Source organism: Heloderma suspectum, chromosome 10, assembly GCF_057233095.1.
Source record: "Heloderma suspectum isolate Gila_16-S chromosome 10, 16-S_ref, whole genome shotgun sequence".
Classification (NCBI taxonomy): Eukaryota; Metazoa; Chordata; class Lepidosauria; order Squamata; family Helodermatidae; genus Heloderma; species Heloderma suspectum.
In genome coordinates this window covers 5690113-6825514 of record NC_139467.1, presented here as the reverse complement: position 1 = coordinate 6825514, position 1135402 = coordinate 5690113, and the positions used below count along the sequence as shown (strand labels likewise).

Genomic DNA, 1135402 nt, shown 5'->3' with positions numbered 1-1135402 from the left:
ATGCTTGTGACTGTCATCTAGCTGAGTTCGACACAGCCCCTCCTGGTGTGTCTCTTGCCTTTCACAGTAGCCAGGGTGGAGTGTTGGAATGCAGGTGGGTAACCTGAATGGGAAGGGGATAAACAGATAAAGGGCAATCATTGACGATGCCCTGTCATTGCTTTGGCATTTCTTACCATCTTCGCTCTGAAAAGGGCTGGGTCTTACATGCACACTGGACTGATCAGCCAGCAGACAGAATGGGTGTTACCTGGAGGGCAACAACACCCAGAGGAAGTCACTGTGGAATGCAGATTATCAAAACCACCCACCCCGAAAGATTAGATTTCAACCCCACAGAGATGGCACAAGAACAGACCAGAGGCCTAAGGCATTGATCTGACATCTCAAGCAGATATTTGTACTGGGTGGACAGGCAGGTTACCCAAAAGACTTAAACTGCTATTCAAGGTCATAAACTCGCTCACAGGGTATAGCACTTAATTTTGAAGAGATGTCAGATCTCAGTTCTGCCAGGAAACCCTGTTTTTGATAAGAAGTCTCTTCCATCTACTGTAACCTAAGATGTGTGAGAATTAATCATTATTCATAAGATCATCAGGTGTTTTTTTAAAGCTGTAATTATCTTCTGAATATATAGAGAGTAAGTTTATATAACTTACTAATATATATAGTAAGTTTCTAGTCCTTAAGACAATGAAGATAGTCTTGAAAGTGTTTGGGCAAAACCTGACTGAAACCTTAAATGCTGAAAGGGAGGGCAGCGTGGGGACTGAGCAGGATTTCCAGTTGTCAGAGGTCTTTGCCCTCTAGCTAGCTGAATACATTAGGCAAAACACAGGCAACTTTTTTGCTCAGTTTGCATAAAGCACCGTTGCACAAAGTCTGGTTTATTTGGGGCTGAATTTTGATAAGATTTAACACAAAAATCTGGTTACACCCTATTTCTAAATAGGCTGTTCTGTCCACACCCCCCCCTTAGAATGCTATGAACAAAGATTCAAATGCAGGTCTAGTTAGCTCACGTTCAAGCCATTTGTGTGCTACAGCGCCTCGCAGAAGGGGTTAGACCCGCTTGACACTGTGGTCCCTGGGAAGCTATCCCTGCACTCCCTCGTGAATGTGTCCCATCCAAGCAATCATGTGATTACACAAAACGGAATGCTTGAGTCATGACAAAGGAATGCACCACTCTAGCCCTGAGCTGCTCTCCAGGTGGACGGAACTAATTGGTTCCTACTGCAGGACTGTGTCTACACAGGCCTGCTATTTTGAAAAGTCTCATGTGGGCACTTGGCTTACTGCAGGATGTGTCAGTGGTAGTTTAGAATGTATTCAGCACATATTTAGAACGGAACACATGCTAACTCTCTGGACAAGGCTCACTGGCTTTTTCTCTAAATATGGAGAAGCAGCTCCATATGAAAAACACACACTTCTCTGTCCCCTTCACGCAGCTGATTAAGTTGACTAGTGATGCTTTAACTTTGCTATACAGTGGCCTGGCATCAGGAGGTCAGTATTATTGGGCATTTGCTGAGGGCTACGTCCCTGAAGGAGGATCCACTGCTGATCCTTGCAGCCTCCTGGCCCTGCTGCTGCTTGTTCAGCTGTCCTCTGAAAGCCTGAAAAGTGATAACGTTTATAAGTGATGTAACTGAGATGGAAAAGCATCTTCCACATATCTTGCACTCTCCCTCTAGGCAGTTGTGTGGACTGGGCCCAAAGGGTGAAGGTGAGTGAATGGGCAGTGGAGAGGAGGTGGATCTACTCATAGAGATGGTTTCCTTGAGGGCAGCCTGCCCATTGGGCGTGGATCATCTCTGAGTGCCATGCTAATTAGCCTGTCCTTTGCGGGCTGCTATATGTCCATACTTTGCCGCTCTTGTGCAGGTGGCTGCTTTAAAGACCCACGGTCTTCTACACTGTGTTCTAGCTGTACTGAACACATGTTGCTAAGCCAAGGGGAAAGAACGATTAGTAGGTCTTGCATATGCTTTGCAAGTTTTCACTTTGTGTGTTCAGTACAACTGCATCAGTAATGTGCATAAGGAATTGCGTTTTAATTCAGCATCCATCACTTTTGGAACAAGAATTCATCAGCTTTTCCTTCTTATTTTCACCCTGGGCTTGGGGACAACCTGAAAGTGTGCCACAGACTAACCGTCAGTGAAGTAGGCTCTTGCTAATATTTGACACAATGAACTAGTCAGTCTCTGCTGCAGTAGTGATTTTTGCTGCCAGAACCAGTGTGGAGATGACGCCGGAATTCAGTCCCTGCCCCTTCTGTCACAGGTTGATAGTGTGACCTTGGGGAAGTCACGTCTTCTCAGATTCAGTCAGTGCTGGCTCCAGCTTTTTGAGGGCCCTTGGGTAAGAGACCCTCAATAAGCCCACTCCCTCAGTTAGACTACCTTCTCACCAGCTGCTCTTGCTTCTCTTCTGTCTCACCATGGCTCCTGCTTGCTTGCTTGCTCGACAGGCAGAGAGCCAGGGAGCAAGGAGGCCATGGCATCTCCTGCTCCTCCTTCCTTCTCACCACCATCATTGTCTGGGCCAGAGCAATGGGCAATTGAACAAGTAGGTTGCAATGGGGAAGAGGAGAAGCAACTCCAGGGGGTTCTTGTCAGTGGGCCCTCCTGGGGTCACCCTCAGCAGCTGACCAACCATGTCTATCCTTGATGCCGGCTCTGGCCTCAGTTTCCCATTTATGAAGGGGAGTAACAACTATTGACCTACCCTGCAGCAATGTTGTGAGGGCCTATTACAAGATAAAAGTTGTATGTGGTAATTTTAGAACAAGAGCTGATGTACTGTTGTGGTTAGTACTACAAATGTCTCCTCAGCAATTACCTCATTAGGTGGCTTTGGGCAACCCATCTTTCCCTCAGTCATAGGTCCAAATGACACATTATGATAAATGTGTAATTGTATTTAATGTGTCTGGGTCTTTAAATAGTCACGGGGAGGAAGTTGGGACAGGAATGTTGGGGAAATCCACAGTGGATTCAAATGAGTTGGGCTTTCTATGGATCCAATCTGCAGCTTCTGCAGCAGACAGACTTTTTCCAAATCACGTGGACTTGTGGATAATTTTTTCACTGGGGGTGGGAGAATTTGCATGCATTCACATTAGTGTAAGTGTGCAGTAGTGGTAATGCAAGTGCACAAATGTGCATTAGCACTAATGTGAATGAACGCAGGTAGAACAAAATTCTGGTAAAAAAAATATTGATTACCTCAATGAGTGGATGATGGAACAAAAGACACCTGACAATCTGCAAAACACAGACGGAATGGATTTAGCAAAGGCTGTACATCCCTAGTTTGGGAGAGAATCAGGATTGGGACTGGAGTATACAGGGAGTAGGGGTTTCACATTTTCCCTCCACGTTGAGATCCTGATGAAAATCCCTCCACCCCCGTTCAAGCTCCTGATCACCACAGAAAAGACACCACACACACACACACACACACACACTGCAGTCCTGATCTGGATCAGATCTGCTCATGACTGCTTTTTAAAAAACCGAGACCAGGCATATTAAATGCAATCACATATTTAACTTTCTGTGTCATTTGGCCATCAGCCCCACAGTATGGGGATAATAATGCTTGTCTTACCAGTGCTGTCGTAAGGATTACTGATCCAACATACGTGTAATGTTATGAGCACTCAGGAAAAGTGATATATACGTTACGATCATCCTCAGCGGTCCTTCTCTGTGAGTTCCTGCCAAAGGAAGTGAGGCAGGTGGCTGCCAGGAAGAGGGTCTTTTGTGCTGTGGCATCCCGGCTGTGGAATGAGCTCCCTAGAGAGGTTCGTCTGGCACTTACATTGTATTCCTTCTGGCACCAGGTGAAGACCTTTTTATTGCCCTAGGCATTTTAGCGTTTTAGCTTCCTAGTCTTTTAGCTTTGGTGTTTTAAATCTGTATTTTAAACTCCTGCACTGCTGCTAGGTTTTATTCTGGTTGTATTGTTATATTGTGGTTTTAATGCTTTTATATTTTATATTGTTTTATCCTGTGCTTTTTGGTTTTAATTTTTGTGAACCGCCCAGAGAGCTTCGGCTATTGGGCAGTATAGAAATGAAATAAATAAATAAAGCATAGCATAGATTGACATGTCATCTTTTTGGAATTATTGTACTTCAGAATGAACAGCGCTCATCCTAAATCCAGCCACCATGATCTAGCTGCAGGTCCTCTGAGACTTGTGGCAGCACCTTCCTTGGTTTTCAGAGTGGGTCACATGTGTGGTTACCATCTTTTTTTTCCTAACAAGTTTCCTGTGCCTTTAATGGCAGCATGACAGTCAGTAATTCAACAGGTGTAGTGCCCCCCATCACTGTCTCTCTATGTGAAGAAAAAACTGAACTAGCCCTACATCAAGCTCATAGTGGTAAACAGTGCCTGAAGTTAAAGCTGGCAATGGCTCACATGCTGGATTGTGATGATCAGTCACGCTGGTAGATGGAGGACCGAACCACTTCCTTCTTGGTGCAAAACTGAGGTTACTGTTTAGGGAACTTGTGGTTAGAAATAACTTGAGGTTGTTTCTGTTTCCCCTAATATATGCTCCTGCAAGTGCTAAGCACTTTGGGCAACTGACACTTGAGGGACAACTGATGGGCTCTGGTGGCTGGAAACCAGAAACTGAGCAAAATGCACATGCCAGGGACCCTTCATAGGGTGGCCACTTGTCCTAATTTATAGAGTCCGTCCTCTATTTAAAAGACAATCCCCCTATGTGAAGGGCTGTCCAGTCCAAGTCCAGTTTAAAGATCAAGAACCATAATAAGAAGGGAGAGCAGGCAGGGGCCTTGAAATTGCCAATCCACAGTCAGCCCCTGGACAGCAGCAGGTACATGTTCACCAGGTCACAGTCATCCCCACTATGGGGAGGAGTATTGTTGTTGTTCAGTCGTGTCCGACTCTTCGTGACCCCATGGACCATAGCACGCCAGGCCTTCCTGTCCTGCGCTCTCTCCCGGAGCGTGCTCAAGTTCATATTCATTGCATCCGTGATGCTATCTAGCCATCTCATCCTCTGCTGTCCCCTTCTCCTTTTGCCTTCAGTCCTTCCCAGCATCAGGGTCTTTTCCAGGGAGTTTTCTCTTCACATTAGGTGGCCAAAATATTTCAGCTTCAACATCAGGCTCTGTCCTTCCAATGAACACTCAGGGGTGATTTCCTTTAGGAAGGAGTATTGTACTTCTCCCCTTCATGGATCACTGCCTTGTTGTGGCGAAGGGGCTTGCGTAACTCAGTGAAGCCATAAGCTATGCCGTGCAGGGCCACCCAAGACGGACAGGTCATGGCAGAGAGTTCTGACAAAATGTGGTCCACTGGAGAAGGAAATGGCAACCCACTCCAGTATTCTTGCCAAGAAAACCCCATGGAACGTATCACAAGGCTAAAAGAGATGACGCCAGAAGATGAGCCCCTCAGGTTGGAAGGTGTCCAATATGCTACTGGGGAAGAGCAGAGGGTATTTCCAAGTAGCGCCAGAAAGAGTGAAGCGGCTGGGCCAAACCCGAAAGGACACTCAGCTGTGGATGTGTCTGGCGGTGAAAAGAAAATCCGATGCTGTAAAGAACAATACTGTTTAGGAACCTGGAATGTCAGATCAATGAATCAAGGTAAGCTGGAGGTGGTCAAACATGAGATGGCAAGATTGAACATCGACATTTTGGGAATCAGCGAACTAAAATGGACAGGCATGGGTGAATTTAATTCAGGTGACCATCATATCTACTATTGTGGGCAAGAATCCCTTAGAAGAAATGGAGTAGCACTCATAGTCAACAAAAGGGTGGGAAAAGCAGTACTGGGGTACAATCTTAAAAATGATAGAATGATCTCAGTACGAATCCAAGGCAAACCATTCAACATCACAGTAATTCAAGTCTATGCCCCAACCACTGAGGCCGAAGAAGCTGAGGTTGATCGGTTCTATGAAGACCTACAACACCTTCTAGAACTAACACCAAAAAAAGATGTCCTCTTCATCATAGGAGATTGGAATGCTAAAGTAGGAAGTCAAGAAATCCCCGGGATAACAGGCAAGCATGGCCTTGGTGTACAAAATGAAGCAGGACAAAAGCTAATAGAGTTTTGCCAAGAGAACATGCTGATCATAGCAAACACTCTTTTCCAACAGCACAAGAGGCGACTCTACACATGGACGTCACCAGATGGTCAATATCGAAATCAGATTGATTATGTCCTTTGCAGCCAAAGATGGAGAAGCTCCATACAGTCAGTAAAAACAAGACCTGGAGCTGACTGTGGCTCAGATCATGAGCTGCTTCTTGCAAAATTTGGCTTAAATTGAAGAACGTAGGGAAAACCACTAAACCGTTCAGGTATGACCTAAATCATATCCCTGATGAATATACAGTGGAGGTGAGGAATAGATTTCAGGGATTAGACCTGATAGACAGAGTGCCTGAGGAACTATGGACGGAGGTCCGTAACATTGTTCAGGAGGCAGCAACTCAATCCATCCCAAAGAGAAAGAAATGCAAGAAAGCCAAGTGGCTGTCTGATGAGGCTTTACAAGCAGCTGAGGAAAGAAGGGAAGCGAAAAGCAAGGGAGAAAGGGGAAGATATACCCAACTGAATGCAGAGTTCCAGAGAATAGCAAGGAGAGACAAGAAGGCCTTCTTAAATGAACAATGCAAAGAAATCAAGGAAAACAACAGAATGGGAAAGACTAGAGATCTCTTCAAGAAAATTGGAGATCTCAAGGGAACGTTTTGTGCAAAGACGGGCATGATAAAGGACAAAGAAGGCAGGGACCTAACAGAAGCAGAGGAGATTAAGAAGAGGTGGCAAGAATACACAGAAGAACTATACAGGAAAGATCTGAATGTCCCTGATAGCCATGATAGTGCGGTCACTGAACTTGAGCCAGACATCCTAGAGAGTGAAGTCAAGTGGGCCTTAGGAAGCATTAGTAACAACAAAGCTAGCGGAGATGACAGTCTTCCAGCCGAGCTATTTAAAATCCTAAAAGATGATGCTGTTAAAGTGCTGCATTCAATATGCCGACAAATCTGGAACACTCAACAGTGGCCACAAGACTGGAAAAGGTCAGTTTACATTCCAATTCCAAAGAAGGGCAACGCCAAAGAGTGTTCAAACTGCCGCACAATTGCGCTCATTTCACATGCCAGCAAGGTGATGCTCAAAATCCTACAAGCTAGGCTTCAGCAGTATGCGAACTGAGAACTACCGGAAGTACAAGCTGGGTTTCGAAGAGGCAGAGGAACTAGAGATCAAATTGCCAACATTCGCTGCATCATGGAGAAAGCAAGAGAATTCCAGAAAAACGTCTATTTCTGCTTCATTGACTACGCTAAAGCCTTTGATTGTGTGGATCACAACAAACTGTGGCAAATTCTTAAAGTGATGGGAGTACCAGACCACCTTACCTGTCTCCTGAGAAACCTGTACGAGGGTCAAGAAGCAACAGTAAGAACCAGAGATGGAACAACCGATTGGTTCAAAATTGGGAAAGGAGTACGACAAGGCTGCATATTGTCACCCTGCTTATTTAACTTATATGCAGAGTACATCATGAGAAATGCTGGGTGGGATGAATCAGAGGTCGGAATTAAGATTGCCGGGAGAATTATCAACAACCTCTGATATGCAGACGATACCACCCTAATGGCAGAAAGCGAAGAGGATCTCAAGAGCCTCTTGTTGAGGGTGAAAGAGGAGAGTGCAAAAGCTGGTTTGAAACTCAACATTAAAAAAACGAAGATCATATCATCTGGCCCTATCACTTCCTGGCATATAGAAGGGGAAGAAATGGAAGCAGTGACAGATTTTACTTTCTTGGGCTCCAAGATCACCGCAGACGGTGACTGTAGCCATGAAATTAAAAGTCGCTTGCTCCTTGGGAGGAAAGCTATGGCAAACCTAGACAGCATAGTAAGAAGCAGAGACAGCACCTTGCCGACAAAGGTCCGTCTAATCAAAGCTATGGTTTTCCCAGTAGTAATGTATGGCTGTGAGAGCTGGACTATAAGGAAGGCTGAGCGCCGAAGAATTGATGCTTTCGAACTGTGGTGCTGGAGAAGACTCTTACGAGTCCCCTGGACTGCAAGGAGGTCAGATCAGTCAATCCTAAAGGAAATCAACCCTGACTGCTCATTGGAAGGACAGATAATGAAGCTGAAGCTCCAATATTTTGGCCACCTAATGCGAAGAGAAAACTCCCTGGAAAAGACCCTGATGCTGGGAAAGACTGAAGGCCAAAGGAGAAGGGGACGGCAGAGGATGAGATGGCTAGATAGCATCACGGATGCAATGAATATGAACCTGAGCACACTCCGGGAGAGAGCGCAGGACAGGAAGGCCTGGCGTGCTATGGTCCATGGGGTCACGAAGAGTCGGACACGACTGAACGACTGAACAACAAATTGTACCTCTATTTAAATTACAGTAATTGTTTTTAAATTTGTACCTATACAAATTACTCTGGCAGAGAAGGGTTTTTTCTCATTACCCGAGTACCTAGCCCTTTTCACTGGAGTTACCAGGGACTGAACTTGGGACCTTGCACATGAGAAGCAGATGATCCACCAGTTGCTGGGGAACCTGGGCGGGAGGGTGCTGTTGCGCTCCTGTCCTGCTTGTGGGTTTCCCATGGACAGCTGGTTGGCCACTGTGTGAACAGAGTGCTGGACTAGATGGACCCCTGGTCTATCCAGCAGGGCTCTTGTGTTCTTTTGCACGGTCACCACCAGCAGCCACTCCAGCAGGCTGTACAGAGGGGGCTGGGCGGGGAAGCCCCGCTGAAAGGCGAAATCGCCCCACCCTTTCCTTGTGTGTGGTGTCTTCTTAGATTGTAAGCCTGCAGGGAGAAACCGTCTTGTTTTACTGGTTATATGTAAGCTGCTCTGCGATCCTTTGTGGCTGAGGAGAGGCACACAAATACTTTTAGGGCGCAATCCTATGCACGTTCAGACAGAGAAGAGGCCTGCAACTCCCAGCCTTGCCGGGAGCTGTAGGGCTTTTTTCTGTCTAAACTTGCATAGGATCGCATCCCAAATAAAATAATCTACCACTGAGCTAGTCACCATGCAGTTTACTGCAGGAATATCCCCAGCACTAGTGTCAGCTCAGAGGAGTCAAGAGTAATTATGAGGTTAAAAGAGTATTGAAATTATTTGCGCTGTTCATGAGGGAAATCTGGCACTAAACTTACTCCATATGCTAATATTAATGACAGAGCAACAATGCCCTTTCGTACAAATGATGTGGCTACTAATACATAGTAATGAATATTGTTAATAAGTATAAATTATTTAGATGTGTCAACAAAATGCATTAATATTTATTAATATCCACAGCGCAATAAAATCAATATGAATTGTCTTAATAATAAAAGTGCTCCTTAAATTAATGTTATTAATTTAGGCTAACTGTTAATGAGGTAAGAACGTATCATATAGTATTAAACATGAGGCACAGAAACAGGCGCGAACCACCTCCCGCACCCGGGGGGAGGGGCAGGACGGGACGCTGGGGCCAGCCGCGCATGCGCAATGCCAAAAAGGCGCTCAGACCCTCCAGCGCCAGCGTTCGGGACGGAGAACCCGATGGGGCGGGGCGTGCTGCGCAGGCGCGCCGAGGTCCTCTCTTGAGAGACGAGGCGGAGCGGAGAGTGGCCGGCAGGAAGCCGAGGGAGTCCGCGCGTGCGCAGTCTTTAGCGACCGTTCCCGAGAAGCTGTTCTTTTAATAGACAGGGAGGGAGGAAAGAGGAGACAGTTACTGGTGTTGTTTTTGTTTTTCTGTGGGCGTGTGCTATCCCCCCCCGGATTTCTCTCCTCAAGCGCATGCGCCCCCAAAAGAGCCAGTAAAAGGGGGCGTGCCCGCGCGTCCGCGCGCAGGCGCAGTGGCTCCGCTAGCGAGCGGCGGCGCCAGTCGTCGTCAGTCGGTCCGCGCTCGCCGCCTCGCTCGGAGCTGGGCGCTCCTTCTCGTCCCAGGGACTTGCGCACGCGCACCAGTCGCCCTGCTCCAGTCAGCCAGCGAGCAGTACTATGGTGGATTATCACTCAGCTGGGCAACCGACTTACCAGTACGGCGGCAACGGGCCGGGCATCGGCGACTACATGGCTCAAGAGGACGACTGGGACCGGGACCTCCTGCTCGACCCCGCCTGGGAGAAGCAGCAGCGCAAGGTGAGCGCGCAGGAGAAGCAGGCAGGCGTCGCCTCCTCCACCTTGTAGAGCCTGGGCGCGCCTTGGAAAGAAGAAGGAGCGAAGAGGAGGACGCCTCTGGGCATGTGCAGAGTGCGCCCTCCTCTCTCCTTCCCCCACCCCTAGGCCAGGGCTGGGATTGGGGCGGGAGGGGGTGGCCGGGCTTCCTCTCCCGCAGGGGTGTGTTGCGTCTTGCGTGTGCTTGTGCGCGCGCCTGTGCCTGAATCCGTGCAAGTTTTTAAATTCTAAAAATGCTCGGAATGTTCCATAACTTGCGGCCCTTCTTAAAATATATACAAGATTTTTATAATAAAGAAATAAGTAAACACTCGAAGGGGAAGGAGAGCAAGCTAGTCTTGAGCGAGGGCATGGTTACGGTTTTTATGTGTCCCTAATTCTTTTATTTGTAAGCTGCCCTACAATATGGGGTAGAAATTTTGCTCGGTAAGGAGGCTTTTGCGGTATAGAGAAAGTAGAAGTGGGAAAGGTGCTGGTGGCCGGGGGTGAGGTAAAGTCTTTCTTATTGGGCATGGGGTAACTGGGTTTTGAGGGGATGATCTGCCGTGGGGAGGGTAATGAGAATATAAAGTGGAGAGCATTGATCAGGTAACAGTAATTATTAAGTGCCTGATACTGCGCCAGGTGCTGTACAGCCAAAGGATGTGCCTATGCCCCCGACAATGGTGTACAGTTTTAAGAGTGCTGTGTGGGTCTTTGGCCCTGGGTGTGCATTCAGTGTGTGTGTGTGTGTGTGTGTGTGTGTTTGAGACCTTAAGTAAGGGAAAGGGGGTGGGGTGGGGGCTGGGTTTCTGAGTGACCAGATCTTGACTCTGAAGCAGGTATGTCTGTGATAATGTTTCGAGGGGAGGGGGAAGAAGAGGGACTTGCTGGAGTTTTGATGAGATGAAGGGCACCTTTAGGTTTAGGACTTCTGGGTGGGAGGAGCAATGCAGAAGTGGTGGACAAAGGGCAGTCCTGGGTGGGTGAGTGGGGGTACAGGGATTGGAGTGTGGAAGACAGGGGCTTTCTGGAAGCTGCAAAATGGTGGTTTTTAATCTTGAGGGTGTGTGTGTGTGTGTGTGTGTGTGTCAGGGGATCCTAGGGGTTGCAATGAGTTTGGTTGTTCTAGGAAGGGGGTAGAGCATCCCTGAAGAGAGATGTTAAGGGAAGCTAGATTCTCAGAAAGCTTGTTTCTGGTCTGGATAATGTTGGAGTGCAGTCCTTTATGGAGTAACTCTGGGGGATTCAGAGGGTTGAGGGTGGCTGGCGGGTATGATTTAAGAGTCTTCTAGGTGTGGGATTTGAAAGGGGAAAGGGCAGGTCTTGAGGGCTGGCAGTGTGTTTCTTGGGGAGGGTTTAGTATGTAAGGTGGGGGTCGAGAATGGAATGTAGAAGGAGTTGTTAGGGACTGGAGATGAACAGGATGAGGGGGGAGCTAGCACATAGGAAGGGTAGGGTGTGAACCTGCTGCTCTTTGGTTCAGTGCGGAGGGTGCTGTTTCAGCACAGTTTCTTACTACGGCATGTTGGGGTGGTAGTGACACAGTTTTTGTGGAGAGATGAGGGGGGCGGGTCTATGGGTCTGGTCTTCTAGGCCTTGCCCTCAGCAGTCACCTGTGTGATGGAGGCTCGGAGGGCAGGGTGAGGCTTAGCTGCTGACCATGGTGGCTGGCTCAAGGTGGCTGGTGTTTGCCTATGGAAATGTTGGGGAGGGGGTTGGGTAGGAAGAGGAGAGGCCGTGCTGGGTGGGGCAGCTTAACTTGCCTGGTGAAAAGCCAGTTGTTGCCATCCCTCCCTCCCAGCATTCTCCCTTGATTGATTCATCCTGCAGTGGAGGGGGGGGGGGAGCTGCAGGGGGAAATGATGGCTTTTTCCCATCCTCCTGCCCTACTCATCTGCTGGGGAACTGCTTTTTAATTACAAACGGCTCACCACAGAAATCCCCCCTCCCTCAGGAGCTCCGGGCTGCTCAGACTTGGTTAGGGTCTTTACATGTCCTGGTTTTATGGGTGACATGGAACTGTCCCCACAGAGCAGCTCTCTCTCCTTGCTTCCCTCCCAAAAGAGGTTCCCTTGCCAGTGAGTGCTGTGAAAGGGAGAGTTTCCACCTTGTACACACAGTGTCCCTCTGTTTTTTCTTTACTTCTCCCCCCCGCCCCCCTGGAATGTGTCTGGTCTGTATTAGTAGTAGAGACTCTTTTAATTAAAAAAATATCTGTACAGAGCGCAAGACATTTTCAGGCACTTTATAACCGTGATGATGATGAAGAAGAAATCATGTGTTCGCCTGGGCACTGCTTACACATGATTGCTAAATTGTGTGGTATTATTGGACATGTACAAAAACTCCCCTGATTCCCCCTGCCTGGTTTTCCCTGCTGTTTTTAGCCACATCCCTGAGGTCAGCTGTTATGTCCAGTAGCACTGATTAGTATTGTTCTTGGTCTCTTGCTAGGCAGCCAGGATTTCTACTCCCATTTCTGTGGCCTGTGATGTGGAATTTGCTTGGGGCAGACAGAGTTCTCAAGCTGTATGTGCTGTTACTGTGGCAAGCCCCCCTCTAGCTTGCTCAGTGTTAAAAGGCATGTGCTGTGTGTGTGCCTGTGTGCATGCACACATGGGGGTGGGGTGGGGGAAGAGAGACTTAAGATGAACACAGACAGACCAGTTTAGACCTTTAGGCATCCCCCCACCCCCTGCCACCTTGTGCCTCTTGGATCTGAGACACGTGTGTTGATGTCTGTAACCTTTGTAAATTGTATAGTTTGTGGGTTTCTAGAGAATAAGGGCTACAGTAGCTCAAGGGCAGAGTTGTGAACCCAGACATGTCTGGTTGAAGTTTCGCCTTTTCCGTGAACTTGGTGGGTGGCCTCAGTGTGCCTCAGCCTTGGTGCCCCTTCTCCATTTGCAATAATACCGACCTACCTTATGGGGTTATTGTAAGGATTATTGGGGGAATATATATGAGCACACTTAAGTGCTATAGAAATGCTCAGTATTATAACTATTTTGAGCAAATGCACCAGGGTGCTTTCAAACTGGCTAGATCTTTAAACTGATGGGTAGCAGCTATGTAGTGATTTAATTATTTTTCTGATAAGCAGTTTAGACTGGAGTCGTCGTCCCCCCCCCACACACACACAATCTTCCATGCCTGTATTGATCCAATCTCCCTTCAAGCTGCTCCGGATGGTGTACCTCTCCTTCTCAAGGCATAGAGAACTTGAATTACAGAATCCTACTGACATAATAGTTGTTGGAGACCTCAATATTTTGTTGAGTGCAATGAGGAAGAAAATATCCTTCCACCCTCTACCTGCGGAATTACTCCAAGACCTTGGAAGAATATGACTCCTCAGAAGGCAGTTGAGGATGTTGCATTTGTTTCGTTTTGAATTCTGTAGGGCAAACAGTGGTGAAGCCGAAGTGGCCATCTGCTATTTAGTTTAATTATCTTAATTGCACACTGTCTTTAAGGCTGAGCTAAGAACATTGGAGCCAAATTCAAGGAGGCACGGGACCCTTTAGGCTCTGAGTTGGCAGGAGGAAAACTCCCCGCAGGAATATCACTCTTAATGGAATGAGCATGTGTTGATCAAATGCATGTAACGAACCTCAGGCTTCCAAGGTTTCCACCCCCAACGAGAGCAGGACTGAAATCAAGATACCAAAGTGGTAGCCACTAGACTTATGTGCGCTCCTGAACGAGAGCCAGTTCAGCGCTGCTAATGACTTTCCCATGTTTTCTGGCATAGCTGTGGCCTGGAGGGAATGCAGATGTCTCTTTCCAAAAGCCTGTTCATGTAACGGTTGCTGGGGGGGCGGGGGAATGGAAGGAGGAGGAGGTGCAGCCTCTTAAACCCTGTACAGTAGCATAGCTCCACCCGCTACACCTGGCTACATGCTTTGAATCAGCCTTGTCACTGTGACGTGGCACTGGAGCTATTTTTATGGGAGAGTGCAGCTAAGAGCAAAGCATTCCAGGCAACATATGGCTTCCACCCTAAGGAGGCTCTTCTATTCTAGAGGCTGTTCAAGGTGTTGCATGGGGCATGGCTTCACTCTTCCTCCTCCCCACCCCTCCCCTAGGATGTAACATTTGGATGTCTGCGATTGGCAGAATCAGAGTAGTGTAAACCCTTCCTGGATTCTACTACTTCAGGCTGCAGAATGGAGAGGTTTGTGTGTCAGGCTCCATGTTTGAATGCTTCCACATACCTCCCTGCGCATAGGAAAGCAGCACTTTGGGAGGGAGGGGAGAGGCTAGGGTATGGAAACTTGCACCCTGATAATACTAGTTTGCTCTGTGCGAAGAACTTCTGGCATACATACATACCACCCTCACCTGCAGCCTGAAGTTCTGCAGTCCAGCATTCTACAAATTGTATAAAGTGTCCCCCTTTCTAGTTTCAGCAAGGAAAATTTATGACACAGCAGAACAATAGCTGGCCTCTTCTCTCATCCTTGGTCTGGGACAGATCAAAGAAAGGGGGTGGGGTGGAATCCATTGCTGCGTTCAGGCCATGCACAAGGCCTGGAAGGTTAGAGAAGAACACACACCATAACTTGACACTTAACTTAGGATTTTACAGTGTTCAAAGTACGTCTTCTGCGTTTAGTCAACCATACAATAGTCCTGTAAAGAGGTGTGTGTGTGCGTGTGCACTCATGATCATATTGCAGATTGGGATGATGCAAATGCTGGAAGCTTATGGCTTACATAAGGTCTCACAGCGAGATAAAGGGTGAGATGGAATTCGAACTGGGTATGTCCTGACTCTCATACTTAGCCCCTTTGCAACTGTCTGAGTCTCTCCTGGGCTTCCTGCTTTGCGCTTGGAGAACTGGCACTCCCTTTCTTCCTCCAGTTTGCTCCATGACAACTTCCTGAAATGTCCTGACACAAACAAACTGAGCCTCCCCTTTATGAATCGGATGTACAGTTAGGTAGTCATCTGGAATCGATTTTACATAGCCATTTCAGTCCTGCTTGGCTGAAGCTATACACAGTATCACTCGGGGCCTCTTGTTCAGACATTGTTATGGAAAAGTGTTTGGCTAGAGAGACTCCTACTGCTTCTGTGCTAATCAAACTTTGACAAGCATCCTTTAAGTCATATTCTCAACCAGAGCTCAGATTTCTTTTTTGAAAAAAAGCAACCCAGTTACTCTTTGGTTGTGTGATTAAAAAAATCTGGCTGTTGGCAGGTCCCCCACCCCCCTCATGTCGCTGAAAGATTGGGGGAATGTCAAGCCTCTTGTGATGGTTAGTTTTACCCCAAATGTTGAAGAAACTGACACCCCCCAATGCAAAGCTGCATTGTACATTGAGGTTTTGACAGCCCCCTAAACACCATATGTGTTAGGGACATTTACTCATATTTACTGAATGAGGTTTGAGGGTCATTTTGGAAGCAGAAAGGGTGTGATGTCTTCAGATACATATCCTTGGTTTTAAAACCATGGCTTGATTGATTTTAAGTGAAAAATAGGCACCTTTTGTGATGAATTTTGTATTTATGCATCCAAGTCGACATTATTCAAAGCAAGGGAGCAGGAACTTCCAGCAGCAGTGAAAAGGGACCACAAGGTCGAGGAAGGGTGTATATTGCCACCCGCTCAAGTTCCACACTGGTGCCAATATTTGAACAGTGTGTGACATTCCTGTGTTGTGTGCATTCCTGTTGCTTGTGGCTGGGGACAGGATATCTTAAAGGTGCATGAGTGACTACTGTAAGGTGTGCTGGTGTTGAACAACATTGCCGCCTTTATATGTAATGGTTGCCTCATACTGAGAAATATAACTACTGTTTGAAATAGTTGGACAAGGCATACAGCCCCTTTTCATGTGACCCAAAAATGATTTTGTTCAGCATGGAGGTTTTAAAACATTAAATCCTGAATATCTGTGTTAAGTTTCTAAGTTGCCAAGAGGAACATGAAAATGCAGTGGTAACATAATAAAGGTTCAGAAACTAGCAGGTTTAAAATCTCACTGTTTTTAAGCATGTAAGTTGATTTGATGGGCTGGTTGGAGGTCTTTAATAGTTGGATTTAATTTTTTAGGGATGCTGGCCACATGGCTAACTCTACTTGAGAATGGAGGTTCTTTCCTTTTAGAGTGAAGACCTGAGAAAATGCAGCAGACTAACACTTAACAGTTTTTTGAGTTTGAATCAATGTTGGGTTGATATCAAAAGTTGCAAATGCAGTTAGGCCATATTGTGGGGGGAGGGGCGGGGAGGCAGGGGAATGCAAGAATGTATCCATTTTGGCACATGTGTTTGGTGATTTAGGGACATGTGCTCCATTCTACTTGCTGAAAGAAGGGTATATGTTCAGTTTGGTGATCTGGCATTAGTAAACCTTGGGTCAGGCAAAACTTGCGGTCTGACCAAAACTCTAAGGAATGGTTGCCCATCCCCTGTTCCACTCACTTGAGCACTTCAAGGCCAAAGGAAGCCAGAGCCGCGCACACAGCCAACTCTGTTTCTGGCCTGGAAATTGCTGTGGAGGGAGCTTCATGTTTCTAGCCCGGGCTTTAATTGGCCGGGCCAGGCTCTGATTATCTACTGATGTAAGCAGGCTAGTCGGGATGCAGTTGCCATTTGCTGAGTAGCCAGAGGTGGGTGGCAAGCAGACAGATGTTGCATCATTTGTAAGATAGTAGGCTGAAGGCTGATCATGTGTGTGAAATTAGGAATGGGCAGGCAGGAGAAGTCCAAAATGGCAGGTGCAGCCCACAGGGCTCTTGAACCACCTCCTAGTAAGCTCTGTAAAGCTATGAGAAACAAATGGCATTTTCAAATCCTTCACTCTGCTGCTGAAATACAGTGGGCTCAGTTGGAGGCCTCCCCAGAGGGTTACTAACTTTCTCTTGATGACTGTTGGAGTGAAGGGGCAGCAAGATGTTGCAGCTCAGAAAAAGACTACATGCAGTGACTTCAGCAGGGTGTGTGTCCATATGTGTATGAGTTGTGTACATTTTATGGTTGGTATGTGTCCGGTTTTAGGAATGGGAAGTGTGGGGTGAAAGTGGGTCTGTATTAGAATGTTGGCTATGCACCATTTCAATAGCATCATGTAGCTGTTGCATCTCCTTTGTTGTCCAGTCCAAACTGTTGAAAATAAACCAAAACCCATCTATATTCTAGTTGTGTGTTTCACAAACTTCCTGGTCTGGGAGAACATTTTCGGTAAGAAGAGTGAACAAAATTAGTGGACACTGTGGTGGTTGTACAGTGCTGAAAAGTCAAATGCTGCTTTCTAAGGCACATTAACCTTTCCCCCACCCTCCTCCTACAGGGCAGAGACCATAAATCGTGCATGTACATTTGGGGATCTGCTTCCAAGTTTCTGGTGGTTTGGAAGCCATAGCCAAGCACTGAATGAAAAGCTTTTATTTTGCTTGAGCTGGTTTGAAGACCAGGCAGATGAATCATCTCTTATTAGCTTGCCTATGTAGCAAATCATGATTTAAATTTCATTTGATTGGAGCATGTCCAGGAAACCAAGACATCCCAGCTGAGGTGGGTTACATATTAGCACTTTCTGGGGTGCCAAGTTCCAACAGTGCTGACTCAGGTCTAGAGCACAAGCCTGTGCTGAGAGGAGCTGAGTGGTTGTAGAGGATTATAGTTAACTACTTTACTTAACAGGTTGAGAGCTGGCTCTCTTTCTCCCCTCCCTTTTGCTCCATGCTAACAAGCCACATTAAAGCATTTTGCCAGATGAAAACAAGTGTACATGTAGACTTTCTGCAAGGAGGAATTAAAGGGATGTAAACATCTGTTTGGTCAAAAAGAAACTAGAACTTGCATAAAGAGATGACTTAATAGGACTCTGCATTTGTGGCCTTGAAAACTGCAAAAGTTACTGGTCCACAAACATGTATTGGCCTGCCTGCCCTCATATGCCTATGTTGCGTAGGTGCCCTTTGCACCTTAGAGCCTTGCTTTTCTGGGAGCTGCTTTTCCATGGGTTCATCCCACAGTGCATCTCTAAAGGTGAAAAGCCTGTAAAGATGTGGGCAGGAGCCATTGTATGTGTCTCTTCCCCAGAACTGGCACATACGTGTTTGGCTCCACCCATCTATTTGTTGGCCTTTATCATTGGAGGCATGCCATGGGATAAACCCATGGAAAAGCAACTCTCATCAGCAGGGATGTAATATGTAAAGGGCAATTAACATATAAAAACAACCTAATATCTAAACGTTTCCTTGACTGGTCTTCTGGAAGTGGTTCTTATTCAACCGAGGCAAGTGGCTGTTCACAAGCCTAGATAAACAGAAATACAACTAGTGCGGGAGATAAATTCATTAGTCCAAATAGAATAAATTCCAGTGCATTTGGAGGAATTAGCTCTTCATTGGAGGCATCTGTTGCACTTTCTAAACATTAGCTCCAAAAGAAGCTACTAGCTCTTGCGGTGGTAGCTGCTCTGCATGGCCCCACACCCCAGTCCACGGGGAGGTGCCTTCATACAAGCAGGTGTCATGCACACATCCTCAAATTGGGAATTCCCAATCTGGGAGTTAAATGGTCTTCAGAAGCACTGATTATCTATGGTGGTGGGGGGGTGGAAGCAGAGGATTAGATTCGGTACTGCTTAAGATGACTAAGAGAGCCTTGTCCCCTTTCCACTCTGCATGTGGCTGGGATGTGGGAGTAGAGCTAAAGGGGCTACAAGCCAAACCACTAGGAGCTGCCCACCAGCCAGCTATGTGTGCCAAAATCCTGCCCCTGTTCATATTTTTTATCAAGTGGCTTGCATTCTGCCAAGCACACCTTTCTAGGTGGCATCAGCAGGGCTGAATTACGAGGAATGCTGCCTTATACTGAGGTAGGCCAGTGGTCTCTGTATTGTCTCCTCTGACTTACAGCAGATCTCTGGAGACTCAGGCAGAATTTCCCCTTTATTGGAGAGAAGTCCAGCACTGCCTCTTCAAGGCAACATCCATAATGCATTGATGATGCTTGCCCCAAAGTGACTGAAACTATGGAAGACACAAATGGGGATATCTATGGAGCCTTTAAACCACTTTTGCAAATCCGCAAAATGTGCTAGCCTTAAACATTCCTGTGTTGGTAATTTCTGACCTGAAAACAGAGTCAGCTTTTTTCTGTAAAGCATCCTTCCTTTGATTGCCTGGAACCAATTCTTAACTTGCTGCAGGCAAGTGGTTATTTTCAAGCCTGCTTCTGACCATTTCTTGGCCTTTGAGAAAGTAGTAACAATTGTTTATGAATGACACAAATTTTCCTTGTGAATAGGAGACTGCTGTGCATGGGTCATCCTAGCAAGGCCTTCTTTCGTCATCTCCAGAATTTCAATGACCTCCATTTCCAATATGATTCAAGAGACCACTTGCAGATTTCCTCCTATGGTGCTTGCTGTATACCTGTGTATTGCCTCACTATATTAATTTGAGAGGTGTTGAATGATATACACTGCTACATACATTGGACTTGGAAGTGCCCCCCCCCCATTTCTTGTTCCTTTGCTTTGGCTCCTCTCTCAGATCTGTGCTTCCTTTCCATATAAGGAGACAGCTGCAGACGCAAAAAGCAACATTCGTTCACAAGACAGGTAGAACAACTTCTTACACAAAGATCAGATTTTTTTGAATACTCCCTCTGTTCCAAGAGCCTTTTGTTTTTGAAAGTTCTCATCTCCTGCTCCTCGCCTAGTATTCAGATATCTTGTTGCAGTGAGGAAGAAAGCCAAATCCTGAAGTTGAATTGGGGGAAGCAAACGAATGCCAACAAACCAGAGTGACTCGATTAGGTTTACTTCTCTCCTCCCTCCAGCCCCCCATTAGGAACTTGGTAAATCTTATCTTGCTTCTAATGGTTTCTAGGTCAACAGTCCAGTTTCACACTCCTGTTTGAAAGAAGCAATACTTAAAAATCAAAAAGTCCATGGGGGCAGACTTTGACCTGTTTGATCCAAGAATGCTGACAGCCTGGAAACATGCATAGAATCAGGAAGTGAAGTAAAAAATCTGTCTGCCCCATGGTCAGCAACATTCGGATTGTAGCCCTTATTTAGTTGGTTTTAAGGACGTTGCTTTCTGTTAAGGTTATGAGAAGAAGTGAATCTCTTGCTCAGACACACCCTTGTTCTTCCTGCCAGCTTTTGCTGTTCCCTTCTCCTTGACCCATAATGTCTGATCAAGTGGGATATTACATTCACCTGTATCCAGGATCTCCCTTAAGTGTATTAATTTGGGGATGCATGGTGAGTTGAAGGAGATCCCAGGTACAGATGAACATGGTATTATACCTTGTCAACCACCTGATGGAAGAGAAAGGTCAGGAAAGTGGTCCATGAGCCTGAGTTTGATCACCCTACAATACATGACTGCCACTGAAGATGGTAGTTATGTATCTCATTCTTCCCCCATCCTTGTAATGTTTAGTAGAATTTGCTCTGTGTCATGATGCTATGCATCTCTTCACCTTACCAGCCAGTGATGTGAAGTAGCTGCAAGAAAAGGCATAATATCGTGGTGTCATGACACACAGCAAGTTGTATTAAATGCTACAAAGAGAGGGGGAGAAGGAAGTACACAGTTGCTGTTTTGGTGGCAGCCTACATTTTGGGAAATGTGTCGTTCCAGCCTGAGAGTTGCTTCTTATGCCATGTTCGAAGCTGGTCAGATATTAATTCCTGCAGTCTCTCTCCAGCTTTTCCAGCTTCAGAGATGAGGACTGTGGGGCAACTAAGCAGGTGGCTGCTGATCAGGGCTGCCAAGGCTATCTATTTTATCACATTTTTATCTTGCCCTTCCTCTGAGGAGTATGTGGTTTTCCTGTCCCATTTTATCCTCTCTTCAGCCTTGCGATGGAGATTAGCCCCCTTTCTCGTGATGATTAAGTAGGATGTTTTTGCATTTCCCACATCTAAATGTCAGTGAAACCGTGTGTTCAGATTTAAATGGTTCTTGCGTGTTCTGCCTTGCAATTTGATAGGGTGTGTTGCAGATGAAGCTGGGATCCAGAAAGCTGTCTAGAGTTCTATGCATGCACTGGTGCTTTTCTGCTACTCCCCATCACAGCCCCCCTCAAAAGCTGCTCCTGAAGCCCAGGAAGACCCCTGCCGAGAAGCATTTGAGGGGCCTCTGGAACACCTTAAGCATTTGCAAGGTGCTGTTTGAATTCCAGCCTAAACATTGTTCTACATACCACTTGTAGAAGAACTCCGAATTTACTGCTCTGCTGGTCTCCTACTGCAGGTATCAGAGATAAACTTTTGCCCTGCCCTATTCCAATGTTCTTAGCCACAGCACAATCCCATAGCGCCTGGCAGGTTCTTTGCTTGCATGTGCTCTTCCCCTCGGTAAAGAGACATTCTGGCCACAAATCTCTGAGGCTGGGACAGATAATCTTCTTGTGGGAATAGGGATGTTTGCTACACTAGTTTCTTCTGCATGGGGTTAGAACACCCTTGTGTTTTCGGAATTAGATGAGGACTGCCTAGGAAGTGTTGAATTGTGAACTACCCAGAGAGTTTCGGCTATTGGGCAGTATAGAAATGAAATTCAACATCTTCATCATCATAATCTCCTGTTCTTAGATACAGAGTAAAATCAGAGAAGAGCCTCCATGCACTTATATGAATGTAGCCCTTTGAGACCAATGTTATACCAGGAAGTTCCCTGGTAGATGCCTTGATGCTGTGGTGCCATATGAGCATTGTAGGGACCATCATTGGTTAGTAGATGCTTCCTGGTGTGGCTTTATCCTTTCAGTAGCTGAGTGTTTTGGTCTGAAGTGAATGCTGATCTATTCTCAGCTGTTCAAAGTGCTGAGAGACAGGTGGCCTGAGCGGTTGTATCTAAATCACGGGGTGACTGGTTTGAAATACAACTTTCATAATTTTAGGGTGCAATCCTATGGGGATAGGCGGCCGCCTCCGAACTCAGAGGCGACTGCCTATTCAATGCAGGGCAGGAGAAGCACAGTCCTGGAAAAGCAGATATCCTATGGCCATATAGCTGCTGTCTAGCGGCCCTAGGGTTGCTCCCCCATCACTTAAAAAAAAAAAAAAAATTATGGAGATGGTGGCCATGGTGATCTGCTGTAAGATGTTTTGGCCCTTCAGTAGCATGCTCTTCAGTTTTCTCTGCTGCTGTTGTGAGGGGTACAGAAGCACAGTGCCCTGTTCAAAGCTGTTACTGAAGCTGTGGTTCTGCACAGCTGCAAGAAGTGGTATTGGGATCAGGATTCATCTTCATGCAAAACTCACAAGTTTCCTGCCCTTAGTGATTGCAAAGACATACCTGAGAACATGTGGGCTATGCCTGATAATATCTGGGAAGCCCCAAATATGGCTGAATAAGAGTTCTAGAGGCTGGGTCTTTTCTGTCTTGGATGCCTCCTGGCTCCTCCCCCGCATGATTAACAGAAGACAACTAAACTATGCCAGATAAGAGACCCATAGCATAATTTATAAGGGCCACAGAATCCAGTTTTTTCCTTCTGGCAGAACTTGGGTTACCCTGGCACAGCATCTTAACACTATTCTTAAGTGCAGGGTATTAGTGGCCTCATCTGCACTGGCTCTCCTGCTAGACCTGCGCCCACCTCCCATGGTAGGAATCACTACATCATGGCACAGCTGGTGCCACATTCTGCAGGCCTGTGCACATGGTATCAGAGTCCAAGTGGAGACTTAGCCCCTTATTTGACCTGATTGCTGGCACTCACTCAAAAACATCCTTCATAAAAGAGCAGCAGTTCTGTTCCAAAGTGATGGAACAGAAAGGACTGAGGAAGTTAATCCTCCTCCATTGTAAATTCAGCTGCGAATTAGTGGTATCCCTCCCACCCCCTGCCGAGGGATAGAGCTGTTGTGGCTTCTCTCAGTATTCTGCAAAAATAAGGTTACTTCACTCTGTTGGTCTTTCCTGTTAAGGCTCCAGGTGTTGCATGTGCTTGTCAAATACTGCAAAGCAGTATCAGAGTGCGTGCACAGCAAACATGGCAGCTGCCCTACTTTTCCTCCCCAGCCACATAGCAGTGGAGGCCCTCGCTCGCTTTCTTTCTTTCTTTCTTTCTTTCTTTCTTTCTTTCTTTCTTTCTGCCAAGTATGACATTGGGTTGGGGGGTCCCAAAGCTGTCCTTGTTCTTCCACCCTTTGCTTTCAGAAGAACATGCCAGTTGAGTGAAGCCTTATCTACTAAAACTTTCATAGCTGGATGTATAATTAAAGCAGTGTTTCTGTACAGTGCTCCGTAACCTAAATCCAGTTTTCCTCTCTTCTCTCCTCCCTGGTTTCTGCTCCTCTTTTAACTGTTCTTCCCCGACCCCTGCCCCTTACACTCCTCCCTTGGCAAATGTAGAGAATTACCTTTTGATTTCCCATGATGTAACTTTACAAATATTGTCAAATTATATTTAGATCTAGAAATCTTCAGCTTGGGAAGAAGGAAAAATCCTTTTCTGAGGGAGGGCGAAGGAAATCATGAGAATTTGGAGAGCTGCATCAAAAAAAATCCTCTCATCCAGCTGTGACTGTTGCCTTACTTCAGTGCAACCAGCAGTTAAGGCATCAAACTGCAGAGCAAAATATACCCCCAGTTGAAAAGAGGGCAATTAGCTCTGCTGGTGGTTCTTCCTTAATTGGACATGCTGCATATTGCAACCCCCTGTACCTCAGTGGGAATCCCTCCTACATGGCTCCTGGGTCTGGGCTTTGTATACACGGCAAGCTAAACACAGCTTGGAGTGTGTGTGGTACGGGACTGTTCATAAAGCAAGATGCTGCATTATAGAAAACTGTGTGCTGCAAGAACTCAAGTTCTGACTAGTTTGTATAAAATTGCTTCCTGATAGCCTGGTGTGTCTCTCCGCCCCGCCCCTTGTGGCTTTTAGGAATGCAGGAAGATGCCTTACACTGAGTCAGACCATTGGTCTGTTTAGCCCAGTATTATCACCACTGATTGGCAGTAGCTTTCCAGGGTTTCAGTTTTTCCAGGCTGGGACTTTTGCATGCAAAGCATGTGTTCTACCACTGAGCTGCGGCTTTTATGGGAGGGGTTTCCCATAGATGTTATAGAGACCTTTAAATCCTCCCCCCTCCCTGCTGTCCCTAAGCCAGGCAATGCATAATCCCAACACATTGGAATTCACACACGTGTTATGTACAATAGGAGGCTCACCTGTATTTCCATAGTTGGATCCAGCAACTTATCCAGCAAGTGCTATTTGTGGGCTTTCAGAGAGTGGTTAAAGAGTTATATTAAGCACCCAGTGGGGCTCCTCTCCAGCAGTGCAGGAGGGAATGGATTATGCCCCCAAACTTCATCTAGGGGGCTATGCATAGGGGAAATAGCATAGCTTTACAAATAAGTCTACAAAAATGACTAGCTCACAAAACATCTTATGAGCCCACCTGTACACAAATGGCTGAAAGTAACACACACATATATACATATCTTATAGTTTACAAAAATCTCTATCTGGTCACCTGGAAGCAAGTATTAGTCTCCACAGCTGAGTAGCCAAGTGGCTATAGCCTAGAATAGCAAATAGGCCTGTGTGCAATAGGTGCATATAGACATGAACTAGAAGCCATTGGGAGTTGCATTCCCCTCTCAGCTTTGGTTACCAGGTACATTAAAAGGCATTGATATTATTTCCTGCAATACAGCCGTGAGTGTTAGAAACATAAACAGGAGTGGACACCACCACTACCTTCCAGTCTGATCAGGGCCAACCCTGCCATGTAGCAGGGTGAAGCCATCCACATCAGGCAGCATCAGGAAGGGGGTGGAGGGTAGACGAAGCTAGGAACTGGTGTCTGAGTTGTACTATAAGACTTATTAAAGTGTTGGCCCTGGCTGTGAGGGTGCCATTTGAGTTTTGCTTCAAGCAGCAAAATGTTTTGGTCCTGTACTGAGTCTAATGCACTTGCTGGAGTAGCAACATCATGCCTGCAGGTAGGACTTGAATCTCCAGTGGACACCTGGGATTACCATAGAGACAGAGGTGATGGGGCAGAGGTGAAATCGGGAAGGGAGCAGAGGTGCAGGATGAGGCCAGGTTCAAGAGAACTGTATTGCTACCAGCACAAAAGAAGCTTTGATTGTAAGTATGCTGCTCTGTGAAACATTGGCCTGTGACATTTTACGGACCAGGGTTCTCCTTCACTTCAAAAGTGAACTGGCTGTAGGATCTATTCAGATGTAACCCAACTACAGTGTTGGCAGTGATGGCATGCTGCTTCCCTTGACTTGAGGCAACTTTGCTGAGCTAAGTGTGATTTCTTCAGAGGCAGCCCTAGCTGAAGTGGCTCACCTTGGACAGCAGATCTTGGGTGCCATTAAGGGCAGCAGAGCAGGAGGCTCACAGATCTGAGGAGGACAGCCTACTGGCTGCTCTTGCGCATCTTCTGTTCATCTCAGTGAGGATTGGTCATGCCCCTTATTCTTGGTATGTGTGGGCACTGTTTGGATTTTTTGCCTCCAGCACCAGAAACATCTTCAACTGGATTCCTTTAAGCCATAACGGTTAAATGAAAAACCTGTACTTCATAGCAAGGCACAAACTCCTCATGTTCCCCATGCAGGCCTTTAGCTACCATCATTGCCTGCCCAGGCAGAGATGTGCAGCTGGGGTGCTTTAGTAGTTCCTGTTCTATCCCCTTTCATGGCAAAGGTATAGAGAAGGTGGTTTCGTTCCAAGTGGCACTTCAGATGAGCTTGATACAAGAGTAAACTTGCTGAAGTGGCTTGGCTAGCATCGCCAAGCACTGCTGTGTGGGAGGATGCAAGTTCCTGATATGGATTTCTGGGGCCGAAGGCTGAGCAACAGGCCACCTTGTGTGTCTGTGTGTGCGTGGGGGGTGAGATGAATAGCAAATATGTCTTGCCAGTGAAACAATGGCTGAGAATATTTAGCATTTACCTGGTGTGTTTTGTGGGTTCAAAGCACTTCATGTGTGTTCTAAGTAATACTTGCCACAATCTTGTAAGATAGGCTAAAACACTTCAGACTCCTTATAGGGGAAAAAAAAGTCAAGCGGAGGGTGGGGGACACGATACAATAGAGGTTTACAAGTGGGAACTGCAACAATATGTTGCAATGTACACTTATCCCCAGGAGAGTTTGTGTTCAAAGTGCCAACCAATTGTGCCCTCCTCTCAGGATCGAAAAAGGCAGGGGTAGGTAACATGTTGCCCTTCTGAAGTTTTGGACTACAACTGCCATAATCTGTTTATTGGCCATGCTGGCTGCAGCATATGGGAGTTGTAGTTCAATACATCTGGAGGGGCACAATTGCTTTCCCTTGCAATAAACCATTAGGGACTCAGGCAGGCCAGTTCCCTCCCACAATTTTCTTTTCCAACTAACGCTCAACCTTCTATGGGTCCTGGAGACTCATTCAGTATGCTCTGCCATCAGTAGGCTGTTTGGTGGCTTTCTTTCTGTTAATTTGCACACTTATATAGTTTTGCATGCCTTGGGAGCCTTCCAAGGATGTAGAAGCTGCCTCTTTATTTGAGGATTGACCTGTTTTCTTCCAAAATGATAGGCACTCTACGACCTGAGTTTGTTTTTAGAGGGAATTATGAAATCTAATAACATGAGGATATTTGATAGACTCCCCTCCCCCTTATAAAACTGTAATTCATGGTCATAATGGAATTGATAGTAGATTCAAGACAGGCAAAAGAAAGTATTTCACACAGTTCAGGATTATGGAGTTCAGTGCCATAAGCTGTGGTGATGGTGACTAGTATGAATGGCTTTTAAAGGAGGATTTGGCAGATCGATAGAGGCTGATGTTCAGGCACTGTTGGATGAGACTGATTTTCTGGATCCATTTCAGTGTCTGGAAACCTGAATTCTCACTGCAACATTTAATTGCAGGACCTGCTTGTTATGATTGCATTGCCAGTATGGATGGTGGTAGGGTTTGAGGCTGAGAGTGAGTGGCCTGGCTAACATCACTGAGTAAGTTCTTGGCTGAGGTGAGAGAGACTAAGAAGCAAAATGCGTGCATAATAATGAGCCCCATTGGTTCTCCAGCTTGTTGGATTTCTCTTCCCTAGAAGTAAAAGCTTCAGGGGCTCAGCCAAATGCCTCCCAATGTATCTGCTCTCTCTGAAAACTCTTGATGCTCACTTTCTGTTTCCACTTTCTGAGAGTGGCGAGGCAGGTTTGCTTTAAGGGGGAAAAGGGTGTTCCCAACTTCAGAAGACTGGAGTCTCTGTTCAGAGAATAAGCATTCTTAAAATTGAAACATGAGCACACCTGTTGCAATCTACTGGGCATTCCAGTACAGGGAAGGCCTTCTCTGTGGCAGAGAAGTGGGTGGAATTGATCTTTCCAACCCCAGCTTCTGTTTAAGTGATCTGTCTCCCCGAAAGCCATTTCCCACTGCCCTTCATCAGCTTTGCCTGAATCTCGCAAAATGCTACCCTGTCTGTAGCCTAATAAGGCAAAAGAATGATGGGAATTTTCTGTGGCCTGCTTTCCCCTTGAGTTCTTCTCCATGGCTTCAAATGAAGTGTGTGTGTAAAAGGGGTGTGTGTAAAAGGGACACATGTATGTGAATGAAGCCTCCATGGGGTACCCCAGGACATTCCTTCAGGCAAATATTTCATTTCCTTGTAGTGCTTCCAGTTTTGGGGGGAAGAGTGAGCCATTAATGAGAAGGTGTGAACTCTCATTAAGTGTTCTTTAGTTCCTCCAGATCCTACCTGCATTCTGCATGTTAAGGAGGTGCCAGTTGCTTCTAGTTCAGAGGGGAGTGGGCTGAAGGGTATCACAGGAAGCCCCCCTCCTCTGGGACAAGCTTCTGGGTCTGGTTGTGCATGTGCCACAGAATGATGTGGTAGAATAGGCTGTAGCACTTGAGAGTATGGGCAGGGGGTACCAGAAGAACATAAGAAGATCCATGCTGGATCAGACCAAGGGTCCATTTAGTCTAGCATTCTGTTCACACAATGGCCAACCAGCTGTCAACCAGGAAACCATGAGCAGGACCAGTTTTCAATGCTGCCCTCACCACAAAACATCTCTATGAACAGAAAAGAAGCATATTTAGTTAGGGGAGAGGGTTTAACTCAGCCCTTTGTTTGCTGTGCTAATTTTCCATTTGCAGGGAGTTCTTCCATGTAGGGGAGCATTCAAAAATACGGTCCCTCTCCCAAGTACAGTCTGAAGTAGTGCGGTCTAGATGTTCAGCAGAACCTGATGGTAGAATAGACTGCTCTACTTCAGACTGTACATAGGGGATGGATTTCGCTGCATGTCTAGAGCAGGCCTGGAGTTTGTCTACTCAAGACAGTGTGGTGGTGGTGTTCAGCTGCCCCCCTTCCAGTAATGCAGTGCATTCAGCTGTTTGGGGTGTGCCTCTCTGAAGTGATAGGAGGGTGATTACCTGGTTGGGCCCTGTGTACCTGTTGTTCGGCTGTTTTTGTCTGTTGCTTTGGACATCTGCTTCTACCTGTATCCTGACTTGACAGCGAAGTGTTGTGAAACTCAAAGCTGGCCTACCCTTATGCCACTCTAGATTCAATTAAAATTTTCATTTGACCTTATTTGTATATATGTATTACAAATTGACAACACGTTGTTTCCTTAAGTGGGTGTTAACTTCTGCTTCTGCAATGACATTGCTGTGCTAGTTTGGCTGATTAGGACGTCCACAGGAGAAAGGTGAAATAAGCGATGGACATTTGCATCTTGCTGCCCCCCTTCTTGCTCTGTCAATCATGCCTGCAAATGTTGCACATCAAAACACATCCAGATGTCTGGCTGCTTCCTTCAGAAGGTGAGACTGTAATTAGCCAAAGGGCTCATTAAGGCTCATCAGATGGAGCTGAAGCGTAAGTAACCTGTCACACACTATTGTCTTTTGCCTCTATTTGTATCCAGTCAGACTGCTGTGATAACTTTGCCCTTCTCAAGCGCTACCATCCCTTCTTTTTAGATTAGCTGCAAACATTTAATAGAGCATTACAAACCTCTGCACAGAGGATAGAGCAGCCGTAACACTTGAGGCTGCTTAACTGTGGCTAGGTAATTGAAAGTCAGCTGCAGAGTTGTGATTCCCTTCCCTTTGGAGAACAAATTTCTGCTGTATTTATGTCAGTAGCAGTGATCACTGTTGTTTAGGCTAATCAGGATTCCTGCTTAACCAGGTTTGAAACTACAGTAATTTCAAATCATTCCCATTTACTTTAACAGTTAAGACTGGTAGGGGAAGGGTGGTGGAAATCGGTGCTCCAGATGAAGATTGGATTAAAGGCAGGCGGGGAGGGGGAGCGAGACAATATTATGTAGACATCTCAATTGTTCTTGGCTAAATAGAACATCCTATGTACAGAAGCACTATACCTCTGAATACCGGGTGCTGGGAACAAACAGAGGGTTGTTAATTTCAGGCAGTCTAGCTGACAGCTGTTGGAAAGAGGATGCTGGACTAAATCACTAGTTCAAATGTCACGATCAACCATGGCTTATTGTGACAGGAATGAGTTGCATTGAGTTGCATTGAGCCTTGGGTTCATGTGCTTCCCTTTTTCTTCCTCTGGCAAGGCCACGAGGAGGAGATTGGAAACTTTTGCTTCAGTTTTTGGTTAACTGCAGTTTACTGTTACATCCAAACCTGACAAACAGTGGTTAATCTTAACTATGCTTTGTTTGAAACCCATGGTTGGAAGGTGGCTTGTTTCAGACAAACCATAGTTAAGATAAACCATAGTTTGTCAGGTTCGGGCATAACCCTTAACTATGGTTAGTCAAAAATAGAAGTGAAAGCTTCTGATCTCTTGGCAGTACCAGGGGAGGGGAGAATACACAATCCTAAAGCTTGCTGAGGCTCATTCCTATCCAAACCAGCTCAGAGTCTGATCTATTGAGGCAGTTCTTGGTGGAAAAATTCTTGGATCAGATCACCTGTACCCTCTTGTTTAGGAGAGGGGCATGTTGTCAAGACCTGTCAGCCCTGCCACATGCTTGTAAAGACAGTCTGTGAATTGAGATCCCTTCATATAAGATTTCAGTTGCAAATTCATCCAGGGAAGAGAAGAGCTGTTAACTCTTCCCACACCAATCCTCAGCAGGCCCTAATAAAGGCCCTGGCACCCTGTAAATGGCTCATTTCTGAGCCATGTAGTATAAGGGACATGTTGGAAAATGCTTTGACTCTCCTTTTTGTCCATCAAAGCCTTTGTTTTTAGGCTTGGTGAGACACTGAAGAGCAGGAGCAGCATCCTGACTTCTGAGGCTTTCAAAGGAAGTTCCCTAAAGACAGTGTAATTACTTTGTGAAAGGGGAGGAAGCTGAATAGTGTAGGAGATGAAGGTTTTAGTGCCTGGGGCAGAAAATCCAAGCACTGCTGCAACTGTGCTAACATGGAATTCAATCTACTGGGACTTTCTCTGACACAAACTGAACTAAAAACTTCCTGGTGAATTAGGGCCTGAGAGTCTACTCTTTTGACACCACCTCAAATCTTTTGATTCACATGGCCATTTCTGAGCATACGTCAAAAGGTGCTCACAGATTTTAATGGAAATAATGAAACCTTTTCCTAATATTTTACCAGTAATCACTGATTTTTAAATCCTCATCCTTCTAAAGTGATCCTCATCTTATCTTTACATTGCCTTTCTTTTCACAAATTTGTAACCATATCCCTACGTCTTCTTCCAACCCCCCCTCTTTTTTTGCCTTTGCTATTTTCTGTCAGGAGCCATATGACTTAACCTATGCAGAATGTGTGTTGTCTAGGCCTCTGTTCAGTAAAGTGATTATAACATGGTAAATCTTCTGCACGTCCCCATCTCTTAATAACTGCATGGATTGGGCTGGCTTATAAAGGCACAGAAATCAGAGGCACCACCTGTACTGCAATGGCTCAAAAGTATTTGTCAAATCAGTGAAATATTCAGTGTTTGTGGTCAGATGAGTCTTAGTCATAGATTTTCAGGGAAAGAGGAAAAAAACTGCTTATCCAGCAGCGATATTTAAAAATAACAGTAAATAACTCATGCCATGAGGTCAGCTGCTCTGCTACAATGCAAAGATATCTATGGTACATAATGTCAAAACTTTTGTAATCTCTCCTTTCCACAGGGTGCTGTGTAAGAATGGTTAGTGAGACACCAGTTCTCAATAAAGACTGCTGTTCCAGACCTTCTCCTTGGATAGCCATTTATCAAGGTTGGAAATAGCAGCTTTAGGGTCTAAACATGAGTAGCTTCACATGGTGGTGGCCAGAACTTGGATTTCTAATCAACTCTATCCCAAAGGCTTAGATGGGGGAAGAGCTCCCATAAAGGTATAGAATGGGCATATTTTATTTTATTTTATTTATTTGCTACATCTGTATACTGCCTTTCAGTGAAATCACTCTAGGCACTTTATAGTTTAAAATAATGACTTAAATTCTAATAGACGTGGTGCCAAAAGAGAAAGGAACAGAGGAAAATTCAGCCAATTCAGGTACTCAAGCCTCCGTGGTGATGCATAATAAAACTTAATTACCCGGTAGAATGGTCACTACAGGAGACATTTCTTGGAGAAGAGTACCCAAATGGTGGTTTGTTCCAGCTCAGTTTTTAAATTTATTTTATTCAAAACCAGTTATGTACCACTTTTTAATATTGATTTCAAACTACCCCCCCCTCTAAAATAATACACTGGCTCTCTAAAATAATACAGAGCCAGTGTGGTGTAGTGGCTAGAGTGCTGGACTGGGACTCGGGAGATCCAGGTTCTAGTCCCCACTCGGCCACGGAAGGTCACTGGGTGACTTTGGGTCAGTCACAAACTCTCAGCCCAACCTACCTCACAGGGTTGTTGTTGTGAGGATAAAATGGAGGATGGGGAGGATTATGTACGCCGCCTTGAGTTTCTTGGAGGAAAAAAGGTGGGATATAAATGTAAATAATAATAATAATAATACAAACAGCAGTACAAAAAAATAGCAAAGCAATAAAATCTGTACAAGGGCTAAGGGGAAAAGTTAATTTTCAAACACCAACCAGAACAAAAAAAATAAGTTTTACTACTGTTTTGGAAAGTTAGCAGGGTGGGGGGGAGGCTGTACAAATCTCTCTTGGGGCTGTGGCTCAGTGGTAGAGTACCTGTTTTGTGTGCCGAAGGTCCCAGGTTCGATCCCCATCTCCAGGTAGGGCAGGAAAAGCTCCTGCCTGAAACTCTGGAGAGCCATTGCTGCCGGTCAGTGTCGACAATACTGGCTAGATGGTCTGACACAGCCTAAGGCAGCTTCCTATGTTCCTCTTTTTAGAACATTCCAGAAGATTGTGCCTGCTACAATGAAGGCCTTGCTCATAGTGGAGAATAACCTAACCCCACCTCACAGGGAGGACTTCGGAGCAGGCTTTTATCAGAAGATGTTATGTGCTGGGGGCTCATATAGGAGAAGGCATTCCCTACAATGCACCAGTTCCTGGCATTGTCATGCCTCCCTCCTGCCCTGCGCACCCCACCTGTCATAATGATGGTCATTTTGCCAGTCAGTGTATGATGAAATTCATCCCCCGGGATTCTGTCGTTGTCTGAGAGGCCACCAGGAAATGGTGCTTGAGGTGGAGAGATGCAGCCTTCCCCAACCTGGTGCCCTCCAGTTGTTTTGGATTACAACTCCTGTTATCCCTGACTATTGGCCATACTGGCTGGGACCCATGGGTGGTATAGGCCTATAGTCCAAAATATCTGGATAGCATCAGTTTGGGAAAGGCTGCCAGTAAAAAGGACCCAGAGTGCACCAATGTTGATATAAGCAAGGCTGTTTCTTCATGGCTGGTGTCACTAAGGTGACTGTGGTGTCCCTGACCGCACCTTTTCTTTCTTCCATAGAAGTAAACAGCTGTTCGTTAATTCCTAGGGGGAATAGTGACCATTTGATCCAAACCAGCTCCTCAGCCTTGTATTGGGTGGATCAGCTGTCATTGATGGGTGTCCTCAGGGAGATTCAGTGTGACCGTGTACATAGAACATTGAGTTGTTGCAATATATAAGCCCTCCCTCCTGCCCTGCACACCCCACCTGTCATAATGATGGTCATTTTGCCAGTCAGTGTATGATGAAATTCATCCCCCAGGATTCTGTCGCTGTCTGAGAGGCCACCAGGAAATGGTGCTCGAGGTGGAGAGATGCTGGTAGCAGCTGGCTCAGAATTTTTTAGCATGCTCAGCCGTAGATGTGCCCACAGAAGCAAAGTATTGTTAGCTTTGTTGTTTTCCTGGCAGTATGAAAGAGGTGAAAATGCATATTTTGTGGGCACAAGAGTCTCGCAGGTTGGCGTTTTAGCTTCCGGCAGGTTTTGACACTTTGCTAAGAAATTACTCCAGAACCTTGTGCTCTCCTAGCAGAGCTTGTTTAACCAGACTTGAAGTCCAGTTTGTCCTGCATTGCCTTCAGTAACTGTTCCCCGAGGGACTAAGGCCCAGTGGCTGCAAAAGGCCTTGTTTCCTACGTAGGGATGGTGGAGCAAGATAAAATATGAGCCTGCTGTGGAAAAATACCCTTATGACGACATCCATTCGAGCCCCTTGATCTTCCACTTTCTATCTGTTTTTCTGATCAGAACAGCTATGGCGGAACCTTGTAAATATGTACATAGTTGCATTAAACACTAGAATGCTGGAAGAGAAAAGCTAAATCTCCACTAGTTAGCCTGAAGTAGGATAAGCTATGAGTGACACACTTTGCTATGTCTAGTATAGGAACTGGCTGTTGAAGGCTGCCAGCGGCCCTCTGAAGAGTACCAGCCGATGCTCGCAGTTGCCATGTCAGAAGCAAGAGAAGTGTACAAAGGAGCTACAGCAACAGGACGACTTGGCAGTCCACTCCAGGGAGTTTGGCATGTGGCTGATGCTCCCTGCAAAAGCCAGTTGCTGACCAGTAATCTAGCATTTGGTGACTGGGGAGAGGTGGAAAGTTATATAGGACTGAGGCAATCCCATTCTTGCCACAGCAGTATGTCAATTCATAAGGCATAGTGGAAAAATCCCTCATTTCAAAATTAAGATGTATTTCCTGGTTGCAACCTTGACAGAATATGGTTTGGGGTGGGGTGGGAGGGAAGTATGAGGCATGAATTTGGTCCCTGCTCCCTGGCACTGAAAAACATCTCCAGCTCCCAAGCAGATGCCAAATCCTGGGCCTGATCCAGCCAAAGTTAAGCACCTTCTTAAGGCTCAAACACTAAAGCAATCTGGTTAGAATGAGACAAGTCTGCTGTGCTATTAATCTAGCCTTGCAAATAAAATCAGAAAAATTACTTAGCTACCTGTCTGCACTTCTCTGTGAGTGCTTTGGAGTGGTGGGGGGGAGTAAAAAAAAAATTGTAGTAAATTGTCTTTTTCTGGTAGTCTGGAGGTGACTGGACAAGTGGCTGTATACAAGCCTGCATTAATCATTGCTGCATGGAAACATTTCATGGTTTTGTTCATCCTCAAACAGTCCAGTGAGGTAGGTCACCATTCCTACATTATAGATTGGGGAACTGAAACTGAGAGCTATTTGCCACCCCATGGATCCATGGTTGAGAACTGGCATCTCATTTATATCTAATGAACTAAGGCAACTTTCTACAACCTGGGCCCCTCCAAATGTTGGACCACAACTCCAGTTATCCCTAACCATTGGCCATGCTGGCTAGGATTGATGGGAGTTGGAGATGACATCATGGAGGGACCCAGGTTTGGGAAGGCTGTGCTATGGGGCTTTGTGGTAGTAGCGTTGAAGCCCCTGTCTCAGATTGACTGAGCAGGCCTGCAGAAGGGGCAGGCCAGGCAAAAGAGCTCTGGCTGCTAGTGGCTGAGGTGCTCAATCATAGAGGGGTGCAGACAGATGGGCCTAGGGAAGCAGGGGGTTGGAAACGGCAAAGAGGAAGCAGCGAGTGCACTGGGGGACGGGGTGGGGGTCCTGAGAGAGCACAGTCGGAAGGAAAAGAAACTAGGATGAAGAATGGTCAATGGAGAAGCAGACATGGCCAGGAACCTCAGGGGCTGATGAATTGCACATTGACTTAAAATAGCCAGCCAAATTTTTTGGCTACAGGCCTCTAGCTAATATCAGAAGGCCAACTTAACCCACCATTAAAAACCAGGCAATTTTTGTTATGTTTATTCTTATCGAGTACCCTTTTTAAAACTTCTATGAAGCTGAATGAAATAAAGTACCTTTTTTTAGAATGAAAGCAGAAGAGGGGGGCTACCAATTCTCTCCTCTTTCTCTCTCCTGTTCTTCCCCCCCCCCCCCATGTCTACCTAATGCCATATGTCTCTGTTTATGGAATCCTCCAGACTGGAGTTTAAAACTTGGCAACTGTGTCTGCACTGTGGTGTCTGACCATCTTGATAATTGCTACTTGCAGCAAAATCATCAGAGCTGGCAAAAATACCCATGTGCCCTGCTTTGGGAATATGGTAAAGTGAGGAATAGATGATACCTCTTTCTTTGTAGTGGTTATTGGCTAATTCACATGCGTGTACTGTTCTCCTTTGTGAGAAAGGGTTAGTGTGTGAAGTTCAGTGGTTCAGAACAGCAATAATCCATTCAGGCAGATAGTCAGTTGTGGGGGAAGGAATTCTTACCCTGTTGCAGTCCAGGGGAGGCATTGGTTTAAGTCTGTCTCTGCCATGGATTCACTGTGCAGTGCTGAGTGAGTGTCTCAAGTGGGAAGAGACACCTACCTTCCTTGAAGTCCCTTTGGCATCATAGGGACTTATGGCAGCCTTGCCCATAGTTACCAACCTGCCAGCCTACCTATGCTTAGATGAGTCATTTATAGCTTCCCTTTTGTCCCCTGGAAGAGATCCTTACTTGCCACATGTGGCCAAGCAAACTGTTCTTTACACAGCTGGACTTAAGGGTATAGTTTTAGTGGATTGTGCCCAGTGACCCTCCAAAGAACTTGCTTAAAGAGGAGTAGCCGCCGCCAGTCCTGTTCTATATGCACAACGGCCTTGTCTGTGCCTCCCATTTCTATTGCTTTTCTCCTGTCAAAACACTCAATTGCCAAGAAAGCCCTCCAAATCATGCAAAATCCTCATGCTGTTCAGGGTAAAAAAGCTGCAAATTGAGGAAGCTGGGGCAAAATAAGCCATTTGATGTAAATTGGCATATTTCTCTATGCAGGAATTAAGTTTCCTTGGCACCAAAACTGCCCCCCCCCCATCTTTTGGCATGGGCCACAAAAACACTCCAGGTAGAAGTCTAAAAAGGCACAGTAGCTGTACAGGCCAATCAATCTCCAGTGAGATGCTGTCCCTCCAAAGTTAGTGGAAAATCCAAAATGGCTTTCCCCACTTCCATTAAGTTATCCAACATGTGGTACACAGTCTCCATGTTCTCCCACACAAGGCCTATTGCAATGAATGCAGGCTGCACAAGAGCATGGTAGCTCACTTCAGTGATGCTCTAGTTCCTGTGCCCACGGATCAGATCTGTCTCCCACTCCTCCTCCCTTAGTGGTACTCAGAATCCTTTGCCTCAGGCAGCCACCTCACCTATCCTCATGGTACTACCACGTCTTCCCAGCATCCAATGTGTATTTGTTGATAGATTGTATATCATGGGAGCCTCCCTCCTACATTTCCTTCCAGGCAAGCATCAACTGGAATTTAAAAGGATTAATTGCTGAATAGGTACACTTGCTTCTAGCAGAGCCACATTTACCAGTGAAATACCCTGGCTTGGTTTCTCTTCTCTTTGTGCTTAAAAGAATAGCGTAAGTATTTCAAATGGAGAATCTAGGAACAAATCTAGGAAGCCAGATTCCAGCTGAACATCAATAAAAACATCCTGACTGTTAGAGCAATATGACAATGGAACCAATTACCTAGGGAAGTAGTGGGCTGTCCCACACTGGAGGCATTCAAGACGAGGCTGGACAGCCATCTGTCAGGGATGCTCTGACTTGGATTCCTTCATTGAGCAGGGGGTTGGACTCGATGGTCTTGTAGGCCCCTTCCAACCCTACTATTCTATGATTCTATGAAATTAACTTGGGCTGTTGCCTGACTGGATAAACTCTGCTATAAGGGCCAGAAACTTTTTTTTAAAGCCAATATTGGCAGCAAGCTGAACTCTGTGACCAGTGCCACATTCTCTGCTTCTGCACAGTTTCAGCACTTATACAGAGTAAACTTTTAGCCATGCTAGAAATCTGAGAGCTGAATGGCTGGCAATGGATTTTTAGCTTTTCTAGCATTGCTAATAACTTTGAAATCTAGAAGAGTAGGACAGTGGCTAACAAAGCGACATCAAGAAGTGTAGCAGGTTGTCACCACCCTCTTTTGGATATGCAAAATGTCCTTCTCTCAGGTTTGGGTGTAATATGGTCACTCAAAGTGCCTGTTAAATGGCCTTTGGCTCGTGACATCTAGCTGCTGGATACACCCCACATATTGCAGTGAGGAATGGAGCATTTAGCTATTTGAACGTAGCCAGTAGAAGGAGAAACATATCTGTAAGTATGTTAGCTGACAAAAGGCAGCTTTGGGGGTAGGGTCATCCAGGGGTATGCTGTCTACCCCAGGAAAATGGATGCTGCTTTAACAATTAGCACTAGAAGCCTGCTTTGCTTCCCTCCTGCTCAATATGTATATTTGTCAGTGGGTATCTATATTTGTGAGCAAGTGTGTCTGTCTGTAACACAGCAACAAGTATGCTTTCCTCACAAGGAAATTGACCCTCTAGGGCTGCCCCATAACTTCCTTTCGCTCCAGGGAGTGAAGCAGGGAGTGCAAAATGTGTGTAAAAACCTCGCTACCCTTCACCCCATGTAAGATCCTGCATAGAAAATCCAAATCAAACCCTGCATCCAGTTTGCAAGAGAGCTTCCATTGGAGATGGTCCAGCATGTATTCTCCAGATGCTATTCCGGGGTCCAGGACTATCCACCCACCTCCCTGATAGATGGGCATCTTGGTAATAAAGTTGGCATGAACTAATGCTAAGGTCTTCACTGATACAAAATGCAAGCACTTGTGGTTTGTACAAGATCATCAGTGGGGAAGGATTCTTTCAGAAAACAGTGGCCCTTTGCCTATCTCAGTTGCACAAGTGAGCCATACAATAAAAGCATACCTGAAACGCGCATACAGGTTCACTGAATCTCTATTAGAATTTGGTAGGGCCCTGATCCTGTTCATGGATCACTGCCTTGTTGTGGCGAAGGGGCTTGCGTAACTCAGTGAGGCCATAAGTTTTGCCGTGCAGGGCCACCCAAGATGGATAGGTCATGGTGGAGAGTTCTGACAAAATGTGGTCCACTGGAGAAGGAAATGGCAACTCACTCCAGTATTCTTGCCAAGAAAACCCCATGGAATGTTTCACAAGGCTAAAAGAGATGACGCCAGAAGATGAGCCCCTCAGGTCGGAAGGTGTCCTATATACTACTGGGGAAGAGCAGAGGGAATTTCCAAGTAGCGCCAGAAAGAGTGATGCGGCTGGGCCAAAGCCGAAAGGACACTCAGCTATGTGTCTGGTGGTGAAAAGAAAGTCCGATGCTGTAAAGAACAGTATTGTTTAGGAACCTGGAATGTCAGATCAATGAGTCAAGGTAAGCTGGAGGTGGTCAAACATGAGATGGCAAGACTGAACATCGACATCTTGGGAATCAGCGAACTAAAATGGGCAAGCATGGGTGAATTTAATTCAGGTGACCATCATATCTACAACTGTGAGCAAGAATCCCTCAGAAGAAATGGAGTAGCACTCATAGTCAACAAAAGGGTGGGAAAAGCAGTACTGGGGTACAATCTCAAAAATGATAGAATGATCTCAGTACGAATCCAAGGCAAACCATTCAGCATCACAGTAATTCAAGTCTATGCCCCAACCACTGAGGCCGAAGAAGCTGAGGTTGATCAGTTCTATGAAGACCTACAACACCTTCTAGAACTAACACCAAAAAAAGATGTCCTCTTCATCATAGGGGATTGGAATGCTAAAGTAGGAAGTCAAGAAATCACCGGGATAACAGGCAATCATGGCCTTGGTGTACAAAAGGAAGCAGGACAAAGGCTAATAGAGTTTTGCCAAGAGAACACGCTGATCATAGCAAACACTCTTTTCCAACAGCACAAGAGACGACTCTACACATGGACATCACCAGATGGTCACTATCGAGATCAGATTGATTATGTCCTTTGCAGCCAAAGATGGAGAAGCTCTATACAGTCAGTAAAAACAAGACCTGGAGCTGACTGTGGCTCAGATCATGAGCTTCTTATTGCAAAATTTCGGCTTAAATTGAAGGAAAACCACTAAACCATTCGGGTATGACCTAAATCATATCCCTTATGAATATACAGTGGAGGTGAGGAATAGATTTCAGGGATTAGACCTGATAGACAGAGTGCCTGAGGAACTATGGACGGAGGTCCGTAACATTGTTCAGGAGGCAGCAACTCAATCCATCCCAAAGAAAAAGAAATGCAAGAAAGCCAAGTGGCTGTCTGATGAGGCTTTACAAGCAGCTGAGGAAAGAAGGGAAGTGAAAAGCAAGGGAGAAAGAGGAAGATATACCCAACTGAATGCAGAGTTCCAGAGAATAGCAAGGAGAGACAAGAAGGCCTTCCTAAATGAACAATGCAAAGAAATCGAAGAAAACAATAGAATGGGAAAGACTAGAGATCTCTTCAAGAAAATCGGAGATCTCAAGGGAACGTTTTGTGCAAAGACGGGCATGATAAAGGACAAAGAAGACAGGGACCTAACAGAAGCAGAGGAGATTAAGAAGAGGTGGCAAGAATACACAGAAGAACTATACAGGAAAGACCTGAATGTCCCTGATAGCCATGATAGTGCGGTCACTGAACTTGAGCCGGACATCCTAGAGAGTGACGTCAAGTGGGCCTTAGGAAGCATTACTAACAAAGCTAGCGGAGATGACAGTATTCCAGCCGAGCTATTTAAAATCCTAAAAGATGATGCTGTTAAATGCTGCACTCAATATGCCAACAAATTTGGAACACTCAACAGTGGCCACAAGACTGGAAAAGGTCAGTTTACATTCCATCTCCAAAGAAGGGCAATGCCAAAGAGTGTTCAAACTACCGTACAATTGCACTCATTTCACATGCCAGCAAGGTGATGCTCAAAATCCTACAAGCTAGGCTTCAGCAGTATGAGAACCGAGAACTACCGGAAGTACAAGCTGGGTTTCGAAGAGGCAGAGGAACTAGAGATCAAATCGCCAACATTCGCTGCATCATGGAGAAAGCAAGAGAATTCCAGAAAAACGTCTATTTCTGCTTCATTGACTACGCTAAAGCCTTTGATTGTGTGGATCACAACAAACTGTGGCAAATTCTTAAAGAGGTGGGAGTAGCAGACCACCTTACTTGTCTCCCGAGAAACCTGTACAAGGGTCAAGAAGCAACAGTAAGAACCGGACATGGAACAACCGATTGGTTCAAAATTGGGAAAGGAGTACGACAAGGCTGTATATTGTCGCCCTGTGTCAAGGGCTCCTTGGAGGTGTCTCTCAGTCTAATCCAGTAGCCAAGTCCAGACACAGACAAAGGAATTCCTCTCAAAGCTTTATTCTTCTTTTACAACTTAACAACTATACTGATTGCAACTAGATCTGAGCAGCACAGTACCTATGCCCTACATTGGAACAGTTGGTCCCCGTTTGAAAGGGAATTACTGGCAGACCCCTGAACTTAAGGACTAGGGAGAGTCCCTCCCCTTTTCCCTTGGATCCTCTGGGCGCAGCTGTTGTTTGCGCGCATACCTGGCATTACACCTCCTTTCCGCGCCCTCCATCTGGCGCCGCTCTCTGTGTCTGCGTCGGACATCCACCAAGTCTGCTATCTGTGCCTGGTCACTCCCTGGACTGCTAACTAAAGTAGGAATGCTGGTGGGAGGAATCTCCGTCATCTGTTGGTCCTGGGAAAGAGGAGCGCACTCCTCTCCCAGGAGCGACTGCTCTTCCTCAGAATCAGAACTACTCTGGGATTCTATGGGCTCAGTGTCCACCCTGACACCCTGCTTATTTAATTTATATGCAGAGTACATCATGAGAAATGCCGGGTTGGATGAATCACAGGTTGGAATTAAGATTGCCGGGAGAATTATCAACAACCTCAGATACACAGACGATACCACCCTAATGGCAGAAAGCGAAGAGGATCTAAAAAGCCTCTTGTTGAGGGTGAAAGAGGAAAGTGCAGAAGCTGCTTTGAAACTCAACATTAAAAAAACTCAGATCATGGCATCTGGCCCCATCACTTCCTGGCATATAGAAGGGGAAGAAATGGAAGCAGTGACAGATTTTACTTTCTTGGGCTCCAAGATCACCGCAGACGGTGACTGTAGCCATGAAATTAAAAGACGCTTGCTCCTTGGGAGGAAAGCTATGGCAAACCTAGACAGCATAGTAAGAAGCAGAGACATCACCTTGCCAACAAAGGTTCATATAATCAAAGCTATGGTTTTCCCAGTAGCAACGTATGGTTGTGAGAGCTGGACTATAAGGAAGGCTGAGTGCCGAAGAATGGATGCTTTTGAACTGTGGTGCTGGAGAAGACTCTTACAAGTCTCCTGGACTGCAAGGAGGTCAAATCGGTCCATCCTAAAGGAAATCAACCCTGAGTGCTCATTGGAAGGACAGATACTGAAGCTGAAGCTCAAATATTTTGGCCACCTAATGCGAAGAGAAAACTCCCTGGAAAAGACCCTTATGCTGGGAAAGATTGAAGGCAAAGGAGAAGGGGACGGCAGAGGATGAGATGGCTAGATAGCATCACCGAGGCAATGAATATGAACTTGAGCACACTCCGGGAGAGAGCGCAGGACAGGAAGGCCTGGCGTGCTATGGCCCATGGGGTCACGAAAAGTCTGACATGACTGAACCACTCAACAACAACAACAAGGGCCCTGATAGCAGACAAAGTTCCTCTTGTGGGGTACCAGTCACCCATCCCTGCCTTGCATTATACAAGCAAGAAAGCTCAGGAGCTCTGCTTAAATGACCGTGCTGGTGCCAGTGTCATTTTTATTTCCTTTTTTGCTGGACTGGAATAGAATGCAGGTGTAGTTGACAAAGGAATTGGGAATTAGGGCAAGGGGCATTCACTTTACACCTAAGCCTGCTCAACCAGCATCCCAGGTTCAGAAAGCGCTTTCTCACTCACCTTAATGAGCGTGCCTGCTGAGTCACGACAGCATGTGGAGATCAGAACTCCAGAGCTGGAGAGTGAAAGCGAGAGAGACTGGCCACCCCTCCTGCCAACTGAGCCTGTGGAGTAGTCAGGTGCTTTTCACAGAGGAGGAGATTTGTCTCATCTTTGCCAAACCAGGTTGAAACAATTTCAAGCTAATCTGGTTTTAGATATCTGCTCTCCATGAAGGCCAGAGCACAGCTGCAATATAGGATGTCTTTTTAAAAAAATGGCAGAGCTATGCAGGTCTCACCATAATATAAAATGTCTCTAGGAAGCCCACAAGCAGGACATGAGGGCAGTGCCCATCCACCCAGGCTATATCCCCACAACTGCTATTCAATAACCTCTGAACATGGAGGTTCCACTCTAGGTTGATTTGATTCAGTGAACAGTGTTGGATTTCAGCCTAGATGGGAGTTCAGTACCACCTCAGCCATGCTTTCTCTAGAAGGGCCTGACTGAAAGTCACACCATCATATATCTGTACGGTGCAAGTGCTGCTAAAAGTAATAATTATGTAGTGAGTCTGCAGATGTTTGTTTGGGCTAAAAGTGGGCCCCAGGTCTGAAAAGACTGAAAAGTAGTGGGGCCCAACCTACCAGTTGAAGACCAGTGCTCTAGATGGCCTACTTGCAGCCTCAGTTCCCTCTTATGTAAAATGGGAAATGAAATGATCTTCATTACAAGGGCATTGTGAGGACAGACTAATAGCTTGGCCAAGTAATTCATATCACACACTTCAGAGATGAATAAATGCCACCAGGAATGCATGTGTAGTTTTGGTGGGTGGAGGGAGAGAAAGAGAGCCAGTGTAGTGTAGTGGTGAGAGTGACGGACTGGGAGCCGGGAGATCCGGGTTCTAGTCCCCACTTGGCCATGGAAGCTCACTGGGTGACTTTGGGCCAGTCACAGACTCTCAGCCCAACCTACCTCACAGGGTTGTTGTTGTGAGGATACAACGGTGAGGAGGAGGAGGATAATGTAAGCCGCCTTGAGTTCCTTGCGAGAGGGAGAAAGGCGGGGTATAAATGCAATAAATAAATAAATAAATAAATAAATCTTCTTGCCTAAAATAGATGTGATTTTAGCCTTCCCTGACCTGGCCATGCTGGTGGGGGATGATAGGTGTTGAAGTCCAACTCATCTGGAGGGCTCTAGGTTGCGGAAGGCTGTGAGACCTAACTTTAAGGCAGGGGGAGGAATTTGTTGAGCCGTCCCATCTCCAGTCACATTTATTCCCTCAAAACTCCTTTGCCAGTTTTAGCTGTCAGAGGAAGTCCAGAAACTTCCAGTTTATTCTGCCAGTGAAGGCTGAACTTAAAATTCAGTTTTACAGGTAGGCAAGCATTCTGCTTCAAAGCTTTCGGAGGAAACCACAAGGTCGTTACACCGCTCCCCCCCGTCCTAGCCTGAGATGAAAGGGGTGGTGGAGAATGTAACAGTTCCAGACACTGTTGTGGCAGGGGACGGCTCCTTTTATATTTGCACATCCTGCTGTACAAACCACGGGGAGTCCAAAGTGCTTTTGCAAGGACGGATGTGCTGCATGAAATGAGGTCTGACTCACATGAACTGCCACCCATAGGAAGCTTAATGGCACCAATTTTGACCAGTAGCTAGTAAAGCTGCTATTACGTTATCTTAGTAATCCTTACAACAGCCTTATATGGTAACAGCAGGAGTACCTATTGCTGTGGTGGTGGACTGGGTGATGGACTGAGGCCGAATTACCAAAGCTCAGGACTGAGGCAGGATTTATAGCTGGTGTAATGTAGTGGGTGAGCTGCAAATTGGATCTCGGGTTCAAACGTTGCCTCTGCCTTGAAGTTATTAGTTAGTAGTTCAGTTACGACATCTCCTACCCTCCAAGAAGCTCAAGGTGGTGTAAGTGGTCCTTCCCCTCCATTTTACCATCACAACAGCCCTGTGAGGTAGGTCAGGCCCAGGTTCACCCAGTATGCTTCATGGCCGAGCAGGGATTTGATGCATGCCCTTAGGCAAACCACTCTTTCAGCACCCCCCTCCCTACCCCTCTGCCAGATTTGGCAATATGGAAATGATACTGACATATGTGGTGGGTGTTATACATTCCCCTGTAACTTTGTTATATTATGAGGCGCCAGGCAAATGTTATAAATAAATAACCTGTGAAATTCTCTGCATGCTCTCAAAATGCTATAGAAATATTTATGTTAATAATGGTGCTGAGTGACTTTGTGGCTATATCAGCTCTCAAATAGTAAAGAGCTTCAGTTTTGGAGTGAGTAGCATTTGATAGTAAGAACAGATAACGGTGCGAGGCTAGTCTTGTTGTAAAGTAAGTATTCATTTCCCCCAAATGAGGAGGTGGCTTTGTCTAGAGGAGTTGTGGGATGTGTGTTTTTTAATGCTAGCACTGATCAGATGGAACAGACTGCAGGCCTACTCCTCCCCATCCATCATGCTCCTTATCACTTCCCCTTGTCACCGTCCATTATCAAGGTAACTGCTTAACAGGCTTTCTCTGCTTTTAATATGCCTAATCCTGGCAGGGAACCTGTCACAAGATGGTGTGTGTGGCATTTGTCACTCTCCTTCTGGTTGGCTGGGACTCCAGGACCTTGGCCGTTTGCCTCATGGGAAAGAGCTGGCAACTTGGCCTCTCCTTTAGAATTCAGAGGGTTTAATCTGTCTGCTCGCTTCCTTTCCCCATCTGAGGGCCTCTCTGTACCAGCTTGGCTGGCTCCTGGGCACAAAAGGGCACCCTTGCTAGAGGAAGCTTGGAGTGTGTGTGTGTGTGTGTGTGTGTGTGTGTGTATGGCATACATAGGGGGAGGAGCTCCTCCTGCACAGGTAATATCAAATACCACCCCTTGGCCTCTTCTTTCTGTGACTTGGGAGCACTGTAAATTTCCACTGAACAGCCCCAAAAGAGCAACTACAGAACTTAAATTCCACTTTTAAAAACTCTGCAGATGTCCATGTTTTTTTCTTCTTCTTCATGCAATTGGTCAAGCCCAGGTTTGTCTTGACATCCCCTCCCCTTCAGTGTGTAGAGGGAAAAGGTGGCAGATGCTGAATGAGGTTTGTGGGGGTGTGGCAGGCTTTGTTCTCTTTCCCTGTGACCTAAATTATGCAGAGCAGTAGAATTGCAGAATAAATTTTCCCCGCAGAAAGAATGTAAGCTTGCCTAGTATATATGACTTATTTCATTGTTATGCTACCCCTTCATCTCAGGAGCTCAGAGTGAGTGGCACACAGGGCTCTCTGCCCCTCCCCCCTTTTAAATCCTCACAGCAACCTTGTGAAGTAGGTTAGCTGAGCAGGGATTTGAAACTGCATCTCCCTGGTCATAGTTTGGCACTTTTACCACTACAGCTACACCATGTTGGTTTGCAGGGCTTATGCAGGTTACAGAATTCAGTTTTTCTTGTTGCAGAATTGGGGTGCCTTATTGTGGAATTGTGATGTGTGATTAATCATGAGATACGCACATCTGTGGGAGTGGGGTAGAGAACAACGGGGAGAGGGAATTCATTGCCAAGGAATATGAGATGGCTATCCAGGATATTACTACCCAGAATTATGATGATCTGCCTTTACATAACACTTTTAAAGTGTCCAAGAAGCTTTAAACATATGACCTCAGTCTTTCTTAGCTTGCAAAGTAGGTTGAGAAAACTGTGGCTTGCCTAAGGCAACGTAAAAAAGATGTGTCTCTAGGAACTGCAGTTCAGATCCTTAGCCTTGTGACACACTCCACTCTCTGAAGACCTGGTAGAGATTATACTGGTGTTGGGCTGGGTGTCTATGCGTGGATGAATTCAGAGAAAAATAGTTGACCCTTTGCCATGGCAGTAAAGATTATGTACACTCATGAAGTCACACTGGTGGTTTGTATGGTTGTTCTGTAGCAAGTCCTGGGTGAGGCATGCCAGGGAGTGGAAGCAGCTTTTTCAGCTCTTGGAACAAGGGTGGGGCCCCACTGGGAGAGCAATTAAAACAGCACCCAAAAGGTGTGGACATTAATCTGGCAAGGAGCAAGCCTCCAAGCATTAAAGGAGCGAATGGTCTGTGGTGCCGGCAACTGAAAGGGATCGGTGAGCCCCTTTTTCACAGCAGTGGTGCCTGACAGTTACTTGGAACCGAACATCAGTCTAATGTAAAATGTAGCCATTGGGCCTGAAAGCCAGCCAGCAATCATGGAAATAGTGTTTCTGATGATGCACTTGGTAGATCTCCACTGTTGTGTGTGTGTGTGTGTGCGCGTGCGCACACGCACACACACACACACAATAGCTTTTTATAGTAAATGAGTAATAAAATGCCTGGCTTTCAGTGCGGGCAACCAACCATACGTAGGGGGTTCTGGATCTGCAAGTATGCACTGTCCCATAAGCCAGAGGAGGGGGGGGAAGGGCTTTGAATCGGTTGGCAAGTTAAAACTCAGAGCGTTGTTCTCCCAAATGCATTTGACAGATTCCCCCCCCCCCCCCGCCCTCTGTCTCCAAATAGGTATGATTCATTTCTTGCCTCTCCTTTTTCCAGGCACTGGGGCAAGTAACAGCAGGTCTTCTCCTGGAAGCTTGAATACTAGGTGTATGCGTATAGACCACTCTCCTCCACCCCTCTGCCAGTGCCTTGGCAGCCTCTCCCTGTGTGGCAATGTGGTTCAATTGACTGTGGGATAACTATGAGTGGGGGCACTTTCTTCTATCCAAATGAGTGAGGCTGGCTCCCTTAAGGGACACAGAACCATTATCCCAGCCTTGCAAATAAGTCTACAAAGTTAGTTAGGCAGGCTAGTAAGTCATCCGTGTGGCATCTTTAGGGGCTGGGTCAGTTCTCTTTCAGTTTACAAACAATTTCTTGACTGATTGCCTACACTGAATTCTGAATCACTACAGTTGAGTGGCTGTTGGCAAGCTTGCCATCTCCTGAATCGTATTCTAGGCCTGCACATCAGTGCTCCTTGATATGAATTTGTTCATCAGTATTTTTACTCCAAGAATGTGCTGTTCACTCATGTGCTTGAACAGCCACAGCAGGAACGTAGCAAATGGGTAGTGATCAGATCTGTTCTGGGCACTTTATGCCACTTAACTCCACCCCTGTCACCTCAGATGAGTTGGGGGGAGAAAAGTTCTTGTACTGTTCCTTTTTGTGTGTATCTCTCTTACATACAGCTTTCAATATATGGATGGCTTTTCAAAACTTTGTGCCTATCAGTGCAAATGTTGTTGCACAAACCAGGAGCCTACTTGGAGTGAGGTACAGGCAGAGATAAGTTTGTGCCAGTAAAGGGAGAGATCCTGTTCTTTCTAGTGTGCTCTGGTTTCCTCCTCCCAGGGAGTGCTGGATTGCGGGGGAGCCAGGCCTCAAACCTACCTAGAAATCACAGCCTCTGGACTTGGGATACTTTCCTCACATAGTTGCAATTAAGAGGAGGTGGCAGCCCAGCTCCATGCATGGCCATCAGCACCAATGTGGCATTGGCTAGATTTTTTTATTCTTATGTATGTGTACTCTCCCAGCATCCCTGTAAAATGGCTGCTATTGCGCTTTTCACAGATGAGGAATTTGAAGATGGGAATTGAACCCAGGGCTGCTTCATGCTTTAGAGTGGCAAGCCTGGGTTTACCCCTGAAAATACATTTGGCAGGGAGCAGCAGCTAATCTTGGCTGCTGTGTGTGCGCAAGAGAGAGATGCATGATTTTGCATACACAGGTCTGTCCCCGTAATTCACATATTCAAAGGTAGGTCCAAGTGTAGAAAAGTAATGCATGAATCCCAGGTCTACTAGATCTATCTGGTAAATTGCACTAGCTCTGTCAGTAGAGCTGTAAATATAAATATCTGTATGCTTCCCACCTTGGGGGTCTGATCTTGCATCTTTAAGCTGTCTTGCTGACTATCCTGGATCTACTTGTTTGCCCACTACTGAAAGAGCAATGGACCCTGGACCAGTCTCTGTAATCTGTAGAAAGCAAGTGGAGGTAGCTGGTGCTGTTGGTGCAACAGCAGGAATGTCAAGGTGAGGAGGCTGCCTGGGTGGAGCTTGGTTCTTGGCCTCTTCGAAGGTAGGAACGAATCGCAGGGCTTAGCGGTGCTGGGTCTCAGCATGTTCAAATGAGCACCTACCAGTTCATCCTCCACCCTTGCCCTTGGGGGCTTTGGATGTGATTCTACAGGGAGGTCTCCCATCACCCTCATTGGCGGTCTCTTTCTGTTGAATCAAAAATGATTGGCTGGGATAGCAGGGGAGGGGGCAACAGGCTCCCAAAATGGGATGGGAGTGCCTGATACTGATACCACTGTTACACCCTCACCCCAGCCCTGACTGGTGATGTTAGTGTCCCAGACTTTCAGTCAAGTGAATTCCCAACCAGGGTCTCTGTCTCATCTGAGCAATATTCAGAAAATGCTCCCTCTTCCCCTCCTCTCCCCCATTTGGTTTTCTGTGTTCAAGTGGCCCAGACTCCTGCTCTACAGTATCCTGAGGAGGGGCAGTGAGCTGGTGCCTGTTGGGTTTAAGAAGAAGCAGAGGCAATGCTTCCCCCCCAAAAAAAACCTGGGCCGAGTAATCTGTCAAATACTGGAAGGAAGCGTTTGCATTGGATGGGGCTGTGCTCTGAACACTCCAAGTCTGAAGGAAGCCAGTACGCTTGTGTTTAGCTCTATGAGCAATAACAAAATGACAACTAAAGCTAGGCAAATTAGAACTGATAAAGCAGCATAAGTAAAGAATGAAATGGCAATCCAATCTCACCTTTAAAAAAGAAGCAAACTCTGAATCTGAGATGGTTGCTATGTACAGTGAAGACCCTTGATTGGCATTTTCTCACTGGGGCCGTACTTTGAAGTGGGGAAGGGTCCACCTGCTCATCTTTGTGAACTGCACAGCAAAGGGCTCTTTGGTCACCCTCTCCTCAGCTTGAACAGCAACTGGGGCTTTGGCAGACTGCTCCCTTCTCCCTTGAAGGCAGCTCAGCTGCTCAGGCTGATATTCAAGCATGCAAGTGATCAGCTGAGGTGCATACAGTGCCAAGGGCTCATTTGGTTTGGATGGGGGACAGGGAGGTTAAAGAGCCCTTTGCTGATGGCTTGCTCATGCAGGAGAAGGTGGCTATACATAGTGCAGAATAACAGGAGGCATCTCGTTTTTGCTGTTTTGAGCCAGAGGAGTGATGTATTAATGTCTGTCCTAGCTCAGGTGCAATATAGGGGAGGGCCTTGGTGTGAAGGGTAGTGCTGGGGCTGGATTGAGACTCTCCCTACAGTGGTCAGGCCAGCTGGCTGGGGGTGATGGGAGTTGTAGTCCCATTGCATCTGGAGGGCACCAGGTTGGGGAAGGCAGCCCTAAAGGAAGCCCTGGCATGTTTGCTTGTTTACAACCATTCCAGGTGCGTGCTTCCTGCTTCCCCTTTGGCTTATGGAAGGTTCCGGTGTGTTCTCTTTTGGTCACTTAGCTTCAGCTTTGCCACCCACATAAAAGTCTTAACCTGAGCTGTAGCTGGGCATTTCTGGGTATTTTTGGTGGTAGGATTTAGCAAAATAGAGCACCTTTTCATTTGACCCCCAGCCCACGCTGGGTTGTGGTCTTGTGACTGAGGTCACACTTTAAATCCAGTTTGTCAGTACTTAAAGTAGCAAGCTTGGCCGCCTCCATGCAGCCTCCTGTTCCTGTCAGCCCTCCCACCTGAATGCACAAAATCACCACTTGCGAAACTGCTGCTCTCCTGGAGACTTTTGCATGGAGCTTCCTTCACCCCTCATTTAGACAAAAGGCTCTCCTTTTAGCATATGGACAGGAAGTTGGACTGAAAAAGGGAGGGCCGCTCCAAGTGGCAGGCCTGCTCATCTGTCACCCAGCCAGACTGAGCTCTTGTCAGTCTGGGGTCCCCATTGTTGCACCAGTGGGCATCAAGGTGCCCAGGGACCCCCCTTGGCACCTGTCAGGCTTCCTACTTCCCCTAATGTTGTTGTTGTTTTTAAAATAGTTTTAATTTTAAAAAAAGCTGGGAGGCTGGCATGCTGCCCACCCCAGGCTCCAGCACAGCCTTTATTTCCAAGAATGTCTCACTGCCCCAAGTGGGCACCCAGAGGCATTCTCAGAAAATAATGGGCGTGGCTATAGGCTAGCACTTCATTTTGAAGAATGGCCAGGAAAAAAAGAAAGGTGCATTCTGGGAGGCTAGAGGGGGTGTTGGGGAATGAAGGGGGTGTGTTTCCTGTATTGTGTTTCTGTTTTTCCTGTTTTTTGTTTATCTTTGGTTTAGTGTGGGGTGTGTTACCTTGTTTGTTTGTTTTGGTGTGGTGTGTTTTTTGCCTGGATATTTTGAGCAATGTGTATTTTGTTGTGCTTTGTGGGGGCAAATATGTGATTTGGCATTTAGGGCTCAGACTCATCTCTGCCTTATACATAGTTTCTTGCCCAAGTTACTTGTCTCTGAGCCTCGTCAGTTTGCCTTCTGTGAAATGGGTGCTGACCAGAAAACTGAAGGTTCAAAAGGGTGGTTTTATGTTGTGGACTTCTAAACTCCATCTCTGTGTTGCATCCAGGTTCTTAAGCAAGTTACTTTTCTGGGAAATATTTTGTGTGTGTGTGATTGACCATGCCCATAATGGCAGCCATTTTGTGAGAGCCTCCAACACTATCAAAATTTGAAATGGGCCCACCAGTGCATAAAGGTTTGGGACCCCTATGTTCCTTGTGGAGCAAGTCAGTTGGATGCCTCAGCCTTTTCCTTCCTCGCTTTCCCCATTTCTAGGGCGATTATTCTGGAAGCTCGTTTGGCAGGAAGGCTCTTTTTCTGTGTACCTCTTTGCCTCCTGTTTTGACTCAAAAGTCCAGGGTGGCAGAATTGGCCCTGGGAGGCTGTTTGGTCGCTGCCTCGGTACTCCAAGTCCTAGAAGCGTAGGAAGTTGCTGGGCAACATGAGTACATTATCCACAAGTCCCTTCCTTGACCTTCCAGGTTAATGAAAGAGCAGTGCTTGCACAAAGCTGCCTTCCACCACATATGTTGTGATTTGTGAACGTTGTAGCTGGGGTTTGCTCCCCCCCCATCCCTTGGGGTGAGCATAGAACAAATAATTTGTGGTCCCCCCTGCTAGTCTGCAATTGTATTCAAGGCAGTGGGGGCAGGGAAAGAGCTGCACTGCAGCAGCCCAGCTGGGATTGAATCCAGCAAAGCTCCAGGACAGAGGGGGAATGTGAGTAATGGCAGCAGTCAAGGGCTACTACTAAAGCGTCCTGGTCATTCCTCTCTCTCCAGATTGGAGCTGGATAACTCAATTTGGCTGGGTGAGCCTTCTAAATCTTCCTCAGTTCAGTGGGTGACACAGTTTCGGAGTTTGCTGTCTTGAGCACCGTGTAAAGCCTGCCATAGCTTAGGGAGCCATCTTTTTAATCCTAGAAGAGCAAAAAATGTTAGGACTTGAGACAGGGAGCCCCTGGGTTTGGATTTCTTGCTTGGCCATGAAGTGCCCCCTGGTTGATCTTTGCCACAAATTACATTGGAAGCTGCCTTTATATCTGGTCAGACTATTTGTCCATCTAGCTCAGTATTGTCTGCTCCAGCCTTCCCCAACCTGGTGCCCTCCAGATTTGTTGGACTACATGCTGGGATGTTGGGAGTTATAGTCCAGCACATCTGGAGGGCACTGTCAGGGTGGACACTGAGCCCATAGAATCCCAGAGTAGTTCTGATTCTGAGGAAGAGCAGCTGCTCCTGGGAGAGGAGCGCGTGCATCCTTCCCAGGGCCAACAGGTGGCAGAGATTCCTCCCACCGGCATTCCTGGCATAGATAGCAGTCCCGGGAATGAGAGAGCGCCGGAAGAAGACTTGCTGGACGCACGACGCCGACGCAGGGAGCGGCGCCAAATGGAGGGCGCAGAAAGGAGGCATAGTGCCCGGTTGGCGCACAAACAACGGTTGCGCCCAGAGGATCCAAGGGAAAAGGGAGGGACTCTCCCTAGCCCATAAGTTCAGGGTCTGCCAGTGATTCTCCTTCAAATGGGGACCAACTGTTCCAACTTAGGGCATAGGTACTCTGCTGCTCATATCTAGCTGCTAACAGTAGAGTTGTTAAGTTGTAAAAGAGGAATAAAGCTTTGAAAATAATCCCTTTGTCTGTGTCTGGACTTGGCTACTGGATTAGACTGAGAGAGGCTGCCAAGGAGCCCTTGACAGGCACCAGGTTGGGGAAGGCTTATATACTCTGGCTGGGAATGGCTCTAGAGAGAGGCTTTTTCCCCATCACCTGTTGTCTGAGCTCCTTTATTTAGGGGTGCTGGGGATTGGACCTGGCACCTTCTGTGCTCCACCACTGAACTGGTCACTGCCTCTCAACTCATAGGGTAGCTATGGGGATACAACGGGATGGCCCCTATACACCTTTCTTACTTACTTATTTATTATATTTCTTAATTGCCCACCTGGCCGGTCACCTGGCCATTCTGGGCGATGTACAATAATACAACAATTTAACACAATAAAATTCCACATTAAAACATTGCATTTCTAAAAATACCCTAACCCACCCCAAATGCCTGCCTGAATAACCACGTTTTTAATGTGTGGCGGAAGCTCATTAAAGAGGGGGCATGGTGGATCCGGCTCCATAGGGAGGGAGTTCCACAGAGTGGGGGCTACCACATAGAAGGCCCTCTCCCTCATCCTCACCAACCTAGCTGTCCTGGCTGATGGGACAGAGAGAAGGCCATCTGAGGCTGATCTTGTTGAGCAGCCCGTCTGGTGTTGCTGGAGGCTGGGCCGGAACCATATAGGGTTTTAAAGGTCAAAACCAGCACCTTGAATTTGGCCCGGAGAACAACTGGTAACCAGTGCAACTCCTTCAGCACCGGGGTAATGTGATCATGCCAGCGGCTGCCTTTAATCAGGCAAGCTGCTGCATTCTGCGCCAGTGGCAGCTTCTGAACCGTCTTCAAGGGTAACCTCACGTAGAGTGCATTACAGTAGTCTAGACAAGGGGAGACCAGGGCATGTACTACTGATGGGAGCAGATGGTCGGGAAGGTAGGGACGCAGCCGCCATATCAGATGGAGTTGGTACACCTTGACCTGAGCAGTATTTCGTAAAGTAAAAACAGAGCAGTCGTGGTGAGGTTGATAGAGGAGGTTGCCCCTTCAAATCTCAGCAGTTGTTAGCACCCTCCTCAGTGTTCTTTGCTCTTTATTTATTCAGCCTGTCCTAGAGGTGCTCAGGCCCAGGGAACAAACAAGAAAAAGTTGCAAGGATGTGAGCTCAGGTAGATGTGTTTCCTGCCCTCTCCTCCCTGCACCCCCATCAGAAATGGGAGAACTGGAAATATTGGGAGGAAATTGAAAAATCTTTTATGGAATGTTTTCTTTGAGAACAATGAGTGGAATACATACAGCAGTGTTAAAAATGTGATATTGATGCAGCCAATTTACACAGCTGCAAATCGTAGGTCCAAGATTCAAAGGTCACAATGTTACTGATGCTAGCAGCACTGCTACTGTGTCTGGATTATGAAACAAGTAGCTCTCCTGGGACTTGATATTGAAAAGTACATTCAAATGTTACAGAACATGTTCCGGAATTTGATCCAGAAGTGCATTCTGGGAACCTGCCAAGCTTGTTGCTCCTGCAACATTGTAGCAAGTTCTTTTTGTGCAACACAGTTTCTGACTCCAAGTTCATGCAAAGCTTTCCATTTTCTGAAGCACGTGAAACCCTGTTGAAGAATTCAGTGTTATAAAGTTTAGCTTAATATCCAAACTTACTGTTACTCCATAGTTACATTATAGGGCTATTTTCTGAGCTTTTAATAAAAAAACAGGAGTTTATTTTTCTGCCTGATAATGTTGAACTCTACATAATGTTTCTAAGCCCAGATAATAAAACCTTTCTTTTGTTTCAAGTTTTCAACTTTTTAAATCCCACCACCCCTATTTTTCCAGCTGGCAAAAGCTAACATATACTTGGGTACTTCACAGTTCTTTAGTTTATACCTTCATCTCTAACAACTCTGAATGCCGAAAGACAGCAGAAAAATAAACCATAATAATAATATGGCTATATTTGTATTTTTTATAAAAGCATTTATACTTTCAAATTTCATAAATGTACTAAACAGTACAATTATACATAAGTGTCATCTCCCTCTAAGTAATTTGTTGTTCAGTCGTTCAGTCGTGTCCGACTCTTCATGACCCCATGGACCATAGCACGCCAGGCCTTCCTGTCCTGCGCTCTCTCCCGGAGCGTGCTCAAGTTCATATTCATTGCATCCGTGATGCTATCTAGCCATCTCATCCTCTGCCGTCCCCTTCTCCTTTGGCCTTCAGTCTTTCCCAGCATCAGGGTCTTTTCCAGGGAGTTTTCTCTTCGCATTAGGTGGCCAAAATATTGGAGCTTCAGCTTCATTATCTGTCCTTCCAATGAGCACTCAGGGTTGATTTCCTTTAGGATGGACTGATTTGACCTCCTTGCAGTCCAGGGGACTCGTAAGAGTCTTCTCCAGCACCACAGTTCGAAAGCATCAATTCTTCGGCGCTCAGCCTTCCTTATAGTCCAGCTCTCACAGCCATACATTACTACTGGGAAAACCATAGCTTTGATTAGACGGACCTTTGTCGGCAAGGTGATGTCTCTGCTTCTTACTATGCTGTCTAGGTTTGCCATAGCTTTCCTCCCAAGGAGCAAGCGTCTTTTAATTTCATGGCTACAGTCACTGTCTGCGGTGATCTTGGAGCCCAAGAAAGTAAAATCTGTCACTGCTTCCATTTCTTCCCCTTCTATATGCCAGGAAGTGATAGGGCCAGATGCCATGATCTTCGTTTTTTTAATGTTGAGTTTCAAACCAGCTTTTGCACTCTCCTCTTTCACCCTCAACAAGAGGCTCTTTAGATCCTCTTCACTTTCTGCCATTAGGGTGGTATCGTCTGCATATCGGAGGTTGTTGATAATTCTCCCAGCAATCTTAATTCCGATCTCTGATTCATCCAACCCGGCATTTCTCATGATGTACTCTGCATATAAGTTAAATAAGCAGGGTGACAATATACAGCCTTGTCGTACTCCTTTCCCAATTTTGAACCAATCGGTTGTTCCATGTCTGGTTCTTACTGTTGCTTCTTGACCCTCGTACAGGTTTCTCAGGAGACAGGTAAGGTGGTCTGGTACTCCCATCACTTTAAGAATTTGCCACAGTTTGTTGTGATCCACACAATCAAAGGCTTTAGCGTAGTCAATGAAGCAGAAATAGATGTTTTTCTGGAATTCTCTTGCTTTCTCCATGATGCAGCGAATGTTGGCGATTTGATCTCTAGTTCCTCTGCCTCTTCGAAACCCAGCTTGTACTTCCGGTAGTTCTCGGTTCGCATACTGCTGAAGCCTAGCTTGTAGGATTTTGAGCATCACCTTGCTGGCATGTGAAATGAGCGCAATTGTGCGGTAGTTTGAACACTCTTTGGCGTTGCCCTTCTTTGGAATTGGAATGTAAACTGACCTTTTCCAGTCTTGTGGCCACTGTTGAGTGTTCCAGATTTGTTGGCATATTGAATGCAGCACTTTAACAGCATCATCTTTTAGGATTTTAAATAGCTCGGCTGGAATACTGTCATCTCCGCTAGCTTTGTTGTTACTAATGCTTCCTAAGGCCCACTTGACTTCACTCTCTAGGATGTCCGGCTCAAGTTCAGTGACCTCACTATCATGGCTATCAGGGACATTCAAATCTTTCCTGTATAGTTCTTCTGTGTATTCTTGCCACCTCTTCTTAATCTCCTCTGCTTCTGTTAGGTCCCTGCCTTCTTTGTCCTTTATCATGCCCGTCTTTGCACAAAACGTTCCCTTGAGATCTCCAATTTTCTTGAAGAGATCTCTAGTCTTTCCCATACTGTTGTTTTCCTCGATTTCTTTGCATTGTTCATTTAAGAAGGCCTTCTTGTCTCTCCTTGCTATTCTCTGGAAATCTGCATTCAGTTGGATATATCTTCCCCTTTCTCCCTTGCTTTTTGCTTCCCTTCTTTCGTGAGCTACTTGTAAAGCCTCATCAGATAGCCACTTTGCTTTCTTGCATTTCTTTTTCTTTGGGACAGATTTCGTTGCTGCCTCCTGAACAATGTTACGGACCTCCGTCCATAGTTCCTCAGGCACTCTGTCTATCAGGTCTAATCCCTGAAATCTATTCCTCACCTCCACTGTATACTCATCAGGAATATGATTTAGGTCATACCTGAACGGTTTAGTGGTTTTCCCGACGTTCTTCAATTTAAGCCGAAATTTTGCAAGAAGCAGCTCAAGATCTGAGCCACAGTCAGCTCCAAGTCTTGTTTTTACTGACTGTATGGAGCTTCTCCATCTTTGGCTGCAAAGGACATAATCAATCTGATTTCGATATTGACCATCTGGTGACGTCCATGTGTAGAGTCGCCTCTTGTGCTGTTGGAAAAGAGTGTTTGCTATGATCAGCATGTTCTCTTGGCAAAACTCGATTAGCTTTTGTCCTGCTTCATTTTGTACACCAAGGCCATGCCTGCCTGTTATCCCGGAGATTTCTTGACTTCCTACTTTAGCATTCCAATCCCCTATGATGAAGAGGACATCTTTTTTTGGTGTTAGTTCTAGAAGGTGTTGTAGGTCTTCATAGAACCGATCAACCTCAGCTTCTTCGGCCTCAGTGGTTGGGGCATAGACTTGAATTACTGTGATGTTGAATGGTTTGCCTTGGATTCGTACTGAGATCATTCTATCATTTTTAAGATTGTACCCCAGTACTGCTTTTCCCACCCTTTTGTTGACTATGAGTGCTACTCCATTTCTTCTAAGGGATTCTTGCCCACAATAGTAGATATGATGGTCACCTGAATTAAATTCGCCCATGCCTGTCCATTTTAGTTTGCTGATTCCCAAGATGTCGATGTTCAATCTTGCCATGTCATGTTTGACCACCTCCAGCTTACCTTGATTCATTGATCTGACATTCCAGGTTCCTAAACAATATTGTTCTTTACAGCATCGGATTTTCTTTTCACCGCCAGACACATCCACAGCTGAGTGTCCTTTCATGTTTGGCCCAGCCGCTTCACTCTTTCTGGCGCTACTTGGAAATACCCTCTGCTCTTCCCCAGTAGCATATTGGACACCTTCTGACCTGAGGGGCTCATCTTCCGGCGTCATCTCTTTTAGCCTTGTGATATGTTCCATGGGGTTTTCTTGGCAAGAATACTGGAGTGGGTTGCCATTTCCTTCTCCAGTGGACCACATTTTGTCAGAACTCTCTGCCATGACCTGTCCGTCTTGGGTGGCCCTGCACGGCATAGCTTATGGCTTCACTGAGTTACGCAAGCCCCTTCGCCACAACAAGGCAGTGATCCATGAAGGGGCCCTCTAAGTAATACATATATTTAAATTTCCATCCATATTTCAATTTCCCGCCAGATGTTCCTCTCCCCCCTGCCCCCCCCTCACCGGAGCAACCCAGTCGTCCTCCCCATCTTTCAAAATTTTCAGAACCTCACCTTTCTAGTCTGTCCCCTGTAGGTCCTGAAATCAATCCAAGTTCTGCCAATTCTTCCACCCCATCCCTGGCTAAATGATGCAAATGTTGGTGGTTTAATTTATTCCTGCCTTAAAATCAGGTTTTCTATTAACAGAATATGTGGGATGTTGATGTGGAATTGTCGGTTCCTCCACTTTGAGGAGTCTCAGCTGTGAACTGGTTACAGGAAAGGTCTTTCTACTTTGGGATTAATGGTGCATACTGTTTGGGGGACGTAATGGTTTTTCCAATACTAGGTTCCCTCTCAGGATTATTGTAGGGAATGATAGGGCAGACATGTGCTAACCTAGAGAGCGTGCAGTTTTTGTGTCTGTATTTGTATAGATGTAAATAATGGTGATCCCAAGAGGAGATATTTACACAGTGAGGGCTTGTGTTCACTTAAAGGTGGCCAGAGCCTCTGGCAGTATCCAGCTGGGTTTCCAAAGCAGCTTGGCTATGATTAATAGAGGGGTAGTTGTCCATAATTGTGACTGGGCACTTCCAAACTAACAGCCATATCATGGGGAACAGAACAGCTGATGGGCAGGGCTGTACAGTCTGCAGACATTAGATGCTGGAATCTGCTGGGGAACTCTTCACAATATACAGGTAACATCATTTTTTTCATTAAGAAAAGAGCAAACTTATAATGGACTTTGGTAGTAAAGCATAGCTTAAAAATGTGGACAGTATCTGTAGCAACTTAAGGTCTTGTGGACAAACTGTGAAATAAGAGATTTTGTAGGCAGTAGCCTACTTCAGATGCACAAAGTGGAAGCTCAGACGCTGGGTATTTTATAGAAGGCTCTGATGAGCTGGGACATGTTTGGGAGAACTTCTAAGTCGGGGTATTGAATCTCAGGCCCGCAGGCTAAATCCAGCCTTCCTGGGTTCCCAGTCTGACCCCAAATACCAATCATTTCATGATTTCCCAGCTTCTTTGTAGTGTTTTCCCATTCTCTAAGATTGAAATGCCTCTCCTAAGGCTTAGTTACTGGAAATAAGAGCTTTAAACTAAAATACGCTGGTACTTTTAGTATTCTGGCCCTGCCTGCTTTTGTGTTTGGCCATGCCCACCACTTTAACTTGGCTCCCAAAAGCTTCTCCAGAATTGAATTTGGCCCACAGGTTGAAAGAGGTTTGATACCCCTGTTTTAGGTGAAACAACCTGGTAAATTAGTCCACAAGTTACTAGTCCACAACCTGTGTTACTAGCCTGCCAGCCCACACCTACATGCTATTCATTTGTGACCTAAAAATCCAACTTTTGTAAACCTTCCTGCCTGGTTGCCTAGAGACAGTTATTATTCACCTTAGGGGTATGGGCAATTATAAGGTTGGATTAAGATATAAAGGAGCAGACAGTTTGGTTCATGATCAAGACTGCTGATATCTAAGCTTGGCTTCATTACTGAATCCAGAATTTGCAAGTGTTGGATTCCTGATTACAGCAGTTTCTTTACTAAAGCAAGCTTCTTGTCCTCATGATATGCAAAGGGAAACTTAAATCTGAAGACACTGCTGTGCTAGTGTGAGAAGTCGGAGAGAAAAACTTGAATGGGGGAGGATTTCTTTATGCTTCACAGCTTCTTGTTGGACCCCTGTTTCAACTTTCAAGCCACTATAGCCCTGTGAGCAATTAGTTTTCTTAGAGAAAGCAAGGAAGCTGTAGTATGATAGTGCCTTTATTCCCATAAAAAGTGACCTGCTGGAAGCCCAGACGCATCTGTGCCAATGTCTCCACACCTCTTTTTGCCTCCAGATTCACTATGGAGTCTCAGTTGGCATTTTTCAGGGGGCTGACTTTTATATCACACATGGGCGCAGACGTGCATGCACACATGTGTCTCAGTAAGTCTTGCCAGGAGAACAGAATACTAAACTGGAGCATCGATGGCTGTTTCATGACTGTCACCGCTGATGAACCAAGTTTTCATCTAGTGAAGAGATTGACTGCATTTGCACAAAACAATATGCCAGAATTCTGGAGAATCTTGGCTTATGGTTCACTAGGAAACATGCTAGTGCAGGCTTTTTGATCGCTCCCACTTGGCTCCTCCTGCCAGTGGAAGTGGCTTCAGTAACCAGGAACTCACCAGGAGGAAAAAGCTTAGTATTGCATCCAAATCCAGACTCCTGTTTGTTACTCCCCTAGCAAGCAAGAGTCTGAACGCAGCCATTGTGAAGGGTTAGGAACAGAGTTTTCTAGCCCTGAGCTGTTGTCAAGGGTGTGCACAAGAGAAGAACTTGCCGGAACGAGGCCCTGCTGAAACTAGGCCCACTTAATTAGCTGCTTCTCTTTTCCTAAATGCCAAGTCACGCCCAATTTCAAAATAGTGTGTTTAAGCCCTTATTAATTTTGGAACATTCCTGCACCGCCTGCAGTTTGACCTTAAGGCATGGTTGGCTTGAGAGAGAGCAGAAGATCGGCTCTAAAGGTTTTTCTTGTGTTTGACTTGTCTCCAAGATTTGCTTGTAACCAGGCAATGTTTAATCTGCCCCCCACTCCCCATTTATGAGCCACAAAATAGTGGGCTCTACAGATTAAGCAGGGAAGACATTTTGGGTACTGGACATAGCTACATCCCCACTGTCCTAAAGACATTCTGCACAAAGGTATTCCAAATGTCATGCCATTTGCATGATTTCTAATTTTGGGGTTATTTTCTGGTTTTGCTAGTTGAGGGGATGATGACAAGAGAGCTGTTCCCCTACTGCTGGAAAGCTTGTTTAGCAACCTCTCTTCCTTCCGTACTTTCAGCAGGCACTGCATATGTATTTTGCAGCATGCCTTCATCATAAGAGCTAGAAACTTGCTCTGTTTTTGAAAAATGAAAACAGATTCTCAGAGCTGAGTCTTGCCTCAGCTGTCTCCGCCTGGCAAATGAATTTTGCTCTTGGTTACAGGAGGTTGTAATCACTTGGAGTGAACCGAATGAATGTTATGCTGAGGCAGAGAAAGCCAGCAACTGGTTTGGTGGTTGGAAGAGTAAGTGCCAGAGCACTAGGGCCACTGGAGTCTGTAGATCTATCATTAACTCTAGACATTGTAGCAAGGCTTTCATTGACGAGGTTCATTGACAAGGGGGAAATGCCTACATTCCAGGCACAGGGTCTGGGCTAATGGCTTTAAAGCCTACTGAGGTATTTGTATAGAAAATAGCAACATGCATTTCCTGTCTGTTCTTAGGAGCCTCAGCTCTTGAAGAGCCAGCCTGCTTTGCTCCTTATGATTCAGTGATAATGACAAGCCACACCTTCTTCCCCACTTCACACAAGTCTCCTAATGGCAGGTTCACACCTTGCGCCGCTAGCTGTGCCCTGCTCCTAGTTGGGGCCTGTAAATAGTCACTTGCTGTTGTTGTATGAGCATTGGCTCCAAGCCATCATGGAAGGAAGTTTCTGTCTGCTGGAAGACAGTTTGTTTCTTTTATTTCTTTCAGGTGGTTGAAGTGGGACTTCCCAGCTTGGCCTCTGACCCACCTTTCATGCTGGGGTGGGCCTTCAGGACTGGGGGCAGGATGAGATGAACCACTGTAAGCCTAGGATCCTTTTCCCTTCCCTGCCTAGGGCTGCTCCCAAGCCTGATTCCACAAGGTATAATTCAACCTTTGCAACCCAGCATTTTAAGACTGACCAAGAAAGTGCTATGCCCACCATCTGTGTACCAGATTGGGTCCTGAAGGGTGTGTGGAGAGAGGCATTCCGAGAACCTGCCCCAGAGACTTGAACCTGTAAATATTTTTGGGAGCAGTATAAGATGTGTTATTGAACCTGGCTTTTGATGGCTGGGGATAGGGTAGGATCACCAGTGGCTGGTTTCCAAAGAATTGAGCAACTAGTTCCACTTATCCAATGGGACTTTGGTCTTGTGTTTCTTACACATGTCCATGCCACATGGCAACCCACTTTGAAACGAAAGAGACTTTCAAAAGATATTTGTGATACAGCTTGGGGTTGGGGGGATTATGATTTCTGTGTGGAAGTCTCATTTTAGCTTGTGTGGCCGAAGGCATCTCTGGGGGACCTAGGCGAGCATGTCTCCTTGTTCTCTCCATTTTGTGAACACAAAACAGTACTTTCCCATAACATGCATTTATCTGGCAGTTTGTTCAAAGACCCTAGCTTATAATTGCTCCAGATGTGAAAGGAAAATGGTGTGTGTGTTTGCCATTGCTTTGGCTACAGTGTCATTTACTCTGGACTTGCTTCTTCTCACCTGATTATATTTGGGTGACCTGAACTTTTGGGTGTGTGTATGAAAGTGGAGCATTAAATATAGGTGGAAACTAACCCTGTGCAAGGAACATCTGTATACTCTTGTCTTCTGTTCTCCCGCGCTTTCTTGCTCCTACACATCTGGTTTGGATAGTTGTACAACTAGCCATAAGGCCTCTTCTTTTTAATGATTCCAAATACAAAACTGTAGTACCTTTTCGAACAGAGTCTGTACCCAGAGGCAGCCTGATGGGTAGGGACAAAATGTCCCTAACATGGGCTCTTTTTATAAAATAAACATTTCTTTAAAAGCTCAGCTAAAAAGATTCTTTTGGTCTCCCCCCCTTTCCCCCCTTTCTTTTATTCTTGTTTTCTGGAGCAAAAGCCTTTATTCATTCCTTCTGGTATGGCAGCTTTTCTTCCTGTTGAGGTGGAACCTAAATTTCCTGACAATAAAGCTGGGTTTTGTGGAGGGGAGGGGGTGGAGATCATAAACAAGCATTGCACATTTCTTCCTAAATTGTCTGAAGCTTGACACTAGCAGCTTTGAGGTTACTTCAGGAGCTTTTTAACAAACAAAAAAATTCAGATCCTCTTGTTCTTGCTTTTCAGGGGAAGAGCCTTTCCCCCCCACCCCTCCTTGTCAGATGAATGGTTCATTAGAAACTGTCAAAGCGACATTCCTGGTTGCTTAGCTCACCAAAGCCTGCTCAGATTGGCCAGCAGCCGTGTAGAGGAGGGGGTTGGAAAGGAGACACACAGTATGCCCTGTTCATTCACCCAGCTTCCTGGTGCCACCCGACAGAGTGAGGAGGGGCTCTGCTGCGTGAGGTGTGCGGGTTTTGGTTCCCAATCCTTTCAGGCCCCCAGGGTGAATCTCCTCAGAGTGTGGGAATAAATGCGCATGTGGTGATAAAAGAGGTGAGGCTGCCAGGCGCAGTCCTCCTTCCTGGGCCAGAGGCTGGAGATGTTGATGATGCAACCACTGCTGAAGGTGTCCTGACACTTCTGTTTGCTGCCTGTGCTGTTGAGAATTAATGATTTTTTTCTCTTTCTGACGGATGTAATTATTTTTATTCCTGCAATTTCTGTGCTGCCTGAAGACACTCGAGGCAGTTTACAACACTACTGTCTTTCACGTTGGTGTAATAATATAATACTTGGCACTTATAGTGCTTTTCAGATGTTCAAAACATTTCATGTGCATTATCTCTGCCATCCTTATGACAGATAGTTCAGTGTAATCCTCATATTTCAGACAGTGGGCTGATGCTACGAGGGAAAAGTGCTTGCCAGAGGCAGTCTGCAAAGCTTGTGGCAGATCTGAAGGTTCTCTTAACCACTACACCATCCTTTCCCCAACCTAGCACCCTCCATATGTGTTGGACTACAACTCCCACTATCCTATCCCTGGCTCGGAGTGATGGGGGCTGTAGTCCAACACATCTGGAGGGCCGTGTTACACTATGCCAGGACTGATGTGCAACTTCCCAGCTGTTGTGGGGAGGGGGCAGAGAAAAATGGAGGGATGGAGAGTGGTAAAGTTGCGGTGCATGAGAATTCATCAGGCTGGCTTTGTTTTGCTTTCAGCATCTGCTGAAGACATTTTTATTTAAATAACCCTTCCCTGACCAGCCAGCCATGGTTTAATTGGCATAATTTGATTTTAAAGAATTTAGTTCTGTATTTTGATTCTTTTCTTTCTTTTTATTGTTCACCGCTCAGGGATTTTATTGTATATAGAGTGATATATACATTTTGTAACTAAAATAAGCCAGGATCTTGGTGATGGTCTTGGCTGTTAATGGGGCTCTCTACTCTGTTCCAGGCCTACTGCATCAATGATAAATAAGAAAATGCATATTGTCACATGCTCACCACTTCCAGGGGCAGAGCTACCAGGCTTAGATGCCTTTGGTTACAGAAGCACAGGAGACTTAGGGCATCTCTCTCATCTTTGCTCTGCTTACATAAGCACAAGCAGAACATCGTTGCAGCCAAATACACACCCTCCTCAGCAGATAGCCTGGCCAACAGACATCCAAAGCAATAGGCTTTGTCACAGTGACTAGATGGCAAACTGGCATCCCTTTTTCGAGGCAGCCAAGCAGCCAATTGGGCCAGCTCTAACATGTTGTTTGTGTGAGGGTTGGCACTGCCTTGCATACATCAGCCTACCTCAGGGGACCCCTTCTGTGATAGGAAATCTACCTCCACCCCTTCCCTTCCAGTTAAGAACAGCAGGTGAGGCTTTGCTGATTTATGATCAGTGTTACCATGTCGGCAAGGGTGGTGGCCACCCTTTGCACCCAATCCTTGTGATACCTCAGGAAGGCCAACCTGACACTGCTCCCTTTGTCTTGGTGACTGCTTTCTACCACATCCTTCTGCCACGCCCTGTGTGCCAGAGCATGGCTGTCCTTCAGAGGAACAGCTGAGGTTCTTTCACCCCACCCCCAACTGCCCTTTCCAGATTCTTTCCAATGCCCGTCACTTTCTACTGTGCCCGAACACGTTTGCTGGCCTTTTTGAAGAGGACAAAGCAGAAAGCCAGATTCCTCCTCCTCTTCAAGCTTTCTGATGAGAGCCCTTCAGCCGGGCTGCCTGTCTCCTTTGCCAGAGAGCCCTTGTCTCACTTTCCACTTCAAGTGGAATCCCTCCATCAGATGATAAGGGGATGGACTGGAGCAGGGAGTGGAGGAGATTCTAAGAGTTCTTGAAGCTGGTGTGTCTCCTTTTTTTAGCTCCCTGTGCTGCTTAGCCCAGCCATATTGGCTCTTTCAGATAACCGCGTGTGGCATTGCTGCTCAGTTAATCAGTCTCTGCCTCCAAGCTTCTGAATGAACAGAGGTTAGTAACAGTTGTCAAAACAAGCCTTGTGCTGCCGAAAGCTCTCCAGCTCACAATTTCTGGCCTCCTGAACTGATCTCTGTGCTCATCAGGCTGTGTCGATGGCCCCACCCCCGTGATCCTGTCTCTGTGTGTGGTGGTGTTTGGAGCTGAGGTATTGCAGATAACACTTGATGTAGAATGACAGGCCCTATTCATAGCCAAAAATGCACTGCTTCTGAGTAACAGGAATGTGATATTGAATGTTTCAAAAAGTCTTAACAGTAGCAGCCACACCCGTGGTATATTTGTGTGGATTTCATTGAACCTAAAAGGGCAAATCAGAAGAATTGTGGGCCTTTAAACCATATTGAAGACCATGCAGGGAAATCAATGCCGTTGAGAATTGATTCCCATGTGGCCAGTTGTTTGCTTGGGGTGGGGTGGGGTGGGGGAGTGTGAGGATCCGTGTCCCTGTGAACCTTCAGTGGAGGGAGGCAGCACGCCTGGTCGGACATCCAGGTATTATTGTGGGTTGGTGAGGATGTTTTAAGGCAGTGCTTTGTCCTGGGTGCATTTTGCCTCTTATTAGTCGAACCATACTGATACCTGTGCACAGACCTGATTGTAAATGCTGGGTACCAGCAAGGTACTTGGTATTAAATATAACCATATTACCTGCTTATAAACAGCTGCTTGCCTGCAGTGAGCAAAACTTGCCTCCAAGTGACCCAGCAGGGAAGCGTTTGTAAATAGGAAGAATGCAGGTCCTTTATTATTTCCAGACTTCCAATATGTTACAAATTCCTAAGGGATATGTGGGCAGGGAGACTAATAAAAATTATTGTGGGCTATGAACGTTTGTGGGCTGCTTTGTATGGCTGAACAAGATGTTTTGGTCTTCAGCAGTGTACAGTCTTGCCTCAGGGGTCAGACCAAAGGTCCATATAGTCCAGCATCCTGCTTCCCACAGTAGCCAATTGGATGCTTCTTGGCAGCCCACCAGTAGCAACTGATGCAGACAATAGCCATCCCCAGTAACTGTGTTCAGTAACATACTACCTCTGAACATTGATGTTTCATTTAGCCTTGATGCCTAATAGCCATTGATAGACCTGTCATCCAGAAATGTGTGAAATCCCCTTTTAAAGTCATCTTAGCCAATGGCTGCTACCACATCTTGTGGCCATGCATTCCTCAAATTACATTGTGTGAAGAAGTCCTTCCTTTTGTCAGTCCTGAATAGACTTCATTGATGATCTCATATATATATATACATATATATATACACACACACACACACACGTACATATATGAGAGTGAGAGAGAGGACTTCTTTCTATCCTCTTTCTCCATATCACATGTTCCCCTCAAATGTCCCATGGTGTCTTCTTCCTGAAAATGAGCGTGATGGCACAGATGGTGCATATGCAAGTTTCTGCAATTTTGGAGTAACCCAGAATCCCTGCTTACTTGCTCTGCTTTCAAAAGGGAACCTGAACAAGCTCACGTAAGTCCGCACCAGGCATTGTGCCCTTGTGGCTCCATTGTCAACCACAAAGATTTCACCATATGTGGAACTCATTCAACCGCCCCCCCCCCCCGACACACACACATGTATGCAGGCAGGAAAACCTTGTAAATGTCATGAGTTTGTTCCTTGGATTAAGTGGAGTTGGGAAAGGACGTAGTAGCAAAATCTCCAACCAGGTTCTACAGACAATATGCTGGAATTCTTAAAGTAAGTCTAGAAGGACACCGAACTGGCCAATGCACATTTCCAAATGCCTGGCCACAGCTGCTCTGCTGCAAAGCCTCCCTCTGCAACATGCCCCCCAAACACAATTTCCCCTACCTATACCTTCTTCACAGCCATGTGCAAGTGGGATTTCCTGTTTCCCCTGCAGATGCTGTTGAGGGGAGCACCTGTCCTCTGCATGGTTGCAGCATTCAGAGGTAGCATGCTTCAGGCTGAGTGAACAAAAGTCCCATCCCCCCGCCCCTCACCACTCTGCTGGCAGCAAGCAGAAGGTGAGACCTGACCAAAGCACACCACCCCTTGTTCCAGATAGCTTTGTACTTATATCAGGAAGAAGGGTGGCTTACTACCTAGCTGGGGCGTGCATGATTTGTACAGGGGTTGGAAGGAGAGAATGTGTTTCCTCCAGTGGCCATGCTGCCTGGGAATGATGGGAGTTGCAGTCCAGCACATCTGATAAACACCAGGTTGGGGCAGGCTTCTCTGGGGCTTAGGGGTTACCTACATTTCCTTGCTGATGCCACTTCCCATTCTTGGGGATTCCCTTGCCTGCATCCAAGCTGGACTAGTTTCTCTGTTGCAGAACACAGGGGCCAGTATGCAGGCCATCCAGAGTGCTTGTGGGGTTTCCAACCTCTACAAGGGACAAGGAGCCACTTCTGTTCAAGTTGTTTCCTACAGTTGGTAATGCTGTTTCATCCTGGTCTTGTTTTGCAAAATGCTAGTTCCCTCAAGGACAGAGAGCTTTCAGTGGTAGAGCCAATTCTCTTTCCATGTTAGTTATAGGCAGGACTGCATTTGATTCCATAGAAGTGTTACTTTGGTGCAAAATTCAACTTCCTGAGAAATGTGGCTTTCATTTAAAAAAAGTTTCTAGCCCTGATGGGTACAAAGATATGCTTCCAAGGCTTGAGGACTATGTGCACTGGAATCTCAGATACTAAAATGATGACTGGGTATGATTTTCCTTAGTTGGGGATGGAGCTTCAGTGCCATGCGTAGCTCCCCACCCCTCCCCTTGCCAGAACCAGAATAAACGATGCACAGTCGTAAACATTGTAGAATAAATCCTACAAAATGGTTCCGTGCCTACTGGTAGCAAAACCCAGTTTTTCTCAGCGCAGAACTTGGATTGCCTGGCTGCAGAATTGTCATCTGTTTAGCCTGGTCTGAACCAGTGGAGGAGGAGCACCTTGGCTAGTCCTTCAGAGTTCTGACTGAACCCTGGAGTGGATACACCACCCCACTGACATTAGAGCCACCAGCTTCCACTGGTCTGAACATAACACCTGTTCACGGGGAATTTGATGCCTTGCTATCCATTCCCACTATCACTTTTGGTGCACTTCCGATCCAATTGCCTCTCGCTGCTGCTGTAGCCCCGGTATCCATTTACAGTGCCAGTGATTATCAATGTGTGGAAACAGGTTTTCGAAATCAAACGTTTTGTTGGGAGTACAATAAGCTGCACCAGAGTCAGATTTTGAGGCCACATTGGCCCTCTGTCTGGGGCCCTCTGTTGGTACTTTGAGGGGCTTCTGAATGAACTCCGCCACAGGCAAGAATAATGGGCCAAGGGTGGCCAAATTCTGCACAGTCCCCTTCCCACTAAGCAGCAGCATGGGGCCTTGGAAGAGTTTCACTTGGGCGCAGCAACAGGGACCCCACGTTAGTTTGGGCCCACTGTTGCCTTGCCTTCTGCCCCACCCAGCTATGGTGCTATTGTGGGTGGAGGGAATTCCTCAGGACCAGCAAGATTTGGGAGTCTACTCTAAAATCTACTTCTGCCAGTGCAAACTTCCAAGAATGAATTGGGCAAACTGGGAAGAGGATATGTTCATTTTGCATCTGTGCAGCCTTCTTTGTTCAATTTCTTTTCAAGTGTTTTGAAAGGGATTGGGTCAGGGGCTAAAGAAAGGAAGATTTCAGCATAGGCACGTGAAGACGGAGCAACAACACTCTGCCTTCTGCTGTGCTGAAGAAGGAAAGACTGTCTTCAGGCTTCCCCTTGAACATGAGGACCAGAAGCACAGTCTCTTTCCAAAGGAGAGCTGAGAGTTGCAGAAGCAACAAAGCTCCATGTTGAGGCCAAATTCCATACCCTGTCTCATGAGGATTCATTGCAGCCCCCTTCAGTTTTGGAGTAAAGCCACAGCTATGCAAGTCAGAATGAAGGGGGAGCAGAGAGCTGGCACTCTGTGGACGTCTCCTTTCCATGCCAAAAACAGTTAGTTTGTGTTTGCCTTGGATCTCATGCTGCCTTATGGGAGCCAGAGAGATCAGCATTATACCAGTCTGCACATTTCAAGTCTAAATGTTCCAGAGCCTCATCTTCCTTCATTTTTCTCCCCCTTCAGACTTTCACAGCATGGTGCAATTCCCACCTGCGGAAAGCCGGCACGCAGATTGAGAATATCGATGAAGATTTCCGTGATGGCCTCAAGCTCATGTTGCTACTGGAGGTCATTTCAGGTGAGGCACTGAGTTGCTCGTGCTTTTTGAGGCACTTCCAAGGGTCCTCCTTGACCTCTGTGGGGCAACCTTTTACTTCTATTGGGAGCTCCTCAGGACCGGAGCAGACATCATTAAACATCCTAGGACAGCCTTCCCCAACCTTTGGTGCCCTCCAGATCAGTCGGACTACCCCTCCCATCGCCCCCAGCCTGCATTACCATGTTGGCTGGGGATGATTTGAGGTGTAGTCCAACACATCTGGAGGGCACCAGAGGTTGGAGAAGGCTGTCCTAGGATGACAAGATGTGACACATACATCCTTGGATTAGGGCCAACACCACAGTCTGTAATCCTTGCAATCAAATTCCCAGAACACTTAATAAACTTTGCTAGAGGTTTGGTTGGGAATCATGTGGGTTAGCCTCTTGACTACTTGCTGTTGGTGATGGATGCTCACTGTATCACAAAGAAATGTGGGGTGGGGAGAGGGATGATAGGGCAGGCTGGGTCTACCCTTCTCTCATCCTCTCATTGTCCAATTCTGCACTCTGAATGAATCATGCACACTGTTAATTTTAATCTAAATAATGTAATGCTTGTGTTTAAACAACATTTTGGGGTGGATGAGAGCTAACAGAACACCCTAGTGGCCTGTTGGCCCTGCTGCTGGGTTTATTACACCTATTTTGGCCCATCTGCACTGGCTCCCTCTCAGTTCTCCATTGTGATTCAAGGGTTTGTGTAACTCCAGCACTTGAACAGACTCACAACTTTAGAAATTAGTCCCAAATGTCAACTTCTTCATTTGTGTATGCTGTGTTGGACCCAGGCAAAGTTACACTTAATTTCTATTGATTTCAGTGGGAACTATTGTTAGTCATGTCTAAATTTTCAAACTGATTTCAATTGGACCTCAGTGAACTAACTAATTGCATTTTATTTATTATATTGGAGTCGCTCTATAATGAAATCATTCTCAGAGTGGCAAAACAGTAAGCAATTGAAATGTAAATCAGTAAATACAATCAAATAAACACTGAAGTCAATAAGTAAAAGCCAGCACAAATAACTATACTCATATCAGTAATACAACAAGCACAAGAGCAATCATATAAAACCACAAACACTGAAAAAAGAAAAACTTAGTCTGGATCCAGCCCAATGTCTTTGGAGAAATGGATGAATTAAAGAAAAGAATTAACCTGGCGTAACTTAGAAAGATTTTCTGCCCTTCTTGCGCCAGTAAAAGTGTTTAACCAACAAGACGTGTTGACTTTCTTGTGTCTTGCTAAGCTGGCATTCGACGTAACTGGGAAACTTCTGTGTTTTCTCACCCCAATCTCCCCCCCCCCCCAAACCCTGGAATGTTTCAGGGGAGCGGTTACCAAAACCGGAGAGAGGAAAGATGCGGGTACATAAGATCAACAACGTGAACAAAGCTCTCGATTTCATTGCAAGTAAAGGAGTCAAGCTGGTTTCCATAGGAGCCGAAGGTAAGCTAGCTGTGGTGGGGTGGGGGTGGAGAACCATTCTTTCAAGCTTTCCCTGCAACCCATCTTGCTAAACACTAAAGTATTTAATGGATGTTTTGGATTGCAAGCCCCTCGGGGCAGGGACCTATTCTCTGATTTTGTAAAAGCTCCATGATGGCTCTAGATAAGTAATAAATAACATATGAAGCTGCCTTAAGTCCATTTAGCCCAGCATCACCAATTTGGCCTGGTAGGGGCTCTCGGAGGGCTCAGGCAGTGGCCTTTTGCAGCCCTGCTAGCAGAGGCCCTTCTCCTGGAGATGCCAAGGATTGAACCCAGGACCTTCTGCTACTGCTCAGCAACAGCTCATGTTGGGCCCAGCTAGCTGCTGCATGTGGCTCCTCCCTCTCTGTCCTTGGACTGGGGAAAGGTCTGCAGTCCTAGGGGGAAAGGGGTGGGGGGTTATGCTACTCCAGAGCAATGTGGTGTGTCCGGAGGGGTTAGAAGTTGTTTCATATTATGTTATCAAGTTGCCTTGGTGACCTTGCTGGATCGAAAGATACTCTACCACTTGAGCAACAGCCCCTCCCAGGTTATGACTGGGCAGGGGTGGGTATAGAGGACACAAAAGAAACTGGATTCTGCACTGAAGAAGTATAAATCCTGCAGCAGGTGGCTCTTGACATATATCTAGCCCCACCCGTAAAGAAGCTGCTCATGAGCTTGCTTTTGATCCAGAACTCAGCTACCAACTTACCAAACTTGGGTGGGTTAATGTATCTGCATCTGTCTGGAGAGCCCTCTTGGTGTAGGGAAGAGCGAGACACACAGATCCAGGGAGGCCTGAGTTCAGATCCCCATGAATCTTACTTGGGCCATGTTAACTCTTTCTCTACTTCACAGGATACTTGGGAAGGGCAAAATGTTAACTCTTTAACCTACTTCACAGGATACCTGGGAAGGGCAAAATGCAAAAAAGAGAAAAAACACGCACGTGTGCCGGAAGGCTGGGGATACGTAGGAAATAGGTGGATCACCTGCTAAAGAGATTCTGGCATTCTGCTAGAACACAGATGGGGCTGTGAATGTGCTGGGATTCTGTAGCAGTAGGGAAAAAAACATAGAACAGAGTTCTGTGCACAAAATCCAGCTTCCTGACTAATTAGATTCCAGATTAGACATAATGGAGGCAGTGTTTATGTGTGTATCTGCCCTGTTTGTGTGTAAAATGGGGCAGGTGGATGGGAGGTGTCTAACTTTTATACCAAAAGGGGCATGCTTTAAGAGAGTAGCTGAGAGCCCCTCCTTTCTTTGCAGTCTTAGCACCCCCTGTTTCTTAGTCCCAGGCATTCTCCCTCTAGCCTAGTCCTGATATCAGAAGTGAAAAGCTGCAAGGAGAGGTGCTAGATATGATAGAGCTCTGTAAGCTTAGCCCTAAACATTTATTTAAAAATTAAAAGAAAATGACAAGTTTCCAGCCCTTATGTCTGCAAGGCAAGGCTATGTTTGTGCGTAGCAAATGCCTGCTAAAATCTCAGAATCCAGAGGCTATGCTGAAAGCTGTTTCTAGTACCAAAATACCTCCTTGCCCTTTTCCATGATTCACCAAGCTGAAATAAATTATGCAGAATAGGAAATTCTGTAAATTAGCCCAATTTATTCCAGCCACAGAATTTTGACTCCCTGGGCTCAGAACTCTAATGCACTTAGTATGGAGTGTATGCAGCCTGAAATAGAGTAGGCTTGGTGTAAAGCCTCCACTGTACATGTGGGTGTGAATGGCTGTGGCTGAGAGCCTTGAACAAGCTTTCTGGAAAGACACTGATATCCTTTTCTCTCCCTGTTCCCCATGTATGAGGCAATATGAAGAGCAGGTTGGGAGCCTGAAGAAAGAAGGAGCAAGCACACACACAGGCACACACTGCTATATCAGGGCAGCACAGTGTCATTGGCCCAGGGCAGGATTCATTTCTCCACAGCTGCTGGTTTTTCCAAACGAAATGCATCCAGTAATGCCCTCCTCCAAATCCAATATTTTCCTTTTGTTGTTTCGAGCTTCTGTGACTGATATTCCTTTGAGCCTTGCCAGATTTACATGCTGGCAGTGAATTTGTTACACGTTTTAAAACAAGCAAACAAAAATCCCCCAAATTCGTGCCATTGGATTTTTCTCAGCTTTGCAGTTCCTTACTCCTGGACCAGCTCCCCGCGCTCTCTCTCCACCCGCTGCATGGAGTTGGCTTGTACTAGGGGAAAAAAACCCTGAAAAATGTGTGTGTGGGGGGCATTTACTAATCCCTGCCCCCTGTATAGATTTTCACATCTGTACTTCTGAGGAAAAGATACAATTAGCCACAGTTCTGCAGTTAACAATTTGGCTGTTCTTTTTCCAAATCTGCATTTCAATTTCAGCGATCTCCACTTCTCCACCTCCTGGCCATCTGTGCCTCTCCCTTCTGCCCTGTTCTTTTCCCTAGTTTTTTCCCTTGTTGTGGACCCTTCCTTCTTCCAACCCTCCTTTCCTAACTTCTTCTGCTCCTTCTTGACTGTCTCCTCTCTCTGGCCACTTTTTCTCCTATCCTCTGCCACAGACTCTGTAGGCAGCCTTAGACAAGGCATACTCTTCTCAACCTTCTTGCTCACTCACTCTGTCCTTCCTTCCAGGGCTGCAGCAAAGATTACTGAGAACTGCTTTGAGGTGCTTTGAGCTCTTAAAAGGGCTAGATAAACACTAAATATTGCTGTGCAGGTCATAGAATCATAGAGTAGTAGGGTTGGAAGGGCCCTATAAGACCATCGAGTCCAACCCCCTGCTCACTGCAGGAATCCAAGTCAGAGCATCCCTGACAGATGGCTGTCCAGCCTCATCTTGAATGCCTCCAGTGTGGGAGAGCCCACTACCTCCCTAGGTAATTGGTTCCATTGTCAGATTGCTCCAACAGTCAGGAGGTTTTTCCTGATGTTCAGCCGCAATCTGGCTTCCTGTCACTTGAGTCCATCATTCCATGTCCTGCATTCTGGGATGATCGAGAAGAGATCCTGGCCTTCCTCTCCGTGACAACCTTTCAAGTCCTTGAAGAGCGCTATCCTATCTCCCCTCAGTCTTCTCTTCTCAAGGCTAAACATGCCCAGTTCTTTCAGTCTCTCTTCATAGGGCTTTGTTTCCAGTCCCCTGGTCATCTTTGTTGCCCTCCTCTGTACCGTCTCCAGCTTGTCTGCATCCTTCTTAAAGTGCGGTGCCCAGAACTGGACAGAGTACTCCAGATGAGGCCTAACCAGTGCTGAGTAGAGGGGAACTAGTACTTCCTGGGCTTTGGAAGCTATGCTTCTATTAATGCAGCCCAAAATAGCATTTGCCTTTTTTGCAGCCACATCACATTGTTGCCTCATATTCAGCTTGTGATCGACAACAATTCCAAGATCCTTCTTGCCTGCAGTGTTGTTGAGCCAAGTATCCCCCATCTTGTAACTGTGCATTTGGTTTCTTTTTCTTTGGGTCACTGTTCTCAACCTCAATTCCATGGTCTGTTCAACGGGAATAAAAAAGACGTTTGCTCACTATGGAAGGTGGTGAGCATAGATGCTCTGACAGGCCTTCAATCCTTGGGGTAGAGCAGGCTCTGAGGTGTCCACTGAACAAAGCTGGTTCTCGTTCGTGTTCTCTCTCTCTCTCTCTCTCTCTCTCTCTCAAAGACGGTAATGTTAAAGCTTCCTTGCTTCCCCAAAGATTTTGCTTCAGTCAGTCCTTCCTTGAGCTACTCATCTTTTTGCTGATGCTTAGAAAGACTACTGGCTGGTCTTGAAATGCCATCTAGCTTCCATGACTTAAATTCACCTTCTCTCATCCTTTTTTATTTGAAGTCAACAGCTATTATAACTACATGGGACCTCCTTGTACTGGATGCTGGGGAACAATGAGGTGGCCGCCAACATGGTCTCTTTCTGAGCTTCCCTGAGCTAGTGGACTGGCTGCTCTTAGAAACTAAATGTTGGACTAGTCCAGCCTTCCCCAGCTTGGTGCCCTCCAGATGTGTTGGACTGCAACTCTCACCATCCCCGGCCAGCATGGCCAACACATCTGGAGGATGCTAGGCTGGGGGAGCATGGGCTAGCCAGGTTTTGGTCTGAGCTAGTATACTTAGGTTCTTCTATGCCAGCTGCTGACGCCTTACAAGTCCTCCAACGCCAATTGTCGATGCCAGATAAGGCAGTAGCTGCAGGGCCTGCTTCCAATTTCTTTGGAAATCTCACTTCCTTGCTACTTTATCCTTTCTAGCAATGCTAGACCAGGACTAATCCCATCGTGTCCTTTAGGGTTGCCCCAAGGATCCAGTATCGACTCCCTTGCCTTTTGGGACTAACCTTGGGAAAGGAAGCTGTCCTGTTAGAACCAAAGCATGTTCCGACAAGTGCCATGTTCATGCGTCAGGCGTGGTATCTTGAGTTACAGAAGCGAAGATTCACCAAACTCATCACCCTTATGCTCCCCCCCCCCCCCCGGCTGCCGCCCTTATGAACACTCTTTGGCGTCTCTGCTCAACATCTCCGTCAGCATCTCCACTTTACTCCTTCCCAGTTCCAAACATTTGCTTGTCTGGGGCGTGGCTCTGGCTGTCCCAAGACACTCATGAAATTTCATGTTCAGCTGCTCCCAGAGATAGCCATCATCTCACACCAGCCGCTGGCTTGGCCTGGAGTATCTCCCCTTAATCTTCCCAGTAGCTGAAACATTCCAGTCTCCTCTTCTATTGTGTCTGCTGTTTGAAAGAAAAGGCACAGATTGCACTGGAAGACCAACGGCAGCTTTCTGACCTCCTGGGTGGCTCAGGAATAAAAGGCTGTCTATAGTCTGTGCTTTAAAGCAACAACAACACAGAAAACAATTCCAGGTCCAGGCAATCCACACTCTCCAGTTTCCATAAACCATGCATGACTGTACTTATTAGTTTGCATAATCCCACCATTTTTAGTTTTTTTTCAACATAATTTATGCTGCTACCTCTAGTCATAAGGAGCAGTAAGGACCTACTTAGAGCATCTGGAATTAGGAGCGAGCAGTGAAGTGGCCAAGTTTGCCAATGACACCAAATTACTTAGAGTGGTTAAAACAAAAAGGGATTGTGAAGAGCTCCAAAAGGATCTCTGCAAACTGGGAGAATGGGCATCCAAATGGCAAATGCAGTTCAGTGTAAGCAAGCGTAAAGTGATGCACATTGGGGCAAAATATCCCAAATTCAAGTCTAACCTGATGGAATCTGAGCTAGCAGTGACTGACCACCGAGATGAATGAGATGTTGGGGTTGTGGTGGAGAGCTTGATGAAAATGTCAACTCAGTGTGTGGCCGCTGTAAAAGAGGCAAACTCTGTGTTAGGCATAATTAGAAAAGGAATTGAGAACAAAACTGCAAATATCGTACTGCCATTATACAAATCTATGATGCGACCACACTTGGTATACTGTGTACATTTCTGGTCACCACACCTAAAAAAGGATATTGTAGAGCTGGAAAAGGTGCAGAAAAGGGCAACTAAAATGATCAAGGGGCTGGAGCATCTCCTCTATGAGGGAAGGTTACAACAGCTGGGATTGTTTAGCTTAGAAAAATGGAGGGTAAGGGGAGACATGATAGAGGTCCACAGAATTATGCCTGTTGTGAAGAATGTGGATAGGGAGACATTTTTCTCCCTCTCACGTAATACTAGAACCCAAGGTTGTACCATGAAGCTGATTGGTGAGAGATTCAGGAGAGATAGAAGGAAGGACGTCTTCACACAGCACATGGGATTCGCTACCTCAAGATGTAATGATGGCCACCAATTTGGAACTACTTTAAAAGGGGGTTAGACAAATTCATGGAGGATAGGGCTATCAGTGGCTACTAGTCCTGATGACTGTGTACTATCTCCAGTATCAGAGGCAGTGAGCCTATGTACACCAGTTGCTGGGGAGCCTGGGCAGGAGGGTGCTGTTGCACTCATGTCCTGCTTGGGGGCTTCCCTTGGGCAGCTGGTTGGCCACTGTGTGAACAGAGTGCTGGACAGGATGGACCCCTGGTCTGAGCCAGCAAGGCTCTTCTTATGTAGCACCAAAGCTGCACCCACAGCCACGTGAAATATTACCCTGCTGCCCCTTTGGCTACTGAGACTTCACCAGGCACTTGCCATAAGACCCAAAAACTTGCTTTAAAAAACAACAACCCCCAAAAATGAAATGCATGAAGGAACACGGGACTCTTCCTTAACCAGAATCAGACCATTGGTCTACCTAGCTCAGTATCATCTACCCCAGCCTTCCCCAAGCTGGTGCCCTCCAGAGATATTGGACTACAACTCCAGTCGTTCCAAGCCAGCACAATTAGTGGATGTATTGGCTGGGGGAGATCGGAGCTGTAGTCTTAACAGAACATGGAGGGCGCCAGGTTGGGGACCACTGCATTACAGTGTGCCTTAAGTCTGTGACACCATAGGTACACTATAGGAGTCTGCCTTATACCGAATAAGGCCGTTAGTTTATCTAACTCAGCATTAATCTACATACACTGAGTGGCAGCAGCTGCCCAGGATTTCAGGCAGGGGACTTTCCCAGGAGCTGAACCTGGGAGTTTTTGCATGCAAAGCCTGTGTTTTATCACTGAGCTACTGCCCTTCTGAACGGTGAACTCTGTCCCCAGTCCACATTGGCCACATAGGCACAGAGCAGTAAGCTAGGGTTCTAGTTAATGTTTTACCTCTCACCCCTCCTGCTTCTGGAAATGAGTAGTTTCCAGGTGCTCTCGCTCATCACCCCTCCCAGACCAGGGCAGTAATTCCCACACTATGTGCCCTGAGATCAATACATTAAATATTTAAGGGCTTCTGCAAACCCCATGTACTCCCCCCCTCCAAGGAGTGTGCCCACAACATGTCTGCCAGACTCTTTGTTCTGGCCTTGCCGTTTTCTGTTCAGTCTTGGCTGTGGGCAGATAATTAGTTTGCATCCAGCACAATTTGGATCATCCAGGCACTTGAGATGCAGCAGGATTACTTTCTCGTGGAGGAGGAGGCTGCCTGTTTTGTCTCTGTATCAGTCAGTGCCCTGGGCTGGTGTCTTTCTCATTGGGAGGACATCCAGTGGAAAAAACAATGGCCTGAATCTCTCAGAGGCTGGGTAATTCTCAGCCTTGCACACTCCAGGTGGGAAATAAGTGGCTTCTCTTAATACAACAAGGTGTGCCTCTGCAGTCAGCAGGCTAGGAAACCATGAGCCGCCCTCTCCAGAGAAGCAGCTTCCCTGGATGTGTTCGGCATGGTATGTCCAACAGAGAGAGGGACGAGCAACTTGCGGCTCTCCAGATGTTTTGGCCTACAACTCCCATGATCTCTCAGCATTGGCTTTGCTGGCTAGGGCTGATAAGAGTTGTAGATCAAAACATCTGGAGGGCCATGAGTTGCCCATCCCTACTCTATGGGAAGAAGAGAGGCCTTTGCCAAAACCTCTTTTCTTTTTTGCACTGGTTTGGTAGGAGCAAACCAAGCTAAAGTCTGGGTCACCCTTCACAGCATCTGTCTAGCCTTTACACAGGGGCACCTGCAAAACACTAAGGGGAGATGCACATCTCCAAACGCACTAGGGGCCACAACTGGCAGCAGCTCCTTGGCACACGCCTCTTTCATATACTGGGGGTTTTCTGCAGGGAATTCCAGCGTAAATGCACCCACGGTGCCTGCTGTTGAATTGACCTCAGTAGCACCCGCCCCAATGCTAATGCTCCTCCCGTCTGCTTCTAGAAATTGTCGATGGCAATGCAAAGATGACCCTCGGCATGATCTGGACGATCATCCTCAGATTTGCCATCCAGGACATCTCCGTGGAAGGTAAGCACTGGATCTCTACTGTCTATGTCAGAAGACCCGCCGCATTTCCTGCTGGAGTGTCAGCACCAGCCGTATGTCCAGCGCACTTAATATCCAGGCAAGGAACATGGTAACATGCAAGCGGCGAAGCACTGTGGTGATCCAGGACGATGCCCATGCCTTGAGCTGCTTGTTCCTTTTGCTTCTTGCGTCCAACTACATCAGTTCCAATAAATCTTTCACACTGCAGCTGCTCAGTCAGTTGCAATAACCCTCACTTTATTGAGCGTATGGCTCTGGCTGTTTGTCAAATACCTGCTCTGGGAATGCTTGTCAAGCCACAGTAGGCAGCTGGAGGCTTTGAGATCGAATCTATCCCCCCAAAGACTTTCCACTTGGCCCCCAGGATAGTCCCTTTATCATAAGGACACCTACACCATCTGCTATGCACCTCAGCCATTTTAGTCCAAACTGAGTCACGGGCAGCAGGCCTGTTAACCCTCTCCTGCAGCGTGGACAGGAGGAGAGGCTTGGCAGAGGCGTTTGGTCTTATTTCCTAACTAATTTTATTTCATTTTGAAAGGAAAATACAGGCAACAAAAAAACACAGAAAATACAACAAAATCACTTAGGGTGCAATCCTATGCATGTTTAGACAGAAAAAAGTCCTACAACTCCCAGCATTCCCCAGCCAGCCATGTTTGGTGGGCCATGCTGGGAGTTGTAGGACTTTTTTCTGTCTAAATATGCATAGGATTGCACCCTAAAAGAATATAGAAACTCGCTGATTATAGCCCTTGGTATATCATAGATATGCTAGTAGGTCAGCTAGGGTAAATTAGCCTAAGGAGAAATTCACTAACTCTGGATATATAAGTTAAATATAACATACACACACAATACAGAAAAAGTATAAGCATCTGTACTTGATTGGAATGTTATCAGAGCTTGAAGGGCTTCCACACAGGAAATAAACAGAAAGCACAGTACTGTTGTATCTTTTTTTAAAAAAAAGGATTCCTTGCTTGCTGAACTTGCTGAGTAAGTTTGTACATAGTCTCCCAAATTGTGTCATAGAATAGTAGGGTTGGAAGGGGCCTACAAGACCATTGAGTCCAACCTCAGATCTCAATCCAGTTCTGTTTTGATGGTTGCTTTGGAGACTTCCAGTTATGTGTCATATATGACTTTGCTACTGTATTCAATTGATTAAGAAGATTTTGTGCACTTTGGCTTTACCCAGCCCATGATGTGGGAAATGGGAAGTGGTAGTGAGCAGCTGAGGGAATGTGTCCAGGAAAAGCAGACCGGGGAGGAGATTGCAAAGAAAGAAAGAAAAACCCTCCACCCGCCCTGCTCACCACTCCCTACCCCCACCCCCAAGAAATGTCCCCTGTCCCTGCTTTGCACTTCAACAGCAATTGCAGGTTAGGAATCCTGAGTTTGCTACTGAGCATCTAGTTGCATCATATTGTAAGCAGACATCCTAGTATACGCTTCTGTTATGTTACACTTTATTTCTATGCTGCCTTTCAGCCAAAAGGCCCCCGAAGCAGCTCCCCAAAATATACAAGTACAATATCAAACAATACACTGTGGGCTTTGTAACCTTTTTGGTCCTAATCCTGCCAAGTACCTCAAAGGAAGTCTTAAGGGCCACTTCTTGGTTCCGTTCTTGGATCTGTTGCTTCCTGATGGGGAGGCCACATGTCTGCCGTGAAGTGTAAGAATCCACATCTTGTGGTGTACCCTCAGCCCTCTGTGGAAGCAAAGACAGTCTTGTGTGACTTGGCCTTGAACTCTTAGGATGGTAGACTTGCCTTGGCTCCCTCCCATTGTCTGTGCTACCTTGGATTAAAGTTCTATTTTTGGAATGCATCCTCCTGTGGTTACCATTGTAATCTCCTTTATTTCTTTGTGCGCAGAGACTTCAGCTAAGGAAGGCCTATTGCTCTGGTGCCAGAGGAAGACTGCTCCCTACAAGAACGTTAACGTGCAGAACTTCCACATAAGGTAAACTGTTCAACATGGTGCCTCTTGGGGACATCAGACTTTACCTTTCCAAAAGGCAGAGGTGGCCATTTCTCTGGCTGAAATGCCTTGCCCACTTCGAAGGCTGCAAGAAATTGCTTCTTGATGATGGCTCCCCATTAAGGATTCAGTTCACAAGCCCAGCAAACAGTAAGGCTCTAAGAGCTTTCTGCTCAAGCCAGAGACCCGGAATTTATACAAGCAGACATTGCTCACTGGGGACTTAACCAAGCCACCAAACCTCCTTTTTAAAAAAATGGTGTTCATGCTGGGGTGGCTAGATAGCTATTTCAGAAAGAACAGCCACATTGGAGAGGGGGTGGGAATGATGGAGCCTGATAAAATAGAACATGATAAGAGTTGTGCTGGATCAGACCAAAGGCTTATCTAGTCCAGCATTCTGTTCCCACAGTGGCCAATCAGATGGCTGTGGGAAGCCCACAAGCAGAAGATGAATGCAATAGCACCTTCCTGCTCATGTTCCCCAGCACCTGGCATGTTCTGCCTCTGATTCCAGAGGGAGCATATAGCCATCATGACTAGTAGCCGTTGATAGCCTTATCTTCGATGGATTTGTCTAATCCCCTTTTAAAGCTGTCCAAGTTGGCACCCATCAATATGGGTAGCAAATTCCATAGTTTAACAATGTGCACTATGAAGAAGTCTGCTTCCTTTTATCTATCCTAAATCTCCCATCATTCCAACTTCGTTCTAGTATTCTAGTATCATGGGAGCCCAATGCATAATTGACTTGGAGGACTCACTGACACAGGATGCACTGGCTGAGATGCTTTAAAAGTGGGAGTAGACAAATTCATCGAGGAGGGGAGGTTTGTCAATGGTCAGGACGACTATATGGAATCTCCATGTTCAGAGGCAACCTGCCACTGAATACCTATTGCTGGGGAACAACTGCAGCAGAGGGCTCTTGCCTTCAAACACTGTGGTGGCCTTCCGAGAATAAACAGAATGGTGGACTGGAGGGATCTGAAGTCTGGCCCAGCAGGGCTCATAAGGTCTGAGTCGTAATTGAGTCTCTTGATGGTTACTCAGTTTCTCGTCTTTGCTTCCCTGTTTGTAATAACATCATTTTGTCCGAAAGGGGGCTCACAGTTTTGAGGAATAGTACACACAAGCTGCTTGTTTTCTCTCTAAACAGCCAAGCAATCTGACTATATCCTTTGCCTTCTTTTTACAGCTGGAAGGATGGCCTTGCTTTTAATGCCTTGATCCACAGACACAGACCAGAACTCATTGAATATGACAAGCTAAGAAAGGTATGTCTGGAGTGGCAACTCCTTCCGTCTCCTCTTGGACTCATGTGATCTTCCCAGGAGCGCCTGAAAATGGCATGGTCTTGAGTGAGGTCTGGGATCAAATTCTACCTTGGCCAGGATCTCCTTGGCTCTTCTGGGGCAAGTTGTCCTCTCCTTGGCTCAGTTTGTAAAATGGGAATAATGGTGGCTAGCCTCAGAATGAAGATTGCAAAACATTTTGTACGCTAACATATCAAGGAGGGAAGAGTCAGCAATAGCCAGGAGGGTTTGAAATGGCCTAAAAATCATCTTGGGCTTTAGAGTTCTTGTGTAGAGTTAAAAACAGGTGTCTGAATCCAGTGAAGTAAACTCATGGCAATTGAGGCCTGATTCACACACTTCATTTTCGGCACAGCAGCTGCCTGGTTGGGAATCCACGTGCGTGCGAGAAGATATACATGCACTTCCCATGTGGATCTGTTGGGTTCTGTGGATGAGAGGAAGTACCTTTCGCTCATGCTGCAATTGCAAGCATCATTAAGCTGCAGAGAACTGGTACTTTGCATATCCACAGAGGAGAAGTTTTTAAGCGTTTTCACAGCTGTGCAGAACCATAGCACGTGGCTGCAATTTTCTGTGGCAGCTGCACTAGAAATAGAAAGTTTGAATTGGGCCTCAGTCACAGTAGCTGCTGGCACATTTTTTGCTACTAGATGCTTCTTTCCAGATGGTTTGACAGGGCAGAATTGCTACTAGCTTTGGATGGCATGAAATTTAACAGCTGTGCCTCACTGGCAAATGTTCTTCTCCCAGGATGATCCAGTCACAAATCTGAACAATGCCTTTGAGGTCGCCGAGAAATACCTTGACATTCCCAAGATGTTGGATGCTGAAGGTAAGCTGAAGTGTGTCTTGGTTTCAGTAGCAAGCAGCTCTATTTGGATCTAAGAACAAAACTGCATAACAGCAGCCAGTCTATAATATAACCAGTTCCCCACAGTAAGAGGCTGCTGGCACTGAGGTATGTTCTCTGTTTTTGTAAGCAGAATTGGGTTGCAGAAGCCAAGAAGAGCTGCTGAGCACTGCCTTTGGTTAGATCAGCCTTCCCTCAACCTGGTGCTCTCCAGATGTATTGAATTGGAGGATTCTGGAAGTTGTAGTCCCAAAACATCTGGAGGACACCAGGTTCAGGAAGGCTGGGTTAGATGCCTTTTTTCAAGGTAATTGGCATTCCTTAAATTAGACTTACATGTAGCCATTCATCCTCACCCCACCGCCCCTGCAAGTCCAGTTTTCTTTTGGTCAAGTAACTTGCCAGATCTGTCACTCCAGCTGTGCGGTAATACATGCCCGATAAACACAAGCAGAAGTATTAGGTGGTGGAGTCCCAAAGTGGAAGAACAGACTGTACCGCTTCAGGCTGCAGGTGATCCAATCACAAATTTGAATGTACCCCTGTTGTTGTTTCTGAACTCACCACAAGTACATAACATAGAAGATTGGGGAAGAGGTTTTAGCTTAGCTCTTTTTCTCCCTGATGTGTTGTGCGTGTGTTTACATACAGGGAGTTGTTTTTTACAGAGGGGCATTTAAAAGATGTGATCTCCTCCTCCTGTAGTCTGACGTGATAACAGTCCCACTCCATCCCCTCAGGATTCTGCCACCTCATTCTGCTACATGTGCACATGCATCCGGGCAAGCTGATAAATATGCCTGTATTTATCTGCAGACATGAATGCTGAGAACTGAGAGACTGAGCTAGAAGAACTTGCATACTTCCTCTGCTGCTTTCCCAACAGCACATCATTCAAGGCAACATACAGCCTCCTAAAAGTATCTTAGAAATTATCAGGGTCCACTACAAGAAGCAAGATGAGGAACTTGCAGGCAACTCAGCCATATCGAGATGGCTGATACACCATTATGCTAAAGAAGCTATGGTCTATCCCAGACCTGGTTTGTAAAGTTAGCTGTGGGCCTAATTTTAGGGGGCAACACCCAGGAGATGTGCTAGGGAATTCTTCCTGGCTCATACCTTGCATAGATGTTTTGATGGAGTCAAGACCAGGATCCGTGTGCTCTCTGCCAATCAGTGCCACACAGGTGCCTCTGTTTGCAGGACTGACTGCCAGAGGAGCAAGCCCCTGTTTTTTATGGTGCTGTGTTGCTGCCTTAACATTACATTCTCTGGGACTTTAAACCACATATGACCCCTCTCCCACTGCTAGGCCTGCCTCCAGACCTTGTGGGTGAGGATAGGAAAAGCCCACAATAAGATAGACAAACCCCAAAGTCAAACAGGAACAAGCAAATTCCAATGAGAGTCCAAAGTTTATTAGACAGTCCTGAAGCCCCTGATGCAGTTTGGGCATTAGCCCAGCGGAAAAGTCAAGTGAGATTTAACCAGTGCAAAATTGTACGCTCTGCAACATTTAATAGACTTAACGTGTGTTTTGTAGGCAGCCTCGAACTGTTATGGCAGGCGATGTGGTATAAATATATCTAGGATAGCTGGTTTACCTTCTGTGTTGGACAAGCAGTTAACATTCATTTCAGGCTCACTTAGAATTTCTAACATTGGCTTATTAATAACTTTTTCCAGACTGAATTTTTGCCTACAGGAGGACATCTGAGCTGGTGGATAGCTGGTTCCTTGATGCTAGAGGCAACAAGGCATCAAATGGGGCTTGCCTCCTGATGTATTTAATGCTTGTTGTTCAATTTTCAGATATTGTCAACACGGCCCGGCCCGATGAGAAGGCTATTATGACCTATGTCTCCAGCTTCTACCATGCCTTCTCTGGCGCGCAGAAGGTACCAGAAGCACCCAAGCCTTCACCGTTAACAACTCTTCTATTCTTTCCAGCATCCTGTGCTCTCCTGACTTCTCTTGCAGAGGGCAGCAACTTCTAGCAAAGAACCCAAATCTCTGCTAGCTCAAGGCATGCTTAAGGGTCACTCTCTCATTTCCTTGATTTAGCCTGCAATAACATTCAGCTAGAAATCTCTCTCTACTTTCAAATAGAGTTTGTGAGATGACCAAATTATTTGGAAAGCTCTGAGTGATTGAGCTAAAATCACTTGCAAAAGGGGCACCTTGGTGCCACCATGTTTCTTCAGGTAGGGCTGCCAACCAATTACCACATGCTTTTTAACCAGTGGTTGAATACATTAAATTTAAATATGTGTACAAATTTCCCAGACCTCACTATAGGTGCTGCAGGAAATGTGAGAAATTTCTATTTAATAAATAAAAGCTACTTTATGAGAAGAAGGAACAACACACCAGAACCAAAATACCTTCTCAAAATAAACACTTGAACTCCTGAACTCCAAGCCCCACCAATTACAGTTCTCCCCCATACCCAATGTATCAGTTGAAGCTTTAGGTGTTGATGAAGGCTGCAGTCTTACAGGGCTTGCTTCTGTGTAGACATGCACAGGATTGCATGGTAAATCAGTTTCATCTTGCAGCCCTAAGTTTCAAGAGCTCTCCCTTCTTAAGGGTTAGGAACAGAATGGAGCTTTGTTTCAGAGGGTTCTTGGACCTTTTTTTCCCTAGGCTCCTTGAGCTAAGGAGCTGCAGAGCCCTGTCCCAGCTGAGATTTGGGTCTGTATCTAGAGCAAAAGGTTGCCCCCCTCACCCCACCCCGGCTCTGCTGCATGTCAGAGTGGGGCCCAGAGGATCTTGCACTGTGCCCTTGACTCTGCTTCCATTTTTCTCTTTCCTCTTGCGCAGATATTGTAGGTACGCTCAGGCCCGATGAAAAGGCCATCATGACCTACGTCTCCTGCTTCTATCACGCTTTCTCGGGGGCTCAGAAGGTGAGCTTTGGCTGGGTAGGGCTGCTCACTGCCGCTTTTAAAGGTATCTGACTACTTTAAGCTGTCACTAACATCTTTCCTAATCAACTTCCTGGAGCATGGCATTGTACTAGCATGAAAGGGGCTGTGAAGAAGGCTCAACTAGGCTAGAAAGTTGGGTGCTTGGTGGGCTTGGTCCAAGCCATTTTTTGTAGCAGTGGACCAGGAAGGGGGAACTTTCTTCTCTTAGCCATCTTGCACATGGTTCATGTCTGCCTTTGGGTCACTCGAAGGAAATGGGGACCAAATGTTGAAATGTTTTGATGCTGACGACATCTCTGTGCACAACCCTGTCTTTGGGCTCTTCATCTTTTTAGGGCATCCTACAGGTGCAAAAAAACCTAGACCTAGCTAGGAAATGGTGACTTTTCTTGGGGAATTTCACACATTTTATCTAAGCCTCCTGCTTCTCTCTTCCACTCCCCCCCCCAACACACCTACACCGAGGATCCACCTGAACTGGAACCGCCACATATGCTTTTGAATTAGTCAGAATCTGGTTGACAGTCTAGGGATGCATGGAACCCTCTGAGACATTTTGCCAGTTGAAACCCTGAAATTCTCCAGATGAAAAGAAACTTCTAGATTTGTTTGAGTTTTAACCGTAGGAGAAACCCGCTGAAACTCAAGTCCTAGCTAATGCATTATATGGACAGTGGAATTTCCAGGGCATGTTGTTGACTCTCTGAACAGACCCTGAGGACCTAAGCTGGCAAGCTTTGCTTGGAATGAAATCTCTGCGTCTTGTTTCTTCTGCCTGTCAAAATGGCCACACAAACATGGCTGTTAACGCTCCCCCCACCCTTGGATAGGACTTGCTCTATAGCTAGGGGAAGAGCCTATTCTGTATTCTCAGTCATCCCAGGAGTTTAAGAGTAAACATCTGATGAAGGTGGTGTGCGCAACTCCTTCTGGCCACAGGTACTGTTGAATGAATGTTCCACTTCGCATCTGGGATTGAAGTGTGGGCTGAGTCTTGATAAAGTAGTGATCTCTGCAGGTCCTGTAGCAATTGAGGACAATGGGATGAGTCTGCCTGAAATGATAAACATGGTAGAGTGTTGTGCAGTTCCTTCCATCATGATATGCAAGAGCAGGACTGGATATAAAATCCAGCAACCTGAGAAACTTGGCTTTCTTTTTCTTTTCTTTTACTTTACATTTTAAAACAAGGTCCCCGTTCTTATTGTTGTAAAGAGCAGCTTGATTGTATCTGAGCAATGCCTGGAAAAATCTCACCAAACTCTGGCTTCTGAGGGGATTTCCAAGTCCTATCAGATTTCATTGCCCACAGCCCCTTGTTCCTAATGACTAGCAGGAGCAGAGTAAATTATGAAAAATACACTCATAAATGTGAACTCGCTTGCTTTGCATAATTTATGCAGGGTGCAGAAGTTAACTTTGCTGGTGCAGAATTCTGACTTGTTTAATTTTTTTGCATAGAGAGTACACTGCCCTCTCGTAAGATGTTTTGCTTGTCAATCCCATCCCTTCTCACTCCTATCCCTTTTCCCGTTGGGATTACACACAAGCCTGTTGCCTTCTTGTAGCATGGAACTAGATGATGGCAAATGTATCTACTGAGCCAGGCTCTGCATAGTCCCCCTGCCTCAGGTTACTCAGATCTGCTGGCCTCTTGCATCATAGCTCATCATATAGCTCTCCCTGTCCTTTCGTCTGGCCTGCACACAAATACAACTGTCCCTGTCCACAGTTGCAGCTGTAACGTCGTTCCTGTTGCTTATGGCCAGGTTGCTAGCCTGCTCAGCTGGCATTTTACTTCCAGAAAGCGTAATCGGTGTCCCTCCATGTCAAATTACTATATGCATCATCTCGGCTCATGCACAGATGATTATGATGATTTCAATTTTTAACCCACCCTTCCTCCAAAGAGCTTGGGGGTGGGGAGTAGGGCACATGGTCCCCACTCCTGTTTATTTCTATTTATTGGCTGCTGTTCAGCCATAGCTTCCTTTTTAGCTTCACAACAACTCTGTGAGGTAGGTTAGGCTGAGAGAAGGTCACCCAGGGAGCCTCATAGCTGAGAAACTGAGTCTCCCTGATCTATGTCCAACCCTCTAGGCCAGCCTTCCCCCAACCTGCTCTCCAGAGGTGTTCGACTCCAACTCCCATTATTCCTGGCCAGCATTGTTAGTGGCCAGGCTGACTGGGAATGATGGGAAGTACAGTCTAACACATCTGGAGAGCACCTGGCTGGGGGAAGGCTGCCCTCCAGATTGTCTGTCACTGGTCCCCTATTTTTTAAAAAGTCCTCTGCTCTTGCTTTCCCCATCACCTAACCTTGTTAAAATAAATAAAAAGTATCCTACCCAGAGCTTTTGCAAAAGCAACATCCCCAAACCATTCGTTCTACTGGCTCTATTACCTGGTTTATCACAAGGTATCATAGGGCTTAACAGGTGAAGAACATGCTGTTGTCTTGATCTTTGAAACTCCTTTTCAGTGTCCAGTTCAAGATCCTGTCCTCATAGACCATGTTAGCTAACCATGGATAACCTGAAGACCAGGGGTGCAGAATCTCAGGCCTGGGGACTGAATCCAGCCCACTAGGGTTCCCCAGAAGGCCATGCTCCCTTCCTCTGGGCCCACCCCCTTTCCCCCAATCACCAATTGTTTGGTAGTTTCCTGGCCTTTGTGCAGTTTTCCCCCTATGCCAAAAAGTTGGAATGCCTCCCAGAAGGCTTAGTTACTGGCAGTAAGAGCTTTAAGGTAAAATAGGCTGGTATATTTGGCCCACCCACCTCTTTTGTCTTGAACCCCACCCATCGTTGGAATGAGGCCCCTGAGAGCTTCTCCAAAGTTGTGTTCTGCCCTCAGGCTGAAAGAGGTTCTGCACTCCTGCTGAGGATGCCTAGGATACTTGCAAACCACTGATGCAGATTAGTTTCTTCACTTCCCTTATCCATTGAAACTGATAAGAAAAGGAAACTGTGGTCAACTTTATTGTAAGTATCGCCTGGATGGTTTGATGGCATTTAGGGATAATTAAGCCACAGTAAGTGATTTTGAGCATATGCCCTCAATTCCCCAAATAGAGACAAGCTTCCCCCAATCCAGTAATTAATCCATTTCCACTGGATTAATTATGAGACTCCCAGCAGTGAAGGCTGGAGGCAGGGAAGGCTCTGTGTGCACCAACAGGAGCCTGGCAGGCTTGGAGGCTTGCAGGCCCTGGCGCACTTTCGTGATGCCATCGGATGAACAGCTAGACTTAGGGCCTCTGGGAAGGCCTGGATCCTTTGGGTCCTTTCAGAGATGGGCCCCAGTACCCTGGCATGCACCTGCACACCCCAACTGGCAAGACATGTCTGGGTTTGCTGGCAACTCTGGGCAGAATCTTGGCACTGTGTCAGGTTGCATGAAAGAGTGGAAGCTGCTTGCAAGCAACTTCTACATCAAAAGTTTCACGGACTGCATCCGACTGCCAGCCAGTCCTGAAAGCTTATCTCAGCCACTCGGCATGGAAAGCGTAACAGCAGAGCCATGCATAATATCGGGAGAGAAAATACTTCACCCAGACACCCAGATTTTAAATAGGCAGGCACTGTGGGGTGTGTGGGAGGGAGCTCCCTTTTCCCCTTTTCTTCTTCTCCTCCTCCTCCTCCTCCTTCTTCCAGGCAGTGTTTTAACATGTTAGATGTGCCACAGAGCTTTAGTGGAGTGTTTTCCATTAAAGGTGAGTGTTAGTTTATTGGCTCCAAATGTGTAAATCCTTTATAGGCAGAAAATGGGACTGTTGTTCTCTGGCCAGCCATCTCTGTACATACCCCCGCTGGAGGGGACAGTCCACCCTGCCTGTCCCCTGCCCTGCAGCCTGAACTTGATCGCACCCATGGCATTCACAAACAGGCCCTCCCTCTGGGTGTGCACAGGGGGGGCGGGACCGAGGTGTGAGAGGGCATGGACTGTGTGAATTTTTGGCCTCGCCAGTCTCCTTTTGTTATTGTCCTTTGTGTCTGATCCCAGGCTTGGGAGCTCAGCTGGCATGTTCTCTCCATCAGCTGGGATTGATCAGCCGCCTTATAGCAGCCCCAGCGGTCTCCAGCATGCCTCGCTGTGTTGTGTTCATGGGCTCGCAGCAGCAACTGCATTGTTTAGACAGGCTGTATGTGAGCATGCTGCATTAGCTGGCCGCGAGCTGAGTTACAGCTGTGTCCCAAGTTTTAATTGCTTTTTTTTTTTTTTGAACAACTGAACAACAACAACAACAACACTTCGCTAACTGGGCGTTCGGGTCAAGTAGGCCCAATTAAGTAACCATGTCAGAGAAGTACTGAGTGCGGCACCCTCCCCCAACCCAGTGCCTTTCACATGGCCATGCTGGCTGGGGACGGTGGACTCTGTAGTCCAACACATCTGGAGGGCGCCAGGTTGGGGGAGGCCTGTCTACAGCAAAGGGTGTGCAGAATGTACATCATTATCTGCTGATGGATTACTGGGTGGTTTGCAGTAGATTCAGTGGAGGCTGGTGGCTCCGACGTCAATGGGCAGTGAATCCGCTCCAGGTTTCAGTCAGAACTAGTCAGAACTGAACCAGCCAGAACCAGTTCTGACTGAAACCCGGAGTGGATTCACCGCCCCACTGACAATGGAGCCACCAGCCTCTGGTGCTTATAGACTGAAGATCATCAGAGATTTCTGACTCCCAGTTGTTTAACAATAGCAGCAGCAACAGAAAGGACCCCCCCATACATACAATTAGGCTGTTAGAATCCTTGATCTGTAGTTGCTCAGATGTAGATTTGTACTTGTATACGCAGGCCATACCAACGTCTGGCTCCTTGGAGGTGCTTGGCTCCATCTCTGAGCCACCATTTTGCATTGGGCTCCAGCTGGCGGACTGCCAGGCTCCAGGAAAAAAACAAAGGAGACCCTGCAAGCCTAAAGTTTGTCCATGCCTGGCTTGCAGTCAATGATGTGAGGTGGAACATTTTTAGAAAAATTTTCCCAAAATTTTCCCAGTGCTTTACTAGAAACTTTTCCATTTCATAAATTCATTAGTAACAGTGAATGGAGGCCAATTGCAAATAAAATATTAGGGAAGCCAGGAAGTTTCAGAGTTGTAGATGAGTGGTTGTCTGTACATCATGCACAGCTCTTTGGGTTGTTAAAATGTATTTGTGTGTCAACACTTTCCAGTACCTTTGTTTTTCCCTTAAATTGAAACAATTTACATGCTTAATAGCATAATACATGCTATTATCTTTAAATTTTTACAAGTTTTCCATTTAAAAACAAAACAAAACACGCAATATATGATTTGCATTATGTGTGCTTTAATGCCCCCTCTCAAATATTTCAGGTCAAATACTTGTGGTGTATTGGAACAAAAAAATAACATGGCGTACTTTTTTTAGCGTTGTTTACTAAATGCAAGCAAAAGAAATAACTAAATGAGGGTACTCTCTAGGGCATCAGAAAATTTTCCAATGCAAGCTGAAAATTTTCCAGTGCAGATTAACCTAGTTTGGGGGCTAATTCAAAATTTTCCAGAAAACACACATTACTGCTTGCAGTACGTGGGTACAACTATACTGGGATGGTAGCTGACACCTGTAATCGACCTCCAGTCTTAACAGTTATGTGGTTAAATAGAGCTTTTTCCCAGGCTGGTAACCTTTTAACCCCCAGTACCTTGGCCATGCAGTGTTTCATTTTCCTCCACTTAGCTTTGACTGGGGTCTGATTGACCCATTGCTATTTTAGCAAGACCCTCTCCATTTAAAAATAAATAAATCACTATGGGCTTGAAGTGGGGTGTCTGACACCACAGAACTACAACTCATTTTTTTGTAGGAGGCCATACAGAGTATACTAGGGATACAGGTTAGGGGGACAGTATTATTATTTTTTAATTCTACAGACTGCAACTGTGTGTCCTCTCCTTCTTCCCCGATTAACACTCAGTGGTGTTTATGTAAATTACTCTGAATATGGTTCAAAATAAAATGAGCGAAACCCCATAAAACTCAGCTCTCAGGCCTAGCACCTGTGCGGCTGAGGGAGGCAGGGCCAGGAAGCGCGGGTTTCCTTGTTGCTCAGATTGCTAAGCAAGCTTGACCCGGAAGCTTTTCTAGAGGTCAGGGGGTATCAGCTGACCCACGTTAGCCTATTGGTGCAAGGAGGCTTCCGTAATTGGCCTGATGCCCTTCCTGCCCCATGCTTGTTGCCTTCAATCAGGTCACTAGCTCAAGCCCTGCTGCAGGTCCTCCAAAGGCCTTCCAGAACAAAAATGCTTTCGCCAGCCTTGTAAAGGCTGCATCAGAGCCGCAGGCTGTGTTCCACAACAAGAGAGCTGCCACTGAGAAGGCGCCTCCTCCTGTAGCCGCCCTCCCTCCTGGCCTTCACCAGGCTATGGCATTTGGATCTGGGCCTTTCCCAAAGGACCACAGCATGCAGGGAAGTTTGGTGTGCAAGCAGGCTTTTCCTTCTGTCAAGGTTGTGTTCAGTGGCAGATCAGTGGCTTTGAGCATGTCCGGAGTGCCCTTTCCTCACACTTGAAGAACAAAAGAGCAACTCCAAATGATTTGATATGCTGTAGTCATCCCCACAGCCACCACCAAGCACCTCGCCTTTCAGCTCTGGCTAAGAATAAAGTAAAAAAAAAAAAAATCTACAGAGTTGTGTAACCCATTTCAATCTCTGTCGTCAGTAATACTCCGGGGGGGGGGGAATCGCCCATCTCTGCAGCGCTACAGCTGCCCCCCACTCCCAGTATTCTTGTGACTCATCTAAACTTGTCTCCTGTTCCCAAACTTGGTCCTTCCTTCCCCCAACCTTGCCCCCAAGTCAGCCTTCTAAATCATGGGAAGAATCCCCTAGGAAGGATAGGGGCAAGTAGGTGGAGACATCCCATAGTGCGTAATGTTTTTTTCCTAGTAGAACAAGTATTTTTTTTTCTTTTGAATATCCTATTCTGTTGGCAACTCATTTCTTCCATGGCTCTCTCCCTCTCCCCACCCTTCTATAGACCCTCTTCACCCTTTCTGTTGATGTCTGGCTTCCATCTCCTTCCCTTGGACTCTCTCTGCTCCTTGCAAGGTACTTGATCTCCTGACTTTTCCCATCCCATGGCTTCTGTGTAGTTCTTCTCCCTCCTGCTTTCTGGTAAGCCAGGCTATTGTACGTTCTGGAGGGGTCTCTCCACTCTAGGCAAGTCAGAGGCAACTTCATACAGTGTGAAAGCCTCCCTATTTTGACATGCTTTTTAATGTGTAATTCTGATGCTGTTTTTAAATTGATCTTTACGTTCACCTCTGCTTTTATATTGCATCATTTTTAAATTTACATTTTTTTGACCCATTGTTTAAAACTTTTATTGCATTTTTGAGTTTATGCAAGCTGTTCTGAGTGCTCTACAAGCCAAAAAGCGTGATATAAATATAGAATAGACTGGGTTATACTCATTGGGAAACCTAAAAAGGATTGAGGTGCAATTTCATTGGAATATCACTGATGTCTGAGCATGCTACTGAAAATGCTCCACTGAAAAACTGTGGAGTACCACATAATGGAATGAAGAGGGGAAAGAAATTAATGCTCACAAAACAGCAAGAAAAAGCCCCTCCAGTGAAGCAGTGTAATAGAAAAACTTTGCAAATGACCATAATAGTAAATATAATACGAAAGCTAAATCTAAACTTCTTCAGCTGATATCCAGTTCACAGGCAAGAACATGTCAGCCTGGTCATGTTAAGCCGAGATATACACAAGTCTGGTGCCCAACCCGTGCATTCCATCCTCATACAGTCCCTTCTCTGTGCACTGTGCAGCACACTTCCTAGGTTAATTAACTATAGTTTACTGTTAACAGCCAAACTAGGAAACTCTGGTCACCCGTATCAAACAACGCAGGATCTGAAACTGGTTTGAAGCTTATTTCAGAACTTGGCTTGTTCTGATCGCAGTAACCATAGTTTCTCAGTTCAGATGTAATGGGAAACTATAATTAAGCAAAGAAGCATTGAATCACAGCACACCAAGAAGGGAGGTGGGAAGGGGCAGTGTGAGGACAAAACAGGCTCATGCATACCTTGGCTTAATTTGAGATACATGTATCAAACTGGGCCAATGTCACCTGTACAGGATGAAATGCAGTGGAAGAATCCACTTGTGCCAGTTTAGTTATCCAGTTGCTCAAAGGTTGGTCGGTCAGGTAATTCATTTCATGGGAACTTTAATCATGTACATAAGGAAATATAGATCTCTCATCAATCTGGGAGCTTCATGCCTAGCTTGCAGTTATTCTGGCCTATAACTGGTAACTTTAGGCTTGTACTTCTGGTAAGCTGGAGCTGTCTTCCCTTTAAATAAGACATCTTGCTGGGGCAGCGGAGGCGTTGGGGAAGGGGAAGTGGCCCTTGCAGCCTCCAGGGAGTGCTTGGATATTGCCACTAGGGTTGATCTAAACCTGTTGGCTTTACTTCGAAACTGCTCTCTCTTTGCCCGTTGCTGGACTTGGTGGGTTCTGCAGGCCATTCTGTCACAACCTCCTTTTCATGGTTCTCCTTTACTTTCAGGCAGGTCTAAATTTGGGAGGGGTGGGACTGCATATCCCTTCGACCACCATTTCCTCTCTGTGTTTTTCTCCAGGCCGAGACAGCTGCAAACAGGATTTGCAAAGTGTTGGCCGTGAACCAGGAGAACGAGCACCTGATGGAAGACTATGAGAAGCTGGCTTCTGACGTAAGTGTTGGCGGCCCCTCCCGCAAGGGGCAGAAGGGTCTTCTCTTCTGCAGGTGCTGGGCCCCTTGCGTCTCTTCAGAAATGGAGGTGTCGAGCCAGGGAAGCAGTTCCATGGAACGCTCTGGCTGTGGACCAGATATAACACTAGCTCTCAACTGTGGCCAAGGAATTGGGAGCAGGCCACCAGATCACATGCTCATTTTCCTCCCGGAAGTGAATTCTAACACGTGCACCCCTTAGAAGATACATCGGGACCACGGTCACTAAGGCTGAGCTAGGTGGTGAACGCTGGTGATGAGGGAACATGGGTTGGCCCTACCAGCTGTTAAATGCTGATGCCGACGATAACGCGCCTTAATGTCATTGTGCTTTTATAATGATGTATTCTAAACCTCTTTGGGATTTTTTAAATGGGAAGCAGAATGTAAATATTTTTAAATAAATAATATCCCTTACCTGTGGCTAAGGCTGAAGGTGGGGTCCATTCCGCACGCAACCCCGTGGCTGGCTCCCATTCTCTTAGCCACAACTGAGAGCAAGCGTTGCTCTTTATCACAAGCTCAGCAGTGCCACTGTGCAGAGAGCAACCGTTCTCTGCATTCTAGCCACTGGTCTCCCTTTTGTCTCTCAGCGTCTGTCTAGATGCCCTGAGCCTGCTGCTCGGTCAGCCACAGACTGGCCTGGCTGCTGCCTTGAGGGTTGCTGTTTCAGCACTTGCCTTGAGCCAGCTGTGTTTCTTGAGGTGGGCTGTAGGGCACACACATGGTGTACCCAAGGCCCCAGTGTCTCGGGTAGCAAGGCTGGGAAGGACCTCCAAGATTGATCCTGGAGCTGGATTTGGGCAGCTTCTGCCCATCATTCCTGGGTTGTGGGGCAGGACGGAGATGGGCAGCTGTAGATCCTTACAACCTTGTAGAACTGCAAGAGTTGGAAGGGATCTCAAAAGTCACTGGATTACCTTTCAGTAGCAACTCAGTGCCTTGGCTTTGGGGAGGCTGACAGGCAGCCTTTATCCATGTCCCTTGGGCTCCTGTTTTCCCTGTCGTTAACCCTGTATCTCCTCTCCCCCCTCCCCCCAATATCCTCAGCTGCTGGAGTGGATTCAACGCACCGTCCCCTGGCTGGAAAACCGTGTTCCTCAGAAGACCATGCAGGAGATGCAGCAGAAGCTGGAGGATTTCCGCGACTACCGGCGGGTGCACAAGCCCCCCAAGGTGCAGGAGAAGTGCCAGCTGGAGATCAACTTCAACACCCTGCAGACCAAGCTGCGTCTGAGCAACCGGCCAGCCTTCATGCCCTCCGAGGGGAAAATGGTTTCGGTGAGTGTGCCCGGCTGGGCGGTTGAAGAGGCAGATTAGAGCCTGGTTGGTGCTGTTGGTACGCCAGTCCCCAGTGGCAAGATTAGTAAGGCTATCAGCTGATTACACAGAAGCAGAAGCAGCAAAGACGGAGGTGTGAATCAGGAAGTCCCCAAATTAAAGCTCACTCCTGCCACAAACTCACTACATAGCCTTATGCAAGCCAAACTCTCTCAGCACACAGAGTGTTTCAGAAGCAGTGTATCCCATTAAGCTGTCTGGGATGCTCTGCTTTGGAATCCTGCATTGAGCAGGGGGTTGGACTCAATGGCCTTGTAAGCCCCTTCCAACCCTACTATTCTATGACTATTCTATGATTCTAATTTCTGGAAGCTAGGATGCCTGGGTTCTATTTATTTATTATGTCTTTACCACAGCCTTCCTCCAAGGGCACCATAAAGTGTCCCCACCCTTTCTCATCTTCGCAACCATCCTGCGCTTGGGTTGGGCCGGTCCCTGCCTCTCAGTCCGAGCTTTGTGGGAAATTGAAGCTGGGTCTCCTTACAAAGGAAGGCCAGGATCTCTTCTTGAACATCCCAGAGTGCAGGACATGGAATAATAGGCCCAAGTTACAGGAAGCCAGATTCCGGCTGAACATCAGGAAAAACTTCCTGACTGTTAGAGCAATACGACAATGGGACCAATTACCTAGGAAGGTGGTGGGCTCTCCCATACTGGAGGCATTCAAGACGAGGCTGGACAGCCATCTGTCAGGGATGCTCTGACTTGGATTCCTGCATTGAGCAGGGGGTTGGACTCGATGGCCTTGTAGGCCCCTTCCAGCCCTACTATTCTATGATTCTATAAGCTGATTTCTCTTAGATTCCGGTTCGGTAATACTAAGCATGTATAACTGAACCTGAATCTAAGAGAGATCGGCCAACGGCATATACAGTCACGTTCCTATTGTCCAATTGGCTGCTGCCCTTAAACTGCAGAGCATGGGGTGCTGAACCTCAGCTGGCCACTTAAAGCCCTTTCTCTCTGTATGGTCAAGATCGGCAGGCACCAGATGTGGCAGGCTGACCATGGGCTGACTTGCTGAAGTCCTGTTGGAGGTGATCTGTGGACTGCATGGAAGACTTCTAATAGGCTGCTCAACCCCATGCGATTTCCCCACCTGACACACCTACAGTTCCCTGGTCAAAATATACACAGTGGGTGTGTAGCCACCTTCAAGGCAATTGGAACAATGTTTAAAAGCAACTAAAAGCTGTTACTGATTTTGTAATCATTTGTGTTGTTTCTGTTTCTTTTTTATTGTATAACAATAAACAATGCGACTTTATAACCCATGTTTTCACTTCTGCAGACTTCATAACAATGGCAACTGCCACTGGGGGAGAAGAGCTGCTGCCCTGACTCTTTTTCCTTTAATGTTTCATCGGTCTTATTGTGTTCCAGTTTTTGTCTGCTTATGGCAGGAGTGGGGAAGTTCTGTCCCTCTACATGTTGTTGGATTCCAGCTTCCATCAGCTCCAGCCAGCATGGTCAATGTTTTGGGATGGTGGGAGTTGTAATCCAACAACATCTGGAGAGCCAGAGGTTCCCCCATCCCTGATGTATGAGCTTCCTTGTGAAACAAGAGTCCCGGAAACTAGTGAAATCAGTTTATTTTAGAAGTATACAGGTTGAGCAGGTGCTGTATGGTGTTGACAACTAGAATATTTTTTCTAATTGTGGAATTTGTGTTCTGTAATGTCAGTTTTTAATAGATGTTTGCAGCCTCTTTGGGAACTTCTTAGTTGAGAAGCAGGATAAAAGTGTAAAGAAGTATTAATATACCTAGTGGTTTTGCTGAAAGACTTTCTCATCTCCCCAAATCTCCCCAGGACATCAACAATGGCTGGCAGCACCTGGAGCAGGCAGAGAAAGGTTATGAAGAATGGCTGCTGAACGAGATCCGGAGGCTGGAAAGATTGGACCACTTGGCTGAGAAGTTCAGGCAGAAGGCATCCATCCATGAATCCTGGACTGAAGGTGAGCAAAGGGACACAGGACACACAGGAAGCTGCCTTTTGCTGAGGCAGACCATTGCTCCAGGTAGCCAGGTAGTAGCATCAACTCTGCCTAACTTCAGGTCTTGAAGGCCTTAGCCAGTCTTTTCCAACCCTGCTGCCTGAGATCCTTTTTAACTGTAGGTACCAGGGACCAGACCTGGGACTTTCCCCATGCAAAGCATGTGCTCTAGCACCAAGCTACGGGCCCTCCCAGTAGTCCCCAATTGACCCAGCCCTTGGAAATGTCTCAAGTCTAGGAGCCCTTTGGCAGGCTCCTAGGGGCTCACTGGCAAGCAATTTTAGCATGACAGTATTGTCTATTTGGCTGCTGCCTCTCCTGACCAAGTCACACCTGCTGTATTTGACTGTTCCTTTCATAGGTTGGCTGCTGCTGGGCTAGAGGCATCGGACTAGGCTAGAGCAACCTTGGACAGGGCTGTGTGCACTCTTAAGCAAAAAAAAATATTCAAATTCTGCACCAAGAAAGCTAAATTCCCACAACTTGCAGAAATTAGGCAAAATAAGAAGCGACGCTCATCGTGTGGTAAAACTATTCTTGGGGTTGGGGAGATCATGTGAAGCAGGTGCTCCTCCCCCTTAAAACCTCCAGCAGTTAGGAAAGAAATGACGTGTTAGAAAGAGAAAGGCTGTAGCTCAGCCTTTTCCCAAAATGTTGTTTTTCTATGTGTCAGAATCTTTTACTTTTGTCATGCAGTCTAAAGTGGTACAGTCCAGGAACAGTTTTCCTTGCATAATGAGTTGGAGCCTTTTGCACAGGAGTGGGCCTCCTTGTTTGGCATAGTCTGACAAAGGCATGGGTTGTACTAGTGGAGTACTAACTGCTTGTGCATGCTCTGCAGAGTTAGGATGGCCCAGCTTCCCTGGCGGCAGTCATGTGCTTTTGGAAGAAGCATGGATGCATCTCCCTTTTCATGGTGCAGAGCTGGGCTTCACAGAATCATAGAATAGTAGGGTTGGAAGGGACCTATAAGGCCATCGAGTCCAACCCCCTGCTCAATGCAGGATGCTTGTCCAGGGATGGTCTTGTCTTCTTAACATCGTGCTCTGACCTCTTCCAGTCTTGCTGCCTTCCTAGCCTGACAACAAGGCACAAGGACCAGACCTTCCAACATGGCAGCTGCATCTCTCATTCTGTAGAAAAACACCCTAATCTCCCTTCTCTGTATTGGAAAAAATGTTGCTTTTGTAGACAGGGTAGGGCAGTGGTCCCCAACCTTTTTGGGACTAGGGACCGGTCCATGGAAGACAATTTTTCCATGGACCGGGGGGGGGGGGGAATGGGATACTGGTCTGTGGCCTGTTAGGGACGGGGCTGCAGTAGGGGTGTGGGAACCCCCCTTACCTTGGGTCCATGGGGGGGGATCCCTCCCTCTCCCCCCCGGAATCCTCGGTGGCCCTGGACTCGCCGCGGAGCTGCCGGCCGGCTCCAGCCAGGGGCGGACGTCCAGCCGCTGGGATGCAAATGGCGTCCACTATGCGGACGCCATTTATGTCCCTGTTCTTTGCAGTAATAGGCTATTACTACAAAGAACAGGGCCAGAGCTGGCTGGCAGCTCCGCGGACTCACCACAGAGCGGAGCTGGCCAGGGCCAGCAAGGATTCTGGGGCCGGGGGGAGGGACGAATCGCCCCCCCCTGCGGACCCAAGGTAAGGGGGGGTTCCCACACTCCTACTGCGGCCCGGTTCCTAACAGGCCACGGACCGGGAGCGGTCCACGGCTCGGGGGTTGGGGACCCCTGGGGTAAGGGACAGGGAGGGAATGTTTAGCTAGGGCAGCATGTGCATGCATGCGCATGTGTGTGGCAGCGGCGGGGAGATCACATTATGCAGAAGTGATCCGTTTCTGCTTTTCCCTGGATTCTGAAAGTGACACAAATGATTAAAAATGCAGAATGGAGTCATGTGGTTCTGGGTAGGACATGTGGAGATAGGGTAGGAAGAGGAGGTGAAGAAATTGATTGATTAAAGCTTTTGGTGGGAAACAAATGAACACCTAAATTTACGTTATTTAGAGTCTGACCATGTAACCCAGTGGGCGATTGCTGAGTGATAGCAGCTCTCCAGTAGCAGCAGCTCTCCAGTAGCAGCAGCTCCACCAGCGAACTACAACCCCTCCAGGGCAGGAAGAACCTTCAGTTCACCTGTGTACATCAGCTCAAACCAGGTTTCTAAATCGCAAGAGTTTGGGGCTTTTTGTATGTTCAGAGCAGCCTCTGAGCATCATTCTCTGTGTGTGTGGCCTTGTTGTAGAGACTGAAAAAGAGGTTGGCCAGCAGTCTGAAGCAAAGAACACCTGGTGCCTATTCAGCTATGGAACTCATTGCTGCAGGATATGATGGCCACTAGCAAAGAATTAGATAAATTCACAGAGGACAACCCAGTTGGCTATTAGCCTTATTCTTTGCATTCAGAGGCCAGCATATTACTGGAGGGGTGGGAGGGAAGGAAGCTGTTTCTATCTTGTCCTCTTTGCTGGAGATGGAGTGCTGGGCTAGAACCTGGGGTCAGATCCTACCTGACAAGTCCTGTTTTATTTTTATTCTTTTATGCCTGCAGGGACTTTAGTACAAGTAGCTGCTGGATACTGTTTTTCTGCTGTAATGGGTTAGAGTGTGGGCAAGGCTGTGCATGGACAGATGTTCACCACAAGTGGACTTTGCCACCCTCAGCCTGAAGATCAGCATGAAAGCTCTTAATCCTTCATCACAAAAATTGTGGTGGCTGAGCACAAGGGCCAGGGCTCCAGAAGGGTGGCATGCCCCTCCCTGGGAAGATCTATTGAGCTCCCTCTCTTCCCACTTTTGACATTTTTTGAAGGCCTGTTTATTCAGCCAGGTTTTAATAAGAACATAGGACGAGCCCTGCTGGATCAAACCAAGGGTCCATCTAGTCCAGCATTCTGTTCAGAGAGTGGCCAACCAGCTGTCGACCAGGAATGCCCAAGCAGGGCATGAGTGCAACAGCACCCTCCTGCCCAGGTTCCCCAGCAACTGGTGCACATAGGCTCCCTGCCTCTGATACTGGAGGTAGCATAGAGCCATCAGGACCAGTAGCCATTGATAGCTTTATCCTCCATGAATTTGTCCCCTTTTAAAGCCATCCAAATTGGTGGCCCTCACTACATCTTGTGGAACTAAATTCTGTTGTTTAGCTATGCACTGTGTGAAGAAGTCCTTCCTTTTATCTGTCCTGAATCTCCCACCAGTCAGTTTCATGGGATGACCCTGGGTTCTAGTATTTTGAGAGAGGGAGAAAAATGTCTCCCTATCCACTTTCTCCCAACCATGCATAATTTTGTAAACCTCTGTTGTGTCTCTCCTAAGTTGCCTTTTTTCTGATCTAAACAATCCCAGATGTTGTAATCTTTCCTCATAGGGGAGTTGTTCCAGCCCCTTGATCATTTTAGCCGCCCTTTTCTGCACTTTTTCCATTTCTACAATATCCTTTTTTAGGTGCAGTGACCAGAACTTTACACAGTATTCCAAGTGTAGTCACACCATAGATGTGTATAAGGCCAGTACAATATTGCCAGTTTTACTTTCTATTTCTTTCCTAATTATGCCTAACATGGAGTTTGCCTTTTTCACAGCAGCCACACACTGTGTTGTCATTTTCACTGAGCCGTCCACCACCACCCCGAGATCTCTTTGCTTGGTGGTCTGCTGTTTCTAAGTTCTGTCAATCTCCTGCTGCACTTAGTTTTCCTGTTTGTCTTGTTATGCCTTAATGTTAGTTTTCAATTATACGTGTGCACTGCTTGCTTACTTGCTTTTCATGTGGTTCTTGGATTACTGCAGCATGTGGTAGAGAAGCAGAATATAAATGAAATAAGTGCTGGAGGAAAGCCACAAGACTGAAAGCTGCAGAAGTCTGTTTCCTGAACATCTCAATTTGTATTGGGGGGGTAGGGCAGAGGAGCAAGATCCTGGTTCTTATGGATGCAAAAATATACTTGCAAGCATGTGGCCGAGGCCTGCTGAATTGTCTGTCTACAGCTAAATAAGATTTTTAGTATTGGGGGCAGGACTGCAGGGGTCTTGCCACTCCCTTTAAGAAGGGGTGGTGCAAAACTTCTTTAAAAATGGAGATTGCTTTGCACACAATGGGAGAAATTGGTTTAATTTTCACAGTTTATACAGATCATAGAATTCAACTACTTTAACGCATGTTATACACCATGGAGAGTTTTGAACCCTCTCCAAAACAGGACCTGGGTGGTTGTCTCAGTCAGGCTATTTATCCATCTAGCCCAGTTTGGTTTAGTCTGGCTGGCAGTGGATCTCCAGGGTCTCAGGCAGAGAATGGACTTCCCCATCACCTGATCCTTTCAACTGCAGATGAAGGGGGAGGGGCCTGGGGCTTTCTGCATGCAAAGCCTGCAGAACTTTCCACTGAAATTTAGATCCAGTGCCAAGAGAAGCTGGAATTCCTTGACCTGCACAAGTTACTCAAATGAAGCCAGTTGGGAAAATGTCTCCTATTTTCATAATTCTGGCTTTGCTAGTCAAGGTGAGGAGGAAGGAGCCCGAAACACTAAACCACTGGAATTCTTTTGCATCTTTGGTTTTAGATTTAGATCTTTGGTTTTTTTGTGGTTTTAATGTTCTATATATTTTAAATTGTTTTATTGTGTGTTGTTTGGTTTTAATTTTTGTGAACCGCCCAGAGAGCTTTGGCTATTGGGCGGTATAGAAAATCAATCAATCAATCTATCTTTGGGGCTTTGGAACAGGCATTGCCCATACACTTTAAGGCATCTCTTTGCAGCCATGAGGGCTAGAAACAGTGAAAATTGAGATTCTGAACAAGCAGGGCTCTACACCCAATACCTCTTTACACCCAGTACCTCTTTACACCCAGTACCTCTTTACACCCAGTACCTCTTTACACCCAGTACCTCTTTACACCCAGTACCTCTTTACACCCAGTACCTCTTTACACCCAATACCTCTTCCTGTGGAGTAACACCACACACATGCTGTTGGGTGCATCTCGAGAGGCTTTCCATGCAGGTAGCTTCCATGTTAGTTTTGGAGAACTGCTCCCAGCCAGATCAAACCATACTGGGCTGGATAGACCTGTGGTCTCATTTGGTTCAAGGCAGCTTCATATAGAGCAGGGGGTGTTGAACCTCTTTCATCCCAAGGGCTGAATTCAATTCCGGGAAGGCTCTTTGGGGCAGCATTCCAGTGGTGGGTGGGGGCCAAAAATATCAACGTATTTTGACTTAAAGCTCTTACTGACATTACCTAAGCCTTAGGAGAGGCATTTCAGAGGTTTTGGGGGGGGGAGGGGAGGGGGGACATACAAAAGCTGGCAAAGCACCGAACAATTGGTGGTTGGGAGAGAGGGGTGGGGCCTGGGGAAGGGGTGTGGCCACATGGGGAAGCCTGGAGGGCTGGATTTGGTCCTCAGGTCTGAGATTCCACACCCCAGATATCTGGAGTGCTGCAGTGCCACCCGGACTGTGGTGATAAATACACTACTACTTGAGGGCATCTAAGAAGGAACTCCCAGCACCCCCTCCCTGCTGCCTTTCCAAAACCAGAAGCCTGCAAACCCTGAGGGCTCCCCTGTCCCACAGACTGTCGAGGAGCCCTGTGGAGCCTCTCCATTTGCTGGCTCCAGTTCTCAGCGGTGGCGGCGGCAGCTGCTGCTCCTGGTCCAAGACTGTGTTTAACTTGTTTACCTCCTTCTCTTCCTGGAATCCTTTTGTCACCGGCCCTATTCTTAGTGCAGCCCAGGGTGGGGAAAGTGTTATCAACGTCCCTGCAGCTTCCTGTTGGGCACCCTCCGATCCACAGCAAATTCCTTTTTCTGCAGCAAAGAGAAGGGAACTGCTCCCCCACCCCACTCTCCAGGCTGCTTCCCCCCCTCCCCATGGCGGGTTCATCCATCAAAGCAGGCAGGCAGTTGCTATGGGAGGCATAGTGTGTCTTTGAGCAGCTCATTGGAGGTGGGAGAGGGAAAAGCGGAGGGGACTCGTTTGGTACTGGAAATGCCATCTTTTAAGATCCCACCTGGACGCTGCAGACAAAGGAGGCAAGAGCTCAGGAAGTAGCCAAGCTCTGCCCTTAATGGCATCTTCCACTGCTTTGCCGGTTAACACCTGACAGCCCCAAGCCACTTTTAGCTGTTCTAGTTCTCTTTGCACTGAAGCCCTGTTCTGGAGAATGAGTTCTGGTGCAGTTTAGAATGGGCCTAGGTGGAATCCTATCGTCATCTGTTTTGTTTTTTTTTCAACAAATTAAGATTCTCAGCAGTCATGTGGCCTAGAAACTTGAGGTCTTTCAGAAGCCAAAGGGGAGAGAGTTTCCTCTTTGTGTTCAAGAGGGACAGCTCAGAACCTCTCACCCTCCATGTTTATATGAGGCTTTTCCTTTGGTGGCTGGCTACATAGACGTTGCTGGCACCAGACTGTGTTTGCTCAGTGTGAAACATGAATTAGCATAAGCTAGGCTGTGCTTAAAGAAATGAAATCCAAGAACAGATGAATCCCATGACCTCAGTAAATGAAGCAAATTAGCATAATTAGACTTAGTTTGTGAAATTCTGCTTTGGCTAATCAAGGAACTCTGCAGGGCACTGAAGCTGCATGATTGCATGTATTCTTAAAACACCACCCAAGAGCAGAATCTAGATGAGGAATTTGGGCTCCCAGAGAAATTCCACTGCCATTCTTTTTTTAAAAGCCAAGCTTCTAGTCCTTAGTAATGTTTGTAGATTTCTTTGGAGCTAGAGGGGGAGGTGAACAGGACTCACACTTCAACCTATGCACATCTTGCCATGGAGAGTAGATTGTAGGATCAGGCAGTAAAGGATCCTTTTCTGTGGGTCAGGCTTTTATCTCCACACGAAGGGATGTAGCTGAAAGTGGCTGAAGCAAGTGGGGATACCATCCAGGCCTCAAATGGTGAGCCAGCATCCCTGCTTTCTCGCCTCATAATGTTGGTTTCAAGGAGGGCTTCCCAGACACTTGTTAACCCTGGAGAGAGTGTGGTGGTTTTTCTGGCTTAAAATGGGAGGCATGCTTCCATTAAAAAAAGAGACATTCTCTCAACCCTCCTTGCAGCTGCAGCCTGGTGCAGTTAATGTTGCCTCCCACTTGCCCCCTTTGCCTAGTTGGTCAGGGTTCAGAGTACCAGCTATGCAATCTGGGCAGTACTGAGGCTTCTGAACATAAGAACATCAAAAGACCCCTGCTGGATCCGACCAAGGGCCCATCTAGTCCAGCACTCTGTTCACACAGTGGCCAACCAGTGGCCCACGGGAAACCCACAACCAGTGGCCCACAACCAGGACTTCCAAAACTTCCAGGACTTACATGGACTTCCAGAAGGCTTTTGACAGTGTCCCTCACCAAAAACTCCTGAGCGAACTTCATGGAATCAGAGGACAGGTCCTCTTATGGATCAGTAACTGGTTAAAGAACAGAAAGCAGAGAGTAGGAATAAATGGTAAATTCTCCCAATGGAGGGAAGTAAATCATGGGGTCCCACAGGGTTCTGTATTAGTACCAGTTGCTTTTCAGCCTGTTCATAAATGATTTGGAATTAAGAATGAACAGTGAAGTGGCCAAGTTTGTGGAAGACATCAAATTATTTAGGGTGGTTAAAACAAGTACTTCACACAGTGCATAGGTAAACTATGGAATTCACTACCACAGGATGTAGTGATGGCCACCAATTTGGGTGGCTTTAAAACAGGGTTAGACAGATTCCTGGAGGAAAAGGCTATCAATGGCTATTAGTCTTGATGGCTATGTGCTGCCTCCAGTATGAGAGGCAGTGAGCCTATGTACAGCAGTTGCTGGGGAACAGGTGGGAGGGTCCTGTTGCGCTCATGTCCTGCTTATGGCTTCCTGGTCAACAGCTAGTTGGCTGCTGTGTGAACAGAGTTCTGGACTAGATGGACCTTTGGTCTGATCCAGCAGGGCTCTTCTGATGTTCTTATGAACTGCATTTGCTGTACCTGGGATTCCCCATGCCAGTCAGCAGACAGGACAGGCTGGCTCAGGGAATCCCAATGCATCACTGCTCATGTATTGGCAGGAAAGCGGGGTGGGGGTGGAGGGGTTGGATCAGTGCCGCACAGGGTGTCCCCACCTCAAGGGACTATAGAGTGGTGGATGTACTCGACACAACAGCTCATTTCCTGAAGGCTCACTCCAGCCCTTCTCGTGGCACAAAGACAGGATCTCTGGTCTAAAGCAAAACCACTCTGCCTTAGGCCTCTTGCATCCAGCCAGCACCGAGGCTCAGTCTCTCCATACAAGTTTGCAACTCTTCAATTGTCTGGACCTCTGGCTGGCAGGCAGCCAAGCAAGAATTTTCCAAGCTGAGCGTGTCCCGGGGAACAGCTGATTGGAAAAGAAGAGCATTTTCGAAGCTCCAGCAGTTTTTCTGCTCCCAATCCAAATAGCTTTTGAATGAACAGAGAAACTGCAGCAATGTGCCAGGTTGCTAGCCAATCTGGCTTGTTTGGCCCCCCAGGCTGAGGCTGGGAAAGGGGCAGTGGAACAATGGCGATGGCAATAGAATCCCAACCAGAGGATGACCCAAAAGAAATCCGCCAGGGCCCAAGGAATAGCTCCACGTTTTGGAATCTATCCTACAGAACTCTCTTATTTCCTGTGTAGCTGGGGGAAGCCCAGAGTGTATTTCCTGTGTCTGGGCCTTGTTTGAAGGAGCAGTGGGGGGTGTATGTAGCAAAGCTCATGAAAGAGCACATGTCAGCTCGAGCAGCTGTTAAGGAGCCCCACATCGCCCAAGGACTGTGGGAAGTGAAGTGGGTGAAACCAGTCAGTGAGTGACCCTTCGAGGGATGCTGTTGCCAGGGCCTTGAGGTGGCCACAGAGTCTGCCTTGGGAGCGCGAGTGAGAAACCAGTCAGACTTGTCCCCAGGAGTCACAGCCGTGGGCGTGAGCAACAGCTATTGAGGCAGAGTGTGGAGCATGAAGAGGCTGCTTTTTCAGGCAACCAAACTTTTTTTTTTTAATTTAGAAGTATCTACCTTACTTTTCTTTATAAATTGAAAACGGCTTCCCAAATTACCAAGACACATTAAAGTAATAAATGCTGTAATTAAAACAATCATATAATAAGTGCAAGTTTAACAACCGTTAAAAACAGGAAGATAAAAAACGTTAAATCACATTAAAAGTGCAGTGGAATAAAAAGGTCTTAATAGCTACACCTGAAGCTTAAATAGAGCCGACCATGCCTCTCTAAGGAAAGGAGTTCAACAACTGGGTGCCACAACAGAAAAGCCTTCCTTGTGTCCCCCAGCCATGCGTGTTTCTGAAAGTGGGATGCATAGTAGGGCCACTGATGTTGAATATTATGGGTGGGTGGAGTAATACAGGAGGACGCAGTCCTTCAGGCATCCCTACTTTCTAACTGTTCGGGGCAGGGGTGAGCAACTGCGGCAGTTGCCATTTTCACCCCCAAGACCCTCCCCTGGTGCCGTGCGCGCATGCGCGCGCGCGCACACACACACACGCGCACACACACACGCGCGCACACACACGCGCACACACACGCGCACACACACACACACACACACACACGCGCGCACACACACACGCGCACACACACCATGCAAGTGCCGTAAGAATAAAAAAGCTCTTTTTTCATAAATGGTATCCGTAGTGGCTATGGAGTGCCAAAAGGGTCAAATTTAGCTTGTAAACAAGACCAGCTTAACCCCCTTAGTTTGCTGTAGTTGCTAAGGATGCCATTTAAAATAAATAATTAACCATCGGGATGGCGGGGGTTACATGTTGCCCACCCCTGACTTAGGGCTTTGTAAATACAAACCAGCACTGTGCACAAAAATGAACTGGAAGCCAGTGCAGATGAAACAAAACTGGAGTAATACGATCAGCGAAGCAGACTCCAGAAACCAATCTGGCCGCCGCATTTTCCACCAGCTGAAGTTTTCAGATGCTTTTCAGAAGCAGCCCCAAGTAGAATTCATTGCAGTAACCCAAGCTGGATGTGACCAAGGCATCTGTGGCAGTGGCTGGATCTGCTTTGTCCAGGAAGGGGTGCAGCCAGCTCCCCAGCAAACGCACTCCTGCCCACAGCAGCCCACCTGAGCATCCAGGAGTAGGGCTGGATTGAGAAGCACCCTTTCTGCAGCAGCAAACCCCTCCAGGGGGGCGGATGCACCACCTCCCCAGAGCAGGCTTTGTCTTACTAGTGCAAGCGTTGTTCTTGGTTTCTATAAAGGGCAGTGCAGTGCTCTGGTCATGCTGGCTCAGAGGCTCACAAGAGGCACGGGGGGAGATGGCAATAGGAAAAGTTCTTCTCCAGGCCTCTTGCTGATCCCACCCGTGGCAGCCATCTGTCTGTGCTTCAGATCCAGATGGATGTGGGAGAGAAGGTATGTGTGTCTGTCCTTAAAGTAAAACTCAGGTTGGTTGAAGAAACTGGGCAGTAGCAGAGGAAACTGAGGGTACAGCATCCCCATTCCTCTCCAAGCACTGTGTCAAGTCCTTCACTGCTCGCCTGCAGCTCTGAGGTAACGGCAGCAGGAGTAGGAGCTTCCCCCCTTTGTGCAGGCAGTCCTGGTCCCTCCCACTTCCCTGACCCGTGATAAGGAGCAAAGCTCCTCCACGGCTGCAGCCTTAGTCTGGGAGGTCAGGCTTGCTCCAGAAGAGACTTGCTGTTGGTGTCTCACCCCCAGCACAGCACAGGCCTTCCTAGGAACGTTGGGAACAATATCCCAATATGCGTTGGGGGTGCATGGTGGGAGTGGTAGGAGATGATTCTGGCCAAGGGGCTACTGCAGAACGCTTGGTGCTGTGAATGGCTCAAATGGACCTGGGAAGATGGTGCTTCAGAGTGACGCACTGCAGAGTGCTCTACATGTTCGCATCATGGCTGGAGCAGGGAGCCAGCTGCCTCTTGATATCCAGCCGAGCGAAGTTGGCAGCTGGGTGCTAGGGCTACAAAATATCCTGGCATGCTGGACAGCATCTGAAGTTCTGACGGTGATATACTTAGCATCTCTTTCAAGCTTTCAAGTTGCTTTGTATTGTCTTGGAAAAAACAACCCTGTAACCTAGGCTCAGTGTATTATCCTTGCATGGCAGGGTGAGGGGTTGAGGCTGGGGAAATGGTGGCTTGCCTCAGGTCACGTTGATTGTGTGTGTCTGTGGGGCTGAGGTGAGATTTGAACTGGGGCCCTTCCTGGCTCATAGCTGCTGTGCTATGCCAGCTCTTGGAATGAGCTCCATGGGAGGCCTGTGTGTTCCACCTGTTGGGCCGGGTGGGGGCAGGGGGCTACTTGGGCAGTTCCCTTGATAGCATCTGACCAGCCTGCCTTTTCTCTCCACCCCAGGTAAAGAGGCCATGCTGAGGCAGAAGGACTATGAGACTGCCACCCTGTCAGACATCAAAGCCCTGATCCGGAAGCACGAGGCTTTCGAGAGTGACCTGGCGGCTCACCAGGACCGTGTGGAACAAATCGCCGCCATTGCTCAAGAGCTCAAGTAGGTCATCCTCCTCCAGGCTTCTTCTCCCAAGCAGCTCTTTTCCCTGGGAGTATTTGTATCCAGGACTGTGCTGCTCCTTAAGGCACGACTAGAACCACTGGGCGGAGCATGCAGGGAAGCAGATGTAGGCTAAACGGCAGGAGAAGCCTCCGAATAGCTGTTCAGCAGCAGAATCAACTGCCTTGGGAGGCAGTGGGCTTTCCTTTGCTCAGAGGTCTTAAAGCAGAGGCTGGACGGCCATCGGGTGCTGTAGTTTGATCCTGCATTGAGCAGGTTGTTGGCGTGCATGACCTCCAAGTCCCAGCTCTAAAATGCTATGATCACACTGAGCAAACATGGGGACTGGTGTGGCATTTGAGCATCCTGAGAAGCTCAGCTTTCACACTGTCGTTTTTAGAAGAGTTATGCTGCAAAGGCGAGAGCTCTATACAGTGAGGATACAGGAGGACATTGAGTTATTCCAGTCTGTTGTCAAGGCTTCTTCAAGGAGGTTTGGGAATTGTAGTTTGCTGAGAACGCTGAGAAGATTGTTAGAGATCCTTAGCAACTGTCCTCCCCAGAACTACATTTCCCACGGTTTCTGGGGGTGGGGATGGGGATGGGAAGGAGGAAAGGAGTACTAAATCAGTTTTAAGTCAGTGGTGCAGATGTCTTCTGAGTCTGAACCACCCTGCCTTTCTCCAGTCACAACCCCCTTCCAAATCACCATTGAAAAATATGCCAAAAACCTCCCTCTGGTTGCATAAACTCCCCCCTCCCCCCCCCTCGGCTGGTCAATTAGCAGGATCAAGTGGTAAAAGCTTTTCTTAGACTGTACCATTCAGGTGAAATGGGGGGGGTGCATGTTCGAATGCTCCCCCATGTATAAAAGAAGCTCTCTGCATGTAGAAAAATAATATGCTAGGAAGAAGGCGAAGCTGAGCCTTTGTCCCTGATATGCTAGGTTTTTCCTGCATGCAGGATGTTTTTTTAAACTCCCCAATGAGGAACATTAGTACATGCAATTTCCCCACCCTCCTGTCCCTGAAGTGGTGCAGTATCTTGACCACAATCCTACTGATGGTCTAATTTTAGTGGCAGAATTTTGTGGACTCTTTAAGAAGTCCACTTTTTTTTCAGGTAGGGGAGCAGTAACATCTAAACCTGGCCCTGAAATGCAGCCAGGTCAAGAGAGAGGAGAGCTGCCTTCACGTAACCCAGCCATAACCCTGGGACAGCCTCCATACCTAAACACTGGTGCAGGGTCCTCCTGGCTTCCTTTCTTCTACTTCTCCCACCCTTTGGCGTCCTGATCCCATCTCCCCCATTTCCTCCTGAGCTAAACTTCTGGCCTCTTCTGCCTTGGACAGTAAAATCCCCACCCCTTTCTCTGGGGCTTTTTTTTTATACTACAAGACAGCTTTCCCCAACCTGGTGCCCTCTGGATGTGTTGGGACTGCAACTCCCATCGTTCCCAGCTAGCATGCTGGCTGGGAATGATGGGAGCTGCAGTCCCAACACATCCAGAGGGCACCAGGTTGGGGAAAGCTGCCACATGAGATTCACCCTGCCTCCTGTTAAGGAAGCACCAGCAGCCTACAAGCCCTTTAAAAAGCCACCTGGCCACTGTTCCCTCGCACCACACAGCCCATGTGTGTGTGACTGTGTGTGACCATTTTTCCATGAAGGGCCGATATAAAGAGACACTGTGCATGATATTTTTGGCAAATCCAAAATAGCAGTCTCTCCGTGCCCCCACCCCCCGTTTCCATTTGTCACTTAGGATCCCTTTCCAAAGTGTCCTTGGCTGTTGCACAGTCTGCTGGGATCACCCGCCTTTGGAAAGAGTTCCTAACAGCATGCTCTCTCCCTTGCGCACGCATAGACACCCCCCCCGAATACACAGTACCCCTATTGTTCTCCTTCCCTCCTCCCCTTTGTGTGTCACTAGAATGCGGTTATTGTAAGAGTTTGCTGCAAACTTCTTTTTTTCCCTTTTTCCACTCAGATAAACTCACACACAATTAGTACACACAGAGGCGAGAGCAGAGCCTTGCCATGAATGGAGGCTCTTATTCCAGTGGCTGGGAATGGCAGAGAACATGGAAACATGGATGTGTGTGGCCTGGAGCATGGTTTCATGGAGAAAATCCCCCCCCCTTTTTTTGCAAAAGCCTTGACTTAGGAAAGCACAATTTGAACAGAGGATCTGTGGTTGGGAAGCCCTTTGAGCCTACATCTGTTGTCTAAGACACCACCAGGGAATACCCCCTCCCCAATTCCCCCTCCCCCCTGTCTTGGATCGTGGACATTACAGTCACACTTCTACATTAGGGATTCTGTTTGAAGCCGGCACCCCTCTTCTTCATCTGTCGTGTTGCTGTTACTCTCCTGGCCTCCTCCCAAGGAGTTTCTCTTGGCAAGTCTCTTGGCACCTTTTAGGGGGAGGGCTACATCCCAAACGTGTAGCAACCAGCATGCAGCTTTCCAGAGGTGGCCTGCTGAAAAGGTTGTATTCAGGGGTTGCTGGGGACATGCCACCATTGTGCCACCCGGCCAACCTGCCCTGCGCAATTTGTGGAGACCTGGGACCATAAGCGCTCCGCATTGAACCACCTTCAAAAGGTCAGCAGTGCCCCCCGGCGCCCGACAGCTGGCACTGCAATACTTGGGAAACAGTTTTCCTCCGAAGTGGTTAGAGTGGTGCCCGTGAAAATAGCGCGTCCAAAAGGTGTACAGCATTTTTCATACCTCATTGCTACCATCCTATATCACCTCTCCATTTTACTGTCCGATTGTGACAGCGGCTATTAATTTTGAATATTAGTTCCCTTTACAGGTCTCTGTCCGAGGACCTTGCAGTCTTAAAATTTGACGCTGGGAGACAACAGGGCTGTAGCTCAGTGGCAGGCAGAGTCCCTGCTTCGCGTATAGAAGGTCCCAGGTTCAATCCCCGGCATCTCCAGGTAGGGCTAGGAAAGAATCCTGCCTGAAACCCTGGAGAGCCGTTGCTGCCAGTCAGTGTCAACAGTACTGGGCTAGATGGACCAAGGGCCTGACTCACTATAAAGCAGTTTCCTATGTACCTGTTCTGCTTCCATTCCTAACGGATGTGTAGCTTCCCCTCCTGGGTTCACTCAGCCATTGTATGGTTGGAAAAGGAGATGGAAAATGCAGAAGAACAGGCTCGTATGGGCATGGCCTCTTTGTGTTCACTTCCCTGGAGGCACAGCTTGGCCACCCCTGGTATTACTCCAGTTGTACTCTAGCCTTGTTTAGCATTAGCATTGTCAGGAAATCGAAAGGCTTTTTGCACGATCCATGAGTGGTTAGCTGCAAACGTGGTTTGCCAAATATATCTCAACTTGAAATGACTAAAGCTCTCACCATCGTTGCTGCATAGGTAAGAATGTGTAGAAACCAGATCTGGTCCTTGGGTGTAGGGGAAGGAATAATCTCTGTGCTGCACGCAGCTCCTTGTCACGTAACTTAAATCAGATGGCTTCGTCCAGCCTCCTGCCCCACAGCAGAACTCTCCCCAGGCATTAGCTCACTAGACTAATCCCCATAATTAAGATCACAGCATGACCCAAGCCAAGTGCAGGAAGCTGTGCTCAACATACAGTCTCATATTTCTTATTACTCCTTCCTCTTTGCCACCCGTGCTCAAATGTGCTTCTTAGTTCATCATGTTTGTGTAATGGCCCTAGGTCAGCGGTGGGAAATGTGTGGCCCTTGAAATGATTCTGGACTGCACCTACCATCGTCCCTCACCACTGGCTGTGCTGGCTAGGTCTGATGGGAGTTGTAGTCCTCCAGCATCTAGAGGAACACATGTCATCCCCGCCCCCCTAGGCAGAAGAGAACATAGACCCACTGGAGAACCCTTTCCTGATCCTCCCCTCTCTCCCCTTGTGGGTCTGGCCCCAACCAGCACATCCCTTCTCTCTGTCCCACAGCGAGCTGGACTATTACGACTCTCCCAGCGTCAATGCCCGGTGCCAGAAGATCTGTGACCAGTGGGACTCACTGGGGTCCTTGACCCACACTCGGAGGGAAGCACTGGAGGTGAGCTCAAGGCCCCAGGAGCTTGTCCTTACCTTGCGTGGGGTGGGGGAAACAGCGCCGCTTGCTGAGACCTGATCATTCCATGCATCTCCTACCCAGAAAACAGAGAAGCAGCTGGAGACCATTGACCAGCTGCACCTGGAATATGCCAAGAGGGCTGCACCCTTCAACAACTGGATGGAGAGTGCGATGGAGGACCTGCAGGACATGTTCATCGTCCACACCATAGAGGAGATCGAGGTAGGAGAGGGCGGAGAGCCACAGTTCAAGGGCAGGGGCTGTCGCTCAGAGGAGCAGGGTGCGCATTTTGCACACAGAAAGTCCCGGCTCAGTCCAGTTCTTTCTCCAGTGAAAAGGATCTTAATTAAAGGAAGGGCTGTGGCTCAGTGGTGGAGTGTTGGCTTCGCATGCAGAAGGTCCCAAGTTTGCTTCCCGGCATCTCCAGGCAGAGCTGGAAAAATTCCTGCCCGAAACCCTGGAGAGCTGCTGCCAGTCAGTGTCGACAATACTGGGCTAGGTGGACCCATGGTCTGACTCAGAATAAGACAGCTTCCTATATTCCTCTTCCTACCTTGGTTCAGAATAAGACAGCTTCCTGTATTCCTGTTCCTGTCTTGGCTTGTGGGACTGGGAAAGGTTGCCCAAGTTGGCCTTGGAGACCCATCGCCTGTGGTCTGCCTGGGTATAAAGCAAGTTCATTTGTTTATAGAATATCTTTTAAAAGGCACGTTCATATGAATTTAAAAGCAGAAGGGAGTTGTTTGTCCTGGATCGTCAGATCACCTGTCCGAGTGGCCTCCTAGCACTGTAATAATCCTTTAAAGCAGGGGTGGGCAGACGTTTTGGACTTCAATGCCCAGAAGCCCCTGGCAGCATGGCCAGTGGTCAGGAATGCTGGGAGTTGAAGTCTAAAATATCTAGAGATCTACTTTCTGCCCATCCCTGCTTTAAAGAATCTGCATGATGCCAATGCATTGGCGAAGCCAAACCATTGGTTGCATTCGATGTCAGGAAGGTGTCTGATAATGATGGGCAATCTTTCAGTTCAGTTCAGTTCCCATCTTCAAAAATCAGGAAATAATCCGCTCCCCACCCCCTGCTGATGGGAAATCCAAAATTCATATCCTGTCGCACACCTAGTGACCTTGAGAACAGAGCAGGTTCCAAGTGCCTCCCCCTAAACACTGCTGCTCCCTCCCCTGTCCACTTTCACAGTGGTAACTATGGTCCCTGCAAGGTTTCCTTCCCTCCCTGGTGCTTTCAGCGCTGCAGTGGCAGTATCCCCAGGGTCACAAGGCTGGAAACGTAGTTCCCGTTGCAGCAGTCGGGGGAGAGAAGTGCAGGCGCTTGGATTCAAGGTGAGCCGGAGGAGAACTGCTGGAAAATGCCACTTGCTTCGTAATCCCTCTGTGCCTTACAGACAGGAGGCATTCTTATTCCAAGGCAGGCAGTTACGAGCGTCAGTGACGCTGTTCGTGCCTGGCTGGATTTCAGGCATGTGCAAAATTAGCCACCTCTTGCCACTGGCAACTCTAGGGATTCCCCTTTTGTTTCTACCTGGGGTGCTTTTCTCTTCCAGGGCCTGATTGCAGCCCACGACCAGTTCAAATCCACCCTGCCTGATGCAGACAAGGAACGGGAGGCCATCCTGGGCATCCAGAGTGAAGCGCAGAGGATCGCAGACTACAATAACATAAAACTCTCTGGGAACAACCCCTACACTTCAGTCACGCCACAGATCATCAACTCCAAGTGGGAAAGGGTGCGTGGTGCCTGCTGGTGTTGGCCGGGCTGTGTTGTAAATCCCTTCTCTCAGTCAGGCAGAGGACTGGGGACAGAGAGAGCAGGTGGCAAGACCGGTGGCCAGCTTGGCCAGTGGTCCATTCTGAGGCAGGTAATCAAACTGTGGTTCTTGTTTCCTTTATTGAACAGGTTCAGCAGCTGGTGCCAAAGAGAGACAATGCCCTGCAAGACGAGCAGAGCAAGCAACAGTCCAATGAACACTTGCGCCGACAGTTTGCCAGCCAGGCCAACATTGTGGGGCCCTGGATCCAGACCAAGATGGAGGTGAGAAGCTCTGGCCACTGTCCCTCTCCCTCCCCCCGCCGTGCCCCCAAGAATTTTGAAAAGGTTCGGGGGAGGAGAGACACGCTGGAAGTCTGGGCACTGATGTAATGTAGAAATGTGGGGACTGTGGGGTGGGGTGGGGTGGAGTTGGGGTTAACAGCAAGAGCTACGTGCCAGGAAGTCCCCAGTTCAAATCAAACCATAGCCGCAAACTCACTAGAGGGCCCCAGGCGAGCCGTGTTTTCATCCTCAGTCCCCATCTGAAATACAGGGATTATAATCCTGGCCTATTTTAGAGGGCTATTGTAAAGGTCATACTTTGTCCTTGTTAATACGGGGGTTATAATCCCCATATTACAGTTAATATAATTATAATCCATGTATAATATAATATATTATATAATTAATCCCCATATTAGAATTAAGTAATCCCTGTATATTAACCCCCTATATTATTATAATTAATAATATAATTAATCCCTGTATTGTAATTAATTATTATTATTATTAATATGGGGATTATAATCCCCATACTATAATTATCATTTCCTTATTAATACGGGGATTATAATATTATTATGAATAATATCGGGATTATAATCCTCGCCAATTTTAGAGGGCTGTTGTAAGGGTCATACTTTTTCCTTATTAATTTATTTTAAAATATTCTTATTCCACCTGCCCACAAGCTCAAAAAGACGGAAATACTTAAAACACTTTTTAAAAACAGCAGTATCCAGCGCTGCACAACCACCAATGGAAACAGCGTTGCACTAACGCAAACTAGCTCTAGCATGCCCGTAGCGTTAGCTGGCGAGTGTTCCAGGGAGCGTCCGCATGCCAGCTAATCTCACGCCAGTTGCTCTAGAGATAATTTATGCTAGCGGTTGCATCCTGTTGGATACTGATTCATTTTTTGTTCTGAATAATTTTTTGTTTTGTTTTTAAATTACACTAGATGATAGTATGATAGCAGCAAATGAATGTATGTGAAGGACTTTGAGCGTTCAAAATGTGATACACATATGCCAAGTATGATGAAGATGATAAATTCTAGAGGAATTTATCCATGTGAGTCTGTTACAGCAAACAAAATAGAGTCTTAAATCCATATATTGTAATATCTTTGTTAGGCCAACTCAGAGATCACAAAAAAGGTGTAAGCTTTCGAGATCTCTTCATCAGGCAAGATGTTACTAGAAAGCAAAAAGCATACTCCAGATGTGTTGGACTGCAACTCCCAGCGTTCCCCAGCCAGCATGGCTGGCTGGGGGATACTGGGAGTTGTAGTCCAACACACCTGGATATCACCGGGTTGGGGGAGGGATATACTTCCCTGTGTTTTATACTGGGTGGTGTATTTCATTGTGTTAACTCATTTGGAAGCCACTCTGAGAGCCCTTCGAACTGAGCTAGTGGGATAAAAATAAGTAAGATATTAGCAGTGCCTGCTTCTTGAACAGAGAGCACTGGGGAAACGCGTGCCAAAGTCTGCAAATCGAGTGATAAGCCAGCCATGGAGTTGCTACTCACTCACCAGCACCCCCGGGAAAAGGAGGGTGGGGTGGGGTGGTGGGAAAAAGCATCTCTCAACTATTTCCAAGGCAACATGAGCAGCCTGCTTGCCCCTGACATGGCAATTCTCCTTCCCCCATCCAGGAAATCGGGCGCATCTCCATCGAGATGAACGGCACCTTGGAAGACCAGCTGAACCACCTCAAGCAGTATGAGCAGAGCATTGTGGAGTACAAGCCCAACATCGATGTCCTGGAGCAGCAGCACCAGCTCATTCAGGAGGCGCTCATCTTCGACAACAAGCACACCAACTATACCATGGAGGTGAGTGCAGAGGCATCCCGCCAGCCGCGTGTTCTGGTGGCGCACCGCACTGGGGGGAATGGCCAGCAAGGGGCGAGGGCTGTCCACGTTGGCACTTATGAGTAGCACGAGGAACTCCTAAGAACACAAGAAGAGCCCTGCTGGATCAGACTAAAAGCCTGTCTGGTCCAGCATTCTGTTCCCACAGTGGCCAACCAGCTGCCTACGAGAAGCCCACAAGCAGGACATGAGTGCAACAGCATCCTCCCACCCATGTTCCCCAGCTGGTATCGACAGGCATACTGCCTGATACTGGAGGAATTAGTAGCCATGGATAGCCTTCTCGTCCAGGAATTTTTCCAATCCCCTTTTAAAGCCATCCAAATTGGTGCCATCACTACATCTCGTGGAAGTGAATTCCATCATTCAGCTGTGCACAATGTGAAGAAGCCCGTCGTTTTATCTGTGCTGAATCTCCCACCAATCAGCTTCATGGGATGGCCCTTTTGGCTTCTAGGATTGTGAGGGAGGGAGAGAAATGTCTCCCTGTCCACATGCTCCACACCAGGCATCCTTTTTCTCTTCATGCTTAGAGGCCCTGTTTCCATGTCACCTGTTCGATAGCTGAGTGAGCCCCTGGTGCTGAGACAAAACGCCCTCTGTTGACCACTCCTGGCCTGCCGTGCTTTAACTCTTGACCTTAGGATGTGCCTCCATCCTAGATGCCGTATAAGCAGAAAGGAGATACCTTGGAAATGCCTGATTGAAATTAGTCCCCGATAGGTCCTGCAAGTAAGAGTTTAAGGGGGCAATTCCCCCATGAAAATCGGATTAAATAGCTGACGTTGTCTCCTCTTTCCCCCCTCCTTCCTCCAACATGTATCTCTAGCACATCCGTGTTGGATGGGAGCAGCTCCTCACCACTATTGCCCGGACCATCAATGAGGTGGAGAACCAAATCCTGACCCGGGACGCAAAGGGGATCAGCCAGGAGCAGATGCAGGAGTTCCGGGCCTCCTTCAACCACTTCGATAAGGTATCCTGGGTTAAAAGAGAGAGAGAGAGAGTGCGCACTCCTGGCCCCAGGAAATGGCTGGTGCAGATGGGCAGCATATTTTGCCTTCTACTTCAGCTGCAGTAAAGCTGCAGAGGCTGGCACAGGCTAGATACAGCCCTGGACTCAGTCCTAGTTGGCCATCTCAACCCTATAACCCAATGGATCATGGTTCAGTGCTGCAGTTAGGTCATTTAATACTCTGGTCTTGCACAGAGAGGGTGAGGGTATCCTTAGATGGTAATGTATATTATTTCACTTACTCCAAAATATGGTAAGCCAGCCTGGCTGTGTTTGCAGGTCCTGCTGCTGCTTCTGCTGAGGGGGACCCCGACATTTGCCCCCAAGCCTTACCCTGATGGCACCCGTATCCTGCTTCACTTCCAGACCACACTGTTGCAATCACAATATACATTTTTATCCTATCCTTCCTCCCAGGAGCTCAGGGCAATGTACTCTGGGTGTGTGCCCCCCACACATCCCATTTCATCCTCTCTTTCTACAACCCTATGAGGTAGGCCAGGCTGAGACAGTAGTCGCTGGTCCAGGATCACGCAGTAAGCTTGTGGCCGAGTGGGGATTTGAACCTGCGTCTTCTCGGTCCTAGTCTGACACTCTCTTACCAACTACACCACACTGGTTTGGATTGGGACAGTAAGTCTTAATTATCCCCCCCCCCAGTAAACAAAGCATCCCCCCATGCTAGCTTGGATCAAGGAGGGAGTGGGGGTGGTCCTTTGTCAGGGCAATGGTGGCAATACCCACCAACTTCCTCCAAAGCCTGCTCCTGCAGCTTGCGGCTCCTCCTCACCCAAATGTGCGGTGCAGGGAGTCTCTTTGCTTAAGAGGCTGTGGCAGACCAGCTGTACCTGCACTTGGTTTTTCTTCCAACAAAACCTTGTGATTCTGACGGGGCTTGTGGCAGGCAGATCTACCAAATGCCAGTCTTCATGTAGGCCTGCCCACTTTTAGCAACAAGCACCACCCAAGTTGCAAGGGTTTCCCTCTCGAAGAAAAGAGTTGTTGCGAAAACAGATGTGTGTATGATCTCCACCATAGCATTAGGTTTAATTTTTTTAAGGAGATTTCTACAACATAGATACATAGATGTATGCGCAAAGCCAGGGGTGGGCATAAAGTAGATCTCTGGTTGTTTTGGACTTCAACTCTCAGCATTCCTGACCGTTGGTCATCCTGGCAGGGATTTGTGGGAATTGACATCTCAAGCATCTGGACATCTGCCTTCTGCCCACCCCTGCGCTAAGCAACCTACCCTTGCCTTGCCACCAGAGGATAGGGGGAGTCTCCCTTCTCACCCCTGACAAAACTGAAAAGCACAAAAATATTTTTTTTCTTAAATGAGTGTTCCCCTTTGCCATCCAGACCAAGTAGACATGTGAGTTTTTCCTTCAAAGGAAACTGGCTGAGGGCACATTGCATTGGCCTGTGTAATAAGAGGAATCTCTCCTTCGTTCTGAGCTGGTGGCAGGCATTGCCATTCGTAATGTTTACATATTAATCACTCCCAATCTTGTACACAAATCTGTTCCAGATGTGGAACCGGTTTGCAACTGAATGTGTTAATAGATCTGGTGAGAAGCACAGTGTTGCGGTGTGGAAGTTCTATGTCTGGCAGTCAATCTGCGATGGCTCCTTCACACATGCCAATAACCTCCAGCAGTCATGAAGTGGCTGACCGCCCATCTGTGAACCAACCATGTGTCTTTTAAAGTGTAAAGGTGGATCTAACGGTCTGTATTTCCCTTGTAGAGACCTTTGCATTTAGAACCGGGGAAATGAATGTCTAATTCCTACATGTCCACAGTATCCAATTCTTGGCCTGAGCAGGGATGGAAGGAAAGTTACCAGTGCCTGGGCTGCTTCCAACCCTATGCTGCTGGGTTTACCTTCCCTCCTTCTCCTGGGTGCTCCAGCCAGGTCCTTGGAGAGGAATCCAATGGGCTCCTTCCTCCCAGCATCTGGACTTGCAGACTCAAGCTGGTTCTGATCTCCACCAATCAGCCGGCATTGAACTAATGGCGTGTCTTTTCCCCTCCACTTGGCCTCCTTTGTTGTGTCCACACGGGCCTTCCCGCCACCCCCTCCTTCCCTTGACGTGCATGCTGCGCCCTCCGCCCCTTCCTGTGCGTGGCCTGGCGGCAGGACCATGGTGGCTCCCTGGGACCTGAAGAGTTCAAAGCCTGCCTCATCAGCTTGGGATACGATGTGGAAAATGACAGACAGGTACCAGATGCCCGCTCACTGTGCAGCCTTCCGGCGATGTTGCATTTAACCTGATCTCCTTTCTCTCTTCTTTCGCCACATTGTTCCCCCCACCTTCCTCTTCCCCCAACCATCCTGTTGTTAATGTTTTTATCTCTGATTCTTGTGCCTGATTCTCTCTCTCCCACCCTCATCTTCTGTTAACATGGCATCTCAATGACTTTTCCTGACTGACTTTCTCTCTTTGCGTCTTTTTCTCCCTCCATGGGGCTGTTGCTCTTTCCTTCTTTTCATCTGTGCATGCCTTGTCTGTCTGCACCCTCTCCCTCCCTCCCTCCCTCCCTCCCTCCCTCCCTCCCTTCCTTCCTTCCTTCCTTCCTTCCTTCTCCTGTCGGCCTCTTGGAATAGAAGCGCACAGGGAGCATGGACACGGATGACTACCGAGCCCTCCTTATCTCCACGGGATACAGCTTGGTATGCTCTCTGCTTTTCCCCTTCTCTTCTTTGTACTGTCTGGGATGGTGATGATGATAACCTGAGCATTATGTCTGTCTGTCCTCGATTGCAGCTGACCTAGGGTGCGTGTGTGTGTGTGTGTGTGTGTGTGTGTGTGTGTGTAATGTTATGCTAATGTGGTTAAGGGACAGGAATACCCTTGGAGGTATTTGCAAGGTGAGGGACAAATTAAGGTGAATGTTCAGAGTTACAAATGCGTGGCTCTTTGCTCAGGCTGCCAACCACATTTTTTAACAGATCTGCATTTTTAAATCTATTTCAAGTTAAATAAATTTGCATATTACCCAGATTTCAGCTCAAGAGGCTTTTGAGAGAGATCAAAGGCAGAGGGAGAGAACTTGGACTTTAATAAACAAAAGATACATTTTTTTCTAGAAGAAAAAGACATCTTTAATTCATTTTCTGTTGCCAATTTGTGATTTAAATTTGATAGATGGACTGCCTGTTATGATTGCACCCCAGCATCAAAAGTAAAAACACAACTATGACCCTTAACTCACAGCCCCACCAATTAAAACTGGACTCGACTGATCATTCAACTGAAGCTTTTATTGAACTGCCAATTGAAAGCTTGCAGCCCAAATATTTGCTACTGCTTGCAAAGCAGATGTTTGTGGAGGCTATGTTGTAAGGTGAGGGGGAGTTCCCTTTGGTTGAGTGGGGGTGGGTAATTTAGGGCGCAATCCTATGCGTGTTTAGACAGAAAACAGTCCTAAAATTCCCAGCATTCGCAAGCAACCATGCTGGCTGGGGAATCCTGGCAGTTGGAGAACTTTTTTCTGTCTAAACATGCATAGGATTGCTCCCTTAATCTGTAATCCTTGGGGAAAGAGTAGTACATAGGAAGCTGCTTTATACCTTGCCAGACTATTTATCTGTCTAGAGGAGTATTGTCAAAGTCCTAACCAATTTAGGACGAGGATAGCTAAGAGTTCACCTAAGCCTACCTACCTGTTTCATTGCTGTGCTCATCAGGAGATACTCTCCTGGCGGTGCCTGAAATAATCAGAGGTCAGATCCATGATGGCTCAAGAATAGGGCCTTTAATATCATAGCATCCAATCTGGCACCTATTGAAAGTTTTCTTGTTCCAAGAAGCTTTCCCACAATGGTGATGTTGTCTTTTTTCCTTGCTGTCATGCTATTGCCTCTTCTAAGTTTTATACAGGATTTTATTCTAGTTTTATATTGTGGAGTTTGTATATTGCGAAGACATTTCCTTTTAATGTAAGTAATTCATAAATATAGATAGATAAGCACTCTTTCTCCAGGAGCTTGGGCAGAGAGGAATCTTTCTCATTCCTTGCTACCTGATCCTTTTTTAACTGGAGATGCCAGGGACTTTCTGCACACCAAGCAGTTGGCTCCACCACTGGATTTGGTCCCTCCCGAGTATAACAATATAACCCTCCCTAGAAGGCTCGGTGGGGTGGGGGTGGGGGGTGTTACATGTTAGTTAAGCCTTGGAGAGAGGAGGTCAAAGGGTTTGAGGCCTAGGCAGTATCACTTCATCTGGATGCAGTTCCTGTTGTTGCAAATTTTGGCATGTCCTGTCATGTTACTGGATGCACTTCTTAACACTGCAGAACTCCCAAAGCTGCGTGTCAGAATTTAGTATAGTTGCAGTCAGACAACCACTCTGGCGTAGTGGTTGTGTGAGGCGCCTTCCAGCATGCGGGAGGTGTCTTCCCTCAAGGCAATTGCTGGTTGTTTGAATGCTTTGACATGCCACAGATGGCCACCGAGTTTTCCCACACTGGAGGCATTCAAGACGAGGCTGGACAGCCATCTGTCTGGGATGCTCTGCCTTGGATTCCTGCATTGAGCAGGGGGTTGGACTCGATGGCCTTGTAGGCCCCTTCCAACCCTACTGTTCTATGATTCTGTGACTCCACAGCGTGGTGAGTTCCAGCCTGAGCCATGCATACCTCTCAAAGCCTTCAAAATGGCCTAAGCCGCCGTCTTTTGCCGGGGAGTTGAATGCCTTTCTCTCCCTCCCCCCCACCCCCTCCTCAGGGAGATGCAGAGTTCAACCGGATCATGAGCGTTGTGGATCCCAACAACAGTGGTGTTGTGACTTTCCAAGCCTTCATTGACTTCATGTCCCGGGAGACCACAGACACAGACACAGCTGACCAGGTCATTGCCTCCTTCAAGGTCCTGGCTGGTGACAAGGTAAGTTCAACAAAGCGGCTGGGAGGAGAATTCCTTCAATCCTGGACATTTCCATTTCTCTCCGTTGTCCCGCAGCCTTCATTAGTACAGGCCATGACTTAGGGTGATGGGTATGCAGGACTACAAAAAAAACAAATGGGTTGCTCTATGGGGCCCAGAATTCAGTTACCTGAGAATCTCCACTTTCCTGTATATTTAAAAATCAAGTTTCTAGCCCTTAATGACTGCAAATACATGCTTGAAAGTTTATGGCCAGTGCCTGCTGAAAACTCAAGCCAGACAAGTAGCTGAATCAAATTTCCAACAGTTGGGGTAAGGGGATTCAGTGCCCTGCATAATTTGTTGCCCCTTCCCCATGATTATCAAACAATTCATGCAAACTAAGATTAGGCAGATGTGTGTGATTTTTCCTTAATTTAAGACAGGTTGCACAATTTAGATTACCTTGGTGCAGAATTTAGAATTCTGTTAAACTGGAAAGCACATACTTAGTTGTATTTATTTATCTAAAGTATTTTATCCTGCCCCTCAGCCAAAAAGGCTCCCAGAGCAGCTTACAATAAAAAAAAACAAGGACCTGCCCATAGGCTTATGCTCTCAAAAAACACAACACCAAAGGAATGAGGAGGGAAGAGGAAACAGTTCAGTCTTTCAGCAGGGCTGGTGGAATGGCTCTTCTTCCCCTCTCAGCTCCCCCTGTTTGAGTTTCAAGGCAGTGCAGAACGTGACATTATTTCACAATGAAAGCCTTCAAAAAGGACTGACTTTGCTGTGAGAGATGAGTTTTGAGGCCTTGCAATTTGCGGTGAAATTGGGACCCCTCCCCACGAGCTTCTGGCTAATTCTATCCAGAGTTATCCTATAAGGGGAGCTTGATGGTACTATGGAATCCCAGCACAAAGAAGCAGCCTCGAGCACCCAGCCTGCGTGACCTCATGGAGGCATCTTCTCTTTCCCCCCCAGAACTACATCACGGCAGAGGAACTGCGGCGGGAGCTTCCCCCAGATCAGGCCGAGTACTGCATTGCCCGCATGGCACCTTACCAGGGGCCCGACACCATTCCCGGGGCCCTCGACTACAAGTCCTTCTCCACAGCACTGTATGGCGAGAGCGACCTGTGAGGCAGTGGGGGCGGCGGCGGCGGCAACAGCAAGCGCTGGCGCTTCTCGGGGAGGGGAGGGAAGGGGAGTGGGAAGCCACAGTTTGAATTTCCCTCCAAGCTGTATTCATTCGTTCTCTCTCTCTCTCTGTCTTTCTCTCTCTCTCTCTCTCTCACTCACACATACACACACACACACACACACACACACACACAGAGCAATGGGGACGTTGTCCTTTTCTTTCTTTCTCTCTCTCTTCCTTTGAGGACAGAAAGCTGCCTCCACGCTGGGCGACCCTGGGAGCTGGCCTATACAACTTTTTCTTATTGCGTATTCTACGAACACGGTTACCTATGCAATGGTTGTACTTCTTTCCTTTCCTAAAATACTAAGCAGAAGGGAGAGGCTCGATATCTCCTTACTTTCTGTACCTTTTCACTGCTTTGCCAGGGAGGGAGAAGGGCAGGTTCAAGAGCTTTTCAGCAAAGGGAAGAGTGCAGAAAACATACAGGCAGCCATGGTTTAGATGGCTATTTTTGTTAACGTAGAGATCCCATTCTATTTTTTTTTTCTATCAACCTTAAAAGGCGGGGGGGGGGGATTCTCCTATTGGCTGGTATGTCCTCTGAAGTTGGGTCTCTTTCTCCCCCATGCTTGGTCCTCCCCCTTTCTCTCTCTCTTTAATTTGTGTCTGGGCAGCCCAAACCCTAGCATGGGTCAATGGTGTGTTGACACCCAAAGCAATCCAGATCCAGAGGACTGCCAAGATCTGCTTCCTGCTCTCTTTTTTAAAATACAGAACCTGGATACCTCATTCCTTTCCAACCCTTCCAGCTAGCTGTGCTAGGCAGTTTGGAAATACTGTTCCCTCTCCTCTCCATCACCCCCATGAAGTCCTGCTTTTCCCACCCAGCACCTGCCTGCTACTCCCATCCTTAATGATACACACACATCTGGGGCGGCAGGGGCACATTTGGACTTCTGATGTACGCTGACCCAGGCTCACAGTTTCTGCACAGGCAAGTGGCTAGCTGTCCTTTCACTCAGTTTTCCTTTTGGGTCCTAGATGGCTCCTGTAGTCAGCATCTCTTATGTCAGCAAGCATCATCCACCTTCTCGCTCGTTTTAACCTCTGTAGTTTGACCTTCACCTGCTTGGTTGGTTGGTTTCCAATTCAGTGCTAGGTTATTTGGAGTGGGGGCCAGAGGAGAGAGAGACTTCTGGGGAGGAAGCGTTTGCTTTGTTCCATTGCACAGACTGAGTATGTAGGCAGAACCTCTCCTCAGTTCTCTCACTGCTGGCATCTTATTCACTGATCACTTAGAAGGGAGGCAAAAATTGTATAAAGAGAGAGATACACTCATCGTCCTTTGCACGCTAGGCCTGTGTCCTGTTTTAAAAACCCATTCCTCCTTTTTCCCTACTCCCAAGTCACCCCAACCCACTGTTTTTGTACAAAGTTTGGAAATACATTTATCTCAGCAATACTGACACAAATGAAGGGCAAAGCACAGAACAAGTTATGGTATACAAAAGAAGTAGATTTGCACATGCAAGTGGAAGGGTTTCTAATTTCCTCCAATTGTCAATTAAGCATCAGTCTTAAAAGCAGGTCATCTTCCCACATACGTGGCTTTGTCCGTTTTCCCTTTTGCACGCCCTTTTTCACATCAAAGCAGGGTGTGTTGTGTGCAGTGGGAAGAGAAATGAGATGGGGGGGTGTTGATCCATGGGGGATCATACCTAAAAATGCTTTTGGAGGCAGATCTTGAATGGTGTCTGAAAAGGAGGGAAATTGCAAGGTCTTTTGTTTGCCATCAGCCTTGGGCTGTGGGAAACCCAAGCAGGATGTCACATTAGTGAAATGGGACAGGTAACAGTCTGAAGCAAGTAAAACTTCTTTCTGGGTGCCTCAAAACTGCTCAGCTGCTCCCTTTTCCCTGTAGGCAGGAGCAACTCACTCGTTCCGTCTTCCTCCCTTTCTCTTCACTCTGAACAACCCTTTAAATCCATTGCTTCATGCTTATATATATATATATATATATTATATATATATCTATTTTTTTGTAATTTCTTCATCATGGTGCGGGGTTTTCTGAGGACCAAATTTAAATGAAAGAGAACCATGCAAAGATCTTTTTTTAAAAAAAAAAGAAAAAAAGAGAAATGAAAAACACAGCAAACTGTTGCAATTTAATAACGTCCAGGTTTATTATTATTAAATATATATATATTCATCTAGCATCGTATATTGCAGATCAGTGGTGGGTTTTTTTTGTCTTTTTCATTTCATCGTGTACTTAACGTTACGGCTGACTGTAGCACTGGAAACTGTAACATTCCCATACCTTTTTTTTTGGTCATCCATCTTTTCTCGTTTTGGTTCTCTTTTTTGTCGTCAGAGAAGGTTTCGCTTATTTTATTGCGTTTGCTACTGAATGCCTGCCCGTGGAGGACAGATACTTCAGCCGATAGGGAGTAGCCGGCTCCTGTCTGCCTCTGTTCATCATCAAGTCTACTCTAAAACTTCCAAGCTTTCTGGGGAAACCAGCCCTCCCTCCCTCTTGGGAGCAAGACAATAAAGTGTAATATTTTTAAGGATGATTTATCTGCTGTCGTTCTTCCCCAGCACCTCCCTCTTACTGCTTGAATGATTCTCATAAGAACAGCCATGCTGGATCAGACCAAAGGCCTCACTAGTCCAACGTCCTGTTCCCACAGTGGCCAGCCAGATGCTTCTGGGAAGCCCCAAAGCAGGCCCTGAGCACACTAGCACCCTCCCACTCAGGTTCCACAGCAACTGGTATGCATGATTATATGTGTACAGTAGCTCTTGATAGCCTTCTCCATGAATTTGTCTAATCTCCTTTTAAAGCCATCCAGGTTGGTGGCCATCGCTACATCTAGTGGTCACAGATTCCACAGTTGAACTATGCTCTGTGTGAAGAAGTGCTTCCTTTTATCTGTCCTTATCCCGAGTTGGAACATTGGCCTGTTTAGCCCATGGCTGTATACTTTGCAGCGGCTCTCTGAAGATTCATACACATGTCTCTCCAGCCCAGCTACCAAAGATCCTTTGAAGTTGAGATCTGTGGGATTCTTGAACACAGGGACACCTATGTGTGTTCTACCGCTGAGCTATGGCCCCCTCCGCCCCCGAAAAAGGTTGCAGATCTGATCATGGGTCTCCTGTGTTGCATCTGTTTAGGCCCTACCAACACTATGAGTACAACAGGGCAGTCCTATATTATGTGAAGATTGATTTTGGATTATTGAACTTCAGAGTTTGAAGAAGCTGACAGGGATGGGATGACCAGAACCAGCCGAAGAGTTTCAGGTATTTGGGGCACATGATCCAAATGGTACTCATTCCTGCAATCTAAAAAGCAGCAATAAACAATTTGCTGCCTTTAAGTTTCAAATATGTAGCTGTGCTTAATCAGTCTCTCTCTCTCTCTCTCACACGCACACATGCACACACAGAGTCTTGCCTGTCCAAGACAAACACATTTATTGTGATAGAAGCTTTTGTGGACTGATCCAAGACTGCTTCTGCATAAAGACTGTTTGCTGCTGCTTAATGACTCAAATCTGCCACCTCCAAGCAGCCATTTCATCTGCCTCAGGGTAGGGACAACTCAGGACCTTAGCAAAACCTTAATGTCTTGGTAGGGAGCTTTCTTGAGCCCTCTTGTTTCCTAGTCTATGTAGTCCCTGCAGTTAGACTCCTCCCCAGTTCCATTCTCCATATTTTTCCATTTCATGTTTTGGGGATCTGGTGGAGGAGAATAAATTATGCATAGCAGAATGGAAGTGTTGCTCAATTTGCATAATTTATTCTCATCACAGAATTTCTTTGTGTGCTGAGCGCAAGTTGCCTTGACCTTGAGGAGCCCTCTGTGCCCCCAGTTCATGCTTGCTAATGTCCTTGCCGGCCTTCGTCAGGTGTAGGGGCACAATTCCTATTTTCGCTGCTGCTTTCTCCGTTAAAGGACACTTTTTCGAGTTTGATGTCTCCATCCATCTCCAGGAAACGAATCCTCTTTGAGGGGAGGCGGTGGTCAAACTCACAAAGAAACATGCCATTCTCCATTATCTGGCAAAGAAAAAGGAAACATGATGAACCTCTATCTCAGCTAGGCCCAAGAATGCCAAATATTTTAGGTGGCTGGCACTCGTGATTTTATATCCACTAAAGACCCCTGAAATGTCTCTGGATCAGGCAGGTTCCTATTAAAGGCCCAGGAATTACCTTAATGGACTTTGACCTAAGATTCATCTAGTTTACCATTGTGCTTCCAACCAGCCCTCCTTCCAAACAAGCCAGGCACCTTCCCCATGTCATTTGTCCCCAGCGGCTGGTAGTAAAAGGCAAACCGCCTCCAGCCAGGGGAGGTTCCATTTAGCTCAACATGGCTCACTTCCAATGCTGGGCCTCTCCATAAGCGTGTCTGTCAAAGTCATTAAAGCTAGTGGCTGTGAGTTACACAGGTTAGTCACACTTTGTGCAAATACATTTGTCTAGCTAGTCGGGGTGACCGTAGGGACGCACGTTCTACAATTGTGAAGGTGAGAGAACACCATTCTCTCCGTGCTGTTCACAAAACTGTACCACAGAGGGGTGTTGAACCTCAGGCCTGTGGGCCAAATCTGGCCCTCCTGCATTCCCTAGATGGCCATACTCCCCTGGCCTCACCCCTTTCCCCCCAACCACCAGCCATTTGGTGGTTTCCTGGCTTTTGCGCAGTTTTCCCCCGCTCACATTGTATGATAATGAAATGCTACTCCTAAGGCTTCGTTACTGGCTGGAAGAGCTTTAAGCGAAAATATGCTGATTTTTGGCTCTGCCCCTTTTGCCTTTAGCCCCACCCACTGCTGGAAAGTGGCCCCCAAGAGTGTCTCCAAAATTGGATTCAGCTGTCGGGCTGCAAGAGGTCCAACACATCTGCTCTACCGTCTCCAGCTTGGTTCTCTTTCTCCCAACCCACAAGTATACTAAAAGCCCTAAGTGCTTTAACTTCCCCTGCCCATAAATGTACCTTTCTCCAGGACCTAAAGAGGCGGCTTCTCCTCTCCCTCACCCCACCCCAGTCCTTGGGATGGGGGTGTTCTCAACCCCCTTCCCTAACCAGAACAACCAGTTGCTACACAACCTTGTAGCCTTTGCTGGTGATGATGAATTGAATCTTGAACCTCTGGCCTTGCCGGAAGTGGGTTGCCGTCTTGTTCTCTTTCCCCCACTCTCTGTCTGTGAAACTGTTGAGGGCTGCAATAGCGGGGGAAGATGGGGGCCCTTCAAAGCTGAGTTTGAACCGCAGGGGGATGCTAGCCCCATGGAATTGACCATAAGCAAAGTCCACTTGGAACCTGAGGGAGAAGACGAGAGATCTCAGTTGCCTGGGTTGTTTTCTGCAGCCTTTCCTCCCACTTCTTCACTGTAGAATTAACCTATGGTGATTGGTTTGCTTCCTCAACCTTTCCTGCTAGCTTCTGTCTTATTTATTTATTTAGGGTACAATCCTTATTTATTATTACATTTATATCCCTCCGTTTTTCTTCTTGCAAGGAACCCAAGGCGGCTTACGTAGTCCTCTCCCTTTTAATCCTCATGACAACCCTGTGATGTAGGTTAGGCCAAAAGTCAGTGACTAGCCCAAAGTCACTCAGTGAGCTTCATGGCTGAGTGGGGACTAGAATCTGGGTCTCACCAGACCCAGTCCATCACTTGATAACCACGACACCACACTGGCTGTCTCTTCTTCTGGGGACAGGGATGGGGGAAAGGGGAGAAGAGTCAGGTGCTAAATTTTGTGGGTCAGGTAGGCTTGTGTTAAAGGCACAGGAGCTGGGCCAGCAAAAATAAACACATGGTGGTGTAACCCTTGTTCAAGTCTCAGCTTTATTCACCTTGGCCTAGTCCTGGGATGTTTTGGCCTACAACTCCCATCACTTGCCAGCAGAGCCAATGGTGAGAGACGATGGAGTAGGCCAAAACATCTGGAGGGCCACAAGTTGCCAAACCCAGGCCTAGTCCCATCTCTTTAGCCTAACTTACCTCATGCTGCTTAATTACTGAAAAGAAAGGTGGGGTTGGGGCCACCTTGAAGCCTTGCCTCCTGTGAGTTATGTGAATGTTGGGTGTAATTCCTCAGTGAGGAGGGAAAGTCTTTCTGTACACGTCCAGTACCAATCTCTTTTTATAGTATTCCACAATTCCCAGCACTGAGTGCTGGCATTAGGTGGGACAGGGGTGCGGGGTTAAGGCTTGCCTCAAATTAAGCCCTGCAAAATAATAATTCCCTCCAATTTCATGACCAGTACTGCCCGTAGAATCAGTTCCCATGCAGATGGGACTGGTATTGAGTTACCCTTTGCTCTGCTGTGGAATGAAACCTTCCAATATCACCCATGACTGTGGTTCTAGGCCCAAGGGGATGGCCCGGCTGTATGGCATCTTCTGCAAGGGAGAAAAAATAAGCGGTGCCTATCAGTTCTGGTTGCATATGCGTCTAGTCCTCTTGAGGACAGGAAAAAACTTTGCCTCTCAAAAAAACCCAGCAGCTCAAAACCCTTTGCAGTCCCTTCCGTAAATGGATTGAGCTGGAATTTTAGAACAGCATTTCCCAAATTGCGACCAGATTTGTTGGACTACAACCCCCATAATCCCCCAACCAACATAGCTAACCCATCTGGAAGGTGCCAGTTTGGAGGACGCTGGTTTAGAGAATGGATTCAAACCACCTCTCATCTTAACACTAGACAGAACAACCGCAGTCAAGAGAAAGTGAATGACCCAAGATATCCCATTGAGTTTCATGACAGAATAGGAATTTGAACCAAGGTCTCTTCAGTCTGAGTCCAATGCTGTATCTGCAGAACTGATGTGAAAATTCCCTCTTTGTGACCTCTTTGCTGTTTAAGTCAACTTGTTCTTTGATGCCTGTGGTCTCTGCTCTTTGCTCTGGCTCTTCCAGTCTGTCTTACAAGTATAATCAATATTTCCTGAGGCATGGATGCAAAGCTCTCCTTACCTATGAGCTCACCTGAGTCTAAGCCCTAGTTTCCTCACTTGCAGAATGTAAGTTTTAAAACATCATCTACCTCAGAGGGTTGTTACAAGAACCAGTGAGTCAGGGGAAGTAAAATCCCTTCTGTGCAATGCAGAATTGATGCATCATTCCCTTCCGAATTGTGTGATTTTCCACAACAGCTTGCCATTTGAGGAAGGTGTGTTATTCTAAAGAATACCTAAGATGTTACCGATCGGGCAGACAGGCTCCGTCCTGATCAGCAGTGGGCTGGGTTTGTTTTGCTTTTGGAATCTCCAATGAATAATTGAGAAATCCTAAACCAGTTTCAGTTCCTCCTTCCTAAAAAAGGGGAAACGGAGGAACTGTCGCAGTGATGGGAGGAGGAAGGAGATCCTGTCCACGAGCAAACGCATCAGTGTCTTGGTTGCAGACCTGCCTGCTTTGGTGTCAGCAATTCCACTGCAGCCTCCCTCTGGAGGTAGTGTAGCATCGGGGTTAAGGGCCCAAGCTGTGAGCCAGACAGCACCACATTAAAATGTCTCCTCCCTCAAACTAAGCAGGCGACTTTAAGTGAGATGCCATTACTGTGAGGTTACGTACCCAGCAAACTTCGACTGACTTTAAACCAGTTTCACCAAAGAATCTGGGAATTGTATTTTGGTGGGCTAATGGAGTCCGATTCGTAACAATTGTAGGTCCCGGGGAAGGGCGGGGTGGCTATTAAAGCAATGGAGTTGATGTCTGATCTCTGTGCCTCAGCCACATCTCCAAAGTGGGTCTACCTTGCAGGCCTGTGGCCAGGTTTATTAAGAGCGCAATCTTATGCATGTTTAGACCAAAAAAAAGTCCTACAACTCCCAGCATGCCCCAGCCAGCCATGCTGGCTGAAGCATGCTGAGAGTTATAGGAATTATTCCTGTCTAAACATGCATAGGATTGCACCCTGTGTTAGTGTGTAGGGCAGCCTTCCCCAATCTGGCGCCCTCCAGATGTTTTGGACTACAACTCCCATAATCTCCCAGCCAGCAGTCATCTGGAGGGGTTGGGTTGGGAGAGGCTGATATAGGGTGTGCTTTAAACAGGGAGACCTAGCACTATATAAAACAACTTCTAACATTTTTATAGCCATTTAAAATAAGAGTGCAATATATAATTAAAATGCATAATAGTATTTATATACAACATATAACAACAGTGTTATGCTGCTGTTCATGGCACTGGATTTACACTAAACACCACTTGGCTAAGAGATCTTGGGAAATGTCGTTCTGGAAGGCAGGTGGAGATTGTCTCCGTGAGCTCACCAAAAATACCACTCCTGAGGTTCATTGCGGGGAGCAGTGACAGACTGGTTTCAGAACAGGTTTCTAGTTGTAGCACAGGCACACTGTTTGTAAAAGAAGCGCTGAGAATGAGGGCACAGGGAGGGGAGCCCCAAAAAGGACATTGTGGCAGGCCAGTTTGACATTGGAAGGGAAAACCCACGTTGACTGGTGCCACTTGAACACAGAGACAAGTGGGTGGTTAATCTAAAACGTCCGCTTCCAAGTAGCCACCCAGTTTGCTATGCAAGGACCTGTGGGTACAGTTGCGCGAACCAGCAAAACTCAAGCCTGCCAAAATTCTCCATATTCCATCTCACAGCTCATTCTGACTTGAGTCCATATTAGGTTGTGTGCTTTGTTTTTTCCTTTTCGTATGAAAATCTGTGCGTATTTCCATGCATATTTTCCCAAATGTATGCATCAACTGTGGGTATTTTTGAAATGTACACATTTTTTAAATGTACACATGCCATCTTAACACTTTATTTTGAGTCCACAAATCACATTGTAAACTCAGAAACGTATGGACCTTGACTACAGATTGCATCTGAGTCCATGTTCAGTCTGAAAGGTGTGAACTTGGTGAAACGCTGATCAAAAATGAACAGAAGCAAATTTCTCATGCATCCCTACCTGCGGGTCACTTCCTCACATGCAGCCACCTTGTAGCAAGTCAGACTGTTCGTCCGTCTTGCCCAATATTGACTGGTGGCAGCAGCAGCTCACCTGGGGCCTTTGCCAGCATTGTCACCTACAACGTTTTAAAATCGGAGATGCCACCTCCAGAGACCTTCTGCATGCAAAACATGTGCTTTGCCGCTGAGCCACACTCTTCCCTAAGAACTGGGGCCTTCCACCGGGCAACTGAACCTGGATCTCCTGCTTGACAGTTGTGGATACCAGCTGCTATCTTACAAAGTGAGCTGGCCTGCATTCTGTAGGTCATCTGCCCCCAAGGTAGCACCCTTCCGAAGTATTGGACTACAGCTCCCATCACTCCACCTCTGGTCACAGAGCCGGGTTAGGGGAGGTGACTGTATGGCCTCGGCCTTCAATAAGTGGTCTGTAGCCTCCACTCCTGTTAGAGAGACGATGTTACCTAAAGTAGATTATGCTAGCAGCTCTAAATGATATTTTTGCTTCCAATGAATGAATGAAAAAAATAATAAGAGGAAAGGTGGACACATTTTCAAAAAATGCCTCAGGTTGGCCTTGGAGCAAATGGGTGGTACAGGGCGCTCCCGAGCCTGGGAAGGCTGACGGCAACAACTGTTGGCAGGTGCGAGCTCCAGGCTTTGCAGGGCCCTTGGGCAAGACGTGCTAAATGGGCCCGCTCCCTCCATGCGTCTCTCTTCTCACCACCGCTGTCAGCAGCTGCTCTTGCTCCGCCTCCTCTCCCTCCTCATGGCCACCTCTCACTTGCTTGACAGGCAGGGAGCAAGGAGGCCATGGCAGCTCTTCTCCTCCCTTCGCACCTTCACACCATCACTGAACCTGGATCTCCTGCTTGACAGTTGTGGATACCAGCTGCTATCTTACAAAGTGAGGTGGAGCGAGAGGCAGGTGAACAAGCAGGTTCAATGGGGAAGAGGAGGAGCAGCTCCAGGGGGGCCCTGCCAGTGGGCCCCTGCTGGGGCGTGGGCCCTCGGCAGGTGCCCCACCATGCCTGTCCTTGACTCCAGCCCTGCTGTTGGCTGCCCAGATGCCAAGGAGAACAGTGGGGCTCCTGTGTCTTTTAGAGTTGTGCAGAAGAGGAAATTTGAGAAAGTGCAGCTTCTCGAGGTGGGGGGGTGGGGGGCAAGACGCGCAGCACCTCTGCAATTCATTTTAAAGGACAAGCACCCCTGGCCTTCCTTCAGTATGTCTGGTCATAGTCATGTTCTGAAGCTGAATCGACCTTGGCACCTCGTGTTCACCTTGTGCTGAGCAGTCTTCCTGCTGCTAATTACTCCCCTCTCCTTGTTGGCTGTATTCCAGGGCCTGGGCTTTGCTCAGTAGTAGATCCACCTGCTTTGCATGCCAAAGGCCCCAGGTTCAATCCCTGGCATTTCCAGATAAAGCTGGAAAAGACCTCCATCTGAAACCCTGGAGATCTGATGTAAGTGGATGTAGAATAGCCTTTCCCAGCCTGGTAGCCTCCAGGTGTTGTGAACTACAACTTCCATCATCCCCCAGCTAGTCATCTGATGTAGCCAATACTGAGCAAAAGGGACCAATAGTCAGCATTCTCCGTTCCTCCCTGCACCCTCCTGCCTCCAAGGACCAAAAAGGCCAAAAGAAATGTAAATTATTATCTTTGTACTCACAAATGTCTCAAATTCTATTGCCATCTCCGTCCGTCGCACCTTTGCTGGAGGAGACACACAAAAAGGAGCCGCTCCAGTTGGCAGCCACCTCTTTTTATAGATGGAGCGGCAAGAGAGGTTTGCTCTCTGGTCCCCCTCAGGCCATCTTTCAGAGTGGCAGATCCACCCACGCCCAATGAGTCGTGTTTACTCAAGCTTCCCCATGAGGCTGATGTCACTGCTCCATCTATGAGCTGGTGCCTGAGAGGGCAAGGCTGTCACTAGGGCCCTGTTCCTCTCAACCCTCCACAGCTCATAGATCCGTTGTGAGCCAATATGAAGAGAAACAAATTCCCCTGAAAGTTGGGCAACAGAGAACACCCGACACCTAGAGGTTTGGGGGGAGGGGGCGGTGGAGTCCTTGCTCAAAGAAAGAGCTTCTTGCCAAATAGAGGGAAGTTGACTTCTGAGAACCAGCTGCGTGTATGGAACAACCTGTTCAAGTAAAGGGTTTTTATCACAAGACTGAAGATAATGGGTGACTCCTACTCCTTGTGTATGAATGCTTTGACAGCAGATGTAGCAGAACAGCTCAGTGCATCAGCTGGGAAGTCACCAGTTCAAATCTCACCTGTACCATGTTCTCGATAACATTTCATTTCTATGCTGCCCAATAGCCAAAGCTGTCTGGGCGGTTCACAACAATTACAACCCACAAATGCAAGATAATAAAAACATAGAATCTTTAACATACAAATCTTAAAAACAACTTAAGACAGTTAAAACCAAACAGTTACAATAACTGTTGATGAAACAACTGATATAAATGCCCCATCATATGCCGTCAAATTCCTGGGTGTAGAAGTCCCATTATCTCAGCCTCCTCTGTAATGTGCGGGAAGCAGCACCACCACCAACCTACTTTAACAGGCTTGTGGTAAAGAACACTTTTTTTAAAAAAGGAGCAATCTCTATGTAAATCCAAAGTTATTTGATTGCCACTTTGCAATACCGGGATGTAAGTGGATGCCCACATATGTAGGGTTCAGTTTAGCATGTGGGTTTTAAGGTGTGGCTTTCCTGGTCAGTTCTGTGTCAGCTGCTTCAGGCAATACACTAATGCTGTCCGTGCTGGTGCAGCATAGGGGTTGAAAGCATGAGCTGCATGCCAGGAGGTCAAGTTTCATCTCGGCCTTGAACTCAGTGGCTGATCTTTGCCACCTCTTGCTCCATTTGAACCCCTTATCTGTGGGGAATAAATACCTTTTCAAGTTTGTTTTACTGACAAAATGAAGGGAAAGTGTTTAGGGCCTGTCTCCAAGCTGGCACCCTCCAGATGTGTTGGACTACAACTCCTATCATCCTCAACCAGCATGGCCAATTGGACCTGTTGGTTGAGGATGACAGGAGTTGTAGTCCAATACACCTTGGAGAGCTCCTTTAGAGTTCTGACTGAAACCTGGAGCGGATTTACACACACCCCGACATTGGAGCCACCAGCCTCTACTGCCCTACGCTACGCTGGGCCTCACAGCCACCCTTCTGAAAAACACGTTTAAGGTGGGTCACCTTAATGTATTGCCCCTAGAAGCCCTGAAGGCGTAGATGCTCACCTAACTGACCCAAGTCTGCACTCTTCCACAAAGCAAAGCAAAACCCTTCAGTAACTTACAACAGGGGCCAGCAGAAGATGGATCTTTGGGTGGAGACCAGCCAGGATTTCTGACTCCCCGTAGTTTAACAACAAAATGCCCTTTTCCCCCCTAAATTGGGCTGCTGAAATCAAGAACACATGAAGGGAAACGGGTGTGCGTGAGTTCTGGTTCTGGTACTGAAGACAAAACTTCTGGGCTGAGCATGTGCTCAGAGGCCCCCTTGTTCATCAGTCCTCCTTGCACCTACCTGAGCTGCTATTTTGAACCTGGCTGCAATTGGTGAGCCATGAGCAGCAGTGTTGAACAGGGCCAGCCCTACTATTAGGCAGTGAGGTGGTTGCCTCAGATGGCCGATGCTGGGAGATGGCAGCAAAGCGTTGCAGGAGGGAGAGCTGTGGGTCACCTGGCCTACCGTGTGCCCCCCCCCCCCCAACTAGCCTGCGGCCTTCAGGTGAGGTGGAGGTTGCTTTCCTTTTGCCAGTGTTGAACTAAGATTAAAATGTCAGTTCTGTCAGCATTTGCACATGAATAGGAGGGAGGTGCCATCTTGTCCTTCACCTCAGGCAAAAAAAAAAAAAAAATGCTGTGGAGACAAGATAACTTATCTCTACTGTCCTAGCAGTTTCTCCCTCGGTACAGATGGGCTTTTGAGGAATCTGCCACATTGGCACAAAGAAGCCGATCAACATGGCCTTGCCTTAGTTATTTTCCACATTCCCTCATTTGATCCAGTAGGAGCTGAATTCTTCATACTGGATCACCTAGATAGTGCCGTCAGCCCACTGCCGCCAACAACTTTGCCTCTAACTCTCTCCTCCTTCCGTTGCTTCTGTGCCTTCTCCCTTCTATCAAACACATATTTTGCTATTGCCAACATCTCCACACTATTTTCCTGTCACCCTGGCTGGTGTTCCCTGAAATATTTTTGAATATCAGGAGCGGCTTGCTCCACAAACATACCTACTGTCAGGGCAGCATGACTTGCCTCATCAGGGTCAATGCCCCCATACATGTGCAGAGTGCGAGTCAAACGAACCAGGAAATCAGCAGGGGATTCTGATTTTTCTTGAGTTACAGCCTGCACCTTAGACCAGTTTATAGTTTTCTGACGCATTTGTTGTAGAATGGTGCTCATCCATTTTTGGTACTGAGTTATGACTGTCCAATCAGCTGCATCATTCAGACTTAATGGGGGACGGGTTGCGGTAGGCGCTTAAAACCCCTATCTGACCCATTTGTGTTCAGACACTTTGAATTTGGTTTATAGCTGGATATATCCTTTGCGATGGTGCCAGATCTTGGTTCTCTGGGCATGGGGGGCGGTGGACAAGGCAGCGGAGGCGGCGCAGATCGTATGCTCGCGAAGGACACTACTTCTTGCCTGCCTTTTCTCAGCCACGTCAGCCCAGAGAAACCAATAATCCATGTTTTCGGACACCCTGTCTTCTAGAACAAGGCGGAGATCTCTTAAGATGTTTTGGTTGAAGGATCCTTTGGGTGGCCATGAGTGACTAAAAACTGGCCATTTTTCTGTGCACAACAGAACCAAGCGCTTTTTACTCAAACCAGCCATGCCTGGCAGAGTATTCCATTGCTTAAGCATAACATCTAGAGATGACCCTGTCGGGACACTCCGACCCCTACCCATATTGTCTCCTTCAACTAGTTAAGGCTGTCCTGTATATACCTTTCAATACTTAATGGACATCACCTTAAACAAAGGAAACCAACCAGGGGGTCTTACCTTTTTTTACCAGTACCCTACTTGGAGTTAGCCTTGGTTTTGAAGCACACCCGTCCCGCCCGTTCAAGAAGACCCCAAGGTGAACTCACCTAGTGCCAGCTGGGCTGTTCAGGCATCGGGCAGGGCGTGATTGCGCTACAAAGCTGGGCCCTCCTGCCTGGCTTGCCAGATTGTGGTAAAAGTCCAAACTGGACTTGGAGGTCCATGCCCAGCTGTCCTCCAATTAAGCTCTGGACACACGGGTAAGATTCAACTCTAGTTTATTCGTGTGCTCTGTCAACCCAGAGGCAGCCCAGATCAACACTCACCAGTTACATTTATAATCATAATGTGGCTAAATAAGTGACATCAGCCAAACCTAGCGCGCATGTCTGGTCATTATCAACTGAACTTTTACTGGACCATCACACCCAGTCTCTACTCTCAGCACCCTGTAACTTTTTGCAAGGACGACAATTCATAGGCCTGGGGTGAGTTGCTGTGGAGACGAGATAACTTATCTCTACTGTCCTAGCAGTTTCTCCTTCAGTACAGAAGAAACAAAGACAACAGTTACGGGCTTTTGAGGAAGCTGCCACATTGGCACAAAGAAGCTGATCAACATGGCCTTGCCTTAGTTATTTCCACACCAATCAGAACTCTAAAGGAGTTATCCAAGGTGCAGAGCTAAAAGATAGCTCCTTTAGGGTTCTGACTGGTTCTGGCTGAAACCTGGAGTGGATTCACCACTCCACTGACATTGGAGCCACCCACCTCCACTGCCCCAGAGCCTGACAAGGGGGGGCAGAGGGAATAGCAAAACCTCTCAAGCCAAGGAGAGGGCAACCAACTCCTGAAATTTAGGGTCATCACCTTGAGATTTTACTCTTTGTTCTGGGAAATTTAGCCAAGCCTTCCCCACCCTGGTGCCCTCCAGATGTTTCAGAGTACATCCCCCCCACAGACCCTGCCAACATGGCCCATCAGTCAGGGATGATGGGACTTGTAGTCCAAAGCATACAAGAGACTGAGCTCTCTTCATATTTGTACAGAGAAGCAAGCCTGCGGCATTCTTGGAAAGGAGATGCTTTATTGAAGCTGCCGTTTAGAATTTCATTTCATTCTCAAGTCAAGGGTGCATCCCAAAGCTGGGAGAGGGGGAGAAAGAGGGGTGGTGTGTGAGTGCGTCCCCCTCCCCCCTTCCGGGCTCAGTACTGGATGTATGAGAGGACCACATCCCCGTCAATCTCAAGTGTGTTGATTTGCTGGAAGTTGTGGAAACGATGGTTGTAATCAAAGAGGTGCTGGTCGTTGGCAAACACCTTGAACCGCTGGTTGCCACAGCGAATAGAAAGCTGTGTAGGGGGAAGAGAAATTATAGACTTTAGATGTGAGGACTCGGCATGTCATCTTGTAGTGAAATAATCTTCACTACAATCAGTATAATTGTCATGGCATCCCCCAAAGGTTTGCTGAGAATTCTCTTAGATTCCAAAGCCTCTCCCATAGAACTAAATGTTTCCTAGCAAAGGGGGAAAGCAGAAGTTTGTAGCATCCCAAACCAAGCCACTTCAGGCTGGTGGTGAACTCAAATTCACAATCTTCCTTCTGCTGTAGAATAAAATGGCTTCTCTTGCTATTTCCCATAGTTACACCAGTTTTAATTATGTGGCAGACTTTATGGTCCTCAGAGAAAATGAGGTGATTCTTTTCTAAACTGGGTCAACTAATACACACAGGGAATGATGCAGGGTTTTGTGTTATACAGAATGCTTCTTAAAAAGATATTGTGAGGGTTTTCCTCTTTTTCATCAAAGAAGGGGAAAGTTTTCTAAAACAATAGGCAGATTTAAATAGAGATTAACTTAAGTGCCATCTAACTCTAAGAGAGGGTGAAGATGAACAACCAAGTGGTACTAATGGACCTTAGTCCACACATAACCCATTTCGTAACCTGGTTGACTTCATTGCCTTGCCAAGAGGTTACTACTATGGTTTTATTCTGTTTTAAACTTACGGTTTCATATTATGTTTTACTATATTATTGCATTTTATGGTTTTAAGCTTTGTCTTGTAAACCACCCAGAGAACTCTGGCTAATAAGTGGCATAGAAATGTAATAAACAAATAAACAGGAGATGCTTCCCTAGGTTGCTTATGAGGTGCGGTAAGATTCTCCTCAGCGCTTTGGAGGACAAGTGAGGACGGTCCCAAGACATTTTGGTACCTGAAGTGTAGCAAATGCCCCCCCACACACACACACAAGGTGGTAGACAGCCACAAATTGCCCACCCCTGTTTTACAGACTCCACCAGACATTGCCCATAAACTGCCAAGCCTCTCTTTGCAGTCATGAGGACTAGAAATTTGGGTCTAATTAAACTTGAGATTATTAGGGAGCTGAATTCTGTGTCCATATTAAAAACGTCCATACTTAATGCAGTGCTGAAATAAACTCATGCTGGAATATGCTCATTGAAACAAATGGGTTCCAAAGACAGGTTAGTCTGGCATCAGAATCTGGATTTTGATGGCTTTCCAGAGAGGCAGTACTGATCCCTTCCAGCAGCAGGCAGCATCAAATACTGTTCCCATCCTCCCTCCTCCCCTCTGCATGGAATCGAACTCAACTTCTTGGAGAACACTCACATCAAAATACTGTCCACGTTGAAAGGGGTTAAAGGTCAGCTCCCGCTCCTCAGGACCCCAGCGGCCATTCAGGAAGCTGTTCCGCACCACAGCCCGCTCTTCCATGCGGGGGTTAATGTGCAGGATGACATCTTGGTGGCCGGCTTTAAAGTTGACCCGGAATCTGGGAGAGGAAAAAAGACAGCCAAAGCAAGAGTCGCCCATGCCTTAGTTCCATCCCATCTGGACTACTGCAGCATGCACTACGTGGGGCTGCCTCTCAAAGCTGTTCAGAAGCATCAGCTGCTGCGACCAGACTGTTGACTGGGGCCAGTTACAGGGAGCCCACAGCTCCCTTGGAACAACAGCTTTGCTGCCTGTGGGTCAGTTTCCAGGCACAAGTCAAAGTGCTCTTTTTGTCCTATAAAGCCCTATATGGCTTGGGACTGGGCTACACGAAAGACTGCCTTCGCCCGTGCAAGCCTGCCTGGATTGCAAGATGTTCCAGGGAGACCCTTTTCTTCAGTGGAGACTGGTGGCTCCAATGCCAGGGGGGTGGTGAATCCTTGGAGAGCTCCTCTAGAGCTCTGGCTGCAACCTGAAGCAGATGCATCACCCCACTGACATTGGAGCCACCAGCCACCACCGCTTCTCTTGGTCCCACCACCATCAGCAGCATCTTTGGCGGGGATGCACACGAGGGCCTTGCTGGAGGCTGTTCCCAGGCCCTGGAATTCCTTGCCAAGGGAGGCTAAGGTTGGTTCCCCCTCTGTTCTTCCTCCAGTGGGCAAATACGTTTTTATCCCGGCAAGCCTTTGGGCTCATAAGCTGGTCTGTTGCTGAAGGGTTTTTTTTTAATGGGTTGGGTGCTGTTTCTTTTATTGGTGAGTTCTTAATTCTGTTTTAAATTTATATGTTTTTATGTTAGGTTTTAATTAATATTTTGTTTTTGATTTGCATTTTATTCTTGGCTGCCTTGAGCACCAATTTTTGGCAGAAAGGCAGAATACTAAACAAACATCCCGGCCGAATCAAAACAAAGTTCAAGCCACTCTAACATCCCGCTCTCAATAACCAGATACCCCCAAGCAAAGCATGAAAGAAACAGGGGGCCCTTGCCATTTGGTCTCAGCTTTTATTTAGTCAGACTGACGCAGGATACGGGAGTTCCATTTGGCTACCCTGACTAATAGCAGCACATCTCTCCTTCATGAATGAGAGCCAGTGTGGTGTAGTGGCTAGAGTGTTGGACTGGGAGTCAGGAGATCCGGGTTCTAGTCCCCACTTGGCCATGAAGCTCACTGGGTGACTTTGGGCCAGTCACTGACTCTCAGTCTAACCTACCTCACAGGGTTGTTGTGAGGATCAAATGGAGGGGAGGAGGAACATCATGTATGCCACCTTGGAGAAAAAGGTGGGATATAAATGGAATAATAAACAGATGTTTCTAATTGCTTCTTAAAGCTATCTAAGCCAGTGGCTCTCACCATCACATCTTATTCCATATGAAAATGTGGGGCTGTGTGAAATCATACTTTCAGTTGCCCATCCTGAACCTAATGAACCATCAGTTCCTTGGGTGACAATTTCCCTGTCCCCCTGGCTGCATTTTAGTATATCACAGCAGATTAGATAGCAGAAAGAGGCTAAGACTTTCCTGTTTTCCTGGGCTGAAAAGGCTGGAGCCTTTAAAATCTTTTAGGGCACAATCCTATGCATGTTCAGACAGAAAAAAGTCCTACAACTGCCAGCATGCTGAGAGTTGTACGACTTTTTTTCTGTCCAATCATGCATAGGATGGCACCCTACTTATTTTTAAAATATTTTTGTATTCTATTATTTTAGTCCCTGCAATGTGATTTTACTTTGTATACTTGACATTATAATTTATGCTGTGTTGGCATGTTGATTCATTTAATATTGTTGAATTTATTACAATTTTATTTGTATTATTGTTGTTGTAGTAATTTTAAATTGTAAAATGCATAGACAAACATAGTTTATGAGGCGTTTAATCAATTTAATAAATAAATAATGAAATTGCCCTGGGATCCATCTGGTTAAAACTTGAACTCAGTACCCTTGGGTCCTAATTTGCTGTCCTGGCTAGGTTAAGAAGCAGCTGGGATCTACAACTCAAAGGAAAAACAGGCAGGAAGAGTTTCATGGTTCTGACTTCAGAAGGAGAGTGGTGTCCAATGGTTAAATCAAAATCATTGTCTCTTTCCCTCCCCCTGCCCCGGCGTTTGAGAGATAAAACTGTCACATATTCATGAAATACATTCAAGAAGGTATATGGTAAATACTGTTTCGCATCAAGCGGGATGAATCCTCTCAGGACAATGGTCCTCTTGGATCCCAGACCTCCAGGGAAATTTCCCACATAGGGCACTTGCTGAAAAAGATTTTATACCTATTATGCTTGGAAGCAGGAGAGCGGGAATGACAAATTCAGCCAGACATACACTTTACTCTTTCGAACTGCTGACATGACTGGAGCACAGGAAGCTTTGCCATTCAAGGATTAAAGCAGACTTCCCCTCTCCCATCTGGTGCCCGTCAGATGTGTTGGACTGTAACTCTCATCACCCTTGTCTGGGGAATGATGGGGGTTGTAGTCTGACACATCTAGCAGGCATCAGTTTGGGGAAAGGCTAGGTTAGAGAGACAAGAGGAAACACTACTATGAACACAGCCATACAGCTGCCACATTTCCAGATGTTCATGCCCTCCAAGCCACACCCATTGACAGGGATGGGTAGTCCTTCACACTCATCTAGCATCTGGACGTCGCCACCATCGCAGGATCTGATCTCAAAGTTACACAACCGCAAAGCAGTGTTGGCTGGTGGCTCCGATGTTCATGGGGCAGTGAATCCGTTCCAGGTTTCAGTCAGAAACATGCAGAAGCACCTTGGATAGCTCCTTTAGAGTTCTGTCTGAAACCCAGAGCGGATTCACCACCCCACAGAGAGCAGAGCCACCAGCCTGTTCTGCCCCAAAGGTCATGGATCTTTCTCTCATTGGCTTCCTTTGTGGCCACAGTAATGTACTGTTGGTAGCTGCTGTTTTGACTGGGCTAACAAACTTTGGCCCCTGGCTTCAGAAATAAGGCCTTGCAAAACTCTTTGCTGAAGGTTTGGCTGGTTATTTCAGATCAATATGTAAAAACTCCGGCCTGTGTCTCCTCTGCAGTGCATGGTCATATGCATGCATGCTCTCTCTCTCTCTCTCTTTTCCTTCTCCCTCATCTGGACTACATCCTCTTCCCACCTTACTTTCCTTGGCCCCTTGATTCACTAGGAGAGGTGCCCTGGTGCCCTCTGTATGTTTTGACGGCTAGGACCGATGGGAGTTGTAGTCCATAATATCTGGCGGGCACCTACCTCTGCACTAGGGCCTACTGCTTTCCTGGCATGGAGTGCTGAGGAATTCCGACCAGGATTATTCTGGTTTATAGTTCATGCTCTCTACCACAGTTCCCTGGCTGTGCTGTCATGGGGAGCAGAGGGCTTTACGTTTGGGGAAAGAGATGAACCTTAGCCCTTTCAGCCCCCTGGGAGCTTTGATGGAGCCAACTCTCCCTTTAAAATGCCAGGTTTAACCATTCAACACTTCTGCTCTCTGACAGCAATACAGCCAGCTTTCTATTACAAACTTAGCTAAGCAGATACCCACTGAGCCCCAATTCTGAGATCTATTGGAACACTTGCCAGTTACCCATTCAAAAAAGAAAAGAAAAGAAAAAAGAAGCCCCTTTTCTCTCTCACCCCACTCCCTGTTTCTAAATTCTAGTCCTCATTGTTCAGAGTGAACATGGCCACCCTAGACTGAGGACCAATAAATAAAACGGTGCTTGAATGCGCACGCGCGCACACGTGCATATAACACAACCGTTTCCCAGTTCGTTTCAATCAAGGGAATAGCAGCATTCCACCCCCACCCCAACACATCCTCCCCACAGCCCCCGGTTAAACTACAGCTGGAGTGCAGAACAGCCTGTCCCTCGAGGGTTCCCAGAGGGCCAAGCCCCTTGCCTTTGCCCCCCTCCCCGTTCCCACCACTTGTTTGGTGGTTTCTCGGCTTCTGTGGAGGTCCTCTCCCCGCCCTGCAATTCGAGGAGGTTGGAAGGCCTCTCCTAAGGCTTAGTTACTGGCAGTGAGAGCTTGAAGCTGAAATATGCTGGTGGTTTCAGTCCTTCCCCTTTGCCTTTGGCCCCTCATTGGAATGCCCCCCCCCAAGAGCTTCTCTGAAACAGAGTTTGGCCCTGGGGTACCCCTGAACTACGGCAAGGCAAGAGGGACCATGTGAGCAAGTCCTTCTCCACTTACCGGGTTGTAGGAAGGTGGAGCTGTCATCACCTGTGTGGGAAAGAAACCCAAAGAGGTCATGAAGTGGTAGAGGCACACCAGCAGTGCCTCAGCTCCTCTGGAAAGAAGCTCTCCCTCCAACCCCATTATCGCTGAGGCATGATAGCCAACTCATCACCAGCAGCCATTCCAGCAGGCTGAATGGAGGGAGATGAGAGGGAGAGCAGGGCCGTTCCACCAGCCCTGCTGAAATAATTATTTCCCCTCCTCTTCCCAACCAGCTCCTTTTTCCTTGGGTGTCGTGACTTTTTGGATCGCAAGTCTGTGGGCAGGGGATCCATTGTTTAATTTATTACATATAAGCCTCTTTTTAGCTGAGGAGAGGCATAAAAATGCTTCAAATACATAAATAAACTCACTTGTAGTGCCTAGTGGGTGGATGCTTTTTTTAAGGACAAAAGCAGAGGATCTGTCCAACCGTCCAACTAGATCAGGACCTTGCTTCCCATAGGGGCCAATGTCCAGCACCCAGTGGCATACTGCTTCCACACCTGGAAGTACCACTAGGCCAGCTTTCCCCATCTGGAGCCCCTCCAGACAGGTTGGACTGCAGTTCCCACTGGCTGGGGATGATAGAAGCTGTAGTCCAACCTGTCTGGAGGGCCCCCAGGTTGGAAAGGCTGCACTAAGCCTACACATGGCCAACAGTGGCTTCATAAACCTCTCCTCTTCTGCAAATGAATCTGCTTTTAAAGCCATCCAGGTTGGCGGTCGCCACCTATCATGTGGCAGCCAGTTCCATGGATTAACGATGCACTGTGCGAAGGAGTCTCGCCTTTGGCCTGTCCTCTACCTCCAGCCAATCGGTTTTATTTGATGACCCTGAGATCTAGCATGGTAAGAGATGGGGAAGCTTAATCTATTTTCTCCACCCCGTTCTACATCTGCATGGTGAGAACTCCAAACAGATACACAGCCCTCCTCTCAGGTTAGTCTCACCCACATCTGGAGGGCAACAGGTCTTCACACAGCGCATAGTTAAACTATGGGATTTGCTACCACAGGATGTAGTGATGGCCACCAATTTGGAGGGCTTCAAAAGGGGGTTAGACAAATTCCTGGAGGAGAAGGCTGTCAATGGCTACTCGCCCTGATGGCTATGTGCTGCCTCCAGGATCAGAGGCAGGATGCCTATGTGCACCAGTTGCTGGGGAACATGGGCAGGAGGGTGCTGTTGCACTTGTGTCCAGCTTGTGGGTTTAACGTCAACAGCTGGTTGACTACTGTGTGAACAGACTGCTGGACTAGATAGACCCTTAGCCTCATCTGGAATGGCTCTTCTTATGTTGTTAAGGTTGCCATAAGGTCTAAAAACTTGCTCTTTTCTCTCTTTTTTAGTCTTTAGTTCTCAGCAAGCTGGATTCTGCACCTGGTATCAAATTCTGTGGACAAGTGTGGCTCTCCAGATGTTATGGCCTATGACTCCGATCTCCCATCACCATTGGCTCTGCGGAGTAGGGGTAATGGATGTTGCAGGCCAAAACATCTGGAGAGCCACATGTTGCCCACCCCCTGAGTCAGACTGAAAAGCCCCTGGCTTGCCCAAGGAGTCCTGCATCTAAACGGGCTGTTGGTGTGTAAGTAGGTCTGTTGAGTTAGAATCATGGAATCATAGAATAGTAGGGTTGGAAGGGGCTTATAAGACCATCAAGTCCAACCCTCTGCTCAATGCAGGAATCTAAGTCAAAGCTCAAAGCATTGTTGAGATGGATGCTGTTTTTACTCCATTAGTATTGCGTTTTCAGTTGTTTTGATTTTTTTTTCAATTGGTTTAATTTTGTTTTGATGTATTTGTTTATTATTGCTTTTATCAAGTGTTATTAGTGATGGCAAGCTGCCTTGAGTGCCATTTTGATAGAAAGGCGGGGTACAAATCAAATCAAATCAACAAATAAACACAACCCCATACCCACTGTACTGGGTAAGAGATTTTGTGGATTTCCAACTTTCATTAACTTATTTCCCAAAGCTATGTTCATTTGTTCATTCATTCATCTGTTTACTGATCCAAATGGAGTAATTTCTCTCAGGTCACTCGATGCATTTAATCCATGATAATCACGAGGCGAGGGGAGCAAAAAGAAAAAAGAGGCATGCAGGAACTCTGTATTGGGTAAAATATCAGCAACCAGGTGATTAATCTCTCTGTTAAAACCACCCCAGAGGTAGCTAGATCTCAATCACCAAAACCTTTGTATAAGACCACGGCTCCACCTCCAAAAATTGGCTGCATTTTGCTGCTGGAATGAAATGTATGTATTTATTTAACCAATTAAGGGTGAAATCCTGTGCATGTTTAGACAAAAAAAAAAAGTAATGTCATTCCCAGCATTCCCCAGCCAGCATGGCTGGCTGGAGAATGCTGGGAATTGTAGGACTTTTTCCTGCCTAAACATGCATAGGATTGCACCATAAGCCTGTGGGGGGGGGGATGTTACACCCTTTCCTGCCTCCTCCCCTATTTTTATTCCAAATACTTATGGGAAGGTTTGAAGATCCATAGCCATAATTTGGCATCATGCCCTAGAAAGGACGTATAGTGAGGTGGGAACTGTATGGCACCACTCCTGAACCCAGAGCCCAGATACAGCCTAGCTTGGTATAAGCTGGCTGCTCTGCCCCAGACGTGGCTGCTTTTCACCGCTGGGTGAATTATACCCAGCTTTAAGCAATTATGCCTGTTGGGGGCAAGCAGAAACACTTAGATCCTTTCCTTCTCCCACCCCACTTACTCATTCCATGTACTTACAGGAAGGTTTGGAGATCCGCACGAAGAATCCGGCATCATGCCCTTAAAAAGGATATAGTGTAAGCTGGGGACTGAATGGTACCACTCCTGCCACAGGGGCTGAGTTTAGGAAAGATGGAACTGGACCTGGAGCCTAAACACAGCCTGGGGTTGTCTCAAATTGTTGATCCGCCCCAGAAGTGGTTGCACTGAATAAAGCACACTCAGCTCTAAGCAATTTAGTCTGCTGGAAAGATTTATATCACCGTTCCCAAAGCTGGTGTCCTCCAGATGTGTTAGACTACAACTCCCATAGATTATATAATTAGGTACAATCTATGGAAGTTGTAGTCCCACACATCTGGAGGACACCAGCTTGTGAAGGCCAACTGATACCCTTTCATGCCTCCCCCATCCTGCTTACCTATTCTGAATACTTACAGGAAGGTTTGAAGGTGGATACCCAGTATCTGGCCTCATGTTCTAGAAAAAAGAGACAATTATTATAAGGTGGGGACTGAAATGTGTCACTTTTGTGCTACCAACTGAGATCAGGGCAGAAACTAAACCTAATCTGGGTCCTAGACACAGCCGGGGCGGATTGTCTCAGGTAGAAAGAAAGGGACACAGCATGGAGGTTTTTGGGATGAAAGAGGATAAAAAAAGAGCCTGTGTCAAGCCAAAATATTTTGTTGTTGTTGTTCAGCTGTTAAGTCATGTCCGACTCTTTTTGACCCCATGGACCATAGCACGCCAGGCCTTCCTGTCCTCTGCTCTCTCCCGGAGTGTGCTCAAGGCTCAAGCTCATATTCATTGCATCGGTGATGCTATCTAGCCATCTCATCCTCTGCCGTCCCCGTCTCCTTTTGCCTTCAATCTTTCCCAGCATCAGGGTCTTTTCCAGGGAGTTTTCTCTTCGCATTAGGTGGCCAAAATATTGGAGCTTCAGCTTCAGGCTCTGTCCTTCCAGTGAGCAGTCAGGGTTGATTTCCTTTAGGATTGACTGACTTGACCTCCTTGCAGTCCAGGGGACTCGTAACAGTCTTCTCCAGCACCGCAGTTCGAAAGCATCAATTCCTATTGCTTTTATTAGTGCCAGCGATCCTTTGTGGATGCTGCAGAACATGATATTGGCCACAGCACAGGGGTCATCAAAGAACGCACACACGGCTGGTCTCTAGTCCTTAGGCTTGACAATATATGCTTAGAAGTGCACGTGTAATGTTTGGTGATATTTATTCATTAATTTATTGCATTTGTATCCCGCCCTTGTTCCTCTTGCAAAGCACCCAAGGCAGCTTGCATTATCCTCCTGCTTTCCATTTCATCCTCACAACAACCACCCTGTGAGGTAGGCTGGGCCGAGAGTCTGTGACTTGTCCCAAAGTCACCCAGGGAGCTCCATGGCCAAGTGGGGACTCGAACCCGGACCTCCCGGCTCCCAGTCCAGCGCTCTCGCCGCTGCACCACACCACATCTCACAGGCACCGCTGGCCCCAGGCTTCGGAGGGGGCCCCTGGGCCAGGCACCCTCAAGGGGCCCCTCCCGCGGTGAATCTACCTCCTCGCTGCCATGGTCGCCAGCTGCTCTTGCTCCTCATGGCTCCCACTGGCTTGCTTGGCAGGCAGAGGGCCAGGGAGCCAGGAGGCCACGGCAGCTCCAGCTTCTCCTCCTCACCACCATCGTCGCCTAGGCCGGAGCGAGAGGCAGGGGAACAAGCAGGTCGCAATGGTGACGAGGGGGAGCAAGTCCAGGGGGCTCTTGTCAGGGGCCCCCTGCTGGGATGTGGGCCCCCGACAGCTGCCCTACCATGCCTACCCCTGACCCTTGCTGCATTTGCACAGCAGCAGAGCACAACAGACACAGTTCACCTCTCATCTTTGTGCCTGAGAGACTGTCAACCTGCCCAAGAAAACCCTGTGAACTCCACAGCCCATTAGGGGCTCAAACGCTGATTTCCTGCGTGATCCAAACGTGGCCTGCCCTCCCCCCGTTCACTGCCCCCCACCAACAGTGTTCTCTTTGCAATACTTACCGGCATTCCCATGGGCGGAAATGTCTGTTGTGGCACCCCCTAAGCAGAAAAAGAAGCAGAGGGTGACATCAACGGGGAGGGCATGCCCTAGAGCGGCCATGTGTCCTACTTTGCAGAGGACCATCCCCTATTGGAAGGTGGCCTCTGTTTGAAGGAGTGTCCGGTCCAAGTCCGGTTTAAAGGTAAAGAACCATAATAAGGAGGGAGAGCAGCAGGGGCCTTGGAGCCGCCCATCCACGCTTAGCGCCTGGACAGCAGCAGACAGAGCAGGCATAGTCTCCTCGATGGAGGTAGGTTGGCCAACAGCTCCTTTAGAGTTCTGGCTGGTTCGGACTAAAACCCAGAGTGGATTCACCGCCCCACTGACATCGGAGCCACCAGCATCCACTGCGGAGGCGTCCTCCATTTGAAGGCTGCCCCACCCAGTTCCAGTTTAGAGAGAAAGACCCAACGGCGCTGCCGTCCATACACGGTTCACGCCTGAACAGCAGACTGCGTAGGCAGGCACACAGGTCAACTGTGCCTCCAACACGATGGTGAGATCGAATGCCTTTCTACTTCAGTTCTAATAATAATATCTAAGTTTGCATCTAGACATATAAATGAGCACATGGAAATGTTATGCAAATTTGTGCCCTCTGTTTGGGTGATGCATTTCCTCTATCTTGGCAACACGTACGTGGCCACCCCACCCCAGTGTGCCTGTTGAGGGGCAGCGCTTGAGGGAAACCTAATTCCAACCCTTTGAGCCTTTGCCAGTGTGGGTCACTCACCCAGCCTCCCATCCCAGGCCTCCCCATGAGGGTCAAAGACTGCAGTTCCAGGTCTCCATCAGCGATCACAACCTGGACACGCTCCGGAGGGATCCTGTGCTTGTAGGTGCAGAAAGGATTCCTGTTCACCATGATCTGGTAGGATGCAAAGAGGAGTTGTTGGATCTCAATTCATATAGCCCACTTTATCCACAGGCTTGGCAACCCTCCCGTTTTCTCACTTCATTCGTCCTTGCAACAATCCCGGGAAACAAGGCCAAATCATTCCCATTTTACAGATGGGGAAACTAAGGCCAAGAACCTCACCCCACTCCTACTAAGTCCATGGCTGTATGAACCTGGGTCTAAACCACACAGATTATCCCACAGATGTGATTTTAGTTCATTTCCAACATTTATATACTGCCCAATAACAAAAGTTCTCTGGGGTGTTTATAACGTCATTCTGAATTATAGTTACGTTGTTGTCCTATTTTCCACATGATAACCACAATAAAATAGAAACTCATATATACTTATGGTAAATAGTTTTGCACCCTCCCATTTCCTTGGATTAAATTTTATTTTCATTACGGTCCCCTTTCCTCTGTTATCTCCCCTGTGTTCAATTTTAGACTGCATGTTCCTTGGGACAGGAATTCGTGCATCCTTTGGAAAGTGCCATAGTACCTGACTCTATCTAGAACAGAAATGTATGTTTCTGACTACTATGGTTTTGATTCATCTAGGCTGTTTGAACATCAGTATTGTGTAGATTTTAGGACAGGTAACCTGTAGGCAAGCCTTCCCCCACCAGGTGCCTTCCAGTTGTGTTGGACGACAGCTCCCAGAATGCCTTTTTCTCCTTCTTGCAAGGGGCTCCCAAATATCCTGTCCTCTGAGCTGTGCTATACTCCTTCCCCTCCTCTCCTGACTGATTGCATTTCTATACTGCCCAATAGTCGAAGCTCTCTGGGAGGTTCACAAAATCAGTTCTCCAACTAGCAAAAATGGTGCTACCCAAAATTTTCAGCATTCTGGGCAGCGCTCTTAGCACAGAAAATATTGGAGAACATTCTGTGACATCAGAGCAGACAGGAAACCAGTGATGTAGTGGATGGGGGTGGGGCAGGAGGGAATACAGCTCTGGAACTTTTGTCAGAGCAGAAGCAACGATGAATCAAAATCAGTGTAGTCAGAAACATTTTTTAAAATTCATTTTTTTATTGCCATGTGCGGGGGCAGCAGCGTGACCGACTTGCCCTCCTTGCTCTCTGGCGAGTGAATGAAGTAATAACGAGGCATTAACATTTTACTACTGTCTGTGATAGATTAGTATCCTACAGAGAGTAGTTACTACTGGATCTTAATGATATAGGGTGGGATACAAATGTTTTAAATAAAATGAATGAATGAATGAGGAAATCAATTGAGCAGAGGTTGGAGGCTGGTTGGGGAAAAGAATCAGAGAATGGGAAAAAGAATCAAACAGACGCTGGATACTTCTTTTTCTTTTCTTGGACACAGTTCCTACTTGGTGCTGGCAATTTAAATGGCAACACCTCTCTGTAAGGTCATTTGCCATTCTAATTAAAAGCTGAAGGTTGCATTTCAGCTGGCTGAAGATCTTCAGTTAGAGCTCAGTGTGTTTTGCAATTTCAGCTAGTGTAGCCAGAAGGAAGTGTCACTGAGTTCCATGGAGCTTCCTCCCTCCAGGTGATAATGCATCTGGACTGCCGTTGTGCTGATCCTAATGCATTGGATATGTTGCAATGTGCTTCTGCTCTTTGGTGTGCGTGTGCGTGTGTCTTGCACTTTAAAATTCACCACTATACCAGCCTTCCTCAACTTGGGAGCTTCTGGATGTGTTGGACTACAACTCCCAGCATCCCCTAGAGAACATGGCTGGTTGAGGATGCTGGGAGTTGTAGTCCAACACATCCAGAGGGTCCGAAGTTGGGGAAGACTCAATGCTGGCAAGGTTGAGAGGAGAAGCAACTCCAAGGGCCCCTGCTGGGGTGTGGGCCCTCAGCAGAGGCCCGGCTATGCCTACCTTTGAGGCCCACCCTAGGAAGGCGGCACCACTTCAGGAAACTGGATTTTTTAAGCTATTATTTAGAGACAACAGCATCCTTCCTGTTCAGGTTGAATGAACTGTTCATCCTGGGTCCGCACACAGGTGCGCACGCCTTGTCCCTTGGGTGCTCTCGCACGCCCACCTCGTATCCATCGCTGTTGACAACGAAGATTATCTCAAACTGCTGTCCCTTCTGGAGGGGCATGCGATGGTGCTCCTCCTTTCCCCACTTGGCCCTTTCCAAGGTGTTCAAGACGACCTTGTCTCTGCCATCAAAGCGGGGATTGAAGTGGAGAGCCACATCGGCCCCGGTTTGCGTGCCACAGGCAAAGTTCACCCGAAATCTGAAAGCCATGGAGAGAGAGAAAACAGAAAAGAGGTAGATGGCATTAGGCAATCCGTTGTTGTAGTACTGTATTCAGGGCTGGCCTTAGGGGTGGGTGAACTGGGAAGTCGGCCGGAGTGCCGAGCTCAGGGCGGCGCCAAGCTGAGCTGAGGGGGGTGCCAAAATAAACCTGCAAGCTGTAAGAGGTCAGCTGGAAGCACATCCATCATTCTGCTTGACCCCACAGCAAGGAGGAGCTGCAGGTGAGAAGCCATGCATGCAAGAATCCTCGCAGGTGGCCCCCAGCTTCATACACACATGCATGGGTCCTTGCAGGGGGCAGCAGCAGGCCCCCAACATCACACCTGCACCAGGCCCCATAAACCCTCTTGGTGGCCCTGCAAAGCTGACCGGGTGGGGGGTGGGGGGAAGGCACTCCACTCCCAGGGCGCTATTTATCCCAGGGTTGTATTGCTGACACTTTCCTCCGCCTCCCTTGCAGCAGAGTGGGTGCTGACCCCCAGGGACCAAATTCGGCCCGCCTCGCATCGAAATCCCACCCTCCAGGATTCTCAGATGGCCACGCCCTTTCCCCTGGCACCGCCCCCTTCCCCCAGACCCCCTCCTGTCATTGGTGAATTCCTGGCTTTGTGCGTTTTCTCCCCAGTCTTCAGGTTGAAGTGCGTCTCCTGAGCCTTCCATACTGGCAGGAGGGGCTTTAAGCTACAATGCAGTGGTATGTTTGGCTCTGCCGACCACTGGGAAGCGGCCCCCCAGGCTCAACACCTCTGCCTTAAGGCGCAGTGTGCACTGAAGCCCACGGCCTCTGAACCAGCCTTCAGACCCATGACTGAAAAGGTTCGAAGAGGAAGCCATTGAAATATCCAAAGGCACATAGGGATGGAGAAAGGCCTTTAGCAGTCAAAGGCGTGACATGACCCCTTGAACCTCCCCACAGCTGGGAGAATAAAGGCAAGCAGAGCAGCTCACTGTTGAGGCATGAAAACGGTTGTCAATAACCTTGGCATAGAATTTGGGCTTTTGGCAAGCAGAGCAGAGTTCAGAGAGGAGGTACAGTCACTGCCAAACCTCCCCCCATCCGCCCCCCATAATGGCACTTTACCTCTTCGTGTGATTTGGTACCATCCCTTGCACATACACAGACATCCCAGGACAGAGTCCACCAGGGACAGGCTTATTGTAAGGGAGGGGCTGGAAAACAAAGAAAGGGGGGGGGATCAAGATGCAGAACCAAGCCAACAATTATTCATAAACCTACACCACCTTTCCCCAAGCTGGCAGCAGAGGCCGGCGGCTCCGATGTCAGTGGGGCAGTGAATCCGCTCCGGGTTTCATTCAGAACTCTAAAGGCACTATCCAAGGTTTTCAAACCTTAATAAATATACATATTTGAAATAAAATAAATTAATCAGTTCCCCATCTTCATGAAAAAAAGAAGTTCTGAGTAACAGCTGGGTTTTATGTGCTGAATCACCTTGGATAGCTCTTTTAGAGTTTGGACTGGTTCGGACTGAAACCCCGAGTGGATTCACCACCCCACTGAAATCGGAGCCACCAGCCTCCACTGCAAAGTGGTGCCCTCTGGACTACAACTCCCATCAGTTCCTAGTCAGGATGGCCAAGGGGGGTTGTAGTCCAACACATCTGGACTGCACCACTTTGTGGAATGCTGACCTCCATGATTGCATTAAGGAATGCTGGCAACTCCCCGTCTTCCTCAGACTCTGGGTTTGCAGCATTCCTCTGGGTGACTTGGGCTTAAAAAAGAAAGAAAAAGGAAAGCAGCTCCCCATATATATCCATTTGTCCATAATTCATTTCCCAGAGTTGCAAGCATCGTGGATGCTAAAGGGTTGATATCTCTGGGACTTTCCCAACAATGTTTATGATAAAACTGAACAAGTACGGTCAGCAACAAAATGTTGCAGTACAGGCTGCCAGCCAGCCAGCCAGCCAGCCAGCCCTACCTCCAGCAGAGCTGGCCCAGGCCATTTTGTGCCTGGAAGTGGAGCAGCAAATGGCGTTCTCCCCCTCCCCAAGTCAAGGCACAGTGTACTCAAGGCCAGCCAAGCGATTTTGGCATTTGAGGGGCACAAATGCCTTTCCCCTTTGCTGGCAGTAAAAGAAATAATCTTAGCCATGCTTAGACAGAAAAAAATTATACAATTCCCTGCAGAATGCTGGGAATTGTAGGACTTCTTAATAAAGGGTAAATATACCCTTTATTAAGGTGCTTGCTGACCCTTCCCTCCTGTGTGTGGATGGTATGGATTTGGTTCCATAAGGATCAGCACTCAAATCTTGAGTTCTCTATTAGAGATAAATTCCAATAATAAGGGTAAGGAGAAGGGTGCCTGAGCATGTGCAGAGTGGCCTTCAGTCATCACGGACAGCTGCCCTATGTTTGACACTCTGGATCAGAAGTTTCAACTCCTTGGCAGACAGGAGGTTCAGCACCACCCATTTTAAAAATTAAGCTTATTGCAAAACGCTTTGGGAAATCCCAGGTCCTATATCCAGATCCTGCATTTGTCTTGGGCAGAATGAAAGAGGTGGAGCGGAGCGTGGAAGTTCATGGGATGTGCCAAGACAAAACAGATCCATTGGTTTCAGTGGTCCCAGTGGCCATGGCACCCTTTGCTGCGGAACGTGGCATTGGCCGCAGTATCTGGCTTACTAGGAATCTCGGGTCTCATTACAAAAACATCAAGTTTCTAGCCCCTTGGACTGAGAAAGCACATTTGGGAGTGGGATGGTTAGCATCAAGAGGGATCTCAGAAGCTAGAGCCGTTGCTGAATAACGTTTGTAGCGGTTGAAAACTTGAAATGCAGCTTAAAACCATCTTTTCATTTCTTTGAGAGCGGTTACGTGGACCCCCTTTTTTTTATGAACCCAACAACAACCTGCTTTCCCACCCCTAATTCAGGACGAGGGTGCTGACGTCCTCTCCTCCTCCTCCACCACCACCACCTGCAAGCCCTTCTCGTTGTATCTGCGGGTAAAATCCCACATGCGCCCTACCTAGAATAGACTCGTGGAGATGAACAGGGCTTGAATAACTGAAGCGGGGCTTACGCGGGATCTCGCCCGGAGCTTCCAGCATCGAATGGGGACCCATAGAGAGCCCGCCTGCTAATTATTAACCCGCCTCGCGGCGCGGCGCGGCGGAGCGGGGGCAGGGGGAGGCCGCCGGGGCTCCGGCTGCCGGCCCGCTCCGCGCTTGTCCCGGGGCCGAGGCGGGGGGCGAGGCGCGGGGCTGCCCGGCGCGTCGCCCTAATCAGACCTCGCCGCGCGCAGGAGCGCACACGCAGGGCGGGGGAGCTGCAGCGGCTGGGTCGGGCTGGCGGGAGCAGGACCCGGCCCCGGCCCCGGCCCCGGCCCCCTCCGTGGCCAGCCCTGGCCGAGATCCGCGCGGTCCCGACGGAGCTCGGCGGTTCTCTTGGGCAGGCGGCGGCGCGGCAACCCGCCGCCCAGCTGGCCGCGGGCGGGGCAGGCGAGCGCACAGGCGAGCAGCCGGGCGCCGGGAGCTCTGCACAGCTGCGGGTGACTGGCAGGCGCTTCCCGGCTGCTCGCCGCGGGGGACAAGGCAGCGGCTGAGCGGGCCCGCGGAAGGCGCCGAGGCCCATCGCAGCCGCGCCGAGGAGGCGCTCTGGCTTTCCATCCAGAAGCCCCGGAAGGAGCGCCTTGCGGAGCTCGCTGTACTGAGCACGCCCGTGACGCTTGGAGACGGACTCTCTGCCCCCTGGCACATCCGCCTGCCTGCTGGCAAGCCCCCTACCTATGGCGAAGCCTTCTGGGGCAGCTTTGGGCCTGCAGAGGATGGGGAAGATGGGGTTGGCAGTCCCACACCTCTGGAGGGCACCAGCTGGTGTAACTCATGGATGGCCGAGCTCTAAGGCAACCATTTGCAACGTAGCAAAAACTCAGTTGGCGAAGGTGACACAGAGAAAGGAGAAGGGATACAGCCGGATTATTAGAGCAACGCGATCTAATATTCTGGATTTGACTCATGGCATCCTTGATCGAGAGGATGGCCAAACCCTGGTGTGAAAGCAAGTTCATTCAAGGCACAATTCTAAGCATGTTTAGAATTTCTGCAACGCCCAGTATTCCCCAGCCAGCATGCTGTAGGACTTTTTTTCCCTGTCTAAACATGCATAGGATTGCGACCCCAAAGACATAGGCGAACAGGAAGGTCTTAGCCTCTTCCTATGTGATGTTTTCATTAAGATGCTGTTTTTAATCTGGATTATATTTTTAGCCGCCTTGAGCGCCATTTTTGGGCAGAAAAGATGGGATATAAATACAACAATATAATATAAAGGACAGTCCTACAACCTTGTTATCAGGATTCTCAGTAAAAAGCCAGGGGAAAAAGTATTGCAATTCCAGGCTGAACTGCTAATGCAGGAGCAACCTTAGCTATAACGAGACGAAGGATGCAATCCTGAGCATGTTTAGACAGGAAAAAATCTCCATCTCCCAGCATTCCCCATGCTTTTTTCTGTCTAAAAGTACATAGGATTGCACCCTTAATTGGGAAATTCGGTGGCTACATTCTAGGACAGGTCAATCGACAAAAGTCCCAACTGCACCTCATCCACACTGTGTGGTTGGAAATAAGCCGCACCCTGAATTTTATGACCCTGTGGCAGTTCTCGGTTTGCCAGCATATCGGGAGGGGTGGACAAATGTGCGGGAAAGGGACTCTCCCTGAGTTGAACTCCAGGTAGCGCAAGACAATGCAAGCTTTAGAGTTATGCAGAACTCTTAATCCGGCAAGCTGGAACAGGAGCAAAGTTTTCACTAGAAAGAGAGCGAGTGAGGTTACTAGAGCTGGACTATAAGGAAGGCTGAGCGCCGAAGAATCCATGCTTTTGAACTGTGGTGCTGGAGAAGACTCTTACGAGTCCCCTGGACTGCAAGGAGATCAAATCAGTCAATCCTAAAGGAAATCAACCCTGGCTGCTCATTGGAAGGACAGATACTGAAGCTGAAGCTCAAATATTTTGGCCACCTAATGCGAAGAGAAAACTCCCTGGAAAAGACCCTGATGCTGGGAAAGACTGAAGGCAAAAGGAGAAGGGGACGGCAGAGGATGAGATGGCTAGATAGCATCACCGATGCAATGAATATGGACTTGAGCACGCTCCGGGAGAGAGTGCAGGACAGGAATGCCTGGCGTGCTATGGTCCATGGGGTCACAATCGGACATGACTGAACGACTGAACAACAAGAGGTTGTTGCAATGGCTCCAAAAATGTTTTAGGTTAACGCATTACAAAAAAAAATCAGTGCAATTACATTTTAAAAGTCCAAAACATTTTTTCCTCTTTTTCAAGAATGAGGGCTGAGGAGTTGGGTAAAGGTTGGAGAACTGCACGTCTTCCTTCACTCCACAGCGAACCCAAGACCCCAAGGAGATGGGAACTCACCGGGTTGTAGGTTGGCATATAGCCTGGTGCTGGAACGTAACTCATGGTGCCACAGTCTCGCCTTGGCGTTGGATGAGGTCAAGAGTGGATGCAGCAAAATGGAGTGACCTGACATGAAACCTTTATAGCAGAGGCTTGAAGGGGGTGGAGCGCCCAGGAGGTTGAACAGCCGTCCACCCATCTCAGCAGGTAGAAAATTTATTGCACTCACCTAGTATCTCCCGCACCCCAGCGGCTGCCCACGGAGGCATTGCGAAAGGCCCCGTTGTCTTTTCCCCAATGGAACCCCCCCGAGGATTTAGACCCCATTTCAAGTCCAGGGATTTAGATCCCATTATTGCTGTGAACTGCCCAGAGAACTTTGGCTATTGGGCGGTATAGAAATGAAATAAATAAATACAATAAAACAAAGAGCCAAGTGAATGGGAAAGATAGCAGAGGCACTTGGGCGATATTCGCGGCTACCGGGAGCCTTGCTTGTCTTCGCTGCTCCTTGCCCTTGTGACAGCCTGGCATACAGAAATCTCACAGACAAAGCAATTCTGGTCACTTGCCTCCAGGCCAGGAGGGTACAAGCTTCACCTCTGAAGCGCCTGCATGCAAGCTGCCCGGAAGGGCCGGAGCAGGGCTGGTTAAGAGGGAAAAGTGGCACACCCGGGGACAGAGGCGGAGAGGGTGCTCCAGGAGCAGGAGAGCTGGGGGTGCATAAAGGATTTCTGGATTCAGTGGAGGCTGGTGGCTCTGATGTCAGGGGGGGCAATAATTCCGCTCCGGGTTTCAGTCAGAACCAGCCAGAACTCTAGCTTCGCACCTGGGGTAGCTCCTTTAGAGTTCTGGATGGTTCTGACTGAAACCTGGAGCGGATTTACCACCCCACCGACATCAGAGCCACCAGCCTCCACTTTCTGGATTGCAGTCTCAAAGCCAAGGAGTCACTCAAGTCTCCTGTGTTTTGCAGCCACCTCTGAGAAAGGCGGTTATTTTAAAAGCTGACAAGGGTGTGTGTGGGATGGACCTACACACACACTCTGAGTTAGGGCATTTGGTGCAATTCCCCAAAGGGCAGCCGCAGGCCTTAGAGTGGTGCAGAGTATGTATTGGAGCCCTAGACTTATACTCACCCTTGGAACTTGTTCAGAACATAATGGAGGGCTTCTGCCCATGTGCAGAGTGCATCTCCCACTATTGGGGAAGACATCAAAAGCAAATTGACCACATGTGGATGAAACAAAGGCACAGCAGTTGCCACAGGAGTAAAAGAATCAGGGCTGAGTGCTCTGGCAGGAAAAAAAGTTGAAAAGTACATAGACAGATGGAAAAGTGCTCTAGAGGGGGTCAAATTTAACTCCTGACTGCAAGGCCCTCTCCCAGCTTCCAGAAGGAAAAGCACCAGGCCTCAGGCAGGCATAGGAGGCTTTCGTCTGACTGCCTGTTGTGTGGATAATGAAAAAGCACCAGGAAAATTAACCAGGAAAAGTGCTAGGAATGGGGAAAAAGCACCAGGAATGGAAAAGCACCAGGCCTCAGGCAGGCGTAGGAGCCTTTTGTCTGAATGCCTGTTGTGTGGATAATGAAGGAGGTGGAGGGAAACTTTGCATATTTATTTACAACATTTGGATACTGCTCCATATCTATTCTGGAGCGGTGAGCAGCAAGAAATAAAATGAACAAAGGATAAAAATAATGAAACATGATACTAAAATTAATCTTTAAAAAACAGAGTGCCAATAAAACCGAGGCTGGTCAACCAAGGAAGGCTGCCTGGAATAGAGCTGTTTTCAGGCGACACCAGAAGCAGCACAGTGTTGGGCCTGCCTGACCTCCAGAGGCAGGGACTTCAACAGGATGGGAGCCACCACGCTGAAGGCTCTTCCAGGTGGACTCCAGTTGAGCCACAGGTCCCTGCGGAATCGCCAGGAGCAGGCCCTCCAATGACCTCAGTGACCGGGCAGGTTGGTAAGGGAGAAGGCGCTCTCTCAGGTATCCTGGTCCCAAGTTGTTCAGGGCTTTGTACACTAGTACTAACACCTTAAACCTGGCCCGGTAGCGAATAGGCAGCCAATGCAGTTCCCTCAGCAAAGGAGTTGCGTGCTGGAAAGGGGCAGCTCCCAACAACAGCCGAGCTGCTGCATTCTGCACTAGCTCCAGCTTCCAGAGCAGCCTCAAGGGCAGCCCCACATAGAGCGTATTGCAGTAATCCAGACTTGAGGTTACTGATGCCTGTACCACCACGGCCAGGCTATCCCTGTCCAGGAGAGGCCATAGCTGGCGAACCAGCTGAAGCTGGTAAAAGGCACTTTGACCTGCCACAGCCGCTTGGGCCTTCAGCGACAGTGATGGATCTAGGCGTAACCCCAGACTACGGGCCTGATCTTTCAGAGGGAGCGCAACCCCATCCGGAACAGGCAATGAGCCTCTCTCCCGGACTCGGGAACCACTCACTCACAGGGCTTCCGTCTTGCCAGGATTCCGCTTCAGTTTATTGGCCCTCATCCAGCCCACCACTGAGTCTAGGCACTGACCCAGGACTTGCACGGCCAGCCTCACCTGATTCAGATGTCACAGGGAGATACAGCTGTGTGTCATCAGCATACTGATGGCACTTGGCTCCAGATCTTCTAGTGACCGCTCCCAGTGGCTTCATATAGGTGTTGAACAACGCTGGGCACAGGATAGTGCCCTGTAGAACCCCATAGCTCAATTGCCAAGGGGCCGAGGAAAAGTCACCCAGTGTTACTGTCTGAAATCGACCCTGCACGTAAGACTAGAACCACTAACATAGTGCCTCCAATGCCCATCCCACAGAGTCGATCCAGGAGGATACCATGGTTGATGGTATCAAAAGCCGATGAGAGATTGAGCTGAATTAGCAGGGTTGCACTCTCCCTATCCCTCTGTCAATTAAGGTAATCCATCAGGGTGACTAAGGCTGATTCAGTCCTGTGACTAGGTCCAAATCCAGACTGGAATTAGTCTAGATAATCAGTATCCTGTTCTGCCACAACCCTCACAGTACCTTCCCTAAAAAAGGGGTATTTGCAACTGGGCAGAAATTGTCTAATACCGTTGGGTCCAGTGTGGGCGCTTCAGGAGTGGCCGCACGAATGCCTCCTTAAGGACAGCAGGGACACCCCCTTCCCGCAGAGAAGCATTTATCACTCCCTGAACCCGCCCAGTCATCCCCCCTCGGCTAGTTTGTATTCGCCAGGAGGGGCAGGGATAGAGACAACATGTGGTCGGCCACATGGCTGCAAGCATCAGGCCACAACAACTGAAACTGATCCCACAAAATCAGGCAGCTGGTGGCATCAGACACCTCAACAGGAACTGCGCTAACAACAGTGTCAAGTTCGCTGCAGAGACAAGCAATCTTGTCCTCAAAGTGATGCAAAAAGGTCCTTGAGGGGACCAGGGCCCCATTCGTTGGGGTGAGTGTTAACAGCCCCTGGACCACCTGAAAGAGCTCCACTTGATGGCTGCTTGAGGACCCAACGGAGGCAGCAAAGTAATCCTTCTTCACTGCCTGCACTGCCACATGATAAGCACGCTCATGTGCTCTGGAGAACGCTTGGTCCCCTTCACGCAGCGTCTTGCGCCATTTGCACTCTAGCTGACTTCCAGCCTGTTTCATTGCCCAGAAGCTACCTATCATTTTTCTTTCACATTGCCAGGAACTGAGCTCTGCCATGAAAGCAGTTCCAGAGCCTGAGCCCTGGCCAAATTAAGCCCTGGATTTTATCCTGTCCCACCCACCAACTCAATGGTGAGGAAAGGGCACTTTGTACATGCTCAAAGGAAATGTTAGTGCATTGCATGTTATTGGCCTGAGCACTAGCATAGAGCACAATCGATGGCAGGCTCCGAACCCAAGTTCTCTCCCTCCCTTTACCTTGACTAATAAATCCTAAAACTTCCTCCCGCACCAGCCTCTGGACACAATGAGAACACCCTGCAGGAAGTAGGTACGATAAAGCCCTAAAGCTGTTGCCAGTTCGGAGCCAACGGGGATAATAGATGGGCGTGCTGTTTGCAGAGGCCCGTCTGGGCAGCTGAATGCAATTGTCAGCAAACAACCCCCGGGCCTTGGTTGCGCACCTTACTAGGCAATGTGACAGATCTCCGTGGAAACCACCTTGGGGTGGCGAGGGATGGGCAGCTCCACAGATGGGGGCAGAGGGCATTGTGTGTGGGGGGTGTAGGACACCAGCAGGCAAGGGGGGGATGAGTCCCATAAACGGATGAGTCTCATAAAAGGAGACAACACCCTGCCAGCTGGACTCTGGACTCTGATGTGGCCAGATGGCAGCAGGGAGACAGAGTGGAGAGCTAAGGGTGCCAATGCACCCAAGAGGCAACGCCCAGACAGGCCTTCCTCGGTGCCAGCTCTGTCAGCAGGCACACGTGGGTGCGTGAGGATACCCACCTCCTTCAACAGCTGTAGGTTCCTCCCACGCTAAACACGACCAGCAGACATGGCTCTCTTCTGCTCACATTCACATGGTCCTTGTGTTATGGTTTTACTTTGTTTGCGCTATCTGTCTATAGTTCAGTACTTTGGGAGCCTTTAGCTGCTTATTTACTCCCTGTAGCAGATGAAAACAGTTCTAAACAAAGTGTACACCAAAAATGGTTTTAGATGCATTCAATTTTGGTTTTGACCTAACAAGAATTAGTAAAGGGAAATCTTTTTGATCCATTTTTTTTTTTTAGAAATATGCTTGTAACATCACATCAAAATGCAACTTGCATAAAATAACATAAAAACATTTCTGTTGTAGAACAGCATTGCTAAAGATCCTTAGTTCTTCATAGCTTAAAAAGGAGAGAATTCATTGTGAACCTGCTTGTGTCTCTGTGTTGTCTTCTCTTTAATACAATTTAATACAATACTTCTTACTTATTTACATTTTCAAATTCTTAGGGTGCAATCCTATGCAAGTTTAGACAAAGAGAAGGCCTTCAACTCCCAGCATTCACCAGCCATCCATGCTAGCTGGGGAATGCTGGGAGTTGTAGGCCTTTTCTCTGTCTAAACATGCATAGGATTGGGCCCTTAACTATTTATCATTGAGCACTTGGTATTTGCATTTTATAATAAGGCGTCTTATATTGTTTTAAGAGAGGTGGGTTAGCAATTTCACAATAGCCTTCCCAGCAAGTCCAATAAAGCAAGATCAGCTATTTCCTAAAATCCAGAACACTTGCATGCACCGAGGATTATGGCCCAGAAAATGGTCTGAAGGCAAACGGTTCTGTTCTAGTGCAAAAGCTAAGCAGGCCCAGTACATACATTGCCCTATGAGGGGTGGCATAAGCTGTAAGCTGCGCCGTCAAAGCGTGGCATGTAAATTAAAAATAAAATGCAAACCCACCATCGTTCTTCTCTTCCAGGAGGAAAAATAAAGAAGTCATAGGTATCCCGTGTTGTGCTATGGTAGTGGTCAGAATGCGCTTGCAGTCCTACCACCCAAAGCAAGACGCAGCTTCCTGGACGGGATGCCACCTGGGAAGTCTGCTTGCTGGTTAGAATGAGGAACTAGGTTGACCCGGGTTCAAATCCCTAGTCAGCAATGAGGTTCACTAAGGGTGACCTTGGGCCAGCCATTACCTCAGCCTAAATTCCCTCACCAGGATTGTTGTGAGGATAAAATGGAGGAAGAAAGAACCGTGTTTCTTGCTTTGAGCTCCTTGGAGGAAAGCCAGGCTATAAAACTTGAATCATATTTTCCTGTTCACTGTGCAAGGAGGATAGACGCGCATAGCAATGGCACACATAAAAAAAGAGTTCCCTGGCACCTTAACAACTAATGGTTACTGCAGTGTAAGGGTTTTGGGGACTAGGGGAAGGGCAGTGCCTCAGTGGTAAAAGAGCCCCTGCTTTGCATGCAGAAAGTCCCAGGTTCAATCGCTGGCTTCTCCAGGTGGGGTTGGGAAAGACCCTTGTCTGAAACCCTGGAGGTTGCAGCCGGTTAGCATAGACCAGCTTTCCCCAACGTAGCACCCCCCAGATGTGTTAGACTACAACTCCTATCATTACCAACCAGCATCACTGAGGACAATGGGGGTTGTAGTCCAACTACATCTGGAGGGCACCAGATTGCAGAAAGCTGGTGTACACAACACTGTGCTAGGTAGATTAATGATCTGCCTCCACATAAGGCAGTTTCTTTTGTCTGTAAAGCACGGCCATTATACATTTGTTAGTCTTTAAGGTGCCACAAAGAACTCTCTTGTGTGAATAAATGAAATGTAGTCCTGTCAGATATTAAAAGAGTTGGATCTGTTTGTAATAGGGGTGAGCAACATACAGCCTAGGTTCGTTTGCGGCCTCCACTGCCCCACTGCAGAGATTTGGCAGCATGGTGGTGGCAAGAGGGGCTATTTTACTTTAAAACAAGGCCTGTGGGGAACGGTCCTAGAAGCCTTCTGGGAGCACAACTTTACTCCCTGCGGCGCCTTGTTTTAAAAGAAAATGGTGGCTTCTTTGCCACCCCAACACCAAATTTTGGCAGCTAAATCAGTGGTATAGCATCAATTTCTGTGGCAGGGAGGGGTACAGTCCCCGATAGTTTCGGAGGTGGGGGGAAATTGGCTCCCAAGCCTACTGAATCTATCCTAGAAAATACAAATGATCCTTGCAATGCAGGTTTACACACAGACACACACACACACACCCCTCCGCTCCAAAAGAAAAGCGCCCTTTGGTCTTAACAGCTAGATCTTCATTGCTGTTTGCGAAGCGTGGGCTGCCTATGCAAGCTGATTTCAATCTGCCAGAGGGCAGTGGGTGCGGGATCCTCCCAGTGGCTTCAAGACTGATTGGCACCTCAAAACCTCAAGCTTGGAGGTCATTTTCCACGGTCCAGAAATTTGCTTGAGGCTGATTTCATGCTGTGCGACGGATGGGAGCAGGGAGGAAAAATTAGCGCCAACGGAACCTGCTCTGCTTTGACTCTGGAAGCAGGATCGGTGACAGCACGCTGAGCCCTGCTGCTGTTTTCAGGTCTTGGTTCTTCTAGTCAGGTTTCTGTCCCTGAAATCCCATCCCCGTGGCTGTGTGGTCAGACACCCAAAGGCAGCATGCAATTGGTGAAGCTGTCTTAGCCAGATGCAAAGCAGCGGTCTTGGTAGTTCAGAATTGTCGGCGCTGAATGGCAGCAACTAACCAAGGACTCAGGCATCACCTTTGCCAGCCCTGCTAGCCAAGACCCTTTTAACTGGAGAGACCCAAGGTTGCACCTCAGCCCTTCTGCATGCGAAACAGCCAGCAGTGGTCAGTGTGCTGGACCAGGACCAAGGAGACGCAGATTCAAAACTCACTCAGCCATGGAGCTCACTGGGTAATCATGAACTAGCCAGACTCTCTCACTCCCCCCCCAACATACTTTAGAAAATGGGGGCCAGCAGCGGGGGCACCTTCAATGCCAGTCTGAGCTCCTTGGAGGAAGGGAAGCATAAAAATGTAATTAAACACCAGCGTGTGCTCAGCAACTGAGCTGTGCCGCTTTCCTTATCATCATGCCTCAACAAAACCATCAGCCAGCTCCCGCACCCACTGTTTGGAGCAGGGATGCATAACTCAGACCTAGGGGGCGGTCAAACCCAGCCCTCTGTGGTTCCCCAGACCGCCACACCACTTCCCTCAGCCACCCCATTTCCCCTGACCAAAGATCGTTCGGTGGTTTCCTGGCTTTTGTGCAGCTTTTAACCCATTTTAAAAGGTGGAAACGCCTCTCCTAAAGCTTAGTTCCTGGCAGTAAGAGGTTTAAGCTACAACACACTGATATTTTTGGTGTTTATGGCTCTGCCCACCACTGGAGTGAGGCTCCAGAGTCCTTCTCTGAAGCTCCCTGAAGCTGAACTTAAATCCATTACTGTTCAGAAACACACTCTGCACTGTAAGGGTGTAATGGTGCCATTAGAGATGCAAGACACTTTGGCACCCATCCATCAGAAACACCTTTCAGACGCATTGTTTTTCTTCATGACAACAGGTTTTTATGTTACCAAGCTGCATAAGGCACTCAAGGATATATACTGAAGTCTACAGATATTAAGCAAGCTGAATACTTTTAAATAACAGCCAGAGTCCTTCAACAGCTTGAACCACAGGCACAAGTCTGAAATACACAACCTACAGTCACTGACAAATTAAGCAGCAGCTTAAATGGATTTTAGTTTAGACACTCTTGCTTTGGAGGGAAAAGTGTGGGATCTGGACTTTGCCATCAACTGCCAAGGCCCAGAAGGGATGACCACAAACACCTCCACTTCTCCCCGCTGTATTGTACTTCTTCATGGCTTTAAATGGTAAGGCGCTTCAGGAACCAATCTTGGCTGGAAAGCCAGAGGCAAATATAAAAACAAACTAAAGAAGCAACTGGGCATTTGCTCAGGATGGAGCACACGCCTTCTCTCTCTCCTCTTCGTGTCTTCCTTCCCATTTTCAACAAGGACCAAGGCTTGTTTTTATTTAAAATTTGTCTGGAGAATCAACTGCAGTTGGCCTTAAATGAATGGCTTCCCTTGCTGACCTCCCTTGCTTGAAAAATGGCTTTGAAGTTAGTTTATACTGCAGATCTTATTATATATTACTGAAGTCCTAATGCAGCACAAGTGTCGGCTAGCAAAAGAACATGGAACATTCTGTGAATACAATTTCTGCCAACTGCTCAGAAACAGCTACCTGGAAACAGGTTTCTGCTTATGTGCACCACTCCTGCTTCCTGTTTCCTTCTCTCCACCACTCCGCCTCCCATATTGTCTTGGGCTTCATCTTCACCGTTCTGAACTACCAAACCAAAAGGGGGATGTATATCACAGGTATAGCTGGGTGCAATCTGTGATTCTATACAAAGGTCACAGATGTACGAACTTTGGCACTGGGCCTGATCTCAGATGCAGCTTTCATTGTGCAATTGTTCTGCCTCATTCATGGAAATTTACTGGGGGTCCAGATGCCATTGCCTTCCATTTGTAGCCATCCTGTGTTTTCCCTCCTGTCTTTTTACCAGAATCTCCCCCCCCCCCCACCGCATTATAACAGGAAAAGACAGAATAGCTGCACAATGTCTTTTGATTGGTGGTGCTCGGAGCCCTATCACAGAATAATAGGGTTGGAAGGGGCCTTTAAGACCACCGAGTCCAACCCCCTGCTCAATGCAGGAGTCCAAGTCAGAGCATCCCTGACTGATGGTTGTCCAGCCTCATCTTGAATGCCTCCAGTGTGGGAGAGCCCACCACCTCCCTAGGTAATTGGTTCCATTGTCACATTGCTGTAACGGTCAGGACGTTTTTCCTGAAGTTCAGCCAGAATCTGGCTTCCTGTAACTTCAGCCTATTATTCGGTGTCCTGCATTCTGAGATGATTGAGAAGAGATCCTGGTCTTCGTCTCTGTCACAACCTTTCAAGTCCTTGAAGAGCGCTATTATGTCTCCCCTCAGTCTTCTCTTCTCAAGGCTAAACATTCAGCATGTTCTCTCTTTTTGGAGAGCAGGTTTCTAGCCCTTATGGTTGCAAACACAGGACTGGGGTGGGAGGGGTAAAGAAGGTATTACAGAGCTTTAGTACCCTGTATAGCTCCTTTTCCCCTCCCTAGGACAAGCAAAACAAGGGGGAGAAAAAAGCAAAATGTAAACACTTGTTTTAAAACAGTGTAATTTAAAACTGAATCACAGAGGCAGAGTTTACACAGGGCAGAATTTTGATACGTTATTTTACATCGAAGTATCACCCCAGTCCTGATTACAGAATACCCATCTGCATGATCTCAGGGAAGAGGATCACCCAGCCTGAACCTATGCTTGTTTACTCAGAAGTAAGTACCACTGTGTTTGATTGCCTTACTCCCAGGTACATATGCATGGGATTACTGCTGTAGTGAAGAGAAGGCCCATTTGCCATTTGTTTTAGCTGTTATGGTTTTATTACTGTTGCTTTATTTGTTTGTGATTGCAAGATTTTTATTTGAGCTATTTTGAAATACTGGTATATAAATAAGTAAGGAAACAAAGGAAGAAGTAACACACCCACTGGAGCATAATTAAAGAAGCGTTTAATCTCCGTCAAAATAATTTCTCCTTCGCACAGAATGCTGAGTGTGTTTAACATTTTTCTTCTACTGCTAACCTTCACATTTGGGAAAAGCACCTGTTTTCAGAAGACAGGCCTCTACCACCCTGCCCTGATACACAGTCGGTATCGCCGCCCCCGCCCCCATGCAGTCAGTGGCTTAACAGGGATTTATGGCTCGGCTACTGGCCAAAGGCCCTTGGCCCCGTTCTCTCGCAGGGCCTGGAGTCCAGTCTAAGCCACGCGCAAAGTGGCAGGCCACCCTGATCGCTTCTGGGGGGTGTTCACTGCCTCCCAAAGCAAGACAGCGCAGCTACAGCTTGGAGTACGCAACCTGCTTGGGAGTCTTCTTCTCCATGGCGGCTTGGGCGGACTTGAGGATGTCCTCCGTCTGCAGCATGCTCATGTTCCAGGTAGCCTGAAGGACAAAACTAGATGGAATCAGGATGGGGATCGAGGGGAGACAAGGGGAACGTTCCTACCCACGAGGGCCAAGAAGCTCCGAGGCGGAGTGAGACCAAGGGCCCCATTCCAGCTCAGCCTGGTTGACCAATCACAGCCAGCCAAATGCAAGGCCGACTGAGTGCTGAAGAGAGGCTCACAAGAGGCGAGGGGCGCAGCGCCTCCTAATAGGCAGATTGTGCTTCTAGCTCTCATAAGTAGCCATTGACAAGCCTCAGTTCTATCCAGCCCTTTTCAAGCCATCGATGCTAATGACTACTGCTGCATCTCTGTGAAAAGCAGCACTTCCTCCAGTTTGTCTTAAACCTCACACAAGTGATGTTCAGCAAATGACCCAGAGTTTGGGTTGGGGAGGGGGCATCAACAGTTCTTCCCTATTAACTGATTTTCATTATTTTATGCTGATGGTGACCCCTAGTTAGACATTTTTTTTAAAAAAACTTAAAAACTTATTAACTTATTTTATTTTAAAATAAAGAGCAAGTTTGTAGTCCTCATGACTGAACCCAAATACAACTGAAGACGTGCAGGCAATGATTTGCTTTGCATGTAACAACAACCATGAGCATGGGTTGCCGTTGAATCCTGGGTTGTCCTTACATCCGAACCCTGCACTATGGTTTAACTATGAGTTGTTAACCATGAACAACCCAGAGTTCACAATCCAACAATAAACCGTGGGTTCTCTTCCTGGGTTATTTGTGGTTTGCAACACATAAACCATACTGCAGGGTTTGCATGTAACGACAGCCCACAATTCAACAACAACCCATACTCACAGTTGTCAGTGCGACCCAGTGTACAGTTCCAGTTTGGGGAGGGAAAACTTGACTTCAGTGCTAACTGAGGTTGTCTAGAAAAGGTGAGCAGCTAGTAGCTAGGAGAAACGACTCCCCACTATTCACAGTTTCACATCAGTTCTTTATCATCAGGAATCTCTTGTTGACTGCAAGTCATGTAACTGCATTAGGGACTTTACGGCACAGCAGCACCTACACTAAGTCCAAGACAGAACTCAGAATTTGGCGGCCCAGACAGCCAAGAATTCATCACCTTCTTGGTGAGCACATTATATGAAATATTTCATTGTAATTAAATTTCTTTTCAATTCCAGGATTAGGCACCAGCAGAAGCAAGGGCAACGGCACATTGTCCTGGTTGCAACACAGGGACAAGGGTGAACCACAGTAGCGAGTTGCAAGGTGCTGCTTTATATGGAATCCATCCAGCCCAATATTGTCGGTTCTAACAGGCAGCATCAGCAAGGCTGGAGCTTTCCCGGCTCTGCTCCATGACCTGGAGATGCCCTGCAAAGCACATGCTCCGCCCACTAAGCATGCCCACTGCTCACCATATACTTCAGGCCTTCAGACACAGGATGGTCCCTGGAGTAAACGAGGTTGACCTTGGTGCCTTGCACTGCGACGGGGCTCTTGCTGGCGATCTCGACAGCCAAGTCAAAGGCACTCTGCATCATGGCCTCCTTGTCTTGGAACACGCGGCTGGGGAAAAGCAGGGCTGAATGATTTACACCAGAGGCATTTCTGACATGACGAGTTATATACATGCACATCTTTTCTTCAAGCCAAAGGGGGAACCTTGAAGCTGTCTTGCCAAACGAGCCTGCAAGTGAAATTGATACACATCTCTCGGGGGGGGGGGGGGATATTTCCTTTATCAAATGGATGAAACGCTTTCAAGGTGATGAAGGATCAATAACCTTTGAGGTCCCATTTAGCCATCATGGCTGGTGACAGGGCCTCTCCTCTTCCATGGATTTGTTTCATCCTTTTCTAAAGTCATCTAACCTAGTGGCTGTTCCTCACCTCTTTAAGCTGGTGAACACCAGTTTTGTACATTGAGTCATGTTTGGGTAAAGTAGCTCTTCCTTTGGTTGGCCCTATAAACCTCTTACTGCATTTCCACTTAGTTGTCTTTGTCCTAAGCTACGAAGACCCAGGTTGGGTCCCACAGGGATCTGTATTGGGACCAATGATTTTCAACTTGTTATAAATGATGTGGAATTAGGAATGAGCAGTGAAGTGGCCAGTTTGCCAATGACACCAAATTATTTAGGGTGGTTAAAACAAAAAGGGATTGTGAGGCGCTCCAAAAGGCGCTCCAAGCTGGGGAATGGGCATCAAAATGGCAAATGTGGTTCAATGTAAGCAACTGTAAACTGATGCATGTTGGGGCAAAAAACCCCAACTTCAAGTATAACCTGATGGGATCTGAGCTAGTGGTGACTGACCAAGAAAGAGATCTTGGGGTTGTGGTGGACAGCTCTCTGAAGATGTCAACCCAGTGTGCGGCTGCTGTAAAAAAGACAAAGTCCATGTTAGGCATAATTAGGAAAGGAATTGAGGATGAAACTGCCAGTATCATGCTGCCCTTATAAAGTCTATGGTGTGACCACTCTTAGAATACTGAGCATCGTTCTAGTCACCACACCTAAAAAACAATATGGTAGAGCTGGAAAAAGTGCAGAAAAGTGCAACTAAAATGATCAAGGGGCTGGAGCAACTCCCCTATGAGGATAGCTTACAACATCTGGGATTGTTTAGCCTGGAAAAAAGGCAAGTGAGGGGAGACATGACAAAGGTGTAAAGATTATGCCTGGTCTGGAGAATGTGGATAGGGAGACGTTTTTCTCCCTCTCTCATAATACTAGAACCCACTGGAGTCATCCCATAAAGCTGACTGGTAGGAGATTCCAGACAGATAAAAGGAAGGACTTCTTCGCACAATGCATAGTCAAATTATCGGATTTGCTACCACAAGATATAGTGACAGCCACTAATTTGGATGGCTTTAAAAGGGGGTTAGACAAATTCCTGGAGGAGAAGGCTATCAATGGCTACTAGTCTTGATGGCTAAATGCTATCTCCAGTGCCAGAGGCAGTATGCCTATGTACACCAGCTGCTGGGGAACATGGGCAGGAGGGTGCTGTTGCACTCATCCTGCTTGTGGGTTTCCTGTGGGCAGCTGGTTGGCCACTGTGTGAACAGAATGCTGGACTAGATGGACCCTTGATCTGATCCAGCAAGGCTCTTCTTATGTTCTTATGCTTTAACCCAGCCTTCCCCAAGCTGGTGTCCTCCAGAGAGGTTGGTATAGCTCCCATCATATCGTCCATGCTGGCTGCATATGATAGGAGCTGTAGTCCTACCCATCTGGAGAGCAGTGGGTTGGGGAAGGCTGCTTTAAGTTCAGCCTTTCCTCAGTGGGAAGGTATCCCGCCCCTGGATAATTTTAGTTGTCTTCTTCCATATCTTTGCCATCGTCTGACTAACCTTTTTGAAATTGGGCTTCGAGAACCAGACATTCCAGGTATGGCCACAGCATAGATTCATAGCGCATCCCATTGCTATTTGCTCCTTTCCCTAATAATGTCAAACACTAAATTTGCCTTTCCCACAGCTGGCAGCATCTAAGAACATGAATAATCTCTCTCAAGAGAGATTTGCAGCCAGGGAGGAAGTGCTGTTATCAGCCTGTACACAGAAGAACAGGTATGTAAAATATTTAAAGGCACGCATACCTGACAAGGCCACTGTTCTCGGCTTCTGGCGCCATCAATTTCCTGGCAGTGAAAGCCAGCTCGTTCACCAGGCTGGGGAGGGGAGCAGAGATATCACAGTTAGGAGAGTTTCTCATTCATGGGACAAGCAAGAGGGCACTGTCTCTGGGGAAGAAGAGCTGCCTGCAGGGTGAAACAGTCTGTCCGTCACACTCATTGCTCTTGGGGCTTCGAACACTTCCATCATTCCAGGGATATAGAGCTGGCTTCCCATGAAGCTCCTTCAGTGCACCATTCTGCTTATTGGAGCGTGGAATTCTAGGATGCAGTTTCCCTACAGACTCTCTTGCCACAGAGGCTGGGTTAACACAGCTGTTCCTCCAAACCAGGAAAAGTTGTTGATCCTCTCATCCGAGTTATGGGACAAGGAAGCAACTGAAGCCAAAACAAAGTCAAGCACTGACCTCCGATTTCCAATGATATGTGGTAACCGTTGTAAAACACCAACATCAGCTGCCAGCCCAATGTCCACTTCCTGTACAGGGGTGGGGGGAGGGAAGGGAAAAGCATGTTCAGACATCAAATGACAGGGAAGGAAAAGGCAGAGACCTATGAACTGAAATAACAGGTGGGTGTGGGGGTGTGGGGAGATTAATAGGGCTACCAGGTCCAGCAGACCTTCCTGGAGAAGAAAAATACTGGAGCACCCTCACAACGCACCTTAACCTGGAACCAGGCGTCCTGGGTGCAGTAGCGGATATCGCATGCTGAGATGAGATTCACACCTGCAAAAAGAACAAAACCAACAGTTCTGTTCAAGCATATTGGTTTTATTTGTCTAGTATACTTATGTCCCACCTTTCTTCCATCACGGGACTCAAGGAAGCATGAGGTTCGCAGGTGGTCTCCCATCCAGACACTGACCAGACTCAGACCTGCTCCCCCCACAAATCTTTTATTGTGAATTTTTACAAAACAAAACAAACCAAAAACATAGCAAATCCTAAAAAAAGGAACAAAATAAAAATAAAAATACAACATGTCCAAAAATCCTCAGTTTCAAATATTACAATATTCGAGAAAGAAAAAAAAGGAAAAAAATAGGTTACACATAAACTTCAGTAAAAGCAGACCAAACATCCACATATAAGTCCATCTGCAAGTTACGCCTATATACCACTCTTTCAAATGTTGCTAGTGTTGTTAACTCTTCAGTCCATTGCATCATGGGCGGTGAGCTTTCATCCTTCTAATATCACGGTATCAGTCTTTTAGCAACTAAAAGGGCACAAAAAATCCATTTATGCTGACATGTGTTACATTCCAAGAATCAGGTAAATACTTTTAAGAGAACATTTACATCAGTAAATATTAAAGAGCTTTCCAATACAAAATTTATCAGTACAATAACTTCCTCCCAAAAGGAGGCAGCCATTGGGCATTTCCAAAACATATTAATAAGAGAAGCATTGACTGCATTACACCTCCAACAATTAGCTGAATTTGACAAACCTTTACCAGAAAGATGTTGTGGTGTCCAATAGACCCGAAACAAAAGTTTTTGCTGAATAAGGCATAAGCAAAGATCCATTGAAAAGTGCGATACAGATGCCAAAACGGCAGTCCATTGATTAAGCAAAACAGGATGTTGCAATTCCCGGTTCCATTCCTGCTGTAAACCACTTGTATCATATTTATTCATTGATAATAAATGTCTGTAAACATGAATTGTAGGTTGATATATCCGATCAATAAGTATTTCCAATAGCAAAGGAGGCTCCGAGGCAATAAAAGCAGCAGGACCGAATCTAGATACCAACAAATATTTCAATTGCAAGTACTGCCATTCAGCTGTAGCAGGCAAATCAAATTGATCTTGCAAAGCTGAAAACAACAAAAACTCATCATCAACCCCCACTAACTGATCTAGAGTAAAGATCATTTTATCTGTCCAGGTCCGCCATAAAAACATTTTCTTGCCAATTTGTAAATCTGGATTTCCCCATAAGTCAATTTAGCATGGAAAAATGGATCAAACTGTAATTGATGTGACGTTATACGCCAAACTTCCCTAACTGCCAAAATTGTGGGAGGAGCTCTACCTTAATATGCCGAGAAGCTAATGCCATCCATTTAAAGAGAGGCTCCAGACAAGAAGATTCCAATACTGACCAAGGAGGAATTTGAGTGGAAAAGACCAAAATTTAGCCGAGGTCAGCAAATAGGCCTCATGGTACCTAGTTAGATCCAGAAAACTGAACCCGCCTTCATTAATTGGAAGTTGCATCCTTTTTAAAGATATTCTTGGTGGAGACGAACCCCCAAAGAATTTACGGAACAAAGCATTATGTTTTTGGAAATACTTGCCAGATATAAGTATAGGGATCCCATGTCTAACATAAATAATTCAAGGTATGGTATTCATCTTAAGTGTAATCACCTTACCCCATAAACTCAACATTAAAGATGCCCATCTATCTATATCTCATGAAATATCTTTAATCAACTTGTTTAAATTTAAACTAATCATTTGAGATATACAGTATATCTCGGAATAATTATTCCCAAGTAAGTAATAAACTCTGGACGCTGTTGAAATTGCCAATTGGTTAATACACTAGAGTATATCCTATCTTCAATCGGCATTTTTCTGATTTTGACCAATTAATTGAATAGCTGGACAATTCACCAAAGGTATTAATCAATTTCATCAAAGCTGGAACCAATGACTGGAGTCTCGAGATAAACAACAAGAGATCATCAGCATAAAGACTAATTTTAAATTCTAAATCAAAATGGACAAATCCATGAATACTATTATTTTGTCTAACAGCACATGCCAGGGGTTCCAAACATAAATTGAATATCAATGGAGAAAGTGGGCAACCCTGTCTGGCACCCTGCCCATGTACAAAAAAAGCTGAGAATAAACTATTAGTTGTTACTCTCGCTCTAGTATCTGAGTATAAAATTTTAACCCATTTCAAAAATTCTATAGCAAAACCAAAATTAGTCAATGTAATAAAAATAAAATTCCAATGAATTTTGTCAAAGGCCTTTTCTGCATCCAAGGAAATGATGGCTGCCTGATCAGTTCTTTCAGAGTTTAAAGCAACTAGATCAACAACTAAGATTATCAGCCCCCTGGCTATTTTTAATAAATCCCACCTTATCTGGTCTAACCAATATGGCCATGAATATGGCAAACTATTGGCCGAGATTGCTATTAATATTTTGATATCTACGTTAATTAATGATATAGGTCAACTGTTGTTGTTGTTGTTGTTCAGGTGTTTAGGCGTGTCCGACTCTTCGTGACCCCATGGACCAGAGCACGCCAGGCCTTCCTGTCCTGCGCTCTCACCTGGAGTGTGCTCAAGTCCATATTCATTGCATCGGTGATGCTATCTAGCCATCTCATCCTCTGCCATCCCTATCTCCTTTTGCCTTCAATCACTCTGACTTGGATTCCTGCACTGAGCAGGGGGTTGGACTCAATGGCCTTGTAGGCCCCTTCCAACCCTACTATTCTATGATTCTATGATTCCCAGCATCAGGGTCTTTTCCAGTGACTTTTCTCTTCGCATCAGGTGGCCAAAATTTTGAGCTTCAGCTTCAGTATCTGTCCTTCCAATGAGCAGTCAGGGTTGATTTCCTTTAGGATTGACTGATTTGACCTCCTTGCAGTCCAGGGGACTCGTAAGAGTCTTCTCCAGCACCACAGTTCGAAAGCATCGATTCTTCGGCACTCAGCCTTCCTTATAGTCCAGCTCTCACAGCCATACATTGCTACTGGGAAAACCATAGCTTTGATTATACGAACCTTTGTCGGCAAGGTGATGTCTCTGCTTTTTCCTATGCTGTCTAGGTTTGCCATAGCTTTCCTCCCAAGGAGCAAGCGTCTTTTAATTTCATGGCTACAGTCACCGTCTGTGGTGATCTTGGAGCCCAAGAAAATAAAATCTGTCACTGCTTCCATTTCTTCCCCTTCTATATGCCAGGAAGTGATGGGGCCAGATGCCATGATCTGAGTTTTTTTAATGTTGAGTTTCAAACCAGCTTTTGCACTCTCCACTTCCACCCTCAACAAGAGGCTCTTTAGATCCTCTTCGCTTTCTGCCATTAGGGTGGTATCGTCTGCGTATCTGAGGTTGTTGATAATTCTCCCAGCAATCGTAATTCTGACCTGTGATTCATCCAACCCGGCATTTCTCATGATGTACTCTGCATATAAATTAAATAAGCAGGGCGACAACATACAGCCTTGTCGTACTCCTTTCCCAATTTGGAACCAATCGGTTGTTCCATGTCCGGTTCTTACTGTTGCTTCTTGTCCCTCATACAGGTTTCTCAGGAGACAGTTAAGGTGGTCTGGTACTCCCATTTCTTTAAGAATTTGCCACAGTTTGTTGTGATCCACACAATCAAAGGCTTTAGCGTAGTCAATGAAGCAGAAATAGACATTTTTCTGGAATTCTCTTGCCATGGCTTGTTGGGGCATACTCAGAATTGTAGGACTTTGTTCTGTCTAAACATGCACAGGACTGCATCCTAAACTGAGTACTGTAATCGGGCGACAGGCCTATAAACGTCTGTCAATGTGGTTTAACAATCTTCCATCTAGGCACCAACAAAATGCAGACCTGCTTAGTTTCAGCAAGGTGGCTGCATAAGGTGCCTTCCAACTACAGCCCTGGCTAGAACTGTGAACACATAGTTTAAGAAACAGGGGGGCTGATTATGTATTTGAAATGTGTGGATCAAAGTCTTTTTAGAATACAATAAATAAATAAACGCATTACAACACTGCCCCCTGCTGTTGGATAACCTGTTTCCTTGAGACGAGTTTAACAAGAGCCAAGCCCAAAATATTTGCCAATCCAAAGGGAGAGGATCTGCCTATTCCCACCTGTCTAAGCCACTGTTTCGGCAGCCCACATCAGCTCAAGGCCAGACAGTATCTTCAGCATTATGGAGCTAAAGACGTGGATATTGAAAAGGAAGACAGGAAAAGCAAGAGACAAAAAATGAGAACAGTGCCCCACACACACACACACACTGGTTGGGAGTGGGACTCTGGTGAGGGAAACCCCCCCCCCCCCCCAAATGCTGGTAAACCGAGCCCAGGCACCAGTGTTCCTGTGGCCTCTCCCACACATGCACCCCAAAATGTGAGGGTGGTTGTGGGAGGAGAAGAGGGCCGCCTGTTTTCATCTGCGTGCTCCCTTCATCAGCAGCACCTCTCTCGCATTCCCTCAGGCGACTTAAGGCCTACGTGCAAGAAGGGAAGGCAGAAACAAAACAGGTGAGGCCAAAGAGCTCCTGAAGGGCCATCCTGTGCTGTCTGTTGTTTCGTACCATATTTATTCTTTCAGCTTTTGTGATTCATACTGCATTTCAGTCTTCCCCAACCTGGTATCGTTAAGTGGCCAGGGGATGTGGGAGTTTTATTCCAATACATCCGGAGGGGCCCCGTTTCGGGAAGACTGTAATGTATTTTATTCTTTCGCTTTTGTGGTTTTATATCATATTTTATTCTTTTAGCTTTTGTAATCCACCCAGAGAACATCTGTTATTGGGCAGATTAAAAATATAATACGGGTGCAATCCTATTTGATTCACCATGGGTACTTGTAAGCGGCTTATGACTACCCAATGCAGAGCGTTTTTGCCTGTCTAGTGGAAGGTTGGGGGGGCGGGGAAGGAGGCTGCGGACAGCTCAGATCCCCATGTCCCTGGTCTCCTCCCCTCCCTGCCCAACAGCACGCTCCCTTTCATCCCTCTATGAGCTTGCATTTGTGAGCTCGTAAAGGCAGCTGGTGCAGTTCTCTCCATGCCAGCTGTGAGGGGGCGGGGAGCTCAGTCTCTGGAGCGCTGTGTCTGGCCTCGCATCCAGGAATCTGAAAAATCCTATGTCTCTCAGCTGCTTGCTCTCTAACATAATAATAACAAATATCTATGGCCTGAGAGAACTCTGCTGTTCTGTTTTGTACCATTTTTTGTTAATTTTAAGATAATCAAACCGTACACATATAAGAAAGAAAGACAGACAGACAGACAGACAGACAGACAGACAGACAGACAGAAAGGAAGGGAAGCTATTCAGTAACAGAGCAACAACAGAGTATCCACAATCCACACACTATAAACAACTTGTGATAATTGATAAACTTGGAGTTTTTTTGGTTTTGTACTCGGGATTTTATTTCGGGATTTTAGAATGAACAGTGGGTAATAAACTGTATAAATAAATCAATGTCCTATAATATACATAATTTGCCAACATTCTGATTCTTATTATCACACATTATTAATACATCCTCAGAACTACCCAGCTTAACTCAACTTAAAACATAGGCACCTTGGAGCTTCTGCATGCAAAGCAGGTGCCCTACCACTGAGCCACGGCCCCTCATGTGTGCACACCCAAAAATACAAAGTTGGGAGGTGGGGGAAGTGACGAGAGTGACATCAACTTATGAGTACAGCTGAGTGTGAATCACAGGGCTCACCTCCTCCGATGCAGGCTCCATGGATGGCAGCGATGATGGGCTTTGGGCACTAAAAGACAGAGACACAATTAGCCACGGATGACGGAAGCTTCTCAGCAAGGGAAGCTGAGAAACCAACCACAGCGTCACCCCACTCACCTTCTCCAGCACTGTGAAAGTTTCTTGATACTCCCGGATCATCTTGCGAATGTTCCAAGCCTTCCGGGCAGTGTCGTCTCCTGGCATCATCAGGAATACGCTGCCCATTTCCATCAGGTCGATACCTGCAAGGTAGCATAACTGGAATATGAGAAAATGAGCACTGCCCCTGTTACTCTGACCTGGCCAAGAAGTCCGCCACTCATTCTATGCCACTATTTGCACCAGAGAATCTATGCTTTGTGCCAAGGAACTCCAGGTTTCAAGCTGCATGTTGTGCAAAAGCGTTACAGCAGGGATGGGCAACTTCTGTGGATGCCAATTTCTCTCTCTCTCACACACACACACACACACACACACAGAACCCGGGCTGCACTCCTCCCTGGAATTGCTATTGCTGCGCTGCCAATTTTATGGTTGAAATTCAGCAGCACAGCGGCAAAGAAGGGTCCATTTTACTTTAGAACCAGGCACATACTCCCCAAAAATCGATTCTTTTTTGCCACCATTACACCGTCCAATTTTGGCAGAAAACCACCAGTTTTTTTTCAGCCACCATGGCAAATTTGGCAGTGGCAAGAGCAGCAAAGAAAGGGGTGGGATGGGACTGCTTGTGGCCTGTGAGTTGCCCACCCGAGTTACAGCTTCACACATAATCCAATTCTTCCGCACATTTGAAGAATGAAGACTCTGGCCAGACATTTTCAGTTCTAATGCCCCCGATAACCACAGCAGCCATTAATTTGCTTTTTTTTTTTTTAAGTAAAACTTTCACGTCCAATTGTTCAACCCAGTAGACTTTGTATGACAAACGGACACATTGCAGTTACTCCAAAAAGAATGTGTGTAATCACTGACAGTGGAAGGGAACTCTGCTTCCGATGAATGGAGATCTGAATCCCAGCCCAAGTCCAATACACTACCTATAACACAACATTTGAGAGAGGAGAATTTGGGGATCATAAGAATGGCAAGAGCTGGAGGAGTGAAGATCATGGGCAGGAGTACTGGAATTCAACAGTACAGTTCTGTGCACACAGTGTGTGCAGGTCACCCCATCTCAAAAACTACTAAAGCTTTGGAGGCTTTTTATTTTAGAAAAAAAGGCAACTGGGATGGTAGTGTAGGATATGACCGAGGTTTTTAAAGTATGCACGTTGCGGAGAAAATGTGTTGAAAGATGTTTCTCTCTCATAAGATTAAAATTCTAGAACACCCAGTGAAACTGATTCAGGACATACGAAAGATAGTTCACACAATGCGGGATTACTTTATGTGGGGATGGCCACTTGCTTAGATGGCTTTAAAAGGGGATTATAGAAATTCATGGCACTGGAGAGTTCTATCCATGGCTATTAGCCACAGTAGCCAAACAGAACTTCCAGATCCAGAGGCAGTATGCCACGGAATATCACCTGCTGAGAGGCAATGGCAAGGGAAGGCTGTTACCTTCACATCACCTACCTCCCTTTGGACTTTCTGGAAACCCTTGGATGGCCAGTGTGGGACACAGGATGCAGGACTGGATGGATCTTTGGTCTGATCCAGCAGGGTTCTTACGAACATAAGAAGAAAAGAGGGCAAAGGGGCATGGGAAAGGGGTGTGGCCTTCTGGGGAACGCTGGAGGGCCAGATTGAAAGGCCAGTTTGGCTGGTGGGCTTAAGGTTTAACCCCTGCTTTAAGAGAAGGAACTTCTTACTGGGGTCAGTGGCTGCAACAACACAGAAAACAACAACCAGAAGGGAGGCACCAAAGCCAGAAGGAATACAAAAAAGAGAAACCAGCTTCTCAGAAGTGCCAACAACAATTTATTGCAGCCCAATGCATTCTGGACCAGTGAAATCCTTCTTCAGGGACAATCAATGCAATTCTGAAAATAAGCTAAGGGTGCAACCCTATGCATGTTTAGACAGAAGAAGGCCCTACAACTGTCCCAGTCAGCTGGCTGGGGAGTGCTGGGAGTTGTAGGACTTTTTTCTGTCTAAACATGCATAGGATTGTGCCCTAAACAGCTCAAGCACACTGTGACTATCCTTCTTGCACAAGTGGTGGTGCAAGACGGACAGTCACAATTTCTGTGATCTGTTTAGTTCCTTGGAACAACACAGGAGCTTCCTGTCCTAAAGGGGAAGGGTCCTTACAGACCTCAGTGCCTTTTTTCACCTACCTGAAGTGAATATTTTCCCAGCCCCAGATATCACCACTGCATGACATTCTGGGTCTTGAGCAATCTTGTTGAAGCACTCTACCATCTCTCTGTGGCAAGGGGAAGGAAAAAGAGAGAGAAAGAGAGGCAGGCAGGTGGGTTGGGTGCTCCTGCTGCCAACCTGAGAACAGACACTTGGGGGCTGTGAGGAAGGAAAGCCACTTCACTGTATCTGTGAAACACAGTTGTGCATGTCTCACCCAACACGTCTTCTAAACAACCTCATCTTATGTCACACCTTGAAGAAGTGACAGCATATGTAACTGTGTGCTAGGCTATTTGGGGAAGGGTTCAGGGGAGGGAGTGGAGCACCACATCACGGCCGGCCTGCGGTGGGGCAGCATCAGCAGCCACTGACAATACCCCCGACAGAGTTGATTCTGTGCCCTTTTCTTCTCTGCTCTTCTCCAGTGTATCTTTTGATGCTGTGAAGGGCAGCCATCACTGGAATGCCTGGCTTGGGCACTTCCACTGCTGCAGACAGAGTGCTGAGGAGATGGATGCAGCAAGGCAGTTCTGAGCCTCTTCCCTGACCCCCAAGGGCAGGCAACCAAGCCTACAGCGCCCAGTCTGTAAGAACCAGCATTGTTCAAAATGGTTGTGGAATTGAAAAGGTTTGCTGCTGACAAATCCAAGTTCCCACGGCTTAGAGGGCTCCAGAACTCCTACTGGCAGATGCTGTCCGGGGTCAGCTGCCTCCAGCTTTCTTATTCAATGACTGAAGGTGCTTCACTGTGTTAGGCTGCAGGCACAGGGCCAATGAGCTTGGCCTTCTACCCTCACTAAGACAGCAATCCTATGGCCCCTAGACAGCTTCTGGACACAGGACTGTTTCTTTTCCTTGGTTCTGACCTTGGAGCCTGGAAACGGCGCTCCCTGTCCCCTTGCAGCCAACACGGAAAGAACTGTGCTGGTGCTGCTACAAGCTCACAAACACGAGCTCATAGAGGGGTAAAAGGGGGTGTTCTGGGGGGGGGAGCGGAGAAGCCCGGGGACGTGGGGATACACGCTACCCCAAGCCTCCTTCCTTCCCCCTCCCTGGAACCTCCGCCAGATGGGCAAAAATGCCCGCCCAGCCAAAATGCAGAGCAGGGTGCACAACCCGCCTCCCACTCTGCATTGGATACTTGCAAGCCTCTGAGTTCAGGGGCGTACACACACCCAGGGCAGATCCGATATGACTGTGGGCTAAGCCTCTTAGGGCACAATCCTATGGTTGGCTGGGGAATGCTGGGAGTTGTATGACTTTTTCCTGTCTAAGCAGGCATAGGACTGTGCTCTTAAAAAGCGGGTATCTGCTCTTAATCTACCATCTTCAAAACAGTTATATTATTGCATGTTGAAAAGATATGTACATCCCTTTCGCCTTTTTCCACTACCTAGCCCAGCAGCACATCACAACCGGCATCCCTCCATCCCTGTCACTTCTCACATCAACACAAGCTGAAAAGGAACCTCCGACGTGGAACCTCTTGCAATGAAGGGCAACACATTCTTCAGATTCAGGGGCCGCGGTACATTCCTGTTACCTCCAGAAGGCGGCATTCATGGCGTTCCTCTTCTCTGGCCGGTTGAGCTCCACGTGCAATACTCTCTCTCGCACCCGCTCCAGCTTCAGGGTCTCATAGCTGTCCACAGAATTCCGCTTCTCCTGCTGCTGTGATGACATGATCTTAAAACTGCGGCAGGAGGCAGCCTGGACGGACAGATCTGGGAGCAGAAATGTACTTTTAATAGCGATGGACAAGCCCCTGCCCCAATTCAGAATGGGCTCAAGGAAAAGGTCTGAGCTCTTGAGGAGAAGGATCATTGCTCAGTGGTAGAGCACCTGTTTTGCACGCAGAAGGTTCCAGGTTTGATTCCTGGCATCTCGAGGTAGGACCAGAAAAGAGTCTGAAACCTGGAGAGATGCTTCCAGTCAGTAGACGATACTGAGCTAGGTTTGACGTGGTATAAGGCAATTTCGTATTTAAGGATTTCTTTTTCTTAAGCCCATTCCAAAGCTCAGCTGCTTTCAAACTCCCACTAATTTCACTGGGAGCACAACAGGGTCTAGATGTCTCCTCACCCCCAATACCTACCAACCCCTTCTCTTTCTCCAACTTACACAGCATCTGGGAGGAGGCACAGCAGGGCCTGTCAGGCCATGCTACAGCACGATCGCTGCCGGAAATCATGGGGAATGACATTCCTCTGTTGCTGCTTGCCTGGGCACTGCTGGGACATGAGCACTGCCCGCAGCGGCTGGACAGAACCCCCTCACAGCTGAGTAAGTTGGAAAAACAAAGGTGGGAAGATGGTACCCATTTCATGCAAGACTGAACCTCGGAGTGGTCTGAGCTTGACATGACACAGATGATAAACACAACCATTTGCATTGTGAGACCCCTTTTTCAAGACCAGCTGCATGTTAATCTTGGCTCCACCAGTGCTAAAAATATTACAGACTCTGAAAGTTGCTATGGAAATTAGATACTGTACAGAGATGAGCCAATTTTTGGCTATTTCCTTCAGTCATGCTGGACTTCTGGTGCTGTGTACGCTTTCTACTCTCTAGGGCTGGGGTGCAGGACATCTGGCCTGGATGCCAAAGCCGGCCCTCTGAGGTTCCCCAGAAGGCCACACATCCTTTCCCCATACCACTTATTGTTTAGTCGTTCCCTGGCTTTTGCATGTTTTTCCACCTATTTTTAAAGGTTAAAATGCCCCTCCTACGGTTTGGTTACTGGCAGTAATAGCTTGAAGCTAAAATATGCTGGTATTTTGGAGGGCTTTGCCCGACTCCTTTTGCCTTTGGTTCTACCCAACACTGGAATGTGGCCCCGAGAGCTTTTCCAAAATGGAATTCAGCCCTGGGCTCAATGAGGTTCTGCACCCTTGCTCTAGGGGGCACACAGATATTGGGAGCTTTGTGTTATGAGAAGATACACTGCCTAGATTGTGGAATGCTCTTTGCAGCAAGGCCCGCCTGGCACCAACACTGTCATCTTTTCGGTGTCAGGTTATGATTTCCTCTATTCCCAGGCATTTGATGGCCTCTTTAATGCATCAGTTGAATTGTTTACATAAGAACATAAGAAGAGCCCTGCTGGATCAGACCAAGGGTCCTTCTAGTCCAGCACTGTGTTCACACAGTGGCCAACCAGCTGTCGACCAGGAACCCACAAGCAGGGCATGAGCGCAACAGCACCCTCCCACTCAGGTTCCCCAGTCACTGATGTACATAGGATTGCTGCCTCTGGTACTGGAGGTACCACGTAGCCATTAGAACTAGCGGCCATTGATAGCCTTCTCCTCCAGGAATTTGTTTAACCCCCATTTAAAGACATCCAAATGGGTGGCCATCACTACATCCTGTGGTAGCGAATTCCATAGTTTAACTATGAGCTGTGTGAAGAAGTACTTCCTTTTATCTGTCCTGATTTATAGTTGCCACTGATGTTTTAGTTGTTTTATGGCATGGTGGGATTTTAGAGATAATTTATTTATCTATTTATTTTATTTCTATACCACCCAATAGCTAAAGCTCTCTAATCAGTTCACAAAAATAGATAATTGCTTCTTGCTGTCCTAAAATAGATGTAAGAAATCTAAATAATAATAATAATAATAATGAGTCCACTGTGAGTCAAGTGGTCTGCCACTCAGACTTGGGGATTGAACCTCAGTCTTGGGGACTGAACGTGGGCAAACGTGTGGGCTCTGTCACTGAGCAAAGGATCTTTCCCAAGCTATGAACATTGGGAAGGTTTTCTTTGCTTCCAAGAAATTATTTTTAAACAGAGTTGTTTGTTTGTTTCCAAGTACAAATCATCTACATTTTTTGTAGTATGGAATATAAAAAACAAATATAAAAAAAAACCCCAAAGGCTATGGCAATGTGATCATATAGGAATAATCTATACATTACATGTGTCAAAAAAGATTTTTAAAATGACACACTAAAGATTATCAGAGTGATAGTTAGGTGGTCCTGAAGGAACTGTACTTAGCAGCTGGATGTAGAGAAGTCGAATCTCCTTTTTCAACAGCTGTATAAAAGGATACCAGCTGCTATAAACAGCTTCAGCTATAGCTAATCACTTTGGCACACAAACTTGAAAAGTCTGTTTTTCTGAAGTTGCTTCATTCCATACTCTGAAGTATTAAGATGCAATTGTAGAAGCAGAAAGTTCCCAGTGTTTAGAAAGCTCCAAATGGAAAGCACCCCAACTTCATGAATAAATTATTTGAGCACCCCCCACCATTTTTATTTTATTTTTTTAGCAAAACCAGCCTAAGTTGTGAGGTGCCTGGGTAGACTTAAGGCTAGTAAGAACATAAGAAAAGCCCTGCTGGATCAGACCAAGGGTCCTTCTAGTCCAGCATTCTGTTCCCACAGTGGCCAACCAGCTGTCGACCAGGAACCCACAAGCAGGGCATGAGTGCAACAGCACCCTCCCGCCCGGGTTCCCCAGCCACTGATGTACATAGGCTCACTGCCTCTGGTACTGGAGGTAGTACACAGTCATCAGGACTAGTAGCCATTGATAGTCTTTCCCTCCAGGAATCTGTCCAACCCCCTTTAAAAGCCATTCAAATTGGTGGCAATCACTACATCCTGTGGTAGCAAATTCCATAGTTTAACTATGAGCTGTGTGAAGAAGTGCTTCCTTTTATCTGTCCTGAATCTCTCGTCAATCAACTTCATAGGATGATCCCGGGTTCTAGTATTTTGAGAGAGGGAGAAAAATATCTCCCTATCCACATTCTCCACACTATGCATAATTTTGCACACTTCTATCGTCTTCTTACCCTCCTTTTTTCCTGCCTAAACAATCCCAGCTGTTGTAACCTTCTCTCATAGGGGAGATGCTCCAGCCCCTCGATCATTTTAGTTGCCCTTTTCTGCACATAATATGCAGCCATCCAGATGTTATTGGACTGCAAGTCCCATCAGCCCTATCCAGCACAGCCAATTGTGAGGGTTGACAGGAGATGTAGTCCAACAAATGTGGAGGGCCACAAGTTGCCCACCCCAGATTTAAACATTTCTTCCTCTGCACACCCTCAAATTAAACCAGCAAAGCTATGACATGTAATAAAGGGAGTTCAGGTCATCACAACTCCTCCAGCATTCCAGAAACTATTTCAACAGCACAAGTATTTACTGGTCAGTAACCTTTGCCCTCCTGGGGCAGAAAACTACAGACCCGGCACCGAAATTCTGTTCATTACTGATAGCTCAGGAAATGAGGACCCTCCCCCAGGATGACCTCCAATCTGCAACTCAGAGATAATTTATAGACGTGAGCAGCCATTACAAGGCTTGCCTCATAGTTTAACGCTAAATAGAAAGAAAGTTTTAAGCTGGGAATATACAAAGTTGTCTTACGCCAAGTTGAACCCCTGATCCATCTAGTCCAATACTGACCGGGTTTACATGTAATGACAACCCAAAGTATGGGTTGTCGTTGAATTGTGGGTTGTTGTTATGTGCGAACTCTGCACTATGGTTTAACTATGGTTTGTTAACCACAAATAACCCACAGTTTACAACCCAACCAAAAAACAATGGGTTCCCTTCCTGCGTTGTTTGTGGTTAACAACCCATAGTTAAACCATAGTGCAGAGTTAGCACTTAACAACAACCCACGATTCAACAACAACCCACGATTCAACAACAACCCACGATTCAACCTATACTCTGGGTTGTCATTACAAGTGAAGCAGGCCTCAATCTGCTCTATGACTAGCAGCATCTCTTCAGAATGTCAGCCAGAGGTCTTTCCTATCACCTGCTACCCAAGATCCCTCTAACTGGAGATGCCAGGGATTTATGGTATGCTTGCAAAGTCATGCGCTCTACCGTCCTCATCTGAACAACGAATAGCCACAACAAGGACACACACAAGGAGGCTGCATGGGGAGGCGGTGAGATTAATCTCTGTACAAGTGAAGTCCACCTGCATGCAATGGGAGGAGGAGCAGAGGCACGAATATTAGAAACGCTTGGGGGAAAAAATCCAGATCACAGGGGAGATGATTACACCCCCCACCCCAATCAGCAGGGGAAGGGAAGGACAAACAAGGTGTGGTGGTACAAAGAAGGGTAGGGCAATTGGGGAAGAAACAGGCCAATTGAAAAGGGGGTGAGGATGGACAGCAGGAAGGCTGGAAGAATGGGATGAGACAGGGCAGCAGCACAGGGGGATGTGAAGTGACTGGAACACTTCAGAGCAGGAGGCGGGCCAATCCTACTGGGAGATCTCTGGGCGATTCGCAGTAGATCTCTGAGGGTTTAGCAGTACCAAAAGTGGATTTGTGCGTGAAATGACTGAGCTCAGTTCTGGTAGCAAAAACAAATTCCTGGGCAGAGCATAGGCTCAGAAGTACCTCTGCTCTTAATTTTAAGTGTATATCTCTACCCTACTTCCAAGTATATTGCACTTAGCTCCTGTTGGTGCACCTACTGAGTGAGTGGGTGGCGTCCTAGTAAACCACCAAAACAGGTCCCACAAACCTATAATCTGCTAAGCTCTGCTCTGGGTGTAACCACAGCGGGAGGACGTAAGAACTTTCTCCCTGGATCAGAGCAAAGGTCCATCCGCTCCAGCATCCTGCTGAAGAGTTCTGGTAAACTCCAAAGTTTGCTTACTATTTTGTGACATTTTGGGCATAGTGCCCAACAGTGAATTTTGTAGCAGTTGCCAACTGTGGCCAGTTGGGTGAACATAAGAACATACAAAGAGCTCTGCTGGATCAGACCAAGGGTCCATCTAGTCCAGCATTCTGTTCACACAGTGGCCAACCAGCTGCCCATGGGAAACCCACAAGCAGGACATGAGCGCAACAGCACCCTCCTGCCCAGGTTCCCCAGCAACTGGTGTACACAGGTATCCTGCCTCTGATACTGGAGGGAGCATATGGCCATCAGGACTAGCTGCCCTTGATAGCCTTCTCCTCCATGAATTTGTCCAATCTCCTTTTGAAGCCATCCCTTTTGGTGGCCATCACTATATCCTGTGGTAGGGAATTCCAAAGTTTAAATAAAAGTTCCTTTTATTTGTCCTGAATCTCCCACCATTCAGCTTCTTGGGATGACCCCATTGGGTTCTAATATTATGAGAGAGGGAGAAAAATGCCTCCCTGTCCACATTCTCCACACCAGGCGTAATTTTGCAGGTCTCTATCGCGTCTTCCCATACTCGCCTTTTCTCTAAGCTAAACAATCCCAGGTTGTAACTTCCCCTCGCAGGGAAGCCAAGAGATTGGGGGGGGGGGGAGAGAAGGGGGAGGAGCAGGCAGGACAGCAAGAGAGAAAGGAGCAGAAGGAGGCAGATGAGAAGGGGGGCTGCAAGAGCACACCAAAATAAGACAGGGAACGAGGAGAGAAAGGGGGTGGGGTGAAATAAGCATGATGCAAGTCGGAAGAGAAACAGGAGGCGGGGGGGGCAAATAAGGGGGAGGGGCACCAGGAGGCAGAGGGGGCAAACAAGGGGGAGGGGCACCAGGGGGCAAACAAGGGGGAGGGGCACCAGGAGGCAGAGGGGCAAACAAGGGGGCGGGGCGGGAGGGGGCAAACAAGGGGGAGGGGCACCAGGAGGCAGAGGGGCAAATAAGGGGGCGGGGCGGGAGGGGGCAGATAAGGGGGAGGGGCACCAGGAGGCAGAGGGGCAAATAAGGGGGCGGGAGGGGGCAAATAAGGGGGCGGGAGGGGGCAAATAAGGGGGGAACAGGAGGCGGGGCGATGAGGGAGAGGTTAAGAGAGCAGAGAAGGGCTTAAAATCCATGGGGTCACGAAGAGTCGGACACGACTGAACGACAACAAAAAAGACGAGGGAGCCAGCCAGCCAGCCCGCCCCCCACTCACGCCTCCGCAGTAGCCCCCCGAGGACGACGCCAGCAGCCACCGCCATGGGCCTTCTTCGCTCGCCGACCGAGGGCGGCGGGGCACTCGAGCGAGTGCGAAGGCTACAAGGTCCCGCCCTGTCAGTCACCAGACCGCCCACAGCCCCAGGCCTGCCCTAAGCAAAGATGGCCTCTCCCGGCGGCAGGAAAGGCCGGGCGCTTTCCGCGTAAGGCCAATCAGCTCGCTCGCTCGCTCGCTCGCACGCGCGCTCCGGGCGCTTGAGCAGAGGCACCGGCGGGCGGGCGGGCGCCCCCTCCCGGCTGAAGCAGGCGGGGAAGGGATTAGAGGAACAACGGGCCTGGCTGGAGGCGGAACTTCCGGGCTCCTTTATTGGTCGCGCCCGGGAGGCGGCGAGGGAGAACTTCTCGACTGCTAGGGTTGCTGTGACTGGGAGGGTCTCTTTCTCACGGCCCCGCCCGCTCCAGACCGGAGCTCACGCAGACAGAAGCCTCGGGCTGAATGCCCGGCACCTCCAGAGAGGGCTGGGAAGGGCTCCTGCCTGGATCGGCCCGCCTCCCAGCAGGGTGAACATAGAAACCCGACTGGCACAGATGGGGCTTTCCAAGAGTGGGGAATTGGCACGGGAGCTCATGCTAACCACTTGTGTAATAACGGGGCAGGCCCCATCATGGGCTTCCCATCTAAAGGCCAGGACACAAAAGGAAAAACAGTTGGGGAGGAAGGGGGAAGCAAACTCAAAGCACCAATTCTTGAAGATACAAAGTTCTTGCAAATGACAAGTTTAAACGGAAACCGTTCAGGGAGGAACTAGTTTTATTGCTCTTGACTGGAAGCCACGGAATTAGTAGGCGTGGAATAAATACTTAGGCAGCAATGCTAGATGCCTGCTTACTCAGAAGTAAAGCTATTTGAACTTGTGAGGTACCTACTTCCAGGTAAATAACTGCAGAACAGTGGGGCCCTCTGAGGCAAAGCACAATACGGATTAGTCAGTCAAGAGTATGGCCTCGCTAATACAAGACGGGAACACTTTGAGTGCAAGTAAAATATGCAGGTTTGCTTTAAGCTACTCTAATAGAATTTTGGATTTCGGAGCAGAGCAGAGAGCTCCATTTTATGTCTCCAGGCTGTGTCTCCCTTGCATGCTTCCAAAGCACCTTCATACCCAGACCCGTTCCCAAAGCTATCAATACCAACCCCAACAATACACACGCACACCCCTTCTCCAACTCGATAACTGCCGAGTCTTAGCAAGCTTCTCAAGGGCATCACCACACCAATATTTATGACCAGAGTTTATTTTCCAAACAGCTTTATTAAGGTGTGCCAAGTAGGACAGGCAGCACATAGTATGAATTGGGAAAAACAAGTCACATGTACAATAGTTTTAAAATCAGATGTCATCCAAATGCCACTGGGCTTCTCTTCTTCCCAGCAGGCAGCCTCTACTTAAGCGTTTTTAAAAAAAAAGGAACAAAGAAGGGGTGCTTTGCAAAAACCACACACAAAAAAATGTAACGGAGAAGTCTTCCTTGGCAGGAACCAACAGAACTTACGAGGCATGCTGAGCAGTCGAGAAGCAGAGTTTCAGTGTGTAGGGATATGGCCCATCTAGGAGAAGGACATACGCACATTAGGGACCCCTAAGTTCCATTTATTCTTATATCAATACAAGCATAGTAAACCCTGTTGAGGCAGGCTACATCCCATTTAACAGAGACAGAAATACCAATGTAAGATTTAAATGTTTCCAATGAGCTTCTAAATTTAGCCCCCCTACACTTCATCCACTTAAACCAGTTTGAAGTCTACCTCAGTCCTTATACAAACATTAACTAGGCAGAAGCAATGGTGTCACGACTCTGAAAAGAGGGATTCAGAAAAGTGAATTCACAGGTCCATTTCACTTCAAACCGAGATTAGGCCTAGGTCATAATGCACTTGTGCAGCGACCTGCCCTGTCCTCTTCCTTTCCCACACTAGGTTATGTGGTGAAGATGACAGCCTCTTTTCGCTGCTGTTGCCATGACAGTATCCAAGGTGTCAGAGAACTGTCAGCATTTAGGGCAGCCTTCCCCAGCCTGCTGCCCTCTAGTCTGATGGACTACATCTCCCACCATCCCCAGCCACCATGACACCAGTTTGGGGAAGGTGTCTACTCAGTCTCCCCATTCCACCTTTTCTGCCAGCAGTAAAGGGGCAGGTTATAGCAGAGAGACCCAAACCCAGCTATTCTTCATGTCATCAGCTCCAAATCTTGGGATATACTCAAAACCATTTCCCAGTGTTCAAAAAAAGAAAACCCACTAACCAGCAGCGCACAATATGTGACCACGATGAGGCTTACTTGGGTTTTTCATCTGGTAATGATTGAGGAATGCCAGGGTCTCCAGAGCATCACCTTTGGTTTCCCACTCCAGCAAGCCAGAGGAGCTCCTCTCACCTGTAGACACATGGACAGTGAAGACTCCCTTGTACATCTCAGACAGCATGTGCAGGATTGGATTGTGGGGTGGCCTGGGGGACAATGCTGGTTTTCCACCCACACAATTTAAATCTGCACGAATCCAAGGCAAAGCATGTTTTAATGCTTTAACCCAGGTTTCAACCCAGTGCCTTCCAGATGTACTGAACTACAACCCGTCACCCACAGCCAGCATGACAATCATTGTGCTTGCTGCAGATGATGCAAGTAGTTCCATACATTTGGAGGGCCCTGGGAAGGCTGCTTTAACCTGTCTTAATTCTGCTGTCTTGAAGCAATGCTAAACTCAATTTAAGGGCAAAGGACCAGTTCTTGTAGAGCAGGATCTTTTAAACAATCAGACCAGCTGACTTGCAGAAAGCATGCACACTCCACCCTTAATTCCTGCTTTTGGAGAAGCAGCAGTTTGAGGCTGGGAAACTGCAGCAGATACTTACTTTTCCCCGAAAACACCTTGACTGAAGCTGGTCTCTTTACCCCCAGTTCATCACAAATCTGACAGGAGAAAGGTTTATATGTAAGCCAACCCAAATGTTAATCTATTAGAATTAGACTAAACACACAGTTTGTGACACTTATGCTCAATCAAGCTCAGTAATGCCTACAATATACTGGCAGGAGTAGGAAGGAGACACATTAAGTATATCTTATAGCAATAGCCTTGACTATGTTTAAGGCTAATTTGTTTTAAAAAAGAAAAGGATGCCAGAGCAGGCAATAACCAGTGTTTCTTGACTATTTTGAGAGCGTCCTTTAGCACAGCTACATAGCCTCTTCCTGTACCACATCCTTCCAGAACTAAGAGGTGTCAATTATCATCAGATGGAGCCAAATATAGAACAATGCCTGTGATCCATCTGCCCTAGTGGAGTCAGTAGGTCTCAACCCAGCTTGTTGGTATCTCTCCTTAGTAGACGTAGGGCACAATCCTATCTAGATAGGCGGCCGCCTCCGAAGTTGGGAGGCGACCACCTATCCAAAGCAAGGCAAGAGAAGCGCGAGTGGGGTGTGTGTGTTCCCTCTGCGCCTCTCCTGCCCTGCTTTTTATGCTAGACAGCTTTTTTCAGCTGTCTAGCTGCGCGCGGGGGGGGGGGGGGGGGGGGCGGCGGCTGAGCAGGAGAGGAGGCTGCTGTACAGCACATAGGATTTGTCATTTAGGCAGATCTGTTCTCCCCACCCTGGAACACCCCCAGCCCTGCCCCTTTTCAGCCGCTCCATGCTCCTCTTCTGAGTGTGGAGGATGGGGCTTCTCTGCACTGCCTCCAAGGCAACGCAGATGGGGGGAAGTGTCAGTTTTCTGGGAACTGACCTCAGAGCACGGGCTCCAAGGTTGGTTCCCGGAAAACAGCATATCCTATGGCCATCTAGCTGCTGTCTAGCAGCCATAGGATTGCTCCCTCCCCCCTGAACTGTTTCCCCCACATTATTACAAAGCCACCTGTGCTCTGGCAGCCCCATCAGAGTTCCAGGAATGCCCTGCGTGTGACCGAGCAGGCCCTGGATGGGCCAAAGTATCAGAATTCTTACCTCATAGAAGTTATCTTCTGTTACCTCCAGAGGAGCGTTGAAGAAATGGAGCACGTTACTGGGGTGCTGGATCCTATTCTTAGCTGCTTGCTCTGGGGTTGAAAACCTATTGTTCCGAGAGCCGCTGAAATCCTTATAGCTGCATGAACCGTCCTCGAGGCCGTATGACTGGCCAGGCATGATGGCCTGTTGCTTGGACACACTGCAGTCAAAAGGGGAAACATGCAGCTTAGGTGCCTATAGTCATTCTGACAAGGCACAGCCCTTGAGGACAAAGAAGCGGAGCAAGGGCCCCGGAGGAACTCACCACACATTCAGCTTTTGATCAAACATGAAGTTGTTGTTGAGGTGGGTGATTGCTCGGTCCACAGCATAGCCATCTGCCATTTCCACCATGGCTGCTCCAGGCTTGCTTTTCATGAACTTCACCTAATAAAATACACCGCTCGATTTAAACATGAAACGCAAAATCTGCTGGCAAAGACGGATCCCTTTCAGGGACAAGACACTAAGCAGTACAACTCCAAATCTGCACCCTTTAATAAGTACGGACACCAGGTTCAAGGCTACAGCTGATACATCCACAATTACTTTCCCATACCAATTCTACTCCCACATCTTTCCTTTGGTCATTGTGCCTTGCGAGAACTACTTGCTGCAAGAATGAGCTTTCCCAGTTTAGCAGCCACTTGCTGTCTTTCATTCAAATCTGGCTTTGTACTCTCAGTAGTTGGGGTAGTCTAGCACAATTTTCAACAACCGCAAGAACCCACCCCAAGTAAATACACTCCTCTCTAAGGCGAGAGAATTCCCAGGATGTCATTCCTTCCTTCTGTGCCAGACATCCTCCGCATCCTGCAATAAGAGATGCAATCCCACTACCACATTCTCATCAGGGTCAGATACCGTCATGTAAACCAGGGCCCATTTCAGGGGGTGGCACTGCTGGGCATCTTCCAAGGCCAACACCCCAGCAGGTGGACTACTGCCAGCCCCCAAAGCCCTGCTACTCTTCCTCCTTGGTGTCACTGCCTGTTCACCTGCCCTCTCCAAGTGAGAAAGCAGCCTTTGCTCACCTTGCCCTCTCCTCCTGGGTGGCGGTACGAATTGTGCCCAGGAGAACAGGACAAGGCAGCGGCAATGGAGATGAAAAAGAGATGGGGCTAGAGGGAAGCCTCCCTCTGCCAATCTTGTCCAAGGGCACCGCAAAGCCTGATGCCAACTCCAACTGCGCGCACGAGGAGTTCAGATCTGAAGTGTTGTAGAATCATAGAATAGTAGGGTTGGAAGGGGCCTACAAGGCCATCGAGTCCAAGCCCCTGCTCAATGCAGGAATGCAAGTCAGGGCATCCCTGACAGATGGCTGTCCAGCCTCGTCTTGAATGCCTCCAGTGTGGGAGAGCCCACCACCTCCCTAGGTAGAAGCAGGCAGGCCCAGAACATGGAGAGATTTCCTACTGGGAGGGACCAAGCATCCAATTATTTGGACAACCCTGCCTCCAATGCAAATAAGAGGAACCCACTGCTGTATCACCCCCACCACTGAAGAACAAACTGGTCCCACTCAGCATGTCTTGGGATTAACAAGTGGAACCGTGGAGCCATTTTGCCAGCCAGTTGAATACGACACTAAAACCAACTCCACATTGCTCCAGGGGGAAGGAAACCTTCAGGTACCTCTTACCTTCTCCACATTTCCATAAAGGCAGAAGACATTGAAGACCCTGTCACAATTCATCTTGGACTGGTCCAAGCCGTAGACCATCAGGACTGGGCTGTCAGCATGGGGGCCATACTCCGGGGGTGGTGGGGGTGGAGGGGGGTGTCCGTACTGAGGTCCATAGCGGCTTGGTCCCCGATGGCGGCCACCCACGGGTGGTCCCATCCGCCTCCCTTCGTAGTGAGGTGGTGGAGGGCCATAGCCTTCATCATGGTAGTGCCCGTGATAGCCACCATGAGGTCCACCTGGGGAGGAAACCAATGTTAGGAATCCCAGCAGGTAAGGCTGGACAAGTTTCAGAGCCTGCTAGCCTGGATGCTGTCACTTGTGCCAACCTCTTACCATATTCAGCAGGATGGTCCCCGAGGAGAGGAGGCTGTCTCTGCCGCTTATTGGGGTTACCACCTGGCTCACCTGCCAAAAGGAGGTCGCCATTAGAAACTTATAAGCACAGCCTGGCATCTGTATCTCTGGGGCAGAGCTGGAGACTAGGAGGCCTTGCTTAGGTCATTAAGTCCAGCCCATGGCTCTCCTCAAGTTAAATATTTCCAACACCCTCAGAATGAGATCTGCCTCCAGTCACTGGAAGACACAAGGGTGGAATGAAATGTCAACTCCTCCTTTCCAAGGGTGCAAAGTACACTGGGCTCTCTTCCCAATGCAGCCACCCTACCCCCTCTGCCCACTTTGAGCAAGGCGGTAGGAGAAGAGCTCTGGAAGGGACCATTTAGCCTGGTACACTAAGTGTACTTAGTTGCAATAGGCCAAGTAAGCTGCAGTGTAAATAGCAAGTCAGCCCAGAAAAGCTGGTTGCAACTCTACACATTCAACCTTGGCATAGGTTTTTTTTGGTGCTTGGATCCAGTGTCATCCTCAAGACAGTGTCCTTTTGGCCTAAGCAGGATAACTTCAGTTTATATCAGCTGTGTCTGAGAACATAATGCCAAAATCATACAAACCACCCACTTTCTAAAAGAAAGGTACAAAATAGCTGGCGGGGAGAGGAAGAAGAGAATCAAAGGAAACTGATGTCATGACCAACGAAGCACCCTACAGTTCCCCTTGGGGCAACGGGGGAAAAAAAGATTACTGTACCACCACCACCCCTGTACAACCACAATTCTAGCAGAGCTAAAGGGATTAAGCAAGACAGAGTATGGCAAAGCAAAGCAAAAAAACCAGCAGTCATGAAGTTAAAACACATAATTGTATACAAGGCAGAAGAATTTAAAGCAATCCATACAATGTCATTTTGTTTACAAAAAAAGAGGTGTTTCGCACAGTTTATTTTCAACAGTCATTACAAAGATTGAAAAGGGCTACTTACAGCAGGAGTATACAGTACAATGTCCATTGTCACATACATATTCTGCATTTCTCTTACCATTGGACGCTTCAACAGTGTAAGCACAGTTCTGAAAGATGGCGTCCCATCAAACATACACTGCGACCCTGCGTTACATGGTTTCAGAGTCAAATACAAGTCAAAAGGCACAAAACTGATACAATTAAGTAAAAAAAATTTTTTTAAATAAAAAAGGGCTCACAGATGTTTTTTTCTTCAGATGGTATCAAGAAAAAAGGACATAACAAAGGTGTAATAATGAGTGTCCCTTCCGTGTTGCATCTCCTGATGTTTTGTCATGTGCTGTTAACAGGTTTGGTGCTCCTGGCTCTGTGTAGGTCTCCCGTGTGCATGTCTCTCCTCTGTTAATGGAATGTGCCTTGGATCCCAAGTGCCCTCTGGAGCAGAAAGCACCCCCAGTCTCTAGGGAGCTGGGGGCTTTGGGTACTTGGTGTTTGTTTTTGTCTGTCTCCGGTTGGCGCTGATAAATGTTGGCAGCCGAGGACTGCAAGAAAAGGAGTGATAAACTGCCCTCCCAAACCAAACCGTGTTGATATGGAGAGCATCCTATGTCTTGGAGGGTCTCTGGGATCTACTCCGTTCTCCGGTAAGAGCGCTGGTGCATTTTGTCTGAGACCCCTCTGGTCTGTGTTTTCCTAGTTTCTGTGTTACATTCTTGGGTTCAAGGTTTTGTTTTTTTGGTTTGGATTTGTAAGAATGTCGTGGCCTGGTGCGTCTTTCTCTCTTTCTCTCTGTCTCACTCTGTGCTTGTAGATGTTTCTTGGATCACGGTGTTGTGTTCTTGATGTTAAAAAATGAACTCAATCTGCTGCGTTTCGGGTACATTTAAGATGCTGCATGTTTTCTCCAGGCAGAGCTAGTGGAAGGTTGGCCTTTTTTTCCTATACTGTGTGGTGTTAAGGAGTGTGTAGCAGAAGGCAGATCACAGGCAATTCAGGACTTCCACTGCAGTAGCATACGGCTTCCCCAGGGTCATGTGTGAAAGCACTTTTCAGAGCTGGGGAAAGGCCAGGTTAATGCACCTCCTCTTTGCCCAGCCTCAAGACAGAAGAGCCAGGAGGCAGCTAACTGAACTGCGCAGCCCTGCCAACTAGCCACTGCCAATCTGCACATCTTCTAGTTATGTACCTTGGAGGAGAAAGTGAGTCATGTTCATGTCAAGTCATGTAATGCCATTGCTTGCTTTGCTGTGGAGGTAGGGTCAAAAATGACCTCTGCCAGACCCCTGGATCAACAGCCTCCCACAACTGTGTGTTTGGAGCACTATTAGGCGATCCTTCTACATCCATGGAACACAGCAGCTCAGCTGCCAAGTTTTAAGGACCCATCTACTGTACAAAGACATTCAGCTTTAAGCTGATTTAGGGCACAAGCTTATCCTTGTTTAGACGGAAATAGTCCTACAGCTCCCAGCATCATTCTAGCCAGCCATGCTGGCTGCAGCATGCTGGGAACTGTAGGACTTCCCCCCCCCGCCCCCTGTCTAAACATGCATAGGATTGTTCCCTTAATGTCTGTAGTAGAGACACTGTCTAGCAGACACAAGGGCGACATCACCCTTGTACACAAGCTGCAGAAATAGGATGGGTCAAAGCAGGGCTTTCTAATCAACTTTAGGCTGATCTGGAGCCTCTAAAGCAGCCTTCCCCAATCTCGTGCCCTCCATGTTTTAGACTACAATTCCCATCACATCCAGTCGGTGTGAAAAATTGTCAGGGATGTTGAGGGCTGCATCTGGAGGGCACGAGGTTGGGAAAGGCTGATCTAAAGTTTAACTTGCTCACCTTCCTTTCCAGGGAATGGCATTTGAGGCCCCCAGTAGAAGAACCGCATTCCTCATTCAAAAAACACCTGTGGGCTGCATGCGCGCTCAGGAGTTCCCTTGAGCATGAGTAGGAACCCCTTCCCTTCCCGTTAACTACCCACTGCTATCCTATGTGCACTGCCAAGTGCAAACCAGGTTTCTGCAAGGGGCTGACACCACCCACGGAGTGCCAAGAGTGCTGTACAGCAATTCACTGAATTGGAGTTGGGTCAACAGGCCATTTGATACTCCGGCTTTCAACGATATGCATTGTCAAATGGAGGAAAATGGCCATTACCTGAAGTGTACCTCCAGGATCAAGAGCTTCCTAAAGTCCATTCTGTGTTGCAAAGCAATCTTAGTGCAGCCTGTTCTTCACCCTGGTAGCCACACCTTTTACAGATTTCAGGGGTCACGTCCCCTTTTAACTGTGTGCCATGTTCCCGACACTGCATTCCAGTTTTCTAATACTGCCACAAGTGGGCTAGAGACCGTAACACAACACAGCCAGGCTCAAGATGGGGGCTGTACATGGCACACTCCCCACAGACACAGGACAGCAAGATGAAGCCACTTCCCAAACTCCTCCCCGTCATCAATGTCGCTATCTACCCCCACCTGTCTTGTGTCTTAACAGGCCACCCCAAAAAGGCTCCAATGGCCCAAACAGCGCCTTACCAAGTCAAAGCACTGCTGCATTAGCCTCCAGACTTCCAAAGTCAGGCACTATGCTGGAGAGCAGGCAAATGGCATTACATCACACAAATCAGATCTATGAAGTGTGCTACTCAACGGGAAAGGCAAGGGGTTGTGTGAGGCTTTAAAGCAAGTCTATCAAGGTTACCTTGTCCACTGAGGTTGGGGTTAGTGTAGTCCCATGTGTCCTGGTCATTCTTGAACACATTCAGGCGGGTAGGCTAAAAAACACACACAATCATAGAACAGTAATGCAGGAAGTCTAAGAGTGTGCATATAACCTGCTGCTGTGTGCCTCTTCCAAATGCTTTATGGCACTGATGGTTGAGCTGTACATCACGCATCACAACACACCTGCTGGGCCGGGCCAATGATCCACCTGGCTCATTATGAGAGCCACAACCAGGCATAGCAACCGTTATCTACCCTGCATTAGCAGTCTGTTATACAGTCTATTAACATAATGGGGATACTTTTTGCTATCACAGCTAAACAGCCAATATGCTTATACCCTATGTCAGGGTGAGGAATGTCCTTCAGCCCAAAGGCTGAATTCTTTTTCAGAGAAATTCTTGAGGCTGCATTCATGACGGGTGGGGGCAAAGGGGGCAGGGCCAAAAATACAAACAACACCAGCATATTTTAGTTTAAAGCTCTTACTGCCAATAACTAAGCCTTAGGCGAGACATTTCAACCTTTTAGAATGGGGGAAAAACTGCACAAAAGCTGAGAAACTATCAAACAATCAGTGGTCGAGGGAAAGGGTGCGCCCAAGGGAAGGGTGCGTGAACATCTGGGGACCTGTGCCTGAGGTTTTTCACTCCTTCCCTAGGTAGTCTTCTTTGCTAGCAGCCATCACAAAAATGTTGCGGCAACATGTTCCACAGCTTAGCCAGCCTATAAGCAGAAACTCCCTGTGCTTTGCTTCTAGATAGGCAAGAGGCTCTGGATAGGAGGGGGCAGAGATACTACCAAACTCTGAGGTCCCAACACTTGATTGGGAGACTTCACTTTCCACTTTCCTGTCACTCCTCATGTGACCAAACATAAGCAGCTATTGCTGTGTCAGTTAAGAAACCACTTTATTTTGTTTTATTACATTCCTATACTGCCCAATAGCCAAAGCTCTCTGGGTAGTTCACAAGAAGTACCTAAGTAACAGCAAGACTCGAGATCGGCAGCTCAAGCGGTTATGCATTAGGAGAGGAAGGAACTGGGGGCAGACTTGGAGGCTTTAGGGAAGGAAAACCTTTGTATAATTTTATGACTAGTCTTAAGCCTTTAGGACGGAGAGTACATATCTGAACTGTGGAAAAAATTGCTTAGATTCGCCTGGCGACAAAAGTAATCTCAGGTCCCTTCACATTCATCAACCCAGCATGCCACTGCTTGTTTATGATGGAACGATCTTTCCATGGACAGAGACACCCATATCCCATCCTCCACAGCACCACTCACCTTTGCATATTCAATCTTCAGAGTACAGCAGCCAGAGTAAATGTCAGCCCCATTCAGAGAAGCCTTTGCTCTTTGTGCACTCTGCACAGAGTCAAATGTTTGCAGTGTTAAGGAAGCCCCAGAAGAACCTGGCATGGTTTTGGCCACCTAAAGACTTAATGCAACTATGAAGACTTTATTATCAGGCCCTTTCAGAAGCAATTGATGTTTTTGGCCTGCCTTTACTTTCATTCCCAGCTCCTTTGTCCAACCCGGGACAGTATACATTCAGAACAAAACCCATTCCTTTGAATCCATAATGCCTCTTACCCAGCCCAGTGGCCTCCAGATGCTTTGGACTGTAACTCCCATAAGCCCCAGCCATGGGAGTGGCAGTCCAACTCATCTGGAGGATGTCAGGTTGGGAAGGCTGCTCTAGTCTTTTAATGTAGATGCTGCACCAACAGGGTAGCAGTAGGTCTACCTAGCCACAAGTGTCACTCACCGTAGATAATCAGGTCAGGGTTAAATTAAGAAGTTTGCCAGAGTAGTCTGCCAAGTCCCAATTGGCCCCAGCAATAGGACTGGTTGATCTAGGTTCAAACATGAAGCAGGGATTTGTAAACCTACACTGTCACGGTAGACTATCAAGGAAGTCATCAAATAGAGGTAACTGCTTTTTGAAGGGCTGAATCAGGGGACCACCCACTCCAGCTCAGATGTTCCCTCCAGTTACTAGCCTTTGCTCTCCATTTACACAGCAATTATTATTCCCATCAAAAAGTTAAAGCAGATAAAAGCCACCTGTCCTTGTCCAGGCTGTAAGGTGCTCTAACTGCACCACTCCATCCAAAAGCTACAGCCTTCTCAGTCATCAGAGGAGAGGGGAAAAAAGGATATTCCACCATAGCCTGGACTCCATTCTTTCGGAAAATAACAATTCGCTGTACTGGTCCACATGGGTTGCAGATGGTATACAGCACATCCTGTGAGGAGGTGCAAGAGAAGTTGGCACATCTTTAGAAGAACAGCCCTGCCCCCTTGATTCCTTAGGTAGCCCTAGCTTTATGAGACTTCACTGGCACCTCTCAGAGAGGCAAGGCAACAGACCAGCCTAAACCACTTCAAAGGCACTGAATCACATCACTCCCGTCCAACCTAGCATCCAGGCAACCCGTTCTGTGCTAACAGATGGACTTGTATGGAGAGCATTATCCTTAGAAGCTCACCTGCAAGCTTATCAGTATTCACCTGCATTGCCTGAAACAAGCAGTGGGGCCTAACCAAGACCTGGACTGCTGTGTACTCAAGTGCTAGGGACACATTTCTGGCTCAGCACAACCCGCTTGTGCAGCATCACTACGCACCGTTGTGATGGAGTAGATGGGGTTCAGGATGGTGAAGAGCAGAACATTGTTGACTCCCCTAGAATCATCTGAGTCACCAGGACGCGATATCTTCTGGCTGGTGGAATAGTTGACAAAGGCTGGGTGCCCAGCAATGTAGATCTGGTTGTCAGCTGCGTAATTCACAGCATTGCAGGCTCCCAGGATATCCTCAAACTCCACCAGGGCCTGCCTTTTTTTGGGCATCACCACCACATAGCTTGGGGAGAAAAGGAACCACACTGCTTAAGTAGTCAACACATACACAGGAGGAACACTTAACCATCCTCTGTTCCATTTCCCTGGATGCCTAGTTTGCCCACTGCTAACCTGATAGGGCCAAATTCCTGCAGGGCCTCCACAAGATCAGCTTCCACAACACCATCAATCAGACCCCGGATGTGAACAACGGGGGAAGCAGCTGGCTTGTGGGGGTCATCGTAGTTCTCCTGTCAAAAAAAGATGGGAAGAGTCTGTTGAGAACACCACTTGGCTTCTCTGGACTGTGCTAGCTCTGAATGCAGCATAGCCTCTTTCGCAAAGGTTAATTCTCCACTACAGACCCCTGGAACAGTTTAATCTATGCCACTTACCCCCAAAAGAGGAAAAGCTAGAACTTATTCAGTGGGTCAACTGAACATTAAGGAAAAACTCCCTGTACTAACTTGGCCCTCCTTGTTATCTTTAGCTAGTCCATTTTAGATTTTTTAAAATTTAATAAGAGCAGGCTATGTACTGATGCTACATATTCTAGGAAAAATATAGGCTCCATGTTCAACACCCCCACCCTGTGAGAAAAGCCTCTTCCCCCATTGCAAGTAAACATGAACATGCAACCTAAAATGTGAATATGCAACCTAAAGAGACTTCCAGTCTTGCTAATCAGATCAGGCAGAGGTAATGTTGCCCTGAGGGCACCTGGAAAAGTTACGGCCAAGATGCTCAAATATGGTAATGACACCAAAAGGTAGTTCAACAGTTATTTTCTCCCAAAAAATTAAGTTTCATGCCTTCATCTAGAAACAGGTATTATTTGCCACACCACTCACAAGCCAAAGCATATGCAACACAGTAGAGGGACAACAAACTAGGTTGCTAGTAGCAGATAGTGCGCTCTAGCAGGTCACACCTAGATGATCGGTAGTTGATTTCAAACCCTCATCCATATTTCCTTGACCACTTCATGTTTGCGGTTCCTGGGTTAGCAATGTGCTGTCCTAACCCAACAGGAAATGGGGAAAAAGCACTTTGCCCTGCATTTTGCAGGGTGTGTGTGGCATAGTGGGAAGTATTTTCCCTAGAAATAGCTGCCCTGGACATGATCATGCTCCCACGACCATTACATTCTATCCAAGATATTTGATTCACATTGGTATTTGGCTGTTAAAATTTAGCAAATTTAGGATAAATCATGAATAGGACATGTTAGTATGTCCATTATTAGTACCCAAGTATTTAGGATAGGGTAAATGAGAAAATAACCTCCCTTCACATGCTATAAGAACTTTCTCCTTCCTATTGACACCCTAGTTGCACCACCCCACAATTCATATTTGCACCTCTTCAAACCCTACCCACACAAATGATTTAACCCTTCATGTTCTCTGTCCTATTCTCTCCACCATATTCAACCCCTTACTCATCAGCCCCACGAGCTCTGGAAGCTTTCCATCCACACACCATTATATTGAATTGCCCTGCAGGATCTGAGCAAATGACTAATCTGGTCAAGCTTTCCATTTGCATCTGGTGCAAGGGGGATGAAGATGGTGGCCACTTCACATGTGTCCCCAGCACGGAAGTTCTAGTTTATTTATTATGGCCGATATGCAATGACAGACCCATCTTCCATGCCTTTATATGCTCCTTTTTCAAGCCATTAACCACATATTGGGGCAGCGAGTTCTGCAATGTAGTTTAATACGCTTTGGCACCAAGATATACTTCCCCTTTTGTCTGTCCCGCTAGACTGCCAACGTACATGGTTGTTCCATGCACCCTCATGCCTTACAATTACAAATTAGCCCCTACCTTTTGAAGAGCCTTCTAAACTCCAAAAGAGAACTCTGCCTTCCCCAACCTGATTTCCTCCAGATGTGTTGGATTACAACTCCCAGCATCCCCCAGCCAGCTTCAGGTTGCAGTGGAACACACCTGGAGGACACCTATTTGGGGAAGGCTGAGTTAAACTGGTTTTAACTTAAATTAAAATCCTTGGTTTTAATTTCTGTGAACCGCCCAGAGAGTTTTGCCTATTAGGCGGTACAGAAACGAAACGAATAAATAAAATAACCCTTTATCAGAGCACGAAGCAGTACTTCACTGCACTGGTCAACTGCTTCAGTACATGAGGGCTCTGCTTACCTATTATAGGTTACGTCCATCTTTCAGCCCCCAGCAAAGTAAGTCCTCCATAATTCCCCCACCACTCTTTTAACACCATCCAAACGAGACGGTAGAATGCCCCAAACCAGAAGCCACCCTGCTTATTAGACCATGAAATCATAGTACACCAAGACGGAAAGGTCCTCGGGGTCAGGGAGCACATCTCCTTGTGGCCAGTGGTGCAGGTAGGAGAATTTCGGACTCTGGGCTCGACCATCTTATGCCACCACCACCACCACCCCTTTAGACGGCAACCTGCAACACTGGTGTGTCCGGCCCCCCCCCTTACCCATTTTGCTGAGCAGGGCCCAGGGTGTCTGCCCCAGAGTCCTGCCCTGACGACACCCCCTGGCCTCGTCCTCTGCCAAGGCGCCAGCGGGAGGAGTGCTCCTGCGCATGGAGGCTCCACGGGGCGACACCCACCGCCGGCGAGAGCCGCTCTCCTCCCAACCTGACGCCTTCCAGTCTTGGCCTTGAGGCGGGGGGTGGGAGAAGGAAGCCGCCGGCAAGACGCGTCAGGGCCAGGGCTCCCCTCCCTGAGACTGTACGTCCGATCTGGGGCGCTCCAGGGGGCCTGGACTACGCGGCCCATAGTCCCCAGCCGGCGCGCCCGCTGACCAGGCTGGCTGGGAGTGGCGAGTTGTAGTCCGGCACACCTCGCGCGGGCGGGGGTGGGAAGCGGGATGGGGAAGGCCGCGCTGGAGCCCTGGCCCCGCTCGAGGCCCGCCGCGCTTCCGGCCTCGCCTCCCCGCACATCCGCCCTCCTCCCGCGGCCGCCGGGCCCCCGCGGCCGCCTCGCCCGGCCGCCCGCGCCGCGCTCTCACCCCGCCTCCGCCGGCCGCTCCCCCCGGCCCGTGGTCCGCGTTCTCCGTTTTCTGGCGCTTCGGGGCGCGGCCGCCTTCAGGGCCGCCCCCGTAATAGCGGCCCGAGCCTCCGCCGCCTCCGCCAGCCATCTTCACCATGTCTCCTCCGCGTCCCGAGCCGCCGCCGCCGCCCTCGCCGCTCTGCGAGCCTCGCCACCTCCGCCGCGACATGGCGCCCACACTACACCTGCCCACCCTCGCTCCCTCCTCAGGCACGCCTCTATTGGGTTCGTCTGCCGTCACTCAACAGCGCCGCGGCGCTCATTGGGCCAAGGCGGTACCTTACCTACCTGCGTCCCGCCCTCCGCCGCCATAGGGCCGGGTGTCTCCCGCCTGCCGTCTTGATTCGCTTTCGCATCTGCTTATCAAGCCGCTTGCCCTTTTCGGTTGGCCAGAAGGCGCCTCCATCCGCCCTCCCTTCAAACGCATTGGGTCAAATCGACGTCCTTCCAATCCGCATCCCGCCCCACCGCATTGCCTCTCGTGGAACGCCCTCCTTCTTCTCCAAAAAACCGTTGGCTCATCGAGATCGCTGCAGTCTGTCTCTGTTATCTAAATGGCTATTTGGCATGTCCGTCATAGCAATGCTAATGCTGATTGGTTCAAATCTCAAGAAACCACCCTCGTATTTATTTGTTCCTATAAACGAAGTCATTGTCTCCCTGAATTATTTTTATTGGTTATTTTTGTGTGCCTGTCAACCGCCCTTGCTGAAAACCACCGGACCCAAAGCCCTCGGCCTTTATTTTAATTGGTAAACGGAGCTTCAGTTCCCGCCCTTGTTAGTTTGAACCAATGGGAACTCAAGACTCATAAAGGGGGAGGGAAATTCCCCACTAGTACCAACGGCCTACTCCAAACGTTAAACTAAAGAAAAACCCGCCCACGCTACAGTACGTCAAGCTAGTAAAAAGGCGAAGGCTTATGGGAGCTGCCTTGAATTTTGGCCAAGGGAGCTCTGTACCTATGAATTTGGGGCTGGTCAAGCTACAACTCCCATCAGCCCTAGCCAGAATAGCCAGTGGTGAGGGATGATGGGAGTTGCTGTCCAGCAACATCAGGAGGGCCACAAGTTGCCCACCCGTTGAACCTGGTTAAGTTGCAAAGGAGCGTGGGACTTTGGCCAAGGGAGCAAATGGGCTGCCTGCCTGAAACCCAGCTGCAAAGGATCATGGGAGGTGCGCCATACTTTGGGCAAGAGAAGGCGTTCCCAACCTGGGGCCCTCTGGATATGTTGGACTACAGCTCCCAGTATCCCCCAGCCACCATGACTGCTGGCTGGGCATGATGGGGGTTGTAGTCCAACACATCTGGAGGGCCATAGGTTGGGGAAAGCTGGCCAAGAGAGTTAATGGGCTTCTGGACCTGGGCAAGCTGTCATGGGGATATAAGAGAGGGCCTCTTTAAGGGCTCACCGTAGCCAAGCCATGGCACAGTACTGTTGTGTCAAATGTAAGCAGGGAGGGTTTATATTAATGTGAAAGCAGGAAACCTCTGTGAAACTGGAAAGGGGACATATTGCTGCCTGTGAACATCCAGATAGAAGTAATGTGAAAAGTCTGTAGAAACCCTCATATCTATGGGACTAACAGAAAGTAGCAACCTACTGTCTGAATTCCCTTGTTTCCCTCTTCTTCCTTTTTCTCCTTTTGTGTCATGTCTACTTTTTTGTAAGACTGTGGGCAGGGACCTTAAAAAACCTCTCTGTATAGCACTTAAAAATTTTAGGAGCTTTATACGTTATAAATAATTCTATACTGTCCTACTTCCTGCTGCCTTTGTGGTCACACTGGAGCCAGGAAGAGAAGCTGGAAATGTACATTCTTATGTGCAGCCACGCCTTTATTCTCCCATTTACCCAACTTCTGAAGGATGCTACCTCCAGCTTCTAGGGTCTGGCCAAAGAGTTGTTCTGGAGAACTGGGGGAAATAAGTGGCAGAAATGGTACAGAACAATGTTGGTGGTTGCTGAACAAGGACACAATCTTTCCCCACTAACCATCCTTCACTTTGCATGATGCATTTATGAACTGCATAAATACCGGGGTGAGGAGCTTACCTTTGGGGATGTTCCCAGATGACCCTTTGCGGCAGCTCTGGGGGCCTGCACAGCTGTCGATAACAGTTACTGTGTCTCCAGACCAGGATTTATGGAGATTGCTCAGCAGTTTAATAGTGGGAGCTTACCATACAGTCAGAGGGGATTACTCAGCAAAACGAGGCAGTACAGCCTGTTCTCCTAGTGTGGCTATTTCTGGTGTGACCACGCCTGTCTCCACCATGGGATGAAGAGTAGCCTGTTTCTTCTTTTCAAGGCTTTGGCAGGCTGGAACCGAGGGCAGCAACAACCGGGATGCTTAGGATCAAAATTTTAGGTTGAGCACCCACCTATAAGAGAGTGCAGGACAGGAGGGCCTGGCGTGCTATGGTCCATGGGGTCACGAAGAGTCGGACACGACTGAACGACTGAACAACAACAACAACAATAACCCACCTATAGGCTTTGCTAGAATCTCTGGTGCTTCCTTCCCTCGATTCTCTAGAATGACTATGTCCTTTCCCTGAGATTCTGTGGAATTCTGACAGCATTAGGAAGCCCGATCCTTCAGAAGCAGGGTGAAGTGGGCTTCTGCTGCTATGGATCATCAGAACCAATCTGAAGTAATGTAGAGTTCAAGCCATAAGTTTGTGCAAGCCAATGGCCATGGCAGCAAGGCATTATGGGCGCTGCAGCCCAACACAACTGGAGGGCACAAGGTTGGATAAGGGTGAGCTAGCTTGTGTGTGTGTGTGTGCGTGTGTGTGTAAGCTTGTGTGCTTTCTGTGTAGGAATAAAGCCAGAGCAGCAGCATCTAAAGTTAATTCTACTACTACTTTATATAGCTCTTTGCCTACATTGCCTCAGCAGTTCTTACAAAGCCCTATCAGATTTGGTGGTATTATAATACCCATTTTGTAGGTGGGGGAACTGAGGCAGAGAGCATATTGACTTGCTCATGGACATCTAGTGAGTGTGGTGAAGGTAAGATTTGAAATGGAGACTCCGGGGCTCTCAGCTCAAACTCTTAACGCTCTGACCCTGTGCATGTTTACTCAGAAGGAAGACCCAATGTCTCCCAGGTAAGCATGTGTAGAAGAATTTCAATACTCTCCTTTGCTTTCCCCATCCAGTATGCAAAAAAAGCAAAACAACAAGATGCTCCTTTGCCTTTCCCCCATTCTCTAGAGCCTGCCAAGCAGCTCGAGATGGGGTAACGCCTGGCTACATATTCAGGGTGTTTGCCATAGAGCAGGACTTGAGAGAAGGAGAGGGTGGGTTGTCCTCTTCTCTCAACTTCAGCTGTTTCCAGTCTCCTTTGGCTCCAGATTGTGAAAATGTCTTTAAAACTGAAAATAGGATTTGAGCCTGAACAGGAAAAAAGGCTTCTTTTTTTTGCAGGGGGTGGGGGGAATGCGGTTTGGATGACAGCTGCAGCCTCAGCAGTTGTTTCCATGTCCCATCATTGGTAAGAGCCTCTTGCAGCTGTGACTGGTCTTTGCAGGCTGCCTGCTAAGAGCGAGAGATCCCGGGCTTTGTGGTGAAGTGGGGGAGGGAACTCTCCGCTGACCCTGTTGGCGTTGAAAGCCAATGACGTGCATCAATCTTTCCGTTGCTCTCAGCATCCCCCACTGGCTATCTAAGAGTTTTCTCGGCCTTTTCCATATCACGATCCATGAATCTAGTTATCCACGTTATAGGATTGAGGGCTGGGGGTTATCCACAAGCCTCTCTTCTCAATTTGGGGTAAACTGTGTCAATTTTCATGGCCTCATTCAGAATTGTAGGTTCTTTGGTTGGTTAAGGTGCTGGTGGATTTCAGCATTTTCCAAAGTTCTGATCACAGAAGCATGCTTCTCTCCGCCCCGTTCCGGAATTAAAATTGGAGGTACAGTCCACTCTTACACCCCTCCCCCCAAGTTTGCTGTTACACCATGCAAGTGTAACAAATACCCTCCTCAGAGGAGCTGAGCCTGCCTGGTTGCCTAAAGGCAATTCCAACTCGCCACACAGACGAGCAACTATTCACACCCCTGACACATGAAGATTTAGCATGAAGACCATATGCTAAGAGATACACTTGCTCCATGAAAGGAATTGGATGGTAAAGTTGGACTGGCAAACCCAGAAGACTCCTTTCCTGCTGGCGTAAGACCCAGAGGGAGAGAGACCCTCGTGACCAACCACAGGAGCACAGGCTACTCCACGTCGGCCTCTGTGAGGCTGCTCAGTGCTGAAGAGGTGTGGGTTGCACCAGGTCAAAGGGCACAGTGTTCTCGAGCAGCCTGGGGCGGGGGCACTGCCCTGGGCACATTCCCTGCTTCCAGTATAAGCAGATTGCGGGCGTGTTTCTCTCTTCCCTCCACTTTGCGGCCCCCTCTGCAAGCTCAAAGATTTGCTGACAGAGCAAACCTAATGTCAAGCAGGGCAGCAGTTAATGCTTTGATGGCCAGTGGAACATTAACTGCAGTTAACCTGTTTGGCTGCTTTTTCGGGCCACCAGTCTTGGCAAATAGTGAAATGCACACTCACCTAGTTGGATGCAAGTCTGTTCAGAGAGGTATTATCGGGCCAACTCCACCCTGTCTGATGTCTCTTAAAGAGCCAGAGATTAATTCAAGATTGTGCTTTGTTTTCCGACATCAGTGGTCCCCAACTTTTTTGGGTGCTCTCACAAAATGGCTGTCATAGGGGGGCTTGCCCATTGATAAAATGGCTTCCGTCTTGGGCATGGCCAGTCACAAGGCACCCATTACCCAGAAGGCAAATTGGTGAGACTAAAAGAAAAATAACTGGCCCGAGAACCCAATACAAGGCAGAGTATTGGTCTAAGCTCCAAAATACAGGACTGCTCTTTTGAACCCAGATAAAGAAGGTGCTGGAGGGCAACACATGTTGCTGGCATGCCAGCCTCCCAGTTTCTTGTTATTTGAAAAAAAAGCTTAAGAAATAAAAAAAAATCAGGAGAGACAAGAAACCTGGTGGGGGTGCCATGTTTTAAACTGGGAATAGCAACACAGCATTTATATGGAGCTTTTTGAGCATTAAAAGCCCTTCACGTACATCTCAGTGCGCTTTACAATAGCCCTGCAGGGTAGGCTGGTATTTGTATCCTCAGGCTGCAGAGGATGGCAAACCTGGGAGAAGAGCAGCTAGCCTAACGCGGTCTAATCAGGTCACGGTTTGAGCGAGATTCGAGTGAAGGGCAGCACACGCACCACGCTGACCCCTATATCAACAGTCCTGCAAATGGTGGTGGGTGTTTGTGTGACAACTGCTTTTGGCCATCTGAGTTCGTGGTTGGAGTGAGATTTGACTAAGGACTTAAGGGAGAGACTGTAGCTCAGTCACAGAACACCTGCTTTGCATGCAGAAAGTCCCAAATTCAGTCCCTTGCATCTCATGAAAAGGATGAGGAAAGACCCTGGCCAGCGCGCTACTGTGAGTCAGAACAGCCAACACTGGGCTAAGCGGACCTACAGCCTGACTCACTTCGAGGTAGCTTCACATGTTCCTATGACTGGTCACACACTCACTCTCGTACCAGCCACGTCCTTTTGTGGCTTAACGTGCAGCATGCGGCCTTCTTGCCACCCACTTCCTGCCTGCTGCTCCCTCACTCTTCCTTTTTGCAAACGTGCCTTTGACCCTTTCACTGCACCTTGCCTTGTAGCCAGCCTGAAGTTCTGGGTGGGCAGGTGGGTGGGTGCCAAAAAAGTAGGGGGGCAGTTCATCTGGTTTGCAGACCTTTTACAGACAAAATTGTAAACTGTTTTTTAAAAATTATTTGTTGTAAGGAAAGTTGTAAAGGGGGCCAGTCCTGCCTTTGTGTTGCTGAGCAAAGGTGAAACGGGCCACTCCAAACATAACTGTTGGACGCAGGATGTCCAGAGACTCGGCTTCTGTTCCCTCCCCCACAGCAGTTCCTATTTGGATTGGATTAGCCCCAGAAGGCTGCAGCTGCCTTAGCCACTCACCAGAGTGTTTCTAGAGACCTGGCCTCTGGCCCCAAATCTATTTCCTGGGCCCTGGATCAATTCCACAGAGTGTGGAGTGTCCATCAGTGACAACGGAAGGGGTTCCCCCCCTCCCTTTCCCTCATACTGCAACAACCCCCAATCTTCCCCTGCGTGGCAATTAAACTTAAGGGGAAAAAAATTCCCATGGGGTGAGGGTGCAAATTAATTGAATTTATTTCATTTGAGATGATCTGGATGAGAAATTAATTGTCTGGCTTTGCCTCCTGTGACACTTAAAGCCATCCTTGCAATTATTTCTAAGTTTGTATATATAAATATACATTAGTATGTGAAGATTTTCTGCAGATTGGTCTCCTATGGGCCTTGGCCCCAAACCTTTAAATTTCCTAGCAAGTCAAGGCCCTCGCAATACGCCAGACCTCTGCGAGCGTGGAACTGCGGATTAGCAAAAGAAGGAGCCTCATCCCGTGCTTGCCTGCCTCTCTCCCCACCTCGTTCCCTCCTATGACAGGGCCAGTATCAGGTTATTGAGGGCTGGAAACTCACCCCCCAGGAAGGCCCCTGTGGAAAATGACAGCCTGAGAAATTCAGCTGTGGTTGGAGAGAGTGTCCTTCACACTTTGCTACACTCACTCCCCAGAGCCAAATCCCAAAAGGCTTCTCATCCCATTAGAAGCCAGAAACAAACTTAAAGGCCTCGGGGTGGGGGTGAAGCCGTCAAAGACCGCCACTTGTTTAGTTTTTTTAAAGGAGAAAAGTGTCGCTTTTTTCTCCCACAAGTGTGATTCAGTTTCCACTTAGACCTTGAGTCTTCGCTGGCAACAGGCACACGCTGGGTTCGCAAGGATCCTCCCCCGCAGATGAGGAATGCTTCCAAGACAAAAGGGAGATTGGGGGAGGGAGTTGGTGGGTTTGAACGCCTGACATTTAAGAGCTTTTTAAAACACACACACAGTTCAGGGTGAAGCTGGAGGAACGTGAGATACCTCCAGGGACAGAATTTGACACGGAGCCTTCCTTCGCAGAGGATAGGGGGCACTGCCTACCTTAGAAGGTCATTCCTGGAATCCTGAGGACTAGCCTCCCACCACCTTTTTTAAAAAAAAATTAACCCTGCTGCATTGAAGGCTTCCAAGTTACATTGTACAAACACAGCCTTGAACTGGTCACGGCTATAGTCCGATTTCCTGGACAGAGCTGAAGGTGGAAGGGTACGGTATCAATTTTAGGCCTAAACAGCTCAGGGCCAGGTTAGCTCAGGGACTGCCTGCTCCCATACGAGTACACCCCGCCAGCTAAGATCGGCAACGGAAGCACTCCTTGGAGTCTTGCCCTTATGTGAGATCAGAGAAGTGGACACCCGCCATGTCAAGACTGTTTTCAGCGGTGGCACATGCTTGGCTTTTCATCTGCCATTTCGGATTTGGTTTTATTTATCTGTTGCCATTTCCAATTGCCTTGCTTTATGTACCCCAGAACCCACAGGGTTCCCCCCACCCCAATATCTGAATTTCATCAGCAATTCAGTGGTGAGGAAAAAAAGGTACATTTGCTTAGTTCAACTAATGGCCACAGTGCTACAGCCGAACTCAGAGAAAACTGTAGATAATCCTCCCCCAACCTGGAACCCTCCAGATGCATTGGACTACAACTCCTATCGTCCCTGGAAGCCGGAGAGAGAAAATTTTGCTTTAAAACAAGGCATGCACTCCCCGCAGACCTTGTCTTAAAGGGAAAATGCGGCAGGGGTGTGCGCCTTGCCTCCATGGTTATTTGGGGGCCTCAAAAAAAAAAGGCAGGGACTACATGTCCCACGCCTGCTTTATGATGATTGCATCTTGTTTGTCTTTTATTGGTTTCGTTGCTCTTTTAATTTTGGATGCTGTTGCGTGTATCCTTGGGAGAGAAAAGCAGGATAAAAGAACAGGAAGTCTAATCTGTAACCATTTTTTTTCCATTGCTCACACCTTGCCCTCTCCAGGGAAAAACACAAGAGGCTTGGGGGGGGGGGGGAGACAGCTCGTGCTCTGCACAGTGGAGTCACACACACACCCTACCTTGAAATATGTCATGTGCTAAGAGGAGCAGAGTTAATTTGCATTCAGTTTCACAATTCTGTACCTCTTTCTGGAGCACAATAAGCACCTAAGTACGACGAACGGAAGAGTAGCCCTGCTGGGTCAGACCAAAGGTCCATTTTAGTGCACCTCATCCTTGGGTAGCTTCTTGGCAATCAGCACTGCAGCAGTGGCCATCACTAACACAGGCCTGGAAAGCCACCCATTAAAAAATACCCACAATGCCTTGAAGCCACCACAGTAAAGTCGCCCCAGGGCACTGAGGGATATTTAAAATGGAGGCCTGGGGCCTACTGAAGTAAGACTGGCTCCCTCAAACATAGCCAGGCCAGCAAACTGTGGCCCTGTATCCTGCTTCTCCAAGCACTACCTCTAGGAAGCTCACATGCAGGACAAAAAGACAACAGACCTGCCCCACTAGTGTCCCTCAGCAACCGGTTTTGGGGGGCATACTACCACTGAACATGGAGTTTCCATGTAGCTATTGCTACTAATGCCTTTAAAAGTCAATTAGACTAATGTGGCTATCTAAGCTAGCAGTTACTGCTATACCTTGTGGCAAGGAATTCCGTACATTGAGGGGTGTTGAGCCACATCTGAAGGGCACCAGGCTGGGAAAGTCCAGTCTAAACAGAGAACCCCCAATTTCACTATCCTTTCTTCATAAGGAAGATGCCCCAACCTTCTCATAGGGAAGTGTGCACAGGGACCACAGGGGGATGTTTCACTTCTACAATATATGGAAGTATTAAAGAGGAAATATGCTCTGCCTGGGGGAAACGGAAACAATGGAATATCCTTTCGGTGCTAGCCTACTCTTAGCGGGGTTTAGGTAGCCATAGAATGGATTTGTGTGATTCTCAACCATGCAGAGCCAATCGAGGGCTCTACAGTGAATATAGTGGAATTGTGGACATGCCACTTCAGACTGCAAACAGAGGTGGGTGTGATGTCATATTTTCAAATGCTCCCCACTTGTAGAAAAGCAGATCAGAGAGCTATGCTGAACCCCAACCCCCATCTCTCTAATGGTCTAGCTTGCTACAACCAGGTAGATTAAGTTTATGGGAGCATTTTAAAGTTAGTCTTTCCGTGGCATTTGAAACAGCCCATCACAGAATTCATGCCTTCTCGCTCTGCTTGAGATATAGGTGGGCTCCCTGGCATTAACTCAGCAGAATCAAGCTTTTCCTGGACTATACCGTCTTGGTGGGTGGTGGTTGCATATCTGAGTGCTCCCCTGTGAAAGTATATTCCCATACATAGCAGGGAGAAGCAGTCACATCATATACACCCTCTTCTCCCCCTGCCTCCCACCCCTGTGCAGGAGACTAGAGTGGTACAGTCCAGGAAATGTTGTACCATTCAGATCTGCTGACTGCATGAATTGAGTAAAAAAGGAATGACAATTCAGGTGAGCTAGTTATGAGGACACATTGGGGGGAAAGAAAGAGAACAGGACTATGGAATGGAAGAAGTTTGGGATTGGGAGTGGCTACCTTTTTTCTTGGCAAGGTTGTTGCTTAAGCTGCACGATTGGCAACAACTAGACCAGTACATCAGTTCCCAGCCATGGAGATGCAGCAGTGGTGAAAGCCTGACCTGTGGAATTTCTGCCTGCCACACCGCTGTTAAAAGGCAGGAAAAACAAGAGTGGGAGCCCGGAGAGCAATGCCAATTTTACTATAGGGGCCTAAAAACCAGTCCTGGGCATCTGCTGGTGACAGAGCTCCACCCTGTCATAGCACAAGGGGTTGCACGAGGCACAGACCTGCTCTGTTCAAGGCCACACCTTCAGCCAAAATCCCCACCCACATTGCACAATCCACTGGTGTCACAGTTTCATGGGTTAGGTGTGGTCCTTGGCAGCCCCCCAACACACGGCCTGAGTGCCTCTGCTATTTTAAAACAGGCAGTTCGTTTTCGAGTGCAGTCTGACTGAAAGGCGTGCTCTGCAAATCAGGAACCCAGATTTGTGAATTGCTTCCATAAATTATGGGTTACTCTGTATATCTTTTGATACTTCCCCTCTGTTGGTCTTAAAACAACTTTTTTTGTTTTTGCTTAGTTCAGTTAATGAGTACATTATTATGGCCTAACTCAGAGAAAATCGCAAGTCAGCCTTCTCCAACCCGGCGCCCAGAAGATGCGTTGGAGTACAATTCCCATCATCCACAAGCAGCATGGGAAGGAGAAAGACCAAAGTGAAAAGCTAGGCCAGGGATAGGAAACATGACGTCATCCAGATGTTTTGGACTACAATGCCCAGAACCCACAACCATTGGCCATCGTGGCTGGGGATGATGGGGGTTGTAGTCCAACATACCCGGAGGGCGCTGGGTTGGGGAAGGCTGCTATAGGTACATTGGAACCTTCTTCAGTTCACTGGGGCTTCCTGAAAATAGAAGCTTTTGGAAAAAAAGAATTGTATTACATTCAATTTGTATCACCTGAGCAATTTTGTTCACAGCAAAGCTAGCGCCATAAGTTCTCTTCCCATAAAATCCAATCAGGTTTTTACATTTTGCAATAAACTTACTTTAGAAGAAATTTTGGAGGGGATGCACGTAAGCAGTTAGAACGGATGTACTTCAAAGCAGTGGCGGGATAGGGGACGTGGACTTCAGGCCTCCTAGATCTAGTGACAGCCACCAGCTTGGATGGCTTTAAAAGTCGATTAGACAAATTCACAGAGGACAAGGCCACCCATGGCTACTGGTCATGATGGCAGCATCTTACCTCCAGTATTGGAAGCAGTATGTCTCTCAATACCAGTTGCTGGGGAACCTGAGCAGGAGGATGTTATTACACTTAGCCAGAGGATGTTATTGCACAGGAGGGGCCGTAGCTCAGTGTGATAGACCGTACGCAGAAGGTATGCAGAAGGTCTCTGGTTCGATCCCCGGCTCCTCCGGGTAGGACAAGGAAAGAATCCTGCCTGAAACCGTGGAGGGCAGCTGCCAGTCAGTGTCGACAGTACTGGGCTAGATGGGCCAAGGGCCTGACTCAGTATAAGGCAGCTTCCTATGTTCCACTCTTGCCCTATTTGTGGACTGCTTTTTTTCACTAGAACCCCAAGATCCTCCAAGTTGCAAAGCTGTCGCATGGGGGGGGGGGGGGCAGGAAGCATAAAGAACATGAAGTTTGAATTGAAGAACAGGGTACCTCTGAGCGTATGTTTAGCTTAGGGAATTTGTTGTAGTACCAGGATGGAGTGCATATTACATTAATTCCCCCACTTTTTTGAGGTTCAATTGGTGGCAAACAGGAGTAGGGCATTCTCCGTGATGGTGGCTCATCTTTGGAATTCCCTGCCCCTATCAATTTTTCAGGTGCCCACCGTAACTGAATGTAAGCAACATGTTGGCATTTTTATTCTCTAGCTTTTGATGGAATTTGATTTTATTGTTTGCTGACTGGATCTGTTTTACTATTGTTCTGATTTGGTTTGAATGTTTGGATTTTAGTATGATAGCTTACTCAGGAGTCCTTAACTGAGAGGTGGGAAAAATATTTTAATAATATTGCACACACAAACTCGCTCCTTGTTTTCCCCGGAGGCGTTCCATTTCAGCAGCCTAATTTAGCGGGGGGGGGGGGGGGAGATAAACCCCACCTTTCTGTTGCTGCTATAGTTAAAACATTAGGGAGTCAGAATTCAGACCCTTCAGCTGTTCTCCTGCAAATCACTCAGAAATCTACCAGTAGATCACGATCTACCTTCTGCCCACCTCCACTCTAAAAGATGAGCATTGCTGCTCCCAAAAGCAAAAAAGACAAAAAAAGGAAACGAAACCCATTGACATCAGCGCTCCTCCTGACAGCTCATGCACCACCATCACGCAGCAGCGGCGAGGGGGCTGGGGCTAAGTCACAGCTGTGTTTCACCTCTTAATTAAAAGAGGAACCAAAAAGGGATGATGGCAAAACCACAGATGTCACAAGCAGGTTAAGTCATAGGAAAAGACAGGCCTCGCCCTCCTTTCCCCACCCCAAATGAGGTGGGATCAGAGTCGCTCTGACCAACCCCCCCCCCCACTAAGGATTAAGGGAAAAAATGTCCAGAGCTGTGCACATCGGCTGAGATGAGAACAGTACCAAAAAAAAGGTTCTAGTCCGGGGAAGACATTCATCTGCACATCCCAGGGAGGCTGTGGAACTCTTGAACCAGTGCCTGGAGGCTGTTTTGGGATAGATGAGGGTGAACAAGCGCAAACTGAATTGAGACAAGGCAGAGGTACTGTGGGGTGGGAAACCAACTACTTCGGATGGAGGTTTGCAACTGGTCTCAGACGGTGTTGCGCTCTCCCTGAAAGACCAAGGGCACAGTCTGGGAGTCCTCCTGGACTCTGAGCTAACTGGGGAAGCCCAGGTGGCGGCAGTGTCCAGGAGTGCTTTTTACCAGCTCAGGCTGGTACGCCAACTGTGGCGCTATCTGGAGAGGACGGACCTTGCCTCAGTTATCCACGCACTAGTCACGTCCAGGCTGGACTACTGTAATGCACTATAGGTGGGGCTGCCTTTGAAGATGGTTCAGAAACTCCAGCTTGTGCAGAATGTGGCCGCCTGAGTACTGGTGGGGCAAGAGGATTTGATCATATAATGCCTATACTGCACCAGCTGCACTGGTTACCGGTGCGTTTCTGAGGCCAGTTCAAAGTGCTGGTTTTGACCTTTAAAGCCTTAAACGGTTTGGGACCAAGTTACTTGAAGGATTGCCAGACCTATATCAGCCTGCCCACACTTTAAGAGCAGAAAGAGAGGCCCTTCTCATTTGTCCACCTGTGAGAGCAGTCAGGTGGGTGAAGACAGGTGAGAGGGCCTTCTCTGCAGTGGCCCCACATCTTTGGAACAAGCTGCCGTTGGAGGTCCACCATGCTCCATCATTGCAGACTTTTAAGAAGGCCTTGAAAACATATTATTTTACCTTTTATTATTGTTGGCTTTTATTGTTTTTATCACCTTAAATATTTTAACTGTTTTTATGTATTTTATTGTTGTAAGCCATGTTGGGAGGGCTTCTGCCCTGAAAGGTAGCCAAGAAATATTTTAAATACATAAAATAAAGTAAGGCAAAGTGCAGCCCTTGGCCTACTTTCATGTGGCCCTCTGTAAGTGATCAGACCTCTGGCAAAAGCAATCCTATCCCTTCCCAGGCACTCTGCTGGGTGGCCAAGAAGGGGCGCGCGGGGGGGGGGGGGCAGAGAAGGCAAAGAGAGAAAAGCAGAGAGGATATTTTGCTCTGGCCTGTCCACCGCCGTCTCCAACAGATGACTCCTGAGGGAACGTGGGCCTCGACAGAAAAATAGCTCCCTGCCCCAGTTCTAGTCCTTAAGTGTAGGGACACTGAATGGGTTTGCACATAATGCTAACCCATCATATGGGTTGTTGAATTCTGGATTGATGTGTGAACCCAGCCATGCTAATAAACCATGGTTTGTTAACCACAAACAACCCAGAAAGAGAACCCATTGTTTGTTGTTGGGTTTTGAACTCTGGGTTCTTTAAACACATGTACCCACAATCATAGGCTGTTCATGGGTTGTTTCATTAGGCTACAGATGCAGCAGGTAAGAGTGGTTAAAAAAAATCATGCACCGCAAAGGCATTTGGGATACAGGAAGGGAGCAGGCGAAGCAGGAGGGAACTAAACAATCCAGGGATTGAGAGAACAAATTACGGTTTGTTCGATTATCTGCCAGACAAACCCTGGGTTAACCCTGGGTTAGTATTATGTGCGAACCAGATCACCAAATGGCAGAAGGAGAGGGAAGAGGAAGGAGAGCAGTGGGTTAGATAGATTTTCTGGCCTGCCATTCCACTGTGATTGAGATGGAGCGGTTTAAACCAACAAGCAGACTGAACAACTGTCCAGCACAACAACCCTGTAGAGTCTCCTACAAGTCCCAGCTGGCCATTTTCCTGGTTGTGGGGAAGAGGAGGGAGAACATAATAGAACAGCAGCCCAAGCAGCATACCCTAAACCAGCGGCACCAAACCGGCAGCCCTCCAGATGTTGTTGGACCCTGGCTCTAATGAGCTCTGCCCCGCTTGGCCTATGTTTGAGGAGGATGGAAGTTGTAGTCCAACATCTGGAGGGCCACAGATCCCCCCCCCATTCTAAAATCAACCACCACATATCCTACACTGGCATGGGACAACATCAACTGTGGTTGCTTGGCAACCCCATGGTGTTGCTCTTCTTCCCCTAGGCCCAAGTTGCCCTGTGTCTTTTTTCCTCCTGGCAGAGGACAACTTGGCAGCGAGCAGGAACTCAGTAAGTGGAACTTTTCTGTTGGATTGCATTTGCCCTGGTGAAAAACATACCTGCTGGATATCTGCCTGTTATGCAAGCCGTTTGAGACAGAAAGAAAGTAAAGTAGCAATCCAACCCTATCTTCAGGATGCAAAGTTACAAAAAAGCTGCCCTTTGAGCAAGTAACCACTTGGATGATAAACGAATACACCAGGCTTGTAATTACTACTCACCTGGTCACCTATGGAGAGTCGGAGGCAGCTCTGGGCAGGAAAACTTTTTACTAAAGTCTTTTTCTTTGGGGCCAGAAATGACTACCATAGGCTCGTGTGAGCAGTGGACTAGCAATTCTTGGAAACTTATCTGCAAGGTCGATACACATACCTCAGTGATATTTTCCCCTCTGAAAAACACACTTCATTTTCATGAAGATTAGAAAGAAAATCATTTATTTTTATTTTCTTTTTTTAAAAAACAGTTCACTGAAGTGAGCCCTTGTTTGCAAAGATAAGGGGGTTCCTCCCCCCCAACCCCAGGAACCCATAACCACAACAAATGCTTGAACTCCCCCCACCCTGGAAAAAAAAGTTTCTAAAGAAATTCCAGCGTTAAATGTACAGTACATCTGCATATGCAGATCAGCATTCAATAAACACACCCCTCATTTTTCTCTAGTCAGGAGGGAAAGAAACGTAACTTTTAAAAAACCCCAGTGTATTCCAGTTAGCCAGCTGCAGTTTTGCTTACAAAAGTACCTTGTTCTTCCCTTATGTAACTGAGGGAGCCCTTATTGAAGGCACAGGGGGAAAAACCAGTTATTTTCACACACATCATCCTTCCCACATGCCCCAGAGGAAAAAAAATCACTCCCACATCTCACTTGTGGGTGATCTGGGAGTGACTTTAATGTGACTGAAGCTACTATACAGGCAAAAAAACAAAAAACCCAACGAACATGAGTGATGAGAGAGAAAATTAAGTGCCTCCATACATTACACCAAGATATAACATCCTAGTCAGGGTAACTGAAGTGCATAATACGCATATTCTAGTGATTAGCTCAGGTTTTCACTTACAAATTACGGCGTGACCTACCCATTCAGACTGATTAGCAGCCAACTCTGCCCTAGGCCAGGCTTCTCCAACAAGGTGCCCTCCAGTTGTGAACTACAACTCCCATAATCCTCAGCCAGTTGGCTGGGTGATTATGGGAGTTGTAGTCCAGCAATTTGGAGAGCCATATGTTGGGGAAGGCTGACCTAGATTCTAGGAGAAACAGCCATACTGCAACACACACACATATACCGACCATATTAGATCCCAATATTTTGATTTTGCATGTGGTTATTTTCATCTGTTTCATGCATACAGATACTCAAGGATGTGGAGGTACAAACAATAACCTCTTGCCCATTTAAAGAGCAGATAACCCAACCCAAATGGTGGGAGGAAAACAGCTCAAGGCAACATTTCAGAAAGAAATTGGCTGTGACAGGGAAGAGGTGCAAAAGACAAGAGAAAAGGATAGAGCCAGAGAACTTTTTTTTACCCGCCCCCACCCCGAACTCCTGTCACGTGAACTGCTGACGACAGAGTGCACATTGTGCACCTTGCCCCGTAAATTGGATTATCTCAAACGCCTGAGCAGATGGCAGTCACCTGACTTTAATGCCCCCTCATTTCAATGAGACTGCTTGGGAATCCGCCCGCCAGATTCCCAAAAGGCAAAGCAGATCAGTTGGAATGTCAGCAAGCGGGGCGAGGGAATGGGTGATGGCAGGAAGGGATTTTTGGAAGCAAGAGGAACAGATATCAGAGGAATGTTTCAACAGATCTCCCCCAACCCCCAGAAATACTTAAAAGGATACAGGGTTTTTTTTTTCTTGTGCACTTTTTAAAAAACTGGTTAAATGCAGCCTGTTTGAGGATTAAATGGGAATGCATCTGTCCCCTTAAACATTTCCACTCCACCAGCCTTCCCCAACCTGGTGCCCTCCAGATGTGTTCAGGGTTGATCTCACCCTCAAAAGGTGTAGAATCAGTGCCCAAACTCAAGAGTTTTGCATGGTGTTATGTGTTTCGCGGGGGGGGGGGGGGGAGGAAAGCAGGAGAGGCACACTGCCCAAAACATTGCAACCATACATTCAGGCCCAGGGCTCTTTAAGCCAGCTTCAAGCCCGAGACACAGACCAAAGGTTGCACATCATCTCAGTTGATGAGGGTTCATTCAAGTTGTGGGGGGCAGAGATACAAATGTTGCTAGAGGGAAGCTAGCAAGGAGCAACAAAAGGGTGTGTGGGGGGAGACAGAAAGTTTGCTGCAGATGTGTGTTTAGCTGGCTTTAACTGAGCAGTCACTCCCTGCACTGGGGGGGGGGGGGGAGAGAGAGAACACGCCCTGTGGGAGGTATGAGTCACACTCTCTCAAAAGGAGATCACGCCCAGGGAGTGGGCTGTGGCCGGTACTGGGCCGGAGGGAGGGTGTGCGGTTTATTCTTCAGGGCAGCACACACCGTGAGTCGTGGTAGGCCCCGGAGGGGAAAGGAATGCTCCCTCGGGATGTCTTGGATGGCGCCACGATTTTTCAGAATCCTCCCTCAGCTGCCGGCATCTCTCCAGAGCACTGAGGAACAACCTCTTTGGGGACTTGCATATAAGACAATGTGCAGGTTGCGGGTGGGAGCCATCATACAGCAGCTGCGTTTCTGTCACGGTGGGGGACAGTCCCCCGCCGTCACACGCTCCTCCACCCCCCAAGAACCTGCTGTGTTGCAGCGCCCTTGCAACTCGCACAAAGCATTCATTTGGGGGGCAAAGCTACAAAGAAAAACTAACCGGATCTGGTATTGACAGGAGAGGAGGGGTTTCATCCTGCCACCGGTACCAAGAGCAGCAACAGCAAGCATCAAAGCCAAAGTATACCAAATAAATTGAGGAACAGTGTTTTTATAGAGGGGCAGGGAAGGGCGAGGCAAAGAAGGAAGTAGGGAAAGCAAGAATCCCTGAGTAGATCAGTCATGTTGAAGGAGGAGTGGATTAGCACAGTTTAATTTTAAAACCCTGCAATTTGGAGATGGGTGTCGGGCGGGGGGGCATCTGGGCATTTCCTTCGTCAGGGCACTATAGCATCATGAGAGACCTTAACCCAAATGGGTCACTGCTTCGTAACAATTCACCTCTAGCCAGGAAAATAAAAAGCAGGGAAGTCTTTAGCAACAGCAGAAGTGTGGGGTCAAGGCAAGGTAACTCAGGGTCACCACATCGCTTCTCTGCAAGAAGGCAACTCTTTGGTCTGTGCCTTGGATCCTGCTCAGTCTAAGATGTTGGAAACCAGGTGCACAGCCCAACAGATCATAATAGGATCCATTTCATCAACACGATTTTTAAGAATCCACATCCATTGCTTGGAACATGTCAGATTCCATTGTTTGGAAGGGAATCGGCAAAGTGCATTTCTCCCCCAACACAACACCAACACACACACACACACACGCTACGAAAACTTAAATTTCCAAGGTTGGTGACTGGCCTCCACCAGCTGAACCTAAGCTCAGATGCCAGCCATGGAAAAGGATGGCACAGAGTGTCAGCGTGACCACGTCCAATGGTCCTTTCTCCTAGGATGGAAAACTTAGCAGGCTATATTTTTAGCCATGGATGTAGTCCAGATGGCCAGAATTACTGGCCAAAAGGAAAGAAGTGGGGGGATGGAGGGGGTATTTTGCCAAAGAAAGGAGAGAAGGGACTCCAAACAACACGGAAATGCAGGAGACTTAGTCCTGCTAGAAAACTGGACAGGTGGAAGAGGGAGCCAGGACAGCCATACCAAAGCCAGACACAACCCCAGGAGTTGCCCCTCTTAAGGAGACCCCCCATCTGCCCCTGATGCTTGGTGAGGATTTGGGGAGAGGGAGCCAGCTGAACCTCTGATTAATGCTTCCTTCAATTCCACCCACCTTGCGGTGGTGGCGGAACTGGTTTGGTCGGGTGCTGGGCGGACACGGCCTTGCCTACTCCAGGCAGGCAACCTCAGCAGGTTGAAGGGGGGGGGGGGAAGAGAGACAGAGACAGAGAGAGAGAGAGAGAGAGAGAGGAGGGAACAGGACAGGTGTTCCCAGCAAAGACTTTATGGGATGCAGCCTGCAGAAGCAAAATATTCCAGCAAGTCAACAGCCATCATTGCCGCACAAGGTGGCATCATCAGGAGTCAATTACTTTGACTGGGATCTTGTCCATCCCGCCTCCCATGCAAAAAAAGGGGCAGATGTCCAGGTGGGCCCCTTGAACTCAAACCATATCAAACCCAGGATCCAAGGATGGACTCTAGAATAGACATAGAATTTCTCACCCTTGCGGAGCTTAAAAAGGGGGTGGGGCTTTCCAAGTCAGACCACCACCACCTCGGAATTGCCATTACGGCAAAGGCAACACCACCAGTTCAGCCAACGTTCTCTACAAGAGAGCTCACCCTCTCAGCAAGACACCACAGGTTAGAGAACCACAAGGCTGGGGAGGAAGGTGGAGAAGAAAAAAAAAGACATGGAAGGAATGCAAACCTAGCAGTCATAGGCAGGTCTCGTCTATAGGGCTGGGGCTAAAAGCCCCCCCCCCTCCCATCAGCATAAATCAAAGGCACCCCACAGGACACAGCAGGAAGCAAAGAGCTCGTCTTGTCGACATGTTGTTTCCAATCCAAGCCTTTGCCAATAAAACTCTCCACTTCTGCGAGAGCAAAAAAAAAAAAAGTGTTGAGGAGAGGGGAAGACAGAAGAGAATATATGTTCTAGGATTCATTGGTCAGAGATTTTTGTGTGCGTGCAAATTATAGATATATAGATATATATTGGCCTAGAATTATGATTTGTAGTTGGAAGTAAGCCACATTAAACCTTCATAAAGTCCTTCTCCTGATGTAGCACAAGACGGCTGGACGTACCAATTCCTGTCCCTAATGCGTGTCAGCCCCAGTTTCTCCTGGATCTCGTGGGGTTTCATGGCATCAGGGAGGTCCTGCTTGTTGGCAAAGACGAGAATGATGGCGTCCCGCATCTCTCGGTCATTGATGATACGGTGAAGCTCTTGCCGGCCTTCGTCGATCCGGTCGCGGTCGGCGCAGTCCACCACGAAAATCAACCCTTGGGTGCCAGTATAGTAATGTCTCCAGAGGGGGCGGATCTTGTCCTGACCCCCTACATCCCAGACATTGAACTTGACGTTCTTGTAAGTCACCGTCTCTACGTTGAAGCCCACGGTGGGGATGGTTGTCACCGGCTGGCCCAACTTGAGCTTGTAGAGGATGGTTGTTTTGCCGGCAGCATCTAGGCCCAGCATCAGAATCCTCATCTCTTTGTTGCCGAAGATCTTGGATAGCATCTTCCCCATGGCTGCGGGCAAGTACCACAGTCCATACAAGGCTGAATAGGGGTGGGGTCAAGAACACAGAAATTACAATGTAGACTTCTTCTCAACCCTTGGACGAAGACCGCCACCCCCATCTCAAGTTCAAGTGAATGACCAGCCCAAGTATGGAGCAAGAAGCTGCGAATGTTACAAGCTAGTCTGGGGCAGCTAACCGTGGAGGGGCCATTTTGGAAGCATCCCCATGGAAACTGTAATGTGTGCCCCCGCCTACGTTTCGTCCCACCCCAGTCCCCCTTACATACCACCCCCTTCTGGATCCAGCCAAGGTAAGGACAAAAGAAGAGCCCTGCTGGATCAGACCAAGGTCCACTTAGTCCAGCACTCTGTTCATGCAGAGGCCAACCAGCTGCCCACAGGAAACCCACAAGCAGGACATGAGTGCAACTGCATCCTCCCACCCATGTTCCCCAGCCACTGGTGTACATAGGCATACTGCCTCTGATACTGGAGGTAGCACAAAGCCATCATGACCAGTAACCATTGATAGGCTTATTTTCCATGAATGTGTCCAATCCCCTCTCAAAGCCATCCATGTTGGTGGCCACCATTACAGCTTAGGAACCTAGGAAGCTGCCTTATACAGAATCAGACCATGGATTCATCTAGCCCAATATCGTCGACACTGACAGGCAACAGCGGCTCTCCTGGGTTTCAGGCAGGAGGTTTTCCTGCCCTAGCTGGAGGTGCCGGGGATCGAATCTGGGACCCCCTGCATGCAAAGCAGGGGCTCTATCACTGAGCTACGGATCCTCCCTTTGTGGTAACAAATGCCATAGTTTAATTATGTGCTGTGTGAAGAAGTCCTTCCTTTTATCGGTCCTGAATCTCCCACGATTCAACTTCATGGGAAGATCCCACTGGATTCTAGTATGATGGGAAAGGGAGAAAAAAAGGTCATCTAGTAGTGGTTCCCTTTCTTCCTTTGGCCAGTCCAACCTCCACACACTCTGCCCTGTTGCTCCCACTTTTATTGGCATTTCTTGTTCCCAACGCAACACAGCCGCTCAAGGTGGCAACCAGTGCCGGACAAGACTTATAAAATAGCCATCCACTTGGCCTCCTTTGGCGAATAAACAAATCCCTTCTAGGTGTCCAAGAAGGAAGCTTGTTGCAGACAGGAACAGTTGGCACCTTCAGGCCATGAACAGGCTAAGAATGTGCTAGCTCAGGCAGGCTAGTAATTGTTCTGAGGGCTAGTAATGTTCGTAGACTCGCTTCTGCTATCATGGCTCTGCCACACTAATGGCAGCTTCCAAACAAGAACAGGAAGCGAGACCTAGGTGGTAGTCATAGAGACAGAACAATTCTAGAGTCACACCCAACAGCACTTGTGGGTTTAAAACGGAACTGGCTTTTCCACTAACTTCCAATGCAAAGTATCGATGGTTTTTACCACTGATCTACTATGGGGGAGAGGGGCGCCACTGCATACCCACAGAGAACCATGGGCAAAGGTGGCTTTTGAGCCTGACTGGGGAAGATGGGTGATGTAGTCCAACACATCTGCAGGATGACAGGCTGGGAAAGGCTGCTATAGTCTCCAGCTGGTGCAGCCTCCACCTGGTGCAGCCTCTCTCCTCCTGGTGCTTTGGACGACAGCGCCCAGTCATTCCCAGCTGATTGGGGCTGATGGAAGTTGTTGTCCAAAACATCTGAGGGCAACAGATTCGGGAAAGCTGCTCTGGTGCTACTTTGCCTTTTACCACCCCACCCACCCTACTCTCTAGGGTTGCTGCTTACCTTAGAACAGCACGTGTGTGTGTCTGTCTGTCTGTCTCTCTCGTTTTCAAACCACTTCCTTTTTTACATCTTACAAGTCCCAACCTTCTTCAGTAATGCCTCTGAAAAACCCACACTTCGTTGCTCCTCACTTCCCACGCCTCCCATTCTTATCCTGGTCAACTAACGTATGCTGGAAGCCTTGCAGAAGAGATAGCGTCGCCTCAAACGATCCACCCAGCACCAAGCTCTCTGCCAGTGCTATATTAACATGAGATAAGCCAGGGCTGTGGGTGGGTACCGTGTGCTTCCGTAACTGAAAATCTGCACCCAACCACACACACCCTGAAAACTGCAGATTTGCATACAATTGCTTAGTTTGCACAATTAGTTAGACTTCTGCTATTCCAGGGGAGGGGCAACATGCACTGAAGGCACAGAAGCCACCCCACCCATTTAAAATTCTACAATGCCCATTTCTAGCTCTAGGAATTTGATGGGGCATCATCCTTGTAAGCCCATCTGGTCTGATTTTCACAGTCATATATACGGTCTAGAAACTTGTGTGCGTGTTTTAAAAATGGAAACCAAGATTCTCAGAATGATGAATTTTACACTGGGTATTAAATCCTGCCCCCTTCCCCTGCTTCACAGGACCTGGAAATTGTAGTGGAAGCAAAGTCAACAGAGAGTATGTGTGTCATGTGACAGGTGTCTGAGGTGCCTTATGGTGGGATTAGACAAATTATGAAGGATAAGGCTTTCAGTGGCTACTAGTTATGATGGCAATATGCCACTTCCAGTATCAGAGGCAGTATACTAGTCGCTGGGGAACATGAGTGGGAGGGTGCTGTTGCGCTCATGTCCTGCCTGTGGGATGGCCACTGGGAGAACAGAAGGTTTTTCTTGGGTCCCTCTGGTCTTTAGGGACCATGCGTCAGGCTGAGACCCTGGAGATTTTGCTTCACAAGCCGCCTTTCTCCTTGCACAACACTGGGGGAAATCATGAGACAAGTCCAATTGAGGGAAAATGGAATGGAACCCATTCACATGACCCCTCAAAGAAAAGGACTGCCGCACAGGAAACCCGGTTTTCCCCAACAGGACTCAGGTTCTGATGGCCTTCAACCATCCCTGGTGTCCCCATCCAAAATTCAAGCTTGCCTCGTCTCACTCCTCTGCCCTCCCCCAGCGGGATAGGAAGGTAAGCTGGAATCGAGAACTTCCATGCCCTTTCCCCAAAACACATACCGTGGGTACTCCAGCGGTCCAGGCAATAGGAAACCTCCGCTTTCTCTCTTCCTACGCCATCTATATTGCACTTCACTTGACAGGCACTTACCCTCGCAACCACCCTCCTGTGCCCTGTAGCATCCCATTTTACAAACAGGGGAGACCGAGAGGCAGTGAGTGCGACGCACAGGAAGTCAGAGCCCCTCTGTGTCCTGTTGGTTGCATCAGAATGTTGATACACTTCCCTTTCCCTAGACTGTGGCCAGTGACTCGCCCAAGGTCACGCAGGGATTCTCTGGTGGAGGTGGCACTTGAACTCCGACCCTGTCTGAAACTCTACACGGCCAAGTACGACAGATTTGGGAACTACAAGAAGGTCTGGCTGTCATCCCTGATCCTCTCCGACCCGGAATAAGCAAAGGCTGTGGGGAAATTTCTAAGACCCCCTGAAGGAAGGGGTCTTATGGGTCGAGGGGGATACAAAAAGGAAGGGGCACATGAAATTGAACACAGGGCCACTTTCTCTAGGTTTTCTCCTAATATTCTCACAACTCAGAGGTTTTCTCCTAATATTCTCACAACCACCCTTGCAACATGGGTTAGGCCAAGAGAGAGAAAGAGACTGGGCCCAAGGCTTCACAGCTGAGCAGGGATCTGAATTCAGGGCTCTGCCAGTCTAACACCTTGACATCACACCAGCTCTCAGTGAGGAAGTAAGTATTCCACGTTTCATCCCAAACTGTCTAAAGGGCCCAGCAGTGTCCTGACAGGCCCGCATTTTGGAGGCCTTGCAATGGCTTCAGAATCCTAACCTGATTCCCCCCACTCCCCTTTCTTTCAGCAGCTAGGCTGGAGGACAAAGCCTAGAAGAGAGTGACCTTCCATTTCAGTTTCTCTCTCTCTCTCTCTCTCTCTCTCACACACACACACTCTAATTAAAACCAATATCAAAGGATCTCAAGAGAAAGAGTTCAGTCAAGTTTGAAGGTCAGGCTCAAGTTTACCAAGACACACACTATTCCTAGACACATTTACTCATCATGGGCACCACTCTTTTCAAATCTGGAATTTAATTTCAAACCTGCATACATAGTTAGGCTCAGGAGCTGAAAAAGTTATGAGTTCTGGGGGTGGGGAGTGTCACAATTGTAACTTCTCCTCCCCACCCACTTCACTGGTTTGTACAGATTTCCACCCCCCTCCAGGATAGAGTCATTGCAATTAAAACAAAAATCATTTCCATACCCTCACTGCTTTTCCAGATGTGCAGCCTTATTTTAGCCAAAAGTTAAAAAGGGGGGGGGGAGAAGGTGGCACAGGAGAAAGAAAAGAGTTGGCTTCATCTAGTTGGGTAACAGGTGACAAAATTCTAAGTTTATATACACACACAGCCTTTGCACCATTCTGGAAGTTGCAAAAAAGATTAAAAATCAGCAAACCGGATTATAGCGTGTAACCATTTCAGTGTCTCAGAGTTAAACCAGAACTAAAAACTAGACAACTTTTCCACCGTTTCAAAATGGCAGGCTCCAAGAAGTTGTGGATTCTACCCCAGCACACACACTTCTTTGGCAGCCTGATATGGAAAGGAATCAAATACACAACAGAGCTGGACAGAAACATTTAAAATGAATTCACAGTAATTTCCACCTCGCTAGAATTCACCCCCCCCCCCGCTGTCCCGGCTACAGAACTGGGCCAAACAGATCTACTTTTCAAATGACTGGGGATGGGGGGGGGAGGCCAAAGGGCACTCTGACAAGAGCACAAAACTCGTGTCTTTGGCTTTAGAAGTTGGCCTGCCCTTGAGCGAAAGATTTAGCAGCTGTAACAACAAGAAGAGCAGGGACGGGGATTGGAGGGGGGGGGGGAAGAATGATTCCCAGAACTCTGGAAGGAAGGGGAGGGATGCCGACCCCTCTCCCCGAAGAAAACTAAAAAAAATAAATCCTCCCCCCGCCCCGCGGCCGCAAAAAACGACAGATTCGATGCTGCGCCGTGCTGTTTCTTAAACCGATGTAAAATAAACTTTTTAAAACTACAAAAATCCCGGCAAGGTTCTTTCCTAGCAAGAAAAAAAGGTAAGAGGCAGCTTCCCCCCCCACACACTGGAAAAAAAACCCCTAGTCACACGATGCCCCCTTCAAGATTTGTAGGAAGTCCCCCTGCTCGCTCAGCCCCCCCCCCCGTCCCCAGCCAGCCACCCACCTACCTCTAAGGCAAGCGCGAGCTCCGCTTCCGGAGCCCGAACACGCGTCTGCCGCCGGAGCGCTGCCCGCCTGCCCTGCCGAGACGGCAGTTTCAATTCAAACGCCAGATCCCACCCAGGAGCGGCAGCCGGCGGGAGGAGGCGGCGCGGCGCCGGCGCACGCATGGGCGCGCACACACGACCGCCTCCCCTGGCAGCCGAGGAAAGGCTCCGGGCGGGAGCCGCGCAAAAAGGCCCCCCGAGCTGGCGGCCGTCTCCCCGGATCTTCAGCCCAGTCCCGGCAGCGGAGCGGCGTGGCGCCGTGAAGAGCCCCCGGCCCGCCTTCGCTCCTCCGTCGCCCCCGGCCCGGCCCCCCTTCCAGGGCCCTCAAAGCTTGAACGGAAACAACCCCCCCGAAGAAATGTGGGCCGGTTGCGAGGGGGGAGGCGGCAGCGGCGTCGGCCCCCCGCTTCCCGTCGAAGTCGGAGAGGGGCTGGAAAAGGAGGGTGGCGAGGCGGCATTCAGCCCGGCTCCCGCCCACCTCCCCAGAGCGGCCCTCTCCGGCTGCGCGCCTTCGGCCGAGTCTCTCGAGAAGGCTGCGCCCACCCACCCCTTCGAGCCCTCGCGGACGCCCCCTCTCGCAAGACCCTGCTCTTAAGCCCCCACCCCCCCTCGCAAGACCCTGCTCTTAAGCCCCCACCCCCCCTCTCGCAAGACCCTGCTCTTAAGCCCCCACCCCCCCGCGCAAGACCCTGCTCTTAAGCCCCCACCCCCTCGCAAGACCCTGCTCTTAAGCCCCCACCCCCCCTCCCCTCTCGCAAGACCCTGCTCTTAAGCCCCCACCCCTCCTCTCGCAAGACCCTGCTCTTAAGCCCCCACCCCTCCTCTCGCAAGACCCTGCTCTTAAGCCCCCACCCCACCCCCCTCTCGCAAGACCCTGCTCTTAAGCCCCCACCCCACCCCCCTCTCGCAAGACCCTGCTCTTAAGCCCCCACCCCACCCCCCTCTCGCAAGACCCTGCTCTTAAGCCCCCACCCCACCCCTCCTCTCGCAAGACCCTGCTCTTAAGCCCCCACCCCACCCCTCCTCTCGCAAGACCCTGCTCTTAAGCCCCCACCCCCCTCCCCTCTCGCAAGACCCTGCTCTTAAGCCCCCCCGTGCAAGACCCTGCTCTTAAGCCCCCACCCCACCCCTCCTCTCGCAAGACCCTTCTCTTAAGCCCCCACCCCTCCTCTCGCAAGACCCTGCTCTTAAGCCCCCACCCCACCCCTCGCAAGACCCTGCTCTTAAGCCCCCACCCACCTCCCCCCTCGCAAGACCCTTCTATTAAGCCTCCACCCCCCCGCCCCGCTGGGTGGGAGAGCAAAAGGAAAGTGCTCACTCCGGGGTGAAGCGTGCGCGCAGGATCGGGGCCCACAGAAGCCCGAACCCTAACGGCAGACAGACCCCTTCCCCCCCCCCGGTACTCGCCGGGGCAAAGAAGACAGAAGCCGCCCCCCACACACACGCACGCACCCCCTCCCCCTCCCCGCCACTCACCTGGGAAGGAAGGGGGTGGTGGGGGCGGACAAGGGAAGCCCCGCAGCCGGAGGAGCTGCCCTCGCTCGCGCGGGGGCCCCTGCCTGCCTGCCCGCCCCCCTCGGGCGGAGGAGATCAAAGGCGCGCCTTCCGAACGCCGGGAAGAAACTTCCCACTTCCGAGGAGCGCGGCGTCACAACGGGGCTCTCCTGCTCGGCGCCCCCCAGCCGCTGCGCCTTCGCCCGCGGCTCCCTCCGCGCGGCCGCCCGCCCGGCGCTGCCCGCGGCCGCCCCGTGCCCAGCCCAGCCCCTGGGAGCTGTCCTGGGGGCGCCGGCTAGGGCACAGCGGCCGGCTGGGCTCGCGCGCGGGAGAAGCCCTGCGGTGCCGGCGGACCGGCCGACCTGCCCGCTCGCCCAGGCTGCAGAGCCGCGCTCTCGCGGGGCGGGGCGGGGCGGAGGGGGGCTCCTCCTCGCGCCTGTCCCGGAATAGGGAAGGGCGCGGACCGGGAGGAAAAAGAAAGCCTTGCCCGCCCCCCCGTCCGCGCCGCCGCCGGCGGCAAGTAGCGCGCATGCTCCCGGCCTCTTAAAGGGCGAGCGCCTCCTTCGCTGCGGTTGCTGCTGCAGCTCCGCGCGCGCCGGAGCCGGAGCTTGACACGTCCGTTCGGGTGAAGAAGCGTTAAGGAGGAGTTGCCGCCGCCGCGGCCGCGCTGCTGTGTCTGTAAACAGCGGCCTGACGAGGCAGGACGTCTCATCAAGTGAAGCTTTTTCCTAGCGTAGGCGGGAGAGCTGGAATGGAAAAGCTCCACCTGCCCACGGGTCGTCCTTAAGGTTGCGATCCTGTGGCGCTTTTCCTGGGAGGAGCACGCCCCCTTGAACTCGGCGGGACTTGCTCTGGCGTAGATAGGTATATGCTTGCTCTGTCTCTTTGGTTAAAGTCCAACCCTAAGTCCTACTTAGAGTAGACCCATTGAAATGAATGCCACATAAGTCTTGTTCATTTCAGTCAGTCTACTCTAAGTAGGACTTACGTTGTCGTTATTATTATTATTATTATTATTATTATCATTTATTACATTTCTATACCACCATATTAGCCGAAGCTCTATGGGTGGTTTACGGAAGTTATGTATTTATTTATTGCATTTATATCCCGCCTTTTTTCCTCTTGCAAGGAACCCAAGGCAGCTTACATTATCCTCCTCTCTGTTTTATCCTCACAACAACCACCCTGTGAGGTAGGTTGGGCTGAGAGTCTGTGACTGGCCCAAAGTCACCCAGTGAGCTTCCATGGCCGAGTGGGGACTAGAACCCGGATCTCCCGGCTCCCAGTCCGTCACTCTCATCACTACACTACACTGGCTTTACGTTAAAATGCAATATACAAAGTTTAAAAGCCATTTACATAAAACAACTTTGAATGCTGGATTTTACCCTTTGCCTCCCAAAAGTTGGAGAAGGCTGGAGTAGGAGCTTCTCTCTCTCTCCTTTTTTTTTACTCTGTAAAGTGCCATGAACATTGATAGTATAATAACCACAATAAGTTTCAGAGGGCTAGCTGTGTTGTTCATCTGTTGCAGAAAGAATCCTGTGGCACCTTCAAGACTTCCAGTTTTATTACGGGCATGAGGACCTTTCAGGGACTACAGTCTGTTTCATCAGATGCATGAAGAGTTATTCTCCACTGGCTGGTATATATAATAAACAATTAGCAAAACACAGGATTTCGGCGGCGTTGCTTCAGTTGTTGCACTGCAATCTCTCTTGAACTTTCTCTCTCCTGGGAAACTGATATAGGCCCAGGAAGGTCTCTGTGGAGTACATCTTTGAGGTGCAGGATTTTGTTCTAAATGAGTGTGCCCCCTTTCATTCCAATATCTGCATAAACAGTAATGCACTGGCTCGGAGTTTCCTCCCATATTTGTAAATGGGCATAGGAGTTGAGCTGGTTCGAACTTGAAATGCAGAATTGCACCCAGAACACGCATGCCAAATGCCATTCCGAGATCTCAGTGTTTGGCAGAGTTAATTGTGTTACAGCCAAGACTTACCAATAATCGAACTCCCCAAATGGGTCAGCTGTTAAACCAAAGGCCTAGTTTTACCCAGACAATAATAACGAGAGTATTTTCAGCATGCCAGGCCACTGTTAAGAGAACAAGTACACAGCTAGAGGGAAAAGGTGACGTCCCTAAGCAAGACAGCCAACATTGATCAGCTTTATTTATTTATTTATTTATTTTTGAAGTCGTGCTGGGGTTCAACCCCTGACCCCTATGCCTCTTAACATATACAGAATACCATTCCCTTCCTATTCAGTAACCGCTTCTAGAGATCAGTTGCAAAAAGTCAGGGCTCCTGTGCAGAGGTAGCCGAAGAGCTTATGTGGTAAGTCAGGGAAAGCAAGCTGCATATGCTAAGTTATATTCTCTACATTTTCATTCAATTATGTCACATAATTGTGACCCCAGTCCCAGGGCTGCACCCTGCTTAGCTTTCTGTTTCGGGGATCACACACTATGTAAAAAAGAAAAGAAAACCAGCTTTAGTGTTATACAGAACTGTTCCTCAGTCTTGGCTGTTCAAAGCATGACTAAACCAATGATGATCAAAGCTATCAGGGGGTAAAGAAAGACTCTTGCATGTATCCACATCATCATGATTCTCTCCTAAAGAACCCTGCAAATTATTATGTTGCAAATCTGCTGAGAATTCTTTGTTAGAGAATTCTCCTAACACATTCATCGAGGTTGCCAACTGATAAACAAAACCAGATCTGGCCTGCTCTTCTGTCTTTAGGAACTGTTTGATCTGCAGAGATCTGCAGGTAAAGCTTTTCTCTGCATGGAAGTAAGCATGTTCATCTTTCTGTACATCAAGCAGTTATCAGAAAGGCACAGGAGCGTGGGTAGTAGTTACTTTCAACGAGCTACAATTCTGAGTTGCCAAGGTTTTGTTTTTACTGACCCTGCTCCTGTGCCTTAAAACAGCAGCCTGATCCAAAGAAATTAAGTGGGTGAAGCTTTCCTAGCATGGCATTTATTGGTGAGACACGCTCTCCCTGCTAAATATTTACAAGACAAATAGTTAAGAGCACAGGAGCAGAGCCAGTTTTTTAAAAGTGGCAATGTTTGAACATCCAATAGATTTTAAGAAGTCAGAAATTAGAAATTAATCATTTGATGGTCTGAAAATAAGAGATTTAGGGCACAATCCTATGCATATTTATATAGAAAAAGTCCTATAACTCCCAGCATTCCCCAGCCTGCATGAAAGAAGTCCTACAATTCCCAGCATTTCCCAGCCAGCATGGCTGCCTGGGGAATGCTGGGAGTTGTAGGACTTTTTTCTGTTGAAACATGCATAGGATTGTATCCTTAGCTTGTTGTTGTTGTTGTTCAGTCGTTAAGTCATGTCTGACTCTTCGTGACCTCATGGATAATGGTAAAATTCAATTCTGGAACTTAAAACTCTGAAATTCTGCTGACACAATTCAGTTCTGCACCACCAGAGAGCACCCTACTCCAGAGAATTGTGAGCCCGGGGAATGGAAAACATCTGTTGATTCAACCACTTTTCTCTTTTAAACTGCTGTGGCAGCTGTTAAAGACAGAGGAGCCGGGCCAGTTTTAAAAGCTGATAGCTTTCCTGGGTGCCCGTGGACCAGTCACATGTTGTTGTTCAGTCGTGTCCGACTCTTCGTGACCCCATGGACCATAGCACGCCAGGCCTTCCTGTCCTGCGCTCTCTCCCAGAGTGTGCTCAAGTCCATATTCATTGCATCGGTGATGCTATCTAGCCATCTCATCCTCTGCCGTCCCCTTCTCCTTTCGCCTTCAATGTTTCCCAGCATCAGGGTTTTTTCTACCTCACATACCCATGAGAATAAACAGGATAAGAATTGTAAACCACTTCGTACAAAAATGAATGCTTATGGCATAAAAAAGTGTGTGCCTTTTAAGGTGCCACAAGACTTGTTTATGTACAATAAAACATCTATACAGATTGTTTCTATATTATCTAGAACTTTATCTCAGTCAATGCACACACACTAAAATCCAGCTATCGTCCCTCCACAAGTTCCTCCTAGCTGCTATTTGAGCTGCTGTGATGTCACGGGATGTTCGCTAACATTCCAAGTGTGGAGAGTAGGAGGGTCATTTGTAGAATGTTGACAATTGCTGACAAATGCTACATCAATTATTAATTGCTACTGAGCTGATTTGTCACACTGGTTGATTCTTGTGACCCTAATACACTTCCAAAAAAATGTACACAGTGGCTATCCAGTGTATTAATATGGCTTCTGTGTCCACTGTCTCTCTGTATGCACCTATACAAGGCTTCTTCCGAGCCTAGGATAGCTGATACTTCTCCCTTCTTATGCAATGGCTGACCTATGGAGAGGGAGGGAGGGGTGATCTTTCTGGTGAAAAGGGCAGGTTGGTGCCAGACGGTCGCTTGTGGTGGCATGATTCATTGAGGAGACGGCATCCCTTTTTCCCTGCCCAACTGTTCCCTGGGTACAGTTACAGCAGGGATTACAATACAAAGCCCTCTGGTAGAAGTGATTTCACATTATACCACCCACAATGTATTTCCCTGCTGGAGATCCCCCCACCCCCCTTCAGATTCCTCCCAGTTCTGACCACCGCCCTCCTGGCTTCTCCAAGTGGGGTCATCACCAGCTGGTGGTCTTTTCGCCCTGGCACTGCTCCTGCCCTTTGCTTTCAACCGCTGCATGTAGGGTTACCCATTGCCCTGCTCCTGTTGTGCTTTTAACAGTAGAGTAGCTTGAGCTATAGGACTTCGTATGTGAAGTATTTCTCATCATGGGGATCCATATAATCATTTGCTTAGATATCCGCAGAGCACACCATTGTTCAAGATGCGTGATGTGAGCAACGGCTGGTAAAAGGGCCGGCAGGCTTAGGTCTGCCCAACAGGCAAACATTCACCAGGGGAAGTTCTCCCTCGCATGGAGATGCCCGAGGCTCGCCTCGCGTCTATATTGCGCTCTTTCCTGCACCAGGTGAAGACCTTATTTCCCCAGGCAATTTAGTCTTTCAGTTTCTGTCGTTTTAAACCTGTTACTGTATTTTAAATCTTTGCTCTGCTACTAGGTTTTGTTTGGGTTTTTATTTTGGTTTTATACTGTCATTTTAAGCTTTTAACTTCCATTTAATCAGGTTCCTTTTTGAGGGTTTAATTGCTTGTCAACCGCCCACAGAGCTTCTGCTATTGGGCCGGTATAGAAATGTGATAAATAAATGAATACATTTGACAGGGACCACGTAGCCTGTGGAATTTCTGCCCAGCATACAGCTGTTCTTAGAGGCCCCATAGGGCAGCCTTGCCGGACCCCCCGCGCTCCAGACGCCCTGGACTGCAGCTCCAGCATAATGGCCATCCTAGCTGCGACTGACGGGGGTGGCGGCCCAACACCTCTCCCAGGGCCCGGTTCGGCAAGGCTGCCCCATAGGGACACAGACAGGCAGACTCCCGGGCTGCGAGAAAGGGCCCCTCCAGGCGCGGCATGTGGGCCCGCGTGGCTCTGTGGTCCCCCCGGAGCGCGTGCTCAGGCGAGCCAGCCGCCGGAGGGGCTGCTCGCCTGCCCGGTCCCTCCTTCTGGGAGCTTGTGCCCGCAGCCTCTCCCGGACAGCCCCCGCCCCCCTGGTCCGGTAGACTGCTGCCAGCGAACGCCGGGCGCGGGCGCTCTTCCGAGGGTTCCTGCTGCCCGCGATCCTGCTGCGGCGAGGGGGCGGGCGGGCCGGCCGAGGGGGCAACGCTATCCGCGCCGGCAGCAGGTCCTGGGGCGCCTTAACGAATGCCTTGCGGACTCGCGTGCCGCCGGGATACACCGGTTCGTTTGGAGGGTGCCGGGAGCCCTTTTCGCCAGGGGGGGCTGGTGGCTCCGAGGTCAGTGGGGCGGGGGATCCCCTCGGGGGTCCGCACCTCCTTTAGGGTCCCGGCTGACACCCGGAGCCCGCCTCCGCTGGTTTTTGTGGGTTGTGGCAGCAGGCTAACGTGGCTACTTCTCTTGAAGTCCTTTCAATGGCTGTCAGCCGGGCCTGTAACGAAGTGTTGCAGCCTGGAGCGCGCCTGTTCACGGTTCCAGTCAGCTGTGCCATCTTCCGCAAGACCATTCCGCTCCTCCCTCTAACCCGGTTTTCCAGTGTCCCCACCCCCACCCCAATCCCAACAGTCAGACAACATTCTGTGCCCACTGACCTTGCACAGGCCTCATCAGGCTGTTTGGGGAGGGGTCCAGCTCTTAGGGGGTCCCCCCCCCCATGTGTTTTTGGGACAGAAACGGCCTTGGTCGCCTTGGTGGATGATATGAGGAGGGCCCTGGATAGGGGTGAATGCTCCTTCCTTGTTCTCCTCGACCTCTCAGCGGCTTTTGATACTGTTGACCACAGTATCCTCCTGGACCGCCTGGAGGGGTTGGGCATTGGAGACACTGTATTGCAGTGGTTCCGGTCCTTCCTCTCCAGCAGGTACCAGAGGGCAGCACTGGGAGAGGAGGTTTCGGACCCGTGGCCACTCACTTGTGGGGTGCCACAGGGTTCCATCCTCTCCCCGATGCTATTTAACATCTATGTGAAGCCGCTGGGGGCTATCATCAGGAGGTCTGGGGTGCAGTGTCATCAATATGCAGATGACACGCAGCTCTACCTCTCGTTCAAATCTTCACCAAGGTTGGCTGTAGAATCCCTGTCCAAATGTCTGGAGACGGTGAGTGGCTGGATGGGGAGGAATAAGCTGAAGCTGAACCCTGACAAGACCAAGGTACTTTTGGTGGGAGACAAGAGGAGGTTGGGGGATGTTGACCTGGTGTTGAATGGGGTACGGCTACCCTTGAAAGACCAGGTCCGCAGCCTGGGGGTCATTTTGGACTCCCAGCTGTCCATGGAGGCTCAGGTGTCAGCTGTGAGCCGGACAGTGCTGTATCAACTCCATCTGATACGGCGGCTGCGCCCCTTCCTTCCCGACCATCTGCTCCCATCGGTAGTACATGCCCTGGTCTCCTCTCGTTTAGACTACTGTAATGCGCTCTACGTGGGGTTACCCTTGAAGACGGTTCGGAAGCTGCAGCTGGTGCAGAACGCGGCGGCTCACCTGATTAAAGGCAGCCGCCGGCGAGATCACATCACTCCAGTGCTGAAGGAGTTGCACTGGTTACCAGTTGTTTTCCGGGCCAAATTCAAGGTGTTGGTTTTGACCTTTAAAACCCTATATGGTTCCGGCCCAGCCTATCTTAAGGAGCGCCTCCAGCAACACCAGACAGGCCACTTAACAAGATCAGCCTCGGATGGCCTTCTCTCTGTCCCATCAGCCAGGACAGCTAGACTGGTGGGGACGAGGGAGAGGGCCTTTTCTGTGGTGGCCCCCACTCTGTGGAACTCCCTCCCTAGGGAACTCCGTCATGCCCCCTCTTTAATGAGCTTCCGTTGTGCATTAAAAACGTGGTTGTTCAGGCAGGCATTTGGGGTGGGTTAGGGTATTTTAAAAAATTTTTACGGTAGAATTTTATTGTTTTAAATTGTTTTATGGTGTGTTGTACATCTCCCAGAGTGGCTGGGTTACCAGCCAGATGGGCGATTAATAAATTTAATAATAAAATAAATAAATTTTGGTACCTACGCAAACCTTGGTGTTTTGGATGTGGTCTTGGAAGAACAGCGAGGAGTCAGGTGTGAACTTAAAAAGGTAAAGGTAAAGGTGTCCCCAACCAGTCGTGTCCGACTCTAGGGTGTGGTGCTCATCCCCGTTTCTAAGCCGAAGAGCCAGCGCTGTCCGAAGACGCTTCCGTGGCCATGTGGCCGGCATGACTGAACACCGAGGTGCACGGAACGCTGTTACCTTTCCTGCCGAAGTGGTACCTATTTATCTACTTGCAATTTCTTGCTTTCAAACTGCTAGGTTGGCAGAAGCTGGGACTGCAGACACCAAGTCATGTGCCATGTTGAGTAGCATATGTATACTTATTTGGTAGAGCAGTTGGCAACTATTATGAAGTTAGAGTTGGTTATCATAGCTGTACAGTGAAGGTCAGCACTTTCTGCTACTAACAAAAGCTAGATAATGGAAGAAATTAAGCCCCCCGCCCACCTGCCTGCCTGCCTGCCTTTCTCCTCCGTGAAAAGAGGGAGGTGTCTGTGTGCCTTCTGACAGTCTGAAACTAGGAGAGACCAGCCCTATAGAATCCGGGGCAGACTGGCCTGTTACCTGTTCTCGTCTGAGAGGGGGAAGGCGCGCCACCTGCTCAGATAACCAGCTCCTTGGGATGGCGCCCGTTACTTCAAGAGAACCGCAGCAGCTACAGAAAGCTGAGGGGCGTGTGTAAGCTTTTCTTTGCTTTTCTTATCCCCAACCGTTTTCTATCAATAAACTATATCATTCTTTCACACAAGTGGACTTGAATCATATTGGCACCTTCTTATTTATTTATTTATTGTATTTATATCCTACCTTTTTCCCGCTTGCAAGGAACCCAAGGTAGCTTACATTATCCTCCTCTTCTCCATTTTATCCTCACAACAACAACCCTGTGAGGTGGGTTGGGCTGAGAGTCTGTGACTGGCCCAAAGTCACCCAGTGAGCTTCCATGGCCAAGTGGGGACTAGAACCCAGATCTCCCGGCTCTCAGTCAAACACTCTAACCACTACACCATGCTGGCTCCCATCACACTAATCTCTTTAGTGTGGGTCCTGGCTGGATCAGGCCCCAGGTTTAAGACACCTGCTTTCCCCCCAAGCCTGCTGATACCTCCCCTATGTGGATGGTGCTGTTTTGGCTGCATAAGCACCGGCACTCACTGCTGAACATCAGAAATAGAGAGAATGATAGCGAAATGGGGTCTCCATGTTCAGAGGCAGTCTATCCCTGAAAACCAGTTGATGGGGAAGGACAGCAGGATTGGGCTGTTGTCTTCCAGCCCTGCTGGTGTTGGCTTCCTGGTAGCATGTGGTTATTCACTCCAGGAAGATGGATGCTGGATTAAAAGGGTAAAATCCAACATAAGTCCCACTTAGAGTAGACTCATTGAAATGAATGGTATTTAAGTTAGTCATGACTACTTTAAATCCCATTCATTTCAATGAGCCTACTCTAAGTAGGATTTATGTTGGATTTTACTCAATAGTTCTTTGACCTGATCCCGGAAGGTTCTTTTTATGTTCTTAAGTATTCAAAATATATCCTTTCCATTGGCTCTGGCTACTTTAGCTGTGACACTTTTGATGCTTCCTGATACTGTGGTTAAAGCTACGCCTGCTATTGGCACACTCCACTTAAAGGAACACAGATGTTTTGCATGAAACCTGGAAGCATTTTGTAGATCCTAAGACTTAGAACAAGAGATATGGAGGCTGAAGCTCCGAAATAAATTCTGTATTTTGATTCTTTCTTTTTGTTGCTTACTGCTCGGGAATCTTATTGGATGTAGAACGATATATAAATCTTGTAAATAAATAAAGGCTGTGTGCAAATCAAAACCCTTTCTCCAAGTTCCAGATATAATTGACTAGCTCCAGTCATTCAGTAGCAATGTGTTGGCACTCTGCCTATGCCCAGAGGCACTTTGCACACCCCAGAGCATTAAAACCAGATTCAGGGCGCGTGTGAGCCTTTCAGCCATCAACGAAAGTGAAACTGCATTGGAAAAAGTGATAGCAAAGACACCCCATTGTATACTTTTAATTTATTGATTCAAATAAACAGACTGCACTTTATTTTAAAATCCAACTTATTTTTATGCAGAGGCAGTGACTTAAAAGGTTAATACCACTTCTTTTTTTAAACCCTCTAACAAGGAAGTCCCTTACATTCATATTTTCCCCTTAAAAATTACATCATAAAAATAAAGCAAAGATTAAAATGTTTTTATTTTTAAATACCATCTATAAAGGTAGGTGGTTATGGCAGACTTTTTATCTACATGTTTAAAGCAAGAGAGAGAGAGACAGAGACAGAGACAGAGACAGAGAGAGAGAGAGAAAGAGAGGAAAAAACTGAAGGTGGACTGGCTGCCACATATTGCTCCACATTTCCCTTCCACGTTTATCACCACTTCCCAAACCATCCTCAACCTTCTTGGCAGAAAGTCCAGTCCGTCTCTTTAAAGTGCAAAGAGTCTGCAATCAGAGGCAGGAATGCAGTGCTCAGAAAAACAGAGCGCCCCACCAGCCCATGGGGTTCTGGAGGAGGGAAAGCTCCATTCTTTTTCCAGAGAAGTCTATTTAGAGAGAAAGAAAGAGAGAGAAAATAAATTAAGTGCAGGATTATAATCCAACATTAGTCTGGTCGCCTATGGCAGCTAACAATCATACCTAGGTGACTAGATAGGAAGGCTTTGCACACATAGTTGTTTTTCCTTTTAGTGTACAAATGATTGACACAGGGAAGCTTTTTGCAGGCTTGTGGTACATGGTTCTTCCATGCTCCAATGTTATTCTCAACAGTTGCGAAATAGGTTAGAATGAGTGAGCTTAATAGTTGAGTGGGGATTTGAACCGACTTCCCCCCATTCCTTCTGTTTAAAACAGAAAGCTGAAAATTCAGGAAATATCCCCCCCCCCCGTTTCACTCATCCATGCAGTTCCTGAGATCTCAAAGGCAAGAGATCAAGCTCTTCCTTTCTGTGGGTTCAGGTCCCCATCTTAGGGAGGTCACCTCCTGAGAACAGGAGGTTTTCCTGTTGTATTTTTCAGCAACAGCTTGTGCTACTGGCAAATAATGGAACTGTGTAGGGAGTGGAGTGCGGGTGACAGTCAACAAAAAGAAACAGAACAACTCAAACAGAATTAAACCAATGAAGAACAGAACACAAAACTCCAACAATTAAATGGTGCAAAGTAAAAATGCACACACAGAACACTTTAGCCTTTAATTAGGAAGAAGGGTTTTGAGTTTCCCCCACACAATAACAGAAATTAATTTGTGCTGGTGGTGGAGGGAAGGAGAAGGTTTCAAGTTACCCTCATCAATTTCCCCAAGAGAACGGACTCACCGACTCAGCCATTTTGTGGCCAACCTGGTTCCACAAAGCTAATCCATGTTTAATCCACACCAAGGTAACACATAGAGTCCCCCTTTGACGGTGGTGGAAATTGGCGGAGGGAGAATAGGGAGCTGGATTTATATATGAGCCAAAGGGTGGGATGAGATCTTTGAAAGAGGAACAGTTTGTTCCAGGCTCTGTCAGATCCCAGTGACTGGCGAGGCTGTTGATGGCAACCAGAAGCAGCGGAGATGGGCCGGGAAGGGGAGTACACAGGGAAAGCTCTGGGCTGGATAGACCAGGGGACCAACTAGGATGCAAATGAATATACCAGGGCTGCATCTATATGGCACCGCTTTGACCCCCCACCACACCCCACTGCAACTGCACAGCAATGCGGCTTCAAGTCAGCATGCCCTGACACTCGCGATGGACCGTGCGTTTCCCTTACAGACTCTCCATGCCCTCTTTTTTTGCCATTTTACTGAAATGCACAGCTGTGCAGTCCTGTGAGTGTGGGGGTGTGAAACTTCAGTGGCTGTTTTGTATTCAAGGGGCTCTGCTGTGTCTTTCCATCCCTTTTTAGGTAAAAAGCGAGTGTTTTGTGCTCCTTCATTTCCACACCATCACTTTGTCAGTTCCCCAGCCCGAGACTCTCACGATGGTTCGCATTCACAAGTGTGAGCGCTATGTGCCTAGCCATCGCTTTAAAAGGGTGGCCAAAGTGATGTTGTTCCTTCCCCAAGACTGCCCCCCCGGCCTTTGGGTACTGAGTCCACAACCGCTGCGAAGATATGAAGTTGCAAAACTGTGCAAAAGTGTGATTACATAGATGAACACACCCCTCTGTGCCTCTGTAACTGCGCAGCTGTGAAGGGATGGGGCGAGTAAAGGGGCGTCACAGAGTGACGCAGGCACTACGCACGCATACAATACGCCCCCTTTAAAATGCGAAGTCAGTTTGGGGAAGGAACAGACAGCCCACAACCACGGGGGAACCCGCAGCAACTCCCAAAAATTGCAGTAAAGAAACTCCTCGGAACTCTGCATTTTCTGGGCGAAATCCACGGACGGCTGCGAAGTCACGACTACGTCAACTATCATGACGGACCTCGACTCGCACCCGCCCCAGAGTAAAAGCCCAGTGTAGATGGGGCCCTGGAAAAAGGAAGGGGCAGTGCAGCATCATTCTTTAAGCAACAGGTTGACCAGAATAAGAAGTACTGCAGGCCTTAGAAACTAAGGGCCCAGTTCACACGGCCCTTTAAAAAACTAGGTTGTTGTGAACGAGCAAGCGGGGTGGTGCACGCTGCATGATCACTCCCACTGTGAGCAGCAGTGGCTAAACAGCCCTGGGTTGTTTGCCACGTTACGCAGACTAGGAACCCTGGCCTGCCTCTCCCCCCTGACAAGCCGGAGAAACAATGCATGGCTGGTTGTTGGGCTATTTCTCTGGCTTGTCAGGGGAGGCACAAGCCAGAGTTCCTGGTTTGTGCAACATGACAAACAACCCAGGGCTGGAGCCAAATTTCGTACTCCTTCACTATACATCCTTTTCTGCGAAGTTTGGGAACACGCACAGCCCCTGACTACTGCACTGGGAGTGGGGCAGGAGCAGGAAGATACACACACCCTATCATTACCGGCAGCTGGGTGAGAGGGGGGAGGACAGGGGAACACGCACCATGGGGTTAACTCAGCCCCAGGCAGCCTTTGAGCTCATGCAGGGAGATGAGCTTGTTGTCGTTGAGGTCACAGTAGTCCAGGAACTTGCGGGCGCAGCGTTTGGGCCGGGTGTTCGTCCTCATGTAGAGCTTCAGGGGACGCAGCTCCCGTTCGCTGATGCTGTTGCTGAAGTCCTTGTCCAGGCGCACAAACTGCCAGCGCACTGCCCGCTCCTCCAGGGTGGGGCCCACAAAGCTGTCCGGAAACCTGCAGACCAGAAGCAGAGAGCAGCAGCCGTCAGAGGCTTCCCGCGCTCAAGACGTGGCTTCCCGGGCCTCCGTGCTTCTCCCAAATACTGGGACAAAGACCCAGGGGAGCTTGATGGCACGCCCAGGGGATCGGTGGCCCTCCCGATAGCACTGAAGTCTCATTGCCCCAGTCAGCATGGCCAATGGTCAGGGGCGATGGGAGCTGTAGTCAGTGGAGGTGGGCCGCCCCGTTTTCGGTGGGCGGTGAATCCCTTCTGAGTTTCAGTCAGAACCCACCAGAACTCTAAAGGAGCTAGCCATGGGGCTGAGCCCTAGCCCCAAACCCGGTTCAGCACCTTGGATAGCTCTGTTAGAGTTCTGGCCCATTCAGACTGAAACCCTGGATGGCTTCGAAGCCCCACCAAAATCAGAGCCACCAGCCTCCAGTGGCTGTCGTTCAACATCTGGAGGCCCACGGGGCCCCTGTTCCTCCTGTGTGGGTTTGCTTGTGAAGAGAAAGTCCCAGAGATAGGCGACAGCGCCGGCTCCAGGTTGTGGGGGCCCTTGGGCAAGACACTGCCGGTGGGCCCCTCACTCACGGACCCTCCCTTCTCGCCATCACGGTCACCGGCCGCTCTCGCTCCTCCTCCTCTGCCTCCTCATGGCTACTGCTGGCCTGCTTGCTTGGCAGGCAGGGAGCCAGAGGGCAAGCGGGCTGCAAGGGTGAGGAGAAGGAGCAAGTCCAGGGGGCTCTTGTCAGGGGGGTCTTGCTGAGGGGGTGCCCTTGGCAGGTGCCCAGCCAACCTTGGCAGAGGAAACCAGCTTATTTTACAGATATTTGGGGTGAGCAGGTGCGAAGCAAGCACACACGCAGGATGGTTCTCAGAAAGCTTCTGCACTAGCTGCTTTCCCCATAAGGGCCTCTTAACTAGGGATTTATGAGAATTTCACTTTTGCTCGCAAAACACACGAGCGTGCCCCATTCGAAGCTCTGAACGCGAGTGTGAGCACAAGCACGTGTCCGCCAGAAATATTCGTAAATTGTCGAACATGTGCTCATGTTCGTTTCATTCCTGAGTCCCAGTCCAATTTGCACAAATCTCCTAATTTGGGCAAATTTCCTCTGTAGACTGAATCAACCCCGCTTTAGCCCATGGAGGAAATTCGCGCAAATTAGCAAATTTGGGGACATTTGCGCAAATCTCCCATTAGATTACTGCTTGATTTGCGCAAGTTTCCCGAATGTTGCTAATGTGCCCATCCCTACTTTTAATGCTCCTGAGATGTCCGTGTTCCACCATCAGGTGGAAGCAGAATTAAAGCCACGCTCCCATGTGGCACTGAAGAGAGCGCCATTTTCCCTATGCAAGTTCACAAAACTTGTCCATACTGCAGAGGAGAACAATATGCCCACTTCTGAAAAGCAATGGAATGCAGTGATGCAGCTAGGTGATTTTAGACCCTGGACTTAATGGTCGTACAGAGCGGGGGGGGGGGGGGGGAGGAATGGCTTTAGTAAACAGCCATGTGCATTAATTTCATGCTTCACAATTGAAGTAACATTTCTCTTCCCCATCCCTCCCTTACTGCCATTCCATCCTTACAACTGCTTCTACATTCCTGATACATTAGAGCAATAAACCAACAAACCAGAAGGAGTTGTTCTTAATGTTTAGACTAAACATTTAATCTAACCCTTTAGACTAAACTTTTAGAGAGACATTTTTCTCCCTCTCTCATAATACTAGAACCTGGCGTCATCCCATGAAGCTGACTGGAGGGAGATTCAGGACAGATAAAAAGCAGTCCTTCTTCACACAGTGCATAGTGAAACTATGGAACTCACTTCCACAAGATGTAGTGAGAACCACTAATTTGGACAAATTCCTGGGAGGAGAAGGCTATGCGTGTCTACTAGTCCTGAGGGCTCTGTGCTACCTCCAGAACCAGAGGCAGTGAGCCTATGTACACCAGTTGCTGGGGAACATGGGCTGGAGGGTGCTGTTGCACTCCTGTCCTGCTTGTGAGTTTCCCGCCGACAGCTGGTTGGCCACTGTGGGAACAGAATGCTGGACTAGGTGGAGCCTGGGTCTGATCCAGTACAGCTGTTCTTATGTTACATCTTAAAATGTTTTTGTTGCAGTTTGAGCCCTTTGGAACAACAGGAAACAAATATGCACCGTTATCTAGGAGACAGCCGTTCAAACACCTGAAGACGGCTGTCATATTGCCTCTTAATTGTCCCTTCTCCAAGGAAAACACAACCAACTCCTTCAACCTCGTAGGTTTGGGGATGCTTACAAACAGACAGGTCCTAGCGCTAGCAATCCAAAGGTGCATGGCGCAGCTATTCTATCTTTCCCTCCTTAATGGAGGGAAAACACAGGAGGGTTACAAATGGAAAGTGAGGACATCACGACCTCCGTAAAGTTCTGTGAATGAGATAGGACGACTGCACAATAAAAAAGCATCCTTGCTCTTTAGGTCTCTTAGTGCGCAATACTATGCATGGTTAGACAGAAAAAAAAGTCCTACAACTCCCAGCATTCCCCAGCCAGCCATGCTGACTGGGGAATGATGGGAGTTGTAGGACTTTTTCTGTCAAAACATGCATAACATGTTGCCCTTCTCTGGACACGTCCCAGAAGAACAGGGAAATCTAGATGACTTTGTGCTAGGAGATGGGGGTTGGGGAGAGAAAGACAAGTCCCACTACATTCACAGGGGGTGAGCTTGCTCCCACGTAACTTAGCAGGAGTTGCATCCGAGCAGACATCCATATGTTCAGGCTGTTTGCTAACACACAGAGCTGAAGAAAGTAACTCCACCTAATTTAACCATGTGTAAATCACTCCTGTTTCATGTGTATAATTAGCACAAGTTCTAGAGCCAGAAGAACCCTAGCGGCTTGATTTGGAAGGGGAGTTAGGGGAGGAGCAGTTAACAGTCCCACCATTTCCTCTCTCATTTTTAATTTTTTGGTTTGTCTGTGCTCTCCTGCATTAGAGAGAACTTTACAGCACACACAAAGGGTACCTAGGTTCATCTTGGCTTAACCAGCAAACATTTGGGAAATTCTGATCCAAAGGCAATAGGCAAAGAGATACTGCAGAGTGGCACTACAAAGGGAAATCTCGGCATCGCTAACCACATCGTCAATAGACCTATTTCTCCCACCCACCATGTGCTTCAAATTTTGCTTTTCCTCATCCACACGTGTGGAAACATCACACCTGTTCTGTTAATTGCAACAACAACAAAGACAGTCTCTGCGGTCTCAAAAGAGATGGAAGAAAAATGGTGGAAACATGGTAGAATGACAACTGGATGAATATGTCATGTGGATGCCACATAAAAAGTGAGTGAACAAACTGCGACTACATAGGAGTAAATGGCTCAGTTGGAAGCACCCTCACCCCCCCAAAGCAACCACAGCCCCCAAGGCTTGTACTCGCCAGCCTACTCTAGAAATGTAGAACTTTTTCTTTGGCCAAGTTCAAAACTGCCTCTTGCTTGTCACACCTCAAGGAGGTGGATATGATATTTCAAGTAGGCCGTTTCTGCTTGGAGCACATGTCCATTTCATTTCATTTATTATATTTCTATACCGCTCCAGAGCCAAAGCTCTCTGGGCGGTTCACAAAAATTAAAAACACATTAAAATAGATCATATAACATATAAATCTATTCACATAAAAACATGGAACAAACAGCACACACAACAACAACATCTATCTTTAACAATTTAAAACCATCAGCTGAATCTTGATTACATTCAGGTTCCCCATATATTTGGAAACTAACAGGTGTAGTTAGCAAGGGTTATATACAATTCCCTGGCAGGGCTCTAAGACACAGGCCTGCAGCAGGGTTTCTCTTTATCTGCGTTGCCTGCGGAATCTTGATTATTCATTCAGCTCAATACAGGCATGTTGGTAATGTAACAAGCTTGTTAAACACCTTTGTGGGACCCAAATGAGTCTTTAAGGTTAAACAGGCATGGGAGAAATGAAGGAGCATGTGTTGCAGGATGGGGGGGGGGGGCTTTCAATCCCATATAACCCTGTGGGTCTTTGATTCTATAGCTAATGAAAGGGCTGGAGTAGCTTAGCAAGGAGATTTCCCAGCCTTTGGACCCATCTGGCCAGCACTTACCTTCGGTACGGGACGGGCATCATTCTTGACTGCAACATGTCTGAAGCTAAGGCTTTGATCAAATTGGAGAGAAACTCTGCCTTCTTAGCGCCGGGACAACCTAGCAGGAAAGGAAGGAGGGAATCTTTCAAGACGTTCACTTTTTAGTAGTGACGGTGCGGGTGCCTGATTCCATCTGGGAATCCAGCGGAACCCCCTCTGCCCACGGCCCCAAGCCACGCTCACTGAGCCCCTGCCCCCACTTGCCCCCTGCCTGCTCTCATCAAGTGGCCCATACTCACCCTGGCGGCCTCGTTGAGCTCTGTGGTTGCCATTTTTTGAAAAATAAAATGGCGACCGCAAAAATGCGCATATTTGCATGTGCACAAAATGCGCATTTTTGCATATGTACAAATATGCACATTTTCACGTATGTGCAAATATGCGCATTTTTGCGATTACCATTTTATTTTTCAAAAAATGGTGACTGCGGAGCTTGATGAGGCTGCCTGTGTGACTGTAGGCTGCTTGCTGAGCGTGGGAGGGGCTCAAGCGTGGTCCAGGGACCGGTGAGCTGGGGCAGAGGCTGGGTGGGCGCCCAGAGAACCCGGACAGGGCTGGTTTGCACATCCCTACTTTTTAGCGCCCTAAATAGTCTGTGTCTAGGGAGGAAGTGCAGAACCCCAGACCTGGGGGCCAAATCCAGCCCTCATGAGGTACCAGTCCAGCTGGCCAGGGTTCTCCAGAAAGCCATGCCCCTTTTATTTGACCCCATCCCCTTTCCCCGACCACCAATCATTTGGTGGCTTCCTGGCTTTTGTGCAGTTTTTTTCTCATTCTGAAAAGTTGAAATGCTTCTCCTACGGCTAGTGGCAGTAAGAGCTTGAAGCTCCAATAGGCTGGTATTTTTAGTGCTTTTGGCCCTGCCCCTTTTGCCTCTGGCCCCGCCCACCTATGGAATGCAGCCCCCAAGAGCTTCGGCCCTCAGGCTGAAAAAGGTTCAACACCCCTGGCCCATCTGTCAACTGACAGAAAGATGACAAGGAAATGTTTAAAAATAATCACACAGATAAAAACCATTAGGCTAGAAGCCCCAGGACCTACCTGGAAGGGTCCGATCCCGGAAAAGGGAGCCCAGTTCCGCACTCTTGGCTGCTGTGTCAGCCTCACAGTCTGGGGGGAAATTCCTGTAGGAAGGAAGAGTCTGCATGGAGGAGAGGTGGCGGAGTTTTTTTTATTGCATGCGGGGCCCATCAAGGGGAGAGTGGGAGGCACGACAGAATCCCCAATAAGTATTTATCGAGGGGCCCACCCAAAGAGAGAGTGGGAGGAGAAGGCGATGCCCCAGACAGATCTCTCTATCCAAACTCCGCGCTCTGTGTCCTCCTGGCTCCAGGTGTCAGCTTTTGCAGGATAAACGTGTAAGAACAGCCTGGTTGGATCAGAGCCTGGCTGGATCCATCTAGCCTGCCATCCTGTTTCCAACTGTGGGCGGCCAGACACCTCTGGGAAGCTCAGAAGCACTGCACGGAAGTGAGGTGTGCCCATTCTTCTCTGTGGTGCCGGCTCCAGGTTTTTGAGGGCCCTTGGGCAAGACACCCTCAAGGGCCCCCTGCCTCAGCCTTCTCACCACCATCGTCACCAGCTGCCATTGTTCCGCATTCCCTTTCTCATCATTGCCACTGCTTGCCAGGTGGGCAGAGAGCCAATGGCCGAGGAGGCCGTGGCATCTCCAGCTCCTCCTTCTCACCGCCACTGTTGTCTGGGCTGACGCAAGAGGCGGGTGAACAAGCAGGTTGCAATGGTGAAGAGAAGGAGCAGGTCCAGGGGGCTCTTGTCCATGGGCCCCTCCTGGGTGGGGGCCCTCAACAGGTGCCCAACCATGTCAACCCTTGACTCTGGCCCTGCTGCTTTGACCCCAGCAACAGAGGTAGATTTTCTGTGAATATGGAGGCTCCATTTAGCTATCACAGACAATAGCCATTAGCAGATTTCTCCTCCATGAGTTTGTCTAACTCTGCTGGATTGGACTCAAGATCCATCTCATTTAGCATCCCATTACCTACAGTGGCCCAACCGAGTGCTTCTGACGGATCAGCTTCATTGGTGAGCTCTAACTCCCGGTATTATATGAGAGGAACAAAAAAAGATCTTGCCAGATCCTTTATAATTTTTTATTGCTCTCATATGTTCTCTAAGGGTCAAAGTGTTATGTATGTATGTATGTATGTATGTATGTATTACATTTATATCCCACCTTTTTTCCTCTTTAAGGAGCCCAAGGCAGCGTACATGATCCTTCTCCTCTCCATTTTATCCTCACAACAACAACCCTGTGAGGGAGGCTGGGCTGAGAGTCTGTGACTGGCCCAAAGTCACCCAGTGACTTCCATGGCCGAGTGGGGACTAGAACCCGGATCTCCCGACTCCCGGACCAACACTCCCATCGCTATACCACGCTGGCTACAGTAGACATTAGTAGTGTACTTAGCAACCACATCTCAGTTAAAAAACACCCAAGAACTTGGTGCAGCAGGGGGGATTTTAACCCTTCCTGGCTCAGCTGCAATCCTGACAAAAATTGCCCTCTCCCCACCCCTCCATGCATGGCATTTAGTCATAGGAAAAAAACTTCTGTCAAGGGGAGCGTTTCTCCAAAGGTTAATTGCTTCTTGTCCCATTGGTGCATACAGACGTTTCTTTTATGGGGTGCTTGTATTTTAGTGTTTAATTGTTTTAGACGTTTTCAATTTTGTAGGTTTTAATTCTGTTGTAAGTCGCCTCCGGGTTTCCTTTGAGGAAATCATCTAAGAAATCGAAATGATAATAATAGTAATGATAATAATAATGATAATTTCATTTTGCCCCACTGTTGCTATTGATCATAAGCTAGGGAGGTTTACAATATAATTTAAAGCACAATAGCACACTAGAACATACAACAAACAATACAATTAAAAGAAAATTAAAAGAAAAAAACATGAAAACAGCCAAGTGGAAGTTTTTCAAGCAACCCAGTGTTTTCTAATACGAAATCTTTAAATGCCTGAGACAATAAAAACCAGGAAGGGGGCCTTTTCTGCTGTGGCACCCTGGCTGGGGAATGAGCTCCCTAGAGAGGTTTGCCTGGTGCCTATGTTGTACTCCTTCAAGCGCCAGGTGAAGACCTTTTTGTTCTCGCAGTATTTTAGCATTTTAGCATCCTAATCTTTGAGCTCTGGTGTTTTAAATCTGTATTTTAAATATCTGCACTGCTGCTAGATTTTATTCCGGTTGTACTGTTATATTGTGACTTCAAGCTTTCATATTTTGTTTTACGCTGAGCTTTGTGATTTTAATTTTTGTGAACTGCCCAGAGAGCTTTGGCTATTGGACAGTATAGAAATAAATAAATAAATATGTTTTAACCCAGTGCCTTAATGATAATAAAGTGGTCATGAGATGAACTTCTTTGGGGAGGGTTCTGTGCAGTCAGGGTGCCATAGATTAAAAGGCAACATAGGAAGTCAGACCCTTGGTCCATCTCGCTCAACACGGCCCGCAGACACTGACTGGGTTCCCACACTCAGCGGTTGAGTGTGGGCTGTTGATGAACAGCGGGTTGTTTGTTGAACCGTGGGTTAGCATATTGCCTGAACCCAGGACATTTTCTGCAGGGTGGCTTGTTAAGCATGCAGCGCGGTTTATATTTCTCGAACAAGCCACCTTGAGAACCTATGGTTTGTTGTTGGGTTATTCAGGGTGGTTAGCAAGCCACAGTGCAAGGTTAACAAGCCACCCAGCGGAAAATGCTCTGGGTTTGGACAACACACTAACCCACGTTTCAACAAACAACCCATGGTTCAACAACAACCCACACTCAGACACCAAGTGTGGGTTAGCATGTTGTGTGAACAGCCCGATAGTGGGACTTCAATACTGACCGTGTGGACGTGCCTGGGACAGGCCGGCCGGTGTCCACCCGCACGCACCAACAGTACCCCGTAGCCTGATGGCATTGCACGGCCTTATAGGTGCCGTCCCCCTCACATTCTGGGATGAAGGTGCCTTCTTGCTGGTGCTGCCGGGCCTCGTCAATGGCTTCGCGCCGCTCTTGTTCACAGGATGGGGGATGCTCTACAGGGAAGAGAAATGGCACAAGGCAGCTGCCAGTCAGAACAAAGTCATCAAACCACCTCTTACCACCCCCACCAGCTACAGGATTGTAGACTTTTGTTGGAATCTATCCATTAAAAGTCTGAAGCTTTAAAATATTGCTATTTTTAATCAAGGATGGAGAAGGATGTCTCCCTGAAAGCTTTTGTTCAGCTAATACCAAACAACACTTCTTCAATGGATTGTGGTGTATAGAAAATGCTTGCTAAGATGAGCAGTGATGGGCTTTGATGGCTGGTGGCTACTAGGTACTGAACTCACCCCATTGACTTGGGTGGGGGCTGGAGAGGAGCCATGGTAGCCAGCAATGAAGCCGGCTGGAAAAAAAAGACTGAGCTTTTGCAGCTGACTGGCAAAGAAAAAGGAACTTTGCAGGACTCTGAAGGCATGCTGTTTGCTTTGGAGGGAATCAGTACCTTTTTACAGAGCAGCACCAACTAGGTGCTGGCCTGCTCCCTTATGCTCAAGTCTGCAAAGAAGCAGATATGTATTACAGAAACACCTAGGAGTCTCTTAAAGAAGCTGGTCTTGTGGCAGAGAATTCTGTACATTTCTTATGTGTTGGTGTGAACAAGGATTTCCTTTTCATCTGCTCCGAGCCCAGCCCCAGTGCAAGCTCTCTCGCTGCCTGAGGTGGGAGAGGACACGTGCTGCTGCGTTGCGCCCCCTTCCCCTGTCGCACACTCCCCTTCCCCTTACCACTGCTGCGTAAGCTCTATGGAGGGCTGTGAGGCCAGAAGAAGTGGCTGAGGAGCTCTTGTCAGAGACACACAGGGGCTTCTTCAGGCCGCGGGGCTCTCCATAAAGCTGACACTACAGCAGCAAAAGGGGGGGGGGCGTGCAATGAGGAAAACAGAGGGCAGATGGCTGCTCCAGAGAGCCCCGCCGGCCACTCTGCCATTGCAGCCAATGCCACAGTGGGAGAGAGGCTGGCCGGGCTCTCCAGAGCACACGCTGGAGGTGGCCAGAAGTCCAAAACATCTGGAGGGCACCAGATTGGGGAAGGCTGGAGTAGAGGACGCAGTGCAGACTTAAGTGTATCGGGCTCTACTAAGTGTCATGTATGTTTCACGTTACACGTAGGACTGTAAAGGCAAGCAAACACACAATGGCTTATTATTATTATTATTATTACTATTACTTTTATATCCCACCTTTTTCCTCTTGCAAGGAACCCAAGGTGGCTTTCACGGTCCTCCTTCTCTCCACTTTATCCTCACAAAACCCCTGTGAGGTAGATTAGGCTGAGAGTCAGTGGCCGGCCTAAAGTCACCCAGTGAGCTTCACGGCTGAGTGGGGACTTGAACCCAGGTCTCCTCAGCCCCAGTCCAACACTCTAACCACTAACCGACACTGGCTAGGTTCCCCATGTTTGAAAATAAAAAATCCAGTCAGTACTCCAGGTGAAACCTGAGATGAAACGTGGTTTCCTCGCGAGGCAGCAGTGCTGTCATGGAGCCGGGGCTCGCAGGGACACAGCGCTGGGACACCTGTATTAGCAGGGACCCTGATGTCGTCTGCCACCCCGCTCGGAATGCCTTGTTCCCTCTGAGCTTAACTGCAATCCTCGCAGTAGCTGGGCAGAAATAAATTTTCTCAGCAACAATATATTGTTCCATGTTGCAATGCAAAGTAGTCTGGAGTGGCTTGGTCTTGAATGGGCAATGCAGAATCCCACAGCGCAGGACATGGAATAATGGGCTGAAGTGACAGGAAGCCAGATTCCGGATGAACATCAGGAAAAACCTCCTGACTGTTAGAGCAATACGGCAATGGGCCCCATGACCTCGGGAGGTGGTGGGCTCTCCCACACTGGAGGCATTCAAGATGAGGCTGGATAGCCATCTGTCAGGGATGCTCTGACTCGGAGTCCTGCATTGAGCAGGGGGTTGGATTCGATGGCCTTGTAGGCCCCTTCCAACCCTACTATTCTATGATTCTGTGATTCTGTGAAGACCCATGAGCTTTACAAAAGACCTGCTCCTGGCGGGGATGAAAACCACTAGAACAGGTTTGTTGATAGTGATCAACCCTGCTGCCTGGATTGTTGGACTCTCCTTGGGGGTGTGGCTCTGGGGACTGTCATGACGAGAGCCTGCACTTCAAAAGTTGCCACTGCACCACTGGTAGGCAGAGAACAAAAAGCAGGAGAGAGGAACGTGACACTTTTTATATCAGCAACGCATAATTGGAGCATAATTTTGGGTGGTGCACTAGTGTAAAACCCCCCAAATGTCAACAGGACCCAAATTGAGTAGTGTTACCTAGTGGCTGGAGGGAACAAAACAGTAAAGTCCCATCTCCAGGTAGCAGACACTCACTGTCCTACAGTTGTAGAATCCCAGTCTTGAACAGCTAAGGGTGCCATCCTATGGAAGGTTAGACAGAAAAAAGGCCCTACAACTCCCAGCATGCCCCAGCCAGCCCTGCTGGCTGGGGCATGCTGGGAGTTGTAGGGCCTTTTTCTGTCTAACCCTCCATAGGATCGCTCCCTAAATTATTTTCCAAATTACACCCAAAACAAAGCAAGCTGTGCATTTGAGATGCTTCCTGATGGATTAGCAGGGCTTCGCGTGTTTTATGTCAGCCATGATGATGACCCTTCTCTGCACCTTTCCCAGCTCTACGTTGTCCTGGCAAACGCAGGGCTGAAGCCAAGCAGTAGCCCCGCTGCCCCGCTGCCCCCCCCCCCCCGCAGCTTCTGCAGAACTCATGTGCCAGAGATAGCTTGCAAGACGGGGGACAAGGCGAGGCCGCAGCAAGGGCCCGGCTGCAGTTGAGGGGCAGCCCTGCGCTTGCAAGCGGCCGCCCCTTGCCTTCTAAGGCTGGCTGTTGAGGGTCGGATGTTGCCAAGGGCTCACCTTGAGCAGGCTTCGGCGTGTGGTTGGGCTTGAAATCTGGGATGATGATGGGGATCAGGAATGGCAAAGAGGTCCCCTCTGGATGGAGTGGAGACAGAAACAGACACACATACAGAGAGAGACACAGACAATAGGAAAGGGAAAGCAGACTGGTCAGGGGCGTGCTACACAAGGGCCCATGAGGCCAGAGCCCTGGATATATTTCCCAGGGCCCTGATCTATTCCACAGGGCCCTGAGGGTCCATTGGTGCCAATGGACAGGCTTTTTTCCCTCAGCTTAATTGCCACGCAGGGGCAATTTTCAAGGGGGATTGTAGCTGTGGAGAGAAGGGTTAACTGTCCCCTCCCCACATGTTGCTACAGCTTCCCCCTGCACAGCAATTAACCGGGGGGGGGGGGGGGCTTTCTCCTTTGGTTTGGGATGAATTGGGTCAGGATGCAAATTAACTGAAGAATTTATTTTATTTGAGATTATTTGTATGACAGAGTAATTGGCTGGCTTTGAATCTGTTACATTTAAATAAATCCTAGTAATTATTTCAAAATATGATATATATGCAGATTTTATGCAGATTTTGTCCTATAGGCTTCAGTCCTAATGACCCCTGGACATGGCATTAGGGGACTACTTCATACCAGCCAGCTGTTTGATGGCCACCCCATCCATGCATCTGCTTCATATACATTCCTTCCGAATACAATGCACAGACCTCCCGGCCCTAACAGAAAGAGGGACACAACCCCACTCCTAGACTTGCCAGCTCCCCCAACAGGACGCAATTGTTCCCAAATTGTACGGGAACCCATTCCCCCCACCCTTAACTAGGGGGCAGCCATTCCACACAGACACATCCTTTGCAACAAGTGGCAAAGAAGTCCTTCCTCTTATCTGTCCTGAAGCTCTTCCCAATCAGCTTCATGGGGTGACCCCAGTGGGTTCTAGTATTATGTCAGGATGGTACTGAAGTTGTGCTTTATCTGCCCCTGGCAAAAAGGCACAAATCAAGGCTGAAAAGATATTGGGGGGCAACCCAGAAAAGACTGGAATACAAAGGGCCTTCTCAGTGGCTGCTCCCAGGTTCTAAAACTCTCTGCTGAGGGAGGCTAGCTTAGCTCCCTCTCTGTTGTCCTCCCCCAGCAGCCAAAGATGTTTTTATTCAGGCAGACCTTTGGCATATAAACTGATCTGTTGCTAAAGGTGTTTTTTTTAATTGGTTGGTACTGCTTATTTCTGTTGTTGTTGTATTTTTAATTGAATTTTAATTTATTTGTTTTTATGCTGTTTTAATTAAGATGATTTTAATCTGGATTTTATTGTTAGCAACCTTGAGTGCCATTTTTGGGCAGAAAAGATGGGATATAAATAAAATAAAGAATATAATATAAAGAACAATCTCCTAATGTTGTCATCTGGCTTTTCAGTAAAAAGCCAGGGGGAAAACGGTATTTTGTCATTTTAGACTGCACTGCTAATCTGGGAGCAACCATAGCTATAAAGAGGCTGAGGGCACAATCCTATGCATGTTTAGACAGGAAAACGTCCTATAATTCCCAGCATGCCCCAGCCAGCAGGGCTGGCTGGGGCATGCTGGGAGTTTTAGGACAATTTCTGTCTAAACATGCATAGGATGGCGCCCTGAATTGATTAATCAACCAAAAAAAAAATTAATCGGTTGACAGCTTTTAAAGTTGTGTATTAACCTTTTTCATATTTCATTACAACACGCACGTCACAGACCTTTCTTTATACTGCAAACAAACCCATAGCAATGGCAACAGGAGAGCAAGGGCTTCACCTTCCCAAATGGGTGGAACTGGGTGGGGTAAGGAGGACCACTTACCTTCCTGCTTGTGGGGCAGGGGGCTTGACTGGGTGGGCCGGGGCCTGGCGCCTTCTTCTGCGTTCAGGGAGGAAAAGAGGTCGAAGGCAACTATTACAGAGGTTTTAGCGTCATCTACTTTGTCCAAAAAATGGAGGAGTTCAGAGCTACAGGATGGCTTGCCTCTAGGGTTGCCACCATTATTTTTTTCCTGGCAGGGGCGCTGTGTCTTGGACAGGCAGAATTCCAACAGGTGCAGATTTTCCTAATGTGGGGAAAGCTGAACCTGTTGAATTTCTGCCTGCCACGCAGCTATTAAAGGCATCGGACATTTTTTTTACTGGGGGACACGCAATCCAACTTTGTTCTCTCTTCAGCAGTAGTGCCCCCCCCAATCCAACTATCTAACCGCATTCCGCTCCCGTAGCTGGAAATGGGACCCAGGAGTCCTGGCTCCACCTCCTGCCCCTCCCTGTGGAACTCTAGTCACAGGTGGAGGCGCAGTACTCACACTTGCCTTTAGAGGGAGCACCCTTTCTTCCCTGGAGATCCCTAGAGAACGTCATTCTGATGGCTGGGTCTGGATTTTTAAATATCTTACCCCCAGGGTAGAAATGGCTGGGCCAGTATTTGGCAGAGGGATGGGCAGCTGGTGGGGTGCAAAAGCAGGACAAGAGCAGGTGGGATGGAGCCTTACCTCTCCGAGAGGAGTTAGGATCTTGCCATGAAGTTCGAACTGTGTAGGAACCTGCCAGGGGTAGTGGTGCAGAAAGTGGCAAGAGGAATTAAGGGGTTACAAACCAGCTCTGCTTTCCCCCCCTCCCTCCTGCTCTACTCTGAATAGCCAACATTTTTTGACTGGCCCTGTTCTTGTGCCTTAAACAGAGGCCCGACATACAGCAATTGATTGGGTGGAAAAAATTTCCTGTGGCTTCATCTCTGTGCCAGAAAAAGCATCCCCTGCTGAATTACTGTGAGTTAAAAGGTGCAGGAGTGGGCCCAGAAAAAAAAAACAAACCCTTGGCAACTCTCTTCCCTGACGAAGGAGGAGGGGGATATCATGGGGCAGCACCCTAGAACCTGCTCTCTGAAGGAGAGAGATGCGACGTGCAGGAGAAACTGAAGAAGAAAATACCTGTACAATTTGGTGTTTCGTTGAGCACTGAGGTTCCACTGATGGGCTTCCCTTCAGGTGTGGCGCACCAGCAGTATCCAGTCTGTTTATGGCACTGGACCTAGGAGGGAGAAGGAAGGGGGATAATGAAGTCAAGGCCAGATCCCTCTCTTATCACGCGGTCAGTCGTGCCGGTAGAAAAAATATATAGCTTGCAGACACGGTTGGTCTGGTAACCTCCACTCCTCCTGCCTTAACACTCCAGCTGAGCATCGCTTTCTAATAGCCATGCATGCCACTTCTTTAAAGAAACTGATATTAAATAATTACGTCATTCAAGTGCCTCTGAGCATGTAAAGAAAGCCTTTCCTTCAACACTGTGTAATGGCAGCCTGCCCCCACATTCTTATGATCAAGAAACAGGTGTCACACATAGGGAAGTATGAGAATTTCATTTTTGCTTGCAAAACATGCAAGAATGCCCCATTCGAAGGTTCAAACATGAGCATGAGCACAAGCATATGTCCACTGAAAATATTCATGAACTGTAGAACACACGCTTGCATTTGTCTCGTTCCCAATTCCCAGTTCAATTTGTGCAAATTTCCTCAGTAGACTGAATCAGCCCCGCTTTAGTCTATGGAGGAAATTTGCACAAATTAGGAGATTTGCACAAATCTGGAAAGGTTTGTGCAAATCTCCTGTTTGATGGCTGCTTGGTTTGCGCAAATCTCCCATTCGATCGCTGCTCAGTTTGTGCAAATCTCCTGTTCAATCACCACTTGATTTGCAGAAGTTTCTCATTCGCACAAAGCAAGCAGTGATCGCGAATGGGAATCAGTCACAAGATGAGCATCTAGACGATGCACAGAGAATTCTCGCGATCTCAGACACTGCTCATCCGCCCATCCCTAGTTACACACTCCCCACTACCTTAAGCACAGAGACGTTCCAGGGGTAACGCTATTGGGTTTGGTTTCCTTTGGATGAGGGAACGCTTGATGGAGAATATTTTCTTTTTTTTCTGAATATAGGGCCAGAACGTCAGTGGAGGCAAACAACAGGCACTCCTGCAAGGCAGAAGACGCCCCAGACTGCACCCTCAGCAGCAAACGCCATCCAAAGTGCAACCCTTATGCTTGTCTACTCAAAAGTAAGCTCTGCTGAATTCCATGGGACTTACTCCCAGGTAAGTGTGTACAGGATTGCAGCCTTAGTCATGTTAGAATATCGATGGAAATAAACGGGGCTTGAGTTAGTCATGACTAAGTCTGGATCCAACCCCTGCTCTGCTTCAGTCTCTCCAAACGGTGAACGACTCTTTGCACTGTCCCTCCGCTGCTTCCCCTCAGCTGGAGGGCTGTCACCTCCTTCTCCAAGCACTGATGGAGATCTCATTCACAAATACGGAGAGATGCCCGGCTATCAGGACACCGTCTCCTAACCGTTTGCTCCTCTGGATGAAAAGTGTTGAAGAGCCATCCTGAATCTGCCTACACACGTGAATGGCCGGGTCAACAGCCATAACAGAAGGCTTCCTTCTGGAACAGATGATGGGGCTCCCCTGCAGATCCAGCACTTTCTTACTTAGGGTGCAATCCTATGCATGTTGAAACAGAAAAAAGTCCTACAATTCCCAGTGTTCCCCAGCTGGGAATTGTAGGACTTTTTTCTGTCTAAACATGCATAGGATTGCACCCTAACCTACTTAAATAAATAAATGCACACCCCTGCCCCCAGTCTCTTCCTGGCAGCTTTCTGAGAACAGAGCCCAAAAGATTGTCTGAAATGTTTAAAGCTTACAGCAATACACACCTTATGCCATACCCGACCGTTCTTGCTTTCACCCAGGCATCCCAGCATACCCTCGCGGCAACGCATGCCTATGCACCTGCAAGAGCGCACTCCAGTGCAACCCCTGCAATTCCATTGCTTTCATTAAAACAATCCTGTAACCCAAATGAATGATCCTTTAACAAACTGGAATGGTCGTTCTGTTCCCACAACCAGGATGGTTTTGGTGAAGTCTGCTAGAGGAAACCCCCCATTCTGAGGGCCAAGGAGTCCACTGGAGGCGGGGTGGGGGGTAGGTGGACAGCACCATGCTGCCAAGGAAAGGCAGGAAGAAGTTACCTGCAGGAAGGTGCCGTCTTCGCCACATTCTGGGACGTACGTCGCATGAGCCTGGCGCCGGGACTGCGAGAGCGCGACGGCTCGGTCCTCCAGGCAGCGGGAGAGGTTGGTGTCTGCATGGGAGATAGGACAAGGACACAGGTAAAAATGCAGCATCAAAGAGCTTCTGAGCATGTACAGAGAGCACCTCTATCACCACTGAAAGCCATCTGATCTATGCCTCCCTGGGACGGGTAGGTTTCCAAAGAAGAGTTTGTTAACTTTCATTCTGCCATGAGCCCGAGGAGCTTTTTATTACAAAAGTGCCTCTCGGGTTGGAGACAGGGTTCCAACTCAGGGGTGTTATGGGATTAGAAGTGGCAAACAGTGTCCTCTTGTTTCTCCTCTTTCACCAAACACAAAGTATATGTGATATGAATCTACCCAGGCACTACAATCAACAACGGAGGTCCTGCTCCAGGTGCCTTGGACAGGTGCCTCCATTTGGCGCCACTCCCTGCGTCGGTGTCACACGTCCAGCAAGTCTTCTTCCCGCACTCTCTCACTCCCGGGACCGCTATCTATGTCAGGAATGCCGGTGGGAGGAATCTCTGCCAGCTGTTGGCCCTGGGAAGGATGAGCGCGCTCCTCTCCCAGGAGCGGCTGCTCCACCTCAGAATCAGAACTACTCTGAGATTCTATGGGCTCAGTGTCCACCCTGACATCACATGTGATTTCTGCTTTTCTGGGATTTTCTTCTTCTTTACTATTTGCCTGCATATTGTTTTGATTATAGGTGCTTCCAGATTAGGTTTGTATGGTGCCATTGGCCTGCCTCATTCATGGAATTTTACAGAGGGTCCGGATGATATCATCTCCAACTCGTCACCCTCCAGTGTTTTTCCCCTGCTTCTTCCATCCTTTCTCTTACTACAGAAAACTGGTTCTGACTGAAACCCGGAGCGGATTCACTGCCCCACTGATATCAGAGCCACCAGGCTTCTATTCTCTCTCTCTCTCTCTCCCTCTCTCTCTCTCTCTCTCTTTTAAGCTAGCACAGCATCTAAATTTATTGCTAGCTTTGTTAATATAAAGACTCCCTAGTTGCTCTCCATTTCACCAAGAAAGGAAACTGTCGGTTTCACCCAGGATAGGAGGAGTTAATATCTGGATTTTACATTTTTAAAAAATGGGGGATCACCAATTCTCTCCTACTTTTTTGTTCCCTGTGGTCCTAGGGCAGCCTTCTCCAACTGGTGCCCTTCAGATGTGTGGGACTACAATTGTAGTCCAACATATTTGGAGGCTACCAGGTTGGAGAACACTGCCTTAGGGACACTGAAACCATCATATCACCTGGCAGAGGGCAATTTGAATTTGAAACCCTCCTCCTCCGTATCATCTTAAGATCCTGATTGTGCAGCTAAACTGGGGTTGGACCAACTCCCATATGAGGGAAGGTTACAAACAGCTGGGATAAAGCTATCAATGGCCACTGGTCCTGGTGGCTCTATGCGCCCTCCAGTATCAGAGGCGGTACTGGCCTATGTACACCAGTGGCTGGGGAGCATGGGCGGGAGGGTGCTGTTGCACTTGTGTCCCGCTCGTGGGATTCCCTCAGGCAGCTGGTTGGCCACTGTGTGAACAGAACGCTGGACTCAATGGACCCTTGTCCTGATCCAGCAGGGCTCTTCTTATGGTCTTATGTTCTTATGACTGTGCAGAAAGCCGCCAACCTGCTTTTTGGAACAGTTCAGCTTTGCCGAGATCTCAAAACTTGAAATTTTTTTGAAACCCCCCCACAAATTTTATGTGAGTTTTGAGTGGCCCTTATGAAGTATTAATTATATGTATTTTACTATATTAAAAAGAGTTACTCATACATACATGCTGCATTCTGTTAGCATAGATATGTTCCTGAATGCTACAAGAAATTTTCCTCTGTCCCCAGCAGTCCAAGGACTGTGGTTTTTCTTTGTTGAAGACGTCCCTTTGATGTGTGGCTTGCTCTGCTTTTAGACTTCTGTTCCTGGCTACCACTGCAAGTAGACCCCAACTCTCACAGCCCAGAGCTCTGCCTGCCTTTGCCTTTAACTAGGGATGTATGGATTTTGTTAAATCTGTTCCATCTGTGTTTCACAGATTGTCAGACGTCTTGATGGAACTGGACTTTTTAAAAGAGAATGTCGTTCCACTCGCGCTAATGCACATTAGCGCTAATGCGCACTAGCGCAAGTGTGTGCTATTGTTCATGTGCACTTGCACAAAAGTGTAATAGCATACATCTCCCCCCAAGTGAAAAACCACTTCACAAGTCCACAGCAACCACACAGCTTGGAAAAAACCAGTCTGCTGAGGAACCCGCAAATTGGATTCATAGAAATCCAAACTTACCTCAATCTATTGCGGATTTCTCCAACATCCCTACATTGGAGTGCAGATTTCATGTCCTGATTTTTGAGGGAGAGGGATAAAACTGACTGAGAGAAATTTCTAAGGATCAGCGTAGTTTGTGTACAGCAGATTATAGCTTTCCACGCATTGTGGAAGCATTTTCAATCCCCTTGATGCCCCTGTTGCCGAGTCAGCCTGGGGCCCAACCATCTCCACACAGAGAAATGGATTATAATTATAACTGTTAGAATACTAATTATGTAGGGCTTTAATAGTAGGGCTGTCACTAGATTTAAAAAAAAAAACTTAGCCAATTCAATCTGCATAAATTTGCATATGAATAAAACAGACACTTTTCAGGGATAAGACATACTTCCTTTGTTTTTAGCTGATGCCTCTGTGTGTGTGTGAGAGAGAGAGAGAGAGAGAGAGAGCAGATGCCATCTTAGAAGACGCCATCTGGTGTCCTGTATGCCAGAAGAAGAAAACACAGCTCCTAAGATGATGCCGTGATATGCAGTTTTTATCAGCGCCCCCCAATCCGGCACCCTTCAGATCTGTTGGACTACAACTCCCATCATCCCCAGTTGTAGTCCAACACATCTGTAGTGCGCCATGTTGGGCAAAGGATGTTCTGTGGGAACAATCAGCTTAAAAAAAAAAATTGTGATTAACCAGAAGCTAGTTCTGAATTCAATTCAAATTTGGGGGGAGTGGGGTGTAATCCATCAATCTAACCCAGGGCGCAGTACCTCAGGCTTGGGGGCCACACCTGGCCCTCTGGGGGTCCCAATCCAGTCCCCAGAAGGCCATGTCCTCATCCCCTTTCCCCCAAACACCAATCATTTGGTGGTTTTCGTGTATTTTCTTCCCCATTCTACAAGGTTGAAATGCCTCTCCTAAGCTACAATATGTTGGTATTTGGGGCTCCAGCCCTTTTGCCTTTGGTCCCACGCACCTCGGGAATGTGGCCCCTGAAATGGAATCCAACCCTCTGGCTGAAAGAGCTTCTGCACCCCTGATCTAACCGATTCACTGACGGACGTTGTAGCCCTCTTTGACAGCTATGTTCAAAAGAGAATTTCAGCAGGTACAGCTTGTCCCATGATAGTGCTGCAGGGTGGGGAGAAGCTTCACCTTCCAGAAATTCCCTCTTCGTAACTATGAAGGGCGCCAGAGCTCTGTCCTCTTTTGCATTCGGTCACACACACACAGATCGGCCACATGCACAAAGCTTTTGTACAAAATCTCTACCTACTGTTGGGCTCTCGGTGGGCAGCCCCACCACAGCGGAAGCGGGGCAGAGCTTCGAGGGAAGGCTCCCGACATCGAGCTCTCTGGAAGGCACACGGCGACTTATAGAGCTTCCCGTCGGAGGCGCAGACAGGGCGGCCACGCTCCTGAGGGCACTCCAGCGGGCACGGCAACTCTCCCTGGTCGCTCTCCGAGATGATGAACTGCAAAGAGACAGACGAGTGTTAAGAGATCTGGTGCACAATTAAAGAAATCTTAGTCAATGAATCATATGAGCTGTAATCAATTAAAGCTACATGCAATTGCCTATAAGGAAAAAAACCAACCATGAAGACAGCACTGGTTCCCAGTCCATTGCTAGGCACAATTCAAGGTGTCCATGTTTGTAATGCTTACAACAAATACTGGGGGGGGGGGAACCCCACAGATGAGCACCATCTATTCTGTGCAAGAAAGGGGCACACCTTTTCTAAGTTGATGCCTACTTCAACATACCTGTGCATCTTCTAAAAACAAAGCAAATGTACCTTTCTTTAGAGTTATTGGTTTTTCTCTTATTCAAGTTTATGCAGATTTATTTCTTAACCCCAAGAAATAAATGAACTACACATCTATACAGTTAATCAGCAGAGTTTTCTAATTGCAAGAATCCCTTGTTCAAAGCCCAGTTCCGTCACGAAGGGCCACAGGCAACCCCCACATCACAGCCTCAGTTTGCTTGCCTATTTCTGTAAAATGGGCATTGCAGCCAAGTTGTTGCAAAGGTGATTGAGAGAAAGAAGCTTGTAAGCACTTTGAGTATTTTATAGTAAGCCACTTTGAGTTTCATAATGGAAGAACAGTGGGATATAAATATGCTAAATAAATAAGTAACTAAAACAAAACAGTCACAACTTGAAGAAAGAGAGAAAATCTTTTTGAAAAAGTGAGGTGCAGGACTTAATTTGTGCTGGGCTCACCCAGGTCCAGCCCATGTAATGTCATGGATCAATTCTGGAATGCTACGAGAGATGGACATTGTCCTGTGCAGGTGCAGAGTGCATATCTCTCTCCACTCCGTAATGCCAGAAAGTCCCCTCACATCAGGAAATAGGGCAGCCTTCCCTAATCTGGCACCCTCTGGATGTTTTGGACTACAACTCCCATCATCCACAGCCAGCGTGGCCAATGGCGGGGAAAATGCAGTATTATTTGTGAAAGTGAATGAATGCCCTTTTTACCTGTATATTTGCCTTATTCTGCTATGCCACAGTGCCACCTAGAGGTTATGTAGCAGAAAAGCAGGAAAGGAAATGCTCTTTTTGTAGTGCTCGGTCAATTCTGTGATGAAACCGGAATCAGACACAGCACATTAGCAGCCTTGTGTAGATAAGCCCCTTGTTAGGGAAAGAAATTAGGAGCCCACTTCAATTCTCATCTTTAGCCATGCTGGCTGGGGAAGATGGGAGTTGTAGCCCAACACATCTGGAGGGCACCAGGTTGGAGAAGAACTCACTTCCAGATTAGAAATCGGTGTTTCCAGACTGACCTGAGGTCAGGAATCTCTTTTCCTAGAACAGCCTTCTCCAATGTGGCACCCACCAGATGTTTTGGACTTCAGCTCCCATCAGCTCTGGCCAGCATGGCCAATGGTCAGGAATGCTGGGTGTTGTAGTCAGTTGTAGACAGTTAACTTCTAACTGTCCTAGAAGTTAAAAACCAGAGACGGGGCCCGACAAACTAAGAAGAGGGCCTCTACCCTGCTATTCGCTTCTGTTTGGCCATTATTTTTATTTTTGTCTTGTCGTTTTAAACTTTTAAATGTTGATATTCTACTTTATTGTCTGTATTTTACTGTCTTGAACATTATGGTTTCAATTGTTGTGAACCACTGAGGCAGCTTCGGCTATTGGGCAGTATAAAAATATAACCAATAAAATCAAAGGAATAATACATAAAATAACCTGCTGCCCATGTTCGGGATCCAAGAAGGCATCTTTTGACTGTGTGGAGAGGGAGAGAAGGCAGGGAGGGGTTTGAAGAAAGAGCCGTGTGTTTTGCTGGCAGGATAGAGAGAGCTTGTTGGATGACATGGCACACTGCAAATTGAGAGGGTTTTTTTGCAGGGGCGGGCAGTTTCCACGCATTCTCACAAAAAACCCTGCACACGCACACACTCCCTCCCCAGAGCTTTGGGCTTCTTGTTGTCACCAAAGATCTATTTCTCCCCCGCGCCCCCACACACAAGCGCACACATGCACTCTTCTTTTTCCATCCCTCCTTTGCCCCATTGTACCCTGCCCCTGGGGGGCGCTGCACTGATTGTGTACCTTGGCGTGCTTCAAGGCAGCCGGTGAAAGGAGTTGGTTTAACTAATTGCAGTGTAAATAAACACGGGCGAAAGAGCAGCCAATTAAAAGCCAACCACGGTTGGAGACCTAGTTTTGCTTGATGTACAGTGAGGCGTAATTTTTTTTTCTAGGCAACAGCCCAGACCACAGTCTTGCATGGGGGGGGGGGGGGAGAGAGAGGCACTGCCCAGTGAGTGTAAAAATACAACCACTTAAAACAGCTGCAGAAAAGAGCAAATATATTTAACTCTTTCTACATTTGCTCGGGGAAGAAAAAAATGGTTCTTTGTAGCAGGCTTTGAATAGATTCTGGGCCGATGGGCCACCAATTTCTCTTGATGGAAGCACTTGGCTTTTGAACAGCTGCATGGCAGGCAGGCAGGCAGGAGCACAACAGGCGGAACTTTTGCAGCCACGGACAGAGGCAGTGATGGCACAGCGGGGTGGCTGGACCCGCTGAGTTCCAGCCCCATGACGCTGTTTAAAAGCACCAAGATGGTCTGTACAGGAAGGTGGCAAAGATAATGGGGTGTGTGCACTTAACTCAGTAGACGGCCCAATGAAAGATTGAGGATTTCCAGCTTGTATTTAACTTCTAAAAATAAGGTCAGGATGGGGCTGAGCCTGCCACAGGAAAGACCATAGCTCAGCACCACGCTCTGCATGTCGAAGACCCAAGATTCAGTCACTGGAGGCTGGTGGCTCCAATGTCGGTGGGGCAGTGGATCCGCCCTGGGTTTCAGTCGGAACTCTACAGGAGCTATCCAAGGTGCAGAGGTACCTTGGATAGCTCCTGTAGAGTTCTGACTGAAACCTGGGGTGGATCCACCACCCCACTGACATTGGAGCCATCAGTCCCCACTGGATTTAATCCATCACGTCACCGGCTACATGGGTCAAAGAGGAGGCAGTGGGAAACCCCTTTTTCTACCTGACACCCCAGACAGTCACTGTTAGTCAGGACAGCCAATACTGGATGAGGTGGAGAAACAGTCTGTCCCAGGGGTGTTGAACCTCTTTCAGCTGGAGGGCCAAATTCTATCTCAGCGAAGCACTCGGAGGCCTTGTTCCAGTGGTGGGCGGGAGCAAAGGCTAAAAGGCCCAAAGGCCCAGCCTGTTGCAGGTTAAAGCGCTTACTGCGAGTAACTCAGCCTTAGGAGAGGCACTCGAACCTTTTAGATTTGGGCGGCGGGGCGGGGGGGACATGCAAAAACAAGGAAAGTAAGGTGGACAACATGAAGCCTGGTGTGGAGAAAGTGGAGAGGGAGACATTTTTCTCCCCCTCTCATAATACTAGAACCCAATGGGGTCATCCCATGAAGCTGATCGTGGGGAGATTCAGGACAGAACAAAGGAAGGACTTCTCCACACAGTGCAGAGTTGAACTATAGAACTCGCTACCACAGGATGTAGTGATGGCCACCAATTTGGATGGCCTAAAAAGGGGGTTAAGCAAATTCCTGGAGGAGAAGGCTATCAATGGTTACTAGTCCTGATGGCCATATGCTCCCTCCAGTATCAGAGGCAGGATGCCTGTGCACGCCAATTGCTGGGGAACATGGGCAGGAGGGTGGTGTTGCGCTCACATCCTGCTTGTGGGCTTCCCACAGGCAGCTGGTTGGCCACTGTGTGAACAGAATGCTGGACTGGATAGACCCTTGGTCTGATCCAGCACGGCTCTTCTTATGTTCTTAAGGCAACCCCCAAATGATCAGTGGTCAGGGGAAAGGTGGTGTGGTCTTCTGGGGAGCCTCAGAGGGGTGGATTGGGACCCCAGGTGCCTGAGATTATGAGCTAGCTTCCTAGACCTTATGAGCTAGCTTCCTAGACCTGAGAGCCACCTCTCTTAGGGTTGAAGTCCCTCCCACAGTTCCACGAGAGACATGCCATCTATGTATGTTCAGAGGTGCTTTATTTTTCCTTGTCATGTCAAAGCCACAACCAACGTCTACTTTACATGTTCCATATGCTGTTCTACACCTTTTGATGGTGGACAGTCATCTCATCAGCTGTTCTCACATTCAAATATCACCCAATTATTCATCGAGTATTTATCCTTCGAATGAGACATCTCATGATGTCCAACAGCAATTTCTGATGTTTTGACTTTAAAAAGTTTTTGATTATTTATTTATTTTACAATTGATATGGCGATATTTTATGACTGGCAAGCAAACTTAGTATTAGACTGAATTTGATGAACTGCACACAAAGGGATTGATCTCTGCTTCTGTTTTCCACCAACGAAGGAACCTGACTGCTTTGCCCAGGATGGAGAAAATTTGGAATTAACAGCTGGCTTTTATATTTTAAAAAATGGAGGTTCAACAATTGTCTGCTACTTTCTTGTTCCCTGTAGTCCTGGGGCAGCCTTCTCCAACATATCTGGAGGGTACGGGGTTGGAGGACACTGGAACCATCACATCACCTGGCAGGGCCAATTTGAATGTCTGCAAACCCTCCTCCTCCTCAATATCACCTTAAGACTCTGACTGCACAGACACCCCCTCCCCCAACCTGCTTTTTGGAACATGTTGCCTGATGAAGAGATCTGCAGATCTCAAAAGCTTCCACAATTTTGTGATCTTTGAGTTGGCTGAATAAAGGTATTATTATTATTTATTATTATTATTTATTAAATTTATTAATCGCCCATCTGGCTGGTCACCCAGCCACTCTGGGCGATGTACAAGCATATAATAAAACCGTTAAAAACAATAAAATTCTACAATAAAAACATTTTCTAAAATACCCTAACCCACCCCAAATGCCTGCCTGAACAACCACGTTTTTAATGCACGGTGGAAGCTCATTAAAGAGGGGGCATGGCGGAGTTCCCTAGGGAGGGAGTTCCACAGAGTGGGGGCCACCACAGAAAAGGCCCTCTCCCTCATCCCCACCAGTCTAGCTGTCCTGGCTGATGGGACAGAGAGAAGGCCATCCAAGGCTGATCTTGTTAAGCGGCCTGTCTGGTGTTGCTGGAGGCGCTCCTTAAGATAGGCTGGGCCAGAACCATATAGGGTTTTAAAGGTCAAAACCAACACCTTGAATTTGGCCCGGAAAACAACTGGGAACCAGTGCAACTCCTTCAGCATTGGAGTGATGTGATCTTGCCGGCAGCTGCCTTTAATCAGGTGAGCCGCCACGTTCTGTACCAGCTGTAGCTTCCGAACCATCTTCAAGGGTAACCCCACGTAGAGCACATTACAGTAGTATAAACAAGAGGAGACGAGGGTATGTACTACCAATGGGAGCAGATGGTCGGGAAGGAAGGGGCGCAGCCGCCCTATCAGATGGAGTTGATACAGCGCTGTCCAGCTCACAGCTGACACCTGAGCCTCCATGGACAGCTGGGAGTCCAAAATGACCCTCAGGCTGCGGACCTGGTCTTTCAAGGGTAGCCATACCCCATTCAACACCAGGTCAACATCCCCCAGCCTCCTCTTGTCTCCCACCAAAAGTACCTCGGTCTTGTCAGGGTTCAGCTTCAGCTTATTCCTCCCCATCCAGCCACTCACCGTCTCCAGACATTTGGACAGGGATTCTACAGCCAACCTTGGTGAAGATTTGAACGAGAGGTAGAGTTGCGTGTCATCCGCATACTGATGACACCGCACCCCAAACCTCCTGATGATAGCCCCCAGCAGCTGCACATAGATGTTAAATAGCATCAGGGAGAGGATGGAACCCTGTGGCACCCCACAAGTGAGTGGCCACGGGTCCGAAACCTCCTCTCCCAGTGCTACCCTCTGGTACCTGCCGGAGAGGAAGGACCGGAACCATCGCAATACGGTGTCTCCAATGCCCAACCCCTCCAGGCGGTCCAGGAGGATACCATGGTCAACAGTATCAAAAGCCACTGAGAGGTCGAGGAGAACAAGGAAGGAGCATTCAGAGCCCTCCTCATATCATCCACCAAGGCGACCAAGGCCGTTTCTGTCCCATGCCCAAGCCTGAAGCCCGACTGAAATGGGTCTAGATCATCGGTTTCTTCAAAGTGTGCCTTCAACAGCATCGCCACCACCCGCTCAATCACCTTGCCCAAAAATGGCAGATTTGAGACTGGGCGAAAGTTGTTCAGAACTCAGGGATCCAAGGAGGGCTTCTTTAAGAGCGGTCTTATCACTGCCTCCTTGAGGGCTGATGGCATCACTCCCTCCTCAAGGGAGGTGTTCACCACCGCCCTGATCCCCTCACCCAGTCTCTCTGGAGCCCATAATGAGCCAAGATGGGCAAGGATCAAGTAAGCAGGTGGTTGGCCTTACAGATGAAAGCACCTTGTCCACTTCATCAGAAGGAAGAAGCTGGAACCGATCCCACAAAACCGGTTTGCCACAGGCCGCCTCTTGCTCACTAACTGTATCCACAGCGTGCAGAGTAACACTCCTTATCCGATCAATTTTATCTGCAAAGTGCCTTGCCAAGGCCTCACAGGAGGCCTTAGAATGCTCCAGTGGTTCCGGAGCCACAGGACCGACCAGGCTCCAGACCACTTGGAACAGCCTCCTGGGACAGCACTCTGCAGACGCGATGGAGGCAGCATAATATCCCTTTTTTGCTGCCTTCACCGCCACGTGATAGGTTGAAGATACAGCTCTAGCCCGTGTCTGATCGTCTTTGGAGCGAGACTTCCGCCACCAGCACTCTAGCCGTCTCACCTCCTGTTTCAAAGCTCGTAACCGCGGATTGAACCATGGTGCAGTCCGAGCCCTGTTCAAGGGGAGAGGGCGTTTCGGAGCCACCCGATCTAATGCCCCAGTGATTGCGGCATTCCAGCCACCCACCAGGGTCTCGACCAAGTGGCCGTTGGCCTGCTCCAGGAAATCCCCAAGCGCGTTCAGGAATCCATTCGGATCCATAAGACGCCTGGGGCGGACCATTTTAATGGGTCCTCCACCCCTGCGGAGGGGTTGTGGAACCGAGAAGTCCAACATCACCAGATAGTGATCTGACCATGACAAGGGGGTGGTGGATATACCCCCGACTTCCAGATCACTCCCCGCTTCTCCAGAAACAAACACAAGGTCTAGTGCATGACTGGCTACATGGGTGGGCCCAGTTAGAATATGGTGCAGCTCCCAGGAGGCCATGGTCTCCATGAAGTCCCGAGGTGCTCCTGTGAGGATGGCCTCCGAATGTACGTTGAAGGCCCCCAACACCAATAAGTTAGGGGACTGCACACGCACATCAGAGACCACCTCAAGCACCTCGGCCAGGGAGTCAGTCGTGCAGCGGGGTGGACGGTACACGAGCAGAATCCCCAGACTGCCTTTCGGGCCCAACCTCCAGTACATGCACTCAGCAACCTTGGCCTCCCGGAGAGGGGGTCTGGTGAAGACCAAGGACTCTCGGTAGATAACAGCCACTCCCCCTCCCCGATCCCCAGCCCTCGGCTGCTGTGCATACGAAAATCCGGCTGGACACATGGCTGCAAGGGTTGGAGCAGCAGCCTCGGCCAGCCAGGTCTCCGTAATACATGCCAGGTCTGCACCCTCATCCAGGATCATGTCATGGATGAGGGAGTTTTCTGGGTAACAGACCTGGCATTGCAGAGCAGCAAACGAAGGCCAGAAGATGGGGTCACGCCTCCTCCAGCCATCCTTTGGTTCTGGACAGGCCCGGAGCAGGGGACAGATATTACACATCTCTCCCTCGTTCCCCTTACCTGGCATGGCCTGCCCCTAGCGCTCCGCCAGCGCCTGCCACCCAGCCTCGGTATGTTCTGGCCCCCAACACTCCCCCCACTGCCTCCATCAGGTGGACACATGCCCCCTCGCTCCCACCTATCAGGCAGGCTACCCACCCCTAAAACACAACAAAATCCCCCAGAAAAACAAACAAACAAAAAAAAAACCATTAAAAAATGCCAGGCAGAAGTCCGCAGAAAAGGCCTGGTGGTGGCGGTGGCAGGCCCAGCAGCAGCAGGCACACCTCTTCCGTGGTGGTGGTGGTGGTGGCCTCTCCTGCAGGCCCTGGCTCTCCCAGGCCACTTCAGCCAGCCAGCCTATGTAGCCCCTCCAGGGAGGGGCAGGTGGAGCAGCACAGCTGGCTCGGTACCTGGGGGCCTGGTCCTGCAGGGACTGGCGGTCTGCCAGGCAGAAGTCTGTGGGGAAGGCCTGGTGGTGGTGGTGGTGGCGGCGGCAGCGGCAGCAGCAGCAGCAGCAGCAGGCCCAGCAGCAGCAGGCACGCCTCTTCCCCAGTGATGGTGGCTTCTCCTGCAGGCCCCGGCACCTACTGCACTACCTGGACTTGGGAACATTATGCAGGATCTTCAAGGTCCTCAAAAATGTATCTCCCACAGTTTTGGATCCAAAGCTGTCTGTATCATTGTATGCAGATGACTGGTGTGAGGAAAGCCCTGCTTGGGCAAGCTAAAGGCATCTGGCCATAACCCAAACGCTGGACCTAATGGACTTCAATCTGTCGCAGCAGGGCTCCTCTTGTATTTCTGATGCCGTGGTGTGCGAGGCACATTGGAAACAGGTTCTGGGGCTAAATCCTGGCTCAGATGAAGCCAAGCTTTGGAAACAACCAGGCCTTGGAGTGGAGAAGTCTCTCTCTCTCCCCCCCCCCCCCCGCCCCACCCCAGCCATACCTGAGAGGGCATCTTGTTTTCCCCCTTCCTGCCCCCAAACAGCCGTCTATTTCAGCAGCGTGTTTCTCCACCAAAGAGAAGCTTGTCTGGAGTCCCCTCAAGGGATACCTTTCCTCTGCTGCCAAAACCACCAGCCCGGCTCCCCTGCTGCGAGACCAGGGAGGCCAGCCAAAACATGGAGAGATGGCGGCTTGTCCGGCGGGGCAGGGGAGGCAAAGATCCACCTTCTTTTTCCAGTCCTCCCCACCCCACGGAAGAGTGATTTACGGACTCAAGGAGTGCCTCTTGGCTGGCTGCGCAGTGGGAAAGCTCTCATCCCATGCAAGCTGGCAGAGCCGGACTGCCCCGGCCTTCGATTCCACACCATTGTCCCAAATGTTTAGACTGTAGAAAGGCTGATTGGCTTATCGGGTCCCGGCCCCGATGTTCCACAGGCAGCACACGCATATATGCTGCCCAATTCATGTTTGTTTGTTTAAGTGATTTTCTCTGCTGCCACTGCCCTTTGTTAGGATGTTTTATGGTATTTTATTTCTGTAAGTTATATTGCTGTGAACCCCCTTGGAGATCTGGGGTTTGGGGGGGCAGGTGGGGGAGACAGAATGTAATTAAAAAGAAACAAACCTCTAATAAGAGCTAATAAACTGAAGCTCAATTAAGACCAGACTGAAATAGTGTTGGTAGACGGTTCTTCTGACCAGATGGAGGGTGCTCAACCTGTTCTGGATGGGGCTGCCCTCCCCTTGAAGGAGCCAGATCGTAGCTTGGGGGTTCTCCTGGAGCCATCACTGTCACTTGAGGTTCAGGTGGCCTCAGTGGCACAGAGTGCCTTCTACTGGTGTCGGCTGGTGGCCCAGCGATGCCCCTATCTGGACAGGGATAACCTGGTTTCAGTAATCTATGCTCTGATAACCTCCAAGTTAGATTACTGCAATGCACTCGATGTGGGGCTGCCCTTAAAGACTGTTCTGAAGCTGCAGCTTGTGCAAAATGCAGCAGGCAGATTGGTAACTGGGACCAGAAGGTCTGAACACATAACACCACTTCTGGCCCACTTGTATTGGCTGCCTATATCCGAGCATGAGTCATGGTGCTGGTTTTAACCTATAAAGCCTTACATGGCTCAGGAGTGCAATACCTGACAGAGTGCCTCGCCCGACCTGAACCTGTCCAGACACTACGATCAGTATCTAAGGCCTTCCTCCGAATGCCACTTCCAAGGGAGGCTTGAAAGGTGGCAACAAGGGAGAGGGCCTTTTCAGTGGTGGCCCCCTTGATTATGGAATGATGTCCCCACTGAGGCCTGCCTGGCACCTTCTCCCAGGCATTTCATGGCATATGATGGAGCATTTATCCCAGCTGTTTGAACAGGTCTAGTACTTTATTGAAATTATTTTTAGCCGTTAAATTTTTTTTTTAATCGTACATTTAAATTTTTATACTGTATTTTATCTTGTGAACGGTTGTGAACTGCCCAGAGAGCTTCAGCTATTGGGCAGTATAGAAATGAAATAAATAAATATCTAAAGCCCTCTGCACCTGATTCAGGACGTACAGACAGTACTGGACTGTGCTCTCTCATTCTAAATACCAACGATTATAGTACACCATTGCATGTCACCAACCAAACACAGTCAAATGCAAAAATACCATTGCGTTTCGGCTGCAAACATAATCAAATATCCTCGGCTGTCAAATACGGATCTCAAATATTCGGCAAATGTTAGACTATTGAGAGAATATCCAGCAAATATTTGAGGTCGACATTCGCAGAATCATGATGGAGCACATTCTTTTGCTTGGCTTGCACGCAGGTCTGTTCACCGCCACCCCTCCCCACCCCAAACCCGGCTCTTAACTCTATCCATGATTCATGCTGGTCTCAGAGTTTAAGTTTGGTGTCTGTCTCCTCCTGACATGGCAGGCCCTGATGCATCTCCCCTGACCCGTCACAGTTCTAAATCAAAGAAGCGTCTTTGAGCTCTAACGGTGGCTGTGCAGACATGATGTCACCCTCCCACCCCTCCAGGCAGGTAGCGGCTGCGTCCAAAAGGCACCACATCCCCCACTGCCGCCAGGCGCGGGAACACAGCGTCCCTCTCACTCACACTCTTGACGTCTCTCCCACACCTGTGCCATCCTGGATGGCGTCAGACCTGCGTTCCCCTCTGGCCAAGCTCCTTCCCAAAGGCTGCGCTGGGTGGCATCGACTGCCAGTGGTTAAGTCACTCCAGAAGAGTTAAAGCGACTAGTTCATCACCACCTTTATGATGGGATTACTTAGTAATGATGCCTCCTGTTAGAAAGGCAATAAGCAGAGAAAAACAAAAAGGCAAAATGGGACGAGCGTTTAACAGAAGTGCCACGTGCACACACAGCTATCCGAGAACAATCGAAGGAGACCGCACCCTTCTTTGGTGAAGGAAAGGTGAAATGGTTTTACTCACAAATGTTCTGTGACACAGGCAGCAGCGAGGCACCCGTCAATGGTGAAAGTTAGCGGGGCGGGGGGCGGGGAGGAAAGAGAGGAGCGAAAGGAAGAAATCACAGGAAACCACGTTGTAGGCTATAGAGATCCTGGGTCTAGCTGTGGTCAAAATTCCCATGGATTAACACCACTGCAACACTGCCCCCTTCCAGTAACTTGCAGACGAGGTTGCAACATTCCCAACAGTTTAAGCCTGAAAAACCTGGCTGTGTTCACACGCGCCAAGGAAACCGGTGTGGGATCCTCCTGTCTGTGGTTGCTCATGGGGATGCTTTCATTCTTTTAAATTCTTGCCCTGTTCACACACAATGTACCGGAGGGCGCTTCTCAAAGGGGGCATCACATTCGGTCAAGTCACAGGAAAAGGTGCCAGAAAGCCACCCTTCTTTCTATGGTGGGCAAAGGCATCCTGGGAAGAGGGTGGAGCCTGCCCTGGGGTAAGCCTCGTCGGCCACATGAACAACGAGTTCCATAGGGTAGCCAGGATAGCCGTGTGCAGGTCATGAATGGTGCACTACTGTGCAGGAAACATTTGAAGCCCATTTTGGAGGCCCAAAGAACAATATTTCTTATTACGGAGATGAGCAAACTTTGCTCAGCTCAATTCAGAATTGGCTCGGGCTTTTTGATGCGTGCTCTGGCTGCCTGTATGTTTCCCAGTCTGACTCAAGGTGCTGGTTTTGACCTATGAAGCTTTACAAGGCTCAAGACAGCAGCACCTGATGGAACGCCTCTCCAGGCATGAACCTACTTGTACACTACGCTCATCGTCTAAGGCCCTCCTCCAGACACCTCCTCCAAGGTGGCTCAGAGAGTGGTAGCAAGGGAAAAGGGCCTTCTCAGTGGCAGCCCGCCAATTATGGAATAAACTCCTCAGCGAGGCCTACTTGACGCCAACATTGTTATCTTCGTAGCGTCTGGTTAAGACCTTCCTCTATTCCCAGGCATCTAGCAGCCCATGACATGTTTTTAATCAGGTCATGGGATATTGTTTGGATACGTGTCTATGTCTGCCCTCGTTTATATGTTTGTAGCTAAACTGTTTTTATATTATGCATAATATTGCATTTTTAAAGGTATTTAGTCTTTGTAAACTGCCCAGACACAGTTTTGGCTATTGGATGGTATAGAAATGAAATGAAAACACTCAATCAGCATTTCAGAAAACCCTTGTCTGTTTACTGAGAGTTCTGTCCTAGCACATAATGTTGCCAGACATGTGCTGATGGTGATGCTTGTGGGTTGTCCCTTATCTTTCGCCTTGGGAATTGTTGTTTCCTGCACCAGCCATGGTGGAGATCCACTTGGAAACTCTACCAGCCCTTCCCTTCCCTCCCAAAACAAAACACACCCAGGAGCAAGAGAGGGTTTTAGATCTAGATCCTTCTGGACAACAACTGCACAAGAAACAAAATTTTGCTGCTGTTTTGAAGCTGCTTGGTGGTAGCCTGATCGCTTACTTCACAACCAACAACAAGAGTAAGGGGTGAACATTAAACAAATTTGCGCATGCACCTACAGAGAAGCTGTTTTGGTAGCCTTGTCCACTAAACGCTGACCAAACACATGTGCAAAATCTCATTTCGCATTCCAAGCCAAATAAGTCTTTGGAGGGCGGGGCAGGGGATGACCCTCGATTTGTAATTCAGACAACCATGATGAGCTGGACAAAGCAGTGTCCCAAACCATGAAATTACAAACTTCAGCGACATCTCTAATAATGCAGAGTAGAAATACATTTTGGTGATGTTAATGTGCAAGTGGGTCACTGCAGAATAGCCCTGGATGGCTGCATGTAAACATTATATATAGATTAAAAAGGATACGGTTCCTCTAAGAATCAGAGAAGGAAGGAGATGTGGAATGTGGTGGAGCATGCTGGAAGAGTTGCCCAGAAGGTCAGCCATACAGCGGTTCCTCCTGAGGCCATTTTGCTGACAAGCAGACTGTGGGTGAAGACAGACATAATATAAAAAGAGAAGTCACAGTGGCTTGATTACCTATGGCAGCTTTCCCCAGCCAGGTGCCCTCTGGATGTGCTACAACTCCCATAATCCCAGCCAGCACTATGTATTCCACAGCTGACCATTCTGCCAACAGCAAAAAAAGTGTGTGGGGGGGAGCAGCATACTATGTGTTGATTGATTTGATCTGAACCTTCCCTTTCCACCAAGACAACGTGCTCCATGTGGCATCTTCGGGACCCTTACAAGAAAGTCTAGACTGTCCCTGGCAAATTGAGACAGCTTCAGCATCCGAAATAAATCCACACTGGTTTCTGACACAGAGTGGGGGGAAATTGCTACCCCACTCACCCAGCTAAGGGGGACAGTATTTTTTAGGAGTCTCAACTTGGGAACCCCACATGTTCTAAACGGGTTAGAACGGAGGCTTGCCTTCACTGGTAAAAGCTGCAAGATCCGTTTCCCGAAAGAGTCTCAGCAGTGAAAGTCGAAGCCCGGTTGACAAATACCCTCTAGTGTGCAAACACAAATTTGAAACATACCAGCTGCCTTTATGCCTAATTCGGGGGGTTGGGAAGGCTACTGCACCCATTAAGCAGAGGGCTCTGGAACCAGCTACCGTCACGCTACCGTGGCCTGACTGACAGGCCAGGCTGCAGGCCTCCACGCTCAACAGACCCGGCGCGCACGTGTGTGTGTGTGTGTGTGTGTGTGTGTGTGGGGCTAGCTGCTACCCAAGTGCCTCGAAGCTTACCTTGGCTCCCGCGTGCCGGTGGTAACCGCAGAGGCTGCAGCCAGGAAAATCTGAGTGCTGCCTTGACAGAGTCGGTCAGCAGACCAGAAAAGGCTCTCTCCAAAAAGTGTTCATCCGGTGCCCGCGAAACTGGGTGCTACAATTCAGGGATTTGGGGCTGACATCCAAGTCCCCCCTGCCACCACCGCTCAGCAGAATGAACAGGAGGGCCCCCCCAAATGTAGCAGGGCTGGCTTACCGCATTTGGAAGCAAGGGAGGTACACAGGAACATGGAATTTAGGAAGCTGGTTTACGCGGAATCAGACCACGGATCTCTAGCCCTGTATTGTCGAGACCGACTGGCAGCAGCGGCTCTCCAGGGTTTCAGGCAGGAATATTTCCAGCCCCCCCGGAGATGCCGGGGCTCAAACCTGGGACATTTTGCATGCAAAGCACTGAGCTACCGTTCCTCCCTTGTACTATCTAAGAACATCTAAGGAAGGTGGTTCTCATAAGGCCATTAACTCCAGAGTCTAAACCCAGGGTAGGCAACTTTGGAGGCTCTGGGGGACAATTTCCACCCATGGAACCCACCAGGGATGACACACACACCCCGCCAACACCAGCATTGCCACCACCAAAGTGCGCAATTTGGGTGCGAGAAAAAAAAGCATTTTTTCCTGGAAAACTGCATTTCCCAGCGGAGGCTGGTGGCTCCGATGTCAGTGGGGTGGTGAATCCATTCCGGGTTTCAGTCAGAACCTGTCAGAACTCTGAAGGAGCTATCCAAGTTCTGACTGGTTCTGACTGAAACCTGGAGTGCATTCACTGCCCCACCAACGTCGGAGCCACCAGCCTCCACTGGCATTTGCACTTCCAAAGAAAGTGTGCGGGGAGTGCGATCTCATTTTAATGCAAAATCATCCACCTGAAGCCCTGGGGGCAATGTGGTGGTAATCATTTGGGGGTGGTGAGGAGCACAAAAAAATATGGGGGGCACATGCAGCCCACGTTTTGCCCACCCCTGGTCTAAGCTTACCTAAGTGTGCTACTGAAGCTACACAGCCTGAGGACCAACTGTTGCCTGGAATGGATTCTACAAAACCCAGACTCTCCTGACATTTCACAGACAAAAATAGGGACACCTCTCTCTTGTGCACTGGTGAAATGTCAGTTTTCACACCAAGGACCGCTGCTTAATGTCTCCCTCCTCTGGTACAGATTGCTGAAGGCCGTGTGCTCCATTATTATTATTATTATTATTATCATCATCATCATCATCATCATCATCATTAAATTTATTAATCGCCCATCTGGCTGGTCACCCAGCCACTCTGGGCGATGTACAGCATACAATAAAACAGTTTAAAACAATAAAATTCTACGATAAAAACATTTTCTAAAATACCCTAACCCACCCCAAATGCCTGCCTGAATATGCTGTATTCAGTGCGGCTCCAGACGTTGGGGGCTCCCTGGGCAAGGTGCCCTGCGGGGCCTCAGCACTGCCACCACTGCCCATTCCACTGCCCTCTCCCGCTGGGCCTAATCCTCACCGTTGCCCCGAGGCAGAACACGCACACCACATGGAGGTGTTATAGATCACTCTTGTCAGAAGAACATAAGAACATCAGAAGCGCTCTGCTGGATCAGACCAGGGGCCCATCTCGCCCAGCACTCTGTTCACACAGTGGCTGACCGGCTGCCCACGGGAAACCCACAAGCAGGGCATGAGTGCAACAGCACCCTCCCGCCCAGGTTCCCCAGCAACTGGTGTACATAGGCTCCCTGCCTCTGGTACTGGAGTAGCACATAGCCCTCAGGACTAGTAGCCATTGATAGCCTTTTCCTCCAGGAATCTGTCCAACCCCCTTTTAAAGCCATCCACATGGGTGGCCATCACTACATCCTGTGGTAGGGAATTCCATAGCTTAACTATGGGCTGTGTGAAGAAGGGCTTCCTTTCATCTGTCCTGAATCTCCCTTCAGTCAGCTTCATGGGAGGGCCCCGGATTGTCCCTGAGCACGTGCTTGGGGAGGGCAGTTGAATAAGCAGAGAGCCAGGAGAAGCAGCAGCGCCAGGGTCTTCAGGGGCTGGCCGTGGGCCCTTGCTGGGATGTGTGCCTCAGCAGGTGCCCAGTCATGCCGGCTCATGGCGCCAACCCTGGCAGTATGAATTCCCTGCGCAAGGATGCCAGGATGGATTCTGACGCTGGTGTCTGAGGGAGGACTGACTGATCGTGACAGTAAACAGTAAAATGTAAGAATGCTTCATCTCATTATGGAATGGATGCACTTAGTATAGAACAGCTGCTACTCAAACACATTCACACTAATATATCTAGATGAGCCCTCGTGGGGTGGGAGGGAAGAGAAGCAGCGTTGGATTGTGGCCCTGCACACCCATTGACACGTACACGCATTAGCGTTAGCTGTTATTACTTTGTATTACCCTGACCTTCCTCCAAGGAGCTCAGGGCAGTATGCATGCCTCCCCACAGTGTTGTCCTCACAACGACCCTGTGAGGTAGGTTAGGCTGAGCCATAGTGACTGACCCAAGGTCACCCAGTGAGTTTCACGGCCAAGTGGGGGTTTGAACCTGTGTTTCCCTGGTTCTAGTCCACCACTCTAAGGACTACAGCACACTCTCTCTGCCTCAGAAATATAGTCCTGCCTCAGGATGACAGCACACTCTCTCGGCCACGGTTGGTATACACTTGGATCTGGTTCACAGATACATGTTCATCATGTGATGAGTGCAGCATCTGGTGCAAGCATGGATGTGCCATTACAGGCATAAGAGGACAGGCAGAACTCTCACACACCTCACCCTTTTCAAAGAGTCTGTTTGGACATTCAGCTGCCACCCATCTAGCGTGCAGCACTCAAATGCAGAAAAGTCAAACATGCATGTGTGAACCAGACCTCGATCACTGGCAGCTGAATGCATGAACTGTCTCCATCAAGGAGAATGAATGCTTGTATGCCCCACAACCATGGGGGGAGGGCAATCTCCCCCCATGAAGAAAACCAGCACGTAAGGGAGAAACTTAGGGCTTAGCTTTCTCCCTGACACACTATCTTCTATTTTGAGGGAGTGTTTCCATGGAGATGCATCCAAGCATGCAACTCAACCCCTCTTGCATACGTGTGCACATGCACCCCTATAGTCTCTGAAGTGGTAGAGTAAAAAACAAACAAAAACCTTGACCCCTTGATTTGGCACGATACATAAGCCAGCTTCTGTTGGCGTCATCCCTTCTAGGGCAAAAACATACTCAGCTTTCATTTGCATTCTTCAAAACTGGATTCATGTTATTAAATTCATCTCCAAGACATTGCTAATCTGCGGTTCACAAAACCTAGCCCTGGGGGGTTATTTTGCTTTTCATAAACTTTTCTTCCCAGGCATGGACTTCATTTGGAAATCAACCTTGCTCTGAATAAAGTTTAGTCTCTTTTCTCTTTATTTGCCCTCCACCATCCCCCCCCCCCCCCGCTATCCCTGTCGTCATCCTGGCTTAAAAACAGATGCCGCCACCACTGAGACGGACAGCCCCTGGGCTTGTAAAAAAGAGAAATCATGTCTCAAAAACAATATTTTTCACACTCCCAGGAGTGAACAGATCTAAATGAGTGCCCTCATGGAGGTGTTAATTTGACTCCCATGTTTGATAGTATGACAGAATTTTGGACAGGCTCCTGAACACACACAAACATGCAATGACACGCACACACCCACTCCCAGGGTAATCTGGCTTGAGATGCATGTCCAAATGCCACAGACAGCAAGCAAACAAAACTGGTGGGGATTTCTTCTCATTGATCACAATGATGTTTCAAGAAGGAGCACAGAAAGCATCCAAGCCAGACCTTCAGTCCACCTAGCTCAGACAACTTCCTGGAGGAGAAGGCTATCCATGCCTACTAGTCCTGAGGGCTATGTCCCTCCATTACCAGCGGCAGTGAGCCTATGTACACCAGTTGCTGGGGAACATGGGGGGGGGCAGGTGCTGTTGCACTCCTGTCCTGCTTGTGGGCTTCCCATGGGCAGCTGTTTGGCCACGGTGTGAACAGAATGCTGGACTATTTGGACCCTTGGTCTGATCCACAGGGCTCTTGTTGCGTTCTTACATTTCTACTGTCTACCCTGCCTGGTGATGGCTTTTCAGGGTTTCAGACAGGGGTTTTTCCCAGCCCTTCCTGGAGATGGGAACTTGGGAATCTTTTGCAAGCAAAGCATGAGCTCTACCATGGAGCTTCCAAGGATACAGCCAGGACAGTGTTTGTTGACCATTTCACCATCATACAGCTCAAGCGCAGAAATTGGTGTTGACTTCAGGAATCAGCAAGTTTCTAGTCATTAAAGTTGCGAAGATGGACTTGAAACCTTAGTCTGCTCTGCCTTTCTCCCCCCATCCCCGCAAAAGACTCTTTGGTTGTCTGCATGGACAGCCAAAATTGCCAATAGCATGCAGATGTGTTGCAATAATATAACCCTGCACATGTGATTCCTGCTTTTCTGGGATTTTTTCTTGTTTACTATTTACATGAATATAAACAATACATGAATTGTTTTAATTACAGACGCTTCCAGATGAGGTTTTCATGGTGCCATTGGCCTGCCTCATGCATGGATTTTTACGGCGGGTCCAGGAGCATCTCTACAACAGCCTAAAACCCCACATTTTAAACAGGGCTTTCTGCTTCCATGTTAAATGCAGGATCACAACAGACTCCCTTGACGTGTGCTTCCTTCCCCCTCCCCTTTCCCCCCTCCTTTCCTCCCTTATCTGAGTCTTCCGTATCTTTCACTATATAGCTGCTAGATGGCGCTGTGATCTAGTTCCTCTTATTGCAGGTTTTCCTCTTTCCATGAGGGAACTCAAGCAGAACTCAAGCGCTGTGATTTGATAGTTCATTATCTCTGATCTTTTAAAAAATTGAATAAAGGTCATTTGGTGCAGGAGACACCCTGGAGGTTGAAGACATCATCTAAAGTGCCCGCAAACTTCCATGAGTAACCAATCTCAATAGCAGGATAAAATCTCCATGTGAAGAAGCCCCTGATGATGCCGTCTTCAACTTGTCACCCTCCCGTGTTTTCCCACTGCTTCTTCTGTCTTTTCTCTTACCACAGAAAATCCATTAAGAAGCACCCTACACATTATGTTGTGATTTGCTGGGAAGCTCGCCACCCATCAAGAGTCCTGGTCTGACAATCTCCTCCTCCTCCTTCCTGTTCGTATCATCATTCCCTCTATAGCAAACTCAGCTGGTGAGTGCAGACAGGACCATAGCCTAAATGGGTCCACTCAATGATCTGCATGCTCGGGGAAACCCCGAGGTCTGCAGTAATACAAAACATTTTAAAGAGAAAAAAAAAACCCAAAACAAACAAAGAAACCCCAAAGCCCAACGAGGACTGAGATTGCTCAGTGCCATAGAATGGTGAGTGTCTGTTGAAAACAGAAAACTCGGTCAAAGAGGAGTCATGAAAAGGGATGTCCTAGAGGAGGGCATGGCCGATGGGTCAAAACCCTGAATAGTAGCCCTCCATACTGCAACATTTTATTGTAGGTTCAACTTGTTCATCTCTGAACCCCATTTTTCCGATTTGGACGGCAACAGTCACACTCTGAAATTGGCTTTAGATCACATGGGTTTGTGGTATCCTTCTCCACAAACTCTCAAGAAAGCATTTTTAAGAGAATGTCTGTGTCTATTAAGAATTGTATAAGAGGCATTTGTATTCAGTCTGGTGAGGAAGATTTGTATGTATTAGTGAGAAATACATTAATTTGTAAATATTGTATATTAATGGATTAGTTTTTTTTAAGAATTAATTTTTGTTTCGATTTAAGCCACTGAGGAAGGCCACATATGCCTAAACGCGTTTGGCTTTGTTTTGAGATCAATGGGTATTTTCTTCTGTTCACCAATTCTATGAGCATCCAGCAAGGAGTGATGTGAACTACTAACCCATCATTCGCATCTTATGGACTATATATTGATTTTTTTCATTCCTATGTAGCCTGGTGCTGGGCTCTATGAGAAGCTGTTACATTGGATTTTACAGACTTTGATTTTTGGGTTGTGCTTTTTAAATAATTGGGGATTGTACCCATAGTTTAAATAAATGTTGTGCTCAGTGTTTTATTACAAGTTGTGGAAATACTGGCATACCTTTGACTTTTTTGGTTGTTGTCTATTGATCTTCATACCTGAGGGAAAATCTGCTGTATCCTATCAAGAGACCCAGGCCTACTTTGCTTTTAGGCTGAGAAAAGCCTGACCATGGATTAACTCCTGGTAATTGACAGTGTGATCCTGTACATGCCTGCTCAGGAGTAACTCCCATTGAGTTCAGTGGGACTTTCTCCAGGTAAGTAGGTCTAGGGTTGCAGCCTGAGCCAGAGATGCTGCTCTTTCAGCGGATACGCTAGCACAGGTTCGCTCGCATGCTGCGTTGTATTTATTTTCTTACACGCCTTGTTTTAACGTTTCTTTATGTTTTCCTAAATAAACATTTCCTTTAAGGACACGCCCTTGAGTTTTGCCTGGGGAATTCAGTAGCAATTGATTTTGAAGTTAATTACTATAAAACATTTTTGTAGCACTTTAAAAACATTTACAGAGCACATTAATAGTCTCCATTGGGCTTGCCTGCTTGACAGATTTCCATGATTCTTGTTTTGGAAGAGCTAGGTGATTTGCCCAAGGCTGTATGAGATATCTGTTCCAGAGAGGAGTCCTGATTACAAGGCATTTTTATGTCACTTGCTTGCGAATGATGTTGATATGAGAGAGAAAGTGGAAGAGTGTTAAAACAAGAACACTCAGATGTACATTTTAGTCAACACCATTCCCTTCAAATTTTGATTTACAAGTACAGAGAATAGAAAAAAGTGTGCTCAGCAGCCCTGAGCAATCCAATTCTCTATCTGCTGGACCACACCAACAGTCATTTTCAGTTCAATATTTCAAAAGCGCTTGGGCAGACCATGCTACTAGATCTCATGGCTCAATCATTTAGCATAATCTGTTACTGTGTGCTGATGCCCTTTATTCTAGCCTTTCCCGACATGGCGCGCCCTCCAGATCCTTTGGAGTACAGCTCCCATCAGCCCCAGCCAGCACTGCCAATCCTCAGGGATGATGAAAGTTGTAGTCCAAAACATCTGGAGGGCTACAGGTTCCTCATTCCTGTTTCTAAGGCAGTGAATGATTAGCAGACGAGAACTTTATTTATTTATTTATTTATTGCATATATACCCTGCCTTTTTTCCTCTTGCAAGGAACCCAAGGTGGCTGACATTATCCTCCTCCTCTACATTTTATCCTCACAACAACAACCCTGTGAGGTGGGTTGGGCTGAGAGTCTGTGACTGGCCCAAAGTCACCCAGTGAGCTTCCATGGCCGAGTGGGGACTAGAACCCGGATCTCCCAGCTCCTAGTCCTTATATACTTATATACAGCTGGTCAGTTTCTGGTCCCTTAGCGCAGCTGGGGCCCTCTAAATGTATTACAACCCCTGTCATCCTCAACCAGAGTGACCAATGCCCAGTGGTGAACTGGTGTGGCCAATGGCCAGGGATGATGGGAGTTGTAGTCCAAAGCATCAGTGGAAGGCTGCTTTATTTATTTATTACATTTTTATACCGCCCAATAACCAAGGCTCTCTGGGCAGTTCACAACAATTAAAAGCATAAAACAGACCATGACAAAATATAATTTCAAAGTTTAAAACTACAGTACAAAACAAAACCAACAGCCCAAAAGGAAACCTAGCAGCAGGGCAAACATTTGAAATCCAGCAACAGGTTCAAAACAACAGAAGCTGAAAGGCTAACACGCCCGGGGAGATCAGAAGGCCTCCACCGGGCGCTGGGAAGGGCGCAGGGCCGGCGCCCGGGGAGCCTCAACGCCTCGGGGCTGCTGGGAGCCGCACGACCCCCGGCGCGCGCTCAGCGGGGCGCCCCCTCCCCCGGGCCCCGCGCCGGCCCCGCGAGGCGCTCCTCCTGCTCTCACGCACGCGCGCGGGCCCCGGCTGTGTCGAGAGGTCCGGCGAGGCGCTCGGGATCTGGGCGTTTGCACAGCCGCCAGGCGGACACGGGAGCTCTGCGCACGTGGGGCCCGAGCCACACCCGCCATTTCACGGGCGGGGAACGGGGAGCGCTGGCCACGCTGCCACTCTGCAGCCGCGGCGCGCCGGCGGGCACGGCCCCCCGCGCGCCCCGCTCCCCCGGGCCCTGGCCGACTGCTGCCCGGCGCAGGCTGGGCGCTCCGGCGCCGGCGGATCCGCTCCGGCTTTCGGCCGGAACCAGTCAGAACTCCCGCGGCTGGAGAGCTCCTGCAGAGCTCCGACTGGTTCCGGCCGAAACCCGGAGCGGATCCGCCGCCCGCCGGCCCCGGGGCCCCCGCCTCCGCTGCTCCCGACTCCCCGGCCCCGCCCGCACCCCGGGCCTGCCCCAAGCCGCCGAGCCAAGGCACGCGCGGGCCCCTCCGGCAGCAAACACGGCCGAGCGGCTTCGCTGGGACCGCGCGCGCTCGCCGGAGCCGAAGCCGAAGCCGCGTGGCAGGGGCGGCGCCCTCCCGCCGCTTCCCCCGAGACGACGAAAGCCTTTGGCGAGCGAGCGAGCGAGCGAGCCTGGCTGAGCGGCTTATGAAGGGGGCCTTATTTGGACGAGGGAAAAGTAAAGACCGGGGAACGCGGCCAGCGCACGCCAGCCTTCTGAAAATACGAGATTACAGCCCTCTGCCATGCTGTCCTTCCCCGGGCACGATTTCGGCAAAAACACATTTTCCCAATAAGATAGGGATGGGGTTATTTGTTATTATATCATCGCAAGCGGAGCAAAGCCAGAGCAAACCGCAAACGCTCGAGAGACGGCGGAAGGTCATCTAGTCTGGCCATGCCCAGAAAAACATGCCAATTCCCCCGCTTTAGGGGGCTGTGGTTCGCAGGACCGCATTTTGTCCATGGGATTAATATGGCAAACACCCTGTATTGGCTGTTTGGTGCTGGACGAGCTTCTGGCAGCTGAGTTTAGTTTGTTTCTGGGGAAAAGAAAAAAAAGGAATAAAAACCTTAATAAAAGTACCCTTCTGACAGCCTTACTCTTTGCCCTAGAAGTCTTGAGCTTAAATCTGAATCTGTGGAGACAGACGGTGGATTATTCTTTCGTCAAGGAAACATACTCGGCACATGTACAGAAGCATCTTTGTGCAGGACACAGGCTTTGAATGCAGAAGGCTCAGTCCCTTGCATCTCCTGTTAAAACGGTCTGGTAGCAGGTAATAGGGACGATCCTTCTTGATCAGAAAGCCCCGACTTCAGAGCAGAAAATTCTGGGTCAAGTGGATATGTAGTCTGACCTCGTAGGAGGACATTCCCTGTGTTCCCGTGCAGTGGGGGGCCTGTGTATGGTCATTCTGATCCAGTCAGGGGAAAGGCCGGAGCTCAGTGGGAGAGCCCCTGCTATCCATGCAGAAGGCCCCTGGTTCGATCCCTGGCAGCATCTCCAGGTAGGGCCAGGAAAGAATCCTGCCTGAAACCCTGGAAAGTCGCTGCTGCCAGTCAGTGTCAACAGCACTGGACTAGATGGACCTATGGTCTGACTTGTACACGGGAGCTTCCTAATTGGTTTGTTACCAACATAAATAGGTGAGAGTTCTCCCTCCTGTCATATTGTCTTGTCTTAGATCTAGATCTGGTTCACAATAGAGACTCCAACTTTTGAGCCACTAATAAGAATCCACAATGGACCCAGCTGGTGTATTTTGAATTGTTAGCCCCTCCAGGGCATGTCTTCAAATATTTGAAGGTAACCCGCCACTTTACCGAGGCTTTTGCTCCCGGATCCTTTGTGCGATTAAGATGGGCTCCTTTACACATGCATTTTTCCAAGGGCTTTCTTTCTTTGCCTTTCTATATGTTCCATTGCACACACACTAGGTGGCACTGCGGTATAGGGGAATGGCGCAAATACACCAGGGTTTCACACCACCATTCATGGAAATACCAGACTTTCCATGTTAGAAAAACATACACGCTAAAATGGTTGCAAAGCACTGGACAGGCCCTAGGGGTTGAGGACGTCACGTAAAGCACCGCAAACTACTGTGAGGAATCAAAAGCCTCACAGTAGAAAGGCTTTCTTGTGTGGAAAGGCTCATAGAGGATAGATTTTTTTCATCTTCATTTCTTCAGTGCAGCCTTTCTCAACCTGGCACCCTCCAGATGTGCTGGACTACAACTCCCAGAATGCTGGGAATTGTAGTCCAACACATATGGATCCTCCAGGTTGGGAAACTCTGATTCAGAGAGTAGAACTCAAACCAACAGGCACATATTACAAGAAAATGGATTTTGGCTAAATATTAGGAATAACTTCCATTTGGTTCAAGCTGTTCAGCAGTGCAGCAGAGAACCTCAAAGGATAGTGGGCCCTCCTTTGTTAAAGGCTTTTAAGCAGAGACTGGATGGCAACGTAATAGAGAGCCATGGTTGTGTAGTGGTTAGAGTGCTGGACTGGGGTGACCCGGGTTCAAGACTCCACTCGGCCATGAAGCTGACTTGGTGACTTTGGGCCAGTCACTGACTCTCCGCGTAGCCTTCCTCACAGGGTTGTTGTGAGGATAAAAATGGGGGGGGGGATCATGTACACTGCCTTAGGCTCCTTGGAGGAAAAGATGGGATATACATCCAACAAATAAATGCTGTGGGTTTCCTGCATCCACAGGAGGTTCAACTGAATGACCTTTCAGGTCCCTTCCAACTCTACGATTCCATGGCAAATTCCATGTTAGGTATAATTAGAAAAGGAATTGAAAATAAAACTGCCAAGATCATACTCCCCTTATACAAATGTATGATGCGATCACATTTAGAATAATGTGTGCAGTTCTTGTCACCGCACCTAAAAAAGGATATTGTACAGTTGGAAAAAGTGCAGAAAAGGGCAACTAAAATTATCAAGGGGCTGGAGCATCTCCCCTATGATGGAAGGTTATAACAGCTGGAGGGACATAATGGAGGTGTTCAAAACTATGCCTGGTGTGGAGAAAGTGGAGAGGGAGAGATTTTTCTCCCTCTCTCATCATACTAGAACCCAGTGGGGTCATCCCATGAAGCTGACTGGTAGGAGAGATGTGCAACATGGACAGATAAAAGGAAGGGCTTCTTCACACAGCGCAGAGTTAAACTCTGGAATTCTCTACCACAAGACGTAGTGATGGCCACCCATTTGGATGGCTTTAAAAGGGGGTTAGACAAATTCATGGAGGAGAAAGCTATCAGTGGCTACTAGTTCTGAGGGCTCTATGCTACCTCCAGTATTAGAGGCACTATGTCTGTGTACACCAGTGGCTGGGGAACGTGGGCAGGAGGGTGCTGTTGCACTCCTGTCCTGCTTGTGGGTTTCCCGTGGGCAGCTGGTTGGCTGCTGTGTGAACAGAGTGCTGGACTAGATGGACCCTCAGTCTGATCTAGCAGGGCTCTTCTTAGGTTCTTATATGGTCAAGTCTCAATGAGAAGTTACCAAAACCCTTTCATTGTTAACTAAGGGCACAATCCTTTGCATGTTTAGACAGAAAAAAGCCCTACAACTCCCAGCATGGATGGTTGGGCATGCTGGGAGTTGTAGGTCTTTTTTCTGTCTAAACATGCATAGGATTGTGCCCTAAATGACACAGCTGTGCATGTGAGTTCAAAACTGTAGAGCACTTCTTGCTTTACCTCCGTTCTGTTCCTCACGGTGTTGTCTCCTAAATATTGACAGTACAGAACGTAAGGTCCTTGCGGGGGCTTGCCTTTATTGGACCTTTTACCAATTAGAGATTTTAGCTAATCTTTAGCTGATGAATTATGAAGGAATATAGCTACTATGGCCTGTGGGCTATAGCTTTGTGGTCAGCTGTATTGAACATAAAATGCACAAAATTATCTGCAGTCTTTATGCATTGCACAGCCACCCAGGAGTGTGGGGAAAACAACAGTTGCAGGGATGGCGTCAGGAAGGCTAAAGCTGAGAACGAGCTGAGATTAGCAAGGGATGCTAAAAACAACAAAAAGGCTTTCTTCAGCTACATGCATAGTAAAAGGCAGAGGAAAGAAATGGTTGTTCAGCTATTAAATAAGGATGGCAAAACGATAACAGATGACCAAGAAAAGGCAGAGGTGCTCAATTCCTACTTCGGCTCAGTCTTCTCCCAAAAGAGGGTCTATGACCCCCCTGGCAAAGGCGAAGTACAGGCTGAAGGGGCAGGATTGCAGCTTGAGAAAGACAGGCATATGGTCAAGGAACACCTCATTACTTTGAATGAGTTCAAATCTCCAGGGCCAGATGAACTGCATCCTAGAGTAATGGGCAGAAGAACTCTCAGAACCGCTGTCTATTCTCTTTGAGAAATCATGGGGGACGGGGGAAGTGCCAGATGACTGGAGGAGGGCTAATGTCCCTATCTTCAAAAAGGGTAAAAAGGAGGAACCTGGGAACTACAGACCAGTCAGTCTGACATCAATCCCTGGGAAAATTCTGGAGCAGATGATAAAGCAATCCATCTGGAAGCACCTTGAAAACAATGCCGTGATTACTTGAAGCCAACAAGTCCTGCCAGACAAATCTGATCTCATTTTTTGATCAAGTAACCTCCCTTGTAGACTGTGGGAATGCTGTAGACATCATATATCTCAGCTTCAGCAAAGCTTTCAACCAAGTGCCCCATGATATCCTGATGAGCAAACTAGTTCAAAGTGGGCTAGATGAAACAACGATCCGATGGATCCACAGTTGGCTACAGAATCGGACTCAAAGAGTGCTTATCGATGGGACCTTCTCAAACTGGGGAGAGGTAACGAGTGGGGTACCGCAGGGCTCAGTCCTGAGCCCAGTGCTCTTCAACATTTTTATTAATGACTTGGAGGACGAGGTGCAGGGAATGCTGATCAGATTTGCAGATGACACAAAATTGGGTGGGATAGCTAATACTTTGGAAGACAGAAACAAAATTCAAAGTGATCTCGATAGACTGGAACGCTGGGCAGAAAACAACAGAATGACATTTAATGGGGATAAATGCCAAGTTCTGCACCTAGGAAAAGGAAACCAAATGCACAGTTACAAGATGGGGGATGCGTGGCTCAACAACACTACAAGCGAGAAAGATCTTGGAATTGTTGTCGATCACAAGCTGAATATGAGCCAACAATGTGATGTGGCTGCAAAAAAGGCCAATGCTCTTTTGGGCTGCATTAATAGAAGCATCGTTTCCAAATCCCGGGAAGTACTAGTTCCCTTCTACTCAGCACTGGTTAGGCCTCATCTGGAGTACTGTGTCCAGTTCTGGGCACCACACTTTAAGAAGGATGCAGACAAACTGGACAGGGTTCAGAGGAGGGCAACAAAGATGATCAGGGGACTGGAAACAAAGCCCTATGAAGAGAGACTGAAAGAACTGGGCATGTTTAGCCTTGAGAAGAGAAGACTGAGGGGAGATATGATAGCGCTCTTCAGGTACTTGAAAGGTTGTCACAGAGAAGAAGGCCAGGATCTCTTCTTGATCATCCCAGAGTGCAGGACACGGAATAATAGGCTCAAGTGACAGGAAGCCAGATTCTGACTGAACATCAGGAAAAACTTCCTGACTGTTAGAGCAGTACGACAATGGAACCAATGACCTCAGGAGGTGGTGGCTGTCCCACACTGGAGGCATTCAAGACGAGGCTGGACAGCCACCTGTCAGGGATGCTCTGACTTGGATTCCTGCATTGAGCAGGGGGTTGGACTCGATGGCCTTGTAGGCCCCTTCCAACCCTACTATTCTATGATTCTATGATAACGTCGCCACTATTCCCATTTTACAGACAGCAAAACAGTCTGAGGAGGGGAAATGTTACCCACAGCAACATAGTTGCTCTGTGGCTGACCTGGGATTTAAACCCAGGCAGGAAGATCCAGAGTGCTAAAGACAGTCACTGTTTAACCCCTGGATCTTACCAATTCTGTGCCCCCTACTCCCCCTTACAGCTGGGGAGGACTCATTTCTGGGAAGGCTAAAATCAACAGAGGCCAAGAAACCAGGGCCTTTAATATCGGCAAAAGGGTAAAAGTTTGATGCAATTTCCCCTTTCTGTTTCGTACTGGGGTGACAGAAGGAGAAACCTGTCCAAAATTCTTCCTTTGACGCAACTGTTGCAGCTCAGAAGCCCTTTTTATTCTGACAGGCTCTGCCTGCCGCCCACCTCTCTTTTGTTGCAACATCTTTTGTCGCTGCTGTTTTTAAGATTTCCTGGTGAGTAAAGACTCTTTAAAAAGAATAAGAAACCTAGTCATCCTAGGCCTTTCCAATATACCAGAATCCAGTAGTACACTTAAGTAATTTTAGACTGTGGACTTAATGGTCTTATGGGGGCGGGGGGTGAGCTCTTTAGATGGAAATGTGTACTACTGTAGTCCAGGGGAGGGCAACCTCTGGCCCGCAGGGATAGCCAATCTGGCCCACGGAGGGTTGGGCTCCTCCCCTTCTCAAGCCCCGCCCCCTGACCTGGGGAGAGGAAGCCCCATATTATCTCTGCTCAGAAGTAACAAGGGATTCTTCTGCCTGTTGCACAACCTCCCAATAGAAGTGTGAGGGGTGCGACTGGGATGCCTCCTTCTCATTCTGGTGAAGTGGGCCCTGGACGTTTGCTCTAAAGTCCTGCCAGAATCCTTTCCGTTCTTCCAAGAACTGAGCACCATTTCCAGGGGTGGATCTTTAGAAGGAGAGGTGTTTATTTTCTTCCCTTTCTTTTCTTCCAGGAATCTGGCACCTCGGATAAAAAGCGATCGTAAATAAATTTTAAAAAATAACCAAAGGCAGCCAAAAGGAGCAAAGGCAGAGGCGTAAGGACACATCAAAAGGAAAGCTGGTTTACGTTCCAAGTTCCTATCACTGGTGGAGGGAGAGAGAGCCTAAGGGGTGCACACCTGCGTAGAGCCAGAGCGGCAAGGAAATAGGAGAGGCAGAGGGAGGAAAACACATCTAGAGGTTTCTGCTACTTGGCACTGTTTGGGGGGTTTTATTGTTAGGAATTTATTTGTTAAGGCACTCTGTAAAGCAGACTTCCCTAACCTGGTGTCCTCCAGATGTGTTGGACTGCAAGAGCAATAGGGATGTATGAGAAATCTGTTTGTTAGTTTTTTATCAGGATTTACCCAATTCGTACCTACTGGACCAAACATGGGCTCGGATGCAATCTGAACTTGCAATGTGATTCGCGGACCCCCAAAAATGTGCTCCATAGCACGTGTACATTTGAAAAATTTGCATGAAAATGTGTATGTTTGAACAATGCACACAATCAATACAAGAAGACTGCGTACGTTTATAAGATTGCACAATTGATGCGTACATTTGGAAAAATATGCACGAAAATATGCATGGATTTTCATGCAGAAAGAGAAAACCAAAACTCACAATCTAATACAGACTTGAGTTGGAATGAGCTTTGAGATGGAATTTGGAGAACTTCGGTAAGCTCGAATTTTGCTGATTCATGCATCCATAGCTTTGAGTGATGCACGCTGGGGCAAAAAATCCTAACTTCACACATATACTGTTGGGGGCTGAGCTGGCGGGGCCCGACCAGGAAAGGGATCTTGGGGTTGTGATGGAGAGCTTGATCAAAATGCCGATGCAGTATGCAGCGGCTGTGAAAAAGGCAAAGGCAAAGTCCATGTGGGGAATAGTGAAGACACAAATGGACATAAACCTGCCAATAGCATAATGTCTTTATGCTATACAAAACTACCACCCTTGGAATATCGTGAATAGTTCTGATCACTGCACTTCAAAAACGATATTGTGGAGCTGGAAAGGTGCAGAAAATTGGAGACGTTCACGTATGAAGATAGGAAACAACGTTTGGGGCTCACCTCAGAACAGGGGTGGGCAACAGGACCCAAGGACCCATATGCAGTGACCCCTGGTGCCACAGAAATTGGGTGCCATGGTGGTGGTGACAAGCCTCCCCACCCAATAGGTGGTTTGTTTTCAAGCTAAATTTGTTGTTTCTAACCCTCTGCAGCTGTTTGCTGCTGAAATTTGGTGGCAAGCTTCCAATTTGGAGGCCCCACCACCGCCTTAGAAAAAAGGCGACTTAAGGTGCAATCCTATGCATGTTTAGTCAGAAAATGGTCCTACAGCTCCCAGCCAGCGCAGGATTGCACTCTAAATGGGGCATGGTAGAGGTGTATAAAATCATGCATGGTGTTGAGAAAGTGGTGAGGGAGACGTTTTTCTCCTCATATAGCACTAGAACCCAGTGGGGCCACCCCACGAAGCTGAATAGCAGGAGATTCGGGACTGATAAAAGGAAGTGCTTCTTGAAACGCCGCATAGTTGAAGCATGGAACTGAACTACCACAAAATGCAGAGATGGCCACCAACGTGGGCAGCTTTGGAAGGGGATTAGAAGAATGAATGGAGGACATCAAAGGCTACCAGTGGTGATGGCTACAGGCCACTTCCAATACCAGAGGCAGTGTGCCTTTCGGAACCAATGCCTGGGGGACATGAGCGGGAGGGTGCTCTTGCGCTCATGTCCTGCTGGGGGAATTCCTACAGGCATCTGGTTGGCCACTGTGGAAACAGAATGGTGGACTACGTTGGCCTGTGTCTGATCCAGTAGGGCTCTCCTCACCTTCTCTAGTTCTTATGTTCACACATTTTAGCAGCATATAAATGTTTGAAGCAACAGCAGCAACTTCTGAGTGTTGCAACTATCTCCAGACTTTTCCCATTCTGCAAGGTCAAAATGCCTCTCCTGAGGCTTACTGCCCAACAGCCAGAGAGCTTCGGCTATTGGGTGGTATAGAAATGAAATGAATAAATATAAATAAATAAAATTATTGTTGTAGGAGCTCAAATTATGGCTATGAGCGGCTTGTGACCAGGGAGTTGCTGCACATGTACAAAGACTCAGGGTGTTTCCAGATGAGGAGTTGATCACACCAGTGCCCTGCCTCCTACACAGAATTTTAGCGGGGGGGTCCAGATGATGTTGCCTCCCTCTCATCACCTTCCTGTTTTTTTTCTTCTTCTTACAGTGCAAAATTGGTTAAGGAAATCAGATGGAACAGCTGCACAGCGCCATCCGACTGTTAGTGCCCGGACACCTCTGTCTGGAAGCACCCCGATATGACGTTTTAGAGTGGACAACATCAGCCAGTCAATCCATGGAAAAAATATGTAAAATTCTGTCTAGATTTCCCTAGTACGAAGCCTGCTGTGCTTCTCATCCTGTTTGTTCTTACAACAATTATGTAACGAAGGAAAGTATGGCTTGCCTACAGCCACCCAGGAAGGTAGCCACCTTATAAAACTGGCCCTGCTCCAGTGCCTTTAACATCAGCCCAACAGGCAGAAATTAAACAGGAGAAGCTTGTCATTTTATATCAGGGGTGCAGAATCTCTTTCTGCCCAAGGGCTGAATTCCATTCCAGAGAGGTTTTGGGGGTCACATCCGGGGGGAGGGGCTGAAGGCAAAGTGGGTGGTGCCAAAGGAAAAAGGGGCAGGGCCAAAACACACACAAAATACCAGCCTAGCTTAAAGTTCTTCCTGACAGCAACTGAGCCTTAGGAGAGGCATTTCAGCCTTTCAGAATGGGGGAAACCCTGCACAGAAGCCAGGAAAACACCAACCGATCGGTGGTCAGCGGGGAAAGGGGCATGGCTACCTGGGAAACCTGGAGGGCTGGATTTGCCCTCCCTCCCAGGCCTGTGGTTGGGCCTCCTGCTTTATATCCACGGAAAGAGAAGCTTCTGTTTAACTGCTGCTCATCAGGCTGCTGCTGAAGGCGCAGGATCAGGGCTGGGAAAACGTAGCAGCTATATCACCTAGTATCATGGCTGCAGGGGTATTTGAACCCATCCCTCCCACCTCTGGTGGGGCTCATGCTCCACATCAGGTAGGTGGGGGACTGTCCCCACATATGAGCCAGCAAGATCTGAGCCCTGCTGCAAAGTGGAGTGAGACAATGATAAAGGAGAGGATGTTTCTGCACATGTGCAGAGTATTTTGTTTTGTTTTTTAAACTAATTTCTCGATACAACTTTGATGAAAATGGGCAGAAAAGGAGAGGTAGACTGTTTTGGAGGAAAGCATTCTGGGGTTCAAGAAAACCATCCCTTCCCCTTCATAAAGACCCTAATAGTTAAGGTCGCCAGCTTAGCACAAAATAATCTCCCCTGGCCTGTTCTCGTGCCTGGTACACAGAAATCAGCAGAGGAAGCTTTTCACACCCTAGAGGTACACATTAAAAAAGAGCTTGATGGGCAGATATGTGCAGGCAAGAAGACACAACTACAATGGTTAGCTGAAAAGTTGGCAGTTTTATCTGCGGCAGCCTGATGCTCAGAAATTGGCCATTTTTATCTCCATGCCAGGGAAAGTTTCACCTCCTTCATTTTTGTGAGACAGGCTGCTACTAATAGTACGCAGGAGCAGAAAAAAAGGGCAGCCCTTTCAGTAAGTGGCAGTAGGAAAGCTATGGGGCTTAGGGCAAAGGGTGTCATCTACTTGGTCTCCTACAGACTGTCCGCACCCATTTAAGCATAGAGGAGGCTGCAACAGATGAATTGTTGGAACCCCAGGACCCCCCTTCTGAAAAAGAGAGATTAATTTACAGTGAGTTTCCCCTTGTGTGCGAGTTGTGTCCGATTCACATTGCCCACAGGACGCGGCCTGGGATTGCCCCCAAGGCCCCCTTCATCGAGATCAAATTTGGATAAGGGTGATCCCCATTAATCCACTCCCTGGCAGGCACAAAGATCCGCTCTCTTCCCAGCCCTCACCATCTGTCACGTCCAGCAGGAGAAGGATTCTTGAGTTATTGATCAGCGGTCCTGTTGGCTGGGTTTCTAGCTGACTAATGCTGATCTTTTTTCAAGTCCCCAGAGAAGGGATGACATCAGGCTGAAGGGCTTGGCATCGCCAGAGGAGATTAAAATTAGCTCCTGCAGGCGACACATTGGGAACTAAATATGGATGTTGGTTGTTCCCAGTCTGGCAGCGCTGCCTGTATTTTGGAGCATGTGAAAGCACGATCTGTCGCTGGGCTGAGGCAAACCTTTGGCTCGAGCCCATGGGCCTAGAGAAAAGGGGCATTGATTGATCCCAAAGCAAAAATAATCAGCAATTCAGAGCTGGCTCCAGGTTTGGGGGGGCCCTTGGGTAAGTCACCCTCAATGGGCCCCCTCCCTCAGTGACGCCCCCTTCTCACTGCCTTTGTCACCGGCTGTTCTTGCTCCTCCTCCTCTTTCTCATCCTTGCTCCCACTGGCTTGCTTGACCGGCAGACAGCCAGGGAGCAAGGAGGCCGGGGCATCTCCTGTTCCTCCTTCCTCCTCATCACCACTGCTGCCTGCATACTGCAGGTGAACAAGCAGTATGCAAGGGTGAAGAGGAGGAGCAACTCCAGGGGGCTCTTGCCTGCAGGGCCCTGCCAGGGTGTGGGCCCTTGGCATGTGCCCAACTATGCCGACCCTTCATGACAGCCCGGAGGAGCAACTCCAGGGGGCTCTTGCCTGCAGGGCCCTGCCAGGGTGTGGGCCCTTGGCATGTGCCCAACTATGCCAACCCTTCATGACAGCCCTGAGTAGCTCCCCTGTCTCTCCCTGGCTACTCCACCAATGGCCCTTGATAGAGGGATGTGGGATTCCCACTGCCAGCACAATGCCTCACTTTGGGGGAAGGGTGGCCCGGGACGCGTTTGGTGCCTGACCAAGCAGCAGCCAGCTTGAAGGCAACCGTCACGTTCTTTGCCCCTGCCCAGCCGTGCACAGAAACACACAGGTGGTCCAAATATTGACAGCAACTAGCCACTATCAGAGTGATCCAACTTAGCAAAACAGCGGCTGCACCCAGCCCCCAGCTAATCAGAACTGGAGTTTGAAAATGCAAGTAAAAACTTTAGGTTTGCCTAGGTTTCCACCTAGGTTTTCTAGTGATTGTGGAGCAAGACCAGGTTCCGATCTTGTTCTATAATCCTACTAGTGGTGTCGACAGATGTGTAAAAATTCTCATACGTGTTCAAGAATCAAGGGCCTTCATACAAGGCACAAGTCCTTTTGCATTCCTATATGCAAGTATACAAGAATGCAGGGTTATTGTTGGACACTTATATTTTTCTAGTATATATATAATTTTAAACCAAAGAACAAAATGTTCCCCTGGTTTTTAACATGGGCAGTAGACAGGTGATTGTATAGGTATATGACTACAGCATTCAGATCATAGGAATGCATAGGAATACAGCAGAGAGACTAGAAACTTCAGCAATGGACAAAAAAACCTGGGGTAGTGAAGAGAATTCGCATGGGATCCTTAGCGTGAGAATTGCAATATAACAAGTATTTCTCTATTTTCATCTGCGAAATGTCCGACGAGATCGGGTTCTGCGAACAACAGCAGCAGCAAAATGAACATTTTGAGCTGTACAAAGGACTTCAAACGCGGAATCTAGCAAGGCTTGCCCCGACTCCCTCAGTTTGCGCCTCATCTCTGGTAAATTCGCTCGCATGTGCCCTAGAGTGCACGGCCTGCAGTTTCATGTCATCCAGCTGGTAAAGTTGATTGTGTACCACAGTATGTGGCAATTATGGTTGTCTAGGACACCCAGAACCAAAAAAGCGGCCACTCTGCTTTTCAGTTGTTGTCAAATAGCCTAATCTACTTCAGACAACCTTTGGCAAAAGAGCTTTCAGCAATGTGTAATGGTCAATGAGACACAAATGGGGCTGCCAGAGCCGTAATCAAGGGTAGGCATGGCTGGGCACCTGCCGAGGGCCCACACCCCAGCAGGGGCCCACTGACAAGAGTTCAAGAGTCAAGAGACAAGAGTTCAAGAGTCAAGAGACAAGAGTCCTGGAGTTGCTCCTTCTCCACCAGTGCAACCTGCTTCTTCACCTGCCTCTCACTTTGGTGGTGAGAAGGAGGAGTGGCAGATGCCGCAGCCTCCTGGCACCCTGGCGCTCTCCCTGCCAAGCAAGCCAGAGGTAGCCATGAGGAGGAGGAGCTGGTGACAACAGTGATGAGAAGAGGGCCCATTGAGGGTGTCTTCTAGCCCAAGGGCCCTCAAAACCTGGAGCTGGTTCTGGGGGCAGCCATATTTGTTGTTCACATATACAGCCTGAGAGCAGGGAGGGAGGGAGGTGTCTAAACAGGCCTAGCATGGGTGAGGGGAGGTGAACTAAACTGCTCCCTACATTACCTCCCCATAATCTGTCCCACCAGGAAAGTTTCTCCTAATCAGTACATACCTGAAGTAAGCTGGGTTGGGAGAAAAGTGAAGTGATGGAACATGGAGAGGTAGGGTTTTGTGCACGTCACTGACACTCCACTTTTGATGTTAAAATTAGCCCACCCCCTTGCTTTGTTCGTGAACGGGGCAGATACGTGACTATGCAAACGTGGCTATCCCCATGCCATCTAGTTTGACGCTAATGATGGAAGCGTGCTGAGGGTTAGGCGGTCACCCCTGGCATAACAGGGATGTTGCAGGCAAAAGGGCCCTGGGTACATCTATTATGCTGCAGAGGCTCTGCGGGCCAGCTGTGGAACCTCCGCAGGCCAGATTTGCCCCATCAGCAGGAGGTTCCACATCCCCGTGTTACAGATTAAGGGAGAGGTATTTCCCAAAGTAAATGGTTGGCAAGCAGCAGGGTGGAACATGAGCATTTAGGGTTTAACTAACAAGCAACCACCGAAACACTCTAGGCTTCCTGGCCTAGAAGGAGTTGGGCAGCAGCAAGATGAGCTGGGAGTTGCTAGGCAACCATCCAGTTCTCTCTTCTTTCTGAAGAACCATACACATGCACGAAGAGTGGAACAACTACCTGCACGTGGGGCCTTTCCCATATTTTCAGCTGTCTTTGCTGTGATTGAGTTCCTTGATGATTATTACATAGTGCCATTAATATACGTGATCCTTGACTGTATATGGCGACGTGAGCAAGAAAAAAGAAAACAAAGCAGTCTCTGCCCCAAGGAACTTACAGACTACGTTTCAGCAGCATGGCAGACAACAGGAGAAGACAGTGGTTCCATGAGCACAGGACCTCAGAGCAAAAACAGGAGGGCCTCGAAACCCTGCAGAGCTGGCTCACCACATTTTGAAGTAAGTAAAATAATGCACATTATCATCTAGAGAGAGCACCCCCAGACACACCCACCCATAAGACCATTAAATCTAAGGTCTAATTACCTAACTACAACACTAGAAGGGGAGGGGAGAAAAACAAGGGAACACAGGAAAAATATGCACAAATAAAATTATACCTATTCAGGCTTCATTTTTAGTAAGAGACAAGGGCCAAAGGGTTAATCCAGAAGGCAGGTTTTGAGGAGAGGTTTGGAGACAGTGGCACCATACAGGTGTCTTGGGACAGAGTTTCAGTCCAAAGGAGCAGCAGGAAAGAACCAAAACAGAACCTTTTGCAAGAGTTCAGCTCCTCTGTAAGTCAAGATGAGCGATGTAAGCTTTGCATGAGGTCAGCTGCGCAGGGGTTAAGAGGAGAAACTTTCAAACAGAGCTGAAGAGAACACGCCATCTTTAAAGTTATCCATCAGTTTTGGCACATGGAGACATAAAATGTCATAGTGTTCCTGGTTTTCCCCGTATGTAAATATGTAAGCTAAGTTCATTGGCTTTGTTTTCAACACGGGTCTGTGGATGTCTGGATAAATACAGTGAAGAACCATGTATTATTGTCCCTGACTGGCAAATCTCTGTCACAAGAGTTAACACTGATAGACCTCTGCTCCACCGTGAATTTGTCTAATCTCCATTTAAAACCATTGGCTGTTCCTACAATTTGTGACAAGGAATTCCATATATTAATTATGCACTGGGTGAAGGAGAGCTCTGTTTGGTCTATCTCAGCCTTCTCCAACCTGGTGCCCTCCAGAGGTGTGGACTACAGCTCTCATAATCAACTTTGACAGGAAGGCCTGGCGTGCTATGGTCTATGGGGTCACGAAGAGTCGGACACGACTGAATGACTGAACAACAACAACAAGTCCAACACATCTGGAGGGCGCCAGGTTGGAGAAGGCTGGTCTGTCCTGAGATCTACTGCCAAGGCTTTCTTTGCACGGAGCTTTTATCCTGCGATTGAGATGGCTCCTCCACGGAAGTTTGCGGGCTCTTTACATGATGCCGTGATCATTCAAGGCCTCTCCTGCACTAAATGCCCTTTGTTCCGTTTTTAAATAGATCGCAGATAATGCGCTATCAAATTACCCCGTTGTGTTCCGCTTCAGTTTCCTCCCTGAAAAGAGGAAAAGCAGCAAGAAGAGGAGTGAGATCAATGAAAGAAGATGGAAGACTCAGATATGGGGAGAAGGAGGGGGAAAGGAGAGAGGGAAAAGGAAGCAGGTGAAAAAGGGAGTCATTGTCATCCTGCATTTAAAATGGAAGCCCCATTTTAAATGCAGGATTTTAGGCTGGCGTAGAGCTGTCCTTTGTCAACTTCACAGAATGAACCCAAGTTCAAATATGACCCATAAACCAAACGCCAGAGACCTTTGTTTAAGAAAGGATGGGAAGCAGCCTTAATCGGATCCAGGGCTAAATGAGAGGAAGAGTGGGCCCCTGACCCAAATACTTCCCACCATGGAAGAACAATAACAAGGGAATGTTTTACCTGGTGAATTTCTGCCTGCCATGCACTGTTCAAAGCATAAGAGACCTGCTAGCAAAAGAAAGTGCCAAAACTGCTGGACTACTGGGGAAAGCAGTCCTATAATCATCTACTGGGTTGACATGATTGTTCTCCTAAGCACAAACCACTACCTCTTTTTACAGGATCATCTTAACTTCTCAAAAGGGACATTCATTCTTTGGGTGTCTGTGGTCTTGGAAAGCCAAGCAGCGTGCCTGCCAAAACCTCCACTCTCCTGCTGAGAAGTGTCTCGTTAAATTCTTACCGTCAGAACCAAACCAGAGGGGTTTCTATACTTGCTAAGTAATTTTTGCCCGCTTGAGATAACCAAAGTCGCAATTGGACTTCACCATCCAGACCAGAATGTTTAAATGACTCGACTTCAAACAAGCACATGAAGTCTCCAGGAAAGAAGTTATGTACCACTGACTGAGCAAACAAATGCAGAATACAGTCCACTGGGAATGTTGGAATAAATAAATACAATCAAGGCACATTTGCTTTGCTCTACTTGTTTCCCGGCATCCTTGCTTTGCATGAGTGTGACAATTTCCCCACGTTAAAAGAAAGAAAAAGAGAGAGAGAGACAGAGGTTGAGTCGAATGCAAGTTCTATGACTCTCTTTACGGCTTCTATGGAGAACAGATTGTAGAGAGCAACATACTCCGCCTTCGGGTTTCAAACCTCATGGGATTCCAAGCTGCCAAATAAAACTAAGTTTCATGCCAAGTATCGATCTTAACAAAATCCCAGTTTTCGAAGTCCAAATATTTAAACACATGCGCACACACACACTGTTGACATTTCAAGGGCTGTGACATCCAAACATTTATGAATTCATGTTGTATCTGCTACAGGGCAAAGGTCAGGAAAGATAAATTAAAAAAGGGGGTGTACCTCCCATTCCTGGCAAGTGTTTCCCCTCCACGTGCTGTAGCGTGCACCCCCTGCCTTGGGAGGGCTTCTGCCCTGAAAGGTGGCCAAGAAATATTTTAAATAAATATATTCCAAAAACCTCCTTTATCAGGTCTTATTTATGCCTCTGTTTTCAGATCAGCATTTGAAAAACATACAGGCTTCCTCCGGAGTGGTAAAAGATCCATCGGATCCTACAGAGCTGTGATCTGGAACAAGGGGATTTGTCCATCTCTCTCTTCTCCGCACCCTGCAAAAAACCCACCACCACCACCACACATACACTTGCCACTTTTTCAGTCTCCAACAGCGCTGTGCTTTTGCTGCTCGCAAGTTATCTTACCGGAGACGTGTTCCACCGAAAAGGTGCCGCCAATTCTGGAACAACCAGGAGCAGCCACAGCACAGGGGGCATGGTGCAGCAGGATCAAGGGCGATCACTTTCCAGTGGACACAGCTGGGTTGCCGCATGTAGGTTTATAAGGCAGTAGCAATTCCACCCCTACCTCCTCCCTTCTCCGCATATCATTGCACTTTTCCCTAAGGTGGTCCAAACCACGTGGACCAACAACAGCTGGGGAGAGGAATCCACGCCCCCTCGGGCAGGAAAACTCCCCCCCTCGCCTCCCTCCTTCCCAATTAAAGCATGAAACTGTACCAGAGGAAAGCTCTCAAAGGGAAGCCAGAGGTGTCTTTAAAACACACACACACACACACACACACAGTCAAGGATTAGTGCCAGCAGCACCTCTCTTCAGAGCCTCGCCTCAGGCCTGGAAAGTGTGAAGGGGGAATAGCATTAAAGAGGGCATCTGGTCATGTGCAGAGTGACTTTCCCACATGACAGCTCTGTGTGTCCCCCTGGTTCCTGAATGTATCTGTAACTTAGGAGAAGGACTTCAAAATCAAAGGTTTTTCCTTCTGAGCATTTTTGAGCCCCAGCATTTATTTTAGAACTTAGGTTTTGCCAGAAGCCCTCGATGCCAGCCCCTTCTCCCGCTAATTTGCTGCCCCCAGAAGACCTGGCTGGCTGAAAAATTATTTGCTTGCTAGCTGGGACTTGTTCGTTGTGTGAACCGGCCACCACGCGCAGGGTTCGGCTCATGTCAAGGACCACTTGCTTCCATGTATTCATTGCAGCTGAGGAATGTGCAACCTGCTCTTCAGTGAAACCCCTATATGAGCCCACTCTGTGAGGTCAGCTGCGGAGGCCTGTCTTTGGGCCCTTCTGGGTATGGCAGGGACCGTCAGGATCAAGCCTTCTATGTCACGGCACCCCAACCCTGGAAGGCCCCCTTAGAGCCATGCACTGGGCAAAAAACTAGCTACCCAATAACTGGCTACCCAAATTCACCACCACATTAGGAGGCTGCAAATGGGGGGGGGGGATTTTGGCTATAGGGGAGTTTTTATGTAAATTTCCAGGGTGGGGGCTTAGTTGGGTGGCAGCAGCAGATTTTTTTCTCCCCACCTTAAAGCAGCTTGTTTTGCTGTCCCCACAGAAGGCAGCAGTGAACAAACGCAGCACTCCCGTAGAACAATGCTCTGCCCTAGTGCCTGCTCCAGGTTTTAAGGGACCTTGGGCAAGACACCCTCAGTGGACCCTCCGTCTGTCAATCTACCTTCTCACCTCTGTGGTGACCAGCTGCTCTTGCTGCTGCTCCTCCTCTTTCTCATAATTGTTACCTCTTGCTTGACAGGCAAAGAACCAGAGAGCAAGTCGGCCGTGGCATCTCCTGCTCCTCTTTCTCACCACCATCGTTCTTTCTCACCTGGGCCAGAGTGAGGCATTTTTGTTTTCCTTAATTTGCTCAAATGGAGATTTGTGCAAATTACAGGGTTTTTGATTTGCGCAAATTGCTGCCGAAATTAACGCATTTGAGCAATTTTTAAAAACGGAAAATCCACAAACTGCCCCAACTCGACGCAGATCGAGTCAGGCCAGTTAGTGGGAAATGGACCGAAGTCGGGGGGGGGGGTGAATGAAGGGAAGCTCGTCAAAGTCCACCCCCCCCAAATGGATTTTTCTGACATCCCTACTTGTGATTCCTCACCCACGGTAGTATGCGGGTGCTTTACACAATGTCGTCATCTTCCAGGGCCTCCCCCATTCTTTGCAACCATTGTAGCGGGGGATTTTTCTAATGAGGAAATTCTGGTATTTCCATGAATGGAAGCATGAACCATGGTGTATGTGCACAATTCTGCTATACCACAGCATCACCTAGTGGTTCTGTAATGGAACATATAGGGCTTTTCCACATCCACCTTCTTTTTCCAATATCTCCCCCTCTCTGAAAGAGTGATTTACAGACTCCAAGTGCTTTTCTACATGAGGCTTTTAGCCTGCCACTTTACCGAGGCTTCTGCTTCCAGGTTATTTGTGGCATTAAGATCAACTCCTTTATGCACGTTTTTTTGGGGGAGGGGGTCTTTCTCTACCCTTCTATATGTTATATTACACAACTACGAGGTGGCACTGTGGTTTAGCGGAATTGCACAAATACACCAGGGTTTCATGTCACTGTTCACAGAAATCCCAGGCTTTCCTTTTTAGAAAAACAACAACCCTAAAATGGTTGCAAAGAATGGGAGAGGTTGTGGAGGATGACGATGTCATGTAAAGCACCTGCAAACTACTGTGAGTGAGGAATCACAAATGCACAATAAATGCCTCGTGTAGAAAAGCTCATAGAAAGGCAGAGAAAGAAACACCCCAGAAAAAAACATGTGCAAACAGCTGACCTTAATCCCACAAAGAATCCAAAAGCATAAACCTTGGTAAAGTGGCATGTTAAAAGCCTCATGTAGAAAAGCCCCGTGTCTTCTAATTCAGGGGATTTTATTTGTTCACTGCTTTTTGGTGTTTGAGCCTGTATTGTGCTGGTTTAACTGTTGCTTTTAAAACATGTCTTACTGTATTTCTTCAATTAATTGCCACTTATAATCTTAATGGTTTCAATGCAAAATTTTGATAGCCATCTTGAAATGCTGTATAATAAGGTGAAGTATAATTATATATATTAAATAAAAAGACAGGTCCTCAACAGAGGCCCTTCCTGAAATGCCCCCTCCGGTCCATCTGAGGTACTGCAGCAAGTGGCTACAGGACTTTCTCAGTGGTGACACCCAGACTGTAGAATGTTCCTCACAAATCCTCTTTAGTCTCCTGAGCTTTTTAATCCTCCGCTAATTGCTTTTATGCCACTTTGCATTTGTTTTCTGTCTACTGTACTGACTGCTTTTGCACTGCATTTTTACAATCATGGAATTTTAATGTTTTAATTTGTTTGTATTGTAATTCTGATGTTATGCAAGCTGCCCTGGGAAATCATTGAAGGGCAAGATATCAACCCAGCCTAGAATGAACATTTTGCTGAGATGTGGCAGACAAGCAAAAATGGGGAGAGGGGAAGGAAGTTGAGCAATTTCTCAAATTATGGGACATGACTGATTTAAATAAGTTATCATGGTCAATCTGTGTCAAACAAGGAATTGTAAAATTAATATGCTTGGAGAAGGTAAGATGTTTCCAAAATGTTCTAGAATAAAGGAATGTTGTCAGACTCAGAGGCCATCCATTTCCTTTGCTTATTACAATATTGTTTGGTTGATTTGTATTCTTTTCTTTTTCAAAAATAAATTTAAAAAGAAAATGTGCTGAAGTTGATCTTGTTAACAGACCCTAAGCCAGAGAGGTCCTAAGACATCCCTGTGTTTAGGCAGGCAATGAAAAACACTCTTAGGGCACAACCCTGTGCATGCTTGGACAGAAAAAAGTCCTACAATTCCCAGCATGCCCCAGCCAGCATGACTGGCTGGGGCATGCTGGGAGCTGTAGGACTTTTTTTCTGTCTTAACACGCATAGGATTGCATCCTTATTCTGCTTAGGTTTTAATGTCTTTTAATACACAATTTTTAAAGGTTTTAACTCTGCTACATTTGTTTTTAGACCTTAGTGTCCGTTTTTGTTATTTGATATGTGGTAAGGCACTTTGGAGGCCCTTCTTTGGACTGAAAAACAGTATAAAAACGACTTTGTAACGTAATTGACAGGTGGGCTCGCCCTTTTTCCGAGTTAACTGTGTGCATGCAGTTCCAGCTCTTAGTGGTTCCCACTGCATTCACTCATACTTCCTTCTATCTCTGATGTTCAGATTGCTCGTGCTGCTGCTTATGCCGCCGAAGTAGCATCACCCATGCACAAGGGGGAGGCAGTAGCAGGCCTGGTGGGAACCCCAAGGTTTGCAGCAGTACAAAAAAAAAATATTTAAGGAAAACATTCTCTAAGAGGAAGAAACACAGAAACAGCGGTATGAGAACTGAGCTCGCTCAGTGTCCACAGAATGCTGGCTGTGGCTGGGATCCTGAAGCAGGAAGCACTCCACACATGATCCTGTTGCAGGGCTGACTTGCACTGCCCTAGAATCCTGCACATCTGCAGAATCATTGCGAAGAAGGATGTTGTATAAGATACAGCAACATAACAATAAAAGATCGTAGCAAGAACAGGGCACAGCGTCTGTCATTGGCTGAAGCAGGGCTCCCGGATTCAACCACGAGGACCAGCCATGAAAGATGCAGATCCAAGGGGACATGGCAGGCTTTACTGGCTCAATGGGCCACCTATTGAAAAGCAAGGAGTTCAGCTGTGGCCGGGCTGCTTGCCCAAATGTGGCTGGGACCGCAGCCTCCATGCAGCGCCAGCTCCAGATTTTGGAGGGCCCCTGGGCAAGACACCCGCAATGGCCCCCTCCCTCAGTGAGTCTACCTTCTGCTCACTGCCGTGGACCCCAGCTGCTCCCCCTCTTCTCCCTCATGCTTGCTCCCACTGGCTCGCTCGACAGGCAGAGAGCCAGGGAGCAAGAAGCCTGTGGCATCTCCTGCTCCTCCTTCCTTCACATCAACAGCATTGTCTGGGCCAGAGCGAACGGCAGGGGGCAATGGAGAAGAGGAAGAACAACTCCAGCGGACTCTTGGCAGTGGGCCCCTGCTGGGGTGTGGGCCCTCCGCAGGTGCCCAGCCATGCCTACCCTTGGTGCCGAGCCTGAACAGAGGAAACGCCGGAAAGCATACGATGCCTCCCAAACCCTGGCTGGTAGCTCATTTGTTAAATAGCAACCCTGTTTACATCACTCTTGGCCTGAATTCCAAGCTCTCCGAACTCAGAGGGAGGCAGGTCAGAGGCACGAGGGAGAGAGACAACGGGAATGGAGACCCCCACCTTGTGACCCAAAGGAGTTTGGTAAAAGAGGACCCGTGAGAGTCCGTGAGCCCCCTCTAGTGCCAACTGAGCTTGTAGCAGGTGTTCCCTTTTCCCTCTCTCCACCCACCCCATACATATGTATGACAGTTTCTTTCTACAACTCTGCTCTGCAGCTCATTTTTCCCAGATGGCGATAAAAGTCCACGGCCATGTTCCGCTGCCAACGGTGCTATCCATCCTCTGGGACCGGAAACTGGGGAAGCGGATGGCACCCACTTGTGGGACAAAGTGGACCCAGACAGGGGCTGCCAGTTGTAGAACCCTGTAGTCTACAAAGGTTCGTTAAAAGCTGCTTGCTGCGCCATCATAGTTTCATAATAATACCCAGCCAGCACAACATGACTTTTTATCTGTCTAAACATGCATAAGATTGCACCCGTAATGTTTTTTTAGGACACAGTCCTATGCATGTTCAGCCATGGCTGGCTGGACAATGCTGGAGATGTAGGGCTTTTTTCTCTCTAAACATGCATAGGTTGCACCCTTAATCTTTCGTACACTGCCTAGAGAGCTTTGGCTATTGGGCAGTAAAGGAATGTAATAAATAAATAAATACTAAGAAACAAAAAGGTACCTTCATCCTGAGAAGGAAGGGCTGTCATGAAATACGTTTGTTTTCATTCTCTGGCTGCCTTTAGACTAAAGAAAAAATGCGCAGTCCTCCCATTCCAGACAACAACCACCTGATTGCTGAGAGGGGAAGTTTTTAATTTTTAAGGTTCCATGGAACTCAGTGAAACAGCTCCTTCTAGTGGCTATTTTAATTGCGTAACATTCTTAGTTAAAAAAAATAGTTCATTAGTTCTGGATCGTTTTGGGAAAATACCTCTGGATGTGCCCTGGAGGTTAACGACGTCATGAAACGGGCCTGCAAACTTCCATGAGTGAGCAATCTCAATAGCAGGATAAAAGCTCCACGTGAGGAAGCCCTCTGTGGCAGTAACGGAGCAGAACAAAAATAGACTCAAAAAAACATGCAAGAATTCCGTCATACTCTCAGGCCTCACTGATGAAAATGTCCACTCAGTAGACTGAAGCAGGGGAGTTGAACCTTTTTCAGCTTGCAGGCCGAATTCCGTTTCAGAGAAGTTCTTGGGGGCCATATTCCAGTGGTGGGTGGGGCTGAAAGCAAAAAGGGCTAAGATACAAAAAAATACCAGCATTTGGTAGCTTAAAGCTCTGACTGCTAATAACTCAGCCTTAGGAAAGACATTCCAACCATTTAGAATGGAGGAAAAACTGCACACAACCTGGGCCTGAGGTTTTGCACCCCCAACCTAAAGCCTTAATTGATTCACCTACTACCTGGGACAGCAGCTGGAAGGCTGCTTCAAAAATGGAGGCAGGGTGGAGCCCGAACTCTTACCCCCATAGTGGGCAGCCACAAGTCCCATGGCCACAGACAGCACTTATTCTACAGCCCTCTTTTGCCCCTTGGTTGGTCCGATTTGGCCCAAGGGCTTCCAGTTGCTGCCTTCCATCGAAGAACCTCATTAAATCCTGCAGCCTGAGTGCAGTCACACACGCAGCGTTAAGAAACCCATTCCCCACCCCCTGCAAGTTGCTTCCAATCCCCCGCTTGGTGCAACGGAGGGCATTCCACATGGCAGGGAGTTTCTGGGATTTGGGTGGGTGGGGAGAGAACAGAGGCAGGATAGAAAACCCTCCCCTCCCTTGGGTGCTCTTACACCTGTTTGTGGTTAGTTGTGCGAAACACAAAAGGAAGGCCTGGGGGGGCTGTTGCGACACAGGGGCGTTGGTTCGAGGAGTGCTCCGGCACAGGCCTGCCTGTACAGGAATCTGCTGGCTAGGAGGACGGCCAGTGCTGGGAAACGGTTACTTGGAAGGTGACGAAAAGAGAGAGAGAGAGAGAGGAAGACAAACAGGGAGCGAGAGAGCAAGAACTTCCCACTCTCCATTTCCTTCGTATCTTCTCCCTGCCCTGGCTCAGGGGAACACACCTGTGTGGGTTACGAGATGAGTAAGAAACTGAACTCATGACCTCTCCTTTTGAAAAGGCAGGTGCAGATTCGGTTCTAGGGGGGAGGGCTCTTGTTGGCACCCTCCCCTCCCTGGCTGGTAGAGGCAGGGCACACCAACCCAGTAACTGTTAACTTATTGCAGTGCGTGTGTATATGTGTGCGTGTAGGGGGCTTAAACACTCTTCAGGCCCCCCAAAACACATCAGTTAAAGGGCCCAAGCTTCTTTTGATAAAATTTGTAGAAACACTTTTCATGTTAGGTAAGCTAGCTCCCACGCCCCCTCTCCTTGAAATCCACTTCTTTAGTATGAGCCATGAATCAGCCCCAGGTGCATCTTCTGGGCGTCGTCTCCAATTTCACCTCCTCAATCCAGCCGGCCTTTAGCCCCCAGCAACATTAGCCCTTGGCAGTCTGACAGCCAGTGTGGAGTAGTGGTTAGAGTGCTGAACTGGGACTCGGGAGATCTGGGTTCTAGCCCCACTCCCCCACGAAGGTGACTTTGGGCCAGTCACAGGCTCTCAACCTAACCTACCTCACAGAGTTGTTGTGAGGATAAAATGGAGAGGAGAACCTTGTAAACTGCCTTGGGGTTGTTGCAAGAGGGAAAAAGGCAGGATATAAATGTAATGTAATAACAAGAACAACAACATCTCATCTAGTCGAGTATCAGCTGTAAGATGGGGGTCAGCAGCAGGGAGGAGCCTGGCCCAGAATTGGTTCCCCTGAAAAGCAAGCCCTGTCCCACTCCCCCAGTTGCCAGCCTAGTGTCAAAAAGTGTGTGGAAACAGACTTCTATGGGAAGGCCACTTTGGGGGGAAGGGAATGGGTCAGGCCCTCGGCTCACCAGCCCTCAGTGTGTCCCTCCAGGAAAACTAGTTGCTGACCAGAGCTGTAAGCACCTTGGATTAGAACTGTGTCCCTTCAACAGGACCTAATCTTAGCCCATTAATTTAGGGGGAAATTAGCATTCTCTTGTAATGGAGGACAGACACTGCTCTCTGCTGGATGGATGTGGGACTTGCCAGTTAGTTGCATAGGTTAAAAAAATAATGGATAGGAGATGGATAAGGCAGGGGTGAGTGACACACAGCCCGCAGGCTGTTTTCCAAGCCCCTGTGAAGCTCCCTTCCTGCCATCACTGAAAGTGTGCAACCAGCAAAAGTAACAGTGGTCAACTTCCAACCGAGTACAAGTCATGTATAGTGTATAATTGGAAGTCTCCAAAGCAACCAACTAAAGAGCAGTGGGTTGATAAAATTTGGGAAACTATGACTACGTATAAACTTACACAGCAAATGCAGCAAACAAGGAATCCTAACTGTAAGAAAGGTATTGCACCGTGATTTCCACTTAGGTTGAAGCCCTTCAAACTTCTGATCAAATTCCAACCAAGTACGGTTGCCTATATTTTTTCTGACCAATACACACAAAATAACATGCAAATGGTCCTTTTATATGCTGTGTAAACTGTATTTTTCATTACGTATTGAACTCCTACTGAGGCTGTTTTGCTGTAGATGTTCCATAAGCGTATCGGTTATAGACTAAGAATTATAATTAGTGAATTCCTTTGTTTCCTTAGTGATTTTGATTTATTATGTATGTTCTTTTGTTGCCTTTATTTTTTTTAAATTTTATTTAAAATAAAATAAAATTTCATGGAAACCTAGTACATTTGCCTATATTTTTTTATCTAATACAAACACCATGCTGTATAACTTGTCTTTTTTATTCTTTCATTTGATAGTGAGCTCTTAATTAGCCTCTTTTATTGTAGATGTTCACAAGCATATTGGTGATAGACTAAGAATTATAACTAGCAAATGTCTTTCTTTAGTGATCTTGTTATATTATCATCTTCTTTTTGTTGCCTTTATTTTTTAACTTTATTTCAAAATAGTTTTAGGATAATAAAAACCAGAGCGATTTTGCAAGGAAACAGGAGTGCAGGGAACCCTCCCAGAAGCCCAATTCTGCTTGGGAACAAGGCACGCCCTTCCCACACGCTCTCTTTCCCTGTAAAATCGCTGCAGTTTTGGCCACTGCTGCTATGGTGATTCGACAGGCCCCAACAATTACCCAGCCCTGATATCAGGGAACCATTAAAGTCAGTGTGGATGGATATAACTGTTGTTTCTGCCACCCCACAATCTTCTTCTGCTTCCAACCATGCTGTTCCCAGACTTACAATCAGGACAGCCTCTCTATCTGCGTTTCTCCAGCTGCTTCCCTCCTCAAGACCAACCTCTTCAGCAAAGCTATTTATTTCATTTCTATACCACCCAGCAGCCAAAGCTCTCTGGGTGGTTCACAAAAATGCCTACCACAATAATGCCTGGAAGAAAAAAAAAATGGTGGTTCACAAAAATGCCCACCACAACAATGCCTGGAAGAAAAAAAACTAACCTTCACCTGCTCCTGTGTTGCCCTCTGACTCTCCCCTCCCATTCTGGTCTCATGCATCACATGCAGACTGTGAGCCGGCAGGTGTGGTGGGGGAGGATTCCTGTCCTGGACATGCAATGGCCATATCTGACAGCCCAGGCCAGCCTCCCCCGACTTGGTGCCCTCCAGAGGTGCTGGACTGCAACTCCCATAATTCCCAGCCAACATGGCCATGGAATTATGGGAGCTGCAGTCCAACAGATCTGGGAGGGCACCAGGTTGGGGAAGGCTGGCCTGGGAGGTTCCTGATTTGGGAAGAAAATCAAAGCCATCAAGCAACACCAGCAAATCCAAACGATTCAAATTTCAGAGTAAAATTACACATGCAAGAGTCCACTTATGAAATTTCAAACAAGTACCCTGGAAGTTTGGGCAGAGTTTTAAGCAAAGGTTTTAAGAACTACCAAAACCATTGGAAGACTCAGATAAAAAGGGATGTACCAAGACACTTGTTCACTGCCGCTTCCTCCCAGCCTGGCCTGCAGCAGTGTGATGCAGTGTTAACCAAGAACTGCGTAGATTTGCATCCCTCGAGTTTGCTAAGGAACCACAAAGCACTCAGCCCACAGGTCATGCTCAAGGTGATGTGACTGGGTAAGCAAAGGGAAGCCATGAGTTATATCCTGTCTCTACATAATATCCACTGTATATATCCACTGAAATTATGCTAAAGTACATTTGAATATAGCTGTTTAAATTGTACATAATTTATTCAGTAGCTGCAATAGAGTGGTGGGGAGCGGGGAGTGATGGGAGGCAGAGGAGGGCTTCAGTTTATCAGGTTTGTGCAATTTCAAACACACTGATGGGCTTGGCTTTGAAACCTTCCAAGGCTAAAAACTTGCTCAGAAGAAGGGGGACGCGGGAGGTTCCCAGGAGAGGCTGAAATTGCACCAGATAAGAAATCCTGCACTCGCCCCGCAAGGTCACAGACAGAAGAGATAACCAGATGAGAGAGAAGGGATGAGAGAGAAGGGAGGAGGATCATGCGTGAAGAGGAGGATGCTCTTGACTGGAGAGCCTAACAGCTTGGAACAGAGGGGACAAATACCAGCCTTGGGTTCTTGAATGGTTTAAACCAGCCCTAGTGGGGGCCTGGCATTTGCCCGATCATGCTGCCAGTTGACACCAGGCCTGTTCTGAGAGATGTCCAGCTGACCAATGTGGGAGATGCAATTCTCGATTCGAATGGACCTTGCTGTGATCGAGCAAGACAATTCATAGGTCCTTAAGCAAGGACACTGATTACTTAGGCTTCAACTCTTAAGAGACGCTGGGTTGGCACTCGTTCACAGAAAGAGCTGCATTATACCAGCCAGGTAAGACTATTTTCCCCTCTACGTGCCCAGTGTGGTCTGTTTTGAGAGGCAGCAGCTCTAGGGATTGAGGCAGAGGTGGGGCATTTGCATCCCCTCCTTTAAACTGGAGGTGCCAGGGAGTGAACCCAGGGCCTTCTGAGTGCAAAGCATTCATCTGCTCTACCACTGAGCTATGGTTTCTTTCCTCCTCAATGTTAACCCTAGGAAGTGGCCTTCTTTCCACGTTGATGAGCCACAGGGCTTCTAGAAAATGTGCACTCTGCCCAGCCTGGCCAGCTTAGCCCTGGTCTAAGTGACAGAGAGAACTCTTGGGGGGGGGGCCACCTGAGGAGGCCAAATGTTATGCAGCTCCTGCTCCCTTACGCCCTCCAGAGTGAAGGAGAAGCAGGACCCCTCTGCTACCAGTACTGCAGAGTGAGATCTTAACAGAAGAACACAAAAAGAGTCATGCTAAATCAGACCAAAGACTCAGTATCTAGTCCTGTATTCTGTTCACACAGCAGCCAACCAGCTGTCCACGGGAAACCCACAGGCAGGAGAGGAGTGCAACAGCACCCTCCTGCCCATGTTCCCCAGCAACTGGAGTACACAGACACAGTACCTCTGATACTGGAGGTAGCATAGAGCCCTCAGGGCTAGTAGCCACGGATTGCCTTCTCCTCCATGAATTTGTCTAACCCCTTTTAAAGCCATCCACATGGGTGGCCATCACTACATCCTGTGGTAGGGAATTCCATAGCTTAACTATGGGCTGTGTGAAGAAGGGCTTCCTTTATCTGTCCTGAATCTCCCACCAATCACCTTCATGGGATTACCTTGGGTCCTAGTATGATGAGAGAGGGGAAAAAATGTCTCCTTCATCCACTTCTTCCACACCATGCATAACTGTGTACACCTCCATCATGTCTCCCCTTACTTGCCTTTTTTCTAAGCTAAACAGTTCCCAGACGTAACCTTTCCTTGTAGGGGAATTGCTCCAGCCCCTTGATCATTTTAGTCACCGTTTTCTGCATCTTCTGTTCAAGACTCTTCCTGGCTGAGATTTTATTCCCAAGTGTCTCAGCTTTTTCTAAAATTTCTGTCAAGCTAGAAGCCCACAATCTTGGGCAACCCTCAAGAAAAAAAATAAAAGTCTCTGGAAAGTTCTGAGACCATATTCAATCCGCCTCCAGTTGTCCTGTATGCACACTTCCCAGGGGCTCTTGGAGCTCAGTCTCTCTGCTGGGATTCAGAAGAGGAGGGGGACTGGCAGCAGGCAGAGCTCCATCTTTGGGTTTGTAAACAAAACTCACGGGCCCTCCTTGGGACTGGAGGATATCCGAGCGGAGACTTTGAGGATGGGTGTCCCCGGCCAAGAGTTGAGAGGAATCACCTGCCACCAAGAACAGGCCATAGGCCTCCTGATCGGAGATGCCGTACTTCTCCGCACACACCGTGCACACCGATGCCGTCGTCATGTCAGTGGGAACAAAGATGGTCTTCTGGTCACTGAAGGGTTCATGGAAGGAGATGTAGAGGATGTTCTGAAAAGAGGGAAAGCAAGCAGTTACTCTCATGACAAATAGTAGGTTTAGACCAACAAGGACATTCAAGTCTTGATGTACCTGGATCAGAACCACAGCTAACAATTAGACTGGGCAAGGCAGCCCACTTCAGGTGGCTGGGATGAGGGATGTAATAAAAATAGCAATGGTTTGTTGACTTATTATGTTTTTACCACCATAAGGGCTGCCATATTGATTTTCTGCCTCCAGCCTGAAAATGTCTCCATTCTGGATTTGAATATTGCCCCAGAACGTACCCTAGGCATGATGAACATAGGAATTATGCTCTTCTGATCTCATATCCTGACCTCCCTCACAAATGGGCAACTGGGCTGGCTCCAACATGAGACAGGGTGAAGGCGGCTCCATCAGTGGGCTACCAATTATCAACCATTCCACTTTTTTTTTGTTTAAAAAGTGATTGTGTATATAAGCCCTTATATCAGCCTTCCCCAACTGGCGCCCTCCAGATGCATTGGACTACAATTCCTATAATTGTAGTTGGCTGGGGGATGCTGGGAATGGTAGTCCAACACATCTGGAGGGCATCAGGTTGGGGAAGGCTTGGTCTGTTATGTTTTGGTTTGGCTTATAAACTCCAGTGTGTTGTTTTCTGTGGCTAAGGCCAGCACTATGCCCTATGCCAGGGGGCAGGCTAGCAGCACAGTCCAGCTTCCGGTAACTTCAAGATGCCCTCTTCATGTGTGAAGGCAGCTCATGATTTTGGCATTTTACAATGCGGCTTTCAGCAGCCTATCACATGTGGTAGTATTTTATTTATTTATTTATTTATTTCATTTCTATATACCGCCTTCAGGGATCAGCCAGGGAACATTTTGCAAATGGAAAGGGAATTGGCTCCTTTTTTTTTAATTTCAAGGCTATGAATATGGCATACATCATTAAGATAGAACAGACTGTGGCAGCTAAGCAGAGCAGTGGCTTGGAACCAATGGCAAAGTTAACTTGCCCTTTCTGTTTTTCCAAAGAGGTCCACCAGAATAAAAGTGGAGCTCCATGACACCAACCCCAATAGATGTCCCACTTCCCCATTCTCATCCATACCAGAAAAGGAATCCAGGAGGAACTTGGGAGAGAGAGGGCTGTAACCCAGTGGTATTGCACCTGTAACTCAGTGGCAGACTCCTGCTCTGCAGTCCCAGGTTCAATCTCTGACATCTCCAAGTAGGGATGGAAAAACTCCAACCTGAAAGCCTGGGGGGCTGCTGCTGCCAGTCTAACTTAATACAGGCAGCTTCCTATGTTCCTTGTTCCCAGGCTCCTCTCCTCTATGGCCCAGTGCAGAAGTAACGCTTAACCATAGCTAGCACTAACCATAGCTTATTGCCTTAACCCTGGTTAAAATCCCAGAGACACAGACTGATCACCTATGGTGGGCTGTCGTATTATACGAATCTGGTGCAGTTTCTGCCTTATTTTTCACAAACAAACCACCTTCAGAACCCATGGTTTGTTTTAGAGTTGCTGATACCCATGGCGGCTTGTTGTGTTGTTCAAACCCAGCAGGGTGACTTTGTCATGGGTTTTCGGCAACAGAACCGGCTGGCCAGAGCAGCATAAACCGAAGTAGGGACTGCGGAAACAAAGAGTTCTGCCGCAAAGGCACCTGGAACACATGCCAGAGCCAGCGGGATGGGGGAAAACAAGCCACGACAAGCCCAATCGTCTGTCAGGTTAGCAAATAACAACCAACCCACAGTGGCTTATTTGCACAGTGGCACAGTGAATCCTCCCACAAAGAAATGACAGGCCACCTTGGGAAGCCAAATCTTTCCTCAGGGCGAGTGTGTAGAGAGACACCAGGAAGGTGGGGGAGCTGCTCCAACCATAGCGTGTTTGGAGCTGATGCAACCAATAGCCATGTTTAACTCAAACCATGGTGCATCAGCCCATCTGAAACCATGCATGTCTTAAACAGCCTTCCCCAACCTAGGGCCCAGCAGACATGTTGGAATTCAACTGCCACCAGCCCCAGTCAGCATGGCCAATGGTCAGGAATGCTGGGCACTGTAGTCCAAAACATCTAGAGGGTACCAAGTTGGGGAAGGCTGATCAAAACCCTGGTTAAGCATTACACCTGGACAGGGCCTACTCCAATGGACTCCACGCTCCTGCCCAGAGCGGGAATAACAACCAGAAGACCTAGAATTCCATGCTCTCGGTTCTCTGCCCCCATCATCACCATGGCTCTCCTTTCACAGATTCCAGCATTTACCTGTGAATTACGCCGGTTACCCTGGTGATGATAGTGGTGGTGGATAGTACGGCGGCGGTGCCATTGGTGAATGGAGTGCTGGGCCTCGATGCTGATTTGTCGCGTCACCATGGCAGCCGGCTGGAAGTTCGCGATGTGGTACAGCGCCCCAAACCAGGTTGTGAGGTAATAACCACCTATGGCGTGGGAAGAGAGGAGTGGGTGGTAGGGAGAATACAGGGATCAGGACAGGGAATACAAGTTCGGGAACGCTCTGCAGATCGTCAGACCCAGATCTTTCAGGAGACTGAGCCTGAGTTGATCATAAAGCAAGGTTTTGACCATCTTTGTTCGACTCTTGACAGTGGAGGCTTTGATGTCGGTGGGGCAGTGAACCCACACCAGGTTTCAGTCAGAACCAGTCAGAACTCTAAAGGAGCTCTCCAAGGTGCTTCACACCTTGGAGAGCTCCTTTAGAGTTCTGACTGGTTCTGACTGAAACCCGGAGCGGAGCCTCCACTGATGCGTTCTACCCTCTCAGAGTGGTCCCTTCCTTTAACTAGAGTGTTTCTTCAAGCAGAAGTGAAACACTGGCTCCACATCGACTGGCAAAGATATAAGCAGCAGTCATCAGTTAACCCCAATTAATTAATTAATTAATTAACCCCGATGCTAACAGGACAGAGGCAAAGTGCAATATTAAAATAAGCTGCTTCTTGCCACAATTTGAACTTTACCTGCTTTACGCCCCTCTCTTCCTTGTACCTGAGGCTGTAACTTCTGCGCGACCCTAGAGATGCTAATCTTAAACTGTAGCAGATCTGAGTCCCAGCAAGCCCCCAGATCATTTTAGGATTCCAAGCAGAAAAGCAACCCCTGGGAAGCAGGTCCGGATCTGACACAACACACTACGCTACCTTCTCCCTGCAGCTGGCTGGGATCCATCAGTTCCATCACGTATTCCACATCCAGCTGCACGGACACGACGTCGCAGTTCACCAGCATGTAGATCAGAACCGGCAGGAAATCATCGGCACCGAACGGCTCTTCCAAAAATAGACAGCAAAGGAACATGATAGGCAGGGACAAAGAGATATGTAGCAGCTCAGGGACAAAGAAGGGGCATAAGCTACTTTGGGGTGTGTTTTGGGGAGCAATTGATGGAAAACTCTCTTCTCCTGGAGCTCACCTAGAGAAGGAAGGCCCAGAGGCCAAGCAAAAGCAATTTTCGGTTGAACCAAACTTCAGTGGGCTGCCGGTGGAACTAGGCAAGGCATAGGTACTGCAGCAGGGGTGGGGAACTTCTGGTCCACAGTGCAGATATGCCCCGCAGGGTGTTTGCATCTGGCCTACAGTGGCTGTTCCTCCCCCCACTCCCAGCAATGCGGCTTGCAAAAAACAACAACACGCAACTTCCATTGGCACCACTGGGAGACATTTTTCAAGCCAAATTGCAACACTGGGCGGGGGGGGGGGGATTTTAAGGAGGGAGACATAACTGGGAATGGAAGTGTTAATCCTCCCCTCCTCATGCGCTGTGACCCTCCAAATCTCCCCCACTGGGAAATCACGCTTGAAAAAGGTATTCGATTGACACCTATGGTCTGGCAGGGAGAGGGCGTATGAATTTGGCAAGTTTTAAAGGCCTGCTTCTGGGTACATTCAGAAGATAAAATGGGGGTGGGGGGAGTAAATTAAGGAGTCCCATATATACCTACCCTTCCTAAAATGACACCCTGGGCAAAAACCTCAGTATGACAGGGAAAGGGAGTCAGGACAGAAGCAGGCATGAGAATAATGGCCTCCCATATGGGAAGCTAGGATCCCCGAGTCCTTTTCAACTTCTGCAGCACCATGCAGCAGCCTTCCCCAACCTGGTGCCCTCCAGATATGTTGAACGACAACTGTCACGCTGGCTGGGGGATGTTGGAATTGTAGTCCAATGCACCTGGAGAACACCAGGTTGGGGAAGGCTGCCCTATGCCACAGTTCATTTATGGAACGCACTGACACTAAAAGTTGCAATGGCGAATAGCTTAGACAGGAGGAGGAGGAAGAACCTCCATGGACAGGGGCAGCCTACCTCTGAATACCAGATGGTAGCAACAAAGAGCATAGGGGGAAGGGCCATTTCCTTCTAGCCCTGCTTGTGGACTGCCTGGGAGGCATCTGGTTGGTCACTGTGGGATGCAGGGTGCTGGACATTTGGTCTGATCCAACAGGCTCTTCTTATGTTCTTCCAGGACTCCCTTCTTCTGCTACCCCACCACCAAAGGAAGCCAGGCTACTTATACCAGGGGAGCAGAACCTCAGGCCTGCAGGCCAAAACCAGCCCACTTGGGATCCCCAGGTGGACATGCCCCCTTCCTATGGTTCCCCTCTCCCCCCCGCCCACTGGGCGGTTTCCCAGTTTTGCCAGGCATTTTCCCCATTCCAAAAGGTTGACATGCTTCTCCTAAGGTTTAGTGGCAGTAAGAGCTTTCAGCTAAAATATGCAGGCATGCTTGGCTCCATCCCCTTGGCCTTTGGCCCAACCCCTTTTGTTTGTTTTTTGTTTAGTATTGTTGTATATGCAAATAATTAAAACAACAACACACACAACTGTGTTGCCTTCAGCCTCACCCTCCACTGGAATGCAGCCCCTGAGAGCTTCCCCGAAACGGAATCCAGCCCTGGAGCTGCAAGAGGTTCAACGCCCTGGACTTCTGCAAAGACAGGCCATTAAGACACGTTGACCCTGCCAAGCCTCTGTACCTGTCCTGCCGGCAGTCTGGTTCATGGCTTCGTAGAGCATCTTGCAGACCTTGAGCATGTGCGTCTCCTTCTTCTTGGGCGAGTAGGCCTGGTGCATGAGGCTCAGCTTCGTCTGGATACGCTCCAGGCCAGGCCCATCAGGCACACCAGCTATCACGCCCAGCTCGGCCAGGCTCTGCTGGCTCATGGTGACTTGATGGTCACACAACCTGCCCAGGGTCCCGTCGCGGGTGCGGAAGTCCAGCAGCTGGGCGTAGATAGAGTCCCGAAGTGGCTTCAGCATGCATTTGTACAGGGCACGTTCCACCACAGAACCTAATGGAAATGAGAGAGACCTTGAAGCCAAGGCACGGGGCTTTGCTGCTAGAGATGTGGATCGGTGCCAGCACCAGATTTCTGAGAGCCCCTTCAATGGGCCCGCTCCCTCAGTGAGTCTACGTTCTCGCCACCATTGTCATCAGCTCCTGTAGCTCCTCCTCCTCTCTTTCATCATCGCTACTGTTAGCTTGCTTGCTTGCCAGGGAGGGGGCAAGTTGGCAGCGGCATCTCCTGCTCCACCTTCCTTCTCGCCACAGTCGTTGCCTGGGCCAGAGCGAGAGGCAGGCGATCAAGGGTTGGAGAGGAGGAACAATTCCAGGGGGCCCTTGTCACTGGGCCCTAGCTGGCGTGTGGGCCCTCGGCAGCTGCCCCACCATGCCCACCCTTGACGCCGGCCCTGATTTGGATCTGAACTGGAGATGCTGGGCATTGAACCTGAGACCTTCTGCATGTGAAGCCGTGCGCTCCACCCTCCCGGAACTCACTGCTCCTGCAACTGGTTCCAAGAGGTCCAAAGGTTTGTGAGGCAGCAAAAATTCCAACTGCTGGTGTAAAACAACAATCACTACCACACACACACACACACACCAAGAAAGCTTGATCCACCATTCCAGGCCCACTGCTTGCAAGAAAGCAGGGGTGGGGAACACGAGGGCCTCCAGCTATTGTTGGACTGCATCTCCCATCAGCCCTCACCATTGGCTCTGCTGGCTAGGACTGACTGGAGTTGCAGTTCAGCATCATCTGGAGGGCCACACATTCCCCACGCCTGCGGTAAAGGGACCAGCACACAGGACTCCTGGCTCCCAACTCCGTCAGCTCTGGAACAGGCAGAGCTATTCATAGAAACAACCACAATTCTGCATCAGCAGAAGCCAGATGCAGCTCTCTGTATAAATGATGCAAGCTCAGCTCATTTGCACATAACTCCCTTACTCTCCAGCATTTACTGCGTTTCCGGTACTTGAGGCACATGGCACAGAGATAAGCACAGCCCTAAAATAGGGATAGACTAATTTGTCAATGTTGGTTTCTCTCACTTTCTCATTTTTCCAGGGTTAAGTTCTGTTCATCCCAAACTTTGAAAAATTCTTCTTTTAAAGTCTGCATGAAAATTCATTTTGGTGCACGTTTTTCCTAATACATGCTTTTGTGTATGCATTTTTGCCTTTTACATTTTTGCACGCAATTTTCCTAATATAATGTATTTTTTAATGTTATTTCCCCTAATATACACATTTTTGTATGCATGTTTTGATTGGAGAACTCCACTGCAAAATTCAGGGAAATATGAATTTCGAAGGATAACCTGAGTTTTGGTTCGCCCAGTGGTTCAAAAGTGTGAAATTAAATAAGTTCTCATTAAAATACAATATACCCTGAAAATCCTATCAGAAAGCAAGATCTGAAACTATCCAGTGTTATCCCTCCCCCCACATAACAGCTAGAAACACACTAAAAAATAAAATAAAATCTTTAAGCAAGAATTTAAAATCCTCAAGAACCCAAATGTAGTTCCATACTCTACATGAAAATCACAGATGTGGATAACTGAACTCGCACAGAGCACAGAAGCTCCAAAAACTGCCTGTGTTTCTTTTGGGTTGTTGTTGGGGCTTTATTTTCTGTTTAAGGAAGTGACCTTGGTTCTTCTCAGCACGCTACGCTTCCTTCTCCCTTCCTCCAACTGCCTCTGCCGTCTACGGTGCTGCCTGCATCAAAGCCCCAGCCACAGAAAAGCCGCCGGTTTCCTAAGCACGGTGCTCCTGTGTACGTGTGAGCGGATGATGTTGCAAACCACCCACGGCCCTGAGTGGAAACCACAGAGTTATTTTCAGCTCCTTGGAGATTTGGCCAGAGATATTTATAATTGGCTTCTGGGCAGCAGACTCGATGGCATGAGGTCCCACTCTGGGGTTAGAGAGGTCTACTCTCGCTTTGCCCCCTCCCCTGCAACTGGAACCTCAGCCATCGGCTTGCAAATCCATGGAGGGAGAAAGGTGGAAGACTGACCTAGGAATGGCCATTGGGCATGATCGCACAATGGAATCTCCATGTTCAGTAGCAGTTTATTTCTGAATCCCAGATGCTGGAGACAAACAAGAGCGGGAAGGGCTGGTTGGGAACATCTCTGAAGAAATCCAAGCCAACTTCCCTCAGGGACACCTCAACAGGCCTCATTTCACACACTGTGGACAGTCATGTGAAAACCCATGGCATTTGGAACATCCCCCCTCACTAGGTGTGTAATTTCCTTGGGATGTGTGGTCCATTTGCTTATCTCATAATACCACAGTGTCTACAGATGGACATTATGGAGCAATACAGCGTTAAAGGTATGTTTAGACAGTGCGGCGAACAGGTTAGGGCAGAGGTAGGCAACCTTTTGGGGCCCATGGGCACATTTGGCAACTGGAGAAACTATTGTGGGAGGCTGTCATGGGAGGCATGGCCAATCACAAAGGACAAATAACCCGCCCAAAAGATTGAGAACAAGGCAGAAATAGGGGTCTAGGGGGTCCCAGCACACTAAACTCCCTTGAAGCCACACTTTGCAGTGCCAACAGAAACCTGAAGGAAAATGGATGATCCTAGCAACAACATATTGTTATAAGCTATCTTTGCTGTAATGCAGAGTATTTGGGGGTGGCCTGGTCTTGTATGGGCAATTAAGACCCATTAGCTTTACAAAAAACTTGCTTCTGGTGCACATCAAAACCCCTAGACTTGGTTTGTTGATACAGATCTGCATTTTGGACTTTCCTTAGCGAGGCAGCTATGGGGACTGTCATAACACGTCAAGATGTGCCACTACACCACTGGCCCTAGGAAGCTACAGAAGAGGAGACCCCAACATCCTTCGGGGAGAACCTGCTGCCATGAAATGCACCCTCTCTGCTAATGCGATTCCATTGTGGGATTGCAGCCCAAGCTCCACACAGAATAAACCCCAAAGCCACCCCACCCCATGGCAGGTTTAAAAAAAAAAAAAAGCTCTCAGCTGAGCTGGATTTGAACCGTCAGCCTGAAGCATGGCAGCCCCACTGGATAAGAACAAAAATGGTCTAAAATCCACTGCTGGTTGGAGCAGGCCATCATGCCCGCTGTGTTGCCTAGCAACCACCAATAGGTGGGAAAGTGGCCAGGCCTCCCAAAGGGTTCCCAACCACTCAACAGGCAGGAAGAGGAAGCCACACTGTGTTGCCTAGCAGTTCCCTACCCAGTAGGGAAGGAGCTGCATTGTGTTGCCTAGCAGCTACCCAGGTAGGCCAGGTCTCTCAATCACCCCTAGAAGAGGCTGCAGCCTCAGTGTTGCCTGGCAACCACAGCTACTCAAAATGGATGACTCTCGAGACCACCCCAGCTCTGAACCGCCCCCGGTTCCATACCCAGGTCCATCTCCTCCTCCTCGCTGTGTTCGCAGATGCTGCGCAGCTCCGAGCTCTCGCACAGGTAGCCCTTGAGGTTGCTGATCATCTGCCGGATTTCCTGGAGCATGTCGGTGCTGGTGGGGTGGCGCGACCCAGCACCCCGAAGGATGTGTCCCACAAAGCTTTGCACTAGCCCACCTACGTAGGTCGACGGCTCCTGGGCTAGCTCTTGCACCCGCTTGGAGACCCGGCGCTCGGCAGAGAGGAACCCGCTGAGGGCGCTCCCCATGGCGGAGAGGCGTTGAAACACCTTGTATGTCAACATGGCGGAGGAGCGGCGCTGCCGCCTTTGCGAAGTGGTGATGGTGAGAGGCAGCCCATCGCCCTCGTCCTCCACACTGCTGATGGAGAGTGAATCTAGTTCGGGGATGGGAGGCAGCAACATGCTTTCGCTCACCAGCGATGATTCAGAACTGGACTTTTTCAGTGGCCAGCCAGGAGGGGATTCTGCAGGCACCCCTTCAATCCAGGAAACACGGTGGGGGGACCGGACCTCCTTCTGGAGAAGATCAGGGGACAAAGGCGGCTCCTCAGAGGCAGGTTCAGAAATGTTCCAGGCCAGACTGCGAAGAAGTAGCTTGCGCCGCGTGGAAGCTGAGCACAGCAGAGGGTCACCTGGGGGTTGGCGGCAAGGAGGAAGGCATGCTATGTTAATTGTGCCAACTTGAACTTCTCTCCTTTTATTATGACGTTTCACGAACGTTCACGCTGCTTTGCAAGTTCTGCCTGCCTCACTCATTCAACAACCATCAGCAGGAGGGGAACTGGTTTATTATTCCCGTTTTACAGACCAGTGAACTGAGGCACACTTTGAATTTTGCCCTGCTAGTGAGTGCACATCTCTAATCAGGGTATGAACCCTGTTCTCAATGCTATCCAATTATCCTATCCTTTGGGAGGCAAGAATTGCCAACCGCTGATTTTGCAAATACTGCTCCCCTGCACCAGCCTGAGTCAGATCAAAATCTAGAGCTGGTTCCCTGACAAGAATGCAATTTTACTGTACACTTGGCAGCACTATCCACTGGGATGTTCCTGTGATACCCTGGAAGTTCCATATACTTGGTGTTGCAACTCCTCTGCATTAAATGAGATACCAAGGGTGCTTCCAGACCAATAGCTCCTAGCACTACCAGCCCCAAAGCATCGTGCAGCTAGTCTTCCTTTCCCTCTTAGCAGATTTTTTTTTGTGGTGAGAAAAAAGGTGGAAAAAAACAGTGGGAAAACACGGGTGGGTTACATACAGAGGTTGTCTGGATCTCATCCCTCCCAAATAAAATGCCGTGTTTGAGGAAGGGCGATTGCAAAATAAAAGCCTGGCTTTGGGAGCAGCCCCAAATTCTGTCACAGGAAGAGATGAATTCCACAACCTAAACAAATTAGGCAAATCTGCATAGATTTTCTCATTTACATCACTTATTTTGCTTTTCTTGTAGTGGGGCAAAGGGCGAGACAGGGCACCAAGGACTCCTCCTCCTCACCAACATGCATATTCTGCTCAGTTCTCTTCCTGGCCTGCTATGGATCAGGCCCAGCATTAGGGCAAACGACGGGGCAATCCAAGGGCAAGTCAATAAACAGGCAAAGGTCAAAGGCACAGTTTTACCAAGCAAAATGGAGAGTTCCAAGAGAGAGGTCTGAGGAGCAGCCAAGGTTGAAACACAGGTAAGCAGTCAGCGTAGCCCAAGAAGCAGAGTCAAACAGGAGTCCAAAGCTCAATGGGACGGCGGTTCGGTCACAAAGCAAAGTCAGGGAAATAAGATACAAGGCCCTGGAGCTGGTAGAATGATGTCGGTCCAGCAGCCAGAAAGCTCATATAACCAGATCTTCCAGAACCCACCCAGAGTGAAGCTGCACTTCATTGTAGGCCCTATGGCAAGAGCCTTACTCATGAGGAAAGTTTTGCTCCTGAGGAGTCCTTTCCACTTGAGGAGTCCTCCTTTGTAATCGAGCACTCCTTCTGAACAGAGCCCCACTGGCCTGCCTCTTGAGGCAACGACACCCTTGGGGGTTAGGGGGTGGTTCCGCCTTTTGTGGGGGTGGACCTGCAGCCATCTCCCCCAAGGGCCCAAGCTCTTTCAGACCTTCTGACATGGGCTGTTCTGCGGTGTTCTTCATCTCTGGGAGCTTTAGTCCCTCCTCTGAGGGGGGTTGCTCCAGTGGGGACATGACACCCCACCCCCCTTCTGGGATTTCACTGGGTATCGCCCATCCACTTTTAAGCCTCTCGTTAAAAACCCTGTTCAGGCATTATGAATACAATAGGGGAAATACGTACAAAAATGCATGCACACAATAGGAGACATATTGCACGCACAGATTTTTGTATGCATATCCCCTGATGTTCATGTTTGTGTGCAACTTTCCCTAACGCATGCACTGTGCACAATTTCCCCTACTGCGTGCATTTCTGTGCCCCTTTCTTTTGATTGGAGAACTGCATTGCAAAACTTGGAGAAGGGCAGAAACAGAAGGATTTGTGTTCCAGTTCAGGAAGTGTGACTTAGGTCAGCTGGTATTAAAATGCAAAGCCAATGAATTTCTCCCCCATCCCTAGCAGCCAGTGCTTCCTTTCTGTGCTCGTGCGTGGCGATCACAGAATATATACAGACACGCACTCTGCACTCCCATAAGGAATATTTACAGCAGGGAAGAGCCCCATACACCTGGGATGGGAGGCTGCCCCCCCAGTTGAAAGGCTTAAGCCCTGATTCCTCTCATTGTAGAAATAAAGCACCATGGCCCCATTCTACCTGACATTGGCTTAATTATTACATTTATACCCCACTTTTTTCCTCTTGCAAGCAACCCAGGATAATTTACATAATCCTCTTCATTTTATCCTCTATAACTTGGTGTGGGGAAGAAACTCATTTCAGTTTGCATTTTAATGCACTGCGCACTTTCCAGCCAATGCAAAAACTGAAACCCAGGTATCCTTCAAAAGTTGCATTCCTCTGAGGGCATTTCTACACCAGCCTAAAATCCTGCATTTAAAACGGGGCTTTCTGCTTCTGTTTTACATGCAGGATCACGACTCCCTTTTTCACCTGCTTCCTTTCCCCTCCTTCTCCGCATATCTGAGTCTTCCATTATCTTTCATTGATCTCACTCCTCTTCTTGCCGCTTTACCTCTTTTCACGGAGGGAGGCAACTCAAGCGGAACACAAGAGGGTAATTTAAATTTGATAGCTCATTATCTGTGATCTATTTACAAACAGAACAAAGGGCATTTAGTGCAGGAGACGCCTTGGAGGGTCACAGCATCATGTAAAGAGCCCGCAAACTTCCGTGAGGGAGCAATCTCAATCACAAGATAAAAGCTCCGTGTGAAGAAAGCCTGAATTTTGCTACACAGTTCTCCAATAAATAAAGATGTGCACAACGTGTACATTAGTGGAAATAACATACAAACATGCGTTATAGCAGGGAAAATGGCTTGCAAAAAATGCATATAGGAGGCAACATTGTGTACAAATATTAGGGAAATGTGCATCCAAATGCAAAAATTTTAATGCGAACTTTAAAAAAACCCTCAAACTCATGCAAAAACAGGACAAACCAAATTTAAGATTAGAAAAATGAGAAACAGAGAAACCAGAACTGACAGATTTGCCCGTCCTTTAACACTGGGAACAGCAGCTACCTGCATCCTGAGAAAAGTATGTATGTTATAGGCACAGCAAGTTGTGGGAGAGAAGAAAAATTGGGAGCAGGATCTTCATACCACTGACATGGGTAGGCAGCCAGTGTTGGAGGTCTGGCAGTGCCAATCACATTGTGCTAGCGGGAACGACTGCTGGTGCAAAAGGAAGCTAATGCTTCATAGCACAACCCTGGAAAGTAGCTCAAACGAGCGCTTCTAGAATGGGACCAGGCAGCATAGCCCGCTTCTGCAAGCTCTACTGACTTGTCCCGTTCCAGAGGTGCTCATTTGAGCTAGTTCCCGGGGTTGTGCTAGCGGTTGTTCCAGCTAGTGCAAGGGCAATGTTGGATACTGCCCATGGTGGGTCCCTCCCCCACACGCCCAGCAGCTGTTCCTTACCTTTTCCCATCTTCTTCTCCCCCTCCTCCTCCAGAGACCCCGGATGATCCAAACTCTCGTGGGCTCCTTGCTTTCCAGATGCTGCTTCTGTTGAACCATTTGAGAACTGTAGGGTCCCCCTCCTGCTGCTCAAACGGCACGGGCCCACTGCAGGGTCAAGCCAGCTAACATCACTGTGCACCGAGAGGAAGAGCGGGTTGATGATGCACAGCGCACCATCCTCAGATGTCACTCGGACAGAGCAGGCTGTCTGTTTGGATTCAGGAGGGTCTCCATTCAGCTCCACAGGCCCCTCTTCTGCTTTGGCTGATGCCAGCCCATTGCCGGGTTTAAGAGGCATTGTCCAGAACTCTGCCGATGAAACCAAGAGGGAAAGGGTTAGGGGGCGGGGGGAATCTAAGCTTGCCTCCTTTTTTTGTGGATGAGCTTCCTGTGCTTTCGACAGCTGCCTAATAGGCAGACATTTAAACAAGGACAGCTTCCCAGCTTGGAAAACAGAGATGGGACCAGCTGTGCCACCTGGATGCCTGCCTCTCAAACACAGCAAGTAGAAAGCACAGGAGCCCTCAAAGGAGGAGGCTAAATCTGGAGGGGGGGCACACTGGGATTGCAAAAGTCTAGGGCCTGCCTTGAGAGGTGACTTGTTTCATAATACTTATTCGTCATTGAATAAGACCAGAAAGGAAGGCAGTGCAAACTTGGGATGTGCAAACTTATCCCACTATGCCAAGCAACAGGAACTCTGGCTCAGAGGAGATGCAAGTCAAACATGTGAGAAATTGCCTCCCCGCCAACACGCACACACCACCACTGCATCACCTTCCCTGGTATTCTTACTCACTCATGCCCAATGCAGCAACCGCATCCAGGTCAGACTTGCGTCGAAGTCGAAAGGCATCTGGGATCCTCAGCGGGCAAGGCAGAATATCCCTGGAAGAGAAAACCAGACCCTCACAAAAAGGGTAACCCAGGAGGCTGCTGGGATCACAGGTGAAGGGGCAAATTCCTCTACTTGGGCACTAGTAGTAGGTCATAGAAACATAGAAAGCTGGCTTAGCCCAAGCAAGACCACGGCGCATCTCTGTCAGGAATGCGCCTTGGACCCATGGTCCAAATCGGGCCTACCTGGGCTTCTAACCGGGCTATGCTCCCAAGCCTGCTAATATGTCCCCTCTTGTGAGCGGATGATGGCAACATTTCGTCTGTGTAAGGATCCACACTTGGAGAATGATTTTGCTATTAGTGTGTGCACGTGCACACACACACTAAGTGCTCTTAATACATCAGATCATCTATCTATCTATCCATCCATCCATCCATCCATCCATCCATGATCTCGTGTATTAAGAGCAATCGGGAAGGGCTAACAGGGAGCCAAAATATCAGGATTAAAGTCTCCAACTTTAGAAAGGTTTCCCAGGAGCCAAGGGTGACAGCAGACTTGAAGAATGCAAAATGGGCCCTGCCCATCTCCAAAATGTCCCACCGCCACAGGTTCAAATGGAGGAAGAAGTCAGATTCAGCATCCCCCCATGCCCCAGCAACCTCTTTCAGCCACTCACCTGCTCACAATGTGAAAGCTGACCAGTTCCAATAAGTCTCTGAAGAGCAGCTGGGAGCCCTCGAGATAAACAGCTATGGGAAAGAGAGAAGGCAGTATAATGTGGGAAAAGTGTAATGAGGGGTTCAGTTTATAGAGAGAACTGCAGCTTGGGATGGGGCAGGCTCCAATTCCCCACCGCCACTTAATTAATATGGACATACAAAGCCTTTTGGGGTGGATAATATAGAAGCTGATGATCAGGTGCAGGTGGTGTGCATTGTCCAAAGATCACCTGAAGCCACCGTGGTCAGTTCCTAAAGGAAGAGGCATTGGGGCACCACCCTGTTCAGTAGTCCTGCCTTCTTCACTGGCATCCCTTCCTCCAACCCTCAGGTGCAGGAAGCAGGACTGGAGTGTGAAAAATACAATCTGTACATGCTCAGAGGCACCCCACTTCCTCCACCTGCCTCTGGACTGATCCTACTGGCACTAAAATGAGGCACAGGGGCTTGGCAGCTGCTCAGATTGAGCCATGTGACGTGCAGCCAGGGGGACCCATAAGGCAAGAGAGAGAACACATCCCACGAGAAAGCCTAGGACAGAAGCCATGAGTCCAGACTTCTAGTCCTCTTTGTTCCAAAAGCACCAGATCTTACCATATCTCTTAGCAACCTAGATTCTCACAGTCCTCTCCAGTTTTTAGATCTCAGTTTTTGCCTAGGGCTAGCAAAGACTCCTGCCTGAAACCGTGGAAAGCCACTGCCAAGAGTCGGTGCCAACATTACTCGGCTAGATGGACCCATGGTCTGACTCAGTAGAAGGCGGCTTTCTGTGTTCCCATGTACTTCCTCTAGAGACGACAACAGTATTATTGATTGCTAAAGTGCTTGAGGTCTGCTAAGCGCCTCAGAATATATATATTTTTAAAGCCCTCGCCTAAACACTTACAAATCAATAAATGAGACTGAGCGAAGAGGAAACTCAGAAGCAGAAAAGGAGATTCATCAATGACAGCCTTCCCCAACCTGGGGCCTTCCAGGTGTGTTGGACTACAACTGCCAGCTGGCTGGGGATGCTGGCAGTTGTAGTCCAACACACCTGGAAGGCCCCAGGTTGGGGAAGGCTGGTCCTCATGATGAATGCACATGCAAGCACTCTTCACAAAAATGTATGCTCTTGGTTAAATAAATAATCAAAAGAAAGAAAAAGTGGAGCGGGGAGGAAAATTAAATGACAATCTGAGAAAAGTAATATTTTAAAAATGCAATACTACTAAAAGCAGAGAGGTTTTCTTCCTCATCAGACAAATGAGCACTTAGGGGATTTCTATGAACTTGAGCACACTCCGGGAGAGAGCGCAGGACAGGAAGGTCTGGCGTGCTGTGGTCCATGGGGTCACAAAGAGTCGGACACGACTGAACGACTGAACAACAACAAGGGGATTTCTACACCTCGAGTTTCTTGCGCATTCATGGTTGCTCACTCACTGAATTGTGCGGGTTCATTGCATGACGTCATCATTGTCCAGTCATTATTCCACTATTTCCTCCCACCTATCCCATGCTTTCCTCAAACGGAAAAAATGGGGTATTTTTCCAGATATGCGCAAATGGAGCGCCGTGTCCTCCCGTGTATTTCTCCCCTGGCGTGAATGAAGCGCTGAGTGTGGTTGTTGGGGGCGTAGTCATGGTGTCGAAGGTGGTGACGAAGGTCTGATGGGGGCTCAGCCTTCCCGCGCCTGAGCCATTTTGGCTCCTCACCATTTTCAGCCTGCCTGTTCAAAACAGAGCGGCAGAGCGGAGCAGCAGCAGAGGGGCTGAGCGGCTGAGCAGCAGGGACTGGCCAAAAGCATGGAAGAGGTAGGCAGGACCCAGGGAGATCAGTGGGGGCACTGTCTGCGTGTCAGTCTCCATCCACCAGTAATGTGCAAGGGGAGGGAAAGGGGCAGGAACCCGGAAGCAAGTATCGCTGAACCTGGAGCGTGTGTAATGCCTCTTCAAGGAAACATAACGCTATGGGAACGGCCATCTTCAGAGAAGGAAGTGCGTGTAAAGGGAATCAGTTGTGATCCCACATTTAAAATGGAAGTGGAAAGCCCCATTTTAAATGCAGGATTTTAGGCTGGTGTAGAAATTACCTGAGTTTCTTCATGCCCCAGCGTTCACATTGTGACCATCATCCCCATCTTGCGTCTGCTCAGACTGGTCCTTCCCCATTCCATCCTGCCCACAGAGCAGGGAAATCAAAGTTCCATTTAGGCAGGGCTGGGCTGTTTAAGCTCTGGGCCCCACCAGCAGGCCAAACTCTCTGCAAGTCGCCATGTCCATGCTTCAGGGAAGACACATGAGCACAGCTCAAGAAACACCTTTTCCGAGAACAGGATATGCACTTGGGCTTGCAGGGCGGGGCTTGTGGTTTGCCTCTCTGGTGCTTGAATCATTTGGTGTGGCAGTGATGGGGAAAGAGAACTATTCTTCCCTGCTGTCAAAACAGGAAGGCCCCAGAGCTCAGTAGCAACGCATATGCGAGAAAGGGGCCCTGGAAAGTTACTGCCAGTTCAGAGGAACACAGCAGTAAGCAAGATGCAACAACAGCGGCAGCTTCATATCTTGATCAAGAGGATCTGTAGTGCTGCAGTACAGCACATGCCCGGCCTCTAGAAGGTCTCAGACGCAACCCCAGGCACCAGGAATTTACAGGAGGAAAATTCAAGCCTGGCATCACAAGTTTACAAAAGGGCTGGGACCTTTACCATCACTCAGTGTAAGGGAAAACAATGAAGAGTTTTGAGGCACCTTAAAGACTAACAAATGTATTCTGCCATAAGCTTTTGTGGACTATAATCCACTTCACCAGTTGCATGGAGTATTATGATGCGCACGCGCATGCGTGTGTGTGTGTGTGTTTGAGAGACAGAGACAGACAGACAGAGCTCTCCCAGGAAAGCCTGGAGTTGCACACTCACCCTCTCCAGTAGTACAAGGCACAATCATTGCTTCTCTTACCTGAGAAGGAAAGTCCTTCTCTCCCACCCACCCTCATCCCCACTAATTTCCCCAGGCTCACTGAGAGACTCTTGGTTAGACTGGCCTACTTTGCAGGGTTGTTGCGAGCAGAAAAGGGCAGAGAGGAACCATATACCCTGTCCCAAACACCTTTGAAGCAAGGCGTGATAAAAACCTCATCTACACACAAATTAGAATTCCTCACCTGCTGCTGAGCTCAGAAAGGAGGAATATGAAGTTCACAGAAGGCAAGAGATAAGGAACAGCTTGGCCAGAGCTCCCAGCGAGAAGGGTAAGAACTAACCATCAGCCCCTCCAGAGAACTCCAGAAGAGTTGAGGGAGACTGCCAAATGAGAGGGAGAGCCACGCAACCTGCAACAATGGGCACTTCTGTGCCTCTCCACACCTCTTCCCCTTTTAGGTAGGAGGAAATGGCACTGCAGAAGTGCTGTGAATGGATCGGGTAGACCTTGGGGCAGGCTTTGGAAAGGGTGGGGGTGAGGGCTAGAGCAGGGGGGTGTTTCAGGAGGCAGTGGGGGGAGAGGAGTGGGAGAGGACGACCTGCACTGGTGTGAGGAAGTGGGGACCAGTGGCTCAAGCAAGGAGAATTCAGGGGTGCAGGACTTCGGAATCCTGTCTCCAAACTGGAGCAGAAGCAGGGAAAAAGGAATACTAGAGTGTCGCTAGAGCAGGAATGGAGAGGAGCCAGGAACCATATGTACAGAAGAAAGGAAGTATCACCTAGTGGTGCAAATAATGGAAGCTTATGAGAATAGGAAGGTGTTGCTTCCTTGTCTAAATGGAGATGACAAGAGTTTGAACCCGAGACCTCCTCAAGGCAAATGAGCTTCTTGCTCATACTCTCCTCTCCAAGCATGAAAACACTCCCCTCTTCACCAAAGCAAGAAGTCCTCCTGCTGGCTCTCCATGGCTAGTCAGAAAGAGACAGAGGGGCTGTTCACACAACGCACTAAGTGGTTGAGTGTGGGTTGTTGTTGAACTGTGGGTTGTCTGAACCCCAGACATTTTCCATAGGAAAACCATGCAGTGTGGCCTGTTAATCATGCCGAACAACCCAAAAACAAACCATGGGTTCTTGAGGTGGCTTGTTCGAGAAAAATAAACCATACTGCACAGTTAACAAGTCACCCTGCAAAAAATGTCCTGAGTTCAGACAACATGCTAACCCATGGTTCAACAAACAACCCACACTCAAACACTGAGTGTGGGTTAGCGTGTTGTACGAACCCAGGCAGTATGCTTCTCCAGATGTGTTGGACTACAAATGACAGCATAGCTAGCTAGGGGATGCTGGGAGTTGTAGTCCAACAAAGGGCTGGATGTGCCGCTGATCTTGGCAGCTAAGCAGGGTCAGTCCTGGTTAGTACTTGGATGGGAGACCGCCTGGGAATCAGGCTTCCTGCACTGAGCAATGGTCTTGTAGGCCCCTTCCAACCCTATGATGCTGTGCTATGCTAACACATCTGGAGGGCACCAGGTTGTGGAAGGCTGATATTCAACATTACAGCAAAGTAGTAAGAGCACTAACAATGAATGAAACAATGTTTCGCTTTCGAATCTTCACTGATGTATGCTTATTTTTATGCTGCCTGCAAGCATAAAACCTCAGGAAAGGGACTGGTGAACCGTTCTCCCTGCCAGGTCAGCTTTCTACATTTTATATAAAATGGTTCATAGGAACCTAGGAAGCTGCCTTATTCTGAGCGATGACCATTGGCCCATCTAGCCCAGTATTGTTGACACTGACAACACTGGCCGCAACGGCTCTCCAGGGTTTCAGGCAGGAATCTTTCCCAGCTCTACCAGGAGAGGCTGCTGGGATTGAACCTGGGACCTTTTGTATGGAAAGCAGGCACTCCACCACTGAGCTACAGCTTGGGGTTTGGGGTTTCTGACATAATTCATATAGGAAGGAGTTGGTCTGTTTATTTACATGAGTGTTCAAAAATGCCAAATGCCGCTTTACTACCTCACCCTGCTGACTGGAGGGCGTTGGATTGCTGGGAGGGGATTCTGGAAATTTTAGTCCAATACATTTGGAGGCTGTCAAATTGAGGAACACTGATGTAGTACATACTACTTAGGCCTTTCTCCTCCTATTAACTGTAGACCCCAGAGACCCTTCATCTGGTTCTGCATGTACAGGACTGTGTAAGATTTTTTAAAATTTGCTTTTGACTCAGATTTGCCCCACTCGCACCTCTGAATGCAAACATGAATGCAAGCACATTTTTCTGGGAAAATCTTACATGTTCCCAAGCTTGTGTTCATGTTTGAAAAATGTGCACTTTTAAAAACTGTGCATTCTTTCCCCTTCTCCCAAATACACATTTTCGCGCTTCAGTCTCGGGGGGTGGGGGGAAGTGCACATTTGAATGCTCACTTTAAAAAAAACTGCATACTGAAAATGTACACTTTCCACCTTCAAATGAGAAGAAAAACAGATTGCAGTAAAAAATGGGCGCGAGATGATCTGAGCTTCAAGCTTCACCACCTTGAACTTTGCTGATTCTCCCATCCCTACCGGATGCTAGGAACAAATGCAGCCACCAGTCAGCTCCCTGCCCACCATGGACACTCCCCGTGGTACAGGCCAAATCCTTATGGCAGTATAGAACACCCTCATATACCTGAAGCAGCTCACCTGAACTGTCCTCCTTAATGGGGAATTGGCAGACAGCATCAGTCTCACTTCCCTGCGTCCGAAGAAAGAGCACCCTAGCACCTCCTGTGCTGTTTCTGCCCACAATGAATGTCTGGTTACAGAAAAAGGTGGGGGAAGAAAAGAGAGGTTGGACAATCACTTACATCTCTTATGAAGCAAGCCCCCCCCCCGCCCTTTCCTTTCCCCTTTAAGCAGAAAGAGGAACCATGCAAAATTATTATTTATCTACAACATTTCTGTAGTGCTCTACATCTAAACAGATTCCAAAAAATCTCTGACTTGCTGTGTTCGCAGGCGCTGGACTTAAAAAACCAACACCACCAAGTCAATCCATATTGCAAACATGGTAAGGGGAGCAGAGTGGGGAGGGGAAAGAGGAGAAATGTAGACACGCTTTGCTGTTGCTTGTTCTGTTCCCCAAAGATAACATTTTTTCACCATTTACTGCTTTGATCTTAAAAAGAACAGAAGCTATTGAAGTTATTGGCAAGGCCTGATTTCCTGCAATTCCCCTGTTGTAATTTTCCTCCCTTGTTCTGAAAGCAGCAGGGCAGATATGGGAGGATAAACACAAGGCATGTATTCCATTATTTCACCAAGACCAGAAGTTAGTATGCCGCATTGTGGGTGGAAGAATGGAGACAACACAGTCAAGGCAGGACAGAAGGGAAAACTCCAGGTTTTGGAGAGCCCTTGGACAAGCCAGCCGCAATGGGCTCCACCCCTCACTGATTCTACCTTCTCACCATCATTGTCACCAGCTGCTCTTGCTCCTAGTCTTTCTCATCCTCCTCATCATGGCTACCTCTGGCTTGCTTGACAGGCAGACAGCCAGGGAGCAAGGAGGCTGTGGCATCTCCCGCCCCTCCGTTGTCTAGGCCAGAGCAAGAGGCAGGGTAGCGAGGCAGGTGGCAATGGGGAACAGGAGGAGCAACTCCAGGGGGCTCATGCCAGTGGGCCCCTGCTGGGGTGTGGGCCCTCACCTGGTGCCCAACCATACTGGCCCATGACACTAACCCTGACCCTAGGGAGTGATGGCTGGGAAAGGGCAGAGGGGAGCAAGAATGATGGGCAGCGGGGAGGCGGAGTCAATGGGAAGGGGAGAGCTGGGGGGGGACATCAGAGAGGGTCAACTAACACTGTTTGGAGAAAAAGGGGCAGGGCAATAGTGAAGATGCCTCCATATTCAGAGGCAGTCTCTCTCAGGATCCCAGTTGCAGGGGAGTAAGAGGAGAGAGGCCTATGTGGGAAATGGAAAGCTTGGATCAACAGAGCCTTGGTCTGATCCAGCAGGGCTCTTCTTATGAGTGGCTACAGACAGGTACAGTGGTCTGGCACAAGGTTTCGTGGGGGTACAAGCAGAGAACTGCCATAAACCTATGCAAGAGTCAGCACAATCTGTGGACTGTGGACCCAGAACACCATCCAGGGAGCTATGAGCAGTGCTTCATGCTAGAAAAAGATAGGCTGGGGCTAATGCCTATTGGAGATCATCCTGACATGTTGCCATGTTGCAGCTTCTTACTATGGTGGCCACTGATGAATCACCAAAAAAAGACAGCAATTTGCATAAAATTTGCACACACTAATTTATATGCATAGGTGCAAATTTAGATACTAATAATTATAATTTAAATAGAAAAATGCAGTCCATCTCACCATAGCATGGAAGACTGTGGCCAGGTGACCTGTGTGCCTGCCTGCTCAGGTGCGAACTGTAGCTGGGCAACTGTCTGATGGTTCTTTAGCTGTAAACCAGAACTGGACTGCACAGCCCTTCAGACAGAGGATGCCTTCAAATAAAGAGCAGTCCTCTGGCAGCCCTTCAAACAGAGGACTGTCCTCTGTAAAAGAGGACACATGGGGACTGACACTCCAGGGACTGACTGCAAGTCTTCAGTGGTGAGGAACAAAATAATGTATACATCTCATTTCTTGTACAAAACACTGGTTTGTATATATTTCTTTAAAGAATGGGCACAGCCAAAGATGAAAGGGGATGGGCATGACCAAGGGCTTTTCTACACGACGCATTTATTGCGCGCACGTCATTCCCTACTCATGGGTGCTTACAGCTTCTTTATATGATGTTATGACCCTCTAGTTTTGCTTCTGTGTCTAACCAGCACTTTGGAGAGTTTTTTTTCCCTCTTTAGAGCAGGGAAAATGCAGCATTTAATTGTGAAAGTGAAAGAAAGTGCGGTTCCTCTTGTACGTTTGCACTATTCTGCTATACAACACTGCCACCTAGAGGTTATGTAGCAGAAAGCAGAAAAGGAAATGCTCCTTGTGTACTGCTTGCATCTCAATTCTGCAATGAAACTGAAAGTACATACTGCGAATTAGCAGCCTTGTATAGAAACGCTCTCAAAGGCCAACCAGAGCTGTGATTTCCCCCCCTATTTCCACTCCTGGGGGAGGAGGCTGCAAAGTTACAGGGTGGGGAACACCTCTTAGCTTTCCCCAACTGGGTGCCCTCCAGATGTGTTGGACTACAAACCCCATTATTCCCAGCCAGCATCAGATTATGGGGGTTGTAGGCCAATATGTCTGGAGGGCACCACACTGGAAAAGGCTGGATTTGAACAAACCGGTCAATCAAACATTTGCAGATCCCTACTACAAAGTACTCCTCCATTGAAGCAAAGGAAGGACACCCACTTTTTCCATCCTGCCTGCATTGGCCTCACTGCAATTTTAACATTTGCTGGCCCTTAAAAAAAATTTTTGCTGGCCCTTTAAAAAAATTGCTGGCCCTTTTTACCCTGGCTGGTTGTGCTGAGAGCAGCTCTGTGGCTTGCCCTGGTTGGCCATCAAGAAGCTCCCAAACACCTCTAGTCCTGGAGAGCCGGTCCAGAAGCGTGATGGGGCTTTCACATTTTCCATTCACGACTGTGCGCTCCGGTCTGTATGAAAGGAGAGAAGAGAAACAAAAGTGGTAATGGAAGGAAGTTTCTCACCCATCCCAGGAGGTGAAAACAGCTAAATTAGTTCCTGGTCAGTGAGAAAACAGGGTGGTCTCTAGGGTGGTCTCTAGGGTGGTCAGTCTATTTTACAGCCCCTGCCCTCCTTTAAAGCAGGGGTGTAGAACCTCAGGCCCAAGGTGCCAAATCTGGCCCTCCTGGGATCCAAATCTGGCCCTCTGAGGTTTCCCAGACAGACCCCTCTTCCCCTGGACCCACCCCTTTCTCCAACCACCGATTGTTTAGTGGTTTCACAGCTTTTTTGCAGCTTTTCCTCAGTCTAAAAGGTTGAAATGCCTCTCATAAGCCTTAGTTACTGGCAGAAAGAACATTACGCTACAGTATGCTAGCATTTTTGGCTCAGCTCCTTTTGCCTTTGGCCCCAACCACCACTGGAATGTGGCCCCAGAGAATGCAGCCCCCCATTCTCAGAAATGGAATTCGGCTCCCGGGCTGAAAGAGGCTCTCCACCACTGCTTTAAAGCTGCCGCAGCTATTCAGAAGCAACTATTCGTCCCTTGCAAGGGATAAAATTTCTACATGGGCAGCTGCTGTTATAAGCACAGGAGCAGGGCCAGTTAAAAAAAAAAGCAGGCGACTTCTCTGTTTTTTATCCTCTACCCCTTTAAACCACGCATCTTTGCTCCTGGGACTGAGGGATCCATTAAAAGAACCAGCCAGCAGGGGGATGCTGGGAGTTGTAGTCCAACGCATCTGGAGGCTGCCGGACTGGAGAAGACTGTGCCCTACATATTTTCTGCATAACAACAGACAGACAGACCTGTTCAACCTGCCCAAGGGGCCACCTGATCCAGAATCCCACGTCCACTTGTGGGTAGACCCATCCCTCCAGGGGAAGCCCACACGCAGGGCCAGGAGACAAGAGCCCTCTTTGCTGCGGTTTGTCCCCACGATCAGTGTCCAGAGGCAGAGTGCCTCTTGCACATGGAGGTCTCATTCATCTATCCTAGCTAATGGCTGTTGATAAACCTACCCTCTACGAGCCAGCTGAATCCCTTTAAAAAAAAAGCAATCTAAGCCAGGGGTCAATTAGCAGGGAGGTTTCTCCACAACAATGGAAGGAGAAGCGAATGAAGGATTACCCAGATTTTTTCAAGGGATCGGCTGTGGTGCACTTTGGTCCACACAGGGCTCCACGAATGAGTGCACCGCACCAGTATAAGTCGCTTCACAGAACATACTTCCTGGTGGGGGCGGCGGGTTGGAGTGAACATTATCTGATTGGCAGGGCTGCTCAACTAATAAGAGAGGCTCCCCCCTTTCTCCTTTGATAACATCACTCTCCTTCTCTCCCCTCCCCCGCATTACTTACTCCCTTAAAGCAACAATCATTACAAGAACAGAGTGTTCTCTCTGCCTTGAACCTGCTGAAGCTCAAACAATCTCCTTCTCTCCCCCTGCCACTGTTACTTACTTTCTTAAAGCAACAAAGAACACAGTGGTCTCCTTGCCATGTTGCAATCAGTCAAAGTTTTGAAGCTTTAACATTAAGGCTCCTAAATATGTTATTTCAATCCATGGGAACCTCAGTAACTTCAGGAGTGCACATGTCGGAAACAAGCCTCATTGACCACAATGGGGGTTACTTCTGAGTAGACTCACTTATGTTTGTGCTGAGAAAGGCAAGGACAAGAAACAAAGGGATGGAAAACCAGCCCCCTTTCTAACCTGATGCTGTGCAGGATCAGATGACTGAAGGTGAAAATAGTTACTTCCAAATAGCAATAAACCAAATAATGGAGAATCGCAGCTTTGAGAAAGCACTTTACAGCCTTTAGGGAATTAGTGCTATAAAATGTGCTATTTCAATTGGGGAGGGGGGGGATCTCTGTAAATTCTGATATGCGCATTCAGGGGACAATTGACCACATTTACCACAGTGGGAGCTACTTCTGAGTAGACACGAATTGGTTTGTGCTGAGAAACACAGGGACAGGAAACACCCCTTGACCTGGGTCACGATGAAAAGCACACCCCTGGGCAGGGCTGGCACACCCAAGGTAAATGCGGGGGTTGGGGCACACAACAACTATACCGCAGAGAACCCAACTTAAGGAAAAGAATCGCACTTTAACCAGTCTCAGGAAATCTGATTTTTCCTTGATAAGCTCCAGGGTGGCTGCTGGATAGCCACAATATCATATAACCCTAACAACCTCCAAACGCAGCCAGCTCAGAGTAAATCGCTCATGGAGACAACCCCCATGTGACGCAGTGAATTCCCAGATGGAATTATGCATGGCATAAAGATGCACACCGATTTGTCGCAGGTTGTGCTACTCCCCCTACTGACCTATCATTTATTTTTATTCATTTGTTACATTTATATCCCGCCGTTCCCCCAAGGAGCCCAAGGCAACGTACATGATCCTTCTCCTCTCTACTTTATTGTCACAACAACCTTATGAGGTATTTCGGTCCAAGAGTCAATGACTGGCCCAAAGTCACCCAGTGAGCTTCATGGCCAAGTGAGGACTAAAACACGGGTCTCCCGAGTGCCAATCCAACACTCTAACCACTACACCACACAGCCTCCTCCTACAGGGAGGTTGGCCAATCAGCTCCCTCTGTCCCCACAGAGATGAAACGCTACTGCTTGCTTACCCAGGAGGCTCCTTTTCCGAAGGGCCACTGCTGGCACCGGTGACGATCACAGACATCTTTCACGCCCAAGTGTCCACACGGTAGATCAGTCTTCACGTGCCCCACGTCCACAGCTCATGCTTGCCAAAGTTTCTTGCTGGTTCTGAATGCTTTCCTGGAGGAGGAGAACAAGTAAGATCAGGGGTGCAAAGCCCTCTTTCAGCTGGAGGTCCAAATTCCATTTCAGAAACATTTTCAGGGCAGGACCCAAAATACCAGCATATTTTCGCTTAAAGCTCTTACCGCCAGTATCTAAGCCTTAGGAGAGGCATTTCAACCTTTTACAGCAGTCTTTCCCAACTTGGGGTCCTCCAGGTGTGTTGGGGTGCAATTCCCAGAATCCCCCAGCCAGAATTGCAGCCCAACACACTTGGAGGACTCCAGGGTGGGAAAGATTGTTTTATAGTGAGTGTGTGCGTGTGCGCATAGGGGGGTGGGGCCCTGCAAAATCTAGGAAACCACTAACCCAATGGAGGAAGGGGACAGGGAGCATCTAGGAAACCTCGGAGAGGTGACTGAACGCCTGGTGTCCTCCAGCCCTGTAGTTCTGCACCCCTGAGTTAGACAGATGGATCATGGGCAAGGAACTGACAGCTGGAGACCACCTATGTCTATTTTGCCCCAAGCAGTTGAAAAAAACAACTGCAAATTGACAGTGTCATTCTGCATGGCTCAGAGTCCTTGTCCTTGATGCTGAATTCAGCTGCCAGATGGGGTGGGGGTGCTTGTGTGGATGGACAGGAAAGGGCTAATGGAGCCACTGGATTGTGTGTGCATCTGCCTAACTGTGTCTGACCCTTTGCCTGTTTGCCCGCTCCTGCTTTGCCTGACTCTATATACCGGACTGATTGCCGGTGCTTCGACCTTTGCCTGTTATCTTGATCACGTCTGCCTTGGCCTGAACTCCCTCGAACTGAAACCTGCCTGCTGGAGCGTTGGCTTGGTTTACTACTTGGCCTTGTGGTCAGCCCTATCACTGAGACTGCGACAGCCGATGCTGGACACGAAGAAATAGTTGGGAGGCTTTCCCGGAAGGCGAGAGCCATTTTGGCCAAAGGGCAGATTTGTTCCCCTGCCCCCCACCCCTTTCACTCTGAATGAGGTAGTCTAGGTGTCTGTGAAGGAAACCAAGGATGGGTTGGAGTTTTGAGAGAGGGAGAGACGGAGAGAGATGGATTTAAGAACATAAGAGCAGCCCTGCTGGATCAGATCCAGGGTCTATCTAGTCCAGCATTCTGTTCACACAGCAGCCAACCAGTTGCCTGTCAGAAACCCACACTTAAGACATGAGGGCAACAGCACCTTCCCACCCATGTTCCCCAGCAACCAGTGTACGCAGACATACTGCTGCTGATACTGGAGGTACCATATGGTTATCATAATGAGTAGTAGCCACTGATAGCCTTCTCCTCCATGAATTTCTCCAACCCCCTTTTAAAGCTATCCAAATTGATGGCCATCAGTACATCTTGTGGAAGTGAATTCCAGAGTTTAACTATGAGCTGTATGAAGAAGTCCTTCCTTTTATCTGCCCTGGATCTCCCAGCAATCAGCTTCATGGCATGACTCCAGGTTCTAGTATTATGAGAGAGGGAGAAAACTGTCTCCCTATCCACGTTCTCCATAACATGCATAATTTTGTACACCTCTATCGTTTCTCCCCTGGCTCGCGTTTTTTCTAAGATAAACATTTCCAGTGTTGTCATTTTTCCTCATAGGGGAGTTGCTCCAGCCCCTTCCTCATTTTGGTCACCCTTTTCTGCACTTTGGGCTCCGTTAGGCTGCATATTGTCGCCCTGCTTATTTAACTTATATGCAGAGTACATCATGAGAAACGCCGGGTTGGATGAATCACAGGTCGGAATTCAGGTTGCCGGGAGAATGATCAACAACCTCAGATATGCAGACGATACCACCCTAATGGCAGAAAGCAAAGAGGATCTGAAGACCCTCTTGTTGAGGGTGAAAGTGGAGAGTGCAAAAGCTAGTTTGAAACTCAACATTAAAAAAACTAAAATCATGGCATCTGGCCCCATCACTTCCTGGCATATAGAAGGGGAAGAAATGGAAGCAGTGACAGATTTTATTTTTTTGGGCTCCAAGATCACTGCAGACGGTGACTGTAGCCATGAAATTAAAAGACGCTTGCTCCTTGGGAGGAAAGCTACGGCAAACCTAGACAGCATAGTAAGGAGCAGAGACATCACCTTGCCAACAAAGGTCCGTCTAATCAAAGCTATGGTTTTCCCAGTAGTAATGTATGGCTGTGAGAGCTGGACTATAAGGAAAGCTGAGTGCCGAAGAATCGATGCTTTCGAACTGTGGTGCTGGAGAAGACTCTTACGAGTCCCCTGGACTGCAAGGAGGTCAAATCAGTCAATCCTAAAGGAAATCAACCCTGACTGAAGGACAGATACTGAAGCTGAAGCTCAAATATTTTGGCCACCTAACGCGAAGAGAAAAGTCACTGGAAAAGACCCTGATGCTGGGAAAGATTGAAGGCAAAAGGAGAAGGGGACGGCAGAGGATGAGATGGCTAGATAGCATCACCGATGCAACGAATATGAACTTGAGCACAGTCTGGGAGAGAGCGGAGGACAGGAAGGCCTGGCGTGCTATGGTCCATGGGGTCACGAAGAGTCAGACACGACTTAACGACTGAATAACAACAACAACCACCATCTTATAATGCTGGCTATTTCCCCCGGAGTACTGATGTGGAAGCTGTAGACTTTGTCTGTTGGATTGTCTTAAGCTGTGCCTTTAGACTTGCTCATCCTGTATATTCATAAATAAATACAAATATTATAAAATAGCATAAACCCCCAGTATTTCCTTCTAAAGGAAATCAAAACTGGGTGTTATGCCCCTGGAATGTTTCACTGCTTAAGGGAATGGGGTGATCATAACAATACTTACAGCCAGACTCAAAAATACCCACCATTAAGGGAAGCCACTCCACCCAGAACAAAGGTTGTTACTTTTATGCAGCCTCTCTCCTTTGGGATCTTTATGAAATGGACACCTGCAGACTGCAATGATTCCCACTGCTAGCCCGCATGGGAAATCACAGCCCATGTGCGCATACAATCAGGGAAGATGGCGGCCAGAATGGACGACACGTTTCTCAGCAGGCAAATGCCCAGCCCTACTCACTGCTGATGCTGGCCTTGTAGACCAAAGTTCATGCCTGGCAAAACGTCGACACCATTAAACTGGAGACCAAAGTATCACAACTAGTCCTTACCGAGCTGGAATTAAAAAGCGAAGGCTCTCAGAGATTCCAAGTAAGTTTGAGGTGCTGGATCAAACCCCAAAGTTGTGTTTAGTCCAGTGACCCATTTCCAACAAATGGCCAGCCAGATGCCACAGGGAAACTCAGGGGCAGTGGGAGTGGTCTTTTCTTGTTTGTCCCCAGAGGTAGGTTGCCGCTATATAGAGGTTACACATGGCTCCTAACCATCTATCAATCTTTCTTCCGTTGATCTGTCATAACCCTTCCATTTCGACATTTAGTTCACAATTCTGCTGAAAGCTCAACACACCCGGTGCTCCAGACACAAAGGACACGACAGGTCTTACCTTGCGATGTGCGTGCGCACGGTGTGAGGGGCGGAGACGGTCTTCAGAAGCAGCAGCAGAAAAAGCTCTATGCACAGAGCCTTGGAAGGAACAGCTAAAGGTGAACGAAAAATACAAGCAGGCAGTGACGGAGGACTGCAGCTCTAGGAGACAAAGGCAGGGATGTGGTTTACACCTCCGCCAGTTGCCTTCACGTGGTCTTGAGGGCCTGTCGTTCACTTAAAAAGAACAAAAAAGAGGCAGCAAAAGGGAAAACAAGAGGCAGAGAGATGTGTGTTTAGGGTTATAGAAACAGCCCTGCTGGATCAGGCGAAAGACCTAGTATCTAGTCCTGTATTCTGTTCTCACAGTGGCCAACCAGCTGCCTCTGGGAAGCCCGCAAGCAGGACATGAGTGCAACAGCAGCCTCCCACTCATACTGCCCGGCAACCAGTGTGCATAGGCATACTGCCTCTGAAACTGGAGGTAATATATAGCCATCATGACTAGTAGCCAGTAATAGCCTTATGATCCATGAACTTGTCTAATCCCCCCTTTTAAAAGCTTTCCACATTGGTGGCTTTTGCGTCATTTTATTTGTTTTTATTTATTACATTTATATCCTGCCTTTCCTCCAAGGAGCTCAAGGTGGGATATATGATCCTCCTTGTCTCCTCCTCTCCATTTTAGCTTCATAACAACCCAGGGCTGAGTAACATGGCCAAATTCAGCCCCACTGAATTTTTATGGAGGGATGACAAAACGGTAGCCTCGTTTCACTTGTAAACATTTCACACTTTGGTATCACAAGTTCACTTTTTTACAAGCTGCTTTTTGGATTGTATAGGCAATATCTAAGCATGCAGCACACTTGTAATGCTAATCTTTATAACTCTGAGTGACCAACCAGCTTCCCACAGGAAACCCACAAGCAGGACGAGTACAACAGCACCTTCCCACCCACATTCCCCAGCAACTGGTGTACACAGGTATCCTGCCTCTGACACTAGAGGGAGCATATGGCCACCAGGACTAGTAGCCAGTGATATCCTTCTCCTCCACAAGATACTGTTTTATGCAGCAACAAACACTTCTTGGACCCCTGGCTGAAGAATACAGTGGCTCCCAACAAGAGTTGAACACCCTGCACAAGATGGTAGGCTGCTGTTGGAGATGTTAGCCCTAGCCAGCGATCCAAGATAACCACCAAGAAGTAAATTCAATAATTAACTTTTGGTGCAGAAACTAAAGCATGACTGCAATGTATGTGGCTTCCACAACACAGTAAGAAGTGTTGAGAATAGAACTACAGCTCTAGTTTCTGCCCACCAGAGGGCAGCATTTAATGGTATAGGGAAATTTTCTAGGAACAACTGACACCTCTCCTGATTGCTCAAATAGGGCAACAGTAAGAAATTGCCTTGATATTGTAGAATGTGCAAAATGTGAACAGTCTCTCACAGAGTACAAAACCACCACAAATTAATGGTTCTAAATGTTATAAGGATGTGTTTAGTCCTAAAGAGCAGACCCTGCTGTAGACATGATGGGGGCATAGGAAGGGGCCATAGATTAGGTGGGAGGATTAGGAACATATCCAAATATTCTGCCTGGTTTTGCAAGCTGCATAGGGATATGGTGTTTGGCCCATGGTGGACTGGATTTCACTTTGGTGCACAGTCTACAGTTGTTAGCAGATTTGGCTTGAAGCATCTTTCAGCACCCCTTCATGGATCACTGCCTTGTTGTGGCGAAGGGGCTTGCATAACTCAGTGAAGCCATACGCTATGCTGTGCAGGGCCACCCAAGACAGACAGGTCATGGAGGAGAGTTCTGACAAAATGTGGTCCACTGGAGAAGGAAATGGCAACCCACTCCAGTATTCTGGCCAAGAAAACCCCATGGAACGTATCACAAGGCTAAAAGAGATGATGCCGGAAGATGAGCCCCTCAGGTCGGAAGGTGTCCAATATACTACTGGGGAAGAGCAGAGGGAATTTCCAGGTAGCGCCAGAAAGAGTGAAGCGGCTGGGCCAAAGCCGAAAGGACACTCAGCTGTGGATGTGTCTGGTGGTGAAAAGGAAGTCCGATGCTGTAAAAAACAGTATTGTTTAGGAACCTGGAAAGTAAGATCAATGAATCAAGGTAAGCTGGAGGTGGTCAAACATGAGAGGGCAAGATTGAACATTGACATCTTGGGAATCAGCAAACTAAAATGGACAAACATGGGAGAATTTAATTCAGGTCACCATTATATCTGTGGGCAAGAATCCCTTAGAAGAAATGGAGTAGCACTCATAGTCAACCAAAGGGTGGGAAAAGCAGTACTGGGGTACAATCTCAAAAACGACAGAATGATCTCAGTACGAATCCAAGGCAAACCATTCAACATCACAGTAATTCAAGTCTATGCCCCAACCACTGAGGCTGAAGAAGCTGAGGTTGATCAGTTCTATGAAGACCTACAACACCTTCTAGAACTAACACCCAAAAAAGATGTCCTCTTCATCATAGGGGATTGGAATGCTAAAGTAGGAAGTCAAGAAATCACCCGGGTAACAGGCAAACATGGCCATGGTGTACAAAATGAAGCAGGACAAAGGCTAATAGAGTTTTGCCAAGAGAACACGCTGATCATAGCAAACTCTCTTTTCCAACAGTACAAGAGGCGACTCTACACATGGACATCACCAGATGGTCAATATCGAAATCAGATTGATTATGTACTTCGCAGCCAAAGATGGAGAAGCTCCATACAGTCAGTAAAAACAAGACCTGGAGCTGACTGTGGCTCAGATCATGAGCTTCTTGTTGCAAAATTTTGGCTTAAATTGAAGAACGTAGGGAAAACCACTAAACCATTCAGGTATGACCTAAAACATATCCCTTATGAATATACAGTGGAGGTGACAAATAGATTTCAGGGATTAGGCCTGATAGACAGAGTGCCTGAGAAACTATGGATGGAGGTCCGTAACATTGTTCAGGAGGCAGCAACTCAATCCATCCCAAAGAAAAAGAAATGCAAGAAAGCAAAGCAGCTGTGTCTGATGAGGCTTTACAAGTAGCTGAGGAAAGAAGGGAAGCGAAAAGCAAGGGAGAAAGGGGAAGATATATCCAACTGAATGCAGAGTTCCAGAGAATAGCAAGGAGAGACAAGACTGGAACAATGCAAAGAAATCGAGGAAAACAATAGAATGGGAAAGACTAGAGATCATTTCAAGAAAATCGGCGATATCAAGGGAACATTTTGTGCAAAGACGGGCATGATAAAGGTCAAAGAAGGCAGGGACCTAACAGAAGCAGATGAGTTTAAGAAGAGGTGGAAAGAATACACAGAAGAACTATACAGGAAAGATCTTAATGTCCCTGATAGCCATGATAGTGCAGTCACTGAACTTGAGCCGGACATCCTAGAGAGTGAAGTCAAGTGGGCCTTAGGAAGCATTAGTAACGACAAAGCTAGCAGAGATGACAGTATTCCAGCTGAGCTATTTAAAATCCTGAAAGATGATGCTGTTAAAGTGCTGCAGTCAATATGCCAACAAATTTGGAACACTCAACAGTGGCCACAAGACTGGAAAAGGTCAGTTTACATTCCAATTCCAAAGAAGGGCAATGCCAAAGAGTGTTCAAACTACTGTACAATTGCGCTCATTTCACATGCCAGCAAGGCTATGCTCAAAATCCTACAAGCTAGTCTTCAGCAGTATGTGAACCGAGAACTACTGGAAGTACAAGCTGGGTTTCAAAGAGGCAGAGGAACTAGAGGTCATGGAGAAAACAAGAGAATTCCAGAAAAACGTCTATTTCTGCTTCATTGACTACGCTAAAGCCTTTGATTGTGTGGATCACAACAAACTGTGGCAAATTCTGAAAGAGATGGGGGTACCAGACCACCTTACCTGTCTCCTGAGAAACCTGTATGAGGGACAAGAAGCAACAGTAAGAACCAGACATAGAACAAGCGATCAGTTCAAAATTGGGAAAGGAGTACGACAAGGCTGCATATTGTCGCCCTGCTTATTTAACTTATATGCAGAGTACATCATGAGAAACGCCGGGTTGGATGAATCACAGGTTGGAATTAAGATTGCCGGGAGAATGATCAACAACCTCAGATACGCAGACGATACCACCTTAATGGCAGAAAGCAAAGAGGATCTAAAGAGCCTCTTGTTGAGGGTGAAAGTGGAGAGTGCAAAAGCTGGTTTGAAATTCAACATTAAAAAAACTAAAATCATGGCATCTGGCCCCATCACTTTCTGGCATATAGAAGGGGAAGAAATGGAAGCAGTGACAGGTTTTATTTTTTTGGGCTCCAAGATCACCGCAGACGGTGACTGTAGCCATGAAATTAAAAGACGCTTGCTCCTTGGGAGGAAAGCTACGGCAAACCTAGACAGCATAGTAAGGAGCAGAGACATCACCTTGCCAACAAAGGTCCGTCTAATCAAAGCTATGGTTTTCCCAGTAGTAATGTATGGCTGTGAGAGCTGGACTATAAGGAAAGCTGAGCGCCGAAGAATCGATGCTTTCGAACTGTGGTGCTGGAGAAGACTCTTACGAGTCCCTTGGACTGCAAGGAGGTCAAATCAGTCAATCCAAAAGGAAATCAACCCTGACTGCTCATTGGAAGGATAGATACTGAAGCTCAAATATTTTGGCCACCTAACGCGAAGAGAAAAGTCACTAGAAAAGACCCTGATGCTGGGAAAGATTAAAGGCAAAAGGAGAAGGGGACGGCAGAGGATGAGATGGCTAGATAGCATCACGGATGCAATGAATATGAACTTGAGCACAGTCTGGGAGGGAGCGGAGGACAGGAAGGCCTGGCGTGCTGTGGTCCATGGGGTCACGAAGAGTCGGACATGACTTAACGACTGAACAACAACGTAGCAGGCAGACTACTAAACTGGGACTGGACATACGGAACACATCTTATCGACAGCTGAACTGGCTCCTGCTGCATTTTTGGACCCAAGTCAAGGTGCTGGTTTCGACTGTTAAGTCATAAATGGCTTAAGGATAGAATACATCAAAGACCACCTCTGCCCACATAAACTTGCCCAGCTATTAAGATCTTCATCAGAGGTCCAAGGTGAGGCAGGCAGGAATCTAGGATAGGGAATTCTTTATTGTGGCACTACACTTTTGAAATGTAGTCAACAGAGAAGTTCATCTGACATCAGTATCAGGTAAAAAACATTTTATTCACCCAGGCTTTTAGTATGTATTGGTCTTGGACTGATGAGCTTTATCCGGCTTTCAAAAGGGGTTTGTTCTGGCCTTTTCATATTTTTATTGTATGAAATTTTAATTGGTACCTCTTTGTTTTAGTATTTCTATATTAAATATTTCTATTTTGGGATGATGATTTTATCTGAAAGGTGGCAAGGAAGTGCTTATAAATAAAACACTTATTCCTTTTTCAGGGTAGGCGTTTTTCATTTTGGTCGTGTGAGGAGGAAGGATGGAGGACACTCAATAACCTTAGAGTCTAGTATGTTGTTGTTCAGTCGTTAAGACGTGTCGTGACCCCACGGACCAGAGCACGCCAGGCCTTCCTGTCCTCTGCTCTCTCCCGGAGTGTGCTCAAGTTCATATTCATTGCATCCGTGATGCTATCTAGCCATCTCATCCTCTGCCATTCCCTTCTCCCTTTGCCTTCAATCTTTCCCAGCATCAGGGTCTTTTCTAGTGAGTAGAGTCTAGTATATGGAGCAGTAAATAAATAGGGATGAATGAGTGGGAGGAGTGGAGAACATGGAAAGAAACAGTAAACTGAAGTGCAGGTATTTCCCCTCCTTATAATGAAAACATTTTCTATTTTGCTTTAACTAAGCTTTAGTCGACTTTGCTGCATAAAATGCTTTCAAGATTTTCTATGCAACACTGAGGACTAAGAAATTGCTCTTTGCTTAAAGATTCTAGATCCAATAAAATCCACGCAGATTTCTTGACACTTCTGCACCATGCCCCACCCAAACATTCCTGTTGGAACTTCCAGTCTCTGGACCTGGCCTTCTCCTCTGGATCCCTCTCACAGCTCTACCTAGTTCATGTAACTTTGCTTTGGGTCAAAGCAACTGGACACTTGTTTTGTGTACGTTGCCACCCAAGAGAGGCCAGCCCTTGATGACGGAAGTTGCTTTCTGCTCTTCAAATTGTTCTTTGGCCCTGGTTTGCATAAGTAGAATGACAGCACAAACATGTTTGCAGTTGTTAGTAAGGGTTCCTGATTGTAAACAATAGCAGGTGCTCTGTTGTAAATCAAAGGGCATTAGATGGGGGGGGGGTTACTTGAAATAATCTATGAAGACCGGAAAAGCCCAAGATTCTGCCACCAGAATTCTAAATGTTTGTGCTCCCTTCTTTGATTAAATGTTTTAACATTTGCTAGGCATTGGAATAATGAAGGGGAAGCATGGCAGGGCATGGAAACAGGGCCACTATCACATTACCGAGCACAGGACTTTGGATGCAAAAGAGTCACACGGTTCTCAAAATGTGAGGTATAAAGGAAATAAAAAGCAAGTTTCTAGTCCATGTTAAAATATGAAAAAGCCTGAAGGATGCATAAGGGCTAGTTTCTGAGATAACTCTTACAGCTTTCCATAGATGGGTTTTCGAAGAGATCTCAATCTGCTTTTTTCCAGAAGTGGCATGTAGCACTGCTTGAAAATTTCTGGCAGGAAGGAACAAAGCAAAGTCTAGGAACCTTGGGTTTTGTTTCCAGAGTTTCTAGTGTGTACGATTTGTGAATGCCTGGATCCCCGTTATTTAGCTGCCTTTGAAGATGGTTCGGAAACTTCAGTTGCTACAGAATGCAGCCTCCTGGATGCTGGCGGGACTGGGAGATCTGCTCATATGACACTGATACTGCACCAGTTGCACTGGTTGCCAGTGCATTTCCAAGCCCAATTTAAAGTAGCGGTTTTACCTCTAAAGCCTTAAATGGTTTGGGCTCAAGTTACTTGAAGGACTGCTTTCTTCTGTAACAGCCTGCCCGTACTTTGAGGTCACCAACAGAGGTCCTTCTCACTTGCTCTCCAATGAGGGTTGTTAGGCTGGCGAGTCCAAGGGAGAGGCCCTTCTCAATGGTGGTCCCGCACCACTGGAATGAGCTTCTATCAGGGATTTGTCAGGCTCCTTCTTTGCAGGTCTTCAGGAAGGCTTCGAAGACACACTTGTTTTGGGTGGTTTTCCCAAGATCTGTGGGCTGCAGGTTTTATTGGTCTAATTCATTTTTATAGTACTTTATTGCCTTTGTATACTTTTGTATGGTTTTTATCCTGTATGCCACCTTGAGAAGGTTTTACCCATAAAGGCGGCCTAAAACTAATTACACCAAATTTACACCAAAGGTGGCCTAAAAACCAATTTAAATTAGAAAAATAGGAGCTAAAATATGGAGATGAGGTACCAGAATTTCTAAGTCTGTTCCACAGATCTTCGGGCCAACAGTATGAGAAGGGTCACCTCCTCCCATGTGAACCTGCCTGCTTGCTCTGTCCAACAGCAGAGGCTCTGCTCTGTGCTCTGCTACCTTTGGAGGCAGAGTTGCTGGGGGACATAAGTGGATCTATTTAGTGTTGCAGTACTCAGGCAGTGGAGCTCCCACCGCAGATAGGCTCTCACAGTGTTTAAATACAGCATTAAGACTGTTTCATTTTGCCAGGTGTTTGGTAATGAAGTGTGTCCCCCCCAGCATTGTTTTGGGTTTAATGTGCTGACTCCTATTTTAACTGTTTTGTTTGCCTTTTTTATGCCCTTGCAGACTGTATTGCTTTTGTTCTTTGATTTTTAATTTTACATGTAAGTCACCTGGATTGTGCTTGTAAATAAAATACACACATATACACCAAGGGGTGATTTACGAGTTTTACACAAGGATCCTCCCTCACACATTGCAAGGCTGGTGCCCCTTCTGTCACAGGAGTACCTAGTTGGGGGTATCATCAGCTATAGATGCACAACACTGTAGATGGACACTTCTAATGGAGGACTGAAAGCAGCCTCTGGCTGTGTGACCCTGCCAGTGCCTACCTCTGTTAACAAAATGCAGCTTTCAGACTGATCCAAAGTGGCCACTTGATGTTACCCTTTGTGCACCAAATCGGGACAGCTAGCACATAATGACATCCTCCATGGTTGTCCGATAGCTATACAGTGTCCTCTAAGTGAAGAGTACCAGAAGCCCAAGCATCTTTTGGAAGCGATGGGCTGGTTTGATGGTCTGCAGAGGGTTAGTGATATTTAACATCACTTAAACATTCACTCATTTTAATTTAGTTTGAAATGGACTGCTTTATATTTGTGTTTTAAGCTGCTGTGCTTACTCCAAATTTTGGGGAGGGTCTATGATAAGAGACAAAACAGACAATCGTCAACTCCACCACTTTTATAATCAAACAGTTCTCCCAAAATTAACCGTCCCACACACATGCAAGTGCTTGCAGAAACAAGGTTGCACACAGGGAAAGAGACACAGTATCCTCCCCAGGTATCAAGGTGCTTGTGTTTAATTGCCATTATGATAGCTTAATGCAAGTGACAGAGACAAAAGCTTAAACAGTGTTAAACAGTGTTAAAATTGCTACTCTTCAAGAGTCAAAAGGTTGATCAAATAACCTCCAGCCACCACTCTGCACAATGTATCCTCTTTGGCCAAGTTGGTGCCGAAGAAGAAGGTGGTACTTCCCAGGAAGAAGAGCAGCTCTGAAGACCCACCTGTTTTCACTGGCCTTCCCTTAAGCCTGGGCTGTTGGTTTTTACTGGTAACTTTTGTTTAAATTGATTCTAAGTGTCAATCTCAGTTTTTATGGATTCCATTGAAACATGTTTTATGGATTGTTTAAATTGTAAATTGTGTGGTTTTTATCTTGTATGCCACCTTGAAAGGGTTCCATCCTTAAAGATGGCATAGAAATAATTTGAGAGATAGATAGCATTAAGATCAAGGCTGGTTTTGTCCACCCATCCCACATCAAACAGAACTCACAAAGGCTGGAAAATAAACTACAATAATATTCATATCACTACTTGAAAATCCAGCTTCTCACCCATAATTTCAGCAATTTAGGGCTTCAAGTCAAACACTCCCAAAGTAAGCAGAGAAGACTTTGCAGGGCAGTACCTTGGGCTCTTTCACTTTTATTCCATAACTCCTCACACTCTGTTGGATTTCCCGCTGCATGATCGCCTAAGCAGAAGCCTTTGGTTGATCCTGGGCAGCCAAGCCCCTTAAGGAAGTCAAGTTAGACAAGTCTGCAAGCCGCAAGGATCACTCAGTCTGTGGCCATTTTGATTTTTAATTCATCCACAGCAAGGGTCCCCCAGTCCTGTCCAATCTCTTCATTCTTCTTTTGTGCTAGGAGGTGTTTCCTTCTTTGCAGATGGATTCTGCTTCTGTTCCCCTGTGGAAGGATGGGAGGCACTTGCCCCAGCAGCAGCAGTCTGTCCTGACTTGGCATCTATGGCAGCATGCTCCTTTTTCACCAGTTCCTCCAGCTCTTTCTGGGGGGAAGAACAAAAACAAAACTGTGAATATAACTAAGAGATGGATGGGAGCTGTAACTTGCTCAAGGATGGCAAGCTGTTCCCTCCAACATACAAGATGGAACGAAAGACAACCTTGGTTAATTTCTCCCACTTTGGCATGGGCTGCACCCCAATGATCCCTTAACAGGACAGATACCTTCCATCCCAGCAGATCTGCCAAAGCTAGGCAGCCCTCATCACAGTCTCCGAGCCAAGCAACATCCCTACAAGAAAGGAGATGGGGGAGAAGGCCCCCGAAAAGAACTGTGATCTAGTGAACAACGTTTAGCATTTATGCAATGCTTTCTAAACATTCCAAGCAATTCACATACACAAAAGAGAGCGGCTTCTTTAAAGCCACCCAGGTGAGTTCAGTGCTTGCGTCACTAGGCTCCGCTACTCTCATACTAACTCATGAAGCTGTACACTAGAGAATCAGGAGATGTGTACATTAATCATTGGGATAAACTCCAGTTTATATAGCTCCATGATCCCTTACCTGGGGGCGTCAACATTCCCAATTTACGTTTTCTCAACACCACAGCGTTAAACAGCCCCAGGTGCCAGTATCCAGTAGAAGTGTCCATAGCTTATGTTCTCACCACCTGCCACACCCCATCCCCAGTCCCCATTGTGACTTGCCGGTATGCCTTCTCTGAATCAAAGTTCATCCCACAGCCAAAGCCCATCAGGGACATGAGAGGATCACTCTGCAATGAAACAGAAAACATTACGGACAGTGAGATCCAGTTCACATGTTATGGTGGCAAATGGTAGGTTATTTAACCTACTGTTTGGGGGGGGGGGGTGCTGCCTGCAAGGTCCTTCCTGTTTCTGTAAACAATCTCTGATCAGCGCAATCGGAGTTTAAGAACATAAGAAGAGCCCTGCTGGATCAGACCAAAGGTCCCTCTAGTCCAGCATTCTGTTCACACAATGGCCAACCAGCTGGCCCATGGGAAAGCCACAAGCAGGACATGAGTGCAACAGCACCCTCCCACCCATCTTCCCCAGCAACTGGTGTACATAGACTCACTGCCTCTGATACTTGAGGTAGCACATAGCCATCAGGGTTGTCAGCATGACGTGTGAACTCAGACCAATGGGTTTGTTTAGGGGCTACACAACCCATGGTTAACCCATGGCTTCTTGTTGAGTTAACCTCTGAGTTGTTTAGCCCCTAAACAACCCATCAGTCCAGGTTTGCACATCACACTCGCAACCACCTATCAGGTCAAATGGAGGTTGCTTACAGAAAACAGAAGGAGTGTGCATCCTGGCAGTCTATGAGATAAATAACCCAGGATTTGCTCCTGTGACTTGCAAACTGGCCCTTCTTCATGGCTGTAAGTTAGCACCTATTATTGGAGGGAAAGGACAGGGAATGGCTGCTTTATGAATCTTTCACTGTAGAAGTATCAACTTTATATAATTTTTATGTTTGTTTTTATATTTATCCATGCATCTGATGAAGTGAGTTATAGTTCATGAAAGCTTATGCCAGGATAAGCTTTATTCTTGGTTATTCTTTAAGGTACCACAAGACTCTTTGTTGGCTTTAGTGCAAAAGACCAACACTGCTACCCTCTGGAAACCAAATGTATTGATTTAGTCTTCAAGCCAACTGCCTTTATTAAAACTTTTAATTCTGTCCCTATATATCACTTGTTAGTGACTCTAGAGTTATTTCTTCATTATTATATTTATACCCCACCTGTTTCCACTTGCAAGGAGTTGAAGGAGGGGTATGTGATCCCCCTCTTCTTCATTTGATCCTCACAACAACCCTATGAGGTAGCTTAGGCTGAGAGTCAGTGACTGGTCCAAAGTCACTCAATGAGCTTCACAGCCAAGTGCGGACTAGAACCTGATTCCCCTGAGTCCCAAACCAATACTCTAACCACTATACCACACTGGCTCTCGCTGATACTGTGGGCATGCTCTTGTATAACCATAAATATGGTCCCTCTTGGCACTTAGCTATGAAATCCATTGCTCCTGGAACATTAGACTCCACCAGCTCTCACACTCACTCATAATGCTGCATGCTGAGGGCTCATGCTTTCTCAAATATGGTATGGAAAATGCAGAGCATGTTAACCACAGCTCCTAAACCTTGCTTGCATGTACCTATCAAGAACAGAATTGGTGGTGGTGGGAAAATGTCCTCCCTATTCCAATTGCAGCAACTGAGGCATTGCCCTCAGGTCATTGAGAAGTCTTTTGACCAAAATACCAAATCACAGCACATCAAAGGAAATGTCTAACAAACTTGATCTTACCTCTCCAGTCTTCTCTTTATTGATCAGGAGCCGTGGTGTGTTTTTGGGTACCCTGGAATGGACAAAGAAAAGAAGAAGTGTAAACATGCTGGTTGTGCCTTAGCCAGCAAAGTCACAGTGCCTACATGGGAGAGGTTCACTTACCTGCTGACAAGAGAGGCAAAGGGCTGGACCTGAAGGGAGGTGCCCATGATAATAAGCAAGTCCACGTCGCGGAAATCCTGCAAGTAAAGATGCCGGGGGGCAGGAGAGGGAGGGTTGCTATGAAGAACTGTGGACACCACAGAAATACTATCACAAGCTCTTGTTTCAACACCGCCTTCTACCTCTGAAATCATGCCACGTGGCTGTTCGCACTCTTTGGATTCATCGCCTTTACCCAGCTATTATTTATTGTGGCCTAGACAAACCACACATTCCAACATGGTTATGTTCATTATAGTGCATAGGAGAGCTTGTGGTTCAAAGCCCATGAGGCCATAGGCAATTACAGCTATTCTGCAAAAAGGAAAACCACTGACTCCTGCAATGCATGAACACAGTGCATTAAATGGTTGCATACCACACACAGAGTGATTTCTGACCACAAAACTGAAGCATAATGTGTTAACAAGCCCACTGTGGACAATACATGAGACGGCCATGACATAGTTATAGGGCTATGCTGAATGCTTGCCCACAAACATTTTTGGCACGAAAGCTGTGATTAAATGGGGGGTGGGGCGTGGGGGCTGAAGTGTTTCTCCCCTATCCCTTTCTTCTGAGACTTGTCTTTTTTTGGTACCCAGTTGAAAGCCTAATTTGCTGCTGTTTCAGTACCATTTTTTCTCCCTTGGTTACAGTTTCATTAATCTTAGCCAATCAAGGATGGAGTAAGCAAGTCATAGCTCTACATAACCTATTTGGTTATGTGACAACATTACTAAAAGAAAACAAATCTGACTGAAAGGAAAGATGATGCTTCCTGGGCTGGTCACACGAGAACACCCAATCAGTTGGATCAATTATTGCCCTCACCCTAACGAGGCAGAACAGGCAAACATGCCCAAGCACAGCCCTTTGCTGAAGGGAGGCATTTTTTGCAGGTTCTCTACATGTTCACAATGTACCCCGCCTGCCCCCTTCAGGTCAATACTATTTTACAAAATGTATATGCCACCTCTTATATATAGACCAGGAGCACAGAACAGCCCAACAGCTAAATTCCAGTTTGGAGACGCTCTCGGGGCCTGCATTCCACTGGGGGTTCGGGTCCAGGGGTCAAAGACACCCAAAAATATGAGTACACTTTTGCTTAAAGCTCTTATTGCCATTTACTAAACCTTAAGAGAGACATTTCAACCTTTTAGAATGGGGATAAAAAAAGCGGGGGGGGGAATTGGAGGAAAGGGGGTGGGGCCAGAGGACGAGGGAGTAGCCTTATGGGGAACTGCAGAGGGCCAGATTTGGACCCTAGGCCTGGGGTCTGCACCCCTGATATAGACCCTAGGTGGCTTACAATAAGTTAACATAATCCAATCAAGTTACATTAAAAAAATTAAAGAAGGTACTTACAAGAACATACAACATTTACCACTGATCCTCCACACCACCCCTGCTTGTGTGCAAATCTTAGCTGTTAACACAAGGATCTAGAGGTCACGGACCTTCGTGGACATGCACAGGTGGACCCCAAGGGCAAACAACTGGGGCACTTACTGACTGCATCAAAGAGAAGAAACGAGAGGGCAGGTTCTCCCCAAAGAACACGATGTCTGAATAAAGAGGAGAAAAGGAGACTTAGACAATTGATCAGGGCTGCATAACAAGATGCTTTTGTGAAAGCACAAAACTCAGTTCCCAGAGAATCTCAGCTTTTATTAAAAGGAAGAGAGAAGTTTCCATCCCTGATGGCTGTGAAGTTATGCTTGGGTATTAAATGCCAGCTGAAGTCTCAGAAGCCAGAGTGGCTGCTGAATACGATTTCCAGAGGTTAGGGCTTCAGTGCCCCCTCTCCATGACTCACGAAAGCAGACTAAAATATGCAAAGTAAGAACAATCCTGCAGCAGTTTGTAGAATTTATACATGGTACAGAATCCAGAGCCAGTGTGGTGTAGTGAAATGACCAGCATTCAACCCCCTGCTCAGCCACATAGCTCACTTGGTGCCCTTGGGCCGGTCACTACCTCTTAGTCTAACTCACCTCACAACAGAAGACAGAAGGGGTGGTGGAAGAAGAACCACATATACTCTACACATGAACTCAAGCGCAACTTCTACAGACTTCCATGGGGTTTATTCACAAAGCATCACAAGTTTCATGGTTCAAAGGGAACAGCACTCCTTAGTCTTATTGGCACCTACTCAGGGGTGATTCACACATCTTTGCTCTTTGTTGTGGTTTCACGGAACAGGGCAGGGAAAGGGGCTGGGCCATTCCTTGCTAGCAGTTAAGTCACCTACGTTACAGGAGCTGGAGTTCTCTGCCCTCTGCCACCCACAAATAAAGAACCTTGCAGCTCAAGGTTCCCATGTGGACCTGGGGGAGCTGCAACATCAAGTCATAACTGGGACATACTAACAACTCTCACACCTCAAACAGTACTTCCACATGACCTCCAACACAGCCACCTGCAGTGCAATCAGGTCACACATTCAACTGTAAGTCACCCAGGGTTGAACACATGTGTGAATCAGCTCCAAGATAAAGGATTTTCTGATGCACTTTGGGGAAATGAGTGGTTGGGGGAGGGGGGATTTTTCAGAAAGGACGCTCACCTGGCTTCACTACACTCTGACATTTTTCACATTTGGGGATGAGAGATGTGAAGATTTTTTCTGAAAGGAAACAGAAAGAGGGAAGTCTAGAACTTTCCAGTCAATTGGCAGCTAGCCCATTGATATACCCACACACATTTCCTCACCACCTAACAAGCAGCTACTCTTAGTTTTACCTACAAGCCAGCTGCAAGGCATACTAGGTGATCCAAGATGACACACTGAAATCATAGGTAGTATCAGTAGCATTCACACATCACTGAAGTTACTGGTACCTCACTGCTCTGCAATCATTTTGCTTCCTTTCTATCATAAAATATCAAGGTAATGCAAGATTTCTCTGAAGAAAATTCTATTTCATACCCCTTCAATCCATCTTAGAAGACCCCATGTGAATTGTCTCCTCACCCCCACGTACCCACCGCGCTCCGAAGCATCACCTTTCATCCAGTCCAGACTGTATGTCTTCCTGCAGCTGGAGCTGATGCAGTGGGAGGTAAAGAAGGTGCCATGAGCTTCCACTAAGTCCTCATGATCCAGACCAGCAACCCTCTCCAAGGTGTCAATGTTCTGGGAGACAGAGAAATCATTCAAAACAAACATCATCCTTGCAAAAACGGCTGTCCAACCAGGAGTTAAAGCTGACCTGGGGTAGCAAAGATCAAGGACTGTTCCAAGACATGCTCTTCCTACTTCAAAGGCAAATGGCTCCTGCTCTATAATAGGGCTAAGAACTGTACACACAATGGGAGCCACACTCCCAGGAGCACAACTACTGACTTTGAGGCAAATGGTGCTGAGCTGATGGCACCTGTACACGAGGCTTTTATCATATGCTCGTGATTGGTCACTCACAGAAGTCTGTGGGTTCTTTACATGACATTGTCAACCTCCAGAGCCTCTCCCGTGCTTTATAACCATTATCCTGTTTTTGTTTAAGATCAGGGAAAGTCCGGCATTTTTTCTAGAAGCGCGATGAAGCACTGCACTGGCTGTGTGTACTCCTGCAATTCCACTATACCACAGTGCCATCTAGTGGCTGTATGATGAAACATATAGAACTTGCAGAGAAAGGCAATCCCCCCCGCGCCCCCCAAAGGCATGTGTAAGCACGTGTAAAGGAGCCAGCCTTAATCCCACAAAGAATCTGGAAGCAGAAGCCCTGGTAAATGTGCGAGATAAAACCATGGTGTAGGGAAGCCCTGCAACTACAAATCCCAGGGAGCTCTGCTCCAGCATCTCTCTCTGACCACCATTGGTTCATATGATGTAAAGTGGGTGACAGATGACAAGAGAGTGACCATGCTGCTGTCCAGTGCTCAAACTCTAATGTAGTGGAAACGCGTTGGCAGGTAAAGGCTCCATTTTGTCTCAGAGACAAACATAGGGAGGAGCCTGCAAGTTCAGAGGTTCCCTTAAAAGTTGTAATATGTTTAGCTGCTCACTGAGAGGTGTTTTACCAGGAACACATTAAAGCTTCCCCCTCCTATTAGAAATCAGTTATCACAGTTGCAAAGCCAGCGTTCTCACTGGCTGGCATAATTCAAATCTTTCCAGCATTTTATTACATGATGGATGAGACTCTGGGAATGAGGAAATTTACATTGGGTTGGATCCAGATATAGTAATTCTTACAGTAGACCCACTGAATTTGATGGGGCTTAAGTTAGTAATGGCTCCCTATTGATTTCAATAGGTCTGCTCCAAGTATGACTACATCTGGATCCAGCCCTATGTCTTTATTTTAATTATTACATTCCAAACTAGGGATAAAAGCTGGCATCTGAGTAATTAAGCACTAGGAATCTTTTACCCCTAAAAGAAACTTCACTAAGAGGTTGCAATCTTATGATTCTGTCTCTGCCCCAACAGTCTTGTCTACAATGCTTTCAAGCTAACACAGAAAAGACAGGTATACCCCATTACTAACTTCATTTCCTTAGTTTTTCCCTAAGTTTTGTTCTGTCTTTTAACCAAGTTTTGTTAAACTTCACCAGAGTCTGAACACCCAGGACAGGTGTTCTTAAGTTTTGATCCCTTCCTGAATGGCTATAGGGAGCCTTCTCTTCTCCCCCACCCCACCCCTTCTCTCCCTCATAACCTTGAACATCATATCTCCCTCTGCTCCGTAACCCCACTCTGCAGCAGTTTCCAATCTTTCTGCACCCAAACCCGCTTCAACTTCTCTAGCCATATCTCCTCTAGAACCACTACTCCCAGTTGCCCAAACACCATCCTGAAACCCTCTGACAGGATCACAACAGCTTTTTCCTTCCTCCTTGTTCCATAGTAGCTATCCACACATGTTCTAGGAAATGCCACCAAGACCACCAGAGGTTTCTCTCTAAATTGTTGCAATTTTTTTTTTAATCCGTCCTGTGCTCTGGTTAACTGCTCTCTTTCTTGCCCAAGGGGAAGGATGGTTTTACTCACCTGTGTGTAGCAACGCAACAGCAGCCCTTTCTCCTTCAGGAGGCATATGAAGTAGTGGCAGACGGTGGGCTGAAAAGAAGCAGAGCCTCAGGTTAAGCTGAGCTTCTCAGAAATGAAGGAAGTAGGCAGAGGTTTACCTGAGCCAGAGGAACAGGTCTTGTGTCAGGCAGGCACTGCTGGGCACCTGCTGAGGCATATGAAAATATATGCTTTTTCCTTCAAAAATAAACCTTTTATTTTTGCCTTCTGGTTTTGCAGCTCCTCCTGCACGCTGTTGCTTCCTGTTCACCTTCCCTCTTCGAGCATGCTAGCAATGACATATGAGGAGATGGCGTGGCACCCTCCACTTCCTTGGTGCTCTCCCTCTAAACAGTTGTGCAAATTGAGCCCAGAGGGAGAGGACAAATACAGCAGTGTCTTGGAGAGGAGGAGTGGGGCCCACAGAAAGGGCTCTTTGCCCAAGGCCCTCCCAAAACCTGGAGCCAACACTGCTAAGGAATGCAACAGGCTAAGACCTACTACATAGTTGAAAGAGGTTCCGGTGAATCCCAAAAGAATTATATAGACCCCTAGATATGGGGTCTCTCCCACTCACATATCTCCCTCTTAAATTCAAGATCTACATTGCCTCAATTCCCACAAAACCCAGGAGGCTCCAAGTACCTGTTTGCTCCACAAACCAGGAGTGCAAATATTTTTACATAGTTTCCACACAACACTACATTGGCCATCCTAGCTGAATACAAGGTAAAGAAATCTAGTTTTTATTCTTTAAATCCATGGCACCAAGACCAAAAGACCCCTCCCCACAAGCGTTAAAGGTATGGTTGAAAAAAATCATTTTGTCTCAAAGGTTCAAATAGACTTTTACAATGTTAGAAAAGAAAATCCACAAACAAGTTAGAAGTTACAGTCCTGATTCCTAACCTCAGACCTTCCCAAGACACCTGATATCCAGTCCCTCTCCCTCATCAGTCCTCTAACTTTACATTAGGAACAATGCTGAAGAAAACACCACCACCGAGCTTACCTTGAACTGCCCTGGGTACAGCTCCCGGGCCAAGGCAAAGAATGGCTCTGGGTGTTGCTAAATCAAGACAGAGAAACAGAATTGGTTGTGTGAAGAAAACAAACCTCAGTGGAGCACAATGCCTTCAGCTGACACCAAGTTCCAGGCAGGGGACTCAGTGTGGTACCTTGAAGTAGCTGATCTCAAAGATGGCTTCTGGGTATGGCAGGTTGTACTCCTGTAGATTGGCATAGAGCCCTGTGCCCGGTGAGCGGAAGTCTGGGATCCCTGCAGCTGAGAGGCACAAAGATACTGTATTATGAAAAGCAAACACTAAGACAGAGTGGGCGGCCAGGGAAGTTGAAGAATCCTGCCAGATGTGGTCCCCCATGGGCCTGGTTAGGATCCATATGACATGGCTGTGCACTGACAGCAGCACTAGGTAAGCTGGGAAGTGGATACTTGGGGTTTGCTGCTTTATTTATTCCAATCCAATTCATACTAGAGCAAGACTGGGGGAGAGGGGGAGTAGAGAAAAAAATGTATATAAGAGGAAGCCTGTTACACCAATGGTTCAATTTAATTGTCTAGTATTGCCTAGGTGAGTCATTTTCAACTATTTTCACTAGTTAGGCTCATGAAGCCTCACTGTTGCCCTTGAATACACTCAATATTCTCTCGTAGCTGCACATTGTGAAAGATCTCTTGGAAACTCCAGGATTGCATGGCACAGTTCGGAAGCCTAAATACCACACTGGTTGAATATTCGTTTTCAGGTGAAGGATATGTTTCCAGAGCTGGTCCAATCCAAGAACTCCTTGTCAAAACTGGGCAATGACTCCTTGTTATTAAGAATAGTCCAATACCAGAAAGACAGCTCATTTTTTTCAACAACCTTCAGATTAAAATATATATATATATATATATATATATATGCGCATACACACACACACACACACACACTGTGCAATCATCAGCTGCTTTTTCCTGGGAGAAGCTGGAGAGCCCAGTAGGAGAGGCCATATTTGCATGCAGTAGATCCAAGGTTCAATTTCTAGCATCTCTGATTTAAAAAAAAAATCAGGTGTCAGGACAGGAAAAGGCCTTTGGCTGAAACCTTGGATTACTGCTATAAGAGCAGCCAGTAATAAGCTGTAGATCAGGGATGGGCAACTTGTTGTCCTCCACATGTTGTTGGAATGCAACTCCCATTATCCCACATCATGCATTGGCTATGCTAGCCAGGGCTGAAGGGAGTTGCAGTCCAACAACATTTGGAGAGTCACAAATTGTCCAACCCTACCGCAGATGGACCAACAGTCTGATGTGAAGGCTGGGTTTTCTACTTGACTTTTAATGCTGCAGAGCCAGGGGGAGGTTTCTATTTAAAAACTGGAAGCCCTCCTAAAGCTGGGACTATATATCACTATCATGACCAGGGAGAACTCCAAGCCCCAGACATGCTCAATGGAAAAGATGTCCTGTCAGCCTGAATCACACTCTGCTCCATTCCTTCATTTTGGCACAACCAAAAATAAAAAGAGACACAGACTCAATAAAGCCCCCGTGACACTCACCAGTCGAGATTCCTGCTCCAACCATACATATTACCTTTTTGCCTGTAAAAGAAAGAGAGGGAGGCGTCTTTTAACCTCTATCCCTTGAAACCTACATAGTACAACTCCACCATGTTCCTGGATAGCAACAATGTATTTTACTGCAGACAGCCAAAGCAAGAGAGCTAGTGTGGCTTGGTGAATAAAATACTGGATTTAAGAAACAGGGGTTCAAACCTACTGGTTAGTCAAGAGCTTACTGGGTGGCCTTGGGCAAGTTAGCCTCTCTCACCTGCAACTCCCTACCTGTAAAATGGGAAACAGATAATTCATGCTATTGAGGCAGGTCCTAATGCAAGATAAACATTAATCAATGGCCTGATACAGGTGCATAAAACCTCTCTTGTGCCACCCCCCACCACCACACCCAACCCTCAGTTCCCAATTATGGGCTCTGTATTCTACTCCCCTTTCACTAACTAACCTCTCCTCAGCACTGCTTCATTTCAATACTGAATGGTTTCAGAGGCTGATGGGGGGAAGAAACTAAATGAATAAGGTAGGAGACTGCTAGCTCCCACCCAGGTCCAAACTCGCCTGCAGAGGAAGAACTAGCTTACATTTGTCAGTCAGCATGAACTTGCTCACACCCTCCAACGTCAGCTCATCCAGCACCTTCTCGGGCTTCTCGCTGCCCAAGCCCAGCGTCCGGGACAAGAGGTTTCGTAAAAACTCCACTAGCAAGAGAGAGAAATTCATACAATTAACCACAGGGGGGCTCTGATGTCCAGGGTCTATGGATTCTGTTCTGAGCTCCGCCTGAAGTAGGGGTGTACAAACCCCACTCACCCGTCTGGTCCGGGGCATCTGCTGGGGGGGGGGGAGGCAATCCCTCCCCCCCGGAATCCTTCCTGGCCAGCTCTGCAGCAAGTCCGTGGAACTGCCGGCCAGGCCCATCCACAGAGGGACTTCTGTCCGTTGCCTCAAAATGGCGTCCAGCGTAGCAGATGCCATTTGTGCTCCTGCCCTTGGCCTTAATAGGCTACGTGGATGGCTGCGGACGGTAGTGGATGGACCCGGCCAGCCGGCACCAGGTAGGTCCGTCCCTACTGGACTTTGCGGGGTGGCGGGGGGGGGGGGAGCAGTCTGTTCCGCCATGGACTCCGGCGGGTCGGATTCTAAAGAATTTCTCCGCCATTTCTAGCCTGAAGTAAACTTCTATGCTGCTCAAATGTTTGCTATTCTGCCCTACCACATCAATCTAAGAAAATGCAAACTCTGAAACATAATAGATCCTTCTCTAGTTTGTTTTGCAATTTAAAACAATATAACCTTTCATAACAATGAAAACAGATTGCAGAAAGGGCAAAAAACAGACTCCTGGGTTCTCTTCCCTGTTTAGAGAAACATAGAGACTGAAGGGCAAGGCGGAGAGCTGCATTGGGAGCTGGATCTTCCCAAATTCTTTTCACATTTTTGACAAAAAACCAATGATTTGTGTGTGCTGCTGAACTTCAGCTCCTCATCCTGTCCAGACACAGCCAAAGACAGCTTGGTTCCTGAGACAAAACTAAATGTTGGCCCCTGCAAAAAAGTAAAAATATAAACTAAATCGAAAGATTTGCTGTCCTTCCATAGCAGCCCAAGATCTGTTGCCCAAAGTACGTAACGTCACTTTGCTCAACAGTAAGGCCTGCCCTACATCTTTCCAGAAGAGATACCTTAATTACAGAGGGATTTGGGGGAATTAAAAAAGGCCCCTCTGCTAGCAATCTGACTGATCATCAGAGATGATCTTGACAATAACAGAGGGAAAGGAATGTGCATTGCTAAGGTGAGGGCTCAAATTCCAAGTGCCTAGAAATACCATGCTCCCAGACACCCAACCAATTCAGCAGATATGGGTAGCTAGCCACCATAACACTAAGCAGGCCCCAAACACACAACCCCTGGGACTTCAGGCAGGAGAATGAGCTACTTGGCTGCTCTGCAAGAGAGAAACCAAAGTAGTTAATCTAGATATTGCAAGTCAGGGGTTATCTGTGTTTAGAAATGAATCACTTGTCATTTATTTACAACATTTGTATACTGCTCTACATCTAAACAGATTCCAGAGCAGTGAACAACAAGAGATAAAAATGAACAAAAAATAAAAAGAAGAAATTTACTTCAACCACAGATGCCTTTAGCTGCATATTAATGCGGGCCAAGGTAAAGTAATAACAGTAGGTTTTCAGATTTACATAGATACATTTGGCCTCAATTTATACATGTTGGGTTCCACTTGCATCATTAAAGTAAAACTTGTACTTCCACAGGCCAACCCACCCCCAAGTATAAGAGTACGTACTTTCAGTCTGACCAGAAGCCCCAGCTTCGTCGTCAGAATCCGGATCCTGAATAAAAACAGAAAGGGGGCAGGGGGAATCAATGAATGAATCTGAAGATTATCTTTTCGGAGTTGTTGGTCCGAATGCTTAATCTAAATCGACCATTGTACAACTTAACCTAACTGCTTGTTGCATCTTCTCTCCTTCTTTCTGCCATCTCAAATATTTGAACGCTATCAACATGTGAGTCAGCATACAGGAGGGCTCTGCAGCCTTAACCACTTACACGTAGCCAGGAGTGGGACTGAAATAATCCACCAATAAGATCGAGCAGTGCTTAAATTCAGAAAGATGAAATTCTAAGAGGTGTTGGAGTTCAAACCTGCTTGCATGTCCCACTCCCTGACTTGGAAGCTCTGCTCCCTCACCCCAGATGTCCACTCCTCCACAACTGAGATTCTGCACAAGACACCTCGGGTGCTTCCAGACAAATTTATGGCACCATCATCCTGCTCCGTTCATGGAATTTTACTTCATTCGCCCTACTACATTCATAGAATTGTATAGGGAGAGGAGAAACATGTTGTTGTTGCTGCTGTTTTCCACTCAGAACCCTCCCATGTTTTTCCCATTTCTTCTTCTGTCTTTTGTCTTACTGTCAAGAAGGAAAACATGGAATAGTTGCACATTGCCCTTTCATAGGTAAAAAAAACAAAGAATCTTGTGGCACCTTAAAGTCTAACAAATTTATTCTAGCATTTATTACGCTTATTATAATTTTTATTTTTATTAAGCTTTTCCATTAAGCTTTCTGGCTTTTAGTCAGCTTTTGTGATGCATCTGATTAAGTGTCCATAACAGCTTATGCCAGAATAAGGGCGCAATCCTATCGAGATAGGTGGCCGCCTCCCAACTTGGAGGCAACTGCCTATCCTAAGCAGGGCAGGAGAAGCACGGAGGGGATTGTGCCCTCCCTGCTGTACACACTGGATGTGTTGTACAGGCATTTCCGCCTTCCCCGCCCCAGAACTCCCCCAGCCACGCCCCTTTTCGGCCCCTCTACGCTCCTCTTGCGAGCACGGAGGGCTGTTCTGTGTTACCTCCTAGTCAGCGGGGGGGTGGGGGTTCTGGGAACCGACCTCGGAGTGTGGGCTCCGAGGTTGGTTCCCGGAAAACGGCATATCCTATGGCTGTCTAGCCATTGCCTAGCGGCCATAAGATTGCTCCCTAAATGTGTTAGTCTTTCAGGTGACACAAAGCCCTTTGCTGTTTTTGCTGCAACAGATTCACATGGCTACCCCTCTGGAAATTGTTTTCATAGGTAGTGCTACGAGCCCCCCACCCATCTCAGAGCACCCATTTGTTGTTGTTGTTCAGTCGTTCAGTCGTGTCCGACTCTTCGTGACCCCATGGACCAGAGCACGCCAGGCCTTCCTGTCCTGCGCTCTCTCCCGGAGCGTGCTCAAGTTCATACTCATTGCCTCGGTGATGCTATCTAGCCATCTCATCCTCTGCCGTCCCCTTCTCCTTTGGCCTTCAGTCTTTCCCAGCATATCAGACTACAAATAAACTACTGAAAACCTAGTATAAACCATCTCATCTCAGAGCCAGTGTGGCGTAGCGGTTCGGACTGAGACGCCGGAGATCCGGGTTCTAGTCCCCACTCGGCCATGGAAGCTCACTGGGTGACTTTGGGCCAGTCACCAACTCTCAGCCTAACCTACCTCACAGGGGTGCTGCGAGAATAAAAAGGGAGAGGAGGGCTATGTACACTGCCTTGGGCTCCTCGCAAGAGGAAAAAAGACGGGATATAATACTAATACTAATAAGACATAAATAAGCGTTCTGTCCGTGCAACCCACTCCATTCCCCCTCAGGATCCGCTCCTCGCTTTATTCGCAGCTGCCCCTTCGCAGCTCACCCTGATGTCCACGGAGCCCCCCGTCCCTGTCAACGGTCTTTGGCAGCAGCTGCCATCGTTCCCGATGGGCCTTCGGACAGCTCTTTTACCGTCGCCCTTCGTTTTCGTGCATCGCGAAGAGAAGGGGGAGCCTGTACGACTGACCGTCGGCCCCCGCCCAGATTTGAAGTGACGCCCCCGGCCCTCTTTCCCCCACCAGTCTCTCACCGACGACCCTGAGCCCCTCTCGGCGGCGGCCTCGGCGGCGGCGGCAGCAACACCAGCTCCCGAGTCTGCGACAGGAACAGACACAACAAAGAGGCGGCGAGTGAGGTAGCAGTTGCCTCAGTGCTGCGCAGAAGAGGGCAAGGCGTGGAGAAAGCAACGGCCTAGGCCTTCGCCTTCCTCCCGCTCCTCGCGTCCAGCCCACGAACCCCTCACAGTCCCTGTTACCTTCCCGGCTTTCCATGAAGCGTCTCCGCGCCGCAGGCTTCGGCTCTGAAGGTTTTTGCGGAGCAGGGCAAGCAGCAGAGCCACAGCTGTTACCCTGACAGGAAAACTACAACTCCCAGGAAGCGTCGCGGCACAGCAGCCAATCAGCAGCCAGAGTCCCGACATGCTCCGTGATAAAAACAACAACACGACGTCGATGACGTCCACCATGGACGCAAAAGGCTCGTTCGTGTCAGCCAATCGCAGCGATAGACTGGGGGGGGGAGGTGGCGGCGGAAACCACAGGATGGCTCAATCACCCAGCATGCTTTGCGTTGTGGGGAGGAAGGGAGTCCAGTGACGTTTCTTAAAATGCCTATGTGAGTTAATGATTGCGCTGCCAATCTGCCTCACGACCCGCCCACGCAAACTAACGTGTGCGTTGGTTGCAATCATGATGTGCAAAAGAGGAAGGATGAGAAATCCAGCGACCCAAAACAAACACATAAATAGATTGAATCCAAACAAATAGAGACGCGGACTAACAAAGCCGCCAATGGCCCCGCAGTGCATTGCCCAGCCTGCCTTGGGAACTACCATCCCCAATTTGCCCTGTCAAGGGCGCAAAATGGCGCCTGGACGCTGGGTTCTGAAGCGGCACAGTACCCGGATGGGGACGCACCAGGACCACACCTCCCGGCATGCTTCGCGAAAGAGAGGGACAAGGACTACAACTCCCGGCTCGCCTCTCTGAGCGAGGTTACGACGCCCGTCTGGGGATTCCCCAGGTTGCTCGAACTCCCCCCCATGGCAGCCGTCGCAGGAGGAGCGGCTTGAGCATCAGCGGGCAGCGGCGTGCTCTGCCTGGGCTCCCTTATGGCCCTGGGCTGCCCTGGGGCTGCGCTGTAGGCCCCACCCTAGCCATGGCCTCCTTGCAGGGGCAGGTGGCCCCCAGCGGGCCTAGAGAGCCCAAGCGCGGGGAAGCCGGGGCTGGAGGCGACGACTGGTGTGACAGCGGCCTGGGGTCCCTCAGCGAGGCCCAGCTGGGCCAGATCCGGGCAGGCGGGGGCCTGGTTGCCCAGGGCGACGCAGAGAGGGGGCCTGGAGGCTTTCCTGTGACCTCTGACCCCGGCCCCCTGACCCCCAGTGGCCCCCAGAAGGGTCTGCTGGAGGAAGACGAGTTGGAGCGGTTGGACTCGGCCCTGGGAGACTCCCTGGGAGGCGATGAGGAGGTGGGCGGCCTCGTGGAAGGCGTGGGGGCCGTGCGCCTCGAGAACGAGGTGCCAGCGGTGGCCCCCGAGGCTTGGCTGCACCATGTGCTGGGCTTCGTGACCGAGGACGGGGACACGTACGTACCTGGGGCTGCAGGCAGGCAGGCTGGTCCGGGAGGTTGTGGCTGGCTGCAAATGCGTAGGACGGCGCTGGTGACTGAAAACGGGAAAGCCTGTCAGAAAGAAACCAGCCTTGAATTTCCCCCCTTCTTTTTCTCGTAAAATCCGAATAAATATGCACAGCCGTGCGGTTTGTCGGTCACGTGCTTGCCTTGGACATGCAACAGTTGCGCCTCAGGCAGATGTCCAAGTGGCAAAGTGTACTGGGCCTGCGTATGATGCTTTCTCTGCCGGCTTGTACGGTGTCCTAGTAATGAGGCCCCCTGTCTACCGATGTCTTTCTGTGCCTGTAGTGGCCACTGTTTCCAACAGCCACTACAGGCATTGGTAGCTGAAGAGCCCCCTTCGAGCTGCTGCAGAGCTGGCTTCCATTCTGCTCCTCCCCCTCTTGGCTGTTTTGTAATAATAAAAAAACCCCTCTCCAATATGATAATTTCCTGCACCAGATCATTTCAGCCCATGTTTTTATTTGCACAGTGATTTATTTATTAAATTTATTAATCACCCATCTGGCTGGTCACCTAGCCACTCTGATGTCAGGGCAGCTTAGATGAAAGTGTTTGGCCTCCACAAGGGTAACCATTGTACCAATAGGTTAGAGTAGCATCTCCAGAATTGAGAGAAAGTCAACGATAGACCTGATCAAGTCCCATTGATACGACGCATTTGAACTGGTTTGAGGCCAGTTTATTATGCCTGGGGTGGGAGGAGGGAGGAAACCCTGGAAAGTATAATTTAATGAGTGCTGAAAATATTCTACTATTATTATTTCATTTCTCAAACCACAGATAAAAGATCCGTTAGAGATACTCAACCCTTATTATTTTTTGAGGGGGGTGCTCAGGCTATAATCTTGTGAATGTTTACTTGGGGTAAGCCCTGCTGAACACACTGGGACTTCATTCCAAGAAAATATGCATAGGACGGAAGTGTGAAACTGTTTTAAGTTTGTAGACATGGTCTGAGCTAAACATCGTTCTTGACTTAAGCAGAGCTCTTTATTTAAGCAATACCCAATTTAAATGCTGCAGCAACTTTATAGGAACCTGCAGCCCCCTGATCACACCTTTAGTAGTTCCCAACTGTACTATAGAACACATTTCCAGGCAAAAGAGTAAGTAGTCAGTAAGTAATCTGGTTCCCTCCAGATATGTTGGACTGCAACTCCCATTATTCCCAGCCGGGAAGCCTGCAATAGAGTTTTGTCCTTCTTAGCAGCATCTTTTCTCTCCTGTTGCCTCCAGAGCTCTTCACTTGGCTGTCATCCATGAGCACGAGGCCTTCCTGGATTCCATCCTGCAGTACACCCAAGGGACGGATTATCTGGATGTCCAGAATGACCTTGGACAGGTTGGATTGAGGGGCACTTTGCTTCAGTCTGTATTATCCTCACTTTCCCAAGGCTTAAAAAGACACAGTGGGAACTCCTGAGCCCTTGTAGAACTGAAGAAAGAACCCAGCAGTTTGCTTGCTTTTACTCTAAAAAATGTCTAACCTGCAACTCAGTTTTCAATTAAAATATTTACGCTATGTACATTTTTTAAAATTAAAACGTCACAGTAAGAATAATGGCTTGAGGTGAAGCAAGTTCTAAACAAATAATTCTTAGAATAAAGAGGAGAAGTAAAAATAATAAAATACCAGCAAATAAAATCAAAAGAACTGTTCATCTTAACTGGCAGCATAAAACATAAACAAGGCACCAGGCTGACCTCTTTAGAAGGTCATTCCACTGAAAAGGGCCTGTCTCTTGTTGCTCCTTCCTTCATCTCTGAAGGGATGATGAGGGACTCCTAGGGAAGATCTTAGTGTTTGGGCTGGTTCAGAGGGGAGCAGGGACCTTCAGATACCCCGATCCCAAGCTATAAAGGACCTCAAAGGTTAAAAGCAGCACTCTGAATAGCACTCAGAAACATACAGGAAACCATTTTTTGAATCCAGCCCCCTTTTAACTTCCCAGAACCAGAGCTGTGACAGAATATAGGAGTCTAGCCCCTTCTGTTGTAACCACTAGGCTCCTCTCCCCTCCCAGAATGGGAATCGGAACCCTGAAGCTAAGGCTGCCACCCTGCCCCAGGGGAAAATTTTGTTTGGTTTGCATTATTAGCATTTCTCAGCTTAATATGCAGATTGGAACACAGTTATCCTTCAGATTGTGCACTTCTCCAAATTTTGCAATGCGATTCTTGGCTCAAGAAATGCACATATAAGGAAAAATTGCATACAGATAAATGTGAATTCTCATGTGTTCTCCCACCCACCACCCACCCAGAATGGCAGACTGATGTGGAAATTAGATGGAACAGAGGTATGGCTGAAGAAGTGTGAAATTGACACTGACCAAATCTAGACAGGCTCATCACTCCCCACCCCGGCCCTGCTCCTGAGCTTTTAACAGCAGCCGAACACACAGAAAAGACCTAGGTGGCCATAGCTTGCTCGAGTAGGAGCCGTAGCTCAGTGGCTGAGCACCTGCTTGCATGCAGAAAGTCCCAGGATCAACCCTTGTCATCTCCAGTTAAAGGGCAGGCTCTTCTCTGCCTCAGACCCTGGAGAAATGCTGTCAGACTAGACCAGACTGGGGAGATGGACAAATAGTCTGCCTGAGTCTAAGGCAGCTTCCTCTGTTCCTATTTAAATCAGCCCTTTATTCAGAACACTGAGGACTAGAATCTTACTTTAGGAGAATGACTGTAGACCAGGAAGGGTTAGCACATGCCTTTCATTCTGAAAGGCTCCGGTTCAATCCTGGCATCTCCATTTAAAATTACCCTGTCATGGATGATAGAAAGACCCTTCTGTGCTGGAGAGACCGCAGAGGTCCATTGTCAATCCAAGTAGACCATAGTGCGCTAAATGGAGAAATAGACTGACTTGGTTTGAGGCACCTTCCTATGTTCTTAGGTATAGCTCAGTTCCCAACATTATTGTTACTATTATTTATTTCATTTCTATACTGCCCAATAGCCAAGACTCTATGGGCGGCTCACAACAATTCTCAAAAAAATACAAACAGCAACATTATAAAACTATTACATAATACAACATTATAATAAAACATAGTCATTATCATACACAATTTAAAACAATTTCAATAGCTAAAAACAACTTCAGCAAACAATTTCGATAATTGTGTAACTCAGCCTTCCCTGACCTGGTGCCCTCCAGAAGTGTTGGACTACAGCCTCCAGCATGCTGCCCAGGGGATGCTGGGAGTTGTAGTCCAACACATCTGGAGGGTGCCAGGTTGGGGTAGGCTGATGTAACTCTGTGCTAGGAAAATCCCTGCTTTGTTTGGGTGTCAGGCACAGGAGCAGGTCCTCTGAAACCGCTGCTGTCCTGCTAAGGGTGTCGCTCTTCTCTCTGCAGACAGCGCTCCACATCGCCGTCATCCTTGGTGCTTCGGATTTCGTCGGCAAACTAGTTGCAGCGGGAGCGGGGCTGTGCGTGCAGGAAAAGGGTGGTCACGTGGCGTTGCATTTGGCGTGCCGAGAAGGACAGCGGGATTGTGCCCAGCGGCTCCTGGCTCTGCCCATGATGCAAAGGCCCTGTGAGGGAAACGGCTTCCGGGCCCAGCTGGACTGCACCAGTTATGATGGTATCTTTCCTAGGGCCCTTGGGAAATGTTTTGAACTGGCCTCTTTGAAGTCCTCCGGAGCATGGAGTCAATTGGGCTAGCCAGGGGCAGGTTTAAAATGAACAAGTTTCTAATCCTCATGGTTATAGGGGGAAATGAGGAAATGATCAGCATGTCTTCTAAATCTTTAAGATTTAAAATTTAAGACCTAGAAATTGGTGGGCCATTTGGAGAAGGCTGGATAGGCTTCAGAGGTTGGGGATTTCTGAGCCTCACATATTTCTTCGTTACGTTATTTTGTCCTCTCTTTCCATATCTATTATCTTTAATTACCTCTGTTCCTTTCTGATATTATATTCTTCTCTGTCCTTACTGCTGTGCTTACCACAGATTTCCTTGAATTCTGGAAGAAGCTAAAATTTGCAGCTGGAGTGATCTAAATTGGGTTAATGCAGATGTATTTAATCTATAATTTAGGGCTCAATGCTATGAATATTTAGGCTCAGTCCTATCCATACTGGCTGGGGAATGCTGGGAGTTATGGAACTTTTTTCTGTCTAAACAGGCACAAGATTGTGCCCTTTTTCCTTTGGAATTTCTGCATGCAGGATGTTGACTTGTAACCCAAACGGGCAGATTGCTTCTCCGTCGGGCAGCCTGGGCTGACTTTCACGAAACTGTCTGCTCTCTTTCTGTAGGTTACACGCCCCTTCATGTTGCTGTCTTGCGGAAAGATTTGGACATGGTCAGCCTCTTAATCTCTGCGGGAGCTGATCTCAACAAACCGGTTAGTTTTGGAGGTGACAGTGGTGAAATAGAGGCACGTGCGATTATCCTGCGTGAGGATGGGCGTGTGTTAGGCATGCTGTCTTTCTGTGTAGGACATTCATGGTAGAAAAAGCCATCCTTGGTGTCACCACAGAGACATTCTTTTGCCTCTTGTGCTGAGAAGGATGTTGAATTCAGTACCCACATTGGTCACCATTTTACTAGCAGCAGGGGTATAAGTAGAAAGAGGTCTGTGGTGGTTTTGTAGCTCTGCCCTTCTTCTTAAACCAGTCCTCCCCAGCCTGGTGCCTTCCAGATGTGCTGGACAACTCCCATCTGGCTGGGGATGCTGGGAGTTGTAGTCAACACATCTGGGAGGCACCAGGTTGGGGGAATCTAAACAATGTCCCTGAAGCACTGCTCCTTCTCAACTGTTGACTGTGCCCTTCTGTTAAAGGGACCGGACAGAGAAACTCCAATGCAATATGCTTCCTGTTACCATTTATTTACTGTATTGCCATGATTTCTGTGCTGCTTTTCAGGGTGACAAAACCTTCCAAGGCAACAGCAGGCGTTGTCACGATCCCTCTGACTGCATGGTTGGTGTGTCAGTTGGCCCCGTGGTCGCCAAGGGAGAAGGAACCATGTAGCTCAGCTTTCCCTGGCCTGGCGCCTTCTGGGTGTGTGGACTACAACTCCCATTATCCCCAGCCAGCAAGCCCACAGTGGCTAGGGGGCGATGGGGAGTTGTCATCCAACATGTCTGGAGGGTGCTGGATTAGGGAGCAGGCTCTGGGGTCTTCTTTGCCTGCCTGCCTGCCTCTCTCTTCTCTGCCACTTCCCCTGGGTGGGAGGTGGGGGCGGGGGGCCTGTGACTTGACTGAATCACAGAGAAAATGGTGTCCAGGAGCTCTGCCAGAGGGGCCCAGGCAGGAATGATAGCAACTAGAGAAGGGCGAGGTGGGTGGGTGGGTGATGCAGTAGGAATGTGAAGGAGGGTGACGTGGCCCCTGGCCAGAGGACACCAGTGCCTGGTGCCCCCAGGAGCCTGCTCAGCCCCCCGACTAGAGGACTGAGGCAACGGCAGCAGCAAAGACAAACGGACACCTTTGCATGTTTAGAGCAAGCAGGAGTGGGGAATCTGCGGGCTTCCGGATGTTGTTGGACTCCACCTCCCATCATCCCTGACCATCGTTCCTGCTGGCTGGGGCTGATGGGAGGTGGACTCCCGCTCCCATCTGGAGGGGCCACGGGTTCCCCGCCTCTGGGTCGAAGCTTCCAGCCAGTGCTGTGCGCACTCCGTGTGGGTTGCTTCCGTAACTGAAATTTGCCCTTGGGGAGCGCTGGGCCCTGCGGCCTGTCAGCACGATGCAAAGGCAGCCCCCGGTGCCTGGCTCATTCTGGCAGGGCGACTGCTTGCCGGAGCTAGTTCTAGGCTTGGCAGCCAGCAGGAGGGTCGGAGCGCTGTTACATTGTCTTGCTTTTCATTTCTGTGTGAACTGCTTTGGGGGCTTTCCCTTCAGTCGGCCGTTGCCAGCCTCGATGTGCTGGACTGCAGCGCCCTTAATTCCATTGGCTATGCTAGCTACGAGTGATGGGAGCTGCAGTCCAGCACAACTGGAAGGTGGCAGGTTGGGAAAGGCTGTCTCAAGTGCAGAGCATTAAAGTTCCCCTGTCCCAGTCACTAGGGATCTCTCTCTCTCTCACTCGCATACACGCGCATGCACACACACCCACACACACACCCCTGCACACACGGCCCCCCTCCCCATTTCTGCACCTTCAGCGGGCACTGTTTGCATGCAGCGCAGGCGGGTGGCTCTGACGTCAGCAGGGCGGTGAATCCGCTCCGGGTTTCAGTCAGAACTCTAAAGGGAACACCAAGGTGCACCTTGGAGGGCTCCATTAGAGTTCTGATGGAAACCTGGAGCGGATTCACCGCTCCACTGGCCTTGGAGCCACCAGCTTCTGGTGCTCACGCAGCTCCAAGCACATTTCACAGACAGGAGGCCTAGAAACTTCCTTGTCCTTAAACACAAATGACAAAGAAACCTGGGCTTTGGAGGAAGCCAGTTCTGTGCCCAAGGCGCTCAATTCTGTGCCCCTGTGGAGTCGCCACGTGCGCCTGACGCCGGGCTTCCACGCATGCCAGTGCCCCGGCCTGGGCTGGCTCAGCTACTCCCGCTGCCCAGCCTTAGTGGCTCAGCTGTGGCTCCATCTTGGAGCACCCCGGCACTCCCAACAGCCATGCAACTGCTGGGACGTGCCGCCGCCTCGCTCACCGCCTCCCCTCTTGCTGGCAGGAGCCAAGCTGCGGCCGGAGCCCCCTTCACCTGGCAGTGGAGTCGCAGCACCCACAGGTGGTGGAGCGCCTGCTGCGCGCGGGGGCGGACCCCGAGGCCCGCATGTACGTTGGCTATACCCCCATGTACAGCGCCGTGCACCGTCCGGACCAAAAAATCCCGCAGCTGCTGCGGGAGTTCGGCTCTGAGGAACCAGACTGGGATTCGGAAGAGAGCCTGGACAGCAGCAGTGAGGTGCGTTCGATCTGTGGGGGGCCCCTGCCCTGACTGCGCGAGCTGGTGCTCGGGGTGGAGCGCCGGGAGTTGGGAAAGAACTGCAGCCCTGAAGGCCGCTGCAGATGTGTGTGATTTCTTTTTATTTTGCAGAAATCTGTTTTTGCAGCTCATAGGGAGGGGCACTGAAATGCTTCCCCCCCACTGCCCACTAGCAATCTTGTCCAGCCTCAATGGTTTTTGCATTTGTGGTGTCGCAAAGCATTACCCATATGCTTTCAAAAGCATTTTTGCACCCATAAAGGCTAGAAACTTACCTTTTGATTTAAGAGTAGGGAGGGGAATGAAATCGTGAGTTTTTCCAAAAGCTGGATTCCGCATCCACTATTACCACTCCTGCTTCTGTTCTCTTGGGCAAGTCCAGTATACACATATCCCCTGAGTGTATTAATATTGCAGGGCTGTGTGTGTGTGTGTGTGTGTGTGTGTGTGTATGTATGAGTTTTAAAGGCATATCTGAGAAAAGGCAGACAAAACAACCCAGCCTTTCTAGTTCCGCCTTTGATCCTGGAGGACTAGAAGAAAGTTTGCTTCTGCACTTGACAAATTGCCAGGCCTCAATAATCACTTGGTTTTAGGCTGCTTTGCAAAGTTGTTGAACTCTGCCCTTAAAATATAAAATCCTCAACAGCGAAAGCTGAACTGTGTATCTCAAAAAACCAGCTGAAATTTGTGCATTCTTCAATTTCCTTAAATGCAAGTAATTCATTATATTTTGCATAACTTCCTATTTTTTTAAACCAATGTGCATAATTTATTCTGCATCTGCTAGTCATGCGGTGGGTGGAGAAAACAGTGAGGCTGCAGTCCTATGCGCCGCTCATTGGATGATCCCTCTATTCTCTCAACCTGACCTACCACAAAGGGGTGTTATGGGGCTAACAGGGGAGGGGGAACCCTTTGTCATGCTCAGCTCTCAGCAGGCGAAACAGGATAGAAGACTGATAAGTAGATGAGAAATGGTTGTGGTGGATTCAATTTCACCCCTTGTCTCTTTCTTCCCCGCCACCTCCTTGCAAAGCCCAACCCCTATTGTCCGCGGGGGTGCAACTGACAGCCCTTTTTTGCTTCGCCAGGAGGAGTATGATGATATCGTCATCAACCGCGGGCGCTAGACGGCCAGGTGAGGAGCCCGCTTGGTCCCTTGGGCCACTATCCGTTAAACACATCTCTCCTGCGGCAGCTGGCTGTGATTTCTGTAGCAGCTGCATCTTCACTGTGAGCTAGACTTATTTATAAGGGCTGTAGGGGAGCTGCATTGTATCCGGCAGAGAGCAGTTCCCCGGGCCCCATTCCGATGTGCCCCTCCATCGTTGGTTTGTTTTTCTGTCTGTTTCCAAAGTTCAATGACTTCTGGGGTTTTTTTTATGTTTGCTGTGCAAAATTAAACATGTGCTTTTGGGGGGAACCTGCTTTTGCATCTCTGAAACAAGCATCCAGTAGAATTGGATTCTCCACCTCCACTCCCCGCTTCCTGTCTGATTGAGAAACGTGAAGAAGCGAAAGCATGCCTCCTCTCGGTGCTCTCACCAGCGATCCTGGTGAATGTCAGAGCTGAGGCAATCCACATCTAGCCTGTGCTTCCCCAGCCTGGTGCCCTCTGGATGTTTTGGGCAGGAACTCCCAGAATCCCTGATTGCTAACTAGGGCTCTGATGGGAGTTGAAGTCCAAAATGTCTGGAGGGCACCACGTTGGGGAAGGCTGTTCTGAGCCCAAGATGAGGATGTTTGGGGCCTATCTCTAGCTTGAGAGCCTGTAGTTCTTGGTCTGTATTGCAGGGCTTTTGGGCCCAAGTTAGTATTCACACCAGGTGTAACTGTTCGTGACACATGTGCCCATGACCACACACACCTCTGCTATGAAAGCTTACAGCAGAGGTAGGTAATTTGTGGCCCTCCAGATGTTTTGGCCTACAACCCCCATCAGCCCTAGGCAGCATAGCCAATGGGGAGGAATGATAGGAGTTGTAGGCCAAAACATCTGGGGGCCCAGAAGTTGCCTACTCTTGCTGCATACGAAGGCACTTCCCTTTGTAATCAAGCCTCTTCATTAATTGCTTCCCTCTCTCATCCCCAGCTGTCTTGAGGTCTGCTAATCCTTACCTTCAAGGCCACTCTTCTGCCTTTTTAAGTTAAGCAGGGTTTGGGTTGGGAGGGGGTGAGCCCAAAAGAAGAGGGTGTGGGGGGGTGAGAGGGAGGTGGCACCCCCCCCACCTGCCCCAGTCCATGGAGCAAAGGCTGCCTTGGCCATGGACTCAACCCTGGTATACATAGAGTGGAAGGCCTCTGTCCCTGTGAAGGCTACATCCCCCCTTGTCACTCAGCACCCAGCAGCCCACCTCCCCTTCCAGGCCTGCAAGGCCCTCCTTTTTCTCCTCCTCGAAGTGGATCGCAGTTTTGCCCTGAACAGTCAAGAGCCTTGTTTCCCAGGAAGGCATGATACAGCGCCCAGCGTTGGTCTAAGTCTCGGGCCTCCAGCCTTCCCCAGGTATGCTCCCCTTCAGCCTCATGCCACTCTCCCCTCCCTCCCCTCCCTGTTGTGTTTGTGTTCTTTCCTGCCACACGTCCAACTGCCAGGGGCCTGGCTGATTGCTGTCGGGGGTGGAAGAAGCCCCCTTTGGTTGCCTAGCAACACCATAAGCTCCCACCCACTTCTGGATCGGGAGGCAGGGGGTTGGGTTGCCGTCCTGGAGCCAATAAAAGGCTAGAATGGTGCATGGCCCTGTGCTTCATGGAGAAGCCGCCTCGGTTTGGGGCAGGGCTCTGTTTCCTTCAGAAGGTAGCCCCTGTTTAGGTGGTGCAGCTTCTCCTGTTGTTTCCGACCAATCCTTGAAATCCGAATAGAGCCGAGAGTGTGCCCCAGGTGGAATATGGCAACCTGGGCGGGACTTCTTGCTCCCAGGCAGTCAAAATGGGCTGCCTTCCACGAGCTTGGCAGTGAGGACTGGCCGAGCCAGAGCTCTGTGGCCGGGCCAAGACCTTTGGATGAAATTCCTGCCATGTCCAGTGTAGAAACGGGTCCTGGAAGACACCGCTCCATGCTCTCATCCTCCCTCGATTCCAGCTCTTCTCAACTCAAAGTGGAAATAGCCTCTGGAGGGGAGTGTCTCCCCCCCCCCCCCCCAGTCCTTTGTGGCTTTATTTTGTAGGCTTGAGGACTAACCAGACGTCTGAAGTTCAACTTCCTCTTTCCACTGGGCTCTGCCTTGATATAGCACATGGGTGGGCAGCGTCTGAGGGGCTGCCTTGCCCTCCCTGGAACCTGCTACAGGCCACACCCCAATCCTACCACTGCGGCAGCCAAAATTGCAGGGGGAAAAGGCGCACCACGAGCATGCAGTTTGTTTCCAGGCCGAATCGTGTTTCTTGGAGTGCAATTCTTGCAAACAAGGTGCATGCCTGCAGTGGGAGGGCCCCAAAAATGGCCATGGGGGGCATGCGTTTCCCACCCTGGCATAGCATGTGTCTTCATCAGGTTCAGCCCCCAGCTCTCTGCCACATTAATGCAAAGTTGTGTCCCCATTGATGCCAGATGTAGCTTTCTCAGCCAGTTTGATAAGCTGATTCTTGCAGTTTCAGAATCCACCCTGCATAAAGCAGTGTGCTCTCTCGCTGGAGCTGCTATTTAAATCCCTCTCTGTATATATATACACACCCTGTGTGTTTTCAGCAAAGCAGAGGAAATCATCATGCGTTGCGTACAAACTCTGAATTCCTCCCTTCTCAAGGCGTGTGTTCTTTCCTCTCGCAGGGCTCAATGTTTTGAAGCTTCAGTGTGGTTTCCTGTGACCTGTTGTTTAATCCATGTCTGTGACTCAGTTCCGTCTCTCTGCTCTCTCCTTTCTTCCCTCCTGCCTCTTTGTGTTTATTGTACTATGTAGGTCTCTGACCAGGTCAGAATAAAAGCTGTGGATTTCTGTGTGCCACCTTGTATCTTTTTTGGACTGATACAGGGCTCTGCACAGGGAGCGGAACCGGTACTTGCATGCATGGAGCAAGGGAATGCCACACAAGGACAAAAAGCAGAGGAAGGGTATTTCACAGACCTATTCTAGGGCTGCAATCTTATGCATACGTAACCCAGCAACTCATTTTACAGGGGAGCTGCTTGGAGGCAAGAATGGTGGGTGAAGGTCCCTCCACCCATCCCCAAAAGCAAGCTGCAGTACCAAACCTGCCCTCTCTCCAGCCTTCTTTTGTGAGGGGGGAGGAGACCTTCTTCTCCATGGGGTCGGATCTGGCTATTGGGCCTCTAGTTGCTGATCCCTAGGGAAAAGGCGCATTATGTTTCTGACATGGAGGCATGGCCCTGTAACAGAATGCACTCTGGAAATGCTCAAGTAAGCTGCTATAAGCTTCCCTAGAGTAAAAATGTAATGCAGCTTTCCCCAACCTGGTGCCCTTTGGGAGTTGTACTCCAGCACATCTGGAGGGCACCAGGTTGGGGAAGGCTAGTGTCATGAATGTTTCAGAGTTAATCACTTTGAAGGCAGTAGGATTTACTTTCAGATAAAACTATAGCAGCTGAGCCTGCATGGAGAGGTCTTTGTCGGCTGGCTGCTTTATTCTGTTAGATATATACCTGAAAATGTAAACAAATGCAATAGGCGTATATGTTTGCAAACACCTGTGTTGTACATGTACAGGTGGCAGGGAGCTTTGAGCGGCTGCATGTTGCTGGTGGAGCACCCTCCCTCGCAAACTCAGGTTGGCCTCTGCTCAATAGCCCTTTAAGAAGTTATGAAGAAAGGGGAAGAGGGCTGGTAAAAATCAAAAGGTACATTCTGAGCAATCTAAATAAGCTGTTATCAGATTTATGGACAATATTTTTTTAAGGAAATTCCTAGTATCCCATATAAAAACACATGGAAACACTTGTGCAGACTCTTTTTCTTTTAAGTGTAGAACAATAATTTTATGGTTGGGCAGTAATCCAGATACTGGAGGCTTTATGCTTTGCATAATGTACCTGTGGGTGATTTTTGCTGCTTCTGGGCCCAGGGAAGGCAAGCACTGATGCAGGTGAAATCCCTCTGTACCACTTCTGAGGTTTAAGCTGAAGGCACGCACATGTTTTCAAGCCTGCCTTTGGTTGTACAGCCCCACATTTTCAAGCCTGGCTTTGGGATCATACAGCGCCATCCAACCCTGCTTCCCGTATATGCTGAGAAATTACACTTGTATAAAATCCCGTAATACAGGCACGGCTGTGACCACAGTGCTAAACAAAACACTCATTCTGCACCCAGGCAATCTCAGTTCTGGAACTCTGAATAAGTTGTACCAGTTGAGTGCATTTGGCTAGTTTCTCTCATTTTGCACAGTGCTAGATGGTTTTACTACTTGCTGTAACTTATTCTGGTTTTGCTGCTTACAGGCGGTAATAGTGCCTTTCCAATAGGATTGAAGCCTCGCTTATAGACTACTGGGAATCTTATTCAGACACCTCTTTTGGCTTCTGAAATTTTGGCAGGCATTGTCCATATACTTCCTAGCACATCCTTGTAACGAGGGCTAGAAACTTGCTTTTTTCTTAAAGACAAAAGGGGGGGGGAGCAGCTAAACTGTGTGGCCAATACTACTTCATGCCCCTTTCTGTCCTCCTGCAGGCTAATGAGAGATGCATAGCCTGGCAACCTCTCAGGGATTGCAAAGATTCATTTTGCCAGCAGAACTGAGGAACCCACCCCCGTGTCTCCACTAGGGTGGCCATTTTTATTCCCTCCCCCCATCCCCAATAGGGTTCCTGTACCAGTAAACAGCTCTGCAACAGACAACAGTTCAACGGTCAAAGGATAGAAATTCAGGGATGTCGATTTTCTGCCTGCCCCAGCAGAGTGCCAAAAAGAGGTCCCAAACCCTCTAATTATAACCCATATCCATGCCTTACTGTACAGCACTAGCCCCTTCCACACTGAGGAGAGCCCCCATGCTGAATTTGTCTGCTAACTGTTAAAGGCATAGGAGCCTGGCCAGAGGAAGGTGGCAACGGTTGTCTCTCTCAACCCCTCTGTATTTAGAAATAGCACTCCAGATCTTAATGCTGTATCCACTTTCAAATGAGGCATTCACACATCGAAGAGGTGTGTAGGAGAGTAGGAAGGGGCTTTGTATAAAAAGCCTTCTAAACGACCGGAACCAGCACACACCCATGCAAGGCGATCCCAGTGTTCATGTCAATTGTTTTGGACTTCACTTTATTAAGTTGACTCTGCAGCAGTGATTAAAGCAAAACCCGCCCCTGTCATAGAAATCCAAACCTGATACACCCACACAGATAAAGAAACAAGCACAACTCCCCACACCACGTGGGCAGCCTCCAGAAACTGCTCCACCTTTGCACCGACACCCAAAGGGGCCAGTGACAGGAAGGGGACAGGGATGGACAATTCCAATGTGAACAGTCAAAGCGGTAGATTGGGAAAGGGCGGGGGGTGGGGGTGGAGATAGGTTGGAGGCACCTAGGGTAAGTGGAGGGGGGGGTTGCTATCATGGCAATATCTTGTGCCAGATGCTTGGCAAAACAAAGTAAAACAAATTATTTGAGAGGGTGAGCTTATTTTAAAAAAGGACCCTGCTTTCATCATGGAGCTTAACAGGCGGGTGGGTGTGGGCATCTTGTAAGGCTGCCTTCTGGTGGCAGTGTTTCCACCAAGGACCAGGGTTAGGAGCTAACTACACCAGTTCCCAAACCTCTGGTAGCAGAAGCGCCCCTGAATGTATGGATCAAAACTGGAGGCGCGAGTCCCTCTCGCATACAAAATGTTTGGCTTTCGGGGTGTGCAAGAGGCAGAACGCCCCAAGAGTGCAAGACTGATGCATGTACCCAACAGACAGCCTCCTCCCCTGAAGGTGGATAATTCTGCTGCATTGAGAGGGATCGAATGATCCGGTGCAGAGAAGCGGCAGAATGACTGGCCTCCAGCAAAAGCCGAGTTGAAGGAGGCAAGGCCGGAGCAGCAACTCGCACAGAGATGCAACAGGCATTCTCCTGCAAGAGCGGATAGCTCTGTTCTTCTCTGCGGGGGAAGGGATTCAGTGATCCAAACACATCCAATGCAAAGATGTGACAGAATTCCTGCAAGGGCTGGTGGGAAGGCAGCAAGCCCACAGCAGTCTATTGCGTAGAAATGCTACAGGCCTGCTCTCAGGGTGGGCATTGCAGGCTCCAGGAACCTTTCTTTGCTTAATTAACATATACGCCTTGGTGCACAGCATGGGAATTGCAGGCCTACCATATTTGGCAAGGTGGATTCGCCCTGGTTTTCCAGCAGTGATGGGGGATGCTCTTGAGCAGGGGTGGCCAACTTGTGGCCCTCCAGATGTTTTGGACAGTATCTCCTATTGGCTCCAGCCAGCATGGGCAATGGTCAGGGATTATGGGAGTTGTGATCCAAACCACCTGCAGGGCCCCAAGATGCCTACTGCAGCATAGAGCATTTAGGACGTGTCCTCCAGAGCTATCCTGTGGGTGGCAATCAGGGCCGGGAAGAACAGTTGCCAAGGGCGGTGTGCAGGTATGGGAACAAAGCGTTCCTTAGAGACAGTCCCTCTAGCCAAGTGACAACACTGTACACAGGAAGCAAGTGGGGGTCCAGTTACTCTTGCCCTTAAGGCAAGGTGCTGGTAGAGTGGAGAACTTCTTTTTCCAAGCAAGGGAAAGCTCCATTAACAGTCCCAAGCCGAGAGAGAGAGAGAGAGAGAGAGAGAGAGAGAGAGAGAGAATATGAATATGAGAATAAGGGGGACTGGGTGGAAGGTGGGTTAACCAAGAGGCTGTCTGTCTCTTGTTCTGCCTGGCCCAGCTCCCGATACAGCAGAAGGGGTTACCCCCTCCTCAGTTCCTCTAGCTTCTCAGCAGCCTTTCTCAGCTCCTGCTCAATTTCTTCCAACTTCTCCAGTTCCTCGACCTAGAAGGAGAGAGGTTGTGACGAGAGGGTGCCATGTTAGTTGGGCTGGCAAATTTTTTTTTAAATTAAAATAATTAAATAATTAATTATTAAATAATTAAATAATAATTATTAAATAAAATAATAATTATTACATAATTAAATATTACATAGTTAAATATTAAATAATTATTAATTATTAAAATTATTGTTTTTTTAATTAAAAAAATATATTTTTTAGGAGGATTGCTGTGGCTCTGAGGTAGAGCCCCTGCTTTGCATGCAGAAGATCCCAGGTTCGATCCCCAGCAGCATCTCCAGGCAGGGATGGAAAAATTCCTGCCTGAAACCCTGGAGAGCTGCTGCCAGTCGGCGTTGGCAATAGCATGCTGGATGGATCAAGGGTCTGGCTCAGCGGAAGGCAGCTTCCTAGGTTCCCAAGTGAGATGTTGATTTCGAAGTGGAGTTATTGCAACAGAGACCCAAAGCACTCAGCATTTGTATGTCAGGGAAAATTGGGCACCCTTTAAGAAGTGATCCTAAGGGTCTTCAAAAACACTCCCTCCCTCATGCCCCCATCCAAACACTGCTGCCCTCTTCCCTCTAGGACAAACTAAATGTTCTTCTCATCACACACAGTGGAGCTATGCATGATTGGTTTCTTTACTGCAGTGTAAGAACGTGCAGCCCCAATTTGGATGGGGTCCATGATGCTCCAGGAGGGGAGTTAAAACGTCCCTACACACACCTCGCGCGGGGACTGGGTCTAAAAAAAAAAAGAGAGAAAGCTTTCACTGCCTCCAATGGTGACATTTTCTTTCTTTTTTTTTTAACCCCCCACTATGCAGCGGAGTAGAATTTCAAAAGAAATATGAGTCAGGGGAAGGTTTACCTCTCACCTCCCAGAGCGCCACAGTCCCAATCCGAATCGGAGCCATGCACACTTACACTGTAGTAAAGAAACCAATCAGGCAGAGCTCCAAAAAGCCTCCATTGACTCCAGTTAGAAGAACATTTAGTTTGGCCCAGACAGAACGGGCACCAGTACAGTGCCTGGATGGGAACATGGGGGCAGGAGTCACATTTAATTTGGCCTTCTGCTTAGCTTTTGAGAGCTGCAGGAGCCTTATCGAGGCAGAACTCGTCTTAACCGAAGCACCTGGCACAGCATGCAAAATGATACAGCAGGGCACTGACCTCATTCTGGCCAGCCTCCCTGCCACCTTCATCCTCTTCATGGCCATGATGTCTGCCCTTCGGGTGGACCGCATCCTTCTGATGTCTCTTCTTAAGGTCCAGCCCAACTGGTTTACGGTGGTGACCATGCCTCATCTCACCTTCTTTCTCCTCTGCCTCCTCTTCCTGCCATGGCTTCCAGCCTCCATGGAGGTGGGCCTGGGAGTTGGAGATCTTTATCCCTTTCTCTTCCTCTTCAAACTGGGCTGTCTCCTCATCACTGGCCTTCTCGGCCACTCGCTTGGCCAGTTCAGACTTCTTTTTCTTCTTCTCTTCTTCTTCCTCCTCCTCCTCTTCCTCCCAGGCCTCATGGCGGTGGCCTTCATTGTCTCCTCTGTGGTGGTACTTTTTTGGCTCCTCTTCAGAGCGGTCATCTTCCTTTTCCTCCTCCAGTCCAAAGTGCCTCTTGACCAATCCATTCCTTTTCCTTCCATCCTGATTTCCACGAAGCATCACCTCCCTGATCTTTGGCTCTCCAGGACCTCTCTTCTTGGCGTGGCCAAAATATTCCTTAGAAGACCAGGTCTCTGAGGAGCTCCTCTTCTTCTTCCTCACTTCCTCCTCCTCCCCCTCCTCCATCACCTCCTTGACCTGCTTCTCCAAAGCCTCATGGTCCCCCTCTCTTTGGGAGACCTTCTCTTCCTTCAGCTTCTCTTCAGTCTTCTCTGTCTTCTCATACTCCCTGAGCTCCTGCTCCTCCCCCTTCCTTTCCCCATTTTGCTCCCACATTTCCTCAGAGGCTGTTTCTCTCTGTTGGGTGGGCTCATCATCCCTCTTCTTCACTTCTTCCTGCTCCTCATCTTCTCCTTCCCAAGCAGCATGGCTACCTTCATGTCCCAGACGATGCTTTGCATTTTCTGGGGAATGGATACAAGAAATGGACAGAAGGCAGCAAATTATAGGTTGGTAGAGCTTTTATGTGTGTGTGTGGGGAGAAAAATATTCTACCTCTCTGCCTTTCTTGCAGACATTGTCCCCAGTCCTGCTGCTGCTTTGCTACCATTTCTCCCCTGTATTAGGACCTTTTTCACTACATGATCCCAGGGTGGTCTGGCAACACCATGTATGTAGGGACCCACAGTGTTGGTGATACCTGGGGTGGGAGGTAGGGAGCAAGACACTGCAGCCTGAGCTTCCCACTCCTGGCCTCTTGGCAACCATGGTTGCAGTTGCCATCTTTATTTGCAGACAAGCTGGAGAGGGTTCATGAAGATGATCCGGGGACTGGAAACAAAGCCCTATGAGGAGAGACTGAAAGAACTGGGCATGTTCAGCCTTGAGAAGAGAAGACTGAGGGGAGATAGGATAGCGCTCTTTGAGTACCTGAAAGGTTGTCATAGAGAGGACGTCCAGGATCTCTTCCCGATCATCCCAGAGTGCAGGACACGGAATCATGGGCTCAAGTGACAGGAAGCCAGATTCCGGCTGAACATCAGGACAAACTTCCTGAGTGTCAGAGCAATATGACAATGGGACCCATGACCTAGGGAGGTGGTGGGCTCTCCCGCACTGCAGGCATTCAAGACGAGGCTGGACAGCAATCTGTCAGGGATGCTCTGACTTGGATTCCTGCACTGAGCAGGGGGTTGGACTCGATGGCCTTGTAGGCCCCTTCCAACCCTACTATTCTGTGATTCTGTGATTTTCCCAAAATGCAACATGCCCAAAGTTCCAGTTCATGGTGCATGGGGGCGGGGGTGGGGGCAGGCTGCTACTGTGAAAACATGGCAGTTTTTAACCTACCACGTGCTGGAACTGGAAAATAAAGATGCCAGCTACAGCTGCCAAGGGCTGCACCCAACAAAATGCTTAAGTAGGCCCTGGAGCTGGCCCTGATCCCAGCTCTAGGAAAGAGCTGATTTCCAGACTCCAAAGGACATTTCCATCACTGCAAGGAAGACGGCTGAAGCAGGCCAGCCCTTTTACCTTGGTGTGCGAGTTCCTCCAACTCCGTCAGGAGGTGCTGGTGATGAAGCATGGAGAGGACTCTCTCATCTGAAACAGACACAGTGTTAGCATCCCGGAGGCCATCACAGTGGGTGTAATGAATGCATCCATGCAAATGCACCGCCCATGGCACGTGGGTTGGATCCAGGTTTAGTAGACCCCCTGAAATGAATGGGACTTAGTTTAGCCATGGCTAAACTAACTCAAGTCCCGTTGATTCCGATGGGGCTACTGGAAGTATGACGAAGTCCAGATTGAACCCAGGCGGGAAGCCAAGTGCAAGGTATACTTTCAAGGGTAAGTGGAGCTCATGGCAATGTCTTGATGGTGGAATTAAGGGCTGTTGTCCTGAGGGAACTGATCGTGTCAACAGGCCCTCACAAAGTGTTCAGTTCCCTGTGGCAATTACCACGCAGACAGGAATAGCTCCCTCTTCCCCCTGCCCAGAAGCTGTGGTGGCACACCGCTCTGCCAGTGGCAGTTGTTGGACAGCACAGAGGCAAGAGCATCACGCCTCCTTCCGAGGGCGGCCACACGGCCACAACGCCCAGGGTGCTCTGGTGGTGCTTGCTAGACAGGAACAACACAGACTCTGGCTCCCTCCGGTGATGGTTGCTAGAAAGCACAGCACAGCCATGTCTCTTCTTCCTGCGAGGCAACACAGAGCGTGTGGCCCTTTGTCTCCCTCTGGTAGTGGCTAACAAGCCACAAAACCCGCAGTGCTCTGTCCCCTGGGGGTAGTTGCCAGGCAGCAGAGATTGTGGTACCTCCCTTTAGTGGCGGTTCCTTGGCAGCAGAGGCTCAGGCAGCGGCACGCTACTGCCAGGCCTCAAACTGTGCACAGCAGTGGTTGCTAATGCTAAGCTGCTAAGGGCGCAATCCTATGGATGTTCAGACAGAAAAAAGGCCTACAACTCCCAGTGTGCCCCTTTTTTCTGTCTAAACATACACAGGATTGCACCTTAAGAGGTTGTGGCACTCCCTTCAAAACTTTCTCTCATGATCACAGAGGGACCTGGAAGGTAGTCTAGTCCATCCCCCTGCTGATAGAGGAAAGCCACAACTGCATCGTCTCTGATAGGCAGCCATCTAGCTTCTGAATAAAAACCTCGAATGAAGACTGCAACCCAGGGTCATCAAATAAAGCTGAGTGGTGGGAGATTCAAGGCAGACAAAAAGGGCTTCTTCACACAGCACATACTTAAAATGATGGAATTCACTACCACAAGAGGGAGTGGTGGCCATCACTTGAGACGGCTTTCAAAGGAGATTAGACAAAATCATGGAGGAGAAGGCTATCAATGGCTACTAGTCCTGATGGCAACGTATCACCTCCAGTATCCAAGGCAACATTCCTCTGTATACCAGCGGCTGGGGAACATAGGCAGGAGGGTGCCGTTGCACTCATGTCCTGCTTGTGGGTATCCTGTGGGCAGCTGGTTGGCCAGTGTGTGAACAGAATGCTGGACTAGATGGACCCTTGGCCTGATCCAGCAGGGCTTAGGTTCCAAATAACATACATACATTTATTTATTTAATAGATTTATATACTGCTGAACATATTTAAAAATATCTCGAAGCCATTATTTTGAAGATATAATCCAGGGGTGGCTCCAGATGTTTTAGTCTATAACTCTCACCATCCCTCGCTGTTGGCTATGCTGGCTAGAGCTGATGAAAGTTGTGGGCCAAAACATCTGGACGTGAGCACGCACATGCACATGTAATCTGTGCATATAATCTCTTTCTCTCTCCAGCTTGGCTTGGGACTGTTAATGGAGCTTTCCCTTGCTTGAAAAAAAAGGTCTCCACCCTACCAGCACCTTGCCTTAAGGGCAAGCGTAACTGGACTCCCACTTGCTTCCTGTGTACAGTGTTGTCACTTGGCTAGAGGGACTGTCTCTAAGGAACGCTCTGTTCCCATACCTGCACACCGCCCTTGGCAACTGTTCTTCCCGGCCCTAATTGCCACCCGCAGGATAGCTCTGGAGGACATGTCCTAAGTGCTCTATGCTGCGGTAGGCAACCTAGGGCCCTCCAGATGGTTTGGACTACAATTCCCATAATTCCTGACTACTGCCCATGCTGGCTGGATCCAATGCGAGATATTGTCCAAAACGTCTGAAGGTCACTGAGTTCCCTGCCTTACCCTGCTCTGTGCAGTAGTCTTGCTGGATACTTGCCTGGGGTCTTTAGAGGAAGGTCATGGATAATGTTATAACACTGCGCTCCTAGGCTCCCTCAAGAGCAGGAGTGGGCAATTTGTAGGCCTAAACATCTGGAGGGCCACAACTCCCATCATCCCTCACCACTGACCATGCTGGCAAGGGCTGACGGGAGTTGTAGGCCAAAACATCTGGAGGGCCACAAGCTGCCCACCCCAGTATAAACAAATCCAGGGCCTATTAACCCAAGAGAGCTGAGCATGCAAGCAGAGCCTGACGTGGCCACCTGGGCCTCACTCGGAAACGGTCAAAGCTTTGAGGCACTGCAGCTGCTGCAGCTTCCGCTCTTGCACACCGCCGGTTTCAATCCACCCTCCGGTCCTCCTTGATTTCCACAGTAGGTGAGAGAGGGGAGGGTGAATTGGGCCCCGGAGGGGCAGCAGCCGCATCCTCTCTTGGGGCTTTTGCAGGGCTGTGCTCCCTCTTCTCCAGATTAGGACGGGGCTCTTGTAGACCCTGTTGCTCCTGTGGCAATTGTCATACGAACAGGAGCAGCTCTGTGCTGGCTTGTGTCAGAGGAGGGCTGTGCAAAGAATTTGTTAGGGTGGACACTGAGCCCATAGAATCCCAGAGTAGTTCTGATTCTGAGGAAGAGCAGTCGCTCCTGGGAGAGGAGCGTGCTCCACTTCCTTAGAGCCCACAGCTGGTGGAGATTCCTCCTACCAGCATTCCTAGACTTGAAAGTAGTCCAGGGAGTGACCAAGCAGAGATAGCAGACTTAGTAGATGCGCGACGCAGACGCAGAGAGCGGCGCCAGATGGAGGGCACGGAAAGGAGGCGAAGTGCCAGGTTGGCGCGCAAACAAGGGCTGCGCCCAGAGGCTCCAAGAGAAAAGGGGAGGGACTCTCCCTAGTCCTTAAGTTCAGGGGTCTGCCAGTAATTCTTTTTCAAACGGGGACCAACTGTTTCAACTTAGGGCATAGGTACTGTGCTGCTCAGATCTAGTTACTACCTGTAAAGTTGTTAAGTTGTAAAAGAAGAATAAAGCTTTCAAAGGAATCCCTTTGTCTGTGTCTGGACTTGGCTATTGGATTAGACTGAGAGAGGCCTCCAAGGAGCCCTTGACAGAATTTGGGTCATTACAAGGGTGCACAGATTTTGTTAAATCCATTCCACCTCTGTTTCATGGATTGTCAGGCATTGTTTGTTCCATTGTTTGCTCACTGAGGGAATCAGATTTTTAAAATGGATATACAAGAATTTTGTTCCACATGCGCAAGTGTGCATTAGCATAAATGTGCACTTGCCTTCATGTGCATTAGCACAAGTGTGAATTTGCACAAATCCCCCCCAAATGTAAAAAACCAGTCCGCAAATCTGAGGAATCCACCCAATTTGGGAAAAGATGGTCTGCAGCAGAATCCACAAGTCAGATTTATAGAAATCCGGACTACTTTGAATCAGTCGCAGATTTCTCCAGCACCCCTAGTCATTCCACACAGCTTCCCAAAGCAGATTTGCCATGTGAATCATCACCACTTACCCTCCCTAAGTATCTTCATGCATTCACTGGATGCTGGGATTGGACTGGGTCTGGAGAGGGTGTCCGCTAGGATTTCAGTGATGCACTTAGTAACCTGGCCAAAAAAAACAGACGAGGTGTGTGTGTGTGTGTGTGTGTGTGTGTAGTCCCTTGTCAGATCTGGGGATTGTTTTAGATTGCTAGCTTCATTCTCTCTCTTTCCCCCCTAAATCTGGAAACAGAATGGAAGGCCACCCATCTCTCCTCAAGCAGCCATCTTTCTATCTAAGGCTTCTCTGCCTTTAACTGCTCTGTGGCAGACAGCAGTTCAACAGTCGAAGCATAGAGAGACACATCTGCGGGGAAAGCTTTGCCTCTTGAAGTCCTGCCTGTCCCAGCAGCCCTGCCAGAAAGAGGTGGCAAGTTTAGTTTCCCCCAAACCCTCTTTCATGTAATACACACCCATGCTTTTCTCTACCCCACTTCCCTTACTAAGACTGACATGTAGAGTCGTTCCACTGGGCCCATCCACACTTATGTAGATTCCACATTTCTCTTCACAGGCATGCAGGGGTCCTCTTTCCAGGTGTCATAAAATATTTGTCACTTTAAAACTGGGGTATAATCAATTCCTGCCTCCTAATCACCCCTTCTTTAACCTACTAGATCAGCCCTTCCCAAACCTGGTGCCCTCTCCAGAAGTATTGGACTACAACTCCCATAATTCCACAGCTAGCTCAGGGGACCAGATGCAAAGCACAAGGGGATCTGGGAGCTCAACACATCTGGAGGATACCAGGTCGAGGAAGGCTGCACTGGATCTTCACAACATGGCATTCCTTCCTCAAATATTCCAGTGTAGCTTCCTTGTCTATTTCAGTCTAACTATGATACATGACACACCCACTTCACACAGCTTTCTCTCCTGTTTTCCCATTCTTACCTTCTCATCTTCCTCCGACAGCTGATTGGCCAACGGGAGTGCAAGGGCTGAAAAAGGAGAGATGATCTGTTTTTGATTCTGTCAAATATTCACAGATAGCTAGATCTCTGTAGCGTAGAGGAAAGATCAGTTAGCTTGCACTTGCAACCACTCTGAGGTCGGTATTTGCCTCAGTTTCCCATCTGTAAAATGAAGAGGAGACAGGTACCGACTTGCTCAAAGCCACGCATCTATAAGAGATGGGACTCTTGAACCCGGGGCTCCTCAGATCAAGTGCGGTGACCAGGTACAAAGGAGGACAGCACTCTTGTTCCATTAAGGTGTGCAGGAGGCAATTTCAGCAGTGGTAACTTTTTCCCCTCTTCTGCATGCCAAGCTGCACTTGTGAAAATTCTCCATGCTGTACAACAGCCCTGCTTTGCATCTAGTCCACTGAGGTGTTATGTAAACATCCCTCTGGTTCTTTGCAAGGGAGACCCAACAGCTCTTGATCACTCCAATTAGCTCCTGTTAAGACGTTTTATGCCTATAGTACCGTAAATGTACATAACATTTTACGGAACAATGTAAGCATAGAGGCAAGCAGGTCTCTGCCCCCAGGAGTTTGCAATCCTTTTGTATTCTCTCATGCACTGAGCGAGCCAGACAATGACAGTGAGAGGCTTACAATATATTACCTGTCCAGGTGTCCTTGCCTGTTCTCTCCCCCTTAATCCTACCAGAGCTGGCCTATTAAAATTAAAATTGCAGAAGGGACAGCTGTTCAGAGAGACTTCAAAAGGACATGTATTGTGCCCAGGAGGCACAGAGCATTGTTGATCCTGGTACAACATGTTCCTAATTGCCTTGCAAAGAAAGACTCTAATGCTGTTCTGTAGCTGCCAAGGACTGGGAACAGCATTTATAGATCTGCAAAGTTGGGAGCGCCTTCTTGCTCGGGAAGGAACATGTCCTTGACAGCAATTCTGTCGTTAGACCTGCTAGAAGACAAGATTGGCAGCTTTTCTGGATTCTTTTCTTTTGGGCCCTCACTCCTGTGCCTTTTAACAGTGACCACAATGCAGAAATGTAGCAGGTCAAATTTTTCCCATCAGTTCATCTCCATATCAAGAAATAGAATCATAGATATTGTTTTACCTCCTTCATTCTGGTATGCCAGGTTGCTGTTAAACACAGGGAAATGTTAGCATTTTGTAGGTGAAGCATAGCTGCAGTGGTGGTGGGGAGGGGGAGAAATGGCAATTTTACTGGAAATCAATGTCCTATCAGCCCAGCTTTCCCCAGCCCGGTCAGGGATGATGGAGCTTGTAGTTCAACAACATCTGGAGGGCTACAGATTCCCCACCCCTGGTGTGAAGAGAGGATTTAAGGCTATCTTAAGGGGTGTGATGAAATGTAAAGGAAGAAAATCTTCCAGGGCCAAAACTGGCAGAGGAGGCTAGCACCTGCAGGAAATATTCTGGGCCCCTTCTCTGAATCTATGCCTTTTATTTAAAGAAAGGCTCAGCCTTCCCCAATCTAGCACCCTCCAGAGGTGTCAGAGTATAACTCCCATAATCCCCAGCCAGCACATCTGGAGGGGGCAGGGTTGGGGAAGCCAGTTTTGTGAGCTAGTTTTAAAGTGTGCCTCATCATTACCCCGGCAAATAGATTTTGGAAGAACACTGTTACTTGTAAAGTAAACTTCAGCCAAGGATGAATTGGTCCCACAGTGCAGGTTGAGGATTAATGTGTGAGGGCAGGGTGTGTCTGGACCCAAGAAGAGGGAAGATTATGGTTTTAAACAGACTCCAGGAGATGCTCTAGACATCCTCTGCCCACCTGCAACAGGCTGGAGAGAGAAAGAGAGAGAGTCTAATGGCTTAGGGAGATAGACTAGTGCCAAGTTGTTCAGGTGAGCTGATCCTTCATCTTGCATAAGACGATTACATAATGCTGGATGCAGCACAACAACAACAGAGAACAAGGAGAGAGTGGCAGCCGTGTAGCGGAGGACTGCTCAGTCAAACACAAGCCACCCCCTTCTCTCACCTCCCTACAAAATATTAGAATTATTATCCTTAACTCGGCTGTGACGGTGCATCGTTTGAGATGGGGCTGGAATCGGTTCCCATTTCCTTACACAGTTCACAGCTGCAGACCCAGCCTGGCTGAGAAATGGGGAGCCAACCAGCTCTGTACCCCAAAATCACCTTTGGAGCCCCCCAAATCATTCACCCAGGATGCCAGGAGGCGACAGGAACAGATGAACCTGCCTGATACCAAATCACATCACCGGTCCATCAGTAGCTCCGCAGCTCTTCAGAACCGCCCCCCTCCCCCCGGCCCTGCTCCCTGCGATCTTTTCCGAACTGGAGGTATGACACCGGAACTTTCGGCACGCAAAGCATGTGCTCCGCTGCTGAAATTGTCCCCTACAGGCAGCCGTACGCCGACGCTGGTCCAGCGGCTCCTATGTTCACAACACCCTCTCCAGCAAGGCGGCCTTGGTAACAAAATACAAAGTAAGGAACGGGGATTTTGACAGCCCCGCCGCAGCCCCAGAACAGCCTCTGGATCGCCCCAGTGGATGCATGCAGGCTCCCGAGAGACTGCTCCCATCTGCTTTGTCTGACTTGGCATGAGCCACAGGCTGGATAGAGCAATCCTGCCCCTGCCGAAAGGGGCCTCCCGAGCCGCACAGGCTTTGACCTGGGACCAGGCAGAAGACTGGATCCCATGATCTGCCTCCAAGCTTTTGTGGATGTTCCCGGCCCTTCCAAAGGAGTTGCGTGCGCAGGAGGCAGGACAGAGTCATTTCCTTTGGCCTAGTTAAAGTTCCCAAACTGGTACAAGTCCTCCTGGGTAAAAGCAGGATGTCTGAGACACCTGCAAAGGGTGGGTGGGGGGCCTGAGTACCAGACAGCAACACCCCCGGGGACATGGAGAGGGTTTATGCTTCTGCTGGCACCGCTGCCTGTGCTAGCCAGCCTCACTCCCTGCCACGATGGCGTATGAACTGAGCAGGGCCAAAAAGAGTGGGAGGGAGGGGGAGGGAGGGAGGGGGAGCCAGGCGCCCCTGCTTTTAACACACAGCCCCCACCTGACTGTTATCCCTCCTCAATCCACAAACTGATGCAGGCTGAGGAAAAGGGCACAGCTCAGGGCAGTGGGGGCGGGTGGCTCTGATGTCCGTGGGGTAGTGAATCTGCTCTGGGTTTCTGTCAGAACCAGTCAGAACTCCAAAGCAGCTCTCCAAGGTGCTTCTGACTGGTTCTGACGGAAACCCAGAGTGGATTCACCACCCTACTGACACTGGAGCCACCAGCCTCCACTGCTCACAACCGAATCTTTATCCTTGCAAAAATGTCTTGTATTTTTGCATGATCTTGCATGCAAAGCACCTTAGCATAGCCCCCTTTGGGTTCTGACTGAAACCTGGAGGGGATTCACCACCCCACTGCCATCAGAGTCACCAGTCCTCACTGGCTTAGGAGCAGAGCCCCTGCTTTGCATGGTAGAAACTCCAGGTTCCAGCCCTGGGATCCCCAGCCAAAGAATTGCAGGGAGCAGGGCAGGCCTGGGAGAGCCACCAGCAGTCCATGGACTACAATGCCCATCATCCCTGATGGTGCTGGCTGGGGGCTGATGGGAGTTGCAGTCCCAAACATCTAGAGGGTGCCAGGCTTCCTACCCCTGATGTAAACAATACTGGCTAGATGGGACAATGGTCTAAGGCAGTTTGTTGTGCTCCTGGGCCTGGGCCTGGGCCTTGGGAAAGAGCACCCAGAAGGAAGGCAAAGCTTTCAACCAGAGGTGTTGAACCTCTTTCAGCCTTTCAACCTTTTGCTGTGTGGAAAAAACTGCAGAAAAGCTGGGAAACCACCATATGACTGGTGGTTAGGGGAAAGGGGAAGTAGGATCTGCCATCTGGGAAAGTCCAGAGGACCAGATTGGAACCCCAGGCAGGCCGAATTTGGCCCACAGGCCTGAAGTTCTACACCCTTGCTTCAAACATTGAGATTCCACTAGAGCTCTTGATCTCCAGATGTTTCCAGGCTTCACATAGCGTTAACCTTCCCCAGTGCTGTGGGGGATGGGGATGAGAAAGAGGGGTGGGTGGAAGAAGCCAGTTTCAAAGAGGTTTGAGAAAACATTGTGTTAAGCTTAACAAGATCAGCCTCGGATGGCCTTCTCTCTGTCCCATCAGCCAGGACAGCTAGACTGGTGAGGACAAGGGAGAGGGCCTTCTCTGTGGTGGCCCCCACTCTGTGGAACTCCCTCCCTAGGGAACTCCGCCATGCCCCCTCTTTAATGAGCTTCCGCCACACCTTAAAAATGTGGTTGTTCAGGCAGGCATTTGGGGTGGGTTAGGGTATTTTTAGAAATATGATGTTTTTAATGTAGAATTTTATTGTTTTAAACTGTTTCTATAATTGTACATCGCCCAGAGTGGCTGGGTGACCAGCCAGATGGGCAAATAAATAAATAAATAAATAAACAAACAAACAAATGGGAATCTTGAGAACAGTGGGATTTTGTTTAGTCTGGGAAACCTGAGGCTGAACAGACTGACTTGCACAAATCTAGACTGCAATGTGTTGCCCCAGGCAGAGGGCAGGCCCTCTGCAGGCAAAGAGCTGCACAGCAAGGGGCTCCGGATGGCTCCAGGGAGCCAAGCCAAGCCCTACGCAGCAAAGAAAGGCAAAGAGAGATCCCAGGGCCCCTGCAGATCAGGTGCAGGGGGTGGGGTGGGGGATTCCTGCTTGACTCCACACGTGCCCAGCCTGGGAGAAAGCTCCCCCAATATCCAGTTCTCTCAGAGGGAGCCTTCTTGAGAAACTCCCCTCCAGCATCTCTAGCAGCGGCAGTTGCTAACACCCCAGAGGAAGAAAGCATGGTCCAAAATGTTCTTACAGCCAGCCAAGGGTGCGGGGGCAGCGGGGCGGGAACGGGCTTCCCAGCCTCAATGGACCATCACAGCAGCAACAAAAAATCCTTTAGAAAATGCACATTATTATTTCTATAACGCCATCGACGTATATGGACAAAAGAGAAACCAAAGTTGTATTTTCTGTTTAGTAGAACCAGTATAATGATATGCTATACTGTACCTGGTAAGTATTTTGATTCATATTATTATCAGTGTAGTTATTGTTAATGTCAACCACTTCATATGATATCTCCAAGCAGTTTACATACATATTTTTAAAACACCATTAAAACACATATATAATACCATGTAATGTTAAAAAATTGGCGGTCTTGTGTTTTTTCTTTGCATATTTCCTAAGACTAAGCACACACACACCAGTGGAGGCTGGTGGCTCCGATGTCCGTGGGACGGTAAATCCGCTCCGGGTTTCAGTCAGAACTCTAAAGGAGCTCTCCAAGGTGCCTCAACTAGGGGAAATCCCCCATCATCATAAGCTCTCTTTCCCCCCTCTTTCCTTGAGGGCAGAATCATGCCTGGAAAAATCTAGCACAAAGTAAACAGTCTTGAGAACTTGGATTGAATTCCAGTCCTCTAAGGATTTCAGGACCTTGGACAGCAATTCCTCAGTGAAGCACCTTGGAGAGCTCCTTTAGAGTTCTGACTGAAACCCGGAGCGGATTCACCGCCCCACGGACATCGGAGCCACCAGCCTCTACACACACACGATGTAACCAGCTTTGGATGATTACCAACTGCTTCTAGAACACTTTCCCTTGAAATCCTGTTTTGTTGGATTCTGATGCCCGAGAAACTTTATGGCTGAACTGGGATGTGAATCTAGATATCTGTAGGATAGATGGATACACACAACTCTGCCCAGTGCACCACACTGCCACCCCCCTCCCCCAATCAAGCTTTTTGGCCAGGATCCACAGCGGAATGCAGCTAGTCCTGCGTGTCCATGGGGTCTTTAAACTTCTGGGTATCAACCAGAAACCCTTCCCGCCACATGGGAATCTGTTTCAGTAACTGGAGGCGGGGGTTGGAAGTAGCTTGTGATGTGGCATAGAGATTAGCTGTTCAAATGTGGGGTGGGGAAACCTGCTGTGTAATTGTTAAGTTTTGGGCTCAGTTTGCTCTTTGGATCCAGGCCTCTGTTAACTGGAGCGAAAGGACAAATCCGAGGAATTGCTGTCCAAGGTCCTGAAATCCTTAGAGGACTGGAATTCAATCAAAGTTCTCTCAAGACCGTTTTACTTTGTGCTGCATTTTTCCAGGCACGATTCTGCCCTCAAGGAAAGAGGGGGGAAAGAGAGCTTATGATAATGAGAGGTTTTCCCCTAGTTGAGGGGGGAAACTAATATAAACACCAGCTTGTTACTGTTATATTCCAGATGGCATTTAAAAGGCACAGATCTGAAAAGGAGCCATCAAACAGAAGAAACAAAGAGATAGACTGGAAAAAGGGAAAGAAGGTAGAAAATATGAGGATTGTGGGCAGGCAGGAGGAGAGAAAGAATCAAGTTCGTAATGGGGAAAGATTACAGAACATTAAAAACAAACAAATAGAGATGGTCATAAACAGTGTGTGTGAAAAAGTCAACTTGGAATTATTTCTGTCCTTCTGTTTCTTCCGGTTGTAAGAAACGATGCAGTACAGATTTCCCCAACCTGGTGCCCTCTGGAGGTGTTGGACTACAACTCCCACCACCCGTGATGGCTGGAGATTATTGGTGTCCATCACCTCTGGAGGGCACCAAGTTGGGGAAGGCTGATGTATTATATACTGCGCTGTATCTAAGCACTTACACCGAGCAATCACATGTCACAGCAGATGCTGAGTTTTTCCCACCAAGAACAAACAACACTACAGCTCTCAAAAGGAATTTGGACCCCAAAGAGATTAGCATCAGTTCTGGCAAGCATCTCATCTGTTCCGGGTTCTGCAAGGAGACCAGGAGGTTTCTTTGGGCACAGCAGGAGAGGGATAATCTTTCTTGACCAACATTAACATGGGGACAAGATCTAGATTCAATACCCAAAGCAAGGAGAAAACCAGAGATGAGCAAGCACCCAAGTTAATTTCTACATGGAAAACCAAAGAGGAGGAGGAGTGTGTGCGAGGTGCTTGTGTGTTATGAAAAGATTGCCTAGGAATAAACCACCACCAGAAAAGAAGAAGAAAAAGTGGAAACTTCGGAGGATCAAACTGCAGAGGGAATCTCTTCTCTTAAAAGATTTTGATGCTGAAGGTTGGGCTGGGGGCATACGAAAATCACGCTTCCTTTACTTTTCTAACTATAAAGAGGTTTCTGTTCCTTCCTACTTTCCCAAATACTTTTGATCCGCTGCAGACTTACCTTGGCAGAGGAAGAGCAGCAGGAATGAGACTCCATCTGAAAGCATTGCTGGGATCCTAAAGAGACCGCAGTTTTTCTGCTGTCTATTTTTAAGAGAGAAAAGGGAGAAGGGGATGAAAGCAGAGACGTATGGAAGAGCTGGAAGCAGCCAGAGACGAGAAGGAGCAGAAGAACAGGAGGAGGAGGAGGAGGTACAGCTGGTGAATGTCCTTGGATGCAAAGGGGTGAAGGATTTCTTTGTGTGTGAGCGAAGCTGAACGGAGGTGCATCTGAGACAGTCAAGGGGGGGGGGTGGATTTTAAATAGGAGGCAGGCTGGGAAGGAAGTGATGTCACCTGCTCCCAACAGAAGATTCGGGGTGGGGGGTGGAATTGTTTCCTTACCTTCGTGCCCTGGAGAAGCTCCAAAAAAATGTCCCAGCAGCTACAGAAATACTTGGACACGATTTATCCTTGCCTCAAAATCATTTTGTGTGGTCTTGCCTGCGGTATCTCCAGCTAGAGAGGATTTTTTTTTAAAAAAGTAAAGGAAGTCAGAATAATTCAGTGCTTTCTTATGTGCAGCTAAAAATACAACCCTGCAGCTAAAAAGGAAGCAAGGGAGGACGAGGAAGATTTTAAAGGCAGGAGTGGATTGCAATTCTCCAGAAAGCTTCATTTACACACCCCACCCCACTCCAAGAAATATCTAGCAAAGAACTAAGTATCGATATCAAAAACCTTGACTAATGGAATAAAGGATGCAAATTAAAACAGAATCTGGAAGGACGTGGCTGACAGACCCTATGCAGGTTTACTTGGAACTAAGTTGAACTCGGCTCAGTTTTTATTTATTTACCCCTGAGTAAGTGTGTGCAGAATCGCTGCTTACTGCTGCAATTCATTCAGCCACCACTCATCTGGAAGTAGGAGCCCATTAAACTCAAGGGGACTGACTTCTGAATAAAACTGTGTAGCATCAGGCTGCAGAGCTGAACCCATGCATATGAAAGGATTTGAATTCAGTGGGACTTAAAGGTGCTTAACTTCATGCAAGTGAGCTTTTAAAAAACATACACACAACCAAGACAAGCAAACTGGAGTGACTTTGTTACAGAATTTTTTCCTTGCAGGTTTTCGTTTCTTTCTCTCTTACGCTCTCTCTGCATCAGAGGATAACATATTGGGCAAGTTATGAACAGGAAGGATGCAATAGCAGGGGCGGTGGGGTGGGTGGAGAGATTAGGCATCAAAGAAGAGACAAACCTCCCTCCAACCTGGCACCTTCCAGATGTGTTGGACTACAGCTCCCATCATCCCCAGCCAGCCGTGACTTGTAGTCTCTGACACATCTGGAGGGCACCAGGTTGGGGTAGGCTGGTCTGGAGCCTGGGCTGCATCAAAGAGCTCCCACCTTTGAATCACAAGATACTCTCTCAACCTCAGATGACCCCCTCATTTCAGAGGAATTTGGGCACCTCAGAGGACCCCTCAACCTCAGAAGACCCTTAGTTGAGAGGAATTTGGACACTTGCCATGTCTTGAATTTGGTGAGTGTCCAAATTCCTCCTACTTCAGCAACATTGAGGACTAGAATCTTGTTATGTTTACAAGTGCCTTCCAGTGCAGCAGTGCCTTCAAATTCCTCCCCAAAGCCTACCTGATTGGCCTCTAACACTTACTCCCTGACAAGTCACTGCCTGCCTTGATCCTAGGTGTCGTCACCAATCTCTCCAGATGTGTAGGACTGCAACTCCCAGGATGCTGGGAGTTGCGGTCCAAGACATCCGGAGAACCCCAGGTTGGCGAAGGCTGGCCTAGGTCATCACTTACCTGCACATTACCTTTTGTTCCATCCTCCTGCCAGCTCCCCCATCCTCCAAATGTAGATTGGAAGCTCCTCAGGGCAGAGAACTATGATTTCTGGTTGTCAAGGCCTCCATCCACTGACGGGGCCTTAAATATATTCTATATTATTCCAACACTCCTACTGAAAGAAGGGTCTTGTGGAAGTTCGGAAGGGTTCACTGCCAGCCTTTCTGACTGCAGCTGGTCCAACGTTTTCTTTTCTTTTTACATATTGCCTCACCTGCTCTGCATATGCTGGGAAAAGAAAGCAGTTTACAGAGCAGCGGTCTCCAACACTCCGCCAGGTAGGGCCAACGCCGCCTGGCGCCCTTTCTCTTTCGCCTGCCATCTCTTTTGTAGCGGGGGTATTTTTAGAAGCCACGCATGGGGCGTTCTGCCTTGCAACTGACTTGCTAGGCAGGCGTGTCAGGCAGGCAATCGCTTCACACACCTGGCAGAGGTCGGCTCTTGCCTAGGACAGCTGGTGCTACCGGGAGATCTGGTTGCTGACAAGCAACAGAGGGTGATCCACCCAAAGGCGGTTGGCTCAGTCAGTGGAGGCTGCTGGCTCCCATGCCAGTGGGGCGGTGAATCTGCTCCGGGTTTCAGTCAGGACTCTACAGGGCCTATCCAAGGCCCTTGGACTCCTGCACTGATCAGGGGGTTGGACTCGATGGCCTTATAGGCCCCTTCCAACCCTACAATTCTATGATTCGGTGTGGATCCTCCACATCACCTGAAGGCAGCAGGCTAACTTAGGGGGCACGGAGCAGGCCGCACGGCACACAGAACTGTCCTCCAACACCTTGCTGCTGCCTCCCAGCATCTGCCACCTGAGGCGATTGCTTCACTCTGCCTAATGGTAGGGCTGGCCCTGACAAACGTGAACATGCACATCACAATTAAGGGCGCACGCTCACAGCAGCAGATGGTTCTGAAACACCAAGTGCAGGCTGGAATAAATTGACCTTCAAGGTTGGGTTTTTTTAAACAAAACCTACTAGCGATGAGGCCGTACACATCTCCCTGGGAAGGGAGCCCGAAAGCTGTGGGCTGCTGAGCTCCAGACAGCTGGGGTTAGTGCCGCCATCTTAGCTTCCCAAGTATCCCCGTTAAGTGAGGACTAAACCCAGCTGCTCGGTGCCACCCCCACTGTGAGGCGTATGGCCAAGGCATAGGCTGAGCCTCTCACCTGCTGCCTTTTTAAGACGCCACAGGGGACATTTTGTTGTTTCTACAGATGAAGGCCTCACGCCAAGGGTGGGGAACCCATGGCACTCCAGATTTAATTGGGGCTCCACCTCTCATCATCCCTGGCCATCAGCCATGCTGGCTGGGGCTCACGGGAGTTGGAGTCCAACAACACTAGCTGTCAGGCCACTACTTCTCCAACCCTGCCTTAAGATATATGAACCTGTCTTGGACCAAGTCCAGACAGTGGGTCCTTCTCCAGCCCAGTATAGTCTTGATCTGACTGGGACTGGCTCTCACCTGACCTGAGCTCTTTGTAACTGACTATGCCAGAAATGCAACAAAAGATGTTATTTGCGCAAAGCAGGGGGCAATAACTGAATATTGTTATTTTGAATATTACTATAGAAAAAGATGGTGACCTCCTTTGGCCGTGGATATTGTTCTTGTGCCATTAATAGCAGCCTATCATATGGAAATGACACTGGCCTTCCACAACCAGAAAGCTGGGGATGATGGGAATTATAGTTCAACGTGGAGGATGAATTACACAGATGTCTTGGAGGAAAAGGAAATACCTCCAGGCCTGAAACATCTGGAGCTGTATGGAGTACTGGGTACCACATTTTAAGGACTTTGATTAGTTGGAGTGTGTCCAGAGAAGAGCAACCAGGATGGTGAAGGGTCTGGAAACCAAGTTCTGTGAGGAACGGTTGAAAGAGCAGAGTATGTTAAGCCTGGAGAAGATTAAGGGAGAAAAGATAGCAGTCTTCAACTATCTGAAAGGCTGTCATGCAGAAGATGGAGATTTGTTCTGTTGCTCCAGTGTTCAGGGCTTGAACCGATGGGTGGAAATTGCGGGGATGCAGATTTCAGCTAAACATTAAGGAAAACCTCCTAACCATAAAGGGCTATTTAGCAGTGGAACAGACAGCTTTGGGAGGTGGCGGGCTCTGCTTTGTTGGATGGCCATCTGGCAGGGACACTCTAGTTGCATCCTGCATCAAGAAGGGGTTTGGACTAGTTGACCTCCAAAGCCCCTTCCAAATCTATGGTTCTAAACTTCACCTGCTTCCTTTCTATGGTACAAGCTGCTGTCAAAAGCACAGGAATAATAAGGTGAGTGAGAAATGTGGCCACTGTAACCACTAGACTCTAGCAACTAGAGGTAGGAAATGTTGACCAACCTCGCCACCTTACCAACTATAACCTACATCGTCCACTCCATCTCTTCCTCCCATCTCGGGAGGAGCCACAAACTCCTGCAAGTCTCTTCTTCGCATCAAGAAGGTGAGCGTGTTGACATTTTGTAAGAATGCATCTTTACTGGGGAAAACCTTGGCAAAGACGCCCCTCTTCAGTCTTGAGAAAAAATGGCACCAGACCCCTGCAGAGGAAGAACCAGGGAACTCTTAGGTCAATGGTGATGAAGGGCACAATCGTATGCATGTTGGGACAAAAAAAGTCCTACAATTCCCAGGAGCCCCCAGCCAGGAGGCCCCATGCTGGGAGTTGTAGCACTATTTTCTGCCTAAACATGCACAGGATTGCACCCTAAGCCATCATTAGGCAGGGAAGGACTGGTGCAGGGACAGGAAAGGTGCACGTTTCCAGCTGTTGTGGATCACATCTCTCACCCTCCTTGACCACTGGCAGTGGTGCTGATGGGAGCTGTAATTCACAGCAGCTGTCAGCCCACAGGGTCCCTGTCCCTGCCCTAGCAGCTTATTCCATTACGAAGGTAACAACAGCACAGGGGGGGTTGTGCATATGCTGCAATTCTGAAGGACTGCAGAACGTCTATAGAATCTGACACAAAGTTCCTGAGAATTAAGGACTAAAAAAGAGGGGGGTGGGGAGAAAAGCAAGTTCCTTGCCCTTATGGCACCCAACCTACAGCTGTGTTAGACTACAACTCCCATCACCCTTCTCCATAACTAGCAACATCAACATTACGCAAATCTAGTCAATTTTTGTAATTTAGGAGTTTCTTTTCTTGGTGCAGAAAATCAATGGGGGCGGGGACCGGAGCATATACACATGCCCCACCTGGGCGGTGCAACTTTCAGGGCAGTGTTCTGTTGCAAGTTAGGAGCAGGGCACACACGGCTTGACGCTGTTGGGAGGACCCTGTGATTGGACTGGCTAAGCTCCCGCATAATCCGGAGAAGAGCGGCATCCAAGAACTTTACTGCTTGCATTCGGGACCTTTATTGTGTGAACGAACGTCTTCTCCGTTTCATCGACAGTTCTGAGCGCTTAAGAAGTATAACCTCACAAGGACTGGAAGGCAACCACACCTCCCCACTCCCCACCAAAGTGGAGCAGGTGCTTAGGACAAAGAGAATGTCGCAAAGGAGAGAAGTTGGAGTCCGACTAATCAGGCGTCACAAGGTCTCAGGAGCAGCGGGAGGGCAACCCAGTGCCCCCCTCCTGCACCTGGCCCAAATCACATGTTGTGTCTCAGGGGTTCTACAAGCCACCGGGACACAGCCCTCCTGGAAATGCTGAGATAATCTTGGAAAGAATGTCTGATATTTTTAGCTGTGTCTTGCCATGCCCAAAGAAGACAGTGAGAGCCCTTCAGAACTACAGGTCCCATGTGGTGTGGGTAAAGGTTCCCTCACTCCAGCATTCCAGCCCCGCTTCCAAAGCCACCCCAGTGAGCGACACACGGCAGCAGCCCTGCAGCCTTGCAACCAGAGGGCTTGTCCACCCCTCGTCCAGGTCTCCATCATCTCGGGCTTCCCAGGGCGCTCCTGCACCTGCGGCCGCCGGTTCAGCGTTTCTTGGGCTGGTTTGGACCAATGTATTTCAACGGGGCATAGCTGGGCTTGACAATCACCTCGGTGCCCATCAGCGGCTGGAGGGCCTCTGGCACTCGAATGCTGCCATCCTGGGGACAGGAAAGGAACAAAGGCAGAGCAGGGTTAGGACACTGTGCAGGCCCAGTACCACTTTCTGGCCTGTATGCACCATAGAACAAGGTGGACACAGGACTACTCTGGGATTCATCTGATGTTCACAGGGTGCACCAGGCCTTAGCCCCAGAATGTGGTTCAGTCCTGGAGTGGATGAATAAGTTGCATTTATGTAGCTCTTAGAAAAATCTAAAGCAGCCTTCCCCCTCTTTGTACCCTCCAGATGGTTTGGACTGCAGCTCCCATCATTCCCAGCTCGAGATGTATGAGAATTTTGTTTCTGCTCGCAAAACACATCAGCATGCCCCGTTCGAGGCCCCGAGCACGAGCCCACCGAAAATATTCGCAAACTGTCAAAGGCATCTCATTTCCAATTCCCAGTTCGATTTGCGCACGTTTCCTCAGCAGACTGAATCAGCCCGGCTTTCGTCTAAGGAGGAAATTTGGGGAGATTTGTGCAAATCTCCCGTTCAATTGCTGCTCAATTCGCGTGAGTTCCTCATTCGTGCAGAGCAAGCAGCGACTATGAACGTGAACCGGAATCGGGACAAGAAGAGCGGCGAGACGAGGTTTGCAGAATCCTCGCGACCTCGGCCATCGCTCATGCACCCAGCCCGATTCCCAGCCAGCCACAGCCGACGGCGAGTTATGAGCTGCAGTCCAACACGTGGGAGTTGCAGTCCAGCACGTCTGCAGGGCAGCAGGGTGGGGGCCAGGCTGATCCTCACTAAGCCACAAAGCCCCGCACAGCAATTCAGTATTGTCCCCATGCTGCAGGTGTGGGACGGACGCCGCTGGCTGGCCTAAGGCCAGTAGCCGAAGCAAAGGTCGAGCTAGGGAACTCCTGGCTCACAGTCCACTCTCTTGACCACTCCGCTAGGCCAACTCCTCTGCAGCTGTGTTAAAGTCAACAGTACCCATGTGCATGTACAGAGTCTTTTGCTCCTCTACCGAGTAGCCACCACCAGCCACTCCCTTCTATTTTCCAGTCTGAGAATAGGACACAAGGCTTCTCACCTGCGATGGCTCTCTTTCCAAGCTGAGCTTCGATAAGGAACTTCACTTTGACCCAAGCATGCTCCCTCCCTCTCTCCTCTTTGGCTGGCTTCCTACCCCCTCTAGGACGACTGGAGGAGCAGGCCACAATGGTGCAAGCCAGCGGCGATTTATGAGCGTGACCGGGTGGCCAAACTGAGACTGTTCAAACTCCCTTATGCTTCTCTTTCTGCCGGAAAACCCAAATTCTGCATTCCGGCACACTAGGGCAACTTTCCCAGATGCAATGAGCGAGGGTGATTCTTGATTGTGGACAGAAGTGATTTATGTCTTTATTTTGTATGGCGGAAGAGATAGGAGGAAGAGATACACTTAAAGTGAAAACACGTCGGGATGCCTAAACAGAGAAGCCTATTTTGAAGGCCACATGAGAGGAAAAAGTAGCCAGGCAGAACAAAGAATGGCATCTTATCGCCATTGCATACATCTTGTCTTCATTGTATGCATTTAGAAGCCAGGTCAAGACCTTCCTCTTTAAGCAGACATTTAATCCTTAATCTGTTGCTTGGTTATTAATTTTACAGCTGGCTCCTCAACATTTTTAATATTTTGCAATGTTTTTAATGCTTAATATTGTATTATTTTAATACTTTTACTGTTGTTGGGGTTTTTTGTTGCTGTGTTGTTGTTTGGTTTTATGATTGTAAGGTATCCCAAATGCATATGCCAGTTGGGCGGTATACAAATCGAAATTAATAAATGAATAAAATCTCCATGTTCATGAGGGCTAGACTTGATTTGAGGAGAAGGGGGGATGCACAGAAGTCTTCAAGAATGTGTGTGGGTGGGGGAGGGGGGGCTCTGACTGGTGATGTCAGAGGGAGGCTGACCTGAACTTCCAGCACTCAGGGCAAAGGGGCTCCAATTCCTCTCCAAGCCCTTTGACTCTCCTCGCACGGCTAGAATTGTGCAACGTAAGCACTCGCGTGCGCATTTCTCTGCTCTTTTCACATTGCAGAATCTGGGTATCTTTTTAAAGCACCCCACCCACAGAGCCCTATTTGATAACACCAAACACAAACCTTGCACTGGTTGGACTCTATAAGGGCGATGAGCATCCGGGGGATGGCGCAGGCTGTGCCGTTGACCTGTCAGAGAATCAAGAGGGTGCTGTGAGAGGTCTGGGGCCACCAGGTTAAGTAGCAAAAGGACAGATCATTAATAAGGGAGCTCCCCTCCTTTCCTCCACCCCACCCACCCCTATTTTCAGGGTGTAGACCCAGGGCCTGCCCTAACCAGGCTCACCGTATGCGCATAAGACAGCTGCCCTTCCTGGTTGTAGTACATGATATTCAACCGCCGGCTCTGGTAGTCTGTGCAGTTGGAGGCACTGGAGATCTGGCAGGGGGGAAAGGAAGAATGAACCGTGGCTGTCGAGGCAGAGAAGTCAAGCTAGAGCCCTCTGGGCAACCTCAAAAAAGTCAACTCTCAATGGCTCAACTCTCCATGGGTCCGACAACACTGGGTGGGTCAGAGCCAGCATTCTGGGACATAGCTGAGGGGCGACTTTAACTCCCAGCCCAACGGCACATCCAAGGCGGTGCGCCCCTTTGCCAGCTTGCAAATAAGTGAACAGGGGGTGGGGGGAAATAAAGCAATGCAGTTGGAGACAATGGAGCAGTGGGTGGCCGGGGTGGGGTGGAGAGCTGCTTCTGGGCTCTTGACTTGGCCATCTTTCAGTAAGGAAACAGAAGGGGTGTTTTCTTATGTGTGACGTTTCATTTATTCACTTAATTTATTCGATTCATTCATTCAATGAACAAACTCGTGCACTGCGTTCAGCAAGTAAGGCCCTTGGCCAGGTGCCTCCTCCAAGGGAGGCTTGGAGGGTGGCAACAAGGGAGAGGGCCTTTTTGCCGGTGGCCCCCCAAATACGGAATTACCTCCCCGACAAGGCCCACCTGGTGCCAACATTGTTATCTTTTCGGCACCAGGTTAAAACTGCCCTCTTCTATCAGGCATTTGGCAGCATATAATGAGGTCCTGGATTATCTTTGGTTGACTGTTAAGAAAGTGTTTTTAGCTACATATGTGTGCTATATGTTTTTATGCAAATGGTTGTATAATGTATTTTAACAGTTTTTAATTTCTGTGAACTGCCCAGAGACCTTTGGTATGGGGTGGTATAGAAATATAATAAAAGAAATGAAATGTATGCATCACCCTATAGCCAAAGCTCTCAGGGCAACATGCAAAATAAAAGCAAATAGAGCCAAATCTAGGACAAAAACACATTAAAATATGTTTAAAAGTAGAAGCAGCAGCAATTTCAAATAGTGTTAAAAGAAGGGATCAATATCCACATAGTTAAAACATGGAAAAAGCAATTTTCAAACACAGCAGCAAACATATCATTAAAAATAAAACAAGCGGCAGTTAAAAATGCTTTTGAAAGGCCTGGGAGAATAAAGAAGGTCTTTGCCTAGCACCAAAGTTAGCATAGTAGGCGCCAGGCAGACCTCCCTAGGGAGGGCATTCCAGAAGTTCGGGGCCACTACAGAAGAGGCCTGAACATGAGTAGCCAGCTACCAAATCTCAGTACATGGGGGGAGTCCCACGAAGGAGGGCAAGGAGCAGGGCATTCTTCAAGACAGGCAACCTTCATGGCCCAGGAAAGTAGCTCCTGAATCCTGACGGTGTAAACAAAACCCCCAAGCATTGCTGGCCACCCTAATGTACAGCTTTTCTCTAGATGAGACTGGAAGGAACCATTGGGCTCTCCCAAAGGGTTCTTCCAGTTTCGGGCTGGGTGGCCCTTGTACCAGGGATGCCCAGGTGGGTGTACTTGTATAAGGAATGTGCCATCGTTTCAACCCAGCAGACGGGCCCCACTCACCTCTCCGTACTTGCCCCGGCCTGGCATCCAGGCCTCAATGTCGAATTTCCGGTAGGCAGGGAGGCCCAGTTCCTGCGTGGGCATATCCAGAACCCTGCCCGGAAAGAGAGACCAGTCAGCCGTCGAGGATGCAGCCATGAGAGCTGCCCATGCCCTGCCGCCATCTTGGCTGGCCAATCAGGATGTGGAGCCAATACGCCCCTCTCGGGTGGCTCTTGTTGCTACTGGGAGGCAGGGGGGCAACTGGCTGCGCTTACGAGCGGTTTTGCTCCTCCGAGGCCCTCCCACAAGACGCCCGAAATGATGCCGGGAGCCCCGGGGCTAGCCTGGACTTGCATGGTGTCTGGCTGTGGACACTTCTTCTCCCTTTCGCCCCAGAGCAGCTGCTGCTGTCCAAGAACACCCATGATGTTATTCGTTTTTAAGGGGTTCACTTCCATTCTCCTTGGCCTCGTCCAAAAGTTACCTTATACCGGATTTTAATGCAATTCCTCACTGCCTTTGGTTAGCCAGCCCAAGTGCCGACGGAGGCCTGGGAGAATACGCGCTAGAGAAAGAACGTGCTGATCGCCAAACACGTCAGCCGCAGAGGGAGCTGGGGAGGCCGGCAAGCAGGAGCTGGAGGAGGGATTTCTTGGGGGGGGGGCAGAGGGAGGAGGAGGAGACGATTCTGCAACAGCCTTGGGGAGGGGACTGTGATGGAAGTAAAAGGGCCTGGGTGCTTCTGAGGAATAAACACAGTTAGGGTGAAGGAGAGACCACTGCAGGCATTGACTGATTGCATTTATATCCTGCCTTTTTTCCTCTTGTAAGGAAGCCAAGGCGGCTTACATTATCCTCCTCCTCTCCATTTTATCCTCACAACAACAACCCTGTGAGGTAGGTTGGGCTGAGAGTCTGTGACCCTCCCAAAGTCACCCAGTGAGCCTCTATGGCTGAGTGGGGAGTAGAACCCGGATCTCCCGGCTCCCAGGCCAGCACTCTCACCACTGCACCAGCCGCTGGAGCGGCAGCCGTTAACACGCAAGGCCCGGGGAGTGGGCAGTTCACATGACCCTCCCCTCGCTGAGGAAGGGACAGAGCTCAATGGCGGAGCGCACGCTTTGCGTGCAGAAGGTCCCAGGTTCCATTCCTGGCTTCTCTGGGTAGGGTAGGGCTGGGAGAGGCCCCTGCCTAAGACCAAAGGGCAGCCTTCCCCAGCCTGGTGCCCTCCCACTGGGATGATGGGAGCTGCAGTCTGAGACAGGACATCTGGAGGGCACCGGGGTGGCGAAGGCCATGCTGGAGAGCAGCTGCCAGTCGCGCAGGGGAGTCTGAGCGAGGTGGGTCAGTGGCCTGGCTTGACGAGAGGGGCCCTCCTGAGTCCCACTGACTGAGTCCCTGCTGCTGCTAGGAGAGCCAGGAGATGCAGGCTCCCCGCTGCCCAAGGAGATGTGCCCCCGCCCCAGGGACGAGACTGTGTCAGCGGAGTGACGGACGGCATTTCCCCACGCTGTCCCGGTGGAACCTTTAAGCCGTCGCAATTCTTTTCCAGCCAACACTTTTTCCCCTCCAAACGGAAACGTTTGTTTTGTGTTAATTCCCTTTTCACCTAAGTTGCCTTGGAGGCCTGTTGTGTGGCACAAAGGTGGGATATAAATATTTTAAGTAAATATGCACATACATATAAATAATAGTACCCTTTTTAGAACTCTTGTTCCTTTTGCTGACTTCTGTATACTGTTTTCAAGCTGTGTTGCTTTATTGTTGGATTCTTTAAAAATTGTTTTTAGTTACATGTTGTTTGTATATATTGTCTGTGTGCTTTTATGTAAATGGCTTCTAAACGTTGCATATTGTATTTTGAAGTTTTGATGTTTGCAAGCCGCCCAGAGAGCTTCGGCTATGGGGCGGTATAGGAATGTGATAAATAATAAAAATATACCCTCCACCGTGGAGCTGAAGTAGAACCTGGTGGGGCCAGTGCGCTCCCTGGCTGGCCCAGCAGTGCCCCCCGCCCCAAGACAACACGATCCACGCATGCCCCAAGGCAAACGCAAGCACAGATCTCATGGCTACCACCGGGAGTCGCGCATATCTCCTCACTTGTAGTGTAGCCCCAGCTCTGAGAAGATCTCCTTCTGTAGAGCCAGAAATTCCTCCAGCAAGGCCGTACTCTCCAACCCAGTCTCGTTAGCAGTAACCCCAAACATCTCCACCTGGGAGGGAGAGACAGCGAGAGAGAAGCTCATTAGCTATGGTGGCAGGGGAATGGAAGAGGAGAGCGAGCTGGATCCACCCGCGCCCTACTCCATAGGCTTAACAGACAGCCACCTTCCGCAACCTGGTGCCTCCCACTGGAATGATGGGAGCTGCAGTCCAACGCATCCAGAGGACACCAGGTTGTAGAAAGCTGCAGTACCAGATCACTACCCTATACCCCCATCTACTTCAAGGTGACCCAAATTTTGCAGCAACAGAAGCTACTTCTGAGGCCCACATAAAGTCTTCATCTCTTATTCTGTGCCCAGTAGTCATGGAAAGCAGGGACCTATGCCAGTGCTGAAACACCCCCCTCCACCCCCAACAACGCTGTAGCCTGGTTCAACCCAGAGTACGGGCTGAGTATGGGTTGTCGTTAAATCGCAGGTTGTTGTTACATGCAAACCCTGCACTATGGTTTAACTCTGGGTTGCCAACCGTGACAACCCAGGAAGCGAACCCACGGTTTGTTGTTGGGTTGTGAACTCTGGGTTGTTTATGGTTATTTATTAATTTATTTTGTGTCCAGATCAAACTTTGCTCTGCCAAAATGTAGCCACCACCACAGCTTTGTCATTAGCTTGCTGTAGATTAGTCAACAGTACAAGATTCCGGCAGTAATCGACACACCATCAGATGCGCTGGGTGTTGGGTTTCTCCACATTCACATAATGTATTGTCATCAACCAGCAACCCCCACTTAAATACATTTGTCTTACACCTTGGTATCCCCACCCTCATCCTATTCATTGTCCTCCAAACTATATAAGGGACAGTATTTCCAGCGGCCATTTCTTCCTTCGTTAAAATACTCAAGTCGGTACACTCATTCCTCCATTTACTTATCTGATTCTGTTCTTGGGTCCCCTCTAGTATATTAGTTCTTAACATGAAGATTTTCTAGATCTAAGTCGACGAATTGGGGGAATATATCTGCTCAAAGGGTGACGAGAGTCAGTCTCTTGCTTAGTTCTTTTGGCATCTGCTTCTACTTCCCTTCTAATCTTAGGTGGAGCAATGCCAACAAGAGAATATACTTTATTAATGGGCGTCGGTTTGAGGCATCCCGTGGTTAACAACCCATAGTTTGTGGTTACCAACCCAAAGCTAAACCACAGTGCAGGGTTCGCACATAACGACAACCCATGATTCAACAACAACCCATACTCAACCTGTTCCGGGATATCGTTATGTGCAAAGCAGGTCTGTGTGAGCAACTGGTTGGCCACTGTGTGAACAGAACGCTGGACTAGATAGACCTTGGTCTGATCCAGCATGGCTCTTCTAATGTTTACACAATGGGAAATCCTGACAGGCCAACCCCTCTCTTCTGAGATTTGCCCAGGCATGGCCTATGGGCTAGAAACCTGCTTTGAAGTGAAAGCAAAGAGCCTCAAAGGTGTGTCCAGTTTCGGATGTCACGCATTTCCTGTGCTTGTGTAAACCCTATGAAGTGGAGGGTTGAGTCCCTTAGGGGTAGAGTCCTTGCTCAGGGGAGACTTAGGAGGAAAAGAGTCAGCTTGTTCTGAATGCTGGGAAGCGGAATGCCGGAGAACCGATGAATACTTGTGGGCTCTTATCACCTTGTATAAGGTAAACTAAACTGATATTTGGGTATAGTTGAATTGTAAGGGGAATCATTTCTACATCTCTGGCATTATTTGTATTGTTACTGCAGGGATAAGACCTTAAGCTTTACATAAATCTATTCAGGAATACTAATACTACTAATAACGAATATACAAAAGGCTACTGAAGCGCCCAGCACCTTGTGGAACCGCAGAAACACTGGGACTGGCTAACAGCGAAGGTGCAAGCAAGAATTCACTCAGAACGCCCATTTGTTGCATTTATTTGTACTGCGGCAACCGCTGTACGTTTTTGCAGAACTGTGATTTTTACTGAAGACATGTTTGCTCAGTTTATATCTTTGCAAGTTTTATTCTAATTTGGCCCCATTGTTGTTGTTTATTCGGTCAGTCGCTTCCGACTGTTCGTGACTTCGTGGACCAGCCCACGCCAGAGCTTCCTGTCAGCCGTCGCCACCCCCAGCTTCCCCAAGGTCGAGCCCGTCACCTCCAGAATATCATCCATCCACCTTGCCCTTGGTCGGCCCCTCCTCCTTTTGCCTTCCACTTTCCCTAGCATCAGCATCTTCTCCAGGGTATCCTGTCTTCTCATTATGTGGCCAAAGTACTTCAGTTTGGCCCTACAGAACCTGCATAAGCAGAGGTTACACTTGCATGGAATCACACAGCAAGCTTGGTGACCTGGTTGTCCTTTGCAAGGTATCAATTTCCTTTCAACCCACCGCCACCCCGCCATCGCAAGATACATCCATGCTGCAGAGCCTTCCACAACTGCCCCCTCTCCAGTTTAACAGCGTTAAGCTGAGAGCCAGTGTGGTGTAGTGGTTAGAGTGTTAGACTGGGACTTGGGAGATCCAGGTTCTAGTCCTCACTTGGGCATGAAGCTCACTGGGTGACTTTGGGCCAGTTGTGAGGATAAAAATGGAGAGGAGGAGGATCGTATATGTCGCCTTGGGCTCCTTGAAGGGAAAACGGTGGGACAGAGATGTAACAAATAAATACAAATAGGCCACAGTGATGGCCACCAACGTGGGAAGTTTTTTAAAAAGGGGATTAGACAAGTTCACGGAGAATAAGGCTATCAATGGAGAGGCAGAGGACCATGTAAGCCGCCTTGGGTTCCTTGCAAGAAGAAAAAGGGCAGGATATAAACGGAATCTTCTATATATATAAAAGTCAAAAATTGTGCGTGGGTTTGTGGCTGGCTGCAGGGCCGTTTGTAATGCAGGGAATAAGGGGGAGCTGCCCTGGGCGTAATCGCACTGCAGGGGTCCACTGAGCCTGTCATTTGGGCCCTGCAGTTGCTCCCGCTTTTACTTCACATTCTCACTTGCCGGAGTGTATGACAGGAGTCACTGGGTTACATTATTACTTTGTCTATACTTTCCCTTACTAACAGGTACACCCTCTCAGTCCTGGCGCAGGCCAGGTTTCTGATTTCAGCTCCCAGTCATCCCACTGGCCATCTTTCATTCTACTGGTCTCTCTCCCAGTCACTCTGACTTCCTTCACCTTGGCTTGGCTGGCCGCCGTTTGTCCCCCCCTCCCCGCCCTTTACTCATGGTTTCTTTTCTGACTGCGCAGAGCATTTGGTTTCTCTCCCCTCTTCCTGCAATATCCAGCGAGCAAGCAAGTTGGTGTTACATATCTTTACCCCTTTCAATGCCAGATGTATCTGTTAGTAGTGTGTGATTAACACTAATGTGAGATGTGGTGCGGTGTGCGCTCGCCTGCCTGAGGGGCTGGGATGACACAGTGGAGTGGAGACTTAGGGATTTATTCATAAAAGAGTGAACTGGGGGGAACTGAGAAGGTGACTGCAAAATGAAGGGCAAAATAGCGGAGTTTTACGTGTAGCTGAACTGAAGATTTTTGGGTTTGTGTGGCTGTGGCTGGCTGCAGAGCCATCTCTAAGACAGCTGCCCTGGGCCTAATCACACTGCAGGGGCCACTGAGGCTGCCATTTGGGCCCTAGAGTTGCTGCTGCTTTTAGTTCACATTCTCACTTGCCGGAGTGTATGACAGGAGTCACTGGGTTACATTATTACTTTGTCTATACTTTCCCTTACTAACAGGTACACCCTCTCAGTCCTGGCGCAGGCCAGGTTTCTGATTTCAGCTACCGGCCATCCCATTGGCCATCTTTCATTCTATTGGTCTCTCTCCCATTCACTCTGACTTCCTTCACCTTGGCTTGGCTGGCCGCCGTTTGTCCCCCCCCCCCCCCTTTACTCATGGTTTCTTTTCTGACTGCATGGAGCATTTGGTTTCTCTCCCCTCTTCCTGCAACATCCAGCAAGGAAGCCTCTGTTGAACATTTTAATAGCGGTATGAGATTCAGTGTGGATTATACTGTAGTGGTGCTTACAGATTCAGTCTCTTGCATTTTTAGTAGTGGTTTTATTCAAGCTGCTCATTATGATTGTTGTGCTTTTTTTAATCAAGTCTGGTGGATTCAACCTTCCACCTTTTTTATGGGGCCTTTCCGAGAAGCGTGAACTCACCTTGATGTATTTCTAACAAATAGTGCCTATGACAAAATTACATCCTGGGCAACGCCGGGTCTATCAGCTAGTAATAAATACTTAGACATCAAACCTTGGTTCAAACAGTCCTCACCTTGGTGAACTGATGCACTCTATACAGCCCCCACGGATCCTTGCCGGTATCAGTCTCAGCTCTGTAGCACGTGCTGGAACACACCGTCCTGCCAAGGCAGAAGGAGATATGACAACCGATCAGCTGATGGTCAAGAGGAATTTGGGGTGGGAGGCAGCGAGAAAAAATGCAGCAGGCTCTCATTGTGTGTGGATATGCATCATTTTCATCGCAGCACACAAAACATGGTGAGGCAGAGCAAACTTTAGCTTCCTGAAAAATCTCAACTTTCATTTAAATGGACAAGTTTCTAGCTCTCATGGATGCAAAGATAGGCTCGATGAAACCTCAGACGCCAGAGAGGTGGCCAGGTAAGATTACCAGTAGTTGGGGAGGAGAAGGGGGTCCACTGCCCTGCACAGCTCCTTGCTTCTCACCCCATCTAGCAAAACCAGAAGAAGTTACACAAAATAGCAAAAAAAAAAAAAAAGGGAGAAGGTTCAGCAAAATTTTGCAAAACCAGCTCAATTTACAAAATGCCTACATGGCACAGAACCCAGCTGTTCTGGGTGAAGAGTTTAGATAGCCAGGGTGCAAAACATCTCTATATTTTAAATGCAAGAGAACACGCCGTGCTCACTGTGCAAGACCTCTACAACAAAGCCCTGCCATTTCGGGGGGGGGGGGGGGAGGAATCACAGGCTCGCTTGGGCCAAAAAGGAAACAAAGAAGGATGCCAATGGAAGCCTTGTTTTTAAGCAGGTGATCCCCCCTGTATTCAGGCCTGGCATACGGCTAAAGGCCTAGCTATGACCGAGCCCTGATCCAAGGCTCTCATGCCCCGAGGTCTCCCTCTGCTCAGACACCAGCTGCTGCTGTTAGCGAGGTGGGCTGGGCAAATCTGGATGTCACTCCAAAATGGTTAAGAGCACCTTCGAGCTCCTTACAACCAACTTAAATGAGACAGTCCCAACTTGGGAGCTAACAAAGAGCACTTTAATGGCACTGGTGCTTTAGCCCACCAACACAACACATTTAAAAGGGTCACCCATGGGTGCTTACTCACAGGTTAGTCCTACTATTAACCTGGCCTCCATTAACCCTCTCCTTCCCTATTGTCTTAAGCACCAAATTTTACTGTAAGCACATCAGGGCAGGGATCTCTCCTCTAGTACCCTCATGAAGCTGCCTGCATGCTGATGGCCTTCTAAACAACCAGGGCCATGGGTTCTGAGTGGCTTGTTGCCATGGGTAACAAGCCACCCTGGCCGGGTTCGCATGACACAAGCCGAGGGCAATTATCCAAATGCCCCTGGTATGTGATCGGCACGCATAGTGTAGTTAACAAGTCACAGTGGCTTGTTAACTGCCTGCCGATCATGCAAACTGGCTCCATGGGCTCTCTTCGTGGGTTGTTCTTGGTTAACAACCATAACTGACCCATAGTTCCGGGTTTGCACATAACGACAACCCACGAGTCAACGAAACATAGTTAATTAATGGTCCCAGTCTGCCACCTAAGGTCTTCTGAGGACTCTCTGCTGTGGCTGCCTAATGTGAGATTGGCACCCACGTGCCAGAGGATCTTTTCCTTTGCTGCCCCTCAGTTGCAGAATGACCTGCTGGTTGAAACGCACCTGCTGACCTCCTTGACGGTTTTTAAGCAGGCGTTGAAGACTATTATTCCAGCAGGCCTTCCCTGTTTAGAACTCTTGCTCGTTTTGCTGACTCTTGCATACTGTTTTTAAGCTGTGTTGTATTATTGTTCGATGTTTAAAAAATTGTTTTTAGTTCAATGTTGTTTTTAGTTCTATGTTGTTCGTATATATTGCCCATATGTTTTATGTAAAATGTAAAAAAACTTTGTATATTGTATTTTAAAGTTTTAACTTTTGTAAACTGCCCAGAGAGCTTTAGCTATGGGGCAGTATAGAAATGTAATTAATTAATTAATTATAATAAACTATGGTGTGTTGTTACATGGAAACCAAGTCAAAAGCCGAAACTCTTGGGAATGGAGAATTGCACAGCCAACATTATACAAGGCTTGGAATTTTGAACACGTGCAGAGTAGCACCTGAACGTTCCGCCAAAGCAGGCAGAAATTTCTCACCTGACTGGTATGTCTTTTAGGTTCACTGCATGATCCATGAAGTACCCTGGTGGGAACAAAAGGCAGGAGAAGTGAATCTGGGAAAGAAATGGGGGTATGCTTCCTCAATTCCTCTCCCCCCTTCCCCACTGCCCCAATCCTTCTCTTTCTCTCCCCGCAACCCCCTCTAATATACACTTTGCACCCAGGGAGAAAGACAGAGCCCTCTTAAGCTACCAATTCATACGAATGAAGCACAGGAGAGTTTTGTTTTTACATTTAAACGTTACTCTCCCGTGAGCCTGTGGACATGGATAAACTAAGTCATACGCCTCCCTACATAGGCCCAAGACATCTCTCTCCTTTAACTACATGGATTCCCAGCCTGCCCACCCCAAACCACACTCCACTAGAACCCTAAACAAATCCATGCAAGCTTTTTTGCCTGATTTATACCAAGCTCACGGTACTCGGTAAAAAGAAATGGCAAGCTATCTTTTAGACGTGGATCTTCTTCAACAGTGATGGGCCTTCAACTCGTTTGAAGCCACATTTAATGAGGAGCTTGGTTAAACTAGATTCTTTTTATCCTACACAGCTGTCAGGCCCCCACTGGAAGAATCCTCCTCTGAAGAGGAGCAAGAGCTCCCACAGACAGGCAACGCCAAGGAGCCAGCCGGCCATGCCAGGAGACCTGGGGAGCATGGGCCCTCAGGGAGATGACAGCAGGTCCGTCCCCACAGGAGGGGGCAAGCTGAGGAGGAGGCTGGGCGACCACCTTGCCCCTGAGCATCAATGGCCCAAGTGGCAGGCCAGGCAGGCTCCTTCGCGAAGAAGCGCTCGACTACAAATGAGCACCCCTCGGCAGCAAGGCCCTCCTCTCAAGGAGGACTTTTGCCAGGGGACCTGTGGCGCCCTGCAGCTGAGCCCTGGGTGGAGCTCTGGCTACATAAGCCTTCGGTTTCGGCCTAGCCAGTGCTGGAACAACATCGTCCGACGAGCGCCAGTGTCGTACATCCACCACCTTGCCTTGTGACCGAACCTAAGAAGAGCCCTGCGGATCAGAGCAGGGCTCAGTCTAGTCCAGCATTCTGTTCGCAAAGGGGCCAATCAGCTGCATGTGGGAAACCCACAACCAGGACAGGAGCACAACAGCACCCTTCGTACTACTGACCTTGGACTCCTGCTTGACTCTGCTTCTTCGACTGCTTATTGTATCTGACTGCTTACTTATTTATTCATTCATTGCATTTATATCCTGCCCTTTTTCCTCTCGCAAGGAACCCAAGGCAGCGTACATTATCCTCCTCCTCTCCATTTTATCCTCACAACAACAACCCTGTGAGGTAGGATGGGCTAAGAGTCTACAATGGGCCCAAAGTCACCCAGTGAGCTTCCATGGCCGAGTGGGGACTAGAACCTGGATCGCCTGGCTCCCAGTCCAACAGTCTAACCACTACACCACACTGGCTCTTTATCTGTGTTTTGACATCGGCTGCACCTTAGACCTCTCTTCCGGAAACCGCAGACTTGCCTGGTAACACTGGGCTTGACCATTCGCCCGCTTTCCTGACTTGCCTTTTGGATTGCCCCCTAATTTGCCCTAATACTTTGCCATAATTTGCCCCCTAATTTGCCCTAATGATTACCTTTATGAATCAACACAGATATAAGAAGAAGCCACCTCTTCAATATTAATCATTTTGGAAAAACCAACAATGCTGATTAGGAAAGAATGACATTTAGGTTTACTTCATTTTTGCTATATATACTGTCCCTCTTTCGGTCATATTTTTTTTTGTACTGCATTGACCACTATGTTCTGGTGTGTTTTTTTTCTAAAACTTATTTGTACACATTGTCTTCTGCCCCCTTTTCATACTGTGATGATTACATTTTTTATTAAGTTAACTTAATAACCAAAAAATGGTTTTAAAAAGCAACCCCAAACTCGGGAAGGTTCTCCCTCCACACACCACTGAGGAGGGCATCTCGGGGAGGGACTCTAGACACTTTCTTTCCTGTGCACAGGTTAGTACTCGGCCCCTTTAGCGGTACCTGCAACGCCGACCTCGGATGTGCCGGCCAGACTCAGGTCTTCAAAGCGCAAAGGGTCTATGCTGTACACCTTGGAGGGGCCAGCGTCGGGAAGCATGCCGCAGCCTTCCTGGCAAGCGAAGGACACAGGCATCACATGCGGGCGCACACTGTTCAGGGCATCAACCAGGCCCCTTGGGCACATCTGCCGTACCGGGTTTAGTCATGGAGGAATGGAGAGGAGTCCGGCGTGAACGTGCACAGAGTCGCATGCAGCGTCTAGCAGCATACGTATATTTTTTGGGTGGGGCACTTGGCAATTATTACAAAATTAGAGTTGGTTCACACAGGTGCAGAGTGAAGGTCCACGCTTCTTGCTACTAACACTACAGTTAGATAATGCACAGTAGCTGCTAAACACAGCTTGTACTTTTCCTGCTGATAAGGATGCTCCTTTCTTTGCTGTGAGAAACTGTCTTTCCTGCTGAGAGAGAAAGGCCCCCCCCCCCCTTTCTCCTCCTTGGTGAAGGGAGGGAGGGATGTGTGAGCCTTGTGACAGTCTGGCCTGTTACAGGCAGACTGGCCTGTTACCTGTTCTCGTCTGAGAGGGGGAAGGTGCGCCACCTGCTCAGATAACCAGCTCCTTGGGATGGCGCCCGTTACTTCAAGAGAACCGCAGCAGCTACAGAAAGCTGAGGGGCGTGTGTAAGCTTTTCTTTGCTTTTCTTATCCCCAACCGTTTTCTATCAATAAACTATATCATTCTTTCACACAAGTGGACTTGAATCACACTGGTACCTTCTAATCTCTTTAGTGTGGGCCCTGGCTGGATCAGGTCCCAAGTTTAAGACACACACAAATTAGGAAGCGGAGAGTGAGGTGTATTCAACTGGCTGGAGTCGTTTGATTTGGGGGATGGGGGCAGCGAGAAAAGGATAAGGACCGGAGGATGCAAGATGCAAACCTGCCTGGAAACCACATCTTCTGCCCCCCAATCCCTCATCCATCCAATATTGTGCCATGCAGCCGGCTTCAGCTCGAAGTAGGCAGGAGCGGGAAACTTGTGGCCCTCCAGATGTTTTGGCCTACAAGTCCCATCAGCCCTAGCCAGCATAGCCAATGGTGAAGGATGATGGGAGCTGCAGGCCAAAACATCTGAAAATTTCGGACACTTCTAGAGCACACAGAAGGGGGAGAAGAGGGTTGCGATACTTACGAACACGGCTCCTTTAAGCATGTCTGGAACAGTCATTGGAATGAAGCCCTACAGAAAAAGAAAGATGAGGAGGGGCAGAAACTCTGCCTGGCCCAATGCTTCCAGAGACCCTTAAAAAGCTACACAAAGCAACTCATCCTGCCCACTGCTCCAAGAAGAACAGTGGGCAAGCCAGTGAGAGGGCCAAGAACAGAGGAAAACCCCAGTACTCCTGGCGTCCAGCTCTTGCGTCCCAACACAAAGGCGGGGGGAGGGAGACCTCTGTCCAGAGCTGGGCCACTGGCCAATGGGGAGCTGCCTGGTGATTTATGGGAATTTTTTCTGAAAAGAATGCTGGGTGAGGCAGGCCTTGGCCTGAGCCAGAGCAACACTTTTTACAGTATTAAGTTTGCATACTCAGGATTACTTAACCTGTATGCCTTACCTGTCCTGAGTAGGGACTCTTGCCTTGTAAACTGAGCACTGTAGTGGAAACGGGGAAGATGATTGTTACTTCGAGAAGTCGTACAACAATTGCTCCTTCTGTGCCTAGACTTCCAGTTGGGCCTGTTGTGTTCACTGACTAGCTATGCATCTTCTTCCCCGAGTCTCATCTGTTTGAGACCAGACGGGCTAGTAGATAAGCCTCTGACGAGATCCCAAGGTTAGCCAGAGTAGCTGGGATGGAGTTATCTATGCTGGCTTATTGCCAAACATTCTCGAAGTCATTGGGCTATGGCTAGGATAGGAGGTGGGGTTAATAGGAGCATAATAATATGCTCATAATAGTTTTTATGTATTTTATTGCTGTAAGCCACCTGGGGGGTGGTTGTGCTGAAAAGCAGCCAAGAAATATTTTAAATAAATAAATAAAATAGTATATATGAATCCTTGAGGGTGGGATGTTGATGCAGGACAATCCAGAAAGGTGCTGCATAAGGCCAGAGGCCATTACTGGAGTCACGTCCGTTGACATTTGGGATTCCCGGCAACTCTAGGAAATCCCGGCAACGTAGCTTATGATCTCGCTTTCAAGCTTCTTGCTCTGCAGCATTTTGTTTTTCTGCTGTGTTCATTTATTCTTGATGAATAAAACTTTTAGCCTTCACCCATTCATGTGTTTGTTGTATTCTGAATCCTAAAAAGAACCGCTGCCTCTAGGCAACCCATGTCAGTGAACCAGGGGGAGGGCAGCGAGAGAGGAAAAAGAACGAGACCACGCAAGACTCAGGTCAGCTCACTTCCCCTCTAATGTGCAAGGCCTCATTCCTTACCAGAGCTGTTGGCGAAGCCCAAACTTTCCTGGGTTCCTAGCAGCCCCCTTGTTCCAACCTAGGCAATGGCCATGCCAATTGAGGATGATAGGAGTTGTGGTCCAACACATCTAGAGGGCAACCACACTGGAGACTAACAATACCAACGTAACACATATCTTTCCAAACAATATTTTACAGAACAGAAAAGACAACCATGCGTGTTATTCCAACATTCTTCTATCCGCCTTCAGGGAGGGCTTCGCTTTGTTTTGTCTCTGAGAAATCCGCTGGTGACCTGTGTTTTGAATGGAATCTTGTTCCACTTCCCAATCCAACGTATCACCCTTTTGTGGTTCCCAGTTTTGGTCCTGTCTTTGTGGAATGCAGGTTGTTACCCAGTGAGCAGGATCTTCCCACCAGCTTCGAGGGATCACCCCTGCCTCCTTACTTAGGCGGTGTCCACCTTCCCGATCTGCCCCCAAGGTCATCACATTGGGGATTTTAATCCACTGGACACTTCACATCCCCCAGCTCCCAGTCAGCTTTGCAGAGGGGATGAAAGCCCCGGCGTCTTGGCCTGTCCAAGCTCCTCCACCGCTACTTCGGAAAACCAGAAATGGTGCCCATTCCCTGCCACATGCTAAATGGGACTGTAGCCACCAGAGGAGTGGAATCCAGAGCCCTACTGGCCACCAATTCCTTTTCCTGCCCCCCTGAATTCCGTGCCTCCTGCAAATCCAGAACCAGATCCCAGAAATCCACCTGCCCCACCAGCTTTTTTCACCTCTGAGCTCACCAGCTTTTTTCACCTCCGAGCCCTCTCTAATCTCATGGAAAGAGCCGGGGCACCCAGCCTGGCCTGTTCCAACAACTGCACCATGCTCTCTCCGTGCCACAAGGCGCTCCGGAGTTCACCGTACCTTTTTCATCAGCTTGTTGAGAGCAAACTGCTCCAGGGCTTGCTGGAGCCTGGCTCCTGCCCCACGGAGGTAGTACGACCGGTAGCCAGAGATGTGTGACAAACGCCTGGGAAAAGGAGAAGAGGAAATCTGTTCAGGGGTTTCTCAATGGAGCGGCCCATCTTACTTGCGTGGACTGCCCAGCCTTGGGGACAAGGGTTTGGGGGAGAGGCCCTTTTAAGCCCCTTCCAATTCCGACTATGGCCAAGGGCTTCAGGAATTGTCACCACATCTTTTCTGGCAGAGCTGGTAAGGGCTAAACCCATTATATGCTCTCCAACAAGCCTAAGGACTGCACAGACTATATTGGCACAAAATCTATAATGCTGATGTAGCAGGGGAGACTTGGCTCCATGTTGACATTTATCACATCAGAAGCAGTCATATGCAAGCCAGGCTCTGGCTGCCAAGAAGACAAGCAGAGAAGCCTGGAATGCAGCCCCCGAGACCCTTCCCAAAACAACACCCCTGCTTTAAAAGAATCAACCATGAAGTCCCCTGTTCAGAACTTGCTTTGGCCATGAACCTCAGTAGGAAAGGCGTTGTTCTCTCGGTTTCCTTCCCGCTTCACATATACAAAAAATGTGCAGGTCAAAAGCTTCCTCTTTGGCCTGACATTCAATGACCAGGAATTAAGCAAGCGTGGCTTAACTTTCACTTAACTGTGTATTTTATTGTTACATTGTTTTATTCATAACTGTCGTTACCTTCCCCAAGTCCTAGGGAAGAGGCAAGCTAGAAAGTGATCTAACCAAATATGGGGATGATAATATCAGCCTATCTTGCAGTATTATATTTTTTAAAATACCCACCTCTAACAGAGCCATCATCAAGACTACATTAGAAATTCAAGAAGTCCATTGCTTAAAAAACCACATACACACCACGGCACACACGACTGAAAACGTACATGCACTTAAAAAACAGACCAGCACAAAGCCCTGGGCTGTGTGCTGTCAACATGCTACATGCCTGGCTTTCAGGGGAATATTTGCCCAGTCAGAAAGAACAGGACTGTACCAGGAAATCTGAACCCGCAGCCACAGGGAGTATCAATTCCATGACGCACATTTAGCCAATGCCTAGGGCAGGAGCACCCTTCTTCCATGACAGGCGGCAGGCGGGTGCTTGTATGCGTGCTTTGCCCAAGACCTGGGGAACTTTGAAGAATGAAGGAGGGGTGGGTGGGGGAGGAAGCTGCTTGGTGCTGGAAAAAGCCCAAGGGCAAACATGTCATCTCAAAGGCCACCCATGAAATATTTATTCCTGCTCTGGGAAAGAGAGGGGCTCCCAATCAGCTAATGGGTGGCTACAGATCCTGGAAACAGCTGCTCAGAGACCGCCCAACAGCTCTTCAAGCCATGCCCTTTGTTTTGCCTCAATGCTATTCAAAGCCCAGACCCTCAGCTGGATAATATTATGGGACCTCTAACTTCTAAACCCTGTTCAACGCTCACTCCTCCACCTGCCCTCGCACAAGCACACCGAGATAGTAACTTCCCCCAAGACTTTTTCGGGGGGCTCTGGGGACGGCGACAGTGAAGACAGGATGTAGGATCAGGTAATTTCACACCAGGTCTCAGATCGTGTTTACATGGCCTTCCTCAACCTGGGAACCTCCAGAGGAGTTGGACTACAACTCCCACAATCCCTCAGCCAGCTATGCTGTAATCCAGCACATCTGGAGGGCACCAGGTTAGGGAAGGCTGTTCTAGAGTCAGGCCTAGCACATCTTCCACGCAAACCATGTTAGCTCAAACCATAGTTTGCAAACTCACTTCCAGCCATGGTTGCAAGCTATGAGGGCCTGTATGCAAAGACTCCAGAATGTGTTTCAACTCCACCCAGAAAACAGAACATTCTGCTATTGCACTAGTGTTAGTCTTAAAATGGGTTATTTCGAAGTCTTAGTCAAATTGCTCCTTTGAGATGGAGTTCAATGGGACATACAGTTTTGCAGGTTATCCCATATCCTACTCCTTCAGGTGCCAGGGTGGAGACGGTGAGCCAGGCTGCGGTTTATGGGATCACTTGTCCCAGGATGCAAGAGAAAGACCAGAGCCCCTCATCTTGCCAACTGCTGTGAGTTTGTTTCAGGCTCTGTCTTGAGAGGGACTGGTCACGGGTTGCCAGGGTGGGGGGAGCGGATAATGGGGGATGGCAAAGAGAGGCTACATTATGTAATTCTGTTGCTAACAACAAATCTGAGTATTTGAACTTGATTTGATAAAAAGCTTTTACTTCACACGCATTACTGATTTTTTTTTGTTCACTTATAAACATTTGCTCAATGCACAAATGAAAGACAGAAGAGCAAACATAGCGAAGGGTGGGGCTCAAGGAGAGAATTATCTACGTCAAAAACCCACAGTCTGCACATGTTTGCAAACTACTTGGCAACTCTGAAATCATTTTTTTTTTTTTTACATTTTCCAAGGCAGTCACTCTTACTTGTAACTAGAATATACTCCAAAATCCACAGTTGGGCAGCACCTTTAGGAGGACCAGCGAAAATGGCACAAAAGCACAAAAGCGTTCAAGTTCTCCGGTGCTTTTCATCAGGCTAGGTGGTGAAAAAAGCAAGGGATGGGGGAAGAACAGAAAAGTCTAAAATTCGGCTGGCTACAACATATAATTTTTGGACTTTTGTGATCTTCCCCCACTCCCCGCTTTTTACCACCTAGCCTGATCAAGAGTACTAGAGACCTCGAAAGCTGTCACAATTTTTTGTGGCATTTGGTTGGTCCTCCTAACGGTATTGCCCAATTGTGGATTTTGGATTTCTCATCTGCCAGCGTGGCTGTCTTTGCTTTTTATAATTCCCTATATGACTGAAACAGGATAGGTACCATGGAGCCCCTGAGAAGCTTCAGACATAGGAAGCTGGCTCACACTGGGTCACTCCATTGACCCATCAAGCTCAGTCTTGTCTACACCCCTACCAGAACAGGCTCCCCTGGATTCCAGGCAGGGCTCCTTTCCAACCCTACCTAGAGCTGCTGGGGACCAAATATCTTTTATTTTACATTTATTTACAATATTTGTATACCACTCCACATCCAAAGATTTCAAAGCGGTGAACAGCAGATAGGATAAACGAATAAAAACACCATGTTAAAACAATTACTATTTTTAAAAAGAAACAGTTCTGATAAAACCGAGTTCTGATAAAACTGCAGCTGTATTACTTCTTTTATTCATTTATTCATTTCATTTACTTCATTCATTTATTTATTTATTGCATTTATACCCCGCCTTTTTTCCTCTTGCAAGGAACCCAAGGCGGCTTCCTGAAATAACAATGTTTTCAGGAGGCACCAGAAGCAACACAACGCTAGTGTGTGCCTGACCTCCAAAGGCAGGGAATTCCACAGGAAGGGGCCCCCACACTGAAGGCTCTTCTCCTGGTGGACTCCAATGGGGCCATGTAGAACCGCCAGGAGCAAGCCCTCTGATGACCTCAGTGACCAGGCAGGTCGGTAAGGGAGAAGGCGCTCTCTCGTGCATGCCGGTCCCAAGTTATTTAGGGCTTTGTACACTAGTACTAGAACTTAAACCTGGCCCGAAAGCCAATAGACAGCTATCTTTTGCATGCAAAACAGGTACTCTACCACTGAGCTACAGCCCTTACCCTAAAACGGCAATTGCCTAGTGAATATTAGTAGAACTGATGGAAAGATGCAGGGGAAACATGTTTTTCAGAGTCCACTGCAGTTTTGAGTTAAATACTTCAAGTATCACTATTTCTTGTAATTTCTCTGCCAGCAGGTGGAGCTATTGCTTTATTTTATTCTGCCTGAAAAGGAATTCACACACCCAATCCCCGCCCCAAAGTTCCTTTCAAGCAGAACGCCCTGTACTGGAGTGGGGTGGGAAAGACTGAGAGGGGTTTTGAACCCCCCCAATAATGAAGACAACAGCCTCGCATACAAACCTTTGCCTTATGATATCCAGCTCTTCCCCGATTCCCAGATGCCCTTTCACCTTGAAGTCAAAGGCTGTTTCAAAAAAAGAAAGCATGGAGACAAAAAGGATTAAGCCAAGAATAAGGAGGAATTCAACGGAGCCAGCCGTTAAAGGCAGGCAGAGCTCTGTTAGGAAAGGAGTGGGCAGCCATCCCCCAACCTCACTGATGGCGGAAGGATCTTCTTCTACTTCTCACCTGGTTTTTCCCCAACAACCTCCACCACCCGTGCCTGCCTCTCATCTCCGACGGGCTGTGGGAGGAATTGGTCAGAGGTTAAGGCACAGAAACAGCACATTTATTTCTGGTCCTGCCATGGAACTAACCTCCACCATCTTTACGTGGAACAGTCATTCTCCACAAGAACATACAACTATACCAGAGGCCTGCAGCAAAAGATATGACTGCTTATGTTAACTTCACACGTGAAATTCCTCATTTCTGCAGCTTCTGGCCTTGAACCTCTCCTTGCTGCTCTTTCTGTTTCCCAATGTTCCTTCCCATCTCAGACTCCTCCCTCTCTGGCCCTTCCCTCTTCCCCTTATTCTACTAGACCCCTTTATGTTCCAGTCAGAAGTGCAGGTAGGGCTGGACTTTGGGACCAAAGCCCGGGCCCCCAAAATCATTGCCCAGAGACCGGCAGATGAGGAGGACAGCAGAAGCAAACTCCATTTTATTCCTGCAGTCATGATGGTGCTATAATTTAAGAGGGTTTAAAATGCAAAACTGCATTTGGTTGTTGTTTTTAAATCAGGGCTGACAAACAGTTTTGTCATTGTTCTAACATATGCGGAATGCAGAAGCAGTCATAAAGCATGGGATGGTGGGTGGGCTGGGGAGAAGAGAAATGTGCGTTATGTGCTTCACAAAAGAAGTAATACACATGGCCATCTGAAGCCCCCTCCCCAACCATGAAGTCCAGGGTTTAAAATTACCTAGCTGCACCATTGGTTCCAATCCTCTGGTCTTTGCCTCACTTTGGCCGGTTGCTGGCTCAGGTCTGCCTGGTCTAGGCCTCTTAACGCAAGGCCCCTCCTACCTGCTCCATCATTTTCAACAATCTAAGGGAGCAATCCTATTTGGATAGTTGTCCATCTCCAAACTCAGGGGCAAATCGACTATCCAATGCAGGGCAGGCGGAGCGTGGAGGGGATCTTCTCTTCTGCACTGTGGCTGCCCTGCATTTGCGGTTCGATGGCCAATTTCAGTTGTCTAGCTGTGGGACTTTGGAGCACGCTGTGTGTGAGAGGCCGGACAACGCATAGGAAGCATCGTAACAGCACTTCTGTGCTCCCCACCCCCAGGAGAATGCCCTCTTTTGCCCTGCTCCACACTGCTCTTCCGAGCACAGAGCACGGGGACAATCCGCACTGCCTACAAGGCGACAGGGGAGGGGAGGCAATTTTCCAGGAACTGACCATGGTTCCACCAAACCGAACAATCCTATGGCTGTCTAGCCTCCATAGGATTGTGCCCTAAGTAGCTCAGCCAACGGCAGGCACAGATCCTTCCAACTCTGCCTGTGAAAGGCAGGCATCTGAGCCACCTGTGGGCAGAGGCTTCCTCTCCAACGCTGCTAACACAAAAACTTGCAGCATGTTCCAGTGTAGATATTTAGGAAGACAAGTACAGGCCCTGTTGTTCATCCAGTTGCCCAGAACATTCACTTTAGCAAGGAGGGCACAGCCATGCACTCTTTTCAGCAGGATTTAAAGGGGAGCCCTGAAGGTGGGATAGTTCTATCTGCACACCTAAACTCCCCCAACACTCAAGCAAGCACATCCAACAGTCATCCCATCTTATCTGGAGGAGAGGCCCGGCTTAAGATATCCTCAACCAGGGATGTCTACTCAGCTCGAGGGGCATTTTGCAAGGCCTTCCTGTCAGTGGCTCCAAAACTGTATGATGCCTCACCCATTTGAGCTCCCCAAACTATAGAGTTCTACATTGTTCTACTCCCTACCACTTCAGGATGGGTCCTGTTGGGCAGCATGAGGGCATGCAGGTAGTATTTTTCATCCAACTCTATCTCCTTGTGGCACAAGGCACTGAGATGAAGGCGAAGCTCCCTCCCCTGGCTCCGCAAAGCATTGTAAACAGGGAGCTGGCAGGAAAGAGGGGAGAAGGAGATCAGATCCAAGTGTGCAGGGATTAAAGAACAAGAGGCCCCAGATCCAAACTTTTAACAGCCACCGGAAAAGGAGAGTTACACTTGGAAATTATTTATTAATAGTACTTATATACTTCTTAAAATAATAAGGCCTCTAAGAGGTTCATATATAAATATTAAAAATCACATTTAAATATATGATTAAAAATCATTTCAACTACAGTAACAATACAAGGAACAGTAAGATGGAACAGTATATGATGAATTGCAATTAACTACGCCCTCTCCCCCTGAACAGGGCTCGGACTGCACCATGGTTCAATCTGCGGTTACGAGCTCTGAAACAGGAGGTGAGATGGCTAGAGCGCCGGTGGTGGAAGTCTCGCTCCAAAGACGATCAGGCACGGGCTAGAGCTGTATCTTCAGCCTATCACATGGCGGTGAAGGCAGCAAAAAAGGAATATTATGCTGCCTCCATCGCGTCTGCAGAGTGCTGTCCCAGGAGGCTGTTCCAAGTGGTCCGGAGCCTGGTCGGTCCTGTGGCTCCGGAACCACTGGAGCATTCTAAGGCCTCCTGTGAGGCCTTGGCAAGGCACTTTGCAGATAAAATTGATCAGATTAGGTGTGTTACTCTGCACGCTGTGGATACAGTTAGTGAGCAAGAGGCGGCCTGTGGCAAACCGGTTTTGTGGGATCGGTTCCAGCTTCTTCCTCCTGATGAAGTGGACAAGGTGCTTTCATCGGTACAGCCAACCACCTGCTTACTTGATCCTTGTCCATCTTGGCTCATTATGAGCTGCAGAGAGAGACTGGGTGAGGGGATCAGGGCGGTGGTGAACACCTCCCTTGAGGAGGGAGTGATGCCATCAGCCCTCAAGGAGGCAGTGATAAGACCGCTCTTAAAGAAGCCCTCCTTGGATCCCTGAGTTCTGAACAACTTTCGCCCAGTCTCAAATCTGCCATTTTTGGGCAAGGTGATTGAGCGGGTGGTGGCAGTGCAGTTGAAGGCACACTTGGAAGAAACCGATGATCTAGACCCATTTCAGTCGGGCTTCAGGCCTGGGCATGGGACAGAAATGGCCTTGATCGCCTTGGTAGATGATATGAGGAGGGCTCTGGATAGGGGTGAATGCTCCTTCTCCTCGACCTCTCGGCGGCTTTCAATACCGTTGACCACGGTATCCTCCTGGACCACCTGGAGGGGTTGGGCATTGGGGACACCGTATTGCGGTGGTTCCGGTCCTTCCTCTCCGGCAGGTACCAGAGGGTAGCACTGGGAGAGGAGGTTTCGGACCCGTGGCCACTTACTTGTGGGGTGCCACAGGGTTCCATCCTCTCCCCGATGCTATTTAACATCTATGTGAAGCTGCTGGGGGCTATCATCAGGAGGTTTGGGGTGCAGTGTCATCAATATGCGGATGACATGCAGCTCTACCTCTCGTTTAAATCTTCACCAAGGTTGGCCGTAGAATCCCTGTCCAAATGTCTGGAGACGCTGAGTGGCTGGATGGGGAGGAATAGGCTGAAGCTGAACCCTGACAAGACCGAGGTACTTTTGGTGGGAGACAAGAGGAGGCTGGGGGATGCTGACCTGGTGTTGAATGGGGTACGGCTACCCTTGAAAGACCAGGTCCGCAGCCTGGGGGTCATTTTGGACTCCCAGCTGTCCATGGAGGCTCAGGTGTCAGCTGTGAGCCGGACAGCGCTGTATCAACTCCATCTGATATGGCGGCTGCGCCCCTTCTTCCCGACCATCTGCTCCCATCGGTAGTACATGCCCTCGTCTCCTCTCGTTTAGACTACTGTAATGCGCTCTACGTGGGGTTACCCTTGAAGATGGTTCGGAAGCTGCAGCTGGTACAGAACGTGGCGGCTCGCCTGATTAAAGGCAGCCGCCGGCGAGATCACATCACTCCAGTGCTGAAGGAGTTGCACTGGTTACCAGTTGTTTTCCGGGCCAAATTCAAGGTGTTGGTTTTGACCTTTAAAACCCTATATGGTTCCGGCCCAGCCTATCTTAAGGAGCGCCTCCAGCAGCACCAGACAGGCCGCTTAACAAGATCAGCCTGGGATGGCCTTCTCTCTGTCCCATCAGCCAGGACAGCTAGACTGGTGGGGACGAGGGAAAGGGCCTTTTCTGTCGTGGCCCCCACTCTGTGGAACTCCCTCCCTAGGGAACTCCATCATGCCCCTCTTTAATGAGCTTCTGTCGTGCATTAAAAACGTTGTTGTTCAGGCAGGCATTTGGGGTGGGTTAGGGTATTTTAGAAAATGTTTTTATTGTAGAATTTTATTGTTTTAAACTGTTTTTATTGTATGTTGTACATCTCCCAGAGTGGCTGGGTGACCAGCCAGATGGGCGATTAATAAATTTAATAATAAATAAATAAACTAGAGAAAGCCTGAGTGAACAAGTGCATTGTTTGGAGGTATCCGAAGCATACTACTCTTTTGGCCTCCCAAACTGCATGGGGGAGGGCTTCCAGAAGGTGGGTGCCACCACTGAGAAGGCCCCACCTTTGAGATATTACATGGCAACAATCTGTTAAGTTATGGAATGACCAGCAAGGCCTCCTCTGAAGATCTTGAAGGCCAGATGGGTATATAGAAGGGAAGGAGGTCTGCTAGGTATCCTGCTCCCAAGGTGTTTAGGGCTTTGTATGTCAACAACATTGGAAGGACAGATACTGAGGCTGAAGCTCAAATATTTTGGCAACCTAATGCAAAGAGAAAAGTCATCGGAAAAGACCCTGATGCTGGGAAAGATTGAAGGCAAAAGGAGACAGGGACGGCAGAGGATGAGATGGCTAGATAGCGTCACCGATGCAATGAATATGGACTTGAGCACGCTCCGGGAGAGAGCGCAGGACAGGAAGGCCTGGCATGCTGTGGTCCATGGGGTCACGAAGAGTCGGACACGAATGAACGACTGAACAACAACAAATGTCAACAACATAACCTTGAGCATGGCTCAGTAGGCTAATAGGCAGCCAGCGCAGTTCTTGTAACACAGATGTTATGTGAGCATAGCTGGGTGTCCCGGTACACGCCCTAGTTGCTGCATTCTGCACTAGCTGCAGTTTCTGAACCAGGCAAAAGGGCAGCCCCACACAGAGTGCATTACAGTAGTCTAATTGTGAGGTTACCAGTATATGGTAATTTTATTGTTTTAAATTGTTTTATGGGGGTTGTACATCGCCCAGAGTGGCTGGGTGACCAGTCAGATGGGCGATTAATAAATTTAATAAATAAATAAATAAATAAAATATGGATCACCATGGCTAGGCTGCCCCTATCCAGGAATGGGCATAGTTGACGCCCCAACCGAAGTTAGTAATAGACACTCCAGGCCACTGAGGTCACCTGGGCCTCCAGTGACAGAGATGGATTCAGGAGCGCACACACTCCGAAACTATGTAACTGCTCCTTCAGGGGGCATGCAACCCCATCCCTAACAGGAAAGCATCCCAATTCATGGACCTGGGAACCACCCACCCATAGGTTTGCTCTCTTATCAGGATTCAGCTTCAGTTTATTAGCCCTCATCCAGGCACCAGTTCAGCACATGCACAGTCTCTCCTGATTCAGATGCCACAGAGAAACAGAGTCGGGTGTCAACAGCATACTGGTGACATCTTGCCCCAAATCTCCTAATGACTGCTCCCAATGGTTTCATATAGGTATATCCATACTATATCTAACTGCCAAGGGGCTGAGGCACAGTCACCCAATGCTATTCTCTGGAAACGTCCCTGCAACTAAAAGCTGAACCACTGTAGAACGGTGCCTCCAACTCTCAACTCATGGAGGCAGTCCAGGAGGATACCGTGGTCAACGGTATCAAAAGCTGCTGAGAGGTCAAGAAGAAGGAAGAGGGTCACACTCCCCATGTCCCTCTCTCGAAGGAGGTCCTCTATCAGGGTAATAATCAGAAACAGCGAAGTGATCCAAAAGGATCTCTCCAAGCAGGAGAAATGGGCAACAAAATAGCAAACACACTCCAATCTACACAAGGGTGAAGTGATGTGCACTGCAGCAAAAAATAAATAAATCTTAACTTCACATATTCACTGATGAGGTCTGAACTGGCAGTGACTGACTAGAAGAGGTATCTTGGGGTTGTGAGTGAACAGCTCAGTGAAAATGTCAACCCAGCTGTGGCTGCTGTGAAATTGGCAGAATCCATGTTTGGGATCCCCTTCATGGATCACTGCCTTGTTGTGGCGAAGGGGCTTGTGTAACTCAGTGAAGCCATAAGCTATGCTGTGCAGGGCCACCCAAGACGGACAGGTCATGGCAGAGAGTTCTGACAAAATGTGGTCCACTGGAGAAGGAAATGGCAACCCACTCCAGTATTCTTGCCAAGAAAACCCCATGGAATGTATCACAAGGCTAAAAGAGATGATGCCGGAAGATGAGCCCCTCAGGTCGGAAGGTGTCCAATATACTACTGGGGAAGAGCAGAGGGAATTTCTAAGTCGCGCCAGAAAGAGTGAAGCAGCTGGGCCAAAGCCGAAAGGACACTCAGCTGTGGATGTGTCTGGTGGTGAAAAGAAAGTCCGATGCTGTAAAGAACAATATTGTTTAGGAACCTGGAATGTCAGATCAATGAATCAAGGTAAGCTGGAGGTGGTCAAACATGAGATGGCAAGATTGAACATCGACATCTTGGGAATCAGCGAACTAAAATGGACAAGCATGGGCGAATTTAATTCAGGTGATCATCATATCTACTACTGTGGGCAAGAATCCCTTAGAAGAAGTGGAGTAGCACTCGTAGTCAACAAAAGGGTGGGAAAAGCAGTACTGGGGTACAATCTCAAAAATGATAGAATGATCTCAGTACGAATCCAAGGCAAACCATTCAACATCACATTAATTCAAGTCTATGCCCCAACCACTGAGGCCGAAGAAGCTGAGGTTGATCAGTTCTATGAAGACCTACACCTTCTAGAACTAACACCCAAAAAAGATGTCCTTTTCATCATAGGGGATTGGAATGCTAAAGTAGGAAGTCAAGAAACCACCGGGATAACAGGCAAGCATGGCCTTGGTGTACAAAATGAAGCAGGACAAAGGTTAATAGAGTTTTGCCAAGAGAACATGCTGATCATAGCAAACACTCTTTTCCAACAGCACAAGAGGCGACTCTACACATAGACATCACCAGATGGTCAATATCAAAATCAGATTGATTATGTCCTTTGCAGGCAAAGATGGAGAAGCTCTATATAATCAGTAAAAACAAGACCTGGAGCTGACTGTGGCTCAGATCATGAGCTTCTTGTTGCAAAATTTCGGCTTAAATTGGTTCAAAATTCGGAAAGGGGTACGACAAGGCTGCATATTGTCACCCTGCTTATTTAACTTATATGCAGAGTACATCATGAGAAACGCCGGGTTGGATGAATCACAGCTCAGAATTAAGATTGCCAGGAGAATTATCAACAACCTCAGATACGCAGACGATACCACCCTAATGGCAGAAAGCAAAGAGGATCTAAAGAGCCTCTTGTTGAGGGTGAAAGTGGAGAGTGCAAAAGCTGGTTTGAAACTCAACATTAAAAAAAACTCAGATCATGGCATCTGGCCCCATCACTTCCTGGCATATAGAAAGGGAAGAAATGGAAGCAGTGACAGATGTTATTTTCTTGGGCTCCAAGATCACCGCAGATGGTGACTGTAGCCATGAAATTAAAAGACACTTGCTCCTTGGGAGGAAAGCTATGGCAAACCTAGACAGCATAGTAAGAAGCAGAGACATCACCTTGCCGACAAAGGTCCGTCTAATCAAAGCTATGGTTTTCCCAGTAGTAATGTATGGCTGTGAGAGCTGGACTATAAGGAAGGCTGAGCGCCGAAGAATTGATGCTTTCGAACAGTGGTGCTGGAGAAGACTCTTACGAGTCCCCTGGACTGCAAGGAGGTCAAATCAGTCAGTCCTAAAGGAAATCAACCCTGAGTGCTCATTGGAAGGACAGTTACTGAAGCTGAAGCTCAAATATTTTGGCCACCTAATGCAAAGAGAAAACTCTCTGGAAAAGACCCTGATGCTGGGAAAGACTGAAGGCAAATGGAGAAGGGGACGGCAGAGGATGAGATGGCTAGATAGCGTCACCGATGCAATGAATATGAACTTGAGCACGCTCCAGGAGAGAGCGCAGGAGAGGAAGGCCTGGCGTGCTATGGTCCATGGGGTCACGAAGAGTCGGACATGACTGAACGACTGAACAACAACAACAAAAAGGAAATCAACCCTGACTGCTCATTGGAAGGACAGATACTGAAACTGAAGCTCAAATATTTTGGCCACTTCTCTAATGCAAAGAGAAAACTCTCTGGAAAAGACCCTGATGCTGGGAAAGATTGAAGGCAAAAGGAGAAGGGGACAGCAGAGGATGAGATGCCTAGATAGCATCACCGATGCAATGAATATGAACTTGAGAACGTTCCGGGAGAGAGCGGAGGACAGGAAGGCCTGGCGTGCTGTGGTCCATGGGGTCACGAAGAGTAGGACATGACTTAATGACTGAACAACAACGTTTGGGATTAGGAAAGGAATCAAAAATAAAACATAAATACACGGTGCAGCCACACCTGGAATACTGTGTACAGTTCAGGTTGCTGCACTGAAAAAGTGATGTTGTAGAGCTGAAAAAGGTGCAGAAAAAGGCAACCCAAATGACCGGGGTGGGGGTGGGGGGGTGGAGGAACTCCCCAGAGAGGAAAGGTTACAGCTTTGGGGGCTATTTAGTTTAGAAGGAAAGTCAGTAAAGCAGGGACACACACACACACACACACACACACACGCGATAAAGGTGTATATAAAGTTATGCACAGTGTGAAGAAAGTGGTTAGAGAAGTTTTTATCCTTCTCTCATAACAGAACCCAGGGTCATCCAGTGAAGCTGAGTGGTGGGAGAGTCAGGAGATAAAAGGAAGGACTTTTTCACACAGTGCAGCCAAACTATGGAATGTGCTTTCTTAAGATGTGGTGAGGGCCACCAACTTAGATAACTTTAGAAGGGATGATTAGACAAATTCATGGAGGTTAAAGCTATCAATGGCTACCAGTCACAATGGCTATATATTACCTCCATGACTCTTGAGTCCCAGTTGCTGGGAGCAACATCAAGAGAGAGAGAGAGAGAGAGAGATCGTCTTCATGTCCTGCTTTTGAGCTTCCCAGAGGCATCTGGATGATCATTGTGGGAAACAGAATGCTAGATTGGTGGGCCTTTGGTCTGATCCAGCAAACCTCTTTTTTGGTTTTTATGTAGGCAAACAAATGCCAGGAGTCATTTCTCTCTCACACCAGGAAAAAAAACAAACTATCTACAGTTTTAAGGCTATAGATACTCAATTGTTTAGGTAGCAAAAAAAAAAATTCTTACCGACTCTAAAGTACTACTGTCATGGCTTTTCTGGAAAGGGAAGACAAAATGTTGAGTTTAAGAATTATGTCAAAAAAATAAACCAATGTAATAATTACCAATAATTAATTGCCATGCAAGTCAGACGGTCTAGAAATATTTCTGGCTTTACACAAAGTACAAGATCACAAACAACCAGGACACCAGAATTTGTGGTAGGCAGTCCCAAGCTTCCAGTTCCCCCACCCCTGCCTGAAAAAAGCCCTCCCTTTTAAAATAAGATTTCTGGTCCTCACAGCTCCAACAAAAGCAAAATGGTTGGTTTTATTTTGGTTTTATTCTGCACTGGTTTTATTTTCTGTTTTTAACGTTTGTATTGTATGCCTCTAATATATTGTTCACCATGCAGAGAACTTCAGTTACTGGGCAATTTAAAGTAAGGGAGCGACCCTATGCCCCCCAGACAGTGTCATGGGGGACATAGGATCATTCTGTTTCAGGGCTCCGACCTCAGAGCCAAGAAACCGCATTCCCCTCCCAGCTGGCACAGAGAGAATCATGCAGGCTACTTCTCCATGCTTGAAAAACCGAGCATGGAAACAGGGAAAAGGGACATTCCCGAGGGTGGGGAGGGGAGGAGACTGGGGTGACTGCAATATGACATAACCTATGGCTGCCCAAGCCTCCTTCCCTCCCTCTCTGAGGTGCCACCACTGAAATACAGGGCAGCTGGAGTGCAAAGGCAAAGATGGCTTCCACTGTCCTCCAGCCCTGGACTGGACACTTGGCAGCCTCAAAGTTCAGAGGCTGCCAGCAATCCACATAGGATTGTGTCCTAAATAAATAATCAAATGAGGTATTATATAGAACAGGGGTAGCAATGTGGTGTCCACAGGCACCAGTGCACCCCAGACACCTTTTTCTAGCATTCTACAAAGTGCCCTATCCATCCCACTTTTTATTTTTTATTTTCTTACCAGCTGTGGGTTCAAAAGAGTTGATTGGTGTGCTGGGGCTCAGACCCCACCTCTGCCTTGTACTCAGTCTTTTGGGTAGGTTACCTGTACTTTGTCCCATGGCAGCCATTTTGTGGTGGTGCCCAGGACAGTTTCTCAAATTGCCAAGTGTGCCCACAGACCAAAAAAGTCTACCCTGATATATAAAAAGGGACATGTACCCAATTACATATGTTTGGCATTTATCTATACACAATTTTCTGCAGTTGTTGTGAAGTTTCAGGGGTTATTCCATGACAGTCGCTGTCTGATGGACTCACCACAAGATTCCGCACACCTTCGGCAATTTTCTCTTTCTCAGCCTTGAGTTTTGCGATCTCCTCTTGCACCTCAACCAATTTCTGCCAAGTAGCCACCTGGTAGTCATCAGAAACAGAGGAAAAACATGATACAGACCAACAGCAGTTTAGCAATATTATCCAGAAAGAGAGAAGACACACTTGTATGTGGGTGGCCTCCTCCACAACACTATAGTACTGCAAGGGGATAGAGTGTATTATGTTACATTCCTAAAGTGTGGATCTGGAGAGCCTTCTCTTAAAACCGAGATGCTTCATAGCCACAGAAGAGCTGCTTTTAGCCTGATGGCTAGGTGCGACCGCCAGTATCAGAGGCAGTATGCCTATGTACACCCGTTGGTGGGGAACCTGGGCGGAAGGGTACTGTTGCACTCATGTCCTGCTTGTACGTTTCCCGTGGGCAGCTGGTTGGCTGCTGTGTAAGCAGAATGCTGGACTAGGTGGACCCCTGGTCTGATCAAGCAAGGCTCTTATGTTCTTAACCCCTGAGGAGGAAGTGGACAAAGGGGCTGCAACAGCTGACCTAGGGTGGCTGTGTACCCTCCTTACAGAAGTCTGTCCTCTGTTTGAAGGGTCCAAGCCCAGTATATAGATAGGGCCATCAGAAGGAAGTGCTGGGTCTTGAAGTTGCCCATCAACAGCACCTGAACAGCAGACTGAGCAAGGCTTGCAGGTCACTGTCTTCCACACTATAGTGAAATGGTAAAATCTATTTAATTATTATTTCTAAATTTCCACCTATACATATACATTAGCATATGCAAACTGATATCTTCTTTGGCGGGGGGGGGGGATTCACACGTGGCCGCCCTACCTGAAGGAGGGGATCCAGCCCCCAGCCCCGGTCTGGATAAGCCCCGCAGCGTGCTGCTTCTCCTCTCCCGCACTTACAATCTCGCGCAGGTCCTGCGGCGCAAGCGGCCCTTTGCGCGTCTCCAGCTCCCGCTCCGCCTCGCTCAGCCGCGCCTTCAGCGCCCCCACGTCTAGCTGCGGCCGCGCCGACCACCCGGCCCGCACGTGCTCGTACAAGCGGCTCCTTACGCCGCCGGGGGCAGCGCGACCGCCCTCCGCCCTCGACAGCGACGGCTGAAGCCTTTGGCGCAACGCCCGCCAGTGCAGCCCCAGGCACCGGGAGAGCCTCATGGGCGCCGCCATGTTGGTCGCTCACGTGACACGCGTCCTGCGTCTGTCGGCGGGCCAATCAGAGGCCCAGCTAGTCCCGCCTCAGCTCGACGTGGTTGCCATGGGGAAAGGAGATGTGTCTTAGGCCGCAATCCAACGAATGTTTAGACAGAAGAAAAGGCCTACCACTCCCATAGCTGGTTGAGGGGGGGATGTTGGGAGTTGTAGGATTCCCCCTTGTCTATATATAAATAGGATTGCGCCCTTAATGGAGGTGGGTGGGTTTTTTCATATATTTAGGTCGCAATCCTATGCATGTTTGGACAGAAAAAAGGCCTACAACTCCCAGCATTCCCCAATCCGCCATTTTTCTCCCTAAACATACATAAGATTGAGACCTTAGCCAGTGTTACACAAATAAAGACTGGAGGCGAACGTTTCAAACTGAAATCTCTTCCCTGAAGATCAAAATGCAACTTTATTTAAAACACCCTTATGATCCAATGCTTCCATACGCATTGTTAGAGAATCCCAAGTCCCTCCCATGTAGAATGCAACTAATTTGATGCAAACAAAAGATTAAAACAAAGAGAAATTTTTGTGAACCGCTCCGAGAGTGTTGGCTATTGGGCGGTGTAGAAACTAAATAAATAAGTAAAACATTTCCTAGCAAGCTGCCTTGGACCAGGTCAGACGGAGTGTTTCCAGAAGCGGTTTTTGCGGAGCAATCGCTCTGCCCTGTTCACAAAATTTTACAGGTGAGCCAGACACTGTCATCTTCAACTCATAATTCTCCTGTGCTTTCCCACTGCTTCTTCCATCTTTTTTCTCACTGGAGAAAATTGGTTAAGAAAAGACAGCATAGCTTCCTGCGGCTGATGGGAGTTGGGAGTCCAAAACATCTGGAGGGCACCAGGTTGGGGAAAGCATATCTACACACATGCCCTGCCCATATACAGGATCATCTTCTCTCAAATATACCTACTTAAACCTTAAGCGCCTCTTCAGAGGCCCTGCTCAAAGTGCCGCCCCTCCAGTGAAGCGAGGAGGGTGGCTATTAGGGAGAGGACCTTCTTGGTAAAGGCATCCCAGCTGTGGAATACCTTCCCCCAAGGGGCTCACCTGGTGCCTCCTTTATGTCTTTTTGGCACCTGGGCAAGACCTTTTTTGTTCTCCCAGGCTTTTAAACCCTGTGATCTTAAAATCTATATTTTTATTCCACTGCTTGTATATTCTGTCAGCAAGCTGGCTGGGAGCTTATGGGGCTTGTAGTACAACACATCTGAAGGGGCCCAGATTGGAGAAGACTGGTGTATTTGGTATTACTTCTCTCTCTGCTGGAATTTTTTATGCTGCAACTGTTTTTATCTTTTTAAATATTGTATGTTATCATTCTGTCTGTGTGGTGCCCAGAGCTGTTCGGGCGGCTGACAAAAAATACTCTTAGGGCACCATCCTATGCTGATGCTCGCAAGCTTCCGAACTTGGAGGCTTATGGGCATTCAATGCAGGAGCGGGAAGAGAGGTGGAGTTTCATTCCATTCCATGGGGTTTTCTTGGCAAGAATACTGGAGTGGGTTGCCATTTCCTTCTCCAGTGGACCACATTTTGTCCGAACTCTCTGCCATGACCTGTCCGTCTTGGGTCGCCCTGCACGGCATAGCTTATGGCTTCACTGAGTTATGCAAGCCCCTTCGCCACAACAAGGCAGTGATCCATGAAGGGGTAAAATACCCTAACTCACCCCAAATGCCTGCCTGAACAACCAAGTTTTTAATGCACGGCGGAAGCTCATCAAAGAGCTATACTTGCTACTGGTTTATATTATTATTTGTATTTATTTATTTTTAAGATGAGTGGAGTGCTAAGTGAGAATAGGCAAAGCTTTTTCTGGTGAAAACTAAAACACAATTAATGACAGCACTTTGAAACTGTGCTTGCTGGCACTGTAGAACTGAAGCAGCTGCTAAAGCATTTTCTTTGGGGATATACTTCGGGCCCAATCCTATGTATGTTTAGACAGAGAAAAGTCCTACAATTCCCAGCATGTCCCAGCCAGCTGCTGGGGGATGCTGGAAGTTCTGGGATTTATTTCTGTCTAAATATGTGTGGGATTGCACCCTTAGGGGTGTATCTAATGGGTTACATCCGATGTTAGTCTAACTGAAGTCCCATTCATTTCAAAGAGTCTACTCAAAGCAGGACTAACATTGGATACAACCCTTGGAGTGCAATCCTATGCATGTCTATTCAGAATTAAGAAATACTGAGTTGAATGGGGCTTATTCCCAAGTAAGTGGATATAGGATTGCAGCCTTAGTTTTAACTTCAGTGAGGGAAAAACTGCATATGAGTCCTTACAATAGCCCCTATTTGTCCCCCCATCACTGGGCCTCTCTGACTTCTGGGGATTTTTTTCTTCTCTTTCCCTTAACAACAAGGACTGATGTGTTCATACAGGGAGACCCAAAAGAATGTAAACTCTACTTGAGTTAATCTTTTTTTTTACTTATTCATACTAAACAGAAGCAGCCAATTGGAATCACAGAATGTGGCCCTGGTTGAACTACAAATTAAGATATGTCCTAGCCACTTCAAGTCCGGAAAAATTCAAATCTACAGTGATCATCTTATGGGTGGGGGAAAGAATGTTTGTGGCTCCCAACATCAGTCCAAGGAGCCCCTTAAGAAAAGCCCCAGAACTGTTATGTACAATGTAGTGTTTCCCTTTAGAGGCTGCATGGAAAGAAGATAAATAAGATATTACTGGAAAGATTTTTTCCTGGTTTGCAAACTTTTGACCTACACAGAATTCTTCAGCAGACAAAATGGATGAGCATGGCTCATTCTCACTTATGAAGTGCTTCATATACATTATCTCAGAGGTCTTTACAACAAGTCTATAAAGTGAGCCAGTATTAGTAGCATATATGGGAGGCAGAGGATGGTAAAGTGACTTGCTAATGCCCACAAAACTACCTACCAGAGTTCAGAAGCTCTTTGCTCCCTGCTCCCATTCCCTTGCTATTTCTCCTACTAGTATTACCACCCACCCTTCATTTACTCCACATTTTTGTCATGGATATCTCAACAGCCAGTTATTTCTACTTGGAAGTCCCAGGTGTGATCCCAAAGTATGGGTGTCAATCACAGCTGAGCAGCATTCTCCACATGCATAATTGCACAAGTTTGGGAATCAAAAAGAAGTGTTGGGGCATTCTTGGAAATGTAGCTTTAAATTTATAGGGCAAATTCCTAGTACTCATGGTCAACAAAGGGTTTCTTGGGTCGTACTTGAATAACTGGATGACAGTTCTGTTGGACTTTGCCCAAAGAGATCATTGTAGGACACAGATTTGAAATCCTTAGGTTTAGGAACAATGTGAAAAAGATGACAAAATGCCTCCCATGCAGGTTTTCTCTGCGATGAGACATTCAGTTAAGGGGCACTACACATTTCTAACCTTTTTTTTTTTTCTCTTGGGACCCTCTTCGTAACTCTACAACAAGCCTGACATTTCCAAAGGCGAGTCTGTAAATAGATGTGAACACATCGGCAATTTTGTCATTTTCCTTTAAAAAAAAAAGTCATTTCATTAATGTGTTTACATGCATTTTCCCTCGCATCATCCACTCCCCCAAGGGTGTTTCTGGCTCTGGTGTCTGCTGCTTCCATTCAGGCTTCCTGAAACTCTCCTTGAGTTTCTTCCATTCCAAGCTTTCCTCAAAACAAGACATTCATTTTCTGACTAGTTCGCCACGGAGGTGGAAGAGTTTCAAACACGCAATAGATCAAGAGATTATTAATGCACGCAATCCAATGATGCACATGAGGAACCCACAGAAGATCTCCTGTTCTAATAATTTTGTTAGACTTCTGGGACAAAGCCCCCCTCAAAAACACTTTTAAAAATCCTAACAGATGTCCCACCGAATTTCCAGAAGAGGAGCAACCATGTTAATCAGTTGCCCAAAGAGACTTCTGGCCCTTTAAAGACTAACTTGGAATCTCGTTTCATAGAGGTTTTGCTATTACCAGACAGAGGGGGATGTGGAAGCGTTTGGTGGCCAGCTAGGAAGTAGCACAAACAGGCTGCCCAAATTCAGCTGTCAATTATTAGCCAATATTTTACTGGTCCAATAAATAAAACTATTTTCTCAGGTGACCAGTTCTGGGGTGTGAAAAAACAGAACGCTCCAAAATCTACCATTTTGTTTCTTTAGTTACTACATTTCTATACTGCTGAATAGCAAAAGCTCTCTGGGCCGTTCACAAAAAGTGGAACCCCAAATTACAACATGATAAAACATACTATGGAATATGGATGTGAATGATAGCTTGCTGGCTTTCCCTTGGTCAGATGGTCTTGTGTCTCTGGGTCAGCCTTCCCCAGCCTGATGCCCTCCAGATGTGTGGGGCTACAAGTCCATCGTCTCCACTCCAACACATCTGGCAGGCACCCGGTTGGGGTAGGCTGCTCTGGATATTTCTGCTTTCCCTCCCAACCATGTGCCTTGGCTTGCTCATGAGGCATCTCCAACTAGTTGCCTCTATAAGTGACTTGGTCTATGTTTGGGATTGTAGGTTATCTTTGTCTGTGTGCACATGCGCTGGGGGATACTGTGCATGCATAATTCTGCCATGATGTTGGTAGATGTCCTTTCTTGCTCCAGCAGTCTTATTCTTTTTAAAACCTCAGCAGTCATGACAGCCGTTTGTTTTTTGGATAGGCGGCAGGTCTGGCATCAAGCCCCTTCATGGATCACTGCCCCCTTCATGGATCACTGCCTTGTTGTGGCGAAGGGGCTTGCGTAACTCAGTGAAGCCATAAGCTATGCCATGCAGGGCCACCCAAGATGGACAGGTCATGGCAGAGAGTTCTGACAAAATGTGGTCCACTGGAGAAGGAAATGGCAACCCACTCCAGTATTCTTGCCAAGAAAACCCCATGGAACGTATCACAAGGCTAAAAGATATGACGCCGGAAGATGAGCCCCTCAGGTCGGAAGGTGTCCAATATGCTACTGGGGAAGAGCAGAGGGTATTTCCAAGTAGCGCCAGAAAGAGTGAAGCGGCTGGGCCAAACCCGAAAGGACACTCAGCTGTGGATGTGTCTGGCGGTGAAAAGAAAATCCGATGCTGTAAAGAACAATATTGTTTAGGAACCTGGAATGTCAGATCAATGAATCAAGGTAAGCTGGAGGTGGTCAAACAAGAGATGGCAAGATTGAACATTGACATCTTGGGAATCAGCGAACTAAAATGGACAAGCATGGGCGAATTTAATTCAGGTGACCATCATATCTACTATTGTGGGCAAGAATCCCTTAGAAGAAATGGAGTAGCACTCATAGTCAACAAAAGGGTGGGAAAAGCAGTACTGGGGTACAATCTTAAAAATGATAGAATGATCTCAGTACGAATCCAAGGCAAACCATTCAACATCACAGTAATTCAAGTCTATGCCCCAACCACTGAGGCCGAAGAAGCTGAGGTTGATCGGTTCTATGAAGACCTACAACACCTTCTAGAACTAACACCCGAAAAAGATGTCCTCTTCATCATAGGGGATTGGAATGCTAAAGCAGGAAGTCAAGAAATCACCGGGATAACAGGCAGGCATGGCCTTGGTGTACAAAATGAAGCAGGACAAAAGCTAATAGAGTTTTGCCAAGAGAACATGCTGATCATAGCAAACACTCTTTTCCAAAAGCACAAGAGGCGACTCTACACATGGACGTCACCAGATGGTCAATATCGAAATCAGATTGATTATGTCCTTTGCAGCCAAAGATGGAGAAGCTCCATACAGTCAGTAAAAACAAGACCTGGAGCTGACTGTGGCTCAGATCATGAGCTGCTTCTTGCAAAATTTCGGCTTAAATTGAAGAACGTTGGGAAAACCACTAAACCATTCAGGTATGACCTAAATCATATCCCTGATGAATATACAGTGGAGGTGAGGAATAGATTTCAGGGATTAGACCTGATAGACAGAGTGCCTGAGGAACTATGGACGGAGGTCCGTAACAGTGTTCAGGAGGCAGCAACGAAATCCGTCCCAAAGAAAAAGAAATGCAAGAAAGCCAAGTGGCTGTCTGATGAGGCTTTACAAGTAGCTGAGGAAAGAAGGGAAGCGAAAAGCAAGGGAGAAAGGGGAACATATACCCAACTGAATGCAGAGTTCCAGAGAATAGCTAGGAGAGACAAGAAGGCCTTCTTAAATGAACAATGCAAAGAAATCGAGGAAAACAACAGAATGGGAAAGACTAGAGATCTCTTCAAGAAAATTGGAGATCTCAAGGGAACGTTTTGTGCAAAGACGGGCATGATAAAGGACAAAGAAGGCAGGGATCTAACAGAAGCAGATGAGATTAAGAAGAGGTGGCAAGAATACACAGAAGAACTATACAGGAAAGATCTGAATGTCCCTGATAGCCATGATAGTGCGGTCACTGAACTTGAGCCGGACATCCTCGAGAGTGAAGTCAAGTGGGCCTTAGGAAGCATTAGTAACAACAAAGCTAGCGGAGATGACAGTATTCCAGCTGAGCTATTTAAAATCCTAAAAGATGATGCTGTTAAAGTGCTGCATTCAATATGCCAACAAATCTGGAACACTCAACAGTGGCCACAAGACTGGAAAAGGTCAGTTTACATTCCAATTCCAAAGAAGGGCAATGCCAAAGAGTGTTCAAACTACCGCACAATTGCGCTCATTTCACATGCCAGCAAGGTGATGCTCAAAATCCTACAAGCTAGGCTTCAGCAGTATGCGAACCGAGAACTACCGGAAGTACAAGCTGGGTTTAGAAGAGGCAGAGGAACTAGAGATCAAATCGCCAACATTCGCTGCATCATGGAGAAAGCAAGAGAATTCCAGAAAAACGTCTATTTCTGCTTCATTGACTACGCTAAAGCCTTTGATTGTGTGGATCACAACAAACTGTGGCAAATTCTTAAAGTGATGGGAGTACCAGACCACCTTACCTGTCTCCTGAGAAACCTGTACGAGGGTCAAGAAGCAACAGTAAGAACCAGACATGTGACAACCGATTGGTTCCAAATTGGGAAAGGAGTACGACAAGGCTGCATATTGTCACCCTGCTTATTTAACTTATATGCAGAGTACATCATGAGAAATGCTGGGTTGGATGAATCAGAGGTCGGAATTAAGATTGCCGGGAGAATTATCAACAACCTCCGATATGCAGATGATACCACCCTAATGGCAGAAAGCGAAGAGGATCTCAAGAGCCTCTTGTTGAGGGTGAAAGAGGAGAGTGCAAAAGCTGGTTTGAAACTCAACATTAAAAAAACTCAGATCATGGCATCTGGCCCTATCACTTCCTGGCATATAGAAGGGGAAGAAATGGAAGCAGTGACAGATTTTACTTTCTTGGGCTCCAAGATCACCGCAGACGGTGACTGTAGCCCTGAAATTCAAAGACGCTTGCTCCTTGGGAGGAAAGCTATGGCCAACCTAGACAGCATAGTAAGAAGCAGAGACATCACCTTGCCGACAAAGGTCCGTCTAATCAAAGCTATGGTTTTCCCAGTAGTAATGTATGGCTGTGAGAGCTGGACTATAAGGAAGGCTGAGTGCCGAAGAATTGATGCTTTCGAACTGTGGTGCTGGAGAAGACTCTTACGAGTCCCCTGGACTGCAAGGAGGTCAAATCAGTCCATCCTAAAGGAAATCAACCCTGACTGCTCATTGGAAGGACAGATAATGAAGCTGAAATATTTTGGCCACCTAATGCGAAGAGAAAACTCCCTGGAAAAGACCCTGATGCTGGGAAAGACTGAAGGCAAAAGGAGAAGGGGATGGCAGAGGATGAGATGGCTAGATAGCATCACGGATGCAATGAATATGAACTTGAGCACGCTCCGGCAGAGAGCGCAGGACAGGAAGGCCTGGCGTGCTATGGTCCATGGGGTCACAAAGAGTCGGACACGACTGAACGACTGAACAACAACAACTGGCATCAAGGGCTGGCATGCTTGGGCACAGGCCGAGGGCCCACACTCCAGCAGGGACCCAGTGACAACAGCCCCCTGGAGTTGCTCCTCCTCTTCATCTTGCAAACTGCTTATTCACCTGCCTCTTGCTCTGGCCCAGACAAGGGTGGCGATGAGAAGGAGGGAGAAGCAGCAGAAGCCATGACCTACCTGTTCACTGGCTCTCTGCCTACCAAGTAAGCAAGTGGGAGCAAGGGTGCAAAAGCAGATGAGGAGCAACAGGAGCAGGCAACAGTGGTGGTGAGAAGGTAGCCTCGCTGAGGGAGGGGGCCATGGAGGGTGTCTTGCCCAGGGGCCCTCAAAAACCTGGAGCCAGCACTGGGGTGAGGAATGCTCAAGCGCATCTGTTGCAGAAACAGTGCTTCTTCAAATAGAGGCTGCACAGCTTACAACACCCAGCCCTCCTTAGGGTTGCCAACTTTTCAACTGGCTTCTGCTTTTGTGACGTTAACAGCAGCACGATCCACAGCAATTAGCAGGGAAAGCTCTTCATTGCATAGGCTGTACATCTGCTAACTACTGTGAAAGGCACAGCAGCAGGGGTCAGTTGAAAAGCTGGCAACCACAAGGTCACTTTTTAAAAAATTGTGGCTGGCCAGGCACTTAAAAATCTGTTGTTGTTGTTGTTGTTATTGCATTTCTATACCCCCCCCCCCCCCATAGCTGAAGCTCTCTGGGCAGTTTATAGAAGTTAAAACATTAAATACAATATAAAAAGTTTAAAAACCATTTACAAAAAAGCACATAGAAGCACACAGACAATATACACAAACACATAACTAAAAACAACACTGAACTATCAGTCGTAACTAAAGACACATCCAGGACCGATTAAACTCATCATGTGCTGCCAAATGCCTGGGCAAAGAGAGAGGTCTTAACCTGGTGCCTAAAAGATAATAATGTTGGCGCCAGGCAGACCTCATCAGGGAGCTCGTTCCACAGATGGGCTGAGAAGGCCCTCTCCCTCATTGCTGCCTTCCCAGCTTCGCTTGGAGGAGGCACTTGGAGGCGGGAGAGAAACCCACCAGGAGGTTTATGAAGCTGACTCTTGTGGACTGCCCTACCTGGCTGATGGGTGAGGTTTGGCTCATTGGGTCATGAGTCGTGTAGACCTGTTCTAATTGGTAGGTGTATGCTGTATGGCAGACAGGGCCGGCCCAAGATGTTTTGTTGCCTGAAGCAAAGAACAAGGTGGTACCCGCTCCCATTCCAGGTGCAAAAGCTGACTGGACTGGCAACTGAATCTGTCTTCAACACTGACAATGGGAGAGCATCCTCTACCAAACCTGAAGGCAGCAGGCTAGCTTAGGGGGCACATGGCCAGCCGGGTAACCCACAGCTCCCTCTCCTACACCTTGCTGCCACCTCCCAGGATCTGCTGCCTGAGGCAATGGCTTCAGTGCCTAATAGTGGGGCCGGCCCTGATGAGAGAAGACATGGAGCAATGCCTGCTGTTTGGAAGACCGTCACAGCAGATGTTTTAACCACTACACCTCACGCCCTCTGTGTGGTTGCTGCTACACCCCTCCACTTTCCAATTTAGCTTGCAGTGTGTGGATGGCTTTAGTTGAGTCATAGCAAGCTTTCCAGGGCTTTTATTGCAGCCGTGATATTTTATTCTTTGCCTTCTTCCTCCAAATGTATCAAAGCCTGTCATGACTAACTAAACAGTCTCCTGAGGCCTAGACTGATAGATTACAGCAAGAGCAATTCCTGAAGTTCCAGGGTAGGTCATATTCGCCAGCATTTCACAAAAGAACACAGAGGTAGGGTTTCTAACTCCTGAATTCTGATTCCAATGATTACTGCCTGAGTCTTACACACTCACTTGCACACTGCTGAAGGTGTACTCCGCCGGCTGCATTTGTTTAATCTGCAGCAGACTCTTTCCTGCAGTGATTTGAAAGCCAAGGAGAGGGTGTTTGTTGTTTTGGTTAAAGACATAGGTGTCAACAGTTCAAAATATATCTTGGTGGCCACAGTGTGCAAAATGGCAAGCGGAATGAGGAACTAGGACTTCCCTCAACCTGCATCCCTCCAGATGTGTTGGATACAACTCCCATAATTCCCCACTGGCCATGGGAAGGCTGCTGTATCCGGCATGATGCCTTAGCGTTCACGCATGTGCCTTAGTGTTAATGCATGTGCATACATGCTGGAGACAAGATGCATCCATTCTGCAATTTGCAGTGCAATCCTATACAGGTCTACTGAGAAGTAAGCTGTATTGAGTTCAGTGGGATGTACTCCTAGGAAAGTGGCCATGGGATTATAGCCTCAGATTTCACTTCCAGAAACCCTAGGGAAGACTCTAAATGCTAAAGAATGACCACTCTACGAACTCACACTCACAAAAATTAACCCAGTGTTCCCAAAAGGCAAAAAACAGGGCAAATGATATTCCAGGGCCACTGACCAGAAAAACCAACGAAGAGGGCTTTTTGTATGGTAACGATGAACATACTCGACAAATATACTTGTTATGCCATGGCTTAAGCTTTCATGGACTAGAGATCACATCATCAGAGGCATGAAGCATTATTCTCAGCTGGCAGATGTAGAGAAAATCATTGTAAACAGCAAGACCAAATAACCATGAAATGCAAAAGGTACAGTCTGTGACAATTCTATGTTAAGCTTAATGTATACAATATAATCACAGTAACTATTCACAACAGTAGTGACTGGTGATAACATAATCATCCTAGCTTTGCTATGTTAATTAACACTTGGAGTGGGAGGGGAAACCATTGTCTGGATTTAAGCCTAAACAAATAGAATCAAACTTCTCGATAAGGTGTCACGAGATTCTTGCAACAGACTTAACATGGCTACTCCATGGAAGTTATTACCAGAAAATCTGGGTTGTCCCTGATGACCAATAGGGATAATTGGAGCACGTGGGCAGTTAGGATTTCCTGGAAGACTGGATTGTCACTTGCCATTTCTCCACTTAAACAGCAGGAGTAGGCTGGTTTCTAGGGAAGATGTGAGCTCTGATTAAAAAGATAAAATAAAAAGTCATAAAGATATAAAATGGTGACCAGCACTTAATTTCAACCAAGGAACAACCCCCCCTACCCTGTTTTAAAGTTCCTGGATAAGATTGCCAACTCTCTTTTTTTAATCACCTTTTGCTCCTGTGCCTTTAACAGCAACTTGGATTGGCAGAAATTAGCAAAAGCTAATGATGAACGTCAGGTTGTTAAAAGCTTCTGCTGCTTCTGTCTGCAAATCATGCTGCTATTAGAGGCACAGGAGCAGGCCAGGCCACTTTTTCCTGGGTCAGTTGGCAACCCTAGTCCTGGAACACAGAGACTAACCACGAAGAAGAAACTAGATTTGAGCCAATGTAGTGGGTACTTTTACACATAGCTATGTTAACATAGCCAGGCCCCACTTGCCCGCATTTTGCCACAAGGGGTTCAGGTCAGAGGCTTCCAGGAAGGCTGAAGCCCCCACACTTCTTTGTTTAGAAATTAAGCATAGATTGTGGCATAGTTTCCCACCCACCCAAATTATCTTAGATGTGAGCTCTCTATTTCCCAAATTGAAAAAAAAAAATTTCCCCATATTCTCCAATAATATACAACAGTGTGCCTGCCCAGACCCTAGGATCATTCTTAGCGGTCCTTCTCCATGAGCCCCTGCCAAAGGAAGTGAGGCGGGTGGCTACCAGAAAGAGGGACTTTTCTGCTGTGGCACCCCGGCTGTGGAATGAGCTTCATAGAGAGGTATACCTGGCGCCTACGTTGTTCCATGTTCTCCTTCTGGCGCCAGGTGAAGATCTTTTTATTCTCTCCATATTCTCCCGGTATTTTAGCATTTCAGCTTCCTAGGTTTTATTCTGGTTGTACAGTTTTATTGTGGTTTGAAGCTTTCATATTTTATATTGCTTTATGCTGCGCTTTGTGGTTTTAATTTTTGTGAACCATCCAGAGAGCTTCAGCTATTGGGCAGTATAAAAAGGTAAAGGTGTCCCCAACCAGTCATGTCCAACTCTAGGGTGTGGTGCTCATCTCCATTTCTAAGCCGAAGAGCCAGCGCTGTCCGAAGACGCTTCGGTAGTCATGTGGCTGGCATGACGGAAGACCGAGGTGCAGGCAGCGCTGTTACCTTTCCCGCTGAAGCGGTACCTATTTATCTACTTGCAATTTCTTGCTTTCGAACTGCTAGGTTGGCAGGAGCTGGGACTGAAGACAGGAGCTCACTCCGTCACGCGGCACTCGGGTCTCAAACTGCTGTCCTGCCGACCTTCCGGTCTGCAGTTCAGCGTCTTAACCACTAAGCCACCGCGGCCCCATTGGGCAGTATAGAAATAAATAAATAAAAACAACCCTTCCCAACCTGGTACCCTCAAGATATGTTGGACTACAACTCCCAGCATTCTGGCTGGGACATGCTGGGAGTTGTAGCCCCACACATCTGGAGGACACCAGGTTGGGAAGGGCTGATATTCAATTATTATTCTAATACCTTTTATAGCATTGTTAAGAGCACAGAATGTTTTACAAGCTCCCCCCACCCTTGCATCTTTCTTTCTTTCTTTCTTTCTTTCTTTCTTTCTTTCTTTCTTTCTTTCTTTCCTTCCTTCCTTCCTTCCTTCCTTCCTTCCTTCCTTCCCCTGCCCTTTGGAAAGTAAACATCCAATAGTCTGCAACTCCTGCAATGGCAAACAGATCGTGCAATAAGGTCTCCCGCACTCCACGCTGCTCCCCGCCCCCCGCATTGCTGAACAGGGCCTGGACTATGTGTGCTACTGGATGAGGTCCAAAGCCACTGAGAAGTGCCTCCAAGGATGCACAGCAGAGCCATGTCCCCAGAGGGAGAGGTGGGGAGCACCCCTGCTCTCTGCACTGCTTATTCACCCCCGTCCTGTCTCTTCCCCATCAGCAGCCCCCTCCTCTCTCTCCTGCCCTACAGTCACCCACTCCTGACAAGGCGCGGGAGACGGTGCCTTTAAACGCCAGAGCACCAAGCGTGGGGACTGCCAGATGCACAAGCGGATGGCACAGTCAGGAAGCAATTGCTCACCTTCCGCTTCACAGGTAAGAGCTCATCTGCTTTTCCTTCTAGTAAACAGAGATACAGTTTGTGTCTGGGTATCTTCCCACATCATGCATATGTCTCTCTCTCTCTCTGTGTACATGCATGTCTGCCGGGGAATCTATCTCTGTTGCCAGTCTATCCTGTGGCTATTAATTCCAGACCACCTTGGAAGTGGGTTTTTATTAAGGCCCTGGAATCTTCCTAGTTCAGTGTGGGGTTGCCAGCTTTTTAAAAGAGACCCTGCTTCTGCGCACTTAGCAGCAGCAGCATCTGGAAAGGTTAGCCTTGATTTCGTTTCTCTCTATGCTCTGAAAAGTTTTGCCTGTTGATTTCTGTGCATCAGGTTGCTATCCAAGGCACAAGAGCAGGCCAAGCGTTTTCTTCTTTTCTGATCATATGGCAACCTTCATTTGGTTTGACAGAGCAAACTAAAATATTTGGAAAGTGTGAAGTTACTCCGAATTGGATGTCTAAAAGATGCCTCAGTCTACTTTCAGTTTGCACAGTCGTACACAGCACTGAAGATTTCAGGTGCTACTATATTGCATGTGTGCGGGGGTGGGGGTAATGAGTTCAAACTTTGTTCAGATAACCAAACAACCCTGAACAACCACTGAAACATCAGAATGATAGCTCTGATAAGACCCCGATCCTAATCCCAGAACCTGAAAGTAAATCCTGTTGATTTTAGTGAGGCTTTTTTATGTTGGGGACTGGGGACTGGGGGCTGAAAAGTAGGGTAAAATGCTTCTAAAATAACAATTTAAAATATGGGAAATATTGTGTGTGGGGACAGTAGTGTTGCCAACTAGCCGGAGAAAGAATCCCACATTCTGGCTCTGTATCCTTTAAGCAGCTTGTTCCGCAGAAATTGCCATGGGAAGCTTGCAATGGTGTGAAGATAACCACTATCTCTGGAGAATATCTGCAGAGCCAACTGTTATTAAAGACACAGGAGTGGGAACTGGTAAGAAAAGTTGGCAATCCTATGTGAGAAGTGCAGTAGTCCCTAAGACTACAGCCTGATGAACCTGCTTTGGAGTAAGCACCCTTGAAAATGATGAGACTTGCTGCTGAGTAAAACCACTTAGGATCGGTCTGTAAGAGTGCAGGATCAGTCCCTCTTCCCCACCTTGGTTTTGCAGTTAATTAGCTTAATGTAAATGAAAGGACACAGAGCTGCTTGTGATACTGATATTTAGAGAGAGAGAGAGAGAGATTGAGAGAGGAAAGGTCTCTTGCTGATCCTGGTTTTGCCCTGGCTTTCTCCCCCCCCCCCCCCGGCCGCCTTTATTTTAATCAAATTAAAAGCATTTTATTTAGTTTATACATGAGGAGCAGACTGATCGTGCCTGCGTCACAAGCCCAGGGATGGTGGGGGCAACAGAAGGAAGATCTGGAAACAGTGGGGGAAGTGAGCCAGTAGTAAAGGAGGGCTGGCCGTGTAACACTTAGCAGCGGCACAGAAGCACCAGTGCTAGCCAGCGGTGGAGTGGCACATTTTGAAGGCGCTCACCGTGACAGTCCCCAGAGCCCCGAGAGAGACCAAAGATTCAAGCATCTGCCTTGATCCATATCAACAAACTTGTCCTAGCAGTTCTCATATCTACCAGGAGCAGGTCTTTTGTAAAGCTAAGGGGTCTGAATTGCCCATTGGAATGGCTTTAAAAGGGGGTTGGACAAATTCCTGGAGGAGAAGGCTAGCAATGGCTACTAGTCCTGATGGCTGTGTGCTGCCTCCAGGATCAGGGGCAGGATGCCTGTGCACACCAGTTGCTGGGGAACATGGGCAGGAGGGTGCTGTTGCACCCATGTCCTGCTTGTGGGTCTCCAATGGGCAGGTGGTTGGCCACTGTGTGAACAGAATGCTGGGCTAGGTGGACCTTGGTCTGATCCAGCAGGGCTCTTCTGGTGTTCTTATGTAAGTCGTATTTTACATCACAACTGGGAACAATATATTGTCTGGGGGGAAATTCATTTCCTCCCAGCTACTGTGAGGATTGCAGCTAAGCTCAGAGGGAACAGGGATTTCTGAGAGGCAGATGATGCCAGCATCCTTGCTAGTAAAAAAAGTGCCAGCGTTGCATTCCTGTGAGGCTCGCCACGCCATGCCACGCCACTGCTGTTTGCTATAAGCACAAAAGCTCCCCGCCTCTCTGTGCAGACAACCATTCCCAGGATGCTATAAAGGGAGATAGGGAGGACTGCTTAATTTTTACACATTAACCTTTGTAACCTTTGTAAAAAGGGGCCAATGCTGGCTAGGGAATGCCAGGAGTTGTAGGACTTTATTATTGGCTAAACATTGTGCCCTAACCTGCCTAGGTCCAAGTTATTTGAAAGGCCTTCTGCACCTACGTGAGCCTGTCATGTTGGCTCATGTGCTGAGCCCTATCCCCAAAATGGGTTCAGAACCTTGGATAGCACCTGAAGAGTCCTGGCTGGCTCTAACTAAAACCCAGAATGGAAACCCTCTGAAACTGGAGCCACCAGCCTCCACTGGAGCCTGCCTGGATCTTAACGTCAGCCCTGTTCTTTCGTCCGTCACTAGTGAAGGTTAGGCTGGGAAGGTACCAGGGACTAGGCCTTTATCATGGTAGTCCCAACAGTGGTGGAATTCCCTTCCTCAGGGGCTCTTTCAAGCCACCTCTCTGCTGGTCTTTAAACATGGTTTTAAGACTTCTTTTTTAAAATTCCATAAGGCCCTATTTATTTGTTTGTTTGTTTGTTTATTTAATTCAATTTATAACCTGCCTATATATGACTACTCTAGGCGGCGTACAAAGTTTAAAACGATTTAACAAAAATCCAACAATGAAAGCAACACTGCTTATATACAAGAGTCAGCAAAAGGAACCAGAGATCTAAAAAGGGAGGGCCTGCTGGAATAATACAGTCTTTAATTCCTGCTTTAATTAAGCAGGCGCATTTCAACTGGCAGGTCATTCCACAACTGATTGGTTTAATGCTGAGATATATATATATATATATATATATATATATTGCTGTGTTTTTATAATGTTCTGTTGTATGATATTTAAAATTTTATTGCTGTTTTACGATATTAGCTGGAGCTGCAGCAAAATGTCTAGGTGAGCTGTCCCCAAGTGGGTGCCCTCCAGATGTGTTGGACTGCAAGTCCCAGCATGCTGGCTGGGAATGATGGGAGCTGCAGACTAATACTTCTGTAGGAAGCTGGTCTAGTTCCAGAAACTGCCATTTAAATTTCCCACAATGCATCAGACTGATGCCGTGTCAGGGCAGGGTGGGAAATTATGGTAGTAGCCAATGTTAGTCCCACCTAGAGTAGACCCATTGAAATGAATGAGACTTAAGTTAGTCAAAATGAACTTGTCCCATTCATTTATGAATTTACTCTATGTAGGACTGACATTGGATACTACCCTATAGGAATGGGATAGTATCCACTTTCCCCAGGGCCCCCTCAAAATGGAGCTGTCCCTGTCCCCTCTCCCAATTGTCCATTTTTATTTTCCAACGGACAGTCAGTGTTCTGTGGTCACTGAGCATGCTGAGACCTCAGTGGGCTGTTTGGGCTCCCACCTGCTTTAAAAAAAAAAAATTATATCTGCAAACCTTGGGGGTTTCCAGGGTTCTTCAGTTATGGGAGGAACAAGCCACCATGTTTCTTGTTGTCCCTGCCCTGCCTCCTCGGGCTGCTTCCCCCCTCATGTGGCCTGCCAGATGCAGCCTACTCCTGGCTGCTTTAAGTGCAGTACTGAGATGTTAACATCGATTTTCAGTTTTTATTTCCTCCTGACAGCTTTTAGCCGAGTAAACATTGTTGTGTGGAAACAGGAAACTGATGGATTATTAACAGCTTTGAATGCCTGGCTCCTCCAACAACATGTTTCTTCTCCTGAAATTGTAAGGAGGGAGGGAGTAGAGCAGCTTTTTGTAGTGGCAAAAATAATTTTAAAAAGCTTAAAAGACACTGGCGTAGTTCTCACTTAAGACTGATTGTGTGAGCTCACTTGACTGAAATCTTTGTGCAATTAAAAAAAACAAAAAACCTTGCACATAGAAAACTAGAGTGTCCGGCAGCTTTCTCCCTAACATGCTTGATTTCTATGTGAAGAGATTTTTTTTTAATGGAAGACTGTTTAATAATTTCACCCCCCACCTGCAGTCTTAAGTAGTACAGCCCAGAGGCAGATATGTTTACCACATTTGTGGGGACCAGGCCACAAAACTACACTGATGTTACTTGGTTGTCTAAACATGTGTATCTTGTAGTATTGCCAATGGTTATATCAGCTGAATCAAAGACACTGATGGCATTCGCAGGAAAGGGAAGTATCCCAATTGAGTCAAAGGTCCTTCTAGCACCATCAACTGAATCAGTCTTCCCCAAAGCATCTGACAGCCAAGGCGGGCATTTTTTTTTACATTAAAAAATTGGAGGCTTCGCTTTTATACCCATTTCAGAGTGTGAAATGGTAAACATTATCTGCACTCAGAGAGCCTTGTCCTCTATGTCTCTGCATAAGTAACTGATCTGGGTATGCCTCCTTGTTGGATGAGAAGGGACTCATACAGAGAAGCAACAACAGGGGTAATCCTTCATCTTTGGGCATTTCTAGAGCTGTGATTTATCACACATTCATGAATGGCCATCCACGGAAGTTTGCAGATTGATTACACGACATCGTAATCCTCCAGTAATTTTCCTGCCTTTTCCCCCTGCCTATCCTGTGTTATCCCCAAATGGAAAAAATGCAGTGTTTTTCCAGCCCGTGCATTAGGAGCGCCATGACCTCCCTGTGTATTTCTCCCATAGCGTGAAAATGCTGTGTGTGTTTAGCCGTTTTGATTTGTTGGGGGTGTGGTCATGATGCCAATGGCAGTGATGTTGGGGTGGTGGGCATGTCAGTATACTGACCCAACGGCTTGCTGCCACGCCGTGACTCAATGCAACGCACTGACTTTTGTTCCCGACTCCGGCTGCTTACTCCACAACACAGGATGGCCGGCATGCCCGCAGTTCACTGGGGAGTCGGCGCCTGTGGGGACGGGGTTCGGGCAGTTCAGTGGAGGTTGCTGTCCACCCACATTGTGTGTCAGTCACAACCAAACCACCGGTAATCTGTGAGGGAAGGGAAAGGGCAGGAACTAGGGAGGAAATTTTGTGATGCCCCCAATGCATGTAATGGCTTTTCATGGAAAAGTAGCCACCCGCTGAAAAGGTAAGGAGCATAATATAACAAGATAGAAACACCTGTGTAAAGGACCCTGATCGAATCCCACAATGACACTGGATGGAGAAAGCCCCGGTACTGATGCAGATGTCTGCCCCCGTGTGCTGAACCTGTTGGCATCAGGAGCAATTGTATAATCCACCTCCAATGCAAAGATGGGACACAATTACCCAGCAGCCCCAGCAGCGGCTAATAGCAAAGGGGCCAGGCCAGGTAGCAAATAATTCAGAGATGCAGTGAACAAAGTCCTCTGTAGATGGTAATCTGAGTTCCCAGGAGCTTCTCAATTCTTGAGTTAATTTCTCATGGCACATTAGTGACAATTACCAGCATATAGGGATATATTGCAGTGGGATGGAGAGATAGCTTCGGTGGTATGGATAAATGATTGGGTGGATGGATGTAATCCGGGCGAGGGCATCTTGATAAGACTGAGCCACCAGCACTTGTCAAGTTGGAGCCAGGAGTCACAGCTAGGGAGCCAGGAGTCAGGATTTGCTGGAGCCAGGAGGAAATTGTCAGCTAATCAAAGTAAAAGTCTCAGCCTACACTGGAAGTGTGTTACAGTGCTTCCTGTTGAGGAGAGCCTGGGTGGGCAGAGCCACTCTGGTACCACTCCGGTACCCAGGGAGATGCTCCAAACAGCAGTCCTAGTAGCTCACCAGTTGTTCACAGAGCTGTGAACTACTCGTTCTAGCCCTAGGAGCTCCAGATGCATCTTAAGTAATAAAGAGAGTGCTTTGGAGCATGTGCAGAGTGGATTTCCTTCCTTTTTCAATAACTCCAATCTGGAAGTAGGGAAAAAGGCTTCAAGCTCAAGAGGATGGCTTCTGTGAAAATCTGAGTGCCAGAAGATCTTTTTAGAAGTGCAGCACTCAATGGGCAAGGAGAGAATATGTGAAACTTAGTTTTAATCAAGTGTAGGATGGAAGGAGAGGAAAAGCTGGGTGGCAGAGCAAAAGAGGGGCTGCCCCTCGCCTTCACCTCCAGCACAGCTCTGCTCTCCATCGTCCCAAAGCATCCTGCTATCCCCCTCCCCCTTTATGTAGAACCCGGTTCCCGTGAGAACCCTCAGGAGAAGCAGCAGCTGATGGGATGGGAAGGGCCTATTTTTAGGGCACTGAATTTTTAGCTTCTCTCTGTGTCCTGGAACTACAGGGCCAAGGGGAGTTGGGCTGGAGGGAAACAGATTTGCTGCCGAAAAGAACCAACAAGGAACCCAGATCTTGGTAGCAGCCAGCTCAGGAGCCTCTGTCAAAGCACTACGCGGGAGTGGAGGGAGTGTCAGCGAGACACAGGTGTTTTTTAAAAAAAATTATATCCTGTCCTTACACAGGGCTCCCAGCCCAGGGATCGATCAGGCCTACGTCTGCGTAGCTTCTGCTGCAAAGCTGCAGCATCAGGTGTTCCCAGGTCATCACTGAGACTGGGAAATGTCAGTTAGACAAGGTCAGTAGGAAGAGGATGGCTTTGCGAACCAGGGGAACTTCACATCATGTCAGGTTTTGTCCTGGTTGTCAGGGTTGTTTCAGGACTGGGGGTGGGGAGGTGGGCTGGGCTGGAGAGAGTTAATGGAGCCCGCAGAACTGTGGGGGACAGGCTCAGTGGTGGGCCTGGCGTGGTGAGCAAGCATCGCCTTTGTTTGGGAAATGACAGGTAAGCCCAGTGCCGGCTCCAGGTTGTGGGGGGCCCTTGGGCAAGACACCCTCCATGGGCCCCTCCCTCAGGTTGTCTCCCTTCTCGCTGCCATGGTCACCAGCCGCTCCTTTTGCTCCCCTTCCTCTTTCCCGTCATTGCTCCCGCTTGCTTCCTTGACAGGCAGAGAGCCAGTAAGGCAGTACAGAGATGATGACGATGGCATGTTGCAGACGGGGGACCTAAGGCTGAGAAAACACGGCTTGCTTCAGGCCAGGTTCAGGGCTGAAGCAAGATTTAAACTCAGCAAGAGGGCCGGCTCCAGGTTTCTGAGGGCCCGTGGGCGAGTGCCCTCCTCCTTCCATGCGTCTCCCTTCTCACTGCCATGGTTGCCAGCTGCTCTTGCTCCTTCGCCTCTTTCCCATCCTTGCTCGCACTTTCCGGCTTGACAGGCAGGAAGCCAGGGAGCAAGTTGGCTGCAGCATCTCCTGCTTCTCCTTCTCACCACCTCCATTGTCTGGGCCAAAGTGGGAGTCAGATGAACAAGCAGGTTGCAGTGGTGAAGAGGAGGAGCTCTTGTCAGTGGCCCCCTGCTGCGATGTGGGCCCCTGGCAAGTGCCTGACCATGCCCACCCCTGATGCCAGTCCTGGGTAAATGGTCCACAATGGCTAGGACGGTAAGCCATTTTGGCAAAAGGGCAGATCTGTCGTCCCCTCAGTCTCATGATCTAATCTAGGTGTCTGTCAAGGAAACAAAGGACAGGCTGCAGTTTTGAGAGAGCGAGAGAGAGATGGGTTTGGGCTCTGTAAGCATCGTAGGGTGCTGGCTGCCTCCTCTGGAGATCTGGAGCATTTCTACACGAGGCCTTTATTGCACACTCATGATTGGTCACTCACGGAAGTTTGTGGGTCCTTTATACAACGTCATCAACTCCCAGGGCATCTTCCACACTTTCTGATCTTTATCCTACTTTTTAAAAGATCGGAGATAACCCAGTAAGGAATGTTAATCCACTATATTGGCTGTGTGTAATGATGGAGTTGCACTATAACCACATTGCTCTCTAGTGGCTGTAAAATGAAACATATAGAACTTGCTGAGAAAGCAAGTCGCCAATTCAAAGCACACGTCCGCCTGTGTAAAGGAGCTGAGCTTAATCCCACAAAGAATCCGGAAACAAAAGCCCACTAAGGATGTGGGATTTTAGCCTTGTGTGGTGAAGCCCCCAATGTGCAAACTGTGGACTTTGACTGTCCATTGGACTCTCTAAAAGTGCCTCTGTCTACACTCAACCTGTATATTGTAAATAAGCACAAACATTACAAAATGGTGAACTTATTCCAAAAGAAACCAATCCTAGGCAAGCACTGAAGCCCTAGAAGTTTTAACTGCTTGGAAAAGTGGAGGGGGAGCATAACAGTATCATGCCCTGTGTTTTGGGACTGGGCGTTTGGGGTTCATGGTGCTAGTGAGGTGGTATCATCCATCTGTCCCTGTACATGGTGTTTTACAGCCAAAGGAAAAGGAGAAAAGGTCTCTGCCTCAAGTAGCTTACAATCTAAAGTTTAACAGGACAGAGAAAAAAGAGGGAGGGGGAGAGGCCAGAGCAACAGGGATACATTTTAATTTTTGTGAACTGCCCAGAGAGCTTCAGCTATTGGGCGGTACAGAAAATAAATAAATAAATAAATAAAGCAAGCAAGCAAGCTTGCTTTTAGGATTTACTAAACAGGGATGCAGTCAGTGTTTAGGATTTACTAAACACTGAGTGAATCCCAGACAGCAAACATTGTTGGGAAAGGTTATTAATAAGTAAACATCACAGAATCCAGGCAGGCAAAGCATCACAAAAACACTAAAAACAGCCAGTTAAAAGCAATTTCATTATATTTGCAAATCAGCTTATGGGGCAAAGACCTGTCAAAACAGAAAGGTCTTTGTCTGCCAGTCGGAAGTCAGCAGAGACAGGGGTAACAGGGCCTCCCTTGACACAGAGGATCTTAACACCTGAGCAGGTCCATATGGGAGAATGCAGGTCTTTCAGCTAGCCTGGTCCCAAGTCAAGTAGGGCTTTATAGCACATAACCAGCACTTTGAATTATGCCCAGAAATAAACCAATAGCCAGCAAAGCTGTTGTAACGTGGGAGTCCCATGCTCCTTATAACTAGCCATGGTGAATAGTCTGGCTGCAGCATTCTGAACCAGCTGAAATTTCCAAACAGTCTTCAAACGCAGCTCCGCAGTAGACCAATCCCTTCCCTTCCAGGTGTGCTTGAACGAGCTCCCTAGGTTTCCTACAGGTTCCAATGAACATATCCCTGTCTTGGATATTTATAAGGCTGGAGACAATTGTTCTTAAAAAAGTGATATTATAATAGAGAAATTGCTTTCTTTCGTCCACTGACATCACTGGTTAAATAGGTTTGGTAGGTTTTTGGAGCACTACAAAAACCTGGACAACCTATTTGAACAGAGATAATAGTGAGAAGACAAACGTCCATACCATGGGCAACATGGACTTGTGCAATCGCAAAGATCATCAGTGGAGGCCTTGCTGGTTGTACTACGAACTGCAGATTGCCATCTGGCAGCAACCCAGAAGCGGGTCTTCTCTGTGGTGGCACCCACCTTATGGAATGCCCTTCCCCTGGTTGTCGGGAGGTGCCAAGAGTGGGAAGTTTTAGGTGCCTGTTAAAAACCCATCTCTTTCCCTAGGCCTTGCCTGAATGATTGTGTTGCCCAACTGGCTTGCTTATTGTTATGTTTTTTAGCTTTGGTATTAAATATTTTCAACACTTTCAAAAGCTTAATGGATGAGTTTTTGTATTTACTCTGATGTATTTTGATCTCTGATTCTGTAAACCACTTAGAGAAGTCTTTTGATATGGTAAGGGGTATATAAATTGATTCAATGAACAAAGAAATAATTCTATAGTGCCATCCTCAATTCTCCCCAGAAGCTACCATCTGTTTCCAGCTTTAGTGTCTGTAGAATTGATAAATGGGGAAATGAAAGCTGTCTTGACACTTTGGGATGCCAAATCAGTCCTATATGTGCCTCAGTCAAGGTCAACAGGGCTGAAGAGAGATCCCCAGCCTGACACATTTCTCTGATGGCTTCTCCCCCAGAATATTTCTGCCTGACTTGGGTCCAGTGTGGATGGAGGTGGCCAGAGACCCGCAGTGCCAAAGGCCGCCAACCAGGAAGCCCTGAGATGGACGCCTCCCGCCGGCCTCATGCCTCCATTGCAAGCAAAGCATGCGGGGACCCCTTGAACTCCTCCTGCTGTTTGTGTTGCTCAAAAAAATAGCAGAGGTGAGATGAGGGACGTGAGCGGGTTCTCCACCCGCCTAGGAATTCTAGGAGTTGCCGTCCAACTCGGCTGGAGGGGAAGGTTGCTCTCGACACAACCTTAAAGGGGCTCTCTCTCCAATTATGCATCCTTGTTGCTGAATTCCAAACTTTCAGTGTCTGATATGTACCTGTTGTACTTTTTCCCCCTCCTCTGTCACAGACCAGATCCACTGGAAACACAGCCAAAGATATGTTTGAGGCGTGGCAGCAGTATCAGAAGGCCTGCAGTCGCAAGATGTTAAAAGATCCGCATCCCACAAGTGAGAGAGCAAATAACCCACTTCCTGGGCACATGAGTAGAACATGGGCTTCAAGCCACTCAGGGGTTCTCTCTCTGTCTCTCTCTCTCTCTCTCCCTGCCCCCCTTTCTAACCTCTACCAATATGTCCCAGAAAGTTATTGTTCAAATGATGTCCCCCCAAAACCATAGCTTGCAGTTTAAATTTCTTTTGCCAATGACTTTATTTAGTACATTTCTAATCTGCCCAGTCACTAATGTTCTCTAGGCGGATTACAACCAGGTTAAAATACTAAAATGCCTTTTAAAACAGTTAAAAATATAAAGTACAATAGAAGTATTTAAAACAACACAATGTAATAAACAACAGACAACACAGTAATCAATAAAACAGCCATAATAACCTAGCACTGATGACGTGTATATGCCATTTGCCACTCTTCCAGAGTTTGGCATGTTGTTTAACAAGGCATGGGTGGACAGAGAGAGAGTATCTTTTTTTGGCAGTGCCATGGTGGGGAGATTTCCAGCTGGTGTGTACTTGCAGGGCTGGCATCAAAGGTCAGCATGATTGGGCAACTGCCAAGTGCCCATACCCCAGCAGGGACCCACTGACAAGAGCCCCCTGGAGTTGTTCCTCCTTGTCACCATCGTTTGTTCTCCTGTCGCCATTTGCTGTAACCCAAACAATGGTGGTGGTGAGAAGGAGAAGCAGCAGATCTCACTGCCTACTTGCTCCCTGGCTGGCAAGCAAGCAAGTGGGAGCAAAGAGGAGGAGGAGGAGCTGGTGACAATGCTGGTAAGCAGGAAGACTCACTGAGGAGGGTCCCGCCACTGAGAGTGGCTTGCCCACAGGCCCTCCAAAGCCTGGAGCCGGCACTGTGTATTTGCAATACTATCGTTTTCAATAAGACCGCACCTAGGGCATGATGGCAATAGCACCTTGACAAGGAATCCATTTTGTTTTTGTGCTCTAGCTGCCTGTAAAAACTCAATTTTGTGAAGATGGGCCTGCACGCACTCGGTAAACCACCTGCGTGTGTTACCTCATGCTGTTCTGGCTTCAAGGCCTTCAAGGCCAGAGCAGAACACTTGTCAAATTACACTTAGTGATTTCAACTGGGCTTCTGTGAGAATTTTCTCCACTCACTGACCCCCACCTGCAAGAACCTGGGAGAACTATTCAGCCAGCTAGTGATTGGCTAAGGAGGCTCACCTCACATTTGTCAAAGGCTTTTGAGTATAAAAGAAGAGGTGGCTACGCAGGCCCTTTGTCGTTGTTCTTGTCTTCATCTTTCGTCTTGTGACTCTCAGGATCGCGGTTTGGAGCCTTGTCCCATTTGAAGAGCCGGGCTTAGGTAACATAAAGGGCAGGTTTAGGTAACTTTTGTTATTTTTTAGCCTGAGGTTTCATTTCCAAACTCATTCAGATTCTTGTATGCCTTTTATTTTCTTCCCTCTGCCCCTTTCCCTATGTATATAAACTTAACACCTACCTCAAGTGGTCCCTTCCAAGTAAGCTTTGGTGCTACATTCAGAGCCTTCTGCTTGGGCTATTGCTACTGTTTAAAGTTTCAGGCCTGTGGCTTGAAATGGAGGGCGCCAGTTTGGACCCTTATTCCTGAAGCCCTAGGAGTGTCCTGTCAGGTCTGAGAGTCCCCTGGCTCAGGCTGAGGTGGACATAAGGGGTGCTGGCAGTCTGCCTTTGGTTAGTTGTTTGCCCGGCCTGCAACTCCTGCAAACACAAGGAGTTTGGACAACCCCTTCCCTCCCTTCCCTCTCGCTCCAGCTTAGAGTTGGCTGGGGAATGCTGGGAGCTGTTGGACTTTTTTCTGTCTAATCATGCATAGGATCGTGCCCTTAGTTAGTTAGTTAGGTCCTCTGCCACTGCCTCCTCCTCCTTCATCTCCATGAATGTGTCTAATCGCTTATAAATGTGTCTAATCGCCTATAAAGCTGTTCTCTAAGCCTGTGCTCATCACTGCCACATTCACCCCTCACTTCCCTCTGCCCCACTTCCAGGCCTGGTGTGTAACCGAACATTTGACATGTATGCCTGCTGGGACGACGCCCTTCCCAACACTTCCGCCAAGGTCCCCTGTCCCTGGTACCTCCCATGGTACCAGCAAGGTAAGCGTGGGTCTGAAAGATGGCTGAATTTAGTGGGACTTACCCCGCAGTAAATGTGTTTAGTTTGCAACTAGGGATGTCAGAGAAATACCCAACCGAGTCACATGAGTTCAGATCTCTATGAATCTGACCTCTGGATTCTGCAGCCGGCCAGCTTTTTCTGAGTCGTGTGGATTCCATGGACTGTTTTTTTTTAACTTGCGGAGGGCAGATTTGCACAAGCATGCATTTGCAAATGAACTAAATTTTTGTACAAAAAAATCCAGTTCCATCGATGACCAACGGAACAAAAGATGCCTGGCAGTCCGCAAAACACAGACAGAACGGATTTCACAAAATCTGTACATGCCTAGTTCCAACCCTAAATGCCCTAGTCAGCATGCTCAGGATTCCATCTGAAGCCACAGATGATGTCAACATTTCTCAGGGGCAATTGGGCAGGGAAGGAGATGCCTGCAAGACCTGTCCTATGCCAATGAGAGAAAGAAAATTCCCTGCCATTCAGTGTAATCCTAGGCAGTGGAGGCTGGTGGCTGCAATGTCAATGGGGCGGAGAATCCGCTCCGGGTTTCAGTCAGAATGCTCTGCACCTTGGAGAGCTCCTGTAGAGTTCTGACTGAAACCTGGAGCAGATTCACCGCCCCACTGACATCGGAGCCACCAGCCTCCATTGATCCCAGGCACATTTACTTAGCAGGACATCCCATTGAACTCAAAGGGATTTTCAACACGATGTTAAGCAGGGAATTCTCTCTCTCTCTCTCTCTCTCTCTCTCTCTCTCTGGCTTGGGACAGTTGTTCTGTAGACTACCTGGCAAATGTAAATGTATATTAATAAATACATGTAGTAGTTGGCCCCTTTTTTCTTTGTGTATTTTATTGACTGCAGAATGTCTTTATCCTCGTTCTCTTGCTCCCACTTACCTTTCTGGCCCTTCTCTCTCTCCATTCTTCTCATCACATTCACTCATCTGGCACCCAAAATTACATCCTCCCTTCCCCCATTGTACCCTTTCTCTCTTCCCGTGGAACTCTCTACCTCCTAGCATCAATCTGCTCTTCCCTTTGGTGTATTTATACACCCAATTAAAAATCACGTCTTTACTCTACAGTTCCCTAAACTGATCTCACACCTCTGCCTCTACTCCCCCGACCCCTTCCTTGTGGCTCTCCTCCATTAAGCTTGCTAAACCTAAGGGCACCGTCTTTCTCTTTTATTTCTTTTGTTTCATGGTCAGTGCCGAATTTTTGGAGGCACATTTAGAACATAAATGTTACTGACTTAACAGGTGGGCGCACTTGTCTTCTGCAAGTGGTCCCGTTGTCTCTTTCAAACTCCAAGCTCCTCTAGTCCAGGGATTTCTCTATTTTGGGAGAAGACCTTTTCTGCTGTGGCACCCCAGCTGTGCAATGCTGTCCCCTTGGAGGACCGATTGGCGCAGACATTGGTTTCGTTTCAGTGCTAAGTTAAAACATGGCTTTTCACTAAAGCCTTTGAGGGCTAATTGAATTCCCTACGTTGCACACTGTCTGTTTTATTGTTTTAGATTTTTAATTGGTATTAGCTTGTTTAATGGTTTAATATGCTTTTAGCTTTTAAGTTATTTATTGTTTTATAATATTTAAATTGATTTTATCTGTATGCCACCCTGAGATCCTAATGCTATAGGGTGGGATACAAATGTTTTAAATAAATAAATAAATTTAAAAATTGCCTATGTAAAGTATTCATGTACACTGATGGCCCTGCATAAATAATAAGTAAATAATAAATATCATCATCTTGGTTTTGCAGTACGAGATGGCTTTGTGTTCCAGAAATGTGGCCCAGATGGACAGTGGGTGGTGGATGAATCAGGCCACCCTTGGCGAGATCACTCACAGTGTGAGGGCCTCAGCGAAGACCTCTCCTTCCAGGTAAATCCATGGGGCCAAGAGCTCCATATCTGGAAGGTGTGGGTAGGGAGGGATAAGTTGCCTTCTTTATAAAGAATTGCTATTGATTTCTTAGTCCGTATCAATGCACTCTGAATGGACACACAGGTTTTTAACATCCAGCAATCCACAAAATATTGCCACAGAGCTGCAAGTGGTAGTCAGTTACAGGGGTAGATCAATCAACTAAAGTTTTAGTTGCTTTAGGACGCAGTTCGGATGATTGTGCCCTTGTTGCTTGGAAGCCTCTGAGCTCGGAGGCTCCTGAGATTCCTGTGCCCTCCTGGGCTGAAGCCAGCAGGGTGGGAGAAGTGGTGGAGGCAATCTTTGCCTCCCCATCCTTGGTGATTTTCTCTAGATGGGGTTTTCAGCCCATCTAGCAAGGGTGCATTGGAGGGGGAGGGAAGGAGCCTGGAGCGGGCTCAGGATACTTTGTATCCTAGCCTCTCTGGTCTCTTCCCCTCCCTGCCCACTGGAACGCCCCCTTTCCTCCTCCTTCGAGTTTGCTTGTCCAACCCAGAGGGCAGCCAGCATGGAAAGAACTGTGGGGGAGCAGGGTCGGATCTCTGACTCTCCCTGCCGAGGTTGGAGTGCTGTCTCCAACTTGGGAAGGGTTTTTCTGAGCAAAATATGGTCCTTCGGATGCTTTCCCAGGGACCATAGGATTTCTCTCTTATGGTGCATTTCTGTGCATGTTTAGACAGAAAACAGTCAAACAACAGTGGCGGGCTGAGGCATGCTGGGAGTTGTAGGGCTTTTTTCCATCTCAACATGCATACGATTGCACCCTTAGTTGATTTGATTTTGTTGATTAGTTGATTAGATTTAGTTGACTTGATTTAGTTGATTAGTTTAGTAGATTTTGTTGATTTGATTTCATTGATTAAAGCTACAATCCTATACCCATATACTGAATGTAGTGGGACTTGCTTCTGTCTAGACATGCATAGGATTGCATGGTTGGTTGATTTCCTTGACTGGCGTGAGCAAATTATGCCTTAGAAGGGGAAATTTTTAGCGATAGAGAGTCAAGTAAGGAAATTTTGGAGGCTGATGTATTAATGCAATAAAGAATGAAAAAACGTGATTAAAGATGCTACTTCCTTCTAGCAGTGGCTGTCAGCTTTTGTTAATTAAAGTGTACATTATTTCACCCTTCACTACCTCAAGAAGGCACCTATAGTGATGTTTTGGTTATATGACAATGTATTTACATTTAATCACTTCATCAAAAGCAGATGATTAATCGACTAAAAAAACACATCACTAGACAAATCTATTTCCACCTTCTCCTTGTATAACAGAGCATGTCATGATTTGGAGGAACAAGCTCTTATTTACGTGTCCATAAATGCAGGCAACTCTAGGCAGCTCCCTATGCTGTGCAACCTTTTACACGTCTGCTCAGAAGTAAACCCCATTGTATTCACTGTATAGGATTGCAGCCTTAGGTACTGCAGCTTAGAAAGCCCTATAGTTCCAGCAGACAAATCCTTGCCTTTAAATACACTTTCTTTCCATATATGTGCTAATAAAGCCCTATAAAGAGGATGCATTTTTGCCTCATGTGGAATAGTAAACCTATGATGGATGGTTTATTTTCCAAAGTAGATGTTCCAGTTGGCCAATAGCCTGTATTTCTATTTTCTTTCAGAAACATTTGTGGATTCTGGAGCAGTTCCGACTGATGTACACAGTGGGTTATTCCCTTTCGCTGGTGGCTTTGCTGGTGGCTCTGGCACTGTTGGCAGCTTTCAGGTACTGGGAAGGACAAAATGGGAGGTGTCTCCCAAATATTAGGCAGGAAAAGCTAGACATACGTGCCATTTCAAGCCATGGGGTCTGCCAATGCCCTGTGCTGTAGCCTGGATTGCAGGGATCTGCTGTGGATCAGATCCTGAGCAGAATTCAGGTTAGGTCAGGCTTCTCAGGTAGGCAAGATGGGAAGTGGCCAGCTCCATGGAAAGCTCCAAGTGGTGCTAGGGTTGGAAGCCAGACAAGGTTGCCATACATTACTCCAACAAGGAACAGAGCAAGACAGAGCCTTAAGTAAGAGGTTGTCTGCTTTTAGACTGGTTGGCTCCTCCTCTATGCTGACTGAGGCATTGTCTCTTAAAGGAGCCTGACCTGCTTTAGCAGCCTCAAGCTGCAGTGATATGGGAGTGTCTGTGGTATGCAAATGTCCTCCTGGCTGGAGTCCTCAGACCTCAAGGATGGCAAGGCAACCTCCTCCAGATGCAGGGGAGCCTACCCCTGGGATCCTTTTGAAGAATGAGGTTTTGGGGAGATGGAAACCTTGTTATCCCTTTCTGTGACCGAATCTGCTTCCTGAGGTCTTAACTCTGGAGCCTCCTTGGAGGACAAGGGCTTAGGATCCTCTGAGAATGAGGGTTTGGAGTCCTGGTCCATGACACCATAATGGAAGAAGGATGTGTGTATGTTGCGGAGGGAGAGGGCTAGCTTAATCACAGAAATAGACTCCCACCAAGGCTGTTCCTTTAACCAGGCTCTTACCTGCAGCAGAGCTAATTAAAGCAATAGCTCCCGCTACTGACAGTTAAAGAATTAACCACACAATGCACATCAATGTAGTTTGGTGCTGTTCACAAAACACCAATGCAAGGTTGAGTCCCGGCTCAAATGAAACCTCAGATGAGCTGACTTGAGTCATGGCTAGATATATAGATTGTGGTACAGCTGACCCCTCCCACTATTGTGTCCCCCCCACCCCCCACCCCCAGGAAGCTTCGATGCATCCGCAATTACATCCACATGAATCTTTTCCTGTCCTACGTGCTGCGGGCGGCCTCCATTCTTGCCCGGGACACCCTCCTCCAGCTACGCTTCCCCAAGGAGCTCCAGAAGGAAGGAGATCTCTCCCGCCTCCCTATGGGACAGGTACTACCCCATTCAGTGGGGTACCCCATTGCAATTTGAGGGAGTTGGATAGAAGCGATCCAACTTGGATCAGAAAGGCAGTGTGGTGTAGTGGGCAGAATGCTGGATTTGTGTTCAATTTGCTCCTCTTTCTCTTTCCTGGCTGTTCAGGCCGTGACTGGCTGTCGCCTGGCGCAGGTCCTAACCCAATACTGTGTCTGTGCAAACTACTACTGGCTTCTAGTGGAGGGACTTTATCTCCATAACCTCCTGGGGCCGATGGCCTTCTCCGAAGAGAGCTATTTCTCAGGTTATCTGTTCATCGGATGGGGTGAGTCGCCTGGCCTGTATCATGTCCTGAAAAGAAAGAGAACTGTTGGAGAACATGGGCGGGAGAGTGTTGTTGCACTCGTGTCCTCCTTGTGGCTTCCTTGTCGATAGCCGTGAGAACAGAATGCTGGATTAGACGGACCCTTGGTCTGATCCAGCAGGGCTCTTATGATGTTCTGATGTCCTTAAGAGACTCTGGGGGACTATTTATTTTATGATGTATTTATTTATTTGGATTTAATACCCTGCTCTTTCGGGCTCCTACACTCACATGGAGGCTTGCAATTAAAGCCTTTGATTAAAACACACTCAAATAGAAAATATATAATTTCTATTATAAGCATAAAAGAGCCTTCTCCAACTTGGTGCAGTCCAGATGTGTTGGACTACGACCCCTAACATGCTCCAGCCAACTTTTTTTTTTAAGTACTTAGGCTTCTCCTAAAAAACAATCTGTTGTTCAGTCATTCAGTCATGTCCGACTCTTCGTGACCCCATGCACCATAGCACGCCAGGCCTTCCTGTCCTGCGCTCTCTCCCGGAGCGAGCTCAAGTCCATATTCATTGCATCAGTGATGCTATCTAGCCATCTCATCCCCTGCTGTCCCCTTCTCCTTTTGCCTTCAGTCTTTCCTAGCATCAGGGTCTTTTCCAGAGAGTTTTCTCTTCGCATTAGGTGGCCAAAATATTTGAGCTTCAGCTTCAGTATCTGTCCTTCCAATGAGCAGTCAGGGTTGATTTCCTTTAGGATTGACTGATTTGACCTCCTTGCAGTCCAGGGGACTCGTAAGAGTCTTCTCCAGCACCACAGTTCGAAAGCATCAATTCTTCGGCGCTCAGCCTTCCTTATAGTCCAGCTCTCACAGCCATACGCTACTACTAGGAAAACCATAGCTTTGATTAGACGGACCTTTGTCGGCAAGGTGATGTCTCTGCTTCTTACTATGCTGTCTAGGTTTGCCATAGCTTTCCTTCCAAGGAGCAAGCATCTTTTAATTTCATGGCTACAGTCACCGTCTGCGGTGATCTTGGAGCCCAAGAAAATAAAATCTGTCACTGCTTCCATTTCTTCCCTTTCTATATGCCAGGAAGTGATGGGGCCAGATGCCATGATCTGAGTTTTTTTAATGTTGAGTTTCAAACCAGCTTTTGCACTCTCCACTTTCACCCTCAACAAGAGGCTCTTGAGGTCCTCTTCGCTTTCTGCCATTAGGGTGGTATCATCTGCGTATCTGAGGTTGTTGATAATTCTTCCGGCAATCTTAATTCTGAGCTGTGATTCATCCAACCCGGCGTTTCTCATGATGTACTCTGCATATAAGTTAAATAAGCAGGGTGACAATATGCAGCCTTGTCGTACTCCTTTCCCAATTTGGAACCAATCAGTTGTTCCATCTCTGGTTCTTACTGTTTCTTCTTGACCCTCGTATAGGTTTCTCAGGAGACAGGTAAGGTGGTCTGGTACCCCCATCTCTTTCAGAATTTGCCACAGTTTGTTGTGATCCACACAATCAAAGGCTTTAGTGTAGTCAATGAAGCAGAAATAGACGTTTTTCTGGAATTGTCTTGCTTTCTCCATGATCCAGCGAAAGTTGGCGATTTGATCTCTAGTTCCTCTGCCTCTTCGAAACCCAGCTTGTACTTCCGGTAGTTCTCGGTTCGCATACTGCTGAAGCCTAGCTTGTAGGATTTTGAGCATAACCTTGCTGGCATGTGAAATGAGCGCAACTGTATGGTAGTTTGAACACTCTTTGGCATTGCCCTTCTTTGGAATTGGAATGTAAACTGACCTTTTCCAGTCTTGTGGCCACTGTTGAGGGTTCCAAATTTGTTGGCATATTGAGTGCAGCACTTTAACAGCATCATCTTTTAGGATTTTAAACAGCTCAGCTAGAATGCTGTCATCTCTGCTAGCTTTGTTGTTAGTAATGCTTCCTAAGGCCCACTTGACTTCACTCTTGAGGATGTCCGGCTCAAGTTCAGTGACCGCACTCTCATGGCTATCAGGGACATTCAGATCTTTCCTGTATAGTTCTTCTGTGTATTCTTTCCACCTCTTCTTAATCTCATCTGCTTCTGTTAGGTCCCTGCCTTCTTTGTCCTTTATCATGCCCGTCTTTGCACAAAACGTTCCCTTGAGATCTCCAATTTTCTTGAAGAGATCTCTAGTCTTTCCCATTCTATTGATTTCCTCGATTTCTTTGCATTGTTCATTTAAGAAGGCCTTCTTGTCTGTCCTTGCTATTCTCTGGAACTCTGCATTCAGTTGGATATATCTTCCCCTTTCTCCCTTGCTTTTCGCTTCCCTTCTTTCCTCAGCTACTTGTAAAGCCTCATCAGACAGCCACTTTGCTTTCTTGCATTTCTTTTTCTTTGGGATGGATTTCGTTGCTGCCTCCTGAACACTGTTACGGACCTCCGTCCATAGTTCCTCAGGCACTCTGTCTATCAGGTCTAATCCCTTAAATCTATTCGTCACCTCCACTGTATATTCATAAGGGATATGATTTAGGTCATACCTGAATGGTTTAGTGGTTTCCCCTACGTTCTTCAATTTAAGCCAAAATTTTGCAACAAGAAGCTCGTGATCTGAGCCACAGTCAGCTCCAGGTCTTGTTTTTACTGACTGTATGGAGCTTCTCCATCTTTGGCTGTGAAGTACATAATCAATCTGATTTCGATATTGACCGTCTGGTGATGCCCATGTGTAGAGTCGTCTCTTGTGCTGTTGGAAAAGAGTGTTTGCTATGATCAACGTGTTCTCTTGGCAAAACTCTATTAGCCTTTGTCCTGCTTCATTTTGTACACCAAGGCCATGCTTGCCTGTTACCCCGGTGATTTCTTGACTTCCTGCTTTAGCATTCCAATCCCCTATGATGAAGAGGACATCTTTTTTGGGTGTTAGTTCTAGAAGGTGTTGTAGGTCTTCATAGAACCGATCAGCCTCAGCTTCTTCGGCATCAGTGGTTGGGGCATAGACTTGAATTACTGTGATGTTGAATGGTTTGCCTTGGATTCGTACTGAGATCATTCTGTCGTTTTTAAGATTGTACCCCAGTACTGCTTTTCCCACCCTTTTGTTGACTATGAGTGCTACTCCATTTCTTCTCAGGGATTCTTGCCCACAGTAGTAGATATGATGGTCACCTGAATTAAATTCGCCCATGCTTGTCCATTTTAGTTCGCTGATTCCCAAGATGTCAATGTTCAATCTTGCCATCTCTTGTTTGATCACCTCCAGCTTACCTTGATTCATTGATCTGACATTCCAGGTTCCTAAACAATATTGTTCTTTACAGCATCGGATTTTCTTTTCACCACCAGACACATCCACAGCTGAGTGTCCTTTCGGCTCTGGCCCAGCCGCTTCACTCTTTCTGGTGCTACTTGGAAATTCCCTTTGCTCTTCCCCAGTAGTATATTGGACACCTTCCGACCTGAGGGGCTCATCTCAGCGTCATATCTTTTAGCCTTGTGATACGATCCATGGGGTTTTCTTGGCAAGAATACTGGAGTGGGTTGCCATTTCCTTCTCCAGCGGACCACATTTTGTCAGAACTCTCTGCCATGACCTGTCTGTCTTGGGTGGCCCTGCACGGCATAGCTTATGGCTTCACTGAGTTACGCAAGCCGCTTCGCCACAAAAAGGCAGTGATCCATGAAGAGGTAAAAAACAATAGGGGCTATAAAAAAATTATTTAAAAATAATTTTAAAAAACCTATTTAAAAAACAATAAATTTGTTTTTTATTTAAAAAACAATAGGGGCTATAAATATCTCCCTGGAAAAAATGATGGGGTCACCACAGAAAAGGCCTTGGCACTGATAATCAGCAGCCCAAGCAATAAAAACTGACTGACTGATAATCAGCAGCCTAATAGCTCTTGCTCAAGGCTCAGAAGCCAATTGCAAGGCTCAGGTGGGTTGATATGAGTGCAAGTGGTTCTCCAGATAAGCTGGTTTCCCAGAAGGGGGATGGAGTTGCTGTCCATTACATCTGGAGGGTTGGGGCAGACTGAACTAAATCGACACTCTTGTTTATAAATTAAGCTTAGCAAACTATTATATGGTCAGAGGAGGATCCTGGGCCAAGATATTTGGGCCCCGAAGTGGGCAAATCCAAACAGCCGCACACACCATGCACACCTCCCCACATAATCAGTTCAGTGTGCTAGCGTGCCACCCTTTCAGTTATGTTCCAGATCTGCAACTTGAGGTAGCCAAGTCACTTGACCTCATGGTGGAGTTGTCTCGGCCTGGAACCCAAAGGCAGTGCGCACAGAAGCTAGCTAGAGAACGCCGAACTGAAAGGGAAGGATGAGCCATCGCTATGATATGCTAGGGCATCTCTACCCCAGCCTAAAATCCTGCACTTTAAATGGGGCTTTCTGCTTCCTTTTTAATGCAGGATCACAACAGCTCCCCTTTTCACCCGCTTCCTTTCCCCCCTCCCCTTTCCCCCTCCTTCTCCCCGTAGCTGAGTCTTCCATTATCCTTCATCGATCTCTATCTCGTTCCTCTTCTTGCTGCTTTTCTTGTTTTCACGGGGGGAACTCAAGCAGAACGGGGTAATTTAATCAATGGATGTGCCTGTGCCTGATAGCTCATTATCTGCAATCTGTTTAAAAATGGAACAAAGGGCATTTAGTGCAGGAGATGCCTGGGGTGATCACGGCATCATGTAAAGAGCCTGCAAACTTCTGTGAAGGAGCAATCTCCATCTCAGGATAAAAGCTCCGTGTGAAGAAAGCCCTAATGTGAACAATGATATTAGGACACTGTGGTTTCCATTCATTTCCTATGCTGAGGCACTTCAAACTTTTGACAAAGTTCCAGCAAAATACAGTTGCCGATATATTTTCTGATTACTATGCACACACACACAAAATGGCATATACCTGCACACACTCTTTTCATATGCTGGAGAACTTGCATTTTTTACTTTTGTTAGAAACTGAGCTTCTACCTAGATTTATAATTAGTGAATTCCTTTGTTCCTTTAGTGATTGTGATTTATTATTATGCACACTCTTCTTCTTTTTGTTGCCTCTATTTTGTTAATCTTGTTTCAAAAAAAAAATTCATGATATAAAAGACCATAATTTTGAGGCCCACAGCTGATGACTCTCTGTCTCCCTCTGCAGGGACACCGATACTCTTTGTCCTCCCTTGGGTGATTGTGAGATACCTTTACGAAAATAATGAGTAAGTCTACCAGGCATAAGGCTTCTACTCTACTTTTGATTTATGATTATTATGATTATTATTACAATACTTACACAGAATCATAGAACAGTAGGGTTGGAAGGGGCCTACAAGGCCATCGAGTCCAACCCCCTGCTCAATGCAGGAATCAAAGTCAGAGCATCCCTGACAAATGGCTGTCCAGCCTCGTCTTGAAGGCCTCCAGTGTGGGACAGCCCACCACCTCCCCAGGTAATTGGTTCCATTGTTGTATTGCTCTGACACTCAGGAAGTTTTTCCTGATGCTCATCCGGAATCTGGCTTCCCGTAACTTGAGCCCATGATTCCGTGACCTGTACCCTGGGATGATCGAGAAGAGATCCTGGCCTTCCTCTCTGTGACAGCCTTTCAAGTACTTGAAGAGTGCTACCATATCTCTCCTCAGTCTTCTCTTCTCAAGGCTAAACATGCTCAGTTCTTTCGGTCTCTCTTCATAGGGCTTTGTTTCCAGTCCCCTGATCATCTTTGTTGCCCTCCTCTGAACCCTCTCCAGTTTGTCTGCATCCTTCTGAAAGTGTGGTGCCCAGAACTGGACAGAGTATTCCAGACGAGGCCTAACCAGTGCTGAGTAGAGGGGAACTAGTACTTCCCGGGATTTGGAAGCTATGCTTCTATTAATGCAGCCCAAAAGAGCATTTGCCTTTTTTGCAGCCACATCACATTGTTGGCTCATATTCAGCTTGCGTTCTACAACAGTTCCAAGATCCTTCTCGCTTGTAGTGTTGTTGAGCCACGTATCCCCCATCTTGTAACTGTGCATTTGGTTTCTTTTTCCTAGGTGCAGAACTTGGCATTTATCCCTATTAAATGTCATTCTGTTGTTTTCTGTCCAGAACTCCAGTCTATCAAGATCCCTTTAAATTTTGTTTCTGTCTTCCAAAGTATTAGCTATCCTGCCCAATTTTGTGTCATCTGCAAATTTGATCAGCATTCCCTGCACCTCCTCCTCCAAGTCATTAATAAAAATGTTGAAGAGCTCTGGGCCCAGGACTGAGCCCTGCGGTACCCCACTTGTTACCTCTCCCCAGTTGGAGAAGGTCCCATTGATAAGCACTCTTTGAGTCCGATTCTGTAGCCAACTGTGGATCCACCGGATCGTTGTTTCATCTAGCCCACTTTGAGCTAGTTTGCTCATCAGGATATCATGGGGCACTTTGTCGAAAGCTTGCTGAAGTCGAGGTATATGATGTCTACAGCATTCCCATGGTCCACAAGGGAGGTGACTTGATCAAAAAATGAGATCAGATTTGTCTGGCAGGACTTGTTTTTGACAAATCCATGTTGGCTTTGAGTAATCACTGCATTGTTTTCAAGGTGCTTCCAGATGGATTGCTTTATCATCTGCTCCAGAATTTTCCCAGGGATTGATGTCAGACTGACTGGTCTGTAGTTCCCAGGTTCCTCCTTTTTATCCTTTTTGAAGATAGGGACAACATTAGCCCTCCTCCAGTCATCTGGCCCTTCCACCTGTCCTCCATGATTTCTCAAAGAGAATAGACAGCGGTTCTGAGCGTTCTTCTGCCAGTTCCTTTATTACTCTAGGATGCAGTTCATCTGGCCCTGGAGATTTGAACTCATTCAAAGTAAGTAGGTGTTCCTTGACCATATGCCTATCGATCTCAAGCTGCAATCCTGCCCCTTCAGCCTGTACTTCGCCTTTGCCAGGGGGGTCATAGACCCTCTTTTGGGAGACGACTGAGCCAAAGTAGGAACTGAGCACCTCTGCCTTTTCTTTGTCATCTGTTATCATTTTGCCATCCCTTTTTAATAGCTGAACCACCATTTCTTTCCTCTGTCTTTTACTATGCACGTAGCTGAAGAAAGCCTTTTTGTTGTTTTTAGCATCCCTCGCTAACCTCAGCCCGTTCTCAGCTTTAGCCTTCCTGACACCATCCCTGCAATTCTGTGCTACCTGCCTGTACTCTTCCTTTGTTACTTGGCCTTCCTTCCACTTCCTATATGTGTCCTTTTTTGTTTTTAGATCATATCTAAGCTTTTTGTGAAGCCACATTGGCTTCTTCTTTTGTCTTCCACCTTTTCTTCTTGTTGGAATTGTCAAGAGTCGCTTGCCATGGGACCTTACTGTTCATTGTTCTGAGTTTATTAAAATCAGCTTTCCTAAAATCCAGGGCACGTGTTTGACTACACTCGGCCTTTGCTTCCTTTAGAACCAAGAACTCAAGTACAACATGGTCACTTTCCCCCAGGTTCCTGTAACTGCTACTTTATTCACTAAGTCATCTGTGTTGGTTAGGATCAAGTCAAGGATAGCCAATCCTCTAGTTCCTTCCTCTACTTTCTGTAGGAGGAAGTTATCCGCCACACAAGTCAGGAATTTCCTGGAGGGGCCATGTTTTGCAGAATTTGTCTCCCAGCAAATATCGGGGAAATTGAAATCCCCCATTACTGCTACATCATGCTTCCTTAAAACATTGGCTGTTTGCTTTTCAAAAGTTTCATCCTCGTCTTCTCCTTGATTGGGTGGCTGGTAGTAGACTCCGACCATCAGGTTCCTTTTATTCTTTGCTCCATTTATTTTGATCCAGATGCTCTTGATGGGGCTATGAAGCTCATCCTCCTGTAGGATCCTGCCTTTTTTTGGAGGAGTTCAAAATGGTGTACACAGTTCTCTCCCTCCCAATTTTATCCTCACAACAACCCTGTGAGGTACATCCTTAGGGCTCTCACGCAACTAAAGAAACCTTAGATTAGAATCCTATATCTAGTGTAGTCATTATCATGTCAGACTAGGATCAGGGAGACCAGGCTGAAATCCCCAATCAGCCATGGAGCTCACTGGGCGATCTTGGGCCAGTCATTCTCAGCCTAACCTACCTCACAGGGTTGTTGTGAGGATGAAAATGGAGAAGAGGATCATGTATGTCACCCTGAGCTCCTTGGAGGAAGGGTGGGATAAATATGTGAATAACTTACACGAGAATAAATCCCATTGAACACAATGGGACTTACTTCTGACAAAACATGCATAAGATTGTACTGTTAGTCAATTCATTTATCGAGCGTTAGCCTGTTCATTATTAATTCAAGCTGCATAACAGAGTATGCAGCCTTCCCCATCCTGGTGCCCTCCAGATGTCCTGCAGTCAACTCCCATCATCCCCAGCCAGCAGGGCCATGCTGTCTGGGGATGATGTGAGTTGAAGCCCAGCGCATCTGGAGCGCACCAGGTTGAGGAAGGCAAGAAAAAAGCATACTTGCTTTATCTTTAGATGACACATGCCTGCTTATTTGGAAGAGGCATTCCCTGTTCTCTCTGTCACAGGAGAGAATGCCTCTTTTAAGATGATGCTTGCCTCAGTAGACTTGATCTTAGCTGAAGGTTCCTTGTTCAAGCCATGCATTGACTAACGTTTAGTTAAAGCAGCGCATCTGGAATAAAGGCAGGCGTGTGTGTGTGAGAGTGAAAGAGAGATCTGATGATAGATAGCTGGATCATTGTTGGGAGACCCATTCTATCTTTTTTTCCCCTCCCCACCCCAATCCATTGACACCTTTTAATTGCACATTTTTCCAGATGCTGGGAGAGAAATGACAACATGGGCTACTGGTGGATCATCCGTTGCCCTATCCTGCTCGCCATCATTGTAAGTTGCAGAGGAGCGGAAAGGCTGCTTAATACCAAGTCAGACCACTTGACCCTCTTGCCCAGCACTGGCTGAATTGGCAGCAATTCCCCAAGTCCTCAGCTGGAGGCCTCACTCACTCCATCCCATAGAGATCCTCCTAACTGGGCACTCCAAGGATGGAATCTGGGACCATCTCCATGCAAGGCAAATAAGAATCTAAAAGAGCCCTGCTGGATCAGATCAAAGGCCCATCTAGTTCAGCATCCCACTTTCCATAGTGGCCGAGTAGATGCCCTGATGGGAAGCTCACGAGCTGGACATGAGGGCAATAGCCCTCCCCTGATGTTGCTCCCCAGCAGTAGGTATCCAGAGATGCATACTGCTTCTGACGCTGGAGGTCATACATAGCTGTCATGACTAGTAGCCATTGACAGTGGAGGCTGGTGGCTCCGATGTCAGTGGGGCAGTGAATCTGCTCCGGGTTTCAGTCAGAACCAGTCAGATTTCTAAAGGAGCAATACTCCTTTAGAAATCTGACTGGTTCTGACTGAAACCTGGAGCAGATTCACTGCCCCACTGACATCGGAGCCACCAGCCTCCACTGGCCATTTATATCCGTATCCTCCGTGGATTTGTCTAATCATCCCCCTTAGAAGCGCTCTAAGGTGGTGGCCATCACCACACCTTGTGGAAGTGAATTCCATAGTTCAACTATGTGCCGTGTGGAGAAGTCCTTCCTCTTACCTGTCCTGAATCTCCCCCCAGTCAGCTTCCTGGGATGACCCCATTGGGCTCTAGTATTATGAGAGAGGGAGAGAAACCTCTCTCTATCCACTTTCTCTACACTTTGCATCATTTTATATCTTTATCATGTCCCCCCACCTTACTGTAAACCAAGGTAGGGCAACTTGTTGTCTTCTAGCTGCTTTGGCCTACAGCTCCCATCAGCCCTAGCCAGGATAGCCAATTGTGAGGGATTATGGGAGTTGTAGGCCAAAACATCTGGAGGGCCACAAGTTGCCCACAAGTTGCCCACCTGTAAAGTACATAAGTTTTTTTTCTAAACTAAAAGGCCTCAAAAGTTGTAGCCTTCCCTGGTAGGAAAGTTGCTTCAGCCCGTTGAACATTTTGGTTGTCCTTTTCTGCACCTTTTCCAGGTCTACAATCTCCTTTTTTGAGGTATGGCAACCAGAACTGTTCAGTGTTCCCAGTGTAGTTGCACCATAGCTTTGTATAGGGGTATTCTGATATTGGCAGTTTTCTTCTCTATCCCTTTCCTCACGATCGCTAACATGGAATTCGCCGTTTTCACAGCCGCTGCATGCTGGGTCAATGTTTTCATTAAGCTGCAGAGTTTACTATGAGTCAGAATCGTTCTTCCTTCCCCGTTTCCCAGGTCAACTTTGTGATCTTCATCCGCATTATTAAGATCCTGGTTTCCAAGCTCCGGGCACAACAGATGCGTTACACAGACTATAAATTTAGGTAAGGAACACACTTCTGTGTCAAGCCAACAGATGGGATTATCTGTATGATGTGGATTTCTTTCCTGCGTGGTTGCAAACAAGGGGCAGGAAATAGTGCCAGGAAAAGAAAAAGGAAACCAAACTGAAAGCAATAGCTAAAGTCCTTGGAAGGAGAAACAGGGAGAGGATATGTCTCTGAGGTTGCACAGGAGTTATATAGGCAGCCCTGGCCAATGAGAATGCTGCTTGTTTCGTTGGCCAATCAGGCACTTCGAGGGAAGATTTCAAGGGTAAAGTGTGGCTGCCTAGAGTTCCCATCATGTTTGCAAATATATATAAAAAGTTCTGTTCAATTTTATTGTGTTGACAACCAATCATTTGCAAAACGGTGAACCAGTCCATAAAGCTAAAACATATTTGACTAAAATACAGCCAACTAGTTACACCCAGAAATCCAACAACCCTTAGAATTTAATATTTAAAACCTAAAGCCAAATAATCTTGGCTTGTCTTACACTGAACTAAACAAAATTTGGGGGTTTGAATTCAAAGGCCCTTGTCTCACTTTCAGGGTAGAATTAATATATTTTGCCATTCTAAAAGCAGCATAATAATCCAATCCATTTAATAACATAAGCACCTTATCCCTTGATATTTCCAACCTCTTTTTCTTTAGGAGTGGAAAATATATTGGAGTCTCAAATCATCATATTTAGCACACACTAGCAGAAAGTGAATTTGATCTTCTACTATCTCGCAACTGACCGGACAAAGCTGACAGGGCCTGGGCACATTATGAAATCTTCCCTCTGCTTCCCTCAAGGGAATACAGTTCAGTCGACATTTAGTCACAAGAACTTGTAACGGATAGGGACTCGGTTGTGCCAGATACTGTGCCGCCTGATCCCATTTGCCAACTTTTGAAAAAATGATTCCAAGATATTTATATTTAGTTACTGACTCCAGATTATGGCCATTCAGAGACCAGCTATGGATCTTCTAGATCTACCAAATTCCATAACCTTTGTTTTCTTATAGTTCACTGTCAACATTTCTTGCTGGCAAAACTTGGAAAGGGCCACCAGCAACCATCTTGTTCCTATCGAGGGGTAAGACACGATGACAGCATCATCTGCATATAATAATACAGAAACCAGATGGTGCCCCAGAGATGGTGAAAAAAACTCTGGACCAGACAGGGCATTTACCATGTCATTCAGATATATATTAAATAACGCCAACAGACATCCCTGTCTTACCCCCTATTGACAGGGATATCTTTGGCTAACATTCCACTGGTGCCCAATCTGACTCGCTTGATGGAATTTGTATATAGTCCCTGGGTTCTTGCTCCCAACCAGGGGTCAATCTGAAGATATCTAAGTTTCTGCCATAGGCACACTCTTGAGATTGAATCAAACGGGGCTTTCAGATCCACAAACGTTGCAAACAGCACTTTGTACAGTGGAGAGGTATATTTCCCAATCAGATGGTGTAGGAGAAAACAATGAAAACAAGGAGAAAACAATGATAGAACGTTCCCCCTGAAAGCCCGCTTGTTTCATGGCCAGGATCCCAGACTCTTCTAACCAGGACTCTAATTGCTCTAAGAGGTATTTACTGTAGAGCTTGCAGATCATGTCCAGGAGACTAATTGGTCTATAATTTCCCGGCTCAGATCTAGAACCGCCCTTATGGATTGGGATGACAATTGCCATAGCCCATTCCTTTGGGAATACTCCCGAGACATCAGTAGTTGTAAACAAGGATGCAGGCAATGGGCCCCACCAATTAATCTGATCTTTCAAAAAGTCAGCAGTTATACCACTGAAACCTGGGGCTTTACCTTTCTTTAAGCCTGTAATTGAATTAATAACCATTTCTGGACCCATATCTATCTCTGTCCCTTCTTCATAAAACAGCTTTCGAAAGTGATCATCCCATCTAGATGATGATGATTTATTACATTTCTATACCGCCCAATAGCCAAAGCTGTCTGGGCGGTTTACAAAGATGCAGTGATGGGAGATAAACTTTGTGGAGAACTTGGCTTGTGATGTTGCTTTATCAGCCTCCAGAATTTTGTTCTATTCTTAGACTTTAGGGCTGACCCCAGCTCTACCCACTGGGAAAGGAAGTACCCCCCTTTTTTTCTTTTTAATTAGAGTTTTAAACAATTGGCATTGCTCAAAATACCAAATTGGAAGGGGGGTAGTTGCACTTCATTTAAGCATATTATGAGCTTTGTTTAGTTCATCCTTTTGTAGCTTACAGTCTGAATTGAACCATAGTTTTAAAGAAGTTTAAGGGCCTAATAACAGTTGTGGGTCACAGAATAACAAGGGTTCCAGTTCTGCAGTCATGTCCTGGAACAGGTCAATTTTAGCTTCCCTAATATGACCATCCATTATTAGATTATATAGGTGTCTCATTTTATTGGAAGCAAGTGTTTGTCGTAATTCCTGTTGATCCACATTTTGCCACTGAATCCTTATTCTGGCACTCCTGAGTGGGCCTGTGATTCTAGTCCTGGCTTCCCCTCTCCTCATGGAGTTATGAATGTTTATTGCTAACCTCACTGGTTGATGGTCTAGCTCTGGATAAGAACCATTTGAGAAGTGCCTGACCTTTTCTAGGCAACCCCATGAAATCAGAACGTAATTGATTACACTTGCCCCTCAGTGATTAAAGAAGGTGAAGTCACCCCCAAGGTCTTAGAAGATAAACCATTTAGCAGGATTAAACCTGTCTCCTTTATCAGTAAACAAAAATAATGACTGTGGCTATTTACTGAGCAGTCTTTGGACTGTCTTGTGAGTAAATCGCAAGTTGGACTCCACTTGTCCAACCCCTCTTCATTATTTTAGACCAGATCCCAAGATGACTCAATGCGGGCATTGAAGTCACCAGCCAAGATGGTCGTGGATCTGGGAAACTTCAGTTGGATGGCCCCAATTGATTTGCCCGGCAATTGCCACATTTGGGCAGAATAATGAGTCAAGCCCCTCGGAGGAACGTAAACGTTTATCAGTATCAAATGTAGACCTCTAAATTGAAGACTAACGGCTTGAAACAATGGGGGGCGGACACTCAGCTCATCTGGGCTTACCTCAAGGGATGTTGCAATTCCACAAGCAACACCACCCCATGGACGGCCTTTAGAAGTTGGAACCTAGGCGTCTGTTGTTATAAAAAAATAATCATCTAATAATATTTCTTTCAAAAGCCAGCTCTCTTGAAACAAAATTATCTTAAATGAAGTAATTAGCTTGAAAAAAGAAGGGTCATTCAGCTTGTTTGACCATTCCGTTATATTCCAAGAAATTAAAGACACCACTGAAGAAGTTAATGGGGCTCGATTTCCTACTAATCAAAGGGAGGGAATAGAAGTAATTTCATTCAGTGTTAACATCACAACAAATGGCCCCATTCTTTAGCCGTGGTGTAGGAATGAGGATTTGTGAAGAGGGAGCTTTTTCTATGGATTTACTTCCGCTGTTTTCTCTCTTAGATTGGAACATATATGTTGAGCAGGCTGAGCATTGCTCTGTGCAGGATTCTCTTGCAACAGAGAGTCATTAGAAAAGTTTGCAATTATAGGGTCACAATTCGGCACTGCCTTAAAAGAACTAGTGAGTACAGAATCTTTGGCTGGTGATTTACTTCATCCTGGATCTAGAGTTAGATCAATAAATGGTGCCCCATTAGACAGATCTTGTGTTTTTTGAAGCAAAGGTCTAGCTTGGCCCAAAGATGACAATAAGGGTTGAACTTCCCTGGTTTGGAATACCCGCCTGGCTCTGATGTTAAATTTTTGAAGAATACCCGCTGACGCCATTGTTTTGCTCACCATCCAAGATGAAGAAAGGGTCAGCACCAATCTTTTCTGGTATCATAATGTCGGGAGTATCTGAAAAGATTTCAGATCTCCCGTCATTAGGCCCAGCTTCAGCAAATTATTTAGATTTGACAGAATTCTAGATTTCCCTTTCCAACTAGGGAGGGAGCCATTTTGTCAAGGGAAGACATCAAGGGCCACCCGACGTGAAGGGATTACTAGCTTGTAATCTATAGGACTCAAATCAGTCTTTGAGGTAGTCACGGGCATCACTAGATCCTGGGAGGCAGGTTTTCCTCTGCTTAGGGTTTGCTCCTGTTCCTTTATGCTCGTAAGTGGTTCCACATGATTAGAGATATGCTCAAGCCTAGATTTCATTTCTGGAATCAGTGCAGTTTCTGCTTTAAGTTGTTTGAGAGCCTTAAAGACTGCTGCCGGCGTAGAGGACACCAAAGTGCAACGCTCTGCAACTTTGTTGTTGTTGTTCAGTCATTCAGTCGTGTCCGACTCTTCGTGACCCCGTGGACCACAGCACGCCAGGCCTTCCTGTCCTGCGCTCTCTCCCGGAGCGTGCTCAAGTCCATATTCATTGCATCGGTGATGCTATCTAGCCATCTCATCCTCTGCCGTCCCCTTCTCCTTTTGCCTTCGATCTTTCCCAGCATCAGGGTCTTTTCCAGAGAGTACTCTGCAACTTGCTTAATATCAAATACTTCCTTTTGCTGGGATATGAGCTGGGAGGGGCTGACAGGTTGGGTTGCTACATGACCAGCTCAATGACCATTTGGACTATCAGGAGGGTCCTCCTGGGTGAGTAAGTTATAGGGAGAGGGCATGTGCTTCATCATCATCAATTGCATTTCTGTACCGCCTTTCTGAAGCCAGTCAAGGCAATTTACAAAAAAATCAAAAAATAAGAATCATAATGAAATAAAAGCATAGTAAAACATTAAAAAGAACCTTAAAAACTTAACAGTACTTTAAAAAGCCATGTTAAAAAGATGTGCTTTGACCCCTTCTCCTGCATGCAGCGAGAGTGGAGACCAGTTGCAGCTGGAGAGGGGGGGTGTTCCAGAGTGTGGGAGCAATGCAGGAGAAAGCATTGCTTCCCTACAGGCCTGACAAGTGGGTGTCTGCAAGCGAAGATGTCTTCAAAAGGGCCTCTCCTGCTGATTTTAGTAACTGAGTAGGTTCATACCGAGACAGGTGGTCCCTCCAATTGCCAGGCCCTAAGCCATTTAGGGCACAATCCTATGCAGGTTTGGGGAGTGCTGGCTGGGGAATGCTGGGAGTTGTAGGACTTTTTTTCTTTCTAAACTTGCATAGGATTGTGCTCACAGAGCTTTAAAAGTTAACAGAGTTTTAAAGGTTAAAGCCCAGAAAACAACTGGCAATATGTATGTCTGCTTATTCCAGCTTGATGGTTTAGCGCTAGGTATGGATGAAGTGCCTTTCGATTCTCCAGTTCACACTTGCATGGGCACCCACACCGACACACCCTCTCTCACGCACTTCGTTTCTTTGCCCATTTTTAGACTGGCCAAGTCAACGCTGACCCTCATCCCCCTGTTGGGTATTCATGAGGTGGTGTTCGCGCTGGTGACGGAGGAGCAGGCCCAAGGGACCTTGCGCTACATCAAATTCTTCTTCGAGCTCTTCCTCAACTCCCTCCAGGTAAGGGGCCCAGGTGGGATGTGGAAGCCGCCTGATACTGAGCCAGACCACTGATCTATCTAGCTTAGTACAGGTGGCCCAACTTGGGACCCTCCAGATGTGCTGGACTAAAAACTCCCAGCAAGCCCCCCATGAACCTCCCCTCCCTGCATGCTGTGACCTTTCCCCAAAACTCCCTTCGCTGTTGGCGCACATTCTCGCTCCCAGGTGCACACCAATGAGCATGTTTCATGTGTACCCGAGACCACAGAGGGTCCTTTCCAGAGGTGTGGTGCTCACCCAGCGGATTTCTGCACTTCTCCCTCATTCAAATCAGGAAATTGCTACTTAGAAGTTTGGGGAACTTCACTCAAAGGTTCTTAATTTGGGGGAATTGGATCACGTACTTAAGTCAGATGCAAAACAGCACAAAAGTGTATTTCTTTTTCAAAGAATAGTATCAGACACATCTGCACCCAGGGCATCTCTACACCAGCCTAAAATCCTGCATTTAAAATGGGGCTTTCTGCTTCCATTTTAAATGCAGGATGGCAACAACTCCCTTTTTCACATGCTTCCTTTCCCCCTACTCCTTCCCCCCCGCTTCTCCCCGTAGCTGAGTCCTCCATCATCTTCCATTGATCTTGCTCCTCTTCTTGCCGCTTTACCTCTTTTCACGGAGGGAACTCAAGAGGAACACAACAGGATAATTTGAGAGCTCATTATCTGCGATCTATTTAAAAATGGAACAAAGGAAATTTAGTGCAGGAGATGCCTTGGAGGTTCATGGCATCATATAACGAGCCCGCAAACTTCCGTGAAGGAGCAATCTCAATCACAGCATAAAAGCTCCATGTGAAGAAAGGCCCACTGACATGCCCACCAGAGAAAAAAATGTCTTGATTAGTTTACCATCCCCACATCACAGGAGGCAGGGGTTGAAACAAAGGAAACCAAGGTTTGTCTCGCTAACTATTCAAGGTAGCCTAGCCCAAGATTCAGAACAAAAGGAGTTGTTACAGGTGTGAAGACCCTCCCTTTAATTAGAACAAGGCGCAATTACGTGGAACAAAATGGATTCCGGAGCCAAGGTGTCAGGGCCATGTCTAAGAACACACACTATGTATGGGTGAAGACCTAGCACATCTGGAGCTCTGGAATACCACATCTGTAATTCCCAGGGAACCCTTGGAACTGTAGTTCTGGAAGGAGCAGCTAGGTACTTTTAAACCCTGGACTTCATGGTTGGGGAGGGGGCTTCAGATGGCCATGTGTATTACTTCATTTGTGAAGCACATAACGCACATTTCTCTTCTCCCCAGCCCACCCACCATCCCATGCTTTATGACTGCTTCTGCATTCCGCATATGTTAGAACAATGACAAAACTGTTTGTCAACCCTGATTTAAAAACAACAACAACCAAATGCAGTTTTGCATTTTAAACCTTCTTAAATTATAGCACCATCATGACTGCAGGAATAAAATGGAGTTTGCTTCTTCTGTCCTCTTCATCTGCCAGTCTCCGGGCAGTGATTTCGGAGGGCCGGGCTTTGGTCCCAAAGTCCAGCCCTACCTGCACTTCTGACTGGAACATAAAGGGGTCTAGTAGAATAAGGGGAAGAGGGAAGGGCCAGAGAGGGAGGAGCCTGAGATGGGAAGGAACATTGGGAAACAGAAAGAGCAGCAAGGAGAGGTTCAAGGCCAGAAGCTGCAGAAATGAGGAAGTTCACGTGTGAAGTTAAAATAAGCAGTCATCTCTTTTGCTGCAGCCATCTGGTATAGTTGTATGTTCTTGGTGTACATCTTGCACAAAAAAATTGTATTTGTTGATGAGCCCTAAGAGGAGAGACTGAAAGAACTGGGCTTGTTTAGCCTTGAGAAGAGAAGACTAAGGAGAGATAGGATAGCGCTCTTCAAGTCCTTGAAAGGTTGTCACAGAGAGGAAGGCCAGGCTCTCTTCTCGATCATCCCGGACTGCAGGACACGGAATAATGGGCTCAAGTTACAGGAAGCCAGATTCCGGCTGAACATCAGGAAAAACTTCCTGACTGTTAGAGCAGTACAACATGGAACCAATCCCCTAGGGAGGTTGTGGGCTCTCCCACATTCGAGGTATTCAAGATGAAGCTGGACAGCATCTGTCAGGAATGCTATGATTTGGATTCCTGCATTGAGCAGGGGGTTGGACTCAATGGTCTTATAGGCCCCTTCCAACCCTATGATTCTATGATTCTATGAAAGTGGGGGATTAGGGAATCTGTAACAGAGAATGCACAGAACACTTCTGAAAGTCAGTCCCCAGAATTGTTAGGCTGGAAGGATTCAATGAATCAATTTCATATTATTGATGTATCGCTTCTTAACAATAGTTATCAAAGGAACTTTTTCCTGGAGGAAAAGGCTATCAAAAAGGCTACTAGTCTTGATGGCTACGTAGTACCTCCAGTACCAGAGGCAGTATGCCTTTGTACACCAGTTGTGGGGGAACATGGGCAGGAGGGTGCTGTTGCACTCCTGTCCTGCTTGTGGGTTTCCCGGAGGCAGCTGGCTGGCCACTGTGTGAACAGAATGCTGGACTGGATGGACCCTTGTCCTTATCCAGCAGGGCCTTTCTTATGTTCTTATGTTAACTTACATTTCAAAACAATGATCTTACAGTAAAACTCACTAAAACGTTACTAATAAAAGCAAGGAAAAGTCTTGTGGCACCTTCAGGACTAAGGGTTGGCTCCATATTTAAGCTGGCTCAACTACGTTGGCGGAAGTGGACTTCCCTGCCTGCTTCTTGCCACGGAAGCCCTCTGGAAATGCTGCACAGAGAGTCAGGAGACCCTGCTGAATGAGGTTAGCTGTGCAGTGCAGGGTTGCGGGGGGGGATCCCCATAAATTGGGCAGAGCGACCCTCTATGTTCAGAGCCCCTCCTCATGCAGAAGGTCCATTTCTCTCGTGGAAGGAAGCTCCTGGATCCAACCCTAACACATTTATTCTAGCATAAGCTTTCGTGGTCCATGAAGTCATGAAGAGTCGGAAGCGACTGACCAAATAAACAACAACTACAACAAGCTTTTGTGGACACTGTCCACTTCACCAGTTGCATGACATGTTAACCTCAGATGAGCAGGTTTATGTACACATGCGGGGGGTGGGTGTGGGGAGACAAATTGCCTACCCTCTGGAAATTACTAATAAAAATACAGCAGCATTAAAACCAGGCTCTGCCTTTCAATCTATTTAAAAACAGCAGGGTATTAATCATAAAGTGCCTTAAGCATCCACCTAAAAACAGGAAGTGGGGAGCTTGTTGCTTTTCCCCAGGGAGAAAATTCCAGCAGCTCTGGGGCCATCACCAAGAAGGCTGACTAATTCTTGTTAAAGGCAAGCTAGAGAATAGTGCCTCCCATCTTAAAGCTCAGGGCAGTTTGTATGAGTGATGGTGGCCCTTAGAACAGTTAAGCTGGTCAGGGGCAGCCCTAGACTAGCTGCCGACAACTGGCGCCCTAGGCGAACCATGCCATCGGCACCCCCAAGGGCAGATCTAGGCTGAGGTTTTTGGTAAACAGGGAAACATTTTGCCCCTGAAGAGGCAGCCCCACCCCACCCTGCCGCCATCTTTGGAAGCAGAATATTATCATTTCTAATAAAACACGCCCAAAATGTTTTTTTTTAACCTACGCACTGTATCAGCAGAGAGGGCGTGATAAAAACAACAAAGGAGACGGGCAGAGCCGCCACTCTGTGAAGGAACAGAAGTCCCATCCACCATGCCTGAGGGGGGTCCCTGGAAGAAGGGTCCCAGCTGCATCCTTGGGGCGACATGGCCAACAAGGCACCGCCAACCCCTTGGCTCAGCCCTCCGAGGGCCATGGAAGCCGCAGCTCTCAGAGGAGCCTCTCACTCCCTGCCTCCAACTGGGAGCAGCAGCAGAGCAGGAGGATATCCTGTGTCGCCTCAGGGAGGACCGGGCCCCGCGGGCAGGCGGGCGGCCTGACTTATCCCCGCCACCCCCAGTCGGTTCCTTGCTCACCTCCACAGCCTTGGTCATATTCCGTCTCTATGCGCACAGGAATTGAAATAATGACATCTTCATTCTTTTATTTGTTGTTCTTTTTAATTTGTATTTTTTCCCCTCGAATTTGGCGCCCTGCTTAACTTGGCGCCCTAGGCGACCACCTAGTTTGCCTGTATGGACAGGCTGCCCCTGAAGCTGATATAAAACCAATACAAGACTGCAGGGTGGATCAGTATGCTATACCATTACTTGCCATTACTTGGCCTTATTTGTCTTGCCATGCCTTTTTGATCTTCCAGGGCTTGCTGGTGAGCGTCCTCTACTGTTTTGTCAACAAGGAGGTAGGTAATTGGAAAGATCCGCCCGAACCCTATCGCCCGGTTGTGCAGGTGCACGTGTGGCTGGCTCAGTGATTTTGCGGCCCTTGGGGAGGGGTGGAGGGTGTCCCTGCATGAGCGTGAGAGGTGTGCCCCAGATCCCACCCCCTGTGGCAGAAGAGCCTGGGGCGCGCTCCCCATTCACACTGGCAGCCCAGCTTTGCCAGAAGCAGCAACAAAATCAAGAGCCAACCATAGAATCTAGCAGTGGGGCCCACCTTGGACAGTGCTGTCCTGGGGAGCTGCCTAGTCCTCTGCTCTGGCCAAGCAAGCCCATCCCTGTGTTTGGGTCATTGCCCTCTGGGGCTAGAAGCACAGACCAGAGTCCTGTCTGCTCCACTTAGATGGGCTGCTTAAGAACGTAAGAAGAGCTGTGCTGCATCCGACCAAAGGCCTACCTAGTCCAGCCTTCTGTTCCCACAGTGGCCAACCAGATGCCCCAACAGGAAGCCTACAAGCAGGACAGGAGTGCAACTGTATCCTTCCACCCATGTTCCCAAGCAACTGGTACACAAAGGAATACTGCCTCTGGCCCTGGAGGTAGCATACAGCCATCAGGAGCAGCCATTGATAGTCTTCTCCTCCAGGAATTTGTCCAATCCCCTTTGAAGCCATCCGAGTTGGTGGCCATCACTACATCACTAAACTACATTCTATTGTTTAGTTATGGGCTGCGTGAAGAAGTCCTTCCTTTTATCTGTTCTGAATCTCCCACCAGTCAGCTTCTTGGGATGTCCCCATTGGGTCTAGTATTATCCATGTTCCCTACATCGTTTCGTACATCTCTATCATGTCTCCCCATACTTGCCTTTCCTCTAAGCTCAATAGCCCTGCCTGTTAGACCCTTTCCTCCCAGGGGAGCTTCTTCAGCCCCTGTAAAGCCAGCACCCTCCTCCTATCTTCCACCAACCCCCTCTCTCCTTTCCTCCCTCCAGGTCCAGTCCGAGATCCAAAGGAAGTGGCAGAGGTGTCAGCTGGGCACCAGCCTTCTTGAGAAGCAGGGCCACAGCCTTAGCAACTGGGCTTCCTGGCGCAGCCGAAGCAGCCGCTGCCAAAAAGCCGGCTGTCCCCGGCCCCACGAACCTGCAGGACCGAAGGGGCCCCCTGGCGGCCTTGAGCCTGCAACAGCACCTGCCCCATTCCAAAAGGCACACGTGGGCAGCAAATCTTATTGGTACATCCCTGTCCGGACAAAGGCGGAGGACAAGGCAGAAGAACCACCTGCCAGCAAGAAGGTGCTTGCATGCACTGCTCGCCCCGAAAACAGCTGCTGATCCCCAGCCCCTTTCTAACATCCAAGAGGACATGGTCAGCCTTCCAAAACACAACAGGCTTTCCAGACTGCTTGAAAGAAAGCCAGTACAGTTCTGGGTTCTTGGAAGAAGGGCAAATCCTTGTAGAAAAGAAAAATGAAAAGATCTGTGAATTGTGCTCTGCCTTTAGTGTCTGGAAACATGTGTGTAGAAGGGAGTAGTTCACCTTTTTGATGGCCAAGAACAAGCTGAAATGCAAAGGACTCTTGTGGCACCTTAAAGACTACCATGTTTATTTGGGCACAAGCTTTTGTAGACTGTAGTCCACTTCATCAGATCCATAAAAATTCAGGTATATATACAGTGCATTACATTTGGCGTTCTTCATAGGGCAAACAGGCCAGTCTCTACAGTAAAGAATAAATTTGAGATCAGAAATTCAAAAACTTGAGGGAGAACACTTCAGCCTCCCAGGACACGCTGTCCCTGACCTTAAAGTGAAAATACGAATGAGTGGGAAAGCACAAGAATCTGAAAATGTCAATAGAAATATAATTTCAATTTCAATTACATGCAACCTCTGAATTTGAAATACATGATTTTATAATAATCCCATAATATAAATATACATACAGAGTTGCAGATTTCAATTAAAAAAATGTGATTGTAGAAGACATATTTTAAACAAGACTCTGATATACTTCTGTTTCAGATAATCTTTTTCAAACAATTCTTTTGTATTATACTAATTAATACTAGCCAGAGAAATGTCCACAAGGCACAGATTTGATATCCCGCTCTCAGAAGGCTCTCTTCTTCAAAATACAAATTTCCTGTCAGAATGTTTTCTGTATTGGGGAGAAGTCTTCTAACCCTCTATAGCACACAGATTTATCTGTATCTGGAAAATACAATCTACGTGTATAAAACTAAAATCAGCCGAACACATAAAGTACTATTCAAGAGCCCAACTTTAGCATGGCCGCTGTAGAGCAAAGAAATCTAAAAACGCGATTACAGTGAGAGACCGCTGAGTTCCAGTTCATCAGCAGGTCCTATTCTATCGCCAGAGGGGACAGATAATCAGGATGAAAGGTTCTTATCATGCTACATGTGTTAATTGGCTTACCTAATGCCAGGTTTGTGTAATTAGCACCAACTGTTTTGTGAATGGCCATTGTTGTGAATGGCCACACTAGCATAATGTGATTGTCAGGGCCAGCGCTCTCTGCTTTTAATTTCCTTCTGATCTCATTGTTTACAATTCAACACACACACACACACTTACCATATGTACTGTATGTATACCTGAAACTCATGATAACACTGCATGCATCTGATAAAGTGGTCAGCAAAGACTCTTTGTGGTTTTTGCTGCGGTAGCCTAACACGGCTACCCCTGGAAATGGGTACAAGGGCAAGTTGTAACCAAGCAGGCTTGGAATTGCCACTTGCCTGGAGTTGCCTGTGTAGGTAAGAATTGCCTCTAGGCAACCTGGTATGGAAACTTTGTCAACTGGAAGAGGGTTGTTTCTATTTTATTTTTTAACCAGGCCATCGACACACCACAAATGTTTTAAGTAACTGTGCGAGGGGAAGACGACTAGTAAAAATGTATGTGGGCCAGTAACTTTTTGTGGACCTATCATGAGGTTTTTGACACCCATGCCCCCACCCCCAGTTTACCAACCCCTCCATCTGGCTCCCTGTTTTGGTCCAAAGCCCATCCAAGGTGCTGGTTCTTCTGACTTACATCAATTTTATTTAGTCATTTATTTATTTATTTCATTTCTATACCGCCCGATAGCCGAAGCTCTCTGGGCGGCTCACAAAAACCTCTTAGCAGCTTAGGCTCTTTATAGTTAAGAGACCACATCCCATTCCCACCAACCCACTGAATCTTGTCATGTTCTTGACAGCCGAAACTAAACATGACGGGACGTGTCTGACCCATTCGCATGTAAAATGGGGGCGAGGTTTACCCTTTGCACAAAAGTCTGTGGCAGGGGGAGCAAAAGCTGCCTGCCTTATCTTGCTGCTTTAAGCAGTACCCCTGTCTCGGCTCTGATACCAGAAGAAAGCCAGGCAGGGAGAAAATTGCTTAAACCAACGGAGTATGGCACATTACGGAAAAGCAGGGCGGGGGTTGTCCCCTCCCCCATACCGTACGTACACTCATTTTTTAACTTGTGCAGCACACTACACATTCCCATCCCATTGTCCAGACACCATTTCTTCCGTGATATTCCGTTCCCGCCCCCCAAACTATTTTATGATGTTTCTTTCGGTGATTGCGGTTTTTGTGCGCCACTATATCGTGTGTGTTCCAGTCTACCGGTACTGTACCTCTTACTCATGAGAACGGTTTTAAAATTGTAAAATCAGTTTTGTGACATTTCCCCCCATCTCTCCGCTCCCCACACACACACACATGCACCTTTCTCCTCCTCCTCCTCCTCTCCTTCTCTGTTCTTTGCTCACATGGATTTTGATTCTGGGGCTCTCTCAGGCTGCTTGGCTCCACAGCCGGCCATAACCTGGCTGCCTGTAAGCGGTGCTGAGGCTGATGCATCTCCTTCGAGTATCATAGAGGAACGCGATGAAAACAAAAAGAGGAGAGGGGGAGAATAAAAGCAAAAGCAAAGACAAAACCCCTTCACCCAGCAGGAACAGGGGTTAATGCCCGCAAAGGGTTACTTTCAAAGGGAAGAGGTTTGGGGGTTCAGGGTTGCTTGGAAGTGAAGCCCCTTGGTCTGAGTTAACCTCCGGGGGGGGGGGGGATTGTGAAGCAAAAATCTGTGATTTTTGGAGGGAGGGTTTTTGCACTGCACACCTACATAGTTGCACAGTTGGAAATAACCACAATTTGTTTTTAAACCTGCATTCCTGCACAGCTGTGAAGATGTGCGTGCAGCTACTAGACTTTAAAAAAATTAAAGCAGCCTGAAATGGCAGCATGGACTCCCATCTCTCTTGCAGCTGCAACACTATACTGTGACTTGAGTCCGGTGCTCATGCCATAAATGCAAATGATAAAGCACACATTACTTTTCACACCCCTGTTACTTCTCCCGCAATCACAACACTATGCATTGGTATGAGGCATTTGATCCCTTTACAAACAGAGCGGATTCTGCCCCATATGTATGACTGTGTGCCCCCAGAGCAGCAGTTGCTTGGGGTGGGGGTGGAAATACCGACTCAGCGGTGCCTTGCACACTAAGGGGGCTCCTGCGTAGATCCTGCACCAAACTGTTTTCATTACAGCAGTATAATGGGGTGTGTGTGTGGGGGGGATCATTTTGTTGTTTAACAATTGGGAGTCCGAAATCTCCTTACTGTTCGACTGCATATCACCCCTCAATCCACCAGTCGATCCTATTCTGCCTTCTGTCCATCCCTGGTGTAAAGAGTAGACCTTGTCCACCCCTGCTGTAAAGTTAAATGGGACAGATGCTGGGAGAAAATCAAGTATGGCCCTGTGACTAAAAAGGGAGTAATCTTAAAACAGCAATGTAAAAGTTAACTGAAAAGAAAAACACACACAAGGCCACCACATGGCCTTCCCCTGCATTTTTCTCCCCTCATGAAGAGTTCTGGGGAACTTGAAAGCTTGCACAATTTCGTGGAATTTTGGAGCTCATTCGCATGTTGGGCGAAACGGCAATAGATGCATTATTGTAACAGTTGCAATCGGTTATGGAACAAATGGGCGCTTGATTCACGTGTGGCTTCTCACCAGCTCCCCAGTAAGTAAAAGTCTGGCTGCTGGATCACCCTGGCCTGAAGTGGCGCTGGGAGCACAGAAGGTGCCAAGAAAGAGAGTCGAGACTGGCAACTGCTCCCCCCTTCCCCCTTGCGGATTTAAGATTAAATCTTCATCTTCATCCCGAATGCTGGAAATAGAGAATCCCTAAGGCTTCGAGCTGCTCTAGCAGCTGGGATCGAGCTTTGCGATTCTTACTGGCTTGGAGCAGCCCAGACCAAAGGCAGCTACAGAAGCTGTTTTGCCACCAACTGGTTGGAGTCTACATGGCAGCACACCCAATTTACCCTGCTGGCACAGGATAGACTGAGCCCCCCTCAGACTTTTGCATCTTTGTGGAGGCTGCTGAGGGATTCCTACTCTTTGAGTGCATCCTTGAACGAACTGTAAGCAAGGCCAAAGGACAAAGACTTCCGTTGGCCTATCTTGACCTTGGGAGGAGGTGGGAAGTTTTGGACCTAAGGAAATCATTGTGGCTTTGTTGATGTTGCTAATCTCTAGTTGATGCACCGTGCTTTGTTCATTTGAATAAATATTGTTTGCCCATATCTTGCATGTGTATGTGGGTTTGGGGTGTGTGTGAAGCTGCTACTTGGACATCCAAATTGGGGTGCCGGGTTTTCTTGGGTGGGGACTCAAGCTGGAACTTGAGGGGTTGGACAAATTCCCGGAGGAAAAGGCTATCCATGGCTACTAGTCTTGATGGGTATGTGCTACGTCCTGTATCAGAGGCAGTGAGCCTATGTACACCAGTTGCGGGGGGACATGGGCGGGAGGGTGCTGTTGTGCTCATGCCCTGCTTGTGGGTTCCCGGTCAACAGCTGGTTGGCCACTGTGTGAATGGAATGCTGGACTAGATGGACCCTGGGTCTGACCCAGCCGGGCTCTTCTTACGTTCTTAACTTAATATAAAAGGAGAATAATGCCTAGAAGCTGAACCTGATCCAAGAATTACGGTACTGTTAAACTCATCCCACTTCTAATGAGTGGGAAGTTCCAGGGTTAGAGTGCTTATCCAGGTTTGGTTCGGATTAGTTATGCCTTAACAACTGTGAAGAAAGGAACTGAAAATACAACTGCCCAATATTGTCAAGCCTCTATACCAATCTCTGGTGCAACCACGCTTTAAATACTGTGCACAGTTGTGGTAACTGCACTGCACCGCAAAAAGGATATGGTAGAGCTGGAGAGGTTGCAGAAAAGGGAAGCTAAAATAATGAAGGGGCCAGAGCAGCTCCCCTACCAGGAAGGGTTACAATGTTTGAGGTTTTTTAGTTTAGAAAAAAAAACCTGAGCAGGGTGGGACGTGATAGAGATGTATAAAATGATGCATGGTGTGGAGAAAGGGGATAAAGAGAGGTTCTTCTCCTTCTCTCATAATACTAGAATGCAACGGCGTCATCCAATTAAGTTGAGCAGTGGGAGATTCATAGAATCATAGAATAGTAGGGTTGGAAGGGGCCTACGGCTACAAGGCCATCAAGTCCAACCCACTGCTCAATGCAGAAATCCAAGTCAGAGCATCCCTGACAGGTGGCTGTCCAGCCTCGTCTTGAAGGCCTCCAATGTGGGACAGCCACCACCTCCCAAGGTCATTGGTTCCATTGTTGTATTGCTCTAACAGTCAGGAAGTTTTTCCTGATGTTCAGCCGGAATCTGGCTTCCTGTCACTTGAGCCCATTATTCTGTGTCCTGCACTCTGGGATGATCGAGAAGAGATCCTGGCCTTCTTCTCTGTGACAACCTTTCAAGTACTTGAGGAGTGCTATCGTATCTCCCCTCAGTCTTCTCAAGGCTGAACATGCTCAGTTCTTTCAGTCTCTCTTCATAGGGCTTCATTTCCAGTCCCCCAATCATCTTTGTTGCCCTCCTCTGAACCCTCTCCAGTTAGTCTGCATCCTTCTGAAAGTGTGGGGCCCAGAACTGGACAGAGTATTCCAGACGAGGCCTAACCAGTGCTGAGTAGAGGGGAACTAGTACTTCCCGGGATTTGGAAGCGATGCTTCTATTAATGCAGCCCAAAAGAGCATTTGCCTTTTTTGCAGCCACATCACATTGTTGGCTCATATTCAGCTTGTGATCGACAACAATTCCAAGATCCTTCTCGCTTGTAGTGTTGTTGAGCCACGTATCCTCCATCTTGTAACTGTGCATTTGGTTTCTTTTTCCTAGGTGCAGAACTTGGCATTTATCCCTATTAAATGTCATTCTGTTGTTTTCTGCCCAGCGCTCCAGTCTATCGAGATCACTTTGAATTTTGTTTCTGTCTTCCAAAGTATTAGCTATCCTGCCCAATTTTGTGTCATCTGCAAATTTGATCAGCATTCCCTGCACCTCCTCCTCCAAGTCATTAATAAAAATGTTGAAGAGCAGTGGGCCCAGGACTGAGCCCTGCGGTACCCCACCCGTTACCTCTCCCCAGTTTGAGAAGGTCCCATTGATAAGCACTCTTTGAGTCCGATTCTGTAGCCAACTGTGGATCCAGTTTTTCGCCCCACATCACTGCTTCAAAGGGGTCCTGTGCTTACACTGATTTAAAAGACAAAGCTGCAAAGGGAAAGTGCACTCTGTACATGTCGACCAGCACCTTAGTCTCCTTTAAAAAGAAACAACAACTTTGCCCCAGTCAGGGGTGAGTTGGTGCTCTTCACATGCTCAGAGGCACTTAGAATTTTGAACCCCCAAAGTGCAGTCTCCAGAATAATGGGCGTAATTGGCTTCGCTGGGAGAGGAAAACAGCGCCCGTCTCCCGGCGCGGTCGGAACAGGGCTTTCAGGGGAGATAGGACTACACCTCCCAGACCCCTTTGTGGCGTGGGATGAGGGGCGGGGCGGGGGAGGAAGGGAGCGCTGGGAGGGTGGTCCGGAACTGGACGCTGGAGGCGCAGGGGAGGTTGGCGCATGCGCGGTGAAAAACCAGGAAGTCAAAGGACTTGCTCTTGCTGCAAGAGAGAAATCTGGAGTTGTCCACCGGTCCAGGTGTGTGGAGGGTAAGTAGGGAGGGGAGGGAATGGGGTGGAGGAAGAGGTGAGCAAGCCACGCAGAAGAAGATGGCGGGATTGGGGCGGCGGTGCGGGTAAGGTGAGGGTTGCCACCTTCTTTTCCTAGCCCTGCTCCTGTGCTTTTAACAGCAACCTCATGCACAGAGATTTGAGCAGGGGAAGGATGTCCTGACAGCGAGGTAAGATAATGGAGGTGGGGGGACTTCCTCTGCTTAATTTCTGTGCGCTCTGCTGCTGCAAGCACAGGAGCAGCGGCTGTGCAAAGAAAAGAAAAGGTGGCAGCCCTGTTAGAGGAAGGAAAAGGAACCTCTTACCATCCCAGCCAGGGCGTGTCTGAGTTCTTGCTGTATATACTGTGCCAGGGTCCTCATTGGCTTAGGAACTGGTTTCTCTGAATGGGTTGGGCTGGGGTGTTTGCAGTCATATTTGGTGTTCCAAGCGGGGTGGGGGGAACTAACTGGGGCTCCTGCATGGAAAGGGCCTGTTGGCCTCCTCAGAGCAGGACGTAGGGGGGAGAGAGAGAGAGAACGAACGCACATCAGTTTTCTGCTTGCTGTAACTCAAGAACCTTGACACACTGGTGCATGTATTGGCAATCTCCGTGGTCCAGTCATTGCTTTTGTTGCCAAGGAAGCTGCTGTGCCCAGAAAGGAAGGCTGAGTCTCCGAAAGACAAAAAAACCCAAAACCCCGCTCCCCTGCATCACATGTACTGCGTAAAAACCCTGAAACTCTCCGTAAAGCACCATGCATCTATCGAAGAAGACTATGGTCCACAAACGTTTATGCGAGAATAAATGTGTGAGTCGTTAAGGTGCCACAAGACTCTTTGTTTAAGCTTCAGGTGAACTTGTTTCTGTACTGATTCTGGGTAGGCCATATGCTAGGGGAGAGTGACTGGAGGGTCCAGTCCGGTACCCTGAAGAGTACTGACTGCCCCAAACTCCTGTTGCCAACCCAGACGCAAGAGGGACGTGTGGAAGGAATATTATCTCTGCCTGTGACCCTTATGGTCCACTTTGAGGAGGGGAGGGGGGCTGACCCACCACCCTAAATGAAAAACTAGCCCACCAGGGCCTTATTTATTTACTGAATTCCATATCAACATAAGTTTGCTGGGTGGCTCACAGGATAAAGAATAAAATACAATATTACCATGCAGAATACAGCCATTTAAATACAACAACAAAAGCAGTGAAAGGCTAAATGCAGCAGCACATGCTTCCCCTGAGCTGGGCATAGAACCCCACCCCACTCATCCACTCAGACCCCCCCTCCCCTCACAGGGGTTAGAAGATTATATGCGGAATTGGGTCCCCTAAATGTTCACTATGTTAACCACTAGACCCCCAGCTCCATCTCTGACAGTGAACGTTATCCAGAACATCCAGAGGGTTCAGAGGAGGGCAACAAAGATGATCAGGGGACTGGAAACAAAGCCCTATGAAGAGAGACTGAAGGAACTGGGCATGTTGAGCCTTGAGAAGAGAAGACTGAGGGGAGATAGGATAGCGCTCCTCAAGTACTTGAAAGCTTGTCACAGAGAGGAAGGCCAGGATCTCTTCTCAATCATCCAGGAGTGCAGGACACGGAAGAATGGGCTCAAGTATCAGGAAGCCAGATTCCGGCTGAACATCAGGAAAAACTTCCTGACTGCTGGAGCAATCTGACAATGGAACCAATTCCATTCCACCTTGGGAGGTGGTGGGCTCTCCCACACTGGAGGCGTTCAAGACGAGGCTGGACAGCCATCGGTCTGGGATGCTCTGACTTGGATTCCCGCATTGAACAGTGGGGTGGACTCAATGGTCTTGTAGGCCCCTTCCAACCCAACTATTCTATGACTCTGTGAACATGTTGTTGGCTTGTTCTGTTTTCGTCAGCAGTTTGCTCAGACGGGGCAAAGTCGTCTGAGAGATAACACTTTACCGCACCATTGCGAAAGGTGACTAGCTCCCTGAAGTACAGCAACTTGAAAATACTTAAAGTGTGCGCGTGAGTCAGGCTGTGTGACAATGCCCCGGAGAGTTCTGTTCCAAAGGCCGTGTAATCCACACCCTTGCTTGTGCAACACGCAGCAGTTTTGTGGCCTTTAAGCTTTCTCTGCTCTCTTTCTCGATGTTCTGCATTGGTGAGTTACACAGGTTAATTATATGGTTGTGGGTGAAACGCTCCACGGCTAGATTCAATTTCAAGTGTTGCTGCTGGCGAGGAGGCAGCAGCGGCACACCTCCTGGCTTTCAGTCAAGCAGTGCTTAACCTTTCGCATTCAGGAAGTTTTCAGCCCTTTTCAGGGTCTCAGGACGCCAGCTGTCTTTTGTGTTGTTTTGCAGACTTTGTGCCACAGAGCTATGGGTGCTATTGTTGCTGGTAAGGGTTATGGGTGCAATCCTGTACCTACTTAGCTGGGAGTATGCCCACTGAAGTCAGTGGAACTGCATTCTCAGGAGACATGTCTAGGTTTGCGCTGTAAGCGTATGAGCTGTGAAGCCCCCAGTTTTTAAATCTCACCTTGGCCATGACCACACTGTCTCTCAGTCTCTTCCCTCCACCCCCTTGCAATGTGGTGATAACACTCGCCTATCTTAAAAGGGCTGGAGCAAAGATTGCTGCAATAATGTATATCAAGAGCTTGCAACACTTTAAAAAGCACAATTTTCTTGTTACTTGTTATGTTTGTGTACACTCTCTTTGAACCTCCCACTCCACCCCCCCCCCATTTCTGTCTCTAGCTGAAATAACCGGTTTTTAAAAAGAGAACTACATGACTGACCTTTGGAACTCACTGTGACAGGGTTGTGGTAGGGGCTGAGAGCATAACCTGCTAAGAAACGTCTAAAGTCATTAGACATATTGGATGACTCTATGCAAAATGCACAGAAATACAAATAAACTCAGATGCTGTCTTAAACAGTCCAGTGTTTACCGAGCAAACTTTATTTTATTTATTTATTTATTTATTGCATTTATACCCCGCCTTTCTCCCTCTCGCAAGGAACTCAAGGCGGCTTACATTATCCTCCTCCTCACCGTTGTATCCTCACAACAACAACCCTGTGAGGTAGGTTGGGCTGAGAGTCTGTGACTGGCCCAAAGTCACCCAGTGAGCTTCCATGGCCAAGTGGGGACTAGAACCCGGATCTCCCGGCTCCCAGTCCGTCACTCTCACCACTACACTACACTGGCTCCAAACTTTATGGTTCACATTGCTGCATTGCAAATCCTAGCAGGGGTGCCATTTCACATTGCAATGAGTGTGCGGAGCGGAAGGGGTGGGGGAGAATTCAGGAGGGTTCATAGTAGTTAAGATTAAATTGCAAACATAAATAAATGAACTAGGGAGTGGTGTATTTTAAGATTACTTGTTGTGGATGGCTTGTTGAATTCCTCAGCTATAATAGCATTGCTGCCATCTCACCCACTCTTTAAGCGAAACGGATTTGTGCTTTTGGCATGCATACTTGGTACATGGGCCCATTGAAGTGTTATAAATGTCACCCAGTGCGAGGAACTGGGGAGCTGGCCAGAAATATGGCTTCTCATGAGGGACATGTGGTCTCAAACACTAAAAGGTGTTGTTTTGCTGACTCTCTGTTTCCTGTTTGAAACCAAAAAAACTCCCACAAAGCCTTTGATCTTATGCATAATACAGACAGTCACTGAAGTCATGAGAGCTAAACAAAATAACGTCCTGAATGGGACTCTTCTCTAACTGCCTCCCTGTTTCCGATCCTTTGGATGTTTGCCACACTGTTTTCGAAGAACATCAGAGCCAGAAACGTATCCCACCCAAACCCCCCACGCTGTCCCTCCTCCCACCCATTAAAAACAAACACACTAGGAGTCTGCAAGACCTTCCAAGCTGTGCCATAAGGGCTGCGCATGGTTCCCACACGGTATTTTATCCCGTTTCTTGGAGTATGCAGGTGTCTGTGTATCACAGAAGTTAATCCGACAGGTGGCCCATTAAGACGCTGAGCATGTAAAAATGTGCTATGCTCTTGACCATCTCCCGTGGCAGGCAGTGTGTGCGCACGCACACCCACCCGCGAGCGCGAGGGGGCATGGTGAGAGGCACTTTCACTTTTCGAGGACAGCTGTCAGCTGGAGGGGCTCCCTTGCAAGGCCCGCGGAAGCTTGAAGGGGCAGCCGCCGCTGAGACGCGCCCTTTGTGGCTGGCCCTTTGGGGCTGGCCCTTTGCGGTGCTTACAGCAGGCTCCTCGGCTTGCTGAGCGCTGCTTAATTCGCGAAACTGACAGTGTTACAGCCGCCTTATACTGAGTCAGACCGCTGGCCCATACAGCGCAGTATCGTTGATGCCCACCTTCCCCAAACAGGGGCTGTCCACATGTTTTGCACAACAACTCCCAGCATCTTGACTGAGGAGAGCTGAAGTCTGAAACATATGGTGGGGAAAACCGGATCTACCCCACCCGGCAGCAACGGCTCTCCGGGGTTTCAGGCAGGGTCTCCCTCAGCCCCCCGCCAGTGACTTTTAAAAAGCAACTTGATGCGACGGTTATGTGCAAGGGTGAATGCGCCTGCACAGCTTATACTTGATTTCGCTTCTGCGAGTGCCGAAATCTGTGAGGGCCGCATCCTTTGGCCAGGTTGCGTGGCTCTGCATCTCCGGGCAGATAAACAGGTGTCGGGGCCGGCGCGTGCATCCTGTGCCCTTCCGCATTTCCAGTGTGGATTGCTCCACCGTCCCTGACTGGGATTTTAAAAAAAAAAAAGGCTGGGTAGGCTGAGATTCTGCTGCCAGCCATATATGGGCATGCCCCAAACTCGGCCTTCGGATTGGCTGCCAGGCTCCATGCATATGTCTGTCAACAAATGGCTGAGCCTTGCTGATGGTGTGTGTGTGGTTGGGGGGGGGGAGTTGCAGTCTGGTGGATTAAAGGCCGCAGTTGATTGCAAGGGGGGCAATAGGGTTCAGTGAAATGGGGCTGCTGGCCCTTTAAGAGATCAGGTAGCGCGCACGCACACACAGGAGGGGGGCTTTGGTGACCAGGAAAATATATCTCCCCCCCCCCTTGAATTGATCCCTCCCCCTTTCTCCTTGCATTTGCAAAAGGCTCCTTCGCAACCTGTGGATTTTTTAAAATATATATATTTTGCAGGCCCCAAAGCAGGGATGTAGGTTTCAGTGGAGGCCTTCTCTTGATCACCCTCCCTCCTCCCATGGCTTTGGGGTAACAGGTAAGAACAGTGGGAGTTTTGGGGGATGGAAAGGTGATTGCTTAGTTGGGACGGGGGGGGCGGGGGCTGAGGCCTGGCGAGTTTGGAGGTTTGGTCTTAATTTCCCCCAAAAGGCGCTGGTTTGTGGGCGGCGATGTTACTTAGGGTAAAAGCTTGCACTTTTGTTGGGGTGGGGTGTGTGGTCACATCGATGTGAACCTGAAGTCTGGGTGCTTCCAGCGCGAGTGTCCCGGTTTTCCAGGCGCATAACACCCTATGCGCAGATGATGTTGTTGTTGAAGTGCTCACGCCCATCCTAAATGCTTGCATGTAAGGGACATTGTTCCCTTTGTGGGATCAACAAGCGTTTGTTCCCACGTGTAACTTCTTCTTGTTCATCATTTTAACCGGTCGGGGTAACATCAGAAAGCTAGACCCAGGCCAGATCCCACAGGGATGGGACTCTGGCTCACCATCTCGCTTCTTGGCCGGTTTCAGCACAACTTGGGGATGGGGTCTGCTCCCTGGTGGGCTCAGCTTGGGTGGATGAGCAGAAAGGCAGTGAGTTGGCATGTGTGTGTGCCCTTGCTGTTCACACTTGTTGACTTAGCAGTCTTCGTGTCCTGCACCCTCCACGGTGTCGCCCACCTGACTTTACCTGCTCCTCACTTCCCTTTTTTGTTTTAATGTGGGTTATTTTTTTCCAGAATTGAGGTGTCTGTCTGCAAGATGGCATTATGGAACTATGATGGTGGAACGTAGGCTGAGACATTTCATTCTCAGTGGAGATATGTAGCCAGGATCATACCCCCACCCCCTGCCCATTTATCCTCGAGAAAAGGGAACCAGTCTGCGGTGGCAGAGTTAAATGCCAGCTTGGGCAGTCCAGGGTCTGGAAGATATCCAGCAAGAGGAACGGCAACCTGGGCAGGGGGAACACATTGGAAGTATAAATAGTGTACCGCATGACCAGTTCATGTGCTGATAAGCACTTGATATATTTATTCCCAGTGCTCGGCATCTCTCATTAGGAGCTGCATGTCATTTCGTTCCCCTCTGTAAGGCCCAAGTTCTCAGGTGTTCGGCCTGTGCGTGGGCTATACCACTTCAATGTGGAGGTGGGGGCTCATGTGATGGAATCTTCCCCCATTTAAAAGACAACAAAACATTCCTTCACTCCCCTACCTGCATGGCAGGGAGTAGGCTAGGCTGTAACGCCCCCACCTGACATGTCAGCCTTCTATGCGCGTGCCATTTTTTGTGTAGGGACAAGTGCTCAATCACGGGAGCCGCCACCTGTGGTCTGAAGTGGTGCAGACCCAACACAGCTTGACCACTTTGAGAACTAGACCTGCATTATTCATACACAGCCAATGTTGCTTCTATTCCTAGCTCTTTGGGCCTAGGAAATTTCCATAATAACGTCCTACTTACGCAAGTGGACAGATAAAAGTATGCACCTCTGGGACAGGTTTTCACCAGAAAACTGAAGAAAGGGGCAGGTAATAGATCTGTGTTTGGGAAACCTGCAGCCTCTCACCTGGCAGGGACCCACTCCCAATGACCCTTCCCGCTAGGGAAACAGGTATACGGATATCACTGCTTTCTCTCTGCTTTGGAGAGCCATTACTGCTTTTGACATCAGCAAGCATTACCCCAATCTCCATCCCCATCTCAGACCTATTTGCATGAGTAGCACCCAACACCAGCTGTAAAAAGCTTTGAAGCTAAAGGATCAGAATGAATGTGGACATACAGTGAGCAACAACCAGCACAGCTAGGCCAGAAAAGGTCTCACTATTTGATGGCAGTTTTGCTAGTCTGATGACACTGGGGTGGGGAGGTGCTGAGCAGAGGCACTTGTGAACTGGGAAAGAGGAATAGGGGTAGATCCACTTCTTTAATTCATTATGTCTTTCCATTTGCCTTTTGCTTTCCTTTGGTTAACTATGTGAACAGGAGTGAAATTGCTATATATGTGCGTATGTGTGTAACATAAGATGGACCATGTCCACCTTTGCACCTTTCTGTATAAATTAATTCTTTGCTTCTGAATCCCTGGGTGACACAAAGATTGTGTATATGGTAGATACCTTTAGTCCAGTGGAGGCTGGTAGCGCCGATGTCACTGAGCCAGTGACTCAACTCTGGGTTTCAGCCAGAACTCTAAAGGAGCTGTCCAGGGTGCTTTGCACCTTGGATAGCTTTAGAGTTCTGACTGGTTCTGACTGAAACCTGGAGCGGATTCACCGCCCCACTGACATCAGAGCCACCAGCCTCCTCTGCTTTAGGCCTGTTTCATGGCTGTGCTTGTTCTAGCAGCAGGAGCTGACCGTGGTCCACACAAGGAGAGTGGCCAGTGCAAGGTTGCTGTGTGATTTATTCCCTCGAAGCTCCAGCAAGGGTACTGAAACCAGCAGAAAGAACTCATTTGGTTCTGTGTGCATTCTTGTTCATCTCCAGGGCTAGAAGGCTTTTTCCGCTGACATTTTTAGAGGGTCATTGACAACCTTTTTAGAAGCTGATCTTGCATGAGAGATGGGAACAATAAGTTGCTACCTGCTGTTGCAATTTAAATATCACTACTAATAATTGGTATTTATATATCACTTTGGGTGTTCTGAGTAGTTCACATACAGTATCTGAATAATCCTTACAACAGCCATTTAAGGTGGGCCAGTATTAGTCCCAGTGGAGGCTGGTGGCTCTGATGTCAGTGGGATGGTGAATCCACTCTGGGTATCAGTCAGAACTCCAAAGGAGTGATCCAATGTGCTTTGCACATACCACCTTTCACCTTGGATGGCTCCTTTAGAGTTCTAACTGAAAGCCAGAATGGATTCATCCCCCCTGCCCCTGACATCGGAGCAACCAGCCTCCACTGATTAGTTCCTTAATGCAAGTGCAGGACAGGGTTGAGGCTGAGTGCCGTTCCTAAGGCCCTTGATGGGCGTTGCAGCTGAGACAAGATTTGAAATGGTGACTTTATGGTCCAAAACTCAGTCTCTTAGATGCTACACCATGCTAGCTCTCATAGCGTAGTGGCAAAGTGCCTGAGCCATACGTTAGGAGTACAGATCTCGCCTTAGCCATTGCACCACTCTCCATATTCATTTCAGACCCTATTTGCATGCACAGCTACCAACACCAAGTGTCAAGCAAAGCGTCAAGAATGAAAGTGGGCCTGCAGAGATGATGAGCAAGAACCAGCACAGCCACTCCAGAAACTTCCTGGAAATCGCTGTTCATGACTTTGCCAAGCTTCTTGGCCACAAGCCCACTTTACGGGGCCGTCGTTGTGATGACCGAGATAATGTATGTGAAATGCCTTGAACAATGTAAAGTGTTCTATAAATTGAAGTATTATTATCGTTACGCATTGTGCTGCTGTATCCCTCCTGTATCTTGACCCATAATTACCCCGTTCTCTCGGCATCCTGGCCTACTGTTTTTTGAACGTTGTGTCCAGGGAACCCTGTATGCCAGGGAAAGCATCCTCCAGATGGTTTCCCCAGCATCCTCCAGATGCTTTGGCCTACAGCTCCCATCAGCTCTAGCCAGCACAGTTGATGGTCAGTGGGGCTGGGAGTTGTAGTCCAACACATCTGGCGGGTGCTGGGTTGCCCACCTCTGCTGTAGGCTTAGCATCCATGAAAGATTGCTTCCATCCTGGTGCTGATGTTCCCCAGCAATATGCAGCTGCAAGATAAATGTTGGTGTATTTTAGAGCAGGGGTGGGCAGGAAGAAAATGGACACCAACTCCCAGCATTCCTGACTGTTGGTCATCATGCTGGCAGGGGCCTACCTTTTGTGGTCAGAAGGTAGATTAGGATCTCCTGGCAGATCTCTGGGTGATCTGCAGTGTATCTCCCAGGGTTTCTGATTCCTGATAGTTTAAAAATTGCAAGTAAGACAACTTTTTAAAAAATCTGTCCCATGGCTGATCTTGTACTAATCATGTCTCTCTCGGTCTTAGTGTCCCTCACCTCTAAAACAGGTATTGCTTGGTTGCCTTTGAGCAGGTCTTGGCTCAGTGCTGCTGTTCAGTTTTGGAATCCCTGATCTATAGGAACCTGGATGTAGGTTTGCACTTGTATAGGTGGGCTCATTGCGGAAGGGGTGTGGGGTAGGTAGTTTGCCCTGACCCCCGAGTCACTCTTTTGACATCTGACTGCCCCCCAGGCACTGTTTTGCCTGGAGCCTGCCCCTTCTTTGTTCACGCAGGATGGCAGAAACAGGTGGGTGCCCTGGAACCTGAGCTGGAACCCTTGGCGCCAGGCAGAGATTCCTCCGCAGCCTCGCGGGGGATCCCGGAAGGCGGAACACTCTGCGAGCGCCTGCCTTTGCCCCTTCCGCCAAGCCTCTGTGGTTTGTTATCACTCCAGCCCTGACAGCGGCCCCCTTAAATTGCCTTCACCCACCCGGTCCGTCTGTTGCCCTCATGGATGCCTGTGCCCTGCCCTTCTCGGCCTTGTAAGTGGATCCGCAGTCTTGTCACGCTCCCCTTTCCTTTTAAGCTGGACTCCCAGGGTCAACCATGCTGCAGGAGGCTGCGCAGAACCTGATCTGGCAGCTGGAGAGTGAGCGCAGCTGGGAGCTCCCCACAGCTGCTCGCACTGTAGGGGCAGGAAAAGGGCAAGGAAGCCAGAGAAGGAGGCGTGAGCTGGTGGGGACAGGTGGGTGGTTGCAGAGGGCAGCCTGGTTGGGGCATGCTGGGAATTGTAGTCCAACACATCTGAGAGGCACAAGGAAGGTTGGCACAGGGACTTGACTGTTCCAGGTGCTGTGTTGTATGTCCCCAAATGCTCCCCAACCGTGACATGTCTTTTCTTCTTCTTGCTATTACTACAAGGACCAGAGACTTGACAGTTTAAAAACAAAGCAGATTCCTTTTTGATTCTCAATCTGCAAGGAAAAAGAACTGACCTCAGTACATGTGGGGCACAGGAAATGATTTAGCAAGTGCCATTTCTAGTAAAACACCATGTCATGCGATGGGGCTGCATAAAAGTGTAACATACGCTTGGAATATTAGGAATAGCTAGAGATGTATTTCATGACTGTATGCCATAGCTTGGTATTGGGTATGGAATATGGGAGCTTCCTGTGATCATTAAACACTGCCCACACACTTCCATGCCATAAGGGCTAGAAACATGATTAATTAAAAACAAAACAAAAGACAAGCTTAAATTTTCAGGAGGAAGCAAAATTGTGGTCCCAGCACTACATCCCTGAGTGTGTGTGGCGATAAAGAATACACCCAACATGGCCATTTTATCACTGCCTGTTGTGATTTGCATACCTGACATTTGTTTCTCTCTCTCTCTGCCCCCCAGAGATCTCCAAGGCCTTGGGAGGACCCCAGAGAGCAGCCCATCATGAGCTAGGGTGGAGGGGCCGCCTTCCCCCCTGCCGCTTTGCCATGAGACAGTGATGGATCAGAACTCCTTCTCCCACATCCAGCTATGGTGCCCTCGTCCCTTCGGCACCTACTCCCAAAACAAGCAGCGCAGCGGCAGCCAGGTGAAGAAGGCCTTCGGGGACTTTGCCTGCAAAGCCAAGGAGGAGGAGGCGGGCGGCAGCGAGGCCCGCTCGGAGAACACCCCGCCAGCCCCGCCCCCGCCAGCGGCCTCCCCTGGCCCCGGCCCGGCGGAGGAGGGCCGGGTGCTCCTGGACACGTGGTATGTGATCAAGCCAGGCAACACCAAGGAGAAGATTGCCTTTTTCGTGGCTCATCAGTGCAGCGGCGGCGGCAGCCGAGCCAGTGCCATGAAGGTCAAGGGGCACTGGGGCAGCGACAGCTCCAAGGCCAAGCGCCGGCGGAGGTCCCATGACCCCAGCAAGGGCAAGGCGTGCCCAGTCAAGTTGAAGGATGGCAGTGGCGGCAAGGAAGCCGAAGACGTGTGCCTGTGCCCGGAGGCCCACACGGCTGACCCCGCCGGGGGAGACGCCACCGACCTGCTCTCGGTAGCTGAGATGGTGGCCTTGGTGGAGCAGCGGACGGCGCTGGCCCTGCAGAGCTGCGCGCGGCCGAGCCCACCCGCCGCGCCACCCTCCCCCATGGTGTTTGTGTCCACGGAGCAGGAGCCAGGGGAGGGCGGGGAGAAGAGAGCGCCCCCATTGGGGGGCGGCTCGGACTGCAGCCGGGTGGCTGAGGCGGTGGCCCACTTCGAGTCGCGAGAGCGGAACGGCCTGCGCCAGAACGGCCTCTGCCGGGAGCCGCCCGAGTGCATGGCCAACTCCCAGCACAGCCCTGGCGAGGTCCGCATTGCCTTCCGCATCTCCAGCAGCCGAGACCCTCGCTCGCCCACCGAGGGCGGCTCCAGCACCCGCCCCAACTGCATGTTCATGAGCTGCGGAGGGTCGCCGACGGGCAGCGCGGCCCGCACCAAAGACAAGATCACGTGTGACCTCTATCAGCTCATCAGCCCATCCCGGGACACCCTCCCCAACAACGTGGACTTCCTGCTGGCAAGCGCCTCCCCGAAAGCGGCTGACGGATCGGGCAACGAGCCCCCGGACGTGGAGATGACTTGCGGGGAGAGCCAGGGCAGCTCCGGCAAACTGGACGCCATCCCGGAAGGTGGCAGGGCTGGCACGGAGAAGGCAGGAGGCCCTGCCACCGCGGTGCCCCGGGACTGTGTCTCTGGCTTCCACGTGGACGTGGTGGTCACAGGCGTGGTGGACCAGTGCGTCTTCTTCGGCAAGGACAGCACCAAGAACATGAAGGAGGAGACCGTCTGCTTGACCGTTGGCTCTCCCACCCAAGAGGGGCTGTGCTCGTCTTGCGACGACCCGCCTCCGGGGCAGCTCTTCTTCCTCCACGCCCAAACGCCCTGGCCGGAGGACAGCCGTGATGCAGACAGCCCCTTCCTGGACCCTTCCAATGGCAGCGAGGGGGGGCTCGAGAGGACCGATGGATCCGGGCTGGAGCCGGCTGCCTCGGACACCTCCCTCTGCCGCCTCTACCGCCATGTCTCCCACGACTTCCTGGAGATCCGCTTCAAGATCCAGCGTTTGCTGGAGCCTCGCCAGTACATGCTGCTCCTCCCCGACCATATCATGGTGAAGATCTTTGGCTACCTGCCCACCCAGTCACTGGCCGCCTTAAAGTGCTCCTGCCACTACTTCAAATACATCATCGAGACGTTTGGGGTGCAGGCCACGGACTCCAAGTGGAACAGGGACCCCCTGTACCGTGATGATCCCTGCAAGCAGTGTAAGAAACACTACGAGAAAGGGGATGTCTCCCTCTGCCGTTGGCACCCCAAGCCGTATCATCACGACCTGCCTTACGGACGCTCCTACTGGATGTGCTGCCGGCGCACGGACAAGGACACGCCCGGCTGCCGCGTGGGACTGCACGACAACAACTGGGTGCAGCCGTGCGACATGTTGCGCGAGAGAGCGGCCCGGAGAGAGGACGGGAGGTGAGAGGCAGGGCACACGGGGAGGGGGATTTTCGGCGGCAGAGTTCCCCCTCTTCCCTCCCTCCCTTCTTTCTCTCAGTCCTCCTCGTGTGCAAGACGGTGCGGTGTGTGCGTGTGTTTTACAAGAATTCTGTTGTGTGGAGGGTTTTTTTTAAAGAATTGCTTGGTTGTGTTTGCCGATTTGGGTTTGGTTTCTTTTCTCCTCCCAGCCCCTGCCAAGTTTCAGAAGGAAATTTAAGGGGCAGAAAAACCCATGTATGGGAAAAAAAGAAGAAAATATATGTGTAAAGAGCCACAGGGTCCCTTAGGTGGAGGGGAGCATCTGTCCCTCCCTGCCGTTGCAGCTCATCATCAGGTTTTAGGGAGACAGTGCAAAAATTCTGGACTTGAGACCAGAAATTAGGCTGCTTGTGTTTGCGAACTCCCTGTAGCCTCCCGCTGTGCATCGCAGAGCGGTGGTGGGACAGGAGGCAGATCTGGAGGTATGCTCTCACTTTTCAGCATCTCAGCCGTGAGGAGCTGGCTCTACAGCCATGAGAGTATGCAGAGTTAAACTAATTCTGCAGTCACCCAGGGTCCTTTTTTCAAACGGGTTTCAAACCTGCCTCACTCTTGTGGCTGCCACCAAAAGCATTGCCAGGAATCGTAGGATGGTGGAGGGATCTCTCGCTGTCTGCGATGCAGAAACCTCCACACCCTCATGGAACGACACTCCCAGGGTTTTTTGGGGCAGCCGTGACAGCAAAATCCATTTCAGGCAGCTTTGTAGACCCAGCCCAACCCCTCATTGCAGCCCCTGTGATCAGGAAATGGGGCTTGTTTTGAGTCGTGGGAGAGCAGATGTCTTCTAATCACATACAAACCTCAACTCCCCTGCCATGGCCAGCTGCAAATCGCAAGAGATTCAATCCGTTAGTGCCACTTTCCCCAACCTGGTGGTCCTCCAGATAGGTTGGACTACAACTCTCAGCATCTCCCAGCATGGCTGGCTGGGGGATGCTGGGAGATTTAGTCCAACCCATCTGGAGGACCACCAGGTTGGGGAAAGCGGTGCTAGTAAATCACTGTTTGGTTCTTGCTCCCTTTCTTCTGCCCGCCGCAGCCTGTTCTCCCCCATGTTGTGGGCAGATCAGCGTCCGACCCCTATCTTGACTGTCATTCAGACCTCTTCGCCTTGGCGCCGTTCAGCTGTGATTCTCTTCCTGCCCTCCAACCTCCCCACACCCCTTCACCTCCTGGGTCGGTCTGCCCTCCACAATCCCATGGTCTCGTATTTCAACCTGCTCCATTCTTGGGGCTTTTCCTTCCCTGTTCTCTGCAACCCGTCCTAGCACTTTCCCCACTCTGGAACGGCATGCAGCCCAAATCACCTCTGGATCCAAACCCACTGATTGAATTCCCCTTTTACGTCCTTGCTTTTTTGTCCCTGTGGCTTTCCCGGATCATAGACCTGCCCCGGTTCCGGAGCACACCTGTGCAATGCACCTAAGTCCCATGTAACAGGTGTGGCCTCCCCTGCAGAGGGGAACCATGCCAGAGTAGCGTACTTTGGTGAGGGGGCAAAAGGAGTCTCTGTCTGAGATCCCTCAGCAACCTGACTTTCTGGGGTGGGGTTTGTAGAGGGAGAGGACCGCTTTAAAAGACTGGTTTACCTTCGTAGTGCGGTGGCTCGTTTCACTCCCAGACACCTGCTTGTGAGCTGCAAAAACGAAAATAAAAGGCTGTTGGCTCAACGATGCTCAGGATTTCAACTGGAATTTCCAAAGCAAGAATTGCTGGTGCTCGAACGTCCCTGGTTGGGTGGGCAGCTTGACCGTATCCCATTAGCTGCCCTCTTGCTAACAGCCAATAGGGGCACATCGGCATGTTGTGACCCCAGTACCCCACTATGTCCTACTTGTTCTGCTGGCTGCTCCCCAGAATCACTCGCAACTTGCTTCACCTAGCAGTCTAACCTAGTGGTTAGAGGGAGGAGCAGGGAGCAGGTGGGGTAGCCCAGGCCGTGCTGCTGTGATCCTTACATTTGCCTGGGGATTGCTGCGTATCCAGTGGCCTCCTTGCAAGGTGTTTTCCCGCACAGCGCCCTGATTCCACAGTAGGGAGGGTTTTGTCTCCCCAGTGCATTGCCCCGTTGGCTCCTTACCCCGCTGCCTTTGATGCTCACGGCATCATCTTAGGGCTATGAACTCTTGAATCGTCCTAAGGGCTCCATACACAAGGTATGGGGGTGGGGGGTGAGTAGCTAGGTCGGGAGAGCCTCGTTCTCCACCAGGACCCCACTCAGGCAGTCAGGCCACTTCCCCATCAGCCAAAGAAAGGGCTACTCTCCAATTCATTGTTTCGTAGCACCGTGGTATCTTGTCTCCAGCCCTTTCTGGGCTGCCATCTTCATTTGGAGGTGGGCATACTTTGGTTCTTGGTTGGGGGGCGGAGGATACACGTGGGATGCTGGGGGCGGGGATGACACTTGTCACCTGGGCGTGCTTTGTCCTGATTGGCTTTTTTTAGAATTGCCCTGTTCTTAGAAATCGTCCCTTCCCCAATACAGGAAGACCTATTGGGGTGTATACACTTGTACATAAGAAGATTTGGCCGCTGCTGGGTTAACCTCTCTCCACCCCGCCTCACACACACCCCTCCGCATTCCAGCCAGAGGCCTCAAATTTGATATTTTTGTTGATGGTACTGTCCTGTCCAGTGATCTCTGAGCTTAGAGGTGGGGGACCTCTGGTCCATGGGTTGGATGCAGCCAACAGTGGGTTCCCATCTGACCTGCGGCCCCTCCTCCCGAGCCCCCCTCCCTGAGTGAACTGCCGATGGAAGAAGCGTTTGCTTAGCTCAGCCTTACCCAATCCGGCTCCCTCCAGGCATGACAGACTACAACTCCCATCACCCCAATGCTGGGGCTGATGGGAGTTGCAGTCTGAAGTGTCTGGAGGGTGACAGGCTGGCAGCTTGGGCAGGCTGAAGGCAAACTGGGAGTTTCCATTAAGTTACCTCGTCCATGAAAAACAAAGATCACTCTGCTGCCCACTCAGCCCCCAAATCTTCCATGAAAGTCTCAGCTGGACTATTGACTCCCCTTGACTCCCCTGTCTCTCCTCCCCCTCCTCGTTGCACATCCCAGGTGATGTCCTTTCCAGGTTCTAGACAGCGCAGCTCCTGTGCCTTTTATTATTTTCTGCAGAGAATATTGACAGGAGCTTGGCACGTCCGGAGAAGCTGCAGCTCCTAACATTCTTGCTTCTGGGCAGCTCTGCTGCTTCACAGCATCTTTTAAGTCCTGTTCTCAACCTAGGATCTGGGCAGTGGTTTTTTCCCCTCCCTACAGTCCATCCTCACCTTCTTAATTTGGAGCCCTAAACATCCTTTCTCTGCATGCTGCCTTTGAGAGTGTCATGCCCCCTCCACACTACAGCCTCCTCCTCCCTCCCCCCCCCGGCTAGACATCTGCCCCCAGTTTTGGGTTGTTTTTAGCCATCATTCCCCCTCCCCCAAATCACAGGGTTGGCATCACTTCTCTCCCCCCTACCAAAGTTTGATCGGGGTGTTTGTGGCCTGCCCACCCACCCACCTCACGCTTTCTCGAAGTCGGACAACCCGTGCTGCTGTGGTGGCGAAGCGGAATACCTCCCTCCGCCCCTCTTCCAGTCCTGTACACACTGATATTTATATGCCTGTTTGTCTCTCTGTATATGTGTGGCATTTTCAAATGAACTGTTGAGTGGAGAGAAAAAATAAAATGGCAGGAAAAAAAAGACTGGATTTCTGATAGGAGTTTTGTACTCATTTTGCTCGCTAACTAAGGGTTACTACTATTTAGCGTCTGCTGCAGGGGTGGTTTAAAGGCACAGTGGTTGTGGGGGGGGGGGTGATACCATAAGCCAGGGGTGGGGAACCTCTTTCAGTCTGCGTGCTGAATTCCATTCCAGAGACGCTCTCGGGGGCTGCATTTCCATGGTGGGTGCACACCTGCGTGAATTAGTACACTTCACAGCAATTGGCTATTGGAAATACACTGAAGTACAAAAATTGCCAGACTATTTTAGCTTAAAACTATTACTGCCAGCAACTGAACCTTAGGAGAGGCCTTTCAACCGTGTAGAATGTCAGGGTCACCCTCCCCTTATACAAATCTATAGTGTGACCACACTTAGAATATTGTGTACAGTTCTGGTCACCGCAACTAAAAAAGGATATTGTAGGGTTGGAAAACGGGCAACTAAAATGATCAAGGGGCTGGAGCATCTCCCCTACGAGGAACGGTTAAAACATCGGGGACTGTTTCACTTGGGGGAAAAAGGCGAAGTGAAGGGAGTTATGATAGAGGTGTACAAAATTATGCATGGTGGTGAGAAAGTGGAGAGGGAGACATTTCTCTCCCTCATAATCCTAGAATCCAACAGAATCATCCCATGAAGCTGATCGCTGGGAGAGTCAGATAAAAGGAAATCCTTCACGCAGCACATAGCTAAACAATGGAATTCCATACCACAAGGCATAGTGATGGCCACCAATTTGGATGGCTTTCAAAGGGGATTGGATAAATTCCTGGAGGAGAAGGCAATCTGTGGCTACTAGTCCTGATGGCTGTGTGCTACCTCCAGTACCAGAGGCAGTGAGCCTGTGTGCACCAGTTGCTGGGGAACATGGGCAGGAGGGTGCTGTTGCACTCATGTCCTGCTTGTGGGTTTCCCTCAGGCAGCTGCTTGGCCACTGTGTGAACAGAACTCTGGACTAGACTTGGTCTGATCCAGCAGGGCTCTTAACGTTCTTATGGAAGTATTGCAGAAGCTGGGAAACCACCAGACGGTCAGTGGTTGGCACAAAGGGTAGGGTCTTCTGGGAAACCCTAGGAGAGATAGATTGGGACCCCCAAAGGTCTGAATTTGGCCCTTGGACTTGAGGTTTTGCACCCCTTCTCTGCAGAGTTCAGCTTCCTGCATTGGGGTTAACGGGGGGCTGGGTCATGGAGAATAATTCAGCCATTTTATTTTGGTTGAATGCCAGCCCATGGAGACCTGCCAGCGAGTGGTGGATGCAGATAGGTGTGATCAGAGGTGACCAGTGGGGGCAGGGTGGGTGGGTAGAAAGTTGATTGGATCTACTGGTCGATTGCCAAGTGATTTGCAGTAGATCTCCAAGGATTTCTGGCTCCAGATTGTTGAAGGACAGCAACAACAGAAAGGCTCCACCCCCAAATTAGGATGCTGAAATAAAGCTTGGGTAAAAGCCAAGGGGAAGTTGTGTACCTTTGAGTCTCACTGTTCCCCAGCTGCAAATGCCAATATGGCACTTCATGGTTAGGAGCACGGCACCAACTCGCTGTTCCTTTAAAACTGCAAGGAACAAAAATATGTATGTGCCATGGCTGCCCTTGCACTAATTCCTCTGCTCAGCTTCACTGTTCCTCCCCTATAAAATAGGAGTATTTATTGGTTGCTTTTGACCACCAGGTCATTTAAAACAACAGTAAATTCCACTTTCATAAATTCCAGTATGAAATACCCAAGATGGAATGGCCTTAAGCAACAACAGATAAGAGGCAGCAGTGCAGACAGAGCGTTAGAACCCAGCCACCTCCAAGGAAATTGAATTGGTCTGAAAAGCTTGGACAAAAGGGACGTGCTTAGCCTGGCATGTAAAAAGATGAGGATGAGGCCAGGGAAAGATATCTGGGAAGGTGAGTTTTCTATAGATAGGGCACCACTGCAGAAGTTGCCACCTCCCTTAACCCCTGGGGGTGGGTGGATTGGATCCTGGGGAAGGGCCTCAGATTAAGGTCAGGTCCTATGGGAAAAGGTGGATAGTCAGACATTCACCTTCCAGATTTGGTTGTTTTTTAAACAAGTTTCTAGTCCTTATGGCTGCAGAGATGACGCTTGACAGTGTGTAGGAAATTGGCTGAAATTCAAAGAGCCAGAGAGGGTACTGCATGAGGGTGTTACACATGCAGGTTTTTAAAAACACAAGTAGCATCAGTGGGGTATAGAGAGATAATTATCAGGAGGACAGTGTGTGTGGAAGAGGAATTTTACCCTTTTCTCCCCAGCTGTGATCCTGGGGAAAAGTCTTCTTCTGAAACTACTATTTGCATTAGGAAGAAATGCCCCCTTTGCCCCAGTGAGGGAGTCCTCTCCCCCACACGCAGAAAGCAGAGGGTTAAATTCCTTGGCTATTGGCCTTTTAAAAAATGTGCATGTTAAATGCAAGCTGCATTTAACTTCATCTCTAGTTTGGCCCTGGTATTTCGGGGCGGGGGGAGGTGTGGGGCTTCATCATCCTGCAAAGCTCCTTGCCTCCTCCCATGACAAAGAAGTTGAACTGATGGCCCAAAATGTGCAACCATGTGCAAGCTTTGTGGCATTGCTCATCTTTGGAAAGGAAGGATTAATTTATTTTTAAGCGCTGGGTAATTCGCACGCAGCTCTGATAATAGATCAGTTCTGCTGCAGCAGCCCTCCTGCCAACGGGCTCCTAGTTGGCGGCTGGGACGGACTCTGTGATCCCATCCCAGCGGCCCACTGCCTTGCCCCCGCTGCAGCATAATGCTGCACTTTTACATAACCGCAATTATGCTTTGTGATTATCTCTTTAGCTGTGGCAGAAGCCCAGCTGATGCACCAAAAAGCCTGCCGCCTGGGCCTCTGGAGTGGAGCAAAGCCTGAGGAGCTGCCTCCCGACAGCCAGCTAAAAATACATCTCCCCAGGTCTCGGGCTTTCTGCCCTGCAGAATTGGCATTGGGACTGAAGCCAGAGAGAGATTTTACCAACCTAAAGGCAGCGTTTTCCAAACTGGTGCTCTCTAGAAGTGTTGGGGAATGCTGGGATTTGTAGTCCAACACATCTGGAGGGCATCAGGCTGTCCTAAGCCAATCCCTTCTATTTACTGCAGCTGTGAATGGCCAAGAGGTTCGGGGGCTCTGCCTCACCTGTGTATTCATTACTTTTATATTCTAACTTTCCTCCAAGCAGTTCAAAGGGGTAAGCATGTTTCTCCCCCACTTGTTTTTATGCTCATCACAACCCTGTGAGGTAGGTTAGGCTGCGAGCGAGCGAGTGGACCAAGGTTACCCAGTGAGCTTCATGTCCAAGTGGGGTTTTCAACCAGGAGCTTCCCAGTCCTAGTCCAACGCTCTAACCACTGCATCAGTGCTGCCTAGAAGCATTGCTCTCCTAATCCACGTGGGCTGTTTATTTCAATTACTTCCCTGCTGCCTCCAAGGGCAAACCCATCACTTGCTTTCTGTAAACTTGAGGAGACTCTGCAGCATGTGGGAACGTATTTCACTGGTGATCGATGCATCTGTGGTGTGTAGGCGCATTCACACACGCATGCACACAGCATCTCTTGACCTCGCATCTCAAGTAAGCCAAGGTGCTCGCACAAAGTGGCCCTTTGGAGAGGCGAAAGGCGCTCAGCGGAGGCACCGAGGTACACGCTACTTTGCATGTTGTCTGGATAACTCTGTGGGTCAGAACTCCAGGTCAAACTAAACACTGGAGGAGGCACGCGCTGGGAGCAGTGCAGTGGCCCCCCTCTCTCTGCTATTCAGCTTGTATTCAGAACTGCCCTTCCTAATTTGGTGCCCTCCAAATGTGTTGCTGTTGGCCATGCTAGCTGGGGAATGCTGGGAGTTCGTTCCAACACTTCTAGAGGGCATCAAGTTGGGGAATGCTGATTCAGACCCAGAGAGGCTTCCAACCTTGGGCGCTCACACCTTATCCAATTCATGCCCCTTCTGGGTTGCCGACATGTGATTTCAGAAATTACACTTATTCAAGATCACAACAGTTTTACGGATCAGACTGGTAAACATTTTGGATGGTTAGCATAGTAACCCTGTGCTACTGATGGGTTGAACTTTCGCTTCCATCCGTGCACATCTTCTGGAGGGAGGAAAAGAAACAGGGAAGAAGAGAGATTAGATCAGGTAAGATTTTTTAAAAATGGAAGTATTTGAATGTATTTACTCCCCCATCCCCATCTTGTCCTTCCAAAAGATCTTCCCAGGGCAGCTTTACAATGCATAAAAGTGAAATACAATCAATGGGAGTATAATAATCCTGAAACCACTCGCAGATCAAACAGAATATAAAAACAATATATGAAAAACCATTCCATCAGAGACGAAAATGGTGAAAAGGCCAGGGAAAATAAAGCGTTTTTTAAAAATTAGGGGCTGAAAAAATAAAAGTATGCACCTGGCAAACCTTTCAGGGGAAGCGTATTCCACAGGTTGGGTTTGGGAAGGGAGTCACCACTGGAAAGACCTTTTCTCACATTGCCACCCACCTTTCCTCAGATGGAGGAAAAAAGAGCCTGGGTCTGGAAGGGCTGAAGCCCATCGCCTTAGCATCCTTTGGCTTTTGGAAGCCAGTATTGCCCAGGGACAATTTATTTTATTTATTTCATTTCTGTACTGCCCAATAGCCTTGCAGCAGCAGCAGCACACAACCCTGCCAGCTAGAGGCACCTGGGTCAGATCTCCGCGCGTGCCTTTTAAAGTTATTGAAGTGCGGTGATAACTGTGGGGCACATGACATGATGCCATCTGTAGACCGCTTTTCTAGCTGTATTTTCCACTTTTTATTCTGTATTATCCCAAACCTAATTTGCAACAAGCGTAGCCTTTTTACGTCTTTAATTGCACGGTACGTGCAGTTGCGTGTCCTGGCTGTACGCTCTCGTCACCTGTCTTGGGTGTTTTCGAATATTCAGTGTATTTCCGATAGCCAATTGCAATGAAGTGGCCATGTGTTGGGGTCTTTGGCAGGTTCATATTTACCCGTTAAGTTGGTCTCCGCCATCTCATGCAGCATCAGAAGTGCTTTCCTAGCCACTTAGGTTTTTTTAAAATTGGCTTTTACCTGTGCACCTTCACAGTTGCATAGAAGCGCACACAACTAACCACAGTATTAATTCGCACATGCACAGGTGTGCAGACACCAGGAAATGTAAAAACATAAAATAAAATGGTGGCACCACATGGGATTTTGCAAAGAACACATTGAGGGGATGTGACTATCAGATGACCACCCTATTGTTGCTGTATGAGTACTTAAAAGAAAACTCGCACTAATGGAATAAAGGATTTAAAATATTGCAATAGATGACATTGTGTGCGCTGCGACGTAAAACTGAGCAAGAGGGATAGAGTGTCACCATGACGGGATTGTATCGCTATGACGCTTGGTGTAGATCCAGCCCTGCCACTTACCAGAGCATCCTCTTTAAGGGCATGAGGACAGCCTGGCCGGAGGCAGTCCCCGCGACACCCTGACAGCTGTCTGGAAGACATGTGGATGAGAAATGCTGAGAGGAGAGAGGTTTCTGCCTGTTTTGGTCCCACTCCTGCTTCTGGCCTAGCTGGACAGCTCTTCCCCCATCAACAACACCCCTTGGGGTTCCAGAACCTAATTGCTTGGACTCTGCCTGACCCCTTGCTGAGACCTGTCCTCGACTAACTTAGTACCTTTGCTCAGCACCACGCTGCCAGGACTGAGGAATCGCAGCGGACCATATAGCTGAGAGTGGTACGGGATTGGCTCTCCATGGCCAAGAGGGTTTGGTTTGCGGAGTCTTTGTTTGAACTGCCTGTGCTTCCCTCCACAACCAAGCAACCCTGGTGATGCAGGGCATAAAGCAACCTTCCCTAGCCTGGTACCCTCCAGATGTGTTGGGCTATGACTCCCCCAGTCCCTCAGACAGCTATGCATCACCAGAGTGCACATAAATGACAAATGTTCCATTTGCTGTTGGTTTATATTGATGATGATTTTATTACTGATTATTTTATTACTGATGTTTTTACCCATCTGTTTTCTATTTTTATGGTATGGTTAGCCACCTTGAGCACTGTTTGGTGGAAAGGTCGGATACAAATCTAACAAATAAACAAATGAGCAAACAAATATTGGCTGGTCAATTCAGCCTTGGGGCCAAAGGCCTCCATCCAAACTCTTGACCCTCTGAGTGAGAAGAGCCCTGCTCAATTGGGCAAAAAGGTCCACATAGTCCCATGTCCTGGCTAACTGGGAAGCCTGCAAGCGTGACATGAGAGCAATAGCCCACTTCCATCGCTGCTGTCCCACAACTGGCATCAGGAGGGGTACACACCACCCCCATCACATGTGGAGGACCGGCATGCCGCCTCCTTTAGCGAGTGGAGGCTGGTGGCTCTGAGGTCAGTGGGGCGGTGAATCTGCTCTGGGTTTCAGTCACAACCAGTCAGAAATCTAAAGGAGCTATCCCAGGTGCAAAAGTGTTTTAACAGCTCACAGAACCATGAACCAAACAGCGATTCATTAGGGTTTGGTTTCCAAAATGGCAGAAGCACCTTGGACAGCTCCTGTAGAGTTCTGACTGAAACCCAGAGCCCTGCTGAATCAGACCAAGGGTCCACCTCATCCAGCATTCTGTTCCCACAGTGGCCAACCAGGTGCCTCTGGTAAACCTACAAGCAGGACCTGGGCCCAACAGCACCCTTCTGCCCATGTTCCCCAGCAACTGGACCATCGGGGCTGATGGGAGTTAGTCCAAAACATCTGGAGGGCACTGGGGTGAGTGCCACTCTCAGCCTAGCCTACCTCACAGGATTGTTGTGAAGATAACAGGAGAGGGGGAGAAACCTCTAACGCCTTGGAGGAGAGTACCAGGATTGTTGTTGTTCAGTCGTGTTCGACTCCTCGTGACCCCACGGACCATAGCACGCCAGGCCTTCCTGTCCTGCACTCTCTCCCGGAGTGTGCTCAAGTCCATATTCATTGCATCGGTGATGCTATCTAGCCATCTCATCCTCTGCCGTCCCCTTCTCCTTTTGCCTTCAGTCTTTCCCAGCATCAGGGTCTTTTCCAGGGAGTTTTCTCTTCACATTAGGTGGCCAAAATATTTGAGCTTCAGCGTCAGGCTCTGTCCTTCCAACGAGCACTCAGGGTTGATTTCCTTTAGGACTGACTGATCTGACCTCCTTGCAGTCCAGGGGACTCATAAGTACCAGGATGGGACTGCAATTAATAAGGATGTCATCCCCCACTCCCAAATGACCCCCACACCTGTGCCTGTGATCTCTAGCACGCACCCTCTCCCCTCACCAGCAGGGGCTGGGGGCTGCTCCACACCGGTGGAGAGCTCCTGTGGAGTTCTGGCTGAAACCTGGAACGGATTCGCCACCTCAGTGACCTCAGAGCCACTAGCCTCCACTGCCTTTAGACACCCACCGAATGCACAAATGGAGGGTAGGGGGCCCGTGCCTGCGTCGGGGCTAGTTTGTCTCCCCCGGCGCTGCCGCCGCCACCCTGCACAGTCTTTCAGCACACAGAGTGGGATGGGGTGAACACAAAGAAGTGTACCCGGGGAGAGTCCCCACAATTCTCCCTGCTGCCTTTCCCAATGGCCACGCTGGCGGGGGATGATAGGCATTGCACTCAACGGATCTGGAGGGCACCAGGGTGAGGAAGGAGCCAGTGTGGTGTAGTGGCGAGAGCGTTGGACTAGGAGCTGGGAGATCCGGGTTCTAGTCCCCACTCGGCCATGGAAGCTCACTGGGTGACTTTGGGCCAGTCACAGACTCTCAGCCCAACTCACCTCACAGGGTTGTTGTTGTGAGGATAAAATGGAGAGGAGGAGGAGAATGTCAGCCGCCTTGGGTTCCTTGCAAGAGGAAAAAAGGCGGGGTATAAATGCAATAAATAAATAAATAAGGCTGGGTTAGAGTGAGACTGGTACCCCCTTCAGCCATGAATCTCACTGGATAACCTTGGGCCAATCACCACCTCTCAGCCTAACTTACCTTGTGGGGTGGTTGTGAGAACAAAAGGGGTAGGAGAGAACCTCTGGATTTGTTAGCTGCTTGGAGAGCATTTGTTGCTGAAAGGCAGGATAAAAATAACTTTAAATAATCAAACAACACTTAAAAAGCTCAACTAGATGCAAAATAAGCACAGTGACTGTTCACAACAGCAGTCATTGGTGCTGACATGATAATCTTAGTATGGTCGAGTCAACTGAGACTTGTAGTGGAACAGGAAACCATTGTCTCTATTCTGATCAAAACAAATAGAATCAAAGTTTGCTATTTGTCTCAATTCTGCTGTTTGTTGCTGGAGTCTCCCAAATTCCTCTGCTTGATGATGGTGACTTTCAGGTCAGTAGGGAAATGTTTATGGAGTTTGAAATTTTTTCCTATTAGTTTCTGAATGTTGCCCTTTCTGATGCCAGAGTTGTGGCCATTTATTCTGTTGCATAGAGGGTGATCTGTTGGTGCTACTTAGAATGCAGATAATGGCATAGATCATATTGGAAGGCAGATAATGGCATAGATCATATTGGAAGCTGAGCAGGTGAATGAGACCCTGATGACTCGGCTGATGTTACTAGGTCCTGTGAGAGTGATGCCAGGGTGAATATAGGCACAGAATCTTTCAAAGAAAGCGTCCACTGTGAAACAGCAGAATTGGTACTAATAATGAAGTTTGATTCTGTTTGCTTGCGCATGAATTGAGACAACGGCAAACAGTTGTGCAGTTAGCTCTAGACCTTGGGGCAAAAATCCAGGGGCCTATAGCCCAGCTGTGTGTGTGTGTGTGTGTGTGTGGAATGACCACCCAGAGAGTGACAAGTGCAGAAGCAAACTCCATTTTATTCCTGAAGTCATGATGGGGCTATGATTTAAGTGAGCTTAAAATGCAAAGCTGCACATGTGCAGAGAGGTTTTTAAAATAAAAAATAAAAAATCAGGGTTGGCAAACAGTTATGTTGTAGTTCTAACATGTCAGGAAAGAAGAAGCAGTTTTAAAGGATGGAATAGTGGTTGGAGGGGGTGGGGATGGAAGACAAATGTGGGTTCTGTGCTTCACAACTGAAGTAATACATAAGGCCATCTAAAGGAGGATCCCATAAGACAGTTACATCCAGGGTGTAGAATTACCAAGCTGCACCACTGATGGCGAATTGGAGCGCATAACAAAGTTTGATTCTATTAGTTTGGGTCTGAACAGAGACAATGGTTTCCTGTCCTATTACCGGTGTAAATTGACTCATACATGCTAAGATGACTGCGTTGGCGCCAGTCGCTGCTGGTCGCTCCGCTTACTTTGCACACGTTTAAGCTCTCCTCGAATCGCCACGACCGTCCCCTTCGCATTTCATCGCCACCTAACCCCCGCTCCCCTTTCCCCATTCCCACCCCTCCTCTAAACCCCGCGCGCACGTATGCACTTTCCCCACGTCACGCATCTGAAGGGGGCGCCAGTCCGCGCTAATCTCGAGGCGCCGCAACGCTGATGTGTCCTTGGAACGCTCCCCCGCCCCTTTTGGAAGGGGGCCGCGGCTCGTGGAAGCGCGGCGCGCCCCCAGCCCGGCCGGGGCGGGCCTTCGGGGGAGCCCCCCCTCCCGCCCCGGAGGCCAGCCCTTCCGATAGGCTCAGCGAGAGCCGGCGGGGATCCGCGGAGGGCCCTGCGCAGCGGGGGCGGGGCCGCGCTAGCCGCGCCCCGCGCGGGCCGGGCCGGGCTTTCGCCGGGCCGGGAGGCGCCATGCGGAAGGGGTCGCGCCGGGGCCGCGCTCGCGGGGGGCTGGAGCCCGGCGCCGCCGCCGCCGCCGCCGGCCCCTCCGCAGCCTACACGCGGGGCGCGACGCCCCTGCTGCAGCGGCTGTGGCTGCCCGGGCTGCTGGCGCTGACTGCGGCTGGGTCGATGCTGGGGCTCTGCCTGCTCTGGGAAGCGGGAGGAGGCCCCGCTTCGGGGAGCGGGGCGCAGCCGCCGCAGGAGCTTCTGCCGGGCGCCCGGGTAGGTGCGGGGGCTGAACGCAAGGGCAGGAGCAAGGGCCCGCGGGGGCGGCGGCTCCGAGGCCCGTGGGGCGGCGAATCCGCCCCGGGGCTCAGGCAGAAGCGGTCGGAGCTCTGCAGGAGCTACCTTGGAGAGCTCCTGTAGAGCTCCGGCTGGTTCTGGCTGAACCCCGGGGCGGATTCGCCGCCCCACGGGCCTCGGAGCCGCCAGCCTCCGCTTGTGAGGGGGTTGGGCGCGTGCTGGAGGGGGCAGGCGCGGCTGTGGGGGTCATTTGGGAGTGGGGGATGGCGTCCTGATTAATTGCGGCCCTATCCTGGTACTCTCCTCCAAGGCGTTCAGGGGTTCTCCCCCTCGCCTGTTATCTTCACAACAATCCTGTGAGGTAGGCTAGGCTGAGAGTGGCACTCAGCCTTCCAGATGTGTTGGACTTCGACTCCCATCAGCCCCAGCCAGCATGGTTGATGGTCTGGTTGCTGGGGAACCTGGGCAGGAGTGTGCTGTTGTGGTCATGCCCTGCTTGTGGGTTCCTGGTCGACAGCTGGTTGGCCGCTTGTGGGAGCAGAATGCTGGACTAGATGGACCCTGGGTCTGACCCAGCCTCAGGGCTCTTCTTATGCTCTTATGGTCAGGAATTTTGGGAATTGCAGTCCAATCCGGAGGGCAGTTCTCACCACTAAGCCATACCGCCATGCTTGCTGGGAATGAGAGGAGTTATGGTACAGCCTGGAGGGCAGCTGGTGCGGGTATGGGGAAAGGCTACCTTCCTGGCTCTCAGGACTGCTTTAATGGATCCAGCCAGTTATCCAACAGGTCCAGCCCTCCATCTCTGACAGCCAGCAACCTCTGGGAAGCTCGCCAGCAGGGTATGACAGTGACAGCCAACCCCTGTGTTCTGCCCCCAAGTTGGGGACAAACTACCTCTGATCATGGAGGCTTTCTTTGGCTCACTGGGACTACGTTCCCCTTATAACAACATCCAGAGTGGGTAGCTGCATTAGCCTGCCACAGCTGAACCAACAGAGGAGGCTTGTAGCAATCCAAATCTCTTAGGGTGCAATCCCACGCATGTTTAGGCAGAACAAAAGTCCTACAACTCCCAGCATGCCCCAGCCAGCAAGGCTGGTTTTCTGTTTAAAGCTATTTAATCTCATGGCAGTACGTCCACGTGCAGTGTGCTCAAGCATTCCATAAGTCAGTTATATGTTGTGTAAAAGGCGCTGGGCCTTTAAGAGATGCCTTGGGGCAGTGGTGATGACCAGGGGAGTGATTTGCAGTGGGACAGAGGAAATGTGAGGGTTGGCAGTTTTTTTTTTTACTGCTCTTGCGTCTTTAGTCTTTAGCCAAGCAGACATACACAGAAAAATCCAGCCGGTGAAGTTTCACAAAGGCTGCATTCATACACAGTGGCCAGATTTGCACATAACATTAACCCATGGTATAGGTTGTTGAATTCTGGGTTGCCATGATGTTTGAATGCAGCCATGCTAACAAACTGTGGGTTGTTAACCACTAGCACCCCAGAAAGACCACCCATGGTTTGTTGTTCGGTTGTAAACTCTGGGTCATTTAAATCATGGGTGGTTGTTACATGTGAACACAAAACCGTGGGTTCCTGGGTTGTTTTACCAGGTAGAGAAGCGGCGGGCAAGAGCAGTAAAACCCCCCACAGCTGCTCTGCATGCCAGTACTGCAGCACCACAAAAGACATTTGGGATACAGGGAGGGAGCGGGCAAAGGAGGACAGGGATTGAGAAAACAAACTACCATTTGTTTGATCTTCTGCCAGACCAACCCTGGATAGGGCAACAAGCCATCCATAAATAAACCATGGGTTAGTGTTATGTGCAAACCAGGCCAATATGTAATCTGACCTATGGAAGCTGGTTTGTTGTTCTCTTTACAAGCCAGAATTGTAAACCAGTTTTTGTTCTTGGTTTACAAATCTTGGCTTGTTTTGGGAATAACAAAACAAGCCAGGATCCTTGGGTTGGGTGACACACGAAACAAAGTATTTCTGGTTCATTTAGCTGCTCACACTAATGGGAGGATCCAAGCAGTAGCAAACGGGCTGTGTGCATCATCATGCAGCTCATTTATGGTAAGCCAAGATTCTCCAGAATTATGGCTTAGCACTGTCTGCAAACGTGGCCTTTATCTCCGTGCCAGGAAAATCTTCACGCAGTGGCAGCCTTACCATGAGGCCTCAGACAGGATCTTTTTGATTTCATTAAAGGTGACAGGATGGGAGAGATGGACAGATCCAGAAGCCTTGATCTACTACAGGGGTGGGCAGCTGTGGCCCTCCATATGTTTTGGCCTACAACTCCCACCCTGCCCTACCATTGATTATGCTGGCTAAGGCTGATGGAAGTTGCAGGTCAATACATCTGAAGGGCCACACGTTGTCCACCCCGATCTACCAGGAGCTCCCCTGCATGAATTACAGGGCCTTCTCCATGGTGTCCCCCCCAATTGTGCAAATTCCTTCTGACTGGTTTGTGTATGACCCTGACCATACAGGCCTTCAAATAGGCCTTAAACCCCCATTTGTAGGTTTCTCTTAATGGCGTTTTGGTGCGATTGGTCTGAAATCATTTTGAAGAAGTTGTTTTTGAAATGCAGTTATGGGAATGTCTCTCTCAAATGTCCTGGATTTAGGCTGCTTTAAAAAAATGGTTTGGGGGTTGTCTTAATATTGTGGTTTATATTTCACTATTTTATGTACGAGGGCTCCGCCCTAGGTGGTCACCTCAAAATTGCTACATAAATAATACATAAACGTCTCCTGTCCTGACAGCTGAATCACAAGCCCCGAAGCCTTTCTAGTAGCCAACTGAAACACCTGACCTCCCTGGTGGATCTTGACCGCCTTTGGAATACTTACCTGCAGCCCATGCTGATCGAGAGGTACTCTGGCAGCCCTGGGAACAAAAATGTTCGGCAGGTGAGTCTGTTGTTCTAAATGCTTCCCCAATTCCACGGTGGAAAAGGAAAGGTTGCCTGGTTCTCTTCAGTGGAGATGGAGGGATTTTGATAATGGCTTTGCAGAAAATCAGTGAGGACTAGAGCTCTGTGTGAGTGACTTCGCCCCTAGTTCTTCATGCTGCGCCCCTTTCTTCCCTCCTAGTTCATCACAGAAAGGCTGAGCATGCTAGCTGCTTCCTGGCATGTAGAGCTGGACTCTTTCGAGGACCAGGCGCCACATGGCACCGTGAGCTTCGCCAATGTGGTGGCCACGCTGGACACCAAAGCCGCCTGGCGCTTGGCACTGGCCTGCCACTACGACTCTAAGTACTTTCCCCACGACAGGCACGGCCAGGCCTTTGTGGGAGCCTCAGACTCGGCTGTGCCCTGCTCCATCCTGCTGGAGCTGGTGACGGCGCTGGACAAGGAGCTGCTGAGAGCCAAGGAGCAGGTAGGAAGGGCAGAGGGCGGTGTTCAGTGGGTGGAAATGCAGACCGAGACACAGAATACGGAGTTCTCCTGAGGAGTGGGGGGAGTAAGCATTAATGGTTAGAGCGGGCAGGGCGGGGCTTCTGTGCCTCAAGTCCATTTTGACCCCTGGAAAAGTAGCGATTTGTAGTAGGGTAGGATTGTCACTAATGGAAAAAGGGGGCTTTTTTGCTGGGGCTGGGGCTGGTCCCACGCTTTCCAGCCCACTGATATTTCAGCCCTGGCCATCAAGTTTTTCTTAAAATGTGTGTGCAAATTTATTTATTTATTTGTTTGTTTGTGATATTTATATACCGCTAAATAGAACAAAATCGCTAAGTGCTTCACATATAAATATCACAATCACATTTAAAATGCAGTATTAAAAACGCAACATTAAAAGCAATTTCAATTACACTAAAAGCAGCACAAGCGGTACAAGGAGCAGTCAGATGGAGCAGCGCGACTGATTTAATTGCAGCCCAGGGAAGGCCGGGGTGAACCGTAGGTTTACCTGTCGAAAGAAGGCTAAAGCGGGGGCTAGACATCCTGAGACCCTCCAGATGGCGTGGGCTACCATTCCCATAATCCCCTAACCATTGGTGATGCTGGTGGGGCAGCTGGGAGTTGTAGTCCAAAACCTCAGGAGGGCACCAGTTTGCCTGCCCCTAGGCAAAAGCGTTTTGGGCTTTTTCATTTAGAAAAAAGGACTACGGTGGAAACACTGGATTATAAAGTATGCACAGTGTGGAAAAGCTGGATTGACCTTCAGGTCATTAGAAGGTCTACTTTGCGTTCTCAATGCACTTAATCCGATCTTTTCCCCCTGAAACGTGTTGTGCTTGCCTCCCATTTTATGATGTGGGGTGGCTGTTAAAAATGATGATAATTCCGTAACCGTGACGGCCCCGTTTCTGGGTTGGAGCCACCAGCCGAGATCCAGCGGCGTGTTGTCGTGATGGTTTAGGGTCCGCAGGTGACGCTGCAGCTGCTGTTCTTCGACGGGGAAGAAGCTTTCAAGGAGTGGAGCGCAACGGATTCCCTCTACGGGTCGCGGCACTTGGCTGAGCACATGGCGAGGACCCCGCACCGCCCCGGCATCACCCAGCTGCAAGCCATCGTGAGTGCCTCTCCCAGGCGGCAATCAGAAACAATTGACTGGTTCGGATAATGGGCAGATTCCAGTTCTGACGGGGGGGGGGTTCTGACTTGCCTCCTGTTGTTCCCTTTCCCTGACATTTTGTTGCCTTCCAGAAATTCCTGCCATTTTTTGAAGCCATTGGCCGTGCTGGCTGGGGTTGATGGGAGTTGTAGTCCAACACATCCCAAAGGCACCAGCTCAGGGAAGGCTAAATTACAGAGATGGAATGGGTCTTGAAGTTCATCCAGTCCCACCCCTTGATCAGTGCATTATATACCAGATACTCATAATTTACTTTGTTTCTTTTCTGCCCTCCTTCCAAGGAGTTCAGGGTAGCATACATGCTTCCTCCCCCTATCCTCACAACAACCCTGTGAGGCAGGCTAGGCTGAGAGAGAACAAGTGGCCCAAGTCATGGAGTTTGTTTCTTGGCTGAGTGGGGACTTGAATTTGGGTCTTCTTAAGGCACAATCCTATGCATGTTTAGACAGAAAACAACTCCTGCCCCAGCCAGCATGGCTAGCTGAGGAATGCTGGGAGTTGTAGGACTTTTTTTCCATCTAAACATGTATAGGATTGCGCCCTTAGCATGATACTCCTAGTCTGACACTGTAGCCACAGTGACCCTTGGTGAGGTTGTACACGTGTCTTGTGGTGTATCGCTTTCAGATTGCAAATAGGAGCTCACACAGTGGAATGATTCTCCATACCCACCCCCAAATAAAAGCCCCTACACATAGACAACTAGCATGTCAGGGAGGAGGACCCTAGCATTGCCTTCCCTGGCATGCTAGTTGTCCATGTGTGGGGATTTTATTTTATTTTTATTGCGTGGAGGAGCATTCAGTCGCGTGAGTTCCCACTGCTGTCTGAAGCGGTACAACCAAGAGACGGGTTTGCCGCCTTGGTCAGGGTTGAGAGTCAGTTTGCCAAATCCCATTCTTCCAGCTTATTTTCAGGGGGAGGAGGGGACAGGGAATGAATGAATGAGGCAGTGCGCCCCACGGATCTCAGAACAATAGACAACAGTGGTTTTTAACCCCATATCCTCTTTGCAGCCCCTCTTTGTTCTGCTTGACCTGCTGGGGGAGCGCCAGCCCAGCTTCCAGAGCCATTTCCCTGCCACAGCCAGCTGGTTCCAAAGACTTCTTGGCATTGGTAAGGTCCAGAGACAGAACTGGAAAACCTGGTTCTCCGAAACACTTTTTGGGGAGCCAACTGCAAATGGGGTGGATGGGTGGGTCTGTGCTGTGCCCGTATTCCCCCCTCTCACGCCCTTGAAAGTTTGGGAGCCAACAGAGACTAGGGCTGTGACATGCAAGCAATTAGATGCAGGGCCTGTAGCTCAGGGGTAGAGCACGTGCTTGGCGTACAGAAAGTCCTAGGTTCAATCCCCAGCGTCTCCAGGAAAGTTTGAGAAAGACATCCCTATCTGAAACCTGGATAGCTGCTGGCGATCAGAGTAAACCAACACCAGGAAATTGGTTCCATCCATAACCATTTGCAAACACAAAAACCGAATAGGCTGAAGGAAAATTATGTACATAAAAAATATGACAAAAATTTAATGTCAATACTGATATTTCACACAGAATTAAAACAACTGATGAGCAGTCAAAACATGCCCATCAATATATCACATGTACATAGTCACAATACCGGTCTCTAAATCGGTGGGACAGTGGCTTTGGGTATTTGTACCGCCTTTGATTAGAAATCAGTGTTGTAACTATGTACATGTGATATATTAATGGGCATGTTTTGAATGCTAATCAGTTGTTCTAATTCTGTCTGAGATATCAGTATTGATATTAAAATCTTGTCATACTTTTATTTTTATTCTCCAAACAAAAACTTTACAAATATTTTTTACAAGTATTAAATCATGGAAATAATTAAGGAATGATAAATCATTCATATTCCATTTTACACATAAAAAAGAAATGTTTCCACTTGTCAGGTGTAAAAGGCAATCTATACAACGTCATAATATCCCTCATAGGGAATGTGCATTAGCACTTTCTTGAATTTTATTGGACCAACACGTAACTAAAAAAGTCCATTTTTCAACAAAAGAATCATATAACTCTCTAACCTCCCTCACTCTGATCAGATTTGTAATTTTTACCATAGACACTATATCCCATATTTTCATCAACCATTCATTCAGTGTTTGTCCTTTTGGCCAACTACAGGATATTGTTAACCGAGCTGCTGATAGTTAATATTGAACCATTTCCACTCATCAGCTAAGACCAGGAAATGTTGTCGTATTTTTTATATTCATAATTTTCCTTCAGCCTATTTGGTTTTGGAATCAGGGTAGACCAGGATCCCCAAACATGGCACCCTCCAGATGTGTTTGGACTACAACTACCATCACCCATCCAGCATGGCCAGTGGTTGGGGATTGTGGGAGTTTTAGTCCAAAACCTCTGGAGGGCAATCACGTCACCCGGCCCACTGTGTGAGCCCTTTTTGCCCCCCACATGCCAAGGCACATGCCCCACACTGGCTTCACATTACCGCTAGGAGCGCTCGGAGGGACTGAAGTTACTTCTTTGTTGGGTCGCCTAATCCCTTCATTGCATTCCACAGAAAAGCGGCTGCACCGGCTGGGCCTCCTGCAGTCCCACCCCCAGGAACAGCTTTATTTCCAGAGTGGTCACTTCTACAGCCACGTTGATGATGACCATGTGCCCTTCTTCCAGAAAGGTACCTGCTCCCCCTCTGTTTCACCATTGCAGTGTTTTGTTAGAGCCATAACTGTGTGCGGCATGCCTGTGTACACCAGTTGCTAGGGAACATGGGTGAGAGGTGCTGTTGCACTCATGTTCTGCTTGTGGGCTTCCCGTTGGGGCAGCTGGTTGGCCACTGTGGGAACAGAATGCTGGACTAGATGGACCATGGTCTGATCCAGCATGATTGTTCTTACATTAGCTGCCAGCCAATTGTTGGAAAGCCTGATGTGACTTACAGCAGAGTTACTTTATATAAAGAGAAAGCGTGGCAGCGCAGCAATTAGTACTGAAGGCAATAAATGCAGGCTACAGCCAGTTTAGAATAAGTTCAAATCAGCTTACTTTATTAGTGCTTTTACACACAGCGTCAGAGAAGACTATCTAACACTAGTTAACTACAAGCGCCCCCTAAAGCTGGGTGAGTGAATGTACGTAAGCGAAGTCATGGGATACAGTTACTTGCTTCCTCTTGGAGAGACCACATTGAGCTTGTTGCAGAGGCAGAGAGACAAAGGAGGAAGAGGAAGTGGAGGGAGCAGAAATAAGGAACTGATCAAGCTACAGGACATTCTGTATTGCCCCCTGGCGTCTGGAAGCGTGCAGAGTTGTTCCTGTTATCCAACACCAATAAGCCACAGGCAGGGCTCCATACACTCTGCATTTTGAAAAGGAAAAGAGTTAACGTTGCATTGCCTGTCATATTAAGAGATCATCCAGCATGAGTCAGAATGTATCCATGAAGAGTCTATTACAGCCTTTCCCAATCTGGTGCCCTCCAGATGTGTTGGATTAGAACTCTCAGCATCCCCCAGCCAGCACAGTCATAAGTGTAGAGAGGCATATTCGTGGGTAGCGGAGACATCACGCTACATATCTTGGATGCACAGATGGGTTGGATTTCCTTGCCTGCTGTTGGTCTCTGCAATAGACACCCTGCTCAGAATATTGCAATGATTCAGCATTTGGTACTTCGGTGTTTCAAAGGTGTTCTGATTGATCTCGGAGGGTCTCCATGAAGCCAGAGACCTGAGCAGCTCTAGCCGATGCCAATTGGTATGCCTGGCTTAATAGGACAACCTTAAAGGCTGTGTTGAGAGGCCTGTTTTAAAATCAAAATGTTCCCCACGACCATCCAGCCATGTTGTCTTCCGTCAGAAAGACTGGCATTGCGTCTGCTGATTTGATGCGGGGGGGGGGGAGGGGGGACGACCTGAGGCCTCCGGCCAAATCCGGCCTTCTGGGCTCCCAGTTCAACCCTTTGGGGTTTCCCAGTTGGCCATGCCCCTTTCCCCCGGGCACCAATCCTGGGTTTTGTGCAGGTTCCCCCCCCCCATTCTAAATGGTTGAAAGGCATCTCCCAAGGCAGAGCTCTGCAACCTTTTTGGACCCCTGGGCATGTTTGAGAAACTGCTGCGGGCACCACCACAGAATGCCTCCCTTGGAGGGCATCACATGGGGGGGCCTGACTAGTCAAGAAGCGGCACGGAGAGTAATGGCAAGGCTGGAGGCTGGGAGGGAGGGGGAGATGGAAAGAGTTGCTTCACCCAGGGTTAACCTGTCCACACAGGCCTTTCCCCTTTGAGCTCTCTCTTTCACGCTCTCTCTCTCTCGCGCGCTCTCTCTCCACCCCCAGCCTCTAGCCTTGCTATTCCTGTCACCCAGCCCCTTTCCTCGCTATCTCTCTCCCTTTCCTATCCCTAGCCGCCTTCTTTCTCTCCCTTCCTAGCCCCTAGCCTTGCTCTTTCTCTCCCACTCATGCCTTTGTCCTGCTGTTTCTCTCCACCCCCAGCCTCTAGCCTCACTGTTTCTCTCCCCAAGCCCCTTTCTGCGCTATCTCTCTCCCTTCCTAGCCCCTAGCCTTGCTCTTTCTCTCCCTCTCACCCCTTTATCCTGCTGTTTCTCTCCACCCCCAGCTTCTAGCCTCACTGTTTCTTTCCCCTCTCCCCCTTTGCCTTGCTTTCTCTTCCGACCTGATTAACAGCTGATCAGCAACAGGGTCAGGAACAGGAAGGAGAACCTGGCGCCCTAACGGTTTTCAATTTTTTATTATTTATTTTTTCCCATGGGAGCAGGGAGTTGAGAGCTGTGCAGGCACCATTGGAGGTGCCCGCAGGCGCCTTGCTGGGCACTGTCCTCAGGCTTCATTACTGGCAGCAGGGGCTTGAAGCTAAAATATGTTGGTATTTTTTATCCCTCCCCTTTTGCCTTCAGCTCTGCTCACCACCTGAATGCAGCCCCTAAGAGCTTGTCTAAAATGGAACTGAGTCCTCAGGCTGAAACGGGTTCTCCCCCACAGTTTAGTGCTGTTTGTCTCCACCCCGCCACCCTGCATGAATGCATGCAATCCCCCAGCTGCCATGTAAAGTGGTAAAGTCCAGGAAGAATTTTACCATATAATCTGCACAGACCCACTCTGTGTTTTCACTCCACATTGCTCACCCACTTTCAAGCCTGTCTTTGCAACCTTAAGAACTAGAAACTTGACTTTTCTTTAAAAAAAAATAAAAGGGTGGGTGGGAGGGAAATGACATGTTGAATGCTTTGGGGAGCTGAATCTTATGCTCAGTAGAAAAACCATACGTGTGCATGGAATGTCAGACTGCCTTGGCCTGATGTTGGTGTGTGCCTCTGCCTTTGTGACAGGTGTTCCAGTCCTTCACCTCATTGCCATGCCCTTTCCCAAGGTCTGGCACACCATGAAGGACACGGAGGCGAACCTGCACCCCCCCACCATCGAGAACTTATGTAAGATCCTGGCCGCTTTCCTGGCAGAATACCTGTGGCTGTAGGTGGAAGGGACCCTCCTAACCCGGATGTCCTTTGATGGTCAAATGAGACAACGGAACGGCCATAGGAGAGGGAAGAGGATCGAGGCACGCCCTTCCACTCCGAGGGCTTTTCTTGGCAGAACAAACGTTGCCAGAGATTTGAGGAAGGCCGGGTTTCTTTCACTCCCCCATCAACGTGGTTCAGCCTGTTCAGGGCAAGGCTGGTTTGTGGCCGCTCCTTGGGACCCTTCCTCTCTTGGTGGCCCCATGACGCACACTCCATCCCAGATAATAATCTTGCACCGTCTCAAGACATTTTGGAAACCGAACCCTGATGAACTGCCTCCCGGTTCTTGGTTCTGCGGGTATTAAAAACGCAGCTTTTGCCATGAACTGGTGATTTGGCACAGAGATGACCTTCTGTCCTCTGAACCCAGCTACTTAAAACTGTTGTGGCCGCTGCTTTGACTGTGGTGGGAACAGCATGACGTCCCAAATGGCCTCAGCCACCTCCTCCCCCCTCCCCCGGCAATCTGTTCCATCGTGCCTCGAGCAAAACGGGTCTCTACTGTCTTTTACTATTTATTGTTAGGTCTTAAGGCCACTTGGGAGGTGGGAAAGCTCCTAAGCAGAAAAAGCTTGTATGGTTTTGCGTGGGTTGTCTGCTACTTCTAGCACCGAAGAGACTTCGTGACCTATGAAGTAGCTCTGAGGCCTGTATCTATACATATGGCAGGAGTCTGAGGTGGTAGAGTGGGGTGCTGTGTCTGAATGCTCCCTTTTTTTTTTTTAAGCAGACAAACCCTGCAAGTAAAAGATGAGTGTATCAGGGAGAGTTATTCTAGCCCGACCCTTTCTCTGCTGTGCTAGCTTTCTACTGCCAGGGAGTTACTGGCTTTCCCCAAAATTTTAGGGAGCATTCAAATGTTCCCCTCCTCCCCTGCAGCTGAAACAGTACACTCTATTCTTCCACCGTGGGATCTGCCATCTCATTCCTGCCTCATTCTGCTGTATGTGTACACTAGGCCTCTGTCTCTCTCTCTCTGATAATAAGCAAATATTTCAATAAAAGTTTCCTCTTTCTTTTGAATTTCCTGACTTCTGTCTATTTGTGTGTTTTGACTTGTTTGCGAGGACAGCCATAATGCAAACTTCCCCACCCCCTCTCAAAAATAACACACCCCTCAGTGGCTAGATTTTTTTGGAACCTGGTTTTCCCACCTTTCCTGCTTTCTCAGTGCTGCTGCTTCCTCAGTCCCAGACAGCCTCTCTGTCTCTTTTCACCAAGTTTCTCCTCTCCACTCCCAAATGCAACCTCAAGATCAACTCCTATCAGTGTACGTGATGCTTTATAGCAAGAGAGAAAGCTGGGTTCCTGCCCCCTCTGAGTTTACAATCGAACGCTTGATAGCTGGAGGAGAGTAGCAATGGGAGAGGCAAAGGTAACAAAGGACAAAACTATCAGGACAAATTGTTTCCCGCCTCCCAGCTGAGCTGAACAGAGCAGAGCAAGCTGCTCCAGCTGGTCCAGGGACTACAGAAGCAAGCAAGCTCCCAGAGAGCGAGCGAACAGAGACAGCGAACAGGGGGAGCAAACAGGAGTTGGCCAGGGGAGTTGCAGTGGTAGAAGAGACAAAGGAGACAAAAGAGACAGAGGCAAAGAGGTAAGTGGGCTGCAGGAAGCCCAGGGGGCTGTCCTTTATCCTTCTGAGTGGCTGTGAGCTCACCAGGTGCTTCTGAGAGCTCCAACTGAATTGGGTGTGTGTGGCCTGAGTACTCCCAGCAGCTGTGTGGGCAGGAAGCTTCAGTGCCTGGGTGGCCGGCCAGATGGGCGATTAATAAATTTAAGAAAGAAAGAAAGAAAGAAAGAAAGAAAGAAAGAAAGAAAGAAAGAGTCTGTTTCCCGCCTCCCAGCTGAGCAGAGCAGAGCAAGCTGCTCCAGCTGGTCCAGGGACTACAGAAGCAAGCAAGCTCCCAGAGAGCGAGCGAACAGAGCGAGCGAACAGGGGGAGCAAACAGGAGTTGGCCAGGGGAGGTGAAGGGGGAGGCCCCTAACATTTTTTTCATTTCCCCCCTTTTTTTTCTTTCATTTTTTCTTTTTCTTTTTTAACCAACTTTTTTTTTCATTTATTTGTCTTGTAACACACACTTCCACACCAGTGGTACTCTGCTTTTAACCTCTACTGAGTAGAGGAGCAGGCAAACGCTAGTCTAGAACAATCAGAAAGCTAGACACAAAAAGGGAAAGAGGCTATGGAAGGACAAGACTCTCCAGTGGTGGTGACCTGCAAGGTGTGTGCAATGTTCATTTTCTTGCCTGAGAACAACATGGCCCACACCTGCAACGAGCGCAAGCTGATCACCCTGCTGGAAGAATAAGTAAGAGGACTGGAGCGGCGACTGTCGACCCTCTGGGGAATAAGAGAACACAAAGAGTTCTTGGACAGAACGGTGGAACTACAGCAGCAAAGTGAAGACCAGAAGCTTGAAGAGCAACAGCAAGCTGAGGCAGAAGTGGGAAATGCTGAGGTGAGGAAAAATGCAGTAGAGGATAATCCTTGGAAAAGGGTGACAGGAGAAGAAGAACTGTCAAGGGCTCCTTGGTTGGAGGCCTCTCTCAGTCTAATCCAGTAGCCAAGTCCAGACACAGTCAAATGGATTCTTTTCAAAGCTTTATTCCTCTTTTACAACTTAACAACTCTACTGTTAGCAACTAGATATGAGCAGCAGCGTACCTATGCCCTACGTTGGAACAGTTGGTCCCCATTTGGAAGGGAATTACTGGCAGACCCCTGAACTTAAGGACAAGGGAGAGTCCCTCCACTTTTCCCTTGGATCCTCTGGGCACAGCCGTTGTTTGCGTGCCAACTGGGCACTACGCCTCCTTTCTGCACCCTCCATTTGGCACCGCTCTCTGCGTCGGCGTCGCACGTCCATCAAGTCTGCTTCCCGCGCTCTGTCACTCCCAGGACTGCTATCTAAGCTAGGAATGCTGGTGGGAGGAATCTCCGTCAGCTGTTGGCCCTGGGAAAGAGGAGCGCGCTCCTCTCCCAGGAGCAACTCCTCTTCCTCAGAATCAGAACTACTCTGGGATTCTATGGGCTCAGTGTCCACCCTGACAAGAACTAGACGCCACTCTGCTCCAGTGGAAGCAGTGGAGCTGTGGAACCAATTCCAGGTACTTGAGGATGAGACCGGAGGACAGCCTGCAGAGGAAGAATTACAGGGGAACCTGCATGAGAGTGAGCAAGAGACTGAAGGTCAGTCAAGCAGAGGCGATGAAACCCAGGCCTACAACAAGAAGAAGAGAAGAGTGGTAGTAGTGGGAGACTCCTTGCTGCGTGGGACCGAAACCCAAGTATGTCACGAAGAGCCGTGGACTGGCCAGGTATGTTGTCTCCCAGGAGGACGGATTAGAGACGTGACTGAAAGGTTGCCTGCGCTCATAAAGCCCACAGACAGGTATCCCTTTCTTCTCATCCATGTGGGAACAAATGATACTGCCAAGCGGAGCTACGAAGAAATCACATCAGACTTTGAAGCTTTGGGAAGGAAACTCCAGAACTTTGGGGCCCAGAGAGTTTTCTCATCCATCCTTCCAGTAGTTAGAAGAGGGATAGAAAGGGAACAAAAAATACTCCAGGTGAATGACTGGCTATGAAGGTGGTGCCGACGCAAGAGATTTGGATTCTGGGACCATGGGCTATACTTCCTGGAAGATGGGCTGTTGGCAAGGGACGGGTTGCACCTCACAAAGGCTGGGAAGAATGTGCTTGGACACAGCATGAAGAACCTCATCAGGAGGGCTTTAAACTGAATCCTACGGGGAAGGGAGATGTAAAGTTGGGGTAACAATGGACAAAGGCTTATGCACCGCAACGGAGAGAACAGCCCTAATAGCGCCCAATAATATTCTTCAGAAACATGTAGGACGAAAGCCAGACTATGAAGCACATGGTCTTCGATGTCTATATACTAATGGCCAGAGTATGGGAAACAAACAGAATGAACTTGAACTCTTAATACAAGAGGGAAATTATGACTTGATAGGTATAACTGAGACTTGGTGGGATGACTGTCATGACTGGAATACAGCAATTGAAGGATATAAGTTGTTCAAAAAGAACAGGAGGAACAGAAAGGGAGGTGGGGTTGCACTGTATGTGAAAAAGACATATCTCTGCACAGAAATACAGGAGGATGAGCTTGGTAGCCCCATCGAGAGCATCTGGATCAAAATAAATGGAGCAAAGAATAAAAGGAACCTGGTGGTCGGAGTCCACTACCGGCCACCCAGTCAAGGAGAGGACGAGGATGAAACTTTTGAAAAGCAAATAGCCAATGTTTCAAGGAAGCATGATGTAGTAGTAATGGGGGACTTCAATCTCCCCGATATTTGTTGGGAGACAAATTCTGCAAAACATGGCCCCTCCAGGAAATTCCTGACTTGTGTGGCGGATAACTTCCTCCTACAGAAAGTAGAGGAAGGAACTAGAGGATTGGCTATCCTTGACTTGATCCTAACCAACAGAGATGACTTAGTGGATAAAGTAGCAGTTACAGGAACCTGGGGGAAAGCGACCATGTTGTACTTGAGTTCTTGGTTCTAAGGGAAGCAAAAGCCGAGTGTAGTCAAAACGCATACCCTGAATTTTAGGAAAGCTGATTTTAATAAACTCAGAACAATGATCAGTAAAGTCCCATGGCAAGCGACTCTAACGAGAAAAGGAGTCCAAGATGGGTGGGAGCTTTTAAAAAAGGAAATTCTCAAGGCACAATCACAAACAATTCCAGCAAGAAGAAAAGGTGGAAGACAACAGAAGAAGCCAATGTGGCTTCACAAAAAGCTTAGAGATGACCTGAAAACAAAAAAGGACACATATAGGAAGTGGAAAGAAGGCCAAGCAACAAAGGAAGAGTACAGGCAGGTAGCACAGAATTGCAGCGATGGTGTCAGGAAGGCTAAAGCTGAGAACGAGCTGAGGTTAGCGAGGGATGCTAAAAGCAACAAAAAGGCTTTCTTCAGCTACATGCATAGTAAAAGACAGAGGAAAGAAATGGTTGTTCAGCTGTTAAATAAGGATGGCAAAATGATAACAGATGACCAAGAAAAGGCAGAAGTGCTCAATTCCTACTTTGGCTCAGTCTTCTCCTAAAAGAGGGTCTATGAGGCCCCTGGCAAAGGCGAAGTACAGGCTGCAGGGGCAGGATTGCAGCTTGAGATCGATAGGCATATGGTCAAGGAACATCTAATTACTTTGAGTTCAAATCTCCAGGGCCAGATGAACTGTATCCTAGAGTAATAAAGGAACTGGCAGAAGAACTCTCAGAACCACTGTCTATTCTCTTTGAGAAATCATGGAGGACGGGTGGAAGGGCCAGATGGCTGAAGGAGGGCTAATGTTGTCACTGACTTCAAAAAGGCTAAAAAGGAGGAACCTGGGAGCTACAGACCAGTCAGTCTGACATCAATCCCTGGGAAAATTCTGGAGCAGATGATAAAGCAATCCATCTGGAAGCTCCTTGAAAACAATGCAGTGATTACTCGAAGCCAATATGGATTTGTCAAGAACAAATCCTGCCAGACGAATCTGATCTCATTTTTTGATCAAGTAACCTCCCTTGTGGACCGTGGGAATGCTGTAGACATCATATATCTCAACTTCAGCAAAGCTTTCGACAAAGTACCCCATCCTGATGAACAAAGTAGCTCAAAGTGGGCTAGATGAAACAAAGATCCGGTGGATCCACAGTTGGCTACAGAATCGGACACAAAGAGTGCTTCTTAATCGGATCTTCTCAAACTGGGGAGAGGTAATGAGCAGGGTAGCTAATACTTTGGAAGACAGAAACAAAATTCAAAGTGATCTCGATAGACTGGAACGCTGGGCAGAAAACAACAGAATGACATTTAATGGGGATAAATGCCAAGTTCTGCACCTAGGAAAAAGAAACCCAATGCACAGTGACAAGATGGGGGATACGTGGCTCAACAACACTACAAGCGAGAAAGATCTTGGAATTGTTGTCGATCATAAGCTGAATATGAGCCAACAATGTGATGTGGCTGCAAAAAAGGCCAATGCTCTTTTGGGCTGCATTAATAAAAGCATCGCTTCCAAATCCCGGGAAGTACCAGTTCCCCTCTACTCAGCACTGGTTAGGCCTCATCTGGAGTACTGTGTCCAGTTCTGGGCACCGCACTTTAAGAAGGATGCAGACAAGCTGGAGAGGGTTCAGAGGAGGGCAACAAAGATGATCAGGGGACTGGAAATGAAGCCCTATGAAGAGAGACTGAAAGAACTGGGCATGTTTAGCCTTGAGAAGAGAAGACTGAGGGGAGATATGATAGCGCTCTTCCAGTACTTGAAAGGTTGTCAGAGAGAGGAAGGCCAGGATCTCTTCTCGATCATCCCAGAGTGCAGGACATGGAAGAATGGGCTCAAGTTACAGGAAGCCAGATTTCAGCTGAACATCAGGAAAAACGTCCTGTCTGTTACAGCAATACGACAATGGAACCAATGACCTCGGGAGGTGGTGGGCTGTCCCACACTGGAGGCCTTCAAGACGAGGCTGGACAGCCATCTGTCAGGGATGCTCTGACTTGGATTCCTGCATTGAGCAGGGGGTTGGACTCAATGGCCTTGTAGGCCCCTTCCAACCCTACTATTCTATGATTCTATGAGGGTGCTGTTGCACTCATGTCCTGCTTGTGGGTTTCCTGTGGGCAGCTGGTTGGCCACTGTGTGAACAGAATGCCGGACTAGATGGACCCTTGGTCTGATCCAGCAGGGCGCTTCTGATGTTCTTAGACGATCTCCAAGGCAGGGGAGGCTGGTGGATCTGATTTCAGTGTGGTGGAGATTCCATCCTTGGTTTTACTTACAACCAGCCAGCGGTCTAAAGGAGCTATCCAAGGTGCTGGGCCCTGTCCCCCCAAAGGGTCCAGCACCTTGTATAGCTCCTTTAGGCTCCTGGCTGGTTGTAAGTAAAACCCAGAATGGAATCTCCGCCCCGCTGAATTCGGATCCTCTAGCCTTCTCTGCTCCTAGGTTCCCCCAAACTCTCTGCTGTACTGTTTAGTGAAATCTACTTCCCTGAAATTTCCACCCACTGGTTCCACCCACTGCTCCATCTTCTGCATGACAACCTTTCAGATATTTGAAGACCGCTATTCGTTCTCCCCTTAGTCTTCTCCAGGCTTCTCATACTCTGCTCTTCCAACCGTTCCTCACAGGACTTGGTTTCCAGACCCTTCACCGTCCTGGTTGCTCTTCTCTGGACGTGCTCCAACTTGTCAATGTCCTTCTTAAAATGTAGGGCCCCAAACTGGACACAGGACTCCAGTTGGAGCCTGATGAGTGCAGCATAGAGGGGAACTATTACTTCCCATGAGCTGTTAAGGAAAGCCGTGATGGCATTAGTACTTGGGGGGTTTTAGCAGCCACGTCACAGGCCAAATGTGTGATATATCTTTTTCCCACGAGGGGGCAGCACCAGCACACTGATCTAGTTGCAGGAGGAAAGCAAATGCCCCCGGTTTGCCATAGCTGTTGGGTTTCCAGATTTTGGGGGAAGTGAGGTGACTGACCCCTCCATGCACACACATACACACTTGCCCCCTGTCCAGCTCACCAAATGTGACTTCTAGATGGACCCAAGTGCTGTTATCTCGGGAAATGAACCACCCAAATACATGTTGGCAGTGCAACACTGAAGGGGGTGGGGGGTGTCCCCAGGACGTCTTGTGTGTTATGTGTACGTTTTTGAGTAAGAGTCACTTTGTTTTATTGCCAGGCTGGGTGGATCTGTCTCTGGCAATTCCTTTAAGGCACTTGGGGAAAATAAGATTTGGCCTTCCTGGTGTACATGGTTATCACTCTGCCTCTGTTTATCCTCACAACAGTCCTGTGACGCAGCCTTCGGCCAATCACCCAGTGAGGTTCATGGGGGATTTGAATCCAGATCTCCCTGGTTGCAGTCTGACACTATAACCATTATACCATACTGTACTCCTTTTAATGCAGACTTCTGCCATTTGTGACCTAGCAAGCCAAACACAATCCAGTAACTGCATTTTAGCCAGGCAGGTGCCTGACACATGCAGCCCCTTTATGGAGTCTGAGGTAGGCAGAGAAACCGGGACATTAATGGCGGTGTCCCTGATAGGTCACCATACATGGCTGATAGGGTTGTAATTTGTGCAGGTCCTCTCTTGAAAGCTCATCTAATAAAATAAGAAATTCAGCAGCTGAAACAGATGTGGGGGAGGTGCTGATGCTTCGGTTTTTAAAGATTCTAGTCCTCATGACTGAAAATTGAGTTGAAAGTATGTGGGCAGGGCTTGGGGAGACTTGCAAAGCTGGGGGGGAAATCTTATTGATCTAAGATTTGCAGCAGCCGCCCTGGCTCCAGCACACACCAGGAAGTTTTGTTAGGAACAAAGCAGAATAAATTCACTCAAAGCAAGCAAATAACGTCGACACTGGCTTCCATTCCATAACAAGCGCAGCTCGCAGAATTTAACTGTACTCACAGGAACAGGCCATTGCCAACCAGAAAGGTTCAGTAATCAACCAGTGCCTCTATTTGCATAATTGAACCACTTTCTCTCTATCTAATAGAGCCTCCTGAGCCCCCACTCTCCAAAACCTTCCTTTTAAGCATCACTGTTTATCTCCTTTGTTCCAGTCTTCAGCTGTCATAGAACATTCACTCTCCCTCTCTATTCTGCATTTTGGAATAATAAGCAGAGTGGTTCAATGCACTTTCTTTGCAATCATGGCTATTTTGCAGTGATCTGGCAGGCTGAGAAAGGAGCAATTTCAACCATCTCCTTAGCCTCTGAAGACCTCTTCATTAGACAGAACCTATTTAATGCTGGGATATTTCTTCTCCCTTCCCCCTCTCCAAAGGAGATATTTTTTTAAAAAAATTCTCATATTTAGGGGCAACTGGAATGAATATCACATCATTGGTAGCCCTCAGGGCAAGGGTGAATGGATCCAATAGGCCAGATTTCCTCAACCCTACACTCTCCAGATGTGTGGGACTACAACTCCCATCAACTCCATGCTGGCTGGAACTGATGGGAGTAGTAGTCCACACATCTGGAGAGCACCGGGTTGGGAAAGTCTGCAATGGACTGTGCCCTTGTGTCTTTTGATAGTTTTATAAAAAGGACTGTTTGGGCAGATGTACCTTCATAGCAAGCTTGGTTAGGGATGAGATCCATCCAGAAAACATTGGTTGTTGGGCAGATGAAAATTATAATAAATGCATTGCCAATTTCCAAATATGGCAGTCTGTTATCAGAAGATTGACAATTACAAAACTTCCAGGGGACCAAACAGTTCAGAGAGAAAAGCTAGAAGAAGAGAGTGTTTCTTTCTCCAGCAACAATTTTAAAAACCAGCTTACAATCACATCAGCACTCATTCTGGTGTCCATTCTGCAAAGAGATTCACTTCAACCCAGCTGCAGTTACAGATGATGAGTCGCATGTACCAAATGGTAGGCTTGGATGATGATGTGAAACATGCCCCCCTCCACCCCTGTTTGCATCAACTGCCATATTTGGACAGTTCAAGGGGGCCCGGGGATCCATCACAATGCCTATGGCAGCGTCCATGCTGAAGGATGCTAGCAAAATGTGCAGTAGGCTACTTTAGGTGCATAAGATCTTCCTTGCTAGATTGGGGCACGTGTATTTTAAAAGAAGATAACATGCTTATTTATTTTATTTGTACCCTTCCTTTCTACCAAAAACTGGCACTCAATGCAGCTTACAGAACCAGGCAAAATGGATTAAAACAATAAAACAGTTTTATATTGTTTTATGCTGTGCTTTGTGGCTTTAATTTTTGTGAACAGCCCAGAGAGCTTCAGCTACTGGGCTGTATAGAAATAAATACATACATACATACATACATACATACATACTTACTTACAGAAAGAAAGAAAGAAAGAAAGAAAGAAAGAAAGAGTGTCAGTGGCCAGATCAGATGTCTCTAGGTGCTTATTTCACATACTTTAATTAGGGATGTTAAAACCAACCCACACAATAGAGCCTGTATTTTCCCAGAGATCTTCAGGCTCTGGTTTCTGTGAACCTCCAGGAGGAGGAATTTCCATTGCTGGAAAACAATCACCAAGAAATGTTCTTTGTGCTAGTTGTGCTGGCCTGGCCCATAGAGAGTAGTCTAAAATAAGCAGAGGTGGGGAAAACCTGCAGTCCACCAGATGTTTTGTTGTTCAGTCATTAAGTCATGTCTGACTCTTCGTGACCCCATGGACCACAGCACGCCAGGCCTTCCTGTCCTCTGCTCTTTCCCGGAGTGTGCTCAAATTCATATTCATTGCATCGGTGATGCTATCTAGCCATCTCATCCTCTGCCGTCCCTGTCTCCTTTTGCCTTCAATCTTTCCCAGCATCAGGGTCTTTTCCAGGGAGTTTTCTCTTCGCATTAGGTGGCCAAAATATTTGAACTTCAGCTTCAGTATCTGTCCTTCCAATGAGCACTCAGGGTTGATTTACTTTGGGGTTGACTGATTTGACCTCCTTGCAGTCCAGGGGACTCGTAAGAGTCTTCTCCAGCACCACAGTTCGAAAGCATCAATTCTTCGGCACTCAACCTTCCTTATAGTCCAGCTCTCACAGCCATACGTTGCTACTGGGAAAAACATAGCTTTGATTATACGAATCTTTGTCGGCAAGGTGATGTCTCTGCTTCTTACTATGCTGTCTAGTGTGCCATAGCTTTCCCCCCAAGGAGCAAGCATCTTTTTATGGCTACAGTCACCGTCTGTGGTGATCTTGGAGCCCAAGAAAATAAAATCTGTCACTGCTTCCATTTCTTCCCCTTCCATATGCCAGGAAGTGATGGGGCCAGATGCCATGATCTGAGTTTTTTTAATGTTGAGTTTCAAACCAGCTTTTGCACTCTCCTCTTTCACCCTCAACAAGAGGCTCTTCAGATCCTCTTCGCTTTCTGCCATTAGGGTGGTATCCTCTGCGTATCTGAGGTTGTTGATCATTCTCCTGACAATCTTAATTCCGACCTGTGATTCAACCAACCCGGCGTTTCCCATGATGTACTCTGCATATACGTTAAATAAGCAGGGCAACAACATACAGCCTTGTGGTACTCCTTTCCTGATTTTGAACCAATCGGTTGTTCCATGTCCAGTTCTTACTGTTGCTTCTTGACCCTCGTACAGGTTTCTCAGGAGACAGGTAAGGTGGTCTGGTACTCCTATCTCTTTAAGAATTTACCACAGTTTGTTGTGATCCACACAATCAAAGGCTTTAGCGTAGTCAATGAAGCAGAAATAGATGTTTTTCTGGAATTCTCTTGCTTTCTCCATGATGCAGCGAATGTTGGCGATTTCATCTCTACTTCCTCTGCCTCTTCGAAACGCAGCTTGTACTTGCGGTAGTTCTCGGTTCGCATACTGCTGAAGCCTAGCTTGCAGGATTTTGAGCATCACCTTGCTGGCATGTGAAATGAGCAAAATTGTACGGTAGTTTGAACACCCTTTGGCATTGCCCTTCTTTGGAATTGGAATGTAAACTGACCTTTTCCAGTCTTGTGGCCACTGTTGAGTGTTCGAAATGTGTTGGCATATTGAGTGCAGCACTTTAACAGCATCATCTTTTAGGATTTTAAACAGCTCAGCTGGAATACTGTCATCTCCGCTAGCTTTGTTGTTAGTAATGCTTCCTAAGGCCCACTTGACTTCACTCTCGAGGATGTCCGGCTCAAGTTCAGTGACCGCACTCTCATGGCTATCAGGGACATTCAGGTCTTTCCTGTATAGTTCTTCTGTGTATTCTTGCCACCTCTTCTTAATCTCATCTGCTTCTGTTAGGTCCCTGCCTTCTTTGTCCTTTATCATGCCTGTCTTTGCACAAAACGTTCCCTCGATATCTCCGATTTTCTTGAAAAGATCTCTAGTCTTTCCCATTCTATTGTTTTCCTCGATTTCTTTGCATTGTTCCAGTCTTGTCTCTCCTTGCTATTCAGTTGGGTATATCTTCCCCTTTCTCCCTTGCTTTTCAATTCCCTTCTTTCCTCAGCTACTTGTAAAACCTCATCAGACACAGCCACTTTGCTTTCTTGCATTTCTTTTTCTTTGGGATGGATTGAGTTGCTGCCTCCTGAACAATGTTTTGGACCTCCGTCCATAGTTCCTTATGCACTCTGTCTATCAGGTCTAATCCCTTAAATCTATTTGTCACCTCCACTGTATATTCATAAGGGTTATGATTTAGGTCATACCTGAATGGTTTAGTGGTTTCCCCTACGTTCTTCAATTTAAGCCAAAATTTTGCAACAAGAAGATCGTGATCTGAGCCACAGTCAGCTCCAGGTCTTGTTTTTACTGACTGCATAGAGCTTCTCCATCTTTGGCTGCAAAGGACATAATCAATCTGATTTCGATATTGACCATCTGGTGATGTCCATGTGTAGAGTCGCCTCTTGTGCTGTTGGAAAAGAATGTTTGCTATGATCAGCATGTTCTCTTGGCAAAACTCTATTAGCCTTTGTCCTGCTTCATTTTGTACACCAAGGTCATGCTTGCCTGTTATCCCGGTGATTTCTTGACTTCCTACTTTAGCATTCCAATCCCCTATGATGAAGAGGACATCTTTTTTTGGTGTTAGTTCCAGAAGGTGTTGTAGGTCTTCATAGAACCGATCAACCTCAGCTTCTTCAGCCTCAGTGGTTGGGGCATAGACTTGAATTACTGTGATGTTGAGTGGTTTGCCTCAGATTCATACTGAGATCATTCTATCGTTTTTGAGATTGTACCCCAGTACTGCTTTTTCCACCCTTTTGTTGACTATGAGTGCTACTCCATTTCTTCTAAGGGATTCTTGCCCACAGTAGTAGATATGATGATCACCTGAATTAAATTTGCCCATGCTTGTCCATTTTAGTTTGCTGATTCCCAAGATGTCAATGTTCAGTCTTGCCATCTCATGTTTGACCACCTCCAGCTTACCTTGATTCATTGATCTGTCATTCCAGGTTTCTAAACAATATTGTTCTTTACAGCATCGGACTTCCTTTTCACCACCAGACACATCCACAGCTGAGTGTCCTTTCGGCTTTGGCCCAGCCGCTTCACTCTTTCTGGCGCTACCTGGAATTTCCCTCTGCTCTTCCCCAGTGGTATATTGAACACCTTCCGACCCAAGGGGCTCATCTTCCGGCGTCATCTCTTTTAGCCTTGTGATACGTTCCATGGGGTTTTCTTGGCAGGAATACTGGAGTGGATTGCCATTTCCTTCTCCAGTGGACCACATTTTGTCAGAACTCTCCACCATGACCTGTCCATCTTGGGTGGCCCCGCACGGCATAGCTTATGGCTTCACTGAGTTATGCAAGCCCCTTCGCCACAACAAGGCAGTGATCCATGAAGGGGCCGCCAGATGTTACTGGACTCCAAATCCTATCAGCCTAATCCAGAATGGCCGATGGTCAGGGATGAGGGTGTTCTCATTCCAAAATGTCTGGAGGGCTGCAGGTTCAAGGCCATCTTAAGGTGCATGATAAAATGTGAAGGAAGAGACTCTTCAAGGGCTAAAGATGGATGAGGAGGCTAGCACCCCCGGGGAACATTCTGGGCACTTTCTCCAAATATCCATCCTCCATTTAAAGGAAGAGAAGCCGATCTCAAACCAGCACCCTTGAGATGTGTTGGACTACCAACTCATCACCCCCAGTCAGTATGGCCATTGGCTATGCTGACTGAGGTTAATGGGAATAGTAGTCCAGGAGACAGCAAGAGGAGAAGACACTTGTGTGTCTCAAAGCAGAAGAGAAAATATTCTCAGGAGCCTGAAAAAAACATTTGTCATGCCCAACGTGTTTTGGAGAAGACTTTCTTTCCTCAGGGGCTACTTATCCTTCTCCAAATGTATCACAAAGAGTCTTTCCAATGCTTCTTCTGTCTTAAAATGCTCAAAAAGCATGGAGGACTCACTGTCTAATGATCCCCTCACCTTTTGGAGGAGCCGGGGATGAGTAGCAAACACTTGGCAGTTTTAAAATAATTATTTATTTATTTTCTTATCTTGTGAATGGTGTTAAATAAATAAACATGAATATATAGATAGATACAGACATAGCTGGTATTTAACACCCATGCTATTTGACATTAGCTTAGGGTGCCAACCATTGTACATTTAAACCGCCCCCCCCTGCAAAAAAAACAGTTGGATGTTGACCTTCCAGACTGCATCCTCCCCTCTTTGCAATTTGTAAGGGAGAGTTCGTGAATCTTGCTGCTTATTATCAAGGGTGGGGTCAAAGTTGGCTGTTAGGAGACAGACACTGGGGGTTGCAAGTCCTGGGTTGTTCAGACAGAGTAGGGGTGAACTAATAGAATCCTGAAATTTGGAGAAAGCCTCTCCTCTGTGAGAGCACGGTGGGGTGAAGGTTGGGGGGGGGGGCTTCTTGGATGGAGAATGACCTGGAAATAGCCCTTTCATCACCATGGATAGTTCTCTTCCATCGCACTTCTGTGGGTATAATCTTGTGTAGGATTCTGCAACCTTTCAAGTTTCACAAAACTCTTCTTCATCATCAGGCAGACTGGAAATATAGCATTGTTTCAGGAGTACAAAAGACCCCAGCAACTGCAAACCTTTGTTTTTCCCATTACATTTTCACAATCGACAGCAATGCCAGGGTTACTTACAACAGACTATTTCCAGAGAGGTACCCATGTTAGTTTTTCACAGCAAAACCAACAAGGAATCTTGTGGCCCTTTACAGACTGACACATTTGGAAGAGTCATAAGGCTTCTGCCATACGCTTTCACATTTATTTATTTATTCATTCATTCATTTCTATACCGCCCAATAGCTGAAGCTCTCTGGGCTGTTCACAAAAATTAAAACTACAAGACGCAGCATAAAACAATATAAAATATGAAAGCTTAAAACCACAAAATAACAGTACAGCCAGAATACACCATTGCAGCAATGCAGAGATTTAAAATACAGATTTAAAACACCAAAGCAAAAAGACTAGGAAGCTAAAATGCTAAAATACTGGGAGAATAAAAAGGTCTTCAGCTGGTGCTGGAAGGAGAACAACATAGGTGCCAGGTGAACCTCTCTGAGAGCCGGGGTGCCACAGCAGAAAAGGCCCTCTTCCTGGTAGCCACCCCCCTCACTTCCTTTTATTTATTTATTTATTTATTTATTTATTATTTCTATACCGCCCAATAGCCGAAGCTCTCTGGGCGGTTCACAAAAATTTATTGTTTTTGGCAGGGGCTCATGGAGAAGGACCGCTGAGGATGATCTTAGGGTCTGGGCAGGCACATATGGGAGGAGGCGATCCTTCAGATAACCTGGCCCCAAGCCATCCATACCAGCCTGGGGCCAGGTTAATACCTGGTATTAACATTAATGAATGTTAATACCAGCACTCTGAATCAGGCCTGGAAATGGACTGGCAGCCAGTGCAGCTGGAAAAGTAGTGGCGCAACATGATCCTGTTGACCAGTCCCTGTTAACAATCTTGCTGCCCTATTCTGGACTAGATGAAGTTTCTGGACTGTTTTCAAAGGCAGCCCCACATATAATGCAATGCAGTAATCCAGATGAGAGGCTGTCAGAGCATGGATCACTGTAGCTAGGCTATCTCTGCCCAGATACCATAGTTGGTATACCAGCCTAAGCTGATAAAAGGTGCTCCATGCCACTGAGTTCCCTGTGCCTCAAGTGGCAGTGCGGGCATCTGATGTAGTGGGCCCTAGTCCTTGACTGTTAGTCTCTAAGGTGCCACACAACCTTTGTTATTTTTACAAGAGACTGAAACTGTTTGCATCTTGGAAAGAATTTGGCATTGCCAAAGAAAGCCCCCATAGCCACAAGCCAATAGTTTCCCTTGACTTCTAGATTAGGGGTGAAGAATCTCTTTCTGCCCAAGGGCCGAATTCTGTTTCGGATAAGCTTTCGGGGGCTGCATTTTAGTGGTGGATGGGGAGGCTAACTGAGGCAGAGCCAAAACTACCAGCATATTTTAGCTTAAAGCTCTTAGTTGCACCTTATGAGAGGCATTTCAGCCTTTTAGAATGGAGAAAAACTGTGCAAAGGGCAGGAAACCACCAAACGATCAGTGATTGGGGAGAAGAGGTGGGACCAAGGAAAGGGGGCAGGGCCAAGGGAAAGGGGGCAGGGCTATCTGGCCTGAGGTTCTGCACTCCTAGATAAAGCAAGACCTAAGCTGGTTTCATCCAATGGGAGACTGTCAGGAATGAATCTGAGCGCGTGGAGATGTCTGGCACCTCAGATTCAGATTGGGAACAGCCAGAACGGGGGGGGGGGGACCTTTCCAGTGAGCCCAGTTACAGAGAGACTTTCTTCCCAGGACCTTGACACACAGATGGCACAGGCTGAACAGCTCCCCCGTTCCTCCACTATGAGAACCCAGCTTTCGGAGGAGGAGAACGAGGGGCGTGGCTTGAGGGAAGTGAGGGGCAGGGCCCAGACTTTCCGCCAGGTTGGCCACTCATGGAAGCCAACGGCGGAGGGAGCAGCCCTAAGGGAGGGGCATCCCTGCGAAGCTAGTCTGGCCGAGAAGTTCTTGCCCAGACTGCTGGCCACTCCTCTAGCTTCCACTTCTGCTCTTCTATCGATATTCGTCGATGTGTGGATTAGCGGTTTCAGTGCAGTCTGAGAGTTCCCTAGAATCTGCATTTGTGGAGAAGCGAGTCGGTAGCTGATAAAGAGGTGTAGTGAGCCTGCAGCCTTGTTTCCTGGGGTGTGTTGATTGCAAAGGGAGAGGGTGAAGGAATGTGACAGAGACGGTCAATCCACCTCCGTGCCTATAAATTGTTTTCTCCCAAACTGCATCTCAAAATATAATTTGCAAAGAAACGCCTGACACGTTCATCATTATAATACTTTTATAACACAGCCAGAACGCCTCTGAACGCCCCAGCAGCAATCCCAGCGCGGCAATTGCTCGACACCGTTGTCAACGCCAAGCCAGCAGCGGAACCGGCGCTTGGCATGCTCCTCGCGGTATTGCTCTGACATCCGCAGGCAGGCAGGCAGGCAGGCGCGGAGTGAGCGGGTGTCTCCGGTAGCAGCCTGCTCGGTGGCTTAGGCGTGGGTGCGCCGGATGCCATTCACCGGGGGCCGCAGAGGCACGCTTCAGCGCATGCCTGTGTTGCGGCCCTCCGTTTTCAAAACCCAGGAGCACCGGCCCCTGCCGGAGTCACGCCCCCTTGGCCCCCTCCTTCCTCAGGCGCGCGCACAGGAAGAGAGGCGTCAGTCTCACGCCTCTGATTCCCTGTCAACAGGTTCGTTACAGATGCAGCTCTTCAAAGACTGAGGAATGCAGCTGCTTCATTTACCAGTGACAGCAGGGGGTCCAAATGGGAGCTAAAGACGTTGCCAGCGGTTTGAAACAAGAACTTGCTGGCTAGAATAACTTAGGGAGGGATGCCCCTCCCTGCCAGCGATGCTCCCCTACGTTGACCCTCATGCATCGCCAACTGGGTCGAACATCTGAGCTCCACCTCTAACTTTTTGCACTGCACCACAGTCTAGCTTCCTTCAGGTCACATCCCGCGCTCTCCTCTCCTCTCCTCCTCCTCCTCCTCCTGGGTTCTCACGATGCAGAGGGGGGGGGGGGGCTTCAGGCCCAGCCATCTGGGTGCTAGCATCCTGAGAAGCATGCCTATCCATCTCTGAACTCGCTCGGGAAGATGCCTCCCCAGGTTCTGGCTGTTTCCCTTCTGAATCTGAACTGCTAACTATCGCCATATGCTCAGACTCAGTCCTGACATCAGGTGGATCAGTTTTTTGAGGTGCCTTTCCACGTCCACTCAGAGGCCTGTGTTTTTGTGCGAAATGATGAGAAAACTCTTTCTCTAGGCTCTTGTGTAATGTGTATGTTTCCTTTAACAAGCAAGGGTGGCTGCAAGAGGCTTGTTTTGATGGCTTTTGAGAACTGGTAGCTACTAGTGACTGGACACAGCCCACTTGTTTGGGCTGGGAGCTGCAGGAAAGCAGTTAAAAGGAGGCAGTTGCATGTTGCAGTGGGCTGCTAAGAAGCAGCCGTTGGGGGGGGAGCTAACGCATGCTGTTTGGTTTTGGGGTACTGTTGCTGCATTGCTCGGCACTGGGGGCCTAACCACTCCACCTTGCTCAGTTTACACATTTCTGAATCTATTTGTTTATTACATTTTAGTCTACCCAATAGCAAGCATTCTCTGGCATGGCTAGGTTTGGGCCCATGGAGTCCCAGCCCCAAATCTATTTTCCAGGGCCCTAGATTTATTTCACAAGGTTAACTCTCCCCTTCTCCCTTGTGGCAACACCTCCCTGTGTATAATCCTTAATTGTATGGCAATTAAGTTTTTTTTTGTGGGGGGGAAATCCACTGGTTTGTGATGATCTGGGGCAGGGTGAAATTTAATTGAAGAATCTATTTTATTTGATGAGAAATTAATTGGCTGGATTTGCCTCCTGTGAAATTCAAATATATCTTAGTAATTATTTCTAAATGTGCATATATAGAAATACATTAGCTTATGCAGATTTTATGCAGATTTATGTCCTGTGGGCCTGCCCCCCTGAACCTTTTAAGTGTCTTGCAATACCCCTGATACTTTGGGTGGCTTACAAACACTCAAAAGAATTAAAAAAAAACATTCAAACTGTTAAAAGAATAAAAGACAATACAAAATGACAAATGGCCCAGGAACAGATAAATATGACGATATATGATGAAGAACAGCCATTAAAATCTCAAAACGAAATCTCTAGAATACCAGGGAGAAAAGAAAGACTTTTGCCTAGTGCCAAAATCACCTATAATGCAGGTGCCAGGTGAGCCTTTCCAGGGAAGGCATCCCAAAGATAGGGGGCTGTGACAAATCCCTTCTTCTGATATAGGTCCACAGTGGCCCCTAGAGCACCTGGTCAGTTGGCACTGTGCTGGGCAGCCTAAACAGTTTTATCTAGCCTTATTTCCCGTTTTTGTCCTCCAAAATGCGAACAAACCTTAATCCCCTTTCTTGAATAGGCTGACAGTGACAGGTTCCAACTACCTTGAGCTTTGGAGTTGCAGTCCAGCCCATCTGGCAGGCACCAGGTGCGGGGAGGCTTCTTTAGATACTCTGGTCTCAATCCAGCTCCCAGTAGTCAAGGAGACTGACCTCGCACAAGGCTGCCTCCAGAATTTCCAATTGCTTGGAGCAGCAAAATCAGAATTCATTCCCACTGTAGCAATCTTTTCCTCCCTTATGATAACCATTTCCCCTCTAATTAACCTGCAGCTTCATCTGCATACAAAGGGAAGGTCAGCCGCACATGCAGAAGCCACCGCAAGGCGCACCCTTGGCAATTCCATGCGTGAAAAGGGATGTGCTTGTCCGCTAATTGCTTTGTTGAACCCTGTCTTTCTGCAGACGTCGATTTAGTGCAGCCTGTCCAACGTTACTGAGCAGGATGGCCAAACATAAAAGAACAAGGGGGCAAATGTGCCTTTAAGTAGGAGCTGGTTAGTGAGACAAGTTTGGCAGAGGCAGCTTCCTGTGTTATTAGAACATTAAGAGCTGCCCTGCTAGGTCAGTCCGAAGTCCACCTAGTCCAGCAACGTGTGTGTCCAACAGTGGTCAAGCCAGATGTCCCTGGGAAACTCACAAGCAGGTCATGAAATGACGGGCCATGATCCCCTGTTCTTTGTTTCCAACATCTTGTACTCAGATATGCTGCCCCTGCTCATGGAAGTTCTATTTAGAATCTCTGGGATCTAATTTCTGTTGACAAACCTATCATCCTCTGTGAGTTTTTCCTGGTCCTTTTCTAAAGCCATTTAAGCTAGCAGCAGAGTTTGCTACTTAACCAGGGGGTGGGGGGAACCTGTCCAGTTTGCTCATATGATTTTAAAAGCTCAACTAAGAGGAAGATCCATTGTGCAGCAGATGAATAAACCCTGTGTACTAAGCTGGTGTTAAAAGGCGTAGGCGCTGTTTTTAAAAAAATGTTGGCAACCCCTGCTAGCAGCCATCCTTGCATCTGGTGGCAGAAAATGCCACATGTTAATTCATGCGGTGTGTGAAGACAGGCCTGGTTTGCTTTTGTGGCCTTTTAAAGGAGCTTGTTAACTGGTATCCAGAAAAGGGCAGGTGAACCTTTCCATGGGGACAACTATTTCACCCCCCTCCCCACCCTTGTGAGCCTTGCAAATTGAAACCCAGGAGGAACGCTGCCTCCCCCTGATTTGTGCACGTGCGCACACACACTGCTTGCACAAATCTCAAGATTGCAAGAATCTAAAACAAATGATGCCTTTAAATGGCGCAATTGCTCCAGGGCTGATTAGGAGCCTGCCAAATGTGCGATTGAGACAAATCCCACATACCATAACAATGCTCGTGCCTGGAATGGGATCAACATTCAAGATCCAGTTGCTGGCCTGTGTGTCCTCTCATTGGTTGGCATCTCCATTAGCAAAAGGAGGCCACAGAAGGAGCCCAGGGCCACATTTTGGGCTCCAGTGCCAGTGGAAATGGGAAAATACTAGTAACCAAATGGTGGGGGATTGTAGAGAAGGGCTAACATAGTTGTTGCTCATCTTTGTATACCACATTCATTCTTGACTCTTTCTTCAGTGGCATCTGTACTGGGTGCTAGGCATGCAAATAGGTGTGAGCTGAAGGTCAATGGCTGCTCCTATCACAAAAACACCAATGGCTGTCTAAAGCAGAGGGGAAGCACTGATATTCTCTTGTGCATTTCCTAGAAGGGGGAATGGGGAATTTGTGGGACTCCTTCCCAGACGGCAGTTTGCAGATTCCCCAAACGCGATCTCTTCATTTTGAAATGGTGGCTGGTGAAGGGGGACACAGATTTGCAGAACATTATGATAAGACACAAGTGGAGAAAGAGAGCACTCTTTGTCCCAGAGTTACAAAGCACCATCCAGTGCAAACAGTTTCATGCACTCCAGTTCTGCCTAAAACCTCTAATGTGGTTGAATTCATTAGATCCATCCTTTCCTCAATCAATGAAATCAATGTTTCTTCCATCTATCCCATAATTTAAGCCAAGGTTCGCCAGAGTTTTCCCTCAGGCTAGCTTTCAGTAATCAGGCTCAGCCCTGGAAGATGTGAGAGTTAGAAGAGCAGAATGGTTTTCTGTTGCTCCAGAGGGCAGGGCCCGTTGCGATGGCTGCAAGTTGCAAGGATGCAGATTTTGGCTAAACTTTAGAAGAAACTTCCTAACATTGAGGGCTGTTTTGTAGTGGAATAGACAGCCTCAGGAGGTGGTGGGTTCTCCTTTGCTTTAGTGATACTGAAGCAAAGCCTGGGCAGCCATTCAACAGATACTGCAGCTGCATCCTGCATTGCAGAGCCTGCAGTGAACAGGGGGTTGGACTAGATGATCTCCAAGGTCCCTTCCATCTTGATAATTCTGTGAAAATGAATAATAATCACCTTTAAAAGAAGAGAGTGCCTAAGTGCATGTGCAGAATGCCTTTCCCTCCTCGCTGAATAACTACAACCTGCCTTCACACATCTGGACTCCAAAGGACGGATGTCCTGGGCAAGAGAGAAAGGCCAGAAGCCACCACGAGCCCCCTTTCTGCACCTCTCTTTGTACAAGTTAAGGCACTGGGTGAGATGACTTCCCTGCCCTGAAGCACCCCAGACTCCTTTCCATCTAGGGCAGGGTAGCTTGTGGCCCTCCAGTTCTTTTGGCCTACAACTCCCATTAGCCCTGGTCAGCACAGCCAATAGCGAGGGATGATGGGAGTTGTAGGACAGCCCCCATCGGACCACCCTTGATCTAGGGCCAAAGAAGCCCAGAGAAAAAGATGAGAAGCCGCCACGCGCTCCTTGAGGGTGGGCACGTCTGAATCCCCCCAAAAGAAGACAAAAGAGGGGGCCTGTTTCCGTAAAATTGGCCTATGTTAATTTATAGCTATTGATGCACATCTAGAAACAATTAGAATAATTTAAATAGAAATGCAGTCCCTTGCACCACAGTGAGGAAGACAGAGGCCAGGGACCTGTGTGCCGTGTGCAGCGTGCTGCCCAGGCGCTGCCCGTGGGCCGCTTCCAGGCCCGCCTGCTCTTCCTTCGGGTGGGTCTTCACCGTGAAAACAGGCTTGGGCTCGACCGAGCGGAGGCTGGTGGCTCCAGTGTCGGTGGGGCAGTGAAACTGAGCCACATTTCAGTCCAGACCGGCGAGAACTCTAAAGGAGCTGTCCAAGGTATGAAGCATCCCTCGCTCAACACGCGAAGCACCTTGGACAGCTCCCGTAGAGTGCTGACTGGTTCGGACTGAAGCCCAGAGCGGATCCACTGCCCCGCCGACATCGGAGCTGCCCGCCTCCACTGACCAGCCCGGCCCTGGAAGAGAGGCACCTTCAGCCCAGGACACCCCTCCGCCAAGGAAGGGAGACGCGCAGCTGCCCTCGCATCGGCTCCCACGAGGCGCCGGAGGGCTCCCCCTGGTCGCCCCCCTCGCCGCATCGACCGACCGTGGTGGCTCTCCGGACAGCCGCGACGGCAGCGCTCCTGCCGCTCCCCGCGGCCTCTTGTGCTCTGCCAGCCTCCCGCAGCTGGCCTCCTTCGCCCTGGCCCGCAGGGGGTCCGGGAGCCGAGCAGACGAGGCCAAGTCAGCAGGGGCCCTCCCGGGCGCAAGGCTGCCCGGGGGCCCTTCCGCTTCAGGTCGCTTCCCCGCGGGCTCCTTTTCCTCACCTGGAGAAGTGGCCCACTCCTGCGGCCCCCCACTGACTCCCAGCTCTTCGGCTCTGGGGAAATGGCCGCATGGTACAGGGAGGTGGGCCCCCTGCAAAACTCGCAGCCTCCAGAGCAGGGAAGCCAGAGGGGCGTGTGGCCGCAGGAGGCTCTTTTCCATCCTGTTGACCCGTGTCTGTCCCTGACAGGCAAAAAGGCTGGCTTTGTGAAGCTTTGCGCTGGGCAACAGGCATTCTTCTAGTCCTCAAGAGGGTGGCTGCTGTCATGCGTGCCTGCTATGCAGCAACCCCTACCCTGTTCTGGCTTTCTCTTGCCCTACCTCTTCACTGACTCTCATAGAATCACAGAATAGTAGGGTTGGAAGGGGCCTACAAGGCCATCGAGTCCAACCCCCTGCTCAAGGCAGGAATCCAAGTCAGAGCATCCCTGACCGATGGCTGTCCAGCCTCGTCTTGAACGCCTCCAGTGTGGGAGAGCCCACCGCCTCCCCAGGTCATTGGTTCCATTGTCTTATTGCTCTAACAGTCAGGAAGTTTTTCCTGATGTTCAGCCGGAATCTGGCTTCCTGTCACTTGAGCCCATGATTCCGTGTCCTGCACTCTGGGATGATCGAGAAGAGAGCCTGGCCTTCCTCTCTCTGACAGCCTTTCAAGGACTTGAAGAGCGCTATCATGTCTCCCCTCAGTCTTCTATTCTCGAGGCTAAACATGCCCAGTTCTTTCAGTCTCTCCTCATAGGGCTTTGTTTCCAGTCCCCTGATCATCTTTGTTGCCCTCCTCTGAACCCTCTCCAGCTTGTCTGCATCCGTCTTAAAGTGTGGTGCCCAGAACTGGACACAGTACTCCAGATGAGGCCTAGCCAGTGCAGAGTAAAGGGGAACTAGTACTTCCCGGGATTTGGAAACGATGCTTCTATTAATGCAGCCCAAAATGGCATTTGCCTTTTTTGTAGCCACATCACATTGTTGGCTCATATTCAGCTTGTGTTCTACAACAATTCCAGGATCCTTCTCGCTTGTAGTGTTGTTGAGCCACGTATCCCCCATCTTGTCACTGTGCATTTGGTTTCTTTTTCCTAGGTGCAGAACTTGGCATTTGTCCCTATTAAATGTCATTCTGTCGTTTTCTGCCCGGCGCTCCAGTCTGTCCAGATCACTTTGAATTTTGTTTCTGTCTTCCAAAGTATTAGCTATCCCACCCAATTTTGTGTCATCTGCAAATTTGATCAGCGTTCCCTGCACCTCTTCCTCCAAGTCAGTCATAAAAATGTTGAAGAGCACTGGGCCCAGGACTGAGCCCTGCGGTACGCCACTTGTTACTTCTCCCCTTGCTTAAGCTGGGAACCAGGCGGCTTGGAAGATCCCAATCCAGGTAAAACATATTAAAGAGATCTCTGGTCTCAGCTATGACCCTATTTGCCCTTGAGCTGTACCAAAATATTCTCCCCAGTATCTCGTCTTGTCTTGATGAGCAGTGGCCCTGTTGGGTCGGGCATTTGGGGCAAATGAACAGGGCGCCACTCAGCGGAATGAGCAGGAGGGCCTGCAAATGCAGTAGGGCTGGTGTGCCCCATTGTGAAGGAAGCAGTAAGCAGTGGTGAGAGTCAATGAAGGGGCAGGACTTGAGAAGACTGAGGGGAGATATGATAGCGCTCTCCAAGTACTTGAAAGGCTGTCACAGAGAAGAAGGCCAGGATCTCTTCTCGATCATCCCAGAGTGCAGGACACGGAATAACGGGCTCAAGTGACAGGAAGCCAGATTCCGGCTGAATACCGGGGAAAATTTCCTGACTGTTAGAGCAGTATGACAATGGAACCAATGACCAAGGGAGGCAGTGGGCTCTCCCACACTGGAGGCATTCAAGACGAGGCTGGACAGCCATCTGTCGGGGATGCTCTGACTTGGATTCCTGCACTGAGCAGGGGGTTGGACTCGATGGCCTTGTAGGCCCCTTCCAACCCTACTACTCTATGATTCTAGGACAGGTGAAAGCCACAGAACAGTGTAGGGCAGGGGAGGCTGGTGGCTCCAACGTCAGTTGGGCGGTGAATCTGCTCCGGGCTTCAGTCAGAGCTCTAAAGGCGCCCTCTGAGATGCTCCTCGAGTAGCTCCTTTAGAGTTCTGATGGGTTCCAAATGAAACCCAGAGCTGATTCATCGTCCCACTGACATTGGAGAGTCCACTGGCATAGGGTCTCGTTGGGGGTGGGCAGAGGTGGTGGGGAGGCAGCTTGGGAGGCAGTGATGAAGTCTGGCTACTGGTCCATGGACATTTGTGATGCAAGAGCAGGCGCATCGGTGGATTCAGTTGATTGATGGACCGATTACTTTTCTATACCACCCAATAATAGCCAAAGCTCTCTATAGTCACAATGCAGAGAGGACATTAGCTTAGTTCAGCCTTCCCCAACCTGGTGCCCTCCAGGTGTGTTGGACTGCAACTCCCATTGTTCCCAGCCAGCAGGGCCACTGATGGCTGGGGATGATGGGAGTTGCAGTCCAACACACCCGGAGCTGTGGCGTAGTGGGAAATTTTGAAGTGCAGGCGCCCATCATGATCGTCCCCAGAGCCACGCCCCCAAGGAGAGTCCAGAGTTGCAGGCAGCTGTATGGATCCAGAGCAACAAAGCCATTCTAGCAGTTTTCATCTCCCACAGGAGCAGGTCTGCTGTAAAGCTCATGTGTCTGATTTGCTCATTCCAGACCAGGCCACCCCAAAATACTTTGCATTGCAACAGGGAACAATACTGGATGGCTTTCAAGGGGGGTTGGACACATTCCTGGAGGAGAAGGCTACCCATGGCTACTAGTCCTGGCGGCTATGTGCTACCTCCAGGACCAGACGCGGCGAGCTTATGTACACCAGTTGCTGGGGAACAGGGGTGGGAGTGATGCTGTGCTCGTGCCCGGCTTGTGGGTTCCCGGTCGACAGCTGGTTGGCTGCTGTGTGAGCAGAATGCTGGACTAGGTGGACCCTGGGTCTGGTCCAGCCTGAGGGCTCTGCTTATGCTCTTAATATAGTGTTTTGGGGCAAATTCATTTCCTCCCAGCTACTGTGAGGATTGCAGCGAAGCTGAAAGGGAGCAGGGCCTTCTGAGGGGGGTGGCAGATGACATCAGTGCCCCTGCTGGTCGCCAAGGGCTGGTGCTGCACCCCGGGAGCCCAGCTCTGCTACACCACTGCTCTGGAGGGCACCGGCTGGGGAAGGCTGTCTGAGACAGAACACAGACCAATCCAGGGGTCCCCAACCTTCTTGGACCCATGGGCACAATTTGACAAACTGTTGTAGGCGCCACCAAAATGTGGCTCCCATGGAGGATGCAGCTACTCGCACAATGGCTGCCGTGGGGGCCTGGCTAGTCAAACATGAGCTGAAGAGGTGTTGGGGTGGGGACAGAGAAAGAGTGAGGCTAGAGGCTGGAAAGAGGGAGAAACAGCAGGGTGAAGTGGTGAGGAGAGAAAGAGCGAGGCTAGAGGCTGGGAGGGAGGGGGAAACAGCAGAGTGAAGTGGTGAGGAGAGAAAGAGCGAGGCTAGAGGCCGGAAAGAGGGAGAAACAGCAGAGTGAAGTGGTGAGGAGAGAAAGAGCGAGGCTAGAGGCTGGAAAGAGGGAGAAACAGCAGAGTGAAGTGGTGAGAAGAGAAAGAATGATGCTAGAGGCTGGGAGGGAGGGGGAAACAGCAGAGTGAAGTGGTGAGGAGAGAAAGAGCGAGGCTAGAGGCTGGGAGGGAGGGGGAAACAGCAGAGTGAAGTGGTGAGGAGAGAAAGAGCGAGGCTAGAGGCCGGAAAGAGGGAGAAACAGCAGAGTGAAGTGGTGAGGAGAGAAAGAGCGAGGCTAGAGGCTGGAAAGAGGGAGAAACAGCAGAGTGAAGTGGTGAGGAGAGAAAGAGTGAGGCTAGAGGCTGGGAGGGAGGGGGAAACAGCAGAGTGAAGTGGTGAGGAGAGAAAGAGCGAGGCTAGCGGCTGGGAGGGAGGGGGAAACAGCAAGGTAGAAGGGGAGAGAAAGAGCAAGGCTGGAGAGTAGGAGGGGGAGGAACTGTGAGCTAAAGAGGTGGGGGAAGAGAAACAGCAAGGCTAGAAAGGGAGAAAAAGAAGACCGCCCTAACATTTTGCAAGGTTTTCACTAAAAAAAAGAGAGAGGTGTTTGAAGGGGGCAGGGAGTGGAGAGTGTGGGCACTCTTGGAGGTCCCGCAGGGGCCACTTCGGAGACCCCTGGACTAATTCATTCAAGAGGGCAGAACTAGCAATGGCAGTTAGTCATGGTAGTTTAGAGTGGGACCTCTGTGTTCAGAAGCAGTCTATCTCTGCATTTCGCACACTGTGGGGGGGACAGCAGGAGGGGGCTAAAACCCTCATGTCCTGCTTGTAGGCTTCCCAGGGGCACCGAGTTGGCCACATGGGAATTGGAACTGCTGGGCTACATGGACCCACGTTGGTCCGATCCCGCACTTGCCTTCTTAAAAATAGAAGGAAACCAACGACCTATCTTCAAAACACATTTAATGCTTCTACCATTGCAGCAGCAGACAAAATCTATTTGATAGCAGGGACCACGCACTGGCTCTGGTGACGATGGAATGGAACATGAGACGGCAGGGCCGAAAGCCATGACAAAGACTTAGACTCAACAAATCAAATTCTCAGCGGGGGTTGCGGACTCCCTTTCTCACTTCCCGAGGGTGGAAACTGAGGTGCATCACTTGACTGACTAGAAGGCAAAGATTCTGATGAGGGCTGTTCCTCCAAAAGCCCCCAGACAGTTGCCTTTACACGGCTGCTCCCGTGCGCTCCGTTCCAGCATCCGACACAGTGGCTGGTAGCTGCGGAGGCGGGTGGCTCCGATGTCAATGGGGCGGTGAATCCGCTCCAGGTTTCAGTCAGAGCCAGTCAGAACTCTATGGGAGCAATTCAAGGCGTGGAAGCATTTTAATCGCTCACAGAACCAAGCAGCGGTTCATTAGGGTTTGGTTTCCAAAATGGCCAAAGCACCTTGGAGAGCTCCTTCAGTGTTCTGACTGGTTCTGAATGAAACCCGGAAAGGATCCACTGCCCCACTGACATCGGAGCCACCAGCCTCCACTGGACTCCAGTCTACAAAAGCATGACCTCTTAAAATCAAATACGTTAGGCTGCAGTCCTCAACACGCTTTCTTGGGAATAAGACTCTGTACCTATAGTCCTAAAACCCATTGAACTCAAGGGATTTTATTTCGGAGTAAATGTGCATAGGATTCTGCTGTTCATCTTTAAGTCAGGGGTGGGGAAGCTGTGGACCTCCAGATATGTTCGGACTCCAATTCCCATCAGCCTCAGGCAGCATGGCCAATGCTTGGGCATGATGGGAGTTGTAGTCCAGCAACATCTGGGGGGCCACAGGTTTTCCCACCTCTGCTTAAAGGTGATGCAAGGGCCCAGACCAGCATTTGCCACCCTGGTACCCTCCAGGCATGTTGGACTACAACTCCCATCATCCCTGGCCAGTTCTGCCCATGGCTGGTAAAGGCTGACTGAGCCTTCCTTTCCTTTCCTTTCCTTTCCTTTCCTTTCCTTTCCTTTCCTTTCCTTTCCTTTCCTTTCCTTTCCTTTTGATAACCACATCCAAACTGCGATCTTGAAATCGATTTGGAAGTTCAGCTTTACTTCCGAGGTTCACCTGCAACTGAATCTGCAAAACACATCCATTGTCTGCCTGTGGCACCCCCGCCCCATCTCTCTGGTCTTGGCCTCCTCATTCAGTTATTGCAGCGGCGACGCTGATTTTGGGTAGCTGGCGGCGCCCTCCACCCCGTCCCCTCTTGCTGCTGCCTGCCTCTCGCTTGCCTCCAGGTCCTGGGAGAGGTTAGTATAAAGCTCTCTTCTGCTTCATCTTCCATGTTCTGTTGCCGCTTCATAAGAAAATGGAATTTGCCATGAAGGAGCTGCAAAATATATAGCATGAGGTGGAAGGTGATCTGCTGTCCTCAGAAGGGACCTTTTCAAAACGGAATTAATTCTGACATTTCTCACAGGAGCCCTTCTTGCCAGCTGCTTGCCCTCACCTCAGAGTCCGCCTCCTCCCTTGTATGTGCCTTCCCATTCTTTATGAAAGCAGCCAAATACACTGTTGTTGTTGTTGTTGCTGTTGTTGTTAATAATAATAATAATAATAATAATAATAATAATAATAAAAGGTAAAGGTGTCCCCAACCAGTCATGTCCGACTCTAGGGTGCGGTGCTCATCCCCGTTTCTAAGCCGAAGAGCCAGCGCTGTCCAAAGACCCTTCCGTGGCCATGTGGCCAGCATGACTGAACACTGAGGTGCACGGAACGCTGTCGAGGCGGTACCTATTTATCTACTTGCAATTTTTTGCTTTCGAACTGCTAGGTTGGCAGAAGCTGGGACTGAAGACGGGAGCTCACTCCGCCACGCAGCACTCGGGTCTCGAACTGCTGACCTGCCAACTTTCCAGTCTGCAGTTCAGCGTCTTAACCACTAAGCCACCGCGGCCCTCTAAGAATAATAATACTTTGTTACATTTCTATACTGCCCCATAGTTGAAGCTCTCTGGGCAGTTTACAGAGATTAAAACATTAAAATACAATCCACAAAGTTTATCTGTCTACGAGCTGGTCTGACGTAGTGGAGTTGCAAAGGGACCATGAACTTGAAAGTCTTCAGCATGGCCAGCGTCAAGGGTCGGCATGGCCGGGCACTTGCCAAGGGCCCACGCCCCAGCAGGGGCTCTCTGACCACCCTGGACGTGCTCCTGTTCTTCACCGCTGCAACCTGCTTGTTCACCCGCCTCTCCCTTTTGCCCAGACGACGGAGGTGGTGAGGAGGAAGAGCAGCAGGTGCCGCGGCCTCCTCGCACCCTGGCCCTCTGCCTGCCGATCAAGCCAGTGGGAGCCAGGACGGGAAAGCGGCGGAGGAGCAAGAGCAGCTGGCGACCCTGGCGGCGAGGAGGGAGACGCATGGGAGGAGGAGGGCACTTGCCCACGGGCCCCCGAAACCTGGAGCCGGCCCTCGTGCTGAGTTTAAATCTTGCTTCAGCCCTGAGCCTGGCCTGAAGCAAGCCATGTTTTCTCAGCCTTAGGTCCCCCATGACATTATCACTATCGTTATCATTAACATTTCCATGCTGCCCATTAGCCGAAGCTCACTTATCTTATGGGGTGCCTTAAGGCTGACTCATAATGCAAGTGAAAAGCTGTATAAAGCCTTGCTATTCTTCGGGGGACTGTGTGTTCATGAGAACACGGACAGCTGAAGGGCCATTGTGCAGGTGGAGGTCCTGTTGCATCCAAGGTTACTGCTACTTTGAAGAGACCCATTGAAATGAATAGGACCAAGGGTCCCCGCCCTTTTTGAGTCAGTGGGAACATTTGGAATGTCGAGAGTGTCATGGGTGCTCTCACAAAATGGCTGCCAGTGGGATCTTGCCCATTCACAAAGTGGCTGCCATAGTGGGTGTGGCCAGTTACAAAACACCCATTTTCCCCAGAAGGACCAGGTTATCTGAGAGACCGCCTTCTCCGGTATAGGCCAACCCAGTCTCTGTGTTCTGAAGGGGAGGCCTTCCAGCCTTCTGAGGTTCGTTTGGCCATGGTGCGGAGGAGGGCCCTCACGATTGTGGTGCCCACCAGGTGGAATGATCTCACTGAGATCAGGGAAGCCCCTAGTATGTTTCCACCAACAACTTAAGACACAGAGCTCTTCTATAAGAGGCTGTTAATCAGCTGTTAATGTGCTGTATCTCTTTCAGTTTTGTCACAGAACTGAGATCTGAGCATTACATGAACAGCATTTCCTTTTCTGCTTTTCCACTATATAACCTCTAGGTGGCACTGTAGCATAGCAGAATAGCACAAATACACAAGAGAAAAAAAAACAGTTCTTTTCGCTTTAAGAATCAAATGCCGCATTTTCCCTGCTCTAAAAAACTTGCCAAAAGTGCTGGTTAGACACAGAAGCGAAACTGGACGGTCACAATGTCATCTAAAGAACCCATAAACTACCACAAGCAGGGAATGATGAGCGCACTATAAATGCCTCATGTGGAAAAGCCCACGTTTGTTTGCCCAGGCATTTCCCTGACCGCTAGCATTGTCAGTTACCCCTAGTTATGTTAATGAGATGTTATTATTTTAACCATAGTTTTAATTATTAGTTTTATTGTATTTTATCATGATTTTATTTTGTAAGCCACTTTGGGATTATTATTTTTTAAATAATGGAAAGCAGTATCGAAATTTTCAGAAATAAATAATATTAATATTATTTCTTGCCCTGAGGGGATGGAAGAAGCAGACGCAACTTGGTGAGCTGACACCATCTAGCTCCCTGTGGTGGCCACTTCTTCCATCCCCCAAATGCTACCAGAAGGGCATCTCAGGAAACATCTCGCCCTCAGGGGACAGGACAAGAAACAGACTAGGCTTAAAATCAAAAGTAGAGAAGAAAAGAGGAACAAAATAGTAAAGACCAGGCAGGCAGGCAAGGATAATAGATGCAGAGCAAACCTGAGTTTATCATGCTTTTTTCCTCCTCCCTCTCAATCCCTTTCCTCCTCCCTCCCTCAATTTCCTCTCTTCTCTTGTCTTTTGTGAGCCTGAGGGCAGGAATTGTCTAATTATTTAGGGCACAATCCTATGCATGTTTAAACAGAAAAAAGTCCTACCATTTCCAGCATGCCCCAGCCAGCTGGGGCATGCTGGGAGTTGTAGGACATTTTTCTGTCTAAACATGCATAGGATTGCACCCTTAACCTTGTAAAGAGCAGGATAAAAACGCTTTGAGTGAGTGAGTGAATGAATGAATATTACAAACACACCATAATTGTCCTGTGCTCTTTCTTGCAGTCAAGTCTCTGGGAGAGTTATCCCTGGAACCTCTCCCTGAGCAACAATACCTGTCACCTGTGGGAATAGTCATATTTGGGTTTGAGAAGCTCCTTCTTCAGTCAGGGGAGACGATGTCCCCAACAGCCCCATCTTCCTGTCACTCACACTCTGGTCGTGTCCAGGATGAGGCCACGGGAGGCGCTGGCACGGGCCAACTCAGAAGGGAGGGCACGCCGCTCTTGGCCGCTCTTCCGGTGGCAGAAAAAGTGCCGAAGGTGAGCCCTGAACTTGCGGTGAAGCGAGGCGTAGATGAACGGGTTGTAGCAGGCAGAGGTCATGGCAGTGAAGTGGCAGGCGAGCTGGGCCACGTTGATGTACTTCTTGCTCAGGATCGAGAAGTCCGGGTCCAAGTCCCGCAGGAGGTTGAGGACCTGAAGGGGCAACCAGCAGAGGCAGAAGGCCAAGATGGAAAACAGCAAGAGAACGAATGTCTTGCGTTTCTGCTTGTTCCACTGAGCTGGGCTGGGGTTGGCCAAGCCCGAGAGGCTCCTGCGCCGAAGATGGGCCACAATGGAGCAGTAGGAGATGGTGACTGCCGAGAGGGGCACCAGGTAGCTCACCAGGAGCATGGCGCACGAGTAGGCCACGCGCTGGGTCTCACGGTGGCTCCAGAACTCCTCGCAGATGAACAGGTCATGGCCGGTGCTGCGGAGATCCAGGTACGCGGAGTGGACGGACGGTGGGGTGGCCAGCGCCAGGGACCCCAACCAAATGCCAGCCACCACCAGCCCGCAGGAACGCAGGGGCATGCGCCTGCGCACGGGGTAGGCCACCACCACATAGCGGTCTATGGCGATGGCTGCCAGCGAGAAGGCCGACACATAGACCGTGGCCGCCTGCAGGAGGATGACGGCGTGGCACATGGCCTCTCCGAAGAGCCAGCCGCGCCGCTCGAAGGCGTAGGAGACGGTCAGGGGCACGCAGGCCAGGCACATCAGCAGGTCGCCCATGGAGAGGTTCCCCAGGAAGACGTGGGTGGCAGTGTGCAGCTTGGCGTCAGCCACAATGCACAGCACCAAGAAGGAGTTGCCCAGACACGCCACCACCCCCAGGAGGCAGTAGAGAGGGACGAAGAGTGGCTGGAACTGCAACAGGAGCTGCAGGCCGACGAAAAGGTCTTCAGGGAGGCTCCTGTTCCTCGGCAGGCTTCCGTTGGTGTCCATCACCGGGGTGTCTGCAGAGAGGCAATAGGGCAAGATGTGGCCACCAGCTTGCATGGCTTTTTTTTTTTTTTTTAAGGGTTAGACAAATTAATGGAGGAGGACAGAACGATAAACAGCTGTGTCAGCCTTCCTCAACCTGGTGCCCTCTAGATGTGTTGGACTACAACTCCCATCCTCCCCAGACAGCTTGGCTGACTGGAGACAATAGAAGTTGCAATCCCACACGTTTGGAGGGTGCCAAGCTGCGGGAGGCTGGTGGAGACAAGAGACAAGAATACTTCTACGCGGCACATTTTAAACTGCGGTCGAATTTCACTCCAGTGTGATTGATGGTAATTTTGAGCAAAACGGTCTCTGGCGATTAAAGGGAGCCGGGATTTTCAGCACCGTTATTTGCCACTCTTTTAACGGAAGCGAATCAATCAATCCCATTCCTGTGACTGAACAAGGCCAGGGGGGAAACACTGGCGACAGCGTGGATGTTTTGTGAGTCTCAGTGGGTTATTTTGCCCCCCTGGAAGGTAAATCGGCCACCTCTCATAATGACATGAGAAAATTGCTGGACCAAATGGACCGGACGGGACAGACACGCCGCGTAGCTTATTTCCATCATCCAGTAGATTCCCTGTGAACCTGTAGGTTTGATTTTCCTGTTGAACATAGGCATTTGTTTGCTTATGTGTTAGATTTTTATACCGCCCAGCTGTCAAATGCCCTCTGGGCAGTTTACAGTCATACAAGCAAACAACAACAACAAAATAACCAACAAATAAATAAATAAAAATACAGCAAAAAATGTATCAAAATAATACAATATTAAACATTTTAAAACTATTTAAAACATTGAGCAGCCAACAGTAAAACTAATATTAATATTAATAATAATATTAATAATAATAATGTTATATAATAACCAGAGCAACAGTTTAAAGAAGAAGATCTTAACCTGGCATCTTAACATAAAAAGCTACTTTTTAGCAAATCAGAATACTGCTCCATTGGAGATGGAGATGGAGATGGAGATGGAGCACCAGAGATGGGCTTGCAGGATGTACTTTTGTTTTTTTGATAGATACCTGAGATCCCCCAACTGGAGCCCGGTGCAAAAGACATGCACTGAGAATTAAAGCATTCTGTGTCCAGGAATTTGGGAGTGCTACAACTTTGGAAAGCTACAACTGAATGGCGCTCACAGTTCTGCCACACCAAAGTCCACCCTTGTTTTACCCCAGGCTTTCTTCATCTCTACGATATCATTTAGGGTGTGTGTGCTGCTGTTGTTAAAGAACTGGGAGTCAGAAATCCTTGCTGATGTACTGCAAATCATGCAGAGATGAACCAGAAGATGCACATCTACCTTCTGCCCACGCCTGGTCTACACTAAGTGGCAGGGGCTCTCCAGAGTTTCAGACAGGGTTCCTTCCAACCTAAATACTTGGAAATACTGGATTGAACCTGGGACCTTTTGCATGTAAAACACTTGCTTACAGATCTGTTTTACTGTAGCCAATAGCTGCCAATCTTCGCTATGAAGCTGTCTCTAAATCCCTTTTTTTTAAGCCACCTAAAGCTAGCGGTGATTGGCATACAGTCCTGTGGCGCTGTTTTGCTCAAATTAACTGTGCATTATGTAAAAGTCTTCCTATCATTGAAAGGATTAGACCAGCTTTCCCCAACTTGATGCCCTCCAGATGGGTTGAGCTATAATTTCCAGCATGCCCCATGGCTCTTCGGGGCATGCTGGGAGTTGTAGTCCAGCACATCTGGAAAGCACCAGTTTTGGGGAATGCTGGGTTAGACAAAGTGATGAAGGATGAATCTCTAATAGTGTGGTGTAGTGGTGAGAGTGTTGGACTGGGAGTCAGGAGATCCGGATTCTCATCCCCATTGGCCATGGAAGTTCACTGGGTGACTTTGGGCTAGTCACAGACTCTCAGCCCAACCTACCTCACAGGGTTATTGTTGCAAGGATAAAATGGAGAGGAAGAGGAGAATGTAAGCCACCTTGGGTTCCTTGCAAGAAGAAAAAAGGTGGGATATAAATGCAATAAGTAATAATCAAACTAGCATCGCAAAATGGAAACTCTATGTTCGGAGTCACCCTAAATCTGATGTCGGGGACAGATAGGGAAGGGCTGTTGCCCTCATGTCCTTCTCATGCACTTTCCACAGGCAATGTGGCTGGCCATTGTTGGAAGCAGTATGCTGGAAAAGTGGTCCTCAGTCTGATCCAGTAAGGGAATCTGTAAGCCCCAAAGTTCAAGATCAATCTCCTTTCTCTGACCTCTGGCATCTAATGAAATCTCCAGATCCGACCCATACAAATATTTTGTGAGTTCCATGGACAGCTGGTTGTATCCCTTTGGATGCATGCAGATCAGCATTCTTGCGCTCCATTGCAGGTCAGGCCCTTAGGGAAAGGTCCAAGGACAGCAATCTCATTCTAGAATTGCAGGAGTCGGTTTCTAAATAATGTGCACAATACTTGCAGCCACAAATGTGATGCACTTTGCTACCCCCAACCTGCCCAAGTGGAGCAGGGAAGAGTACCTTGAGATGGGCTTGCAAAGTGACTGGCTTTAGTTCTGCTGCTACAAAAAATATATATGACTGAATGGGCAGAGAGGTGAAAATAGCAAACTAATGAAGTGACACAAATTCAGCATTAAAAAAGGATAGCTAAATATATGGTTCTGTTAAATGCACATCTGCTCTTCCCATAAAAAGGGACAAACCTTACAGGGTCTGCTCTGATCGCACAAACCCCACTTTTCCCCCCAAACTGGAGGGGGGATTCAAAATGCCTCACATAGCCCCCTCCCTTTCCTTTGTTGGAAAGACAATTGGGAGCTCCACAGTGCATCTAAAATCATAAAATCTCTAAGTTCAAGTAATCTCCAATTTATGACTCCACTGCTCTGTGGTAGCTACAAAGATTATTATCCTTCACACACATTCTTTTCTCTCCCTGACAAACCCAGCCAAAAATATAGTTGGAAATGTCTCAGATCTGACTCTGTCTTCTCTCCCCTTACACCTGCCCGGAGCGTGACTCCAAACAATTCGCTCTCTGTTTTGGCTGCATATAAAAACCCCATGACCCCCTAAAGCAATTCATGCTCTTGTGCATGCAGAATTCTGATAGGTTTGGAGCAACAGGTGCCAGGGAAAGGAAGATGTTTACAAACAGGAGGGGAGCGGAGAATTCAGCGGTGCTGTGCTTACCTGGACTGGACTGCTTCTGACGATGACAGGGGATGTCACATCCAAACTGGAGACCCTAGGGGGTCCATCCTACACACATTCCATGTGAAGTTGCTGCCACATCAGGCTTCATTTCCTTCCGACTCCCCTGCACACTTTGGTTGAAACTCGGAGACTGGCCTTTTCTCTGCCACCTCCCCTTCCCTCCTCTTCTTGATAGACAGATTCTGTAACCTTCACTTTGCCAGTGATCCAGCATCAGAATGATGACAACACCAAAGAAGATCGAAGAATGGAGTCAGGACTTAATCAGAGCCAAGGATCATTCCCAGAAGAACCTATCTTGAATGTGGTGGGTGGGGTGAGGGCTCAATCCTGGAACATTTGAATCAAGAGGAGTTGCCTCTGAACATGTGCAGAGTGCATTTCCTTCTCCATGAAGTAGTCACAGTTTGCTTTCCCAAATCTGGGATGCAGAACGGGTCTTCCTGAGGGTTTAATTCCCAAGCCAGGTTGAGCCTGGAGACTTTGGCAGCTCTGGCCTCCCTACATCCATTCCCTGCAGGCAACATCTTAAGATCAGCCTAGGTGAGTGAAGTTAAATGTGCCTCTGCACGTAACATGCAGGGCGGCTGTTGTTTTTTTAAATGAAAATGACATCAGCCAGGGAGGCTAGGAACAGGTGGAACTGCCTTATACTGCATCAGGCCAACTGGGAATGATGGCAGTTGCAGTCCAGCACATCTGGTGGGCACCATGTTGGGGCTGGCTCATCTGCGCTCCCCGGCAGAGCCTCTCCAGGGCTTTCCTGGCCCTACCTGGATAGGTCTGGGACTGAACCTGGGAACTTTGGAATGCATATACAAAACATATGCTCTGCCACTAAGCTATTGCACCCCTACACCCACCCCCATTAATGACATCAGAGGGAGAATTTAACTCTTTCCTCCCCTGCTCCTGTTCTGAGGAAGATCCCTTTTATGACACTGGTATTTGCAGTGTGTGTGTGGGGGGGGGATTCTGTACTTAGGAATGAGGTCCGTTGAACCCAATGGGACTTACTTCCAAGAAAGCACGCACAAATTTGCGCTGTTACATTTCTATACTACAAGTCATTAAATTAACTTTGCAGTGGTGGGAAGATTTGTGTTATCATCAATAACTGGCTGTTGTGAATAGTCACTGTACCTATTTTGCATATATTAGAGTTTAAATGCAACTTCACACAGACCGTATTTTTTGCATTTCATTTCCATCCGTATGGCTTTTTTGTATTTTAACGGTGCAGTCCTATGTATGACTACTCAGAAGTTAGAACTCAGAAGTTTCACTGTATACAGACCAGCTTACTCTTAGGTAATTGGGTATAGGATCACAGCAGAAGGATGCAGTCCTATGCATGTTTCAACATGCATAGGATTGCTGGGGCATGCTGGGAGTTATAGGACTTCTTCTGTCAAAACATGCATAGGATTGCACCCTAAATCTCTTAGTGCTGCACTCTAAGATTCTCTCCTGCTCTCAGTGCCATTTTAATGTTTTCAAATTGTTTTTAGAGCTTTCACATCTTTCAAAGTTTTTAAGTTCTTGTGAGTTTTAACTGGTAAGTCATCTCGGTGCAGGGAGGGCTATTCGGGCTAAAAGGCAACCCACAAAGGTATAAATAAATCAGTGAATAAAATCTGACCCCGTTTACTTTTTTCTTGTTGCTGTCTAGTTGCCATGCTGTCTAGGGATGATGGGACTCCAACACATTTGGAGGGCACCAGGTGAGGGAAGGCTCTGTAGAAATCTTCTTTCCTCCCTTTCATGTTCAGTGGTGTAGCAGATCCAGGGTTTATTCCCTGTGAATTTAGCGGCAATCCTCACAGTAGCTGGTGGGTGCAGGGGATGGATTTTCCCAGCAACAATATATTGTTGTGAACTATCTTTGTAGTAATGCAAAGTATTTTGGGATGGCTTGGTCTTGAATGGGTAGTTAAGGCCTATTCAATTTAGAAAAGATCTATCTATATCTATAAAATACACAGTGAGATGGGCCAACACATCCTGCTTTTTTGGACTCTCCTTGGGGGTGTGGCTACGGGCATTGTCATGATGAGCACCGGCATGCCCAATTTTCTACTCTAGCGCTGCCCATGTAATTAATAGACACATGCTGCATGCATCCAAGGCTGCCAACCAACAGCAGAGGGAAAGGGCGTTTCTGCATCAGCATTTAGACCATAAGCATTACTAGTAAACAAAGTTTGCATTTTGCATGGTTGGATCTATGGGCCAGGTTGTTCCTGGAAGTGTCTTCCAGCTCCCCTTTCAAATCCAAGCATGATCCGTTGCCTCTTTACATGCTGATAACTGTCTCAGCCAATTGCCCTGTCCCCTGTGCATTGTGGCTTCAGTTCTGAGGTTGACTTCATGCCCCAAGCTTTGATATTAATTGCAAGGAGGAGGGGGGGGATGTCCCATTTTTCAGACATTGACACTAATGTGTCTCATGCTGTGTTATGTACCAAATTCCAGCTTTCTACATGAACTGGAAGAATCGTAACCATTTTGGGGTACACTTTTTGCTGTCCCTGTTTTGGGGGAAAGACCATTGAATCATAGAATAGTAGGGTTGGAAGGAGCCTACAAAGCCATCGAGTCCAACCCCCTGCTCAGTGCAAGAATCCAAGACAGGCATTTCCAGCATTTCCCTTTTAATTAGTTTGTATTTTCTGGTTGCATTTTCCCCTCCACTCCTGGGCTGAGTTCACATAGGATATAGCAGCCATTCTGCCAACATGGCAGCAGAGTATCTCCTTTGCTGCATTGCAAAGGGATTGCTCTGCCCACGCATTAACACTTTCTGAGGGTTCTTGCTCTGGGAGGGCAGCCATTCCGAGAGAAGAATGCTGGGGACAACTGTTCTGCTTCGTGACTCCCATATCGATTGTTCAGAGAATACTGATCTGTGCAGCTGCCTCTCGCCCCCCAGGCTGGTCCTACTTCCCTCCACCTTCCCCCAGCACCACCAAATGCCACACCGCTTCTGGTCCCTTTCCCCCCTGCAGTTACTGCTCTTCACCACCCTGACAGGGATCAATCATGCAGAGGATCCTTCAACAGCTCCCTCTGGGACAAATAACTTCCAACATAGAAACATCTGCACCAGTTGATAATCAGTACACCATTTATGGATGGCATTTGCAGCCGAAATGTTGGGGCAACGGCCATTATTTTAGATCGGCCATGTGTGACATGGTGCCCACTGGACGTTTGGACTACAACCTCCATAATACCTGATCATAGGCCATGCTAACTGGGCTTGATGGGGGTTGTCATCCAAAACATCTGGAGGGCACCATGTTGGGGAAGACTAGTTTAGGAGCACAATCCTATGCATATTTACACAGAGAAAAGTCCTACAACTCCCAGCATTCTCGTCTGGGTAATGCTGGGAGTTGTAGGGCTTTTCTCTCTCTAAACATGTGTAGAATTGCGCCTTAAATAGCTTTAAGAGAGAGAGAAATGGCTGCTGAACCTGGGAGGTCCCAAATCACTTGCTGAAGAGCAACAGCAGAAGAGGGCTAATGCCAGCGCGTGTTGCGTGTGGGTTCCCCAGTGGGTAGCAGGTTGCTGGACTAGATGGACCTTTGGTCTGATCCAGCAGGGCTCTTTGTACAGTAGTGTGGGAGCTCAGCAGGGCCAAGATACCACTTGAATCAGACGGACACCATTAAGTTAGAAAAAAGGTTTATTTACAAAGGGGCCACTGCACACGGCACCACGCAGGAAAGACCACCAACAGGACACAGGCACATGGGGGGTCAACAGGCAGCCTGGGATGCCCAGCTTTTCTGGGATGAGAAGCTGGGAAAGTTTTCAGTGATGCTGAGAAGCAATCACACATGAGCTGATGAGCGCATCTGCTAGAGGAGAGACCAAAGAAGCCGCAGCCTCCATGGCCACATCACTTCAGTCAACCCTGGCGACAGGGCATCAACTGAGAAACAGGTTCACCTGTACACAGTTGAGGAAATCTGGATGTCTTCCAGCCTTCCCCAACCTGGCACTCTCCTGATGTGCTGGACTGCAGTTCCCATCATCCCTGGCTGAGAAGGATGGGAGTTGCAGACCAAGACATGGGGAGGGCACCAGGTAGGGGAAGGCTGCCTTATACATACACAGAAAGCCAACTGAGAGGTCAAGTCTAAAGAGGCCAGGTCAAAACCAACTTTTATATTTATATATAAAAAAACCCAGCTGCACTGTTGGCTCCGCTTCCCTCGGGAGCTGGCCCCAACAGCAGAAGTAAAACTGATGGGAGGAACTCCCATCATCCACAGCCAGCGTGTAGACCGGGGTGGGAGACCTGTGGCCCTTCAGGTGTTGTTGGACTCCAACTCCCATTGGCCCCAGTCAGCACAGCCAGTTGTGAGGGAAGCTGGGAGCTGCAGCCCAACACATCTGGAGGGCGCCAGGCTGGGGAAAGACAGTCCTGCACCCAAGGCTGGAGAATATCTCTTCTCTGGAAAGATATTCCAATGCGTATCCCGGCATCGCTTGACCTCGCCATCCCAGAGAGGAGCCATAATCAGCGGTAACTTCGAGTTTTTGAGGACCAGAACTGAAGGGGGTGGGGGAGGAGGAAGAATGAGCAGAAGAGCTTTCTGAAGGGGCGACCTGGTGGCCAAGGGGTGCTTTCCTCTCCCACGATCCCTTTTGCAGGCAAGACTGGCTCTCGAAGGGGAAGGCTAAAGGGTCCCACACCTTCCCTCAGGCCTGGCACACCGCAGACTTCACCCCGAAGATCCTAAGCAGCATCGGCGGAGGAACAAAAATATCTCAGAAGCATCTACTCCCTCAGAGAGGCCCCCACTCGCTTCAATCACCACCAGATGCGTGTGTTTCTGTGGGTGAACATTAGCAGATCCATGACTCCCACCCCCATGCAGTCTCTTCCAGGCCCATCCCCTTGTGCGCACAAAGGTCGGAGGAGGATTCCAGAATGGGAGGTGGTGGGAAAGGGAGACCACGATATTCTGCCCATTTTTGGCAGGCGAGTTGTTGTGCAGTTGCCCCCTCTCGCTTTGCTCTGCCGCAGGGACTACGTCCTCGTCTCGAGTTTATTCATGTACTCCTGCAGCGCCTGCAGCCGAGCGTCAATCTCGGAGAGGTCAGCTGATGGCTCATCATACAGATTCTCTGTCAGGCAAGACAACGGCGTTACCACGGGTGAGGGCCAGGAGACCCGGGTGGGGAAGCAGTTGGGGGGGCCTGCAACAAACATGCAAAGAGGCCAGGAGCCTTCCCATAATGCCCTGCACCAACCAGGCAGGCAGATAGGGGGGGATGGGAGGGCAGAGTATCGGGGCCACGTTGCGCCTGGGTTTGGTTCGGGACACTGAATCTGATGAAGGGGATGAGCTGTCTGGAGTGGAGTGGGAAGCCTCTTGAGTGGGGGATTTATGCCAAGGTGAGGTTCCAAACAGCACAGCGCAGGGCAATTCTGTGGGCATGGCTTGGGGGGGGGGAGAAGCACCAATCCCACTTCACTGCAGCTGGTGGAGGCTGGTGGCTCCAATGTCAGTGGGGCGGTGAAGCCACTCTGGATTTCCGCACCTTGGAAAGCTCCTTTAGAGTTCTGACTGAAACCCCAAGCAGGTTCACCAGCCCACTGACATCGGCGCCACCAGCCTCCGCCGGCTGCAGGACAGAGCAGCTCTTCTGCGCCGTCTCTGCCCAGCAGCCTTCCCAATCTTGGCACCCTCCAGACGTGCTGCGCTGCAACTCGCACCAGCCCCCAGCCCAGGGATGATAGGAACTGTAGTCCAGCTCATCAGGACAAGGGCGCCAGGTCATTGGCTAAGGATGCTGCACTGCCTTTGCTGATACTGCAAAGGGTCTACCTTTATCCACTTGCTTGCTGGGGGTGGGGGTGCTGGCCAAGCGCTTCCGGTGGCCGCTCTCTGCCCGGGGAACCTGTGTGGAGAACGGGGAGCACCTGTCACGTCCTCTCTTCTCGACACAAAGAGGGCTGGGAACGGAGCCCAGGAGGTCCACCGGACAAACACCATCCCTCTTGACCACTTACCAGAGTGGGGCCATTCCAAGAGGAGGAGCTCAAGGGTTTCCTGCCCCTCGCCACTCGCCTCCTGCCCCTAGGGGACAAACACACAAGTGATCAGGCTGGAGCAGTACCCATGCGGAAACCATTCTAGGAACACACCCCTCTCAATTGCAGGTGCTCTAATGCCTGCAACCCCACTCCACTTCCCAGCTGGGCAACGGTCCAAGCACCCTGGATCCATCATTCCTATCCCATGAGAACAGGAGTAAGCAACCTTATTGGCACTGGAAATTTTGCCATAGCATTATCAAAGTGACTTCTGTCTCCAGAAGGACTAGAAACTTAACTTAAAAATTAAGCTTGGAATTTTAGCAGAAAGGGACCTGGGAACTACAGAGTACCCCACCCCTACACTGGACCTTCCTTTCCCTCTGTCCCTGTTAGTTTACCTTGGCCCAGCGGGTTCAGAGTAATCGTCCATTTCACTCCCCGAGCTTGCAGAGGAGCGCCTGCTGCGGAAACTTTCCACTGCGGAAAAGAGCATGTTTGAGGTGAGATCAAAGATAGGCAAAGCCCTGCCGGTGGTGACTGAGCTGTGGAGGCAGTTTCACACGTGCAAGTCACCAAGTGCTGAACATGTACGTGTAAACTGGGCCCCAGAATATCCAAAAGAGGCCTAACAGACAAAATGAAAATGCACTATAAATATATCTGTAATAAGCTAAAATCTGGCTGCCCCCTACCAGAATCTCTCCCTGCCATTGGCTAAACTGTTGTAAAGTCATGGAATGTTCACGGATGATTCTGATGCTCAGGGTGAAACTGTCAGCAACAGACCTTTATTGATTGATTGATTGATTGATTGGATTGGTGCCCAGGTTGGGGAAGGCTGTTGTAAAGTGCTGTGCACACCGATGGTATAAACATAAGGGGGGGACATCTTTCAGCCCGAGGGCCGAACTCAATTTCAGATGAGCTCTCAGGAGCCACATTCCAGCGGTGGGCAGGGCCAAAGGCAAAAGGGTCAGGTCCAAAATGCCAGCATATTTTAGCTTTAGTAACTGAGCCTTCGGGGAGACATTTCAACCTTTTAGAATGGGGAAAAACCTGCACAGAAACTGGGAAACCCCCACACGATTGGTGGTTGGGGGAAGGGGCCACCTGTGGAATGCTGGAGGGCCAGATTTGGCCCCCAGGTCTGAGGTTCCCCACCCTTGGTATAAATAAATAAAATAATAAAATAACCTGGGTGGCACAGAAATGGGGAGCACTTTGCAGCAACAGCCCAGCAAGACACACCTGAAGAACTCCTGCCGCGGGTTTTCCCAAGGCTGCTGTTGCCGAACGCTGACAGGCCCCTGCGCTGCACGCGGTGGTGCCACCCGCTAGGCGGGGTGTCTCCCATCCCCCGTCGGAGGCCTCGCTGGCTGAAGCGGAGAGAGGAGAATCAGTGCAGGCAACGCGCACATTTCTGGCTCCAGCAGCAGCAGGCAACGGGCCGCGCCGGGGGAAAAGCGCCACCTCCGGAGGAGAGCTACTCACTGTCGCTGCTCCGCCTCCTTCTGCTTGCGCTCCTTGGCTTTCACAAAGGCTGTGGGGTCAAAGCGTGGTGCCCGGCTGCCTGCGGGAGGGAAAAAGAGGGTGGGCGAATCGCAATGGACATCTTGCGACAGCTATCTGCTGTCCAAAAGGGCCAAAAGAGCTTCCAAAGGGCCCATCCGGGTTTCACATGGGGTAGCCCTGGCAAAGGAGGACTTGGTTCTATTTGCCCATGGAGGAACGACAAGCATCTAACCCCTTGCTTGAAACAGGAAGTCAGGATAGCAGGGACTTCCTAGGGCAGGGGTGATAGAAGCTAGACCATCAGATGATTTTCAGCGTCTCAGCAAGGGCTTTTGCCTCCCAATGGTTTAACAAAAGCAATTAAAAAGGTAAAGGTAAAGGTGTCCCCAACCAGTCGTGTCCGACTCTAGGGTGCGGTGATCATCCCCGTTTCTAAGCCGAAGAGCCAGCGCTGTCCGAAGACGCTTCCGTGGTCATGTGGCCGGCATGACTGAACACCGAGGTGCACGGAACGCTGTTACTTTTCCCACCGAGGCGGTACCTATTTATCTACTTGCAATTTCTTGCTTTCGAGCTGCTAGGTTGGCAGAAGCTGGGACTGAAGATGGGAGCTCACTTCGTCACGCAGCACTCGGGTCTCGAACTGCTGTCCTGCCGACCTTCCAGTCTGCAGTTCAGCGTCTTAACCACTAAGCCACCACGGCCCCTAACAAAAGCAATTAGGTTGTTGCAATCCCTGATCTGTATCAATTCAGGTCTAGATTTGTACTTGTATATGCAGGTCGTAGCAGCATCTGGCTCATGGGCTGCATTAGGCAAAACTGGTGCCATTCCGAGCCACCATTTTGCATCTGGCTCTGCTTGGTGGCCCTCCAGGTTCTAGTAAAAAAAAGTCAAATGGATCCTGAAAGCCTGGAGTCTGCCCACACCTGTCCTAGGGTACTGAGGGACAGCAATCAAAATGCTGCTGCCTCCTGTGCTGAATTGTGTGTATCGGGGGGGGGGGGGGGAGGAGAAAATCCAGGCTCTAGTCACAGTTGTGGGGAAGACAAGCCTGGAGGTAAGTGCTCAATATCTCAAAAGCTGGAGAGGTGGTGGGCTTCAGAGCTCCCCATCGTCCCTCCCTGCCCCCCTCTAACAGAAATAGATGATACAAAATAAACATTACCTACATGCATTTGCTTAACCGCAAAATGTGGCTTTGCCTACATAGAACCTGGAACTGCTAGTCTCAATCGCAAGCAAAGGGCTGGATGCGCCTGATCTTGTCTGATCTCAGAAGCTAAGCAGGGTCAGCCCTGGCTAGTACTTGGATGGGAGACCGCCTGGGAATCAGGCTTCCTGCACTGAGCAGGGGGCTGGACTCGATGGTCTTGTAGGCCCCTTCCAACCCTGTGATTCTATGATTCTCTATGGCTCACCGAGGAGGCAAACTGGGAGTCCATCAGATGGGCGGCACCTTCACACACTTGAGGCACAGTCCTTGGGAGGCAGAGCTTCTTGTGAGCCACTGGGGTAGGTAGGCCTACCTGGTGCCGAAAAAAGGGGCTGGCGCCTAGCCAGGGCCATTCACTCCCCCCCCCACACACCTGTAGGAGATGGCGACTGTCGAGGGAGGCGGCCCTGGCTCCCGCTGCGCCCCTCCCTGGAAGTGGATCGCTGCCGGCTGGGCCCCCAGGCCCCACTACGCTCCCGCGAGTTCGAGCGCTCCCCCGAGGTGGAGCGGTGGCTGTCTCTCTTCTTGGTGCCGGCTCGGGCCAGAGTGGGTTGCGAAAAATCATGCGAGGCGGTGGAATGGTTCTGGGGAGATGGTCCAACAGGGGTGAAGCGCCTGAGGAGGGAAGAGAAGGGAAGCAGCCAGGGCTAGAGGGGAAGAGGGGGCGCCCCTTGGATCCCGTACCAGAGGCTGGTGCAGGGGCCGGCCTGCGACAACAGGCACTGCAGGGGGCTGGGAGCGCTCACCCTTTCTTGTACATGGCCAGCTCGCTGGTCAGGTTCTTCAGGCGGATCCGGAGGCTCCTCTCCGTTGCTTTCATCTCCGCCAGCTGGAGTGGGCAAAAAGAGCTCTGTGATCCTTATAATCATCATATGATTAATCAAGAGAATATTAAAGCACAGCCAGTTCTCAGGAGTACAGGATGGGGAGTTCTGGGAGAAGCAAGTGTTTTTTAGGGGCCTCTAGTCCTTGTGGAGGAAGACTGGGCTACCTGCCATCACCCCCCTCAACGTGACCCCCTTACAAGTCTAGAAGCCCTCTGGGGTTGTGCGCACAGGTGAGATCTGCTGGGATACATCCTTTACACAACATGATGCAGTTGTGGCAGGGCACAGAAAAACTGCCGGATTCAACTTCCCGAGAATCTCAGCTGTCAAGACTGTTAAAATAAAAGCAGGCTTCTAGCCCATAGGGCTTAGAAGATAGACCTGAAACTGTGGTGCACCTGCCCTGCTGACCTCACAGGATCCAGAGGCCTGGATGAAGAAACTGTCCAGTGACTGAGAGTGGGACTTCCATGCTCTGCATCCATCAGGGATGGGCAACTTGTGGCTCTCCAGATGTTGCTGGACTGCAACTCCCATCATCCCACACCATTAGCTGTGCTGGCTAGAGCTGATGGGAGTTGAAGCCCAACAACATCTGGAGGGACACAAGCTGTCCACCCCTCCTCACCCCTCCCCAGGTCAACTGGGAGCAGAATAGATTATGGAAAAATAAGAGCACTTCTGCATAATTTATGCAGGTTGCAGAATTCAGTCTTTCTCTGGCCAGAATTCTGTCTGCACGGAGCACGCACGGCACAGCGCTGCCCACATGCCACTTTTTAGCACACTCTCTGCCCCCCTGCTGAGCAATGTCCCGCCCAGCCTGTTCCAGGGCAGGAGGGGAGAGATCCCGCAAGGCCCACCTCGTCGGCCAGCTGCCGGCTCTCCTGCAGACGCTTGCTAGCTGCTCGCTGGTGCTTGGCCCGCTCTTTGGTCAGCTCCTCCTCGAGGCTCTGCACAACCTTCTTGAGGATCTTCACTTCCTTGAGGGCCGTGCTCTTGTTCACAAGCTTGAGCTCCTCCTGCAGGCTCAGCAGGGCCGTCTCCGCCAACTGCTTCTCCTCCAAGGCATGCTGCAGCCTGGCAAGGCAGAGGCAGGTGGGATCAAGGAAAGGGAGCAGAGGAGTGTGTGTGCAAGACCTTAGAACTGTGCTATCTAGCAACTTAGGTTTAGCAAAGTTGGAGACATTTTGCAAAGGCTTTCGTTTCGAACAAGCCCGTTCAGCTCATCATCACTTCAGAAGTGACATGGGGTAGCAATCTCGAAAGAAAGGTGTGCTACACTCTCCACCTCTTGTGTGTCACATCAGTGTAATGATGTTTCTTTTACTGCCCATTTTACTAACTGATCTTTGCCCATTTGGGGATTTTCGGATAGATAATAATCTATTAGGTAATAGATTTTAATTGGACTGTTCCATCTTATTGCTCCTTGTAAGTTGCCTTGAACATTTTATAGAAAACAACTGATAAGTACAATAAATAAATAGGATTTTTTTAAAAACCTCAGCAGAGGTGAAACAGACCAGAACAAAGTTTCAAAGAAGGAAATCAATCTTAAAATTTGGTTTCTCTGGCTCAAAACCATTCTCCAAAGGTTTACATCAGCCTTCCACAACCTGGTGCCCTCCAGATGTTTTGAACTACAACTCCCAGCATTCCTGATCATAGGCCATCCTGGCTGGGGCTGATAGGAGCTGATGTCCAAACCATCTGGAGAGCACTAGCTTGGGGATGGCTGGTTTACTCAGAACTGGGATTTACCCGCTAGACCCCACATTGCTTCCAAACTCAAGAATTGCGGTCCCTGAGCACGTCTCCCTTCCTACATAACCCCCAAGGCTCTTCCACCCCCCCTGGAATCCAGGAGAAAAACCATCAGTCCCACCTCTCAGCCCCGACAACTGAGACACCAATATCTTGGTACCGCAGGCACCCCAGTTCCTAATGCCCGAAAGAGGCATCTCCCCCAAGGAAATTCAAGACATCATTGTCATCTCCTGTCTGGGGTGGGAGCGGTTGCCCAATATGCTAGCAAGGCTCTTGCTCATGTTAACATTCTCTGCCCGCGACCTCTCTCTCTCTCTCACTCACTCATCCCGGAGCCGGCGGATCTCGACATCCCGGAAATCTTTGCCCGGCTTTGCCTTCAAGGCGGCCAACTCCTCCTTCAGCTCCCGGATCACCTTTTGCAGGATGACAGGATCGGGCTTCCCCACGTAGGGCAGTGGCAGCGGATAGTGGATCCTGCCAGGAAATCGAGCCACGAGTCACAAAGCAACAGCAGACGGGAGCACACGCCGCAGCGCAGGGGGCGGCTGTCTCGCACTTAACAGGCTGACCAGCCACCGAGTTTGGCCCTGGGAAACGAGTGACTAGCAACCCCCGATGGTTTTCGCCACCCTGTGCAGACAGGACAGCCAGACCCCAACCACAATGCAACGCTGGAGAGAAGAGATGCTCTCCCTGAGAAGCACCTCCTTGCTGGAGCGGGTATCCTTACGTTTTTCCCCTGCTCCCCAGCTCCTGCGTCCTTGTAGTTTGATCCTGACCTCCCTCTTTTCTTGCTATGAGGTTGAGTGGGCTGCTTTCCCTGGACCAGCCTCCCCCAGCCTGGCTGGGGATGATTGGGGTTGTAGTCCAACCCATCTGGAGGGCACTGAGTCAGGGAAGGCTGTCCTGGACTGCCCTGGGCTAGGAGGCACCTCGGCCGCATTTCCCCTTGTCTGCTGCTTCAGATGCAGAAAGGAGGGCTGACAAATGACCTAGGTCTTCCATGTCCTGCTCCCCACTGTGGAGGGAAGGGAGGGAGCAGGTTTACTGGCTGCCTCCCCCTATGCCCAACAAAGCCACGCAGGCGATTTGGCTGCCCCACAAGGTATCTGGCTCTTGCGTCCCTGTCACATCAGCCACAGTGCTGCAGCCAGCCACGGTGCTTAATGGACCTTCAGTATCATCCCTAAACAAGGGGCACCGAATCCCCCCCCCCCATGGCTCCAGGGCTCCTTGCTGGACACGGAGGCGGCTTCTGGCCAGCAGATCTCTCAAGAGCCAGACACAAGTCCAGGGCTCCCCCGTCACCTGTCAAATTCCACGGAGTAAATCAAGATGAGGTAGCGCTTGGTGTTCAGCGGGGAGCTTTTGGGGGCAGACATGTGCCGGGGACCCGCCCCGATCTTCCTACTCCTCAGCGACTCCAGGTCTGTGTAGGTGAGAAGATCCAGAGTGACTGATTCACTGCTCTGTACAAAAACACAGACACGCACACACAAACAGCGCCACATCAGAGCCTGTTTCCGCAGCCAGCTCTATTCTGGAATAAGCACCCTGGGACTCAGTAAGGGGAGGCCCACTGGATCAGGCCAAGTATCCCTTTAGCCCAGCATTCTGCTACCAACAGAGGTCAGCCACATGCCTCTCAGAAGCACACAAGCAGGGCATGAAAGCCAAAGCCCTCCGATGACTGCTTGTCCCCAGAATGCGGTATTCAGAGGAACAGTGCCTCTGACTGTGGAGGCCCCATTCGGCCAGCATGACTTGCATCACGCTTCAACCTCAGATCGGTTTACATGTTCCACCAGCCCTGCAGAAGGCCAAGGGCCCCCAAAGTCTCCTCCTCCCTCAACTGTCAACAGCAGCAGACATTCCAGCAGGCTGCATGGGGGGAGATGAGACGAGGAAGCAGGGCGATTCCACCAAGCCCTGCTGAAAGACTTACATCTCCCCCGCTTCCCTCCCCGAGGGTTGTGTCTTTTTGGATTGTAAGCCTGTGGGCAGGGACTGTCCTGTTTTCCTGACTGCATATAAACCGCTCTGGGAGGCCTTTTTGGCTGAGGAGCGACATAAAAATACTTCAAATAAGTAAGTAAGAAGTAGAAGCAAGAGAGCCAACATTTCCTACCAAGATTAGGAGTTCCTGACTCACATGTGTATATGTATATACATATATATACACACACACACACACACACTTTTAATCCCAGATAAGCGATCAGAGCAGCAGCAGGCATAATAGAAAATGGAATTCAGAGACTGGAGACAGAAACAGGGCGATAGGGAACATCCAGGGAAGTCAGCAAGGGTATGTGGCAGAAACACGGTCTAGCGCGGCCTTGCCCAGCTCAGCACCTCCAGATGTGTTGGACTCCCAACTTCCATAATTCCCAGCCAGCATTCCAATGACAATCCAGAGAGTGAGGGGATCCCTTAAGCAAGATGCACCAGTTGGAACTGGGTGAGCTGAATGCTTCTTAGCAGAGAACCCTCATAAATCCACATGGGGCAGGCACGGACTCTGTTACCTAATTGGGTTTTGATTTTTATCCCAACCCTCCTTCCAAAGAGCTCAAGGAAGAGCATATATGACTCTTCCACCTCCCTGTTTTGTCCTCGCAACAACCTGTGAGGACAGCAGGTTTAAGTGAGCTTCAGGGCTGAGTAGGGATTTGAACCAGGGTCTCCCCCCGCCCCTTCTCCTAATCTGACACTCTTAGCCAATACAACACCACACTTCATGCTGATCTGACTTGGGAAGGAGGGAGCTTAGCAAGCCGCTGCTTCGTTTAAACAACGCTGGAAGCCAGTGTCAGATCAGTGCCCCAATCCGCAGAAGGCTGCATACACACACACGCATGCAGAAACGTCCACACAGCCGCCTCTGGAATAGATGGTTGGCAGGAGATAGGAGCAAGGAAACAGGAGGGAGAGGAAGTTTAGGAGTGAGGCAAGGCTCAGGAAATTTGAGGGAAAATGTTCGGATGCTCTTTCATTCGGGCAGGGTTTTTTGATTTGCCCACGCAGAGAAAGAGAAAGAGGGAGACTGATGCAAGCAGCTTGCCTGAAGCCCAATCAAAACTCACCTGGGCAAGGGCTGACTCCAGCATGCTACAGAAGATCCCAAACTGCTTGAAATTCCCAGTCTTGTGAGTGAGGTCTTCAATGACTACAAGGAAATGAGCAAACAAGAAAGATGCTGTTTTCTGCAAGGAGGGCCGTGGCTCGAGAATGTGGCGCTTCCAATCCTTTTGTTTTAATTATATAATTTTTAAACTTTTGTTTCCAAATGCAATCATCCACCTCAACTACAGTATCAACTACAAATGGGATTTGTAGTCCAAACCATTTGGAGAGCCCCAGGTTGGAGAGAAGGCCAACATATATAAAATATCTAAATCTCCTAGTCTAAACCTATACCAGTAATTAATAAAATGCCTCCAGCTAATATAAAATGTCTGAATGGTGTTCATTCTTCCCTCCCATAGCAGCTAATAGCTTATTTTATTTTTCATCGTGAAGGCCCAAATCTTCTTTTCCATCGTGCAAAAGACAGGATATGTGGCACCTGGCAAATATTTGCGAAGAGAATCCTTGCAGCTATTAACATATAATTCACCATCGCCACAGAGCCTCTGAGCTTCCAGTCTAAGATGCTACTCGCTGACCCAGAGCAAGAGGCGGAAGTCTGTGACTTGTTTTAGCTCTGTGACTGCAGAGTGCAAGAAGAGAGCCAAAACAAAACCCCACCTGCCCTTGCTGGATCTGGGCTGGAGGGGGATGGAGAAAGCACATCAGCAGGTGGGGTGGGGTCTCAAGAACTCCAATCTCCTGGCAAGTGCATAAACAGAGAACGCCGGCATGCTTCTACCATATCTCACCAGCTCCCAAGTTGGCTGGCTGAGGAGCTTCTGTTTGCCCCGATCTCATATTGCATTTCAGAGATGGAGCACGATGTCAGGGACAAGAGGTCGTCCCCTTGAGGCAGCAGTTATGTCCTGGTTACCACAAATTTGGGATTGGCCACTAAGACCACCCAGAATTTGTCAAGCTTTGCAGGGAAGACATAGCTGCCTTTTGCTCAAAGCTCCACTCCTTGCAAGACAAGGGCACCACTGCATGCTGGGACATTTGCTGCCAGGCCCCGAACGAGTCAGGCAGAGTGCTGGAGCAAGCTTGGCCTCACTGCAAGACACCCCATCACATCCACACTGGGGTCACGGAGATCATTCCCCTCCCCCAGCCTCATCTCTCCCTCCCTCCGATACTCACAAGCTGCATCAAACTCCCCTCGCCACTGGTCCGTGGTGAGCCGGTCCTCCACTTCCACCTCCAAAAGGCTCCCTTCCACCGTCAGCCGAACGATATGCTCAACGCCCCGGAAGACGTAGTCGGCTTGCAGCCCGTGCAACTTGGCCATTGCGAACCCAAGGGGCTCTCGGCCCACCTCGCAAGACAAAGGAAGTGCAGAACCTTTGAACACCAACCGTCCACTTGCAGTCACAGCCTTGGGGGGGAAAGAGAGGAGGGAAGCTTACAAGTAGGCCGTGAGGGCAACAAAAGCCCTACCCTATTTATGGGAGATGGAAAGGACACACAGCTGCAGCTAGTCAAAAGCCCTGTGCATGACGGGTTTCTTCCTCAAGCTCGGCAATAATTACTACACTATGAATTGAGATAACACTTTCTGCCATGGCACTGTCACTTTTTTGTTTTGGTGGCTTCCCCTGCAGTGCATAGCTTGGCTTACTTGCTAGAGCAGCCTTCCTTGACCTGTTCCCTGTCCAGATTTTTACTGCAATTCCCATCATCCTCAGCTAGCTCGCTAGTGATGATGGGAGTTGTAATCCAACACGTCTGGTGGGAGCAGAGTGGGGAAGGTGGCGCTAGAGCAAGGACAGACAACCTGTTGGCCTTCAGATGTTTTGGGCTACAACTCCCATAATCCCCAGATAGCATGGCCAATGGTTAGGGATTATGGGAGTTGTAGGCAAAAAAATCTGGAGGGCACCAGATTGTCTAGCCCTGAGCTGGAGTCACTTAGGGCGTAATCCTGTGTGTGTTTAGAGAGAAAAAGTCCTACAACTCCCAGCATGCCCCAGCCAGCCACGCTAGCTGGAACATGCTGGGAGTTGTGTGGAATGAGTCCTTAATGACTCCTTAAACCTCACCCCTTATGTGCTATGAGTACCCCAGAATGGCAACGCAGTTATAAGAATGCCGTTGAACATCTCATCAAGGTGTCCAACAGATTCTCGTGCTTAAAGTGTTAACCAGAGTTATTTCATGTTTGTTAGCGCCACAATCTGTGAGAAGCAGATTGCAGCCTGTCAGCAAACTCTCTGGGAATTATTAAGGAGGATAGGGAGGATATGTTCCTCCCCAGAGAGTTGGCTGATAAGCATTGTACTCTGTGAGCCAACTGCTGATACTGAGTTGGCAGATGTTCACCATGTTCAGAGAGGGAACATTCAGCTCTTTCCATGATAACAGGGTAAGTGTTGTGTACCTCCAAGTAATGTGTCCAGTAGAGTCCCCTGGACTGCAAGGAGGTCAAATCAGTCAATCCTAAAGGAAATCAACCCTGACTGCTCATTGGAAGGACAGATACTGTTTCGGCCACCTAATGAGAAGAGAAAAGTCACTGGAAAAGACCCTGATGCTGGGAAAGATTGAAGGCAAAAGGAGAAGGGGACGGCAGAGGATGAGATGGCTAGATAGCATCACCGAGGCAATGAATATGAACTTGAGCACACTCCGGGAGAGAGCGCAGGACAGGAAGGCCTGGTGTGCTCTGGTCCATGGGGTCACGAAGAGTCGGACACGACTGAACAACCGAACAACAACAGAGTTCTTCCCTATATCTGATGTATTTCAGCTGTATGAAAGCTTGCCCCACAGGATGTTCTGGGCTCTCTGCCCCTTTGCTGACACAGTGCCTTGCTGGCCATGCAATAAAACACTTTCAGATCCAGAGTCTTGCCTGCGTCTAGTGTGATCCATTGTCTGGTTAGACAACAAACATGTGAGTGTGTTCTGCTCTTACAACAGTTGTAGGACTTTTTTGTCTAAACACACATAGGACTGCAAGTGCCATTGCTCTGTGTGACTTTCCTTCATTTAGCTCAGGACACACTAAGGCCACAACAGTCCAGCTTCCTGGTGGGACGGTGCTGGGTTACATACGATTCCAGAAACTCAAAAATTCAGGAGGAGGGTCAGTACTGGGGGTGGGGGGAAATACAGAGCTAAATATCAGAGGCAAAGGATATATGGGTTCTGTACAGAGGATCTAAAGCATACTTCCCCAACCTGGTGCTGTCCAGATGTTTTGGACTTCAACACCCATGAGCCCTAGCTAGCACAGCTAATGATCAGGAATCCTGGGAGTTGTAGTCCAAAACATCTGGAGAGCACCAGAGTGAGGAAGGCTGATGTAAACGGACCCAGCATTTGGAGGAGGCTGAAGTTTGAGCTCTCTGGGGCAGGCCGGACTGCAACTGGGGAAGGATCCAAGTGGGGCGACTCTTCAAGAGGTTTACAACAGGCAGATGGGAACAGCAAGCTGCCTTTGGTAGCTGCTGTCAGAGCAGGGGGAACTGGCAATGCAGAGGCTACGCTCAGAGGGAGGGCAGGCGTCATGGGTGCCGCGCTGGGTGGATGAAGCAGCACAAGAACATCAGACCAGAAGGGCCCCATTTAATCCAGCACATTCTTCCCTCCAGTGGCCAACCAGGAGCCCCTGGGAAACCCACAAGAAGGCCTGAGGGCAATCTCTCCCACTTCCCACTTCCACAAGGTGTAGTGATGGCTACTAATTTCACTGGCTTTAAAAGGGGGTTGTACAAATTCCTGGAGGATATGGCTATCAATGGCTACTAGCACTACCTCCAGTATGAGAAGGTATGCCTATGTACACCAATTGCTGGGGAACATGGGTGAGAGGGTGCTGTTGCGCTCATGTCCTGCTTGTGGGTTTCTCATGGGGCAGCTGGTTGGCCTCTGTGTGAACAGAATGCTGGACTAGGTGGACCTTGGTCCGATCCAGCAGGGCTCTTATGTTCACTTTCCTCTACTGGCATTTCCCAGCAACCGGCATTCAGAGATACGCTGCCTCGGAACATGGAGGTTCCGCTGAGCCATAATTGAGAACATCAGAGCCCTGCAGGGCCCGCCAAAGGTCCCGCAGCCCACCACTGCTTCCCACAGCGAATAACCAGGTGCCTCCTGGGAGCCCCCGAGCAGGACACGGCGGAAGCAGCAGCCATCCGCCACTGCTCGGCCCTAGCTCAGCCTTCCCCCTTCAGATGTGTGGGACTACAGCTCCCAGCATAGCTGGCTGGGGGCGCTGGGGCTTGCAGTGCGGCGCATCTGAGCGGGCTACTGGCATTTAGGGGCATCCTCACACGGAGAGCGTAATGGGAGGCCAGGAGGAGCGAAGCTGGTGGCCCGGAAGGCACGCGGGGGGGCAGAAGCGGGGGGGCTGCAACGAAGGCCCAGTAGGCAGGGTGTGCGGGGGGGCCGGAAGGGGCGCGGGGGGAGGGGGCTGGGGGGGCCGGAGGGGGCGCGGGGGAGGGGGGCCGGAGGGGGCGCGGGGGGGGAGTGGGGAGGGCCGGGGGCGCCTCCTCGGGCGGGGGTCCCCCAGGGAGGCCGGGTAATCCGGGGCGGGGGCTCCGGCGGGGCCCCCGCGGCCACTTACCTGCGCGCCGCCGCACCGCAACCGCCGCCTGCGGGGAGCGGCTCCTCCCCCCCGCCTCTGCCATTGGCCGCCCGCCCAACCGCTCCTGCGCCGCCATTGGCTGGGAACTCCGTCAGTCTCCCGGCCCCGGCCCTTCGGGCGCCCTCGAAGCGGTGGGACCGCCCCGCCACCAGGAAGCTCCGCCCCTCTCCCCGCCTGGAAGGGCCGCCCTATCCGAGACGAGGAGGGCGGCTGCTTGCCGCTTATTGGCTGCGGTGATCCAGTTAGCCCGCCCACAGCCGTGCCCGCCCCCTGGCGCCGGCTCTTGGCGCCTTAGTTTGCCCGCCCGCGTGGCGCCGCCTGCAGGGCGCTGCCCGGGCCGGCGGGGCGCCCGGCTCCCAGAAGGCGCGCTTCGGTGCCCCCTCGTGGCCGCGGAGCGCGCAGCTCTCACTGCGCCGGAGCGGTCCGACGCGGGGCCGGAGCGGTCCGGCTCGGGCGGCGCCAGAGGCTCGGGACCCGCTGGGGCCGGGCACGGGGAGCGGGGCCGGATTGCGCCGGGGGGCCAAAACGAAAACCAGCTTCCTGCAGAAATCCATCCTGCGGAGACATATTAGAGGCGAGCGCTTCAGAGTCTGAAAGCAGTAAGGGCGCCATCGTATGCATGTTTAAACAGAAGAAAGCCCTACAACTCCCATGTTGGGTGGGGAATGCCGGGCGTCGTGGGGCTTTCTAAACGTGTATAGGATTGCGCCCTAATTCAATTAAAACTCCGATTCCAGAGTCCTCGGGCACCCCTTAAGTAACAGGCATTTGCAAGTTCATGCATTTCGACCATTACTTTTTATTCATCCCATACATTTATATTTCATTGAGCTGCCAATTAAAGCTCTTTTCAGTGCAGGCCTATAGTGTTGGGGGGACTTGGGCCATGAGCCACTTACCCTGAACCTGAAGGGTTAATATGTCCCCGAGTGACCCCACAGGAGGCTATCTCTGGGAGCGCCGTCTGCCCTTTCCTGGTCTCCTCCCTGTACTCTCCTTCCTCCTCCTGCAAGGGATGCTGACCATGGGGCTGTCCTCAGCCAACTTACTTCAGGGTGTAAGTTTGTTATATCTCCAGTAAAGTCCATTCCTAACCCACCACTCGAGTGTGTTTTGTCTACATCCGCGGCTACGGATGTGACCGGGGGGTGCGGGAGGCTGGTTCCGACTTCATGTAGATCTGGAGTGGGCACAAAATAGATCTCCAGAGGTTTTGGACTTCACCTCCCAGCATTCCTGACTGCTGGCCATGCTAGCAGGGGCTTCTGGGAGCTGAAGTCCAAAACATCTGGCAGTCTTACCTTCTGCCCACCCTAGCTATAAACATCTACTTGGAAACAAGCCCAGTTTAACTCAACGGGGTTGACATCTGCATAAGCATGGATAGAATTGCACTGTAAGGCTGCGATCCTATGCACGCTTTGCTGGGGATACGCCGACGTGTCATGGGGATTAGTTCTAAGGAAACAAAGAAGAATAAGAATTGAACACTCTTCCCCCCCCCTTTTTAAAAACAGGTACCACACCTTTGACCAATAGGCCTTTGTGCAAGGTTTGTGAAGAATGATCATAATATATAAATAAAAGGAATTCATTTTTGTTTGTTTGTTACATGTATATCCTGCATGTCCTTTCAAGGATTCCATGGTGGCGTACATGGCCCTCCTCCTCTCCATTTTTATCCTCACAACAACCCTGTGAGGTAGCTTTGACTGAAAATCAGTGGCTGCCCTAAAGTCACCCAGTGAGCTTCATGGCTAAGTGGGGACTTGAACCCGGGTCCCCTTAGTCCCAGTCCAGCACTCTACCCACTATACAACACTGTCTCTTTTCAGCTTTAGACTGTGGCAGTGTGAACCACCATAATATTTTGGCTTTCACTGTACACTTAGGAATACGACCCAAGCAAAAGCAAGTGCTTCGATGTCCTGGTTTCCTTGCCTTGACTTCCATTTGGCGCCACGCCGTGGGGCTGAGGCTCCGTGGCAGGGCCCCTGCTTTGAGAGCCAGGGGAGCGGCTGCCACTCCGAACAGTGCTGGGCTAGATGGAGAAATAGTCCGACCGGGTCGCTCAGTTATAGGGGGCATTACAGGTCAGGGGTGGAGCCAGTGGAGGCTGGTGGCTCCAGTGTCAGTGGGGCGGATGACTTCCAGGTTTTAAGGGCTGGAGGGAGGTGGATGAGCTGCTTGGCCGAGTTCAAGCAGCCACCTGTACGCTTACCTGCTGCCCCCTAGTGGCTTATTACTTCCAACAAGGAGGGTGTGTCTGGCCAGGCCCAGGAGAGGGTAAATACTTCACTGAGAGAGCAAGTTGTACCAGCTTCTTTCAAAGAAACCATAATTCAGCCACTCCTGAAGAAACCTAATCTGGACCCTGAAGATTGAGGCTGGCAGCTAATATCCCCTTCCTGGGCAAGAGAGAATAATATAATCATAGAGTTGGAAGCAGCCATTTCAGCCATCGAGTCAATCCCTCGGTCAGGGCAGGAATCCAGTATAAAGCATCCCTGACAGATGGCTGTCCAGTCTCTGCTTGAATTCCTCCAGCGACAGAGAGCCCACCACCTCGCTAGGCAGCTGGCTCCATTGTCTGACTGCTCTGACTGTTAGGAAGCTTTGCCTGATGTTCAGCTGAAATCTGCCTTCCCCGAACTTAAGCCCAGTCTTGGATGATAGAGGGCAGGTTGCAGCCCTCTTCTGAGTGATAGCCCTTTAGCTCAATGAAAAGTGCTGTCATAGCCCAACTCGGTCTTCTCTTCTTAAGGCCAAACATACCCAGTTCCTTCAGTATTTCCTAAGTCAGGGGACTAAGAAACTAAGTTTCTAAGTCCCCTGATCACCTGTATTGCCCTTCTCTGAACTTGTTCCAATTTATCGGAATCTTTCTCAAAGTGTGGTGTCCAGAACGGGACGCAATAGTCAAAGTGAGGTCCGACCAGCGCAGACTAGAGTGGAACTATTACTTCCCATGATTTTGAAACTATACTTCTCTTGATGCACCCTAAAATAGCATTTGCCTTTGTTGCAGCCACATCACGCTGCTGACTCATTCAGTTTGTGATTGCCTACAATTCCAAGATCCTTTTCACACATACTATTGCTAAGCTATGTATCCCCCATCTTATACGTGTGCTTCTTATTTCTTTTTCCTAAATGAAGAACATTGCGCTTGTCTCTGTTAAATTGCATTCTGTGATTTTGTGCCCAGTCTTCTAACTTATCAATATCATTTTGAATGTCGTTTCTGTCTTCTAAGGTATTGGTTCCGTCCAATTCTGTGTCATCTCCAAATCTGAGAAGCATTCCCCGCCCACACACACACACCTCTTCTGCCAAGTCACTAAGGAAGATGCTGCAAAGTACAGAGCCCAGGAGCGAGCCCTGCAGCACCCCACTCGATCCCTCCCTCCAGTTTGATGAAGGGCCACTCTTTGAGTGCGGTTCTCCAGCCAGCTGTGGATCCACCTGGTAGTAATGCCATCCAACCCACACTTGACTAGCCTGCTCATCAAGGTATCATGGGGCACTCTGTCAAATGCCTTGCTGAAGTCAAGATATATGATGTCCACAGCATTTCCATGATCTACTAAGGAAGTTACCTGGTCGAAAAATGAAATACGATTAGTCTGGCAGGACGTGTTCTTGATAAATCCATGCTGGTTCTAGTGATTGCTGCAACCATGCCCCACCCGTGCTGGCTGGCGCATGCTGGGAGTTGTAGGCCTTTTTTCTGTCTAAACATGCATAGGATTGCGCCCTTAGAATCCACCCTAGAATCCAATCTTATCATTCCCCGGATTGTCCATTTTGCCCTTTTTGAAGATAGGGACAACATTTGCCCTCCCCCAGTCCTCCAGGATTTCACCCGTTCTCCAGGATTCCTCAAACATAATAGACAGAGGTTCAGAGAGTCCCTCTGCTGGCTCCTTCAACAGCCTGGGATGCAATTCAACTGGACCTGGGGACTTGAACTCATTTAAGGGGCTTAGATATTCCCTGGCCACCTCTCTGTCCACTGCAAGCCGCACTTCAGCCTGTTGGTCACATATGCCAGATGGGGCACAGATCCTCTTTTGGGAGAAGTCCAAGCTAAAAGAGGAGTTGAGGAGTTCTGCCTGTTCTTTGTCACCTGCCAGCATTTTGCCAGCCTTGCTGTGCAGTTGGTGTACCATTAATTTTGTCCTCTTTTTACCCTTTTTTTCTTACATGGATACCACCAGTTCATCATCAGGTGAGGAAAAATCGCCTGCATGTGATAAAATGCCCCCACAGGATGCTGTGCCTGCATCTTTCTTCCTATCTGGATCTGAACTCCATGTTGAAAAATCAGTTCATGAGAACTAGCCCCTTGGCATGGAATTTATATCAGCAGGATAGCTAGATGCACAAAACCCTGGCATGCATGCAAGAATGCTCACCTGGAGTGCCGGCAGCTGGCTCCACTCATGGATCTGAAGAAACTATATCTGAGGAAGCCCTTTTTGTTATTCTTAGCATCCCTCGCCAACTTCAACTCACTGTGAGCTTTAGCCTTCCTGACACCTTCTCTGCAGTTCCAGGCTATCTGCCCATACTTTTCCTTAGTGACCTCTCCCTTCTTCCACCTCCTCCATCTGTCCTTTTTTTTTTAATGTTTAGATCAAAACTAAGCTTTTTGTGTAGCCACGTTTGCTTCTTCTGCTGTCTTCCATTTTTTTCCTCATTGGGATTGTTTCTGATTGTGCCTTTAGCATCTTCATTTTTAGGAACACCCATCCCTCTTGAACTCCTCTTCTTAGCTTTTCCTGCCTTGGAATCGTACTTAACACTGACTGCTTTGAGTTTATTAAAATCAGCTTTCTTGAAGTCCAAGGTACACATTTGACTGCACTCAGCTTTAATTTTCCTTAAAATCAAGAACTTGAGCGTTGCATGGTCACTTTCCCCCAAAGTTCCGTCCACCTTCACCTAATCAACTACCTCTTCCCTATTGGACAAAACCAAGTCAAGGATGGCTGATCCCCTGGTTTCCACCTCCACCCTCTGAAGAAGAAAGTTGTCAGCAAGGCGACTTGGGAATTTCCCAGAGAGACCTTGCTGAGCAGAGTTTGTCTCCCAACAGATATCAGGGTAAAGTCCCTCATTGCTGCTACTTCGTGCTTCCTTGTAATATCTGCAGTTTGCCACTGGAAAGCATCATCCACATCTACTCCTTGGTTGGGTGGACACTAGTAGATGCCAACCACAGTATGTTTTTTTATTCCTTCCTCTTATTTTAACCCAGATGCCTTCAACTGGACCACCATGTTCATTCTCTTCAATTTCCGTGCAGGTGTGTACATTTCTAATAGATTGTGCAACTCTTCCTCCCTTTCTATGGCTTCTGTTATTTTTGAACAAGTTACAGTCAAGGCCAGAAATATTGGAACAAGGATAACTGTTTTGGCAGTTGGCCTCTGCACACCACCACACTGAAGTTGAAAGGAAACATACCCAGATGGGAGCGAAGTCAGGACTTCCAGCTGTAATTCAAGGGGTGTGACAAAAGTGGGGCACTAACCATTCAGGAAGTACAGCCAGTGGCATAACACACCCCCATCGTTGGTGGCCCATAAGTAATGGAACGAATGGCTGACAAGCAGCTGCATGGCCAGGTGTGGCCTGTTTCCTGGGTACCCCATGACCAATCCAGCAGATAAAAGGCCTGGAGGTGGTTCTGAGTGTTACATTTGCATTTGGTAGCTGTTCACTGGAACTCCCTACATGAGGTCCACAGAGGTGTCCATGCGAGTGAAGGAGGCCATCATTAGGCTGAGGAAACAAAATAAACCCATCAGAGAGATAGCAAAAACAGTGGGGGTGGCCAATACAACAGTTTGGAACATCCTGAAAAAGAAGGAATTAACTGGCAAGCTCAGCAACAGCAAAAGGCCTGGAAGACCACGGAAGACAACTAAAGTGGATGACCGCAGAATTCTGCTCATGCTGAAGCGGAACCCTTTCACAACATCTAGCCAGGTCAAGAATGCTCTTGAGGAGGTAGGCATGTCATTGTCAACATCTACAGTCAAGAGGCGGCTTTATGAATGTAAATACAGAGGCTTCACAACAAGGTGCAAACCACTGGTAAAGCTCAAGAACAGACAGGCCAGATTAGCCTTCGCCAGCAAACACCTAAAAAAGCCTGCCCAGTTCTGGAATAAGATTCTTTGGACTCATGAAACCAAGTTTAACTTGTACCAGAATGATGGCAAGAGAAAAGTATAGAGAAGGAAGGGAACAGCTCATGATCCAAAGCATGCCACATCATCCGTCAAACATGGTGGAGGCAGTGTTATGGCATGGGCATGTATGGCTGCCAATGCAACTGGGTCACTGGAGTTTATTGATGACCTGACTGCTGATAAAAGCAGCAGGATGAATTCTGAAGTGTCTAGGGCTATACTTTCTGCTCAGATTCAGCCAAATGCTGCCAAACTGATAGGACGCTGCTTCATATTGCAGATGTATAATGACCCCAAACATTCAGCAAAAGCTACCCAAGAGTTTCTCAAGGCAAAGAAGTGGGATGTTCTTCAATGGCCAAGTCAGTCACCTGATCTCCACCCAATAGAGCATGCTTTTCACTTACTGAAGACAAGACTGAAGGCAGAAAGACCCACAAACAAGCAGCTGCTGAAGGCAGCTGCAGTAAAGGCCTGGCAAAGCGTCTTGAGGGAGGAAACTCAGCATATGGTCATGTCCATGGGTTCCAGACTTCTTACAGTCATTGACTGTAAAGGATTTTCATCCAGGTATTAAAGGCGATCCTTAAGTTTGAAATGATGTTGGTTTGTTCCATTACTTATGAGCCACCAACGATGGGGGGGGGGGTATGCCACTGGCTGTACTTCCTGAAGGGTTAGTGCCCCACATTTGCCAAACCCCTTGAATTACAGCTGGAAGTCCTGACTCCGCTCCCATCTGGGTGTGTTTCCTTTCAACTTCAATGTGGTGGTGTACAGAGGTCAACTGCCAAAACAGTTATCCTTGTTCCAATATTTCTGACCTTGACTATATATCCTTCAGTTATATCCTGACAACTCCAGTTGCTCTGGGATGAAACTTGTTTTTCTAGATCCATTGCAATCAGTTTTCAAGCCTGTTTTGGGGATGGATTCTGCCTTTGTCACCCTGTGGGATGACCTTTGCTGGGAGAGAGAGATGGGCAGTGTGAGTCTGTTCTTCCACTTGGACTTCTCATCTGGGTTTGATACCGTTATCATAGAATCATAGAACAGTAGGGTTGGAAGGGGCCTACAAGGCCATCGAGTCCAACCCCCTGCGCAATTCAGGAATCCAAATCAGAGCATCCCTGACAGATGGCTGTCCAGCCTAGTCTTGAGTGCCTGCAGTGTGGGAGAGCCCACCACCTCCCTAGGTCATTGGTTCCATTGTTGTATTGCTCTAACAGTCAGGACGTTTTTCCTGATGTTCAGCTGGAATCTGGCTTCCTGTCACTTGAGCCCAGGATTCCGTGTCCTGCACCCTGGGATGATCGAGAAGAAATCCTGGCCTTCCTCTCTGTGACAAGCTTTCAAGGACTTGAAGAACGCTATCATATCTCCCCTCAGTCTTCTCTTCTCAAGGCTAAACATGCCCAGTTCTTTCAGTCTCTCCTCATACGGCTTTGTTTCCAGTCCCCTGATCATCTTTGTTGCCCTCTTCTGAACCCTCTCCAGTTTGTCTGCATCCTTCTTAAAATGTGGTCCCCAGAACTGGACACAGATGAGGCCTGAGTGCTGAGTAGAGGGGAACTAGTACTTCCCAGGATTTGGAAGCTATGCTTCTATTAATGCAGCCCAAAAGAGCACTGGCTTTTTTGCAGCCACATCACATTGTTGGCTCATATTCAGCTTGTGATCTACAACAACTCCAAGATCCTTCTCGCTTGTAGTGTTGTTAAGCCACGTATCCCCCATCTTGTCACTGTGCATTTGGTTTCTTCTTCCTAGGTGCAGAACTTGGCATTTATCCCTATAAAATTTCATTCTGTTGTTTTCTGCCCAGCGCTCCAGTCTATCAAGATCACTTTGAATTTTGTTTCTGTCTTCCAAAGTATTAGCTATCCCGCCCAATTTTGTGTCATCTGCAAATCTGATCAGCATTCCCTGCACCTCCTCCTCCAAGTCATTAATAAAAATGTTGAAGAGCTCTGGGCCCAGGACTGAGCCCTGCGGTACCCTGCTTGTTACCTCTCTCCAGTTTGGGAAGATCCCATTGATAAGCACTCTTTGAGTCCAATTCTGTAGCCAACTGTGGATCCACCGGATCGTTGTTTCATCTAGCCTACTGTGAGCTAGTTTGCTCATCAGGATATCATGGGGCTCTTTGTCGAAAGCTTTGCTGAAGTCGAGGTATATTATGTCCACAGCATTCCCACGGTCCACAAGGGAGGTGACTTGATCAAAAAATGAGATTGGATTCATCTGGCTGGATTTGTTCTTGACAAATCCATGTTGGCTTCAAGTAATCACTGCATTGTTTTTAAGGTGCTTACAGATGGATTGCTTTATAATCTGCTCCAGAACTGTTAACTGTGGTCTCCTTCTCAAGAGGTTAGCAGAGGGTGTGTGGGTGTTTGTTTTTGAAGCACTGCTTTCCAGTGGTTCTGCTCCAAGCTGAGTGCTGATTTCAGATGGTGGTGTCAGGGGACTACTTAGCTTGACTCCTTGGCATTCATTCTTTGGGGTCCTGCAGGATTCTCTTTTATTCCCCATGCCATTTAAAACATGGAATTGCTGGGTGGGATCATCTGGAAATATAGACAGAGCTGTAGTCAGTATGCAGGTGACACTCAGCTCTTATCTCTCCTTCTCTTAAAAATCTGGGTGAGGTGGTGGATGTTCTGAATTGGTGCTGGATCACAGCAATGCCCACGGGATGAGGGCCAGTAAACTGAGGCTCAGTCGACAAAAGATGGTGGTGCTACTGGTGGGAGGTCCATCTGCCCAAGGGCATCCTGCTCCTGTTCTGGAGCAGGGCTGCACTCCCCGCTAAAGGGCCCGGTTCACCTTTTGGTGATGCTCACTGCTCGAGCTTTGTTGGTCCAGGCCCCAGCAGCCTCTGTGGCTCGGAGCACCTTTCTACCCACTTAGGCTGCTGTGCCAGCTGCAACCTTACCTGGATGGAGATAACTTGGCCTCAGTGAGGATCCATGCTCTGCTAACTTCCCTGCTGGATTGCTATAATGCATTGCAGCCTTGTACCATTTTTCAGAAATGTCGTAGAGAAGCTGAATTAATTCTTTTCATCCATCTTCACTGCAGAAGATACAGGACAGGTACCTGTGCCTGAGCTGATGTTTTCAGGAAGGGAGTCTGAGGAACTGAGGCAACTAGTGGCCACAAAAGATGAAGTTCTTAACCTTATTGATAAACTGAAAGCAAATAAATCACCAGGCCCAGATGGTATCCATCCTAGAGTTCTCAAAGAACTAAAATATGAAGTTGCTGATCTTCTAACCAAAATATGCAACATGTCCCTAAGATCAGCCTATATACCAGAGGACTGGAAGATGGCCAATGTAACACCAATTTTCAAAAAGGGATCCAGGGGGGATCTGGGAAATTACAGGCCCATTAGCTTGACATCTGTTCTGGGTAAATTGGTTGAAGGCATTATTAAAGATAAAATTAGTAAGCATACAGAAGGATAAGCCCTGCTGAAAAAGAATCAACATAGCTTCTGCAATGGCAAGTCCTGTCTCACTAACCTTTTAGAGTTCTTTGAGAGGGTCAATAAACATGTAGGCAAGGGTGATCTGGTAGACGTTGTTTACTTGGACTTCCAAAAGGCTTTTTGCTCAAAGACTCCAAGACTCCTGAGCAAACTTAGCAGACATGGAATCAGAGGACAGGTCCTCTTATGGATCAGTAACTGGTGAACAGACAGCAGAGAGTAGGAATAAATGGTAAATTCTCCCGATGGAGGGAAGTAAATAGTGGGGTCCCGCAGGGATCTGTATTAAGACCAATCCTTTTCAACCTGTTCATAGGAGTGAGCAGCGAAGTGGCCAAGTTTGAGGATGACAGCAAATTATTTAGGGTGGTTAAAAAAAAAAAAAGGATTGTGAAGAGCTCCGAAAGGATCTCTCCAAAGCAGGAGAATGGGAATCTAAATGGCAAATGCGGTTCAATGTGAGCAAGTGTAAAGTGATGCATGTTGGGGCAAAACATCGCAACTTCAAGTACAGTCTGATGGGATCTGAGCTAGCGATGACCAACCAGGAAAGAGATCTTGGGGTTGTGGTGGACAGCTCAATGCAGATGTCAACCCAGTGTGCGGCTGCTGTAAAAAGGCAAACTCCATGTTAGGCATAGTTAGAGAAGGGATTGAGAATAAAACTGCCAATATCATACTGCTCCCGTACAAATCTATGGTGCAACCACACTTGGAATACCATGTCCAGTTCTGGTCACCACACCTAAAAAAAGATACTGTAGAGCTGGAAAAGGTGCAGAAAAGGGCAACTAAAATGATCAAGGGGCTGGAGCATCTCCCCTATGAGAGAAGGTTACAACAGCTGGGATTGTTTTGCTTGGAAAAAAGGCGGGTAAGGGGAGACGTGATAGAGGTCTATAAAAGTATGCCTGGTGTGGAGAATGTGGATAGGGAGACATTTTTCTCCTTCTCTCAGAATACTAGAACGCGAGGTCATCCTATGAAGCTGATTGGTGGGAGATTCAGGACAGATCAAGGAAAGCACAGTGCATAGTTAAACTATGGAACGTGCTACCACAGGATGCAGTGATGGCCACCCATTTGGATGGTTTTAAAAGGGGGTTGGACAAATTCCTGGAGGAAAAGGCTATCAATGGCTTGATGGCCAAGTGCTACCTCTAGTGCCAGAGGCAGTGAGGCTCTGTACACCAGTTGCTGGGGAACATGGGTGGGAGGGTGTGTTGTGCTCATGGCCTGCTTGTGGGTTCCTGGTCAACAGCTGGTTGGCCACTGTGTGAACAGAATGCTGGACTAGGTGGACCCTGGGTCTGACCCAGCCGGGCTCTTCTGATGTTCTTATGTCCCGAATAAGGATGCCAGATTGTTAACTGGACATTTGGAACATATTTCACCAGTATTTTGTCATCTGCACTGGATTCCAGTCTGTTTCCAGGCCCCACTCAAAGTACTGTTTTGACCTTTGTAAGGCCCTTCATGGCTTGAAACCAGGTTACTTGAAGGATCGCCTCCTTCCCTGTGCACCTATCCAAAGCCTGAGGTCATCTTTGGAGGACCTTTTCCAGGTGTCCCCGCCGAGGGAGATGCGGTGGCTACCAAGGTGAGGGCCTCGTATTAGTGGTGGTGCCTCAGCTGTGGGATGCTCTTCCCAGAGGGCTCACCTGGCACCTGCTTTGCAGTCATCTCAGCACCAGGAAAATGCCTCTTTATTTTCCCAGACCTTTCAAGACTGCTTAAATTTAAAGAGAATTTGAATCTGCTGTTTTGCAAGGTTCGCCATTATCGGTTCCATCCTTTCCATCTCCTGCTGCAGGTGGCAGCTGCTTTTCCTAAGCTGCTCTCTTATCCAATGCAGAAATGCAGCTGCGTCTTGGGATGGGTGGGTGGGTAGCAAAGCAAAACCTGGCTTCCGGGGCCACCTCTGGATGTATCAGCCAAGCTAATTTTCTGGCTGGAAAAAGGGGGTGACCTTTCCTTGTGCTTGGCTGCCTCGTGTGTCCTTTGCAGAAAACCTTTGATGTCTAGACGTGTGCAGGTTAAATTCTGGGCATGGGGGGGAGATATGGGTGGGAGGGCTGCAGGATGACGGTTTTGATTCCCTGGCCCTTTAAATGGCAGACTCCACCTCCCCCAATAATAACATTGTCTAAACTGCATCCACATCAATTAAAAGAATCGTGCCTGAGTAACCTAGGTCCCACTTGCCAGCATGTTCTCCAGGTCATACATGCCCACACCACCTTATCCCCCTGCCATGGCTGGCGGCCACTGTTTTGACAGGTGGAAGGATTACCTCAACCTCTCCAAGGTGGTGGCGGAGATCATACAGGAGAAGAAGGACCAAGTTCCCTTTCCAATCTGGGACACCCTTGACTGCGATGGGCCACTGGGCGTCGTGCCCGAGGAACCCTTGGGAGCTCTGGTGCGGTGGCCCAACGGGAGTGGCACCGGCGGGAGCAGCAGCTCCGAGGCTGGCACAAGCGGTGACCCTTCCCAGACCTCTCCATGGGTTGGCAGGGGAATCTGCAACTTCTGCAAGCACAACGGCGAGTCCAAAAACGTCTACTCATCCCACCCGCTGAAGAGAGCTGACGGGATGGTGGTCTGCCCCATCTTGCGCAACTACGCCTGCCCACTCTGTGGTGCAACGGCAGACAAGGCCCACACGCTGAAATACTGCCCGCTCAACCAGGGGAAGCAGTCGCTGTACCGCAAGTGTGGACGCAACTCGGCTGGGCGCAAAGTCAAGAGATGAAGGGATGCCCAGGAAACCACGAAACCCCACAGTTGTTGACCCCAAAAGGACAAAGCTGAGAAATCAAGGAGTGAGCATGGGAGAGGTAAGACAAACCACCAGGCGACATTGGGAGAGAACTCCAAAGAGGCCAACTTTGTGTTTATTTTTTTCCTCCAGTTCTTCTTTCAGAATAAAAAAACGCTTCTTTTGTATGATTGCTTTTTATGCCAAGAAGATGACGGATGAGGCAAATGTCTGTTTTGTTTTTTAAAGGACATTGGAAATTGTGGGACTCCCCCCAAATGTACCCTGTTTCAGTTTGAAGGGGGGATATAAAACTATATTTGTATTTGTCTTCAAAAACTGAATTCGTGCATTTGTAAGTGTTCTCTTTATGTTCATAATTGGCTTAAAATCATGTCAACTACATGTGGCTCAGACCTTAAAAGAACCATTTTTAAAAGGAAAAGTTTGCTACTATCTAGTTTTTGTTATATCCTGTTTTGAACACATGAGACAAGTTTATATGCTTGAGAAGAATATTCTGCTTCAGAAAGAAAGGTATTTATATCCATGTTCTTGTCTGACGTCTGATTGTTGTTTGTAATACGTAAGTTTATTACGATTTTCCAAATGACACGTTGAGGTTGTTGAATTTAATAAACAATGTTTTTATTGTTCTTGCATCAAACCATTGATTTAGACTGTTGTTGTTTTTTACCAACTGGGTTGAATGCAACATCCAGATCATAACTAAAACAGGGTTAGTTGGATGTAGATCTTACTTAGTCCAATGGGACAAACTGCCTCATAAATATGTTTAGGACTGTAGCCGCTTTTGCATAAATCTGCAGATAGCCAGTTGATGCAATCTATCAATGCATCCATATAGAAGATAACTGGGCTAGAGAACAGAACTGTTGGGGAAGATCACAAATTGAAACTGAGGAAGCATGCACGTAAAAAAAAAAAGCCAACCCTGAATTTTCATCAAGGTAATTTAAATCCCATGCAAAGAAGAGAGATTTCTGCAACCTTTGTAAATTCCGAAGTAGGTCTACTCTCAGTATGACTGAGTGTGGATCCAACCCATGGTTGCTTGGGGTAGGAATTGTAAGAAGTGAGGGAGGGAATTGTAAGAATGAAATGCAAAAAAGTATAGACAGGCTGTCTCCAAACAGAGGGTTCCTTGAGGTAACAATTAAAAGGCGATGTGCACCTATTCTGTCTTTTCTTCCTTAACAGATTTTTTTTCTGGTAAGAAAAAAGATGGAGGAAGCAGTGGGAAGATTACAAACTGAAGATAACATTATCTGGGCCACCTATAAAATCCTTTGGATGAGGTGGTGCAATTGCACAATAAAAAGTCAATTACGTTATAGTTTAATGGTAACCATTCACAAAACAGAGTTGTGACTCCTCCATCAACACACGGAGGCTCATTCGCACCAAATGCTAAGCCTGGGGCTCATGCACATCCCCCTTTCCTATCCCCCTCCAGCACAGCCAGGAAAAGGAATACACCACTCATTCAGCTTAATTTCCCCTGATTTGTGGCATGTCATTACATACAAACCAGGAATTGTAGTCTAAAACAAACTCTGGTTAATCGCTAAATAAGTCAACACTTGTTTGGCTGGCTTGTTTAACAGACTAGAGTTTGTTTTAAACCCCAAGTCCTGGTTTGTATGTAACAACAAGCCAGGAATCTGGGAAAGTGAAACTGAATCACAGTGTGAGGATAAAATGGAGAGGAGGCAGATCACGTAAGCCGCCTTGGGTTTCTTAAGGAGGAAAAAACGGTGGGATATAAATGTGATAAATAAATAATCCTGCCCTTCTAGCACAAATGCACTACTCAGGGCACCTTACATCAACAAAAATCACAATAAGAGAGTCAGCAGTTAAAACTAATCATGAAAGCACTGTGTCATAAAAGGGCTTCTCCTGCAGATCTTAAGGAGAGGGCAGAACGATACAGGAAGGGTCAGTCCCTGCAGTGCTGTGGATCTAGGCCTCAGATTTAGGGCTTGAAAGGTAATCACCAACATTTGGAATCCTGCCTGGAAACATCCTGGTTAGCAGTACATCGGCTGCACGCTTGATGCCATATAAGTGAGCCTCCGCCAACATTCTCTCAGCTGCATTCTGAACCAACTGAAGTTTCTGAAGACTCTTCAAAGGTGGCCCCATGGAGAGGGTGTTGCGGTAATCTAGCCTGGATGTCTCTAAGGCAGGTGCTCCTGCAGCCAGGTCCAGCCCCCAAGCCACCTATGTACCAATTGCAGTTTGCTGGTGTTCACATGTATACAGCGGAGGCTGGTGGCTCTGATGTCAGTGGGGCAGTGGGTCTGTTTCAGGTTTCAGTCAGCGCCAGTCAGAACTCTAGCAGAGCTATTTCACCTTGGAGAGCTCCTTTAGAGTTCTGACTGAAATGCAGAGCGGATTCACTGTCCCGCTGACGTTGGCGTCAGCAACCTCCATTGCATGTGTGTGCAGATGGAAATAGGGAGGTTCATTAGGACGTGACTCCAACTTGAATTCCAGACGCTGGGGACGGAGAACAGGGGAGAGCACCAAGTATTGGGACCGGTGCTCTTTTTAGCTCAGGCATTAATGATCTAGAGTCGGGAATGAGCAGTGAGGTGGCCAAGTTCATAGACACCAGATTATTCAAGGTGATAAAAACAGAAAAGGGATTGCAAAGCACTCCAACAGGATCTCTCCAGACTGGGTGAATGGGCAAATGCAGTTCCATGCAAGTCAAGTAATGCCTATTGGGGCAAAAAAAATCCCTACACATATACACTGATGGGGCCTGAGCTAGCGGCGACTGACCAGGAACGGGACCTTGGGGTCGTGGCGCAGAGCTCGATGAAAACGTTGACCCAGTGCACGGCTGCTGTGGAAGGCAAATTTCACGTTATGGAACTTTAGGAAAGGAACTGAAAATAAAACTGCCAAGTTCAGTGTGCCTCCACCCAAGTCCATGGCGTGGGCACGTTTGGCTTCCGTGTACCATTCTGGCTGCTGCAGCTCTGAGAGGAGATTTCCTGGCAGAGCTGCAGAAAAGGCAACCAAGACGACCAAGGAGCTGGAGTAGCTCCGCAATGAGGAAATCATTTTCAAATTGTTCTATTTTTGTACAGTGGTTTTATGTTATGTATTTTTAGGTCTTCAAAGTTTGTGAACCACCCAGAGGGCTTTGGCTGTTGGTTGGTATAGCTGTGTGACCAATGAAATGAAAGGTGACACAGTTCCACGCTGTTCAGTTTAGAGTGAAGAAGGGCATGAGAGTGGCTTATTGAAAGTGCGTGTGGTGCGGAGATGGTGGACAGGAAGACGTCTTCCTGCCATCTCCCAAGGCCAGAACCCGGGTCCTCCCATGAGGCTGAGTGGTGGGGATTCAGGACAGACAAACGGAAGGACCTCTTCACACAGCACATAGGTGAACCATGACGTTCGCTTCCAGGAACGCAGCGACGTCCATCCGGTTGGATGGCTTTCAGAGGGGTTGAGCAGAATTCCCGGAGGATAAGGCTATCAATGGCTACTAGTCCTGATGGCTGCATATCCCACGTCGGAGGCAGCATACCCCCGTCTACCAGTTGCTGGGGAACATCGGCGGGAGGGCGCCAGTGCACTCATGTCCTGCTTGTGGGCTTCCCGTTGGGGCATCTGCTGGGCCACTGTGGGAAACAGATGGTCTGGTCCCGCAGGGCTCCTCTGATGTCCTCTTGCTTTCATGGCCTGCTTTGAGCCTCTGGAAGCCTCTGGCAGGCTGTTGTCGGGGGCCGGGTGGTGCACGAGCTGGGCCTTTGATCCGAGGCAGCACAGTCCTCCTTGCATGCACGTAGGGAGGGCTGTTCACACCTTGCCTGTGAGCTTCTGGAAGCATGCAGCACGTCGCTGCAGGAAGCCGCAGGATCCTGGCCTGGACAGGCCTGTGGTCTGATCCAGCATGGCAGGTCTTCCGGGGTTCTAAGCCTGGCAGAGCAGGCCGTGCCGGGACACAGTGGAATTTTGTATCTCTTGTGGAGACGGTGATCTGCCACCGTCTCCACCAGAGGAGCTCGCTTCCGGGCCATCTCTTGAAACTGACAAGAAAGAGGGGGAATCCACCGGAAGGCCAGGCCTCTGCTCCCCGCCCGCCCCGCTTGCGATCAGCAAAGTCAAGGGAGGAATGGGGCAGGGTCCTTCACGGGCTCACCGGAGAGTAACCCCGAGCAACCAAGCTTTGAGAGCTAGGCTCTCGGAGAAGCCAGCCCGGGGGAAGAGATCGAGACGCTGCCCCCAGGCCAGGGCCCCTCGCCTCTTCAGCACACGACTGCCAGCCCAGCACGGGCCTCCCGCCCCTTCCCTCGCACACCGGAGGGACGCTGGCCTCTCCGAAGACTAGCCTGCACGCAGGCGCTCTCCACAAATGGGACAAGCAGGCACTTCGCCTCGGGACTATGGGCTTTGCTACTTGCCACTTACGCATTGCCCAAAAAGAGGAGTTGCATCACCAGAAAAATGGAGACGGGATGCCAATTTGCGTAGCGTTTGCATAGGCTGACGTATGGGCACAGCTGAAGATCTCGAAATGGTGACTATGGTTTAGAGAGCAATGCAATACCCCACAGTGAGGGTGACTGAGTGGGCAGGGGCCCGGGCACCCATTGCCGCCTGCCCTCGAGGTGTGGATGGGCAGCTGCAGCGCCCGGTCCCCCTCCAGGAGGCTCTTTGGCTTTCAGGCGCAGCCCTGCGCACCCTCGGGCAGAACACAGGCCTGCAACCCCCAGCATGCCCCGGCCAGCCATGCTGGGGGTTGTGGGCCTGCTTTTCTGCCTGGAGGTGCAGAGGAGGGTGCCCTGAACCAGGCTCAGAAAGCACAGTCCATCAAACTGAGGTCGCCTGCAGGCAGCGGACGGCGGCAGCACCGGCCGTGCATGCAAGAGGTCCCAGGTCCGGTCCCCAGCACCTCTGGGGGGCTGGAGAGAAGCCCGCTCGAGGCCCGGAGCGCCGTTGCGGCCAGTCCACGTCGGCAGTTCTGGCCCAGAGGGACCCCTGGCCTGAATCCAGACAGGGCGGCTTCCGGTGTACCTCACGCGCCGGATGAAGGGGCTCTCCAGTTCTGGGCCGCCCACAAGCATGGAAGCCAAGACAAGGTTGTTGGGCTTCATGGCCCCGCAAGACTCTCTCGGTGGCCTCCACCACAGCGGATGGACTCCAGACAAGATCCGCATGGCATTTGGCTGTCCAGTTCTGGGCAGGTCCCAGGCGGATGGGGACAAGCAACAAAGGCCCCATGTAAGCTTCAGGCAGGGATCCGTCCACCCTGCCCTGTGCTGATTGGTCCAGGGGTGGGCGGAGCCAACGGCAAAGGGGGCAGGGCCCAAATGCAGAAATACCAGAATCTTCTCGCTTCAAGCTCCTCCCGCCAGTAGCCAAGCCTTTGGAGAGGCAGTCCAACCTCTCAGAATAGGGAGAAAGCGCCACAAAAGCCAGGAAGCCACCAAGCAGCCGCTGGTTGGGGGGAAAGGGGTGTGGCCAGGGAAAGGGGTGTGGCCAGAGAAAGGGGGTGTGGTCTCCTGGGAAATCCCAGAGAGCCAGAGTTGGTTCCCAGGCCTGAGCTTCGAGGGCCCTGTCCTGAAAGGGGTGTTCCTGCTCAGGGGACCAGGCTGCCCGGAGCAAGAGCCTTGCAGTGCTGTTTACAGCTTGCTCTGGGGACGATGGGAAGAGTTGTGAGAAGAAGAGAAAAAAGGATGCTGTCTGCCTCTGCACAAACCTGTAACCTACTGCCATGCATAAGTGCAGCTTTGCGGCTCGCCACAAGTCCTGAATCTTGAGCATTTTATCAGTTTCTAGCAGGGTGAAGAGGGTGGTTCTGGAAAATGGAATCTCCCCTGCTCTTTCCTTCTCAAACATCCCTGAGGGGAGGTTTTGAACATCATGGAACACATCCTGCCCCCCACAACCCTATTTTCCCCTCCAAAATATTTACTATAAGCTCTGGAAACTTTCTTCCCCTACCCTCCATTTTCCTTCCCAGCTGACACCCTAGTAACATCTCAGCTGTTCCCAATATTCCAGAGGTCCAGGAAACTTATGGGGCTATTTTGTTTGCTTTTTTAAAAAATGTTTTCTTTCCGTTTACATACTTCTGCATACCTAGGAAACCCCTCAATATAGAGAAAGACACCACTACCTTTCTTTTTGTGTGGCTCCATTTTGCTCCCAAACTGATCAGCACTCAGCCACCCAAGTTTGCTTTTAGCATATCCAAGGGAGACCCGCAAGAAATGTTGGAGGGTGGAGCGCTCCTGCTCAGGGTTCCAGCCAGCCACGCCTTCTTTAAGGAGACTCCATTCCACCACCACCCAACAGACACTCAGTATCCTGTAGTCACTGAGCATGCTCAGTCTACATTAGGTCTGTTTTGGGGTTTGCAGGGATATTTTCCCACCCTAAATATTTTTTTCTACTTTCATATGAATCATAGGGGTGGAAGGGTCTTGTAGGTCATCTAGTCCAACTCCTAGCTTGATGCAGGAAATCCTGAGCTAGAACGTCTCCAACAGATGATTTTCCAGCTCCTGCTTGAAGACCTTCAGGGAGGGAGAGCCCACCACCCCTCTAGGTAATTGGTTCTATTGTCAAACGGGTCCTGCCTTCAAGATGTTTCTCCTACTCTTCAACCAAGGTCTACCCTCCTGTACCTGAAACCCAATAGATATAGTTGTAGCCTTTGGCACAACAAGTCTTTGCCCTTTTGGGAGTTGAAGAGTGCTATCATGCCCGCCCCCCAGTCTTCACTTCTCCAGGTTAAGCATACCCAGTTCCTTTAACCTTTTTTCATAGGACTTGTTTTCCATAACGCTGACCCATCTTCACTGCCCTCCTCAGGAGGAGTTCTACATTTTCTATATCCTTCTTAAAATGTGGTTCTCAGAACTGGACACAGCACTCTGGATGAAGTCTGACTAGTACAGAATAAAGTAGAACTATTACTTCCCATGACTTGGAAACTATGACTCTTATTAATGCAGCCTAGAATCACATCAGCCTTTTTTGCAGCTGCATCACACTGCTGACTCACATTAAGCTTGTGATCCACTACAATCCTGAGATCGGTTTCACCAATCACTACTTCCAGTCCAGGTATCCCCATCCTTTATTTTTGCAATTGATTCCCCACCACCACTTTTTTTGGTCTAAATTGCAGGATTTTTCATTTTTCTCTACTGCATTTCATTTCGTTAATTTTAGCCCAGTTTTCCATTCCGTTAAGGTCATTTTGAATTTTATTCCTGTTTTCTGAGATTTTAGCTATCCTTCCTTGTTTTGTCACCAACAAATTCGATAAGGATTCCCTCCACCCCTTCATCTAAATCAGGTTTTCCTGAACCTGGTGCCCTCCAGATGGGTTGGACTTCAACTCCCATCATCCCCAGCCAGCATGGCTAATAATTTCTCTAAATCACTGATACAAATATCGAAGAATACCGGTCCCAGCTCAGAGCCGTGTAGTCCCCCACTCAAAAGTTTCCTCCAATTTGAAGAGGAGCAGTTGAAGGGCACTCTTTGAGTATGTTTTCCAACCGAGAATCCAGCTGAAGGCGTTGCTGTCTAGCCCACATTTAACCAGTTTGCTAACCAAAATATCATGACGGACTTCGTCAAATGCTTTGGTGAAATAAGGATAAATTATGTCCACAGCATTCCCCCAATCCACTAAGCTAGTAACCTGATCAAAAGAAGAAAAAGCTATGATTAGTCTTAGGACTAACACTGGGTCCTACTAATCACTGCATTATTATCAAGATGCTTGCAAATTAATTCCTGTGTGACCTGTTCTAGTATCTTCCCTAGTATCAAAATTAAACTGACCCATCAATAGTTTCCCAGATCTTCCTTTCCACACATTTTGAAGACTGGGACAACCTTTGCCTGTCTCCAGTCCTGTGACACCTCATCAATTTGCCAGGTTTTCCCCAAGATGATAGACAAAGGATCTGAGCACACATCAGCAAATCCTTTTAGTACCCCAGGATCTCTGCTTCATCTGGCCCTGGAAACTTGACCTCCGTTGAGGCAACTCGGTCTCTCTGCAAACTTTGGGGTTCCTCCGAGCATGCTGACACCCCCTCTTGTTTCTCCATTGTGGCTACACTGCGGTCATAACGCAGCACCTGAGTTCACTAGTGAGTTCACATATCGCTATATGCTGCTGCTGTATAAGTATTATGAAGACAACCCAGAGTGGTTCCATCTTAAGCCTCACCTGACCTGAGCCACACGGTTTGCCTGCCAGGGGCTGCAGGGACTAGAACCGAGAAGCCCCAAATCTCTGCCTAGCTGCCCAATTGAGTGAGCCCCAGGCTGGCACATATTTGTGGGGGGGTACAGGGATCCCAGGAACTGGGGTGGCTCCACCCATCTCAGGTCGCCATTGGCTCTCCTTAACAGGAAGGGCTATAAAGTCTTCCTGTTCAGGGTGGGATTTTTCCTGGGCCAGATAACCTTTCCTGGCTTGACTTCCTGTGGGACCCTTTGGGGCGCTGACTCCCCGACTCCAATCTCAGCCCCTCCCCGGCCACTCAACCCATCTCTCCCCATGTCACCCTTTTTCCTTGTGGCCTGTCAAATACGGATTATAAATGGTTCCTTCCAGTGTAGTCTGAGGACCTCTGAAGCGCATGCGACGGGAATAGGTTCAGGGACCTCTTTGTTTTTGGATTCCAGCTGCTGCTGCTGCTGCTGCTGCTTCTTCTTCTGCTGCTGCTGCTGCTGCATTGAAAACTCTCTGGCTTCTTTGGCAAAATAAACTCTGTATAACAGACTGCAGTTAAGTGATTTGCCCTCTTGAAGAGCTGGATGTGAGCTCGGAAACACCTTGCCACTTTCTGTATCATTGTGTCCGTTAGAACTGCCTTTGCACTCAGCTGCGGACCGTGGCTTTCCTTTCCCTTCAGTCACCTGGACGGCGTCGAGCACGATGAGAGCACTGCTTAAATGTCACTCCAGTAGTCACTTGTGAATTGCCCCAAAAGAGGACGTGCGTCACCCCAGAAGAGGGCACTGATTTGCATATGCTAATTTATATCTCTAGATGCAAACTTAGAAACAATTATTAGGATTTAAATAGACATACAGTACATCCCGCCATAGGGTAGTGTGCCATGCTCAGTCTTTTGTCCAGGGGCTGCTGGGAGGCAGCTTCAACTAATGGGTGGGATAGAAACAAAATAAATAAATACAATAAGTAAATATCCTTCAAGGCCCCGCTCTTCCTTCTTATGGCTCTTTCTTTGTGAACTGAACTTGTACTGAACAGCTCTTCAAAGAGAGGACACCCCCAGTGCAGAGGGCTATCCTGTGGCAGCCCTTCGAAGGGGAGCCAGCCCTCTGTGAAAGAGCACACGCAGTCACCCCGTGTCACCCAGAAGCAAAAGATGAGCGTGTGTGTGTCAAATGTGCCGTAATTTGCTTCGAATTTAACCCCCAACCATTCCATATTAACACTGTCCAAATCATATCTATTTATTTGTTTTGATTCCACCCACCAACAAAAGATCTCAGGATGTATTTATTACATTTATATTCGACCTTTCTTCCATCATGGAACTCAAGGCGTCTACATGTGGTTCCCAGGTGGTCTCCCCTCCAAGCACCAACCAGACATGTTTAGTTTCAGCCAGCTTCCTGCCTCATGTGCCTTCAGACTAGGTTTTCAGCAGGCCTCCTCAACATGGTGCTCTCCCGTCCTGAGGCCCATGCTGGCTGGGAATGATGGCAATTGTAGTCCAACACATCTGGAGGGCACCAGGTTGGGGAAGGCTAGCTTAGAATAAAAATGTGCACTTAAAGGCAACCCTCTAACCTGTGGGTGCTAGTGTGTCCATGTACTCTTGACCCATATAAAGGCTCCCTGCCCCTCCTGAGTTTTATTTTATTATATAAGATCTTTTAAAAGTAAAACTTTTTTAAAACTGGGAATCTGCAAAGCAAAGTGCTGCCCTGCAGCACCATCTTTATTTGGGTTCTGAAGAGAGGTTTTGTGTTTTGGAGTTCAGACCCCACCTCTTCCCTGCACTTAGGACCTTTGGCAAGTTAGTTTTCTTTTAGTCCTGCCTTCTAGGAAATGAGTGTCTTGCGACTGGCCGTGCCCACCAAGGCAGCCATTTTATGAATGGGCAAGGCGGACCACGCCATCCATTTTGTGAGAGCACCCATGACACTCTCAAAATCCCAAATATGCCCACCGACCCAAAAACACTGGGGACTAACCTACTGCCCTCGCCCCCACACACAAACACATGTCTCATTCCCAGCTCTTTGCTTTCAACCTGGGCTGTATGTATTTTGCAGCTGTACCGCACAAGCGTGGGATTTGGTCCTGAGAATCTCAGCTGCCTTTTTCTCAAAGCCAATGCCTACTTCTTATGGATGAGAAAAGGTGCTTCAGTGTCTGGGCAATTTCAGAAGCCAGAAGGGCTGCCCAGTAAGATTGCCCACAGTCCAAGGAAGAGCTTGAGTGCCTGGCATCGTTCTTTCTCCCAGTCCATGACTTCAAGAACCAGAATCATTTATGCAAAATTTGCGTCATTTATACGGGTTGAGGAATTCAGCTTTTCTTGCTGCGGAAATTGGATTGCTAGTTTAGCACAGGGAAAACACAGCTCTGTTTGTAGCCTTCCAGTTTCATGTGGCTGCTCAGATGTAACAAGACAAATGTTTACAATGACTGCCTGCGGACAGTGAAGAGGAGTGTAAATTATTACAGATTTGGTCTTTGAGAGTTATTACAATTTCAACTCCTTTCCTGAGGAAAAGCAGAAAGGGTTACATGGCTGAGATGGCTACATTTCTTGGCTGCATGCTGCTGGAATATTTTCCCTCCATCCCAGATGGGCAAAAGATGGTGGCAGTACTATCATTATTGAGCACTTCTCTGCTTTGCAGTACAGACCTACATTCATCCCATAATGTAGAAGCAGGAGAACAGAGAACTAGGGGGCGGGGGGAGGAGGAGCTGGGTAAGGCATCCAAACCCATTTGCTGCCTGGCACCTAAACCACCTGGATTTTAGCAGGTGTAGCCCATGCATTATATTTTCAAAGTTTTCCTGTTCCAAACATGAGGACTAGAAGCTTAGTGTACTCAGGCATTGTCCCTGTACAGTGTTATTTCAGTGAACACATTGGGAGAGAATGTAGAGACACTCAGGCCTCCCTTGGCCACAGCCCACTTCTCGCTAGAAAAAGCTGCCTTTGAGCTTTGAGAAGGCCGCCTCTCTCCACATTAGTCTCCCCCACCCATAATAATAGCAACAAGGACAGCCTGCCTTGGAAGGGTGCTGTAAGGAAACACACACCATAAGGTAAGGGTTGTGGAGCATGTTAAGAATGCTATAGAAATGACAAATAGAAAGTGTGTGTCGAGGGAAGGGGTCGGAGTGTTCCCAGAGTTCAACAATGCCTACTCCCATGGAGGCATGCAGATGATGGCATCGTCAGGCCCTGTTCTCTAGATGCCTCCCATCCAAGAAGTCTTAGTAACTGACGTGATGAAATGAAGCGGGGCGGGGATCAAGGTGTTCCGCATTATTTCTGAAGTATGCAAAAACAAGCTGATTCATAACCCTGAAACAGGAAGCTGCAACCATACATAGAATTCTGTGTGCTGTTCTGGTTGCTGCACTTCGAAAAGGAGATTGTACGGCTGGAAAAGGTGCAGAAAAGGGCAACCCAAGTGATCAAGGGGCTGGATGGAGCAACTCCCTCACGAGGAAAGGTTACCACTCTGGGGAAATGCTTAGCCTAGAAAGAAAGAAGGCGGCAAGTAAAGTGGGGTGAGAGGAGAGATGATAGCAGTGTATGCAATTATGCATGGTGTAGAGAAAGTGAATATGGACTTGAGCACGCTCCGGGAGAGAGCAGAGGACAGGAAGGCCTGGCATGCTCTGGTCCATGGGGTCACGAAGAGTCGGACATGACTGAACGACTGAACAACAACAAAGAGAAAGGGAATAGGGAGAGGTCTTGTCTTACTAGAATCCAAGAAGGGTCATCCCATGGAGCTGAATGGTGGGGATTGCAGGGCAGGACAGACTTTTTCACAGTGCATAGTTAACCTATGGGATTCACTGTCACAAAAGGCTGCGGTCACCAACTTTAAAAGGGGATTAGATGAAGACTGTGAAGGGGGATTAGGTGAATTCCTATAGGATGCCAGTGGCTGCTAGTGATGATTGCTACAGCGGAGCCCAGGAGCAGAGGCTGCACCTCTGAATCCGCATTTGCTGGAGAACAGCAGCCGGAGTGGGCTGGCACCCTCGCGTCCTGCTTTGGGGCTTCCCCGGCCCAAGGCACCTGGCTGTCCACCACAGAAACAGAATGCTTGACTAGATTGGCTTTTGGTCTGATCTAATGGGGCTCTTCTTCTGTTCTTCTGTCCTAAATATGGCTGCAATATGGTTCCTCTTTGGGCAGTTCCTAAACTGGGGTTGACTGTAGCAAAGCGTATTGGAAGGTAGCCGGGGGCTGTCGCAAACCAGTTGTGGTTCAATCTGGCGGGTCAGGTTCTGCAAGGCTCATTAGGGTCCAAAGCGCAAAGCACTTTGCAGATGTGCACAACAGCTTGCTTTAAGAAGGATCTGCAGTGCACGGCGCAGGTGGGCTTTGCAAGACAGCTCAGCTCCTTTTGCAGTCTCGTGAGCCAAGTCTGAGCTAGCTTGCATGGGAGCTCTGTTGACCTTCCAGGTTCAGCTCTGGAGGCAGCCTTAACGGCAGCATCACATCGATTTAGCAAACCTCACCCAAGAGGTCAAACTGTCTGGGACAAAGAGAGCTTCCTAATGCAGACATGCTTGCCTTCGGGCATGTCTACATTAGGATGCAAACCCACATTCAAATCTGTTTTTAAAGGTCACACTCCTCATTCATGGGACCTTGTAACTGTGGCCCTCAGCACCTTCACAAAACTTTCATTCGATCTTTGAGGGAAATCCCGAAAGGACTTAAACCAGTTCCAGACAGATTTCTGACCAGATACAGAGGGGTAAGAGAGGAATTCCCAAGTAGCTGTTCCTACTTCCAAACCAAACTGAGAATCAGGTTTAAGGCCTCACAACAAAAGGTTTCCAGCAGCAAATGGAAGACAAGGATGGAGTTTATTCCAGAACTGGTGGCATGAATCCTTTAGAGGCACTGAGGGTGATATCCTGCACAGAAGTGGCACTGTTCTCTCAAACTGACTTAGCCCTCCTCACAGGCTGAATGGCTCTATATTCTATTCACTGAGGAGAAATGAAAACGAAGGGATAAGCATCAGAGATTGGAACCCCACCCCCAGAACCCCCACCGGCAATCTGTGCTAAATCAGACACAACAATCTCCTAATCCCCTGGGGCCAAATAAAGACCGATGGAGACCACAAGGCAGTCATAACACTGAGGGGAACTTTAGCCATGGTGCTACAGAACTCCCATCTCCATGGTCATTCTTCTGCCTATCCTCCTTCCCTCCCTCCTTACCTACTTGCCTTGCCTCCCCCCACCCACAAAATTACCTCTGACAATGAAAGCAATCATATCACAATGTACTGCACTACACCACGGGGTTGTCCAGTTCACTCTAATGCACTTCAAATGGCTTTCCCCCTCCCCGCCCACCAAAAAACCCTCTATTCATGAGCAAATGGCTGCTCCAGAAGCTTTCATGCCTGTACTGCAGGCAGGAAGTGAGAATGGACACAAAGGCCAGGGAGAGCACCATGGCTAAAGTTCCCTTCAGTCTTATGACTGCCTTGTGGTCTCTATTAGCTTTGGTGTGGATTTTTATTGTAAGCAGCTTTGGAAGCTGATGTTGGCTGAAAAGCAGGAGATGCATATTGACCTGGCTTGCACGACATAGCAGGTTCATCGGCAGTTGTTTAACCCATGATGAGACATGGTGCATGTGGGCGACACTTAGAATATGCAGCCCCCACTTGGGGGTTGTCGTGTCGTGTGAACCCAGCCACCAAGGGTTATTTGAGGGTTAAACAGCATAACCCTCAGTTTGTTGTAGACTTATGTGTGGGTTGTTTAGCCCTCAAATAACTGTTGGTGGCCGGGTTCACACAACACAACACCCCCGCTCAGGGCTGCATATTCAGGATGTTGCTCAGAACATGCTACTGCTCACTGTAGCTTAAATAACCCCTCAAGGAGCCAGCTGTGTGAACCAGCCCATTGGGTTGGATCCAGATGTAATCACATAGCGAGTAGACCCACTGAAAATAATTAAATAGGTCTACTCTAAGTATGACCAAATCTGGATCCAAACCATAATAACACAGATGAGGAATTTGTGTGGGACAAAGGGAGATGGGAAGCCAGAATAATGATTTTACTTCTTAGATTTTAAATATTTCCCTAGAAATGGGGGAAGGGGCACTTCCAAATTGCAATGGGGCACAATGGATGCTCTGTCTGTCTCCCTTTTTCCATTTTGAAATGAAGTTACTCTGTTTAATTTTAAGTTACTGATGAGGATGTTCCTGGACACCATACCAAGACCATTCTGGATTGGGGGGGGGGGGGCACAGAATGGTACAGAGCAGGAGAAACTGTGTGATTTAGGGTAAGTTGAAGAGAGGGAAATTCAGCCCAGCCAACGGTGAGTGCTTACCTTTTGCTGTCCCCGCTGCAAGTGCAGGCACCTACAGAAAGCAGAGATCAGGTTCAAAACTAGTGGACAGCTATCTATGTTCATACTTGGGATTCAGACAATATTTCATCTCTGATGCAGCCAGGGCATGAGCTACAGGGGGATTTAGCTCACTCAGGGTCTCTTCCCTTAATGTTCAGCTTTCATATAAAAAAACAGAAGAAGTCACTATCCTTTTTGTTGATGGAGATATAAGGAAAAAGTGTTTAGGGGCCAAATGTTATTCAGTGGTTCACTAAAAAGCAAACTTGCCTCCACATTCCCTCGTTTTGGCCAGTGAATGCAAAAGTACTGGAACAACTGACAAGCACTAGCCATTGTTTGTGAATATTACAAAACTAGACTTTATTTTATTAATGTTGAATAACAGTTAAGCAACTTTACCAAGCATATTAGGCTATCTTTGTTTGTTTGTTTGTTTCTATACTGCACAATAGCCGAAGCTCTCTGGGCGGGTCACACAAATTAAAACCAAAAAGCACACAGTAAAACAATATACAATATTAAAACTTTAAAACATTAAAACCACAATATCACAATATAACCAGAATAAAACGTAGCAGCGATTCAGAGATTTCAAATACAGATTTAAAACAGCAAAGCTAAAAGTCTAGAAAGCTAAAATGCTAAAATGCCTGGGAAAATAAAAAGGTCTTCACCTGGCTCCAGAAGGAATACAATGTAAGTGCCAGGCGAACCTCACTAGGGAGCTCATACCACAGCCGGGGTGCCGCAGCGGAAAAGGCCCCCTTCCTAGTAGCCACCCGTCTCACTTCCTTTGGCAGGGGCTCATGGAGAAGGCCTACTGAGCATGATCTTAAGGTCTGGGCAGGCACATATGGGAGGAGGCGATCCTTCAGGTAACCTGGCCGCAAGCCATTAAGGGCTTTGAATGTTAATACCAGCACTTTGAATCAGGCCTGGAAATGGACTGGCAGCCAGTGCAGCTGGAAAAGTACAGGCATAATATGAGCTTGTTGGCCAGTCCCTGTTAACAATCTTTCTGCCCTATTTTGGACCAGCTGAAGTTTCTGGACCGTTTTCAAATGCAGCCCCATGTATAATGCATTGCAGTGATCTAGACAAGAAGTTATCAGAGCATGGATAACTGTAGCTAGGCTATCTCTGTCCAGATAAAGGCATAGTTGATATACTAGCCTAAGCTGATAAAAGGTGCTCCATGCCACTGAGTTCACCTGTGCCTCAAGTGACAGTTCTGGGTCCAAGAGCACTCCCAAACTATGAATGACCCTTTAGGGGGAGTGCAACCCCCTCCAGAACAGGTTGAATATCACCTAGCCGGGCAGACGAACCACCCACTAACAGTACCTCCATCTTGTCTGGATTGAGTTTCAGTTTATTGGCCCTCATCCAGTCCATTACCGTGCCCAGGCACTGATTCAGAACAGCCACTGCCTCACCTGGGTTTGATGAGAAAGAGAGGTAGAGCTGGGTGTCATCCGCATATTGATGGCACCTCAGCCCACACCTCCGGATAACCTCCCCCAGCGGTTTCATGTAGATGTTGAACAGCATGGGGGATAAGATAGAGGCCTGTGGAACCCAGTGGCACAATTGCCAAGGCACAGAGCAATAATCCCCCAGCACCACCTTCTGGAATCGGCCATCCAAGTAGGAGCGGAAGCACTATAGTGCAGTGCCTCCAACTCCCTACCCAGACAACCTATCCAGAAGGATACCATGGTCGATGGTATCGATAGCGAAAGCTGCTGAGAGGTCCAGGAGAATCAATAGGGTCGCACTCCCCCTGTCCCTTTCCCGGCAGAAGTCATCTCACAGGGTGACCAAGGCAGTTTCCATTCCAAAACCAGGCCTGAAGCCCTACTGAAATGGATCTAGATAATCTGTTTCATTCAAGAGTGCCCGGAGCTGTCCTGCAATCCTATGCACCAATTTAGGTTCCTGCTGCGTGCTTTATAGCGGACCCGGAAGGACTCTCTCGCTACAAAATTTTGGCTACAGGCCTGAATGTAGCTGGGAAGAAAGGAGAGGGAAGGAAGAAGTGATGGGCTTTATTCTGCATTGTCCAATGTATGTTTCGTGCAAGTGATACATTTTGGGAAAAATATACAATGGGGAAAAAACATTAGATTTGAGGTGATAAAATGATGTGCCTGAACCACTTCTTGCAGCCAGATCTTACGTATGTTTACTCCCAAGGAGGTGTGCATAGGATTGCAGCCAGCAGCATCTGCTCCCTTACCTGCATACACATACACACACACACATACACACCCAAACACACACACCCCAAGCTAGAAACACTAGCCTTCTTGTTTTGCTCAGTCACTAGGCAACTGCCTCTCACTCCAGGGAAACATTTCTCTCTCTCTGCACTCAGCAGCCCCAGCACACACAAGGCAGGTCACCAAGCCGTCTGCAACTTCCCTTCCTCTCTTTAAAGGTTTGGGTTGCATTTACAGAGCAAACGTCAGGTTGCGTTAGATCCCAAAATCAGGCCGGGGGGGCCGGGGGAATGATTTACAGGTGAAATTATTTTAAAAATAAAACAGAGGAACTGAACACGCGTTTGAACTGCATTTCTTTTGGGCACAGTTGGCCTGGAACATCTCCTGCGCAAACCATCTGCACTGGGCACTTCCAAAGAGGCCTTCATTGTGCAATCTCACTGCGTCATTCACAGGACTTCATGGGGGATCCTCCTGTGTTTCCCACTGCTTCCTTTGTCTTTTTTTCTGATCAGAACAAAAATTCCATTAAGGGAGAAAAGACGGAATAGCTGCACAGTGCCTTCTGACTGTTAGCGACAGGAGCGCCCACTGAAATGAAAGGAACTGTGCATGCACTTAACGCACGGATCATGGCCCACAACGCAGCTTTGCTTTGATTCCATAAGATTAATTCTTTTACTTGTTTAAATTTCTAAATCCACCCCACCCAGATTACTTGGAGTCATTTCCAGGCATTTCAAATAAAATCTCCAAAGCATACTAAAATATTATTCACTAGAATTATTTCAAACCAGGCTGCTAAGAAGGTGGAACCAGTCCCTGTTGCGCTCGACAATGCAGTCTCAAGCCAAAGGGTCTTGTATGACTTACACAGCTGTTCTTCGAGAAGGTAAATATCGTCTTGCTGGAAAGAAGGAGAAAGACGTTTCTCAGTATATTATGGACATGGACATTTGCTGAACAGACTTGCAGAAATCAAGCCAATTTGGAGCGGCATTTCTAAGGTTTTGGCCTTGGCAAGTCCGTCCTAAACCTTCCAGACATGCGGAGATCTCCTCTCTCCCCAAGATATTTGCCTAGCTGAGAGAGGCACCCCTGGAATTTGGGCATCCCAGGCACCAACCTAGTTTGCGCTATGGTTTGTTTGCTTATTACAGGTATTTTTATACTGTCCTTCAATCATATTCCTGGGGTTGTTTATAAGGAAAAATAAAACTATTAAAATGTAACTACAAAATAATAATAGAATAAACCAAAAGGCTGCAAAACCACAAAAACAACATAAAACAGTCAGATCCTAACAATCTTGAGAAAATGAAAAGGTCTTGGCCTGGACCCAAAAGGAAGCAGAAATTGCAGAAACCCAAAAGGAAGCACAAACTTGCTGAATTCTCTTTTTCCCCTCCTCCCACCCAGTCCCCTTTCCTTTTGTGTTATGTCTGTAAATGGTAAGCCTGCAGGCAGCAACTGTCTTATTTCTCATCTCTGTAAGCTGCTTTGGGAGCCTCCTTGGCTGAAAGGCAGGATAAAAATGCTATAAATAGATAAATTGTAAGAAGTGCAATAAAGTAGGGTCCAGGCAGAGCTCCCTGAGAGAGCTTTCTACAGTCGGGGTGCCACCACTAAGAAGGCCTTCTCTCTGGTAGCCCCCATCTCACTTCAAACGGCAGGGACATCTGCTGGAGGCCCTTGAATGCAGATCTAAATGCCAGGCAACCAGGATCTAAGGTGGCCAGGCTGCAACTCAGAGAGTCCTTCCTGTACCTCTCAGGCTTGTAGCTGCCTCTGGAGAGGAATAGGCAGCAGTGGTACCTCTCACCCATGCGCTCCTCTCCACCCGGCAGAAAAGCAGGGGCCAGTGGAAACACTGGCGGCCCTACAGATAAGAGGTCACTCACCAGAGATTCCTGAAGCTCCTTCAACTGGTGAAGCTTCTTCTTGATCTTGTCATTGTCCCTGGAATTCAAGGAAGGGGTGTGGGTTGAACTGAATGAGCAGCTGGATGTAACGTTTCTCAAGTTTTGAGACTCAGAGGGAGTTCAGCCGCCCCAAATAACTTGTATTAGGATACAAAGCTAAGCTCGGCCTCAATGAGCCTCGCTCAGAGTTCCTCGGCCAAAAAGAAAGCACTGCATGTCTGGAAAGGCGTGCGCTCTGCTGGAGGAACACTGGCGTGCAGACAGCAGGCCTCTTGCCAAGAATTTCTTCTGCCACAAGGTCAGCTGGGAGCGAGAGGCTTGAGCTGCAGAAGTCCAGAGCGGGATCCCGGATTCATACATCCCGGGTATGCACACCACCATGGAGCGTGGAGGGTCCCTCACAACTATTCAGCATTGTCCGAATGAGCGCATAGGTACGGATCAGCTCAGGGCAACCTGCAGAAATTCACTGCATCTCCGTACCAGGATAAAAGCTTTACCTGTGGTGACTATTTTTGCATGGCATGCAATGGTTCAAGTCCAAGAGCCCCTGTCAAAAAGGGGGCGACCCGAATTGAGGGCACAACCCCGTGGAGCGCGCCCTCGCTGCCTGGCAGCCCCTGAACGTGGAGCTTCCCAGAGGCCTGTGCCCTGCTGGTTGAAGCCAGCAGGGCGGAAGGCATGGCGGAGGGGACCATTGCTTCCTCATCCTCCAATATTTGCTTTTATTCGCTGGACGGGCTTTTTAGTTCTGGAGGGGGAGGGAAAGAGGCTGGAGGAGGCCCGGGATAAATCATCTCCTAGCCTCTCCAGTCTGCTCCCCTCCCTGCCCACTGGAATGCCCCCTGTTCCCTCTCCGAGATCAATTTCCCAGCCTTGGAGGCAGCTGGTGTGGCACTCTCCATGCCGACTGTGAGGGGAAGGAGGGTCTCTGAGCTCATAGGGGGCAATTCGAGCCATCGTATGGTCCCTGGGGAACTTGCCCAGGCATCATAGGGTTGCTTTCCCTGGGGCTAGTTCCTGGGGTGGCCATGAGACCTTTTTTCAGAGGGCAGCCCTCTATTTGAAAGGCCGTCCTCTCCAATCCTGGTTTAAAGATAAACAGCCATCGGAACTGTTGCCCATCACCAGTTAGCACCTGAACATGCTAACAGGTCACCTAGTCACAGTCTTCTGCACTAACAGGAGATGTAGTATATTTCTGCTTAAATTATAATAATAATGTCTAAATTTGCTTCTATATGTGTAAATTAGCCCATGCAAATTATAGGCAAATCAGCATCTGCTTTTGTCCTTTCTTTGGGTGATGCATTTCCTCTTTTTGGGGTGATTCATAAATGGCTACCCTAGCTACCATCCACTCAGAACATGTTTCACAAATCATATTGGGAATCTCACACTTGAAATGCGTTACAGACCTCCTGATCTCACATGAATCCTGCCCGAGTATTGAGAGTTCCCTTTGAGGCCCTGCTGCCTTCGCCCCCATCACCAGGAGTACCGTGGGTGGTGACACAGCACAGGGCTTCATGCAGGGTGGCGCCAAAACTACGGCGCTCCCTCCCTGCAGAAGATCAGCTCACTCCTGCTTGCTGGCTCTTTGCTGGCTCTTAGGTGCTGAGCCTCCTTCTCGAAGGCTTTTGGGTCGTCCTGATTAGCATGGGCTGCAAGGATGAATGTTGCTGCTAATTAATATTAATTAGATTTATATAATTCTCTAAAGTTTTTAATGAGTGGATTGGGGGCTGCTGTTTTTATTGGTCCGCTTTATCTGATTTCGGATGTTGCTGCTATTGTTTAGATTCTGTAAGGGTATTTAAACAATCTTTTTGTAAGATTAATTTTAATTTTATTTATTTACTTAATATTTTTATATCCAGTTCCTTCCAATTCCTGAACACAAACACTAAAACAACCATCAAATAATCTAAATATATTGGAACATCCTTAATTGTAAACTGCTTTGGGTGTTTTGATTAGAAAGGCAGTATATTAATATTTTCAATAAATACAAACATTTACAGGATATTTTAAAACCCATTCCAATCTGGGTTTCATCCTGGTTACTGGACTGAATCAGCCTTGGTTGCCCTGATGGATGACCTTTATCGAGAGAGGGACGGGGGGAGTACAACTCTGCTAATTCAGCTCGATCTCTCATTGGCTTTTGATACCATCGACCATGGTATCCTCTTGGATCAACTCTGTGGGATGGGTTTTGAGGCACTGTGTTACAATGGTTCCAGTCCTACCTACAGGGCTGACTTCAGAGAGTAACACTGGGTGACTATTCCTCTGCCCCTTGGCAATTGAGCTATGGGGTGCCGCAGGGCACCATCTTGTCCCCGATGTTGTTTAACATCTATATGAAGCTGCTGGGAGCGGTCATTAGGGCATTTGGAGCTAAATGCCATCAGTATGCTGATGACATGCAGCTCTGTCTCCCTGTGACATCTGAATCAGGAGAGGCTGTGCAAGTCCTAGATCAGTGCCTAGACTCAGTGATGGGCTGGATGAGGGCCAATAAACTGAAGCAGAATCCTGGCAAGACGGAAGCCCTGTGGGTGAGTGGTTCCTGAGTCTGGGAGAGAGGCTCATTGCCTGTTCTGGATGGGGTTGCACTCCCTCTGAAAGATCAGGTGCATAGTCTGGGGGTACTCCTAGATCTATCACTGTTGCTGGAAGCCCAAGTGACTGCTGCGGCTTGGAGTGCCTTCTACCAGCTTCAAGTGGTTCACCACCTATGGCCTCTCCTGGACAGGGATAGCCTGGCCGCGGTGGTACAGGCATCAGTAACCTCAAGACTGGATTACTGCAATGCGCTCTATGTGGGGCTGCCCGTGGGGCTGCTCCAGAAGCTGGAGCTAGTGCAGCAGCTTGGCTGTTGTCAGGAGCTGCCCCTTTTCAGCATGTAACTCCTTTGCTGAAGGAACTGCACTGGCTGCCTATTCACTATCGGGCCAGGTTTAAGGTTTTGGTTGTTGTTGTTGTTGTTCAGTCGTTAAGTCGTGTCCGACTCTTCGTGACCCCATGGACCATAGCACGCCAGGCCTTCCTGTCCTCCGCTCTCTCTTGGAGTGTGCTCAAGTTCATGTTCATTGCATCGGTGATGCTATCTAGCCATCTCATCCTCTGCCGTCCCCGTCTCCTTTTGTCTTCAATCTTTCCCAGCATCAGGGTCTTTTCCAGGGAGTTTTCTCTTCGCATTAGGTGGCCAAAATATTGGAGCTTCAGCTTCAGTATCTGTCCTTCCAATGAGCACTTGGGGTTGATTTCCTTTAGGATTGACTGATGTGACCAGTCCAGGAGAATCGTAAGAGTCTTCTCCAGCACCACAGTTCGAAAGCATCAATTCTTCGGCGCTCAGCCTTCCTTATAGTCCAGCTCTCACAGCCATACATTACTACTGGGAAAACCATAGCTTTGATTAGATGGACCTTTGTCGGCAAGGTGATGTCTCTGCTTCTTACTATGCTGTCTAGGTTTGCCATAGCTTTCCTCCCAAGGAGCAAGCGTCTTTTAATTTCATGGCTACAGTCACCATCTGCGGTGATCTTGGAGCCCAAGAAAATAAAATCTGTCACTGCTTCCATTTCTTCCCCTTCTATATGCCAGGGAGTGATGGGGCCAGATGCCATGGTCTTAGTTTTTTTATTGTTGAGTTTCAAACCAGCTTTTACCCTCTCCACTTTCACCCTCAACAAGAGGTTCTTTAGATCCTCTTCGCTTTCTGCCATTAGGGTGGTATCGTCTGCGTATCTGAGGTTGTTGATAATTCTCCCCAGCAGTCTTAATTCCGACCAGTGATTAATCCAACCTGGCATTTCTCATGATGTACTCTGCATATAAGTTAAATAAGCAGGGTGACAATATACAGCCTTGTTGTACTCCTTTCCCAATTTGGAACCAATTGGTTGTTCCATGTCTGGTTCTTACAGTTGCTTCTTGACCCTCGTACAAATTTCTCAGGAGACAGGTAAGGTGATCTGGAACTCCCATCTCTTTAAGAATTTGCCACAGTTTGTTGTGATCCACACAATCCAAGGCTTTAGCGTAGTCAATGAAGCAGAAATAGACGTTTTTCTGGAATACCCTTGCTTTCTCCATGATCCAGCGAATGTTGGTGATTTGATCTCTAGTTCCTCTGCCTCTTCGAAACCTAGCTTGTACTTCCAGTAGTTCTCGGTTCACATACTGCTGAAGCCTAGCTTGTAGGATTTTGAGCATAACCTTGCTGGCATGTGAAATGAGCGCAATTGTACAGTAGTTTGAACACTCTTTGGCGTTGCCCTTCTTTGGAACTTGAATATAAACTGACCTTTTCCTGTCTTGTGGCCACTGTTGAGTGTTCCAAATTTGTTGGCAAATTGAGTGCAGCACTTTAACAGCATCATCTTTTAGGATTTTAAACAGCTCAGCTGGAATACTGTCATCTCCGCTAGCTTTGTTGTTACTAATGCTTCCTAAGGTCCACTTGACTTCACTCTCTAGGATGTCCGGCTCAAGTTCAGTGACCTCACTATCATGGCTATCAGGGACATTAAGATCTTTCCTGTATAGTTCTTCTGTGTATTCTTTCCACCTCTTCTTAATCTCATCTGCTTCTGTTAGGTCCCTGCCTTCTTTGTCCTTTATCATGCCCGTCTTTGCACAAAACGTTCCCTTGAGATCTCCGATTTTCTTGAAGAGATCTCTAGTCTTTCCCATTCTGTTGTTTTCCTCGATTTCTTTGCATTGTTCATTTAAGAAGGCCTTCTTGTCTCTCCTTGCTATTCTCTGGAACTCTGCATTCAGTTGGATATATCTTCCCCTTTCTCCCTTGCTTTTTGCTTCCCTTCTTTCCTCAGCTACTTGTAAAGCCTCATCAGACAGCCACTTGGCTTTCTTGCATTTCTTTTTCTTTGGGATGGATTTCGTTGCTGCCTCCTGAACAATGTTACGGACCTCCGTCCATAGTTCCTCAGGCACTCTGTCTATCACATCTAATCCCTTAAATCTATTCGTCACCTCCACTGTATATTCATAAGGGTTATGATTGAGGTCATACCTGAATGGTTTAGTGGTTTTCCCTACGTTCTTCAATTTAAGCCAAAATTTTGCAAGAAGCAGCTCATGATCTGAGCCACAGTCAGCTCCAGGTCTTGTTTTTACTGACTGTATAGAGCTTCTCCATCTTTGGCTGCAAGGGACATAATCAATCTGATTTCGATATTGACCATCTGGTGATGTCCATGTGTAGAGTCACCTCTTGTGCTGTTGGAAAAGAGTGTTTGCTATGATCAGCGTGTTCTCTTGGCAAAACTCTATTAGCCTTTGTCCTGCTTCATTTTGTACACCAAGGCCATGCTTGCCTGTTATCCCGGTGATTTCTTGACTTCCTACTTTAGCATTCCAATCCCCTATGATGAAGAGGACATCTTTTTTTGGTGTTAGTTCTAGAAGGTGTTGTAGGTCTTCATAGAACTGATCAACCTCAGCTTCTTCGGCCTCAGTGGTTGGGGCATAGACTTGAATTACTGTGATGTTGAATGGTTTGCCTTGGATTCGTACTGAGATCATTCTATCGTTTTTGAGATTGTACCCCAGTACTGCTTTTCCCACCCTTTTGTTGACTATGAGTGCTACTCCATTTCTTCTAAGGGATTCTTGCCCACAGTAGTAGATATGATGGTCACCTGAATTAAATTCGCCCATGCTTGTCCATTTTAGTTCGCTGATTCCCAAGATGTCGATGTTCAATCTTGCCATCTCATGTTTGACCACCTCCAGTTTACCGTGATTCATTGATCTTACATTCCAGGTTCCTAAACAATATTGTTCTTTACAGCATCGGACTTTCTTTTCACCACCAGACACATCCACAGCTGAGTGTCCTTTCGGCTTTGGCCCAGCTGCTTCACTCTTTCTGGTGCTACTTGGAAATTCTTCTGCTCTTCCCCAGTAGTATATTGGTCACCTTCTGACCTGACAAAGCCCTAAACAACTTGGGACCAGGATATCCGAGAGATCGCCTTCTCCCTTACCAACCTGCCTGGTTACTGAGGTCATGGGAGGGCTTGCTCCTGGCGGTTCCACATGGACCTATGGCCCAGCTGGAGTCCACCAGGAAGAGAGCCTTCAGCGTGGTGGCCCCCTTCCTTTGGAATTTCCTGCCTTTGGAGGTCAGGCAGGAGCCAACATTGTGTTTCTTCTGGCGCCTCCTGAAGACATTCTTATTTCGAGAGGCCTTCCCTGAGTGACCAGCTGTGGTTTATTATGTTCAGAATTTGTTCTTTTAAGATGTTTTAATTGATTTAATTATGGGGTTTTATTCTTTTATCTTGTTGTTCACTGCTTTAAAATCTTTGATGAGCCTGTGTGGTATAGTGGTGAGAGTGTTGGACTGGGAGCCAGGAGATCTGGGTTCTAGCTCCCACTCGGCCATGGAAGCTGACTGGGTGACTTTGGGCCACTTGTAGACTCTCAGCCCAACCCACCTCACAGGGTTGTTGCTGTGTGGACAAAAGGGAGAGGAGGAGGAGAATGTCAGCGGCCTTGGGTTCCTTGCAAGAGGAAAAAGGCGAGATATAAATGAACAAACAAATGCATGAATGTATATTGTAAATAAATAAATACATCATTGTAGTGTGATTTTATATATGATTTTGTATTTTTAAAAATGTATCATTAGCTTACTTAGAGACATTGGCCGAAAGGTGGCTTACTCGTTTTTTTTCTTATTGTTGATTGTTTAAAATTGTTGAGATATATGTGTGTCTTTGTGTGTGTTGTCTGTTTATATGTAAATGGTTCTTATACTGTGTATAATGTATACCAGCTATTGGGTGGTATAGAAATGTAATAAATTAACTGAAGTGAAATTAGCATGCCAAATATTGTACATAAAGAAAATAATAATATATAAATGTGCACATAATTCAAAATACATAATTTTCTAAAACAAATACCTAAGTAAGATTTCTTCTGTTGACTTGAAGACTGTTAAGGAGAAGACAAGATAGCAAGAAAATGATTACTCTTCCAAGAAAAGATTGGTGGGGTGGTTACTAACTAATAATAGTTATTATTAATAATAACTAATAATAGTTATTATTAGTTAATAACCACCTGTGGGAGGGATGTAACAGTGCAACAAACTTGGCACTTGCATCCCTTTGAAGGTGTGCTCTTCACACAGTTGGTCTCGCCCAAGCTGGGCTATTTTGCTTCAGGTAAGCAAAATGTCCCAAGTGTTGATGCCAAATACAGCCAGGTCAGTCTCTCACCTTCATTTTCCTCTCTCAGCCTTGAATTCTGCAAGAATGGGGAGAAGATGGACCAGATTAGAGACAGTGAGAATGGTCACTTATGTTTGCTATACTCACACTTTGGAGGGTGGACTTTGAGCTGAGGGCAGAGGACAGATGTTGCCTGGTCTCAAGGAGCTCCCAAAGAACTTTGAGGGCCAAAGGGTCTTTGAGCTGGGTTATCATCTGCCTTGGGGAGCAAAAGCAGGCAGAGGGAATTGTGTTGCACCACCCAAAGGGCTCCCGCCCCTCATGTTAAAATCCAGGGACCGGGAAGGAGGATGTTATGTGGGGCTCACCATTTGCCGCAAATTTGCGTTTGCCTTCTGAAGGGATATGATCTTCCCCATCTGTAGGAAATAAACGTTTTGGGGGGGGGGGAACACAAGGAGAGAAATTCTGCTAATATTCTAAATTCTGTAAAAATCACCAAGGTTATGTGCTAACAATAAAATCTGAAATAAATCCGCTCCCCAAAGCATTCAAGAGTTTTGTGCCACCTTAAAAACTAAGAAGGTTGGTATCAAACATTCTCTAGTTATTACCCAAATGCTCAAATGTTTGCTGAAAGTGTGATATTTGTATTTAGCTAGCATCCCTTTTTTATTTTAATCAAATAAACTTGACAGTATATGACAGTTGTCATGTTATGGAATGTGACATTTGCTCAAATTCAGCAGATGACATGGAATGATATTTGTATTTTACTATGTTTGGTTGGTATGCAATAATATTGAAAGTATTGAAAACTGACATGCAACCATATTTAATATCCAGCAGCATCTTGTAGGTGACAGCATTTGACAGCTGAGAGAATTATGAGGTTTCATATTTGCCAGCAGCCAAAATCAAAACGGTCAAGAGATGTCAACGAGTCTCCATTTTCAAATGAGGAGGCAGAATTTCACATTCAAAGTGTGAATTAGAATGTTGGATTTCAAATTTCACATTCAAAATGGGAACGCCAAAACTGGAAATTCTGGCCAACGTCGATTAGTGGTGAATATTCATGTCAGCTCTCGCGTTCCCTCGCTGTTTTGCAGCACAGTTGCAGCCAGGCGGAACTTTTGACTCTCAGGGACACTCACCAGAGTCCGATTCCGCTGTTCCAGCAGAAGAAGCCTCCCCTCTCGCTCTGCCATGGTGGGCAGCTGCACATGGAAAGGGTTGTGAGACAGAAGCAAATAAGGCCCCCCTCCCCACCCCGCTCTGTTGACCCCGCAGTCCTACCTGGCTTTGGAGGAGCCCCCACCAAGCTGCTGCCTGCAAGCCACTCAGCTGCCCTCAGCACCTGGCGCTCCCCAGCCATCCTTATGATGATGCTCGTGACGTCACAGGGAGCCTTGGCTTCAAAACCCCCTGGAGGGGTGAGTGCTTTGGGCTGCTGCAGGAGCTGGAGTCTGGGAGAGGGTCTCCCGGCTTCTTGGGCTACAGCTGGATAGCACCTTGCGTGCTTTGCTTTGCTTTGCTTTGGCACTTGTGTGCTAAGCCAGTGCAGAAGGAGAGAAGATGCCACAGTGGGTGTCTTCAAAATACTGTGTGAAGAGCCGCTTCCTTTTATCTGCCCTGAATCCCCGTCCTGGTGAATCTGTGTTCATCATTCTCTTCCTTTCCCTCTTTTTGTCCCGCTCCTGTTTCCTCTCCTGCTCATGTTTTCTCTCTGACCCCCTCCTTCTCTCCCTTTCTCCTTCTCTCCCTCTTTTTAAAACAGCCGAAGGAAATGACTGTGCTGCTGGTGTGGCCCTCATAAGTCAGGGGATGACCCAGTTGTTGGGCAGCACAGCCAACCAGGAAGACCGGCGTGAGGGAAGCATCATCGCTCGTGGCTTGCCCACTCCTTGCAACAGCATCTCTCTGGGTCAGTCATCCAGGTTTTTGTATTGCTTCAGCACTACTGTTTGATAGGGGGCCAAAAAAGAGAGGGGACGTCCTTCATCACTGAAAGCAACCCCTCACCGGAAGCGATGCCTCTATCATGGCACTGTCAGCTCTTTGAAAAATGATAGTCTGTCTCCTGCCCAAAGCCGCTTTGCAAGGACCAGAAGCTGCCTGATATATTCTGAGAAGGGGCCTCCTATTGCAAGACAGTCAGAGACAGGCATCCCTTGATGGCATGCTGCCCCATGCCTCTGGAAATCCCACTGCCCACGTTGCTTGTGTTGCTCATGCCAGACTGCACGGCTCCCCCTTCCAGTGTGGATAGGCAGCAGAAGTCCGGGGAACTCCACAGCATAGAACTGTCGCCAGGTGTGGGCTCCGAGAGAGAGATGTCGCCTTACTCTGAGTCAGCCCGCTGGTCCATCTGGCTCTGTGTTGTCTACCAGGGTTGGGTGACTTGTGGCCCTCCAGATGTTTTGGCTTACAACTTCCATCATCCCTCACCATTGACTATTCAGGCTACAGCTGATGGGAGTTGGGGGCTAAAACATCTGGACGGCCACAAGTCACCCCCCCGCCAGCTTACACCGATTGACAGCACCTCTCCAGGGTTTCAGATAGGGCTCTTTTCCAGCCATACTTGGAGATGCCAGGAATCGAACATAGAAACTTCTGCCCTTTGTTACTACAGCTTTCGTGCCCCTTAAATCTTATCTGGATAGTCAGGACATGCCCACACAGTAGTTTTTTAATATTAGGGCTCAGAGACACAACGGAGACCCCCAGAGTTGCCCATGTCTGTCTAACCACAGGGCATTCTGCGATATCTAGTCCTCCAGGGTGTGCATGTAAAAACCCCTTTCAGCGTTCATACTGTGCTTACAGCAATTTACCGGGAAAGGGCTTTACAGCTAGACCAGGGGTAGGCACCTGGTGCCCTCCAGATGTTTTGGACTAGAAATCCTATCAGTACTATCCAGCATGGTCAGTGGTCACGGATCATGTGAACTGTAGTCCAAAATATCTGGAGGAATCCAGGTTGCTGACCCCTGGCCTAGACCCTCTCCTGAAAGCTAGAGTCGATTGCTCAAAATGGGTTTGAAATCCTTAAAAAAGAGACACTAGCCTGATGTTATTTAAAGCACATCACTTAGCTGCCTTAGTATCAGTATATGATGGAGAGGCTGTATTTCAGCTCCCTCGGGTTAAACACACTTCCCATCTTTCCCTGACAATTCCAACAATGCGTTCTGATAGGCGCAAACATCTAGCATGGCCTTCTGTAACCAGGCACCCTCCAGAGGGGTTGGACTACAACTTCCATCATCCCCAGCCAGCCATGCTGGCTGACACATGCTGAGAGTTGTAGTCCACCAGACCTGGAGGATTTTTGGGTTGTGGAAGGCTGGTCTCGCAGCAGGAGGCAAACAGGACTCAACTCCCACAGTGTCTTTAAATATATTCTAATAGGTTCACTCGCTTTTAAATGTGTGTGCTGGGCGGTACCGTTTCAAAATCCCCTGAATCTCTGTGGATAGTTAGCTTCCTTCCCTACAAAAGGATTCACTTCTCCCCCACCCACGCCAACGCCCCCCACTCCAGTCCAAGAAGGAAGTGGGGAGTGGTGCTGGAAAGGCCCAGAGAGGGCAGAGGCCATGTTGCCTAGGCCTGAAAGATGCCTCAGCATTGCCATGGCAACCTCTAGCTGGGCCTGCTGTGGCTGCCACTCGTTGCCATGGGAACAAGAGGTGGGCTTGCATAGGATTGTAGGGTGGTACCACGAGGAGAAGGAGAGAGGGCAGCTGCCATGGAAGGTGGAGGCGGAAAAGAGAAATCGGGGATGGGGCAAAAAGAGGGGGGGAGCCCTGAATCCTGGCGTTTTCACTTTCCAAGTTGTGTTTGAGGGGCTAAAGCTCAAACTTGCAAGTCACACTCTATGACCTGCCCGGGAAGTCTTTCTCCTTGTTCCCAGACATTTAGGCTGCAATCCTGTACACCTATCTGGCCGGGAGTAAGTCCCCTGAATGCAGTGGAGCTTACTTCTGAGTAGACAAGTCTAGGATCTCACTGTTAGCAACTCACTAGTGATGAAAAAGCAGTCAGCACACGCTCAAGAGCACTCTCTGCTTCAGTGGAGAGAGTGTGGTTTCAGTCAGAGCCAGTGTGGCCTCGCAGTTAGTTGGAGTAGGATCAAGGGAAAGGAAAGGAAAGGTTCCTCCTGCGCAAGCACCGGGTCATTACTGACCCCTAGAGGGACGCCGCTTTTGCTGGTGTTTTCATGGCAGACTGTAGCGGGGTGGTTTGCCATTGCCTTCCCCAGTCATGACTACCTTTCCCCCAGCAAGCTGGGTACTCATTTTACCGACCTCGGAAGGATGGAGGGCTGAGTTGACCTGAGCCGGCTACCTGAGACCCAGCTTCTGCTGGGATCGAACTCAGGTCGTGGGGAGAGTTTCGGTTGCAATACTGCCGCCTACCACACAGGCTCAAATCCCCACTCACTCATGAAGCTTACAGGGTGACCGTGGGCCAGTCACTCACCCTCTCTCTCAGCCTAACCTACCTCACAGGGTTGTTGTCAGGACAAAGGGGAGAAGGACCATGTGTGCCACTCTGAGCTCCTTGGAGGAAGGGCAGGATATAATGTAATGTTTCTCCAAGAAGCACAGAATGCCATAAATGGAAGGAAGAATGTTATCCTATTTCTGCCCCTCACAATATACATGGTGAGTGGCCCAGCAAGCTACATGGTTAAACATGGCTTTGACTCCAGGTCTCAAAGCCCATCATTCTACCTACTACATCATACTAGAATAGTTTTCTCCAGGCATATAGCTGTTAAAAGCAAAGAAGCCATGTCAGAAAAAGAAGTTGGCAGCCCTAGTCCCAGCGTTGAACCCCAGCATTGAAACAGCATTCTGGAGCTAAATTTTATCCCAACCGCACACTCTCCGGCAATGTAACTTGTTAGGAACCTGGGCCCAGCAGTTTAAGAATGATGCTTATTGCAGTTGCTAAGCAACCAGCCTACCCTCCAGGTACCACAATAGGGACTCCCAATTAACAGATGCCACCAAAATACAGAGTCACACAGATGACAACTTTCTGCCGCTGTGTCATTTTCTAGAAGTACCACTAGAGAGCACCAGACTCCTTAAGCACTAACAGGAAAGCCTACTTTGGCAAAATTTTGTTAGGGCACAATTTCAATGCCTTATGCTTCTTCATATGTTTCCTGCAAAAACATATACCTAAACTTGGTATTTAAATAAATTTAGAATTGTGACGACCTTCCCTTTTTAAGTCTCCATGCAGCCTTGCCTTCTGGGGTAGGGGGAAAATAACAGCAGTTTAGGAATTGCTGACAAATGTGGGTTTTTTTTAGTATTTCCATTCTGATGTAAAATAGGCTCTGTTCACAAAGTTTTAATGTCCGAGTAGGAAAATCCTGATATTTAGCTGAGGATGGGGGTTCCTAAATTCTAAAATGTTTCGGTTTGGGGGGTGGGGGCTAGGACGTTTTTAAACAAAGGTTGGCCCTAGTAAGAAGTAGCTCACAGTGACCAATTAAGTATGCACATTATGCATTAGCTTGTGGGAAAGGGTGTGTGTGTGTGTGTGTGAGCGCGTGTGCACATATGTGTACGTATACATACACACAAAGCAGGCTCCAGGTTTTTGAGAGCCTTTGAACAAGAAACCTGCAATAGCCCCCCTCCCTCAGTGAGTCTCCCCTCTCACCCCCGTTGTCACTGGCTGCTCCTGCCCCTAGTCCTCTTTCTCATCATTGCACCCACTTGCTTGCCAGGCAGGCAGAGCATCAGTGAGCAAGTAGGCCATGGCATCCTCTCCTCCTCCTCCTCCTCCTCCTCCTCCTCTTCCTCCTCCTAACCATTGTCTGGGCCAGAGCGAGAGGCAGGTGAACAAGCAGGTTGCAACGGTGAAGAGGAGGAGCAACTCCAGAAGGTTCTTGTCAGTGGGCCCCTGCTGGGGTGTGGGCCCTCGGCTGGTGCCCGGCAATGCCTGCTCTTGATGCTGACCTTCCATATACCTGTTCAGTCGTACTTATTTCGGGGGGGGGGTGCCACTCAGCTTTCCCCACTTTGACACCTAATGTATTGGATGATGTGCTATTTCTCTGTGTGAGCAGTAGCTTTGTGATTTGCAGAAAATTAAAGCTAGAAAGAATTCTAGGAACGGGAAAGTGGGTTGAAAATTGGGAGGGAAAATGGCAAAACTGGATTCTTCTCTGCCCCACAATGCTATTTAGGTCTATAGAAAGGATACTTCATGGAGCCCTGTGGTATGGCAGGGATGGGCAACTTGTGGCCTTCCAGATGTTTTGTCCTACAATGCCCACGAGCCCTCGTCAACAAAGATGATGGTGAGGGAAATAGGAGTTGTAGCCCTACAGATTTTTGGCCTACAAGTTCCCCACCTCGTATCTAAAGGCACATGATACAACTACACTGCTGAAGCTAAGCAGGTCTGCATCTGTTTAGTGCCTGAATGGGAGACCACCTGATAGGCCCTGGAACGTCACCTTGCATTCTGTGATGGAAGAAAGGCAAAGTGATAAGTGGAATAGATAAATGAATACATGTAACTGACTGTGCCTTCTCACTCGCCCTTTAATTCAAATAACAGACTGTCCAAGTTAGGTAGAGAACTTTTCCCCCATCAGCTTCTATCAGGGATTCTTGATGAGCAGTGTGAGTCACACAGATAAGTGCACTTACCTGTCCATCTCTGATGTGTGACATCTTCAGAAAGTGGGGGATAAGGTCAAGGGGAAAATACTGTTTTGTAGGGATGACATTGAAAAAGGAGCAACATAGATCGCAATGATCCAAGCTACCTGGCACCCAGCTTTCTTCCCACGTTTACAAAGCCCCTCCCTTCCAAATTTGGGCCTTTTCAGATAAGGATCTTGTGGGGAGGAGAGGAGGGGATGAAATACAAACACAGTCTGTACCAAACAAAGAGTGAGGTGTATGTTAGTCCAATAAAGAGAAACTGCAGAACATCATTCTAGGAAGAAGAGAATGTATGGGGGATAGAGTATATAATCCTGTAGAACCCTTTCAAGAAGCTCCTTTATTGGGTCACTGTCAGGGAGACAACTGAGGAGCAGAAGGGTGTGTGTGTGTGTACGTGTGCCTGTCCTTCTGTTAATGTTTCTATATCTTCTCATCCTAAATGGCCTTGAAAAGAATTGGCACAGCTGCGGTGCCCAGGCCTCCCTCTGTTTCCTCTCCTTTTCCCTGTCCAAACCTATCCACCTCCCAGCCAGCCTGCATCCCATTACCATGGCAACGTGGTCCAGCTGAAAACCCTCAAGTCTCCTTGAAATAAACTAACGCTGCTGGAGTGTGAAGGAAGGTGAGGGAAAGAGAGAGAGAGAATATGGAGGAGAGGATGCAAGGGGAGGGGAAATGTGTGAGAGAAGGGGAACTGGCCACCTTTGCTCCTTCATCAGGCAGACCTAATCTATTCCACATCTCCCTATGGTGGATCAGGTGTAGATGCTATGCGCTAAGGTTGCTCCAGCTGACAGATTTTGTTGTTGTCGTTCAGTCGTTCAGTCGTTCAGTCGTGTCCGACTCTTCGTGACCCCGTGGACCATAGCACGCCAGGCCTTCCTGTCCTGCGCTCTCTCCCGGAGCGTGCTCAAGTTCATATTCATTGCATCGGTGATGCTATCTAGCCATCTCATCCTCTGCCATCCCCTTCTCCTTTTGCCTTCAGTCTTTCCCAGCATCAGGGTCTTTTCCAGGGAGTTTTCTCTTCGCATTAGGTGGCCAAAATATTGGAGCTTCAGCTTCATTATCTGTCCTTCCAATGAGCACTCAGGGTTGATTTCCTTTAGGATTGACTGATTTGACCTCCTTGCAGTCCAGGGCACTCGTAAGAGTCTTCTCCAGCACCACAGTTCGAAAGCATCAATTCTTCGGCGCTCAGCCTTCCTTATAGTCCAGCTCTCACAGCCATACATTACTACTGGGAAAACCATAGCTTTGATTAGACGGACCTTTGTCGGCAAGATGATGTCTCTGCTTCTTACTATGCTGTCTAGGTTTGCCATAGCTTTCCTCCCAAGGAGCAAGCGTCTTTTAATTTAATGGCTACAGTCACCATCTGCGGTGATCTTGGAGCCCAAGAAAGTAAAATCTGTCACTGCTTCCATTTCTTCCCCTTCTATATGCCAGGAAGTGATAGGGCCAGATGACATGATCTTAGTTTTTTTAATGTTGAGTTTCAAACCAGCTTTTGCACTCTCCTCTTTCACCCTCAACAAGAGGCTCTTGAGATCCTCTTCGCTTTCTGCCATTAGGGTGGTATCGTCTGCATATCGGAGGTTGTTGATAATTCTCCCGGCAATCTTAATTCCGACCTCTGATTCATCCAACCCGGCATTTCTCATGATGTACTCTGCATATAAGTTAAATAAGCAGGGTGACAATATGCAGCCTTGTCGTACTCCTTTCCCAATTTTGAACCAATCGGTTGTTCCATCTCTGGTTCTTACTGTTGCTTCTTGACCCTCGTACAGGTTTCTCAGGAGACAGGTAAGGTGGTCTGGTACTCCCATCACTTTAAGAATTTGCCACAGTTTGTTGTGATCCACACAATCAAAGGCTTTAGCGTAGTCAATGAAGCAGAAATAGACGTTTTTCTGGAATTCTCTTGCTTTCTCCATGATGCAGCAAATGTTGGCGATTTGATCTCTAGTTCCTCTGCCTCTTCGAAACCCAGCTTGTACTTCCGGTAGTTCTCGGTTCGCATACTGCTGAAGCCTAGCTTGTAGGATTTTGAGCATCACCTTGCTGGCATGTGAAATGAGCGCAATTGTGCGGTAGTTTGAACACTCTTTGGCGTTGCCCTTCTTTGGAATTGGAATGTAAACTGACCTTTTCCAGTCTTGTGGCCACTGTTGAGTGTTCCAGATTTGTTGGCATATTGAATGCAGCACTTTAACAGCATCATCTTTTAGGATTTTAAATAGCTCGGCTGGAATACTGTCATCTCCGCTAGCTTTGTTGTTACTATTGCTTCCTAAGGCCCACTTGACTTCACTCTCTAGGATGTCTGGCTCAAGTTCAGTGACCGCACTATCATGGCTATCAGGGACATTCAGATCTTTCCTGTATAGTTCTTCTGTGTATTCTTTCCACCTCTTCTTAATCTCATCTGCTTCTGTTAGGTCCCTGCCTTCTTTGTCCTTTACCATGCCCGTCTTTGCACAAAACGTTCCCTTGAGATCTCCAATTTTCTTGAAGAGATCTCTAGTCTTTCCCATTCTGTTGTTTTCCTCGATTTCTTTGCATTGTTCATTTAAGGAGGCCTTCTTGTCTCTCCTTGTTATTCTCTGGAACTCTTCATTCAGTTGGATATATCTTCCCCTTTCTCCTTTGCTTTTCGCTTCCCTTCTTTCCTCAGCTACTTGTAAAGCCTCATCAGACAGCCACTTGGCTTTCTTGCATTTCTTTTTCTTTGGGACGGATTTCGTTGCTGCCTCCTGAACAATGTTACGGACCTCTGTCCATAGTTCCTCAGGCACTGTGTCTATCAGGTCTAATCCCTGAAATCTATTCGTCACCTCCACTGTATATTCATAAGGGTTATGATTTAGGTCATACCTGAAAGGTTTAGTGGTTTTCCCTACGTTCTTCAATTTAAGCCGAAATTTTGCAAGAAGCAGCTCATGATGTGAGCCACAGTCAGCTCCAGGTCTTGTTTTGACTGCCTGTATGGAGCTTCTCCATCTTTGGCTGCAAAGGACATAATCAATCTGATTTCGATATTGACCATCTGGTGACGTCCATGTGTAGAGTCGCCTCTTGTGCTGTTGGAAAAGAGTGTTTGCTATGATCAGCATGTTCTCTTGGCAAAACTATTAGCTTTTGTCCTGCTTCATTTTGTACACCAAGGCCATGCTTGCCTGTTATCCTGGTGATTTCTTGACTTCCTACTTTAGCATTCCAATCCCCTATGATGAAGAGGACATCTTTTTTTGGTGTTAGTTCTAGAAGGTGTTGTAGGTCTTCATAGAACCGATCAACCTCAGCTTCTTCGGCCTCAGTGGTTGGGGCATAGACTTGAATTACTGTGATGTTGAATGGTTTGCCTTGGATTCGTACTGAGATCATTCTATCATTTTTAAGATTGTACCCCAGTACTGCTTTTCCCACCCTTTTGTTGACTATGAGTGCTACTCCATTTCTTCTAAGGATTCTTGCCCACAATAGTAGATATGATGGTCACCTGAATTAAATTCACCCATGCCTGTCCATTTTAGTTCGCTGATTCCCAAAATGTCGATGTTCAATCTTGCCATCTCATGTTTGACCACCTCCAGCTTACCTTGATTCATTGATCTGACATTCCAGGTTCCTAAACAATATTGTTCTTTACAGCATCGGATTTTCTTTTCACCGCCAGACACATCCACAGCTGAGTGTCCTTTCGGGTTTGGCCCAGCCGCTTCACTCTTTCTGGCGCTACTTGGAAATACCCTCTGCTCTTCCCCAGTAGCATATTGGACACCTTCCGACCTGAGGGGCTCATCTTCCGGCGTCATATCTTTTAGCCTTGTGATACGTTCCATGGGGTTTTCTTGGCAAGAATACTGGAGTGGGTTGCCATTTCCTTCTCCAGTGGACCACATTTTGTCAGAACTCTCTGCCATGACCTGTCCGTCTTGGGTGGCCCTGCACGGCATAGCCTATGGCTTCACTGAGTTACGCAAGCCCCTTCGCCACAACAAGGCAGTGATCCATGAAGGGGTGACAGATTTTGGATGCCCTTACATTTTAAAGCCTAAAGGCAGCAGAATAGGAAACTGGCAGAACTGATCCATGGGGCCCAATCCATTGGGAAGTTATCCTGTACAAGTCTCATTGAAATTAATGGGAGATATGCAAGTACTCTTATGCAGGTGACTTTCCCAGGGGATTGAGACCCTTTGAGGGTGTGTCTGTCCCCTTTAGATTTCCTTACTCAAGAACCAGAATGCCTTGGGTTAGACACAGTCAGGTGTGTTTTACTAACATCACCAAGAGTTGGATGAGAACTTGACTCCTTAGGATGAAACAACATCAAGGGATTATTATACACCATTATTAGTAGTGCTTAATATATATATAGAGGGGGGGGCACTGTGGGCATCAAATGTGTCTGGAAGCTATGCTCTTTGGTAGGGAATCTTTGGCCTGAATTCCACATGTTTGTGAAGTTGGGCTGCAGCTCCTTAGTGGTGAGGGGAAAATGCACTTCTGATATGCTCAGAGATCTTCTCTTCTGAACACATTCCAGGGGTGAGCACCAGTATCACAAACAGGTACAGTGGATGATGACTAGTTCAAATTTGGAAGTGAATATGAAAGTCTGGGAAATAGAGGCAGAGCAGCTGCGTATGTCAGGGGGCTGCTCACAGCCACATCTGGCAAGAGATGCTATGAAGCTGGAGGAGGTGACTTGTGTGGCAGAACGATGCTGATGCCACTTTGTATTAATTAATTAATTCATTGTTATCATCATCATTACAATGTCATCATCAGCATGCATGGCACTTTACAGAATTTACTTCAGAAGTAAAGGAAGTCAAATCCCAGCCACAAAGGAGCTGACAGTAACTGGGGAAAACAACAATTGAGGGGACAGGAGTTGAAGAAAGGTTAAAACAGAAGAATGTATGAACATTCAGTTACATGTACTAAGGCCTTGTTCCTGTTGGGGATGATGAAAATTAAGGATGTAAGGCAGTCTGCACCAAAGAAAAGTGGCTTTTCAGGAGGGAGATGAGAGAGAGACTGAGACTGACTGACTGACTGACTGACTGATTGATTGACTGAGAGAATTCTGGGAAGGAATTACTGGCATAAGGGACAACAAGGGAGAAAGGATGGAAACATTTAAGGGACCAGGAGAGCCAGTGTAGTTTAGCAGTTAGCGTTATAGACTAGGATATGTAGACCCAGGTTCAAATCTCCATGGAACTCACTAGGTGACCTGAGGACAGTCACTCCCATGTGGTCTACTCTACCTCTCAGGGTTGTTGTGTGGATCAAATGGACGGGGAGAACCATGTCTATACCTTGAGCTCGTTGGAGTAAAGGTGGGATAGAAATGTAATGAATAAATGAAGTCCATAAGGGGTATGGAGAGGGAACAGGTGGAGTCGTTCAAGGGAGCAGGGAGATCGCTTGGACTTGGCAAGGGATTCCCGGCCTAAAGGGCAGCACGGGAGACACAGCCAGATTGTTGGCTGAAGGGCAGCAGGGACGTATCAGGAAAGAAGGGCAGAAAGGGGTGTGGCAAACCTATGGCAAGCCTAAGGGCTAGGAGTGTGAACTGCTGGAGACACAGGCTGCTGGGCAGCCTGAGAGTTGTTTCCTGGGGGTGATGGGAGTTGTAGTCCAACACATCTGGAGGGCACCAGGTTGGGGAAGATTAATTTAGGGCACAATCCTATGTATGTTTAGACAGAAAGAAGTCCTACAACTCCCAGCATTCCCCAGTCAGAATGCTGGGAGTTGTAGGACTTCTTTCTGTCTAACCATGCATAGGATTGCACCCTTAGAGTCTAAACTTTAGACTGAAGAAAGGCATTGTGTGATCCAGGCGACAAGGGAGGTGAGTGATTTTGTGAGCTGAATGCTGTGTAGAGATGAGGAGCCCAGGACCGACCATGCGAGGCCAAAGAGAAGAATTCTGCATGAGATGACCAGAGCAGAAACCAGCACTTCAGCAAAAGGGATGGACCGTTTCACTCTTGGTCGTTACAGTGCTACTGCCTCCTCCTGTTCTGGGCAGAGCAAGCTTTCTGCTCCCACCTTGTCACCCCGCTGGCCGCTGCACATACTGCCCTCTCTGGGGACACTTTGGTGAATAATTCAGGGCTCCAGCTGGTTCTGACACTCCAGCGTCTTCTCCCTGGATGGGGCTTGTCATATCCCATCCTGTCTCTGAGTCTCTTTGCTCAGGAAAGCGGCAGAGACCTGGTGCGACCGTCTCCCTTGCATGAAGACTAGGGGAGGACGCAGCGCTTTCACCACCTTCCAGATCTTGACCCCTAGTCCTGTTTGCACTCCATGGACATGCTGCACAAGGCTGGCCCAGACCAGTGCACAGAGGGGGTGCTGGTGGCGAAATTCAGAAAGGCCCAGAATCTCATTCTCTGATACAAAGTTGTTTGTCAAATTTTAAAAAGCAGGGGAGTGGGAAGCAATGTATTTTAAGCAGGGTGCAACATTTGATTGATAAATCAGTTAGATTAATTTATAAAAACAATTTTTAATTAACTAAGAAGTGCCTGTGATTAATCAGGCAGAAGAAATATAATTTTCAATGGAAGTGCCATTGAAAAAAGGGAACTGTAAACAGGGAAGGAGACAAGCACCCATCTTTAAAGAGGCCTTCTCTCTTCTCCCTCGCTTAGGGGGAAAGGCTTCTGCTAAGGTGGTTCCAGCTACGACACATGCCTGCATCTTCTAAAACAGCCTCCTCCAACCTGCTGTCCTCCAGATGTGTAGGATTGCAACTCCCAATATTCTTCACCATGCTGGCTGGGAATTATTGGAGCTGCACTCCAGTGCCAGTGGCACCAGGCTGGGGAAGGCCGATCTAAAAACAAAAGACGTATGCTTCTTGCTTCAGAAATAGTGCTTTTACTCATGGGCAAATTTAATTGATGGAGTAGTCAATTAATTAGCTCCGGGGGGCGGGGGGGAATCTTATGCATGGTTAGACAGAAGAAAGGCCTACAACTCCCAGCATTCCCCAGCCTGCTATGCTGGCTGGGGAATGCTGGGAGTTGTAGGACTTTCTTCTGCCTAACCATGTATACAATTGCGCCCTAAAACTCATAGGATTAGTTGATTAAAAGTTCTTTAAGCAGGTTTTAACAACATTTGTTGAAATATTAATTTTATTTTTTAATGTCTCATAATTAACTGTGTTATTGACACCGGACAAGCACACCACCTTTGTTTTTTTTTACTAAAGAGAGGGTTTTCTGCCTTTGGCCTACACTTGTCATTATAGGCTCGCTGAGCTGTATTTCCAACAGCAGCCACACAACATATAGAATCAGCATGGAGGGCGGAGACGTGGTTGTTCCTGACAAATAGTTGCATGGGGTCTGAATCAGAGGGGTGAGGCAGACTCGTCTCCCCAAATGGGGCCCTCCAGCCATTTCCAGGGCTGACATCAAGGGTCAACATGGCCAAAGGCCCCCACCCCAGCAAGGGTCCACCAGAGTTCTGCTGGCTGGGGGATGCTGGGAGTTGCTGTCCCACGCTTCTGGAGTGCACCAGGTTGGCAAAGGCTGGTCTATATCCTTAACTCTGTGCAACAATGTACCAAGCATTGAGGACTATAATTCAGGGATCACTCTGTTAGGTTGGATGGGAAGTGGATTGAGACATGACAAAAGAAAGCCTTTTGTGCAGAGTTCATCATTAACCTGTGGAACTCACTGTCACCATGTATGGAGGGCTGATGTCAAGAGTAGCCATGGCTGGGCACCTGCCGAGGGCCCACTGACAAGAACCTTGCTCCGCCGCTTCGCCAATCCAACCTGCTTGTTCCCCTGCCTCTCAGTCTGGCCCAGGCGACGGTGGTGGTGAGGAGGAGGAGCGGGAGATGCTGCGGCCTGCTTGCTCCCTGGCCCTCTTCCTGCGAAGCAAGCCAGTGGGAGCAACGCTGAGAAAGAAGGGAAGCAGCAAGAGCAGCTGGTGACCATGGCGGCGAGAAGGGAGACTCGCTGAGGGAAGAGGGGCCCCATTCAGGAAGTGTTGCCCTAGGACCCCCCAAAACCTAAAGCTGGCACCATCCATTTCCCTCCGATCTGACATACTTCTCTAGACCAGTAGATCGCAAAGGAAGGGGTAAACTCCCTAAGGGTGTGTGTACCATTTAATTTCTAAGTTCCACTATGGGAGACCTACGATCCTCCAAGCAGCCAGGATGGGTTGAGCATCTCCTGGCAGAGGACCCTTGCTGGGATGTGGGGGGAGGGGGGCTGCATTTTCAGTGAGATCATTTTCCCCATCCTGAGTCAGGGAGATGGAAATACAGGAAGGTCTGAGGTGTCGTGTTCTATGACTCTTCTGGTGCTGCTGTCGGATTAGTACCCCAATAACCCAGCACATGAGAATCGCTACATGCTTACAGATGGAGGAGATGACCAGTGCTGGGTTCAGAGGAGCTGCAAAGGAAAGAGGATTCAGGAAAAGGGCCTAAATTTGAACCATCCGAGAGGCACACTGCTCGAGATGGAAAAAGGTTTGCAGCTTTCACCAACCTGGCGCCCTCCAGATGTGTTGGACTACAACTCCCAGCACCCCAGCCAGTTCTGGCTGGGGATGCTGGGAGTTATAGTCCAACAGTGGGTGCCAGGTTGGCAAAGGCTGGTCTATGCCTGACTCTAAGAGGTGATGGACCAAGCATCTAGGACTACAATTCAGGGATCGCTCTGTTAGATTGTATGGGAAGTAGACTGAGAACAGACAAAAGAAAGCCCTTCACAGAATTCATCATTAACCTGTGGAACTCATTGCCACCATGTATATTAGTGGCCACGAACACAGAAGCTTTTTAAAAAGTCACATTCACAGAAGGATAAACCTACAAATAGGTTTTAGCAGGGATGCAAACAGCCAGGCACTCCGGGACTGCTGGCACCTAAGAAATTGGTCTGATACCTGGGTTATCATCATATAGGCCAGGAAGCAGGGTTCTTCTCCTGTCTGGATTCTATATTTCACCAAAAAAGGCTTGTGCCCCTCGCTACTACTAGCCATGTCAAGAGAGAGTGGTTAGAATGTTTGGACTAGGACTAGGAAAACTGGGTCTGAAATTCCCCAACTAGGATTGAAATTCCGCACTCAGCCGCAAGGCTCACTGGCTGAGCAGTCCCTCTCTCTCAGCTTAACCGCCCTCACAGAGCTGTTGTGGGGATATAACATGGGCAGAAGGCATGGAGAGAATAATGTACACCAGCCTGAGCTCCTTGGAGATATGATTTATTACATTTACACTATAAATGCAATAAATAAAACAAAGGGGCAAGGCAACTGGAGCTTCCGTGGTTGGAGGCTGCGTACCGCTGTTTGCTGGGGCAACAAGGCAACAAGGTAACAGGCTGGCTGTGGCTGAAGACAGAACACTGGGCTAGAAGGACTCATGGTCTGAGCCAGCAAGGCATATCTTACGATGGGGGCACTATGAGTTCCTGTTCCTGTTCTTGTGCAACGTTACCGCCTTGAGAGAGACAATTGCGCATGCGTCATAAACTAACACAGGTTGTCACAACAGCACACCTGAGTGCAGCACTGTTTCCGGGTACATATCGTGGCTTCAGGAGAGGTAGGTGAGATGCAGTCAATGAGGGCGTGATGCAGGGAAGAGGGTTGGGACTGGGGATGGCGCCTCTTTGGCCTTCTGGAGGGCGGTGGGCCACCCTCAAGCCAGATATGCTGGCATGGCTCTCTATGGCTCCCAGTCACAGGCGGAGCAACAGGTGCCATTACAGGCAGACCTAGGCCTCCGAGTGGCAGCGATGCCTAGGGAACAGGTCTCCCATTTGCTGAGCATGGGATGCTGATGGGGCCACACCTCTATGGATGGATGTAAGCATGGGAGGGAATGGAGCACACATGAAACTTTTCATTTTGAGTGGGATAATCCCCTACCCCATATGCAGCTGAGTTATATTTCCTGCCCATCCCATACTTTTAAAATTAGAATTGAAATAGCTGGGCTTAAGATGCTGGGCTTCTTCCAGGGTATGTGGTAACAGAAGCTGTTACGGTGCAGCTATTTCTGATATATTCACACATCTCAGTCAATTTCCTAAAAAATCAACATTTGGACTGAAATGCAAATCTCCAAGTTACAGATTCCACTGGGACCTTGAAGACTCAAGGTTCCCAGTGAAATCTGTAACTTGGATTTTGATGTTAACATTTACACCCCAAAATGTTTTGACATTTTCAGTTCCGTTCTGAGATTTGCAGCGTGATTAGGATTTAAATCCCCCCGTCTCCAATGCTGAACCTAGTTCTCTTTCTGGACAGGTTTACTGCCACCCCCACAATCCAGTTCTTCTGCACTATACACCTATGGTTAATATTAATAAATATAAAATAATAACTTTATGTGAACCATTTAACAAGGCTGTAAATTAAGGACAATATGTACCAGTATGTAATTCTAGAATGTGTGTTCAGTGTGAAAGAAAGCTGAAATTTCTCAAACTTTTGAAAATTTGCCAGTTTTCCAAACATCGATATTTAGATTTTGCTGTCGACATTTGACATTTGAGAATTTAAAAAGTAACCTTTGAATCCAACTGATGTGTTGATTGGTTGAATTAAGTTAATCTAAAAATTGACTAACAGTGCAATTCTATGTATGTCTACTCAGAAGTAAGTTCCATTCAGTTCAATGAGGCTTAGGGTCAGAGAAGTGTGTATAGCAGCCTTCTCCAACCTGGTGCCCTCCAGACTTGTTGGACTACAACTCCCATAATCCCCAGTGGAGTTTGAGCAAGATATGATGGGAGTTGTGGTCCAACTCATCTGCAGGGCACCAGGTTGGGGAACGCTAGTGCACAGGACTGCAGTCCTATTGCAAGCCAGGTGTCAGTTACTGTCCAATGTTGCTCGCTGCTTCTCTGATGGAGCGCTACAACATCAAATGCTGAAATCTGTGGATAATGAGGTGCCGAAGCTGAATATAAAATATTCACCAAAGATTCGTACCCCTGGAGAACATTCAAAGAATATTCACCATCAAGATCTGCAGAGGCCTTCATTTCAGCTTTTGTGTAAGAGTTTAGTTCTGGAATGTGTGAAGAATAAATCCGAAAGGGCCTTTAGGCATGAGCAGAGTGTCTTCCCTGCTGAGTAACTGCAACCAGCCCTTACAAATCTTGGATTAGGGATAAGTAGTTCAACCTCAAAAGGGACCTTTTTCTGGCAGATTTAAGGCCTAACACCTCCCCTTGAAACCAGGGTTCAGCCTGTTCCTTAGGAATTGTGACCTCTTCCCTGTCAGGTTCAGCACAGACTGTAGGAAAATAAGCCCTGTTGCTTGAATTATGAAGGACCAAATTATGACGGGCCTCCCTACATTTTGTAATGGCCTCTTTAGCTATTATTTATTGACGGCTATGCTGGGCATGCTTGGGCTAGAACTAGGGCAGGGCAGGCGGTAGAGCCTGTGGGTATCATTAAGGGCCCCCACACTCACAATTCCAGCACCAAACGGTCCCCTGGTAGCTTTTAAGAGCATGGATTAATGAGGGAGATGCTCACGATCGAAATCTCAACTCCCTCAGTGAACGCCACAAAGCCACTCTGAGTCTTCTCTTGCCACATCTGCCATATGGACTTAATAATTCTGGCCTACTTTACAGGGTGGTTGTAAGGATTTCCAAGAAAATGCCTGTGCAGTGGTAGGAACTCCTAAGAAATACCCCGTGTAAGTTTTAAATTACTACTGTTAGACAGTCATATGCTTAAGGAATCTGCGAGTGTGACCCTGCATCTGTTTACTGAGGGCAAACTAAAGATGACATAATTCCCGCTATTAGGAATTGCATGATCCCCCCCCCCCCCCGCAAGTAAATAACAGCCAGGGAGGTGCTGAGCTGAATGGAGATGACAGCAGGGGGAGAGTTTTTTTAATCCCCCCCCCCAGTCCTAGTCCTGATCAGCAGCCCCCACAAGTGCTCTTTGCATCAGGAGGAAAGTTCCCATCAGCACCAATGGGTCCAAATGGGCCGCGCTTTCTTCTGTGTGCTTAGCATGGCAGCCTCAGGCAACCCATGGTAGGAGTTTTAATCAAATTACTTGATTGTCAGCAATGCATACATCTTGCGTACAAACAGAACAAGTTGCTCTTTATTGCTTTCTTTATGTTTTCGCTACTTTAATAACAAGCCATTTGGCGACCCAATAAGCAGGATAAAAATATTTGGGTAGGGCAAAAATACCTTAAAACAAATATCTTAAATAAGCAATCTGTCTGAAGAAAACAGCATTTCCTTGGTTTTTTTGCATGCCTATGAGGCAAAAGGCACCCCCTTGGAAGAGGCCTTCCCCTCCTAGGTGTGAGAAGCGGGGGGCAGGGGGTGTCTTTTCTAAGTCACCTGCACTTCTCCTAATTACTTCTGTTAGTACTGGTATGGTCAACCAGAGGCATATTTTTTAATCAATCAAAATAGATTAATCTAATTGATTGACTGACTAAAACCACTGAAGCCCTCAATATTGCTATCATCAACCACCTACTAGCTAAAGACCAGTTGGGTTCAGTGAGCAGGGCCTTTTCCCAGCCCCACAGTACTGCTTCTCCTCTCTCATTCCTGCCTTCAGGAAGTCCATTGCTTCTACGCACTCCAGTGCCTGTCAGTGGTGACTGGGCCAGAGAACTCAATGGAGAACCATGTCACCCCATCCTGGGCTCTGTTTCATGGCCGTGCCAGAGCACCCGTTCCCAACCTAGCCAGGTAGACCAGGAAAGATGGGAGTTCGCTGCAGTCCACCACACCTGGTGGGCACTAGATTGTGTGAGGCAACATAGGCTCTTACATTTTATGCTGCATATCCTGTTGCCATTCTGAGGCCAGTTCAGGGTATGTGTGTGTCTTCTTTTCCTACAAGGTCCTGGGGTGGGGTTGAACATTTGCCAGCATGGCCCATTTCTGCTACGTTATACATCTGTTTTCATTCATGCAACTGGGTAGTGGGTGGGGGGGGGCACACTTGCAGATATAGCTGGGTGAAGACCACCCATCTCCAACGGAAGCTTTAGTAGTTGGTGTGTTTTACCCACATACTCTCTTCTGTTTTCCCCTATGAACATTCTGTGTATGGAAGTTTGCACCCAACATTGTGTATGTGAGTGTGTGTGGGTGATAGAGAGTGATCAATGGGTTGTCCTTTGGATTTGTGTGAGAATAACATGACTATTAAGGGCAAATTTATACAATATAAGGCCCACCTGCATCGGTCACTGATGATCTTCTTTTTAAAGCTGCTTAGAGGAGGGGGAATGTCTCCCAGCAGAGTTCTGAGTAGCCCATTTCTCCAAAGCTCCATTGACATTGTTGTATTCCTGTTCGCCCGAGGTTGCTTAATGGTTCCAAATACAACTAGTCTGATCTGATGTAAATAGAATGGCTTTTCCTGCCTATTGCAGATCAGTGGCTGTTTGAGATTTTCCTTACTCTATTCAAACTTTGTCCTATTTCGGTTCATGCTGTTATCCTCAGGCACAAGGGTTTGCTATAGCGCTGCTGGAAGCTAATGCTGATGCGCAGAGCACCATACTGACCCCTAGTGACAGAACACAGGCTTTACAACATCAAAAACAAGGGAGGGAAAGCATCTTTGTATTTAAAAAAAAAAACAGTAATTTAAGTTTCAGCTAGAAATCTGCCCTATAATCCAGACAACCCAATTTGTAAATTGAGCATAAAACCACCTTAAATGTTTGGAGTGGCTTTGCTCTAGATTCAAGATGCTCTGTCTCTCTCTTCTCTCAAATGTCAAGACCAAAAGAAACGTAGGGGAGAAAGGGAAAACCCCACTGCACAAGGCATTGAGCCTTCCTCAGCTAAACCCTACCCTCTTCCTCCAGATTGAAACTTTTCAACAAGTGTTTCCCAGACTTATTTTTTCCTGAATTAAAATGGGAGGCAGACTTCACTGTCATAGCTATCAATGGTTTAGATTTTAGTCTTTTAAGCGGTGGGGAAGCAGCAGTCTTCCAGATGTTGTTTGACTACAACTCCCATCATCCCTGACCATTGACCATGTTGGGCAATGGGAATTAGAATCCAACATCATCTGGAGGGCCACAACGTCTCCACCCTTGGTGTAAAGTGTAACAGCTCCCCAACCTGGGAGGAAAGCACCCATTGCATCTCTGCATGAGTTGCTGATCTGTCCCAGGCAACCTCCACCCTCTTATCGCCACTGCATCTGTGCATTAGGAGTCCAGTGGAAGCTGGTGGCTCCGATGTTGGTGGGGTGGTAAATCCGCTCCAGGTTTCAGTCAGAACTCTAAAGGAGCTCTCCAAGGTGTGAAGCAAGTGCCTTGGAGAGCTCCTTTAGAATTCTGACTGAAACCCAGAGTGGATGCACTGCCCCACTGACATCGGAGCCACCATCCTCCATTGGGAGCGACTGAATTATTCGATGCAGAGATGCAGCAAAGTGCCTCCCAAGCAGTGCCCCATGCCCAGGATGCAAGAGGCCACATTTCTGAAGGATGGGCCATTCTGCCATGTGTTCCTAGTGAGAGCCACTGGCTCATTCAATCACACCTGATGTAGAGCTATTGTAGAAGAACTCAGGCCAAGCAGAGGCTAGTAGGAAGGCCACAGAGCAGTGCCTTGTACACAGAAACAGCAGGGTGGCCTCCGCTGTGGCCTAGGGCTTTTGGCTCCTGGGTTCAGCCTTCAATTATTTATCTTATATTCTCACAACACACCAGCACTTCTCTCACAGCTGCAGAGTTTGGTAATGACTGACCTGCCCTCAGTCAACGAAGGAGGTTAGCCCTGAGAACTGCGGTCCATTCTCTAAAGTCGCCCTGTGCCCGGTTAATGGGACAAGGAAGGGGGTGGAGGGGAAATGATGAGGCCTAGATGTCACTTCCTTGCTGTGACACGCCCCGGCTCCATTAGTAAAAATGGGTTAAGAGATTGTCGTGAAATGTAAAGAAAAAACGACAACGGAAGACGGAAGTGATGTCGTGAATGGACATTTATCATGACAGAAATGAGTTAATAGTATTAGCACTAAAAAAAATGCTGACTCCACTGAGCACAAAATCAATACACAACTTTACACTAAAACACACAAACCTACCAAGACATTCATTTTTTTTTTTTTTTTGCGACGTAGCCATGACGATGGAGTTGGTTACTTGGTTGCTCTTTTTTCCTTTTCCCCCCTCGTTTTTTTTAAACAATAAAAACATTTTCAACCATGCCCTCTTGGTCTCACCTCCCCCTTTGGCACCACCCCACGAGAATAAATAAGATTGCTGTTAAAAGGAGAGGTTGGATGGAGAACAAAAATCCAGAATGATTGGAGACCGTCGCATAAAAGTTATCGGAGGTTTGTGCATACATAAATGAACATCAGAAGCTGCCTTATACCATCAGACCATTGCTTCATCAAGCCCAGTAATTTCAGTTCTGAGTGGCAGTAACTCTCAGGGGTCTCAATCTGCAGTCTTTACCAGCCCTGCAACCTGAGGATTGAACCACGAACCTTCTGTGTGCAAAGCACATGCATTACAGCCTCAAAGCTTCAGGCAACCCAAGCCTGCTAAGAAGCTTGAGGAAAGATGAGATGGGAATTCAAAAGCCATCCTGGCTCAGACCACACGCACATGGCTCTGGCTCCATAGCACATGGCCGTTTTGAGACAGAAGCCAGGTGTTGTGATAATGGTTTGAAACAGAGAGACACTCCCTTACAGGCTATTGCACTTAAGGCAGACACAAATAACAGGAGGAATCTCAGTCAGGATGGGGAATGCAGCACAATTAAAAGGTTTCATTCTATCATTAAAAGTTATCATTTTCTCATTCATGAGGCTGCTTCACAGTGAAACCAGCAATCAAAACATGGTGTCATTAGTGGGATTAGAACCCGCATGGGTGTCCTAGCTCATCAAATTCCAAAACTTTCCTAAGCAGCAGCTGCCTGGTAATGCAAGCTTTCATCTATGTACTTTGCTTGCAAGCTAAATGTCCTTTGGTCCACAGGGAAGAAATTAAAATAGCAGCTCCCACAAAGTCAATGCCCCATTCTCTCCTTTATGTCGACCTTTGAGTGGCAAGAGGTCTCTGCATACCGTCCAAATTGGCACCACTGAGCCATGTTCTGTTGAGCTCAATTACTTTAGGAAAACTGAGACACTTCTCATGTCTGAATGCTCTCCCACTAGGGGAAAGATTCCTTGCACAGTAAACAAAATTAACATGTTAGGAAACGGCCCACTTCGTGACATCTTGCTTACTATGTACAGCGGGAGGGTGGCTGTTTCGTTTTTATTGTGTGGGAGCATCCAAGGTGCAAAATCATTACCTCCTGCAGCTTGAAGTGATACAGTCCAAGAAAATCTATACCATCTTCTGATTGCATCAGCTTGCCCTAAGAGCATGGGAATTTTCCTATCTTGTTTCCCCCCTACCCCTGAAACATTCCATGGATATTCAAATAATGGATCTATTTTCAAACCTCCGGCACTTTTATGCATTGACATGTCTCTGATGTTTGAGAACACAAAATTAATGGTCTTCCTCTCCCCCTCTCTTCCCTCCCACCCCGCGCAAACATGTTTAAACAGAAACAGAGTATTTACAATGAAGCGATGGAGGAGAAACGTTTTTTGTTCACAGTTAAAAGGGAAAAAGGTGACATCAAATCATCCCATTCAGTAGTCTAAATTGTAAGAATTTGACAGTCTGTTGCACTTTTCTTTTCCTAATATTTATATATTTATATAAATAATTTTTTTTTTTTGTAATATGGAAGATGAGGAAAAAATCCAAAAACACAGGTTTGATGAACACAGAAGGAGGGAGGTTAAAAAGTTCAAAATGATGGAAGGGTGAAGCTCAAAAGTTCAGAAGACGGGTTGAAACAAGGTGACAGTCCCCGGCAGCAAGAGAATTCAAGATGGAATCCCCAAATTCAGATGAAGCAAAAGTTGACTTTTTTTTTTTTTTTTAAGAAAAAAACAAACTTTTGAAAGGTGAGAGGCTGTGTCCCCCGAAAAAACAACACGCTAGAAATGTTCTTGATGCTGAGAAGGATGAAGGTGGATTTGAAAAAGCAGTCCGGAGGTAGCCAACCACTGTATAAATAGTCCCACGCTGCTTTAGATAAGTTTTTTTAAAATAATATATATATACTTATATATATATTTATATATAGAACTTTGTGGTGTGCGAACTTGTCAAAATGCTGGATGGAAAAGATGCTCCGGAAATGAGTGTGTCCTGACACAAATTAAAACGGCTTTTGAGGAAGGGGGGGCAGGGGGGCGGCGGTAGGAGAGAATGAGGGCTTGGCACTCAAAACTGGGATGCGCACACACAAGTGGAAGAGGGCCGGTTCACCTGGAACATTCCCATGCAACCTTCTCACGGGCCTTTACCCATCCTCCTTTTCGTTCCTTCCCCGCATCCTGCCCACACCATGCCAACACCCCCCCCATTTGAACAAAACTGCCTGGAAATTAAGAAAAGAAAAGAAAACAACAGTGATATGGTAAATGCAAGGAGAACAGTCAAGTGGAGAGGAGATGATAAGAAGACAGCTCTTGCTCCCCCCATCTGCTCGTGTGATTCTGTCGTAGGGCGAATGTATATGTTAGCTATGAGATATACAGATGCATATTGGCCCTTCAGGACTTTGAACAGGTATCCTTACAGGGAGGAAACTCTTACCCCCGCCCTTTTTAGGGTACAGCCCATTCCGGCCTCACCTTTCAAAGCTGTCTCTTACTCCTTTGAATTCAGAAGCACCAAGCGCTCCCCCCCCCCCATACACACACACACACACCGGTTTGGCATGAGGCAGTTGCCAGGAGTAGCTCAGAGGGTGAACTCCAAATACGGCAGCAGAGACAGCAGAGTTCCTGTTTAGACTGGGAATGGGGGGGGAGCAGTAAAGTCCAGTCCGGCCACCTCCCCAGCTAACCTTTCCAAAACGTTTCTTTTAATTATTTAAGTCATTAAAAAATCTGGCTCATATTTGGCACATTGAAAGCTCATAAGTCCCAGCCGTCCCCACAGCAGTTTCACAGCTGCTTTGCTCAAGCAACGGTGTTTCTCTGTGTGTGAAGAGGGTGGGGGACCAAAACACCCAGGAATAGATGCCGCTTTTGAAAATGGACGGAAAAGGGAAACAGGACACACCAGTAAATTCTGGTAGTGGAAACTGGTGAAGAGACAGGAGGCAATCAAGAAAACTCACTAATTCAGAGACATACATTTTGATCGCCAAGTTCACCATGCCTGGCACTCAAGTATGATATTGTTTCCTCCACCTCCACCTGGGCATCAAGGTCAAAGTTAGGACCAAAGACTAAACCACAATGATCTTTTCTCGAGCTGGCCAGAGTGAAGGGGATCTGGGACAACAGAGGAAGAGACCTTTAATGCCCCATCGAGACTCAACACAGTCACATCCCAGCATGGAAAATAGCAAGACACACTTGGTATGACCACACAAAACTTAGTTGCAACTGCAACCCTAAACGTAGTTAATCTGGAAGTAAGTCCCATTGAAGTCACCAAGACCTAATTCCAAGGAGGGAGGTTTAGGACTGGGTTGTAACTCCATTGGAAAGCAATGGAATGGGACTTTGGCAGGACAAACCTAAAATCCCATCAATTTCATCTAACTTTAGCCGGATTGTGCCCCTGGATGTCCAAATGATGGCTTTCCCACCCTAAGCAACAGTTTGATATCAAGCATCAGCTAGTGCTCAGAAAGTGCTGGGCATGAATCCTTAAAAAGGTCTCCCACTCCTGCTCCCTTTCCTCTTTTGCACCTTTGCTCCAAAACTAGTACATATGCACAAGTTTCCATTGAAGCAACCTCAGGCTCAGCAGATGCAAGGAACCCCACCTTGCTCTTTAAAAGCATGGTGTTTATCAGATATTTTTTAAAAATCCAAACAAAAAGAAGTCAAATATTATTTCACTAAGCAGATCCCCCTCCCAAAAGGTGTCAGTATACAATCGTGTCCCCTGGAGTTATGGTGCAAAGTATTTAGGAATCATGCCTCCACTAACCATAAATTAGCATCAAAAAAGCTACAGAGATTCCCAACAGTTGCAGAAAAGACCCCAAAGCTCTCCCTTTTTATAGAAAAAAAGTAATATATTTATTTAAAAGCCACTAAGGATCCTGATTCCAGATCCACTAACAAGTTCTATGCTTCACGTTTTTTTAAAACTTTTGTTTTTAAATATCAAAATGACCACAGTCCCCCCACGCAATCCCACCCCACCCCACCAATTATCCTCTTTTAATTTTTTTTAAAATAGCTGCATGTTATCTATAAATAATAATTTGGCACTTCAAAAATGGGAAGAGGGGGGAAAGTGCGTCTTTTTAAACAGGATATGTCAATAATATTCCCAAAGGTTAATTGTTCCACAGAGAAGACATTCTGATGTGATACAGTAATCATTCCAAATGTGCACTGGATATAAATATTTCTTCAATGCTGCCCCCAACTCCTTCTTGAGATACGTTTCTAAAAAGACAGACGGGATAATACTTCTGCAGATTTGAAAGAGGAGAGTGGAGGACAGGATAGGAAATAAGATGCAAGGGGGGGGGCACACTTTACTGGAATGTTCTCCTGAACAAGCTGTTTTGGAATGAACGGGAGATACGCAAGAACACAGCGGCGGTGGCTCTTGCACGCCACCCATTCAGTTCAATGGAACTTGCACCACTGGTGCTCTCCCCAGCTCTCGTTTGACAGTCAGGTCTTGTGCATGGTTGAAGTGGGGTGGGGAGAGAAGGAGAGTGGGGAGGAGAGAGAATCAGGTCCAGGAACCCTTATAAAAACAGCTTTTCCATGGAGGAAGGGAACTCAGCACAGAAAGTACTTCAAGTATTCTCAGCAAGGAACTCCATGTGGTGCAAATTCTATTAGCCATAATGATTCTGGAAGTTAAGGACACATGAGCCCAGTGGAAGCTGGCGGCTCCGACGTCAGTGGGGCGATAAATCTGCCCCGGGTTTCAGTCAGAACCAGTCAGAACTCTAAAGGAGCTCTCCAAGGTGTGAAGCATTCGGAAAGCTCCTTTAGAGTTCTGTCTGGTTCTGACAGAAACCCGAAGCAGATTCACCACCCCACTGACATTGGAGCCACCAGCCTCTACTGCATACCAAGGACTGACCCAGGACCCATGGTGTGCAAGCAAGTGCTCTTCCTCTAAGCTATGAGGCCAGCCTTTGACAGGTTTGCTGTCTTTTACCAACAGAGCAGACGGGAGAGAAATTTTGACCTGGTTATCAGATTTTGCTTTAGTAAAGCTACCGTTTTTTGGAATACAATCCATCTTTGTCCTCATGTCCTCTGGCACTAATTTGAAATTCCCAGCACTAGGACCCAAGCCCAGGAATGGCTCAGTGGATCTGCCAACACTAGTCACAGGAGTAAACAAGATAATATATTTATTTTATTTGCTATTGGCCCCATTCCTCCTGGGCTCTGCATCTGGGTACTAGATTTTAATTTTTATCTGAAATAAAAAATGGCCAATGATTGAAATTTTGCAGAACAATATATGATTTTGCAATCCAAAGTACCAGTGGCAAGGATTTGGGGTGGTGAAAAAGAGGTGTCCACGGACACGCAGGATTGCACTCTGTACCTTCAGAGGTGCAAGGTTTAATGCGCAAGTATAGGGCTGAGGGTAAAAGCTTTTTCAAAACAAAACAAAATGTGAATAGTAGAAAACTGGCATTCTACAGCACGTTGTATATTTCTTTTTCATTTATTTCTAATCCATTGTATCCTAAAGGCCCTGTAACAGAAAGGGGGGGGGGCAGAAACTCTGCAACAGACCCTGTGATCTGCACAACCCAGTCCCAAGCCATGCAGAGCATCACTGTGCCCACACATCCCAGTCCCAAGCCATGCAGAGCATCACTGTGCCCATTGGGAGAATGTCAGGCAATGTTCTCTTAAAGAATCACCAGGGTAGGGGATTCAATAATGGCCCCTGGAAATCCCCCCCCCCCGATTAACCCATTGGCAGGGCTCTGTGTTTGCCATGATTTTGCAGTAGCACAAGAATACCATAAAATGTGGCACTGGCTGCAACGTTCAGCTTCCATTTAAAAAGGGGACGTGGAGAAAGCAGCTTTCTAGTCCTTATGGTTTAAAAAATGTGCTTGAAACTATGTGGTCGACAGAGTGACTGAAGATGTCCAGTCGTCAGGCAGGGGGCTTTAGTAACTCTTTGGCCTTCCCTGTGACTAGCATAGGAAAGAGAAATTATGCAAAAACAGTAAGAAGTTTCAGAAATATGCAAAAGATGAGAAAGTATGCAAATTGGCTTCTCCCAGGTGGCAGAATCCACATTTTCCTTATTGCAGAATTTGGGTTTTCTTGGCACAGAATTTTGATATTGAAGCATGCGCAACTCTGCCCATGAGCTCCTAAAGCAGAAAGGAGGAGAAACAACAGGGAGAAGCAGAAACCACAGCACTGGAATATACTGTCAAAATGTCTGCAGCATTTTGGGGAAGGCGATCCAGGGGAATGTCCCTTTTTTGTCTTATGCATCCACAATATTTAAAAAGACGCAGACTAAGAGTTTGGCACAAAAACATTTCCTTATTTTCCTCCCCCCCACAACTCCCCCAACAAAAAGCCGGATATGCAACACACTTCCAAAACAGCAGCAATATTTTGTTCATCATAAAAACCAGAATCTCAGCCAGTGTAAATAGAGGCTTTTAATTGCCGGCATTTTTTTTTCACTAGCTGGCAAACCTTTTATAGATAAAACGCTGGCTGCAGCAGCTCTCCTCACTCTGTAAAATCAGTGCAAGATGCTATATAGATATTGCTTCCTTTAATTTTTTAATAGTATATAAGTTTCACATTTGAGTTTTGCTCCCTAGTGGTTTTAGACTCTTAGACCCTCCCTTGCATCTAAGAAGGAAAACAGAACTGGAACACATGCTAATACCTAATAAGAGCTTGATTCTCCCCGCACATAGCCATCCCAGATTCCCCCCCCCCCCGCGCCCCAAGTCGGCCTAAGAATTGGCCTTGCCTATCAGTTAACCCAGGAACCGAGAAAAGATGGAGGAATGTGCTACGTTCTCCCCCCCACACACACACCTTCCCCCACCCACAGGTCAGAAAGAGTCAGGAAGGAAATGTTTCCCTCTAGTGGTAATTAAAATATTGCACAAGTCCACATGTCGAAGCTGGGGTGAGGATGTAGAAGAGCTGGCCGTTTAGGCAGCAAGAGAAAAGCTTGTGCTAATGGAAGCTACACGTGCATTCGGAAGCAATCAAAATCACAAGAGAATTTGCTTGCTTGCCTCCCCAGCTTCTTCCCCCACCAAGATCTTAGACTAGACCATCATAAGCACACTCCCGTCAGCTCCTACCCTACTGGGAACATCTCAGCCATTTCAAATTACCTATCAAATTCAGCTCTTTCTAATAGAGAAATCTCCTGTCACTAACCCTGCAACATATGCAAACATGTGCCCGTTAAGACACCCTAAAATAACCCCACTCTCCCTTGTCTTTGCCATCATGGCTGTGGGATCCCCCACAGGAGCACGTGCACGACCTGAAAGCAAGTAATGTTTCATGCCACAGGAAGTTGTATGCTACATAACAGAGAGTGAGATTCAGGGTGACGAGGTAGACATCCACTTCACATTTGAGACCTTACACAGGAAGTAGTCCACTCTGAAACAGGAAATGGCATACCACCATAACAAGCCAGCAACATGAGCTTCCCACTCAGCCTAACCTTTGAACAACCTTTTAGTTGGGAAAAAAAGAAAGGCTGATGCAACCCAGCATTTGACATTGCAAGGCAATGCTGTAGCTTTGTTCAGCCTTCTGGCAAACCCTGGACTCTAATGTTCCCATGAGAGACACAGAACAATAAACGTACAACAGCAAAGCTGTGGTGAGGGGGATATTCTTATTAAAATGCTGGCACCTTCCAAAGCAGATCGGACTAAATGCTCCTCATGATCTAGAGGAGGTTTGCAAGCCCTATATGTAAACATTGCAGGGAGATACCCTGATTTCGGATTTTTTGTTTCTTTGTTACCCTTTTAAGGGTGGGTGAGCGGGGCAGGAAATAAACAGTGTTGATCATTGAATAGTTAGCAAATATACAGAAATAAGAAAAGACTAGCGACACACAGCCCTGTGCTTTGACCACCAAATTGAAAGCCATCATTTGGATGGCAGGACAGTGACCCAGAAAGGGGGAGTCGTGCTACTACTACCCTGTCTCGCTATGGTGCTATCTCAAAATATGTGGCATTTGCTGCCATCCAAATGGTGGCCACATTCCACTGGAAACAGGAAGGGTTGATCAAAATGCACTAGGACTGGGACCCCTTGAGTGAATATCCACAAAGGCAGCGGCAACTATCCCTGCTGTGTGATCACTAGGGCAAAGGCCAGGGGAGGCTGGTGGCTCCGATGTCAGTGGGGCGGTGAATCCAGGTTTCAGTCAGAACTCTAAAAGAGCTATCCAAAGTGCGACGCTCCTTTAGAGTTCCGACTGGTTCTGACTGAAACCCGGAGCGGATTAACCACCCTACTGACCTTGGAGCCACCAGCCTCTGCGGGGTAGGCCTTCTCATCATTGTGGTTTAGTAATACTGCTTGTTTACAGAAAGGAGGTAAAGAGACAGAGAAGGTGGGTCAAACTGTGTGGGGATCTGAAAAGAAGCTCAGCAGCCCCTTTGCCCACATATGGCCACGCTCAACAAACTAATACTGATACTGGCAACGGCACAGGCTGTGGGCGCCCTCGTGGTGCTTTCGTTGCATAGGCAGAGGGTGCAGCTGAGCAACATTTGGCAGCTGGCTGAATGAAAGACAGTACCATTCAGTAGTGGACATTTTCTGTCCAGTTTTGCCCCCTGGATTTTGCCCCAAAGGATGGTACTAGTAGATAACGCTGGAGCGCTTTTTGCTGTTGGTGTTGTCTTTTAAAAAAATGCGCCACTAGTTTAGATGGCAACCACTGAAAAACAGATTAAAGCTTTCTTCCTGCCAGCAAAACACAGCCTAACATGAGAGCAGAGGCAAGGGAACTTATCTATGAGAAGAGTGACGCAACAGGAACTAGCCAAATGCATCACAGGAAGGAGACCTCTACCTCATGGCACTGCATAAAGAAGCCGCTTACACTGCCTGCCACAAGAATGGAAATCTGGCTTCTGCCCCACAGGACGTAGCCTATTACCTGGCTCTCGGGCACTTGCCACATCTCAGGAGGCTTGCTATTTATTTCAGTTATTTCTCCGCAACCTGGTACTCATAAAATCACAGGAGGAGCAACCTAACAACCTCAGAGGTCTGTTTCCCAGCAAGTCTGGACTCACCCTTCACAAACATTCTCCTCCCTGGATACTTGGATCCAATTCCCCCGACTTCTCCAAGCTACTTCTTCGGTATAATACAGGGACACTCCTCATCCACAAACCTTCGATCCAAGTACCTTGATTTTGTCTTTTGATTAATAGGGGTGGGAAATGAGGAAATGAAAACACACACTTTTGTCCCTCCCTAATAAAAATATGCATGGAACAATTTTTTTTTAAAGCCCAACAAACCAACAACAAACCCATTTCCTCATCCCAGAGCCCATGCCAATCCAACCCCTCCTTTCTTAACCTCACCTTAGAATGAACTAGGCTACTACAGGTAGAAAAATCCATGCTATGCTTCACTATAAAAGGCAGGCGAATTAGATAAAACACAGAGATATATCAATTTCAGAGTTCAAGGTCATGGGGCAGATGTCACTTCATGAACCACTACACTATGATTTGAACCCAGATCTGTTCCCCTCCCATATATATTTTGAAACCCAATCTATAGCTGATAAAAGCTCTGGTGGGCATAAAGAAGGACACACATAACCCATCAAGAAATTCTGAAGTTGATCTACACTCTGGGGAGGGGGAAAGAAGCCTCAAGAGACGGACCTTTCCCCATCAAGATTGTTGGTTAAGAAAATCAGAAAGAAAGAGGGAAAGAAAGAGGACTTTTTTTCTTAAAAAATGTTTTTCTATTAAAATCCATCAACTCAAAAAGAAAAGAAAATGTTGCCATATATATACATAAACAGGTCGCGCCATCGGCGAAATAAAGTTCCAGTAGAACCAATGCTGGGCTGCTTCCCAAGCAGAGGGGTGTGTGCGTGTGTGTGTGTGTGTGTGTGTGTGTGTAAGATGAGCTCTGGACAGGGGCTGGTGTTGGGTCGGTTACATTTTAATGATTCAAGAATTGATTTGAATTCTACGCCTTCCCCCAGCCTTCTCTCCAGCCTTCTCTTATCCCACTTTCTGTGGATTGGTGGCTCGAACTCCTTGCTCATACGTTACTCGCTGGCTGATCAGATACTGTGCCGCTTGTGTAGCGGCTGGAGTGCCTGTGATGGTGACTTTACGGTTCCTAGTACCCGGAATAAACTCCCCTTTTTTGGAAATTTGGATGCGGGCGCCTGTCAGCTCTTGGTACTCAACCAACGTCTTGCCGCCTTTCCCCAAAATGGCACCCACTAGGTTCTCCGGCACAGCAATCTCCACCATATCTTTGGCGCTTTCCACGAGCTTCTCTGTGGCTAAGAAGGAGCTGGCCACCAATGGAGACGCTGTCCCCAGGTAGCCGTTGGCTGCCCCGGTGGCTGCGGCTAAGGAACCCAGTGTGAAGGCTCCGACTGCGCCCGCTGGGGTGGTGGTGCTAGTGGAAGCTTCGTTGGCGTAGGAAGCTAAGAGGTTAGCAGCAGCAGCAGCAGCAGGATTGGCACCAGCAGCCACAGCTGCCAGCACCCCGGAGGCAGCAGCTGAGTTGAGGCCAAGCCCCAAAGAACTGGTGTTGTATCCATAGCTCGCTAAGGTGTTGAGAGCTGTGCTGATGGCCAAAAGGTCACTGCCAGAGAAACCTGGCAGAGCGGCTGGGAAGGCTCCTACTCCAGCAAGGCTGGTGTGGCCCAGCAGGCCTGAAGCTGTGGCAGCGGCAGCAGCAGCTGGCAAGACGTCCGTGGAGTTGGCGTAGGGTGATCCCGTCGGGTTAGAGTTGGCCACGGGGCCGGTAATGTTGGCATAGCTAATGTTGAGGCAGCTGCTGCTCTGCGGGTCCTCCTGGATCTTCTGGACAATTATGTCGACGGCCTTGTGGATCTGCTCGGGCTCGCCGCTGATGGTCACCACGCGTTCCTGCAGGTTGATGCCTTCAGGCTTCTGGCTCAGCTGCACCCAGGCTCCAGACTGCTCCATGATGGCCTTGACCGTGGCGCCCCCTTTGCCGATGATCAGCCCGGCTGTGCTGTTGGGAACGATCACCTTGGCCTGCATGGGGTGGGGGGATAAGAGAAGTAGCATTTGCTTGATATTTCATTTATATTTACATGTGGACCAGCTTTTACACCTCCATGACCTTCAAAATGACCAGCTGCCATTGGCTACAAGGCTATTTATGTATTTCTTTGTCATATTTATATACTGCCTTTCCCCCAAGGAGCCCAAGACAGACTACATGATCCTCCTCCTCTCCATGCTATCCTCACAACAACCCTGTGAGGTAGGTTAGGCTGAGAATCAGTGACTGGCCCTAAGACACCCAGTGAGGTTCATGGTGGAGTGGAGACTAGAACCCAGATCTCCCAAGTCCTAGTCCAACACTCTAACCACTACACCACACTGGCTATCTTTGCTGAATGTCAGGGGGACTTGACACAACAATATTTTCCCATGGACATTTTTCCATTTCTAAAAATGCATTATGTTCTTCTTAACGAATTAGAAATACATTGAATGGATACAATACCAGTCAAACTGAGTGGTTTAATAGTTGTGATCAACCTTTGCAGGTAACTACCCCAAAGCAGCATGTATAGATATTACTCACAGCTCTTTGGACATGTTAACAGTGGCTTTATTTATTTTTCTTAAAATGTAAACAATGTAAGAGAAATGTATCCTATTGAGTTTTTATGTCTTAAAATATTTACAAATATTTGAATAGAAAAACATTTCCAAGGCTTTGAATTTGTTTACCTGTAACATTTAAACTACACTAAGCATGATTTATGAATTTACCTCCCCCGCAACCAAATACTTAAATTAAATTACTTTAAGGTAGCGGAAAAACTTGTGAGATATTTATAAAGCATGTAGACTTAACATGGTATATGCTTTTTAGTTTACTAAATGCCTAACAAATATGCTACATTGGATCATAATCCATGTAGGGGCAACCAGAACATTTTCTAGAAACACCCCCAATTCAAAATGTTCTGGAAAAGCCACACACCACCTGAGTATTGGGGGGCTGTATTAACGAGTCCCAATCCTGATGTGGTCTGATTGAAATGTGGTCACTTTGGGTGGCAACCACTACCCGGCACATAAGAACATGATGAGAGCCCTGCTGGATCAGACCAAGGGTCCATCTAGTCCAGCATTCTGTTCACACAGTGGCCAACCAGCTGCCCACGGAAAGCCCTCAAGCAGGACATGAGTGCAACAGCACACACACACCCCGCTGCCCATGTTCCCCAGCAACTAGTGCACATAGGCATACTGCCCCTGATACTGGAGGTATCAGAGGGTTTGTGCCATAGAGCAGTGGGGACAGAGCGACTCCTTCATATACATCATGGCTCTGCCACCAAAGTGAGGTTTTTCAATTTAGTTTCTGGAGTGAGAGCCATGAGTCACCCCAGCCTTTTCTTAGCTCTTAATGCCGCAGGCCATGACCCAGCAAGAACAGGAAATCGTCAGGAGTATCACACTGCCTTGCTGCGAGACCCTTGTGATGTTCCAGGCAGTGTGCGATGGACGCAAAGAGTTGGAGAATTAAGGAAGTTCTTCCAAGAGAATCCTGGGCAACTTATTTTCCATCAAAAAAACAAAATTACACCCAGTTTTAGCCTTTATTGTTGAGGAGCTATATTAGGGAAAGGTAAGGGGCGGGGTGTCTAGTAAAGTCTCTGATGGGTTGATTTTGCCACAGGAAGGCTTCGCTGTTCTTTATGGCTTGCTATTCCTTTCTAGAGATCCCACCCTCTTCGATGAAGGCCACCCCCTCCTTTCTTTTCTTTCCCCCTATTACCTTAGACCCAACGCTTCTGGTCTGGCACAAATGCTGCTCTGGAGGAAGTCCTTCAGCACCATGGAGAGCAGACGCCACCTCACACTCGAGCGCCAGCCTTCCTCTCTACCCAGGAAAGTTGGACCAGACAGCTGGGGTCATGGGTTCACCCCCACCCCTCAAACCCAAGAGTTCATAAAGGAGGAGGACAGCCAACAAGGGCTCTGGATTCTTCCAAAAACAGTAAACTTGGGACTTTGTTGATGGTTTCCCAGCACCCTTCTAAACTCGCGTCGCTGCCTCAAGATGAGAGCCTGTGTTTGGGCTGCAGCCCTTCCATCCTAGCCATGCAGAAACTGAAGTATGCATGTGCGTGCGCGCACACACACACGGGAAGACTAGGTCTACTCTGCTTATAGCCAGGGCCATATTGTCAGGGTGGACACTGAGCCCATAGAATCCCAGAGTAGTTCTGATTCTGAGGAAGAGTAGTCGCTCCTGGGAGAGGAGCGCGCTCCTCTTTCCCAGGACCAACAGTTGACGGAGATTCCTCCCACCAGCATTCCTAGTTTAGTTAGCAGTCCAGGGAGTGACCAGGCACAGATAGCAGACTTGGTGGATGCACAACGCAGACGCAGAGAACGGCGCCAGATGGAGGGCGCGGAAAGGAGGCGTAATGCCAGGTTGGCACGCAAACAACAGTTGCGCCCAGAGGATCCAAGGGAAAAGGGGAGGGACTCTCCCTAGTCCTTAAGTTCAGGGGTCTGTCAGTAATTCCCTTTCAAACGGGGACCAACTGTTCCAACTTAGGGCATAGGTACTGTGCTGCTCAGATCTAGTTGCAAACAGTAGAGTTGTTAAGTTGTAAAAGAAGAATAAAGCTTTGAAAGGAATTCCTTTGTCTGTGTCTGGACTTGGCTACTGGATTAGACTGAGAGAGGCCTCCAAGGAGCCCTTGACACATATATGCCCTGTGCTAAGAAGGGAGTCGGAGGAATCAAAACTCTGTCCCAAGGAAGCTGAATTCTGCAGGCTCCATAAATTATGCAAATGAAGCATATTTCCTGATTTCTCCTGTTTTACATAGATGATTCAGCTGCTGGTAGATATATGGGCAAGATACTATGCTGGGCTTGGAAACCATGCTTCCTAGCCACTTCCTAGCAATTGCACTACCTTCTGAGGTTTCTTCACGAACTGCCCCATGACTTCCAATCAACCTAGCCTATATTTTAAAAACATGAAGGCCAGAAACTTGCTTTTTTATTTTAAAAAAATATGAAAGTGGAGATTCTGAGGAAGCTGAATTCTGGAGGCAATACTGTGTTTTGTGAATTGTCTGTGCTTTGGCAGAACTACTGCCGACACACAGCTCTGCTTACAACACACTCAACATATAACACGATAAAGTGTGTGTGTGTGTGTGGTGGTGGGGAGAAATGTGATTAAATGTGTGAAGGAGCCTGCTTCGACACTGGGGGTTCGGACTAGATTTTCTGTGAGCCTCTTCAACAATTCTTCTGGCTTCTTAGATTTCACCAATTTTGCCTAACTCTCTGAATGCATTGAAAGACAGCAACAGAGGATGATGGGAGGAAAGTTGCAGGGAGAGAAAGAGTAGGTATCCAGAGAGATGACTTCAGGGGCTCTGGGATGAAAAGGGAGGGGTCTCCTCAACCCTGCCCACCCCACTGCCTTTATATAACCACTGAGAAAGAAAAGGCACACAGATTTAGCAAGGAAATGCTGTTATGTAATCAGTCACAAGCACCTCCCGAAATCCATCGCCTCGTCCAACCCACAGCGATGGTGCTGGATTAGTGGGGAAGGGAGAGAGCAGGAGAAAGTTTTTCTGTGCTGGCAGAATGGGTGCTGCATCCCAGCTTTAAAAACCGTGTAATCTGAGAATTAGCTGTCTCCTCCAGGCAGGAGGACCCAACAAACTCAGAATTACAAGCAACAGCCAGGACTTTCCTTTGGTCAAAGAGTGCCCTTAAGAGGTGAACGACCTGACCCAGATCACATCAGCAGGGAACCAATGTTCTATTCACCACACACTAACTGCAGCAAGAGATCCCCATCCCGGGCAAATGTGATGAACACAAAAGGCCAGGCCTTTTGGAGTTGGAGAGTTGGAGTTGGAGAAGCAGGTGATGGATTGTCCTGCTGCTACACTGTGCTTCCCAGGTACTCCAAAGTACAGGGTAACTGTTGGGAGTATTTCACAATACCATCACCACATTTTCCAGGTATGGAGGAGAGCTGGGGCTTGTTCCTATGGCACTTCAATGGCCTCAGAACAGAAGCACAGTTTGAGAATGGGACAATACTCCCCCCCGCCCCCGCCCTGGAAAGCAGAAGAGCCGTGATGTGCCTTGTCTGGCTGGCTGTGGGAATGATCCCCTGCCTTCTGTCCAGCTCCAGGCATGGAGGGTCTGCATGAGAGCAGGACCAAGAGCCCTACCTCTGAGGGGAGTCGCTGTGACCTGGCAGCCACTAATTTGGGATCGGCTACGATGGCCAGGCAAAGTTTGTGAACCACTGCACTGCACATGAGCAGCCCTTCTCATGGGAAGCATATATGCTGGCAACAGCTGGATTAACTCGTAAACACCTTGGGCGACCTGTCCCAATTTGTGTCCTGTTTGTTTCTGGTTATTTTAGTCCTAAATTAGCCTCTCATAAAACAAGCACCAACCTTCCAGGGATGTCCTTTGGGCTAGTCATTTGGACAAATGCCTCCCTACTTTTTACTTCCCAGCCATTGTCCTGCCCCTTTATAGGAACGTAGGAAGCTCCCTTATACCATGGCAGCAGTGGAGGCTGGTGGCTCCAATGTCAGTAGGGCGGTGAATCCGCTCTGGGTTTCAGCCAGAACCAATCAGAACTCCAAAGGAGCTATCCAAGGTGCAGAAGCACCTTGGATAGCTCCTTTAGAGTTCTGATTGGTTCTGGCTGAAACCCAGAGCGGATTCACCGCCCCACTGACATCAGAGCCACCGGCCTCCACTGCACGGCAGACTAGATTAGTCCATATATACCAGTGTTGTCTACACTGACTGGCAATGACTCTCCAGGGTTTTCAGGAGTCTTTCTTTCCTATCCCCACCTGGGATTTTATTTATATTTTATAATATATATATATATATATATATATATATATTCCTTAAATGGTTTAATACAATACAATCCCTAAGGATTGAACTTGGGACCCTCTAAGTGCAAAGCAGAAGACTTATTTATTCACCCGGGCTTTGGATAGATTTTTTTTTGCCGTGTTGTATGTAAATTGCTATTTGTCTGTGTTATTGTTCGCCCTCTTTGATTGTTGTTCCTTTGGTCAATGTTGTACGCTTTTATTGTGTTGTATAGGTTGTACCCTGCTTTGGGATTATTTCATAAGGAAAAATAGGTAGTACATTTCATAAATAAATAAAGCACATGTTCAACCACTGCATGGGCCATCATCCATTTCTATCAAGGGTTTCAATTTCTCACTCTTTTTTTTTTTTTAATCCAGTTGTACATGCATCTACCTATTCACCATTTTGGGGTGTACATTTTAAAGTGTGCATTTTGTTTGTCAGCCATCCTGAGACGTTATTAAATGATGGGATATACATATTTGAAATAAATTAATCAGTTCTCCAGTCTTCATGAAAAAAAGAATTTCTGAGAAACAACTGGGTTTTATATTTGAAAAATGGGGGAGCAACCATTGATGTTTGTCTCTCCTTCCCGGCCATCCTAGGCAGTGGAGGCTGGTGGCTCTGATGTCAGTGGGGCAGTGAATCCAGTTCAGGTTTCAGTCAGAACTCTAAAGGAGCTATCCAGCAGAGCACCTTGATAGCTCCTTTAGAGTTCTGACTGGTTCTGACTGAAAGCTGGAGCGGATTCATCGCCGCACGGACATTGGAGCCACCAGCGCCCACTGGTCCCAGATGCAACCCGAAAACATCACAGCACCTGCTACAGCCTAATTCAAATGTCTGCAAACTTTTCCCACATTCCATCTTAAGACTCTGGCCATGCAGACTTCACGGCTTCCTCAGCCTTCCCCCTCCACCTCCTCAACATGGTATTTGTAACATCTTACATGATGAAGAGACTGAAGATCCCGAAAGTTTGCACATTTTTGTGTCTGTTGCTCTAGGCTAATAAAGGTATTGCCCTAATACAGATTTTTATATTACTCCCTTTACTTTAAAAACAAAACAAATAAAATGTTTCAAGTATCTGTTTGTTGGTTTATTTTCTGCCCGAAACCCTGGAGAGCCATTACTAGTCAGAGGAGCCCAGCCTGACCCAGGCTGGTGTGTTCCACATGTGTTGTGGCTGGGGATGCTGGGAGCTGAAGTCCAACCCATCTGGACGGCACAGGTTAGGGGAGGCTGGAGCAGCCTGATTCAGTATAATTCAGTGTCAGATGTTCATAAGGAAATGTTGGAAGGATTTCCTCATGACTTCCCAGGTACCTCTTTAGCTGGAATCCTCATTCTTTCCCCCATATCTTAGCAGCCGTGTAAACTCCCTCTTCCATGCACACTTCCTGACCCACACTTGATGGAGGCTCTGCCATCACCCTTGTTTTCCACTTCCAGCCCAAAGCTGGCTTCCCTTTGTGTTGCCATAGCAACGGCACAACCGACTGACAATGAAAACCTGCAGTCCGGCCTCTTCCACACACGCCAACTTTGAGTGGGGTGGAGGGGGTGGGGGAGAAACACCCCGCCGCCTTTTTAGCCTGTCCTTCTCTTGCAATGGGAAAGCTCTACAGGGAAAAAGAGACAGCCATTTCTTCTGTATGCTACTGGCATTTTTATTAGAATTGTCATTGTTTTAAAAATATATTGATGTCAATTTTGTTTTTAAATTCTTAATCCTTTTATTCTTGTTTTTGTTTGGGCCAAGTCAAATAATCCACCCTAAAATTCATTGCAGAAACATAATTGCCTCAACATTTTTAACGCACCAGAATTAAGAAACAGTATTTTAAGCAGTGCCCCTCAGAATGGGAATTTAGAATCCAAATATTAAAGTGTCCAACATTTTTTGAATTTGAAGGAGTTGACGAAATTTGAAATCAAATGTCATTTCAGGCCTAGTGTGCTCAGGCAGAAAGCCTTTTGCTACCATTTGAACCCTTTATTTATTTATTTACAATATTTATATACCGCTCCAAATCAGAAGCTTTCAGAGCAGTGAACAACAAGGTAAAAGAATAAAACACCAAGTTAAAAGAATGAAAACATTTTTTAAGGCAAATCCCAATAAGGTGGAATTTAATAAACCGCAGCTGGTCACGCAAGGAAGGCCTCTCAAAATAACAATGTGTTCAGGAGGCGCCGGAAGGAACACAATGTTGGCTCCTGCCTGACCCATAAAGGCAGGGAATTCCACAGGAAGGGGGCCACCACACTGAAGGCTCTTTTCCTGGTGGACTCCAACCAGGCAGGGTCCATATGGAACCACCAGGAACATGCCCTCTGATGACCTCAGTGACCAGGCAGGTTGGTAAAGAAGGAAGTGCTCTCTCAGGTATCCTGGTCCCAAACTTAAACCTGGCCTGGTAGCAAATAGGCAGCCAGTACAGTTCTCTCAGCAAAGGAGTTGCACGCTGAAAAGGGGCAAGTGTGGTCCAAAACCCTTCCAATGTTATGTTTTATTTCACTATCATCCAAAGAGCAAGGCTCAGACCAACTCATGAAGACTAGGTTTCTCAAATGGCTATTTGCTATGACAGCTAAATGGAATCTCTGCATTCCGAAGCAGTCTGTCACCCTCAATATCAGATGTTGGGGACAAATATCACTGTGACTCCTCTTTAAATAACAATATTGAAAAGAAGATGTTGGCTAGAGGCAGCCTTCCTCAACCTGGTGCCTTCCAGATGTCTTGGACTGCAACTCCCATCATTCCCAGCAATGGCTGGGGATGACAGAAGTTGTGGTCCAACACATCTGGAAGGCACCAGATGGAGAAGGCTTGGCTGACCTTTGGTCTAATCCAGCAGAAGTTTCTTTTTAATTTTCTTTTAAGGGGTGCTCCAAACTGCCTTCTCTCAAATAACCCCAAGTCCTGTAAGTATGAAAGGTTTTGTTTGTGAGGTCATTCACCTGCTTGGCTCGGTCAGGATTCATGGTTGTCTGGGGCTGCAGGATGTTGACTGACTCTGGCTTCACCACAGACTGGGGGATCTCTCGGACCTTCTCAGCAATGAAGTTGTGAACGGCGTTGAGAGCTTCTGCTGTGCCTTGGACAAGACACACACGTTCCGTGGTCCCTGTATCGGCAAAACAATTGGGCATGTTGAAAATGGTGCTGCACTGGATGGATGGCACCATGGGAGGGGCTCACTGTGATGGTTTGGTCTCCCCTTGTTGAAGCTGGCAGGGAGTGAAGGCACAAGGGGTGGAAGACAGAAAGTTCTGGTAAGGGGAAGAAGATGGACAAGTGAGGAAGGAGAAGGACACTTCCGTGCAAAACAATGGGAGCAAGTTAGGAACAGGAACCTGCCTCATACTAGGTCAGACTATTTGTCCATAAAGCTCAGTACCGAGCTGGTTTGCACAATCACTGCAGCCCACTGTGGTTTATTTAAGCCATGGTGGGTTGCGGGGTTGCAGCGTGTGCCAGCAGCCATTTTGAATATCCAAGCCATGGCTTATTGCGATGTCTGAACCCAGCAAGGGTGGGTTGTTGTGGTGGTAATGAAACCACCCAGAACCCATGGGCTGTTTTAGGGTTGTGGGTGGTTTATTAACGACGCCAACAACCCACTGTTGCCAGGTTTGAACATCACGATAAGCCACAGTGACTGCCCATCACAGCTTGAAGATTCAAAATGACCACTGGCATGCACCGCAACCCACCACAGATTAAATAAACCACGGTGGGCAGTGGCCATCATGTGAACCAAGTGACTGTCTACTCTGACTGGCAGCGGCTCTCCAGGGTCTCTGGTAAAGAAAGGTCTTTCTGATCCTCTGCTATCTGATCCTTTTACCTGGAGATGTGGATTGAACCTGGGACTTTCTGCATGCAAAGCATGTGCTCTACCATGGAGCTTTGGTCTCTCCAGTTAGCATGCAAACAAAAGCATCAGGCAAAGAAATGGAACCAGGTGCCCAGAATGCATGAGGATGCACTGTAACTGCAATGCATTTCAAACCTTAGAAATACTACCCTAAAGTTTTTTTCCATTTCTGCAACTACATGGGGTTCTCCTGAGCATGTTGAGAACTCCCTCTTGTTTCTCAAAGACAAACTAGATATATGACGTTTGACAAGTGGTTTGGGCCTGCATGGCTGCTTTTTCTTTAACCAATAGCTGGCACGGGGGCAGTGAGATTGGGATTGTGGCATAGGGGGATGGAGCGTAAAACCCTCTCTGCCTGGCACAGTCCCCATTGAACAACCCCCCACCCCTATTTGGACAATAGCAGCAGGCTAAATTCTGGGACTTTTTTGATGAATTAGAAAAAACTGCCCCCAGTCACTTGAGCTGGTATCACGAGAGGCAGATTTAGCCCCCACACATTCATGCTATCCCCCAGTGTACTGCTTCACTTTCTCCTCTATTAGAAAATGGTAGCCACTCACTCCTATGGGTTGAAAATAACATGCTGGGGACCCCACTGAGGCCAGGCAAAAAACTTGCACCTACCCAACTGGCTGGCTTGCACCATACCATCATGGTGGTATGGCATGTGTCTCTATGTACACTGCACCCTCCCAAAGGTTCCAGCAATATATGCGCACTGACAAGAACACCATGGGAGGTGTAGCATGTCCCGTTAATACTAAGCAATAACCACTCAAGCAAGGTGCCCAAAATATGCTGCCTGAGGCAGCCATCTCATTCTGCCTTATGGTAGGGCCAGCCCCCCCGCCCCCTTGTGTTTCTATAGGGATACAACCACATGTCTAAAGAGCATTTCAGTATCTGAAAGCAAGGTTAATACACCTGCAGTGACTTTGCCAATCACTGTTCAAGATTGCCATGTATTATCCCGACACGCGTTCACCCTTGAAACATTCCAGAAAAGACACGGTCAGGCCAGGGATGCAGGAACCTGTAATGTGAAAATCAACCCAGAACAGCAAAGCGGTCAAGGATGTAAAAGTGAGAGAGTGTGTTGTGAACAAGGGGAAAGTGGAGCATGTGAAAGACAGGGGGCCAGTGTGCAAGGAGTCCAGCAACCACTGAGGAACAGGGTGACCGAGGCCCCACGACTGTCAGCAGTTGCACAGACAGAAGAGAGAACTTTGGCAGGCGTGGGCTAGAGAACAACCTGCACCTGCCAAAATTCCACCTTCCAGGTGTCCAGTAGCCAGCTGGTATGTGGCGCCAGCTTGCTGCAGAAGTCCAGAAGCAATGTTTGCCTCATAGCTGGCTCTTCGAAAATCTCACTGTCCCCCACATTTTATAAAAAGATAAATAAAAATGCCCCCCACTGTTCTAGACAGCTATTAAAAAAAAAAAAACCCACACAAAACAAGATCCCTGTCTTTTATTGCGTCTACTGAGAGCCGGGAATAAACAAGTATAAGAGATGCAGAATCCCTGTCGTTTATTTCATCCATCGAGGAGGACAAGTGAGCCAGGAATAAACAAGTAGGGGAAGAGGCTGGCGTGGAGCGGGAGGGTGTCAGCCAGCAAGAAGGTGAAATGGAATGTTTTCGGCCACCTGAGTAGGCAGAGAAGCCAGCACCATGGATACCAGCAGACTGGGGGCTCACGTTCTCCAGCAACACCCCCTTCCCAGCCGGGCCCTGCATCTTCCGCTTTCCCTCCCTGCCTTCGCCTCAGCTGCTGCCTCCACAATACATCTCTGCCACGGAGTCGCCATGGCAACCCACAGCGGCCTTCTCCCCACTGCCACCTCACCATTCCTGGCTGCAGGCCTCAAGGGCCCGTCGTCACGGCAACCGGCACCCCCTCATCTGCGAAAGGAGGAATGTGCTTGGTGGGGGAAGGGCAGGAGACCATCACCTGGGCAACCAGACAAAGGGGGGGGCCACCCCCCCATTTGCCCACAGGAGTGAAACACCCATTATGGAGAAGAGGCGTGGGGGTTGGGGGTGTGGGTGGGTGGGGGGTCTCCATTGTCCCCTCCCTGCTAACGACGGCGGCACTTGTGAGAAACCAGCTTGCACTGATCTGTGAGGAAGCCGTCAGCGGCACTTGGGGCAGGGTAAAAAAAGCAAGCATTCAGGACTGAGCCCCAGAATCTCCCCCCCCCCTTCCGAAAAACAAAGGCTCAACCGCAGGACATGTGATGTAACCAAAGAGATGGAGTGTCTCTGAGCACATGCAGAATGCCTTTCCCATGTCACTTTTGGAACTGCAATTAATTCCTGCACATCTGGGAATACAGGAAGGGAGCCTCTCAATCAAAGCACCCCTCACTTTGAACGTTGATAATAATAGCCACAATGTTATGGGGTGTTTCAGATATTCAACATACTGAACAACATACATTCTCTCAGTGGTCCTTATAACAGCCCTGCAAGGCAGGCCCATATTATTCTCCTCTTATTGCAGGGGGGGCACAGATACAGGGCTTGCCTAGTTTGTGGCTCAGGTCATAATGAACCTTTAAAAACCCCGCAAGAATTCAACAGCTCCAGCAAAATGCCCCTTCTCCCCTGCTACGCAAACAATGCCAACAAAGACACCCGCCCAGCTTAGCTCTCGCCACAAGCTGCCACCTTTACAACCCTCATCAAACCATCGCCCAAAAACAGTAGAGGAAGTCCTCCCAAGCAATATGCCGTACACTAGGGGTGCTGAATCTCTTTCAGCCCCAGGGCCAACTTCCATTCCAGAGACGTTCTCAGGGGGACACGTTCCACTGATGGGTGGGCCAAGAGCAAATGGAGCAAGGCCAAAAATACCAAACACACCAGCATATTTTTTAAGGGCGCAATCCATAGGATTGCAACTTCAGCCTGTCAGGGCATAGGAATCTCAGAGACCTCGGAGTTTGGAGGTTTCCAAGCAGCAAGGGTGGATTGTGTCTTCGCTGTTTGGAAGCCTCCAAACCCAGAGGTTTCTGAGATTCCTATGCCCTGATGGGCTGAAGCTGGCAGGACAGGAGGAGCAGTGGAGGCGATCTTTGCCTTCCCATCCTCCAATCTTTGCTTCTTCTTCTTCTTCTTCTTTTTTACTAGACGGGCGTTTTAGACCTTCTAGTGAGGGTGCTTTGGAGGGGGAGGGAAGGAGGCTGGAGGAGGCTCAGGATAAATCAGATCCTGGCCTCTCTGGTTTCCTCCCCTCCCCAACCAGTAAAATGCCCCCTATTCCCCCTCTCCAAGGTTAATTTTCGCAGTTCTCTCCATACTGGCTGCAAGGGTTCAGGGTTGGGGGGTGAATCTCCAACTCCCCCTTCCGAGGTCAGAGCGCTGTCTCTGACCACAGAGGGGGAGATCTGAGCCATGCTATGGTCCCTGGGATGCTCACCCAGGGACCATAGGATTGCTCTCTAAAGCTCTTACTGCCAGTAACTAAGTCTTAGGAGAATGGGCGGGAGGACTACACAACCGCCAGGAAACCACCATAGAATCATAGAATAGTAGGGTTAGAAGGGTTAGAAGGGGCCTACAAGGCCATCGAGTCCAACCCCCTGCTCAATGAAGGAATCCAAGTCAGAGCATCCCTGACAGATGGCTGTCCAGCCCTGTCTTGAATGCCTCCAGTGTGGGACAGCCCACCACCTCCCGAGGTAGTTGGTTCCATTGTCGTATTGTTCCAACAGGAAGTTTTTCCTGATGTTCAGCCGGAATCTAGCTTCTTGTCTTGTAACTTGAGCCCATTATTCTGTGTCCTGCACTCTGGGATGATAGAGAAGAGATCCTGGCCTTCCTCTCTGTGACAACCTTTCACGTACTTGAAGAGTGCTATCTTATCTCCCCTCAGTCTTCTATTCTCAAGGCTAAACATGCCCAGTTCTTTCAGTCTCTCTTCATAGGGTTTTGTTTCCAGTCCCCTGATCATCTTTGTTGCCCTCCTCTGAACCCTCTCCGGTTTGTCTGCATCCTTCTTAAAGTGTGGTGCCCAGAACTGGACACAGTACTCCAGAGGAGGCCTAACCAGTGCTGAGTAGCTAACTAGTACTTCCTGGGATTTGGAAGCTATGCTTCTATTAATGCAGCCCAAAAGAGCATTGGCTTTTTTTGTAGCCACATCACATTGTTGGCTCATATTCAGCTTGTAATCTACAACAACTCCAAGATCCTTCTCGCTTGTAGTGTTGTTGAGCCACGATCCCCCATCTTGTAACTGTGCATTTGGTTTCTTTTTCCTAGGTGCAGAACTTGGCATTTATCCCTACTAAATGTCATTCTTTTGTTTTCTGCCCAGCGCTCCAGTCTATCGAGATCACTTTGAATTTTGATTCTGTCTTCCGAAGTATTAACTATCCCGCCTAATTTTGTGTCATCTGCAAATTTGATCAGCATTCCCTGCACCTCCTCCTCCAAGTCATTAATAAAAATGTTGAAGACCACTGGGCCCAGGACTGAGCCCTGCTGTACCCCGCTCGTTACCTCTCCCCAGTTTGAGAAGATCCCATTGAGAAGCACTCTTTGAGTCCAATTCTATAGCCAACTCTGGATCCACCAGATCGTTGTTACTTGATCCAAAAATGAGATCAGATTCGTCTCGCAGGATTTATTCTTGACAAATCCATGTTGGCTTTGAGTAATCACTGCATTGTTTTCAAGGTGCTTACAGATGCTGTATCATCCGCTCCAGAATTTTCCCAGGGATTGATGTCAGACTGACTGGTTTGTAGTTCCCAGGTTCCTCCTTTTTACCCTTTTTGAAGATAAGGGCAACATTAGCCCTCCTCCAGCCATCTGGCACTTCACCCGTCCTCCATGATTTCTCAAAGAGAATACACAGCGGTTCTGAGTGTTCTTCTGCCATTTCCTTTATTACTCTAGGATGCAGTTCATCTGGCCCTGGAGATTTGAACTCATTCAAAGTAATGAGGTGTTCCTTGACCATATGCCTATCAATCTCAAGCTGCAATCCTGCCCCTGCAGCCTGTACTTCGCCTTTGCCAGGGGCCTCATAGACCCTCTTTTGGGAGAAGACTGAGCCAAAGTAGGAATTGAGCACCTCTGCCTTTTCTTGGTCATCTGTTATCATTTTGCCATCGTTATTTAATAGCTGAACCACCATTTCTTTCCTCTGTCTTTTTCTATGCACGCAGCTGAGGAAAGCCTTTTTGTTGCTTTTAGCATCCCTCGCTAACCTCAGCTCGTTCTCAGCTTTAGCCTTCCTGACACCATCGCTGCAATTCTGTACTACCTGCCTGTACTCTTCCTTTGTTACTTGGCCTTCTTTCCACTTCCTATATGTGTCCTTTTTTGTTTTCAGGTCATCTCTAAGCTTTTTGTGAAACCACATTGGCTTCTTCTGTTGTCTCCCACCTTTTCTTCTTGTTGGAATTGTTTGTGATTGTGCCTTGAGAAATTCCTTTTTTAAAAGCTCCCACCCATCTTGGACTCCTTTTCTCGTTAGAGTCGCTTGCCATGGGACCTTACTGATCATTGTTCTGAGTTTATTAAAATCAGCTTTCCTAAAATTCAGGGTATGCGTTTTGACTACACTTGGCTTTTGCTTCCCTTAGAACCAAGAACTCAAGTATAACATGGTCGCTTTCCCCCAGGTTCCTGTAACTGCTACTTTATCCACTAAGTCCTCTCTGTTGGTTAGGATCAAGTCAAGGATAGCCAATCCTCTAGTTCCTTCCTCTACTTTCTGTAGGAGGAAGCTGCCACACAAGTCAGGAATTTCCTGGAGGGGCCATGTTTTGCAGAATTTGTCTCCCAACAAATATCGGGGAGATTGAAGTCCCCCATTACTACTACATCATGCTTCCTTGAAATACTGGCTATTTGCTTTTCAAAAGTTTCATCCTCGTCCTCTCCTTGATTGGGTGGCCGGTAGTAGACTGACCACCAGGTTCCTTTTATTCTTTGTTCCATTTATTTTGATCCAGATGCTCTCGATGGGGCTACCAAGCTCATCCTCCTGTATTTCTGTGCAGAGATATGTATTTTTCACATACAGTGCAACCCCACCTCCCTTTCTGTTCCTCTTGTTCTTTTTGAACAACTTATATTCCTTCAATTGCTGTATTCCAGTCATGACAGTCATCCCACCAAGTCTCAGTTACACCTATCAAATCATAATTTCCCTCTTGTATTAAGAATTCAAGTTTATTCTGTTTGTTTCCCATACTCTAGCCATTAGTATATAGACATCGAAGACCATGTGCTTCATAGTCTGGCTTTCGTTCTACATGTTTCTGAAAACTATTATTGGGCGCTATTAGGGCTGTTCTCTCCGTTGCGGTGCATGAGCCTTCGTCCATTGTTACCCCCAACTTTACGTCTCCCTTCCCCGTAGGATTCAGTTTAAAGCCCTCCTGATGAAGTTCTTCATGCTGTGTCCAAGCACATTCTTCCCAGCCTTTGTGAAGTGCAACCCATCCCTTGCCAACAGCCCATCTTCCAGGAAGTATAGCCCATGGTCCCAGAATCCAAATCTCTTGCGTCAGCACCACCTTCATAGCCAGTCATTCACCCGGAGTATTTTTCGTTCCCTTTCTATCCCTCTTCTAACTACTGGAAGGATGGATGAGAAAACTATCTGGGCCCCAAAGTTCTGGAGTTTCCTTCCCAAAGCTTCAAACTCTGATGTGATTTCTTCGTAACTCCACTTGGCAGTATGTTCCCACATGGATGAGAAGAAAGGGATACCTGTCAGTGGGCTTTATGAGTGCAGGCAACCTTTCAGTCACGTCTCTAATCCGTCCTCCCGGAAGACAACATACCTGGCCAGTCCACGGCTCTTCGTGACATACTTGGGTTTCGGTCCCACGCATCAAGGAGTCTCCCACTACTACCACTCTTCTCTTCTTCTTCTTGTAGGCCTGGGTTTCATCACCCCTGTTTGACTGACCTTCAGCCTCTTGCTCACTCTCATGTAGGTTCCCCTGTGATTCTTCCTCTGCAGGCTGTGCTCTAGTCTCTTCCGCAAGTACCTGGAATCGGTTCCACAGCTCCACTGCTTCCACTGGAGCAGAGTGGCGTCTAGTTCTTCTTCTCCTAACTGTCACCCTTTTCCAAGGATTATCCTCTACTGCATTTTTCCTCACCTCAGCATTTCCCACTTCTGCCTCAGCTTGCTGTTGCTCTTCAAGCTTCTGGTCTTCACTTTGCTGCTGTAGTTCCACCATTCTGTCCAAGAACTCTTTGTGTTCTCTTATTCCCCGGAATGTCGACAGTCGCTGCTCCAGTCCTCTTACTTATTCTTCCAGCAGGGTGATTGCGCTCATTGCAGGTGTGGGCCATGTTGTTCTCAGGCAAGAAAACAAACATTGCACACACCTTGCAGGTCACCACCACTGGAGAGTCTTGTCCTTCCATAGCCTCTTTCCCTTTTGAGTCTAGCTTTCTGATTGTTCTAGACTAGCCTGTGCCTGCTCCTCTACTCAGTAGAGGTTAAAAGCAGAGTCCCACTGGTGTGGAAGTGTGTGTTACAAGACAAATAATTAAAACAAAGACAAAGACAAAAAACTGGTGGTTGGGGGAGAAAGGGGTGGGACCAGAGGAAAGGGGAGTGGCCATCTGGGGAATCCCCGAGGGCCGGATAGGAACCCTAGGCAGGCCGGATTTGGCCTCCAGCACTGACATTCTACACCCCTGCCATAGAAAGCAATTCAGATGCTACCTCACCCCCAATACCACCTACAGCAGGGATGTGCAACCTGACACTCCAAGCAATCGTAGTCACCTAGCCATATATAACAACCCACCCAGGCTTGATACACCAATGTGCCTAAGACTACAAAAACAGGAGTGGGTCTGTCACACCTGGCCTGGCAGGCCACAATGCCATGGCTGGCAGGCTCCATTTGCCCGGCTTGGCGGGTCACCCGTCATGCAAGCTGGTCCACAGCATTATACCATGCCTTCACCCTACCATCAACTTATTGCCCAGTGTCTGCACTGGTTCACACTGCCACTTACTGCTCCGCACAAGCACCTTCACAACTGTTGCCACCAAGACACAACACTGAAGCTGACAACACACGTATCAGAGCTAGTGTGATGTAATGGTTAGAGTTTTGGACTGGCGCTGGAGAGATCAAGGTTCAAATTCCCACTCAGCCATGAGGTCACTGGGTGACCTTGGGCCAGTCACCATCTCTCAGCCTAACCTGCCTTACAGGGTTGTTGTGAGGATAAAATAGACAGGGAGAATTATGCATACCAACTGTCCTGAGGTCTTCCAAGGTAGGATATAAATAATGATAAAAAACCCACAAAGGGCACAACTCCACATATCATATTGCTTTTGAAAATGCATAAAACACACTATTGCAAGTCTTGTCCCAAATAATGGCGAAAGGTGCCTGCTTCCACCCCCACTCATGCTCCCATGCCATGAAAGATGTGGTGAACAAGTCATAAATACCATCAAAGTTCCTTCCTCAACCCAGCACTCTCCAGCTGTGTTATAGTACAACTCCCATAATGACTGATCGTCAGCCATGCTGGCCGGAGCTGGTGGGAGTTGTAGTCCAAAAAATATCTGGAGGACACCATTTTGGAGCAGGCTGACTGTCACCTTGGAGAGCCACTAGTGCAGCCTTCCCCAGCCTGGTGCCCTCAGATGTGTTAGACTACAATTCCCAGCTAGCTGGGGGATGCTGGGAGTTTGAGTCCAAACATATCTGGAAGGCACCAGATTGGGGAAGATTTCACTAGTGGCTTGTACCAAAATGCAAGTCACGAGGAAGGCTGCTGCACGGACACCACACAACAGCCCTGAATAATCAGCGGCCAAAACAACGTCCATCCCTGGTAGTTGTAACACACACACAGCTTCAAAAACACACAGGCACTGAGACGTTCCACCACAAATGAGCACCCTCCAAGTACATACCACTAACACTACTGTTGCACAGACCAGCTACCAACATCCACATCACATCATCTCCAGAAAGCATCCTTCAAAGTCCAATCTGCCACGACCACAAACTAGCAGTGATTACAAAGCCACCAGCCACCCCCCATAGTTCCACACCATTTGGGGCAATGGGGTGATGATCACTCTACCCCTGGAAGCTCTGAGTGTGCTCAAAGTCATTTAACATGGACTAGCATCCTTTAGCCACCCATTCAGGGTAAGAAGGAGTGCATCTCCCCCTCCCACCCTTTGGATGAAGTGAGGGCTTCAATCCACATTGGTGACTTCTGACTCCTCTTTCCACTTTCACTGGATGAGGAGCCGCTTCTTATGTGACTTTTTATGCAGCTATTCATTGGCAGCTGGACTACCTTCCAGAGACAGCTGCATTCCAGAACACCTCAAAATGCCCGTAGCTGTGAGAAGCCAAATGGAACCTTGACATCCAAAGGCAGTTGATCTCAGAGTACCTGCTGCTGGGGAGAGATAAACAGAGGGGTGTTCTTGCCCTCATGCTTTGCTTGTGATCTCTGTGGAGACAGCTGGCTGGCCACTGCCAGAAACTGAATGTTCATCCAATTGGTCCGACGCAGTAGGGTCTTATATTCTCATGTAGCACAACATGGATGCTATGAAGCCCACAGAGCAGTCAAGTCTTTTGGGCGGGTGTGTGTTTATATTTCATTTTTTGCAGCAGTCCAGATCCACAGAGTAGGCAATGACCCAACAGCTCCAGGGACTGGTCTCCCTGACTATAGAGGTTAGCCAAGAGATCTATTGCCCCCGCATGCCCCCCCCCAACCCCACACTACTAACAATGCCTTCTCTTTCCCAGGAACAAAAAGACCGGTCTACCCATGGGTTAGTCAACATTGGATAAATAGGAAAGGGTGTGGAGGGACCTGGCACATTCTCAGGGTCCAGCAGAGAACTGGACCCTGAGAATAGTTCAAGCTATCAAAGCAGATAAGGCTCCTCGGTGGCCCCTCTGGCAACCCAGAAGGCTGCCAGCCCCAAGCCAAGCTAAAGCGAGGGAAGGGGAGGTACAGCAGGAGAAAGGAAGGCCTCTGAGGGCCAGGGTCAGTTGCCACTGTATTCCTGGCAGGGCTCCTCTGCCTTTAACAGCTGCATGGCAGCCAGAAAATCCAGCATCTTTGCTTTTCCCCAGCATGCAGATGCAGAGCTGGGGGAAACATCCGCTCTCAAATTGTTGCCTGTTACACATCTGTGAACAGCACAGGAGCCAAGCCTTGGAAAAAAATTAAGTGGCAATCCCAGCGATAGCACTGAAGGGGCCATGCTCATTTTTCTGGATTGGAGGAAACAAGTCCCAGAAACATGGACAGTTGTCGTGGGTGAGAAGCCTTTGGATTTTTCAGAAATGGTGCACGAAAAAGGTTGCCAATCAGTTTCTCAAAGTCAGTTTTGACTGAGCGAGGTTTTGTTGCTTGCTTTTTCTATTTAAACTGCTCTTTCTCCCTCGAACTTTCACCAATCATCCAGAAATGTTCAGGGCATGTGAAACCAATGCTTCTTTTTGGCACCTGTAAATTTCAAAAAGGTTCATGAAACCACTACGATTTTATAATGGTTAGAATGACCCAGCCACACACACCCAGATCACCATTTAAAATGGTGGAACTCTTTTTTTACTCATCAGCCTTAACTATAGCCATCACAACAGTGGTGGCTATAATATCATTCCAAGAGGGCGCTAGTGAGGTGCTGTACAAAGTACAGAATTCACAGTGCCCCCCTCCCTGGGGAGACCATTTTGTTGGGAAATATTTGTTTGACTCCCCTTCATGGATCACTGCCTTGTTGTGGCGAAGGGGCTTGCGTAATTCAGTGAAGCCATAAGCTATGCCATGCAGGGCCACCTAAGATGGACAGGTCATGGTGGAGAGTTCTGACAAAATGTGGTCCACTGGAGAAGGAAATGGCAACCCACTCCAGTATTCTTGCCAAGAAAACCCCATGGAACGTATCACAAGGCTAAAAGAGATGACGCCGGAAGATGAGCCCCTCAGGTCGCAAGGTGTCCAATATACTACTGGGGAAGAGCAGAGGGAATTTCCAAGTAGCGCCAGAAAGAGTGAAGCGGCTGGGCCAAAGCTGAAAGGACACTCAGCTGTGGATGTGTCTGGTGGTGAAAAGGAAGTCCAATGCTGTAAAGAACAACATTGTTTAGGAACCTGGAATGTAAGATCAATGAATCAAGGTAAGCTGGAGGTGGTCAAGCTCAACATGAGATGGCAAGATTGAACATCGACATCTTGGGAATCAGCAAACTAAAATGGACAAGCATGGGAGAATTTAATTCAGGTGACCATTATATCTACTACTGTGGGCAAGAATCCCTTAGAAGAAATGGAGTAGCACTCATAGTCAACAAAAGGGTGGGAAAAGCAGTACTGGGGTACAATCTCAAAAATGATAGAATGATCTCTGTACGAATCCAACGCAAACCATTCAACATCACAGTAATTCAAGTCTATGCCCCAACCACTGACGCCGAAGAAGCTGAGGTTGATCACTTCTATGAAGACCTACAACACCTTCTAGAACTAACACCAAAAAAAGATGTCCTCTTCATCATAGGGGATTGGAATGCTAAAGTAGGAAGTCAAGAAATCACCAGGATAACAGGCAAGCATGGCCTTGGTGTACAAAATGAAGCAGGATAAAGGCTAATAGAGTTTTGCCGAGAGAACACGCTGATCATAGCAAACACTCTTTTCCAACAGCACAAGAGGTGACTCTACACATGGACATCACCAGATGGTCAATATCGAAATCAGATTGATTATGTCCTTTGCAGCCAAAGATGGAGAAGCTCCATACAGGCAGTCAAAACAAGACCTGGAGCTGACTGTGGCTCAGATCATGAGCTGCTTCTTGCAAAATTTCGACTTAAATTGAAGAACGTAGGGAAAACCACTAAACCATTCACATATGACCTAAATCATAACCCTTATGAATATACAGTGGAGGTGACAAATAGATTTAAGGGATTAGACGTGATAGACAGAATGCATAAGGAACTATGGACGGAGGTCCATAACATTGTTCAGGAGGCAGCAACGAAATCCATCCCAAAGAAAAAGAAATGCAAGAAAGCCAAGTGGCTGTCTGATGAGGTTTTACAAGCAGCTGAGGAAAGAAGGGAAGCGAAAAGCAAGGGAGAAAGGGGAAGATATATCCAACTGAATGCAGAGTTCCAGAGAATAGCAAGGAGAGACAAAACTGGAACAATGCAAAGAAATCGAGGAAAACAATAGAATGGGAAAGACTAGAGATCTTTTCAAGAAAATCGGAGATCTCAAGGGAACGTTTTGTGCAAAGACGGGCAAGATAAAGGACAAAGAAGGCAGGGACCTAATGGAAGCAGATGAGATTAAGAAGAGGTGGAAAGAATACACAGAAGAACTATACAGGAAAGATCTGAATGTCCCTGATAGCCATGCTGGCGCGGTCACTGAACTTGAGCCGGACATCCTCGAGAGTGAAGTCAAGTGGGCCTTAGGAAGCATTACTAACAACAAAGCTAGTGGAGATGACAGTATTCCAGCTGAGCTGTTTAAAATCCTAAAAGACGATGCTGTTAAAGTGCGGCACTCAATATGCCAACAAATTTGGAACACTCAACAGAGGCCACAAGACTGGAAAAGGTCAGTTTACATTCCAATTCCAAAGAAGGGCAATGCCAAAGAGTGTTCAAACTACCGCACAATTGCGCTCATTTCACACGCCAGCAAGGCTATGCTCAAAATCCTACAAGCTAGGCTTCAGCAGCATGTGAACCGAGAACTACCAGAAGTACAAACTGGGTTTCGAAGAGGCAGAGGAACTAGAGATCAAATCGCCAACATTCGCTGGATCATGGAGAAAGCAAGAGAATTCCAGAAAAACATCTGTTTCTGCTTCATTGACTACGCTAAAGCCTTGGATTGTGTGGATCACAACAAATTGTGGCAAATTCTGAAAGAGATGGGAGTACCAGACCACCTTACCTGTCTCCTGAGAAACCTGTACGAGGGACAAGAAGCAACAGTAAGAACCGGACATGGAACAACCGATTGGTTCAAAATTGGGAAAGGAGTACGACAAGGCTGTATATTGTCGCCCTGCTTATTTAACTTATATGCAGAGTACATCATGAGAAACGCCGGGTTGGATGAATCACAGGTCAGAATTAAGATTGCTGGGGAGAATTATCAATAATCTCAGATACGCAGACGATACCACCCTAATGGCAGAAAGCGAAGAGGACCTAAAGAGCCTCTTGTCGAGGGTGAAAGAGGAGAGAGCAAAAGCTGGTTTGAAACTCAACATTAAAAAAACTCAGATCATGGCATCTGGCCCCATCACTCCCTGGCATATAGAAGGGGAAGAAATGGAAGCAGTGACAGATTTTATTTTCTTGGGCTCCAAGATCACCGCAGACGGTGACTGTAGCCATGAAATTAAAAGACGCTTGCTCCTTGGGAGGAAAGCTATGGCAAACCTAGACAGCATAGTAAGAAGCAGAGACATCACCTTGCCAACAAAGGTCCGTCTAATCAAAGCTATGGTTTTCCCAGTAGCAACGTATGGCTGTGAGAGCTGGACTATAAGGAAGGCTGAGCGCCGAAGAATTGATGCCTTAGAACTGTGGTGCAGGAGAAGACTCTTACGAGTCCCCTGGACTGCAAGGAGGTCAAATCTGTCCATCCTAAAGGAAATCAACCCTGAGTGCTCATTGGAAGGACAGATACTGAAGCTGAAGTTCAAATATTTTGGCCACCTAATGCCAAGAGAAAAGTCACTGGAAAAGACCCTGATGCTGGGAAAGATTGAAGGTAAAAGGAGAAGGGGACAGCAGAGGATGAGATGGCTAGATAGCATCACCGATGCAATGAATATGAATTTGAGCACGCTCCGGGAGAGAGCGGAGACAGGAAGGCCTGGCGTGCTATGGTCCATGTGGTCACTAAGAGTCGGACACGACTTAACGACTGAACAACAAACAACAAATTTGTTTGACTGGAGCCAGTGTGATGGAGAAGTTAGTGTGCTGGGCTTGGGTGCGGGACAGCCAAATTCAAATTACCGCTCACTCGTACCCTCTCTCCCAGTCCTGCCCACTGCACAGAGATTTCTGCAGGACAGACAACAAAGCTTTTTTTAAAATAAAAAAGTAAAAATAGAACTATAGAAAAGTATCACTAATCCTTATTATAAAGCAATACTGTAATTCCAGGACAGGGTTTTAAATAGTCACTCATCCATGGTGAGTGAGAGTTGCCTCTCAGCATCCAGTTTTTTGTAAACTAGAAGAAAGAAGCTTCTCCTCAGACCCACCAAACACTCCTTTTCAGATGGTTGATTAACCCCAAATGACCTAGGATCAAATTATACTTTTTAATTAAAAGTTTGCTTAAAGTGGCCACTTTCATTTTGAATAAAAATGCAACTGTGCAGGGCCATGATCCAGCCTGAGGGCACACACAGGTTTCCTGCCAGAAATCCCACCCCCACCCCACCCCCGAGCTGCTCGGAGCACAGTCTCAATCAGGGCCCCACGTGGCTGCTTGCTCCTCAAAATATAAGCAGCCAGCTTGCTTTTTAAAAAGTGCGTTTAACTTTTAAACGTAGCTTGGCCCTTATATAGCTATGTATGGGTAGGTGAGCTAGTTAACCTTTTTGAGAACTAGTAACTTGTGCGATCTTATTTGCAAGTCTATTGTAGGTGCTGTCTGGTATTCCTGGAATATGAATTTGCATTCGGCTTTTCCTCCCCATTTTCCAACAGGCAAGCCTGTCAATTGTTCCTGTGTTTTTACAGGGTGCAACAGGGATTACACACACACGCCTCTTCCATTCCTGCTTCCTCTCCACTTGGTCACCGAGTCTCCTTGCAGGCCCTCCTAGGACATATTTCCAAGGGCCTGGGTCAGTGGCCGAATCCACCTCCTTCCAGTTATAACCAATTTCTTTATCTGTACCCTCTCCTTAAGCGGGAGGTTGCCCCTTCTCCTCCGGCTCTCCTTCCTGGTGGGTAGTTGGATCCTTTCCTGCCTCCCTCTGAAGAGGGGGTGGAGAATCAGCGAGCAGCTCCCAAATCTGGGTAAGGGACCAACACACAGCCTGGCTGAAGCATGGAGTCCTAGCCTGCATCCCTCTGGCCAGCTTATCAGAAGGAGTATTTCCTGCCATTGAATCTGTTTCCCTAACTGGCCAGCCCAGGCAGCATTTCCTGTTTCCTTTCCTGCTGCTGCTCCCCCTGCCCCACCCCGCATGAAAGCCTGCAGTTGCAGAGTGTACAAAGCCACAGTTCTGCTCTCATTGCTGTCTGTGTGTAAACCCTGGGGAGCCTTGACCACACGCTGACAGATTTGGGACAGACCCCCCACCCTTGTCCGCCTTCCCCAGACGTCAGGGGCCTGAGCTTTAAAAAGGGATATGATTCCAGATCCCAAGGGGTCATGGGGGAACAATGCAGAACCTGAAACCCCTCGAGTTTTGGCTTCATTCCTGCTTCCAGCTGCAATCTTTGATGGCTCTGTACAATGCTCAGACTTGCATTTTCCAAGTGTGGGTAAAAGAGAGCATCTTCACCACCCTTTGGAGGCACACACACCAATGCTTAATTTCTAAAAAAAGAGCTGAGGCTGTGAATGATGCCCCCTTGTCCCAGATGTGCTTGCTGGCTGTGGTTACTTAAGGGTATGAAGGAAGGCACGCTGTACATGCTCAGAGGCCCTATCATTCAGTCACATGATCCAGAACTGCGCCGTCATGTTCAAAACTGGAGGGTGAGAGCGCAGTCTCAAATTAAGCCTTGGCATAATAAATCCAGTTTGGGGAAACAATTGTGTGGGAAGAAGCCACGTCACTGGCCCACCCGGCAGTGTGGGACCACACCACGGGGTGACAACGGCCATGCCACCGCAAGCCCGTGCGTAAAAATCAGCCCCATCTTGCCGCCCAATTGCAAGGATAGCGCTGAGGAAGCAGTAGTTATGCTGGGATTAATTCATGCAGAATACAAGGTTGTGATTTTGCACATGCGACCTAAAACACTATCAGTGACAAGAAACCATTGGCACTAATGGAGGATTTGTTTCTTTTTTTTAGCTCCTGCAAGGGGGCGGGGGTGGGGAATTTAGCAGGGGAAAGCAGTGGGGTGGGAAGGTTTAAACCTGCCCTACCCCTGCTTGGTGGCCCTGATCTGGTTCGGAGCCCCGTGTGCTGGCAATGAGGTAAGAAGAAACGTGAGGGTCAGCTGCCTGCTACATATTTAACGCAGCGAGCCGATTCGCCCTCAGCCTGCCCTGCAAGAGGGACCTGAGGCAGGCTGCCATCCCACCACCGCCAAACCCCATTCATACAAAGGGTTTCCTTTCCCTTGAAGGAGAAGGGGAGGGAAGGGGGTCCTTCCCGGAAGCCGCAAACAAACAAGGCACCTGCTCCCCGTTGCCACAGCAACACAATCCAGGCCTATTCCTCCCTTCTTTCTCCCCCCCCACCATCATTTTGCGCTGGCGAGGATTTGCTGGCCCAGCCCGTAATCCCGCAATCAAGTGCGGAGGACGTGGAGGAAAAGCAGCTTAGCTGCGGCTGCCCCATCAGGGCTTTGTCTGCCCTTCAATCACAGCTGGGATTACGGAGGACCAGGGGTGGGGGGAGGCCGGCCTGTGCTCTCTACAGCGTCGCCGGGACCCTCAGCCCCGTGGGCTGACCTGAAGACAGCGCTGCTGACAATGGCCATTTAGGGGCCCCTCCGTCCACGCACACGACACGCTGAGCTGCATCTTTTCTGCACCAAATCCCAATTCGAATTCAAGCAGCTCAGGTTCTGTGAGGGTTTGACTAGGAGCGGGGGGCGGCGGAATGCACGCTGGGGCCCCCCGAGAAGCACAGAAGCAAATTGCCAAGGAGCTCAAAGCTGGGGGGTCCGAAAGCCAAGGGCCAGGGGAGAGATCATCAAGGACCTAAGGAAAAGATAGGCAGAAAAGGCCAAAGCCTGAGGGGGAGGCAGCCAAGAGCTGAGGAAAGGAGAGGAGCATATGTTCTTTTTAACTGGATTTATAACCTGCCACATCCCTAGGGTTTGAGCCAGGTCACAACGATCACTGATATGTGAGGGTGGCCATGTGCCCTCTTTCACACTGGAGTCAGACTATCTTCTGTTGGAAGGGCTGTCCTGCCCCATTCCAGTTTAACGACAAGGAACCATCAGAACTGTTGACCATCCACAGTTCGCACGTGGACTAAACAGGCAGGCACACAGGTCACCTGGTCACATTCTTCCTCGCTATGGTGAGATGTACTGGATTTCTATTTCAACTGTAATAACAATGTCTAAATTTGCATCTATACATATAAATTAGCACATGCAAATTTTATGCCAATCTCCACCCTCTGTGGTCCTCTATTTTGGCAACTCACCAGCGGCCACCCTGCTTACATGTCTGCATAACACACAAACAGTTAAATGGCATAAATGGCTCACGCTTCACATCCAGCAACAAAGTTCACCCCAGCCACCAAATGTCAGCCCATGAAGACAGGCCTTAATGGCATCTTGGTAAAACTCCCTGCCCACCCCCCTCTGCAGGGCCGGTTTGCACATGCATCTTCAGCACTCGGTAACTGCCCACAAGTGACAGTTAGCAGATGTGAATGCTACCACAGCAAGCCCCAGAGACAGCTTTTGTATCACGGTCTGAGTCACCTCAGTCACAACGCTCTTCAACGGGATGAGTTTACACATTCAGTTGCCAGGCATCATGCGATGCACAGATATGTACAAACCAGCCCCTCAGTGTTCAGGGAAAAGGGATACATGATTGCCTGCCAGCTTGGCAAATACACAAGGCCGCCCGCCCCCTTTCAGCTTATCACATTTGCTGTGGAAACACTGACCCTCCCTCCTAACTGCCTCCCCCCTCACCTGGGTAGAAGTCCTTGGACTTGGACAGCTTGATGGTGGCTCCGGTTTCCTTCTGCAGCTGGACAATGGTTTGGCCTCCTTTGCCAATGATGGACCCGGCAGCATAGCTGGGAATCAGGACCTTGAGGAAGTACTCGCCATCCTCTGCAAGAGAGAGAACAGAAACAGACCTCATGAGGCACCGTCCAGATCCAAGGCTTTGTGAAAGCCATGGCCCTCTCAGCAGGGATGGCCCAAGGCTTTTTGCAGCCTGAGGTGAAGAACAAGATGGCACCCACTCCCATTCCAGGGACAAAAGCTGACTGGACTGGCAGATGAATCTGCCTTCCACACTCATGATGGGACAACATCTTCCACACCACCTGAAAGCTAACTTAGGGAACACAGAGGAGGCCGCATGGCACACAGGTCTCTCCTCCAACACACCTTGCTGCCGCCTCCTAGCATCTGCTGCCTGAGGCGACTGCTTCATTCTGCCTAATGGTAGGGCTGGGCTGGCATCACAGACCATGCTGATATGGGGGAAATGCCATCCCTTGTCAAATTCCAGGCACATCAACTCATAATAAGAATTAGGTGGCTTGTGCAAGATTCAGCCCAGATCAGCTTTTTGCAAAGGCTCCAAAAGTGGCAGGACGATACAGCTGGAATCCAGCACAGGGAGCCTTTCCCCCAGGACTGCTTCACCCATCACTGTTGGCCATTAGCTTCTTTGCAGATAACCCAATCCAATGCATTCCCCCAAACCCACAAGAATGCATCAGCCCACACTGCGATCCCCTGGCTCCTGCATGGCCCTGGAGACGAAATTTATTTGTTTGCTTGTTTGTTGATTACATTTCTATACCGCCCTAAAGCTGAAGCTCTCTGAGAGGTTCAGAAAATAAAACCTAAAAGCAATAAATACAAAATAAAAATGAGGGTAAAGCCAGCTGCAGTGCATGGATCTAAGAATGCACTGATGCAATTTTTAAAATTGCACAATGTCGTTTGACTGGTAGCGCTGGGAGCCTCCATCTGGAAGCATCCAAAGGTAAGTTACATAGAACTGAACTGAGCACATATTATTCTGTCCCTAGCTTCCATCTTCCTCCCTTCCCTCTGTTGCCTCCCCTCTGTTAATTGTTTTGGAATGGACGGTCCTCTTGGCAGGGACGTGTCTTCTCGCTGTGACTCTGCAAAGTGCCATGCACACTGATGGCACTAGAATGTGAACCACAGCAGCCCATCCTGCTTTCTGTTCTACCGTAAGTGATTTCACTAGCCCAATCAGGCCACGGAGACCAGCTCCACCCTAGCCCATCAGGCCCCTCCATTTTCCATCTTCTGCCGCTTTCCAATTCCCCTAGTCCTGGCCCCACGTTTTCTTACGATACTGCACATATGTGCCACTGTGCATATTTGCGCACGCTCAATATGGTAAAGGAAGTGTGGCAGCTGGGACATCAGGGTCCTGCTGCTATTCCAAGCAGCTGGAGCGTTGGGCAGGAGACACTTCTGAGGTTGCAGGTCTGGAGCAGGCTGGCCTCGCCACAATTTAATAAACCCTGCCATGAGCTATTGCTGCTATCCCTGTCTATTCAGAATGAGAGCTTCTTCTTTAAAACGCACACACACACGCGGCTATGGTTCTTTGTATGAGACTCACGCTAGAGGATTTGATAAGAGTTCACCTAACAGCCTCAATTGCTCTACTTAAACGTTTATTTTTAGACTGTATTTTGCACTGATTCGGTAGCACTGAATGGTAGATATTTAGATGTAGTTGGGGGAAATCCTTCCACCTCACCATGCGCGCACACACGCATCCTGAGCACGCAGCGGCATCAACCCCCATATTCAGAGGCAGGAGAGTGTGGAGAAGCAGATCCCTGGGAAGAAACCATAGGGAACGCTCAGCACCTCCATGGCTTCCTTGTGGGCTTCCGGAGGTACCTGGCTGCCTACCAGCGGATGTTGGAGGCTCCAATGTCAGTGGGGCAGTGAATCCACTCCAGGTTTCAGTCAGAACCATGAAGCACCTTGGAGAGCTCCTTTAGAGTTCTGACTGGTTCTGACTGAAACCCAGAGCAGATTCACCGCCCCACAGACATCAGAGCCACCCACCTCCACTTCTGGAAGCAGAATGCTGGGTTAAATGAACCTCCAGTACAAAGTCTGTTCTTATCATTCGTTCAGAAGGAATTATTCCAAAAACCACTCCTGCCCCACCCCTGAAAAACCAGGCCCATTTTGACCAGAAATCAGATGCAGTTTGAAGTTGAATGGGCTAGTGGTGGCCAGCAACTTAACTTCCTACCCAGCTATAATAAGCAGCCACCCCTCCTTCATATGGGAGCACCTATTTTTATCTGGCCCTGGCAGAGGGGTTGTGCTGCTCCTGCACAGAGCTCACCCGAGATACAGAGCTGACCAACTTATGCTTTCAGTCCCACGCTGAGGAAGATGATAATGCCAGGGCTGGAGAGAAACCTTGTGATAAGCGATTCAGGCCCTCTGCTGTGTCCAGATTGCAAAGGGGCCCCCAGAGTACTAAATCAAAGCCCTCCGTTGATGAAAACAGCTCTCTCTCTCTCTCTCTTTGAAAAAAAGGGTGCCATAGCTGAAAGACCCAAATAGAAAGACAGTCTTCTGTCTCGCAATCCAGGCGTATACCAAGGTGCGTGAATGCTTGCATGCTCATGTCCGTTCCTAACCTCCCCTGCCCCTTGGAGTTGCTCCTTTTCTTCACCACTGCAGCCTCCTTGTTCACCTGCCTCTCGCACTGGCCCAGATAACAGTGGTGGTGAGGAGGAGGCCCGTCAGATGCCACAGCCTGATTGCTCCGTGGCTCTCTCCTGCCAACCATGGCGGAGAGAAGGGCGACTCACTGAGGGTGTCTTGCCCAAGGGCTGTCCGAAACCTGGAGCCAGCTTTCCACTGGCTTTCCACCGGCTGAGGAAAAGAATCCAAATGGCCCTCCCACCGCCAGGAATCAACACATGGCATTCAAAACTAGGTACTGACAAACCTGTCACTTTCAATTTCTCCCACATTCAGTTTTTTTAAATCTCAAATTCTTTCTGTCTGGATTATGAAGAAATGTGTGAATTTGGGGTAAGTTCTTATCGAAAGCGAACCAAACAAAATTCTCATCCATCTGCAACAGCCAAATACAATAAGTGGAGCTATTTGCAGCGTGGAGAGAACCACGATATATCTGCCTGCCATGTGGCTCTTTTAGGAGCCTGCCAGGAAAAAATTCAGCACCGCAAACACAGCTGAATTCAAAGGGATTCAAAACCAGACTTCTAAGAGCGAAGCATTCAAAGCCCTCCACCTTGGAGGGATGAATCTGTAAATTTCGCTTTCTCCCACATTCACATTTTTAAAAATCTAAACTTTTGTCTGTCCTACTTAGGAAGAAATGTGTGGATTTTGGTAGCTGTGTGTGCGCGTGTGTATAAAAAACCCCAAACGAATTTATCACCCATCTCTACTAAGATCACCGGGGAGTTCTGTGCAAGGCCTGGTGGAGACAAGTGAGCTCTTGTGCAGCTCCTGGTCATGTCAAGGAGGCTTGTGTGGGAGAACTTCCGGTTGGATTGCATGCCTCATGCCATGGGTCAGATCTGTGGGCCTCCATCTCTACCACCATCAGTGGTGCCCCAAATCCACCAGCTCACTTGGTCGCCTCACCAGGACTTGCCATGATATGGAACTTTGCCTGCAAAGCTGAGAAGGGCCATCACTCGAGCACCTGTTCTGCACGCAGAGGATCTCAGCTCCAGCCCCCGGCACTTACAGCTGGCAGGGTTGCTGGGCCAAGACGGAACCTCCTCCCACAACCTAGAGCTGGATCGGGTATGCTGGGAGTTGTAGTCCAACACATCTGGAAGACACAAGGTGGGGAACGGCTGCCTGAGAGAGCTACAGTAGCACAGACAGTCCTGAATAAACGAGTGACATGCCACATAGAGGCAGCTTCATGTGCTCAGCCCACAGGGAACCATGGAAGTTAACAAGGGGTACTTCCAGATGGGGGCGGGGTTCATAGTGCTACCAATCTAAAGACACCGAGTAGCTATTTCACCTTCCTTCCTTAACTGGTTTTTTTGTGGTAAGAAAAAAGATGGATGAAGCAGGGAGGAAACACAGGAGAGTTATAAATGGAAGACAGCAATACTTGGGCTTGAACCTACTGCTACACTACACACATCATCTGAGACCTTCCTCCAGGTGCCTCCTCCAAGGGAGTCTTGGAAGGTGACAACAAGGAGGAGGGCCTTTTCAGTGGTGGCCCCGATTATGGAACCATCTCCCCAGCGAGGCCTGCCTGGCACCAACACTGTATCTTTTTAGTGCCAGGTTAAGACCCTCCTCTACTCTCAGGCGTTTGGCAGCATATGATAAGGTTTTTAATCAGGTCATGCGAATTCTTATTGTTGATTGTTAAAATTGTTTGGATATATGTGCGTGTGCACGTGCACGTGCACAAGCACATGTGTGTGTGCTGTCTGTTTATATGTTTGTATGTACATGGTTTTTATATTATGTACAGTGTTGTATTTTTAAGGTTTTTATTTTTTGTAAACCGCCCAGAGAGCTTTGGCTATTGGGCAGTCTAGAAATATCAGGGGGTCTAGAAACGTTGGCAGTTAGGCAGTATAGAAATGTAACAAAGGAAATGAAATGGATGTAAAATTCCGTGAATGAGGCAGGGCAATTGCACAATAGAAGTCTTGTCTGGAAGCACTCAGAAAAACTGCCAAAGAGGAAAAGACAGAATACCAGCACCCCCACCAACTCTAGAAATTGCGTGTGGGGACTGCACTTGGCTGGCCAAGTACTGCAGAGCTTTGTCAGTGGGGCTGCCTGAGTTGGAGGCACAGCAGCAGCCCCCATTGCCGGTGTCACCACTGCTACCATCAGTTAAAAAAAAGACTGGAGCACGGGTGAGTGAGCAGGCCAGCTGGTGGGCAGGCAGGCTGGCAGGCAGGCAGGCAGAGGGCTGTGGCGGGAGGATGGGCGTGGAGGTGGGCGGGCAGGCGGGCAGCTTTAGCAGGCAGGTGGACAAGGCCTGAGTGGGTGGCTTCAGTGGACAGACAGTTTGGCGAGGGGCTTCATCAGCGAGGGGCGTGGTGGCGGCAGGGCCTGATGGGCAGCCCTACGCAGATGGCCCACGAGAGTCTGGCGCCAATGCTGTTTGAATCCCACCTCTTGTTCTCCCAGGCAATCTCCCATCCAGGCCCTGACCAGTTCCAGTCTTGCAGCAGCCGCCCATTCAGCTTTTCAGTTTAGAAGAGAGGCAACTAAAGGATGGGAGGAGATATGATGGAGGCTTAGAACGTTACGCATGGTCCAAAGAAAAGTGCACAGGGACATGCTTTTCCTCCCGCTCTCATAATACTAGCACTCGGTGGTCATCCACTGAAACTGATGGGCAGGAGATTTAAGACGAAGAAAAAAAAGCCCTCCTTCATACAACGTAGACTGTATAGAATTGGCTGCTGCAAGATGTTGCAATGGCACTGGCTTAAAAGGGGAGAGAGCGTTCCATGGAGGAGGACTGGCCTGTCAACCCACAGCTATTGGTCATGACAAGGAAACTCTGGAAACAGGAAGGTGAACTAGACGGACCTTTGGTCTGATCCAGCGGGGCTCTTCTTAGGTGCTGATGTCTGGGGGATTCATATCTTCAACCAGAACCCATTCTTTGGTGCCCAACCGTGGTGCTGTGGCAAATTTTTGAAGTGCGAGTGCCCATTATGACAGTGCCCGTAGCCACGCCCCCAAGGAGAGCCCAAAAGTCCAGGCAGCAGGGTTGATCTCTAGCAACAAACCAGTTCTAGCAGTTTTCATTTCCACCAAGAGCAGGTCTTGGTAAAGCTCCTGGGTCCGAATTGCCCATTCAAGACCAAGCCACCCCAAAATACTTTGCATTATAAGAGGAAATAATATATTGTTGCTGGGAAAATTCATTTCCTCCCAGCTACTCTGAGGATTGCAGTTAAGCTCAGAGGGAACAGCGAATTCTGGGGGTGGCAGGGGAGGTCAGCACCCTCCGCTAATCAAAAAGTACTAGCGCTGCATCCCTGCAAACCCCGGCTCCATTACGTCACTGGTGACCAGACGGAGACCTGCACCCAGATGTCAGCAAGGTTGTGGCTGCTGCTGCTGGATGAGCTGGGAAGGGCCCTGTTTTGCCTGCCTCCCACTCTGCCACCCTTCACGGTACCTGAAGCCTCTGGCTTGGCACCTACCATGGGGCAGAGCGATGGGCTGCCACTTTGTAACCTGGCAAATCACGGTCCAGCCACGCACAGTGGCGTAGAATGCGGAGATGGGGGGACTACTTAGGACCGATGATGTGACGACAGGATTAGGAAACAGGTCACTAATATCAAACGGTCATGATCCTGGACAGAAATTAAATTTGGGGGGAGGGGGTCTGTAAACAATGCTCAGCATTATTTGTTCAACTTACTCTAATTCTTGTTTGTTTCTTTAAAGTATACTTGTTGTTGCTCTTGGCTACCTCCAGAAGCCCTTGCTTTCACCCTCCGGCGTTAAAAAAACATAAATACCCGTGGAAGCTTGTTTGAACACACACATCTGGTTTCAGAGAAAACAGAGAGAGGTTTTGTCCAATAAGGAAGGGTTCCACAGATTCCCAAAATAAAAGCTGCCCATTAAGGCTTCTGGCAAGCTGGCAGCATTCGAGGGCAGCATCCTTTGGGAGTTATTTTTTGTGGGTGGGGGAGAATGGTTTGGGAAGAAGGTCAAGGCAATCAGTACATACCAAGCAACGTTAGGAAGCTTGTAAACTCCATGGGCTTCTGTGTTTAGCATATTTAATGCTGCCGTTTAATAAATGATAAATGGTAATAGAAGCCATTCTTATGTCTACAAAGCAATTCCCTCTTCTACGCTTTTGGAACACTACAGTTCCGTACCGAAATACTTAATCCCACATCCGTTTTCCTCTCCAATTGTGCTGCATCTCAGGAAACTATTCCATGAGCCAGGCTTCCCCAACTTGGTGCCCTCTAGATGTGTTGGACTACAACTCCCAGCATCCCCTAGCTAGCATGGCCAATGGGAGTTGTAGTCCAACACATTTTGAGGTCATCAGTTTGGGAAAGGGTGCCATAAGCCCTTACAAGCTGTTCTCGCCCACACAACCTCATTTTCCCTTCCTCCTGTGGCACATTCTCCACATGTCTTCCCTCTCACTGCAACGTTGGTTGCAGGCCTGTCCACACTACACTTTTTCATCAGTTTCAAACCTGGGGGTCAACCAACCAAAGAACCTTGGCAACTGTGGTTCTATGGACGAGACAAGGATTCTTTAAAAATGACTGGCAGCCTTCATGAAACAACAATTCCCAGACTGCTTTGAGGGAATCCATGACTTTAAACTGGTTGGAAATTGGTAGCACCTTTATTGAGCACTAAAAGCACAAAATGCTGTCGCTCAGAAAATGCAGCATTTCTCCTCCACCAACACACACACACAGAATACATTTATATTTACAAGTCAAACCTGGATCCTTTCCTGCAGTTAACAGAACCCTAAGAAATCAGTCTCACCATGTTCTGTGGGCTTTGCTCTCAGGTAAGTGTGCATAGGACTGCAGCCCATGAGACACTCCTTATCACCAGAGAAACCATGCTCTAGCTTCACTTACCGAATGAAAAAGACAAGCTAATTTTGCTCAGAAAAAACAGGACTGGAATAATAGCGGAGAGACAAGGAAACTGCAACATCTGCTTCATGGAACCAGGGAACAGGAGACATCTCTGAAAACAAGATGCAACAGGTGACCTTACAAGAGGGAGGTGTGTGCAGCGGGTCAGTGGCAACCACTCCTGGGGCATCCCGTCCTGATGCCTTGGTGAGCTTCCTGCCACGATTTCTCTAAGCTGAAGGATCTTCTGCCCAAATCCACTTAAAAGAATTCCTTCTTGGGTAGGTTAAACCAGTTAAGTCATTAGACGTTTGCGATGGAGCCCAAGCTGATCAGCAAAGAGAAGCCCGCTGTTCCTCTTTTTTCTCTCTCTCTCTCTCCCCTGCTCCTCTACAATCCTAAAAAAAAGCCTTAGGCCTACTCTGAACTACTCTCACTGCCTATTTCCATCTGGAACATCCTTCCCCCGCCCACAGCAATCCTTTCCAAAGCACACGTAAGGCATTAGCATGAGAGCCACCCCCAGAATCTGGTGCTCAGAGACAGACTTGCCCCTAAACAGGGAAGCATCACTTAACTGTCATAGCCACTGACAGACCACCACCCTCTTTTCCACGGATTTGCCTAATCCTAGCCATCTCAGCTACTGGCAATCGTCACACTTTGTAATAATAAATTCCATTTTAATCAGGACCTGTGTGAAAAAGTTCTAAACGTTTCTCACAATCAACTTGACTGGGTGGCCCTGAGTACTAAAAGTAATTTCCAGGGGAGGCTGGTGGCTCTGATGTCAGTGGGGTTCTGAATCTGCTGTGGGTTTCAGTCAGAACTCTAAAGGAGATCTCCAAGGTGCTTGGGTAGCTCCTTTAGAGTTTTGACTGGTTCTAGCTGAAACCCAGAGTGGATGCACTGCCCCACTGGCATCAGAGCCACCAGCCCCCACTGGAAATTTCTCTCTACCCAGCTTCTTCACGCCATTCTTTGTTTTATACACATCAGTCGTGTGGCCCTCTTTAGTCTCCCCATTCCCAATTAGGAAGCCCCAAACACTTTAGACAAGCCTTCCCCAACTGCAGCCAGCTCAACACAGCACTGTCCCCATGCTGGCTGTGGATGATGGGAGTTGCAGTCATAGAATCATAGAATAGTAGGGTTGGAAGGGGCCTACAAGGCCATCGAGTCCAACCCCCTGCTCAATGCAGGAATCCAAGACAGAGCATCCCCGACAAATGGCTGTCCAGCCTCGTCTTGAAGGCCTCCAGTGTGGGAGAGCCCACCACCTCCCCAGGTAATTGGTTCCATTGTCCAACAGGTCTGCAGGGCACCAGGTTGGGGAAGCATTAGACTTTCCTCATTGGGAAGAAACTCCAGTGTCTTCTTTCACTTGGCCCTTCCCTGTACTTTTTCCAGGCCTACGCTATCTTTTCTGAGATACAGGTCACATTCCCTTAGGGCTCCTTCACATTGAGCTTTTATCCTGAAATTGAGATTGCTTCTTCACGGAAGTTTGCAGACTCTTTACATGATGCCATGATCATTCAAGGCATCTCCTGGGGGATCTCTACACCTCAAGTTTCTTGTGCATTCATGGTTGCTCACTCACTGAATTGCATGGGTCCATTACATGACGTCGTCGTTGTCCAGTCATTATTCCACTATTTCCTCCCACCTATCCCATGCTTTCCTCAAACGGAAAAAATGGGGTATTTTTCCAGATATGCGCAAATGGAGCGCCGTGTCCTCCCGTGTATTTCTCCCCTGGCGTGAATGAAGCGCTGAGTGTGGTTGTTGGGGGCGTGGTCGTGATGTCGAAGGTGGTGACGAAGGTCTGACGGGGGTTCAGCCTTCCTGCACCTGAGCCATTTTGGCTCCTCACCATTTTCAGCCTGCCTGTTCAAAACAGAGCGGCAGAGCAGAGCAGCAGCAGAGGGGCTGAGCGGCAGGGACTGGCCAAAAGCATGGAAGAGGGAGGCAGGACCCAGGGAGATCAGTGGGGGCGCTGTCTGCGTGTCAGTCCCCATCCACCAGTAATGTGCAAGGGGAGGGAAAGGGGCAGGAACCCGGAAGCAAGTATCGCTGAACCTGGAGCGTGTGTAATGCCTCTTCAAGGAAACATAACGCTATGGGAACGGCCATCTACAGAGAAGGAAGCACGTGTAAAGGGAATCAGTTTTGATCCTGCATTTAAAATGGAAGTGGAAAGCCCCGTTTTAAATGCAGGATTTTCGGCTGGTGTAGAAATCCCCGTGCACTAAATGCCCTTTGTTCCATTTTTAAATAGATTGCAGATAATGAGATATCAAATTACCCACCCCGTTATGTTCTGCTTCAGTTTGCTCCGTGAAAAGAGTAAAAGCAGCAAGAAGAGGAGCGAGATCCACGAAAGATAATGGAAGACTCAGACATGGGGAGAAGGAGGGGGAAAGGGGAGGAGGAAAAGGAAGCAGGTAAAAAGGGGAGTCGTCGTGATCCTGCGTTTAAAACAGAAGCAGAAATCCCTATTTTAAATGCAGGATTTTAGGCTGGTGTAGAGATGCCCTTAGAACCACGGTCTGTATGAATCAGAATCTCGGAATATCTGACCCAGTTTTACCAGCTTTGCTTCCAACACGGGACTGGGAACAACCAGGCCAGTCACGGGGAGGGGTCAAAATCCCCTCCATCGAGCCTGGATCCTGCTCCAGCTGAGAGCCCCCTCCCTCCTGCTGCGAACTGCCACTGCTGTGCCTAAATTGGCTTTTTTCCTCCTCCCTGCCAATCCCCTTTCCTTTTGTCTCATGTTTTTTAGATTGTAAGCCTGTGGGCAGGGATTGTCTTAAGAAATATCTTTGTAAGCTGCCTTAGGAGCCTTTATGCTTAAAGGTGAGATTAAAATGCTATAAATAAATAACTAAATAAATATTTTTAGGAAACAATGGTGGGGGGCAGCCATTTACCTAGTGAGCTACCTCGGATGCTGTGTGTTCAGGCAACCCTACATGTACCTGCATGAAAGAGGCATGTGGAAGGTGTGGTAAAAGTCCAAAACTGGACTTGGAGGTCCATGCCCAGCTGCCCTCCAATTAAGCTCTGGACACGCGGGTAAGATCCAACTCGGGTTTATTCGTGTACAACGAAGGCAGCTCTGTCAACCCAGAGGCAGCCCAGATCAACACTCACCAGTCACACTTATAATCATAGTGTGGCTAAATAAGTGACATCAGCCAAGCTTAGCGCACATATCTGCTCATTATCAACTAAATTTTTATTGAACTTTCTTATCTTGAGAGTTTTGCAACTTTTTAAAATCATGACTCAGTCATTGTGCTTCCAAATAATTGGGTTCATCAAACACTTCAGGGTTCACCATGCCCACTTGCTACAGCTTTGGGTTCATTGCTACCCTGGTCGGGTTCTCAAGACAGGCCTCAACCATTCGTCTCGCCACTTGTAAGTATGAAATTCGTCACGCTCAACAGCACCAGCTGACACTACTTTATAATTCCCATTTTACAGCCAGGCAACACCAAGTCGCTGATAGAGTCAGGCGAAGGCCATGGGTGCCCATTCAGCTAGAGGGAATGCTCAGGTTCCTGAAGATCAGGAATTAAAGCACAGCCTTTAGCTGGAAGTGTTGGAAAAGACGGCGCTTGGAGTACAACCAGCAGGAAGTACAGTTCTCTTATCGAGGCAGAAGGCAAGCTCCTACGATGTATAACCAGGCCAGCCAATCCAGAGGCTCCATTACTCGGTCCAATGGCAGGGGCTGATGTTGCTCGTCTCTGTTCCCTTCTGAGCCTGAAGAGGGTGCATAGGCCTGAACACGCCCCATCCCAGGTGCCGCCCGAGCAGCCGAGCGGGCGTCCACACCAGAGCCCCTTCTGTGTGCGAGACACCGCCGTGCCGGTACTTTTCAAAACGCAGTAATTGCTCCGGGAGCACGTGCTAGTGGGCACAGCACAGGATCCACTGGGTTTATCATGCTATCACGTGCCACACACAAATGCATAGTGCTCTAATTATGGGAGAAGTAAGAGGAGTTTGAGAGGTCGCATGTGTTCTGTCATTTGTATTTGGAGCACAAGTGCATGACACAAGCCTCCGCATAGTGCTGCAACTGCAGGGGCAATGGGAGGGCATGTTTCAGTTCCCTTTCTCTTTTGGAGTCCACTGAGAGCATGCATACCTTCAGGGGTGTGCAGCAACAGCGGTTTAAACATCATTTCTTTCATTTCTATATTGCCCAACAGCCAAAGTTCTCTGGGCTGTTCACAAAAATTTGTGTAGTAATTCACAGCTGTGCAGCTCCATACATGCGCAGTCAAAAATAGCTCCCCCCCCCCCCAAATCACAGAGGAAGACCAGGACAGAGGCTGTGGAAGAATGTGAGGAGGTAACGGTGCCATTTTTGGTGTTCCTTTATTTTTGTTTGTTTTTTCCTGCCCACAAATCCCATAAATCAATGCAAGGAAAGAGCAGGGAATGAGAGGAGGAGGAGAAAGATAGGAGAGTGGAGGGAGAAGGAGGGGAAATATTGCAAAACAAGTTCTACATCTTTAAACCACTCCTACTGGTAAGAGTTGGGCCTAGAATGGGACACACATGTCTTTATAGTGCATGGAAACCTCAAGAACCAGCTGCACAGGGTACCAGTGTGCTTCTGAACCCAATTTAAAGTACTGGTTTTCACCTTTACAGCCTTAAACGGTTTGGGACCAAGTTACTTGAAGGACTGCCTTCACCCATACCAGCCTGCCCGCACTTAATGATCAGAAAGAGAGGCCCTTCTCATCTGCCCACCTGTGAAAGCAGTTAGATGGGTGACCATCCGTGAGAGGGCCTTCTCTGCAATGGCCCCACACCCTTGGAACAAGTTGCCATTAGAGGTCCGCCATGCTCTGTCACTGCAGGCTTGTAAGAAAGCCTTGAAAATATATGGTTTTACCATGGCCCTCTCTTGATGGGACTGCTGTTGTTGTTGCTGCTGGTTTTATTGCTGGCTTTTATTGTTGTTTTTATTGCTATTATATTATTTTTATCGCTTTTAATATTTTAACTGTTTTTATGTATTTTATTGCTGTAAGCTGCCTTGGGAGAGCTTCTGTCCTGAAAGGCAGCCAAGGAATATTTTAAATGGATAAATAAAAAAAATATGCATCAGAAAAACAGTCACAAAAGTGGTTTGGGAAACAACGGAATATTGGGAGAGAAACAGCAACGTGCGTCTCGTGTGTGAGTCAGATGTTAGAGATTAGCCCCAAGAAGTTTCCAGAGTCACCACCAGACTGGCTCAAGGTCACCTTGTGAGTCCATGCTCAAGCATCCACCTTCCATCCACCCAATCTTTATTGCTACTTAATTATACATCATTGGAACTGAACTGGTAAGCACAAGTTGTCATAGGTACAGCAAAACATCCTGAAAATTATGAGTGATGAACAGCTCAAGGCAAGGGCACCATAAAAATTGAACAAATAGGGGGAAATCAACAAACGTATATGCTGCACGAATTAAACGTAAATCATACAAAATCCAGTCCACCATGATATCAAAGCAAGACCGAGGTACTTTTGGTGGGAGACAAGAGGAGGCTGGGGGATGTTGACCTGGTGTTGAATGGGGTACGGCTACCCTTGAAAGACCAGGTCCGCAGCCTGGGGGTCATTTTGGACTCCCAGCTGTCCATGGAGGCTCAGGTGTCAGCTGTGAGCCGGACAGCGCTGTATCAACTCCATCTGATACGGCGGCTGCGCCCCTTCCTTCCCGACCATCTGCTCCCATCGGTAGTACATGCCCTGGTCTCCTCTCGTTTAGACTACTGTAATGCGCTCTACGTGGGGTTACCCTTGAAGACGGTTCGGAAGCTGCAGCTGGTACAGAACGCGGCGGCTCGCCTGATTAAAGGCAGCCACCGGCGAGATCACATCACTCCAGTGCTGAAGGAGTTGCACTGGTTACCAGTTGTTTTCCGGGCCAAATTCAAGGTGTTGGTTTTGACCTTTAAAACCCTATCTGGTTCCGGCCCAGCCTATCTTAAGGAGCGCCTCCAGCAGCACCAGACAGGCCGCTTAACAAGATCAGCCTGGGATGGCCTTCTCTCTGTCCCATCAGCCAGGACAGCTAGACTGGTGGGGACGAGGGAGAGGGCCTTTTCTGTGGTGGCCCCCACTCTGTGGAACTCCCTTCCTAGGGAACTCCGTCATGCCACCTCTTTAATGAGCTTCCGTCATGCAGTAAAAACGTGGTTGTTCAGGCAGGCATTTGGGGTGGGTTAGGGTATTTTAAAAAAAAAATTATGGTAGAATTTTATTGTTTTAAATTGTTTTATGGTGTGTTGTGCATCGCCCAGAGTGGCTGGGTGGCCAGCCAGATGGGCGATTAATAAATTTAATAATAATAAATAATTAATAAATAATAACGCGCAGACAAGACTTGGAGCCTGGGAATTATGGGACTTGGAGTCCAACAGACCTGGAGAGCACCAGGTGGGGGGAGGCTGGGCTGTGGGGTGCTTCTCAGCCCTACTGCTAAGATCCTTTTTTTAACCGGAAATGTGAGGGAAAGAAGAGGCGTAAGGGAGATACAAGATACAAGGTGGAGAAAGGTGCACCAGGCGGATCTGCCCGTGCTAGAAGAGGTGAGAAGCAGGTGAGCGGAGGCTAGGAACAGCAGAACTGGTCTGGTTTTGTCAGCTCTCTCTGTAGCTTCTTGGTCAATGGTCTTGCCCTCCAGGGTGCAAGAGCACATCAGGTTCAAGCCCTCCTCTTTGCCACCGCACAGTCACATCCAACGGCAGATGAGCCTTTGCCCCAGCTGCAGAATCAGGATGGGGCGGCTAACGTAGTCTGGGGTGTGTGTGTAGAATTGTTTGGAAACAGATCGGTAATGTCTAAGCCCCGCCCTCTCCTGCTCAGACAGACCCTTGCGCGGAACAGCTGCAAACAGCTGCAAGCGCTCTGATCTGAAATTACAAATCCCGAGATCAACAGTGAGCCAAACATTAGAGCCTCCCACCCCCACCCCAAGATGTGATCATCGTGGCTGGCTGGGGACAGGGGTGGCGAGAGTACTTTACATGTCCACTCAGAAGTAAGCCCTATTGAGTTCAATGGGGCTTACTCCCATGGAAGTGCATGTCAGTTTGCCGCCTAAATGGGAATCCTTGTCCTTGTTTTGGACAGGAAAGGATTTGATCTGGGAAGGCAAACAGGCCCCGGTGAGCGGTCCGTCGAAAAGCAGGATGGTTCAAGGCCAGCAGCCACCAGAAATGTGCTGCTGCTGCGGGGCCAGGGGATTAATAACATTTTAATAACATTTTATAATAAGCACAAGTGCCTGCCGGCCCTCTCAGTTCTTCTGCATTTAACGGCCACATCTCTGAAAGGCCGGAGCGGGTGCACGTCTGAATCTTGCCTGAAATGATCTCCTTATATCTCCACTGAGGACTAGAAAGTTCTGTTTTGGTTTTGGTTTTTAAAGGAAGGTGAGAATTCAGGGAAGGCTCCTTGGTGGTTTTGTGTTCCCTTTTCTGCACCTTTTTATTGAGTTATTTTCCACAACCCCAAGATCTCCTTCCTGGGAAATCACAGCTACCTACCCCTTACCCAGGGCTTCAGTCAAGAAGGAGCTAAGCCCCCCCCCCCCCAATACTTGTTATCAAAGCCAAGACTAAGCCCAAGAACCAGTGCAAGATCCAGGTTTTGGGGGGCCTTGGGCAAGGCAGCCTCAGTGGGCCCCCTCCCTCCACGAGTCTTCCCTCTCACCACCATGGTCACCAGCTGCCCGGGCTCCTCTTCTCCTTCAGATCAGCACTCCCACTGGCTGGCTTGCCAGGCAGACAGCCATGGCGCAAGGAGGCCAGGGCATCTCCCGCTCCTCCTCCCTTCTCCCCACCACCGACGTCTGGGCCAGAGGGAGGCGGGTGAACAAGCAGCACGCAAGGGGAAGAGGAGGAGCACGTCCAGGGGGTGGGTGGGTCCTTAGCGGGTGCCCAGCCATGCCCACCCTTGTTGCCGGCCCCGACACGAACACTGATGTCTGTTCCTGCATCCTCTGAGCATGTGTAGAGTGCCCCGCCACACACACGGCTTCATTCCTAAAAGTAGAGGTGCCAACAGCTTGAAGTGGGAGCCCTGAGCATCAGATACTGAGCCTTCATTGGGTGGAGATGGAAACCACAGGCAGCGTGAGCCAGGAGACTAACACCACAACCCAGAATCCTCCTGTGGCCTGGGAATCAGGTGACCTCGAGCAGCCTATCTGATGCCAGTGTCTCCTATAAAGCTCCAACGTTTGCTGTGCTCCCTCCGTTTGAGCACTTGGCTGCTGAAGGAGGTCACTAGAGTGGCTGGGTGACCAGCCAGATGGGCGATTAATACATTTAATTAATAAATAATAAGTAAATAAATAGGCTGTCCCTCTAGATCAGGCATGCTGAACCTCAGGCTGCCAGGCAAAACGCAGCCCGCAGGGGGTCCTGTGAGGGCCACGTCACCTTCACCTGGCCTCCCCCCTTTCCCCCGAGCATGGACAGTCTGGTGGCTTCCTGGCTGTTGCACAGTTTGCTTCCCCATTCTGAAAGGCTGAGGGGCTCCAGCTGGAAGAGCTCTACGCTAAAGCAGGCTGGGACTTGGGCCAGTGGAGGCTGGTGGCTCCGATGTCAGTGCGGTTTCAGTCAGAGCCGGTCGGAACTCTACAGGAGCTCTCCAACTCCTTTATTTTTGTTTATTTTTTATTTTATTTTATTTATTAAATTTCTGTACTGCCCCGTAGCTGTAGCTCTCCGGGCGGTTTACAAAAGTTAAAACTTTAAAATACAATACACAAAGTTTAAAAGCCATTTACATAAAAGCACACGGACAACATATGCAAACATATAACTCAAAACAACTTTGAACTAAAAACCATTTAACAACAAAAACAGTCCAACAATAAAACCACACAGCTTAAAAACAGTATGCAAGAGTCAGCAAAAGGAGCAAGAATTCTAAAAAAGGGAGGCCTGCTGGAATAATAGTGCTTTTAACGCCTGCCTAAAAACCTTCAAAGAGGACATCAGGCGCCTTTCAACCGGCAGACCGTTCCGCAACTGAGGGGTGGCAAAGGAAAAGGTCCTCTGGCATGTGGCTGCCAGTCTCACATGAGGCAGCCGCAGCAGAGAGCCCTCGGCGGATCTTAGGCAGCGGACTGGGACATAACTTAAGACATAAAGACATACCTTTAGAGTTCTGACTGGCTCTGACTGAAACCAAGAGCAGATTCACCGCCCCACTGACGTCGGAGCCGCCCGCCCCCACTGACTTGGGGTATGTTTGATATTTCGGCTTCACCCCTTTTGGCTTCAGCCCTGCGCAGCGCTGGAATGCGGCCCCTGAGAAATTGAAATGGAATGCGGCTCTTGGGCTGGAAGAGGACTGAGATCCCTGCTCTAGAGAGACAGCGGACCTGCTCTTTCCCCCTTGGCCCCAACCAGGGGTTGCTTCTCCAGCTGGCAGGGGCTGGACCACAGCAGCACCTGGACCTGGCTGCCCGGCGGCACCCTGACGGACAGACCTGCGGCCCGTGTGTGCAGCCCAGGGTGCCACCAACGGGGGGCGGGGGCCACAGGTCCTTACATGGGTGAAGCAAACGTCCCTCACTAGAGGGGAACAGGAAGACCGCTCCATGTCACCGCCTAGCAACCACTGTGAGGGAAAGCTACCATTTTGTTGGGGGTTTACATGGGAAAGGGACATCCTTGCCCTAAACCGCAGCAGCCTCAATGGTTTCAGGTATCTGATAAAGCACCTAGAAGCAAAGCATTCTGGGAGAGAGAGGCTGAGTGCCATATGACATTGCGAGATATCATGGAGACTGAATGCAGGAGCCCTGCTGGATAAAATCAAGTGTACATCTAGTCCAGCCTTTGCCAACCCGGCGCCCCCCAGATGTGTTGGACTGCAACTCCAACTCCAACCTGGCCACAGTGGCCAGCTGAATGCGTCGGAGAAGCTCCCAGTCAGGGTATGAAGGCGAGAATCCTCTCCTGTTATTTGCCCCCGGCGTCTGCTATTCAGAGACAGACTGCCTTGGAACATGGAGCTTCCAGTGAGCTATCATGGCTAACATTCTGTAGCTGTTGACAGCCGTTCTCCACTTCTATGTATCCCCTTTTGAAGTCATGCAAGCCAGTGAATTGTGCAGTGTTTGAAAAAGTCCTCCCTTCTATCTGTTCCGAACCAACTGCCAAACAATTTCACTCGCTGACCCTGGGTTCTAGTACTATCAGAGACAGACAACTTTATCTCCACACCATTTACAATTTTATATAATTGCTGCAATGTCCTCCCTTTGTCTTTTTATTTTTTGATATACTAAAATGCCCCATGTGCTTTAGCCCTTGCTCAAAGGAAAGGTGTTCCAGCCCCTTGATCAAGTTGTGTTTTTAGTTTCCTCTTTTGAAATTAAATGAGACTGTATTGGACTTCATTGTCCACTTGCATAGATGATAAATTTGGTAGCCCTATGGTCACCGTTCCCAAGCAGTTCAACAAGACTTACATCTGGCACCAGGTCTTGGGATTAAGTCAAAAGGTTTCTTCCCCTCTCTCAGGTCCATGACTAACAGTTTAAGGCACAGCCCTCTGTTATAACTTAGGATTTGTGTTCATAGCAGAAGCAGATGCCACACAGTGCTGCAATTGCAGGAGAAGTGGAAGATCGTGCTTCCATTTCAGGTTGCTTTTCTTTTTTTAAGTTGAGTACATGCACGTGCTCAGCTGTGTAGGAATGCAGTTTTAAAAATAAAAATTATTTGGTCATTTACAGCTGTGCATCTGTGTAGGTGTGCGCTGAAAAATAGCCTCCCCCTGCCCCATTATGGCTGACCAACCGACCACCGTGGTCATTGAAGGAAAGGAAATAGAGGACAACCATGGATTTCCTGCCCACAAATCCCTTACCCCTGCCTGAGGTCAAAGGAGAAGGTGGGGGGAAATGTTGCAAGACAGGCTGTACAGCTTTGAAGCTTCTCCCACTGGTAAGAATTATAATACTGTTAGATGGGAGCACACACATAATTCAGTAGCACACAGAAACTGCCATCACTGAGGGGAAAACATAGTAAAAGTAGTCTGGGGGAAAATGGAGTATTGGGGGAGAAATGGCATCAGGTGTCTTGCCCCTTGGAGAGCTCCTTCAGAGTTCTGACTGGTTCTGACTGAAGCTGGAGCGGATGCATGGCCCCACCGATATCGGAGTCACCAGCCTCTGCTGCTCTAGACACTAGTTCAGGCATTTGATGGCCTCCCTAGGACCATTGGATGGAGATGAGTGGTAGAGCTGAGTGTGATTTGCATACTGATGGCACTCCAGCCCAAACCTCTGCATGGCGTCCCCCAGTGGTTTCATAGGGAGCAGATGGGACCTGGTGGCGCTCCATAAGCCACAAGCCCCAAGGTGGAGCAGAATCCCCAAGTACCACCTTCCGAAACTACCCATCCTGGAAGGGCTGAAACCCCCATAACACAGTGACTTCTATGCTCAACCCAGGAATTTTTTATTTTATTTTATTTTAATAAATAAATAAATAAATAAACCCAGATAAGTGATCTGGAAGGATACCATGGTTGATGGTACTGAAAACTGCTGAGAGAGTTGTAGAGAGTTGGGGCACAACAGGGTCGCTGTCCCGCTTTGCATTCCCTGGCCTGAGGCATCTATCTAGCAGGATGACCAAGGATGTTTTCATCCCAAAACCAGGCCTGAAGCTGGAATGGACTGGATCCAAATACTCACAATCACCCAACATTACCTGGAGTTGAGAAGCCACCACACAATCCAACACTTTGCCCAAGAATGGCAAATGCGATACTGGGCAGTATTTATTTATTGATTACATTTATATCCTAGCCTTCTTTCCTCCAAGGAAGCCCAAGGCGGCTTACGCGACTCTCCTCTCCATTTTATCAGACACCAATGGATACAAACTATGTTTCTTCCATAGTGGCCTCATCATGCTTCCCTTAAGTAGTAGGGACTTAAGGACCCTTCCCTCAAGGAGGCATTAAGCACTTCTGAGGTCCGAATACCCAGCCCAGCTCTGGTCGATTTCACAGGCCAGGATGAGCAAGGGTTCAGGGAGCAAGTGGTAGGCCTCAGTCCTCCAAGCAGTTTGCCCACGTCTTCAGGCTGCACAAGATGAAAGCTAACCAGGATAACATGACTAGGCGGTACTCCAGTCACATGCAGCTCTGATTCTCTTGGAGCAATGGCATCTAAATCGGCATGGATACGAGTGACTTTATCTGAAAAGTGTCCAGCGGACTGGTCATAGCAGGCCTTTGAGGGCCTGCTTGCTGTTTTCTGGGGGGACCCAGCCCACCCCACCCCACTCCTAGCAGGAAATCTTCAGCATAAGAGGATCTCAGTTCACCTGTGAAAAGGCTCTAATTTCCCTCTTCCTTAGAATGAGACCCTCACACCCGCAGCCTTCATTCTCCATAACAGCAGAGGAGTTGGCAGGCTGGGAGCGCAGTAACGTCTCTACCAGGTCCCTGAAGGTCTCATCTACATACCTCTCTGCTTCTTGCAGCTTCTCTGGGTCAGCTGCCTCAACCTCAAGGGAATGAACTTGTTCCCTAAGCGTCAGTGGCTCATTGCACTGAGCACCCCTATGCCACGCCATGACTCCCTCCCTCCCTTCCAGCCAGCCAGCAAGCAGACAGTCACAATTGTGATGTGACCCTTGGTGCAAAACACTGGATAGCTCCCACAACTCTGCTGGATTTCCAGTTCTAATCAGGTTTTCGTTGTTTTGTGTGTTTTTAATGCTTAGACCTGTGCAGTGAGGTTGGCTGAGGTTTTAAGCTTACTATAGCAGTGGGAAGGGAATGATTTCCTCTAGTTTCCTTGCCCTGCTGCCAAACTTGTACAGGTGCTTAACTTTCCTGGCTCCTTACCTCCCTTTCCCTGTCTCCCCCTCTCTCTCTTTTATCATGAGTTCTTGTTGGGACTCCCTTGCCCTCATAGTGCTGCGGTAGGTTTCCTTTCCTTCCCAGTTCCATTCCAACACCCGCAGACCCACCCTGAAAAAGCCAAGAATCCCTTGGGTCCTTCGCTTTGAAATTGGTCTACAGGCCTCATCTCCCAGACCACTGTAACAAGCACGGGATGGGGAGGAGTCGCTTTTGCAGCCATTTTGGAAAAGCAGGCAGTGTGCCGCCCTGCTTCAACAGGAGAGAGGCTGCCGTAACCCATTTTCCTCGGCATTCAGAGCTGAGCTTTTACCACACCAGCAGTGGGAAGGAGAAATGCCTTGACTTGCCCAAGGTCATGCAGGGACATCAGGAACTGAACTCAAGTCCCAAGTATTAACCTTGACCTCCGGGTAGCCCATCACAAGTCTCCAAGACACCGAGTTTGGAAACGTCATTCTAGAGTCTATCCCCCCACAACACACACACCCATTGCCCCAAGAAATCCTTCTACATATCATTAGGCCTTGCAGTGACCCCATAACCCAACCCTTGCAAACTCCTTAACCACAAACTACCCAGAGATCCCTTCTACTATGCTATAAAGCCAACAGCCAGAGAGACGGCAGCTGTCTCTCTTCTCTGGTCACCACTCCTGCTGGTGACGTTGGCCGTTCCCACTGCCGGGAAGGCCTGGGTTTCGCTCACAGAGCTCGGAGGGGACATCCTGGTCTTCATGGAAGTCCCCAAGGACTCCATCAAGCTGGCACAACAGTCTGCCCCTTGGACCTCCAGAGATGGGCTGGATCAGTTCAGATCATATGCACCATTGTCGTTACAGACATGCCCACCCCTCACGCACGCAATCTGGCCCCCTCCCACTAACCCCCCTAGCTTTATCAAGCAAAACACGTCCCACCCGGTTTGACCTTCACACATGGCACGCACACTCTGCTCCACGATCACTCACACACTCACTGACCTCCCAGCTGGGCCGTGAGGCCTGCATGGCTCTCCCTCTTGCGCATTTCCTCGGCAATCCGTGTCCTTTGGCAACGCACACAAGGTACCACTAACGCGTCCCCCTCCATCTCCGTCACACTCCTTCTCCCCCCCCACTGCAATACCATCAATGCTTCCCCTTCTCCCTCCCCCAAATCCATCACTGGAATCAACCCAATCGGCTAATCCTCAACCCCCAACCTGTCACCGCTTTCATAATAAAACAAGACAGCAACTGACAAGGTAGAATTGACCAGCCAGGCACAGCCACCAGACGGCTTTCTTCAATATGTCCCTGCTAGGTTTCTGCAGCAACACCCACCAAAGCAATCTTCCACCGGCTCTAATGCAGCCCCCCTGCATAGACATGCCTAGAATATGATCAGAACTTTGCTCCTTCTCACTCGCCTTTCCCGCCCTCCTTCTCCCTTACTTTCTCAAACCTAAATCTTATACACACACAGATGCCCACCCTCCTCCACCCATTTTATTTATTCCTGATTGCTCCATTAGTGCCATCAAAGACACTGTCATAAAGCCGGGCGATTTCCCCAGGGGAACCCAGGGCGGTTTCAAATGCAATATTTATTGCTTCTTGCCCTAACACTGAAGCTCAAGAGCGTCTCAAAATGTTAATTACATCTGGAGGGTGATGGTGTGTGCGTGTGTGTGCGCGCGCACGCACGCGCGCTAACATGGGCTCATCATTCCAAGCAATAAGATGGAACCAGATTCAATTACTACTACTAAATAATAACGATAATTAGAATTGTGCAGGCACAAAAGCTATACACAATGACTGACGTTGGTTCAAACATGCCAGAGGAAGCCAAGGCGCCCTTCGCAAAAGGAGCCCAGATGGGTGAGTCAGAGAAACAGAGAGAATGTGGCGCTTCACAAACACCTATTTTAACACCGCTTTAGTGGCAACTGGAATTCAGACACCAGGAATGGCTATTTGTATTTTACAACATTTTTTCAAACATATTCTATTTAAAAAATCCAGCAACTCAGAAATGTGCACAAGTCTTGACTATTTGTCTCCAAACCAATATTCAATTGACATCCCCTGCCCCCCTCCCCACTGCAGCCCCCTCTGCCTTCAGCTCCCCACTAATTCCTGGATCACACGGTGCCCCTTTTCAACATCCAGCTATCTGCATCCCCTTTTGAGTTCAAATTTTCACATCCTTCCCTTCTTCATTTCCTCAGCCAGACAGTAGTTGGGGGAGGAGGAAGAGGGGGCTGACAGGTTTTCCATAGTCTATGTGTGTGGAAAAAATATCTCTCCACCCCCTTCCCCTCCTCCCTGCAAGCAGACAGTTATTCTAACAGACTCCATTTTGACATAAACAGCTGCATGGGCTAGTAAAATCTTTGCAGGGAAATGTGTGTTCTTGGGGACAAGGGGGGGGACATTTTGTGTGCCCCCCTTCCAAGCCAAGAGACACAAAATGTTGCATAGGATCCTCCGGCTAGGCTTCAGTTTGGACTTACCACAACTAGCGACAGTTTGTTGGAGCAAAGGTGCAGAACGAATTAAATTGGTTTCCTAAAAACCCTAAAGGGTAGAGATAATGCTGAGCCAAGAAGAGGGACACCCATCTTTTGGACCTCACACTTCAGAGGATTAAAATAGCTCCCTTTGGGGGACAGGGCTAAAGGGGAGCAGATGGCAGACTTTGGGGTATGAAGAAAAGATGCACATTAAAGGAGATGAAGGGAACAATCCCAGAAAAGAAAAATAGAGGTGGGGGGACAGGGGACGGACAGAAGAAGGGACAGTTGGCAGCTTTCCAGCAGAGAGAGATGCGGGGTGCAAACATAGGTTTGGGGGGGACCAGGTTTGGTGCAGAGGTGGAAAAACAGGCTCAGTTTGGCAAAGAGATGTAGGTCAGGCATGGAGTGGCTTAAGAGGAGAACAAGCGAATGTGAAGGGGGACAGAGATATGAACGCCCGGGGTGTGTGTGTGTGTGTGTGTGCGTGCGTGCGCGCGCGCTTTGGGGGATAGATTTTGGGGTGGTAGTGGGGGAAGATAAGCAGATTGAGGGAGTAGGCCTCCGAGGTGGGGAGATGCATCTGAGCGGCCAGGTTGCCTGTGTGTGTAAGATTTCTGAAGCCCCAAAGGATCCTCCTTTTGCAGTGCCTGCATAGGGGCACGGGGCAGCGGCGGCGGGGGGGGGGGCATTGTGCACTTCCTCACCTTGTAGATTCTTCCCTCCCTCCCTCCCCCCCGCCCCCGCCCCGCTCACCTCCTGTGTTGCTCCTCTTGGTGCTGATCGCTTCAGTGGGGGTCTCCAAGGGTCTTTTCCTAGAGTCGGGAGGATCTGAATCCATGTGGGGCTGCGGAGGGGCTTGCGGGGGCTGCTGCTGCTGGGGGGGGCCTTGCTGCTGCTGCTGCTGCGGAGCAGAAGGGAAGATGCCGTTGTGATGCACCGAGGCGCCTGCCATCATCTTCATGCCGAGGGCGCGGAGGACTTCCCCTCCGCGGTACCCGTGAGACTCCAGCAGGGGGAGGCGGGGGGAGAAAAGATGCTCAGATTTTAGGGAGGGGTGGCGGGAGGAGGAGGAGGAGGGAGGTGTGTCCAGCCAAAGAAGGGGCTCGGGGGCAGGGGAGAGACCCGCAGTCCTCCAGGTGAAACTGACAAAGGGAAATGAAATTGACCAGCAAGGGCTGGAAGTGGGGGGGTAGCGACGACCGGGCCCCCTTTCCCGTGCCTTTTCTCTCCCTCCGTCCCACCCCTACCCGCCCTCTCAAGCAAAGGCAAACCCGAAAAGGGAAAGCGGCAGGGAATTAACACCCACTTGGGATGCAAAGGAGGGGAGAACCTGGGAGAGGGGCAGAGACGGGGATGCGCGGGGGACCCTTCTGATGCCCCCCCAAATTGAAAAACAACCCAGCCAGGTGCTTCTCCAGGGGAGACGGGAGGGAATGAGGGGGAGGAGTGGGGCAGGGCTGGAGGGCTCTGCGGGGAGAGGCTGCGCCCGGGGACAGGCGGCGGCTGGAGGGCAGGGCGGGCGGGCGGGCGGGCGTGGAAACACTGGAGCGTCTTGTTCGGAAAGAGAGGGAGAGAAAGCGCCGCCTGCTGCAGCCTTCCTGTTCACAGCATCCCTCTTTGAGCCTGTCCTGGATGGCGGTGATGGCTGTGGAGCGAGCCAGCCAGCCCCTGACGCTGGAGGGGAGGAGAGGCCCACCTCCCTTCTCCACCCCCCCCCCCGCCCAGATTGGCTGCGAGGAGCTGGGCCAAGCTGACAAGTGAGGCGGGGGGGGCGGTTGGGGGGGAGAGAGAGAGAGAGAGAGAGAGAGAGAACGAAGCGCTATTCTTTGCCTCGGGGCTTGCCAGAGCTGGGAGGGGGAAGCAGGTGGGAGGGAAGCAAAAAGAGGCAGCTGTGAGCTCCAGGGCGGGGGGGGGGGTGCAGAGCGGATGGGAAATGGGGGGGATGCTGCCATCCATCCCTGCCTGGTGCTATCTTTCCGCCTTCAGCGCACCGACTGGCTCTCCAGAACCAGCCCAGAATGTTCTGGCGCCTGATCCAAATGGTACCTTGTCCTAGAGGGCCGTCCGAAGCTGCCTTACCTCGCGCAGACCACCAGCTGGCCCACCTCGCCTAGCCTGGGGTGTCCGCCTCCCCCTCCTCCGCGTGGTGGTCACGCTAGGAGTGACCCAGGTTCGAATCGCCCACTCTCAGTCAGGAAGCTCACTGGGCAACCTTAGGCCAGCCAGGCTCTCCCAGCCTGACCTACCCCACAGGGTTGCTGTGAAGATAAAACTAGGAATGGGCCGGGGGAGGACAGACCCACGGGCACTGCCTCGGGCGCCTTCGAAGAACGGCGAGATATTAAACAAACAAGTAAAGAAATACTCTGGCTAGCAGCAGACCGCCAAGGCCCGGAGCAGAGGCCCCTGCCCAACATTCTCCCCCCTGCTGTCCAACATTCTCCCCCCTGCTGCTGGCGAGGACTGAGCCCAGGACGTTGCGCGTGCAAAGCAGGTGCCCCCCCCCCACTACTTCCCATGGGGCACGACGCGCCAGAAAGCTCGCGGGCGCGTGGGACCCCGCAAAGGCGCCCCCGCCCCGCCATGGGGCTGCGCGGACGGCCCTCGCCCTCCGGGCTGCGGCAGAGGGCTGAAAGGGCCCCTCGCCCGGGCCTGCCGCTTTCGCATCCGCCCCTCTGCAAAGCACGAAGGTCTCCCTGAAGCTCACCGTGTCTGTTTCGCACACGGGCGATTATCCCGGAGCTCCCTGTCCCCACAAACTGGTTTCACACCAAGGTTTCTCATCCCATGCAGAGGCCTGGATCTGAGGGCGCGTGGGTGGGCAGGGACCCCGGGGCCCACATTAAACCCCAGGCCAAGCTCCAAGCATGCAGACTCGCAGACGATGCCTGCCAGAAGTCCCGGGTTCCATCCCCGGCGTCTCTGCCTAAAACATCTCGGGTAACGGGGCTACGGAAGGGCTCTACCCGAGACCTTGGAGAGCTCCTTCTTGAGAGTCGGCGAGGCTCGGCCGCAGATGGGCCAGGGGTCGCACTGATGGCAGCGCCTTGGAACCATTTCTAACAACTCCCTGCAGTTATCCATCTAAGCATTTCTTTCAGCTACTTCCCTAGCCAAACAACGCTGTTCTCTACTTGGGGGGGGGGGGGGATTCAGCATAGAATCTACCTAGCATAGGATCAAGTTAGCCATCCCCACAATTTCTATGCCATTTTAGGGCTCCACGCCCAGGGGCTCAGCTCCTTTGACAAGAGTGTCCCTTACCCTTACAGCAGAGTAAAATTACACAATAGCACCACCTGCTGCATGACCCAAGGTGCTTTTGTGCATCCTTGTAGTGTGCCTTAAAAAGGCATGGGAAGCCAGTACAGAAGATAAAGCAATCTGAGATCACCTGCTCTCTGTAGGAATTCACAGGAATAGAATTATATCATAGGGCTGTGCTGTGGGTACGAGACCTGCAGCCAGGCTCGGTGAATGCCACAAATCTGCAAAAGCACAGAAAGGCTGCAGAATGTGGCAAGGGTGGTGAATTTACCTGAGATTCCTAAGAATCTCAGGCTTTTCTTTCAAAACCAGCCAACCAACCCAAACACCCAGGTTTCTAGCCCTTATGATTGCAAAGAATACACTTGAAAATTTATGGGTGATGGCTGGAGCATTTAGGGCTTCAGGACACTGTATAAACTCCTTTCCCCAAGAAACAGAATAAATGATGAGAAAGTTAATCAAAAGAGAGGATTATGCAAAATAAAAATCATGCAATTTTTCTTTGTTTGCATAATTTATGACTGTTACAGAATTCTGCTTTTTTCATGGCACAGACATTTTATTTTATTCAAGCAGACTACGCACATCCATTCCTGCAGTAATGCTTTTGTGGGGGCATGCTCTTTTACACTTCTTAAGTGCGACTTGAAGGAAAGGAAAGGTTCCTCCTGTGCAAGCACCGAGTCATTACTGAACAGATACCCTTCTTCAACAATAACAAAGTCATACATAGATATTTGCGTGATAACCATCTCTCTCTATCACACACACACGCTACTTAGTTCTACATCTGTCGCTCCCTACCATGACCAAGAAGCCATATCCGGTATGGTGCTTTGTAAAGAGGGGAACCCTGGAAGGGGGGGTGTATACACACACTGAGACATTGCCCCCCGCCCTACCCCCCAGTACCAGTTCTCCTTCTGCAGTCACTTACACATTGCTTGTCATACTGAAAGGCATTTTGCTCGCCTATGAAACCCATCCACTGAATTCTCTTTCTCTCATTCTGTAGAACCTGTCTCCCACGTAAGCACAAAAATAAATGAACTGATTTCCTGAGTAGCTCAGTACCTTGTTAAACTCAGCCTGAAAAGGGACTGCTGAGCTGTTTGGAAAATCCTGGCTGGCTATAAATTTGGCCCCAATCCTGCTAATGCCAAGGGACTTTCAGTACAATAAGGAAGCCAGCCAGCAGTCCCAAACCTTGGCAGCAATTGACCCATGAGGACTTCCTTTAGAATATTATAACCTTGAGGAATCACATTAAGTAACAGGATGCCCCGCCCCAGGTTCAGGGTCCGGTTGTGATTTTCACCATCTCCCTTGCCCGTTCTAATGCTTGCTACCCCTCCCCTTCTTTTCTGTGTCTTGACTTCTTATTTTGTAAGCCTGATGGTAGGGCCTTCGTCTCTTTTTTATTCACACGAGCCACTTTGGAAAACAGGAATTGGGCCAGTTTGCACATAAAGGCAGCAAATTGTGGCTTAAGTAACCTACAGTTTGCTGGGTTGTGTGCTGTGCACAAGCCACTTCCGATTTCAATATGCAACTTCTAATTGATCTGATTGTATGTTGCTGTGTGACTTGCAAGCCCAGACACTATAAATTAACTGTGGGTTTAAAAAGTTAACCTACAATTAGTTGTTAGGTTAACTTTGGGTTGTTTAACCCATGAACAACCAAAAGTGTCCAGGTTCACACACATCACACAGCAACCTACAATCAGGCCAATTGGAGGTTGCATATTCAAATCTGAAGCAGCTCATATGTGGCACATAATCCAGCAAATAACAAGTTAATTAACCCATAATTTGCTGCTGTTGCATGTGAACCAGATCACTGTCTGGAAAGCAGAATAAAAATACAGTAAATAAATCTTTAATTATTAAAATGAGATGCACAAGGCCTCAAGCCCACCTGGAAGTAGAGTTGCTAACTTTTTTACTTACTTTGCCTTTGACAAATGTGTCACAGGCAGAAATTCAGCAGGAGAAGCTTTTTCCATCACTGCACATCTTATGAGAGGAATAAGTTCAGTCTGGGCAGAAAAGAAGGTGACTCCCTGATTCACTCCACCAAGTGACCATTATGCTAACTAATTGCAACAGGGGCTACTGTGCTTTTAACAGTTCTGGGGGGGGATTTCAGTCAATTCAACTTGTCTCCCACAGTGCTGGAAGGACAGGAGACCCAGCACACACCAAATTCCCCTCTTGTACCCAACTACTGAAGGGATAGAAGTCCTGTCTTCTGTTGTAGTTAATCATTCTAGTAACCACCATCAGCTGAGAATAAGAGGTCAAATCAGAGAATCTGGCTACCTGGAGCCCTGATGCACACTTAAAAAAAAAACAAACACCTCACAACTCCGGTTGAAACTTCTTGCTCAACCATGAACTGTGACTCTCTCAGCCTCAGTTCCCCCAACCTGTAAAACAGGCGCAACAAGAAAGAAAGATCAAGCCACACTTTTTAATAAGGAGCAAATTAAATGTATGAAACAGCCATTACCAAGAGCAGGTCTCGGGGAAATTCTGGGGGAAAAAGAAAATGGGGAACATTGCAGCCTCTCTCAGACCATCTCTGCCTCTCAGATGAATTGGGGAGGGGGGAGGAGAGAGCGTGTGCTTGGAGCAGATGGGCTTTGGGGAAGCCTTTTCATCCTGGCAGCTTTGGGCTGCTCAATAGCGGAGGAGGCAGAGGGGGAGGGGAGGCGGCAAGTCAGCAGAGCACAGCTCCTGAATGCTAAGCGGCTGAGCCATTGTGTCAGCTGGCCCATCTGTCTGTCCCTTCCCACTCGCCTATTGTCCACGGCCGACACATCTGGACTCTGTGCAACCCTTCCGCCCCTCCTCCCTGCGCCGCACAGTCTCCAGAACTCCAGGCCCGGGCCCGGGCCCTTCAGCCACTGTCTGATCCCAGCACGGAAAGGTTATGACCACCACCCATGGGCCCCCTGTTTCTCAACACCCAAGGGAACCTTTATGGGGATGGTTCACATGTCCTCCACCAGTGGTATCCCACCGATCACTCTGCTGAGAGACACTCCTCTAATAGCACCCTCGCGCACCCTCCAGCACATGCACCCTGCTGGAAAATTAATTGCAACTCAGGAGGAAACGCCACCCGCGCTCCCCACAGACCGACCCATGTGACAGACTGACATCATACATACTACAGCCATGAATGACATGAAGGCATCTTCCCTCTAGTGGGCAACATGTGATCCTGCAACACCTAGGAACCAGTCTGTCCAAGTCCAGCCAGCACAGACCAATCAATATTTTTAACATATTATATTTAGGGCGCAAGCCTATGCAGGTTTAGACAGAAAAAAGTCCTACAACTCCCAGCAGCTGTAGGACTTTTTTCAGTCTAAACCTGCATAGGATTGTGCCCTGATTTATTTATTACATTTCTGTACCGCCCAGTGGCCAAAGCTCTCTGAGCCATTCACAACCATTAAAACCACAAAATGCAGCATAAAATACAATATAAAATCAGTGGCAAAACCTACAGTGGTTTGTGAGTTACAGTTGAACTGGACACACAAAACCCGGGAAATCCTTTTTCCACCCATAACGCCAGTGCCCCTCCAAACCACAACGTGCCCTGGGCAAAGGGACCGGCACATGTATGGCAAGTGACGGAGGGCAGGAGCCCACTGGCCCACTGGCACGTGTGCGTGATGGTGGAACCACAGGACTCTGGGACTGTGTTCAGTTCAGCCATAAATCACAAACCACCACAGGTTTTGCCACTGGTATCACAGGTTTTGTTAGGAAGGGGGTGGAGACTCTGGTGTTTATCAACACGGGAGTTGTAAGAGAAGATTTCCCCTCATTTTGAGCATGGGAGTACACCAGCCCCCCCCACACACACAATGGGTTTGCTCAGAAGAATATTGTAATCGCTGTAGATTCCCCCTCCAAGCCAGAGTTCACGCTGGAGGTGGGTGCCTGGGGCTGAGGGCTCATGCCTGGGGTGGAGGGCCTGGAGGTGGGGGCTCCAGCCTGGGGGACTGGTTTGGGGAGGAGCCCATGCCTGGGTCTGCTGGGTGGGGGCTCGTGTTAGGGATGGGTGTCCCGGCTCATGCCGGGGATGGGTATCAGGAGTGGGGGCTTGTGCCGGGGGTTTGAGGGAGTCTGGGTGGGGGGGAGGCTTGGTTGGCACTTCCAGGCTGAAGGGGCAGTTGTAGGGGTGGTTTGGAAGGGTTTGTACCCAAGTCTCTGCAATGGAGGCTTGTGGCCAATCTAACTGGTGGGGCAGAAAGGGGCGGGTCAGCGGAGGTGGACCCAAGGGCACCTGTGTTGCTATACACAAGCCTTTTGCTACCCAGTTCAACTCACCATCCCCTCTCCCAGACATTTCTCCAGAGTAACAACACAGAGAATGCAGTTTCTGGCAGATCCCACTTATTGAAAGCAATGGGAGCGGGAGGTGGGGGGAAACCCATTTCACACACAGGTAAATTAAGGCAGCAGGCAATTAAAGTCAGTGACTCTTGGGAGGACTAGGGCCATAGGTCACTTCATCTGAACTTGAAGGGTTAATATGTACTTAAGTGAGATGGGATAAACCGTGGTGAGTTACTGTCAATCAGTGTAAGCTGGGGAGGGGGGGACATGGCCCTCCAGATGTTTTGGCCTACAGTTCCCATTAGCCCTAGCCAGAGTAGCCAATAGTGAGGGATGATAGGAGTTATCTGGAGGGCCACAAGACTATCATTTTTCAAAGAGCTGACAGTGCCATGATAGAGGCATTGCTTCCGGTGAGGCGTTGCTTCCAGTGATGGAGGACGTCCCCTCCCTTTTTTGGCCCCCTATCAAACAGGTAGAGAACATGCTGATCATAGCAAACACTCTTTTCCAACAGCACAAGAGGCGACTCTACACACGGACATCACCAGATGGTCAATATCGAAATCAGATTGATTATGCCCTTTGCAGCCAAAGATGGAGAAGCTCCATACAGTCAGTCAAAACAAGACCTGGAGCTGACTGTGGCTCAGATCATGAGCTTCTTGTTGCAAAATTTCGGCTGAAATTGAAGAACGTAGGGAAAACCACTACACCATTCAGGTATGACCTAAATCATATCCCTTATGAATATACAGTGGAGGTGACGAATAGATTTCAGGGATTAGACCTGATAGACAGAGTGCCTGAGGAACTATGGACGGAGGTCCGTAACAGTGTTCAGGAGGCAGCAACTCAATCCATCCCAAAGAAAAAGAAATGCAAGAAAGCAAAGTGGCTGTCTGATGAGGCTTTACAAGTAGCTGAGGAAAGAAGGGAAGCGAAAAGCGAGGGAGAAAGGGGAAGATATATCCAACTGAATGCAGAGTTCCAGAGAGTAGCAAGGACAGACAAGAAGGCCTTCTTAAATGAACAATGCAAAGAAATAAAGGAAAACAACAGAATGGGAAAGACTAGAGATCTCTTCAAGAAAATCGGAGATCTCAAGGGAACGTTTTGTGCAAAGATGGGCATGATAAAGGACAAAGAAGGCAGGGACCTCACAGAAGCAGATGAGATTAAGAAGAGGTGGAAAGAATACGCAGAAGAACTATACAGGAAAGATCTGAATGTCCCTGATAGCCATGATAGTGTGGTCACTGAACTTGAGCCAGACATCCTAGAGAGTGAAGTCAAGTGGGCCTTAGGAAGCATTACTAACAACAAAGCTAGCGGATATGACAGTATTCCAGCTGAGCTATTTAAAATCCTAAAAGATGATGCTGTTAAAGTGCTGCACTCAATATGCCAACAAATTTGGAACACTCAACAGTGGCCGCAAGACTGGAAAAGGTCAGTTTACATTCCAATTCCAAAGAAAGGCAATGCCAAAGGAGTGTTCAAACTACCGCACAATTGCGCTCATTTCACATGCCAGCAAGGTGATGCTCAAAATCCTGCAAGCTAGGCTTCAGCAGTATGCGAACCAAGAACTACCAGAAGTACAAGCTGGGTTTCGAAGAGGCAGAGGAACTAGAGATCAAATCACCAACATTCGCTGGATCATGGAGAAAGCAAGAGAATTCCAGAAAAACTTCTATTTCTGCTTCATTGACTACGCTAAAGCCTTTGATTGTGTGGATCACAACAAACTGTGGCAAATTCTTAAAGTGATGGGAGTACCAGACCACCTCACCTGTCTCCTGAGAAACCTGTACGAGGGTCAAGAAGCAACAGTAAGAACCAGACGTGGAACAACTGATTGGTTCAAAATTGGGAAACGAGTACGACAAGGCTGCATATTGTCACCCTGCTTATTTAACTTATATGCAGAGTACATCATGAGAAACGCCGGGTTGGATGAATCACAGGTCGGAATTAAGATTGCTGGGGAGAATTATCAACAACCTCAGATATGCAGACGATACCACCCTAATGGCAGAAAGCGAAGACGATCTGAAGAGCCTCTTGTTGAGGGTGAAAGAGGAGAGTGCAAAAGCTGGTTTGAAACTCAACATTAAAAAAAACTAAGATCATGGCATCTGGTCCCATCACTTCTTGGCATATAGAAGGGGAAGAAATGGAAGCAGTGACAGATTTTATTTTCTTGGGCTCCAAGATCACCGCAGACGGTGACTGTAGCCATGAAATTAAAAGACGCTTGCTCCTTGGGAGGAAAGCTATGGCAAACCTAGACAGCATAGTAAGAAGCAGAGACATCATCTTGCCGACAAAGGTCCATCTAATCAAAGCTATGGTTTTCCCATTAGTAATGTATGGCTGTGAGAGCTGGACTATAAGGAAGGCTAAGCGCCAAAGAATTGATGCTTTCGAACTGTGGTGCTGGAGAAGACTCTTACGAGTCCCCTGGACTGCAAGGAGGTCAGATCAGTCAATCCTAAAGGAAATCAACCCTGAGTGCTCATTGGAAGGACAGATACTGAAACTGAAGCTCAAATATTTTGGCCACTTCTCTAATGCGAAGAGAAAACTCTCTGGAAAAGGCCCTGATGCTGGGAAAGACTGAAGGCAAAAGGAGAAGGGGACGGCAGAGGATGAGATGGCTAGATAGCATCACCGATGCAATGAATATGGACTTGAGCACGCTCCAGGAGAGAGCGCAGGACAGGAAGGCCTGGCGTGCTATGGTCCATGGGGTCACGAAGAGTCGGACACGACTGAACAACTGAACAACAAAAACATCAAACAGGTAGTGTTGAAGCAATACAAAAACCTGGATGACTGACCCAGAGAGATGCTGTTGCAAGGAGTGGGCAAGCCACGAGCGATGATGCTTCCCTCACGCCGGTCTTCCTGGTTGGCTGTGCTGCCCAACAACTGGGTCATCCCCTGACTTATGAGGGCCACACCAGCAGCACAGTCATTTCCTTCGGCTGTTTTAAAAAGAGGGAGAGAAGGAGAAAGGGAGAGAAGGAGGGGGTCAGAGAGAAAACATGAGCAGGAGAGGAAACAGGAGAGGGACAAAAAGAGGGAAAGGAAGAGAATGATGAACACAGATTCACCAGGACGGGGATTCAGGGCAGATAAAAGGAAGCGGCTCTTCACACAGTATTTTGAAGACACCCACTGTGGCATCTTCTCTCCTTCTGCACTGGCTTAGCACACAAGTGCCAAACCAAAGCAAAGCAAAGCAAAGCACGCAAGGTGCTATCCAGCTGTAGCCCAAGAAGCCGGGAGACCCTCTCCCAGACTCCAGCTCCTGCAGCAGCCCAAAGCACTCACCCCTCCAGGGGGTTTTGAAGCCAAGGCTCCCTGTGACGTCACGAGCATCATCATAAGGATGGCTGGGGAGCGCCAGGTGCTGAGGGCAGCTGAGTGGCTTGCAGGCAGCAGCTTGGTGGGGGCTCCTCCAAAGCCAGGTAGGACTGCGGGGTCAACAGAGCGGAGGGGGGGTGGGGAGGGGGGCCTTATTTGCTTCTGTCTCACAACCCTTTCCATGTGCAGCTGCCCACCATGGCAGAGCGAGAGGGGAGGCTTCTTCTGCTGGAACAGCGGAATCGGACTCTGGTGAGTGTCCCTGAGAGTCAAAAGTTCCGCCTGGCTGCAACTGTGCTGCAAAACAGCGAGGGAACGCGAGAGCTGACATGAATATTCACCACTAATCGACGTTGGCCAGAATTTCCAGTTTTGGCGTTCCCATTTTGAATGTGAAATTCCAAATCTAAGTACGATACATTTTTAAAAATACAGAATTATATCACGTAAAATTACACTAAATAATTTAACTATCCTGTAAATATTTATATTTATTGAAAATATTAATATGCTGCCTTTCTAATCAAAATATCCAAGGCAGTTTACAACTAAGGCTGTTATATTGTATTTAGATTATTTGATGGTTATTCTAGTGTTTGTGTTCAGGAATTGGAAGCAGGGTGGATATAAAAATATTAAGTAAAAAAAATAAAGTCAATAAATAAAATTAAAATTCATCTTACAAAAATGTTTTTTAAATACCCTTACAGAATTTAAACAATAGCAGCAACATCTGAAAACAGATAAAGCGGACCAATAAAAACAGCAGCCCCCAATCCACCCATTAAAAGCTTTAGAGAATTATATAAATCTAATGAATATTAATGAGCAGCAACATTCATCCTTGCAGCCCACGCTAATCAGGACGACCCCAAAGCCTTCGAGAAGGAGGCTCAGCACCTAAGAGGCAGTAAAGAGCCAGCAAGCAGAAGTGAGCTGATCTTCTGCAGGGAGGGAGCGGCGTAATTTTGGCGCCACCCTGCATGAAGCCCTGTGCTGTGTCACCACCCACGGTACTCCTGGTGATGGGGGCGAAGGCAGCAGGGCCTCAAAGGAACTCTCAATACTCGGGCAGGATTCATGTGGGATCAGGAGGCCCGTAGCACATTTTAAATGTGAGATTCCCAATTGGATTTGTGAAACACGTTCTGAGTTGGCAGTAGACTAGGGTGGCCATTTATGAATCACCCAAAAAAGAGGAAATGAATCACCCAAAGAAAGGACAAAAGCAGATGCCGATTTGCTTATAATTTGCATGGGCTAATTTGCATGTATAGAAGCAAATTTAGAAATTTGAAGTGAGATGGGGGGCTACCAGAGGGAAGGCCCTCTTAGTGGTGGCACCCCAATTGTAGAATGCTCTCTCAGGGAGCTCTGCCTCAACCCTACTTTATTGTACTTCTTACAATTTATATATTTATAGCATTTTTATCCTGCCCTTCAGCCAAGAAGGCTCCCAAAGCAGCTTACAAAGATAACAAATAAGACAACTGCTGCCTGAAGGCTTATAGCCTAAAGATATAATACACAAGGAAAGGGGACTGTGAAGGAGGAGGGGGAAAAGGGAATTCAGCAAGTTTGTGCTTCCTTTTGGGTTTCTGCAGTTTCTACTTCCTTTTGGGTCCAGGCCAAGACCTTTTCATTTTCTCAAGATTTTTAGGATCTGACTGTTTTATGTTGTTTTTGTGGTTTTGCAGCCTTTTGGTTTATTATGTTTATTTTATTTAAATGTTTTGTAGTTATATTTTAATCATTTTATTTTTCCTTATAAAACACCCCAGGAATATGATTGAAGGACAGTATAAAAATACCTGTAATAAGCAAATAAACCATAGTGCAAACTAGGTAGGTGCCTCGGATGCCCAAATTCCAGGGGTACCTCTCTCAGCTAGGCAAATATCTTGGGGAGGGAGCAGATCTCTGCATGTCTGGAATGTTTAGGACGGACTTGCCTAGAAATGCCGCTCCAAATTGGCTTGATTTCTGCAAGTCTGTTCAGCAAATGTCCATGTCCATAATATACCGAGAAACATCTTTCCTCCTTCTTTCCAGCAAGACGATATTTACCTTCTCAAAGAACAGCTGTGTAAGTCATACAAGACCCTTTGGCTTGAGACTGCATTGTCAAGCGCAACAGGGACTGGTTCCACCTTCTTAGCAGCCTGGTTTGAAATAATTCTAGTGAATAATATTTTAGTATGCTTTGGAGATTTCATTTGAAATGCCTGAAAATGACTCCAAGTAATCTGGGTGGGGTGGATTTAGAAATTTAAACAAGAATTAATCTTATGGAATCAAAGCAAAACTGCGTTGTGGGCCATGATCCGTGCGTTAAGTGCATGCACAGTTCCTTTCATTTCAGTGGGCGCTCCTGTCGCTAACAGTCAGAAGGCACTGTGCAGCTATTCCGTCTTTTCTCCCTTAATGGAATTTTTGTTCTGATCAGAAAAAAAGACAAAGGAAGCAGTGGGAAACACAGGAGGATCCCCATGAAAACCTGTGAATGACGCAGTGAGATTGCACAATGAAGGCCTCTTTGGAAGTGCCCAGTGCAGATGGTTTGCGCAGGAGATGTTCCAGGCCAACTGTGCCCAAAAGAAATGCAGTTCAAAAGCGTGTTCAGTTCCTCTGTTTTATTTTTAAAATAATTTCACCTGTAACATTTTAAATCATTCCCCCGGCCCCCCCGGCCTGATTTTGGGATCTAACGCAACCCGACGTTTGCTCTGTAAATGCAACCCAAACCTTTAAAGAGAGGAAGGGAAGTTGCAGACGGCTTGGTGACCTGCCTTGTGTGTGCTGGGGCTGTTGAGTGCAGAGACAGCGAAATGTTTCCCTGGAGTGAGAGGCAGTTGCCTAGTGACTGAGCAAAACAAGAAGGCTAGTGTTTCTAGCTTGGGTTCCAGGGATGCAGGTGTGTGTTTGCATGTGCAGGTAGGGAGGAAGGGAGCAGATGCTGGTAGCCACAATCCTATGCACACCTCCTTGGGAGTAAACATATGCAGGACCAGGCTGCAAGGGGTGGTTCACAGTGGGATACAGGTTTGTGCGGATGCAGGAGGCAGACAGCATCCTTTTTTCTCTTCTTCTCACATCTCTTCCCATCGTCCCCAGAGCAAGCTGTAAACAGCACTGCAAGGCTCTTGCTCCAGGCAGCCTGGTCCCCTGAGCAGGAACACCCCTTTCAGGACAGGGCCCTCGAAGCTCAGGCCTGGGAACCAACTCTGGCTCTCTGGGATTTCCCAGGAGACCACACCCCCTTTCCCTGGCCACACCCCTTCCCCCAACCAGTGGCTGCTTGGTGGCTTCCCAGCTTTTGTGGAGCTTTCTCCCTATTCTGAAAGGTTGGACTGCCTCTCTGAAGGCTTGGCTACTGGCGGGAGGAGCTTGAAGCAAGAAGATTCTGGTATTTCTGCATTTGGGCCCCACCCACTTTGCCGTTGGCTCCGCCCACCCCGGAGCACGGCCCAATCAGCACAGGGCAGGGTGGACGGATCCCTGCCTGAAGCTTACATGGGGCCTTTGTTGCTTGTCCCCGTCCGCCTGGGACCTGCCCGGAACTGGACAAACAAATGCCATGCGGATCTTGTCTGGGGTCCATCCGCTGTGGCAGAGGCCACCGAGAGAGTCTTGCGGGGCCATGAAGCCCAACAACCTTGTCTTGGCTTCCATGCTTGTGGGCGGCCCAGAACTGGAGAGCCCCTTCATCCGGCGCGTGAGGTACACCGGAAGCCGCCCTGTCCGGAGTCAGGCCAGGGGTCCCCCTGGGCCAGGACTGCCGACGTGGACTGGCCGCAACGGTGCTCCGGGCCTCGAGCGGGCTTCTCTCCAGCCCCCTAGAGGTGCTGGGGACCGGACCTGGGACCTCTTGCATGCACGGCCGGTGCTGCCGCCGTCCGCTGCCTGCAGGCGACCTCAGTTTGATGGACTGTGCTTTCCGAGCCTGGTTCAGGGCGCCCTCCTCTGCACCTCCAGGCAGAAAAGCAGGCCCACAACCCCCAGCATGGCTGGCCGGGGCATGCTGGGGGTTGCAGGCCTGTGTTCTGCCCGAGGGTGCGCAGGGCTGCGCCTGAAAGCCAAAGAGCCTCCTGGAGGGGGACCGGGCGCTGCAGCTGCCCATCCATACCTCGAGGGCAGGCGGCAGCGGGTGCCTGGGCCCCTGCCCACTCAGTCACCCTCACTGTGGGGTATTGCATTGATCTCTAAACCGTAGTCACCATTACGAGATCTGCAGCTGTGTCCATACGTCAGCCTACGCAAACATTACGCAAATTGGCGTCCCGTCTCCATTTTTCTGGTGATGCAACTCCTCTTTTTGGGCAATGCGTAAGTGGCAAGTAGCAAAGCCCATAGTCCCGCAGCGAAGCGCCTGCTTGCCCCGTTTGCGGAGAGTGCCTGCGTGCGGGCTAGTCTTTGGAGAGGCCAGCGTCCCTCCGGTGTGCGAGGGAAGGGGCGGGAGGCCCGTGCTGGGCTGGCACGTCGTGTGCTGGAGAAGCGAGGGGCCCTGGCCTGGGGGCAGCGTCTCGATCTCTTCCCCCAGGCTGGCTTCTCCGAGAGCCTAGCTCTCAAAGCTTGGTTGCTCGGGGTTACTCTCCGGTGAGCCCGTGAAGGACCCTGCCCCATTCCTCCCTTGACTTTGCTGATCGCAAGCGGGGCGGGCGGGGAGCAGAGGCCTGGCCTTCCGGTGGATTCCCCCTCTTTCTTGTCAGTTTCAAGAGATGGCCCGGAAGCGAGCTCCTCTGGTGGAGATGGTGGCGGATCACCGTCTCCACAAGAGATACAAAATTCCACTGTGTCCCGGCGCGGCCTGCTCTGCCAGGCTTAGAACCCCGGAAGACCTGCCATGCTGGATCAGACCACAGGCCTGTCCGGGCCAGGATCCTGCGGCTTCCTGCAGCGACGTGCTGCATGCTTCCAGAAGCTCACAGGCAAGGTGTGAACAGCCCTCCCCACGTGCATGCAAGGAGGACCGTGCTGCCTCGGATCAAAGGCCCAGCTCGTGCACCACCCGGTCCCCGACAACAGCCTGCCAGAGGCTTCCAGAGGCTCAAAGCAGGCCATGAAAGCAAGAGGACATCAGAGGAGCCCTGCGGGACCAGACCATCTGTTTCCCACAGTGGCCCAGCAGATGCCCCAACGGGAAGCCCACAAGCAGGACATGAGTGCACTGGCGCCCTCCCGCCGATGTTCCCCAGCAACTGGTAGACGGGGGTATGCTGCCTCCGACGTGGGAGGGATATGCAGCCATCAGGACTAGTAGCCATTGATAGCCTTATCCTCTGGGAATTCTGCTCAACCCCTCTGAAAGCCATCCAACCGGATGGACGTCGCCGCATTCCTGGAAGCGAACGTCATGGTTCACCTATGCGCTGTGTGAAGAGGTCCTTCCGTTTGTCTGTCCTGAATCCCCACCACTCAGCCTCATGGGAGGACCCGGGTTCTGGCATTGGGAGATGGCAGGAAGACGTCTCCCTGTCCACCATCTCTGTACCATGCGCACTTTCAATAAGCCACTCTTGTGCCCTTCTTCACTCTAAACTAAACAGTGCGGAACTGTGTCACCTTTCATTTCATTGGTCACACAGCTATACCACCCAACAGCCAAAGCCCTCTGGGCGGTTCACAAACTTTGAAGACCTAAAAATACACAACATAAAACCACTGTACAAAAATAGAACAATTTGAAAATGACTTCCTCATTGGGGAGCTGCTCCAGCTCCTTGGTTGTCTTGATTGCCTCTTCTGCAGCTCTGCCAGGAAATCTCCTCTCAGAGCTGCAGCAGCCAGAACGGTACACGGAAGCCAAACATGCCCACGCCATGGACTTGGGTGGAGGCACACTGAACTTGGCAGTTTTATTTTCAGTTCCTTTCCTAAAGTTCCATAACGTGAAATTCGCCTTCCACAGCAGCCGCGTGCTGGGTCAACGTTTTCATCGAGCTCTGCGCCACGACCCCAAGGTCCCATTCCTGGTCAGTCGCCGCTAGCTCAGGACCCATCAGTGTATATGTGTAGGGATTTTTTTTTTGCCCCAATAGACATTACTTGACATGTACTTGCATGGAACTGCATTTGCCCATTCACCCAGTTTGGAGAGATCCTGTTGGAGTGCTTTGCAATCCCTTTTCTGTTTTTATCACCTTGAATAATCTGGTGTCTATGAATTTGGCCACCTCACTGCTCATTCCCGACTCTAGATCATTAATGCCTGAGCTAAAAAGAGCACCGGTCCCAATACTTGGTGCTCTCCCCTGTTCTCCGTCCCCAGTGTCTGGAATTCAAGTTGGAGTTGCGTCCTAATGAACCTCCCTATTTCCATCTGCACACACATGCAATGGAGGTTGCTGACGCCAACGTCAGCGGGACAGTGAATCCGCTCTGCATTTCAGTCAGAACTCTAAAGGAGCTCTCCAAGGTGCAATAGCTCTGCTAGAGTTCTGACTGGCGCTGACTGAAACCTGAAACAGACCCACTGCCCCACTGACATCAGAGCCACCAGCCTCCGCTGTGTACTCATGAACACCAGCAAACTGCAGTTGGTACATAGGTGGCTTGGGGGCTGGACCTGGCTGCAGGAGCACCTGCCTTAGAGACATCCAGGCTAGATTACCGCAACACCCTCTCCATGGGGCCACCTTTGAAGAGTCTTCAGAAACTTCAGTTGGCTCAGAGTGCAGCTGAGAGAATGTTGGCGGGGGCTCACTTATATGGCATCAAGCGTGCAGCCGATGTACTACTAACCAGTATGTTTCCAGGCAGGATTCCAAATGTTGGTGATTACCTTTCAAGCCCTAAATCTAAGGCCTAGATCCACAACACTGCAGGGACTGACTCTTCCTATATTGTTCTACCCTCTCCTTAAGATCTGCAGGAGAAGCCCTTTTCTGTTTTCCACCTACACTGGAAGTGCAGTGGAGCAGGACAAAAGACAGGGGCTTCGTGGTGGCTGCACCTAGCACGTGGAATGCTTTGCCCGTGAGATACAACTGGTTTTGTTGGTTTTTGAACATTTTTTGTTCTGGCAGGCTTTTGTTTTGTGACACAATGCTTTCATAATTTAGTTTTAACTGCTGACTCCCTCTCTCTTATTGTGATTTTTGTTGTTGTAAGGTGCCCTGAGTAGTGCACTTGTACAAAAAGAGCAGGATATAAGAGCCAGTGTGGTGTAATGGTTAGAGTGTTGGCTTGGGACTCAGGAAATCCCGGTTCTAGTCCCCACTTGGACATGTAGCTCGCTGGGTGACATTGGGCCAGTCACGGACTCTCAGCCTAAACTATCTCAAGGGTTATTGTGAGGATAAAATGGAGATGAGGAAGACAATAGTAAGCTGCCTTGGGTTCCTTGAAGAAGAAGAAGAAAAGCAGGATATATATATATATATATATGACTATATTTAAAAATAATAAAAAACAAGTTTCTAGTCCTTATGTTGGCTTGAAAGTTAATGAGTAATGCCTGTTGATATCTCCAAAATGGTAGCCCTGTTATTCTGTTGCTGCAAAAACAAACAGTCTTGAACACTAACAACAGAAACCTTAAAGACTAACATATTTAGGGCACAATCCTATGCATTCCCCATGCTGGCTGGGGAATGCTAGGAATAAACATGCATACGATGGCGCCCTTACTGCTTTCAGACTCTGAAGCGCTCGCCTCTAATATGTCTCCGCAGGATGGATTTCTGCAGGAAGCTGGTTTTCGTTTTGGCCCCCCGGCGCAATCCGGCCCCGCTCCCCGTGCCCGGCCCCAGCGGGTCCCGAGCCTCTGGCGCCGCCCGAGCCGGACCGCTCCGGCCCCGCGTCGGACCGCTCCGGCGCAGTGAGAGCTGCGCGCTCCGCGGCCACGAGGGGGCACCGAAGCGCGCCTTCTGGGAGCCGGGCGCCCCGCCGGCCCGGGCAGCGCCCTGCAGGCGGCGCCACGCGGGCGGGCAAACTAAGGCGCCAAGAGCCGGCGCCAGGGGGCGGGCACGGCTGTGGGCGGGCTAACTGGATCACCGCAGCCAATAAGCGGCAAGCAGCCGCCCTCCTCGTCTCGGATAGGGCGGCCCTTCCAGGCGGGGAGAGGGGCGGAGCTTCCTGGTGGCGGGGCGGTCCCACCGCTTCGAGGGCGCCCGAAGGGCCGGGGCCGGGAGACTGACGGAGTTCCCAGCCAATGGCGGCGCAGGAGCTGTTGGGCGGGCGGCCAATGGCAGAGGCGGGGGGGAGGAGCCGCTCCCCGCAGGCGGCGGTTGCGGTGCGGCGGCGCGCAGGTAAGTGGCCGCGGGGGCCCCGCCGGAGCCCCCGCCCCGGATTACCCGGCCTCCCTGGGGGACCCCCGCCCGAGGAGGCGCCCCCGGCCCTCCCCACTCCCCCCCCGCGCCCCCTCCGGCCCCCCTCCCCCGCGCCCCCTCCGGCCCCCCCAGCCCCCTCCCCCCGCGCCCCTTCCGGCCCCCCCGCACACCCTGCCTACTGGGCCTTCGTTGCAGCCCCCCCGCTTCTGCCCCCCCGCGTGCCTTCCGGGCCACCAGCTTCGCTCCTCCTGGCCTCCCATTACGCTCTCCGTGTGAGGATGCCCCTAAATGCCAGTAGCCCGCTCAGATGCGCCGCGCTGCAAGCCCCAGCGCCCCCAGCCAGCTATGCTGGGAGCTGTAGTCCCACACATCTGAAGGGGGAAGGCTGAGCTAGGGCCGAGCAGTGGCGGATGGCTGCTGCTTCCGCCGTGTCCTGCTCGGGGGCTCCCAGGAGGCACCTGGTTATTCGCTGTGGGAAGCAGTGGTGGGCTGCGGGACCTTTGGCGGGCCCTGCAGGGCTCTGATGTTCTCAATTATGGCTCAGCGGAACCTCCATGTTCCGAGGCAGCGTATCTCTGAATGCCGGTTGCTGGGAAATGCCAGTAGAGGAAAGTGAACATAAGAGCCCTGCTGGATCGGACCAAGGTCCACCTAGTCCAGCATTCTGTTCACACAGAGGCCAACCAGCTGCCCCATGAGAAACCCACAAGCAGGACATGAGCGCAACAGCACCCTCTCACCCATGTTCCCCAGCAATTGGTGTACATAGGCATACCTTCTCATACTGGAGGTAGTGCTAGTAGCCATTGATAGCCATATCCTCCAGGAATTTGTACAACCCCCTTTTAAAGCCAGTGAAATTAGTAGCCATCACTACACCTTGTGGAAGTGAATTCCATAATTTAACTATGCACTGTGTGAAGAAGGACTTCTTTTTATATGGCTGGAATCTCCCCCCAATCAGCTTCATGGGATGACCACTGGACTCTAGTATTATGAGGAGAACAAATATCTCCCTATCCACTTCCTCAACACCATGCATAATTGTATACATCTCTATCATGTCTCCCCTTACAGAAGCAGGCAGTCCAGCCTAAGGCCCCGGCCCACAGGCATCTAAGATGCCTTGTCCTTGACGCAGGGCTCTGTGGTCGGAGCTGCCCGCTTGCTGATCTTTGATGCAGGCCTGCCTGTCTCCTGATGGACCTCAGGCCGGGTTCCAAATGAACGGCTCTGGGATTTGGCATAACATGGCCCAGATGCTCTGGGGCCCTCAGCCCCCCCCCCCATCTGCCTGCCTGGTTGGTGCAGGGCATTATGGGCCTCTTTGCATGTTTGTTGCAGGCCCCCCCAACTGCTTCCCCACCCGGGTCTCCTGGCCCTCACCCGTGGTAACACTGTTGTTTTGCCCAACAGAGAATCTGTATGACGAGCCGTTAGCTGACCTCTCCAAGATCGACACTCGGCTGCAGGAGTACATGAATAAACTCGAGACGAGGACGTAGTCTCTGCGGCAGAGCAAAGCGAGAGGGGGCAACTGCACAACAACTCGCCTGCCAAAAATGGGCAGAATATCGTGGTCTCCCTTTCCCACCACCTCCCATTCTGGAATCCTCCTCCGACCTTTGTGCGCACAAGGGGATGGGCCTGGAAGAGACTGCATGGGGGTGGGAGTCATGGATCTGCTAATGTTCACCCACAGAAACACACGCATCTGGTGGTGATTGAAGCGAGTGGGGGCCTCTCTGAGGGAGTAGATGCTTCTGAGACATTTTCGTTCCTCCGCCGATGCTGCTTAGGATCTTCGGGGTGAAGTCTGCGGTGTGCCAGGCCTGAGGGAAGGTGTGGCACCCTTTAGCCTTCCCCTTCGAGAGCCAGTCTTGCTGCAAAAGGGATCGTGGGAGAGGAAAGCACCCCTTGGCCACCAGATCGCCCCTTCAAAAAGCTCTTCTGCTCATTCTTCCTCCTCCCCCACCTCCTTCAGTTCTGGTCCTCAAAAACTCGAAGTTACCGCTGATTATGGCTCCTCTCTGGGATGGCGAGGTCAAGCGATGCCGGGATACGCATTGGAATATCTTTCCAGAGAAGAGATATTCTCCAGCCCTGGGTGCAGGACTGTCTTTCCCCAGCCTGGCGCCCTCCAGATGTGTTGGGCTGCAGCTCCCAGCTTCCCTCACAATTGGCTGTGCTGACTGGGGCCAATGGGAGTTGGAGTCCAACAACACCTGAAGGGCCACAGGTCTCCCACCCCGGTCTACACGCTGGCTGTGGATGATGGGAGTTCCACGCATCAGTTTTACTTCTGCTGTTGGGGCCAGCTCCCGAGGGAAGCTGAGCCAACAGTGCAGCTGCGTTTAATATGTAAAAGGAAGTGCTTTACGGCTGCAAATACTGTAAACTACACAATTTACGACTGTATTTTTCCAGTGATTGGCTAATGGCACCTGCCATTAGCTGATTGCGCTGTTTAGAATGGAGGAGAGCTGTCCTGTGGGAAATCTGATGGACCCGGGGGTGAGTGGGGTTAGTCCGCTGCGGACTCCGCAGGTCAGATTCTTGAGACTCCCCCTTATTTGAGTTGTATTCATTTCAGTGTGCCTACTCTAAGTGGGACATGTTGGATTTTACCCTACATCAGCCTTTGCCAACCTGGTGCTTTGCAGATGTGTTGGACTGCAACTCCTATAATTCTCAGCCAGTATGTGGAGAGATTATCTGCCACTATGATTTCTACATGCCAACAGCTAAATTAGCATCATCCCTTATGAAGTGCGTTTAATGGGCAACGCCACCCCACCATCTTTCATATGCTCATCCTCAAAATAGTCCTCGCTGGAAGGCCACTAATTAATGTTTCCATATTTTCCATATATGGAAGGGGCTTCTAAACTGGCTGGGAGGGAGAAATTCTCCCCCCGCCCAGCAAGTGGTCAAAAAGACAGCAAAAATTTCGACACAGCAGTAGCTTTACTAGACAGCTGTTTGGGTCCAAAGGTGTTGCCTAGCAGTGGGCAGGAAGGAGAGTCACTCTTGGTCCTTCTTGTCTTGGTCTGTGTCTTTCTCTGGCATACACGGGTCTGGTGCTTCGGGAGGCAGTGGGGTGGTCTCTCCAGAGTTTACTCCTGTAGAGGCAAGCTGTTCTTCCATTCCCCGTGCTTCCAGCACTGGGGCCCTATCCTCCCCTGTTTTCCGTTTTATCCTGGTAGCAGGATAATGGCTTCCCTCCTACTCCTCCGTGATCCTTCTCTTCTGTGTTTTGCTGGTATGCTGCTGCTCCTCCTCTTTGGTCATCCAATAGGTCCTCCACATCTGGAAGGCCTTTCTGTTCATTGCTAGTGTGCGTTGTCTTGAGGCTGTCTGAGATTTTTATGCCCTCCTCCATTATTTGCTTTCCTGGTGCATGACTGGCCCACCCATCTGGTGGGGGCGGGGGGGGGAATGGTGCAATTGCTGCTCTTCTCTATCCACACCACCTGCTGTGGGTGCTTGAGCCTGCTTTGTGGTAGGGCTGGCCCTGTACCCCTCTCTCCCCAGTGAATGGATGAAAAAACTGACAGAAAATTTCAGCACAGAACAAGCTTTCTTAGACAGTCCAAGGGTCTTACCTAGTGACGGAGGGAAGCCAATTCACTCTTTGTCTTGGTCTTTCTGAGACATCCACTGGTGTGGTGCTCATGGAGTGGCCTCCCCGGAAGTTACTCCTTCTGTGTAGGCAGGCTGTTCTTCCATTGAATCTCCTTTTGTGCAGGTGGGCTGTTCTTCCTTTGTTTCATGTACCGGATGAACAGGGGTCCAGTTGTCCCCTGTTCTCTGTTTCCTGGTAGGAGGGTAGTATTGCTCCTCTTCCTCTGTGTTCTTCCGGTGTGCGCCTCCTCCTTCTGCTTGGTTCTTCAGTAGAGGCACCATAACTGTAAATACTTTCTGTTCATCACTGAGCTGTCCTGAGGCTGTCTGGAGGTTTTTATGCCCTTGTCCATTATTTGCTTGCCTGCCCACCTGCCCGTTATTGCAAAGTCACTTGGTTGCTAAGGGATCCTAGCTCTGGGATAGCTTAGCATCAGTCCTGTGGTCCTTGCATAATCATGTGTGGTTTTTCATTTTAAACTCAAAACAGCACCATCATGACTACAGGAATAAAATGGAATTCACATCTGCTGCCCTGAAACTTGGGAAGAAACATCATTTTGTGCTCTGGTGGTGCAATATAGAACTGGCATGTTGGAAAGTAATGAAATCTTCTACAATAACTGTCCTTCAAAAATGTTCCTCCTAAGTTGGCTATTTTTTCCCAGTTTCTTGAAAAGTTGAGACTGGCAATTTTTATTCTGAAAGCAAGGAGAAACCTATTTTAGATCAACCGAAAAGGCATATGAAGTGTCATATTCCGCATTTTATTAAGGCTCCATTGGTGTGATTTAGAGCTAGCTCAAATATTACCAGCAAGGGTGTGAGAGCCCCATTTGAAAAATGTGGGTCTTGAAACCAGTGACATGATTGCTCCCTGTGCATGCATTGCCCCACCCCAAGGGCCAGTAACAGTTTCCTTGAGAAATAACGATGTCTGTGGTCACCCATGTGATCCACATCTTTCAGATTTACCAGGAATACTGTAGATAGGAGCAGCCATGCTGCCCCAGTACCTATACCGCTCCTGATGATTTATGGATTGTATCTTAGTTCCAGTTATATGTGCCTCAGGTTGGGTATCAATCAGCCTTGTATTTAAGCACTAGTCCAGTAGCTGTAGGGGACAATGAACTGCTTGCTGGCAAACACATCTGAACTTCTATTGTAGATTTCCTAGTTGTGCCCCTCTCTTTGTGCGGATTTGAATTCTGCATTGACTGCGTTCCTTACCTTCTCACTTGTTTTAACTGAAATAATGAAATATTTTAAAAAGAGTAATTCATCTTTTATAATTGTTACAGCAATTAATGTGAGTGAAGATGGTCTTTATGTTTTGATCAGGTCTGGTGACAAATAGTTATGGTTTTTATTCCATCTTAAGACAAATGACTTGACTACATTTTGCTTCATTCTTTATCATCTTGATGCACTACTGTTAAATGTACTAGCAATACAGATGCCTGAGGAATTTGATCTTTGCAAATTCTGATATGAACAGACATGATCCACACCTCCCAGGCTAGTGTATAGTTAAGAATGTAATTATCCTTTGGATTTCACACATCTCTAAATTTTGTGAGGCTGTTCTCTGCTCAAAAACATAGAATATGTATTTTAAAATTTATATTTAAGGATGGAATATGTTTCGAAATGTACAATTTGAGAGAGAATGTTAAAATATGCATTTAAATACAAATTTTATGCAATTTTTTATATCAAATTATTTTGGAAACAGAACAGAATGTGTGTTTTAATTTTTTAAGGAATGTTTAGTAACTGTGCGATAATTAAGACTATGAGCCCAAATTTATGGGACACTGGATAATATTGGCTATAATCTCTTTACAGAGATTGTATAACAGGGGTAGGAAACCCTTTGCACCGGGGGGGGGGGGGGGGGCTGAATTCTATCTGTGGGCGGGGCCAAAATGTGATTTATTAGCAGTTTTAAGCCTACTCAGAAATAAGCAGGACAAGGCTTCTGCATGTCACCTGGCCACAATCTTCCCCACTATGGTGAGATGGGTTATATTCTATTTAAATTACCTCTAAATTTGCATCTATACATACAAATTAGCATATGAAAATGTCCACATTTGTCCTTTTTTCGCAGGGGGTCGGGAGGAGATGCTATTCAAGGCCCCTACACTTGCGAAATCAATATGTCTGCACTAAGGAGTGGTTGGTTTTCATATCTTTTTGCAAAATAAGGCCGCCAACCTTGGTATAGTGTTTACAGTATCAGACTAGGGCTGGGGAGACTTGGATTCAATCCTCTCTCAGCTGTAAAGCTCCCTGGGTGATCTTGGGCCAGTCACTTTAAGAACATAAGAACAGCTGTGCGGGATCAGACTGAGGTCCATCTAGTCCAACATTCTGTCCACACACTGGCCAACCAGCTGCCCACAGCAAACCCCCAAGTAGGACACAAATGCAACAGCACCCTCCTGCCCATGTTCCTTAGCAACTGGTGTACATAGGCATACTGCCCCTGATACTATAGCCATCTGGACTACTAGCCTCTGTTAGCCTTCTCCAGGAATTTGCCCAGTCCTCTTTTAAAGCCGTCCAAATTGGGATCACTACATCTTGTGGAACTAATTCCATAGTTTAACTATGCACTGTGTGAAAAAGTCGTTTCTTCCATCTATCCTGAGTCTCCCACCTATCAGGTTCATGGGATGATCCCAGGTTCTAGTATTATGGGAGAAGGAGAAAAATGTCACTTTCTCCACACCATGCATAATTTTGTCCACCTCTATCATGTCTCCCCTTTGCTCACCTCTTCCAAACTAAAGAATCCCAGCTGTTGTATCTTCCCTCAGGGGAGCTGCTTCAGCCCATTGATCATTTTAGTTGCCCTTTTCTGCACTTATTCCAACTCTACAATATCCTCTTTTTTTTAAGGTGCGGTGACCATCTCTCAGCCTAACCAACCTCGCAGGTTTCTTGTGACGATAAAATGGGGAGGGTCACCATCTAAATAAATCAGTGAAGATGCCATCATGGTCACAAGGCAAACAGCATTGGGGGAGAAGGGTACCTCTACAACCCTCTCCATCTTCCCTCAACAGAAAAAAAGCTAAACATTTTAGCTTCTGCCCTCATCAGTAGCTGTGCTGTTAATTGGATATCAGGAGTTAAACAGAAAAAAACTACTTTTTTCTCCTAAGGAACTTTCATCTCCAGGCATTCCAAACTGCCACTCCTCATACCCAGTTAATGGCACATCTATTGATGATGGCAGAAGCCAAAACATTTAGTTGAAAATATATTTTTAATACTCTGTCGTTAGTTTTTCTATCTTACACACACACACAGCGAGTACACTGGTGTAGTGTAATGGCTAAGAGACAGCTACGAATCAGAAAGGCTCTGGTATGAATCTCTTCAGTGAACTCATCCAAGTGATCCTAGGCAAGCCACTCTTTCTGAGCCTCAGTGCCCCCATCTGTACTATGGGGATAAAGCTATCAATGGCCAGTAGTCCTGGTGGCTATATGCTACCTCCAATATCGGAGGCAGTATGCCTATGTACACCAGTGGCTGCGGAACATAGGTGAGAGGGCGCTGTTGCACTCATACCCTGGTTGTAGATTTCCCATGGGCAGCTGGTTGGCCACTGTGTGAACAGTATGCTGGTTGAGATGGACCCTTGGTCTGATCCAGCAGGGCTCTTCTTGTGTTCTTATGTTCTTACATAGATATGGGGACTGGCTTATTCTGTTTCTTCTATTAAGCACTACAGGGCAAAATAAAACAGAATTCAAGTTAACATGGGCTGCAATCTGGGACATTGTCTTGTGGGAGAAAACATGCCTGGAGTCGTCATTATATTTGTTCTCACCTCAAAGCTATCTCCAAATGCATCTCAGTTTCCTGTCAGGAAATGGGAACAATTATTTTCACTGCTAGCTACTTGTGCTTATTCAGCTATTAATTACGTTTTTATTCTGCCCTTCCTCCAAGGAGCAAAGGGTGATGCACCACCACCCCATTTTATCCTCAGAACAACCGAGAGTGAGGTGAGGCCGAGAGAGAGAGACTGGCCCAAGATCATTCCATGAGCTTCATGGATGAGTGGGCATTTGAACCTGCACCTCCCCAGTGTTAAACAGACGCTCTAGCCACTAAATCACACTGGCTCTAGTGAATGTGGTCTTCCATTCAAAATGGCAGGCTGTGACCCACGCCCTTTACCTTGCTCGCCTCTTCCGTCTGTGTGTGCGTGTGTGTACGTGGCTGCCTCCCATATTGTCAACATTCAAATTGTAAGCTCCTTGGAATCAGAGAACTGTTTTTTTCTTATTTTTTGCTTCTTCTGCAAAGGGCCATGTATACTGGTAAAGGTAAAGGTGTCCCCAACCAGTCGTGTCCGACTCTAGGGTGCGGTGCTCATCCCCGTTTCTAAGCCGAAGAGCCAGCGCTGTCTGAAGACGCTTCCGTGGTCATGTGGCCGGCATGACTGAACACCGAGGTGCACGGAACGCTGTATACTGATGATGTGCTATAAATTATTATGATTTCAGAATCCATATTTTGGCTTCCATAATTTCAAAATCCTTTATTAGGCCATATCATTTTAAGATTCTGACTATGCAGACATCCTGACTTCAGTGATCTTTGAGTTGGCCTAATAAAGGTATTACACTATCTGGATTTTGGGACTTTTCTTATGGCCAGCACGGCTGCCTTTGTTTTAATAATCATCCTAGTCTTATTTGAGGTACCTGAAATACGAAGAGTCGGACACGACTGAACGACTGAACAACAACAAAATCATCACAATCCGGCTTCTTTCATGTTTGACTGCAAAAGCTAAAAATAAATATATAAAAACTGATTTGGAACTGGATTTGTGGTTGACAATCTGAGTGTGGCTGCTAAGATGAAAAAGATGGCAAACCAGTTTTTGTAGAGCTTTCACAGCAGCGACTTTAATCTTCTCCCTTCCCAACTATTCCCCAGTCACAGGTGCTTACAACTGTGCTAGGCACTCAGGTGGTTGGTGACCCGCTTCTGGGGGTTGCAACAACCCCTGCAAGAGAAAACCCTCTAAGTGTGTGTGTGTGTGTGTGTGCGCGCGCGCGCGCGCGCACGCATTCCAACTTCCCAGAAGCCTCTGGGGCCCATCCGCTGCCCATTGTAGGAGGCCCTGTGAGCAGGCAGCAGGCCACGGTTGCTAGGGAAACCATCCAGGCCGCCCCTTGGCCTGCTGGGAGTGCGGCTAAGCAGTGAGCATGCCCGAGTAGGAGGAGGAACCAAAGAGCAAGCGGAGGGAGGAGCGGGGGAGGCTTTTCAATGCAGCAAGGTAGCTAAGCAGGAGCAGGAGTCCCGGGTGCCCCTTGAAGAGCCCTCCCCACGCACCCTTTTCCCAATGGGGGGGCTTGGGGCTGGGGGGAGGCGGTGGCAGAGGGCACCCCTGGAGACCAGCCTGCAAAGCAGAGCCTCTCGTTAGCCAACCTGGCACCGTGCCCCCTTTCCCCGGCACAACACCGTGCCAGTGCACAGGCTGCCAAGCACCTGCCCGGCGATGCCAGAAGAAATCCCTCTCTCTCTCCGGACTGGCAGCACCCACCCTGCCTCATCCATCCGCGCGGCGGTGCCAGCTGCGCGGTGCCAGGCTTAACGAACCACTGCCCGACTGGCGAGACCTTAACAAGCCAGGCAGAAGAAGGTGGCACCGGGAAAACGACAGCAATAGCAGCAGCCCCGGGATGTCTGGGGAGAGCGAAGAGATCACCCGCCTTCGCAAGCCGCGCTTCTCCTACGAGGAGAACCAGATCCTGATCCAAGAAGTGCGTGCCAACTATGCCAAGCTCTACGGCACCCAGAGTCGGCGGGTGACGGTGGCTGAGCGCCGGCGGGTCTGGGAAGGCATCGCTGCCAAGATCAATAGCATCACTAGCTGGAAACGGACCGGCCAAGAGGTGCAGAAGCGCTGGAATGACTTCAAGCGGCGCACCAAGGAGAAGCTGGCACGGGTGCCCCATTCCACCCAGGGCGCTGGCAGTGCCTGCGACGAGACCTTCTCGGCTGAGGAAGAGACCATCTTTGCCATCCTGGGCCCTGGTGTGATGGTGGGCACAGGCGGGGCAGAACGCAGCACTCTGCAGAACGCACCAGGGTTTGCCGCCCACAGTTACCGCCTGGCAGCTGAGCATTGTACGGGTGAGTACCCATGGCACCAGAACTCTCCAGTGGGAGAAAGGGCTGATCATGTGCATGATATGCCAGTGGTGAAGTAGGCACCTCTGGTGCTGGCTTGCCAAGGCATCAGGAAGACCTAGGGCTGAGGAGAGATTGTCAGAATGTAATGGCATTGGTATCCTGAGAGAATGAGAGCATGGGTAAAACTCCATGGGCTATTGCCAGGTGCTACTTTCTAAAGCAAAGAGGTGCAGGAGGATTGAACAGAGCTTAATTTGAGGCAAGGCTCATCGCTGGAACAATGTGAAGTAATAATAATGTGCCTCTGAGCATGAGCAGAGCATCCTTCCCTCACCACTGTATAACGATAACCAGATCCCATGTATCTAGGACTAGGGTGGAATAGACTTCCAGGTTAAAGGGGGGTGGGTGTAAATGTCAAGTAGGCTTGAGCCCCAACACCTCTTGTTTTAAGAAACGGGCATCTTACAGTCCACATATTTACTGAGTGGGAGGGGAAGGGTGGGAAAGAGACAAAGGCATTCAGTGGTTATGTCTTACACCCTCATGTCTATACACACACGCACACTATCGGCAGGGGCAATATATTTTCTAGAATATTAGAGGAAATATGATTGGCTTGTGTGGCACAGAGCCATCTTTGAGCCACCAGCCACAAGTCAGTGCATGAATTTCTATAGATCTGTGCAAGGTGCTGTATAAGCTTGGGGACATCACTTTGGAGGACTAGCAGGAGAGGCTCTTTTTAAAGTATTTCTTTGGAAGGTGATGGATTAATACACACCCATGTTCCACCCAACTTGTACAGCAGAGTGAACTGTGGACTTGTGCACTGGGCACACAGGTATGTTGTGCTCTCAGTCTTCCCCTGACCCCTGCTCGCCATTTCCCCTGACCAGTGACTAATTTCATCTGTCTGTCTGTCTTTCTTAGTGGTATTGGGGTTACACAGTATCCCATAAGCCGTGTTCTCTTTCTTGGTATCCCACCCCCTAATTCCAGATGTGGCTCACTGGTGAAGGTAAGGCACTCTGCACATGCTCAGAAGTACCCACTATTCCAAGAATGAGCTCTGGCATCCAACAGCGATCTGAGGAGTGAGCCCTGAAAGGATGCGGTTTTAATCCCCACATCATACCCATGCCTTGGCACAAATGAATTTTAGGGTGTGATATTGGCGTCATATGTCTGCAGAGCAGGGAGGCAGCTGAGTGTGACACATGCTAACATGTTTGGTGGAAGAATATCCCCATGAACACCTTCAGGACTTAGATCTCCTTTCTGTCTCTCCACATCAGTAGGGCCAGGGTTACAAGTGATAAACTATTTTCTCTTTCTGACTTTGGAAAAAAATCCTGCCCCAGGGTCGAAGTGGGGAAAAGAGAGAGAGAGATGTCCCACACAGTAAACACAACAGACAGCTAGAGAGCTTCCAGATGAGGCTTTTATGAGACCATCGCTCTGCCTCATTCATGGAAGTTTGGGGGGGGGGGTCCTGATGCCATCATCTTTTACTTATAATCCTTCTATGTTTTCCCACCATCCCTTCGATCCTTTTCCTTACCGCAGAAAATCCACTAAGGAAAAAAGATGGAATTGCTGCACAATGCCTTCTGGTTGCTGCTAGTGTTAGGAAATCTCCGTCAGGAAGCACCCATAATCCTCATATCTGAGACTTAGGGGCTCTCCAGTGCTTCACTGTTTAATCTGGCTTGCCAGGGGGATCATCTCTGGAAGCCGTTTTCAGTGCTACGAATCACTTCAGGCATAAGTAAACCAATCTTCCAGAAAGCGGTGTCTCTGTGCATGTACAGAATACCTTTCCCTCACTGCTGAGTCACCGTATCATCCATCACTGACCTCATACAATACACAGCTGAGATTAGAGAGAAGGGCTTTGGGTTCAAAAAGAGAGCATTGAGCACAAGCTCCTTTCATTTGGGGGGAAATAATCCCAATAATATTACTGGACTTGTGCAAATGGACAGCCCAAGAGAGCACCCCCCGCCTTTTGCAGCTGTTGCTCTGGGACTATCTGTGCTGGGGTGCCAGCTGCCCTGTTTCCTTATGATATGGCACACACATGCACAAGTAATGCAGAAAAAGGTACAAAGGGAACAGATACAGGGAAACAAGTAGAGGAGGAAGCGGTGGAGTAGACACAGAGCTACTCATGAGCAGAAATAACACATGGCGCAGTCCTCTAGAGCAGGGGTCACCAACCCGTGGGCCGCGGACTGGTACTGGTCCGTGGCCTGTTAGGAACCAGGCCACGAAGGGGTGTGTGAACCCCCTTACCTTGGGTCCGCGGGGGGGGGGGAGGCGATCCGTCCCTCCCCCCCTGGAATCCTGGCCGGCCCTGGCCGGTTGCACTCCACAGCGAGTCCGCAGAGCTGCTGGCCGGCCCCAGCCGCTGGCGAACTTCCAGCCGCTGGGACGCAAATGGCTTCCACTACACGGACGCCATTTGCATCCCTGTTCTTCAAGTAATAGGCTACGTAAATCGTTACGTAGCCTATTACTGCAAAGAACAGGGACACAAATGGCGTCCGCTATGCGGACACCATTTGCATCCCAGCGGCCGGAAGTCCGCCCGCAAAACCTCCCCCCGCTCCCGGTTCATGGTGCAAAAAAGGTTGGGGACCGCTGCTTTAGAGACTATGTTATTTCACACTACATGGAGTGGGGAGGGTGACACATTTGAAAACTCCTCCATGTAAAAACAAAACAAAAACTCCTTGCCCGTGGAAAGTTAACATATTGTGGGGAAAGGTTGGTAACCTCATCTTTTCCCTGACAAGCTAAATTCCATGGCAGAGAGCGCTTTTTTGACACGGGTAGAATTCAAATGTGTTGACTCAACCACAGTCTGAAAAGTGGACTGTACCACATTCTATTTCTGCCCATTTAAATAGCTCAGTGGATTAGATCTAGTCGCCTGCATATCCATACAGTGTACAGAGGATCAGGTCCATTGGGGAAACTCTTTTCTCTGGGAGAAGGGTTCTGGGTGCCAGCATGTTCAATGTCCTCCTTGTACCCACAGATACACCAGCCAGAAGCAACGTCTCCTGCAGCCCAGAGACTTCTGCCCGGGCTTCCTGCTGCACTCTGGATGGGGGCTTGCTGAGGCCCAAGGAACGTGACTCACCAGCACCCCCTTCAGCCCAGCCCACGTCGTTGCAGATTGTCCAACTGGCACCTTCCCCAGCCAGCTTGGGCTGCAGGCCGCTTCCAGAGCACTCCCCTGTGGAGCCACGGGGCACCACCCCGTGTCCCTCAACCTCACCAACGGTACCGCGCCGGCGCCCTCGCCTGGACCTGCCCGTCGAGCCCCCTCTGGATTTCCTACAGGCCCAGAGGGAGACGGCTGAAGCCATCCGTGAGCTGACATATACCCTGCGGCAAGGCCTGGAGCGGCTCACTGACGTGGTGGCGGCGCTACTGCCCCTCCTTCCGGCCCAGACAACGAGCCTGCTGCACCCACCGGGGGAGATCCCTGCCCCATTGGCCCCCCCTTCCACAGAGACTCTGCCCCCCAGGGACATCTTCACCACCAAGGTGGAGCTGTCCCCAGAGCAGGGAGAGAACGAGGTGAGGCCTCTGCAAGAGGAAGGGCAGCCCGTGGCTGAAACGGGGCAATCCCCAAGCCATGCCCCTCTGCCCCAGAAGCGGAGGAAAGGGATCCCCACTCGCAAACGCAGGGGGCGCTGGAAGAACTTGTGAGCACTCGGAAGGACCTGCCGCTGCCCCCCGCACGGGGATGCACGCTTCATGGGGGCGAGGTCTTTGTGACTAATATTTGAATCCCGCCCCGAAAGAGATCCCCACCACCATCCTATGGATAACCCAAGATTGTACCCTTTGCAAAACAGGGTCCTGACCCCACCTGTGTTTTTTGTCATGACTACACAACACACCCCCCACTAAGCCAAATGCAGCCTCCCCCACCCCACCTGAAGTCCCAACACACGCACATTTTGTAGCCTGACATTGCTTAAGAACCTCTTGGTTTTTGCAGTCCCAGGAAGGCAGCAAAACCAGGAGGTATTCTGAGATGCTGACCAGCTGTGCAGGTCTGAGGACTGAAAGCCACTCGGGATACTACAGTGAGAACATGAACAGTAGTGATGCAATTCAGCTAGACAGGAACCACCCCACCCCCTTTCTGCCAGCCCCACAGCTCTGGCAATTCCCTCCTGTTCCCCCATCCCAATAGCCTTGGGGCATGCGTGCGGGGTAATTTGGCCAGCTTCCGGTCCCACAAAGATGCCATTCCTGTCTCCACTCTACCCCAACCCCATCCAGTGCCTGAAAAGCCAAAACCATTCTCAGCTGAAGACCAGCTCCTGGGAGCCACATATGGAGGGCCAGGAACAAGGTGGGGCAAGGGGGTTGTTTGGTTTGCCCTCTGAGACAAAACGGGTCACAGGTAGGAACAACTGCCTCAAATGACTGCCGTTGAAGCAATCCAGCGATGCCCTTTACTCCACTAAATCCCGTCCTTATGGAAACTCAATAAACTATTTTCATACTAGATCTCCCTTGTATTCGTAGAATCTTATTTGAAAAGCTGTGACAGAGGTGGGGAGAGGAGTAGCTGGGCAGAGCCTTCTGCAAAGAAGGGGATTTCCCCCGCTTAGCAAGATATAAAACGCATGAGCTAAATAGTTTAGAAAGCACTTTTACAAAGAATAAAATTGTAAACTCGCGTAAACCATTTATTTTGTTCATGCTCTGTGGAGTAGGATGGTGTTACTCCCATTATACAGATGAGAAACTGAGCTCAGTTGCCTTTGCATGGTCCTAGCTACCTAGCAGGCAGCGGAGGCTAGTGGCTCCAGTGTCAGTGGGGCACTGACTCTGCTCCGGGTTTCAGTCATAACTCTAAAAGAGCTAATTGAGGTGCTTGGAGAGCTCCTTTAGAGTCATGACTGAAAAGTGGAGTGGATTCACTGCCTCACTGACATTGGAGGAACTAGCCTCCACTGCTAGCCGGTATTTTTTTCTTGCCTAGGACTACATAGAGGTGAGACTTAGGGTGCTTCCAAATGGAGGGCTCCTATCACTAGCAATCAGAAGGCACTGAGCAACTGTTTGGTCTTTTTCTCAATGGATTTTCTGCCTTAAGGAAAAATACAGAAGAAACAGTAAGAAAACACAGGACAGTCGTGTGTAGAATACGTCTGGACCCGTCGAAATTTTTGTGATGAGGCAGAGCAATAGTGTCACAAAGCCCTAATCTAGAAGCATCTTAAACTCAGGTTCTTCCAGTGCACATTCAGCTCTCTACCCACTGACTAATTTGGCATTTTAAAAAAAGGGGGACAGGTTTCATGTATAATGCTGCACACCCTTTTTTGAGTTGGTGTAGAAGTCTGCAAACTTCAGAGTTCTATGCAACTTTTCACCTGGTCCTCACTCCTTATTAACCTCATCTGTTGGGAAGTTCCTGCCAGTCAAAGCTGTTCCCTGAAGCAGTTAGGAAACTCTATCCCCACAACTTCCTGTGTGGAGAGGCATGAAAAGTTCCCCATCAGTTGTTGACGGAAAAGTGGGAGGACAGGAAGTTCCATTCTTCCTCCTCCCCTAGTTCCCCCCCATATCATCATGACTGAAACAGTTCTGAGGCTTAGAGAGTGTAGCAGCCCTGACCACTCAGCAAATCCATGACTAAGCTAATTTCATTAGGATTCAGGTCTGGATCACACATGGGGAAAAACAGGAAACCCTGGAAAATGCTATGTAGGGTCTTAAAACCACCTCAAATGCCAAACTTCATAGAACTAAAGGACCCTGGCTTCCCTACCTCCATTCTCATCTCCTAAACTGAAGCTGCAATCCTGTATACACTCACTTGGGCATAAGCCCTGTTGAACAGCATACATGGCACTTCAGAGAGTATCATAGGTCAAAAAGAGAGGTCTTTGCCTCAAGGACCTTAAAATCTATGGAAGCAGGCAGACACATCACCACAGCCTCATGCCAGTGGAAGAAATACATAATCCATTCCTCAGACTTTTGGAAGACATAGTAGAAGGGGTTCGGTGTGGAAATGGCAGGGTGAGACTGGTCAGGCTTACAACGTACATTAGGTAGCTGAGGAGAGGTGGCAGTGGTCAGAGATTAACTGCGATTCTGTGCACATTTACTCAGAAGTACATTCTACTATGTGGAATGTCTACTATGGGGTTAAGTAAGTGCATGGAGGACTGCAGCTTCAGTTTAGGCGGAGAAGATGAGAATACAGGTACAGAGAAGGAGACATCAGGGTGACTATTATTATTGGGGCACAGATGTGCCCCTTTAGTTAAGGTGTTTCTCAAAAGAAAAGGTTCTGCCATTATAAGCCTCAAGATTCTACGGCTTATAAAAATGACACCTGTTGAGGTTATAATTTTAAATTTGGCACTGTGCAAAATTTCAAAGCGATCTGATAAAAATTGCCACAAGCACTGCCTGTCATGGCGAAGGGGCTTGCGTAACTCAGTGAAGCCATAAGCTATGCCATGCAGGGCCACCCAAGACGGACAGGTCATGGCGGAGAGTTCTGACAAAATGTGGTCCACTGGAGAAGGAAATGGCAACCCACTCCAGTATTCTTGCCAAGAAAACCCCATGGAACGTATCCCAAGGCTAAAAGAGATGACGCCGGAAGAGGAGCCCCTCAGGTCGCAAGGTGTCCCATACACTACTGGGGAAGAGCAGAGGGAATTTCCAAGTAGCGCCAGAAAGAGTGAAGCGGCTGGGCCAAAGCCGAAAGGACACTCAGCTGTGGACGTGTCTGGTGGTGAAAAGAAAGTCCGATGCTGTAAAGAACAATATTGTTTAGGAACCTGGAATGTCAGATCAATGAATCAAGGTAAGTTGGAGGTGGTCAAACATGAGATGGCAAGATTGAACATCGGCATCTTGGGAACCAGTGAACTAAAATGGACAAGCATGAGCAAATTTAATTCAGGTGACCATTCTATCTACTACTGTGGGCAAGTATCCCTTAGAAGAAATGGGGTAGCACTCATAGTCAACAAAAGGGTGGGAAAAGCAGTACTTCTCAAAAACGATAGAATGATCTCAGTACAAATCCGAGGCAAACCATTCAACATCACAGTAATTCAAGTCTATGCCCCAACCACTGAGGCCAAAGAAGCTGAGGTTGATCGGTTCTATGAAGACCTACAACACCTTCTAGAACTAACACCCAAAAAAGATGTCCTCTTCATCATAGGGGATTGGAATGCTAAAGTAGGAAGTCAAGAAATCACCGGGATAACAGGCAAGCATGGCCTTGGTGTACAAAATGAAGCAGGACAAAGGCTAATAGAGTTTTGCCAAGAGAACACGCTGATCATAGCAAACACTCTTTTCCAACAGCACAAGAGGCGACTCTACACATGGACATCACCTGATGGTCAATATCGAAATCAGATTGATTATGTACTTTGCAGCCAAGGATGGAGAAGCTCCATACAGTCAGTCAAAACAAGACCTGGAGCTGACTGTGGCTCAGATCATGAGCTGCTTCTTGCAAAATTTCGGCTTAAATTGAAGAATGTAGGGAAAACCACTAAATCATTCAGGTATGACCTAAATCATATCCCTTTTGAATATACAGTGGAGGTGAGGAATAGATTTAAGGGATTAGACGTGATAGACAGAGTGCCTGAGGAACTATGGACGGAGGTCTGTAACATTGCTCAGGAGGCAGCAACTCAATCCATCCCAAAGAAAAAGAAATGCAAGAAAGCAAAGTGGCTGTCTGATGAGGCTTTACAAGTAGCTGAGGAAAGAAGGGAAGCGAAAAGCAAGGGAGAAAGGGGAAGATATATCCAACTGAATGCAGAGTTCCAGAGAATAGCAAGGAGAGACAAGAGGGCCTTCTTAAATGAACAATGCAAAGAAATTGAAGAAAACAACAGAATGGGAAAGACTAGAGATCTCTTCAAGAAAATCGGAGATCTCAAGGGAACATTTTGTGCAAAGACGGGCATGATAAAGGACAAAGAAGGCAGGGACCTAACAGAAGCAGATGAGATTAAGAAGAGGTGGAAAGAATACACAGAAGAACTATACAGGAAAGATCTGAATGTCCCTGATAGCCATGATAGTGAGGTCACTGAATTTGAGCCAGACATCCCAGAGAGTGAAGTCAAGTGGGCCTTAGGAAGCATTACTAACAACAAAGCTAGCGGAGATGACAGTATTCCAGCTGAGCTATTTAAAATCCTAAAAGATGATGCTGTTAAAGTGCTGCACTCAATATGCCAACAAATTTGGAACACTCAACAATGGCCACAAGACTGGAAACGGTCAGTTTCCATTCCAGTTCCAAAGAAGGACAATGCCAAAGAGTGTTCAAACTACCGTACAATTGCGCTCATTTCACATGCCAGCAAGGTGATGCTCAAAATCCTACAAGCTAGGCTTCAGCAGTATGTGAACCGAGAACTACCAGAAGTACAAGCTGGGTTTCGAAGAGGCAGAGGAACTACAGATCAAATCACCAACATTTGCTGGATCATGGAGAAAGCAAGAGAATTCCAGAAAAACGTCTATTTCTGCTTCATTGACTAAGCTAAAACCTTTGATTGTGTGGATCACAACAAACTGTGGCAAATTCTGAAAGAGATGGGAGTACCAGACCACCTTACCTGTCTCCTGAGAAACCTGTACGAGGGTCAAGAAGCAACAGTAAGAACCGGACATGGAACAACCGATTGGTTCCAAATTGGGAAAGGAGTACGACAAGGCTGCATATTGTCGCCCTGCTTATTTAACTTATATGCAGAGTACATCATGAGAAGTGCCGGGTTGGATGAATCACAGGTCGGAATTAAGATTGCTGGGAGAATTATCAACAACCTCAGATACGCAGACGATACCACCCTAATGGCAGAAAGCGAAGAGGATCTAAAGAGCCTCTTGTTGAGAGTGGAAGTGGAGAGTGCAAAAGCTGGTTTGAAACTCAACATTAAAAAAACTCAGATCATGGCATCTGGCCCCATCACTTCCTGGCATATAGAAAGGGAAGAAATGGAAGCAGTGACAGATTTTATTTTCTTGGGCTCCAAGATCACCGCAGACGGTGACTGTAGCCATGAAATTAAAAGACGCTTGCTCCTTGGGAGGAAAGCTATGGCAAACCTAGACAGCATAGTAAGAAGCAGAGACATCACCTTGCCGACAAAGGTTCGTATAATCAAAGCTATGGTTTTCGCAGTAGAACGTTTGGGTGTGAGAGCTGGACTATAAGCGCCGAAGAATTGATGCTTTTGAACTGTGATGCTGGAGAAGACTCTTACGAGTCCCCTGGACTGCAAGGAGGTCAGATCAGTCAGTCCTAAAGGAAATCAACCCTGAGTGCTCATTGGAAGGACAGATACTGAAGCTGAAGCTCAAATATTTTGGCCACCTAATGCGAAGAGAAAACTCTCTGGAAAAGACCCTGATGCTGGGAAGGACTGAAGGCAAAAGGAGAAGGGGACGGCAGAGGATAAGATGGCTAGATAGCATCACCGATGCAATGAATATGGACTTGAGCACGCTGCAGGAGAGAGCGCAGGACAGGAAGGCCTGGCGTGCTATGGTCCATGGGGTCACGAAGCGTCAGACACGACTGAACGACTGAACAACAACAGAACAAGTTAAACAATGCTGAAAGTTGATACATTTGTACTTTTTACTCCAAGCTGTGGCTCAGCATATCATATTTCTTTCAAATTTTGATGGTAGTTACTGATGTACTTGATTCAGGTTTGTCTTGCATTGGTTTGGTGAAGTTCGGAGCAGCAGTTCAAAAGTTATTAAGATTTTTCTGCCCCATGAAAATCTATGGCAGCAACTGCTGGCAAAGTTATGTCAGGCATGCTCAGTTTCACTCTGAAGCTAGAATGCTGCCAGTACTCCAATGTTTTGAGAGGAATTCCAGTGTTCCTGTCAGCATTCTAACAGTGGGGAAGGGATAGCAGGAAACTAAGATAAGGTTGAGGTAATTTTGAAGGCTAAAGGAATCATTCTCACTGATGGGTAGAAGTAAGCCTTTCTGAACATCCATGGACATACCTATTCATTTGTACATGTCTACTCAGTTAATGATTTGTTAGTACTTGGGGGGGGGTTGTTTGTGTGGTTTTCCCCCCAGAACACTGTAATAGTAAATTTCCTTTTTTAAAAACAGGGAAATTCAGCTATCAAAAAACTTGCTGGTTTAAGACCAGAGTTAAGGCTATCTCATGTTTGCTTAAGCTCCAAAAAGCCAGGAAACCAGAAGCTAAGACTGATGCCTTAACAGACATGACCCATGATCAGTAATGATGCTGTGCAATGTCACAAATTGTGCTTGCTTACAAGCAACAAATAGATGTGGGTGAACTCACAGGAGGATTTCCTCAAGCAAAACTTTGAAGCTCAGATGCTTCAAAGGCAATACAGGACCAGGATAACATGGGATGTCTTTGCTGGTTCCAGGCACTCCATCCTCCCCATCTGGATTTGGGCCTGAGAAACCAAGGATGTGGGAGCATGGACAGTAAATTGTAGGCAAGCACAATTTGTGACATAACACAACATCATCACTGATCATGGGACATGTCTGTTAAGGCATCAGTCTTAGCTTCCGGTTTCCTGGCTTTTTGGAGATTGAGCCAACATGAGATAGCCTTAACTCTGGTCTTAAACCAGCAGGGTTTTTTTTATAACTTGAATGATGATGATGCCATCAGTGTGCATGGCACCTTACAAAGTACAAGAGAGAAGTTCCCTGCCCCAAGGGGTTACAATCTAACAACGGACAGAAGGGAGGCAGAATACGTGGTTGTTTCAGTTGCAGATGCTTAGCCTTACTTACAGGCCTGAGTTACAATAAGAATGATTTGGCTGGAAACATCAGTTTCAAAGTAAAACTTGGAGGGTCCTGACAAATTACTGGCTTCTTTTCAAAATGTGCATCCCACCTATGGGTTCAGTAAAAGGATTTTTTTTCACCCTCTTTTTTTTCACCACCATCCCCCCAAAAGTCTATCCCCCCTAATATTTTTTTTTAAATCAAGGCAACTCACAACATAAATGACAACATAAACAATATTCAAGCCATTTCAAAAATACAGCTGGAATAGCAAAAGCATTAGGCAGGCAATAAAAGTTGGAAGATGGTTGCTTAGAAAGCTCAAAAGCAGCATTATAAGTCTTAGGCTGCAGTCCTATGCCCACGTACCTGGAAGTAACCCCATTGAACTCAATGTGGCTTACTTTTGAGTGGGCATGTATGGGATCAGCAAATAAAAAGATCTTTGGCCAGCTCCTGGCCAGATGCAAATAGAGGACAAGGCTCCTGCACCTCTAACAGCTGTGTGCAGATGGAAGAATTTCAGTAGATGCTGAAATGCCCTCATCTTGCTTTCCCCTACCTGGTGCCGTGCAGATGTGTTAGGACTGCAGCTCCCACCATTCCCAGCCCACATGGCCACTGGCCATGCCAGCAGGGAATGACAGAAGTTTCTGTCCTATACATTCCAGGTTATGGAATGCTGATCTAGTTCAAATGTACTAAATTTGACAGAAGGCAGGCCTTCTTAGGTGGAGTAGTCAAAATGTGGTCCACAGGAGAAGAAAAAGGCAACCCACTCCAGTATTCTTGCCAAGAAAACCCCATGGAACGTATCACAAGGCTAAAGGATAGGATACCACTAACAAAAAAGCCCTTTTCCAGGTTGCCACACATCTAACTTTGATGGCAGGGGTAGCCAGAGAAGAGCATCAGATGATGCTCTTAACAACAAACAGCAAGGAGGAGAGGCTGTTCCAGGAATGTAGGTCCTATCGCAGCAAAGGGATGAAGGCATCCAGGGAAACACACAGGAGGTAATATATTTCTACCTCTGGAAAAAAAATATTTTGAAATTTTAAGAATGAATATCCTAATGGTACACCTACTGAAAGGAGGTAACATGCTGTCTTTTATTGGACCAGGGCTGTTTAGTATGAATATGCAAGCTTTCAGGTTTGACAGAAGTTTTCATTGGGCAGAAATACTACCACACCAATAAAAGTGGCATACTTCTATCTATTTCTTCTGTTCTTTGGGGCCAAGAGGACACCTACTGACCTAAGGGCAGAGATAAATGCTGAAGAGGCAGGGGAGATCTTAAGAATTTGTCCTGATGTCCCTTGTCCATGAATTGACACCCAAATGGTATGCCAACAGAAAGAGGGAGAGAAATTATCAACACCAGGCTACAGGCAAATGTGGAACACAAGGTTGGGGTGGGGGATATAAAAGGTTTGTGGGTTCCTCTTCCTCAGTAGAAAGAGTAATGTTAGTATTCACAAGCCAGGACAGATCAATACGGAAGCTTTATTTAACTACCCTAAGTAGATACTTCAGTGGCAAATTATGAAAGCTTTATAGAAGAATAGTGGGTCAGACACATAAATCCATTTTCCCCATCCAAAATGGGGTGGTGGTGGTAGTGTTCACTTGATTTCTCTTTGGCAGTGATCCCCTGAAAATTTTGTCTACATTCCACTTTCCTGCGGGCCACCCTGCTCCTGGACGCAATTTCCCATCATCCTCTTTTACACATGAAGTTTTCTATGGATTCCTGAAATACATTTCAAGCATCTTCCCACAGAAGGGGTGCTGTTTGGATCGTGCAGGCAAGCAGTCCTTAGGACTGAAGCGTGTTTGGCGTTTGCAAATTGCCAGCCACAGTAAGTGCGCTTTTATCTGAAGATAACCTGCTGCCGTTTTGCACAATGCACTAATGAGATGAGGCCTTATATTCACTAGGTGATGTGCCTGTCCCCAGTGCATCTCTCCCACCCATCTGTTGTTTTGGCGCGTGCCCATCCCTGGGGTCTCTAGGCTTTTGGAAGTTAATTATCAGAGGGCTTTCAGACTGGCTCTGGCCATAAGAAAAATATACGCGATAGGTGCAAAAAGATCAGCTCTTTTTCCTCTGGGACTTTGCAACAGCCTTTAAAACAATTTTGCTCCGTCTGGCACCTACCGCTTAAGACCTCCCCTAAAGCCGAACTATGACCGACTGGGCGGGGTGATTCGCAGAGCAGAAGGAGAGACGCGAAGGGGGCAGGAAATGCGAGACAGCATCCGGGCTTTGGCGGCGCACTGCACTCTGGGAAGTGTAGTTTCTTCTCCCTTAACACTGCGAAGCTGAATTAACCCTTTAGAGTCTCATACGTCTCTCCCCCTAGAAAGGAAGTAGAAGAGGGCGACGGAAGAAGAGGCGAAAGAAAGAAAAAAACGAGGCGTGGGGAGAAATGTAGGGATAGGAGCAAAGAGGGAAAGGAACCAAGGAACGTGGCTGCATCTGGCTTTCCTTGAGGGGAAAAAAAGAAAGAGAATGGACCATTTCCAAACTATGGAAAGGGGAAAGCTAGGATACTAGGGTACTTCGAAGCCCAAAATGTGGGCGTGGGATAAGAATCAGATGTCTGAGCTGTATGCACAGGAACTGGAGTGGGCCAAAGCTGGGAGCCAGGAGTCCCGGATTCTTTCTCTACTTCTGAAAACGATGATGCCTAGTGGTTACAGCTAACCTAATGCAACCAACACTCTTGGCCCATTCTTTATGTATAAATAAATACATCTCTCCGTCTGGCTTTCTCCTGTACGATATGTATGCTAGGATACTGACTTTTAAAATATTCCTGTTACAGGCTTATTGTCCCCTAAATGATGTGCAGAGGGATGGCTCTATGGGGTTTGGTCTCTGCAGCTTCAGGTGGTCACTGGGAGGCCTGCATTGGGAGTGGGAGAAAACACTATGGAAATCAGCCTTCCCCAATCTGGTACCCTCCAGATGTGCTGGACTATGGCTCCCATTATCTCCAAGCAGCATGGCCAATGGGTTGGAGATTCCGAAAAGATGTGAGTAGGGGTGATGGTGGAAGCCCCATTGCATCTATTCTCCCTCCCCACACTTTGACACATATGACATTTATCCTATGGGTCTCTGGATTTTTGACTGCGTCAGTTCCGTGGGGCTCTATGGACCTGGGGCATATCTCCATCCTACGAGTTTTCCAACCTGAAAGCTTGCTGCCTTAGCTTGGCTGGTCTATTCAAAGCTACCATGCAAAACAATTTTGGCCCTATTTGTTCTGTGTGGTTCTGTTCTATAGTCTATTTCCTGAAAAAGAATTATGTGGAGATTTGAAGCTGGTGACAGTAACCTCTCTACACAGCTCCATTATTATGAGTTCATTAAGAGATTCAACTCTTACCTCCTGTGGATTATCTCCTGTGACAGGTGGGTTGTTGTTTTATCACACTACATGTGTTAATCAGCTCACCAATGCAAGGATGTGTGTATTGTTACCCAACAACTGTTTTGTGAATGGCCACGGTAAATAAGGAAATCATCACTGTCTATACTTTCTATATTTCATTTCCCTCTGACTTTGGTGTCTACAATTCCTCGCCTACCCACAACCATGTGTACTGTATATAACTGAAACTCTCAATAACATTTCATGCACCAGATGCTTATGTCTAAATAAACCTTTAAGGTGCCACAAGACCATGTTCCAGTATCACTAAAACCCATTTGATTGTGCCTGACTGGTTGTTGGATGTGGCCTTATACATTGGGGTGTGTGCAAGCACGTCCATGGAATTTCTTCCTGGAGGAAAATTCTGTGCAATCTGAAAGCTTGCTCACCTAAACTAGCCACCTATATGACTCAGTAAAGATAATTCCTGGAATCATTTTGGATCCCGGAGCAAGGCAGACAATGTGAAATCAAGAACAGTCCTTTAAAAGAAGGGACAGATTCCAGGGAAGTATCCCTTTAACAGTGCAATCCTATATATGACTACGCAGAAGAAAACCCCTTTGAGTTAAATGGGACTTGTTCCCAGATGAGTATAGGATTGCAGCCTACATCTAGCACAGCAAAAACAGATAATCCTGTGGCAGACTAATTTAATGCAATAAGTTAATTACAAATAAAGTTAGTCATTCTCTGGAATAGCCATTGCATATTTATTCTTTGGATTAAATGACAGCAATTTAGTTTAATGCAACCTATTTGTTGCAGTAAACACTTTCAGAGAAGCGCATTCTTGCATCTGATGAGGTGGATTCTAGTTCACGAAAGCGGTGAGGCATGGCATAATAAATGTGTTACGTTTTTAAGGTGCCACTGGATGCTTAGTTGATATTTCAAACAAAGCAAGCGGCTGGTCTTGGCAAAGTTGAGGTTTTACAGTCATTAGTTGCAACTTGTGACCATAATCTGTTGCAATAAATCACTCTTGCCTCGGCTGTGCAACAAATACTCGGCCGGCAGTTACCACAGGACTCTTGCGCTGTCTAATGCAAAAGGCCAGTCGGCCGAAGAACCAAACCGCAGGGCCCGGGTTGCCTTTAAGAGCTTTCCCCGCCAGGCTGCAGGACTACATCTCCCAGCAGGCCTTGCAGCGGAGTTATGTAAGTTTCTCCCTGTAAGAGGGCAGGCGAAAGGGGAATTCCCCCCCTTTCTCGTCCCCTCCTCCTCCTCCTCCTCCTCCTCCTCTTCCTCCCCCGTTTGAAGGCCTCCCCCCCCGCGCTTCGGGCCTGCTCCTGGCCGCACAGGTGTAAACAAGGCCCCCCGCCCCCGCCCCCGCCCCGGCGGCCATCGCAGGGCTGCGAGAGGAGCCGGGCGGCCGGACGGGCAGGCGGGCAGACAGAGGGACGCCAAGATGTCCTCGGTGCAGACGTCCCGCAGACAATGGTGCTACTTGTGCGACCTGCCCAAAATGCCGTGGGCCATGATCTGGGACTTCAGCGAGGCCGTGTGCCGCGGCTGCGTCAACTTCGAGGGCGCCGACCGCATCGAGTTCCTCATCGAGACGGCCCGGCAGCTCAAGAGGAACCACGTCATGCAAGAAGGGCGCTCGCCGGGGCCCCAGGGCGGCAAGCACGCCAAGGACGGCGGCGCGGCCCTGGAGCGCTACGAGCGGGGCCGCCTCTCGGGAGGCGACTACGCCCTCAGCCCGCGCTTGCCCAACGGCCTGGCACGTGCGGCCGAGGAGGGCGAGGGCAGCCGGCAGAGCCCCACGGCCAGGCGGGCCCTCATCGGGGCCGTCCCACCCAGCCTGGTGCCCCAGGGGCTGATGGGGGGCCCTCAGGGCCTGCTGGCCGCCGTGTCCGGCCTGGGGGGCCGCCCCGCCTCGCTGGCCATGGCGTCGCCCATGCTGGGCGAGCTGGCCAAGCCGGCCCGGGTGGCCTACGGGGACTACGAGAAGGAGAAGCAGCGCAACACCGAGTGCCTTGCCGAGCTGAACGAGGCCATGCGCGGGCGGGCCGAGGAGTGGCACGGGAAGCCCAAGGCCGTGCGCGAGCAGCTGCTGGCGCTCTACGGGTGCGCCCCCTTCAACGTGCGCTTCAAGAAGGACCACGCATTGATCGGGAGGATCTTTGCCTTCGACGCGGCTCCCCGGCCCGGCTACGAATTCGAACTCAAGCTCTTCACCGAATACCCTTGTGGTTCCGGCAACGTCTACGCTGGCGTATTGGGTGTGGCCAAGCAGATGTTCCAAGACTGCCTCAAGGACCCTGGCAAAGTCATCTCGTCGGGTTACAAGTATCTGGAATATGAGAAGCGCCATGGCTCTGGGGACTGGCGCCTCCTTGGGGAGCTCTTCACCGAAGGGGTGCGCTTCTTCCGTGAGTCCCCGACACCAGACGCCCTGCCTCAGCAGTTCCTAGACAGCAATTGTGCCATGCCACCCAGTCTTCTGCTGAGGGCTGTGCCCCCATCCCGGGCTGTTATGCGGAGACGCAAGGCCTCTCCTGAACCAGAGGGAGAACTGACGGGCAAACTCACTGGCGAGGAACAGCAGCAGCGGCAGCACTGGCTGCCCCAAGGGTCTGGTGGCATCTACCCATCAGGCCTGGCCCACCTGCCAACATCAGCAGGCCAAGGGCCTTTGCCTGAGGGCTCCTTACGCAATGACCCCTCTCCCATCACTGCTCTCAAGAATGTGGCTGACACCCTGGGGAACAAGGAGGTCAACCCCGTCCACTCCACCACCGCCCGGCAAAACAGTGCCAGTCCAGCATCACCAGCTGCCTCGGGGCAACACCGACTGGTGCCACGCAATGGTGAACCAGGCCAAGCAACCACCACCACCTCCTCCTCTTCCTCTGGGGCCCACTCTTCCGGGGGAGTGGAGCCCAGTGGCACGCAGAGTGCCCCTGATTCCTCAGGTGGTGCCAGCAGTGCCCCACTATGCTGCACCATCTGCCATGAGCGGCTGGAGGATACCCATTTTGTCCAGTGCCCTTCAGTGCCCGGGCACAAGTTCTGTTTCCCTTGTTCCCGGGATTTCATTAAAGCCCAGGGAGCTGCCGGAGAGGTGTATTGCCCCAGCGGGGATAAATGCCCCCTCGTGGGATCCAACGTCCCTTGGGCCTTCATGCAGGGCGAGATTGCCACCATCCTAGCCGGAGATGTGAAAGTAAAAAAGGAGCGTGACCCGTGAAAAGGGAGAGCGGCTGGGATCCGGGACACCGTGCCAGAGGGGGCCTTGTGCCCCCACCCCTTTCCCGTCCACGATGGCCGTGACTGGAATTAGTAACTTATTCCCCACCTGAAGCCCTCTTTAACCCACTGTGGACTGGGGTATTGTATATAAATCTATTTTTTAAATAATATTTCCATAGCAAGCTTATATATGGAGCACCATCAACATAACCTACTATGGGGGTCTGGGCGGGAAAGGGTGGTCCGGGTAATCATTAGTGCTACTCAGCAGCATGATGGGAAAGGAGATTCTTAAAAGGGGCAAAGAAGAATTTGGCAGAGATGGAAGGTAGTGTTTCTAGGGGAGCGTCTGCCACCTACTCCCCCCCCCCCACACACACACACACACAAAATATCCCCATCTAAACGTTCTCTCCCCTGGATCTCCTGTGGTTTCCCTTATTCCCAAACCAAAACATCCTAGCCCTGTTCCCGCAAGCATTGTGGATACCCCTTAATCCTAGATGAAGCTCCCTTTTCTCCTGTCCCCCACCCCATGAACTCATCCATTTCTGCAAATGTCTCCACCCTCACCCCCCACACGCACACACCTTCCTTGGACATTGTGTATATGGGACTGCCCTAAATCTGTGCAGCTTTATATAGAGTCCAGAGTTCTGAAACTAGTCCGCTTGGATTCTGTTTTATTCTGGGCAGGATGCGGGAGGGAGGTAAGTTGTGTGGAAATCGTTATGGGGTGGGGGGGCCAGGAAGGGTCTGAAAAGCTAGGGGATATGGGTGTGCAGGAGAGATGGAGATGGAAAAAGTGCCTCTTGTGAAGATTTTTTTTTTGATGGAGGAGGGGGTATTTTTCATACCAAAAGACTAAGCATGCACGCCAAAAAAAAAGAGAAAAAAGAAAAAATGTGTAATTTGGGGGGCGGGAGAATAGAAAGGAATAAAGGGAAGGCTGGGACTTGTGAGGCTGAAGTACTTACTGGCTCCCAGTTCTTTATTTGCGCAAAGCAGAGCTCAATCGGTAAGCAGAATAAGGACCTAATGCTTAAATGGCCCACACCCCAAACTGAGCTGATATGGCCCCAATTCACTGGGTCATTCTGCTGTGCAAGCTCTGTTGAAATGAGTGGGAGATGCGCAAGTACAATGCGCTTGCGCATCTTCCATTCATAGGCGAGTTGTATGATTTTGTGTGTGTTTTAGCTGTACTCCACTTTGAGATTATGTTATAATGAAAAGTAGGTAATAAATTTCATACACAAATGAACTTCCCAGTGAAGGGCATCTTTGCTGCTCAGGACAGATGCCTGACTTGGCAATGGAGAAAATGATAGAGGGATAGATCCTTGTTTGTATTTTAATTCCCAGTGCCAATCAAAATTAAAATATTGCAAAGATTGTGGAGGAAGTCTCCTGAATGAGATGACATCATCAGCCAGCTTGAAATGGAGGAATTTTAGGGGGGTGGGGGGGATGACGAGGGTAGCCATAAATCAGTAAGAGTCTTGGGGAGGGGAAGCGGGGGCTAGCACCTACTGTGATGTGATGTGGAGGTGCGGGTGAGTTAACTGCAAACGCACACACCCCTTAACGTTGGACGTGTCTGGTTCTACATCTGTTTCACTCAAGGGCAGACAGTTCTGCCAACTTTGTGTGTTTTTGTGTTATGATGCAGGGGTGGGTGGGAGAGTAAAGAAGAGAGGATGGGGTGGGTTGGATTCCCACATTTTAAGACTGTGGGGAGAGGGAGGGAGGGAGGGAGGGAGGGAGAATGTTAAATTTGTTTTTGTATTTCTTTTACTTGTCTCTGTCAATAAAAATGATTATCTTTTTTCCATTTATTATTCTGTTATTTTACATGCCTGCCTAGGATTTTGCTTGTGGATATGAAATCTCTCAACACCAATTGGCTAGGCTGGTTGTGATTGATTGGCTGACTGATTTTAGGAGGGATGAGCGGTGTATATTGTCCCTCCACCTTTTATTCTTACAACAACACTTCGAGGTTGATTATACGGTGAGAGAGAGAGAGTGAGACCCCTGCGTGCTGCCCACACACAGAGGGAGCCAATGAACTCACAGTGATGAGGGCTTTGCCCCAGCCCACTCCCCTGCATCACAACATACATGTCATGCAAGGTCTCTGCTCCATCAGCCCCTGACTCCACTACTGCCAGCTCCCAGTAAGACCTGCGGGGGGGGGGGGGGGGGGTACTACCTGGCAGTGGTCCTGTGCCTTTAACTGCTGTGTGACAGGCAGAAATTAAGCTGTGGAGGCTTTTCCTGTCATGTCCTGGCCATGCTAAAGGAGAAGTTGTACATAATTTCTGCATCTTAAGTTGCTAGTAAAGTCACAGGAGGTCTGACCCCAAAAGCAGAAAAGAATGAGAGGTAAGTGACTTGACCCAGGCCAGCCAGCAAGTGTGGAGCCGAGCTAGCGGTGTTTCTAAGCCTTGGAATGCGAGGCCAAAATCTTTAATTTTTTGGTCAACTTTTGCCTGTTACCCCATTTTTAAAAGCTGGGTTCATCACAGCTACCGTGTCATATATTAATTGCAGTTTTCTTTCCCTTGCACTTATAGACTGCCTGGGGAAAAGAGTGCCTCTGAGGATGTGCAGAGTTTCATTATTCATTTATTGCACTTTAAACTGCCCAAGAATCCGAGTTCTCTGGGCAGTGTATTTTATGTACATTAAAAACAAAATACAAATAATGAATAAAAACAGCACATGATAAAGCCAAGATAAAACCAGCAGCAAAAAGTAAAAACACAACAGCACAGAAAGCCAGCAGCAAAAAACAAATCCATGTCTGGAGGGCATCAGGTCGGGGAAGGGTGGTCTAGACAAACAGTGCAGTATGAACACCTCAAGGAATACGCACTACTAGCAAGGGTGGTGGGTCATGAATAGAGCTGCTGACAAGAGGAAGAGGGGCATTTTATTTTGTGTTCAGCAGAAAGCAGTTTCAATAGTTTTGGCTAGAGTGGTGAAAAAATGGCAGATCTGCCTACAATGGATGTGGAAACACCATGACAGCAGACCAATCTAGGACTATGCTGGAAATGATGCCCTTGCGCCACTGATCCATGGAGGAAGCCAATGAATGCATGACAATCATGGCATGCCTCCAGCACACACCCCTGAGAGCCTTTCTACACGGGGCTGTTGTCGCTCGTGATTGTTCACTTATGGTAGTTTGTGGGTCCTTTATACGATGGCATCCTACAGGGCCTCTCCCATGTTTTGTAACCATTATATAGCGTTTTTCCCCCCTTAATGGGGGAAGGTCTGGTATTCTTTTCTCAATGGCCTCTATAACACCATAGAAATCTCATTTAATTGTGCAATTCTGCTATACCACTGTGCCACCTAGTGGTTGTATAATAGAACATAAAGAAAGAAAAACCCTGGAAAAGAAGGTGTAAAGAATCCAGATGCCTTGGTAAAGTTGCAGGTTAAAAGCTTCATGTAGAAAAGCCCTGTGTCACAACACCCAAGACAATGCCAGAGCGCACTGACCCTCCACCAGCTCTGATGGCACAGCTAGGAATGGCCTCTATACTGCCAGACCACAGGCGTCCCTACAGGTGCAGGTTCCAATCCCTTTATGCTACTCATAGCTACTCTTATGAGCTCAATGCACACAAAGATAAGGAAGGAGTCACAACAGCCAAGGCTGTCGTTAGGTGTAGGCTTATGGGGACTGAGCCCTGAAACTTTCCCAGAGCCCTGAGTGTCCATTGGTGCCAATAAGTTCAATTGCCATGCAAATAGGGAGCTCGCAGCTGTAGCAACCTCCCCAAAACAACTCCATGGCAATTAGGCTTAAATTTAGAAACAAAAAACAGTGTGAAATTGAAGCTTTTCCCCCTAAGCCTAGTTGCATGGGGTGGGGAGTGATTTTCCTCTAGGATGGAGGGAGAGAGAGAACTGGGTGAAAGGAGAGCGATCTGTAGGCAAGAGGGAGGGAGAGAAATGTTCCTAAAGGCTAAAGGCAAGAGGTCCTTCTCCAGGTACCCCAGGTAGGGTGGTCATTTCTGCACAACCAAAAAAGAGGAAACATCACACACGCACCCGCAAAAAAGACAAGAGATTTGCATGTGCAAATTTTCTGTATAGATACTAACTTGGAAATAATTACTGTAAGTTAAGCAGAAGTACAATTCAGCTCACCATAGTGGGGAAGACTGTGATCAGGGAGCTAAGTGCCTGCTGTGCAGGGCTTCTCCACCTGGGGTTTTTATCCTGCGATTGAGATTGGTTACTCATGGAAGTTTGCAGGCCCTTTACATGATGTCATCAGCCTCCAGGGCCTCTCCCATGACTTCTGACTTTTATCCTGTTTTTTAAAAAAAGATCAAAGATAATGAGTGATTAAAATACAGCACGTTGAATTTCTCTGTGAAACGAGGAAGTCACACAATAGGAGCTATACCACAGTGCCATTGAGTGGCTGTATAATGAAACATAGAACTCGCAGGTAAAGGGGAAAAAAGCAGGGGGAAGGGAAGAGCATATGAAGGGACAACCTTAATCCCGCAAAGGATCTGGAAGCAGAAGCCCTGGTAAAATTGCAGGATAAAAAGCCTCTGTTTGGAGAAGACCTGTGTGTTTGGGGGGGTGTTACAAGTCCCCACCACACAGACAACCCCTAAAGACTGCAGAACAGAGAAAGGGAGAGAGCATTCCCTTGCCTCTGCCTCCTGTTCTTTGTCCTTCCAAGCTGCCTCTTGTCTCTCCCACATGGCCCAGTCCTCAATCCATTCTTCCTTCCAGCCTCCCCATCTTCTTCCTTGCCCCCTTTTCTCTACCTTCTCTGCCTCACTCTCCAGTCCTTGCTCCTTCCATCACCCACTCAGCATTTTGGACTTCCCCCACATGGAATTGTGCACCAGTTTTATTTTGAATTTTTTGAATGATGGTTGGTGAATGGAATAATTAACTGAAGGGGAATTGAACTGAATTTGGGAGTAGGACCTGGGTGAGAATTGGGGGATTAATTGGGTGGGTCCCCCTGATTCATCCTTGGCTTAACTTGGACCAGAGCTCTGTCAAATTTTTAAAAATTAATTTTGGTGCAAAACTTGCCATTTATAGGGGTGTATCTTAAAACGCCACCTTTGGGGGTGGTGCATTGTTTCCACACCTGTTCCCAGCCATGGCAAATTAATTGTAATTGGAGAGGAACTACTGATCTGGTGGTGGGGTGCAACTGGGGGTTGGATGGGAAATTAATTGGCTCACTTCTGTGAAATCTAAATAAACCCTAGCAAATACTTCTAATTTTTGCTTCTAGATAGATATAAATCAGCTGATGCAAATAATATGCAGAAGACCTATGCCCCAAATATCTTAAGTGCCAAACAATAAGCCTGCACTGCAAGAAGGGTTCAAGGCCCACCAAGGAAGGGAAAGACTCTTCTGAGAAGCAGCCAGGAGAAGGGCCAGAACATGTAACAAATAGCTGCACCCTCCAGTGACTCGCTCCATAGGGCATGGGGCTGGGAAGCAGGAGGAAGGGGTTTGAGCCATGCCAGGAGGATGAGCATGACCAGGGCATGTCCCCACACCACTCACTTTTGGCACGCCTGGCCAAAAAAGAAGTAATGCTGGGGGCAATAGAGAAGAAGCTCCCAGCCCAGCTCAAATCCAGACTTCAAACTGTGCAGAACAGTTCTCTAACCATCAGCCACAGCCGCAATCAGACACAGCATGGGCTTGCGTCTGCCCCATCTCAGAGACCAATCCATAGATGTCAGGAGCACAGGGGCTGCAGGAAGAGGCCCAGCTGGAGGGAACAGCTGGTGTCTTACAACCTGAGGAACATCACACACGCATACATTGGGGCATCGGAAGCTGCCTTTTACTGAGCCAGGCAATGGATCCATTGTGGACACTGACTCGCAGCAATGGCTTTCCAGCATTTCAGGCAGGATTCTTCCCCAGCCCTACCTGGAGATGTTATTGGGGACTGAACCTGGGACCTTTTGCATGCAACGCAGGGGCTCTACCACCGTGCTACAGCCCTTCCCTGGTTCAAATCCAGTGTACAGCCCCAAACTAGGGAGGGAGTGTTGCTTGGACCAGTAGGCTGGCTCCTGCATGGGCCAAACCAGCCCTTCTGGCCCACGCACCCGTGAGACCAACTCCCCACAATGTTGTTTGATAGGCCAGCCATTGCCAGGGAGCACCCCATAGGACTCCTTGCCCCCCACCCCCCCCTTACCATCCCCTCTCGAGGCCTGCTGAAGCCAGACCATAGGAGGGTATGGGAAAGGGATCACTATCTACCACTCCCTAGCAACAAAGACACAACAGCTGCAGCAATGTCGGGATACAGGATATCCTGAAAGGGAAAGACGCATGTGCAGGGTTGCCAACCAGTCACCCCAGCAGGGCTCCTCCTGTTGCCTTGAGCAGTGACTCAACAGACAGCAGGGTAGCAGGCACAGTCTCTCATAATGGTGCCAGTTCAATGCTAGGAACACCACCTGTTGAATAGCTGTCCATCATGGAGCTTGCAAGGGTGCAGGAGCTTGCATGGAGGAACAAGGTTAACAATCCCACAGAGCAACAGCCTGGAGCATTGGGGTGAGCCTCCCTCCAGGCCTGCATGGAGTACGGTGTGGGGTGGATCCTGTACCTGCAGAACATCAGAAGCTGCCTTACGCCCAGTCAGACCATGGTCCATCTAATCCAGTATTGTCGACGCTGACAGGCAGCAGCAGCTCTCCAGGGTTTCAGGCAGAGTTTTTCCAGCCCTATCTGGAGATGCCAGGGATCGAACCTGGGGCCTTCTGCATACAAAGTAGGGGCTCTACCACTGAGCCAGGGCCCCTACCCTACCCCAGGAGAATGGCCTGTGGAGAGCAAAGGGAGACCCATGGGGAGAGAATAACAGGCAATAGTCCCCACACTGTCCCTGAACCTGGGTGCACAAGAGGTGTTTGTGAGGGCTCGTGCCTCAGCTTCCCACCACCCACAATTGAGGGCAGGGGGAGACTGCAGTGACTGTGAGTACATTTCCCACCTGCCACCTTGAACACTGCAATGAAACACTGTGTGTAGTGGCGGTGGCTGCTGCATGTATCCAGGCTGTGATCCCGCAAGGTGAAACACTCATGAGTGTTTGGCCAGCAGCCGCAATGGTTGGAGTGGACTGCCCAGCCTTTGTCAACAGAGAGCTTACAGGCATGTGTGCCTTCCTGTGTGTTCAGGCATCGTTTCCTCGTACTTCCCTCTCTTTCTGCCTCTGGTTCCCTTTTGCAGTCATCACTGGAATCCTATGCAGAGTTCTGCTCCACTTCTGATTCTGGAGGTTGGAGCATGATAAACCCATCTCCCATTTCCACCTTTGCTATTTCCTAGCCCTAACTGAAACCCACAGATGGAAAACAAAAAAACCTTCCTGTTGTGTGCGTTTGAGCTTCCAATTTCAAAATCATTTTTTGGTTCGGGGGACAGTCTTCTTACTAGAAATTTCTCAAAACTCTTCAAACCATATCCCACCGTAATAGGATATGAATGGAGTAGGACAAATGAATAGAGTATAGGTGACGTAATCTCTGTATTGTAATGTAGGATATTGATGATAGAATGCAGTGTATTCCCAAGTTGTCTTATTGTTTATTAATGTTTTATTTGTTAAAAATAAACAACAATTATTTTTTTAAAAATATCCCACTGGTTACACCAATTTGTTACGGATCTGAGAAAGGGGGGATGACTTTCTCTACAGGTTTACCCCTTCTTTACAAGGATTTCCTCCCCCACAAAAAGGAATTACTGATAGGCTGCCACCAGTCAAGATGAACCTCCTGACACACCGTAATCCAGGGGTGCAGAACTGTTTAGGGGGGTGTCCCCCACCAGGCCCACCGTGGATTGGATGGCATCATGGATGTGGACCCACCCCCTGACAACAGCCCCCTTTTTCCCTTCATGCTGGAATGGAGCTGTGCCTCCTCCCAGCACGAAGAAAGGAGCCCAGGCCTCTCCACATCCCCTATCTCAGATTGGAGAAAATGGGCTTTTCTACACCAGGCTTTTATTGTGCACTCATGATTGATCACTCATGGTAGTTTGCAAGTCATTTAAGTGATGTCGTCAACCTCCAGGGCCTCTCCTTTGCTTTCTGATCATTATCTCGGCTTTTTTCTTAATGGGGAAAATGCGGTACTTAATTGTAATGGTGCACCAATGGCTCATGTATTTCTGCAATTCCGCTATACCACAGTGCCACGTAGTGGCTGTAAACACAGAACTTGCAGAGAAAAAAAATCCCTGAAAAAAAGCAGGTGTAAAGGAGCCGATCTTAATCTCGTGAAGAATTCAGAAGCAGAAGCCCTGGTAAAGGTGCGGGATAAAAGCCTGGTGTAGAGAAGCCCAACAGCAGGGGGATGCCCTCTCGGGGGGTTCCTCCAGAGGGCGTGGCTTAGAGCCTAAGCCCTGTCTCCTGGAGAAACCCCAAGAGCTGCGTGGGCTGGATTTGGGTACCCATGGGCCAGAGGCTCTGCTCCCCTGCTGTAATCTGTCCAGCTGGTGAGTTCTAAGCCCTTCTGTGAAGGACCTTCCCTTCAGCCCAGCTCTAGGAAAAAATAAAAAGAAAGGTGCTTTGGATGTTCTTGACCCAAAGCCAGAAACATAGAACTTAACAAAACCTTGTGAAAATCATAAGAACTCAAGCAGTAGCCTAGTAACCACACAGTCCTTCACATGGGGAAGAATTTTTTTTTGTAAGACATTCCCTTTTAAAATACTGATAAATGTCCAAATATAAAACCACGTGTTTATGGCGGGCGGGGCAAGGACGGGGAGGAAGGAAAAAGGAAAATAAGGAAAGGCAACAATCACACACGCAGGATTCCAAATAAACTAATAAGTAAATCTAACTTAGCTACTTAGATATTACCTACTTGAGTAGAGGCCTGAGTTTCAGAGCATATGAAGAGTTCATTGGAGAGAGGATGGTCTGAGCCAGACCATTTTGGCCTCTAATTAGATATTATTAGGAAAACCACATTGTGAGCAAACCCTTATGGGAATCTTGGTTTGCCCAATAGTGTGCTACCCTCCACTGTGCTAGCAGAATGCTGGGCTAGATGGACCCTTGGTCTCATCCAGCTTGGCTCTTCTTTTGTTCTTATTTCTGATGTCAGTGGACTAACCAGAGAATCAGAAAATTACTTAGTGGCTGGCCCCACCTTTGGAATGATCCTACACCTAAATTATAAAAGAGCTGATCAGTTCTAACTAGACCAAGTGTTGTGCAAATGAGCTTAAGTTTTGGAGAGCTTTCGCAGCAAGGTGCTAACAGATGCTGTAAGGGGCACTGCTGAGCTAATAAAAACATAAGGGGTTGTCACACATATCTCGTACACAGGCCCCCTGAACTATGTACAATAACAGTCACTCCAAGTGACGAACAATTGAGTTGGCCAAAAATGTAGCTGCTCCTGAGAAATAGTTGCATTTGCAGTCCAAAAACAAGGAGGACAAGGCCCTCCTATAGGGTTGCCAACTGACCAGAGGGGGAAAGAAACCTCCTGTTGTGCCTTTAACAGCAGATATCAGGTAGTGAATCTCTCCACAGCAAAGAGATAAATATTTCCACCTGCTAACGTCTACACATCACAATACTGCTAAGGCTACAGTAGCTGCTTAAAATCTGGAACAGCACCCCCCACCCAAAGGTGCCCCTGAACATACCAGCTCAGACAAGACACGGTGAGCTTCCCTAAACCTTGCAAAGGCAGAGCATACAAACTGAATTCTTTCCTGCAGCCTCAGATTTTCTTGGCGCAAAGTGTGCCCTCAGCCAGACTTGTTGCCAAGGCCTCGCTACCCTCCGGGGCCAGCCCTGCTACCTGTGTGCAGTTGACCCACGGCCTGCGCTGCAATACCGTTTGGCCACCAGCTTTCCTGCCAAGCACCTCTCTTCCACCAGGTGGCAGAGGTGACTGGCTGCCACTGCCCTGAACCTCAGGTAGACAGCAAGTAAAGTTCCAATGGCCAGCCAGCGGGCGGAGTATTGTGGGAACTGCCTAACTTTATAAAGACTTGGTTTTGTGGAGGGCCAGCCCTTCATACACCGGAGATGTGCTGAGGACACCCGGCAGCTGAAATCTTAACAGCGGCGGTCAGCAAGCACATCCTGAAAACATCTCCCCGCCCCACGAGAGGTTCGACAGACTCGATATCCCAACCTTGGACGGATTGTCCTACTTTATTCTACACCATGGAAGCCTGGTGACTCCCCTAACCTCTGGGCAGGCATCTGCTCTCAAATTGCCACTGCGCATTTTCGAAAAAGGTGGTAGGTGGTTAATTCAGCACTGGACTCTTCAGTTTGGGTGGCTGAAGCCAGGCTCAATTTCAAAAGGAACACATTTTGAGGAGAAGTAGGAAAGGAAGAGGGAGAAGAAAACCAAATTCCCAAAGATAGCGATTCCAGGATTTTTTTTTAAAATTGAAAGACATAGACGCAATATTCCTTTATTTTTTCTTTCTGGGATTTTGGAATGCTGGGCTCCGTCAAAATGGAATCACACGACATTTCCGAATGGACATCATACTATAACGAACCCACGGAGGTAGGTCAAGTGAAAATGTATTTGGGATATTTATGTTTTTGAAAAGGAAGAGGGTTAAAAGAAGGCGCGTTGGTGGCATGGTGGGAAATTTGTGTTCCATTTCTCTTTGGGCTGTGTGCATCCAAAATAACGTTAGTTGAGGCTCAGCCATACTGTGATCCCTTGGAGTGGGTGGGGTGGAGAATAACTCTGCTTCCAGAGCATTGCAGGCAGCTTGCTCTGAGATGTGCTTCCTTCATTACAATCTGCAACCCAAACCGTTGCTATAAGGAACTGTGGTGGCCATCCACATATGGCAATGGAAACTGGCTTACTGACAACTTAAAATGAAGGGAACGACAGCAGCGGGTGTAATTTAGTGCAGAAGATGGGTCTCATAGACATCAATAACATTTAAGAACTTAAGAACTGCCTTCCTAGTTCGGACCCAGGTCCACATAATCCAGCATTCAGCCCCAGCAATCAGCGGTCCGACTTCCCAGGGAAGCAAACAACCAGGACATGGAGGTGACAGCCATCCAAAGCTGTTTGCCCCCAACATCTGGTGTTCAGTGCTTTACGTATGGCCTCCAACCCTGGAGATTCCATCCAGCTATAATGGCGAATGATATCATCTACCCTCTATGATTCTGTCTAATAGTTTGTATTATGATCATCTCATTATTACATCCTAGAACATTTTTAAAGAAAACTGTAAGACAGTAAACCATAACACACAAGGACCCACGTCATCTTGGTACTTTCCATTCCAGTATGTTACAGCCCGGTATTCTCCGATCCGGCACCTTCCAGATGTGTTGGATTACAACTCCTATCATGATGGGAGTTGTAGTCCAACACATCTGGAAGGTGCCAGGTTGGGGAAGGCTGTGTTACACAAATTAAACCCAGTTTTCTAAAATTCTTGTGTCAACCTTCTCTTAAGCATAATAGTGCGTCACTTTTATTGTGGTGGTAAACAAGGGTGGGCAGACTTCAGGCTTGCAGATCTATTTTGCTTTTCACTAGAACACCAAGTTCTACCAACCAGAGCCAGACACAAAATGGTGGCTCGGGGCGTGGAGTCAATTATCTACTGCACCCCATGAACTGGCGTATATACAAATCTGCATGTGAGTTACCAGAGAACAGGGATTCTTCTAGTATCTTCCAATATAACACTCTAAAACTAGCCAGCAGAGCTGAACACTAAAACCTGGTCAAAACCAATCAATTAGTATTCCTATTTTACAGAAACACTGAGGCTGTGAGATAAACAGTTAGCACAGGGCCAACCATGTCAGAGAGTTTTTTCCTGGCTATTTCATTTGCTCTCATTAAAATATTGGGGGTCAGCAACACTTGGCGATTTACTGCAAATCACCCACATATTAGACCACAATCTGGCTGCCCCTGTGCTTAAAAACAAAACAATTTTCTAATCCTGATGTTTCTGCTAAATCTTTCCAGCTCCTTCATCATGGCCATCTTTGGTGCAATTTGAAAACCATATAATTAATCCCATATTGATTTTTTCTCCCAACTGTTGCAGCTGTATAACTCAAAATTGTGATCAAAGGGTCTTCAGGTAGAAAAGACATCATCATTTGTGGGGGGGGGGGGAGAGGTTTAAATTAAATTATTAAAGAAGCAAATGTGCCAAACATACAATCATGACACTTCGCTTCTCAGCCTACTGGCTCAGATCAAGCGTAAATACAGTTTTCTGTTGTATAGTTTGAAACACCAATTTCCAAAATGCCTCCCTAAGCAGAGAGCGCGCAGTTAAGTCCTCTCAAAAGGGCATTAGGCTGCCCTAATGCAGGGGATCACCTGGGCTTCTCCTGTGCCACCCGGCCCTACAGTTTCAACGCAGTTGGAGTTTGCCAGCCCATCTGATCTTGGGCTCTGCTAGCCCCATACACATACCTGAATAAAGGTGATGAGCTACTTCCTTTTGGAAATGTAGGGGAGAATAGTACTTGCCTATTTCTAGGACATTTCCCATATTTTAAACTCGCTGTTGCAGTGTCCAGTTAGGAGCAGACGCATATAGCTCTCTGCCATTTGAATGTACTTTTGCACAAAAGTGCCCGGATCTATGTCAGCTCGCGCTCACTCAGTTCCTTGCACTGCTTAGCTAAGGACACATATTCAGAATAGCTCCAAATGCATCCATTCCACTGCGTATATGTAACTCATGGACAAGTCTCTTAAAAAAAAAAAAAGACAGGCTGTAATCCTAAACCCACTTACCTGGGAGTAATGTTACTGCACCTAAAAAAGGATATTGCAGAGTTGAAAAGAGCAGCTGAAATAATCAAAGCGCTTGGAGCAAATCCTTTATGAGGAAAGGTTCCAATGTCTGGGACTGTTTAGCTTAGGAAAAAGGCGAGTAAGGGGAGACATGATAGAGGTGTACAAAATTATGCATGGTTTAGAGAAGGTGGATAGGAAGACATTTTTCTCCCTTTCTCATAATATTAGAACCTGGGGTCATCCCATGAAGCTGATTGGGGGGAGATTCAGGACAGATAAAAGGAAGGACTTCTTCATACAGCGCATAGTTAAACTATGGAATTGCTAGCACAAGATGTAGTGATGGCTACCAATTTGAATGGCTTTAAAGGGGGGTTAGACAAATTCATGGAGGATAAGACCATCAATGGCTACTAGGTTATATGCTATCTCTAGTATTAGAGGCAGAAGGCTTATGTGCACCAGTTGCTGGGGAACATGGGTGGGAGGGTGGTGTTGCCATGTTCTGCTTGTGGGCTTCCCATTGGGGCAGCTGGTTGGCCACTATGTGAACAAAATGCTGGATAGTCTGATCCAGCATGGCCCTTCTTATATATATTACATAATCCTTCTTATGTTCAAGGATTCAACTGTAAGCCTGCGATGCTATGGCCACTTTCTTGGGAGTTAGCTTCAGTGAACGCATTTGACATTAAGTAAGAGGAAGCATAAAGCTTTCTCTGGCCTGATTCACATATAATGACAACCTGGTTCACACATAATGACAGCCCACAGTGGGTTGTTGTTGAATCATGGGTTGTCGTTATGTATGAACCCTGCACTATGGTTTAACATTGAACTGGCTTGCATGTAACAACAACCCAGAGTACTGGTTGAGTATGGGTTGTTGTTGAATCATGGGTTGTTATGATCCCTGCACTATGGTTTAACTATGGATAGTTAACTATGGATAGTTAACCATGAACTACCCAGGGAGAGAACCCATGGTTGTTGTTGGGTTGTGAACTCTGGGATGCTTGTGATTAACAACCCATAGTTCAACCATTGTGCACGGCTTGCATGTAACGACAACCCACTATTCAACAGCAACCCACAATTCAGCGACAACTCTTAGTCAACCCCTACTCTGGGTTGTCATTATATGCAAACTAGGTCTCTTTTTCTCTTCACACATAACGACAGCCCAGAGCATGGATTGTCATTAGAAATATATTTCCAGCCAGTGTAGAATATATTTTCTGGGGGAAGTTGCTTCTGTCAAGGTTAGCGTTGCCTCTTACACCGGAGGTGTCAAGGAAATAGCACTCTGTAATGTTGGGGGAGGGATTAAACTTTCAGAGAGGACCACGGCTCATATGTACCCTCCATCGCCATAGCACCCCCATCTGGGGCTAGTCTTTCCCAGCCCCAAGCAAATCTTTCTACCATGTAAGGACAAGCTTAAGGTGATCCCTTGACAAACAGGGGAGGCAGTGAGGGGAATTTTCATACATGCACATACCCAGTAAAGGCTGGTGGCTCCGATGTCAGTGGGGCAGTAAATCCACTCCAGATTTCAGTCAGAACCAGTCGGAACTCTAAAGGAGCTATTCAAGGTGCAAAGCACCTTGTATAGAAACCAAGAGCGGATTAACTGCCCCACAGACATAGGAGCCACTAGCCTACACTACACATACATGACTTGATCTCTCGTTGCTTGATGGCACACTTTATTTATAGATTTCTGTACTGCTTTCTCAAAACATGCTCAAGGTGGTTAACAAAAAATAATGGGAATATTATTATTAATGCTGCTACTGACATAATGGGCCTTAAGGACAAGTCACTGTAGAATAAGTTCATTAAAAAGAACAATGCCTGCCCATGGATTTGTAGTCTTAAAGAATCTTACCCAGCTTACTACCTTCCAGACTGGTTGGAACACAACTCCCATGATCCCCAACCAGGAGGGCATTGGCTGTGGATGACAGGAGTTCTAGTCCAACCAGTCTGGAGGGCACCAGGTTGGGAAAGACTAGTCTAAAGAAAATAAAGGCGATCAGAAAAGGGGAGAGGAAGGACAAAATAATGTAGCTTTAAAAAACGCTACAAACCCGGGTCTCAGCTGAATGTGTGAATGGTCACTGTGGAAAAAAGCTCTTTGGGTTGACATCGCATGTTTCATAAGTTCTGCCTGAGGTGAGTCGTCTTTGATGGCTTGTTCATACATACAGGCCATCACTTGATGCTGAAGTCAACAAAGGATGAATGTGCATGCGAGTGAACAGGCCCAACGATGTAACTCACTGAGCAACCGAGAATCCAGCCAAGTTATGGGGAGAAATTCAGAAAAGCCCAAGATAGTGTCTGGGCCAAGGTACCACCAGGAGGCCCAAAAGAGGCAGCTCTACAGCAGAAGGTCCTCTATTGCTAACTGCTCAAGGACCTAGACAAACATTTCAAGAAGTACATTATTGTGCAGCTTGGTGAGCCGTTGTTCCAGAGACACAAAGGGAAGATCCGGTTGGGTATGGGCTGACTTTATAGGCCCAGGCAGGGAGTCAATCCTGTAAATGTGTTTTTCCTAAACAAAAAGGGGAAAAGACTATAGCACAGGGCATACTGGGGAGAATGGTGTGGAGGAGCGGGGGAAGGAAACACATCCATGGATGGGGCAGGCTCTCCACAAAAGGCCAGCTAACCACCTGGAGGCCAGGGGCAGGGCCAGTGGCATGCTTCCAGGCCCAGCCCGCCCCCAACACACAAACACTCAACATTCTCACTCATAGGCCATCTGCACAGGGCTACTGCTGATGGGATCAGAAACCCATAAGCCTCGCACCATCTGGGTAAACCTGCCAGCACCTTTAGACTTTTTTTTAAAGGAACATTTTCACTTCTCTAGGTTAATACAGGCATAATACTTCCTTCTATTTTGATTTCTAACTTTATTTTGATTTGCTTTAAATGCCTGTGGGAGGGACTCTGACCTGACAACTTGAGACCCAGTGGGCATTCTGGAGCTTTCCCCAACCTGGCGCCCTCCAAATGTGTTGTACTACAGCTCCCATCATCCCCAACCAGCACAGCCATTTGGCCAGGTTGGGGAAGGCTGGGATACTGGGTTTCATTAAAGATAGGAATATCAATGGCTGTTAGGCACTGTAACTAAGAATGGAGTTCCATATTCAGACACATTCTCCATATTCAGTGTCTGCCTAGGCCTGATTTCCGATTTCTGGGGACAAACAACAGAGGATGCCTACTCCCATCATGGTCTGCTTGTCTGCTTGCCAGCTTGCCAGGGGCACCTGTGACTGGCTACTGTCAGTGCCCTTTGATCTGTCCCAGTGTCAATTTCTTGTGTTCTTTATTTTCTTTGTCAAATATAGGAGAGTATACAAATGGCAGAACCACAAACACACAAGGTTGTTCTACATAGTTACCTCTATAACAACAGCAACTTCACCATCATCTCATCATTATACACTAAAAGCAAAGCCCATTCTCTCAGTGCCAGTCCTTAGGTAGCCAAAACGGCACCATCCATACACAAGAAGGAGAGACCAGCAGCTTTGGAGAAACCCCAGAGGTTTACAAAAGAAAACAAAATCTTAGAGAAAAAAATAATAAGAGCGGGTGACCAACAACTGACTCGTCGGAGGGGTGACAGAAAACCAGGGAGAAGGGGTGGAATTCAGCATCCTATAAAAGGGTGGCCTGGTTGGCTAGAACCCTGAACAGGAGCAATCCATTCTGCAACTAAATCGTGCATTAAAAACGTGGTTGTTCAGGCAGGCATTTGGGGTGGGCTAGGGTATTTTAAAAAAAAAAATTATGGTAAAATTTTATTGTTTTAAATTGTTTTATGGTGGGTTGTACATCGCCCAGAGTGGCTGGATGACCAGTCAGATGGGCGATTAATAAATTTAATAAATAAATAAATAAATGTGGCAGGGCCCACTTGCGCGCTCTCTCTCTTTAAGGGTATTAATATCAGTGGAGGCTGATAGCTCCAATGACAGTGGGGTGGTGAATCTGCTCCAGGTTTCAGTCAGAACTCTAAAGGAGTTCACACCTTGGATAGCTCCATTAGAGTTCTGACTGGTTCTTGACTGAAACCTGGAGAAGATTCACTGCCCCACTGACATTGAAGCCACCAGCCTCCACTAATTAATATACCACCTTTACACCATACAGAACCCAAGGTAGCTTACTTTTTTAAAAAAAACCAACAGTTTAAACAACCCAAAACATCAGCAATAAAACAAGATCAAAACAAACCATTAAAAGACAGATGCAGCAGAAACATTAACATCCAAGAACAAGGATGGACCCAAACTGAAAAGTCAGTGACCGATCAATGGGGGTGAAACAGGAATTCTACCACTGAACTGAATGGGCCATATCCTAGAATGGTATAAATCAGTGCTCCAGTATTTGAGTACATCCCGTACACCTTTGGCCTTGTGAGAGGGATAATTCTTTTAAGCTACAATCCTGTCGCCACTTACCTGGGAGTAGGCCCCATTGAGTTCAGTGGGGCTTACTTCTGAGTTGACATGTACAGGTCTGTGCTGTTAGGCTTCCAAAATCTAGAACCCCTACTTCCCTGCACCACACCCACACAAACCCCAGCAATAGACAGTCAGGAAGTCTCCATTTGGTGAATTTGTCTATGTGTTTGTAGTAATTCCAGTTCAGATGATCAAAGGGTTTGATGAAGTTTTACATCCAAATGATCCAATGCAGCAGGAAGAGGAAGTAGGGAATTTGGGAAATTGATTCACTTAACGTCTTTTCGCTCTCCAGTAGAGATAAAAATTTCCAGGTTGCATCACTCCATGCAATGACCCCATTGCAAAATGACTGTCATCCTTGATCTGATTAAACTAATTCGGGTTCATCAAACTGGAGAAAATATGTCTGGGTAGGCCGTTCACATTTATAACAAAAATTATGATAAACAGGCTGTCTGCTGATTAAAGCATGTTTAGCTGACCTCTCCTTTAACTATGTAGATTGCAATCCTATACACACTTAACCTGGGAGTAAGTCCCATTGAACTCAGTTGGGCTTACTTCTCAGTAGAAATGTATAGGATTGCACTGTTAATTGATTAATCACTGAAACATAAATAGATGTGTCTAATATCAACATCTCAATATATGTGCCTTTTTAAGATACTGGGAGAATGCAAGACACAGCAGCCGTCCTGAATATCATCTTTTAAAATTCTCTATTACAGTAGCACACTGGAACCAAAATAGCCACCACCAAAATCAAACAAGTATGCCCTTAATTTTAGCACCACCAATTAAAATCGTCCCCCACCAACTCGCAATTGAGCTCCATTAAAATCAGTGGGAGGTTTGGATTTCAGCCAAAGCTTAATGTACTGATTAAACTTGCAGTCCTACGAACAATGGTTTGAATTGAGGTTGTGGGTCATTGCAACAGTTTGGAACCACCCTTCCCGCAGGGTGATATATGTTTATTGTATTGCTGAAGATTTTACAATTGGGCCACTTTCTATGAGTCACTTGAAAGAACTTGGATTAATAAGTAACTTTGCTATCAGTATACCTTCAAATTAACATTTTCATTCTAGCTGGTGAGGCGTTCTGTATAAGACAAAAGTTTGCACACTATATAATTGATTAATTTGTTAAATGAGAAATCAGCAAAACATTCCTTAACCAGCAAACAGCCCTAATTTTTTGCATGCATTCTCGGTGCTTGAATATTTCAACAGCAACAGAAACCGATCTAATAAAAAAAGATGCAGCATAGCAATTCTTATTTTTATATATGCAAATGGTCTGCTCCAAACAAAGATACTCTAGAACCTTAATTAGCTGTTGGTTACCATCAACCACACTGCCAAATTCCACTTTGCACTGAGTACCCAAGGAGCACATGAGAGGGAATGTTCTGCTTTCACACCTTGTGTCTTTCAGGTTAAAGGGGCGACTGACAATGCCTCAGATGAGAATACCCAAAGTTTTGGAGCTAAAGGCTAAATATTTTTTTAAAGAGGTAGTAGCCCTAGCTGCCCGTGTGGGGGAATGACCCATGATTATTGATTCCTACACATTCCCAGATTTCTCCAAAGTGAGGAGGGCCTGGCGCTAGGCTTATGTACAAGAACACCTGTGTTATGAAAAGGCGCGTGGCCCACACCTAGCGTGACGAATCCTCAGGTATGTGAGTTGTACATAGCCTTAGATATGAGACTATTTAATGGGCGGATCTGGAAAATGGCAAAAGTCTGGACAAAGGTTACTCTGCAGGTCACACAACTATAGAAGCTTCTTTGTAAAAATAAATAAATAAATAAATAAATAAATCATGAGATATAAAATGAGAGGATCCACAACAGCATTGATCCAAAGGAATTAAAAGCCAGCAAGGCCAATGAGCTGATCAACTTTATTGGGGAAGTTCTTTGAAAAATACCTGAAGTGAGGTTTTAAATGTGTTTGATTTAGGTGTTCAGAGCAAACTAATCCAAGATCTCTTCTTTTAAAAGTTTTATTTATTTATTTTACTTACTTACTTACAGAGCAATAGAGGAGGTGGGATTTTTGTGGTGCCTGATCTGCTACTTCCAAACCCCTGCTGCTCTCACAAGGCGGGAGGTAGGGGGCATTTAAAAATTAGTATTCTTTCCCGGCAAAGCTCTTGAAAAAAAAAATCCCTCCCATTGAAACTGATGGGAGAGGCCTGATCTCTGAGCCTCTTGGGAAGCCAGGGGTCTTGGATCCAGAGAACCCAAGGCTGCCCCCAAAATGCCTTATTTGGGAGCCTATAGCTGGCAGGTAATCCTAGCCCAATGGACATACCAGGGAGCTTCAGAGTGGACAAGCCACCCTGCCTCCACCAGTGGAGGGGCCCTCTCATCCTAGTCTCTCTCATCTGGCCTTTGGTGGGGTTTGGATTGCTCTGTTACTTGCTCACTTATTACTTATTTGGAAGATAAAATATTTTTGGAAGTGACTAACTGATGCATTCACTTGCTGATGGGGTGGGGTGGGGGTATCAAAATCATTAAGATACTTCTACCCTGCTAGTTTGGACCTTAGTAAAGAACACATTACTGAATGCAGTAGGATATATTAAGTCCTCCAGAGTGTTTCTCTGCTAATTTAATTGGATTACAATCACCTCTCTGTATTGTAGAAGAGGTTGTTTTTTTTAATCCCCAGACCCTTTTACTTTGCAATCAGGGCCAAACATGGGTTCATAGGTCTCCGGTCCCTAATCTGTTTCCTAGGGCCTCAGATATATTTGCCATAGCTTAAGTCTCCATTGCTGCCAATGGGAAATGGTTTACCTTTCTAGGCTTAATTACCATGCAGGAGGAAATTTTCAAGAGGGATTGCAGCACTGGAGGGAAGGGTTAACTCCCCCCTTCCTACATGCTGCAACACACCACAGTACAAATTAAGTGAAGAATTTATTTTATTTGAAATTTGGATGAAAAATTAATTGGATGGCCCATGAAATTTAAATAAATCCTAGTAATTCTTTCTAAAGTTGAATATATAGATATAAATTATAATGAAACTCTATATAAATACATAGATTTTATGCAGATGTTAGGCGTATGGGCCTAGATCTGGACTCTTTTAAGTGCCTAGCGACACCCCTGTTTGTAAGTTTATAACTGTGGGAATGAAAAGGTGGTTAAGAAAATTACTTTTCTAGAGATCTGTAAATCTGTGACAGCATCTCCAAATCATTTTCTTTGCCTAAAAACAGCTGCAGGACAGGGTGGGGGGACACCTGGATCAAGGCTGTGGCACTAGGGGGCAGTTTAACCCTCTCCCTGTCAGAAATGCTCTCTATGTATTATTAGCCTCTGTGGGGAAAATAGGTAAACAAGACATGCTGCAGCCCTATGTATACTTACTTCAAAGTAACCCACAAACTTTCCCAGTAGCAACGTATGGCTGTGAGAGCTGGACTATATGGAAGGCTGAGCGCCGAAGAATCGATGCTTTCGAACTGTGGTACTGGAGAAGACTCTTACGAGTCCCCTGGACTGCAAGGAGGTCAAAAGGAAATCAACCCTGAGTGCTCATTGGAAGGACAGATACTGAAGCTGAAGCTCAAATATTTTGGCCACCTAATGTGAAAAGAAAACTCCCTGGAAAAGACCCTGATGCTGGGAAAGATCGAAGGCAACAGGAGAAGGGGACGGCAGAGGATGAGATGGCTAGATAGCATCACCAATGCAATGAATATGGACTTGAGCACACTTCGGGAGAGAGCGCAGGACAGGAAGGCCTTCATGGGGTCATGAAGAGTCGGACATGCTGAACGACTGAACAACAACAAACCCACAAATGAATACAGTGGGACCTATGTCCAATGCATGGGTGGTTAGGATTGCAGCCTTTATCTCCCAAAAGCAGAAAATAGGTTGTGGGGTGGGGAATCATATGGAATCTCCCCACCTCAATCTGAACACATTGACAGTGATCACTGGAACACTTTCTAACCCTCATTCTGTGTGTGCTCATGGTAAAACACATTGTAGTGTCATGTAGTTGTGACACAAACCACTACTGCGTATGAGAATGTTTTTATTTGTTTTATATAAAGATTTCCGTCCTATGCAATACTCAGGGCAGCTTCCAACGATTTAAAAGCATAATAAGATATAAAACTCTACATCCAATAAAAATACACCCGAGGCAGTGATAAAACATAATCTTTAAATAAAGCCCAATTAGTATAAAGGCATTCTGTAATCCAAGGGATATAAGCTATCTCTTTCCGGCTTTATTAATCTGAAATGTTTCATGTAATGATTTACCACAGACTGGAAGAACTCTAAGCCTAGAGAGGGGCTGTCAACTTTTTTTATTATTCCTGTGCCTTTAGCAGAAACTTAATAGACAGAAATTCAGTTGGCAAAGCTTTTCCTAGCATGGAGCTAATGTAATGGGGAAAGAGGTGTCTGCTAAATTTCTGTGTCAGGCTACTATTAAAGGCACAAGAGCAGAGCCAGTGAAAAATCTGGCAACTCTACATTCAAGCCCTTCAAAAAGAAAATCCTATTGCAAGCCCATATAGAGTTGGCGCCTATTAGCCATTTTTAAGACAACGGCTCTTTTCTCCCTGCCCCCTGCAGTGGGACAGTCCATCATCCCTCCCAGCCCCCAGGCTTTCGGAATTGGTCCAAACTTTCCCATGCAGGAAAATCAACTTAATTTTAGCACCTTCTGTGGTCTTCGCGGAATGGAGTAAACAGAAAACCTGCTGAGCAGGATGTACACTTTGTCCAGGAACCAATGGGTATCCTTCAGAGGAAGGTGACGACAGGATATGGCTGGATAGGAGGGGGGATTTGGGGCTGGATAGGGAGGTGTGGGGGATTTGGGGCTCAACCAACTCCATCGGAGCAAGCAAGCTGGTATTCTATTCCATAGCAGCAGGGTTTAACTTGAGCCAGGTTTCAAATAAAGTTAGTGCCAGAGCCTATTTTCAGAGAGTGCCAGAGTGCCACCCATATACATACAGCTTTATGGCATAAGCAAAAAGAAATAAGTCCCTGCCTTAAGGGGCTTACAATCTAAATTTCAAGAATGCAGAGAGCACCAGGAGGAAGTGAGGAGAGTGGAGTGGGAGGCACATGCAGTTAAACGTACTTGGGCTTCAGTTCATTAGGGAATATGGGAAGCTGCACAATACTGTCTATTGACCATGCTGGCTGGGAAAGATGGGAGCTGCTGCTGCTGCTGTTGTTCAGTCATTCAGTCGTGTCCGACTCTTCGTGACCCCATGGACCATGGCACGCCAGGCCTTCCTGTCCTCCGCTCTCTCCCGGAGTGTGCTCAAGTCCATATTCATTGCCTCGGTGATGCTATCTAGCCATCTCACCCTCTGCCGTCCCCTTCTCCTGTTGCCTTCGATCTTTCCCAGCATCAGGGTCTTTTCCAGTGAGTTGGGATCTGTAGTCCAAGGCATCTGGAGGGCGCCAGGTTGGAGAAGACTGTTTTATAATCTGACTGGCAGCAGCTCTCCAGGGGATGAGGCAGGAATCTTTCCCAGCCCTATCTGGAGATGGGGCAGAGATTGAACCTGGGGCCTTCTACATGCAAAGGAGGGGCTCTGCCACTCAGCTAGGGTTCCTCTTCTAAAGGGAGGGAATGATGCCAAAGCTGGATGTGACATGGTGGGAGAGCTGTGATTGGATCTTCTGAGGTCTTTCCCTTTGATTGAAAACAGCGGGGGGGGGGGGGGCAGACTGGTTTAGATTGGAGCTATAGCACTTGAAGGGGTCAGCCCCTTCACCCCACACCACTTCCCCAACTTCAGTCACTCCCCGCAAACTGTTATTAGTTACAGCAGCCTTCCCCAAACTCAGGCGTGGGCAAGTTGTGGCCCTCCAGATGTTTGGGCCTACAACTCCCGTCAGCCCTCACCACTGGCTGTGCTGGCTAGGGCTGATGGAAGATGTGGGCCAGACTGTCTGGAGGGCCACAAGTTGCCCACCCCTGCCCAAACTGGCACCTTCCAGATGTGCTGGCTTACAACTCCCACAGTGGGATAATGGGAGTTGCCGCCCAACACATCTGAAAAGCACTAGGTTGGAGAAGGCTGAGTTACAGAAGAGAACAAAGGCAGGTACAATATAGGTATCAATTCCCCCCGCCCCTTCCATGGGCTAATAGCAGCTTCAGATGGGGCAGAATTTAAGTCTGGGAAATGCCACTGGGAAGAGGGTAACACTGACCCGCAGTCCACCAAATCACATTTAACTTTGCTGTTAGAGAGTCAGTTCAAAGGCTGCATTGGGAAAAATTGAAAAATCAGAATGAAGCGTTAGAGATGCATCCCATTAGTGATGGTGAAGACAAAAAGAGAATGACATTGTTATTACAGATGAGCTACTCTAGAATAAATGGTCATGATGCATCTCAGCCCTAAACACACGGAAGCGACCCATTCCTGCTGGTGGTTAGGAGTTCGATAGACTGGGTTTTCCACACAGGGACATTGTTTTAGGGGTAGCAGCGAGGGTGATGTCGCAGAGAACTATGCTACATATTCACAAATAACTAATGTGAACTAGAATTGCCACTTCACCCACAAGTCTATAATGCATGGGCAGATGGGGAAATCCACTATTTTCCATCCAAACGAGTACAGCAGGCTAATTAAAGCATGGAAAGGAGTAACTGGTCCCAAAAGGTTTCCAGCATTTTTAATGGCCCCTGCTCCTGTGCTTTTAACAACAGCCTGGGATGAAAAATATTGCAGGTAACCTTTTGCCATCACTGCATCTCCCAGGACAGGGGCAGGGCAGATTTTAAAAATAATAATTGTGGCATGCTTTCAAAGCCTTTGGCTTAACCCCTAAATTGCACCCCCCATTAAAATGAATTATGTATAACTGCTTTGGAGGCTCATTTATCCCTTAACATCTTGCCCGTCACTTCCCTCTATTGCCTTCTCCCTCCCAATTCACTGTTCAAATGGCTGATTATATCCTTTTTTCTTTTTTTAAAGCTGACGTTAGCGCTCCTTTGCATGTGCTTGCGCATAATACACTGGTTCTCAAAACTGTAGGCAGGCTGTCTTTGGAGGGGAGGGCAGGGGGCACAAGGCTCCAGGGAGGGATAGGATCTTGGCAAGCAGAGTCTTCCTCTGCCCATTCCCCCACTACAGCCAAGTTCCTTGTGCATGAAAACCTTCATGATTCTGATTTTGGGTGTCAAGATGCAGGGGGACAGGGTGTATGTGTCACAAAATAGAGGAAATTCAGAAGATGGGACCAAGATCAAAAAGCCTGAGAAACACTGGTGTAATGTTTAGTAAGCCCATACATTTAGGGTCAGACTAGACATGATTATTTGTCACATAGCTTGATTTTCTCAACAAACGGTCAGCCCTGGGGTGGGGGTGAGCTGGACTGGGACTATGGCCTGGGAAGAGGGGGGCGTTTACCCTTTGTCCCTACTGTGGCACTGATGGGAATCACACACACATACTCCACATGCCTGCAGTTCACAATGAGAAGAAAGCCCATTGGGACAACAGCGGGGGCACAGGGTTAAAGCCCCCTATATCTGCCAAGGTCCCAATTTGGCTTGCCTTCTGGCCCGGGCCCCTTCACAGCAGCTATTTGTTAAAGAGCGATCAACAAGCCAAGGGCAACCGGGTCCTTAGACTGCAAGTTTTCCAGGGCAGGAAACTTTCTTTTGATTATGCTACTCTGTACAGCGGTAAAGCTCCATGTTCCTTGATGGCATGATGTAAATAATACATGCTAGTAACCCTGCTTATATGACAGCAGTCACTTGACTAAAGAAATCATGCAGCGCAATTATAAGTATATTTATCCAGAAGTGAGTCCCATGGAGTTCAGTGCAATTGACTTCCGAGTAAGTATGCACAGAACTGCAGCTTTACAAGGTAATCCTGAGCCTGTTTATGCAGGAATAAGTCCAGATGTGTTCTATGGGGCATACCACCCTAATAAAGTGTATTTAGGACTGCAGCCCAAGTAAACCTGATAGGTTAATTGATCAATTACATTGGTGTAAATTTGCACACGAGGGGGGACAGGCACAGTTCCTCTGTTGTTGGATATTGTTGCATGCATATGATGAAACTTTCCCCAACCATGCTGGCTGGCGATGATGGGAGCTGTAGTCCCACATGTTTGTGGGGGACACAGTTGGGTCACATGGGAGAAAAAAAATGTTATCTAAGGTGGCGTCTTAAAAAGTTAACAATTTCCTGCCCAGTTAATCTGGAGAGGGGTTCATCTAGCTGATTAATCAAAGAAGTGTTGCAACCCTAGATCAAAGGTATCAACCACCAGAAAGGAGATTTAGATGCCTTAGAAAAATGGGCAGTTCCTGATCACATGCTTGCTGCTTTAAGGAAAGGTGCGACACACATTTATAAGGGGTGCAGGAAATTCTACTGATGCACTGTGGGTAATGTTGATGGTACTCAGTGTCTGGGACTGCACTCCTCTGCATGCCTACCAACAGGGTGTGACTTACTTCTGAGTAAGCATACATCAGACAGCAGTGTGTGACTAGTAAATCAGGACAAGGTGTTTATAACGGTTTAATTAATCTGGTGTAATAGTATATAATACATAGGCAAAACTTTACGATTTTGCAAAACAACCCTCTCTGTTCATTTGCATGGGGGTGCGGGTAGGCTTGCCTCCCAGTTTCCCAACTAAGAGGTGGGCTGTGATACTGCTCCTGTCATGTTTCAAAGGTCTTCTTGTACACAATGGGCAGCAGGGGGGTGGGGAGGATGAGAGCTCCCTCTGTCCTTTTGGGAAAGGACCAACAGGGCTGGTTGCCAGACCCTCATGCAAACAGCAGATTCTAATGTCCAAGGCTGCCTGTCCAGGAGGGAAGGGTGAGGGGTGATGGCCCTGGTCCAACTTGCACAACCGAAGCGTCTGCTTTGCTGTTTGGAAAGGATTTGGAGCTATCTGGGAGATGAGAGAGGCCATGGAAAAACTAAATCCCACACTCTCTTGAGCTGCAATTAAGGCTGATTTGTCCCCAAACTTGCAAGACTTGCAACGGAAAACGCTGTATCTTCCTAGTTGCAAACTAAAAGGTGGTGAGGTGGGTTCTTAAAACCTTGCTACGCAGAATCAGGCAGGTTTTCCAGAAAATAAGTTTTAACTTTCATCCAACCCTGGTTGTGGCAGAGAATAAAGCATTCAGAAAAACCCATGGGCCCAAGGTCAGCTAGAGAGGTCATGGCATTTTTGAAGTTTGAATACACATCACCCTAATCCAGGTCTAATGTATCACCCACTGTACCACACACTGGCTCTGTAATCAAATATATATCATTGTGAAATTTAATATATGTCTAATAAGTCTGGAAATTCTTACCTTTCCTATAAAAGAAAAAGTAAAATTCTAGGCCACAGGATTGTCAAGAAATGTTTGGGAGGGTTTTCTAACCCAGCCATTGGATAGGAGGAAGCCCAACCATTATTTTCTCAAAGTCAAATTTGCATGTTAGGAGGAAGAAGCCAATCCATGCAGCTGTGCAAACTGATGCATCTGAGCCAATTCACAATGTATGTGGCAAGTTGTGTTTGCCGCATACACACAGGAGTCTGCAGCATAGTTGTGTATTTGTAAACACACAGAGGACACATGCCAGAAAGCACATGTCCCCCCAAATATTTACAAACACACATCTGCTCTTCACACCTTACATCTGCAGACACCAAGGTGAACACACTGTGTCAATGTGAACTGACCTTCAAAGCCAGCCTTCCCCAACCTGGTGCCCTCCAGATGTTTTGGACTGTAACTCCAGTAATCACTAACCATTGGCCATGCTGGCTGGGACTGATTGGAGTTGTAGTCCAAAGCATCTAGAGGATTCCAAGTTGGGGAAGCCTGCTCAAAGCAATTGGTTCTGCATCTCTGATTTATTTCAACACATCCAACACAAGATGTTTCTCCATGGATTGTGCCCAATGGGTGCTGTCCATCGGGGGGGGGGGGATTTCCTACTGGACCCCAGGAACATCTAGTAAATTCCAACCACATGACAAGGGAGTTTAAGCATGGCCTTGAAATAGCTCTCTTTAAGCCAAGATAATGAAAGAAGGTTCAAAAGCCATCTGCTTTCTCAGAGACAATAGGAAGCTGACCTTCAATGGGAGCAGTCTAATCTTCTTCACTCATTCTAAAAATGATTTACAATGTTTGGACCAGAAAAACCAAGTTGCTGGTCAGACACACCCAAGGCAGGACTAAAGCAGATAGAAGAGGACGGATCGGGTAATGGAATCAGTCTAGAGTTCCTCTGACTGTTCTGTGTCGCTGCCTCAGGACCAAACTACACATTATGCTGCAGCTCCATGACTGGGATGCCCTATGACATTTTGTTCTTCAGAACAAATGCTGCTGGAGGAAGAGCAATTTGAGTCAGAGACACAGCACAGGGTGGGAGGTGTGCAAGGTTGGAGTCCCACCCACTGCAAATCGTCCATCCCCAGGGCTGTTTTTTGAAGAACAAAATTACATCCAGAGGTCCAGTGACAGAATGCCAGCGTTTGTCCCTTATTTCAAATCAAAACTTTGGTCTATCTAGCTCACTACTGCCCCCCGTTTTGGCAAGTGTGCCACAAGTGTGCATGAGAAAGTGCCACCTTCTCAGACGCTGCAGAATATATGCTGCCCTCTCCACCCTGGGTGTAATTTTGCCTCTGGTCCACTGAGAGGGAGAGGGAGAGAGAGTAGACCACCTTTCTCCGCTGGTGCCCTCCAGATGTGTTGGACTACAAAACCCAGCATAGCTGACTGGGGGATGCTGAGAGTTGTAGTCCAACACATCTGGGGGGCACCAGGTTAGAGAAGCCTGGAGCAGACAGCTGCACGGCAAGGGGGAAGCAGACAGTGCAGGCCTGCGGACCGGAAACTCCACTCTAGCAGTGCCCCAGATCCCTGCTGCATGTGCTGCTTGGGCACCTATCTAGGGTTTCTTATGCCAAGCGGCAACATGGTGTCAAGCAGAGGCCTTTTCCAGATTCCCTTAACTGGAGAGGCCCAGTTTTTATCCGTTGAGCTATGCTGCAGCAGCTGCTGATGTGGTGCAGCACCAAACCTGTACAGGAGATAATTTCCTTACTTTTTTTGTATAAGTTCACACACAACAAAACACTCATATTTGATTAAGCATATTTTTGATGCTCCAGAAGGTGGGGAAATTATAGGTCACTGTCCCGGACTCCAGACTGAAAACTATCCTACAATTAGATGAAAACATTCACACATATGTCCAGCTCTGTTCTGAAAAACCGGTTGAGTTCTTTGCTCTCATACGTACTCTAAAGAGGCTCTTCCAGAGTTTCATACCTTGGTTCTAAGTATTTGCATGATATCAGCCTACAGTGCTGGAGGGTGTTGCATTCTACGACCTGCTGGCACACTCATTTTTGAGTGCTGATGTCAAGTCGCAGGATGGCCTTGTAGGCCCCTTCCAACCCTACTATTCTATGACTTTTTAAACCATTTTCTAGAATTATTGCTTGTTAAGTGGTACTGGTATGAGGAAATACTGCTTGATGTCCTCACCATGATTAGGAGATGAGAAATGCCCCAAGCAGTCAAATGGTCCTCCTTCCTCTTCCTCTCTTGCACACCACTCACCCCTCCCATTTAATTTCAGAGCTAATTCTGGTTACTTCTACACTGGCATTTCTGCTAACCATAGTTAACCCAAACCACTGTTTGCAAACCCACTTCTAACCATGGTTACAGACTATGATTTGGCTCTAGCAATGGTTAGCAGAAATGCCAGTGGTGGCAGAAACCTAGCCACCATAAACTCCAAAACAGGAAAGAGAGGGAGGAATGCCCATGCAGGAGAGAAGGAGGAAGTGGGGAAAGAGAAGGGCCCCACAAGCCCACAGGGTGCTCCCAATCTCTTAACCATGGTTCAGAGATCAATCAGTGCTATGTCTGCACTCAGCCAGTATTTTATCACAGGGATCAGTTGTATTCCATGGCCACAATCCAAAGAACCATGCAATGAGCTCAATGTACCCAGTTGATGTTTGGGCTTCCATTTCCCAAACAGCAACCCAAAACACAGCATGGCAAACCATGTTTGATGCTCTAGGATCTTTCAAAGCATTTTCTGATATAGCTTAGGGGTCAAAGCACACAGTCAGAACTCCTATTGGGCAGACAAAAGGGTTTTGGAACACATCCTCAGATTGTGGCAGATGTTTTCTATGCATGTCCCTGGAAAGATCTGGGCCCAGACTGTGGACAAGAAGGTTTAGGTTAGACATTATACCACTATCTTTCTACCTTTTCCCACTTCCTGTTCCTTCTGAACATCCCCCCCCTAATGTTGTGTCCCCCCCACAAAAATCCAGAAGCTGAAAAGTGTGTCAAGATCCTCATATGCAGGTGCATGCAGCTTCCTGCTGTTGCATGGGAGGATCTGCAGACTGGCATTAGAAGACGGCATTTCTGACGCTCCTTGGTCCTGAAGTCACACACAGGGAGCTTTCATTAGACAGCCTTCTCCAACACAGCGCCCTCAAGATATGTTTGACTACAACTCCCATTATGGCCCAGCCAGCATGGCTACTGGCCATGTTGGTTCGGGATGATGGGAGTTGTAATCAACACATCTGGAGGGCCCTGGTCAGGGAAGGCTGCATTAGAACAAATCTCTTCCTCTCTTCTTCCCAGATAAGATGAGGATCCTGGGAGACAGTCATCCCTACAAAGCTAAGGTGAATCAGTGAGGACTCTTGGTCACAAGGCATTCATCCCAACAAGTTCTTGGCTGGCTCTTCCACCATCCTCAGGATCCTCTCCCCTCTCCGCCCCCTCCCCAGTGAAACATTGTGTTCCCGCAAGTGGGGGTCTGCCCCACATTCTGCAAAGCTCTACATTGGCAAGATTGTCCTTAGAACCAATGGAACAGGGTGACTGCTCCACCACCCTTAACTGTAAGGATCGTGGGTGGAGCAGGGGAGCAGGTTGCATAAGACAAACGTTTGAGTGGGTGAGTTTAAAGGGATTCAGTCCATGAAGCCAGAGGGAGAATGAGTGAGCAAGTGAGCCAGTGTCATGTGGTGCCTAGCTGTGTGAGCTGGAAAATCCCTCTCAAAATCTCAGCTCTGCTAACGAGATGACTTTAAACGAGCCACTGTCTTTCTGCTTCAGTCCCTCCCCGCCATCTGCAATATTAGGGATAATAATACCGACCTACCTTATAGAGATGTTGTAAGGGTTGCTGTGATTATGCAAGTGGTGCACTCACAAAGCACTTGGTCAATGCTAAGCAGTCAATGCTAAGGAGGGACTGTAGGGCCATAGCTCAGTGGTCAAGCCCCTGTTTGGCATGCAGAAGGTCCCTGGTTAAATCCTTGGCATCTCCAGGTAGGGCAGGAAAGAATCCTGCCTGAAACGCTGAAGCAGGTCAATGTCAACAATATTGGGCTAGATGGATGAATGGCATAACTCAGTATAAGGCGGCTTCCTGCGTCTTTCCAGCACTAGAGAGGAGACTGGACAGATTTTTAGAGAGACTCCCTTCCCTACTATTTCCCAAAGCTTGCCTCTGATGGAGCAGAAGTCTCCTTCTAATTATTTGGCAATCACACACCCAACTGAATTTACAGGCCAAACCTATGCATGTCTACTAAGACGTAAATCCCACTGAGTCCAACGGGGCCTTACTCCCAGTTCCCAAGTTTCCTTGGAGATGGTAGAGAGGCTAGGATTGCAACCTAACAGCACAACCCTACCCTTGTTAACTTGGACATAAATCCTACTGTGATCAATGCGGCTTGTTCCCTAGCATGTATGTTCAGAGATGGATGGCAGCCTTAATGTCATCGCTCTCTACCATCTCCAAGGAAACTTGGGAACTGTAGTTCTGCAAGGGGGGTGAGGATGCCCTTCTTTGGGATGCCCTCGGGGGGATGGATGCCCTGACAGTTCAACGGGTTTATATAAGCCATCCTTCCCAAAGCTGGCAGCCTCCATATGTGTTGGATTACAACTCCAATCTTCCCCAGCCAGCATGGCCATTGATGATGGCAGCTGTAGTCCAACACATTTGTAGGCCACTAGCTTGGGGAAGGCTGATGTAATGTATTCATTTATTGATTGATCACATTTATATTCTGACCTTCCCCCATGGTGCCCAGTGCACTGTGAATGGGGTGCTCTCCTCACTGACTCCCCTGCCCAGTGAACTGAGCTGGGATTTGAATCTAGGTTTCCCACATCCAGACCCAAGACTGTAGCCCAGCCGTCTCCAACCTGGTGCCCTTCAGATGTTCTGGACTACAACTCCCACCATTCCTGACCATTGGCTATGCTGGCCGGGGCTGATGGGAATTGAAGTCCAAAACATCTGGAGGATACCAGGTTGGGGAAGTCTGCCCTAGGCTCCTGAGGCATCTCTCCTTTCTTAAACAAAACCCTATTCAAAGTCATGGCTGTCTTCTCCCTGCCTCACAAGGCCTTCAGAAAAGGCTCTGTGAAAGTGGCTCAGCCACACACAGCAACAGACGAGCATATGGCCAATGAGGCCTGTGGCACCAAGCGGTATTGATTGGCATCACCCACCCATCCTGTGGCAGCAGGTCGTCACTTATCAATAAGGATCGATAGTGTTGCCAATTAAATCCCTATCTTATGCAAATAGCAGGCACTGTTTCTCTGCCCTTAAGCACCTGATTCTCCTTCAGTGGTTCTGAGCAAATAAATGTTCAGTAAATAAAGATGGTGCCCTCAGGGGAAATTATTGGGTTCATGTACCACAAACCCACCTCCTTTTAAGGTGAAGAAGGGTTCAGCACCACAGTCCTCTGGAAATGACAATGGGAACCCAAATATCACTGGACAAGCTGAGCACCTCCCTCCTCTTTGTTCCCTATGAGGCAGTGGTGAGAGAGTGTTAACTGGGAAGGAACCCTCCATTTTGCATCACAGTTTCCTTGAGGCAACATTTCAGTGGCAAATCTAGTGGCAGCTATCTTCTATTTGTGGTCCATCTCGCTACTCTTTCGTGGTAGAGTAGTGCTTTATGTGCTCCCCTGTAGGAAAATGGCAATTTTTTCCTTATATTCTGTGAGTCAGTGGTGGGCCTTCTTTCTTTTAGCCCCCTTCCTCCCGCCCGCCCTCCAAGAAAATACTGGTCTGTCCATTTATGGATTCCTGTAATGAGTAATGACACAGAAACAGGCTGTTCCTTGTTGGGGACCCCATGAAACAATGATGGGCCTTCACTACCACCAGTGGATCAGTCGTGGTCCACCCTTCAGTTTGTTCCCTGTAGAGACAATGTCATGCCTTCCCTTAATATGGTTCTCCACTGAGACAAAGGTGGGTAATCCCAGCCTATTTTCTTTCGCTGCATTTTTTGGTTAGCCCTTGTTAAGTCACTGCCACCTTTTCTGTTCTTTTTAACCTAAAAGGGCTTTGTATATTTAGCAGCTGCATAACAGAAATTCATTCGGTACAATTGCCTCCTTTACAGTATGTTAACTATGGGAAAAGCTTCACCTCTTGCTTTCTGTTTGTTGTTGTTCAGTCGTTAAGTTGTGTCCGACTCTTCCGTTTACTGCGCAACTATTAAAGGCCTAGAGCAGAGGTAGGCAACATGCTGCCCATGGGCACCAGTGCGCCCCGGACACCTTTCTTGGTGCCTGCCAATGTGCTTTCATTAAGACATTTCCTGGGATCACTTCAAAGCAAAGTGAGGACCTCCAGCCACTGCCATCTTCATTTCCCTTGAATGCCTCTAGGCCACGTGTGGGGCTCAGAGACTTTCTTAGGAAATGAAAATGATGGGCAGCTGCAGGCCAATGCTTTCTTCTGCTGCATGTCCAGCCACTAAGAAAAATAAGGGATGTGGGGGGGGGGAAATAAAGGGTCTCCTGTCACTTGTGTCTGATAAGCCACACCTCCCATGGTAGCCATTTTGTGGTAGTGCCCTGGACATTTTCTCAAACTGCCAAGTGTGCCCATGGGTCCAAGAAGTTTGCCTCCCCCTATCAGATTTCTCCCCTATTTGTCCCCCCATGGAATGTGAGTCTCCCTTTTGACCATCTCTCTTTGCTTCCATTAGGTATTTCCTTCAGTGAGCACTATGACATCCAGCTTGGGGCCTATGAACCCTATTAATTCCTACGTGACGTTAAACCCCCTCAGTTCCCCCAGCTCTATGAACATGACATATCCGAACAGCAGCTTGAGTAGCCCTTCTCTCACTGGACTGACCAATGCCACCAGCCCTATGGGCCTTCCAACAGTGGCATCCCCTGTCAGTCCAGTATTGACTCCGCTGGGAGCTCAGGCCCCCACTCTCAACTCTCTGTCACCCTATCAAAATGTCGGTCAGCCAATGGCCCCACTAGGCTATTCTCCGTCAAGCGTGAATAGACCCAAAGAGATCAGCAAGTCATACCGTCGCACACTGACCCATGCCAAGCCACCCTATTCTTACATCTCCCTCATCACCATGGCAATTCAGCAGGCCCCGAGCAAGATGCTGACCCTCAATGAGATCTACCAGTGGATCATGGACCTCTTCCCCTACTACCGTGAAAACCAACAGCGCTGGCAAAATTCAATTCGCCACTCCCTCTCCTTCAACGACTGTTTTGTCAAGGTGGCCCGTTCCCCAGACAAGCCCGGCAAAGGTTCCTACTGGGCCCTCCACCCAAATTCAGGCAACATGTTCGAGAACGGCTGTTATCTGAGGCGCCAGAAGCGTTTCAAAATTGAGGACAAGGCCAAGAAGCCTAACTCCAAAGCTTCCAATTCCCAAGACCAGGCCTCCAAGATTCCTGAAGGTCTTCAGGAAGGTCAGAGCCCCAACACAGGTTCAGAAGGGGCAGAGTCGGGCCATTCAGATACCTCCCATGGGTCTGAGGAGCAAAGAGGTTTGGTCCAACTAGATTGTACAGGGGGCCAGGGCTCCTCTCCAGCTTCTGAGGCCTCCCCAGCCCCCATCTCCCAGTCCATGAATAGTCACTACTTTGCCACGTCCATTACCAATCTGGATCTTCCAAGTGATCTCAAAATGGACCCTCAGTTCAACTTCAACCATCCTTTTTCCATCACCAACCTGATGTCCACAGAGCAGAGCCACAAGATCGACCTGAAGTCCTATGAGCAGGCTATGGCATACAGTGGCTATGGCTCCCCACACTCAGTGGAAAGCAAACATGCTTACGAGACATCCACCTCACTCAGTGAAACTGGCTCCTACTATCAGAACCTATACAGCCGCTCCTTGCTCAACGCTTCTTAAGGATGTTGCCCTATTGCAATGCGAAAAAGGAGGAAGCCAGAGAAAGAAGAGTGGTACAACTCTGCCTTGTACCACAATCACCAGCAAGACCATCAACAAGATGTTCCCTCCCTTTGCCAAGCAAATGCAACATGGCTGGTGGAAAGGAGTAAATCGCCAGAGGCCTGGCTCTGATGAACCATATGCTTTCAAGACCTCAAGACTGGTGCTGCCTCATAGCGGTCAAGACCTCCTTCGGAGGCCTTCCATTTCAATAGACTCACTTGCCCATAATGACCAGGGAGCTGAAAGGAAGTAGTCCACACCTTGCTGCTATCAACCAATGGCCAGCTGGGTAAGAACAACCAGAAATTCACCTTCACTTTGCTATGGTTGTACTGTTGTCAGCATGGGTTCCCAAAGGCAAATCCTACCATCCCCAAATGATGGACCCCACTATGAATCTTACAGTTATTGAAGATACTCGATATATCCAGGAGTAGAGCTTTGATGGATGTCCATGCACAGGTGAAAAGGGACACAGAAAAGGAAATTATGCAATCTGGAGCAAGTGGGGGACTATCCCTCATCCTAGGACATTTGACTTTTTTGACTCAACACAAATGTTACAGTCCATGGTCGAACTCTTGTCTTGGGATTCTCAAACCCACACATTTAGGTCAGAATCATACTTGGCGGGACTCCATTGTTACACACATACAAAGGGGTTTGGTTACACCAAAGACAATATAGGCCTCAGCCTGAAGAGGAGCAGGGAGAATATAGTTCAGTTTTTTTAAAGTGGCTTTATATTTAAATATTTGTGCTTTCTGTTGGGAAAAAGGGTAAGAGTTGATTTAATATATCATAGAGACAATTCAGGGGGGTGTCTTTGTTTTACATATGTGTCTCTCTCTTTTTATGGTATTAATGATAATTAAAACAAAATGGTATTCAGGTTTTTTTTTCCCCCAACAAGGAGTTTATAAACCTGATCAGGTGATCAAAGAAGATTCATTGTTCCCAATATTCAAAACCTCAAAAAGATTGATTCATTGATAACCCAGTCTTTCAGGGCACAACCTCAACAGAACCAAAATCATGGCTATAAATCAAAAGTTCAACCACCACCACCACCAGATATGCATCGAGATCTCTTTGCCTTCCCCTTCCAACTAAAATCCGAACTGGCACCCCAATCACAGTATAAAACAGTATAAAACTATTAAAAACAGAAAATGAAGGAGGGAGAGAGAGAAAGTATCTGCAAAACTACCAATAAACCATGGTAGTAAGGCCCTACCTTACCTCCCTTGGTAGTCACAGTCCTTTCCCTTTTCCATCCGTTGTGTGAATGCCTGCAAAGAGACACACTTTACTCCAAAGCGCCCTGGAGACTACAGCTTAAGGGCACAATCCTATGCATGTTTATACAGAAAAAGCCCTACATCTCCCAGCATTCCCCAACCAGCATGGCTGGCTGAGGAATGCTGGGGGTTGTAGGAATTTTTTCTGTCTAAACATGCATAGGATTGCGCCTTTAGACACAACTGCGGAGTCCACACAGAGAGTCTGATCAAATTGGTTGATAAAATGTTAATTCCACTCCCCTTCTCCCACTGATACTTCAAGGCACAGCATTTTCTCCTCCAGCGTTTAATGGGAGCCAAAACTTGCACAATAGTTTTCACACTTCCTTCCCACCCCATTCAGTTTTCTAGCTTTGAAGGTCAACGTCTGCTGCCGCTGTACCATCAAATGGAATTACTAAAGACTTGGCCCATCTCTAAGGCCATATGGGAAAGGAATGGGTCAGTGCGTTTGAAGCACCTGCAAAAGGGCAGGATGCATATCCATCCAGGAGAGTATTTGCCTCTGCCATCACTAGCTAATAATGTTATTAACCTGGAAGAAGCAGCTAGGCCTTTGTGGTTGCCTAGCAACCATTACCCATAAAGCCCAGGTCAGCAACTGGTTTTTGCTGGAGGGCCATTTTTGACAATGGAGTATGAAGCACCAGGGCCTCCCACTCCATCACCTTATCAAATGCCATTGCTACTTATTCATAAGCGTCTTTTGCTTCTGGGAGTGACAATTTGGGAAGAAAAAAGTCAGGAGATGAAATCCCAAGGGTGTGCAAGGATAAAGATTTTATTGGCCTAACACAGCCTCCCCCAAAATGGCATCTTCTGTATGTGCTAGGACCGCAACTGGCCAATTCCCATGCTGGGCTGGGAATTATGGGAGTTGCAGTTCCAACACACCTGGAGGGCACCATGTTGGGGAAGGCTGACTTACTGAGTTTCGAATTGAAATTGTTCTTCGCTATCACTTTAAAAGCTCTAGAAAACTAAGTAATGTGCTTTTTAAAGTGTTCCCGAAGAAGAAATATAATTTGAAACTCATTGGGTCAATAACATCTTTACTTGTGTGCACCCTTGAGATTTGATCTCCCCACACATACACACATATCTTTTTCCTGGGCATTGGTGCCTTCCCTCCTTTGGTTTCTCTTGGCAACCTGAGAGCCATGCGGCACATTTAGGGAGATGAATTAGGTCTAGTTATTAGTTTCTATCATAAAGTGTTCTACAATCACTCCGCCTCAAAATGGTAGCGAGATCACATTTTGCAGTCGCTAAGCAACCACAGAGGCCTTGCTTCTCTCCACATACATTGGCAGAAAACCAAAACACAGCCCCAGAAATCAGCAAACAGGCCTCAAACAAAGGAGGATCTTTCAAGCCAACTTAGGGAATGGGGAGATCAGAAAAGGAGAAGGCTGTTGGACACAGATCCTGCCCCACCCCGGAACACTGGAGACTACTGCTTCTTACTTTGCCTCCCAGGGTAAACAGAAGGAACTTGGAGATCCAAAATGGAGTCACAACTCACAGCAGCATCACAAAGATGCCACTGTGACTCCATCTTGGACCCCCAAGTTCCCTTTTCCATAGTCATCCTTGGGAGGATGTAAGGTTCTAGGTCTACTTATTTCTTACTTCTTATTCTTGTGACCTCCTAAAGACTTAACATGTGTATTGTGGCATAATTTGTTTGTCCTTTGAGGTACCACGAGAGTCTTGGTTGTTTTTGCTGCAATAGGCTGACACGGTCACTCTTTAGGAGGTGACTGTACAGCTGTGCTGAGTTCCTCACACAGCAACAGGTGTGCAAAGGGTGCACAGCTACAGGTGTGCGAAGACACCAGAAGGGCACAGCCCCTTCTCAGGTCTAGCTCTGAGGCAGCCACCCAGTGCCTGGGCTGTACAACATCAAGCTGTTGGTGGGGCTCCCCTGATGGAGTGCTTCTTCATACAAATTCCTTGGACAAATCTCATCATAGTGGGGACAACTGTGACCAGGTGACCTGTGTGCCTGCTCAGTCTCCTAATTCTTGATAGGTGACTTCAAAAACCCTGCTCTCCCTTCTTATGGTTGCTGAACTTGAAACCAGAATCGGACTAGACATCCTGTCATATTGAAGCAATGGAAGCTAGTGGCTCAGTTGTTAGTGGGCCAGTGAATATGCTCTGGGTTTCAGTCAGAACCAGTCAGAACTCTAAAGGAGTTATCCTGAAGAGCACCTTGGATACCTCCTTTAGAGTTCTGACTGGTTCTGACTGAAACCCAGACAGGATTCACCGCCCCACTGACATCTGAGCCACAAGCCTCCACTGAATTGAGGATGCTTTCAAACAGAGGACTGTCCTCTGTAAAGCAGAACACATGGCCAACTGTGGAGGAATTCTGAAGTGCAGACACAGATTTACCAGCTCCATTAGAACTAGGACATAGTATCAACCTACTCTGGGCTTGCAAACACTTGCAGTTTTAAGACCGATCTCTAGTTCTCCTGCACTGACCTCCAGAATCCCGAACTATATAGGGAGGACCTTGGGGGCCCCTCCCCTGTGTTCCAAACCACATGCAACTATTTCTGTGAAGCTAGCATGTCAAAGGCACAAATCCCTTTGTTTAAAAATAAGGGTGAATGTTTGACCTGGGTTAGCAATATTGCTAAGGGTATTGTGCAGTATTACAAAAATGTCACCACAAGAAAGGCTCATAAAATATATGCCTTTCTGCAATTTAATCTTAAGAACATAAGAAGAGCCCTGTTGGATCAGACCGGAGGCCTGTCTAGCCCAGCATTCTGTTTCCAGTGGCCAACCAGCTGCCTATGAGAAAGAAGGTCACAAGCAGGACATGAGCGTTATACCACCCTCTCAGCAACTGATAACGGGGGGATATAGAGGCATAATGACTAGTTTGTGTTTTTTTTATTTAAAATACTCCTTGGCCGTCTTTCAAGCTAGAAGCCCTCCCAAGGTGGCTTACAGCAATAAAATACATAAAAACAGTTAAAATATTAAAAATGATAAAAACATAAACACAATAAAATAGCAATAAAAACAACAATAAAAGCCAGCAATAAAACCAGCAACAACAAGAATGGCAGTAACAGCAACAACATCAATCATATAAAGAGAAGGCCAAGGTAAAGTCAAATTTTCAAGGCCTTCTTACAAGCCTGCAACGACACAGCATGGTAGACCTCTGACAGCAACTTGTTCCAAGGGTGTGGGGCCACTGCAGAGAAGGCCCTCTCATGGGTGGTCACCCACCTAACTGCTCTCATGGGTGGGCAAATGAGAAGGGCCTCTTTTTCTGATCTTAAAGTGCAGGCAAGCTGATATGGGTGAAGGCGGTCCTTCAAATAACTTGGTCCCAAACCATTGTAGCCATTGATAGCCTTATCTTTCATTGATAGCTTTATCCACTTGAATATATATCTAAGGGTGGGTCTTTAAATCTCGCTGAGAATTACTCCTGCTGCCTCCACTGCCAATCTAAAATGACACAAGACTTCCTTGTTTTTCTGGAAAATTTCACCTTCTGTGATGTGTCCTATGTGAAATTATTAGCAATTAAGGTAGACTGTGCTTGCTAGATGGCAGCAATGCTCACTGCAAGGCAGACCAGCTCCTCTGCACTGCACATAAATTTAAATAAGGCTTCTGCTTTGTCAGATGGAATCCAAGCTCCTTGCAAGACTCCAGCTCCTTGGCAAGGTAAGATTAAATTGATTCACGATAAACTTCTGGATACCTCGAATCTAAGATCCTGAAAGCAGGCCCTTACCACATTTGCTGGCAAGTGAAGCAAGAAAGGCCTAGTTTACAATTTACGAAGAGAGTGGAATGATGTTTCAGTCAATTGTTCTGTCTGAAAAGCCCAGCAATATGGCCCAGCTTTAGGAGGACCTGAGATTCTTGACAGACCTCTGACCAAGAAGACAAATGACCATTGGGTTGGGGGTGGGATCCCTTAATTCAGCCTTTCCCAAAATGGCAACCTCCAGATGTGGTGGACTGCAACTCCCACCATCCCCATGTCAGGGATGATGGGAATTGGTTCAATGCTTCTGTAGGACACCAGATTTGGGGAGGCTGCCTTAATTGCCTCCAGATCCCCATCCTATCCCTCCAGGCCATTGTCCCAACCTTTATCCCCACCACTGCCACCCACACACAGTGGTCCATGACCCTTGGGCTTGTTTACTCATCAAACACAGTGCCCACACTCTTCTGGGTGGGTGGGGGCATCTAGGCCCTCAAATCCCACCCCCACTGCCCTTGCAGAACAGATTAATCACTAACTCTCCAGGGCACCGACACCCAGGCACTAAGGTCACACAAGAGCCACGTGGCCAAGCACAGTACACACAGGAGCACGTCCCAGACTTGTGCATCTTCTGCCTCCTACTCCATTTCTCTCCCAGCAGGATCCCTAGCTCTGCCTTGTAGGTCCCATGGGGTGTCAGGATCCCTTTGACAAGACCAAGATAGGAGGCGCAAGTGGAACGTAGACTTTTCCGCCCCCCCGCCCCCCGCAATCAATCTGCCTGGTTGGAAAGGCCCCACCATGAAGAAGGAAGGGATTTGGGGAAGAAAACTGACCTCTTTGCCTGGAAAGCTCCAGTCCAGAGCTTCTGAAACCTGCTATTCACATTCTCCACCCTTTTCGGAACTCCCATCCACAATATCATTTCTGTATGTTCCCTCCACCACCATGCCACACATTAATCTTGTTTAATTCCTCTCCCTCCATTGGTGGTTTTCAAATTGTGTTATTTATTTATTTATTTAATTTCTATACCGCCCAATAGCCGAAGCTCTCTGGGCGGTTCACAAAAATTAAAACCAAACAACACACAATAAAACAATTTAAAATATATAGAACATTAAAACCACAATATAACAATACAACCACAATAAAACCTAGCAGCAGTACAGGAATTTAAAATACAGATTTAAAACAGCAAAGATAAAAATTTAGAAAGCTAAAAAGCCTGGGAAAATAAAAAGGTCTTCACCTGGCGCCGAAAGGAGTACAATGTAGGCGCCAGGCGAACCTCACTAGGGAGCTCATTCCAGAGCCGGGGTGCCACAACAGAAAAAGCTCTCCTCCTAGTAGCCACCCGCCTCACTTCCTTTGGCAGGGGCTCACGGAGAAGGGCCGCTGATGATGATCTTAAGGTCTGGGCAGGCACATATGGGAGGAGGCGATCCTTCAGGTAACCTGGCCCCAAGCCGTTAAGGGCTTTGAATGTTAACACCAGCACTTTGAATCGGGCCCGGAAATGGACTGGCAGCCAGTGCAGCTGGAAAAGTATTGGCGTAATATGAGCTCGCAGGCCAGTCCCTGTTAACAATCTTGCTGCCCTATTTTGGACCAGCTGAAGTTTCCGGACCGTTTTCAAAGGCAGCCCCACGTATAACGCATTGCAGTAATCCAGACGAGAAGTGATCAGAGCATGGATAACTGTAGCTAGGCTATCTCTGTCCAGATAAGGGCGTAGTTGGTATACCAGCCTAAGCTGATAAAAAGTGCTCCGTGCCACTGAGTTCACCTGTGCCTCAAGTGACAGTTCTGGATCCAAGAGCACCCCCCAACTACGAACCTGATCCTTTAGGGGGAGTGCAACCCCCTCCAGAACAGGTTGAATATCACCTAGCCGGGCAGACGAACCACCCACTAACAGTACCTCCGTCTTGTCTGGATTGAGTTTCAGTTTATTAGCCCTCATCCAGTCCATTACCGTGCCCAGGCACTGGTTCAGAACAGCCACTGCCTCACCTGGGTTTGATGAAAAAGAGAGGTAGAGCTGGGTGTCATCCGCATATTGATGGTACCTCAGCCCACACCTCCGGATAACCTCCCCCAGCGGTTTCATGTAGATGTTGAACAGCATGGGGGATAAGATAGAGCCCTGTGGAACCCCATGGCACAATTGCCATGGCACAGAGCAATAATCCCCCAGCACCACCTTCTGGAATCGGCCATCCAAGTAGGAGCGGAACCACTGTAGTGCAGTGCCTCCAACTCCCAACCCAGACAACCTATCCAGAAGGATACCATGGTCGATGGTATCGAAAGCCGCTGAGAGGTCCAGGAGAATCAACAGGGTCGCACTCCCCCTGTCCCTCTCCCAGCAGAGGTCATCCCACAGGGCGACCAAGGCAGTTTCCGTTCCAAAACCAGGCCTGAAGCCCGATTGAAATGGATCTAGATAATCCATTATGTGTTATGGAGAACACAGGGGTTCCTCGGAAGCTTACTGGGGGAATCTCATTATGGCAGACGGATGTACATTCTTCAAACAGACAGCTTGTTTTAGCAGTCCTCTCCTGCGATCTGGAGAGTCAGGGGAGTGGTGAATGTGTTCTAGAGCACGTTCGCAGTTGACTTGGGGCTTGACTGAGGCCCCACATCCTGGCCAACAGCCTGCAATTCATGCAAACCAGCATCCTTCGCAATGAGCAGGTGTTCTGTGGTGATGCTTAGGGAGGGTTCCTTGGCAGATAAACCAGTGTCAAAAGGCTTCCCTTGAAAGAACAAAGTTTGAAAGCCACTAGGAGAGATCATCACAGAAATTGATCCCTGACCACTTATTCTTCCTTCCTTCCTTCCTTCCCTACCTACCTCCCCCTCCCCACCACACAAACTCTAGTCATCCAACAATAATGTAATACCTCTACACAGTTCTCTCTTCCCAGCTAATCTCTTCCATCTGCCTCTGTCATCCTCTCCATCCTATCCATCTGTTGCAGCCTTTGCCAACATGGTGCTCTCCAGATGTGTTGGACTGCAACTCCCATCATGCCCAGTCAGCATGGCCATGCTGGCTGTGGAGGGTGAGAGTTGCAGCCCAACACATCTGGAGGGCACCAGGTTGGGAAAGTCTGACTGATTGCTCAAATTCTCTCCCCATCCTATCCATGTTATTGATGAGATTCCAAAATAAGGATTTCCCTGTGTTACCTGAAAACCCCTTCCCCTAATTTCAAATGTGTGTGGGTTGATTGAGGTGACTTGGTGGTGAAGGAAAGGCACTCTGCACATGTTCTGAGCCACGTCACACATCTAAGGGCTGGGTTTGGGCACTGACTGGGCACAAAGAGCATATATTCAAATGAACATTTACTTCCTAAAGAGGTGGAACTCCGTACCCCTCTTTGAAGCCACACACTACAATCTAGAAGTCCTCTCATTAATCCCAGATATGTGTGGGCAGCCTGTGCTACTCAGTGGTGAGGGGGATGAGATTTTTCACATTCTCAGAGGCACTCTTGCCCTCATTATGTCAACCATCCAAGGGCTAGGCCCTGCTCTGTGCACCCAACAGCACGAGGAGGTGCTAAAATGCTCAGGTAGCAGAGCAGATCATACCAGTTCAGGCTGTAGGTGAAGGATGCCATTTTTAAACGCTGCCCCATGTGATAAATTCCCCGCAAGAAAGAAACTAGCATATCAGGGAGGAAGGTCCTAACCCAGCCTGCTCCATTTTTACCCTAGCTTTCTACTTTCAGGGACTTTCTCCACATGCAAGCATGGCACAAAAGTTAACCCCTCTCTTATTTAGCTAACATGCCTCTCTCTTCCCTTGTCCTCAGACAGGCTGTGTCAACCTTCTCCAACCTGGTGCCCTCCACATGTGTTGGGCTACAACTCCCATTATCCCCAGCCAGCACAGCCAATGGGTTGGAGGAAATCTCCCAAAGATGTGAGTAGGGGTGATGGGTGACAGCCCAACTGCACCTATCCTCCCTCGCCACATTTTGACACATATATGAATGACATCAGCGCTATGGGTCTCTGGATGTTCGATAGCGTCCACTGCGTGGGGCTCTATGGACCTGGGGCGTACCTCCATCCTAGGAGCTTTCCAACCTGGTGGGCGCTGCGGCCCCACATGTCTCGGGGGCGCCAGGTAGTGGAAGGCTGCTACACACGCGCGCGCGCGCGCGCGCACACACACACACAAAGTCCCTTTCCGGCCTTCTCGCGTCCGGCTGCAGGCCCTTGCTGCAGCAGTGCCACTTTCCGGGGCGGGGATGGGCTGCCCAGGGGGTGCCAGCCAGCCAGCCAGCCCGCGCTGCGGCTGCTCCCGTCCCGGCTGCCGCCGTGAATGGAGCCAGTGTGCGCGCCTGTGCGTGTGTCCGCCGGCGGGCTGGCCGGACGCGGCGCGATTCCGCACATTCCTGGAAAAAACAACACCGTCCGGGCCTGCAGAAAAGGGGCCTTCTGTGCCTGCTGCGGCCCTGCCCAGCTCGAGGCAGGGGGGCTGCGGGGCTTACGGCCGCCGCCGCCTTTCATTCCCGGCTCAGATGGGCAGCAGGAAAAAGGATCCCCGAGCAGCCACCCTTGCAAGGGGGGCGGCGGGACGGGGGTGGGGGGAATGCGCAACCACAGCGGGGGCCGCCCAACGCCTTTTCTGTTAGGGTTGGCACCTTTTCTGGGCGGGGTGTGTGCCTAACACAGCTCCACGGCAGGCAGAACGTCATCAGGCAAAGCTCGGGGATGGAAACGATTAGGAGAGCAGCCTGCACCTGTCGCATTTCTGTCTGCCATCAGAAGCTCAAGAACCTTGGGGTAGGGTGGGGATGTCTCCGTGGTATCACTGAGTTCTGTTGTTGTTGCTCTTGTTAAAATCAGAGGGTTGGACCCCCTCCCAGACCAGGCCTCCTGCCACCGGGCTTAGGAGGGGCCTGCAGAGTGGTCTAGTTTCTCCACAAACATTCAGGCCCCAGTGCTCCCCAGAGGGTTTCCAAAATGCAGGCAGAAATGCAACCAGTGAAGCATTCCCCTATAACGGGCTTCTCCATGGCTAGATCTCTATTGGTGCTTTGCATCAGTACTGAAAGTGCACTGATAACTGTTGGGGCACATTATACAGTACATGCATGATACAGTATATACAGTATATGCATTCCGTATACCGCTTTTCTAGTGTTATTTCCCACTTTTTATTCTGTATTATTCAAAATATCGCAACAGATGTCATTGTGTGTGCTACAAGGTATAAATGCCCAAGCGGGATATAGCATCACCATGATGGGATCGTATCAGTTTGTCACGATCTGGCCCATGTCACGATGGCTGGATTTCTTGCCTGCCAGCCATGCCATGGCAAAAAGGCAATGCTGATCATTACACAAAGCATTCATGTAGGATGTTTCACAGGTCCAAACTGCTTCACATACAATTTCTCACACCAGCCCTGTAAGGTAGGGTGGTATTATACCTATATGGTGGATGGAGGAGAGGAGTGGGAAGGGGAACGTTCTGAGGCTGAGAGAATTGCCAGCTTATCTAAAGTCACTTAGTGGGTCTGATTTGAATCTGGACCTTCCCAGTTCATAGCCCAAGGCCCTAGCTGCTGGCCTCTGCCCATAAACAAACGGTAGCAATTCAAGTGAGGGAACAGCGCAGGTTCCAATCCCCACTCACCCATCAGCTGGGACAGTCTTGAGCAAATCTATATTTGGCCTAACCCACCTCACAGGGTTGTTTGTAAGGGTGAAATGGGATAAGCCCACACATGGCAAAGCCTCCAAAGTCCTTGGAGGATGAGTAGGATGAAAATGGTCTCCATCAATAAATGCACATCCAGTCCAGCACTCCAGGGCCACCTGTATACAGTGAGCTGAGGAAAACAGCGTTTTCTGCACCCATGCCAGCCCCAAGCAATTTCTCCATAGCCTCCAGCCAATAAAAGGCATCTTCCCCCAGGCTAGGAGATGGGCTGAGTGTTCCTTTGCCTCTGCCTCATCCTTCCCCACCAGACCAATCTCTCTCCCTTCCTTCCTAGAGCTGTTTTTAACAAGTTTCCAAGACCGGCCAGTGCTAAACCTTGACCAGAAAGGGCTCTTTATTCAATGGAGCTGGGCAGTCAAAACGTCATTCTAGCAACACCTTCTTAATGAAAACACCACAGGCTGCTGGGAGAAGGTCAGTGATCCACAGCCTCTCATTGCCACCTTTCGCATGGAAAAAAAAGAAAAAGAGGGAGCCAAGTGTACCAATTCAGCTTGAAAAGGGGTGCTGCTTTTCTAGGCAATATTGCCTTGCTCTTTCAGATGGGTGGCTCTCACTGCCCAACAGCCCAAGAACAATGAGGACTGGAGCCATGTTTTGTTTGATTTGCCTCATTGGGTCCCGACAGTGTTTGGCTTTCCTCCCTATCAAACCTTTAAGTTGTGGTGAACAGGTGTCGGGGGCAGGATTGCCAGTCGTGAAGCAGGATGCAGCCCAAGCTGCTCCTGCCCTTCCCCCCAGCACCCTGCCCACCCACCTCTGCTGTCTGCTAGCTCAAGAGTTGAATTTGCTCCAGCGGTTCCAGGGAGGCATGTTTGCTCTGCAGTGGTGGATCCCCTAAAACAGATGCCATTTCCAAGCTATGACCAGTCAGCAGCTATGAGCTGATCTCTCTAGCTGCAGAGATAAAATGTCTGTCTTGAGGCTTGGCTACTGTAATACACTCTGCAAAGGTCTACCCTTAAAACCACTCAGAAGTTTTAAATGATGCAGGGTGTGGTAACCTGTTGATGCTAATGCCCTCCGCTGGAGGTGGAGTGCTGGCATGTTACATCACTGCTCCACACTGCCCATCTGGCATGTGCAATTCAGGGCGCTGGTTTTGACCTATAACAGTCTTATCAGCTTGTGTGCTGCAAGAGATCACCTCCTCCCTCATATCCTGTTGTGATCTCCTATGGTGCTTTCACAATCACCCTGGTTCGTTGTTTTTTCCCCCTCCATAGGTAAGAAAGCTGCTTGGTGGAGGGTTAATGTTGATTATGCACCCTCCCCACACCACTGCTGTGACCAAATTCACAGCCCCGGGAGGCTGCAATTCATTAAAATAAGTAAATAAACACAATTTGAGAAACTGCTCATGGTTCGGATTTCCCGCGCTGTGTGCAGTTTGGCCCTACATCCCAAATACAGCACCCCAGAATCTTGCTAACTGGCTATTCGAGCAGATATCGCTCAATGTGCCCCAGCATTGACTCCAGGGAGAAGGTGCAGGCGGGCTCTAGATTTCCTGGTTCCTTCTTCCCCTTCACTGGTGATAAAGCAGGTGTGGCTGCCAAGGCCCTGCTGAACAGGATACAGTTTCCTGGTTCGGGATTTACCGTTCTCAGTAGTAAAAACCAAAGAGGGATGCCTCCCCTCCACTTTCGCTTGGAATGGCGCCAGTGGGCCAGCTGCTCCTCGGCCAAAACGAGGCCAGAGAGATTCCTTTCTAAAGTGGGCTAGGCCCACCTGGATATCTCAGACAAGATCTGAGACAAGACTCACCAACACACCTAGTTGCTTGGAACTAAGGTTGACGCTATCTGTGTTTTTTTTTTTAATTGTAGCACTTCAGTTTGAATGTCTATGTACACACGGAGTGCCTGCTTCCACAAATGAGGCAAAGGTGTTGTTGTTTTTAAATGAAGTTAAAGTTAAACTGAGCACATGCAACAGAGAGTGTCTCTCCTTTCTATAGGAAGGAAATTGAGAGATGTTTGTTTGTTCGTTTGTTACATTTATATCCCGCCTTTTTTCATAGAATCATAGAATAGTAGGGTTGGAAGGGGCCTACAAGACCATCGAGTCCAACTCCCTGCTCAATGCAGGAATCCAAGTCAGAGCATCCCCGACAGATGGCTGTCCAGCCTCGTCTTGAATGCCTCCAGTGTGGGAGAGCCTACCGCCTCCCTAGGACATTGGTTCCATTGTCGTATTGCTCTAAAAGTCAAGAAGCTTTTCCTGATGTTCAGCTGGAATTTGGCTTCCTGTAACTTGAGCCCATTATTCCGTGTACTGCATTCTGGGATGATCAAGAAGAGATGCTGGCCTTCCTCTCTGTGACAACCTTTTAAGAAGTTGAAGAGCACTATCATATTGCCTCTCAGTCTTCTGTTCTCAAGGCTAAACATGCCCAGTTCCCTCAGTCTCTCCTCATAGGGCTTTGTTTCCAGTCCCCTGGTTATCTTTGTTGCCCTCCTCTGAACCCTCTCCAGCTTGTCTGCATCCGTCTTAAAGTGCGGTGCCCAGAACTGGACACAGTACTCCAGATGAGGCCTAACCAGTGCTGAGTAGAGGGGAACTAGTACTTCCCAGGATTTGGAAGCTATGCTTCTATTGATGCAGCCCAAAATAGCATCTGCCTACAACAATTCCAAGATCCTTTCTGTTTGTAGTATTGTTGAGCCAGGTATCCCCCATCTTGTAACTGTGCCTTTGGTTTCTTTCTCTAGGTGCAGAACTTGGCATTTATCCCTATTAAATTTCATTCTGTTGTTTGCTGACAGCGTTCCAGTCTATCAAGATCACTGGGTTTCCTCCTTAAGGAACCCAGTTAAGCCCATTAAGGAACTCCTTAACGGGCTTAAGGAGATGCTGTTAAACATCCTCCATGGCAGGTGTAGGTAACTGGTGGCCTTCAAGATGTTTTGGCCTACAACTCCCATCAGCCCTAGTCAGCATAGCCAATGGTAAGGGATCATGGGAGTTGTAAACCAAAACATCTGGAGGGCCACAAGTTGCCCACCCCTGCTTTATGGTATATCAAGGAGCATGCCTCTTGGAGATGCAGTAATGAGGAAAGCTTTCCTTGTTGGTTTTCTGTTTTTCAAAAGCTTATGGTTATGGGAGCCGTGCCACTGAAAAAGGTAGTGACCTTAGGAAGCAATGAGTTCCTTCCCTGACCTCACCTCGAATACTGTGTCCAGATTAAGGATTCAGATAAACTGGAACGAGTTCAGAGAAAGGCAATAAGGATGATCAGGGGGCTAGAAACTAAGTCCTAGGGAGGTGGTAGTTACCTAGGGAGGTGGTGGGCTCTCCCACACTGGAGGCATTCAAGACGAGGCTGGACAGCCATCTGTCAGGGATGCTCTGACTTGGATTCCTGCATTGAGCAGGGGGTTGGACTCGATGGCCTTGTTGGCCCCTTCCAACCCTACTATTCTATGATTCTAAGTCCTATGAGTAAAGATTGAAGTAACTGTGTATGTTTAGCCTTGAGAAGACTGTGGGGGGATATGATCACACTTTTCAAGAACCTAAAGCACTGTCACACAGAAGAGGGCTGCAACCTGTTCTCCAAGACTGTAGGACACAAAGTAACAGGCTTAAGGTACAGGAAGGCAGATTTAGGAAAGACTTCCTAACAGTCAAAGCAGTCAGATAATGGAACCAACTGCCTCTGGAGGTGGTGAGCTCTCTATCACTGGAGGAATTCAAGCAGAGACTGGACAGCCATCTGTCAGGGATGCTTTCAACTGGATTCCTGCATTGAGCAGGGGGTTGGACTAGATGGCCTAAAGGACCCCTTCCAATTCTGTGATTCTATTATTCTAATGTTCACTACAGATAACCTTCCAATATATCATTTATATACCACTTTACAGTGGGTTATCCAAGTGGTTTACAGAAATGATAGAAACATAAAATATAACGATAACAATATACTAATAGCAAATTCATTTGACGAGTGCCGATCCTTATGTAGCCAAAACAGCACCATCCATGTACCATGAGGTATCAGCAGGGTTGGGAGAACCTCAAGGACTGAAAAAGTAAAACAAAACAACAACAAAAACACCACCTTAGGAACCCCCCCTGACCAAAAAGCCCAATAAGTAGCCACAGAATGCTGAGTGTCTGTTCAGGGTGAGGTGGACAGAAAAGCATGGGAAATGGAGTATTCTGTCTGATCAGGACCACTCCACAGTATCATTTATTGTAGGCCCCACTTGCACCATTTATATTGTATCATCACTGCCCCAAAGAGCTTAAATGTTGACCCCCTGCTCAGTGCAAAGACAGCAAAGGGAGAGGAGAGGCAGTTTAAGATCAGAGGAATATATTCCACTCTAAAGAGGAATCTGTACATCTACAGCATCCTTTAGCTCTTCTTTCAGTTCCTATGGGATTCCAGTTTGACTCGACAAATTTTTTGTGTGAGCAGGGCCTCAAGATTCCCTCCTGAAACCTTCCAGCACTCGTATTGGGCATAGTTGACACATGCCATACAACAAGGCTGTAGTGTGGATGCCATTTTAGAATATTACAAACAAAAAAACCCTACCTCCCTTCAAGTAAATAACTAGTATCTTCGGGGGAGGGGGAAGGAGTTGTAGCTCAGTCCAGTCCTTGCTCTCTGCTAGTTTTCTACTTGTAGGGAGCTTTTCTTTTCTTTTTTCTAATGCTTTGCATCCCTACCTGCTGTGTAATGTGGTGCAGTCTGTTACATGGGTTGACCATGCCTTAAAGAGCTCTAAAATAAATGCAGCCGGGACATAGCAGGATATACAGTGTTAAAAAAGGCTCTATAACTGTTGTGCTGTGGAAAATGAGTTGCAATTCCACAAGCAACTGAAAGCGAGAAAGCAACAACCGGGTAGTTCCACAAGGTTCCCATTTGGAAGTATCCAGTGTCAAGAAGAGTATCACCCCTTTTGCTCTGAACCCCTGTGCTTGAAGAAGAGCTCTGTGCCACTTAAAAGCTTGCTTCCAGAAGCTTTGGAAACATCCGTTGATCTAATAAATGTACTGTACCAGTTTGTAAGTGCTTTCATCTGAACGAGACACTTGGGCGGTAACACTCATGGGGCCCAGGTGAACGCTTTTTCAATGCCCTTTTTCAAGGGGGTTTCAGGCTTGGCCGAAAAAAACCCAGCCACACAGATTCCAAGAGATTCTAAATTTATCTGCCAGAGCCCACGACCTGGCTTCACCCTCTGTTCTCGTCCAAAACTGAGAAACACTCCAGTCCCTTTTTTTTTTTTAATGGGCCCTTCTGAGCAAAGAGCCATTTATTCTGAGGCCCGGTGTACCCGCTGGGGTTGACCACAGCGCCCGTGTGGAACCTGCAAATAAAATATCGAAGTCAGCCCCGTGCCTGGCACTGATGTTCAGGGATAAGCGGGCAATGTGGGGAGAGAGGAATGGGAGAAAGGAGGCTGGAAAAGGAAAAAACAACGTAGGAGCACGGATGGAAAAGTACAGAGAAGAAGAGAATCAGGTGGGCAGAGCCCGGCAGGTGGGAGAAATGGAGGGGGCTGGCAATAGAGGCAGAGATTCTCACAGGTGGTAGGGAAATGGAAGGTTCAGAAGTACTGGTGCAGATTTTAAAAAAATCTATATGCTCTTCGTCAGCCTTCCTCAACCTGGAACACCACCCACCTGCCCCCAGATGTGCTGGACTGCAACTCCCATGAATGAAAGCTGTTGTTTTTCATGATAATATCTGTAATTATTTGTACTCCTTTATTTATTATTTATAGAGTGCCTTCTATGTGCATGCCACTTTTCAAAATTTGGGAGGACAGGCCCCTGCCCTGAGGAACTTACAGTCTATACATCAGGGAGACAGCAGAGGAAAAGGAGGGAAATGGAGACAGATTGTAAATTGGGGAAGAATATACACTGATCTCAGTTACATATACTACTATATAGTAACAGTGGGGTATGGGGACTGTGGAACTCCCTCCCGAGGGAAGTTAGCCTCACTCCTTCTCTGTTGTCTTTCTGGCAGCAGGCAAAGACCACTTTCTTCAAGAAGGCCTTTGGCCTATAAGTAGGTCAGTTGGGTTGGGTGCTGTTGTATTTTAATGTATTGCTTTATTGTTTCAATCAATTTTAATTGTGTAATCTGCCTTGGGTGCCATTTTTTGGTAGAAAGGCGGGGTACAAGTCAAATCAATCAGTCAGTCAATCAATATGGGGACCAAGGTGGCCCCCTCTTTGAGAGATGCCCAGGCAATGTGAACTCAGGGAGCCCCAACCTCTGCTGGCTGGCCACCCTGGGCTTACCTGGTGACGGCAGGCAGCAGTGGTCTGAGCAGCGCTACAGACAGTGGAGGCTGGTGGCTCTGATGTCAGGGGGGCAGTGCATCCGCTCCGGATTTCAGTCAGAACCTGGAGTCAGAACTCTAAAGGAGCTGGGGCTGATGCGTCTCATCTTGGATAGCTCTTTTAGAGTTCTGATTAGTTCTGACTGAAACCCAGAGCAGATTCACCGCCCAATTGACACTGGAGCCACCTGCCTCCACTGGCTACAGACAGCACTGTGTGGCCACCATTTTAATTTCCACAATGCCCCAGAGCGATGCTGCATTAGGAGCATTATTAGAAATTAATATGCGAGCTAGACTCAGCTGCTCAGTGCTGTTCAGAGTACCGGGAAAGTTTTTTTATTAAAAAAAAAATGGGTCAGAGCAATTGTCAGCAGTGGGCCCTGGCATGTGCCCAAAGATGCCAGATGCTCCTGGTCCTGTTGGGAGGCAGTTCCAGGCATAAGGAGGAGCAAAGGGGAAAGGGTGGAGTCATCTGAGGGAGGAGGGGACCTTTTGCTAGGTTGGGCAAGTGGTTGGTCTGAAGGCATACAATGTGGGTGGTTGACACCCGGGTTGCCCACTTTTCAACCGGCTCCAATACTTGTATTTTGAACAATAATTTGATGTGTGGGTGCTAGCAGGAAATAATGTTGATTGCCAGCCTATGAAAAGCTTCACTGTTTGAGTTTTATAGATCAGGCATGGGCCAGATGTTTTGGACTTCAACTCCCAGCATTCCTGACCGTTGGCCCTTCTAGCAGGGGCTTCTGGGGCTTAAAAGTTCATAACATCTGGAGATCTACCTTCTACTATCCACCTCTGCTATCGATCAAACTGCTGCTGAAGGGACAAGAGCAGGCTTGGCTGGTTTGTTGGGTTTTTTTGGAGTCAGCTGGCCACACTGACATTGGATTAGAGAACACCAGGTCCAAATTCCTGAGAAGAAGGGATTCAAAGCCAGTACCCCAACATTCAGTTATGTGTGACCAAGAAATGGGTTGCAGGATGGGGCTAGGCAGATAGAGGGGTGGCTATGCAAATAGGTCAGGATTTATTTATTTATTTATTATATTTCTATACCGCCCAACAGCCGAAGCTCTCTGGGCAGTTCACAAAAATTGATTCTCAGTGGCTGTGTGAAAGAGTCACCAGGGAGTGAGGGAGGAGAAATTTACCCTCAGCACTGTGGTGTCCTTAAAAAGGAACCCCTTTACTTTCTCTCGCATAAGTGAATGGCTGCCATTAACTCCTATGTATCATTAACTGCCATTCACACACACAGACACAAACATACCATAATAATGGGCATTTTTGCTAGTAACCAAAGGAACTATCCAGCCAAATTAAACACAACTTTATGTTCTGTTGATTTCAGTGGGAAAGCTTTAGGTTTGCAGCTAACTGTCCCCTGATGGCTGAAATCACTGAGTCTTGTAAAACTTCTTAATTGTGGTGGGATAGTTCCTGACTAAATTAATTAGACCACATAAAGATCTAGTTTCTGGGTGGACATAGTTTTAGAACACTCTGCACCATTGCACACTTTCAAACCCTTAAAAATATAGGAAAAACTCTAGTCCATATCAACCTGTAGCACTTCAGCTGTTGCTGGATTACAACTCCCATCAGCCCCAGCCAGCATGGCCAATGGTCAGGGATGGTAGAAGTTGTAGTCCAACAACATCTGGATGGCCATGGCTTGCCCACCCCTGCAGCACAGCAGTACAAGCACCTACCTACCTTCCTAGTTAACTCACAGATTTGACACACTGAGTACGCTATAAGTAATTAAAGGTGCAATCCTATGTGTTTAGACAGAAAGAAGTCCTACAATTCCCAGCATGCCCCAGCCTCTGGGATTTGTAGGACTTTTTTTCTGTCTAAACACACATCAGATTGGGCTCTAAACTGGCCTGTGTACTAAGAATGCATGCTAAAGGCAGAAACCCCTTTACTTCGAGACAGATAGACAGGTAGGTAAACTCTAGCCTGTGCTGATAGTACTGTTCTTGGGAGCCATCACCCAGTTAAAGCAGTAACAGTTGATTAGTTGTATTAATTTTACTCCATGAATCAATCATTCAAATAAATTTGCATACATTTGTATATGGATAAAAACAGGAACTGTGAAGAAAAACACAGTTTGTAGAGACCAGAGCTGAGACATAGAGCAGAATGTGCAGAATATCCTGGGTTCAGCTCCTGGCATTTCTGTCATTACAACCTACTCTGCCAGTCAGAATCATAGAATAGTACGGTTGGAAGGGGCCTATAAGACCATCGAGTCCAACCCCCAGCTCAATGCAGGAATCCAAGTCAGAGCATCCCTGGCAGGTGGCTGTCCAGCCTCGGCTTGAAGGCCTCCAGTGTGGGAGAGCCCACCGCCTCCCTAGGTAATTGGTTCCATTGTCGTATTGAAGTTTTTCCTGATGTTCAGTTGGAATTTGGCTTCCTGTAACTTCAGACCATTAGTCCGTGTCCTGCACTCTGGGATGATCAAGAAGAACAAGGGCTGGATGCGCCTGATCGTGACTGATCTCGGGAGCTAAGCAGGGTCAGCCCTGGTTAGTACTTGGATGGGAGACCGCCTCAGAATCAGGCTTCCTGCATTGAGCAGGGGCTTGGACTCGATGGTCTTGTAGGCCCCTTCCAACCCTATGATTCTATGATTCTAACACCAGCAAGAGAAGATCCTGGCGTTCCTCTCTGGGACAACCTCTCAAGTACTTTAACAGCGCTATCCTATCTTCCCTCAGTCTTCTCTTCTCAAGGCTAAACATGCCCAGTTCTTTCAGTCTCTCCTCATAGGGCTTTGTTTCTAGTCCCCTGATCATCTTCGTTGCCCTCCTCTGAACCCTCTCCAGTTTGTCTGCATCCTTCTTAAAGTGCAGTGCCCAGAACTGGACATAGTACTCAAGATGAGGCCTAACTAGTGCTGAGTAGAGAGGAACTAGTACTTCACGTGATTTGGAAGCTATGCTTCTATTAATGCAGCCCAGAAGAGCATTTGCCTTTTTTGCAGCCACGTCACATTGTTGGCTCATATTCAGCTTGTGATCGACAACAATTCCAAGATCCTTTCTGCTTGTAGTATTGTTGAGCCAGGTATCCCCCATCTTTTACCTGTGCATTTGGTTTCTTTTTCCTAGGTGCAGAACTTGGCATTTATCCCTATTAAATTTCACTCTGCTATTTTCTGCCCAGCGCTCCAGCCTATCAAGATCACTTTGAACTTTGTTTCTGTCTTCCAGTGTATTTTGTGTCATCTGCAGATGTGATCAGCATTGCCTGCACCTCCTCCTCCAAGTCATTAATAAAAATGTGGAAGAGCACTGGGCCCAGGACTGAGCTCTGTGGTACCCTGCTTGTTACTTCTCCCCAGTTCGAGAAGATCCCATTGAGAAGCACTCTTTGAGTCCGATTCTGTAGCCAGCTGTGGATCCACCTGATCGTTGTTTCATCTAGCCCACTTTTAGCTAGTTTGCTAATCAGGATATCATGGGGCACTTTGTTGAAAGCTTTGCTGAAGTCAAGGTATATGATGTCCACAGCATTCCCACAGTCCACAAGGGAGGTTACCTGATCAGAACATTAGATCAGATTTGTCTCGCAGGATTTGTTCTTGACAAATCCATGTTGGCTTTGAGTAATCACTGCATTGTTGTCAAGTGCTTACAGATGGATTGCTTTATAATCTGCTCCAGAATTTTCCCAGGGATTGATGTCAGACTGACTGGTCCGTAGTTCTCAGGTTCCTCCTTTTTGCCCTTTTTGAAGATAGGGACAATATTAGCCCTTCTCCAGTCATCTAGCACTTCACCCATCCTCCATGATTTCTCAAAGATAATAGACAGTGGTTCTGAGAGTTCTTCTGCCAGTTCCTTTATTACTCTACAATGTAGTTCATCTGGTCCTGGAGGTTTGAACTCGTTCAAAGTAATTAGGTGTTCCTATCAATCTCAAGCTGCAACCCTGCCCCTTCAGTCTGTACTTCACCATTGCCAGAGGGTCATAGACCCTCTTTCGGGAGAAAACTGAGACAAAGTAGGAATTGAGCACTTCTGCCTTTTCTTTGTCATCTGTTATTATTTTGCCATCCTCATTGAATAGCTGAACCACCATTTCTTTCCTGTGTCTTTTACTATGCACATATCTGAAGAAAGCTGAGGAGAGCAATGACAAATCTTGATAAAATAGTTAAGAGCAGAGACATCACACTGACAACAAAGGTCCGCATACTTAAAGCAATGGTATTCCCCGTAGTAACCTATGGCTGCGAGAGCTGGACCATAAGGAAGGCTGAGCGAAGGAAGATAGATGCTTTTGAACTGTGGTGCTGCAGGAAAATTCTGAGAGTGCCTTGGACTGCAAGAAGATCAAACCAGTCCATACTTCAGGAAACAAAGCCAGACTGCTCACTTGAGGGAATATTATTAAAGGCAAAACTGAAGTACTTTGGCCACATAATGAGAAGACAGGATACCCTGGAGAAGATGCTGATGCTAGGGAAAGTGGAAAGCAAAAAGAAGAGGGGCCGACCAAGGGCAAGATGGATGGATGATATTCTGGAGGTGACGGGACTCGACCTTGGGGGAGCTGGGGGTGGCGACGGCTGACAGGAAGCTCTGGCGTGGACTGGTCCATGAAGTCACGAAGAGTCGGAAGCAACTGAACAAATAAACAACAACAAAGCATCCCTCACTAACCTCAGCTCGTTCTCAGCTTTAACCTTCCTGACAACATCCCTGCAATTCTGTGCTACCTACCTGTACTCTTCCTTTGTAGCTTGGCCTTCCTTCTACTTCCTATATGTGTCCTTTTTTGTTTTCAAACAAAAGTAGTAGACAGTAGCAGAGTAGACAGTAACAGACTGGATCAGGGATGGGCTTGCCGGATCTATTTTGTTTTTTTACTAGAAGGCCGAGGTCTACCAACCACAGCAAGACACAAAATGTCGGCTGAGGGGGCGGAGCCAATTACCTACTGCACCCTACAATGCAACTGACCATAGTGGAGAAAACTGTGATCAAATGATCTCTGTACCTGCTTAATCAGCTGTTGCCCATCAACAGTTACCACCTAGACAGGAGGAAGATTATTCCACAGAGTGGGCACCACCAAGCTAAACGCCCTGCTCCACATATTATGCAACAGGTTTCCCATGAACCCAGGGTTTGATCATCCTCTCTCAGCCTTGCAGTACCCTGGGAGGTAAGTCACCACCATCCTCACACGGAAGGATTTGCAGATACAGATCATGAACTGGACATGTCCCCATTCCTCCCGCCCCCCAAGTATGAAGCGGCTGGTGAAGATCCCACGCACTCACTCACTCATCCAGCCCTACCAGGATCCCCCACATCCTGATCCACACGCCCTGTGGCTTTTGTTGAGGCTTGGAGGTGGCAACTGACACACGCTCTCCTGAGGCCTTGCCCTCCTTGCTCCATGCAATTTAATCTGTTTGTTTTGCCACGCTGAGCCCTTCCCATTCGTGCATTACAAGGGCAAACACAGCTGGTGAAACGCCTTGGCTAACCGGATGTGCCCATCTTGCTCCGGGCATAGCAGTGGTGCCTTTGCTGTGGGAAAAGGGGGGAACCGCCCAGGTCGTGAAAGGAGCAATGACGAATCCATCTTTCTTTATCTTTGTCTGCATCAAGAAGGTGTCTTTTACAGGCCGTACATGGCGGTTTGAACCAGAAGCTTGTTTTCTTGAGTGTAAAAAAAAAAAAAGCAGGTGGGGGTGGGAGAGAAGAAGAGGCTGAAATTAGATTCCCCATAAGATTCTCAAAATATCATGTATAACGTGAAATTCTGCCTTTAAAAAAATGTGGCTTCTCAAATCTGATTTCGAGGGATGCTTTCTAGAACCAAAAGCTAAGGTCCAAAGATTGATCCAAAGCATTCCCTCCCCACAAAACCTCTCCAAGCAACCTTACTGCAAACAATACACATGTGGACACACATCTGTACATAGAATGATGAACAGGACTGTCAGAGACCTACGTCTAAAGGAGCCAGGGAGAGTGAGACTGGGATGGGGGAGGCCCAAGTTCGTATGCCCACTGAGCCATAAAGCTTACTAGGTGACCTTGGGCCAGGGTCCTACTTTACAGAGGAGAGTCCTCTGTTTGATGGCATCCTCTGAATGGCTGTCCAGTCAGAGAACCCAGGAAGGGAGAGCTTCAGGGGCCTTGAAGTTGCCCATGAAGAATTAGCACCTGGAAAGCAGACAGCATTCTAAGCCAGTCACAATCTTCCCCATTATGGTGAGATGTATTGTATTTCCATTTAATCATACTAATTATTTCTAAATGTGCAACTATACATATTAATTAGCATTCACAAATGTTATGCATATCAGCATCCTCTTTTGTCCTCTTTTTTGGTGATGCATTTCCTCTTTTTTGGCATTATATAAGTGACCATCCTAGGCCACTGTCTCTATCCATCCATCTCTCTCTCTCCCACCTTAACCTATTCACAGGATCATAGTGAGGATAAAATGAGGGAGCGGGGGGAGGAGGCAGGTATGGCACCCTGAGCTCCTTGGAGGAAGGGTAGGGTAAAATTGAAATAAAATAAATACAAAAATATGATCATATTTACATGCAGGTGTGTGCGTGAGTGCGAGACAGAGAGAGAAATACAACATGTACAGTCCGCTGTCTCTGACATGCCACACAACAACTTTCCCTAACCTGTGCCCCCCAGTTGTGTTGGACCACAATTCCCAGCATCCCCAGCCAGCATGGCTCACTGAGGATGCTGGGAATTGTAGTCCAACACGACTGGGAGTTGCCAGGTTGGAGAAAGCTGCCACACAATTTCCCCTACAGTTTCTGGCAACATGGTATGTGACACTGAGGATGGTACTCGGTGATCCAAGGTAATGTGTGGAGTGGGGGGACACCCATCTTCCACACACCCTTGGCCTCACCTTGAAGGGGACACCTGAGCTTGTGGAAGGTGTCAGCGTCCATTTGGGCGCTGGGCTATCGGGAGGTCGCTGGTCCCAGGGCCGTGGGAGTTCTGTAGACAGCCATGCCAGATCAGGTGAGTTTGCCTTGGGTTTGGCAGTGGGCAGGGTGGGGACGTGGAATACCTGCTGGCAGTTATAAATAACTGGCGGGAGGGCACAGCACCCTGCCCTTTTCCCTGGCTCCTGGCACAGCCAGCCTGAGACTACAAAAGCTCCTTTCATGCTCCCACACGTGGGCCGTTGCTGCTGCCGCCGCACCAGCCAGAGGCCAGCCCCGCGGCTGCCTCCGTCACTCCACGACAGATGGGGTTGTTGCTCAGGCAGCTCTCCGCGGGCTGCCACAGGCCTCGCCCAGTTGCAGACCGGTGTATAAGGGGAGTGAGGGAAAGGAGCAAACCGTCTGCCTGCCTGCCTGCCTGTCTGTCTTATTTTCTGTCCTGTCTTTCTCTGAGCAAAACCTCAAGACAGGCTACATGAAATCAGTGCAATTAAAATATGTGCAGCTAGAGCACACTTTTCGGACACAGAAAACCGAAAATATAAACGAAATAAAATAGTAAAATCAACAGCCACTGAAGCCAAAGAAATCTCAATAAAGCAAAGTCAAGAACTTTCTTTCTGTCTGTCTGTCTGTCTTTTTTTCTGTTTATTTTATATCACATTAATGAGATGAAAGTGACTAACAACATGTGTTTTTTTTTAACTCCAAAGCAGGAAAAATCTAGAGAGAAATTCAGCTCAGAACAATTCCTAACCTGCGAGGGGGTAGAGGTGGGGAGGAAAAGAAAGTAAAGGAGGAGGAAACAATTCAAAAATAGTCAAGCTTGATGTGAGGTAGATGCTTGTTGACCTGTTTCATTCATTCATTCGTTTATTATATTCTATACTGCCCCATAGCTGGAGCTCTCTGGGTGTTTCACACAAATTAATGTTTGTATATGTCCTTCCTTCCTTCCCTCCTTCCTTCTATTTCAGGTCACTTACAATAAAACCAATACAATTAAACAGCACACATTTGAAGCCACCAAACACACACACACACACACACACACACACACTAAAACAACAATACCTTTACTTAACCACAGCAGAACTAATTTTAGACCATATTAAAGTGGGCCCATCCTGACCTTCACCTATTATCCTTAGATCTTAATAAACAGGGGGGTGTTTTCTGAGAACTGCCGTTTGTATATAACATTTGCATATAATACTATAAATATATAAATAATAGAATTTATATAGCACTTCAGAGTGTTCAAGAGGGCTTTACAATTAGTTTTCTCAGTATTCCTTATAACAGTTCCATAAGACAAGCTGGTTTTCTTACCCCAGTATTGCAGATGCGGAAGGGAAAGGCTAATAGAGCAATAGTTTGCCTTCCCTAAACTGGCGCCTTCCAGATTCGTTGGACTACAAAGCCTATTCCCTCCCCATTCCTTTTTCCATGTGTGTTGTGTCGTTTTATATTGGAAGCCTGTGGGCAGTAGCTGTTGTGTTTAACTGATTATATTTAAGCTGCTCTGAGAGCTGTTTTAGCTAATGAATGGCATAATAATACTATAAATAAATAAACACAACTCCTATCATACCCTAATGTTGGCTGGGAATGATAGGAGCTATAGTCCAACACATCTTGGTCGGGGAGTGGGGGGTGGCATTTTGGGGAAGGCTGGCTTAAGGCCATCAACTGAGCTTGTGGCTGAAGTAAACCCAAGACTCATAGCCTGCACCCATTCGTGACAGCAATTTGTGTAACGTTTCTGTTCGCTTATATAAGAATATGCAAATATAATCACCATTTGTGTTTAAATATAATATTCACATTTAATGCCCAACATTGAGACAGAGATAGTGGCGGGGGCGGACCACAGACAGGGAGCAGCAGTAGGGGCGGGGGACTTATGCTGATTTCAAAAGGGCAAGGTGGCAATTTGAGGTTGGCATGTGGGAATAATGGGCAAATTTTCCGTGCCCCTTTTTTTTAATATTGTAATGCTCTCCCCCATTGGGGTAAAACCACACCTGGGAAGACCACAACCTCAGAGGTGGACCAGCTCTAGCATCTGAAAAAATAATTCTAAGGGGCAGATGGTACATATAAAACACACACACACACACGTATATATATATATATATATATATATATATATATATATATTTTACAAAGTAGTTGGTGTACCCGTCAGTGTTCACATTGCTGGGCTATTGCCTGTCCAGCCTTCCTTACATCCTCACTTGGTTTCCCTGAAAACATCCGTCTCCTGGCCCCGTTGCTTGGAGTACTTTTATATATATCCATACATTATTAAATCAACACCAGGGCCTGTGTCTTTTCCAGGCAGTTGGGCCTTGGAGAACAGGACGGAGGGGGGGCACACCAAACACTCAGGCCTTTGTATCCGGCTAGGTGGGCTGGGTGCGAAGACCTCGGCTTCCAGGCTGCGAGTATAAAGATGTTCCTGTGAGGGTTGCCAATTTCCTTCCAAGGTGTAAGACAGGAGGACAACTCAGACGGACAGAGTCAGGCAGTGCGTGTGTGTGGAAATGGAGGTGGGGTGGAGAACGACGGTGGTGGCTCCTGTGAAGGGAAGCAGGAGGTTTCTTGAGAGAAGGTCGCAGTTGATGTGGACAAAGGTGGATTTCCAAAACTCACGGGGGGAAAGTTAAACTCACAACAATTTTTCCCTGTGTTCTCAAAGGGACCAGCACCTCTTTCAGCTCAAACATATAAGAGTTAGTGCGTTCTTCACAGTAGTGATGGCTATGATGGCGTCTTTCCTACACCCTTGGCCACGAGTGGAAAACCTGCTGTCTTGAGTCCATTTGAGGGACTTTGTCCCTTTCTGCAGCCCTTCCCAACCGGGTTGCCCTCCAGATGTGTTGGACTACAACTCCTATCACCTCCAGTCTGGCTGGGGGTGATGAGAGTTGTAGTCTAGCACAGCTGGAGGACAACCAGGTTGGGGAAGGCTGCCTTTCTGAGATGATCTTGGATTTCTGCTTTGTGTCACACAGCTAAGGTGGAACCCCAAATATTACTTCACAATTCTGTACATCCCCCACAGAGCAAACAAACAGCCATACATATGGTGTGGCGGCCAGTGATAACTATTGCATAGAGTCAGGGACAGTTTGAAAGCAGGTGTGCTTTCCTGGCGTGTATACACTCATTCTACTTTCACCTCTGGTAAACAGCTTTCGCAGGGTTTTTTGGAGTGTTTTAAAAAAGCTGCTGGACCTCTTTACCTTGGGGTTGGGTCAGCCAGTAGGATGAAAGAAATATATGCAAACAACATGGGAAACGAAGCTTCTTTCAAATCACTTTCAACTCTTTGAAAATCCATTCTCTGTCTCCAGCCATCATCTGTACCATACTTTTTGAAAAGTTTAGCACTCTCTCCAAGCTAGCGTGACACAAAATTGGGATATATTCCTTCCCATTCCTGTGCACACAAGCTCGAGGAACCAACATAACATTTAGTTTTGCTTATTGTTTTTCAACACATCTACTGTTCTTGTTCTCCGAAAAAGCACCCAACATGACTAACTCTATGAAGCACGCCAACAGAGACAAAAGCAGCAGGTTTCGGGGGGGGGGGGGCAAAATAAGTGGCAAGTTCCCTAAAGATGGCAATGTAAGGTGTTGGTGGCAGCAAACAGACAGTCCCCACCCAACCAGGGAGCCCTGGTAACACCCTCCCGGTGATTGCTGTAAGGCAGCAAAAGCTGTGCCAGGGTTAATGTTTAATGGCTTGCCGCAGCAAGCCTGTCCTGGTTTGATGGATTAGCTCTGCCCTTGGGTGGTGGTGGCAATGGTGGTGGTGGGAGAGGCCCCTGCTGTTTCGAGCAGGCGGGTTAAGAGTCTATCATGAGGCCTATATCTTGAGCACACATTCAGTGTTTGCCATGAGGGATTACCTCAGGGCTAGTCCCCCTCTGGGTCATGCCTCTATAAAGGGAGGATTTCAGACTAGCCCTTAAAGGGGACAGGTGTGAAACGGAACCTTCCGGAGAAAGGTAATAATATGTCAACCAGCCTGGCGCCCCTTCCAGCGGAGTATTTAATTTCTGCCCTTTCCTCAGGGCCAGTCTTCCCATTTAGTAGAACGGGGCTGTCACTTCAGGCTGCAGATTTATGTACCTTTAAAAGACGCCAAATGACAAGTGAGTGAATGTGTTATTATAGTTTTGCTGAAGCAAGAGGGCGACGTTGGGATTGCCCACCTAATGTGACAAAAAAGTCTTAGGTGGGCACCGCTGACTTCTCATTATTTGGGATGAAGGGTCGGGTGAGGTGTTCATCTGCACATCTTTATCATATTTGTCTTTCAGCCAAATATTGTTATCTCACAAAACGGATATTTTGATTTTAAAAGCCTGCTTTTTGACCAGGAACATGAGAGGGGGCCATTTTCTTCTAAGCAAAATGGCTGCCTCCTGCATGCGCGCCATTGGCTCAGCAGTCTCACAGCAGTGTGGGTGTGCGTGCGCACACGCGCATGCAGGAGGCAGCCATTTTGTTTTAAAAGCCACACTTTTCATAAATCAGTCAGATTTCTTAACTTATTTCTTTTTAAAAGTTCCAGTTGGTATGCAATATTATAACCTTGGACTTTTCTTTAAGAGACCCTAGTGGCTGTCAGTAGCCAACCAGTAAAAGCTAGAATTTTTCCAGTCCCAACCAATAAAACCCTTGTCTTTCACACAACCAGTATTAGAGTTTTCAAAGCCTGGCCTGCATAACTTGTAGGCACACAAAATGGTCAGGTTGCTTCTCAGCCTTTACAGTTCCTTCATCAAGATAAGAAAAGCTTTTCATGATAAAATGCTATGAATCAAATGCCCGATGACTAATGCTCTCAGCAAAACTGGAAGACGGCCAATGTCTGATGTGAGTGGGGAGAATCCAGCATGAGGGAAATTATGGCGGGACTCCCATGTCACAGGCAAAGAGTGGCTTCTGCCCACCCAGTGGTAAATCAGATTTTTGACAGAGGAAAAACTGTGGATATTTGTGGAGAAGAAAAAAAAAAAAAACTGCAGGGAAACCCTGAGTTGAACGCTCTGCGTGCCATACTCTTCTACCTTTAAAGGGAGCCTAAAAAGAATATTAAATAAAATAAAGACTCCACAGTGTCTTTTGCTGCTTGTTTCACTCTGCAGAAATACGGACAAGATTACATGGTTCTGCTTGAAGGCAGTTTAGAAAGTCACTCCTCACATTTTGCATAAGAACAAATGGGTCAAAGGCAACTCTCTGGCAGGAGAGAGGAGGGACAGATTGTACATGATTCCTGATAACCTTTATGGAGTAGGGTGGTGTTGGTGATAAAGAGACCACCTTGCTTATTACTGAATGATCCCAAGAGAGAGCCAGGGTGGTGGGCTAATCACCCACTTTCAGCCTAACCCACCTCATTGGATTGTTCTTTAGATAAATAGGGATTGGGTTCATCATATACACTGTCTTGGACCCCCGGGGAGAAGGGCAAGATACCAATATACGAATATAGGACTGGGATGCCAAAAGTCAGGAGCCTAGCTGCACATTCAGTCTCGATTGGCAGACCAAGGGCATGAGCTAGGCTCAGGGGTAGGCAACCCAAAGCCCTCCAGATGTTGGCTGTGTTGGCTGGGGCTTATGGGGGTTATAGTCCAAAACATCTAGAAAGTACCAGGTTGACTCCCCCTGAGCTAGCCTTATTCCCGCTCTTTCATGTTTACATCTCACCCAGTGGCAACAAACAGCATAGAAATGACCAGTCTCCTCTCTGGTTTGAAGACTTATAGCAGCTTCCCCCAACCCAGTGCCCTCCATATGTGTTGGATTACATGCTGGGAGGGGGATGCCCCAGGTTGAGGAAGGCTGGCGACAGGCAATAATTCTTAAGAGAGCTGAAAGAAGTTTGTGAAACGCTTTGCTTCCCATGATGTACACACACCATTTATTTTGTCCCATTGTCACCTCTGCTCAAACAGATTGGGTAGGTTTTGAAACAGTACCAAAAAAAATCTGCCAAGCCTGTTTACCAGAGGTGAAAGTGAGATAAGTGTAGAATAGAGCTCAAAAGCAGCCAGTGCCTCTTTCAAACTTCCTTCAAACCTTCTGGAAAAAACAAACAAAAACTATTGACTCTATCTAGTTTATAGCTTTCCCTAACCTGGCACCCACTAGATGTGTTGGAGTACAACTCCCATCATCTCCAGCCAACATTGTCACTAGCTGGGGTTGATGGGAGCTGTGGTCCAGCACATCTGGAGGGCACCAGGTTAGGGAAATGTCTCCCAGTCACAAAGACCATTTTTGTACATAATGCTAAAAAGCATATTTTGATGCCTCTCTCTCCATTTGTAACACGTGCAGCAGTTGTTAATGTGTGAGATCCACAAATCTGCATTCTAGCCAATTTAGGTTCTGCAGTAACATTGCAAGCCAATTTAAGCACAAACTGTTGACCTTTTCACATGTGGCAAAGGCTTAGGCTGGGCAGGTGGGTCTGTTTATGCCATTTGTTATCTTAGCCTTCCTGCATAAAGCTCGCAACAGCATTCTCGTCTCACAACAACCTTGTGGGGTAGCGTAAGCTGGGAAAGAGTGCCTTGCTCGATATTCCCAATAAGCTTCACAGCTGAGATCTGACCCTAAGTTTCTCATATCCATTTCTGAAGGGATGCCTTGAAATTTTATTCACTGGTGCATCAGATGTGGTCCAAGAGGAACATATCCCCACCCCCACCCGCTGCTCCTCTAGGGAATCAGCAATTGCCACATCCAAACCCCACTTATTAGGAATCAAGGTCCATTAAACTCACTGGAACTAATTCCAAGTAAATATATGTTAGAATCAGACCATAACATAAATAACCCTGCAGATTTCTTATTAACGCTGCTTCTCTTGCCTCCTTTTAAAGCATATTGAGGATACTGTGGGATGGAAAAGGTTAAGTCTCATAGCTACGTGTTATCTGCGGGGTGGGTCCCCTCACTGACTCCACTGCTACCACCCCACCACCACCGTCTGTTCCCTTATCTCTTGGCGTCCTTGGCCCACACCTGTCATCGCGGTGATGTCCAGTTGATGATTAACCAGGACTTCCTGTTTGCTGCTGAAAACATGGCAGAAGGACCCAGATTGCTGGAGGAGTGGGGGGAAGAAAGAAAAAGAGGTGACCAGTATCATCCAGGCCAGCCAGCATCCTTGGTAAGCATCCTTAGACCTGGAAGTCAAGCAGAGTCTACCGAAGTAGTTTTCCTGCCCTACTTGAAGGAACGTGGCTCAGTGGTAGGGCACGTGCTTTGCTTTTTTGGTTCCCCCAAACAATCGGTTAAAGGAATGATTATAATTATTATTATTTATTATTATTACTACATATTATTGCTATAAATCTTTATTTTCTGCCCCAAAATGGCATTTAAGGCTACTAACAATAAAATCCAGATTAGAAACAAAATCGGAATTAAAACATAGCACAAAAACAAATACATTAAAAACACAATTAAAAACACAACAGTAAAAGAAATAAACAGCACCAACCAATTAAATCTTCCTTCAGCAACAGACCCGCTTAGATGCCAAAGGCCTGCTTGAATAAAAACAACTTTGCCTGCCACCAGCAGAATAACATAGAGGAAACCGACCTAGCCTTCCTCAGCAGGGAGTTCCAGAGCCTGGGAGCAGCCACCAAGAAGGCCGTCTCTCAAATCCCCACCAAACATGCCTCTGGTGGTAGTGGTACTGAGAGAAGGGTGTCCCCCAGTGATCTTAAAACCCTGGCAGGGCTGTTTGTAAGGCATGTAAGGTAGCTCCCTGGGCTTCATCACACAAGGCTAAAAATCCTGCAATTTACCAGGGCTTCTGCTTCCTGAATCTTTGTGGGATTAGATCGGATCCTTTCCATGTGGCTTAAAAAAAAATCCCTAAACTTCTATGTGGTTCTTTACAAAGCCACTAGGTGGCACTGTTGTTTTATTTGCAACTTTAAATGGTATACCCTCATTTATATCGACTCCATGGTGGGAAGAGGGAAAATGCCAGACTTTCATCGTCATGGAAAACAATGCAATAGAGCTCACAAAGAGCGGGAGGTTCCCTGGAGGAGGGCTGCATCATGTACAGGACCCGCAAACTTCTGTGAGTAAGCAATCTCCATAGCAGGATAAAAGCCCAGTGTGAAGGAGCCCCTTGTCTCCATATGTCTCCTTACACCAATCTCATGTTGTACACCAGCCGTCGCCAACATGGCGCCTTCTAAAGGTGTCAGACCACAACTCCCACCGTCCCCAACCAGGGTGGTTGTGTTTCTTCCTCCTGGGTGATGGTTATCCTTGTTATACAACCCCCAATCCTTGCTTCATACAAGCTAATGGTGTAACCAGAAATTGGGAAAAGTGGTAGTGGTATGGGGTGCGGGGGAGAACATATCTCTGTGCCCACTTCAAGTCTTGGGGACAACAGAATCTGGGGCAGAGGAGGGATGAGCTCTGTTCACACAACGAACTAGGGGCAGTGAGGCTGCCTCCAGCTGGACCGCTTCTAGCACCACCAGGCAAAAGGCATTGTGCAGCTATTCCGTCTTTCTCTCCTTAACAGAAGGAGACAAAAAGATGGAAGAAGGAGCAGGAAAACACGGGAGGATTACAAATGGAAGACAACAATGTCATCTAGAAACCGCCGCCCCCAGGAAAATTCCATGAATGAGGTAGGGGAGTTGTATAGTAGAGGAAACCCTCTAAATGTGTGGAGACCAGGACAGGAGATGGCACCAGACCCCACCCATGACTTGAGGGGCTCCTCTGCACATAGCCCATGGACATCTGCAGGGCAGAATCTGCCACTGCCCTTCATATGTTCTCTGCACCAGATTGGTTGTGTGAACAGGTCCATTTATTCTCTCTCTCTCTCTCTCTCTCTCTCACACACACACACACACACACACACACAGGGTTTTCCCCAATCACATTCCCTTTTCTTTGCCTTGCTCCATACACAAGCAACTATTTATTTGGTCTGTGGAATTTATATCCCGCCCTTCTACCGTAAAAACAGGGCTCAGGGCAGCTTGTATCATTTAAAAAACAAACCAAACAACAGTTAATAGAAGCAGTAGACATGAATCCAAACACAGACAACTTGCAGCAGATAAAAGGCAACACAGGCAGCAATCTTATACACACTTAGGTCAGGTAAATCAGTCCTACGTAAGTTGAGTTCTGGGAGTAAGTCCCAGAACTAGATTAGACTTGCTTCTGAGTAGACATGTACAGGATTGCACTGTAACAAACCAATACGAATAACCACTCTATTCACTTGTATATAAAGCAAGGGGAAAGGTTCTACAGTCAGGAAAGCAGGGGATGGGGGAATTGTGTCTTTTACCCCCAAATCTTCCTAATTAGCTTGGGAGCCCCTGGGATTCAGCCTCCTGTTTTTCCCTCCTACTGGAAACTTTTTGTTGCCTTTCACCGGGCACCCCCCAATTACTGAAACCTGCAATGACACTTTGGACCCTTGGTCTGTTCCCACCATCCTTAATTAGCAACATGTCTCATAACCCTCTTATCTTACCTGGGACAAAAATCTCATACCTATTTTGAGCATGAAGGTAGCTGCTCTTTGCCAGGGACTCTGGGGAATGTATTTATTTAAAAGATTTTAAACCAACCTTTCAGGGCACAGCGTCCTCACAAGGCAGGTTACAAGCCCCTAAAACCCATGAAAATTACAATTCCAACATTTAAACCACAACATTATTCAAGTACAAAAGCAGCAGCTAAATATTTTTACAGGTACAGCACAATTCAACCAAATGCAATAAATGTGTCTTCAGATGATTTTTTTTAAGCCAGAAGTGATGAGGTCATATGTATCCCCTGGATTGGGACCACTACTGAGAAAGCCCCATCTCTAGTATCTGCCAGGCTAATAGCTCTTGCTGATGAGCCAGAGAGCAAGGGCTCTGACTCCGATCTTAATGCTTGGGCGGGTTCATGCAGCTATGGGCTGTCTTTCAGATCACCTGGCCCCAACCCATTTAGGGCTTTAAAGGCCAAACCCAGCACCTTGAATTGGGCCCAGAAACGAAGAGGCAGCCAATCTAACCGATACAGAATAGCTGTACTAGGATCTGAACACCCAGCTCCCACAAGCATTCCAGTGGCTGCATTCTGTACCAGCTGCAGTCTCCAAGCTATCTTCAGGGGCAGCCCCAGAAAGAATGCATTACAGTAGTCTAGCCTGGATGTGCCCAAGGCATGTGTCAAATTCAACTTTCTCTAGAGAGGGCCACAGCTGTCAAACCAGCCCAAGCTGGCAAAAAGCGCTGCTCGCAGTCAACTCCACCTGTGCCTCCAAAGACAGTGCTGAGTCAAGGAGCACCCCCTGATTGTGTACCTGGCCCTTCAAGGGGTGCGTGACCCCATCCGGAGTAAAATCTAAACCTCCAGCAAGAGCAGCGGATGTCTCAGCCCACAGTAGTTCTGTTTTATCTGGATTAAGTTTCAGCTTGTTAGCCCTCATGTATTCCAATACTTCCTCCAGACACCTGTCCAGGGTTTCAACTGCCTCCCTAGGATTAGATGGTGGGAAAGAGAGGTGGAGCTGTGTATCATCTGCATACTAATGACACCCAAGCCCAAACCTCCAGATGACTTTTCCAAGCAGTTTCACATAGATGTTGAAAACCATGGGGGACAGACAGAATTTTGGGGTACCCCAAATGTCAATGGCCAAGAGGTGGAACAAAAATACCAGCACCACTTTCTGGGTCTGTCCCCCCTCCAGAAGGATTGGAACCACACTGTAGCACTGCCTCCAAGTCCCATCCCAGAGCGACGGTCCAGAAGGATGCTATGGTCAATGGTATGGAAAGCGGTGGAGAGGTCAGGGAAAACAATAGGGTCACACTCCCCCCTCCCCTCCATTCCCCAGTGTAAGTCATCCACCGGAACAAACAAGGTAGTTTCTGTCCCAAACGCAGGGCAGAAGCCAGACTCGAATGGATCTAAATAATCAGCGTCATCCAAAACTGCCTGGAGCTGACACAACACTACCTACTTCAAGACCTTGCTCAGAAATGATAAATTTGAAACTGGGTGATAATTCTCCAAACCCTGGGTGATAATCCTTCAAAGAAGGATGTGTGAATCAGCAAAACTCGAGCTTACTGACATTCTCCAAATTCCGTCTCGAAACTCATTCTGACTCGAGTCCATATCAGATTGTTTTTTTTTTCTTCTCGCATGAAAATCTGTGCATAGTTTTGTGCACATTTCCCAAACATTCACATCAGTGGTGTGCATCATTGAAATGTGTGCATTCTTTTCCAATTGATGAAAGCATATTGTGCACATTTTTCAAAAGTGCGCATTTTTTCATGCACATTTTTCAAATGTACACATGCTGTCAAACTCATTGTTTAGGGTCCGTGAATCACATTGCAAGCTTGGACATGAAATAAAATGGTTGAAATAAATGGAGCAAAGAATAAAAGGAACCTGGTGGTCGGAGTCTACTATCGACCACCCAATCAAGGAGAAGACAAGGATGAAACTTTTGAAAAGCAAATAGCCAATGTTTTAAGGAAGCATGATGTAGTAGTAATGGGGGACTTCAATCTCCCCGATATTTGTTGGGAGACAAATTCTGCAAAACATGGCCCCTCCAGGAAATTCCTGACTTGTGTGGCGGATAACTTCCTCCTACAGAAAGTAGAGGAAGGAACTAGAGGATCGGCTATCCTTGACTTGATCCTAACCAACAGAGATGACTTAGTGGATAAAGTAGCAGTTACAGGAACTCTGGGGGAAAGCGACCATGTTGTACTTCAGTTCTTGGTTCTAAGGGAAGCAAAAGCCGAGTGTAGTCAAATGCGTACCCTGGATTTTAGGAAAGCTGATTTTCATAAACTCAGAACAATTATCAGTAAGGTCCCATGGCAAGCGATGCTAGCGAGAAAAGGAGTCCAAGATGGGTGGGAGCTTTTAAAAAAGGAAATTATCAAGGCACAATCACAAGCAATTCCAACAAGAAGAAAAGGTGGAAGACAACAGAAGAAGCCAATGTGGCTTCACAAAAAGCTTAGGGATGACCTGAAAACAAAAAAGGACACATATAGGAAGTGGAAAGAAGGCCAAGTAACAAAGGAAGAGTACAGGCAGATAGCACAGAATTGCAGGGATGGCGTCAGGAAGGCTAAAGCTGAGAATGAGCTGAGGTTAGCAAGGGATGTTAAAAACAACAAAAAGGCTTTCTTCAGCTACGTGCATAGTAAAAGGCAGAGGAAAGAAATGGTGGTTCAGCTATTAAATAAGGATGGCAAAACGATAACAGATGACCAAGAAAAGGCAGAGGTGCTCAATTCCTACTTTGGCTCAGTCTTCTCCCAAAAGAGGGTCTATGACCCCCCTGGCAAAGGCGAAGTACAGGCTGAAGGGGCAGGATTGCAGCTTGAGATCGACAGGCATATGGTCAAGGAACACCTCATTACTTTGAATGAGTTCAAATCTCCAGGGCCAGATGAACTGCATCCTAGAGTCATAAAGGAACTGGCAGAAGAACTCTCAGAACCACTGTCTATTCTCTTTGAGAAATCATGGCAGACGGGGGAAGTGCCAGATGACTGGAGGAGGACTAACGTTGTCCCTATCTTCAAAAAAGGGTAAAAAGGAGGAACCTGGGAACTACAGACCAGTCAGTCTGACATCAATCCCTGGGAAAATTCTGGAGCAGATTATAAAGCAATCCATCTGGAAGCACCTTGACAACAATGCCGTGATTACTCGAAGCCAATATGGATTTGTCAAAAACAAGTCCTGCCAGACAAATCTGATCTCATTTTTTGATCAAGTAACCTCCCTTGTAGACCATGGGAATGCTGTAGACATCATATACCTCGACTTCAGCAAAGCTTTCGACAAAGTGCTCCATGATATCCTGATGAGCAAACTAGCTCAAAGTGGGCTAGATGAAACAACAATCCGGTGGCTCCACAGTTGGCTACAGAATCGGACTCAAAGAGTGCTTATCAATGGGACCTTCTCAAACTGGGGAGAGGTAACGAGTGGGGTACCACAGGGCTCAGTCCTGGGCCCAGTGCTCTTCAACATTTTTATTAATGACTTGGAGGAGGAGGTGCAGGGAATGCTGATCAAATTTGCAGATGACACAAAATTGGTCGGGATAGCTAATACTTTGGAAGACAGAAACAAAATTCAAAGTGATCTGGATAGACTGGAGCACTGGGCAGAAAACAACAGCATGACATTTAATAGGGACAAATGCCAAGTTCTGCACCTAGGAAAAAGAAACCAAATGCACAGTTACAAGATGGGGGATACGTGGCTCAACCACACTACAAGCGAGAAGGATCTTGGAATTGTTGTCGATCACAAGCTGAATATGAGCCAACAATGTGATGTGGCTGCAAAAAAGGCCAATGCTCTTTTGGGCTGCATTCATAGAAGCATCGCTTCCAAATCCCGGGAAGTACTAGTTCCCCTCTACTCAGCACTGGTTAGGCCTCATCTGGAGTACTGTGTCCAGTTCTGGGCACCACACTTTAAGAAGGATGCAGACAAACTGGAGAGGGTTCAGAGGAGGGCAACAAAGATGATCAGGGGACTGGAAACAAAGCCCTATGAAGAGAGACTGAAAGAACTGGGCATGTTTAGCCTTGAGAAGAGAAGACTGAGGGGAGATATGATAGCCTTCTTCAAGTACTTGAAAGGTTGTCACAGAGAAGAAGGCCAGTATCTCTTCTTGGCCATCCCAGAGTGCAGGACACGGAATAATGGGCTCAAGTGACAGGAAGCCAGATTCCGGCTGAACATCAGGAAAAACTTCCTGACTGTCAGAGCAATACGACAATGGAACCAATTACCTGGGGAGGTGGTGGGCTCTCCCACACTGGAGGCCTTCAAGACGAGGCTGGACAGCCATTTGTCAGGGATGCTCTGACTTGGATTCCTGCATTGAGCAGGGGGTTGGACTCGATGGCCTTGTAGGCCCCTTCCAACCCTACTATTCTATGATTCTGTGTACAGACTTTGACTGCAGATTGTGTCCAAATTCGAGGTCGGTCCAGAAGGTGCGAACTGGCTAAATCCTGATCAAAAACAAACAGAAACGAATTTCTGGTACATCCCTAGATCTAAACTTGGCTTCTTCAGCGGTGGTTTCACTGCTGCCAGAGCTACCCCATCCCTTGATGAGGCATTGACCACTTCTGATATCTATACTGTAAGCTCAGTCCTGGCTGATTTTACTAGCCGGTAGGGTCAACATTCTTAGGCTATTCAAACTGAAAAAAAGCAAAGATAGCCATGCTGGTCCATGAGGGGAAAAAAACCCCAAATCCACAGCTGGGCAATAATTAAGACAAATAACATTTGCAAGCTTTCGCGTTCTCCAGAACTCTCCGTCAGCGATGGCTGTATCCATTGTCAATTCTGTCAAAACTAGAGCATCCAGGTCAGAGCAGATACAATTGTATCTGCAAAATGTAATGAAAATTGACCGCTACAGGCCTCTGGAGGTTCCAGCTGCTGATCCATTGGGCCTGTCCGGCTCCTGACCACCTGAAATAGCTCCATTGGCCAGCAATGTGCAATGGAGGTGGAGAAGTAAGTTTATTTGCCAACATCACTGCCAGAGAGTTGGCCTTAAAATGGGCTGTAGTCTGTGTTTGGTCAACTTTGCTTCAAGTTTTCCACCATCTGCATTCTAGTAATCAACTGTGACATTTTATAATTCTCAGCTCCTCATTTATTTATTTATTTTATTTATTTATTTCATTTCTATACCGCCCAATAGCCGAAGCTCTCTGGGCGGTTCACAAAAACTAAAACCAAACAACACACAATAAAACCATTTAAAATATATAGAACATTAAAACCACAATATAACAATACAACCACAATAAAACCTAGCAGCAGTACAGGAATTTAAAATACAGATTTAAAACAGCAAAGATAAAAATTATCTTTTTAATTATCCTCAGAATACTAAGGAGCGAATATGATTCTACAGTTTGGCCAAGAACTTTTAGGAGTGATCATATTGGTAGTCCTAGTCACCCTCCAGTTCCAGGAGTTGACCACGACCTCGGCAGGATCCCTGGCCAGTACTGCAGGGAACTTCTCCAAGGACACCAGGAAGCGGAGGTCTGTAGCTCAGTGGCAGAGACCCTGGTTTGCTTGAAGGAGGTCCCAGGTTCACATCTCCAGGTAGGACTAGAAAAGAATCCTGCCTGAAACCCTGGAGAGCCATGCTGCCAGTCAGTGTCGACAATACCGGGCTAGATGGAGCCAGGGTCTGGCTCAGTATAAGGCAGCTTCCTAGGTTCCTATATATTGATATTTATTTATATTTGTACTTATAGGTCACTTTTCTACCCAAAGGCTTTGAAAGCAGCTAACAAAATAGTGCAACAAAAATGCAGCAGCCCCAATATTGCAAATAAAAAAAAATGGGGTGAATCCTTGCTCCCCCTCTGAAGAATACCCTGTTGTATCTTATCTGTTTGCAAACAAACCAACCAACAGTCCCAGAGTGGTACCCATAGGAGACATTGGAAACACGGGGGCCTTTCCTTTGGAGCTGCAGAATACTGGGATGATTACCCAGCCCAGCGTGGAACTATCGCCCTCTAATGGGCTCAGAGGGCAATTCTCTCCCAGGGCTTGGTTATTAAAAACACACACACCCCTCTCTTGGGAAGCCCCCAACATAACCTTTTTTTATTTATTTACTGAATTGTAAATAATACCGTATGGTACCTGTAATGCTTGCCTCTGCAGATAAACAGGAGCTTTGGGGGAGAGTAATTCTCATCAGGAAAATGGCTTGGGATGGGGTTAAACTCCTTTCCCCCAGTACTGCAGTCCTGATCCAAATATGGACGGTACCCCCCACACACTCACACTCACACACACACACGCACACAATATATGCTGTTCAATAAAATGCAGGAGACCCTATACTCCTATGAGATCCATTGCTATCTTTTTGGCACCAGGTGAAGATCTTCCTATACTTCCAGGTTTTCAATTGTTGGATTTGGTTCTTAAGCTGTTTTATGAGTGGAGTTTTCTCTATTGTAATTTGTTATGTGTTGCTGCTGTTTTAATCTTGTAATCAGTAGTGCAGTTAGGTAATTTTGGACTTAATGGTCTTATGGGAGAGCTGCCCTCTTTAGATGGCAATGTGAATTTTCCTTACTTCAAAATGTGGTAAACTGCCCAACCCTTCTGTGTTTGGGGACCCTCCTTGTGCATTGCTGCATAAGACCCTGGACGTCTGCTCCAAACTCCTGTCCCTGATGGCACCACGGCCTCTAAACCACTCTGGAATCTTACAAGGAAAGGTAGTATAGAAGTCTAATAATAAATATTAACCGTTCTGCTGCATCACATCTAGCTTGGCCCCAATGCTCCCTCCAGACTTGGGCACAGGGAGTCTAGAGATTAGGCCAGAGCTTTCCAGACTGTGTGCCGCGACACATTAGTGTGTCGGCGGCAGTGTGTAGGTGTGTCGCGCGAAATGCAGAAAATTGTGCGGAAGGGCACCGCGGAGCTCCCTCACTCGCGTTTGCTTCCCTTGGCCCCTGCCCCGGAACTTTCTAAAGCAGCTAATGTTAAAGCAGCTAAGGCTTAGCTGCTTTAACATTAGCTGCTTTAGGATCATGTGGTGTCTTGATGTAGGGCGCACATGATTGGCGTTGTTGGAGCAGTACAGCGAGGTAGAGGCACAGGGTGAGGAGAGGGGAGGCGAGGCGCCGCCCTGGGAGCAGAGCTTGGCCAGCGCGAACTGGCAGCGGCCCCGCGAGATTTCAAGCGTGCCCTTCACGAACTTCTGCACCGCGCTCCTGCGCAGCCAGGCCAGAGTAGCGCGCGGGTGGAAACGCCGCCTGGGACTGGGACTGCACCAAGTGGGCCGTCCGCCATCTTGGCCAGTCGGAACGGAGCTCAGTGGAGGCCAGAAGCCTCGGAATCAGCCTGCTCCCAGTCACCCAATCACCGAGCGAGCGCAGCTGCAGGTCGGTATTAACAGTTCTGCTGCATCACATCTAGCTTGGCCCCAATGCTCCCTCCAGACTTGGGCACAGGGAGTCAGAACTTAGGCCAGGAGTTTGGAACAGACCTGGTGCTGGCTGAAGGGAGGCCACCCTCCCAAACCCAGTGTGGCAAACAGCAAGCCACCCACCACGTGGCACTTATAATTTGATTTCTGCCATTTATTTTTATTTTTACTCTGCTGTAATTGTGGATTAACCACCCACTGGCAGTGTACCACTGGAGAGTGCTGGAACTGGACTCTGGACATAGGCATTGCAAATATTTACAGCAATATAGCCTTGTAGTGAGACATATATATTTTCACCATTTTTGTTGGACTTTCGCTTCTCTACTTCATGTGTTTTTGCAGCTGAGCTTCTACCTGGGCCTATGTGTCCTAATATGTATTGTAAATACTTTAGTTAATTTTATTTTTCACATTTTCTTGCACATATTTACATACTGTTACTCATAAATGACAACAATGTATGTTATTATCTTACAAATCATGTATTTTTAAAAATATAAATGAAAGGTTTTCATGAGATATGTTCTATCCCCATACATTTCGTTATTACAATTTATGTATGTGTCCGTATCTCTTACAACAGGTTAGTTTAACCTCCAGTTTGCTAGTAAAACTGAATTACTGTGTCACAAATGATGCATGTCTAAAAAGTGTCTCACCAACATGAAAAGTTTGGAAAGCTCTGGCTTAGGCGGTGAACAAGAGAAGCGCTGGGGCTCAAGCTAACCTGGAAGTCACATCTTCTGTCTTGGACATTCTGTCCACGATCACAAATGTTGCCTTTTCTGTTGTGATTACTCAACAATGCATGCTCGAACAGTCCTGCTTATCGAGGACAATCCCAGTTTTCTGCTGTTTTTGGTAAATCAGTCCCTTTTTTTGCATCCTTTTGCACTAATCACTCAGTTTATTTGCATCAACCAGTGATCATTGCAAATTCTTTCCGAGAAGGAAATTCCTTCCAAGAACTGTTTACATACAGTACATAAAAAGGGATGCATTTAAAAAGCCCTAAAATGATTAGTGTGAGCTGCCAAAACTGACACTTGAGAGCCAGTGTGGTGTAGTGGTGAGAGTGTTGGACTGGGACCCAAGAGATCCAGGTTCTAGTCCTCACTCAGCCATGAAGCTCACTGAGTGACTTTGGGACAGTCACCGACTCTCAGCCTAACCTATCTCACAGGGTTGTTGTAAGAATGAAAATGAAGAGGAAGAGGATCGTGTAAGCTGCCTTGCAAGAGGAAAAACAGTGGGATATAAATGTAATAATAAAAATTTAAAAAATCTTCATATCTAGCACTGACCCACATGAGGTTAAACCTTTGATGGGGGAAGTGAGGGAGATGCATCTTAATTTTAGTGCACATGTGTGTAAATCTACGCACAAGAGCATTAATATGTGCCACTTCAATACACCACAGCTGGTGAGGTTCATTTGGAATTAATAATTACATATTTATAGGACAATTACATTTTTCTATAATATTTTTAAGTCAAAGGACAAACTCCCTCTTTGCTTTTTAATCAGTGCAGGCCAGGCTGTTTTGAGGAAATTCATGCTGCACACACCACCAAGTTGGAAAGACCCTTCATCGATGTGAAATAATATGTGGAGGGCAGAGCAGGTAGCGAGAAAAGGGATGTTGCACAGGTACACAAATGAAGAGTGTCTGTCCTTAGTTTCATTTGTCAAATGCTGGAGAGTATGCTCAGTAATGTGAGCAGGAACACTTTGCACATACTCAAGAGGCACACACATTACTTTGCCTGTTCCAGGGGTGGGCTTTTTAAAAAAAAACCAGAAATTTATAACATTGCAAATATACAAAATCAAACTTCTGAAATAAACCCAAACATATAATTTAATATTAATGAAAAAATGAGAGTGCGGATGAACATTATCTTGAAATTTATCATTCCAGAATGCAACCAACGTTTTTCAACACACATTTTTCATTAAGTAATCTTCTCTTGCACAAATATAAGAAGTCAGTTTTATCACTGTGGCAATGTCCCAAATACTAAAAAAAAACTAGTCTGATAAGAGGGGAGCCCTGCATTTCTTCCAATGAGCTGCCATTGAGATTTTGGCAGCTGTAAATAAATCAGTAACCATTTCTATATCAAAATCCTCTATGCAATCTTTAATATAATTTCACAAAATTCTCCGTGGATCAGCTGATGCTCTGTATCCTTTGATGTGCTCAACATATAGTAAAATACTACACAAGTATGGCTTGATTTTTTTCACAGTGCCAAAAGATATGTAAATAATCTGCTCTTCATTGTCCACACCTCCAGCATCTGTCATGTTCTATCATTGTCTTATACAGTGTTCAATACCATTGATGCAATGTTTTAAACAATCTTGTTTTAATTTCATTGCTGTTGTGTTTCTTTATCCCACAACCACTGCTAGACCTGTGCTGACAAAGCCCTACCTTTCTCCCATTTTCTCTGATATCCTGATGTACCTCTAATTTTTATATCTTTTATGACTGCATAAACCTTTGCTAGTAGGCCTTTACCAGTGGTGGACTTTGATAGGGGGGTCAGGGGGCTGTTGAAGGAAGTCTAAGACCTGACACCTAGTCTTGACTTGAACCCTGGAGAAAATGTCTCCCGAGTAACTGCAAAACATATTTTCAATGTTGAAAAGGGGTATTTATAACTCTGCCCACTTCTCTCGGCTACGGCCTAGAGACTGAACTGGTTTAAATGTTGTTTTTGGAGGATGTGAGGACTGAAGATTCAGCAATCAGTGTAGGCAAAATATTTTTCTTGAATGCCGTAATATTTTTTGCCTGTCACCATGGTCTCAAATTGAGGATTGCCACTGTATTTTTTCTTCGGGGGTAGGGACCTGTCCCTGTGCTTTCACAGCAGTCCAACATACAGAAATATTAGCAGGTGATGCTTTTTCCTGGCATGAGGACAAACTGGTACGGCAAGTTTATCCTGCTTAATTTCTGTGTGTCACCCCCTCTCCCCATTCTGTGAACTTGGCTGCCCGAGTCCCAAGAACAGAAGGCATATGGGGAATAGAAAAGGCAGTCTCTACACAGACATACACACACAGAGAGAAAGACACCACCAGTTGAAGCTGATTATGCAGGCATAGACTTTGGCCCCAAATCCATAGAGCTCCAACTTTGTGTTTGCCTTACCTCTGGAGGCCAAGAGGGCCAGGAGGTTAGGGCAAAGCACTTAGTGAAGAGGGGCAACCCCTTGCATAGAACGGGGTTCCCACTGCAGCCCTGGGGCCGTTTGCATTGCAAAGCACATCTCCAGATAACTTAATGCAAACTCATTAACACAGGGAAAGGCAGAAGAAAGAACAGGGATCCACAGATAGCTCCATGGGCAAGCACTGCAGGTTCCCAGTGGTTTAATGGTAGTACCTGCATGTAAAAATTCTCTGCCATGGCTGGCCTTTGAGTGCTAGTCACTCCTCTCTCTCAACCTCAGTGTTCCACGCCTGTAATTGGTGGCATGCGGGCAGGTCTTTGTGCAGCTCAGCTGGCCAGTTTTAGAGCTGCACGTTAGAAACCCTGCTTACGGGAGGGACCATAGCTCATTTGTTGAACACGTACTCTCTGCATAGAGGAGACCCCAGGCTCAATTCTTAGTTTCTCCAGTTCAAAAGGGATCATGTAGCGGGTGATGGGAAAAGACCCTTGTCTGTCTGAAACCCTGGAGAGCCGCTGCCAGTTAGAGACCAGCTTCCCCCAACCTGGGGCCTTCCAGATGCACTGGACTATCATTCCCATCACTCCCATTGGACATGCTTGCTGGGGACAATGGAAGCTGTAGTCCCACACATCTGGAGGGTGAAAGGTTGGGGGCAGCTGGAGACAACAATACTAGGCTGGATAGACAATTAGTCCAACCTGGGATAAGGCACATGCCTTTCTGTAGTCAATCAGACATAGGTTTGTACTTGTGCATTCTTGTACTTGTTTTCAGTCTTATTGTGTTATTTTAATTGGCTTTTATCCTATTTTTTATGTGAGCCACTTTTGTGGCCCTTTTGAGGACTGAAAAGTAGCCTATGAAACTCTTATTATAAAATATATGCAGGTCATCCCAGTATATGGGGCATTGTAAGTAACTGGCAACGCTCCCTGAACCACCATGTTGCATCTGACACCCACCCACCCCAGGTAGTTTACATTATTATCAAGAGCAGCCTTCCCCAACCTGGTGCCCTCCAGATGTGTTAAACTACAACTCCCATAAGCCCCAGCCAGCAGCTGGCTTGGGATGATGAGACATAAATCAATAGTCCAACATATCTGGAGGGCACCAGATTGGGGAAGGCTGCTTTACAGCATCTATACTAGGGATGTGCGAATCCGCAAAATGTGAGCTTGCCGAAGTTCTCCAAATTCCATCTCAAATTTGTTCTGACTCAAGTCTGTATCAGGTTGTGAGCTTTTCTTTTCTTTTTGCATGAAAATCCATGTATATTTTCATGCATATTTTTCTGAATGTACACATCCATTGTGTGTGTCTTTGAAATGTGCACATCCTTCTCCCATTGATTAAAGCATTTTTGTGCACATTTTTCAAAAGAAGACATTTTTTCATGCACATTCTTCAAAAGTTTGCAGACTGTTGAACAAATCTTTGTTGGTCCGCAAATCACATTGCAAGCTTGGCAATGTATGGATTTTGATCACAGATTGCACCCAAGTCCTTGTTCGATCTAGAAGGTGAGAGCTGGGTGAATCCTGATCAAAAACAAACTGAAACAAATTTTTCGTATATCCCTAATTTATACCCTATCTTTGACAGCCTCAGTGTGCTTTACAGAAAGCCTTATACAAAAAACAAAATATGCTTTAAAAATAGTTTACAAAATAATTGCCAATTACCTATTCCACCCCACAAGCCATATACTGGGATGACCTGCTAATGGAAAATTCTACTTGTTCAAAACATCAAGATTCTGCTTGTTTGTCAATTTGGAAAAGAAAAAACCCCCAATGAGTTTAATTTAAGGGGTGAGATTCCCTATATGTGTCCTCCCCGCCCCACCCTGGCAATAATCCAGAACTGCCTACATCTCTCCCCACCCCTCAAAGAGTATAGGGAACAGTATGGTCACATCTATATGGGGCCACGGTGGCTTAGTGGTTAAGACGCTGAACTGCAGACTGGAAGGTCGGCAGGTCAGCAGTTGGAGACCCGAGTGGAGTGAGCTCCCGTCTTCAGTCCCAGCTTCTGCCAACCTAGCAGTTCGAAAGCAAGAAATTGCAAGTAGATAAATAGGTACCGCCTCGGCGGGAAAGGTGTTCAGTCATGCCGGCCACATGACCACAGAAGCATCTTCGGACAGCGCTGGCTCTTCGGCTTAGAAACGGGGATGAGCACCGCACCCTAGAGTCGGACATGACTGGTTGGGGACTTTACCTTTATGGTCACATCTATCATCACTGGCCACAAGGGGGCACTACGGTAACAAATTGGGACACCCCCTCCCTTTCTGAGCAAACTGTGAATTCAATTAAAGGCGATATTCTGGTTAAGAATAAGTGTGGGTGACTGAAGAGGGTGCAGGCCGGGGAAGAAGCAAGGAGAAAAAAGAGCATATTGTCCCAATTCAAAAAGGGATAACGTATTGATATGTTGGGTTTTATTGCTGTGACACCTAGGTACTATTACTTAGAACTGTGTTTACAGAGTACTGCATTGCAAACCAACCTGAGATAGATATTATGAAGGGTGGTATATAAATGCATTAAAGAAATAAGAAAATAAAAAATAAATCATTTTGTAGAAAGGCAGGATACAAATGCCAAAAATAAAATGCAACACAACAAATAAGGCTTGTACAAGTTGCTCTCCTAAAAGACAAAGTTCTTCTTTTAGCTGATAAGGGAGTATTGCTTCTGATGAAGAGCGCTTACACTAAAAACCCACCAGGCGTAACAACTGGAGCACTTTCACAAATCAAGCCTATTTTTCCTCCAGCATCCTTTGAGGTTCGGGAGTTTAGAGGGGGTGCTGACCTTTCCCTCTTTTTCCTACACACACACACACACACACACACAGGAATTAATCTTCTTCAGCACCAGAAATATATCCACATGTTTTTGAGTTGCAACTCCCATCAGCCCTAGCCAATAGTGAGGGATGATAGGAGTTAGAGTCCAACAACATCTGGAGGGCCACATGTACCCCATACCTGGATTAGAAGGTTTATCTCTGTGCTAAACATGTACCGTATATATTTCTGGGCTAAATATGTACTGTCTTGTTGCTGATTCTACGCATCACGTTGCTGTTAAGAGCCACAAAAGCAAATTGAGCTGTTTTTTTCTCCGCTTAGTTGGCAATGCTTCTTGGAGGTCTCCCCTGGGACAGCTGCTCTTTTGAAGTCTCAACTACTAAAAATGAAAAAAGAGCGAACTTCCTAGACCAGAGGCGTCTGTACACGAGCGATTTATTGCACGCTTGTGAGTGGTCACTCACAGAATTTTGTGGGTCCTTTACATGATGTCATCAACCTCCAGGGCGCCTCGCGCACGTTCCCCCCTTTATCCCACTTTTACCTAGTAATAAAAGTTAATGGTGCCATATCGGCAGTGTGCCGGCTTAGCACCATGAACCTGATGGGGAAGGACTTTCCTTGATTCAAACCATGTGTCTCTCGTTCAGCAATCAGAGGGAGACAAGAGTAAAATGCCTCCCTGCAACAAAGGGAGATGGATCTGATTCCCCATCCCACCAAGCTCAGAATCACTGTCCTCTGTTGATTCAGAGCACCCCATTATGTTCAGTGGGGCTTACTCCCAAGTACGTATGCCGAGGATTGCAGACTTACAGAGTGATTTTATGTCTTCTCAGAAGTAAGTCCCACTGACTTCAATGAGGCTTACTCCCAAGTAAGTGTGCCTAGGGCTGTGAGGAAACAGTACAGCACAAGTTAAGCGACAAAAGCAAGATTCCCCCCACCCCGCTCCTTTGCACACATGCAAGGGAGAGAGGGAGGGAGACACTCTCTCGTTTCAAACCACATGTCTGCTGTGTAAAGAAGCCCATCGTAATCCCACAAAGAAAGCAAAAGCAGAAAGCCCTGGGAAAGGATGAGATTTTTTTTGCTTAATGTAGGGACACCCTAGGATTGCCAACTTTTAATTGTAAAAATACAGGGTCCCGGATCATGCCCGGGATGTAACCATGCAGTTGGAGCTGGGGCAGATCCTGGCAGGTAGAAGCAGGAGGCAAGATGGAGGAGGCAAGATGGAGGGGGCAAAACCTGCTGGATTATGTATGTAGGCTGAAAAATGCAGGAGTCTGTTCACTGGCTTTCCAGACCCCAGTCCCAGTTCCCCAACAGTCACGGAGCTGAGCAATGTGGGTCAGACAAGAGAAAGGCTGGGCGGTCAATTCATCTTATGCTCCCCTTGCCCCTGCCCCCTTGCCCCCTGGTTATTAGTGCCAACCGAAGGGGGACTGGCCCTGCACTGGGTTCCCCTTCACACCCATGCTGCTGATTGGCTGCTGCTTCAGGAAGTCCCGCCGTTCCCGGGCTCTCCGGTTCTGGAACCAAATCTTCACCTAGCAACAAGAAGAGGAAGTCAATCACTTGTCTGAATCCTACCCACTTGGGAAGCGCTCCCCCCTTTCTGTGAAAATGCAGAGCAGAGAGACCGAAGAAGGGAAATGGGTGGATGATGCCCTCTCCCACAGCAACACAGGGGCAAAGCTGAGACTTCACACAAGCTTGGACTTACTCCGCACGCCCCAGGTGTAATTGTTAGGAAACGCTCTAAGAACCACTTCTTAAGGGATGCTTTAAGATTGTGTCCAAACCACTAACTTAAATTGGTTCATTCAACAGTCATGACAAGAAGCCCTCCTGTTCTTTTGTGGGGAGTTGGGGGAATCTATCACTCCCCTGAAATGACAGTTCCCAGGCTCCTTTGTGAGGTGCCATAATACTTAATCTGGTTTCACACCTATAGTATAGCTTTGGCCAATCAGTAAATCCACATCCACCCCATGGCTCCCCCAAACAGAGGCTGACATATTTACTTTCACTATGGTATAGTGCAGACTTCCCCAACTCCAACACCCTGCAGGTGTGTTGGATTACAACTCCCATCACCCCAGCTGGCAGTGGATGGTGGGAGTTGTAGTCCAACACATCTGCAGGGGTTGTGGAAGGCTGCCCTGCAAATTCAGTTGACGGATTCTCCCCTTAACGATGGCAGTCTAAGAAAACACACAGAAAGACTCTATGGCTATGTTTGCACATAATGCTAAGTGATGGTTTATCTTAATCATGGTTTGATGCTTTATCCATTAATTGTCTTTTTTTCACTCTTTCTGGTTTGTTTCTGTCCTGCCCATTTTTCCAGCCTTCAGAGCAATTTCATTTCCAGGCTGCTCTTGCTGGGCACCTCCTTTTGCAGGCAGAGAGCAGCGCAAACAAGCCAGGAATAAGCCATGGTTCAGACATCCCACCAAGCCATGGTTTAAACAAGCCAGACTTTGTAAGCCAACAGTAAACCATAGCTTCTACTTGTGGTTTGTAGCTGGTTAACAAACCATGGTTTGTTCACAGGGATGGGTTCACAAATGCAAGCCAGATTTCAACAAACTACACCATGGCTTAGTGTTATGTGCGAACCAGGCCTATGGTTCTGGCAGGAACTCCATGTCTGCTTGCATCCTGCATCCTATCAGCACTGCCAAGGCATTGTTTTTCTGCAATCAGCTGGAAGCAGAAGGAAAACGGAGTTTCCACGCAGCACTTTATATAGTGTTATATTATCCAGTAATGCCCTTCTCTGTGGCCAAGATAATATCTACAGAGGTCCTTTTTGATGTTAATTAAAAGGTCCTTTCCTATGATAATTAAAAGATTCCTCTTTGCAGGTCCTACTCATCTTATTGCTTCTTGATGAGTGAGGGTGGGGAAGTAGTAATGAATTGCCCCTTGATTATCCTCTCTTAATTGCATCAGTTTCAAGGTCTGTTCCAGCTGGAATGGGGAGAGAAGCTATATAGTTACTGGTTTCCTTGCATTTCTTTTTCCTTCTGCATTTTTTTTAATAGTGAAATACAAACATTTGTTTAAAGGAACAAAAGTTCTGAAAAGCCTCAATAGTACTGGGCATGCCAGCAGTACAATGGAGTTTTATTGCAACAGCGCAAATTAAACGAGGGTGCAGGGGTGCACAGGAGAAAGCATTGGAATACAATGATTTGGCAACACTGCCATACCGTGAGTGAACAAAGAGTGGCAGTTGCAGAGAAAAGGGCTAATGCCAAAGTGCCTCTCAGAGGTAGCACAGTACATTCTAGGAGCAGCTCAGCATCAATTCTATTGCTCTACAAGGAGGAACTATCGTAGAGTTATGGAAAGATGCAGGAGGCTGCTCTGGGAGCAGCTCAGTGGCATAGGAGGTCAGTCCAGGACTAGCTCAGTTATCAGTTCCCTAGGAAACCACCATGCCCCCTCTTTAATGAGCTTCAACCGTGCATTAAAAACGTGGTTGTTCAGGCAGGCATTTGGGGTGGGTTAGGGTATTTTTAGAAATACAATGTTTTAATGTGGAATTTTATTGTTTTAAACTGTTTTATTATACACTCTGTACATCGCCTAGAGTGGCTGGGTGACCAGCCAGATGGGTGAGTAATAAATTAAATAAACAAACAAACATCACCTCTATGCCACACCTGGATGGAGACAGCCTGGCCACAGTTTCTTACTCGTTCTCTGGTAACCTCCCATTTAGATTATTACAGTATCTTGTACGTGGGGCTGCTTTGAAAAGAGTCCAGGAAATGCAACTGGTCAAAAATGAGGCAGCAAGATTGTTAACTGGAACAGGGCAATTCAGTCATATTATGCCAGCTGCACTGGCTCCAGTCTGTTTCCAGGTCCAGTCCAAAGTGTTGCTGTTAACCTTCATAAAGCCCTTCATGGTTTGGGACCAGAATGCCCCAAAGCTCACCACATATACTGACCCATTCCCTGAGATCCTCTTCAAAGGCCTTGCTCAGGGTGCCCCCATCAACTGAAGCGATGTCGGCAGCTACCATGGAGAAGGCCTTTTCGGTGGTGGCACCCAGCTGTGGAATGCTCTCCCCAGGGAGGCTCACCTTCTTTATGTCAGCATCAGGTGAAGACTTTTTTTTTAATTCTTCCAAGTCTTTTTTTTAAAAAACAGCTGTCATCTTAACTGTTCTGAAAAATAAAAGAAGTTAAAGGAAAAAAGGAGGCTTCCTTTAACCTCTTTAGTTTTTGTGGTTTTGTAAGTGTTAGGTTGGATCTTATTGTTCTGAACCACTGTTTCTGCAATGCCTATTATTGTTACTTGCTTTTATGCCTCTCTTTGTCGGAAAACAATATGCTACTAGTCCTGATGGCTATATGCTACCTCCAGTATCAGAGGCAGTATGCCTATGTACCCCAGCGGCTGGGGAACATAGGCGGGAGGGTGTTGTTCAGGCATGCCCTTTTTTGTGGGTTTCCCGTGGGCAGCTGGTTGGCTGCTGTGTGGACAGAACGCTGGACTAGATGGACCCTTGGTCTGATCCAGCGGGGCTCTTCTTCTGCTGCTGCAAGTAGTTATTTTACGATATCAGGTTTTTAATTCTATTTTATCATTCACCATCGACAGCTGCCCAGAGAATGATGTCATTGGGCAGCCTGATACAAATACAGCAAGCAAACAAATAAACAAATGTCTCCTAGGGTGATATTCAAAGAGACTCCATAGCCGCAGTAGATGCTTTGGGAAGGAGGGCTACCAAGCTGCCCCTAGTGGGCTGCCTGAGGCCCCAATCCTCACTTGAACGGACAGAGATGGAATGAAAGGCGGCACTCCCTTACCCGGTTCTCCGTGAGGCCCAGCAGAAGAGCCACGTCCCTCACCTGCCCAGTGCCAAGATAACGGGTTTGTTGGAAGCTGCTCTCCAGCGCTCCCAGCTGAGCTGCAGAGAAGGGCACTCGGGGACTGCGGGATGTCGGCCGCGGACCGCCCTCCTGCTTCATCTCTGCAGGGAAGGAAGAAGAGCAATCACATTAAAAAGAGCAACACTGCTTCGCTGCGGCTCCGGTGCCGCCATGCAAGGGCCGGACATGGGTGCGCTGATGATGCCTTGCTTCGAACAAAACGGGTGGGGGGCGTTGCTGAGGAAGCCTTACTTGGAACGAAGGGGGGCTTGAAACGGGAACAGCTGATCCAGGCGTAGCCCTGAGAGGTCCGAGCCCACTCCGCGGTGCCTCCTGCTGGTTCCTTGTGCTTCTCTCTCTCCCCTTCGGAACCATCCGGGGCCAGGATGGAACAGATGGAGAAGTCAGCTATGCGCCGAGAAGGCTTTGTCCTCTGTGGGGCGGGGTGACCCCTCTGCTCTGGGGACTGCACCTGGGAGATGAAGGCAGCAGCAGTGGCTGTGGGGGGGCTGTCTCTGTTGAAAAAGGGCCACACGGGAAGAATCATGGGGCTGTCCAAGCCACAGAGAGTGAGACTGGCCATCATTCTTGGAGGCTGAAGGGAGCCTTCCTCAGTGGGCTGAGCCAACGGGTTCTGGAGACAAGGAGAGGAGCGGAAACAGATGGTGGGGGCATCCCTGCACCATCTATTTAACAGCCGGGGGCTGAGCTAGTGGAGAGAGAGGGAGATTTGCAAGGGATTTACCTGGGACCAATCCACTGGCCGGGTCAGGAGGGATAAAATTACCTCACAGCGGCCGTACCTGTGGGGCTCGAAGAGAGGAGAGTCCCTACCGGATGGTAACATCTCCTGTTACGGGGAGGGGGCTTCAAATGGACACCTGATCCTCCTGGTCAAGAATACATTCATGGCAGCTGCGAGGCCTCCATCCCTTGGTTCTAAAACAAAAGGTGCTGGGGCTCAAGGGCTTGTTTGGTAGTTCACAGCTTTGGGCCTGGAAGCCTTTCTCCTCAACCCACAATTGGCGGCAGGCTCTCAGTAGTGAGGGAAAGGAGCTTTGCCCATGCTTTGTGTCACCCGCTTTATTTGCTTTTGGTGTCCCACAGCCAAATCTTGATGTTTCAGACAGATTCTGTGGCCCAGGCCCTGTCTTGGGCGAAATCTCACTTTCCCTCGTGCATCCTATAGGCTTGAGGAAGCGATGGCCACTTACAGCCACCTGGAAACCACGACGAAGCATTAAGAGCGCAATGGATGTTGCAACTGCCTCAGATATCTCAAGTTTGCCACAGACTTGTTCACCTCTAAATTGCCTGTCCCTTGTCAGTTCCGCATGTGATGACTCACAGCTGAATACATGAACCGTAGCTGCTAAAAAGGACTGTGCTGGATAGGGTGTGAGGTTACAACACCTTCTGTTTGTGCTGTTAGGCCCATGATGGGACCCTCAGATATGTAAGGGAGCAGGTGATGCTGGTGGCGAGGACTAGACACCAGCTCCGCTGCCCTGTCTCACTGGGGGAGAGCACCTGCTCTTTCGTATTGCTCTGCCTTTTCCCCCTTGGTGCCCCTTATGCCTGCAGCTCCCTCCCAAAGCCAGACAGGTCTCCTGCTCCCTTGATGCTCTCTTTTCCCCCTGCCTGCTCCACACACCCAGAACTCCCTCCCAGAACCCAGCTTAAGACCCATGGCTTCATCACCTGTGATGCCTTTGATCCTGCCCCTTAGTCCAGGCCTGCTGAACCGCTTGCAGCCTGAGTTGCAGTCCAACACATCTGGAGGGTGCCAGGTTGGAGAAGCCTGCTGTATCCCTTCCAGTGCTCCCCCCACCCCATGCTCTCCTCCTCCACCTCCCCCCACAGTGTCCTTGTCAGCTCGAATCATATTTCCGAAGAGGCTCCCATTACCTCTGCCGGTTCCCTGGTTCCTGCAGCGTTGTCAGGAGAATGCCTGATCCAGCCTCCGGTTCCAGGATTAAGGATCCAGAAGAGCCACAAAAGAAACCAGGAAAAGAGGGCACAATTAACTAATTACCTCCTCCCCATTTAATCCCTAGTTGAGGAGCAGCCTGTAACACAATCTTAGCTGCACCCCATTACATAATAAGGCTCCTGGGAAACCAGATTAAAACGGGCAAACATGCATGTTAAAAGTCCATCTGACCAGCTGGTCAAATGGGCAGAAAAAGAGATTTTTTCAGGCAGAGAAACTCAAGAGCCCCTTGGGGAAAGTTGCTTGTTGGCACAAAAACCTGCACCTTCAGAAACTCATGAATAAGAAAAGAAAGGGAAAGGCAGGTTAGAACTGAATAACCCACAGTTCCACTGTGTGGAAGATTTTATGTCTGAAGTCTCCATCTCTTTGAATGCCTGCCAGTTCTTTCATCTCTCAGCCTGAACTCAGGGTTTGCGCACAGGCTAAAAGCTCCCCTGAGGATCTCAACTTTCATTTATATTTTAAAGGACGTTTCTAGCCCTCATGGTTGAAGGTATTCTTGAAAGTGAATAAGCAATGTCTGGTGAAATATCAGCAGAATTACCGAAAGAGATCAGGTGTTCAATATCCTCCATACAGCTCCTTGCCCAACACCATGACTAACAGAAGAGTCATTTATGCAAAATGATAAAAATTGCAAACTCATGCAAGATGAGGGGGAAAAGATACATATTTGCATAACCCATGCAGATTTGGGGACTCCATTTGCCTTCTTGCAGAATTCGATGGAGGCTTTTTAAAAAGTTGCAACATCTAAGGCCTGAGGAGAGGACAATTTTCATTATCATCTACTCCCCCACCCTTCATCAGGTCCCTCTGTAACTGCAAAAAGCCAGGAGCTTCAGCTTATCCAGCAGCCCTTGTGAAGAGTTTCCCTGTCCTCTTAGGGACAAAAACATCAGATGCTACATGGCCTTGATTGCTACATAGTACACACTCCAGGGGTAGGGTGTGTGTGTGTGTGTGTGTGTGTGTGTGTGTGCGCGCTACCTTCAAAGAGGGGGTGCCTTCAAAAAGCAGCAGCTGAAACTGCCACACAGCCAGCAGTAGCAGCATCTAAGGCATCCTTCCCCAATGTGGCGGCCTACAGATGCGTTGGACTACAACTCCCATCATCCCTGACATTGGTGATGTGGCCATGGCTGTCAGATAATAGGAACAATTCCGCATGCTTCCAGACACTGGGGGGGCGATAGAGAACATATTGTATGTTTATCCCCCTTGTCCCGTAACTTGGGGCTTCTTCACACTGAGCTTTTATCCTGCTATTGAGATTGGTTACTCACGGAGGTTTGCGGCCCCTTTAGATGACGTCATCAACCTCCAGGGCGTCTTCCGCACTAAATGACTTTTATTCCATCTCTTAAAAGATCAGAGATAATAAGCTATCAAATTACAGCGCTTGATTTCCGCTTCAGTTCCCTTGTGAAAAAGGAAAAGTTGCAATAAGAGGAGCTTGATCACTGCGCCATCTAGTGGCTGTATAATGAAACATATAGAAGACTCAGATAAGGGGGAAAGAGGGGGGAGGAAGTGCATATCATTATTATTTACATTTCTATACTGCCCAATAGCCAAAGCTCTCTGGGAGGTTTACAAAGATTAAAAACATTAAAAATACAGTATACAGAGATTAAAAGCTATTTACATAAAAAACACACAAACAGACAATATGCACAAGAGAACATATATCTAAAACAATTTCAAACAAGCAATCTCAAGCAGACAACCATAACCATAATTTATTTATTTTTTTATTTAATTTCATTTCTATACAGCCCAATAGCCGAAGCTCTCTCCATAAGACAATCCAGGATCAATTAGAACTTATCATATGCTGCCAAATGCCTGGGAGAAAAGTCTTAACCTGGCACCAAGAAGATAACAGTGGCCCAGGCGGGCCTATCTAGGGGGGGAGAGTCGGGCTCTGTTGTTATTGGAAGGTACTGATGGGTGGTGGATGGCAGGGGGCTGGGCTGGGTATACACCTGTACAGATGCTGCAAGGCAGTATTTGGAAAGTTTCCAAGAGTTTCCAGTGCAAGCTGATAATGACCTGGTCCGCATGATATGGTACGGTTTGTCGTGGGATACTGAACCCACAATGAGTGCGGCACCTGCAGGCGTCGTTTCGCATATTCAACCCCCACTCTGGGGCTGTCGTGCCACACGAACCCGGCAAGCATGGGCCACGCGAGGGCCAAACAACCCTCAGGCAATCCTAGGACAGACCATGGGTTATGCAAGAATTGTTCAACCCCCGCACAACCCCCGCTCCCCAGGCCTGCTCGACACGACAACCCCTGAGCAGAGGCTGGACATGCAAAATGGTGGTTGCATACGCCCCACGTGCGCTGCAGCCACACCATAAAGGGAGTCTGTCATGATCCTGCATTTAAAACAGAAGCAGAAGCCCTGTTTTAAATATGGGTTTTTAGGCTGGTGTAGAGATGCTCTTGACTGGCTCCTTTCTTCTACTTCCACCCCTTCTTCTTTGCCTCTGCAACAGACATGTGTTTACTCCCTGAGGGAAGCAAGTCACCGTACCTCATGTCTTCATTTACATACACAAACACACCCAGCTTTAGAGGGTGCTTGTAGCGGAACAGCGTTAGATAGCGTTCTTCGTCACACCAAACTTTCCAGCACTGGCCACTGCTTGCATTCAGCCCTTGGGCTGAAAAGTTTCCCCACCCCTGTATAAGAGAGCCAGGCTTGCATCCAAACTAGACCTGATGTCTATTACACTATATATTTTAAATAGAAATAGTCTCAACCTAAACTGGTGCTGGGCAGGACAGCCTTTCAGATGGAGGACGTCGTGTCACTGAATAACAGTAGCTATGTAGCTCTTTCACCTCTCTGACTAAATGTCACCATGCCCTGGCACTTCCATGGTTCCTCTGGCTACCATATGACCAGATGGAGGGATGAAAGAAAGGGTTGCCAATTGTTTTTCCTTTAATAATTTATTTCCTATTGCTGTTATGCACTGGAACTCAACTAAAAAAAATTCTTGTGCACCCAATAAAAAGGCTTCTGTCATTGATTAATCTACCAATTAAAGCTTAGTGCCCTGAATAAAATGCAGTAAAATCTGCAATAAAATATCTCCACCAGCATTCCCCTCCAGGTGTGTTGGACTACAACTTCCATTATTCCCCTAGTATGGTGAAGGTTGATCTACATGGCATTTCATGGATGTTTCTTGCACTAATTACTTTTGTCTGCTGCTGGTATTGCACATGACAACATCTCAAGGTTTAACTAAATTCTACATAGATTTCTTAACCTTGGGTGAGTTGGAAGGGAGCTTTGTTCCCTTGTTTGGTCTGAGGTTAGAAAAGCAAATGCTGTCAATTAGACATTGATGCTTGAGGTGGGATGACGGAAGAAACTCCAGGTGGGAGAACAGCTAGCTGTTCATTTGCATATATTAATTGTTGGTTATGTATATGTACATTTAGATTCCACCTTTGCGAATCATTCAGGCTAAAATACTTATTTTTTTAAAAAAAGGTGGCTTATGGTAAAATAATAATAATAATAATAATATTAATAGTCAAGTCTGCTTTAAAATGGCCAGTCTAACTTGAGGTCGAAGAAAGCAGTAAAAAGTCCTAAGGCAATTAGGCTTTTTTTCTTTATCTGTAAATCTCAGGCACACAGCTGGGCAGTGGAATCCTATCCATGTTTACTCAGAAGTAAGTCCCGATAAATGTAGTTATTGTAATTACAATAATTTGTTACCTGCCTTTCCAAATAAAACAGTAAACACAATTACAAAGAACTCTACAAAAGAACAAATCCGGCTTACTCCCAGGAAAACCTGTGCATAGCGCTGCAGCGTTAGCGCTCAGGTTCCCCCAAATGCTGGTCAAATGGAGGGTGATGGCGAAGCGGCTTGGCGGACTCAGTTTCTAGGCGTTCCTCGCGGTGGAACAGAACTACGGACCTCAACGCGTTTGCTCGGAAGAACTACGTTATCCACATATCTTTGCGAGCAGCTTTCTGATAGGGGGAAGGCGGGACGTGCCACGCTAGCGTCTTGAAAACTTCCCTACCCAGAGTACAGTGCGCCGCGCGCCAGCGGCCTCTTCCTGTCATGGGGAGGGGAGGAAAGCGGACAGGAAAGCGCCGCCTTTTGGAGGAAGGAAGCTACGCTACCATAGAGTCCTTGCCGCCGCGCACGCGCAGTGTTTAATAAAAAAGGGAATTTGCGTTTTCCAACATGGGGGCTGTATGGAGGCCTGGCTAATTTTTTTTTTTTTAAAGGTAGCTAGGCTCCATTCACCGAGGAAGGGAATCCTCCGGCGTAGCTTTGTTGGTAAGAGGAGGTTAATGTGAGTGGGGGGGAAAGGGAGAGCAGGCGCAGGGCCTCGTGGTTGTCATGACAACGGAAGGGGGCTCTCGGAGCGCGGGCGGAGGGGGGTTGTCATGACAACGTGTAGGGACGAGGTCAGTTCTTGGTGAGGGGTGGGTGTCGCGGAAGGGTCAAGGGTGATCGGGAGGGGGCTGATGTGGCATCGGGGGGGTGTTTGAGGGCAGTTACGGCAAGGCGGAGGCAATACGGCCTGGGGGGGGGCAGTAACGGGCAGGCCGCGGCGGTAATGGGAGGGCCGCTCTTTTTTGCGCAGAGCACTCTGCGTAGCTTGCAACAATGATAATGGGAATAACAATAAAAATTCTTACTTGTACAGTGGCTCTGCAGCACCACACCTAAAAAAGGGTGTCGTAGAGCTGGAAAAAATGCAGAAAGGGGCATCTGAAAGGATGAAGGGGCTGGAGCACCTCCCCCCTGAGGGACGGTTACAACAGCTGGGATTGTTTAGCGTGGAATAAAGGAGGGTCGGGGGAGATGTGATAGACGTGTAAAATTATGCATGGTGTGGGGAATGCGGATAGGGAGACATTTTTCTCCCTCTCCCAAATACCGGAGCCCAGCGGGGTCCTCCCACGAAGCTGATTGGTGGGAGATTCAGGACAGACAAAAGGACGGACTTCTTCACACAGCGCAGAGTTAAACTCACCACAACATATAGTGGTGGGCACAAACTTGGATGGCTTTAAATGGGATTGGACAAATTCCTGGAGGAAAAGGCTTTCAATGGCTGCTAGTCCTGAGGACTATGTGCTACCTCAGAGGCAGGGTGCCTATGTTCACCTGTTGCTGGGGCACATGGGCGGGGTGTGTGTGCTTTTTCTCTCATGTCCTGCTTGAGGGCTTCTCACCGGGGCATCTGGTTGGCCACTGTGGGAACAGACTGCTGGACTAGGTAGGCCTTTGGTCAGATCCAGAATGGCCGTTCTTAGCTGTAATCCTGGCAACAACTTTGTAAAGCAGCCTTCCTCAACCTTGGGCCCTCCAGATGTATTGGACCAAAACACCCATAATTCTCAGTCAGCATAGCCTGGTTGGGGAAGGCTGCTGTAAGATAAGTCAATATGTTCTCCACTGTATGGCAGGTGTAGGGGGTGAGGGTCAGTGGCTTGCCTAAAGCCACCTGGTGAATGAATTCATGGTAGAAGAGAGATTTGAACCAGGTACTTCCTGCTTCATAGCTCAGTCTCGTAAAGTGCAATCCTATGCATGTTCAGACAGAAAAAGGCCTACAACTCCCAGCATGCCCTGGGCTGTCTGGGGTATGCTGGGAGTTGCAGGACTTTTTTCCTCTAAACATGCAAAGGATTGCGCCCTTAGTCACTATGCTAATCACAAAATAACATATTAGAAATAACACAGGCTAAGGAAACAATGCGCTCGAACAGAGAAATCAACATAAAATCAGCAGCAGGAGGGAAGCATCAGTGGGGTTCAGATGTGGGGCTCATTATGGAAGTATAGAAGGAGGCACCAACATCTGGCAGGTGAGAATAGTTCTGTAGGTTGCCTCAGATTAGCAAACTGTCAGGCTGTCTCTCAGCATCATGTTCCAGCTCTAGGATTGAGCCGGTGTTCATTCCTAAACTAGGCATCTCATGCTCCACAGAGAAAGTTTAGATTTGAGTGTGGATATGGGATGCTAACAGGTAATCTGATATGCATGGTTACTTGGAAATAAGTCCCACTGTGTTCAATAATGCTTACTCCCAAGTAGGCATGCACAGGATGGCAATCTTAGATGGTAAGCTCCTTGGGTTGGGGGACTTGTCTTTTGCTTATGTAACTCTGTAAGACCCCATATACATTGATAGTGCAATGCATTAATGATGATGACAATGATAATTTCTTTTGGTGGACCAATCTCTACTGGATGAAAGCATAGGCAAGCCTTCAAGTTATATAGAGCTCCTCAGGCAGAGTAGTAGTTTTTTGTTATTTGTTGAACAAGGGGGCTAACTAGCCAAAATAGTTCTAGTTGTTTATGGTAGGATATATCATAAGGCACTACTTTTGAGTCCATCATCAGTTGCATTACACAGAAGCTGGGTACATCTTGTTGTAATACAGGGGCAGTGGGGAAGAAGAGAGATCCTAAGCTTCGTGGCTAAAGTGGTGGAGGAGGTAATTCACAGTGGGAAAGGAGAGCTCTGCAGGCTGTTGGGGAATAACCTGGGAGCAAGGGCTTTCGCTTTATATGTTACAAGAGCAGTTGACACTTTGATATCAACTAAGGATGGATTCAAGATTCCAATACCTATTTGTTTCAAGCTTTTGAAACTCGACAGGATTTCTTTTCCTGAACTCAAAAGCTTACTACACTATTATCTCTTACAGATGGTCCATTTAAAGGTATTATTGGGACCTTTTCAGATCCTACCTTCCCACTTTCTTGTGAGTGACTCCTGCTGAATGGGGCAGAACTAGGACTCACCATGATAAGACGAGTGATTTAACTGACTTGAGCAAGTTCTACCAGTGTAACCTTGCAGTGTAAGGCTTAGAAATATTTTTTTTCCTTGAGGTTCAGTTTGCTCTAATGTCACCCTGCATGCTTCATTTCTAGTCCTCACTCTAAGTGGCTTGATTTTGTCCGCTGAACAGATCGAGTGTGGGTAGCCATGGCAAACGTAAGCGGCATGGGAGACCCTGGCCTCTCTCGCATGAGCATCGCATCCCAGTTTTTTGCTGGGGAAGAGACTACTGGCATAGACACCATGACTACCTCAGAAAGGGTAAGATCCCCAGGGCGAGGGAGGTTGGGGGTGAATTGATGTTACTATGACACCAAACTGACAATATGGGTCTAAATGTGGACCATGTCTTCACTGACCATTTTAACGAATGCAAGAGGGAATGTGTGTGGCTCCTGGGTGGACTGAAAGAAGTGAAGCAGGACATCTACTTTCCCAGCCACTCTCCTCTCCCTCCAGTTGCTGTCCCCCTGTCCATATGTTCTTGTGATCCCCATTGTGTTTTATCAGTTTCATGCTTCCTCCTTCCATTTCTGTCAATACAAGGGAAGACAAGTCCTAGTAGTGCAGAAGAAACTGGATCTTTGTAACAAAACAAATCCTGTTTTTTAAAAGAGAAATTCAGACCATTCTCAGTTTCTGCTCATAGTTCTTAATACCTCTCCCACCACCTTCATAACAGTCAATGCTAGAAATGTCCACTTATTCTTGTTTCCACATAGATTGTTATAGGCTTGTCAGAAAATGCCTCTGCCTTGTATTTCACATTGATTTTTTCCTTTTTTTAAAAATATAAACAGGTTGTGGATTTGCTCAATCAGGCTGCCTTAATCAGCAATGAATCTAAAATTACAATCCTCAAGCAGGTAAGTGACGTTACTGCCTTTGCATTTATTAGGTTTGAGTCCCAAACTTTCTCCAGTTAAGGGTGCAATCCTATGCATGTTTAGACAGAGAAAAGGCCTACAGGCCTTTTCTCTGTCTAAACACGCATGGGATTGCACCCTAAATGATCCTTGTTTAGCAAGGCGATGTAAGACCCACCCCTAGTCAGCAGGTCAGAAGCATTGGTATTAGTCTAGATGGGTGGTTAGCTTCTCATAACTCAGCTCTTTTTATATGTGTTGTGTTTCAATAGCCTCAGTAGTCCCAAGAACCTTTTCTTGTGCTTTAAGACATTTTCAGGAGGAGAAAAAGGGAAGGCTGGCTTAAAGGCTTGCAAAGTAGAAATGGGCTTCCAGTAATTACAGGGCTTTATTAACAGTGTGGCCTACATAGCCTGGAATCTCCAACTAGTAGTGAATCTAAAAGAGTAATTTGTTTCCTATCAGGTGGGGTTGGGGGAGGGGAGGAAAGAAACATGTCTTCTGCCTAAGCGTGGCAACTTCATCCACAGGTGTGGGCCTGGCCTAATGAGTCAGCCCTGCCCCCTGAACCCTTCTCCTAGAAGCCAGAGCCCCTCGGCTGATTTTTGTATCCAGCAAATTCAAGGGCTTGAAAAGTGTTTGGCATTGTGGACTTAAATGAAGTTACTCTTATGTCTGTGTTACATTTTTATGTGTAACTGCGCAGTGGTGGTGCTTTAAGCTGCTTTAGAACAGAGTGTTTGTGTTAGGAGAGGGGGTGTTTCCAAATTCGGGACCCCATGAATTCATCTGTCCCTGAGTAGTTAAGGACTCTGTACCATGTAAGCCTCCCTACCCAATTCCCTTGACTAGTCCTCAAAGTCTTTGTAAGGAAGAGGACATTGCTAGTCTTCTTGGTGAGGATTGATGGCTGGTGCGTATGGAGTGGTCAGACAGCCTAATATTATGCCAGAAGTGTTCTTCTCTGTTTTGCTTCCCTGCTTGGCTATCTTATCTTATTTTTTCTTTCTTTCTCAGGTCCAGGAATTGATTATAAACAAGGATCCCACATTGTTAGATAACTTCCTGGATGTGAGTACTGTCTGGAGGAGATGCATTGGGTCTGTGCTAGAAATAACCTCTCCTCTCCCGCCCTCCAATCTCTGCTTTGCAGTTCTTCATGCCCTCGCCCGTAAGGGCTTGCAACAGCAAGAACAGCCGTTCCCCATTCTTTTCCGGCCCCATCCCTTGTGTTGTGGCCTGGCCTGGCCTGGCCCAGGAGTGAATGGGGTTTCTCTGCCTGTTGTTGGCAGGTCTGAGGGCCAAGAGGGTGACCATCTGTGTCCTTCTCTGTATGCAGGAGATCATTGCCTTTCAGGCAGACAAGTCTGTCGAGGTGCGGAAGTTCGTTATTGGATTCATAGAGGAAGCCTGGTAAGGCAAATGTTACTTTGCTGCCCCATTATCCTGTGGCTCGGCCTTCCCCTGGCTCCTCTTGGGGCTTTGGCGATAATACCATTTGGCCTGGCACGTACGATGCTCCCTCCTGTGCCACCGGTGACCCTGTTAGTTAGACCCCAGGAGGGGGTACTCTTTCTTTCTTTCTTTCTTTCTTTCTTTCTTTCTTTCTTTCCCCTCTCTCTGAATTTGCCACCTCTTGCTTCCAGCAAACGGGACACCGAGCTGTTACTCAAGCTCATTGCCAACCTGAACATGCTGCTGAGGGACGAGAACGTCAACGTGGTGAAGAAGGCCATCCTTGCCATGACTCAGCTGTACAAGGTGGCACTGCAGGTGAGCTGCTCCTCCAGCAGCGGCGGGGGGTGAAGGGAATGACCCTGCAGCCACCGTAGTAACAAGGGCAGGGGTCTTGAGGGGGCGCTGTCTACCTGCAGCACAGGCTCTACGAGGTGCTCTTTCCAAAGGCTTAATTTGAGTCGTGTGTGTAATGCTGTGTCTCAGCTCTGGGGCATACAAAGTAGAAACAGCGCCTTTGAGCACGTGCAGAGTATGTTTTCTTCCTTTCTTACTGAATGATTCCAACCATACATTTCACATCTGGGAGGTAGGCATACAAGGTCTCCCGGGACAGATGGTGTAACTTCCAAGCAAGTGTAATGGCTCCCGCTTTTCACTTCACAGACCAGAACACTGTTCCGTCCACTCCACACGCAAGTGCATACACACTGACTCTCTGTCAAATTTTTCCATATTGTCTATGCCTTTATTTATTTATTTGCAATATTTATATACCGCTCCATGAACACAAAAGGCAAAACAGCAAAAGGATGAAAAGATTAAAACACCATATAAAAATTATGCTTTTTAAAAACAGAGTGCCAATAAAACCATGGCTGGTCAGTTAAGGAACACTCTGTGGAGCAGTGCTGTTTTCTGTAGGTGCCAGAAGCAACACAGTGTCTTTGCCTACCAGGGGCAGGGAGTTCCAAAGAAAGGATCTCTTTCTCATGTGTCCTTCCAAAAGGAGCCATTATTTTTTCTGTAGCTCTTTTTAGCACCCAAAGTTTTTGTCACTAGCCATCCTGGCAAGGTGGCAGGCCAAGGATGAGAGAGTCGTTTGCCTAAAGCTCCCCGTTGTTCCCTCTTACGTGGAGTGTTGTGGCTGAGCAGCAGGGCGGCCACTGTAGCAAAGGCATCATGCCGCTCTGGTGCTCTTGTCCGTGCCGCAACCTCCTACGAAACGTCAGATGGGCCTTGATGAGGACTACCCAAATCATTGTGCTCCTCTCCCCGAACTTTCAAAACATGAAGAAGAATCCACAAACAGCCGTGCTTATTTTTGTAATCAAAAGGAAACTTGGCTTAGAAAAAAATTAAATTGAAACCTCAGATTGTCAGGATGCTAAATTTGGTTCTGGAAAATGCATTCAGTGCTAATGCCACATGGCCAAAAGTGAAAGGAATGGTGGTGGGTACATTGTGGCAATAGAGCTTTGGTGTTCTGAGGGCTCCAAAATGTCCCCTGTCTGCCTGAGATCCACTGTGGTATCTGTCTGCCTCTGAGACATGAGGCTGCTCATGCAAATCCCTCCCTTGCCTCATCACACAGTGGATGGTGAAATCCAGAGTGATCAATGACATGCAAGAGGCTTGCTGGGAAATGGTCTCTGCCATGGCCAGCGAAATTATCCAGCTGCTGGACTCCGATAATGACGGGATCCGCACCCATGCCATCAAATTTGTGGAGGCGCTGATCATCACCCTCTCGCCTCGCATGCCAGAGTCGGAGGTGCCCAAGCGTCACGAGAATGACATCAGCCTGGACCGTGTTCCCACGGACCACACCTACATAAAATACAGTAAGGAGAGTGGGGCAGGGGTGGGCTGCAACTGAGGGAGGTGACGTGGCTTTTGGGGAAACTGCTTGTATTCCACTGATCTGGAGTTGGGGCTGGATTAACCATTAGGATAAGTACCTTGTAGAGCAGGGAAGTGGGGAACATGTGGCCCTTCAAATGTTGTTGGACTCCCACCAGCCCCAGCCAGCATGGCCAGTGGTCAGGCATGATGGGAGTTGTAGTCCAAGAACATCTGGAAGGCCACATGTTCCCCCATCCCTGCTGCAGAGTGAGAGGGGTTGCCAAAGCTTTTGGTCATCCCAGGAAGGGACCATCCGCCCCCTAACCTCCTCTCTTTTCCCCTGGATCCTACGCTGCATTACGGCATGGTGCTTGCAGAGGTGGTCAGTCCAGATAGCGAGCTTGCTTCTGATTCCTCCCCACCCACACCCACCTGCTTTTCCCATTCTTTCCCCTCAGACACTCTGTGGGAAGAAGGAAAGACAGCGCTGGCCCAGCTGCTGAAGTTCATGGTACACCCAGCCATCTCCAGTATCAACCTGACAGCAGCGCTGGGCTCCCTGGCCTCCATCGCCCGCCAGCGGCCTATGTTCATGTCGGAGGTGATCCAGGCCTATGAGACGCTGCACGGTAAGCCTGCCCAGTCCGGAGCATCTGAGACTTGGATGTATACTGAGACTGATCTAGCTATGATCCATTTTCATGACTGGGGCTAGAGACCTACTGTACTCCCATTCTTAAAAAATGATAAATCTCCCTGTGCCCTGAGATATCCCTGCAGTTTTCCTGTGTTTTGTCTGGGAGACCACTGTGGCAATGTTTGCATGAAGAAGCAGTTCCAGAATAAGCTGCATATCTGGTACGTTAAAAAAGGAGAGCATCTTTGATGGTTCAGACAGTCTTTAATTAGAGCTGCAATGTCGAATGGACTTAGCTGCAATCCTGTACACACAGGTGTATCCCTTTAAATTCAGTCATCCCTTTAAATTCAGTGGTGCTTGCTTCCAAGTAGCCGTGCACAGGATTGTGCTGTTCATTGCCTAGTCAGCAAGATCCAACCAGATTGGGGCCATGGGGATGTAGTTGAGGGTCACTTCTGCTGTAATCCCATTGCACAAAATGTTTCACCTTGGGAGGAACCTGGGCCCATCTCGAATGTCGCCCCCCCCCCTTGACTGACTTCCTGTGTTTTCCTCCTGACAGCCAATCTCCCTCCAACTCTGGCCAAGTCCCAGGTGAGCAGTGTGCGGAAGAACCTCAAACTTCACCTGCTGAGTGTCCTGAAGCACCCAGCATCTGTGGAGTTCCAGGCCCAGATCACCACTCTGCTGATGGATCTGGGGACACAACAGGCCGAAATCACCCGCAACATGCCCAACCTGAAGGAACTCCGCAAGCGCCCACGGGACGAGAGTGATCCTACCTTGAAGAAAATGAAGATTGGTGAGCTGGCAAAAGAGGGGCAGGAATGGCCTTTTAGAGGCGCCTTTCCCAACCTGGCACCCTCCAGATTTATTTATTTTATTATTTCATTTCATTTTATTATTTCAGATGTGTTGGACTACAACTTTCAGCATCCCCACCCAGCATAGCCATTGGTCCAACCCATCTGGAGGGTACCAGGTTGGGGAAGGCTGTTTAAGAGCAGGGGTGGGCAGCCAGAAGGGGTTGGGGGCCAGGAGCCCAAGCCTCCATGGGCCAGATGAGCAACCTCCATGGGCCATATGTGGCCCTAGGGGCAGAGGTTGCCCTTCCCTGTTTAAGAGAAGCAGGCTCTTTTCCAAATGCTATGATCATCCTAACTGGGCAACCCCCCCGCCCCCAATCTCTCTCCTGGTGGCTGCAGAACCATCCCTCGGGGAAGATGATGAGGATAAAGACCTGGAGCAGGTGGCAGTTCCAGCCCCCAAGCCTTCCATGCAAGTCAGCCCGCAGTCAGACACTGACATAACAGCCGAATTTCTGCAGCCCCTTTTGACTCCAGATAATGTGGCCAACCTGGTACGTGTTCCTAGGGTATAGCTGGTGTAATGGCTCCTTGTGTGTCCTTGGTTGGGTACTTTGTGGAGTTAGGAGGGGAGATCGTTTTGGGTAAGGAGGGCTAGAACTCTGTACTTTTGGGATGAGAGAGAGAGTAAGGGCAGCAGCGAGAGAGGAACCTCATTGTCTGATCAAAAGATACATGTTCTGGAAGCAGGATAAGTCCACATTGCTTTGCTGAATTCTGTCTGACATGCTTCACCCTTTGAGCAAGTTTGGGGCTTTTGGGAAAGATCCTCTTTTCCTACTTGGCTGTGACATTCTGGGCCCTCCCATTGTCTTCTGTTCTACGCCTTTCTGTCCCCAGGTTCTCATCAGCATGGTATACCTGCCTGAGAACATGCCTGCTTCCTTCCAAGCTACCTACACACCCGTGGAATCAGCTGGCACTGAGGTCCAGATCAAACACCTTGCCCGATTAATGGCCACCCAGATGACAGCAGCTGGGCTGGGACCAGGTATGTCTGCAAAGGATACTCTGTGGGAGTTGCTGTGTACTTCTAGCACAATGTTGTGGACCCTAGTCTCTCAGTTTTGTTGAGCAATACAGGGTATTTGTGTTTGCAAGTTTTTGGAGTTTTCCCCATAGTCCAGTAATGAAAACACTAAAATTGGGGTGTGTGGTTTCTTTGTGGGGGAAAGTTAAAAACTGTTTCATAAGCACAGCTGAGCAGAGTATTTCCTCAAGTGCTTGTGATTCCATAATCATGGTATGGCAAATTAATTCTTATATGTTATTTCCAGGCCCAAATAAGAAAACAGCATATACTGATGATCAAGAAAATACTTGCCATATTTCAGTTTTCCCTAAATGTTTTTATTTATTGCCTGTGTTTACAAAAATTCAAAGAAGTGACACATCTGGGTGGGTGGAGTGTGTTTTGTCAGAATATAAAACTAACTCTCTCTCTCTCTCTCTCTCTCTCTTATGTAGGTGTGGAGCAAATCAAACAGGCCAAGGAGGCAATGAAAGAAGAGAAAATGTCCAAACCTGAAAGTGTGCTGATCAAACGGCGCATCTCTGCTCTCAACCCAGGCCAGGCCATCTCGGTGGTGGGGGCTCAAAGCTCTACCTCCCCCAGCGTCATGGAGCCAGGAGCACCACAGGCCAAACGACGCCCAGAACCGATCATCCCTTCCACCCAGCCCAGGTGAGAGCCAGCAACGCCTCTAAATCCATGGAGGAATGTGTGTTTCTGTGCATGACAGAAATGTTTTTAGTTAAGGAATTTTCCCAGCGTGGTCAGAGTTCAAAAGACAAGCGATAACACACCATTAATCTATATACTTACAAGGTTATCATGGTTGCTGTATGGGTGCAAATAGTTTTTAACAGTGGTCTTATCACTGCCTGCTTGAGGGCTGATGGCATCACTGCCTGCTTGAGAGAGGCATTCATCACCGCCTTGATCCCTTCTTGAATCTCTCCCTGCAGCTCATAATGAGCCAAGATGGGCAAGGATTGAGTAAGCAGGTGGTCGGCCTTAAAGATGAAAGCACCTTGTTTATTTTCAGCTTTTTTTTATTATCATTTTTCAAAATTATTTGAAACTGGAGACTCAGCAGCTGCAATGAGCAATGCAGGCATTTGGTAAATAGAACTACTTCCCCACCTTAATTTCCTTGCCCTGCTGTTTCATTTATGTCATCTTCTAGATTGTAAGCCGTTTGGGGCGACAGGGACCTGCCCTCTCATTCTAGGTAAAGCCCCTGTGCTTAGATAGCAACAAAGGATCTTGTGGCACCTTAAAGACGAACAAATTTATTTTGACATCAGCTTTCCTGGGCACTGTCTACTTCATCAGATACAGTGGGCAGTGTTCACGAAAGCTTGTGGCAGAATAAATTTCTTTGTCTTTAAGGTGCCACAAGGCTCTTTGTTGTATTTGCTGCAACAGACTAACCCTCTGGAAGATGCAGATGGATGGCACTATATAAATAGTAAGTTAGTATATGTTCCAAGCTAAAGGTCACCTGGACTGCTGCTGTCATTGGCTGGACAAGGGCAGAGCATCAGAACATGATGCTCCTTCAACTTTGGGAACCTGCTCCAGAGTTGCCTTGCAGCTTCTATTCCCAGCAGCAGGAAGCTCTCCAGGTTTCCTAGGCTTGTCCTTCTGATATTTCTAATTCTGTTGCATAATTGGATGGATTTTCCCCAAATCCCTGCAAAGATGACACAGTACATCGAGCACTACTAGGACCTGGCAGCACTTTGGATAAGTGCCCTCCTTGCTTGCATTGATTCTCTGAGGCAATGCCCAGTCTTAAGAGGCTGATATTTATGTTTTCTACTGCCTGCTTCTTTTCAGGTTGGCTGGTGCCAGTGGCCGCAAGAAAATTTTCCGCCTGAGCGATGTGATCAAGCCTCTAACGGATGCACAGAAGGACAAGCTGAAGCTGGCAGCTGTGAAGCGGATCCTGCGCTCAGAGAAGGCTGTGGCCTGCAGTGGGGCAGCCCACGTAAGTGTTTTGGAACCTTGTCCTGGTGGTTGCCCAATTTCCTTTGGTATGTTCACTCCTATATGCACCAAATCGACTTCTGAGATCTTCCGAGGAGTCCCTACTGGTCGTCCCATGACAACACTGTGTTGCAAGGCACTGGCACATAAGCGGGCCTCTTCAGTAGTGGCACCCACCCTCTGGAACGCCCTCTCGTGTGTGGTTTGAGTGGCCGAAACTGTGGCGAATTTTAAACACAGCTTCGAGACATACCTCTTTACTCAGGCTTTCTCTGACTTGTAATCACACTGCTCTGTTCTACTGTTCCTGTTGCAATGTTCTTAAGATATTTAGGACGCAATCCTATGGGGATAGGTGGCCACCTCCAAACTCAGAGGCGACTGCCTATCCAATGCAGGGCAGGAGAAGCACGGAGGGGAAGGTCAGTTCCCAGAAACCCACATATCCTATGGCTGTCTAGCTGCTGACTAGCGGCCATAGGATTGCTCCCTTATTCTTTTATATTGTTTTTATGTTGGTTTTTATATTGTACATATTTTTATGTAAACCACTTAGAGATCTTAGGATAACAAGTGGTATATAAGGGCACAATCCTATGCATGTTTAGCCAGAAAGAAGTCCTACTGCCTGGGGAATGCTAGGAGTTGTGGGACTTTTTTCTGGCTAAACATGCATAGGATCATGCCTTATGCATAGGCAAATAAGTATTTGCTTCACCCCTGGATGTCTCCCTGCAGGCCCGTGTGAAGATCCTCTCATCCCTGGTGACCCAGTTTGAGGTCCCTCTAAAGAGAGAGGTCCTGGCCTTCATCCTGGACGACATACGCAACCGACTGGACCTGGCCTTTGCCTGGCTCTACCAGGAGTATAACGCCTACCTGAGCCAATACCCTTCTGGCTCCCTCAACAACTACGACGAGTGTCTCATTGGGTTGCTCTCTGGCCTTCAGGAAAAGCCTGACCAAAAGGATGGGTGGGTTGTTGGCCTTGCAGTCATGCAGGAGGGATCAGGGCTAGAAAATCACTGTTACATTGAGCCTGTTCCTATTGCTGTCCAACACAGGATCTTCACCAAGGTTGTTCTCGAAGCCCCGCTAATCACTGAGAGTGCCCTGGAAGTTATCCGGAAGTACTGCGAAGATGAGGTGTGTTCCCCAGAAGATGCCAACACAGGTTCTGGTAGTCCAGCCTTCCCCAACCCAGACTTTGGCTGCAACTCCCATCATCCCCATTGCCCATGCTGGCTCAGGATGATGACCGTTTTCGTCCAAAACAACTGGTGCTAGGTTGAGGAAGGCTGCTGTAGGTGCAGGAATGTGTCTTGAACTTGAGGGTCATGCATGCCTACAACAGTATACATAGAAATTATTCTGTAATGCTGCAGATGGCCTTACATAAAAACATTATACATTTTGGCCCTGTTCAGACATAATTAACCCATGAATTGCAGGGATGCACGCTGCACAAGACCTGCTTCTGGTTTCCAGCAACAACCTATGAACGCAGTGTTTGTCGATTGTTTCCATGACATCCGAACCCAGGCATGGGAGGTTGTTTGCATGTTAAACAACCACAAGTTAACCCAAGGTCAAACCATGGGTTAACTTGGAGTTGTTTAATCCACGACCAACCCCAAGTGCCTGGCGGATATCATGGTAAGAACCTACAAATGCAGATGTTGCTGGAAGTGAGAAGCAGCTCATGCATGGCATGCGTCCCCACAGTTTATGGGTTAGTTAATTAACCCACAAGTTGCTGCTGAAAGTTGCTGTTATGCCCAAACAGGGTCTCTTGAGTGAGTAAAACCTTGTCTTAAAAGGCATTTCATTCATCACGAGAAACTATTTCATAGGAGGGTTGTTCTTTTCAATGTCCCCCCAAATTTTCAGTTTTTCTGTGAAAAACTGGCAGGAAAAGTCCTTGGGAGGGGGAATCCCCCCATTTTTAGGTCTCTCCCCCCCCACATAGTTGTCTGAAGGTAAGAAAGTAAATGTTTGTGGGGCTATTGAAAATATGGTGTATTTCAAATATAAATTTGCACATGCTGACAGCCTCCTTGGGGATTTTTCTCTGTTTGAAATGCACACTGCATGTGGTCAGAGCTCTTCTGTGACTGTCTTGCAGAGCCGGACGTACCTTGGCATGTCGACTCTTCGGGACCTGATCTTCAAGCGCCCGTCTAGGCAGTTTGAGTATCTGCACGTTCTCTTGGATCTCAGCTCCCATGAGAAGGACAAGGTGAGTCCTGAGTTGTGCTGTGGTTTGCAGTCAGTTGCTGGCCCAAGCCAGCTTGTGTGCAGATTTAAACTGTTAAGATAAGCCACAAACCACTCTTAGCTGACCAGGATACCTCAAGAACTGCCTGCTCTGACATGACTGTACCTGGTCCTTAGGATCAAGTTTGGAGGCCCTGGTCTGTGTCTTCTCACCATCTGAAGCAAGGTGTGTGATGACTGGAAAAAAGGCCTTTTTAGTTGTGGCACCCTGACTTGGGAACCTCACAGAGACGTTTGCCTGGCACTGTCTGTTTTTTGGGGTCCAGTTAAAAAGTGTTTTTGCCCAAGCCTTTTACTTTTGTTTTCTGTTCTACGGTGGAATTTTTAACTGCTTGCTGTGATTTGCTCAATAGATTGGATTTTACTGTGTTTTTATGGTTTTATTCTGGAAGTTGCAGTGAAGTTGCCACAGCTGAAGAGTGGCTGACAAAGAATTTTAATAAATAAACTGACCAGTGCTGAGCCATGGCTATTGGACTCCATTAGACTTCGAAGCCCTTTGGGGGCATTTTGCTCTAATTTAAAAGACAAGAGGGAGGCTATTGGTTGTCTTTCAAGAGGGGCTGGATTGGACCCTGATCAAGACCGTTGGTAAGGCCAAGCCCAGTGCTGAACAGTTGAGAGTGGTGCCCGCTCTCAAGAAGAATCTTGAGACCTGAAATAGTAATCTTGATCTCTTGATCGCCTCTGTCTCTTAGTTTTTCTGAACTGTTTCATTTCTAAACCTCTTCTTGTCTTTCCTCCTCAGGATTGGTATTCCCTAAATGGGATTTGCCCACAGTGGGGAAAATAAACCGCAACTTTCAATTCTCAGATTTGGAGTTGTGTTTTTTTTAAACCCTGTAATTCTTGAAACTTACCGCTGGGATTTAAAGTGACCCGTTTTCTGTGGCTCTCTCTGCCTTCATCTCAGGTTCGCCAGCAAGCCCTTCTATTCATTAAGCGGATGTACGAAAAGGACCAGCTGCGGGAATATGTGGAGAAGTTTGCACTGAATTACTTACAGCTCTTGGTCCACCCTAATCCTCCCTCAGTCCTCTTTGGTGCTGACAAAGATACAGGTAATTAGACTAGGACAGATCAAGCTGTGTGTGTGGGGGTGGGGTAGGTGCTGTGGTGGATGGGCGAACCCCCTGACATGCAGTCCAGGGTGGGGGTGCTGCGGGGAAATCCAGGCCACTTGGGGGCCCGCAGATTTCCCCCGAGGCCTGGTGTGGCCACCAGAGTTTGCAGGGAAGCTCTCCAGCTTTCGCAGGGCAGATCTCCAGCTTTCGCAGGGCAGATCTCTGGCCACCATTAGCCTATCACGGGAAAATTATAGCTGTAAATGGCTTCTGTTATGCCATTTGGAGCCGTAAAGCATTTCCTTTTACATAAATTGCAGTCATTTATGGCTACAATTTATGTAAAAGTAAGTGCTTTACAGCCACAGATGGCATAAAATATGCCATTTATGGCTTTCTTTTTCCCATGATAGGCTAATGGCGGCTGCCATTAGCCTATCACTCCTTTTCGGAAGCTGGAGATCCACCGTCTGGGAACTCTTAAAGACAAGGAGGTGAGCGGTGCTTGTCCGCTGTGGACTCCGCAGGTCGGATTCTTTAGAATCCGGCAGATTTCTCCACCATTCCTAGTTGGGGCTTAGCCAAAAATAATCATGGATCGACACTGAAGTGGAACAATCCCCATCACCAGTCATGCAGAAAGCTTCACACATGAAATTGCTCAGGGGTCTATCAGTTGTGGATGTGCTTACTATACAAGTGTTGTTAGCTAGCAGCCAGCTGCAAAGTCCAATCTACATCGTTTCAGTGGGCTTTACTTCGAAGCCATGATACTTAGGACTACACCTCAAATGGATTTCTAGTCCTATTTAAGTGCTTAATAAATAAATATTTCTGCTTTTAAACACAATCATATACATGCTTAATCAGAAGTAAGACTTTCAGATGGGCCGTACTCCAAAGTAAATGTACACAGGATGTCACATCCTAGGAGTTTAACTTGGCAGCCATGGTGAATTACTAATTTCTGCACCTTTCCCACCTTTCCCAAGCCTCTCTCCTGAGCAAGGCTGTTTGAAGAGCCCTGAGGTGGCAGGAAGCTGCTTTCAGCATTTTTGTTCAGATTGCCTCTCTTCTCTGCTTTAAGGCCAAACTACAAGGAGGCATTGGAGAACCGGGTCTGACACACCTTTCCCAACTTGGTGCCCAGGTGTGTCGCGCTACAACTCTCATTATCCTTGACAAGTGACCATGCTGCCAGGGCTGATGGAAGTTGTAGTCTAAAACATCTGGTGGGCAGCAGGTTGGAGAAGGCATCTAAATTCATCATCTGTCTGGAACCCTGGAGAGCCGCTGCCAGTCACCGTCAATAATATTGGGCTACATGGATCAGTGGTCTCACTCGGTATAAGGCAGCTTCTGATGTTCATTTATACAAAGAGACTAAAAAGTGCCTGAGAGGAATCCTCTTGTCATGCCTCAGACAAACCTATAAAAAGTCCTCGGTAGGAATGAATTACTGTGTGAGTCTGCCTGTTGAGCAGGGACGTCCCATGGAGGGGAAGAGACACATTCCCCCCTCACATTCTTTGAGAGTCATTAAGAACTCAGGTGGGGAAGGGACATTGCCAGAGAGGGGAAGGACGCTATTCAGAGCCATGGAACCCAGACTCCCTCTCCCTAATTTAGTTGAAGCAACACAGCCTCCCTCTCGACCCTGGGCACCCTTACTTGCCAAGATCAAAGATTTTCTTGTCCCTGGCTCATTGGCAAGTAGGAGGCTGAAATTACTCCCTGTGTGGAGCCTTCACCATATAGCAAAGCCATAGTTGTGTCATGCAGCACAAATGTGTGCTTTTTCTCATGTAGGTATGGCATCATGTCTGAAACTATCCTTATTTAGAGTTGTGTTGCTTCTCCTCCATGCTATGTGTGCAATAGGCAGTTTAGCCACCATTTCCACCTTCTTTGGATCTGGTTAGCATCTCATTGTTGCATCACCCTTCTAAAATGCATGATTTAATTGATGAGATCGAGCAAGCATTGTGTGCTTGTTTCTTTTAACTTATCAGTAGATAAAAATTTTGCTTGCTTAAAGGAATGGAAGCCCTAGTAGACGCCTTCAAATTGAGGTGATGCTGTGTCTGTTTCCCCCACCCCCTCGCTCTCCCTCCTTGGTCTTCTGAGTTCTCCAAGTGCAATCTATCCCGGCTGTTTTCTGGAAGCCAGATGCCTGACGTCTTCTTTTCCAAACCCCTCTTGCCTTGCAGAGGTGGCTGCTCCCTGGACAGAAGAGACCATAAAGCACTGTCTCTATCTCTACTTGGCCCTCCTTCCCCAGAACCACAAACTGATCCACGAGCTGGCTTCTGTGTACACCGAGGCAATCGCTGACATCAAGCGCACTGTCCTCAGGGTTATTGAGCAGCCGGTGAGTGGACTGGGCCTCCTTGGTGTACATGTTTATTTTATAGTTGGTTTCCCTTTCCTCAAATTCCACTCTCTTCCCCATCTTCCCAATCGCCTCCAGATCCGTGGGATGGGGATGAATTCCCAGGAGCTGCTCAAACTGGTTAAAAACTGCCCCAAAGGTGCAGAGACCCTGGTGACCCGTTGCCTGCATAGCCTAACAGATAAAGGTACAAGTAGGGCTTCTACATTCAGTTATTTAAATGCTTGTCTCATGGAGGCTTACAGTGATTCCATGCAAGTAGTCACACTTGATAAATACTATGGGACTAAGCCAGTCTTCCCTTACCTGGTGGCCTCCAGATGCTTTTGACTTCAATTCCCATCAGCCCCAGCCAGCATGGCAAATGGTCAGGAATTCTAGGAGTTGTGGTCCAACGCATCTGGAGGTCATCAAGTTGGGGAAGGCTGGGCTAGGCTAAGGACTACTCAAGGAGTGTTGCATTGTCAGAAGTAGTCCAGGCGTGGTGGCTGCTGTTCTCTAACATTATTTTCTCCACTCAGTTCCTCCATCCCCGGAGCTCGTGAAACGAGTTCGAGATCTGTACAACAAGAGGCTCCCGGACGTTCGATTCCTTATCCCTGTACTCAATGGCTTGGAAAAGGTACTCTGTGAGGCCCAGTTCAATGATCCGTAACCTTTCCACCCGTACCAGGCTGTTGTCACTTTGGTCACGAGGCTTTTCAGTTTACATTTTCAGTGGGATCTGGAAGGTTATTTGGAATGGAGGTGAGACAGCCAATGGTACTGACTGGGTTCTCACAACATGCTAACCCACGCTCAGTAGTTGAGTGTGGGTTGTGGTTGAACAGTGAGTTGTTTGTTGAACCATGGGTTAGCGTGTTGTCTGAAGCCAGGACATTTTATACAGGGTGCCTTGTTAACCATGCAATGTGGCTTATTTGTCTAGAACAAGCCACCTTGAGAATCCAGTGTTGTTGGGTTGTTCCGGGTGGTTATCAAGCCGCACTGCATGGTTAACAAGACTGACCTTAGGCAAACCTAAGACTGATGGAACAGAAGTGGAGAAAACAGGCAGGGTGTAAACTGCTAACAGTTAGTTTTCCCCCTTCTGTGCTCGCTTGAATGGATAGTTGAGGGGAAAGTTTTGTATGAGAGGGCTGAGAAGAGGCTTAATGGATGAGAGGGAGCTGGCTTGAGTAAGAGATGAGAACATTCCTGGTATATGGAACATTGTGGAAGATGGCTCAAGGATGGGAGTGGTGGAAAAGAATTGCAGAGATCACTAACAGATGAGTTGGCTTCTTTGTCTGTCCTAGAGATGCTGCTGAGGGCAGGGCTACTGAAGCCTTGGACTCTGTTCCCAGCATGGAGAAGGGAATGAAATGTGCTCTAATGATTTGTTTAAAGTCTGCTGTGTCCTATGGTTCAGTCCCTCCTCCTTCCACTTCATTGTTAGGTATCCCCAAGCATGCCCTTTTCGCTGTGTGTGTTTGTTACTGGTGAAACAGGCCCAGTATGTCTAGGTACACCAATTGCTGGGGAACATGGGTGGGAGGATGTTACTGCACTCATGTCCTTGTGAGTTTCCCACAGGCAGCTGGTTGGCCACTGAGTGAACAGAATGCTGGACTAGACGGATCGTGGTCTGATCCAGCATGGCTCTTAGGTTCTTTTGAGTGCAGTCCAGCGTGATGTAATTTTTGCCAATCATTTTTTAGTTTCCTTTCTCTTTCTCTTTCCAGAAAGAGGTGATCCAGGCTCTGCCAAAGCTTATCAAGCTGAACCCTATAGTGGTGAAGGAGGTTTTCAACCGCCTGCTGGGAACACAGCACGGTAAGAGTCCAGACCATGAGCAGTCCTTGAGTTCCTATGGTCTCTGGTGGGATCTGCTTGGCAGCTATGACAGGAATGTCCCAAGGCTGGGAAAAGAGGTGGGGAGAGAACTTAACTCATTGATTTGCATCTGAGTAGTCAACAGAGCTGTAAAATGGATTTGGAAGCCATCAGCCAAATGGCTTTATGGCCCCGTCTGTCAGTGGCTGTTCTCCTAAGGCAACTGAGGAATCTGCGATGACAGTGATCTCTTGCCACCATTCCCACAGGTGAAGGCAACTCTGCCGTTTCTCCTCTGAATCCTGGGGAGTTGTTGATTGCCCTGCACAACATTGATTCCACCAAGTGTGACATGAAGTCCATCATCAAAGGTAAGGCTGCCTCCGCCTATATGTCTGCATCTACCACTTGATTAGTTCTTTGTGGGTGCGGACAAAGCTTGAATGAAAACTCCCAAGACCACAGTTGCACTCTGCAGGGTGGAACTGGGTCGTCTTGCTGTCTGCTATGGCTGCGAAGAGGAACACCTTGTACTTTAAATCTCTCCATGTGTTCTTCCATGGGCATTGTCCAGGAAGGTACATCCAAGGAGGAAATTCTTGCATCTGAATTAGCCATTAGTTGTAGCTTGGAGGTGGCATCAGGGCAAGTGCTGAAGTTCATTTTGCATCCTGATCTTGCATACCTTTACTTGGAAGTAAGAATGTCAAAGTCCTCCTCCACCTAAGGAACTGGCAACCTTTTGACTTCTGTGGTCTTCTCCTGTCTTTGGTGTCGTCCGCCGCCCCATCTTGCGGCTGCTGTTCTTAGCCCCTGCAGTGGGCTAAACTTGTCTGTTTCCTGCATGCAGCTACCAACCTGTGCTTTGCTGAGCGCAATGTATATACGTCAGAGGTGCTGGCCGTGGTGATGCAGCAACTCATGGAACAGAACCCGCTGCCCATGCTCCTCATGCGGACAGTGATCCAGTCGCTGACCATGTATCCGCGCCTGGGCGGCTTTGTCATGAACATCCTTTCCCGCCTCATCTTGAAGCAGGTGAGAAGGATGCAGGGAAGAGGACTTGATCTGCCTTGTTCTTTGCAGTCAGGTTCCCGTCATCCTTCCCTTCTCGCACCCAGTGCCTGCTCTGGGGCATAGCAGAGGTTAGCGCTCCAGAGCAATGCTTTTACTCTTCTAAAGGAAGCACTTTAGGGGATCCACCTGGGCTTCTCTTACTGCACAACTGGGTCCTTCCTATCCTAGAGAGCCAGAAATATCTTCAGAGGGTGGGAGGATGTGGCAATGGCTGCTTGCATCGGTGGCTTTAAAAAAGAACTCATTGAGGATAGATCTTTCCATGGCTCTTGGTCATGATAGATAAATGTATGTGCAGATGTGCTATTCCTCTGAGGACTAGGGGTGTGTGTGTGTGTGTGTGTGTGTGTGTGTGTGTATGTAAATAATAGGGGGAATCCATTCTCTTCATGCCCTTGCATGATGAACTGTCTAGAGGATGTGGCTGGCCACTGTTGGAAACAGGGTGCTCAACTGGATGGATCTTCACCTGATACAGTAAGGCTGTTCTTGCAAAACATTGAGAAGGTTCTGGCTGCTGATGCCATGTGTTACCTCTCTGCTTCCTCCCCAGGTGTGGAAGTACCCCAAGGTTTGGGAGGGCTTTATCAAGTGCTGCCAGCGCACCAAGCCCCAGTCCTTCCAGGTTATCCTCCAGCTGCCCCCTCAGCAGCTCAGCGCCGTCTTTGAGAAGTGTCCAGAGCTACGGGAGCCTCTGCTGGCCCACGTTCGCTCCTTCACCCCGCATCAGGTACTGGCTAAAACGTAGCTGGAAGACTATAGGGTGCCTGGCCCTGCGGTGAGGAAGGTGACTGAAGCCAAATAAAAATCCAGGCTGTGCAACTCCTAGTGCACCTGTAGTGGCATTCTCCTTTTAACCCTCAGTGTGTGGTTGTTACCTCTTAGCCAGTTCATGCTGTGAGGGACGGGGTTTATAGAAGAGTCAGTGCATCAGCAGAGGCTGGTGGTTCCGATGTCAGTGAATCCATCCTGGGTTTCAGTCAGAACCAGCCAGAACTCTAAAGGAGCTGAACCCTATCCCAAAAATAGGTTCATCCCTTTGGATAACTCCTTTAGAGTTCTGACTGATTTGGACTGAAACCTGGAGCGGATGCACTGCACCACTGACATCGGAGCCACCAGCCTGTACTGCAGTACATTTGTATGATGATGATACTTTATGTAGTGCCATCTGAGTACATGGCACTTTACAAAGAACAGGAATGAATGGGCCCTGCCCCAAGGGGCTTGCAGTCTAAAATAAACACTGGGAAACAACACAAGAGAGGGGGATGGATGCCAGGGAAGGATACATGATTATTTCAATTACACGTACTTTAGCTTAGTTACAAACTAGGTATAGGGTAATGTGTATTATGTTTCAGTTTGGCAAGTAGCTTGAGGGACCAAGAAAAGGTCATGGACTGTGACTGTTACCTGGATGATAGAGTAGCAATTCCTGAAGGACCAGGAGAAGGGAAGCAGGGCTGGGTGGGAGACAATGGAAATAAATGATATTTGAAGAGAGAAAGCTGGTGGGTGCCATAATGCTGGAAATAGAGCCTGTCTGGCAGGATCCGGAGTTCAAAGATTCAGGGCACAAGCTGGCTCTTTGGGGGCCTTTGGCAGTTGCTGTTGTTCTATGGGTGGAAGGGGCCAGAGAGCAGCCCCTTGGGCAAAGATGGCAACCCAACCAGCCCCCCTTTTAGCCAAGATTGTCTCCAAAAGCAGCTTACAATTAAAAATCCACCAAAATATGCATTGTATTAAGATATGTTGTGGTGTTTATGGCAGTCGCTGGTAGTTCCTGGTAGTTGGTGGTGAAGTCCTTGTTCTAGGCTCTTTCCCAGCAACAGGCGCCACTGATGGCAAAGATGCCAAACCACAGTAGCAGTCCTTCCAATGATATGCCATATTAATTACTGTGGATTACGCTGATGGCATGGTGCTCTCCTCTGCTTTTTCTTCCCCAGCAAGCCCATGTCCCCAATTCCACCATGGCCATCCTGGAAGCCAGCAGCAAGCAAGACGTTGAAGGGAAGGAGTTGCAGCCTCTGGAGGAGGCGAGAGGCACTGCCCCACCCAGGACCAAAGGGCTGAGAAGAGAGAGAGAGGTTAGAACATGGAAAGGGGGGTTGGTTCATTGCACTGGACAACTGTGGATTTTGCTGGGTTGCAGCAACTTTGTATGGCAAGAGTTTGTTTTTGTGAGTGCCAGAAAAGCGGGGGAAGGAGGGAGAACTATGTGAGAGAACGGCCAAGGGGGTGGTGGGCTTTCCCTTGTTGGGGGTCTCCAAGCACAGGCTGGACAGTCTCCAAGCACAGGCTGGACAGCTCTGGATTTCCTGCATTGAGCAGGAGCTTGGAATAGGTGGCCTACGAGGTACCTTCTGGCTCTGGGTCACTAACCCTGACAGTGTGGTCCTGTGCAGGATTACTTGGAAGTTTATTTTTATTATTATTTATTAAATTTATTAATCGCCCATCTGGCTGGTCACCCAGCCACTCTGGGCGATGTACAACGTACAATAAAACAGTTTAAAACAATAAAATTCTACAATAAAAACATTTTCTAAAATACCCTAACCCACCCCAAATGCCTGCCTGAACAACCACGTTTTTAATTCATGACGGAAGCTCATTAAAGAGGGGGCATGACGGAGTTCCTTAGGGAGGGAATTCCACAGAGTGGGGGCCACCACAGAAAAGGCCCTCTCCCTCGTCCCCACCAGTCTAGCTGTCCTGGCTGATGGGACAGAGAGAAGGCCATCCGAGGCTGATCTTGTTAAGCGGCCTGTCTGGTGCTGCTGGAGGCGCTCCTTAAGATAGGCTGGGCCAGAACCATACAGGGTTTTAAAGGTCAAACCCAACACCTTGAATTTGGCCCGGAAAACAACTGGTAACCATTGCAACTCCTTCAGCACTGGAGTGATGTGATCTTGCCGGCGGCTGCCTTTAATCAGGCGAGCCGCCGCGTTCTGTACCAGCTGCAGCTTCTGAACCATCTTCAAGGGTGACCCCACATAGAGCGCATTACAGTAGTCTAAATGAGAGGACACCAGGGCATGTACTACCAATGGGAGCAGATGGTCGGGAAGGAAGGGGCGCAGCCGCCATATCAGATGGAGTTGATACAGTGCTGTCAGGCTCACAGCTGACACCTGAGCCTCCATGGACAGCTGAGAGTCTAAAATGACCCCCAGGCTGCAGACCTGGTCTTTCAAGGGTAGCCGTACCCCATTCAACACCAGGTCAACATCCCCCAACCTCCTCTTGTCTCCCACCAAAAGTACCTCGGTCTTGTCAGGGTTCAGCTTCAGCTTATTCCTCCCCATCCAGCTACTCACTGTCTCCAGACATTTGGACAGGGATTCTTCAGCCAACCTTGGTGAAGATTTGAACGAGAGGTAGAGCTGCGTGTCATCCGCATATTGATGACACTGCACCCCAAACCTCCTGATGATAGCCCCCAGCGGCTTCACATAGGTGTTAAATAGCATCGGGGAGAGGATGGAGCCCTGTGGCACCCCACAAGTAAGTGGCCACGGGTCCGAAACCTCCTCTCCCAGTGCTACCCTCTGGTACCTGCCGGAGAGGAAGGACCGGAACCACCGCAATGTGGTGTCCCCAATGCCCAACCCCTCCAGGCGGTCCAGGAGGATACCGTGGCCAACGGTATCGAAAGCCGCTGAGAGGTCGAGGAGAACAAGGAAGGAGCATTCACCCCTATCCAGAGCCCTCCTCATATCATCTACCAAGGCGACCAAGGCCATTTCTGTCCCATGCCCAGGCCTGAAGCCCGATTGAAATGGGTCTAGATAATCAGTTTCTTCCAAGTGTGCCTTCAACTGCACCGCCACCACCTGCTCAATCACCTTGCCCAAAAATGGCAGATTTGAGACTGGGCGAAAGTTGTTGAAAACTTGAGGATCCAAGGAGGGCTTCTTTAAGAGCAGTCTTATCACTGCCTCTTTGAGGGCTGATGGCATCACTCCTCCTCAAGGGAGGCGTTCGCCACTGCCCTGATCCCCTCACCCAGTCTCTCTCTGCAGCCTATAATGAGCCACGATGGCCAAGGATCAAGTAAGCAGGTCGTCGGCCTTACAGATGAAAGCACCTTGTCCACTTCATCAGGAGGAAGAAGCTGGAACCGATCCCACAAAACCGGTTTGCCACAGGCTGCCTCTTGCTCACTAACTGTATCCACAGCGTGCGGAGTAACACTCCTTATCCGATCAATTTTATCTGCAAAGTGCCTTGCCAAGGCTTCGCAGGAGGCCTTAGAATGCTCCAGTGGTTCTGGAGCCGCAGGACCGACGAGGCTCTGGACCACTTGGAACAGCCTCCTGGGACAGCACTCTGCAGACGCGATAGAGGCAGCATAATATTCCTTTTTTGCTCCCTTCACCGCCACGTGATAGGCTGAAGATACAGCTCTAGCCCGTGTCTGATCGTCTTTGGAGCAAGACTTCCGCCACCGGCGCTCTAGCCGTCTCACCTCCTGTTTCAGAGCTCGTAACCGCGGATTGAACCATGGTGCAGTCCGAGCCCTGCTCAGGGGGAGAGGGCGTTTCGGAGCCACCTGATCTAATGCCCCAGTGATTGCGGCATTCCAGCCACCCACCAGGGTCTTGACTAAGTGGCCGTTGGCGTGCCCCAGAGAATCCCCAAGCGCGTTCAGGAATCCATTTGGATCCATAAGACACCTGGGGCGGACCATTTTAATGGGTCCTCCACCCCTGCAGAGGGGTTGTGGAACCGAGAAGTCCAACGTCACCAGATAGTGATCTTACCATGACAAGGGGGTGGTGGATATACCCCCGACGTCCAGATCACTCCCTGTTTCTCCAGAACCAAACACAAGGTCTAGTGCATGACCGGCTACATGGGTGGGCCCAGTTAGAATATGGTGCAGCTCCCAGGTGGCCATGGTCGCCATGAAGTCCCGAAGTGCTCCTGTGAGGATGTCCTCCGAATGTACGTTGAAGTCCCCCAACACCAATAAGTTAGGGGACTGTACACGCACATCAGAGACCACCTCAAGCACCTCGGCCAGGGAGTCAGTCGTGCAGCGGGGTGGACGGTACACGAGCAGAATCCCCAGACTGCCCTTCGGGCCCAACCTCCAGTACATGCACTCAGCAACCTTGGTCTCCCGGACAGGGGGTCTGGTGAAGACCAAGGATTCTTGGTAGATAACAGCCACTCCCCCTCCCCGATCCCCAGCCCTCGGCTGCTGTGCACACAAAAATCCGGCTGGACACATGGCTGCAAGGGTTGGAGCAGCAGCCTCGGCCAGCAAGGTCTCCGTAATACATGCCAGGTCTGCACCCTCATCCAGGATCATGTCATGGATGAGGGAGGTTTTCTGGGTAACAGACCTGGCATTGCAGAGCAGCAAACGAAGGCCAGAAGATGGGGTCACGCCTCCCCCAGCCATCCTTTGGCTCTGGACAGGCCCGGAGCAGGGGACAGATACTACACATCTCTCCCTTGTTCCCCTTACCTGGCATGGCCTGCCCCTAGCGCTCTGCCAGCGCCTGCCACCCAGCCTCGGTATGTTCTGGCCCCCAACACTCCCCCCACTGCCTCCATCAGGTGGACACGTGTGCGTGTGTTCAGTGGGGCTTATTCCCAGGCGAGTGTACAGAGGATTGCAACTTTAGTGGTTGATAGGAGATGGAGTGAAGAGCTGTGGAGGGGCTGGAAAGAGCACTTGGGGGGGGGGATGCAAGGGGAAGCCTGAATAGTAGAGAGAACCACTCTTGTTGTATCCAACATGACATTTAATCCTGTCCTCTTTGTCTTTGCTATGGAGATATTATGCTCACTGATTGGTATGAAAGTTTCAATTACCAGTCCTAAGATGTGCATGACAGTGATGATGTTGGGGGTTAGGTGGGGACAGGCCTGAGCTTTGTTTTCCATTTTAGTCTTAGAATCATAGAGTTAGAAGGCACCTCAGAGATCATCTAGTCTAACCCCCTGCTTAATGCACCGCAGAGTGGATCTACAGCATCCCAGACAGATGGCCATCAAGCCTCTGCTTAAATACTTCCAGCAGTGGAGAACCCACTGGCTCCTGAGGTGATCTGTTCCACTGTTGAACAGCTCTCACTGTTAAGAAGTTTCTTGTTTATGTTTAGCTTAAGCTGCTTCCCTGCAATTTCCACCCATTGGTTCTAGTCCTGCATTCAGGAGCAACAGAGAACCAGTCCGCTCTATTTTCTGGATGTCAGCCTTTCAGATATTTGAAGTCCACTATCAGGTCGCCCCCTAATCTTCTCTTCTCCAGGCTAAACATACCCAGTTCATTGTGTGGGAATCAGTGGCGTTGGCAGCAGACTAAACTATCTTTCAACTTTTTTTTTTTAAGATGGTTGTGATTCTAGCCCTTGTGGTCTTGGGAGATGTTTAGGGACATGTATATGAGCAGTGTTGGCTAAAGAATTGGGTACCAATTCTGGACAAAGATCTCATTGTTTAAACCATATGACCCCTTTTCTTTTCTGCCAGAAGACTCTCCCTTCTCCCAACACACCCTTTTTTTGTAAACCCAAAGTTTGCAAATGGGAAGAATAGTGCAACTGAACCTTGTTTTTGCAAACCTGTATCATCTGCACATATTTACTTGCAATATTTGGGAGCAGGATAGGCTAGCCCAAACTTTATGCCAGCAGCATTTGTGTAGTGATTATTCACATCCGTACATTTTCGAACACTTTTGCAAAGGAAGCAATACTAAAGAGGGAAGTGGAGGCCCAGCATGGGGAGGGATCAACCCCAGAAATGCGGATGCGGGTGAGAATGGGGCCCCAAGTAACCCGAACATGTTGCACTTACACCTTGAATTGGTTGAGACTTGAAAGTGTGGAGGAGGGGTTTTTGCAGGGCCTGACAGAGTTCTATTCCACTCGTAGGAAGAAATGGAGCCTCAGCCCCTCCTGCCTCGTGTGTCCCAGGATATGATTGCCCTGCGCTTGGCACAGGAAAAGGCCCTCAAGCGCCAACTGGAAGAGGAGCAGAAGCTGAAGTTGAAGCAGCAGCAGGCCCGCCCTGCAGCCCCGCCCACCCCCACCCCACTTCCTGCAGAGGAGTCTGTGGACTTGCGCGAGGAAGTCCCCGAGTCAGAGACGCCCACCATCTTCATCAGCATGCAGGAGGAAGATGAGAGCTTTGGTGGAGATAGCTCCTTGTTGGATTCCAGCCTGGAAGGACCCTGGCCCACTAAGGTACCTCACCCTTTTTGCTGTCAGCTAGGGGCCTATCCATGGCAGAAGTATTGCGCTTCTGTCTTAGATTTCTTAGGAATTCCCTGCCAAGAGGATTATATAGTGCATACCAGTTAAACCATATTTGGTTTAAACAAATATGCACTTGAAAGCCAGGCTAATTCCTAGGACATATGCCTTGCTGTTGGACTTTGCAGGAAGTGGTGTGCATTTTGAGGTTTCTCCACCTTGACGTAGTGACTGGCAACCATGTTCAAGCTGGGACAGGCTTTGGAGTTTCAGTACTCTGATAATTGTTCCTTGGACTTTCCCCAGGAGCTGCAGAGCAAGGAAGGAGCAGCCAGCAGCAGCTCAGATGAGGGATCTTCAAGCAAACCACCTGCAGCCAAGCAACCCACTCCCTCACCTGAGGAGCCTGCAAAGGACAGCCAGCCTGCAGATGCAAAGTCACTCAGCCCATTGGAGGAGCAGCCAAAATCCAGTTTAGAGGAAGAGAAGAAAACAGACAGCTGATGGTTCAGAAGAGGAAAGGATCCAAAGAAAAGGATTGTGCATAAAGAGACTGGGGAAGGGGCAGAAAGAGAAATGGCAAAGATTAGATTTCTAAATAAAAAAATTCAGATCCCTTCTGCTGGTCCTTCTGTTTTGGATCCCCCCCCCCCCCCCCGTATGTAGTTAGGGTTTTCTTTACACACTCAGAGGGCAGACGAGGGAATAGAGGACTCTGCCAGATCCAGACACTGTAAATTTCCTTGATCTTCTCTTGGAGGCAAAATGTGTCTATTCATATTATTGGAGAGAAGAAGGCTTAGGCCAGCCTCCTCCAGCCTGGTGCCCTCAGGATGTGCTGGACTGCAACTCCCATTAGTGGGTGGGAACGATGGGAGTTGCAATCCAACACATCCAGAGGGCACCATGCTGGCCTAGAGCTGTCCCTTTCAAAGAGGTGTCTTCCCTCTTGCCAAGGCCCCTTTTCTGCCCTGCTGCTCCATTGCCCAAGGCTGCACCCTACTGCTTATGTCCCCACGCCCACCCTAGCGTGAAGGGCCGCATCCTCCCTCCCTCCGCTGCTAATGTCCCAAGTCCGGGACCAGCGCGCGGAGGCCCCGTCGCTAAGGGCAGCATCCTTCTTCCCTCGGTTGCTAAGGGCCTCGCCCTGTCGCTAAGGCCCTCGGGGAGGGCCCGTTGCTAAGGGCCGTCTTCCTCCTGCGCTGAGGCTAGCCTTCCCGCCCCCGTTGCCAGGCGACGTCCCCCGCCGGCGTTGCCAAGGCTCCGTCGCGCAGCTTCCGTGCGCGGCGAGGTGAGCGAAGGGTCGCGACTTCCGGCAAGAGGCGGCGGCGGCGGCCCGGCGGGAAGATGGCGGCGGCGCTGGCTCCTCCCGCCCCTGCCCCCGACGGAGGCCCGGCCCCGCCGCAGCCGACGCACGAGATCAAGAGCCAGTTCCGGACCCGCGAGGGCTCCTACCGGCTGCTGGGCGGGCCCGAGCCCCGCGCTCGCCCCGCCCCGCCCGGGGCCCCCGGCGCGCCCCCGTCCTCAGCCGCCGCCCTGCCCAGCGCCGCGGCCGCCGGCCCGCCGCCGCCCGCCGCGCCCCCCGGCGGAGCCCCCGCGCCGCCCGCCCCGTCGCTGCCCCCCGTGCGCCTCTCGGTGGTGCGGCTGTGCTCGGCGCCGGCGGGGGCGGGCGGCGGAGGGGGCGACCCCTGCGCGGAGGGCGACCCGGGGGGCCTCGCCGCCGAGCGCAGCCGCGTCTGCTTCAACCTGGGCCGGGAGCTGTACTTCTACTCGGGCTCCGGGGGGGCGCCCGGGCGGGGACGCAGGGTGAGCGCCCAGGGAGACGGAGGGAGCGAGCGAGCGGAGTGGAGGGCGCTGGCCGGGGGTCTGGCGTGCGGGGCGGAGAGAGTGAGAGTGATGGGGGGGCGGGGAACTGGGTGTCGTCGACGGGAGGGGTGGTCAGACACATGGGGATGCTGGGAAGTGGGGCACAAGGAGAGGAGGAGAGGGGGGGTTGTCAGGCAGCAATGGGGCAGTACTGGGGACGCTGGAGACCAGCAGGTCCACATTGAACTCAGGTGGGGGCTGCTCAGGCCTGACGGCAGGCGAGGCAGGGGCTGAGAAAGAGGTGAGGAGTGGGGTGCTGGAGAGTGGGGAAGAACGTGAGGATTAAGGGGGGTAGGTAGTGGAAGGAAGACAACACAGGGCTGTGGGTGTTGGGAGGAGGAATTGTGCACGGGAAGGGGACTTGTTGGGTGGGAGAATGATCAAATGGGGACATGTAGGTGGGGAGGGCAGCAGGTATAGTGCTGGGGAAATGGGGCACAGGAACAGGTGGAGGGGGTGCTCTGTTTTCAGAGGTCGAGGAAGTCATGAGCTAGACAACTGAATGGTGGCTAATCTCAGATGCCTGATATTGGAAGGGGAAGAGAGCTTCCAGCTTGCATAGGTATTTGTCTCTCCTGATGGTTAGCAAAAGCAGAATAAATGATGTAAAATGACATGCCTGCATATTTGCTTAGCTTGTGGTCTCCTATCTGGCCAGGTAGGAAAGCTTGACAGAAGGTTCCTTTTTCCACCTTTTAGATTACAAATGACTAATGTAGATAGATATGTGGGCTTGTCATGTTTGTGGCCTTGCTTGCAAGGTTGATCTTGGTAGTTGAGACTAGCTTTTCTTAGTGCAGAATTATGTTTTTATTTTTAGCACAGTCAGTATAAGATGGCTTAAAAACAACAGTTACTGGAAGCCAAGAAACCTGGGATCTGTGCCCAGCTCTGAGGGGGACGCTGGTAATTCTAAGTCCTTCGCCATGATCTGCACAGCTGTACACTGCATTCAACAGTTCATACACAAGTGAAGGAGTGTCAGACAGCTTTGCCATCTCTTGAACCCAGATGACATCTGGATTCCTTTTCCACTCTTGATTCCTGTACTCTAAACCCTTGCTTGTCCTTATTTTTTGCTGAATTCCCAGTCCATTGACCTGAAGAAACCCATCGACAAGCGGATCTATAAGGGGACGCAACCCACTTGCCATGACTTCAACCAGTTCACAGCTGCTTCGGAAAGCATTTCGCTGCTAGTTGGCTTCTCAGCAGGGCAAGTGCAGTATCTGGATCTCATCAAGAAAGATACCAGCAAACTGTTTAATGAGGAGGTAAGTTAAAGCCTTCTGGGAAAGCAACATTTGAGAGAGTCGGTGCAGACTGATCTGCGTTTGAATTTCTACCGTTGCCCTCCCAGGTCAGTGTGGTTATGTTGGCGGGTGGTCTCTTTTTCTCTTCCAGGCTTCTCTTAATCACTGTTCTTGTTGCTCATAGTATTTTTAGAGCCATTAGCTTTAGTTGGTTTCATCAGTAGATTAACCAAATCATGAGTATAATGTGGCAGTTTTAGATCTTATTCCATTTTGCCCTGAGAGCTCAAAGTTAACTGAGACATTTTAAAATTAATTGCAAAAGAACTGTGCAATAGAAAATGCTTCTAACAGCAAAATTGGCACAGGAGGTAGGATCAAGGGTACTTGTGAATGTACTCTTTTAAGGGCTGGAAAATGGAGTGGCAGTTCTATGTGAGCTCTTCTGAACTTTTTTATTATTATTATTATTATTATTATTATTATTAAATTTATTAATCGCCCATCTGGCTGGTCACCCAGCCACTCTGGGCGATGTACAACATACCATAAAACAATTTAAAACAATAAAATTCTACCATATTTTTTTTTTTAAAATACCCTAACCCACCCCAAATGCCTGCCTGAACAACCACGTTTTTAATGCACGACGGAAGCTCATTAAAGAGGGGGCATGACGGAGTTCTCTACGGAGGGAGTTCCACAGAGTGGGGGCCACCACAGAAAAGGCCCTCTCCCTCGGGATAAGGGATATACCCCCGACTTCCAGATCACTCCCTGCTTCTCCAGAAACAAACACAAGGTCTAGTGCATGACCGGCTACATGGGTGGGCCCAGTTAGAATATGGTGCAGCTCCCAGGAGGCCATGGTCGCCATGAAGTCCCGAGGTGCTCCTGTGAGGATGGCCTCCGAATGTACGTTGAAGTCCCCCAACACCAGTAAGTTAGGGGACTGTACACGCACATCAGAGACCACCTCAAGCACCTCGGCCAGGGAGTCAGTCGTGCAGCGGGGTGGACGGTACACGAGCAGAATCCCCAGACTGCCCTTCGGGCCCAACCTCCAATACATGCACTCAGCAACCTTGGTCTCCCGGAGAGGGGGTCTGGTGAAGACCAAGGACTCTCGGTAGATAACAGCCACTCCCCCTCCCCGATCCCCAGCCCTCGGCTGCTGTGCATACGAAAATCCGGCTGGACACATGGCTGCGAGGGTTGGAGCAGCAGCCTTGGCGAGCCAGGTCTCCGTAATACATGCCAGGTCTGCGCCCTCATCCAGGATCATGTCATGGATGAGGGAGGTTTTCTGGGTAACAGACCTGGCATTGCAGAGCAGCAAACGAAGGCCAGAAGATGGGGTCATGCCTCCCCCAGCCATCCTTTGGCTCTGGACAGGCCCGGAGCAGGGGACAGATACTACACATCTCTCCCTTGTTCCCCTTACCTGGCATGGCCTGCCCCTAGCGCTCTGCCAGCGCCTGCTGCCCAGCCTCGGTATGTTCTGGTCCCCAACACTCCCCCCACTGCCTCCATCAGGTGGACACATGCCCCCTCGCTCCCGCCTATCAGGCAGGCTACCCACCCCTAAAAACACAACAAAATCCCCCCCAACAAAATAAAACAAACAAACAAAACAATTAAAATCCCCTTAAAAATGCCAGGCAGGAGTCCACAGGGAAGGCCTGGTGGCGGTGGTGGTGGTGGCGGTGGCAGCAGGCCCAGCAGCAGCAGGCGCGCCTCTTCCCCGGTGGTGGTGGTGGTGGTGGTGGTGGCTTCTCCTGCAGGCCCTGGCTCTCCCAGGCCACCTCAGCCAGCCAGCTTATGTTGCCCCTCCAGGGAGGGGCAGGTGGAGCAGCACAGCTGGCTCGGTACCTGGGGGCCTGGTCCTGCAGGGACTGTCGGTCTGCCAGGCAGAAGTCCACGGGGAAGGCCTGGTGGTGGTGGCAGCGGCGGCAGCAGCAGGTCCAGCAGCAGCAAGCACGCCTCTTCCCCGGTGGTGGTGTAAAACTTTACCAAGTTTTACCAAAACTTGGTAAAAGTTTTACCAAGAAAGTAAAACTTTCTTGGCCTATGTTGATGATCCCCACTTAGGAGCAATTATGATTTGTTCTCGTTAAATCTTTCTGCAGCAAGTGTGGCATTGGGTGAACGTTCGTGGGGCATGGGGTGTGGAGGGGGCATTGATGGCGGCTTGGAATTCTTGGAGTCCTTATGCTGCCTCCCTGCCTTCCTTGACAGAGGCTGATTGACAAGACGAAGGTTACCTTTGTGAAGTGGATCCCTGAGACGGAGTCTCTCTTCCTGGCTTCCCATGCCAGTGGCCACTTGTACCTGTACAACGTGGAACACCCCTGCGGCTCTGCCTCCCCTCAGTACACTCTCCTCAAGCAAGGCGAGGGCTTCACGGTCTATGCCTGCAAGAGCAAGAGTGCCCGCAACCCGCTGCTGAAGTGGGCCGTTGGCGAAGGAGCACTGAACGAGTTTGCCTTCTCCCCTGATGGCCGCTACCTGGCTTGCGTCAGCCAAGACGGCTGCCTGCGTGTCTTCCATTTTGACTCCATGCTCCTGCAAGGGATGATGAAGAGCTACTTCGGCGGCTTGCTGTGTGTCTGCTGGAGCCCCGACGGGCGCTACGTTGTGACAGGCGGCGAGGATGACCTGGTGACGGTCTGGTCCTTTGCTGAGGGCCGGGTCATTGCCAGGGGCCATGGTCACAAGTCATGGGTCAACGCGGTGGCTTTCGACCCCTACACCACCAGCACTGAGGGCGACGAGAGCGGAGAGTTCAGCGGGAGTGACGAGGACATTCAGGACTCTACAGGTTTTGGCAGAGTGCGGACCAGCAGCACCCTGTCCCACCTCTCCAAGCACAGCACCAAAAGCACCCCCTCGGTGACGTACCGCTTTGGGTCTGCTGGTCAGGACACCCAGTTCTGCCTTTGGGATCTAACGGAAGATGTCCTGTACCCTCACCATCCGATCTCCCGGGCCCGAACACTCACGAACACCTTCAGCACGGGCATCCCCCCGTCTGGGAGCGGTGGGAGCAACTTGGCTGCTGAATCGGGCGGGGGCGCCCTCCCTCGCTCGCTGTCGCGCTCCAACAGCCTGCCCCACCCGGCCGTCACCAGCGCCACCAAGAGCCATGTGGCCGATGGCGCGGTGCCCTTCAGCATCGGCAAGTTCGCCACCCTCACCCTGCAGGAGCGGAAGGACAAGAATGCCGAGAAAGAGCACAAGCGCTACCACAGCTTGGGCAATATCAGCAAGAGCAACGACAAGCTCAACGTGGTGCCCAAAAGCAAGCTGGATACAGCCAAGGTCTTGGGCACTGCCCTGTGCCCCCGCATCAATGAAGTACCCCTCCTGGAGCCCCTCGTCTGCAAGAAGATTGCCCACGAGAGGCTGACGGTGTTGCTTTTCCTGGAGGACTGTATCATTACCGCTTGCCAGGAAGGGCTGATCTGCACATGGGCCAGGCCGGGGAAAGCAGTAAGTAAAACAGCATCCCCTGCTGGCAGGGAGGCTGCGGTTGATTTCTAAGCTTGCTGCTTCAGTTGCATTTCTAAGTGGCTGGTTTTGACCGAGAGAGTTGCTTCTTTCGGAAAGGGCAGTAGGTTAGTAGCAGAGCACATGCTTTGCTTGCGAAAGGTCCCAGGTTTAATCCTTGGTGTCTCCTGGTAGGACTGGGAAAGAGCCCTCTGTGAACCCCTGGAGAGCCTCTGTCATTCAGCTTAGGCAGAGACCTAGATGGGCCATTGGTCTGACTCTGCGTGAAGCAGCTTCCTGTGTTTCTCAGAGGAATAAATATACTCACGGCAACTGTTACACAGGAGTATGAAAAGTTAACTTGGTTCTTGCTGGATTCATGGGCAGGTTCTAGATTCCTGCTGCTTTCTGTTCTACAGATCTTTTTCCCCAGTGCAGTTTTCCACGCACAGCCCAACAACACATTTCTCTTTCTGTTCCCTTATGTGGAAATATGTGCCATATTCGTGGGGTTAGAAGGGATGTTACCGAGTCCAACCCCCTGCTCCCCAAGGTGGGATCTTCTTTGAATCAGCCTTCCCACCGCAATTGCTTTATCCTGCATAGTTCAGCCCTGTGGTCTGCCACAAATACAAAACAAGAGCAAGGTAGTTTGGGTAACAGATAACTCCAGATGACCCAGGCAAGTAACCCTAACCGCATACTAGAGGGAAAGCTGTAAAAGGCGCAGGAGGAAATCCTCTCCCAGCCCACATACCGCAGTCTGTGATACCCCCAGTTGGGAAGCAAAACTTATCCACATAGTAGCCCCAAAGATATTTTATTCAGTGGTAAAAGTACACAGGTGCAGGTAAATACGGAGGGCCAGTAAGGTTTCGTGGTGCCACAGGAAGATCAGCTTTAGAAGTTTAAGGGGGGTGGGTGGGGGTGGACTCTGTCCTCAGAATGCTGTCAAGAGAGGTGGGGCAGTGCCTGCTTTTGAGAGAGGTTCTGGCTCTCTGCCCTGTGTCGGAGTCCCACCATGTGCTCTGGAAGGGAGCCCCTATTTCTTAATCCTGTGTGGGGGCAGGCAGAAGATGCCCAGTAGTGAGTGGGAATGCACTTTATACAAGCTCAGGATGTTTCTCCATCCACATCTCTTTCTTTAAAGTAGGAGCATGACCAAAGAGGGCAGAGGCTGGTGCGAAATGGGTGCGGATGGAACTAGGAGGCCAAGACCAACAGTGCCTGCAAGAGATTTTTCTTTTCATGATCCCCTCTGATTTCATTGGGGTGCAAATCCAGCCTGGTAATTAAGTGGCTGCTGTGGCAAGTTGAAATTCAGTTGGTGCCCCGGCCACCTCCTGCACGGCTTCTCGCCCCTTGTGAACGATGCCATTTCTCAGGGCTTCTGTCCCTGTGGCTGGGAAGAAGCCAGTGCAGGTGGTGGCAGCTGCTGTCTGTCTGCCTGGTTCTCCCTGGCTTCAATCCTGGGGCAGATGGACAGACTCCCTAGCTCAGCACTAGTTTACTTCAGCTGGGAAAAGAAAGGACCAGTTCAGACAGTCAACAGGTAAAGCTTTTCCTGGACTGCCTGAACACTCCCACGATACAAGCCTCCCTGCATTTAGAAAAATAGCAGCTCAGGGAGAAGGGTTCAAACTTCTCTTCCTGACATGCCATTTTTTGCTCTGTGCATAGGTTTCTTTCTCTCTCCCACCCTTAGCTAGCCTTCACATCTCTAGGCTCTGTCCATGGTATTGCTCAGCCGTAGCACTTGAATTCTTCGCCAAATATTGTCTTTTTTCAGACCCTGAACTCCCAGAACGGTGGCTCTCCAAGTGGCACAGTAGTATAACCCGGCGTTAACTCTCAGTCGGCTGATCTCCCAGCAGGTACCTCTGGCTCCTTGCCCTGCCGAGGCCATTGGGCCACGACGGTGAAGCTCTCTGACTCTTCAGTATCTGCTGTATGTACAGGTTGTTCCCTCCCTCCCTTGCCTATGACACTAACTGTATGGAAAGAGAGACACTAACAGAGTTAATTAATATATGGAGACCTATGTAGCACAGGACCCTTTGCACTTCTCAGCTATTTAAAAGTATTAATTAATGAACCATATTTAAAGCTAAGATTTTAGCACAGGCCGCTGGAGGGGCAGATTTTGCACAAGGGTGAACTGAGCTGCCCTCTCTCCCTTCCTCCCCTCCATCTCCCAGACAGGGATGCCTAACTGCCTTTCAGCTGTGCTGCCCTGAACTTGACTGAATCTGTCTCAATCTTCATCTACCCCAGACCAGTTTCTAGAAGAAAGCGTAAGGAATCCCTTTTGCACAGGGGAAATGACCCCCCCCCCCATTTATGAAGGAACCTCTGTCTTTCTGATTTATTTTCCCTCCTGTTTTTAAAGTCTATTTTAGTTCCGTTTTTGTGTGTGTTTTGCACAAGATGTACCAATTCTTCTGCTCACTTGAGGAAACATCCAGGAGACAGTCTCTTCAGTCTTAACAGCAGAACCCTCTCCCCTGTGCCCCCCTCTCAGTGCATCCAACTGATCCCCAGAGAGATGTTGCTTAATGTTCGAGATCCAGCGAGATACTGCCCAGGAGCTCCTGCCATCCCTCTGCCAACCTTGTTTCTCAGTGTTGAGGTCCAGACAGCTGCCCGCTTGCTCTGTTCTCACCCGTCCTCACAACTTCATCTGAATCACTTCTCTGCAGTTCTCTCAGAAGTGAAATGGCCCTTTCTTTGAACTGGCTGGTCCTTGTACTTGAAGGCGGTTTGCCGGCAGCTGTTTCTTCAGTTTACCAGCCCTTTTCTGCCAAGGAACTGCTTCTGGACTGGATCTCATTGCTGGGACAGCTAGAAGCATCCCAGCCTTGATGGCCCCAATCCATTTTCCCCATTGCTTTTTTCTTTTCTTTTTCCTTCCCACCCTCCAGATCGATTTATATGCACGTACTTATGTTTAGGAGATTCTGGCCTGTGCTCTGCCTGCTTGCACAGACACATTCATGCAAATTTTAAATAGCCAGTCGTCTAACATTGAGGTTGAGCTGGAAACCCTGAACCAGAACAATGACATCCATTTGCCATTTCAGCTACTCAGAGACCAAGATATCAAACCCATGACTGTAGTTTCACCAGTTAAAACTACAGGAGAAACAGCTGTCCTCCTTTAAAAAAATCTCACAAAAAGTATTCAGGTGCTAGAAATTTCACAGTAAGAAAGCTGTTATACTGAAACGAAATTACTTGTGTCGCTTGCTAGCCCATCTGTCCAGAGAGATGATAGCTTAGGTTGCCCAGCATAGGCGCAGCAGTTTCCTACCATAGATGTGGATGGTGGTTACTGGTAGCAAGAGGTAAATACCTAGAATTGAGCACAATCTAATGACCTGATTTACACCCAGTGAGAACCCACGGCCTCAGCAACTCATGGGTTGCCCATGTACAAGCAGGGGAGAGTGAGCGTGCTGCCTCTCGCACACCCACCACTTCCGCTTTTACTCAACAACCTACGATCAGCCCGTTCGAAGGTTGTTGGGTGTGACGTGTGAACCCGGAGCACTGGGTTCACTGAGTTCACCGGAGCACTGGGTTGTTTAGCTCCAGTGGTTAACCCATGGTTTGTTGTTTAGTTAACTTCTGGGTTGTTTAGCCCCTGAACAACTCAGTGCTCCAGGTCTTCACATCATGCTCAACAACCTACAAATGGGCCTATTGTAGGTGATTAAGAGTGGAAGGGGCTGGCGTGCTGCAAGCAGCACACCTGCTCTCTCCCGCTTCTCCCTGATAGCCCTTGGTTTCTTTAACCTACAGGCTGTCGTTACAAGCGAAGTGCACCAACGTGGTCCAATAGAGCTCATGTCTATTTTGCCCTTTGGCTTCTGCAGTGCAGCAGGCACATTTCAGCGTCTGTTGACTTGGCAGCTGACTTGCAGTATTCAGCATACTGGGTTTATCTCTATGCTGTATATGTTGTACCTCTCGGAGTCTGTGTCCCATTTGGGCAGGTTTGGTCAGCTTAGGGCACAGTCCTATGCAGATAGGTAGTCGCCTCTGAACTCGGAGGTGACCGCCTATCCAATGCAGGGCAGGAGAAGCATGGAGGGGATTGTTCCCTCCGTGCGTCTCCTGCCCTGCATTTTCGGGTAGACAGCCGATTGCGGCTGTCTAGCCGTGGGAAGGCAGAGCAGGGGAAGAGGCTGCCGTACAACACATAGGATTGGTCGTACTGGCATTTCCGCCCTCCCCGCCCCAGAATGCCCCATTTCAGCTGCTCTGCACTCCTCTTGCGAGCACAGAGCACAGGGCTGTTCCATGCTGTTTGAGAGGCAGCACAGAAGGGGGGAATGTTGGTTCTCCAGGAACTGACCTCAGAGCGCTGACTAGTGGCCATAGGATTGCTCCCTTAAGGTCAGCTGATTTTCTTAGGAACTGGGTCATGTCTTTAGCACAATGTGGTGTAGAACAACAGCTATTCCAAAAACTGATTCAAAGCAAACAACCTATTTTTAAAACATGTATGTAATCCAATATGCAGCCATTTAAAATGTCCCAAATGGATTTTGAGCCTACTGACAATTAATGGCAGTCTTAAAAGCCTTCCCCAATCTGGTGGCTGCCAGATGCTTCAGACAACAACTCCTATCCCCACTGATTGCTCGTGCTGGCTGGGGCTGGTGAAAGTTGTAGTCCAAAGCATCTGGAGGGCACTAGGTTGGGAAGGCTGCTGTCAAATATATAGTATGTTACAATTATGCCCGGAAGGAATATTGATGGCACCGTGTGCATATGCACGCGCACACACAGTTTTCTTTGGTGCGTGAAGTTTATTGGCATGGCAGGTTTTGGATGGCTTTGAATCAGTTTTCACCACAGCTGTCCTTGAGTGCCACGTTGCATTGCGTATGCAGCTGCGGTTGTCCCCCAGTGTGCTAGAGCTAGCAACCAGTCTCTGTTACAGTAGAGTCTAGCCTGCGTCTAAAGAGGCTGGTGCCATGAGATATTTTACTGCTTACTAATAGGTAGCATATGCGGGGGTTTGTTTCTGGTATCTCAGAGCTAGTATATAAGCTCGTTGGGCAAAGATTTCTCAATACCTTGGGTTGAAAAACAGCCACCAAGCTTCTGAGAGGAGCCCTAGACTTCTTTTCCTTCTGCTTCAGCATAATCCCCCCCGCAGATAAAATGTCTGTGCTTGACACCTATGACGGGGAACAGGCCCTAGGAGCAGTTTTGTCTTCGGTGTGTGGTGTGGGGAACTCAGAGAGGCCCAGCCTTGCTGTGTGTCACCCTTCCCCAACCTGGCCCCCTCCACATCTGTCGCACTGCAGTTCCATCATTCCCAGGTCAGTGGCCATCCTACCTGGGGAATGATGGGAGTTGCAGTCCAACACATCTGGAGGGCACCAGGTTGGGGAAGGCGTGTGTTTGTGCTGGGCGAGGCCTCCCTGTGGGGCCTGCATTCCATCACAGCCTCTTGTCCTGTGGATCAGTTATTTCAGCTGAAGGAAAGTAAAGAGTGGAGGGCTATGGTTTCTGTAGATACAATGCCGAATCATCTCCTCCTGCACCCTACCAGTTGGTGTGTCCCTTAAGGCTGCCTGAGGTGGAGGGCGGAGGGAGACTGGGCTTTTTGCCTATAAGAGTCTCGTGACTCACTTTGCTGGTGGCCAGTAGGATGGGTTGAGGCTTGGCTGTGCCTGCAGATCCAACAGCAGTTCCAGTTTGTGCCATTGCTGGCTGAGATGACCTTTGGATGAATTGAGCTGGTGTGCAGGGTGAGTTACCTGTTGTGGCTGCTTTCCAGCACGAGAGGCCCCAGGGCATAATGATGCCTAGAAGGCTCTGGGATTCTGGATGCATTTGTGGGCTTCACGGTGTGTTCAGGGAGTCTACCCTTGGGCATGCCCAGAGGGATACTCATCGGTTATAACTTCACACATTCTGGGGCTGAGCCCAAGCATTGAAGACTGGTCCGGAGGACTTGGCCAGGCTCAAAGGAAGACCTAGGTACCTGTGTTCATCACAGGTCTTCGCCTTAGTTCATACCGTCTACCAAGGAAAGTCTCCAGACTGGCAGGGGAAGCCTCTGCGAATCACACTCTCACTGTGAATCCATTTTCAGCTCTCCATCTTGTAAAATATGACCCGGCTATCCAGGAGATCCTCTTCCACCAGGGCAGATGAAAATCTCTCACAGAGAAAGATTCACCACCATGGGACTGGCTCCCTTCCCCCAGGAAAAAAAAGCCATACTGGGTCCAGAACCGTTGCACACAATTTACATCTGCTCCGTCCCGGCCTGGCAAGAGCAACTGGGGGGGAGCAGGGGAGAGAAACTGGACTTGTGTCAGGTCTGCTCGGATCCTCTTCAGTGAGATGCAAGGACCTCCAAGGACAGTATTAATTTTGCTCTTTGCATTTCCCCTTCCCTCATCCTGGCACCTCCAGCTGCATGTCACCCTCGCACTCTGTCTGGGCCCCAGCAGCCTTCCCTGCCAGCTGGTGTCTGGCAGCCTCCCCCCGCCCCCGAGTCCGCAGAAGAACACGCCTGGAAGCTGCCGACGCTGCCCCGTGCCTTCGTCACTTTACTACCTGCTCTAAACGTTTGTTACTGTTGTGTCTGGAAAAGTGTTTAAATTATAGAATCGTGAACTCCTATTTATACTAAAGAGACAGTTTTCACACCACAGCCTCCCCTGCTAAATATTGATTGTGGGTGGGCAATGGAGGGAAGACACGGAGCTTGTAAAGCCCGAATTGTGCCATTAAGACCCGTGATTATACTTTAAGAAAATGGATAGAGGTCACCTCTGCAAAAATCAAACCGTGAGACAACTGAAATGTAACTAGGCATTTCTGTGTCACCTGTGAAGACTTGGGAGTTGCTTGTGAAAATGCCTTTAATGTGTCTCCCCCCCCCCCCGACTTCCACTTCTGCGCCCTTTTCTCAAGGGTTTGGTTTTGCCTTCAGCTGCAAAATTCTAAAGGTTCCCTCCCATGGTAGCAGTCCAACAAAGAACATGGAATATTTAAACTTTATTCAGCTCTAAAGAGGGCGCCTCCTTAGCTCACATTGTCACAAATGTACAGTGTTCTCATGCATCCAACCAAATGTCCCTTATTACACTGGGGGAGGGTATAATAAATATGGGGGGAGGTGACGAGAGGCCCAAAAGGAACATAGTGCAAAACCTTAAAACTAACAGTTTGCCCCCTCAAGCTAAAACTTGATCTGTGCACTTTTGTTTGGGCACACACAACTTTAGCTTGCTTTTGGACAGGTAGGGAGCAAAGACATAGCTCCTGCCTGGGGGGCGAGGGCAATAAGGGTTACCGCTAAACACCACAATTCCAAATAAATTACCAAGAACCTTGTGTGGGGAGGAAGTGTGGAGAAGAAAAGGTTAGTGCTGCCACCAGGTGTGAGAAGTGTAGAAGTGCAGGCATAAGTCAACGTTGGTGGCATGGGAGTAGCGCTCCCCCTCACCCCCGGCCACCAAGCGAGCTGAGGCATGTGGCTTTTTAGCCTTGTCCGAGGCCACACCCGGGCCTTACAGCAGAAACAGGCTGCCCGTGCTGCCACTCAGCGAGGCTGCCCCAGCCCAGCAGATCCCTGGCCCTCGGCGTGACTTGGGGGCACTGGTGGCAGCCAGTGTCTGCACAGAGCCAGGCAGCCCATGGCGTTGGAGGAGACAGGCCAACTCCCCAAAGTGGCAGGTTCCTTCTCACCTGCCTCCTCCTGCAGGAGCTGCAGTTCCTGGGGATCCAACCTGGCCCTAATCCGGCTCTGGCAGACGCTGTAGTTGCCCTCTTCCGTTGGCCATGCCTCTGCCGGGGCTTTCTTGCACGCCCCGGGGCGCCTAGTGCAAAGAGACCGCCGGTCGTTAGGGCAGAAGGCACTCGTGGCATCTCCTGGCTGGAGACAGAGGGAAGCGGGAGCAGCTCCTTGCAGCAGTGGAGACGGCCCTCCAACAAAGCAACGGGAGGAGAGGTGGCGTCCGGAAGACGGCCCTCCCTGCCCAGCCTGTGAGCCACCCCTGGGCCCCTTCGATGCCAAACATGCACCGAGACTCGTAGGTCAGAGCTGGTGCGTGTTCTTCCCAGCTGGAAGGGGGTTGGCTGGAAGGCACCCGAGAGGTGGGAATTCAGGGTTAAGCGCTGAGGGTGCCATGACTCCTGGAGTCTAAGGGGGCTGGGAAGCAGGGTGCCAAGCCTACTCAACTCCCGCTGGAGCACTCTTCACAATCTGAGGGGAGGGAAGTGATGGTTGGAAGGTGCTGGGGTCTGCTGGATTCTCTTGCCAGCTATAGTTGCTCACATCCCCCAGAAAAGCCTTCCTCAGAGCCCGTTTAGCTGCCCTGCAGTATGAGGTGGGGCTGCTGCTGCTGGGGGGCAGTAGTACCGTCCTGGGGAGGAGGCAAGGGAAACCAGCAGCAGTCGCTGCAGGGCCACCGGGAGCAGGAAAGGGGAACCCTGAGTAATGGCTGGGCACGGAACCAGAGGTGAGCCTGAGCCATGCAGGCTGCAGCTGGAATGGGAAGGGCCCCCGCGCTGCTGGGGCGCAGGACCCTGGGATTTCACGCCTCTGTGCCCAAGAACCCCCCAGGGCAATGGGCATCTAGTGGTGGGAGGTGTCCCGAATGCCAGGCAAGGGTTCACCAGGCAGCTGCAGGTGGCGGCCACACCCAGCTGCCCTCTCCCCTGGCAGCGCTCAAGCCGTATCCACTGGGCTCCGGGCGGAGGCCTCCGGTACCAGCCCGCCAGTGCACAGGAGCAGGTATCCCACCTTGACAATGCAGGGCCTATGTACCTGCAAAGGAAGGAGAGAGACCCGTCAAGGTTGAGGGAGCTCTTGGGTAGCCAGAAATGTGGGCTGGAGAGAAGGCTCAGCAGCCTCCTGCTGCTGGAGAGGCCTGGGGCCAGAACTCTTGCCGGCCAGCCGAGACTCCCGGGCGCCATCTCTGCCTGAGCCACCGGAGCGCCAGTGGAGGTGGGCCACGGCCCCCCAAACTGCCGAAGTGTGCTTCTAGCTGGACTAGAGTGGGGAGCACGCATTGGCACGCCCGGACAGCATCGCTTGCAGCTGTGTAAGAGCAGCCTTCCCTAGCCGGGTGCTCTTGACTGTGGGCGATGGGAGTTGTCGTCCGCATCTGGGCGACGCTAGGCTACGCATCTGGGCGACGGCCTTGTCAGAGTAAGTGTGCCCAGGAGTTGCCGCCCTCCCTGCCCCTACTCCCGCGTTTCTGAACGTGGCACCGGTTGGGATGCCTTCCAAGCCCAGAAGAGAGTTGTGCAAAAACAGAGCGGCCAGGAGCGCCCCCCAGGGGAGCTCCTCCCACGCTCTGCCTTAGTGCTCCAGCCCTGCCCGCTGCAAGTGCCCGCTGCGCAGGCCAAGTCTCAATGGGGCGCTTTGACCGAGTCTAGGCTGTGCAGCTGCAGGCAGGGGGCGGGCACAGCCGAAGACTCCCCCTTAAAATACAGTGAAGTCCCTGGACACAAAACGAGCCTGTTGGGGGGAAGGCTGGGAGTGTTCTCCCTGGCACATGGCTTGCTTCATGCACAGACGCCCACCCCCAGGCGTGGACAAAGTGGCAGCGAGGCCCCAGCAGCGGAGTGAGCCGCCTCCTGGGTGGGGCTTGGAGGGGCCCGCCGTCCCTTTCTCCTGGCGCATGTGCTGGGGATCACTGGAGCAGAGTGCTGGACAAGCTGGGCCTGTGTTCCGACTCTTTGGGACAAGATACCAGCCCTCCCCAACACGATGCCCTCCGATGCACTGGACTGCTCAACTGGCTGGACGTCCTGGCAGGGGATGACAGAAGTTGCAGTCTGACACATTGGAAAGCACCAGGTTGGGGAAGGCTTCTATGCGGAGTGTGTCTGCACGAAGACCCAAGCCCCTGAACGTCGGCTCATTCCCAGGTTAAGAGGCACAAGAAGGAGACGTATCAAAGCAGCGCCAGGGGCCTCTGGCGGAGGAATCTCTGCTGCGCCACCCTCATTTGTTGCCCTGCCGTGCCTCCATCCCCACCCTCATCTCTGAGTGGGGCAGGGCTTTGCCCTCAATGGCTGTCAGTCGGGAGTGGGTGTGGGTGAGAAGGAATGCACTGAAAGGTGGTGCAAAGGGAGGCGCCTGCCGGCCAAAGCAAGCACCAGCCCGGTGTGCTCAGGGGAGCAGAGCCGGAGGAGAGACGTGTGTGTGCGTGCGCGCAAAGAGGCGGCAGCCGACGTACCCTGGAAAAGAGCAGCAAGTGCCGGTACAGAGGTACCACAAGCGGGTATTCACAGAGCCGAGATGCCGTCGTGCCGCCTTGCTGGAAAGAGAAAGCAGAGGTCACGGTCAGCAGGGCACCGCACCAGGCGGCGGGGCGGGGGGAGAGGACGGAAAACACACCGCCGTGTGCATATCCCGTGCATGCACCCAGCGGCAACCCCACGGCGGCTATTTGGGGTGTGGAATTTTACAATGCAACACCTCTTTGAAGCAACTGTCTAGTCCTCCTGGAGAAACACCTCCCCGATTTCTTCCCACCCCTCTTTTCCTGCCTGTCACCTCCTCCATTTTTTTGACAGGGAGTCTGAAGTTATACAAACAATCGAAGGGTGGGAGCAAAAATTGGATGGAAAAATCAAAGCAAGCTGCAGCATCTATCCTGGCTGCAGAATGGGGGGTGGGGAGCAGGTTGGCACAAACTCACCGACCCCGACAGAGGCATGTAACGTGCAGGCTCAGCAGGGCAGAGCAAGCAGGGCCACCTCGCCCACCGCCCGCCCGCCCTGCTTCCTCCACAGCTTTTCTGCCCTCCTCCTTGCCCAGAAGGGAGCCCTACCCTGGGTGCCCCCTTTCTCCACCATGTGGTCTGGCAACCTGCAGAATCAGGCTTACATCGGCCGGGCGCTCCACGCAGCACGAGAAAGGGTGGGAGTGGTTGGGGGGCCAACGAGGGCTCCACCCCAGAGCAGCTGGAAGGAAAAGAGACATGTGGGGCCGAGTTTTCTTCAGGTGATAGAGGGGTGAGAGTCGAGGGAGGGAAAGAGGAGAACATGCGCAGGAGCGACACCCGTCTACACAGGTTACGCACGCTGGCAGATGTGCCAGGCAATGAAGTACACGGCTGCCATGCTGTGCACATCGCACGCTATGCTTCCCTTCAGGCACACAGGCTGCCAAATGTCACACACCATAATGGCTCAAGTGCAGACTGCCTAAAGGAGAGTCTAGAGCTGAGGAGCTAAGCATCCAGCACAGGAAGGGTGGGCCTGTGGGGTTTGAGGCAGGGTGCAAGGCAGCATGACAAGGCGCACACACACGCACAGCGGCTTCTCAAGCCCAGGTGGAAACACGAAGGTGAATGGAACAAGACTATGAGAATGAGCCAATGGTCCCTCTCTTCCCTCCTGCAAACTGGCTTGTTTCTCCCCTTCCACATTTGGAGTCAACTCTTCTGTACTGAGCTTCTATTAGGTGGGGCAGGGCAGTTTTCTCCCCACCCCGCAGCCTGGGAGAAAAGGGCTGAGCCTGTAGATCCAACACCCCCCCACCCAGCGTCCAAACTGCTGGCAGGTCTCATAAGCTTCAAGAAACTCTGTTCTGCATTGCCCTCTCCTGTCCCTCGATCACGCCAGAGGGCGGCCAAGAGCACTTGGCTTCTCTCTGCATAGACCTTTCCGATCGCTAACACCAGCTCCAAGGCTCTGCACCTTATAAACAGATACTTCAGTGGGCAGAGGTGGTTTCCAGATTGAATTCCAGTTTGTGTGTAAACACCCTGACTGCCTTGCTCCGCACACCGATACACACGCAGCAGCAGCCTTTACTCTCGGGGAGGCCTAACCATCAGCAGTGCTCAAATTATGGAGCGAAAGGTGGGGGACCTTCGTGAACTCCACAAGCCTCATTCTGAGTCCCCTGTATTTTAGCCAAAACCCCCTCCCTGCACAGCCTTCCAAAAAGGACTGCTAAGGGGCTGGCACGCATTTCAAGCGGGCTGCCCCCACCCCTGGAATTCAAACACTGGACTACTCCAGTCTAGATGTACAAGAACAGATACTCCTCTATAACAGAGTTGGGCAGAAGGCCGTTCAGGATCTACTTACCGGTAGGTCTCGGGTAGATCGGGCAGGATTTCTGACTCCCAATTGTTCAGCAATAGCAGCAACAAAATGACTCTAAATTGTCTTCACAACAAAATGTGCAGAAGGATTGTAACCTCCATTCTGTCCTGGTACTTGAAACAAATTCCTGGGCTCGGAATTCTTTAATTCTAAACGTACAGTGTGTCTTTTGCGCCTGGCTCCGCTTGGTGGATCTCAGGGTTGTAGTAAAAAAACACACCAAAGTAGATCCCACAAGACTGAAGTCTGCTCTCCCCTGCTCTTTAACACACACACACTCACCGCCCCCCTCTTTAAATTGGACTCCCAACTAGTGTGTCTGCAATTCTGTATAGTTCCCTGCCTGACCTGTTTCTACAGACAGCGTCCGCCTCGGGGCAGGTTCTTTTCCAAACTGAAGAGGGAAAAGGATGCAAAAGACAAAACTGAGGGGACCAAAGGAAACAGCATGTTACGGGTCATGGTGAGGAACTGAGCATACAGGAACGACAGCTTTTTTTGAGGGGGGAGCAGGTGAAACTTGCCTTCTTTGCCCATTGTTTTCATCCCTTCGATCTGCTCCTCCAAGCGTTTGATTTGAGCTTCCAGTTCCAAGTTGCGGCTCTCGGCTTCTTTTAGTTGGCTGGGTGGGAAAAGACTAGACTATCAGTTTTTGCTGGGAAAGTGAGGGGGGAGGCCCCCTCCTCACTGTCCCAGATGACTCAGCTCTTCACTTGTCCAGAGTGAAAAGAGATGGTCATGGAACAACTGTCCTTCCACTTCAAAACTTTGCACTAAATGGCAGAACCACAGCCTTGGAAAGGAGCAGAGGGGTCACCGGAATGAGGCAGCGGGATGGGGTTTGCTTGACTAATTATACTTGGAGACATGAAGACCTCCCCCACCCTCATACACACACACACACACACACACACACACACACACACACTTAAAGTGCAATCCTATACATGTTTAGAGAGAAAGAAGTTCTACAATAAATAAAAGCCCCAAAACTTTCCTCATAGGGGAGATGCTGAAGGAAGTGTAAGATAACTTGCAATTTCATAAGTAAAAGCCTATCTTTTATATTGTTCATACCCTAAAATGGCCTCCAAAATAAACAAGGATACACTTGAGTTGCAGCCTCAGTTATTAAATTGTGCACCCCGCCCCAACAACTATTTGTCTAAAGTTTAATCTGTTAATTGCTGAAACTGATTAAAGATCCCAGCACTGTGAGATTAAGGGTGCAATCCTATGCATGTTCAGACAGAAAAAAGTCCTACAACTCCCAGCAGCGTTGGCTGGGGAATGCTGGGGGTTGTAGGGCCTTTTTCTGCCTAAATACGCATAGGATTGTGCACTACAGAACAAATTGTTACAGTGCAATCATAGTGAGTTCAGTCGGATTTACTCCCAAAGAGGCGGGTATAGGATTGTAGTCTCAATCGTGTAAAACACTTGGACCAGTCAACCATGCTTGGAGCGTGCATTCTTCATTTTTTGGCCTCCCGCTGGGGCATGTGACTTGGCTTACTTCCACAAAACACCCTGAGAGTATTTGCTCTGCGTGGCTCTTTCAGCAAGGGGCCTCCCCTCTCGACTCTGGGGCTCACGGAGGTCTGGATTGCGTGGATGGAGCAGGTGGGGTGAGGGGGTGGCTGGAGCTACTGAGCGAAAGGAAGGGCCTTTTTCGGCCCTTCCAGCCTGCGACTCCCAGTCATTTCCACAGCTTTCCCCTGAAGGCTCGCCAATCTGGCGCCAGGCAGAGGCGGCCATCGCCAAGGGGAGGACTGGGCTGGCGGGGGGGAGCCTCCCCAACTCGCTCCCTGCTGCCGCCCTCTCACCTGGCGAAGGTCTGGTTGGCCACCTTCACCACGCTGAGCTCTTGACACAGCATCTCCCGGCTCCTCAGCTCCTCCTCAAGTGCTGACTGCAACTCTAGGAAAGTGGCAAGGTCCAGCTTCTGTCCGTCGGGCAGTTTGCACACCTGGCCAAGAACAGCAGGGGCGTCTGTGTAGCAGCCGAACACCGGAGAGGGCAGCCTCCCCTCGCCACCTCCAGGTAGCAGCACCCCCTCTTCCCACACCTACCAGCTCCCCGGGGGGCTCCTTGGACGTCTGCTCCCCTGATGAGATCCTTCTGGTGCAGTCCACCTCCATGGTGAGGTCCCCGGGGCCTCTTTCCTCTGGCTCATTCTGTCTGAGAGAAAGGGAGATTCTCACGGGCCCCGTCTCCAGAGCGACAGCACCTGCCCCCAGCCTGTGGCTTCCTGGCCTCCTCTGGAGCAGGGCTGAGCAGAAGGACCACCAAGCACAAGGGTGCAGAACTTCAAGCTCAGGGTCCAAATCCGGCCCACCTGGGGTTCCTACCTGGCCCTACAAGGGCCCCCAGAAGGCCACCCACCCTTCCCCTGGTTCCCGCCCCCCAGCTGCCAATTGTTTGCTGGTTTCCTGGCTTGGCTCAGCTTCGTCCCCGTTCTAAAAGGTTGAGCTGCCTCGCCTAAGGCTCAGTTACTGGCAGGGAGAGCCTTGGGGCACCATGTTTAGACAGAAAAAAAGTCCTACAATGCCCAGCATGCCCCAGCCAGGAGTGGTAGGACTCCCTTCTGCCCAAACAGGATTGCACCCTTAAGCTAAAACAGGCTGGCATTTGGGGCCCTGACCGCTACTGGAATGCACCCCATCCCCCCCAGAGCTTCTCCAAAACTAAATTCAACCCTCAGCTGAAAGAGCTTCGACATCCCAAATTTAGCGCTACCGAACTGCACAGGAGTCAGAATTAAACCCCCCGTCCCTGCCTCCAAAACCCCACTCCTTCCCCCTGGAAACACATGGGAGGGGTGGCTGTGTACATGACGGCTAAGCGACAAAGGAAGGGCACGCTACGCATGCTCAGAGCTCTCCTCTCCAGAGAGCCTGCACGTATGGAGGAAAAACAGCCCCAGCAAATGCATGCCAAAGGACATAACAGGACCCAGGTCTGCAATGGACTGCTGACGTTGGGGCTCCCTTTCAAATCACCCCCTGGCTCCCGAAGGGCTTCTTACTTCACGGCTGTGTAGGTGTAGGAATATCCCACGAAGGGCAGGTGAACTCCGAGCGGGGAGCTCTCGAGCACGTCCGAGAGGGTCTCCTAGGAGAGGGAGAGCCAAAAATGCGGGCTTCGGTTCTAATCAGAGCAGCAGGAAGAGGCAAGGCCTATGGCCGCCTACTAGAAAGGTTGCAACCTTTTCCCCCCGAGACAACGCTCCTGTGCCTGTAGCCGCTATGGAACAGATGAACCAGTCCCCAGTCACTACTTCTCTGTCCTGGGGGCAGGGGGGGGGGCAGACACGACATCTATTACATCTCTGTCATTGAGCTGTTGAAGTGTTAAAGGAACAGGAAAAGTGGCAAGTGGCAACCCCGATTATGTGTCCATATAGAACAGGGCTGGGGAACCTGGGGCCAAATCCAGTCTGCCTGGGGTTCCTATCTGGCCCTCCAGGCTTCCCCAGGTGGCCCCGCCTCTTTCCCCTGGCCCCACCCCCTTTCCCCCAACCACCAATCATTTGCTCATTTCCCAGCTTTTGTGCCGTTCTCCCCACAATCTGAAAGGCTGAAATGCCTCTCCTAAGGCTCCCTGCCGGGCGGTCAGCGCTTTCGGCTGGAATAGGCTGGTATTTTCTGTGTTTGGGGCTCCACCCCTTTTGACTTGAGCTCCGCCCACCACTGGAACACAGCCTCCGAGAGCTTCTATGAAACTCAGTTTGGCCCTCAAGCTGAAAGAGGTTCCCCACCCGATGAGAAGCATGACACAACTCCTCCCCGGTCCCCGTTACAGCCACTGCTATCCAATGCACTTCACGCGGGGCTGCCCTTGAGGGCGACGTGGGAGCTGCAGCTAGGGAGACATCCAGCAGCTAGACTGCCGACCGGAACATCACACAAAGATCACATAACACCAGTCTTAAAGGAATTGCACTGGCTGCCGATACCCTTCCAGCCCGAATTCAAGGCTCTGGTGATGACACTTAAAGCCCTAAGTGGCTTGCGACCTCGGTATTTGAGGGAGTGCCTCCCCCTACATACGCCTGCCTGAGGACTGAGATCTGTCGGAGGGGCCCTCCTCTGTGTCCCACCAGTGCGGGACATACACTACGGTGACGTGGGAGAGGGCCTTGTCTGCTGTGGCACCCTGGTTGTGGAATGCCCTCCCCTTGGAGGCCTGATGGGTGCTGACATTGGTTTCATTTCGGTGCCAAGTTAAAACATGGCATTTTATCAAAGCCTTTGAGGGCAAAATGCATTCCCTAAAGTAGCACACAGTTTTAACTGTTTTATTGTTTTAAATTTTAAATTGGTATTAGCTTGCTTAATGGTTTAATATGTTTTTAGCTGTTTACATTATTTATTGTTTAGTATTGTCTAAACTGATTTTATCTGTACGCTGCCCTGAGATCCTAATGATACAGGGCGCGATATGTTTTAAATTAAATAAAATAAAAATATTAAAATAAAATGTATGTCCTATAATTTAAAAAGTTAAGAACTCGTGGCATAGTGGCTCTCGAGTGGCTTTCAGCACTGCCGGTTACATTCTGCCCTTTGCTTATGATCCTGCCCCTCTGAGTCCCTTGCCCTTCAGCAAGAGGCCTAGGAGACCCTCCCCGCCTTACTGAAAGCCCCTTTGCCCTGCACAACTGCAGGAGAGGCGCTGGTTGCGTGCTAGACCACACTCTCCATCCATGCAGGGCAGCCTACAAGGCAAAGCCTCCCCCAAGTCCTCTGCGACAGACAGGGGGTTCTCTCCTCAAAGGAGAAGCCACCCAGTGAAAGCTGTTCTTGATCAATCCACGGAGGTGCATGTTAGGGCCCCAAATGGTTACACTAACCTGGTGCCCTCCAGATGTGTTGGACTACACCGTTAAGTTACGACGCTTGCTTGGGTAACTCAGAAAGGCAACTCTGCTGAGGTTTTGGGAATATGGACCCACAGCCCTAGCTCCATAAATCTGAAGATAAAACCCAACCACCTCAGACAAACGACTCTAGAACACACCTTTGCCACACCCTGGATCCCTGTGGCGGGCTCCAAGGAGCTCCTCAGTGGTCAGATCAGTACAGAAAGGGGTTCTCCAAAGGCAGAGAAGGTTTGGAAATCAATCGGTCCAAACACAGCATGTGATTACAGGTGAATCGGCATTGGGGAGAGGGGAAATACAGAGAGGAAAAAATAAAAAGGCACGTACCCCTCCCCCGCTCACCATCTCAGTGAGACGGTCCTCCACCACGTCAAAGTTGCAGGTGTCGGTAGCGTTGGCAAACTCGGGCACAAACGCCGGCATGCAGTCCCGCAGGCTCTCCCAGTCCACGCCTGCAAAGAAGGGGTGTTCCTGGAAGTCCAGGAGCCCATGACGGCCCAGCCGGGTCTCTTGGGGGCAGATCAGCCCTTCGATTAAGGTCTGAGCTTCTGGTGGGATGTCTGGTGCCGACAGAGGGAAGTGGAAATGCTCCTTGGGAAATAAATTTGGAAATCGGCAAAGAGGGCAAAAGTGTCGATAGAGGTGTTATTTGAACTGCAACGTCAGGCTAGAGCAACCTTCGCCAACCGGGTGCCCTCCAGGCGTCGGACTATTAATTGATTTAATTAAATTTATTAAATGCCTCATAAAATAAATGTCTCTAGGCATGTTACAATAACGGCAAAAATATAAACATAATCACAATAAAATCAACAATATAAAACATAAAAGTGCCAACATGACAAAAAATACAACTTCGCATTGCAGGGACTAGGATAATAAACAACATTGCAGAGATTAAGATAATAAAATACGAAAATGTTTAAAAGGACTTTGAAATTTTTTTTAAAAGCCTGGGAGAACAAGGAAGTCTTAGCCTGGTGCCGGGAAGACAGCAGCAGTGGAGGCTGGTGGCTCCGATTTCAGAGGGGCTGGAACCCACTCTGGGTGGATTCAGAGCCAGCCAGAACTCTAGAGGAGCTATCCAAGGTGCTGAACATATTTGGGGGTCAGGGTTCAGCACCATGGATAGCTCCTCTAGAGTTCTGGCTGGCTCTGACTGAAACCCAGAATGGATTCACAGCCCCACTGAAATCGGAGCCACCAGCCTCCACTGGATAGTGTGGGCACCAGGCGAGCCTCCCTTGGGAGAGCGTTCCAGAGCTGGGGGGCCACCACTGAAAAAGCCCTCTCTCCTCTTGCCACTCTCCAAGTCTCAGAATGAGGGGATACATGAAGCAGGGCTTCTGTGCATGACCTCAAAGAAAGAGCAGGTACATATGGTTGAGGAACCCCTGAGGGCCAGATAGCAAGCCTAGGCGGGCCAGATTTGGTCCCTGTGCTGGGTGGTCCTTCTGCTCACCCCTGCTCTAGAGGAGGCTAGGAAGCCCCACACACCTGCCTTCACCTACTTTGAAGTGGATGATCTTGCCATAGGTTTCCACCACGGAGTCAGCAAAGAAAGGTGTGTGACCAAAGAACATCTCGTAAGCGAAAACGCCCAGGGACCACCAGTCGCACTCTGTGCCATAGGAATGTGCCCCGTCCTCCACCGCTTGCAAGATCTCGGGGGAGAGGTAATCAGGTGTGCCCACCGCCACTGTTGAGCAGACCTGCAGCCACAAGAACACAGAAACACAGCCCTGATGGATCAGGCCCACATTCCACCTGATCCAGGACCCCGTTTTCAGTACAGATGCTTCTGCAAAGCCCACAGGCAGTGCAGGGGGGCAACAGCTCTGCCCCATCGCTGCCCCACAGCAATTGGATTTCAGGGGTAGACTGCATTTGAACACAGAAGCTCCATCCACTGTTGTGTCCAACAGCCACACATAGGCCTGTTCCCTTAAGTCAGGGGGTTGAACCTCTTTCAGCTTGAGGGCCGAATGCCCTTTCAAAGAAGCTGGGGGGGGCACATTCTAGAGGTGGGCAGGGCCCCCCAAATACCAGCGTATTTAAGTTTAAAAGTGCTTACTTTTGAGTAAGGCCAGTACCTATGCCTTAGGAGAGCCATTTCACCCTTTTAGAATGGAGAAAAAACAGTGGAGGCCGGTGACTCCGATGTCAGTGGGGCAGTAAATCCGCTCCAGGTTTCAGTCTGAACCAGTCAGAACTCTAAGGGACCTTGGATAGCTCCCTTAGAGTTCTGACTAGGGATGCTGGAGAAATTCGAGACAGATTAAAATGAGCTCAGATTTCTAAGAATCCAACCTGTGGAATCTGCTGCAGAGCGACCCCCTCAGGCCCTGCCGAGTCCGTGGGCTTTCAGATGATTTTTTTACTTTCCCGAAATTTACGCATATAAATCCGTAGAGAAATATGTAAGTTTCTGCTGAGGAAACGGAGAATGGAATAGAGGACAATGCACGAAACGTTATGTACTGGGGTAAATTATGTAAATACTTAACGTAAATATTTACATAATTATTTCCGTATTTTTCCGCATGACGAAAAAAAAATATCCGCATCCGTCTGTGGGTGCAGGACAGAACGAGAGGCACCTACAATTTGCAAAACACAGACGGAGCGGATCTTACAGAGACCGTACATCCCTAGTCCTGACTGGTTTGGACTGACTGGTTTGGATTCACAGCCCCACCAACATCGGAGCCACTGGCCTCCACTGGGAAAAACTGCACAAAAGCTGGGAGACCAGTGAACGACTGGTGGCCAAGGGAAAGCGGGTGGCCGTCAGGGAAACCCTGGAGGGCCTGACTGGGAACCCAGCTGGGCTGGATTTGGCCCCTGGGCCTGAGCGTCCCCACCCCTACTTTAAGGGTTCTATACAAATGTGCTAAAAAAAAGAATGTGTACAACCACTCCCCAGTGAAGCAAGACCGTGGGATGTAGTGGCTGGTCCTGGGCAAGAAGAACACAGTGTCAGCCCCTGGCCGTGAAACCCGGGGCTCAACTTCATACACTTATTGGGGGGGGAGCTGCAGCGGAGCCGGGGCTCGCAGCGGTGACGTTCCAGGACTTTTTTTTTGTTAACAGGGACAACGCCATCGCCTGCCAGCTCATCCCGGCCTCCCTGTTCCCGCTGAGCTGTGATCCCCACAGGAGCTGGGGCAGTGGCGGCAAGGGGTGGGCAGTGGGAGGGGCTTTCCCAGCAGCAATATATTGTTGTGAGCCCTCCCTGTTGTCATGCAAAGCTTTTTGGGGTGGCTCGGTCTGGAATGGGCAGTGAAGACCCCTCAGCTTTACAAAAGACCTGCTCTTGGCGGGGATGAAAGCTGCTAGAATTGATTCATTGCTATGGATCAACCCAGCAGCCTGCATTTTTGGAAGCTTCTTGGGGGCTCCGGGACTGTCATGATGAGCGCCTGTGCGTCAAACCTGGCCACTTTCTCTCTCTGTGCGCATGAGAGAGAGAGGGAGGGAGAGAGAGAAGGGGGTTCCTCTTCATGGTCAGAATCATGCCCCTTTGTCATTACTTCACAATTGCCTGGCTGAGCCTTCATACAGCAAACACCTTCTGGAGCTGAGCCCTGGCTCAGCCCAGCCCTGCCCTGATTAAAGCCTCTCACCGTCCCATCTTCACGGAGCTTGAGACAGGAGCCGAAGTCCCCCAGCCGGATGTGTCCACACCGGTCGAGTAGGATGTTGTCCGGTTTGATGTCTCTGTCAGAGAGGAGGGAGGGAGGAGACATATTAGCAGGCTGGAGAATGGGCAGCTCACCCCCCAAAAGGAGCTGTGCTGGGGTAGGGCTGGGGCTTCCTCAGAGCCACACCCCCTTCTCACCTGGTCTGAGTCAGACCTGTTGCTCAGGCTTTTACCGAGCAGTGAAGGAGACAGACTCTATACATGCCCAGAGGCAATGGCATTGCGTGTTCTACAGTCCCTCAGACCCAGAGCAAGGGTCTTGAATTAAGACCTGCAGCTATATTTTCACAGCCCATATGGATATAGCAGCCTTCCCCAACCTAGTGTCCCCTAGAGGGGTTGGATTACAATTCCCATCATCCCCCAGCCAGGTTGGGGAAGGCTGGGATAAAAGAAGCTGCTCCAACCCAACTAGTCTCAAATCCAGCGATGCTGTGAATCGAAGCCGGGACTATAGGAAGAACATAAGAAGAGCCCGGCTGGACCAGACCCAGGGTCCACCTAGCCCAGCATTCCGTTCACACAGCAGCCAACCAGCTGTCGACCGGGAACCCACACGCAGGGCATGAGCGCAACAGCACCCTCCCGCCCGGGTTCCCCGGCCACTGGTGCACATGGGCTCACTGCCCCTGGTACTGGAGGTAGCACATAGCCATCAGGACTAGTAGCCATTGGTAGGCTTTTCCTCCAGGAATTGCCGAACCCCCTTCTAAAGCCGTCCAAACTGGTGGCCCTCACTACATCCTGTGGTAGTGAATTCCAGAGTTTAACTATGCGCTGTGTGGAGAAGTCTTTCCTGTACCATCTGTGTGTGCAGCACAGCGGGCACTCTACCCACTGAGCCACGGACCCCTCCCTCATCCCAAAGCGTTTCTCATCACCACTGGCCCGGCAGTAATGCGGCCAAGTGGGGTGGGAAGAGAGAGGGCAGCGGCAGCATCCCACCACGACCCTCAGGAGAAGGCTGCTGGGAGGCGACATGATACCCAACCAGGGCGCAGCCCAGTGGGACTCCAGACTTTTGGTGTCCTGGAAAAGGCCTGTCGCTTTAGACAGCCATTTCTGTGTGTTTCACTTTTTCAAGGAGCTTGGAATTTCATCAACGAGCTTCCTCCACGCATTAAAAACATGGTTGCTCAGGCAGCTTTTGGGGCAGGTTAGGGCATTTGATCATTTATGATGTTTTAATGTAAAATCTTATTGTTTTAAAACTGTTTGTACATCACCCAGAGTGGCCGGGTGACCAGTCAGATGGGAGATTAAGAAATGTAATAACAAATAAATAAATAAATAAATAAAATCAATGCCACGTTCCAATTTTTAAAGTATCCCTGGGCAATCGGAGCAGGGCTGGGGGCGAGCAGACGGAGGGCGATTTGCCTGAGGCCACCCTGACCCCCATGGCTGCGCACTGCAATTCTATGAAGGAGAATTGCAATTCGCAGGACAGAGTCCCCTGGAGGGGCTCCCACACACATTGGCACAGTCAGGAAACGTTAGACTCTGGACTTAATGGTCTTGTTGGGGGGGGGGCTCTTCAGATGGCCATGTGTCGCCTGTTGCATTTGGGGGCTCCTCTTGTTCATTCTCCTGAGCGGGGCCTTGGACGTCCGCCACCAGTCCCCCATCTCCTCCTCAGACCCATGTCACCTCGCTTGTTCAGTCTCCCCCCGCCCCAGGCTGCCCCCTCCACATCCCTAAGTTTGGGCTGGTCATGTGGTTTGGAGGGACGCCCAGCCTGCCTTGCTCAGCCTGAGATGAATTAGGCGATTATGAATCTAGGGCAGCATTTATGGCCGTCTTGGCTTGGAACAGCACAGAGTTGTGCACACGGAGGCCGGCCAGCCTCTCGGGCCCAGCAGGGAGCGGGAAGGATGGAGCACGGCTGGCCACAAAAACTGAGGAATTCTCCCCGCAGCCCTTATTTCCTAATCACTTCTGGAGCACAGCGGCCCGAGTGATGTCACTGGCCTCTGTGGAGCATGCCAGAGGGGCTTGGGCAAAGCCTCAGCTCCCCGCCAGGATTTAAGGGAGTCGTACTCCAATGCATCTGGAGGGCGCCAGGCTGAGGAAGGCTGGTCCCGGTGAACGCGAGAGGTAGGACACACACAGCGGTGCTCACCAGAGACCCCTTTATCCCGTAGCAGGCAAGGGCCACCAGCCCCCTGGCACCACCTGCCTGCTTACCTGTGCACATAACCCAAGCGGTGTATGGAGTCGATGGCCATCACCATCTCGGCCAAGTAGAACCGAGCCATCTCCATCGGGATGCGGTCGCCGAATTTGCTCAGCAGTGTCAAGAGGTCGCCCCCAACGTAATAGTCCATCACCAGATACTACAGGGAGGGAGGAAAGGTGAAGCAGAGGCAGGGATTCCTCCCTTACGCAAGGCTGCTCACGGATCCTGGACCAGCAGGCCCCAACCTAGTGCTCTCCAGATGTGGACTCCAACTCCCGTCATTCCTAGCTGGGAATGATGGGAGTTGCAGTCCGACACAAACCTTTAGGGCACCAGGCTGGGCTGACTGTCAGCCCAGCCCCAGTAAGCTGTATTCTGTCCCCTACAACACCCCCACCTAAGCACATCCATGCCGGCTGTGTCCCGGGAGATCTGGCAGGGGAGCCAGAGACTTGGGCTGCATGTTGGGGTGTCTTAGCCAGGTTGCCGCCTCTGCTCACCCTGGGATATTTGCCAGTAAATGCAAATATTGCAAAATGCTGAAAGGCCTCCAGCGACCTCCTTCTAAAGGAAACAAAACCTAAGCCCTGTGGCCCTGGAAACTTTCACTGCTTAGAGGCTGGTATTCTGCACGCACACACATTCTGTGTCTGACCAAAGGCCATATCTGGCATCAGGAAGCCAATTTCCTCTATGGTAAAACTTTATTTTTACTTATAATTACAACTACTGTTTGTTTACATGTTTGAAGACTTCATATACATTACCTCCACTATCCTTACAGCAACCCTAGGAACATAGGAAGCTGCCTTAGACAGAGTCAGACCCTGGGCCCATCCAGCCCCAGGGTTTCAGGCAGGATTCTTTCCTGGCCCTACCTGAAGATGCTGCCAGGGATCAAACTGGGGACCTTTTGCCTGCAAAGCAGATGCTTTACTAATGAGCGATGCCCCCGTCCAATGTTCCTAACTCTACAGTATTATCATCGCCCTGGTACTGCAGAGAAAGAGGCTAATGCAATAGAAATTTTGGCTTATTTAAGGCCACTTGGTAACTTTATGCCCATGGTGAAATTTGAATTGGGGCGTCCCAGCTTTTGTTCTTCACGTGCACAACGCACCTTCTCGATGTAGCTTTACATCTCAAGAACTCAGGCAGGCTACAGTTTTAACCAGCTAAAAAATACTTCTCCTCCTCAAAGGATCACAATTAAAATTACTTTGCCCCAACGCACTTGCACCCTCTATGATTCTTCTCTTTCCCCGCTATTAAAAAAAAATGTCCTGATTTACTCAAAACTCCAGAATTTCTAGTTAATCCCGAAACCACACAATGCAGACTCCCCATAACTGATACTCACCCAACTCCCTGAAAGGGAGGGCTTTTTAAAATGTGCAACTGGACACAAAATGTCCAGTACCAGGGGAAAATGTGCAGTTCCAAAACAACATTTGTGCAGTTCAAAATTTGAGTCATGCAAAAGTTGTATTATGTTAACCGATGTTAAAAAAGTGATAGATAAGAATGTGAGAAGTCAAGTGAGTAGTCCAGGGTCCCCTAGAACCTGATCAAGTGTATCCACTTCCCTTCTCGAAGGCACTCCCCACAGATTCCACTGCAACGTTCACCAATGTTTCAAAAATAAGGTAATCACCTGAGAACAGCCTCCCCCTGCCTGGTGCCCTTGAGATACTTTGGACTTCAACTCACATCAGCCCCAGCCAGCAGGGCCAATGGTCAGGAATGCTGGGAGTTGTAGTTCAAAACATCTGGATGGCGCCAAGTTGGGGAAAGCTGTTCTAGAACATGGGGCCCCTTTCCTGACAAGTCATGTGAAATTGTCAATGTTATGGTAAGGGCAGTATCCACTATTAAGAGCAGGGTGTGAGCTGAAGTCTGCTGCAGTGTGTATGAGCATCTGTTTTACTTTTCTTCTTGTTCTTAATTGTTGTTGTTTTAAATATCCCTTATCTGAAATAGTTGGAGTTCATGATGCCTCTTGTGTGAAGCTTGAGAATAACATTAGTGCTGTCAGAATCCCAGTTCTGAAGATTTTCTCCTACTCTGTGTTCTGAATGTCATAGAATGTGGCTCTCAGCAATAACGCATGTAGGATGCACAAGGAACAGACACGGGTGCACTGCAGCTGGACACACTACCTGTGTGAATTCTAGTCACATGCCACTACACAGTTCCAAAGCTTCCTTTTAAAAAGCCCTGCTGCAAGATACCTCCTCTATAAAGTCATTGAGGATAAATACATCAAGTGAAAATGGGACCTCCTCATTCAGGGGCAGTATACCATTGATTAGCAGGCATCAGAAACAGGACAGTGCGCATCAATGCTTAATTTCTAAACTGGAGAAGAACTTGCCTTCTGATGTGGAGGCCTCTGCCCTTACACTAAGATGTGTGGGAGGCTGTTCCTCTTTTCCAGTGATGAAGGAAAGGTTCTCTGCATATGTCCAGAGGTTCCCCTCCTTTTGTTGATTCTGTCCTGACTTTCTCAGTGTGAAACTAAGTTCTGTGGTTGAGCCCTTTCTACCACAATATTGCCTGCCTGTGAGCTTCTGCCGAGTTTCTAGCTGGCCACGGTGAGAGACAGAGTACTGGGCCAAGCAGATCTCAGGGCTGACTAGAGATGTGAAGGCCTGGGGGGGCGAGGGGGGAGGAAAAATTCAGAAAAAAAATTTTTTTCCCCAAGGACCATTTTTGTTTTTTTCTGAAAAATTGGAAAAAATGAACAGCTTTGGATTATGAAATTTTTTTTAGAATTTAAGACAAAGTGTTTATATATTGTTACCCATCCTTTACTCCCCCCCACAAATGATTTCTAAAAACTATGTAATAAGAACACTTTTATAGAAAGACTAGAGATGTAAAATGTCTGGAAATAATGAAGCCATGGGGGGAAATATTTTAAATCCCATCTGTAAGATTCACAGCATAGTTAGTTATTTCATTCCTTTTATTAAAAATATTGATCTGAAGTATATTTTACTGATAGACATTTATGCTCAGTTTCCCAACATGTGAGTAGAGTCACCATTGTGCATTCTTGACAGCTTGGGTTTTGTTCTAGAGTCCTGTGTTTCCGATTCTGCAGGATGTAGTTCTAATCTATTCAGACAATAATTGTTGTTGTTGTTCAGTCGTGTCCAACTCTTCGTGACCCCATGGACCATAGCACGCCAGGCCTTCCTGTCCTGTGCTCTCTCCCGGAGCGTGCTCAAGTTCATATTCATTCCATCGGTGATGCTATCTAGCCATCTCATCCTCTGCCGTCCCCTTCTCCTGTTGCCTTCAGTCTTTCCCAGCATCAGGGTCTTTTCCAGGGAGTTTTCTCTTCGCATTAGGTGGCCAAAATATTTGAGCTTCAGCTTCAGTATCTGTCCTTCCAATGAGCAGTCAGGGTTGATTTCCTTTAGGATGGACTGATTTGACCTCCTTGCAGTCCAGGGGACTCGTAACAGTCTTCTCCAGCACCACAGTTCGAAAGCATCAATTCTTCGGCGCTCAGCCTTCCTTATAGTCCAGCTCTCACAGCCATACATTACTACTGGGAAAACCATAGCTTTGATTAGACGGACCTTTGTCGGCAAGGTGATGTCTCTGCTTCTTACTATGCTGTCTAGGTTTGCCATAGCTTTCCTCCCAAGGAGCAAGCGTCTTTTAATTTCATGGCAACAGTCCCCGTCTGCGGTGATCTTGGAGCCCAAGAAAGTAAAATCTGTCACTGCTTCCATTTCTTCCCCTTCTATATGCCAGGAAGTGATAGGGCCAGATGCCATGATCTGAGTTTTTTTAATGTTGAGTTTCAAACCAGCTTTTGCACTCTCCTCTTTCACCCTCAACAAGAGGCTCTTGAGATCCTCTTCGCTTTCTGCCATTAGGGTGGTATCGTCTGCATATCGGAGGTTGTTGATAATTCTCCTAGCAATCTTAATTCCGACCTCTGATTCATCCAACCCGGCATTTCTCATGACGTACTCTGCATATAAGTTAAATAAGCAGGGTGACAATATGCAGCCTTGTCGTACTCCTTTCCCAATTTTGAACCAATCGGTTGTTCCATGTCTGGTTCTTACTGTTGCTTCTTGACCCTCGTACAAGTTTCTCAGGAGACAGGTAAGGTGGTCTGGTACTCCCATCACTTTAAGAATTTGCCACAGTTTGTTGTGATCCACATAAGCAAAGGCTTTAGCGTAGTCAATGAAGCAGAAATAGACGTTTTTCTGGCATTCGCTTGCTTTCTCCATGATGCAGCGAACGCTGGCGATTTGATCTCTAGTTCCTCTGCCTCTTCGAAACCCAGCTTGTACTTCCGGTAGTTCTCGATTCGCATACTGCTGAAGCCTAGCTTGCAGGATTTTGAGCATCACCTTGCTGGCATGAGAAATGAGAGCAATTGTGCGGTAGTTTGAACACTCTTTGGCGTTGCCCTTCTTTGGAATTGGAATGTAAACTGACCTTTTCCAGTCTTGTGGCCATTGTTGAGTGTTCCAAATTTGTTGGCATATTGAATGCAGCACTTTAACAGCATCATCTTTTAGGATTTTAAATAGCTCAGCTGGAATACTGTCATCTCCGCTAGCTTTGTTGTTACTAATGCTTCCTAAGGCCCCCTTGACTTCACTCTCAAGGATGTCCGGCTCAAGTTCAGTGACCGCACTATCATGGCTATCAAGGACATTAAGATCTTTCCTGTAGAGTTCTTCTGTGTATTCTTTCCACCTCTTCTTAATCTCATCTGCTTTCTGTTAGGTCCCTGCCTTCTTTGTCCTTTATCATGCCCGTCTTTGCACAAAACGTTCCCTTGAGATCTCCAATTTTCTTGAAGAGATCTCTAGTCTTTCCCATTCTGTTGTTTTCCTCGATTTCTTTGCATTGTTCATTTAAGAAGGCCTTCTTGTCTGTCCTTGCTATTCTCTGGAACTCTGCATTCAGTTGGATATATCTTCCCCTTTCTCCCTTGCTTTTCGCTTCCCTTCTTTCCTCAGCTACTTGTAAAGCCGCATCAGACAGCCACTTGGCTTTCTTGCATTTCTTTTTCTTTGGGATGGATTTCGTTGCTGCCTCCTGAACAATGTTATGGACCTCTGTCCATAGTTCCTCAGGCACTCTGTCTATCAGGTCTAATCCCTGAAATCTATTCCTCACCTCCACTGTAATAATTACAAATTTACTAATCGAGTTTACTTTAAAAAGTTTTAAAATATGATAATTTTATGAGCAAACTAAGTCATACCTAAAATAATTTTAGGAACAGAAAGACTGCTTTATGTTCCTAAAGCAGCCCGCCCCAACCTGGTGCCCTCCAGATGTTTTGGACTACAGTGCCCAGCATTCCTGACCATTGGCCATGCTGCCTGAGGCTGAGGGGAGCTGAAGTCCAAAACCTGGAGGGCACCAGGTTGGGGAAGGCTGTCCTAAGGCAACAAAGTGACCTGAGATCTGTAAAGACCACTAAAAAAAAATATTGCTTATTTTTCAATGTTTCCAGAATTTCCAAATTTTCTAAAAAAAAACCTGGAAAAAACACATTTTTTTCCCATGGCCTCAAAATTTCCAGAAATTTTACATCTCCAGGGCTGACCCAGCACTGCAGCAACTTTGGTTCTGATGAAAATTTCATACCCAGCAACAGCAGCAGCACTCACCAGGTAATTCTCATCTTGGAAAGCAAAATGCAGCTGCGTGATCCAGCGCTTGTCTCCGTTCACCAAGACGTCCCGCTCCTCCCGGAAACAGGAAACCTGCAGGAAGCAGCACTGAGATTTCAGGCAGACCTCTGGAAACAGCTTCTGTTCTTTGTACAGCGCCTGGCGCAATTAGTAAGAGCCCAGCCACGGATTCTAGGCATGTCCCTGTCAGCCAGCCTCAGTTTCCCAGTCTACAAAATGGGGAATAGAACAACTGCCCTCGCAGGGCTGTTGTGCGGACCAAGGAGATAATAACCGTAAAGTGCACCATGCTGCCAAAAGCACTACAGAAGTTAATGTAAGTAATCATGATTAGGGGAAATAAAGTCCAAAAGGAAGCGAGATGGTCATCCGCGCTGTGGTTGACGTTCATGTGTGGGTCATCCTACCCCTCTATAGACACCAAGAACTCCCCTGTACTTCCAGGTGCAGTTCAGAGTGCTGGGCTTGACCTCTGCAAGCCTAAAATCTGGGGCCGGCATATCAGAGGGGCCTCCTGCCCCCATTTCAACCTGCCCGTCCATTAAGATCTCAAGAGCCGGTGCGGCATGATTGTTAGGAGTGTTGTACGGGGACTCCGGAGGTCCGGGTTCGAGCCCCCACTCGGCTGTGAAGCTCACTGGGTGACTGGGCCAGTCACTGACTCTCAGCCTAACCTACCTCACAGGGTTGTTGTAAGGATTAAAAGGGGGAAGAAGAGGATCTTGTAAGCTGCCTTGGGTTCCTTGCAAGAGGAAAAACAGTGGTATATTAATTAATTAATTAATTAATTAAGGCCCTTCTCTGGGTGCCCCCACCTTCTGAGTTGTGGTGGTTGCACCCTTCCGAGGCATGCTTTGGGACGTAGTCCGCCTACTCCCGTGAACTGTGGCGGCATATCACACCATGCTTTCTGCCCCCAAACCACCTGCAGGGTGGGCCGAGGAGCCCTGCCCACCTGGCACAGGTGCCACCCTCACACCTACCTCTCCTCGCTTCAGCATGTCCCATTTATTCAGGATTTTCATGGCGTACACCTGGGACGTCCTCTTCTGCTTCACCACTGCCACCTGCACAGGCAAAATGCGGGCGGGGGGGACAGGGTGGCAAACGGCACAGCTGAGTGTCCCACGGTCATTTCGACAGACAGCATTTGCTGCGCTGGTCCCAGGGAATGCAAAGCAGATACAATGGCCTGTTCCGTATTTAGCCCCCGGAGGGTCAGCATAGGAGTGAGCACAAATGAAGCCGTGGGTGGCCAAGGAACACCCGCCAGTTCTCACAGCCTGGGCAAACTTGCCATTTTCAGTATTCCTCGCCCAAGGAAGAAACCAGGACAGCTCAACTGCCTTTAAAAGGGTCTTAAGTTTGCAGTACTAGAACATGAATGGGGGGGATAGGGGGCTCAAAATGAAATCCACAAGCAGGAACAGAGCCAGGTTTGGGGTGGTTCTGGGCGGGACCCCTAGATGCCACCCTGGCAGGCCACCCCAATGACACACTGATGTGTGGAGATTTTCCTTGTCTGTAGATAAGCTAAAGGCAACATCAAAAGATCTGATTTTTATCAAACATGGCATGATTTTATGGAATATACAAAACACGGACATACGCAGCAATGTTTATTATATTTATTCCACAGATTTATATATCACTGACCTTATTTAAAAATATCTCTACATTGTTTATCAATGCTTTTACTCAGGTTATGGAAAAGAGATGGAGGGAGTAATCCTATGGCCTCTAGTCAGTGGCTAGACGGCCACAGAATACGTCGGTTTCCAGGAACTGACCTTCTCTCCCACGCTGCCTCATAGGCAGTGCGGAACAGCCCTGCGCGCCACGCTCGGAAGAGGAGGGGCGTTCCAAGGCGGGGAAGGCAGAAACGCCGGTACGACACATCCAATGTGTCGCCCAGCAGCCGCTTCCCCCACTCCGCCTTCCTGCGGCTAGAAAGCCGATATCGGCTGTCTAGCCGCAAATGCAGGGCAGCTGAAGCACCGAGGGGACAATCCCCTCCACGCTTCTCCTGCCCTGCATTGGATAGGCAGTTGCCTCTGAGTTCGGAGGTGGCCGCCTACCCCTGTAGGATTGCGCCCTAAATATAATTGTTATTATGAAGAACCACAAAGAAAACCTCCAGGCAGCCAAGGGACTCCACCCATATTTTTGTCTGCAAAGTTAAGGGGCAAAAACGTTAAACGTACTACCCTCTGTCAACAGCTAGATTTAAATTTGATGTGTTTATCTGTTTGCTTCTCATTGTAAATATATATTTAAAAAGAGAAGGCCCTGGATGGTTTACACAAACACCACCCCGGTAGGTTCTCCCAGTGCCACTCTAAAGCCATCGTGAGTTGTGGATATCTTTCTGGTCTGCAGATATGCCCAATTATTCTAAAAGCCAAAGTGTCTACCACGCTGCCCTCTACCCATCCTGTCTTGTGAGGTCTTTAACACACTCTCTCCCTATCCAATGTCTCATCCTCATCTGAAGTCACCCCTGCTGGATCTTTGCCCTATGCCCACTGCGAAGGGCTCGTTCTGACACTGCTGTTGTGCACGCCACTTTGTGGAAAGGCCCGGCCCGGCCTCCCGCACGCGAGAGCAGAGAGGCCCACCAAGCGAGCGCAGCACGGCTTCCGCCCATCTCACCTCGCTGAAGGCTCCTCGCCCGATCACTTTCAGGATCTCAAAGTCATCCCGCCCGAGGCGGAGCTCTTTCAGTCTGTTGGTCACCGGCTCCGCTGGAGAGAAGGAGAAGCAAAGTTACGTTTCGGAGCTGAAGAGATACACGTCCGGCAAATTTAGACAATCCAGAAGAAATTTAGAAAATCCAGAAGAGGGGAAATTTCCAGAAGACGAAAAAACTCCAGAAGGGGGGGGGGAGTCAATCCAGAAAAGGGTCAATTGGAGGGGGTCCCCCCCCCCAGGAAAAAAACATCCAGAAGAGGGGAAATTTCCAGAAGAAATTTAGAAAACCCAGAAGAGGGAAGCGCAAGGAAAGGACGCAGAAAAGTTAAAACAAAACAAAATCCAACACTTGAACCCAAGAGAAGCTCCCTCTCTCCATGTTCTGCCATGCTTGTTTGCTGGGAGGGTAGGACCCGGGAGGAGAAAGAGGGACCTTTTTCTCTCCTTCTGTCATAATATTAGAACTTGGGGATCGCCCAGGGGCCTCATTTGCAGTAGGGCCAAGGTGGAGAAAAAGAAGGAATTCCTCACGTGGCGCAGAAGTAACTCATGGGATTCCCTCCTGCCACACAAGATGCAGTAATGGTCGTGGGCCATCATGGCGTTTAAAAAGGGACGAGCCATTAACTAAATCAGGGGTGTGGAGCCTCAAGCTGGCAGGCTAATAATGGCTGTCCTGGGGTCTCAGTCTGGCCCCCCAGAGCTCCACAGATGGCCATACGTTCTGTCCCTCGGCCTCCTACTCTCCCCTGGCTTCAAATTGCATGGACTGCAAAGCTATGTGCCTGTTAGGGAAGTCTGCTCCTAGCGGCTGAAGGTATTACTGCAGGTTTCGGCCACAGGGACACATTTAAATGAATTAAAACCAATTAATGCATTTAAAAAACAAAATAACCCTGAGGTGAATACGCCTAGGGCCCCTTTATTATGTATGCCAAGTGTCAGGTGTCTAGGTTTCACAGTCCTGGCACTTTGATGCTGACAGACAGACACACATCCTCTGCTATTTTTATAACTTTTTTGAAAATAGTGGTGGTGGCGATTATAACAGCAAGAACTGATCTCACCGCGGCCAGGCCCGTCTTGTCTTTCAGCCTCAGCTACAATATGGGGAGAGCAACAGCTGCTGTCCAGGTGGGACTGCTGAAAGGTCACGGAAACCCCTCCCAAGAGAGGTGTGCTGGGCACCTCCCTTCCTTCATTTCAGACAGGCAGCAAAGGCTGCTCTGTCTTGTGCGGCATTTGTCCAGTGTTCTGTTGCTCTTCAGTTTTAATGCTGCTCTCAAATTTTATTGCTTGTTCTACTTTGGGGCCCTGCGTTTCTTGGGTTTTCTGGGAAGTTTTAATCCTATTTGTATTGTACATCATGCTGGCTGCCCGGTAGGCCGAGGGTGAGATTTATATGTGCAACAAATAAAAACAAATAAAACACCAGGAAATTGTGAGGTTGAAATGCAGGATAACAACACAAGACATCACCGTATGGAGCAGGAGAGAGAACGGAGAGCAGCCTTCCCCAATTTAGCACCCTCCAAATGTGCTGGACTGCAACTCCCATAATTCCATGGGCCATGCTGGTTGGGAATGATGGGAAATGCAGTCCAACACATCTGGAGGGCACCAGGTTGGGGAAGGCTGGTGTACAGTGACTTTAACACAGAGAAGCAGAACCTCAGTCAGACCAGGGGCCGAATCTGCCCCTCCAGGGTTCCCCAAAGGCCACGCCCCCTTCCACGGGCCACACCCCCTTCCCCCCAACCACCAGTGGTTTTTGTGCAACTTTTGCCCCCATTCTAAAAGGCTGAAGCGCCTCTCCGAAGGCTCGGTTCCTGGCAGTAAGAGCTTTAAGCTAAAATATCCTGCTATTTCTGGCATTTTGGCCTGTGCCTCTTGCCTTCGGGCCCCCCACCACCACTGGAATGCAGCCCCCGAGAGCGTCTCTGAAACAGAATTCAGCCCTTGGACTGAAAGGTGTTCAGCACCCTCACTTCAAAACTCTGTGTTGCTGGAGGATGCGCTCGTGTTTATTTCCGAACCCTAAACTATCGTGTGATGAAAGGCAGTTTGTGCTGCGCAAGAAGCGAAAAATGTGGTGCGTGTGCAGACGCTGGTCTAGCAGTCTCCACCAAATATTAATAGCCATGAGCGCTTCCCTTATACAGCAAAGGCCAACGTTGGATTGGGGGAGCATGACTCAGATGTCTCGTAGGAAGGGCTCTCTGCCCCCAAGGCCTGAGCACATGCCTTAAAATAAATGCGTGGCCAACTGCGGGGGAGATCGCGTGATCCACAGCCGGTCAACCGAGTCACGTGACCTCTGAACCTGGTGTCAACCAGGTGACTCAGCCGCCGGCTGGCGTGGCACTCATTTCTGGGAGATGTGGTGTTTGGAAAAAAGATATCCCCAGGATCTAAAATGCTCTCCTCACATGGTGACGGAATGATAAAGCAGAGGGATGCTCAGAGGAGCGAGATGTGCAACCGGCTGCTTGGCAGCGGGACAGCTGAAAGCTTTGGAGCCGGGAGAGAAACAGCTTATAAATAGCTTAAGGATGTGACCAAGGAGCTTGGAATGGGATTTGTTTGGGGCAATCTGGGATTGCAAAAGGCTGAGTAAATAAGTAGGGCGGGTGGAGTGGGAAAAGTTTTGGTATGTATTCACGACTCCCTAGCTCAGTCTTCCCCAACCGAGCGCCCTCCAGATGGGTTGGACTACAGCTCCGATCACCCCCACAAGTATGCTGGCAGGGGATTATGGGAGTTGCAGTTGAATACATCTGGAGAGCTCCAGGTTGAGGAAGGCTGTTCTAAACTAAAGAAAGGACCGGGTCTAGCAGGGGTCAAATACCGGGGGGCCCTTTTTTCCCCTTCAACAGGGACCCGGATTCAAAGAAGTTAAACCAGCCAAGCTCTGTCCCTGGCTTGGTCTCCAAGCCTGAGAAATATTTAATTCCCAAGGATGGAGCTTCTGTTTAAAAGGCATGCAGGAGCAGGGCCAGAGGAAGGGAGGGGAGAGAGATAAAAGGCAGCCGCTTTTGCCTCCGCTGCAACTGAGGCTGAGGCCTGGTCAAGCACTTCAACAGGTGCAGCTGGCCACATCTGAGGGGTGAGGGAAGCGGCCCCCACTCAGGGGGGCAACCTGACCATCCAGGCCCCTCAGGCACTGCCCAATGCAGGCCACTGAAATCCCCTGTCCTACTCAACTGCTAAAAGATAGACGAGCCCTTCAAACCGAATGAAGCCCGACAGCCAAGGATTTTGGTGGTCACCTCCTTGATACGACACCACCCCGGCACAGCTCTTTTCTGCAGTTCCAGGGAGACAGGTCAAACCAAACCAGGAGGCGTATTGAGTCCCTGAGGGGCAACTGTGCGTAGCCGTGTGCAAGCTGGCGCCAAGGGTCGGCCTGGTCAGGCAGTTGCCAGGGCCCACACCCCAGCAGGGGCCCACTGACAGGAGCCCCTGGAGTTGTTTCTCCTCCTCACCTGCTTGTTCCCTTCCTCTCGCTCTGGCCCAAGCAACGATCGTGGTGAGAAGGGAGGAGCGGGAGATGCCGCGGCCGACTTGCGCCCAGGCTCTCTGCCTGTCGAGTGAGCCAGAGGTAGCCATGAGGAGGAGGAGGAGGAGGAGCTGGTGACCATGGTGGTGAAAAGGTCGACCCACTGAGGGAGGGGGCCCATTGGGGGTGTCTTGCCCCAGGGCCCTCCAAAACCCGGAACCAGTACTTGCTGGACGGGACTGGACGCAGCTTGGTGGTGGGCCGCAAGTTGCACAGGCCCAAGATGTGGCGATGGGGTTGACCAGCTTAGTGGCTTTTAAGAGGAGGCCAGGGAAATTTGCGAGGGAGGGGAGCTCTCTCAGTGGCTGTTAGTCACAGTGGCTTAGAATGGAACCCCCAGCTTCAGAGGCAGCCTACCTCTGGATATCGGATATTGGGGGAGCAGCAGCGGGAGGGACTTATTGCCTCTTGTCCTGTTTGGGGGCTTCCCAGAGATGCCTGGCTGGCTACGGTTGGAAGCAGGACACAGGATCCGATGGGCCTTTGGACCTGATCCAGGAAGGCTCGTCTCATGTTCTTAGGGGGGCTGAACCTCTTTCAGTCTGAGGGCTGAATTCCATTTCGGGGAAGCTCTTGGGGGCCGCATGCCAGACATGGGCAGGGCCAAAGGCAAAAGGGCAGAGCCAAATAAGCCACCATATTTATTTATTTATTTATTTATTGCATTTATATCCCGCCTTTTTTCCTCTTTCAAGGAACCCAAGGCAGCTTACATTCTCCTCCTCCTCCTCTCCATTTTATCCTCACAACAACAACTCTGTGAGGTAGGTTGGGCTGAGAGTCTGTGACGGGCCCAAAGTCACCCAGTGAGCTTCCGTGGCCGAGTGGGGACTAGAACCCGGATCTCCCAGCTCCCAGTCCAGCACTCTCACCACTACACCACGCTGCTTCAAGCTCTTCCTGCCAGCAACTAAGCCTTAGGAGAGGCAGTTCAGCCTTTTAGTACAGAGGGGGAAAACTGCACAACAGCTGCGAAACCACCAAAGGATCGGGGGAAAGGAGGCATGGCCCCCGAAGGGACCCCGGAGGGCCAGATCAGGGGCCCAAGTGGACAGGATTCAGCCTGAGGTGCAATGCCCCTGCTCTTAGCTCTGCCCTATGGGGTGCTTTGCCAGCTCCAGTCAGTGAGGAAGGGGTTGCCAGCTCCCCTTTTTTGGACTGTCCCTGCTCCTGCGCCTTCCACAGCAGCCACATGTGCAGAAAATCAGCTGGTAAGATGTCCTGGTTTTCCACATGTCAGGTTGCTATCAAAGGCACTGGAGCATTTGTTTATAGGGGAGGAAAACACACATACCCTAAAACTGGAGGGATCAAAGGAGTCTACATGGTTGCCTAGTGATGGCAGAAAACATTCCCTAGCCATGCTCCAAGTCACCTACTGGCATTGGGCGACATCCAGTTTGGATAGCTTTAAAAGGGGGTTGGACAAATTCCTGGAGGAGAAGGCTAGCAATGGCTACTAGTCTTTATGGCTATGTGCTGCCTCCAATATCAGGGGCAGTCAGCCTATGTGCACCAGTCGCTGGGGAACATGGGCTGGAGGGAACATGGGCTGTTGCACTCCTGTCCTGCTTGTGGGTTTCCTGGTCGACAGCTGGGTGGCCACTGTGTGAACAGAATGCTGGACTAGGTGGACCCGTGGTCTGATCCAGCAGGGCGCTTCTGATGTTCTTATGTATGCCAGGGGTTGCTAGGCAGCCACCACATTCCTCACCCTCCGAGGGCTTATCCTTGGCACCAGCAAAGCAGGCACAAAAACAGGAACAAATGCCAAGGGTGCAAAGAAAACAAACAGGGTTGGGGGGTTTGTTTAGGCTTTTTTGTATTTCTTGAAGATCCGATGCATCCACCGATTGAGCAACAGGATGTATTTCTGAAGATACAACTTATGCAATGAGGTTTTATTCAAAAGCACAGCTAGTATCATATCATGTTGCAATACAAACATTATAAAATTATTATAATGTAAACACTAACGCTACAGTCCTATGCACCTCTGGGACTCAGTGGCACTTACTTCGGAGTAAATGTGGATAGCAATGTACTGTCAAGATTCTATTTTCACTCCTTTAAAGTGTTTGTCTTATCAACTTAAAAATAACTGTTATCTGATGTTCTGTCTTCTTCCACTGAACACTTTTAATAGATGCTTAAAAAGATTAAGATGCCTCATAGTTTAAGGCAAAGCTTTATGGCATACTTTAATACATTCATAGTCTGGTGACTGTACTCTGTTTAAAAGTTCTCATCTAGGCATTGGCTGCTTGTACTTTGTTGTTAAAGGAGCTAAGGCATTGCAAGATCTGAGGTGTGAGATAAGGATCAGTACAGATTCAGCAAAGTTTATCTAAAAACTTGCAAGAGAGTGAAGGTCTTGGAAACGGCCCTGTTTTGCTCTCTCTGTGCAGCCTTCAAGGCTTTGGGGGGAATTCCCTTGCAGAGGAGCATGGATAAAGGCAGCTGCCAGTAACTAAGACCTCAATGGCAATAGAACAAGTTCAGTTGAAAGGAGGTAAGAGTACGAAGCCAAAGGGGTGAAATCCTGAGTTGGCTGGGAAGGAAAACAAGATAAATCAGGGGGAATAGCAGGGTGAAGAGGAGCCATATTGCACGTCTCCATCGTTCTGTGCCTGCTCACGCCCCCCTCTGCTCCTAGGCTCGGCTACTCTGACGGAAGACAGCGACAGGCATCCTTCTCCAAGAAATATGTCAGACACGGCTGACCGGCACGACTATGGCTTAGTACCAGTGCCTTCCCCACTCCCTGCCCCAGCACAAAAAAAGCAAAACTTAAAAAAAAAAAAAAACTCATGGAAAAATACATCAGAGCCAGCCATGTCTCCTGAGAACAACCTGTCAGCTGAGGAGATGCAGAGTTTTGCCAACCCTTGCAAAATGCAGAGCACTTTCAAAGCCTAAGAACTGCAACAAAATGTTGAGAACGGCCACTTGCCTTAGGGGGCGAGGATATTTTAAAATGCACACAGACTTAAATAAATCATAGAATAGTAGGGTTGGAAGGGGCCTATAAGACCACTGAGTCCAACCCCTTGCTCAATGCAGGAATCCAAGTCAGAGCATCCCTGACAGGTGGCTGTCCAGCCTCATCTTGAACGCCTCCAGTGTGGGAGAGCCCACCGCCTCCCAAAGTAATTAGTCCCATTATCGTACTGCTCTAACAGTCAGGAAGTTTTTTTCCTGATGTTCCACCGGAATCTGGCTTCCTGTAACTTCAGCCCATTATTCTCTGGGATGATTGAGAAGAGATCCTGGCCTTCCTCTCTGTGACAATCTTTCAAGTACTGGAAGAGCACTATCCTATCTCCCCTCAGTCTTCTCTTCTCAAGGCTGAACATGCCCAGCTCTTTCAGTCTCTCCTCACAGGGCTTTGTTTCCAGTCCCCTGATCATCTTCGTTGCCCTCCTCTGAACCCTCTCCAGTTTGTCTGCATCCTTCTTAAAGTGTGGTGCCCAGAACTGGACACAGTACTCAAGATGAGCCCTAACCAGAGGGGAACTAGTAGTTCCCAGGATTTGGAAGCTATGCTTCTATTACTGCAGCCCAAAATAGCATTTGCCTTTTTTGTAGCCACATCACGTCGTTGGCCCATATTCAGCTTGTGATCTACAGCAATTCCAGGATCCTTCTCGCTTTTAGCATTGTTGAGCCAAGTATCCCCATCTTGTAACTGTAAATTTGGTTTCTTTTTCCTAGGTGCAGAACTTGGCATTTATCCCTATTATCAGCATATGCTAATGAGCAGTTGCTACCTATCTGTCCTCCACCTTTTGGGAACTTAGAGTAGGAGTCCCCAACCTTTTTAGGCCAGTGGGCACATCTGGAATTTTGAAAGTGTCATAGCTGCTCTTACAAAATGGCAGCCATGGGGCAGGGCTTGACCAGTCATAAAGGGGCTGCCATGGTGGGCATCAGCCAGTCATAAAATGCTCACTTCCCAGAAGGCAAACTGGTGAGACTATAAGAAAAGCAAATTGGCCAGGACCCAGAGGTGGGGTCTGAGCCTCAATTGCCACATCACATCTTTGTCCCCACAAAGCACAAGATTCTCATTTCTCAGAAAGCAAACTGGTGATGCACAGAGAAACATACACCCCACACAAAACCCAGGCAGAACAAATCTTCTGCACCATCACCGTCTTGGCCTCGCCTCACTTCCACCGTTTCCCTCTGGAATCTGCTGTGCTCCCCTTTGCCAACCTGTTTCTCTCCCCGTCCCTGGCCCAGTACCAGAGGCTGACAGAGCTGGGCAATTGCTAGGACTCCCTGCTGCATTCAGGAGTCCACCAACCAAAAGCCAGCAATGCCTTCTCAGCGGTTGCTTTGTGTTATCTCCCTACTGATCGGGCCTTGCACCCAGCGTGAGCCTACCCCACAGTTAGGGGTGCCTGAGAAATCCCCTTTGTTCACATGTCTTGCTTCTCTGTGTCACTGGCTGTGCCTTCATGCCCCCCCCCCCCACCAGTGAAGGGGGCCTCCTTAGGGCAAGCTGTCCAAGGGCTCCCAAAAGTGAGAGCCAAGGAAGGACTTCTTCATACAGCGCATAGTGAAACGATGGGATTTGCTACCACAAGATGTCTAGATGGCCGCCAATTTGGAGGGCTTTAAAAGGCGGTTAGACAAATTCCTGGAGAAGACTATCAGCGGCTACTAGTCCCGATGGATCTTTGCTACCTCCAGTACCAGAGGCAGTATGCCTATGTACCCGAGTGGCTGCGGAACATGGGTGGGAGGGTGCTGTTGCACTCATGTCCTACTTGTGGGTTTCCTTTGGGCAGCTGGACAGCGTTGTGTGAACAGAACGCTGGACCCGTGGTCTGATCCAGCAGGGCTCTTCTCATGTTCTTAACTTTGCCTCCACCCCAGTCGGATCTGCCTGTAAGCCTTAGAACTGATCCAGCCCCTGTCCAGGCTAACTTCAGCTGGTTGCCATAAGAACGGTAACTTTAAGAACTGGTGCCTGAGTTTGCTTTTTTCCTCCTCCCTCCCTCTCCTCCCCTTTTCCTTTTGTGTTGTGTCCTTTAGACCATAAGCCCAAAGGGAGGGACTGTCTTGATTTTTCATTGATCTGTAAACTACTCTGGAGCCTTTTCATTTGCGGAGCGGAGTCAAATTGCTTTAAAGAAACAAACAACGAAACACACAGCCAGTTCATGTAAATCAAAGCATCAGTCTAGCAGCAGTCAACGAACTTCTTCAGCACTTCTAACAAAATTCCAACTACATTTTACCAAGCAGGGTGCAAAATCCAGGTGCCAGTGGCCACTGGCTACTAATTTAGTTTTTTTTTTAAGGACTGAAAGGATGGAAGGAAATACAGCAAGAACAAGTTCCTCCTCATCCTGGTCTGCTCCATTTCCCATTTCTCCCCCCCCCCCTTCACTTTCTTCATCTTTGCTGGGTTGTACAAGCATTGTAAAGTCCCAGAGAAAGCTAACTGTCATGTGGCAAGTTGCCAAGGTGCCAACTGGCATCTCCTTCTGCCAAAGCCGCCTTGCCCAGTGAAATCCAGGACAGCCTCTTTTGTGAACAAACAGCCTGGAATCCAGAGGTTGCTTGTAAGAAACGTTATAAAACAGTTCGAGGGCTGCAGAGCTACGAGGATCAGGGGCGTGCAAACGCTGCCCTAGAAGATCTTCATCTCTTGCCCCAAGGTCCAGCATATTTTAAAATTCAGAAAAGCTGGGTTTTGACCCCTGTGTAAATTAAGAAAAAATATATCATTTAATTTATATCTTGTCTTTTTTCTTCTTGCAAGGAACCCAAGGGGGCTTACAAGATCCTCCTCTTCTCTACTTTATCTTCACAACAACCCTGGAAAGTAGGTTAGGCCGAGAGGCAATGACTGGCCCAAAGTCACTAGTGGGCTTCATGGCCAAGCGGGGACTAGAGTAGGGATCGCCCAAGTTCCCAGTCCAATACTCTACCACTGCACCACACCTGCTCTCAAATAAACTAATTCCCCTCTGCCCCAGCTTTTTAACTAAATATTCTCCTTCTACTCATTACAGGAAAGGGCCATGCGTTATGCAGGATATCCAGGTCCTACCCCAAGACCGACGGAAGCTGTGCTCAACTCCACTTCTGCTGACTTCCAAGATGTTACCTGGCATCTGCCTCACACTTTCCAGTATAACTTTGCCTCCTTGAGGGCTAGAAACCTGATCAAAACAAAGTAAACAGAAATTCTCAGCATGCTGTATCATGTGCTGGTACCAAATCCAGTGCTTATGAATACCCATAGTCTTCACTGGGCATGTCTGCACTGGCATGAGCCAATCTATAGTCCTGGAAGCCATACTGCGTTTCTCCTGACCCAAACTCTATTAATAGCGAGCCAGGGCGTCCAATCCCGCCACGCACACCCAATCACAACCATTCCCACGCTGCCCTGTCTGCTGAGCTGGAATCCTTGTGCTTCTGCCAAGGAAGCTCTGCATGTTGCAAAGGATTCTGGGATGTATTGCAGTGGCCACGGTGCATGCGAGGCACTGGCCAAGCCTTTGGGCCTCACCACCGGCCCATGTGGTGATCCACCTGCACACTTTAGAATACGTCCAACCCTCTCTGTGGCTGCCTGTTGCAGGGGAAGATCAGAGCAGCATTTTTTTTCTCCATTACAAAACCAGTTCATTATGCTGAATATACAGTATATACCGAATTCACATCTTATTCCAATGATCCCCAGAAACAGTCTCGGTAAAATACAAAGAATAAGGAGAACAAGAAGAAAAAAAAATTAAACGTTACAGTATTGTACCTTATATCAGGGGTGCAGAAGCTCAGGACCATGGTCCAAATCCAGCCTGCCAGGTATGCCCCCAAAGGCCCCGCCCCTTCCCCTAATCCCCCCCACCCCCCACTGATTGCTTGGTCATGTCCTGGCTTTGGTGCAGGGATTTTCCCCATTCTAAAAGGTTAAAATGCCTCCCCTAAGGCTGGGTTCCTGCCAGTAAGCACTACAAACTAGAATGCTCTGCTCATATTTTTTTTATTTTGGGCTTCCCCCCTTTTGCCTTGGCCCAGCCAACCACTGGAATGCGGCCCCCGAGAGCTTCTTGGAAACTGAACCCAGCCCTCAGGCTGAAAAAGGTTTTCTACCCCTGATATAGTGACTATGCTGTCTCGGTTTGCCATAGCTTTCCTCCCAAGGAGCAAGTGTCTTTTAATTTCATGGCTACAGTCACCGTCTGCGGTGATCTTGGAGCCCAAGAAAATAAAATCTGTCACTCCTTCCATTTCTTCCCCTTCTATATGCCAGGGAGTGATGGGGTCAGATGGCATGATCTGAGTTTTTTTAATGTTGAGTTTCAAACCAGCTTTTGCACTCTCCTCTTTCACCCTCAACAAGAGGCTCTTGAGATCCTCTTCGCTTTCTGCCATTAGGGTGGTATCATCTGCGTATCTGAGGTTGTTGATAATTCTCCCGGCAATCTTAATTCCGACCTGTGATTCATCCAACCCGGCGTTTCTCATGATGTACTCTGCATATAAGTTAAATAAGCAGAGCGACAGTATGCAGCCTTGTCGTACTCCTTTCTCAATTTTGAACCAATCGGTTGTTCCATGTCTGGTTCTTACTGTTGCTTCTTGACCCTCGTACAAGTTTCTCAGGAGACAGGTAAGGTGGTCTGGTACTCCCATCTCTTTCAGAATTTGCCACAGTTTGTTGTGATCCACACAATCAAAGGCTTTAGCGTAGTCAATGAAGCAGAAATAGATGTTTTTCTGGAATTCTCTAGCTTTCTCCATGATCCAGCGAATGTTGGCGATTTGATCCCTAATTCCTCTGCCTCTTCGAAACCCAGCTTGTTCCGGTAGTTCTCGATTCACATACTGCTGAAGCCTAGCTTGTAGGATTTTGAGCATAACCTTGCTGGCATGTGAAATGAGCGCAATTGTACGGTAGTTTGAACACTCTTTGGCATTGCCCTTCTTTGGAATTGGAATGTAAACTGAACTTTTCCTGTGATAGTGAATTCCATAATTTAATTCCGCACTCTGTGAAGAAGGACTCCCTTTTATCTGTCCTGAATCTCCCACCAATCACCTTCATGAGACGACCCCATTGGGTTCTAGTACTTTGAAAGAGGGAGAAAAATGTCTCCCTGTCCACATTCTCCACACCATGCATAACTTTGTATGCCTCTACCATGTCTCCCCCAACCCTCCTATTTCCAAGCTAAACAATCCCAGCTGTTGAAACCTTCCCTCATAGGGGAGATGCTCCAGCCCCTGGATAATTTTAGTTGCCCTTTTCTCGTCTTGGTAAGAGGAGCCATGACATAAGAACATAAGAAAAGCCCTGTTGGGTCAAACCAAGGGTCCATCCAGTCCAGCGTTCTGTTCACACAGTGGCCAACCAGCTGTCAACCAGCAACCCACGAGCAGGACAGGAGTGCAACAGCACCCTCCCACCCATGTTCCCCAGCAACTGGTGTACATAGGCTCACTGCCTCTGGCACTGGTCACATTCACATTAGAATAGTTCATGTTAGAATACATTAAGGTGTTTTACAGTGATCAATGCAAGGGGAAGATCAGATGTGGCAGAGGACTGGGGACACTCATCCACCATTGCTGACCTTCTCCCATGGGGAACCCCTCATGTGCTTCTGAAAGCCCGCCCAAGGCTCCTCAGGATGCAGTTTGGAAACCAATGATTTTGGCCTTTCAGCCAACTAATTTTGTTCTAGTTTGATTAACGGTCAGGCTGTTCTTTCACCAACTGGCTGTTGAAGAGGTAAGTATAGCGAAACCTTGATGACGGGAACGGCATGTCCATGAAGAGCTTCAAGAGTTTGTTTGTTTGTTGTTGGCCCCTCCCTAATGAATTGGGGACGAGTTTTATTTATTTATTTACTTGCAGTATTTTCACACCATTCTTTAGCCAAAAAAGGCTCCCCGAAACAGCTCACAGAGATTAATAAGGAGGCCATCATTTCAATTGGCAGTTTAAAAGATTTGCCGACTGAACTGCGCTGATTAGTCGCTCCCAGCTTGCGGTGCTGCCCAGCTCTTCAGATGAGCTGGTGAAGCTACCTTAGACCAAGTCTGCCCATTGCCCGGTCCCTCTAACCCACTGCAGTCAACTCCAACAGCAAGTCTCAGTGCCGGCTCCAGGTTTTTGGAGGGCCTTTGGCAAGCCCCTCCCCTCAGTGAGCCTGCCATCTCACCAGCTGTTCTTGCTCCGCCTCCTCTTCTGCATCCTGGCTACCTCTGGCCTGCTTGCCAGGCAGAGGGCCAAGGAGCAAAGAGGCCGTGGCATCTCCCACTCCTCCTTCTCACCACCTCCGTTGCCTGGGCCAGAGTGAGAGGCAGGTGAACAAGCAGGCTGCATTGGTGAGGAGGAGAAGCAACTCCAGGGGACTCTTGTCAGTGGGCCTTTGTTGGGGACTGGGCCCTCGGTAAATGCCCAATCATGCCTACCCATGATGCCAGCCCTGTCTGAATCAGTTAGCTGTGTAACTGCAAAGGCCTCCCGGTCCCTCAATAGAAAGCAGAACACACAGAATATTCAGTTGCTCAAGACACAAGGATGTTTTGGGCCAATTAAACACGCGCGCGCACACAAACACACAGCCCCCCAGCCAGGAGCTGAGGGGTTGGGCCGAGCTGGCTCCCTCCCAAGCTGATCTGGGGTGTTCGCCAGCCATTTTGCTCCCCTATGGTGGGTTCCTATTTCGGGCAGAAGGCGGGTTGGGAATCTGGGCTCACAGCAATTCTCAGATTCCAGCGAGGGCCCTCGGAGACTGAGTGCTTGGTTGCCAGGGAGCGGGGGGAGGAATTCCTGGGCACGGAAACTTTTCCAGTACACAAGCGGACAGAGCCCAAAGGTGGGGCTGATGAAGCATTTGTCTCAGGCTAGGCTCCGTCTCCAAAAATCTATTCCCTGACAGACCACATGCGCCCGGGATGCTGACAACCCCACACAGATGAGCGTGCTACAGAGCATGTGTAGAGTGGCTCTTACCAAGCAATAGCCACGGCTGGTCCCCAGGCAGCCAAAATGAGGAATTAAGACCGTGAGAGGGAGCAGCCGCTTAGGCTGCAATGACTAGAGAGCAAGTCCTACTTCAAAGTAAACATGCACAGGAGTGTGCTGCTATGCTCTTCTTTTAGAAATGGTGCACTGGGGGCTGCCCTTCCACTCTGCCAGAACCCATGGCTTCATCCAAATGATGGAAGGCACCAAAAACATAACAACAGACTCAGTGATAGACTGTTTGCTGCCCTGCTAATGGGTACCCAAAAAAAATCAGTCACAGGCAAAAGGCCACTTGCTTTGCCTGATGGAGGGGCCTGGCCCTGATCCGCCGGCACTCTCACCCATGTTGGCTTGCAGTGAAGAGCACAGAAATCAGTGGGCTCTGCAGAGCTGGGTTCAGCCTGGAACTGAGCCCCAATAAAGGGCACTGTGGGGGAGCCAGGGAGGGAAGAGGAAGAGGGGAGAGGGGGAGGGGGCACAGCGTGTCGAAAACTGGTGGCCTTTTATGGCATTTCGCAAAGTCCCGGCAGGCCGGCAACACATCACACAAGCCCGGCAGTAGCACGCACAGAACTGGAACTCTCTGGGAAGAGGGAGGGGTGGATGGGGGGGTGCTGTGCCCTCTTGTCCACAAAAGGCAGCGTGCCGCCAAGGGGTGGGATTTTGTGCCTGTTTTGTTGTGGGTGTCGGAGGGGGAAGCTGCCAGAAGAGCTTCGTTCTTTCCCTCTCCCCCTCTGTCGTTCTGCTCAGCGAACACAGACCGCGCTAGAGAACTGCTGCTGTTGCGAAGGGGGCCTGCGGCCTCTTGGTGAAGCCTTGGCCGCACCAAAGATTTGAGGTTTTAAAACTACCTAGCCATGACTACAGTGCCTTGGATCGCTCCTTTAGATTTCTGACTGGTTCGGCTGAAACCCAAAGCTGATTCACTTCCCCACTGACACTGGGACCACCAGCCTCCACTGCTTTGCAGGCATGAACCACTCCAAGGAGTTATTATTTATATGGCCATAAAATGCCCATCCCCAGGATCAGTGCCCAGGCGCAGACCTCTGGGATCAGCAAAGCTGTAATAATGAGGGTACGTCTGCGCACGTGCAAAGTGCTTGTATTGCCATTCAATAACTACAGCCCCCCCACACACACACACACCTGGAGTTAGGGGAGAGGGCTGTTCCAGGCATGTTTGAACTGTAGCACCTCTTAAGATTAAGCATTGGAAATCCTGAGCGCTTATAGTTCTCACAAACACACACACCACTGAAGTGACAACAGGAAACGAGAGTTGGTGGGTGTCATTACTTCTTGCTGGTGCATTGCTGCATATTAGCTTAATAAGACCAATATGGTTCTGTTTGGGCCCCTCCTCTAACTCACTTTTTTTTTTTTTTTAATAAAAACACTGTGTCCGATCCCCCTCCCAGCACCCCATCCCGCCACTTCCAAGCGAACCTTTCCAGCTAGCAAAAAACCTTGGTGTCTGTCGTTATTCATGGCTGTTCAAGGCCTGCTGAGCCACACCCCAGCCACAGCCAGAATGCAGCAAACAAGCCCTCTCTTTCAAGCTGTGTGAAGAACTGGACTTGTTCAGTTCCTAACAACACTCGGCGTGCTGATGCCAGCAGGCAGACTTCCTCATGAGTATAGCACATGGAGGATTCGAGACCCACATTCCTCTGGCAAGAACGTGCCTCCTGAACTACTCTGCAAACAGGATCAACAGTGAAGCTACAGAGAAGCAAGGGTGGGTGTGAACAGAGACTGTGCACGGGGGTCTCATTTTGCCTCCAGTCAAGGGCAAAAACATCCTTCAAGGAGCTTGAAGGACAAGGAGCTGCAAAAACCAAAGCCAGAAACCCAGGTTTCCAGACTTCATGATCAGGACAAAAAGAACTTTTGACCTCAGTTCGGAAACAGAACAGCCAAAATATCATTTGTGCTGCACGTGCTCCTATCTCCAGTCTGTCAATCTCACCTGATCTACATCTTCTTTTTTAAATATCCCTTATAGAGATGGTGGAGGGAGAGGGGAGAGAAAGGACTTTTTGTAACCCTGTATGTCAAAATTCCATCATAGATCACCGTCAGAGCATGCATTTAAAGTTTATTGGGCCTAGAGGGTTTGTTGGTGCAATTTGTTAATTAATTACCTGGAAGCTACCACTACCACACATACATACATACACACACCCTGCCTTAAGTCAAGCTTGTAAACAGGCAGTTGAAGAAAGAAAGAAAGCCCAAGCACTCAGGCAGGCAAACCTCATCCACTCCGATAAACTTTTTCTTTTGCATCATTCGCATGCTGCAAACAACTAATGTAGGTCCATCGGAGCAGACAAAATAAGCAACTTTGTGGACTTGATTTGCAAGGCTTGGAGACACAAGGCATTATTACTGCAGGGTGGGGATGCCAGGAGGCAGCGTGGAGACTGGAAAATGCGGCATGGCTGATTGGCAACAGACCTATAGAATGGTCAAAGGTTGGGGTTCTCAAAGTATGGGTTGTTGTGAGTCTGGAGATGAGGTGGCAGCACAAAGTGGGGCGGGGGAGAAAAGGCATGGTGTGGGGAGAGAGCCGGTCAGTGGGGGGAAAGAGCTGAGGGTGTATAAGAGTTTCTAAATTGTTTCTAAATTGTTTCTAAATTGTTTCTAAATTGTTTCTAAATTGTTCCACGTTTCTAAATTGGGATGCAAAAGACCTCATCAGTTTCGACTGAAAGGGGTGGGTGTGCCATTTCCTAAAGTTTAGGAAATGCGCATTTGCAGCCCGATCAGATGCAGTAAGTCTTCCTTCCCCAAGGAGCAGGCATAGGAGTGCGTATTCCCCAGTCAAGTGTTAATGGGATTGCAATCTTAGATCACCAGAACCTCTACCTTTTACTGAGATTTCCAAGCGGAAGTTTCTCTTGCAAGTATATTAAGGCGATTTCCCAGAGAAGGCAGCCTTTGACTGCCCTTCCAAGCTGAGAGTTGACAGTTGTCATTTAAGGAAGGTTATTCCACACAAAGTGAAACAGGTCGAGAAAGGAGTAGGTGGTGGTGGGGGGACACGCATGTGTTGTGGTTGGATAAGGCCATTGATTAAAAACAACACTTTCATTAAATTATCAAAATCACATTTAGTATTCTGTTTTAGGATGGGTATAATAAACATTCACATTTATACATGTGTTAGCTGATGGGATGTCCACCCTACCTGCCCCCTCAACTTTACAGCATCTGTAGCAAAAGCTTCCCTTGACAACCAGGCTCTTTGTCACTGCCTTCATTTCTGCAAGTTAATAAGTGTGGAGCCCACTGGAAATAGGATTAAACCTGGACTAAGACAACAGCTTCACATTCCAGCAAAGCACTTGCTAGGCGTCCTAGGTCAAGTTATTCCTTGGCCTCAGTCTCCTTCTCTGTGAAACAGGAACATTAAGGATCCTTATCACAGAGTTGTTGTGTGGATGAGTTTATGGGGTTAAGAACAAACACACAGAGGCATGGTCTACCAGCTGCTATTAGTCATGGCCTTCCTAATAAGATTGTTATTGTTATAAGGATAACAGATGTGAATCACTTCGAATGACACGCTAGATAAATTACAAGTGCGATAGAAGAGAGAGAGACCTCACATTCCCAAGGTAGAAGGCAACCACGGGAAACCCAAAGTCCCCAGCCCAGGGTAAGGCAATCCTGCAAACTCGCTCATGACCATTTGTAATAGCTACCCGCACACGCACCCCTACATAAGTTGTCTCTGGCACGTCAACAGCCCAGAGGGGAAAAAAGAACGAGAAGAAAACTCAGCGGGCTCACGCTTCCAGGCGAAAGGCTCTCCCCACGCGGGCCACTGCTTGCCAGCCCGGCCGGGGGCCCGGCGCAGACTCACCCCACTGCAAGAACTCCATGACGTACTTCTCCCGGGCCAGGGGCGAGGTGCTCAGCTCGTGGTGCACGCACAGCAGGAGGTCCACCAGGGTCTCCAAGCCCACCGCCCCGCGGTCCAGCACCAGCTCTTCCAGCTTCTTCAGTCGCACCTCGGCAGCCATGCCGGGGGCCTCCCGGGGGCCGGGGGCCACCCCAACGGCCGCCGCACCCCCGGCCGCATCCAGCGACGGCTGGCTGCGGCTGCCGGGGCCTAAGCCAGGCGGGCAACCTCCTGCCCCATGGAGGCCGCGGGCATCTTCCTCCTGGGCTATCAACCCGGCTGCTTTAAGTCCGCAGGCTGCGCCAGAGTGGTGGAGAGCGCAGGGAGGCCTCACGGGCTGGCGGACGGAGACCTTCCGCTCGCTCCGGCGTCCGGGCCCTCTGCAGCGGGGCTGTGGGCTGCTCGCGGGCGCCGGGGCCCCTCGGCCGGCACCGTCCTCGCTCGCCCCACAGCGCCACTCTCCGCCTCTCGCGCGCGCGCCCGACCGCCTCCCCGCGCCGCCCCCGGCACCAACTTCTCTCCCGGCCCGTTCCCCTCTCGCGCCCCCGCTGCGCCGCCGCCGCCTCCGCACGCGGGGCCGGAGTCCTGCGCAGCTCCGCCGCGCGGGCGCGCCCCGGCCCTCGCCTCCGGTCCGCGCCCTCGGGGCCTCGAGCGCCCCGCCGCTCGCCTGCTCTGCCTCCTGCGCGCGCGGCGGACGGACCCGCCGGCCTCTCGCCCGCCCGCCCCCCGAGCAGCGCCTCGCCCGCCCCCTCCTGCCCGGCGTCCGTCGACGCCCTCCGGGGAGCCGGCCGCCTCCTCGCCCCGCGCCGCCCGGTTGCCCGAAGGCCGCCCCGCCCCGCCCCGCCCCGCCCCGCCCCGCCGGCCGGGCCTCTCTGCTCGCCCTTCTGCCCAGCCCGGGATGCCGCCGCGCCAGGGCCCGGGCAGCCGCGGGCGCGCCCAGCCCCGTGCCCATTTAAAGGCCCCGGAAGGGAGCCGGCGGCCGGGGCCGGCCTCCCCTTAACCCCTCCGCGCCCGGGCGGGCCGGCCCAGGAGAGCGCGCGCGGCCTGCCCCGGGGCCGCGAGCGCGACAGCTGCCGCGGGCGCCGCGAGGGCAGCCGCGCCAGGAGCCCGAGGTCGCGTCCCGGCGCGGAGGCGCCCGGCGTCACGCGCCCCGCCGGCTTCGGGACTCGCGGCCGCCCCTGCGCGGCGGGCTCCCGCGGGCGCGAGCGGCGCTCGTCCCAGGTGAGCAGGTGCGGGGCTCCGTGGCGGGAAAGCGAGGCGGGAAGGCCGCTGCAATCGTCCAGCCTTCCCCCACCCGGCCCCCTCCAGCTGTCTGGGACTACAACTCCCAGCACCCCGCCAACACAGGCCTGTGATGGGAGCTGTAGTCCCACGCCCCCGGAGGGGCCGGTTGGGGAAGGCGGCGAGAGCCTCGCGCGACGGAAACAGCAACAACGTGTCAACGTCTCACGTTGCAAAAGATTCGCGAGTGAGTGACCTTGAGCTTTCATCTCCCCAAATAAAGACATGACTGAAATTCATACTGGAAAGGGATAAATCCTGCAAACTGGAATGCCGCAGCCCGTGATACTTTCAAAGGAGAGGTGGTCCAAAGGGCAAACACAGTACGACGAGGTGATGCTCAGGGATGAGTCGCAGACAGATAGATATATTTAAAGATCCATGCCCCACATAGGAATTCGCACGCACCCCACCTGTGGGTCGCCCGGTGTGACTGTGACCCCACAGGTGGATGTTTGGTTGAAAGTGTTCACAGCCATGGCAAAATGCATCCCGGAGCAGCCTCTGAGGGCCTCCCTGGAGCCCCGGGGTCCAAGACTCGGCTTAGAGAACAGAGCTCAGCTCTGCAACTACTTTCCCATTCTAAAGGTGCCTCTGAGCATGTAGAGTGGGCCCCAGCCTCGTCACCAGTGAATAACAACAGCCATCGTATAAGCGCCTGGGGAATCATCGATGCAGCCGGGTTTGGGGGCTGCAGCACCTCTCAATTTAGACATTAAACATTGCCATGATACTAACTACAGGCAAATCTGCTAAGGATGATCAAAAGGTGGAGAAAAACCAGGGAAAGGCAGAGAGAGGTACAGCTACAAAAAGAATTACATAACCAGGGAGGAACCTAGGATATCCTTGAAAAACAGATATTTGAGGTTCCTGTGTGAATGCACACCCAAACGCAGTATCAGTCCTCTCCCAGTCCTTCAGAGGAGTTGGGCCCCTGGGCCCATGTTGGTGGATTGGTCCCTCCTGAAGCACTATGCTGCAACGGGGGGGGGGGGCAGGCTCAGCTGCACGGACACCCCCCCCCTCCACATCCTCCCTGTCCTTCTGGCCAGTCTCCACTGAGCTAAGTTTAGAACAACAGAGACATTCCATGAGCCTAAATCGAGGAATGGAGCAGCCAGGGTTTTTGGCCGCCAGGGGACAGCTTGTCCTGGCTCCCATCTCTCCCCCACACCCAGCGTTTGCTGACATTCCCATCCCTCACCTTCTTCTGGCTACTTGACTTGTTCTAAAGCAGCACTTGGCAAACTGCCTTCCTTTGGAGAAGGGGAGCCCTTTCTACATGTCTGTAAGGAACCCCGTCCGTGTTGCAGTCGACTGGAAGCGAGGAGGGGGCAAAGATAACAAACAGTGATTCCCCTTCCCAGCAGTGGCCTGGCTATCAGGGGGGAGCAGTGAGCTGCAAGAAGGGGGAGGGTGTCCTAGCAGGTCCACTTGGGCCCACAGGCAGTGATAGTGAGGGTATCTATCAAAGTCGATAGCAGTGGTGTAGCGGAAGCAGAGCTCTCAGGGACGCAGCACCAGCACTTTTTTATTCACAGGGTCATTGACATCAACTGCCACCCTTCCTGGTATTCCCTGTTCCCTCTCGCCTGCAATTCTCACAGGAGCTGGGAGGAAATGAATTTTCAACCTGGTTCACACATCACAGCAGCAAATCGTGGGTTATTTAACCAACGCATTGCAGGATTTGTGCCGCCTGCAAGCCACTTCTGGTTTCTGTAAACAACCTCCGATCTATGCGTTCAGAGGTTATCAGCATGATATGCGAACCCAGACCAATGGCTTATTTAGGGGCTAAACAGCTCAGCAGTTAACCCATGGTTTGTTGTTGGGTTAACTGCTGGGTTGTTTAGCACCTAAACAACCCATGGGCTCAGGTTTGCACGTCACACTGGTAACCTCTGATCACTCTGATTACAAAAAATGGAAGCAGCTTGCACACAGGACACACCCTTGCAAATTGGGGTTAACCCATGGTTTGCCACCAAACGCCACATGACCTCGAATAGCCACCTAACCACAATATATTGCTCCTTGTTGTAATGTGAAGTACTTTGGGGTGGCTCACTCTTGAAGGGGCAATGAAGATCCCTTAGCTTTACAAAAGACCTGCTCTTGGTGAGGATGAAAAATGCTAGAACGGGTTTGTTGTTATGGATCAACCCAGCGGCCTACATTTTTGGACTGTCCTTGGGGGCGCTGAGACTGTCATGAAGAGTGCCTGCAGTTCAAAATTTGCCACTCCACTATGGGTCCATAGTGCAACCTTCTCCAACCTGGTCCCCTTGAGATGTGCTGGATTACAAACCATGGCTGGCTGGGGACGAAGGGGTTTGTAGTCCAGCAGATCCCAAGGGGGCCAGGTTGGAGAGGCTGCCATGCTGAGTTGAAGGGAAGCCAGCGGCAACTGGGGGTCCTTGCTTTGCCTGTTTCATCACAGGGGAAGGAATTTTATAAGTAGGATTTTTACCTCTGGTGTGTGCGTTGGAGGGGGAGAGGACGGCTCATAATTCTATGGAGAAACAGAGCAATCTGTGAATGATTCCAGTTTGGGGTGGAATCCTAACGGAAGAAGAAGGTAGGCCCCCAAAGATGATGCAAGGTTCCAGCTATCTGTCTATCCTAATCCTGCTACAAGCACAAAACAAGAAGTAGAAATATGCACAGAGCCAGTCACCCGGGTGCAAGGTCTTGTCTACAGACTACATACATCAAGTCACAAAACAAATAACATGCATATACATACATACATACACATATATCTGTGAACCGCCCACAGAGCTTCGGCTATTGGGCGGTATATATATATAATTTGTTGTTTATTCAGTCATTCACTTCCGACTCTTTGTGACTTCATGGACCAGCCCACGCCAGAGCTTCCTATCGGCTGTCGCCACCCCCAGCTCCCCCAAGGTCGAGTCCGTCACCTCCAGAATATCATCCATCCATCTTGCCCTTGGTCAGCCGCTCTTCCTTTTGCCTTCCACTTTCCCCAGCATCAGCATCTTCTCCAGGGTATCCTGTCTTCTCATTATGTGGCCAAAGTACTTCAGAGAGAGAGAGAGAGAGAGATCGCAGCATCTTACCAAAGAATCAAGCAGTTGTAAAACGGGTAGATTTTTCTAGCCTGTCTTTCAAATTCTAGGAGTGTTTTTTTGTTTTTAATTCATATCTGCTCAATGACTACCAGAGGGTTCGGCAGTGGAATTCGGGGTGGGGGGAAGAGGCCTACCTAGTTATTTTAAGTATACTGAACTTTCAATTAATAAATATTTCTACTGTTTTCTGTTAACCCAACATAAGTAAAAGGTCAAATACTGAGACCCGAAGGGAATAACAACCCCGTAGGCTGGACCTATCCTTAAAGTAATTAGGTAGGCTGAGCTTGCTATTCCCCCACCACCACCCCAGAATTCCACCCCTGATCCAAGTGGTTGTTATTGAGTAAATGTGATAAACACACCCCTGGAATTCCTTGTCTGGGCAAACAGGGATTGTTACTGCTGGATGTCAGCTCTTGGATAATACCCCACTATAGATTTTGTAGTTCGAAATTTCTAGCAGTTCGAAAGCAAGAAAGTGCAAGTAGATAAATAGGTACCGCCTCGGCGGGAAAGGTAACAGCGTTCCGTGCACCTCGGTGTTCAGTCATGCCGGCCACATGGCCACGGAAGCGTCTTCGGACAGCGCTGGCTCTTCGGCTTAGAAACGGGGATGAGCACCGCACCCTAGAGTCGGACACGACTGGTTGGGGACACCTTTACCTTTATAGATTTTGTAGGTTTAACCCTGTATGTGAATTAGGCCAGCTTCTATGTGCAACAGCGACATCAAGTGTCCATTCTGGAAATTGCAGGATGCTCTAGAGTTATGGCAAGGAAGAACTGGAATAATAACACATTGCAACATGTACGCTGCAATACTGTGCACGCTGACCTGGAAGTGAGTTCCACAGAACACAGTCTGGCTTATCTTTGAGTAAATGTGCATAGCATTCATCTGTTAGCTTTCAAAGCACTTTACATTCATTTTCTCACTAACCCTTACAAACAGCCCTGCAAGACAGGACCAGTGTTACTATCCCCATATTTCTGGTGGGACAGGGCAGGGGAGGCAGCAGTGACTGGAAGCACAGCACTTCCCTATGGGTTCCCATGTGAGTTCATGGCTAAGCTGAGATTGGAACCCAAGACTTCTGGGCTCCCGGCTCACATTTTTAGCCCCTCTGCTTCAAAAGCTGGGTACTGAAGAACCCGCAGTTCCAAAGGGTTTGCCTCTCATTAAACACCAACACAGTCTCAACCCAAGGCTGGCATCCCATGCACAGTTACTTGGGAATGGAACTCAGGCGAGTTTACTTCTGGGTAATCTGGCACAGGATTGTGCTGTAAGCTGTAAAAGAAGATCAAAAAGAATTCCGTTTTAATTGATGCCGTTATCTGGAGTCACTGTTTCAAGCATACTGTTATCCTATATTCCTGTTGCAAAGGACAGAGGAAAATGTTGAAAGCGTGGAGGAGGCCACCATTGCTGCTGCATCACTTTGGGGAAAGATTTGAGTCAAGCCATTATTGGGAACAATAGTACGGGCCTAGTGGAGAAAGGATGTTTCAACCATGTAGTCCAACACATCTGGAGGTACCATGTTGCGGCAAGGCTGGACGATTGCAACTAACTTCCCACTTCATTTAATGCCACAAAATCCTACACCTGCTTATTTTGGAAGGAAGTCCTACATGCATCGATGAGAATAGCGTGGTTGCAGGTGCCCGAGTCTTCCGAGAGAGATCTTTAGAATGGATTCATAGACCTCCAGCCTTCTTTAGGGTCTCTTTGGTGTTCCGTTTATTCAGGAGTAGGGGAGGAGAGGTTCCGTTGCTGATGCTTTCAGCAGGGGGCATTGTAGAAACGGGGTCAGAGAAATGTCTCCAAGTGGAGGCTGAGCTCTTAAGACTGGCTTTCCCTGAACCTGGTACCCTCCAGGTGTGTTGGACTACAACTTCTAGCATGCTGGCTGGGGGATGCTGGGAGTTGCAGTCTAACACATCTGCAGGAGACCAGGTTTGGGAAGGCTGCTTCAGAGTCTTTACAAAAAAGAAAGAAAAATTAATGAATGCATTGCTGAATCATAGGACCAGGGCCAGGAGGGATTATGGTTGCTCTGTGGCAAAAGAAAAACACTATTCACATGCTTAGAGTAATTTTAAATACCCTAGGTTTAAAAATTAATTCTAGATGCCAGTTTTGCCAGTCGCAGTCAAAGAGACAAAGCAAACATGCTGACCTCACCCCTGGTGGGCTGCATTCGATTTGGTGAGTCAGAAGCTGTGCAGGCCTCACATAAACCCAGAAGACGGAGATTTGGCTCAAAAATAGCAAAATCATAATCATAACCATCATAACATTTAGCATTTGTATTTCAGAGTTCAAAGCACTTCACATGCATTATCTAGTTGTAACCATTACAACAACCCTGTAAGGTCAATCAGCATCATTGTTCCCTATATTGAAGGGGGGCAGGGAATGAGGCTGAGAAAAAAATGACTTGCTTAAGGTCAGTTGCTGAGATCATGATGCCTTTGGCTGGTGCCAGGATCCCTGCTGACTCTCCAGAAGCACCACTGCTTTTAATCTTATTGTGCAGCCTGTTTTTCTGTAAACGCAACCCCTATTTTGAAAAAGCCATGCAAAAGTGGTGATTAGTTACCACCATTTCCTCCCTCAAAGGGCTCCTGTTCCTTTAAGAGATGCATCACAGGCCAAAAATGCCAACTGCCAAAGTTTTTAGTGTCTTGGAGATACAGGGGTGGGTGTGGGTGTTCACCTGTTGAATTTCTGCTTTTCCATATTTTAAGTTCCATAGGTGTGCATGGGACCCCTGAGCACAGGGCCAAGAGAGACATGGAAAAAATACCAGTGTAGTAATCATTGTCATCCAAACTTCTACAATGTATTTGTTTGTTTGTTTAAATATTTCTCTCACCTCATGGCCGAACCCCATAGTTTACAATTAAAACTGCCAAGAGAGTGAATAACAATTCGTTCATTTAAACCATGTGCCTTTGATTTTTTTTAATAATAAAATGAATAAATCATATCTTTTTTTTTTATTTATTGCATTTATATCCCACCTTTTTTCCTCTTGCAAGGAATCCAAGGCGGCTTACATCCTCCTCCTCCTCCTCCTCTCCATTTTATCCTCACAACAACAACCCTGTGGGGTAGGTTGGGCTGAAAGTCTGTGACTGGCCCTAAGTCACCCAGTGAGCTTCCGTGGCCGAGTGGGAACTAGAACCCAGATCTCCCGACTCCAAGTCCAACACTCTAGCCACCACCCTGGAATTCGAACCATAATGGAGGGATGTAAACACCGGGGTCCTGCAAGGATCTGTACTCAGACTGGTGCTTTTTAACTTGTTCATAAATCTTCTGGAGTTAGGGATGAGCAGTGAGGTGGCCAAGTTTGCTGACGACATCAAATTATTTAGGATGGTAAAAATAAAAAGGGGTTGTGAAGAGCTTCCAAAGGATCTCTCCAGCCTGGGAGAATGAACATGACAAGGGCAAATGCAGTTCAGTGTAAGCGAGTATAAAGCAACGTATGTTGGCAGCGGGGAGGGGACCCCCTCTGGAGTAAATCCATTGGAGTCACTCGAAGTTATACAAGCAGCGGAACAAGGTGGACCAATTCTGATTGGCAGGTGGGGGGAACTGTCCCTGAATATTCCCATACATTAAAATCTACTTGCAGATAGAAAACCAGCATAGCAAGCAAAGTGCTTGTCCAAAGGAAGCAGCAGAAGAAGCAAACTTTCTTCCCTGACATTCTTGTTTTCCACTTACGGGGATGATTCAAAATATGATCTCCCACCAGCTGTCTGAAGTGGTATGGTCCATCCTGCCCCCCCAGAACTCTGTTTAGTTCCAGCACATGTGGAGACCCTCTCTCTTTCTCACAGAATGCAAAAGAGGGGACAGGGTTTTATCAGAGACAGTCGGACTACTGGCCATTCACAGCACTCCCTCTTTTCTTTCTCCTCCGTAACAAACAAACAAACAAACAAACAAACCTCAAGCCAGCTGTTAAAAACCCATCTTAAACAAACAGCAGCAGCAGACAAAAGGCAATTAAAAAAAGATCAACACCAATTAAAAGCCACTAAAGGCTAGATAGAGATGACATTGCAGTCTTTCCCTGGTGCCTAAAGAATTGCAGCAAAAGTCGCCAGGTGAACATGCCTAGGAGGGGAGTGACAAAGTTTGGGTGCCACCAAAGAAAAGGCCCCTCTCTCATAGCCACCCAACTAACAGCCAAGGCAGGGGCACCTGCAGAAATGAGTCTAAGGAAGGTGCTAATTAGCAGGGCAGGTTAATGCAGGAGGAGATGTCCTTCCCATAGCACGGTCCCAGGCTGTTTAGGGCCTGGAAAGTTCATGGGTAGTATCCAATAGTGCTCCTACACAGAGTAGACCCGTTGAAGTGAATGGGCCTAGTCTACATAGGTCTATCATTGGCTACTGCCCCACGCCTAGCACTTTGAATTGGGCCCATGGACAAGTGAAAATCTTTTAGCACAAGGATAGGGTGCATTTGCTTTAAAGCAGGGGTTGGCAATTTGTGGCTCACCAAATGTTTCGGCCTACAACTCTCATCAGCCCCAGCCAGCATAGCCAATGGTGAGGGATGATGGGAGTGATAGGGCAAATCATTTGGAGGGCCACAAGTTGCCCACTTCCGCTTTAAAGCCATCTATGGGGCGGGGGGGGGAGGAGACAAGGGTCCTCTAACAGACTGGCTCTACTTTGCTTGGGGGATGTCTGGAGGGGCATCTGGTTCACCACCATGAGAAACAGGATCCCAGCAAGGTGGATCTTCTGCCCAAATCACCAGGGTTGTTCTTCTGGAGTTCTGGTTGACAAGAGTCCTGTATATCAGGGGTGAGCAACTTACTGTCACGATGCCCTAACGCAGGCACGATGCCCTAACGCAGGGGTGGGCAACTTCTGGCTCTCCAGATGTTTTGGCCTACAACTGTCATCATCCCTCACCATTGGCCATCCTGGCTAGGGCTGTTGGGAATTGTGGGCCAAAACATCTGGAGGGCCACAAGTTGGCCAACCCTGCCCTAACGCATGATGTTGTAGCTTTCCATGTAGCGGCTGGAAACACAGCCTCCGTTTGGGGCAAACCAACCAGTCACATCCCAACCTGCTGTCGCCTGAGATACACAGAGCTGCTCGGCAGGAAAGGACTGCGCACATCAGAACAGAAGACCCTTGCCAGATCAGACCAAGGGTCCATCTAGTCCAGCATTCTGTTCCCACAGTGGCCAACCAGCTGCCCACCGGAAACCCACAAGCACATCCCAGCCACTTCTCACCTTGTCCTCTTCCTTGGACATCCCCTCCCAACTGTGCCTTGATGCCCATTGGCCAATTCAGTTGTGGCTGTCAATCAAAGTCACCCCCATCCATAAAGGATATAACATGGCCTGAAGCCCCTTTTGAGTTGTCTCTTCCTGGTCCCTGCCTGGCGCTAAGGAACATCAGCAGGAGATTCTGATGTACATCAAGTACTCCCTTAGCTTTCTCAGTTACTGGTTTTAGGTAGACCAGGGGTAATATCCAATGTCAGTCCTACATAGAGTTGACTCATTGAAATGAATGGGACTTGTTAGTCACAACTAACTTAAGCCCCATTCGTTTCAATGGGTCTATTCTACATAGGCCTAACGTTGAATACTACCCCAGGATTTCTGGAGGGGGATTTGTTTTCCTGTTTTATTTGCATCCTCACTATTTTCTTACCGCTACCCTATTTTTACCTTTACTTACTTAAGGTGCAATCCTAGGTATGGTTCGACAGAAAAAAGCCCTACAACTCCCAGCATTTCCCAGACAGCCATGTTGGCTGGGGGATGCTGGGAGTTGTAGGACTTCTGTCTAAGCATGCATAGGACTGCACCCTTAATTGGATTACTGGGCTGGATAAATTTCCCTGTTTGCAACTTCAAAGGTTGGTTGTGTGTCGTCGTCCCCCCCCCCCCCACGCTGCCTAGACTGTTTGGGCTGCACTTACCGGGTGCCAAGTGAAGCACTGAGGAGGGGAAGGGAAGACAGGCGACGTACTGGTCAGAGTCGTCTCGGGTTTACTCGGCTGTCTTCCTCCCAAGTAGATGTTAGACAGCGCAGGGGCCCTGCCCACTCTCCACGTGAACTAGCTGATTAAGGGCCCCAGTGGCAGCAAGCAGAGAAACCTTGACGGGTGTGTGGTGCAGTGACCTGCCCTCCTGGACTGGCGCTGGCCAGCGTGCAACTGCGACACTCCTGGCTCTCCATAAGGTGTTGGACTGCCACTCCCAGCAGCCCTCGCCAGCACAGCCAATGGAAAGGCATGATGGGAGTGGCAGTCCAACAATATCAGGTTTGCCACCCATTGCTCACCGCTGCTATATATGGTCAGGGGTTCCAAGTGTGGGTCATGACCCCAGTGGAGCTCCTGCAAGAGGGGCCTGGGATCACAAGGCCCCCGCGATCCTTGCTGTTATCTCTGGCTTGCAAGAAGAAATCGTGTGCAAAATGATGCATGGTGTGGAGAAAGTGGACAGGGAGCCATTTTTCGCCCTTTCTCAAAATACTAGAACCCAACGGGGTCCTCTCATGAAGCTGATTGGTGGGAGATTCAGGATGGATAAAAGGACGGACTTCTTCGCACAGCGCAGAATCAAACTATGGATGCTGTTGCACTCGTGTCCTGCTTGCAGGTTTCTCACAGGCAGCTGGTCAGCCACTGTGTGAACAGACTGCTGGACTAGATGGACCCCAGGTCTGATCCAGCAGGCTTCTGCTGATGTGCTTAATGGCAGTCACATAAGGAGAGAGAATAGGTTGGGCAGGGGCCTGCAGGAGGCAAGCGAGGGTCTGTGTGGAAGATACTTTAGAAGCGGGTCTTGGAATGTTGTCAGATTTCACAGCCACTCAATGGCAAATCCAGCATGGCCACGTCATAATGTTTAAGAGCGCGGGGGGGGGGGGGGGAGGCTGTATGGCCTGCAAGGGATCCAACAAGGCACATTGGCACCTGAAGCACATTGGATCCCAAACCACCAGGAGGACATTCTCCAGCACAAGACCCATTGAACTGGATGGGAAAAGATGCTGAGTCAGGCAAAAGGCCTGGGAAGCAGGTATTCGTAGGGGCAGAAGATATAGCCCGGAGGCCGAGTTCGCCAGGGTGCACCTGCACTTTCTAATCAGCAGGGGCGCTGATGTCATCTGCCACCCCCCTCAGACTCCCCTGTTCCCTCTGAGCTTCGCTGCAATTCTCACAGCAGCTGGGAGGAGAGGCATTTTCCCCAGTAACAGTGTATGGTCCCCGGTTGTAATGCAAAGTCTTTTGTGGTGGTTTGGTCTTGTATGGGCGTTGAGACCCTTTGGCTTTAGACAAGACCTGTTCCTGGTGGAGATGGAAACTCCTAGAACTGGTTTGTTTCTGTGGATCAACCCAGCTGCCGGCATTTTTGGAATCTCCTTGGGGGCACCGGGACTGTCGGGATGAGCGCCTGCACTTTGAAATTCCCCACTACACCACTGGCAGAGGCGGCGCAAACGGGTCTATAATGGGTGGCAGAGGAATGCCCTGCATAGCTGCGCGATGTCTTTGGATTGGAAGCCCCCCCCGCCCCCGCCCCCGCCCCCAGAAAAGAAACCAACGGCGCAATCGGACGCCACGTTTAACCAGGAAAGAACGCCCCACAGTGCTCACTGGGTCTCGCCTCCCAAGCAGCGCCGTTGGGGAGGGCAACCGGGGCTCTGCGGAAACCCCGTGTCCGGGGCTGGGGGGGAGGGGAGGGGAGGGGTCCGGGGAACTGGCGGGGCGCGGAATCCGCCAAGCGCCCGGGCGCCGCAGCCTCCGCGGCGGAGCGGGACAGCGCGCGGCCAGGCGCGCGTAAGACAGACGGAGAGCTCTGGTGGCAGGAGGAGGAGCCCGGGAGGAAAAGTAGGAAGGACGAAGGGAGGAGAAAGGAAAGTTAGGGGGAAGGGGCGGGGGGAGGGAAAGCACAGGGAAAGGGGGGCCGGCGAGGAAGGAGGGGGAGAAGTGGGGGGAGAGGGAGGCCGCGGCGGTGGGGGGCGAGGCTGGAGTTTGCGCGAAGTTGCAAGGGCCGGGGCGGGGAGGTTCGGGCGGGCTGGCTCGGGGGGCGGCGAGGATCGGCGGGGGCGGGCGCCCCAGGTGCGGGGCGGGCGAGAGCTGCGGCTGGGGGAGACGCGGCGCGGGGGGGGCGGCTCGTGCCTCGTAGGATGCGGAAAGGGGGCGGCGGCGCCCAAGGGGGAGGAGGCCCGCACGGCTAGGGGGGAGAGGCGGAGGGGGAGGGGAGGCCGGAGGGGGAGGGGACCGGGCCGGAGGCGGGCGAGGGGGGCCGGAATCCCGCGCCCGAACATGGCCTCCTTCCCCGCGGGTCCCGCGGAGCCTCCCGGCCGAGGCCCAGCGGCGGAGGGGGCGGCCGAGGGCGCCGCCGAGGAGCCGCGCAAACTTCGGCCAACTCCGGCGCCGGCCCAGGCGGAGTCCGGCGGCGGCGCGCCGGGCGCGGCCGCCGCGGGGGCGCCTCGCCCGCCCCCGTGCCCGCCGCCGCCGCCGCCCCCCGCCGCCTCGTCGGCGGCGCCGCCGTCGCCGCGCTTCTCGGCCGAGCAGGTCTCGTGCGTGTGCGAGGCGCTGCTGCAGGCGGGCGACCCGGGCCGGCTGGGCCGCTTCCTGGGCTCGCTGCCGGCCGACGACGAGGCGCGCTGCCTGGAGGCGCAGGCGGGCGAGAGCCTGGCCAAGGCGCGGGCGCTGCTGGCCTTCCAGCGCGGGGACTTCGCCGAGCTGTACCGGCTGGTGCAGAGCCGGCCCTTCGGCGCGCCCCACCACCCCTTCCTGCAGGACCTGTACCTGCGCGCCCGCTACCGCGAGGCCGAGGCGGCGCGGGGCCGCGCGCTGGGCGCCGTCGACAAGTACCGCCTGCGCAAGAAGTTCCCGCTGCCCAGCACCATCTGGGACGGCGAGGAGACGGTGTACTGCTTCAAGCGCCGCTCCCGCGCCGCTCTGCGCGACTCCTACGGCCGCAGCCGCTACCCGAGCCCCGAGCAGAAGCGCCGCCTGGCCCGCGACACCGGCCTCTCGCTCACGCAGGTCAGCAACTGGTTCAAGAACCGGCGGCAGCGCGATCGCAGCGGCGGAGGCGCCGGCACGCCCAGCAAGAGGTGAGAGCCGCGCCGCGCCGGAGCGCGCCCTCTGGGCATGGGCAGAGCGCGCCTCCGCCGGCCCCGCCACAGCGTCCGGGGCGCACGGCCAGCCGGCTGCGCTGCGGAAACGGGATGTTGCTTCTGCTAGGACTGCCGCCCCTAGCGCAGCCTTCTGCAACCGGGGCTCCTCCGGATGTTTTGGACCTCAGCCCCCATCAGCCCTGGTTCCATTGGCCATGCTGGCTGGGGCGAAAGGGAGTCGAAGTCCCAAACAGCTGGAGGGCACCGGGTCCAGGAAGGCTGCCCTGGCACAGTGAAGTAGGCAGGACCTCCCTTGGAGGAGGCTCACTCAGATGGCATTGAAGGTGGGAGATTCAGAGGGAAAAGGAAGGATTGCTCCGCACAGCGCATAGTGAGACCGCAGCATTCACTCCCAGCGAATGGCCATCAATGTGGAGGGCTTCAAAGGGGGGGTTAGACAAAGATCTCAATGTCTACTAGTCCTGATGGCTATGTGCTACCTCCAGGATCAGGTAGTATGCCTGTGTACACCAGTTGCTGGGGAACACGGGCAGGTGGGTGCTGTTGCACTCATGTCCTGCTTGTGGGTTTCCCAGTCAGCTGGTTGGCCACTGTGTGAACAGAATGCTGGATGAGATGGACCCTTGGTCTGATCCAGCAGGGCTCTTCTTCTGTCCTTAAAGGCGCACACACATCACTCCATATGCCAGGAGTGGGCAACTCGTGATGCTCCAGATGTTTTGGCCTACAGCTCCCATCAGCCCTCACAATAGGCTATGCTGGTTAGGGCTGGAGGGCCATAAGTTGCCCACCCTGGCCATACGCATACAATTGGGAGCAGGGGGACGTTTCAGTCATGCAGACAGTTTGAACCCACACCTCTGGGTTTGGGGGAAATTGTTCCCTAGTAAAGAAAGAATCCTCAACTCTCCTAGGGGACCTTAAAGTAACAGGGAAGATTTTGGAAGCTGTTGGGGGACTCCAACATGCTTTGAGTCTTCTGTGGAAGGCTCCAGTTTCCAGACAGACTCAAACCCACATCCTGTAGGGACTTAGGATGATTTGTTTTAAACAGTGGCAATTTTAGTGTAAGGATTTATTTATTTTTATGTGAAATTATCTTTAGGCCACCTTTACGAGTAGAACCCTCTCAAGGTGGCATACAAGATAAAACTCATACAAAGTGGATACAGTAGAAATCAAGAAGTACATATTCAGTAAAAAAAATTCCATAGAAACAGAAATTACCAATAAAACTAGCAGCCCAAGACACAACAGGAAGGCCAGTGTAAACAGGTGGTCTTCAGGGCTTTTCTGAAAACTCTCAAAGAAGGTGCCTGGCAAACCCTCCTCCCCACTGCCAGTGGAAAGCCCAGGTGCTTTTTAAAAAACAGTGTATCCATCAACTCTGAAGAAATATATTCATGGGATGTATGGGGGTCCCCACGCTTGTGCCCCCTTCTGTAATTCTTCTCCCAGTATTCTAGAAAATATACATCAGTCTTCCCTAACCTGGTGCCCTCCAGATGGGTCAGATTACAACCCCAGCATCTCCTGGGGGTGGTGGGAATTGTAGTCCCAACACATCTGGAGGACACCAGGTTGGGGAAGGAAGATGTACAGTCTCAATAGAGGGAACCCTGTCCCTTGTACATCCTGTTGGTGTCATCCCCTGTCCCAAATTTAGACAAATCAAGAGCACAGAAAGGCCAAAACTTGGCAAAAACTATGGGGGACCCTAAAGCTCAACACGATCTTGTGCAAGAGAGTCAGACGCACATGGTGAGCCTTACTTCCAAGTAAATATATGTTGGATTGGGCTGTAATGCAGGAATTAGGAGTTGGTGATGCAGGGCCTTGCTGACACTCCCCCCCCCCCCCGCCTAGTCTGTCCTGGGCTACTTGGGAAGGATGCACTGACAAGAGCAAAAAAGCAGGAGATGTTTCTAAGGAGGATGTCCAATGCATGTGTCTCTCTTCTGCCTCCCCTATATGTAGAGGAGGTTTTAAAAAAGAGTCTGTCTTTGTCAGCCTGCTCCCCTTCCCTCCACAAACAAAAGCTAGAAACCACTTAAGTTTGAGAAAGTTCCAGCTCATTCCTGTTACCAACTGTTCAGTGGGGTGGAATGAAGAACAGCCGTGCTGGCTATTCCAGATGTTCTTGCAGCTGGATTCTCCCCACCCCTTCTCTCTCTCTCTTTCTCTGGGTTAAAACTTTGCCTCAAGTTAGCAGCACTGGCACTCAGCCACAACGTGGACAGGGCTGCTCCTAGCTCTTCCCCTTTGTTGTGAAATGTGAATCCCGGCTTTGAATTTCCTTTGGGTTTCCTTTTTTTTCCATCCTGTCCCCTCCCTTCCCACTGGGAGGGTGAGAACGACAGCCATCACCTTGCCTCATGAACCTAGAACATCAGTCCATCTCTCTTGTCTTGTCTTGTCTTGTCTACAGTCGCCTTCCCCAACCTGGCACCATCCAGGTTGGCTAGACTACAACTCCCATCATCCCCAGGCAGCACAGTGATGTAGGAGAAAAGGCCTCTCAATAATTCTTGGGCGTGATAACTCAATGAACCCTTTATGCCAGAGGCAGGAGGAATTCTTCTTGCTGGGGGACACGAGCAGGAGGGGGCAATTGCACTCACATCATGCTCATGGGCTTCACAGTGGCGCCTGCTTGGCCACGATGGGAAACAGGATGTTTGACCAGAAGGGCCTTTGGCCTGATCCAGCACCTCTCTTCTTGCATTCTTACTCCCACCTTCTCAAATAAGCCCCAGAATCTGGGTCTGGAAAGGCGGAGTCCGCCACTTGTCCTGGTCCAAAGAAATGGAGATTGCCAGAGAGAGAGAGAGAGAGAGAGAGAGTGAGGGGGGGGGCGTCCTTTCAGAACTAAGCCCATAGGTGGGGGCATGGATGGGGTCAGTGATGCTTTGTCGGGGGAGGTTTTTCCCCTCCCCTTTGCCCAAAGCTTTTCGCCCTGCTGCCACTACCTTGCTGTGGCTGCTGAGCAATTGCCCAAGAGCTTCCTATCCTGAACCTGCAACACGATCAGATCAGCTCAGCATGAGCAGCCAGCGTTGCCTTTGGGTGATCATTTGTGTTTGAGATATTTTCCTGGTGCCAACGATCTGGCTGTGTGGGTTGTGTTACGATAGTGAGAAGTAAAGATCACTTAGGTTGTTTTCCTGTGTACTTTGATTCAACCAGTGTGTGTGTGTGTATATTCCTACCACTGCTTCCAGCCTTCCCCAACCTGGTGCCCTCCAGATGTGTTGGACTACAACTCCCAGAATCCCCCACCAGCCATGCTGGGGATTATAGTCCAATACATTTGGAGGGCACCAGGTTGGCGAAAGCTGGTGTATTCCGTTCTGTTTTCTTAATTCGCTTTGTAAAATAGGCCAACGAAAGCTTGTGTGACATTGGTTCAGTTAGGCTGCGTTCAAATGACCAAAAACGTTAGCAATTACACTGAGTACTGCACAGTAGCCTTCTCTAACCTGGCACCCTCCAGATGTGCTGAACCGCAACTCCCACCTCCTCCTGGTCATTGGGGATGATAGGGGTTGTAGTCCAACACATCTGGAGGGTGCCAGCTTGGGAGAAACTGCTCTGAGGAGGCTTTCCATTTTATAGTGTTCTTGCTACAGTTTAACACATTTGGGTTTGGGGGGGGGAATTCTTCACCCAATCTTTCCTCTAACTACAGCGAGTCCGATGGCAATCCCAGCACGGAGGATGAGTCCAGCCATGGCCCCGAGGAAACAGAAGTGGCCATGGGGATTTCCACCACCTCTGAAGGGGTGTCGTCCTCCAGCCTTTTCCTGCCAGCCGCTTGCTCCAGCGCCTCTTCCATCCTTCTCAACGGGAACTTCATCACCGCCAGCTCTTCCACCATGCTCCTCAACGGGGGATCCGTCATCCAGACCCCCAGCGGAGGCGTCATCCTGAACGGGCTGGCCCTGGGGGAGAACCAAACCATTACCCTCAGCCCCGTGGCAGCCCCCAGCCCACCCATCCTCCTTAACGGCTCCTCCACCCTGTTGAGCGGCAAATCCTCGGCCCCCAACAACAGCCAGGAGCTCTCCAAGGGTCCCCAGGAACCCCTTCCCTCAGCCACTGTCATCCTCAGCCCGGGGTCTCTCCAGGGGGAGGTGAAGTCGGAAGCGGCCGAGGCGTTAGCATTTGGTGTGGAGGTGAAGTCAGAGGCTGTCCCGCCACTCTTGTCTCTCCCTGATGCCGCCACGCTCCTCTCTGACCACAAGGGGGCCCTGTTGGCGGCTGTTTCCATGTCGCAAGTTGTCCCATCCAACGAAGAGGCCCCTGCAGCCACCCACCTGCCCCCAGCACCTCAACCGTCAGTCACATCCACTCCTCAGATCGTCCCCCTCGCCAAATTGGTCCCTGCTACTCAAGCCCTGCCCGTGGCCACGGTTAGTGGCCATGTTACCCTGGCGCCACCATCTCCTGCTACCACGGCCACGCCGCTACTTTCCATCCCAGGGTCTTCTGCAGCTCAGGCTACAGTTCTCCATGTTCCTGCCCCATCCCTGGTCCCCATCAGCCAGGTGTCGCCTCCCTCCCAGGTAGTGCCTTTGTCCCAGCCCGTTTCAGGGACCCAGGTGCTCTCCCCACCTCAGATGGTGCCCATATCCCCCACCCAGATCTACACCGTACCACAGGGGGCGCCTGCCCCTCAGCTCGTCTCCCTACCCCAGGTGGCCCAGGGGTCTCAGATTATCTCATTGCCCCAAGTGGTGCCCACCTCCCAGGTCGTGACGCTGCAGCAGAGCATGGGCAGCCCCATCCAGATCTTGACTGGCGGTGCCCCCATCAAACTTGGGCCCATGGCAGGGACACCACAGGCAGCCGTGGCAGGTGGAAATCTTGGCCAGAGCAGTGTGCATCTCATCAACACCAACGTAGGCATGACAGCGCTACAGCTCCCAGGCGCTGCGCCAGGTATCCACCCTGGGTGGAGAGTGGTTGGGAAGGCTTGGGAGAACGAGGCGAGTGTTGCCCAGAACTATCACGGTGCCTAATTGGTGCTTAGCACCAGCAGTGGGGACTAGTTACCCTCTGAAGCAGCCTCCCCCAACCTGGGGCCCTCCAGATGTGTTGGACCACAGTGCCCATGAACCCAAGCCAGCTGTGGATGCCTTGGGTTGATTGGAATTGTAGTCCAACACATCTGGAGGGCCCCAGGTTGGGGGAGGCTGCTCTGAATAATAATCGACCTAATTTTACTGATGGGCAGGTTGCCGCCGTAGGTACAGCGGCATCTGTGCCAAACCTGCAGTCAGTAGAATTGACCATTAATGAGAAGCAGGATTATTGTCTCTAAAATAGACCCCTGTTGTTAAAAGGGCATAAATCACGTCTGTGGCCCTCTGGAAGTTTTGGCTGGCCACTCCCATCGGCCCTAGCCAACATAAGCCTGTGGTTTAGGGATAAAGGGAGTTGGAAGCCAAAACAGCTGGAGGGCCACACCTTGCCCACTGTGGGTGCAGATGCAAGGCTTACCAAGCCATCCAGACAGATGGGGCTGGGGGTCAAAGCTCAGCGGTAGATCACAGGTTTGGGGTGCAGGAGGTTCTATGTCAGATGTCAGATTCCTGATAGGAGGTGCCGGGTCCAGTTTCGGGGGGGTCCTTGGGCAAGCCAGCCTCAGTGGGCCCCCTCCCTCAGTGTGTCTGTCTTCTCAGGACCATGGTCCCCAGCTGCTCGTACTCCTCCTCATCATCATGGCTACCTCTGGCTTGCTTGACAGGCAGCCAGGGCGCAAGGAGACCGCGGCATCTGCTGCTGCTTCTCCTCTCCACCTCCGTCGTCTGGGCCAGAGCGAGAGGCAGGTGGACCAGCAGGCAGCAAGGGGGAGGAGGAGGAGCGACTCCAGGGGGCTCATGTCAGTGGGCCCCTGCTGGGGTGTGGCCCTCGGCAGGTGCCCGTCCATGCCAACTCTGCACCGGGCCTGCCTGACGTTGGCAGTTTAAAGGATCTCCAGTGCCGTGGCCCGGACCGAGAGGCCTTCAAAATTCCCTTAGTAGTTAAATCTGGGGTCAGGTAGGCAGGGTCCATATTTACTGGCTGGGTGGGCAGGGAGAGGCAGGAAGCCAGGGCTCCAGGGATCTTTCTTGGCCTGAAACCTGAGGGGCACTTTCCTTTCCAACCTAGGTAACATTCTCCTGACCAACCCGGCGACAGGCAGCGGCACCATCGTGACTGGTGTGGCTCTGCAGCAGGGCAAGCTCATCCTGACGGCCACCTTCCCAGGCGGCATGCTGATGGCCCCCATCCTCTCGGCTCCAACAGCCCCCGCTTTGGCCCTCCCTATCAAGCAGGAAGTGACGGTGACCGCCCCAGCCACCCTGGAGGTCAGTGAAGGCAGTGGCGTGTTGCTCCCGGGGGTGACTTCTGTGCTGCCGTCCGGAGTCTCTCCTCTCTCTGCCTCTGACAGCACTGGGCGAACTGACTTGGCATTCGGCGCAGACTCCAGCCAGGCCGGCCTGCTTTCAAACTTCTCCCAGCCAGAAGGCCTGACCATGTCCCAGCAGCAAGTGGTGTGGTCCAGCCCGGTCAGCATGGATCTGCAAGGCCCCAGCTCAGAGGGGCTGTTTGAGATGGACAAGAGTGCCATGGAGGACCATAGCGGCTTGCTCCGGCTCCCCGAGGGCGACGGCCTCTTGCTGGATGCCTCTGGGGGTGATCCCCTGGAACCCGAGGCGCTCGACTCCGAGGAGAAGGTGCTGACTCAGCTGCAGTCAGTGCCGGTGGAAGAGCCTCTGGACTTATAAGACAAGGCGGACTCCGGTGCGATGGGTGGGAGTGTTGTCACCTGCCTGCGGGACACTCTTTTTAACCTGCAATCCTCGGCCCCTGCTCCTGCCATTCCTCACACCAGCTGTTGGTTTGGGGATGCTAGAAGTGCCTTGATAAGGGAAACACTTTCTCGCATGTGTGAACCCTCGCCCCATCCCCTGCAACCAGGGCTGGTTGCACCCTTTTTGCAGGGGTGAACAAACACTACAGCACAAAAACACAAGAGCAATCCCTGCTCCCCGCACGCACACGCACACTAACCAAAATGTGCAACTGCCCACCCAGCAACCTGAGTGCCGCCTTGTGGCCGCCAGTAGAGTAGCAAACACTACCTTCACTTGTTTTCTTTGGAGGCTGCCTCAGCTCCAGCATGTGGGTTGTGGGTGTCCTCCCTTCATTTCTTGCCTATTAGACACTCATGTGGTCTCTTCCGAGTCATGATGCAGCTTGGAAAGTTAGGAAATCCCCACTAACGGTGGGGGCAGGGAGCACTTATGTGACAAGATGAGGTTTCCTTTCCCCTCCTCCATGGTGCTAGGGATGGGCTTCAGGTGCTACTGTGATCCCAAATCCCACTCGGGAGGGGCAGGGAGAATCTCTGTTTTCCCAGCGCTTGGTTTCTGTTCCAGTTAAGGAGTGACAAGCCTGTGCTCTTTCCTAGGGGAAGGGAGCATGCATGCTGGCTTCGCACTGGCTTTTAGGACTCAGCGTAGAGGTATCCATGCAATCCTACAGAGTTATCCCGCTCTAAATTGGAACACTGGCTCTAGAAAACAATGCAGACATTATTCCAGTCCTCCAGGGCAGAAAAGCCTGGCTAGAATGTCTCCTTTTCTCTCTTTCTCTCTCTCAGTCTTTAGGGCTCATGCTTTGTCTGTAGAATAGCTTTCTAGCATTTCATGCAGGCAGGAGAGCAAAGAAAAGTTTGGACTACAGTCCTACGCAGGAATAGTACAAGAAGCACATTTGTTTAAATGAGATTGGATTCAGCACAAGTTAGTCCTACAATTAACAGGTACATGCAGATAATTTTTATATATGAATTCACAGTCTCTCAAACTACAATAAAATGAGTTACTGAAGGTGCAATCCTACACTAACTTCCCTGGGAGTGAGCACCATTGAACTCGGTGTGACTGACTTCTGAGTAGACATGTATAGGATTGTGCTATCAGTCTCTTAAATCACAGTGAAATGACTTCTAGTTGCACCATAATATTCTTCTGTATTTAGGGTTGGGGAAAGTAGACACATGTTAACCAGGGACACCTGAGGGTGGGGTGATAGTTTGACAGAAATATCATGCAGTTGGACTTAAGTGATCACTACCCCATTAAAGTATGATTGCAAACTTGAGTTTGTCCCAAACATTCCCTGAGACTAATGTTTCCTTTGTAACCTCCAAATCCTAAAATTAGCAAGTGGTCTGATGTTTTCAAGACTGATGATTTTTAGAAGAAAGGTAATTTAAAACCCATTATTTTCCCATAATTTCTGTAACCCAGTGGCAACTTTCCTTCCAATATATTTAATGGTATTTTTTTATCATGAGGTAAAAGGGGAAAAATAAACTACATTGTAAAACATTTTCTTACACTACATCCATGTAATGGATGGGGAACTTTAAGACCTTGAGCAATTTTTGAGATTGAAGGCCATGCTGTGGGGTTGAAGGAATTTTGAAATACTGAACCTGTTCCAGTCAGGGAATGAATTCGGAACTTCCTGTAAATAAAATGGCCTTTACAGAGCTGGTTTTGGGCCAGAGGTAGGTGGGTGGGTGGGAAATCTTGAGCCATGGAGTAAGCCAGCATCTTGAACATACAAACAGGCTGTTCACCTCTTTTCTTACTTTCATTGAGAAGCACCTTTGATTTTTCTAATGCATTTTTGAAAAAATTCCATGTACCTCACAAGCAAAAGTATATTGTTCTGGAGAAGGGCCATAGCTCAGTGGTAAAGCATGTGCTTTGCAGGCAAATCCTCACAGGTTTAATCCCCAGCAGCATCTCCAGCTAGTGCTGGGAAAAACTTTTCTCTGAAACCCTGGAGAGCCACTTTCAGTCAGTGTCGACATACTGAGCTAGATGAACCAAAGGTCTGAGGTTGGTATAAGGCAGCTTCCTAGCTCTTTAGTACTAGAAAACAGTGCAGACAATTCTACAGAAGGGACAATTCGTTTCAGTCCTCCAGGGCAGAAATTCCTGGCTAGAGTGCCTTTTTTTGTTTGTTTATGGGCCTATGCTCGCTTGATCCCATTTCAGAACCACTCAGTATCCACAAAGGTTTTCACTGAGGTTGAATCTGTTCAAAAACAGCTGTTAGAGGGCATTGTTGTCATCTGAGACTCCCCAGCTTGGGTCCATCAGCAGATTTCATTGTAAAGAAAAAGAAAAAATCATTGTTGACATCTATGTGGAAAGAAATCCCATCACTAATGTAAAATGGTGGACTAGCTGTTCTTTTCCTCTCTGCTGCCTTTTCCACAATCATTTCAGTTGTCTGACCAGGCCTCTCTCTTCCCAACCAGGTACTACAGCATTAAACCCTTTCCCACAGTTTGTGAGACGCAATCATTTCTACAAGATATTTTTATATCTTTTGTTGTTTTTTAATGTGTATTTGTGTCTTTTATATATATTTTATATATATAAATATATTTTATCCTAAAGCTCTGTATGTGTGTGTATTCATCTTGTTACTGTATCAAGCTCTGCTGGAAATTCACATGATACACTGTTTAGGAGGGCTGGCAGATGTTTTGAAGAGTCCAAAACAGTTGATTTCCATGTTCAAGGACTATTACATTCCCAATATTTAAACCAAATCTTCAGAGTTGTGTATATTCTATAATCATAAATGCAAACACAGATATGGGACATGGAATTCAGCATCCTGAGAAACTCAGTTTAGGGTTGTTTTTTTAAAAATTACAAGTATCTAGTTCTTAAGGCTACATGGGTCAGTTTAAACATGCAGCATTTGGCATGGGGATTGGTGATGCTTGGGGCTGTTGCACTTGCTGATTTGGCATGCCCAACACCTGCAGAAGCCTGAAGGAAGCACCTTCAGTTTGATGAGTACCCAGGAGCCTAGCTTTTACAAATTAGGTTCAAGGGAAGAGTGTTTTGTTTTTTGTTTTGTTTTTTGAGGAGTATGGCTTTAGGGCAGCTTTTCCCAACCTGGTGCCCTCTAGAAACTTTGGACTACAACTCCCATCAGCCCCCGTATGTGTTGACAGGTCTGTGCATTAATTTGTTTTTAAAAATGAACACCACCACCACCTTTCTAAAGCCATCCATCCAGCCCAGTGGCCATTGCCACACTGAATTCCATGAGCTAAAAAAGGGTTTTCCCCCCTTACAATATTAATCACATGAGCCAAAGAAAACATGTTGATGGGAAGGGGGTTCAGGTGGCCATTTACAGAAATAGCAAAAGGTCCTGGAACAATGGTGGGAGGGCTTCGGGTGGAAAAATGGATTATGAAGATGGCGTGAGTGGGTCTCTGCTTAACTTTCTGCATACAGCAGGTTTTCTGCTGTAGCTGCTGCTGTTTCAGCTGCAAAACAAAGCTTTTTTTTCCATGAGAGGCTGTTAAGTTGCTGGGAAGAAGTAAGGTGATCCAGGTTGGATAGTGTTACTCAGATGGCTGTGTAAGCAATACTGTCTGGGGTGGTTGTATTTAAGGGGCTTTTCTTGTCCCTGCATTAGGTGGGAAAGCAGGTGGGTGGAGGGAAAGAGACCTCATCTCAGGCAAGATTAACCCTTTGTAATATCCTAGAAGGAGTTTAATCCTGCATTGGTGGCAAAATAGATGATACAGGAAGGATGGTAGATCTGAAAGTTGCTGTAGAGATGAACATGGGCAACTGGAGAAGAAGGCATGCTAACTGACCTATGGGTAGCAGTCCATCGTGAAGGAATAAGGCAGCCCAGGTAGTTACTTCACACAAGGGTATATGGTAGCCTTCCCCAGCCTGGTGCCCTCCAGATGTGTTGGACTACAACTCCCAGAATCCCTGGCTGGGGGATCCTGGGAAGGCTGGTATATGGAGACCCAAAGATACTGCAAAGCCAAGGGCAAGTGTACTCTGCAACTGCCCCCAGTGGTTTTGAATGCAGAAATCAGCATATTAAAAAAGCAAACTTCCCTAACAAAAAAAGTTGTAAAGCTTGGAAAGCAAATTTCTAGGCCTTAAGGCCGAGAAGATTGATTGGAGACTTCAAAAAAATTCAACCCTCAGACAGGGTGCAGGTAGATTTTCCACTGGTAAGAAAGCAGAGCTACATCTAGTGGAAGCAAGGAAGCTGTTCTAGTTCTAAATCGGTGCCTGATGTAGGTAACAGACTGGATGAGGGCAAACAAATTAAAGCTTAATCCAGACAAGACAGAGGTGCTCCTGTTTAGTCAAAAGGCAGATCAGAGAATAGGGATTTAACCTGTGCTGGATGGGGTTAAATCCCCCATGAAGGTTCAGGCTTGCAGTTTGGGTGTACTCTTGGACTGGGCCCTGAACCTGGATGTCCAGGTCTCGGCGGTGGCCAGGAATACGTTTGCACAGCTGAGGCTAACACAACAACTGTACCCCTTCCTAGAGACATCTCAACTGGCCACAGTCATACGTGCCTTAGTTACATCCCGTTTGGACTACTGTAACACACTTTACATGGGGCTGCCTTCAAAAACTGTTCAGAAACTCCATCTGGTCCAGAATGCTGCAAGTCAGACTTTTGATCAGGGCTGGTTGCGGGAAACACATGATTCCCTTGTTGCAACAGCTTCACTGGATGCCAGTCTGTTTCTGGGCAGAATTCAAAGAGCTGGTTATGACCAATAAAACCCTATATGGCTTGGGACCAGACTGCCTTCACCCATATTAGCCTGTCCAGTTCTTAAGATCTTCAAGAGAGGCCCTTCTTTTGAGACCGACACCTTCAGAGGCATGTTTGGTGGCAATGCAAGAGAGGGCCTTCTCAGCAGCCACTCCCTGGCTGTGGAACTCTCTGCCAAGGGAAGCTAGGTTTGCTCCCTCTCTGCTGTCCTTCCGCCGGCAAGCAAAGACTGCTTTATTCAAACAGGCCTTTGGTGTGCAAGTGAGTCTGTTGATCTGGATGGTGTTTTTACTCTGTTGTTGTGTTTTTCATTGTTTTTAATTGACCGATATGCAGGCAATGTGATGTGCATGATGCAGCACTCCAAAACAAATGGCCACCAGTAGCTATCCAGTTTATAAATTTATAGATTTAAAAATAACAAATGTTAAATTGTATAGATTAAAACAAAATTAATAGCTAGTGTTTTATACCAACACATTTCACATTAAAAAAAAAAAATGGCTAGTGTTTTATACCAAAATTTTTCACATTTTAAACTCTGTGTGTGTATAATTTTAAATTCAAATCTATAAAATTTTACATTTTAAAATCTATAAATGTATAAATTAAATGCACTACTAGTGGTCATTTGTTTTGTTTTGGAGTGTTTTTAATTGTGTTTTTATGTATTTGCTTATTGCTGTTTTTATGAGGGATTGTGAAGATCCAAAAGGATCTCTCCAAATTGGGAGAATGGGCATCTAAATGACAAATGTGGTTCACTGTAAGCAAGTGTAAAGTGAGGCATATTGGGGCAAAAAATCCCAACTTCAAATATAGCATGATGGGATCTGGGCTAGCGGTGACTGACCAGGAAAGAGATCTTGGGGTTGTGGAGGACAGTTCAATTAAGATGTCAACCCTCTGTAAAAAAGGCAAACTCCATGTTAGGCATAATTAGAAAAGGAACTGAGAATAAAACTGCCAATATCATACTACCCCTATACAAATCTCTGGTGTGATCACACTTGGAATACTGTGTACAATTCTGGTCACCACACCCAAAAAACGGTATTTTAGAGCTGGAAAAGTGCAGAAAAGGGCAACCAAAATGATCCAGGGGCTGGAGCATCTCCCCTATGAGGGAAGGTTACAACAACTGGGGTTGTTTAGCTTGGAAAAAAGGAGGGTAAGGGGAGACATGATAGGGGTCTACAAAATTATGCATGGTGTGGAGAATGTGGATAGAGAGACATTTTTCTCCCTCTTGCAAAATACTAGAACCCGGGGTCATCATATGAAGCTGATTGCTGGGAGATTCAGGACAGGTAAAAGAAAGTACTTCATCACACAGTGCATAGTTAAACTATGGAATTTGCTACCACAGGACGTAGTGATGGCCACCCATTTGGATGGCTTTAAAAGGGGGTTGGACAAATTCCTGGAGGAAAAGGCTATCAATGGCTACTAGTCTTGATGGCTATATGCTACCTCCAGTACCAGAGGCAGGGAGCCTATGTACACCAGTTGCTGGGGAGCATGGGCAGGAGGGTGCTGTTGCACTTGTGTCCTGCTTGTGGGTTTCCCGTGGGCATCTGGTTGGCCACTGTGTGAACAGAATGCTGGACTAGATGGACCCTTGGTCTGATCCAGCAGGGCTCTTCTTATGTTCTTATTGTAAACTGCCTGGAGTGCCTTTTTTGGTAGAAAGGCAGGGTGCAAAAGCAAAGATATATAAATATAGATAGTTTTGCCTTTGAACCCTGTCTTTCGCCAAAAATGGCACTTAAGGCAGCTTACAATCACTAGGTAAAGGCAAAGGCAGTGGTCCCCAACTATTTGGGGTTGGTGGACACCTATGGAACTTTGATAGAATGTCATGAGTGCTTTCAGAAATGGCTGCCAAAATGACTGCCATGGTGGGCATGGCCAGTCACAAAAACCCCATTTACCAGAAGGCAAGCTGGAGAGAGTAAAAGAAAAGTAACTTGCCCAAGAACCTAAGTACAAGGCAGAGGTGGGGTCAGAGCTCCAAAACATAAAACCACTCATTTGACCCCAAATAAAGATGGCACTGGAGGGCAGCACTTTGCTTTGCAGCATGCTAGAGACCGCTGGCATAATGGATATAGGTTGTAGGATTTATTTTGTCTTTGAAACACCTCGCTCTAAATAAACCCTGGTCCTTTCCAGACTAGGCATATTCCATCAGCAACCACTAACCATCCTAGATGGCAGGGATTGCTATCCGCATGGTGAAGACCCAGTACCCATTGCAAACCCGAGACACTGAATCAAACAAGCTGCCTCTGCCACTGCTACCTGTCCCTTAAGGAATGGACCCACTCTCCTCAGCACTGCTGCCGCTTTCTCATGTGCTGAATGGGCAAGGATCATTATCCCTGCAAAGGGCTATGTGGTGCTGATGAGGGCAGCCCACCAAAAGGAGCCCACCAGCCCAGTGACCCCAGCTGAGCAAGGGTCAACATTGGCAGGCAAGGAGCAGCTGCCGCCATTCATGGGCCTGTTCTTTCCCTTGGTTCCGTGTAGGGGGAGCCATTATTACAGGTGGCCATGGCACCTTGTGGGTGACCACCAGAAGGCATTTTGCTGAGAAGCCTCCAAATCCGAAGCCAGCTTTGTTAAGTAGGCAGAGCTGGTGAAAAGGATTGTAGCTCTTCTGCCCTTGCACCTACTGAGGAGCTGGGGTTAGAACCAGCATCAAGGGTTGGCCTGGTCAGGCACCTGCCAAGGGCCTACACCCCAGCAGGGGCCCACTGGTGAGCCTCCTGTATGTTCACCTGCCTCTTGCTCTAGCTCAGAGAATGGTGGTGGTGAGACGGAGGAGCAGGAGATCCCACTACCAACTTGCTGCTTGGCTGTCTGCCTGTCAATCAAGCAAGTAGTAGCAATGATGAAAAAGCGGCTGAGGAGCAAGGACAGCTGGAGACAATGGCAGTGAGAAGGGAGACTCACTGAGGGAGGGGCCCCATTGAGGGTGTCCTGTCCAAGAGCCCTCAAAAACCTGGAGCCAGTACCGGGACCCTGCTTTTTCCTGCTTTTTCCTAAAGCAAAGCATCTCTCCCCAACCTTTCCTCGCTATGTAAGGGATGTTGCTTTCACCAGGCAGCCACACCAGGCCTCTTGTTATTTGTCTTGCAACAAGTTATTTGTCTTGTGAATGGCTGCCAGCTTGGTGGGAAACATGATCTCCACATGGGAAGAGCAAGGGGGCAAGAGAAGGAAACAGCAAAGGCGACAGCTCAGGCTTGGGGGCTGATCTGTCACCTGGCAGCAGGACCAAGAACAAAGGCAGGCAAAGATTTTTTTCATGCAGATTCACCACCCCATGAAAAACGTTAAACAATTTGCTCACAAGCAGGGACACTAAAAAGCAATGAACTGGTAGATACAAACCCAGTCCCCCTGCCACTACACTGCAGTTTAAAATTTGGAAAAATAAAAAGAAATCAACCCAGTTTGAGAAACTACTGCATTAATAGTAAAGCACATTCTACTGTTCAACTTTTTCTTTTTTTTCTTCTTTTTAAGCGTCCAGCCCTTGCGGATTCGAAAGTAAGCTGGAAAATGTGCAGGTGATGTGTGCACGGTGAAAACTCAGATGCAGGGGCAGGGGGAAAGGAGAGTCTTGAGCAGCCCTGAGCTGTGTTTCTGGGGAAAGTTTCTATGCCCTGCTTAGGTCTGTGACCCTTGCCCATAGTCACGGGATGGCAGCTACAATCTATGTTTCAAAGCACCAGTGCATGAGGTGCAATCCTAAAAGGTTTGGACTAACAGGCTGGCTTGAGCAGATGTGGGGGAACAAAGAGAGAAGCAGACTTGGGCAGGAAACAGGCCTTTCCTCTTCAGCTTGCCTCCTTCTGCCCCCCTCTGTAGGGGGCATCTCACATTTCCATATCCTGACGACCCCTCTGCAGAAAGGTTTACCATCCAAGGGTGACGGTGGTAAAAGTCTCCCTTTCTCTCGCTCTTCTTGCAGAGTTGGCCAATGGCTGGCCACAGCTGCAGTCTGCGTGGGCTGGGCCTGTAACTGATACCCCTTAGACATCTACCCTGGGCGACCGTCTCTAGAGCCAGAAGACAGACAGAGAGAGGGAGCCCTGACGGCACGGCGGAGTGGAGAGGAAAAGGGGACATGGCCATCCCAGAGAGAAATTTGGCAGGTACCAGACTTGCCTCCTGCTCATCTTGGACTCCCCTGCCTTAGTGGGCCAGATCTGGTTTCCTCTTCCAAAAAGAGGCACGGCTGATTCCTGTTCTCTGCTTCAAGGACAGCACTGCCTTCCATATGCAGGACTTTGTGTAGGAGGTACATCGGGTTTGTGGACCCTCCCAGACCCATTTTGAAAGCTATAGCGCTTTGGAGTCCCATCCCCCTGCTCTGGGAAAGGGTAACCTAACCTGTGTCTCTCAGCCATGAATTTCGGTTTCACCCAGGAGCAAGTGGCATGTGTGTGCGAAGTTCTGCAGCAAGGGGGCAACATCGAGCGCTTGGGCCGTTTCCTCTGGTCGCTGCCAGCCTGCGCCCACCTGCACAAAAACGAGAGTGTCCTGAAGGCCAAAGCAGTGGTGGCTTTCCACCGGGGGAACTTCCGGGAGCTCTACAAGATCTTAGAGAGCTGCCAGTTCTCGCCACACAACCACCCCAAATTGCAACAACTGTGGCTCAAGGCCCACTACATTGAAGCAGAGAAGCTGCGTGGGAGGCCGCTGGGGGCTGTGGGAAAATACAGGGTACGGCGCAAATTCCCCCTGCCTCGGACCATCTGGGATGGAGAGGAAACTAGTTACTGTTTCAAGGTAAGACAACCCCACTCACTGATGTGGAACAAAGAAATCTCCACTTCCACCACCAAATACTTCACATTGTGCAGGCACAAAATCCCATACATTATTCCTTGAAAACACTTAGGTCTTGGATTAGCAAATTAGTATTCCAGTTGAGTTAACTTACCTTGGTTGATTACAACTCCTACCTAAGTCGGCTACAACCTTCTTTTCGCTGGCCTTCCCTCGCTAGACTGCGCTTGTCCTCTGCAGGCGGTTCAGAACAGCCACACTGAAATAACCCGTTTTCTTTTACCCCATGCCTCTGCATTGACTCATTTGCCTTCAGGATTGGCATAAAATTCCCATTCGTTACATTTAATGTTCTCTTCCCTTGCCAGCATCTCCCCTCTGCTCAGCACAACCCTGTCCTTTGTCTCCTCGCACACCCATCCCACCTTCTTGTCTTGTAGATCCCTTCAAGACCAGCTATGTGGTGCTAGCTAGTACTCCATGCCCTTTCAAATCCCTCCTCAAAATCTACTTTGTTAAGACTTGTTCTTTGAACCATTTCAGCTGGGGATGGGACATGTAACTGTGTTCACTTCTGTTCCTCCCCTGGCACATTTTCCTCTCTCCTCTCACTGTTCTCTTCTCCATTGGCAAAATGTAGATTGGAAGCTCTTTGGGGCAGGGCTCTGCCTTTGTTTGTTTTACTTTATAAAACATGATACACTATGCCAGGGGTGCCACAGTGGTGAGGAACCTGTGGTCTTCCAGATATTGGACTGCAAATCTCATCGTTCTTGGCCATTGGCTATGTTGGCTGGGACTGATGGGAGTTAACGTTGAACATCTGGAGGGCCACAGGTTCCCCACCCCTGCACTATGGTATAACAAGCAGCCTTCCACTCTGCCTTTCATGCCATCTCCCCTCTCTTCTAAATTCCTCCTCAAATGTCTCTCCCTACACAAGGTTCTGGAACAGCCTCCTGAGTGAGGCTGCAAAACTCATTTATTTTGTGGGCCTTCAGCAGGCAAGAGGGAAATAAGTGACCAGGGGATGCAGGTTTCATGGTAATCGGGGGGGGGGGGGTTGTTTGTGGAGTTTTGTTGAATTGAAGTGTTGTTAATTGTGTTGTTTTACTTTATGTAATGTTTAAGCATTGTTCTTTTTAAATGTAAGCTGCTTTAAGATTAAGGGGCGGGGAACCCTGTATGCAAATGTCATAAATAAATACAATTATTTCTTCTACAAAGCTTTTTCTGGACCACCAAGATCCCAAATCTTCTGTTCTTTCTACCACCTGGTAATCCTGTACTAGTCTCACCCCATTAATACCACCGTATCCTTACTCTTCTCTTATTAAGCCCTGTGCTGGGCTCCCACTCCTTCACCCATGTCTTCTTTTATTTAGGCTGCAATCCTATGCATGTTTAGATGGGGCGGGGGAGTTTTTCCCCTCCCAGCTTGGAATGCTGGGATGGGAATGCTGGGAGTTGTAGGGCTTTTTTATGTCTAAATATGCATAGGATTGCACCTTTAGATTTTTAGCCCCTTAGGTGGGGACTTGGTCACTTCTGCATTCTGTGCAGTGCCTGGCAAATCATTGGGAGCTAAATAAATATGAAGTAGTAGTAGCAGTAGTAGTAGTAACCACAACAACAACAACAACAACAACGTCTACTGAGATTTTTAAAATATCTGTGAACTTTGAACTATAGCAATAATGGGGATAAAAGGGAAACTGGTTTGAGATGGGGCTATATTCCTCCAGGAAGGATGTAAGAGCAAATATTAGGGGTGTCATCTTGCAGGGCTCCTGTGATTTTAATAGCTGAGTGACAGAAATTCAACCTATGCATCTTTTCCTATCTGTGTGTCAGGGGGAAACGACACCAGTTGAATTTCTGGTTATTATAAACTTGTTAATTGCACAGGAGCTCTGCCAGGGGCGAGAGGGGAAGGTGGCAACTCCAGTTAGTATCTTTCAAGCCTGCTGCTTGTCCCCACGAAAAAATACTTCATCCTAGCTTTTAATGGACGTGAGTTCTTCCACTGCCCACAGTTTCATACGTTGCATTCAAAAGTATTTTCTCCACCATTAAGTTACAAAAATCCAGCCAAGTCTTAAGGCTTCACAAAACAGTATCTAGGATTAAAAATAAAAGGGGTTGGTGACTGTTCATTTTTGGGAATAGCTAAGAAGGCAGAAGAGTGTCATTGCCCCCTGCTGGTTATATTATATCACTTCACCTGAACTAGCTACAAGTTACTGCACATTGTCAATGCACAGTGAGAGTAAAAAATAAATCAGACTTCACATACACACAGATGGGATGAAATTGGCTGTGGCAATCCAGGAAAAAAACATTGGGGTCACAGGAAAGGCTCACTGAGTCAAGGTGTAGTGCCAGAGCAAGCAAAGAAGCAAAAACAAAACCAAGTCAGTGCTATTAGGAAAGGGAATGTATTTATTTTTATTTATTAGCCACCCATCTGGCCAGCTACTCGTATGACGATGCCATTATATATAAATATCTATGATGTGGCCACATTTAGAACTGGACTACCTTCTCTGCAAGGGAAAGCTGAAGAGTCAGAGGGGAAAAGGCAGGGGGACATGAAGAGGCCTTCTAAAATTAGGACAAGTAAAGAAGTGAGTTATTTTCCCCTCCCTATTCCTATTTTTCCAGATCAACGTACCGTTTGTGTTTGACTAGGTGCTTAGTTCAGTGCCTTTGCTCTCATACAGGAGAAATCCCGGAGTGTGTTACGGGAGTGGTACATCCATAACCCCTACCCATCCCCTCGTGAGAAAAGAGAACTGGCGGAGGCCACTGGGTTGACCACCACCCAGGTCAGCAACTGGTTCAAGAACCGGCGCCAGAGGGACCGTGCAGCTGAGACCAAGGAGAGGTGAGGGAGCCTCTCTGCTAACATGGGATTGGAACAGAACAGTTGGGGCTTTGCAGGAGCAGCAGATAGAAGGGGGTATGGAGCATAGGTTCCTGTTGTCCGCTGACACAGCAAGGGACAAAGGGAGGAAGGAGGTCCTGTTACTAGATGCCACAGAAAAAGGACAGGGGGTGAATCAGAAGTCCAGAATCCATAGGCCCAAGGTGTGGGTGAATGAGTACAGTAGCTCCATTGAGACTCTCATGGGGCAGGAAGCACCAAGAAATACCTTGCTTGCCTATCTGCAGTCTCTCCCCACCTCTCTCGCTTTCTCTAAGGTTCTCTCTTTCCACTGGCCCTCTGCTCACGCTGCATCTCTGTTGTAGAGCACCTGTTTTGCATGCACAAGGTCCCAGGTTCACTCCCCACGATACCCCAGGTGGGGCTAGAAATATTCCTGCCTGAAACCCTGGAGAGATGCTAACAGTACTGGGCTAGCTGGACCAATGGTGGGAAAAAGAGACAGAGAGGAGCAAGAGGAGAAGAGGGGAAGAAGGAGAGAGAGTATAAAAGCAATGTCAACCTCTTTATTTTTACCTAAGTTAGATGTGGGGAGGGGGGCTCTGAATTTGATTGGAACAGAGGTGCTGGGGGAGGGGGGCTAGCCCTTTCATGCAGTTTCCCTGAGCAAAATGGCTTCTTTGAAGCTCCACTGCAGAAAACACAGATCTCCTGCGTCACATCTGCTTTGGCATACAGGACTAGAAAAACGGGGTGCGGGTGGGCGAAATAGGGAGACTGGCAGAATATACAGACAGAAGGGAAACAAGTATGTATCACATTGAAGTCTAGGTTTTAAAGCAAGTTCCAAGTCTGAAAAGGCCGAACTTTACTGGTCTACAACATTTATTAACATGCATAACCAAGTAAACAAAACTCCCTGCTACCCACAAGACCTATTGTCCTGCTCAGCACCCCAGCTGGATTGATCCCTTAACAACTTGGCACTGGGGGCGCTGTTTTTGTTTTCTTCCTCTTCTCTGCAGGGAGAACAGCGAGGGTGGCACTTTGAAGGATGGAAGGGGCATGCCACGAGAGAGACATGTCATCCCCAGCTCCGACGATGAGAGCTCTCCCATAGATAGCCCTGCAGCCCACGCATCCAGTCCCTCAGTGCTCTACTCTGGCTTGGCGCTCTCTGCTGGGCCGGGGAACTCCACTCACAGTGCCCAAAGGGTGGATTTTCTGCAGCACCAGCCACTCCACAACAGCCTCCTGAGTCCCCTCACTTCCACTCTTGTAGATCTGGGGTCCTGAAATGGAACAGTGGAATGTATGCCTCATTCCCATTGATGGCTTCTCTTTAGTTCTAGCCCTTCCACACTTCTAAGTACTCTCCTGTCCAACCAACACTACCACTATAGCACCGTTCATTACAAAGTCTGTTCCTGACCTATGATGGGGGCAGTCATGAGAGGCATCCACATCGTCACGTTTATGCCCCACAATCCAAAATTCAGGTTTGCAATATAGAGATTGTTCTACAATCCTACCAAATTGTCACTTCTTGCATTTTACAAAAAGCAAAGCTATTTGTGCTTATGGAATATAGCATTTTTTTCTGTGGCTCAGAAAACACCATTGTGGGAAGGGGGAGGGGCCTCTCAGAATGTGGTGTTTCTTCTCCCACACCCTGCCAAAACACTCAGTTTCCTTGGGCTCTATACATTGGCTGACTGTGAGGCTGAGCCTCCCTGTCTCATAAAAGAAAAACATGAAATGGACCTGGTGGCAAAACCCGGGTAGTTCTGTCCCCATGGAACCAAGTAAAAGTGAAGTAGAAAGAGTTACAAAATGTGCAGAACCAGGAGTGGAAAGCAAAGTACAGGTGTCTGCAGCACCAGCTTCTGCTTAAACTGGAAAGCAACCAATTAAGAAGGTTAATTAGGACTTTAGCCTGGGCAGCTGAGCACATGCAAACACCTATCCTCTGGAGACAGCAAGAGCAATTTAGGTGTCTTGCAAAGGTGCCAAGAACCTGAATGACTTTGACGGAGAACTTTAACGAAGCACTTGATGGTTTTGTGGGCATTAGAATGGAACCAGGAAAAGAAGGAGAGGGGAATGGTGGCCCACTCCAGTCTACATTTTACCTGCAGCCATTCTAGCTGGCAGCTCCTTTTCCAGGAAAGTACTGCAATATAAAATCACTGGATTTTGGAGACATTTCTGGAATGTATTCCTTGAAGAGTGTGGGATGGGCATCAAGGCCTATTTTGGTTGCTTGCTTCTGTTAGGCCTCCTTATCTAGCCCACCAAGCCAAGTTATGCTGTATCGCCAATTTTCTAATAAATGAAACACTGAAAAGGGTGGTGTCCTCTTGTATAATGAATGACACAAAGGTATTGTATATTTTTCTAAGGGCAGATTAACCACTCTCAGGGCCTCTTGTAGCCAAATAACAAGAGCCCCACTGGCCATTTGCTTTTTCCTGTACAAACCTCTGTGCAGGTGTCCATTTTTCCTATCTACAAAAGTTCTGTTGGCAACTGTGGTTCACTTCAAAGGGGAGTACTGAGGCTTTGTCCTACACAGAAACCACCCCTCTAACGTGAGTGCCTTGCTTCCTGATACCAAATGTATGGAGCTGATGAAGGAAAGACATTCTGTACGTGCACAGGAATACTTTATTGAGAGTTCCTTGAGTGTAGTGATGGAGGTTGCAATCCTATACACACTTCCCTAGAAGTAAGTCCCATTGAACACAATGGGACTTATTTCTGAGTAGATATGCGTAGGACTGTGCCATAAGAGACTGACATATGAACCAGGAAGTCCCTAACACAGATATCACCTCTTGGGGTAATAATACTGTCCTACTCTACAGGGTTGTCTTAAAGATGACTGAAATAATGTTTGTGAAGTGGTGGCTCAGGGTGCTGTGAGGTGTAATCTAACACATCTGAAGGGCACCATGTTGGGGAAGGTTCCTCTACAACATTATATAAATGCCAAGTATAACAACAACATGTTCCAAGGCTAAAGCCTGGGGGAGGTCTTCACGACAACAAAATGAGAAGCATGTTGGAGTATTATGTGGATTTTCATGGAATTGGCTTTGGTCCATCAGGGACACATGAAGCAAGAAAAGCCGAGCGTACCACACCTTTAAAATCCGCTTTACATGAGTCACACAGCATTTGAAAGCAACATACTTCCAGGTTGGGTGGGGGGAATCATAGAATAGTAGGGTTGGAAGGGGCCTATAAGACATCAAGTCCAGCCCCCTGCTCAATGCAGGAATCCAAATCAGAGTAGAATTGAATGTCATCAACCCGGCTTTCCCATCCCTGTCCAGGTTCCCCCCACCCCCAGCTACATGTTATTATCCCCAATGGCACCTGAAGGCTCCCCATGAGAGCACCCCACCAGCGCAATTTCACCCCATTCCAGCCAACAGTCAGGGAGTTAGGGCTCCCACCCCCTTTCTGCTTTTCCAGGGAGTAAATACAGCAATCTCGCTGCTTCGCCCATTCTCAGTCTGCAGCCTCTGTTGCCTGCTTTCCCCCCACTGAGAATCTGTAGCATCTTTTTCCCATTGAGAAATTTGGAGCCACGCTGCTTCAAGTACTAGCCATTTAGTGAGAGGAGGTGGCCAGGAGCAGGAGCCTGCAGCCCCAGGATTTTGCTGTATTGATACAGCCATACAGTGAAAACTAAAGAATGCAAGAGAGGGAGGAGAGGATACAGCCAGCAGAGGCAGCAGCAGTGCTAGCAGAGGGAGGCAACTCCAGCCAGCCCTTTCCCTCCATGCAGAGAAGTAGCAAAATAACACAAGCATCAGAGAAGCAGGGAAGTAACACAAGCATCAGCAAAGCGTATAATCACAGCTCTCAATAGGGCTGAGCTGGGAAATGGAGGCTAGTTACTTCCATTGACGAAAAGGAAGTCCAGTGCAATTCTGAAGACATGGAAGAGCACTCTCGTGCTTTGATGAGTTGGAAAGGCAGGCTAGTTACTCTACTTATGTCGGTTACTAAGGGCATGGCCAGGTGAAAGACACACTCCTAGGAACGCCTGATCATACCAAATTTAAGCCAGAGGGATGGGCACACATCAGCTGAACTGCAGGGGAGCTGAATTAAAGAAAAACAACAGAGTAAAAGTACTCTGCAAAAATGCAGCTTCCCCACAGGTAAACTCCAGGGTGGCTGCAGATTGGCCACAGTGTCTTATGGCGCAAAGGAACTCCAAATGGTCCCAATCTGCAGCAAATCACCCATGAAGACAGGCCCCTGCTCTCTACACCACAGGAATGAGGAGCAGCTAGAAGAAATAAGAGTCCAAGGGTCCATAAATGTAAGACAAAGAAAGGGCTCAGCGTAGGGGGAAACAATGAGACAGACTGTAGATGGAGCAGGCTATGATGCAAACGTGCAGCATGGTTTAAATTGCCCAAGAACAACTGGTTTGAAAGAGACAGGAGCTTGCTCCATCGTTTGCTGCACTGATAATTGACACTGATTCCTGGGCTGGATCAAGACATATTCTGAGAGGAGCTCATGTCTACTATATCAATTGTTCGCACTTCCCTGGGAGCAGGACTGCCTTGCACACTCAAAGCCACCGGGTTCAAATTGTAAAGGACCACGGGGAGGAGATGTACAGAGGCACCAAAACTGTAAGTTAATTTTAATGTTAGCTTTTATTTTAAATATAGAGGTGAGGAAAAAATCATACCAATAAATATATAAATAGATAAATACAACAGTGGAAAAACTAATTCAAGCCCGTAACAGAATTTGTTACAGAACCACAGAAAACAGAAACACAAACTGACTGTGAACGTGGTGGGGGTTGGGGTGGGGGTTGAGGTGGGGGACACAATTTAAGAGGTGGGTAGAGGATGGGCGACTGAGGAGTTTACCTCCCTAATCAGGATATAAACCAACCAGAAATGTTGTACAGAGAGACCCTGATCTATGCCTTCACAAGTGCAATCCTGACATTCTACCTTCTCAGTGTGAAACGTTCACACATCTTAGCTCAGAATTAAGTGAGTATTTGAAACCTCCTGACTCCCACAGGCCTAATCTACAGAACTATTCCTTCTTCAGGACCTTTGATGTACTGGGCTATGCATAAGGGGCACAATGCTATCCAGAGCAAACTTTGAACACATTAATTTGCTCCATGAAAAAGCAAAGAAACACATGAAGCAACTTGCTATGTAACAAAGCATCAGATTTGCCATGGTGTGAGAGAGACCATGCGGGCCTCAAAAACTGCATTTTATACCACAGCAAAACATCCCATGGAGCTGAGGCACCAGTAACTAAACCAACTGGGCTGGATTGGATATGATGAAACCTACTCCCTGAGCTAAAGTCTGGTGAAAGGAAAGAGGAGTTAAAACCTTTGACAATAAATACAGACTTATATTTTTTTAAAAAAAAAACAGACATCCAGTTTTCCAGCCCATTAGACTTCTTCTGGGAAAAATCATGGTTAAAAACAAGGGGAATTATTTTTTAAAAGCCACACAGATCCTTCCCCTTCTCAAAATTATATCCACTCATTTCAAATGGAGTAACATCCCTAGATCAAAGGCTAAGATCCATATAAATACCCAAGTGGCCCAGCATGGTCCCTATCAGGCAGACCTATGGACTTCCCTTCCCCTTGCCAATGTTGCCGCTACAGTAGCTATCACTATGCCCAAGACTAGCAGAGACCAGCTTTGGGATCCAGTGGGTAGAACATAACACACACGGTGGTCCCTGGGGAAACCAGAAGTACTGAAGGAGCACATCCATGTGCTTTTCTTTCTCTTCAGGAACCAGCTTCTTGAAGCCAGGGGCATAGTAACTGGCAATACATTGGCGGTGGGGTGGGGTATATTTGCAAGCAGTAGGAAGGAGCAGAGAATGCAAGAAGGTGGATGCATTATGAGTGGCAATGAAGGGTGTATGGCCCCCTCCCTTACTCCTACACTACTGCTCTACAGTGCCCCAGCCAACGGGGTCCATGGACTTCCTGTCACCTGATGTGTTGCTACAAAGAGGGATGGTATGCACTACACTGAAGATCCATCAGTTGGGAAACTCTGTAACCATCAGTAACAGACCAGAGCGAGGGGCCATCTTTTCAGCAGATGGATATGCCATTACCATTACAGTGTGAAGAGTCAGGGAATAAGCTTTAGTAAAGAGAAGTCACCAAAATTCTGGGTGCCAGGGAGGGCCTTCTCAGCAAGCAGCAGATGGAATGGTTTGGGCGGCTCTGGCTCCTCCTCCCCACTGGAGAAGTCATCTCTCACAATGCGATTGTTCAGGCGGCTGAATCTCCGGGCTTTCATGCTGAAAGGCAAAAAGAGAAAAGAACTCATGTGATAAGCTTCTCACTTAATGAGTTATTTCCTGTTAACAGCTATCTGTAATAACCAGACTGCAATAGACACTACACACAACTAAGTTACCATATGATAGTTGCCATTATGATTTGATAAAGCAAGGTCATGTGAATTAGCAGCAAGGTAAGTCCACTTAGCATCTTGCCATGAAGTGACAGGGGATGATAGAGAAACATAACTTGACTTCCATTGTTAGCTAATGAATACCTATTTTTAGAAAGGCACAATATAAATAGAATAAATTACTAATAATACTATTTGCATTACTATGTGATAGAGGGAATGATACATAAAGGATCATTACATGGTAACCTGAATGTATACAACTGGTATTTAAGCAGTTATCAAGTGACAGATGAAATTTTTACACAAATTCACCAGAACAGGGGCATCAGACAGGGCTGGAGGCTATGCAATCTATTTCCTTTGATGGTTAGGTTCACAGGGAGCTAGAAATCCACTAGAAATCCACCTCCCTGCAAAAGGAATCCCAGTACCCTGAGATATACAGAGGTGTACACAGAAATGTAGGAAGCTGCCCATGACCAGCTCCAGGTTTTTGAGGGCCCTTGGGTGAGACACCTTCAATGGCCCCCCTCCCACAGTGAGTCTACCTTCTCACTGCCATTGTTACCAGCTGCTACTGCTTCTCATCCTCTTTCTCATAATTGTTACAACTTGCTTGCTTGGCAGGCAGAGACGAAGTGAACAAGTAGGCAGTGACATCTACTGCTCCCCTTCTCATCACCACCACTGTCTGGGCCAGAAAGAGAGGCAGGTGAACAAGCAGGCTACAGTGATGAAAAGGAGAAGCATGTCCAGGGGGCTCTTGTCAGTGGGCCCCTACTGGGGTGTGGGCCCTCAGTAGGTGCTTGACCATACCTACCTTTGATGCCGGCCCTAAAGCTGCCTTATACCAACTTGGACTATTTGTCCACCTAGGCCAGTATTATCTACTCTGGCTAGAAGTGGCTATAGAGAGGTCCTTCCGATCACCTGCTCCTTGATGTTTTTAACTTGAGGGGCTGTAGATCACTAGGACTTTCTGTACGAAAAGTATGTACTCTACCAATGAGCTGTGTATTTCTTTCACTACTGGGCTGCCCTAGAAACTGGCCTATGGATCGTCCAAAGGACAGCTTAATCCCACAGCCTGTTTTGACCAATGCCAGACATACCAATATGGCTTCCGTTCCTGCTTCGTCATCAGACGCCACAGCTGGGCCAGCTCTCTCGTGGCAGCTGTGGAGGCCATGCCTGGGCAAGCACTGCCAAGAAAAAATCTAATTTGGTCATTCCAACTCATGAGAAGCGTGCACATGAGGCACTGCCAATGTCCCCATGTCCCCTCAAGGTTTCCAGAGAACAAGTTGCCATGGTAACCCCCTGCCAGGCCAGCTTTTTGCTCTCCATAGAGACCAACGTTAAAAAAATGCCTAGCAAACACAAAACTGAATGAAACCTAACCTTCTTGACACACACCACACACACCTTCTCATCCCAGGGATACAAGGATTTTTTGCAGAAGCTATCCAGCCCTAGAAGAACCTAGAATTTTAACAATAGGGAAGCATTGGGTTGCATTTTTCCTAGGCCTGTGTTTTCCTGAGCATCAGGCTTGAGGTTTCCGGGCACAGCTTGTGATGCTATGTTTTTCAGCTCCCTGGCTACAGGTCTTTTGATAAAATCATGAGAATCTCAACTTTCATAGAAGGGGGAATTAAATATATGTATCACTCAGCCTTCAGGGTTGCTGAGAAACACACACATACAACCTGAGATCTACAAGCACACAGGCCTAGAAATTTGGCTTTAAAACAAATCTCAGATTCTATGACTGTGGGGGGCGGGGGGAATCTTTTGTACATGCAATAAAGAGTTGTATGGTTAGCAGGTGCAAAGGTGACTGAGGTAAAGAAAAGTGTTCTTGGTGGCTGCCCCCACCCTGAATTATGGAACCCCTTCCCATTACACACTCACCAAAGTTCAAGCCAGAGCACTTTTTGGAAGAACTGGAAGTTCTACCTATTCGGACTGGCCTGTGGAGCTTAGAGTTAAATTGGGAAAGAGTGGGAAAATGTACATTAAATTTGATTAAATGTTATTCTGTTGTGCTGGGGAAGAGGACGGGGTGGGGAGTGGGGTTTGCATTTGCTTCCCACCTTGAGTCTTCTGAATGGGGCAGGCAAAAAAATAAAAAAACCCAAGCAAAACAATAGTATTTGAAAGAGTTCCAAAATGATATCCTGAACTAACAGCACTGGTAACACAGGATGGCAAGCCACACTTCCTCTTGGATGCCTACAATAGAGTTCTCTGCAATTCAAAACAGTGCTACCCTACTAGTGCAATCGACAGCAGCAGCAGAATAACTGTGGAACTATTCAAGCAGATTTGCAGGATTTAGAATTTTACTTTTATGTTTGGGCAGATGTGAAGACAGAGGGCTGGGGCTCCTGGGGTATTAAATGGTGTATGAACAGTTGTCGAATGTGAGGCTTAGAATTATGAAACAGCTGCTCTTGCTCTATTTTACATTAATGTATTTTAGGATTGTATTTTTAAGAAAATATGTATTTAATATATGTACATCCTGCTCTTATGTGTGATAGGTCTCCTAATCTAGATTGCTGACCAAGTCCAAACCTGCTTAGCTCCAGTAATATTGCAATTTCTGGTGTTGCAGGATTTTGTGGTGGACCCAGGATTTTGTGGTGTTTTTTTTAAATAATCTTTGTAAACTGCCCTGCTTCTTTAGTGCTAATATAGCATTGTTGTTAAGAGACCGAGCTGTGGATTCACACATTCCTAGTTCAAATCCCAGCATAGCCATGAGCTCATTATGAGCCCTTAAGCAAGACACTCTCACTCTCATCCTTCTCTCTGCAATGTGGGGGGATAAGAACAATGGTCTACCTTACAGGGCTGTTTTAGGGGTTACTGAGATAATGTAAGAGAAGAGCTCTGAACACTTTGACATGCTATACACATGCTAATTATTACTGTTACATTTTGAAAATAAATCAAGGTTTCTGTGTAGTGTGCACAAATGTGGTGTTGGAGGAAGCCTATTAAAAAGATTGATTTTAGTCGCTCCGTAAGAGTTTGGTCCTTTGAATCTCACCGGATGAAGTGCTTGCGGTTCAGGCGACAGAACATGATAAAGCCATTCACACATTTCTTCTTCAGCTGCAGAGGAGAGGAGCTGCTGCATTTCCCACAGGCCACCGGCCGGTGCCTCTGCCTCCTGCCCATTTTCTTTTTCTTCTTCTGACAGGCTACTTGGGATGGCTTCACCCTCTTGCATGGTGTCCAGGTGCTGTCACTGTTCTCATCACTGGAGGACAGAGGGCATTCGGGCCTGATGGTGGCAGCCTCCTGATAGGACAAGGTGAAGGTAGGGTCAGGTTGCTCAATGCAGAAAGAGGCATGTGACATTATAGCAAAAGAATGTGTGGAGTCTTATGATTCTTGAACCTTTTTCTATAAAAGAAAGCTCCCAGAACTGAACTAATTTAATCCTACTACTCTTGCAAAAATGATATCACTAACTTGACATCAGAGTCAAATAGATCCCTAATTAAATCATTTTTAACACACATAATGAGATTTTTTTTTAACGATTCCAGTTTAATGCAAAAATATGAATTGTATAGTTGTACAGAAGTATAACTTATATAGGTCTAGTACCTGGGGTTTGTCATGGTCCTCAATGTTAATTTCTATGAGGTCTCACAGACAGACACACAGCAACGTCTTACTCATACACTTCTCTCTTCAACTCAAAACTGCCTTGAGGTATGAATTTAAAGAACATACATGCACAATGAATGGTTAACACATCTTTACAGCTGAACTGCCACAAAGTAGCTGCTATGTTGTTTAATTAGAGCTTTTCTCCCCATTTGGAGTCATAACAAATTCTATCTTTTGGCTCTTATTTTAACTAAGGTCTCCCTAATACCACTGACATTTTAATAAAACAAAAAAAACAAAAAACCCACAATGGAGGGGGTTGAAACACCACATAACAATCAGCCTCCTTATTGCAGAAGAACACCTGAAGTGTTACTGGTTAGGAGAGAAAGTTGAACGTATTTTAATTTTTGTGGTCAATTATTACCCCAAAATGTATAGGAGGAGTAAACAAATCAGTCCCAAGAAGAGCCCTGCTAGATTATGAGATCAAAGGCCTATCTAGTCCAGCATCCTGTTTGCCACAGTGGCCAACCTGATGCCCCTGGGAAGTCTACAAGCAGGACATGACGGCAATAGCCCTTCCTTGATGTTGTTCCCCAGCTACCAGTATTCAGAGGCATGCTGCCTCTGACGCTGGAGAAAGTATAAACCCATCATGACCAATAGCCACTGATAGCCTTATCCTCCATGAATTTGTCTAATCCACCTTTAAAGCTATCTATGTTGCTGGGCATCACTACATCTTGTGGTAGCAAATTCCTTACTTTAACTATCAGGCTAGGCTCTGGTAGTCGAACTACAGCAGGGGTGGGCAACCATTGGCCATGCTGGCTCCTATCAGCCCAGCCAGCACGGCCAATAGTAAGAAATAATGTGAGTTGTAGTCCACAACATTTGGCAGGTACCAGGATGCAGCCCCTGAACTAGAGGGTCCTAGTTCCATGACCTGATTCCTCTGCCACACAAAACAACATCCCCATAATCTCCTTCCCACCTCTTGAAGGAATTGTTTGTTCCATGAAGATGCTATCTCATTCACTCTTGACACGGGGCTAGAATCGCTTTTACCCGTTTCACTGTAGGAAAGGTAGCAGTGATCCAGTGTGAATGCTGACTGCAAGAAACAAAGGAAGATATCAGAGGTAGGGGCCATTGCAAGTAGAAGTAAAAGGGAAGTGGTGGTGCACGCAAGGAGTGGAAGAAAGGAACATTATATATGAAAGTGGTTTTGTTTCAAAACTGAGGTTTCTATATCAGTGTTAACAATCACCATTACAAGATCCTGGATGAGATTCCACTAGCCCTTAATTCATTGTAATTTAAACCGAATAGTGAGCCCCAGAGCAGTTTAACTGCTCATGTGGTGCAAAATTATTGGAACAACTACAGCAACTCTTATACTTTAAAACAGAGTTGTGTTATTGGGAAGATAGAGAGATGGGGGCATTAGGACAGAAATGAAACAAACATTTAGCTTATCACAGATATATCCTATTCTAGGCAGGCCAGCTTACAAGTATCTGTAGAAAGCTTTTACAGCTAGTCATACAGAGGCAGGCTGCTGATCTTCTGCCCATGCCCAGGAAAGTCAGGAGGGGCAAAGAAACCTAGAGGGCTAGCTACTGGGAAGAGAACCAAAGCAACCATTCCATGGACATACAGCTGATGAGTCACCAACTATAGACATTTTGGTCCAGAGAGGACATGGCATATATACCCTAAAAATGCCCCCCCTAGTCAGGTGTCGAACACAAGCAAAGGAAGTGACTATGTAACTGGGTAATTGTTTTTGGGTGGACATCAGGAAATTCTAAGTATCCACCCACAGGGGATGTAATAAGAGGCATTATTATCTCCTTCTTCAGGAACTGTCCTTGCCCTCTGGGGCAAGGGGATGGGGCAGGGAAAGAAATCAATATGACCACAGGATAGTAAGAGTACCTATTGATACTTAACTTTGATTCTTGGGGCATCTTTGTAACTAAAGGCTCATCTTTGATGTACATGCCATTTTAAACCTGCCTGATAGAGCTGGGGGAAAATTTATCAGACTCCATGTTCAGACCCTTTGGGGACTTTTCCCAAATTGCTTAGAATAATATTCCTTACTACCTTTTCTACTGAACCAGCACATAATGAAGTTGGACACAGCATGAGCCACAGGACTTTGGATGCCAGTACTTGGAAAACTGTACATAGGAAGCTACCTTATACCAAGTCAGTGTATTTCTCTATCCAGCCCAGCGCTGTCTACTCTGACTGGCAGAATCTCTTTAGGATTTCCAACAGAAGACTTCCCATCACCAGCTACCTGATACTTCTAGCTGGGGATGGCAGGGTCCTTCTGCGATCTCCTGCATGAAAGCATGTGCTCTACCATTAAGTTACCATTGCCTCCACAGCATGCTTTTAAGTCTAGTTCACAAGCAAGTACATCACTTAATCTTTCATCATGTAATCGCTCAGTGCATAACCACTATAAAGCAAGTGTGCAGAGTGTCCCCACTCAAAAAACTAATACTGTATATATGAGCTTGGTAATTATACTTGGTAATATGAGATTCTTCACTGTGCAATTAATTAACATACATGAGTCATCATTTGATGCTGCAATCAATTTGCAGTGGATGCGTGTCAGAGAACCAGTTCATGTGGGCAGGAACAAAGTGGTTGCGCAAAGAAGTACAGACTCTGCAGGCTGAATACATATTGGAATAGCACTGACTTGTAAAATAGTCTTAAAGAACAGGAATGGTAAATGGAGGAGATGGCTAAAGAATATATGAAGCTGAGGGGCCAAGCACTTACTTTTCTCAACAAGGTTCCCGAAAGTGAATGAGAAAAACTACTAGACTGTGGGGACAGATATACATCTTCGAACAACACTGGAGGGAAACAAAAAGACACTTCTAAATCTCAAAAAAGCATTTTTAAAGCAGGCCTTCCACCTCCCAATATGTCTGCCCAAAAAAGATGTGTGAATTAAGTCCCACACTCAAAGAAAAATTAAGAAAGTACTAATTTCATCATTTGCTCTCAGGTTTCCTTCTCAGCTCTTTCAAATGTCACATTTACCCCAATGTCAGTCCCTCCCCAAAGTGTAATATTGAAGCTGTACTAGGATCTTGGCTTCAGTGATCCGCAATGCCCAAGGCAGCAATATGGCCAGTGTTACATTCAGCTGCCACAAACCCAAAGAGGCTATTCTCCACTTGCATCATGGAGAGAGCAAGTCAATCTGGAACCAAGAAGCCTGATGTTGTTCAAACTTTCCACCTTCAGGGAATCCTTTCCAAATCAAGTTCTCCTGTTCATATTTGGAAAGGAGAAGCGGGCAATGTTTCCTTGTGTCTCAGCTCAGATAGGAGTGAGTGTGTGGGCAGAGCTAACACTGCTGGCCTTGTATCCTCTAAACTCAATTCAAAATTGTGCCCCTGTTAAAAATAGTTGCCAACTAGGGAAATATTTCTCTCCTGTGCTGCCACACCCAAAGTTATTGTTGAAGAGCCCTAATGACGCATTTATTTCTGGTGGCTTTCTCATGAGGCAATCGCCACCAACCTGGCTCCCTCCAGACATGTTGACTACAGCTCCCATCACCAAGCCAACAACCCAATTGTCCTGCTGGATGAGGGTGATGGGTGTTGTAGTCAATACATCTGGAGGGTGCCAGGTTAGAGGAGGCTGTCTTAAGGGTTTTATTGAGCTTCTGAATGAAATCTGTTTGAGTTATTGACCTTAATGTTTTTTCACTGCTTTTCATTTTACTGTTGCCTCTTGTTGTTGTTGTTGTTGTTCAGTCGTTCAGTCGTGTCCGACTCTTCGTGACCCCATGGACCATAGCACGCCAGGCCTTCCTGTCCTGCGTTCTCTCCCGGAGCGTGCTCAAGTTCATATTCATTGCATCCGTGATGCTATCTAGCCATCTCATCCTCTGCCGTCCCCTTCTCCTTTTGCCTTCAGTCTTTCCCAGCATCAGGGTCTTTTCCAGGGAGTTTTCTCTTCGCATTAGGTGGCCAAAATATTGGAGCTTCAGCTTCAGGATCTGTCCTTCCAATGAGCAGTCAGGGTTGATTTCCTTTAGGATGGACTGATTTGACCTCCTTGCAGTCCAGGGGACTCGTAAGAGTCTTCTCCAGCACCACAGTTCGAAAGCATCAATTCTTCGGTGCTCAGCCTTCCTTATAGTCCAGCTCTCACAGCCATACATTACTACTGGGAAAACCATAGCTTTGATTAGACGGACCTTTGTCGGCAAGGTGATGTCTCTGCTTCTTACTATGCTGTCTAGGTTGGCCATAGCTTTCCTCCCAAGGAGCAAGCGTCTTTGAATTTCATGGCTACAGTCACCGTCTGCGGTGATCTTGGAGCCCAAGAAAGTAAAATCTGTCACTGCTTCCATTTCTTCCCCTTCTATATGCCAGGAAGTGATAGGGCCAGATGACATGATCTTAGTTTTTTTAATGTTGAGTTTCAAACCAGCTTTTGCACTCTCCTCTTTCACCCTCAACAAGAGGCTCTTGAGATCCTCTTCGCTTTCTGCCATTAGGGTGGTATCGTCTGCATATCGGAGGTTGTTGATAATTCTCCCGGCAATCTTAATTCCGACCTCTGATTCATCCAACCCGGCATTTCTCATGATGTACTCTGCATATAAGTTAAATAAGCAGGGTGACAATATGCTGCCTTGTCGTACTCCTTTCCCAATTTTGAACCAATCAGTTGTTCCATCTCTGGTTTTTACTGTTGCTTCTTGACCCTCGTACAGGTTTCTCAGGAGACAGGTAAGGTGGTCTGGTACTCCCATCACTTTAAGAATTTGCCACAGTTTGTTGTGATCCACAGTTTGTTGTGTTGCCTCTAATTAGTTGTTAATTCTGGTGCTAGTTTTGTGTTATTGATGTTTATGATTAATGTAAGCTTCCTAGAGCACTTTTTTCCTACCCTTAAAGGTGACCTGTAAGTATTTTAAATAAATACAAAAATGAACAAATACCACCTGTCTACCAGCAAACATGAAATATTTGTCTGCATTTTCTGCTCTGGGAGTTACTCTGATTTGAAAAAGATTATCTATCAATCCAATCACACACAGGAAAGATGATGCGCTTACACTTCCCTCATTACAGAAACTGGGAGATCAGACTCACACCATGACTTGGAACAATAAGCACAACTGAACCCTCCTTACTGCTGTTTTACCTGGGGAAAGTTCCTCCTGGCCACCCTGGAGGACGTGCCTGGGGAGTAGCCGAGCAGGAGAGGAGAAAAGTGAAGGACTCAGCCCCAAATCTGAGCAACTGTTGCTTTGGGCTGCAGTCCCAGGGGAACACAGCTGCATGCTTCCTGCTAAGAAAAGAGTGTGATTTATGGCGTTATTTTGCATTCTGTTTTTAGGGGGATGCTAAATGGTGGCAGGGAGCAACCTTAGTGAACAGCATCTGTTTCCTGCCTCTCAGTGGCATTTAGGCTGCAATCCTAAACTCACTTATTGGGGAGTAAATCCCCTTGAACTTAATGGGACTTAATTCTGAGTAAACATGCTTAGGATTGCACTGCATGTCTCAGCTTGAACAACACCCCTCCTGGCCCTTCAGCCTCCCTGCATCAAGGTCCCAACACCCTACCCTCCAGCAATGCCTTTTCCTGGGTCTTTCCACAGACCTGCATGCAACTTACCATGGGAGATGCCCAAAGGGGACTGGGTTGAGAGCCAAGGGCTGGCTCTGGGTCCTTCTTCCTCTTCTTCCTCACAAGAGGAATGGTAATACACCAGCTCCTGTCTGAAAGCACAGTTGGGACAGTTACCAAACCAGTCAAGCAGCATTACTGGGCAAGTTTAAGATGCCAGCAGTAAAAGAATGACATAGATTGATTAATGGGGGGCTCATGGACACAAGGTCATGATTTGGGTTTATGGTATACTTTTTGTACACCTTTCAGTGCTGGGCAAATTGACTGCTGTTGGTTTACATTAGGGAAGGGGTGATGGCTCAATGGTAGAGCACCTGCTTTGCATGCAGAAGGTCCCAGGTTTGATCCCCAGCAGCATCTCCACTTAGGGCTGGGAAAGAATCCTGTCTGGAACCCTGGAATGCTACTGCCAGTTAGTGTCAACAACAGTGGGCTAGATAGATGAATGATCTGATTCAGTGTAAGTCAGCTTCCTATGTTACATTAGGGTTAGGTATCTAATGGCACGGGGCTCAATCTACCCCACTGCCCCAGGGTTTCCCGTGTGGCTTTCATTCCCTCCTCCCCAAATCTTAAGGACCCTCCCACCATATTATGTAGTGTAGGCAATTTGTTTTGCATGAATAGGGACACAGGCAAATGGCTCTTTAACCCCTCTTGCCACCCTTTATGCTGAGTCTTGTGAAAGAGCCAAGGCAGAGCCAAATGGGAGGGAGCAGCAGAGCTTTTAAAAGCTCCATGTCTCATCTTCCCCAGGAGTGAATGTGTGGACAAAGCCAATGCTTCTGGCCTTCAAGCCATTGCTCAATTCCAGTTTGAACAAAAAAAAACCATCGGAACTTGATTTTGTGATGTGCCAATTATCTGCTCTCTGCTCCTACCCCAACAATGAATGTGCAGGCACTTCAGTGTACTGATGCAGCTCATCGTAAGCTACTTGTGCCGCACACACAGAAAACACGGCAGCATCATTCTTGCTTTCTTCGTGGTCGCTACCCAAGTTCCGACCTGCCAATAACAGATACAAGGAATGAGGAAAAAGTTGTTAAGCTTTTTGGAACCTATTTAGTGCACGCTGGGTGAGCTACAGAAAGCAAATTTTATTACAGCCAAGTACAAACAGGAACAGCACGCAGCGTTTCTAGCAGCCCCTTCCCAACATTAAGAGCTCCCTTTCAAAGTCTGATAAATCCCAAACCTGAATATCCTTTAGGAGTAAGCATGAATGTCTCGTATGAATTGCAAATTCTTTCCTTTCCTTTTCCCCATACGTTAATATTTAATATATTTGAAATGCTTTTCTTTAAACGTCTGGGCATAGTCCAGCTAAGGTTCAGCACTTTTAAATTCTGCTGATTTTTAAGCACATGCCACACTAATTCCAGAGAATAAGAAATAGAAATAATTCAGGGTGATTTTTTTTATCAGACCAATTAAGGACAGCATGTTTAGCAGAGACCAGCCTGCTTGCTGTCAAAGTGTGGCATGCCTGATGAGGAAATCTACTTCAAATGACCAAAAACATTTGCATTTGTAACCCATTTCTCTCTCTCCATGTAATCCACTAGCTACCATTCCATTCTGTCTAAGGAAGAGTTCTGTGTAACTCAAAAAAGAACTCATTGTGGTCTCCCAATAAAAATAATTAGCCAAGCCAGACAAAAGAAAGTACTTTTTCCACATGATGCATACTTAACATAGAATTCACAGCCATAAAATGTGGGAAGACCCACTCATGTAGACAAATTCATAGGATATGCTTATTGATCCTATTACCAATGAAAGTGAAATAGAACTTCCATGCTCAGAGGCAGTATACCTCCGAAGGCAGGGGTGGCTCAAGACATTTTACTGCCTGAGGCGAAGGCTAAGACTAAGAGCCCCCTCCCATTCTATGTACAAAATCCAACTGGACTGGCAGTTGAATCTTTCTTCAACACTGATAATGGAACAACATCTTCCACTGCACCTGAAGGCTACAGGCTAGGTTAGGGGTGCAGGGCAGGCCATGTGGGACACAGCTCTCTCCCCCAACACCTTGTTGCTGCATCCCAACATCTTCTGCCTGAGGCAACTGTCTCACTTTGCCTAATGGTAGGGCCAGACCTGTCTGAGGGCTAGATGATGGGGGTAAGCATTAGGGAATGGACATCACCTGCATGCCCTGCTTGTGTGTGTTCACAGGCTTCTGGCTCACCTTTACTGGAAACAGAATGCTGGACTAAATGAACCTTTGGTCTGATCCAACAAGATTCCTCTTATGCTTCTAAGACAACACAGTCCAATCAATTATATTGTATTTCTTTATTCCGAGGAACAAGGGGTAGAGCTACACTAGTGCTTTTTATCAGTATTGAAGTGCATTGATAACTGTTGGGGCACATTACACATTCGATGTACCACTTTTCCAGCGTTATTTCCTGCTTTTTTATTCTGCATTATTCAAAATACTGCAACAGATGTCACTGTGTGTGCTATGAGGTATAAATGCAGAAGAGTGATATAGCGTTACCATGATGGGATCGTATCAATATGACACGAGGTGTAGATCTGGCCCAGGTCTCATACTCCTTTAACCTCTCCCCTGTTTCAAATGACATGTTCCAGTTGACACAAAGAAAAAGCCCTTACTTTGGTTATCATTTTGCCCTTACTCTTCACTGTATTTACACCAGAGCTGGGCAACTTGTGGCCCTCCAGATGTTTGGGCCCACAATTCCCATGGTCTGTCACCACTGGCTATGCTGGCTAGGGCTGATGAGAGCTGTAGGCCAAAACATCTGGAGGGGCACAAGTTGCCCACCTCTGGTTTACACAAGCCACCCACAAAGCAGTGAAGAAACCAAACTTGCAGTATGGAATGAAACTCCACCTTTGGTGATGTCCAGAAAGGTAGCACTTGCAGGCCAGTAAGATTCTAGCATTGGAACCTGGAAGCTGGGAAAGGAAGGCGATTGCTTCTGGGAGGACGAAAGAACAGAGGACACATCTCCCAACGCAGACAGGCTCTCCTCCTTGTGTTCATCAGCTTGGGAAGGGCTCTTTCCAGTCTCCAGAGCAAGGCATTTGCATGCTTTCTTGCTCACCCCTTGCCGCTCTGCAAAAACAAGTGATACAAGCATCTGGGAGGAGACTAGTCTCAGCTATCATGCCTGTCTCCCTTGTTTCAGCAGGACCTTTTGTCCTGTATGCGACAAAAACATAAGAAAAACTCAGCAGTTTTGTGCATCCATTTGTTGCCTCGATCTTCCTTGGTTCAAGTGTAACAACCCCCCCGCTCCCCAGCCACATACACACACTTCTCTTGTCTGTGCTTCACCTCCTAGAAGGCATTAAGCCCAGTTACCTGCTTTCCCTCTCAGCTGAGTACTGCAGGTACTTCTTCTCCAGAGCACCCCTGCATCAAAAGCAGGGTTGTGTCCAATCCACACCCTGCCCTTGCCCCACTTGGGACCTTGCCATCAGCCTCACAGGTCCTGGGAGGGGGAAAATCTTGTGCACACTGAAGCTACCCATGCTTATGGGGTATGAGCTGTGGGAATGGGAGACACTGTGCAGTGCCTATCATGCAGAGGCAAGAGGAAAGAAAGAGCCACAGATTGAAACACATCAAAGAAGCAGTTGCAGAATCCAATACTTGCAGAATCCTTCTCCAACCTGATTTACGGGTACGTCTCCTCTTCCTGGGTTTCTTGCAGACACCCAGTGGCTTGGTTTTCTTTGCCCGTGGTGTAGTTTCTCTTCGTCCTCTCTTTAGGGCAGATGTCAGCACTTGCTCAGATTCTCCTGCTTTTACAAAGAAAGAGCAGACCTGGTGATAAAGATATTTCTGTTTTTTCTGTCCTCTGCATTGGCTGATCTCAACATGTCTTAAGTACATAAGAACATAAGAAGAGCTGTGCTGGATCAGACCAAGGTTCATCTAGTCCAGCATTCTGTTCACACACTGGCCAACCAGCTGTCGACCAGGAACCCACAAGCAGGGCATGAGCGAAACAGCACCCTCCTGCTCATGTTTCCCAGCAATGGGCGTACGTAGGCATACTGCCTCTGATTCTGGAGGTAGCATAGAGCCATCAGGACTAGTAGCTATTGATAGCCTTTTCCTCCATGAATGTCTAACTCCCTTTCAGAGCCATCCAAGTTGGTGGCCATCACTACGTCTTGTGGTAGTGAATTCCATAGTGTAACTATGTGCTGTGTGAAGGACTTCCTTTTATCTGTCCTGAATCTCCCACCAATCAGCTTCATGGGATGACCCCATTGGGTTCTAGTATTATGAGAGAGGGAGAAAAATGTCTCCCTATCCACTTTCTCCACACTATGCATAATTTTGTACAACTACTATGTCTCCCCCTACTTGCCTTTTCTCCAAACTAAACAATACCAGCTGTTGTAACCTTCCCTCATAGGGGAGTTGCTCCAGCCCCTTGATCATTTTAGTTGCCTTTTTCTGCACTTTTTCTAACTCTAACTCTCTTCTTTTTACTTATCTTTCTACTTCTCCCCCTCCCCCATTCTTCTTGTTCTATCTATTCACTCCTCTCATACCCTTTGTCCTCTGTAAAGTGCAATTACATCCTCTATCCCTCAGTTGCACCCTTTCTCCATTCCCTTAGAACTCTCTGCCTCCTGGCATAAATCTGGCTTTTCTTATTGGTGTATGTAAACACCCAATAAAACCTAATCTCTTAGCTCTATTATTCCCTAAACAAATTTCACAGCTCTATTTCCACTCCCCTTTCCTTATGGCTCTCATCCATTATTCAGGTTATAAACCTGAGGAGGAGGCCTGTGCTTTTTTCTGTATGTACAGTGCCAAGTTTATGAAGGTGTCCTAGAAATAAATAGTAATAGGCTGTGTTTAATCATCTTTTAAAGCTGCAATCCTATACAGACTTATCTGGAAATAAATCCCATTGGATTCAATGGGACTTACTCCTGAGCAGATACACATAAGATTGCACTGCGACAATATCTCTCTACAAACAGGAAAAAAACACATTATGCTGTAAACTATATAAGTATATTGATTATTTGCATTAAATAATTCTGAGCAAAGAATTTGAGTTTCCTTGATGCAGAATTTAATTTGGGGGACACAGAACCCCCACCATGTTGTTTGTAGCAGATTTACAAACATGTCTAAAAATTAAAGGTAAAAGGTAAAGGTGTCGCCAACCAGTCGTGTCCGACTCTATGGTGTGGTGCTCATCTCCATTTCTAAGCCGAAGAGCCAGCGCTGTCCGAAGACGCTTCCATGGTCATGTGGCCGGCATGACTGAACACTGAGGTGCACGGAACGCTGTTACCTTTCCCGCCGAAGCGGTACCTATTTATCTACTTGCAATTTCTTGCTTTCGAACTGCTAGGTTGGCAGAAGCTGGGACTGAAGACAGGAGCTCACTCCGCCACGCAGCACTCGGGTCTCGAACTGCTGTCCTGCAGACCTTTCGGTCTGCAGTTCAGCGCCTTAACCACTAAGCCACCGCGGCCCCTTGTCTAAAAATTAAAGGTAAAAGGTAAAGGTGTCCCCAACCAGTCGTGTCCGACTCTAGGGTGCGGTGCTCATCCCCGTTTCTAAGCCGAAGAGCCAGCGCTGTCCGAAGACGCTTCCGTGGTCATGTGGCCGGCATGACTGAACACCGAGGTGCACGGAATGCTGTTACCTTTCCCGCCGAGGCGGTACCTATTTATTTACTTGCAATTTCTTGCTTTCGAACTGCTAGGTTGGCAGAAGCTGGGACTGAAGATGGGAGCTCACTCCGCCACGCAGCACTCGGGTCTCGAACTGCTGTCCTGCCGACCTTCCAGTCTGCAGTTCAGCGTCTTAACCACTAAGCCACCGCAGCCCCTATGTCTAAAAATTACTAGCCCACAAAAATATTACTAGCCAATCCACACATATCCATATCTACAGAATATTGAATTTAGCTGTTCAACAGTGGGACCTTATACTGGAGGAAGATGATTTTACATGACCTGAAGCTGTGACTTTATTCCCTGAGGATTCATCCCCTCCAACTACTAGGTAAAGAAAGCCAATTTGGCTTCTATTGACCTGTTACCTACTACAGCATCTAAAATAATCTCCAGCTTTGTTAATATAAAACCTGCCTATTTTCTCTCTGTTTCAGCTGCCAAAGAAGCCTGTGTGCTTCACTCAAGATGGAGACATTTCTGAGTAAACAACTGGATTTTATATATTTAAAACTGGAGGATCCAAAAATTGCCTTTCTTCCTCCCAGCAGCCCTGGGGCAGCCCAAGCAACTCCAGGTGAAACCTGAAACCATCATATCTGGGCAACCAAAAGTTGGTTGGGGCAGGCAGACTGGGGTGCCAGATGACTCCCCCACTCAAATGATGTCAGGGAGTATGGCCATGCTGTCTGATGTCATTTGGTTCCAGGGGGGGGGGCGGGGGCGTGTCAGGAGGATCATCCTTCTGATGCATCTGATGCATCTGCCAGGAACCAGCTTCTCCGTTGGAGAAGGCCCACTTGCAGCAAAATGGCTTTGCCTATCCCGCACTGTCTCCCATCAGAGAGAGGATGAAGGACAAGCAAATCTGCTTGACTGAGCCGGTGGCTGGAGCAGCACTCCTCCAACTGCTGGCTCAGTCAGGCAGCTTCCCGGATGTCTTGGGGAAGCTGCCACATACCCCCTGCTGTTATTTCCAATCACAGATCAGGAAGGACAACAAGGATTCCGGCGGCGAGGAGGGCTTAGAGGTCAAGCACTATCCCTGCAAGAATCCTGGAAGGTTCTGCAGGCCAGATGAGCAACCCCCCTGAACCAAAGGCTGCCCTCTCCTGTGCTAGAGCCTTCTTTGAATGTCTGCAGACCCTTCCCGTTCCATTCCATTTCAAGATTGCAATCATATAGATACCATGGCTTCAATGTCAAGCCAGCTCTTTTTTCTGTCTTCCTCCCCTGCCCTGCTCCACCCAGCTTTTTGTAACATCTTGACTGATGAACAGATCTAGAGATCTTGAAAGCTGGCTCATTTTTTGTGATCTTTTGTGAAGGTATTATACTAATATGGATTTTGCTTATGGCCAACACATATAGCTTTGCTTTTTGCATATCTGTATCAGTCATCTGTAGCACCCCTGCAAAAGAGAGCCAACTTTTGTTAAGATTACCAGCCTAGTCACCTGGAAGCAATTTTTACTTGACACAGCCAGGAGAGCAACTACTTACAAGTCTGCATTATAGGCTGCCTTGTTTCACTCTTTGGCTTCCACTGGGCAGCTGTTCTCCCATTACTTCCCCATCCTACCTGGGCAGATCTCTGTGCCAGATTATTTAAACCTAACCCTTTAGTAGCTCCTTGTTTTACTCCATGACACTCATTTCCTGTTAAGTCATGCTGTCTTTTCTGGCTCCATTTGGCACTGCATTACCTTTTTGCTCCCCACAACGGACCTGGAGCAGTGATCTGGCTGTATCAATGCTCGCCTGCAGATGTTCAATGTAACGGAGGACTCTGAGAAGAATTTCTTTCTGTTCAAGTCAGAGAATGCAAAACAAATATGAGTGGGAGTGGGAAGGGGAACTTTTGCCATTCTTATTCATGTAAAATTTGAGAACAGCGGCACCACAGGGTCAGGTGTTACACACATTAAACTTGCTGCACAGTAAAGGCCAATTTTTAGCTGTGTGAATCAAACATCATCATCAGAAAGCTTCTTGAATACACATGGTAAATTCTGTGGTATGATACCTTTGTTAATCTCTTGTAGCTTGTCCGCAAAGGAATGGGCAACATCTGAGCCAGTTCTTTAAGTGTGCTGGTATAGTTACTGCGTTTTCTTCTGTTGAGAATAGTGGGGGGAGGGGGGGCTGTTAGACACTTCCTTCCAAAGTCAGTTGCTAAAAAAGCATTACAAAGAAAATAAATTGCTTGCTGGCTTTTATTCTCTAAGAGTGACTGGATGATAATAAACAAACAGGACTGCATAGATTTTGCTCTCGCACTGCCCAATGCAGCATCCCGTGAATCTTTGGGTTTTTTTTTCTTTTGTTAATTTTAAAGCAAATTTCTAAACCTTAATATTGCAGAGGCAGCCTTGAAAGTGGTTTCACTGCCTTGCATTGCTTTCTGTCCTCCCTCAGGACTAGCAAAAGTAGAAAACAAAATGCAGTTCATTTACACGGAGGCAGCTCTGCATACCCCCTTCCTGGATCACTGCCTTGTTGTGGTGAAGGGGCTTGCGTAACTCAGTAAAGCCATAAGCTATGCCGTGCAGGGCCACCCAAGATGGACAGGTCCTGGTGGTGAGTTTTGACAAAATGTGGTCCACTGGAGAAGGAAATGGCAACCCACTCCAGTATTCTTACCAAGAAAACCCCATGGAACGTATCACAAGGCTAAAAGAGATGACACCGGAAGATGAGCCCCTCAGGTCGGAAGGTGTCCAATATACTACTGGGGAAGAGCAGAGGGAATTTCCAAGTAGCGCCAGAAAGAGTGAAGCAGCTGGGCCAAAGCCGAAAGGACACTCAGCTGTGGATGTGTCTGGTGGTGAAAAGAAAGTCCAATGCTGTAAAGAACCATATTGTTTAGGAACCTGGAATGTCAGATCAATGAATCAAGGTAAGCTGGAGGTGGTCAAACATGAGATGGCAAGAGTGAACATTGACATCTTGGGAATCAGCGAACTAAAATGGACAAGCATGGGCGAATTTAATTCAGGTGACCATTATATCTACTACTGTGGGCAAGAATCCCTTAGAAGCAATGGAGTAGCACTCATAGTCAACAAAAGGGTGGGAAAAGCAGTACTGGGGTACAATCTCAAAAACAATAGAATGATCTCAGTACGAATCCAAGGCAAACCATTCAACATCACAGTAATTCAAGTCTATGCCCCAACCACTGATGCCGAAGAAGCTGAGGTTGATCAGTTCTATGAAGACCTACACCTTCTAGAACTAACACCAAAAAAAGATGTCCTCTTCATCATAGGGGATTGGAATGCTAAAGTAGGAAGTCAAGAAATCACCAGGATAACAGGCAAGCATGGCCTTGGTGTATAAAATGAAACAGAACAAAGGCTAATAGAGTTTTGCCTAGAGAACACGCGGATCATAGCAAACACTCTTTTCCAACAGCACAAGAGGCGACTCTACACATGGACATCACCAGATGGTCAATATCGAAATCAGATTGATTATGTCCTTTGCAGCCAAAGATGGAGAAGCTCTATACAGTCAGTAAAAACAAGACCTGGAGCTGACTGTGGCTCAGATCATGAGCTGCTTCTTGCAAAATTTCGGCTGAAATTGAAGAACGTAGGGAAAACCACTACACCATTCAGGTATGACCTCAATCATATCCCTTATGAATATACAGTGGAGGTGACGAATAGATTTCAGGGATTAGACCTGATAGACAGAGTGCCTGAGGAACTATGAACGGAGGTCCATAACATTGTTCAGGAGGCAGCAACTCAATCCATCCCAAAGAAAAAGAAATGCAAGAAAGCCAAGTGGCTGTCTGATGAGGCTTTAGAAGTAGCTGAGGAAAGAAGGGAAGCGAAAAGCAAGGGAGAAAGGGCTAGATATATCCAACTGAATGCAGAGTTCCAGAGAATAGCAAGGACAGACAAGAAGGCCTTCTTAAATGAACAATGCAAAGAAATCGAGGAAAACAATAGAATGGGAAAGACTAGAGATCTCTTCAAGAAAATTGGAGATCTCAAGGGAACGTTTTGTGCAAAGACGGGCATGATAAAGGACAAAGAAGGCAGGGACCTCACAGAAGCAGATGAGATTAAGAAAAGGTGGAAAGAATACACAGGAGAACTATACAGCAAAGATCTTAATGTCCCTGATAGCCATGATACTGCGGTCACCGAACCTGAGCCGGACATCCTCGAGAGAGAAGTCAAGTGGGCCTTAGGAAGCATTACTAACAACAAAGCTAGCGGAGATGACAGTATTCCAGCTGAGCTATTTAAGATCCTAAAAGATGATGCTGTTAAAGTGCTGCACTCAATATGCCAACAAATTTGGAACACTCAACAATGGCCACAAGTCTGGAAAAAGTCAGTTTAAATTGCAGTTCCAAAGAAGGGCAACGCCAAAGAGTATTCAAACTACCGTACAATTGCGCTCATTTCACAATGCAGCAAGGTTATGCTCAAAATCCTACAAGCTAGGCTTCAGCAGTATGCGAACCGAGAACTACCGGAAGTACAAGCTGGGTTTCGAAGAGGCAGAGGAACTAGAGATCAAATCACCAACATTTGCTGGATCATGGAGAAAGCAAGAGAATTCCAGAAAAGCGTCTATTTCTGCTTCATTGACTATGCTAAAGCCTTGGATTGTGTGGAACACAACAAACTGTGGCAAATTCTGAAAGAGATGGGAGTACCAGACCACCTTACCTGTCTCCTGAGAAACCGGTACGAGGGTCAAGAAGCAACAGTAAGAACCAGACATGGAACAACCGATTGGTTCAAAATCAGGAAAGGAGTACGACAAGGCTGTATATTGTCGCCCTGCTTATTTAACTTATATGCAGAGTACATCATGAGAAACGCCGGGTTGGATGAATCACAGGTCGGAATTAAGATTGCCGGGAGAATGATCAACAACCTCAGATACGCAGACAATACCACCCTAATGGCAGAAAGTGAAGAGGTTCTCAAGAGCCTCTTGTTGAGGGTGAAAGAGGAGAGTGCAAAAGCTGGTTTGAAACTCAACATTCAAAAAACGAAGATCATGGCATCTGGCCCCATCACTTCCTGGCATATAGAAGGGGAAGAAATGGACGCAGTGACAGATTTTATTTTCTTGGGCTCCAAGATCACTGCAAGTGGTTACTATAGCCATGAAATTAAAAGACGCTTGCTCCTTGGGAGGAAAGCTATGGCAAACCTAGACAGCATAGTAAGAAGCAGAGACATCACCTTGCCGACAAAGGTTCGTATAATCAAAGCTATGGTTTTCCCAGTAGCAATGTATGGTTGTGAGAGCTGGACTATAAGGAAGGCTGAGCACCGAAAATTCGATGCTTTCAAACTGTGGTGCTGGAGAAGACTCTTACGAGTCCCCTGGACTGCAAGGAGGTCAAATCAGTCAACCCCAAAGTAAATCAACCCTGAGTGCTCACTGGAAGGACAGATACTGAAGCTGAAGCTCAAATATTTTGGCCACCTAATGCGAAGAGAAAACTCCCTGGAAAAGACCCTGATGCTGGGAAAGATTGAAGGCAAAAGGAGAAGGGGACGGCAGAGGATGAGATGGCTAGATAGCATCACCGATGCAATTAATATGGACTTGAGCACACTCTGGGAGAGCACAGGACAGGAAGGCCTGGCGTGCTATGGTCCGTGGGGTCATGAAGAGTCAGACATGACTGAATGACTGAACAACATAAGCTCTGCATACAGGACTCTGAATCAAAGCAACAGTCGGGTACACATTTACGGTACAATTCTAGGCACACCTCAGAAGTAAGTCTCACTGAGTTCACAGGGATTTTACTTCCAGGTAAGTGCATATAGGACACCAGCCTAAGTGCAGACCTAGTACTGCATTGTCCTTTTGCCATTCTGTATTGTCGTTGTCCTTTAAAGGATGATAGTTTTCAAGCTGTTTGCTTTCCACCCCCTCACCTATCAGAATTCTGTTTGATTTTGTTGTGATTCAGCTGCAATTCCTCAGGGCAAACATGTCCAATTTGGTCCCACATCTGTAACAGAGAGGGGTGAGGGGAAGAGAAATTGTTTTTTATTTCTGGCTTATAAATTATATAAGAAAAAGAAGTGAAGAGAGTGTTGGGAAAGTTAACATACAGGAGAAAGGGCAAGATGGTATAAGCAATGGAAAAATGGAATTGGGAGGCTTCCCAGGTGGGAGAAATCTGGAAGAAATAAAATGTGCTCTATAAGGTAGCGTAGGAGACAGAATGCCCTCTTTTTTCAGGGTCAATAGAGAGTACTTGCTGAATGTAAAACAACCCTACATAACTTGTGAGGCACAATGCTGATAGAGCCCACAAGCCATTTTGCTCTTTCCCTGGGACTGCAATAACAGGGCAACTGTTAAACACCCGGCAGGCCAGAATACATGGGTAGTAAGCTGCATTTGGCCTGGTAGGTCACAAGTTGTGCAAGCTTGACCTAAAATATGCTTTCTTCAAGGAGCTGGTGAGAACATCCCAACTCTTGGCACAGGAAAATCAAAACAACCAAAAACAGCTATTGCCTTGTTTCCATTTTGGGATCTAGGGAAGGGAAACAGGCAATGTAGTATATTGTGGGGAAACGAAAATGTAAAGGGGAAACAGGCAAGGTAAAAGGGAGTCCTGTGGTGGCAACAGTGCGAGGGGAGCAATGGAATGGATTTTCCATCAATGGGGACTTGGAGTACATGTATAGAGAACAGCAACAAAAGGATTCAAAATGGTGGTCAAGGTAGAAGAACCTTGATGATGAGGTCTCTCCAAAGGACATGGGAAAATGGAGGAGGGCTTTTTGTTTGAACTAATGAGGGAAAACATTGTGGGGCATTAATGAATGGATGTCCTCTCATGGGGATGAAGAGTCTGTTGGAAAGTTGGACCTTGGCTTTCTCCCCAAGGGACATTGATCTTGGGCATTAACACCTGAAGGTTAGAGAGAGAGAACTGCTCAGGACTTTGGCCTATGAGAGGGGGTTCTTTCTTGAGAATGAGTGAGGGTTCTTCCCAGAGATATTTGGGGACAGGTTTCATTCCTGGGATCCAGTGTCAGGGGAAAATAGTTCTCACCAAGGTGAGGCAATGTGAACAGTTCAGATGCACTAATAGTGAAGAGGGAAATTTTTCTTGGGCTTTAGATAGGATTTTCCCGTTTGGAGGCAAAAACCTGTGCAAGGTAAGTCGGGGGGGGGGGTAATTTGCCCTGGAAGTGGCATTGGATGCGAGAGAGCACTGGAGGAATGCCTGGAGAGGAGTCTTTTTTGAGGGAGTCGATGCGTGTCTCCCGAGGGTCATGGTGGGTTATATAAGGACAGAGATCTTAACTGACATGTAATTTGGGGCAAGTCATTCCTGAAAGACTCTGTGTGGAGATGGGGCTTCTCCTTGGCATGGCCGAAGTGGTAATGGGTCTGACTGAGGGAGCATGGGGGATAATGGATCTTTGCAGGTAATTTGCGAGGTTCCTTATAGGATAGGGGGAAGCTTTTGTCTTTAAACTGTGGGTGGGCACAAGCTTGGGACAGGGAGATCTTCCTTAAGATTTGGGGGTCAATGGGGAGGGACACGGGGTTGAGAAAACCTAATGGGTAGCTCTTCTGGTGAGAAGTGATAGGAACTATATGCAATTGGGATAGGGGACACATGCGAGTGCAAAAAGCATTTCTTGACATTTGGATTTTTTTTTTTGAGAACCGCTATTTTTGTTAACTTAAAAGTGGTACAGAATCATATTTATTCATTATTAACTTTTTATTAACAACCTTTTAATAATGCCTTATTTGCTAAAATGCCATCAAGGCAGTGCAATGAGCAGTAAGGGAAGCAGTAAGAAAAAAATAAATAGTGGGTGTGTGTACTGAACGAGTGGCTCTTCAGAGGGTGAGGGAAATGAGGACTGGGGGTGGGTGGGTTGAGTGGGGCATTTCTTGAGGTTTAATGGGGACATTGGAAGATGTTATATTGAACACGAAGAAGGGATTTGACCGAGAGAGACTGAATGGGAGTAATTTGTGGCTGTGTATTTTTTTTGTGGGCGAGGAAGGCGAGAGGTTACTGATGAGGAGAATCTAAATCTCTCCAATATAGTGCTAATGGGAATCAAATACATCAATTAGGGGAGGGGGAGGCGAGCTCTCTCTTTCCCCTCAGGGAGACCCTTGCTTACGGCTGAGCAAGGCAAAGGCAAGGTGGGGGACGGGAAAGCGCGCGCGCGACCGCCCGCCTCAGCCCGGGGCCCGCGAAATCCAGGCGCGCGCGACCGAGGCCACTGCCGGGGGTGGGGCAAAGCGAGGGGGCGCGGCCTTGAGGGGCGGGGGCGGGGTCTGTAGAGCGGCGGTGGCGAAACCTACTGGTCGGCGACGTCGCCGGCAGGAGGCGGGGCTGAAGAAAGGAGAGGCCGGTCACGTACCCTTCCGAAAAAAAAGCGCCACTCGTCAAAGATCTCCCTTCCCCCAGTGAGCGCTACTGAGCATGCGTTGTTCTCGGACGCATGCTCAAGAGCTGCTGCTGAAGATATAGGAAGACCCTTCCCTTGCCATCCGGTGGACAAGGGGAGAAGGGAGGGCTTGGTTGCCAAATTCTTAAAGAAATTATACTGCCTTTGTTCCTGTGTTTGTAATCAACACCGTGACACCCTGGACTTGAGCAAGTTAAGCCTGCTTCTCCGTTTCCCTCCATGCCAAGGAAAGCTTCACCTGTTGTTGTTCAGTCGTTCAGTTGTGTCCGGCTCTTCGTGACCCCATGGGCCATAGCACGCCAGGCCTTCCTGTCCTGCGCTCTCTCCTGGAGCGTGCTCAAGTCCATATTCATTGCATCCGTGATGCTATCCAGCCATCTCATCCTCTGCTATCCCCTTCTCCTTTTGCCTTCAGTCTTTCCCAGCATCAGGGTCTTTTCCAGGGAGTTTTCTCTTCGCATTAGGTGGCCAAAATATTTGAGCTTCAGCTTCAGTATCTGTCCTTCCAATGAGCAGTCAGGGTTGATTTCCTTTAGGATGGACTGATTTGACCTCCTTGCAGTCCAGGGGACTCGTAAGAGTCTTCTCCAGCACCACAGTTCGAAAGCATCAATTCTTCGGCGCTCAGCCTTCCTTATAGTCCAGCTCTCACAGCCATACATTACTACTGGGAAAACCATAGCTTTGATTAGACGGACCTTTGTCGGCAAGGTGATGTCTCTGCTTCTTACTATGCTGTCTAGGTTTGCCATAGCTTTCCTCCCAAGGAGCAAGCGTCTTTTAATTTCATGGCTACAGTCACCGTCTGTGGTGATCTTGGAGCCCAAGAAAATAAAATCTGTTACTGCTTCCATTTCTTCCCCTTCCATATGCCAGGAAGTGATGGGGCCAGATGCCATGATCTTCGTTTTTTTAATGTTGAGTTTCAAACCAGCTTTTGCACTCTCCTCTTTCACCCTCAACAAGAGGCTCTTTAGATCCTCTTTGCTTTCTGCCATTAGGGTGGTATCGTCTGCGTATCTGAGGTTGTTGATAATTCTCCCGGCAATCTTAATTCCGATCTGTGATTCATCCAACCTGGCGATTCTCATGATGTACACTGCGTATAAGCTAAATAAGCAGGGCGACAATATGCAGCCTTGTCGTACTCCTTTCCCAATTTGGAACCAATCGGTTGTTCCATGTCCGGTTCTTACTGTTGCTTCTTGACCGTCGTACAAGTTTCTCAGGAGACAGGTAAGGTGGTCTGGTACCCCCATCACTTTAAGAATTTGCCACAGTTTGTTGTGATCCACACAATCCAAGGCTTTAGCGTAGTCAATGAAGCAGAAATAGACGTTTTTCTGGAATTCTCTTGCTTTCTCCATGATCCAGCAAATGTTGGTGATTTGATCTCTAGTTCCTCTGCCTCTTCGAAACCCAGCTTGTACTTCCGGTAGTTCTCGGATCGCATACTGCTGAAGCCTAGCTTGTAGGATTTTGAGCATCACCTTGCTGGCATGTGAAATGAGCGCAATTGTACGGTAGTTTGAATACTCTTTGGCGTTGCCCTTCTTTGGAACTGGAATGTAAACTGACCTTTTCCAGTCTTGTGGCCACTGTTGAGTGTTCCAAATTTGTTGGCATATTGAGTGCAGCACTTTAACAGCATCATCTTTTAGGATTTTAAATAGCTCAGCTGGAATACTGTCATCTCCACTAGCTTTGTTGTTACTAATGCTTCCTAAGGCCCACTTGACTTCACTCTCTAGGATGTCCGGCTCAAGTTCAGTGACCGCACTATCATGGCTATCAGGGACATTCAGATCTTTCCTGTAGAGTTCTTCTGTGTATTCTTTCCACCTCTTCTTAATCTCATCTGCTTCTGTGAGGTCCCTGCCTTCTTTGTCCTTTATCATGCCCGTGTTTGCACAAAATGTTCCCTTGAGATCTCCAATTTTCTTGAAGAGATCTCTAGTCTCCCATTCTATTGTTTTCCTCCATTTCTTTGCATTGTTCATTTAAGAAGGCCTTCTTGTCTCTCCTTGCTATTCTCTGGAACTCTGCATTCAGTTGGATATATCTAGCCCTTTCTCCCTTGCTTTTCGCTTCCCTTCTTTCCTCAGCTACTTGTAAAGCCTCATCAGACAGCCACTTGGCTTTCTTGCATTTCTTTTTCTTTGGGATGGATTGAGTTGCTGCCTCCCGAACAATGTTACGGACCTCTGTCCATAGTTCCTCAGGCACTCCGTCTATCAGGTCTAATCCCTTAAATCTATTCGTCACCTCCACTGTATATTCATAAGGGATATGATTGAGGTCATACCTGAATGGTGTAGTGGTTTTCCCTACGTTCTTCAATTTAAGCCGAAATTTTGCAAGAAGCAGCTCATGATCTGAGCCACAGTCAGCTCCAGGTCTTGTTTTTACTGACTGTATAGAGCTTCTCCATCTTTGGCTGCAAAGGACATAATCAATCTGATTTCGATATTGACCATCTGGTGATGTCCATGTGTAGAGTCACCTCTTGTGCTGTTGGAAAAGAGTGTTTGCTATGATCAGCATGTTCTCTTGGCAAAACTCTATTAACCTTTGTCCTGCTTCATTTTGTAAACCAAGGCCATGCTTGCCTGTTATCCTGGTGATTTCTTGACTTCCTACTTTAGCATTCCAATCCGCTATGATGAAGAGGACATCTTTTTTTGGTGTTAGTTCTAGAAGGTGTTGTAGGTCTTCATAGAACCGATCAACCTCCGCTTCTTCGGCATCAGTGGTTGGGGCATAGACTTGAATTACTGTGATGTTGAATGGTTTGCCTTGGATTCGTACTGAGATCATTCTATTGTTTTTAAGATTGTACCCCAGTACTGCTTTTCCTTTTTGTTGACTATGAGTGCTACTCCATTGCTTCTAAGGGATTCTTGCCCACAGTAGTAGATATGATGGTCACCTGAATTAAATTCGCCCATGCCTGTCCATTTTAGTTCGCTGATTCCTAAGATGTCAATGTTCACTCTTGCCATCTCATGTTTGACTACCTCCAGCTTACCTTGATTCATTGATCGTACATTCCAGAAAATTCCAGGTTCCTAAACAATATTATTCTTTACAGCTTTGGACTTTCTTTTCACCACCAGACACATCCACAGCTGAGTGTCCTTTCGGCTTTGGCCCAGCCGCTTCACTCTTTCTGGCGCTACTTGGAAATTCCCTCTGCTCTTCCCCAGTAGTATATTGGACACCTTCCGACCTGAGGGGCTCATCTTCCGGTGTCATCTCTTTTAGCCTTGTGACACGTTCCATGGGGTTTTCTTGGTAAGAATACTGGAGTGGGTTGCCATTTCCTTCTCCAGTGGACCACATTTTGTCAGAACTCTCTGCCATGACCTGTCCATCTTGGGTGGCCCTGCACGGCATAGCTTATGGCTTCACTGAGTTACGCAAGCCCCTTCGCCACAATAAGGCAGTGATCCATGAAGGGGCAGTGATCCATGAAGGGGTGATTTCCTTTAGGATGGACTGATTTGACCTTCTTGCAGTCCAGGGGACTCGTAAGAGTCTTCTCCAGCACCACAGTTCGAAGTCATCAATTCTTCGGCGCTCAGCCTTCCTTATAGTCCAGTTCTCACAGTCATACTTTGCTACTGGGAAAACCATAGCTTTGATTATACAGACCTGCTTTGATTATACGGACCTAAGCTTTACCTGCTAACAAACAAATCTATGTGTGAAACAGCTCAACACGCAGGGGCAGAAAAACAAAAAGATTAGTAGCTGGCCGCCTAGGCAAGAGGGTGATCTGTTTTAAGAAAAACGGGGTAGGGATTTCAGGAAGTAGTATGTTAAAGTAGTAGCCTAAAGTCAATTTATCAAAACATTAAATTGTTGTTATTAATTTAAGGGTGCAATCCTATGCATGTTTAGACAGAAAAAACTCCTGCAACTCCCAGCATTCCACAGCTAAACCTATGCATGTTTATCTATGCTGGCTGGGGAATGTTGGGAGTTGCAGGACTTTTTTCTGTCTAAACATGCATAGGATTCCACCCTCAAAGTCTCTTAATTCTACTCCTCAGCCAAAATGGCTCCTAGAGCTGCTTACATAAAATAAGTGAAACATGACAGTCCCTGCCCACAGGCATACAGTCTTAAAAGACACAACAGACAAGGAAAAAGGAACGGAGAAGGAAGAGGAAAAAAGTCTCTTGGGGGAGCTGGGGGTGGTGACGGCCGACAGGAAGCTCTGGCATGGGCTGGTCCATGAAGTCACGAAGAGTCGGAAGCGACTGAACGAATAAACAACAGGAGAGCTGAAGATCTAGCCAAGACAGAGAAAGCTTAGTGTCCCATGCAGCAGCTGCCTCCCTTCCCAGGGAGGCCTGCTTGGCAACAACGTTGTTGTTTTTGTCCCACTGCCGTTCTTCCTCTATCCATGCCTTTGGGCGACCTCATCAAATCCCAGGGTTTTCAGTACCACCTGTATGCAGATGACACTCAGCTGTATCTTTCTACCCCTGAGCTGTCCCGTTCACTCCAGCTGTCTCTGACATTTCTGCTTGACATTTCTGCTTGGATGCTTCACTGTCGTCTCAAGCTCAGCATGTCCAAAATAGGACCTCATCTTTTATCCCAAGCCCTCCTCTCCTGGTACTCTTTCCTTATCCATTGACAATGTTAACACCCACCTTCTAATGAAATGTAAAACACAGCAGGTGTTCACTAAGTCTTTTCTTCTGGGGAAAAGACATCAACAAGGCAACTTTTTCCCCCCAGCTAGTGCCAAAAACATAAAAGTTGTTGCTAAGCAGGCCTTCCTGCGAACTAAGGACTCTTCTTGGGGCCTCTGGAGGCTGTCATGATGAGCACCTGCCCTTCAAAATCTACCACTACACCACCGGAAGTGATCTTTGTAAGGGCCGTTTCAGTGGAACACAGGCTGTGGAGACGAAACCAGAGGGGGTGGAGGTAAAGGAGAAAGTTAAGACAGTGGGAGTAGGCAGCACACTCCAGGCCAGGAGGGGCTGGCTGGGGGATGCTGAGAGTTGTAGTCCAACACATCTGGAGGGCACCAGGTTGAGGATGGCTGGTTTAGAGCGGAAGCCGTGCAGCTCAAGTGTTTGGAGGTCGCTCGAGCAAGACACCCTCCATGTGCCGCCTGCCTTCTCATCAGCTGCTCTTGCTCCTCCTCCTCTTCCTCCTCATGTCTACCTCTCGCTTGCTTGACAGGCAGAGAGCCAGGGAGCAAGGAGGCCATGACATCTGCTGCTCCTCCTTCTCACCACCACCATTGTCTGGGCCAGAGCAAGAGGCAGGTGAACAAGCCGGTAGCAGTAGTGAAAAGGAGAGCAACTCCAGGGGGCTGTTGGCGGTCGCCCCTGCTGGGGTGTGGGCTCTTGTCAACCACTGAGGCCAGCCCTGACCTGGACAGCAGGCTGAGCAACAGGCACACGGATCACTGGGTGACTGGTAAGATGGATTGTCTTTCTATTTAAATTGCAGTAATTCTTTCTAAGTTTGCATCTATACATAGACATTAGCATAAGCAATTTTTGTGCCATCCTGTGTCCTCTTTTGTCCTTTTCTTTTCAATATGTACATAAAAACATAAGAAGAGCCCTGATTCTGGATCAGACCCAGGGTCCATCTAGTCCAGCATTCTGTTCACACAGTGGCCAACCAGCTGTCGACCAGGAACCCACAAGCAAGACATGAGCATAACACACCCTCCTGCCCATGTTCCCTAGCAACTGGTGTGCACAGGGTCACTGCCTCTGGTACTGGAGGTGGCACATAACCATCAGGACTAGTAGCCATTAATAGTCTTCTCCTCCAGGAATTTGTCCAACCTTTTTTAAAGCCCTCTAAATTGGTGGCCATCACTACATCGTGTGCTAGCAAATTCCAGAGTTTAACTATGCACTGTGTAAAGAAGTCCTTCCTTTTATCTGTTGTGAATCTCCCCACAATTAGCTTCATGGCATGACCCCACTGAGTTCTAGCACTAGGAGAGAGGGAGAAAAATGTCTCCCTATCCAAATTCTCCACACTGTGCATAATTTTGTACACCTCTGTGATGTCTCCCTTGATTCGCCTTTTTCCATGCTAAACAATCCCAGCGGTTATCTTCCCTCATAGGGAGGTGCTCCAGCTCTGTATGACTGGGTCACCATGGACATGCGCAGCTGGGGATGGCGCGCCATATGTCTACCAAAGTGGGCTCTGTGTGGCCCATGAAAACCTTTGTGCCCCTTACATTTCAAGCCCCTTTGACCACACTGTTTTAAACAGGCACAGAACCTGAGGCCTGGTGACCAAATCTGGCCCTCCTGTGGTTCCCCAGAAGGCCATGCTTCTTTTCCCCCCAACCACATTGTTTGGTGGTTTCCTGGCTTTTCTGTATTCCCCCCCCACACACACACACACACCTTCTAAACAAGTGAAATGCCTCTCCTAAAGCTCAATTATTGTAAAAGCTTTGGTGGTCTTTTGCCTTCAGCTCCGCCCACCACTAGAATGCATCCCTTGAGACCTTCTCCGGAAGGTCTCGGGGCCCTCATGCTGAAAGAAGTTCTGCACCCTTGATTTACAGAGAGATTTATATCTTGCCCTTGAGCGGGGTGGGGGGGGGTGGGGGATCTCAATAAGGTGGTTTACAGGTAATTGCCATAAAACAATAAGAGCAACCATAAGATCAAACAAGTAAAAAATAACAACACTGCTTAAAACTGAACAAGCAAATTAAACAAGCAAATCAGCATATGCAGAAATTGATCATGAAAAGCCTTCCAGAATTTAAAAAAAAAAAAAACATATCTGCCCTTTAAGCATTTTTGAACTGAAAGATGGAAAAGCAGTATATAAAATAACATGTTCAGGAAAAAGAGCTACACAAAGAGATGGTGTCTTCCACCCGCCCCTTTCTTTTGAAACCCACCCTTCTTTTCTCCCCACATAACGTATATTTATTTAATAAATATTTACTTAGCTCTCCAAGGCAATGACAGAGTTCACACAACAGAACTGCACAGCAAACAGAAATCTATTCTGAGCTTTTTTGCACGGAAAGAAAAGGCAGCTCATGGGGCTCTTTTGTGGACGTGAAAACAGGTTGTGTCTTACACCTTTTTAACCCAGCTCATACCTCCTAGGTTCTCCCCATGTTCCTCTGCCAGGAATGTGTATTGATTGATCCCGTCTGTATCTGCTGATGGGCTCGGCTCCCTTCACCATTTTTAGCAGCTTAACAGGTTTAATGAGCCATCCATTCAATAAGAGCTTTTCACAATGGCTTTGATTTTTTCCCCCTCATCAGGCACATCCCCTGATAAGAGATTTATAGGCTTGTTTGACGTAAAAGTAAAAACTTTTTGCAAAAAAATAACATTAAAGGAGGCTTGTTTGCTGTCCTTTCCAATGTGGAGAACTAATGTGGTCTTCAGAATTCTGTGGGGACACTATGCTAGGGTGGCCAACTTCTTTTCTAGCAGGTTACCTGTGCCTTTAACACAGGGGTGTGGAACCTCAGGCCCGGTCCCACTCTGGCCCTCCAGGGTTCTCCAAATGACCACGCCCCTTCCCCTGGCTCCGCCCCTTTCCCTCCAACCACCAATCATTGGGTAGTTTCCTGGCTTTGTGCATTTTCCTCACATTGTAAAAAGGTTGAAATCCCTCTCCTAAGGCTTAGTTAGCAGCTGTAAGGGCTTTACACTACAACATGCTGGTATTTGGGGGAGTTTTGGCCCATCTCTTTGCCTGAGGCCCTGCCTGCCACTGGAATGCGCCTCTCCCAGAAGAGCTTCTCCAAAACAGAATTCTGCCCTCGCGCTGAAAGTTCAGTTTAACGCCTACGGAACAGGCAAAGGAAACATTTAGCAGGCACTACCTTTACCTGCTTATGAGGTCTCCCTGCTGGGAAAAATGTCTCTGTATCATGAAGCTATTGAAGGCCCAGGAGCCCAGACACAGCAAAATGTTGGTCACCCTGCTCTTTCCCACTTCGGCAGTTGCCACCATGAGGCCTGAGAAAATGATGAGTTCATAAGATCTTCAAATATATACATATATGGCACGTGTGCTTTTCTGCTACCACAACCAAATTTCACAGCTTAGTGAAATTTCATTTGCCCAACTGCTGCTCCATCGCGCTACCTGGGCTGACCTTGAGAATCTGAAACTTCACTGGACTTTCCTAGATCCCTCTCCATGGTCAACCTGAAATAAATCTGTCAGTTGCTTCTGCATTTCTGGCTTCTCCCCCCACCCCCCTTCTCCTGTTGTGGCCAGACAAACATTCACTCTGCTGCCCAGCCCTTTGTCTATTCCTTTCCATGGAAAATCCAGGTGCTTTTGTATGCTGACTGCCACTTATCAGATCTAATTTTTATAAACATCAGAAGACGGAAGTGGCAAAAAAGCAAGCCACAGGTAGACTGGGCAGCTCTGCTTGCACGGGATGTGACTTCGGGGGCCCATGGGCATGCTTCTGGCCTTCTGATGACATGCTTTTGCGCGGGGAGATAGCAAACAGGCAGCCCAGGAAATGGTATCTGTGGGTGAGTCAGAGTTCAGCTTTTACTTGCTCCTCAGTAGAACATCCCCTTTGTTGCTTCCTAGCAGGGGATCCCAACTTTCCAAACTCAAAAGAAGGCTGTGCCAGGTCCCAGGTTCGATCCCTGGCATTTGCTCCCCTGCCCCAGAGGGCTACATCTCCCAACCAGCACACCTTGCCTTGCATCTTTGAGGCTTCCTGATTACAGACTTGGAAGACTAAAAACAATCAGAATAATAAGCGTGGAGAGGGCTTAGCAGTGTGGTGACCAAGGAAGAATCGGTTGTGGCTGAAAATGGGGCGAAGGGTGGGGAAGTGTGACTAAAGAGGGTAGTTTGAAATCGACCTTTAGAAGTGTAACATCCTTTGTGGTGATCTTTCTGAACTTCCCCCTTTTCCATGCCAATATTAGGGGGGAAATCCATTAAACCCCAACTATTTCCCTACATTTAGGGCAGGAGCTGTATCCCTATTTTTGTGCAGTCCATAATCAATATTTATTTCTATTGTATGCTGTTCTTTTCTCATGGGCTGACTTACATAAATTACAATTTTATATCAGATTGAAGTGGGATACACACAGAGACATATCAGGAGAAGTCTGGTGAAAATTTGTTGCAGAACATCAGTGTTCCAAAATGTGCATGGGGTGGGGTCGTGAGGTGTCATTTGCCACTCTATGGGTTTTTTAAAATCTCCCCATTCACCAGGTTTATCTTCTTGGGGCAGGGCCATACAGCTCTGTGGTAGAGCCAACTGCTTTGCATGCAAAATGTCCCAGGTTCAATCCCTGGCATCTCCAGTTTAAAAAAAAAAGGCTCAGGGAGCAGGTATAGGAAAGACCCTTCTCTGTCTAAGAGCCTGGAGAGATGCTTCCAGTCACACTAGACAATACTGGACTCGATCAGCCTTCCCCACCCCCAACATATGCCCTCCAAATATGTTGGACTACAACTTCCAGTGTCCTCCAGCCAGCCACCTCTGTGAGGAAAAATTTCTCCTTTGCTGAACAGAAAAAGTTTGAAAAGTACAAGAGAGATTAACAAATCTCAGAACATCACCATATATTTTTAAAAACTACGAAAGCCATGCTGGTCCATAAGAACAACAACAACAAAACCACAGTTGGGCATTACCTTTATTCAAACACACAAAAATATGCAAGCTTTTGAGTACTCCAGAACTCTTCATCAGACTAGGTGGTATCAAAAGCAGGGGATGGGGGAAGACACAGAAAAGTCCAAAAATCTGACCAGATGTTGCGGTCATGAAGTCTGCAGTTTAGATGGACCCAGTCTCAAAATGGAGATTTGCAGTCAGAATGAATTAGTCAGTGATAGGTGTTGCAGGTATCCATTTACACCTAGCACTGCATTTTGGGGCAGAGAAGCAATGACAGATCTCCATTTCCATAAATACAAAGGCTGGCTGTAATTCTGATTGTCTTCTTGCCTTGGGTGAAACACACAGGTTCCTGAGTTGGCATAGAGCAGAAGTGCATGAAAACGTGACGGTCCTTATATTAACAAAATCGGAGATTAATTTGGGCTGTATTCTCAGAGGGTGTTTTTTCCCCCTTCCCATTTCACAGATTCTTGGACTTCCCCAGGACCCGAAGGTAACAGGGCAGCAATCTGCAGAGGCTGGAAATCTCAAAGAGAAGGTTCTTGCTAACAAAATCAACGTGGCTGATGCCCCATAATGGCAGCCCCTGACAATTCGTCCTCCATGCCGCGGTGCCACCTAGCAGCGAATGCAACATCCTCACCAGTTCTGAACATCCCCTACTTCCTGAGTGAAAATTTGACAGCTTTGTTCTCCGTCGTGGGCAATCTTTTCATCTGCACTGTCATCTTGCGGAACAGGAAGCTGCGCGCCGTCGTCACCAACTACTTCCTGCTCTCACTGGCTGTGGCAGACATCTTGGTCGGGGCGGTGGCCATCCCGTGTGCCCAGTTTACTGATATGGGGTTGCCGCGATACAGGCCACAGCTGTGCCTCTTGATGCTGTGCACGTTGTTAGTGTTCACGCAAGCCTCGGTGTTCGGGCTGCTGGCCATTGCGGTGGAGAGGTACATCTCCATCTTGAAGCCTTTCCAGTACAAATCTTTGATGAGTCCCCGCAACTCCCTCTTGGTCATCTTGGCCTGCTGGGGGCTGGCTATTGTGATCGGCCTTTTTCCTATGATGGGCTGGCACGACCCCTTGCCAGCCAGCGGGGAATGTCTATTCAACAGCATAATCAAAGACACATACATGGTCTATTTCAACTTCATGGCCTGCATGTTGGTGCCTCTGTCAGCCATGATGGTGCTGTATGGGTACATCTTCCTGGAGGTCAAGCGTCAGATCCGGAAGGTGGCCGAGGGGGAGGTCGATGTCAGCGCTCAGGAGAGGCGCCAGATCATTGTTCGCAAAGAGCTGCAGACGGCTACTTCACTCTTCCTCATCCTCTTCTTTTTTGCCATCTGCTGGCTCCCACTCCACATCCTCAACACCATCATGCTTCTCTGTCCCAGCTGCTGCATCCCCAACCAGCTCATCCTGACCACTGTCATCCTGTCCCACGCCAACTCTGCCATCAACCCCGTGGTGTACGTGTTCCGCGTGAGATCCTTCCGGAAGGCTTTGGAAGGAGCCTTCTCCTGTGCCTGCTACTCCACTGCCGTGGGCGTGTTTTCCAGATCGGGGACGATGCCATCCAACGTATTGGAGGTGCCACAGCTCCGGAGTACCTTTCTGCCGGGGAAGTGAATGTAAAACTCTGACTTCTTGATGCACTTATCAATCTGTTCCCAAGCGAGGGGGGGATTTCAGATCTAGTAAAATTTGCTGAAGAATGAACAGTGAAGGTAAACTTCGCTATAGGTGGGTGCGAGGACAAAATATTTTTAAAATGCTGCAGCCAGGCAGGCAGTCGTGTGAACATTGGAAGCTGCTTTATATGGAGTCAGACACTTGGTCCATCTCACCCGGTGTTGTCAACACTGACTGGCAGCCATGGCTCTCCAGGGTTTCAGGCAGGAATTTTTCCAGCCCTAACTGGAGGTGTTAGGGACTGAACCTGGGGCCTTCTGCGTGCAAAACAGGGGCTCTACCACACTGAGCTATGGCCCTTCCCAATCCAAATGCTGCATCAAGAAAAGCTGGACACTTTGAGCAACTGGGCATAATTCCTCCCATTTTTGCATAATTTCTTCTTGTTCTGATACTCATGGGGAGAAGCAAATTGCTATACAGGGCACTGATGCCCCACACATGGCATCCCTAGCCAATGGGAATGGGCAATCCCTTGCCCAACTACATCTTTGCCTTCTAAGATTGTAGCAGGCATTGCCCCCACCCTTTTGAGCAGATCTTTGCACCATGAGGACTAGAAATTTCTTCTCCTCCTCCTCCTATTATTATTATCATCATCATCATCATTATCATCATCATTATTGAAAGTAGATGCTGGGATTCCCAGGAATGGAATTCTCCATACATTGCCCCATCGTTCCCTTCTTCTGCCCCGCCATGGAATTGCAGCACGCACACCACAGCATCCAAAGAGACTGAACTGCTTTTCTCTTGGTTTCACAGTGTTTCCATGTCTATTGCTTGATCTGCATCGGTTCTTGGAACGAATTTCTGATTTGTGTGTTACTTAGGTCACTCATCCTTGGACACAGAGACTTGCTGGCCAGGGTAAAATGCCAGAGGACGCAGCTAGTGAATGTTGGCCTTTGAGATCAATTTGCTCGAGAGGACAGTACTGGCTCCGTGGGCGGGGGCAAATCACCCCGCCCACAGTGGACGGGCCCTCAGTCTCCTCCCGGCCATTGCTGCTGGCTGCTCACTTGCTCATCGTCTCTGGACCCGAGGGAAGATAAGTGAACAGGTGGCAACAGCAAGGAAGACCAGCAAAGATGGGACACTTGTTGGTGGGCCCCCTGGCAGCCACGGACCCTGGTGGTTGCCCAAGCACCCCAACTCCTGATGCTGGCCCCAGGAGATGGTATGAGGCCTTGGTGGTCTAACACAGCCTCCCCCTACCTGGTGCCCTCGAGATGGTGGGATTGCAACTCCCAGCATCCCCCACCCAGATTCTGAGAGTTGTAGTCCAGCACATCTGGAGGGCACCTGGTTGGGCAAGACTGCTATATCCGATGTTTTCTGTGTGTTGCGTGAAGGAGGACTTACATCTCGCGTCGTTTTAATTGGCCAACGCCCTTGAGTTTTGGCATTGTGAGCAGTGATGCTGACAGATTTCATAATCAGTTCGCCTGTCCATTGAAACGTGTCTGTTCATAATGCTCATCTTTGTAGCACGCCCGCATCGATGTATTATGAGTTCACTATTAAGTTTGGAATTGTGAGCCTTGGAGCAGTAAAGTAGCACACAGACACCCCAGTAAATCTTCACTCATCCTACCACCTAGACCTCCCCTCGAAACTTACTTGAAGCAGTTGCATTAGCTGCCTCCATCATCACGATCTACCACTGCAGCTCTGGCTGTGAGAAGAAGGAGGACTCCTCTGCAGGGTTCATCTTCATACCGGTGATTGGTGCTGGCGAGGAAACATCAGGTGACATCATCGTGCAGGCAGGCACTGTGGAAACAACCAATCAAAAAGAGGGCCGCATAACGTGGTGATGCGTGACATCTGTCCTGCTCTAGACTGAGTCCTGGCTCTCTGCACTGCAAATACAGGGAGGTATACAACAGAGTAGTCCATTTAGCCAGCAAATGGTCAAGCACACAGGTTTCAGTCCAGTGGGGCTCAGGCTAGGGCAGGAGTGGTCAAGATAGCAGGCCAAGTTCGGAGCCCGGTTAGGCAGTCAGATACGTTACGCAGGCCAGAAGCAGGGTGAAGAAACAATCCAAGGGTCAGTAGCATGGAGCATTAATCACAGGGCCAGGCACAGGAGGCAAGGAAGCAGATGCTGGAGCTGGCAGATGCCTTGTTTCCAGCAGCTCTCAAGTTACCAGTGAGAGCTGATCTAGCTAGAGCTACTAGGGCCCCACCCAGTGCTCAGCTGCATCACATTAGAGGCCTGTCAGATGTCCCCCTCATGAGAAGAGCCCGACTCATGAGTAGTCCTCTTCAGTAACGAGCACTCCTTCGCCTGGCCACCATCCTATCATGGACCTTATGGTGCCGGCATTCTCGGGGGGCCAGGTGGTGGCCCACCATCTCCCTCTGGCTCCGAAGCTGAGCTCTCTGCCTCTCTAGGAGGCAGATCCAAAGGCATCACTCCTGAGGGGCCCACACCATCTTGGCTAGTGCCAGGGTCTCCTGAAGGGCCAGATGGCTCCAGAGGTTCTGCCTCCTCCTCTGAAGACGACTCCAGTGGTGGCAGAACACCTGGGACCAGGACATCATGCCACATGACGCGATTCTAAACGACAGCCCCCAAGGTGCGCCTTGACCTCATGCACCTACGAAACTCTGTATGTACGGAGTGAGATTTCCCATTAAAGGAGAACTCTTGTCCGACCTCACATAGATGAATTTGTTACTTTTTAAGTAGATAATGAATGCACTCCGGGTAAATGCAGCCATTGCTAATTTTGAGGGAGGAAGAAAAACCCATCAGTGCTCATCCCACCTTTTCTTGATTTTTAAAAGCAGCTGCTGTATGAGAGCCTGTGTGCATGCTCTCCACGAGGGGGTGCTGTGCTCCAAGACTTCATGTACTTTTTTAGTATTTTTTTTCCCTTTCACTCCTGCAGAAAACAGCACACCAGCAACTAGACTGGGCAGTGGGTCAGATCACAGGAACGAGGAACCAGATTGCTTCCTTAACATGTCACGGAGATGTACAAATAGTTCCTGAGCTTGCAAGAAGTACACCAAACTAGGTAGGCTTCCCCAGGATTAAGCATATTCCCCATGAACAGGCCAAAGGTTGCTGATGTTTCATACTAGAACCTGTTTTCAAAACCAGTGCCTAGCCTGACATGCGAAGTGGAAGATAAATATTTATGCATTTATTACATTTTAATACTGCCCAATAACTGAAATTCTCTGAGCAGTGTTCAGACTGAAAACATAAAATACGAAGTAACAAAGCAATATTCATAAAACAAGTCAGATAAAGATGGGGGAAAAACAGCAGCAAATTAAAAATAAAACCAGCAACAGGGTTAAAACAGTGCAAAGATCTAAAACATGAATGGTGAACCTTCCAGCCTGATAAGGCCGCAGGGGTTCCCCATCTATCAGGCAGCTTCTTTCCTTGGTCCTGCCTCCTTTGCCTTGCAGGGAAAAGTTCTTATCTCGGATCAGCATCAGAGCGTTTCCCTGTGAGGCAGAAGGGGCAGGCCAGGGGAGGAAGTTGCTGAGTGATTCTGTCCTGCTTCCTCCTGAGCCTTGTCCTACTTGTGAATAGACAAGATGCTCATGCTTCCTTCTGAACAGGCATGCAAAGACTTGGTGTTCAGAATGCTTTTGAAAGTGCTACTGAGTGATTCTCCTCCATACTTCTGAGTAGACATGCAGAGGCTTGGCCTGCTTAGTTGCAGGTAGACATGCTGCCCATGCTTACTTCTGAGTAAACATGCCTCCTACTATGAATTGGTAACAATGGCTTTTGGGGGGGCGGATTTTCAGCCCAGCCCACTTGTGCCTTTGGCTCTGCCCACCACTGGAATGCAACCCCTGAGAGTTCCAAAATGGGATCCGGCCCTTGGTGAAAAAATATCCTTCACTCCTGGAATCCTCTAAAAGCACTAAAAATAGTTCCTAAAAAGCCTTGGACATAAAGAAGACTTCACCTTTTTAGAGAGACTGAGCCTGTGCAGAGTACATTTGCTGAGGGCACCTGTTTTAAATGCTAGGCTCAGTTCTGGAACTTATGAAGAATAGATGAGCAGGTTCAAAGCATCTTGATCATTGCAGAGTTCCCACACAGGACCTAGTAGCTGGGAATTCCAGCACAGAGGGTGTTGTTTCCAGGCCGATTTGAGATGTGAAGCATTGGTATTGAATAAGCTCACCCATCTACAAGAAAGGGGATTGAAAGCATACTCAAGCGCCATGGCCAGGGGTTCTCCTAGGTACTTAAAAGACTCAGAGCCCAGACCCACAGGGCACAAATCAGCACATGCTAATGTATACTGATCTATGCACATTTAGAAATAATTGGATTTATTTCAATTTCACAGCAGGCAAAGTCAGCTAATTTCTCATCCAAATCATCTCAAATAAATTCTTCAATTAATTTGCACCCTGACCCAAATCATCCAAAACCAATGGAATTTTTTTTTCTAAGCTTAATTGCTATGCCGGGGACAATTTAGTGGTGGTGAGTGTTGCAGCATTGTGAAGGGGAGATTTAACCCTTCCCTTCCCAGCTACAATCGCCCTTGAAAATTGCCTCATGCATGGCAATTACACTGAGAAAAAAACCTTCCATGGGCACCACTGCACACTGAGGGCCCTGTGAGATCAACTGGGGCTCTGGGAAATAGATTCGGGGCTGCGGCCCCATGAGCCCAGGCCTAGCAATGTCCCTGGCCAGAGATATTTTGCTTTCTAGGCAAACGAACCACTCTGCCTATCTGAAAGAGAAGGTATCAATTTAGAATCCCGACTGCCCAATCACAGCTCCAACCTTATCGAGTTTCTTCTCACTGTGGGTTATTAATGAGGCTGGCACACTTGCTGAGAATTGTCATACTGTTTAACCTTTGCCTTCTGGCTGTAATGTAACAGGGCTAATAGCTAGTCCCTATTTCCAGATCCCGTTAAAACAGCTACTCTGCCAGAGATGGCTGCATCTCACCATGCACTGTGAAAAAGCCACATCAACACTGTGCCCCCCGCAACACACACGTTTAAGGACACCAAGGGGGAGGTCTGTTATGTGCATCCAGAAAGCTATGCCACGCTCCCTCTATCATGGGTGGGGGGAAATGGGTCAGTGAATTCTCTTCCAGCCGGTGCCAACTGCTGTTCCCCACCTCAGTGAACTCTCCCTCGCTTATCTAGGCACAAGCTTCTAGGGATGATTTGCGTATAACATCATCAATGTACTTCCTGTTTTAAGAGGGAGACACACACGGAGAGAGACTCCTGCCCCAGTAAAGAGCCATACTGAGTCAGACGAAAGTGCCATCGAATGCAGCATCCTGTCTCCCAGTGGCCAAACAGGTGCCTCTGGGAAGTGCAGAAACAGGGCATGAAAGCAAGAGCCGCTGCTCTTGCTCCCGAGAACATATTCAGAGGCAGACTGCCTCTCAACCTGAATGTACCATACAGCCACCGTAACCAGCAGTCACTGCTAAACCTATCCTTCAAAGAGTTTGCACTCCATGGGAAATGTACACAAGCCCCATGGACAGGGACAAGATCAGGCATGAGAGAAGAGCGCTGGTTTGGCCCGGTGTGCATTTCCTTCCTCCAGCAAAGCAGAAGTCTGTATATTCCTGGTAGTTCTGGGCTCCCCACCCACAGTGTTCTCTTCCAGGCTTAGAGCTGCCAGCTGGTGTGGCACTGAAGTATCGATAGGCTCAGGCCCCTGGCCCAGGATCTGGCTTTATCACACATCCCTGTATCAGTCGCAGCCAGCGCCCTCTTCTCCCTTTCATCCTGAATTAATCATCAGGACTCGGCTGTCTCCCCATTTCCTGAAAAGAAGTCGTCGCCTCTGCAAAAACCTCTGACTTGTTGAAATCCGAGCCCCAGCCTGTGCTCAACCCAAGCTGCAATATTGAGCTGGATCTTCTTGCCTAGACGTGGGATGAAGGGGGGCAGCATAAAGAAGGCTCTGGGACCGGGAGAGATGAGGAGCTGGGTCTCTGACGCATCTGTCTCTCGCCGTCCCCTGCTTAACAGGGAATCTTGAAACACGTTTGAAAACCTCGCTCACTAAGGGTTGCTTCGCACCTTCCAAAACAGAGAAACTAATATTCTGTTAAGGGTATCGATGGTCACACGCTGACAAATCTGCATAGAGGTCAGTTGCAGTAAGGATATGAGCCAGCAGGCAATCATTAACTGTAGTTCTCCAGACACGTATACAAGGAGTGATTCACATGTGTGACCATCTGTATATAGGCCAGTTAGCAACTAGGTTTCCTGGAGGGACACTTAGGAAATGGACTCTCTGTCCCCACAGCCTGCTTGCAAGCCCAGTTGCCAAAGAGTACACTTGCTCCCACCTCCTGAGCCCTACGTCTGATGGCACGGTCTGAAAGGCACATATGGATAGTACTCAACACACGATGGCCGCTGCTGAAGATAAACAGGTCTGGGTTTGGTAGGAGGATGGGAGACAACCTGGCAACCCTATCTATGCCACCTTGAGTTCTACAGAAGGCGGAAGTATTTTTCGTTATTTCTCTCCTCATGGGGCACCCTAAGAAGCCCAGCCTTCTCCTCTGCTAGGAATCTCCTGACAAATCCATCTGTCACTATATAAAGTTCCCCTTGGGGTGGCAGCAGGATTTTGCTGCACTTGGCCATTTGATTGCTCCCTGCGGGGTCATTGATACTTTAAGTAAATTTGTTTTTAAGCAATGCTGCACCTCCATAAGACATCACTGTTAAGACGCATGAGGCGGTAAAAGGTTTGTCCTGTATCAAAGCAACACAAAGTCACTTTCAGAGGCTGGGGAGGATTAGGGTTTCAAACTGGGGGTGGGGGGGGGACGGACGAGAGAAGAGAAAGACAGCTGGGCCTAAGGAATGAGCTCATGTTGACATAGGGAGGGGGAGGGAGAAAGAGAGAGAAGAGTGACAGACAGACAGCAGGGAGGAATAGATGCCAGGCATAGCAGTCAGTGCAGCATGGAAAACAGAGAGACAGAAATAAAACTAAGTCTGCTTTGGGATTCAGGGACTACAATATAAAGGACTGTTTTTCCTCCAAATGAGTCTGTATCTTATATATAGTTATTATCATTCAACTGTGCAAAATGAAACCGAGGAAAAAATCTTCTAACTCATGTTCTTCATTTGAATGGTTTTACAGCATTCTCATCAAGGATGTTATCAGATTTTTAAAAAATACAGTGTGAAATATTGAAGTTGGGAAATTGACGCATACATATTACTGCCCTACAAGTGATCAAGACATTTCTTTAATATTTACCTTAAAACTGGGTTTTCAGGTTTGAATTTAGAAAATCCCCAAGATTTCAAGTTGGTGTAAGATTCATTTCAGATACAGACATGCTTGCTTAATTTTACTCCATCTCCAGGTTTTACTCTGAACATGATAGCTGATGTTTAAGCATCTGGAATTTTTTTAAGGAGGCAGGGAGAATTTAAAAAACTAAACAGAAGCAAAAAAAACCCTTTTCCTGCCCGTGAGTTAAATCCTATGTGGCACATCAATTGCCAGCCCATTTGTCCCAAGCTCTGGGGCTTCAGGGAGCTCTGAGCACATCAGCTGCAGCCACCTGGTCCAAAACCAGTTTTGGGTCTGGTACCCTTTGATGTTGGATCCAGATAAGGAAGATGTTCTGCTGCAGTTAATACGCAACTGTAGGGAAGAAGACAAGGTAATAGGGACGGAAGGGGGAGTGGGTCATGACTCATCCCAGTGGGAAGCGTAAAAAAAAAAGGAAAGCTACAGACCTTACAAGAGGGTTCTTTTGGAATGCCTAACACTGTCCGAGCACAAAGGACTCCAGGTCCCAAGCATATAACCCACAGCTGGAGGACACCTGAACTACCTTAAGTCTCCCATGCCCTCTAGTGCTATCAAACACTCACTAAGAGGAAGACCCTATGCCAGAAAAAAAGAAAACTAAGAAATTTAACAAAATGTTTATTACAAAAAGAATAGTTCTTCAACAGGCCATATACAGTAACACCCTCTGGTGCATTTGGGGAGTGGAAAATCTATTAGCCAGATCTACAAAAAACAAAAGGTGTTCAACCACCTCCCTTCACAATGCTTGCGGGACAAAAATCATTTGAAGAACAGGCAGCTGACAGGGAGAAGCCAATGGTCAAAACAATCAGCAAACTTATCAGTCTCTTGGTGGTGACCCTGAAGTCAGCAGCTCTGGTACATCCACTACCCTCTGACAGCCCATTACTTCCCAGCTATAAGGGGGTTCCTCAGCACCACAATGACTGAATCGCCACGCAGGAACATCTTAGAGATGTAGCGATCCTTGTTGACAGGCTTAGATTTCTTCTTGCCTTTCCCACTCTTAGGCACCTCTGTCCACATCTCCTTGACGTTCTCCAAAACCATGTTGCAGTGCCTAGTGGAAAAAGAATGATGTTACACGGACATGGGGCACCCTTCCTGCTACTGACAAGTGGGAAGGGAATAGAATGCCTCCCACACACTTTGCTGCCAAACGACAACCCCATCTACTATGCTGTTGTTGTTTATTTGTTCAGTCGCTTCCGACTCTTTGTGACTTCATGGACCAGCCCACTCCAGAGCTTCCTGTCAGCCATTGCCACCCCCAGCTCCCCTAAGGTCGAGGCCATCACCTACAGAATATCATCCATCCATCTTACCCTTGGTCAGCCCCTCTTCCTTTTGCCCCCATTTACTATATGGAACCAGAAATACCTCAGACAGATATAACTGGAATCCTTGCCCCCAAGGGAAATTGTTCAACACGAGAACCCCATAAGAATCCTTAACAGGCTGGAAAGTTGCAACTTACTTACAAATCTTAAATTTAATCTAGCATGGTTTGTTTCAATGAAAACAGTGCAAACCAGAAATTGACTAAAAACCACCACTAACAATCTGGCAGAACAGAAGAAGCCACAGGTAGGATCCTACCTATCAAAGGCCTTGACACGCCCCAGAAGCTTCTTGTTGTTGCGACAGTTGATCAGCACCTGAGTATTGTTTTTGACGGACTGTGTGAGGACAGAAAGGGGCCCCGTGTTGAACTCTTCCTCCTCCCGCTTCTGCAGCTCCTCCGGGGTCATCTCACTCTTAGGCTTGTTTAAGAGGCTCCTGAAAAAAGAGGTAAGAGAAACAGTACTCCAAAACATTTTCAGGGAGAAAAACCACAACACATGTAACTTGTCTCCTGTACAGGGGAGCAATGGGATGACTGGAAGCAAGATCTCTACCGCTTGTAATTAAGCCCTCGTACTCAAGACTGCAACCTTGCATTCTGCACAAATTTAGAATAACCAGCATCCCAAAAGTATGCTTGCAGTCATCAGTGGACTACAGACCGCACCTTGTACATCAGCATGCACAGAGCATAAGAGGTTAACCTCTCCCTCTCTCTTTGTGGGGATGCAACAAGATTGCTAAAGGTTGTTAGGGGGCAAGGTGTCTGCTTTCTCCTTTGTCTCTGGAAAGTTACCAAGAACCCCCTGAATGAGCAAGTTATGGCTGTAAATTTGGGGCAAGGGCTGCTAAAAGCAGTAGCTCCTGGGGCTGTTTGTGGGGCTGGATTTTATTAGCATTTTTAAAAATCACATTTTGTGAACCACCTTGGTACTGTGAGATGAAGATTGGTATAGACATTTTTTAAATAAATAATAAATTAAGGGCACAATCCTATGCATGTTTGGAGAGAGAAAGAGGTCTCCTTCTGTCTTCTGAAGGCTGGGTCAAGGACGTTATTATGTATTCTCATGTTGTATGGCATTCCGAGGGCCGTTCTGGGCAGGAAAAACTACTTATAGACGTAAATAAAGAGGGCTGAGACACGTGATTGCTAGAGTAACGTGGGAACCAAGCATCCGAACAGGCATACTTATTTGACCAACAACTGGAAAAGATCAGACACCGCCCAACTAAGACAAGGAGAAGCTGCTTGGAGGCATTAAGGGAGAGGTGGATTTTTGCAGGGCCGGGACAGAAAAGCAGCCTAAAGAGGGTGAGGAGGAGAAGTCCCTCCACCAACCGGCGGTGCCCATTCAAAAACTCACTACGCGCCAACGCTCTTCAAACAGGGGCGCCCATTCAAATATTTACGGTAGAGTTACGGTATGACCCTCCCCACAAAGGGACCCCCGCCCCTTGCCCCCGAAATCTCTCTCGTCCGCCTCCTCACATGACGACGCCGTTCACTCGCAGGGGACCGTCGGCTCGCGGGGGAACTGCTCTGTCGCGACTGGCGATGGCCGCCTTCCGCTTCCGGCTCACTCGGGTCGCGCACGCGTCGTGCCGCTGTTTCCAAGCCAGTTTTGCCTCCCATGGACTGTCTCTATGGCTACAGGTACGGCGCGCGGGAGGAGGCAAAAGGCTTTGCTATAAGCGCGGAGCGTGCTGTAAACACCTGGAAATTTAATTAGAATGACACCTTATTGTATTTAATAATTATTATAAAATATAGATTTATATACCGCTTAGCATATTAAAAAAATATCTTTAAGTTGTAACTGAGTAGTTGAAATCATTATTACTGTTGTTGTTCAGTCGTTCAGTCGCGTCCGACTCCTCGTGACCCCGTGGCCCAGAGCACGCCAGGCCTCCCTGTCCTGCGCTCCCTCCCGGAGCGTGCTCAAGTCCATATTCATTGCAGCGGTGATGCTATCCAGCCATCTCATCCTCTGCCGTCCCCTTCTCCTTTTGCCTTCAGTCTTTCCCAGCATCAGCGTCTTTTCCAGGGAGTTTTCTCTTCGCATTAGGTGGCCAAAATATTTGAGCTTCAGCTTCAGTATCTGTCCTTCCAATGAGCACTCAGGGTTGATTTCCTTTAGGATGGACTGATTTGACCTCCTTGCAGTCCAGGGGACTCGTAAGAGTCTTCTCCAGCACCACAGTTCGAAAGCATCGATTCTTCAGCATCAGCCTTCCTTATAGTCCAGCTCTCACAACCACACGTTGCTACTGGGAAAACCATAGCTTTGATTAGACGGACCTTTGTCGGCAAGATGATGTCTCTGCTTATTACTATGCTGTCTAGGTTTGCCATAGCTTTCCTCCCCAGGAGCAAGCGTCTTTGAATTTCATGGCTACAGTCACCGTCTGCGGTGATCTTGGAGCCCAAGAAAGTAAAATCTGTCACTGCGTCCATTTCTTCCCCTTCTATATGCCAGGAAGTGATGGGGCCAGATGCCATGATCTTAGTTTTTTTAATGTTGAGTTTCAAACCAGCTTTTGCACTCTCCTCTTTCACCCTCAACAAGAGGCTCTTGAGATCCTCTTCGCTTTCTGCCATTAGGGTGGCATCATCTGCATATCGGAGGTTGTTGATAATTCTCCCGGCAATCATAATTCCGACCTGTGATTCATCCAACCCGGCGTTTCTCATGACGTACTCTGCATATAAGTTAAATAAGCAGGGCGACAATATGCAGCCTTGTCGTACTCCTTTCCCAATTTTGAACCACTCGGTTGTTCCATGTCTGGTTCTTACTGTTGCTTCTTGACCCTCGTACAGGTTTCTCAGGAGACAGGTAAGGTGGTCTGGTACTCCCATCACTTTAAGAATTTGCCACAGTTTGTTGTGATCCACACAATCCAAGGCTTTAGCGTAGTCAATGAAGCAGAAATAGACGTTTTTTCTGGAATTCTCTTGCTTTCTCCATGATCCAGCGAACGTTGACGATTTGATCTCTAGTTCCTCTGCCTCTTCAAAACCCAGCTTGTACTTCTGGTAGTTCTCGGTTCGCATACTGCTGAAGCCTAGCTTGTAGGATTTTGAGCATCACCTTGCTGGCATGTGAAATGAGTGCAATTGTACGGTAGTTTGAACACTCTTTGGCGTTGCCCTTCTTTGGAATTGGAATGTAAACTGACCTTTTCCAGTCTTGCGGCCATTGTTGAGTGTTCCAAATTTGTTGGCATATTGAGTGCAGCACTTTAACAGCATCATCTTTTAGGATCTTAAATAGCTCAGCTGGAATACTGTCATCTCCGCTAGCTTTGTTGTTAGTAATGCTTCCTAAGGCCCACTTGACTTCACTCTCGAGGATGTCCGACTCAAGTTCAGTGACCGCAGTATCATGGCTATCAGGGACATTCAGATCTTTCCTGTAGAGTTCTTCTGTGTATTCTTTCCACCTCTTCTTAATCTCATCTGCTTCTGTTAGGTCCCTGCCTTCTTTGTCCTTTATCATGCCTGTCTTTGCACAAAACGTTCCCTTGAGATCTCCGATTTTCTTGAAGAGATCTCTAGTCTTTCCCATTCTGTTGTTTTCCTCGATTTCTTTGCATTGTTCATTTAAGAAGGCCTTCTTGTCTCTCCTTGCTATTCTCTGGAACTCTGCATTCAGTTGGATATATCTAGCCCTTTCTCCCTTGCTTTTTGCTTGCCTTCTTTCTTCAGCTACTTGTAAAGCCTCATCAGACAGCCACTTGGCTTTCTTGCATTTCTTTTTCTTTGGGATGGATTGAGTTGCTGCCTCCTGAACAATGTTATGGACCTCCATCCATAGTTCCTCAGGCTCTCTGTCTATCAGGTCTAATCCCTGAAATCTATTCCTCACCTCCACTGTATATTCATAAGGGATATGATTGAGGTCATACCTGAATGGTTTAGTGGTTTTCCCTACGTTCTTCAATTTAAGCTGAAATTTTGCAACAAGAAGCTCATGATCTGAGCCACAGTCAGCTCCAGGTCTTGTTTTTACTGACTGTATAGAGCTTCTCCATCTTTGGCTGCAAAGGACATAATCAATCTGATTTCGATATTGACCATCTGGTGATGTCCATGTGTAGAGTCGCCTCTTGTGCTGTTGGAAAAGAGTGTTTGCTATGATCCGCGTGTTCTCTTGGCAAAACTCTATTAGCTTTTGTCCTGCTTCATTTTGTACACCAAGGCCATGCCTGCCTGTTATCCCGGTGATTTCTTGACTTCCTACTTTAGCATTCCAATCCCCTATGATGAAGAGGACATCTTTTTTTGGTGTTAGTTCTAGAAGGTGTTGTAGGTCTTCATAGAACCGAACAACCTCCGCTTCTTCGGCATCAGTGGTTGGGGCATAGACTTGAATTACTGTGATGTTGAATGGTTTGCCTTGGATTCATACTGAGATCATTCTATCGTTTTTAAGATTGTACCCCAGTACTGCTTTTCCCACCCTTTTGTTGACTATGAGTGCGACTCCATTTCTTCTAAGGGATTCTTGCCCACAGTAGTAGATATGATGGTCACCTGAATTAAATTCGCCCATGCTTGTCCATTTTAGTTCGCTGATTCCCAAGATGTCAATGTTCACTCTTGCCATCTCATGTTTGACCACCTCCAGCTTACCTTGATTCATTGATCTGACATTCCAGGTTCCTAAACAATATGGTTCTTTACAGCATCGGTTTTTCTTTTCACCACCAGACCCATGGGGTTTTCTTGGCAAGAATACTGGAGTGGGTTGCCATTTCCTTCTCCAGTGGACCACATTTTGTCAGAACTCTCTGCCATGACCTGTCTGTCTTGGGTGGCCCTGCACGGCATAGCTTATGGCTTCACTGAGTTACGCAAGCCCCTTCGCCACAACAAGGCAGTGATCCATGAAGGGGCTCATTATTAGTAGCAATTGAAAAAAGCACCTGGTTTTTATTGTTGTTGTTTTTAAGAGAAAGGCCATGCACGATGGGGGATGTAGGAGGAGGAGATATATAGAATATATATATATATATATATATATATATATTTGCCAATCAATCAATCAATCAATCCAGAGCATGATGAATTTAAACCATAAGCCCAAATTAAAGCTTCAAAAATAGCACAGGAAATAGGCTGTCTTTTACTGTTATATTTAGTAACCTATGGCTGCGAGAGCTGGACCATAAGAAAGGCTGAGCGAAAGAAGATAGATGCTTTTGAACTGTGGTGCTGGAGGAAAATTCTGAGCGTGCCTTGGACTGCAAGAAGATCAAACCAGTCCATACTCCAGGAAATAAAGCCAGACTGCTCACTTGAGGGAAGGATATTAAAGGCAAAACTGAAGTACTTTGGCCACATCATGAGAAGACAGGATACCCTGGAGAAGATGCTGATGCTGGGGAAAGTGGAAGGCAAAAGGAAGAGGGGCCGACCAAGGGCAAGGTGGATGGATGATATTCTGGAGGTGACGGACTCGACCTTGGGGGAGCTGGGGTTGGCGACGGCCGACAGGAAGCTCTGGCATGGGCCGGTCCATGAAGTCACGAAGAGTCAGAAGCGACTGACCGAATAAACAACAACAACAAATCCCGCCTTTCCTCCCAGAAACTCAAGCTGGCATACATGGTGACATTCCTCCCCCTTCCGCATCTTATCTCAACAACCCTGTGAAGGGCTAGGTTGAAAGAATGGCTGGTCCAAGGTCACCCAATGAGGTTCATGGCTGAGTGGGATTTGAGCATGCGTCCCCCGCACCTAATCTGACAATCCTCACTGCTACATTGTGCTGATGCTTTTAGTGGGGTGCTTCCAGACACCATCGCCCTGCCTCATTCACAGAACTTTACCAGAAGACTCAGAAGTCATTGTCATCTCCCACCTGTAACCGTCCTGCATTTTCCTACCACTTACGTCTTTTTTCTTACAGCAGAAAATGCATTAAGGAAAGACTAAATCTTTTAATCTTCTGATTAAATTTTTTAATCTTCTGATTTTAATCTTGATTTAATCTTTTAAAATCTTTAATCTTGATTTTAATTTTAATCTTTAAAATCTTTAAAAACTTTAATCTTGATTTTAATTTTAATCTTGATTTAATCTTTTAAAATCTTTTAATCTTCTGATTTAAATCTTTAAATCTTCTGATCTTTTAACCTTCTGATTAAATCTTTAATCTTCTGACTTGTAGTGGTCAGGTACATAACTGCAGCAGGTGGGAACTGGTGTCATGTGTTGCATATATTTCAGATTTCTGAGCATCTTGCAAGTAAGTTCAATGTGGTTTATTGACATTATTTTCTGTTTGGTTGATATTTTTGAGGTACCAAAAATAAAATAAATATTATTGAAAAGGGGATTAGACAGATTCATGGAGGATGAGACTATCAATGGCTATACGTGATGATGGCTATATATTGCATCCAGTATCAGAGGCGGTGTGCCTCTGTATGCCAGTTGCTGGGAAACATGAATGGGAGGGTGTTGCAGTCATGTTCTGCTCATGTGCTTCCCACAGGCGGCTGGTTGGCCATTGTGGGAAACAGGATACTGGACTAGATGGGCCTTTGGTCTGATCCAGCATGGCTCTTCATGTATTAAATATCATCCATCACATTTGTATCCCACCCTTCCTCCCAAGGAGCAACATGCATGGGGTGTGTGTATGTGTGTTCACCACAACCCTGTGAAATGGATTCAGCTGAGATAATGTGACCCAAGGACACCCTGTGCACGCCATGGCTGAGAAGTGCACTCATGTTTGGATTTCAAAATCCAACACTAAACATAAGAACATAAGAACAGCCCTGCTGGATCAGACCAAGGGTCTCTGTTCACACAGCAGCCAACCAGCTACCTGTGGGAAACCCACAAGGAGGAGTCCAATGGCACTCTCCCTCTTGTGTTCCCCAGCAAGTGGTATACTTTCTGGTGTAACATTCTTAGGCTGCAATCCTATACCTACATACTTGGGAGCAGGGGTGTTGCTAGGTTCTTAAAAGATCTGCGGCATAGGCCCATAACACAAATTTGCATATATATATATATATATATATATATATATATAATATATAACTGAGTCTAAGTGCACCTCATATATATATATATATATATGTGTGTGTGTGTGTGTGCATGTGTGTGTGTGTGCACGCGCGCGTGCGTGTGGTGTGTGCATGTGGTGTGCTTGCATGTGTGTATAGATTACATTTGTTGTTTATTCGGTCAGTTGCTTCCGACTTTTCGTGACTTCATGGACCAGCCCACACCAGAGCTTCCTGTCGGTCGTCGCCACCCCCAGCTCCCCCAAGGTCGAGTCCGTCACCTCCAGAATATCATCCATCCACCTTGCCCTTGGTCGGCCCCTCTTCCTTTTGCCTTCCACTTTCCCCAGCATCAGCATTTTCTCCAGGGTATCCTGTCTTCTCATGATGTGGCCAAAGTACTTCAGTTTTGCCTTTAATATAATTCCCTCAAGTGAGCAGTCTGGCTTTATTTCCTGGAGTATGGACTGGTTTGATCTTCTTGCAGTCCAAGGCACTCTCAGAATTTTCCTCCAGCACCACAGTTCAAAAGCATCTATCTTCCTTCGCTCAGCCTTCCTTATGGTCCAGCTCTCGCAGCCATAGGTTACTACGGGGAATACCATTGCTTTAACTATGTGGACCTTTGTTGTCAGTGTGATGTCTCTGCTTTTAACTATTTTATCAAGATTTGTCATTGCTCTCATACATACATAAGAAGTGTGCTCTGACCCCACACCCTACTTCAACCCACACCCCGATTCAGCGGTTTTGAAAACATCCTGCTTCTGCTCAGGCCAATTTATAGTCGGACCACTTCAGCTCAGCACCAAACCTGAGTCAAGGTTTGGAAAAATGGGTCTTTATCCTTCCTGCTGACTACCATGGGAAATTAGAAAAAAACTGTAACTTTTTTCTCTTGGTCAGAACTGGATGATAATTTCAGGCATAGTAGCCCCCCTGAAGAAGGGGATTGCACCTGCCCAGTGTCAGAAAAATAGATGCAGGGTTTATATTTTGATTTTCTTTTAAAGGGAACTGCCAATAACATTTTTTATTACTTGGAAGAATTGGATAAAAATTTCAGGATTCATTGCTCCATCAGAGGAGATCATGTCTGCCAAATTTCAGAATGATAGCCACAGGGGTTTTGGGGCAAGGGTGGTCTTGACATTTTGAGGTCTCCAAAAGAGGACATACTTATCTCCATATTTTCCTTGTGGACCATTGTTCTGAAAATTACAGACATCCTAGAGTTGTCCCTAAGTAAGAAACCAGCAAAGTTTCAGAAGGACAGGTGCAGCTGTTCATGTGGAAGAGGGAGTGATTTGCTTTCCCTTCCCTTCACCCCTTCCCCAATAGTTTTGGGGTAAGTTTGTATGAAAATGCACAGGTCATTAGAGGTGTCCCTCAGGCAAGAAACCTGCAAAGTTCCTGAAGGATATACTTGCATGCAGATTTACAATTACTAGAATTTATTTACATTTCACCAATGTTAGCAGCAGGGGAACATGGGTGGGAAGGTACTATTGCACTCATGTCCTGCTTGTGGGTTTCCCATGGGCATCTGGTTGGCCACTGTGTGAACAGAATGCTGGACTAGATTTATTTATTTATTTCATTTCTATACCGCCCAATAGCCGAAGCTCTCTTCGGACCTTGGTCTGACACAGCACAGCTCTTCTTATGTTCTTAAACAGAGAGTGCCTCTGAGCATATGCAGAATGCTTTTCTTTCACCACTGAGCACTTATATTCTCCCCTTTCCCCTCCTTGCAACCATCCCTCCTCATCCTACCATCCTCCAGCAACTCTTCATAAAAACAGATGTCTTGTGCAACTCTCCTCTATCTCCTCGTTATGCACAAGCTCTCATTGTTTCTTCCTCCCCATAACTTCATTTGTGCCAAGACTTCACCAGGATTCAGCCAATGAGTCTGTTTTCAAAACTAGGGTTAAGTTATGGAGAAGCTCTGAGCATGTACTAAGTGCCTTTCCCTCACCACTGAAGCTAGAGTTCATGCAAAAAAAAAAGAAGTACACATACAAATGACAAAACATGCATAGGACTGAGCCGAAAGGGTAGTCAATTCATTAGACAGAATTAGGTAGGCACTGTATTAAGCCTTCAGTACCACGCCCACAACTCAGGACTTATTTCTGAGTAAACATGCAGAACCTCAGGGTGCAAACCTCTCTGCAAATGTAACTTGTGCTGGAATCCTATGCACCCTTTCCTGAGGGTAAGCCTCATTAAACATAATGGAGCTTCTGAGTAGGCATACATAGGCTTGTATAAATGAGCAGTATTTATCTCCCCTCCATTTAAAAAACAAACCCCAAACTCCTACTTTTTATTAAAGCTTTCTGTTCAGAGGAACACAGGAAGCTGCCTCATACTGAGTCAGACCCTGGGTCCATCTAGCCCAGTATTGTCAACACTGACTGGCAGCAGCGGCTCTCCAGAGTTTCAGGCAGGATTCTTTCCTAGCCCTACCTGGAGACACTGGGGATTGAATCTGGGACCTTCTGCATGCCAAGCAGGGGCTCTGCCACGGAGCTGCAGCCCTTCCTATTGCTGGATAATGGCAACTGACAAGCAAAACAGCCCCAGATTTGTTTCTCTACAACTATGCGAACCCACTTTTCTCAAAGACTGGAGTGAGATGGAGAAAACCAACCCTCGTGTCTGTTTGTATAAAGTCAAATACAGTTCAGAACTTCTCTTGCCCGCCAAAGAAAATTCTTTTTAAGAATTCCCCAATGTATGCTCTGGGTGGAATAAAGAAGAGAAAGAAAGAACAGGACAGGACAGGGGAAGGAAGAAGAAAAGAAGAATGGTGATTGAAAATGCACGGAGGGGGGTGGGGTAGACATAATTCCCTAAGCCAAGTGGCTCCTTTCAGAGAGGTAGTACTTCAGAGGAATTTAGGAGGCTGTGGAAGGTTTGTAAAGATTGCACATACTTAAATTAACTTTATGAGGTGAGGTGGCTGAGGGCTTTTTCTAACTTTTTTAAAACTGTAGAACCTATTTAAAAGCCTCAGCAGTTCCTCAATCATGACGCCACATAGTCCTAACCCTCCTTTTGGAATAATTTGAGTCCTACAGCTATTTAGGAGACATTAAAGTGGAGGGGGAGAAAGAAGTTTGTGGAGGCTGATTGGATCCTTTGCTGTACTGAAGCTACTAAACTTCTGCAGAACCCAAAGTTTCCAGTTTGGGACAGTAAAATCAGATGCTGTGTGAAATACCAGTATTTCACATGGAGCTCTTTCTTCCCTTCCATCTCCCTCTTCAAAATTTCATTGCAAGCAAGCTCCCAACAGTGGGCATGTAAGAGTAGAAAAGTAGGGGGAGATAGGTTTTCTGCACCTCAAAAAAACCCCTACACCAGAGATTAGGGACCTCCTAATGGTGACCTTAAACACCTTCTGATAGGATCTCTAATCCCCTGTATGGCTTGACAGTTTTTTTACTTTTTATTTAAATCTTTGAGAAAAGGAAACTTTATGCATGGCTAGCTCAAAAGCCACTGGACCTACCTGTCTGAAATTTGGCAAGTTCAGTCTGCTCCATAGGGGCTGCCGGGTCCCCAAATCCCATGAACTTATGTGGAAGCACCAAAAAATTTTATCTCTTTAATTTGACAGATTTTCTTGAAAAAAGCTAATTTTACCTGCGGCTAGCACAAAAGCCACTGGAACTAAACTGTCTGAACTTTGGCAGGCTCAGCCAGCTCCATAGGGGCTGCCAGGTCCCAATTCCATGCATGTATGTGGAAATACAAAAAAATATATAGCTCTTTGCTTTGACAGATTTTCTTGAAAAGAGCACATTTTATGTGTGACTAGCACAAAAATCACTGGACCAAACTGCCTGAAATTTGGCAGGTTCAATCAGCTCAGTGGGGGCTGCCAGGTCCCCAAATTCCATGCACTTATGTGGAAGAATTAAAAAAGTATAGCTCTTTGCTTTGACAGATTTTCTTGAAAATAGCAAATTTTACCTGTGACTAGCACGAAAGCCATTGGACCTAACTGCCTGAAATTGTGCAGGTTAATCACATCCATGGGTCCTACAAGGTCTCCAAATTTAATCAATTTATCATACAAACTAAAACAGTTATGTCCATTTCTGTTTTCCAATGCAAGTCAATGGGAAAATGTAAAAAATGGCAATTAGGACAGCTCAAGAGATCCAGGGCGCAGCTCAGAAAAGTTCCGGGGCCCGTGCCCAGGTGGACCCGCTTCTAATGATGCCCCTGCTTGGGAGTAAGCCCCATTGAACTCAATAGAACTTACTTCTGAGTAGGCATGTTTAGGATTGCGCTGTTAGCCACTAGATTACAGTTGTTCCAAAAGAATCCTGTTCAGTTCTTGGTTACAAAACTTAATTGCCCTTTGCAGAACTAAAATATTCTGAGCTTGTTGGGACAATGCGAGGGGAGCCATGACAATGAAACTAGTTCATGCTTGCAGTGTGGATGTATGCCTCTGCACACATTTCTACAAATGGTGGGCCACTGTGTCTGAGGGGCGTAGATGAGACAAGTGCTTTGTGGATGTGTTGAGGACCATAAAAGTCAACAGACACCAGCCCTGGAGAGAGACATGGGGCTCGTGTTTAATCAACAGAAGCTTCTGGTTACTGTCAGCTGCCGTCTCATCTCACATGTCTGCCTGTCCAGACAACTCCCTTGAAGGGCAGGTGCCCACTTTGCTTGTGTCCTTTGCGTGCCATCAGCAGGGCTGGAACTGAGGATGGCAAAGGGCACTCTGTGATCTGGTGGAAATCCAGGTAGGCTGGAACAATAGCTTCGCTTGGTCTACTGAGCTTTGTAGGCCTGCTGGTGCAGTCCAGTCAGACAGAGAACTGGTCATTCATCTAAAAAACCTACTGTAAAATTGTTACAGTCGTGACTTCTCAGGGTTTAGGAGGTGACTGTGTTTTTAAGAGGTTTAGATTATAAAGATTTTTATTTGATAGTGTTTTATATTGTATGCTGCCTTGATGTTTCAGATAGATGGGATATTAATACACACACACATATCTGCTATTCTTATCAAAAACCGAAGCAGCCTGTTGCAAGTCATTTCAACTCACCTACATGTAGTCTCTCAGATTTACAGTTGCTTCCAATAGAACAAAAAAAGACAATGACATGCTTGACAAAAGGGAAAAGTTCTGCGTCTATAGACTCTTAGGCTTTCTTCACATGGAGCTTTTATCCTGCGATTGAGATTGCTCCTTCACAGAAGTTTGTGGGCTCTTTACATGATGCCGTGTCCCTCCCAGGCATCTCCTGCACTAACTGTCCTTTCTTCCGTTTTTAAATAGATCACAGATAATGAGCTATCAAATTACCCCGTTGTGTTCCGCTTTAGTTCCTTCCGTGAAAAGAGGAAAAGCCGCAAGAAGAGGAGCAAGATCAGTGAAAGATAATGGAACACTCAGATACCAGGAGAAGGAGGGAGGAAGGGGAGCTAGTGAAAAGGGAGTCGTTGTGATCCTGCATTTAAAATGGAAGCAGAAAGCCCTGTCTTAAATGCAGGTTTTTAGGCTGGTGTAGAGATGCCCTTAGTCCAAATGGCCTTAATCTGGAGGACAATCCGTAAGCATTATACCAATCATACCACTGTTGTTTTCTCCTAAGGAACTTTCATCTCTAGGCATTCCAAACTGCCACTCCTGAGATCCATTTAACAGCATGGCTACTGATGAGGGTGGAAGCCAAAACGTTTAGCATAAATATATTTTTTGAATACTCTGTTGTTAGACTTTCCATTTTTTTTAATAAAAATAAATACTTTCACCCAGTCTTGTGGGGTTAGGGAAAGACCAAACAAGCTTGCCGTAATTACTATCCTGTCTTGGTCCCAGCAGTCCTCAGTTCTTGTAATGACACAATAATTATGTTCAAAATAAAACACAACCCCCAATTTTGTGAAACACGTAAGTATCTTTATTGAGTTCTGTGGCGTTTATTCACACAAGCAAAATTTAATTCATGGTTTGCAATAACAGAAGTTTAAGGTGCATTCCACGGAGCTTCTCTCTGCCATGCAAATATAATTCATTTCAACAAAGCTTTCTAGACACAGTGTCCTGATCACACAGTACCTGCATAACACACATTCATTTCTATAAGGTTTATGTGCAGGCGACATGCTTGATGGATTGCGACTTTATTTTTCGATTCACACCAGCAATATGGAAATAATTAACAGAAAACTCTAAAAATTACCGTGCATATTTGAACTTCTCCATTAAAAAAGTCAAGTGTCGAAGAAGATATCATAAAAACACGAATTGTCTTCTCTCTTGAGCATATCATGCCTCACTTCCCACCCCCAGCACCCAGATCTTTCTTAAACAGAAAAAGCACAATAAAATAGAATTATTGAACTATATAAATTGTACTTTGTTCCCTTATGGTGTCACTTATGCAATTTAACGTTTGGGCTGTAAGTGAAGTGTTTTTTCTCTGAAGGAAGGAAAATTAAACACACACGCACACGCACTGTAGCAACTAATTAATAGCAACACTTTAACGAATACTGCAAAAAGTTAGGAATAAATATACTAGAAGTTGATTGCTTCTTAATTCTCTTTCAGACACCCTGATCCTAAATGCACAGCACTTAAATCAATGGGACGTGATTCAGCATGTAAATGTGTTCAGGGATGGGGTATCAGGCTGCAGTTCAAAGCATGCTTACTCAGAATTAAACAGTAATCAGTAGACACGCTGGAGTCTAAATTCACAAACCAATTTATCCAGTTCAGACTAATTTTCACATGTCTGACACTCACTCTTTTGGATAACTCCCACTGAGCGAGTTCAGTAGAACTTGCATTCAAATGCTTAGGATCACAACCTTAGTGCATCCTCAACAGCTCTAATGTAGGGGATCGGATGTGCTCTTTCAGAGTCAGTGGATGTAGAGCAATTATCCCCTCTCTGGTATTCACTAGATTTTTAGGGTCTTTGAATGTAATAGATTCGGCAGGTTCTGGACAAATGAAATCCTTTCCATAATTAACTTTGCATCATTCACTTACAGAAGGCATTGTCACTGGTTGTGCTGACAGCCACTTGCTTGATTAGCTTTTTTTTTAAGTAAGGCAAATTCATGGAGGGCAGGTCTGTGAATGACAATTAGCCATGATATTTAGAGATTACATGCCCATGCTCAGAAACAGTATAGCTCTGACTACAAGGTGCAGTGGACAGCAGTAGACGATGACTATCTTTGTCATACCCTGGAATTATAAGCTTTCTTGGGGAAACTGAGGTTGGCCACTGTTGGAGACAAAATGCTGAACTAGACAGACCTTTGGTCTGAACCAGCAAAGCAATTTTTATATTCTGTGCTGATCTATCCAATCCAAGTGTGGGGTGCTTCATTCTCAGAAGATCCCTGGGGATTGCATGGATCAACATAAGGTGTCCAGTCCACACATTGGCTCCCTGTAGTATGCAGGGATGCTCTGGGGAAAAACATACTTGCCTTTCCCTGGCAGGGTTCGTTCTTTTGTTGTAAGCTCGAGAGGTTCTTATGATCCCTTCCAACATAGTGATTCTATTATTTGAAGATTGGATTTGGAGATTACCTTAATAGCCTTGGCCTGGCACATTATTTTTTAGGCAAACTAGAGGTGATATGTTGACATGGGAACTAAATAGTTAACCTATTGCTTCTTGATACAGGATCATTTTGCAAATCTTCTAAACAGAAAAACCATCAGAGACCTTAGCTAAGGGTGATGTATGAAAGGAAACAAAAGACAACTGCAGTTTGAGGCAGACTAAGAACAGACACAGAAAGCTGAGTCTGGGGCTCTAGAAGTGTCTTGAGGTGCTGGCCGTCTCCCTAGAGATCTCGTGCGAGAGCAGTGGACCTTGGCTGTCTGTTAAGAGTGTTTATGCTATGCTTCCGCTTATGCTCCCGCTTATGCTCCACCTGTATATTTGTAAATAAACCAATTATTACAAAACACGAATAAGCCACCAGTACATCCTTCCAAACACGGTAAGCACAGCACCCCGGAAATTCTAGCTGCTTGCTAAAGTGGGATACGCGTAACACTGTGTTCCAGGTCGTGCACTACAGCACCAAATTAGAAGCCTTGAAATTAAGGCTAATTTAATTGGATTTGGTCACATTCCTCCTCTTGTCTCTCCCTTCAATTTCCTCCTGCTATCTCCCTGCATAGCTTACATTTATATTGCAAGATGCTGGCAGACAGGGATCTCGCTTTTTGGCTTATGAAATACTGAAAAATGCCATGTGTGTTGATGTTGCGAAATAAATGAATAATAAATAAAAACAGCAACACCGGAACCTACTATCTAAACTTGCCTTAGACCCATTGTGTTTGGCTCATTAACCTTAAACAGATTTAGTTGAACGTAAGTCTTGCTGATTTTGATGGCCCTGGCTTCTAAGTGTGGTTAATCACAGCCCAAACAATGTAAATCCAATGAAGTTTAGCAGATGAATCGCAGCCCAGCTAAATTAAGTCTTTAATGGGTGGTGGTTCAGGCATTTCACTCCTTAAAAAAATTATTTTGCACATACACCCAAAATGAGAAAACAGGATATTCAACAGAAACAACTATTTCTGCAATGAAGCAGGAGGCTGTTGATATTAATTTGTGCCTATTCAGAGGTTGATTCTTTGATTCAGAATGTTACTCAAGGTGCTAGAAAGGCATAGCTGTAGATGAGACAGTGCAGGTGAAAATGTGCAGAATTTATAGACATTATTTTGACTGGCACACGCTAGGGTAATTCTATCTCACCTTAACTTCAGACCACCAGCCTTGATTCGAAATGCAATAGCAAAATAGAGCTTGGACCTACATCAGAAATTTTCCGACTTGCATCAGCCCTTGAAGGTAAGGTTTCTCCCAGTTCAAAATATTAGAGGAATTTAGTTCATGTTGGCACACACTGATGGATACCCTTGCATCTTACACCAGAGAAGACAGTGAAAGAAAGGAATACATGGATTAAGAGTAAACATCCAAATTTCTCCAGAGTTTCTACAGACAATGGATGGAAACCAGTGAAGCACAGAGCACAATGCATTCAATTGTTCTGACCTTTGATGCACAGAGGCTCTTTGGGTTTCAATATTAGCAGGCAAGATGCTATTTTAGTGAAGAGGCTGTGGAAAGGGATATATTCAAGGCAGACTTGGATTAAATGGAGCTCTCTGGTTATGAAAAGTGAAGTAGTTTGGGAACTCTGGAGGAAATCGTCCAGGAAAAGTTGGAGAAACTTCGCCGAGGAGATCTCCGGTGCATTTGGATGGGAGGCTAGCTGGGGAGTTTATCGGCAAGGTGTGATGGTGTCTCTGAGAGAAGATGTAACCTGCCTGGCCTGCCAGGACGTTGACAGAGCAGGAGTCCAGGTAGTCTGGTATGGCGAGGCTGCAGGGTACGGCTGAAGTCAACAACGTTGTGGCAATGTGTTGGCGGTTGCCATAAGGGCCATTTCCTTCAATCTGTCCGTGCGTCCCTGGAGAAGTAATAGCTTGATGGGAGAAAATAGAAGAGAAGGAGCTAGGGTGATGACCCAGGTAAGTGGAGGAGGCCCCATAGAGAGGAGGCAAAGGCCAGTAGAGGGATCCAGTGAGGGTAACCCCAGCAGAAGCTAGCCTAGCTCCTCTCCTGAAGGCCAGCTTGGCCCGGGAAGCAGGGGACCTCCTCCTAAGCTTGCCAGTGGCACCTCCAATGAAGACATCCTCACTGGAAGGGTCCAACATCCAGTAGTTGCCTTTACCAGGGTCGTCGTAGTGCCGGGGCACCTTGACAAAGCATTTGTTCAGGCTGAGGTTGTGACGGATGGAATTCTGCCACCCTTGCTTGTTCTCCTTGTAGTAAGGGAAGTTTGCCATGATGAATTCATATATGCCATTGAGCGTGAGGCGCTTCTCTGGACTCTGACGGATGGCCATCATAATCAGGGCATTGTAGCTGAAAGGCGGCTTCTCGAGTTTCCCTTCCCCTTCCCCAGAAAGATTGTCTTTTCCCAACCTCTGGCGTTCTTCACCGGCTGCCATTCCGTTCTGTTCTCCCCCCAGCGGTGATGACAGAGGTCCCTGGGGAGCTTTGCTTGAGGCCGCATCTTGAAGGAGGTTGGTGATGCTGAAGGGAGATTTCAGGACCCAGCTGTTTGCATTTAACCCTTCCATTGCTGACAAGAGAAGGCGGAGGGAGATGGGTCTTCTTGGGTCCACACAACAGTCAACAGTCCCAGCCAACCTGTCCAGCAAATCAACTGGATATTTTGCTTAATGCAGGGGCAAAGTAGCCACTCCCAAGTCAACCACTGCCATCACCAAAGTTCCCTCTCTTTTTAGCCAATCAAGATGCCTAGCCATCTTGCTCTTTAGCCAATCCCATCTTGACAGTGTTGTTATCCACACCCTTTCCTCTCCCATTCACTTGTGAGTAGTGGGATAGAGTGCATTTCTCTAGCTTTGATGACCAAGGTGGTTATCACACACCAGTGAGATTAGTATTTATTTACATCAGGAAGAAGAGTACTGGAATGGTCCATAGCCTAAATTTTGGTATGATGCATATTAGCATTTCATAGTTTTTCCTTGGAATCCCTCAGTTACATTGCAATTAATTTCCACCTCTAATATGGTATTGGTTTGCTGTAGTGATGAGTTTCTCCTCTTTCCCCTGCAAAAGTGTATATATGCTGTCTTGCCCAGATTTTTAGAAAACACATACCTTTTAAATCTCACCCTTTCTTCAAAGAGTTCAGGGCTGTATTCCCCCCCACCCCCATTTTATTCTAGCAACAGCCGTATGAAGTACATTAGGCTAAGAGTCTAATGTGGGAATTTTAATCCAGGTCTCCTCAGTCTAAACACTTGTCTTGCCCAGATTCCGTGTTTCTTAGTTTAAAGAATAATTATTAGAAGGAGCAACTGATTGTTGATTGGTATACCTGCTTGTTGTTAATTGCTTCTTGATTGATCAATTATACAATTACAACTATCAAAATTACTGTCTGTATTCTTCCATCCGTACTGCGTAAACCTGTTATACTAACACAACTGCAGTTCCTTTGATTTGATACAAAATGCATTACTGGATACAGAACCCAGCAACAGAACACCAGTATTTTGTAAGACATGTTAGGGTGGAAAATAACGTTTTAAAAATGTTTTAAAATATCTTCTACACAAACAAGACAGAGTCTTATGGTCTCTGCTTTCCAAACCACAAGGGACAGATTGAATCCATTTTGCAAAATAATATCCCCTTTGCCTTCAAACATAATGAATAATTAACTGCATGAAATCCAACCAATTATCCTTTCCCAAGAAATATTAATGTGCATATTTTAAAACATGCCTTGAAAATATAGTAACATTATTTTTTTATGTATTTATTTGTACATATTTATCATGCCTTCATCCCTTGCCTCACCAAGTTGGGACATAAAACATGCATGGGCAAAATAACACATTCATATGACACATTAAAAGATTTAAAGCCAGTTCAAAATATAACTTTATTAAAGATTACTAAAAAAGACAGGAGTCTCTTTTAGGAAGATAGAATAAAGATTAACAATTCATCAAAATCAGGTGTCCTGATTCTTTCATGAGGGTTCAAAGCACTTCACAGATATACCATACTTACAACAACCTTTGAAGGTAGGACAATAAAAACATGGCAGGCCAAGCCTGAGAGAGAGGGGCTTGTTCAAGGCCACCGGGGGTGCCTCCGTTCCACACCAAGCATTTAGGTTTGGATAGCCACACTTCATTTGCTCACATTTTACAGGACATCCACACTATGTCATCCAGTCATTTTCATCCTGTCCTTCCCCAGTCAGACTGGTTTTCTTAGTTTTCTGTCAGACTGCAGATAATCTAACTTCTTTTTTCTTTTTAAGAATGGAACAGTAGTGCAGTCTCGCAAGTGTAGATTGTTCTTAGCATTACTCTTCTGTCTTTCCAAGACTAGGCACAATTTCAATGTGTGCAGTGAATTATTGGGCAGATAAATTTATCATAATTCAGCATACCTTCATTCTATTTTTTGATAACTGTTAATAAATTTATTATTGCATAAGCTTTCACGGACTAGAGAGAGTGCAATAGCATTAATATAAAACATTACTAAAACACACATGCACACACCAACTGCCTTTCCAGTAATCGCCATTTTAACATTTCTTTGTTTTTCAACTAAACCTTTCCAATACAAAACTTCTGATATAAAGACACGGCTAGAACATTTGATGTCTGAGCATTTTTACAAGGCATGACAGCAATTGGACAATTGTGCTTTAACAAATAAGCGCTATAATGCAAATTAAATAACTGGGAACATGTTTTTAACAAATTACTGCTCTGGTGAATTGCACTTTCTCCATTCTCATGGCTATGTCATGGTCACTAGTGTGGACGGAACATTGTGGGATGGACACACAGAGAAAGCCTAGTAGCTCCGTTGGAATTCTGCTTGTCGCTTACCACTGAAGTGCAATGACTGGCTACTGCTAGGAGCCACCTGTCTTGAAGCAGCCCTCGTGTGTTCAGGGCAGAGGCAAAATGCGAACTTCCTGATTTGTTGTTGCTCCACCAGCCTTTCCCAGTCTGCTGCTCACCTGGTGAGTTGGGACTACAGCTCCCAGCATCCACCAGCCAGTCATGCTATAACATCTCTACAGGCCTCCTGCTTTTTACTATGTGCGTTTTGAGGTACTCATGAAAGATTCTGAATTTTCTACATCACATAAGACTTAAAACAAAAACAGAAACATAAAAGCCCTCTGTGCACTGGTTTGTAATTAATACTGATTTAAAATTATTTTTGGAAGGAAATTTTAATTTATGTGTCCTTGATGTCCATTTAGATCAGGCACTTTTGAACCGGAGTATTTCTGTGGTAAGTATGAAAAAATCAACTATTTTTTAATTTATTTTTTATACTATTTTTGCAATTTTTTTTTTATATTTGCTAATTTTGGATTTGTGTGTGTTTAATTATTTCTATAATATATTTGGGATGATACATTACTTTATGCATATTTTAAAATGAGTTATGATTTCTTTGAAAATATGAAATAAATTATGTGTATTTAAATTTCCACTGTATAGGTAGTGAACCATAATCCAGTTAATTAAACCCTATCTAAACAAATATTTGTTTTAATAAAATAAAATATAGCTTTTAAATACAAATTTTGATAATTCCCACCATTTCCAAATTAATGCATGTACTCTAGTTCTTTTCAAGTAAATATAGGACTTTAAAAAATCTTGCTAATTTCTCCCAAAATTAAATGAGTCCCAGTTTGTTTCAAATGTTCCCTTTTGCGTCTGCCTTCTCTCATGCTAATATAATGGCTGCATTCCTTTAATACTTTTAACAACATTCCAGATCTTAACATAACCATCCTTGAATAGTAGGTAACTGATCAACACTAGAATCTTGTGGAGACGATATTTATCATAATGAATACCTATGTGGTCAGTTTCTTAGGGACTATCTCCTACAAACAATTAAATGAAATTGGCCAGTGGGTGTCTAGGTAATTCTTCCCCAGCTATTTCTTCAATTAAAGACATCCTGAAAATTCCTTAATTTGGGGACAAGAATAGAGATGTGATGGCTTGGAGGAAAAAATAAGGAAAAAACAGAAACATTTACCCCCCCTTTCTAAAAAATACCTGGGAAAAAAAGGGGAAAAACCACCTTGTTTCCTCCTGATGTTTCTGGTTCTCCCCCACCTCTATTTTTTTCTGGTTTTTTTTTTCCAGGCCTTCGCATCTCTAGATAAGACCAGGATCAAATGAACTATCCCGCTAGTTCCATTGGACTAAAGCCGTCTTAGGGATTATGTTTCCAAACAGCAGTCCCTGAAGCCAGATGGGCAGGCTTTTTGAGAAACTGAGATGAGTTTTAAACGTAGCTTATAATTCAGCATGGGAGTCTGCTCTACAGAAAACTATAGTCTTTGGGCTTGATTCAATAATTGTTCAGATCCTGGCTATATGATGTAATCTACTGCCAAGTGCAGAGAAGGGTGGGGGACTCCCATTTCATTTTCACTGAATTTGATTGTAACCTTAGGGCAAGTTCTCCAGGGCAAGCTCCATTGACATGAATGGAGCTGTGAAAAAGCACAAAGGTCCCCCGCCCACACACACACACTTCATTTCAACGGACTGTGCACAGGAAAACTTGCTACTACTAGACTGTGTCCCCAAGTCGTTTCTAAACATTTATGTATTAATTTTAGATGGAATAAAATCTTGGAATTGTTTAGTAATCCTAATTTGGAACCTCTTTACATTTCTCACTAGGTACCTTTTTTCTGCGAGTTTTAATTTATACTTAAAAAAAATGAAAGATAAATGTCCTCCAAGAGAGCTGAAAGGGAAACACACACAATTGTGTTAACACTACAACCAGCAAATAAGAATTAGACATTTCAAATAGTTCTTTTTTAAAGTTATTATTAAAAGGTCTAATCAGAAAACAAAACAGCAGGGAATAATCTTTCTACTGAGAATAACATTGTTCCAAATTTTCTTTTTTAATGAAAAGTTATAGTTTGGAGGTGTCAAAAAAGAAATAAATTAAATTAAAGGATGATTTATAGTGGGACTTTTCATTCTCTGTAAAATGGGCTGTTTTGAAAGAAAAGAAAAAGGGATTGAAGGTCCCTGAAAAATGACTTCATAAAATGTTAAAAAGGAAACCAACCAACTATTTTTGCTACAACAAAAAGTAGCAGACTGTTATGGAGGGAGGGAGGAAGAAATTGAATTAATTTTGTGCAGCTGGACAAATATACCATGAAGCTGGCTTTAACATCATGAGGTTTACAAACATCTAAATTTTACTTGCATTGTAGAACATAGTTCGAATGGTCCTGAGAACCATTAACTATTTGTCTGTGAAAATGAAATTCTCATTTTTTTAAATTGAGTTGGGTCTTTATGAAGATCTCCACTGACATTTCACAGCTTAGTAATCTAAGAATGGAAAAATAAGAACTGAGAGACAAACAAAAAATGACTTTAAATCAGCTTACATTTTTCAAGGCAAGGGATCTGTTCTGTCACTAGCAACCTTTTTACATCCCACACAAACACTTAAAAAAATATTGTTCATGTTCTCGGTTTTGATCTGGGGCAGAAAAAAAAGATCTTGATGATTTTGAAAGGAGAGCTTAATAAGTAGTAGCCCTCATTTTGGGACTAAATATGCTCTGAGTTTCCCTCCCCATTCGATTTTTTGTTTTTGTTTTTTTGGCATGGGTGTCATTTTCTGCTGCAACCAGGCTATATAGGCTATGTAGAAGAGCCATCAGCACCTTCATGTTTTGTTCTGTTTTGTTTTTTTAGCAAATAAGGCAGTATATATATACTACTAATAAAATAAATATAATAAAGAGGTACACAGGGGTAGGACTTGATGGTCTTATAGGCCCCTTCTAACCCTTCTGTTCTATGATTCTATGAACCTCTTTTTTTCATACCATTTGCTGTACAACCCACGCATTCAATGAGGTTTGCACAGGAAGAGAACTTTGCGCCAGAGTTTGCCCTCGTATTAACTGGCAGGTTTGTCTGGCGCTGCCATTTTGATTTTTCACCTCTGCCCCCAAAATGGCGTCAGCCGCCCTTGAGTACCTATGAAACAGGTATCGTGGGAGGGTATGCAGTTGCAACCCTTGAGGCTGTCCCTCTGCCGTCTTTTTCCCAGCGTGTTTTGTCAGTTTCTTTCACTTCCATTAAAAACACCACTTTGTCAAGTGCCTAATTGCTCCCCCTGCTCCGATTCCAGCCCCTCCGCTTCTTTCAGCTCCACACCATCCCATCTCCCGCCAGACCCTTGCCATCTCTCCACGCTTGGCAGTCCCGCCTCTGCGTCCCCGTTCCCCATCTCTCAACATCTGGGCAGCTGGTGTGGCTTGCCTCGGTTCCCCTTTAGCTTGGATCAATTTCCTGACAGAATTTGCAAAGGCGTCTGCGCTTCTCCCGCTGTGGCTGCTCCCCCGATACCTGAGGGCTACCCAGGGGCCAGAGACACCCTTCGCATTCTTTATCTTTGCCATTAGCACAACAAAAATGGAGGGGAAATTTCTCCTCAACAACTTGTTCCTTTTAATCATACGTTGCCTAGGTGATGGCCTTGTACAGGCCACAGAGTGTGATGTGGGAGCCTTTCAACAGGCAGAAAGTTATGAGTGGATCTGAGAGGCCTTGTTTTGAGTCCCACCTCTGCCATTATGACTTTATTGTCTGGCCTTGAGGAAATCATTTTCCTCTCTGTGACAAGGTCCGGTCTGTGGTGGGAGGCCTCTAGGCCCTGACATGTCCCATTGACATAATTGGGAGTAGGCTAGGGTAAGCTGGGGCCCTGAGAAACACCTGCGGGGCGGTGGCGGGGGGGGGGGGCTTATTTCAAAGTCCTGGCGTTTCATCTGGACTACAAAATGGGGACAAAACATCCTCTGAATTTGACAACCAACCTAGGGACTTCCAGAGTTCAGCATCAGTTCTATTATGCAACTGTTTCTGTTTGCAGATGGGATGCGACAAGACAACTTGGCCTACATCGTTTGTTTCCACATCGAGGCTGCTGCTCTTTGCTACCTCCCTAAACCTTTTTCCTGCACTTTAGTAGCTAAACCACCTTTATGCATCAGATTAGCTTCAGGTGTGGCCAAGAGACTACCTCACCTATCTGCCTTTACAATTAATGGCTTCCTCCTCAAAACAGACAGATTCCGCTAGTCCATAATATATTTTCAATTTAAGAACAGGACAAATGGTAAAGTGGCAACAACCTCCATTGATGTTCCCACCCCACCCAGTCTGGTCCATTGTGGCTGACATCCGGAGCCAAGGCAAAGATGAAGAAAACAGAGCCCTTGCCAAGAAGCAAAGGTGATGACAAAGAAGCATGGATTTTCAACTCACTTCTTTTTTTTAAAGGATTGTGATCAGCGCTGCCACTTGTGCAAGAATTCTCATACATCATGCATGGGAATCAAGGGCCCTCCGGACATAGAACTCCTATACACAAATATACAAGCATTTTGGGTGCTTGCTGCAGCACTAATGCACTAGCCCTGTGCCTACTTTCCCAGAAGAAAAACCAACTGCATATTTATTTATATTCTTAGTACATTTATATCCTGTCTTTCTTCCACGATGGAACCCAAGGCGGTGTCCATGGGGTTCCCAGACTGTCTCCCATCCAGGTACCAACCCAGTACCTGCTTAGTTTGAGCATATAACAGGATTTATTTCCAAGTAAGCACACAAGGGATTGTGCTGTATGTTAGGCAGCATGGGGTAGCAATTCCTACTGTGGCAAACAAGCCACAAACCTGAGTTTGAGTGGAGGGTGTTTTTCCTCCCCTGCTTTATTGCTGCTATTGCCCCAGCCAAGGGCAATAGCAGGTTGCATTCTAGCCCTCACAAATTCCATCCCCTCCCTAGTAGCAACACCAACAGCAGCTAATTGTAGGGGAAGGGGTTTCCTTCTCTCTCTCTCTCTTCCTTGCACACTTCCATTTAACTCAGTGAGACTTGCTTCTGAGTAAACACACGCAGGATCTGGCTGCACATTCATCTATGTGAATTGTGGGCATACGGCTGTGGGAGCTGCAAAGACTGAGGGTTGGTCCCCCGCCCTGCTCTGGCAAGAGAACAGACAGAGAGAAGTGGGAAACCCTACACCCCTTTCAACCCTGCTAGGAGGGAGGGGAAACTGCTTTGTTGCGTGAGGAGGCTATGGGCTCCCTCCCTCCCTCCCCTCCCCATACAAGGATTTTGAGCAAAAAGAGAACGTTGATGCTAGAGGATTCCAAAATGATATTAAGGGGAGAGAGTTATAGCTCAGTAGCACCTGCTTGGCATCTCCTTGGTGTCTCCAGTTAGAAAAAAATCACAAAGCAGGCAAAAGGCCCTTGTCTACCAGAAACCCTGGTAGACAAGTTGCCAGTTGGAGTAGGCATACTAAGCTAGACGGACCAACTGCTTGACTTTGTAGAAGGCACCTGCCTATGTTCAAAGCACATGATCTTCTGGCAACACGGATGGTGATAGGGCTGTGCTGCGAAGTGTAACTTCAGAACCTGCCACTGACATAGATGGTGCAGCCACTCCTTAAGGGAGGCCTCCCCGCCCCCAAATGGAAAGCTGCACCCTTTGGCTATTGTTAGAGACTTGACACAGTTGTCCTGCATGCTTACATTGGGTTCTTCTCCAACATTGTTGGAAAGCTGCAGTTGGTTCAGAACATGGCAAATTGCCTCTTGACAGGAGCATGGCCTGTTGGGAGCAGCCATGACACATTCATGCCTATTCCCAGGCATTCGGCAGCATATGATTAATTTTAATCGATCCTGGAATGTCTTATGGTTATGGTTGTTTGCTATTGAGATTTTTTGTTTGAAGTTGTTTTAGATATAGGTTTCTTTTGTGTATATTGTCTGTTCATGTGGTTTTTATGGAAATGGTTTTTAATCTCTGTATATTTTATTTTTAATGTGTTTAATCTTTGTAAACCACCCAGAGAGCTTCAGCTATTGGGTGGCATAGAAATGTAATAAATAATAATATTCTTGTTTAACTATGTGCCGTGTGATGAAGTACTTTCTTTTATCTGTCCTGAATCTCCCACCTCAGCTCTCTGATGCCCTCTCATAAAAACCTAAGAAGAGCCCTGCTGGGTCAGACCCAGGGTCCATCTAATCCAGCATTCTGTTCACACAGTGGCCAACCAGCTGCCCACGGGAAACCTGCAAACAGGACAGGAGTGCAACAGCACCCGCCTGGCCATGTTCCCCAGCAACTGGTGTACATAGGCATACAGCCTCTGATACTGGAGTTATCTAGTGGCCACTGATAGCCTTATCCTTCATGAATTTGTCCAATCCCCTTTTAAAGCCACTGAAATTAGTAGCCATCACTACACTGTGGAAGTGAATTTCATAGTTCAACTATGTGCTGTGGAAGAAGCCCTTCCTTTTATCTGTCCTGGATCTCCCACCAATCAGCTTCATGGGATGACCCCATTGCATTCTAGTATTATGAGAGAGGGAGAAAAATTTCTCCCTATCCACTTTCTCCACACCATGCATAATTTTGTACACCTCTATCATGTCCCCCCTTACTCGCTTTTTTTTTCTAAGCTAAATAGTCCAAGATGTTGTAACCTTTCCTCAGAGGGGCGTTGCTCCAGCCTGTTGGTCATTTTACTTGCCCTTTCCTGCACTTTTTCCAACTCTACAATATCCTTTTTGAGGTACAGTGATCAGAACTGTACCCAATATTCCAAGTGTGGTCACAGCATAGATTTGTGTAAGGGCAGTATGATCTTGGCAGTTTTATTCTTGATTCCTTTCCTAATTTTGCCTGACATAGAATTTGCCTTTTCACAGCAGCCCCACACTGGGTCAACATTATCACCGAGCTGTCCACCACAACCCCAAGATCAATTTCATGGTCAGTGGTTGCTAGCTCAGATCCCATCAGCGTATACGTGATGTTTGGATGTTTTGCCCCAATATGCATCACTTTACAAATCCAAAGGAAACCAAGAGCACCATACCATGTGTTTAGACAGGAAGAAAAGTCCTACAACTCTCAGCATTTCCCAGCCAGCCAGTCTAAACATGCATAGGATTGTGCCCTAAATCAGGTAGCCTTGCCTGTGGAACTTCCCACTACTTGGAGAAATGGTGAGCATGGAACAATACACTTGGGCAAGGGACATTTTGGACTGTTAAATAGCCCCTAGCTCCCAAAAGGTCTCCGTCCTTGTCACAGACCACAGAAAGGTTTTCTTCTTCTGCTCACCATAGCAATTCCTCTCATCCGGCTACACCGCAAGGAGCGATCATTCAACCTCACCAGTCCTACTGTGGTTGGTTACTGATTCCTGCTAAAGGGGTTGCTTTCAGCAACCTCATTAGTTAAGTGATAAGTCAAGAAGAGAACCGGCTGCCTCACGGCCACCTGGTGAAAACGGACAGGATTTATCCATCAGCAAGATATCCCCATAAAACCAGCACCTGAATTACAGCCTCCTTGAGGGGGTGAAGTAAGACCAAAGCACAAGTAGAGCTGAGGGACGGATCAAGACAATGCTCTTTGCACCAGCTTCATGGTCCAAAACAAGTTCATGGCTGGCTGGGGCATGCTGAGAATTGTAGGGCTTTTTTCTGTCTTAACGTGCATAGGATTACGCCTTAATTTGGGTAATAATGTCAAAAGAGAGGAGTACTTAGTTGGATAATTTTATGGAATATGGCGGCCTTATGTTCTAGAAAAGTCATGAGCAAGAATGTAGTTGTATCAATACACTGATGCACAACTGGCTAGCGTGTGGATTGATTTCATTTGACAAATGATGCGTTATCCTACTGGAGCTTGCATTTGTGTATTAAGAAAATATATGAAAAAGTTCAGAAAAAGATTAATTTGAAAACTCATAAACATTGTAACTTTACCTCTGCCTTGCTTGGCAAAAAAATAAAATATATGGGCAACACACTAGAGCTGTGGTACTTTCCCAGATTTGGGGCAGAGTGGGGGTTCAATCGGATGCAGCTTTAGCTACATATGGATCAGGTTCCTTTTCTCTGGTTTCAGTATAGCAACACAAAGCCTTCCCCAACCTGGTGCCTTCTAGATGTGTCAGACTACAATTCCCATCATTCCCAGTCAGCATCAGTTTAAGGGTGACTCGTGAAGCAACAATGCCCCCTGGTGGACAATGTTAGTATAATCCTTCTTGGAGGCTCTCCCACTGACTTCCCCCAGTATATGTGCTCACCACTGGATCCACGATCCCTGGGTTGGAAAGTCAAATATGGATCTGGGACTATACTGAATCAGGAACAACTGTTCCACAAAGCAATCTTGGGCAAACTTTCGGGCATTCGGGGTCACACCTGCTGAGCTTCAGCATACTCTGTGGGGACAGCAAGAGGTGGAAAAGAACTTCCTTTGCTATTGCTACTTTGGTTCAGGGACTTTTCCTGAGTGAAGCCACTGGAGTGCAGTGAATAAAGATTTGCCCCTGGGTGTTGGTTGGAGATCCTGGGTTCCAGTCTTGCCTCTGGAAGGGATTAATGGAGTGGCCATGAGTAAGTGATATTCCCACAGCTTCAGCACCGTCATGCATGAAATGAGGCTAGAGGCATAATCCTATGCATGTTTAGACAGAAAAAAGTCCTATCACTCCTAGTGTGCCCCAGCCAGCCATGCTGGGAGTTGCAGGGCTTTTTTCTGTCGAAACATGTGTAAGGCTGCACCCTAAGTCATGTTGCAAAAACATATACAAAGAAGACTATATATATATATATATATATATATATATATAAATCAGCTTCAGCCCCACATGCATAAAATGGGGCTAAGCTGTGTGGCAAAAGCATATACAAAGCAGACAATATATGTAAACTGGGGGTGCAGAGCCTCTTTCAGCCTGAGGGATGACTTCAATTTACGGAAAGTGCTCTGTGCCTGCATTCCAGTGGTGGGCGAGACCAAAGGCCAACAGGGCAGGGCCAGAATGCCAGCATATTGTAGCTTGGAGCGCTTACTGCCAGTAACTCAGCCTTAGGAGAGGCATTTCAAGCTTTTATAATTGGTGTGTGTGTGTGGAATGGATGACGCACAAAAGCTAGGAAACCACCAAACGATCTGCAGTGGAGATCTTTTAGTAAGGGGCCATCTTGGGAAGCCTGGAGGGCCTGATTGGGGCCCCAAGGTTGAGGTTCCGCACCCCTGATGTAAACAGATGGACAGCAGACTATTTCTGCAATGAAGAGCCAGAAGAAGTAAGCAGGCACGGGCTTCTGGGGGTTCTGGGGCTGACGGGGAGGCACCCAGGGGTGAACAACATGGTGTACCGTGTCCCTGGTTGGGGAAGGTTGAGCTATGATCGCGTTACCTATATTTGGACTTTGCTGTGACTGGGGATTCAGCAAGGCGTCATGGGAGAGGTGGGTTTGGAGGTGGGATTTGGAGAGAGGTGAACTAGAAAAAAAAGCTCCCTGGCTATGTAGAGAGTGCCTTTCCTACACACCAATGATTGGGTAAAACCACCATTAGCTGGCCCATGTTCTGGGTGGACAGGAGCCCCATTAATTTCCGGTGTAAGAAATTAAACACTGGGCATGGCTACAGAGGACTGATGTGGTGGGAGAAGCATTTATTTATTTAGGCATTTAAATATTGCCTTTCTTCCTCTTGGAAGGAGCCCAAGGCAGCTCACATGGCCCTCCTCCTCTCCATTTTATCCTCACAACAACCCTATGAGGCAGGTTAGGCTAAGAGTAAGTGACTGGCCCAAAATCACCCAGTGAGGTTCATGACCGAGTGGGGACTAGAACCCAGATCTCTCTAGTCCCAGTCTAACCACAACACCACACTAGCACCACATTTGTAGAGAAGCTGTAATGGTATGAGTTTTAGTCAATCGATTGATGCTAATATAATCAATCTGCATGTAGGTTAAAAACCTGTACAAAAAGCTTGCTTTCTTAGAAGGCAGGGGGGTGTTTTTTGCAGGCATCCTCTTAGAAGAGGCATTCTTTCCTATGGGTGAGAGAAGGATGAAGGCCTCTTCTAATATGGTGCTTGCTGCCTGCAATTTTTACAAGTACTTGCATTAAAATGAATAACTTAAAAAAAAATCAGTCTGCCACCCAGTTAATCAGAGGCACATTTTTAGTCAACTCAAAAGTTGAAAGAATAAATCAAATGCTCCTCTTGAACACTGCAGCGCTATCATTAAGACCTATATTTCACAAACTAAGACATTGTGATTTGTCCAATAAGGCCACAAATCAATGGGATTTCAAAGGGCGACTCCAGTGTGAAACAGCTGAATTGAAACCAGTAATGAAGTTTGATTCTATTTGTTTGGGTCTGAACAGAGACGATGGTTTCCTGTCCCACTACATATGTAATGACTCAGCCACATGGAGAGTATTGTGTCAGCACCAATCCCTGCTGTTGTGAATGGTCACTGTGTTAGTTTTGCATCCGTTTAAGCTCTAATTTAAAGGTCACAGATAGTGCTTTAGTACTTTTTACATTTAATTGTCATCTAATCCCACATTTTATTATTTCCCCCCTTTACGTCCACATAGCTGCTGGCTGAGGATAACACTCCATGCATCTGGTGAAGTGGTTACTGATCCACTAATGTTCATGCCATGATAAATTCTTTAGTATTTAAGGTGCCATAGGACACTTTTGTTGTTTTTGCTGCAACAGGTTAACATGGCCACCTGTTTGGAAACTGGACCCCCTTCATGGATCACTGCCTTGTTGTGGCGAAGGGGCTTGCGTAACTCAGTGAAGCCATATGCTATGCTGTGCAGGGCCACCCAAGACGGACAGGTCATGGCGGAGAGTTCTGACAAAATGTGGTCCACTGGAGAAGGAAATGGCAACCCACTCCAGTATTCTTGCCAAGAAAACCCCACGGAACGTATCACAAGGCTAAAAGAGATGACACCGGAAGAGGAGCCCCTCAGGTCGGAAGGTGTCCACTAGGGAAGAGCAGAGGGTATTTCCAAGTAGCGCCAGAAAGAGTGAAGCAGCTGGGCCAAAGCCGAAAGGACACTCAGCTGTGGATGTGTCTGGTGGTGAAAAGAAAATCTAGTGCTGTAAAGAACAAGACTGAAGGCAAAAGGAGAAGGGGACGGCAGAGGATGAGATGGCTAGATAGCATCACTGATGCAATGAATACGGACTTGAGCACGCTCCGGGAGAGAGCGCAGGACAGGAAGGCCTGGCGTGCTCTGGTCCATGGGGTTACGAAGACTCGGACACGCCTGAACAACAAATTGTGTGTACACAGAGCTGGAGCTACCTCCATGGCTCTGTGCATTCACATCCTGTGCACATTTAGCCCAAGGCTCTGGGGTGCCCGAAGTCCATAAATGAGTTGAGCTCCACATCTAGCTTTGACCCCACCAGCACAATTAAATCTGAGCTGCACCTGAACTCACAATACTACTATTTATTCAAATCCTATCCCGGAAGTTAGAAAGCTCTGTAATTTGTCAATGGTTAGTGAGTACATAAAATATTGTTAGTGTGGTTTTATGATGGCACTTTATTCTAAAGCTGCTGTGCTGTGATTTAACTTAGTGATTTTATTGTTTTATTCTATTGCAAGCCACTCTGATAGCTTTGCTTGAAGAGTGAATAAGTGCTTCTATACACAGACACACACACACACACACACACACGCATATATATATATATATATATATATAGAGAGAGAGAGAGAGAGAGAGTGTGTAAAAATATGTATAGCATAACATTGCATAAAATGTCCCCTGGGGGTAGAACCACAAATTTCAGATGCCGGAAATGTTGCTGCAAAAATGCTGGACTGAAATGCTCTCTCACCACAGGGGGGCGCATTTAAAAAATCATTCTAACCTCTAGGGGAGAGATTTTATGGCTCCTAGATACACACTTACCTGGGGTAGAGTCACTCAGAGATGTATGGGTCCCGGGTCAGGTGTGATGTTGGGAGCCCTGCTGCTGCCTCCCACAACGGCCACATGGGGCTCCAGTGAGCAATGTGGCAGGGCCAACCATTCACAGAGGAGCTGAGGCAGAGGACCCCTCACGCTGTGCCCCCCCCTCCTCAGGATACATTGCACCAGTTGCCCTCCTCCGCATTATCAGGGCATTGCACAGCTATAGAAGGCAGTGGGAAAACATGGGAGGGATCCCCTGTAAAATTATGTGAATGAGCCATGGTGATGGGATAAAACCTTTGTCTGGAAGCATCCAAGGGTGGGCAGACTTCAGTCTTGCAGGATTTACTTTGGTTGGTTGGGGTTTTTTTTACTAGAACCCTGAGATCCAAAAAGAGGAGCCAAGTGCAAAAGGCATGCATGTAGAATTAAAGAATTCTGAGCCCAGGAATTTGCTTCGAGTACCAGAAATTAAGTGAGCTAACTGCCCTTACACACAAAATTCAACAACTGGTTATACAAACACACCCCACACTTTCTTCACTTCTGTAGTATAACTTGGAAAGGAAAGGTTCCTCCTGTGCAAGCACCGGGTCATTACTGACCCCTAGAGGGACGCCACTGGGGTAATTTTGTTGTTGCAATTGTTAAACATTTGGGAGTCAGAAATCCTTGCCCATCTACTTCAAATCACCCAGAGATCTACCGGTAGATCATGATCTACATTTTGCCCACCCCTGTTGCAGGCCGTTTTGTCCAACCCCTTGCTCCGTGCAGGAAGTCCCACTGAACTCAGTGTGTTACCTCTGAGGAGACATGTATGGGATGGCACTATACAAAATCACCGTGCAAACTTGATTTACCTTAAATCTGAAAAGCAACCCCTCCACACACAAGGAACCGTGTAGAATATGAATTTATACCGATATCCATCTCCAACCCTGAACAAAGTAAAAAGAAAGCGAGCGGCGTCAACTTAAATCCGAATCCACCCCAGTGTAATCCGGAGTCACTCCCTTTCTTTCGCACAGGACCTAATTTCCGCTTTCCTTTCCCCTCATGAAGCTAAATCAAGAGCACACACCATTTTGCTGCATTGAGCTGAGAGCTAGTTTCAGAATCTCGTCAAAAGCGCACGTCTAATTAGCCCTAAATAGCACTGCGCTTCAAATGGGCTCATTGCCAGCAATAAGCATGTACAGGTTTGCAGCTTAAATCCGGAGCCACTTCCTTTCGTGCTGAGGACAGTCTACTGACTCCGAAGCACGCTCAGCTGATTTCAACGAGATTTACTCCCAGGTAAACACCGGAAACCTTACCATCTGAAAAAAGAACCCAGATCCGGCTAGCCTGCTCACACACACACACACACACACACACGTACGTGGGACTCCGGATTAACTCCAGGCTGGAAGAGACCCGCGCTTGCCAATCAAACTGCTTGCGCTGAAATCTCTGCCCACCTCCCCTCGCCCATCACTTTCCTTTGCTCCCCGACCCCGACCCCGACCCCCACCCGGTCCCATCCGCAGCCGCAGAGAGGCACCCTCGCTCCAGCCATCTGCCAGCAGATGGGTGGGGGGAGAGCCCCCTGGGTCCCAGAGTGACACCCCGGCGCCCAATCACCGCGCGCATAATCAGAAGGAGGCGTGCCAAACCGCCTTGGATCTGCATGGCTGGGAGGGGGGGCAACCTTGGGGGTGGGAGAGGAGCCAATGGCACAGATGGGGGAGGGGCGGTGGGAGTAGCCCGGAGGGGAGTGGGCTTCAGTGGGGGGAGGAGGAGGAGGAGGAGGAAGAAGAAGAAGAAGAAGAAGAAGAGGAGGGGGGGGGAAGGAAGGAGCGCAGGCAGAGCGGCAAGAGGGAGAGCGCGCGCAGAGCATAGGGAAGCCGGACCCGGGAGAAGAGACCTGCCCAGCCATGGAGAATGGGTTGCAATGTCCAAGGTAAACCAGAAAGTCGGGGGCCGGGGGGGAGTTTGCGCGTGCAGCCTCCCCGCTTGATTTTTGTGCGCTGCGATTAACCCTTCGCGGGCAGGATGCGCGAGAAATGTGCAAACCCGGTGCCCAGATAGGGGGAGGGGGATGTGGGGTGCAGAGGAAGAGGCGGCTGGGTTATTTTTCTGCGGTCGTCTCTTATCACCCCACGCCACACTGGGGCGATTTAAGAAAAAAACATAGGGGAGGGGGAAATTGCAGACTCATCATATTCTATGTCCCCCATTTGTGTGCGGGTTTCGGGGGGGATCCGTGTACGGTGATAGTTGGAGCCCCCAATTTCCCCCCCCTTGCATAGGTGACCTTCTCCCTCTTTATTCTGGGATGGTCTAATCCCCCCCCCCCAAAAAAAACTTCTGGATGTCTTCAGTCACCTGGAAAAGTGTGTGTAAATGGGTTGCAGGGTTTTTCCCCCCTCGAGTCTTGAGGTGTATGTTGGGGGGGCACTTGGGTGTGTGTGACCTTATTACAATAATTCTTTTTAAATTAATGAACTGGCCAGGTTTTGCCCCTGGCTGGTCAATGTCATGCAATGGGCGCATCAGTTCATGTCTGTGTTCCTGGAATGTGTTCTTCTGCAGAGCTGGAAGGAAGGAGGGTGGAAAAATGTCCTCTTGGCTGCAAGGAGATCTAGTAGATTACAGTGGGGACCTGTGCCAAGTGTAAATTGGCAATTACAGTGTTGCGGGAGGGAAGTTAACCCTGGCTCTGTTGTCAGCCATAACAGGGGGTGAATATCATGGCACGGGCCCAAAATGTCATGATAGAAAGAGACGGTGCTTCTCTCCCGTGGTTGTGTATATACAGTTTAATCTCCCTGCATACCTTGTTTACAGTGCTGCAATCTGCTATCATGGCTTCTCTTCTGACTGCCTTTAGACCCCAGCTGGGTAATTTAATCATATGGATTAGATGGGGGCAGAAGGGAGAAACAGTACAAGCTGGGGGGAAGCGGGGGGAGTGTTTTAAAAAATATTTTCAGAAACTCCTGCTGTAGTATTTCTGCTGCATTCTCTGATTTTCATCATGTACTTAAATGACACTTGTGAGGAAGAAAAGCCAGCAAGGTGGGCAGAGAAGCGCTGTTTGTAAATCTGTTTGCCTTTGGCAGACGTGAATTGGCAGGAATCTTTGTACAGTAGCAAAGGGGGAAAACCTCTAAAGGGGAAATGCCGGGACAGTGAAAATGGACAGCCGATTGCATAATAATAATAGCAACAATAACAACCACCACCTTTGCAACTGTGAAAAATGAGTTTCCTTTAAAAAGACACACACACACGTAGGATATTGGAGCTTTCAGTATTGCGGAGGAGAGATCGCTTGCCCGTATGGGACTTCAACTTGCCAACCAAGTGAGGGGAAGAAGAAGAACTTATGGGACAGTTATTTGTTGGCAAGAATGTGCAAGCTTTTAAATTCAAAAGGGATTTTAAAATTAGGCAGTGATGGGAGGTCCTGGAACAGAACTTGCTCCCCTGCTCCTGTGGCATGGAGGCAGACAAGAGACGATCAAGATGTAGGTCAAACCCGTGGAGACCATCCCAGAACTGGGTCACGGTGAGTAGGAACAGGGTGACTGAGCTGGGTTTTTTGAGGGAGGGGGGCAGGTATTGAAAGGGACAACTTTCTGCAACATCCTGTTGCGTGTGCTTTTCAGCTGTGTGAAAAGTTGCTCTCCGGAACTCAGTACAGCCGTTTGGGTGCGGAGTTGCGACTTTGGCTGCTTCAACTGGAGTAGGCAGGGACTGTGGCCATGGCAGTGCCGCTGTGCCCAGGTGGGTGTGTCGCTCCGTCGCTCCGCTCGCTTTGTGGGCTGCAAAACTACTGCGCTGGATATCCCACAGAGGATCTTGGCCTCTGTTGCCGGGTAGGACAAAACTGGCATCGTTCCACCCGTAAGAAGGGCATGAGGCCAGCGTAGACCTCAGTGGGTGTTTTTGTCTTTTACGCTGTCTTTTTTGCCTCAGAAGCTACAGGTTTCTTGTTAATTGTTGCCAAGCCAGGAATGGAGAGCTTGCTGGGGTGCAGATGTACTGAGCCACCCCCCCAAAATGAGAATATAATTCCGGGTTGTACCGTCAAAAGCCAGGGAAACATTTGGTATTCTGAAACAAGAGATCTCTCTTACGTTTCTCTGAATCTCCTATGTTCTGGAATAAAGAATGGTCCTTAAAAGAATTTGCACCTGTCAATCGTGTGAAAATCTCTCAGTCCCCCTGCCGTAATCACTGCTTGCCACTCCTCCCAGAGGGATGGAGAAAGAACCCCCCTGTCTTAAGTCCTAGCTCCGTTTTCTGACTCCTAGATTCTGTTTCCCCCAAACGGCAATCCATGTGATCTGTTAAAACCCCAACCATGTTTAAATCCAGAATATTTCTACCACGGATCCCAACTGTGTCCCTGCTGCGTTGCCTTTCCTGCCAGCCAGGGCTGCCCCCTGCTGGCTGGGGTAGGGGCTGCCATGTTATTATTATTTTTTTTTAAGGCTTCTGCATGTAGGGCAAAGACCCGTGAGTGAACTCTGTGGCACTTGAACTTCTCATGAAGAAACCCCACCTGTCGACTCGCCTGTCTTAAATAACTACATGTTGCCTCGTATTGCTGGCCCTAAAGACAAACTCCTGCAGTGCTGTGTGCCAGTTGTTTCTGGCGCCCCCCGCTGATCTTTCCTTTTGGAAGACTGCTTCTGCTCGGGTTGGGGAGTTTTTAATCTGGTCCACCCGTTTCCAGCTGGTAAGACGTTTCTGCCTAGGACAATCCTGGTGCCCGGCCGTTTCCTCTGGAGCTGGGTCTCCTCTGTTCCGCCTCCACGCAATTTCACGGATCTGTTCTTGTCCCCCTCCCCTCCACCAGCGCCCCCTAGTGGCATTCCCAGAACTCGCTCACTCTTGCTTTTTGCTTCGGCATTTCTCCTCTTGCAGGCGGATTGACTGGCATCTGTCCCAGCCCAGCCTCCTCGCACATGTCCTTCCTCCACTGCTGTTGCTGCTGACTGTTTTCCTTCAGGCAGGGAAGCCGGTGGCCCTCGTGTGCCGGAGGACGAACACATGACGGGTCTTGTGTACATCACGTGTCCCGGCCCTGTGCCAGGCCGTGATGCGGTGGGCGGAGGTATGGGGCAGCTCCTATATGGAGAGGAGCCCTCTTGGCTTGGGGTTGGCAGCGAGTCGGCGGTCAGTGGATGTCGGGGGCAGACGGGGAGACTGGGTAGAAAGCAGGCCCTGTGGGCATGCCGCCTGTGGGGAGCACCACTGGATGGTGAGTGTGGGCACTGCCAGGGGGCAAAAGGCATCTGGAGCAGCTGTTTGGTTGAGTTGGCTTCCCTCCCTGCCCTCTTTTTCTTTCGCTCCATGATGCTTTTCTGCTTTCTGTCCAACTCCTGCTCCCATCTGTTCACATTCCTCCTTTGCTCCCCCTTTCCTCTTGATTTGATCACCCTTTCATCTGTCTTGACTATCTCCTGCATGTCTCCCGCAGCCTTCCTCTTGTCTGCTCTGTTACTTTCATATTCTCTTCCTTCTGTTCTGTGTGTTTTCTCATTTACACTTCTCCACTTTGGGGTCTGTTCTGTGTTTTTTCCTTCCTCTTGGTTTGTTCTGTTACTTTCTTGTTCACATGCCATTTTTATTCCTTCCTCTGGGGATGTCTTTGCGTTCTTATCTACTTGTTTACTTGACTTACCTTTGCGTAGTCATTCTTTTTCTCATTCCATTCTTTTTGTTGTCCACTCTTTCTCATTCACATGGTCTTCTTCTCCTTTTCCTTTTTTCTCGTCTCCTTTCTTGTATTTTTAAATTTCAGCCACTGCGTTCCCTCTGCCATTTTTTGTCGATTTTTGCGGTTGCTCCTTCTCCTTCCTTTTTCATTTCCGAACTCCTTCCGATCCAGACTGAAGTGGCTGTCCCTTTCCCACCATAGATCTCTTTTGGGCTCCATGGCTTCCAGGCCCGGCTGACCTAAACTGTGTTGTGGTTTTCAAGCCAGTCTTGGTTTGTACAGGGAAGGGAGGCAGTAGGAGGAATCCACTGGTGTTTCTGTGTGTGTGTTAAGGTTTGGCTCTAAATTCTCAAACCTGCATAGGCTCGGGGTGAGATGTGCAAACCCAGAACTCCTTATCTGTAACCCACATTTTGATCATCCGAAGCTGGACAATGGTGGCTTAAGTGGTGGTGCTCCTGAGGTTTTTTTTTTCCTTCTGCTGATAGGAACAGAGAAATCTGCTTCAAATGGGGCCCGTTCTCTTGTTGGCAGGAGGGAATTTAGTAGGGTGAATGGGCATAAAGGCATAAGTACTCTTTTACGAGTTGTGGGATAGTAATGGCTTCTAGAGATCTGAGGCTAGAGCAAAACTCAGAACTCCTGGATTTCTGGGCCTGAGGAACAGAGTTGCATCAAGTGTTTGGATCAGGGCTGTTGTCAGGACTCCTGGGTTCTCTTTCTGAGTCTCATTGCAAGCTTAATCTATGTCCTCAGTTTAGAGGCTATGCCTCCGTTTTCCCCTCCAGTGAACCGGGCAACGGATACTGACTGGATGCAGTGTTTTTTAATGTGTCCTGTCAGTGTTCAGCTTTTGTGTTGTTGGATGAACTATGGAATGTCGGGGATTGGTGTTCCAGCCTCATGGCTCAGGAAGAGGTGGTAGCTGTACATGACCAGCAGGAGGTGCTTGTTGGAGGAGTTTGTTGTTGGTGCAGGACGTAAGAATTGCGGCTTTGCTTGGTGATCTGATTCCTCTCTCTTTTTTAAGCAAACAAGGGATTTTGTTGGTGCCAAATGCGCCTTACACTTGGCAAGGGTAAAGGAGGAGTGATTCGCTCTCCTTGTAAAGCTAAGAGATCCTTCTGTTCAGGAATTCTTGCCCACTTGCAAGGTCCTTCAGAAGTTATGATTCTCAGACACCCAGTAATTGAATTTCCTAAAATAAGTATCTGGGCTCATACTAGCCTGAAAAGAGCCATGTCGGGCTGGCTGTGATTACTCATTGGGAAGGTAAATGTTCTCTGTGTGTGCTCAGAGGCACCCTTTTTTGCTACTTTGCTTGTTCCAGGGCAAGCTCTTTGGCTGAGGCCTGGTTCAAATTAAGCACTCTGAGCACCAAAGCACAAAGTGGCATGGAGGTATGATACAGGTATTATAGCTGGGAGCGGGTACAGGAGTCTTATATGTGATTTGCTCATTCCCCTTACTCCTGTCTGGCACCCTTCTGTTGGTGTTGATTCCAAATCCTTAAAATGAGAAAGAATACCGATCAACCTTATAGGATGGATGTGAGGACTACATAAACACATTGTTAAAGCACTTTCGATATTAAATGTTGTACTACCCAATAATGATTTTCGGCAAGGTTTGCCTTTAAATCTTTCACTCTGTCTCTCTCCATAGAGAATGTCTCACCCTTTCTCCCAGGATCTCAGGATGGGATGTATAGGGCTATCTTTATTTATTTATTATTACACTTCTATACTGCCCAATAGCGAAGCTCTCTGGATGGTTCACAAATTAAAACCACAAAATACAGCATAAAATAGAATATAAAATATAAAAGCTTAAAACTACAGTATAAAAGTATAGTCAGAATAAAATGTAGTAGTAATGCAGAGATTTAAAATACAGTAGCAGATTTAAAACACAGTAGCAGATTTAAAACAGAGCTAAAAGACTAAAATGCCTGGGAAAACAAAAAGGGTTTCACCTGGTGCCAGAAAGAGTACAAAGTAGGTGCCAGGTGAGCCTCTTCGGGAAGCTCATTCCACAACCAGAGCACCACAGCAGAAAAGACCCTCTTCCTGGTAGTCACCTGCCTCCCTTCCTTTGGCAGGGGCTCATGGAGAAGGGCCACTGAAGATGATCTTAGGGTCTGGGCTGGTACATATCTTGATTTATTGTTGCGACAACCTTATGAGGTATGTTAGGCTGAGAGGGAGTGATTTGTCCAAGGCCACCCAGCATGGCTGCCATCAGAAGTGGGCAGGGTTGGGCATTTGTCAGTGCCAGAGACTGTTGGGGGTGCCCACTGTAGATGCCTGCTGCCACCTTCCCCACACACGAGCTGTGATATCCTATATGCAGAGTAGCAGGAGGAATCTTGATCTGCAGGTGCAGATTTAATAAATAAATGAAATTATAGAGGTGATCCTAGGATGCAGCATCCTTTGCCTGAAAGCCCTTTCCCCTGGTCTCAGACAAGAGGAGGTCAATGGTGATTATGCAGCAATGGGGACAAAGACTTAGCATGTTCTCAAAGACATTATCTTCAGCTTTTAAAATTCATTTGTATGTCTGTGAGAAAAATGGAGCCAGTCCTACCCTGCCCCTCCCCCCATAGGTTTTATGGCTGAAAGGGAGTTTGAATGCAATTGCTGTCATCCAGCATCACATTCCCTCAGTGCAATTAGAAGTTGCAGATGCAGCATTTCACCATCTGTTCATTGATGTGGTTCTGGGCATTTTGGAACAGCCATCTCTGCTCCAGTCTCACTGAACACTGTTGGGCAAGTCACTCTAATTGTTGGCCTTAGCTTTTCTATCTGCAAAATGGGGACTCTACCATGGTCTACCTCAGAGGGTGGTTATTTATGTGCAGAGTAGGCTGAACAACTAAAGCACTGAAGGTTTATTATCCATAATAGAATGAATAACGGTAATAATTTAATCTGTGGAAGTCCTCTCCCATTCACCCTCAAGCACTGGAAACAGAACTTGGGAGTGTTGACTTCTGGGAGGGCTGTTCAAGATCAGGTAATGCACATGTTGTTGTTGTTGTTGTTCAGTCGTTCAGTCGTGTCCGACTCTTCGTGACCCCGTGGACCACAGCACGCCAGGCCTTCCTGTCCTGCGCTCTCTCCCGGAGTGTGCTCAAGTCCATATTCATTGCATCGGTGATGCTATCTAGCCATCTCATCCTCTGCCGTCCCCTTCTCCTTTTGCCTTCAGTCTTTCCCAGCATCAGGGTCTTTTCCAGAGAGTTTTCTCTTCGCATTAGAGAAGTGGCCAAAATATTTGAGCTTCAGCTTCAGTATCTGTCCTTCCAATGAGCACTCAGGGTTGATTTCCTTTAGTATGGACTGATTTGACCTCCTTGCAGTCCAGGGGACTCGTAAGAGTCTTCTCCAGCACCACAGTTCAAAAGCATCAATTCTTCGGCGCTCAGCCTTCGTTATAGTCCAGCTCTCACAGCCATACATTACTACTGGGAAAACCATACTCCTTGACACATTAATCACCTTTTGTACTTCAAGCCAGGGTGATAAAAGGATGCATTTTTACCTCTACCCTTTCAACATATTCTTATGAGTAGAGCAGAGATACTAGTCCACATTATTATATTTATTTTTCATTTATAGCTTTGTGAGAATTTTCCATCATGCTACTGTGCTCTGCAAAGCTGCTAGCAAAGTTCAGCAGCTTGTGGGTATGGAACCAGAGGATGGTAGGTGTTTTGAATGAATTAATCTGCAGTAGAAATTGTGTATTTGGTATCAGTGGCATCCTTGGGTTCTAACCAGTACACTTGCCTTCCAGAACTAGAGGTCCAGAACTAGAGATCTTCCAGCCATCACTGGACTCTGTTTTTCTCCCAGAGTTGGGAGATAAAATCTAAGAACCCTGGCTTGTAGGTCTACCAGCTGTAACTGATATACTGTATTTCATTTCTGAAGATAAATTGCTCTTCTCTCACCACCCTTATCCCATTATAGATCAGGAAACTCCCCTCCCTGCCTTTAAAGGGGAATAGCTCTCTATCGGTACAGCGTAACTAGTGTCCTGATAAGGGTCAAGGACATTTCAACTACTCATCTGTGCTTTCATTGCAAACATTGATTTAATGGATACACTGGAGCTCTGGAAGATTCACTGCCCTAGATTCTCTTCTGAGTAATGGATTTTGGGGGGGAGGGGGTGCACTTTTCTCTGCCTTCATAAAATGTATTGGCATCCTTTCAAGACATTTCAATGGGTAGAAATTCGGTGGCATCTGAACTTTTGCTTGGTGAGGCCTTCCCTTTCACCGCCATCTGAACATTTCATTTGCTTGATTGCGAGGTGGTCCAGACATAATGCCAAAGCATCCTCGGGGTCCCTCCTTCTCTCATGTGCTACAACTCCCTCTCTCCAATCCTGGCTTGAGGCAAACCGTAGCTTGCCCTTCTGTCTGAACTGGCAAACAGTGCTTTGTGCTTTGTGCTTTCTCTGCAAACCAGGATCACAAACCATGGTTTGATCCTGGTTTTCGGGGAAAAGTTCAAGCCACTGATGAAAGGGCAAGCAATGGTTTGCCTCAAACCAGGATCGGAAGGAGGGAATTGTGGTGTGTGTGTGTGTGAAGGGGAGGTGGGAGAGGTGGACATGAGCTTGAGGCTCTTCACTGCTTATTCACATAATGCCCAACCATGCCCCATCATTGCAGATTTTTAGGAAGGCCCTGAAGATTTACTTGTTTACTCTGGCCTTCCCTTGAGGATGTTTTACCGGACTGTTCTGGGTTGTAGCTGCAATTGTTTTGAAGGCTTTTAGTACTGTCTAGGCCAGATGTTTTATGCTAGTGTTTGTTGTTTTTATGAATGGTGGCTGTTTTATTACTGTATTGATCTTTTATTATAATGTTATGGTTGTAAGTCGTCTTGGAAGGGCTGCTGTCCTGAAAGGCTGCCTAGAAATATTTTAAATGAATAAATTGGTTTGGGTCAAGTCTATGTGGTTTTAGGCTCTTACAGCCCCTAAACTAGTGAGCAGCATCTGGCGGGTGACATAGTCCCCCTGAGTTATGCCACCTTCCCTACATCCTCCCCTAGTTTTCCTTGCTCCTGGTGTAGGAAATAAACCAAGGTTGGAGATGAACAATGTCTCTTAAGAGAGTTGATGGCGTTCATTCCCATGATATTGCACACAAATCCCTCTCTCATCCTGCTGTTGCCTCTGGTCAAACATGTCTTTGGAACCATACGAAAATCTACCAAGCTTGTATATTAGAAGTGAAAGAGGGATGTGCAGACACGTCATGGGGAGCAATCCCTCACTCAGGCCACCTTCAGCTCTCTCTAGACAACAAACAAAACAATAAAATAATTGCCTGTCTCCAGTCCCCGAATCCTTACCTCCTGTCCTGCCAAGCTAAAATATTGCAGCCCTCAATATGCAGGCTGTCCTGTCTACACGAATGCCGATCGGGCAGGTTTCACCATGCTTTCACTTGTCTGCAAAGCGTAATTTTTGGGCATTTGTGAAGATGTGTTGGAATGTGTGCAGTTAGTGGGGTGAGTTGCTGCATGTGAACAGCCTGCTGTGAAGGAACAGTAACCAAGTCGAATGTTTTTCAGAGAGTTCACACAGGGAGATGTAAGGTGCAAGAGAGCCTTGACATCTCAATCCTAAAGACATGATGCAAAAAAAATGTCCTACTGGAATTGGTGGTTCTGCACAAGGTGCTTCGAAGTTCTTGCATTACACCTGATTGTCACTGAGAGCCAAATAATTGAGGGACATCCACCACGCCTCCGGCATGTTTCTGGGGGCTGAAGCATGTTTGGTCCTTTGGTAGTGTCTGGTGGTTGACAGAATGCCCCCTGCTTGACATAGAAGGTCCATGGATGAAGTGGTATCCCCAAGTTTTCTAAAATTGAAAAGGGAAAGGGGGATTATTCTTCCCTCCGCCCCCCAATCACTAGAAGCATGCCAGGCTATGTGATTTCTAAAATACCTGGTCATTTGGCAGAGCCAGAGGTAGGGTTGGCCAGTCGCGGGGTGGAGCCTGCAATTTTTGACTGGTCAGGGTTGGAGCCTCACCAGTTTGAGGTCAATGCATAGTAGGTCAAGATGTGGAGTTAATACAAAAAAATGTTTAACCCACTCCTTGTGAAAAGTATCTGGTTTATTAAATAAACCTCTGATTCCAAACCCAGGGCAAAAATACCAAACTGCCAGGCGAAAACCCTAGGCACATACTCAAGAGCAATTCACACAGAGTAGTTACTCCTTAGTTACCCTGTATTCAGAGGGTGATTATTAAAGAGTACTAAAAGGGTAGTTTTCTCCCCCCTTTGATTACATGCTTATGAATGGAGCAGGAGCTCTGGGTTGGTGGTCATGAGTACTGAATCACATGGTGGTAACTCCTCCAGATTACTTGCTTCAGTGTTCTCAACTGCAAATTTGTGTTATGTGGCAGAAGTGATGAGAATTCCCAAAATACAGAAGTAATGTATGTTTATACCAGTATTATCAAAATGGCTTTGGGGTTGGGGGACTGGAGAGTGTATATGAAATGGGAAAGTACCATTCCCCCCTATTCCTCACATCTAGTTTATGTGAAACCAATTTTTTTGTGTTTCCTCAAAGCTTTTCATCTTGAGCATATGTCATATCATGGCCTTCAGCTAATTTGCTGTTGAATAATACTTTTTCAAATTATTTTTGAAACAGAGGGGGTGATTATTTACCGTAAGTACTGCAGAGTGAATCTGCACTCAGTGCTAAAAACACAGGCCTTGGCTATAGCGCTGTATTAGAATTCAAACGGAAAAAGCAGCAGCAGCAAGTAAACTATTTTTGGTATTCCCTCGAAAAAGTTGTCTGCAACTTGTGTATTTTAATAGTGGTGAGGAGAATTTGAATATCTGCAAGAGATGAGAGTGATATTTATCTTGGGAGATTTTGGAAGGGCTCTGACTTTTATCATGCAGTTCATATTTTCCCTCTATGCCTTTCCCCGGATCCTCTCTTTGGGGCTTGCTTCTCCCTCCTTTCCACTGTGGCTAGACCCCCACCCTCCGCCCCCAGCAGCGGCCTGGTGATCCTGCCAACGCCAGCCCATCTGGCAGAGGGCCCAAGCGTTGCGCATTGTAGCCTGGCGCCCAATGGCAGCGCAGTGTTCCCAGCCGAAATTAGCAGGCAAACAGGAAAGAGGCCGGCCGCTGGTTGGCTGCTCCTGGCCTACCCCTGGCCCCCTCCCATCGCTCAGCTCACGTAGGCCCGGCCTGAGCGAGGGGCCTCTGGGCGGCCTTCCAAGCGAAGGTGGGGGCGGGTGGTTGGGAAGGGCTGCTGCTGCTTTGCGAGCCAGAGGAGAGAGCTAGGCCGCCTCGCCAAGGCCGCGGGCCCCAGAGGCCTCGGCGGAGCTTGCGTCAAGCTGAGGCCCGCCTGGTGCCCAGGGGATTGGGCCTGCTGTTGCAGCATGGGGGTGCCTCTCCCAAAGGCAGCAGATGGTGCCAGCGGCAGCATCCAGACCCGCTTCTGTTACTCAGGCCTTGCTATAGTCGGCCTCTACCCAGAGACGCCTCACGTTTTCTAACCGAGTAGGCACTGAATAACCACTCACCGTTAATGGCTCAATATAGCCACAGTCATACTGATTGTGCGCTCTCTCTTCTCTCTCATATTTTTCATTCTGCATTTGGAGCTGACTTCCTAGGCACTATCTTTCGGTTCCAGAGACCCCAGAGGTCCTATCTCCACCCCACCCACCCCAGTTAGCTGCCACAGAGCACTTTGTCCTCATTCCACATCTGTGGAACTACTCCTGAACTGCCAGGCGTCCGTTATTCTCACAAAGTGGTACGTATATCCTTATTTTATCTCACTTTTGCTCCAAAAGAGCTCAGAGTGGTGGACAAGATCTCCCCCCCCCCCATGTTATCCTCACAACAAGCCTGTTGCAAGGTCACCTGAGGAGCTTTATGCTGGGGATAAGGAACTTTATGCAGGGGGGATAAGGAACCAGCTCTTCCTGAGCCCAGTCCAGTATCTAACCACACTGGCTCTAAATTCATCATACCATTCTTTTTTTTTAATTTATTTACAGCGTTTATATACCGCTCCACATCTGAACAGATTCTGGAGCAATGAACAAGAGATAAAATGATAAAAAGTTAAAAAGAATAAAACAAGGTATTAACATTATTCTTTTTAAAAACAGAGTGCCCATAAAACTGTGACTAGTCAACCAAGGAAGGCTTCCTGGAAAAGAACTGTTTTCAGAAGGTGCTGAAAGCAACATAGTGTTGGCACCTGCCTGACCTCCAGAGGCAGGGAGTTCCATAGGAAGGGTGCCACCACACTGAAGGCTCTTCTCCAGGTGGACTCCAATCAAGCCATGTGGAGCCACCAGGGGTATGCCCTCTGATGAACTCCACTTGTTTGGGAATGGATGTACGTGTGCATGCGTTTGAGAGAGATTCTTGGTTTTCCACCAGAGGTACTATGCATAAAATGGAGGAATCTGGATACCTGGTTTATTTTCTTAGCTTGGGAATGGCCTCGGAGCCTAGTGGCATAAGGTTGTGTGATAAGAAGTACATGTGGATAAGTTTTGTTTGTTTGGGTTTTTTGGGTTGAAGGGGGAAGCTAGGAATATGAACTGCTGAACTCTATGCCTCAGTTTAGGGAAGGAAGGAGGGAGTGTGGTATTGTAGTTATAGTTAAGTGCCAGGGTTGCTGGGTTCTCTTGTTAGAAATTTGTGTTTTATAGGGCAGTGGGTGAATCTGCAGGCACGAGTGTCCTAGCCTTGGCACGGTTTGCGCTGGACGTCTCTGGCTCTGTCTTGGCTGAGAGGGGGTTCTGTTCCGGCTCTCTCTGTTTATTCACACGCTATGTATGTTCTTGGCTTCCTCTGCTGGCTCAGCCAGAGAACAGGCCATGGAAACGGGCCAAGTGAAGGCTGCCTTGTCTGGCTTCTCCGCTGCACCCCCAGGAAAGCCAGAAGTGCCCTGGCCTTTTCCCATTTGTCTTGGCAGTTTGGGATTCTCTGGCACAACAGCATGGACCACTGCTGATGGTTGGAAGGCCCCTTGTGCTGTGGGAAGTAGCAAGGGTGATTCAGGAGGGGGTGCACATGCTAAAACCATGACCCCATTGTGACTCGGCAGCCCCACGTGCTGTGGTAGGGAAGATGGAATACTGCTCCACACAAGAAGTAGATGCATTTAGCTCTCAACAAGGAATCCCAGTATATGAACAAGTTGGTTTTGCCCTATAATATGAACAGTTCTTGTATTGGCATCAAAGAGGAAGCTGCACTGCTCAATGCTGTGCTAATTTCCCCCCAAAAAAGCATATAGGTGCTGATGTACATGTATGCGTATTATGAACAATAACTCTTGATGATGCATGACACTGGAAGCACAGTTGAATCAGGCTTCCCCCCGCTCTTTCCTTTGGGACAATTAAATGGTAAGGGGCCTGGTGTTCCACCCTTTATCAACAGCGATGGTGTATAGTCATCAGCAGTCATCAATCCACAGGTGGAAAATTCCCCCTTTTGGTACTCTGTGTGTGTTATTCTAGAATAACAATTGCCTGCTGGTCCCACAATTGCCCATACAGGATTTGGGGGCTGAGGCTCATACAAGGGGCCCTCCTTAACCTGACAGAGCAATGTCTGTGCGTTTGTATGTGCAACGTCTCTCTTGCTGCCTCTTCTGGGGTGCACCAAGCAAAAGGAGGATGGCAGTGCTGTTAGAATGGTTTGCACTTTGGCAGTTGTGGTGTCTGAGCCTTGCTACTCCTTGGAGTTGGCCCTGCCAATTGTGAACAAGCAGTGTTCAAGAGCTTGCTAATCCACATGAAGGAACTGTGAACTTGCCCCCTGAAAACCTGTGATCCGGTGTATAGGGAATGGGTGATGGGCCAACAAGTTTTAGGGTTGTATTCTAGTTTTTGCTCAGTAGCCTTGGACAAGTCCTTCTGCTGTTGGCCTTGGTTTGCAACCTGTAAAATGAAAATAACAGAGAGTCCAAAGACGGTGATGAATCTGGAACGCATTTTGCAAGTTTATACGGTGCTTTAATATAAAGTTTTAAATTCTAGCAAATGGCTCTGGAAGCAGAGAGTGGCAATCTGTTCTCCTGTGCGCCGTGCCCAGCCCAGCCCAGCCCAGCCCCACCATCCTGAGTTGGATAAGGTAAATTAGGTAGCTCACCCCTCCTTTATGTACACAAACACACTCTCCAGACTTAAAGCTATAGGGCGGGGTGGCCAGTCCTTTGCCAGGAACATCGTGTTCCCACCCAACCCAGAGGGAAGAGGCCGTAGTGTGGGTGTGAGGAGCGGGGAACAGATGGGGGGGGTTTGGCTTTGCACACACTCCTGGTTCAGTTTGAGTGTGTGTGTTGGGGGGGGGGAATTTGCCATCCGAGTGCTCCCCTATTCGTCCCCATGGCTGGATAAAAACAAGGTTTGATGCTGCGTGTTGTGGTGTTGGCAGTATAGAATTATATGGGCTAAGGAGCTACCTTTAAAAATTAAAAAAAGGAGGTGGGATGCTCAAATCTTACTTTTTTGGGGAGGCAGGAATAAACTCTACAGGATAAACCTGCCCTCTCAAAGGTGGTATAGTAAAATTATGTATGTGGGAGAGAAGGAGAGTAGAACGTAAGGGTGTCTCGAAGGGGAGCACCCTTCTTTTTAGGGGCTGTGCCAAAGGTATGTGGAGGCTAGCTGCAATGATCAAAGTTGGCTTCCTCCTCCCCTTCCTTCCTGCAGCAGCAGCAGCAGCACCTTTCTTTCCCACCCACCCCTTTCCTCCCTCCTCCAGTGATGAGTCCTTGGCATCAGTCCCTGTCTACAGTACACAGTGTCCTGGACGGACGTGGACAGAACAGCCAAAGGCGCTGCCAAGAGCACGTGCAACAGGATTCCTGCTTTGGGGGCGGGCGGGCGGGAGGGAGGACAGGGCGGTGATTAAGGGGCTTGGATCTGTGATGGGGTGGGTGGAGAGAGGACAGGGGGCTGGCCCTGCAAGGCTACGATGCTGTGTCCGTACAGTTTGCCCTGCACAGTGAGCTTGAGAATGTAATAGCCATAGGAATTTGGCTGAGAGGAGGATATGTTTTAAAAGGAGAAAGGGGTGAGGAGGAAGGTTAGGGCACCAAGCTAGAGATTTAAAAACACACAGCCTGTGCCGTTTGATTTGAGCTGGGGGGGCTCCCCAGTTCTGGGACCTGTTTCCATGCCAGAATCCATCTCTGGAATGCAGGGACTCATAAATGGGAGGGTGACGCTGACCATGTACTAAGTACCGTTCTCTCACCATACTGAGTTTGCATAGCTAGATGGGATTACCTGGGGAAGATCCATAATTGGGGACAAAGGCATTCAGCAAAGAGGGCAAGCAGGATTGAATCCTGATGGCTCTTAAGTTAGAAACCAAGGGATGGTATGAGCAGTGCTTATTTAATGGAATGGAATCTTTGGCTGGTTGTCGGTGAGATGTGGGACTGGTCATGTGTAGCAAGGCTTGATCCAAGCACTGTAAGAGGTCCAGAGGCCAGGTAGTCCAGCCCCCCTGCTCCTAGGCAGGGCCAACCGCTCATCAGCCCCTACTGCAGTCCAAGCTGTGCAGTGCCAGTCACAGTGCAAGTCCCCCCGCCCCCCACCCCTGAATTAGGCCACTGATTTTGTGGCAGGGAGAATGAAATTCCTTCCTGTGATGATCAGTCAGACCCTGATTGGACTCCCAACCCACTTACTATGTTACCCTTAGGGGGATTTTATCACCATGCTAGCTTTCCAATCCCACCCCGCTCCTGCCCCAGAGGAAGACGTGTGTGTGTGTGTGTATGAAAACACCAACTCCCTTGAATCTTGTTGCAGCTGGCCTCTGAAGGGTTAGATGTTCAAAATCTCCATGCTGTGTTCCCCTGGTTGTGTCTCACGGAAAGACAAACTGATGGATCAACGAGAAATCCTTTATAATCCTTTGGCTGTCCCAGCTGAAAGGAGTCGTTCGCACTGCTGTGACACCTCAGATGACTGCTGCCGTGGGGAAGCTCGTGCCGCCGCTGACTTGGATGGTGGGATGCGGGAGACGTTATTTTTGCCTGCCTACGCCATCTCTCCCCCCTCTCCTTTCCAATTTTGTACTAATGAGTGGGGGGACAGACGGTTTGTGTACAGAGTAGCCAGTCGGCAACATGCTGCGTGTGCGAAGCTGAGATATTCTCAGTGGAGGAAGAAAGCTGACGTCAGAGATGCTTGTGCTTAGCAGAAGGCTTCAGCGATGCACATGAGATTTGCGTAGTCTGTTTTTATGGAGTAATGTCATAGTGCAGCAGAATGAACTTCTGCTGGGATGGTGCATGGGTCCTGGTCCCACCGCTGCAAACGTCCTCCAAGACAGTGCCCTGAAAACAGGGGCACTAGTCACGGGGAGGCAGCAAATAGTGATGTGGGGTATTTAACCTGCCTTGTCTAACTTGCTTAGTCTTACTATGGTTTGGGGGTCTTCTTTCCTCTCATGGATAGTTTCTATTTCATATTTACAGTCCAAACAGAAATAAAACATAATATACATAAAGAGACTAATTGTTTCCAAAGGAGATTGCAGCCTTAAGGACTGGAAGCTTGCTTTTCTTTTAAAGAAAAAGCGAAGCTGAGGTTCTTTATTTATTAAATTTATTTATTTATTTATTTATTTCTTGGTTCTTGTAGTGCTGTATTCTGCACCCAGTTCCAAATTGTGTGGTGCCATGATATACATGACTGTTATAGTGGCTGGCCCTTGGGATAGGGCCAGAAATGTCAAAATAATTTATCAAATTGCATAACGGAGAACTCAGCCTGATGATGTGACTAAAGAACTAGTTTGCCCAATAAATGGTGATTAGCCATTGTAGCAAAATGGGACCTCCATATTCTTAGGGAGTATGCCACATGCTGGGGGCAAATTACAAGGCCAGGCCATCTCCTTTACGTTCTACTTGCAGCCCTCCCAGCTGGGGCATCTGGCTCACCGCTGTGGGGAACCAGCAAGCGGGACTAGATGGACCTTTGGTCCAAATACAAGGCTTTTCATAGGTCCTTAAATCTTGCTGATTTCATCAACAGAGTGGCAAATCTGTATGGGAAAAAATGGGGAAATCTTCTTGCAGCGAAGATCTGCGAGCAAAATCGGGCAGAATTCTAGTGTTCTGCTCTGTGTGTCAGGATTCTTTCTTGGAAGGCAAAGTCAGGGGCTTAATTTTGGAATGTGGGAGGGGATATTAACCAAGAGTGTGTCTAATCATATGCAGAGTACCCTATCATTCTTATAGGGCAGACATGTCTTTTAAGCCCCATAGGGGTAGGGCCACTTAGGAGGAGCAATTTGGGCCTTATGCCCTCCCCGCCACTTCTCTTTCAGTCACCCTGTTCTCTTTTGGGGGTAAGGACTGTAGCTCAGTGGTGGCACACATGTCCCGTATGCAACAGGTCCCCGGTTCAGTCCCCTGCATTTCCAGGCGTGCCTGGGAAAGAGCCCCAGGGAAACGCTGGCAGGTGGATCGAAGGTGTGACACCGTGTAAGGCAGCTTCCTATGTTCCTAAAACGATGAAATGAAGTAAGGAGTTGGCACAGGGCTTTAATACCCATGTTCGCACGTAACATGTAATTAAGTGTCTGAGTAACACATACTTGGGAATAGTGAGCAGGGCTTCCAAGGCAAAGGATATAATTTCCAGAAAAGCGTGAGCCCCAACACCTTTCTGTCTAAAAACTTAACTGCTGCCTGACTGCAACTCTCCCTTGCAAATTCTGTGCAAATTTTTCCACGTGTGGTCCTCTGAAGGCGTGTTGGTAGTGGGGAAGTTACATCGGAATCATCCCTGCACTTCTTGTTGGCTCGCTGGTGTGTTTTTGTTGTGATCGTTCCCAGCTTCCACTCCTGTGCGCATGTGCGCTCGTCTCATGCGTGTGGCTGTGCATGAGGATCCCCCTGCTCGCTGCCAGCCATGTCTGGTGACCCTGTGGTCCACCTGGCCAGTAGCCATGCCTTCTTGGTGAACCCTCTGCCTGGGAGTAAACTGAGAGTGAGATAAGACGCTGTTACACCTTGTGGCAAAACACAGGCTGTTCTCTGCAACCCACAGCCCTAGAGTAATGGGCATGGCGCCAAGGGACAGAAATGGAACAGCCTGTACCCTTAATGGGACCAGGGAGGGAGGGATGGTGGAAGGAGGCTGTGGGAGGACTGGGAAGCTCAAAGTCCAGCTCATTCGATTTGGGGAGTGAACTGAGAGCAAGGCGCCGGCTATGCGGCGGCGACGGAAACGGCTGAGGGGCAGGAGATGGTACAGGTAAGGTCTCTATGTGCTTTTGGGGTGTGAGGGAAGATGAATGGCTGCCTGGAACTGGATACACATTGGGGTTCTTGGATGAAATCTCCGGGAAGGGACCGTATGGAATTTGTGGTCTGCCTGCATGGTGCTCTTTCACGTTTTGAAGCAACACAGTTCTGTGGCTTTCTGTAGATCTATGGAGCTTGTTATATAGGGCTCCATGGGTTCTGTGCAGCTGTACGGCCTTGAGGCACCTGAGTATTGCACAATGTCTCCTTCGTAGGATGGTGGTGGGGTGTCGGTGGGCTTCCATAGGGCCACGGCAAACGTTTCATGCATTCTCAGGGTTAAGGACTATATGCTCCCATCCGCCATGGGAGTAAGCTTTACAGAAGGTTGGGGTATATAAATTGTAATAATAAACAAATTAACCGTGCTTGTGCCAGGAATCTGTGGAACTATAGGACATTGGTTTTCCTGGTGCTTATGGGGCTGTTTTTCTCTTTGATGTCCCACGGAATGAGAAGGTTCTCTGTTGTGTAGTTCCCTGGTTTTGTGTGTGTGTGTGTGTGTGTGGGGGGGAGCATGTTTGTGTTGAATCTATGGAGCTGTGGACAAGATTCCTCTCTTAAGAGCAAGGTGTGTGTGTTTTCTTCAGTCATGTCCTTTGCAAGCTATGGGAACGTGGCTCTGTAGAGTTGTCTGGGGTGTCTTGGATCCTTGGGGATCTTTCCAACTTTGTGGAATGTCAACGCATGTATTTTTTGGTGGGGAGAACAAGATGTCTGGAAGCCCACCAAATAGAGTAGTTAGAACAGAATGGGAGTGGGTGGAGAAATTAAGAGAACTGGATTCTAGAAAGCAATGGGAACTGGAGAGGGGAATTTATTCACCTGGAGGGGCGGCGGGGGGCGACACTGCCATGGATGTCTGTGTAGGTTTATCCTAGTCAAGTAATTTATGAAGGTGTATGAAAAACAGAATATGAAGGTGTATGAAAAACGGTAGAATTTGGAGAAGCATGGGGGTAGGCCTTGATTTAGGCAGAAGAGGGTTGGCTGGTGTGTGTTCTTGAGGTGATGATCTAAATAAAGGGGTGCCGTCTTTTCCCCCCCTCAAGGTTACTTTGGTTCTGGTGGGTTCTGGGATGGTTTGCATCTGGGCTGTGGTTGTGAGAGGCCTGTGGCAGTGTTTGGGTCAGCAGGTGGGGTGTGTGTGTGTGTGTGTGTGTGTAGGTGGGCTTGTAAAGAGAAGAACTTGTAGCAGGCATATTATTATATTTGAGTGTGAAGATATGGTCTGTCGAAGTGTGTCAAGTATATTTACAGTTTCTGTCCGCTACTAGAGCTGCAAAACAGAAGAGAAAATAACTTTTATTATGCCCAATGTGTTTCGGAAAGGACTTTTCTTTCTCAGGGGCCACTTTTCTCCAAATGTGTCACAAAGAGTCTTTCCTGCGACACATTTGGAGAAAAGTGGCCCCTAAGGAAGGAAAGTCCTTTCTGAAACGCGTTGGGTATAATAAGTCTTTTCAGCCACCTGAGAATATTTTATCTTCTGTTTTGGGACACACAAGTGCCTTCCCCTCGTGCTGTTTCCTTCATTACTAGAGCTCGTTTGGACATGGGGCCTACTCCAGAGGATGTGACCTCACACTGCAGAGAAGCAGCAGAAAATTCTCAGCTTGTGTGTAATTTCACATCTTCCCCCAAATCCTGGAGCCCGCATAAAGTAGAACTGGACTGGAGAGACCCAAGCTCAGCCTTGCTCAGGGAGCATCCTGGCTGGCTTTGGTCAGTGTCTCTCCCCTAGCCTAGTCTGCCTCACAGGGTTGTTGTGAGGATAACAGTGAAGTCACGCCAAGGTGTGCTGCCCTAGTGAGTTCCTTGGAAGGAAAAGTGGGAGCCATGTGTGATAAACAGGGTTGTGAAAGTAGTATTGGGTGTGTGTGTGTGTGGGGGGGGGGCAATTTTATTTGTTTATTATTACATGTATATCCCACCTTTTTTCCTCTTGCAAGGAACTCAAAGTGGCTTATCTGGTTCTCCTCTCCATTTTGCCCTCACAACAACCCTACCTGTGAGGTAGGTTAGCCTGAGAGTCAGTGACTGATCCAAATTCACCCAGTGGACTTCATGGCTGAGTGGGAACTAAAACCCAGGTCTCCCGAGTCCCAGGCTAACACTCTAACCACTACACCATACTTCCTCAGTACGTATAATGTATGTGTGTGTGGTTCCGTGTAAAAGATAGAACATGAATGTCGCCCTGCAATTGTGTATACATGGTGCAGTTACAGAACATAATGTGTTTGTGTGGGCTGCTTCTAACCATGAGAAGCTCAAGGGCAGGGAAATAGTGTGGGTGTTGCATGGCAGGATTGAATTGCTGTAGTTTGTATCTGGGGATTGGATGTGTGGCATGTGATGAAACTTTTCTCCTTTGTGTGCTAACTTTTCACTGGGCAGGGAGCTCTTAACATGGGGGAGCGTTCTCTCACGCAGGCCTACCTCCCCACTTGCTTTGGAAGTGGTACAGTCTCGGGAGGGCTGTACCACATGCATTTTCTCAACATGTACAGAGGTCAGCCTTCCCCAAACATGCTGGGAGTTGTAATGTAACACATCTGGAGGGCCCCAGGTTGGGGAAGACTGGCCTAGGTCCTTAGAAGAACAGATAAAAAGTTAAGTACCATTCAATGCTTGTTTTATTTTGTGTGTTGGACTGGGAGTCAGGAGATCCAGGTTCTAGTCCCCACTTGGCCATGGAAGCTTACTGGGTGACTTTGGGCCAGTCACAGACTCTCAGCCCAACCTACCTCACAGGGTTGTTGTTGTGATGATAAAATGGAGAGGAGGAGGATCATGTAAGCCACCTTGGGTTTCTTAAGGAGGAAAAAAAGGTGGGATATAAATGTAATAAATAATAAAAATAAATAAATAAATAGCTGAAGCAAGTGGTGGTCGTCAGCGTGGCCTTAGACAAGAGCATGAAGAACTGGCTTGCTGTTCTGGAGGCTCAGCTCCTCTTTCCCATACGTGATCCTGGGAATAAATGCCCAGATTGCAGACTTGATCTCCTCTGTCTCTTTGGATCTGGGTTTGGTGGGCTCGTGATGTCAGTCAGTCGATCTGTCGGCGATAGTCAGTTGACCGCCTAATATTTGACTGTAGTAAGGTATTTCAAGAATGCCACTGTGTAGATGGCAGCTTACTTTTTAATTTCATTATGGTATAATTTGTTAGCCAGGGCAGGAGGGAGGTGTCCCCTAAACCTGCAGCACTTGGGGGCAAACCTAGCATCATAGTGAAGCCAGGGTCTCCCTCTGGTTCTCTGTTATGACTGAATGAATCTCCAAGGAGAAAAGCCTGCCGTCATGGCAAAAGTGTTGGACTAGGACCAGGGAGACCGGCTTCATATTCTTGCTTTGACCATGGAGCTCTCTGGGCGCCCATGGACCAGCTTCTTGTCGCTCGGCCTAACCGACCTCGCAGGGTTGTTATCAGGATAAAATGGACCATGTACGCTTCCCTCCCTGAGCTCCTTGCGGTTAGGGTAGAATAAAAAGGTAATTGAATTTTTACAATACAAAAACACGAATAGGTGTTACATTGTGAAACAATGGCATCTAATGGTGTGTTTGCAGTGATTAAGCAAGTCTTCTTAAACGTGTTGAGTATCACACGTTTGCTCTTGTAACTTCAACCATTCCTTATGTCATGGCCTTTGGCTTGTACAATAAACATGTGATTCTTAACCATTATTTGACTGGTCAAACAGCCAACCCTTGATCTGGGAATAGAACCTAGACAGGAGCCTTGAGGCAAGTTGTTGTTTGTTGTCATATTTATTGATTTACATTTGTGTCCCACCTTTCCTCCAAAGAGCTCAAGGCAGTGTATGTACTCCCTTTCCCCGCCTTTTTATCCTTACAATCAACAACCCTGTAAGGTAGGTTAGGCAGAGAGAGAGAGAGAGAGAGACTGTTCCAGGGTAAGTAAGCTTCATGCCTGAGTGGAGATTCGAAGCCGGATCTGGTCCTAGCCTGACATGCTCTCCACTACACTTCACTGGAAAGGGCTTGCCTGGTGGCCCATCAAGGAGGCACTGACCCAAATGTTGGTGTCTCACCTTATGCCTCCCTTCTTTTCTGCAGATCAACCACAGAAATCCGGAAGGAGAAATCACGGGATGCAGCACGATGCCGGCGCAGCAAAGAGACGGAGGTCTTCTACCAGCTGGCGCACACCCTGCCCTTTGCCCGGGGAGTCAGTGCCCACTTGGACAAAGCCTCCATCATGCGCCTGACCATCAGCTACCTGAGGATGCACAAGCTGCTGAACTCTGGTTAGGACCACTTTCTTCTCTTGGGGTGTCCCCTTCCCTTCTCTTCCCTTCTTGGGTGGGGATGGGGGGTCGTGGGAGACCATAACTGTATCCCTGAAGACCCTATCCTGTGCCACTGGTGGTCCTGGTGGATCAAGGAGGCTTTTCAAGGGGGCTACAGATCTTTCCATACTGTCCTCCCCCTACAGCTAAGCTATGGCTGCAGGTGCTAGCCTAGCTGTAATGTTATTTAGTTATTTAAAGTATTTTTAATTCTACTCCGCAGCCAAAAAAGGCTCACAAACAATCAGTAAATAAACAGGCCCCAGCCTCAGGCTTACTATTGAAAACAGATGTGACATGGAAGAAAAGAGCAATGGGGAGGGAAGAGGAAAAATATATAACCTCAGATGCACCAGATGGGAAAGTGGTAGAAGGGAAAAGAAAGAGCTTGGTGGCAGCTTAGCAGCCCTGGCTGCTGACCCTTAGAGCCTCCAGCTACCCCCACCCCCGCTTCGCAACTTCTAGAACCTTCTCCTTTCCACTCCCACTGGTAGACCTGGGCATATCAGCAAGTGACTGCTACAGGGCAAGGCTTAATGGACTGGCATTGGCAGATGGTGAGGAACACATGCACGCTGATGCTAACAGAAGGTCGGCTTTGGATTAACTTTGTCAACCTGAGAGTCTCTGCCTTCATTTAAAGCTCAAAAAGCAAGTTTCTAGACCTTTGTGGCTGCAGTGCCAAAGCTTGAAAATGCAATGGACAGTTCTAATTCCAGGATGTGGGTGTTGCCGATGCAGAATCTGTGTTATCTCTAGTACCAGTTTTTGGGATTGGGCGGTGGGGTGAGACGTCTAGCAGTCTGGCCCTGTACCTTTCCCCCCCTCTATCGACTGTGGGTCCTCTAGTAACATTCCAGCCAGTAGAACCAGAAACCAAGGGATCCACATTCTCAAAACACACAAAGCACTCCGAATCTCTGGGCCACGGGGAAACGGGGCCAGGATGATTGATCTCCGCTGTCCATAACAGGTTGCACAGTTCCTAAGCCTGCCCTTGCCTCTTTCAAAACTTCCTTGGCCTTCAAGCTGTCAGGTACATGCACACAGAGCCAAACACCACGTCCCCATAATTTCCCTGGCGTCAACTTGTTGAGCTAGAGAAAGCTCGGTTGCTTTTACACCGTTAGTGCTTTAAATTCCCCCTGCAGCTGGGACAAGGAACACTGGTACCATGTCGGTAGAAGTATAAAAGGTAAAGGTAAAGGTGTCCCCAACCAGTCGTGTCCGACTCTAGGGTGCGGTGCTCATCCCCGTTTCTAAGCCGAAGAGCCAGCGCTGTCCGAAGACGCTTCCGTGGTCATGTGGCCGGCATGACTGAACACCGAGGTGCACGGAACGCTGTTACCTTTCCCGCCAAGGCGGTACCTATTTATCTACTTGCAATTTCTTGCTTTCGAACTGTTAGGTTGGCAGAAGCTGGGACTGAAGACAGGAGCTCACTCCATCACGCAGCACTTGGGTCTCGAACTGCTGACCTGCCAACCTTCCAGTCTGCAGTTCAGCGTCTTAACCACTAAGCCACCGCAGTCCTGAATGTCTGTGGATTGACTCATGGGGTCACGGGTGCGGAGAGTCCTGGCTTTCATTTAAAGCACGTTTCCGGCTCTCACAGCTGTGGTGGAAAGCTTGAAAACACACACATGGTGTTCTTATAGCAGAACATCTATTTCTTCAATGTAGAATCTGAGAAGTCCCCACCCCCCAGGCACTGACTCCTGGGGAAAGATAGAGGCCCGTAACTCCGTGCAAACCAGTCTTGGGATTGTGGCCTGCCTCAGAGCTCGGGGTTGTGGCTCTGTGATGTGATGAACATGAACTACCCATTAATCCAGCCCTGCCCTGAAGGAACTCTTTTCTGTTCCTCTGTAAAACAGGAGAATGGAGAGATGAAGCGGAAGCAGAGGAGCAGGTGGATGGCTATTACCTGAAGGCCTTGGATGGCTTCCTCATGGTGCTGACCGAGGAAGGGGACATGATCTACCTCTCCGAGAACGTCAACAAACACCTGGGCCTCAGTCAGGTGAGGTGCTGTGATCCGGCCAGGCACCTGTGTGGGAATCCTGGTGGCAAACACCAGGCAATCCCAGAGGGACAGAGTTTGAGCTCTCCTACAGTTCCACAAAACTGGCTGGAAATCCACAGCTTGGGCAGGCCATGACAAGTAAGCAGCGAAGACCCAAGTTGATCCAGATTGGAGCATGGCGGCCTAGGGCCAGCGGAACGCAAGGGGGGGGGGCTGCTCATAGTGGTCTTGCAGGACCAGCAGCACCAGGGTGCTGGCCAGAGGACCTGTAGCCGATACACACTTGGAGGTAGAGCACTTCCTCTGCGTACAGAACAACCAAGCTTACTCCCCGACATCCCTAGTTTTAAACAGGCCAGATAGCAGGTGGTATCTGCCATAGACCCTGGAGGGCCACTGCCAGTCAGACTAAGCTGGAGTGGAGAACCTTGGGCCTATGGGCCAAATCCGGCCTGCCTGGGGTCCCAGTCTTGCCCGCTGGGGTTCCCCAGATGGTCACACACCCTTTCCCCCAATGGCTGATGGTTTGCTGGTTTCCCAGCTTCTGCATGTGTCTCTCCCCCCCCCCCCCCCCGTTCATTCTGAAAGGTTGAAAGGCCTCTCCTGAGGCCTTGTTCCTGGCAGCAAGCGCTCTAAGCTAAAAGATGCTGGTAGTTTTGGCCCTGCCCCCTTGGCTTCTGACTTGCCCTGTTTTCCTTTAGCCCCACCCGCCGCTGGAATACAGTTCCCTGCAAGTCTCTCTGAAACGGAATTTGGCTCCTGGGCTGAAAGAGGCTCAACACGCCTGGACTAGACCATTTTCGGGCTGGCAGGCAAGGAGTCTGACCTGGGATAAGCTCGCTTCCATTGTTCCTAATGTTGGAAGTCAACTGGGCTGCTGTGGTGTTGGCATCTGTGCCAGCTGCACTCCGGATGGCTTTCAGTGCTGTCTGGAGAGGGAAGGGGTGGCAAGATGCATGGGGAGACCCCTTCTTGTTGAAATTTTTGGTTGTAAACTCCTTGAGACAGTGGCCTGTCTCTTTTCCTCACCAGGAAGCAGGAAACTGGGTGATTTTCACCCTCTCAGCCGAGAGGCGTTGATTCCCCTGCACCCATTGTCGAGAGAGCTTCCCTGGGACTAATGTGACGCGGGAGGGGGTGCAGGAGGAAGCCTCTGTCCTTCTTTAGCTCTGAAGGGCTGCTGAACTTGCACCATGGATAGATAAGTAACCCACCTCACATCCATGTGGCCCATCCACACACAGTCTTCCCAGGTGGGTTCCCAGCAACTCTGGGTAGAAAGAGGAGTGAATCTCTCATGGGGGTCATGGCAGTGTTTGGGAACTTTTATCATAAGCAGCCATGGCTTACAATAGGAAGATTGCAAAAACGCTGGACGTTTGATCCTCAAACTTGCAATGTTGATTTCAGGATGAGAGATCACCCCAGCTGTTCCTTCCAGGCAATGGCTTCCTAGTAAATAGTCTCAAGGGTAAGGGAGCTGAGGAGACCAGGAGAAAAAGAGCACAATGTTACATGTTGGACTAGTTCAGACATAGGGCTAAACCATAGCTTAGCATTACAAGAATAAGTCTAGCCTCCTCCCACCCCCCTTTCTCCCCTGGCACAGCTGCAAGGAAGGAATAAGACGCTTTTGCTTCCATTTTAGATCAACCACTGCTTCCCATGTCGTCTGAACCCAACAAACTGTTTTTAATCTCAACCATGGTTTGTTTGAAACAAGCCTACTTCAAATCATTTGTTTTGAAGTTGGCTTATTTGAACAAGCCATAGTTAGCTTAACTGCACTTTAAGACTAGGATGACCTGGTAAACTGTGACTACTCTAAAATGGAAGGAAGAAGCTTCCGATCTCACAGCTGTGCTGGAGGAGGAGAGGGGAGTGACGAAGCGCCTGAGGCTTCTACAGCTCATTCTTGCGATGCTAAACTGTGGTCTGAATGTGGCCTCCCCCTCTCACTCCAAGCAATATCAATATCTAGGGCCAGAAACAGTGACCTTTTTGAAGGGAGTATTCACAGCGCAATTGGTTCATACGTACTTTAAAATTGCTTGTACAACTTTTCAGTCCAGAAACAATGATATTACATTGTCAATATTTTTGTGCATTGGAAATGTTTCCAAATTCAAAACAACACTACTCTTTCAGCCTTCCTGAATGGCACCCATTGCTGGCATTTTTCTGTGGGTGTTTCAGAGAAATGGTAACAACTTTTTTTAAAACAAAAAACAATCCCCAGTGGCAGATTGATTTTGAAATGGATCTTTTTGTTCTGCTGGTGAATTTAAAGTATGATGATGTCTTTGATTTTGTTAATCCTTGTTATCATTTGGGGGTGGGGGTGGAGATCTCAGGAAAACAACATTAAGAGAGCAGTACTGAATGTTCTAATTTGCACTTCCAAAATTTGTGAAATGTGCTTTTCCTCCAAAACCTGGTTGAAATGGGATTATCTTATATTGGCTCCAAATGCGTCATTTTTAAGTATTTCGCAAAGCACTCCGCTTTTCCCTCATTTTGTAACTGAGAAGCACTCCTGGTGTTGGTGAACACTGCTTTTAATAAGTGAGTTTATTTACTGCCAAATGAGCACATGTCTTGGCAACTGAAAATTTCATTTTACTGTGTACAACTGCCTAGCTGTACGGGTTGTACCACGGACAGTGTTTATGAGCTTCTGCTAAACCGCCACTTCTTGCAAAACTTGCAAAAGCTGGGCTGAACACAAAAGCGGGACATCTCAAGCACTTAGGTCAAACGCGTTCAAGAAAATGTGCTCTTCCCAATATGTGATCTGGCTTCAAAGTTTTTAATGACCTACGTGGGAGGACGAAAGGGAACATAGGGAGGGGGTGGGATTTCTGATTGGTTGGCACTGGGGAGCCCTACCCAATCAGCTAGCTCCTGGCAGATTCCCTGTCCTTGGCACGTGTTCTAGCATATGGTGTTGTGCTTATCCGCTGCGGCTTAGCCTCCCGCCCCCCCCGCCCCCCAACAGCTTTCTGACGTTCCTGATTATCTTTCCCCTTCCTTCCACTAGCTGGAGCTCATTGGTCACAGCGTCTTTGACTTCATTCATCCCTGCGATCAAGAAGAGCTTCAAGATGTTCTGAGCCCCAGGCAGGGTGAGTCACTACTCACCATCCTTTCCTTGCAGACTCATTAGAATAGGGTCTGCAGCCTCCCCTCCCCTGACACGCACACATTTATTTATTTACAGTATGTTAACCTCACTCTTCGGACTTGAGAGGTTCCCAGAGCAGCTTACAAGGATGAATAATGAGACAGTTGCTGCCCTCAGGCTTACAGTCTAAAAGGCACAACACAAAAGGAAAAGGGACTGGGAGGGAGGAGGAAAAAGGCAAAACTCGGGCACCAGTTCTTAGACTGAAGTACCTATTCTCTCTGGTAGGAAAGGGTGAAGCAAGCTCCCTGCAGTTGTTCCTTCTCTGGCTGATGTATGGGGCCAGGTTGGTCTTCCCCCTTGCTGGGATGTTTATCCTGGGAGTCAGGGGGGTTCAGCCTCCTGGTCACCCTTGGTTTTCTGGCCGACGGATGAGGCTGGAGTCTGCAGTCCCATGGAACTGTCGGCTGAAGCTGTGTGTTCCTTCTGGCAGGGAGGGGTGAGGTGAGCTCCCTGCAACTGTTCTCTCTCTGGCTGATGTTTGGGGCCAGGTTGGTCTCCCTCTTGCCATGAAAAAATTAATGCGGGGGGGGGGAATGAAAGAGGGCAGAACCCCTGCAGAACAGCCCAATGAGAACTGTGCTTGCTCAGCGGCAGGGCTGGCCCAGGATATTTTGCTGCCTGAGGTGAAGGACAAGATGGCGCCCCCTCTCTTTCCATGTACAAAAGCTGACTGGACAGCCAGTGGAATCTTTCTTTTGAATCTGGTAATAGGGCAGCATCCTCCACCACACCTGAAGGCAGAAGGCCAGCTCAGGGGGCGCAGGGCAGGCTGCATGGTCCAGAGTTCTCTGCTCCAACGCTTTGCTGCTGCCTCTCAGTATCTGCGGCTTGAAGCAACTGCCTGCCTAATGGTAGAGCCGGCCCTGCTCAGTGGCTATGGGATACTGGCAGGCCTTTGCAGGGGCAGGAAGGATTGAAAACTTGGCGGGGGGAGAGGGGATGTGACAGAGTATCCTCAAAGAGGCCTGGCTGGCTGGAATGAATGCTCCTCCGCCTCAGCAAAACGGGAATAAGAATGCTCCCTTGCAGGGTGGCTGTAGGGATTTCAGGAAAACAACACAGGTGAGTTGCCTTCTGTGTTTGAAATATGGCATTTTATAGGAAACATTCAGTGTCTCAAACTAGAGTTCCCATTCTCTATTTTATGCCAGAAAAGAAGCTGCCCGTTCCCTATCCCTGTGCCCCCCCCCCAACTCCATCTCCTGTTTCCCTTGCACTTGCCCTCTTCCTGCCCCATCCTTTGGGCTCAGGTGCCCCACATCTTGATGGACGTTTGATCCCCAATCCTCCCCAGGGTTCTCAAAGAAGAAAGAGGTGAAGACGGAGCGCAGCTTCTCTTTGCGCATGAAGAGCACGCTCACCACCAGGGGGCGCACCGTCAACCTCAAGTCGGCCACCTGGAAAGTGAGTGGCTGGGGTGCTCACGTGGCTCCAGGGCTGCAGGGGAGCGGGGGAGGACAGATTGCGGGGGGATATTCAGAGCGCCATCCTACGCATGTTCAGACAGAAAAAAGTGCTGCAACTCCCGGTGTTCCCCAGCCAGCATGAAAAAATGTCCTACAACTCCTGGCGCAGAGAAATTCCATGGCTGGCCGGGAAACACTGGGAGTTGTAAGAATTCTTTCTCTCTGAACATGCATAGGACTGCAGCTTTAGAAACGTATGGTTGTGCCTTAATGGAAATAGGGCTGTAGAGTAGGTATTGCTCTGGAGAAAGGAGGGCAGGGCGCTGGGGGCCTTGTTATGGAAATGAGGGGTCTGAGATAGTGGCTTGGATATCCACAGGGCTGGGGAAGGGGAGAGAGAGGAGTTCTAATGCTGCTGCTGCTGCTTCATGATGATGATGATATTTCCTTGCTACCCAGTAGCTGAAGCTCTCTGGGCAGTTCACAACAATTAAAACCATAAAATACATCACGATAAAACAGAGATGTTTAGATATATTAAATTTAAAACTACAGTATAAAACCAAAGTAAAAACCAGCTGCAGTTTAAAGATTTAAAAATACAGTAACAGATTTAATAACAACAGAAACACTGCTGCTAGGTTTTCTCTTGGTTTTTACTTTTATTTTATACTGTTGTTTTAAACTTTTAGACTTGGTATTGTGTGTCTTAGGGTGTATTTTATGGTGTTAATGGTTGTGAACTGCCCAGAGCACTTCAGCCATTCGGCGGTATACAAATGTAAATAAAAAAAAAAGAATAAATAAAGAACTAAAGTGGTGCCGGAACAGAAGGCCAGTGTGGCCTAGTCAGCTGATTGGATTTGCCGCCTGAGGCCCTGAAAGGAGGGGTTGCTATGGCAGCTGGACTCTAGAACGTGGCTGGGGAAAAGATGATTCTAGAACAGGGGTGTTGTACCTCAGTCCCATGGGCCAAATCCGCCCGTCCTGAGCTCTCCATTTGGCCGCATGCTAGCCCCTCCTTTTCCCCCTGACCACTGATCATTTGGTGGTTTCCTGGGTTTTGCGTGATATTCCCCCCACGTCCCAAAAGGCTGAAATGCCTCTCCGGCAAGTGCCCGTTGCCTGCCTCACACCCTCGCCTCATAGGAGAATGCTGCAGGGAGGCAGGCAGGCAAAGCCGGTCAGGGTGGCTTCGCTGCTTGCGGGGCTTCCGTGTGGGAAACCTCACTTACGATTGAAGCCAGCTCCTGGCCACCGTGTGGCCTGGATTATCCTCCTGGCACGTCAGCCAGGGACCATGATGTTGGGGAGTGTGGCTCTAGCTTGAGATATCGTCTGCCCCCCTATCAGAATACAATTGAATTAACCCAGTGAATGGTGGCAGTCCTTTTAAAGACAAATCAGAAACATAATTGTAAGGCTAGTTTGGAACCTAGGAAGCAGCTTTATACTGAGTCAGGCTGTTGGTCCATCTAGCCCAGTATTTTTGACGCTGACTGGCAGCAGCTCTTTGGGGTTTCATTCAGGGTTTTTCCCTGCTCGTCTGGAGAATCTGGGGAACGAACCCAGGGCCATGCAGAGCACCACTGAGCTATGGCCCCTGCACTCTACTTCTGAGGGGTGGAGCCATCTTAGAACAGTTTGAAGGGGCGTGTCCGAGTGAGTGGGTGGGGCAAAACCCTCTGGGCAAAGCAGCTGCCTTCATTCATTGGTTGTTCTTCCCATCCATCTGTTTGTGTAGGTGCTGCATTGCGCTGGGCATATGCGGTCCTATGCACCTGCTAAGCCAGCTGAGGGAAAGGAGGTGGAGAGCAGCTTTGTGGAGCCCCCTTTACGATGCCTGGTGCTGATCTGTGAGGCCATCCCGCACCCTGCTAACATCGAGACGCCCCTGGACAGCAGCACCTTCCTCAGCCGTCATACCATGGACATGAAGTTTACCTACTGTGATGACAGGTGAGCAGAAAGCAGTGCACTCTGGAAAATGTTGGGATTTACGGTCGTCAGCAGCAGAGGGTGGGGCAAACCCCAGCCCTCTGGTTTTCCCATCACTGCTGCTGCTGCCACCCAGAGATCTGTGATAGCACCCAAGGAAGAGGCCAAATCCAGCCCTCCAAACTTTCTGTCATGAATCAACTTCCAGCTGATGATTCTTAATCTTTGCCATGATTTTTCACTGAACCGTTTTAACTGTTTTGTGCAGTGGTGATTTGGGCAGCCTCCTTGTACATGCTGGTGGAAAGGGAGGATGTCAGGCTGACAAAATAGATAAATGTCAGAGAGGAAATTATTTCCCAGCCACCTGGGAGGTATGAATGAGGTTTAATTTGGCACCTGGTGGCAGCTGTTTGGGGCATCTCCCCCGGGTAAAGCTCAAGCCCCTGAGAAAACATGGGGTGATGGCAGTCTGGCCTTTCCAAGACCTACGATTGGATGTCCCAGTGTCTTTTTCTTTGGCCAAAAGTATCTGTGTGGGCTCCCATTTCAGACTGATGCTGTGGTGCTGGGGGAGTTAACCCTGCCCTCCTTGTGCTTGCTGCTAACGTACATCCACTCCTTCCCAAGGTGCTCTTAGCTACGAAAGGGAAAACATAGAGCTGGGTTCTTCGACGTGGTGTCTGTGGGCTCCTCTCATGGTGCCCACTAGGCTCCCTCCCCTGAACTTTATTTATTTCGAGCTTTTTATATAGAGAGATTTTATATTTTATATAGAGAGCTTTTATATTTTATATAGAACTTTTCATTTATTTATTTTTATTTATATAGAGAGCTCTTTTATTTTATATAGAGCTTTTTACTTTATGTATTTATTTTTATATAAAGCTTTTTTATTTTGTATAGAGTTATTTATAGAGAGCTTTTTATAGAGAGCTTTTAAACATTTTATTTATAAATCTAGAGCTGGGGTCTTTGACATGGTGTCTGTGGGTTCCTCTCTTGGTGCCCACCAGGCTCCCTCCCTCCCTCCCCTGATTTTTATCTTATTCTTAAGATTTTAAAAATTAAAACAGTGTTTTAAAACTGGGAGGCTGGCATGCTGCCACATGAAGGTCAGTTCTCCAGAACAACCCTTACTGGGTTTCAAAAGAGTGGCTTTGTGTTTTGGAGCTCAGACCCCACCACTGCCCTGTACTTAGGTTCTTGGGCAAGTTACTTTTAGTCTCACCAGCTTCTGGGAAATGGGGGTGTTGTGACCGGCCATGCCCACCAAGGCATTATCTGAGTGGGCAAGCCAGCCCCCGCCCTATGGCAGCCCAGGAACACTTTCTCAAAATTCCAAATATGCCCACTGACCCAAAAATGTTGGTGACCCTGATTTAGAGGTACAAAACAAGCCCATGTGATGCTACTAGCAGGTGGGGGAGTGGGGAGCAATTGGGGTCATGGTCACAGGGTGAGGGGGAAGGGTTAACCTTCCCCCAGTGAGGCAGCCCTAACCCAGATCGCCCCCCAGGACCTGCATTTAGCCAAGGAAAGGTACATCATGATCTCTTGTGCCGCATGCCATCTGGCCCTAATGTTTCCTCCAGTGTGGTTGGAGGCACAGTTGGGGCAGGGGGCAAAGTGGTGAGTGGCCGAGTCCCGGAACTCCAAGCGCAGTTGTCCCAAGCCAGCCTCTCCCTTCCAGCATGTCATCCTGATTGTGGGGTCAGAGTTCCTTCTGCCTAGAGCACTGGGCCTGCCCCCACAGCGGAGATGGCCAGTGGAGAGCTCAGTGTTTCCACGATCCAGCACTTTCCAGGAATGGATGGCCGCAGCGCTTGCCCCTGGCCGAGGGTTTGGTGGGATGGGGGCTTGGTGGCGATCTTGCGTGTCTCTCCTGCCTTGCCTTGTGCCATCAATTTTTGAGATCCCCAGGAGCCCCACTTAAGAAGGGGGATGGGGTGGCGAGGGGGAGACACAAGCAGGGGGTCTTGGCACTGATGAGCACTTTCTGCCTGCAAGGGAACCGTTTTGGGGGGCCGGAGCCCAAACCGTGGGGTGTGGCAGTATATCTCAGTGTGTACGCGAGCAGTAATCCTGGCCTCAGCCCTGGGAAATCTGCACTGCTGTCTCATTCTGGGTGTCCCCGTCTCCCTGGGTAGGATTACTGAGGTAGCTGGCTACACACCCGAAGACTTGCTTGGCTGCTCCATCTATGAGTACATCCATGCCCTGGACTCGGATTCGGTCAGCAAGAGCATCAACACCCGTAAGTCACACTTGCCCCAAGCCTGACCTGTTCTTTCCTCCCCCGTGTTTTTGAGGAGTGTGATCCTGATCTGAAAATAACCATTCCCTGCAGGAAACAAAGAGAACTTTCTCTGTTTGATCTATAGCAGCCTTGGCAGAGTTCAGAATGTCATATCGAGACCTGAGAACATGTCACTTGGCTTTCATTTCTTTTCAACTAACTTTCTAGCTCTTATGTTGGCTAAGATAAGCTTGAAGATATGTGAGAGGTATTGGGTGAAATGTCAGAAAGTAAGCAGCTTATTCCTTGTTCTTCAACTATGGTCAGTAAAAGCAGATTAAATGATGCAAAATTAATAGATATATGTTAATTTACTTTGCATAGTGCATCCAGGTCAGGAGATTTAGCTTGGATATATAGGCAGGCATACAAGAGTATATATAACCCTGAACAAAGGGTAGGTAAAAGGGCTTATTTAGATAGTGGTTTCTGGTAGTCCCGAAATACTACATCTGAATTTCACAGAACAGTTTGAAGGAGTCTTGCATTTATTTTTGTGGTAAATCAGCGACCATAGGGTTAAATAAATTACGCACTGAAGCTAAAGGAAGTAGGTAACTGTGCTGCATTGCTCTGGCCCATCTCCTTCTAAGAATTAGGCATTCCAGTGCAAATAAACTGGCCTCTTTAAAATGTTGCCACTCTCCACTTCTGTGTGTGTGCTTTAAAAAATAAGTTCCTAGTCCTTATTGTTTTGGAGCCAAAAAATGGGAAGTGGGGGCTTAGGAGACAAGTATGTCGGTTTATTCTTTCCACTGACAGCTCTCAGTTTCCCTGACTTCTCCACATAAGCATGACCTATAATTGTTATCACTGTATGTTTCCCCTGCTAAATTTCCCATGTGTTCTTGCCTTCCTTTATTTCCACTGTTGTTAGTGCTGAGGGTAGGGTGAATTACAAGGTGACTGAGCTAACGTGAGGTGGTTTCTCCAGTGAGGTTGAATGTTCATGGGAATGCTTTAACACGCCACAGGCAAGTGGCAAGAATCCCCACAGAACTGCTTTGATGGGTGACCGAGTGAGGAGATGGTGAGCTGCAATCGGCAAACTACCGGAGAGCTCACACCATGGGGCTGTTCACACAACATGCTAACCCTCAGTGGTTGAGTGTGGGTTGTTTTGAACCATGTGTTAGCATGTTGTCTGACTCTAGTCACGGTGGCTTGTTTGATCATGCCAACCAACCCACTGTTTTACATTTCCATCTATAGCACCTCTCTTCACAGACTGCAATTTCCAAGTTTCTCCGGGAAGAAAGAGTGACTGTCAAACCAGTTTAAGTAGTGTGGATGTGTCCATACAGGCATGACTGTTAAAGATGGTTCTAGACCATCCTTCCCCAACCTGGTGCCTGCCACATGTGTTGGACTACAATACCCATCACCCCATGGCAGCATGGGTGTTCTTGCTGGGGGCAATGGGTGCTGTAGTCCAACACATCTGGATGGCACCAGGTTGGGGAAAGATGGTCTTAGAGGGCAGCAGGCATGAAAGAGGCTGGGAACTTCTGTGACAGGGAGGGAAGAGACTAAATCAAGCCCTGGGGGACTTTCCAGTGCTGTCAAGCGATTTCTTAACACAGAGAGAGAGTGAGAGAGAGAATCCTGTTCCGCCTTACTGTCTCCTCCCCTGCCTCCCAGCTCATCCATTTGTCTGTCTGTTCTAGACTGTCTATGTTTCACTTCCTATTGGTAGTGCTGAGCAAAGGGCAGGCAGTGACTGGGCAGTACCGTTTCCTGGCCAGGAACGGCGGCTACCTGTGGACCCAGACCCAAGCCACGGTCATCTCCAGCAGCAAAAACTCCCAGCCCGAGAGCATCGTCTGCGTTCACTTCATCTTGAGGTCAGATTCTGGGAAGGGATGGTGTGTCTGTTGGTCTGCCCACACAGGGGGAGGAACAAACAAGCCAGGACTGGAGAATGGGGGTTGTAGTCCAACACATCTGGAGGGCACCGGGTTGCTGGAGGCTGTGATAGAAGGTTATACAATTGTGAGTGCTGTGGAAGGAGGAGCTAGAGAAAATCTTTTCGACCTCTCATAATATGAAGGACCCAAGGTCACCTGATAAAATTTGACTGGCAGCAGGTTCAAGGCAGGCAAAAGAAAGTCCTCCTTCACACAACCCATAGTTCAGCTTATGGAACTCACCACCACTGGATGTGGTGTTGACCTGTAGTATAGATGGCTTTAAAATGAGGATTTGACAAATTTATGGAGGGGGTGGCGGCCTGCTGATGGCTATTAGCCATGGTACCTAAACAGAACCTCCTTGTCCAAGGGCAGCCTATCTCTTTGAGTACCAGATGCTGGACACAAATGGCAGGGAAGCTTAGCTGCCTTCGTCCCCTGCTTGTGAACTATTCAGAGGCATATGGCTGACCTTGGTTTGAAACAGACCCCTGGGCTAGACAGAGCTCTGGTCCAGTCATAGGAAGCTGCCTTATACTGAGTCAGAGCCCATCTCACTCAGTATTGTTGATACTGACTGGCAGCAACGGCTCTCCAGGGTTTCAGGTATGAGTTTTTCCTGCCGTACCTGGAGATGCTGCCGAGCATCGAACCTGGGGCCTGCGGCATGCAAAGCAGGGCCTCTGCCATGGAGCCATGTCCTCCAGCCAGGTGACCCTTATGTTCATTGTCACACTGCAGCTTTCCTAAGCGGGTAGGAGGGGCAGCGCTGACCCTCTTTATTCCATTGAGCGACACCAAGATGGCTTTGGAATTGGGCGGTGGGAGGAAGCTGAGTGGCTGCTGGGAGAAAGGGAGACGGTGTTGATGACCGGTGGCTGAAGCTCCTTGGGCTGGTGGTTTGCGGTGATGTAGTGGCACATTATTGAAGTGCAGGCGTTCATCATGACAGTCCTCACAGCCACCCCCTCCCCCAAGGAGAGTCCAAAAATGCAGGCAACTGTGTTTTTACATATCAACAAACCAGTTCTAGCAGCTTTCATCTCTGCTGGGGGCAGGTCTTTTGTAAAGCTCTTGTGTCCTAATAACCCAATTGAGGTCAAGCTATCCCAAAATACTTTGCTTTACAACCTGGAACAATATATTGTTGCTGGGAGAAATCCATTTCCTCCCAGCTACTATGGGAATTGCAGTGAAGCTCAGAGGGAACAGGGAAGTCTGAGGGGGCTGAGACGATGTCAGGGGGTCCCTGCTAATAAAACTGCCAGTGCGGTGTCCCTGTGAGCCCTGGCTCCACGTCACCAGTGGCGGCTTGGTCCCTGGACACTTTGGGCATCGTTGGGAATTCCTTAAAAGAACATCAAACACCGCCTCCCCCTGAGCTGACTGGGTTAAGCGGATCGCCTTAGTAAAACGCCCTGTGGAACTGTGCCGCCAAGCCCTTCCGGCCTTTGCTGGCTGTGGGTAGCGTGCTGCTGGTCCAGCGGTGCTTGATTAACACCCACTTTGCCCTGACACCTTGTTGCAGCCAGGTGGAGGAGACGGGGTTGGTGTTGTCCTTGGAGCAGACGGACCGGCAAGGGGAACATCGCCGGCTGCCCCCGCCTTGCCTTGAAGGGCTGGACTCTGACGGGGCTCTTGATGAGATGGACCCCAACGGAGGAGACACGATTATCAACCTCAGCTTTGGTACAAAACAATGGTGGTTGGGCAATTTGGGCAGAGAGGAGGAAATAAGCAAGCCTCCCACCTGCCCTTAAGAACAGTCTCTCTCTCTCTCTTCTCCCCCAGAGTTGCGTGGCCCCAAGATCTTGGCCTTCCTGCGTCCTGCCAACATCAGCGAGGAGGAATTGCAGCTAGACCCCAAACGCTTCTGCAGCCCTGACCTCCAGAAACTGCTGGGGCCCATCTTCGACCCTCCTGGGGCCCAGAGCCAGGCAGGAGGGACTTTGCGGGCAAGGCCTGTGGCCACGTCTCCCAAGCCGGCTGCAGCTGCGAAGAAGGCTTCTGGAAGCAGCAGCCCAGTAAGGAAGCAGCAGCATTGGATGGGGGGCGGTGGGGGTGGGGGTCTGTTGACATGACTGGGAGACTGAATTTAGTGGGCTACGCAAGTTGATGACCAGTGTGTGCGGTGGTGGTGGTGGTGGTGGGGTGCCCCATTACAGGTTTGCTGTGGAGAGTGTGCCACTTCTGATGGGCTGAGAGAGAGATGGGGAGGGCAGTATGGTAGGGATGCTGGGGAAATCTGCAACGGAATCAAAAGGTTCTGATTTCTATGACTCTGACACGTATTCCACAGCAGACTGGCTTTTTCCAAGTCGCACAGATTCTGTGGACTTGTGGACCTTTTTTTAACTTATTAGGATTTTACACAAATGTAGTCATAGAAAAATACATAAAATAAAAAAGCACTGGCTGAAAATGTGCATTTCCCCCATAGGCTAAAGCATGAAAATGCACATTTGGAGGGGCATTTATGCATTTTGGGGGGCATTTATGCAAATTTGGGAAATTGGAAAAAATCCAATTCCGTCAATGAGCGGACGATGGAACAAAAGGCACCTGACAGTCTGCGAAATGCAGATGGATTTTACAAAATGTGTACATGCCTACTATATGGTGAGGGTTAAGTGTCTTGTGTTGCATTGAACCATAAGCCACACTCTGGGAGCCTTTTCGGCTGGAGAGCGGGATAAAAATGCTTTAAACAAATAGGGATGTTATCACTGGGCATTGGACATGAGGGAGAAGGGATGTACATCTGTGTGCCCACAGTATACATCTCACCTTACGGTGAGTTGTCCCTGTGAGAAATGGACTCTCCTTGAGATGTGAGGTGGGAGTGGTTGGGAGGGAAGGTAGAATCCAGCATTTATCTTGCTATAGTAGAAAAGGGCACAAGGGAGGAACATTCATACCAGTCTTCTCCTGTTTCACTTCATTCCCTCCGTCCCCAGACCAACTTGCCAGAAGAGCTGCTTCTCGACATGGAGAATGTCCAGAAGCTCTTTGCTTCCAACAAGGAGGCACAGTCAATGGAGACAGCGCTGCAGGTACTAATGGTTGTGGGCCAGAGAGGGGCCTGCATTGGGCAGGACTCTCAGGGTTGGACCAAGAGCCCCCAGCTCTCTCCCCATGTGTGTATGTTCAGTTTGGTACTGGATTTAGCCACCGTAGAATGCCAGCTTTCACTTTTCCCACCTTTTAAAACAAAAACAAACAAGTCTGTAGACCTCATGGTCACTGAAGTTTCACAAGCCAGAGTGGGAGCTAAGTAAAACACCATCCTGAGTTCAGTATGCTACAAGCATTTCAACTTGGGTTCAGTCAGTGCCAACAATGTGTTGGTCTCTGTGCACCGAACACAGAAGTGACACCATTCTTGCCTGAGCGGCTTAAAATTATCTGGAACAGGGATGGGGAACATGTGGCCCTCCAGCTGTTCTTGGACTGCAGTTCCCATGAGCCCTCACCATTGGCTGTGCTGGATAGGGCCCATGGGAGTCGCAGTCCAACAGCACCCGGAGGGCCAAGTTAGTTGTACGTAGGTCCCATCTGAAGTCAACGGGGGCTCACGTTAGTGATGGCGTAACTTTTCACAATGATGTCACTGGGAATCAGCATGACTAACCAGTCGGGATCTGACAGGAGAGAGAGGTGGCTGAGAGACATCGAGGACTGACAGCGGCCTAGTTCAGATGGCCCATTAAACCAGCCTTCTCCGACCTGGTGCTGTCCAGATCTGTGGGAGTTGCAGCCCAATGGCACCAGGCTGGGGCAGGCTGAGTTAGACTGTGTCTTAAGTGGATGATCGTGAGTGCCCCAGAGCCAGCCTTGGACCCACACACCGCAGGCCCCCTCCTCCCGGCTCCTTCGTGTGCAAGAGAAGGGGAGTGAAAGCTTCCGCTTCCACTTGTGACTAAACCACTGTTTCCTGTTATGTATCAGCTCAGGGAACTGATTTATTCTTTGCTCTTGCTCATGAAAACAAGTGAGGACATCTCACCACAGTTTGATGTCCTGGTTTGTTTTCACTGACTAGTATTTGAATAAATCTTAGTTCCCCGAGGTTGTGTGCAATGGGAAATGGGGAGCTTTCACTCTCCTCCTCTCACCCATGAGGAGGGGAGGGGAGGAGAGGGGAGAGTGTGAGTCCACTTGTGGCTCATTAGCGATCATACCTATGTGAGAGGGACCACATAGTGGAATTGCCCCTGGTTTGCATGCAGAAGGCCCCAGGTGTGATCCCTGGCAGCATCTCCAGGTAGGGCTGGAAAAATTCCTACCTGAAACCCTGGAGAGCCGCTGCTGCCAGGCAGTGTTGACAATACTGGGCTAGATGGACCCGGGCAGCTTCTTACATCCCTGTACCCTAAACCAGTGAGGGCCCACCTTGTTGGACCTGAGGATTGCATGTGATGTTGGCTCGGGAGCCGAGAGCCACACACATGTACGCACCCACATTTTCCCTCCTTTCTGCCATCAAGTAAGCCTGCCAGTGCCCAACAGTGGAGCAGAGAGCCCCGCCAAGAGGTTTTGGCCCCGGGTCACTTCCATCTTGGAACCAGCCTGAAGAATATACTGAGCGAGGGAAACCTGCTTGAGAAATCTCTTTCCCACCCCAAATTTGGAATGGCCAAATCTGTCAGTTTCACTTTCTCCCATATTCAGTTTCTTTAAATCTCAAGTTCTTTCTCTCCTGAATATGAAGAACTTTGGTAAATTCTTACTGGAAAAGAACTGAAACAAAATTGTCCCCCATCTGCACCAGCCAAATTCAGTAGGTCAAGCTCTTCCCAGCACGGAGAGGACCATGTTGCGCCTGCCTCCCACGTAGCTGTCAAAGATGAGGAGCCTTCCAAAAACAAAGAGGTGGCAGTCCTAATTCAGCAGTAACATGCCTGAATGGACAGGGATTTGGACCCAGACTTTTAAGAGCAATGTTCTCTGCCTGGATGGAAGAATCCGTCCGCCCGTTTTGGTTTCTTCCAGTGTCGATTTCTTTTTGCCCTGAATATGGATAATTTTGCATATTTTGATAAATTCTTATCACCAAACTGAAATCCCTTCTCCAAATTCTCCTTGGCTCCCAGCGTGTGATAACTCTCTACTGCCCTCTACAGGATTACGAAGGCCTGGACCTGGAGATGCTGGCTCCCTACATCTCGATGGATGACGACTTCCAGCTCAGCAGCACAGACCACCCACTGTGGCTGGCCGAGAAACGTGGGGAGCCCGGAGCAGGAACCCTGCCAGGCTCTCCACCCCCGCGGCCTCGGTCCAGAAGCTTCCATGGGGTGTCTCCCCGTCCACCTGAAGCAGCCACCCTCCCGCGCTGGGGCAGTGACACCAGCCTGAGCCAAGCCCGTCCCGTCCAGCCACCAGGAAGCATCTCGTGTGAAGCAGGACAAGTGGTGGAGATGGTGGCATCTGTCAAGATTCAGTCCATGCAGGAAGGGACCAACCCAAAAAGCCAGGCGGCCTCAGTGGGGGGCAGGAAGAGGTGAGCGGGTTGACAATCTCTTGAGATTGATGTGCTGCCCTTCTATAAATTATTTCTAGAGTGGCTTACCAATTAATAATAATAATAATGTTGTATTATTACTAACAACACTGATAACAAGTACTTCTTGTTCTTGCTATTCCCAATAACAGAATTTATCTGGTAAAACCATAAAATACAAAAATACAACTTGAAAATAAAATCTAAAATAGCCACAGAATTAGAACCAGAATAAAAACCAAAAGCAAGGGAATCTCAGTACAACAGATCAAAAAATTACTAAAAATATTTAGGATTGACAAGCATGTGGAGGAAAAAAAGGTCTTCACCTGGTGGGAGGGTGTTCTATAACCACCCCTCGCCCCCGGTTTCATTAGGAGGGGCACACAGAGAAGAGCCTCAGGGGATGACCTCCAGGGCTGGGTAGGTATATGTGGCAGGAGGCAATCCTTCAGGTAACCTGGCCACAAGCCATTTAGGAGTTTAAAGGTTAATACCAGCAATTTGAATTAGATGTGCCTGTTGAACTGATAAAGCAGTGGCGTGATGTAACCCTATCAGCCAGTCCCTGTTAACAATCTCACTGCCTTATTTTGGGCCAGCTGAAGTTTCCAGATCATTTTCAAAGGCAGCCCCGCATATAATGTGCTGCAGTAATCCAGACGAGAGGTTACCAGAGCATGGATAACTGTAGCTAGTGGAGGTGTACAGTACGTGCTATGCTGTATTTTTAAGTAGTTTTATCGGTTTTAGTCCTTCTTGTGATGCCTGTTTTTAGCCTTCATTGCTTTTAATTGTTTTGTTATGCCATTTCTGCTTTTATGTGGATTATGGATTTTATTTGTATGTTTGTTGTATATCAACCCGAGAGCTATTAGCTGTAGGCTGACTAATAAATCTTAGAAATACATAAACAAATTAAACCCTTTGACACACAAATCTACTCCTGTTGTTGTCCCCCCCCCCCCCCCAGCTCCCTTGATTTTTGACAGCCTAATTTAGGAGGGGGAAAGGCGCTTTTTGTTTTTGCTATTGTTAAACCACTGGGAGTCCAAGACCCTTGCTGTTCTACTGCACATCACCCAGAGATCAACCAGTAGATCCCAATCTACCTTTCTGCTTGCTCCGCTTTAGGAGGAGTGTAATCCAGAACAGGTTGATCACCACTCAGCTGGGGAGTCAAACCACCCACTTCCACCGATGTTACCTCCATCTTTTCTGGATTGAGTCTCAGTTTATTGGCCCTCATCTAGTCCCTTACTGTGCTGCAGAACATCCACCGCCTCACCTGGATTCAAGGAAAAGGAGAGTGGAAGCCGCTGCGCCAGCACAAGCTCTCCCAACTCCTGAAGGGGGAGCGCACATGCGCCACCGCCCCTTCCCCCCTGCTCACCGCATCTGCCTCCCCCACGTCTGCCCACCCACCACATCTCCTTCCCTAGACCATTACCCCCATTTCCGTCTCCCACTCTGCAGATCCTGTCAGGGCAAGGGGCGGGCCACCGAGCTCTCTGAAGAGCCACATTGGGTGGAAAAGTGGCCAGCACGCCTCTTCAGACAGCTGGCCAGGCCCAAATGCCTGGCTCTGAGGGGGTCCTTCCTTAGAGCCAGGCATTGTAGGAGGAATGGTGTCCCTAGAGATGGCCTGTACCAAGAGGCACTATCTCCTACTCGCACACGGGGGTAAATAACTTTTCTAAGATAGCTCTTCCCACCTGAAATTCTTAAAAATGACTTGTATGTAAAATAATACCTTTATGAAAAAATTGAAATGCTCCTGCCTCATTCACCAGGGTACGTCTTAGTTGCTCAAAAGGTGACATGTTTTTTTTTTTTTAAATAATTTAGCTGATTAATACAATTAAATGCTGCAACCCTTAGAATTCTGGTTGCTTCTTTCTCTGGTGCTTACAATCCATCTGCTCATTAAAAGTCAAAAGATGTGTTTTTTTTCATTACAGACCTGGTTGGGAGCAATGCTTCTAGTACCAACTCTTAAAAACGTAATCAACTAGAACTGTTTTTTAAATGTAGCATGATGATTGTATCCTTCTGCTTTTTGGCTGTACTGCAGTCTTGCCTGCCTGGCTGCCTACTCTTGGTCTGTCATGCTCCTTTTGCTCATGCACCTCTCTGCCATTCCTCTAACAGGGCCCGGGAGCTGAGCGTGGAAGAGGAGAGAGAAATCTTCCTGGAGGCGGGGCCCACTAAGCGTGCCCGTGGCCATGAGCCAGAGGGCTTTCTGATGCCCTCCCTTAGCCTGGTATGTGCTGAAAGTACCCACCCACAGGAGGGAGGGAGGGCTGCTGAACTGCCCTGCATCTCAGATCAGGGCTGCTGAACCACCCTGCAGCCCAGGATGCTGCTGGCGCGCTTGCCTGGATCCTGGGAGGTTTCTTGGTTAGGACCTTCTCTCCTGTCCCACCAGGGTTTCCTGCTGAGTGTGGAAGAGTGTTTGGAAACCAGATCCGAGAGGGGCTTTGGGGGCACTGTGGCGCTGGGCAGGAAGCTTCTGTCTCTGGAGGAGCCGATGGGTGAGTGCTACGTAGCATCTGAGCTGAAGCTCTTTCTCGCTGTTGGGCGAATGCTTGGTAGAACGCTCACGTCACTGCTGGCGTGTCAGCCTGGGCATTCTCCGCGCCAGGTGCTTAACGTGAGAGGCATGCAGAGGGCTTCCCCAGTAGTGGCGGTGCTGCACAGTGCTACCTCCAGGTTTTGGAGGGCCCTTGGGCAAGACACCCTCGATAGGCCCCTGGTCACCAGTTGCTCTTGCTCCTCCGCCTCTTTCTCATCATTGCTGCCACTTGCTCGCTTGACAGGAGGGAGCCAGGGAGCAAGTTGGTCATGGCATCTCCTCCTCCTCCTCGCCACCACCGTCATCTGGGCCAGAGCGAGAGGCAGGTGAACAAGCAGGTTGCAATAGTGAAGAGGAGGAGCAAGTCCAGGGGGCTCTCGTCAGTGGGCCCCTGCTGGGGTGTGTGGCCTTGGCAAGTGCCTGGCCATGCCTACCCTTACTGCCCTTGTGCCGCAATGGGCTGGCTGCTGACTAGCCATTTGGCTCTGCCAGACGATTGCAGCACCACAGCCACGTAAGCACATGAGTAAGAAGGCAGCAGTCCTGAGTGGCAGCACTGGGGGATGGTCTGGTCGACGTTGGGCCATCAGCCTTTGAGAAGCAGCTTGGCCCCTCCCACGGAGCTCAAGGCCAATTGGAAGAGGGTCTCTGACTGCTGTTTGGCTACGGCGCCCCTGAAGAGGACAGTGTCCTTGACTCTCACAATCCACAGCTGGGCAGCTCACTGGGGTAGTGAGCATATAATAGCTGAGAGGGAGCATCCAGTGGGCAAAACAGGGACGGGCGTGCGGTCACAACTGTCCACACCCAAAGTCACACCATACAGGTTTACTAACATTTATGGGTTCTCTACAGGTTTTGTTTTTATCTGCTGTCCAAGGAAATACCTGCAAGCGTTTACTTAAAAAAAAAAAATTCTGATTGAGGGAGAGCCTGTAAAGAAAATGGTCTCTAATAGCCTACCTCAGCCTGCTCCAGATGTGTTGGACAGTGACTCCCATCATGCTGACTGGAGGTGATGGGAGTTGTAATCAGCCACATCTGGAGGGCACCAGGTTGCGGAAGACTGACTTACCTGATTGTGTTGTATATCCTCCCCTCCTTTCTGAGAGCTGGAGGCCAGTTCCGACACCCTGCACTCTGCATGCTAACATCAGAAGATGCTGTTGACAGTGAAATGGCTCAGTGCAGGCTGGTGGCTCCGATGTCAGTGGGGTGGTGAATCCACTCCGGGTTTCAGTCAGAATGCCAAAACTTGGAGAGCTCCTTCAGAGTTCTGGCTGAAACCTGGAGCAGATCACCGCCCCACTGACATTGGAGCCACTGATCTTCACTGAAATGGCTCCACCTGTGGCTGTCACCTGGGTTTGGGGTCTGCTCAGTATCGGGGTGGGCTTTTGTTCCACCATCTCAAGCAGCCCTGCTTACACAGCCGCCAGCACCAAGTTAGCTCTACTTGTACCGTCAAATCTGAACCTGTGGCGCTCACTGCTTATCCTGTGATGATACCACAGCCACTTCCCGACTCCTCACAGCTTCTCTCTCTCCTTCTCTGGTCCCCCTTCTCTCCCCAATCAATCCCTGCATCCAGGCCTCTTGGGGGATATGCTACCTTTTGTGGTGGATGGACCAGCGCTCTCTCAACTGGCCCTGTACGACGGCGAGGACGAGGCCTCTGTGCGCAGTGGGGAGCACTTCCAGCTAGGGGAGGAGCTCCTCGTGGAACTGGACCAGGCCACCTGAGATGGCAGCTGCCCTCACCACCACTGCACCTTCATCCCACACTCCCTGCTGCGCAGATGGGACGGACGGAACCAAATCCAACCCCAAATCATCCATGAGAGGCAGAGGTGGAGGGGCTCCTTTCTCTTCTCCTCCTCCAGCACTCCTCCACTCCCTCCTTGCCACCCCCCCCCCCGAACCTCCGCTGACATCCTTAGAACTCTTCCTACCTCAGTCCTGTCCCCCTCACTGGGCAGCCTCTTCCCACTGGAGATGGTGAGGGAGGAAGGCCTACCTGAACATCAGAGCCTGCATTAGTAGGAACATATCGTGCCCCCCCACTACCCCCCAATTCAGTACTTACATATCCTCTTAAGAGTCCCTGAGATGAGAAGCAGAAGTGGGGTTATTTTAAGTCCAGCCTCTGTGGGGAAGAGTCAGTTCTGTCAAACCCCCAAAGGAAGAGAGAATACAATGCGATACGTTAAGATGTCCATCTCAAGGGTGGTCAGGGCTAGATACAGGAGGTGCAGAATTCAGAGGTTCAGAATCCCTCGTGTGATACCCTTTCTGCTGCCCTTGGCTTTTACCACCAACCCAGAAGGCCTGGCCCGTGAACCAGAATGGGGCAATTCCCTCTCTGTGTTTCTAGCTTCTAGCATGAATTCACCCATTCCTGAAGTAACTGGGGACTACCCAGTCTTGGGAGTGAAAAGTGGGGGGACTCATTCTGTAAGACTTTGGGAGGGGATGTTAATGCCCACTTCAGCCTCTTGGGAAACGCCTAACCTTGATTTCCCAGAATCCTTCAGATGCCTCTTTGGCAGTAGTGTCCTACTCATTTACCTGCTCTTACCTTTAGGAAAAGGGATATTAACCCTTCTGGTAACCTGAGAGATATGGTTTTGGCCAGGGTAGAATTTTTTTTCAGCCCCTGCTCTGTAGTCCAAATTGATTTTTCTGAAGTGGCCAAAAGCAGAATAGTTAAAAGTTGTTTGCTGCAGAAAGAGGAAGGCAGTCATAGTACTCTGGCCATATTTTCGACCCAGTTTGAGCTCTCTTTACAGTTATGCTTACAGAAGAGCTCTAAATGCTTCTGAGGGTCAAGGCCACACATTTTTAAATGTAGAGAAACTGAATGTATTGTAGAGATAAGGGAAGCTGAAATATTTTTTTAAAAACCTATTTTTAAAATAGTATCTTATATCTTGTTCCTCCCTCATTGGACATATTTCCAGCTCTTGAGAGGTATCCTCCTCCTCCCCGCAGCCACCTTTTCTTTACTTTGTCACCACTTTGGGGGGGTTGTTTTTTTGGTTCCTTAAATCCCCAAAATCAAGAGAGTTGTGCTAAAGTAGCAAAGCACAAGTCTGGTCTTCTTATTAGGAAGGAACCAAAAAACGAGTTTTCTAACCTCATGGTAGCCACAAGAAGCTGGACAGACAATGGACAGTGATGTAAAAAGCGTAAACCAGAAGGCAAATTGTATAGAGCCCAGATGTTATTTTTACAATCTGAAGTTTCTAAAGACAATCTTAAAGGCAAGTTCCCTGAATTTGAAGGGAAAGGCTGACCTTTTTTTTTTTGGAAAACTTCAAGGTGGGCAACCAAGCACTGAAATCAGTGGTTGTTGAGCAAACCTCTATGACAGTTGAAGTGAATTCGAACAGTGATCAACCAAAAATAGGTTGCTAGGAAATGGCATTTTTGCCAATATTGTGATCTGATTTCCCCATTTAAAAAGGGGGAAATGAAATGTTGAAGAGGAGCCCTTCCTCTTGGCTTTTTGCACCCTGATCCCAAATTTACTTACTTAAAAGTTCCATAAAAATCAGTGGTTCTTACTTCAAAGTAACTGTGTACAGGATTGAGGTTTTTGCCCTTCACCCTTGCTTTACAGCCTAATCTTCTGCATGTTTACTCAGAAGTAAGTCTCATGTTCAGTGGGTTTACTTTACTTCCAGGTCAGCATGCCTAGGATTGCAACCTTAGCTGCATCATATGCGAGCAGCGTGGGAAGATAACTCATTCTTAGCTACTATGAAGAAGTGTTGTTTCTAAGTGACTAAGGGCACCATCCTATGCATGCGCCAACAGAAAAAAGGCCTACAACTCCCAGCACTCCCCAGCCACCATGGGAGTTATAGGACTTTTTTCTGTCTGCACATGTGTAGGATTGTGTCCTAAAATGCTTTTATTCGTAAATAAATGTTGTGCTTAAAAATGAGCTACCTTTCTATTCTGCCCCAAGAGGAAGAGTTCTTTGTAACTCAAAACCTTGCATACTCCTGCACTAGCAAAAGTTGGTGAATTAAATTGCCTTACCTCTTTTATGTCTTTTCGATATAAAAGGACCACAGTAGTATTAGTTGATAGTCATAGTAGGGTTGCCCCTAATTTTATGAGGAATGGGCTCCTTTGCCTTTAACTGTTTCCCAGAAAAGAGAATACAGGCCAGTGCTGTTTCTCCCGCTATAATGTTATAATGGTGGGCAAAATACACTGGCTGTAATTCTCCTATTTATGCAATGGTTAAAATCATAGGAACCCTTTCCCCACAGGGATATGGGCAACCCTAGTTATAAGCCCATTCAGTGGAAAAAATTTCCCCAGAAGTCTCAGTTTTAAAACAAAGAATAAGTTTGTTTTTTCTTTAAAACAAAGCAAAACACAAAACTCAGTTGTTTAGCTGTTTTGGCATCATTACTTTAACCACAGAACCATTGCAGGTTTGATAAATTAAAGATGGGATTTTACACCTAGTCCCAAACCAGGCTTAAATCCACACAACTCACTGCTTCCGCCTCCCCCCTACCCCCCATCCAAAGCACTTGGATGAGAAAATGTAGGAACAGTGTAAGCTAAGCCAGTGTTTTTCGCCCTTCCCCTTGGTGTGTGTGTGTGTGTGTGTGTTTTACGTGTATGTGAGAAGGAATTGCCAGTCTGACTATCAGTGGCTGAGCAATTCCAGTTTTCCTCAGCTTGAAGGGATTAACTGGGATCGTACCACTTTCCAGTGGAGGCTGGTGGCTCCGATGTCAGTGGGGCAATGAATCCACTCTGGCTTCCAGTCAGAACTCTAAAGGAGCGATCCAAGGTGCAGAGCATCCCTTGCTCAACACACAAAGCACCTTGGATAGCTCCTTTATAGTTCTGACTGGAAGCCAGAGTGGATTTATTGCCCCACTGACTTTGGAGCCACCAGCCTCAGCTGACAGTATCCCAGCTCAGAAACAACAGGGGAAGAGAAAAATCCTCTCCGCGCTCTCCTTCCTTTCCTTTCCCTTGTGGTGCCTTCTTCTCCCAGATCATAGTGACAGTTCAGTGGGGGACCCATCCAGAGATCAGAGCGGCTCCACAGAGGAAAAACAGCATTGGTGCATCCCGGCTGGAGCTCCATGTGCAGGTCTTCGGATTCTGCCCAGCACTGGGGTCTGCCAGAAAGTGGCGGGGGAGGAGCTGCAGTCACAAAGTTGGATTAAACACGGAACTTTACAGGTATTTAATCTGGCCCCTGCTTTCCACCCAGCCAGGGAGGCCTTTCTCATGCAAGCATTGCTATGCCAGTATCAAGCCTCCCCTAGCAAGGTCTGTGGGGTGGGGAAGGGAGCGCTCTTTTCTTCTTCTTCTTCTGACAAACTGCGTTGAGAATTGCAGTCTGAGAGGGACAAATGCCACCCCTACACCACTTTTTGCCTCGGTCACCATTCACCTGTGCCTTCTTCACCTTGACAACTTCACCAGCACCAAAAGGAAAATTTTAAAGAAGTTAGACCCAACCCCCTCCAATCTCTTCCGGGTTGGTGAGAGTGACTGTCAGTGGCACGGGAGAATGGGGAGAAACGGGCTGCAGATTTTCCTGGCTCCCCAGTTCAGGTGTCTCCCCTGTTTTCACCGAGAAAGGGGGTGTCTGGGTGCACCCTGCACAGCTACCTCCCTGTTCCTAACATGTTTGTCCTGCTCTCGCCTTAACTTCCAAGCAGTTCAGTTTGAAAAGCAAGGAGGTTGGGTAGGTGGTAGATAAGGGGAGGGCGAGCCGAATCTGCAAACACAGACTGTTCAGTCTCATTGCGAACCACACTCTCGCACGCGCACACATACACAAGACACAACCGCACCAGTGCAGACACACAGCACGTGCAGTCTCACAACGATGGGCCGCCATTGGCCCAGGCAGCTCTTTTTCAGAAGCCGCACTTGATAACACGCACAGAACAATAGAAACTCAAGCCAGGTGAAGAACACGGATGTTGCGTCAATCCCTTTCTCTCTTTTTTGTTTAATTATTATTATTATTAATAATTATAATTGTTGTTTTCATTCCCAGCCACAGGAGTTGTCTTGCTTCCCCTTCCCCTGCCAACCCCCTGTTGATTTTTTAAAAAAACATGATTTCGTTTCATTTCTTTTTCAGAGACTGTGGTGAAATGATTACGGCGCCCTTTTATTATTGTTGCTGTTTGTTGTTATTGTAGGGTTGTATCTTCTTAATTTCTCGTCTGCCCCCAAAGCCTGTGACCGCTGCCACCACCCTCCTTTGAATTTTAATCAGTCCTGTTACTTCTTAAAAATGGGGGGGTTGTGTCTCTTTCTTCCCCAACCTTATGACCAGCACTTGTTCCACAAACCACCCCTTTCCTGTTTTTACAGGGCAACGTCTCTCGTCTGCTCAGTGGCACCTCTTGTGGCCGCCACTAATCCTGCCACATCTGCCTCTGGGGACATGTCATGCAAATTTAGCATGCGGTGCTAACTGTCTCTAGTGGTAGTTTTTGGGCCACGTTGTGGCTATGGTGCTCTCCCCACCGCCCAATGCCTGCGATGTTTGCTAACCTATACAGGGACTGTGGCAGCCAGCCTACCCATCTGTGACCTCTTTCTGGTGGTTGGTAACCCAAACCAAGCACCATGGTGCTTATTTCTCTCTCTCTCTCACTCACACAGCCATGGTGATTACTAGGCACCCCTGCCTCTTTCTGGCAGCACTTTCAAGTCTGCTTGAAAGGCAGGACATCAACAGGTTGCCAGGCATAGACTGGAAGAGAGCTCCTGTGATGCGTAATGGTGGGATTCATGAGAAAAGTTACAGGCGCCCTTTCAGGGTCTAGATCTGGCAACCCAAGCTGGGACTTTTTGCTGAATCCCAGCATGCAGCCGTTAAGAGGCAGAGGGGTCCTGTGAAAGGGTGAGGAAGGTGGCAGCCCTACACACAAAGAACACAGCACTCTGTCTCTAGTGGCAGTTGCTAAGCCGCTAGTGAGGCCCCGGTGCTCCGCCCCTCCGTTCAGTGGTGGTGGCGGCTGGGCCGCACAGAGGATGTGGCCTTCCTTCCCTCTGGTAGTGGTGGCTAGACTATCCATGGATGGCGCTTGGTTACTAGGCCACACAAAGGCCTCTTCCCGTGGTAAACGCTGGTATGCTGTCCCATCTTGTTTGAAGGAGAACAGGGTGCCTACATCGCAGTGCAAAGCGTACGTGCTATAGAGACACAACCCTCCCTCCTCCGGCCACGCTTACACACGCACATTGCCCCCTCCCCCAAATGTTTGTCATGCCAGCCGGCCCTAACTGGTGGGATCAGTGGCTTTCAAACTGTCTTCTGAGGTATCCCCTCACCAGGGACTGAACTGGGTTCAGTAATGGCAGGTGAAAGACAGACTGGCTGCCAGTACTGACCACTTAGGCCAGACACACATGGGAGAGCGTTGTGCGTCTGTTCTCTAGCACACTCAGTTCACTTTTGGTGATGATGATGAGGCCTGAGGGCCATGCGTGAACTGGGTATGTGCCTTGGAACATGGACCTAGAATCCTTGGCGATGTGAGGAGGATGCCCTGAAGGCAATTTAAAAAAGAAACCACTGAACTGATTATCTTGGCAAAGTCGAGACTTTGGCCTCACAGATCTGAAAATGGAGGCCTGCTGTGCCCTGAAGTCATTTCCAGAATTGAGACCACGGCTAGCTTTGAATTTACTCTTAAATTAAGGCTACATTTTGTGGGCCTTTGGAAAACGGTTGGTAGGACCCAGTTTGCTACAGTTTTTCCTGAGGACCTGCAAGAAATACCTTCACTCGACTTCTCTGACAGGGTCCTAGCTGCGGTGTTGGGGACTGCAGAAATAAATCACAAATAACTTGTACCAGTCAACAGGTAGAAGTGGTGCAGAATGGGAACAATATTCAAAGCTGGAGATAAACAGGGAGGAGCCAGCATTGCTCTGGAAGCCATCTAGGCATGAATAGATGTGTGCCTAAGGAGTCAAACTCGGAAGTCTATAATTCAGCCTTCCCCAACCTGGTGCCCTCCAGATGTGTTGGAGTACAACTCCCAGCATCCCCAGGTATGATGTCTGGGGGATGCTGGGAGTTGCAGTCCAACACACCTGAAGAGCGCCAGATTGGGGAAGGCTGGTATAACTGGTAAAGTTGACAGTGGAGTAAATCCAGAGTGACATCTAGTGAGATCAGATTGGTGTAAAAGTGGATGGTCTACTCTTCTGACCACATAGAATTGGCTTGATTTAGGTGTAACTCCACAAGGCTGCAATTCTTCTGTAGTTCATTAAGGTGGGCACCACTCAATTGGGAGATGGCACCCAAATGTCCAACAGGAGGGTGCTGTTTGTTTGAACAGACATCTTCCGCCTGCCCATTCTCCTACCTCTTGACAGTAAATAGGACTCCGTGTGAGAAAGCCACCTGGGCCTTTGGACAGCAACCACCTTGGAATGGGAGATGTGGCCTCCACAGAGTCTCTCTGCCCTATTGCTCTTGAACAAGTACCATCTCTCAGTTGGGTAGTGGTGAATCTGGCATTCTTTTGCCATGATGCTCCAAGTTAACCTGCGCTTGGCCAGTAAGGTCTGCACTGTCTTCAAAGGGCCATCAAAGCAGTACTCAGCCTATTGCTAGAAGGGCTTGCTGGCTATGACAAGGGGGGTTGGGAAGGGCTTCTTCAAAGGGGAGCAGGTTGTTGGAGGCTCCAGTGTCTTTACAGGCTTTAGGGATCTGTTTATATATAACTTTTATATATATTGTTTCCTCTACCCTTGTGTATGGTTAATTTTTTCCTCTCTGTGGCAGGATCAGAATTGGCCCCTGCCGCGTCTGTATCTATCGCTGTTGTGAAACATAAAATACATCTGGTAACATACATCGCTTCTGTGTGTCTTTCTCCCCCCGACCCCCCAGCTGAAGGTTCATTGGATGGTAATGGAGAGTGCCAATTAAACAAGCCACTCGGGGCAGGGGAGAGGGGGTCTTGGTGCATAACCCTGTAAACAAGTTGGCAAATTATAAAATTAAAAAACTTCCATAAATCCACCTAGAAAAACTAGGGGTACTTTTTAAAAGATGCAATAGATTTAGATGTTTTGTTGTTAGATGGCTTCTCCTATTTATAGTTTAGACTTCCTTTCTTTTTTTAGAATTCCCAGTTTAAATGCTTGTCGTGCCAGATAAGTGCAGGTTCTCTTGGGACTAAATTCAGCGCTCCCTAATTGGTACACATGCTGTGAAAATAATGATGCTGAATGTCAGTCAATCTTACAGTTTTTCACCAGCTTGCAAAAATAAATTTCACAGTTTTCAAACTCTTATAAAATCCAGCACATACTAGTGAAGATCATGTCCGACGTATGTTTTGGGGGCTGGGGGAGGGTAAACTTTATACTGTGGCAAAGAGATCCAGAGAGGCTCAGCACAGGGTGCAACCACAATACTGTGAGGGGGGACATTGAGGCTATCATGCTTGCAGTTATTTATGGGAACCTATTTCCCATATCAACAGGGCCAGAAATATTGGAACAAGGATAACTGTTTTGGCAGTTGGCCTCTGCACACCACCACATTGAAGTTGAAAGGAAACACACCCAGATGGGAGCAAAGAAAGGACTTTCAGCTGTAATTCATGGGGTTTGACAAAAGTGGGGCACTAACCATTCAGGAAGTACAGCCAGTGGCATAACACACCCCCATCGTTGGTGGCCCATAAGTAATGGAACGAATGGCTGACAAGCAGCTGCATGGCCAGGTGTGGCCTGTTTCCTGGGTACCCCATGACCAATCAAGCAAATAAAAGGCCTGGAGGTGGTTCTGAGTGTTACATTTGCATTTGGTAGCTGTTCACTGGAACTCCCAACATGAGGTCCACATAGGTGTCCATGCGAGTGAAGGAGGCCATCATTAGGCTGAGGAAACAAAATAAACCCATCAGAGAGATAGCAAAAACAGTGGGGGTGGCCAACACAACAGTTTGGAACATCCTGAAAAAGAAGGAATTAACTGGCAAGCTCAGCAGCAGCAAAAGGCCTGGAAGACCATGGAAGACAACTAAAGTGGATGACTGCAGAATTCTGCTCATGGTAAAGAGGAACCATTTTGCAACGTCTAGCCAGGTCAAGAACTCTCTTGTGGAGGTAGGCATGTCATTGTCAACATCTACAGTAAAGGGACGGCTTTATGAATGTAAATACAGAGGCTTCACAACAAGGTGCAAACCACTGGTAAAGCTCAAGAACAGACAGGCCAGATTAGCCTTCGCCAGCAAACACCTAAGAAAGCCTGCCCAGTTCTGGAATAAGATTCTTTGAACTGATGAAACCAAGCTGAACTTGTACCAGAATGATGGGAAAAGTATGGAGAAGAAAAGGAACAGCTCATGATCCAAAGCATACCACATCATCCGTCAAGCATGGTGGAGGCAGTGTTATGGCATGGGCATGTATGGCTGCCAATGGAACTGGGTCACTGGAGTTTATTGATGATTTATTGACTGCTGATAAAAGCAGCAGGATGAATTCTGAAGTGTCTAGGGCTATACTTTCTGCTCAGATTCAGCCGGATGCTGCCAAACCGATAGGACGCCGCTTCATATTGCAGATGGATAATGACCCAAAACATTCAGCAAAAGCTACCCAAGAGTTTCTCAAGGCAAAGAAGTGGGATGTTCTTCAATGGCCAAGTCAGTCACCTGATCTCCACCCAATAGAGCATGCTTTTCACTTACTGAAGACAAGACTGAAGGCAGAAAGACCCACAAACAAGCAGCAGCTGAAGGCAGCTGCAGTAAAGGCCTGGCAAAGCATCTCAAGGGAGGAAACTCAGCATTGGGTCATGTCCATGGGTTCCAGACTTCAGCCAGTCATTGACTGCAAAGGATTTTCCTCCAGGTATTAAAGGCAACCCTTAAGTTTGAAATTATGTTGGTTTGTTCCATTACTTATGAGCCACCAATGATGGGTGTGTGTGTATGCCACTGGCCGTACTTCCTGGATGGTTAGTGCCCCACTTTTGTCAAACCCCTTGAATTACAGCTGACAATCCTGACTCCGCTCCCATCTGGGTGTGTTTCCTTTCAACTTCAATGTGGTGGTGTACAGAGGCCAACTGCCAAAACAGTTATCCTTGTTCCAATATTTCTGACCCTGACTGTACATACCTATTGCCTGGATCTTGTGAGATTTTCTGGAGCCGACCAGATGCAGTGATGTAGCAGAACAGGCAGCATTCTGAGCCATAAACTGCTGGCCCAGGCCCTTTGGTAGAACAGAGTGTACTGCTCATGCAGTTAAACTAAGACTTTGTCTCTCAAGAACTACCAGTTCCAGAGTTGCTTGGACATAGGCGGATGGGAGGGATAAAACACCATAATAATCAGAAACATTGATCCCAGAGACAGTGAGAGCCAGTGCTGCAGGTAGGATATCCAGGGCCAAAATACATGTAAATGTCTAGTTCGTTCTCTCTCTCTCTCTCTCTCTCTCTCTCACACACACACACACACACACACACTTTTGAGTCTTGCTTTTGGAGAAGAGTATGAACCCTGGGTCATTGGACATTTTGCTGCAGCCCAGTCTGTGCCAATCTGAAACAGGTTCTTGTTCAAGCCCACTTGTTCAGGAGGGCAAAACAACCATGGAGTGTGTGTACATGCACTGCCAAAGAATAGGTGTTTAGCTCCTTCTTCCACTCACCTATGCTACAGACAAATATAAAATAGGCTAAAAACTGATTTATCCCCCATTAGGTCTCTATCCATGCCATTGGCTGAGCTTCTGTGATGTCACTGAATATTCACAAACATCTTCAGAGGAGGAGCAGCCAGTATTGAAATGATGAAAAATCAGTACAGCTACTGTAAAGGGTTGGTTTAGCTCCAGATCAAACCCTTGCACAGCAGGGACAAAATAGAGGCTGGGCTTTGCAGTGGTGGAAGGGGGAGAGACTGAGGTCTTTGCATCAATAAAAGCTATGCTGAAGAGCGAATGTGAGCAAATGCAGCTTATTGGGCAGGAGTGAGAAAAGCTGCATGTGTTGGAAGTGCCATCCTCAAGGCTCCTGTTAAAAGTGTCCCTGCAGCCCCGTTTGCATTGAGCCACCCTGCTAAAGATGCAGGAGGGGAAGAACCTTACAAAGGCATTTTACATCTACCAGTTTCTGTTTTAAATCTGTTAGGGTGCAACCCTGTGCATGTTTAGACAGGAAAAAGCCCACAATTCCCAGCATTCCCCAGCCAGCCATGCTGGGGACTTTTTTTCTGTCTAAACGTTCATAGGATTGCGCCCTTCGTGTATTTCAAATCTTTGTGCTGTTGCTAGGTTTTATTTTGGTTTTTTTTACTTTTATACAGTAGTTTTGATCTTTTGTCATTTGTTGTGCTGTATTTAATGGGTTTTGTTATTGCAAATTGCCCTGAGAGCTCTGGCTGTTGAGAGCCAGTGTGGTGTAGTGCCTAGAGTGTTGGACTGGGAGTTGGGAGATCCGGGTTCTAGTCCCCACTCAGCCATGGAAGCTCACTGGGTGCCTTTGGGCCAGTCACAAACTCTCAACCTTCCTCACAGGGTTGTTGCTGTGAGAATAAAATGGAGAGGAGGAGGATTATGTACACCACCTTGGTTTCCTTAAGGAGGAAAAAGGTGGGACATAAATGTAATAAATTAAAATAAACTAATAAAAATAAGTATAAAGAAAGTAGATAGGGCAGAAGAGTCTATAGGCAAGGGAAAACGCACATGGCACACTTGTTTGCTGCAGGCTTCTATATACCTCTCTACGATAGAGAGTTCTGAGTAACAGTCACTATTTTTAACTAAAGAAACGTGCAGTTGCCAATGTTCAGGGCAGAGGTAAACTAGGGCTAGGCCAAATGGTTGTAGTGCCAGATGCGTAAAATCCTAGCTGCAACGCTCTGCTTTCCCACTAGTTAACACTGGGCATCATCTACCTAATCAAATATTTTCCTATGCTACACAAGCCTCCCTGTAATAAACAGGAGCTACAGAAGAGCATGATAGACAGAAGCAGCTATGCAGACTGATCCTATGCACGCAGAGGGAAGTCCCACTGCGTTCAGTGGTGGTTATTCCCAAAGTCAGCATGCGTAGGACTGACAAAACTACCTTTATAATCAAACTTACTTTCTGAACATTTAGCACCACCTTGGGGTAAAGCAGCAAATGTGCAAGCAATATAGGAGAGAGGGGAAGAGGTTGTCTCTATTAGGAGCAGCATTAAAAATTCTAGCATCACTAAGGGTGGTTTTAGCAAGCAACTGACGTGAACTTAAAACGCCAGTATTTCCCAAATATTTTCTGTATGGAAGCTGCCGGTCTACAAAAGTGACTCTCCTCAACTGCAATGTTTACTTGCCTGCATACCTCCCCGCCACCCCAACAAGGTCCTTGACAGCCTGAAAATGGAAAGAACCTGTAACCATTCAATGTACAGAAACTTCCCTTTCTGGTCACCCTGAGGCCATTCTTGCTCACCACAGGTGAGCAGGTGAATGGATATTTTGTTGTTCAGTTCTGTCCGACTCTTCGTGACCCCATGGACCATAGCACGCTAGGCCTTCCTGTCCTCCGCTCTCTCCCGGAGTGTGCTGAAGTTCATATTCATTGCATCGGTGATGCTATCCAGCCATCTCATCCTCTGCCGTCCCCTTCTCCTTTTGCCTTCAGTCTTTCCCAGCATCAGGGTCTTTTCCAGGGAGTTTTCTCTTCGCATTAGGTGGCCAAAATGTTTGAGCTTCAGCTTCAGTATCTGTCCTTCCAATGAGCAGTCAGGGTTGAATGCCTTTAGGATGGACTGATTTGACCTCCTTGCAGTCCAGGGGACTCGTAAGAGTCTTCTCCAGCACCACAGTTCGAAAGCATCAATTCTTCGGCGCTCAGCCTTCCTTATAGTCCAGCTCTCACAGCCATACGTTGCTACTGGGAAAACCATAGCTTTGATTAGACGGACCTTTGTCAGCTAGGTGATGTCTCTGCTTCTTACTATGCTGTCTAGGTTTGCCATAGCTTTCCTCCCAAGGAGCAAGCGTCTTTTAATTTCATGGCTACAGTCACCGTCTGCGGTGATCTTGGAGCCCAAGAAAATGAAATCTGTCACTGCGTCCATTTCTTCCCCTTTCATATGCCAGGAAGTGATGGGGCCAGATGCCATGATCTTCGTTTTTTTAATGCTGAGTTTCAAACCAGCTTTTGCACTCTCCTCTTTCACCCTCAACAAGAGGCTCTTTAGTTCCTCTTCGCTTTCTGCCATTAGGGTGGTATCGTCTGCGTATCTGAGGTTGTTGATCATTCTCCCGGCAATCTTAATTCTGACCTGTGATTCATCCAACCTGGCGTTTCTCATGATGTACTCTACATATAAGTTAAATAAGCAGGGCGACAATATACAGCCTTGTCGTACTCCTTTCCCAATTTTGAACCAATCGGTTGTTCCATGTCTGGTTCTTACTGTTGCTTCTTGACCCTTCTACAGGTTTCTCAGGAGACAGGTAAGGTGGTCTGGTACTCCCATCTCTTTCAGAATTTGCCAGAGTTTGTTGTGATCCACACAATCCAAGGCTTTAGCGTAGTCAATGAAGCAGAAATAGACGCTTTTCTGGAATTCTCTTGCTTTCTCCATGATGCAGCGAATGTTGGCGATTTGATATCTAGTTCCTCTGCCTCTTCGAAACCCAGCTTGTACTTCCGGTAGTTCTCAGTTCACATGCTGCTGAAGCCTAGCTTGTAGGATTTTGAGCATAACCTTGCTGGCATGTGAAATGAGCGCAATTGTACAGTAGTTTGAACACTCTTTGGCATTGCTCTTGTTTGGAACTGGAATGTAAACTGACATTTTCCAGTCTTGTGGCCACTGCTGAGTGTTCCAAATTTGTTGGCATATTGAGTGCAGCACTTTAACAGCATCATCTTTTAGGATTTTAAATAGCTCAGCTGGAATACTGTCATCTCTGCTAGCTTTGTTGTTAGTAATGCTTCCTAAGGCCCACTTGACTTCACCCTCGAGGATGTCCAGCTCAAGTTCAGTGACTATCATGGCTATCAGGGACATTCAGATCTTTCCTGTAGAGTTCTTCTGTGTATTCTTTCCACCTCTGCTTAATCTCATCTGCTTCTGTGAGGTCCCTGCCTTCTTTGTCCTTTATCATGCCATCTTTGCACAAAACGTTCCCTTGAGATCTCCGATTTTCTTGAAGAGATCTCTAGTCTTTCCCATTCTGTTGTTTTCCTCCATTTCTTTGCATTGTTCATTTAAGAAGGCCTTCTTGTCTCTCCTTGCTATTCTCTGGAACTCTGCAGTCAGTTGGATATATCTTCCCCTTTCTCTCTTGCTTTTCACTTCCCTTCTTTCCTCAGCTACTTGTAAAGCCTCATCAGACAGCCACTTTGCTTTCTTGCATTTCTTTTTCTTTGGGATGGATTTAGTTGCTGCCTCCTGAACAATGTTACGGACCTCTGTCCATAGTTCCTCAGGCACTCTGTCTATCAGGTCTAATCCCTGAAATCTATTTGTCACCTCCACTGTATATTCATAAGGGATATGATTGGGGTCATACCTTAATGGTTTTGTGGTTTTCCCTACGTTCTTCAATTTTGCAACAAGAAGCTCATGATCTGAGCCACAGTCAGCTCCAGGTTTTGTTTTTACTGACTGTATAGAGCTTCTCCATCTTTGGCTCAAGGGACATAATCAATCTGATTTCGATATTGACCGTCTGGTGATGCCCATGTGTAGAGTCGCCTCTTGTGCTGTTGGAAAAGAGTGTTTGCTATGATTAGCGTGTTCTCTTGGCAAAACTCTATTAGCCTTTGTCCTGCTTCATTTTGTACACCAAGGCCATGCTTGCCTGTTATCCCGGTGATTTCTTGACTTCCTACTTTAGCATTCCAATCCCCTATGATGAAGAGGACATCTTTTTTTGGTGTTAGTTCTAGAAGGTGTTGTAGGTCTTCATAGAACCCATCAACCTCAGCTTCTTTGGCCTCAGTGGTTGGGGCATAGACTTGAATTACTGTGATGTTGAATGGTTTGCCTTGGATTCGTACTGAGATCATTCTATCATTTTTAAGATTGTACCCCAGTACTGCTTTTCCCACCCTTTTGTTGACTATGAGTGCGACTCCATTTCTTCTAAGGGATTCTTGCCCACAATAGTAGATATGATGGTCACCTGAATTAAACTCGCCCATGCCTGTCCATTTTAGTTCGCTGATTCCCAAGATGTCGATGTTCAATCTTGCCATCTCATGTTTGACCACCTCCAGCTTACCTTGATTCATTGATCTGACATTCCAGGTTCCTAAACAATATTGTTCTTTACAGCATCGGACTTTCTTTTCACTGCCAGACACATCCACAGCTGAGTGTCCTTTCGGGTTTGGCCCAGCCGCTTCACTCTTTCTGGCGCTACTTGGAAATTCCCTCTGCTCTTCCCCAGTAGTATATTGGACACCTTCCGACCTGAGGGGCTCCTCTTCCGGCGTCACCTCTTTTAGCCTTGTGATACGTTCCATGGGGTTTTCTTGGCCAGAATACTGGAGTGGGTTGCCATTTCCTTCTCCAGTGGACCACATTTTGTCAGAACTCTCTGCCATGACCTGTCCGTCTTGGGTGGCCCTGCACGGCATAGCTTATGGCTTCACTGAGTTACGCAAGCCCCTTCGCCACGACAGGCAGTGATCCAGGAAGGGGCTGAGTGGCTTACAACAGATTAGTTGCAGGACAGCCCCTGCCCTCAGTCTTACAATGAAAGGGCTGCACGGAAAAGGAAAAGGGGGGAGAACAGGCAGCGCTCAGGGCCCAACTCTTCGTTTCAGAGTCCTTCCGCATGACGCCCCGCCCCTCTTTGCACCGGTTCTCTGGCCCCGCCCACACCTCCCACCCACGCCCCCGCTCCAAATGGGCGTTCCCTCCCTTATAACGGCAATAACCGGTGCAGAAGATTGGTTCTCCTCTATCGGCCAGCAAAGAGGCACGGAGCAATCACATTCCCGCCTGTCACGGCCACATTTCAACATGCCAGACAGTCGTAATAAAGCAGCCAATCATCGCTCTTCGAGGGCCGTCGTGGCCAATCGTACAACGCCCCCTTCATTGACGGCTTGATGCTAGCCCCGCCTCCACCCACCACGGGGCCACTCTAGCCCGCCCCCTCGAACCAGCCTCTGAGGGAGGAACTTTCCCTCTCTATGGTGAGGGGCCTCTGTCGAGCCCCGCCCCCTCGCTGAGCGGCTTTGCGTGAGGGAAATTCCTCCAGCCTGCGGCTCTGCGCATGGGCGGCGGCGGCACGAGCCGCGTCTCCCCCGCACGCCTGACGTCCTCGCGGGCTCTGCCCCCGCTCTTTTCCCGCTAGGTGGTGGTTTGCGACGGCCGCGCTTGACGGCTGCTGGGATCCCCCTGTGCTCCCCCAACTGGTTGTCAGGGCGGCGCGCTTTACGGCCCGGCGGCGATGGCGGAGGGAGAACGGGCGGAGAGCGGCGGCGGCGGAGGAAGCTCCGGGCGGCCGCCTCAGGAGGGCGAGCCGGGGGCGCTGGAGCGAGCCGAGGCCTTCAAGACCCAGGCGAATGATTACTTCAAAGGTAGCGCCTGCCGGGGAGGGCAGAGCGGAAAGGCGGAGGGGGCGGGGCATGGCACTTGGAGGGGCGGGGCTTCCCCGAGGGAGGGGCCAGTGGTGGAAGGGGCGGGGCCTCCCCGAGGGAGGGGCGGCTTAGCTGAGGGGCGGGGCTACTGGGGACAGAAGGGTCTCCTCGAGGGAGGGGCTTCCCCAGTGAGGAAGTTTCCTGTGGGAGGGGCGGGGCTGTCTGAGAAGGAGCCAGTGGGAGAAGAGGGGCTCCTTGAAGGAGGGCCGCCGGGGGGGGGGCTGAAGGTGGTCTTGAGGGAGGGGGTTCCTGGCGTGAGGATGCGGATGGCTGTGGGGGCGAGGGAACCAATGAGGGACTTCATGGGGCAGGGGGTGGGGGGGGTGAGAGGAGGGGCTTCTTCGAATTGTGCCCTGTTGGGAGCAGGCGGGTGTCATCAGTGGGAGAGTGAATAAGTAACCTGCCCAGGAGGAGGTTTGTTAGCGGGCAGCAATGAAGCGTCGCTCGGCACACCAGTGGTACGTGTGCGTGTGGGGGGTCATTGTGGGTTAGAGGTCACAGTAAAGAGCCAGTGGGCAGGGGTCTTCTTGGGGGAGGGTGAATCTGTGGATAAGTAGGTCTGCGTAAGGGGACATCTTTAGAGGATGCAGAGGTGTGTGTGTGTGGCTTTTTGATTGGAGAGCCATTGGGGAGTGGGGCAGAGGGGGGAAGAAGGTTAGTTAAGGACAACATGGTCGGCTTGGAGGGATGTCCTTCACAGGGGGAGAAGGCAAGGGGCACTGGGAAGCTGGACCACTGCCCCTCCTTCACTTATTACGTGAGCAAAGCGCTTTTCATGACTTGAGTATTGAATTAGCAGTACTCAGGACCTTGGTGTCCGCTGGCTGGCTGGCTAGTTAAAATTCCTGAATACTTGTTGGGGGTTCCTGGCCTGGGTCACTTCCTTGCCCGCCCCCCGCCCATTACATGTGGTCTGTTAATTACGTCCAAGGGGGCTGCTGCTGCTTTCCATCTTGTGACATGTGCCCAGTGAGCCTGCAGTGCTAGCACAACAAATTGCCCAAGCATCCACTAGAATGATCTGTTCAAGGGAAAGCATTGTGATCCATTCAAAGGGATCATAATTTCTGGAGGTAGCAGCAACAGCAGCAAAACAGCGGATTTGCAGAGCTTTGGGGATGCTGCTGAACAACAGGTTAGATCCACTGCAGCTCCTTGGAGCTGGTGACTTGGTATATGGCTTTGCTGATAAGGATTCATTTTCAATAGCTTTTTTGGGAGGATTAAATCCATTTAGAACCACCCTTACATGAACCATCAGTTTGCCATTTCTAAGGTGAATGACTAAGGTGAATAAGACTGGCTCCCTTGGATACTTATCCTCATGATAAGGTCTGTAATTAAACAGTTCTGGCCTCTTGGACTCTGCATTTGTTAGCATCTTTGCCAACTTCCAGAATGTGACTCTCCTTTAATCCCTGGCAATGCTGATTTATGCCCGAAGCAAGAAATTTTGTAGCTTCTTAGTTTGTATTTAATTTTGGCTTTTATGGATGCATGTAAGTGAGAGAGGGGAGTTCCATATATAAAAATGTGCACATTTCTGTTTGTTTTCTAGTATAATTAGTTCATTTTCTACTTTGTCATGTAATCTGTGGTATCTCACCCTAGGTTCACATTAATAGTTATTTCTGTTTAATGTGCTTTTTGCTTCTAGCATCACTGACAATACATACATTAACTTATATTTTGTAATTTTTTGGCAGGGGGCAATTTGATTGTGCAACCAGCCTAGCTTTATCGCCATCCCTGGTTCCCCACTTCATTTACAAATGTCCATGAAAAGTATAAGAAAACCCACTTGTTTTGCTACGTTCCTGTCACTTTGATATTGGGTACAGAAAGCTGGTTAAATGCATTAAGGGATAACTAACGTCTGATCTGGCCACAGTCACATGTGTCTCAGTTACATCCCATTTGGACTACTGTAATGTGCTCTACATGGGGCTGCCTTTGAAAACTGTTCAGAAACTTTGGTTGGTCCAGAATGCTATGGCCAGACTGTTGACCGGGACCGGTTACAGGGAGCATGTGACTCCCTCCCTTGTTACAACAGCTTCACTGGCTGCTGGTCTGTTTCCAGGTAGAATTCAAAGTGCTGGTTATGATCTATAAAGTTATGCTGGTTATGATCTGCACCAGGCTACCTGAAAGACAGTCTTCTCCCATATGAGCCTGCTCAGTTCTTAAGATCTTCTGAAGAGGCCACCTCAAAAGACCTTCTTTTGAGACCACCACCTTCAGAGGCAGATTTTGGTGGTCAGCTGAGAGAGGGCCTTTCAGGTGGCTGTTCCCAGGCTGTGGAACTTCCTCCAAAGGGAGGCTAGCTTTCCTCTCTCTCTGTTGTCTTTCTGCTGGCAGGCAAAAACTGCTTTATTTAAGAAGGCCTTCAGCCTGTAAATGGTGGGTTGGGTGCTGATTTTATTCTGTAATGGTTCTGTTTTTATTGTATTTTAATGTATTGTTCTATTGTTTTAATCATTTTTAATAGTTTTTGTAAGCCGCCTTGGGTGCCATTTTTTGGTAGGCAGCTGGGGTACAAATAAAATAAATAAATCAATAATCCACATAATGTGTTTTTGAATATACCCTCAGAAAGAGGTTAGATAGAACTTGGGGTATGTGCTACTCTGTCAAGAGAAGTCTGTACATCTACTGCAGCCTTCCCCAGCCTGCTGCTCTCCAGATGTGTTTGGCTACAACTCTCATCTTCCCCAGCTACCATAGAGGCCATTAGGTTGGGGAAGGCTCGTCTACTGAGTTGTTTGTCCATGAGAGAATGTCCCTCCCAGGTGCCTCAAGAGACAGCAGTTCTTTTCCTTCCTTGGTCTCATTGACCTCCAAGCGCTGTCTTAACAGCACAGTCCTATGCTTGTGTACATGGAAGTAGGTCCCATTGAATTCAGTGGCACTTGCTCTCAGGTAACTGTGTATAGGATTGCAGCCTGAGCCTGATCAGAAAGGAGAAGAAAACACTGGGCAGGGGGGAGGGGTCCAGGCTAGCTTTTCTGTATGGAAAGCTGCAGGTGCAAGTGCTGCAGGAGCGGGTTTTCTTCTGCAGGGCAGCAGTCCCCTACCCTCCATCAGGACTCCGTGGAGGGAAGAGGAGGAGAAGAGCGTGGAGGGCCCATCTGAAGGCCTTTCCTGACTCTTGTGGGAAATGCAAGGTGCTGCTAGAACTAGGGCAGGGGTAATGCAATTTGTGGCCCTCCTGATGTTTTGGCCTACAACTCCCATCATCCCTCACAATTAGCTATGCTGGCTAGGGCCTGATGGGAGTTGGCCCAAAATTTGGCGGGCCGCAAGTTGCCCACCCTTGCCGCAAAACCATCTCCTTTGTCATCATCCAGAAGTGACCTTGGGTTGTGTGTAGACAACGTTTGTCACTCACTGACAAAGGAGAGAGCTGGAGTGCAGACTCCTCTTTAAATCAGAATGTGCATCTTTGTACTTGTTTGCCAGGTGAACAGCTCCAGAGTAGCGCTCCCACCCCCCATGGATCCTGTAGGGATGCTTCTTCCTCTTGACAAAGCAGAGGAGAGGAGAACTCTGGGATATCCTGACCTGATTTCTCTGTAGTCCTTGTTCTGTTTAGGTGCAATGTACTCCTCTGTGTAAATGGCACAGGAGAACCACCATGAAGAAGCATCGCATGCCTTACCTTTGCTTGTGTGAGCACAACCTCTGTTTCGTTACAGCTCTGGGCTCTGTGGCATCAAGTGGCTTATAGCTCCTGTGTTGGTTCTCTGCTAACGACTCTTTTTATGGCTTTCCTTCCTTCCACCCTCCCCTCCCAGCAAAGGACTATGAGAATGCAGTGAAGTTTTACACCCAGGCCATTGAACTGAACCCCACCAACGCCATCTATTATGGCAACCGGAGCCTGGCCTACCTGCGGACAGAATGCTATGGCTATGCCCTTGCTGACGCCACCAAGTCCATTGAGTTGGACAAAAAATACATCAAAGGCTATTACAGGCGGGCCACCAGCAACATGGCCCTGGGCAAGTTCAGGGCAGCTTTGCGGGACTATGAGACGGTAAGTGAGGAGGAGGATGGACATGTGGTTTTCCTCACTCCTCTTAAGCGTCTAGGATTGCCACAACAAGAGGGAAGTGTGTTGGTTTGCATGGAGTTAAATTGCAAAGTTATAGCCAGCTCTGAATAATATGTTACGGGTCTACAGATTTTGGCTTAGTTTTTCTAGACAGCAATTATTTGTGGTTATCGCTACCCCCCCCCTGCAAATCCCCAGACATCCTCCAGGGTGTGCAGAGGGCTCATAGCAGAAGTGTGGTGTTCTGTCATTTACACTAGGGTAGCCTTCCCTAACCTGATGCCCTCCAGATGTTTTGGACTACAACCCTCATCATTGAACCCTGAACCTTGGCCATGATGGCTGGTGCTGATGGGAGTTGAAATCCAAAACATCTGGAGGGCACCACATTGGGGAAGGCTGCACTAGGGTATGGGCAAAGTAAGAAACAGCAGGAGTCTCTTGAGCAGCGTGAGAGACTCCTGTTTTTTTAATGCTCTACAAACTCCAGTGTAAAGTGAGAGAAGACCCCTGCCCCCATTCTTTCTCCAGTCCTCTTCAATTCTCTAAGAATTTGGACTACAACTCCCAGCATTCCATATCCCCCAAATCAAATAAATGTAGTAAAATGGAAAAGATAAATACAACACCCCTAAGTAAATGCAGACTGCGGTGTTTAAAATCTTAATAGCTTTTGGCTATGAGTTGTAACTTCAGTTGACTGACATGAGCCTACCTGAACCATTGGCTTAGTTGCTGAGGTGTTGTGGAATGAGTGTGAGCATTCAAATAGCTCAGAAGTTAAAAAAAAAACACAACTGGCAGCTCACAGTGCTTAGAGACAGATGGGGCTGTATGTTGTTGGCTGGGAGGGATTTAGCAGATGAGGGAATAGACACACAACTAGAGTATTAGGCATCTCCGTGTGAGTGTGAAGGGGGTATGTCAGTAGTGAATGTGCCTTGGAATGATGTGTGTGAGAGAGCAAGAGGGGAAAAGGGATGTAGAGATATTACATGCAAATGCTCGAATACAAATTTACGAGGGTCTCCATGAAGTCACGAAGAGTCGGAAGCGACTGACCGAATAAACAATAACTACGTGTAAATATATATATAGCTCCTCTCCCCCCACCTTCCCTCTTTGCCTAGGTTGTCAAGGTGAAGCCAAACGATAAGGATGCCAAGATGAAGTACCAGGAGTGCAACAAGATCGTGAAACAGAAGGCTTTCGAGCGGGCCATTGCCAGCGATGAGCACAAGCGCTCTGTGGTTGACTCCCTGGACATAGAGAGCATGAGTAAGTTGTGTGTTGGGAACTGTACAAGGGAATATTGAGGGGGTTGGCTGTGGCATGACTGGAGGCCGTGTGCCCCAAGGCGACTGAGACCTTGCAGGGAGCTGCATGTCTTCTGTTGGCTTGGTGTGATGGTTTCGGAGGGACTTAATCCCCCCCACCCCCCATTGCTAAAGCTTGCTGGCAGGTGCAGTTCTGACAGGCGTTTTGGCCGTGCTCAGTAAGGAGACCAAATCTGTGTGGCAGCATTCAAGGGCAAAGGAAGAGAGTTGCTGGGGACAGGAACAAGCCCTTCTGTGCCCTTGCCCTTGAATATGAGCCAGAGGGCCCAGTTACCAGGCATCCCTTGCTTGTTCCCTGATTTGGGACATGGCTCACAAATCAAAGTTGTCTCCTGCGCTTCCTGCTAATCTCCAGGTTCTGCCCAGGGCTGTCGGATCTGTGTTAGCAGTAGATACCTTTGCTGCTGGACTTGTGAACAGTGGCTCTCAAACTTTCTATGCTCAAGAGTATCCTTTCAACATTGACCTGCCCTTGAAGAATCCCTGCATATTTGTCATGGAAATCCCATGTATTGCAGAGGATTCTGGGGCATGATCCGAGGTCTGGCTCAGTCTGCTGGAATTCACTGTAGCTCGTGTGTGCTCTAGAAAACACCTGATCTCTTCCCCCGCACCCCTCCGGCTCACACTGTAGAGGAAAATAAGCAAGCTGCTTTGCTGCTATTGATCTCTTCAATGGAAAATCCAGGGTTCCCCAGACCACTGTCTGAATGAGGAATGCAAGCCTTGTGGACAAGGAACAATGCCCAGAAGTGGAGAGACCTGAAATTAAGGCCATAGAGGACAATATCCAGCTTGTTATAAATCACAACAATGAGTAGGACTCCTATTCTTGTAGGGTGTTAACCTCCTTGGGTTAAGGCCGCTGCTGAAAGCCCCTTCATGCTTGGGTGGCTTTGTACCCATTCTGACTTGCTTAGAGACTGGGCTGGAAACAGTTGGTTGTGAGAAGGGTCAGGCTTTCTGCCTCTCATGGCATCCCTCCTTTCCAAGGGAGCCCTGCCATCCTCATGCTGGTGACTAATGCCATTTCACACGGGTGGCTGCGCCAAGGTTTCCTGCCAGGGCCCAAAATAGATCAGAATCTTGGATCATAAATAGATCTCAGCATGGAAAGGCTTAATCATTAAAAATAAATAGACTGCTGTTCGTAGTGGGCTGGCTGCTGGCACGAGCAGGGCTCTCTTAATCCCAGCGTCTGGACTAAGCTATGGCACGGTCGCATCCTGGACCCCCATGAATGTGGAATGTCTCAGGTTTCTGCAAATGGCATCCCCACTTCCATGTGTTCAAGGAAAGCTGGAGAAGAGGATGAAGGGACAGGAATGACCATGCCTTGAGGTTGACAGTCCAGCCCAATTACAGGAAAGTTGTCATGGCAAAGCACCCAAACTTTGTGGAAGCAGCTCTGTCCTGATGTACATCTGCATACCCACCCGCCATGCGCTTCCCTCGTTACCAGCAAGTGTTTGCACAGATGATTTGGGGACTCAGTGGCCCTCCCCACACTCTGGAAGACCAGAAATGGTCTATTGCAGGGAACCTCAGTCTCTGTCCCAGGGAACTGTGGGATTCTTGGGCAGCTTACCAGGGGCTCCTAAAGGAGAATATCTTTAAGAATGGGGGAGCTTCCCTGGAACACCTGGCCCACCTCTGCTGAGCTTCCTCTGCAGGGGAGCTTTGGGTGTGTTGCTGGTGCATGCTCAGTGTGCACAGGCTGAGGGGCCCCAACAGGACTAGCCCCCGTGTCCCTGCATGCGTGCCTCAGAACATGCAGGGGTTCTTCAGCAGATGAGGTGAGGTGAGTGGGAGGTTTAAAAGCTGTTGAACTGTTGGTCCACTGGAAAGAGACCCTTGTATTGGAGCAGGAGGGGGAAGCGTTCTGTAAAGAATGAGGGAGCAGGCCCGGTTCCCTTTCCATCCTGATGTCATTGAAGGGAAGGCATTAAGCCGCCCAGGTCCGTTTGGCCTGTGGCCATTCATGAAATGTGAAGGCAAGGACAGGTGACGGAAGCGTTCCACTGGGGCTCCCCTGTAAGACCCAGTGGAAGGTCGCCATTTTGTCTGTCGAAGGACAGAACCTGTGGGCAAAGCTAGGCCCGTTTTGCCTCTGGCCTCCTCTGCTCACCTCAGCCTTCCTGCTCCTTCTGCTTTCCCCAGCCATTGAGGACGAGTACAGCGGCCCAAAGCTGGACAGTGGGAAAGTGACGCCTGAGTTCATGAAGGAGTTAATGCAGTGGTACAAGGATCAAAAGAAACTCCACAGGAAATGTGCCTATCAGGTAACCTTCCTCCTCTCTTCCTTGAGAGCTGCTCCCTTGCCACGGCTGCAGAAGTGCTGAATTCAGAGAGGACGCGGGGTTACTGACGCCTGCTTGTAGACGGGTCTCGGGGCAGAAGCAAGGAGGGCACCATGAACCTCCCCCAGGCTGAGATGTTGCCAGAGGCTCACAGGGCTGCCTTAAGTAAATGAAGTAAAAGGGAGCCATTGCAGTTGGTCCATAATTGAAGGTACATCTCACAGAGACTACATATCCCCGTGGGCTGTTCGCACTCACTTCAAACAGGCACGTGAGGTTTCCATCAGTTACTCTTGTATAGTGCCATTAACCTTGCCCTTGTGACTTTTCCACAGCAGATAAGGGCAGATGATTTTACACGATTCTGTCCACATGGTCTGAACAGCAGTATCTCTCTTCCAAATCCATCAATCTGAAGATTTTATGCAAAGCAGATATTTTTGTGCTCTGTGGCAATGGTTCATGGTCAAAAAGATCAGGGCAATAGAAGTTGGGGGTCATGGGAGGAGAGAAGGAAGGTGGAAGAGGCCACAATCACTAGGATCCCTGCTCAGACACCCTGGCTTCTTAGCCTTTAGGCACCATGATTCACACATGTTTGTTTATTTATTTATTTCATGTCTATACTGCCCAATAGCCAAAGCTCTCTGGGCGGTTCACAAAATTAAAACCAAACAGCACACAATAAAACAATTTAAAATATATAGAACATTAAAACCACAATATAACAATACAACCACAATAAAACCTAGCAGCAGTGCAGGAGTTTAAAATACAGATTTAAAACAGCAAAGCTAAAAGTTTAGAAAACTAAAATGCTAAAATGCCTGGGAAAATAAAAAGGTCTTCACCTGGCGCCGAAAGGAATACAATGTAGATGCCAGGTGAAACTCACTAGGGAGCTCATTCCAGAGCCGGGGTGCCACAGCAGAAAAAGCCCTCCCCCTAGTAGCCACCCGCCTCATTTCCTTTGGCAGGGGCTCATGGAGAAGGGCTGTTCCTCTTCTTCCTTTTTTTGGTACTTCTGAAGGGGGAGCCTTGCTAGTCTGTTGCAGCAAAAACAATGAGTCTTGTGGCACCTTAAAAGCTAACACATTTGTTATGGCATGAACATTGGTGGACTAATGTCCACCTCAGCAGACGTTAGCCTTCAAAGGACTTTTTTTTATTTTTTTGGTTTAAGAAAAATTGTCTGTGGTCACAAAGACTTTGGTTTACAATATTGTAATGATATTGTTGCACTATTATTACGTTTAATCTCAGATTTGTAACACTTTCCAGATTAAAGCTGAACTAAGCCATACCTATTAGAATGTCTATTGACTCCCCTCTGCACACCGCCACACATTTCTCTCTGTTAATCTCCCTGCCACCCCCACCCTGCCTGCTCTCTCACTGACTTCTCTTTCCCCTCTTGCAGATCTTGGTGCAAACGAAAGAGGTGCTATCAAAACTCCCCACCCTAGTAGAAACGGCATTAAAAGAGGTGAGTGTGTCTCCTTGTCCCTAAAGTTTCCAAATGAGAAGGTCCAGGGATAGCTCCAACCCTCCCCAAATACTCTGTTTCAGAACTCTTGGGAATCATCCAGTTGTCTTATAAAGGTACCTGCGTGCCTGTGCCGTATCTTCCAGCCTTAAGAAACATACGCTTTTATCAGTACGAAAATGACAAAGCCCAGTCAGACTCCCCCCACCCCCATTCCTAGTAGTTTGGTCCCACCTTGTTTTCTCATGACCCAACTGCTGTTTCCGCAAGCTGCAGCAGCAACTTCTGTATCTGTGTTACAGGCCTAAGCCAGCCTTCCCCAACCTGGTATCCCCAAGATGTGTTGGACTACAACTCCCAGAGTCCCCCAGCCGGCTGCCCTCATGGCTTTTACTGCTTCTGAGGATGACTGGGAATAACTTCTGAGCAGCCTCAGACTCTTTGGGGGATTTGTCAGACGCTTTGCAGTGCTGTTGCTCTGTGAGGGAGGCCAGAACACTGAAACGAGTTTAGGTTGGTTGGGGTCACCTGGACCGAAAAGTAAATTCTGCACACGCCATGCTAGCTGTGGGTCCTGCTAAGTAGAGTGGAGGCATTGGGCAGTAGCCAATGGTAGTCCTACTTCAACTAGACCCATTGAAATGAATGGGTCTCCTCTAAGTACAACTAGCACTGGATACTGCCCTTTGTCTAGGAAGCAGCCCATTCTGTGGCCTGCTTGTCCCCTAAAGTAGGCATGGGAAACTTGTGGCTCTCCAGATGTTTTGGCCAGCAACTCCCATCAGCTCTAACCAGCATAGCCAACGGTGAGGGCAGATGGGAATTTTAGGCCAAAACATCTAGAGGGCCACAAGTTGACAAGCAGCAGTACCAGTAGGGATCAGAAAAAACAGCTGTGAGGCTAGAAACCAAAATCAAAGGAACTGCTGCACCAATTGAATTCTCTAAGAAAAACTTAGAGACTTCTCTCAAGGATTCCCTCTCCCTTACTTCTTCCAAAGAAGACTCTTCTTTGGAACAAGTACGGGAGAGGGAATCTTCCAGAAAAGTCCCTAAGAGTTTTTCCGTTGATAGAGACCTGTATTGAAATGCTTTGGGAATTCAATTGGTGCAGCTGTTCTTTTTTTGATTTCGGGCCACAAGTTTACCCTGCTTTCCTAAAGAGTCCTATGCTATTTGTGAAGATGTTCATGTGACTGAGTTGAAAAATCCAAAGAGGATTCCCCACCCTACCCCTACTAATGAGCCTGGGGCACACGTTCCCCTATACTTGCCTCACCGAAATGATTGTGGGAGAAGAATTATCCAGGGATAATTATAAATAAGCATATTTGGCTTAGCTTTACACTTCTTCTGTTCTTTTTCTCTGTGGTGCAACCACACTTGGAATACTGTGTATGGTTCTGGTTACCACACTTTAAAAAAGATATTGTAGAGCTGGAAAAAGTGCAGAAAAGGGCCACTAAAATAATCAAGGGGCTGGAGCATCTCCCCTATGAGAGAAGGTTAAAGCAGCTGGGATTGTTTAGCCTGGAAAAAAGGAGGGTAAGGGGAGACATGATAGGGGTCTACAGAATTATGCATGGTGTGGAGAATGTGGATAGAGAGACATTTTTCTCCCTCTCTCAAAATACTAGAACCTGGGGTCATCCTATGAAGCTGATCGTTGGGAAATTCAGGACAGATAAAAGGAAGGACTTCTTCACACGGTGCATAGTAAACTATGGAACTCACTACCACAGGATGTAGTCAAGGCCACCAATTTGGATGGCATTAAAAGGGAGTTGGACAAATTCCTGGAGGGAAAGGCTATCAATGACTACTAGGCTTGAGGGCTATGTGCTACTTACAGTACCAGAGGCAGTGAGCCTGTGTACACCAGTTGCTGGGGAACCTGGGCAGGAGGGTGCTGTTGCACTCATGCTCTGCTTGTGGGTTCCTGGTCGGCAGCTGGTTGGCCACTGTGTGAACAGAATGCTGGACTAGATAGACCCTGGGTCTGATGCAGCATGGCTCTTCTTATGTTCCTGCTTCTTCATTCTAGACAGAGAAAATTACTGTCTGTGGAGACACCCACGGGCAGTACTACGACCTTCTGAATATATTTGAATTGAATGGGCTGCCATCAGAAACAAATCCATATGTATCCTTTCTTGGTCATTCTTTCTGGGTTGCTTCTATAGATCTGTTTCTGTCCTTAGATGGAATGGCAAATACCACAAGTTCTGAGGAGGAGGGAAAGACTGGGAGCCCTGGGAAAGAGAAGGGCGTCTTAAGGGGATAAGTAGAAGGAGCAGCTTGCATTTCCCCACAATTCCCCCTTCTCCTGACAGTCAGTGTGAGGGAGCTGGCCAGCTGGGACCAACAGGTTTCTTTTTATTTGTTGTGGTTTTAATGTTTTACATTGTTTTACTGTGTGCTTGTTGGTTTTAATTTTTGTGAACCGCCCAGAGAGCTTTGGCTATTGGGTGGTATAGAAATCAATCAATCAATCGTTAGAGGGAAAATTGTAGGCCAGTTGTAGATGGTCTCATTGACTGTCTGCAGTTGTGTTTCCCAGTGGGGATGAATTTGGTTCATACTCTGCAGTTGCCTCATGCTTGACCTAGGAAAGATTGGGCAATATAAAGGAATTCTGTCCCCCGATGGCTAGAAGCCTAATCTGAACCACCTGGTTGTTGACCACATTGGCATATAGTTGTCGAGAGGTGTTCAGATTTTTCTTTGTGAACAACTTTAAAAATAATGAAAACTGAGACTCCCCAACATTCCATGTAGGCTACTGGATTAGAGCCTGTCTGCAGAGCTGCCATGACAACGTTATTATCTTTTCGGTGCCAGGTCAAGACTTTTCTCTTTTCCCAGGCATTTGGCAGCATGTGATGAGTTTTAATTGATCTTGGGTTTGTTTGGTGGATTGCTCAAAGCTGTTTTTAGATATATGTTGTCTCTGTGTATACTGTCTGTTTGTATGTTTTTCATGTTTTTAAATTTTGAATATTGTGTTTTTAATGTTTTCAACCTTTGTAAACCGCCCAGAGAGCTTCGGCTCTGGGGCGGTATAGAAATGTAATAAATAATAAGAAGAAAAACTCTTGGGGTTGGAATGTTCTGGAATTTCATCCAGCTGACCTTTACTCCACCCATTTTGCTCTGAGGGCAGGATCCTCTTCCCCCACATAGCAATATTGACCGGGTTTGCACATCATACCAATTCCTAGGTTGTTTAACCCAGGAAAAGGTGTGGCAGCACTACCTCCCGCATTCTTGTTGCTTCCACTTAAATCATCAACCCAGGAGCATGACATCCGAACCTGGAACTCTGGGTTGTTTTGGGGTTAAACAACCCAGAGTTTACTCAGTCATCACTCATGGTTTGTTGTTGGATTAAACTATGGTTTGTTTAACCCCTAAACATCCCAGAGTTCTGGATTCAGATGTCCCATAACAACCCTGGAACAGAGTGTTCTTGGGTTGTTGATTACAGGTGTTTGAAAGCAGAAGTGATGAGCACATAGGGAGAAGCTCACGCACTGCCATGTGGCCCCACCTATCCCTTGGTTAAACAACCCAGGAATTGGCTTGACATGTGAACTGGCCCACTCAGTTACTTTTGTAATTGCCCTGTGAGTTCCTTGGGAGCAGCCAGCATTAGCCCACCTTTGACATCTAGCTAACCATCCATCTCAGCCTAGTTCTCACCACTCCATCTTTTGATTTGTGTGAACCTTGGCTTCGAGAACTCTGGGTGGGGTGCAGCATGTCTTGAGAAGGAAGATCCTCACAAGGCACAGAATGAGAGAAAGGAAGCTGGGGGAACCAAGCAAATGCATACAGGTCAGCCACGGAAAGACTGCAGTTTCCCACTGGGACAGTGTTTTTTTCCTGAGCACACCCCTTCCCTGCTGCAGATATTCAACGGGGATTTTGTCGACCGTGGCTCCTTCTCTGTAGAGGTGATATTAACGCTCTTTGGTTTTAAGCTGCTATATCCGGATCATTTCCACCTACTTCGAGGTAAGGGCCTCCTCCCCACAATAGCTCAGCAGAGAAAGAAGGGGCAGGATTCCTTCCCATCTGTCCGCTCACCTAGCACTTGTTCATTGCCTCTTTTGCCTGGTCTTTATCAAGTGCCTTAAAATAACAACAATGAAGAGTCTTGTGATACCTTCAAGCCTGACAAATTTATTTTGGCATAAGATTTTACGGACGCTGTCCAGTTCAAATAATTAAACCAAAAACCTCTGGCTGCCCTCCCTGCACCCTCTCCTGAAGGCCTTTTGTTATGACCTTTAGCTCAGCAAATGCACATTTGTAAGTCATTGATACTGTGTTTTGCTCCAGGGATAGATGTTGTTATATTCTCCTAGCTCTATTTTGTGCCAGGGGAGAGAGCCAGTGTGGTGTAGTGGTTAGAGTGTTGGACTGGGACTCGTGAGATCTGGGTTCCAGTCCCCACTGGACCACGAAGCTCACTGTGTGATCGTGGTCCAGTCACTGACTCTCAGCCTAACCTACTTCATGGGGCTGTTGTGAGGATTAAAATGAAGAGGAGGAGGAGGAGGAGGAGGCCATGTAAGCCTTCTTTGGTTCCTTGCAAGAGGAAAAAAGGCAGAATATAAATGTAATAATAAAAAGCAAAAAGAATGTGAAACCTCTCTGGAATGGTGCATCTGCTGCTGTGATTGCCTTTAAGGAAGGGAAGATTACTTCATCTGGCACTGAAAAAGACCACAGTGTAGGTGCCAGGCAAGTCTCTCCAGGGAGGGCACCATCACTGAAAATGTGCCTTGGGGGTGCACTTCTTAGAAAAATGAACGTTTTCATGTCTCTGGGTGGTTGTTCGTTTTCCCCCACGGTGCAGCCCAGGTGTTGGAACGCATGCCCCGCCTGATGGTTTAAGTTCCTGCCTGAAACCCTGGAGAGCCGCTGCTGCCACGCAGCGCCGACAGTACTGGGCTAGATGGACCTGTGTTCTGACCCCCTGTGTCCTGGAGAGCGGCTGCCACTCAGGGGAGATGGTCCTCCGCTGGATGGGCCAGTGGTCTGACTCTGCTAAGGCAGCCTCGTAGCTCAGGCTTTGTGTTCCTTTTGGTTGTTCTCTCCCTTATTCTTTGGAGCCTGTAGGCAGGGCTGGCTCAAGAGACTTTGCCCCAGTGGCTGCATCGCCCAGTCCAAGAAGCACAGTGCTTCTGCATCCTCTGTGGTGTTGCCGGACAGCGCAGCACGGTTTTGTTGGCACCCCGAAAGAGATTTCTCTGCAAAGCAGCCGCTCAGGTTGCTTGTGCAGCTGTGCCAATCCTGTTTGTGCCGATACCTGGCCGTGGAGGTTTCTTGGACGGGGAGGGGGGCAGCCCTTGCCTGAAGGAAGCAAGCTAGTTCAGACAAAAAGCAGGCTGCATTGTGACCTGTAATTTCTCCTGATTCCTCCTGCCCTCTAGGGAACCATGAAACCGACAATATGAATCAGATCTACGGGTTTGAAGGAGAGGTCAGAGCCAAATACACAGCCCAGATGTTTGAGCTCTTCAGCGAGGTCTTTGAGTGGCTGCCTCTGGCGCAGTGCATCAATGGCAAAGTCTTGGTAAGGAGGCTGCGATTTGGGCTCGCTGGAGGGGCTGGCGCAAGTCCACAGGGGGCTCCTTGGTGATGCTTCTTGCTGATACTGGCCATTGTTTCTCCACCAGATAATGCACGGTGGGCTCTTCAGTGAAGACGGCGTAACATTAGATGATATTCGGAAGATCGAGAGAAACCGGCAACCTCCAGATTCGGGTGAGTGTGGAGGGGTGGGCTGGTGGAGGCCGGGGTGTGGTGCTTCTGGCTGGTGTGGGCCATTCTCTGTTCCTATGGGGCTGTCACACGCAGGGAAAGATGTCTTCTTCGTGGGTTGATTTTTATTAGTTTTAGCCTATTTATGGATTAAATGCGCACACTATTTGTGCGTGAGGAAACAATACAATAGTTCTAAACAACAAAAAAGCCTACTTTGCGGGGGGGGGGGGGCAGGCGGTTAGATCAGGGGTGGTCAATGCATGGGCTCCCGTTGCAGCCCCCACAGAACTTGGGCAAACCTGATTTTTTTTTTTAAAGAATGATTATTTTTTTAAGGGAAAAAATGGCATCCGTAACTGCTACAGACCACCGAAAGGGTCACGTTTCCCTTGCAAATAAGCTAGACGTGACACCTTGGGTGCTTCGTAGCAGCTACAGATGGCGTTCCCCCACCATGTATTTATTTATTTTGGGGGGCATCCTGGGGGGGGGGGCAAACCGTCTGGGGCGAAAATGGCCCCCAGAGCTCCCAGAGTTGCCCACCAGTTTCAGACGGCACACATGTAATTTGAGTTACGGCGGGCACCATCTCACTTTCCCTTTTCTTTCAGGAGTATCTCTTTTAAGATGGTGCTTGTCATCTGTGGCTTTTAGAAGTTCCTGTAATACAAATAATCTATTTTTTAAAAAAATTGCTGGCTGATTTATCAGAGGCACATTTATGTTAATTCTGAATGTTTAAAATCAATTAATCTGACTGGTTTAATCACCTGAACAACACAAGCCTACTTGTTGTTTTTTCTTCTCCCCCCACTGCAACTTTCACTCCTGGTGTCGCTCCCTGTGCCTCTTAGCAGCCTGGGTATGCAGAAATTTGGCAGGCAAAGCTTTCCTGGCAGAGAGAGGAAGTGCTTGGGAGAGCTTCACATGTCACGTCTGTGCAGTTTCGTCTGTCCTTAAAGATGGAGAAGCAGCGCTTGAAAAAAAGCGGGGAGCCCAGGGCCCTTGCAGATTGGGCTAAGCAGAAGGCCTGAGCTTCAGGACGGGATATTCAGGCCTCTTAAGAGCTGGTAGCCAGGATCGGGTAGCACCAGGCCACTCGGCGTCCCTTCCTTGCTTTCCCTTCCTCCTTGTGTTTTTATTTGACTGCTCGCCTTCCCATTGGCAGGTCCCATGTGCGACTTACTCTGGTCAGATCCTCAGCCCCAGGTGAGTCCTGCTTTGGCAACCTCTGGGACCTCCCTGCCTGCACGCTTCCTTTCGCCTGGCTCAGCTGCTTGGCCTTGTCTGGATTCTGGGCATCTTTGGAATGGTGTTGCTGTTTGGTGCACCTGCCTGTCCAAGCTGGCCATTTCTCTCCTTTAGTCTTCAGGCTACCCTAGATAGGGCCCTGGCTCCTCCTTCGACCACCCCTTTAACTGTCGGCATCTGGCAGTCACCACAGGAACTTGCCCACCTCCCCTGTCCAACTCAGACCTGCCTTATCTTGCAAAGAGGGGCCAGAAGCTCCACACGAAGGTGCATGCGAAGGCGGTAGTTCGAGCCCGTCAGATGGATCAGCCCAGCCACATACTGCGATGGTGGAGGGGGGACCCCAAAATAACAAACAAGGACTGAACTGGGGAAAGGTTCAGTCTGCATGGCAGAGACAGAAGCATGCCGGGGGAGGCAGGCCCCGCTTCGGCTGTGCCTCTCCCCTTCCCATCCCCGAGCTGTTATACGTAACATTTGGGAGGGTACTTGACCCACCACTGTCTAGACTAGTTGCCGATCAGACTCCCGTGCATTCCTATGATTCCACCAAACATCAGTTCTTCGAGGGAGTGGGGCTGGCGGCCAAAATGTCATTTCAGGAGGAGTATAGGGGTTATGTTTACAAGGGCAAGAAAAGAGGACCCCTTCCTCCTCTTAGACTTGCCATCGCTGAACCATCCATGTCCTTCACCTCGTTTATCTCACTCAGGATGGCCGGTCGATCAGCAAGCGTGGTGTGAGCTGCCAGTTTGGGCCGGATGTTACCACAAGCTTCCTGGAGCGCAACCATTTAGACTATATCATCCGGAGCCACGAGGTCAAGCCCGAGGGCTACGAGGTGGCCCATGACGGCAAGTGCGTCACCGTCTTCTCAGCCCCCAACTACTGGTGAGTGAGGGCGTGTGGCGTTGTGGGCACTCTGCCTGCTTGCAGGGAGGTGGGAAGGTAGCAGGGCCTCCTCAGGCAGGGGAGCTGCCTTCCTCTGAGGGTCTTCTTCAGCCTTCCCCAACCTGGCGCCTTCCAGATGTGTTGGACTACAATTCCCATCACCCTAATGGCCATGATGGGAGTTGTAGTCCCACACATCAGGAGAGTGCGAACTCTCCTTTGACTGGCAGCGGTTCTCTGGGGGCTTTCCCAGCACCTGTTTCCTGAGAAGGTCCGTTTAGCGGAGATCCCAAGGAATGAATGTGGGATTTTCTGCATGCGAAACACATGCTGTGACTCTGAGATATGGCCCCTCGTAGAGGCGTGTGTGTGTGGGGGGGGGGGAGAGGGAGAGAGGAGTTAGTTCCTTGTCATTGGGGATGGGAAAGGTGCAAGGGGCTTTCCCCAAGGGCTAGTTCTTGTTGAGGCAGTCAACCACTGTCAAGGCTGTAGCACTTCAGACGGCAGGTGGAGGCTTGCATGACTGCATGGCCATCCAGACAAGCAAACCGATTCCCTGCACCCAGAAAATTTAGCATGGCAGGGAGAAGGGTGCAAGCCTTGCCCTCTCCCTGACATGCTAGTTTTTCTATATGCAGGGATTTGATTTCATGCGTATACAGGGACATCAGTCCTGTGAGCCCCCTACCAGCAGTCTGAAGAGGCACAGCCCTGGCATGGGCTGACCACAGCAGTGAGAGCTGGGTCCAGCAGTAACAGGCATCTGTCCCTCCATGAGTGTGGCAGGAATCAGTGGGAGGTCGGGGGGGGGAGACCAGGAGGACACAGCAGCTGACATTCTTTGGGCCACATGCAGCCCCTGAGGAGGAAGCCATCTTCCATTTTTGGAAGCATGGCTCTGCCATGCTTTTTTCCCCAGCCTGTTACCCACACAACATGTGTTTATGCCTCCCCTGCTGTCCCCTCTTGTTTGTTTGTTTGTTTGTTACAGTCCCAAGTACATGTTCCTGCTCCTCTCCTTTTTTTTATCCTCACAACAACCCTGTGGAGTAGGTTGGGCTGCATGTTGGTCCCCCCGTGAGCTTCATGGCTGAGCGGGGACTAGAATCCAGGTCTCCCAGTCCAGCCATAACACCACACTGGCTCTTGCCTCTCTCTGGCTGGTTCTCTCTCTGTCTGTCTTCAGTGCTGCGCTAACCACTTCTTGACATTCTCTTGCCAGTGACCAGATGGGCAATAAAGGTTCCTACATCCACTTGCAAGGCTCGGACCTGCGGCCAGAATTCCACCAGTTCACAGCAGTGGTGAGTCTTCGTCCCACAGGGCACTTCCGGGGCGGCGTGTCCATCAGTTGCACATGCTGCATTTGCAAACACACATGCACCGGCCCTCCGGTTTCCCTTCTGCTCTCTGTCCAGGCATTTTGCAGTCTGGGCGAGGTTTCTGTCAGAGAGAAGGTGTGTTCACTAACCCGGCTGCTTCTCCTTTCCCAGCCTCATCCGAACGTCAAGCCAATGATGTATGCCAATTCGCTGCTGCAGCTGGGGATGATGTAAGCTGCCCTCCTTCACCTCTGCTGGCCCTCACCCTTCTTCCCTCCTGCCTGGAGACCCCTGCGCTAGGCAGACGGCCGTGGTCTTCTTCATTTCTTTTTCTTTTACCATTTCTTCCAACATCAGCCTTCACTACAAAGCAGGGGTTATTTTGGGGGCAGGTGAATGGGAGGGAATGTGGCCGCGCCTGAGCATCTGCAACAGGGGTGGGATTTCTGAGGGTTGTGTATGAATAACACCCATAGCCAGAAAGCAGGTTCTGGCCCAGGGCGGCCCATTCTGTCTGACTCGTTCACGTCGCATGCGCACACAGGAGGAAATGGCAGTCAGAGTGTTGGAAATGACTGATTTTTTTTTAATATATTGGAAGACTGTATTTATTCCCTATCTTCTCTGATTTGCAATCTTTCTGCTGCTCTTCACCCTCCTCTTCCCGCTTGGTCAAACTCTGCCTTCCCAGACGCAGGCTGAGGGGAGAGGGGAATGCTCTCGTTGTCGGCCGCTGTGGTGCCCTTTGTCCTGGAAGGCGGAGGTTGACAGTGTGAGAGGTGCAAGTACCCCATCCATGTCCCTGCCCCCAGGGATGGCATTTGTATAGTATAGTAGCAAAGAAAAGGTTCAGGTGGCCCACTCTGAGCCTAGGCAGTCAAAGGTCAGGGAACCAGTCCCAAGCAGGAAACAAAGGTTCGGGTGAAGGACTGTGTCTTTTCTTCCAGGAGGCACTGCCCATCCATGGTAAACCTGAGGTCTGCCTTCTCTTGGCAGGAAAGGTGCTTGGCCACAGGTCAGTGCCTCATTTACCTGCCTCCCCCGCCCAAATATGTACTTAGTTGCTGCCATTGGTATGTTCACAGCTGTCCTAGTGTGAAAAATCCAGGCAGGTGTGGAAATCTGTCTTGGGATGGACAGGGAAACCATCAGTAGCATGTCTGGGATGAGAGCATTCGGGGGGAGAGAGAGAGAGAGAGAGAGAGTATGTGTGTGTGTGTGTGTGTGTGTAAACGAATTTCTCCTTCCATCTCAAAGCCAGCTGTGGCAAGTGCTTAGGTGAGCAGCACGGTCCTGGGCAACTTATCCATGGCCCAATTTGGCCTGCCAGCAACCTGTTCCTCGCTGCCATTCCTAGTTCCTCCCCATCGCATCTCCATTTCCCCGCAGGAGGCCAACTTCTAAGTAATTTTGGGTGGAGGCAGAGAGGTGTTTCGGAAGGGGAAGAATATTGTGCTGCCCTGTGGCTTTCTCCACCCCAGCATTCCAGCCTCATAAATCTGTCTTTGGACCTCTGTTCTAGGATTTGGTGCTGTAGGTATTTTGGGAAAGGGAAAATTCATCTGGGCATTTTTACATCTTTTCGACCCTAAGGTCTGCAGGCTTTGGGGCACCGTTGTCCTGGGGAATCTGGTTCCAAAGTCTCTTGAGATCCTTCGAACTCTCTTCCCTCTGACTGCCTTGGAAGGAGCCCTCTTAGTCTGGTTTATGCTCCTGCTAAGTTTCTGGGAAGCTCTGGATCCTCTGACCAGCTTTCTAGGGACCTTCCAGTTTTGAAATCTCAGTGGCCTTGGGGGAGGGGGGGGGGGAGAGAGAGAGAGAGAGACACCAGTCCCAGTCATTTCAGCCTGGCAGCAGAGACGAGCTGTGTCTGCTTTTTGGCTCCTGACTTCTTTGTGGGTGATTGTCTGTCCTTCCTTCCTTCCCTCCCCTGTCCAACCTGTTGTTTTCCTCTTCACCAGAAATAAGCCACAGAAAATGTAGGCAGGGAAGGAAAAAGGCCCATGTCAAAGGCCCATGCCCTTGTCAAAGGCCCATGGAACTGGGAAAGGGACACTGGGGTGTGGGGGGCTGTCCTTTAGGTTGCTCTCACTTTTTTCTCCCCCCCCCCCCTTGAGACTTCCCATTCTTGCTCTTGCTCTGGGAAGGAGTTGTCATTTCAGCTTTCCCAAACCAAAACGAGGCTGCTTTATTTCCTTGTGGCCGAAAAGAAGAGAAACCAGCGAATATTCCAGAATCACTTTGGATGTTGTTTTTTTCCATGCTGACCATGGAGGGTTTTTATACATCCAGGATTCCCTTTCCACTCGCCCTCCTACCTATTGAGCTATTTTACTGTCTGTAATTAAACGAAAAGATGTTAAAATAAAGTAACTATTGAAAGACTTCCTGGCTTGGGCTCAGTTTTCCTTTCTCCCTCTCAAACTGTTAACTCACACACACACGTGCGCGCGCACACACACACACACACACACACACACACTTTGTGTGCTCATTGTTTATTTCTAATCATAGGATAGTAGGGTTGGAAGGGGCCTACAAGACCATCGAGTCCAACTCCCTGCCCAATGCAGGAATCCAAGTCGGAGCATCCCCGACAGATGGCTGTCCAGCCTCGTCTTGAATACCTCCAGTGTGGGAGAGCCCACCACCTCTCCAGGTCATGGGTTCCATTGTCATATTGCTCTAACCGTCAGGACGTTTTTCCTGACATTCAGCTGGACTCTGGCTTCCTGTCACTTGAGCCCATTCTTCCGTGTCCTGCACTCTGGGATGATCGAGAAGAGATCCTGGCCTTCCTCTCTGGGACAACCTTTCAAGGACTTGAAGAGCGCTATCCTATCTCCCCTCAGCCTTCTCTTCTCAAGGCTAAACATGCCCAGCTCTTTCAGTCTCTCTTCAAAGGACTTTGTTTCCAGTCCCCTGATGATCTTTGTTGCCCTGCTCTGAACCCCTCCAGCTTGTCTAATCAAGGCTTGTCTAATTGGGCCTCCGCTTAACAGTCACAGCTTATTGGGATACAGATTTGTTGGGGAAGGGCTTTCCCCTGGTACATGGTGATGGTATGGCATCCTGGAGATGAGAGGGTTCTCAACACTGCCGCCAAGTGGTAGTAGACTGAAGAATCCACTGCTTCAATGCCCAGACCTCAGAATCTCTGAAGGTCTCATCCCTGCAAGAACAAAACTCCAAAGACAGAAGGGGGTGGGGAGGGAGCAAGGAGAGAGAAATCTAAGAGCGCAGAGGGAGGGAAACAGCCTGAGTGGTCTCTTCCCCATTCATGCAAGTGCCGCTCTTCATAATTCTATTTATTTAAAATGATTTTTAGGCTGCCTTTAAGGGTAGAACTCCGTCAAGGCAGTGTACAAGATAGAAATACAGAAATAAACCAAATTGGATCGAAAAGCAATAAATATTCAATAAATACTATAAAAACATGATATAACATGAAGATCAGCAACTCCAACTGGAGTTGCTCTTAAAGGTACAAATGAAGTCCTGGCTGGGTTTCTTTCCCTACCCGCCCCAAATATTAGAAATTGCAGTGCTGTGTTCTCTGGATCCCACTCTTCTTCTTTCTGTTAATTAAATCTGAAATGGCAGCCACCTGCCAGTCACAGTCCAGGTTTATGAAAAGCCCCGCTCTATTACTGAGTATAAATGGAATGGGTGAGCCAAATCGTTCCACCCTACTACCAATAGATCCACCCTAGTACCAATCTTTAATCTCGGGCAGTTTATGCAAGGAGCAGAATTAAACGGAGCTTTTCCTGGAATGCTCTACTTCAGACTGTAGGCCAGCAAATAACAGACACACACCCTGCACTTCAAGAAGTAGCATGTCAGGGGGGGAAGGAGTAGCTTAATCCTTCACCCTAACTTGCTATTTATTTGATTTATACCCTGCCTTTCTTCCAAATAAAAATGGCACTCAAGGCACATATGCAGAATATTCAAACACATATGCAACTCTTCCCTATTATCCTAAAGCGGTACAATCCTGGCAAAGCTTTACTGCTCAATTCTGCTGATGGTCTAACTCAGCCTTCCTCGACCTGGTACACTCCAAATGGGACTATAGCTCCAATCATCTCCATAGCCCAGGCTAACTGGTTATTGATTAAATTAGCGCTCAGATTAGGTCTGTGACAGGGTGGTCTTATTAAGCATGCAGCCCAGAACAGCTCTGAATGAAGGAGACTGAGGATGCTACGGCAGTTCATGGGGCCCACTCAGTGAGAAGATTCACAATAGGGAATGACCTTCCCTGAAAGATGGCTTGTGCACTACTGTTGAGCTTCTGCTATGATGCAAGGAAATGGAGTGTGGCGAGTATTGTCTAGGACAGGTGTGATTAACCTTTTTCAGCCGGAGGGCTGAATTCTGTTTTGGAGATATTTTCAGGGCTGCACTCCAGCAGTGGGCAAGGTCACAGTCAAAAGTGGGTGGGGTTGGAAAATCCAACACCACCCCTCAAATTCCACTGCTGCCAATTTTGAGTAGGGAGTGTGTCTACTCACAAGTAAGCAGGACAAACCTCTACATGTCTGCTCAGAAGTAAGGAGGACTGAGTCACTCAGGAGCACTTTCAAATAGCATTTCTACTAAGAAGTAAGCATGAGCATCATTTCTGCTCACAAGTGGGGCAAGCCTCAGCAGCTGACTGGAAATGAGCGCTTTCTCCTGCTAAGCACTGAGAAACGGAGCCTTTTTATGTCTCTGATCAGCTGCTGATCAAGAGCTTTCCTCTCTGTGGCAGAGGGTGGGGCCAGGGAAGAAGCTGCCATGCCAGATGAGGAAGTCCCAACAGGCCTTATGAGCACCATATGAGGGCCATAGATTGGGGGCTCCCCATCCCTGCACTAGGACACACTCTCTATTCACGTGGGGCAATGGAGAAAGCCCATCAGCCTGGTACATGGACCAACTGTGTATCCTACCACTCTACCCAGAATCCTCTGCAACCACATTGGTTCCAGGCCAGGCATGCGGGGGGGGGGGGTTATTGGTTGACCAGTGAATATGGAAAGGGTTCCTTTGGTTGGAAGGAGGGAAGGAAGCTTGAAAACAGTTGAAAAGAAGATTAAGGGAGAGATAAGAGGACTTTCCCTTCTTTGCCTACCTCAAATAATGCTATAAACAGGGAGGAAGGAAGCATTTTAAAAGAACAATTCCAGAAAGAAGGGCAAGAAGAAACAGGTTCAAACTGGAGAAAAGGCCAGGCCAATGCTTGGAGGAGGGTTCAACCTGCCTAGAAGGACGCTGGAATGTCCCTGGAGGAGGACGTCAAATGGTGCTTGCATAAGGAGCTGTCAGGCCTGGCTGAAGCTGACAGAATCTGTCCATCGGAGGGTGTCGAATGAGGTGGGGGCTGAGGCACTTTGCTGCCTTGATTAGGTACTTGGAGCAGGGAGGTGAAGAATGCTAGGATGCCTGGGTTCTGTTCTTGGGCTGTTCAGACAGGGTCAGGGAGGGTGAGTGCCAGTGATCTCTCCTCTTGCTCTGCAAGAATAGCAGGGAATTTCATGGTGTGCCCCTGCAGTCTCGAAGGGAAGGTGGTCACAGGGCAAGCTTCGGAAATGGTCTGTGCTCAGAAAAGGTCATCTCACATCTGATTTTGGGGTGAGTTTATCTGTGTCCCCATCGCCTTTCTCTTTTTGAGATCCCACACAGACCCTCCCTCTCTACTTTAAGGTTCAGCCCGACTGGGATCTGTTTTTAATGTGGGGAGACTCCTCTGGAAAATGGCACGAGTTATTCTGAGCCCAGGCAGAATGCCTTTCCCCTCGCCAATATTTGCCTGCAATGACATGCATGCACGCACACCT

The 1135402-nt window shown here is 48.3% G+C and overlaps 33 protein-coding genes, 1 long non-coding RNA gene and 2 pseudogenes across 104 annotated transcripts; 17 read left to right on the top strand and 19 right to left on the bottom strand.

The window, feature by feature from the left end:
- The first annotated feature begins 9932 nt into the window (after positions 1-9932).
- On the top strand, positions 9933-124887 carry ACTN4 (actinin alpha 4). Of its 2 annotated transcripts, none has more exons than XM_084814870.1 (21): positions 9933-10201; positions 69074-69188; positions 70544-70663; positions 78410-78496; positions 80401-80488; positions 81705-81783; positions 82576-82657; positions 84491-84576; positions 94240-94332; positions 95421-95651; positions 97523-97670; positions 109058-109208; positions 113150-113258; positions 113358-113498; positions 114838-115020; positions 115191-115325; positions 116985-117164; positions 118033-118179; positions 120361-120441; positions 122953-123111; positions 124075-124887. In XM_084814870.1, the coding sequence occupies exons 1-21, from the start codon at positions 10061-10063 to the stop codon at positions 124231-124233; spliced, it is 2715 nt and encodes a 904-aa protein (XP_084670996.1). In that variant the 5' UTR covers positions 9933-10060; the 3' UTR covers positions 124234-124887. The 2 variants fall into 2 exon arrangements, with proteins under 2 accessions (XP_084670996.1, XP_084670995.1); XM_084814869.1 differs by lacking the exon at positions 84491-84576 and adding an exon at positions 85502-85587 and having other exon boundaries at positions 9977-10201.
- Positions 124888-126364: 1477 nt separating this feature from the next.
- On the bottom strand, positions 126365-138545 carry LOC146337561 (galectin-6-like). 3 transcript variants are annotated; one of them, XM_084814878.1, is made up of 4 exons: positions 138253-138545; positions 130581-130669; positions 129366-129579; positions 126365-128308 (listed from the first exon to the last, which is right to left on the bottom strand). In XM_084814878.1, exons 2-4 carry the CDS (start codon positions 130664-130666, stop codon positions 128132-128134), a joined length of 477 nt encoding a protein of 158 aa, XP_084671004.1. In that variant the 5' UTR covers positions 130667-130669; positions 138253-138545; the 3' UTR covers positions 126365-128131. The 3 variants fall into 3 exon arrangements, with proteins under 3 accessions (XP_084671004.1, XP_084671003.1, XP_084671002.1); XM_084814877.1 differs by having other exon boundaries at positions 138342-138545; XM_084814876.1 differs by lacking the exon at positions 138253-138545 and adding an exon at positions 134875-135186.
- Positions 138497-158698, bottom strand: LOC146337560 (galectin-4-like). 4 transcript variants are annotated; one of them, XM_084814871.1, is made up of 11 exons: positions 158604-158698; positions 154270-154358; positions 152964-153165; positions 150766-150900; positions 149993-150031; positions 148399-148440; positions 147979-148020; positions 145191-145220; positions 143166-143254; positions 140881-141043; positions 138497-139586 (listed from the first exon to the last, which is right to left on the bottom strand). In XM_084814871.1, exons 1-11 carry the CDS (start codon positions 158646-158648, stop codon positions 139440-139442), a joined length of 1023 nt encoding a protein of 340 aa, XP_084670997.1. In that variant the 5' UTR covers positions 158649-158698; the 3' UTR covers positions 138497-139439. The 4 variants fall into 4 exon arrangements, with proteins under 4 accessions (XP_084670997.1, XP_084670999.1, XP_084670998.1 ...); XM_084814873.1 differs by lacking the exon at positions 158604-158698 and adding an exon at positions 156190-156406; XM_084814872.1 differs by lacking the exon at positions 147979-148020.
- A 9553-nt stretch (positions 158699-168251) lies between these two features.
- On the bottom strand, positions 168252-189438 carry ECH1 (enoyl-CoA hydratase 1). The gene is made up of 10 exons (XM_084814865.1): positions 189368-189438; positions 183045-183225; positions 181477-181565; positions 179309-179433; positions 179171-179219; positions 173379-173443; positions 173123-173193; positions 172680-172751; positions 170489-170639; positions 168252-169093 (listed from the first exon to the last, which is right to left on the bottom strand). Exons 1-10 carry the CDS (start codon positions 189411-189413, stop codon positions 168989-168991), a joined length of 954 nt encoding a protein of 317 aa, XP_084670991.1. The 5' UTR covers positions 189414-189438; the 3' UTR covers positions 168252-168988.
- A 1224-nt stretch (positions 189439-190662) lies between these two features.
- HNRNPL (heterogeneous nuclear ribonucleoprotein L) lies at positions 190663-205234 on the bottom strand. Of its 2 annotated transcripts, XM_084814863.1 has the most exons (13): positions 204997-205234; positions 202118-202236; positions 201770-202007; positions 201303-201388; positions 200424-200520; positions 199114-199186; positions 195442-195513; positions 195064-195344; positions 193687-193808; positions 193380-193581; positions 192290-192347; positions 191715-191810; positions 190663-190978 (listed from the first exon to the last, which is right to left on the bottom strand). In XM_084814863.1, exons 1-13 carry the CDS (start codon positions 205204-205206, stop codon positions 190920-190922), a joined length of 1713 nt encoding a protein of 570 aa, XP_084670989.1. In that variant the 5' UTR covers positions 205207-205234; the 3' UTR covers positions 190663-190919. The 2 variants fall into 2 exon arrangements, with proteins under 2 accessions (XP_084670989.1, XP_084670988.1); XM_084814862.1 differs by lacking the exons at positions 190663-190978; positions 191715-191810; positions 192290-192347 and having other exon boundaries at positions 192828-193581.
- A 15996-nt stretch (positions 205235-221230) lies between these two features.
- Positions 221231-231887, bottom strand: LOC146337557 (ADP-ribosylation factor 6-like). Of its 3 annotated transcripts, none has more exons than XM_084814866.1 (2): positions 231487-231887; positions 221231-224800 (listed from the first exon to the last, which is right to left on the bottom strand). In XM_084814866.1, the coding sequence occupies exon 2, from the start codon at positions 224766-224768 to the stop codon at positions 224241-224243; it is 528 nt and encodes a 175-aa protein (XP_084670992.1). In that variant the 5' UTR covers positions 224769-224800; positions 231487-231887; the 3' UTR covers positions 221231-224240. The 3 variants fall into 3 exon arrangements, with proteins under 3 accessions (XP_084670992.1, XP_084670994.1, XP_084670993.1); XM_084814868.1 differs by lacking the exon at positions 231487-231887 and adding an exon at positions 229972-230064; XM_084814867.1 differs by lacking the exon at positions 231487-231887 and adding an exon at positions 226548-226623.
- A 9251-nt stretch (positions 231888-241138) lies between these two features.
- Positions 241139-303410, bottom strand: LOC146337556 (SPARC-related modular calcium-binding protein 1-like). The gene is made up of 12 exons (XM_084814857.1): positions 303301-303410; positions 264229-264427; positions 260598-260710; positions 258486-258585; positions 258048-258098; positions 257372-257428; positions 255531-255608; positions 252438-252630; positions 249619-249701; positions 248536-248635; positions 244152-244399; positions 241139-241702 (listed from the first exon to the last, which is right to left on the bottom strand). The coding sequence occupies exons 1-11, from the start codon at positions 303370-303372 to the stop codon at positions 244159-244161; spliced, it is 1287 nt and encodes a 428-aa protein (XP_084670983.1). The 5' UTR covers positions 303373-303410; the 3' UTR covers positions 241139-241702; positions 244152-244158.
- Positions 303411-306847: 3437 nt separating this feature from the next.
- RINL (Ras and Rab interactor like) lies at positions 306848-344816 on the bottom strand. 2 transcript variants are annotated; one of them, XR_014785002.1, is made up of 14 exons: positions 344723-344816; positions 341102-341255; positions 338278-338419; positions 335493-335604; positions 329841-329913; positions 329120-329208; positions 328279-328629; positions 324192-324848; positions 320485-320799; positions 318648-318776; positions 317752-317927; positions 314787-315494; positions 308799-309346; positions 306848-307584 (listed from the first exon to the last, which is right to left on the bottom strand). XR_014785002.1 is itself a non-coding variant. In XM_084814845.1 (11 exons), the coding sequence occupies exons 1-11, from the start codon at positions 341155-341157 to the stop codon at positions 315129-315131; spliced, it is 2466 nt and encodes an 821-aa protein (XP_084670971.1). In that variant the 5' UTR covers positions 341158-341248; the 3' UTR covers positions 314439-315128. The 2 variants fall into 2 exon arrangements, 1 of the variants encoding a protein (XP_084670971.1); XM_084814845.1 differs by lacking the exons at positions 306848-307584; positions 308799-309346; positions 344723-344816 and having other exon boundaries at positions 314439-315494; positions 341102-341248.
- Positions 313620-322292, top strand: LOC146337555 (uncharacterized). Its single transcript, XR_014785004.1, has 3 exons — positions 313620-313971; positions 317738-317916; positions 320347-322292. It is a non-coding gene; the product is annotated as an uncharacterized LOC146337555 (long non-coding RNA).
- Positions 344817-353203: 8387 nt separating the features above from the next.
- On the bottom strand, positions 353204-369145 carry SIRT2 (sirtuin 2). 3 transcript variants are annotated; one of them, XM_084814856.1, is made up of 17 exons: positions 368966-369089; positions 368741-368805; positions 366633-366678; positions 365132-365866; positions 364903-365019; positions 364304-364345; positions 362914-363020; positions 362748-362804; positions 361718-361786; positions 359725-359854; positions 359285-359344; positions 358225-358280; positions 356671-356747; positions 356527-356578; positions 354887-354954; positions 354402-354468; positions 353204-354220 (listed from the first exon to the last, which is right to left on the bottom strand). In XM_084814856.1, exons 5-17 carry the CDS (start codon positions 364916-364918, stop codon positions 354059-354061), a joined length of 963 nt encoding a protein of 320 aa, XP_084670982.1. In that variant the 5' UTR covers positions 364919-365019; positions 365132-365866; positions 366633-366678; positions 368741-368805; positions 368966-369089; the 3' UTR covers positions 353204-354058. The 3 variants fall into 3 exon arrangements, with proteins under 3 accessions (XP_084670982.1, XP_084670980.1, XP_084670979.1); XM_084814854.1 differs by lacking the exon at positions 365132-365866; XM_084814853.1 differs by lacking the exons at positions 365132-365866; positions 368741-368805 and having other exon boundaries at positions 368966-369145.
- Positions 369146-369696: 551 nt separating this feature from the next.
- On the top strand, positions 369697-382131 carry NFKBIB (NFKB inhibitor beta). 3 transcript variants are annotated; one of them, XR_014785003.1, is made up of 7 exons: positions 369697-370292; positions 371580-371685; positions 373705-373933; positions 374611-374699; positions 376984-377217; positions 378333-379067; positions 381697-382131. XR_014785003.1 is itself a non-coding variant. In XM_084814852.1 (7 exons), exons 1-6 carry the CDS (start codon positions 369868-369870, stop codon positions 378369-378371), a joined length of 1122 nt encoding a protein of 373 aa, XP_084670978.1. In that variant the 5' UTR covers positions 369697-369867; the 3' UTR covers positions 378372-378379; positions 381008-381177. The 3 variants fall into 3 exon arrangements, 2 of the variants coding, with proteins under 2 accessions (XP_084670978.1, XP_084670977.1); XM_084814852.1 differs by lacking the exon at positions 381697-382131 and adding an exon at positions 381008-381177 and having other exon boundaries at positions 378333-378379; XM_084814851.1 differs by lacking the exon at positions 381697-382131 and having other exon boundaries at positions 378333-381177.
- A 1297-nt stretch (positions 382132-383428) lies between these two features.
- Positions 383429-401133, bottom strand: CCER2 (coiled-coil glutamate rich protein 2). 3 transcript variants are annotated; one of them, XM_084814858.1, is made up of 7 exons: positions 400617-401133; positions 400234-400316; positions 392959-393005; positions 392037-392130; positions 388308-388376; positions 386343-387238; positions 383429-385166 (listed from the first exon to the last, which is right to left on the bottom strand). In XM_084814858.1, the coding sequence occupies exons 2-7, from the start codon at positions 400277-400279 to the stop codon at positions 385083-385085; spliced, it is 1236 nt and encodes a 411-aa protein (XP_084670984.1). In that variant the 5' UTR covers positions 400280-400316; positions 400617-401133; the 3' UTR covers positions 383429-385082. The 3 variants fall into 3 exon arrangements, with proteins under 3 accessions (XP_084670984.1, XP_084670987.1, XP_084670985.1); XM_084814861.1 differs by lacking the exon at positions 400234-400316 and having other exon boundaries at positions 400617-400934; XM_084814859.1 differs by lacking the exon at positions 400617-401133 and having other exon boundaries at positions 400234-400498.
- A 1153-nt stretch (positions 401134-402286) lies between these two features.
- SARS2 (seryl-tRNA synthetase 2, mitochondrial) lies at positions 402287-439969 on the bottom strand. 4 transcript variants are annotated; one of them, XM_084814848.1, is made up of 17 exons: positions 439684-439969; positions 438754-438849; positions 437499-437528; positions 429958-430098; positions 428193-428247; positions 427965-428028; positions 423992-424097; positions 421837-421884; positions 420642-420750; positions 418605-418650; positions 416513-416600; positions 412149-412261; positions 410064-410157; positions 408473-408565; positions 408250-408315; positions 406016-406146; positions 402287-404637 (listed from the first exon to the last, which is right to left on the bottom strand). In XM_084814848.1, exons 1-16 carry the CDS (start codon positions 439945-439947, stop codon positions 406030-406032), a joined length of 1530 nt encoding a protein of 509 aa, XP_084670974.1. In that variant the 5' UTR covers positions 439948-439969; the 3' UTR covers positions 402287-404637; positions 406016-406029. The 4 variants fall into 4 exon arrangements, with proteins under 4 accessions (XP_084670974.1, XP_084670975.1, XP_084670973.1 ...); XM_084814849.1 differs by having other exon boundaries at positions 404519-404637; positions 406096-406146; XM_084814847.1 differs by lacking the exon at positions 402287-404637 and having other exon boundaries at positions 405213-406146.
- An 83-nt stretch (positions 439970-440052) lies between these two features.
- Positions 440053-493767, top strand: GIPR (gastric inhibitory polypeptide receptor). 3 transcript variants are annotated; one of them, XM_084814319.1, is made up of 15 exons: positions 440053-440672; positions 452834-452988; positions 462975-463161; positions 463361-463460; positions 465461-465568; positions 467364-467485; positions 469158-469261; positions 470245-470401; positions 470552-470711; positions 475855-475915; positions 479490-479559; positions 480938-481026; positions 486381-486519; positions 490810-490851; positions 491823-493767. In XM_084814319.1, exons 3-15 carry the CDS (start codon positions 463105-463107, stop codon positions 492159-492161), a joined length of 1548 nt encoding a protein of 515 aa, XP_084670445.1. In that variant the 5' UTR covers positions 440053-440672; positions 452834-452988; positions 462975-463104; the 3' UTR covers positions 492162-493767. The 3 variants fall into 3 exon arrangements, with proteins under 3 accessions (XP_084670445.1, XP_084670447.1, XP_084670448.1); XM_084814321.1 differs by lacking the exon at positions 452834-452988 and having other exon boundaries at positions 440323-440672; positions 491823-492412; XM_084814322.1 differs by lacking the exons at positions 440053-440672; positions 452834-452988; positions 462975-463161; positions 463361-463460 and adding an exon at positions 464123-464237 and having other exon boundaries at positions 491823-492781.
- A 4961-nt stretch (positions 493768-498728) lies between these two features.
- On the top strand, positions 498729-528183 carry FBXO46 (F-box protein 46). 7 transcript variants are annotated; one of them, XM_084814840.1, is made up of 4 exons: positions 498759-498895; positions 507207-507402; positions 509428-511521; positions 528104-528183. In XM_084814840.1, exons 3-4 carry the CDS (start codon positions 509525-509527, stop codon positions 528105-528107), a joined length of 2001 nt encoding a protein of 666 aa, XP_084670966.1. In that variant the 5' UTR covers positions 498759-498895; positions 507207-507402; positions 509428-509524; the 3' UTR covers positions 528108-528183. The 7 variants fall into 7 exon arrangements, with proteins under 7 accessions (XP_084670963.1, XP_084670966.1, XP_084670964.1 ...); XM_084814838.1 differs by lacking the exon at positions 528104-528183 and adding an exon at positions 504030-504108 and having other exon boundaries at positions 498759-498884; positions 509428-515353; XM_084814841.1 differs by lacking the exon at positions 528104-528183 and having other exon boundaries at positions 507226-507402; positions 509428-515353.
- Positions 525040-536505, top strand: QPCTL (glutaminyl-peptide cyclotransferase like). Its single transcript, XM_084814844.1, has 7 exons — positions 525040-525306; positions 528104-528250; positions 528434-528721; positions 529706-529858; positions 530938-531037; positions 532478-532594; positions 535264-536505. Exons 1-7 carry the CDS (start codon positions 525055-525057, stop codon positions 535407-535409), a joined length of 1203 nt encoding a protein of 400 aa, XP_084670970.1. The 5' UTR covers positions 525040-525054; the 3' UTR covers positions 535410-536505.
- Positions 536506-566290: 29785 nt separating this feature from the next.
- LOC146337546 (prolactin-releasing peptide receptor-like) lies at positions 566291-571559 on the bottom strand. The gene is made up of 2 exons (XM_084814318.1): positions 571398-571559; positions 566291-568183 (listed from the first exon to the last, which is right to left on the bottom strand). Exon 2 carries the CDS (start codon positions 568170-568172, stop codon positions 567111-567113), a length of 1062 nt encoding a protein of 353 aa, XP_084670444.1. The 5' UTR covers positions 568173-568183; positions 571398-571559; the 3' UTR covers positions 566291-567110.
- A 3536-nt stretch (positions 571560-575095) lies between these two features.
- Positions 575096-590538, bottom strand: CCDC61 (coiled-coil domain containing 61). 8 transcript variants are annotated; one of them, XR_014785001.1, is made up of 16 exons: positions 590507-590538; positions 588317-588430; positions 587080-587314; positions 585894-585976; positions 584116-584276; positions 583129-583281; positions 581898-582114; positions 580954-581036; positions 580581-580822; positions 578971-579049; positions 578728-578855; positions 577878-577956; positions 577453-577519; positions 577268-577340; positions 575556-576563; positions 575097-575424 (listed from the first exon to the last, which is right to left on the bottom strand). XR_014785001.1 is itself a non-coding variant. In XM_084814832.1 (15 exons), exons 3-15 carry the CDS (start codon positions 587225-587227, stop codon positions 576466-576468), a joined length of 1611 nt encoding a protein of 536 aa, XP_084670958.1. In that variant the 5' UTR covers positions 587228-587314; positions 588317-588430; positions 590507-590538; the 3' UTR covers positions 575096-576465. The 8 variants fall into 8 exon arrangements, 6 of the variants coding, with proteins under 6 accessions (XP_084670958.1, XP_084670961.1, XP_084670956.1 ...); XM_084814832.1 differs by having other exon boundaries at positions 575096-576563; XM_084814835.1 differs by having other exon boundaries at positions 575096-576563; positions 584116-584236.
- A 908-nt stretch (positions 590539-591446) lies between these two features.
- NANOS2 (nanos C2HC-type zinc finger 2) lies at positions 591447-602981 on the top strand. Its single transcript, XM_084816289.1, has 6 exons — positions 591447-591584; positions 592763-592813; positions 594748-594758; positions 599599-599692; positions 601696-601826; positions 602447-602981. The coding sequence occupies exons 1-6, from the start codon at positions 591447-591449 to the stop codon at positions 602979-602981; spliced, it is 960 nt and encodes a 319-aa protein (XP_084672415.1).
- A 35396-nt stretch (positions 602982-638377) lies between these two features.
- Positions 638378-1110362, bottom strand: LOC146337528 (protein CFDP2 pseudogene; annotated as a pseudogene). Of its 2 annotated transcripts, none has more exons than XR_014784998.1 (2): positions 1109039-1110362; positions 638378-638560 (listed from the first exon to the last, which is right to left on the bottom strand). The product of XR_014784998.1 is annotated as a protein CFDP2 pseudogene, transcript variant X1 (transcript). The 2 variants fall into 2 exon arrangements; XR_014784999.1 differs by having other exon boundaries at positions 638390-638555; positions 1109033-1110362.
- Positions 661074-712828, bottom strand: NOVA2 (NOVA alternative splicing regulator 2). 2 transcript variants are annotated; one of them, XM_084814317.1, is made up of 7 exons: positions 712621-712705; positions 688764-688907; positions 669951-670117; positions 668159-668185; positions 664224-664243; positions 663884-663905; positions 661074-662090 (listed from the first exon to the last, which is right to left on the bottom strand). In XM_084814317.1, exons 1-7 carry the CDS (start codon positions 712703-712705, stop codon positions 661074-661076), a joined length of 1482 nt encoding a protein of 493 aa, XP_084670443.1. The 2 variants fall into 2 exon arrangements, with proteins under 2 accessions (XP_084670443.1, XP_084670442.1); XM_084814316.1 differs by lacking the exons at positions 663884-663905; positions 664224-664243; positions 668159-668185 and having other exon boundaries at positions 712621-712828.
- Positions 740063-745479, top strand: MYPOP (Myb related transcription factor, partner of profilin). Its single transcript, XM_084814820.1, has 2 exons — positions 740063-740941; positions 743988-745479. Exons 1-2 carry the CDS (start codon positions 740488-740490, stop codon positions 744665-744667), a joined length of 1134 nt encoding a protein of 377 aa, XP_084670946.1. The 5' UTR covers positions 740063-740487; the 3' UTR covers positions 744668-745479.
- Positions 755935-759304, top strand: IRF2BP1 (interferon regulatory factor 2 binding protein 1). The gene has a single exon (XM_084814817.1). The coding sequence runs from the start codon at positions 756645-756647 to the stop codon at positions 758427-758429; it is 1785 nt and encodes a 594-aa protein (XP_084670943.1). The 5' UTR covers positions 755935-756644; the 3' UTR covers positions 758430-759304.
- Positions 768517-794034, top strand: FOXA3 (forkhead box A3). Of its 2 annotated transcripts, XM_084814819.1 has the most exons (3): positions 768517-769023; positions 777201-777443; positions 791863-793984. In XM_084814819.1, exon 3 carries the CDS (start codon positions 791884-791886, stop codon positions 793048-793050), a length of 1167 nt encoding a protein of 388 aa, XP_084670945.1. In that variant the 5' UTR covers positions 768517-769023; positions 777201-777443; positions 791863-791883; the 3' UTR covers positions 793051-793984. The 2 variants fall into 2 exon arrangements, with proteins under 2 accessions (XP_084670945.1, XP_084670944.1); XM_084814818.1 differs by lacking the exon at positions 777201-777443 and having other exon boundaries at positions 791863-794034.
- On the bottom strand, positions 839905-851149 carry LOC146337539 (homeobox protein MSX-1-like). Of its 13 annotated transcripts, none has more exons than XM_084814802.1 (7): positions 851009-851149; positions 848479-848614; positions 847105-847157; positions 845942-846135; positions 845449-845830; positions 845134-845297; positions 839905-841847 (listed from the first exon to the last, which is right to left on the bottom strand). In XM_084814802.1, the coding sequence occupies exons 4-7, from the start codon at positions 846041-846043 to the stop codon at positions 841722-841724; spliced, it is 774 nt and encodes a 257-aa protein (XP_084670928.1). In that variant the 5' UTR covers positions 846044-846135; positions 847105-847157; positions 848479-848614; positions 851009-851149; the 3' UTR covers positions 839905-841721. The 13 variants fall into 13 exon arrangements, with proteins under 13 accessions (XP_084670928.1, XP_084670939.1, XP_084670929.1 ...); XM_084814813.1 differs by having other exon boundaries at positions 845449-845711; positions 846078-846135; positions 847105-847147; XM_084814803.1 differs by having other exon boundaries at positions 847105-847147; positions 848479-848554.
- Positions 851205-879179, top strand: SYMPK (symplekin scaffold protein). Of its 6 annotated transcripts, XM_084814794.1 has the most exons (28): positions 851377-851518; positions 853910-854065; positions 854177-854307; positions 854847-854912; positions 855930-855983; positions 856252-856325; positions 856559-856685; positions 857962-858211; positions 858671-858841; positions 859415-859654; positions 860058-860212; positions 860559-860709; positions 861186-861402; positions 862564-862714; positions 863452-863687; positions 863778-863859; positions 864839-864952; positions 865904-866051; positions 868265-868425; positions 868525-868633; positions 868968-869068; positions 870171-870261; positions 870531-870632; positions 871112-871299; positions 871892-872068; positions 873291-873431; positions 878238-878549; positions 878865-879179. In XM_084814794.1, exons 3-28 carry the CDS (start codon positions 854194-854196, stop codon positions 879060-879062), a joined length of 3930 nt encoding a protein of 1309 aa, XP_084670920.1. In that variant the 5' UTR covers positions 851377-851518; positions 853910-854065; positions 854177-854193; the 3' UTR covers positions 879063-879179. The 6 variants fall into 6 exon arrangements, with proteins under 6 accessions (XP_084670919.1, XP_084670915.1, XP_084670916.1 ...); XM_084814793.1 differs by lacking the exon at positions 853910-854065 and having other exon boundaries at positions 851205-851518; XM_084814789.1 differs by lacking the exon at positions 853910-854065 and having other exon boundaries at positions 851358-851518; positions 868265-868633; positions 878865-879178.
- DMWD (DM1 locus, WD repeat containing) lies at positions 879804-891840 on the top strand. Of its 3 annotated transcripts, XR_014784997.1 has the most exons (5): positions 879852-880364; positions 881516-881698; positions 883916-885169; positions 886956-887114; positions 891279-891840. XR_014784997.1 is itself a non-coding variant. In XM_084814800.1 (4 exons), exons 1-4 carry the CDS (start codon positions 879906-879908, stop codon positions 887001-887003), a joined length of 1944 nt encoding a protein of 647 aa, XP_084670926.1. In that variant the 5' UTR covers positions 879852-879905; the 3' UTR covers positions 887004-887569. The 3 variants fall into 3 exon arrangements, 2 of the variants coding, with proteins under 2 accessions (XP_084670927.1, XP_084670926.1); XM_084814800.1 differs by lacking the exon at positions 891279-891840 and having other exon boundaries at positions 886956-887569; XM_084814801.1 differs by lacking the exons at positions 886956-887114; positions 891279-891840 and having other exon boundaries at positions 879804-880364; positions 883916-885498.
- On the bottom strand, positions 892173-934330 carry DMPK (DM1 protein kinase). Of its 5 annotated transcripts, none has more exons than XM_084814796.1 (15): positions 933850-934080; positions 916372-916463; positions 914703-914786; positions 913696-913791; positions 908044-908192; positions 905780-905873; positions 903665-903865; positions 902481-902744; positions 900297-900382; positions 899341-899449; positions 899095-899237; positions 897793-897890; positions 896040-896116; positions 895387-895467; positions 892173-893966 (listed from the first exon to the last, which is right to left on the bottom strand). In XM_084814796.1, exons 1-15 carry the CDS (start codon positions 934007-934009, stop codon positions 893868-893870), a joined length of 1833 nt encoding a protein of 610 aa, XP_084670922.1. In that variant the 5' UTR covers positions 934010-934080; the 3' UTR covers positions 892173-893867. The 5 variants fall into 5 exon arrangements, with proteins under 5 accessions (XP_084670922.1, XP_084670923.1, XP_084670925.1 ...); XM_084814797.1 differs by having other exon boundaries at positions 902496-902744; positions 933850-934071; XM_084814795.1 differs by having other exon boundaries at positions 892182-893966; positions 895387-895463; positions 933850-934071.
- Positions 946612-956895, top strand: SIX5 (SIX homeobox 5). Its single transcript, XM_084814787.1, has 3 exons — positions 946612-947411; positions 951124-952376; positions 953589-956895. The coding sequence occupies exons 1-3, from the start codon at positions 946612-946614 to the stop codon at positions 954206-954208; spliced, it is 2673 nt and encodes an 890-aa protein (XP_084670913.1). The 3' UTR covers positions 954209-956895.
- On the top strand, positions 963142-969102 carry LOC146337534 (homeobox protein six1b-like). Its single transcript, XM_084814315.1, has 3 exons — positions 963142-963872; positions 966596-966759; positions 967785-969102. The coding sequence occupies exons 1-3, from the start codon at positions 963489-963491 to the stop codon at positions 968053-968055; spliced, it is 819 nt and encodes a 272-aa protein (XP_084670441.1). The 5' UTR covers positions 963142-963488; the 3' UTR covers positions 968056-969102.
- Positions 971434-996698, bottom strand: MEIOSIN (meiosis initiator). 2 transcript variants are annotated; one of them, XM_084814786.1, is made up of 14 exons: positions 996588-996698; positions 994172-994248; positions 990271-990361; positions 989951-990050; positions 986202-986333; positions 985417-985641; positions 983426-983552; positions 982530-982633; positions 982053-982199; positions 979659-979735; positions 977845-977964; positions 976276-976529; positions 974330-974419; positions 971434-973098 (listed from the first exon to the last, which is right to left on the bottom strand). In XM_084814786.1, the coding sequence occupies exons 2-14, from the start codon at positions 994246-994248 to the stop codon at positions 972927-972929; spliced, it is 1716 nt and encodes a 571-aa protein (XP_084670912.1). In that variant the 5' UTR covers positions 996588-996698; the 3' UTR covers positions 971434-972926. The 2 variants fall into 2 exon arrangements, with proteins under 2 accessions (XP_084670912.1, XP_084670911.1); XM_084814785.1 differs by having other exon boundaries at positions 996647-996692.
- Positions 1006349-1007975, top strand: LOC146337532 (adenosine receptor A1 pseudogene; annotated as a pseudogene). The gene has a single exon (XR_014784996.1). The product of XR_014784996.1 is annotated as an adenosine receptor A1 pseudogene (transcript).
- Positions 1015139-1032698, bottom strand: SNRPD2 (small nuclear ribonucleoprotein D2 polypeptide). The gene is made up of 4 exons (XM_084816288.1): positions 1032691-1032698; positions 1018205-1018363; positions 1016968-1017147; positions 1015139-1016428 (listed from the first exon to the last, which is right to left on the bottom strand). Exons 1-4 carry the CDS (start codon positions 1032696-1032698, stop codon positions 1016254-1016256), a joined length of 522 nt encoding a protein of 173 aa, XP_084672414.1. The 3' UTR covers positions 1015139-1016253.
- On the bottom strand, positions 1032915-1033925 carry LOC146337530 (forkhead box protein G1-like). Its single transcript, XM_084816287.1, has one exon. It carries the CDS (start codon positions 1033923-1033925, stop codon positions 1032915-1032917), a length of 1011 nt encoding a protein of 336 aa, XP_084672413.1.
- Positions 1053179-1102376, top strand: HIF3A (hypoxia inducible factor 3 subunit alpha). 8 transcript variants are annotated; one of them, XM_084814824.1, is made up of 16 exons: positions 1064944-1068285; positions 1072424-1072614; positions 1074534-1074679; positions 1075384-1075494; positions 1077723-1077807; positions 1079164-1079273; positions 1081020-1081234; positions 1083364-1083470; positions 1085209-1085356; positions 1086951-1087111; positions 1087214-1087446; positions 1088380-1088475; positions 1090546-1090925; positions 1093077-1093188; positions 1093354-1093459; positions 1095092-1102376. In XM_084814824.1, exons 1-16 carry the CDS (start codon positions 1068242-1068244, stop codon positions 1095241-1095243), a joined length of 2397 nt encoding a protein of 798 aa, XP_084670950.1. In that variant the 5' UTR covers positions 1064944-1068241; the 3' UTR covers positions 1095244-1102376. The 8 variants fall into 8 exon arrangements, with proteins under 8 accessions (XP_084670952.1, XP_084670948.1, XP_084670951.1 ...); XM_084814822.1 differs by lacking the exons at positions 1064944-1068285; positions 1093354-1093459; positions 1095092-1102376 and adding exons at positions 1053516-1061789; positions 1062151-1062344 and having other exon boundaries at positions 1092060-1093170; XM_084814827.1 differs by lacking the exon at positions 1075384-1075494.
- Positions 1110363-1110951: 589 nt separating the features above from the next.
- On the top strand, positions 1110952-1131959 carry PPP5C (protein phosphatase 5 catalytic subunit). The gene is made up of 13 exons (XM_084814784.1): positions 1110952-1111095; positions 1114953-1115194; positions 1116343-1116490; positions 1118710-1118831; positions 1120270-1120335; positions 1122380-1122478; positions 1124247-1124352; positions 1125777-1125919; positions 1126023-1126110; positions 1127279-1127319; positions 1128074-1128252; positions 1129475-1129556; positions 1129746-1131959. The coding sequence occupies exons 1-13, from the start codon at positions 1110966-1110968 to the stop codon at positions 1129806-1129808; spliced, it is 1509 nt and encodes a 502-aa protein (XP_084670910.1). The 5' UTR covers positions 1110952-1110965; the 3' UTR covers positions 1129809-1131959.
- Positions 1131960-1135402: the final 3443 nt, after the last annotated feature.

Coding starts and splice junctions, on each gene's coding strand:
- QPCTL (XM_084814844.1), top strand. CDS start 525,055: ATGCGGAAGGGGTCGCGCCGGGGCCGCGCTCGCGGGGGGCTGGAGCCC. Junction 528,251..528,433: donor GGAACAAAAATGTTCGGCAG/GTGAGTCTGTTG, acceptor CTTCCCTCCTAG/TTCATCACAGAAAGGCTGAG. Junction 532,595..535,263: donor TGTGCCCTTCTTCCAGAAAG/GTACCTGCTCCC, acceptor CCTTTGTGACAG/GTGTTCCAGTCCTTCACCTC.
- ACTN4 (XM_084814870.1), top strand. CDS start 10,061: ATGGTGGATTATCACTCAGCTGGGCAACCGACTTACCAGTACGGCGGC. Junction 80,489..81,704: donor GTGCAGAACTTCCACATAAG/GTAAACTGTTCA, acceptor TTCTTTTTACAG/CTGGAAGGATGGCCTTGCTT. Junction 109,209..113,149: donor GCCATTGCTCAAGAGCTCAA/GTAGGTCATCCT, acceptor TCTGTCCCACAG/CGAGCTGGACTATTACGACT.
- SARS2 (XM_084814848.1), bottom strand. CDS start 439,947: ATGGCGGCGCCCATGAGGCTCTCCCGGTGCCTGGGGCTGCACTGGCGG. Junction 430,099..437,498: donor ACAGTAGTACTTTAGAGTCG/GTAAGAATTTTT, acceptor CTTTCCTGCCAG/CTCCCTGTTTACAATGCTTT. Junction 412,262..416,512: donor GAGTGCATCAGTTCACCAAG/GTGAGGACTGTT, acceptor TCTCCCTCCCAG/GTGGAGATGTTTGGGGTTAC.
- SNRPD2 (XM_084816288.1), bottom strand. Junction 1,017,148..1,018,204: donor CGAGTGAACGGCGTCGTCAT/GTGAGGAGGCGG, acceptor CTCTTTTTTCAG/GAGCCTCTTAAACAAGCCTA. Junction 1,016,429..1,016,967: donor CGTGTCAAGGCCTTTGATAG/GTAGGATCCTAC, acceptor TTTTTCCACTAG/GCACTGCAACATGGTTTTGG.
- RINL (XM_084814845.1), bottom strand. CDS start 341,157: ATGTCTGTGATCGTCACCGGTGCCAGCAGTGGCCCTTCGGAAAAGGAG. Junction 335,605..338,277: donor TCTCAGCACAACCAGCCAGG/GTAAAAAGGGCC, acceptor TTCTGTAACCAG/ACATTCATTGTGGGCAGAAA. Junction 329,914..335,492: donor CATTAAGGAGGACAGTTCAG/GTGAGCTGCTTC, acceptor TCTTTCCCATAG/CTGTTTATCTCGAGGGCTCC.
- LOC146337561 (XM_084814876.1), bottom strand. CDS start 134,898: ATGGCAATAGAATTTGAGACATTT. Junction 129,580..130,580: donor ATTCCACAGCAGAGCAAAGG/GTAACTCAATAC, acceptor CTTCTCCCTCAG/GTTCCAAGTGGACTTTGCTT. Junction 128,309..129,365: donor TCACCAGCAAAGGCTACAAG/GTTGTGTAGCAA, acceptor TTTCTTTGCCAG/ATAATGGAGAATGGCATGTT.
- SYMPK (XM_084814788.1), top strand. CDS start 851,434: ATGGAGGCCTGGCTAATTTTTTTTTTTTTAAAGGTAGCTAGGCTCCAT. Junction 862,715..863,451: donor CCTGCAGTGGGGCAGCCCAC/GTAAGTGTTTTG, acceptor GTCTCCCTGCAG/GCCCGTGTGAAGATCCTCTC. Junction 870,262..870,530: donor CCTGCTGGGAACACAGCACG/GTAAGAGTCCAG, acceptor CCATTCCCACAG/GTGAAGGCAACTCTGCCGTT.
- MEIOSIN (XM_084814786.1), bottom strand. CDS start 994,248: ATGTGGGACCAAATTGGACATGTTTGCCCTGAGGAATTGCAGCTGAAT. Junction 990,362..994,171: donor ATCAAACAGAATTCTGATAG/GTGAGGGGGTGG, acceptor TATTCTCAACAG/AAGAAAACGCAGTAACTATA. Junction 977,965..979,658: donor CGGGAACCTTGTTGAGAAAA/GTAAGTGCTTGG, acceptor TGTTTCTTGCAG/TCAGCATTCACACTGGATCA.
- LOC146337534 (XM_084814315.1), top strand. CDS start 963,489: ATGAATTTCGGTTTCACCCAGGAGCAAGTGGCATGTGTGTGCGAAGTT. Junction 963,873..966,595: donor AAACTAGTTACTGTTTCAAG/GTAAGACAACCC, acceptor GCTCTCATACAG/GAGAAATCCCGGAGTGTGTT. Junction 966,760..967,784: donor GCAGCTGAGACCAAGGAGAG/GTGAGGGAGCCT, acceptor TCTTCTCTGCAG/GGAGAACAGCGAGGGTGGCA.
- CCDC61 (XM_084814830.1), bottom strand. CDS start 587,227: ATGGCCAAGTTGCACGGGCTGCAAGCCGACTACGTCTTCCGGGGCGTT. Junction 583,282..584,115: donor TACTCCGTGGAATTTGACAG/GTGACGGGGGAG, acceptor ATTTCCTGGCAG/GATCCACTATCCGCTGCCAC. Junction 577,957..578,673: donor CCCATTTCTGTGCCACCCAG/GTTATTTTATTA, acceptor TCTTTTCCGCAG/TGGAAAGTTTCCGCAGCAGG.
- LOC146337539 (XM_084814802.1), bottom strand. CDS start 846,043: ATGTTACCATCCGGTAGGGACTCTCCTCTCTTCGAGCCCCACAGGTAC. Junction 845,298..845,448: donor CAAGCCCCCCTTCGTTCCAA/GTAAGGCTTCCT, acceptor CCTTCCCTGCAG/AGATGAAGCAGGAGGGCGGT. Junction 841,848..845,133: donor TGGGCCTCACGGAGAACCGG/GTAAGGGAGTGC, acceptor TCTTGTTGCTAG/GTGAAGATTTGGTTCCAGAA.
- PPP5C (XM_084814784.1), top strand. CDS start 1,110,966: ATGGCGGAGGGAGAACGGGCGGAGAGCGGCGGCGGCGGAGGAAGCTCC. Junction 1,115,195..1,116,342: donor CTTTGCGGGACTATGAGACG/GTAAGTGAGGAG, acceptor CTCTTTGCCTAG/GTTGTCAAGGTGAAGCCAAA. Junction 1,116,491..1,118,709: donor CCTGGACATAGAGAGCATGA/GTAAGTTGTGTG, acceptor TGCTTTCCCCAG/CCATTGAGGACGAGTACAGC.
- DMWD (XM_084814801.1), top strand. CDS start 879,906: ATGGCGGCGGCGCTGGCTCCTCCCGCCCCTGCCCCCGACGGAGGCCCG. Junction 880,365..881,515: donor CGCCCGGGCGGGGACGCAGG/GTGAGCGCCCAG, acceptor CTGAATTCCCAG/TCCATTGACCTGAAGAAACC. Junction 881,699..883,915: donor GCAAACTGTTTAATGAGGAG/GTAAGTTAAAGC, acceptor CTTCCTTGACAG/AGGCTGATTGACAAGACGAA.
- CCER2 (XM_084814858.1), bottom strand. CDS start 400,279: ATGCTTTCAGATGGAGTCTCATTCCTGCTGCTCTTCCTCTGCCAAG. Junction 388,377..392,036: donor CATGAAGATACTTAGGGAGG/GTAAGTGGTGAT, acceptor TGTCTGTTTCAG/ATGAGAGAGTCCTCTCCATG. Junction 387,239..388,307: donor GGAGGAACTCGCACACCAAG/GTAAAAGGGCTG, acceptor TCCATTCCCCAG/AAAATGCAAAGCATCGTCTG.
- NANOS2 (XM_084816289.1), top strand. CDS start 591,447: ATGTCCCCGAGTGACCCCACAGGAGGCTATCTCTGGGAGCGCCGTCTG. Junction 591,585..592,762: donor CAGCCAACTTACTTCAGGGT/GTAAGTTTGTTA, acceptor GCTGCCCCCTAG/TGGCTTATTACTTCCAACAA. Junction 599,693..601,695: donor ATGGAGATAACTTGGCCTCA/GTGAGGATCCAT, acceptor GACCTTTGTAAG/GCCCTTCATGGCTTGAAACC.
- LOC146337560 (XM_084814871.1), bottom strand. CDS start 158,648: ATGAGTTACGTTCCAGCACCAGGCTATATGCCAACCTACAACCCG. Junction 150,032..150,765: donor GGCCTGGGATGGGAGGCTGG/GTGAGTGACCCA, acceptor TTTTCTGCTTAG/GGGGTGCCACAACAGACATT. Junction 139,587..140,880: donor AACGTGGACAGTATTTTGAT/GTGAGTGTTCTC, acceptor CCCCCTACACAG/CTTTCTATTCGCTGTGGCAA.
- FOXA3 (XM_084814818.1), top strand. CDS start 768,952: ATGCTGGGCTCCGTCAAAATGGAATCACACGACATTTCCGAATGGACA. Junction 769,024..791,862: donor ACTATAACGAACCCACGGAG/GTAGGTCAAGTG, acceptor TGCTTCCATTAG/GTATTTCCTTCAGTGAGCAC.
- IRF2BP1 (XM_084814817.1), top strand. CDS start 756,645: ATGTCCTCGGTGCAGACGTCCCGCAGACAATGGTGCTACTTGTGCGAC.
- HNRNPL (XM_084814862.1), bottom strand. CDS start 205,206: ATGTCGCGGCGGAGGTGGCGAGGCTCGCAGAGCGGCGAGGGCGGCGGC. Junction 201,389..201,769: donor CCATCTACTCCATCACAACG/GTGCGTAGTGAT, acceptor ACCTCCTCACAG/GATGTGCTGTATACCATCTG. Junction 195,514..199,113: donor CCCCAACCTCAGTGGACAAG/GTAACCTTGATA, acceptor TCCTTTTGGCAG/GTGAGCCAGGTGGTAACCCC.
- MYPOP (XM_084814820.1), top strand. CDS start 740,488: ATGTCTGGGGAGAGCGAAGAGATCACCCGCCTTCGCAAGCCGCGCTTC. Junction 740,942..743,987: donor GGCAGCTGAGCATTGTACGG/GTGAGTACCCAT, acceptor TTGTACCCACAG/ATACACCAGCCAGAAGCAAC.
- LOC146337556 (XM_084814857.1), bottom strand. CDS start 303,372: ATGCCCCCTGTGCTGTGGCTGCTCCTGGTTGTTCCAGAATTGGCGGCA. Junction 258,099..258,485: donor CGAAACACCAAATTGTACAG/GTATTTTCTTCT, acceptor TACCCCTGGCAG/GTTCCTACACAGTTCGAACT. Junction 255,609..257,371: donor CCTGCCCCACAAGCAGGAAG/GTAAGTGGTCCT, acceptor CACTCCATCCAG/AGGGGACCTCTTTGCCATTC.
- LOC146337546 (XM_084814318.1), bottom strand. CDS start 568,172: ATGGACACCAACGGAAGCCTGCCGAGGAACAGGAGCCTCCCTGAAGAC.
- NOVA2 (XM_084814316.1), bottom strand. CDS start 712,828: ATGAAGATGATGGCAGGCGCCTCGGTGCATCACAACGGCATCTTCCCT. Junction 670,118..688,763: donor GTCCAAGGACTTCTACCCAG/GTGAGGGGGGAG, acceptor TTGCCGATACAG/GGACCACGGAACGTGTGTGT. Junction 662,091..669,950: donor ATCCTGACCGAGCCAAGCAG/GTGAATGACCTC, acceptor CACCCCATGCAG/GCCAAGGTGATCGTTCCCAA.
- ECH1 (XM_084814865.1), bottom strand. CDS start 189,413: ATGGCGGTGGCTGCTGGCGTCGTCCTCGGGGGGCTACTGCGGAGGC. Junction 173,194..173,378: donor ACGCCTGGTTCCAGGTTAAG/GTGCGTTGTGAG, acceptor ACCCCTGTACAG/GAAGTGGACATTGGGCTGGC. Junction 172,752..173,122: donor CATATCATTGGAAATCGGAG/GTCAGTGCTTGA, acceptor TCCCCTCCCCAG/CCTGGTGAACGAGCTGGCTT.
- SIRT2 (XM_084814853.1), bottom strand. CDS start 369,130: ATGTCGGGACTCTGGCTGCTGATTGGCTGCTGTGCCGCGACGCTTCCT. Junction 358,281..359,284: donor TCAGAGTGTAGTGAAGCCAG/GTGAGCGTCCTT, acceptor CTCTTTATTCAG/ACATCGTGTTCTTTGGGGAG. Junction 354,221..354,401: donor CAGATCTGCTGGGATGGAAG/GTATCTGTCCTG, acceptor TCTTCCCCCCAG/AAAGAGCTGGAGGAACTGGT.
- GIPR (XM_084814319.1), top strand. CDS start 463,105: ATGCGGGGACCCCTTGAACTCCTCCTGCTGTTTGTGTTGCTCAAAAAA. Junction 469,262..470,244: donor GCACTGTTGGCAGCTTTCAG/GTACTGGGAAGG, acceptor CCCCACCCCCAG/GAAGCTTCGATGCATCCGCA. Junction 470,712..475,854: donor TTATCTGTTCATCGGATGGG/GTGAGTCGCCTG, acceptor CTCCCTCTGCAG/GGACACCGATACTCTTTGTC.
- HIF3A (XM_084814821.1), top strand. CDS start 1,068,242: ATGCGGCGGCGACGGAAACGGCTGAGGGGCAGGAGATGGTACAG. Junction 1,072,615..1,074,533: donor GCACAAGCTGCTGAACTCTG/GTTAGGACCACT, acceptor TCTGTAAAACAG/GAGAATGGAGAGATGAAGCG. Junction 1,090,926..1,092,059: donor TCAGTGGGGGGCAGGAAGAG/GTGAGCGGGTTG, acceptor GCTCCGCTTTAG/GAGGAGTGTAATCCAGAACA.
- SIX5 (XM_084814787.1), top strand. CDS start 946,612: ATGGCCTCCTTCCCCGCGGGTCCCGCGGAGCCTCCCGGCCGAGGCCCA. Junction 947,412..951,123: donor GCCGGCACGCCCAGCAAGAG/GTGAGAGCCGCG, acceptor CTCTAACTACAG/CGAGTCCGATGGCAATCCCA. Junction 952,377..953,588: donor GCTCCCAGGCGCTGCGCCAG/GTATCCACCCTG, acceptor TTTCCAACCTAG/GTAACATTCTCCTGACCAAC.
- LOC146337557 (XM_084814866.1), bottom strand. CDS start 224,768: ATGGGGAAGATGCTATCCAAGATCTTCGGCAACAAAGAGATGAGGATT.
- FBXO46 (XM_084814840.1), top strand. CDS start 509,525: ATGGATCAGAACTCCTTCTCCCACATCCAGCTATGGTGCCCTCGTCCC.
- LOC146337530 (XM_084816287.1), bottom strand. CDS start 1,033,925: ATGGAAGGGTTAAATGCAAACAGCTGGGTCCTGAAATCTCCCTTCAGC.
- NFKBIB (XM_084814852.1), top strand. CDS start 369,868: ATGGCCTCCTTGCAGGGGCAGGTGGCCCCCAGCGGGCCTAGAGAGCCC. Junction 370,293..371,579: donor GTGACCGAGGACGGGGACAC/GTACGTACCTGG, acceptor TGTTGCCTCCAG/AGCTCTTCACTTGGCTGTCA. Junction 371,686..373,704: donor TCCAGAATGACCTTGGACAG/GTTGGATTGAGG, acceptor TTCTCTCTGCAG/ACAGCGCTCCACATCGCCGT.
- DMPK (XM_084814795.1), bottom strand. CDS start 934,009: ATGGCTGCCGAGGTGCGACTGAAGAAGCTGGAAGAGCTGGTGCTGGAC. Junction 899,450..900,296: donor TACACCTACACAGCCGTGAA/GTAAGAAGCCCT, acceptor CCTTTCTCTCAG/ACAGAATGAGCCAGAGGAAA. Junction 899,238..899,340: donor AGGAGCCCCCCGGGGAGCTG/GTAGGTGTGGGA, acceptor GTTCTTGGCCAG/GTGTGCAAACTGCCCGACGG.